The sequence below is a fragment of the Ranitomeya variabilis genome, chromosome 4 (genome assembly GCF_051348905.1).
Source record: "Ranitomeya variabilis isolate aRanVar5 chromosome 4, aRanVar5.hap1, whole genome shotgun sequence".
NCBI classification, from domain to species: domain Eukaryota; kingdom Metazoa; phylum Chordata; class Amphibia; order Anura; family Dendrobatidae; genus Ranitomeya; species Ranitomeya variabilis.
Genome location: NC_135235.1, coordinates 464281193 through 465434625, shown reverse-complemented (window position 1 = coordinate 465434625; position 1153433 = coordinate 464281193). Strand labels below are relative to the sequence as shown.

Here is a 1153433-nt window from a genome sequence, read left to right as displayed (position 1 = left end):
TAGGGTTACGGGTAGAGTTAGGGGTAGGGTTATGGCATGTGCACACAGAGCGGATCGGCCGCGGATCCGCAGCGGATCGGCCACGGATCCGCAGCGGATCCGCAGCGGATCCGCAGCGGATCGGCAGCGGATTGGCCGCGGATCCGCAGCGGATTGGCAGCGTATCCGCAGCGGATTGGCTGCGGATCGGTAGCGGATCGGCCGCGGATCCGCAGCGGATCGGCCACGGATCCGCAGCGGATCCGCAGCGGATCCGCAGCGGATCGGCAGCGGATCCGCAGCGGATAGGCAGCGGATTGGCCGCGGATCCGCAGCGGATTGGCAGCGTATCCGCAGCGGATTGGCCGCGGATTGGTAGCGGATTGGCCGCGGATCCGCAGCGGATTGGCAGCGGATCCGCAGCGGATTGGCCGCGGATCCGCAGCGGATTGGCAGCGGATTGGCCGCGGATCCGCAGCGGATCGGTAGCGGATTGGCCGCGGATCCGCAGCGGATTGGCCGCTGCGAATTCGAAGCAGTTTTCCATCAGGTTTACAGTACCATGTACACCTAAGGAAAACCAAATCCGCTGTGCCCATGGTGCGGAAAATTCCGTGCAGAAACGCTGCGTTGTATTTTCCGCAGCATGTCAATTCTTTGTGCGGATTCCGCAGCGTTTTACACCTGTTCCTCAATAGGAATCCGCAGGTGAAATCCGCACAAAAAAACACTGGAAATCTGCTGTAAATCCGCAGGTAAAACGCAGTGCCTTTTACCTGCAGATTTTTCAAAAATCGTGCGGAAAAATCTCACACGAATCCGCAACGTGGGCACATAGCCTTAGGGTTAGGGTTGGAATTAGAGTTAGGGTTGGAATAAGGGCTAGGGTTTGAAATAGGGTTAAGATTAGGCTTGTGGTTAGGGTTACGGATAGGGTTAGGAGTGTGTTGGGGTTACAGTTGTGGTTAGGGTTGGGATTAGGGTTACGGTTGGGATTAGGGTTAGGATTAGGGTTGGAATTAGGGTTACGGGTGTGTTGCGGTTAGGGTTGTGGTTAGGGGTGTGTTGGGGTTAGGGTTGTGATTAGGGTTATGGCTACAGTTGGGATTAGGATTAGGGGTGTGTTGGGGTTAGTGTTGAAGTTAGAATTGAGGGGTTTCCACTGTTTAGGCACATCAGGGGTCTCCAAACGCAACATGGCGCCACCATTGATTCCAGCCAATCTTGCGTTCAAAAAGTCAAATGGTGCTCCCGCCCTTCCAAGCCCCGACGTGCGCCCAAACAGTAGTTTACCCCCACATTTGGGGTACCAGCGTACTCAGGACAAACTGGGCAACAACTGTTGGGGTCCAATTTCTCCTGTTACCCTTGCAAAAATAAAAAATTACTTGCTAAAACATAATTTTTGAGGAAAGAACAATTATTTTTTATTTTCACGGCTCTGCGTTATAAACTTCTGTGAAGCACTTGGGGGTTGAAAGTGCTCACCACACATCTAGATAAGTTCCTTCGGGGGTCTAGTTTCCAAAGTGGGGTCACTTGTGGGGTGTTTCTACTGTTTAGGCACATCAGGGGCTCTGCAAATGCAATGTGACGCCCGCAGACCATTCCATCAAAGTCTGCATTTCAAATGTCACTACTTCCCTTCCGAGCCCTGACGTGCGCCCAAACAGTGGTTTACCCCCACATGTGGGGTATCAGCGTACTCACAACAAACTGGGCAACAAATATTGGGGTCCAAATTCTCCTGTTACCCTTGTGAAAATAAAAAATTGCTTGCTAAAACATCTTTTTTGAGGAAAGAAAAATGATTTTTTATTTTCACGGCTCTGCGTTGTAAACTTCTGTGAAGCACTTGGGGGTTGAACGTGCTCACCACACATCTAGATAAGTTCCTTGGGGGGTCTAGTTTCCAAAATGGGGTCACTTGTGGGGGGTTTCTACTGTTTAGGCATATCAGGGGCTCTGCAAACGTAACATGATGCCCGCAGACCATTCCATCAAAGTCTGCATTCCAAAACGTCACTACTTCCCTTCCGAGCCCCGGCATGTGCCCAAACAGTGGTTTACCCCCACATATGGGGTATCAGCGTACTCAGGAGAAACTGGACAACAACTTTTGGGGTCCAATTTCTCCTGTTACTCTTGCAAAAATAAAAAAATTCTGGGCTAAAAAAATATTTTTGAGGAAAGGAAACACATTTTTTATTTTCACGGCTCTGCGTTATAAACTTCTGTGAAGCACTTGGGGGTTCAAAGTGCTCACCACACATCTAGATTAGTTCCTTGGGAGGTCTAGTTTCCAAAATGGGGTCACTTGTGCGGGAGCTCCAATGTTTAGGCACACAGGGGCTCTCCAAACGCGACATGGTGTCCGCTAATGATTGGAGCTAATTTTCCATTCAAAAAGCCAAATGGCGTGCCTTCCCTTCCGAGCCCTGCCGTGCGCCCAAACAGTGGTTTACCCCCACATATGGGGTATCATCGTACTCAGGACAAACTGGACAACAACATTTGGGATCCAATTTCTCCTATTACCCTTGGGAAAATAAAAAATTCTGGGCTAAAAATCATTTTTGAGGAAAGAAAAATTATTTTTTTATTTTCACGGCTCTGCGTTATAAACTTCTGTGAAGCACCTGGGGGTTATAAGTGCTCACTATGCATCTAGATAAGTTCCTTGGGGGGTCTAGTTTCCAAAATGTGGTCACTTGTAGGGGAGCTCCAATGTTTAGGCACACAGGGGCTCTCCAAACGCGACATGGTGTCCGCTAACGATTGGAGCTAATTTTCCATTCAAAAAGTCAAATGGCACGCCTCCCCTTCCGAGCCTTGCCGTGCACCCAAACAGTGGTTTACCCCCACATATGAGGTATCGGCATACTCAGGAGAAATTGCCCAACAAATTTTAGGATCCATTTTATCCTGTTGCCCATGTGAAAATGAAAGAATTGAGGCTAAAAGAAATTTTGTGTGAAAAAAAGTACTTTTTCATATATGCGGATCAATTTGTGAAGCACCTGGGGGTTTAAAGTGCTCACTATGCCTCTAGATGAGTTCCTTGGGGGGTCTAGTTTCCAAAATGGGGTCACTTGTGGAGGAGCTCCAATGTTTAGGCACACAGGGGCTTTCCAAACGCGACATGGTGTGCGCTAACGATGGAGATAATTTTTCATTCAAAAAGTCAAATGGCGCTCCTTCCCTTCCGAGCCTTACCATGTGCCCAAACAGTGGTTTACCCCCACATGTGAGGTATTGGTGTACTCAGGAGAAATTGCCCAACAAAATTTAGGATCCATTTTATCCTGTTGCCCATGTGAAAATGAAAAAATTGAGGCTAAAATAATTTTTTTGTGAAAAAAAAGTACTTTTTCATTTTTACGGATCAATTTGTGAAGCACCTGGGGGATTAAAGTGCTCACTATGCTTCTAGATAAGTTCCTTGGGGGGTCTAGTTTCCAAAATGGGGTCACTTGTGGGGGAGCTCCAATGTTTAGGCACACGGGGGCTCTCCAAACGTGACATGGTGTCCGCTAAACATTGGAGCCAATTTTTCATTCAAAAAGTCAAATGGCGCTCCTTCCCTTCCGAGCCCTGCCGTTCTCCCAAACAGTGGTTTACCCCCACATATGAGGTATCAGCGTACTCAGGACAAATTGGACAACAACGTCCGTGGTCCAGTTTCTCCTTTTACCGCTGGGAAAATAAAAAAATTGTTGCTAAAAGATCATTTTTGTGACTAAAAAGTTAAATGTTCATTTTTTACTTCCATGTTGCTTCTGCTGCTGTGAAACACCTGAAGGGTTAATAAACTTCTTGAATGTGGTTTTGAGCACCTTGAGGGGTGCAGTTTTTAGAATGGTGTCACTTTTGGGTATTTTCAGCCATATAGAACCCTCAAAATGACTTCAAATGTGAGGTGGTCCCTAAAAAAAATGGTTTTGTAAATTTTGTTGTAAAAATGAGAAATCACTGGTCAAATTTTAACCCTTATAACTTCCTAGCAAAAAAAAAAATTGTTTCCAAAATTGTGCTGATGTAAAGTAGACATGTGGGAAACGTTATTTATTAACTATTTTGTGTCACATAACTCTCTGGTTTAACAGAATAAAAATTCAAAATGTGAAAATTGCGAAATTTTCAAATTTTTTGCCAAATTTCCGTTTTTTTCACAAATAAACTCAGAAATTATCGACCTAAATTTACCACTAACATGAAGCCCAATATGTCACGAAAAAACAATCTCAGAATCGCTAGGATCCGTTGAAGCGTTCCTGAGTTATTACCTCATAAAGGGACACTGGTCAGAATTTTAAAAAACGGCAAGGTCATTAAGGCCAAAATAGGCTGGGTCATGAAGGGGTTAATATCTGATACTATAGGCCCAAAGCCAGAAGATTGAAGCTCAGCTTTATTCAGTTGAGGGCAAACACCAGGGAGGGGCAGACACCGTTAGTAGGCCCTAACCACCAATTTTTAAAATAACAGCACTTAATGAGAGCCAGAAGGTTGAAGCTCAGCTTTATTCAGTTGAGGACAAACACCAGGGAGGGGCAGACACCGTTAGTAGGCCCTAACCACCAATTTTTGAAAACACAGCACTTAATGAGAGCCAGAAGGATGAAGCTCAGCTTTATTCAGTTGAGGACAAACACCAGGGAGGGGCAGACACCGTTAGTAGGCCGTAACCAAAGTTGAAGGCCAAATGCAGTTTAATATCTGATACTATAAGCCCAAAGCCAGAAGGTTGAAGCTCAGCTTTATTCAGTTGAGAGCAAACACCAGGGAGGGGCAGACACCGTTAGTAGGCCCTAACCACCAATTTTTAAAATAACAGCACTTAATGAGAGCCAGAAGGTTGAAGCTCAGCTTTATTCAGTTGAGGACAAACACCAGGGAGGGGCAGACACCGTTAGTAGGCCGTAACCACCAATTTTTGAAAACACAGCACTTAATGATAGCCAGAAGGATGAAGCTCAGCTTTATTCAGTTGAGGACAAACACCAGGCAGGGGCAGACACCGTTAGTAGGCCCTAACCACCAATTTTTGAAAACACAGCACTTAATGATAGCCAGAAGGATGAAGCTCAGCTTTATTCAGTTGAGGACAAACACCAGGCAGGGGCAGACACCGTTAGTAGGCCGTAACCAAAGTTGAAGGCCAAATGCAGTTTAATTTCTGATACTATAGGCCGAAAGCCAGAAGGTTGAAGCTCAGCTTTATTCAGTTGAGGAAAAACACCAGGGAGGGGCAGACACCGATAGTAGGCCCTAACCACCAATTTTTGAAAACACAGCACTTAATGAGAGCCAGAAGGATGAAGCTCAGCTTTATTCAGTTGAGGACAAACACCAGGGAGGAGCAGACACCGTTAGTAGGCCCTAACCACCAATTTTTAAAAACACAGCACTTAATGAGAGCCAGAAGGTTGAAGCTCAGCTTTATTCAGTTGAGGAAAAACACCAGGGAGGGGCAGACACCGTTAGTAGGCCCTAACCACCAATTTTTGAAAACACAGCACTTAATGAGAGCCAGAAGGATGAAGCTCAGCTTTATTCAGTTGAGGAAAAATACCAGGCAGGGGCAGACACCGTTAGTAGGCCGTAACCAAAGTTGAAGGCCAAATGCAGTTTAATATCTGATACTATAGGCCCAAAGCCAGAAGGTTGAAGCTCAGCTTTATTCAGTTGAGGGCAAACACCAGGGAGGGGCAGACACCGTTAGTAGGCCCTAACCACCAATTTTTAAAAACACAGCACTTAATGAGAGCCAGAAGGTTGAAGGTCAGCTTTATTCAGTTGAGGACAAACACCAGGGAGGGGCAGACACCGTTAGTAGGCCCTAACCACCAATTTTTGAAAACACAGCACTTAATGAGAGCCAGAAGGTTGAAGCTCAGCTTTATTCAGTTGAGGAAAAACACCAGGGAGGGGCAGACACCGTTAGTAGGCCCTAACCACCAATTTTTGAAAACACAGCACTTAATGAGAGCCAGAAGGTTGAAGCTCAGCTTTATTCAGTTGAGGAAAAACACCAGGCAGGGGCAGACACCGTTAGTAGGCCGTAACCAAAGTTGAAGGCCAAATGCAGTTTAATATCTGATACTATAGGCCCAAAGCCAGAAGGTTGAAGCTCAGCTTTATTCAGTTGAGGAAAAACACCAGGGAGGGGCAGACACCGTTAGTAGGCCGTAACCAAAGTTGAAGGCCAAATGCAGTTTAATTTCTGATACTATAGGCCGAAAGCCAGAAGGTGGAAGCTCCGATTTAGACAGTGGAGGACAATTTTAATTAGGGACTGCAGACAGACTTAGTAGGCTGTCCCCTGTGGACCATGCATCCAACACATTAACCCATTGCGCCGTAATGTACACGTAATCTTCCGTGGCCATGCCTACAGGTCCATGCGTCTGTTGTCAGGTGCACCTTTGTACTCACAGATTGCCAGAGTGCATGGACAATGCGGTCTTTTACATGCTGGTGGAGGGTTGGGATGGCTTTTCTCGCAAAAGAAGTGTCGACTGGTTAGCTTGTAGCGTGGTACAGCGTAGTCCATAATGGCCTTATTAATAGTAAATAAAATATATAACTAGGCTCTATGAACGTTTAAATAGGTTCCAGGGGTACACGGGCAGCATTGATGTGGTCAGTGGAGGAGTATTGCAAGTAGGGGCCCCAGACAGGCTCACAAAGGCCTAAAATAACAAACAGTAGGCAGTCATGGCAGTTTTACATCAGTTACATGGATACACAGGCAGGCACTCCAGGCAGCATTGTGGTCAGTGGAGGAGTATTGCAAGTAGGGACCGCAGACAGGCTCACAAAGGCCTAAAATAACAAACAGTAGGCAGTCATGGCAGTTTTACATCGGTTAAATGGATGCACAGGCAGGCAGCATTGTGGTCAGTGGAGGAGTAATGCAAGTAGGGGCCGCAGACAGGCTCACAAAGGCCTAAAATAACAAACAGTAGGCAGTCATGGCAGTTTTACATCGGTTACATGGATACACAGGCAGGCACTCCAGGCAGCATTGTGGTCAGTGGAGGAGTATTGCAAGTAGGGGCCGCAGACAGGCTATCAAAGGCCTAAAATAACAAACAATAGGCTCATGGCAGTTTTATGTCGGTTACATGGATGCACAGGCAGGCAGCATTGTGGTCAGTGAAGGAGTAATGCAAGTAGGGACCGCAGACAGGCTATCAAAGGCCTAAAATAACAAACAATAGGCTCATGGCAGTTTTACATCGGTTACATGGATGCACAGGCAGGCAGCATTGTGGTCAGTGGAGGAGTAATGCAAGTAGGGGCCGCAGACAGGCTCACAAAGGCCTAAAATAACAAACAGTAGGCAGTCATGGCAGTTTTACATCGGTTACATGGATACACAGGCAGCCACTCCAGGCAGCATTGTGGTCAGTGGAGGAGTATTGCAAGTAGGGGCCGCAGACAGGCTATCAAAGGCCTAAAATAACAAACAATAGGCTCATGGCAGTTTTATATCGGTTACATGGATGCACAGGCAGGCAGCATTGTGGTCAGTGGAGGAGTAATGCAAGTAGGGACGGCAGACAGGCTATCAAAGGCCTAAAATAACAAACAATAGGCAGTCATGGCAGTTTTACATCGGTTACATGGATGCACAGGCAGGCAGCATTGTGGTCAGTGGAGGAGTAATGCAAGTAGGGGCCGCAGACAGGCTCACAAAGGCCTAAAATAACAAACAGTAGGCAGTCATGGCAGTTTTACATCGGTTACATGGATACACAGGCAGGCACTCCAGGCAGCATTGTGGTCAGTGGAGGAGTATTGCAAGTAGGGGCCGCAGACAGGCTATCAAAGGCCTAAAATAACAAACAATAGGCTCATGGCAGTTTTACATCGGTTACATGGATGCACAGGCAGGCAGCATTGTGGTCAGTGGAGGAGTAATGCAAGTAGGGACCGCAGACAGGCTATCAAAGGCCTAAAATAACAAACAATAGGCTCATGGCAGTTTTACATCGGTTACATGGATACACAGGCAGGCAGCATTGTGGTCAGTGGAGAAGTAATGCAAGTAGGGACGGCAGACAGGCTATCAAAGGCCTAAAATAACAAACAGTAGGCAGTCATGGCAGTTTGAAATCGGTTACATGGATACACAGGCAGGCAGCATTGTGGTCAGTGGAGGAGTAATGCAAGTAGGGACCGCAGACAGGCTATCAAAGGCCTAAAATAACAAACAATAGGCTCATGGCAGTTTGACATCGGTTACATGGATACACAGGCAGGCAGCATTGTGGTCAGTGGAGGAGTAATGCAAGTAGGGACCGCAGACAGGCTATCAAAGGCCTAAAATAACAAACAATAGGCTCATGGCAGTTTGACATCGGTTACATGGATGCACAGGCAGGCAGCATTGTGGTCAGTGGAGGAGTATTGCAAGGAGTGTCTGACACAGTTAGTACTCCAAAAAAATAAATAGATGTTAATGTCTCGCAAAACAACTATAAGTAAAAAAAGGGTGGCATGCTTAGGTACAGGGGTGGGCTCATCTGCAGAGTTTATGACAAAGTAATTTGGCAGTAAATTAGTATTTACTGGTGTCAATATAGGACACTGACCCAGACTACTTTAACTAGCATCATAGATGCAAACAAATTGGTATTGTTTGTCAGTGCCAGGCATTGAATGATGTCAGTGCATAGACTAAACATTGGTGGAGCTGTGCGAGATAATTTTGCACGTGGTAGAGCACAGTTTGAGCTGGGGGGGTGGAACTCTCTTGTGGCCGGCGGTACCGCCCCAGGGCCCCTCATGTTACAACGGTGTGTCTGACGTTGGGTGCGCACCACCACCACCAGAGACACTACATTGTACTATGAGGGACCCAGTGGCAATGCCGTCGACCAAAAGCGGGCACACCCGCCTCTTCAGACAATCAGCACTGTAACGGGTGCTTGCGCCAAGTGGCGAGACAATGGCCCCGTGGGGGAATTTTTCCAATTGGGGGAGGTGTAAACATGTTGTATGCTGGACAAACAGCTGCTGCAAATTAACAGATTGGAACACTCAGTAAGACCAGTCCACAAGCAAGACCTTTTTATAGGAAAGCTAGGTGTCAGCCGGAAAAGGTGGGGCAAAATAATTTGAAATCCAGGAGTGGTTCATTTTAATGAAGGTGAGATCATCCACATTTTGGGTAGCCAGACGAGTCCTTTTTTCGGTTAATATTGAACCAGCAGCACTGAATACTCTTTCTGATAGCACACTAGCTGCTGGGCAAGCAAGCTCCTGCAACGCATATTCTGCCAATTCAGGCCAGGTGTCTAATTTTGATGCCCAGTAATCAAATGGGAATGACGGTTGAGGGAGAACATCGATAAGGGAAGAAAAATAGTTAGTAACCATACTGGACAAATGTTGTCTCCTGTCACTTTGAATAGATGCTGCAGTACCTGTCCTGTCTGCGGTCATTGCGAAATCACTCCACAACCTGGTCAGAAAACCCCTCTGTCCAATGCCACTTCTGATCTGTGCACCTCTAACACCTCTGTCATGTAGCCCCCTGCAGCTTGTGGTAGAACCATCACCGGCGCTGTGTGCTGGGAATGCCTGAATCAAACGGTCTACAAGAGTAGCTTGTTTGGTTGCTAAGATTTGTTCGAGGTTCTCATGTGGCATAATATTTTGCAATTTGCCTTTATAGCGAGGGTCAAGGATGCAGGCCAACCAGTAATCGTCATCGCTCATCATTTTAATAATGCGTGGGTCCTTTTTGAGGATACGTAAGGCATAATCCGCCATGTGGGCCAAAGTTCCTGTTGGCAACTCTGCGGTTGTGCTGGTTTGAGGGGCAGTTACAGGCAAATCTACGTCACTTGTCTCCCTTAAAAAAACAGAACCCGGCCTTGCAACGCCACTAATTTCTGTTGGCCCAGGAGAAGCTTCCTCATTAAAAAAGTACTCATCCCCATCATCCTCCTCGTCCTCCTCCTCCTCCTCTTCGCCCGCTACCGCGTCCTCTACACGGCCCTGACCAGACAATGGCTGACTGTCATCAAGGCTTTCCTCTTCCTCGGCTGCAGACGCCTGCTGCTTTATGTGCGTCAAACTTTGCATCAGCAGATGCATTAGGGGGATGCTCATGCTTATTATGGCGCTGTCTGCACTAACCAGCCGTGTGCATTCCTCAAAACCCTGAAGGACTTGACACAGGTCTTGTAGCTTCGACCACTGCACACCTGACAACTCCATGTCTGCCATCCAACTGCCTGCCCGTGTATGTGTATCCTCCCACAAAAACATAACAGCACGCCTCTGTTCGCACAGTCTCTGAAGCATGTGCAGTGTGGAGTTCCACCTTGTTGAAATGTCGATGATTAGGCGATGCTGGGGAAGGTTCAAAGACCGCTGATAGTTCTGCATACGGCTGGAGTGTACGGGCGAACGGCGGATATGCGAGCAAAGTCTGCGCACTTTGAGGAGCAGGTCGGGTAACCCCGGGTAACTTTTCAGGAAGCACTGCACCACCAGGTTTAAGATGTGAGCCAGGCAAGGAATGTGTTTCAGTTGGGAAAGGGCTATGGCAGCCATGAAATTCCTTCCGTTATCACTCACAACCTTGCCTGCCTCAAGATGTACAGTGCCTAGCCATGACTGAGTTTAATTCTGCAAGAACTCTGACAGAACTTCCGCGGTGTGTCTGTTGTCGCCCAAACACTTCATTGCCAATACAGCCTGCTGACGCTTGCCACTAGCTGTCCCATAATGGCACACCTGGTGTGCAACAGTGGCAGCTGCGGATGGAGTGGATGTGCGACTGCGGTGAGTGGATGAGCTCTCGCTTCTGCATGAGGAGGAGAAAGAGGAGGAGGGGGGGCGAACACCTACAGCCAACTCTTTCCTTGACCGTGGACTAGGCAAAACTGTCCCAATATTGCTTTCCCCTGTGGACCCTGCATCCACCACATTCACCCAGTGTGCCGTGATGGACACGTAACGTCCCTGGCCATGCCTACTGGTCCAGGCATCTGTTGTCAGGTGCACCTTTGTAGTCACAGACTGCCTGAGTGCATGGACGATGCGGTCTTTAACATGCTGTTGGAGGGCTGGGATGGCTTTTCTAGAAAAGAAGTGCCGACTGGGTAGTTGGTAGCGTGGTACAGCGTAGTCCATCAGCGCTTTGAAAGCTTCGCTTTCAACTAACCGTTAGGGCATCATCTCTAATGAGATTAGTCTAGCAATGTGGGCGTTCAAACCCTGTGTACGCGGATGCGAGGATGAGTACTTCCTTTTCCTAACAAGAGTCTCATGTAGGGTGAGCTGGACTGGAGAGCTGGAGATCGTGGAACTAGCGGTGGTGCCGGTGGACATGGGTGACTGAGAGAGGGTGGAGATGGTATTCTTGCCGGTGCCCTACATGCAGTGTTTCCTACTACTAACCTGGTGATTCCCTGACTGCTTTGGCCTGGCGACGAAAGCTGCACAGATACTGCAGGTAATGTGGGAAATGGTCGGCTTACAGAGAGGGAAGGGATGTAGCGTTGCTGACTAGCTTCATTGGCCGAGAGTGCTGCAACCTTTAGGGACGTTTGGTAGTTAGTCCAGGCTTGCAAATGCATGGTGGATAAATGTCTATGCATGCAACTTGTATTTAGACTTTTAAGATTCTGACCTCTGCTTAAGGTTGTTGAACATTTTTGACAGATGACTTTGCGCTGATCATTTGGATGTTGTTTAAAAAAATGCCAGACTGCACTCTTTCTACTATCGGATACCTTTTCAGGCATTGCAGACTGAGCTTCTTTAACCGGATGGCCACGCTGTCCTCCAACTGGTTTTGGTTTTGCCACGCGTTTTTGGCCAGATACGGGCCCGGTAGATGGAACCTGTTGTGATGTTGATGCCTGCTGCGCCTCCTCCTCCTCCGCTTCAGAACTACTGCCGCCTGCACCCTGTTCCCCCAATGGCTGCCAATCGGGGTCCACAACTGGGTCATCTATGACCTCCTCTTCTATGTCGTGTGCGATTTCGTCTGTGTCACCGTGTAAGCCGGTGGTATAGCGTCCGTGACGGGGCACCATAGTCTCCGCTGGGTTTGATTCTGCCTCAGTACACTGCGAGGGCAATGTTCTGGTCTGAGTCAAAGGAACAGCATAGTAATCTGGCTGTGGCTGTGCATCTGTGCACTCCATGTCCGATTCAACTTCTAATGGACATGGCCTGTTAACTGTTTCACTGTCTAACCCAGGAACGGTATGTGTAAAGAGCTCCATGGAGTAACCCGTTGTGTCTCCTGACGCATCCTTCTCTCTTGTTCTGGGTGAAGAAGACAAGGAAGCGACTTGTCCCTGACCGGGAGCATCCACTGACGATGCACTGCTCTGACATTTGGCACTTTCCGAGGAGGAGGCGAAAGAGCTAGAGGCAGAGTCAGCAATGAAAGCCAATACTTGTTCCTGCTGCTCCGGCTTCAAAAGTGTTTTTCCTACTCCCAGAAAAGAGAGCGTTCGAGGCCTTGTGTAGCCAGACAACGAACCTGGCTCAACAACTCGAGACTTAGGTGCTGTACTGCTTTTACCACGACCACCTGATGCTCCACCACCACTACCATCATTACCAGCTGACAATGACTGCCCACGGCCACGACCTCTTCCACTAGACTTCCTCATTGCTTGCAAAACGTAACCAAAGTACCACTATTTGTTACTGTAAAACAACTTATAAGGTGAACTCAAACTTCTGTAGAATTTATATATACCTTTATAGGTGCCTGACACTGAAAGGAAAATCAGGCCCAATGTTACACACTAGGTTTTCTGTGGCCCAATAATTTGAGACAGATGGCACACACAGGCCCAGCACTCAAGCAGAAATGCCAATCTTAATCTCCCACTTTTTTTTTTTTTTTCTGGGAGAATTTACCCTAAAAAAAAAAAAAAAAAAGGCCCAGTATTACACAGTGTTTTCAGTGGCACACAATGAGAGAGAGATGCCACACACAGCAATGGCACGGAGGCAGACTTGCCAATATTTATCTCCCACTAATTTTTTTTTTGGAAAAGGGAGAATTTAGAAAAAAAAAAAAAAAAAAGGCCAAGTATTAGGCCGGCGTCACACTGGCGAGTTTTACGGACGTAAGAGCGCAGAAATTACGTCCGTAAAACTCGCAAAATAAACGGCACAATTATTCTCAATGGGGCTGCTCCTATCAGCCGTATATTACGGTTCAGTATTATACGGCTTTCTACGGCCATACAAAATCGCAGCATGCTGCGTTTGTCAGCGTATTGCGCAAAAAATTCGCCAATGAAAGTCTATGGGGGCGAGAAAAATACAGATTCCACACGGACCAGCAGTGTGACTTGCGAGAAATACGCAGCGGTGTTAGTGAAAAGTCGGTAATTCAATTGCCGGCTTTTCATTTCTCCTGCACAAACCCGACAGGATATGAGACATGGTTTACATACAGTAAACCATCTCATATCCCCTTTTTTTTTTGCATATTCCACACTACTAATGTTAGTAGTGTGTATGTGCAAAATTTCAGCGCTGTAGCTGCTGAAATAAAGGGTTAAATGGCAGAAAAAATTGGCGTGGGCTCCCGCGCAATTTTCTGCGCCAGAGTGGTAAAGCCAGTGACTGAGGGCAGATATTAATAGCCAGGAGAGGGTCCATGGTTATTGGCCCCCCCGTGGCTAAAAACATCTGCCCCCAGCCACCCCAGAAAAGGCACATCTGGAAGATGCGCCTATTCTGGCACTTGGCCACTCTCTTCCCACTCCCTGTAGCGGTGGGATATGGGGTAATGAAGGGTTAATGCCACCTTGCTATTGTAAGGTGACATTAAGCCAGATTAATAATGGAGAGGCGTCAATTATGACACCTATCCATTATTAATCCAATTGTTTGAAAGGGTTAAAAAACACACACACACATGATTTAAAAGTATTTTAATGAAATAAACACAGCGGTTGTTGTAATAATTTATTGTTCTCTCAATCCATTTCCAGGCCCTCGCTTGGCAAAATAATAAACGCACAAGATACATACCTTCTGATGTCCGATCACTTCCCACGATGTAATCCATCTGAAGGGGTTAACTAATATTACAGGCACGAGCCCTGCTAATGCACTCGCTCGTGCCTGTAATTCCCCGGCGAATGAATGAAATGTAGGTCATTGACCTACATTCCCTTCAGTCGCGGTAATGCGCCCCCTGGTGGATGTCCTCATATGACCTGGAGCGTGGGAAAAAGTTCCCAGGCTGCAGTTCATGAGAACATCCAGCAGGGGCGCATCACCGCGACTCAATGTAAGTACAGATCCAGCTTTCCTTTCAGCACCCGGGGATTACAGACACGAGCGAGTGGTTTATCGCAGCTCGTGCCTGTAATATTAGTTAACCCCTTCAGATGGATTACTTCGTGGGACGTGATCTGACATCAGAAGGTATGTATCTTGTGCGTTTATTATTTTGCCAAGCGAGGGCCTGGAAATGGATTGCGAGAGCAATAAATTATTACAACAACCGCTGTGTTTATTTCATTAAAATACTTTGTAATCATGTGTGTGTGTGTTTTTTAACCCTTTCCTACAATTGGATTAATAATGGCTAGGTGTCATAATTGACGCCTCTCCATTATTAATCTGGCTTAATGTCACCTTACAATAGCAAGGTGGCATTAACCCTTCATTACCCCATATCCCACCGCTACAGGGAGTGGGAAGAGAGTGGCCAAGTGCCAGAATAGGCGCATCTTCCAGATGTGCCTTTTCTGGGGTGGCTGGGGGCAGATGTTTTTAGCCACGGGGGGGCCAATAACCATGGACCCTCTCCTGGCTATTAATATCTGCCCTCAGTCACTGGCTTTACCACTCTGGCGCAGAAAATTGCGCAGGAGCCCACGCCAATTTTTTCCGCCATTTAACCCTTTATTTCAGCAGCTACAGCACTGAAATTTTGCACACACATACACACTACTAACATTAGTAGTGTGAAATATGCAACAAAAAAAGGGGATATGAGATGGTTTACTGTATGTAAACCATGTCTCATATCCTGTCGGGTTTGTGCAGGAGAAATGAAAAGCCGGCAATTGAATTACCGACTTTTCACAGATATCGCGCTGAATGAAATCTAAATACAGACTATATATATATGTGTCTCAATGACATATATATATATATATATATATATATATATATATATATATATATACTGTATATATGTTTTCCCGAACATTTGAGCACATAAATCCATTAGATGTCGGTTTTGCAAGCCTGCGCGAAAATATCGCAGTACGGATGCCATACGGATTACATACGGAGGATGCCATGCGCAAAATACGCTGACACACCCTGCCTACGGATCAATATTTTGGGAACATTTCTCCGTATTACGGCCGTAGTATGGACGTATAATACGTGGCGTATTGTCTTACGCCGAGTGTGACGCCGGCCTTACACAGTGTTTTCAGTGCCACACAATGAGAGAGAGATGCCACACACAGCAATGGCACGGAGGCAGACTTGCCAATATTTATCTCCCACTAATTTTTTTTTTGGAAAAGGGAGAATTTAGAAAAAAAAAAAAAAAGGCCAAGTATTACACAGTGTTTTCGGTGCCACACAATGAGAGAGAGATGCCACACACAGCAGTGGCACAGAGGCAGACTTGCCAATATTTATCTCCCTGCAGTTATCTCAGAAAAGTATGGCAGGCAGCTGTAAAAAGGACTGCTGCACACAAAAGTGTGGACAAACACACAAGATAGCTGTGCAGAAAGGAAGGAACAACAGGATTTGTGCTTTGAAAAAAGCAGTTGGTTTACACAGCGGCGTACACACAAAGCAATGCAGCTATCAGGGAGCCTTCTAGTGCAGCCCAATGAGCTACAGCGCTGAGGAAAAAAAATGTAGCTTCCACTGCCCTGCAAACAAAAGGTGGTATTGGACAGTGGAAATCGCTACAGCACAAGCGGTTTGTGGCTTTATGTACCCTGCCTATCACTATCCCTGCTTCCGAAGAAGCTGCAGCAACCTCTCCCTACGCTCAGATCAGCAGCAGTAAGATGGCGGTCGGCGGGAACACCCTTTATAGCCCCTGTGACGCCGCAGAAAGCAAGCCAATCACTGCAATGCCCTTCTCTAAGATGGTGGGGACTGAGATCTATGTCATCACGCTGCCCACACTCTGCGTCCACCTTCATTGGCTGAGAAATGGCGCTTTTAGCGTCATTGAAACGCGACTTTGGCGCGAAAGTCGCGTACCGCATGGCCGACCCCACACAGGGATCGGCTCGGTTTCATGAGACGCCGACTTTGCCAAAAGTCGGCGACTTATGAAAATGAACGATCCGTTTCGCTCAACCCTAGTATGTGCTTTTCCACCTGGGTCCAGTGGATATAGGACGGGCATCCTCGGCCTTTGTTCCTGTTAATTCCTGGTAATTTTTGTCAGATGTGCTGTCGGCCTTGCATTTATTTCTGCATTATTCTATCTTGTCATCCTGAAGTTATCTTGATTAGAACATTAGGTAGCACATTACCTACACCTCTTTGGAAGCACTATTCAAGGAAGCTCTTTCTTGCTTAGTTGCTTTCCTCTATCCAGTCTTTTCTGAATGGAGCAGCCAGGTTCATCTTTCCAATTGGTTCCCATGTGCCAGTGTAGGTGCTTAATAACTTAAGATTTACAATTTAAACATATTATTCTTACCCTCAAAGTTCTCCATTGTATTGCCACACTCTACATCTCCACCCTAATTTATTTGCCACCCTACCTGTATTCTAATTTTTTTGTCAAGACTAATATTCTTCATTATCTAAACCTCCTCCTTTTGTTTCCAAGACTTTTCTTGTGCTGTACTACTCTTCTGGAATGCGCAAACCTAGATCCTCAGATTAATTGTCAATGCATCTATCCCGTTTTTTATAACTGTGCAGAGTGATCTGTGAATCAAAGTATCGGGGCATGCTTACATCCAGTACTCACAGTAAAGTGAGTGTTTGTGTGAGTGGTGACTCTAGGCACTCTATGTACCCGCACTGGTGGAAATAAGTTCATTTTCCTCTTGTAGCTGCACTTTAAATAAGATGGCCGGCCAGACAGCATTGTAACACTATTTACCTGCAGATTAACCCTATATCTTCAGATAAATAGCATTTTTTGAGGTGACAGGTTACCTTTAAATAGGTCAACCCTGGCTACAACCCTTACAAGTGGTCTCTCCAAATTTATCACAAAATGCCACTTTACTGTATATGTCTACTGTAGTCTCAGAGTTGTTACATGCCTACAAGACAAACGTCTCTTTAGTTCTTAGTAGAGCACCTTTGGCCTTTAATGATGTGCTGCAAGTATGATGCATAGCCAGTCATCAGCTTCTGTCAGCTTTCCTGTGTAATCCTTACCAATTCTAAATGGACAATTGCCTCCAGCTCACTAATATTCTTGGCTTTGCGTGCTACAAGTTCCTATTTCAAATCCCATCAAATATTTTCTATGGCGATTAGGTCAGACGACTGTGATAGTCATTCCAGAATCTTAAGAACAAAGGGGTAGAGGGCACCATCTGCACAAATAGCTATCTAGGATCAATCTGGAGTGTGTCAAAGTACACTATGCACCACAGAGAAAAGAAACATACTATGAACCAGGGACCACCAAAAATAATTTTTTATAAAGATAGCAAATTTTATTAAAGTCCAAAACACACCAAAAAATTAACTACCATTTAAAACGTTAGCACATACCCCCTATTGGGGTGTCTCCCCGGATACTAATACCGCTATCTCAAATATGACACAAGCTTGTATTTGATCAAAAAGCACACACTCTTGACATAAAAAGCATAGTACATCCTTGTTAAATACAATGGACATATAAAGCAAGATATAGACTGTTGCTTGAGCTGTGGTGTAGGGGATGAACTATCAGAAACAATATCTCAACAATACAAAGAAATGATGAACAAATGTCCTGAATGAACCCCCCCCCCATACACAGATATACATATATGTTGTGAATTCTGTTGTGGGTTCTGCTCTTGGGCTCCCTCCGGTGGTTATAAGTGGTAGTGCTGCTGTTTGTCCTTCACAGCAGTCATCAGGTGCTTCCACTTTGGACGGGGCTATTTAGTCTGGCTTCACCCTTTAGTGAGTGCCAGTTGTCAATTGTTTTCTGGAGGATTCACATCTCTGCTTGGTTTCTCCTGCTGGATTGTCCAAATCATCAAAGATAAGTCCTGGCTTTGTTTTTGCAGTCCACATGCGGTGGACTTTATAGTTCAGTGAATTGCTATGTTTTTTCTTGTCCAGCTTTGTCTGTGTAAGGATTTATTCAGCCAAGCTGGAAGCTCTGGAGTCGCAGAGTTACCCTCCATGCCTTTAGTTAGGTGTGGAGATTTTTGTATTCTCTGTGGTGGATTTTTGTAGTATTTAATTACTGACCGCACAGTACTCTGTCCTGTCTTTTCTTTCTAGGTAGCGTGGCCTCCTTTGCTAAATTCTGTTTTCAGTCTGCGTTTGTAATTTCCCTCTCCTCTCACAGTCAATATTTGTGGGGGGCTGTCTTTCCTTTGGGGATTTTCTCTGAGGCAAGATAGTTTTCCTGTTTTTTTCTTTAGGGGTAACTAGTCCTCTGGTTGTGACGAGGTGTCGAGGGAGTGACAGGAACATCCCACGGCTACTTATAGTTGCGGTGTTAAGTTCAGGGTCTGCGGTCAGTATAGAGGCCACCTACTCCAGAGCTCGTCCATGCTGCTCCTAGGCCACCAGATCATAACACATATACTCCCCAAAGGCCGGAACAAAAAAAATGAGGAGGCCTGAACAATAGGTCAGCAATTGGAGGTGGGTGTACTTTCCTTATATTGTATAATGACCTGGGGGTAGGCAATGAATCTTAAGGTAGATATCATGAAATAAATCTTAGATATGGCCCTAATTAGCTATGTTGTAGAGACCTTATAACGGCCCACTTGTGCCAGAAAAAATGCCCTGCTGCATGGTGTGCACAAAATAGGTTATGGTTTCAGTGAGATCCCATAAGAAAACGCAACAATGCTTATCATGAAAAGTGTTATGAGAGTACATGCCGTAAATACAATGCTGTAAATAGCAAAATTAAATAAGGAATCTATCAAGACATGCCCACAGTACATCCAGGTAGAAAGACTTTCCCCAATTAAAGCACCCCAAATTGCGGCCCAAAAAGGGTGGGAGTCTGATGCCTGAGGAGACCAAAGAGGCAGCAGTACAATGTATACCTACAACCACGTGTGACGCTCAGATCAACTGCCATTCACTAAAGGCAATGGTGGAACGGGAAAAAAGTCTCAGCTCAAGAACATGACCAGAGAGCGTACAAGCGGACGGTCCGGGGGAATCTTACAGAAGTTTTCTGAAACCAAGCCTTGGTAGCCTTTGAGGTATGCTTGAGTTCATTGTCCTGTTGAGTTTCATGTCCAGTAACAACCAAGATTCGGCTTTATCACAGAAGGTATGGTGTTTTCTCCCAGGCTTTCCTGATACTTGATTGAACCCATCTTTCCCTCCATACACTGCAGGTAATGCCAGAAGTAGTAAAGCAGTCCAAGATTATCATAGAACCTCTGTTATGCTTCATTGTAGGCAGGGTGCTCTTTTCAGCTTATGTTTCATTCTTCTTCCTCCGCTGATTCACAGGTCCCAAAAATTGCAGTGGTGTTTCATAGCTTGATAGAACAGAATCCAAAAACTTCTATGGCCTTATTTATATTGTTCTGCACTTTGAGGAGCCACATTTTCTTGCACTTTTGGTGAGTTAAGGTGTACCTCTAACGCTGCCATCACACTAGCAGTATTTGGTCAGTATTTTACAACAGTATTTGTAAGCCAAAACCAAGAGTGGAACAAATAGAGGAAAAGTATAACAGAAACATATGCACCACTTCTGCATTTATCACCCACTTCTGGTTTTGGCTTACAAATACTGATGTAAAATACTGACCAAATACTGCTAGTGTGACGGCAGCCTTAGGGTCTGTGCACACGTTAAGCACTTGGTGCTGAAATTTCTGCATCTCTTGGCAAGAAAAACGCAGTGGCCAAAAAGCACAATTTTGCCACATTTTTTACTTGCGTTTTGGTGTAGATTTTTCCCCATTCATTAGTATGGGTGAAATCTGCAGCAAAAAAGCTGAAAGAATTGACAAACTGCATATTAAAATATGCACTAAATCTGCATGTCACAAATAAGCAATGTGTGCATGAGACATCAGGAATCTTACTCACTTTGTTGGCATCAGGAAACCTTTTTGGTTTTGTGATAAATCTGCACTGAAAAAAATGCAACAAAATACAACATGTGCACAAAGTCTTAGTTTTCAGGAATAGGGCTTTAAACACTTAGTTTGTGCCTTACTGTTTTACTTACTGTTGCCTCATAACTTTGGAGAATTTTTTTTTTGCAGTCACTGAAGGGTTTCTGACCTCCTGCCTACTCAGGAATCTGGTGGCAGTCAATAGTTTTTTTTCTGCAACATCCAGGAGTGTAGCCAGTGTTCTTGTAACTTTAAATCTACAAGCTATACTGCCATGTCTCTAGGCACAGTTATGTCTTTGATAATTTTTTTTCATCCTTTTACTTGTTTGTGCTAGCCATTGACCCAAGAATATTAGTGAACTGGAGACCATGAAGAATGGACTAAGAATCTCAGGAATGGCTCTAGAACCTGGTGTCTAGCTTTGCATCACAAATGCACCAGGTAATAACAGCCAAAGGTGTTCTAAGTACTGAAAATGCTTGTCATGAAGGGATTTAATAATTCTGAGACTGCAGCATTTTGTGTTGAATTTGTAACCGATTGTTATATTAGTTGTGTTGAGATAATTTGTGTTCTTGATTGATTGGTTTATTATTTATTAGTTATTTATTAGTTTATTACAAAGGGTAGAGAAAGTTCATAAATTTTGCTAATAAACCTAATTTGCAAAGGGGGATGATTAATTTTGATTGCAGCTATGTAAAGTTTTTTTTATAGTATACTACTCATTAATTTTGGTTGCTCATTCATTTGCACAGTAATTTTTTTCATGTTTCAGTTAATGGAGCTGTGTGAAGACTTTTTGTTGCACACTGAGCTATTGTATTTATTGGTATAATTTTGCAAAAACATCAATTTTATAACCAATTACCAATTCTAATCTTTTTGTTTCATATACTAGTCAAAGAAACTTCTCAGGGTGTTACATTTTTTGTTTATTTTTTAGTACTTTTTAACATTTCAATTTTTTTTATGTTCTCATTGAGTGATTGCTTGATCACAACGGTAATGTTTATGCATTGCAATATTTTCTCTAGATCAACCATTGGCATATGTATAAGGGAATCACATGGGGAGACATAGTGGTTTGTTCCTCCCATTGGAAATTATCCACCACTTAGATGCCATGGTTTCCATTGACGGTGGCTTTTAAGGTGTAAAAATGGATATGATCACAGTTATATTGAAAGCTGAAAATCTTCTGCTGCTCTGTCCATTTGACCCTAATGTCATAAATGTATTGCTCATAGTGCAAAGGTTTAAAGTATTGTCTGGCTGCAGCACATTTAATAAAAAAAGGATTATTAGGCCATGTGAATGTGGAGGGGTGGAAGGATTGATGACGACGTCGTGGCAACAGGGCGATTGACAGGATGCTGTTTGTAGTTTGTTTTACTGATGTTGATGTCGGATTAGTTTTTATGTGTGATAAAATGGGTTGTATTTTATTCCAGTGAGGAAGATGCAAGCCGGGCAGCAGAAAAAGGAAAGGATGGTGATCCTCAGGGAAGCTTCCATGCCAGGAGGAGGGTCCCTAGGACCAGCTAGGACAGTTGGGCTAGGGACAAGTTGGGCAGAAAGGAGACGAAGACTGACAGGCCAATAAACAAAGTAAACATCACTAAAATTGGACTATGTCTTATTCTGTATGCGGCAGTAGTGTGTAACTGAATTGCACAGTAAAGCTGAACCTGTTAACCAGGACCCAACATCTCCTGTCTTATCTTAAGCTACAGCCGGACCCGATCCCATAGACGAGGAGGTAGAAGTACTCCAGGAGGAATAGTTAGCAAAGAACCAACTCCACCACACCCCACTCTCCTGACTGACTCTTGTTTAGAAGAGGGGTTTCAGGGCAACCAGAACTCAGGTCTGGCCCCAAGCAAACCGACTCTTTGCCCCACTTCATGCACACCTTGAGTGGTCAGTTTTTACCTCAGTATGTGTAAGCCAAAACCAGCAGTAGGTGATAAATACAGAAGTGGTGATGTGTCTCTATTCTACTTTTCCTCTGATTGTTCCACTCCTGGTTTTGGCTTAGAAATACTGAGGCAAAAACTCATCAAATACTCAACATGTGAACATGTGTGTAGAGTGCCAGAAAAAAACACTAAAAAATCTTGCAAATCACAACGTGAGAAATCAGCCTTATGCTATCCGTACTATAACATGTCAGCAATAGAAATATTTGACCCTATGTTTATACAGCAATTAAGAACAGCAAGATAAAGATATGGATAAAAACTATTAATAAAGATATGTATTGTACTGTATACAAGCATACCATACACAAACCTACCTACTTCTGTATACAATGTGTGATTATGCAGACATGTCAGGCCAACCATGTTGGCTTTTGTTCCGAAGCTTGTTACATAGAGAGGAACATTTGGCAGGTGCTCCCTTAAGATGTAATATTAAGACTATGTTCATGTCTGCAGTATCCCCTAATGTATAGCTCCAACAAAAGCCTACAATGTATTCCACTATAAAGGCATACATTGGCTATTGGCTCACATCCATGGTAAAATAAAAATAAAGCACAGGAGCTCAGTAGCATGACACTTGACTCCCGCTCCCAGCAGAGCAGGAGCCGAGGGTCATTAACATATCGCATCTGATGCTCTGGCATTGGATGCCATACGCTAGTGTGACCCCGGCCTAAGGGAGACATTAGCAGATCACTGGAGCAGTTGAAGAAGTTAATGTTTTGTATGCAGAATGGAGAGCAGGCAGCCTGGAGAAGAAGCAGTGTGTTTATGGGAAATGCAGTTTACAATAGTCACATGGGCAGCACTGAAGGACCACCCACATGGCATTGAGCAGAGGGATACAGTTATCGAGGAGCTGGAGCCAAAAGCTTATGTAAGAAATTAGCCAGTGAGGTTCTAAAGGCATCACTTGGGTTACTTTACAGAGGCTATTAGACTACAATGAGTTTGAAAAAAAAAATTAATACATTCTGGCATAATCCTTTTGATTTGTTCTAGAACAACAATTGTAACCAAAAGTAATGTAAAATGAAGCCACAACTAGTAACGGATTCTAATAAAGCAAATGATTATTTATAAAAGTCAAAAGAAGTTTTCTACATCCTGAGGTAGTTTAGTAGTTCCACTATATTTCTTAAAGAGAATCCGTGAGCAGGATGTTGCTATGTAATCTGAGGGCAACGGGAGATAAGAGCTGAGCTATATATTTTAGGGATGTGTCCTTTATTAGGCTGTGTGCTGTTTTTTACTTACAATGAAGGTTTTATCACCAGGAAATTATTACTGCTTGATCCCTGGTTCGGCCACGCCTCCTCCTGTGATAAGCAGCTTACTGTCAATAAACAATGTACACATAAATCTGTGGTGTGGGTGGAGTTAGTTTTCTGAGCTTGGCATAATGCTACATTTAAAAACTAAGTGATACATCTCTGGAATCAGGGTCCCTTTTCCTACATTATGCTGCTCTCAGATGAGGTAGCAAAAATCTGCTGACAGATTCCCTTTATTTGTTGTTTGTTTTTATGGAGAATATGGCATTTTCCATACTTTACCGTAACCATAGCATAGATAATTTTCTTTCTCTAAGCTTTAGATTTTTGTCAAGAACTCAATGAACCTAGGTGAAGTATAATTGCCAAAAAACTTAGTAATTGAATCGACTATCAGATCATTATGAATTAATAAGGTTTTTACATACAATCACTGCAGATTTGATCTAACAGTACAGTAAGAATAATATAGCCCAAGTTATACTGATGTCCCCCAATGTCTTTATATTGCCCTACTGTTTTTATCATCACTCCCATAGATTTCACCTTCAACTTACAGCAATGTTCTATGGCGAGCTATGAAACCACGTAGAAATCCTAATGGCATTCCCTTGCAAAATCTGCTCAAAGACAAGAAACATCAGCTATGTCAACAGTAGCTGCTTGTATTAATTAGATGATTGATGGATATGTTTTAGCAGCAAATTAGCTAGCTACTTTGTGCGGTAAATACAAGTAGCTTGTATTACCCTTGTCCGGTATTGTAAAGTCAATGTTTCTTCACAGGAGAGAATTCACTCCTTATTCCCATTCATCATTTGTATGACATTAACGTGTTTCAGAACGCTGAGCAATCAACAGTATAGATGGATGTATTCTGAATCCTACAACGAAGAATGCATTGTTAAGTAGAGCTGACATACTAAAAATACTGCATACAACTTGGACTGACTGAATTTTTCAAAGGAAATTCAAAGTGGTCAAGAATCCACTTAGCTCCCCAAAAGTGACGCTGGCAGCTTTGAAGACACCAATTTAAGTTCCCGGTATTCACTGTACAAGTTGGGTGGTGACTTGAAAGCTTTTTTCTTCAAGCAGGATCTGAGGTTTGACGAGTGTACTTGTAGTTGTGTATCAGTAATAGACAACGCTGATGTGTACAATCTGGGATTAGAGGATAAAGGTTGTTAGCCAAAATAAGAAGTCCGGGTAAGAAGTCAATGTGCAAGAAAGGTCCAAGACACCACTGACAGATACATGATTAAATGTTTTACTGTGTAGCACAAAAGCACATCAGCGTTCCGTCATGCAGGCCGTTTTCAAACTGAATATGATACACAACTATAACACCAGTGAACCGAGTGTTTTGCCACCCTTAAAGGGGTTGGCTGCTGCTATGATATTAATGACACCCCTGCCAATCAGCTGTTACCATCTCTGACAGTGTCTGGATGTAAATAGTTTACGAATTGGAGTTCCAGATCTCCATATAGCCTTTAGTGGCTCCTCCTAGGTAGTGTAGATATGGTTCTATTGAGCTGTACTTGATATTTTTGCATCATATAAAAGAAGGGGATGAATTGTAATTACTAATTGGTGCATCACCCTAGGGCTGTAGCTAGAAATGATAGGGGGTGCTATGGGTTCCTGTGAGAGTATAGACCTTGTGTGATGTTCCAAGCAGAGGAAGACTGGCCAGCTTGTAAGGAGGCATTAGAGCTTGCCACTAATGAGAGTGATTGGGTAACTCACAATTGAGCTTTGGCGGAAATGGGTTTTCCAAACGGACAATTACTTGAAGCATACTGCCAAAATGGTAATGGAATGCCCGCTAGGGCCGTGGGGTACTCGGACCGGGTCAGACGGTTCTTAAAGGAGTGGTCACAGCAGCAGAGACCCGGTCTGTGGCCCTGGGCGTCCAATAAAAGTGATGATTAAAGGGGAAAGAAAGTTTATGGGGAGGTTTGTTCATGACACCACCCTTGGTGTTCGGCAATGAGTGGCCAATGCTGCTTAAGGGGCCCGCTGGGGCTGATGGTGATGCAATAGAGTTGGTACAGCTCTCCACGGGTAGAGCTAGGCCCCAGGGCAGTTATGGTGTTAAAGGTGATGGTGGATGTTATGGTACAGGGCATGTGATGCAGCAAATAATTCAGAGGACACAGCAGGGAGGAGTTTCAACACCTTTACTCACAGTTCGTAGATGCCGTACCCAGCCAGGATGCTATGTCCTCCTGGTCTGTGGTCCAGCCAGCTCTCAGGTAATTTGGGGTACACTTTGCCAGAACCCCCTTCTTATGTTCCTTTCCTGGCCGTCTCGCTGCGCTGGCTCTCAGCTCTCCTGCCCTGCGCCATCACACACAATGTGTCACAAGACAGCAGCCTCGGATCTTGTCAGGCGACGATCTTTAAGTCCCCTTAACCCTATCTGGCTGCCTTTTCAGCGAATGTGTTGCATGTGGTTGCAGCACATGCAGATATTGCAACCACCAGTTAGCCAGCTGAGTCTTGTAGTTCTCCACTAGTTTTGGAGGCCGGTTCCCCACTGCAATCTGGTCCCTCCACCTGGCGATGGTCAGTGTGGATGCAGTCCCCACGGGTTGATTCTTCACTACCCATGCCCCTAGGACCCCCTCTTTCTCTTGAAGTCTCTTTCTTTCTGTAGCTTCACCTTTCTCTAGCTCCCTTTCCCTGGAAGCTCCATTCTTCACTCTAACTCCATCTATTTCCTCCCACCAACTCACTAACTTTCCAGACCTTTCCTGACTCCTCCTACTGTTTCCTTGACAACCCCTCTAACTGTCACTCTCTCCACTTCCTCCACCAACACCCTCTACCTAGCTCCTCCCGGGCCCTGAGAGGTCTGGTGTTGGATGTAAGTTTATGGGTTCTGGATCCTGCTCCCTCCTTACCAGAGAGTGGAGCACCACACCTCTGACCGAGGTGCACTACCTCTGTAGCGACTGGACCTCAGGGGTGCCACATTTTCCCCCCGTTAAACACCGCACGTCCCGGGCTGGAACAGACTAAACAAGGGTTAAAACCATGCATATTTTTAGTAATGCATTACAACAGGGTAAACAGTGAAACATGTCAGATAAATAACCTTTTCTTCTCTTTATGGGAGGTATGTTTCACTTAAACATTACACATACATTTTTAGAAACATAAATACAACTAAACTATAACCTGAGATTTTACTTTAAATTTAGAGTATAACATTACTATAGATAAAACTTTCTCCATCAAGTTCTATAAAGTACAGTGAGGTCCTGAGCCGGGTACTCTTCTCACTGTCCTTAGTGCAATATGGGGGAACCCATCTCAGACCCCCAACGTAGGTCTTGGGCGTGGCTGCAGGGCATAGCTGATCACCTCGTTGGACTACTTTTTCAGTCACGTCAGGCGGTTTTTGTTCTTTGGTCTTTTGTTAAAGGGATAGAGTGTTCTACTCGCACTCTTAAAGGGGTTATGTAAAACAAACAAGTAGCACATTAAGATGTGCTAACTATGTACAGAGAAGTTCTGATCACTCACTGTCCATGACCACAGTGTTTTTAAACTTTGATGACCAAACCTAACCAGGTTTACTTAACTATTTACATTAATGTCACATTTTGCAAGTTGCTCACTTTTGCTTCTTTTTCAAGGGCAGGTCCTCAGGCCTGCATCCTCCTGGACTGGTAAGTCTCTGTTCCTGTGACACACTGGGTAGCACAAATTGCTCATCTGATTCAAAGTTTTTCTGTAGCTACGGGGATCGGTGCAGCAGCTTGTGAAGAGGCTAGGCAATTGCAGGTATGGCCAGGGTTGACGGCTGGCTTGGACGGCAGTGAACCTAACAGGGGTGTTGTGAATTCTGTTCTCGAACTCCCTCCTGTGGTTATGAATGGTACTTCGGAGAGTTCTGTTCATGGACTCCCTCTGGTGGCTGAGAGTGGAGCTGCTGGGTCTGAGGTTCCTTCTCTAGCTGATCTCGTTTAGGCCTTGGCTGGCTGCTCTATTTAACTCCACTCAGATCATTACTTGATGCCAGCTGTCAATGTCCTAGTACTGGTTCAGTTCTCTTGGATCTTTCAGATGACCTGTCTACTTCAGCAAAAGCTAAGTTTCTGCTAGCTTATTTGTTATCATTGTTTTTTGTCCAGCTTGCTATCATGATTTTGTTCTGTTAGCTGGAAGCTCTGGGATGCAGAGTGGCACCACCGCGCCGTGAGTCGGTGCGGTGGTTTCTTTTGCACACTCTGCGTGGTTTTTTGTTAGTGTTTTATGCTGACCGCAAATATACCTTTTCTATCCTCAGTCTGTTTAGTTAAGTCTGGCCTCCTATGCTGAAACCTGTTTCATTTCTGTGTTTGTGACTTCCATCTTAACTCACAGTCAATATATGTGGGGGCTGCCTATTTCTTTGGGGAATTTCTCTGAGGCAAGGTAGGCTGTATTTTCTATCTTTAGGGGTAGTTAGCTCTTAGGCTGTGAAGAGGCGTCTAGGCAGAGTCAGGAACGCTCCACGGCTTTTTCTAGTTGTTGTGATAGGATTAGGGCTTGCGGTCAGCAGAGCTCCCACTTCCCAGAGCTCGTCCTGTATTACTAGTTTGCTCATCTGGTCATTTCTAGTGCTCCTAACCACTAGTTCAATCATAACACAGGGGCTCTTCGGTTACCAGGGCAGGGTTAGTCACTATACCTGCTTCAGATGTTTCACTGGTGCCAGATTCCTCCTTTTCCTTTCCCACTGGGGTCAGGGGTACTTGTAGTGAGATCACCTGCCGCTCGCTCATTTTCTCCAACAAGGCGTCCTTCCATGCAGACTCCGCGGTGAGTTGTGTCTGCAGGAGCTGGCGGCTCAGCTCCTCCACTTCTGCTCCCAGGAACTCTGGGTTCATGGTGGACAGTGAGCACTAATCTCCTTGCTGCTGGCTGGGGGAGTCTTCCGCTTCCACCCGCTATCTTGCTTGCTGGGTTTTCGGTTGCACCCACGTGCTGTTCCCACTCTCTCCTTCGTGGGCAGTCCCTCTTTTTCTCTCTCTTCCCGCCATTTAAGATCAGGAGGTGGATCTCGCTGGCCGATGGACATGTTCTTAGTTTACAGAAGTATCTACAGGGGGTGGGCATGGCATTTGCACCTTCCAATAACTCAGCCCACGATGGGCAGCTTCAGCACTCCCATTTGCATAAAAATGGCGCATCTTTCAGTTTTTTTATATAGTCTACAGGCACACGGGACCCACTTTAAGGGGGTTGGTAAATCCTGTTTGTGATGCCAAAATGAAGCGCCCGCTAGAGCTGTGGGGTATTCAGGCTGGGTCTGGCGGTTCTTAAAGGGGTGGTCATGGCAGCAGAGACCTGGTCTGTGGCCCTGGGAGTCCAATAAAACTGATGATTAAAGGGGAAAGAAAGTTTATGGGGTGGTTTGTTCGTGATGCCACCTGTGGTATTCGGCAATGAGTGGCCGATGCTGCTTAAGGGGACCTCTGGGGCTGATGGTGATGCAATAGAGTTGGTACAGCTCCACGGGTAGAGATAGGCCCCAGGGCAGTTATGGTGTTAAAGGTGATGGTGGATGTTATGGTGCAGGGCATGTAACATAGCAAATAATTCAGAGGACATAGTAGGGTGCAGTTTCCACACCTTTACTCACAGTTCGTAGATGCCGTCCCCAGCCGGGGAGCTGTGTCCTCCGGGTCTGTGGTCTAGCCAGCTCTCAGGTAATTCAGGGTACACTTTGCCAGAACCCCCTTAAGTTAATTTCCTGGCCGTCTCGCTGCGCTGGCTCTCTCCTGCCCTGCACCTTCACACACAGTGTCCCAAGCCAGCAGCATCGGATCTTGTCGGTTGACATTCTCTATGTCCACTTGACCCTATCTGGCTGCCTTTTCAGCGAATGTGTTGCATGTGGTTGCAGCACATGCAGATATTGCAACCACCGGTTAGCCAGCTGGGTCTTGTAGTTCTCCACTTGGCTTGGGGGCTGGTTCCACACTGCAACCTGGTCCCTCCACCTGGTGATGGTCAGTGTGGACACAGGCCCCATGGGTCGATTCCTCCCTACCCGTGCCCCTAGGACCCCTTCTTTCTCTTGAAGTCTCTTTCTCTCTTCCTTTATGTAGCTTCACCTTTCTCTAGCTCCGTCTCCCTGGGAGCACCTTTCTGCACATCTCACTCCATCTACTTCCTCTCACTGACTTACTAACTTTCCAGACATTTCCTGACTCCTTCTGCTGTTTCCATGGCAACCCCTCTAACTGTCACTCTCTCCACTTCCTCCACCCACACCCTCTACCTAGCTCCTTCCGGGCCCTGAGAGGTCTGGTGTTGGATGTAAGTGTATGGGTTATGGATCATGCCCCCTCCTTACCTGAAAGCGGAGGACCACACCTCCGACCGAGGTGCAGTACTTCTGTGGCGACTGGAACTCAGGGGCGCCACAGTAACAAAGTGGCTTAAGGATAATAAAGTCAATGTTTTGGAGTGGCCATCGCAATGCCCTGATTTTAATCCTACTGCAAAATTTATAGGCAAAGCTGAAAAGGCATTTGCGAGCACAAGAGTGAGGGAGTACAAAATTCCATATACATTTTTAGTGTAAGTGCAGAGAGCACACTTCCATAGATCCAAGTAGAGCGTGGATGTCCGAGAACTCATGAGACCCTGACGGGCCAGAAAAGTAATAAAGAGGTTGTTTATTGTCAGCCTTATGCTTTTTTAAAGGTGGTAAATAGTTTTGTCCAATGTTGTAAGTCAAGAAACTCCCCGTTAATAAAGTAATAAAGAACTGCTTAAGTTATCAACTGCGTCTATTCATATCTTCCCTTTGTACAAAACCATTTCATTACATGTCCAAAAATCCTGGAATACGTAAAGGGGTGCACCACACTACATGTGCATACCTCTTTCAAAAGTATACCTGCATTGAGTTCTGTGAATACTTCAGCCACATTTTTAACCCTTTATGGGCATTGGTTTAGATGCCTCATGAAAGAAGCACTTTAAGAAAATCTGGATGTTGACATAGACAACGGGATACAAAAGACCAGATTAAAAGAAAAATCAATATAGCTCTCAGTTACTAGAAGTAAGTATTGTAAATACTGGAAATGATGAATGCAAATTGAGTGAAGAATCATTAGTGATTTATTGCTAATGTAAGAATTTATTGGATTTTATTGATTTTTTATTATATAAAAACAAGCATTTCACTTGATGACTTATTTATCCCTACTTTTGTGGTCCGCCTCCATATCTGCCTCTATGAATAGTAAAATGTGATTTCTGATCATTTGTCTCCCGTGTGTCTGCTAATAAAGAGCAAGAATGAATTTTCTTTATGAATATAGAAATCTTCAGCATTCCTCATTTTTATCTATTTAATGTATTATGAGGTACGGTAGTGACATATATTACAGTGCACCGTGTTCTGTGGGGTGCTTTTTGTAAATCTGTCATCAGCACTATCTAATTAAACATAAACCTGCATGTAATTGGAAGTTGTGCCATAAAATAAACATCTCTGAGTTAGAAAATTATTTTCTGAATAAAACATGCAGCTGATGCAAGGCAAGATATTCCATTGTAAAACCAATTTTTATGTTGCTGTGGGTATACAAAGAAAAGGCAGTACATTTCATACAGCTCATTATTACAGTTTCCCGATAGCAGAAGCTTGAGACTACACAATCAATCAAATTATATGATCAATTATCATATTCAATCCATGCATTAAAATCCCAAGTATAAATAGGCACATCTCATGAATTTTGCAACATGACATTGAATCTTTTTTAATTTACTTAAAAATGTCAAAGTCAACTTTTTCTACAAACCTACAGGTGCCCTCCCCAAATTTCTGTTGTGCTCCAAATAGAATACTCTACACAACAGTGTCCCACTGTAAATCTACTATATATTTGTCTAAGGGTCACTTCCATCTGTCTGTCCTTCTGTCTGTCTGTCACGGATATTCATTGGTTGCGGCCTCTGTCAGTCATGGAAATCCAAGTCGCTGATTGGTCGTGGCAAAACAGCCTCGACCAATCAGCGACGGGCACAGTCCAGAAGAAAATGGCCGCTCCTTCCTCCCCACAGTCAGTGCCCGCTCCGTACTCCCCTCCGGTCACAGCGCCCGCTCCGTACTCCCCTCCGGTCACACCGCCCGCTCCGTACTCCCCTCCGGTCACACCGCCCGCTCCATACTCCCCTCCGGTCACACCGCCCGCTCCGTACTCCCCTCCGGTCACACCACCCGCTCCGTACTCCCCTCCGGTCACACCGCCCGCTCCGTACTCTCCTCCGGTCACAGCGCCCGCTCCGCACTCCCCTCTGGTCACAGCGCCCGCTCCATACTCCCCTCCAGTCACCTCGCCCGCTCTGTACTCCCCTCTGGTCACAGCGCCCGCTCCGTACTCCCCTCCGGTCAGCGCTCACACAGGGTTAATGGCAGCGTTGACCGTGGTGTAACACAGTCGGTTAACGCTGCTATTAACCCTGTGTGACCAACTTTTTACTATTGATGCTGCCTATGCAGCATGAATATTAAAAATATGTAATGTTAAAAAGTTATAAAAAAATAAAATATAGTTACATACTCACCCTCCGGTGGCCCCCCGGATCGAAGCGGCCGGTTACCGATGCTCCTCGCGATGCCGCGGTGACCGCTGCATGCAGTGCGGTCTCGCGAGATGATGACGTGCGGTCTCGCGAGACCGCTACGTCATCATCTCACGAGACCGCCATGCAATCTTCAGACCGGAGCGTGCAGGAGCATCAGTAACCGGATGCTTCGATCCGGAGGCTCCAGAAGGTGAGTATGTAACTATTTTTTATTTTAATTCTTTTTTTTTTAACAGGGATATGGTGCATACTACGTGACTGAGCAATATACTACGTGGCTGGGCAATATACTACGTCACTGGGAAATATACTACGTGGCTGGGATGTGGCTGGGCAATATACTACGTGGCTGGGAAATATACTACGTGGGCTGCGCAATATAGTACGTCACTGGGCAATATACTATGTGGCTGGGCAATATACTACGTGGGCTGCGCAATATACTACGTCACTGGGCAATATACTACGTGGCTGGGCAATATACTACGTGGGCTGCGCAATATAGTACGTCGCTGCGCAATATACTATGTGGGCTGTGCAATATGCAACTTGGGCTGGGCAATATACTACGTGGGCTGCTCAATATACAACATGCGCTGCACAATGTACTAGGTGGACTAGGCAATATACTACGTGGGCTGTGCAATATACTACGTGAGCTGCGCAATGTACAACGTGTACTGTGTGGGCTGCGCAATGTACTGCGTGGGCTGCGCAATGTACTGCGTGGGCTGTGCTATACACTACACATACATATTCTAGAATACTCAATGCGTTAGAATCGGGCCACCATCTAGTTTTGAAATAAACTTGGAAATTGAAAATTCACACTGAGTGTTACAAGGCGAAAATACCATATTGCTCTCCACCTTAATTGTAAATGCTATAGTCAAGATGATTATACTAAATTCTAGTAATGATTTGACTCTCACTTGTGCACAATAGTCACTGGAAATGTCAACTACTTGGGAATCACATGAAAAGGATTAGAATGTCACATTTGGCTTCCAAGTCATCAGTTAAACACTAAGGCCCTCAATTATTATATAGCCATATATGAACACACTACCAGAGATTGTAAATCTTTGTACAAGAAGGTAGTCTAAATATTAAAAAATAAGCCAAAGTTTATTTATCAATTCAAAACATTTAAAAGGGGAAGTTTAAACATCAAGCATTCAATATCATCATAAGCAGCCCAGAGAAAAAGAGTCTGGTTAATATCACATTAGTAGTTTAAAAAATATGATAGAACAAGGATATATTATTTAACAATTCTATGATTTAGTCCTTTAGTAAAGTGCAAACAGTGCTGAAAATGTACATCTTGTACTGCAGTAAAGGTCCTGTTTGATGAAATAACAGCAAAAAATTTGTAATAAGGTGCTTGAAGTAACGGCTGGACAGGAATTGGTATTGTTGAATATGAAGAGTAGAAAGCGCTGAGTGCAAATTGTGAGGTGAATTTAACGGTAGGGTGCTGTGTATCACTGTAGTAGGCATAAGTGCCTTTGTTAACCAGAGCCCTAAATAAGGTTCAACCTCCCATGCTGTTAGCACTCCTGTCCAACAATAAGTGATAGAGCGCAAGGGATGATCATGTAGTCAAGAATATGCCAGATATAACTTACTGAAGTGAGGAATAGAAGACCCATGTGTACTCAGGCTGCCACCCCGACAACGCCGTTTCACCTTGACTTCTTCAAACAGGGGCATTAACTAGAAGATGTTAGAGGTGTTTCTTAAGTAGCTCACCCTCCTGGCTGGTTGGGTAATGCAGGTGGTGAACAGGTGTATGGCGCATGAAGCGTTTGTTTAGCCTCCTATGTCAAAGGGGGCTTCCTGTTTGCCATGCTGGAATGCAAGTGTGAACTGCATAGCGTTTCCCTTGTACGGGATAGGAAGGGAGGGTGATGAATCGCGTATGCGCACTGCCTGGATGCCAGTGCGAGGATCCTGTTCAGTATTGCTCTTTGATACAAAGGGGGCATTATTCCAAATGAAGGGGGCAGAAAAAGGTGACATTAAAGCACTGGGGGGCACAATGATGCCTTGGCAATAGAATCCACACAAATAGGTTGTGTGGGATGCAGCGCCCCAGAGTCCTGGTCGTTGCAGTACTGTGGCTCCGCCACTATGGGGAGCTATGGTACGTCTGATTGCACTAAAGGAGTTTCTCTGACCAGGTAACACCTCACTACACTTCACACTCCGGCCACCAGGGGGGGTGGTCCTATCTAGTAGGCCACTCCTCACACTCTGGTAAAACTGGGGGTTGGACAGGAAGACAGGGAGAAGTAGCTGGGAAGAGCTAGTGAGAGGACCTGTCAGGGATGGGATCCTGGCAGACTCCTCAGAGCAGAACTAACCAGTGCACAACGGGAATACAGTAAGGAGGAATTAGGACCAGAAGGAGTCGTGCTGTTAGACCGAGGCAACATCCTTCTGAGGCGCAAACAGTCGGTGGCCGGAACGCCGAGCAAGTAAGAGACTTTAAGTATTACTGATTAAAGGTTGGCTGTCTCACTTAACACCTAAGCAGACAACGGAGGCAGCTGTGGGAGAGGGGCGACTCTAGGGTCCCGGAAGAACTCCAGGCCTACCCCGTCATACGGGTGCGTCCTACCATATCATCTGGGGGACGGAGAGCACGAACATCAGAGACAGACAGAAGCAGTTGTGAGGACTATCCCGGGAGCTCAGCAGGGAAGGACTACAACACATAGCGCTAGAAGGTAGACACTGTTTCCCACCTGTAAAGAGAACTCCAGATGTGCCTTTGGACCAGCCGGTCTCAAACAGCCCTGTTGACAGCGCTCTGGACTGAGGACTCTAAAACCTTCAGTAAAGAGGTAAATAGACTGCAACCTGGTGTCCTCGTTATTTACTGCACCGCAGCACCATCCATATCTATTATTCACTGTACGCCCCTCAGCAGGGTCACGGACCGGGCCTAGCCACCGTGACAACCCCAGAGCAGAGACTCAGAGGCCCGGTACCGGGTACCCCTCGGCCCTGCGGCAGTGGGGGCGCTACAACTTGGCATCACGAACAGGATCTACTTAAGCCTGAAGAATCAGGTCATGTGTGCTTTGGAACTGTGATTTATTGTGCTTGGACTGTGTATTGCCATTTACCGCCAAAATTCGCCATTGCCGCGCACGGAGGGAGGAGCCTCAGCTTCGTGGGCGGAACCGGCCAAAAGAAGCGCGGAACGGAAAGCACGGTAAGGCGCCAATCCCGGAAGAGGAACTCCGACCTCCAGCAGGTTAGTGGGAGGAAGGGACAGCCATGTCCGAGTCGGGAGGAGAGGAGGTGGCGGCCGCAGTCGCGGACGCAGGGGCAGCTCCGGTCCCCACAGCGGGCGAAGCCGCGGCCCTAATACCACCACCGGTTGCCGCAGAACCCGCTGTTCCCCTCAGCCAGTCGGATGCTGCCGCTAACACAAAAGCCATAATGCCCTTCTCTATGCCGTACCTGCCCGGAGCGGCCTGGCTCCCACGATACTCTGGGGAGTCGCATACATTCACTGACTTTAAGGAAGGGCTCTGCAGCCTGCTCGAGTTCTATCCCCTGACAGAGCCGCAGAAGGTTCATATGATAACTGGCCAACTCTTTGGGGCGGCTCTGAGAGAATTGAAGTCCTGGCCCGCCGAGGATAAGGGAACTGCACAGCAGATTTTTGCAAAGCTTAAAGCCACCTTCGATACTCGCACTGCTACAGAAATTAAACTGACTTTCTATGGATGCAAACAGAGACCGCAGGATAGCTTACGGGACTATGCCCTTAATCTCCAGGAGGCGATGCGGGCCATTAAGCAGAGTGACCCCGGCAGCATGCAGGATGAGGATAAACTCCTGAAGGAGCGGTTCATTGAGGGGCTCCTGTGCAGTCACCAGCGGGGCCAATTGCACTTCCTGGCCATGCAAAATCCAGACTTGACTTTTGCGCAATTCAAAGATAAAGCTATCCAGGCATTGCAGGAGCGACAGCCCAGCCGCGCAGTACCACCCAGGCGCCCCGCTCTCACATACCACCAGGAGGTGGCATCGGATACCCCAGTTGCCGCGGAGGCCGACGCCCAGAGCTTCGAGGACGACTCCCCTGCAGGACTCCGTCTTCAGATGCAGGAGCTGACCAAGAGTGTTGTTGCCCTAGCCCGGACGGTGCAGTCCCTACAGGAGGCCCCCAAGGAAAAGATCCAGCTAGCCTCCAGACCAGAAGATGTCCCCTGGACGCGACAGAAGAGGACCCCACCGACCAGAGGCCGGGACAGCGATCGCTTCCATCAGGACGGACGACCCATCTGCCGCCGCTGTCACCAGGTGGGCCACCTTGCAAGGTACTGTCCTTTAAACGAGCAACCCCTGGGGCAGGGGTGGGGAACCTCGGCTCTCCAGCTGTTATAAAACTACAACTCCCAGCATGCCCTAGCAACTTGCAGCAGTTGAGGCATGCTGGGAATTGTAGTTCTCCCACAGCTGGAGGGCCAAGGTTCCTGACCCGGCCTGGGGCAAAGGGCCAACCCCCAGGAGTAGGACGGTCAGGCCCGCAGCATTGGAGAACCAAGTATATTGGAGGACGACCTGTTCTCCCTGTAGTGGTTGATGGAATCCCCTTGAACGCTCTGCTGGACACCGGTTCTCAGGTGACGACTATACCTTACGTGCTTTATAAACGGTATTGGGAGGACACTGATATTACTCGTGGCCCTGACGATAATTTCACCATAATAGCCAGTAATGGTCAGCCGTTGCCACAAGTGGGGTATAAGGAGGTCACCATCAAGGTGGGGCGGGTGGAATTGAAAGCCCAAGGGATTGTGATTGTTGATATTGATCGTCGAGAATGTAATCCCATGATGACTCTTGGTACTAATGTTATAGAAAATTGTCTTGCAGAAGTTATTGTTTTGTTGCAACAGGTGGCAGAAACCGCTGGCCACAGTGAGCAACGTGCCCTGCAGAAGGAAATCAGAGCTCTGATGCAGAGACAGCAGGTAGATCTGACTGGTGGTGAGATTGGTCGTGTCACTGTGAGTGATTCAAACCCCATCGCGATACCCCCTAGGAGTGAAATGTTAATATGGTGTCGGGCAGCCATAGGCCTCAGGGGAAAGGACTACCAGGCCTTGGTAGAACCCGTATACTCAGACAATAGGCCTACTATTCTGACAGCCCGGGGGGTGGTCGACGTTCGCCAGGGGAGAGTGCCCGTACGTGTACTCAATTGTGGGGAGGAAGAGGTTCACCTCACCAAGTATGCCACGCTCGCCAAATTATTCACTGTTAATAATAGTGTGATACAGACACCTGAACCCTTGGTCCCGTCAAACGTGGCAGAGGACAACGGTTCTGCAGAGCACTCGAAAGATTGGTGTCGGGAATTGCATGTGGGCACTGACTCTACCCCATCCCATCAAAAACAGGGGGCCTACAGAGTGGTACACGAGTACGAGCAGGTATTCAGCAAACACCCCTTAGATTTTGGGCAGGTGAAAGGGATCCAACATCATATCCCCACGGGAGATCACCGACCCATAAAAGAGAGATATCGCCCTGTACCCCCAGCTCATTACCAGTGTGCCAAGGACATGTTGTGGGAAATGAAGGAGGCTGGGGTGGTGAGAGACAGTTGTAGCCCCTGGGCAGGTCCGTTAGTCCTTGTTAAAGAGAAAGATGGTACAATGAGAATGTGTGTTGATTACAGGCAGTTGAATCGCATTACACATAAGGACGCATACCCACTGCCCAGGATTGAGGAGTCTCTGGCTGCCTTAAAATCTGCTAACTACTTCTCTACCTTAGATCTCACCAGTGGGTGCTGGCAGGTTCCTGTAGCGGAGGCGGACAAAGAGAAGACAGCCTTCACGACACCAATGGGTCTCTGCGAATTCAATTACATGCCCTTCGGATTGTGCAATGCTCCCGGGACGTTCCAGAGGATGATGGAGTGCTGCCTGGGACACATGAACTTCGAAACCGTGCTGCTGTATTTGGATGATGTCATTGTCTTCTCTAAGACCTACGAAGACCATCTGAAGCACCTGGCCGAGGTGTTTGAAGCCCTGTCCAACTTTGGCTTAAAGGTGAAACCGTCCAAGTGTCATCTGCTGAAACCTAAAGTGCAGTACCTGGGCCATGTGGTGAGCGCTGAAGGAGTGGCCCCAGACCCCGACAAGGTCACTGTGATCAAGGACTGGCCAAAGCCCAGTGACCTTCACGAAGTCCGGCAGTTCCTCGGGCTGGTAGGCTATTACCGGAGGTTCATTAAGGACTTTACCAAGAAGGCCGCACCCTTGCAAAACCTGTTGGTGGGGCAACCAAAGAGGACCAAGGGGAGGAACACCCCCTTTGATTGGAACGAGGAGCTGGAGGGATCCTTCACTTGTTTGAAGTCGGCACTGACGGGAGAAGAGTACTGGCTTACCCCGAATATGACCAACCGTTTGTGCTGTACACAGATGCCAGCAATGTGGGATTAGGAGCCGTACTGTCCCAGGTCCAGAAAGGCAAAGAAAGGGTGATCGCTTACGCCAGCAGGAAACTCCGTCCCACGGAAAGAAACCCTGATAACTACAGTTCCTTTAAGCTGGAATTCCTTGCCATCGTCTGGGCAGTGACAGAGAGGTTCAAACACTACCTGGCCTCCGCGAAATTCACCGTCTTCACGGATAACAATCCGCTAACGCATCTGGATACTGCCAAACTCGGGGCCTTGGAACAGCGGTGGATGGCCCGGCTGTCCAACTACGATTTCACCATCAAGTACCGGGCAGGACACAAGAATGCCAATGCCGATGCCTTGTCCCGAAGGCCCAATTTGCCAGAAACGGGAGAAGACCCGGAGGCAATTGAAGAGGTGGAGCTGCCTGCATTCCATCGCCCCAAAGCCACTCAGAACTCTCATCATGTGAAGAACAGGCACAGGAACCAACCGGATGCCACGCTGAATCCCCTGCCCCATCACGGATGGGCGGAAACTCAGGATGGTGACCCCGCGGTCCGTCGGGTGAAAGAGCTCTTGACGCAGGCAGGGTTGCATCCCGGTCCAGATGATCCACAGGAAACCCAACAGCTGTGGAAGGGGAGAAGCAAACTGTTTATCCATGATGGCAAGCTGTGCAGGAGGAGCATCGACCCACGTACTCATGAATTGGTGTGGCAGATAGTGGTGCCAAGGCGAGATGCGCCCATGGTTCTGGGAGCCTACCACGATGGAGCCGGACACTTCGGATGGAGGAAGCTAGAGAGGCTACTCCGAGGAAGGTTCTATTGGATTGGCATGAAGAGAGCCATTGAGAAGTGGTGTCGGGAGTGCGGTCCATGTAGCCTACGCAGGAAGGACCGTGGCAGCCAACGGGCTCCCCTGCAGCCTATCATCACCAAACGGCCGCTCGAACTGGTCGCGCTGGATCATGTGAAGTTGACACCTAGCCGGTCAGGCTATATCTACGCCCTTACCATCGTAGATCACTACTCCAGATTTTTGGTGGTTGTACCTGTCAAGGATCTAACGGCCAGGACTGCCGCCAAGGCCTTCCAGCAGTACTTTTGTAGGCCCCATGGCTACCCAGAGAAGGTACTGACCGATCAGGGACCAGCATTCGAAGCGGAAGTGTTCCAAGAGTTCTGCCAACTGTACGGGTGAAAAAAGATCCGAACCACGCCGTACCATCCTCAAACCAATGGGATGTGCGAAAAGATGAACCAGGTGGTGATCGACTTATTGAAGACCTTGCCCGTAGAGGAACGGAACCTGTGGCCGACAAAGTTGCCTGACTTGGTGGATATCTACAATCACATCCCAGTAAATTCCACCAACTGTACTCCAGCGTACCTAATGAGGGGGAGGCCTAGCCAGTTACCCGTTGATCTGGACATGGGGGTCCTAGTCCCCGAAGATACCTCGCCGGATGCAGACTGGGATGCAGAAAGGCAGCGAAGGTACCGCAAAGTACAGGAGTGCGTGGAAAGAAGTCTCGCCCAGGCTAGGCAAAAACAAGAAAGGGACTACAACCAGCACGCTCCTGCGATTCCCCTGTCACCTGGTGAGCAAGTACTTAAACGAAAGAGGAGACTACACAAGCTCGATGACCAATGGGAAGCGGAACCGTATACCATCCTGCCATCCGACTTCGACAATACGAAGGTCTGTCTCATCAGCAAGGACAGAGGGGAGACCTCGACAGCGGTATCCAGGGATCACCTTAAGGTCTGCCCCGATAAGTTGAGAGAGAGGGACACGGCCCCAAGAATCTCCCCGCCGGTGGAAAAGGAGAAGATGATCCATACCGTCCTTGGTGACTTTCCCCAGTCTTGGACTCAGATAAATCAGGCCATCGTGGTACCTGTTCTAACGTTTCCACAGCCGGACCCACCAGAAGCGATGGTGGTACCAGATCATCCGGCCCCGCAACCTCAACAAGCCCTACCTGCAGATGCCATGCCAACCGTTGAACCGGCAAATCCTCCCTCTGCTATCAGTGAATCTGCTGTACCCACTGTTGATAGCAGCAGCTCTGAGAGCCCCAACCTGCCAGTGCTACCCAGACTCACTAGAAGTGTAGCTAGAAGACAGTGCACTACACCAGCGGTAGCAAGCATAGCGGGCCCTGTTAGGCCATAAGCAACCCCTGCGCTGCGAAGGTCCACACGCAGCACTCAGAACCAAACTCCCCTCCGCTACAAAACTTGGAGGTATTAGCGAGGGCTGCTATTTACTTGAAAATGTTGTGTGCATATCTTTTGTTACAGGTATTAAAAATGGACAATAGAGTAATGGACGGTGAATTGCTCAAAAACTTTCAAAAGGGGACCCCTTTGTTTACCCGGGGTCCCCGCTGTTTCAACCATTGAACTGAGAGTCATAAACTGTGCATGACCTAACTTTTGCAACGTTCAAGAGTCCTCACCTCCCATAAAGGGAAGCACTGTTATGTTTAATTGTTATGCTATTTCAAAAATTTTTGTGTGTTTCCTGTTAACATGTATTGTTGTTTTTGTTTTTTCCAGTCCGGGAGTACTGGATTTAACCGGGGGGGAGTGCAGCGCCCCAGAGTCCTGGTCGTTGCAGTACTGTGGCTCCGCCACTATGGGGAGCTATGGTACGTCTAATTGCACTAAAGGAGTTTCTCTGACCAGGTAACACCTCACTACACTTCACACTCCGGCCACCAGGGGGGGTGGTTATATCTAGTAGGCCACTCCTCACACTCTGGTAAAACTGGGGGTTGGACAGGAAGACAGGGAGAAGTAGCTGGGAAGAGCTAGTGAGAGGACCTGTCAGGGATGGGATCCTGGCAGACTCCTCAGAGCAGAACTAACCAGTGCACAACGGGAATACAGTAAGGAGGAATTAGGACCAGAAGGAGTCGTGCTGTTAGACCGAGGCAACATCCTTCTGAGGCGCAAACAGTCGGTGGCCGGAACGCCGAGCAAGTAAGAGACTTTAAGTATTACTGCAAACCACGGCAGGACAGCCAATTAGAGGTTGGCTGTCTCACTTAACACCTAAGCAGACAACGGAGGCAGCTGTGGGAGAGGGGCGACTCTAGGGTCCCGGAAGAACTCCAGGCCTACCCCGTCATACGGGTGCGTCCTACCATATCATCTGGGGGACGGAGAGAACGAACATCAGAGACAGACAGAAGCAGTTGTGAGGACTATCCCGGGAGCTCAGCAGGGAAGGACTACAACACATAGCGCTAGAAGGTAGACACTGTTTCCCACCTGTAAAGAGAACTCCAGATGTGCCTTTGGACCGGCCGGTCTCAAACAGCCCTGTTGACAGCGCTCTGGACTGAGGACTCTAAAACCTTCAGTAAAGAGGTAAATAGACTGCAACCTGGTGTCCTCGTTATTTACTGCACCGCAGCACCATCCATATCTATTATTCACTGTACGCCCCTCAGCAGGGTCACGGACCGGGCCTAGCCACCGTGACAACCCCAGAGCAGAGACTCAGAGGCCCGGTACCGGGTACCCCTTGGCCCTGCGGCAGTGGGGGCGCTACATGGGACAATTGTTAAAATTGCTCAGTTAATGAACATTATAATATATTATTAAGAGGACAATGTTACAAATGAGGAGTGCGGAAATGTGTGTGTTTGAATGAATGACTGAAAAGAAAAATGAGTGAATGAAGTGCAAAAGTGAATGGGTGTGGGGAGAAGGGATAAAGGAGGGGGAAAAGCAGGAGGGGTTTTGTAGGGAGAGTCACATGGGAAGTGGTAAGGTAGAGAAACTATTGTATTTGTCAAGTGGAAAATCAATTTTGATATATCAATTATGGGTTTGTGAAAAGTACAAAAATTAACATCCCATTTAAGCTCAATACCACCAAATAAGTTGATTATTCAAATAAAAACATGAAAATATTTAATGAATAAAGTTATTCATCTCTGCTACAAACATTCTTTAGATGAAATAAAAAAAAATGAGTATATATCAAAAGTTCCAGTGAAGAATAATGATAGAGAAAAAAGTAGGATTTGAATTTCCTGAGTCTTTGATAAGTCCATTGTTTAGACAAGGGAGAGGGGAAGGGGGGAAGAGAGGAGCAAAGGGGGCAAGACAGAGGAAGGAGCCTTATTTAAACACAGTGGATGAGCGTTCACTGAAATCTTCACAGTGCGGGATCAATTAAGAGCCTCATGACCAAGGAAGCCATCACATCACGTCAATGAAGAGAGGAATCACCTCTGCACAACTGCAACAGAGAGCTTGGTAGGAGGAGGACATCCGCTGATGGGGGGGACCCAAACACCACCAAAATTTGGCCCCCAGATGCCCATCACAGTCCACAACTAAGGAGTGGAGAAGAGGGAGACACGCACCAGATGCAGCAGAGGCAGGTGAACACTCTCAAAGGTCTGGGACAGTTTTCTCAGACCATCCCATTTCCTAGGCCCTGATGCATGGGCTACTATTACAAGGAGGGAAACATTTTGGAAGATGCTGAAGGAGTATGTTGCCTATTATATCAGCATCTTCTGTGATTCCTCTGTGCCTTACAATTATTGTGTATCATAGCCAGAATTGTTGCATGAACTGTCTCTCCACACCTTAGGGGTCCTTGCTTGTCCTGCTGCCAACGTTTTGTCAGAGTGGGTTTTCAGTGCCGTTGGGGGTATTATAACCGAAAGGCGCATCCGCCTGACAACTGAAAATGCTGACAGGCTGACTCTTATCAAAATGAAAAGAGCTGGATTAGGCCAGACTTTAGTACACCACCGGATGAAAGCAGTGGATCATAAACTCAAATGCATTTTTTTTGTTTGTTTTTTTCTGGTGTATTCCCATGCACCCCTTCTCACCCAAATATGGGTATATGCTTCAGGTCTTTGTCTTTTTTGTGTCGACCACCTCCTCCACCACTATATCAACAGGATGATCATGCTACCCTAGCTTTTGAAGGGTATTTATGATGCCCGCATTATTAATAATTTTAGAGTCCTACCTCGAATATTCTTTTATATACACTCACCGGCCACTTTATTAGGTACACCTGTCCAACTTCTTGTTAACACTTAATTTCTAATCAGCCAATCACATGGTGGCAACTCAGTGCATTTAGGCATGTAGACATGGTCAAGACAATCTCCTGCAGTTCAAACCGAGCATCAGTATGGGGAAGAAAGGTGATTTGAGTGCCTTTGAACGTGGCATGGTTGTTGGTGCCAGAAGGGCTGGTCTGAGTATTTCAGAAACTGCTGATCTACTGGGATTTTCACGCACAACCATCTCTAGGGTTTACAGAGAATGGTCCGAAAAAGAAAAAAAATCCAGTGAGCGGCAGTTCTGTGGGCGGAAATGCCTTGTTGATGCCAGAGGTCAGAGGAGAATGGGCAGACTGGTTCGAGCTGATAGAAAGGCAACAGTGACTCAAATCGCCACCCGTTACAACCAAGGTAGGCCTAAGAGCATCTCTGAACGCACAGTGCATCGAACTTTGAGGCAGATGGGCTACAGCAGCAGAAGACCACACCGGGTACCACTCCTTTCAGCTAAGAACAGGAAATTGAGGCTACAATTTGTACAAGCTCATCGAAATTGGACAGTAGAAGATTGGAAAAACGTTGCTTGGTCTGATGAGTCTCGATTTCTGCTGCGACATCCGGATGGTAGGGTCAGAATTTGGCATAAACAACATGAAAGCATGGATCCATCCTGCCTTGTATGGAGCATCTTTGGGATGTGCAGCCGACAAATCTGCGGCAACTGTGTGATGCCATCATGTCAATATGGACCAAAATCTCTGAGGAATGCTTCCAGCACCTTGTTGAATCTATGCCACGAAGAATTGAGGCAGTTCTGAAGGCAAAAGGGGGTCCAACCCGTTACTAGCATGGTGTACCTAATAAAGTGGCCGGTGAGTGTATATGTATGCCCCGAAGCAGGGCCGCCATCAGGGCATGACAGCCGTGACTGGCGTATGGGGCCCGGTGGGCAGAGGGGGCCTCTCATCTGCTCACCGGGCCCCTACCGGCAGCCACAGGCTGAACCGGGCCCTTAGCGGCGGCCGGCGCTGCAGCTGTTCAAAGCTATTGACGTGCGGGCCTGTGCCCGCGCGTCAATAGTTAACAGCCGCCAGCCAATCTGAGGCTGGCAGCTGACGTCAGCCGCTGCGTGCATGTCGCTGGCGTCTGACGTAATTGTCAGTCGCCGGCGAATGCGCGCTTCAGCTGCGTGCAGAGAGCAGGAGCGTGGCAGGTAAGTAGAACTTTTTTTTTTTTTTCTATTGCGAGTGGCGATCCGGGGGGCCCAGGGCAGAACGCTGGACACAGGGGCAGAACGCTGGACACAGGGGGCAGAACGCTGGACACAGGGGGCAGAACGCTGGACACAGGGGGCAGAACGCTGGACACGGGGGCAGAAGGCTGGACACGGGGCAGAAAGCTGGACACGGGGCAGAAAGCTGGACACGGGGCAGAAAGCTGGACCCAGGGGGCAGGAAGCTGGACACGGGGCAGAAAGTTGGACACAGGGGGCAGAAAGCTGGAAACAGGGGGAAGAAAGCTGGACACTGGGGGCAGAAAGCTGGACACCTTGGCAGAACGCTGGACACCTTGGCAGAACGCTGGACACCTTGGCAGAACGCTGGACACCTTGGCAGAAAGCTGGACACCTTGGCAGAAAGCTGGACACCTTGGCAGAACGCTGGACACCTTGGCAGAACGCTGGAAACCTTGGCAGAAAGCTGGACACTGGGGCAGAAAGCTGGACACTGGGGCAGAAAGCAGAAACGGGGCATGATTGGAGACACGGGGCAGGATGACAGACATGGCGGCATGACTGGAGACAGATGGGGCAGGATTGTAAACAGATGGGGCAGAATGGAGACACGGTGCATGATTGCAGAAATGGGGGCATGATTGGAGACGGGGCAGAATGGTGATACGGGCATGATTGGAGACACTGGAGGCAGGATTGGAGACAGATGGGGCAGGATCATGGGGCAGGATGGATATGATGGAGACAGATGGGGCAGAATGGATACTCATGAGGGCAGGATGGGAGAACATATGGCTGATGCCAGGAATGAGACACACGGGGGACAGGATGGCGAATATTATTACCATAGGGACTAATTTAGGGATATTATTACTGCAGTGATGTATTTATTTTATTTTTTGAGTACACTGTTTTAAATGAGGGGGCAGTCCTATTACTGTGTAGAGTGATACTATGTCGCTTTCTTCATGTGGTGTAATGTAGAAGTTGGGAAAATTAAGTAATGTGTTCTGCAAGCGGAGCTCGAGATAACTGTGTTATTTCCTGCAGAGACGAGTCCTGGCTGGATGAAGTGATGGCGGTCTGTGCTGGATGAAAGATGAAGGACTTCACCTAGAGACGTCACTGGTGAGTCAGTGTTACCTATACACTGACACTATACACTGTATACTATATACAGAGCTCCTGTATATAATGTCACCAGTGATCGCTGTATTATCTGTACACAGACACTGCATACTAAGTACAGATCTCCTGTGTATAATGGTATTTATGGTGATAGTATTGTGTTTTTTTTTTTATTATTGATCAGTATTGTAGTATTCAGTCACTATGTGGTGGTAATATGTGGTCTGGTCATGGTGTTGTGGTATTTGTTCCTTGTATTTGATATTATTCGATCACTGTGGTGGTAATATGTCATCTGGTCATGGTGTGGCGGTATTTGTGCCTTGTAGATAGTATTATAGGTCACTCACTGTGGTGATAATATGGTGTCTGCTCATGGTGTTGTGGTATTTGTTCCTTGTATGTGGTATTATAGGTCATTTTAAAAATTGAAAAATAAAAAAAAATATACCTAAATTGTATTTTAACAAATATTTAATAGGTTACAGTAGAGTAGGGCCCAGCCAAAAGTGTCTACCTTGTCAATGTGTGATAGGTGAGAAGTGGAATTTTTCCAAGAGAGAGCGGTGGGACTGTGGACAGTTTGAGGGGTGGAGTGTGGAGGCGGGGCTGGGGTGGAGCCTGGGCAGAGTCTCGAAGGGGGGCCCCGAAAATTTTGCCAGTATGGGGCCCCGAAATTTCTAGTGGCAGCCCTGCCCCGAAGGGTATATATTTTTCAGCCTATGCACTTACTGCATGAGCATTACCAGCCTAGGATACCCACTCCTTAATAATTGGAAAAAAATGTTTTCTGAGGCCCTCTACCACGTCTCTTCAAAGGGGTATTGGAGTGCCTCCTTCTAATTTTTGGCATCCCTCGCTCTTAGTGCATACCCTTTCGTGGCTAGAAGACTCGCTTCTTAGTAATGGAAAAAAAAGCTTTTCTGAGGATCCACCTTTTAGATGAGGGAAAAAAATTTAAACCAAAAGAGATGGTGGGTTATATTAGTATATAATTCAATGCCCTGTTTTGGGTTGTCAGGTGTTCGTCACATAGGGAGTTCTCACACTGCAAAAGAGGATTTCGCTGCCGGGACAGGAGAATTTATACAGTAAGTACAGAAGCTCCTGGTCTCCTCTATATCAGGCTGAGTAAATCCGAAAAGCTCCACTATATTCCCCAGCAGTGTTGATAAAATACCATTCCTTCATGCTGCTACATTAAACAAATCACTTTTTCAGAGCCATTTCAAATCCCTTCTACATACTACAATAATACCTCCCATATCTGCAATTCATCTACGGTGAAGTGGTGCAATAATTATAGCATATGGCAGGCATCTAGTCAGCAAATATTGCCTTATAAATTCTAAGCTTTGCATTTGATGAGAAATTCATCAGAGCTGCCGGTGTTACTTGCGTTTCTCCAGAGTTTGTTGCTGCCACATACAACAGAAAATCTTTTTAGGGTTCAAATCCCTTCTATATTCTACAGTAATACCTCTCTTATCTGTAATCCTAAATCCTTTGGGAATCTTCACATTTCATGATGCCATGCACACAGTCAAGGCACCCAGGGCTAGAGGCAGCAAAACAATAAAAAAATATATATTTGAACCTGCACCATATTTCACTACTGTATTATTGTATTTATAGGTCTCATTTCATTTACAATAAATAGTAGAATGATGTGTGTTACCAAAAACTTTATGTTGATTTCATCTGTCCACAAGACACCTGCTGGCCCTCTAAAAATCATGGGGCCACCTGCTATACCTCTATAAATTGTGAGGGCTGCCTGCTGGTCCTTCACGTTTTAAACTTTACATTATTAATACGAAAAAGAAAATTTGCTCACCTCAGATAGATAAATGATATTGCAGTAGCAATATATGGCTATGCAAAGCACAGCTTTCTGCTGGCCCTCCAAAAATGCTTAGTGAAGGCTGTCTACTGGCCCTCTAAAAGTGTTGAGAGAGGGCATGCTGCTGGCCCACTAAAGTTAGAGTGAGAGCTACCTGATGGCCCCCTAATAATAGTAAGTGCCGCCTGATGGCTCGCTACAAATAGTGATGGCCACCAAATGGCCCTGAAAGAAAATGTGACTTTCAGAGTTCCTCATTCATAAATTAAACAGAATATGTCTGATCATGTCTCACACACCACATGGACAGATAAGGTAGTAAAATGTTAACATTATATTTCCTGTAGAATGTTTTTGTCACCATTGAAAGCAATGCAAACATGCAAAAAGGAGCATTTTTTATCTTATTCATTTTGCCTTACATACAAGTCATTATTAGAGTTGAGCGAAACACGAAACCCAATGCAAGTCAATGGGGAATCAAAGTCGGCAGTGAGTGGAGGACAGGAAAACACCTACAGTGCCCATTTTAATGCCAAAAACATCAATTCTTATAACTTAAGCTTGTCAATCTTAATTTACTTTATAATAATAGTTACGCATTGAAAACAGGGGGTCATTTGGCTAAAGTTGTGGGGGGGGTAGGGCTGGCTCAAGATTTTCTTGGGCCTAGGAAATGCGGAATACGTCACGGCGGTGGAGCAGGGAGAGGTAAGTATTTCAACTTTGCAAGTGCTGTGATCCTGAGCAAGCAGGGGGGCCCACTAGTTGGCACTGGCACAGGGCCCCTCATAGTACGGCGGTGTGTTTGACGGCGGGGGCGCCTCCCACTGGCAGAGACACTTTTGCGTACTATGAGGGGCCCTGTGCCAGTGCCAATGAGTGTGCCCCCCCACCTGATGAAGGAACCCGCACTTTCATCTGCACCTTCCTCTTTGTCCCTGTGTAAGGTGGTATAGTATGCGGGAAGGGGAACCTGACTTTCAGCAGGGTCAGATTCTGGCTGTGTAGAGTGCAAGGGGAATGTAGTGGTCTGGGTCAATGTACCAGCAGACTCATCTAGCAGTGGCTGGGCAATGGGCAGAATGAGGAGGAAACACAGATATAGGCCCAAAATAAAAAAAGTAGGCTAAAAGCAGTTAGGCTACGTTCACATTTGCGTTGTTGTGTGTTGCGTCGGCGACGCATCGGCGATGCAACGCACAACGCATGCAAAACGCATGCAAAACGCATTGTTTTGTGACGCATGCGTCCTTTTTTTGCATGATTTTGGACGCAAAAAAATGCAATTTGCTGCGTCCTCTGCGCCCTGACGCGTGCGTCCAAAAAGACGCATGCGTCACAAAACGCAACACAACGCATGTCCATGCGCCCCCATGTTAAATATAGGGGCGCATGACGCATGCGGCGACGCTGCAGCGCCCAACGCTGCGGCGCACAACGCAAATGTGAACGTAGCCTTAAAAATTGGTAACAGGAGTACACAGGCGGCATAGCTTTGTTCAGTGGAGGACAACTGTAAGGACTGGCTGACAAAGTTACTAGGCCCAAATAAGTAAGTAGGCTAAATGCAGTTCAAAATTGGTAACAGGAGTACATAAGCGGCATAGCTTTGTTCAGTGGAGGACAACTGTAAGGACTGGCTGACACAGTTACTAGGCCCAAATAAGTAAGTAGGCTAAATGCAGTTCAAAATTGGTAACAGGAGTACACAGGCGGCATAGCTTTGTTCAGTGGAGTGACACCCTCTTCCCCCAATGGCTGCCAATCTGGGTCAACAACTGGGTCATCTATCACCTCCTCTTCAATGTCATCTGCACCTTCCTCTTTGTCCCCGTGTAAGGTGGTATAGTATGCGGGAAGGGGAACCTGACTTTCAGCAAGGTCAGATTCTGGCTGTGTAGAGTGCAAGGGGAATGTAGTGGTCTGGGTCAATGTACCAGCAGACTCATCTAGCAGTGGCTGGGCAATGGGCAGGATGAGGAGGAAACACAGATATAGGCCCAAAATAAAAAAGTAGGCTAAAAGCAGTAAAAAATTGGTAACAGGAGTACACAGGCGGCATAGCTTTGTTCAGTGGAGGACAACTGTAAGGACTGGCTGACAAAGTTACTAGGCCCAAATAAGTAAGTAGGCTAAATGCAGTTCAAAGTTGGTAACAGGAGTACACAGGCGGCATAGCTTTGTTCAGTGGAGTGACACCCAATTCCCCCAATGGCTGCCAATCTGGGTCAACAACTGGGTCATCTATCACCTCCTCTTCAATGTCATGTGCACCTTCCTCTGTGTCACCGTGTAAGGTGCTATAGCGTTCGGGATGGGGCACCATAGTCTCATCAGGATCAGATTCTGGCTCAGTACACTGCGAGGGCAATGTAGTGATCTGAGTCAATGGAACAGCATAATAATCTAGCTGTGGCTGTGCATCTGTGCACTCCATGTCCGATTCATCTTGTAATTGGCTGTTAACAATTTCCCTTTCTAACCCAGGCACGGTATGTGTAAAGAGCTCCATGGAGTAAACTGTAGTGTTACCTGCCGCATCCTTCACTTTTGGTTTGGGTGAAGGACACAAGGAAGTGACTTGTTCCTGACCGGGAGCATCCACTGACGACTCCCTGCTATTATATTTCGAACTTTCAGAAGAGGAGGCGAAAGAGCTAGAGGCTGAGTCAGCAAGGAAAGCCAAAACTATTTCCTGCTGCTCCGGCTTTGAAAGCGGTTTTCCTACTCCCAGATAAGGGAGCCTTCGAGGCCTTGTGAGCCAGACGATGACGCTGGCTCAACACCTCGAGACTTGGGTGCTATTTTGCTTTTCCCACTACCACCAGATGCTCCACCACCACCAACATCACCATCATTATCAGCTGGCAATGCCACCCATGGCCTCTTCCACCAGACTTCCTCATTTTTGGGAAAATGTAACCAAAATAACAACCGTTATATGGTACTGTAAAACAAGGTAGAAGGTGTATATAAAATTATTGAGAATTTAAATCTCCCTTTTTTTGGAGGGAGACTGCACCAAAACTCAGGCCCAGTGTATTACACTACACAATGTAAGTGGCAGAACGTGGCTGGAAGATATGCGACAAACTAACAGAACAGACGTAGATCCACTTAGTGGCAATTTAAATCTCCCTTTTTTTTGGGGGGAGACTGCACCAAAACTCAGGCCCAGTGTATTACACTACACAATGTACGTGGCAGAAAGTGGCTGGCTGATATACCACAAACTAACAGGACTCTAGTATATCCACTTTGTGAGAATTTGAATCTCACTTTTTTTGGGGGGAGACCGAACCCAAACTCAGGCCCAGTGCTTTTACAATGCAATGTGAGTGGCAGCAAGTGGCGGGCTGATACATGACAAACTAAGAGGACTGAGGTATATCCACTTTGTGAGAATTTGAATCTCACTTTTTTGGGGGGAGACTGAACCCAAACTCAGGCCCAGTGTATTTTACAATGCAATGTGAGTGGCAGCAAGTGGCTGGAAGATATCTGAAAAAATCATCCAAGGACTGTAGTACAATTTCAATCTCCCTACAATGATCTCAGGACGAGTATGGCAGCAACAAAAAGGACTGCTGCACACAAAAGTGTGGACAAATAAACAAGATAACTGCAGAAAGGAGCAACAGGATTTTTGCTTTTAAAAAAGCAGTTGGTTTGCACAGCAGCGGTGCAAACAGCAATGCAGCTATCAGGGAGCCTTATAAGGCAGCCTAATAAGCTACAGAGCTGATGCACAAAGATATAGCCTCCACTGTCCCTGCAAAACAAAGATGGTGTTGGACAGTGGAAATCGCTACAGCACAAGCAGTTTGGGGGTTAATTTTCCCTCCCTAACTATAGCCCTTCTTCTGACGAAGCTGCAGCAATCTCTCCTTATGCTAAGATCGGCAGAAGTAAGATGTTGGTTAGCGTGCATGCCCCTTTATACCCCCTGTGATGCCGCAGAAAGCAAGCCAATCACTGTCATGCCCTTCTCTAAGATGGTGGGGACCGAGACCTATGTCATCACGCTGCCCACACTCTGCGTCCTCCTTCATTGGCTGAGAAATGGCGCTGAACGCGTCATACAAAACGCGACTTTGGCGCGAAGATCACCGACCGCATGGCCGATCCCACACTAGGATCGGGTCGGGTTTCATGAATTTGTCCTATCCATTTCGCTCAACCCTAATCATTATCCTTAAAAGTATGTTTCTTAACATTTTTTTCCAGTCAAATCCATTTTATCTTTTGTATGTTTTATTGTCAGTCCGCAAAAGTGGCGTAATACTCTGACAACACTGTTCCCAGCAGTGACCTGGGATTCATAGATGCTTCCAGGAGTCTTCTCCATGCTGTTTACATGCCATTTTAGTGCTGTTTCCTTCATTTTCAGCAATTTTTGCTTTGTGAGCAGGAGAGAACAGCTACATCATGCCCGCCGGTATTCCGGTCAGCCTCTACACATAACAGCGGACAAGTATGCATGAATCTCTGACACCTGTGAAGTTCTCCAAAACTTTGTGGAATCAACCAAGATGGGAAGTGGCAAAGACAACATTATCACCGTAATCATGCTGCTTCTGTGCCTACTCAAATGCTCGCTGCTCGCAATTAAGGAGAAAGCTTTGCATGTGGACCAGGTGGAGATGGAGGAAGAAAATAGACAGGGTTATACTACTAACCCCAGCCTCACCTTAGTTTCTCTGCACAGATAGGGTAATAATACGGAGGAAGAGGCTGAGAAGGAGGAGGAGGAACAGCAGATAGTTGAGTGCACTACAGAGAGTAATAACCACACCAGCTTCATCCCATTTTTTCAGCGTGGATTGATTGAAGAGGAGGAGGAGAGGAAGGAGGTTGAGGAGGAGATGTATAGTCATCCTCCTGGTGAAGACAGGGAAGTCTTGCCTGTTGGAAATCTGGCACATGTGGCTGACTTTATATTACTCTGCCTTTCCCGTGACTCTTCCGTTATATGCATTTTATCCAACACTGATTACTGGTTGTTCATCCTTCTGCACCTATGATTCAAGGAGAACTTTCCATCTCTTTCCTGTGGCAGACAGGGCTACTAAAATGATGCAATACAGAAGTCTCTAGTGGAGCAATTAATACAAAAATTCCCATCTGACAACACTGGTCATAGTTCCTTGGATAATCAAAGAATAGAGACCAGGGAGACACACACAAGGTCCACCAGATGCCGAGGAAGACTATCAAAGGTCTGGGACAGTTTCCTTAGACCCTCCCAGCGCCCAGGCCCTGATGTATGTGGTACTCTGACAAGAAAGTAAAAGTGTTGAAAGAAGGTGGAGGAGTACCTAGCCGATCATACCAGCATCCTCTGTGACTCCTTTGTGCTGTACAGCTATTGGGTATCCAAGCTGGACACCTGGCATGAACTGTCCCTCTGTGCCTTGGAGGTGCTGGTCTGCACTGCTGCTAGCATTTTGTCAGACTGGAATTTGTGTGCTGCCAGGGGCAAAGTAACTGATATTTGCATCTGGCTGTCAACTGAAAATGCTGACAATCTGACTCCTATCAAAATGATCAAGGCCTGGATTGGCACAGACTTCACAACCCCACCAGATGACAGCAGTGGAACATAAAGAAGATTCTAATGTTCCTTATTTACTGGTGTATTCAAATGCACCCCTTCCCACCCTAAGAAGGGTATACTGTTATTGTTGTCTTCTTTTCCATGTCCTCCTCCTCTTTCTACACCATACCTACAGAGTCATGGTGTGACCCCCTACTCTTAATTTTTACAGGGTGTGTATGATGCCCTACTACATAATTTTTACAGGATGTGTATGAGGCCTACCTCTACAATTCTCTTACAAATAGATGTATACCCCCCATGTATACCCCCCAAGGGGTAAATGTGTTTTAGCTCTTGCATAGGCTTTACGAGTCTAGGAGTCCTACTTTTTAAAAATGGGAAAAAAATGTTTTAGGAGGCCCTCCTCTACATCTCTTCCAATGGACATTGTAGTTCCTCCTACTTTTAAATACTGTAGAAACTGGGGTGCAAAACAAGTGCAATAGGGTCTTAACTGGAAACAAGGTGAAGATAAAATAGGGGTGCTTAACTCACCTGCTAGAGTTGTGCATTAGCAACATGTTACACACATGAATTAGCTCTGACAACACTGTTCCCAGCAGCGACCTGGGATTCAGGGATGCTTCCAGGAGTCTTCTCCATGCTGTTAACATGCCATTTTAGTGCTGTTTCCATCATTTTTATCAATTATTGCTTTGTGAGCAGCAGAGGGCAGCTACATCATGCCCATCGATATTCCTGTCAGCCTCCACACATAGCAGCCGACAATTGTGCATGGATGTCTGACACCTGTGAATTTCTCCAAAATTTTGTGGAATTAACCAAGATGGGGAGTGGCAAAGACAACATTATCACCATAATCATGCTGCTCCTGTGCCTACTCAAATGCTCGCTGCTCGCAATTAAGGAGAAAGCTTTGCATGCTGACCAAGTGGAGATGGAGGAAGAAAGTAGACAGGGTTATACTACTAAGCCCAGCCTCATCTTAGTTTCTCTGCACAAATAGGGTAATAATAAGGAGGAAGAGACTGAGAAGGAGGAGGAGGAACAGCAGATAGCTGAGTGTGCTACAGAGAGTAATAACCACACCAGCTTCATTCCATTTTTTTTGATTGATTAAAGAGGAGGAGGCTGCTGCCCGGTGCTCTGCGGGTGTCTCTAGTGATCGGTGGCCCTGTGGGGGGGTGTCTGGCGTTCCTGCTGCGGGTTTCCGGTGCTGCTGCCCGGTGCTCTGCTGATGTCTCTGGTGCTGCGGGTACCCGGATAGTGCTGCCCGCTGCTGCTGCGGTGGTCTTCGGTGCTGCCAGGGCTCTGCCAACATTTTGTGAAAGGCCAGAGCCCCCACAGCCTTGAAATCTCATCTCCCAAGATGTCGGTGCCGAGATCTCCATCTGCTCATGCACTGCCCTAACCAGCGGCTATTTTACCAGAGTCCACTGCACAGAAAACCATGGGACTGCCGGGGTGGGCCCCGGCAGCATCAGACACCACTGCAGCAGCATCGGGCACTGCCGGCAGTGCACCTGCAGCACCAGAGACACCCCAAGAGCACTGGGTAGCAGCGCCGGACATCCGCAGCACCGCTGGACACCCCTTCATCAAAGCCTGCAGCAACGGTAAGGTACATTCGCATTATAAGATGCACCCCCATTCCCCATTTCCCCCCCTAATTTGGGGGAAAAAAAGTGCGTTGTACAATCCGAAAAATACGGTAATAAAAGCTACAGCTCTCCTTAAAAAAAAAGGAAGCTCTAATATTGCTCTATCAGTAGAAGAAAAAATTCAAAACTCATATGTACCAATAAATATACAATTTTGCCTCAATAAACCCTTACACAGGTCTATCAATTGAAAATTAAACATATTAGACCAATTGACGCATCTTATTGACAAGTGAACGGTAAGGGTATATATAAATTGTTTTATAGTCGCCTACGTACCTGCATCATTTTGAAGAGGAAGATGCTTCTGGAAACTATTGGCAGCGTCTTCTTGGACAGCCTTTATCAGTGGCACTATAGTTAGAATTTTCTTTTAAATCTATGTATAACATAGTAGTAGGTTCAAAGCAGAATCCACCAGAAGGATGGACCTATTACTTCTTTTCAAAGCTTTCAAAGCCTGAAGCAGTTAAAATAATTTTAAAAAGACAGACTATATGCTCAGCAAGTCAGTTTGACATTGCTGTGCATACATTCATTCTATTTATTGCATTTTAGTGCTACTTCAAATGGGTTTCAGGCAGTATACACCTGATAAAGACATTGTGTGAACATGCACTAACTGTACGTTGTCAATTACACAAAGACTTTCTGAAGTTCATACAATTGATTTTTGAGTGACACCTGCAATTCACAAAATGTCAGTATCTCAATGTATGATTATTTACTGCAGCTGTAGCTCCATGTTTAAAATACATTAGTTACATTACAATTAGTTTCTGTACTGTATGTAAACTGTATGCAAATTGCATCTTCAGGGAAAAATGGCTTGAACTCTAGCACCACGTATTGGAAGTAAAAATACTAAAAATCATTATCAGCCCTTTAACAAGACTTGACACTTGACTTAGGATAAAAATCAAAGCATACACTTTGAATATACATGTTTCTGGGTTTATGCCTCATCTGTTCAATGCACTGATGGACAATAGGCATAGGTGATCTAAGGAGTAACATCTCTCCTTGTGGAGAGTGATACACCTGACATACCAATGTGAGGAGTCTTGAAGAACATGCAGTGCTTCTCTGGGAAATGAAATATGCAAATTGCCTCTTCAGAGGGAAAGAGGACCTTAAACTCTAATGCCATGTATTAGGGTACGCAATCCTAAAAGTCAATATCAACCATTTTCCAAGCCTTGCCACATGACATTGCTACTTCCAATTAGTGGCAGGACAGACTAAAATATCATGTTCAATTGCTTAGGTGGGAATGAAGCAACCATATAGAATTATTTACAATAGGGAATAACAAAGCTCACAGCTTAGTAATAGAGACAGGAAAAGGAAGGCCTAAAGCATTGGACAAATCTTCAGACAGTAATGTGTTGTACAACTGCATAAGAGAAAAAGATAGGAGAAAAGAGAAAGATAGGAGAAGTGCCAGAAGCAGAAGTGCCAGACACAGTGTAATTGATTAGGGATATGGTGTTTCTGGCATTTTTTCAGATTCATTTGAATTACAGATACACCATTTTTTCATTCATAATGTACTAGAAAGCAGTAGCAAGGCAAGACAATATTTTTCACAGGAAGAAAAAAAATCTGAATCAGTGTCAGTTCAAAGACAGTGTGTTTGCTAGTCACAAGTTTTTGCAATTCTTGTGCAATACTTTTTGTGAAAGTGGAATAATTGTTTTTTTTTTTTAAATGCACAATAAAATTAGTAAAATCCAGTCATTTAACTACAGTACAGATCAAAAGTTTGGACACACCTTCTCATTTAAAGATTTCTCTGTATTTTCGTGACTATGAAAATTGTACATTCACACTGAAGGCTTCAAAACTATGAATTAACACATGTGGAATTATATACTTAACAAAAAAGTGTGAAACAACTGAAATTATGTCTTATATTCTAGGTTCTTCAAAGTAGCCACTTTTTGCTTTGATGACTGCTTTGCACACTCTTGGCATGTGCACCAACATCTGACGCGGTATCCACCGCTAGTCATCAGTGTGTGTGCGATTCATTCATAATTAGTGTTGAGCGATACCGTCCGATACTTGAAAGTATCGGTATCGGAAAGTATCGGCCGATACCGGCAAAGTATCGGATCCAATCCGATACCGATACCCGATACCAATACAAGTCAATGGGACTCAAGTATCGGACGGTATTCCTGATGGTTCCCAGGGTCTGAAGGAGAGGAAACTCTCCTTCAGGCCCTGGGAACCATATTAATGTGTAAAAGAAAGAATTAAAATAAAAAATATTGCTATACTCACCTCTCCGAGGGAACCGGCAGCGTTGTTTGCTTAAAATTCGCGCTTTTCTTTCCTTACGTGAAGTCCCGGCTTTGTGATTGGTTGCGTCGCAGTCACATGGGCGACGCAACCAATCACAGCAAGCCGTGACGTAATTTCAGGTCCTTAAGGATTTTAAAATTACGTCCCGGCTTTGTGATTGGTTGCGTCGCAGTCACATGGGCGACGCAACCAATCACAGCAAGCCGTGACGTAATTTCAGGCCCTTAAGGATTTTAAAATTACGTCCCGGCTTTGTGATTGGTTGCGTCGCAGTCACATGGGCGACGCAACCAATCACAAGCCGTGACATCACATTTTAAAATGCGCGCGTGTCCAGCCTCCCGGCTTGTGATTGGTTGACCGCGACGCAACCAATCACAAGCCGGGACGTCACGGGAGGCTGGACAAGGGCGCATTTTAAAATGCGCGCGTGTCCAGCCTCCCGGCTTGTGATTGGTTGACCGCGACGCAACCAATCACAAGCCGGGACGTCACGGGAGGCTGGACAAGCGTGCATTTTAAAATGCGCGTGTGTCCAGCCTCCCGTGACGTCACGGCTTGTGATTGGTTGCGTCGCCCATGTGACTGCGACGCAACCAATCACAAAGCCGGGACGTAATTTTAAAATCCTTAAGGGCCTGAAATTACGTCACGGCTTGCTGTGATTGGTTGCGTCGCCCATGTGACTGCGACGCAACCAATCACAAAGCCGGGACGTAATTTTAAAATCCTTAAGGACCTGAAATTACGTCACGGCTTGCTGTGATTGGTTGCGTCGCCCATGTGACTGCGACGCAACCAATCACAAGCCGGGACTTCACGTAAAGGAAAGAAAAGCGTGAATTTTAAACAAAGAACGCTGCCGCTTCCCTCGGTAAGGTGCAGGCTGCGTCGGAGAGGTGAGTATAGCAATATTTTTTATTTTAATTCTCTCTTTTACACATTTTTACATTAATGTTGTTTCGATACCGATACCCGATACCACAAAAGTATCGGATCTCGGTATCGGAATTCCGATACCCGCAAGTATCGGCCGATACCCGATACTTGCTGTATCGGAATGCTCAACACTATTCATAATGTACTAGAAAGCAGTAGCAAGGCAAGACAATATTTTTCACAGGAAAAATAACATCTGAAATCAGTGTCAGTTCAAAGACAGTGTGTTTGCTAGTCACAAGTTTTTGCAATTCTTGTGCAATACTTTTTTTGAAAGTGGAATAATTGTTTTTCTTTAAAAGCACAATAAAATGAGTTAAATGCAGACATTTAACTGTCTCTGTCTTCCTCACAAAGTGTGCATGTCACAACCTTTTTTTTTCCACCGCTGTAAATTTTACGCAATACAATTATAAAATACACCAATAAAGTCCCCCCATTGCAGATGTTGGCTTTTTGGATGTGCACCTACCTTGAATTTCCTATTAAATGTAGAAATTTTCCTAAGAACCTTGATTTGGGGCAAATCAGGTTTCCTAATAGTGTATAGTGCAAGTTTTAGTATGTTTATGTGGCCTCAGTAAGTTGGAAATTAAGTGAAATATAAAACAGGCAGAGAGATGGGGACAGTTCTCTGTTAAAGGGGTATTCTCATCTACAAGATCCTATCCTAATATGTAGTAGGTGTAATAATCATAATATTAGCAAATACCTCCAATTAGAATAATACTATATGTTTTTCTGGTTTGCTATGCCTTTTTTCCTCATGTGTAGGCATTGCAGGACCTTAGCTATCCATGGTTATGACCACTAGCAACTACATGTATACTAAGAGAGAAAAGTAGGCCTTATAAACGGGAGTCACCACTTATATAAATAAATAAATACAGCTTTATTGAACAAATATGCAGGAAACAAAACACACTAAAAGCATTTAAAACCACAGAGGGATATACAATACCCCCGTATTGACACAGAGCCTATAATAAGGCAAAAAACGCACCTCCCACTGCAGGGTATAGTTCACATGTCAATAGTACAATAACACCTAAATGGCGCAAAAATATGATTACAACCTGGCCAGTCCCAAAAGATAATCCTATTAAGCACCATGAGTAAAAAATACCATCAATGCCACGAGAGACGTGATAACATGCAGGACAAGTAAATGCCCGTATAGGCCGTGAAGGGCAAAAATACAGGTTTAGTAACGACTAATACACCGGTAAGTATACTGACCCATGTACACCTTGCATGAAACAAACCGCCCGGAATGGAAAACAGCCTATGACTGTCATGTCCCTGGGGTGCCAATGTGAAGCAGGGTCAGGCCAGGTCAATGCGACATGTGTGCCCTGTGGGAAAGTGAGGTGCGGACAGAGGCACCCAACGCGTGTCGCCACTAAGCAGTGGCTTCGTCAGGGGTCAACTAGCTACTAACTGTCTGTATATCAGTGGTTGTAACCATGGATACCTAAAGTCCTGCAATACCTAATACTAATTATTATTATTTCACCTACTACATGTTTGGATAGGATCTTGGAGATGGGAATACTTCTTGAAGTGCTGATGATGCTTAAAGACATGTGAATCCAGCATCTGTTCTACGTCGTAATATAAATTGAAAGATTTTTTAGAAGAACAATAAGTGGGAAAGAACAGGCATCACTAAAAAGGAGAAAAGGAGAATTGAGATGCTATTTGCAGGAAGAAAATATTTGTGTGTATAGAATTGCACATTATTTGAATTGGGCAATACCTGCAGATTTTAGGAATTGGAACTCAAATTAATTTTGCATGAAATCAATTAGATCATCTCTACTGTGCAAATCTGTTTTTGTGCACCCGATTTAATAGTCTAATTTGACAACTGTATACACCACACCTATACTGCAGCTTTATGCCACAGTTTGCTTTCTGCATGTGTACCTACCTAATTAGCATTTCGCATTACATCCTTTTTGGTAAAGACACAATAATTGTGGTTGAATCGCTTGCCAAATGTTAATTATTGCTTTGTACAAAATGTATGGAAAAAGGAAAGTGGGTAAGTAAAATGAACAAAGTAGTGTAAGAAAAAAAAACCTATCACAGTTAAGGCTAAAAATGTAGGAAAAAAAGCAATCCGGCACTTTCATTCACATTGTGTGCATTGAAACCACAATGATAAAACAATCCAGATTCTACAGCTGATTAAAAGTCTCCATGGTGCTCACCAGGAATTAGAACAAAGAGTAAGGGTACCGTCACACTCAGCGACGCTGCAGCGATATAGACAACGAGCCGATCGCTGCAGCGTCGCTGTTTAGGTCGCTGGGGAGCTGTCACACAAACAGCTCTCTCCAGCGACCAACGATCAGGGGAACGACTTCGGCATTGTTGAAACTGTCTTCAACGATGCCGAAGTCCCCCTGCAGCACCCGGGTAACCAGGGTAAACATCGGGTTACTAAGTGCAGGGCCGCGCTTAGTAACCCGATATTTACCCTGGTTACCATTGCAAAAGTAAAAAAAAAAACAGTACATACTCACCTTCTGATGTCTGTCACGTCCCCCGGCGTCCACAGGGTTACGCGCTGCTGCTCAGAGCTTCCTGCACTGAATGTGCCAGCGCCGGCAGTAACAGAGCACAGCGGTGATGTCACCACTGTGCTCTGCTTTACTGCCGGCGCTGACACATTCAGTGCAGGAAGTTCTCGGCAGCAGCGCGTAACCCAGTGGACGCCGGGGACGTGACAGACATCAGAAGGTGAGTATGTACTGTTTTTTTTTTTACTTTTACAATGGTAACCAGGGTAAATATCGGGTTACTAAGCGCGGCCCTGCACTTAGTAACCCGATGTTTACCCTGGTTACCCAGGTGCTGCAGGGGGACTTCGGCATCGTTGAAGACAGGTTCAACGATGCCGAAGTCGTTCCCCTGATCGTTGGTCGCTGGAGAGAGCTGTCTGTGTGACAGCTCCCCAGCGACCACACAACGACTTACCAACGATCACGGCCAGGTCGTATTGCTGGTCGTGATCGTTGGTAAGTTGTTTAGTGTAACGGTACCTTAAGAACGTGGGAGCTGCTAGTATCAGCAGAAGCAGCACAAATGGCACCAGTTGTCTGGACAGTAGTACTTTGAAACACATAACAACATTTTTCATTCTTTGCCTCTGCCAAGTGTATTATTGGGGAGCAAAAGAGACTTTTATGCAATATATGGCACATCACTTGTACCAGTCAGATGATGTTACCTCTGACAATGACACCATCAGTTGGAGTCAGTGTTCTCCAAAGAACAATCTGTCTGATAACAAATGATTAAGGCCTCTTTCACACTTCCGTCTTTCTTTTTCCGTCACAATGCGTCGTTTTGTGAAAAAAAGGATCTAGCAGATTTTCTGCTGGATCCATTTTTTTCTCATAGACTTGTATTAACGACGGATTGTGACGGATGGCCTTCCGTTTCATCCCTCATGCGCTGGATTTGTCATAAAATTGCTGTTTGTCGGGCAGAGACAACGCACAGAGAAACGTTTTTTCTGTAAGTTGGAAAATCGCGCAGCAACGGATCCTGCACCGTCCGTCATTCGCTATAATGGAAGCCTATGGACGCAGAATCTGTCGCTGACTGTTAAAAGCAGGAATCCAGCGACGGATGCCGTCTTTTGAAACTGACCATCAGGGAAACTCTCTCTCGCTCTCTCTCTCTCTCTTTTTACTATTGATGCTGCCTATGCAGCATCAATAGTAAAAAGATATAATGTTAAAAATAATTTAAAAAAATAAAAAAAATTGTGATATTCTTACAAGAGATGAGCGAATATACTCGTTACTCGAGATTTCCTGAGCACACTCGGGTATCCTCCGAGTATTTTTCAGTGCTCAGAGATTTAATTTTTTTCGCCGCAGCTGGATGATTTACAGCTACTAGCCAGCATAAGTACATGTGGGGATTCCTGTTATGACCCCAATGGCGAGGGTCTCAGAGAAACAAGTAAGTCTGCGACGTACAAAAATCCAGCTCATAGGGCAGTGGTAACTGGGTTGACCATATATCTACTCCTAACGCCAACACTAGAAGTAGCCGGGGAACATGCCTACGTTGGTCGCTAGATGTCTCGCGCCAGCCGGAGGACTAACTACCCCTAGAAGAGGAAAACAAAGACCTCTCTTGCCTCCAGAGAATAGACCCCAAAAGTAGGATACAAGCCCCCCACAAATAATAACGGTGAGGAAAGAGGAAATGACAAACACAGAGATGAACTAGATTTTAGCAAAGAGAGGCCCACTTTACTAATAGCAGAATGTAGTAAGATAACTTATATGGTCAACAAAAACCCTATCAAAATCCACGCTGGAGATTCAAGAACCCCCGAACCGTCTAACGGCCCGGGGGGAGAACACCAGCCACCCTAGAGCTTCCAGCAAGGTCAGGAAACAAATAATATGCAAGCTGGACAAAAATGCAAACAAAAACAAATAGCAAAAAGCAAGAAAGCAGACTTAGCTTAATCAAGCAGGAACCAAGATCAGTAGGCAAGAGCACTACAGATTAGCTCTGATATCAACGTTGCCAGGTATGGAACTGAAGGTCCAGGGAGCTTATATAGCAACACCCCTGACCTAACGACCCAGGTGAGCATACAAGGGATGAATGACATACCCAGAGTCAAATCACTAGTAGCCACTAGAGGGAGCCAAAAGGTAAATTCACAACAGTACCCCCCCTTAGTGAGGGGTCACCGAACCCTCACCAAGACCACCAGGGCGATCAGGATGAGCGGCGTGAAAGGCACGAACTAAATCGGCCGCATGCACATCAGAGGCGACCACCCAGGAATTATCCTCCTGACCATATCCCTTCCACTTGACCAGGTACTGAAGCCTCCGCCTGGAGAGACGAGAATCTAAGATCTTCTCCACCACGTACTCCAACTCGCCCTCAACCAACACCGGAGCAGGAGGCTCAGCAGAAGGAACCACAGGCACAACGTACCGCCGCAACAAGGACCTATGAAATACGTTGTGGATGGCAAACGACACCGGAAGATCCAAGCGAAAGGATACAGGATTAATGATTTCCAATATCTTGTAAGGACCAATGAAGCGAGGCTTAAATTTGGGAGAGGAGACCTTCATAGGAACAAATCGAGAAGACAGCCATACCAAATCCCCAACGCGAAGTCGGGGACCCACACCGCGGCGGCGGTTGGCAAAACGCTGAGCCTTCTCCTGTGACAACTTCAAGTTGTCCACCACATGCCCCCAGATCCGCTGCAACCTATCCACCACGAAATCCACCCCAGGACAGTCAGAAGGCTCCACATGTCCCGAGGAAAAACGAGGATGGAAACCAGAGTTGCAGAAAAATGGCGAAACCAAGGTGGCGGAACTAGCCCGATTATTAAGGGCAAATTCAGCCAACGGCAAGAAGGTCACCCAATCATCCTGATCAGAAGAGACAAAACACCTCAAATAAGCCTCCAGAGTCTGATTAGTTCGCTCCGTTTGTCCGTTAGTCTGGGGATGGAAAGCGGATGAAAACGACAACTCAATGCCCATCCTACCACAAAAGGATCGCCAGAACCTGGAAACAAACTGGGATCCTCTGTCCGACACAATATTCTCAGGAATGCCGTGCAAACGAACCACGTTCTGGAAGAACACAGGAACCAGATCAGAAGAAGAGGGCAGCTTAGGCAAAGGAACCAAATGGACCATCTTGGAGAAACGATCACATATCACCCAGATGACAGACATGCCCTGAGACACCGGAAGATCAGAAATGAAATCCATAGAGATGTGTGTCCAAGGTCTCTTCGGGACAGGCAAGGGCAAGAGCAACCCGCTGGCACGAGAGCAGCAAGGCTTAGCTCGAGCACAAGTACCACAGGACTGTACAAATAACCGCACATCCCTTGACAAGGAAGGCCACCAAAAGGACCTGGCCACCAGATCTCTGGTGCCAAAAATTCCCGGGTGCCCTGCCAACACCGAGGAATGAACCTCGGAAATGACTCTGCTGGTCCATCTAGCAGGCACAAACAATCTGTCAGGTGGACAAGAGTCAGGCCTACCAGCCTGAAATCTCTGCAACACACGTCGCAGATCTGGAGAAATAGCAGACACGATAACTCCTTCCTTAAGAATACCCACAGGTTCAGCGACTCCAGGAGCATCAGGCACAAAGCTCCTAGACAGAGCGTCGGCCTTCACATTCTTAGACCCTGGCAAATACGAGACCACAAAGTCAAAACGGGAGAAAAACAATGACCAGCGGGCCTGTCTAGGATTCAGGCGTTTAGCAGACTCGAGATACATCAGATTTTTGTGATCAGTCAAGACCACCACACGATGCTTAGCACCCTCGAGCCAATGATGCCACTCCTCAAATGCCCACTTCATGGCCAACAACTCCCGATTGCCCACATCATAATTTCGCTCTGCCGGCGAAAACTTCCTAGAGAAAAAGGCACAAGGTCTCATAGTAGAACAACCAGGGCCTCTCTGTGACAAAACGGCCCCTGCCCCAATCTCCGAAGCATCCACTTCAACCTGAAAGGGAAGTGAGACATCAGGCTGGCACAAAACAGGCGCTGAAGTAAACCGGCGCTTCAACTCCTGGAAAGCCTCCACGGCAGCAGGAGCCCAGTTAGCTACATCAGAGCCTTTCTTGGTCATATCCGTCAGCGGTTTAACAACACTAGAGAAATTTGCGATAAAACGACGGTAGAAGTTAGCAAAACCCAAGAACTTCTGAAGACTCTTAACTGACGAGGGTTGAGTCCAATCATGAATAGCTCGGACCTTGACTGGATCCATCTCCACAGCAGAAGGGGAAAAAATGAACCCCAAAAAGGGAACCTTCTGTACACCAAAGAGACACTTTGAGCCTTTTACAAACAAAGAATTTTCACGCAGAATCTCAAAAACCATCCTGACCTGCTCCACATGCGAGTCCCAATCATCAGAAAAAACCAGAATATCATCCAGATAAACAATCAAAAATTTATCCAGATACTTCCGGAAAATGTCATGCATGAAGGACTGAAAAACTGAAGGTGCATTAGAGAGACCGAATGGCATCACCAAGTACTCAAAATGACCTTCGGGCGTATTGAATGCGGTTTTCCATTCATCGCCCTGCCTAATGCGCACAAGGTTGTACGCACCACGAAGGTCTATCTTGGTGAACCACTTGGCACCTTTAATCCGGGCAAACAAATCTGACAACAGCGGCAAAGGATACTGAAATTTGACAGTGATCTTATTTAAAAGCCGATAGTCAATACAAGGCCTCAAAGATCCGTCCTTTTTGGCCACAAAAAAGAATCCCGCACCAAGAGGGGAAGAAGAAGGATGGATATGCCCCTTCTCAAGAGACTCCTTAATATATGAACGCATCGCGGTATGTTCAGGTACCGACAGATTAAACAGTCTCCCCTTAGGAAACTTACTGCCAGGAATCAAATCTATTGCACAGTCACATTCCCTATGAGGAGGCAGTGCACTGGACTTAGACTCGCTGAAGACATCCTGATAATCAGACAAATACGCCGGAACTTCCGAAGGCGTAGAAGAAGCAATAGACAAGGGCAGGGAATCTCCATGAATTCCATGGCAGCCCCAACTTGACACTGACATAGCCTTCCAGTCCAAGACTGGATTATGGGTCTGTAACCATGGCAACCCCAAAACAACCAAATCATGCATTTTATGCAGAACAAGAAAACGTATTACCTCCCGATGTTCGGGAGTCATGCACATGGTAACCTGTGTCCAAAACTGCGGTTTATTTTTTGCCAATGGCGTAGAATCAATACCCCTAAGAGGGATAGGATTTTCCAATGGCTCAAGAACAAATCCGCAGCGCTTGGCAAATGACAGATCCATAAGGCTCAGGGCAGCACCCGAGTCCACAAACGCCATGACAGGATACGATGACAGTGAGCAAATCAAAGTTACAGATAGAATAAATTTAGGTTGCAAATTACCAATGGCGACCGGACTAACAACCTTAGTAAGACGTTTAGAGCATGCTGAGATAACATGTGTAGAATCACCACAGTAGTAACACAAGCCATTCTGGCGTCTATGAATTTTCCGCTCATTTCTAGTCAGGATTCTATCACATTGCATTAAATCAGGTGTCTGTTCAGACAACACCATGAGGGAATTAGCGGTTTTGCGCTCCCGCAACCGCCGGTCGATTTGAATAGCCAGGGCCATAGAATCATTCAGACCTGTGGGAATGGGAAAACCCACCATCACATTCTTAATGGCTTCAGAAAGGCCATTTCTAAAATTAGCAGCCAATGCACACTCGTTCCACTGGGTCAGCACGGACCATTTCCGAAATTTTTGGCAATACACTTCAGCCTCGTCCTGGCCCTGAGACATAGCCAGCAAGGCCTTTTCTGCCTGAATCTCAAGATTAGGTTCCTCATAAAGCAAACCGAGCGCCAGAAAAAACGCATCAATGTCAGCCAATGCCGGATCTCCTGGCGCCAGCGAGAAGGCCCAATCCTGAGGGTCGCCCCGTAAAAAAGAAATAACAATTTTTACTTGCTGAGCGGAGTCTCCAGATGAACAGGGTTTCAGGGACAAAAACAATTTACAATTATTCCTGAAATTTCTAAATTTAAATCGGTCTCCGGAAAACGGTTCAGGAATCGGTATCTTAGGTTCTGACATAGGACTTCTGATAACATAATCTTGTATGCCCTGCACACGAGCAGCAAGCTGGTCCACACTTGTAATCAAGGTCTGGACATTCATGTCTGCAGCAAACACAAGCCACTCAGAGGTAAAGGGGAAAAGAAAAAAAAAAATGAGAAAGAGAAAAAAAAACTCAGAACTTTCTTTCTTATAATCCCGCTTCTGCAATGCATTTAACATTTAATACTGGCCTGGCAAACTGTTATGACCCCAATGGCGAGGGTCTCAGAGAAACAAGTAAGTCTGCGACGTACAAAAATCCAGCTCATAGGGCAGTGGTAACTGGGTTGACCATATATCTACTCCTAACGCCAACACTAGCAGTAGCCGGGGAACATGCCTACGTTGGTCGCTAGATGTCTCGCGCCAGCCGGAGGACTAACTACCCCTAGAAGAGGAAAACAAAGACCTCTCTTGCCTCCAGAGAATACCCCAAAAGTAGGATAGTAGCCCCCCACAAATAATAACGGTGAGGTAAGAGGAAATGACAAACACAGAGATGAACTAGAGTTTAGCAAAGAGAGGCCCACTTTACTAATAGCAGAATGTAGTAAGATAACTTATATGGTCAACAAAAACCCTATCAAAATCCACGCTGGAGATTCAAGAACCCCCGAACCGTCTAACGGCCCGGGGGGAGAACACCAGCCACCCTAGAGCTTCCAGCAAGGTCAGGAAACAAATAATATGCAAGCTGGACAAAAATGCAAACAAAAACAAATAGCAAAAAGCAAGAAAGCAGACTTAGCTTAATCAAGCAGGAACCAGGATCAGTAGGCAAGAGCACTACAGATTAGCTCTGATATCAACGTTGCCAGGCATGGAACTGAAGGTCCAGGGAGCTTATATAGCAACACCCCTGACCTAATGACCCAGGTGAGCATACAAGGGATGAATGACATACCCAGAGTCAAATCACTAGTAGCCACTAGAGGGAGCCAAAAGGTAAATTCACAACAGATTCCCTAGCAACCAGGCAACCACAACATGTACTTATGCTGGCTAATAGCTGTAAATCATTCAGCTGAGGCGATGAAAACTAAATCTCTGAGCACTAAAAAATACTCGAAGGTCACCCGAGCGTGCTCGGGAAATCTCGAGTAATGAGTATATTCGCTCATCACTAATTCTTACCTTACGGCATCCCCCGCAACCTTCTGGTGGCTTTCCCGATGCACACGATGCGGCCAGCAGCTCCTGTTCCCAGTAATGCAAGACAATGACCTGTGATGACGTAGCGGTCTCCCGAGAAGGCTGCGGGGCATGCCGGAAGGTAAAAATATCACGATTTTTTATTTTTGTAATTATTTTTAATGTTGTGTATGCATTTTCGCAGCAGAAAAATTTGGCAAAGACGCATACACAACAGGAGCACATAGCCTCGATGGATCCGTCAAAAAAACGGACCCAGTACATCCCTTTTTTTACAATCTGCACAGGATCCGTCTTTTCAAAATTTTGACGGGTTGTGACTGATTGTAAAAAACGGAAGTGTGAAAGAGGCCCAAGAGGGATAATGTTTGGGTGTTTTTTTAATTAAAAAAACCCATTAAAAGTCTGTCAGTGTGCTGTGTTATTAAATTGGCTGTTGGTTACTATTGAGTATTTGTTTTTTATGGTGAGGTCAGTATAACATTACTAAGTCAGAGTTTGTGTTTAAGAGCTTAAAAGGGGTTGGATACAGTCCTAGGAGACCTCAAAGTGTTTCACATGTCTATTCAATTCAGTTTGACGCTTTGTTGTATTGTAATTTACTTTGAATTGGCAAATTTAAATTTTAAAAGATTCAATCATCTCTAATATACAGTATTTGATTACCAATTCTGTTGTATATGCTCAGTTTATTACACAGGGTGTTACATAGTATTTCTTTTATATTGTAGCAACTTTTGGATAAATACATTGGCAGTGTCAAAATATTAACCGTCACCTTTAACCCTTCATGCCGCAGCAATTTTTTGTTTCTGTTTTTCGCTCCCCTTCTTCCCAGAGCCATAACTTTTTTATTTTTCTGTCATTATGGCCATGTGAGGGCTTGTTTTTTGTGGGACGAGTTGTACTTTTGAACGACTTCATTGGTTTTACCATATCGTGCACTTGAAAATGGGAAAAAAATTCCAAGTGCGTTGAAATTGCAAAAAAAGTGCAATCCCACAACTTTTTTGGGGATTTTTTTTACCATGTTCACCAACATGTTAAAACTGACCGGCCATAATGATTCTCCAGATCATTACAAGTTTGTAGATACCAAACATGTCAAGGTTGTTTTTTATATAAAAAAAAAATTGTGTAATTTTCAGAGAACAGTAGCGTCTCATTTTTCCTTGATCTGGGGCTGGGTGAGGGCTTATTTTTTGCGTGCCGAACTGACGTTTTTAATGATACCATTTTGGTGCAGATAAGTTCTTTTGATTGCCCCTTATTGCATTTTAATGCAATGTTGCGGCAATGAAAAAAACATAATTCAGGCGTTTTGACTTTTTTTTCGCTATGCTATTTGCTGGATTAATTATTTTTATAGCTTGAAAGATCGGGTGATTCTGAACGCGGAAATACTTAATATGTGTATTTTTTATTTTTTTATTGTTTTATTTTGAATGAGGTGAATGGGGTGAATCATCTGTATGTAGCAGAAATGCTCACTTGCTTTTAGCGTCGACCGCTGAGCAGCATTCATAGCAATATGGCAATGACAACCACAGGGGTCTCCTGCAGATCCCGGGTTGTCATGCCAACCCATTGGAGACCCACGGTCATGTGACACGGGCGCCGAGGGCAGGATTAGTGATGCTCTTCCAGCACGATCACATTAAATGCTGCTGTCAGAGATTAACAGCGGGATTTAACGCCTTATCAGCCGTGGGTGGATCGCGATTCCATCCGCGGCTGTTAGGGGCTCATATCAGCTGTTCAAAACATCTCACATGTTCCTGGAAAGATGTGGGCTCCGACATGCGCATATCGTGAAGGGGTTAACACATTGGTTTTCCTGTGACATCAATGAGGAAAAAGTTGTAATCCACATGAAAAACCCATGATTGCCATTTTTACACATAATGCCAAAATTATGATTTTACCTACATGTTTTTAGAAATTTTCTTTCCAAAATAACCAACACCATATTATTTATGGGACCGAATACTAAAGACATTATAAACCCATGGCACAAGCTTAAATGGTTGACCTCAATAAAGTTCCATATTTAAACCTGTATTTCCGAATGTTTCTAGTGTAAAGCCTATTAGCTAGAAGTCACTTTATTATGTTAGGGAAATGTATGGTCAGCATTTATATATATACAGTATATGACAATCATCTTTTCTTTGGGAAGCAATTAGGGGTAATAGAGCAGAGAAGCAAAAAATAAATTTAATTTCTCAGCACTTGTATAGACAGCATTTACCTTGAATTAAGGGGCTTCCATCATTACATTCACAAAATCACGACTGTGTCTCTATTCACTCCAGGCTAAGGAGTAATGGCTCTCCTTGTGGTGAGCGGCATGTCTGACATACCAGTGTAAGAAGACTTATAGGTCTTGTAATGTTTCTCTAGAAAACTAAACATACAAATATCCACATTACCCAGCCAAAACTGGAGGGACCCAGCCTGCACCCTCTAGTGCCACCTGTTGGAAGTAATAATCATAAAAGTCAATATTGGCCCTGTAACGAGCCTTGCCATATGATTTAAAATAAAAGCCAAACCATAATCTCAATTTGTGGACACGACTATTCATTCCTTTCAGCAGGACCAGGATGCAATAAAACAGTAGTCAAATTTCATGCCATCCTCTCTGTTGCTTACATTAGTGCTAGTTCTGTAAAGCTATCTCTTCTGGCAATAGGTGCACAATATATATAAATTATGCAGCAAGTTATATCTCAAACTCAGACTGCCCAGAATTTCATCATGTATTTAAAGGGGTTAATCTGTAGGCCAAGCTTAGCTCTGTTCATCTTAGGAGTTGTGATATTCCAACAAGTTTCAGGACCCGGTCATTCTACTTGTCTTGTGGATTCTGGAGGTCGGAGCCTTATGATCCACACATTGATGGGCCATTCTAATGAAAGGTGGCCAATGCCATTAATAATGTATAACAGACAGCCCCTTTAAATATTGTCATTCACATAAAAAGTATACAAAAAAGAAACCTGCAAAGAAAATTATATACTAGTCGTATGAAATACATCATAGTTATGATGATAACAGAAAAAAGGGGCCTTTATAGAGAACAAAAGGATCATATTTTCCCAAAATAGGTAAATTTGAAAAAGTATGGGTGCAGAAGGCAGTAAGGAATCTATGAACAGTAAAAGTATGGTGTAGTTCCTTTCAGGATCATGCATATATAGTAACAGCAAAAATACAAGTCATGCAATGTTTATAACATAAGTGTTGCCCACAGGCAAGCGGAATCTTGTAGGGCACCATGAACAAGAGTAAGCATGGTGGTGCGGAGAATATCCTGCAAACGTGGTTTCTTGGGAGTACTTAAAGAGTTTGCTGGAGAACGCCAAGGAACCATTCATAAATCAGGTCACGACGCAATGTAGATTCACAATAGCTGGGCGTGTAGGAGCTAGGTAAGGTGTGAGTGAATGTGAACTTACAACAGTACTTGTTTCAGGCCCCCGGCTTTTGCCGCCGGCAGTGAAGGATTGGAGGTAAACGGAGGCTTTATAGAAAGTAAGTCACACAGAGAGATATAAGAGTCACTAACTGGATAATCGAGGATTAGCAGATTAATGTACAGCAGTGTAACAGAGCAGCAGCTCATTCCTCTCACTCTCCCTAGTTAAATGTGTTCATACACCATTTCTCAAAATTTTCATTAACACTTTAGGATCAGGTATAAAAACTTAGCTAAGAGGTAATGGAGCAGTCTTTTCCCATCACATCTGCAAATTTAAAATGTGTTCTATGAGTGATCTTTTTGTCTGCAGTTTTTTGAGATTGTAATCTGTCAGTACATTGGTTTCCTAAATGGGTATATTCTGCAAGGTGACCAGTCATGGTGTCCCTAGGAATAAGTGAACACAACATCTTTTTCAGGTGAAATCCATCTGAAAAAGCACTTAAAGATAAAGATTTCTCAAAAGAATGAATATATGAACTGCAATGTCAGAACGTGTATGCACTGTGTGCAGAATTATTAGGCAAGTTGTATTTTAGAGGATTATTTTTATTATTGATCAACAACTATGTTCTCTATCAACCCAAAAGACTCATAAATATCAAAGCTTAATATTTTTGGAAGTTGGAGTGAGTTTTTTTTAGATTTGGCTATCTTAGGAGGATATCTGTTTTTGCAGGTAACTATTACTGTGCAGAATTATTAGGCAACTGTTCCGCGAGGTGGACTGTTCTCCCTCCCTGTAGATCTCACATTTTATGAGGGACCACAGGTCCTCTATGGGGTTCAGATCAGGTGAACAAGGGGGCCATGTCATTTTTTTTTCTTCTTTGAGACCTTTACTGGCCAGCCACGCTGTTCAGTTGTTGGAGGCATGTGATGGAGCATTGTCCTGCATGAAAATCATGTTTTTCTTCAACGATACTGACTTCTTCCTGTATTCACCGCCAACCTCTAATATATCAATTAAAATTTAATTTATTCAATAATTCTAAAAATACAAATATTAAATACCCAATTTGTGAATTAACATCACCACCAACTTGAAATACAGAGGCACCCAGGGGAGGTGCCTGTCCCTATATATAGCCTATCTCACCCTGCCTGACAGCGGAGGTTGGCACCCTATATCCTGCGCTCTGGCGCCCCCACTCGGCGACAGCTCTCCCTGTCTGCCCTATTGAGCCCAACAGTGGCAGGGGAGTGAAAAAAGGATGCCTGAAGGGTGAGAAAGATAGTTGTAAAAAGATATGCTGTTCGTCTTTGAGTACTCTAAGAAGCTAGCTAGAGCTGGTCATATCCATTCTATCCGAGTTTTGCAACAAAGTTTGGCCTTTTTGGCTTTGTGTGATTTATTTACTCCTGATGAACCTCAGCAGAGGGGAAACGCGTTGAGTGGTTTTGTTGCACTATCGTGGTCTGCAGTGTGCATATTTCATCACACTATTACTATATATAGATAAGTGGATATGCTGTTCGTTTGTATACCTTATGCGTGTGGTTTTTGAGCTGGTTGGCTATGTATCAATTCTAATATGAGGCCACAAAAGATATATTGCTAACTGCTTACATCACTTAATGGGCCTATTGTTTTACATTATATCCACATTAGTATCTACATCTGAGCTTTTTCTATAAGGAATGTATTTGGTTTGGTTTGGTGTACCTTAAACATCTCATATGTATAATTTGGTGTACCATAAACATCTTATATGTATAATAGGAATAAGATAAAGACAAGATATTTCTCTTACTATCTTTTCCTTTTCATCCATCTATAGACAACAGGTCTTTATCTTGAGATTATCCGTTTAAGTTACTGTGGATTGTTTATACAGCAGTTAGGTATTCATGCAAGAAGATTTATTAATACAACAAGCAATTATACTTACATATATTAACATAAGCAGAGGTCTACATAATAAACTATAGCTAGCTTAGTGATATGACCAGCTCTAGCTAGCTTCTTAAGGTACCTTCACACTAAACGACTTTGCAGCGATAACGATAGCGATCCGTGACGTTGCAGCGTCCTGGATAGCGATATCGTTGTGGTTGACACGCAGCAGCGATCTGGATCCTGCTGTGATATCGCTGGTCGTTGATTAAAGTTCAGAACCTTATTTGGTCGTCAGATCGGCGTGTATCGTCGTGTTTGAAAGCAAAAGCAACGATGCCAGCGATGTTTTACAGTGGTAACCAGGGTAAATATCGGGTTACTAAGCAGGGCCGCGCTTAGTGACCCGATGTTTACCCTGGTTACCATTGTAAATGTAAAAAAAACAAACAGTACATACTCACCTTCTGCTGTCTGTCACACGTCCCTCGCCGTCTGCTTCCCGCACTGACTGACTGCCCATAAAGCCTTTGAAAAGTCAGTCTTAAGATATTTCTTGGCCCAGTCTTGACATTTTATCTTATGTTTCTTGTTCAAAGATGGTCGTTTTTCAGCCTTCCTTACCTTGGCCATGTCCCTGAGTATTGCACACCTTGTGCTTTTTGATACTCCAGTAACGTTGCAGCTCTGAAACATGGCAAAACTGGTGGCAAATGGCATCTTGGCAGCTTCACGCTTGATTTTCCTCAATTCATGAGCAGTTATTTTGCGCCTTTTTTGCCCAACACGCTTCTTCGACCCTGTTGGCTATTAGCCATGAAAAGCTTGATTGTTCGGTGATCAAGCTTCAAGAGTTTGGCAATTTCAAGACTGCTGCATCCCTCTGCAAGACATCTCACAATTTTGGACTTTTCAGAGCCTGTCAAATCTCTCTTCTGACCCATTTTGCCAAAGGAAAGGAAATTGCCTAATAATTAAGCACACCTTATATAGGATGTTGATGTCATTAGACAACGCCCCTCCTCATTACAGAGATGCAAATCACCTGATTTACTTAATTGGTAGTTTGCTCTCAAGCCTGAACAGCTTGGAGTAGGACAACATGTATAAAAAGTATCAAGTGATCAAAAATACAACTTGCCTAATAATTCTGCACGCAGTGTATGTTCAGTCCTTTTCAGCTCATCTTAAAAGTTTCAAGCTTCAAAACTCACAAAGAAGTAACCTGACCATTCTTCGAGGCTTCTGCTTGGAAGCTGACCAATACTGTGTACATAATGTAAATACATAAAAAAAAGCCAGTGACAAAACCAGCATGTTCCTAACATGTCTTCCTCTCGTGAAACAGAGAAGCCAGCATCAAAAAGATGTAGTGTGCACATGCCCTTATTGTGCTTATAGGGGTTATTAATTAGGTTTCCACAGAACAGTGGATGGACAACCGATGCTAGAGCCACAGTGTCAGAGAGTGAACCAGTCCCAAAGGGTAAAACCATCTGAAACACTTATGACATGCCGAAATACGTGCCGTAAAAATCGGATAGATGCTGTTTTCCCTATAACAATTCCATTTTCACCCAAAAGAAAAAAGACTAAACTCTCTCAATTATTGTCTAGGTGAGTTAATAAAGCAACCAAGTGTTTCTTTGTCCCAAAAACTCTAATGAAGATAGCTTCATGCATTCATGTCCAGCTACCATGTTATCTGCTCTTTTCTTGAGTCCCACACAGAATTCAGAAGACCCCAAATCTAGATAGATCCCAGAGATAATAATCACCCAATGCAAAATTAATCCTTAACTTATCATCTTACAATGCTACGTGCCAGGAAAATATATGTGAGCAACTGTCAGACACGGACAAGCATTTCTGTGCCCAGATGGCTGTGGAATGCAGAAGATGGCATTGCGGACCACCAGTGCTGTGTAATGCACAGAGAGAGACCAATAGCAGAGATCTATCATAGTGGTTTGATATTTGCTTGCCATGACTTTTACTCCAAATCTTATCTTTTTGGTAAGAATAAGAAGAGTCCTGCAAAACAAGGGGTAAAAGTAAGAAGAGCAGGGCTCCCTCTCTGTAAGAGATGCATGGTTGGCCTCTTTACCACAGACACCTAATGGTCCACAAGTCGAATTCGAACACCAAGATAAACAATGGCATAGATAAAGCTCAAAGCGTGTGAAACTGTACTGCAGGGAACATAATTTTGTAAAGACAACTATAGAAAGTAATTTTTTTTCTTTTGAACTAAAACATGATTAGAATTCATAAGCAATGCTGCATCTGAGGCAGTAATCTACGGGGGCCTCCTTGAGGAGCTCTTTATGACATTAGATCTGAATCACATTTATTAAAATGTCTCATGCTTCCTGAAGAATGGTACAAATCCAATTTAAGTAGCTAAGTACTTTGTAGCATCCACAAATATAAGCTCCCTATGACAGCACATAGGAGTCACTGTGCCTTGAAGGTTTCATGATAAAGGAGGAAGGGTTTTCTTTTATTTGCAGTGAACGTTATGTGCAGGAAATCTATAAGAGAACTCCACCTACGTAAAAGATTGCACAGCACTCACTGAAATCAGTGGACTTAAAGGGGTTTTCCAGAATTAAAAAATATGCTTTTATATGTACAGAAATAGAAAAAGTAAACCCATTGTCATGTACTTACATTATGGACTTCTGGCCTTTTTAATGCTACTGATCCTGGAGGCCCTCAGACATTCTTGTTTACCCCCTACAAGGGATTACGAGACATGCATTTGATGTCGCTTCATGCAATGGTGATTGGCTGGACTGATCACATAATATCTCATATATCCAATGAGTAAAAATGACCGGTGTAGTGTAGTTGTAATGGACAATAATTTATTTTTCGATTCTAGACATATTAAATTTAATTGATATGCCTTATTCATATTTAGCTCTAAAAAATGAAAGCAGTTCCCCAGTGCTAAAATACTGAAGACCTATCACTGTGATAATCAATTTCAATTTGGTACAACGCCAAACATTTTTTAGTGGCCATTGTTGGGAACTGCAGCACAATCGCTATGTTGTACTATTACATCTAGATGCTGACCAAGAAGCAATTGTCACCCGCTTTCTTTTTCCCATTTTGTAATCTGATGTGTATGGAACAAATGACACTAAACCTGGTGCAAATTGTTATAAACATGGCACAGATCAGATTAGACACTACTTTGTAATAAAATACTCCAAAATTAGGCCAAAATATATAGTTAAATTGGTTTTTCCATTAACAAAGTTAATTTGAATCATCATTTTAATCAATAGATTTTTGAATCATAGTAAGGTCCACAATTGGATGTGGAAAGCCCTCCAGGGCCGTGGGGTACCCGGGATGTGTCACGGCGGCAGTGACCTGTTCCGTGACTCTGGGCGCCCAAGTAAAAGGGATGGTCTTTAAAGGGGTTTGTGAAATAATAAAAGTTTGTGACGCCACCTGTGGTACTCGGTCAGGAGTGACCGATGCTGCTTAAAGGGGTCCTCTGGGGTAATGTTATGGCAGGAGGGATGGTATGGCTTCCCACAGGTGAAGCTGGGTCCTCAGGGCTCCCGGTCTGGTTGGCAAGGATGGTGTGGTGCTGGAAAATAAACGGAGGACACAGAGTTGCAGCATCTCTACCTGGTTTACTGATGGTAGATAGCCTCAGTCCAGAGTACCAGCAACGGGTGTAGGTGAGGTCTGGCTGGCCTGGAAGCAATTACAGATCCCTTTCCCAGGTGAGGTTCATAAGCCATCCGTCTCGCACTTTTAAGCAAGTTCCTTGCTGCCTGTGGCTTCTGTCAAGGTCCTCTCTCTCCTGCTTTGGGACAGTACCTGCATGGTAGGCAACTCGGGCCTTTTTACAGAGTCTCTAACATGACTCGGGCTCTGTGTGCTGCTGCACCTTCAGGTTGAGGTGCGGACAGTCGACATAAAATCTACTGTACTCCGGTTCTGCTGTGGCACATAGAGTACTACACAGCCTTGGGTTCCCAGTGCCCACTTCCTGCTCTTCAGCTTGGAAGGAGCGCAACTGCAGCTCCCTTCCAGCTCCTTTGTTCTCCTGTGCTTCTCCCCTCTGGCACTTGCTATCAATGCAACCAGTCTGCTTCTCTTCTCTCTCTCCTGGAGCTGCAGCACCACACGTGGCTGCACGGTCCCAGATCAGCTCTCACTCCTCTGGTCTCCCTGGACTAACTGCCTAACTCCTCCTCCAAGCCAGAATATGTATATGGGGAAGCTCCCCTGAAACCGGGTTCTGAGCTCCCCCTTCTAGCCTGGAATCTGAATGTGTCGCATGTAGGTGTACTACTTGTTAAAGGGATCTTCCTTGCTTCCAGGCATGACATCACCCTCCCCGAAAGGAAGGCAACATCACTGTAACAATCGGTTACCTGGGGTGTTACAGATGTGTTTAAATAAAATGTTCCTGTGCTGAGATAATCTTATAAATGTGTCCCTGCTGTGTACCCTGTAATGGATGTATGACTGTACAGGAATATGGTCTGATCATACCATAGCTCCTGGGCAGGAGGGAAGGAAAAAAGGATAGAGACATTACAGCAGGGGATCACAGCTGATTCTCTCTTTGAGTTAAAATATTGCCTAAAAACAGGCAGGGAAATGTTTTACCTCAAAGAAAGAATCAACTATGATCCGATGCTGTACTGTCTCTATACTGTTTTGCATCCTCCCCTGCCGAGGAGCTGTGGTATGATCAGACCATGTTCCTGCATGGTCAGACACAGACATTACACAGTACACAGCAAGGGCACATTTATAAGATTATCTCCGCACAGGAAAATTTTTTTAAACACATCCAATTCTAAAACTTATTTTTATTCCAAGATCTAAACATTCATCTTTAGTTGTATTTTTTAAATATTTTTAACAGATTTTTTTGATGGTCTAAAGAGAAGCTTATAGAAAAAACACCATATAGAGGGCTTGCTGTATTTTGAAACAAAAAAAGTGACTCAAAAAAAACCACCAAAATACCATATTTCTATATAGATTTTAATGTAGCATTCGGCTGCAGTATTTTTCGCAAAGTAAAATTGCTGGTTGAAACATTATGACAATTGTCATACAAATAAGGTGTTTTATTCCCCTAAAGATGTCATATGAATAGTGTTGAGCATTCCGATACCGCAAGTATCGGGTATCGGCCGATACTTGCGGTATCGGAATTCCGATACCGAGATCCGATACTTTTGTGGTATCGGGAATCGGTATCGAAACAACATTAATGTGTAAAATAAAGAATTAAAATAAAAAATATTGATATACTCACCTGTCCGGAGGCCCCTGGACATCACCGCTGGTAACCGGCAGCCTTCTTTGCTTAAAATGAGCGCGTTTATGGCCTTCCATGACATCACGGTTTCTGATTGGTCGCGTGCCGCTCATGTGACCGCCACGCGACCAATCACAAGCCGTGACGTAATTCTCAGGTCCTAAATTCCTAATTTTAGGAATTTAGGACCTGAGAATTACGTCACGGCTTGTGATTGGTCGCGTGGCAGTCACATGAGCGGCACGCGACCAATCAGAAGCCGTGACGTCATGGAAGGCCATAAACGCGCTCATTTTAAGCAAAGAAGGCTGCCGGTTCACAGCGGTAAGGTCCAGGCTGCGTCGGAGAGGTAAGTATATCAATATTTTTTATTTTAATTCTTTATTTTACACATTAATATGGATCCAAGGGCCTGAAGGAGAGTTTCCTCTCCTTCAGACCCTGGGAACCATCAGGGATACCTTCCAATACTTGAGTCCCATTCACTTGTATTGGTATCGGGTATCGGTATCGGATCAGATCCGATACTTTGCCGGTATCAGCCGATACTTTCCGATACCGATACTTTCAAGTATCGGACGGTATCGCTCAACACTACATATGAACCATCCTTACTAACACTTCTTGGTTTCAGTAGCCGTTCTGCCATGATTCTTCAGGGAAACATCTATTTTGAATGTACTTCGAGGGGGTTGAATTTCTCAGCAGTAACATCTTTCCTACAAGCTGATCTCAGGGCCCCTCGGAAATGTGACGAGGAATATACAATAACTGTAATATTACCTATATCTAGACGTATAGAAGATATAGCTGTGATAGACATGTTAGAGACCATCAAAGAATAACATGGGGGGGAAGGACAGGTCTTCTCTCTAGGCAATAAACACATGATTAACTAAACTTTATTTTTTTTCGCCATCTTCATAATATATATAAAGTTCTAATCTTTACTTCATTTAAAAATATATGTAGGAGTCAAGAAGGAGTCAAATAATTTCCTATTTATATGTAAGACCTATGAAACAGAAAATCCTTTTTGCCATTTCCTGGCTACGGCTTGCTAAGCAAGCAATAAAGCAGAATAAAATTACTGATGTCGGAGCACGGACAAGTAAAGACTTGGAGCACAATGTCCAGTCAATGAATGTTGTATAGCACATTGCTTTTAATTAACACATCAATACATCAAACAAGAAGAGAAGTGAAACAGAGACTGGAAAAGGCCTCACATAACAATCGTGTACCCATCAGTAGATAGATGGGCTGATTGTGAAGGGGGTACTTGAGAGCCTGCAAATGCTAGCAGCAAATAAAGTACTGTGCTGAACCATGTGAGCATACATACACACAGCACATAATGCCACTTACAGTGATAATACAGGACAGCCATACATACAGAAACAGTCTTTTCTATTTAGGGTTTAGCATGAAGATGGGCAACCTCATGTTGTGGTCTTTTTTCTTTCACTGTAAAAAGTCAGCAGATTGTTCTAAATTCAAATTTGCCGGTCTCACTGAATTTTCCCCAATTTGATTTTCGGCCAATTAGTTTACGGAAATCTCAATTTGAGATTCGAGAGAGGAAGACAAAATTGTGATTGACACTGGTATTGGCGAAGTCTCACGGGTGGTAACCACCTACCGGATCCCCACCTTGTCACCAACCCTCCCGAACATAAACATCTAAAATGAGACCAAGACACCAAATTCCTTTGGAATAATTATGGCCACAGCAGCCTTTATTTAAAACAACAAATAGAAAAGCATTCAATAATAAAATAATATTAAATGCTGTGAGGAGTCCTGGAAGCTCCCAAAATCTGGTGATTAACAAATATATAAAGTGAACACAAAACAGCCCCCAATTTTACTCCCAGCCGTTACCCCCCTGGCTCGGGAGCACCATAACTACAAGAGTTCCAATGTTCACTCAAACATCCTGGGGATCCGACAACCTTGCCGACTTCCCCATCCCATTTCACCAGATCCAAAACATACTAAATGCCAAAAAGGAGGAAACCATATGCCCATGGATCCCCCGTACCAATTTCTAACCAACATCAAGGACTCCCCCCAACCTCCACAATGCGGGCCTTTGAATACCTTAAAGGCCCAAGGCCCCACCACACCGAATATCTATGGCCCTTTCAATGCCCTCCTGTAAGCCAAGTGCCCAAATGTCACTGCCCACACCATTCAAATGAACCCCATCAGCCAACCAAAAATCATCCACCCCTTTTTCCAACTCAATATGCCTCACAGCCACACCCCCATTCCTTGAAACGAATGCAGACACTGCCCTGTTTACCTTAATCCTGGCTTTGTTAATTTTTGCCACCGACCTCGCATTCCACCAACATAGTCGTGGCACAATCTCAGACCACACAGTGGTATTCCCGGAGTATGACAACCACAGCCGCAACAAGTCATGCTTGATATCCAAATATCCAAATCTAACTCCAAATCGTTGCCACCCATATGCAACACCAAAATGTCCGGGGCCCTGTCCAACTGTGCACTGAAATAAATTTTTGCACAACACCAGATGTCAAGACATCCCCCAGAAGCTGAGCTACCTGATGACCACCGCACTCCTAGGAAAGCCAAGCTGTCTACCTTCTTTCCTCACATCAGCTCGCAAAGCTCCCCAATGGACATACGAATGGCCAAAAATCCACACAAGCAATCGGGTAGAACCTGGAAAAAACAAACAAAGAGAAAACAAAGCTCTAAGGATAAAAAAGGGGGGGGAGACCGTTAAACAAAAACTCTCACAAACTAAGGCTCAGAACTGCCCCCTCCAGCCTGACATAACCACGGTAACACCTCAACCGCCATCTCCTAATCCGCTGTATCGCTGCAGCTCCAAGCCCCTAATGCCGCCTCCGTCGCCGCCCCAATACAAAATGAATGAGGGGCAAAATGAGATTCGTCCAAACCCAACCAGTGCACACCCTTTCTAAATATAGCAGTAAATTGGTACCTGGATAAAAGGACCCATCCGCATGAAACAATAAAGGGCCAACATAGCTGGGCTGCAAGGCACGAAAATTTTGCAAACACTCCACGGGACACATAAACGAACCTTGGACGGGGCCCAAAATGATGGGTTATCACCACATCCCTGGCCAAAAGACCCCCCCGAGCAGCTTTTCCTCGGTGCCACCAACTCACCAACCCTAAGAGCCCCAAAAGACGCGAGAGGAAACAGCCAATAGAAAAAGACAGATTTCAAAAAAAGAACCCCAGATTGAAACCAACAGCTGCAAGACTTTCACCGAAGACCATCCTAGTCCCGATTTTGAGTTTACTCATCAGGTCATTCCGGGTGCTCCTAACCACCAGGTCCATAACAGGACCCTCCGTCTTACCAGGGGCCTACGGCACACTGAAATGCCCCACAACCCACTCCAATGTCCTCAAAATTGTCTGACAACCTGGGCCAACACACAAAAAATCATCCAGATAATGGGTCACAGAGTCAAGACTGGAAACATCCCGAACCACCCATTCCAGAAAAGAACTGAAAGCCTCAAAATATACTCAAGACAATGAACAGCCCATAGGCAAGCACTGATCTATGAAAAATTCCCCTTTTCAAAAACAGCCCAACAACTTAGAGCTATCCGGATGCACCGGCAATAAACGAAAAACAGACTCAATGTCCATCTTCGCCAACAAAGCCCCTTTATCACATTTTTTTACCAACCGAACTGCCTTATCAAAAGAAGTGTAAACCACGGAGCAGAGCTAAAGATCAATTCCAGTGTTCACTTACATGCCCCGGGGATAAGACAGAAGATGAATGAGCCAAAACTTATTTGGTTCCTTCTTGGGCACTACCCCCAAGGGTGAAACTACCACATCCTCAAACGAAGGACAAATAAACGGACCCACCATACGAACCAAAGCGACCTCCGTACTCAATTTCTCTGAAACTACATCCCCATAAATTTCAACTGACCGGAGGTTCTTAAGGACCTGGGGGATAACAAAAGAACCAACTTTAAAGCCTAGTAACAACAATGCCGCTTTCTCCCTATCAGGGTATCTATTGAGATAGAGGACCATCCTTTCCAACCTCACTGGAGTCTCCCCCTTGAGAATTAGTGCCCGCCCCCTGCTCTGGGCTTTCCTTTCTTTAAGCATTTGGCAGCCCCATGTGAAGAGCCACTGCAATGGGAGCAGAGGTGCTTAAATTTACAATTGGCTCTGAACTTTCACTGGCTATCATTGAACTGACAGCATTATCCCAATTTTTTACCGTCAGCCTGTCCCATCTGGCCGCCAGCCCCCGTGGTGCTGAACTGCCTCTTGGCGTGGCCGGCAGAACCAGCCCACCCCTGAAACGAATTACCCGATCTATTGGCTGCCATAATCCTTAGCCACAGGCCTATATCTTTTTGAAAAAGAAAGCCAAGCTGTCTACCTTCTTTCCTCACATCAGCTCGCAAAGCTCCCCAATGGACATACGAATGGCCAAAAATCCACACAAGCAATCGGGTAGAACCTGGAAAAACAAACAAAGAGAAAACAAAGCTCTAAGGATAAAAAAAGGGGGGGGGGGGAGACCGTTAAACAAAAACTCTCACAAACTAAGGCTCGGAACTGCCCCCTCCAGCCTGACATAACCACGGTAACACCTCAACCGCCATCTCCTAATCCGCTGTATCGCTGCAGCTCCAAGCCCCTAATGCCGCCTCCGTCGCCGCCCCAATACAAAATGAATGAGGGGCAAAACGAGATTCGTCCAAACCAAACCAGTGCACACCCTTTCTAAATATAGCAGTATACTGGTACCTGGATAAAAGGACCCATCCGCATGACACAATAAAGGACCAACATAGCTGGGCTGCAAGGCACGAAAATTGTGCAAACACATAAACGAACCTTGGACGGGGCCCAATATGACCCGCTTACCCTTACCCTCCTGATCCATTTTAGACCTATGCAGCCAGAACTCCACCCCATTTGTGGTGATCACCACATCCCTGGCCAAAAGACCCCCCGAGCAGCTTTTCCTCGGTGCCACCAACTCACCAACCCTAAGAGCCCCAAAAGACGCGAGAGGAAACGGCCAATAGAAAAAGACAGATTTCAAAAAAAGAACCCCAGATTGAAACCAACACCCCCCAGCCTTTCCAACAGGCCTAAAGAAACTGGACGCCTAACATCGCCGTGACTCCTAACTCTGTGAAAACCCCTGACAGCCTGTTTTACCAGGAACAGTTTAGTCAGATCAGGTTGCCCCCACATTCTAAAACTGAATGCCAAGGCAGCCGACAGCTGCAAGATTTTCACCGAAGACCATCCCTCTGCCAAACAACTACCCAGCCATGAAAGCAAAACTCCCACCTGATGCTCAGTGGACCCGAGCTCATGGCCAACAAACCCTCCCACAAATACCAAACCACCTGGTAAGCAGCCCAGGTCTTAGGAGCCAACAAAGCCCTGATCAACGACTCCGCAGCACAGAGAATAACCTCCAAAGCACTTCTGGCATTCCAACCCCACGACCTCAGACTCCGGAGCCAGGGGGTGAAAATCGTCCAACTGTTAACGAGAAAGAGAATCAGTGATAGCATTCTTGACCCCTGGCACATGAGACGCTGTCACATAGGAGTTCAAAGACAAACAAACCAATACCAGTTGACGAAGCATTTGCACCTCCGGAGGCGACGATGCCGTAAGGCTGTTAATCGCACACACCACCCCCATATTGTCACAATTGAAATGCACGCGCCTATCCTGAAAATCCTCCTTCCACAAATGAATAACCACCAAAATCAGAAAAATCTCCAACAATGCAATATTCCTGACCAAACCCGAAGAAAACCAAGCTTCCGGCAAACATGCCACACACCACTGACCCCTGAAATATGCTCCAAAACTAATTCCCCCAAACGCATCTGTGAACAAATCCAAAACCCCATTATCCACTGTCTCCTCCATGAGCATTGAACGACCATTGTACTGCTCCTAAAACGTATTCCAAATTGCTCAATCCTCTCTGTGTTCAGCAGAAAGCCGAATAAAGTGATGAGGAGCAGAAACGACAGCTGTGGCACTAGCTAACCTAGGCGAAAAAACTCGCCCCATCGGGATAATCTGACAAGCAAAATTCTGCTTTTCTAAAAGCGACTGCAGATCATGCAGAGACAACTTCCTCAAACGTTGTGCCCTAGCAACCAGGGGCTGGCTGGCAAATTTTAGCCTGGGGGGCAAGCACACAGCAGTGGCCCATGAGTCGCGGCCCATCCTTAAAGGGGTTGTCGGATCTTAAGCTACATGTCTACAGTCACTATGTGTGAATCCTCATATCGTGCGCACTGAGGATTCTCTGGTGCCGGCACCGGGAACAGGCGGTCTTGTTACTGCAAGCATGCGAATATATATTTATTTATTGACACACACAGTCCTACTCTATAGTGACAGTCACACACACAACCCCACTGTATAATGACAGGCACAACCCCACTGTATAATGACACACACGCACAACCCTACTGTATAATTAATGACACACACACTGCCCCACTGTATAGTGACACGCACACACACTGTATAGTGACACGCACAGCCCCACTGTATAATGACACGCACAGCCCCACTGTATAATCTCACACACAGCCTCACTGTATAATGACACACAGACAGGGCCGGACTGGGACGAAAAAACAGCCCTGCCACACAAATCCCACCAGCCCACATACTATAACACTCCCCATCCCGATCAGTGAATTTTGCTATGCTTTGTCCTGCCCCTCAACACTCCTCTTAAAGGCGTTATTTGAAGAGCCACATGTGAATGGCGCCGCAGTGCGCATGATCGACCACAGGTCCATGTACATGGTGCTCTTTACACTGCAGGCAGGCGCCGGGGACACCCTGGGGACGAGGAGAGCCCAGAGGATGGCAAAGGACTGAGGAGCACAGCGCCCAGTGACCACTCTGCAGAGGAGTCACAGCAGAGGTGGCATCTCCCTCACAGGGGACCAGCGCTCCTCCTGCCGCCCAGCAGTCTCTGCTCCGGAGCCGGGCGCCACCTCCTCTTCCTTCATTAGCATCCCCGGCGCCTGCGCTGTATGTTTGAAGGGCAGCACAAACTGCACATGCCCGAAAAAAAACTTACAGCGCAGGCGCCAGGGACGCTAATGGAGGAAGAGGAGGTGGCGCCCGGCACGCAGAGTACTGAGTGATGGCTGGAAGGCGTTTGTGTCAGGGGGGAAAGGACATGCCCCCCTGACAAACTACAGGTATGACAGGCAAATTCGAAAAACGATTACGGTATTTCACCCGAACTAAAAGAGCCACCTTCACAGAATGCAGCAGTAGTGCTGCACAAGTGGCTCTTTTAATTAAAAACACCTGGGGGGGTTACAGGTTCCCTTTAATACAGGTGCTCATTAGGGTGGAATCACAGCAGCATATGGCATTGGATGTGATCTGCCAATGATACTTGGCCCTTGCTCTGCTGTGAGCGTGAGCCAAGTGTCCGTGCTCTAATGCTCTCGCAGCACAGGTGTGGAGGAGACGGAGAAATTAATTTCTCCATCTCCTCAATGGTCTGACTCGCCGTGTATCAGACTGCAACATCTGCTGAGAAAAAAAAAAAACTACTGCACACGGACAGCAAGTGAGAAGAGAATCGTACTACTTTTGTGGAAGAAAATGGAACAGTTTTTTTTTTTTATACTCTTTATTAGTCCATGTGGCAACATTTCACTTCCATATCAGAGAAATGTGCAGTTATGGATCCGAAATGTTGCCACATGGGCCAATAAAGAGTACGCTACTTTTCTCACAATTAATCAGAGTGATAGATAGACAGATACACACACATACATAATAAGAATAGATACTGAGAATTACACCATTTATGCAGGACAGTAGAAGTATACACAGCTCCCAATATACCGTATATACTTGAGTATAAGTCGACCCAAGTATATGCCGAGGCACCTAATTTTGCCTTAAAAAACTGGGAAAGCTTATTGAGTCGAGTATAAGCCAGGTATGCATTGTCCCCACATCCCCGTCCTTGTATGCATGGCTCCCCCGTCCCTGTATGCATAGCTCCTCATCCCCATCCTTGACTGCATGGCTTCCCCGTCCTTATATGTATGGCTCCTTATCCCCGTCCTTGTATGCATAGCTCCTCATCCCCATCCTTGTCTGCATGGCTCCCTCGCCTCTTATTCCCATTTTTGTATGCATGGCTCCTTATCCCCGTCCTTGTATGCATGGGCCTCTTATTCCCATTCTTTTATGCATGGCTCCTTATCCCCGTCCTTGTATGCATGGCTCCTTATCCCCGTCCTTGTATGCATGGCTCCTTCATTGTTCATGTATGCATGGTTCCGATAAAAAAAAAAAAAAACACCCTACTTACATTCCCTGCATGCCCTCGCGCAGCATCTCGTTCTGGTGCCAGCAGCTCCTGTAGCCGGGTGATCACGTGTCCCCCACTCATTAAGGTAATAAATATTTACCCACGCCTATGGGAGTGGAGAGGGGTGAATACTCATTACCTTAATGAGCGGAAGACACGTGATCGCTCGGCCTGAAGAACTGCTGGCGCCGGAACGAGATGCAGCGAGGGTGCGCAGGGAAGGTAAGTGGGATGTGTGCTAGAAGGCTGTGGCTGTGAACGCTATAAGAGAAATGAATATTCACTGCCAGCGCAGTGAATATTCATTCCTCCTTAGCAGCAGCCCAGGCTTTAGCCACAGCCCCCACCGTTTTTTTGGGACAATGACTCGTATATAAGCCGAGGGGGGTGTTTTCACACAAAAAAAAAATATGCTGAAAAACTCGGCTTATACACGAGTTTATATGGTATACTACAATCTATTAAATACACAGCGGCATATTATATACCGTGTTAAGGAATATAGAGCAGTGTATATATTATATAGTGTATAGATGTGGCAGCAGTGTATATATAGTGTGAATTCCACACTATATACATAGCGCCATACTATATAAACATCTCTCTCTCTCTCTCTCTCTCTCTCTATATATATATATATATATATATATATATATATATATATATATATATATATATATATATATATATATATATACACACATATACAAACACACACACATCTCTACAATATACGGTAATTAGGACAGCATTATACTATACTAGATGGTGGCCCGATTCTAACGTATCTGGTATTCTAGAATATGTAGGTAGTATATAGCACAGCCCACGTACTATTTTGCACAGTCACGTAGTATATAACACAACCGGCGAAGTATATAACACAGCACAGCGCACGCAGTATATAGCACAGCCACGTAGTATATTGCACAGCCACGTAGTATATTGCACAGCCACGTAGTATATTGCACAGCCACGTAGTATATTGCACAGCCACGTAGTATATTGCACAGAGCACGTAGTATATTGCACAGAGCACGTAGTATATTGCACAGAGCACGTAGTATATTGCACAGAGCACGTAGTATATTGCACAGAGCACATAGTATATTGCACAGAGCACGTAGTATATTGCACAGCCATGTAGTATATTGCACAGCCATGTAGTATATTGCACAGCCATGTAGTATATTGCAGTCACGTAGTATATTGCACAGTCACGTAGTATATTGCACAGTCACGTAGTATATAACACATAGAAGTAGTATATAACACATAGAAGTAGTATATAACACATAGAAGTAGTATATAACACAGGTTACGTAGTATAAAGCATAGCGATTTAGTGTATTGCCCGGCTACATAGTGTATAGCACAGAGATGTAGTATATAACAGAGCCCACGCAGTATATAGCAATGTGGGCACTATATGCGTGGTAAAAAAAAAAGAATTAAAATAAAAAATAAACATATGCTCATGTTCCGAAGGCCCCTTTAAGTCCTGGCGACTCTGCGGTGCACGCGGCGGCTTCCGGTCCCAGGGTTGCTATGCCCTTAGGACCTGGGATGACGTCACGGTCACATGACGTCATTCCAGGTCCTGCGTGCATAGCATCCTTGGCATCCGCTTGCACTGCCATGGACAGCGGGCGACGTCGGAAGGTGAGAATAACCATTTTTTTTTAATATTATTATTATTATTTTTAACATTAGATCTTTTTACTATTGATGCTGCATGGGCAGCATCAATAGTAAAAAGTTGTTCAGACATGGTTAATAGCTGCGTTAACGGAGTGCGTTACACCGTGGCATAACGCGGTCCGTTAACGCTGCCATTAACCCTGTGTGAGGGCTGACTGGAGGGGAGTATGGACGGGACACTGAGTGCAGGGTAGTAAGCAGCGGCCATTTCGCTGCTGGACTGTGCCCGTCGCTGATTGATCGTGGGCGTTTTGCCAGGACCAATCAGCGACTTGGATTTCCGTGACAGACAGGGGCCGCGACCAATGAATATCCATGACAGACAGACAGACAGACAGAAAGACGGAAGTAACCCTTAGACAATTATATATATATATATAGATTATGATGCACACATCACATAGGAGACACCGCGACTGCTGAATATATATTACATTGAAACTACTGTATATACAATATATAGCTGATACTGCGACCGATGTGTATAGTTGTAGTATCACCTATATATTGTGTGCGATACTGTGACTGGTGTACACACATTATATAGATGAAACTGAAAAAAAAAAAAAAAAAATTATATATATATATATATATATATATATATATATATATATATATATGACACAGATAGATAGTGCGACTATACACAGCAGTATCACCTATACAAAGTATATGCAGTAGTCTATACATTATACAGGTGATACTGAAAATGTTGGATACACGATATATAGGCGATACTGCTACTGCTGTATAATGATAGTATCACCTATATATCATGTATACAGCAGTCTATACTGTATATATACACACATTATATAGGCAATACTGCTACCAATGTGTATATACGTTATATATAGGTGATACTGTTGTGTATATATGTACGTGTTTGTGTATATACACACCAGTATCGCCTATATAACGACATATATACACAGCAGTATCACCTATATACACATCAGTGTACACATCAGTAGCGGTATTGCCTATATCATGTGTATAGACTGCTATATATACATTATATAGGTGATACTGATGTATATAATCACTATACCACCTATGTAATGTATGTATAGCAGTCTACATCTTATATAGGTGACACTGCTACTGATGTGTACATACGTTATATAGGTGATACTGCTGTGCATACATGTACATATATGTGTATACATACGTGTGTGTGTGTATATACACACACACTGCAGTATCACCTATATAACGTATATACGCATCAGTAGCAGTGTCATCTATATAAGATATAGGCTGCTATACATACATAATATAGGTGGTATAGTGATTATATACAGCAGCATCACCTATATAATGTATATATATAGCAGTCTATACACATTATATAAGTGCAACTGCTGTACATACATTAAAAAAATCATCTTGGGACTCACCCAGGTCCCTGAGATGGGGGGGAGGTGGGGAGGATGAAGAGCTGAGGTGGGTCGGGTCCTGTCCAGCGTCGGCGGTGAAGACGATCCCAGGCATTGGTGAGCAGCAGTCTTCTCCGACGCTGGTGCAGGCGGGCCAGCGTCAGACAGTCAGGTGGAGGCGCCCTATGCGCGCCGGACTTTTCAAATAACTCCATGTGCGCGCGTGGTCTCCTGCTTGCCCGCGCTGACACTGGCAGCAGACGAGCACGCGCAGGACTCAGGACCGCGGCCGTGCTCGCGCACTAGCGTGGGCCGCCGCGGCACTTATCGGCTCGGGCAATGCGCGCACACAGGACCTGGCTGAGTTTTAAAGGGCCGGCTGGAGGGATTCGGAGCGCTATGTATTTAAATCGCTGCCGGTCCTCCAGCGGCCCTGTGCACCTGCTCAGGCACCGGCCCGGGGGGCATATGCATTCCTGCAACCCGGGCCAGTCCGCCCCTGCTAGCAACCTCCTTCCTCAAAACGATCACTTTTTCCTCAGACAAACGAAATTCCCATTCAACAGTGTCAATAACAATACCCATAAAACGTAAACAAGTAGAAGATGGACCCTCCGTCTTACCAGGGGCCAACGGCACACTGAAATGCCCCACAACCCACTCCAATGTCCTCAAAATTGTCTGACAACCTGGGCCAACACACAAAAAATCATCCAGATAATGGGTCACAGAGTCAAGACCGGAAACATCCCGAACCACCCATTCCAGAAAAGAACTGAAAGCCTCAAAATATACTCAAGACAATGAACAGCCCATAGGCAAGCACTGATCTATGAAAAATTCCCCTTTTCAAAAACAGCCCAACAACTTAGAGCTATCCGGATGCACCGGCAATAAACGAAAAGCAGGCTCAATGTCCATCTTTGCCAACAAAGCCCCTTTATCACATTTTTTTACCAACCGAACTGCCTTATCAAAAGAAGTGTAAACCATGGAGCAGAGCTAAAGATCAATGCCAGTGTTCACTTACATGCCCCGGGGATAAGATAGAAGATGAATGAGCCGAAACTTATTTGGTTCCTTCTTGGGCACTACCCCCAAGGGTGAAACTACCACATCCTCAAACGAAGGACAAATAAACAGACCCACCATACGAACCAAAGCGACCTCCTTACTCAATTTCTCTGAAACTACATCCCCATAAATTTCAACTGACCGGAGGTTCTTAAGGACCTGGGGGATAATAAAAGAACCAACTTTAAAGCCTAGTAACAACAATGCCGCTTTCTCCCTATCAGGGTATCTATTTAGATAGGGGACCATCCTTTCCAACCTCATGGAGTCTCCCCCTTGAGAATTAGTGCCCCCTGCTCTGGGCTTTCCTTTCTTTAAGCATTTGGCAGCCCCATGTGAAGAGCCACTGCAATGGGAGCAGAGGTGCTTAAATTTACAATTGGCTCTGAACTTTCACTGGCTATCATTGAACTGCCAGCATTATCCCAATTTTTTACCGTCAGCCTGTCCCGTCTGGCTGCCAGCCCCCGCGGTGCTGGACTGCCTCTTAGCGTGGCCGGCAGAACCAGCCCACCCCTGAAACGAATTACCCGATCTATTGGCTGCCATAATCCTTAGCCACAGGCCTATATCTTTTTGATCCCACCTAATTGCAGGCCTTATCGCCTTCCCCTGCCAGAATTGCTCATCATAACGGAGCCAAGCTTGACCCCCATAAGACCTATGGGCCTCCCCTATAGAGTCCATGTAACAAAATAGGGGAGAGCAATTCTCTGGAGCCTTCTCCCCAATTACACTCGCCAGAATGGCAAAAGCCTGTAACTAGTTCACAAAAGTTTGAGGGATCAACCGCCACCTTCGCTTCTCCTCCTCCTCCTTTTTACTGTCATCCTTCTTTCCCTTGTCTAAATTAAATTTCTGTAAAAGAAGCAGGGAAAAAATCTCAACATATTCATCCTTACAGATTTTTTTCCCGGACTTCCTTTTTAATGTGCACCCCCAACGGACCCTAGAAGCACACATAAACCTCCCCATGTGCCCTGTCATCTAAATGGATTCTACAATCCTTTTCCTTCTCAGTCTGCACCGACACTGACACTGGATCAGAAAGCCTACCCAGCCCCTCAAGCAACCTATTTGGCCAAACACAACCTCCAGCTTGCGGACCCACCCAAGCATCTAAATTCCCGGTTGCCACAACTCCCCTTTCCAGATGGGTAAGCAAATCCCGCATATTATGCAAACCCTCCCTTACACTCCCACTAACCAGATTCTCAGTACCCCCCAACCCCCCCACAGGGGCCTACCCCAACACTCTGACTATCCCTTAAAACTGGGGACAATAAATTCTGTGGAGACGAACAAAACACAGAGTCATACTCACTGGGCTGTGAGGGGGCTGTGATCCCTCCAGCTGGAAAAGGGGAATCCAGACAACCATCCAATGCACTGTTCCCACTCCCCGTGCCATCCAGAGGCCCAAAACAGGAACTCCGATGTCCCAGCAGATGCTCCTGACATCCTGGGAAGATGATCCGGAAGGGAGGAAAATCCCGCCCGATGCAATGCACCAGCAAGCTGTGCCTGCGCTGGTGGACCCGCAGCACACAGCCCGCTGTCCGAAACCCCCGGCAACAGGGGAGAAGATGTCACCCGCGACCCACCAGGTGCAGGAGAGCCCCCTGCTGCAAACACAGAATGAGCCGGCACCTCCAGGCACAAATGGATGCCGCCCGATGCTGCCCCATCTCCTCACAATGAAGTGTCCCTCTGTTGTGCAAACAACTGGTAATTTGCCACGGTGACCCCCTGTGATGTCACCTCTCCCAGAAAGGCCAGTGTGCATTGGCTCCGCCCCCATACTGGCGCATGTTGCAGACCTAGACGCTGCCCCTGGACCCAGCCTGGCAATTTAATTCCTCCCAGACCGTGGCCTGCTGATGCGAGATCTGATTTGCGCCCGGCCAGGAGGGTCCCTGAAGGGGCTTCTGTGCCTCCGCTGAGTCTTGGGAGCAGCATCCGGTGACAGTTTATTCGAAGGCCTCACCCGAAGAGGATGCCGCTCAAGAGAGGGGGTTCCCCAGCAGACCCCGCTGTCCCTCCGATGATACCCGCCACCTGCCTCTGAAGCCAGCCATGGGGCTGCAAAGCTGTTGTGGCCCTCAGGCTCTCCAAGATCCGTTCCACATTGGCCATGGTAAGCAAAGGCTGTGGGGAGGACTGATCTTGACCCCTGGAGAGCAGGAAGTGGCAAACTCCTCCCCAATCCCTGCCATATAACCTGCCCCCCCCAACCCCCACCCCTTCATGAATAACCTCTACCTCCCCCAACCATTGTCATGCCGGCCTCCACCCACACTGGGGGGGGGAGGTGCGGCTTTGCTCCAGCCTTTACTTTGTGAATAGAATCTCAAAGTGTTTGAATCCAAGTGAACCTGCAAATTTCAGGAAATTCGACTCAAACTTGATCAATATCCACATCTCTAATCACTGTGCTTTGGTGTTTTTAGTCTCTGATTGTTCTAATATATATTAGTATACACATACAAATCAGCTATAGCAATAATATTTCAGATACAATCAATAACATTGATTATCCAGAATATTTTAGGCTCATGCAGGCATCCATGCAACACGGCCCAAGCATGGACCACAGTGCATGGACAGGCTGTGGGTCTTCTCACCTAAGTATGATAGGCAAATAGAATTATGTGAAGCTACCACTCTCAAGTCTGGAGTTGCGTGGCCAGTCAGTTTGGAGTGCATTTACCATAAAAGAGATTAGTTATTCGGGGGTACAGCATAGGGCAGATTTTTTTTCAGGAACATTGTAATCTTGCAGTTAATTTTTAAAAGCATCGTGTTCAGATGTGCTGCACAAGATGGGAGAAAAATCAGTATAGCATTTGGACCAGCTGAAGAAGAAAAAATGAGAATGACTCCAATCAGAGAAAATGTCACTTAAAAGGTACCTGGATGTAAGTGTTTTTTGTCATACTGCCTGCACCTCATCAGCACTGTGGTTCCTGTGTGGTTTGCAGTCTGATAATGACTGATAACTTCCAGCCTCTCCTTATTACAGCTAAGGGCATAGTTGTAATTGTAGGTTCATGTGATACAATTGTATGTGGGGATGACCTAACATTGCAATTCATCCCTGTAGTAAGCTTAGTGCTGGGTGCTGTATTTCTGTACAACAGTGGTTCTGGTGATGTATTCATGTACTAATCGTGGTTCTGTTGATGTATTTATGTACTGATGAGGGTTGTGATGCTATATTTCTATACTGATAAGGGGTTTAGTGATGTATTTCTGCAATGCTGGTGGCTCTGCTGATGTATTTCTATATTTATGGTGGTTCTGGTGATGTATTCATGTGCTGTTACTGGTTCTGATACTCCGCTCATGTACCAATCCATAACTTAAAAGATGTAATGGCCATCTTTATAGCACAGTGGCTCAGTGGTTAGCACTGTTGCTTTTCAGCATTAGGGTCCTGGGTTCAAATCCCACAAAGGGCAACACATGTTTGAATGATTAAATATTCGCCCCATGTTTGTGTGGGTTTCCTCCCACACTCCAAAAACATACTTATATGGAATTTAGATTGGGAGCAGTAATGGGGACAGTGATGATAATGTATGCAAAGAACTGAGGAATAATGGCACTTTAAATAAGCATAATAAAAAAATAAATAAGGTATTGTGATGTATGACAAGTTAAAGTTTTCTAAGTTTGTATTTATGTTACTAGCATTATAGGGGTTGTCCAGGTTTGTGATGACTATGTGTAATTACAGACTTCTGAATCCACACAGTGTGTTGTCCAGATTCTCCAGAGAGAGGAAGGTATGTAACTGTAAGTATGCAATTCGCATACATGCGGTCACTTGCCAAGTAGACGTGCTCTGATTTGCTCAATTCACTTGTATTGAGCAAGGCATTGCATGTCTAGTCCAAATGTGGCCAGAAGTATGCAAATTGCATACTGGTGGTCACATGACCTCCTGCTCTAGAAATCAGCACCAGAAAATCTTGACAGCCTGAGAAGCACACGTTGTGAGGATTCAAAAGTCTGTAGTACGCAGTCAGACAGAGTGACTGTAGACTTTCATCATAAACCTTGGCAACAAAATTGAGCACTGTAACATGCCCAATGCTAACAGTGTGTAATATACTCCCTGTCAGGGCTCACTCACACGAGAGTATAAATCAGACGAGTTTAATGCGAGAAAACATCACATTGCACTCTGAATAATATTAAATGAGTCAGTTCTCATCTGCAATTTTTTTCTCAGCTCAGATCAGACTGCAAAAAAAATCACAGCATGCGGATCGCACTCTCCAATGCAACTCAACGGGTGCGAGAAAAAAAATTGTACAGCACATTAACCATGCATGTGCTGTCTGATTTTTATGCACCCATCTCAATGGAAACCCAACATTTCATCAGCCAAGTTAGTAAGTTCACAGTCTGAACCCTCAGAATAGAATAGATATAGATAGAATAGATAGAAATATGTCAGTGAGATATATAATTAGTGCCGTGCTTGTGTAGTTTACTGTAAATATAAAAATAAATGAACAAAATAATGTGGGGTCCCCCTTATTTTTAATAACTCGCTGAGGGTTATTATTCTGGGAAGGGGCCACTATCCATGGATCTTCCCAGCCTATCAATATCAACTCACAGTTGTCTGCTTAGCCTTTACTGATTATTATAAAGGGGAACTCCAAATAAATGACATGAGTCTCCCCTATTTTTAATAACCTGCAAAGGCCATGGATATTGGCAGGGCCGGACTGGCCATTGGGCAGTTCTGGCAAATGCCAGAAGGGCCGATGGCAGTAGAGGGCCGCTCGAGTGTGCCGCTGTCGGCACACTCCTCCCGCTGTCGCAGCACACTCCCGGCCCCGCATTCAACTATACCGGCGTCATAGACGCCAGTACAGTTGAATGCAATGATGGAGGAGAGTGCGTCTGCTAACGCCCCCTCTCCCATCATTCCCCGCTCTGCCTGAAGCTGACACTGCTGGTGCGCGATGACGTCATATCATCGTGCACCTGCTGTGTGACCGGGCGGGCAGACTGCAGCTGCCTAGACCAGAGCCAGGAGCAGCGCGGGGCACGAGGAGAGAGGTGAGTAGAGTGTTTTGTTTTTTTTTTATCAATGAGTGATGACTGGATTGTGGAGCTATTGAGGGGGGAGGGGGGGGCTGCCTGCCTGCATTACATTCTATGGGGGCTGCCTGCATTACATTCTATGGGGGCTGCCTGCATTACATTCTATGGGGGCTGCCTGCATTACATTCTATGGGGGCTGTGCTGCATTATATTGTATGGTGGCTGCCTGCATTACATTCTATGGGGGCTGGCTGCATTCCATTCCATGGGCCTGTGCTGCATTATATTCTATGGGGCTGGCTGCATTCCATTCTATGGGCCTGTGCTGCATTCCATTCTATGGGCCTGTGCTGCATTATATTCTATGGGGCTGGCTGCATTCCATTCCATGGGCTTGTGCTGCCTTATATTCTATGGGGCTGGCTGCATTCCATTCCATGGGCCTGTGCTGCATTATATTCTATGGGGCTGGCTGCATTCCATTCCATGGGCCTGTGCTGCATTATATTCTATGGGGCTGGCTGCATTATATTCTATGGGCCTGTGCTGCATTATATTCTATGGGGCTGTGCTGCATTATATTCTATGGGCCTGTGCTGCATTATATTCTATGGGGCTGGCTGCATTCCATTCCATGGGCCTGTGCTGCATTATATTCTATGGGGCTGGCTGCATTCCATTCTATGGGCCTGTGCTGCATTACATTCTATGGGCCTGTGCTGCATTATATTCTATGGGCCTGGCTGCATTCCATTCCATGGGCCTGTGTTGCATTATATTCTATGGGGCTGGCTGCATTCCATTCCATGGGCCTGTGCTGCATTATATTCTATGGGGCTGGCTGCATTCCATTCTATGGGCCTGTGCTGCATTCCATTCTATGGGCCTGTGCTGCATTATATTCTATGGGGCTGGCTGCATTCCATTCCATGGGCCTGTGTTGCATTATATTCTATGGGGCTGGCTGCATTCCATTCCATGGGCCTGTGCTGCATTATATTCTATGGGGCTGGCTGCATTCCATTCCATGGGCCTGTGCTGCATTATATTCTATGGGGCTGTGCTGCATTATATTCTATGGGCCTGTGCTGCATTATATTCTATGGGGCTGGCTGCATGCCATTCCATGGGCCTGTGCTGCATTATATTCTATGGGCCTGTGCTGCATTATATTCTATGGGGCTGGCTGCATTCCATTCCATGGGCCTGTGCTGCATTATATTCTATGGGGCTGTGCTGCATTATATTCTATGGGCCTGTGCTGCATTATATTCTATGGGGCTGGCTGCATGCCATTCCATGGGCCTGTGCTGCATTATATTCTATGGGGCTGGCTGTATTCCATTCCATGGGCCTGTGCTGCATTATATTCTATGGGGCTGGCTGCATTCCATTCCATGGGCCTGTGCTGCATTATATTCTATGGGGCTGTGCTGCATTATATTCTATGGGCATGTGCTGCATTATATTCTATGGGGCTGGCTGAATTCCATTCCATGGGCCTGTGCTGCATTATATTCTATGGGGCTGGCTGCATTCCATTCCATGGGCCTGTGCTGCATTATATTCTATGGGGCTGGCTGCATTCCATTCCATGGGCCTGTGCTGCATTATATTTTATGGGGCTGGCTGCATTCCATTCCATGGGCCTGTGCTGCATTATATTCTATGGGGCTGGCTTCATTCCATTCCATGGGCCTGTGCTGCATTATATTCTATGGGGCTGGCTGCATTCCATTCCATGGGCCTGTGCTGCATTATATTCTATGGGGCTGTGCTGCATTATATTCTATGGGCCTGTGCTGCATTATATTCTATGGGGCTGGCTGCATTCCATTCCATGGGCCTTTGCTGCATTATATTCTATGGGGCTGGCTGCATTCCATTCTATGGGCCTGTGCTGCATTACATTCTATGGGCCTGTGCTGCATTATATTCTATGGGCCTGGCTGCATTCCATTCCATGGGCCTGTGCTGCATTATATTCTATGGGGCTGGCTGCATTCCATTACATGGGCCTGTGCTGCATTATATTCTATGGGGCTGTGCTGCATTATATTCTATGGGCCTGTGCTGCATTATATTTTATGGGGCTGTGCTGCATTATATTCTATGGGCCTGTGGTGCATTATATTCTATGGGGCTGTGCTGCATTATATTCTATGGGGCTGTGCTGCATTATATTCTATGGGGCTGTGCTGCATTACATTCTATGGGGCTGTGCTGCATTATATTCTATGGGGCTGTGCTGCATTATATTCTATGGGCCTGTGCTGCATTATATTCTATGGGGCTGTGCTGCAATATATTCTATGGGGCTGTGCTGCATTATATTCTATGGGGGCTGTGCTGCATTACATTATATGGGGGCTGTGCTGCATTAAATTCTATGGGGCTGGCTGTATTACATTCTATGGGGGCTGTGCTGCATTACATTATATGGGCCTGTGCTGCATTATATTCTATGGGCCTGGCTGCATTCCATTCTATGGGCCTGTGCTGCATTACATTCTATGGGCCTGTGCTGCATTATATTCTATGGGCCTGGCTGCATTCCATTCCATGGGCCTGTGTTGCATTATATTCTATGGGGCTGGCTGCATTCCATTCCATGGGCCTGTGCTGCATTATATTCTATGGGGCTGGCTGCATTCCATTCTATGGGCCTGTGCTGCATTCCATTCTATGGGCCTGTGCTGCATTATATTCTATGGGGCTGGCTGCATTCCATTCCATGGGCCTGTGTTGCATTATATTCTATGGGGCTGGCTGCATTCCATTCCATGGGCCTGTGCTGCATTATATTCTATGGGGCTGGCTGCATTCCATTCCATGGGCCTGTGCTGCATTATATTCTATGGGGCTGTGCTGCATTATATTCTATGGGCCTGTGCTGCATTATATTCTATGGGGCTGGCTGCATGCCATTCCATGGGCCTGTGCTGCATTATATTCTATGGGGCTGGCTGTATTCCATTCCATGGGCCTGTGCTGCATTATATTCTATGGGGCTGGCTGCATTCCATTCCATGGGCCTGTGCTGCATTATATTCTATGGGGCTGTGCTGCATTATATTCTATGGGCATGTGCTGCATTATATTCTATGGGGCTGGCTGCATTCCATTCCATGGGCCTGTGCTGCATTATATTCTATGGGGCTGGCTGCATTCCATTCCATGGGCCTGTGCTGCATTATATTCTATGGGGCTGGCTGCATTCCATTCCATGGGCCTGTGCTGCATTATATTTTATGGGGCTGGCTGCATTCCATTCCATGGGCCTGTGCTGCATTATATTCTATGGGGCTGGCTTCATTCCATTCCATGGGCCTGTGCTGCATTATATTCTATGGGGCTGGCTGCATTCCATTCCATGGGCCTGTGCTGCATTATATTCTATGGGGCTGTGCTGCATTATATTCTATGGGCCTGTGCTGCATTATATTCTATGGGGCTGGCTGCATTCCATTCCATGGGCCTTTGCTGCATTATATTCTATGGGGCTGGCTGCATTCCATTCTATCGGCCTGTGCTGCATTACATTCTATGGGCCTGTGCTGCATTATATTCTATGGGCCTGGCTGCATTCCATTCCATGGGCCTGTGCTGCATTATATTCTATGGGGCTGGCTGCATTCCATTACATGGGCCTGTGCTGCATTATATTCTATGGGGCTGTGCTGCATTATATTCTATGGGCCTGTGCTGCATTATATTTTATGGGGCTGTGCTGCATTATATTCTATGGGCCTGTGGTGCATTATATTCTATGGGGCTGCGCTGCATTATATTCTATGGGGCTGTGCTGCATTATATTCTATGGGGCTGTGCTGCATTACATTCTATGGGGCTGTGCTGCATTATATTCTATGGGGCTGTGCTGCATTATATTCTATGGGCCTGTGCTGCATTATATTCTATGGGGCTGTGCTGCATTATATTCTATGGGGCTGTGCTGCATTATATTCTATGGGGGCTGTGCTGCATTACATTATATGGGGGCTGTGCTGCATTAAATTCTATGGGGCTGGCTGTATTACATTCTATGGGGGCTGTGCTGCATTACATTATATGGGGGCTGTGCTGCATTACATTCTATGGGGGCTGTGCTGCATTACATTCTATGGGGCTGGCTGCATTACATTCTATGGGGCTGTGCTGTATTACATTCTATGGGGGCTGTGCTGTATTACATTCTATGGGGGCTGTGCTGTATTACATTCTATGGGGGCTGTGCTGTATTATAGTCTATGGGGGCTGTGCAGCATTACATTCAATGGGGCTGTGCTGCATTAAATTCTATGGGGGCTGTGCTGCATTACATTCTATGGTGGCTGTGCTGTATTACATTCTATGGGGGCTGTGCTGTATTACATTCTATGGGGGCTGTGCTGTATTACATTCTATGGGGGCTGTGCTGTATTATAGTCTATGGGGGCTGTGCAGCATTACATTCTATGGGGCTGTGCTGTATTATAGTCTATGGGGGCTGTGCTGTATTACATTCTATGGGGACTCAGCTGTAATGCTGGATACAGCTGTAATTATATGTTATATAGTCGTGTTACACTCCCCTCACTTCTTGTAGCCTACAAGTGTACAAAGATATTATACAGTCACCATGTGACAAGTGGGCCTGTGTGACTTCAAATGCCAGGGCTGAATTTTAGTCCCAGTCCGGCCCTGGATATTGGACCCTTCCAGACTAATAACACCAGTTGCCTCAGACATGGCACATCAATTAGATTTGCTAATTCTGGCTCTCAGCCTCGGCTGTTCCTCATTGCCCTGGTGCATTGTGTAATGTCCACTGACATCAAACCCAGGGGTAAGTAGTCCTTTAATTGTAAAAATCAGTTCCTGATTCTCTTTATTTAATACCACTAAAAATAAAATAATCCAAAGGGGTCCGCTGTAAATCCATAACAACGAGGTCCCATGACAATCTCCGACTCTGCTACATCTGGAGGCTGTGCTGAGCAGTGACATCAGTAATGTTACCACTCAGCATGGTCGCTGAAACACACTCAGAGTAGCGTGTGAAATCGGCTACTGTGACGAGAGCTGATGTCAGTAATGTTATCACAATTGACAGCCGATGAACTGCGATAACCTTACTGACATCACAACCCACAGCATGTGAATTTACTGCCAGTTCTCACACTGCGGTGATGTCAGTAAGGTTACTGCAGTTCATCTGTTGTGAACTGCGATAATCTTACTGACGTCAGTGCTCCTCATAGCAGCTGGATTCACTTGCTACTTAAAGTGTGTTCCGGTGGCTGTGCTGAACAGTCACATTACTAATATCACTGCTCAGCACAGCATAGGAATGTTAGAGTCAGGGATCATCGTGGGACCACCTTGCTATGGATTTACTCCTTTGAATTGTTTTAATTTTTTATGATATTAAAGGGGTAAAATAGGTTTGGGGAATGCTTTTTACAATTAAAGGACTTATCTGTGTGTGTGTTTATTTCTTTTGACTATGGGGTTAGTAATAGGGGTGTCCTATAGATGCCTCTCCATTACTAACCCCTGAGCTTGAGATTCGCAGACTGTCAGGACTCTGAACATTTTTTATTACCTTTTTGTGCATTACTGCCCTTTTCCAAGATGGCGTCTTTGGTCTCATGTGCATTGTGTCTTCCTGCTATAAAACTCCACCCAAGCCTTCAGTCTGTGCCAGAGTATTCTGCCTTGCATCCAGCTCCTGACCTCTGGTGACTCCCTGGCTATATATCTGCTCCTGTGAACCTGTGGGGTTATCCTGCTACTCTGCTCTGAGTTCCTGCTGCACACACCAGTTCCAGTAATCCTCCTTCATCTGCTGCTCGTGTTTGCTTCCATCTGCATTTGCTGGACATGTAAGCTGTTTCTGCGCTGCAAGAACCTGAGACTATTACCCAGACCTCCCTGGTTGAGCTAAGATATTATTTGAACTGCCTTATAAGCATATCTATCTGTGTTGTGGACTAAGCAATGACTTATTCATGTCAAGTATCCTCAAGAATAATTGTGCTTCATAGACTTTCTGCGTGATTGCATTTTCCTCTGAAGTTTCCTATAGACTGCTGAGCTGCATTTGATATTTGCACCAAGTGTTGTGGACTTGAGTTTCTCTTTGCACCTGTTTGAATCATCATGTGATAATATAGACTTTACCACTTATAAAACTGTGTCCTGTAGTTGTCTTGTTCCATGCAAAGAGTTTCCTGAGTTATCCCCTACAATTATTACACAGACATTACAAAGCTGACATAAACCCCAAAACCATTACCCAAATTGCCAAAGCACCAGGGCAATGGGTAAAAGCCGAGGCTAAGTGCCAGAATGAGGTTGGTGTTATTAGTCTGGAAGGGGGCTGTGGAGACACAAAATTCTATCTTAATTAACCAGAAATCTATTTTAGCAAATCAGAAAGAATAGACTGTTATCTATATGCTGACTTTTGAATTTTTGTGTTTCATTTTGGTTGGTGAAGAAAACAAACTTTTGCTTGTGTAAGCCTGTAATATTGTTTGTAAGTTGACATTTGATGTAACATAATGTGCTCTTATCCTGAATGACTTGTGAATGTTTGCTGATATGCTAATTACACATTGTACACGCCAGCTAGCTTGTTGACTTTGAAAACAAAGGAGGAAAAACTATGTATATAGATTGCATAATAAGGTCATCAGCATTCTTCCTCTCATCTGTGACTGCTGAATGAAGAACACTTGCTAATTATAAAAAGAGGTTATATGCTTCTGTATAGAGACAGAGAGACAGCCAAGATTCAGCCAAGACAAGCAGACATCCAGAGAGTCTCTACAGGACATCAACCAATACATCATTACACCATCATGAGAGACACAGATTTATCATTTTATAGGATGCCAGCTTAGGGGACCTCAGCCCCGGCTGTAAAAATACAGATCTGTTCCATTGACCATCACAAATCCATAGATACATTTGGAGAAAGCCAGGATTGGCTAATAGGCCCCTTACCAGCCTATTAATCGCAGCTTGCAGCTGTGTGCTTAGCCTTTGCTGATTATTAAACATAGGGGGGACCTCATGTCAATTTTGTTGTGTCTCCCTTTTTAATAACCAGTAAAAGCTATGTAAACAGCTTTGAGCTTTTATTAATAGTCTGGAAAAATCTATGGATAGTGGCCCCTTCCCAGAATAATAACACTAGCCCCTAGCTGTCTGCTTTCCCTCAGCTCGTTATTAAAAATAAGATGTTCCCGACACCATTTTCTTTCCAATTATTTATTTAATAGGTTTAATAAGGCTAAACACCCTTTAGTGCCACATGGAAGGCACTAAAGGGTGTTAGTTTATTATATGTAGTGGACTTGTGACATTGTATAGCTACAGGACATCTATCCTATTGTTCTATCTACCTATTTATCTATCTATCTATCTATCTATCTATCTATCTATCTATCTATCTATCTATCTATCTATCTATCTCCGTATGTAGGATTTCTTTATTAGTTTGTAAACTAGCTTTAAATGACATAGAGAATTACTTTACGTAAAAGCTGTTAAAAACGCATTGCATATTGATTGCATATGCATGTCATACAAATGTCATACAGATGCTAGATGAGAAAAATCACAGTCTACTTGCATGACACTCATCCTACTTTTCTGGATCAACATCAGACAGATTTTTTTGTACTCTAGAGTGACTCTAGCCTCAGGATTCGTCTCTACTTGCCAGTTTCAACTGTCATCACATCACCACTCATATTTGATTTTCAAACTTATGGTCACTAGCTTCTCTCAATTAAGCAGAGGCAGTAGTATTGCACTGAACATTGAGATGATTCTGAAGAGCAGCTAGTCGGCACAAATCACATATGAGTGGTTACATGACGACAAATCAAATTGCTTATGCTGTGTATATGCTGAATTATTGCCCAGGGTGCTCGAAAGCTTAGATTTGCCTCAGGGCTCAAGGCACTGAAACCTCACTTGACTAATCATAAATAAATAAAGTATTCATATACTGTAAATACATTTATACAACATACATATACAATATATATTTATCTTAATGTCCTAATAGTTTAACAACCTTTAAAAAATGGGAAACCACTTCCTTATATTAATTTCCCATTTATTAAGGGTTGTTTATACCTACCTGAGTTTAGTGCTTGAATACAATATATAAATACCATGCAATACACACCAATTACAAAAACAAAGAACTGATAGGACCCCAATAACTATAGATGAATACATGGATAATTCACTCATGTTCAACGCTGAGCAAGAGTCAATAAACTAGGTTTTCATCTATAATCTTTGGAGTGCTACTAGTTTTTCCTTTCTCTTTGAAAAAGACCTAAGATCAAGGCCGAGTTCATCCAAAATAGATTATTTCACAGTACTGCTTTTTAGAGCAGCTTGTCTAAAACACTACCTCTTTGAGAAGACTATTTTTTCATGTACGATCAGATTTTCTGTTTCAGATTTTCAGTTCCATCAACTTACAGTGGGTACGGAAAGTATTCAGACCCATTTAAATTTTTCACTATTTGTTTAATTGCAGCCATTTGGTAAATTCAAAAAAGTTCATTTTTTTCTCATTAATGTACACTCTGCACTCCATCTTGACTGGAAAACAAGCAGAAATGTAGAAACTTTTGCAAGTTTATTAAAAAAGAAAAACTGAAGTATAACATGGTCATAAGTATTCAGACCCTTTGCTCAGATGCTCATATTTAAGTCACATGCTGTCCATTTCCTTGTGATCCTCCTTGAGATGGTTCTACTCCTTCATTGGAGTCCAGCTGTGTTTAATTAAAGGGCCACTGTCACCCCCTCCAGCCGTTATAAACTAAAAGAGCCACCTTGTGCAGCAGTAATGCTGCAGTCTAGCAAGGTGGCTCTTTTAGTTTTTGATTCCGTTATTCCCTCAATAAAGCGTTTTAAAATTTGCCCTAACTACCTGTCTGTAGACCTGGAGGCGGTCCGAAGCCTCCTCTGTGAATCTCCCAACGGCCGTCACTCTTCTCTTCTGGGGATGTGGTCGCCGCCCACTTCGCGCTGTTTCTTCTTAAATCTGGCGCCTGCGCTGTGCGTGCCTGCCTGGAACAGGCGCAGTCTTCAGTGTCCGTCATAGGTCAGATGCAGGGTGCCTGACTGCGCCTGTGCGGGCAGTGCGGCCACCCTGTTGCTGAATCCCCGCCCCGCACTGTGTTATTCATTATGCACAGTGCGGGGCTGGTATTCCTGGGCATGCGCACTGCGCTTTTCAGACGCTCCCCCAGCTCAGACGCTCCCCCGCCTTCCAGCGTTGTTATTTGCGGCTGCTTCATTCCAAATGCTGGCAAGGAAACCTGTATATTACGGCAACGCTGGAAGGCGGGGGACCGGGGGAGCGTCTGAACAGTGCAGTGCGCATGCCCAGGAACCCCAGCCCCACACTGTGCATAATGAATAACACAGTGCGGGGCGGGGATTCAGCAACAGGGTGGCCGCACTGCCCGCACAGGCGCAGTCAGGCACCCTGCATCTGACCTATGACGGACACTGAAGACTGCGCCTGTCCCAGGCAGGCACGCACAGCGCAGGCGCCGGATTTAAGAAGAAACAGCACGAAGGGGGCGGCGACCACATCCCCAGAAGAGATGAGTGACGGCCGTTGGGAGATTCACAGAGGAGGCTTCGGACCACCTCCAGGTCTAAGGACAGGTATTTAGGGCAAATTTTAAAATGCTTTATTGAGGGAATAACTGAATCAAAAACTAAAAGAGCCACCTTGTTAGACTGCAGCATTACTGCTGCACAAGGTGGCTCTTTTAGTTTATAACGGCTGGAGGGGGTGACAGTGGCCCTTTAAACTGATAGGACTTGATTTGGAAAGGCACACACCAGTCTTTATAAGACCTCTCAGCTCACAGTGCAAGTCATACAGTACATCCTCCGCTGTGGCCTACCTTCTAACACTCTCGCACCCCTTCAGTCCATCATTAACTCTGCTGCCCGGCTAATTAATCTCTCTTCTCCCTACACTCCTGCTTCCCCTCTTTGCAACTCCCTTTACTGGCTCCCAATTTCCCAGCGTATCCAGTTTAAACTACTACACTGACGTACAAAGCCATCCATAACCTTTCTCCTCCGTACATTTCTGAACTAATCTCTCAATATCTTTCCTCACATAATCTCCAGTCCTCCCAAGATCTCCTTCTCTCCTCCACACTTTTTCACTCCTCGCCCAATCTCCTCCAAGACTTCTACCGAATATCCCCCAGCATCTGGAAATCTGTGTCCCAACACGTCCGGTTATCCACCACATTTGGATCCGTCAAACGGAACCTGAAAACCCATCTCTTCAAAATAGCTTACAACCTGTAATGACCACATGGCCACCTCAACACCATTGGAGCTACTGCAACATCTGACCCACTGTCTTCTTCCCATAATCCTGTAGAATGTAAGCTCTCAAAGTCAGGGTCATCTTCCCTCTCTATCAGTCTGCCATTGTTGATTTTGTTTACTGTAAGTGATATTTGTATTTTGATGTAACCCCGTCTAATGTACAGCACCATGGAATTAATAATGCTATATAAATAAATAATAATAATAATGTCAGACCTAATTAGAATCATGAGGTCGAAGGAACTAGCCAAGGAGCTCAGAGACAAAACTGTGGCAAGGCACAGATCTGGCGAAGGTTACAGAAGAATTTTTGCAGTACTCAAGGTTCCTAAGAGCACAGTGGCCTCCATAATCCTTAAATGGAAGAAGTTTGGGACCACCGGAAGTCTTCCGAGATGTGGCCGTCCAGCCAAACTGAGCAATCGTGGGAGATGAGCCTTGGTGAGAGAGATAAAGAAGTACCCCAAAATCACTGTGGCTGAGCTCCAGAGATGCAGTTACACAATTTCAACTATCACTGCAGCCCTCCACTAGTCAGGCTTTTATGGCAGAGTGGCCTGGTGGAAGCCTCTCTTCAGTGCAAGACATATGAAAGCTCATATAGAGTTTGCTAAAAAACACATGAAGGACTCCCAGACTATGAGAAACAAGATTCTCTATGAAATGAAGGTAGACATTTTTGGTGATGATTCTAAGCGACATGTGTGGAGAAAACAAGACACCTCTTATCACCTGCCCAATACAATCCCAACAGTAAAACATGGTGGTGCCAGCATCATGCTATGGGGGTGTTTTTCAGCTGCAGGGACAGGATGACAGGTTGCCATTGAAGGAAACATGAATGTGACCAAGTACAGAGATATTCTGGATGAAAACCTTGTAGAGGTCAGCCAGGGCTGTAGACGTGGCTGGGCTTATTGGGCTTTGCGTGCCCTGGCCTCCCTCTACATAAAAATCTCTCTGAAAGCTTACTTGTTTCTCTATTTTCTGCACCGGCAGGGCCCCTATCTGTTTCTTAGGGTCTTCTCCGGTCGCTTGTGAAATAACATACACAGGCTAGGTACAACTCAAAATCCAAAACTTTACTCTCAATTCTTCACAGCACATCCAGATCTGTTACAGCGTTGGCATTAGATTGCACATTTTACGTCACTTCAGCTTTCCCTTCGCTCCTCTCCCTGTCACACGACTCGAGTCCGGGTCCCACGGTATCATACAGTTTCTCAGCGTTCTCCCTGTCTAGACTTTCCGCATTTTGGCCTTCCCTCAGCAGCCACTTTGCCCCACTTCTGAGGGCATCAGCCCATGCTATCATCTGCCACATGTTGAGCGACCTGCTGGTCTTTCTTGCCATGACTTCACTTGTAGCTCCCACTTTTGTAGCTCACACTTCTTGAACTTCTGTTGCTGCAACTATGCTGTTCCACTACTTTGGATGGCTGGGCTCTTTCCATGAACTGAACATTGCAGGGTATCTACTTTACTCCTGGGCACTTAAGCCCTTCTGAGTTTTATGGGTGCCCAAGCCCTTCTGTCTGAAATCAGGAAGCTCCCTTTCTCTATCTACAATGACCCCTCCTACAATTTAACTATTTATGCTGACCCACCACAATGCTATCCTAGGTGCACTGAAATGCCCCATCTAGTGGCCCAATAAGTGTACTGCACTCTCCCTGCATACAATACATGTAGTATAGCCACAGGAACATTAAAATGTGTGAGTACAATATCTATATATGTATATACAGTAGCATTAAATATACATCTTAGCAACAGTATGGGGCAACAATATATACATTTAAACATACTCCAATGTTATGACCTGGTGGTTACGGAGTGGTACTGAGATGACCTGGTGGGTAAAACCAATCATGGACAAACTCAGAGGAGGTGGCAGCTCTACAGACAGTAATCACCTATATGACCTAGTGATTACGGAGCAGCACTGAAATGACCTAGTGGGTAAAACAAATAATGTACTAGCTCTGAGGAGGTGGTAACTTTACTGACCGCAATCCCTACTCCTAACACCAACACTAGAAATAGCCGTGGAGCGTTCCTATCTCTGCCTAGACGCCTCTTCACAGCCTAAGAACTAGCTACCCCCGAAGATGGAAATGGAAAACTATCTCACCTCAGAGAAACCCCCAAAGGAAAGATAGCGCCCCACAAATATTGACGGTGAGTGAAGAGGGAAATGACAAACTCAGAAATGAAACTAGATTTTAGCAAAGGAGGCCACTACTATCTAAATAGACAGAGAAAGAAAAGGCTACTGTGCGGTCAGTATAAAAACTAAATGTCCACGCAGAGTTTACAAAAATAACTTCCACACCGACTCACGGTGTGGAGGGGCAAATCTGCAACCCCAGAGCTTCCAACTAGCCGGAATATTTCATGATGACAAGCTGGACAAAAGAGACAAAACTTAAACTGAACAAAAGGTCATAGGCAGGGAAACACCCAAAAACTAGCAGAACTTATCTTAAGCTGAAATGGACTGGCCAACAGAGAACTTCCAGGAAAGGACTGAATACACAGGAAGGAACATTGACAGCTGGCATCAGCTACAGCCAAAAGCCCAGTTAAATAACAAGGCCAGGGAACCGATTAGTGAAAGCAGCTGCTAAATTCCACTTGAAACCACCAGAGGGAGCCCAAGAGCAGAACTCCCAAAAATACCATTCGCAACCACAGGATGGAGCCCAAGAACGGAATTCACAACAGTACCCCCCCCTTGAGGAGGGGTCACCGAACCCTCACCAGAGCCCCCAGGCCGATCGGGACGAGCCAAATGAAAAGCACTTACCAAATCGGCAGCATGGACATCGGAGGCAAAAACCCAAGAGTTATCCTCCTGGCCATAACCCTTCCACTTGACCAGATACTGAAGTTTCCGCCTTGAAAGACGAGAATCCAAAATCTTCACCACATATTCCAGCTCCCCCTCAACCAACACCGGAGCAGGAGGGTCAACGGAGGGAACCATGGGCACCACATATCTCCACAACAAAGATCTATGGAACACATTATGAATGGAAAACGAAGCTGGAAGGGCCAAACGAAAAGACACCGGATTGACAATTTTTGAAATCCTATAAGGACCAATAAAACGAGGTTTGAACTTAGGGGAAGAGACCTTCATAGGAACATGACGAGAAGACAACCAGACCAAATCCCCAACCCAAAGCCGGGGACCAACCCACCGACGGCGGTTAGCAAAACGTTGAGCCTTTTCCTGAGACAATGTTAAATTGTCCACCACATGAGTCCAAATCCGCTGCAACCTGTCCACCACAGAATCTACCCCAGGACAGTCCGAAGGCTCAACCTGCCCTGAAGAAAAGCGAGGATGAAAACCGAAATTACAAACAAAAGGCGAAAACAAAGTAGCCGAACTAGCCCGATTATTAAGGGCAAACTCGGCCAACAGCAAGAAGGTAACCCAATCATCCTGATCAGCCAATACAAAGCATCTCAAATAGGTTTCCAAGGTCTGATTGGTTCGCTCCGTCTGCCCATTTGTCTGAGGGTGAAACGCCGAAGAAAAAGACAAATTAATGCCCATTCTACCACAAAAGGACCGCCAAAACCTAGAAACAAACTGGGTACCTCTGTCAGACACAATATTCTCCGGAATACCATGCAAACAAACCACATGCTGGAAAAACAAAGGAACCAAATCAGAGGAGGAAGGCAACTTAGGCAAAGGTACCAAATGGACCATTTTAGAAAACCGGTCACAAACCACCCAGATGACAGACATCTTCTGAGAGACAGGAAGATCAGAAATAAAATCCATGGAAATATGCGTCCAAGGCCTCTCAGGGATAGGCAAAGGCAAAAGCAACCCACTAGCACGAGAACAGCAGGGCTTAGCCCGGGCGCAGATCCCACAGGACTGCACGAAGGAACGCACATCCCGTGACAAAGAAGGCCACCAAAAGGACCTGGCAACCAAATCTCTGGTACCAAAGATCCCAGGATGACCAGCCAACACCGAACAATGAATCTCAGAAATCACCTTACTAGTCCATCCATCAGGAACAAACAATTTCCACACAGGACAGCGGTCGGGTCTATCAGCCTGAAACTTCTGAAGCACCCGCTGCAAATCAGGGGAGATAGCAGAAAGAATCACCCCCTCCTTGAGAATACCAGTAGGCTCACGGACTCCAGGAGAATCAGGCAAAAAACACCTAGACAGGGCATCAGCCTTCACATTCTTAGATCCCGGAAGATACGAGACCACAAAATCAAAATGGGAGAAAAACAAAGACCGCCGAGCCTGTCTAGGATTCAACCGCTTGGCCGACTCAAGGTAGATCAGATTCTTATGATTGGTCAAGACCACAACACGATGCTTGGCTCCCTCAAGCCAATGTCGCCACTCCTCGAATGCCCACTTCATAGCCAACAACTCCCAATTGCCGACATCATAATTACACTCAGCAGGCGAAAACTTTCTGGAGAAGAAAGCACACGGCTTCAACACAGAGCCATCAGAACGTCTCTGAGACAGAACAGCTCCTGCCCCAATCTCAGAAGCGTCAACCTCAACCTGGAAAGGGAGAGAAACATCTGGCTGACGCAACACAGGGGCAGAAGTAAAACGACGCTTAAGCTCCTGAAAGGCCTCCACAGCCGCAGAGGACCAATTCACCACATCTGCACCTTTCTTGGTCAAATCGGTCAGAGGTTTAACCACAGTAGAAAAATTAGCAATGAAGCGGCGATAAAAATTAGCAAAGCCCAAAAATTTCTGAAGGCTCTTCACAGATGTAGGTTGAGTCCAATCATAAATAGCCTGGACCTTAACAGGGTCCATTTCAATAGCCGAGGGAGAAAAAAATGAACCCCAGAAAAGAAACCTTCTGAACTCCGAAAAGGCACTTAGACCCCTTCACAAACAGTGTATTAGCACAAAGAATCTGAAATACCATCCTGACCTGCTTCACATGAGACTCCCAATCATCGGAAAAAAACAAAGTATAATCCAAATATACAATCATAAATTTATCCAGATACTCCCGGAAAATATCATGCATAAAGGACTGAAACACAGATGGAGCATTAGAGAGCCCGAAAGGCATCACAAGATATCCAAAATGGCCTTCGGGCGTATTAAATGCTGTTTTCCATTCATCACCCTGTTTGATGCGGACCAGATTATACGCCCCTTGAAGGTCAATCTTGGTAAACCAGCTAGCCCCTTTAATCCGAGCAAACAAATCAGAGAGCAAAGGCAAAGGGTACTGGAATTTGACCGTGATCTTATTGAGAAGGCGATAATCTATACAGGGCCTCAAGGAGCCATCCTTCTTGGCAACAAAAAAGAACCCCGCTCCCAACGGTGATGAAGACGGGTGAATATGCCCCTTCTCCAAGGACTCCTTTACATAAGTCTGCATAGCGGCATGCTCTGGCACAGACAGATTGAAAAGTCGACCCTTAGGGAACTTACAGCCAGGAATCAAATTAATAGCGCAATCACAGTCCCTATGAGGAGGCAGAGGACTGGATTTAGGCTCTTCAAATATATCCTGGAAATCCGACAAAAACTCAGGAACTTCAGAAGAAGGGGACGAGGAAATTGACATCAGAGGAATGTCACTATGTATCCCCTGACAACCCCAACTAGTCACAGACATAGATTTCCAATCCAGCACTGGATTATGTACCTGTAACCATGGAAACCCCAGCACAACCACATCATGCAAATTATGCAACACCAAAAAGCGAATATTTTCCTGATGTGCTGGAGCCATGTTCATGGCTAACTGTGTCCAGTACTGAGGTTTATTCTTGGCCAAAGCGTAGCATCAATCCCCCTCAAGGGAATAGGATTCTGCAAAGGCTCCAAGGAAAAACCACAGCGCTTGGCAAATTCTAGGTCCATTAAGTTCAGGGCAGCGCGAGAGTCCACAAATGCCATTACAGAAAAGGACGACAATGAGCAAATCAGGGTAATAGACAAGAGAAATTTAGGCTGTACAGTACTGATGGTAACCGACCCAGCAACCTTCTTAGTTCGCTTCGGGCAGTCAGAGATAGCATGAGTAGCGTCACCACAGTAAAAACACAGCCTATTCTGACGTCTGAACTCCTGCCATTCTGCTCTCATCAAAACTCTATCACATTGCATAGGCTCAGAACTCTGCCCAGAGGACACCGCCATATGGTGCACAACCTTGCGTTCACGTAGGTGCCGATCAATCTGAATGGCCAGAGACATTGATTCGTTCAAACCAGCAGGCGTGGGAAACCCCACCATAACATCTTTAAGAGCTCCAGAAAGACCCTTTCTGAAAATAGCCGCCAGGGCATCCTCATTACATTTTGTAAGCACAGACCACTTTCTAAATTTCTGACAATATATCTCTGCCGCTTCCTGACCCTGACACAGAGCCAGCAAAATTTTTTCTGCCTGATCCACAGAATTGGGTTCGTCATAAAGCAATCCAAGTGCTTGAAAAAATGAATCTACATTGAGCAATGCAGGATTTCCTGGCTCAAGGGAGAATGCCCAATCCTGCGGGTCGCCACGCAGCAGAGAAATAACAATCTTCACCTGCTGAATGGGGTCACCAGAGGAACGGGGTCTCAGAGCAAAAAACAATCTGCAATTATTTTTAAAGTTCAGAAACCTAGATCTATCCCCAGAAAACAAATCAGGGATAGGAATTCTAGGTTCAGAAACAGGAGTTTGAACAACATAATCTTGGATACGCTGTACCCTTGCAGCGAGATGATCAACACACGCAGACAGACCCTGAAGCTCCATATCAGCTACAAGCTCCTGCACCATCCAAAAATCAAGGGGAAAAAAAAGACGAAACAAGCAACAAGAAAAAAAAAATGACTCAGAACTTTCTCTTCCCTCTTTTGAGATGCATTTAACACATTGTGGGCCAGCTGTACTGTTATGACCTGGTGGTTACGGAGTGGTACTGAGATGACCTGGTGGGTAAAACCAATCATGGACAAGCTCAGAGGAGGTGGCAGCTCTACAGACAGTAATCACCTATATGACCTAGTGATTACGGAGCAGCACTGAAATGACCTAGTGGGTAAAACAAATAATGTACTAGCTCTGAGGAGGTGGTAACTTTACTGACCGCAATCCCTACTCCTAACACCAACACTAGAAATAGCCGTGGAGCGTTCCTATCTCTGCCTAGACGCCTCTTCACAGCCTAAGAACTAGCTACCCCCGAAGATGGAAACGGAAAACTATCTCGCCTCAGAGAAACCCCCAAAGGAAAGATAGCCCCCCACAAATATTGACGGTGAGTGAAGAGGGAAATGACAAACTCAGAAATGAAACTAGATTTTAGCAAAGATGGCCACTACTATCTAAATAGACAGAGAAAGAAAAGGCTACTGTGCGGTCAGTATAAAAACTAAATGTCCATGCAGAGTTTACAAAAATAACTTCCACACCGACTCACGGTGTGGAGGGGCAAATCTGCAACCCCAGAGCTTCCAACTAGCCGGAATATTTCATGATGACAAGCTGGACAAAAGAGACAAAACTTAAACTGAACAAAAGGTCATAGGCAGGGAAACACCCAAAAACTAGCAGAACTTATCTTAAGCTGAAATGGACTGGCCAACAGAGAACTTCCAGGAAAGGACTGAATCCACAGGAAGGAACATTGACAGCTGGCATCAGCTACAGCCAAAAGCCCAGTTAAATAACAAGGCCAGGGAACCGATTAGTGGAAGCAGCTGCTAAATTCCACTTGAAACCACCAGAGGGAGCCCAAGAGCAGAACTCCCAAAAATACCATTCGCAACCACAGGATGGAGCCCAAGAACGGAATTCACAACACTCCAACCCGGGACATGCTCGAGGGCTCAGGATGGCTACTGCAACCCCCTTACGACCTCTTCCAGAGTGCTCTGGACCTCAGACTGGGCCAAAGGTTCACCTTCCAACAAGACATTGACCATAAGCACACAACTAAGGCCGGTTTCACACTGGCGTATGGAGCAGCTGCGGAGGGCTGCGGACTTCCTCCGTGAAGCCCTGCCCTCCGCCGCTAGCTCCGCCTACTTCTGCATGCGGCCGGCATGCGGCCTGTGTACCTATATTTAACATTAGGTACGCAGGTCGTGCGGCTGTATGCGGAGGCTGCCGCATGCGGCGTTTTGATGCTGCAGCTACCAGCGTAGGACGCAGCCTGTAGCATTTTTTTTTTATCTGCAGCGTCAAAACGCCGCATGCGGCACCATCCGCATACTGCGGCAGGACCTGGGTACCTAATGTTAAATATAGGTACACAGGCTGCATGCCGGCCGCATGCAGAAATAGGCAGAGCTAGCGGCGGAGGTGCGGCGGGGGCGGGGCTTCACAGAGGAAGTCCGCAGCCCGCCGCAGATCAGGAAAACGCTAGTGTGAAACTAGCCTAAAGTAAGAAAGGAGTGGATTCAGAATAACTCTGTGATCATTCTTGACTGGCCCAGCCAGAGCTCTGACTTAAATCCAATTGAGCATCTCTAGAGAGATCTGAAAATGGCTGTCCACCAACGTTCACCATCCAACATGATGGAACTGGAGAGGATCTGCAAGGAAGAATGGCAGAGGATCCCCAAATCCAGGTGTGAAAAACTTGTTGCATCATTCCCTAGAAGACTCATGGCTCTTACCAGCTCAAAAGGGTGCTTCTACTCAATACTGAGCAAAGGGTCTGAATACTTATGAACATGTGGTATTTCAGTTTTTCTTTTATAATAAATTTCTACATTTCTATTTTTTTCAGTCAAGATGGGGTGCAGAGTGTACATTAATGAGAAAAAAAATGAACTTTTTTGAATTTACCAAATGGCTGCAATTAAACAAATAGTGAAAAATTTAAATGGGTCTGAATACTTTCCGTATCCACTGTATATCTTTATTGACTGTCTTATGCCAATGTAGTAATAATTTCAGATAGGCACATTAAAAGAAGTTTTAGAAAAAAATATATAATAATAAAATAATTTACAGTGAGTGATATAACTATTAAATGTATCACTAATTTTCTAAGTAAATATATTTCTAAAGGTGCTATTAACATGATTTTCTCACCAATGTTGGTAACAACTCATCCAATCCACACAGGCAAATAAATCAAACCATAGATGTCTAAAATTAACATTAAGTTATGTGCAATAATAAGAAATGTAAAAATAAATAATGCACTCAACCTCTATGACCTGTATGCATACTCACCACGCAAGACTCCATTGCTGAACTAAAAGCATGTTCACAATCTTTTAAAGTTTGCTCACAACATTTATGCAAGCCTGTGAAATACTGGGAAAATATAGTCTGGTCAGATGAGACCAAAAATGAACTCTTTGGAGGCCAAAAGACACTGTAGATCACCCCAAGAACACCATACCAGCAGTGAAGTTTGGAGGTGGAAGTATCATGGTGTGGGTCAGTCTTTCAGCAAATGGTACTGACAAACTTCATAGAATTGAAGAAAGGATCAATGGACAAATGTACCAATACATTCTTGATAAAAATCTCCATTTGGAGGAAAGTGGCCCTGGTTCCAGCTATCACCACTTGCAGCCTTTGAGGCAAGTGTTCAGTCTCTACTGCCCACTGATTGAACAAGATGTAATGACGGGTTCTAAACTCTTCTATGGACCCCCATCTCCGCTGCCGGCTGTACGTAACGACCTATGGGATGTCAACTGTTGGTAACTTGAGGTTAGTGGACCAGCTAGCATATCTCCAGCCCTGGTCCTGACTCGCCTCCTTATCTCTTCTGATCAGCCTAGGCCCTGCAGTCCGCTAACTAGCTGCTGCATCCTTTTACACAAGAAACCAAGTAATGAATGCTGCAGGCTGGTTTTGGGCCTTCGTGGTTCTAGGAAAGCAGTTGGTTCCTGAACACAGGTTCCTGCCACCTTCGCTGGTGCACCAGCTTGGTACAATTCAGATATTCCTCAGGTCGCTCCTTCGAAAGTCTTGCTTGATTTTGCCATCTTTGTCGCCCACTAAGCATGTGATACCCTATGGATGACTAATTGAATCCAGAAATATTTTTAATTGCTCTTTTGATGTGTTATATAATAGTGATGAGCAAACGTGCTCGGATAACATGGTATCCGATCATGCTTGGGTATTATCCGAATATCTTGGGTATGCTTGGATAATATGTTTGAATCCCTGCAGCTGCATGGTTTGCCACAGCTATACATTTTGCAACAGGCTACAAAGACCTAAGCCCTGCCAAGAGACTGCATTCAGCCTCATTCCCTGCTCCTGCAACTGTTCCTCCTAAGGCTAAATGCAGAATGTATCTGATACCAACAGCAAAACACAAAAAAAGCCCTTAGAATGACTGTTTGTATGATGGTTCAGCATCAGCACCAGTATCAAGACGAGAGAACAAGTATGCTCTCCCTCCAATTTATGGTCCAATTTATTGACATAACTGTTTATCATTCATCAGGACTACCAGGTACTTTCAGCTGCGTCACTTCTAATGTGGTGTACCTAATTATTTGTACTAAATTACCAACTGAGGGTCTGTATGTGGGAGAGACAGGGCAAAAGCTTAGAACAAGAATGAATTCTCGCTGCCACACAATAAGAGAAAAAAGAATGGATCTTTCTGTGGCAATACATTTTTGTCTCCCCAATCATAACACTATGGACATGAAATTACTTGTTTTAAAAGGTAACTTAAAATCTCAGAGAGACAGAAGAATATGGGAATATAAACTGATGACCTTTGACAGTCTTAGTGCAGGAATGAATGTGTCGCATGGATTTATGTATTTTTACATCAACTAAGGAATTTGCCCCTCAGACCATGTGAGGTCATCACAACAGAACCAGACCCCAATCAGAGGACAATAAAACATTCCTTATCTAAGCACTGGTCCAATTTATGGACATAACTGTTTATCACTAGTGTTGAGCAATACCTTCCGATATCGGAAAGTATCGGTATCGGATTGGATCGGCCGATATTCCAAAAATATCGGATATCGCCGATACCGATACCCGATACCAATGCAAGTCAATGGGACCAAAATATCGGAATTAAAATAAACCCTTCCTTTCCTTGTAGGTTCATTTTACATGAAGGAAAACAACTAAGAATAATGTAGGATGTATTGGTGGAGGTGGCAGAGACATTAAAGGCACAGAGGTTTAGCCCAATCAAACAGAATAGCAGGAATTTTAATTTTTTTTTAAGATGTTCGGAGTTACAAAGATATTGACTATGTTAAGTTTTTTTTTATTTTGTCAGATATTGATGTTTCACTACTTCCATGCCCTTCACCTTCTTTTTTACTTCTCCAACACTTTCTTCATCATCCTCAGCAGCAGCATCTTTGACATCAACTTCTTCTTCACCTTATTCATCTTCTTCTTCATCTTCTACCTCTTATTTTTCTTGTTACATTCTTCATATTCTTATTATTAAACTGTTATTCCTCTTTATATTCTACTTCATCATATTCTTATTTGTGACAGGCATTCCTGTCGTTGTTATGTATAACAGTTTGAAGATTACACCTTCCGTTCTGCCTGTCACAAAAGAGTTACAACCGTATTTGTCCGAGTTCAGTTAGGCCTGCAGCAGCATGCTTTTTCCAGGGGCACCACGAGTAGGAACGGACTCACCCCCATACACTGCTTAGTCTTCTGCTTAAAATTTAGATAATATCTTTTGCTCTGATGTTTAGTCTTATGCGTAATGTTCTTCTGCTCTTTGTTCTGCAGCCTCTTGTTCTTCTGCTTCTCGGTCTTCCGGGTCGTCGTCTTTAGGGTCTTGAACTTGGAAATGTAGCAAAAAGTTCAAGTAGGCTGAGAAAATGCCAAGAACAAGCTGATGGAACAGGAACTCGGATGGCTACCCGAAGGTCCAGGAGCCAATGGAACTACCGAGGACCAGCTGACGCTACTGGAACCCGGTTACTAAGCAAGAGGTACCTGTGCCAGAAAGCACTACCAAGGACCACCTGACGTTGGTGGAACTCGGATACCCAGAAGGAGGCACCTAAGCCAAAGGCTCTGCCCGGAACCAGCTGACGGTACTGGAACCAGGATGGGGAGCAGAAGGTACAAGAGCAAAAGACACTGCCGAGAACCAGCTGACGGTACTGAAACCCGGATGGGTAGCCGAAGGTCCAAGAGCCAATGGAACTACCGAGGACCAGCTGACGTTACTGGAACCCGGTTACTAATCAGGAGGTACCCATGCCTGAAAGCACTACCAAGGACCACTTGACGTTGGTGGAACTCGGATACCCAGAAGGAGGCACCTAAGCCAAAGGCTCTACCCGGAACCAGCTGACGGTACTGGAACCAGGATGGGGACCTATTCAAGATTGTCTTCCTAGAGCCCCAACTAGCGGTGCTGGAGCAAAGGGTCAGCAGGGGAGCAGAGTGTAGGCTGAAGCCTGCACTGGAGGCAGCTTACTGTCTGTTGTGTCTGCGTGGCGTTTGCAGGACACGTTGTCGGCTACACAGCAGGGGAACAGCTGGCATTACTGAACCCCACTGACACATTGGCGAGTGTTTTTCTCTGTGCAGCCACACACTGGTGGTGTTAGAGCCCAGGGAATCAAGGAGGAGCAGAGGAGCAGAGTGTAGGCCGAAGCCTGCACTGGAGGCAGCTTTGTGTCTGCGTGGTGTTTGCAGGACACGTTGTTGCCAGCTACACAGCAGGGGTACAGCTGGCATTACTGAACCCCACTGACACATTGGCGGGTGTTTTTCTCTGTGCAGCCAGCACTTCCGGGCACCAACTGGCGGTGTTAGAGCCCAGGGAATGAAGGAGGAGCAGTGGAGCAGAGTGTAGGCCGAAGCCTGCACTGGAGGCAGCTTTGTGTCTGCGTGGCGTTTGCAGGACACGTTGTTGCCAGCTACACAGCAGGGGTACAGCTGGCATTACTGAACCCCACAGACACATTGGCGGGTGTTTTTCTCTGTGCAGCTAGCACTTCCGGGCACCAACTGGCGGTGTTAGAGCCCAGGGAATAAAGGAGGAGCAGAGGAGCAGAGTGTAGGCCGAAGCCTGCACTGGAGGCAGCTTTGTGTCTGCGTGGTGTTTGCAGGACACGTTGTTGCCAGCTACACAGCAGGGGTACAGCTGGCGTTACTGAACCCCACTGACACATTGGCGGGTGTTTTTCTCTGTGCAGCTAGCACTTCCGGGCACCAACTGGCAGTGTTAGAGCCCAGGGAATAAAGGAGGAGCAGAGGAGCAGAGTGTAGGCCGAATCCTGCACTGGAGACAGCTTTGTGTCTGCGTGGCATTTGCAGGACACGTTGTTGCCAGCTACACAGCAGGGGAACAGCTGGCGTTACTGAACCCCACTGACACATTGGCGAGTGTTTTTCTCTGTGCAGCCAGCACTCCCGGGCACCAACTGGTGGTGTTAGAGCCCAGGGAATCAAGGAGGAGCAAAGGAGCAGAGTGTAGGCCAAAGCCTGCACTGGAGGCAGCTTTGTGTCTGCGTGGCGTTTGCAGGACACGTTGTTGCCTGCTACACAGCAGGGGTACAGCTGGCATTACTGAACCCCACTGACACATTGGCGGGTGTTTTTCTCTGTGCAGCTAGCACTTTCGAGCACCAACTGGCGGTGTTGGAGCCCAGGGAATCAAGGAGGAGCAGAGGAGCAGAGTGTAGGCCGAAGCCTAATTGGAGCAAATTGAAAGGGTACCCTTAAACCCCCCCAGGCGTTAGTAACTAGAAGAGCCACCTTGTGCAGCAGGAATGCTGCACAAGGAAAAGGTGGCTCTTTTAATTATGTTCCTTGCACATGCTGAATGAAACACTTATATAATTTTTCCCCTCATACCGTGAAACCGTCGCGGAGGCTGGACTTTCCTTCTTAATGAGACGAAGCACAGCTGTCAAACATACTCCCTTGGTGCTGGGCGCTGCCTCCTGAGCGTTGCTTTTTTGTGTTACGGAGTCTGCACTGTTGTGTTATCCCTTTGCCATGTGCTTTTACCGCGCATTTCCAGGAATCCTAGCCTCGCTGTGTCTTCCGATTTATTTACACTGCGGGGCTGGGATTCATGGCCTTGCGCAGAAAATATCGGCGCCTGTCACTCCTGTCCTTACTCCTGCTTCTGACTGTGCAGCGTCAGCTGATACCTTATCGCATGCCACAGCCATGAAGCCGCACAGTCTGAAGAAGGTGGAAGGAGATGAGTGAGAGGCGAAGATATGCACATCGCATTTCCATGAATCCCAGCCCCGCTGTGTCTTCTGATTTATTTACACTGCAGGGCTGGGATTCATGGCCTTGCGCAGTAAATATCGGCGCCTGTCACTCATGTCCTTACTCCTGCTTCAGACTGTGTGGCATCAGCTGATCCCTTATCGCATGCCATGGCCGTGAAGCCGCACTGTCTGAAGAAGGCGGAAGGAGATGAGTGAGAGGCGAAGATATGCACAGCGCATTCTCATTAATCCCAGCCCCGCAGTGAGAATAAATAAGACACTGAGGCATGTGATCTTGGGCAGCGTGTCCGCACAGGCGCAGCCAGCCTGACTTCAAATGATGTCAGAAGACGGGCAGCGCTAAGTGCGGATGGCCAAGGGATAACATTACAGGGCAGGCTCCGGGACAGATTCAAACAACGCAAAGGAGGTGGCGCACGGTGGCAAGTGGGTTGTTGCATTTCATTACGAAGGTAAGTCACATCACCGGGACGGTTCAACGGTATCTGGGGAAACATAGCATAATTAATAAGTGTTAAGTTCAGCGTGTGCAAGGAGTAAAACAAAAAGCCACCTTGTCCAAATGCAGCATTACTGCTGCACAAGGTGGCTCTTTTAGTTACAAACACCTGGGGGGGGCAGGTTCCTTTTAATTTTTGTTGTAGTGTCTGCGTGGTGTTTGCAGGACACTTTGCCGGCTACACAGCAGGGGAACAGCTGGTGTTACTGAACCCCACTGACACATTGGCGGGTGTTTTTCTCTGTGCAGCCAGCACTTCCGAGCACCAACTGGCAGTGTTAGAGCCCAGGGAATCAAGGAGGAGCAGAGGAGCAGAGGAGGCGGCTTTGTGTCTGCGTGGCGTTTGCAGGACACATTGTTGCCAGCTACACAGCAGAGGTACAGCTGGCGTTACTGAACCCCACTGACACATTGGTGGGTGTTTTTCTCTGTGCAGCTAGCACTTCCGAGCACCAACTGGTGGTGTTAGAGCCAAGGGAATCAAGGAGGAGCAGAGTGTAGGCCAAAGCCTGCACTGGAGGCAGTTTAATATCTGTTGTGCCTGCTTGGCGTTTGCAGGACACGTTGCCGGCTACACAGCAGGGGAACAGCTGGCGTTACTGAACCCCACTGACACAGTGGTGAGGTGGGTGTTTTTCTCTGTGCAGCCAGCACTTCTGAGCACCAACTGGCAGTGTTAGAGCCCAGGGTCACCAGGAGGAGCAGAGGAGCAGAGTCTAGGCCGAAGCCTGCACTGGAGGCAGTTTAATATCTGTTGTGCCTGCGTGGCGTTTGCAGGACACATTGCCGGCTACACAGCAGGGGAACAGCTGGTGTTACTGAACCCCACTGACACAGTGGAGAGATGGGTGTTTTTCTCTGTGCAGCCAGCACTTCCGAGCACCAACTGGCTGTGTTAGTGTTATGAGCTGGTGGTTTAGGAGCAACATGGGACGTGCTTTGGAGGAGGTGGTACCTGTACTGACCGCAGTTCCTGAGCTTAACACAACACTAGAAGTAGCCGTGGGATGTTCCTGTCACTCCCTAGACACCTCGTCACAGCCGGAGGACTAACTACCCCTAAAGATAGAAACAGGAAAGCTATCTTGCCTCAGAGAAAATCCCCAAAGGATAGGACAGCCCCCCACAAATATTGACTGTGAGTGGAGAGGGAAATGACATACGCAGAATGAAACCAGGATGTAGCAAAGGAGGCCAGTCTAACTAGATAAATAGAATAGGAAAGAATACTGTGCGGTCAGTATTAAAAACTAGAAAAATCCACCACAGAGTTTACAAAAATCTCCACACCTGACTAAAGGTGTGGAGGGTAAATCTGCTTCCCAGAGCTTCCAGCTTAACTGAATAAATACATACTGACAAGCTGGACTAGAAAAAACATAGAAAGTGCAGAAAGATTAAGTCCACAACAAGTGGACTGCAAAAGAACAAAGCAAGGACTTATCTTTGCTGAACTGGTCAGAATATCAGGGAAATCCAAGCAGAGATGTGAATCCAACCAGGAACCATTGACAACTGGCACAGGCTGAAGGATAGAACCAGGCTAAATAGTCGAGCCAGAAAGACAATCAGTGGAAGCAGCTGCTGACTACTAAATCCAAGGAGCAGCAGTACCACTTAAAACCACCGGAGGGAGCCCAAGAGCAGAACTTGCCAAAATGCCACTTACAACCACCGGAGGGAGCCCAAGAGCGGAATTCACAACAGTTAGAGCCCAGGGTCAGCAGGAGGAGCAGAGGAGCAGAGTGTAGGCCGAAGCCTTCACTGGAGGCAGTTTAATATCTGTTGTGCCTGCGTGGCGTTTGCAGGACACGTTGCTGGCTACACAGGAGGGGAACAGCTGGCGTTACTGAACCCCACTGACACAGTGGCGAGGTGGGTGTTTATTTCTGTGCAGCCAGCACTTCCGAGCACCAACTGGCGTTGTTAGAGCCCAGGGTCAGCAGGAGGAGCAGAGGAGCAGAGTCTAGGCCGAAGCCTGCACTGGAGGCAGTTTAATATCTGTTGTGCCTGCGTGGCATTTGCAGGACACGTTGCCGGCTACACAGCAGGGGAACAGCTGGCGTTACTGAACCCCACTGACACAGTGGCGAGGTGGGTGTTTTCCTCTGTGCAGCCAGCACTTCCGAGCACCAACTGACGGTGTTATAGCCCAGGGTCAGCAGGAGGAGCAGAGGAGCAGAGTCTAGGCTGAAGCCTGCACTGGAGGCAGTTTAATATCTGTTGTGCCTGCGTGGAGTTTGCAGGACACGTTGCCGGCTACACAGCAGGGGAGCAGCTGGCATTACTGAACTCCACTGACACATGGCGAGGTGGGTGTTTTTCTCTGTGCAGCCAGCACTTCCGAGCACCAACTGGCGGTGTTAGAGCCCAGGGTCAGCAGGAGGAGCAGAGTGTAGGCCGAAGCCTGTAATGGAGCAAGTTGAAAGGGAACCTTTAACCCCCCTCAGGCGTTGGTTGCTGAAAGAGCCATCTTGTGCAGCAGTAATGCTGCAAAAGGAAAAGGTGGCTCTTTTAATTATGCTCCTTGCAAACGCTGAACTACACACTTACAGTGGGTACGAAAAGCATTCAGACCCCTTTAAATTTTTCACTCTTTGTATCATTGCAGCCATTTGGTAAATTCAAAAAAAGTTCATTTTTTTCTCATTAATGTACACTCTGCACCCCATCTAGACTGAAAAAATCCAGAAATGTAGACATTTTTGCAAAATTATTAAAAAAGAAAAACTGAAATATCACATGGTCCTAAGTATTCAGACCCTTTGCTCATACCCTCATATTTAAGTCACATGCTGTCCATTTCTTTGTGACCCTCCTTGAGATGGTTCTACTCCTTCATTTGAGTCTAGCTGTGTTTAATTAAACTGATAGGACTTGATTTGGAAAGGCACACACCTGACTATATAAGACCTCACAGCTCAAAGGACATGTCAGACCAAATGAGAATCATGAGGTCAAAGGAACTGGCCAAGGAGCTCAGACAAAATTGTGGCAAGGCACAGAACTGGCCAAGGTTACAAAAGAATTTCTGCAGTACTCAAGGCTCCTAAGAGTACAGTGGCCTCCATGATCCTCAAATGGAAGAAGTTTGGGACCACCGAAGTTTTCCTAGACCTAGCCATTCAGCCAAAATAAGCAATCGCGGGGGAATAGCCTTGGTGAGAGAGGTAAAGAAGAACCCCAAGATCACTGTGGCTGAGCTCCAAAGATGCAGTAGGGAGATTGGAGAAAGTTCCACAAAGTCAACTAACACTGCAGCCCTCTACCAGTTGAGCCTTTGTGCAAGACATATGAAAGCCCACATAGAGTTTGCTAAAAAAAACATATGAAGGACTCCCAGACCATGAGAAGTAAGATTCTCTGGTCTGATGAGAGGAAGATAAACCTTTTTGCTGATAATTCTAAGCGGTATGTGTGGAGAAAGCCAGGCATTGCTCATCACCTGCACAATACAATGCCAACAGTGAAACATGGTGGTGGCAGCATCATGCTGTGGGGGTGTTTTTCCACTGCAGGGATAGGATGACTGGTTGCCATTGAAGGAAACATGAATGCAGACAAGTAGAGAGATATCCTGGATGAAAACCTCTTCCAGAGTGCTCTGGATCTGAGACTTGGCGGAAGGTTCACCATCCAACAAGACAATGACCCTAAGCTAAAATGACAAAGGAGTGGCTTCAGATCAACTTTGTGACCATTCTTGACTGGCCCAGCCAGAGCCCTGACCTAAACCCAATTGACCATCTCTGGAGAGACCTGAAAATGGCTGTCCACCAAAGTTCACCATCCAAGCTGACAGAACTGGAGAGGATCTAGGTGTGAAAAACCTGTTGCGTCATTCCCAAGAAGACTCATGGCTGTACTAGCTCAAAAGGGTGCTTCTACGCAATACCGAGCAAAGGGTCTGAATAATTATGAACATGTGATATTTCAGTTTTTCTTTTTTAATAAATATGCAAAAATGTCTACATTTCTGTTTTTTTTTCAGTCAAGATGGGGTGCAGAGTGTACATTAATGATTAGAAAAAAAAAGAACTTTTTTGAATTCACCAAATGACTGCAATGAAACAAAGATTGAATAATTGAAAGGGGTCCGAATACTTTCCATTCCCACTGTATGAAGTGTGTCCAGTCACACCGTTAAACCGTCCCGTAGGTGGGACTTTCCTTTGTAATGTGACTCAGCACAGCCGTCATTCGTACCCCCTTGGCGCCGTGCGCCGCCTCCTCAGCGTTGTTTGATTCTGTCACGGAGCCTGCGCTTTTATGTTATCCCTTGGCCATGCGCCCTTAGCGCTGCCCGTCTTCTGACATCATTTGGTGGCAGGCTGGCTGCGCCTTTTAATGGTGTGAGGGGGCACATTTCATAAGTGTTAGGTTCAGCGTGTGCAAGGAGCACAATGAAAAGAGGCACCTTTTCCTTGTGCAGCATTACTGCTGCACAAGGTGGCTCTTTCAGTAACAAACGCCTGGGGGGGACAAGTTCCCTTCAATTTCAGTAGTTGTGTCAGCGTGGCGGTCGCAGGACACATTGCCACAACACAGCAGGGGAGCAGCTGGCGTTTCTGAACCCCAGTAACAGAGGAGCAACTGTTGACTGTGCAGACAGCACTTCCGGGCAGCAACTGGCGGTGTTAAAGCCCAGGGACAGCAGGAGGAGCAGACTGGAGGTATTGCCGCAACACAGCAGGGGAGCAGCTGGCATTACTGAACCCCAATAACAGAGGAGCAACTGTTGACTGTGCAGACAGCACTTCTTGGCAGCAACTGGCGGTGTTGAAGCCCAGGGACAGCAGGAGGAGCAGGCTGGAGGTATTGCCGCAACACAGCAGGGGAGCTGCTGGCATTACTGACCCCCAATAACAGAGGAGCAACTGTTGACTGTGCAGACAGCACTTCTGGGCAGCAACTGGTGGTGCTGAAGCCCAGGGACAGCAGGAGGAGCAGACTGGAGGTATTGCCGCAACACAGCAGGGGAGCAGCTGACATTACTAAACCCCAATAACAGAGGAGCGACTGTTGACTGTGCAGACAGCACTTCTGGGCAGCAACTGGCAGTGTTGAAGCCCTGGGACAGCAGGAGGAGCAGGCTGGAGGTATTGCCGCAACACAGCAGGGGAGCAGCTGGCGTTACTGAAACCCAATAACAGAGTAGCGACTGTTGACTGTGCAGACAGCACTTCCGGGCAGCAACTGGCGGTGTTGAAGCCCAGGGACAGCAGGCGGAGCAGGCTGGAGGTATTGCCGCAACACAGCAGGGGAGCAGCTGGCATTACTGAACCCCAATAACCTAAGTAAGTCCTGTTTTTCTCGTTCTGAGCATGCCCCGAGTAAGATCTCTCAGTGGGGATCGAGGGTCACATGGTCAGATACTGCAGCTAAGTCCATTGGTCCTTTCAGGAAGGTCCTGTAGGTGCTAGGAGTAAGTCCTGCTCTGCACACACTGAGCATGCCCAGGGCAAGATCTCTCAGTGGAGATCTAGGGTCACATGCTCAGGTATGGCAGTCTCTCATTGGTCCTTCTAGGAAGGTCTTTTACTTGCTGCAGCTATATAAGGCTCGCATGGCCGCATGGCCATGCGCTAGTATCAAATCTGTTATGTGCATGCGCCAGTGTGGTCACATTTATGTGTGTTCAGGGACTCGGCTGAAATAAGCCCCTAGAATGCCGGCACCTCCGGTGAGGAGATTGTGTGCGTGGATTTAGGTCCCCGGCTGAAATAAGCCCCTAGAATACCGGCTCCTCTGGTGAGGAGACTGTATGTTTGCGTGACCACAGACTGCCTTCAGCTCGGCAGTTAGCTGTGAACTCCTGTGGGGTTAACAGGGCACAGCGTCTTGTTTCTGTGCGACTCTGTGAAGTAACAGAGTTCACTTAAACTGCCATATAGTGCCGTCATTTGCTAGCAGCAGGTTCCTCCTGCACGGTGGACCCTGGACTGCGAACGCACCAATAAAAACATCTATATTTAAGCAGTGCGTTCGGCTAGCCCTAACATAATACTAGCGCCAGGGTCTGGCTAGCTATGGCGGACAAACAGCAATCTTTGCAGTACATCCAGCAGCTGGAGGGTAGGTTGTCGGCTCTCGAGTGCACAACCTCAGCTGTGGATGTTACCGCAGTAGCTGTTCAGGCTGCTAGAGTGGCTGCAGCAGCTTTGTCCACTGCCACTCCTGTTCAGACCCTGTCTCGCCTCCCGCTGCCAGAAAAATCCTCTGCTGATGGCAAATCATGTAGGGGTTTCGTGAGCCAGTGCTCTATACACCTCGAGCTCCTGGCTGCACTTTTCCCTACAGAGCGGGCAAAGGTGGGAATCATTATGTCTCTCCTGTCGGACAGGGCGTTGGAGTGGGCTACGCCACTGTGGGAGCGTGGCGATCATGTGGTGCAGAGTGCTCCGCTGTTTCTGAGCACTCTGAAACAGGTCTTTTTAGGACCTCGAGTCACCCATGATACGGCGCTCCAACTGTTGGCATTGACTCAGGGCTCGTCCTTGTTCAGCCATTTTGCCGTCCACTTCCGCACCTTAGCATCTGAGCTGGAGTGGTCGGATAAAGCCCTCATCCCTATATTTTGGAGGGGGCTGGCTGACCATGTTAAGGACGCTCTGGCCACTAGGGAGATTCCCGCCACACTGGAGGAGTTAATAGCTGTATCTACTCGTATTGACCTCCGTTTTAACGAGAGGAGGTTAGAGTGAGCCCAGTGTAGGCAGAGGTATCGGCTGGCTCCCACCTTTGCCAAACCTTTGGAATCTCCGGTCCTGGCACCCGAGTCACATGAGGCCATGGAGGTGCTACGAGCGGGACCTAAGTCCCAGACCGCTCGTGCACTTAGGGTCTGTCATGTTTGCCGGCAGTCAGGACATCTTGCCACCAGATGTCCTCAGCGGTCGGGGAAACGTCAGCATCTAGTGGTAGTAGGTGGAGGTTCACTAGACACGGCGACGTTTGCCTCCAAATTGTCCTTTAAGGGGACAATTACATTGGCCCATCCACTCATTCAGTAGAGCTTTGCGTGGATTCCGGGGCGGAGGGCAATTTGATGTCTTCTGCCTTCGCCCAACGACACGCAATACCTCTGGTGATGCTCGCCCAACCAGTGACCGTACGAGTGGTGAATGGGTCGACACTGCCCTCACAGATTACACACCAGACCATCCCATTTACTCTATCCATGTCGCCATCTCATCAGGAGAAAATATCTCTGCTCGCCATTCCTGAGGGAATTGATTAGGTCCTCTTAGGGATACCTTGGCTACGGTACCACTCTCCTCATATTGAGTGGTCCACAGGCAGGATTTTGGGATGTTCTTGTGTGGGTAGATGTTCTTGTGGGGGTAGATGTCAGAGGGAATGCGTTCAGGTTGCTACTACAGAGGTACCTGCAGATCTCTCCTCTCTCCCCAAGCAATATTGGCCCTATGCGGACGTGTTCTCCAAAAAGGCTGTGGAGACTCTTCCACCTCAACGCCCCTATGACTGTCCTATTGACCTCTTGCCTGGTGCTGAGCCTCCCCGGGGTTCGAGTCTACCCATTGTCTCTCCCAGAGACGGAGGCAATGTCTCAGTACATGCAGGAGAAACTGGCAAGGGGATTCATTAGGAAGTCTGTGTCACCTGCAGGGGCTGGTTTCTTCTTCGTGCAGAAGAAGAACGGAGAATTACATCCATGCATAGATTACAGGGGTCTTAACGCCATCACCGTTAAGAACAAGTACCCTCTGCCCCTGATATCTGAGCTTTTTGACAGGCTTCGGGGAGCAAGAGTGTTTACTAAATTAGATCTGCGGGGTGCTTACAACCTGATTTGCATCCGTGAGGGGGACGAATGGAAGACGGCTTTTAACACCAGGGATGGGCACTATGAATATCTGGTGATGCCCTTTGGGCTTTGTAATGCCCCCGCCGTTTTCCAAGACTTTGTTTCCGGGATATGCTCTCCACCTCGGTTGTAGTCTACCTGGATGATATTCTCATCTCCTCTCCTGATATAGTCTCCCATCGGAGAAATGTGTCCAAAGTCTTCAACCTCCTATGGGTAAATTCCCTCTATGCCAAGTTGGAGAAGTGTGTATTTGAGCAGGAGTCTTTGCCTTTCCTGGGCTATATCATCTCGGCCCAAGGATTGGCTATGGATCCTGCCAAGTTACAGGCTGTGATGGACTGGCAAGAACCCCATTCTCTCAAAGCGGTGCAGCGCTTTATGAGGTTCATTAATTACTATCACCAGTTCATTCCCCACTTCTCAACTTTGGTAGCTCCTTTGGTTGCCCTCACCAAAAAGGGAGCAAATCCCAAGTTGTGGTCAGAAGAGGTCTCCAAGGCCTTCCTCTCTATTAAGTTCCACTTTGCTAGTGCTCCCATTCTACATTGCCCCGATGTAGATAAACCTTTCATAATGGAGGTGGATGCCTCGTCTGTCGGTGCTGGAGCAGTCCTATTACAAAAGGATGCTCAAGGTCTGAAGCATCCCTGCTTCTTTTTCTCTAAGACCTTCACACCGGCAGAGAGGAATTATTCCATCGGGGACAGGGAGTTGCTAGCTATGAAGTTGGCCTTCTTGGAGTGGAGACATCTCTTGGAGGGGACTCGTTTTCCCTTCCAAGTTTTCACCTAACACAAGAACTTGGTCTATATTCAGACTGCCCAGCGGCTAAATTATCGCCAGTCCAGATGGTCCCTGTTCTTCTCCCGGTTCCATTTCACCCTCCATTTTCTCTCCGAGGAGAAGAACATTCGTGCCGATGCTCTCTCCCGCTCCGTAGTGTCATCAGCGGAGGAGGAGGAACCTCGGCTTATTGTCCCATCTGAGAGTCTGAGGACCGTGGCTTCGGTTTCGCTAGAGTCTGTGCCCCCGGGTAAGACTTTCGTGCCAGCAAATTTGCGACCGGAGGTTCTCTCTTGGGCTCACTCGTCCAGGGTGGGTGGACACTTTGGGACCAAAAGGACATCTGAGCTTCTGGCGAGGACGTACTGGTGGCCTGTTGTGAATTCTGCTCTTGGGCTCCCTCCAGTGGTTGTAAGTGGTAGCGCTGCTGTCTCTGAATCACAGCATTTATCAGGTGTTTTCACTTTTTGCAATTTGGACAGGGCTATTTAGTCTTGCTTCACCCTTTAGTCAGTGCCAGTTGTCCATTGTTCCTGGAGGATTCACATCCCTGCCTGGTCTCTTCTGCTTTGCAGTTCTTTTCAACAAAGATAAGTTCTGGCCTTGATTTTGCTGTCCACATGCTGTGGTCTTATTGTTCAGTTATTTTCCATGTTTTGTCTTGTCCAGCTTGGTCTGTGTAAGGATTTGTTTAGCCAAGCTGGTATCTCTGGAGATGCAGATATACCCTCCATGTCTTTAGTTAGCTGTGGAGTTTTTGTATTTTCTGTGGTGGATATTTTCTAGTGTTTTAATACTGACCGCATAGTACTCTGTCCTGTCCTTTCTATTTAGCTAGAAGTGGCCTCCTTTGCTAAATTCTCATTTCAGTCTGTGTATGTTTTTTCCCTCTCCTCTCACAGTCAATATTTGTGGGGGGCTGCCTGTTCTTTGGGGATTTTCTCCGAGGCAAGATAGTTTTCCCTTTTCTATCTCTAAGGGTAATTAGTCCTCCGACTGTGTCGAGATGTCTAGGGAGCGCTAGGTACATTCCATGGCTACTTCTAGTTGCGGTGTTAGGTTCAGGGTCTGCGGTCAGTACAGGTACCACCTTCTCCAGAGTACGTCCCATGCTGCTCTTAGGCCACCAGATCATAACAGTGGCCGCATATGGCCCTTGATGTCGGAGACTATATTCGGACGTGTGTCTCCTGCGCCAAAAATAAGTCTCCTTGACCATGGCCAGCTGGCTTACTTTATCCCATGCCGGTGGCAGACAGGCCCTGGGAGATGGTCGGGATGGACTTTGTGGTGGGCTTACCCAAGTCTCGTGGCTGCACCATTATTTGGATGATCACCGACCATTTTTCCAAAATGGTGCATTTGGTGCCTCTTCCACGGCTACCTTCTGCACGGGCTCTGGCAGCATTGTTTATTAAACATGTCTTTCGCCTACACGGTATGCCGGACAAAATTGTCAGTGACCGGGGTCCCCAGTTTGCATCTCGGTTCTGGAGAGAGCTTTGTCATCTACTCAGCATTGAGTTGAATCTCTCTTCAGCATATCATCCCGAGACGAATGGGTTGGTAGAGAGGGCCAACCAGACTCTGGTCACATATCTGCGACATTTTGTTTCTGCTAGGCAGGATGACTGGGCATCCTTGCTACTGTGGGCGGAGTTTGCGCTTAACAATGCCGTAGCTGACTCCACTGGTCAGACTCCATTCCTTCTTAATTACGGTCAGCATCCGCGGGTTCCTGTGCCTATGCCCGTGTCTTCTGCTGAATCCAGGGTGGCAGACTGGGCTGTGGAGGCATGGGACATTTGGGACCGCACTCAGGATGCCATCCGGGCCTCCAAGGAGAGAATGAGGTCCTCCGTCGATGCACATCGGCGCCCCGCTCCGATCTTTGCTCCTGGCGACTTAGTGTGGCTCTCCGCCCGTAACATCAGGCTGCGAGTTGAGTCCACTAAGTTTGCACCTCGCTACTTGGGTCCCTTCAAGGTCCTCGAACAGGTTAACCCTGTGGTCTACCGTGTGGCCCTTCCTCCACGCCTGGGTATCACTGACACCTTTCATGTGTCCCTCTTAAAGCCCGTATACATGTCCCAGTTTTCTGAGTCATCTGCCGGGACATCGGGTTCATCTTTGGATGATTACGAGGTGAACGCTATCTTGGGGTGCAAGGTGGTACATGGCAAAAAAATTTATTTGGTGGATTGGAGGGGTTATGGTCCAGAGGACAGGTCCTGAGAGCCTGTTGAGCACATTCAGGCTCCGCAGCTCATTCGGGGTCCCAGCGTCTTGCTCAGTCCCATTCTGTACAAAGAGTTACTGCTGCTTTTCCTGCTTCTGCCATTGAAGTCAGTGCTGGGCAGCGGCGAGCAGACGCGTCTGGGACTAAGTCCTGCTTTTCTTGTTCTGAGCATGCCCTGAGTAAGATCTCTCAGTGGGGATCGAGGGTCACATGGTCAGATACTGCAGCTAAGTCCATTGGTCCTTTCAGGAAGGTCCTGTAGGTGCTAGGACTAAGTCCTGCTCTGCACACACTGAGCATGCCCAGGGCAAGATCTCTCAGTGGAGATCTAGGGTCACATGCTCAGGTATGGCAGTCTCTCATTGGTCCTTCTAGGAAGGTCTTTTACTTGCTGCAGCTATATAAGGCTCGCATGGCCGCACAGTATCAAATCTGTTATGTGCATGCGCCAGTGTGGTCACATTTATGTGTGTTCAGGGACTCGGCTGAAATAAGCCCCTAGAATGCCGGCACCTCCGGTGAGGAGATTGTGTGCGTGGATTTTGGGCCCCGGCTGAAATAAGACCCTAGAATACCGGCTCCTCCGGTGAGGAGATTGTATGTTTGCGTGACCACAGACTGCCTTCAGCTCAGCAGTTAGCTGTGAACTCCTGTGGGGTTAACAGGGCACAGCGTCTTGTTTCCGTGCGACTCTGTGAAGTAACAGAGTTCGCTTAAACTGCCATATAGTGCCGTCATTTCCTAGCAGCAGGTTCCTCCTGCACGGTGGACCCCGGGCTGCGAACGTATCAATAAAAACATCTATATTTAATCAGTGCGTTCTGCTAGCCCTAACATCAACCACTAAGGACTCTCAATTCTAAATATTTTTCTCCCTCCAATATGAACTGTCCCTGAGCTGTGCAATGGGGTCAGTTTGCCAAGCGTGGCAGTGTCAATCCTTCCGTGATGATGTCATGCGACCAGCCAATCACAGTAATGCCACTACCAAGATGGCTACAGCATTATAGTGACTCACAGTCAATCACCGCATGCTTATTGGCTGTGTAACAGGAGTTAAACTTACAAAATCAGCAAGGGATCAAATACATATTTCGCCCACTTTATTTACTTGGAAAATTGGTGTATTCAATACTTTTGCCCTCTGTATATATTATTCTGGATTTACATATATATATATATATATGCCCTTAAATATACATATATACAGTATATGCATGTACTATATATATATACAGTATATGCACACACTTCATATACTATATAATATATATTTTATGCTCTTTGATCATTTATGACCATTGGAGCTATTTGCATATATTTTGCCAATAAATATTCCAAATCCTCCCACTAAGAAGATATACAGTAATAGGAGAATCTATTAGACACTTTTGTTGGAGAGTCAAGGCAAATTATTGATGAAATTATGTACTTATTGTATTCTGTAGGCTTGCAAATTGGTGTAGATTGATTTAACCATCCCTTTCAAGAATGTTATTCTGTAATATAGTTAAAAATAATAGTACATTACAGAAGTAAGCACATTGATTTGCCCCTTTTCGACAATTCACTTGTTTGCTAATTCTTTAGATCATGAAATATAGATACAGAAATAATTCTGAGTGGTTTCTCATGTTGCAGTTTAGCAAAAGTGTATTGTTTTTTATTTTCTTTTTTTATTGCTCCATTTTTTTTCTCTGACGTATTGTCATATTGCCATCTCTAACATTGGCTTTTGTATGTACAGTTTGCAATAGGTGTGGAGGGGTTCCATGTTTTTTTCAATAGGAGAAAGAGCATGAAAAAAAACACGTGTGTATAAAAAAAAAAAACACAAAAATGTTCTAAATAAAGGATTAAAATGGTGGTTTTTGCAAACCATAAAAAATGCAACTCCAGGAAGTTTAAAGGGGCTGTCATCAGATACACATTGATGACAGCTAGAAAAGTGCCATCACACTTTATCTCCTGGCAGCCTTGCAAGGTTTTCTTTGAGGGTTGCATGGCTTTGGACATACATAAATTAACAATTTATAATAACCTAGGCCAATCTCAAGCATTAAGTGAATATACTGCAGTTTGTAATAAAAACACGATTATATACATAATATTGACCTTAAAGAACATGAATTGTTCCGAATGGAGAAAAAAACACTTAGAGATATATATAAAAAAAAAATAATGTCATCCTTGGAAAGACTGCACTAGGTCAGTTTTTAGCCTTTCAGCTGCCTTAGGCAAAAATTTTAATGGCGCCCCTCCCAGTAGTACAACAACAATTGTATAATCGTTTTTGGGTTAAGATTTTATGGTATTCATTCATTATTATTTACTATCCTTAAGGGACTTAAACCTGTGATCATCTGTTCACTTATATTGTATACTGCAATTCCATTATATACAGTATGCAAAACAAATCACTGTCTCTTATGAAAAAAATGCAGCACCAGAAGCACCATTAGGACAAGAAAAAAGTAACAGACCTAGGATCACTACAACATCACCTCACCAGAAACATTATCAGTACATGACAGCGTCACCAAATCAATCATCAGTACTTGAATATGACACTAAAACCATGATAAGTAAATGAATATATCACCAGTACCAGCATCAGTACACAAATACACCACCAAGCTAGTGGTCTCGACTAGTCAAAGACCTCATTTACATATCACAAACAGACTTTAGAAATGCTTTTTCTAAAGATATGTTTATGTGTATAATGGAATAAAGGGATTGTTAGGCAGTTATCTATGTAGACACAACAGCTGGTGGTTCTAGGGGCACAAGGGCCCTGGCAGGTTCCCTTTAACAGCCATTATCAGACCATGGACCATAAGGACTATAATATCCACGCTGTGCACTATTTTAAACTATGATGCACCATCACCTTGTATGATCTGTAATCTCCACATTGCTCATCCATATGAACTATAACCCCCATCCTGTAGACCATCATGAACTATGGCTTACACATCACCCTCTATGGCCTGTAACCTTCATCTTATCTCTCTCATGAATTATAACCACCACACTTTCATGCCCCTTATACTGCCCCCTCCAGTCTATCCCTATTGTGGCCTACAGCTGGATTGGCCTGGGTCCTAGCGGGCTGCAAAATGCCACCATCTGGGACAGTTTCCATCAAATGGATCATAAAGACAGGAACATGAAGATCAGGGTGCATATATGGTGCATGTGTAGCGCCCCCATCGCCGCAGGGCCTAGGGGTACCCGGTACCGGGCCTCTGAGTCTCTGCTCTGGGGTTGTCACGGCGGCTAGGCCCCGGTCCGTGACCCTGTCGTGGGGCGCACGGTAGAAGATGTGGATAGGTGGTGTTAACGGTGCGGTTGTGGGGTGCAGGTCGCGGTAAATAACGAGGACACCAGGTTGCAGTCTCTTTACCTCTTTACTGAAGATCTCTGGGTCCTCAGTCCAGAATACGGTTCACCAGGCTGCGCAAGTCCAGCCGGTCCAATGGCACCTCCAGAGTTCTCTTCACAGGTGGAAATCTGTGCCTTCCTGCTTGCGCTATGTGTTGTGGTCCTTCCCTGCTGTGCTTACGGAAAGTCCCCACAACTGTTGTGTCTGTTTCTTAAGTTCCCTCACAACTCGATTAGATGATGTTCTGCTAATCCTCCGTCCCTCCCTGATGTTCTGGTTGGAACGGCACCCGTTTGATGGGTAGGCTCGGAGCTCTTCCGGGACCCTAGAGTCGCCCCTCTCCACAAGTTGCCCCCCAAGACTGCATAGGTGATTTAGGTGAGACAGCCCGCCTTAGACTGACTGTCCTGCCGCTGTTTAGAGTATTGCTTGAAGCTGAATGTTATAATACTCTCTCGGCATTCCGGCCACCGGTTGTGCGCCTCAGTAGGATGTTGCCTCGGTCTTACAGCACGACTCCTACTGGTATTCTCCTATCGCTTTGATCTTGTTTCTCACTCAGCACAATCTATCTCGCTTCTCATCCTTCCTTGGGCACCGCTGCTATGCTGAGCAGGCACGGTCCCGTTACGTTCTTTCAAGTTGCCAAGCCTCTGTCAGGATCCCACCCCTGACAGAGACCCTACTGTATCTTCCCCTACAACACCCTCTGCCACCAGGTGTTGTCTGGTCCAACCCAGTCAGCTTTCTGATCTAACTTCCTGCCTGACCCCCAGTTTACCCACAATGGTGGGGAGTGGCCTAGTGAATAGAACCCTTAGCTCCCCCCGGAGGCCCGGCTGTGAAATGTATTGGTGTCTGTGATACCTGGTCAGATGAACTCCTTCAGTGCCATCAGACGTACCATAGCTCCCCTTAGTGGCAGAGCCATAGTACTGCAACGACCAGGACTCTGGGGCGCTGCACTCCCCCCTGGTTAAACACAGTACTCCGGGACTGGGAAGAAAACAACAATACAGGTTAGCAAAAAGACATACAATTTTTGTGAGTGCAATAACAGTAAGCATATTTAAACAGGCTTCCCTTTATGGGAGGTAAGGACACTTGAACGTTACAAAACATGGTTAAATATTATAGCAACATGCTATAAATAACTCCTGTTACCCAACCGGGTATTCTACTAAGTGCAAAATTTGTTAAACAATAATTTAACTTTGCCCTTAAGGATGTACACTCTAAATCCTTTAAAGACCTTCTTATAATCACATTATAAGGCAATTTAACTTTCACATTCTCCTTCTTTAAATCTGCAGGACCGCCTGTCCTAACGGCACCAGACCTACTGCCTCTCCTTTCTTACAGGACCGCTCCTTTCAGCCCGAGCCTTCTGTCTTTTCCACTACTATACACAGTATAGAACATGTTTTTCTTTCAGTTTGAGATCACTGAGCCATCTCTATATGGCTCCTAAGAGGACTCACCACTATCCCCTACGGGTTCACTTCCTGTCCTCATTCTTCTATCAACATTATTAAACATTTTTTTACAATCAACTAATTGGTTACATTTAACTTTCACATATCAACATTATTACTTCTTCTTTTAAAGCATCATCATTCCTTAAGTGCTATCGATGAACATCCCCTTTAAGAGGGGACCAAGTCTCTATGAGGTAGTGCAACTTCTCAAGCTGCAATTCCGTATGCAGCAAGGACTCCAGTACAAGTTCCAAGAACCGTATCTTCGCAAAGAGTCCTCCGTCTTTTATATAAAACCAGTAGAGAGCACCTTTAAGAAGGTGCAACTATATACAAGGAGTTTGTATCATGCATTGTTCATGATTCAGCAGTTTCTTAGTAACGGAGCAAAAGGTAGAAAAACAACCAAAAAGCAATAGGGATCCCGGGTCAACAAAGGGATCCCTTTAAGAGTTAACCCTGGACGGGTTTTAGCAAAAACAATGAACTATTTACATATCCATGGCATCGAGGTTTACTCTCGCTCTGGCGGCCGTAGCTCCACATAGACCTCGCTCGGCAAGGTGATCGGTGAGATCGGGGCCTTTAAGAAGTGCTCCATACCCGTGGCCCGATCCCAGGGTGTAAGGCACCGGAGTCTATAGGTCCCAGGGAGAGGGGGTACCGCGACGGGGCCTACCAGCAAGTCCTCTGCCGGCGAGGCAGGGTCATTGTTCATACCTGCTTCAGATGCGGTCCCTCCGGTGCCGATCTGCTCCGTCTCCGCTGGGGTCTGGAACGCTAGTTGCAGGGCCTCACGCTGCGGCGTTGTCATCCCCGTTTGCAGCACCTCGCTTTCCAGCAGGGCCTTGCTTTCTGGCTTCGAAGCGCTGGAACTTCTTTCTTGCTCCGGACCAGACGAGGCTGCCAACAGACGTCTGATGAGGCTCCCGATGAAGGTCTTCTTCCACCCGGCCTCAGTGCTCAGCTGCGTCTGCCGGAGTTGGTCGCCAAGCTCATCCACTCCGGCCTGCAGGAAGTCAACATCAGCGGTGGAGGCCTGGTTGCGGTGCCCCTCCGGGCAGCTGGGGGAGTCCTCTGCTCCTACCCCACGCTCCGACTCCGGGTGGCTCGCCATGGCGTCCTCCATGTCGCTGACTCCTTCTTCCTGGTCCTTTTCCCGCTCTCTCCTTCGTGGGCGGTTTCGTTTTCTTTGTCTCCGCCCCCCATTGAGGATCAGTAGGCAGATCTCGGCTGCTGACGGACACGTCCTCAAGGGGCAGAAATATTTAGACTGGGCGGCCATTGTCTTTCACGCTCTCCAGCTTGTCTACGCCCATTCCACGCCCTTCTTCTTCTCCTGCGCTCTCCTTAGCGCTGTAATGGCGGCGGTTTTGGCGGGAACTTCTGGCGGCAAATGGCAATCCACAGTCTTTGCAATAAGTCACAGTCCAAGTATAATAAATCACAGTTCCAAGGCACACATGACCCGATTCTTCAGGCTTAAGTAGATCCTGTTCGTGACGCCAAGTTGTAGCGCCCCCACCGCCGCAGGGCCTAGGGGTACCCGGTACCGGGCCTCTGAGTCTCTGCTCTGGGGTTGTCACGGCGGCTAGGCCCCGGTCCGTGACCCTGCCGTGGGGCGCACGGTAGAAGATGTGGATAGGTGGTGTTAACGGTGCGGTTGTGGGGTGCAGGTCGCGGTAAATAACGAGGACACCAGGTTGCAGTCTCTTTACCTCTTTACTGAAGATCTCTGGGTCCTCAGTCCAGAATACGGTTCACCAGGCTGCGCAAGTCCAGCCGGTCCAATGGCACCTCCAGAGTTCTCTTCACAGGTGGAAATCTGTGCCTTCCTGCTTGCGCTATGTGTTGTGGTCCTTCCCTGCTGTGCTTACGGAAAGTCCCCACAACTGTTGTGTCTGTTTCTTAAGTTCCCTCACAACTCGATTAGATGATGTTCTGCTAATCCTCCGTCCCTCCCTGATGTTCTGGTTGGAACGGCACCCGTTTGACGGGTAGGCTCGGAGCTCTTCCGGGACCCTAGAGTCGCCCCTCTCCACAAGTTGCCCCCCAAGACTGCATAGGTGATTTAGGTGAGACAGCCTGCCTTAGACTGACTGTCCTGCCGCTGTTTAGAGTATTGCTTGAAGCTGAATGTTATAATACTCTCTCGGCATTCCGGCCACCGGTTGGGCGCCTCAGTAGGATGTTGCCTTGGTCTTACAGCACGACTCCTACTGGTATTCTCCTATCGCTTTGATCTCGTTTCTCACTCAGCACAATCTATCTCGCTTCTCATCCTTCCTTGGGCACCGCCGCTATGCTGAGCAGGCACGGTCCCGTTACGTTCTTTCAAGTTGCCAAGCCTCTGTCAGGATCCCACCCCTGACAGAGACCCTACTGTATCTTCCCCTACAACACCCTCTGCCACCAGGTGTTGTCTGGTCCAACCCAGTCAGCTTTCTGATCTAACTTCCTGCCTGACCCCCAGTTTACCCACAATGGTGGGGAGTGGCCTAGTGAATAGAACCCTTAGCTCCCCCCGGAGGCCCGGCTGTGAAATGTATTGGTGTCTGTGATACCTGGTCAGATGAACTCCTTCAGTGCCATCAGACGTACCATAGCTCCCCTTAGTGGCGGAGCCATAGTACTGCAACGACCAGGACTCTGGGGCGCTGCACATGTGGTATATGGAAATTTGGTAAATGTCTTGCATCAATCAGCAGGTTCTCAGACTGTAGTTTGCTTGATAGGTGGCACTCTTAAGATAACATAATGCAGGCTATATACAGTAATGTAATACTTTTCATATCATCTGCAGCACTTTAGTTTAACCTTCAACTGGTGAGGTGGGGTTTGCCACACCCCAGGGAATTTTTGTTCAGCTGCCATTCATTGAAAAATGCTGGTATGAGGATACGTGTCTCACTAGCTTCCATCCATTTCCTTGCCAACAGGATGTCATCAAGGCCTCTCTTTTCTGGCCACGCATAACAGAGCTAGCTGTCGCTAAGTGCTGTCTTGGCCTTGCTGAACCCAACATCACCACTCGCGTAATTATTTTTTACACATTTTCAAATTTTGAAAACTTCTTTATTTTTATCACAGTATTACATTTTTCCGATACTTGTGGGTGTCAAAAATTTGTTATACTTATGTGTAATCAATCGCCAATAAGAAAACGATTAAAACAAACGTGATCTTTGCATTTTCTGTAAAAATAAGAGATTTCTAAACACTGGTGTATAGGAAACCCCACATAACCAGTTGCGTGACAAAAACCTCACCTCACCAGTTGAGGGCTAACTTTGCACTGGTTGAAAAAAACATTAACAAGAATGATAATTGCAGATCTCTACAATGCCGGGGCAGCAGGTGGGCAGAGGTTGCAATCACATCTCAGTTCTGTTTTTGGACACTACAATATACCAATGGCAACACCGCTTATGTGTAAATGGAGTTTTCCAATATTCCTATAACATGTCTGATAAATAAGGATTCTAACACTGACATCTCCACCTATTAGAAGAGGAATATCTTGACTGCCATTGCTCAAGACAAGGAAATGTATAGCTTTTGTAAGCAAAATGTAATCCTCTGTAATAGGTATGCATTTTTTATTAAAAAAAATGTAATCATCCACTAGTAAGGTTTATTAATACAGAATGACTTACTGTCCATTGTACCTCAGCATGATTCATGATTAAAACAAGACAGAAAGAAGTATGTCAGGTGCTGCTTTTGAAGGACAAAATAATTATTTTTTAATATGTTATGCTACTCTGTGAACAGCTCGATGTCACCTTCCCTTGCCTGGCACAACTGCAATATTTACTCAGAAAGTGACATATTACTTTGCCTCCTTCTTCACTTTGCACTAACATGTTTTTGGATAAAGTCCATCCAATTCAGGTCACTAACCTATGTAAATTTCATCCGACCATATTAGCTGCATAATAATGCGCAGAAAGAAGTTAGTTTACCTGCTATTATGCTATGTCCACACAACAATTTAGAAACCTTACCGTATCTAATTGGTAATAGTAGCTTTCATTCTGAGCACCTATCATCCGATTCATGCTGCCCAAAACTACTTGGCTACAATTTTGAAGCCAGGTTCTGATTCATGCTGCCTGTGAGTTGGACAGCATGAATCAGATAACTTGTTTTTTCCTGACAACTACTTTAAAGGGAACCTGTCATCACCATTCCACATGATAAGTGATTTCTTATTGATAAGTGGGTGCCCAACCACTGGAACCTACACTGATCAGTAGAGTGAGGAATTATTATCCCTAATAGGGCACTTTTATCTCTTTTAGAATGAAACGGCAGTGTACATGCCTGATTGATGCTCAATTCATTCTATATGGGGCTCCAGGAAGACTCCTCGGCATTTCCATTGGGAATGAATGGAGCAGCCGTTGAGCATTTGCACTGCCACTTCAGTCTAACGGTGATAAAAGTGCCTCGTTCTGGTAGTCAGTGTAAGACTATGAGGAACACTTTTGGACAGGTGATAACTTGTTTTTACTGGAAAACTCTTTTATGGATATTGGACACACATTTGTGACACTGGACACTACCAACTCCCTCAAAAATGGATTCAGATGAGGACCAACTATGCTATTGTTTCAAACTTCACAACCCGATAAAGCTCAAAGTTGCATGTTTTGAGGAGCTCAGTGTGATAATCAAAGTCTATGGGCATGCCCAAGTCTTTTTTTTCAAGGGTTCAGATGAAACTGACCTCAACAACTTCTAATGGACACACAGAATTGCATCTTTTAAATCTACGTATATGCAATAATTAGTTGCTCCATATCAGAAAGAGATCTGTTACAGAAAAACATTCTGGAAAAAGTACAGTAAATTATGAAATATATCAGACTGCAGCGTTGTATCTTAAATGATGTGATAATAAAAGTTAAACTTTCACTGGTTAGTTATTCTTAATCAGAAAAATATGATACCAGAGAGATAGGCTAGAATGCAGAATAAAAGCTTCACACAATGGAGCTGAAGAAATATTATTATTTTGTAAATAATTAAATTTTGTAGATTATAAGCTCTTTTTAGCCCATTATGCCTATTATGTAATGTTTGATTTTTGTCTGTACATATACATGTTTTTGTTCCTATATAGGGATTATTCAAAATTATAAATGAGAGGATCTTTTGAGATTTATATTCACCATCTTCGGGAAATCATTTCACCATAAATTGCATAATTAAAAAGCCTCTAATTGCAGTGAAAATACTGTACGTGTATAACACGCTGAATTCCCCCTGGTGTCTATTGAATCCATTTTGAGCTCTGTAATGCAAACACAGCCTTTTTAATGTTCAAGTGACATCAGTCTATCTAGCTATGGGGCAAAGCATGGTAGGCGGTGGTAACCAGCAGCCTTTTATCCAAACAGAGCAGTTTCAGCCTTTATAAGCCACTTATATTGTATAAAGTGTCCAAAAATAATCCCTTATTGGAGGTCTTGCTGTTTTTTATCCACAGATGGTGCACACAGAAAAAGCAGCCACATTTTTACATGGGGAGTGCAAAAATTATCCCTGTTTGGGGAGTTACAAGAGTTTAGTACTTTGAACGTAAAGAAGGTATTGTTTTCTCAATAATGATTGAAAAATTATCCCTTTTTAGGGTCTGCAACTAATCTACTAATCACAAATTAATTAAGCAATTCCAAAGGTATAATAGCAAATAAATAAAAAATACCGGTCTAAGAGAGATGGTTATTTAGATAACCACAGGTGTTGAATTCCCGCCTCTGCACAGGGGGAATCGTGAACCATCTCCGCTGCGGTCTCTCATTCTTCTCCAGCCGCAGTGGAGCCTGCTCAGCAGAGACATCGGTCCCAGCGTCTGGCTCAAGCTGATAATGTGCAACTGGTTACTGTTGCCCTTCCAGGCTCTGCCTTTGTAGCCAGCACTGATCAGCAGCGAGCAGGTCTTTCTGGGACTAAGTCCGGCTTTTCCCATACTGAGCATGCCCACGGGACGACCTCCCATTGGAGGCCGGAGGTCACATGCTTGGGTCCTGTTGTGGCTCCTACTGGACGATCTGGAAAGTCCCGTAGCCCTGCTGCTATAAAAGGTTTGCATGGACGCTCGGCCATGCACTAGTGAATACTTGATAATGTGTGGGTGTAGATGTGTGACGGTCGCTCCTTAATCATCACCTTCCTAGTGTTGTTGACTGCTCGCGAATGGCAGATGCTATCTAGCACCAGACAGTGCTACCTGCACACCTAGCACATGATACAGCGTCTGATTGTAGTGACCGCCAGTGCGGCGCCGTGCGCTAAATAGACCGCTTTCCTAGCCCAAATCTGGGTGGTTATTGGTGTCCGCCAGAGCGGCACTGCATGCCCTCTTGTGCATTTAATTATTATTTCTGTTAAACTCTGACACCCCAGCAGCGGTGTCGAGCGCAAGAGGTCTAGAGGAACTATTTCCCTGTGTCTTGGGACGGAGTTCTGTGACTCCTTGCTTGCGCTTTTTGTGCGGTACCATGGCCCTGTGATGCAACAGGGTTCGCTTCCTTCATACCGGGTGAAGCTAACCCGTGTGTGTATCCACATTATACCGCCATATAGTCCGTCGTTACTCAGCAGCAGGTTACATCTCTACACGGTGGACCCCGGGCTGCGAACGCACCTTATACCATCTTACTAATTGGTGCATTCTGCAAGCCCTAACATTACACTAGCGCCAGGGTCTGGCTAGTAATGGTGGACAAACAGCGATTAGAACGGTACATCCAGCAGCTAGGGGGTAGGTTGATGGCTCTTGAGTGCACAACCTCAGCTGTGGATGTTACCGCAGCCGCAGTTCAGGCTGCTAGCGTAGCTGCAGCCAGTTTGTCCACTGCCACCCCTGCTCTGACTTTATCCCGTCTCCCGCTACCTGATAAGTTTACTGGTGACAGTAAGCTGTGTCAGGGATTCATGAGTCAGTGTGCCATACACCTTGAGCTCCTGGCTGCACGTTTTCCCACGAAGCGGGTGAAGGTGGGATTTATTGTATCCCTGTTGTCAGGCAGGGTGTTAGAGTGGGCAACGCCGATGAGGGAGCGTGACGATCAAGTGGTGCAGAGTGCTCAAAGGATTCTGGACTCTGTGAGACAGGTCTTTTTGGGACGTCGTGTCACCCATGATTTGGCACTCCAACTGCTGGCTTTGACACAGGGTTCATCCATGGTCAGTCATTTTTCCGTTCACTTCCGGACTTTGGCATCTGAGCTGGAGTGACCGAATAAAGTCCTTATCCCTGTGTTCTGGAGAGAACTGGCTGACCATGTGAAGGATGCCTTGGCCACTAGGGTGATTCCCGTCACACTGGAAGAGCTGATAGCCATTTCCCATTTCCACTCGCATTGACCTCCGTTTTCACGAGTGGGGGTTGGAGCGAACCCAGTGTAGGCAGAGGTTTTGGCTGGCACCTACCTTCGCCAAGCCACTGGAGTCCCCTGTTCAGGCATCCAAGCCCTATGAGGCCATGGAGGTTTCTCGAGAAGGCCCTAAGTCTCGGGCAGCTCGAATACCCATGGTCTGTAATGTCTGCCAGCAGTCAGGACATTATACCAAGAAATGTCCACAGTGGCAGAGGAAACGACCGCGTCTAGTAACTGTAGGAGTAGGTTTACTAGACACAGCTGTGTTTTCCTCCAAATTGTCCTTCAAGGGGACAATTACCTTTGGCCCTTCCACTTTTACGGTCGAGCTTTGTGTGGATTCCGGGGCGGAGGGAAATTTCATGTCCTCAGCCTTCGCCCAACGGCAGGCAATACCCTTGGTTATGCTAGCCAAACCAGTGACCGTAAGAGTGGTGAATGGGTCAACACTGCCCTCACAAATTACACACCAGACTATCCCATTTACATTATCCATGTCTCCAAACCATCAGGAGATAATTTCCCTTCTTGTCATTCCTGAGGGAATAGATGAGATTCTGCTAGGGATACCTTGGTTGCATTACTTACCACTCTCCACATACAGAGTGGTCCTCTGGTAGAATTCTGGGATGGAGTAAATCTTGTGAGGGCAGATGTCTGAGGGAGTGCGTTCAGGTTGCCACAACAGAGATACCCACAGATTTTACCTACCTCCCCAAACACTATTGGTCTTATGCGGACATATTCTCCAAGAGAGCTGCAGAGAATCTTCCGCGTAACCGCCCCTATGACTGTCCTATTGATCTCTTACCTGGGTCAGAGCCTCCCCGGGGACTAGTCTATCCCCTGTCTCTCCCAGAAATGGAGCAATGATGAGGGTATTTACTAAGTTAGATCTGCGGGGTGCTTACAACCTGATTTGCATCCGTGAGGGGGACGAATGGAAGATGGCTTTTAATACCAGGGATGGGCACTATGAATATCTGGTGATGCCCTTTGGGCTCTGTAATGTCCCAGCCATCTTCCAAGACTTTGTGAATGACATCTTCCAGGATATGCTCTCCACCTCGGTGGTAGTCTATCTATTCTCTACTCTCCAGATATAGATTCCCACCGGAGAGATGTTTGCAGAGTCTTCGACCTCCTATGGGCAAACTCCCTCTATGCCAAGTTGGAGAAGTGTCTGTTTAAGCAGGAGTATTTGCCTTTCCTGGGTTATATCATCTCAGCCCAGGGATTAGCTATGGATCCTGCCAAGCGACAAGCAGTGATGGACTGGCAGGAACCTCATTCTCTCAAAGCGTTGCAACAGAAGGGACACTTCCATGATAAATAAAGATGTAATTACTAGAGCCCCTACTACCCACAACCCACTAACTAGTGGTGCTGTGGGTAGAAATATTAATCACAGTCAGACAAACAAGAACAACAATAGAACCATTCGAACATACAAAAACAGTAGGGGATCACTTACTCAACAACAAATTAATCTGTATTTTTTTCGGGTCAGACCCTCAAAACAAAAACAAAAAGAGGGAAAAGAGGGGGGAAATTCTCCAAAAAGATAGCAAACAAAATAAGCAATTATCCTCAACAAATTTATATCATTAGTTCACACCAATTATCAGAATATGAAATCTACCTTCTGCAAAAATGATTAAAGTTTGCACCGACCAGGGAAGCAAAACCATTTAATTTATACATCAGTATGAAAAAGTACTTACGTAATCTGGCACTCAAAAAATACTTTAAAAAAAAGGAGCAAGTACAAACTAATCACAGGCAGTACAACTCATCAGGGTTTGTACATACTTCTCTGGCCAATCCATCAATGTTTAACCCAATTCATAAATATTCAAGTGACTTTCACTCTTTTGACATACTGGTATCTAGAGGTATAAGGAAATACAATACAAATAACCAAAAGTACGCAACGCATAATTTGGATCCCCAGGAAAGAAAGCCTGTTAAGGACCCACAGACTAATCACAATATAGTTATTAGACCAGCTGATAAAGGTGGGGGTAACGTGATCCTTAACCAATCCATGTACCAACAAGAATCCATGAGACTTTTAGGAGATCAAATCGTGTATAAAAACCTAAACTACGATCCCACCACCCACTATATCAGTAACTTGAATATTCTAGCCCAAAAAGGTAAATCTTCAGGGTATTTTAAACAAAAAGGAGTTTCGTTACATCTTGAATAAAAATTCTAGTAAAGCAATTTTCTATTACATCCCAAAATTACATAAAGATAAGGCATGCCCTCCTGGCAGGCCCATTATATCAGGGATTAACAACCTAACAGCTAATTTATCCCGATATGTGGATGTACACTTGCTGAAATGCATGAAACTAATTCCAGCATACCTAAAAGACACAGGCCACACGCTAGAGATTTTAGAGGGAATCAAATGGAATGATAGGTGTTATGACCCCAATGGCAGAGGGTCTCAGAAATAGTTACCAATAGTGTTGAGCGATACCGTCCGATACTTGAAAGTATCGGTATCGGAAAGTATCGGCCGATACCGTCACAGTATCGGAATCCAATCCGATACCGATACCCGATACCAATACAAGTCAATGGGACTCATGTATCGGACGGTATCCCTGATGGTTCCCAGGGTCTGAAGGAGAGGAAACTCTCCTTCAGGCCCTGGGAACCATATAAATGTGTAAAAGAAAGAATTAAAATAAAAAATATCGCTATACTCACCTGTCCGACGCAGCCGGGACTTCAGCGAGGGAACCGGCAGCGTTGTTTGTTTAAAAATCGCGCTATTACTTGGTTACGTGAATTCCCGGCTTGTGATTGGTCAGGTCGGCCATGTTGCCGGGACGCGGACCAATCACAGCAAGCCGTGACGAAATTACGTCACGGCTTGCTGTGATTGGTCCGCGTCCCGGCAATATGGCCGCCCTGACCAATCACAAGCCGGGACGTCACGGGAGGCTGGACACGCGCTCATTTTAAAATGGGCGCGTGTCCAGCCTCCCGTGACGTCACGGCTTGTGATTGGTTGCGCCGCGATCAACCAATCACAAGCCGGGAGGCTGGACGCGCTCATTTTGAAATGGGCGCGTGTCCAGCCTCCCGTGACGTCACGGCTTGTGATTGGTTGCGCCGCGATCAACCAATCACAAGCCGGGAGGCTGGACGCGCTCATTTTGAAATGGGCGCGTGTCCAGCCTCCCGTGACGTCACGGCTTGTGATTGGTTGCGCCGCGATCAACCAATCACAAGCCGGGAGGCTGGACGCGCTCATTTTGAAATGGGCGCGTGTCCAGCCTCCCGGCTTGTGATTGGTTGACCGCGACGCAACCAATCACAAGCCGTGACGTCACGGGAGGCTGGACACGCGCCCTTTTTAAAATGAGCGCGTTTCCAGCCTCCCGTGACGTCACGGCTTGTGATTGGTTAATGGCGGCCATGTTGCCGGGACGCGGACCAATCACAGCAAGCCGTGACGTAATTTCGTCACGGCTTGCTGTGATTGGTCCGCGGCCCGGCAACATGGCCGCCCTGACCAATCACAAGCCGGGACTTCGCGTAACCATGTAAAAGCGGGAATTTTAAACAAACAACGCTGCCGGTTCCTGCGCTGAGGTCCCGGCTGCGTCGGACAGGTGAGTATAGCGATATTTTTTATTTTAATTCTCTATTTTACACATTTTAACATTAATGTTGTTCCGATACCCGATACCCGATACCACAAGAGTATCGGAATCCCGGTATCGGAATTCCGATACAGCAAGTATCGGCCGATACCCGATACTTGCAGCATCGGAATGCTCAACACTAGTTACCAAGTCTGCAAACACAAAAACCAGCTCATAGGGCAGTGGTAACTTGGCTGACCATATATCTAATCCTAGCACCACAAATAACAGCAGCCGGGGAACGTGCCTACGTTGATTCTAGACGTCTCGCGCCAGCCGGAGAACTAACTAACCCTAGAAGGGAAAAGAAAGACCTTTCTTGCCTCCAGAGAAAAAGACCCCAAAAGTTGGATACAAGCCCCCAACAAATAATAACGGTGAGGTAAGAGGAAAAGACAAACGTAGGAATGAGCTAGGTATTTAGCAAAGAGAGGCCCACTAGCTAATAGCAGAATATAGTAAGATAACTTATATGGTCAGCAAAAACCCTATCAAAAATATCCACGCTGGAAATTCAAGAACCCCCGAACCGTCTAACGGCCCGGGGGGAGAACACCAGCCCCCTAGAGCTTCCAGCAAGGTCAGGAATCACATTTAGTACAAGCTGGACAAAAAAGAGAGCAAGCAAATAACTGAAAAAACAAAGAAGCAGGACTTAGCTTAATTTTGCACGAACCAGGACCAGCAGATAGGAGCAAACAAAAAGGATCTGAATACAAAGATGCCAGGCACTGGACTAAGGATCCAAGAGGTTTATATAGCAACACCCCTGGACTAACGACCCAGGTGGGTGCAAACTGAGGGAAGAAAATCCCAGAGTCATATCACTAGTAACCACCAGAGGGAGCCAAAAAGTCTAATTCACAACAGTACCCCCCCCTTAAGGAGGGGTCACCGAACCCTCACCACGACCACCAGGGCGATCAGGATGAGCAGCGTGAAAGGCACGAACTAAATCGGCCACATGCACATCAGAGGCAACCACCCAGGAATTATCCTCCTGACCATAGCCCTTCCACTTGACCAGATACTGAAGCCTCCGTCTGGAGAGACGAGAATCCAAGATCTTCTCCACCACGTACTCCAACTCGCCCTCAACCAACACCGGAGCAGGAGGCTCAACAGAAGGAACCACAGGCACAACGTAGCGCCGCAACAAAGACCTATGGAACACGTTGTGAATGGAAAACGACACCGGAAGATCCAAGCAAAAAGAAACTGGATTAAGGATTTCCAATATCTTGTAAGGACCGATGAAGCGAAGCTTAAATTTAGGAGAGGAGACCTTCATAGGAACAAATCGAGAAGACAGCCATACCAAATCCCCAACACGAAGTCGGGGACCCACACCGCGGCGGCGGTTGGCAAAACGCTGAGCCTTCTCCTGTGACAACTTCAAGTTGTCCACCACATGATTCCAGATCTGCTGCAACCTATCCACCACAGAATCCACCCCAGGACAGTCAGAAGGCTCCACATGTCCCGAGGAAAAACGAGGATGGAAACCAGAGTTGCAGAAAAATGGCGAAACCAAAGTAGCGGATCTAGCCCGATTATTAAGGGCAAACTCAGCCAATGGCAAGAAGGTCACCCAATCATCCTGATCTGCCGAAACAAAACACCTCAAATAAGCCTCCAGAGTCCGATTAGTTCGCTCCGTTTGTCCATTAGTCTGAGGATGAAAGGCAGACGAGAACGACAAATCAATGCCCATCCTAGCACAAAAGGATCGCCAGAACCTGGAAACAAACTGGGATCCTCTGTCAGACACAATATTCTCAGGAATGCCGTGTAAACGAACCACATTCTGAAGAACACAGGAACCAGATCGGAAGAGGAAGGCAGCTTTGGCAAAGGCACCAAATGGACCATTTTAGAAAAGCGATCACATACCACCCAGATGACAGACATGCCCCGAGACACCGGGAGATCAGAAATGAAATCCATGGAAATGTGTGTCCAAGGCCTCTTCGGGACAGGCAAGGGCAAGAGCAACCCGCTGGCACGAGAACAGCAAGGCTTAGCTCGAGCACAAGTCCCACAGGACTGCACAAACGACCGCACATCCCGCGACAAGGAAGGCCACCAAAAGGACCTAGCCACCAGATCTCTGGTGCCAAAAATTCCCGGATGACCTGCCAACACCGAGGAATGAACCTCGGAAATGACTCTGCTGGTCCACTTATCAGGAACAAACAGTCTGTCAGGTGGACAAGAGTCAGGTCTACCAGCCTGAAATCTCTGCAACACGCGTCGCAAATCAGGAGAAATGGCTGACAAGATAACTCCCTCTTTAAGAATACCAACAGGTTCTGCGACTCCAGGAGAGTCAGGCACAAAGCTCCTTGAAAGAGCATCAGCCTTCACATTCTTTGAACCTGGTAAATACGAGACCACAAAGTCAAAACGGGAGAAAAACAATGACCAGCGGGCCTGTCTAGGATTCAGGTGTTTAGCAGACTCGAGATACATCAAATTTTTGTGACCAGTCAAGACCACCACACGATGCTTAGCACCTTCGAGCCAATGACGCCACTCCTCAAATGCCCACTTCATGGCCAGCAACTCCCGATTGCCAACATCATAATTCCGCTCAGCAGGCGAAAACTTCCTAGAGAAGAAAGCACATGGTCTCATTACCGAGCAACCAGGGCCTCTCTGTGACAACACGGCCCCTGCCCCAATCTCCGAAGCATCCACTTCGACCTGAAAGGGAAGTGAGACATCAGGCTGGCACAAAACAGGCGCTGAAGTAAACCGGCGCTTCAACTCTTGGAACGCCTCCACGGCTGCAGGAGCCCAGTTAGCAACATCAGAACCTTTCTTGGTCATATCCGTCAAAGGTTTAACAACGCTAGAAAAATTAGCGATAAAACGATGGTAGAAGTTAGCAAAACCCAAGAACTTTTGAAGACTCTTAAGTGACGTGGGTTGAGTCCAATCATGAATAGCTCGGACCTTGACTGGGTCCATCTCCACAGCAGAAGGGGAAAAAATAAACCCCAACAAGGGAATCTTCTGTACTCCAAAGAGACACTTTGAGCCCCTAACAAACAACGCGTTCTCACGCAAAACCTGAAACACCATCCTGACCTGCTCCACATGTGAGTCCCAGTCATTAGAAAAAACCAGAATATCATCCAGATAAACGATCATAAATTTATCCAGATACTTCCGGAAAATATCATGCATAAAGGACTGAAACACTGAAGGAGCATTAGAGAGCCCAAAAGGCATCACCAAGTACTCAAAATGACCTTCGGGCGTATTAAACGCGGTTTTCCATTCATCTCCTTGCTTAATGCGCACAAGGTTGTACGCACCACGAAGATCTATCTTGGTGAACCACTTGGCACCTTTAATCCGGGCAAACAAGTCTGACAACAGAGGCAAAGGATACTGAAATTTAACAGTGATTTTATTCAAAAGCCGATAGTCAATACAAGGTCTCAAAGATCCGTCCTTCTTGGCCACAAAAAAGAATCCCGCACCAAGAGGGGAAGAGGACGGACGGATATGCCCCTTCTCCAGAGACTCCTTGATATACGAAAGCATTGCGGCATGCTCAGGTACAGACAGATTACATAATCTACCCTTAGGAAATTTACTACCTGGAATCAAATCTATGGCGCAGTCACAGTCCCTATGAGGAGGCAGAGCACTGGATCTGGACTCGCTGAATACATCCTGATAATCAGACAAATACTCAGGAATTTTCGAAGGAGTAGAGGAAGCAATAGACACTGGCGGGGAATCAGCATGAATTCCCTGACAACCCCAACTTGACACAGACATTGCCTTCCAATCCAAGACTGGATTGTGGGTCTGTAACCATGGCAGACCCAAAACGACCAAATCATGCATTTTATGCAGAACAAGAAAACGAATCACCTCCCGATGTTCAGGAGTCATGCACATGGTTACCTGCGTCCAAAACTGTGGTTTATTTTCTGCCAATGGCGTAGCATCAATACCTCTAAGAGGAATAGGATTTACCAACGGTTCAAGAACAAAACCACAGCGCTTGGCAAATGACAGATCCATAAGACTCAGGGCAGCACCTGAATCCACAAACGCCATAACAGGGTAAGAAGACAATGAGCAAATTAAAGTCACAGGCAAAATAAATTTAGGTTGCAAATTACCAATGGCGACAGGACTAACAACCCTTGTTAGGCGTTTAGAGCATGCTGATATAACATGTGTAGAATCACCACAGTAAAAACACAACCCATTCTGACGTCTATGATTTTTCCGCTCATTTCTAGTCTGAATTCTATCACATTGCATTAAATCAGGTGTTTGTTCAGACAACACCACCAGAGGATTAGCGGTTTTGCGCTCCCGCAAACGCCGGTCAATTTGAATAGCCAGCGCCATGGAATCATTAAGACTTGTAGGAATGGGGAAACCCACCATCACATTCTTAATGGCTTCAGAAAGGCCATTTCTGAAATTTGCGGCCAGAGCACACTCATTCCACTGAGTAAGCACGGACCATTTCCGAAATTTTTGGCAATACACTTCAGCTTCATCCTGGCCCTGAGAAATAGCCAGCAAGGCTTTTTCTGCCTGAACTTCAAGATTGGGTTCCTCGTAAAGCAATCCGAGCGCCAGAAAAAACGCATCAATATTTGCCAATGCCGGATCTCCTGGCTCTAGCGAGAAAGCCCAATCCTGAGGGTCGCCCCGTAAAAAAGAGATAACAATTTTAACTTGCTGAGCTGAATCTCTAGATGAACGGGGTCTCAGAGAAAGAAACAATTTACAATTATTCCTGAAATTCCTAAACCTAAATCGGTCTCCAGAAAACAGTTCAGGAATAGGTATTTTAGGTTCAGACATAGGACTACTGGTAACAAAATCTTGTATGCCCTGCACACGAGCAGCAAGCTGGTCTACACTTGTAATCAAGGTCTGGACATTCATGTCTGCAGCAAGCACAAGCCACTCAAAGGTAAAAGGGAGGAAGAGAGGAAAGAAAAAAAAAAAAAAAAAACACTCAGAATTTCCTTTCTTATTATCCCACTTCTGCAATGCATTAAACATTCAATGTTGGCCTGGCATACTGTTATGACCCCAATGGCACAGAGGGTCTCAGAAATAGTTACCAAGTCTGCAAACACAAAAACCAGCTCATAGGGCAGTGGTAACTGGGCTGACCATATATCTAATCCTAGCACAACAAATAACAGCAGCCGGGGAACGTGCCTACGTTGATTCTAGACGTCTCGCGCCAGCCGGAGAACTAACTAACCCTAGAAGGGAAAAGAAAGACCTTTCTTGCCTCCAGAGAAAAAGACCCCAAAAGTTGGATACAAGCCCCCAACAAATAATAACGGTGAGGTAAGAGGAAAAGACAAACGTAGGAATGAGCTAGGTATTTAGCAAAGAGAGGCCCACTAGCTAATAGCAGAATATAGTAAGATAACTTATATGGTCAGCAAAAACCCTATCAAAAATATCCACGCTGGAAATTCAAGAACCCCCGAACCGTCTAACGGCCCGGGGGGAGAACACCAGCCCCCTAGAGCTTCCAGCAAGGTCAGGAATCACATTTAGTACAAGCTGGACAAAAAAGAGAGCAAGCAAATAACTGAAAAACAAAGAAGCAGGACTTAGCTTAATTTTGCACGAACCAGGACCAGCAGATAGGAGCAAACAAAAAGGATCTGAATACAACGATGCCAGGCACTGGACTAAGGATCCAAGAGGTTTATATAGCAACACCCCTGGACTAACGACCCAGGTGGGTGCAAACTGAGGGAAGAAAATCCCAGAGTCATATCACTAGTAACCACCAGAGGGAGCCAAAAAGTCTAATTCACAACAGATAGGTATATATTAGGCACTTTAGACATAAAGTCACTGTATACGGTTATCAATCAGGAAAAAAGCTGCCAAGCAGCAGGTTATTTCCTTAGTGCCCTAGACACATATCCCCCAGGACAAATTCAATATATTTTGGACTGTATCAAGTTCATATTACAGCACAACTACTTTCTATATGAGGGCCAACACTATCTGCAGACGTGGGGGACAGCAATGGGGAATCGATTCGCATCGTTAAGCGAATCTATATGTCGCCAAATTGGAGGAGTCCCACATTCAATATACAGGACAGCTATACCCGGGCCTAGTCATGTGGCGTCGGTTCATAGACGACATTTTATTTATATGGGAAGGCTCCCAAACTGATTTAAGCATCTTAATTTCAGGACTTAACAACAATCAGTATGGTCTAGAGTTCACACCGAATACTAGCACCACTAACATTAATTTTCTGGATTTAAATATCTACGTGGAACACAATCAGCTATACACCAAGTGCCATCGGAAGGAAGTGGATTCTAATAGCTTCATTCACATCACCAGTTGCCACCTACTGATATGGCTAACTAATATACCCAAAAGTCAGTTCACGAGGGTTAGACGCAACTGCTCCAACATGGTAGATTACAATAGTGAAGCTAACCATCTAACACAGCAGTTTATTGATAAAGGGTACTCTAGACCACTATTGGATAAAGCACAGAGAGACATAGCCCTCTTGCCGAGAGAGTCTCTGTTGAAGAATAATAGTAATAACAGTAAAAAAGATGACAGGAATAACAAAAAGGATAATGGAGGGCATGGGAAACTAAAAAAACAAATCTTAAAGTTACCATTTATCACACAGTTCCACGCAGGACACAAAAAATGTGTCAATATCATACGTAAACATTGGCCAATTTTAAAAAAAGGTTAAAACAGTAGGGTAACTTCTCCCCATCAACCCCATGTTCGTATATAGAAAAACTCAATCGCTGGGTCACCTTTTAGCTCCCACAACTAAGATGACCTACACAGGATTGGTGGACAATTCAGGAACGGTGGATTAATCGAAAACTAGATTTCTACCTTGCGGGGCTTGTTTTGTTTGCATACATACTACTTTTAAGAAAACAAAACAGCTGACATTTTTAGATTCGAATGGGACTAAGGAATTTACTGTTAAGGACCGTATATCTTGTTATTCTAAGGGGGTCATTTATATAATTCGATGCCCGTGTAGAAAGCTTTATGTGGGTCGCAGGAAACGACAACTTAGTGAATGTATGAAAGAACATTTTAGGAATATTCTAAAAGGTTTTATGGGACACCCACTCTCCCGTCATTTTAAAGAGAAGCATGGACAATCACCTAAAGGTGCCCATTTTTGTGGAATCCAGGTGGTACACCAAAACTTGGGAGGGGGGATTTTATCAAACAAATGTCCAGAAGAGAATCCGAATGGATTTTTATTTTAGATAGCCTAGTCCCTAAAGGACTTAATTCTGAATTAGAACTGTATGCTTTTTAAAACACTATCTGGAGCAGTGTGCACTATGATACAATGGAACACACCGCAGTGCACCCTGATACAGATAACTGACATTTCGGGACAAAGTAAAATTGGACTAATGCTATTAGGATCACGGTCACTACTCAGACCGCCAGCATAGTTGGTGAAGTAAATGAATAAAATAATGCTAGTGGGAGTGCAAATCATCAGCACCATTATAATGGTCCTTTTAAAGGTATAGCAAATTATGAACAAACCGCAGGCACAATTAGTCCAACATACACAAATCTTCCAACCCTCTCCCCTTTGCAGTGATCGGTTGCATTACTACAAGGGGCCATTTGCAGATAAAACCCAAAGCAATAGGTATTTTAATTGCAATTATATTTTAAAACCTAATTCCAGCTCTTTTAGCAAAATTTTATCTCTTAATATAATAAAGGTATGTTTTAAATTTGTTAATTAGGAATTCGATCCAATTGGGTAATACATCAAGCAGTTCTTTTTATGCAGGGCAAAAGTGTAGGTTTTGATACACGTAGGATTAATGGCGGCAGGCAGGAGATTTGACCGATCACACTATATAAACGGAGTTACCGATAGGGGGCCGTAATCCTGATGAAGAAGTGCGATACACTTCGAAACGCGTTGGTTGTTTTTGGCCCCAAGCAGACTCCGTAGACCAGTGACGTCACAAGTGGTCGAGCGGCCGAGCAGCATCGGCCATCTTTCCTTTCCTCATGTAGCCAGGGATGCCACCGGCCAGGATGTCTCTAGCTCTGCTCGCAGCGGTAGTCTCCTCTTGCCTATCGCACAACCCCTAGGTGGTACACACCCAGTGTTCCTTCATCTAGCCACAAATCTGCAGCAAAACGTCCATTCATTCGGAGGACACCGGCATGCACCTGCACATCATCTGACTCTTTGCCCGCCAGATCAGAAAACTTACTTGAAACCTCTATACACTCACAAGGTGTGTGAATATACAATTAGTAATAGAATTGATGTGTAAAAGCAACAACTAGTACAGTTTCTTAAGGAGGACACACCTACTGTATGTATGACAGATCCCTGGACTAATAATTAGATCCATTGGTCTCCTTAGGAGTAATTGAACCACATTGGGCAACGGTGCTTAACCTGAGTTACATTTGGAAACATGTGTGCATATGTGGTTACCTAAATATCCATCTCTCTTAGCGTGGTATTTTTTATTTATTTGCTATTATTCATTTCTATATTACTGACAGAAGTTGGCAAAGTCTCTGTCTAAATACCAGCAGCTTTCCTTTCTCCCTTTTAGAGCATATAGTGCCAGTGTGATTTTGTTATATATTCAATTCCAAAGGTGTTTTACATAAAATGATCCCATTTTTTTTTAGAGACAAAACGGGAGTACTGTTTGCAAAGTGAAGAAGTAATGGATTGTTGTCACCAAGTGTTTTCAAAAGTTAGGCCAGTTTTGAGAGCTGTTTCACATTTGCATACCCAAATGAAAGTACAGGCCCCAACATCAGCAGTACTGCAGTCCCAATATCAGCAGTACCACAGTCCCAACATCAGCAGTACTGCAGTCCCAACATCAGCAGTACCGCAGTCCCAACATCAGCAGTACCGCAGTCCCAACATCAGCAGTACGGTCTAGCACTGTGAAACAATGGTCAGCCAGGAAATGTATGGCAGTGGAGGATGTGCGGTGGCTGTGCTAGGAGCAGCATGGTAAAACATTAAGACAGGAAAGTCAAGAGAATGTGTGACATTTAAGGGCAGCAACGGCAGCCCCATCAGCAGTACCTTAATATAGATGACATGTGAACAAGGAATAACTAACCATGGAGCGTTGACGCTATCGGCAGCAGAGCGGTGTAGAAGACAGATAATGGATAATCAGACAAGCAGGTGGTATGGCTGATTTAATCTGAAAGTTGTCACTGATCCATTCCTGATTCATTTTGACAAATTTTAGGTTTTCCACACTTGTGTTGGATAACCTGCTCTTCTTGAGTGGAGCAAAGCCACCAGCCTTGCTGAACAACCCCTTTCTGACATTACATTGGTGACTGAAAATGACAGTACATCCATAGCAAACTGGGCATTTTCTTGCCATTGGTTCAAATTGTTGATTCTGAAATTCACGGGATCAGAGCTCAGGGTATCAGCTGGAAAAAGGACTAAGTGCAGGTATGAATGAACCTGGCTAATCAGACGGTTGCTGACATGTATCAGATTGTTGCACTGTCAGATAAACCATTTGGTCCACCACATTCTATATCATGTTATTTGTGCTACTGCTGCCTTGTTTATTTGTAAAAATGTTCATTTTGTGAAAAAAATTGAACTCATGGAAGCGAAATAATTTTGTTTTTTGTTTAATAAATTTAACCCCTACATGACCTTTGACGTATCCATACATCCAATGATAAATTTCATAGAGAAAAGTAGAACCGCACTAGGTTACACCTGCAGTTTTCTGTGGCTGCAGCAGCAAAATTTCCCTGTACACTATCAGGAGGTATCTTGCACTGGCTTTGTGGTGCTCAACATTGATTTGCAGTCCAAGAGCAACATATACAAAGAAAGAAGAAAATGTGGCACTCACCAGCTTGTGCTGCGATAACGCACCTGGACCCGTTGAAGCGCAGTCCGCGCGAAACGGCCATCGTCCTCGGTCACCTTGCACCCTCGCATATACCTGCAGCTGTTATTATGATGTCCTCAGTCCACGCTATGGTGCAATACAGGACTTTTTTATCGCAGCACAAGCTGGTGAGTGCCACATTTTCTTCTTTCTTTTTATATGTGTCCATACATCCAGTTCAGTAAACTTATCGACTTTGGTTGTATGGATATGTCATTGGATTTTTTACCGCACAAGAGCTGTGCGAGCGTGATCACCGCCGGTAATCAGCCAAGCTTTTTCAGTGCAGCAGTGACAGTTGCAAAGTATAACAATGCTCCTGCATTGATATGCTTTATATGTGTTATCAAAGTGCTGAAAGTGAAATTCCCATAGCAGGACAAAGTAGAAAAAGTTAAAAAAAAGTTTAAAACGTTGTAAAACTAAATATATATAGTTCACATACTTGGTATTGCCGTGTCTGAAACTACCAACCCAATAAAAATGTCATACTAGTTAACCCCTTCAGTGAGCACCGTAAAAAACAAAATGAGGCAATTAATCATAATGCTTTTTCATAATGCAGAGCAAAATGTGGAATAAAACGCAATCAAAAAGACAAATGTAAATAAAATGGGTATAGCTGAAAACATCATCTTGTTCCGCAAAAAAACAAGTCATCACACAGCTCCATCAGAGGAAAAATAAAAAAATTATAGCTCTCAAAATAAAGCGATGCAAAGAAAAAATATTTTATTCCATGAAATAGTTTTTTTTGGTGTAAAAACGCCTGACGCCTGAACATAAAAAATTGTATAAATGTGGTATCGATGCAATTGTAATGACTCGAAAAAAAAAGCTGCCTAATCAATTTTACCATGTGCTAAATGGCATAAAAAAACTCAAAATTCCTTAATTGCTTGTTTTTGTTCATTCTGCCTCCCAAAATTCAGAGTAGAAAATGATAAAAAAAAGTCAGATGTATGAAAACGGTACCAATAAAAACGTCAACTTGTCTAGTAAAAAACTAGCGCTCATAAAACTCTGTTGGCAGAAATATGGACAATATATACAACCCCTGGCAGAAATTATGGAATCACCGGCCTTGGAGGATGTTCATTCAGTTGTTTAATTTTGTAGAAAAAAAAGCAGATCACAGACATGGCACAAAACTAAAGTCATTTCAAATGGCAATTTTCTGGCTTTAAGAAACATCAAAAGAAATCAAGAACAAAAAATGTGGTAGTCAGTAATGGTTACTTTTTTTTAACCAAGCATAGGGAAAAAATTATGGAATCATTCAATTCTGAGAAAAAAAATTATGGAATCATGAAAAACAAACAAACAAAAAAACACTGCAAAACATCACTAGTATTTTGTTGCACCACCTCTGGTTTTATAACAGCTTGCAGTCTCTGAGGCATGGACTTAATGAGTGTCAAACAGTTCTCTTCATCACTCTGGCTCCAACTTTCTCTGATTGCTGTTGCCAGATCAGCTTTTCAGGTTGGAGCCTTATCATGGACCATTTTCTTCAACTTCCACCAAAGATTATCAATTGGATTGAGATCCGGATTATTTGCAGGCCATGACATTGATCTTATGTGTCTTTTTTCAAGGAATGTTTTCACAGTTTTTGCTCTATGGCAGGATGCATTATCATCTTGAAAAATGATTTCATCATCCCCAAACATCCTTTCAATTGATGGGATGAGAAATTATCAAAATAAACTTGTGCATTTATTGAAGATGCAATGGCAGCCATCTCCCCAGTGCTTCTACCTGACATGCAGGCCCATATCATCAATGACTGTGGAAATTTGCATGTTCTCCTTAGGCAGTCACCTTTATAAATCTCATTGGAATGGCACCAAACAAAAGTTCCAGCATCATCACCTTGCCCAATGCAGATTTGCGATTCATCACTGAATATGACTTTCATCCAGTCATCCACAATTGCTTTTCCTTAGCCCATTGTAACCTCTTTTTTTCTGTTTAGGTGTTAATGATGGCTTTCATTTAGCTTTTCTGTATGTAAATCCCATTTCCTTAAAGCGGTTTCTAACAGTTCGGTCACAGACGCTGACTCAAGTTTCCACCCATTCCTTCTTCATTTGTTTTGTTGTGCATTTCCTGTTTTGGAGACATATTGCTTTAAGTTTCCGGTCTTGACACTTTGATGTCTTCCTTGGTCTACCAGTATGTTTGCCTTTAACAACCTTCCCATGTTGTTTGTATTTGGTCCAGATTTTAGACACAGCTGACTGTGAACAACCAACATTTTTGCAACATTGCTTGATGATTTACCCTCTTTTAAGAGTTTGATAATCCTCTCCTTTGTTTCCATTAACATCTCTCGTGTTGGCGCCATGATTCATGTCAGTCCACTTGGTGCAACAGCTCTCCAAGGTGTGATCACTCCTTTTTAGATGCAGACTAACAAGCAGATGTAATTTGATGCAGGTATTATTTTTGGGTATGAAAATTTACAGGGTGATTCCATAATTTTTTTCTCAGAATTTAGTGATTCCATAATTTTTTCCTTATGCTTGGTTAAAAAAGTAACCATTACTGACTACCACATTTTTTATCCTTTATTTCTTTTAGTGGTTCTTAAAGCCAAAAAATTGCCATTTGAAATGACTTTAGTTTTGTGCCATGTCTGTGATCTGCTTTTTTTTGTACAAAATTAAACAACTGAATGAACATCCTCCAAGGCCGGTGATTCCATAATTTTTGCCAGGGGTTGTAGCTAGCAAAATATTCAAAAACTAGTCTTTGCAAAGATAAGCTTCTTTTAGTGTGTGACAGCAGCCAAACATAAAAAAACTATATAAATCTGGCAATGCTCTACCAACCCAAAAGATAAAGTCATGTAATCACTTATACTGAACGAGGAATGGCGTAAAAAATAAATAAAACCATTTCTTCACCTGCTGTTGATTTGTTCATTCTGCCTCCCAAAAATCACTTTATGCTTGGCTTACATTTATCCTGCACTCTGCACTGAGCGCTTACACCATGGTTTCCATGTAAATCTCTGAAGTATGTTATTCAGATGAAGCTCTGGTGGAAAATTCCCAATAATATGGAGTCACTGTGGAATCTGTCTGGCCTATGATCCGGTGGTGTCTGTCTTTTTAGGTGTGCATAAAAGTGCCATCCGCCACAGTTTTGTGCACTTCTGAAAAGAAGGACACTGCTGAACTCTGCTGTCTAATTATAGTGAATTAATCTTTTGGGGATTTTATCTGATTCACATCACTTGGAGATTTAGATGTAAACCCCGATTTACAGTTGTGCTCAAAAGTTTACATACCCCGGCAGAATTTTTGCTTTCTTGGCCTTTTTTCAGAGAATATGAATGATAACACTAAAACTTTTTCTACACTCATAGTTAGTGCGAATGGCTCCACAAATGGGATAATGCACACCTATTTAAGTCTCTGGGTGTGTGGAAATCTTCAGCCTGCACTCAGATGTTATCTGAGAGAATGGAGGAGATGGAGAAATTGAATTCTCTGTCTTCTCTGCACCTGTGATATGATTGTGTTATCCGAGAGAATTGAATCACAATAAACTGACACTCGGCTGAAACTTTGATCAGAGTTTGTGTCGAGTGTCATTACCATAATCTATCTGAATCTCTCGGAAGAGGGGATCATCACTAGGGGTCAATTGAAAGCTAGCCTGGATCACTTCTGTTTAACTGTTTAATGCTTTGACTCCTGGTTAATTCTTAATTTATTCCTTCCCTTCATCCAAGAAGCATAACCTTTTTTATTTACCTGTCGGCACAGCCATATGAGGCTTGTTTTTTGTTTTGCTTTGTTTTTTGTTGGATAAGTTATAGTATTGGACATCATTTATTTCACCATACAATGCACTGAAAAACAAACAAAAAATACCAGATATGTTTTTATAATTTTTTTTTTTTTTTACTAATCTTTTTTTTAGTCCATCAGCAGACTTGAACCTGCAATCTACTGTTTGCTTAAACTATATTGTTATTACAGTATATCATGCAAATCACGGTCTCTTATGAAGCTCAGTTTATGGAGTCCAAACATGTCAGTGACTGGTGCCTTCAGCTGGCCATTGGCCAGTAGTGATGAGCGAGTGTGCTCAATTCTCGAGATTTACTAGCATGCTCGGGTGTTCTCCAAGTATTTTGGGCGTGCTCATAGATTATGTTTGAGTCCCTGCAGATGCATTATTTGTGGCTGCTAGGCAACCTGAAAACATGCAGGGATTGGCTGCTTGTTAGGGTATCTCCACATGTATTCTGGCTGTCTAACAGCCACAAATCATGCAGCTGCGGGAACTCAAACATAATCTTCGAGCACGCCCAAGATACTGGGAGAACACCTGAGCATACTCAGAAATCTCGAGTAAAACACTCACTCATCACTAGTACTGGCCACTAGTTCCCCTTTTTCGTTCCACTCAACCATGTGGCTTAAACTGCTTAAATTATATTGTCAATCACTTACAAAAGTATTTAAATAGCACTAACAGAATTATTTAAAATGTTGGATGCCTCAAAGGTAGAGTTCAATGATGAAAAATAAAAAAATCGTATGTAACCCATATTAGTGTCAATAAAAACGTTTGCTCAGCATGTAAAAAATAAGCCCTCACACAACCTGGGCTTCTATAACACCTCAGCAGTGCCACAGGCTCATTGCCTCCATGCCACGCCGCATTGATGCAGTAATTGATGCAAAAGGAGCCCCGACCAAGTATTGAGGGCATTTGCTGAACATACATTTCAATAGGCCAACATTTCAGATTTTAAAATTACTTTTCAAGCTGGTGTTATAAAGTATTCTAATTTACTGAGATAATGATTTTTGGGTTTTCATTGGCTGTAAACCATAATCATCAACATTAACAGAAATAATCACTTAAAATAGATCACTCTGTTTTTAATGAGTCTATATAATATATGAGTTTCACTTTTTGTATCGAAGAGCTGAAATAAATTAACTTTTTCATGATATTCTAATTTTGGGAGAAGCACTTGTATATCACATCAAACACCTATTTTAGAAGGTGGGTAAATATGGTGTTACAAGGAGTTTAATGAAGCATTGCAATAATTTTAGCACCTTCATAGACATGTTATTCACCAAGGAAATTGGTGACAAATCACCAGTACTACATGGGTATCAATCCACATAACCGTATGTGGTAAATAGCAAAATCACCACCAAATGCAAAGATATAAAAAAGTGAATGGTCTCACACAAAACTTAGACAGGTATTAGGCATAAAACCTTCTTGGAACCATTGGGATGGTGGTCATTCAAAAAAGCCCATGCATCATCTTGTTTTTAGGACCAGACCAGCGATGTCCCGGGATGTCCTGATTTAATTATAGATTACCACATCCCATCTATAGGACCATTCACTTTTTTATATTTTATATTTTTTTCAACTGGCTCATGATGCATTGCGGAACCAGCTGTCAGTCAAAGTGCCTGGGCGTGCTTACAGCTGTCATTCACTGTACACAGAGTGGTGACTGTAGCCATGTCGGCACGCCTGCATGACTGAAAGCCAGAGACTTCTGGGAGTAATACATTTAATTTCTCCTGTTATATCATGAGCCAGTCTGAACCTGTATATCGTTAGTGCAGAAAAATTTTATTGAAATGTATAAAAGTGCCTAAATGTGAGTCAAAGGCATAGTAGTAAAATGAAAGATATTGTCTAATGACCCAAGTAACTGATTGCAGAGTCCATACGATTATTACCTCAAATAGACTATTTTCAGCATTTCTTACATTAAGCGTTGACTATCATGCGATTTCTGTCCTTTTAATGAAAAAAAATTAGATTTTTTTAAATCTTCCACAGATGTTCCATAGAGGTCCGACTTCAAATGAGTGATGATTGACCTATTTATCAACTGGGGAAGTCTGTACAACTGCAGGGTGCATGCAGTTTGGCAGTGCTTAACCTTTTCTTGCTGGGAGTAAGGTCTGCTCAAAGACTAGTTGATTTATGTAGCAGCTTGCATCCACTTTAATGTTGCCCCTGATAATGTATGATGGCAATGTGCAATGTTCTATCAATTGCAGGTGAACCCACTCTATAATTATGTGGGTGTCGGAATACTGTATATGCTTCTCTATGTATTTTGTGTTTGTATATGCAACTAGTGCTTTCTTTTTGCCTGTGAATTGACTCTTGCATTTGTTTTTATGTGATGACTAGTGTTGAGCATTCCGATGCTGCAAGTATCGGGTATCGGCCGATACTTGCTGTATCGGAATTTCCGATACCGAGATCCGATATTTTTGTAATATCGGATATCGGTATCGAAACAACATTAATGTAAAAAGGTGTAAAAGAAAGAATTAAAATAAAAAAAATCGCTATACTCACCTGTCCGACGCAGCCGGGACCTCGGCGATTGTAAGCGGCAGCGTTGTTTCTTTAAAATTCGCGCTTTTACTTGCTTACGTGAATTCCCGGCTTCTGATTGGTCAGGGCGGCCATGTTGCCGGGACTCGGACCAATCACAGCAAGCCGTGACGAAATTACGTCACGGCTTGCTGTGATTGGTCCGCGTCCCGGCAACATGGCCGCCATTAACCAATCACAAGCCGTGACGTCACGGGAGGCTGGACACGCGCTTATTTTGAAAAGCGCGCGTGTCCAGCCTCCCGTGACGTCACGGCTTGTGATTGGTCACGGCGCCATATTGCCGGGATGCGGACCAATCACAGCAAGCCGTGACGAAATTACGTCACGGCTTGCTGTGATTGGTCCGCGTCCCAGGAACATGGCCGCCATTAACCAATCACAAGCCGTGACGTCACGGGAGGCTGGACACGCGCTTATTTTGAAAAGCGCGCGTGTCCAGCCTCCCGTGACGTCACGGCTTGTGATTGGTCACGGCGCCATATTGCCGGGACGCGGACCAATCACAGCAAGCCGTGACGTAATTTCGTCACGGCTTGCTGTGATTGGTCCGAGTCCCGGCAACATGGCCGCCCTGACCAATCAGAAGCCGGGAATTCACGTAAGCAAGTAAAAGCGCGAATTTTAAAGAAACAACGCTGCCGCTTACAATCGCCGAGGTCCCGGCTGCGTCGGACAGGTGAGTATAGCGATATTTTTTATTTTAATTCTTTATTTTACACATTTATATGGTTCCCAGGGCCTGAAGGAGAGTTTCCTCTCCTTCAGACCCTGGGAACCATCAGGAATACCGTCCGATACCTGAGTCCCATTGACTTGTATTGGTATCGGGTATCGGTATCGGATTGGATCCGATATTTTGCCGGTATCGGCCGATACTTTCCGATACCGATACTTTCAAGTATCGGACGGTATCGCTCAACACTAGTGATGACTGTATAAATTAATTTTTTTGTGTCTTGTATCATCTAATAGAAAATTATTTAACCAGTTAAAGGCAGTGTCATTTTTCCCAAAACAAGTTCATAATCATTTAGAAACAACAATACTAATGTTTTAACTCAGGAAGAGTTCAGAAATCAATATTTTGTGGAATAACCATGATTTGTAATCACAGCTTTCATGTGTCTTGGCACACTTTCCACCACTCTATCACACTGCTTTTGGGTGAGCTTATGCCATTCCTGATACAACAATTTAGGCAGTTCTTCTTGTTTGATGGCTTGTGACTATCCATCTTCCTCTTGTTTACATTCCAGAGGTTTTCCATGGGGTTCAGGTCTGGAGATTGGGCTGGCCATGACAGGGATTTGATGTGGTGGTTCTTCATCCACACCTTGATTGACCTAGCTGTGTGGCATAGTGCATTGTCCTGCTGGAAAAAAAACAGTCCTCAGAGTTGGGGAACATTGCCTGAGCAGAAGGAATCAACTGTTTTTCCAGGAAAACCTTGGATGCGTCTTGATTCATACGTCCTTCGCAAAGATTAACCTGCCCAATTTCAGCCTTGCTGAAGCATCCCCAGATCATCCCCTATCCACCACCAAATTTCACAGTGGGTGCAAAACACTGTGGCTTGTACGGCTCTCCAGGTCTTCATCTAACCATTAGATGACCAGGTGTTGGGCAAAGCTGAAAATTAGACTCATCAGAGAAGATTACATTACTCCAGTCCTCCATTGTCCAGCCCTTATGGTCTTTGGCAAACTTCAGCCTGGCTCTCCTTTGCTTCTCATTGATGAAAGGCCTTTTTCTAGCTTTACATGACTTAAGTTCTGCCTCTAGGAGCCTGTTACGAACTGTTCTTGCCGTGCACTTCACCCCAGCTGCCAATTGCCATTCCTTTTGTAGGTCACTTGATGTCATCCTGCGGTTGCTGTGTGACATTCGAATAAGATGACGGTCATCCCGGTCAGTGGAGAGTCATTTTCGCCCTCTGCCGGTCTGTAGCTTTGTTGTCCCCAATATCTGCTGCTTGACCTTGTTGTAATGGACTGCCGTCTTAGAAATGTTAAGGATGGAGGCAACATGATGCTCACTGTGTCCCTCTGCTAGTAAAGCCAAAATTGAGCCCTTCTTTTCCTCACTCAATAATTTTCTTTTCAATTCATTTGGCATGGTTAAAAGTTATTTTTTCATTCCAATTACTTTTGGGATATTACTAGCAATTGTTTTGCCACCAAGCTTGTCCTATTGCAAGAGGATTGTGAACAACACAGCAGTGTTTTATATACTTTCCTTCGTTAAATAAGATTTGGGTCAGGTGATCACCTAAATCAGAAGCACATTAAGTAGAATGAGGCGTACTCTGGTTGGAATTCAACTGACTCTGGAATGGAATGGCTATCAGACATGAAGAGAAGCTGATTTTTATAAAACTGTGCAGTGGTCTCTTAATTTTTGCCAGAGCTATATATATAGCTTGAGAAAGGATTGTATCCGAAACATCGCCACGCCATTTGGGCAATAAACATCACTTTTTTTTTTTCTGGAAGTCTGCTGTGCTTTTTTTCTACTATTGCAAGGAGCCTTCTGAGATTGCTGGCTGGGGATGCGTACACTTTGTTAAGGTTTGTGTGTTTGGTGCTGTTCCAATTTTTTTACCTATATATATATATAGTGAGGCAGTGATGCACACAGAAGCGTATTGAGGCTGTGAGAGTGCATTGCAGTCACCAACTTGAGCAGGAAACTGACCCTGAAAAATTATAGCATAGTGGAAAAGGAGTGCTTGGCGATTAAGTGGGCCTTGGAGTCCCTATTCTACTATTTGTTCTGGCAACAGTTTTGTTTGGTAACCATTCACCCCTCGTGTGGATGAGAAATGCAAAAGAGAGGAATGCTCGAGTCACCAGGTGGTTCCTGTCCCTACAAAACATTAGTTTCTCAGTGGAACATCGGGCAGGGAAGTCACAGAGAAATGCGGATATACTGTCATGGGCCCCCTGTATGGTGACAAATGTTCAACCCCACAAGTTTGAACAGCAGGGGAGGTAGGTATGTGAGGCACAGATCAGTGTCATATGCGAGGGTCGCTATGTGTCCCCCAGGATGCACACAGAAGTGTATTTTGGCCACGATGTGCTGCATTAACATGATATTTGTCTGCTGCTGTTGCTGATATCGCTCCTGTTGCAGCTGCTGTATGAGGAACAAATGCTTCAAAAGCTCATCCATCTTGTCGATAGACCTGGACTGCAGCATTGCAGGCCTAATCATCGACATGCAGCATCCTTTGGGGTATGACTCAGTTCACACTGCCCGCATTCTCCACCATATTTAGTGCAGCGATGTTCTTGCAGTGTGACAGACCAGGAAGTGACCCAGGAAAGTTCAAAACAAAGTCTCTTTTAATGATCAGCGTACTCACAAACAGAAAGTAAATAGGATCCTCTGGATCGCAGACGTGACCGAGACCTGTTACCGTGGGCGACTGCACCGCCGTGTATGCTGAGGTTGTCAGGCCTCTTGGCTCCTCCTAGGCACTGTGCTGCTTCACATTAAAATGCTGCTGAGACATGACCGGCATGGTGGGTAACAGAGAGCAACCAGCACCTGACTGGATGCGTTTCGAGCAACAAGTGTGCCCTTAGTCCACAGTATGCTGATAGAAACACAGGTTGCAATAAGAATGTTCACAGCAGGTGAGTGCAATTAAAATGGACACGTGATACAGATACAAATGTGATGAACTCAACGAAGTGAACAAATTTAAAACTGCATAACGAAAAGGTTGACAGAAGTAATTATAAATACAAATATAAATATAAAGAACATGCAATTTCACAAAAAAAATTTTTGTTTTCATTCTTTTTGTGAAATTGCACGTTCTTTATATTTATATTTATATTTATATTTACTTCTGTCAACCTTTTCGTTATGCAGTTTTAAATTTGTTCACTTTGTTGAGTTCATCACGTTTGTATCTGTATCATGTGTCCATTTTAATTGCACTCACCTGCTGTGAACATTCTTATTGCAACCTGTGTTTCTATCAGCATACTGAGGACTAAGGGCACACTTGTTGCTCGAAACGCATCCAGTCAGGTGCTGGTTGCTCTCTGTTACCCACCATGCCGGTCATGTCTCAGCAGCATTTTAATGTGAACTAATAAAGTTTTCACATTTTATTCCTGGAGCTGGATCCACATCTTCTTTATCTACACATTGACCAGTGTTGTGGCAGCAACACTTTGTTTCCATGCTCGGACTGATACTTACCACTAGTGTTGAGTGATACCTTCCGATACTTGAAAGTATCGGTATCGGATAGTATCGGCCGATACCCGAAAAATATCGGATATCGCCGATACCGATACCTGATACCAATACAAGTCAATGGGACACAAGTATCGGAAGCTATCCTGGATGGTTCCCAGGGTCTGAAGGAGAGGAAACTCTCCTTCAGGCCCTGGGATCCATATTCATGTAAAAAATAAAGAATTAAAATAAAAAATATGGATATACTCACCCGTCCGGCGGCCCCTGGACCTTACCGATTGTAACCGGCAGCCTCCGTTCCTAAGAATGAGGAGTTTAAGACCCTCGATGACGTCGCGGCTTGTGATTGGTCGCGTGCCGCTCATGTGACCGCTCACGCGACCAATCACAAGCCGCGACGTCATCGCAGGTCCTAAACTCCTCATTCTTAGGAACGGAGGCTGCCGGTTACAATCGGTAAGGTCCAGGGGCCGCCGGACGGGTGAGTATATCCATATTTTTTATTTTAATTCTTTATTTTTTACATAAATATGGATCCCAGGGCCTGAAGGAGAGTCTCCTCTCCTCCAGACCCTGGGAACCATACACTGGGAACTTCCGATTCCGATTTCCGATACCACAAAAATATCGGAACTCGGTATCGGAATTTCGATACCGCAAGTATCGGCCGATACCCGATACTTGCGGTATCGGAATGCTCAACACTACTTACCACATCGTACAGATGAACTAAGGGTGAGCTGAAATATACTTTTTTTTTTTTTTTACTGTGCTGCTTCACAGAGGTGCAGCTCTGCAGAGCTTTCTACTCTGGACACTTGCAAACCAAAACTGATACACCCAACCCCTTGCTGCAGGGGTTTTTACAAGGCCACATGGAAAATCTGTCCGGGAAGGAAACAGACCGCCCCACTACCATCCTGTAGTCCGTTTCAAAAATAAAAGTCCTGAGGGATCTTCTCCCAGACCTGGACTAAAGCATTCGCCAACTCTTGGACAGTCTGTGGTGCAATGTGACAATGGTGGATGGTGCGAGACATGATGACCCAGATATGTTCAATCGGATTCATTTCTGGGAAATGGGTGGGCCAGTCCATAGCTTCAATGCCTTCATCTTGCAGGAACTGCTGACACACTCCATCCTCATGAGGCCTGGCATTGTCCTGCATAAGGAGGAACCCAAGGCCAACCGCACCAGCATATTTTTCTCACAAGGGGTCTGATCTCATCTCGGTACCTAATGGCAGTCAGGCTACCTCTGGTGAGCACATGGAGGGCTGTGCGGCCCTCCAAAGAAATGCTACCCCACACCATTACTGACCCACTGCCAATCCGGTCATGCTGAAGGATGTTGCAGGCAGCAGATCACCCTTTACAGCGTCTACAGACTCTGTCACGTCTGTCACATGGGTTCAGTGTGAACCTGCTTTCATCTGTGAAGAGCACAGGGTGCCAGTAGTGAATTTGCCAATCCTGGTGTTCTGTGGCAAATGTCAAGCATCCTGCATGGTGTTGGGCTGTGAGCACAACCCCCATCTGTTGACTTTGGGCACTCAGACTATCCTCATGGAGTTGGTTTCTAACAGTTTGTGCAGACACATGCACATTTGTGGCCTGCTGGAGGTCATTTTGGCAGTGCTCCTCCTTGCACAAAGGCTGAGGTAGCGGTCCTGCTGCTGGGTTGTTGCCCTCCTATGGCCCCCTCCATTTGTCCTGTTGTACTGGCCTGTCTCCTGTTAGCGCCTCCAGCCACTGGACACTACGCTGACAGACACAGGAAATCTTCTTGCCTCAGCTTACATTGCTGTGCCGTCCTGGATGAGCTGCACTACCTGAGCTACTTGTGTGGGTTGTAGAGTCCATTTCATGCTACCACAAGTGTGAAAGCACAACCAACATTCAAAAGTGACCAAAACATCAGCCAGAAAGCATTGGTACTGAGATGTGGTCTGTGGTCCCCACCTGCAGAACCACTTCTTTATTGAGTGTGTCTTGATAATTGCCAATAATTTCCATCTCTTGTCTATTCTATTTGCACAACAGCATGTGAAATTGATTGTCAAACAGTTTTGCTTCCTAAGTGGACAGTTTGATTTCACAGAAGTTTGATTTATTTGGAGTTATATTCTGTTGTTTAAGTGCTCCCTTTATTTTTTGAGCAGTGTATATACAGTATATACAGTATATATGTATGTATTGATTTATGTATATACATACACTTATTTTGTGTATACAATGATCAGGAAGGCAGAGATGATAATACAGTTTCTCAGACTGCTCTATGGGGAGTCTGGCTGTGCCCTACAGACACCTCTCTGATCTTGCAGTTCCATATCTCAAGCTCCGGCTGACTTTGCAATGACATTCTAAAATGTCAGTGCAGAGTTATATGCGCACCAGCCCCACAAATTTAAAGAAAATCTGTCACAAGGTTTTGGCTACGTAATCTGATAGCAGCATAATGTGATTCTAGATGTATGTCACTTGCTAGGATGCTGGGATGTTGCTGTAGTTTTGATAAAATCACTGTTTTATTAGCAGGAGATTATAATTAAAGGATAGTAAACCTGCTGCCATGTAATCCTCCATATTTATAAGCTCTATAGAACCCTTCTTCCACTTCTGAGTGATCGCTTTTTGCCTATGCAGAGTGTACACAGAAAGCTGCCAATTAGTGATGAGCGAGTGTGCTCGTTACTCGGGTTTTCTGAGCATGCTCAAGTGTTCTCAGAGTATCTTAGACGTGCTCGTAGATTATGTTTAAGTCCCCGCAGCTGCATGATTTGAGGCTGCTAGACAGCCTGAATAGATATGGGGATTCCCCAACAAACAGGCAATCCCTGCATGTGTTCAGGTTGTCTAAAAGCTGCAAATCATGCAGCTGCGGCGACACAAACATAATCTACGACCATGGCCAAGATCCTCGGAAAACACCCGAGCATGCTCTGAAAACTCGAGTAATGAGCACACTCGCTCATTACTACTGCCAATCAGTGGTGTTGGCAAGTTATACAGCGCTCAGTATTCAGAGAACTGGTGGATCTGCAGCAGATAAAACTTTTTTTTAGAAAAACTGCAAAAACAACCCAGTAAGTGACACGTTACTGGAATCAGGGTCTCTACAGCTACTTCATGCTGCTCTCAGATGTAGTTTTGAAAACCAGAAGAATGTTTTGATCTAAATTGTTGGGTGGCTTGTAAGTAGTTAAATAATACAGATGAAATTCAGAGATAATTACTCACCATATGTTGGAATTGAACAGGTGGTGATATACAGTACACCAAGGTATTCTATATCCAAGAATAATCATAGAAGAAACAAGAAGCCCTGGCAAATAAAGTTTTACTGAAATGCATTAAAAGTGTTCAAAATATCCATTAATCTTAAAAGCAAACAAGGCACGTGTGCCAAGTAATCCTGCTCTTATTCAAAATAAAAAAAACACTAGTGACAGTAAAGGAGGGAAAGTCAGAAAGGTACACCAAATATAGTCCCAAATCAGAGTAGCAATCAGTCTGCAGTGCTAGATAGCCATATTGCCATATGATGTTGTGGAATTTCTTTTTGAGATCTAGAGTTGATAGCATATTGAGGTGTAAGTGATTGGTGGTCTTATCCTTGCTTTACCCTAGTTTACCCTAATAAATAATTCAACATCTTTTGTTTAAAACCTATATACATTTTTGTTAGTGATTTGGCCAACTTCATCATTGGGAAAAAAATTAAATTAGAATCTAGTAATAAAACATGGTTATTAGTAGCTAGCCATATTATGGCATGATGGGTAGTAGTACATGTGTGCCTTAAAGGACAGTGCGAATGTGAGACCAGTAGATCACTAATCATCTATGCTATCCCCTCTGGATCGCCCGAAAGGAATTCCATATAACAAACTAGCACTGCAGACCTACTGATACTTCTTTTTCGGACTATGACTCTGGCAAGTGTTACTAGATGGTATATTAAATGGTGTACCTTTCATGAAGTGCCATAATTTACACATTAGGTTCTCTTCACACATCCGTTTTTCATGTCTGTATGCGGTCCATTTTTTAAGAACATCCTGAAAACATGACCTGTTGGTGGCTCTTGAGGACAGGAGTTGGGGAACACTGACTTACATTTTGATAGAGTCTTCCAAACTTGATGCTGTAATGCTTGTATCGCTTCCAGAGTCTTGAGAGTAATGGACTTCCACTCCCCACACCTTCTTTTATAAGGTTTATTTGGGGGGTGGCTTAAAACAAGTTCCTAGACATGTTTACTCATAAGAACGCATGGGTAAGCAAACACAAGCAAATGCAAGTCCTTGCGTATGCATGCGTTCCCATAGACTGTAATGCGTTTATTTGATGGACTCCTTCCGCCTCGTCCGCATGCATATGGTGGCGGAAATTTGCAACCACAAAAATTCTAGCATGGTGCGTCAGTCCCTCCCACCGCACACCATGAAAATACACATATGTAAGCAAACGCGGGCTAACGCATGCACTTGCGTCTACAATGTAAAAGATAGGAAATCAAGATGCATGCGGATGTATGTGTCCGAAAGGCTGCAGACACAACCACAAATGTGAAACCAGCCTTATACAACATGAAGAGTGGCATAAAAAATTATCACTACACCTGTAGATAAATTCCCAAATAGGTATAATTTCCAAAATAGAGGTCAATTAGGCTATTTTTACACTTGCTGTGATTTTGCATGCCGTTTTTGCGGTCCAAATAGATTTTTATGGGGCCGCAAAAATGGGCCACAATAATTCCATGGCGCACCATGCGCCGCATGGCCGTGAGGGCTGTAGTTACGGACGTGAAAAAAGATCGAGCTTGCTCGATCTTTTTCACGGCTTACGGACACGGCCCCCATTGTAAATCAATGGGGCTGCTAAAAAAACAGAAGGTTTTCCAGTTTTGCTGACTGCCGCTTTTTTTTCCCAATACTTTTGCTATAGTATTGGTAACCTGGAAAACGGTGATCCGCAAGTTTTTTGCCGTCTGTTATTGCGGCAGACCTTGAAAATTTCGGCAATACAGCCCGCAAAAAAGACCCCCAATAACGGGCCGCAAAAAAAACACAGTATGTGTAAAAGAAGCCTTAAGGGGGAGATTTTGCTCTTCTAGCACTTGGGCCTCTGGATATGGAGTCCTCAGATTATTCCAGAAAAATCTGGGCTCCAGGAGGCAAATAGCGATCTGCCCCTCCTGAGTCTCTCCGTATGGCTAAGGCTGCTGTCACACTAGCAGTATTTGGTCAGTAGTTTACATCAGTATTTGTAAGCCAAAACCAGTAGTGTGTCATAACTTCCAAACCCCTAGAGTGGACCCACAGTACCGCGACAACGAACCTCCCAAGGGTGAGCTAACCAGATAGACCACCCCTATACAGGGAGCATTAGGGGCAGGCCTGAGGGAGACTATTGCCACGGAAGCTGATACCGGGGAACTGAAAGCAGGAGAAGAAAGATGCGAAAGTGGCTAAGGCGGAGACACAGGACTGAGTGACAGTGACTGAAACACAGAGTGGACTGGAAATGGTGGATGACCAGGACTGGCAGGGTATGGCGGAAACACAGGATGGACTGGATAAGGCGGATGCCCAGGACTGGCAAGTTATGGCGGGGACACAGGACGGACTGGATATATCGGACGCCCAGGACAGAGCAAGGTAAGGAGCACAGAGCAGAGCAAGGTATGGAGGACCTGGGTCAAATGAGGACAAATGACAATCAGGCAAGGAGTATGGGGAGAGGCTACCTGATTTAGAAGGAGTAGTGAGCACTTCCGGGTCAGGAACCACCAGGATCAGGAAGGGGAGGAGCGGAGAGAGCGAAGACCAGCCTGTGGGAGTGCGAGTGCGCCGCCAGAGCAAGAAGGTGAAGTGCGCACGCGCCGGCGCCGAGGACCAGGATTCTGCGCAGAGAGAGGAAGAGAGGCGGTGCGCGGACAGTCTGGGAGTGCGCAGAGACGGACACGCATGCCGGGAGCCGGAAGAAGACCCAACAGAAGCAGCAGCAGTGGCGCGCCAGGACAGGTAAGTATGAAAAGAGCCAGAGGGAGATGCAGAAGGCGTGATAGAGTGGAACAATTAGAGGAAAAGTATAAAAGAAACATATGCACCACTTCTGCATTTATCACCCACTCCTGCTTTTGGCTTGCAAATACTGATGTAAAATACTGACCAAATACTGCTAGTGTGACGACAGCCTAAACAGTACTATACAGCCACATATGGAGTATTTCTACATCCAGCAGAAATTGTGAGACAAATTTTCGTGCCATTTTTACACATTTCTCCTTGTAAAAAGCTAAAATGTGGGGCTAAAACTATTTTTTTGTGGTAAAAATGTAATTTTTTTTCATTACTGCCCAATGGTATAAAATTCTGTGACACAGCTGTGATGTCAACATAGTCACTGCAACTCTACAGTAGATTAATTCATCAAGAAGTGTAATTTGTAAAATGTGGTCACTTATGAGGAGTTCTGCTGTTCAGGCACCTTAGGAGCTCTTCCAAAGTTACATGGCACCCTCAAACCATTCCAGCTAAATCTGAATTCAAATATGGCGCTTCTTCCCTTCTCAGCTTTGCACTGTGCCTCAAAAGTATTTTTTGACCACATATGGGTTATTGGCCTACTCAGAAGAAATTGCCAGGAGCGCTCCAAACACAACATGACAAGCGCACACAATTCCATGAAAGTCTGAGTTCCAAAACATCACTCCTTCCTATCTGATCCCTGCCGTGTACCCAAACGGTAGTTTTCTCCCACATATGGGGTATTGGTGTTCTCAGAATAAATTGCACAACAATTTGTAGGGTGTAATTTCTCCTGCTACCCTTGTGAAAATAAAAAATTGGGGCTAAAATAACTTTTTGTGGGAAAAATAAGAATTTTTATTTTCACAGCTCAACAGTTTAAACTTCTGTGAAGCACCTAGAGCTTCAAGGCACTCACCACACATCTATATACATTCCTTGAGGGGTCTGGTTTCCAGAATGGGGTCATTTGCGGGTGGGTTCTACTTTTTAGACACATCAATGTCTCTACAAATGGGACATGGTGTTCACTAATGTTTCCAGCAAATGTTACATTCAAAAAGTTAAATGGCGATGATTTCCTTACGAGCTCTGCCATGCGCCCAAATACTAGTTTTCCTCCACATATGGGGTAAAGACATACTGAGGTGAAATTGCACCACAATGTGTGTGGTGGAATTTCTCCTGTTACCCTTGTGAAAAAAATTGAGCCTAAAATAGCATTTTTGTGGAAAAAAACATTATTTTTATTTTCACAGCTAAGCGTTATAAACTTCTGTGAAGCAACTGGGGGTTCACGGTGCTCACTACACATATGGAAACATTCCCTATAGGGTTTAGTTTCCAAAATGGGGTAACTTGTGGTAGGTTTCTTTTGTTTAGGAACATCAGGGGCTCTCCAAATGCAATATGGTGTTTGATAATGTTTCCAGAAAATTTGCGTTCAAAACATCAAATGGTGCTTCTTCCCTTCCGAGCTCAAACAGTAGTCTTCCCCACAAATAGGGGGTATCCGTGCACTCAGGAGAAATTGCACAACAATTTTTATGGTGTAATTAGGGCTTAAATAACTTTTTTTGTGGGAAAAATTAGATTTTTTTATATTCACAGCTGAACGTTTAAACTTCTGTTAAGCACTTGGGGGTTCAAGGTGCTCATCACATATCTAGATACATTCCTTGAGTTGTCTGGTTTCCAAAATAGTGCTACTTGTGCACTGTTTCCACTGTTTAGGCACATCTAGGGCTCTTACCACATATGGGGTACCGGTGTACTCAGGAGAAATTGCACAACATTTTGGGGGGGTTATTTTGTCCTGTTACCCTTGTGAAAATAAAAAATTTGATTTTAATGTGATTTTTTGTTTTCACAGGTCAACATTATAAATTTCTGTGAAGTATCTGGTGATTCAAGGTGCTTATCACACATCTAGATACCCCCTCAGGGGTCTAAGTTCCAAAATGTGGTCACTTGTGTAGGGTTTCCACTCTTTAGGCACAACAAGGGATCTCCAAAAACGACATGGCTTCCACTTTCAATTCCAGCCAATTTTGCGTTCAAAAAGTCAAAAGTTGCTCTTTCCCTTCTGAGCCCTGCCATGCATTCAAACAGTACTTTTTCCCCATATATGGGGTATCAACGTGCTCATGAGAAATTGCACAACATATTTTAGATGTGCCTTTTCTGGGCAGCTGCGGGCTGCTATTTTTAGGCTGGTTGGCCAATATCTGTGGCCCATTACCAGTCTGAGAATACCAGCTCCTAGCTGTGTGCTTTAGCTTGGCTGGCTGTCAAAAAATGGTAGGGAACCACATGCTGTTTTTTTAGTTATTTATTGAAATAATTAAAAAATGGTATGCAGACTCCACTATTATTGATAACCAGCCTTGCTAATGCTGACAACTGAGGGTTGCTTTGCCTGTGTGGTTATCAAAAATACAGATAAACTCACACCATTCTTTCTATTTATTTAGAGTGCAGGCGGCAGCTGATCAATACTCCCATCAGCCACGGCCTGCTCTCGCTGTAATTAGAGGCAGCAGGCACAGGCTGATGAGAGCAGAATGTCAATTAGCCGTCAGTGACCGGAGATAAAATTTTTACCTCCGATCACAGTTGCGAGCTCATACTGTTATTTTACAACATGGGAACCGCGGCTGTCTGACTAGCGGTAATGATTTCTCACTATCAGAGGCAGTGTCATGCACATGACAGTGCGAGAAACAAATGGTGTTTGTAGGCCGAATCCGAACAGTAACACATACTTCCTGGTGAAATCCATGTGTGGAAGAGACACCAAACTTTACTGTTTGGGTTCGCCCATCTTTAATAGTGAGTTCTTCAATGGAAGTCTTAAAACATAGACTGAAGAGAAACCTGTCTGGGATGATTTAGTGAATCCTGCATTGAGCAGGGGGTTCGACCAGATGACCCAGGAGGTCCCTTCCAAACTGCACCATTGTATGATTCAAAATGAGCAGGACGATTGGTGGTAGGTCGTGATTATGTGTCGGTATGTAACTCTTGATGGCAGTCCTTAGTACAGCCTATTGTCACAGGTCAAATGGTGACAACGGTGGCAAGTGGACTAAAAAAGAGGCGCTGTACAATGCCTGCCTGTTAGGATTTGAACCTGCGACTCTTTGTTTGCTAGTCTGTTCCTGTTTTCCGTGTGCAGTCCGTGTGCCGTGCTGGAGACAGCACTTACAGTAAGCGCTGTCCCCCCAGCATGGCGCTGAAGCCGCCATTCATCCGTTCTCTCCAGCGCTCACTGGGGAGAAGGGATGAAAAATCTTTTTTTTTTTTGTTTTTTTGTGTTTAAAATAAACCTTAGGGCATCCTCCCCGCTCCCACCCCCTGTGCGCCCGGCCGCCGGCATTAAAATACTCACCCGCCTCGCTCGACGCTTGCTCTCCGCCCCGCAGCGTCTCCTGTATGAGCGGTCACGTGGTGCTGCTCATTACAGTTGATGAATATGCGGCTCCACCTCCCATAGGGGTGGAGCCGCATATTCATCACTGTAATGGGCGGCACCACGTGACCGCTCATACAGAAGAAGCTGCGGGGCGGAGAGCGTCGAGGGAAGCGGGTAAGTATTTTAATGCCGACGGCTGGGCGCACAGGGGGTGGGAGCGGGGAGGATGCCCTAAAGTTTATTTTAAACACAAAAAAACAACAACAAAAAGATTTTTCATGAATGAATGGCGGCTTCAGCACCATGCTGGGGGGACAGCGCTTACTGTAAGCGCTGTCTCCAGCACATCCGTGTGCGGTACGTGTTTTACACGGACCTATTGACTTTAATGGGTCCGTGTAATCCGTGCGCTCCCACGAACACTGACATGTCTCCGTGTTTTCCAAACGGACACACGGTCCGCGAAAACACGCTGACATGTGCAGAGACACATTGATTTTAATGTGTCTATGTGTGTCAGTGTCTCCGGTATGTGAGGAAACTGTCACCTCACGTACCGGAGCCACTGACGTGTGAAACCGGCCTAACTGAGTGAAGCAATCTCTGAGCTCCTGGTTGGAAGGTGTCTTGCTGGCATCTCCCTGCTTCTTATTGATATTCTGCTGCTACTACCCTGAACTCCTGCTGCTCATACGGACTTTGTGCACGTGTGTGATCCAGGCTGGCCCTTGCTCAGGCTGGTCCCTGCATCTGCGGATATATTGAACTGCCACTGCCATCTATTGCATCTCCAGAGGTCTTTCCACAGTCCGGTCACTTGTATACACCTGCTTCGGCCACTGACCTTCAGTCCTGTATCGCCAGTAACGTGACAGGATACTCAGCCCAAAAATGGAGGCCGCTGGGACAGAAACTATGGAGACACGTGTCATAAAACTGAAGGGTGCAATGTCCAATCTGCACGCCGAACAGATGAATGGAAAAACACGGATGGACGCATTTATTATACAAAACAACCATAACATCCAGAATCTCCAAAAAACTATCCAAGATTTGCAGAATACGGTACAGGTGTTGACTGTCCGAATTACACAGCTAGAAGGACAAGCTTCCGTCTCAGCATCTGACAGGCCCCCCAAATTGAAACCGTTTCGTTTTGGAGGTGATCGAGATAAATTTCGTGGATTTTTGAACCAATGCTATCTGTTCTTTGATACACATCCTAATCAGTTCCCGACCGATAGGTCAAAGGTGTTATGCATCATTATGCTGTTAACCCACAAAGCGATCGCTTGGGCTAATCCTCTGATTGAGACTCGGGACGCACATTTAGACAATTTGAATGAGTTTATTCGGGCGATGCAGCAGATGTTTGATGACCCAAATCTTGCAGCTACAGCTGAATCAACGTTGCTGGCTTTACAACAAGGCAAACGTCCCGTCGCAGAATATGCTATGGAGTATAGAAGGTGGGCCGTCAACACTGAATGGAATAATGCAGCAAAAGTAACCTTCTTTAAAAGAGGACTTTCTAGTGCAGTAATGGATGAACTTGCCCGTGGAGAGACCCCTTCAGATTTGGATGATTTCATCAAACATTGCATCCGGATTGATACCCGTCTGTCTGAACGACGACAAGAGAAGTGGAATTCCATGAATCGCTCAACTAACACATATAACCCTCCCCTGCCATCAGTCATCAAAGAAGTGCCTAGCTGGAATTCCCGGGATACAGAATCAGAGCCGATTCAAGTAGATGCGATCCAGAGATGAGCGAGTGCAGAACGAAGAGAACAAAGATTTAAAGAGAATCTATGTCTGTACTGCGGGGAAGCAGGACATTTTCTCATTAACTGTCCAAGTCGTCCCACAAGCCGTTCACGAAAAATGGTGGCGGCCATAATGGACCCTGACTCCTCCAACGAGGAGTCTTACATTTCAGAGACTGATTATGCTAAGGATGAGATCCAGTCTATATCATCCATAGCTCCACATGTTAGGAAAGAGAACTGAGAATCCCATTATTTTGTAACTATTAAACTGAAGGTCAACTCCCTGTGGATGACCGCATCAGCCATGATCGATTCTGGGGCCAGCGGGACTTTCATGGATTCTGCGTTTGCTCAAAAACATGGCATAGAGGTGCAGAAAAGACGTTCACCTATTGTGATGGAGACAGTAGATGGATCTCCACTGAATTCGGGGCCAGTGGACCATGGGACAGGACTTTTGGAGATCTATATTGAGCCACAGCACCGCGAGATGTTGACATTCCTAATTATTTCTTCCCCACATTTTCCCATTATTTTAGGTCTGCCCTGGTTACAGAAGCAAAATCCTAGCATCGACTGGGAGATGAAAAAGATCAGTTTCCCCGTAATGGACGTTAGGGCGGAAGTTCCAAGTGAGTCAACATTAGAAACAGCCCAGAATTCAGAAATACCTCAGCTACCAGCGGTGTATGAAGATTTTCTAGATGTCTGTGACAAGAGGGGGGCGAATACACTTCCCCCGCATCGATCATATGACTGCCCAATAGAGCTACTCCCGGGGGCGGCTATACCGTTTGGAACTATCTACCCTCTAGCAGGTCCTGAACTAAAGGCTCTCAAAGAATTTATTGAAGAAAATCTAAACAAAAAATTCATTCGTCCATCATCCTCACCCGCTGGAGCTCCTATATTCTTCATTAAAAAGGAGGATGGAACACTTCGGCCAGTAGTGGACTACAGGGAGCTTAATAAAGTGACGATTAAAAATCGTTATCCCTTACCGTTGATCCCGGAACTCCTAGAAAAGATGCGATGTGTGAAGATCTTCACTAAGTTAGATTTACGTGGGGCATATAACTTAGTACTAGTGTTGAGCGATACCGTCCGATACTTGAAAGTATCGGTATCGGAAAGTATCGGCCGATACCGTCACAGTATCGGAATCCAATCCGATACCGATACCCGATACCAATACAAGTCAATGGGACTCAAGTATCGGACGGTATCCCTGATGGTTCCCAGGGTCTGAAGGAGAGGAAACTCTCCTTCAGGCCCTGGGAACCATATAAATGTGTAAAAGAAAGAATTAAAATAAAAAATATCGCTATACTCACCTGTCCGACGCAGCCGGGACTTCAGCGAGGGAACCGGCAGCGTTGTTTGTTTAAAAATCGCGCTATTACTTGGTTACGTGAATTCCCGGCTTGTGATTGGTCAGGTCGGCCATGTTGCCGGGACGCGGACCAATCACAGCAAGCCGTGACGAAATTACGTCACGGCTTGCTGTGATTGGTCCGCGTCCCGGCAATATGGCCGCCCTGACCAATCACAAGCCGGGACGTCACGGGAGGCTGGACACGCGCTCATTTTAAAATGGGCGCGTGTCCAGCCTCCCGTGACGTCACGGCTTGTGATTGGTTGCGCCGCGATCAACCAATCACAAGCCGGGAGGCTGGACGCGCTCATTTTGAAATGGGCGCGTGTCCAGCCTCCCGTGACGTCACGGCTTGTGATTGGTTGCGCCGCGATCAACCAATCACAAGCCGGGAGGCTGGACGCGCTCATTTTGAAATGGGCGCGTGTCCAGCCTCCCGGCTTGTGATTGGTTGACCGCGACGCAACCAATCACAAGCCGTGACGTCACGGGAGGCTGGACACGCGCCCTTTTTAAAATGAGCGCGTTTCCAGCCTCCCGTGACGTCACGGCTTGTGATTGGTTAATGGCGGCCATGTTGCCGGGACGCGGACCAATCACAGCAAGCCGTGACGTATTTTCGTCACGGCTTGCTGTGATTGGTCCGCGGCCCGGCAACATGGCCGCCCTGACCAATCACAAGCCGGGACTTCGCGTAACCATGTAAAAGCGGGAATTTTAAACAAACAACGCTGCCGGTTCCTGCGCTGAGGTCCCGGCTGCGTCGGACAGGTGAGTATAGCGATATTTTTTATTTTAATTCTCTATTTTACACATTTTAACATTAATGTTGTTCCGATACCCGATACCCGATACCACAAGAGTATCGGAATCCCGGTATCGGAATTCCGATACAGCAAGTATCGGCCGATACCCGATACTTGCAGCATCGGAATGCTCAACACTACTTAGTACGTATAAGACCTGGGGATAAGTGGAAGACAGCTTTCCGTACCTGATACGGACACTTTGAGAGTCTAGTGATGCCCTTCGGACTTTGCAATGCTCCAGCTACTTTCCAGCACTTGGTGAATTATATTTTCCGAGACCTGTTGGACCAGTTCATGGTCGTTTATCTAGACGACATCCTGATTTTTTCTAACTCTGTGGAAGAGCATCAGACGCACGTAAGACGAGTGCTAGAACATTTAAGAGAGAATTCATTGTATATTAAATTAGAAAAATGTAAATTCCATCGAGAAGAGGTCCAGTTCTTGGGATACGTCATTTCACCTCAAGGATTACGGATGGATGCTAAGAAAACGCAAGCTATCACCGAGTGGCCTATCCCTAAAAATGTGAAAGAGGTCCAGCATTTTGTGGGGTTCGCCAGCTTTTACAGACGTTTTATTAAAAAATTTTCAGAAATTGTGGCACCCATCACGCAACTGACCAAAAAAGGAGCAAATTTCATCTGGACTCCCCAGGCGCAAGAAGCATTCTCTCATTTAAAAATGACATTCACGACAGCTCCCATATTACGCCATCCTGACCCAGAATTGGCATTCATCATCGAGGTGGATGCCTCAGACTGTGCGGTCGGTGCTATCCTCTCTCAGAGGACAGGGGAAAAGAAGTTGCTGCATCCATGTGCATTTTTCTCACAACGTATGTCCTTAGCTGAAGAGAACTATGACGTGGGTAATAAAGAATTGCTCGCCATTATATCAGCATTCAAAGAGTGGAGACATCATCTTCAAGGGGCTGCACAGCAAATTTTGGTGTTGACCGATCATCGCAATCTAGAGTTTATCAAGTGTGCAAAATGCCTCTCTCCTCGGCAGACCCGTTGGAGTCTGCTTGTGAATCAGTTTAATTTTGTAGTTTCATATCGACCAGGCTCCCGTAACAAGAAGGCAGACGCATTATCCCGAATGTTTTCAAGTGATGTTAACCTTGTAACAACACCCAAACCTATTGTGGCCGATACTGAAATCGTGGGAGTAATACATGATGGAGATTTGCTGGAAGATCTGAAAGCAGCATACAAAACAGACTCTTTTCTATCACATCCATCATGGGACGTACACCTATTTTTCAAAAATCAAGTATGGACTGATGGTCGAAGACTATATGTGCCAGAAGCAGCTCGGTTAAAAGTTCTACAACTAGTGCACGACTCTAAAGTTGCAGGGCATAAAGGGGTACAGAAAACGCAGGAGTTTTTGTCACGTTTCTTTTGGTGGCCGAACTTTCAAGAAGACGTGAAGAAGTACGTTAAGTCTTGTGACATCTGTGCCAGACATAAGACCCCACGTGTATCTCCTATGGGACTATTGCAGCCTCTTGCCATTCCAACACGGCCATGGGGATCGATTTCAATGGACTTTATAGTGGATCTACCTGATTCCAAGGGAAAGACATCCATTCTGGTAGTAGTGGATCGACTTACGAAAGCAGCACATTTTATCCCGTGTACAGGTCTGCCTTCAGCAAAAGATACAGCTGATCTGATAATTTGCAATGTTTTTCATCTCCACGGAGTGCCGGATGAAGTTGTCTCAGATCGAGGTGTGCAATTTACATCTAAATTTTGGCGCAGTCTGTGCTCAGCACTAGACATCAAGGTACGATTGTCAACCGCTTATCATCCGCAATCTAACGGTCAAACAGAACGTACGAATCAGACGCTAGAGCAGTATCTTTGTTGTTATATTTGCCATCTGCAAGACGACTGGGTAGATTTGATGCCATTTGCGGAGTTTTCATACAACAATTCACAGAATGCCTCTACAAAACAGACGCCATTTTTTGCAAATCTTGGATATCATCCAAACATCCTTCCCAAGAATCCTGTGGTGCCATTAATACCAGCAGTCGCAGAAAGAATCTCTCTCCTACAGAAAAATCTGAATGTCCTGAAAGACACATTAAGGGAAGCTCAGGAGAAATATAAAAAGCTGCTGACAGGTATCGTAGACCCACTCCCACGTTTAGGATTGGAGATTGAGTGTGGTTATCCACTAAGAATTTGAAATTGAAGATTCCTTCTCCTAAATTAGGACAGGAGTTTGTGGGACCATACAAAATCAATAAGATTGTGAGTCCATTGGCTGTACATTTACAGCTACCAAAATCAATGAAGATTCATCCCGTATTCCACGCCCGTGTCTTTGTTGAAAGCCGCCACAGCCAATCCATTCCCAGAGCGATCCCCTTCGCCTCCCGATTCAATTGAAGTGGATGGACAGGAGCAGTTTGTGGTGGAGAAGATCTTGGATTCTCGAATTCATAGAAATGGTTTACAATATTTGATCAAATGGCAGGGCTACAACACGGAAGAAAATTCATGGGAACCGGTAGGCAATGTCAATGCTCCCCGTTTGATTAGACAATTTCATCAGCGGTATCCTGCAAAGCCTGGGCAAATTGTGTCCAGAGACCGCCATTAAGAGGGGAGTATTGTTAGGATTTGAACCTGCGACTCTTTGTTTGCTAGTCTGTTCCTTTGCTTGATGAGCTATTTGGAACTTGCTTGACTTCTGCCTGAAACCATATGAACTTCGTCTGAGATCATCACCTGCCCTGCTGTTTTGTCCCCGCCCTGACTGAGCTTGATCGGACCTGCTATATATACCTGGCCCTGTGCAGCTTCCTGTTACTGAGTATTTTGTGTGCTCAGTCTAACTGAGTGAAGCAATCTCTGAGCTCCTGGTTGGAAGGTGTCTTGCTGGCATCTCCCTGCTTCTTATTGATATTCTGCTGCTACTACCCTGAACTCCTGCTGCTCATACGGACTTTGTGCACGTGTGTGATCCAGGCTGGCCCTTGCTCGGGCTGGCCCCTGCATCTGTGGATATATTGAACTGCCACTGCCATATATTGCATCTCCAGAGGTCTTTCCACGGTCCGGTCACTTGTATACACCTGCTTTGGCCACTGACCTTCAGTCCTGTATCGCCAGTAACGTGACACTGCCTTATAAATAGTTATGAGGAGGAAATGAGTAGTACTCGCTATAAAAGATTTGCTGACCCATTGCCTTTGTTAGGGCCACAAAAGGGTAAGCACAAATTTGCAGCCTGTAGTGGAAAGTGTGTAGTATATCCTAAATGAGCCAGACAAGCCAACTAGCATTATAGTACAACTGATGCTGAGATGAAGGGCTAAAAATCCAACACAATTGAAAAGAGACATGCTTATTTCTGTGAATGAAGAGTGTATTCACCAGTAAGGCAAATTGTAGTTGCCCACAAGGTGACCTGACTCTAAAGAAGAATGTCAGAAGAGAAAGATGTCTGTATGTGAGGAACTGCTGTAACTGTGATGCTATAGACAGCAGGAGTGCGTAGGATTGCCAAGGACTTTAACAGACCCTAATAGAGTGCACTTTGATTCATTGTTGTGAAATATACAAAGATTTTGAAAAAATAAGGAGGAGCAGCTGAACAGATTGTCAGCAGACTGTCAAAATCCACAATTACAAGCCAACTGTTGTAATTTACAACTGTCTACATCTGTAGAACTGTCCACAAACACAGCCCATGCCACTTGTAAGATAATTGGAGCAATCAAGTTTGTTGCCTCTTGTAAAGCTCTGTAACCACCAAGCTTGTTGACTTTTCATTAGTAAAGTAGTTCTTGAACTGTCTTCGCTAAATAGCAGCATTTCTTTTACAATCCCTAACTGGGAAACTTCTCTAACATCAAGGACACTGCATCCTATATAATTAAAGGGGCACACAAATACTCAAGTATGCTTTACACACTTGTATATAGAGCAGCAAAAACAAAGGCATGCTCAGGAACTTCAGATTGGAGGAGAAAAGGTGATCCGTAGTAAGTCTCTGAACAAGATGGTTGAAGCTGAACCGTTTATCTCGCAAATGCTGAATGAAATCTTAGGAGTATAACAAAGATGTCCCTATTTAAAAACTGGTACAAATCACATTTTTAGTTATGTCTAAAGCAGACCCACTTGTGGACAATTTTCACTGTAGTGCACTATATAGTCCTGTGTTAGGTGAAAAAAAACCATGAAGGCTGCATTTCTATGTAGACGCAATAATCCATTGGCGGGAATACTTGAAGCCATTAGTTTTGTATTTTTCTTTGTTTCAAGAAAAATGGTACTTGACAACAAATGGAAATGGAAATTATTTGCAGCTTTGGGGCGACTTATCTTTGCTGCCCATTTGCCCTGAAGCATTTGGCTTTCCTTGGCTTCCTCTGTTTGGCCTTTTAGTTGCGATCATTGTATGAATGTTTTATCAAGATGAAAGAAGTTATAAAACTCTCAGAATCAAGAAGAACAGCTTTTAACTTTAAATTCCGGAGGAGACACAGGGAAAGCTGTCTCGGGTCACAGAGAATAGAAGGAACAAAGAAAAGAGGAGTTCCACAAAGAAGGAAAAGGCAATGAGGCAAATATAAACTGGCTGTAGGAATAAACCTGAAAGGAGCTGTAGGAAATGAGCGGAAATACAAAGATACAGGGTGTACAGATAATGTGGACATCTGACTAACAATCTGTAAATATCATATATGAAGACTGTACCATGAGACTAGTCAGTACAAATAATTATAAATCAGTTGTATACAGGTCAAAGAAGACTGATACAATATTTATAGATATCTACTTTATCATCTGGATTTCATGTGGTAACCAAATATAGCAACATCATTTTCATATAGCATTAAGGAACTATTCTAATGATAGCAATTACTTGTATATTGCAAGGGTATGAGAATGATAGGGTGGTAGGAATCTTAACCCAAAAAATTAAAGTAATGTCGGAGCTCAACTTCCCATCTGGTGCTATATGTTATTACAACATATCAATTCACGTAAATTGGGCTATATTATGCTAATACACAGCTCTGAGTTGGCAATGAGAAAAAAGTCTGGTTAACTAGCATTGCACCCCTTACTTGTGGGCATCTATTGAGGTCTCAGTGGCTTAAACCTAAGAAATTCGACATTTCTATCACTATGTCAATACTGTAAACTTCCAGTATACCTCTCTAAATTGGACATGATGAACCATGGATAAAAAGGAAAGCAAAGAGGGGCATATGTCCTAGGACCTCCGCTCAGCAATTTTAAAGGTTTTTTCCTTTGCCTTCACTGTTTATATCAATGCTATATATATTGATTATCTCTGGGCCCTCTCACTCCCATGGGCCACCGCTGAATGTTTTTTGCTGAGGCTCCTCTAACCTTACCCTGGACATGATAGGTACCAGATAATGAAATATTCTGGATACCTAATTAGTTGTAGAAAAGTCTATAAAATGTACTTTGAAATGAGGAGAAACTCAAGGAAAAGCTTAGCAAAAATGCTACCATAAAGTATGCTACTGTTCTTAATGGAGCCTTAGAGTGTATATATAAAAGATGCACTCTTAGGTTAATGGTATCTCAGCCCAAGCCTTGTTCTTAAACGTTAAAATCAGGTCAGATTCCGCAGAATAATGTAACCAATTTGTCTTGGCTTCACAGTGTCACCACCTCCTTGGCTCTAGAGGGCATCTTTATCAAAAGTGGTCATCTGCTTGGGCCACCCAACACACTGTTGAAAATACAGGAGACAAACTTTATGGTAGTGGTGACAGTTTAGGTGGCAAAAGGACCTGACTGGTCTCTTATAAATTTCATCATAAGCTGACCAGTAAACTATAATCCATGTGAAATATTCCACATTTATGTGGTCTCATAAAGATTTGATTAAAGGGGTTTTACTGTGTATAACATAAAAAGTATTCAGTTATTGCATGTCCATATCTGCAGACTTAAAATAGAAGAGCAGTTTATTGTGCCAAAATTGTTTAGATTGTTTTTTAATTATAATTTGTATGGGAAAAGGTGGATTTTTTAATATTGTCTTCTGTGCAGCACGTGGTGGCTTTATAAATAGCACGGCACTATGTTATCCGTGGCACTGTGTGTGCCATGTTCCCAAGTATGTTTATTTTTCTGTCAGCTGAAAAACAATGTGGCCTTTGAAATCTTTAATAAGCTTGTCGAAATGCGGTCCCTGTGGTGGGTTAGGGTCACACGTTGCCTGACTCTATGCATGTTGGTGTCAAGAAATGACCTCGGAGAAGAATTAATCTGGATTTATCTGTTCAGGCATGCTTATGGGAACCTAATAATGCAGCTAAAAAGCGTGGCTCACAGTTATGTTCTGTCAGAGGAGATACAGAAGCAAGAACCTTCTCATGAACATATGTTCAGATTGCAAATTAAATTACTTGAAAATTGAAAACGGATGTGTTTGGTATTCTTCAGTTTTTAAAACACCTTTTTTAATTCATTGACAGGACCTGACAGATACCAGATAATCAAATTACCAAACAAACAGAATAACAGATTATTAAACAAATTATAATTAGAGATGAGCGAATTTGTTCAGATTTTGTTCCCGAATCTAATTTTGACATTTTCGAGCCATATTCGAACACTATTCATGCCGAATGTATGTTTGATGATCGGTTCCGAACATATTCGGTAATTTCTACTCCCATTAGCTCTAATGATGTTCGGCTGTGTTCGACGAATATTGCAAAAACAATATTCGATGCTGATCGTATTCAGAACCGAATCAGAACAAATTTGCTCATTATAAGGCCGGGATTACACATGCGAGAAATATGTCCGAGTCTCACATGGTAATACCCGGCATTGCCGCCGTCTCTCTGGAGCGGGGAGTTCGGCTGCATGTATTGCTATGCGGCCGCACTCTCCGCTCCTGAGTGACGGCGGCAATGCCGGGTATTACCATGCGAGACTCGGACGTATTTTTCTCGCATGTGTGATCCCGGCCTAATACATATTTTTAAACAAATATCAAAAACGATGCTTCTCTTCTTGTCCTCCAGGAAAATATACAACACAATTAAAATGACCATAGTAGCCAAAATAAGAGCATTCTAATCAAAAACATGCACATGGCGCCTCATAGACAACTATTGACCCTCAGTTTCAATATTCTAGATTTCCATGCTGGCCGTTACAAGAAACTAATTCAAAGCTAAAGTTTGTGCTTAGACTAAGACAATATGAAACACTTCAAGTGTTTAACTAGAAAAGACTTTACTTTAAAATTCCTCACCAGCCCACTATTGTGTGCATAAAGCCTAAATCTGGCAAAGGGTATGTTCAACAAACGATTACAACTAAGATGTGCAATGCTCCTCTGGGAATTTAAAGGGAATCTGTCAGCAGGTTTTTTCTATGTAATCTGAGGACAGCATGAGGTATGGGATAAAACACATAATTCAATGATGTGTCACGTATCAGGATGTGTGCTGCTGTCTGCTTATAGTGACGGTTTTATCACTAAGAGATTAGCATTCCCAGGTCTAATGTGCATGTGACTATTGCTCTGACTCCGCCCCCTCCTGTGATAAGCAGTTCACTATCAATACATTATGTGAATACAGAGCATGGGGTGTGCGGGCTTAGCTTTCTCAGGTTTAGTGTATGCTAAGTGTAAAAACTGATTGTGTCAAAACTGCTACACCCAGTACACTAAGTGATATATTGTTGGATTCAGGGTCTTTTTGCTTACATCATGCTGCTGTCAGACGAGTATCAAAAAACAGCTGACAGATTCCCTTTAAATATGCAAATAGAATGTTCAAAAATAAAGAGGACATGAACTCCAGTGCCACCTATTGGCAGCAATATCTACCTTTTAAAAAGGCCTTGACACAGGACTAATGATAAGAAGTCAAACAATAAACTTTATTTGCATACATGTGTTCGGGGTGTTTACCCCTCATCGGTGCAAAGCAAGAGAGCTTATTTGGCTGTGCAAGCGGATTATGATATTGACCAATCATAAGCAGGGGACATCATTCAGTGGAAAAAAGAACACATCTTGCTCTCAGCCATGATCTCTACAGGCACTGTGCAGTATAGATCACAGCTTGGTGTCATTATAAATAGACATGAGCAAACTTGTTTGGAAAAGGTTCGCCAATCTCAAAGTTCGCATGAACCTTGCACATTTGGATTCCCAAGCATTTTCCTCAAAATTAGCAAAATTCGGCCAAAGTTCAGTAAATGATCAAGTTTCCATTAATGCTTTTGTTAGGACTTTGACTAGGTTGCTGTATGATGGGAGAGGGGGACGTGTTTGATGAGGAGAAGGAGTGGGGAGAGGTCAGAGGAGTTTATTGACTTAATGTGTGGAGATTCTGGCAGCCAATCAGGGGGGCAGAAACCATCCACAATGTCAAGACACAAGGGCTTGTGTCATTGGCTGCTGAAGTCACATGTCCCTCTACAAATAAAAAGTGGACATGTGGCTTCAGCACCATTTTGTCAGGCATCGGCTGATAAGAGACTTCTACTCCCATCAGTCAATGCCTGCTGTCACTGCTTACAGCAAGAGCAGGCGGCTTCTGATGGGTGTAGTCATCAGCCAGCACCTGTACTCAAAGTTAAAAAAAAGTTAAAATAAAGAATTAAATATTAAAAAAATATACAACACAGTATATACTCACCTTACACCTAATACCTGAAGCCCTTGTCTCCTGTAAAAATAAAAAATAAAAAACACCATATACTCACCTTAACATCTAATCCCCGATGCCCATATCACCTGGAAAAGAAAAAAAATAATAAACTACCATATCCCTCACCTATCTGCTGTAATCCATAATGTCCCATGATGATTTAGTTCGCTTGTAGAGCAGTCATGTCAGCTGATGTGACTGCTCTACCTGGCAGCCAGCGACACACTGACAGAAATGTGTAATCGCTCCTCCAGTGTGTAGCACTCAGCTATGGTGAGAAAGTTCACTGGAGTACATCAGCTGATGAGCCCCGGTTATTTCACTTATGGCTCCACTGCTGTGTGAGAAACAAGCAGCACCATCAGGGAAATCACCAGGGCTCATCAGCTGATGAATGCTGGTGAACTTTCTCACCGCAGCTCATTACTACATACAGCAGGAGTGATTACCTTCTGTGTCAGTTTGTAGCCTGCTGTCCTTGAGAGCAGTTGCATCAATGACTGCTCTCAAAGTCATCGAAATCATCATGTGACATTATGGATTATCTCTTCACTTCGGACTGGTTAGGAATATGGTTGTTTTATTATTTTAATTCATTTGCAGCAGACATTGGCTTCAGTGGACTGGGCGATCACGTGATTATGGTATAATAACTTTATTCTGGGTGTGTGTTTTTTATACAATATCACTATGGGGTTAGTAATGGGGGCATCTCCATTATTGACCTCTGGGCATGATGTCACCTAACAATACAAAGGTGACATCAACCCACCCCAACTATCATCCCACTTGCCACCACACCAGGGCAAGTGGAAAGAGCAAGGTTAAGTGTCAGAATTGGTGAATCTTATGGATACACCATTTCTGGGGATGCTGAAAGCTGATGTCTTTAGTCTGGGATGGGGCCAATATCCATGGTCCCTTCCTAGGCTTTTAACCCCTTCATGACCTTGGGATTTTCCGTTTTTCCGTGTTTGTTTTTCGCTCCCTTCCTTCCCAGAGCCATAACTTTTTTATTTTTCCGTCAATTTGGCCATATGAGGGCTTAATTTTTGCAGGACGAGTTGTACTTTTGAATGACATCATTGGTTTTACCATGTTGTGTACTAGAAAACGGGAAAAAAATTCCAAGTGCAGTGAAATTGCAAAAAAGTGCAGTCCCACACTTGTTTTTTGTTTGGCTTTTTTGCTAGGTTCACTAAATGCTAAAACTGACCTGCCATTATGATTCTCCAGGTCAGTATGAGTTCATAGACACCTAACATGACTAGGTTATTTTTTATCTAAGTTGTGAAAAAAAATTCCAAACTTTGCTAAAAAAAAAAAAAAAAAAAAAAATTGTGCCATTTTCCGATACTCGTAGCGTCTCCATTTTTCATGATCTGGGGTCGGTTGAGGGCTTATTTTTTTGTGATCCGAGCTGATGTTTTTAATGATACCATTTCAGTGCAGATATGTTCTTTTGATCGCCCGTTATTGCATTTTAATGCAATGTCGCAGCGACCAAAGAAACGTAATTCTGGCATTTCAAAATTTTTTCTCGCTACGCCGTTTAGCTATCAGGTTAATGCTTTTTTTTATTGATAGATCGGGCGATTCTGAAAGCGGCGATACCAAATATGTGTAGATCTGATTTTTTTTTTATTGATTTATTTTGATTGGGGCGAAAGGGGGGTGATTTAAACTTTTATATTTTTTTCACATTTTTTTTACTTTTTTTTTAACTTTTGCCATGCTTCTATAGCCTCCATAGGAGGCTAGAAGCTGGCACAACACGATCACCTCTGCTACATAGCAGCGATCTGATGTTCGCTGCTATGTAGCAGAATTGCAGGTTTGCTGTGAGCGCCGACCACAGGGTGGCGCTCACAGCTGCCGGGAATCAGCAACCATAGAGGTCTCAAGGACCTCTATGGTTACTATTCTGAAGTATCGCCGACCTCCGATCATGTGACGGGGGTCAGTGATGCGATCATTTCCGGCCGCCCGGCCGGAAGCGGTAGTTCAATGCCGCTGTCTGCGTTTGACAGCGGCATTTAACTAGTTAATAGGTGCGGGCAGATCGCGATTCTGCCTGTGCCTATTATGGGCACATGTCAGCTGTTCAAAACAGCTGACATGTCCCGGCTTTGATGCGGGCTGACTGCCGGAGCCCGCATCAAAGCGGGGCTTCTGACCTCGGACGTACTATCCCGTCCGAGGTCAGAAAGGGGTTAATATCAGCCCGCATCTATCTGCCTAGCCTTTGCTGGTTATTAATTATAGGGGGACCCTACATCATCTTTTATTTTAATAACCATGAAAGGCTAAATATACAGCTGTGAGCTGATATTAATAGCCTGGGAAGCGCCATGGGTATTACCCCCTTTCCAAGCTGTAAACATCTGCCCACAGCTGTCCACTTACCCTCTGCTGGTTAATAAAATTTCAGGGGATCCCACACCATTTTTTTCAAAAAAATATTTTATTTAGTAATAAAATACATGTACAGTAAACTACACAAGCACTGTACTTATTATATATGTCACTGACATCTTTATATCTATCTATTCTATGTGTATATATGTATGCAATATATTCTACACTGTCAGGTCATGCTGTGATTTTACTGTATGCGGCAAATGAAATGTCGGGATTTCAAAGACATGGGTATGTAAAAATTGGATGATACCTGCATAGTCTGTATTTTTTCTGGTGTCTGCCCCTAATTTGGTCTGTTTTGGCAGCTTTTGGCTCCCCATGAAGATGTGCTCTATGTATGTGGTTTTACCTGCCATTGAATTCAATTAGGTTTGGATAAGATACTATTTGGCGAACATCGGGAAGTTTGCCAATCCCAGTCGAACCAAACCTTAATAGGTTTGGTCATCTCTAATTATAAAGACTTCCAGATCTCCTCTCAGGACAATCAGTGAGGGGGAAGGGTGAATAAAGTACAGCTGAATGTCATTTCAAACACTTTCAACTTTCATTTCATGGCAGTCAGTGTACAGAAAAAGGGTTTCAGCAGTGCTGAGTGTGATTACAAAAAGTTTGAGTCCTCTCATGACATTATTAGTTTGGGTGGATGGGCAGAGATGAAAGCTCTGTGAGAGCAAAGCTGCAGCTGCACACTCAGCTCATCTCTCTTCTTCCTCCCCTAAGGGTACTGTCACACAGTGGCACTTTGGTCGCTACGACGGCACGATCCGTGACATTCCAGCGATATCCATACGATATCGCAGTGTCTGACACGCTACTGTGATCAGGGACCCCGCTGAGAATCGTACGTCGTAGCAGATCGTTTGAAACTTTCTTTAGTCGTCAAGTGTCCCGCTGTGGCGGCATGATTGCATCGTGTGACAAAGGTGTGCACGATATTGTATACGATGTGCGCACAGTAACCAATGGCTTCTACATCGCAAATACGTCATGAAATTATCGCTCCAGCCTCGTGCATTGCAAAGTGTGACCGCAGTCTACGACGCTGGAGCGATAATCATACGACGCTGCAACGTCACAGATCGTGCCGTCGTAACGACCAAAGTGCCACTGTGAGACAGTACCCTAACACTGAGTGCCATAAGATGAGATGTAGAAGTGTTTTGTAATCACGCTCAGCTTTGATCTATACTAGGCAATATTTGGAGAGATCAAGGCTGAAAGCAGGGCTGTCTATCATGACATCTCACAGGAGAAAGCATGTTCTTATGACCTTCTGAGGCAGTGTTCTTTTTCCCCTACATGATGCCTCCTGCTTATAATTGGTTAACGACATGCAGAGGACAAAGTACACACCCCCAGAGAAAAATCTATGGTAATACTTCATTGAGCTTATAAAACATTTTAACCTAAATTTTACAAGATAATATCTCTGTCATGGAGATGAGAAATTAAAGAATAAAAACTATGCTTTACTCATCTCTGCAATCACTATTTTGTGATGTGGCATGTATAAAATGCTATATTTTGTAAAAGGTGCTCTTTAAAATCCACGAATCTGATCAGGCAGAGTTGCAGTCTTTTTAAGCATGGAGTTAATTTCAGACTTACTGAGGGCTCATTAATTCATCATTTTTTCAGTTCTACCTATGTTTTTCACAGTGAGAACTTGTACCTCTTATAATCTATGGGGCTATTCAAATATCTATGAATGTTTGCACAGAGAGTGGTTCCCACTACAACTTCTGACTTTGAATGAGCCACCAATAAAACTCTCCCCATTGACTCTCCTTTATGTTTTTGATCTTATCTTGTTTTTTAATCTTTGTTTGTTCTTTGTTTTATAGTTATTACAGTTATATGGGGTCGCAACTCCGGGTTTTGGCCTGTTACTGTGAGACCAGTCTGTCGGATTGTTTGGGCGTACACTCGCTTATCATTCATGGATGAAAAGGATTCTTTTCTCTTCTATCTCGTCATCATTTGTGTTGTACCATCATTGTGATTTTTTGTTTATTTTTCTACTCATGCACTTTTATGCACATGTGCACTTTATGTGCAATTTTTAATTTATTGCTCATTTTCACTCTAGTTATTATATGTATCTTCTTTTACATCTTTTGTGATCATTCGGTTAAGGCGTGCTGCCTTCTTACCTTTATATAAATTCACGTTGGCACTTCTGAGTTGTATTACTCAGATTTCTACTATCCCCGACAAAATGGCGACTTCCATGGTCTTCAGTGGTACGGCCGCAGGCTGTGCGCACGCGCGTCTCGGACCTTTTGCTTCCTGGTTCCTGGGCGGCTATCAATAGCAGCTGCGCGCGCATACTATGTGACGTCAATTGGCGGACTTCCGCCCTATACGCGCGCGGCTGTGACGGCCGCCGGGGATACTGGAGCTTGGTCCTAGGGGCGCGTGCGCCGACGAGCCAATTACATTTCCGGTATGTACCCTATTTAAACATGTGAGAGTGATCAATAGTCAAACCCCTTTTGAGAAAGCTGAAAGCGAAACGTGCGTCAGGGGGCCGCTTGTGGAACAGGGAGAATCATCCATACATATGGGTAAGCTGCATGATGTGATTATATGATTGTTACTGAATATATTGGTTTGCACTGTGGCACTTTACTCTGTTATGGAGCTATATAGGATCATAGAATCTACCTCATAAGTCTTTAGTATTTTGATGCATCACAAGCGGCACCAGGGATGTAATGTATTTCTCTTTTGCTCCTTAGCATACCATATGTTTCCTCCACACCTTGTTTGGGCATACGTGCTATCATTGTATTTGTAATTTGATATTATTGGTCATAATAAAATTTATATTTTATTAATATGATTGTTTGGATGTTTATACTCCGTTCTCTCGTTCAATATGTATTTTGGAGTTCCCTGATTTGTCCTACAGATTTGGACAATAATATTGGGAGAGGTATATTAATTTACTCTCGGCCACAAATTGACTATAGGTTTTTTGAGTTTTGTGTTGAGATGAAGGAGAACAGAGTTGTGTGTGTTGGGTAATGCTGCAGAGTGGTACATGAAATAACAAACAGCTCTGCTCTCCTCTCCAGGACACACATCTGCACTTACATTGCTGAGGATATAGCTAAAGCAACCACTAGTACAGAGGAATGCATCCATAATATCAATCTAAACCAAGGTCACACAACAGAGGGAGGAGTAGTGGAACATGACAATTTTAATCCCAAGCTTAGGACAGTATATCATAAAAAGGGGATAAAGCTTAGTTGTTCGTTTACATAGTGTCAAGGGTGACAATCCACCTGCACTCACATTGTGCAAGTAGTTGTTTTAGATTGCCACCCCTGATGCCCCCATGGATTTTATCAATCCCCCTTACCTCCAAACCACTGGGATCGGATCCATGATGCGTCCAGAAGTGTCTCGGCAAAGTTTTTAATGTAGATACATCCAATGCCTCCCTTGCAGCCAAAATGTCACGGACGTGTTCGCGTGTCCTAACTTTCAACTCCCTAGAGGTAAGGCCGATATAAATAAGAGAGCAGGGACAGGTGGCATAATATACCACATAAGTGGTATTACAGAAAATATATTCACGGATTTTATATTTCCTGCTCCCGTCAGATGATTTAAAAGTCTTGCATCTTAGGATGTTAGGACACGCGACACACGAACCGCAGGGAAAACAGCCAATTCTGGGGTTGGCTTTGGCAAGAAAAGTGTTATGCTTGGCCATATAGTGGCTCTTAACCAAACTATCTCTGAGGTTCCTTCCCCTGCATTGTATCATGCATGGGATTGGAGACAAATGTTTTGCCAAGACACCATCCGTCAGCAAAACCGGCCAATGCTTGGTCAGAATATCACGGATCCAATCCCAGCGGCAGTTGGCAGTGGAAATGAATCTCGTCTCAGAGTCTCTTGACCTACTGGTTTTCCTGGATGGCATTAATAAATCCTCTCTACGGGTCTGTTTAGCTCACCTATAACCTGCCCTAATGCACCGGTGACTGTACCCCCTGGCCTTAAAACTATCAGAAAGTGTTCTCCTTCATTTTCAACTACAATAGGTGCCAGAGTAAAGGTACTGTCACACAGTACAATTTTGATCGCTACGACGGCACGATTCGTGACGTCGCAGCGTCGTATGATTATCGCTCCAGCGTCGTAGACTGCGGTCACACGTTGCAATCACGGCGCTGGAGCGATGCCGAAGTCCCCGGGTAACCAGGGTAAACATCGGGTTACTAAGCGCAGGGCCGCGCTTAGTAACCCGATGTTTACCCTGGTTACCAGCGTAAAAGTAAAAAAAAACAAACCGTACATGCTCACCATCTGATGTCCGTCAGGTCCCTTGCCGTCCGCTTCCTGCTCTGACTGAGATCCGGCCGTACAGTCAGAGCAGAGCGCAGTGGTGACGTCACCGCTGTGATCTGCTCTCACTTTCCGGCCGGCAGACAGTCAGAGCGGGAAGCGGACGGCAAGGGACCGGACGGACATCAGATGGTGAGCATGTACGTTTTTTTTTTTTTTATTTTTATGCTGGTAACCATGGTAAACATCGGGTTACTAAGCGCGGCCCTGCGCTTAGTTACCCGATGTTTACCCTGGTTACCAGCGAACGCATCGCTGGATCGCTGTCACACACAACGATCCAGCGATGACAGCGGGAGATCCAGCGACGAAAGAAAGTTTCAAACGATCTGCTACGACGTACGATTCTCAGCAGGGTCCCTGATCGCAGTAGCGTGTCAGACACTGCGAGATCGTAACGATATCGCTAGAACGTCACGAATCGTGCCGTCCTAGCGATCAAAATTGCACTGTGTGACAGTACCCTTAGACCAGTGTGGCCTAGTTAAACATATTGGTCTCAGAAGATTACACAGAAAAAGCTGGCTGTATACTTCTCTACATGCTGTTTCTTTTTTTCTGCATGATGCTGTCAGCTAATGATTGGACAGTTTCATACAGAAGGAAAATTAGAAGAGTCAATATCTCCACAACAGGGATAAGAAATAAAAAAATAAAAAATATGCTTTATTCAGATCTTTAATTACTTCATGGTGATGTGGCCAGTATTGCATGTAAAAAATGTTGAAAGATCATCTTCAAATCCTTGTCTAGTAGATGCCGGAGATACATTGTGCTGTCTGCGCGAGAAGCAAAACGACTGCAAAAAACCTTTTGCCATTTGCAATTTCTTGGTCTCCATTTGGAGCCCTGGCCTTTGTCATTCTGAAGCTATTCATAATATATCAAAAGGCAATTTAATATTATGCAGCCATTCAATCTACCTAATTCACTTTGCAGATATGTTGTATTAAGTTTATAGTTCTGTCTATGAGTCAGTTTTGTGTTGAAATTCCCATAGACCCAATAGAACCCAAGCCAATAAAAAGCAAATGGTAGAACGCAGGGACGGAGAACCATTGGTGCAAACTGGGCAGCTACAGAGGGGCCTAATAGGTAAGGGGGTCACTTCAATCTACAAAGCAGGTGGAATTGTGCATTATGATGAGCTATTGGACTGCAAATAACCCATACATTGTTCTTGCACATGGTCCCTCCTGTCTGTGTATGCTCCTGGTAGAACATTAAATGATACATTTCAGCCATCATGTATGGTGAGTGAACTACAATATTCTGCAGTGTTTTTCTTACTTGAATACTCACTTCTGCGTGATACCACCTTATCCCCAGCTGAAGGTGACATTCTTTATTGTATCATGAATGTTGAATGTCTATCAATTGGACCAATATATATGGTCATCAGTAGTTATTCTGTGCAGCACAAAGGGTTGACCTTGATCAAACAGTAAGGAGCTTTAAAGTGATTACTAGGGTTGAGCGAAACAGATCGGCACTTTTCAAAAGTCGCCGACTTTTAGCAAAGTCGGGTTTCGTGAAACCCAACCCGATTCCACTCTGGGATCGGGTCGGCGGTACACGATCTGTAATCCAAAGTCGGGTTTCGTTTTTTATATTTATATATATATATATATCATAGAGACACATATATATATATATATATATATATATATATATATATATATATATTTATATTTACTTCAGCGCGATAATGTTGAAAAGCCGGTAATTCAATTGCCGGCTTTTCATTTCTCCTGCCTAAACCCGACATGATATGAGACATGGTTTACATACAGTAAACCATGTCATATCCCCCTTTTTTTGCATATTCCACACTACTAATGTTAGTAGTGTGTATGTGCAAAATTTCAGCGCTGTAGCTATTAAATTTAAGGGTTAAATCGCTGAAAAAATTGGCGTGGGCTCCCGCGCAATTTTCTCCGCCAGAGTGGTAAAGCCAGTGACTGAGGGCAGATATTAATAGCCAGGAGAGGGTCCATGGTTATTGGCCCCCCGTGGCTAAAAACATCTGCCCCCAGCCACCCTAGAAAAGGCACATCTGGAAGATGCGCCTATTCTGGCACTTGGCCACTCTCTTCCCACTCCCGTGTAGCGGTGGGATATGGGGTAATGAAGGGTTAATGCCACCTTGCTATTGTAAGGTGACATTAAGCCAGATTAATAATGGAGAGGCGTCAATTCTGACACCTATCCATTAATAATGGATATCCAATTGCATGAAAGGGTTAAAAAACACACACACACACACATGATTAAAAAGTATTTTAATGAAATAAACACACAGGTTGTTTTAATATTTTATTGCTCTCTCAATCCACCTGAAGACCCTCGCTTGGAAAAATAATAAACCAACAATATACATACCCTCTGATGAACTGTCACGTCCCACGAGGTAAATCCATCTGAAGGGGTTAAAATAGTTTACAGGCAGGAGCTCTGCTATAATGCAGCTGTGCTCGTGCCTGTAAACCCCGGCGAATGAAGGAAATGTAGATCAATGACCTATAGTTACCTTCAGTCGCGGTGATGCGCCCCCTGGTGGATGTCCTCATATGAACTGGAGCGTGGGAAAAGTTCCCAGGCTGCAATGCGGTGACTGAAGTAGCACTGGCGCCAATTCTGTGACTGAAACCCAAACATTGCCGAGGGGCATAAAGCTCACTTCCTCTCGGCAGTGAAGCTGTAAGTGTGGGCGCCAGGCGTGTTCAGAAATCTATTAACCTGCCGATTAACCCCAAACATTGTTTTTTCACGTGACAAGTTCCTTTTATATATTTTTCTTTGTATTTCTGCAGTAGTAAAATGTTTGTTTTAACTTTACCATATCTTGCTATTTACAAGCAAGTTGTGCTTGGTCGTCGCAATATATACAATAAATTGGCATTTAACATATGGTATACTAATTTTTATTTTACGCAAACTGTACGCAATTTATAGGACTTCAGTAATGCCCTGAAATCAGCCATATGACTAGAAAACAGTGGGTTTATATTTATAAAAAAGAAATGGAATGTCTACCCATTGGTACTGATTATATCATAAGTGCTCGTTGCCATTTCATGCAGGATCCAGAGTTATTGGTGGCATATAAAGGGTTAAGCGTTGTAGTGGAGATTGGTTGTGTATAACAGTGTTTGGCTAGCTATTGATCGCAAAAGCACTCTAGCAGTGCCTTTGTAATCATGTGGCTACTTTCCTCTTGCTCATAACAGGCATACTTGTCATGTTTTCGCAACTGATCAAGACCTGCTAATTAAAATAAATCTTTTCAGTTATTAGTTCAAAAGTATTACAATGATATGTCACAAGGACACAATTTCATAATTATATTTCTTTTTTATATCATATCTTAGCTATTGTTTGGACTTATGTCTTTGATATAGATGTGAATTTCCCTTATGAAATACCTTAGCAGACAGAGAAGACATGACTACAAGTCATATGCATAACAGACATGGAAACGGGAGAGGATGAATAGCGATGATGAAGCATGATAGTGCAGGACAAACTGTTAGGCCATGTGCACACGTTCAGTATTTTTTGCGTTTTTTTTGCGTTTTTTCGCTATAAAAACGTGATAAAAACGCAAAACAAACGCAAAAAAACCCCGCTAAAATATGCCTCCCATTATTTTCAGGGTATTCCGCATTTTTTGTGCAAATGTTGCATTTTTTTCCGCGAAAAAATTGCATAGCGGAAAAAAAAGCAACATGTTTATTAAATTTGCGGAATTGCGGGTATTCCGCACACCTAGGAGTGCATTGATCTGCTTACTTCCCGCACGGGGCTGTGCACACCATGCGGGAAGTAAGCAGATTATGTGCGGTTGGTACCCAGGGTGGTAGGTAACTGAAGGGGTTAAATCATTTTACAGGCAGGAGCTGTGCTAAAGCACTCGCTCGTGCCTGTAAACCCCCGTGCTGAAAGGAAAGCTGGGTGATCTGTACTTACATTGAGTCGCGGTGAGGCACCCTCTGCTGGATGAACTCATATGAACTCGAGCGTTGGAAACGTTCCCACGCTCGAGTTCATATGAGTTCTTCCAGCAGAGGGCGCCTCACCGCGACTCAATGTAAGTACAGATCACCCAGCTTTCCTTTCAGCACGGGGGTTTACAGGCACGAGCGAGTGCTTTAGCACATCTCCTGCCTGTAAAATGATTTAACCCCTTCAGATGGATTTACTTCGTGGGACGTGACAGATCAACAGAAGGTATGTGTATTGTTGGTTTATTATTTTGCAGAGCGAGGGTCTTCAGGTGGATTGAGAGAGCAATAAAATATTAAAACAACCTGTGTTTTTATTTCATTAAAATACTTTTTAATAATGTGTGTGTGTTTTTTTAACCCTTTCATACAATTGGATTAATAATGGATAGGTGACATAATTGACGCCTCTCCATTATTAATCTGGCTTAATGTCACCTTACAATAGCAAGGTGACATTAACCCTTCATTACCCCATATCCCACCGCTACACGGGAGTGGGAAGAGAGTGGCCAAGTGCCATAATAGGCGCATCTTACAGATGTGCCTTTTCTGGGGTGACTGGGGGCAGATGTTTGTATCCAGGGGGGGCCAATAACCATGGACCCTCTCTAGGCTATTAATATCTGCCCTCAGTCACTGGCTTTACCACTCTGGCGGAGAAAATTGCGTGGGAGCCCACGACAATTTTTTTCGCGATTTAACCCTTTATTTTAGCAGCTACAGCGCCCAAATTTTGCACATACACACTACTAACATTAGTAGTGTGGAATATGCAAAAAAAAAGGGATATGAGATGGTTTACTGTATGTAAACCATGTCTCATATCCTGTCGGGTTTGTGAAGGAGAAGTGAAAAGCCGGCAATTGAATTACCGGCTTTTCTCTAACACCGGTGCGTATTTCTCGCAATGCACACGCATGGTCCGTATGTAATCCGATTTTTTCTCGCACCCATAGACTTGCATTGGCGAGTCTCGGCCGAGATACGCTGACAATCGCAGCATGCTGCGATTTCACTCGGATCCTGAATACGGCGGAGAAAATATCGGATGATGGGAGCTGCACCATAGATTAACATTGGGACGAGTGCAATGCGAATTTTTATGCATTGCACTCGTCCGTATTATGGTCTAGTGTGACCCCGGCCTAGTAGTCCAAAATTAGACCTGTACAAGTTACCCGAATACAACTATTGGTTACCACTTGTTATCATTTTACACTAGCCAGCTAGGTTGAGATCACTTGGAAATTTATGAGGCTGTGTTTTCAAAGAAATTCACTACAGTCCTAGGAAACCTAGGACACCTATTTTCTCATCAATTAGAAGCTTTGCTGCATTGTGTCATGTATCATATTTTTTTGAAACTTTTTATTAAGCAGGCAAATGTCAAATTCCATTCAGCTCTAACTATCACATTTTCTTGTATATGATTGGCTGTTAGGGTTGAGCGAAATGGATCGGTCATTTTCATAAGTCGCCGACTTTTGGCAAAGTCGGGTTTCATGAAACCTGGCCCGATCCCGGCGTGGGATCGGCCATGCGGTACACAATCTTCGCGCCAAAGTCGTGTTTCATATGACGCTTAATGCGCCATTTCTCAGCCAATGAAGGTGCACGCAGAGTGTGGGCAGCGTGATGACATAGGTCCTGGTCCCCACCATCTTAGAGAAGGGCATGGCAGTGATTGGCTTGCTTTCTGCAGCGTCACAGGGGCTATAAACGGGCGTTCCCGCTGACCGCCATCTTACTGCTGCTGATCTGAGCGTAGGGAGAGGTTGCTACCGCTTCGTCAGAAGCAGGGATAGCATTAGGCAGGGTACATAAAGCCCCAAACCGCTTATGCTGTAGCGATTTCCACTGTCCAACACCACCTTTTCTTTTTGGGACAGTGGAGGCTCGATTTCTGTGTAACAGCTCTGTAGGTTATAAGGCTCCCTGATAGCTGCGTTGCTGTGTGTACGCCGCTGTGCAAACCAACTGCTTTTTTCAAAGCACAAATCCTGTTGCTCCTTCATCTCTGCACAGCTATCTATCTTGTTTGTTTGTCCACACTTTTGACTTTTGTGTGCAGCAGTCCTTTTTATTGCTGCCTGACATACTTTTCCGAGTTAACTGTAGGGAGATAGTAATTGCAGTACAGTCCCTTTTTTTTTTCTGGTTATATCTCTTCAAGCCACTTTTTACTACAGAAAATATACTCTAATACAGTGGCCCCGATTTATTCACAATTCTCCCAGAAAAAAAAAATAAAAGTGGGAGATTAACCCCTTAATCCCGTATGACGTACTATCCCGTCAAGGTGACCTGGGACTTAATTCCGGGTGACGGGATAGTACGTCATACGCGATCGGCCGCGCTCACGGGGGGAGCGCGGCCGATCGCGGCCGGGTGTCGGCTGCATATCGCAGCTGACATCCGGCACTATGTGCCAGGAGCGGTCACGGACCGCCCCCGGCACATTAACCCCCGGCACACCGCGATCAAACATGATCGCGGTGTACCGGCGGTACAGGGAAGCATCGCGCAGGGAGGGGGCTCCCTGCGGGCTTCCCTGAGACGATCGGTACAAGGTGATGTACTCACCTCGTACCGAACGTCTTCTCCCTGCAGGCCCCGGATCCAAAATGGCCGAGGGGCTGTATCCGGGTCCTGCAGGGAGCACTTCCGGGTCGGAGCAGGCTGCAGATGAAAGCTGCAGCCTGCTCCGATGAAAGGATGATCGCAGATCTAATAGAGTGCTGTGCACACTATCAGATCTGCGATCTGTGATGTCCCCCCCTGGGACAAAGTAAAAAAGTAAAAAAAAAAATTTCCACATGTGTAAAAAAAATAAAAAAAAATTCCTAAATAAATAATAATAAAAAAAAAAATATTATTCCCATAAATACATTTCTTTATCTAAAAAAAACAAACAAAAACAATAAAAGTACACATATTTAGTATCGCCGCGTCCGTAACGACCCAACCTATAAAACTGGCCCACTAGTTAACCCCTTCAGTAAACACCGTAAGAAAAAAAAAAAAAAAAACGAGGCAAAAAACAACGCTTTATTACCATACCGCCGAACAAAAAGTGGAATAACACGCGATCAAAAAGACGGATATAAATAACCATGTTACCGCTGAAAACGTCATCTTGTCCCGCAAAAAACGAGCCGCCATACAGCATCATCAGCAAAAAAATAAAAAAGTTATAGTCCTCAGAATAAAGCGATGCCAAAATAATTATTTTTTCTATAAAATAGTTTTTATCGTATAAAAGCGTCAAAACATAAAAAAATGATATAAATGAGGTATCGCTGTAATCGTACTGACCCGACGAATAAAACTGCTTTATCAATTTTACCAAGCGCAGAACGGTATAAACGCCTCCCCCAAAAGAAATTCATGAATAGCTGGTTTTTGGTTATTCTGCCTCACAAAAATCGGAATAAAAAGTGCTAAAAAATGGTCACGTGTCCGAAAATGTTACCAATAAAAACGTCAACTCGTCCCGCAAAAAACAAGACCTCACATGACTCTGTGGACCAAAATGTGGAAAAATTATAGGTCTCAAAATGTGGAGACGCAAAAACTTTTTTGCTATAAAAAGCGTCTTTTAGTCTGGTTTCACACTTGCGTTTTTATCTGCATGCGTTTTTAAAAAAAACCGCATGTGTGAAAAAATGCATGTAAACGCGGTAAAACGCATGCGTTTTTATAGAAAAACACAAGAAAACAAGAAAAAAACAAAAAACCCTAACCCTACCCCTAACCCTACCCCTAACCTGAAATACGTGGCACTGAAATATACATTTATATACGTATATAAGTGCCACGATATTTCAGTGGCCACGTATATAAGTGCCACGTATTTAAGTGCCACGTATTTAAGTGCCACGTATTTAAGTGCCACGTATTTAAGTGCCACGTAATTAAGTGCCACGTATTTAAGTGCCACGTATTTAAGTGCCACGTATTTAAGTGCCACGTATTTACGTGCCACGTATTTACGTGCCACGTATTTACGTGCCACGTATTTTTCAGTGCCTGAAATACGTGGCACTGAAATACGTGGCACTGAAATATCGTGGCACTGAAATATCGTGGCACTGAAATACGTGGCACTTAAATACGTGGCACTTAAATACGTGGCTCTTAAATACGTGGCACTTATATACGTGGCACTTATATATGTGGCACTTATATACGTGGCACTTATATACGTGGCACTTATGACTGTCAGAAAATGTTCAGTAAACGGTTAGGGGTAGGGTTTCAGGTAGAATTGGGGAGTTTCCACTGTTCAGGCACATCAGGGGCTCTCCAAACGCGACATGGCGTCCAATCTCAATTCCAGCCAATTCTGCGTTGAAAAAGTAAAACAGTCTTCCTTCCCTTCCGAGCTCTCCCGTGCGTCCAAAAAGGGGTTTACCCCAACATATGGGGTATCAGCGTACTAGGGACAAATTGAACAACAACTTCTGGGGTCCAAGTTCTCTTGTTATCCTTGGGAAAATAAAAATTTGGGGGGCTAAAAATCATTTTTGTGGGAAAAAAAATATGTTTTATTTTCACGGCTCTGCGTTGTAAACTGTAGTGAAACACTTGGGGGTTCAAAGTTCTCACAACACATCTAGATAAGTTCCTTGGGAGGTCTAGTTTCCAATATGGGGTCACTTGTGGGGGGTTTGTACTATTTGGGTACATCAGGGGCTCTGCAAATGCAACGTGACGCCTGCAGACCAATCCATTTAAGTCTGCAGTCCAAATGGCGCTCCTTCCCTTCCGAGCTCTGTCATGCGCCCAAACAGTGGTTCCCCCCCACATAGGGGGTATCAGCGTACTCAGGACAAATTGGACAACAACTTTTAGGGTCCAATTTATCCTGATACCCTTGTGAAAATACAAAACTGGGGGCTAAATTTCATTTTTGTGAAAAAAAAAAAAAAATTATTTTCACGGCTCTGCGTTATAAACTGTAGTGAAACACTTGGGGGTTCAAAGTTCTCACAACACATCTAGATAAGTTCCTTGGGGGGTCTAGTTTCCAATATGGGGTCACTTGTGGGGGGTTTGTACTGTTTGGGTACATCAGGGGCTCTGCAAATGCAACGTGACGCCTGCAGACCAATCCATTTAAGTCTGCATTCCAAATGGCGCTCCTTCCCTTCCGAGCTCTGTCATGCGCCCAAACAGTGGTCCCTCCCCACAAATGGGGTATCAGCGTACTCCAGACAAATTGGACAACAACTTTTGGGGTCCAATTTATCCTGATACCCTTGTGAAAATACAAAACTGGGGGCTAAAAAATAATTTTTGTGAAAAAAAAAATAATTTTTATTTTCACGGCTCTGCGTTATAAACTGTAGTGAAACACTTGGGGGTTCAAAGCTCTCAAAACACATCTAGATAAGTTCCTTAGGGGGTCTACTTTCCAAAATGGTGTCACTTGTGGGGTTTTTTAATGTTTAGGCACATCAGGGGCTCTCCAAATGCAACATGGCATCCCATCTTAATTCCAGTCAATTTTGCATTGAAAAGTCAAATAGCGCTCCTTCCCTTCCGAGCTCTGCTATGCACCCAAACAGTGGTTTACCCCCACATATGGGGTATCGTCGTACTCAGGACAAATTGCACAACAACTTTTGTGGTCTAATTTCTTCTCTTACCCTTGGGGAAATAAAAAAATGGGGGTGAAAAGATCATTTTTGTGAAAAAATATGATTTTTTATTTTTACGGCTCTGCATTATAAACTTCTGTGAAGCACTTGTTGGGTCAAAGTGCTCAACACACATCTAGATAAGTTCCTTAAGGGGTCTACTTTCCAAAATGGTGTCACTCGTGGGGGGTTTCAATGTTTAGGCACATTAGGGGCTCTCCAAACGCAACATGGCGTCCCATCTCAATTCCAGTCAATTTTGCATTGAAAAGTCAAATGGCGCTCCTTCCCTTCTGAGCTCTGCCCTGCGCCCAAACAATGGTTTACACCCACATATGGGGTATCAGTGTACTCAGGACAAACTGCACAACAATTTTTGGGGTCCAATTTCTTCTCTTACCCTTGGGAAAATAAAAAATTGGGGGTGAAAAGATCATTTTTGTGAAAAAATATGATTTTTTATTTTTACGGCTCTGCATTATAAACTTCTGTGAAGCACTTGTTGGGTCAAAGTGCTCAACACACATCTAGATAAGTTCCTTAAGGGGTCTACTTTCCAAAATGGTGTCACTCGTGGGGGGTTTCAATGTTTAGGCACATCAAGGGCTCTCTAAATGCAACATGGCGTCCCATCTCAATTCCAGTCAATTTTGCATTGAAAAGTCAAATGGCGCTCCTTCCCTTCCGAGCTCTGCCCTGCGCCCAAACAATGGTTTACACCCACATATGGGGTATCAGCGTACTCAGGACAAATTGCACAACAATTTTTGGGGTCCAATTTCTTCTCTCACCCTTGGGAAAATAAAAAATTGGGGGTGAAAAGATAATTTTTGTGAAAAAATATGATTTTTTATTTTTACGGCTCTGCATTATAAACTTCTGTAAAGCACTTGTTGGGTCAAAGTGCTCACCACACATCTAGATAAGTTCCTTAGGGGGTCTACTTTCCAAAATGGTGTCACTTGTTAGGGGTTTCAATGTTTAGGCATATCAGGGGCTCTCCAAATGCAACATGGCGTCCCATCTCAATTCCAGTCAATTTTGCATTGAAAAGTCAAATGGCGCTCCTTTGCTTCCAAGCTCTGCCATGCGCCCAAACTGTGGTTTACCCCCACATATGGGGTATCAGCGTACTCAGGACAAATTGTACAACAACTTTTGGGGTCTATTTTCTCCTGTTACCCTTGGTAAAATAAAACAATTTGGAGCTGAAATAAATTTTGTGTGAAAAAAAGTTAAATGTTCATTTTTATTTAAACATTCCAAAAATTCCTGTGAAACACCTGAAGGGTTAATAAACTTCTTGAAAGTGGTTTTGAGTACCTTGAGGGGTGCAGTTTTTTGAATGGTGTCACACTTGGGTATTTTCTATCATATAGACCCGTCAAAATGACTTCAAATGAGATGTGGTCCCTAAAAAAAAATGGTGTTGTAAAAATGAGAAATTGCTGGTCAACTTTTAACCCTTATAACTCCGTCACAAAAAAAAATTTTGGTTCCAAAATTGTGCTGATGTAAAGTAGACATGTGGGAAATGTTATTTATTAAGCATTTTGTGTGACATATGTCTGTGATTTAAGGGCATAAAAATTCAAAGTTGGAAAATTGCGAAATTTTCAAAATTTTCGCCAAATATTTGTTTTTTTCACAAATAAACACAAGTTATATCGAAGAAATTTTACCACTAACATGAAGTACAATATGTCACAAGAAAACAATGTCAGAATCGCCAAGATCCGTTGAAGCGTTCCAGAGTTATAACCTCATAAAGGGACAGTGGTCAGAATTGTAAAAATTGGCCCGGTCATTAACGTGCAAACCACCCTCGGGGCTTAAGGGGTTAAGATTGGCAAATCTGCATCAGTGCCAGTCCTGTGTGTGGCATCTGTCTTTGTTTTTCTGCCACAGAAAACCTACTTTTTTAACAGTGGGCCTGATTTCTTCACAATTCTCCCAGCAAAAAAAATAAAAGTGGGAGATTAAGATTGGCAAATCTGCATTAGTGCCAGTCCTGTGTGTGGCATCTTTTTTTTTTTTTATTTCTGCCACAGAAAACCTACTGTGTAGCAGTGGGGCTGATTTCTTCCTAATTCTCCCAGAAAACAAAATAAAAGTGGGAGATTAAGATTGTCAAATCTGCATTAGTGCCAGTCCTGTGTGTGGCATCTTTTTTTTTTAAATTTCTGCTACAGAAAACCTACTGTGTAGCAGTGGGGCTGATTTCTTCCTAATTCTCCTGGAAAAAAAAATAAAAGTGGGAGATTAAGATTGGCAAATCTGCATTAGTGGCAGTCCTGTGTGTGGCATCTTTTTTTTTTTAAATTTCTGCCACAGAAAACCTACTGTGTAGCAGTGGGGCTGATTTCTTCCTAATTCTCCCAGAAAAAAAAAATAAAAGTGGGAAATTAAGATTGGCAAACCTGCATTAGTGCCAGTCCTGTGTGTGGCATCTTTTTTTTTTTTTTTTTTCTGCCGCAGAAAACCTACTGTGTAGCAGTGGGGCTGATTTCTTCCTAATTCTCCCAGAAAAAAAATAAAAGTGGGAGATTAAGATTGGCAAATCTGCATTAGTGCCAGTCCTGTGTGTGGCATCTTTTTTTTTTTTTATTTCTGCCACAGAAAACCTACTGTGTAGCAGTGGGGCTGATTTCTTCCTAATTCTCCCAGAAAAAAAAATAAAAGTGGGAGATTAAGATTGGCAAATCTGCATTAGTGGCAGTCGTGTGTGTGACATCTTTTTTTTTTTTATTTCTGCCACAGAAAACCTACTGTGTAGCAGTGGGGCTGATTTCTTCCTAATTCTCCCAGAAAAAAAATAAAAGTGGGAGATTAAGATTGGAAAATCTGCATTAGTGCCAGTCCTGTGTGTGGCATCTTTTTTTTTTAATTTCTGCCACAGAAAACCTACTGTGTAGCAGTGGGGCTGATTTCTTCCTAATTCTCCCAGAAAAAAAAATAAAAGTGGGAGATTAAGATTGGCAAATCTGCATTAGTGCCAGTCGCGTGTGTGGCATCTTTTTGTTTTATTTCTGCCACAGAAAACCTACTGTGTAGCAGTGGGGCTGATTTCTTCCTAATTCTCCCAGAAAAAAAATAAAAGTGGGAGATTAAGATTGGCAAATCTGCATTAGTGGAAGTCGTGTGTGTGGCATCTTTTTTTTTTTTAATTTCTGCCACAGAAAACCTGCTGTGTAGCAGTGGGGCTGATTTCTTCCTAATTCTCCCAGAAAAAAAAATAAAAGTGGGAGATTAAGATTGGCAAATCTGCATTAGTGGCAGTCGTGTGTGTGGCATCTTTTTTTTTTTTAATTTCTGCCACAGAAAACCTGCTGTTTAGTAGTGGGGCTGATTTCTTCCTAATTCTCCCAGAAAAAAAAATAAAAGTGGGAGATTAAAATTGGCAAATCTGCATTAGTGGCAGTCGTGTGTGTGGCATCTTTTTTTTTTTTAATTTCTGCCACAGAAAACCTACTGTGTAGCAGTGGGCCTGATTAAATCACTTGTCTCACATATCCCTACAAAAAAATAAAATAAAGGGATAATAATCTTGCCAAACCTGTGCATCTGTGCGAGTGCTGTCTGTGGTATCTGTCAGTCATTTTGTGCCACAGGAACTATACCGTGATATAGTGGGCCTGATTCAATCCCTTGTCTCCCATATCCAAAAAAAGAGGGACATTTCTATTGCCAGTGGGTGCATCTTCGTCATTCCGGCTAGTGCCATATCTGCCACCCTCTTTCTGCAAATCAAACTGTGTTGTTGTGTAATACAGTGGGCCTGATTTTTCCCTGGATTCTCCCACACATAAATAGGGACATTTCTATTGCCAGTGTTTTTATCTGCGTCACTCTTGTTAGTGCCATATCTGCCAGCCTCTTTCTGCAAATCAAACTGTGTTGTTGTGTAATACAGTGGGCCAGATTTTTCCCTGGATTCTCCCACACATAAATAGGGACATTTCTATTGCCAGTGGGTGCATCTGCGTCATTCCGGCTAGTGCCATATCTGCCAGCCTCTTTCTGCAAATCAAACTGTGTTGTTGTGTAATACAGTGGGCCTGATTTTTCCCTGGATTCTCCCACACATAAATAGGGACATTTCTATTGCCAGTGTTTTTATCTGCGTCACTCTTGTTAGTGCCATATCTGCCAGCCTCTTTCTGCAAATCAAACTGTGTTGTTGTGTAATACAGTGGGCCTGATTTTTCCCTGGATTCTCCCACACATAAATAGGGACATTTCTATTGCCAGTGTTTTTATCTGCGTCACTCCTGTTACTGCCATATCTGCCAGCCTCTTTCTGCCAACAAAACTGTGTTTTTGTGTAATACAGTGGGCCTGATTTTTCCCTGGATTCTCCCGCACATAAATAGGGACATTTCTATTGCCAGTGGGTGCATCTGCGTCATTCCGGCTAGTGCCATATCTGCCACCCTCTTTCTGCAAATCAAACTGTGTTGTTGTGTAATACAGTGGGCCTGATTTTTCCCTGGATTCTCCCACACATAAATAGGGACATTTCTATTGCCAGTGTTTTTATCTGCGTCACTCCTGTTACTGCCATATCTGCCAGCCTATTTCTGCCAACAAAACTGTGTTGTTGTGTAATACAGTGGGCCTGATTTTTCCCTGGATTCTCCCGCACATAAATAGGGACATTTCTATTGTCAGTGGGTGCATCTGCGTCATTCCGGCTAGTGCCATATCTGCCACCCTCTTTCTGCAAATCAAACTGTGTTGTTGTGTAATACAGTGGGCCTGATTTTTCCCTGGATTCTCCCACACATAAATAGGGACATTTTTATTGCCAGTGGGTGCATCTGCGTCATTCCGGCTAGTGCCATATCTGCCACCCTCTTTCTGCAAATCAAACTGTGTTGTTGTGTAATACAGTGGGCCTGATTTTTCCCTGGATTCTCCCACACATAAAAAAGGGAGATTTAAATTCACAACCAGTTCACGTACACCTTCTTCCTGGTTTTACTGGACCACATAACGGTTGTTAGTTTGATTACATTTTTCCAATAATGAGGAAGTCTGGTGGAAGAGGTCATGGCCATGGGCATTCATTGCCAGCTGGTAATGATGTTAGTGGTGGTGGTCGTGGAGCATCAGGTGGTCGTGGGAAAAGCAATATAGCCCCTAAGTCTCGAGTTGTTGAGCCAGCGTCATTGTCTGGCTACACAAGGCCTCGAAGGCTCCCTTTTCTGGGAGTAGGAAAACCACTTTTGAAGCCGGAGCAGCAGGAACAAGTATTGGCTTTCATTGCTTACTCTGCCTCTACCTCTTTCTCCTCCTCCTCGGAAAGTGCCAAATGTCAGAGCAGTGTGTCGACAGTGGATGCTCCCGCTCAGGAACAAGTCGCTTCCTTGCGTCCTTCACCCAGAACAACAGTGAAGGATGCGTCAGGCGACACAACTGGTTACTCCATGGAGCTCTTTACACATACCATGCCTGGGTTCGAAAGTGAAATTGTTAACAGGCCATGCCCATTACAAGATGAATCGGACATGGAGTGCACAGATGCACAGCCACAGCCAGATTATAATGCTGTTCCTTTGACTCAGATCAGAACATTGCCCTCGCAGTGTACTGATCCAGAATCTGACCCCGAGGAGACTATGGATCTCCGTCACGAACGCTATAGCACCGGCTTACACGGTGACCCAGAGGAAGGTGCACAGAACATAGAAGAGGAGGTCATAGATGACCCAGTTGTTGACCCCGATTGGCAGCCATTGGGGGAACAAGGTGCAGGCTGCAGTAGCTCTGAAGCAGAGGAGGAGGAGCCGCAGCAGACATCAACATCGCAACAGGTTCCATCTGGCAGGCCCGTATCTGGCCAAAAACGTATGGCAAAACCAAAACCAGTTGTAGGACAGCGTGGCCATCAGGTTCAAGTAGCTCAGTGTGCAATGCCTGAAAAGGTATCCGATAGGAAGAGTGCAGTGTGGAATTTTTTTAACCAAGATCCCAATGATCAGCGCAAAGTCATCTGTAAGAAATGCTCCAGGACCTTCAGCAGAGGTCAGAATGTTAAAAATTTAAATACAAGTTGCATGCATCGACATTTAACCACCATGCACTTGCAAGCCTGGACACACTACCAAACGTCCCTTAATGTTGTAGCACCCTCTCGCAATGAAGCTAATAAGCAAGGCGACATCCCTTCCCTCCCTGTAAGCCCACCGTTTACCACACCACCTGCAGATAATGTGGCGGTTTCGTCGCAAGGCCAAAGCAGTCAGGGAATCACCAGGTTCATGGTCGGAAAAACTGTATGTAGGGCACCATCAAGAATACCATCACCAACCCTCTCTCAGTCACCCATGTCCACCGGCACCCCCGCTAGTTCCACCGTATGCAGCTCTCCAGTCCAGCTCACCCTACATGAGACTCTCATTAGGAAAAGGAAGTACTCATCCTCGCATCCGCGTACACAGGGTTTGAACGCCCACATTGCTAGACTAATCTCGTTAGAGATAATGCCCTACCGGTTAGTTGAAACCGAAGCTTTCAAAGCCCTGATGGACTATGCTGTACCATGCAACGAGCTACCTAGTCGACACTTCTTTTCGAGAAAAGCCATCCCAGCCCTCCACCAGCATGTAAAAGACCACATTGTCCATGCGCTCAGGCAATCTGTGAGTAGAAAGGTACACCTGACAACAGATGCATGGACCAGTAGGCATGGCCAGGGGCGTTACGTCTCCATCACGGCACACTGGGTTAATGTGGTGGATGCAGGGTCCAGAGGGGACAGTAATATTGGGACAGTTCTGCCTAGCCCACGGTGTAGGAAACAGTTGGCTGTAGGCGTTCGTCCCCCCTCCTCCTCCTCGTCCTCCAGCAGAAGCGAGAGCTCGTCCACAGACCACAGTCGCACCACCACTCCATCCGCAGCTGCCACTGTTGCACACGAGGTGTCCAATTATGGAACAGCTTGTGGTAAGCGTCAGCAGGCTGTATTGGCAATGAAGTGTTTGGGCGACAACAGACACACCGCAGAAGTTCTGTCCGAGTTCTTGCAGCAAGAAACTCAGTCATGACTGGGCACTGTACATCTTGAGGCAGGCAAGGCAGTCAGTGACAATGGAAGGAATTTTATGGCTGCCATAGCCCTTTCACAACTGAAACACATTCCTTGCCTGGCTCACACCTTAAACCTGGTGGTGCAGTGCTTCCTGAAAAGTTATCCGGGGTTACCCCACCTGCTGCTGAAAGTGCGCAGACTTTGCTCTCACATCCGCCTTTCGCCTGTACACTCCAGCTGTATGCATAACCATCAGCGGGCTTTGAACCTTCCACAGCATCGCCTAATCATCGACGTTGCAACAAGGTGGAACTCTACACTGCACATGCTTCAAAGACTGTGCGAACAGAGGCGTGCTGTTATGTATTTGTGGGAGGATACACATACACGGGCAGGCAGTTGGATGGCAGACATGGAGTTGTCAGCTGTGCAGTGGTCGAAGCTCCAAGACCTGTGTCAAGTCCTTCAGTGTTTTGAGGAATGCACATGGCTGGTTAGTTGTTGTGAATTCCGTTCTCGGGCTCCCTCCTGTGGTCATGAGTGGTACTGTGTGAGTTTGTTCTTGGGCTCTCTCTGGTGGCCTTTAGCGATATGGCTGGTGCCATGCCAGGCGCTGTGGTTTTATCTTGGAGCCTTTACAATTCCCTATTCTGCTAAAGGGAATTGATGCTACATCATTGGCCAAGAATAAACCTCAGTACTGGACTCAATTGACCATGTGCATGGCTCCTGTACATCAGGAGGTAATTCGCTTTCTGGTGCTACATAATTTGCATGATGTTGTCGTGTTGGGTCTGCCATGGCTGCAGGCTCATAATCCAGTCCTGAATTGGAAAGCAATGTCTGTGTCAAGTTGGGGTTGCCAGGGGATTCATGGCGATGCTCCTTTGGTGTCAATTGCTTCTTCTACTCCTTCTGAAGTCCTTGAATTTTTGTCGGACTACCAGGATGTATTTGATGAGCCCAAATCCAGTGCTCTACCTCCTCATAGGGATTGTGATTGTGCCATAAATCTGATTCCTGGTAGTAAGTTCCCTAAGGGACGACTTTTTAATTTGTCTGTACCAGAACATACCGCTATGCGGAGTTATATAAAGGAGTCCTTGGAGAAGGGACATATTCGCCCGTCCTCGTCCCCTTTGGGTGTGGGGTTCTTTTTTGTGGCCAAGAAGGATGGTTCTCTGAGACCCTGTATAGATTATCGCCTTCTAAATAACATCACGGTCAAATTTCAGTATCCCTTGCCACTGTTGTCCGATCTGTTTGCCCGGATTAGGGGGGCCAGTTGGTTCACCAAGATAGATCTTCGTGGAGCGTATAATCTTGTTCGCATAAAGCAGGGCGATGAATGGAAAACAGCATTTAATACGCCCGAAGGCCATTTTGAGTACTTGGTGATGCCTTTTGGGCTTTCTAATGCCCCCTCTGTGTTTCAGTCCTTCATGCACGACATCTTCCGAGAGTACCTGGATAGATTTATGATTGTGTACCTGGATGATATTTTGGTCTTTTATGATGATTGGGAGTCTCATGTGAAGCAGGTCAGGATGGTATTTCAGGTCCTGCGTGCCAATGCCTTGTTTGTGAAGGGCTCTAAATGTCTCTTCGGAGTCCAGAAGGTTTCCTTTTTGGGCTTTATTTTTTCTCCTTCTACTATCAAGATGGATCCAGTCAAGGTCCAGGCTATTCATGACTGGACTCAACCTACATCTGTGAAGAGTCTTCAGAAGTTCTTGGGTTTTGCTAATTTTTACCGTCGCTTCATCACTATTTTTTCTAGTGTGGTGAAGCCTTTGACGGATTTGACCAAGAAGGGTTCTGATGTGACGAATTGGTCTCCTGCGGCCGTGGAGGCCTTTCAGGAGTTGAAACGTCGGTTTTCTTCGGCTCCTGTCTTGCGCCAGCCCGATGTCTCTCTTCCCTTTCAGGTCGAGGTTGATGCTTCTGAGATTGGAGCAGGGGCTGTTTTGTCGCAGAGAAGCTCTGATGGCTCTGTGATGAGACCATGTGCTTTCTTTTCAAGAAAGTTTTCGCCTGCCGAGCGGAATTATGATGTTGGTAATCGAGAGTTGTTGGCAATGAAGTGGGCATTTGAGGAGTGGCGACTAGGGTTGAGCGACCTTAGCTTTTTTAGGATCGAGGTGGGTTTTGTGAAACCCGACCTTCTCGGATGTCGGATCGTATGGAATCGGCCGATTCTACTGTAAAGTCGGGTTCCGGACCCGGAACACGAAACCCAATGTATGTCAATGAAATTATTTTTTTTATTCTCTCTCTCTCTCTCTCTCTCTCTCTCTCTCTCTCTCTCTCTCTCTCCTCCGTGCAAGGCATATGTTATTTTTTGACTCCGGAAATTACTACGTCCGAAAACGTAACATAGCACTATGATGCCGCAGGAGCCGGAACCTATGTCATCACGCTGCCCACAATTAATTGGCTCAAAAAAATGGCGGGGAAGGCGTCATTCGAAACGCGACTTTGGCGCCAAGTTCGCGTTCCACGTGGCCGACCCACACTGGGATCGGATCGGGTTTCATGAGACGCCGACTTTGCCAAAAGTCGGCGACTTATGAAAATGAACGACCCGTTTCACTCAACCCTAGTGGCGACATTGGCTTGAGGGAGCCAAGCATCGTGTGGTGGTCTTGACGGATCACAAGAATTTGACTTATCTCGAGTCTGCCAAACGGTTGAATCCGAGACAGGCTCGATGGTCGCTGTTTTTCTCTCATTTCAATTTCGTGGTTTCATATCTTCCGGGTTCGAAAAACGTTAAGGCTGATGCCCTTTCTAGGAGTTTTGTACCTGACTCCCCGGAAGTTTCTGAACCGACTGGTGTTCTCAAAGAGGGGGTGATTTTGTCTGCCATCTCTCCTGATCTGCGACGGGTGTTGCAGGAGTTTCAGGCCAATAGACCTGACCGTTGTCCACCGGAGAGACTGTTTGTCCCAGACAGATGGACCAGTAGAGTTATTTCCGAGGTTCATTCTTCGGTGTTGGCGGGTCATCCTGGGATTTTTGGTACCAGGGATTTGGTGGCGAGATCCTTTTGGTGGCCTTCCTTGTCGCGGGATGTGCGTTCCTTTGTGTAGTCCTGTGGGATTTGTGCTCGGGCCAAGCCTTCGTGTTCTCGTGCCAGTGGATTGCTTTTGCCTTTGCCTGTCCCGAAGAGGCCTTGGACGCATATTTCCATGGATTTTATTTTGGATCTTCCTGTCTCTCAGAAGATGTCTGTCATCTGGGTGGTTTGTGATCGTTTTTCCAAAATGGTCCATTTGGTACCCTTGCCTAAGTTGCCTTCCTCCTCCGATTTGGTGCCACTGTTTTTTCAGAATGTGGTTCGTTTACATGGTATTCCGGAGAACATTGTGTCCGACAGAGGATCCCAGTTTGTGTCCAGATTTTGGCGATCCTTTTGTGCTAGGATGGGCATTGAATTGTCTTTTTCGTCAGCCTTCCATCCTCAGACGAATGGTCAAACCGAACGAACTAATCAGACCTTGGACCTTATTTGAGATGCTTTGTTTCTGCTGACCAGGATGATTGGGTGACCTTTTTGCCATTGGCTGAGTTCGCCCTCAATAATCGGGCTAGTTCTGCTACTTTGGTTTCACCTTTCTTTTGCAATTCTGGTTTTCATCCTCGTTTCTCCTCGGGTCAGGTTGAGTCTTCTGACTGTCCTGGGGTGGATTCTGTGGTGGATAGGTTGCAGCAGATTTGGAACCATGTGGTGGACAATTTGACTTTGTCCCAAGAGAAGGCTCAGCGCTTTGCTAACCGCCGTCGCTGTGTGGGTCCCCGACTTCGTGTGGGGGATTTGGTATGGTTGTCTTCTCGTTATGTCCCGATGAAGGTTTCTTCTCCTAAGTTCAAGCCTTGTTTCATCGGTCCTTATAAGATTTTGGAAATCCTCAACCCTGTGTCTTTTCGTTTGGACCTCCCAACATCGTTTGCCATTCATAATGTGTTCCATAGGTCATTGTTGCGGAGATATGTGGTGCCTGTGGTCCTTTCTGTTGATCCTCCTGCTCCGGTCTTGGTCGAGGGGGAGTTGGAATATGTGGTGGAGAAGATCTTGGATTCTCGTATTTTGAGACGGAGGCTTCAGTACTTAGTGAAATGGAAGGGTTATGGTCAGGAGGATAATTCCTGGGTTGTCGCCTCCGATGTCCATGCGGCCGATTTGGTTCGTGCCTTTCATTTGGCTCGTCCTGATCGGCCTGGGAGCTCTGGTGAGGGTTCGGTGACCCCTCCTCAAGGGGGGGTACTGTTGTGAATTCCGTTCTCGGGCTCCCTCCTGTGGTCATGAGTGGTACTGTGTGAGTTTGTTCTTGGGCTCCCTCTGGTGGCCTTTAGCGATATGGCTGGTCTTGGCTGGGCTCAGCTGTTTCATCTCCTGCTAGGCTGGGCCTATTTAACTCACCTGGACCTTTACTTGTCACCTGCTGTCGGTGTATTCAGTCCTGATCCTGTGCTCTCCTGAATATTCCTTGTGACCAGTCTCCTGCTATGAGAAGCTAAGTTTGCTTGTTCAGTTTCTCATTATTTCCTTGAAAACGTTTCTCATTATATTATGAGTTCAGCCCAGCTTACTTTTATGTGATTTTTTGCTTGCTGGTTAGTTCTGGGGTGCAGAGTGCGCCCCTCACATCGTGAGTCGGTGTGGGGGTTCTTGTATTCTCTGCGTGGTTTACTTTTGATAGTTTTTGTACTGACCGCACAGACACCTATCTATTATCTGCCTATCTAGTATTAGCGGGCCTCATTTGCTAAACCTGTTTCATCTCTACATTTGAGTTTTCCCCTTAACTCACCGTTATTATTTGTGGGGGGCTATCTAAAACTTTGGGGATATTTCTCTGAGGCAAGTGAGGTCTTTGCTTTCTCTTTAGGGGTAGTCAGTTTCTCAGGCTGTGACAAGGCATCTAGGTTTTCAGGTAACGCTCCACAGCTGCCTTTAGTGTGTTTGGATAGGATCAGGATTGCGGTCAGTATAGCTTCCACATCCCCAGAACTTGTCCTATATATTCAGGGTATATGTGTCAGGTCAGTTTGAGATCCTACCACCAGGATCATAACAGTTAGTGCAGACAACGCCATAATAAGCATGAGCATCCCCCTAATGCATCTGCTGATGCAAAGTTTGACGCACATAAAGGAACAGGCATCTGCAGACGAGGACGAGGGAAGCCTTGATGACAGTCAGCCATTGTCTGCTCAGGGAAGTCTACAGGACGAGGTGGCGGGCGAAGAGGAGGAGGACGAGGAGGATGATGGGGATGACTATTTGTTGGATGAGGAAGCTTCTCAGGGGGCAATAGAAACTGCTGGCGGTGCAAGGCCGGGTTCTGGGTTTTTGAGGGAGACAAGTGAAGTGGATTTGCCAGAAAGTGCTCCTCAACCCAGCATAAGCACTGACTTGACAACTGGAACATTGGCCCACATGGCGGATTATGCCTTGCGTATCCTCAAAAGGGACCCACGCATTTTAAAAATGATGACAGATGACGATTACTGGTTGGCCTGCCTCCTTGATCCTCGCTATAAAGGCAAATTGCAAAATATCATGCCACATGAGAACCTCGAACAGATATTGGCAACCAAACAAGCTACTCTTATAGACCGTTTGATGCAGGCATTCCCAGCACACAGCGCCGGTGATGGTTCTCACACGAGCCGCAGGGGGCACCAGGGCAGAGGTGTTAGAGGTGCACAGATCAGAAGTGGCGTAGGACAGAGGGGTTTTCTGACAAGGTTGTGGAGTGATTTCGCAATGACCGCAGACACGACAGGTACAGCAGCATCCATTCAAAGTGACAGGAGACAACATTTGTCCAGTATGGTTACTAACTATTTTTCCTCCATTACCGATGTGCTCCCTCAACCGTCATTCCCCTTTGATTACTGGGCATCCAAAATAGACACCTGGCCTGAATTGGCTGAATATGCATTGCAGGAGCTTGCTTGCCCCGCAGCTAGTGTGCTATCAGAAAGAGTATTCAGTGCTGCTGGTTCAATACTGACCGAAAAAAGGACTCGTCTGGCTACCCAAAATGTTGATGAGCTAACCTTCATAAAAATGAACCACTCATGGATTTCAAATTATTTTGCCCCACCTTTCCCGGCTGACACCTAGCTTTCCTGTAAAAAGGTCTTGCTTTGGGACTGGTGTTACTGACTATTCCAATCTCTTAATTTGCAGCTGCTGTTTGTCCACAATATGACATGTTTTCACCTCCCTAAATGCACTAACTCCCCCCACGGGGCCGTGGTCTCGCCACTTGTCGCAAGCACCCGTCAGAGTGCCGTTTGTCTGAAGAGGTGCGTGTGCCCACTTTTGGTCGACGGGACTGGCACTGGGTCCCTCATAGTACAATGAAGTGTCTCTGGCGGTGGTGGCGCGCACCCAACGTCAGACACACCATTGTAACATGAGGGGCCCTGGGCTTGTACCGCCGGCCAGGAGAGAGTGTCACCCCCAAGGTCAAACAGTGCTCTACCACTTGCTAAATAATCTGTCGCTGCTCCACCACTGTTTAGTATAGGCGCTGAAATCCTTCCATGCCTGGCACAGACAATAACAGTTTGTTGACATGTATGATGCTAGTTAAAATAGTCAGGGGCCCTGTCCTACATTTGCACCAGTAAATACTTTGCGCCAAATTACAATGTCTGAAAGTCAGCATAGGGGCACACCCCTGTACCTAAGTATGCCACCCTTTTTTTTTGGGGGGGGGGGGGTTATTTTTGTTTTGGATACATTAACATCACTTTAGGTTTTGGGACTCGGAGTACTTACTGTGTCAGACACTCCTTCCAATTGTCCTCCACTGACCACACCAATGCTGCCTGTGTATTCCTGTTGCCAAATTTAAGCTGCATAGAGCCTAATTTATTATTTTAGGCCTAGGAAGTCTGTCTGCGGTCCCTCCTTCCAATTGTCCTCCACTGACCACACCAATGCTGCCTGTGTATTCCTGTTGCCAAATTTAAGCTGCATAGAGCCTAATTTATTATTTTAGGCCTAGGAAGTCTGTCTGCGGTCCCTCCTTCCAATTGTCCTCCACTGACCACACCAATGCTGCCTGTGTATTCCTGTTGCCAAATTTAAGCTGCATAGAGCCTAATTTATTATTTTAGGCCTAGGAAGTCTGTCTGCGGTCCCACCTTCCAATTGTCCTCCGCTGACCACACCAATGCTGCCTGTGTATTCCTGTTGCCAAATTTAAGCTGCATAGAGCCTAATTTATTATTTTAGGCCTAGGAAATCTGTCTGCGGTCCCTCCTTCCAATTGTCCTCCGCTGACCACACCAATGCTGCCTGTGTATTCCTGTTGCCAAATTTAAGCTGCATAGAGCCTAATTTATTATTTTAGGCCTAGGAAGTCTGTCTGCGGTCCCTCCTTCCAATTGTCCTCCGCTGACCACACCAATGCTGCCTGTGTATTCCTGTTGCCAAATTTAAGTTGCATAGAGCCTAATTTATTATTTTAGGCCTAGGAAGTCTGTCTGCGGTCCCTCCTTACAATTGTCCTCCACTGACCACACCAATGCTGCCTGTGTATTCCTGTTGCCAAATTTAAGCTGCATAGAGCCTAATTTATTATTTTAGGCCTAGGAAGTCTGTCTGCGGTCCTTCCTTCCAATTGTCCTCCGCTGACCACACCAATGCTGCCTGTGTATTCCTGTTGTCAAATTTAAGCTGCATAGAGCCTAATTTATTATTTTAGGCCTAGGAAGTCTGTCTGCGGTCCCTCCTTCCAATTGTCCTCCGCTGACCACACCAATGCTGCCTGTGTATTCCTGTTGCCAAATTTAGGCTGCATAGAACCTAATTTATTATTTTAGGCCTAGGAAGTCTGTCTGCGGTCCCTCCTTCCAATTGTCCTCCGCTGACCACACCAATGCTGCCTGTGTATTCCTGTTGTCAAATTTAAGCTGCATAGAGCCTAATTTATTATTTTAGGCCTAGGAAGTCTGTCTGCGGTCCCTCCTTCTAATTGTCCTCCGCTGACCACACCAATGCTGCCTGTGTATTCCTGTTGCCAAATTTAAGCTGCATAGAGCCTAATTTATTATTTTAGGCCTAGGAAGTCTGTCTGCGGTCCCTCCTTACAATTGTCCTCCACTGACCACACCAATGCTGCCTGTGTATTCCTGTTGCCAAATTTAAGCTGCATAGAGCCTAATTTATTATTTTAGGCCTAGGAAGTCTGTCTGCGGTCCTTCCTTCCAATTGTCCTCCGCTGACCACACCAATGCTGCCTGTGTATTCCTGTTGTCAAATTTAAGCTGCATAGAGCCTAATTTATTATTTTAGGCCTAGGAAGTCTGTCTGCGGTCCCTCCTTCCAATTGTCCTCCGCTGACCACACCAATGCTGCCTGTGTATTCCTGTTGCCAAATTTAGGCTGCATAGAACCTAATTTATTATTTTAGGCCTAGGAAGTCTGTCTGCGGTCCCTCCTTCCAATTGTCCTCCGCTGACCACACCAATGCTGCCTGTGTATTCCTGTTGTCAAATTTAAGCTGCATAGAGCCTAATTTATTATTTTAGGCCTAGGAAGTCTGTCTGCGGTCCCTCCTTCTAATTGTCCTCCGCTGACCACACCAATGCTGCCTGTGTATTCCTGTTGCCAAATTTAAGATGCATAGAGCCTAATTTATTATTTAAGGCCTAGGAAGTCTGTCTGCGGTCCCTCCTTCCAAATGTCCTCCACTGACCACACCAATGCTGCCTGTGTATTCCTGTTGCCAAATTTAAAACTGCATAGAGCCTAATTTATTATTTTAGGCCTAGGAAGTCTGTCTGCGGTCCCTCCTTCCAATTGTCCTCCACTGACCACACCAATGCTGCCTGTGTATTCCTGTTGCCAAATTTAAAACTGCATAGAGCCAACTTTTTTAGTTAACACATACGATACTACCTTTGTCTGTCTGCGCCACTAAATCACGCTGTCCTCCACTGAAAAAGCTGACCTTCAATCTTCCGGCACTCATTAAGTATTTTTTAAATTTAACACTACAGTTGCCATACTACTTGGGTTGGGGCCTAGTAACGGTGTCTGCCGCTCCTTGGTGTTCTCCTCCTCCTTTGTGTTCTCCTCCGGGTTTCCTTGTCTGAGCTTCAATCTTCCGGCTCTCATTAAGTATTTTTAAATGTAACACTACAGTTGCCATACTACTTGGGTTGGGGCCTAGTAACGGGGGCTGCCGCTCCTTGGTGTTCTCCTCCTCCTTGGTGTTCTCCTCCGGGTTTCCTTGTCTGAGCTTCAGTCTTCCGGCTCTCATTAAGTATTTTTAAATGTAACACTACAGTTGCCATACTACTTGGGTTGGGGCCTAGTAACGGGGTCTGCCGCTCCTTGGTGTTCTCCTCCTCCTTGGTGTTCTCCTCCGGGTTTCCTTGTCTGAGCTTCAATCTTCTGGCTCTCATTAAGTATTTTTAAATGTAACACTACAGTTGCCATACTACTTGGGTTGGGGCCTAGTAACGGGGTCTGCCGCTCCTTGGTGTTCTCCTCCTCCTTGGTGTTCTCCTCCGGGTTTCCTTGTCTGAGCTTCAATCTTCCGGCTCTCATTAAGTATTTTTAAATGTAACACTCCAGTTGCCATACTACTTGGGATGGGGCTCCTTGGTGTTCTCCTCCTCCTTGGTGTTCTCCTCCGGGTTTCCTTGTCTGAGCTTCAATCTTCCGGCTCTCATTAAGTATTTTTAAATGTAACACTACAGTTGCCATACTACTTGGGTTGGGGCCTAGTAACGGGGTCTGCCGCTCCTTGGTGTTCTCCTCCTCCTTGGTGTTCTCCTCCGGGTTTTCTTGTCTGAGCTTCAATCTTCCGGCTTTCATTAAGTATTTTTAAATGTAACACTACAGTTGCCATACTACTTGGGTTGGGGCCTAGTAACGGGGTCTGCCGCTCCTTGGTGTTCTCCTCCTCCTTGGTGTTCTCCTCCGGGTTTCCTTGTCTGAGCTTCAATCTTCCGGCTCTCATTAAGTATTTTTAAATGTAACACTACAGTTGCCATACTACTTGGGTTGGGGCCTAGTAACGGGGTCTGCCGCTCCTTGGTGTTCTCCTCCTCCTTGGTGTTCTCCTCCGGGTTTCCTTGTCTGAGCTTCAATCTTCCGGCTCTCATTAAGTATTTTTAAATGTAACACTACAGTTGCCATACTACTTGGGTTGGGGCCTAGTAACGGGGTCTGCCGCTCCTTGGTGTTCTCCTCCTCCTTGGTGTTCTCCTCCGAGTTTCCTTGTCTGAGCTTCAATCTTCCGGCTCTCATTAAGTATTTTTAAATGTAACACTACAGTTGCCATACTACTTGGGTTGGGGCCTAGTAACGGGGTCTGACGCTCCTTGGTGTTCTCCTCCTCCTTGGTGTTCTCCTCCGGGTTTCCTTGTCTGAGCTTCAATCTTCTGGCTCTCATTAAGTATTTTTAAATGTAACACTACAGTTGCCATACTACTTGGGTTGGGGCCTAGTAACGGGGTCTGCCGCTCCTTGGTGTTCTCCTCCTCCTTGGTGTTCTCCTCCGGGTTTCCTTGTCTGAGCTTCAATCTTCCGGCTCTCATTAAGTATTTTTAAATGTAACACTACAGTTGCCATACTACTTGGCTTGGGGCCTAGTAACGGGGTCTGCCGCTCCTTGGTGTTCTCCTCCACTGAACAAAGCAGTGCCGCCTGTTTCCTACTGTTAGCAATTTAGCCTAGTTACTTATTTGGCCCTACTCACTCTGTCAGCCTCTCATTACAGTGGTCCTCCACTGAACAAAGCAATGCCGCCTGGTTAGTCCTGTTACCAGTTTTGAACTGCATTTAGGCCACTCTATTATTTGGGCCTAGATCTGTGTTTCCTCCTCATCCTGCCCATTGCCCAGCCACTGCTAGATTAGCCCGCTGGTACATTGACCCAGACCACTACATTCCCCTTGCACTCTACACAGCCTGAATCTGACCCTGCTGAAAGTCAGGTTCCTCTTCCCGCATACCATAAAACCTTACACGGGGACAAAGAGGAAGGTGCAGGTGAAAGTGCAGGTTCCTTCATCAGGTGGGGGGGCACACGCGTTGGCGACGTCACTGGCACAGGGCCCCTCATAGTACGCAAAGTGTCACTGCCGGTGGGAGGCGCCCCGGCCGTGCAAACACACCGCCGTACTGTGAGGGGCCCTGTGCCAGTGCCAATGCGAACGAGTGGGACCCCCTGCTTGCTCAGGATCACAGCACTTGCAACATTGCAATACTTACCTCTAACTGCTCCACCGCCGTGACGTTCTCCACGTTTCCTGGGCCCACTGAAAACTTGAACCAGCCCTACCCCCCACAACTTTAGCCAAATGACCCCCCAATTTTCAATGGCTACCTCTTATTGTAAGGTAAATTAAGATTGACAAGCTTAAGTAACAAGAATTGATGTTTTTGGAATTAAAATGGGCACTGTAGGTGTTTTCCTGGCCTCCACTCACTGCCGACTATGCTTCCCCATTGACTTGCATTGGGTTTCGTGTTTCGGCCGAACAACGACCCCGACTTTGCAAGAAGATTGGCCGATTTCACTCGACTCGACTTTTGACAAAGTCGGGTTTCGCAAAACCCGACTCGACCCCAAAAAAGTAAAAGTCGCTCAACCCTATTGGCTGTTATAAATATCTTTGCATTCCAGGAAGATTAAACCATGCTGCAAATTATTATGTAAAGCTATGTGCACACAGTGCATTTTTTATGTTTTTTTGCGGTGTATTTTCTTTGCAGAAATGGGCCAAAAACAATATGGATTCCGTATGCAAGCTAATTCAATGACAATTCTGAAGTGTTGTGCACATGATCAGTAATTTTCCGTGCATATTTGCAGTGCATTTTTTTCTGCAGCATGTCAAATTTTTGTGCGTTTCCGCAGCGTTTTTCACCCATTGACTTCAAATGAATCTGTCAAAGCTGCAGCAAAAACGCAGCTATAAAAATGTTTTGCGCGGATTTACTGCGGACTTGTTAAGTTTTTATTTGCATTTTACCAGCTTCCTATGGTGTCTCCCACGTTGTCATCTGAGTGACAGTGTGGGAAACACCGGCGCGGTGGTTCTTATCGGTGGTAACTCTACTGCCATTAAGACCATTGGTCATAGCGCTGCGGAATCATGTTGTCAGATGTCAGCGTGACCCTGCAGCTGTGACAGTGACCCATGGTAACGCTACTGCCCATAGATGTTACCTTCTGTCAGAGTGCTGTGGGATCATGCTGTCAGATGTTAATGTGACCCCTCAGCTGTGACCCGCAGCAGTGACCTGTGGTAAAAAGCTTACTACAAGTCAGCAGGCATGAGCTGATGAGACTACTATTCCCATCAGGCTATGTCTGCTGTCACTGATCACAGTGACAGCAGGGCCACTGATGTGAGACGTAGTCTCATCTGCTGGAGCCTGTGCTCAGAGTTAATAAAAAAAGTAAAATAATGACATACACATTCAAATAAAAAAAAAATAATAATTAAACTCACCTAACACCAAATCCCTGATGCCCTCGTCTCCTAGAAATAATGTAAAATAATAAACCAACATATACTCACCTGTAAGCTGTAGTCCACATAATCCTGAGTATCCAATGGCGATTTCACGAGTAGAACAGTCACATAGTGAGATTTGACCCCTCTACCTTGCTGCCGGCGATACACTTACAGGAGGTAATCGCTCCCACAGTGTATCACTGAGCTGCTGTGAGCAAGTTCACCGGAGTTCATGAGCTGATGAACTCTGTTGCGCTCACTTATGGTACGGCTGCGTGAGAACTTTCTCACGCAGCAGTGATGTCGTGAGAGCACAGGAGCTGATCAGCTGATGAACTCCGGTGAACTCTCTCATGGCAGCTCAGTAATACACTGCAGGAGCAATTACCTCCTGTGTCAATGCATAGCCGGCTGTCTTTGAGAGCAGTCACATCAGTGACTGCTCTCAAAATGATCAGGATCTCCGTGGGACATTATGAATTATCTTCTCTGTGGACAGGTGAGGAATATTGTGGTTTCTTTTATTTTTGTTGCAGGAGACATTGACGTTGGTGGATTAGGCGTTTGGTGAGTATGGTTTAATTAAGATTCATTAAAGGAGTCAGTGTCATTATTTCAAATAAAGGACTTTGTTCTGAGTGTCTGTGTTTTTATACAATATCATTATGGAGTAACTAATGGGTAGGTGTCTTATAGATGCCTTTCCATTACTAACCTGTGGGTTTGATGTCATGTGACAATACAAAGGTGATATCAGCCTCACAAATATGAACCCCACTTGCCACCACTACAGGGTAAGTGGTAAGAGCGAGGCTAAGCACCAGATATAGTGCATGTTATAGATGAGTCTTTTCTGGGGTAGCTGAAACCTGACGTTTTTAGTCTGGGAGGGGCCAATATCCATGGCCCTTTCCTAAGCTATTAATATCAGCCAATACAAAATCCCAATAAGAGGAAACATAATAACAAATGGAGGTCCTAAAAGTCCACACCACCAATAGCATTTGCCATGGATAACTCCCACTAAATTTGTTAACCCCTTAAGCCCCGAGGGTGGTTTGCACGTTAATGACCGGGCCAATTTTTACAATTCTGACCACTGTCCCTTTATGAGGTTATAACTCTGGAACGCTTCAACAGATCTTAGCAATTCTGACATTATTTTCTTGTGACATATTGTACTTCATGATAGTAGTAAAATTTCTTCAATATAACTTGCGTTTATTTGTGAAAAAATTGAAAATTTGGCAAAAATTTTGAACATTTCGCAATTTTCCAAACTTTAATTTTTATGCCCTTAAATCACAGAGATATGTCACGCAAAATACTTAAAGGGAACCTATCACCCCGTTTTTTAAAGATTAGATAAAAATAGTGTGAAATAGGGGCAGAGCTGGGCTTTACATTAGTGCCTTTTTGGTGCCTTTACACCCCCGTTAGGCTGCCGAAATACCTTTGTGAAGTGGCCGTTTTGTCCTGTCACTCAAGTTGGTCAGGTCGGATGGGCGTGGTCACAGCGCTGTTTCTCCCCCAGATCAGGCTCATCATTACGTTGGTGGCGTAGTGGTGTGCGCATGTCCAAAGAGAAGATCCACTGCCCAGGAGATTCAAAACAGTGCGGTCTACGCTATTCGCCGTTTACAGGTGGGCGTGGCCATCTTTCCTGTGGCCGCACGTGCGCAGATGGAGCGCTCTGCTGCCCGGGGCTTCAGGAAAATGGCCGCCGCGATCTCCATCTGCGCACGCGCGGAATCCCACGGCCATTTTCCTGAAGCCCCGGGCAGCAGAGTGCTCCATCTGCGCACGCGCGGCCACAGGAAAGATGGCCGCGCCCACCGGTAAACGGCGAATAGCGTAGACCGCGCTGTTTTGAAATTCCTGGGCAGTGGATCTTCTCTTTGGACATGCGCACACCACTACGCCACCAACGTAATGATGAGCCTGATCTGGGGGAGAAACAGCGCTGTGACCACGCCCATCCGACCTGACCAACTTGAGTGACAGGACAAAACGGCCACTTCACAAAGGTATTTCGGCAGCCTAACGGGGGTGTAAAGGCACCAAAAACGCACTAATGTAAAGCCCAGCTCTGCCCCTATTTCACACTATTTTTATCTAATTTTTAAAAAACGGGGTGATAGGTTCCCTTTAATAAGTAACATTTCCCACATGTCTCCTTTACATCAGCACAATTTTGGAACCAAAATTCTTTTTTGTTATAAGGGTTAAAAGTTGACCATAAATTTCTCATTTTTACAACACCATTTTTTTAGGGACCACATCTCATTTGAAGTCATTTTGAGGGGTCTATATGATAGAAAGTACCCAAGTGTGACACCATTCTAAAAACTGCACCCCTCCAGGTGCTCAAAACCACATTCAATAAGTTTATTAACCCTTCAGGTGTTTCACAGGAATTTTGGAATGTTTAAATAAAAATGAACATTTAACTTTTTTTCACACAAAATTTATTTCAGCTCCAATTTGTTTTATTTTAACAAGGGTAACAGGAGAAAATGGACCCCAAAAGATGTTGTACAATTTGTCCTGAGTACGCTGATACCCCATATGTGGGGGTAAACCACTGTTTGGGCGCATGGCAGAGCTCGGAAGGAAAGGAGCGCCATTTTACTTTTCAATGCAAAATTGACTGGAATTGAGATGGGACACCATGTTGCGTTTGGAGAGCCCCTGATGTGCGTAAACATTGAAACCCCCCACAAGTGACACCATTTTGGAAAGTAGACCCCCTAAGGAACTTATCTGGATGTGTGGTGAGCACTTTGACCCACCAAGTGCTTCACAGAAGTTTATAATGCAGAGCCGTAAAAATAAAAAATCATATTTTTTCACAAAAATGATATTTTCGCCCCCAATTTTTTATTTTCTTAAGATTAAGAGAAGAAATTGGACCCCAAAAGTTGTTGTGCAATTTGTCCTGAGTACTCTGATACCCCATATGTGGGGGTAAACGACTGTTTGGGCGCATGGAAGAGCTCGGAAGGGAAGGAGCGCCGATTGACTTTTCAATGTAAAATTGACTGGAATTGAGATGGGGCACCATGTCGCATTTGGAGAGCCCCTGATGTGCCTAAACATTAAAACCCCCCACAACTGACACCATTTTGGAAAGTAGTCCCCCTAAGGAACTTATCTAGATGTGTTTTGAGAGCTTTGAATCCCCAAGTGTTTCACTACAGTTTATAACGCAGAGCCATGAAAATATATATGTTTTTTTCACAAAAATGATTTTTTAGCCCCCAGTTTTGTATTTTCACAAGGGTAACAGGATAAATTGGACCCCAATAGTTGTTGTCCAATTTGTCCTGAGTATGCTGATACCCCATATTTGGAGGGGAACCACTGTTTGGGCGCATGGCAGAACTCAGAAGGGAAGGAGTGCCATTTGGAATGCAGACTTCGATGGATTGGTCTGCAGGCATCACGTTGCATTTGCAGAGCCCCTGATGTACCCAAACAGTAGAAACCCCCCACAAGTGACCCCATATTGGAAACTAGACCTCCCAAGGAACTTATCTAGATGTGTTGTGAGAACTTTGAACCCCCAAGTGTTTCATTACAGTTTATAACGCAGAGCTGTGAAAATAAAAATTCTTTATTTTTCCACAAAAATGATTTTTTAGCCCCCAGTTTTGTATTTTCACAAGGGTAACAGGATAAATTGGACCCCAAAAGTTGTTGTCCAATTTGTCCTGAGTACGCTGATACCCCATATGTGGGGGGAACCACTGTTTGGGTGCATGGCAGAGCTCGGAAGGGAAGGAGCGCCATTTGAAATGCAGACTTAGATGGATTGGTCTGCAGGCATCACGTTGCATTTGCAGAGCCCCTGATGTACTCAAACAGTACAAACCCCCCACAAGTGACCCCATATTGGAAACTAGACCTCCCAAGGAACTTATCTAGATGTGTTGTGAGAACTTTGAACACCCAAGTGTTTCACTACAGTTTACAACGCAGAGCCGTGAAAATAAAAAATCTTTTTTTCCCACAAAAATGATTTTTAGCCCCCCAAATTTTTATTTTACCAAGGATAACAAGAGAACTTGGACCCCAAAAGTTGTTGACCAATTTGTCCCGAGTACGCTGATACCCCATATGTTGGAGTAAACCCCTGTTTGGGTGCACGGGAGAGCTCGGAAGGGAAGGAGCACTGTTTTACTTTTTCAACGCAGAATTGGCTGGAATTGAGATCGGATGCCATGTCGCGTTTGGAGAGACCTGAAACCCTAATCCAAACACACCCCTATCCCTAATCCCAACAGTAACCCTAACCACACCCCTAACCCTGACACACCCCTAACTCTAATCCCAATCCTAATCCCAACCGTAAATGTAATCCAAACCCTAACCCTAACTTTAGCCCCAACCCTCACCCTAAATTTAGCCCCAACCCTAACCCTAACTTTAGCTCCAACCCTAGCCCCAACCCTAACCCTAGCCCTAACCCTAACCCTAGCCCTAACCCTAACTTTAGCCCTAACCCTAGCCCTAACCCTAACCCTAACCCTAGCCCTAACCCTAACCCTAATGGGAAAATGGAAATAAATACATTTTTTTAATTTTTTAATTTTTTGCTAACTAAGGGGGTGATGAAGGGGGGGTTTGATTTACTTTTATAGTGGGTTTTTTAGCTGATTTTTATGATTGGCAGCCGTCACAAACTGAAAGACGCTTTTTATTGCAAAAAATATTTTTTGCGTTACCACATTTTGAGAGCTATAATTTTTCCATATTTTGGTCCACAGAGTCATGTGAGGTCTTGTTTTTTGTGGAACGAGTTGACGTTTTTATGTGTAACATTTTCGGGCACGTGACATTTTTTGATCGCTTTTTATTCCGATTTTTGTGATGCAGAATGACCAAAAACCAGCTATTCATTAATTTCTTTTGGGGGGAAGGCGTTTATACCGTTCCACTTTTGGTAAAATTGATGAAGCAGTTTTATTCTTTGGGTCAGTACAATTACATCAACACCTCATTTATATCATTTTTTTATGTTTTGGTGCTTTTATACGATAAAAACTATTTTATAGAAAAAATAATTATTTTTGCATCGCTTTATTCTGAGGACTATAACTTTTTTACTTTTTCTTTGATGATGCTGTATGGCAGCTCGTTTTTTGCGGGACAAGATGACGTTTTCAGCGGTACCATGGTTATTTATATCCGTCTTTTTGATCGCGTGTTATTCCACTTTATATTTGGCGGTATGATAATAAAGCGTTGTTTTTTGCTCGTTTTTTTTAATGGTGTTCACTAAAGGGGTTAACTAGTGGGACAGTTTTATAGGTCGGGTCGGTACGGACGCAGCGATACTAAATATGTGTACTTTTATTGTTTTTTTATTATTTAGATAAAGAAATGTATTTATAGGAACAATATATATAATTTTTTTTGCATTTTTTTTGGATTTTTTTTTTTACACATGTGAAATTTTTTTTTTTACACTATAACATTTCCCCAGGGGGGGGGGGGGCATGATGTTATGGTGTAAGATCGCCGATCTGACACTTTGCTGTGCACTGTGTCAGATCGGCGATCTGACGTGCACAGCCCCTGGAGGCTTCCCGGTGCCTGCTCTCAGGCGCAGTGAAGCCACCTCCCTGCAGGACCCGGATGCCGCAGCCATCTTGGATCTGGGCCTGCTGCAGGGAGGAGGAGGTAAGAGACCCTCGGAGCAACGCGATTAGATCGCGTTGCTCCGGGGGTCTCAGGGAAGCCCGCAGGGAGCCCCTCCCTGCGCGATGCTTCCCTATACCGCTGGAACACTGCGATCATGTTTGATCGCAGTGTGCCAGGGTTAATGTGCCGGGGTGGTCCGTGACCACTCCTGGCACATAGTGCCGGATGTCAGCTGCGATAGTAAGCTGACAAGCGGCCGCGATCGGCTGCGCTCCCCCCATGAGCGCGGCCGATCGCTATGATGTACTATCCCGTCGGTGGGAATTAAGGCCCACCCCACCTCGACGGGATAGTACGTCATATGGGATAAAGGGGTTAATATACAAGAAAAATGGAGTGCCAACCCACAAATAAAATTCAATCACTGTATTCCCCTTCAGATGGATTACCTCGTGGGACGTGATCTGACATCAGAAGGTATGTATCTTGTGCGTTTATTATTTTGCCAAGCGAGGGCCTGGAAATGGATTGAGAGAGCAATAAATTATTACAACAACCGCTGTGTTTATTTCATTAAAATACTTTTAAATCATGTGTGTGTGTGTTTTTTAACCCTTTCAAACAATTGGATTAATAATGGATAGGTGTCATAATTGACACCTCTCCATTATTAATCTGGCTTAATGTCACCTTACAATAGCAAGGTGGCATTAACCCTTCATTACCCCATATCCCACCGCTACAGGGAGTGGGAAGAGAGTGGCCAAGTGCCAGAATAGGCGCATCTTCCAGATGTGCCTTTTCTGGGGTGGCTGGGGGCAGATGTTTGTAGCCACGGGGGAACCAATAACCATGGACCCTCTCCTGGCTATTAATATCTGCCCTCAGTCACTGGCTTTACCGCTCTGGCGGAGAAAATTGCGCGGGAGCCCACGCCAATTTTTTCCGCCATTTAACCCTTTATTTCAGCAGCTACAGCGCTAAAATTTTGCACATACACACTACTAACATTAGTAGTGTGGAATATGCAAAAAAAAAAGGGATATGAGATGGTTTACTGTATGTAAACCATGCCTCATATCATGTCGGGTTTGTGCAGGAGAAATGAAAAGCCGGCAATTGAATTACCGGCTGTTCACAGATATCGTGCTGAATGAAATCTAAATACAGAATATATATATATGTGTCTCAATGACATATATATATATATATATATATATATATATATATATATATATATATATATATATATATACTGTATATATGTTTTCCCGAACATTTGAGCACATAAATCCATTAGATGTCGGTTTTGCAAGCCTGCGAGAAAATATCGCAGTACGGATGCCATACGGATTACATACGGAGGATGCCATGCGCAAAATACGCTGAAACACCCTGACTACGGATCACTATTTTGGTAACATTTCTCCGTATTACGGCCATAGTACGGACGTATAATACGTGGCGTATTGTCTTACGCCGAGTGTGACCCCAGCCTTACACAGTGGTCCTGAACTGTGGTGCTGTCTCCCCCCAAAAAAAGGGAGATTCAAATTCTCACAAAGTGGATATACGTCAGTTCTGTTAGTTTGTCGTAAATAAGCCAGCCACGATCTGCCACTTACATTGCATTGTAAGATACACTGGGCCTGAGTTTGGGCTCTGTGTCCCCAAAAAAAAGTGAGATTGAAATTCTCACCAAGTGGATATACCTCAGTCCTCTTAGTTTGTGGTGTATCAGCCAGCCACTTGCTGCCACTCACATTGCGTTGTAAAATACACTGAGCCTGAGTTTGGGTTCTGTGTCCCCCCAAAAAAAAGTGAGATTGAAATTCTCACAAAGTGGATATACCTCAGTCCTCTTAGTTTGTGGTGTATCAGCCAGCCACTTGCTGCCTCTCATATTGCATTGTAAAATACACTGGGCCTGAGTTTTGGTTCTGTGTTAAAAAAAAAAGTGAGATTGAAATTCTCACAAAGTGGATATACCTCAGTCCTCTTAGTTTGTGGTGTATCAGCCAGCCATTTGCTGCCACTCACATTGCATTGTAAAATACACTGGGCCTGAGTTTGGGTTCTGTGTCCACAAAAAAAAGGGAGATTGAAATTCTCACAAAGGTGATATACGTCAGTTCTGTTAGTTTGTGGTATATCAGCCAGCCAGTTGCTGCCACTCACATTGCGTTGTAAAATACACTGACCTGAGTTTGGGTTCTGTGTCCAAAAAAAAAAGTGAGATTGAAATTCTCACAAAGTGGATATACCTCAGTCCTCTTAGTTTGTGGTGTATCAGCCAGCCACTTGCTTCCACTCACATTGCGTTGTAAAATACACTGGGCCTGAGTTTGGGTGCAGTCTCACCCCCAAAAAAGGGAGATTTAAATTGCCACTAAGTGGATCTACGTCAGTTCTGTTTGTCGTATATCTGCCAGCCACGTTCTGCCACTTACATTGTGTAGAGTAATACACTGGGCCTGAGTTTGGGTGCAGTCTCACCCCCCAAAAAGGGAGATTTAAATTGCCACTAAGTGGATCTACGTCAGTTCTGTTTGTCGTATATCTGCCAGCCACGTTCTGCCACTTACATTGTGTAGTGTAATACACTGGGCCTGAGTTTGGGTGCAGTCTCACCCCCCAAAAAGGGAGGTTTAAATTGCCACTAAGTGGATCTACGTCAGTTCTGTTTGTCGTATATCTGCCAGCCACATTCTGCCACTTACATTGTGTAGTGTAATACACTGGGCCTTATTTTTGCTGCAGTCTCCCCCCCAAAAAAGGGAGATTTAAATTCTCAACAAGTTTGGATGCACCTGCTACCTTGTTTTACAGTACCATATAACGGTTGTCATTTTCCCAAAAATGAGGAAGTCTGGTGGAAGAGGCCGTGGGCGGTCGTTGGCAGCTGGTAATGATGGTGGTGGTGGTGGTGGTGGAGCACCTGGTGGTAGTGGGAAAAGCAAAATAGCACCTAAGGCTCAAGTTGTTGAGCCAGCATCATCGTCTGGCTACACAAGGCCTCGAAGGCTCCCTTATCTGGAAGTAGGAAAACCACTTTTAAAGCCGGAGCACCAGGAAAAAGTTTTGGCTTTCCTTGCTGACTCAGCCTCTAGCTCTTTCGCCTCCTCTTCAGAAAGTTCCAAATATAAAAGCAGCGAGTCGTCAGTGGATGCTCCCTGTCAGGAACAAGTCGCTTCCTTGTGTCCTTCACCCAAACCAAAAGTGAAGGATGCGTCAGGCGACACTACAGGTTACTCCATGGAGCTCTTTACACATACCGTGCCTGGGTTAGAAAGGGAAATTGTTAACTGCCCATTACAAGATGAAACGGACATGGAGTGCACTGATGCACAGCCACAGCTAGATTATTATGCTGTTCCATTGACTCAGATCACTACATTGCCCTCGCAGTGTACTGAGCCAGAAACTGACCCTGATGAGACTATGGTGCCCCGTTCAGAACGCTATAGCACCTTACACGGTGACACAGAGAAAGGTGCACATGACATTGAAGAGGAGGTGATAGATGACCCAGTTGTTGACCCAGATTGGCAGCCATTGGGGGAAGAGGGTGCCACTGACAGTAGCTCAGAAGCAGAGGAGGATGATCCGCAGCAGTCATCAACATCACAACAGCTTTCATCTGGCAGGCCCGTCTCAGGCCAAAAATGTTTGTAAACCAAAAAAACAAATTTAGGACAGCGTGCCATCCAGTGAAAGTAGCACAGCGTGCAATGCCTGAAAAGGTATTGCATAGTAGGAAGAGTGTAGTGTGGCAATTTTTTAACCAAGATCCAAATGATCAGTGCAAAGTTACCTGTAAGAAATGCTCAAAGACCTTTAGCAGAGGGAAGAATCCCCTAAATTTAAATACAACGTGCATGCGTAGACATTTAACCAGCATGCACTTGAAAGCCTGGACTAACTACCAAACGTCCCGTACCGTTGGTGCACCTGCTCAGAATGAAGGTAGTCAGCAACGCTACATTGCTTCCCTCACTGTAAGCCCACCAGTTAGGACACCACCAGCAGCAAATGTGGAGGTATCGTTGCAAGGCCAAAGCAGTCAGGGAATCACAAGGTTTTGTTAGGAAACACTGTATGTAGGTCAACATCAAGAATAGCCTCACCAACCCTCTCTCAATCCGCCATGTCCACCACCACCACCACCGCTAGTTTCACCATGTGCATCTCTCCAGTGCAGCTCACCCTACAAGAGACTCTCGTTAGGAAAAGAAACTACTCATCCTCTCATCTGCGTACACAGGGTTTGAACGCCCACATTGCTAGACTAATCTCGTTAGAGATGATGTCCTACCGGTTGGTTGAAAGCGAAGCTTTAAGAGCCCTGATGGCCTACGCAGTACCATGCTATGACCTACCCAGTCGACACTTCTTTGCGAGAAAAGCCATCCCAGCCCTCCACCAGCATGTCAAAGACCGCATTGTCCATGCACTGTTGTGTATCCGCTTTTTGGGCTCCCCTGGTGGTTGCTGGTGGTACTGGTGACTTGTTTGCACTTTGCTTCTTCTGTTCACCTGCTTCCATCAGTGTTTGGGAGTTTCCTATTTAGCCTTGCTCTCCAGTCATTTCCTTGCCGGTCATCATTGTAACCAGAGCCTTCGGTTGCATGTTCCTGCTACTAGTCTGCTGATCAGCTAAGTGGACTTTGTCCTTTTGTTTTTGTACCTTTTGTCCAGTTTGCAGTTTTTGTAATTCTCTGTAGCTGGAAGCTCTTGCGGGCTGAAATTGCCACTCCTGTGTCATGAGTTGACACAGGAGTCTTAAAGTAATTTCAGGATGGTTTTTGAAAGGGTTTTCAGTTGACCGTGAAGTCCTCTTTTGTATCCTTCTGCTATCTAGTAAGTGGACCTCTCTTTGCTAAATCTACTTTCATACTGTGTATGTCTTTTCCTCTTAATTCACCGTTATTACATGTGGGGGGCTGCTATCATCTTTTGGGGTATTTCCCTAGAGGTAAGCCAGGTCTGTTTCTTCCTCTACCAAGCGTAGTTAGTCCTCCGGCTGGCGCGTGGCATATAGGAAGCCGTAGGTATGCTCCCTGGCTACTGTTAGTTGTGTGGTAGATTTAGCTCACGGTCAACTCGAGTTTCCATCACCCGAGAGCTCGTTCGTTACTTATGTGTTTTTACGTTCCCTTGCCATTGGGAACTATGACAGTATGACCGGCCTACAAAGTGTTAATTGTTTGGGCTGAAGCAGGAGAAAAAGAAGTGTTGAAGGGAAATTTTTTTTTTTTTTTTCTTTCCCTCAGAGTTTTGCTGCCTAGCCCTTAATTGCTGTCTAGCTGCTTCTTACCTCCTCTTAACCCTTGAATGGCTCTGACCTTAGCTGTTTAACATGGATGTCCAGAGTTTGGCTGCAGGTTTAAATAATCTTGCTACGAAGGTTCAAAATTTACAAGATTTTGTTATACATGCTCCTATTTCTGAACCTAAAATCCCTACACCAGAGGTGTTTTCCGGAGATAGATCTCGGTTTTTGAATTTCAAATATAATTGTAAATTATTCCTTTCTCTCAGACCTCACTCCTCAGGAGATCCTGTCCAGCAGGTTAAGATTGTAATCTCTTTGCTGCGAGGTGACCCTCAAAATTGGGCATTTTCATTGGCACCAGGGGATCCTGCGTTGCTCAATGTGGATGCGTTTTTCCTGGCTTTAGGGTTGCTTTATGAGGAACCTAATTTGGAGATTCAAGCTGAAAAAGCTTTGATAGCCCTATCTCAAGGGCAAGATGAAGCGGAGATATACTGCCAAAAATTTCGTAGGTGGTCTGTGCTTACTCAGTGGAATGAGTGCGCCTTAGCGGCAAATTTCAGAGAGGGCCTTTCTGATGCCGTTAAAGATGTTATGGTCGGGTTCCCTGCGCCTACAGGTCTGAATGAGTCCATGACAATGGCAATTCAGATTGATCGGCGTTTGCGGGAGCGCAAACCCGTGCACCATTTGGCGGTATCTTCTGAAGAGACGCCAGAGAAAATGCAATGTGACAGAGTTAGGTCCAGAAGCGAGCGGCAGAATTATAGGCGTAAAAATGGGTTATGCTTCTATTGTGATGATTCTGCTCATGTTATATCGGCATGCTCTAAGCGTACTAGGAAGGTTGACAAGTCCATTTCAATTGGCACTTTACAGTCCAAATTTATTTTGTCTGTAACCTTGATTTGTTCATTATCAGTTATTACCGTGGATGCCTATGTGGACTCGGGCGCCGCTCTGAGTCTTATGGACTGGTCCTTTGCCAGGCGCTGTGGGTTTTATTTAGAGCCTCTGGAAGTCCCTATACCTCTGAAGGGTATTGATTCTACACCTTTGGCTTGTAATAAACCACAGTTCTGGACGCAAGTGACTATGCGTATGACTCCAGACCATCAGGAGGTGATTCGCTTCCTTGTGTTGTACAATTTACATGATGTTTTGGTGCTTGGATTACCATGGTTACAGTCTCATAACCCAGTCCTTGACTGGAAGGCTATGTCTGTGTTAAGCTGGGGATGTCGGGGGGCTCATGGGGACACTCCTATGGTGTCCATTTCGTCATCTATTCCATTTGAGATTCCGGCATTTTTGTCTGATTATCGTGATATTTTTGAAGAGCCTAAGATTGGTTCACTCCCTCCTCACAGGGATTGTGATTGCGCCATAGATCTGATTCCTGGCAGTAAATTTCCAAAGGGTCGTTTGTTTAACCTATCTGTACCTGAACATGCTGCTATGCGCGAGTATATTAAGGAGTCCCTGGAAAAGGGACATATTCGTCCTTCTTCATCACCTTTAGGAGCCGGTTTTTTCTTTGTCTCTAAAAAGGATGGCTCTCTGAGGCCTTGTATTGATTATCGTCTCCTGAATAAAATTACAGTCAAATATCAGTATCCGTTGCCTTTGCTGACTGATTTGTTTGCTCGCATAAGGAGAGGACTCAGCAGTTTGCTAACCGTCGTCGTCGTGTTGGTCCCCACCTTCGCGTTGGGGACTTGGTGTGGTTGTCTTCCCGTTTTGTCCCTATGAGGGTTTCTTCTCCCAAATTTAAGCCTCGGTTCATCGGTCCTTATAGGATTTTGGAGATTCTTAACCCTGTTTCCTTTCGTTTGGACCTCCCGGCATCTTTCGCTATCCATAATGTGTTCCATCGGTCGTTGTTGCGGAGATATGAGGTACCGGTGGTTCCTTCTACTGAACCTCCTGCTCCTGTGCTGGTGGAGGGTGAATTGGAGTACATCGTGGAGAAGATCTTGGACTCCCGTATTTCCAGACGGAGACTTCAATATCTGGTTAAATGGAAAGGCTATGGTCAGGAAGATAATTCTTGGGTAACTGCCTCTGATGTTCATGCCTCGGATTTGGTTCGTGCCTTTCATAGGGCTCATCCAGATCGCCCTGGCGGTTCTTGTGAGGGTTCGGTGCCCCCTCCTTAAGGGGACGGTACTGTTGTGTATCCGCTTTTTGGGCTCCCCTGGTGGTTGCTGGTGGTACTGGTGACTTGTTTGCACTTTGCTTCTTCTGTTCACCTGCTTCCATCAGTGTTTGGGAGTTTCCTATTTAGCCTTGCTCTCCAGTCATTTCCTTGCCGGTCATCATTGTAACCAGAGCCTTCGGTTGCATGTTCCTGCTACTAGTCTGCTGATCAGCTAAGTGGACTTTGTCCTTTTGTTTTTGTACCTTTTGTCCAGTTTGCAGTTTTTGTAATTCTCTGTAGCTGGAAGCTCTTGCGGGCTGAAATTGCCACTCCTGTGTCATGAGTTGACACAGGAGTCTTAAAGTAATTTCAGGATGGTTTTTGAAAGGGTTTTCAGTTGACCGTGAAGTCCTCTTTTGTATCCTTCTGCTATCTAGTAAGTGGACCTCTCTTTGCTAAATCTACTTTCATACTGTGTATGTCTTTTCCTCTTAATTCACCGTTATTACATGTGGGGGGCTGCTATCATCTTTTGGGGTATTTCCCTAGAGGTAAGCCAGGTCTGTTTCTTCCTCTACCAGGCGTAGTTAGTCCTCCGGCTGGCGCGTGGCATATAAGAAGCCGTAGGTATGCTCCCTGGCTACTGTTAGTTGTGTGGTAGATTTAGCTCACGGTCAACTCGAGTTTCCATCACCCGAGAGCTCGTTCGTTACTTATGTGTTTTTACGTTCCCTTGCCATTGGGAACTATGACATGCACTGAGGCAATCAGTCAGTAGAAAGGTGCACCTCACAACAGATGCATGGACCAGTAGGCATGGCCAGGGACGTTACGTGTCCATCACGGTACACTGGGTTAATGTGGTGGATGCAGGGTCCACAGGGGACAGCCATAGTGGAACAGTTATGCCTAGCCCACGGTCTAGGAAGCAGTTGGCTGTAGGCGTTTGCCACCCCTCCTCCTCCTCCTCCAGCAGAAGCGAAAGCTCGTCCACAGAGTGCAGTCGCACGACCACTCAATCCGCAGCTGCCAGTGTTGCACACGAGGTGTCCCATTATGGAACAGCTAGTGGTAAGCGTCAGCAGGCTGTGTTGGAAATGAAGTGTTTGGGCGACAACAGACACACCGCGCAAGTTCTGGCCAAGTTCTTGCAGCAAGAAACTCAGTCATGGCTGTGCAGTGTACATCTTGAGGCAGGCAAGGTAGTCAGTGATAACGGAAGGAATTTTATGGCTGCCATAGCCCTTTCAGAACTGAAACACATACCTGGCTCACACCTTGAACCTGGTGGTGCAGTGCTTCCTGAAAAATTATCTGGGGTTACCAGCCCTGCTCCTGAAGGTGCGAAGACTTTGCTTGCACATCGGCCGGTCACCCGTACACTCCAGCCGTATGCTGAACAATCAGCGATCGTTGAATCTTCCCCACCACCGCCTAATAATCGACGTTGCAACAAGGTGGAACTCCACACTGCACATGCTTCAAAGGCTTTGCGAACAGAGGCATGCTGTAATGTATTTGTGGGAGGATACATATACATGGGCAGGCAGTTGGATGGCAGACATGGAGTTGTCAGGTGTGCAGTGATCGAATCTACAGGACCTCTGTCAAGTCCTTCAGTGTTTTGAGGAATGCACACGGCTGGTAAGTGCAGACGACGCCATCATAAGCATGAGCATCCCACTAATGCGTCTGCTGATGCAAAGTTTGATGCACATTAAGGAGCAGGCGTCTGCAGCCGAGGAGGAGGGAAGCCTTGATGACAGTCAGCCATTGTCTGCTCAGGGAACTCTCCTCGATGAGGTGTTGGACGAAGAGGAGGAGGAGGAGGAGGATGGGGATGAATATTTATGGGAGGAGGATGCTTCTCAGGGGGCAATAGAAACTGGTGGTGTTGCAAGGTCAGGTACAGTTTTTTTGCGGGAGACAAGTGATGTTGATTTGCAAGACAGTGCTCCTCAACCCAGCACAAGCAGTGAAATGACACCTGGAACATTGTGTTGTGAATTCTGCTTTTGGGCTCCCTCCGGTGGTTGTAGGTGGTAATGCAGTTGCCCCTGAGTTGCAGTCCTGGTCAGGTGTATCTGCTGATTGCAGTTCTGACTGGGGTATTTAGGCGTGCAGGATTCATTAGTCCTTGCCAGTTGTCAATTGTTGTTGGGAGGTGTTGGACCTCTGCTTGGTTCCTCCTGCCTTTCTGCCAAATCAGCAAAGATAAGTGTCTGGTTTTTTTTTCCTGTGGCACACATGCTATGTGCTTCACAATTCAGTGCTATTCTTTGTGTTTCCTTGTCCAGCTTAGATAATGTCAGTATTTTCTCAGTCTTGTTGGATTCTCTGGAGTGGCAGATATACATTCCATGTCTTTAGTTAGATTGTGGAACTTTTTGTATTATCTGCTGTGGATATTTTTGGAAGGGTTTTAATACTGACCGCCTAGTAATCTGTCCTATCCTTTCCTATTTAGCTAGAGTGGCCTCTTTTGCTAAATCCTGTTTTCTACTTGCGTGTGTCTATTCTTCGCCTACTCACAGTCATTATTCGTGGGGGGCTGCCTATCCTTTGCGGGTCTGCTCTGAGGCAAGGTAGCATTCCTATTTCCATCTATAGGGGTATTTAGTCCTCCGGCTGTGTCGAGGTGTCTAGGGTATGTTAGGCACACCCCACGGCTACTTCTAGTTGCGGTGTTAGTTCAGGATTTGCGGTCAGTACAGGTTCCACCGACTCCAGAGAAAGTTTCATGCGGCTCCAAGGTCACCAGATCATAACAGTACAACTGGCCAATAATGAGTTAAATGCATCTCAGAAGAAGGGAAGAAAGGTGTTGAGCCATTTTTTTTTCTGCAGTCTGTTTTGTCTTCTCTTCCCTCTTTATTTATGGGTGGCTGAGGAGTCTTGTGCCAGCATGGATGTTCAGGAATTAGCTTCTTGTGTAGACCAGCTTGCTGCTAGGGTACAGGATATTTCTGATTATATTGTTCAGACTCCTGCTTTAGAGCCGAAGATTCCTACTCCTGATTTGTTTTTTGGTGATAGGTCCAAATTTTGGGGTTTTAAAAACAATTGTAAACTGTTTTTTGCTCTGAGACCGTGATCCTCCGGTGATTCTATTCAGCAGGTTAAAATTGTCATCTCCCTGCTGCGTGGCGATCCACAGGATTGGGCATTTTCCCTGGAATCTGGGAATCCGGCCTTGCTTAATGTAGATTCCTTTTTTCAGGCTTTAGGATTATTATATGATGAACCGAATTCTGTGGATCAAGCGGAGAAAACCTTGTTGGCCCTGTCTCAGGGTCAAGAGGCGGCAGAATTGTATTGTCAGAAATTTAGAAAATGGTCTGTGTTGACTAAATGGAATGATGATGCTTTGGCGGCAATTTTCAGAAAGGGTCTTTCTGAATCCGTTAAAGATGTTATGGTGGGGTTTCCCACGCCTTCCGGTCTGAGTGATTCTTTGTCTCTGGCCATTCAGATTGATCGGCGTTTGCGGGAGCGTCAAACTGCGCGCTGTGGCGTCGTCCTTAGAGCAAAGTCCTGAGCCAATGCAGTGTGATAGGATTTTGTCTAGAATGGAACGACAAGGATTCAGACGTCAGAATAGGTTGTGTTATAATTGTGGCGACGCTTCTCATGTCATTTCAGTCTGTCCTAAGTGGACAAAAAGGATCGCTAGTTCATTTACTATCAGTACTGTACAACCTAAATTTCTGTTATCGGTGTCCTTGATCTGCTCATTGTCATCATTTTCTGTCATGGCGTTTGTGAATTCAGGCGCTGCCTTGTACTTAATGGATTTTGAGTTTGCCAGGCGTTGTGGTTTTCCCTTGCAGCCTTTGCAGAACCCTATTCCTTTAAGGGGGATTGATGCTACACCTTTGGCTAAAAATAAGCCCCAGTTTTGGACACAGGTGACCATGCACATGGCGCCAGCCCATCAGGAAGATTGTCGATTTCTGGTGTTGCATAATTTGCATGATGTTATCGTGCTAGGTTTCCCATGGTTGCAGGTACATAATCCTGTGTTGGATTGGAAATCTATGTCTGTGACTAGTTGGGGTTGTCAGGGGGTTCATAATGATGTTCCTTTGATGTCAATCTCCTCTTCTTCCTCTTCTGAAATTCCAGAGTTTTTGTCTGATTTTCAGGATGTATTCGATGAGCCCAAGTCCAGTTCCCTTCCACTGCATAGGGACTGTGATTGTGCGATTGACTTGATTCCAGGCAGTAAGTTTCCTAAGGGCCGACTTTTCAACCTGTCTGTGCCTGAACATACCGCCATGCGGAGTTGTTAAGAAGTCTTTGGAGAAAGGGCATATTCGGCCATCTTCTTCACCATTGGGAGCAGGTTTTTTTTTTGTTGCTAAGAAGGTTGGCTCCTTGAGACCTTGTATTGATTATCGCCTCTTGAATAAGATCACGGTCAAGTTTCAATACCCTTTACCATTGCTTTCTGATTTGTTTGCTAGGATTAAGGGGGCTAGTTGGTTTATGAAGATTGACCTTCGGGGGGCATATAATCTTGTTCGTATTAAGCAGGGTGATGAATGGAAAACTGCGTTTAATACGCCCGAAGGCCATTTTGAATACTTTGTGATGCCATTCGGGCTCACTAACGCTCCATCTGTTTTTCAATCCTTCATGCATGATATCTTCCGGACTTATATTGATAAATTCTTGATTTTATATTTGGACGATATTTTGATTTTTTCCGATGATTGGAAGTCTCATGTGGAACAGGTCAGGATGGTATTTCAGATCCTTCGTGACAATGCCTTGTTTGTGAAGGGGTCTAAGTGTCTCTTTGGTGTGCAGAAGGTTTCTTTTTTGGGCTTTATTTTTTCTCCCTCATCTATGGAGATGGATCCGGTTAAGGTTCAGGCCATTCATGATTGGATTCAACCCACATCCGTGAAGAGCCTTCAGAAATTTTTGGGTTTTGCAAATTTTTATCGCCGTTTCATTGCTAACTTCTCCAGTGTGGTTAAACCCTTGACTGATTTGACGGAAAAAGGCGCTGATGTGGCGAATTGGTCCTCTGCGGCTGTCTCTGCCTTTCAGGAGCTTAAACGCCGATTTACTTCTGCTCCGGTGTTGCGCCAACCAGATGTTTATCTTCCGTTTCAGGTTGAGATTGATGCTTCTGAGATTGGGCAGGGGCCGTTTTGTCTCAGAGGGATTCTGTTGGTTCTTTGATGAAACCGTGTGCCTTCTTCTCCCGCAAGTTTTCGCCTGCTGAACGCAATTATGATGTCGGCAATTGGGAGTTGCTGGCTATGAAGTGGGCGTTTGAGGAGTAGCGACATTGGCTTGAGGGAGCTAAGCACCGTATTGTGGTCCTGACCGATCATAAGAATTTGATTTACCTCGAGTCTGCCAAACGGCTGAGTCCTAGACAGGCTCGATGGTCCTTGTTTTTTTCCCGTTTTGATTTCGTGGTTTCGTATCTTCCGGGTTCTAAGAATATTAAGGCTGATGCCCTTTCTAGGAGTTTTTTGCCTGATTCTCCTGAGGTCCTTGAACCGGTCGGCATTCTGAAAGAAGGGGTGGTCCTTTCTGCCATTTCCCCTGATTTACGGCGGGTTCTTCAGGAATTTCAGGCTGAGAGACCTGACCGCTGTCCTGTGGGGAAATTGTTTGTTCCTGACAGACGGACTAGTAGAGTGATTTCTGAGGTTCACTGTTCTGTGTTGGCTGGTCATCCTGGTATTTTTGGTACCAGAGATTTGGTTGGTAGGTCCTTCTGGTGGCCTTCGTTGTCACGTGATGTGCGTTCTTTTGTGCAGTCCTGTGGGACTTGTGCGCGGGCCAAGCCTTGTTGTTCCCGTGCTAGTGGGTTACTTTTGCCATTGCCGGTCCCGGAGAGGCCCTGGACGCCTATTTCTATGGATTTTATTTCTGATCTTCCGGTTTCCCAGAGGATGTCGGTTATCTGGGTTGTTTGTGACCGGTTTTCTAAGATGGTTCATTTGGTGCCTTTGCCTAAATTGCCTTCCTCTTCGGAGTTGGTTCTGTTGTTTTTTCAGCATGTGGTTCGTTTGCATGGTATTCCGGAGAATATTGTGTCCAACAGAGGTTCCCAGTTTGTTTCTAGGTTTTGGCGGGCCTTTTGTGCTAGGCTGGGCATTGATTTGTCTTTTTCTTCTGCATTTCATCCTCAGACAAATGGCCAGACCGAGCGAACTAATCAGACTTTGGAGACTTATTTGAGATGCTTTGTGTCTGCCGATCAGGAGGATTGGGTGGCCTTTTTGCCATTGGCCGAGTTTGCCCTTAATAATCGGGCTAGTTCGGCTACTTTGGTTTCGCCTTTTTTTTGTAATTTTGGTTTTCATCCTCGTTTTTCTTCTGGGCAAGTTGAGCCTTCTGACTGTCCTGGTGTGGATTCTGTGGTTGACAGGTTGCAGCAGATTTGGGCTCATATGGTGGACAATTTGGTGTTGTCTCAGGAGGAGGCTCAACGTTTTGCTAACCGTCGTCGGTGTGTTGGTTCCCGGCTTCGGGTTGGGGACTTGGTTTGGTTGTCTTCCCGTCATGTTCCTATGAAGGTCTCTTCCCCTAAGTTTAAGCCTCGGTTTATTGGTCCTTATAGGATTTCTGAGATTATTAATCCGGTGTCTTTTCGATTGGCGCTTCCGGCCTCTTTTGCTATCCATAATGTCTTCCATAGATCTTTATTGCGGAAATATGTGGTGCCCGTTGTTCCCTCTCTTGATCCTCCGGCCCCTGTTTTGGTTGATGGGGAGTTGCAGTATGTGGTTGAAAAGATTTTGGATTCTCGTTTTTCGAGGCGGAGGCTTCAGTACCTTGTCAAATGGAAGGGTTATGGCCAGGAGGATAATTCTTGGGTTTTTGCTTCTGATGTCCATGCTGCTGATTTGGTTCATGCTTTTCATCTGGCTCGTCCTGATCGGCCTGGGGGCTCTGGTGAGGGTTCGGTGACCCCTCCTCAAGGGGGGGGTACTGTTGTGAATTCTGCTTTTGGGCTCCCTCCGGTGGTTGTAGGTGGTAATGCAGTTGCCCCTGAGTTGCAGTCCTGGTCAGGTTTATCTGCTGATTGCAGTTCTGACTGGGGTATTTAGGCGTGCAGGATTCATTAGTCCTTGCCAGTTGTCAATTGTTGTTGGGAGGTGTTGGACCTCTGCTTGGTTCCTCCTGCCTTTCTGCCAAATCAGCAAAGATAAGTGTCTGTTTTTTTTTCCTGTGACACACATGCTATGTGCTTCACAATTCAGTGCTATTCTTTGTGTTTTCTTGTCCAGCTTAGATTGTGTCAGTATTTTCTCAGTCTTGTTGGATTCTCTGGAGTGGCAGATATACATTCCATGTCTTTAGTTAGATTGTGGAACTTTTTGTATTATCTGCTGTGGATATTTTTGGAAGGGTTTTAATACTGACCGCCTAGTAATCTGTCCTATCCTTTCCTATTTAGCTACAGTGGCCTCTTTTGCTAAATCCTGTTTTCTACTTGCGTGTGTCTATTCTTCTCCTACTCACAGTCATTATTCGTGGGGGGCTGCCTATCCTTTGGGGGTCTGCTCTGAGGCAAGGTAGCATTCCTATTTCCATCTATAGGGGTATTTAGTCCTCCGGCTGTGTCGAGAAGTCTAGGGTATGTTAGGCACACTGTTGTGAACTCTATTTTTGGGCTCCCTCTAGTGGTCACAAGCGGTACTGTGTAGTGTTGTCTTTCTGCAGGTTGGCAGCATCAGCTGGTTCGTTATCCTTGGTTGGTTTCCTATTTAGCTCACCTGGATACTCAGTTCCTTGCCTGCTATCAATGTATTCAGTGCTCTTCAGATTCCTTGTGTCTACCTTGCTCCCAGTCTCTCCAAGACAAGCTAAGTTTTTGTTTGATAATTTTTTGATTATCAGCGTTCATTATGTTTTTAGTCCAGCTCGCTAAAATGTGATTTCATCGCTTGCTGGTTGCTCTAGGGGACTGAGTTTCTCCCCCCACACCGTTAGTTGGTGTGGGGGTTCTTGAAATCTCAGAGTGGATATTTTGTAAGGGTTTTTTACTGACCGCATAGATTCCCTTTTCTATTTTCTGCTATCTAGTATTAGTGGGCCTCATTTGCTGAATCTGCTTTCACCCCTGTGTATGTGCCTTCCTCTTACCTCACCGTTATTATTTGTTGGGGGCTTCTATATCTTTGGGGATTATTTCTCTGGAGGCAAGAGAGGTCTTTCTTTCTCTCTAGGAGTAGTTAGTTCCTCAGGCTGGCTCGAGACGTCTAGGATTTTTAGGCACGTTCACCGGCTACTTCTAGTGTGTTTGGATAGGTTCAGATTTGCGGTCAGTCCAGTTTGCCACCTCCCTAGAGCTTGTCCTATGTTTGTTACTTAGCTGGAGTAATTTGTGATCCTCAACCACTAAGGATCATAACAGTATAGCAGGCCAAAAAGTGTTTAATGCATCGCAGAAGTGGGATAAAAAGAAGACCTGAGTACATTTTTTTTTTTCCTCCCGCTTTTCCTTTGCTGCAGTCTGTTTAGCTTCTTTCATCCCCTTGAACTCTGGGTGGTTTTGAGCTCAGCTGCAGACATGAATGTTCAGACTCTGACTACTAGTGTGGATCATCTTACTGCACGGGTGCAAAGTATTCAGGATTTTGTTATTCATAGCCCTATGTCAGAACCAAAGATACCCATTCCTGAGTTGTTTTCTGGAGATAGATCTAGGTTTCTAAATTTTAAGAATAATTGTAAGTTATTTCTATCTCTGAGACCTCGTTCCTCTGGTGATTCCGCTCAGCAAGTTAAAATTGTTATCTCCTTGCTGCGTGGCGACCCTCAAGATTGGGCTTTCTCTCTGGCGCCAGGAGATCCTGCATTGCTTAATGTAGATGCATTTTTTCTGGCTCTTGGACTGCTTTATGAGGAGCCTAATCTTGAGAATCAGGCAGAAAAAGCGTTGCTGGCTATCTCTCAAGGTCAGGATGAAGCAGAGGTGTATTGTCAAAAATTTTGGAAATGGTCAGTGCTTACTCAATGGAATGAGTGTGCCCTGGCTGAAAATTTCAGAGAAGGTCTTTCTGAGGCCGTTAAGAATGTTATGGTGGGGTTTCCCACCCCTACAAGTCTGAGTGATTCTATGGCTTTAGCCATTCAGGTTGATCGGCGTTTGCGGGAGCGCAAATCTGCTCATCCTTTGGCGGTATTTTCTGAACAGAGACCTGAGTCTATGCAATGGGACCGAACTCTGACCAGAATTGAGCGACAAAGTCATAGACGTCAAAATGGGTTGTGCTTTTACTGTGGTGATTCTACTCATGTTATCTCAGCATGCACTAAACGCTTAAAAAAATCGCTAAACCTGTCACCATTGGTACTATACAGCCTAAATTTATTTTGTCTGTTACTTTGATTTGTTCTTTGTCGTCCTACCCGGTTATGGCTTTTGTGGATTCGGGTGCTGCCCTGAATCTGATGGATTTGTCGTTTGCCAGGCGCTGTGGTTTTGTCCTGGAGCCTCTGGAATTTCCTATTCCTCTGATGGGAATTGATGCTACGCCATTGGCTGAGAATAAGCCTCAGTATTGGACGCAAATGACCATGTGCATGACTCCCGTACATCAGGAGGTGATTCGCTTTCTTGTTCTGCATAATTTGCATGATGTTGTCGTTTTGGGTCTGCCATGGCTGCAAGCTCATAATCCAGTTTTAGATTGGAAAGCTATGTCTGTGTCAAGTTGGAGTTGTCAGGGAATTCATGGCGATACTCCATTGGTGTCTATTGCTTCTTCCACTCCTTCTGAGGTCCCTGAGTTTTTGTCTGACTACCAGGATGTATTTGATGAGCCCAGGTCCAGTGCCCTGCCCCCTCATAGGGATTGTGACTGTGCTATAAATTTAATTCCTGGTAGTAAATTCCCTAAGGGATGACTTTTTAATTTGTCTATACCAGAGCATGCCGCGATGCGGAGTTATATAAAGGAGTCTTTGGAGAAGGGACATATTCGCCCATCCTCTTCCCCTCTTGGTGCAGGATTTTTTTTTGTGGCCAAGGACGGTTCTTTGAGACCTTGTATAGATTATCGTCTTCTGAATAAAATCACAGTCAAATTTCAGTATCCTTTGCCACTATTGTCTGATTTGTTTGCTCGGATAAAGGGTGCCAGTTGGTTCACCAAGATAGATCTCCGTGGTGCGTATAACCTTGTGCGCATTAAGCAGGGAGATGAATGGAAAACAGCATTTAATACGCCCGAAGGCCATTTTGAGTACTTGGTGATGCCTTTTGGACTCTCTAATGCTCCTTCTGTGTTTCAGTCCTTCATGCATGACATCTTCCGAGAATATCTGGATAAATTTATGATTGTTTATCTGGATGACATTTTGGTCTTTTCTGATGATTGGGAGTCCCATGTGAAGCAGGTCAGGATGGTGTTTCAGGTCCTGCGTGCTAATGCTTTATTTGTGAAGGGCTCAAAATGCCTCTTCGGAGTACAGAAGGTCTCCTTTTTGGGTTTTATTTTTTCTCCTTCTACTGTGGAGATGGACCCAGTCAAGGTCCAGGCTATTCATGACTGGACTCAGCCCACGTCTGTTAAGAGTCTTCAGAAGTTCTTGGGTTTTGCTAATTTTTACCGTCGCTTCATCGCTAATTTTTCTAGCGTGGTTAAACCTTTGACGGATTTGACCAAGAAGGGTTCTGATGTGACTAATTGGTCTCCTGCGGCCGTGGAGGCCTTTCGGGAGCTGAAGCACCGGTTTTCTTCAGCTTCAGTCTTATGTCAGCCAGATGTCTCTCTCCCCTTCCAGGTCGAGGTTGATGCTTCTGAGATTGGAGCAGGGGCTGTTTTGTCGCAGAGAAGCTCTGATGGCTCTGTGATGAAGCCATGTGCTTTCTTTTCAAGAAAATTTTCGCCTGCCGAGCGGAATTATGATGTTGGTAATCGGGAGTTTTTGGCTATGAAGTGGGCATTTGAGGAGTGGCGACATTGGCTCGAAGGAGCTAAACATCGTGTGGTGGTCTTGACTGATCACAAAAATCTGATTTACCTTGAATCTGCCAAGCGCCTGAATCCTAGACAGGCTCGTTGGTCGTTGTTTTTCTCCCGTTTCAACTTCGTGGTCTCATACCTGCCTGGTTCGAAGAACGTGAAAGCTGATGCACTTTCTAGGAGTTTTGTGCCTGACTCTCCGGGAGTTTCTGAGCCGGCTGGTATTCTCAGAGAGGGAGTGATTTTGTCTGCCATTTCCCCAGATTTGCGACGAGTGCTGCAGAAATTTCAGGCGGATAGACCTGACCGTTGTCCACCAGAGAGACTGTTTGTCCCGGATAGATGGACCAGCAGAGTTATTTCCGAGGTTCATTCTTCGGTGTTGGTGGGTCATCCTGGGATTTTTGGTACCAGAGATTTGGTGGCTAGGTCCTTCTGGTGGCCTTCCTTGTCGCGGGATGTGCGTTCCTTTGTGCAGTCTTGTGGGATTTGTGCTCGGGCTAAGCCTTGCTGTTCTCGTGCCAGCGGTTTGCTTTTGCCTTTGCCTGTTCCGAAAAGCCCTTGGACGCACATTTCCATGGATTTTATTTCGGATCTTCCAGTATCTCAGAAAATGTCTGTCATCTGGGTAGTGTGTGATCGTTTTTCCAAGATGGTCCATTTGGTGCCCTTGCCTAAGTTGCCTTCTTCCTCCGATTTGGTTCCTCTATTTTTTCAGAATGTGGTTCGCTTGCACGGCATTCCTGAAAATATTGTGTCTGATAGAGGATCCCAGTTTGTGTCCAGGTTTTGGCGGACTTTTTGTGCTAAGATGGGCATTGATTTGTCTTTTTCGTCGGCTTTCCATCCTCAGACTAATGGCCAAACCGAGCAAACTAATCAGACATTGGAAACTTATTTGAGATGTTTTGTTTCTGCTGATCAGGATGATTGGGTGACTTTTTTGCCATTGGCCGAGTTTGCCCTTAATAATCGTGCTAGTTCTGCTACTTTGGTTTCGCCTTTTTTCTGCAATTCTGGTTTCCATCCTCGTTTTTCCTCGGGTCAGGTTGAGCCTTCTGACTGTCCTGGGGTGGATTCTGTGGTGGATAGGTTGCAGCAGATTTGGAACCATGTGGTGGACAATTTGAGGTTGTCACAGGAGAAGGCTCAGCGCTTTGCCAACCGGGGATTTGGTGTGGCTGTCTTCTCGGTATGTTGCTATGAAGGTCTCCTCTCCTAAATTCAAGCCTCGCTTCATCGGTCCTTATAAGATCTTGGAAATCCTTAACCCGGTGTCTCTTCGTTTGGATCTCCCAGCATCATTTGCCATTCACAATGTGTTCCATAGGTCTTTGTTGCGGAGGTATGTGGTACCTGTGGTTCCTTCTGTTGAGCCTCCTGCTCCGGTGCTGGTCGAGGGCGAATTGGAGTACGTGGTGGAGAAGATTTTGGATTCTCGTATCTCTAGATGGAGGCTTCAGTATTTGGTTAAGTGGAAGGGCTATGGTCAGGAGGATAATTCCTGGGTTGTCGCCTCTGATGTTCATGCGGCCGATTTGGTTCGTGCCTTCCTCACGGCTCATCCTGATCGCCCTGAGGGTCTTGATGAGGGTTCGGTGACCCCTCCTCAAGGGGGGGTACTGTTGTGAACTCTATTTTTGGGCTCCCTCTAGTGGTCACAAGCGGTACTGTGTAGTGTTGTCTTTCTGCAGGTTGGCAGCATCAGCTGGTTCGTTATCCTTGGTTGGTTTCCTATTTAGCTCACCTGGATACTCAGTTCCTTGCCTGCTATCAATGTATTCAGTGCTCTTCAGATTCCTTGTGTCTACCTTGCTCCCAGTCTCTCCAAGACAAGCTAAGTTTTTGTTTGATCATTTTTTGATTATCAGCGTTCATTATGTTTTTAGTCCAGCTCGCTAAAATGTGATTTCATCGCTTGCTGGTTGCTCTAGGGGACTGAGTTTCTCCCCCCACACCGTTAGTTGGTGTGGGGGTTCTTGAAATCTCAGAGTGGATATTTTGTAAGGGTTTTTTACTGACCGCATAGATTCCCTTTTCTATTTTCTGCTATCTAGTATTAGTGGGCCTCATTTGCTGAATCTGATTTCACCCCTGTGTATGTGCCTTCCTCTTACCTCACCGTTATTATTTGTTGGGGGCTTCTATATCTTTGGGGATTATTTCTCTGGAGGCAAGAGAGGTCTTTCTTTCTCTCTAGGAGTAGTTAGTTCCTCAGGCTGGCTCGAGACGTCTAGGATTTTTAGGCACGTTCACCGGCTACTTCTAGTGTGTTTGGATAGGTTCAGATTTGCGGTCAGTCCAGTTTGCCACCTCCCTAGAGATTGTCCTATGTTTGTTACTTAGCTGGAGTAATTTGTGATCCTCAACCACTAAGGATCATAACAGCACACCCCACGGCTACTTCTAGTTGCGGTGTTAGTTCAGGATTTGCGGTCAGTACAGGTTCCACCGACTCCAGAGAAAGTTTCATGCGGCTCCAAGGTCACCAGATCATTCATAACACATTGGCCCACATGGCTGAGTATGCCTTGCGTATCCTAAAAAGGGACCCCCGCATTAAGAAAATGATGACCAATGACTAGTGTTGAGTAGGGTTGAGCGACCTTAGCTTTTTTAGGATCGAGGTGGGTTTTGTGAAACCCGACCTTCTCGGATGTCGGATCGTATGGAATCGGCCGATTCTACTGTAAAGTCGGGTTCCGGACCCGGAACACGAAACCCAATGTATGTCAATGAAATTATTTTTTTTATTCTCTCTCTCTCTCTCTCTCTCTCTCTCTCTCTCTCTCTCTCTCTCTCTCTCTCTCTCTCTCTCTCTCTCTCTCTCCTCCGTGCAAGGCATATGTTATTTTTTGACTCCGGAAATTACTACGTCCGAAAACGTAACATAGCACTATGATGCCGCAGGAGCCGGAACCTATGTCATCACGCTGCCCACAATTAATTGGCTCAAAAAAATGGCGGGGAAGGCGTCATTCGAAACGCGACTTTGGCGCCAAGTTCGCGTTCCACGTGGCCGACCCACACTGGGATCGGATCGGGTTTCATGAGACGCCGACTTTGCCAAAAGTCGGCGACTTATGAAAATGAACGACCCGTTTCGCTCAACCCTAGTGTTGAGCATTCCGATACCGCAAGTATCGGGTATCGGCCGATACTTGCGGGCATCGGAATTCCGATACCGAGATCCGATACTTTTGTGGTATCGGGTATCGGTATCGAAACAACATTAATGTGTAAAATAAAGAATTAAAATAAAAAATATTGCTATACTCACCTCTCCGACGCAGCCTGGACCTCACCGAGGGAACCGTGTTGTGGATTCTGTTTTTGGGCTCCCTCTGGTGGTTACAACTGGTACTGGGTGACTTTGGTGGGTTGCGGTCTCTGGTTTCCACCTGTCCATCAGAGGCTGGGTGTTTCCTATTTAACCTGGCTTTCCTGTCATTCCCTTGCCGGCTATCAATGTATCAGTGTGTCTTTGTTACCTTTGCTACCTGCTCCTAGGCCTTCAAGACAAGCTAAGTCTGGATTTCCCTGTTTCATGTTTGCTTTCATGTTTTTAGTCCAGCTTGCAGATATGTAATTCTCTGCTGCTGGTTGCTCTAGTCGGCTGAAATTACCACTCATGTACCATGAGTTGGCACATGAGTTCAAGTAATTTCAGGATGGTATTTTGAAGGGTTTTAAGCTGACCGCGCAGTTCACCTTTTGTATCCTCTGCTATCTAGCTTAGGCGGGCCTCATTTTGCTGAATCTGTTTTCATAACTACGTTTGTGCCTTCCTCTCATTTCACCGTCATTATATGTGGGGGGCTGCTATCTCTGTGGGAATATTTCTCTGGAGGCAAGATAGATCTGTGATTCTTCTGATAGGGGTAGCTAGATCTCCGGCTGGCGTGAGACGTCTAGAGTCCCCCCAGGAACGTTCCCCGGCTGCTGTTAGTTGAGTGTTGAGGTTCAGGATCGCGGTCAGCTCAGGTTCCATCACCCTAGAGCTCGTCCTGTTTTTGCCCGTGTTATGTGTTTAATTCCCTGCCATTGGGAACATGACAGTATAGCCGGCCCACAAAGTGTTAATTGTTTGGGCTGAAGCAGGAGAAAAAGAAGTGTTGAAGGGAAATTTTTTTTTTTTTCCCTCAGAGTTTTGCTGCCTATCCCTTAATTGCTGTCTAGCTGCTTCTTACCTCCTCTTAACCCTTGAATGGCTCTGACCTTAGCTGTTTAACATGGATGTCCAGAGTTTGGCTTCCAGCCTGAATAATCTTGCTGCAAAAGTTCAAAACATACAGGATTTTGTTGTTCACACTCCTATGTCTGAACCTAGAATTCCTATTCCAGAGTTTTTTTCTGGAGATAGATCTACCTTCCTGAATTTCAGGAACAATTGCAAATTGTTTCTTTCTTTGAAATCTCGCTCCTCTGGAGACCCTGTTCAGCAGGTCAAGATTGTAATATCTTTCCTGCGGGGCGACCCTCAGAATTGGGCATTTGCATTGGCACCAGGGGATCCTGCATTGCTCAGTGTGGATGCGTTTTTTCTGGCACTGGGATTGCTCTATGAGGAACCTAACCTGGAGATTCAGGCTGAAAAGGCTTTATTAGCCCTCTCTCAGGGGCATGATGAAGCGGAAGTATATTGTCAAAAATTTCGGAAATGGTCGGTGCTTACTCAGTGGAATGAGTGCGCCCTGGCTGCAAACTTCAGAGATGGTCTTTCTGAGGCCATTAAGGATATTATGGTGGGGTTTCCTGCGCCTACAGGTCTGAATGAGTCTATGGCTATGGCCATTCAGATTGATCGGCGTTTACGGGAGCGCAAACCTGTGCACCAGTTGGCGGTGTCTTCTGAACAGGCACCTGAGACTATGCAATGTGATAGAATTCAGTCCAGAAGTGAACGGCAAAATTATAGGCGGAAAAATGGATTGTGTTTTTATTGTGGTGATTCAGCTCATGTTATATCAGCATGCTCTAAACGCACAAAAAAGGTTGATAAATCTTTTGCCATTAGTACTCTGCAGTCTAAGTTCATTTTGTCTGTAACTCTGATTTGTTCACTGTCATCCATTTCCGTCGATGCCTATGTGGATTCGGGCGCTGCCCTGAGTCTTATGGATTGGTCATTTGCCAAACGCTGCGGTTTTAGTCTGGAGCCTCTGGAAGTTCCTATTCCTTTGAAGGGAATTGACTCTACACCATTGGCTATGAATAAACCGCAGTACTGGACACAAGTGACCATGCGCATGACTCCCGTTCATCAGGAGGTGATTCGCTTCCTTGTACTGTATAATTTACATGATGTACTAGTGCTTGGTCTGCCATGGTTACAAACTCATAATCCAGTCCTGGATTGGAAAACAATGTCTGTGTTAAGCTGGGGATGTCAGGGGGTTCATGGTGATGCACCTCTGATTTCAATCGCTTCATCTACTCCTTTTGAGGTCCCTGCGTTTTTGTCTGACTATCGGGATGTTTTTGAGGAGCCTAAGCTCAATTCGCTCCCTCCTCATAGGGATTGTGACTGTGCTATAGAATTAATTCCTGGCAGTAAGTTCCCTAAGGGTCGTTTATTTAATCTGTCAGTGCCAGAGCATACTGCTATGCGGAATTATATTAAGGAGTCCTTGGAAAAGGGACATATTCGTCCATCTTCGTCCCCTCTGGGAGCAGGTTTTTTTTTTGTGGCAAAAAAAGATGGTTCCCTGAGGCCTTGTATAGATTATCGCCTTCTAAATAAGATTACAGTCAAATATCAGTATCCATTGCCATTATTGACTGATTTGTTTGCTCGCATTAAGGGGGCTAGGTGGTTCACTAAGATAGATCTTCGCGGTGCATATAATCTTGTGCGGATAAAGCAGGGTGATGAGTGGAAAACCGCATTTAATATGCCTGAGGGCCATTTTGAGTATTTGGTAATGCCTTTTGGACTTTCTAATGCTCCTTCAGTCTTTCAGTCCTTTATGCACAATATTTTCCGTGAATATCTGGATAAGTTTATGATTGTGTATTTGGATGATATTTTGGTGTTTTCTGATGACTGGGAGTCTCATGTTCTACAGGTCAGGAAGGTGTTTCAAGTCCTGCGGGCCAATTCTCTGTTTGTGAAGGGCTCAAAATGTCTCTTCGGAGTCCAGAAGATTTCTTTTTTGGGGTACATTTTTTCTCCTTCTACTATTGAGATGGATCCCGTCAAGGTTCAGGCGATTTGTGACTGGACACAACCTACATCTGTTAAGAGTCTTCAGAAGTTCTTGGGTTTTGCTAATTTTTATCGTCGGTTCATTACTAATTTTTCCAGTGTTGTTAAACCTTTGACTGATTTGACTAAAAAGGGTGCTGATGTTGCTAATTGGTCTCCTACGGCTGTGGAGGCCTTTCAGGAACTTAAGCGCCGGTTTTCTTCTGCTCCTGTGTTATGTCAACCAGATGTTTCACTTCCTTTTCAGGTTGAGGTTGATGCTTCCGAGATTGGAGCGGGGGCGGTTTTGTCACAGAGAAGTTCCGATGGCTCGGTGATGAAGCCATGTGCGTTCTTTTCTAGAAAATTCTCGCCCACCGAGCGCAATTATGATGTGGGTAATCGGGAGCTTTTGGCCATGAAGTGGGCATTTGAGGAGTGGCGTCATTGGCTTGAGGGTGCTAGACATCGTGTGGTGGTCTTGACTGATCACAAAAATCTGATTTACCTTGAGTCTGCCAGGCGTCTGAATCCTAGACAGGCTCGTTGGTCGTTGTTTTTTTCTCGTTTCAATTTTGTGGTTTCATACCTGCCAGGTTCAAAGAATGTGAAGGCAGATGCTCTTTCCAGGAGTTTTGTGCCTGACTCTCCTGGAGACTCTCGGCCTACTGGTATCCTTAGGGATGGGGTAATATTGTCCGCCGTCTCCCCAGACTTGCGACGTGCATTGCAGGAGTTTCAGGCGGATAAACCTGATCGTTGTCCACCAGAAAGGCTGTTTGTTCCGGATGATTGGACCAGTAGAGTCATCTCCGAGGTCCATTCTTCTGTGTTGGCTGGTCATCCTGGAATATTTGGTACTAGAGACTTGGTGGCCAGGTCTTTTTGGTGGCCTTCCTTGTCAAGGGATGTGCGCACCTTTGTGCAGTCTTGTGAAGTGTGTGCTCAGGCTAAGCCTTGCTGTTCTCGGGCCAGTGGGTTGTTGTTATCCTTGCCTATCCCGAAGAGGCCTTGGACGCACATTTCCATGGATTTTATTTCAGATCTCCCTGTCTCACAGAAAATGTCCGTTATCTGGGTTGTGTGTGACCGCTTTTCTAAGATGGTTCATTTGGTACCCTTGCCTAAGTTGCCTTCCTCCTCTGAGTTGGTCGCTTTATTTTTTCAGAACGTGGTTCGTTTGCATGGGATTCCGGAGAATATCGTTTCTGACAGGGGATCCCAGTTTGTGTCTAGATTTTGGCGGACGTTTTGTGCTAAGATGGGCATTGATTTGTCTTTCTCATCTGCATTCCATCCTCAGACGAATGGCCAGACGGAGCGAACTAATCAGACCTTGGAAACTTATTTAAGGTGTTTTGTTTCTGCTGATCAAGATGACTGGGTTGCCTTTTTGCCACTGGCCGAATTTGCCCTTAATAATCGGGCTAGTTCTGCTACTTTGGTTTCTCCTTTTTTTTGTAATTCGGGGTTTCATCCTCGTTTTTCCTCTGGTCAGGTGGAGCCTTCGGATTGTCCTGGAGTGGACGTAGTGGTGGACAGGCTACATCAGATTTGGAATCAGGTGGTGGACAATTTGAAGTTGTCTCAGGAGAAGACTCAGCAGTTTGCTAATCGCCGTCGCCGTGTGGGTCCCCGACTTCTTGTTGGGGACTTGGTGTGGTTGTCTTCTCGTTTTGTCCCTATGAAGGTCTCTTCTCCTAAGTTCAAGCCTCGGTTCATCGGTCCTTATAAGATCTTGGAGATTCTTAACCCTGTATCTTTTCGTTTGGATCTCCCAGCATCGTTTGCTATTCATAATGTGTTCCATCGGTCGTTATTGCGAAGGTATGAGGTGCCCGTTGTTCCTTCGGTTGAGCCTCCTGCTCCGGTGCTGGTGGAGGGAGAATTGGAGTATGTTGTTGAGAAGATCTTGGATTCTCGTGTTTCCAGATGTAAACTCCAGTATTTGGTTAAGTGGAAGGGTTATGGTCAGGAGGATAATTCCTGGGTGGTCGCCTCTGATGTTCATGCGACTGATTTGGTCCGCGCCTTCCATAGAGCTCATCCTGATCGCCCTGGGGGTTCTCGTGAGGGTTCGGTGACCCCTCCTCAAGGGGGGGGTACTGTTGTGGATTCTGTTTTTGGGCTCCCTCTGGTGGTTACAACTGGTACTGGGTGACTTTGGTGGGTTGCGGTCTCTGGTTTCCACCTGTCCATCAGAGGCTGGGTGTTTCCTATTTAACCTGGCTTTCCTGTCATTCCCTTGCCGGCTATCAATGTATCAGTGTGTCTCTGTTACCTTTGCTACCTGCTCCTAGGCCTTCAAGACAAGCTAAGTCTGGATTTCCCTGTTTCATGTTTGCTTTCATGTTTTTAGTCCAGCTTGCAGATATGTAATTCTCTGCTGCTGGTTGCTCTAGTCGGCTGAAATTACCACTCATGTACCATGAGTTGGCACATGAGTTCAAGTAATTTCAGGATGGTATTTTGAAGGGTTTTAAGCTGACCGCGCAGTTCACCTTTTGTATCCTCTGCTATCTAGCTTAAGCGGGCCTCATTTTGCTGAATCTGTTTTCATAACTACGTTTGTGCCTTCCTCTCATTTCACCGTCATTATATGTGGGGGGCTGCTATCTCTGTGGGAATATTTCTCTGGAGGCAAGATAGGTCTGTGATTCTTCTGATAGGGGTAGCTAGATCTCCGGCTGGCGTGAGACGTCTAGAGTCCCCCCAGGAACGTTCCCCGGCTGCTGTTAGTTGAGTGTTGAGGTTCAGAATCGCGGTCAGCTCAGGTTCCATCACCCTAGAGCTCGTCCTGTTTTTGCCCGTGTTATGTGTTTAATTCCCTGCCATTGGGAACATGACAGAACCGGCAGCGTTCTTTGCTTAAAATGCGCGCTTTTACTTCCTTCCGTGACGTCACGGCTTGTGATTGGTCGCGTGCCGCTCATGTGGCCGCGACGCGACCAATCACAGCAAGCCGTGACGTAATTTCAGGTCCTGAATGCAGAATTAGGCATACAGGACCTAAAAATTACGTCACGGCTTGCTGTGTTTGGTCGCATCGCGGTCACATGGGCGGCACGCAACCAATCACAAGCCGTGACGTAATTTTAAAATGCGCGCGTTTCCTGCCTCCCGTGACGTCATGGCTTGTGATTGGTCGCGTCACCCATGTGACCGCGACGCGACCAATCACAAGCCGGATCGTAATTTTAAAATCCTGAATGCCTAGAATTAGGCATTGAGGACCTGAAAATTATGTCACGGCTTGCTGTGATTGGTCGCATCGCGGCCACATGGGCGGCACGCGACCAATCACAAGCCGTGACGTCGCGGAAGGAAGTAAACGCGCGCATTTTAAGCAAAGAACGCTGCCGGTTCCCTCGGTGAGGTCCAGGCTGCGTCGGAGAGGTGAGTATAGCAATATTTTTTATTTTAATTCTTTATTTTACACAGTAATATGGTTCCCAGGGCCTGAAGGAGAGTTTCCTCTCCTTCAGACCCTGGGAACCATCAGGGATACCGTCCGATACTTGAGTCCCATTGACTTGTATTGGTATCGGGTATCGGTATCGGATTAGATCCGATACTTTGCCGGTATCGGCCGATACTTTCCGATACCGATACTTTCAAGTATCGGACGGTATCGCTCAACACTACCAATGACGATTACTGGTTGGCCTGCCTCCTGAATCCACGATATAAAGGAAAATTACAAAATATCATGCCACATGAGAACCTTGAGCAAATATTGGCTACCAAACAAGCAACTCTTGTAGACCTTTTGGTTCAGGCATTCCCAGCACACAGCGGCGGTGATGGTTCTCACACGAGCTGTAGGGGGCAACATTGCAGAGGTGTTAGAGGTGCACAAATCAGAAGTGGCGTTGGACAGAGGGGTTTTATGACCAGGTTGTGGAGTGATTTCGCAATGACTGCAGACACGACAGGTACTGCTGCATCAATTCAAAGCGACAGGAGACTGCATTTTTCCAGTATGGTTACAAACTATTTTTCGTCCCTTATCGATGTTCTCCCTCACAGGTCATTCCCCTTTGATTACTGGGCATCTAATATGCATTACAGGATCTCGCTTGCCCTGCTGCTAGTCTGTTATCTGAAAGCGTTTTCCGTGCTGCTGGTTCAATACTGACCGAAAAAAGGACTCGTCTGGCTACCCAAAATGTTGATGATCTAACCTTCATTAAAATGAACCAATCATGGATTTCAAATTATTTTGCCCCACCTTCCCCTGCTGACACGTAGCTTGCCTGAAAAATGTCTTGCTTTTGGCCTCCTCTTACTGACTGCTCCAATTCCTCTATTTGCAGCTGCTGAATGTCCACCATAGGCCATTTTTATACCTCCCTAAATGGGCTGACTCCCCCCACAGGGCCGTGGTCACCACTTGGCGCAAGCACCCGTGCGAGTGCCGTTTGCCTGGACAGGTGGGTGTGCCCACTCTTGGGCGATGGCACTGGCACAGGGTCTTTCATAGTACAAAGAAGTGTCTCTGACGGTGGTGCACAACCAACGTCAGACACACCGTCGTAATATGAGGGGCCCTGTGCCAGTACCGCCGCCCACGAGAGAGTGTTCCCCCCTGCTCAAACAGTGCTCTACCACTTGCCAAACTTACCTCTCCCTGCTCCACCACTGTGTAGTGTGTGCTGTTAAATCCTTCAATGGCACTGCCAATACAAATTTGTTGAAATGATAGATGATTGTTAAAATATACAGTGGCCCTGGCCTCCATTTAGACCAGTTAATACTTTGCGCCTACTACCACTGTCTGCTACTCAGCAGAAGAGCCCACCCCTGTACCTAGCTATGCCACCATTTTACTTATGAACAATTTTTTGGCAGACATTTAGCACACTTTATTATTTGGGCCTACTAACTTTGTCTGCTACTCATTACAATTTTCCTCCACTGAACAAAGCTATGCCACCTGTGTACTCCAGTTACCAATTTTGAACTGCATTTAGCCTACTTTTTTATTTTAGGCCTATTACCTGTGTCTGTCTGAGCCACTCAATACAGCTGTCCACCACTGATCAAAGCTATGCCGCCTGTTTACTCCTGTTACCATTTTTTAACTGCTTGGAGCCTACTTTTTTAATGTGGACCTACAAACTCTGTCTGCGCCACTCCTTACAATTGTCCTCCGCTGAACAAAGCTATGCTGCCTGTGTACGCCTGTTACCAATTTTGAACTGCATTGAGCCTACTTTTTTATTTTAAGCCTACTAAGTCTGTCTGCGCCACTCCTTACAATTGCCCTCCGCTGAACAAAGCTATGCCACCTGTGTACTCCTGTAACTAATTTTGAACTGCATTGAGCCTACTTTTTTATTATAGGCCTACTAAGTCTGTCTGCGCCACTCCTCACAATTGTCCTCCGCTGAACAAAGCTGAGCCGCCAGTTTCATCCTATTTCGAATATTAAATTGCATTTGGCCTACTTGTTTGGTTGGGCCTACTAACGGTGTCTGCCGTTCCTTGCTTTTCTCCTCCACTGAACAAAGCTGAGCCGCAATTTTCATCCTGTTTCGAATATTAAACTGCATTTGGCCTACTTGTTTGGTTGGACCTACTAACGGTGTCTGCCGCTCCTTGCTTTTCTCCTCCACTGAACAAAGCTGAGCCTCAATTTTCATCATGTGTCGAATATTAAACTGCATTTGGCCTATTTGTTTGGTTGGGCCTACTAACGGTGTCTGCCGCTGCTTGTTGTTCTCCTCCACTGAACAAAGCAGTGCTGCCTGTTTACTCCTGTTACCAATTTTGAACTGCATTTGGCCCACTTTGTTACTTGGGCCTACTAACTGTGTCTGCCACTCACTACAGTTTTCCTCCACTGAACAAAGCAATGCCGCCTGGTTAGTCCTGTTACCAATTTTGAACTGCATTTAGCCTACTTTATTATTTGGGCCTCTATCTCTGCTTTTCCTCCTAATCCTGCCCATTGCCCAGCCACTGCTAGATGAGTCTGCTGGTACTTTGACCCAGACCCAGACCACTACATTCCCCTTGCACTCTACACAGCCAGAATCTGACCCTGCTGACAGTCAGGTTCCCCTTCCCGCATACTATACCACCTTACACGGGGACAAAGAGGAAGGTGCAGATGAAAGTGCAGGTTCCTTCATCAGGTGGGGGGGCATACTCGTTGGTGATGTCACTGGCACAGGGCCCCTCATAGTACGCAAAAGTGTCTCTGCCGGTGGGAGGCGCCACCGCCGTCAAACACCGCCGTACTTTGAGGGGCCCTATGCCAGTGCCAATGCGAACGAGTGTGCCCCCCCTGCTTGCTCAGGATCACAGCACTTGCAAAGTTGAAATACTTACCTCTCCCTGCTCCACCGCTGTGACGTATTCCACGTTTCCTGGGCCCACGAAAAACTTGAGCCAGCCCTACCCCCTCCCACAACTTTAGCCAAATGACCCCCAATTTTCAATGCCTAACTATTATTATAAGGTAAATTAAGATAGACATGCTTAAGTAACAAGAATTGATGTTTTTGGCATTAAAATGGGCACTGTAGGTGTTTTCCTGTCCTCCACTCAATGCCGACTTTGCTTCCCCATTGACTTGCATTGGGTTTCATGTTTCAGTCGGATCCCCGACTTTTCGCAACAATCGGCCAATTTCACCCAACCCGACCTTTGAAATAGTCAGATTTCGCGAAACCCGACTCGATCCTAAAAAAGTAAAAGTCGCTCAACTCTACGGCTCATGTCTGAGGTTGATCACTTCTTGGAGACATTCGGTCTATGATAAATATGAAAAGTGTGACAATCCCTGGTTTGCAGGGGGTCCCAGTTTTGATCTCCCAGACATCCTTCCAGTGCCTCAGTAAAGATTGTAGGCATTGATTTTGGCATAGGAGACTACCCCCTGCAAAATTGGGAGGCCCTTGATCATGAGGAAAAGGGTTAATCTGGTCAAGAGTTTTTTGTTTCCATTCTTAACATACTTGGGCAATGTTTGCATGTTACCAGAACCTCTATGAACACAGGTCTACTGAGAAAGGTTGCGTACCGCCCAAGGAGACTAGGTGGGTTGTGTATGGTCCGCCCAGTGGTGTTTTTGCTAAACACCTTTCTTAATGCAAGCATATGCAACCTCTGGTTAGAGAGGGCTCCCCATGGGTATTATAATGTAGGGGTGGTTTTGACCTTCCTTCCAGGAATGGGAGACAGGAGGGCATGTGAAGGGCCTTCAGATACCACATGGGCATTTTCCGCTTATGCTACTTCGCTTCTGAAAGTAATCCGCAGGTGGGGTCTGTGAATGTGGGAGATCAGGACCATGTTGAGGAAATTCCTTGACAGTAAGTTCCTGTTGACCCATTTTCAGAAGCCTTTGGTGCCAGGATCTAGTGGTGGGGCTGAGGTAGTGGAATTCTTCACGGATCATCTTGAAGTTTTGGGACTTGGCTTGGAGCTGCTTCAATGGGAAACTATAAAACCTCCAAGAGAAAAAGCAAGCAAAAACCCTGATGTAGCTAAGTAAAAAAGCAAAAGTGCATTTAAATAACACAGAGTTTTAAAATAGCACAAAAGCCATCCCACAGCGTCAAGGTAAATATGATAGGGACAGTCCTACACTGTCTTCCCTAGTCTGGTGTTCCCTGGTTGGGCCCAGTCCTTTTGTCTGCCCTTATTCACACTGAGGTCAACATTGACACATGGTAAGGTTTTAATATTAGACAGTGTAGGACTGTCCAGATCAGAGTTACCTTGACGTGGTGGGATGGCCTTTGTGCTATTTTTTTTTTATCAAAAAACAGTATTACTAAAAACTCTGTGTTATTTAAATGCACTTTTGCTTTTTTGTTTAGTTACATCAGGGTTTTTGCTTACTTTTTCTCTTGCAGGTTTTAATGTTTTGTGGCCAATGTGAACATGTGTTTAACTTCTGCATGTGAACCAACTCAAGTTAAGCTCAATTTTTGTGTTTTTTTCTTTGTATTGTTGCATTCTGTGGAAGCCGGGGTGTGGCCTCCCCGTTTCTGAGCTAGAGATTTTATATAAGTCTTCCCCAGTCTGGTGTTCCCTGGTTGGGCTCAGTCCTTTTGTCTGCCCTTATTCACACTGAGGTCAACATTGACACATGGTAAAGTTTTTAATATTAGACAGTGTAGGACTGTCCCGATCACAGTTACCTTGAGGCAGTGGGATGGCTTTTGTGCTATTTTTTTTTAATCAAAAACAGTATTACTAAAAACTCAGTGTTATTTAAATGCACTTTTGCTTTTTTACTTAGTTACATCAGGGTTTTGCTTACTTTTTCTCTTGTAGGTTTTAATGTTTCGTGGCCAATGTGAACATGCGTTTAACTTCTGCATGTGTACCAACTCAAGTTAAGCTCAATATTTGTTTTTTTTTTCAATGGAAAACTGTATCTAAGGGACAAACTGAAGTACAGGAACTCTGATGACCAGGATTGTCCCCACTATGAGTGCAGTGGCATGCTGAAAAGCATGGATCACTTCGTTCCTCGGTGTCCTTTTAATACAGGGGTCTATAATAGGGTGGACTCTTCCGTAGACTGACTTGCTTTTCTTATGCGGGGTGTGCTTATGGAGCATTCAGGTCCATGGGTGGCCGAGATCAGAGCACTTTATTTTTAGATAGCTTAGAAACTAATTCTAGATGAGCAATGCACAGTGTTATGTGTCTATGCAGCAAAAAGTCCTCCATCGGGAAGAGGTGATTAGGAACATTCATGGTGACCTGGGGAAGGTTCGTTCTCTGGAGTTTGAGAGGCTGCGTATGAGGAGGGCTTTCCTGCTTTGGAGGGGGTTCTGTTTTAAAGTACTATACTGAGAAAGAAAGAAAGAAAGAAAGAAAGAAAGAAAGAAAGAAAGAAAGAAAGAAAGAAAGAAAGAAAGAAAGAAAAAACCTAACCAGCACCTCCTAAGTGTGATTAGGTGCCAGCTGCGATAGCTGCATTATATAGAAAATGAACACAGAAGCACGCAATATGAGCCAAGATATATGCAAACACTGAAGACATTGAATCTAAACGTATTACTTATTACTCAGTAAGATGTACTTACAAAAATAAAATGAAGGTTCTTAGCGCATACATTGGCCAATTTATGTATGCCCATCAACCATGGCAAGGTGACCTCCCTCTAATGGGTCCACTGTACATACCTCTCTTCAGCTATCAGGCTACAGTTAAATGGACACACTTGTCTCTCCTGGGCCATGAGCCTACAATTCAAATGGATGGATAAATAGATAAGTAGTAAGGCAGATAGGGGAGGTAGAGCAGGGGGGGGGGGACAATTAGGAATAGACAGGGAAAGGTAAGCAGGGAAATAGGGACAGAATGTTAGTTGGAGAGAGATAGGTAGGTGATAGGATAACTAACCCCTTAGTGACGAGGTTAATTTTTTAAAATCTGACCAGTGTCACTTTACAGCTCTGGCAAAAATTAAGAGACCACTGCAAAATGTTCAGTTTGTCTGATTTTTCTCTTTATAGGTATATTTTTGAGTAAAATGTAAATTGTTCATTTAGTCTATAAACTTCTGACAACATGTCTCCGAATTTCCAAGCAATAAATGTTTTTTCTGAAAAGGAGAAATGGTCAAAATTAAAAAAAAAACAGTGCTTTCAGACCTCAAATAATGCAAAGAAAACTAGTTCATAATCATTTAGAAACAACAATACTAATGTGTAATTCAGGAAGAGTTCAGAAATCAATATTTTGTGGAATAACCATGATTTTTAATCACAGCTTTCATGCGTCTTGGCATGCTTTCCACCAGTCTTTCACACTGCTTCTGGCACAAAAATGTAAGCAGTTCTTCTTTGTTTGCTGGCTTGTGACTATCCATCATCCTCTTGTTTACATTCCAGAGGTTTTCAATGGGGTTCAGGTCTGCAGATTGGGCTGCCCGTGACAGGGTTTTGATGTGGTGGTCTCTTAATTTTTGCCAGAGCTGTATGTAGTAATAACTCTGAAATGCTTCAACATATCCCATTGATTTTGTGACTGTTTTTCATGACACATTATACTTCATGATAATTGTAAATTTTGGTCTATATGTTTTGCTTTAATTTATAAAAATATCAGAAATTGAAAAATTTTTGAAAAAAATGAGCAATTTTCAAATTTTGAATGGTTATACTTTAATCCAGATAGTCATATCACACAAAAGCATTAATAAATAACATTTCTCCCATGTTGGGTTTACATCAGTTTGTAAAATGTTATTTTATTTTGTTAGCATTTTAGAAGATTTAAAAATGTAGCAGTAATTTTTCATTCTTTCAAGGAAATTTGCAAAACTTATTATAATAGGGACCTGTTCAGTTCTGAAGTGATTTTGGGGGTCCTATATATTAAAAGCCCCCAAATATGATATCATTTTAAATTCAGCCCCCCTCAACATATTCAAAATTGCTTTAAGGTACTTCAGGTGCTTTTCCGGAATTAATGCAAAGTGACATAACAGGAATGAAAAAGTTTATTTTTACCATCTAAATGTTTCTAGCTTCTGAACAGGTCACTATAACCTGCAGACTCTAAGACAGTTATTTGGCCATGAATTGCCATGGGAAACATCAATAACACACAATCAAGATAGATCTCAGGGTGCCAATGGGGTTAAAGAGGTAGCCCCCGTACTCTCTAAACCGTTTAGATGCTGCAGTCAGGGCCATATTTGCCACTAGGCACTTGAGGGCACGTGCCTAGGGCGGGACAATGCGGGGGGCGGCACCTGAGCAAGGTTGTTTTTTTGTTTTTAAATTTAAGTCGTGGGTCACCTCCCGACCGACCGCCCCCCCCCCCTTTCCCAGTTCGCCGGCATGCCGAAAAGAAGAGGAACTTTGTGATGGACCTATAAGAAGCTATGATGGAATGGACATGCCATGGTCCTTTTGTGTGCCGAGTTGTGGGGTGTGGCTTTTTTTGTTTTGAGTATGAAATGTTTATTGGGAAAGCAAAGACTCTGTTTTTGGTGTATACTATGGCCAGTGGCCCTGCAATGGGCCAGATGTTTTGGGGTGTTTGAAAGACTGGGAGTGGAATGAAGTGATGTGTTGCAATGTGTTGTAATGTTTTATGACCTGTAATTAATCTCTTCTCCCTTGGATGAGGCAAATCCATGGAGGAAGTAAAGAATAAAGAAAAAAGACAAAGACAAATTCAAGGAGAATAAAGAATAAAGACAAAGGCAAAGAAAGGAACAAGTAAAGATTGATTCTGTAGGTTTTTGCTCGGGGTTTTGCTGAAAAGTTTCTTTTGCTGGACTGTTGGGTTTGTGGCTTTGTATCTGTTTGGGTTTTAAATATTTATTGCAATATTTGTAATTTTCTAATAAAAAACAGTTCCAGGACAAGTAGCGTACATTAAAGTCTCCCACGACTGCCACGTACACATGCATGGTAGAGTCAAACTGCGATTGGTCATTCAATGAGATTATTTTGCCTGCTTTTATGAATTTCTAACTACAGATCACCATAAAAAAACATGAATCTGTCAATGAGTGAATGGGAAAAAAGTATCAAGCTATAGACCGTGAAAGAGATGTATTAGGCTACTTTCACACTAGTCCGTCGGTATAGTCTTACGATGCATCCGCTGCCCAGTGTGATGAGCGGGGAGGAGGGGGCGGAGTTTCGGCCGTGCATGCAGGGTCAAAAATGGCGGACTCGACGCACAAAAAAACTTTACATGGAACTTTTTTTGTGCTGATGGTTCGCCAAAACACGACGCATCCGTCGCACGACGGATGCGACGTGTGGCAATCCGTCGCAATGCGTCGCTAATGTAAATCTATGGAGAAAAAATGCATCCTGCGGGCAACTTTGCAGGATGCGTTTTTTCTACATAACGACGCATTGCGACGTCCGTCACACAACGCAAGTGTGAAAGTAGCCTTACAAACACGATGCACCAGGGTGTATTGCAGACACATTCCATCAGGCGGTATTACAGGCACACTACACCAGCTTGTATTACAGTCAAACTACGCCAGGCTGTATTACGGGCAGTACCGAGGCCACATCCACATCCCCTATTTGATGCTCTCTTCATTTTCTGAAGTATTTTTTAGTCACAGTATGCCCACAGACATGGGTGCAGAGTATAAAAAAATGTAGACAAAACATTCTCACAGACACGGGTGCAGATTATAAAAAAAATTAGACACAGTAATCTCACAGACATGGGAAAAAGTAGTTTTTACGCACAGTACTATCACAGACCCAGCTGCAGAAAAGAAAAAAATTGATTTCATGCAGATTTCTCCCACAGACATGGATTCAGAGTAAAAATATTTTTGTTTGCACACAGTATTATCATAGACATGGGTGCAGAGTAGAAAAATTAGTTTTTACGACATTACTTCCACAGACACAGTTGCAGATTAGAATTTTTTTTAAACACAAAACTATCACAGACATGGAGTGCAGAGTAGAAAAATGTGTTTTAACGCACAGTACTATCACAGACATGGATGCATATTAGACACATTTGTTTTTACGCACAGTACTATCACAGATACAGATGCACAATAGAAAAATTAGGTTTTATGCACATTACAAAAATGATGCACGCTATTCCCACAGACACGGTACAGAGTAGAAAAATTTGTGTTATGCATAGTACTATCACAAACACAGGTGCAGATTAGAAAATGCTGTTTTTACACACAGTACTGTTACTGACGAAGGCACGCTGCCGAAACGCGCATAGGGGTAGTGGCACCATCACCTGGGCATAGGTAAGTTACATTCACATGTATTTTTCGGGGTCTTGTCAACCTTTTTGGCAGTTTCAGTGCATCATTTCAATATCATCTGCATATTATCACAGGCACGCCATTTGATCTTATTTGTTTGATTCCATGGTTTGTACTATAAGTGTCCCGGCCTATTTAACTTGGATTTAATATAGACATTTGATCTAGCACTGTATTGTACTATGTCACTATGCCACTATGCACTAATGCCATATAGATGTTGTTTTAAACTTACATGCCCAGGGTGGTGCCACCTTAATCTGTTTGACTTCCTTTTTCAAGCGCCATTGGCTACCTTTTAATATTTATATTTGTACTTGTTGTTCTGTTATTAATAAAGTTGTTCTATCTAGTTCATTATACACTTTTTTTCTATATGCTTATATCAATTTAGCATAGAACTACCTTTATACAGTTTCCTATTTTTGGATGCAGTTATTTTCTAATCCTGTCTTAAGAATTTTTCTTATGCAATATCTCGTCCCATTCAGGTAAGGGTACTAATTTGGTTTCCACAGACATGGTGTATAGCAGAAAATTTGTTTTTACACACACTACTCCCACAGACACGGATGCAGAGTAAAAAAAATATTGGTTGTAGACACACTACTCCCACAGACACAGGTGCAGACTACATACACAGTACACAAGAATTTTTTTTTAAAAACTGCTCACAGATAAAACCTAAAACTGTCCCTCACTCCATCTGCATCCTTTCCCTACCCTAAGCAGAGCAGAATGGCGGCGGCACCCATAGTCCAGCATTTATATAATCCAGCATTTATATAATCCAGGTCATGTGGTGGGCCAGCCAATCACAGCCTTGCCAATAGTTGACATGGATAGTAGTTGAAGTGGCTCCGGCAGTGCCCACATTCCAAAAGCTATTTGATTGAATGCGCTGCGTGCGAAGCCGAACATTAATCCCGACTTCCGGGAATAAGGCTGTGTTCAGAGTTCGGTTTCGATACTAATTGTTCACTATGACCCCCTAACTTTACAGTTCAGATTCGCGCATCCCTAAACATGGCTAAATACAACTACTGTACAATGAAAAATGACCTTCCATCCACGTAGAGGGTCACTTTAATATCCTGAGTTACAGATTATATTCCATTATAGGAACTGTCATCAACAACTAGTCTGCTTGCGAATCATTTTCAAGAGACTTTTTTCCACATATCACCAAATGGAAACAAACTGAAAAACAGCACTAAAGAAAAAGCTATATTACAAAAATGATAAATCTTACATCTGCTGTCTGTGTAGTCAATGTCAAAGGTGTAGTTTCACTTTAAATACACATATGACATTGAGTACCGTTCCAGATATTTTGCTTTCCATATTTTATTCTGGCTTTGAGTTATTTTATGCATTTCCCATTCATACAAAAAGTTTCTTTCAAGATTTTGCAAGTTGATCTTGGAAACAAACACTAGCTCCTTCTCACATGAACTTGCAGCTCAGCTCTGACTATGTAGCTGTCATCCAAGCTCCTACAAGTACTACGAAGTCTGGTTACAGGAAAAAATGCAGAAATTCTGAAGGCAACTTTTTATTTGTTCAAGAAGAAAATGCTTAAAATTGCTAAAAATCGGTATATGATGGAGCGCCCCCAGATGCAGGGCCGCGGGGTACTCGGTACCGGGCCTCTCAGTCTCGGTCCTGGGGTTGTCACGGTGGCTAGACCCGGTCCGTGACCCTGCTAAGGGGCGTCCAATGAAAGGTGTGATGATGGTGCGTGGTGCAGGTCGCGATGAATAACGAGGACACAGGGTTGCAGTCTCTTTACCTCTTTACTGAAGGCTTCGGGATCCGCAATCCAGAGTACTGCTAACAGGGCTGGCTGAGACAGGCCAGTCCGAAGGCACATCCAGAGTTCCCTTTGCAGGTGGAAATCAGTGCCTACCTTCTAGCGCCTGTGTGTTGTAGTACCTCCCTGCTGAGCACCACGGGATAGTCCTCACAACTGTTGTGTCTGTTCCTGATGTTCTTTCTCACAATTTGTATCTGTTCTGATGTTCTTCTCCATCCCCCAGATGATATGGCTAGGACGCACCTGTATGACGGGTAGGCCTGGAGTTCTTCCGGGACCCTAGCGTCGCCCCTCTCCCACAATTGCCCCCTATGTCTGCTTAGGTGTTTTAGGTGAGACAGCCAACCTATAATCAACTGTCCTGCCGCTGTTTGAAGTACTGCTTGGAGCTCAATACTTCCTCGGCGTTCCGGCCACCGGCTACGCGCCTCAGTAGGATGTTGCCAATCTCGGGGCACGACTCCTACTGGCTTTATCTCCTTTTTGCTGTGATCTCGTTTCTCACTTCTCCACAATATATCTCGCTTCGTTTACTTTCTTAAGATGCTACCGCAACGGGTGCAGGCGCGGCTCCGTAACGTTCTGTCCTGTTCGCTAGGTCACTGTCAGGATCCCACCCCTGACAGAGACCCCCTGAATCTTCCCCCGCAACATCCTCTGCCACAGGATCTTGCCTGGATCGAACCCAGTCAGCTTCTCTCTAACTTCCTATCCAGCCCCCGATTTTACCAGATTGTGAGGAGTGACCTAATACATATAACCCTTTGCTCCCCCTGGTGGCTGAAGTGTGAAATGCAGTGTGTAACTGTGATACCTGGTCAGGTGAACTCCTTTTGTGCAATCAGACGTAACATCACTCCCCTAAGTGGCAGAGCAACATTACTGCAACGACCAGATCCCTGGGGCGCTGCACTCCCCCCCGGTTAAATCCAGTACTCCTGGACTGGGAAGAAGAACAACAATACATGTTAGCAAAAGACATGCAAAATTTTGGAATGCATTAAACAAGTAAATATAACAGTGCTTCCCTTTATGGGAGGTGAGGACTCTTGAACGTTACAAATGAAAACATGTTTAAATATTTTAAATAACATACTAATTTTCTGACTATAAATAACTTCTATTACCCAGCCGGGTATTCTCCTAAGTGCAAATTCTGAACAATAATTTAACTTTTTGCTTTAAGGGCGTATAGGCTGAACCCACTAAAGGCTTACTATAAAACTCTGAAATATAAATTAACTTTTTCTTTACTTCTCTTTTCTAAGTGCAACAATTTTCTTTTTACTCTATGATTTTTCATATGCAGGACCGCCTGTCTATCTGCCCAGGCCTACTGCCTCTTTTCTTAGTATAGGATCAATGAACCATCTCTCTATGGCTCTCAGGAGGACTCACTAACCATCCCCCACTAGTTCACTTTATTGAAATTCGACCCGTCCTCAATCTCTAATAACATCATTAAACATTCTCTATAACTATCTAGCTAACTACATACTACTTCTATGTAAAACATTATTACCATTCAACGTTCTTTAAGGCAACATTATACTTTAAGTGCAAAAAGTGAACGTTCCCTTTATGAGGGAACCAAGTCTCTTTGAGGTAATGCAGACTCTTTCTATCTGCAAGTCCGTTTAAGGCAGGAGCTTCTGTGCTGTATTCAGGAACAGGGGGGGGGGGGGGGGTAATAGCAATTGGATATTTAAAACTTGACTTTTAATAAATAATGTTTAAAAATGCAAATTTGAAACAAATGCGACATGTGAACACCAATAAACAATATACATGGGACTGGGGACCCTAGTGAGGAAAGTGCCCTATACCCTGCACAGAAGGAAAGACTAACAAACACATATATAAAGTATGACAGTACTGGTTATTCCCTGACCGGTATTTGAACCAGCCCAAGGGATGATGCAAAATTCCACTATGATGTAGTACAAGAATTTAAGCCCAATTTGTCTTCACTTATGGTCCTTAGGGAAGGATTTATTGTTCATAAAGCAAAGAACCTTTGTGTCACAACCCAGTTATACACATAGGACACAGAATGAACTGATACCTTCCTGTGGATATTGGTACAGGTGGGTATTTTTAGCTTGCAGTGCACTCAGTGCACATTAACCAATCCTGAATGAAAAATTATTAACCTTGCATTCCAGCCCACAGTATTGCATTATAGGGCTTTTAAGAGGAATCATAAGAGCTGCATCTGCCACTATGCAGGTCCCATGCAATTGAAAAATTAATATACACTAATGGAATGTATCAGAAGGCTTTTTACACCATTTATATGAGCATACTTTTTGTCATACAGTATCTGTCAATAGCAGCATAGCAGTAAGGCTTCCTAATAATTATATCAACATCCTAAAAAAACTGAAAACCAACATATTCTAGAGTTTAACGGAACCTTATAATCCTTTTGTAACAGTTCCTTGACATCCCTTTATAATGGGTTTTTAGCTACAGGACTTGGTATATGTGTAATAATTTACTAAGCTGGACCAGCATATTTAACCAGCATGTATAAAGAAAAAAAGAACCCAAATTTATGGGTGGACCTCACCGGAGTTTCTGGGGGGATTCCCCTCTGTCTGGAATAACCCCAACCTGGTGAGCGAAGTGGAAGCCCCAGCTATGGACAGCGTCTCCCGACGCGTTTCATCTTATAGAATCATCAGGGGAGTATAAAAACCTGCATTTGCCGCTATCGCCGGTCTCTCCCATTCTGTGCTGTTTTATAGATTCATGTTTCTGGCGCGTCTAAGAGGCTCCGCCCCTAGCGTGTGACGCGTCCTCAGTTCAAAGAACCACTTCCGGTATGTTCGGAGCGCTCGTATCTGTAATGAAACGCAAGTATCCCAAGGAGGTGGAACGCAAGCGCTCACCTCCAGGAGAACCGGCATTCATACTGAGCAATACTTTAACCATCTCCTTACCGCAATAATTGGATGTGTGTGGTGCGCCGATGGGCAAACCAGCGCTCCACTAATCCAAGCTGTGCAGCGCATGTATTATAGGGATGTCCGAAATTGTGCACAACAAACATCTCACCATGCGCTGGACATTTATAAAGAACGATTCTTGAAATATTACGCTCTTTAAAAGCACCATATGGTATGATACAGTTCTGTCAACAACACAAAAACTTTTGGCACTAACTGCGGTTCTCATTGGCGTAGGATAGCGATATAATAGACCAGAGGGACAAGGTGATAGGAGTGGTAGGCTAAGGATTAAATTTTGGACACGGAAAATAATCCTATCTTTATGAGCCGTGAATGTAAGGAACACCACTAGATGAATAGGAAATGAAAGAAAAGGTTTAAAGCCTGTAAAGCCCTAGATGGTATGACCTGGGCTTACTGTACCCTGCCTACCTGTGGAGGTTGGCACCCTAGGAGATCCTGCGCATAGTGGCGCCCCCACTCCGCGACGACTGTCCCAAACTATTGCACCCTAACCAAACCCTAATATGTAAAAATAGAATAGAAAGATATAGTTAGAAATAGGGGCAGATAGAGGATTACTTTTATTTATTAATGACCGGGGAATATAAATAATCCCTAGGACTAAATCCTGCCTATCGCGGGGGTTGGCACCCTACATTCCTGCGCCAGTGGCGCCCCCACTCCTCGAGGGCTGTCCCTAAATGTCTTTCCCTTACAATACACGTTAGGGGTTAGAGACCCTTCTATTGATGTAATGTGGGATGGTACAGGTAGCCCAAAGGGTAGGCCTATAGAAAGCAATTATATGGCTGTATCTCATTCATACCCAAAGGTTGGACTGTTCTGAGAGTAAATATCCACCTACTCTCTCGTTGGAGGATGAGTTTGTCCCAATCACCTCCTCTTGTCGGTGGTAGAATTTTGTCTATCCCGACAAAGGTGATTTTCTTGGGATTACCTTGGTGAACCAGGTTCATATGGTTTGCTACAGGGGTTGCTCTTTTGTTGACAATGTCACGGAGGTGCTCTCCAATTCTCTTTCGAAACTCTCTTTTGGTTTTGCCAATATATTCCAAACCACACTCACAGGTGGCTTTATATACCACACCTTTTGAGCGACAGTTGATGAACTGCCGGATGGGATAAGTGGTATCTGTGACATTGCTACGAAAGATCTTTGTGTTTGTGATTGAGGCACAAGCTTTACAAAAGCCACACTTAAAACAACCCTTCGCCTGGTTCAAGAAAGTGGGTATAGATGTTGGTTGGTAGTGGCTATGAACCAATCTATCAGAGAGAGACCTTCCTTTTTTGTACGTAATTTGGGGATAGGATGAAATGTGTTTATTTATGTCACTGTCCATCTGGAGAATGGGCCAGTGTTTAAGTAAAACACTCCTAATGTCACTAGCACCATTGGAAAAACGAGTAATGAAACGGATAATGTTGTTATCATCCGATCTCTCTCGAGGTGTCAACAGATGTTTTCTCTCCCTTTTTACCGATTCCTTATAGGCATTTTTGAGGACAGCTTCCGGGTAACCTCTCTCTAGAAACCTGTTTCTAAGGTCCTCTGCTTGTTCATGGAAGGTATCTATGTTGGAGCAATTTCTACGGATTCTCAAATATTGCCCCTTGGGGATCCCTCTTTTTAAGGGCGTTGGATGATTGCTTTCCCAACGAAGGAGAGAGTTGGTGGCAGTGTCTTTTCTATGTGTTCTTGTTTCTATTTCACCATCTTTTTTCTTTTCTATCCTGATGTCTAGAAATGCTAGCTCTGTTGTACTTGCTTCATAAGTGAAGTGCAGGCCTATGTTGTTGTTATTTAGGCCTTCAACAAAACTCCCAAATTCTACGGCACTTCCTCTCCAAATTACCAGCACATCATCGATGTACCTTAGCCACAAAACTATTCTCTCATCAGGACAGGACGTAGAGTCACCAAAAACCGTTGTTTCCTCCCACCAACCCAGGAGCAAATTTGCATAGGAGGGCGCACAAGGGCTGCCCATAGCAGTGCCCCTGAGTTGGTGGAAGTACTTACGATCAAATAGAAACACATTTCTAGTGAGGCAGAATTGAAGGGCCTCCAATACAAATTTGTTATGTTTGTCAAATTGTGTGCCCCTGGTACAAAGATAGTGGTTCACAGCCGTAAGACCCTTGTCATGAGGGATGGATGAGTATAGTGCCTCAACATCTATACTCCCCAAAATCATGTCTGGGTCTAAGTAAACTCCATCCAACTTACCCAGGAGATCTGTGGTGTCCCGTACAAAGGAGTTCAAAGAGCTGACAAAAGGCTTCAAAATTTTGTCTATATATATGCCCAATCTTTCAGTTAGACTGTTATTGCCTGAGACAATCGGCCTGCCTTTCAAGGGATTAGTACCCTTGTGGATCTTGGGCAGGCAATAAAAAGTTGGAACCACTGGGTTTTTTGGTAACAAAAAATCTTTTTCATCCTTGCCCACCACTCCATCACTGTACCCTCTTTCAATAATGCTTTTTAATTCATCAGAAAACTCATTAAGGGGGTTCCTACTCAGAATCCTATAGTCCTCCTTGTTATCTAGCAGTGAAAGGCATAACTTGTGATAATTTGTTGTATCCATAATTACCACATTGCCCCCTTTGTCTGAGGGTTTTATGGTGATGTTTTTGTCCTTCTCTAAACCACACAAGCATGCCATTTCATTCCTCGACAGATTGTGTGACGTCCTGGATTGTTTAATAGGTAGTTTCATAATGTCCTCAGTGACTAAATTCAAAAAAATGTCAATAGAGTTCAAGTCACCCATAGGGGGGGGCATTTTTGTACTCTTATTTTTTAGCCCAGTGAAAGGCCCTCTCCCATCCGAGACAGGGTCGGGATCCCCTAGATGATATAGCATACGTACATCTTGTAGTAAGTCATCTGTGATCCCCAATTCAGTGCATTGTCTTTTATCCTCTCTAAGGAAGAACTTCTTCCATTTAAGACGCCTTACAAATAGATTCAGGTCCTTGATTACCTCAAAAGTGTCCATATCGGAAGTTGGTACAAATGAGAGGCCTTTACTTAATAGTTTAAGTTCGTTTTCACTGAGGGGTCTTGAGGATAGATTTATTATTTGTGTACTTAAGTGGGTGGATTGGACCGGCTTCTGAGGGGGTAGCTTAGATCTAAAAAACCGTTCCTGGGAGGGGACCTTTTATTATTACCTCTAACCCAGTTTCCTCCCCTTCCTTTGCCTCTACCCCTACCTCTTGGTCCACTTGATCTAGCGTCACTGTCCGAGACTTCTGCTTCCGATGAGGAAATATCCGTTTCAATTCTCCGTGGAAATTTGCTAGTGGAGAATGAATAAGCTTTATTTTCTTTAAATTCTTGTAAGTCCCTTATAAAGAATTTATGTTTTTTATCTTTTAGATGGTACTGGAACCTTTCTATAGAATTCTGTAGTTGTATCTCTTTTTTAGCAAAATCAGGTTCTGATGAAAATTTTTTAGTTACATCAATTTGTTCTTTAAGGGATTCGTTTAATATCATCAAATTTTGTTTTTCCTCCTCCAGAAGAAGTCTCATGAGTCTTAGTGAGCTGTCAGTGGCTTCTTTTTCCCATTTTGCTAATAATCCGGGGTTTTTATACCGATATCCGGGTGCCAGAGTAATTCTCAAATGTCTGGGGACAATACCAGATTTTATATAATTGTCTAAACTCTGCACTTCCCACCAAGATGATATCTGATCTTTGTACACTTTAGTGAGTTCTTTGAAGGCTGCATTGAATGTGGGTACGTACTTTTTCTGTACAAATGTCCTATCGGAAAAAACATCCCTGGCCTCTGAGAACCACTGATCAGTGTTTATGCCCGTGCTGAGAAAACCTGCCATACCACGTTTGAAAATAATACTAGCAGGGTGCGTATCCAATGAGTGACTCAATGTGGGTAATAGCAATTGGATATTTAAAACTTGACTTTTAATAAATAATGTTTAAAAATGCAAATTTGAAACAAATGCGACATGTGAACACCAATAAACAATATACATGGGACTGGGGACCCTAGTGAGGAAAGTGCCCTATACCCTGCACAGAAGGAAAGACTAACAAACACATATATAAAGTATGACAGTACTGGTTATTCCCTGACCGGTATTTGAACCAGCCCAAGGGATGATGCAAAATTCCACTATGATGTAGTACAAGAATTTAAGCCCAATTTGTCTTCACTTATGGTCCTTAGGGAAGGATTTATTGTTCATAAAGCAAAGAACCTTTGTGTCACAACCCAGTTATACACATAGGACACAGAATGAACTGATACCTTCCTGTGGATATTGGTACAGGTGGGTATTTTTAGCTTGCAGTGCACTCAGTGCACATTAACCAATCCTGAATGAAAAATTATTAACCTTGCATTCCAGCCCACAGTATTGCATTATAGGGCTTTTAAGAGGAATCATAAGAGCTGCATCTGCCACTATGCAGGTCCCATGCAATTGAAAAATTAATATACACTAATGGAATGTATCAGAAGGCTTTTTACACCATTTATATGAGCATACTTTTTGTCATACAGTATCTGTCAATAGCAGCATAGCAGTAAGGCTTCCTAATAATTATATCAACATCCTAAAAAAACTGAAAACCAACATATTCTAGAGTTTAACGGAACCTTATAATCCTTTTGTAACAGTTCCTTGACATCCCTTTATAATGGGTTTTTAGCTACAGGACTTGGTATATGTGTAATAATTTACTAAGCTGGACCAGCATATTTAACCAGCATGTATAAAGAAAAAAAGAACCCAAATTTATGGGTGGACCTCACCGGAGTTTCTGGGGGGATTCCCCTCTGTCTGGAATAACCCCAACCTGGTGAGCGAAGTGGAAGCCCCAGCTATGGACAGCGTCTCCCGACGCGTTTCATCTTATAGAATCATCAGGGGAGTATAAAAACCTGCATTTGCCGCTATCGCCGGTCTCTCCCATTCTGTGCTGTTTTATAGATTCATGTTTCTGGCGCGTCTAAGAGGCTCCGCCCCTAGCGTGTGACGCGTCCTCAGTTCAAAGAACCACTTCCGGTATGTTCGGAGCGCTCGTATCTGTAATGAAACGCAAGTATCCCAAGGAGGTGGAACGCAAGCGCTCACCTCCAGGAGAACCGGCATTCATACTGAGCAATACTTTAACCATCTCCTTACCGCAATAATTGGATGTGTGTGGTGCGCCGATGGGCAAACCAGCGCTCCACTAATCCAAGCTGTGCAGCGCATGTATTATAGGGATGTCCGAAATTGTGCACAACAAACATCTCACCATGCGCTGGACATTTATAAAGAACGATTCTTGAAATATTACGCTCTTTAAAAGCACCATATGGTATGATACAGTTCTGTCAACAACACAAAAACTTTTGGCACTAACTGCGGTTCTCATTGGCGTAGGATAGCGATATAATAGACCAGAGGGACAAGGTGATAGGAGTGGTAGGCTAAGGATTAAATTTTGGACACGGAAAATAATCCTATCTTTATGAGCCGTGAATGTAAGGAACACCACTAGATGAATAGGAAATGAAAGAAAAGGTTTAAAGCCTGTAAAGCCCTAGATGGTATGACCTGGGCTTACTGTACCCTGCCTACCTGTGGAGGTTGGCACCCTAGGAGATCCTGCGCATAGTGGCGCCCCCACTCCGCGACGACTGTCCCAAACTATTGCACCCTAACCAAACCCTAATATGTAAAAATAGAATAGAAAGATATAGTTAGAAATAGGGGCAGATAGAGGATTACTTTTATTTATTAATGACCGGGGAATATAAATAATCCCTAGGACTAAATCCTGCCTATCGCGGGGGTTGGCACCCTACATTCCTGCGCCAGTGGCGCCCCCACTCCTCGAGGGCTGTCCCTAAATGTCTTTCCCTTACAATACACGTTAGGGGTTAGAGACCCTTCTATTGATGTAATGTGGGATGGTACAGGTAGCCCAAAGGGTAGGCCTATAGAAAGCAATTATATGGCTGTATCTCATTCATACCCAAAGGTTGGACTGTTCTGAGAGTAAATATCCACCTACTCTCTCGTTGGAGGATGAGTTTGTCCCAATCACCTCCTCTTGTCGGTGGTAGAATTTTGTCTATCCCGACAAAGGTGATTTTCTTGGGATTACCTTGGTGAACCAGGTTCATATGGTTTGCTACAGGGGTTGCTCTTTTGTTGACAATGTCACGGAGGTGCTCTCCAATTCTCTTTCGAAACTCTCTTTTGGTTTTGCCAATATATTCCAAACCACACTCACAGGTGGCTTTATATACCACACCTTTTGAGCGACAGTTGATGAACTGCCGGATGGGATAAGTGGTATCTGTGACATTGCTACGAAAGATCTTTGTGTTTGTGATTGAGGCACAAGCTTTACAAAAGCCACACTTAAAACAACCCTTCGCCTGGTTCAAGAAAGTGGGTATAGATGTTGGTTGGTAGTGGCTATGAACCAATCTATCAGAGAGAGACCTTCCTTTTTTGTACGTAATTTGGGGATAGGATGAAATGTGTTTATTTATGTCACTGTCCATCTGGAGAATGGGCCAGTGTTTAAGTAAAACACTCCTAATGTCACTAGCACCATTGGAAAAACGAGTAATGAAACGGATAATGTTGTTATCATCCGATCTCTCTCGAGGTGTCAACAGATGTTTTCTCTCCCTTTTTACCGATTCCTTATAGGCATTTTTGAGGACAGCTTCCGGGTAACCTCTCTCTAGAAACCTGTTTCTAAGGTCCTCTGCTTGTTCATGGAAGGTATCTATGTTGGAGCAATTTCTACGGATTCTCAAATATTGCCCCTTGGGGATCCCTCTTTTTAAGGGCGTTGGATGATTGCTTTCCCAACGAAGGAGAGAGTTGGTGGCAGTGTCTTTTCTATGTGTTCTTGTTTCTATTTCACCATCTTTTTTCTTTTCTATCCTGATGTCTAGAAATGCTAGCTCTGTTGTACTTGCTTCATAAGTGAAGTGCAGGCCTATGTTGTTGTTATTTAGGCCTTCAACAAAACTCCCAAATTCTACGGCACTTCCTCTCCAAATTACCAGCACATCATCGATGTACCTTAGCCACAAAACTATTCTCTCATCAGGACAGGACGTAGAGTCACCAAAAACCGTTGTTTCCTCCCACCAACCCAGGAGCAAATTTGCATAGGAGGGCGCACAAGGGCTGCCCATAGCAGTGCCCCTGAGTTGGTGGAAGTACTTACGATCAAATAGAAACACATTTCTAGTGAGGCAGAATTTTCTTTAAGGCAACATTATACTTTAAGTGCAAAAAGTGAACGTTCCCTTTATGAGGGAACCAAGTCTCTTTGAGGTAATGCAGACTCTTTCTATCTGCAAGTCCGTTTAAGGCAGGAGCTTCTGTGCTGTATTCAGGAACAGTTCTTCAAAAAGCTCTCCTTCTTGTAAAACCAGTAAAGGGCACCTTTAAGAAGGTGCGAACTATTTACAATACAGTTTGTGAACCATTCACCATCCATGATTCGGCAGTCTTTGTAACATTGATGAACAAAAGCAAAATAAAAACAAGAGCAAAAATAAAAACAAAAGTAAAAAAAAAATAATAAGGATTCCGGGTAAACGAAGGGATCCCTTTAAGAATAGCCCTGGTCGGGTTTAAAACAGCAAAACATCAGGAAGACAAACAGTTAACTATTTACAGTTTCGAGTTTCCGAGGTTTAGTTGGATGGCTCCCAGGGCGGCACCTGGCACTTAACCCTTCTTGGCCTGGGAAAAGTGAGGTCCAGGGTTACACCCAGTGCCGGATAAGCGCCGTTAATCCGTCTTTCATGTACGGTTAAGTCATGTGCAGCGATGGAGGTCTGCGCAGCTTGGGTATAGGCATTTGCTGCACTAGAGGTAGCGGCTGCTGCAAGGTCAGTCACTGGAATGGAGTCAGCAGCTGTGGCACTAGCAGTCACTGGAGTGGTGTCTGTCATCAGGGCAAGGTCGTTCTTCATACCTGCTTCAGGTGCGGTCCCTCCGGTGCCGGCCTGCTCTGCCTCCGCTGGGGTCTGGAATGCTGGTTGCGGGGCCTTGTGCTGCGACGTTGTCATCTCTGGTTGCAGCATCTCGCTTTCCGGCAGGGCCTTACTTTCCGACTTCGGAGCGCTGGAACTTCTTTCCTGCTCCGGACCAGACGAGGCTGCCGACAGGCGTCTGGTGAGGCTCCCGATGAAGATCTTCTTCCACCCAGCCTCAGTGCTCAGCCGCATTCGCCGGAGTTGGTCGCTGAGCTCTTCTACGCCGGCCTGCAGGAAATCAGCATCAGCGGTGGAGGCCTGGTTACGGTGCCCCTCTGGGTAGCTGGGGGAGTCCTCTGCTCTGACCCCATGCTCCGGCTCTGGGGGGCTGGCCATGGCGTCCTCCACGTGGCTGACTTCTTCTTTGTCCTTTTCCCGCTCTCTCCTTCATGGGCGGTTTCTTTTCCTTTGTCTCTGCCCTTCATTGAGGATTAGGAGGCGGATCTCGGCTGCTGATGGACGCGTTCTCAAGGTACAGAAATATTTAGACTGGGCGGCCATTGTCTTTCACGCTCTTCAGCTTGTCTACGCCCACTTCCACGCCGTTCTTCATCTTCTGCGCTCCTCTTAGCGCTGTAATGGCGGCGGTTTTGGCGGGAATCGGCAATGCACAGTCTTTGCAATAAGTCACAGTTCAAGCACAATTCAGACATCGTTCCAAGGCACACATGACCTGATTCTTTAGGCTTAAGTAGATCCTGTTCGTGACGCCAAATTGGAGCGCCCCCAGACGCAGGGCCGCGGGGTACTCGGTACCGGGCCTCTCAGTCTCGGTCCTGGGGTTGTCACGGTGGCTAGACCCGGTCCGTGACCCTGCTAAATGGCGTCCAATGAAAGGTGTGATGATGGTGCGTGGTGCAGATCGCGATGAATAACGAGGACACAGGGTTGCAGTCTCCTTACCTCTTTACTGAAGGCTTCGGGATCCGCAATCCAGAGTACTGCTAACAGGGCTGGCTGAGACCGGCCGGTCCGAAGGCACATCCAGAGTTCCCTTTGCAGGTGGAAATCAGTGCCTACCTTCTAGCGCCTGTGTGTTGTAGTACCTCCCTGCTGAGCACCACGGAATAGTCCTCACAACTGTTGTGTCTGTTTCTGATGTTCTTTCTCACAACTGGTATCTGTACTGATGTTCTTCTCCATCCCCCAGATGATATGGCTAGGACGCACCCGTATGACAGGTAGGCCTGGAGTTCTTCCGGGACCCTAGCGTCGCCCCTCTCCCACAATTGCCCCCTATGTCTGCTTAGGTGTTTTAGGTGAGACAGCCAACCTATAATCAACTGTCCTGCCGCTGTTTGAAGTACTGCTTGGAGCTCAATACTTCCTCGGCGTTCCGGCCACCAGCTATGCGCCTCAGTAGGATGTTGCCGATCTCGGGGCATGACTCCTACTGGCTTTATCTCATTTTTGCTGCGATCTTTTTTCTCACTTCTCCACAATATATCTCGCTTCGTTTCCTTTCTTAAGATGTCACCGCAACGGGTGCAGGCGCGGCTCCGTAACGTTCTGTCCTGTTCGCTAGGTCACTGTCAGGATCCCACCCCTGACAGAGACCCCCATGAATCTTCCCCCGCAACACCCTCTGCCACAGGATGTTTCCTGGATCGAACCCAGTCAGCTTCTCTCTAACTTCCTATCCAGCCCCCGATTTTACCAGATTGTGAGGAGTGGCCTAATACATAGAACCCTTTGCTCCCCCTGGTTGCTGAAGTGTGAAATGTAGTGTGTGACTGTGATACCTGGTCAGGTGAACTCCTTTTGTGCAATCAGACGTAACATCACTCCCCTTAGTGGCAGAGCAACATTACTGCAACGACCAGATCCCTGGGGCACTGCAATGACAATCAAGCAAAGTACCTGCAAAAACACTCAAATTAAATGTTATCAAATTATTTATTTAAGTGAAGATTTTTTTTTTTTTTTTTTAAAGATACCTGTCATAAGATTCATAATGCCCAAACCAAAGGTACCATGAACCAGAGCCGGGCTGCGCTATTGCAGCCAGGTATGTTTTACCCTAAAATGCTGCAGCTTGTCAGAGTGAACATAGTTTGAAAAGACTGTAGATTGCCCTCTCCCCACTGTACCAGTCTGTCATTGTTAGTTTGTTCATTGTCATTTGTATGTGTATTTTGTATGTAACACCATCTCATGTGCAGCACCATGTAATCAATGGTGTTCTAAAAATACACACATGGTCTAAATTGTTGGCACCCCTCGTTTAATGACAGAAAAACAAACAATGGTCACAGAAATAACTTGACCCTGACAAAAGTAATAATAAATAAAAAATCTATGAAAATGAACAAATGAAAGTCAGACATTGCTTTTCAACCATGCTTCCACAGAATTAAAAAAAAAATAAAACTCATGAAATAGGCCTGGACAGAAATGATGGTACCCTTAACTTAATATTTTGAGGCAATCACTGCAATCAAACGATTCCAGTAACTGTCAATGGGACTTCTGCACCTCTCGTCAGGTATTTTGGCCCACTCCTCAAGAGCAAACTGCTCCAGTTGTCTGGTGTTTGAAGGTTGCCTTTTCCAGATGGCATGTTTCAGCTCTTTCCAAAGATGCTCAATAGGATTTAGGTCAGTGCTCATAGAAGGCCACCACGGATTGATCTGCTTATCTATACCCACTATTGAAAGTGGGGTCACATGTACTTTGTTTCTTTAGATTCCTTCCTCTGGTGCACTGTAAAAACTGTTTGTCACTTGTCTTAGTCTCGCTCTGGAACTAGCAATTCATTAAACTATGATGGACAGAGTGTTTAATTTCGCCTTTAACATTAGAAGATTCCAATAGGTGGCAGGTAAAAATTGTTCTTTGTTAATGTATACAATGTTGCCAATTGACAAGTTTGTTACCCCTATTTCACAAGAACAGTAGCAGGGCTGTATCCTGCCTGTATCCTACCAAAATGTTAGGGGGACTCCTACACCTTTATTGAGGTCTGATATTAATTATTAAAGGGCTTGTCCAGTCAGCAAGTGGGCTTGTCCGACTAGAGGGCGTGGCCTTGCTCCATGCAAGTGTAGGAAAGCGAAGTCATGTCCACTGCTGGGGATCAGTATAAATCAAGCATACATACACTCAAACATACACTCCGTTCCCAAGTGTAAACTGGCAAATTCCTGCAGCAAAAAGTATGTGCGATGGGGGGATTCATAGGTCTGCAGTCACACAGAGTGACTGCAGACTTATCAGTTTTGATAGGACAACATCTTTAATGTCAGACTTGATTATTAATAATTAATATTAGTGTTGAGCATTCCGATACCGCAAGTATCGGGTATCGGCCAATATTTGCGGTATCGGAATTCCGATACCGAGTTCCGATACTTTCAGTATATCGGATACCGGAATCGGAAGTTCCCATAATTCACAGAGCCAGAATTCAGCCAATGAGGACTAACTAGAAGTGTGGGCACATCCTGTTCTGCATGGTAGGCATGTAACTACTGGCATGGCTGTGATTGGCTGCTGAAATGATGTCATGATGCACTATAAAAGTCGCCGCCGCCATTTTGGGCTCACTCTGCTGTGAATTCAGTTGGGGACAGGACGCTGTGTTCTGACTGAGGGCCAGTTTAGAGATAGCGATTTGCTTCATTGTGCTTTACCCAGGCTAATTTAGCAACCACTGTGTGAGAACCTTGCTTTTGCCTTGCAGCACTGTTTACAGCTGTCTGCAAGGTCTCTGTGTGTGTGAGTGCAGCTCACTCTGTAGTCTGTCCGCAGCCACAGCTGGTTGTAGTCAGCTCAGGGTGCGTCACTGCCTCATACTGTTGAATCCATTGTCCTTTCTTGCAATTAGTGCAGCCTGCTGCACATTTTTTTCAAATGTATCCTATTAGTGGCTTTCCATCCGTATCTTGCTAGATTGTGGAAAAACACTATATAGGATTACATAGGGGAGTTTTTTTTGGCCATGCAGCGCCATTTACGGCTGTCTGCACGGTCTGTGTGTGAGTGCAGCTCCCTCTGTAGTCTGTTCTGCCGCCACAGCTGGTTGTAGTCAGCTCAGGGTGTGTCACTGCCTCATAGCGTTCCAGTGTCCGGTTTTCAAATAGTGCAGGCTGCTGCACATTTTTTCAAATTTATCCTATTAGTGGCTTTCCAACCGTATCCTGCTAGATTGTGGAAAAACACTATATAGGATTACATAGAGGAGCTTTCTTTGGCCTTGCAGCACCGTTTACAGCTGTCTGTACAGTCTCCGTGTGAGTGCAGCTCACTCTGCAGTCTGTTCTGCCACCACAGCTGGTTGTAGTCAGCTCAGGGTGCGTCACTGCCTCATACCGTTCCAGTGTCCGTTTTTCAAATTTATCCTATTAGTGGCTTTCCATCCGTATCCTGCTAGATTATGGAAAAACACTATATTGGATTACATAGAGGAGCTTTTTTTGGCCTTGCAGCGCCATTTACGGCTGTCTGCACGGTCTCCGTGTGAGTGCAGCTCACTCTGTAGTCTGTTCTGCCGCCACAGCCGGTTGTAGTCAGTCAGCTCAGGGTGTGTCACTGCCTCATACCGTTCCAGTGTCCGTTTTTCAAATTTATCCTATTAGTGGCTTTCCATCCGTATCCTGCTAGATTATGGAAAAACACTATATAGGATTACATAGAGGAGCTTTTTTTTGGCCTTGCAGCGCCATTTACGGCTGTCTGCACGGTCTCCGTGTGAGTGCAGCTCACTCTGTAGTCTGTTCTGCGGAAAAAACAAAAAGTTTATAAAATTCACCAAACACTTCACTTTAGAGTTGTGTAGGCCACATTAGCTCATATTAAAGTCTAGTCCACACTTGATAAAATTAGTGTTCCCTATACCTGTTAACAGCTGTTCAGGAATAAGTACACTAAGCCCTTAGTACTTTTCTGCCTATCTTTATCAGTCTACCAAGATGAAGAAGGCAGGGAGTAAGGCACGTGGGCGTGGGCATGGAGCAGGGAGAGGACGTGGGGATTCTGTGCCTGCTGCGGGCACCGGTGAATCATCATCCCCCAGTTTTAGCAGGGAACAGTCCTTCAAGCGCAGCTTTGCAGGAGCTCGCCGTGCCCCGCCGCTGCGGGACGAACAAATTGAAGCCGTTGTCGGATGGATGGCAGCTAACGCATCAACTTCAATTAGTGCCAAAACCTCTCAGGCACAGAGCACTGAAGAGCACCCATCTGTCTCTACACCACCTGCCAAATTGCCCAGGCAGTCAGAGAGCCCAGGACAGGAGCCATCTCTACTTCTTTTTTCTGAATCTCTTGGCTTGGAAAGAGGAGGCCAGCCAAGCAGCATTGGAGAAATGGAAGAAGAGGCAGTATGCAGTGATGCCCAACAGCTTTGTCTCTCTGACTCTGAAGAGACGGGTGGGCCAGTGCCTCCGGTCAGCACACCGCAGTACGCATCTGATGATGAGACTCAGGTGCCACTTTCAGGTGCGTACTGTGCTGTTGAGACTACCCCGGAGAAGCAGTTGGTGGAAGAGGGTAGTGTAGATGATGAGGTCCTTGACCCATCGTGGCGTTAGGTATAGGAAGGTGGTGGGAGCAGCTCTGAGGAAGAGATTCCCCGAATGACACAAACAGGGAGAGGGAGGGGGAAGACTGCGGTGCCTGTAGCCTCCACTTCGGCACCCGTTAGGAGCATGCCTCTTCCAAAAGCCAAAACGGGCACACCCAAGACTTGTAGTGCCTGGTCCTTTTTTGACACAGTTGCAGATGACATTTGCTTTGTCAAATGCAAGGTGTGTCATCAGAAAGTCAAAAGAGGGAAAAATGTCAGCAACCTCAATACCACAAATATGTGGAAACATGTGCGGACCAGGCACGTGGTGGAGTTACAAAAACACACTGAAGACCTAGGCCAACCTACAGTGGCAGCTACCACCTCTTCAGCTCGTGTTGTTGCCTCTTCCTCCAGCTCACACACAGCTGGTTCGGCTTCCTCACATGATCGCCATGGAAGAACCTCTGGCACTGTTGTCCAGAGACCAACTGTAATTCCACCCACAGCACTACGTTCCCAGTCATCCTCACACTCCCAGCCCAGTCTACAGCCATCGGTAGCACAGGCATGGGAGAAAAGGCGGCCATTCTTGGCAAACCACCCCCGAGCACAGGCTCTGAATGCTGGCATTGCAAAACTACTGTCCCTTGAAATGCTGTCATTCAGGCTGGTGGAGACTGACAGCTTCCGTAACTTGATGGCATTGGCAGTCCCACAATACAATGTGCCCAGCCGCTTATATTTCAGTAGGCATGCCGTCCCTGCCCTGCACAAGCATGTGGAGGGACTAGTGTTGAGCGATACCATCCGATACTTGAAAGTATCGGTATCGGAAAGTATCGGCCGATACCGGCAAAGTATCGGATCTAATCCGATACCGATACCCGATACCAATACAAGTCAATGGGACACCAAGTATCGGACGGTATCCTGTATGGTTCCCAGGGTCTGAAGGAGAGGAAACTCTCCTTCAGGCCCTGGGATCCATATCAATGTTTAAAAGAAAGAATTAAAATAAAAAATAGGGATATACTCACCCTCCGACGCAGCCTGGACTTTACCGCCGTAACCGGGAGCCGTTGTACCTAAGAATGCGTGCTTGAAGGGCCTTAGATGAGGTCACGGCGCTCTGATTGGTCCGTAGCGGTCGCGTGACCGCTACGCGACCAATCACAAAGCAGTGACGTCACCTAAGGTCTTTCAAGCGCTTGAAATACCTTAGAAGACGTCCGCAGCTTCTGATTGGTCGCGTGACCGCTACGCGACAAATCACAAAGCAGTGACGTCACCTAAGGTCTTTCAAGCGCTTGAAAGACCTTAGGTGACGTCACTGCTTTGTGATTGGTCCGTAGCGGTCACGCGACCGCTACGGACCAATCAGAGCGCCGTGACCTCTTCTAAGGCCCTTCAAGCGCGCATTTTTAGGTACAACGGCTCCCGGTTACGGCGGTAAAGTCCAGGCTGCGTCGGAGAGGTGAGTATATCCCTATTTTTTATTTTAATTCTTTCTTTTACACATTGATATTAATCCCGATATTGATTCCCGATACCACAAAAGTATCGGATCTCGGTATCGGAATTCCGATACCCGCAAGTATCGGCCGATACCCGATACTTGCGGTATCGGAATGCTCAACACTAGGAGGGACACATAAAACATGCACTACTGAACGCCATCAGTAGCAAGGTCCACCTCACCACCGATGCGTGGACCAGTCACCATGGACAGGGGCGATGCATTTCCCTCACTGCCCATTGGGTTAATATTATTGAGCCGGGTATAGATCGTGCGAGTGGCGCAGGATGTGTTCTGCCAACTCCAAGGATCGCAGGAATCCAGTCTGTACGCATTGACTCCTCCTCATACTCAAGTTCCTCAGAATCATCGCTGCAGGAGCCGTCACTGTCCACCTCCACATGGACCCGTGAACGTTTACCTGTTACGACCGATATGAGCACAGCCGTGGTCAAACCTCAACAGGCCATATTGAAATTAATTTCTTTGGGGAATCGAAGCCACACAGCACAGGAGCTCTGGAATACCGTCAAGCAGGAGAGAGAGGTGTGGTTTGTTCCAGTGAATCTCCAGCCAGGCATGGTAGTGTGTGACAATGGCCGAAATCTGGTGGCAGCTCTGGGCCTAGGCAACCACACTCACATCCCATGTCTGGCACATGTGCTCAACTTGGTCGTGCAGAGTTTTTTGAGGGACTATCCGGATCTTGATGCACTGCTGCACAAGGTCTGCCTAGAGTGTGCTCACTTGCGGCGTTCCAGCATGGCAAGATCGCGCATTGCAGCTCTGCAGCGCCGATTCTGCCTTCTGGAACATTGCATGATATGTGACCTACCCACCTGGTGGAATTCCATATTACATATGTTGGAGCAGTTGTGTGAGCAGCAGCAAGCAGTAATGGAGTACCAGCTGCATCAGGTGCAAAGAAGTCACACTGCGCCGCGTTCAGACATCACAACCACTGAGTGGGCCACTATGAAGGACGTCTGCCAGGTTTTGCGTTCCTTCGATGATTCCACGCAGATGGCGAGTGCAGATGATGCACTAGTCAGCATGACTGTCCCCCTTATCTGCCTGCTTCAACAAACACTTCAAGCGCTAAGGGATGATGTTGTGGAAGAGGTGGAGGATGAGGAGTCACCAATTCCATCAGCTTCTGGACAGTCAGTGCTACGTGGTTCCTCACAAAGGCCTAGGCAGGGGACACTTTGTGAGGAGGACAAGGAGGAGTCAATGGAGGAGGAACACATCGGTCGAGAGGAGGGAGTTACACAATTCTCCAGTAGTCAGTGTGTAGAGCGAGGGTGGGGTGATGCAGAGCAGGCAGAGATCACGCCTCAAGCAGGGGACAGCGTTTCTTGGCCAGTTGGCAGTCTGCAGTACATGTTTGATTACATGCTGCAGTGCCTGAGAAACGACCGCCGCATCGCCCACATTCTCAACACAGCTGATTATTGGGTGTACACCCTCCTAGATCCTCGCTACCGGGAAAACTTACAAAGCTTCATAACACCGTTGAACCGGGAGCGTAAAATGCAGGAGTACCAAGACACACTGGTGAATTCCATCATCTTCTCCAGTCCAACTGACAGCAGTGCTGCTAGTGCTTTACAAAGCAGCTCAGTGCGTCGAGGCAGTGGAGGAAGCTCTGCACAAAGAGGGAGCAGAATCAGTGCCTCAGCACAAGGCAAGACCAGTATGGCCCAACTGTGGCACAGTTTTGTGTGCCCGCCACAAATGTCTACACCAGTCAGCAGGAGGCAACGTTTCCGTCAGATGGTGACAGACTACATGTCTTGCCCGCTCAGTGTACTCCCAGACGGCTCTTCCCCCTTCAAGTTTTGGGTCTCTAAGCTGGATACATGGCCAGAGCTTAGCCACTATGCATTGGAGGTGCTGGCTTGCCCTGCTGCCAGTGTATTATCGGAACGCGTCTTTAGTGCCGCAGGTGGTGTACTAACAGACCGTCGCATGCAACTATCCTCCAATAATTTTGACCGGCTTAGGCTAGGTTCACATTGCGTTAATGTGTGCACGTTAACGGACAGCGTTGCACGGCGAAAATGTCGCAATTAACACCGTGCAACGGGTCCATTAGCGCACCCATTGACAGCAATGTGAAGTTTCCCAGTAGCGCATCGCAAGCATGTGCCTTTTTCGGCTCGCGCTAGCGATGTGCCGTTGTTCTGTGGCATCAGCTGATCCCTAATCACATGCCACGGCCGTGACGCCGCACAGTCTGAAGAAGGCAGAAGGAGATTAGTGAAAGGTGAAGATATGCACTACGCATGGCCATGAATCCCGGGCCCGCAGTGGGATTAAATCAGAAGACACTGCGAGGTGGGTTCTCTGGCAGCGCGGCCGCACAGTCACAGTCAGCCTGACACCAAATGATGTCAGAAGACGGACAGCGCTAACTGCGCATGGCCAAGGTTGAACATAACAGCGCAGGCTCCGGGACAGATTCAAACAACGCTGAGGAGGCGGCGCTCGGTGACAAGGGGGTAGGAATGACGGCTGTGTTGCACCTCATTACGAAGGAAAGTCCCACCTCTGGGACGGTTTCACCCATATCAGGGGACAGATTTTATAAGTGTTTAGTTCAGCGTTTGCAAGGAGCATAATTAAAAGAGCCACCTTTTCCTTGTGCAGCCTTAGTGCTGCACAAGGTGGCTCTTTCAGTTACTAACGCCTGCGGGGGGTTAAAGGTTCCCTTTCAACTTGCTCCAATTAGGCCTCGACCTACACTCTGCTCCTCCTGCATTCCCTGGGTTCCAACACCGCCAGTTGTTTCCCAGAAGTGCTGTCTGCACAGTCAACAGTTGCTCCTCTGTTATTGGGTTTCCGTAATGTCAGCTGATCCCAGCTGTGTATCCGGCAATGTGTCCTGCGACCGCCACACTGACACAACAACAGATATTAAACTGCCTCGAGTGCAGGCTTCAGCATACACTCTGCTCCTCCTGCTGTCCCTGGGCTCCAAGACCGCTAGTTGCTGCCCGGACGTGCTGTTTGCACAGTCAACAGTTGCTTCTCTGTTATTAGGTTTCAGTAACGTCAGCTAATCCCCAGCTGTGTATCCGGCAATGTGTCCTGCCACCGCCACGCTGACACAACAACAGATATTAAACTGCCTCAAGTGCAGGCTTCGGCTTACACTCTGCTCCTCCTGCTGACCCTGTTCTCCAACACCGCTAGTTGCTGCTCTGAAGTGCTGTTTGCACAGTCAACACTTGCTCCTCTGTTAATGGGTTTCAGTAACGTCAGCTGATCCCCAGCTGTGTATCCGGCAATTTGTCCTGCGACCGCCATGCTGACACAACAACAGATATTAAACTGCCTCGAGTGCAGGCTTTGGCTTACACTCTGCCCCTCCTGCTGTCCCTCGGCTCCAACACCGCTAGTTGCTGCTCAGAAGTGCTGTCTGCACAGAAAAAAACACTCGCTCCTGTGTTAGTGGGGTTCAGTAACGCCAGCTGCGCCCCTGCTGTATTGCGGCAATAACTCTACCCTGCTCCTCCTGCTGTCCCTGGGCTCCAACACTGCTAGTTGCTGCTCAAAAGTGTCTTTGGCACAGGTACTCCCTCCTGCCCAGCCTGGTTACAGCACGCCAGCTGTTTCCGGGTAGTGTCAAGGTCACTTTGCCTCCAATTCGTTGTCCTGTCGGGTTGAGGTCGGGTTAGCTGACTCCATGGTGTCTGCAGTTTAGGTGCTTCCTATGTGGGCTGCGGGAACTGGCAATCAAGACTGGTTCTGTAGTGCCAATAGGACTGTGGATTTTCGGTAACCACGGCCAGCTCGTGGCCTAGCAACTTTTGTTTTTCCTGTGGACCTTCTGCCTATCTGAGTTCCAGCACCATTAGCTGGTTCTTAGGAAGACAATCTTGAATAGGTACCCCTGGTTCCAGTACCGTCAGCTGGTTCCGGGCAGAGCCTTTGGCTTAGGTGCCTCCTTCTGGGTATCCAAGTTCCACCAATGTCATGTGGTCCTTGGTAGTGCTTTCTGGCACGGGTACCTCCTGCTTAGTAACCGGGTTCCAGTACCATCAGCTGGTCCTCGGTTGTTTCATTGGCTCTTTTATCTTCTGCTACCCATCCGGGTTCCAGTACCATCAGCTGGTTCTCGGCAGTGTCTTTTGCTCTTGTTCCTTCTGCTCCCCATCCTGGTCCCAGTACCGTCAGCTGGTTCCGGGCAGAGCCTTTGGCTTAGGTGCCTCCTTCTGGGTATCCGAGTTACACCAACGTCAGGTGGTCCTTGGTAGTGCTTTCTGGCATGGGTACCTCCGGCTTAGTAACCGGGTTCCAGTACCGTCAGCTGGTCCTCGGTAGTTCCATTGGCTCTTGGACCTTCGGGTAGCCATCCGGGTTCCAGTACCGTCAGCTGGTTCTCGGCTTTTCCTCAGCCATCTTGTACCTTCTGCTACATTTCCAAGTTCAAGACCCTAAAGACGACGACCCTGAAGACCACCCCTAAGATGACGACGACCCCAGAGATGACGACCGCTGAGATGACGACCCTGGAGACCAAGACCCTGAAGACCACCCCGAAGACGACGACGACCCCGGAGACGATGACCCAGAGACGACGACCCTGGAGACGATGACCTTGAAGACCGAGAAGCAGAAGAACAAGAAGCTGCAGAACAAAGAGCAGAAGAACATTAAGTATAAGACTAAAAATCAGAGCAAAAGATATTATCTAAATTATATGCAGAAGAAGACTAAGCAGTGTATGGGGGTAAGTCCGTTCCTCCTCGTGGTGCCCCTGGAAAAAGCCTGCTGCTGCAGGCCAAACTGAACGCGGACAAATCCTGTTGTAACTCTTTTGTGACAGGCAGAACGGAAGGTGTAATCTTCAAACTTTTATATATAACAACGACAGGAATGCCTGTCACAAATAAGAATATGATGAAGAAGTAGAATATGAAGAAGAATAATAGTTGAATAAAAAGAATATGAAGAATGTAACAAAAAAGAATAATAGGTAGAAGATGAAGAAGAAGATGAATAAGGTGAAGAAAAAGTTGATGTAAAAGATGCCGCTGCTGAGGATGATGAAGAAGAAAGTGTCAGAGAAGTAAAAAAGAAGGTGGAGAGCATGAATTAGTGAAACATCAATATCTGAGAAAATATAAAAAATCCTAACATAGTCAATATCTTTGTAACTTCTAGCGTCTTAAAAAAAAACTTAATTCCTGCTATTCCATTTGATTGGGCTAAACCTCTATGCCTTTACTGTCTCCTCCACCTCCCCCAATACATCCTACATCATTCTTAGTTGTTTTCCTTCATGTAGAATGAACCTACAAGGAAAGAAAGGGTTTATTTTAATTCCGATATTTTGGTCCCATTGACTTGCATTGGTATCGGGTATCAGTATCGGCGATATCCGATATTTTTTGAATATCGGCCGATCCAATCAGATACCGATACTTTTCAATATCGGAAGGTATCGCTCAACACTAATTAATATACAACTTAATGATGCCTTAATGATTTCTGTTCCCTATGCTGTAAATGTAAGAACGGTGAAAAACTGAGAAAAAAGTGTGTATTAAAGGGAACCTGTCACCTGAATTTGGCGGGACTGGTTTTGGGTCATATGGGCGGGGTTTTCGGGTGTTTGATTCACCCTTTCCTTACCCGCTGGCTGCATGCTGGCCGCAATATTGGATTGAAGTTCATTCTCTGTCCTCTGGAGTACACGCCTGCGCAAGGCCATATGACCCAAAACTGGTCCCACCAAATTCAGGTGACAGGTTCCCTTTAATAAAGAATATTTATTACATACCAAAAGTCTACAGTTACTTTACTATTAAACATACAGTTGTGCTCAAATGTTTACATAACCAAGCAGAATTTTTGCTTTCTTGGCCTTTATTCAGAGAATATGAATAATAACACCAAAACTTTTTCTCCACTCATGGTTAGTGTTTGGGTGAAGCCATTTATTGTCAAACTACTGTGCTTTCTCTTTTTAAATCATAATGACAACCCAAAGCATCCAAATTACTCTAATGAAAAGTTCACATAAACCAGTGATTTTGGCCTGATGATATGCACAGAAATTGACACAAATGGGTTTGAATGGCTAATAAAGGTAACATCCTCACCTGTGACCTGTTTGCTTGTAATCAGTGTGTGTGCATAAAAGCTGAGTGAGTTTCTGGGATTCAGAGAGACTCTTGCATCTTTCATCCAGCAGGAAAGCGAAAGAATTGTCAACGGATCGACGGGAAAAGGTAGTTGAACTGTATAAAACAGAAAAGGGATTTAAAAAGATATCCAAGGAATTGATAATGCCAGTCAGCAGTGTTCAAACTGTGATTAACAAATGGAAAATCAGGGGCTCTGTAAAAAGAAAACCACGGTCAGGTAGACCAACAAAAATGTTGTCCACAACTGCCAGGAAAATTGTTCAGGATGCAGAGAAAAACCCACAAATAACATCAGCTGAAATACAGCACAACTGTACATACATATATATTTCAATTATATTTATACCCAAGCTGACTACTATATATATCTATAATATAACGCTGGGAGCGTCACTCTGTCCGAAGCCTCTATAGACTGCGCAAGCGCAAGCGCCGGCGCAGTCTGGACCGCACAGAGCGACGCTCCCAGGAGATCGCGGTATGCGTAAGCGCTGAACGCACACCGCGATCTCCACCGGACAAGCAGGGACGAGCCAGGAGGCGGAGGGTGAGTATACTTACCTGACCCGTTCCACCGACGCGCTTCCGGGCCGTGACTGTCCCCCTGCTCCCGGAATCGGCGCCTGCGCAGTCCGCGCTTTCCGGCGCCATTTTCTTGAAGACACATTGCAGTGTCTTCAAGAAAATGGCGCCGGAAAGCGCGGACTGCGCAGGCGCCGACTCCGGGAGCAGGACCAAGAAAATGGCCGCACCCAGCACAGCCGCCGCGCCCAGCACAGCCACGCACAGCCGCCCACAGCAACGCACAGCCGCCGCACCCAGCACAGCCGACCATAGCCGCCCACAGCCACGCACAGGCGCCCACAGCCACGCACAGCCGCCGCACCCAGCACAGCTGCCCACAGCCACGCACAGCCACCCATAGCCACGCACAGCCGCCGCACCCAGCACAGCCGCCCACAGCCACGCACAGCCGCCGCACCCAGCACAGCCGACCACAGCCGCCGCACCCAGCACAGCCGCCCACAGCCACGCACAGCCGCCCACAGCCACGCACAGCCGCACCCAGCACAGCCGACCACAGCCACGCACAGCCGCCGCACCCAGCACAGCCGCCCACAGCCACGTACAGCCACCCATAGCCACGCACAGCCGCCGCACCCAGCACAGCCGACCACAGCCGCCGCACCCAGCACAGCCGCCCACAGCCACGCACAGCCCACAGCCACGCACAGCCGCCGCACCCAGCACAGCCACCCACAGCCGCCGCACCCAGCACAGCCGCCGCACCCAGCACAGCCGCCGCACCCAGCACATCCGTCGCACCCAGCACAGCCATGCACAGCCGCCACAGCCACGCACAGCCGCCTACAGCCACGCACAGCCTCCCACAGCCACGCACAGCCGCCCACAGCCACGGACAGCCGCCGCACCCAGCACAGCCGCCGCACCCAGCACAGCCGCCCACAGCCACGCACAGCCGCCCACAGCCACGCACAGCCGCCGCACCCAGCACAGCCACGCACAGCCGCCCACAGCCGCCGCACCCAGCACAGCCGCCCACAGCCACGCACAACCGCTGCACCCAGCACAGCCACCCACAGCCGCCGCACCCAGCAAAGCCGCCGCACCCAGCACATCCGCCGCACCCAGCACAGCCGCCGCACCCAGCACAGCCACGCACAGCCGCCACAGCCATGCACAGCCTCCGCACCCAGCACAGCCACGCACAGCCGCCTACAGCCACGGACAGCCGCCGCACCCAGCACAGCCACCGCACCCAGCACAGCCGCCGCACCCAGCACAGCCGCCCACAGCCACGCACAGCCGCCGCACCCAGCACAGCCTCCCACAGCCACGCACAGCCGCCTACAGCCACGCACAGCCGCTGCACCCAGCACAGCCGCTGCACCCAGCACAGCCACCGCACCCAGCACAGCCGTCCACAGCTGCCGCACCCAGCACAGCCGCCCGCACCCAGCACAGCCACGTCACATACAGCCGCCCGCACTCAGCACAGCCACATACAGCCGCCCGCACTCAGCACAGCCGCCCGCACTCAGCACAGCCGCCCGCACTGATGGGGGCGCAGGATGGAGCAGCACGTGATAGGATGGGGGCGCAGGATGGGAGCACATGACAGGATGGGGATGAGGATGGAGCAGCACATGACACGGTGGAGCAGCACATGACAGGATGGGGGCGCAGGATGGAGCAGCACATGACACGGTGGAGCAGCACATGACAGGATGGGGGCGCAGGATGGAGCAGCATATGACAGGATAGGAGCAGCACATACCAGGATGGAGACCATATTCCAATATAAATGCTCGCCACCCGGGCGTAGAACGGGTTCAATAGCTAGTATATATATATATATATATATATATATATATATATATATAGATAGAAAGATATAGATATCTAATTATCTCTCTCTATCTAATTATCTCTCTCTGTATATATATATATATATATATATATATACAGTGGGGAGAAAAAGTATTTAGTCAGCCACCAATTGTGCAAGTTCTCCCACTTAAAAAGATGAGAGAGGCCTGTAATTGACATCATAGGTAGACCACAAAGACCACAACTATGAGAGTCAAAATGAGAAAGCAAAACCAGAAAATCACCTTGTCTGATCTGGCAAGATTTGTTTAGCAAATTATGGTGGAAAATAAGTATTTGGTCATCTAAAAACATGCAAGTTTTCTGGCTCTCACAGACCTGTAACTTCTTCTTTAAGAGGCTCCTCTGTCATGATTCCCAAATGGCATGGGAACATCAGAAACACAAAAATAACAGACTAGCTCTCGGGTGATGGAAACTCAAGCTGACCGTGACCTAAATCTACCACACAACTAACAGTAGCCAGGGAGCATTCCTACGGCTGCCTAAATGCCACGCGCCAGCCGGAGAACTAACTACGCCTGGAAGAGGAAGGAACAGACCTGGCTTACCTCTAGAGAAATTCCCCAAAGATGATAGTAGCCCCCACATATATTAACGGTGAGTTCAGAGGAAAAGACATACACAGTATGAAGGTAGATTTAGCAAAGCGAGGTCCACTTACTAGATAGAGGAAGGATACAAAAGAGGACTTCACGGTCAGCTGAAAAAGCCTTTCAAAAACCCATCCTGAAATTACTTTAAGACTCCTGTGTCAACTCATGACACAGGAGTGGCAATTTCAGTCCACAAGAGCTTCCAGTAACAGGAAATGACAAAACTGTAAACTGGACAAGAAATACAAAACAATAAGGACAAGAGTCCACTTAGCTGATCAGCAGACTAGTAGCAGGAACATGCAACTGAATGACTCAGGTTACAATGATGACCGGCAAGGAAGTGACTGGAGAGCAAGGCTAAATAGGGAACTCCCAAAACTGATGGAAGCAGGTGAGCTGAGGCAGAAAAGCACACACAAGTCTCCAGTACCACCAGCCACCACCAGGGGAGCCCAAAAAGCGGATCACAACAGTACCCCCCCCCTTAAGGAGGGGGCACCGAACCCTCACAAGAACCGCCAGGGCGACCTGGATGAGCCCTATGAAAGGCACGAACCAAATCCGAGGCATGAACATCAGAGGCAGTTACCCAAGAATTATCTTCCTGACCATAGCCCTTCCATTTAACCAGATACTGGAGTCTCCGCCTGGAAATACGGGAGTCCAAGATCTTCTCTATAACGTACTCCAATTCACCCTCAACCAGCACAGGAGCAGGAGGCTCAGCAGAAGGAACCACCGGCACCTCGTATCTCCGCAACAACGACCGATGGAACACATTATGGATAGCGAAAGATGCCGGAAGGTCCAAACGAAAGGATACAGGGTTAATAATCTCCAAAATCCTATAGGGACCGATGAACCGAGGCTTAAATTTAGGAGAAGAAACCCTCATTGGGACAAAACGGGAAGACAACCACACCAAGTCCCCAACACGAAGGCGAGGACCAACCCGACGCTGGCGGTTAGCAAACCGCTGAGTCCTCTCCTGGGACAAATTCAAATTGTCCACCACTTGTTCCCAAATCCGATACAACCGATCCACCACAGCATCTACTCCAGGACAATCCGAAGGCTCCACCTGACCAGAAGAAAAACGGGGATGAAACCCCGAATTGCAAAAGAAAGGGGAAACCAAAGTGGCCGAACTAGCCCGATTATTAAGAGCAAACTCCGCCAATGGCAAAAAGGCAACCCAATCATCCTGATCCGCAGACACAAAACACCTCAAATACGTCTCCAAAGTTTGATTAGTTCGCTCCGTCTGGCCATTAGTCTGAGGATGGAAGGCAGACGAAAAAGACAAATCAATGCCCAACCTGGCACAGAATGCCCGCCAAAATCTAGAAACGAACTGGGTACCCCTATCAGAAACGATATTTTCAGGAATACCATGCAAGCGAACCACATTTTGAAAAAACAAAGGAACCAACTCAGACGAGGAAGGCAACTTAGGCAATGGCACCAAATGAACCATCTTAGAAAAACGGTCACACACCACCCAGATAACAGACATCCTCTGAGAGACAGGAAGATCAGAAATAAAGTCCATCGAGATGTGCGTCCAAGGCCTCTTCGGAATAGGCAAGGGCAACAACAACCCGCTAGCCCTAGAACAACAAGGCTTGGCCCGAGCACACACATCACAAGACTGCACAAAAACACGCACATCTCGAGACAGAGATGGCCACCAGAAGGATCTAGCCACCAAATCCCTGGTACCAAAAATTCCAGGATGACCCGCCAGTGTAGAAGAATGAACCTCCGAGATGACTCTACTGGTCCAATCATCAGGAACAAACAGTCTACCAGGTGGACAGCGATCAGGTCTATCCGCCTGAAACTCTTGCAAAGCACGTCGCAGATCTGGAGAAATAGCGGATAATATCACCCCATCCCTAAGGATACCTGTAGGTTCCGAATCACCAGGGGAATCAGGCTCAAAACTCCTAGAAAGGGCATCCGCCTTCACATTCTTAGAACCTGGTAGATATGAGACCACAAAATTAAACCGAGAGAAAAACAACGACCAGCGCGCCTGTCTAGGATTCAGGCGCCTGGCAGACTCAAGATAAATCAGATTCTTGTGATCAGTCAAAACCACCACCTGATGTCTAGCACCCTCAAGCCAATGACGCCACTCCTCAAATGCCCACTTCATGGCCAAAAGCTCCCGATTACCGACATCATAATTTCTTTCGGCGGCAGAAAATTTTCGAGAAAAGAACGCACAAGGTCTCATCACTGAGCAATCGGAACTTTTCTGCGACAAAACCGCCCCCGCTCCGATCTCGGAAGCATCGACCTCAACCTGAAAGGGGAGAGAGACATCGGGCTGGCGCAACACAGGGGCAGACGAAAAGCGGCGCTTAAGTTCCCGAAAGGCCTCCACAGCGGCAGAGGACCAATTGGCAACATCAGCACCCTTCTTAGTCAAATCCGTAAGAGGCTTAGCAACACCAGAAAAACCAGTTATAAATCGACGATAAAAATTAGCAAAGCCCAAGAACTTCTGAAGACCCTTTAGAGAAGTAGGCTGCGTCCAGTCACAAATAGCCCGAACCTTGACAGGGTCCATCTCAACAGAAGAAGGGGGAAAAATGTACCCCAAAAAGGAAATTTTCTGAACCCCAAAAACACACTTAGAACCCTTTACACACAGAGAATTCTCCCGCAAGACCTGAAAAACCCTGCTGACCTGCTGAACATGAGACTCCCAGTCCTCAGAAAAAATCAAAATTTCGTCCAAATACACAATCATAAATTTATCCAGATATTCACGGAAAATATCATGCATAAAGGACTGAAAAACTGAAGGTGCATTAGAAAGGCCGAAAGGCATTACTAAATACTCAAAGTGGCCCTCAGGCGTATTAAATGCGGTTTTCCACTCATCCCCTTGCTTAATTCGCACCAAATTATACGCCCCACGGAGATCAATCTTGGAGAACCACTTAGCCCCCCTTATGCGAGCAAACAAATCAGTAAGCAGCGGCAACGGATACTGATATTTGACAGTAATTTTATTCAGGAGTCGATAATCAATACAAGGCCTCAGCGAGCCATCCTTTTTAGAGACAAAGAAAAACCCAGCTCCTAAAGGTGATGAAGAAGGACGAATATGTCCCTTTTCCAGGGACTCCTTAACATACTCTCGCATGGCAGCATGCTCAGGTACAGACAGGTTAAACAAACGACCCTTTGGAAACTTACTGCCTGGAATCAGATCTATGGCACAATCACACTCTCTGTGGGGAGGGAGAGAACCAATTTTAGGCTCTTCAAAAATATCCCCAAAATCCGACAAAAATGCCGGAATCTCAGAGGGAATAGATGACGAGATAGGAACCAAAGGTATGTCCCCATGAGCCCCCCGACATCCCCAGCTTAACACAGACATAGTTTTCCAGTCCAGTACTGGGTTGTGAGATTGTAACCATGGTAATCCAAGCACTAAAACATCATGTAAATTATACAGCACGAGGAAGCGAATCATCTCCTGATGGTCTGGAGTCATACGCATAGTCACTTGCGTCCAGAACTGTGTTCTATTACAAGCCAGAGGTGTAGAATCAATACCCTTCAGAGGTATAGGAACTTCCAGAGGCTCCAAATCAAACCCACAGCGCCTGGCGAAGGACCAATCCATGAGACTCAGAGCGGCGCCAGAGTCCACATAGGCATCCACGGTAATAACTGATAATGAACAAATCAGAGTTACAGACAGAAGAAATTTAGACTGTAAAGTGCCAATAGAAACAGACTTGTCAACCTTCCTAGTACGTTTAGAGCATGCTGATATAACATGCGCGGAATCACCACAGTAGAAGCACAAGCCATTTTTGCGCCTATAATTCTGCCGCTCGCTTCTTGACAGAATTCTGTCACATTGCATTTTCTCTGGCGTCCCTTCAGAAGATACCGCCAAATGGTGCACGGGTTTGCGCTCCCGCAAACGCCGATCAATCTGAATCGCCATTGTCATGGACTCATTCAGACCTGTGGGCGTAGGAAACCCCACCATGACATCCTTAACGGCATCAGAAAGGCCCTCTCTGAAATTTGCCGCTAGGGCACACTCATTCCACTGAGTAAGCACAGACCATTTACGAAATTTTTGGCAGTATATCTCAGCTTCATCTTGCCCTTGAGACAGGGCTATTAAAGCTTTTTCAGCTTGAATCTCCAAATTAGGTTCCTCATACAGCAACCCTAAAGCCAGAAAAAATGCATCCACATTGAGCAACGCAGGATCCCCTGGTGTCAATGAAAATGCCCAATTTTGAGGGTCACCTCGCAGCAAAGAAATCACAATCTTAACCTGCTGAACAGGATCTCCAGAGAAGTGAGGTCTGAGTGAAAGGAATAATTTACAATTAAATTTGAAATTCAGAAACCGAGATCTATCTCCGGAAAATACCTCTGGTGTAGGAATCTTAGGTTCAGAAACAGGAGTACGTACAACACAATCTTGTAAACTCTGAACCTTCGCAGGAAGACTATTTAAACCTGCAGCCAAACTCTGAGGGTCCATCCTTAAACCGGAGAGATCAGAGCCATTCAAGGATTAGAAGGAGAGAAAAGCAAGGCTGTAAATAGAGCAGAAATACAACTGAGCCAACTAAGTGGCAAACATGAAAGGGAAAAAAAAAAAAAATCTACAGACTTCTTTTACTCTCCTTTCTTCTGCCAATTACTTTAACAGTGGCCGGTCATACTGTCATGATTCCCCAATGGCATGGGAACATCAGAAACACAAAAATAACAGACTAGCTCTCGGGTGATGGAAACTCAAGCTGACCGTGACCTAAATCTACCACACAACTAACAGTAGCCAGGGAGCATTCCTACGGCTGCCTAAATGCCACGCGCCAGCCGGAGAACTAACTACGCCTGGAAGAGGAAGGAACAGACCTGGCTTACCTCTAGAGAAATTCCCCAAAGATGTAGTAGCCCCCACATATATTAACGGTGAGTTCAGAGGAAAAGACATACACAGTATGAAGGTAGATTTAGCAAAGCGAGGTCCACTTACTAGATAGAGGAAGGATACAAAAGAGGACTTCACGGTCAGCTGAAAAACCCTTTCAAAAACCCATCCTGAAATTACTTTAAGACTCCTGTGTCAACTCATGACACAGGAGTGGCAATTTCAGTCCACAAGAGCTTCCAGTAACAGGAAATGACAAAACTGTAAACTGGACAAGAAATACAAAACAATAAGGACAAGAGTCCACTTAGCTGATCAGCAGACTAGTAGCAGGAACATGCAACTGAATGATTCAGGTTACAATGATGACCGGCAAGGAAGTGACTGGAGAGCAAGGCTAAATAGGGAACTCCCAAAACTGATGGAAGCAGGTGAGCTGAGGCAGAAAAGCACACACAAGTCTCCAGTACCACCAGCCACCACCAGGGGAGCCCAAAAAGCGGATCACAACACTCCTCTGTCCTCTACTCATTACCTGTAGTAATGGCACCTGTTTGAACTTGTTATCAGTATAAGTGACACCTGTCCACAACCTCGAACAGTCACATTCCAAACTCCACTATGGTGAAGATCAAAGAGCTGTCGAAGGACACCAGAAACAAAATTGTAGCCCTGCACCAGGCTGGGAAGACTGAATCTGCAATAGGCAAGCAGCTTGATGTGATTAAATAATCTGTGGGAGCAATAATAAGAAAATAGAAGACATACAAGTCCACTGATAATCTCCCTCGATCTGGGGCTCCATGCAAGATCTCATCCCGTGGGGTCAAAATGATCACAAGAATGGTGAGCAAAAAAACACATGGGGGACCTAGTGAATGACCTGCATAGAGCTGGGACCACCATAACAAAGGCTACCATCAGTAACACACTACGCCGCCAGGGACTCAGGTCCTGCAGTGCCAGGCGTGTCCACCTGCTTAAGCCAGTACATGTCCGGGCCCGTCTGAAGTTTGCTAGAGAGCATTTGGATTATCCAAAAGAGTATTGGGAGAATGTCATATGGTCTGATGAAACCAAAGTAGAACTGTTTGGTAGAAGCAAAACTCGTCGTGTATGGAGGAGACAGAATGCTGAGTTGTATCCAAAGAACACCATACCTACTGTGAAGCATGGGGTGGCAACATCATGCACAATTGGTAGCAGAGTAGATACTTTTTACCCCACTGTATTTATCTATATTTATAAATATATTCAAAATGTAATGCTAATAAAAGATATAGTAACAGCACCACAATAATATTACACAATTAAATCCACAATTACTTATCAAATTTCCCACCCATGTTACCTAAAACACACACTAACATCCCACCCCACCTAACAGGGTTTTGCTGTTTGTCAAAGAGAGAGGGAACAGGTGTGTCACGGTTCATGGGGAGGATACCTTTTTCAGCCCCACCACTCACACCAATTTGTCATGAATCAGGGTTGTTTGGTTGCACCTGGTTCTTTCTGCAGTGGATTTATCTATATCCCACTTCTCAGTTCCAGTTTGGAACTTGCAGCTCTCTGGCGCCCCCTTACCCTCTGGTCAGATCGGTTACTGCACTTAGGATAATTAGTCGCCAGAAAGGCTGCTTTACTTTGTACTGGCCAAGGGGCACACTGCAGTGAGGGCGATATAACTACTCCCACTTAGGCGGGAACAATAATTATCAATGCCGCCAGTTACTACAAAGGCTCCAAAGCGCACAGGACAAATCCACTGCCACCAGCTCTGATTTCTTAATTATTATCGGGTCCGGAGCCAACCCAGATTAGTAGCATAATTCACTTCAGAGGATGTGACAGTTCATTATAAAGCAAGGAGAGTTATATTTTACTCCAAAAAGGTAGGCAGTGTTTACAGAAGTAGAAAAATACATTATAAAGAAGACAATTATCGTATGTACAATACAATTACAATTAAAATTGGATTAAATTTGAAAAACACACTTACATTATATTATGTCATGTTATTTCATGGCTGGCCATGTGCTGTGGCTAATGAGTGAGCATATATCCAGATACATCACATCCCTGTCTGTCAGCTAGACCCCAGACAAAGACCCATGAAGACTGCTGCTTCACTCACTTATTTCCTAGCCTAAAACCAAGGCACTCCCCCTGTGGTGACCTCACTTAGAGGCTAAATCCTCCCCTTTTCTTACAGTTATGGCATTCATTTTTATGCCTAGCTTGCTGTACGAACCTGGTATAGGAAAGACACAATGATTAAAGGGATGCACCATGTCGGGGCGATTCTTTTAAGTGTAAACACGGCGTAGTTATATGACCCACTTATGGAGAAACCCACTCCTTGCACTCATTGGGTTTAGCTTCCAGCGATTTCAGGGGGTTATAGATCTCTCGATGGACATCCGGAATATATAATCCTTATATTGATAGCCCTGATTGGTGGCAATATATATAACCTTCAAAGAACAATAGAAGCTCAAGCTTTCTATACCAGTTTTAACCAGTACCGGGTGGGAGGGGGAATGAGTAGGATAGGGAGACTTGTCTGCCACAGCACGGGACCATATAAATTCTTGAAGGAGGGGGGAAATGAGTGGTTTAGGATTACACACACAGGCAGAGGGAGAAAGAGTGGCTCAGAATTCCAGCCTTGTGTTGGCAGGCAGAGGAAACTGCAGCTGAGAGTTCTGTATGTGTAAGTGAAGTAATCAGAACTTTCCACAATGTGTCCAGCGGAGGGCCTTTAAAACCAACAGAAAAGAGGTCAGTGTCCATTTCCAGGGGGAAAAAGTGAAGAGTGATCTATTTCAAGTGCTTATTTCTGTTAATGTTGATGATTATGGCTTACAGCCAATGAAAACCCAAAAGTCATTATTTCAGTAAATTAGAATAATTAACAAAAAAAAACCTGTAAAGACTTCCTAAGAGTTTAAAAGGTCCCTTAGTCTGTTTCAGTAGGCTCCACAATCATGGGGACGACTTGCTGACTTGACAGATGTCAAGAAGGCAGTCATTGACACACTCCACAAGGAGGGTTACCAACAAAAGGTCATTGCTAAAGATGCTGGCTATTCACAGAGTGCTGTATCCAAGCATATTAATGGAAAGTTGAGTGGAAGGAAAAAGTGTGGTAGAAAAAGGTGCACAAGCAACCAGGATAACCGTAGCCTTAAAAGGATTGCTAAGAAACGGCCATTCGAAAATAGGGGGGAGATCCACCACACACAGACGTATCCAGGACATGGGCTACAAGTGTTGCATTCCTTGTGTTAAACCACTCATGACCAATAGACAACGCCAGAAGCATCTTACCAGGGCCAAAGAGAAAAAGAACTGGACTGTTGCTTAGTAGTCCAAGGTGTTGTTTTGAGATGAAAGTAAATTTTGCATTTCATTTCGAAATCAAGGTCCCAGAGTCTGGAGGAAGAGTGGAGAGGCACACAATCCAAGTTGCTTGAGGTCTATTGTGAATTTTTCACAATCAGTGATGGTTTGGGGAGCCATGTCATCTGCTGGTGTAGGTCCACTGTGTTTTATCAAGCCCAAAGCCAGAAACAGCCGCCTACCAGGAAATCTTAGAGCACTCATGCATCCCTCTGCCAACACACTTTTTGGAGATGGAAATTTAATTCTCCAGCAGGACTTGGCACCTGTCTACACTGCCAAAAATACCAGTACCTGGTTTAAAAACAACAGTATCACTGTGCTTGATTGGCCAGCAAACTCACCTGACCTTAACCCCATAGAGAATCTATGGGGTATTGTCAAGAAGATGAGAGACACCAGACCCACCAATGCAGACGTGCTGAAGACTGCTATCATGCAACTTGGGCTTCCATTACACCTCAGCAGTGCCACAGGCTGATCGTCTCCATGCCACACCGCATTGAAGCAGTAATTGATGCTAAAGGAGCCCCGACAAAGTATTGAGTGCATTTACTGAACATACATTTCAGTAGGCCAACATTTCGGATTTTAAAATCATTTTTTAAGCTGGTGTTATAAAGTATTCCAATATACTGAGATAATGATGTTTGGGTTTTCATTGGCTGTAAGCAATAATCATCAACATTAGCATAAATAAACACTTGCAATAGATTACTGTGTTTATAATTACTTTATATAATATATGAGTTTCACTTTTTGTATTGAAGAACTGAAATTAATTAGTTTTTTGATGATATTCTAATTTTGTGAGAGGCACCTGTATTTATCCATCTGTGGGTATACATACATTTATCCATAATCCTGCTGTGCTTAGCTTGATATTTGTAAGGGAGTCATAAAAATTCAGAGGGCAGCAAGAGGAGCGGCACTCACCACTAGCAATTTCAGTAAAATGCACTTTATTTCAGTCAGAGTAGTTGCAGACAGAGACATCAGTGAAATGAGCAACAGCTGTTCTTCCATCTCAGACGCGCCTTCTTCTGGCTCAACTGAATTTTCATGATTACCTATATTTCCTTTCTGCTAATAAAGCTCTATGGATAAATATTTAAATAAGATACATTCGAGTTCAAAGTTTATTAATTTACAGGAAAATCCAAGTGAAATCAGGTTGAAGTCCATTAGTTGTCAATACATAAATTCTCTAAGTATTCATAGTCCCTGATGAATCCATTATCAATAGCTATATTCCTTGAATTGATTTACTAGAGATGCTATGGATAAATAGTTTAAAATGCTACAACAAAGCGACATCACGTTGCATGTTAACCAGCCAAGACTATCAAAATTAGATTGTAGAGTTTGTAAGGGTACTGTCACACAGTGCAATTTTGATCGCTACGACGGCACGATTCGTGACGTCGCAGCGTCGTATGATTATCGCTCCAGCGTCGTAGACTGCGGTCACACTGTGCAATCACGGCGCTGGAGCGATGCCGAAGTCCCCGGGTAACCAGGGTAAACATCGGGTTACTAAGCGCAGGGCCGCGCTTAGTAACCCGATGTTTACCCTGGTTACCAGCGTAAACGTAAAAAAAACAAACAGTACATACTTACATTCCGGTGTCTGTCCCCCGGCGTTCTGCTTCTCTCCACTGTGTAAGCGCCATAGCCGGAAAGCACAGCGGTGACGTCACCGCGTCACCGCTGTGCTCGCTTTCCGGCCGGCAGGCGCTCACAGTGCAGAGAAGCTGAGACGCCGGAGGACAGACACCGGAATGTGATTATGTACTGTTTGTTTTTTTTACGTTTATGCTGGTAACCAGGGTAAACATCGGGTTACTAAGCGCGGCCCTGCGCTTAGTTACCCGATGTTTACCCTGGTTACAAGCGAACACATCGCTGGATCGCTGTCACACACAACGATCCAGCGATGTCAGCGGGTGATCAAGCGACGAAAGAAAGTTCCAAACGATTTGCTACGACGTACGATTCTCAGCAGGGTCCCTGATCGCTGCTGCGTGTCAGACACTGCGATATTGTATGGATATCGCTAGAACGTCACGAATCGTACCGTCGTAGCGATCAAAATTGCACTGTGTGACAGTACCCTAAGATGTGCTTAGGATCTTTTAAATAACCCCAAGTTTCTTCATTAATGAAACTTATGGGTTGCGCAGGCGTGTACTCCGAAGGACAGAGAATGAACTTCAATCCAATATTGCGGCCAGCATGCAGCCAGCGGGTAAGGAAAGGGTGAATCAAACACCCGAAAACCCCGCCCATATGACCCAAAACCAGTCCCGCCAAATTCAGGTGACAGGTTCCCTTTAAAGGAAGAGACAGCTTTCTTTATTCACGCACATCAGTCAGAGACGTATGGCAGGAGATGGGGTATGCCTAAATGCCTGAGATTGGAATAATCCTTTAAGAGGGGCTCTCATATGCTAACAACCTGTGTTCCTTTTTCACGTGGATCTTATGGAAAGCCAGCATGTACAATGGTTGATTCTAAAGCCTAAATAATAAATATTCTGTAAAGTGCTTATAGTCAGGATCAGAAGTTAAACAGATTCTAAAGTTTTTTTTATTAGACACAATTCCAACATTTGATTTTTGTTCTGGATAGAACACATCCCTATTACAGCATAAGGGTCTTTTTAGACATGTGCAGCGCCCCAGAGTCCTGGTCGTTGCAGTACTGTGGCTTCGCCACTATGGGGAGCTATGGTGCGTCTGATGGCACTGAAGGAGTTCATCTGATCAGGTATCACAGACACCAATACATTTCACAGCTGGGCCTCCGGGGGGAGCTAAGGGTGCTATTCATTAGGCCACTCCCCACCATAGTGGGTAAACTGGGGGTCAGGCAGGAAGTTAGATCAGAAAGCTGACTGGGTTGGAACCAGGCAACACCTTGTGGCAGAGGGTGTTGTGGGGGAAGATACAGTAGGGTCTCTGTCAAGGGTGGGATCCTGACAGAGGCTTGGCAACTTGAACGAACGTAACGGGACCGTGCCTGCTCCGGGTAGCGGCGGTACCCAAGGAAGGATTAGAAGCGAGATAGATTGTGCTGAGTGAGAAACGAGATCACGCAAAGGAGAAATACCAGTAGGAGTCGTGCTGTAAGACCGAAGCAACATCCTACTGAGGCGCACTACCGGTGGCCGGAACGCCGAGGGAGTATCATAACATTCAGCTTCAAGCAATACTCCAAACAGCGGCAGGACAGTCAGTCTAAGGCGGGCTGTCTCACCTTAAATCACCTATGCAGTCTTGGGGGACAACTTGTGGAGAGGGGCGACTCTAGGGTCCCGGAAGAGCTCCGAGCCTACCCGTCAAACGGGTGCCGTCCCAACCAGAACATCAGGGAGGGACGGAGGATTAGCAGAACATCATCTAATCGAGTTGTGAGGGAACTTAAGAAACAGACACAACAGTTGTGGGGGACTTTCCGTAAGCACAGCAGGGAAGGACCACAACACATAGCGCTAGTAGGAATGCACCGATTTCCACCTGTGAAGAGAACTCTGGAGGTGCCATTGGACCGGCCGGACTTGCGCAGCCTGGTGAACCGTATTCCGGACTGAGGACCCAGAGCTCTTCAGTAAAGAGGTAAAGAGACTGCAACCTGGTGTCCTCGTTATTTACTGCACTGTACCGCACCGCCACCACCACTACGGCCTCATCCTCATCATCTGTTGTACCTATTTTACTGTGCGCCCCACGGCAGGGTCACGGACCGGGGCCTAGCCGCCGTGACAACCCCAGAGCAGAGATTCGGAGGCCCGGTACCGGGTACCCCTCGGCCCCGCGGCAGTGGGGGCGCCACACATGCTTTTCTGCAGACCATTGGATTGAAGAAAGAAAAACTCAGAGAAATCCAAATTTGGGGTACGTTCACACAGGACTTTTTTGCTGCTTTTTTTTGCTGCTTTTTTATGCTAATTTAGGTGCGTTATTTTGGTGCGTATTTGGTGCGTTTTTTGGGTACGTTCACACAGGACTTTTTTGCTGCTTTTTTTTGCTGCAGATTTTTGCTGCTTTTTTTATGCCAATTTTCAGCTGCTAGGACACCTCACAATGGCTCTTCACACCTCACAATGGCTCTTCACACCTTAGGGTACTGTCACACAGTCACACTTTGATCGCTACGACCGTACGATCCGTGACGTTCCAGCGATATCCATACGATATCGCTGTGTCTGACACGCAGCAGCGATCAGGGATCCTGCTGAGAATCGTACGTCGTAGCAGATCGTATGGAACTTTCTTTCGTCGCTGGATCTCCCGCTGACATCGCTGGATCGTTGTGTGTGACAGCGATCCAGCGATGTGTTCGCTTGTAACCAGGGTAAACATCGGGTAACTAAGCGCAGGGCCGCGCTTAGTAACCCGATGTTTACCCTGGTTACCAGCGTAAAAGTAAAAAAAAAGCGTCTCAGCTTCTCTGCACTGTGAGCGCCTGCCGGCCGGAAAGCGAGCACAGCGGTGACGTCTGACGTCACCGCTCTGCTTTCCGGCTCTGCTGCTTACACAGTGGAGAGAAGCAGAACGCCGGGGGACAGACACCGGAATGTAAGTATGTACTGTTTGTTTTACGTTTACGCTGGTAACCAGGGTAAACATCGGGTTACTAAGCGTGGCCCTGCGCTTAATAACCCGATGTTTACCCTGGTTACCCGGGGACTTCGGCATCGCTCCAGCGCCGTGATTGCAAAGTGTGACCGCAGTCTACGACGCTGGAGCGATAATCATTCGACGCTGCGACGTCACGGATCGTGCCGTCGTAGCGTCCAAAGTGTGACTGTGTGACAGTACCCTTACTACCAGGAACTCCCTCACAATAGATCACAATCAGGACACCTCACAATGGCTCTTCACACCTCACAATGACTCACAATGGCTCTTCACACCTCACTAACCACACCCCTAAGCTCTTGGCTGTGAGATCCCTTCCTGCTGGCCATGATTTTCTGCACAAAAAGCGTTTTTTTCATCACCCATTCAAGTCAATGGGTGAAAAAACGCTGCAAAAACGCAGCAAAAACGCTGAAAGAAGTGACATGCCCTATGTCCAAAAAAAGCAGCAAAGCAGAAAATACTGATCAAACAAAAAACCAACGTGTGTGCATGAGATTTCTGAAATCTCATAGGCTTTACTGGTACTGTAAAAAGCAGCTGAAAATTAGCATTAAAAAAGCAGCAAAAAAAAGCAGCAAAAAAGTCCTGTGTGAACGTACCCTTGATCCTACCAAAATTGCCTATTTCAGTGAATAGTTCGGCACTAAAAATTGACTTCTTACGGATGCCATCCATGTCGGTTTTTCAGTGACTGTTAGGTAGGAGAAGCTTAGGAAACGGCAATCAGTCTTTGTTTCTCACACATGAATGGTAAAAACATAGACCAAAAATAGAAAAGAATCGGTTTCAGAAGATTGATAAAAATTGGCATTTTTTGTCTAAAAGAAAGAAATTGACACATTGATAAACTTAGAAGGGTTACATGATTCAAGCCGTTCTCACACACCATCCAAGTCCACTGCAAGGTCCACCAAGTAATCAATATCTTTGCAGCGCCACCATGGAGGAGATAAAGGATTACATAGTGTCTATTTTAATTAGTAAGTCATCTGTTTAATGCATGGAAATTCCAGATCATCCAGAAAGATGGATGCTCCTTGTAGCTGCCCTCACATTTATCTAAATTCTAGAGATCCACGTTCAATTCTATAATATGTTTTTTAAGGAACTCTTTTAAAGCATCACTTCATTATTTATTTATTGTTTACCACTAATCTAAGCTTCTTGACCCCAGTAACATACGTAACCACCGTCTTCATCTGTTCTTGGTGTTGCTCCGGTCGTTCTTCTGCAGTTTGTGACCTGCCGAATTGCCCCAGAGTTTGCTAGGCGATCCAAAAGTCACAACTCAATGTAAGTCTATGAGACCCAGAATGAGGCGAGGCCATCATAGACTTGCATGTGACCGTTACCTCTGACACCTAGTCAGTCAGAAGTTGTGGTCAAAAGATGGTGGTATTGGACTGGAGCGGTGTCGGGATGAGCTGATAATTGCAGCTGGTGAGTATAATACTAGATTAGTGGCATCACTCCAGCGCTGACATAAAAAAAAACCACTGCAGTAGTGCTTTAATATAAACTAATAATTAGTATATGTATGATCAACGTAATAATAACCATAGCAACAATAGATAATATAAAACAGGAGAAAATACAAAGGAACCCTAACAAAATACTTCCTTGTATTACTGGAAAGGTTCAAAGCGAGGTCTCCAAGAGTATTCATCTTGCCATCGCTTGATTGCCCTTAGTGAATATATCAGTCTCAATAATTAGAATAAGCTACCACTTTGCGTCAAGAGGACCGGTGACCCTTACCACTGTCGATATGAGATTGCAGCTCGTACTCCTGACCGTTAAATAAGAGCAGCATGTATTTTTAATAATGTTGCAGCGATTCCTTCCTCTTCGTTCAGGAGCGGGAGCTGCAGGCTTTCAGTAAACAATCACAGAAATATGAAAAGACGTTTTTCACTCTCTTGCCAAAATAAAAAAAAAATGAAATTGCAAGTAGAAAATATGCTGGGCGTATTCTAGCCAATGAAATTATAGACAAACATGAGTAGTAATTGATTTTGTTATATATCTCTGTCCATTTCATAGCCTGCTTATTTCATGTTCTGGCTCTGAAATCTTGTTTCCAATTGTTTTCTGTTTGATCTTTTTATTTTTTGCTTTCATAAGTGTTAGTTGCCTATTACAAAGACATTCTTATGTTGGCAACTTTCCATCTCATCTGCTGATTGATTGTTTGATGCAGTCTGCTGACTATTGTAAAATACTGTGTATTGTAATTTATGTAGGTCTCGGTCTCAAAGTATATACTGTATATTTATGTATATCTATAATTAAAGGAACTATTTTTAGATAAGTGTATAACATACCTAACAACTAGATTTTCCACATTTCACTATGGCAATTATGACATTAGATATTGTGTATCCAGCTATATTAAAAACTTTAAATAGTATGGAGTCATAATATAGCACTCATAAACTTATATGGGAGTCTACTGCATTTCCACATGACAACCAAATAATATATTTCAGAGTTATTGTCCCCTTGAAAAAACACTATAAAATACCTGATAATTAGAGATGAGTGTGTTAGGTGTCGGGATTCTCCCGCTGCGCAAGATAGATCCCAAGCATTATCTGCTCTTGCGGTCTCCAATTCAGGTTCGGCCAAGGGAGGGGCTGTTAAGCACAGACGTCGGTCCCAGCATCTTGCTCAGGCTCGTGGTATACACTTGGTTACTGCTGGCTCTCCAGCCAAGTCTATGGTAGCCAGTGATATTTTGGTGCAACTCTGCGCTCCGGAGTCCAAGTCCAGAGATCACCTTACTGAGCATGTCCGTGATGTGACGTCTTCTCATTAGTGGTCGTACGCTAGCTGCTCTTGTGATGTGGCAGTCCTGGATTGGTCCGCGGGCGATGCCTCGACTGACTGGGCTTGAGCATTTTGGGTGGAGCTTATCATTTAAAAGGCTCTCAGCAGTGCACGCGGGTGCTCTAGTATCACTTATGTGAGGTGTATGTTTGCATGTGTCGCTCTATTCACTGAGAGTACTTTTGTTGGCAGGTAGGGTTAGGACTGGCTAATGTCCCCTTTGCTTAGCATCTGTCTCCTTCTTGTGTGTGGATAGCACAGTTGAGATACAGAGCAAGTCCAGCACTCAGGCTACACCTGTCAGGGAGAGCATCGGGGCTTTGCACCTAGCATTATATGAGTTATTTCTTTTGGCTCAGCATCTGCTTCATTCTTTTGTGAGTGTAGCACAGTTTAGTTGCAGACCCACATGCTATCATCCCTGTGACATGTAACAGGGAATAGTACTCAGCACACTGAGTGCAGTTCCTCTCAGTGAAGTAACTGAGCTTGGTACTTTGCATTCTGTTCATACTGTGTGGAGTTAACACAGTCTGATTAATGTTAACGCTCACTGCTTTGTTCCGCCATTGTTCACACTAGCAGCAGTTACACATCTCAGCATGGTGGACCCTGGGTTGCGATTCCACTTTAATTTAAATTTCATTTAGTGCAATCCGCCAACCCTAACATTATACTAGTGCCAGGGTCTGGCTAGTCATGGTGGATGAGTAGCATCTCCAGTGGTACATCCAGCAGCTGGAGGGCAGGCTGTCCACGCTTGAGCGGGCTATTTCATCTGTGGATGTATCTGCAGTAGTGGCACAAGCAGCCAGCGAAGCCATCACTAGAGTTTCTGTTGCGACTCCTGTTCCGCCTTTTTCACATTTTCCCCTACCCGATAAGTTCTCGGGGGACAGCAAGGCTTGCAAGGGATTCGTGAACCAGTGCTCGATTGAGCTGGAGCTACTGGCTTCACGTTTTCCATCTGAGCAGGAAAAGGTGGGATTTGAGGTGTCCTTGTTGATGGACATGGGCTACGTTGTTGGGGGGCACGATGGCGAATCGATCAGCTCCCACACTCTCATTGTCTAAAGTATAGTTAGCACTTTGGATATTGTAATCACATATGTAGGGCCATGTTGGCTGGTTCTTTTTGATGTGGATAGGGGGAATTTTGTATGGATTACCATTACCTTTACATATCTACACCAGAAGACAATAATAACAGTTTTTGATATTTTGATGCACTATATTAAACTCCCTAGTAGGTGTCATAGACATGTCAGCATAGCTGGTAACATTGTTGAGATAAATATATAAGGTAATGTGATCCGGTTGTTCTCTTGGATACTTTGTTTCTGGATATTGTTAGGTCTTGCTGTTTTTATTTATAAAATGTGAATAAAGATTTATATACATTTTAACTATATGGTTCTCTTCTTGCGGCTAATATCATATAAGTCCGCTTTGGAATACATACATGTTGTTGGAATGGGCTATGCTGCTATGGGAGTGCAATGACCAGATGGTCCACACCGCATGTCGCTTTCTGGGCGCTTGCAACAGGTCATTCTAGGACCTCGGCTTACCCATGATGCCACACTCCAACTCTTGGTGTTAACCCAGGGCTCTTCCATGGCCAGCCCATTTGCCATCCAATTTCGGACTTTAGCTTCCGAGTTGGAGTGGTTAGATAAGGTCCTGATTCCTGTATTTTGTGGTGGCCTTGCTGACCATGTAAAGGATGCTTTGGCCACTAGGGAGATCACAACTGCATTGGAGGACTTAATATCTGTGTCCACTCGCATGGATCTTTGGCACGCTGAACGAAGATTGGAGCAAGCCAAGTGTAGAAAAAGGTTTCGGCTAGCTCCAAGCTTTACCAATCCTGTGGAATCTCTGACTCAGACGAGCAGTGTGGTGGAGCCCATGGAGGTATCTCGGGCTGAATCTAAGTCTCCTCCAGTACTGCTTTGTTTGTAGGCAGACTGGTCATTACGCCAATAAGTACCCCAGGTATTAGGGAAATGACCGTGTCTGGTGGCTCGGAGGAGGAGGCTCACTAGACATGGCAGATGTGTCCTCCTAATTAACCTTCAAAGTGACCTTATCATGTGGGTCAATTTCTCAAACTACCGAGGCTTGCGTGGATTCTGGGGCTGAGGCCAACTTTCTGTCTTCCACCTTCGCCCAACGGCACATAATTCCCTTAGTGATACTCTCTACCCAAATCACTCATCAAATGATACCTCTTACCCTAATGATGTCTCCAAAACATCAGGAGATAATTTCCTTTTAAGTCATCTCTGAGAGAATGGATGACGTACTTCTGGGTATACCTTGGTTGCGCCGCCCAGGGCCGGCTCCAGGTTTTTGAGGGCCCCGGGCGAAAGAATCTCAGTGGGCCCCCCCTTTAACACATACCACGATTCATGATGCACAGATACAGCAGAGAAATATAGGTATAGTACAATGCCAGATTTCACTTCTTACATGAGTGATAGCTATTGTAAATTCTACAATACCATACAGCAGAGGGGCTTTATATAAGTCAACCTCTTATATGCCAATTTTTGTGACCTACTCCCTCTTCCTCAGTTACCAGTAGGCATTTTATTGTTAGCTAAACTGGCTGCAAAGAAAAAACTGCATACATTGAATATGCCAATTTTTTAATGGAAATCTTTTTAAAATAAACATTAGAAAGTATTAATGTAGAATATTTGTAAAAGTGCAAAATGGGTAGCATATAGCACAGCTGTGTAGTATATAGCACAGCCACATAGTATATAACACAGCCCACGTAGTATATAACACAGCCCACGTAGTATATAACACAGCCATGTACTATTTAGCACAGCCACGTAGCATATAACACAGCCCACGTAGTATATAACACAGCCCACATAGCATATAGCACAGCTATGTAGTATATAACACAGCCCACGTAGCATATAGCAGATCCACGTAGTATATAGCACAGCCCACGTAGTATATTACACAGCCACGTAGTATATAGCACAGCTACGTAGCATATAACACAGCCCAAGTAGTATATAACACAGCCACGTATCGCATATCACAGCCACATAGTATATAGTACAGCCACGTAGTATATATATAGCACAGCCACATAGCATATAGCACAGCCATGTAGTATATAACTCAGCCCATGCAGCATATAGCACAGCCACGTAGCATATAACACAGACCACGTAGTATATAGCACAGCCATGTAGCATATAGCACAGCCTGTTATGGACCTGGTGGTTAGGAGCACCCGGAATGACCTGATGAGTAAACTAGTAATCGGAACAAGCTCTGGGAAAGTGGGAACTCTGCTGACCGCAAACCCTACTCCTATCACACACACACTAGAAATAGCCGTGGAGCGTACCTAACTCTCCCTAGACGCCTCTTCACAGCCTAAGAGCTAACTACCCCTAAAGATAGAAATAGAAGCCTAACCTTGCCTCAGAGAAATTCCCCAAAGGTAAAGGCAGCCCCCCACATATATTGACTGTGAGTTAAGAGGAAAGTCACAAACACAGGAATGAAACAGGTTGCAGCAGAGGAGGCCAGACTTCACTAAATAGTCAGAGGATAGAAAAGGGAACTATGCGGTCAGCACAAAAGACTACAAAAAAACACGTAGAGTAAGCAAAAAGACTCCCCACACCGACTCACGGTGTGGAGGTGCCACTCTGCACCCCAGAGCTTCCAGCTAGCAAGGGAATATCATGATAGCAAGCTGGACTAGAAATTGGCAGTACTAAGAAATATATTCAGGAAGCAGAAACAACAAATGAACTAGCAAAGACTTAGCTTCTGCTGGAGTAGACAGGTCCTCAGAGAAGTCCAAGAGAGATCTGAACCAATACTGAAACATTGACAGCTGGCATGAAGTAACGATCTGAGTGGAGTTAAATAGGGAAACCAACATAGCAATAAACGAGAGCAGCTGACAAAGCCAACCTCAATGACCACCAGTTCCGCTCAAAGCCACCAGAGGGAGTCCAAGAGCAGAACTAACCAAAGTACCATTCATGACCACAGGATGACCACAGAAGGGAGTCCGAGAACGGAATTCACAACAGTACCCCCCCCCTTGAGGAGGGGTCACCGAACCCTCACCAGGGCCCCCAGGCCGATCAGGATGAGCCAAATGAAAGGCACAAACTAAATCGGCAGCGTGGACATCGGAGGCAACAACCCAGGAATTATCCTCCTGACCATAGCCCTTCCACTTAACCAGGTACTGAAGCTTCCGTCTCGAAATACGAGAATCCAAAATTTTTTCCACCACATACTCCAACTCCCCCTCAACCAACACCGGGGCAGGAGGATCAACGGAGGGAACCATAGGCGCCACGTACCTCCGCAACAACGACCTATGGAACACATTATGGATGGCAAAAGAAGCTGGAAGGATCAAACGAAATGACACAGGGTTGAGAATTTCAGAAATCTTATAAGGACCAATGAAACGAGGCTTAAACTTAGGAGAAGAAACCTTCATAGGAACATAACGAGAAGACAACCAAACCAAATCCCCAACACAAAGTCGGGGACCAACACAACGACGGCGGTTAGCGAAACGTTGAGCCTTCTCCTGGGACAACGTCAGATTGTCCACTACGTGAGTCCAAATCTGCTGCAACCTGTCCACCACAGAATCCACACCAGGACAGTCAGAAGGCTCAACCTGCCCTGAAGAAAAACGAGGATGAAAACCAGAATTGCAAAAAAAAAGGCGAAACCAAAGTAGCCGAACTAGCCCGATTATTAAGGGTGAACTCAGCCAATGGCAAGAAGGTCACCCAATCATCCTGATCAGCAAAAACAAAGCATCTCAGATAGGTTTCCAAATGCTGGTTAGTTCGTTCGGTTTGGCCATTTGTTTGAGGATGGAAAGCCGAAGAAAAAGACAAATCAATGCCCATCTTAGCACAAAAGGACCGCCAAAACCTAAGAGACAAACTGGGAACCTCTGTCCGACACAATGTTCTCCGGAATGCCATGCAAACGAACCACATGTTGAAAAAATAATGGCACCAAATCAGAGGAGGAAGGTAATTTAGGCAAGGGTACCAAATGGACCATCTTAGGAAAGCAATCACAAACCACCCAGATGACAGACATCCTTTGAGAGATAGGAAGATCTGAAATAAAATCCATGGAAACATGCATCCAAGGCCTTTTCGGGACTGGCAAGGGCAAAAGCAACCCACTGGCACGAGAACAGCAGGGCTTAGCCCGAGCACAAGTCCCACAGGACTGCACAAAAGAACGCACATCCCGAGACAAGGAAGGCCACCAAAAGGACCTAGCCACCAAATCTCTGGTACCAAAAATCCCAGGATGACCAGCCAACACTGAGCAATGAACCTCAGAAATAACTCTGCTAGTCCATCTATCAGGGACAAATAGTTTCTCCGCTGGACAACGGTCAGGTCTATCAGCCTGAAACTCCTGCAGCACCCGCCGCAAATCAGGGGAGATGGCAGACAGAATTACCCCCTCTTTGAGAATACCAGCCGGCTCAAGGACACCCGGAGAATCAGGCACAAAACTCCTAGATAGGGCATCCGCCTTCACATTCTTAGAACCCGGAAGGTACGAGACCACAAAATCGAAACGGGAGAAAAACAGCGACCATCGAGCCTGTCTAGGATTCAACCGCTTGGCAGACTCGAGATAAGTCAGATTTTTGTGATCCGTCAAGACCACCACGCGGTGCTTGGCTCCCTCAAGCCAATGTCGCCACTCCTCGAATGCCCACTTCATAGCTAGCAGCTCCCGATTGCCAACATCATAATTACGCTCAGCAGGCGAAAATTTTCTAGAAAAGAAGGCACATGGCTTCATCACAGAGCCATCAGAACTTCTTTGAGACAAAACTGCCTCTGCTCCAATCTCAGAAGCATCAACCTCGACCTGAAAAGGGAGCGAAACATCTGGCTGACGCAACACAGGGGCCGAAGAAAAATGACGTTTCAGCTCCTGAAAAGCCTCAACGGCCGCAGAGGACCAATTCACAACATCAGCACCTTTCTTTGTCAAATCAGTCAAAGGTTTAACCACACTAGAAAAATTAGCGATGAAGCGACGGTAAAAATTAGCAAAGCCCAGGAATTTCTGGAGGCTCTTCACAGATGTAGGTTGAGTCCAATCATAAATGGCCTGAACTTTAACAGGATCCATATCGATAGTAGAAGGGGAAAAAATGAAGCCCAAAAAGGAAACCTTCTGAACTCCGAAGAGACATTTATACCCCTTCACAAACAAGGAATTAGCACGAAGGACCTGGAATACCATTCTGACCTGTTTCACATGAGACTCCCAATCATCCGAAAAGACCAAAATATCATCCAAATATACAATCATGAATCTATCCAGATACTTTCGGAAGATGTCATGCATAAAGGACTGAAACACAGATGGAGCATTTGAAAGCCCGAATGGCATTACCAGGTACTCAAAATGGCCCTCGGGCGTATTAAATGCTGTTTTCCATTCATCGCCCTGTTTAATACGCACAAGGTTATACGCCCCTCGAAGATCTATCTTGGTGAACCAACTAGCCCCATTAATCCGAGCAAACAAATCAGACAGCAGAGGCAAAGGGTACTGAAATTTGACCGTGATCTTATTGAGAAGGCGTAATCTATACAGGGTCTCAGAGAACCATCCTTCTTGGCCACAAAAAAGAACCCTGCTCCCAACGGTGATGAAGACGGGCGAATATGCCCTTTCTCCAAGGACTCCTTTATATAACTCCGCATAGCAGCGTGCTCTGGCACAGATAAATTGAAAAGTCGTCCCTTAGGAAACTTACTACCAGGAATCAAATTTATAGCACAATCACAATCCCTATGAGGGGGTAGGACACTGGATTTGGGCTCATCAAATACATCCTGGTAATCCGACAGAAACTCAGGGACTTCAGAAGGAGTGGAAGCAGAAATTGACACCAATGGAACATCGCCATGTACCCCTTGACAACCACAACTAGACACAGACATTGATTTCCAATCCAATACTGGATTATGAACCTGTAGCCAAGGCAAACCCAACACGACCACATCATGCAAATTATGCAACACCAAAAAGCGAATATCTTCCTGATGTGCAGGAGCCATGCACATGGTCAACTGAGTCCAGTACTGAGGCTTATTCTTGGCCAACGGCGTGGCATCAATTCCCCTTAATGGAATAGGATACTGCAAAGGCTCCAAGAAAAAACCACAGCGCCTGGCAAACTCCAAGTCCATCAAATTCAGGGCAGCGCCTGAATCCACAAATGCCATAACCGAGTAGGATGACAAAGAGCAAATCAGAGTAACAGACAAAAGAAATTTAGGCTGTACAGTACCAATGGTGACAGACCTAGCGAACCGCTTAGTGCGCTTAGCACAATCAGAGATAGCATGAGTGGGGTCACCACAGTAAAAACACAGCCTATTCTGACGTCTGTGTTCTTGCCGTTCAGTTCTGGTCAAAGTTCTATCACATTGCATAAGCTCAGGCCTCTGCTCAGAGGACACCGCCAAATGGTGCACAATTTTGCGCTCACGCAAACGCCGATCAATTTGGATGGCCAAGGACATTGATTCATTCAGACCAGCAGGCGTGGGGAATCCCACCATAACATCCTTAAGGGCTTCAGAAAGACCCTTTCTAAAAATTGCTGCCAGGGCACACTCATTCCATTGAGTAAGCACAGACCATTTTCTAAACTTCTGACAATATATCTCCGCTTCATCCTGACCCTGACACAAAGCTAGCAAGATTTTCTCTGCCTGATCCACTGAATTCGGTTCATCATAAAGCAATCCAAGCGCCAGAAAAAACGCATCTACATTAAGCAATGCAGGATCTCCTGGTGCAAGGGAGAACGCCCAGTCTTGAGAGTCGCCACACAACAAAGAAATAATAATTTTTACTTGCTGAATGGGGTCACCAGAGGAGCGGGGTTTCAAAGCAAGAAACAGTTTACAATTATTTTTGAAATTCAGAAACTTAGATCTGTCCCCAGAAAACATATCAGGAATTGGAATTCTAGGCTCTAACATCGGATTCTGAACTACATAATCTTGAATGCTTTACAAAGCAGTGAGATGATCCACACAAGAGGACAGACCTTGAATGTCCATATCTACACCTGAGTCCTGAACCACCCAGAGATTAAGGGGAAAAGAGTGACAAAACACACTGCAAAGAAAAAAAAATGGGTTCAGAACTTCTCTTATCCCTCTTTTGAGATGCATTAACACTTTGTTGGCCAGCTGTACTGTTATGGACCTGGTGGTTAGGAGCACCCGGAATGACCTGATGAGTAAACTAGTAATCGGAACAAGCTCTGGGAAAGTGGGAACTCTGCTGAACGCAAACCCTACTCCTATCACACACACACTAGAAATAGCCGTGGAGCGTACCTAACTCTCCCTAGATGCCTCTTCACAGCCTAAGAGCTAACTACCCCTAAAGATAGAAATAGAAGCCTAACCTTGCCTCAGAGAAATTCCCCAAAGGTAAAGGCAGCCCCCCACATATATTGACTGTGAGTTAAGAGGAAAGTCACAAACACAGGAATGAAACAGGTTTTAGCAGAGGAGGCCAGACTTCACTAAATAGTCAGAGGATAGAAAAGGGAACTATGCGGTCAGCACAAAAGACTACAAAAAACCACACAGAGTAAGCAAAAAGACTCCGCACACCGACTCACGGTGTGGAGGTGCCACTCTGCACCCCAGAGCTTCCAGCTAGCAAGGGAATATCATGATAGCAAGCTGGACTAGAAATTGGCAGTACTAAGAAATATATTCAGGAAGCAGAAACAACAAATGAACTAGCAAAGACTTAGCTTCTGCTGGAGTAGACAGGTCCTCAGAGAAGTCCAAGAGAGATCTGAACCAATACTGAAACATTGACAGCTGGCATGAAGTAACGATCTGAGTGGAGTTAAATAGGGAAGCCAACATAGCAATAAGCGAGAGCAGCTGACAAAGCCAACCTCAATGACCAGCAGTTCCGCTCAAAGCCACCAGAGGGAGTCCAAGAGCAGAACTAACCAAAGTACCATTCATGACCACAGGAGGGAGTCCGAGAACGGAATTCACAACAACAGCCCACGTAGTACATAGCACAGCCACGTAGTATATAGCACAACCACATAGCATATAACAGCCCACGTAGCATATAACACAGCACACGTATAATTTAGCGCAGCCACGTAGTATATAGCAGCCACATAGTACATAACACAACCATGTAGTATATAGCACAGCCCACCTAGTATATAGCAGAGCCATGTAGTATATAACACAGCCACGTAGTATATAGCAGTGTGGGCACCATATCCCTGTTAAAAAAATAATTAAAATAAAAAATAGTAATATACCCACCTTCCGGCAGCCCCCGGATCCAGCCCAGGCCTTAGCGATGCTCCCGGCAGCTCCCGTTCCCAGTGATGCTTTGCAACAATGACCTGTGATGACATAGCAGTCTTGCATGATTCTACGTCATCTGGGGTCATTTTGCAAGGCATCACTGGGAACGGGAGTTGCCGGGAGCATCGCGAGGATCGGAAAAGCTGCGCGGGCTGCCAGAAGGTAAGAATATCACAATTCTTTATTTTTTTTATTATTTTTAACATTATATCTTTTTACTATTGATGCTGCATAGGCAGCATCAATAGTAAAAAGTTGGTCACACTTGTCAAAATGCCCCCCCCCCCCCCCCCGTCTTGCTAGGGCCCCGGCACTTGTCCGGGTGCGCCAGGTTCTGACGCCGGCACTGGCGCCGCCATTCCCCTCGTATCGATTGGGCTACTAGGAGCATAATTGGGCTACTAGGAGCATACAGGGATGGAGAAGTTTGTGTGAGGAACAATGCCTCAGGGTCCAAGTTGAGATTGGATCATCTGAGGTAAATACGGACCTAGCTTCCCTACCTAAGCACTACAGGCAATATGCCGACGTGTTCTCCAAGAAAGCCACGGAGACTCTTCCTCCTCTTCTCCCCTATGATTGCCCCATAGACCTCATTCTGGGGGCAGAGCCTCCTCCAGGGCGTGTCTACCCTTTGTCTCTCCTGGAGACTGAGGCTATGTCAGAATACATCAGGGAGAATTTGACGAGAGGGTTTATCAGGTAGTCGGTGTCTCCTGCTAGGGTTGGCTTCTTTGTCCAAAATAGAATAGGGAATCATCCCCCTCTATTGATTATAGGGGTTTGAACGCCATCACTATCAGAAATAAATATCCTTTGCTCTTAATTTCCGAGCTCTTTGATAGACTGCGGGTTGCTAGGATATTTACCAAATTAGACTTGCGTGGGGCCTATAATCTAATTCATATACGAGAGGGGGACGAATGGGAAAACTGCCTTTAATACCCAGAATGGTCATTATGAGTACTTAGTAATGCCATTCGGTCTCTGTAATGCGCCCGCTATCTTTCAGGATTTCATAAATTACATCTTTTGGAAGTTGTTATTCACATCTGTGGTGTTTTATTTGGTTGACTTTCTCATCTATTCTCCAGATATCGCCACTCACCATAAATATATATGTAGGGTCTTTGAGCTCTTATGTGCTAATTCTCTTCTTGCCAAACTGGAGGAGTGCGTGTTTGAGCAGGTGTCTTTACCATTCCTTGGGTATATTACATCCGCCAAGGGTATGGACCCTACCAAGCTGGATTCGGTATTGAACTGGCAAGAGCCTCATTCTCTTAAAGCGGTGCAGTGCTTTATGGGATGAATTACTAACGCCAGTTTATTCCCCACTTTTCTACTCTAACAGCTCCTTTGGTAGCCCTCACCAAGAAGGGATCTAATCCTAGGCAGTGGTCTGAGGAGGTCTCCAAGGCATTTATCACTCTGAAGTCCCATTTTGCTAGGGCACAAGTTCTGCATCGGCCTGATGTGGATAAGCCCTTCATCTTAGAGGTGGATGCCTCTTCCGTTGGCGCTGGAGCAGTCCTATATCAAAAGTATGCTCCAGGTCGAAAACATCCTTACTTCTTCTTCTCCAAGACCTTCCCACCAGCCGGGAGGAATTATTCCATTGGGGACAGGGAGTTGCTGGCTATGAAATTGGCCTTTTTTGGAATGGAGACATCTTCTGGAGGGGGCTCGGCATCCCTTTAAGGTTTTCACGGACCACAAAAACCTCCTCTATCTACAGACCACCCAGCAGCTGAATTCTCATCAGGCCTAGTGGTCCTTATTCTTCTCCCAGTTCAATTTTACCATACATTTTTGACTGGGGAGAATAATTTACGTGCTGATGCCCTGTCCAGAGCCACCTCTTATTGTCCCATTGGAGAGCCTTCGGACGGTGGCCCCGGTGTTGCTCCAGCAGGTACCTTCTGGCAAGACCTGTGTTCCATCTAATTTGCATCCGGAGTTTCTCTCGTGGGCACACACTTCCAAATTGGGTGGTCATTTTGGCGTCAAGAGGACCTCTGAGCTTCTGGAGTGGGTGTGAGTAACTTTTGCTTCATATTGTGCATAACCCCAGAGCTTTAGATATGGCCACAGATGAGCAATTAAAAAGCTCCAGCCTGTAGTGTAGTCAGTGTGCTTTGCATCAGGTGATGAAGACCAAGCTAGCAGCAAAAAAGAACTGCCATTAGGGCTCGCTTTCACTTGTGATTAAATCAGATGAATGCAATCCGATTAGAAATTGGATTCCATTCATACCAATGTAATCCTATGCTTCTGTTCTCAATGTTTTTTATCCTGCTCTGATCGGTTCACGATTGGATGGGAAAAAAAAACATGGCATGCTGTGATTGCGTGTGAAATTCGGATTGCATGCGCCCATATAAGTCTATGGGTGCGCGTGAAACATCGCACTGCACTCAGCAGCAGAGAAGATGAAGAAATTATTTTTTTCACTTCCTCCACAGCTGTGCTGTGTTCCTCTCTCATGTGAGGGGATCAGAGCACAGAGCACTGACACTCGGATCACGTTCAACTTGTGTAATCAGCAAATCACATCCATTACTCTCGTATCGGATGCGATATGCTGTGGGACTCCTTAGGCGCAGTGTGGACAAACATTTAATTCAGATGAGTGCTATCTGTTGTTTTGGCAGATAGCACTCATTCCCATGTTATTCTATGGGGCTGTGAACATGTCCGATATGGCAATACAAGTATATGGGTATGTGCAGATGTTGCAGATTTGCTTGTGAAATTTTCTGCGCAGATTCTGCATCTCTTGGCAGGAAGCGCAGGTAAAAATCTGCACGGATTTGATGAGGATTTTCATGCGGATTTTTCATGCGGATTTGTATTCATTTTTGAATGCTAAATAAAGATCTATTATTTAACAAAAAAAAGAATTGTGATGTAATTTCTTGTCCAACCTCTTCATTTACATTTACACACTCCATTGAAGAATAATGTTTACACACACACACAGACAGATAGATAATAGAGAGATAGAAACTAATAGACAGATAGATGATAGACAGATAGATACTAGGTAGAGAGATAGAAAGAGAGATAATACCAAGCCCGATGTTTAGTAACAAACATAATAAAATGGTACATAAATAGTTAAATACACACTCACACACACACACACACACAAAATCTGCATTAGACCAGGGTCACACTTGCGAGAAACTCACATGAGTCTCTCGCATCAATATCCAGCACTCACGCCGACACTCAGACCAAAGCGTTCAGATGCATGGAAATACATGCAGCTGCACACTCCGGTCTGAGTGCCGGCGGCAGTGCCGGGTATTGAGGTGCGAAACTAGTGCGAGTTTCTCTCAAGTGTGACCCAAGCCTTAAACGCAATATCTGTTTAACTTTTTAAAAAATTAAAAAAAAATGGTGTGGGCTCCTTTGCAATTTTCTGCGCTAAAGAGGGAAAGCCAGTGACTGGGGGCTGAAGTTTATAGCCTAGGAAGAGGTTACCCATGGATCTTCCCAGGCTATTAATATCAGCCCGCAGCTGTATACTTAGCCTTTACTGGCTATTAAAATAGGGGGACCCCCTAAAAAAACGACGTGGGGTCCACCTATAATTAATAGCCAGAAAAGGCTATGCAGACAGCTGTGGGGTGATATTCATAGCCTAGGAAGGGGCCATGGATATTGCCCCCCTGGCTACAAACACCGGCTCCCTGCCGCCCCAGAAAGATGCTCCAATTATGGCACTTAGCCTCTCTCTTCCCACTGTCCTGTAGCGGTGTCTGCGATCGGTTGCGTTTTGCCGCGTTTGACGACGCATGCGTCGTTTTGTCGTCTGCGGTTTGGCGTGGTAAACGCAACTTGTAGTAATTTTAGAGGCATCAATTTGCTGCCTAGAAACGTATGTGGTTGTTAGCACAAGGAATGCGGCAAAAAACACATTACTGTCTATGGGAACGCATGCGTACACATGTTTTTGCGAACGCATGCGTTTGATGCTCTTGCGTACTTTGGACTGCGCATGTCCAGGAACTGATTTAGACATGCCCATTAAAGACACACCCTCCTGGAAATATCAAACACATGTGCATAAAAAGCGCAAACACATGTAAAAATGCATGCAAACGCTGCATTTTTCTTACTATCATGTGTAAGCTGATGCGGATAAAACGCTGCATTATCAGACGTTTGCATGCGTTTTTGCATGCGTTTGTGGTTGCGGATGATACGATGCGGACTTAACCACAAATGTGAAACTAGCCTAAGGGGCTTGACCACTGGTGTATCAGTGCCCTGGTCTCCCAATACATGAAAACATTGTCCATTACTTTGTGTACCTGTAGCTCTATTCTCTGTGCCATCAGGGTCACCTCTGTCTTGCAGCGGGTTCCTTTTCAACTTTCAAATAAACAACTTTACTGTAAGCTTTATGCAGCACATCCATATTTTTCAAAGCATTTACAACAGAATTCATATAATACATCTACTGTTCTTTTCTTGTACCTTCCTTCCTGTCACGCAAGACTTACCATAGTTGGACCGTGCCGCACGGTTCCTCGGTGTCCTCCCAATTCAGCTCTGCTATGGTTAGGCCTTCCTCAGTCTGTTTCGCACCAGACAAAAGAGTTTCCATCTCCGAAGGTAGTCACCTCCTGGCGAGTAATCTGCCCTTCAGTACTGTGTATTGTGGTGACCCAACGTCCTCCGGTTTCAGGCTTGCTGCTTCTGGAAGATTCCGCAGCAACTGTTTTGCCCCAGTGCTGATGGCATCTGCCCAAAGCTATAAGCTGCCACATCTAAGGGCTACCTGTGCACCCGTACTGTCTTATCTTTCTCCTTTTCTGCTGCTTTACTGGCCTCCGCTGTTCTGGCCTGATGCTGTGGATGGCTGGGCTCTCTTCCTTTAATCAATCAATGTTGCTTGGTAGCTGCTAATTTCCTGGGCACTTAAGCCCGTGTGGACTGTCTGGGTACTCAGGCCCTTCTTACTAGATAGAGGAAACACTCCTTCCCTTAGCTGCAGCTGACCCCTCCTACAGTAACTAGTTCCCAGCTATGTGAAACTCCTATGTAGTAATATGTACACTATTCTAAGATACTCCATCTTGTGTGCAAACATTATTACTGCGCTTTCCCTATTTAACAGATACACCAAATAGCCAATATATACATAGCATTACATATAGTGAACAAGTCATGGTAACACACCTGATTGTGTAGCAGCACCATTGTATACAAGGTGATAGTACACTTAAATCGTGTAGCAATATCAACATATGTTAACCTATACACATACACTAATAACATACGACACCGGGACGAGAGAGAAGGGCACAGGTATAAACATATTATATCATACCCCCTACACCTACACAAGACCTGGACACACACACACAGCCCCGCACACACACACACACAATCAGACACACACACAGCTCCACAGACACCCGCAGACACACGCACACACACACAGATACAAACACTCACACATAGACATGCACATCTTCTTCACACACACACACAGTCTCCGCCCACACACATAGTCTCCACCCACACTCCACCAACACACTTTTCCTCCCTATCTGCAGTGTTTATTGCACCCAACTCCACAGCAAAACCACAGATCTTTTTAAACCTGTGGTTTTGTTGTGGATTTGACTGAATCAATGGAAGCCAATGGGTGCAGAAATGCTGCAGATCTGCAAAAAGAATTGACATGTTGCGGAAAATAAAACGCTGCAAATCCATGCATTTTTTTTCCTCAGCATGTGCACACCAATTCTAGATTCCCCATTGACTAACATGGCTTGTGCACTACATTCATGATTTGATGCAATTCTGCGTGTCCAAAAAAGCTGCAGAAATGCATCAAAATCCCCAACCTGTACACATAGCCTATGGGTCTGTGGAAAACATTGGACAGCACTTGGATGACTCACTGCATGGAGAAACTTTGTCTTCCCCTCTCTACCTCCAAGAAAAATGTATCCCACTTGGATCAAACTCTGATCAGAGTCTGATTAGCATAATTGGACCTTTTTACTCAGATGGATAGAAAATGGTCTTATGACTCTAACCTTACTAAGGCTAGGTTCACATTGCGTTAACAGCAGCCGTTCAACACATGCATTAACGGGCTTCTGTTAACGCAAGTGCCGATATATCATATCGCTAGCGCAGATAGAGCTAGCAGATGCTCTATCTGCGCTATTGGTGATGGACCCGGAAACGCTGCAGCCCGCGTCCCAGGGTCCATCACCCAATGACGGCACATCGCTAGCGCATGCCCATTGTGGGCGTGCGCTAGTGATGCGTCCGACATAGGACTTAATGGCGGCATTAACGGACTACGTTACACCACGCTATGCCGCAGTGTAATGTAGTCAGTCTAACATGCCTTATAAACGCAATGTGAACCCAGCCTAAGAGAGAAGGCAAAAAGTTCCACCACTGAGGGGAGCTAAGATGCTTTTTCCTGTGAGTAAAAAGTGCTTTTGCCAAGTCGGTGAAGGTTATCTACCACAAGCTTGATGAATGAGTTGCCTCACTAGAGCGTCTGTATGCTGATTCCTGTGAGTGAAGTGTAAGGGATTAATTAGCAGTAACTGTGTGAGTAGAGTCGAGCGACTTTTACTTTTTTAGGATCGAGTCGGGTTTTGAGAAACCTGACTTTATCAAGTTGGGTCGGGTGAAATCGTCCGATTATTGCGAAAAGTCGGGGGCCGACTGAAACACGAAACCCAATGCAAGTCAATGGGGAATCAAAGTCGGCAGAAAGTGGAGGACAGGAAAACACCTACAGTGCCCATTTTAATGCCAAAAAACATCAATTCTTATTGCTGAAGCTTGTCAATCTTAATTTACTTTATAATAATAGTTAGGCATTGAAAACTGGGGTCATTTGGCTAAAGTTGTGGAAGGGTAGGGCTGGCTCAAGTTTTTCGTTGGCCCAGGAAACGTGGAATACGTCACGGCGGTGGAGCAGGGAGAGGTAAGCATTTAAACTTTGCAAGTGCTGTGATCCTGAGCAAGAAGGGGGGCCCACTCGTTCGCATTGGCACTGGCACAGGGCCCCTCAAAGTACGGCGGTGTGTATGACAGCGGGGGCGCCTCCCACCGGCAGAGACACTTTTTGCGTACTATGAGGGGCCATGTGCCAGTGACGTTGCCAACGAGTATGCCCCCCACCTGATGAAGGAACCTGCACTTTCATCTGCACCTTCCTCTTTGTCCCTGTGTAAGGTGGTATAGTATGCGGGAACCAGACTTTCAGCAGGGTCAGATTCTGGCTGTGAAGTGCAAGGGGAATGTAGTGGTCTGGGTCAATGTACCAGCATAGTCATCTAGCAGTGGCTGGGCAAGGGGCAGGATGAGGAAACACAGATATATGCCCAAATAATAAAGTAGGCTAAATGCAGTTCAAAACTGGTAACAGGACTAAACAGGCGGCATAGCTTTGTTCAGCAGAGGACAACTGTAAGGAGTAGCTGGCAGTAAGTAGGCCCAATAAAGTAAGTAGGCTAAATGCAGTTCAAAATACGTAACAGGAGTAAACTAGCGGCATAGCTTTGTTCAGCGGAGGACAACTGTAAGGAGTGGCGCAGACAGACTTAGTAGGCCTAAAACAATAAAGTAGGCTAAATGCAGTTCAAAATTGGTAACTGGAGTACACAGGTGGCATAGCTTTGTGCAGTGGAGGACAGCTGTAATTAGGGGCAGACAAAGTTAGTAGGCCCAACCGAACAAGAAGGCCAAATGCAGTTTAATATTTGAAACAGGAGTAAACTGGCTGCTCAGCTTTGTTCAGTGGAGGAGAAAAGCAAGGAGCGGCAGACACCGTTAGTAGGCCCAACCAAACAAGTTGGCCAAATGCAGTTTAATATTCGAAACAGGAGTAAAGTGGCGGCTTAGCTTTGTTCAGTGGAGAACAACAAGCAGTGGCAGACACCGTTAGTAGGCCCAACCAAACAAGTAGGCCAAATGTAGTTTAATATTCGAAACAGGAGTAAAGTGGCGGCTCAGCTTTGTTCAGTGGAGAACAACAAGCAGCGGCAGACACCGTTAGTAGACCCAACCAAACAAGTAGGCCAAATGCAGTTTAATATTTGAAACAGGAGTAAACTGGCGGTTCAGCTTTGTTCAGTGGAGGAGAAAAGCAAGGAGCGGCAGACACCGTTAGTAGGCCCAACCAAACAAGTAGGCCAAATGCAGTTTAGTATTCGAAACAGGAGTAAACTGGTGGCTCAGCTTTGTTCAGTGGAGGACAACTGTAAGGAGTGGCGCAGACAGACTTAGTAGGCCTAAAATAAAAAAGTAGGCTACATACAGTTCAAAATTGGCTACAGGAGTACACAGGTGGCATAACTTTGTTCAGTGGAGGACAACTGTAAGGAGTGGCTGACAGTTAGTAGGCCAAAATAATAAAGTGAGGTAAATGTCTACCCAAAAAATGTTCATAAATAAACAGGTGGCATAGCTAGGTACAGGGGTTGGCTCCTCTGCTGAGTAGCAGACAGTGTTAGTTGGCGCAAAGTATTAACTGGTCTAAATGGAGGCCAGGGCCCCTGTATATTTTAGCTATCATCTATCATTTCAAAAAATTTGTATTGGCAGTGCCATTGAAGGATTTAACAACACAGACTACACAGTGGTGGAGCAGGAAGAGGTAAGTTTGGCAAGTGGTAGAGCACTGTTCAACCTAGGGGGGAACACTCTCTTGTGGGCGGCGGTACTGGCACAGGGCCCTTCATATTACGACGGTGTGTCTGACGTTGGTTGTGCACCACCACCATCAGAGACACTTCATTGCACTATGAAGGACCCTGTGCCAGTGCCGTCGCCCAAGAATGGGCACACCCACCTGTCCAGGCAAACGGCACTCGCACGGGTGCTTGCGCTAGGTGGTGACCACGGCCCTGGCAGGGAGTCAGCCCATTTAGGGAGGAAAAAAAATGGCCTATGGTGGACATTCAGCAGCTGCAAATGGAGGTGTTGGGTCAGTCAGTCAGAGGAGGCCAAAAGCAAGACATTTTCCAGGCAAGCTACGTGTGAGCAGGGGAAGGTGGGGCAAAATAATTTGAAATCCATGATTGGTTCATTTTAATGAAGGTTAGATCATCAACATTTTGGGTAGCCAGACGAGTCCTTTTGTTGGTCAGTATTGAACCAGCAGCACTGAAGACTCTTTCTGATAGCACACTGGCAGCAGGGCAAGCGAGCTCCTGTAATGCATATTCTGCCAATTCAGGCCAGGTGTCTATTTTAGATGCCCAGTAATCAAAGGGTAATGACCTGTGAGGGAGAACATCGATAAGGGATGAAAAATAGTTCGTAACCATACTGGACAAATGCAATCTCCTGTCACTTTGAATCGATGCAGCAGTACCTATCGTGTCTGCGGTCTTTGCTAAATCACTCCACAACCTGGTCATAAAACCCCTCTGTACAATGCCACTTCTGATTTGTGCACCTCTAACACCTCTGCCATGTTACCCCCTACAGCTCGTGTGAGAACCATCACCGCCGATGTGTGCTGGGAATGCCTGAACCAAACGGTCTACAAGAGTTGCTTGTTTGGTAGCCAATATTTGCTCAAGGTTCTCATGTGGCATGATATTTTGTAATTTTCCTTTACATCGTGGATCCAGGAGGCAGGCCAACCAGTAATCGTCATCGGTCATCATTTTGATAATGCGGGAGTCCCTTTTTAGGATACGCAAGGAATACTCAGCCATGTGGGCCAATGTTCCAGGTGTCAATTCACTGCTTGTGCTGGGTTGAGGAGCACTTTCTTGCAAATCAACATCACTTGTCTCCCGCAAAAAACCTGTACCTGACCTTGCAACGCCATCAGTTTCTATTGCCCCCTGAGAAGCATCCTCCTCCCATAAATATTCATCCCCTTCATCCTCCTCCTCCTCCTCTTCATCCACCAGCTTGTCCAGGAGAGTTCCCTGAGCAGGCAATGGCTGACTGTCATCAAGGCTTCCCTCCTCCTTGGCTGCAGACGCCTGCTCCTTAATGTGTGGCAAACTTTGCATCAGCAGACGCATTAGTGGGATGCTCATGCTTATGATGGCATTGTCTGCACTTGCCAGCCGCGTGCATTCCTCAAAACACTGAATGACTTCACAGAGGTCTTGTAGTTTTGACCACTGCACACCTGACAACTCCATGTCTGCCATCCAACTTCCTGCCCGTGTATGTGTATCCTCCCACAAATACATTACAGCACTCCTCTGTTCGCACAGCCTCTGAAGCATGTACAGTTCCACCTTGTTGCAACGTCGATTATTAGGCAGTGCTGGGGAAGCCTCAGCAATCGCAGATGGTTCAGCATGCGGCTGGAGTGTACGGGCGACCGGCGGATGTGCGAGCAAAGTCTTCGCACCTTCAGGAGCAGGGCTGGTAACCCCAGATAATTTTTCAGGGAGCACTGCACCACCAGGTTTAAGGTGTGAGCCAGGCAAGGTATGTGTTTTAGTTCTGAAAGGGCTATGGCAGCCATAAAATTCCTTCCGTTATCACTGACTACTTTGCCAGCCTCAAGATGTACACTGCCCAGCCATGACTGAGTTTCTAGCTGCAAGCACTTGGCCAGAACTTCCGCAGTGTGTCTGTTGTCGCCCAAACACTTCATTTCCAACACAGCCTGCTGACGCTTACCACTAGCTGTTCCATAATGGGACACCTCGTGTGCAATACTGGCAGCTGCAGATGGAGTGGTAACGCGACTGCGCTCTGTGGATGAGCTCTCGCTTCTGGAGGAGGAGGAGGAGGAGGGGCGAATGCCTACAGCCAACTGTTTCCTAGACTGTGGGCTAGGCAGAACTGTCCTACTATGGCTGTCCCCTGTGGACCCTGCATCCACCACATTAACCCAGTGCGCCATGATGGACATGTAACATCCCTGGCCATGCCTACTGGTCCATGCATCTGTTGTGAGGTGCACCTTTCTACTGACTGATTGCCTCAGTGCATGGACAATGCGGTCTTTGACATGCTGGTGGAGGGTTGGGATGGCTTTTCTCGCAAAGAAGTGTCAACTGGGTAGGTCATAGCGTGGTAGTGCGTAGGCCATCAGGGCTTTGAAAGCTTTGCTTTCAACCAACCGGTAAGGCATCATCTCTAACGAGATTAGTCTAGCAATGTGGGCGTTCAAACCCTGTGTACATGGATGAGAGGATGAGTAGTTTCTTTTCCTAATGAGAGTCTCTTGTAGGGTGAGCTGGACTGGAGAGGTGCATATGGTGGAACCAGCGGTGGTGGTGGTGGTGGACATGGCCGATTGAGAGAGGGTTGGTGATGGTATTCTTGATGTTGACCTACATACAGTGTTTCCTACCAAAAACCTTGTGATTCCCTGACTGCTTTGGCCTTGCGATGATACCTCCACATTTGCTGCTGGTGGTGTCCTAACTGGTGGGCTTACAGTGAGGGAAGCAATGTAGCGTTGCTGACTACCTTCATTCTGAGCAGGTGCACCAACGGTACAGGACGTTTGGTAGTTAGTCCAGGCTTGCAAGTGCATGCTGGTTAAATGTCTACGCATGCACATTGTATTTAAATTTAGGGGATTCTTCCCTCTCCTAAAGGTCTTTGAGCATTTGTTACAGATAACTTTGCACTGATCATTCGGATCTTGGTTAAAATATTGCCACACTCCACTCTTCCTACTAGGCAATACCTTTTCAAGCATTGCACGCTGTGCTACTTTCACTGGATGGCCACGCTGTCCTAAAACTGTTTTTTTGGTTGACAAACTTTTTTTGGCCTGAGACGGACCTGCAAGATGAAAGCTGTTGTGATGCTGAAGGCTGCTGCGGATCATCCTCCTCCGCTTCTGAGCTACTGTCAGCGGCACCCTCTTCCCCAATGGCTGCCAATCTGGGTCAAAAACTTGGTCATCTATCACCTCCTCTTCAATGTCATGTGCACCTTTCTCTGTATCACCGTGTAAGGTGCTATAGCGTTCGGGACGGGGCACCATAGTCTCATCAGGGTCAGATTCTGGCTCAGTACACTGCGAGGGCAATGTAGTGATCTGAGTCAATGGAACAGCATAATAATCTAGCTGTGGCTGTGCATCAGTGCACTCCATGTCCGATTCATCTTGTAATGGGCTGTTAACAATTTCCCTTTTTAACCCAGGCATGGTATGTGTAAAGAGCTCCATGTAGTAACCTATTGTGTCACCTGACGCATCCTTCACTTTTGGTTTGGGTGAAGGACACAAGGAAGCGACTTGTTCCTGACCGGGAGTATCCACTGACGATTCACTGCTTTTAAATTTGGAACTTTCTGAAGAGGAGGCAAAAGAGCTAGAGGCTGAGTCAGCAATGAAAGCCAAAACTTTTTCTGCTGCTCCGGCTTTAAAACTTGTTTTCCTACTCCCAGATAAGGGAGCCTTCGAGGCCTTGTATAGGCAGACGATGACGCTGGCTCAACACCTCCAGCCTTAGCAGCTATTTTGCTTTTCCCACTACCACCAGATGCTCCACCACCACCACCATCAGTACCAGCTGGCAACGACCACCCACGGCCTCTTCCACCAGACTTCCTCATTTTTGGGAAAATCTATTCAAAATAACAACCGTTATATAGTACTGTAAAACAAGGTAGAAGGTGTATATAAACTTGTTGAGAATTTAATTACCCTTTTTTTGGGGGTGAGACTGCACCACAACTCAGGCCCAGTGTATAACACAACACAATGTAAGTGGCACCAAGTGGCTGGCTGATACACAACAAACTAAGAGGACTGAGGTATATCCACTTTGTGAGAATTTCAATCTCACTTTTTTTGGGGGGAGACTGAACCCCAACTCAGGCCCTGTGTATTTTACAACGCAATGTGAGTGGCAGCAAGTGGCTGGCTGATACACCACAAACTAAGAGGACTGAGGTATATCCACTTTGTGAGAATTTCAATCTCACTTTTTTTTTTGGACACAGAACCCAAACTCAGGCCCATTGTATTTTACAATGCAATGTGAGTGGCAGCAAGTGGCTGGCTGATACACCACAAACTAAGAGGACTGAGGTTTATCCACTTTGTGAGATTTTCAATCTCACTTTTTTGGGGGGGAGACTGAACCCAAACTCAGGCCCAGTGTATCTTACAACACAATGTAAGTGGCAGAACGTGGCTTGCTGATATACGACAAACTAACAGAACTGACGTATATCCACTTTGTGACACTTTGAATCTCCCTTTTTTGGGGGGGACACAGCACCACAACTCAGGCACAGTGTGTAACACAACACAATGTAAGTGGCAGAAAGTGGCTGGAAGATATCTGAAAAAAATCCAAGGACTGTAGTACAATTTCAATCTCCCTACAATGATCTCAGGACAAGTATGGCAGCAACAAAAAGGACTGCTGCACACAAAAGTGTGGACAAATAAACAAGATAACTGCAAAAAGGAGCAACAGTATTTTTGCTTTTAAAAAAGCAGTTGGGTTTGCACAGCAGCGGTGCAAACAGCAATGCAGCTATCAGGGAGCCTTATAAGGCAGCCTAATAAGCTACAGAGCTTTTGCACAAAGATATAGCCTACACTGTTCCTGCAAAACAAAGGTGGTGTTGGACAGTGGAAATCGCTACAGAACAAGCGGTTTGGGGGTTAATCTTCCCTCCCTAACTATGTCCCTTCTTCTGACGAAGCTGCAGCAATCTCTCCCTATGCTAAGATCGGCAGAAGTAAGATGGCGGTCGGCGTGCATGCCCCTTTATACCCACTGTGACGCCGCAGAAAGCAAGCCAATCACTGTCATGCCCTTCTCTAAGATGGTGGGGACCGAAACCTATGTCATCACGCTGCCCACACTCTGCGTCCTCCTTCATTGGCAGAGAAATGGCGCTGAACGCGTCATACGAAACGCGACTTTGGCGCGAAGATCGCCGACCGCATGGCCGATCACACACGGGGATCGGGTCGGGTTTCATGAAACCCGACTTTGCCGAAAGTCGGCGATTTTTGAATTTCTCTGAACCTTATCGCTCAACCCTATGTGTGAGTAAGCTGCAGCAACATGTGGGTTTGCCAGAAAAGCTATGGCAGTGCATTGTTCCCAAGATAGAATTAACAAAAAGAAGTAGTGTAGGGGATGTAAATATGTTTTTGTTCCGTCTTCTCCTCCAACCCCTCTAAGTGTGTATAATGTATGTTATTAATGTGCACGTATACGGTGGTACTGCTACACATCTATATATATGATCGTCTGTCTGTCTGTTTGTCTGTCTGTCACGGAAATCCCGCGTCGTTGATTGGTCGTGGCCAGCAGGCTGCGACCAATCAGAGAGGGGCACCATCATGGCCGCGAATTAGCCCCTTCCTACTCTCTGTCAGTGCCCCCTCCAGTCAGTGCTCACACAGGGTTAATGGCTGCATAACACCGCGTTATGCCGTGGTGTAACGCAGTCTGTTAACACTTCTATTAACCCTGTGTGACCAACTTTTTACTATTGATGCTGCCTATGCAGCATCAATAGTAAAAAGATCTAATGTTAAAAATAATAAAAAAAAATAAAAATCATAATATACTCACCTTCCGGCGCCTTTCCCGCTCCTCGCGACACTCCAGGCCATGCATTGTGGTCTCGCGAGATGATGACATAGTGGTCTCACGAGACCACTACGTCATCATCTCGCGAGACCACAATGCATTCTTGGAACCAGAGTGTCGCGAGGAGCATCGCTAAACGCCTTGCCTGGATCCGGGGGGCGCCGGAAGGTGAGTATATAACTATTTTTATTTTAATTCTTTTTTTAACAGGGATATAGTGCCCACATTGCTATATACTATGTGGGCTGTGTTATATACTGTGTGGGCTGTGTCATATACTACGTCTCTGTGCTAAATACTACGTGGGCTGTGCTACATACTACATCGCTGTGCTATATACTACATGGGCTGTGTTATATACTGCGTGAGCTGTGTTATATACTGCGTCTCTGTGCTATATACTACGTGGGCTGTGCAATATATTACGTGGCTGGGCAATATACTACGTGGCTGTGTTGTATACTGTGTGAGCTGTGCTATATACTACGTGAGCTGTGCTATATACTATGTGAGCTGTGCTATATACTACATAGCTGTGCAATATATTACGTGGCTGGGCAATGTACTATGTGGCTGTGCTATATACTGCATGAGCTGTGCTATATACTACGTGGCTGTGTTATATACTACATGGGCTGTGCTATATACTACGTAGTTGTGCAATATACATGGCTGGGCAACATACTACGTGGCTGTGCTATTTACTACATGGCTGTGTTATATAATGCGTCTCTGTGCTATATACTACGTGGGTTGTCCTATATACTACGTAGCTGTGCAATATATTATGTGGCTGGGCAATATGCTACATGGCTGTGTTATATACTGCATGAGCTATGCTATATACTACATGAGCTGTGCTATATACTACTTGGCTGTGTTATATACTACGTGGCTGTGTTATATAGTATGAGGGCTGTGTTATATACTACGTGGACTGTGTTATATACTGTGTGAGCTGTGCTATATACTACATGGCTGTGTTATATACTACGTGGGCTGTGATATATACTACGTAGCTGTGCAATATACATGGCTGGGCAATATACTTCGTGGCTGTGCTATATACTACGTGGCTGTGTTATATACTATGTGGGCTGTGTTATATACTACATGGGCTGTGCTATATACTACGTGGGCTGTGTTATACACTTTATGAGCTATGCTATATACTACATGGGCTGTGCTATATACTACGTGGCTGTGTTATATACTACGTGGCTCTGTTATATACTATGTGGGCTGTGTTATATACTATGTGGGCTGTGTTATATACTGCGTGAGCTGTGCTACATACTACGTGGCTGTGTTATATACTATGTGGGCTGTGCAATATACTACGTAGCTGTGCAATATACATGGATGGGCAATATACTACGTGGCTGTGCTATATACTATGTGGCTGTGTTATATACTACGTAGGCTGTGTTATATACTATGTGGCCTGTGTTATATACTATGTGGGCTGTGTTATATACTACGTGGGCTGTGTTATACACTGCGTAGGCTGTGCTATATACTACGTGGGCTGTTATAGACTGTGTGGGCTGTTATATATTACATGGGCTGTCCTATATACTACATGGTCTGAGTTATACACTGCATGGGCTGTGCTATATACTACGTGGGCTGTGTTATATACTGCATGGGCTGTGCTATATACTGCATGGGCTGTGCTATATACTATGTGGGCTGTGCTATATATTATGTGGGCTGTGCTATATACTATGTGGCTGTGCTATATACTACGTGGCTGTGCTATATGCTACGTGGCTGTGTTATATGCTATGTGGCTGTGCTATATGCTACGTGGGCTGTGCTATATGCTACGTGGGCTGTGTTTTATACTACGTGGCCTGTGCTATATACTATGTGGTCTGTGCTGTATGCTACATGGCTGTGCTGTATGCTACATGGGCTGTGTTATATGCTACTTGGCTGTGGTATATTTCTCTGCTGTATCTGTGCATCATGAATCGTGGTATGTGTTAAAGAGGGTGGGCCACTGAGACTCTTTTGCCCGAGGCCCTCAAAAACCTGGAGGCAGCCCTGGCTTCACTTTTTGGTCACGCCCGGCGGGCAGCGAACAATCAGCGACAGGTGCAGTCCGGCTGCGAATTGGCGTGGAATTTGAACCACGCTCTGCTAATTGGTCACGCCCGGCCGGCCAAATCCTGTGTATAAATTGCATTATTCTGAAAACTTCATAAATAAACTACATACATATTCTAGAATACCCGATGCATTAGAATCGGGCCACCATCTAGTAAAGTATATTACCACTGTTTACAAGAGCATTGCTATACTGTCTACATATTGCTCTGCATATTCCATGCACATATAGTTTGTAGGGAAAGTTTGTCCCCGGGCCCAGTGTAGCGATAGGGGCGTAGTGTTCATAATTGGCCATTAGAGGGGGCACTGTAGCATATAGTTAGAGTAGGAGGGTGTAATAATTATAGGGGATAACTCAGGAGACTCTTTGCGTGGAACAAGACAACTACAGGACACAGTTTTATAAGTGGTAAAGTCTATATTATCACACGGTGATTCAAACAGGTGCAGAGAGAAACTCAGGTCCACAACACTTGGTGCAAATATCAAGTGCAGCTCAGCAGTCTATAGGAAACTTCAGAGGAAAATGCAATCACGCAGAAAGTCTATGAAGCACAATTATTCTTGAGGATACTTGACACGAATAAGTCCTTGCTTAGCCAAAATACAGATAGATATGCTTATAAGTCAGTTCAAATAATATCTTAGCTCAACCAGGGAGGTCTGGGTAATAGTCTCAGGTTCTTGCAAAGCAGAAACAGCTTACATGTCCAGCAAATGCAGATGGAAGTAAACACGAGCAGCAGATGAAGGAGGATTACTGGAACTGGTGTATGCAGCAGGAACTCAGAGCAGAGTAGCAGGATAACCCCACAGTTTCACAAGAGCAGGTATATAGCCAGGGAGTCACCAGAGGTCAGGAGCTGTATGCAAGGCAGAATACACTAGCACAGGCTGAAGGCTGGGGTGGAGTTTTATAGCAGGAAGACACAGTGCACATGAGACCAAAGACGCCATCTTGGAAAAGGACAGTAATGCACAAAAAGGTAATAAAAATTGTTCAGAGACCTGACATTACTCCCTCCTTAGAAGCGGCCTCAGGATGATCCTGGACCTGGTTTCTCAGGAATTCTCTCATAAAAACGAGAAATCTTCTGATATTTTCCACATGTTCCCAAGAGTCTTCCTCAGGGGAAAATCCCTGCCATCTTATCAGATATTGGAGCCGATTCCTGCGAATCCTGGAGTCAACAATTTCCTCCACCACAAATTGTTCTTGCCCATCAATCACCACAGGCTGTGGAGGTGGCACAACAAGTCCCTGGAAGGTATTAGGAGAAACAGGCTTTAGTAAAGATACATGCAAAACTGGGTGTACCTTCATAGTCCTAGGCAGCTTCAGCCGGCAGGCCACAGAGCTCACAATACCGTTGATCTTGAAAGGGCCAATTAATTTCTGTCCAAGTTTTTGTGAAGGAACGTTTAACTTCAGATTCTTAGTTGATAAACACACGGAATCTCCTACCTTGAACATGGGTGCAGGTTTACGGAATCTATCAGCCGATCTCTTATAACGTTCTTGAGCTGTGGTCAGGGATTCCTTCAGAACCTCCAGATTTTGCCTCATCGCAGTCAGCCTTTCCTCCACTGCCGGAACCGGAGAATTAATTGGAGACCTAGGTAAGATACATGGATGATAACCCAGATTGGCAAATAAAGGTGTAAATTTAGTGGAGGCGCTCTGAGAATTGTTATATGAAAATTCGGCTAACGGCAGCAACTCCAACCAATCATCCTGGAGATGGCTGACATAGCATCTTAGATATTGTTCCAGCACCTGGTTGGTACGCTTAGTCTGACCATTTGTCTGGGGATGGTAAGCGGAAGAGAGACAGACATTAATATTGAGTGCAGAGCAAAACCACTTCCAGAATCTTGAAGTGAACTGCACTCCATGGTCAGAGATGATCTCATCCGGAACCCCATGCAACCGAAAGACATTCTGTATAACCAAGTTCACTGTATCTTTAGCTGAGGGGAGGCCGGTGCAAGGAACAAAATGAGCAGCTTTAGTCAGGCGATCAACTACCACCATGATTGTATTCATGCCCCCCGATGTAGGCAGCTCCACAATAAAGTCCATTGATATAGACCCCCAAGTGCGGGACGGAACAGGTAATGGTTGTAGAAGACCCGTAGGTGCCACATGAGGAGTCTTGTAACGAGCACATACCTCGCAAGAGAGAACATAGTCCTTGGTATCCTTCAGGCAAGTTGGCAACCAGAAGAATCTGCTAAGGAACTCTTGTGTCTTCTGTACCCCCCTGTGACCAGCCAACTTGGAGTCATGTACCAACTTGAGGATCTGCAGACGGACGACCTCAGGGATGTAGATACGTCGATCTCTGAACCACATGCCACCCTTAACCCCTTAAGCCCCGAGGGTGGTTTGCACGTTAATGACCGGGCCAATTTTTACAATTCTGACCACTGTCCCTTTATGAGGTAATAACTCTGGAACGCTTTAATAGATCTTGGCGATTATGACACTGTTTTCTCGAGAGATATTGTACTTCATGATAGTGGTAACATTTCTTCGCTATATCTTGCGTTTATTTGTGAAAAAAACGGAAATTTGTCGAACATTTTTATAATTTTGCAATTTTCCAACTTTGAAGTTTTATGCCCTTAAATCACAGAGATATGTCGCGCAAAATACTTAATAATTAACATTTCCCACATATCTACTTTACATCAGCACAATTTTGGAACCAAATTTTTTTTTTGTTAGGGAGTTATAAGGGTTAAAAGTTGACCAGAAATTTCTCATTTTTACAACACCATTTTTTTTTAGGGACCACATCTCATTTGAAGTCATTTTGAGGGGTCTATATGATAGAAAATACCCAAGTGTGACACCATTCTAAAAACTGCACCCCTCAAGGTGCTCAAAACCACATTCAACAAGTTTTTTAACCCTTCAGGTGTTTCACAGGAATTTTTGGAATGTTTAAATAAAAATGAACATTTAACTTTTTTTCACACAAAATTTATTTCAGCTCCAATTTGTTTTATTTTACCAATCGTAACAGGAGAAAATGGACCACAAAACTTGTTGTACAATTTGTCCTGAGTACGCTGATACCCCATATGTGGGGGTAAACCACTGTTTGGGCGCATGGCAGAGTTCGGAAGGAAAGGAGCGCCATTTTGGTGCAATCCCCATTAGGAAATGTGCTCCACAATTGTTAATGCCATCCAGTGCACATCTTGCCACATGTATGCAGTCCTTGACCAGCTGGTCGAGGGTGCATACTGCTGTGCGAGATGTGAGCACATTGTGCATTTGGAAACCCAGATACTGGATCTAAATGTGCAGCTGGCAACACTGAGATCCATAGACAATATGGAGAGGAGTCTTCTGCTCACAGAGCAGACGCTCAATGGGATAGATGAGGAGGGGGATGGTAGGATGGAGCTGCAGGACAGTGTGGCAGTTAGCTGGGTGACAGATAGAAGGCGGGGTAGAGGGAAGAGTGCCAGGGAGGCTAGTCCTGATCTGGCACACCCCAATAAGTTTGCTAAGTTGGCAGATGAGGGGGGTGCCAGTACAGGGGTAGCACTGCTGCAGCCAGGCATGTCCTCTGAAAGCCGGAGGAGTGACTGCTCCAGTAAAGAGGGAAATAGGAGAGCAGGGCAGGCCAGACAGGTGCTGGTAGTGGGGGACTCAATTATTAGGGGAACAGATAGGGCAATCTGTCACAAAGACAGGGATCGTCGGACGGTGTGCTGCCTACCTGGCGCTCCAGTCCGACACATCGCTGATCGGGTGGACAGATTACTGGGAGGGGCTGGTGAGGACCCAGCGGTCATGGTGCACATTGGCACAAATGACAAAGTTAGAGGTAGGTGGAAGGTCCTTAAAGATGATTTCAGGGAATTAGGCTGCAAGTTGAAAGCAAGGACCTCCAACGTGGTATTTTCCGAAATACTGCCTGTACCACGTGCCACGCCAGAGAGGCAACGGGAGATTAGGGAGGTTAATAAGTGGCTCAAGAATTGGTGTAGGAAGGAGGGGTTTGGGTTCCTGCAGAACTGGGCCAACTTCTCAGTTGGCTACAGGCTCTACGCTAGGGACGGGCTGCACCTCAATGGGGAAGGGGCAGCTGTGCTGGGGGAGAAAATGGTTAGAAGGTTGGAGGAGTGTTTAAACTAGGGATTGGGGGGGAGGGTATTCATTTTATAGGAGGGGAAGATAGTGCAGATAGAGACCTGGGCACAAATAAGGAAGTTGGGGGTGGCGGTGGCATGGGGGGTGGGGTTAGAACAGTTAGTAATTTAAGAAAGAATAGAGGTACAGAGAGTAACATCAAGTGCATGTATACTAATGCCAGAAGCCTCGCCAACAAAATGGATGAATTAGAACTAATGTTGTTGGAGCATAATTATGACATGGTGGGGATATCTGAGACGTGGCTGGATGAGAGCCATGACTGGGCTATTAACTTGCAGGGCTATAGCCTGTTCAGAAATGACCGTACAGATAAGCGAGGGGGAGGGGTGTGTCTATATGTAAAATCTTCCTTAAAACCCATCCTGCGTGATAATATAGGTGAATCTAATGAAAATGTAGAGTCCCTGTGGGTGGAGATAAGGGGAGGGGGAAAAAATAATAAATTACTGATAGGGATTTGTTATAAATCTCCAAAAATAATGGAAGCAATGAAGAATATCCTCGTAAAGCAAATAGATGAAGCTGCGACTCAAGGAGAAGTCATTATTATGGGGGACTTCAACTACCCTGAAATAGATTGGGGAACAGAAACCTGCAGTTCCAGCAAAGGTAATCGGTTTTTGACAACTATGAGAGACAATTACCTTTCACAACTGGTTCAGGACCCAACAAGGAGGGGGTCACTGCTAGACCTAATATTAACCAACAGGCCAGACCGCATATCAAATATAAGGGTTGGGGGTCACTTGGGGAATAGTGATCACAAAATAATAAGTTTTCATGTAACCTTTAATAAGATGGGTAGTAGGGGGGTGACAAGGACACTAAACTTCAGGAGGGCAAATTTCCAACGGATGAGAGAGGATCTTGGTGCAATTAACTGGGACGATATCCTGAGACACAAAAATACACAAAGAAAATGGGAGACGTTTATTAGCATCCTGGATAGGACCTGTGCACAGTATATACCGTATGGGAATAAACATACTAGAAATAGGAGGAAACCAATATGGCTAAATAGAGCTGTAAGGGGCGCAATAAGGGACAAAAAGAAAGCATTTAGAGAATTAAAGGAAGTAGGTAGTGAGGAGGCATTAAATAAATACAGAAAATTAAATAAATTCTGTAAAAAGCAAATCAAGGCAGCAAAGATTGAGACAGAGAGACTCATTGCCAGAGAGAGTAAAAATAATCCCAAAATATTCTTTAACTATATAAATAGTAAGAAACTAAAAAATGACAGTGTTGGCCCCCTTAAAAATAATCTGGGGGAAATGGTGGATGAGGATGAGGAAAAAGCCAATATGCTAAATGACTTTTTTTCATCAGTATTTACAAAAGAAAATCCCATGGCAGACAAAATGACTAGTGATAAAAATTCCCCATTAAATGTCACCTGCTTAACCCAGCAGGAAGTACAGCGGCATCTAAAAATAACTAAAATTGACAAATCTCCGGGCCCGGATGGGATACACCCCCGAGTACTGCAGGAATTAAGTACAGTCATTGATAGACCATTATTTTTAATCTTTAAAGACTCCATAATAACAGGGTCTGTACCACAGGACTGGCGTATAGCAAATGTGGTGCCAATATTCAAAAAAGGGGCAAAAACTGAACTCGGTAATTATAGGCCAGTAAGCTTAACCTCTACTGTGGGTAAAATCCTGGAGGGCATTCTAAGGGATGCTATACTGGAGTATCTGAAGAGGAATAACCTCATGACCCAGTATCAGCACGGGTTTACTAGGGACCGTTCATGTCAGACTAATTTGATCAGCTTCTATGAAGAGGTAAGTTCCGGACTGGACCAAGGGAACCCAGTGGACGTAGTGTATATGGACTTTTCCAAAGCTTTTGATACGGTGCCACACAAAAGGTTGTTACATAAAATGAGAGTAATGGGGATAGGGGAAAATATGTGTAAGTGGGTTGAGAGCTGGCTCAGGGATAGGAAACAAAGGGTGGTTATTAATGGAGCACACTCGGACTGGGTTGCGGTTAGCAGTGGGGTACCACAGGGGTCAGTATTGGGCCCTCTTCTTTTTAACATATTTATTAATGACCTTGTAGGGGGCATTCAGAGTAGAATTTCAATATTTGCAGATGACACTAAACTCTGCAGGGTAATCAATACAGGGGAGGACAATTTTATATTACAGGATGATTTATGTAAACTAGAAGCTTGGGCTGATAAATGGCAAATGAGCTTTAATGGGGATAAATGTAAGGTCATGCACTTGGGTAGAAGTAATAAGATGTATAACTATGTGCTTAATTCTAAAACTCTGGGCAAAACCGTCAATGAAAAAGACCTGGGTATATGGGTGGATGACAAACTCATATTCAGTGGCCAGTGTCAGGCAGCTGCTACAAAGGCAAATAAAATAATGGGATGTATTAAAAGAGGCATAGATGCTCATGAGGAGAACATAATTTTACCTCTATACAAGTCACTAGTTCGACCACACTTAGAATACTGTGCACAGTTCTGGTCTCCGCTGTATAAGAAAGACATAGCTGAACTGGAGCGGGTGCAGAGAAGAGCGACCAAGGTTATTAGAGGACTGGGGGGTCTGCAATACCAAGATAGGTTATTACACTTGGGGCTATTTAGTTTGGAAAAACGAAGACTAAGGGGTGAGCTTATTTTAATGTATAAATATATGAGGGGACAGTACAAAGACCTTTCTGATGATCTTTTTAATCATAGACCTGAGACAGGGACAAGGGGGCATCCTCTACGTCTGGAGGAAAAAAGGTTTAAGCATAATAACAGACGCGGATTCTTTACTGTAAGAGCAGTGAGACTATGGAACTCTCTGCCGTATGATGTTGTAATGAGTGATTCATTAATTAAATTTAAGAGGGGACTGGATACCTTTCTGGAAAAGTATAATGTTACAGGGTATATACACTAGATTCCTTGATAAGGCGTTGATCCAGGGAACTAGTCTAATTGCCGTATGTGGAGTCGGGAAGGAATTTTTTTCCCCATGGTGGAGTTACTCTTTGCCACATGGAGTTTTTTTGCCTTCCTCTGGATCAACATGTTAGGGCATGTTAGGTTAGGCTACGGGTTGAACTAGATGGACTTACAGTCTTCCTTCAACCTTAATAACTATGTAACTATGTAATTTTACTTTTCAATGCAAAATTGACTGGAATTGAGATGGGACGCCATGTTGCGTTTGGAGAGCCCCTGATGTGCCTAAACATTGAAACCCCCCACAAGTGACACCATTTTGGAAAGTAGACCCCCTAAGGAACTTATCTAGATGTGTGGTGAGCACTTTGACGCACCAAGTGCTTCACAGAAGTTTATAATGCAGAGCCGTAAAAATAAAAAATCATATTTTTTCACAAAAATGATCTTTTTGCCCCCAATTATCCATTTTCCCAAGGGTAAGAAAAGAAATTGGACCTCACATATTGTTGTGCAATTTGTCCTGAGTACGCTGATACCCCATATATGGGTGTAAACCATTGTTTGGGCGTATGGCAGAGCTCGGAAGGGAAGGAGCGCCATTTAACTTTTCAATGCAAAATTGACTGGAATTGAGATGGGACGCCATGTTGCGTTTGGAGAGCCCCTGATGTGCCTAAACATTAAAACCCCCCACAAGTGACACCATTTTGGAAAGTAGACCCCTTAAGGAACTTATCTAGATGTGTGGTGAGCACTTTGACCCAACAAGTGCTTCACAGAAGTTTATAATGCAGAGCCGTAAAAATAAAAAATCATATTTTTTCACAAAAATTATCTTTTCGCCCCCAATTTTTTATTTTCCCAAGGGTAAGAGAAGAAATTAGACCACAAACGTTGTTGTGCAATTTGTCCTGAGTACGACCATACCCCATATGTGGGGGTAAACCACTGTTTGGGCGCATAGCAGAGCTCGGAAGGGAAGGAGCGCCATTTTACTTTTCAATGCAAAATTGACTGGAATTAAGATGGGACGCCACGCTGCGTTTGGAGAGCCCCTGATGTGCCTAAACATTAAAACCCCCCACAAGTGACACTATTTTGGAAAGTAGACCCCTAAGGAACTTATCTAGATGTGTTTTGAGAGCTTTGAACCCCCCCAAGTGTTTCACTACAGTTTATAACGCAGAGCCGTGAAAATAAAAATTCTTTTTTTTCACAAAAATGATTTTTTTTAGCCCCCAGTTTTGTATTTTCACAACGGTAGCATGATAAATTGGACCCCAAAAGTTGTTATCCAATTTGTCCTGAGTACGCTGATACCCCATATGTGGGGGGGAACCACTGTTTGGGAGCATGGCAGAGCTCGGAAGGGAAGGAGCGCCATTTGGAATGCAGACATAGATGGATTGGTCTGCAGGTGTCACGTTGCATTTGCAGAGCCCCTGATGTACCCAAACAGTACAAACCCCCCACAAGTGACCCCATATTGGAAACTAGACCTTCCAAGGAACTTATCTAGATATGTTGGGAGAACTTTTTATTTTTATTTTCCCAAGGATAACTTGAGAACTTGGACCCCAAAAGTTGTTGTCCCATTTGTCCCGAGTACGCTGATACCCCATATGTTTGGGTAAACCCCTGTTTGGGCGCATGGGAGAGCTCGGAAGTGAAGGAGCACTGTTTTACTTTTTCAATGCAGAATTGGCTGGAATTGAGATCGGATGCCATGTCGCGTTTGGAGAGCCCCTGATGTGCCTGAACAGTGGAAACTCCCCAATTCTACCTGAAACCCTAATCCAAACACACCCCTAACCCTAATTCCAACTGTAACCCGAACCACACCCCTAACCCTGACACACCCCTAATTCTAATCCCAACCCTAATCCCAACCATAAATGTAATCCAAACCCTAACCCTAACTTTAGCCCCAACCCTAACCCTAACTTTAGCCCCAACCCTAACCCTAACTTTAGCCCCAACCCTATCCCTAACTTTAGCCCCAACCCTAACCTTAGCTCCAACCCTACCTTTAGCTCCAACCCTAGCCCCAACCCTAACCCTAACCCTAGCCCTAACCCTAACACTAACCCTAACCCTAACCCTAGCCCTAACCCTAACCCTAGCCCTAACCCTAACCCTAACCCTAGCCCTAATGGGAAAATGGAAATAAATACATTTTTTTAATTTTATTATTTTTCCCTAACTAAGGGGGTGATGAAGGGGGGTTTGATTTACTTTTATAGCGTTTTTTATATTGGATTTTTATGATTGGCAGCTGTCACACACTAAAAGACGCTTTTTATAGCAAAAAAGTTTTTTGCGTCTCCACATTTTGAGACCTATAATTTTTCCAGATTTTGGTCCACAGAGTCATGTGAGGTCTTGTTTTTTGCGGGACGAGTTGACGTTTTTATTGGTAACATTTTCGGACATGTGACAGTTTTTGATCACTTTTTATTCTGATTTTTGTGAGGCAGAATGACCAAAAACTAGCTATTCATGAATTTCTTTTGGGGGAGGCGTTTATACCGTTCCACGTTTGGTAAAATTGATAAAGCAGTTTTATTCGTCGGGTCAGGATGATTACAGCGATATCTCATTTATATCTTTTTTTATGTTTTGGCTAGTGTTGAGCATTCCGATACCGCAAGTATCGGGTATCGGCCGATACTTGCGGTATCGGAATTCCGATACCGAGATCCGATACTTTTGTGGTATCGGGAATCGGTATCGGGATTAATATCAATGTGTAAAAGAAAGAATTAAAATAAAAAATAGGGATATACTCACCTCTCCGGCGGCCCCTGGACTTTACCGCCGTAACCGGGAGCCGTTGTACCTAAGAATGCGCGCTTGAAGGGCCTTAGATGACGTGACGGCGCTCTGATTGGTCCGTAGCGGTCGCGTGACCGCTACGCGACCAATCACAAAGCCGTGACGTCACCTAAGGTCTTTCAAGCGCTTGAAAGACCTTAGGTGACGTCACGGCTTTGTGATTGGTCGCGTAGCGGTCACGCGACCGCTACGCGACAAATCAGAAGCTGCGGACGTCTTCTAAGGTATTTCAAGCGCTTGAAAGACCTTAGGTGACGTCACGGCTTTGTGATTGGTCGCGTAGCGGTCACGCGACCGCTACGGACCAATCAGAGCGCCGTCACGTCATCTAAGGCCCTTCAAGCGCGCATTCTTAGGTACAACGGCTCCCAGTTACGGCGGTAAAGTCCAGGGCGCGTCAGAGGGTGAGTATATCCCTATTTTTTATTTTAATTCTTTCTTTTACACATTGATATGGATCCCAGGGCCTGAAGGAGAGTTTCCTCTCCTTCAGACCCTGGGAACCATACAGGATACCGTCCGATACTTGGTGTCCCATTGATTTGTATTGGTATCGGGTATCGGTATCGGATTAGATCTGATACTTTGCCGGTATCGGCCGATACTTTCCGATACCGATACTTTCAAGTATCGGACGGTATCGCTCAACACTAGTTTTGGCGCTTTTATACGATAAAAGCTATTTTATAGAAAAAATAATTATTTTGGCATCGCTTTATTCTGAGGACTATAACTTTTTTATTTTTTTGGTTATGATGCTATATGGCAGCTCGTTTTTTGCGGGACAAGATGTCGTTTTCAGAGGTACCATGGTTATTTATATCCGTCTTTTTGATCGCGTGTTATTCCACTTTTTGTTTGGCTAATAAAGCGTTGTTTTTTGGCTCGTTTTTTTTTTCTTACGGTGTTCACTGAAGGGGTTAACTAGGGGGACAGTTTTATAGGTTGGGTCGTTACGGATGCGGCGATACTAAATATGTGTACTTTTATTGTTTTTGTTTGTTTTTTTAGATAAAGAAATGTATTTATGGGAATAATATTTTTTTTTCTTCTTTATTTAGGAATTTTTTATTTATTTATTTTTTTTACACATGTAGAAATTTTTTTTTTTACTTTTTTACTTTGTCCTGGGGGGGACATCACAGATCACAGATCTGACAGTTTGCACAGCACTCTGTCAGATCGGTGATCTGACATACAGCCGTGCAGGCTTACCAGCGCCTGCACAGCACCCGGAAGTACTCCCTGCAGGACCCGGATGCAGCCCCGTGGCCATTTTGGATCCGGGGACTGCAGGGAGGAGACGCTCAGTACAAGGTGAGTACATCGCCTTGTACCGATCGTCTCAGGGAAGCACGCAGGGAGCCCCCGAGGGCCCTGCGCGATTCTTCCCTGTACCGCCGGTACACCGCGATCATGTTTGATCGCGGTGTGCCGGGGGTTAATGTGCCGGGGGCGGTCCGTGACCACTCCTGGCACATAGTGCCGGATGTCAGCTGCGATAGGCAGCTGACACCCGGCCGCTATCGGCCGCGCTCCCCCCGTGAGCGCGGCCGATCGCTATGACGTACTATCCCGTTGGTGGGAATTAAGGCCCACCCCACGTCGACGGGATAGTACGTCATATGGAATTAAGGGGTTAAAGACAAGATTAATATCCACAGGTGGGTTGACCAGAAATACATCACCGTCATAGGCCTCCCTGCACTCCTTCCACAAGTCCTGATCGTGGATAACTCCGATGAAATTGGCATCAGATAGAATGGTCTTGGACGGGGCTATAGGTACGGAATCCGCAGCATGGATTCGGAATAAAGCATCATCCTTCCCATTACGAGAACCTGGACGGTACGAGATAACAAAGTTAAATTGATTTTAAAAAAAGATCCAACGAGCCTGACGAGGAGAAAGACATCTAGCAGATCTAAGGAACTCTAAATTGCGATGGTCAGTTAGCAGCTCCATGCAGATGATGCCTCCATTCTTTGAAAGCCGCAATAATAGCCAGCAATTCCTTGTCTCCCACGTCGTAATTCTTCTCTGGTGAGGTTAGTCTACGGGAAAAGAAAGCACAAGGATGTAGCAGACCCTTCTCTTCAGTTCTTTGGGAGAGAATAGCCCCCAAAGCATTATCAGAAGCGTCCACCTCCACAATGAAAGAAAGTGTTGGATCTGGGTGTATCAACAGCGGTGCTGATGTGAAACAGGTCTTAAGCCGATCAAAAGCCTCTTGAGCCTGTGATGACCACTTAAGGCTAAGTTCACACGTTGCAGAATTGCCACGGAAATTTCCGCGGCAATTCTGCGCCTCCTGCCACGGGTATATCGCATGCAGAATTAGCATGCATATACCCGCAGAAAACTAGCGTTTTGCAAGCATAATTAGCTTGCAGAATGCTAGAGTTTTCCAAGCGATCTGTAGCATCGCTTGGAAAACTGACTGACAGGTTGGTCACACTTGTCAAACATAGTGTTTGACAAGTGTGACCAACTTTTTACTATAGATGCAGCCTATGCAGCATCTATAGTAAAAGATCGAATGTTTAAAAATAATAAAAAAAATAAAAAACATGGTTATACTCACCTGCAGACCTCAGCGGCGTCCGTTGCTATAGCTGGAGTGCAGTGAAGGGCCTGCGATGACGTCACTGTCTTGTGATTGGTCGCATGAGTCACATGGGCGGTCACGCGACCAATCACAAGACAGTGACGTCATCACAGGTCCTGAACCACATCATATATAGGAACGGAAGAGAGATCATGCACCGGAGAGGCGGGAACACTTCGGGGGCAATCAGAGGGTGAGTATAGGACTATTTTTTATTTTAATTCTTTATTTTTTACCAATTATATGGTGCCCAGTCCATGGAGGAGAGTCTCCTCTCCTCCACCCTGGGTACCAACCGCACATGATCTGCTTGCTTCCCGCATGGTGTGCACAGCCCCGTGCGGTTAGTAAGCAGATCAATGCACTCCTATGAGTGCAGAATCACCGCGATTCCGCAATTTTAATGAACATGCTGGGTTTGTTTCTGGAATGCGATTCCGCTCAGGAAAAAATGCAGCATGTGCACAAAAAATGCGGAATGCATTCTATTACATAGGATGCTTAATGTAAGCGTTTTTTTCGCGGTTTTATAGCGTTTTTATAGCAAAAAACGGCGAAAAAAACGCGAAAAATATGCTACGTGTTCACAGCCTAAAGGACTTTTCCTTCTTTGTCAAGGAAGTAATGGGACGGACAATATCAGAAAAATTTCGAATGAAGCGTCTGTAGAAATTTGCAAAACCAATAAAACGTTGGACCTCCTTAACATTCTTGGGTACCGGCCAGTCAAGGATAGCCTGAATCTTACCAGATTCCATGTTCAGCCCCTGAGGTGAGATGATATAACCTAAGAACTGTATCTCAGAACGATGGAACTCGCATTTCTCCGGCTTAATATACAGATGGTTCTCTTTCAGACGTCTTAAAACAGTTTTGACATGTTCTTCATGTTCCTGTAGAGAGTCAGAAAAGATTAGTATATCGTCCAAATAGATCACTACAAACTGGTCCAACAAATCTCTGAAAATGTCATTAGCAAGGTGTTGAAATGTTGCAGGGGAGTTACAAAGCCCGAAGGGCATCACAAGAGAATCAAAGTGTCTATACCGGCATCTGAATGCTGTCTTCCACTCATCCCCTGGACGAATATGCACCAAATTATAAGCCCCACGAAGATCCAGTTTAGAGAACATCTTAGCATGGCGGACTCTTTCCAGTAATTCAGGAATCAGAGGCAAAGGGTAACGGTTTTGTACGGTTACCTTATTGAGTTCCCGATAGTCAACACAGGGTCTCAGGGTCCCATCCTTCTTCTTTACAAAAAAGATAGGTGCCCCTGCTGGTGAGGAAGAAGGACGTATGAAGCCTTTGGCCAGATTTTCATTTCCTTTAAGGCTTGAAGCTCAGGTGCCGCCAAAGGGTATACGTCACCAAAAGGAATAGCTGCCCCAGGAAGCAACTCAATGGGACAGTCATAATGCCTGTGTGGAGGAAGCTGATCTGCAATGTTCTTGTCACAGATGTCAGAGAACTCTTTATATGCTGGAGGTAAAGAAAATACCTGTACATGTGGTTCCGTAGCCGTGGACTCAGGGACAGCTTCTGTTAATGCTGAGTTGCTCTTTGTTAGAAAGATAATCTCCTTGGTCTCCCAGTTGATAATTGGGTTCTGAGAATGCAACCAAGGAATGCCTAAAATCACAGGAAAATGAGGAGAAGAAATTAGCAAGAAAGAAAGTTGCTCCTGATGATTGAGCTCCAACAAAATTTCAAGGGGTACGGTCTCCTGATCCACAGGCCCAGAGATTAAAGGTGACCCATCCACTGTTTCCATGGTAATTGGAGAGGCTCTTTGCTGAATTTCAATAACATGTTCCTTGGCAAATGCGATATCCATGAAATTGCCACATGCACCAGAGTCAATCATAGCTGCACTGGAAATCCACTGTCCTGAACACAGGATCTTAATAGGGAGAGAACAGTGAGAGTTCTTTTCCTTCAGCTCCTTGGGGGGTGAAGTCATAGAAAGTGAATAGAATACAGCGTTTAAAGGCAGGCTACATTCAGAGATGTCAGATTCATCATCACAGTTGTCATACTCCCCTACTGCTGCTAGCACCTTGTTAGGCCATCTAGGACACAGGACAATTGATCAAGAAGTGGTCAGACTGGCCGCAGTAGAAACATAGACTTTCACGAAGGTGATGCTCCCGGCGCTCATTGATCTCGCGCCTCTGAACGGAATAAATTTGCATGGGCACCTCCTCCACCTCCCGAGATGTTTTACCTTCAGGCTCTTTGGAAGGAAGGAAGGGAAAAGTTAGAAATACGGTTATATGCAGCAAACTTCTCTTGCCTACGCTCAGTAAGGCGAATGTCAATGCGCACACAATGCTGTATACATGTATCTAGCTCTTGTGGTGACTCAGAGCGAGCTAGTTCATCTTTTACAATACTAGACAGACCCCTTTTAAAAATAGGCATTTGTGCATAACTGTCCCAATTGGTATCTACCGCTATTCTCCTGAACTCAGTAGCATGCTCAATAACAGAACGTTTTGCCTGGCGTAAAGACAATAAAGCAGATTCAGCAGTTGCATGGCGATTAGGATCATCAAACATTAATGCCATAGCGGCCAAGAAATCATCCAATTTATTTAACTGTGGGTCACGAGACTCAATCATCGGATTCTTCCAGGCGAGCGCTCGTGCGGTCAGTAGCATTATTACACACAATACTTTGGATCTATCATTAGGAAAACGGTCAGCATGCACATCAAAATATAGCATACATTGATTCACAAAGCCACGAAATTTGTCGCGATCACCATTAAATCTGAATGGGGGCAACTTAGGTGGGTTAGTTGGTGGCGGTTGCCCAGAGGGAAAAGTCGCTTGTGCAGCTATTTGCGTGCTTATGTCCTGAAAAGCCCGTCCATACTGGGACTCTATGCCAGCAAGTTTGTTTTCCTTGGCTGCCATGCGTGTTATGACCCCAATGGCAGAGGGTCTCAAAAGTACATACCAAGTCTGCAAACATAAAAAACCAGCTCATAGGGCAGTGGTAACTGGGCTAACCGTATATCTAATCCTAGCACCACAAATAGCAGCAGCCGGGGAACGTGCCTACGTTGGTTCTAGACGTCTCGCGCCAGCCGGAGAACTAACTAACCCTAGAAGGGAAAAGATAGACCTTTCTTGCCTCCAGAGAAAAGACCCCAAAAGTTGGATACAAGCCCCCCACAAATAATAACGGTGAGGTAAGGAGAAAAGACAAACGTAAGAATGAACTAGATATTTAGAGAGGCCCACTGACTAATAGCAGAATATAGTAAGATGACTTATACGGTCAGCAAAAACCCTATCAAAATTTCCACGCTGGATATTCAAGAACCCCCGAACCGTCTAACGGCCCAGGGGGAGAATACCAGCCCCCTAGAGCTTCCAGCAAAATCAGGAATCACATTTAGTACAAGCTGGACAGAAAATAAGAGCAATACAGATAACCAAAAAACAAGGAAGCAGGACTTAGCTTAATTTTGCAAGAACCCGGACCAGCAGACAGGAGCAAACAGAAAGGATCTGATTACAACGATGCCAGGCACTGGACTGAGGATCCAGGAAGTTTATATAGCAACACCCCTGGACTAACGACCCAGGTGGATGCCAAACTGAGGAAAGACAATCCCAGAGTCATATCACTAGTGACCACAAGAGGGAGCCAAAAAAGTCTAATTCACAACAGTACCCCCCCTTTAAGGAGGGGTCACCGAACCCTCACCAGGATCACCAGGGCGATCAGGACGAGCAGCGTGAAAGGCACGAACTAAATCGGCCGCATGCACATCAGAGGCAACCACCCAGGAATTATCCTCCTGGCCATAGCCCTTCCACTTGACCAGATACTGAAGCCTCCATCTGGAGAGACGAGAATCCAAGATCTTCTCCACCACGTACTCCAACTCGCCCTCAACCAACACCGGAGCAGGAGGCTCAACAGAAGGAACCACATGTACAACTTACCGCCGCAACAAAGACCTATGGAACACGTTGTGAATGGCAAACGACACCAGAAGATCCAAGCGAAAGGACACGGGATTAAGGATTTCCAATATCTTGTAAGGACCGATGAAGCGAGGCTTAAATTTAGGAGAGGAGACCTTCATAGGAACAAATCGAGAAGACAGCCATACCAAATCCCCAACACGAAGTCGGGGACCCACACCGCGGCGGCGGTTGGCAAAACGCTGAGCCTTCTCCTGTGACAACTTTAAGTTGTCCACCACATGATTCCAGATCTGCTGCAACCTATCCACCACGGAATCTACCCCAGGACAGTCAGAAGGCTCCACATGTCCCGAGGAAAAACGAGGATGGAAACCAGAGTTGCAAAAAAAAGGCGAAACCAAAGTAGCGGAACTAGCCCGATTATTAAGGGCAAACTCAGCCAACGGCAAGAAGGTCACCCAATCATCCTGATCTGCAGAAACAAAACACCTCAAATAAGCCTCCAGAGTCTGATTAGTTCGCTCCGTTTGTCCATTAGTCTGAGGATGAAAGGCAGACGAAAACGACAAATCAATGCCCATCTTAGCACAAAAGGATCGCCAGAACCTGGAAACAAACTGGGATCCTCTGTCAGACACTATATTCTCAGGAATGCCGTGTAAACGAACCACATTCTGAAAGAACAAAGGAACCAGATCGGAAGAGGAAGGCAGCTTAGGCAAAGATACCAAATGGACCATCTTGGAAAAGCGATCACATACCACCCAGATGACAGACATGCCCTGAGACACCGGAAGATCTGAAATGAAATCCATGGAAATGTGTGTCCAAGGCCTCTTCGGGACAGGCAAGGGCAAGAGCAACCCGCTGGCACGAGAACAGCAAGGCATAGCTCAAGCACAAGTCCCACAGGACTGCACAAATGACCGCACATCCCATGACAAGGAAGGCCACCAAAAGGACCTAGCCACCAGATCTCTGGTGCCAAAAATTCCCGGATGCCCTGCCAACACCGAGGAATGAACCTCGGAAATGACTCTGCTGGTCCACTTATCAGGAACAAACAGTCTGTCAGTTGGACAAGAGTCAGGTCTACCAGCCTGAAATCTCTGCAACACACGTCGCAAATCCGGAGAAATGGCTGACAAGATAACTCCCTCTTTAAGAATACCAACTGGTTCTACGACTCCAGGAGAGTCAGGCACAAAGCTCCTTGAAAGAGCGTCAGCCTTCACATTCTTTGAACCTGGTAAATACGAGACCACAAAGTCAAAACGGGAGAAAAACAATGACCAGCGGGCCTGTCTAGGATTCAGGCGTTTAGCAGACTCGAGATACATCAGATTTTTTGTGATCAGTCAAGACCACCACACGATGCTTAGCACCCTCGAGCCAATGACGCCACTCCTCAAATGCCCACTTCATGGCCAACAACTCCCGATTGCCAACATCATAATTCCGCTCAGCAGGCGAAAACTTCCTAGAGAAAAAGGCACATGGTCTCATTACAGAGCAACCAGGGCCTCTCTGCGAGAAAACGGCCCCTGCCCCAATCTCAGAAGCATCCACTTCAACCTGAAAGGGCAGTGAGACATCAGGCTGGCACAAAACAGGCGCCGAAGTAAACCGGTGCTTCAACTCTTGGAAAGCTTCCACGGCTGCAGGAGCCCAGTTAGCAACATCAGAACCTTTCTTGGTCATATCCGTCAAAGGTTTAACAACGCTAGAAAAATTAGCGATAAAACGACGGTAGAAGTTAGCAAAACCCAAAAACTTCTGAAGACTTTTAACTGACGTGGGCTGAGTCCAATCATGAATAGCTCGGACCTTGACTGGGTCCATCTCCACCGCAGAAGGGGAAAAAATAAAACCCAAAAAGGGAACCTTCTGTACTCCAAAGAGACACTTTGAGCCCTTAACAAACAAAGCATGCTCACGCAAAACCTGAAACACCATCCTGACCTGCTTTACATGCGAGTCCCAATCATCAGAAAAAAACAGAATATCATCCAGATAAACAATCATAAATTTATCTAGATACTTCCGGAAGATATCATGCATAAAGGACTGAAACACTGAAGGAGCATTAGAGAGCCCAAAAGGCGTCACCAAGTACTCAAAATGACCTTCGGGCGTATTAAATGCAGTTTTCCATTCATCTCCTTGCTTAATGCGCACAAGGTTGTACGCACCACGAAGATCTATTTTGGTGAACCACTTGGCACCTTTAATCCGGGCAAACAAGTCCGACAACAGAGGCAAAGGATACTGAAATTTAACAGTGATTTTATTCAGAAGCCGATAGTCAATACAAGGTCTCAAAGATCCGTCCTTCTTGGCCACAAAAAAGAATCCCGCACCAAGAGGGGAAGAGGATGGACGGATATGCCCCTTCTCCAGAGACTCCTTGATATACGAACGCATTGCGGTATGCTCAGGTACAGACAGATTAAATAGTCTTCCCTTAGGAAATTTACTACCTGGAATCAAATCTATGGCGCAGTCACAGTCCCTATGAGGAGGCAGAGCACTGGGCCTGGACTCGCTGAATACATCCTGATAATCAGACAAATACTCAGGAACTTCCGAAGAAGTAGAGGAAGCAATAGACATCGGCGGGGAATCACCATGAATTCCCTGACAGCCCCAACTTGACACAGACATTGCCTTCCAATCCAAGACTGGATTATGGGTCTGTAACCATGGCAGACCCAAAACGACCAAATCATGCATTTTATGCAGAACAAGAAAACGAATCACCTCCCGATGTTCAGGAGTCATGCACATGGTTACCTGTGTCCAAAACTGCGGTTTATTTTCCGCCAATGGCGTAGCATCAATACCTCTAAGAGGGATAGGATTTTCCAAAGGTTCAAGAACAAAACCACAGCGCTTGGCAAATGACAGATCCATAAGACTCAGGGCAGCACCTGAATCCACAAACGCCATAACAGGGTAGGAAGACAATGAGCAAATTAAAGTCACAGACAAAATAAATTTAGGTTGCAAATTACCAATGGCGACAGGACTAACAACCCTTGTTAGGCGTTTAGAGCATGCTGATATAACATGTGTAGAATCACCACAGTAAAAACACAACCCATTCTGACGTCTGTGATTTTTCCGTTCATTTCTAGTCTGAATTCTATCACATTGCATTAAATCAGGTGTTTGTTCAGACAACACCACCAGAGGATTAGCAGTTTTGCGCTCCCGCAAACGCCGGTCAATTTGAATAGCCAGCGCCATGGAATCATTCAGACTTGTAGGAATGGAGAAACCCACCATCACATTCTTAATGACTTCAGAAAGGCCATTTCTGAAATTTGCGGCCAGAGCACACTCATTCCACTGAGTAAGCACGGACCATTTCCGAAATTTTTGGCAATACACTTCAGCTTCATCCTGGCCCTGAGAAATAGCCAGCAAGGCTTTTTCTGCCTGAATTTCAAGATTGGGTTCCTCGTAAAGCAATCCGAGCGCCAGAAAAAACGCATCAATATTTGCCAATGCCGGATCTCCTGGCGCTAGCGAGAAGGCCCAATCCTGAGGATCGCCCCGTAAGAAAGAGATAACAATTTTAACTTGCTGAGCTGAGTCTCCAGATGAACGGGGTCTCAGAGATAGAAACAATTTATAATTATTCCTGAAATTCCTAAACTTGAATCGGTCTCCAGAGAACAGTTCAGGAATAGGTATTTTAGGTTCAGACATAGGACTACTGGTAACAAAATCTTGTATGCCCTGCACATGAGCAGCAAGCTGGTCCACACTTGTAATCAAGGTCTGGACATTCATGTCTGCAGCAAGCACAAGCCACTCAGAGGTAAAGGGGAGGAACAAAGAGAGGAAAAAAAAAAAAAAAAAAACTCAGAATTTCCTTTCTTATTATCCCACTTCTGCAATGCATTAAACATTCAACTTTGGCCTGGCATACTGTTATGACCCCAATGGCAGAGGGTCTCAAAAGTACATACCAAGTCTGCAAACATAAAAAACCAGCTCATAGGGCAGTGGTAACTGGGCTAACCGTATATCTAATCCTAGCACCACAAATAGCAGCAGCCGGGGAACGTGCCTACGTTGGTTCTAGACGTCTCGCGCCAGCCAGAGAACTAACTAACCCTAGAAGGGAAAAGATAGGCCTTTCTTGCCTCCAGAGAAAAGACCCCAAAAGTTGGATACAAGCCCCCCACAAATAATAACGGTGAGGTAAGGAGAAAAGACAAATGTAAGAATGAACTAGATATTTAGCAAAGAGAGGCCCACTGACTAATAGCAGAATATAGTAAGATGACTTATACGGTCAGCAAAAACCCTATCAAAATTTCCACGCTGGATATTCAAGAACCCCCGAACCGTCTAACGGCCCGGGGGGAGAATACCAGCCCCCTAGAGCTTCCAGCAAAATCAGGAATCACATTTAGTACAAGCTGGACAGAAAATAAGAGCAATACAGATAACCAAAAAACAAGGAAGCAGGACTTAGCTTAATTTTGCAAGAACCCGGACCAGCAGACAGGAGCAAACAGAAAGGATCTGATTACAACGATGCCAGGCACTGGACTGAGGATCCAGGAAGTTTATATAGCAACACCCCTGGACTAACGACCCAGGTGGGTGCCAAACTGAGGAAAGACAATCCCAGAGTCATATCACTAGTGACCACAAGAGGGAGCCAAAAAAGTCTAATTCACAACACATGCGCTTGCTCAAGTCCTGCAAAGTCTGTCCAAACACTTGTTGATTGTGTTCAAAGCTTCCAAACTTCTTTTGCAGACCTTCCACATCTTTCTGCAGTGATCTAATTATGGAAAACACCTGCTCTAATCTGCTTTTTGCAGTCATTGTTCCAGCAGTCTCCTTTTTTTTCTTTTTAGGCTAGAGTATCCTGTAATAATTATAGGGGATAACTCAGGAGACTCTTTGCGTGGAACAAGACAACTACAGGACACAGTTTTATAAGTGGTAAAGTCTATATTATCACACGGTGATTCAAACAGGTGCAGAGAGAAACTCAAGTCCACAACACTTGGTGCAAATTTCAAATGCAGCTCTGCAGTCTATAGGAAACTTCAGAGGAAAATGCAATCACGCAGAAAGTCTATGAAGCACAATTATTCTTGAGGATACTTGACAGGAATAAGTCCTTGCTTAGTCCAAAACACAGATAGATATGCTTATAAGGCAGTTCAAATAATATCTTAGCTCAACCAGGGAGGTCTGGGTAATAGTCTCAGGTTCTTGCAAAGCAGAAACAGCTTACATGTTAAGCAAATGCAGATGGGAGTAAACACGAGCAGCAGATGAAGGAGGATTACTGGAACTGGTGTATGCAGCAGGAACTCAGAGCAGAGTAGCAGGATAACCCCACAGGTTCACAGGAGGTAATAGTCTCAGGTTCTTGCAAAGCAGAAACAGCTTACATGTTGAGCAAATGCAGATGAAAGTAAACATGAGCAGCAGATGAAGGAGGATTACTGGAACTGGTGTATGCAGCAGGAACTCAGAGCAGAGTAGCAGGATAACCCCACAGGTTCACAGGAGCAGGTATATAGCCAGGGAGTCACCAGAGGTCAGGAGCTGGATGCAAGGCAGAATACTCTAGCACAGACTGAAGGCTGGGGTGGAGTTTTATAGCAGGAAGACACAGTGCACATGAGACCAAAGACGCCATCTTGGAAAAGGGCAGTAATGCACAAAAAGGTAATAAAAAATGTTCAGAGTCCTGACAGAGGGGCACAATGGCTTAAGAATAGTGTAAGCTTCCTAGTTTAGTGAGTCAGGACCTGGGCGCCCGGGCAGCTCACAGGGCTGCCTGGCCAGAAGTTGCTGTGCCCCACAACGTTACAAGAGAGGGGCCCAGCATAGAACAGCTTGCACAAAAAAGTTCCTCAAGGAGGAAGAACTGTGGCAGTGCTGCGGATACAGTTGAAAGGAGTCCTTTTGATTTTACAATTGAATTACCGGCTAATCTTCTATCTATATCTCCATGCAATATAAATATATATTGTATATTTATATATGTGTGTCACTGACATATATATGCACCTATCCTATGTGTATATATGTTTTCTTTCTAGTCTATTCTAACCTTTCAGTGTGATTTTACTGTAGCTGCATATGAATTGAGGGCTTTTCAAAGGACACTGGTGCTTAAAAATCGGACAGCACTCGCGTGGTGAGAGATTTTTTCTCACACTCATTGACTTGCATTGGACTCACTACTCGTTACGAATACCCAAGTATTAGTATCTACTCATTACGATTATAGCGAGCCCGAATATTTCACTACTCGCTCATCCCTATTTATAACCACTAAGCTTGTTGCAGCTAAGGGAGTACAACTGTTTTTAGCCTAGCTCCTATGTGTAACTTAATTTCTTCACTCAACCACAAAATGCCTGGTGCAGGGATGACACTATTTAGAATTCAAGATTACAATTGAGGATTTGCTAATATTGATACCTATATGCTGGGGGTTCAACACCAACTTTGCTTCAGCCTTGCAAAGCATGACCACAAATTACACTTTGTCTTTCACTTGTCTTTATTGTCCTGTTCTCTATACTTCATCTGGAATCTCTTACGTATGAAAATGATGCTACAAGACCCAATGTGATTTCTACCGGCTGGCAACAGCAAAGAAAAGCATCAAGTGGCATATCTATCATAAGTTAAAAACTATCATTTATTAAATTAATAATTGTTGGAGTGGTGGGCATCGACTAACATCCCTAACTTAATTTTTTTATGTTTAAGCAGGAGATTTATTTTACTCTAGATAGTGAAGATATCTCCACAAACCTTCCTCACTACTTAAATATATTCAGCTTTAAATCTTTGTTCATATTAAGAAAGGATCCATCAAAAATCTATAAAAAGATAGCTGTTTAAAAGAAAAAAAAACAGAGTTTTAACATAACACAAAGCTTACTTATTTTCATTATAATATACATTTTAACAACCAATACTTTTTGGAAAGAATTCAAACCATCTTGAAATCCATTAAGTGAAAGTGACAGATGAAATAAGATATGAACAAGCATATATGATGCATTTCAATGATAACTAGAAATATAGCCTAGTCTTGTACATGTGTTATATTTTGAATCCTTTTAGAGTAACGGAATAAAAGAATAAAAATTTCCACTCATGAAAACATCATAATGATATTTAATTACTAAAAATTATAGTTCAATTGCTGTGGGTGGGTTTAAAAGTCCTCATTAGATATGTCAGCCAAGTTGCTTGAGTTAAGAGCAGCTTCAAAGAGTGTATTTTACCCTCAAGGACCTGTACAAAGGAAAGTCATTTAACTTCAATGATATTTTGGGTTTACCTGGTGAGGTGAATCATCTAAGCTGTTGGTCAGGGTAAGCGGCACAGACCAGCGACAATTATGCAGTGGAGATGGACTGGACTTGCCAGACAACATGTGGATTGTGAAGATCTGTACAGCTGGGTACCAAAGTGGCAGATGAGCAAGCAGATTTGGAAGCACTAGTTGCAGCTGAGCCAGATGTTCAGATAGTACAGGAACAGCAGAGATTTGTAAGCAGCTGATATCTTGCCACAGTAGTGTAGTTATACAAATAAAAAACATAAATGTATGGGCAAACTCACTGCTATTTTTCTTGCAGAAGTGTACTTACACACTTAAATAGCACAGATGTACAGGCAAAAAATATTTTGTTAGCAGAAGTGACTTAATTGTCAGGTAACTTGATAGCAGAGATGAAGGTGTGAACAACACTGAGCAAAGTAGAGAAAAGTTGGTATTCCGGAATCTTGATTCCTGAGACGAGTTTGCTTCCATGTAACTTGACACAATAGAGATGAGAGTGCAATAGCACCAGTGTAAGATGTACAAAGCTTCTAGTGCAGCGTTTCTCAACTCCAGTCCTCAAGACCCACCAACAGGTCAAGTTTTCAAGATATCCTTAGTATTGCACAGGTGATAATTTCATCACCCGCTCAAGCATTAATTCCATCACCTGTGCAATGCTAAGGAAATCCTGAAAACATGACCTGTTGGTGGGTCTTGAGGACTGGAGTTGAGAAACACTGTTCTAGTGCATAATCGAGTGGAAGATGAGGCAAACTCTTATAAAAGCTCATGGTAGCAGGATAATCAATGGTAGGCATCCTAGTTAAATGGTGTTACATATCACAGAAAAAAACAATAATCAAGGAGTTACCAATTTCACAGTCTCACAGAACAAGACCCCAAAAATACTAAAAAATCTCTTTATTTTCAATTACTAAAAGACATAGTGTATGCAAAACCATCACCAAAATAGACACTTGAAAATAGAAAACAAACCTAGGGGGGTGCCTATCCGTAGTAGCCTAAAACTTGTCAGTGCCCTACCTGCCAGCGGAGGTTGGCACCCTAATCCTGCGCAGTGGCGCCCCCGCTCACCGTCGACTGTCCCTCCTGAACTAATGGACCCTATCAGGAAGGGAAAAGAAAAATGTAATGTGTAGTTTTGCGATGAGGGTATAGGGTGTGTGGGTGAAAAAACTGTCCCTCACACTTACCCTACCTATCAGCGGGGGTTGGCACCCTGACCTGCGCAATGGCGCCCCCACTCCTCGACGGCTGTCCCAATAATGGTAACCCTAGCAGAAAAATCCTTAGTGTCGTAGGGCACTGAAAAACGTGAGAGCGTAGTGAACCCCCCCCAAAAAAAAAAAACACACCACAAAGGGGATTATCTTAGGGATATAATCATCGAATACTAGATAGCTTAATTTTAGGGTGCCCTGAAACCAACGCAAATGTATCGCCTGTAAGTCTTAATCAGGCATCACAATAATGTACCAAATATTGCACAAATGCCCATATTCACAAAGACTACTCCCCACAGTGATGTCCTGGTTCACACACTTTTTAAATCATAGGGTCATGAAGCAAACACACTTGTTTCTCTGCCTTCAAGATACTCTGACCCACAGTCTAAAAAAAGAGGCAAATCCCTCAATTTGACAAATACTTAGAACTCACATTGCAGTGAATAGGCATACAAAAACAAATCAGTCTAATAATTCATAGCTCGACGCGTTTCTCCTCCCAACGGAGGTTCATCAGGAGCACATTTAGCAATATTATCAGAGACCGCTACTTATCTTTGTGTTGTCCATCATGATGCAGGACACACGCACCAGGTATGTACCTTCCAGATTCAGTGCCTCACACCTTAAATGGTGTTACAGAAACCCCCAGCACCAAGAATATGTTATGCAGTATATGTATGTATGTATATGTATGTATAATAGGTTCCATGTGAAATGCATCAGTCCACAGGCTGCGCCTCTGGACAAGATATTCTCCTTCTGACCTCCCCCACCTTTGTAATTCCCACAGTAAATATCGGCAGGCTCCGTCCCCCTGCGGCTATTGTAATGTATGTCAGGCCTGCTGTTTTTCTATTGGCCTGCCCTGTGTATCTGTGTTATATATTCTGTGTGCTGTGAATAAAGTGGGTGAGACTAGAAATACGTGGAGAAGCAGTCAGGGTACTGTCACACAGTGCAATTTTGATCGCTACGACGGCACGATTCGTGACGTCGCAGCGTCGTATGATTATCGCTCCAGCGTCGTAGACTGCGGTCACACTTTGCAATCACGGCGCTGGAGCGATGCCGAAGTCCCCGGGTAACCAGGGTAAACATCGGGTTACTAACTAAGCGCAGGGCCGCGCTTAGTAACCCGATGTTTACCGTGGTTACCAGCGTAAAAGTAAAAAAAAACAAACCGTACATACTCACCATCTGATGTCCGTCAGGTCCCTTGACGTCTGCTTCCTGCTGTGACTGAGTGCCGCCGTACAGTGAGAGCAGAGTGCAGCAGTGACGTCGCCGCTGTGATCTGCTCTCACTTTCCGGCCGGCAGACAGTCAGAGCGGGAAGCGGACGGCAAGGGACCTGACGGACATCAGATGGTGAGTATGTACGTTTTTTTTTTTTTTACTTTTACGCTGGTAACCACAGTAAACATCGGGTTACTAAGCGCGGCCCTGCACTTAGTAACCCGATGTTTACCCTGGTTACCAGCGAACGCATCGCTGGATCGCTGTCACACACAACGATCTAGCGATGACAGCGGGAGATCCAGCGATGAAAGAAAGTTTCAAACGATCTGCTACGACGTACGATTCTCAGCAGGGTCCCTGATCGCAGTAGCGTGTCAGACACTGCGAGATCGTAACGATATCGCTAGAACGTCACGAATCGTGCCGTCGTAGCGATCAAAATTGCACTGTGTGACAGTACCCTCAGCTTTTATATGCTCTCATGTAATCAAGGAATTCCAGCCAGCGTCCTTCATTCAGACTCCTGCCAAAGCAGAGTGGACCTCCTGAAACACGGGGTGGTACTGAAAGAGGTACCCAAGCTTGGCAGACCCCGTTACACTGGTGGCAGACAGCGGGATATGATACCCCTTCTACAGTAGGAAAGGAATGAATAGAAAACAACTACCAGAAGTTAAAGAGGACTACATTAAAAGATCTGGTGGAAGCCTGAGGGTTAATTGCCAGCAGCAAAACAAAAGCGGATTTGATAGCAGCCATCATGGAACACGACAGTGCAGCGCCCCACAATGTGAATGTGGAGGAGACTGAATTCCAGAGGGAGGTAAAGAACAGACTGGCGTTCTATGGCCCAAACCCTGCAGTAGAGATCATACGAGAGGTGATGGCTGATGTGTGTACTGATCTGAAGGAAAAGATGGCCGAGCGGACCAGGATAGAGCTAACCAAGATGGAGATGGCAGAGCGGACCAAAGTGGAGCTGGCCAAGATGGAGATGGCAGAGCGGAGAGAGGAGAGTCAGCGAGCAGGGGGAGCTCTGGCCTCCGCAAGGTACCTTCAACAGTAAGCCACAAAAAGATCCAGTATAATGCTTTCTGACAGTTGGGGGAGGCAGAGGAAGACATTGATGGCTTTCTGCAGGACTTTGAGCGGCAGTGTGCCCTTCATCAAGTGAAGCCGGAGGAACGGGTTCAGATTCTGGCCAGCAAGCTGACAGGCCGGGCAGCGGACGCCTATCGCACGGTACCTGATGAGGACTGTATGGACTATGAGCGGATCAAAGAAGTGATCTTGGCCCGGTATGCGCTGACACCAGAGACCTACCGCCAAAAGTTCCGCGGACTTATAAAATGAGTAACCGATACCCACGCTGAATGGGCCTGTAAATTACGGCAGTCACTGCTACAGTGGGTGCAAGGGAGCCAAGCAACCACTAAGGAGGATGTCCTCCAGCTCTTCTTGTTAGAACGATTCTTTAATGGACTAACCCCAGAGACACAGGAATGGCTTTGGGACAGGCGGCCAATGTCTCTTGAGGAAGCCGCTCATCTGGCCGATGAACATCATGACGCCAGGAGGCCTCAGTTGTCCGGATCAAAGATGGTGACTAAGGGTCCAACCATGGACCTGGAGGGCCCCAAACCACCGAAGATTGTAGGGGGACCAGCTAGAAACCTGGCCTACCACAGTTCCCCTGGGGCGCGATGCCACACCTGCCGTCAGCTGGGCCACCTGCAAAGACAATGTCCCAACCGGACTCAGCATACCCAGTGGCCAAAGGCGGGAACAGCTACCTTCAGCCGGGCCGCTGTACAATGCTACCAAGGCGAAGCTGACCTAGCATTGGGGCTACAGCTAACCAAGGGGTGGAAGAATTGGAGGAAGTGCTGCGTGAAGTAGACCCCGTGCAGGCAGCCTGGGCAGATAATCGACAACAGCATAGACAGGTCGTGTGGGTTAATGGGAAACGCATGCAGGGACTAAGAGATTCCGGAGCAACTTTGACCCTTGTGAAGCCTCATCTCGTCCGGGACCAAGAGAAGACGGACTGGACAGTGGCAGTCCATGTAGCAGGGGGAGCCATACATCGACTGCCCACTGCCAGGTTCACCTGAACTGGGGAGTCGGGGATGGCCTTGTTGAGGTCGGTTTGATAGAGGATTTGCCTGCAGATGTCTTGCTGGGAAATGACTTGGGGCCCATGTTGTCTGCCTTCTCGGTTGCCCCTCTGGCTGAGACATATCCTGTGACCACCCGGAGACAAGCTTGAGCTGCGGAGGCGGAATAACACTCAGAGGAGGCCCAGGTAAGACATCCCAGCCCTACACGTATTCCCATAGCCAGACACATTTCTTGGGCCACCCCAGATGAATTTAAGAGGGAGTTACTTGAGGATCCTTCAATGGAGGGATATCGTGGGAAGGCAGAACAAGTTCCAAGCTGCATGGCATGGGCCCTACCAGGTAGTGGGGAAAATAGCCGACACCACCTATAATGTTGCCGTTTGTGACGACTCCAGGGTTATCCTCATGTTCCACGTGAATATGCTGAAGCCCTACCGGCAGGGCCCTGAAGAGGTAGTGGCCATCTGTGCACCTGAAGCAGAGGATTTAGCCAGATTTCCCTTGCCTGATGTTTTAGGGGAAAGGACTCAGTCTAAAACATGGGACCAGGTACACTTGGGTGAAGACCTAGGCCCCCGGGAGAGACAGCAGGCAGAGGCGTTGTTGAGGCAGTGACAGAGGATGTTTTCGGGGAAACCCGGGTACACTCACCTGGCACAACACAAAGTTGAGACCCAGGATCAGACCCCCCTGTGACAACCCCCCTTCCGCGTCCCGGAGTCTGTACGAGAAGAGATGAGACAAGACATACAAGAGATGTTGCGTTTAGGGTCATTGAAGAGTCAGATAGTCCCTGGGCATCCCCCGTAGTGTTAGTGCCCAAGAAGGATGGGACTACATGGTTTTGTGTAGACTATCGTAAGCTCAATGAGAAAACAGTGACGGATGCGTATCCCATGCCGCGTGTGGATGAGTTGTTAGACCGGCTGGCAGGGGCAAAGTATTTGACCACCATCGATCTATGCAAAGGCTACTGGCAGATTCCCCTTAGTCCTGACGCTATTCCCAAGTCAGCATTTGTCACCCCGTTTGGCTTATTCCAGTTTCGAGTTATGCCATTTGGGATGAAGACTGCCCCGGCGACCTTCCAGAGGCTGGCTGACCATCTTCTGGATGGTCTCCAGGACTATGCGTGTGCCTACCTGGATGACATCGCCATCTACAGCGCGACATGGGAAGAGCATCAAAATCACCTAGAGACAGTATTAGACAGGATCCACAAGGCTGGAATCACCCTGAACCCAAGCAAGTGTCACGTGGGCAAAGCAGAGGTTCAGTATTTAGGGCATTGGGTGGGAAGTGGGAAACAGAGACCAGAACCAGCCAAGATTGAGACCATAGCCAAATGGGCCACCCCACGCACTAAAACCCAGGTCATGGCATTTCTAGGGACAGCAGGGTATTACAGGAAATTTGTTCCCAATTACAGCAGCGTAGCCAAGCCACTCACTGATCTGACCCATAAGAACCAACCCTGTCAGGTAACCAGGACCCCAGAGTGTGAGGAATAGTGTTGAGCGATACCGTCCGATACTTGAAAGTATCGGTATCAGATAGTAGCGGCCGATACCCGAAAAGTATCGGATATCGCCGATACCGATACCCGATACCAATACAAGTCAATGGGACACCAAGTATCGGAAGGTATCCTGATGGTTCCCAGGGTCTGAAGGAGAGGAAACTCCCCTTCAGGCCCTGGGATCCATATTAATGTGTAAAATAAAGAATAAAAATAAAAAATATTGATATACTCACCCTCTGATGTGCCCTGGTTGTAACCACCAGCCTCTGTTCATAAGAATGAGCGCTTGAAAGTCCTTAGATGACGTCGCGGCCTGTGATTGGTCGCAGAGCGGTCACGTGACCGCAACGCGACCAATCACAAGCCGTGACGTCATCTAAGGTCTTTCAAGCGCTTGAAAGACCTTAGATGACGCCACGGCTTGTGATTGGTCGCGTTGCGGTCACGTGACCGCTCCGCGACCAATCACAGGCCGTGACGTCATCTAAGGACTTTCAAACGCTCATTCTTATGAACGGAGGCTGGCGGTTACAACCAGGGCGCATCAGAGGGTGAGTATATCAATATTTTTTATTTTTATTCTTTATTTTACACATTAATATCGATCCCGATACCGATTCCCGATACCGATTCCCGATACCACAAAAGTATTGGATCTCGGTATCGGAATTCCGATACAGCAAATATCGGCCGATACCCGATACTTGCGGTATCGGAATGCTCAACACTAGTGAGGAAGCCTTCCGCCAGCTAAAGGACGCCCTCACCAATACCCTTGTATTGGCCGCACCCAATCCAACTAAACGTTTCCATGTTCACACAGACTCTTCTATGTTTGGATTGGGGGCTGTACTGAGCCAAGTCGGGCCGGACGGCCAAGAACACCCGGTAGCTTACCTGAGTCGGAAACTACTGCCCCGTGAAGTGAGCTATGCGGCCATCGAGAAGGAGTGCCTGGCAATAGTATGGGCACTCAAAAAGTTACAACCATATTTGTATGGACGACAGTTTTCCCTCCTAACGAACCATAATCCCCTAGTCTGGCTTAATCGTGTCTCCGGAGGCAACGCCAGATTACTGCGGTGGAGTTTAGCCCTACAACCTCTGGACTTCACCATCCACTACAGACCCGGCAAACAAAACGGTAACGCCGATGGACTAAGTCGACAAACGGAACTTGTACCTACCCCATAAACTTTGGTCATCCCCAAACCGATCCGTTAAGGATCAGACTGTGTATGCCGATCGCGTCGCTGAAAAGGGGAGCCGTGTTACAGAAACCCCCAGCACCAAGAATATGTTATGCAGTATATGTATGTATGTATATGTATGTATAATAGGTTCCATGTGAAATGCATCAGTCCACAGGCTGCGCCTCTGGACAAGATATTCTCCTTCTGACCTCCCCCACCTTTGTAATTCCCACAGTAAATATCGGCAGGCTCCGGCCCCCTGCGGCTATTGTAATGTATGTCTGGCCTGCTGTTTTTCTATTGACCTGCCCTGTGTATGTGTGTTATATATCCTGTGTGCTGTATATAAAGTGGGTGAGACTAGAAATACGTGGAGAAGCAGTCAGCTTTTATATGCTCTCATGTAATCAAGGAATTCCAGCCAGCGTCCTTCATTCAGACTCCTGCCAAAGCAGAGTGGACCTCCTGAAACACGGGGTGGTACTGAAAGAGGTACCCAAGCTTGGTAGACCCCGTTACAAATGGCTTTAGAAGAAGGCTTACGGTATGTTTCCACGGGGTGTATTGCTTGAGTTTTTGCTGCGGATTGGACACTGCATACAGCCGCAGAGTCCAATCCGCAGCATCCAGATGTTATAGCATAGTGTGGGGATTTTATGAAATCCTATCTCCTCTATGCGTTCAAACACACAGGCGGCAGACCTGCGTAAAAGGACATGCGGCATGTCTTTATAGACTGCAGCATGTCTATTTATCTTGTGAAGACGCTTCATCTCCACAAGATAAATAACACAGTCTATTTATAGGATGTGGTGATTCCGCATGTGTTCAATGAACACATGCAGAATCACCGCGCGTACAAAAGGGGCCAGGGATTTGGGCGGAGCAGGTTATCCGCTGTGTCCAAAGAGCTGCCAATACGCCCTGTGGCCACATAGCCTTAGGTTAATGACAACAGTAGTGCTGGGCTACTATACTAATCCAGCGCAAACTAGCACAAAATGAGCAAGACACGGGAAAAGGGAAGCAAAACCTGACACTGGAACAGGGACAGGTAAGAAAACTGAACACTAGCTGCTAGGTTTTCCTACAAATTACCATATAAATGGGGGGAAGAGGATTGAGATTAGTCAAAGACAGAAAAACATTCATAATATAACATTTCTTTAAGGGTGCTTTCACAATGCGTTCTATGTCCCCGTCAGGACATACGTCCGAAATCTACCTCAAAACTGTGTCAGGACTCATATGGTGTCAGGGCCAATAGACTGCAATGGTGATAGCAGAGTGAACATGTGCTCTGCCATACACTTTTTTCAGGAGTGTACATCTACACGACACAGTCTGACTGCTACGTCTACAGCATAGTTCAGTCAATCTTGGCAGTGGTCAGTACCTAAAGTTATTCTCGACTCAGCCATGAAGAGATGAAATGGGAATTACCCTTTAACAGTAATCTAACATTGTACCTGCATTGCATTCAACACAATGTATTTACTCAAATGATTTATTATTGGGTACATGGTTGTAAAGCTGCTGAAATCACACTATAACACACTGCTAAGACTAGGGCTTCACACTAACGCGTGTCCTATAATTCTCTAGCAGTCAGTTCCACAACACAAGTAATATATTGAATTTCAGTGAATCTCTCTCACATATTTTCTTTTATTTCATTTAATTTCTTTTTTGTTTTTTTATAGCTGACATAGGAGCTTTGTTATGGAACAAATCACACGTATATGCAATTTTTATATTCATCCAAGGGAAAAAAGCAATATAATATTTTCATATCACAAAAACACATCTAGCTTCAGTTTAGAAAATTTTTTATTCCAAGCTATGTTCCAACAGTTTATGTGCTATAGAGCTTACCTAAGAAACATTCAAAACCTAGACCCATTCTTAGAGGCACTGGCACTAAGGAAGGCAGTGGTGGCAGTCGTGCCTCTTAAGTTAGTTGTCTGGATTAGATAAGCTGTTTTAATGTACGTTATTAGCAGTTGTGTCTCCCATCCATGACCCATCCCATCCATCAAGCATCTAAAAACTGAATCTATCTTAACCCCATCACAACCTTGCCCTTTTCCGTTTTTGCGTTCTCGTTTCTCAATCCCCTCCTTCCCAGAGCCATAACTTTTTTATTTTTTGTCAATATGGCCATGTGAGGGGTTGTTTTTTGTGGGACAAGTTGCACTTTTCAACGACATCATTGGTTTTAGCATGTCGTGTACTAGAAAACGGGAAAAAAAATCCAAGTGCGGTGAAATTGTAAAAAAAGTGCAATCCCACACTAGTTTTCTGCTTGGCTTTTTTGCTAGGTTCACTAAATGCTAAAACTAACCTGCCATTTTGATTCTCCAGGTCATTAGGAGTTCATAGACACCAAGCATGTCTAGGTTATGTTTTATCTAAGTGGAAAAAAAAAATTCCAAACTTTGCTAAAAAAAAAATTAAAAAAGAAAAAAAAATTGTGCAATTTTTACCTGTAGCTTCTCCATTTTTCGTGATCTGGGGTCAGGTGAGGGCTTATTTTTTGCATGCCGAGCTGGTGTTTTTAATGATACCACTTTTGTGAAGATACATTCTTTTGATTGCCCGTTATTACATTTTAATGCAATGTCGTGGCGACCCAAAAAACGTAATTCTGGTGTTTTTAATTTTTTCTCGCTACGCAGTTTAGCAATCAGGTTAATCCTTTTTTTTTTTTTTATGGGGCGATTCTGAATGCGGCGATACCAAATATGTGTAGGTTTGATTTTTTTTTTATTGTTTTATTTTGAATGGGGCGAAAGGGGAGTAATTTAAACTTTTATACTTTTTTTATTTTTTTCATATTTTTTAAAACTTTTTTTTATTTTTGCCATGCTTCAATAGCCTCCATGGGAGGCTAGAAGCTGGCACAACTGGATCGGCTTTGCTACATAGCAGCGATCATCAGATCGCTCCTATGTAGCTGAATTCCTGCATTGCTATGAGCGCCGACCACAGGCTTGGCGCTCACAGCAGGCCGGCATCAGTAACCATAGAGGTCTCAAGGACCTCTATGGTTACCATCCTGATGCATCACCGACCCCGATCATGTCAGCGTTTGACAGCGGCATTTAACTGGTTAATAGTGGCGGGTGAATCACGATTTCACCCGCCGCTATTGCGGGCACATGTCAGCTGTTCAAAACAGCTGATGTGTCCCGGCTTTGAGGTGGGCTCAGCGCCGGAGCCCACATCAAAGCAGGGGACCCGACCTCTGCAGTAATAGTACGGCGGAGGTCGGGAAGGGGTTAAACTCTGCTACCTGACTAATCCACCTATCTCCCTGCTATTCCCCGGCCTCTCCTCTCTGTCAATCCCTTCACTGGCTCCTCATTACCCAGAGGCTCCAGTTCAAAACCCTAACCATGGCATACAAAGCCATCCACAACCTGTCTCCTCCATACATCTGTGACCTCTAGTGATGAGCGAATATACTCATTACTCGAGATGCCTCATGCCTCATTCCCTAGCAACCAGGCAACCCCCACATGTACTTATGCTGGCTAACAGATGTAAATCATTCAGCTGCGGCAAAGAAAAACTAAATCTCTGAGCACTAAAAAATACTAGGAGGACCCCCGAGCATGCTTGAGAAATCTCGAGTAACGAGTATATTCACTCATCACTAGTGTTGAGCATTCCGATACCGCAAGTATCGGGTATCGGCCGATATTTGCTGTATCGGAATTCCGATACCGAGATCCGATATTTTTGTTGTATCGGGTATCGGTATCGAAACAACATTAATGTGTAAAATAAAGAATTAAAATAAAAAATATTGCTATACTCACCTCTCCGACGCAGCCTGGACCTCACCGAGGGAACCGGCAGCGTTGTTTGCTTAAAATTCACGCGTTTCCTTCCTTACGTGAAGTCCCGGCTTGTGATTGGTCGCGTGCCGCCCATGTGGCCGCGACGCGACCAATCACAGCAAGCCGTGACGTAATTTCAGGTCCTTCAGGATTTTAAAATTACGTTCCGGCTTTGTGATTGGTCGTGTCGCGGTCACATGGGCGACGCGACCAATCACAAGCCGTGACGTCACGGGAGGCTGGACACGCGCGCATTTTAAAATGCGCGCTTGTCCTGCCTCCCGTGATGTCACGGCTTGTGATTGGTCGCGTCGCCCATGTGGCCGCGACGCGACCAATCACAGCAAGCCGTGACGTAATTTTAGGTCCTTCAGGATTTTAAAATTACGTTCCGGCTTTGCGATTGGTCGCGTCGCGGTCACATGGGCGACGCGACCAATCACAAGCCGTGACGTCACGGGAGGCTGGACACGCGCGCATTTTAAAATGCGCGCTTGTCCTGCCTCCCGTGACATCACGGCTTGTGATTGGTCGCGTCGCCCATGTGACCGCGACGCGACCAATCACAAAGCCGGAACATAATTTTAAAATCCTGAAGGACCTGAAATTACGTCACGGCTTGCTGTGATTGGTCGCGTCGCGGCCACATGGGCGGCACGCGACCAATCACAAGCCGGGACTTCACGTAAGGAAGGAAATGCGCGAATTTTAAGCAAACAACGCTGCCGGTTCCCTCGGTGAGGTCCAGGCTGCGTCGGAGAGGTGAGTATAGCAATATTTTTTATTTTAATTCTTTATTTTACACATTAATGTTGTTTCGATACCGATACCCGATACCACAAAAATATCGAATCTCGGTATCGGAATTCCGATACAGCAAATATCGGCCGATACCCGATACTTGCGGTATCGGAATGCTCAACACTACTAGTGACCTTGTCTCCTGGTACCTACCAGCAGGCAACTTCCGATCCTCACAAGATCTCCTTCTCTACTCCCCTCTTATCTCTTCTTCCCACAATCGCATACAAGATTTCTCCCGCACATCCCCCTCCTCTGGAACTCTCTACCTCAACTTATCAGACTCTCGCCTACTATGGCAACTTTCAAAAGGAACCTGAAGACCCACCTCTTCTGACAAGCCTACAACCTGCAGTAACCACCGATTCACCAAACCGCTACACGACCAGCTCTGCCCTCACCTATTGTATCCTCACCCATCCCTTGTAGATTGTGAGCCCTCGCGGGTAGGGTCCTCTCTCCTCATGCACCAGTCATGATTTGTATTGATTAAGATTATTGTATTTGATTTTTGTTATGTATACCCCTCCTTACATGTAAAGCGCCATGGAATAAATGGCGCTATAATAATAAATAATAATAATAATCTCCTGATTTCTATCTAGCTGCCTGCATGTTGACAAGCAATGTGACATGGTCCTTACCTTTAACTCTGGAAAAAAATTACGAATTATTTAGAAGGTGTGGAGATTTCTTCAGGTTCTTATATGAGCTTGGAATCAAAGTATCACATTAATTCATATCACCTTGCTTTATATTCATGGTCTTTTTCTAGCCTGCTTAGTGATCTACAATCTGTTAGGCCACATGTTATCCTTAATCATAGATGAACATATGTCCTAATAGACCTTTTCTTTGTAGAAGTGCTTGGACCTAAATTGTTGCAGCTTGCAATTCCCTTAACCACAACACAGTTCCGACTGATCAATGGTTCCATATTTCCATTTACAGCCCACAGGAGTCTACTCTGTCTCTTTTGTTCTGCTTAATAGGGGTTTCTTCATTGCTGCACATCCCTTAAGACATGTCGTTGGAAGTTGATGTTTAACATTGGACAGTGAAATTGGATTGTCTCTCCTGTTAATCTCTGTAACTATGTGTGATACTGTGCTCTGTTATACTCACTTTTCATTAACATGGCCTGATCTTTCACCCAACGATGTTACTTATGGTCATTCAGAACTTTACCTAATTTGATTCTTTCTGAAAATCAAAAGGAAAAAATATACCTTCCCTGCAAAATCCATTAACCCATTATCTACCAATGTCCTTTTTTGGGACACCTAATCTTGAGCTTCTAGCAACTAAGATTTTATAATTTGTATAATTAGGTCCAATTTTTTGTGCTGTGTTTGTAAAATGAATGTTTTCAAAATAGGAAATCATGTCATTGTCATTTTTAATTGAATATTAGGACACCCTTTTCTGAAAAATCCGTACTTGTAAAAATTTTGCAAATTATGTTTTTGATTCATTAGGACCCAAATCATTAAAAATCTGTCATTAAAAAAATAATAATAAATATTATATAATAATAAATGAAAATTGCTAATTTGGCAAGTAATGGGTTAAAACACTGAATGTGTTTCTTTACCAGAATCTCTTCTGAGTTTACAGTTAATACAAGCAAGCTCAGCATTAAGAATAAGTAACATAATGTATATGACTAAGACATGAAGACATATGATGCCAAATATATGAAAGCTTATCTTTTTACATATGTGAGGTATTAAAAGATGTCTACATCATACCAAATAACTTTTGTGACTGATATCATTTGTTTAATTACTGCCTAGTTAACTTGAAGATTTCTAATCCATTTTGGGCCATTAAAGAGCACTTTTTTCAACTCTAAATATGTTGTGCTGCCTCAATCTTTTTTGATTTTTAGATAGATATGAGATAGATAGATAGATAGATAGATAGATAGATAGATAGATAGATAGATAGATAGATAGATATGAGATAGATATGGGGTAGATAGATAGATAGATAGATAGATAGATAGATAGATAGATAGATAGATAGATAGACAGCTAATGAGATAGATAGATAGATAGATAGATAGATAGATAGATAGATAGATAGATAGATAGATAGATAGATAGACATGTGATTGATAGATATGCAATAGATAGATATGTGATAAATAGATAGATAGATAGATAGATAGATAGATAGATAATCAGAAAAAAATAGGCAGCACTCCAAAAATCAAAGGCAGAGAAATCTGCTGAAACGTTGCTGCTAATGGATCAGTAAAGCCACGGTTTTTCACTTTGATTTTTGGAGTGCTGCCTGTTTTTTTTTCTGATTTTCTATTTTGGAGGTTTGGGCATCACCTTTACAGGTTTTATTGCACCCTTTTTTTGGCAGTGCTGCCAAATTAGTTTTGATAGATAGATAGATAGATAGATAGATAGATAGATAGATAGATAGATAGATAGATAGTAAATGCACTCAATACTTGGTCGGGGCTCCTTTGGCATCAATTACTGCATCAATGCTGCGTGAAATGGAGGCTGGTGTCTCTCATCTCCCTCTTGACATTACTGCAAGTTTGCTGGCTAATGAAGCACAATGATACCGTTGTTTTTAAACCAGGTATTGGTACTTTTGGCAGTGTGGATAGGTGCCAAGTCCTGCTGGAGAATTAAATTTCCATCTCCAAAAAGTGTGTTGGCAGAGGGATGCATGAAGTGCTCTAAACTTTCCTGGTAGACAGCTGCTCTGACTTTGGTCAGCTTTTTTTTTTTTTTTTTACTTTTATCAATAAAACACAGTGGACATACACCAGCAGATGACATGGTTCCTTAAACCATCACTAATTGTGGAAACTTCACACTAGACCTCAAGCAACTTTGATTTTGTGCCTCTCCACTCTTCCTCCAGACTCTGGGACCTTGATTTCCAAATGAAATGCAAAATTTAGTTTCATCTGAAAACAACGCCTTGAACCACTGAGCAACAGTGCAGTTCTTTTTCTTTTTGGTCCAGGTAAGACGCTTCTGGTGTTCTCTATTGGTCATGGGTGGCTTGATTAGTGAAAAAAGTATAATATATGGTCTTTAATAAATTTTACTTAACATTACTATTTAATAGATATACGTTAAAAGAATGAATCACATCCAAAAGCAGACATACATACAAAGAAAAAATGTAGATATAGATGTGAACAGGGAGTTGCTATCCACACCCTAACCTATTCCCTCAGCTGTTGCCTGCCTTCCAGCAGGCATTGGCACCTTAGGAGGATTCGATAGTGGTGCTCCCTATCCTCGGTGGCTGTCCCTATTCACCCTAGATGACCCTAGATATATAGAGGAACATATAGTTGCATGCGGACCCAGGCAAAATAAACCAAACCAACTCGTTCCTTGGACAGACACCATGATAATTTGGTAATAATGTGTCCAAGGGAATGACAGTTAGTCAAAACCAGTATCTCTATGGGACCAATCAAAAAAAATGCAAGGAATAGCTGACAATGATAGGTGTCTACTCAATGACTTCAGAACCCTATAATGTGTTAACATCTGATATTACCCTGCATAAAACCTTCTCTGTGGCCTACCAGCGGAGGTTGGCACCCTATGAGATACAATGATGGCACCAAAATGAGGCAACAGAGAAGGGTTTATGCAGGATAATATCAGATGTCAACATATTATAGAGTTCTGATGTCATTGAGTAGACACCTATCATTATCAGCTATTCCTTGCAATTTTTTGCTTGGATACAGCCTTCTGTGAACAGCCAGCTTCTTTAGCAATGACCCTTTGTGGCTTATTCTCCTTTTGGATTGTATCAATGACTGCTTTCTGGACATCTGTCAGGTCAGCAGTCTTCCCCATGATTGTGGAGCCTACTGAAACAGACTAAGGGACCATTCTAAACGCTTAGGAAGCCTTTGCAGGTGTTTTTTTGCTAATTATTCTAATTTACTGAGATAATGACTTTTGGGTTTTCATTGGCTGTAAGCCATAATCATCAACATTAACCGAAATAAACACGTGAAATAGATCACACTGTAATGACAATATATATCATATATGAGTTTCACTTTTTGTTTTGAAGAACTGAAATAAATTAACTTTTTGATTATATTTTAATTTTGTGAGAAGTACCTGTAGGTATGTGAAAGATAGATAGATAGATAGATAAGCACCTGTAGATATGTGAAAGATAGATAAATATGCGACATATAGATATGGGATAAATAGACAAAGAGATAGATATACAGCTCTGACAAAAATTAAGAGACCACAGCAAAATGTTCAGTTTGTCTGATTTTTTTCTTTATAGGTATATTTTTGAGTAAAATGTAAATTGTTCTTGTATTCTATAAACTTCTGACAACAAGTCTCCAAATTTCCAAGCAATAAATTTTGTATTTTTTTCTGAAAAAGAGAAATGGTCAACATAAAAAAAACAGTGAATAAGACCTCAAATAATGCAAAGAAAACAAGTTCATAATCATTTAGAAATAACAATCCTAAAGTTTTAACTCAGGAAGAGTTCAGAAATCAATATTTTGAGGAATAACCATGATTTTTAATCACACCTTTCATGCGTCTTGGCATGCTTTCCACCAGTATTTCACACTGCTTCTGGCAAAAAAATGTAAGCAGTTCATTGTTTTATGGCTTGTGACTATACATCATCCTATTGATTACATTCCAGAGCTTTTCAATGGGGTTCAGGTCTGGAGATTGGGCTGTCTTGTTACCTCTGCTCCTGTTCTTGGCGCTCCGCCTGCTGCCGTCGGGTCCAGGTCACTGGCTGTCCCCGCTGTGTCCTCCTCACCCCGGGGCTCGGTGCTTGCATCCAGGCGCGCATCCTCTCTGCACTCAGCTGCGCGCTCCTGTGGGTTGCTCAGGTGCAGTAGGGTCTGACCGTGTGCTCCCTTTGCTCTTCTCTTCCTCCATGACCTGACCCGGCAGTCCTTCCTGGCCAATTGGTGTCTGGCATCAGGTATTTCAGGCCCTCCTCCCTTAGTGGAGGCGCATGATTATCGTGTTTACCCTGCCATAGTTAGACCGCATTGTTACCCTGTGCTTTGCCAGTCTAGTTGCTGATTAACCCCTTGTTTTCCTTTCTCTCTTTCAGTACCTGCTCCCGTGTTCCTCGGTTCCAGTGTTTCCCTTTCCTCAGTCCGGTCCTCAGCTCCTCATCAGTCTCTTCTTTCTGTCTTCTGGCTCACCTTGTCTTCAGCCCCTTTACTTCCCACCCAGGTTTTCCTCCGTCTCCTCCTTCCTGTTTTTTCCTTTCCTGGGTTCCCTCCGTTCCTTCCCTCTTAGTTGTTCTCCCAGGTTCTCCCTGTTTCCTTTTCTTTGAGCCGATCCCTGGTCCTGGCCTCCGTGGTACTTGATATCTCTGTGCCTGCCTCCTAACAGTCCCTGTATAGAGGTTGGTCCCACTCTGGAGTGCTCGCTCGGGGGAGGTTTGGTTCCATGGTCCAGTGGGTCCACTCTTTGTTCCCGTCGCGTAACATGCCTATGACTAGGTTTTGATGTGGTTGTCTCTTAAATTTTGCCAGAACTGTATGTGTGATAGATAGATAGATAGATAGATAGATAGATAGATAGATAGATAGATAGATACAGCGGGGGAAAAAACTATTTAGTTTGTCACTAATTGTGCAAGTTCTCCCACTTAAAAAAGATGAGAGATGCCTGTAATTGACATCATAGGTAGACCACAACTATGAGAGTCAAAATGAGAAAACAAATGCAGAAATTTACCTTGTCTGATTTGGCAGGATTTATTTTGCAAATTATGGTGGAAAATCATTTTGTCATTAACAAAAGTTCATCTCAATATTTTGTTATATATCCTCTTTTGGCAAAGACAGAGGTAAAACGTTTTCTGTAAGTCTTCACAAGGTTGGCACACACTGTTGGTGGTATGTTGGCCCATTCCTCCATGCAGATCTCCTCTAGAGCAGTGATGTTTTGGGCCTGTTGCTGGTCAACATGGACTTTCAACTCACTCTAAAGGTTTTCTATGGGATTGAGATCTGGTGACTGTCTAGGCCACTGCAGTACCTTCATATGCTTCTTACTAAGCCACTCCTTTGTTGCCCTGGCAGTGTGCTTGGGATAATTATCATGTTGAAAGACCCATCCACATTTCATCTTCAATGCCCTTGCTCATGGAAGGAGGTTTCCACTCAAAATCTCATGATACATGGCCCCATTCTTTCTTTCATGTACATGGATAAGTCGTCCTGGTCTCTTTCAACACAAGAAAAAATAAGCACAAAAGGTCCCAAATAAAATCAAAATCATAATTTATTTAAATATACATGTAGACAACACAAAGTAACCACAGAAAAAATCCATAAACAAAGTGGAATAGCTGATATCACAGGTGTAACACCCAGAAACCGCATGTATCAAAGTGGATGGGAGGGCAGAAAAAACACTGCATCAGAAAGTGCTGGTACAGTAAGATCACACTAGATACATTTTCCCCTGGTATTAAATATTATACTGCTCAGAAAAGTAAATAAATGCAGCTTCTAAAACAGTATATGCAAAAAAACAATATCAAAATGTAAATGCTGCAAATAAGAGAAAGTTGGAAGGCAGAATAACAACCCGATCAGTTACTGTGAAAAACAGCAAAGAATTAAGTATGTATAATTTTAAAAGCCATTCACATATCTGAGGGTGTCAAATAGTGCCCTTACCCATAGTCTCCACTGCGGTCAGCTGAGTAGTGCAGCCCCAACGTGCGTTTCGCGTGTGCTTCCTCAGGGGGCTGTAACTCACTGTGTGTCATTAGAAACCTTATATAGAGGGATCCATTAGCTTGTGTGATTGTACGGCGCATGCGCAGAGTACCGCATCCTTGCAGCTGCGTCACCTCTGGTCTCAAATCCTGGTATAGCCGGGCGGGAGAACTCCCTCATGATGTCACTCCCCGGCAATAACAGGAAGTATCAGAGACCTTCGGCAACGCCCCGCTTAGAAGCGCCCATATGTCGGCATGTGTGATAAGGCTCATATACATTAACAAGATTACATTTCCAACTTTTTGAAATAAGATATATTGCCTTCTTTTAACATGACCCCGGCTTCTGCCAGTCTCCATGATGTCGTCATGCGCATGCCCGGTGGGCTCTTCTAAGCAGGGCATTGCCGAAGGTCCTGAGGACCCGTTGAAGCGTGTAAGATGCAAAACGGCCATAGTCCTTTTCTTGTTACCGGCTTTTTCTGCAATTGTCCTGTTTTTTTCACCATGTCTATGTTATAATAGATAAAGGACAAAGGTTTTTATTACAAGGAAGGATTGAGTAGTGCTGCTGCTTTCTCTTTTGCTTTGGATTACCACACATGTGTCTTCTAGCAAGCACCCCAATCAGCTTGGTTTCACTGGCTGTGGCATTGTTGACTCAGAATTCACCATCTCCACCAGTGAGTAAACTTTATCTTAGTGCCATTCAAATCCTTTTTCTCTACCAACTTCACAGTAGGTATGGTGTTCTTTGGATGGAATTCAGCATTCTGTCTCCTCCAAACACGATGAGTTTTGCTTCTACCAAACAGTTCTACTTTGGTTTCATCAGACCATATGACATTCTCCCAATACTCTTCTGGATAATCCAAATGCACTCTAGCAAACTTCAGATGGGCCCAGACATGTACTGGCTTAAGCAGGGGGACACGTCTGGCACTCCAGGATCCTGGTGGCGTAGTGCGTTACTGATGGTAGCCTTTGTTATGGTGGTCCCAGCTCTATGTAGGTCATTCACTAGGTCCCCCCATGTAGTTCTGGGATTTTTGCTCACCATTTTTGTGATCATTTTGACCTCATGGGGTGAGATCTTGCGTGGAGCCCCAGATCGAGGGAGATTATCAGTGGTCTTGTATGTCTTCCATTTTCCTATTATTGCTCCCACAGTTGATTTCATCACACCATGCTGCTTACCTATTGCTGATTCGGTCTTCCAAGCCTGGTGCAGGGCTACAATTTTGCTTCTGGTGTCCTTCGACAGCTCTTTGGTATTCACCATAGTGGAGTTTGGAGTGTGACTGTTTGAGGTTGTGGACAGGTGTATTTAATACTGATAATAAGTTCAAACAGGTGCCATTACTACAGGTACTGAATGAAGGACAGAGGAGCCTCTTAAAGAAGAAGTTACAGTTCTGTGAGAGCCAGAAATCTTGCATGGTTCTAGGTGACCAAATGCTTATTCATCACTGAATGAAATATTCCAGTTGTAAATCTTTATTCATTACATAGTGGAATGTGTTGAGAACAATAAAACCTAAATATGATCAACGTAAATCACAACTAATATCCCACGGAGGTCTGGAGTTGGAATGATGCTCAAAATCAAAGTGTAAAATGAAGTTACAGGCTGATCCAACTTCTGTGGAAATGCCTCAAGACAAGGAAATGATGCTCAGTAGTGTGTGTGGCCTCCACGTGCCTGTATGACCTCCCTACAATGCCAACTCCTGAACAGTCTGTGGTGCAAAGAGACATTGGTGGATGGTGCAAGACATGATGTCCCAGATGTGTTCAATACTATTCAGGTCTGGGGAACGGGCGGGCCAGTCCATAGCTTCAATGCCTTTATTTTGCCTTCATCTTGCAGGAACTGCAGACAGACACAGCAAACCTTCTTGCCACAGCTTGTATTTATGTGCCATCATGGATGAGCTGCACTACCTGAGCCACTTGTGTGGGTTGTAGAGTCTGTCTCATGCTACCACGAGTGTGAAAGCACAACCAACATTCAAAAGTGACCAAAACATCAGCCAGAAAGCATTGGTACTGAGATGTGATCTGTGGTCCCCACCTGCAGAACCACTCCTTTATTGAGCGTGTCTTGATAATTACCAATAATTTCCATCTGTTGTCTATTCTATTTGCACAACAGCATGTGAAATTGATTGTCAAACAGTGTTGCTTCCAGTTTGATTTCACAGAAGTTTGATTTACTTGGAGTTATATTCTGTTGTTTAAGCATTCCCCTTACTTTTTTGAGCTGAGCAGTATATATATATATATGTATATATATATATATATATATATATATATATATATATATATATATATATATATATATATAAAGGGCCATGTCAAAGCTTTTTGTTGCCCTAGGCAGATAAGGCACGTGGCGGTCCACTTCCAACAACCAAAGCATGCAGACTACCGGGAAATGCGTAGGCTTACATTGTGATTATACATTATTTTTTAACGAATATTTACTGTAGTTAGGTAGATTTTCTGAAATATTAAATTATTTAATCACCCCAAGATCGCATCAGGGTGCACCTATCTCAAACAAGTTCAGGCATCCGGCCTGCCTTAGCCTCTCATTTTGCCTCTTCCTCATGTAAAAATGACAGTGCAATAATAAATGTGCCCCCTCTTCTCCACCCCACCACATATGTCAGTGGATGTCTGAGGAGCTTGATCCCCAATGGTAAAACATTTATCACATGTCCTGTGATTAGGTGATTAATGCCAGTTATGGGACAAGCTGTTTAGATATTTACACTTCAACCAAAGAAATTAAAGGGACTATGTCACCATAAAGGTACTGTTCAAACCAAGCACAGCACCTTGTGGGGGAGAAGGCAATGATAGAGGTGGTGGAAAGAGCAATGATGGGGCTGGTGGGGGAGAAAGCAATGATGGAGGTACTGGAAAGGGCAATGATGGGGGTGGTGGAGAGAAAGCAATGATGGGGCAGTGGGGAGAAAACAATGATGGGGTGGTGGAAGAGGCAATGATGGGAGTGGTCAGGGAGAAAGCAATGATGAGGTGGTGAAAGGGACAATGATGGTGATGGTGGGGGAGAAGGCAATGATGGAGGTGGTGGAAAGGGCAATGATGGGGAGGTGGGGATAAGGCAATGATGGGGTAGTGAAAAGGGCATTGATAGGGAGTGGGGAGAAGGCAATGATGGGGTGGTGGGGGAGAAGGCAATGATGGAGGTGGTGGAAAGGGCAAGAATGCGAGTGGTGGGGGAGAAGGCAATGATGGAGGTAATGGAAAGGGCAATGATGGAAGTGGTCGGGGAGAAGTCAATAATGGAGGTGGTGGAAAGGGCAATGATGGGGTGTTGGGGAGAAGGCAATGATGGAGGTGTTAGACAGGACAATGATGGGGTGGAGGGAGAGAACTATGATGGAGGTGGTGGAGAGGGTAAAGATGGAGGTGGTGGAGAAGGCAATGATGGAGATGGCAACAATGGAGGTGGTGAAGAAGGCAATGATGGGGAGGCAAATAATGGAGGTGGGGGAGAGGACAATGATGGGGTGTGGTGGATTGGAATGGGAGTAAGGGGGACTTATAATGGACTTGTGAACAGGGGGAGGAGGAGGAAGACATTAGATATGGATGTAAAATGATTTTGGTGGTGGAGGAGAGTGCTAAGCCCCTGATAGTGTTCTCCCCATCCAACAATTCATTATGATGCTATTGAGGACTTAAAAATTTGTGGAGAGAGGAGGGAGTAAGGTGCATAAGACAATTTATAATGAACTGAAAGGCGGGAGAACATGCTGTCAGGGACTAATAATGAATAGGGAGGTGGTGGAGGATGATTAGTACCTGATAGCATCTTCTCCCACCCGCAAATTCATTATGATGATATTAGTGATGGGCAAGAACTAAAATGCTTGGGTGCTCGTTGCTTAGGTCGAGAAATTGGAATGCTCGGGTGCTCGACCTGAGCAACGAGCCCAATGTAAGTCTCTAGCTCACTCTCTGACTTTGAACCAGTCACAGAAGAAGTAATCAGGCTCCTTGCATCTTCCATTCCGTCACATCTCCTCCAGTCCCTTTCCCCTGCTGTACCTCTCACCTAACAAAAATATTCAACCTCTCTCTTTCTTCCGATATCTTTCCCTCCTCATTTAAGCATGCCATCATACTTACTTAGAAAACATCCCTCGACCAAAACTGTGCCGCTAATTATATACCTGTCTCTAATCTTCCCTTCATCTCCAAACTCCTCGAATGCCTGGTCCACTCACGTCTTATCCGCTATCTCTCAGATAACTCTCTTCTCGACTCTCTTCAATCAGGTTTCCGCTCTTTACATTCTACTGAAAACCACCCTCACTAAAGTCTCTAATGATCTACTAACAGCTAAATCAAATGGTCACTACTCCATGCTAATTCTCTTGGATCTCTCCGCAGCATTCGATACTGTGGATCATCAGTTCCTCCTCACTATTCTACACTCAATTGGCATCAAGGACACCGTTCTCTCCCGGTTCTCCTCCTATCTCTCTGACCGCTCTTTCACTGTATTTTTTGCTGGTTCCTCCTCCTTCTCACCTTTCCCTTACTGTTGGGGTTTCTCAAGGATCAGTCCTAGGCCCCCTCCTCTTCTCTTTGTATACTGCCCCTATTGGACAAACAATCAGTAGATTCGGTTTTCCAGTACCATCTCTATGCTGATGTCACCCAATTATACACTTCTTCTCCTGATATCACGCCTGCCTTTTTATAAAACACCAGTGATTGTCTTACTGCTGTCTCTAACATCATGTCCTCCCTCTATCTGAAAGTGAACCTGTCAAAAAAAGAACTCCTCATGTTTTCTCCCTCTACTAACCTACCTTTGCCTTGCATTGCCATCTCCGTGTGTGGTTCCACCATTACCCCCAAGCAACATGCCCGCTGCCTTGAGGTCATACTTGAGTCTGAGCTTTCATTTACCCCTACATCCAATCACTGGCTCACTCTTCTTTTCTGCATCTCAAAAACATTTCTAGAATTCGCCCTTTTCTTATTTTCAACTCTGCAAAAACTCTTACTGTTTCTCTTATTCATTCTCGTCTGGACTATTGTAACTCTCTACTAATCGGCCTCCCTCTTACCAAACTCTCCCCTCACCAATCTGCCCTGACTGCTGCAGCCAGGATCATATTCCTCACCAATCGTTATACTGATGCCTCTACCTTGTGCCAATCATTCCACTGGTTACCCATCCACTCCAGAATCCAGTACAAAACTACTACCCTCATCCACAAAGCACTCCATGGCTTAGCACCACCCTACATCTCCTCCCTGTTCTCAGCCTACCACCCTACCCGTGTCTTCGCTCTGCTAATGACCTAAGGTTAACATCCTCAATAATCAGAACCTCCCACTCCCATCTCCAAGACTTCTCAAGTGCTACACCAATTCTTTGGAATGCACTACTCAGGTTAATACGATTAATCCCCAATCCCCACAGTTTTAAGCGTGCCCTAAAAACACATTTGGTCAGACTGGCATACTGCCACAACGAATTAACCTAACTATCCCTGTGTGGCCTATTCAAAAAACGTAAAACCAAAATCAGGTTCCTCGCATCATGTTCTCATACACTTTATGCATTTAATTAGCCCTCTGTGTATGTACTGTTACATATTTAGGCTATCTGGTTCATGCAGGTTTACATGAACACCCGATTCTTACACTATGGCTGGTCCGAACAACGAAAGCAATTGTTACCATCCATCTCTCGTGTCTTCCTTTTTTCCTCATAGTTTGTAAGCTTGCAAGCAGAACCCTCATTCCTCTTGGTATCTGTTTTGAACTGTGTTTATTGTTATGCTGTAATGTCTATTGTCTGTACAAGTCCCCTCTATAATGCAAAACGCTGTGGAATATGTTGGCGCTATATAAATAAAATTATCATTATTATTATTATTATTATTATTAGAAACTCAAGCATTTTTACGGCGGCCTCCCCATTGGTCTTCAGATTGACTAAAAATTTAAAATAGATGGGAACAGTGCTCAAATAACATGGGAAGAGCATGAGGAAGACCGCTGAAAGGATTTCTGACTCCCAGGTCACTGAGTCTTACACCACTTTTACAGACTCACAATAAAGCATGCAAAAACGTAAACAAAATTAATTTTCCTTGGAAATATGTTAAGGAACATCCATTCCAGAGTAATGACTAGTATATAAGGCAAAATACATAACCAAAAACGTTTCTCCACACCTTGGGCTATGTTCACACATAGCGTTTTTGATGTGTTTAGGAACTTTAGCATTGCTTTCAATCAAGACAAATGTATTAACTGGGAAATGTCATTTTAACATTTTACAACCTTATCTCTCCAAGTGGTGTGTGACACGTCATCAGACACATCCTGTTTCATTTATGACGGAGGGACTCTGAAAGTCACAAAGTCTATTTTTATAGGGCCATCAGGCGGCCTTTACTATTTTCAAAAGGGCCAGCAGTCGTCCCTCACTATTTTTTGAGCGCCATCAGCCGGCTATGCTTTGTTGTTCCCATTATGAAACAGTGGGTCTCCTGTACTGATATTGCGTATGCAGTGAGTCAGTGAGCCAAAAATTTGGAGGCACGCCAATGCCCCTTGGAAGAGACAAGGAGGAGGGCCTCATAACAAAATGTTCCAAGTAGAAAAGAGCAGGACTCCTATACTTGTAATGCCCATGCACTAAGTGTATGGGCTGACAAACATTTACCCCTGGGGGGTATACATGAACATACTATATAACAATTTTTTTTACGGGCATCAAAAACACCGTTTAAAAAAATGATGTGTGTGTTGCTTCATGGACCACGGTCACCCTGGCGATATGGTGGTGGAAGATGAGGATGAGGAAAAGTAGGAGAACAACAGCAAATAGCCAAAATCAGGAAGCGTATACCTATGTGTGGGTGTGAAGAGGTGCATGGGAATAGATCTCTAAAAAAAACACACTGGATTTGAGTTTATGTTACGTTGCTATCATTCAGTGATGTTGAGAAGTCTGGCCCAATCCAACCCTTGTTCATTTTTATAAGAGTCAGCCTGTCAGCATTTTCAGTTGACAGGCGGATGCGCTTATCAGTTATAATTCCACCAGCTGCACTAAAAACCCGCTCTGACAAAATGCTAGTGGCAGGGCAGGCCAGGACCTCCAAGGAGTAGAGAGACAGTTCATGCCATGTGTCTTGGATACCCAATAATTATATGACACAGAGGAATCACGGAGGGCATTGGTACGGTCAACAAGGTACTCCCTCAGCATCTTCCCAAACTTTGCACTACTTGTGAGAGTGCCCCATGCCTCAGGGCCTGTGCAATGGGAGGGTCTGAGAAAACTCTCCCAGAACTTTGACAGTGTTCCCCTGCCTCTGCTGGATTGGAGTTGTGTCTCTCTTGCCTGTTCTTCTTGGTTGTCCAAAGAACTGTGACCTCTGCTGCCAGCGTTTTCAGATGGGATTTTTTTTTAATAATTTCGTAACAAGGACCTTCTGGTACTGCCCCATTTTAGTACACCTGTCTGTCTCGGGAATAAGAGATAGAAAGTTATCCTTGTAATGTGGGTCAAGAAGTGTCACCAACCACTAATGACTGTCACCCAAAATTTTTAGAACGCAATGGGTCACGGTGAAGGCAGTGTAACATAAACTCAGCCATGTGTGCCAGACTGCTAACAGGCAAGACTTCCATGTCCTCACCATGAGGATGACTGACCATGCTCTCCACTTCCTCCTCCTCCTCCTCCTCCCTGTCCTCAGTCCATCCACGCTGAACAGACAGTATGACTGTTGTGCAGGTAGCAGGTAGAAACTAGCTCCTCTTCCTCATTGTCACCCAATCCACATTGTTGGGATGAGATGAGGCTGGGTTGTGTGTAATCACCCTGTATGGTTCCTTGCTTCATGAGATCGTGCTCCACCTGCAATGCATCCTCTTTGATTGTGAGCAGAGAGCGTTTCAGAACACAGAGAAGCGGGATGGTGATGCTAATTATGGCGTCATCGCCGCTCATTGTTTTGGTGGAGTCCTCAAAGGTTTGCAGGTACATATGTCTGACATCCATGTCCACTCCTGAGGTCTTATGTGTGGAGTCTGAACTGAATACTTATGGCCTTGTTGATGCTGGTAGTCAACAATGGCCCTCTTCTTCTCACACATCCTTCCCAACATCTGCAGTGTAGAGTTCCAATGCGTGAGGACATCACACACCAGTAGGTGAGCCGAAAGCTGCAAATGCTGCTGAAGCTGTAGCTGACTTTCTAAAATGGGCACACAGGCAGGGTACTTTGAGAGGCAGATCCAGGTAGGTTTTGAAAAACCACGAGGTTAAGAACATGGGCAGGCATGGTATGTGTGTGAGCTCGCCTCACCTCAGAGCTGAAACTAGGTTCCGCCCATTGTCACATACGACCATGCCTGGCTGTAGGTTCAGAGGTGTCAGCCACAGATCTGCCTGCTCTTTCAAAGCTCTCCACAACTCTTCAGCATTTTGCGGTTTGTCACCTAAGCAGATTAGCTTCAGCACAGCCTGTTGCCGCTTGGCTGAGGCAGTGCTGCACTGCTTCCAGCTTCTAACTGATGTGGTCATTTTGGAGATGGAGGCTGAAGAGGTGGAGGAGGAGGAGGTGCAAGAGCTGTAGACTGCGGGGGCAACCCTAATTGACCTAGGGCCCGCAAACCTTTGTGTCGGGAGGACGTGTTCCATCCCAAAGTCCGACTGGGTCCCGGCTTCCACTATATTAACCAAGTGTGCCATCAGCGAGATGTACCATCCCTGCCCACAAGCACTTGTCCACGTGTCCGTGGTTAGGTGGACTTTCCAGTAAAAGTATTGTTGAGGGCATGGCTAATGTTGTGGGACACGTGCTTGTGTAATGCGGGAAAGGCACACCGGGAGAAATAGTGGTGACTGGGGACTGAGTACCGAGGGACAGCCGTTGCCATCAAGTTGCGGAAAGCTTCCATCTACACGAGCCTAAAAGGCAACATTTTGAGCACAAGCAGTTGCAAAATGTGTGAATTTAGTAGTGTGACCTGTGGGGCACTGGCTGCGTATTTGCACTTGCGTTCCAAGGACTGGGGTATGGACAACTGAACGCTGTGCTAGAACAAGGACATGGATGTGCTTGCTGATGGTGCAAGTTGAGTGTGTGCAACAACAGGTGCAGGGCAGGAGGAATCCCTAGAGTGAACACGGTGTAAAATATAAAAAGACTCTTTTGATAGAAGTATCAGGTGACGATCTAAACATCAGGTGAAGGATTAAGCAGTCACTAACAGTGAATTTCACGTGAACAACCTGGAAAATATGAATAGGCGTTAATAGTAACCTGTATATAGAATGTGCAACAGATAATAATTGCAATAAGAGGAGTGACGGATATAGTGCCTGACATAGGAAAAAGGGGAGGAACAAATAGTTTGAGTAAAGTAGAGCAGCCCAAATGGAAGATATAACAGAAGAAAAAAAACACCGTGTTCACTCTAGGGCATGGATATCCAATAACGTATCCTTCATCATTCAGTGCTATCAGGACTCTAATATGTTGTGGATTTCGATTCGTCAAATATATCACTTTTGTATTTCCCTTATACTTATGTCATACAGCACGGTCGGCATACTCACTGGAGCCTCTACCATCCACGGAGCACTCACGGATAGATCTCTTCGTTTTTTGAATTATATTTCACCAGTTCTAATGATCTTCACCACTGTATAGCAACTGTTTCCGATATATTTTGCATCTTGTGACAATTTACATTTTCTGATATTCTCTTACTTTATGTATTTATAGTTCACACAAAAGAATTTTCTGATGAAGGTCCTTTGCCGGAATGAAAACGTTTATTCGTTAATTTTGTCTGGATGCATTAATAATAAAAAGAAGCAAAATAATTTTCCTCACTACTGAGTGCCAAGTTTTTTCTATTATTTTTCTAATTTTTTTTTCTATTATTGTTCTATGGGTTGGAGACCCTACTTGAGCACCTACAAAAAACGTTTTTCTATTGAGTGCCGTGTTTTCTTCTACTAAATAGCTACATAGTTAGCTATAAGATTGTTAGATATGGATTATGGAAATGATAGATGCAGTAGATAAATACATATTGGATGGATAGATACATTTGCAGCAATAGATAGATTTGCAGCGCTCCAGGGTCCTGGTCGTTGCAGTAATATCATTATCCTCTAGGGGGGAGTGATGTTACATTTGGAGGCAATAAAGGAGATCTCTTTACCAGGTATCACAAACATGCTACACATTTCATACTCCAGTCCACCAGGGGGAGCTATGCTCTTATTTATTTGGGCATTCTTCACAATTAGGTAAAACTGGTGGTCTGGATAGGAAGTAAGGCAGAAGCTAGCTGAGCTTCAGCTCAGGTAGTTGGCCCCTGACAGGGGTGGGATCCTGTCAGAGGCCTAGACAGAAGGTCACGAAGCTGCGCCTGCCCCACGTGCGGCAGTTCCTAAGAACGGACACAAACAGAGAATTGTATTGTAGAGAGTGAGAAGAAGTCATAGCAAAAGGAGTGGAAACCAGAAGGAGTTCTGCCCTGCACAGGCTGCCTCCTTCTGAGGCGCAGGATCCGGTAGCTGGAACACCGAGGGAGCAACAGTCCTTTATACCTTGCTCCAGAGACTGGCAGGACAGCTAATTTCACATTACTGATCCGCCCCATACCCAGGAGGCAAGGTGGCAACCACGAGAGGCTGGGGCATGCTAGAGTCCCTGTAAAAAGCCTCAGGCCACCGGTCATACGGGTTGTCCTATCCATCTGGGGGACATAACATCTAGAACATCTACAACAGTTGTGAGGACCTTATGAGAGGCTCAGCAATAAGGTACTACAACACCCAGGCGCTAGAGGAAGGCTACTGATTTCCACCTGGATAAGGGGACTCTGGATTTGCCTCCAAACTGGCCGGACTCTGCCTGCCCTGTGATCTGGTGCTCTGGACTGTGGATGCGGAAGCCCTCAGTAAAAAGGTAAAGAGACTGCAACTGGGTAAAGGTAAAGAGACTGTGACCTGTGGAAGCGCTATTGCAGGCGCGAAACAGCTGTCGTCACATCCTGCTCACCTCCTTCTCTATTTCACCTCCCCGGGCCATGAACATGACAGCTGTGTTTTAATGCTTCAATAAAGGAATTGAACCACACTTGGACTGGTGAGTGTTGCCGCATTTTCCTACATTCTTTTCCTCATGAGTGCACTTCTTATTCATGCGAGCACCTCTACCTGGAGATCTGGCTCCTGTGTGACACACCTCAGATAGACCACAGTTGGTCTCGGATCGTGGGGCAGCTGTGCGGCTTTACTTTTTTCTAGTATGGACGTAAAAAGGTAAAGAGACTGCAACCTTGTGTCCTTGTTCTTCACTGTGCCTCTCACCATCCACCATCTACACACTGGGAAGCCCTGGGGACATACTTCACCTGTGGGAAGGTATACCATCTAGCTGCCATAACATCACCCCAGTGGACCCCTTAAAGCAGCATCGGTCACCCTGACCGAATGCCACAGGTGGTGTCACGAACATATCCCTTTAAAGACCTTTCCCTTTAACACGGACATCCCAGGGCCACGGAACCGGGTCAGCCACCGTGACATCCCCCTTGAGAACCGAAGGACCCGGTACCGAGTACCCCTTGCCCATGGGGGCGATCCACATTCAAGATAGATAGATAAAAAAAATTAGGCCAAGCATATACAGTACATAGATATTAGGTCATTAGAAACTAGTGTTGAGCGATACCTTCCGATATTTGAAAGTATCGGTATCGGATTGGATCGGCCGATATCCAAAAAATATCGGATATCGCCGATACCCGATACCAATACAAGTCAATGGGACACAAATATCGGAAGTGATCCTGGATGGTTCCCAAGGTCTGAAGGAGAGGAAACTCTCCTTCAGGCCCTGGGATCCATATTCATGTAAAAAATAAAGAATAAAAATAAAAAATATGGATATACTCACCCTCGGACGAGCCCTGGCTGTCACCACTGCAAGCGTCTGCCTCCGTTCCTAAGAATGCAGAGTGAAGGACCTTCGATGACATCGCGGTCACGTGAGCGGTCACGCGACCAATCACAAGCCGCGACGTCATCGCAGGTCCTACACTCACTGCATTCTTAGGAACGGAGGCTGCCGGTTGCACCGCTGCGAGCCAGGGGCCGTCGGTGGGTGAGTATATCCATATTTTTTATTTTTATTCTTTATTTTTTACATTAATATGGATCCCGATCCCGATTCCTGATATCGCAAAAATATCGGAACTCTGTATCGGAATTACCCGATACCAATGCAAGTCAATGGGACGAAAATATCAGAATTAAAATAAACCCTTTCTTTCCTTGTAGGTTCATTCTACATGAAGGAAAACAACTAAGAATAATGTAGGATGTATTGGGGGAGGTGGCGGAGACATTAAAGGCATAGAGGTTTAGCCCAATCAAATAGAATAGCAGGAATTTTTTTTTTTTTTTAAGATGTTCGGAGTTACAAAGATATTGACTATGTTAAGAATTTTTTTATTTTGTCAGATATTGATGTGTCACTACTTCCACGCCCTTCACCTTTTTTTTTACTTCTCCCACACTTTCTTCTTCATCATCATCAGCATCTTTGACCTCAACTTCTTCTTCACCTTATTCATCTTCTTCTTCATCTTCTACCTATTTTTTTTTGTTGTTACATTCTTCATATTCTTTATATTCAACTATTATTCTTCTTCATATTCTACTTCTTCATCATATTCTTATTTGTGACAGGCATTCCTGTAGTTGTTATCTCTAAAAGTTTGAAGATTACACCTTCCGTTCTGCCTGTCACAAAAGAGTTACATTTTTTTCCGCTTTCAGTTCGGCCTGCAGCATCAGGCTTTATCCAGGGGCACCACGAGGAGGAACGGACTCACCCCCATACACTGCCTAGTCTTCTTCTGCTTATAATTTAGAAAATATCTTTTGCTCTGATATTTAGTGTTATGCTTAATGTTCTTCTGCTCTTTGTTCTGCAGCCTCTTGTTCTTCTGCTTCTCGGTCTTCCATGTCGTCGTCTCCAGGGTCGTCATCTCCGGGGTCGTCGTCTCTGGTGTCGTCGTCATCTTAGGGGTGGTCTTCCGGGTCGTCGTCTTTAGGGTCTTGAAATTGGAAATGTAGCAGAAGGTACAAGAAGGCTGAGAAAATGCCGAGAACCAGCTGATGGAACTGGAACTCGGATGGCTACCCGAAGGTCCAAGAGCCAATGGAAATTCCGAGGACCAGCTGACGTTACTGGAACCCGGTAACTAAGCAGGAGGTACCTGTGCCAGAAAGCACTACCAAGGACCACCTGACGTTGGTGGAACTCGGATACCCAGAAGGAGGCACCTAAGCCAAAGGCTCTGCCCGGAACCAGCTGACGGTACTGCAACCAGGATGGGGAGCAGAAGGTACAAGAGCAAAAGACACTGCCGAGAACCAGCTGACGGTACTGGAACCCGGATGGGTAGCCGAAGGTCCAAGAGCCAATGGAACTACCGAGGACCAGCTGACGTTACTGGAACCCGGTTACTAAGCAGGAGGTACCCATGCCAGAAAGAACTACCAAGGACAACCTGACGTTGGTGGATCTCGGATACCCAGAAGGAGGCACCTAAGCCAAAGGCTCTGCCTGGAACCAGCTGACGGTACTGCAACCAGGATGGGGAGCAGAAGGTACAAGAGCAAAAGACACTGCCGAGAACCAGCTGACGGTACTGGAACCCAGATGGGTAGCCGAAGGTCCAAGAGCCAATGGAACTACCAAGGACCAGCTGACGTTACTGGAACACGGTTACTAAGCAGGAGGTACCCGTGCCTGAAAGCACTACCAAGGACCACCTGACGTTGGTGGAACTTGGATACCCAGACGGAGGCACCTAAGCCAAAGGCTCTGCCCGGAACCAGCTGACAGTACTGGAACCAGGATGGGGAGCAGAAGGTACAAGAGCAAAAGACACTGCCGAGAACCAGCTGACGGTACTGGAACCCGGATGGGTAGCTGAAGGTCCAAGAGCCAATGGAACTACCGAGGACCAGCTGACGTTACTGGAACCCGGTTACTAAGCAGGAGGTACCCATGCCAGAAAGAACTACCAAGGACAACCTGACGTTGGTGGAACTCGGATACCCAGAAGGAGGCACCTAAGCCAAAGGCTCTACCCGATACCAGCTGACGGTACTGGAACCAGGATGGGGACCTATTCAAGATTGTCTTCCTAGAGCCCCAACTAGCGGTGTTGGAGCAAATGGTCAACAGGGGGAGCACAGTGTAGGCCGAAGCCTGCACTGGAGGCAGCTTTGTGTTTTCGTGGCGTTTGCAGGACACGATGCCGGCTGCACAGCAGGGGAACAGCTGGCGTTGCTGAACACCACTGACACATTGACGGGTGTTTTTCTCTGTGCAGCCAGCACTTCCGGGCACCAACTGGCGGTGTTAGAGCCCAGGGTCAGCAGGAGGAGCAGAGGAGCAGAGTGTAGGCCGAAGCCTGCACTGGCGGCAGCTTTGTGTCTGCGTGGCGTCTTCAGGACACGTTGCCGGCTACACAGCAGGGGAACAGCTGGCGTTGCTGAACCCCACTGACACATTGACGGGTGTTTTTCTCTGTGCACCCAGCACTTCCAGGCACCAACTGGCAGTGTTAGAGCCCAGGGTCAGCAGGAGGAGCAGAGGAGCAGAGTGTAGGCCGAAGCCTGCACTGGCGGCAGCTTTGTGTCTGTGTGGCGTTTGCAGGACTCGTTGCCGGCTACACAGCGGGGGAACAGCTGGCATTGCTGAACCCCACTGACACATTGGCGGGTGTTTTTCTCTGTGCAGCCAGCACTTCCGGGCACCAACTGGCAGTGTTAGAGCCCAGGGTCAGCAGGAGGAGCAGAGGAGCAGAGTGTAGGCCGAAGCCTGCACTGGCAGCAGCTTTGTGTCTGCGTGGCATTTGCAGGACACAATGCCGGCTACACAGCGGGGGAACAGCTGGCGTTACTGAACCCCACTGACACATTGGCTGGTGTTTTTCTCTGTGCAGCCAGCACTTCCAGGCACCAACTGGCGGTGTTAGAGCCCAGAGACAGCAGGAGGAGAGGGAGCAGAGTGTAGGCCGAAGCCTGCACTGGAGGCAGTTTTAGGTCTGTTGTGTCTGCGTGGCGTTTGCAGGACACGTTGCCGGCTACACAGCGGGGGAACAGCTGGCGTTGCTGAACCCCACTGACACATTGGCGGGTGTTTTTCTCTGTGCAGCCAGCACTTCCGGGCACCAACTGGCGGTGTTAGAGCCCGTGTTAGAGCCCAGGATCAGCAGGAGGAGCAGAGTGTAGGCCGAAGCCTGCACTGGCGGCAGCTTTGTGTCTGCGTGGCGTTTGCAGGACACGTTGCCGGCTACACAGCGGGGGAACAGCTGGCATTGCTGAACACCACTGACACATTGACGGGTGTTTTTCTCTGTGCAGCCAGCACTTCCGGGCACCAACTGGCGGTGTTAGAGCCCAGGGTCAGCAGGAGGAGCAGAGGAGCAGAGTGTAGGCCGAAGCCTGCACTGGCGGCAGCTTTGTGTCTGCGTGGCGTCTTCAAGACACGTTGCCGGCTACACAGCAGGGGAACAGCTGGCGTTGCTGAACCCCACTGACACATTGACGGGTGTTTTTCTCTGTGCACCCAGCACTTCCGGGCACCAACTGGCAGTGTTAGAGCCCAGGGTCAGCAGGAGGAGCAGAGGAGCAGAGTGTAGGCCGAAGCCTGCACTGGCAGCAGCTTTGTGTCTGCGTGGCATTTGCAGGACACAATGCCGGCTACACAGCGGGGGAACAGCTGGCGTTACTGAACCCCACTGACACATTGGCTGGTGTTTTTCTCTGTGCAGCCAACACTTCCGGGCACCAACTGGCGGTGTTAGAGCCCAGGGTCAGCAAGAAGAGCAGAGGAGCAGAGTGTAGGCCGAAGCCTGCACTGGCAGCAGCTTTGTGTCTGCGTGGCATTTGCAGGACACAATGCCGGCTACACAGCGGGGGAACAGCTGGCGTTACTGAACCCCACTGACACATTGGCTGGTGTTTTTCTCTGTGCAGCCAACACTTCCGGGCACCAACTGGCGGTGTTTGAGCCCAGGGTCAGCAGGAAGAGCAGAGGAGCAGAGTGTAGGCCGAAGCCTGCACTGGCGGCAGCTTTGTGTCTGTGTGGCGTTTGCAGGACACGTTGTCGGCTACACAGCAGGGGAACAGGTGGCGTTGCTGAACCCCACTGACACATTGGCGGGTGTTTTTCTCTGTGCAGCTAGCACTTCCAGGCACCAAATGGCGGTGTTAGAGCCCCGGGTCAGCAGGAGGAGCAGAGGAGCAGAGTGTAGGCCGAAGCCTGCACTGGCGGCAGCTTTGTGTCTGCGTGGCATTTGCAGGACACGTTGCCGGCTACACAGCAGGGGAACAGCTGGCGTTGCTGAACCCCACTAACACATTGGCGGGTGTTTTTCTCTGTGCAGCCAGCACTTCCGGGCACCAACTGGCGGTGTTAGAGCCCAGGGTCTGCAGGAGGAGCAGAGTGTAGGCAGAGGCCACGCTGACACAACAACTGAAATTTCAGGGAACCTGTCCCCCCCCCAGGCGTTTGTTGTTGAAAGAGCCATCTTGTACAGCACTAATGCTGCAAAAGGAAAAGGTGGCTCTTTTAATTATGCTCCTTTCAAAGGCTGAACTAGACACTTATGAAATGTGTCCCTTCACACTATTAAACCGTCCCGGAGGTGGGACTTTCCTTTGTAATGTGACGCAGCACAGCCGTCATTCCTACCCCCTTGGCGCCGTGCTCCGAGTCCTCAGCGTTGTTTGATTCTGTCCCAGAGCCTGCGCTGTTATGTTATCCCTTGGCCAGGCGCACTTAGCGCTGCCCGTCTTCTGACATCATTTGGTGTCAGGCTGGCTGCGCCTGTGTGGCAGCGCTGCCCGAGATCCCGCCTCACAGTGTCATCTAATGTAATCCCACTGCGGGCCTAGGATCCATGGGCGTGCGCAGTGCATATCCTCGCCTCTCACTCCCCTCCCTCCGGCTTCTTCAGACTGTGCGGCGTCATGGCCGTGGCATGCTATTAGGGATCAGCTGACGGCGCACAGTCTGAAGAAGGCAGAGGGAGATGAGTGAGAGGCGGGGGTGAAGATATGCACTGCGCATGCCCATGGATCCCAGGCCCGCAGTGTGATTAAATCAGAAGACACTGCGAGGTGGCATCTCGGCCAGCGCGGCCACACAGGCGCAGCCAGCCTGACACCAAATGATGTCAGAAGACGGGCAGCGCTAAGTGCGCCTGGCCAAGGGATAACATAACAGCGCAGGCTCTGGGACAGAATCAAACAACGCTGAGGAGGCGGCACACGGCGCCAAGGGGGTAGGAATGTTGGCTGTGCTGCGTCACATTACAAAGTAAAGTCCCACCTCCGGGACGGTTAAACGGTGTGAGGAGACACATTTCATAAGTGTTAGGTTCAGCGTGTGGAAGGAGCACAAAGAAAATAGGCACCTTTTCCTTGTGCAGCATTACTGCTGCACAAGGTGGCTCTTTCGGTAACAAATGCCTGGGGGGGGAAGGTTCCCTTAAATTTCAGTTGTGCCAGCGTGGCGGTCGGATGACACGTCGCCGGATACACAGCAGGGGAGCAGCAGGCATTACTGAACCCCACTAACACATTGGTGAGGTGTTTGGCTCTGTGCAAACAGCACTTCCGGGCACCAACTGGCGGTGTTGGAGCCCAGGTACAGCAGGAGGAGCAGATTTGTTTTGTCAGATACACAGCTGGGAATCAGAAGACGTTACTGAAACCCAATAACACGGCAGCAAATGTTAACTGTACAGCCAGCACTTCCAGGCACCAACTAGCGGTGTTAGAGCCCAGGGACAGCAGGAGGAGCAGAATGGAGGTATTGCCGCACACACAGCTGGGGAACAGCTGATGTTACTGAACCCCAATAACGTGGCAGCAAGTGTTAACTGTGCAGCCAGCATTTCCAGGCACCAACTACCGGTGTTAGAGCCCAGGGACAGCAGGAGGAGCAGATTGGAGGTATTGCCGCACACACAGCTGGGGAACAGCTGACGTTACTGAACCCCAATAACAGAGGAGCGACTGTTGACTGTGCAGACAGCACTTCCAGGCACCAACTGGCGGTGTTAGAGCCCAGGGACAGCAGGAGGAGCAGATTGGAGGTATTGCCGCACACACAGCTGGGGAACAGCTGATGTTACTGAACCCCAATAACACGGCAGCAAGTGTTAACTGTGCAGCCAGCACTTCCAGGCACCAACTAGCGGTGTTAGAGCCCAGGGACAGCAGGAGGAGCAGATTGGAGGTATTGCCGCACACACAGCTGGGGAACAGCTGACGTTACTGAACCCCAATAACAGAGGAGTGACTGTTGACTGTGCGGACAGCACTTCCAGGCACCAACTGGCAGTGTTAGAGCCCAGGGACAGCAGGAGGAGCAGATTGGAGGTATTGCCGCACACACAGCTGGGGAACAGCTGATGTTACTGAACCCCAATAACAGAGGAGCGACTGTTGACTGTGCGGACAGCACTTCCAGGCACCAACTGGCGGTGTTAGAGCCCAGGGACAGCAGGAGGAGCAGATTGGAGGTATTGCCACACACACAGCTGGGGAACAGCTGACGTTACTGAACCCCAATAACAGAGGAGTGACTGTTGACTGTGCGGACAGCACTTTTAGGCACCAACTGGCAGTGTTAGAGCCCAGGGACAGCAGAAGGAGCAGATTGGAGGTATTGCCGCACACACAGCTGGGGAACAGCTGACGTTACTGAACCCCAATAATAGAGGAGCGACTGTTGACTGTGCGGACAGCACTTCCAGGCACCAACTGGCGGTGTTAGAGCCCAGGGACAGCAGGAGGAGCAGATAGGAGGTATTGCCGCACATACAGCTGGGGAACAGCTGACGTTACTGAACCCCAAAAACAGAGGAGCGACTGTTGACTGTGCGGACAGCACTTCCAGGCACCAACTTGCGGTGTTGGAGCCCAGGGACAGCAGGAGGAGCAGATTGGAGGTATTGCCACACACACAGCTGGGAAACAGCTGACGTAACTGAACCCCAATAACAGAGGAGCGACTGTTGACTGTGCGGACAGCACTTCCAGGCACCAACTGGCGGTGTTAGAGCCCAGGGACAGCAGGAGGAGCAGATAGGAGGTATTGCCGCACATACAGCTGGGGAACAGCTGACGTTACTGAACCCCAATAACAGAGGAGCGACTGTTGACTGTGCGGACAGCACTTCCAGGCACCAACTGGCGGTGTTGGAGCCCAGGGACAGCAGGAGGAGCAGATTGGAGGTATTGCCACACACACAGCTGGGGAACAGCTGACGTTACTGAACCCCAATAACAGAGGAGCGACTGTTGACTGTGCGGACAGCACTTCCAGGCACCAACTGGCGGTGTTAGAGCCCAGGGACAGCAGGATGAGCAGATTGGAGGTATTGCCGCACACACAGCTAGGGAACAGCTGACGTTACTGAACCCCAATAACAGAGGAGCGACTGTTGACTGTGCGGACAGCACTTCCAGGCACCAACTGGCGGTGTTGGAGCCCAGGGACAGCAGGAGGAGCAGATTGGAAGTATTGCCACACACACAGCTGGGGAACAGCTGACGTTACTGAACCCCAATAACAGAGGAGCAACTGTTGACTGTGCGGACAGCACTTCCAGGCATCAACTGGCGGTGTTAGAGCCCAGGGACAGCAGGAGGTGCAGATTGGAGGTATTGCCGCACACACAGCTGGGGAACAGCTGACGTTACTGAACCCCAATAACAGAGGAGCGACTGTCGACTGTGCGGACAGCACTTCCAGGCACCAACTGGCGGTGTTAGAGCCCAGGGACAGCAGGAGGAGCAGATTGGAGGTATTGCCGCACACACAGCTGGGGAACAGCTGACGTTACTGAACCCCAATAACAGAGGAGCGACTGTTGACTGTGTGGACAGCACTTCCAGGCACCAACTGGCAGTGTTAGAGCCCAGGGACAGCAGGAGGAGCAGATTGGAGGTATTGCCACACACAGCTGGGGAACAGCTGACGTTACTGAACCCCAATAACAGAGGAGCGACTGTTGACTGTGCGGACAGCACTTCCAGGCACCAACTGGCAGTGACAGAGCCCAGGGACAGCAGGAGCAGCAGATTGGAGGTATTGCCGCACACACAGCTGGGGAACAGCTGACGTTACTGAACCCCAATAACAGAGGAGCGACTGTTGACTGTGTGGACAGCACTTCCAGGCACCAACTGGCGGTGTTAGAGCCCAGGGACAGCAGGAGGAGCAGATTGGAGGTATTGCCACACACACAGCTGGGGAACAGCTGATATTACTGAACCCCAATAACAGAGGAGCGACTGTTGACTGTGCGGACAGCACTTCCAGGCACCAACTGGCGGTATTAGAGCCCAGGGACAGCAGAAGGAGCAGATTGGAGGTATTGCCGCACACACAGCTGGGGAACAGCTGACGTTACTGAACCCCAATAAGAGGAGCGACTGTTGACTGTGCGGACAGCACTTCCAGGCACCAACTGGCGGTGTTAGAGCCCAGGGACAGCAGGAGGTGCAGATTGGAGGTATTGCTGCACACACAGCTGGGGAACAGCTGACGTTACTGAACCCCAATTACAGAGGAGCGACTGTTGACTGTGCGGACAGCACTTCCAGGCACCAACTGGCGGTGTTGGAGCCCAGGGACAGCAGGAGGAGCAGATTGGAGGTATTGCTGCACACACAGCTGGGGAACAGCTGACGTTACTGAACCCCAATAAGAGGAGCGACTGTTGACTGTGCGGACAGCACTTCCAGGCACCAACTGGCGGTGTTAGAGCCCAGGGACAGCAGGAGGTGCAGATTGGAGGTATTGCTGCACACACAGCTGGGGAACAGCTGACGTTACTGAACCCCAATAACAGAGGAGCGACTGTTGACTGTGCGGACAGCACTTCCAGGCACCAACTGGCGGTGTTAGAGCCCAGGGACAGCAGGAGGAGCAGATTGGAGGAATTGCCACACACACAGCTGGGGAACAGCTGACGTTACTGAACCCCAATAACAGAGGAGCGACTGTTGACTGTGCGGACAGCACTTCCAGGCACCAACTGGCGGTGTTGGAGCCCAGGGACAGCAGGAGGAGCAGATTGGAGGTATTGCTGCACACACAGCTGGGGAACAGCTGACGTTACTGAACCCCAATAACAGAGGAGCGACTGTTGACTGTGCGGACAGCACTTCCAGGCATCAACTGGCGGTGTTAGAGCCCAGGGACAGCAGGAGGAGCAGATTGGAGGTATTGCCGCACACACAGCTGGGGAACAGCTGACGTTACTGAACCCCAATAACAGAGGAGCGACTGTTGACTGTGCGGACAGCACTTCCAGGCACCAACTGGCGGTGTTGGAGCCCAGGGACAGCAGGAGGAGCAGATTGGAGGTATTGCCGCACACACAGCTGGGGAACAGCTGATGTTACTGAACCCCAAAAACAGAGGAGCGACTGTTGACTGTGCGGACAGCACTTCCAGGCACCAACTGGCGGTGTTGGAGCCCAGGGACAGCAGGAGGAGCAGATTGGAGGTATTGCCACACACACAGCTGGAGAACAGCTGACGTTACTGAACCCCAATAACAGAGGAGCGACTGTTGACTGTGTGGACAGCACTTCCAGGCACCAACTGGCGGTGTTAGAGCCCAGGGACAGCAGGAGGAGCAGATTAGAGGTATTGTCGCACACACAGAGGGGGAACAGCTGACGTTACTGAACCCCAATAACAGAGGAGCGACTGTTGACTGTGCGGACAGCACTTCCAGGCACCAACTAGCGGTGTTAGAGCCCAGGGACAGCAGGAGGAGCAGATTGGAGGTATTGCCGCACACACAGCTGGGGAACAGCTGACGTTACTGAACCCCAATAACAGAGGAGCGACTATTGACTGTGCGGACAGCACTTCCAGGCACCAACTGGCAGTGTTAGAGCCCAGGGACAGCAGGAGGAGCAGATTGGAGGTATTGCCACACACACAGCTGGGGAACAGCTGACGTTACTGAACCCCAATAACAGAGGAGCGACTGTTGACTGTGCGGACAGCACTTCCAGGCACCAACTGGCGGTGTTGGATCCCAGGGACAGCAGGAGGAGCAGATTTGTTTTGCCAGATACACAGCTGGGAATCAGCTGATGTTACTGAAACCCAATAACAGGGCAGCAAGTGTTAACTGTGCAGCCAGCACTTCCAGGCACCAACTAGTGTTGTTAGAGCCCTGGGACAGCAGGAGGAGCAGAGGAACACCATGTAGGCTGAAGCCTGATTGTAGCAAGTCGAAGGGGAACCTTTAACCCCCCCCAAGGCGTTTGTAGCTGAAAGAGCCAGCTTGTGCAGCACAAACGATGCAAAAGGAAAAGGTGGCTCTTTTCACTATGCTCCTTGCAAACACAGAACTAAACACTTATAAAATGTGTCCCCTGATACCGTGAGACCGTCCCGGAGGTGGGACTTTCCTTCGTAATGGGACACAGCACAGCCGTCATTCCTACCCCCTTGGTGCCATGCGCCGCCTCCTCAGCGTTGTTTGATTCTGTCCCGGAGCCTGCGCTGTTATGTTATCCCTTGGCCAGGCGCACTTAGCGCTGCCCGTCTTCTGACATCATTTGGTGTCAGGCTGGCTGCGCCTGTGCGGCAGCGCTGCCCGAGATCCCGCCTCACAGTGTCGTCTAATGTAATCCCACTGCGGGCCTGGAATCCATGGGCATGCGCAGTGCATATCCTCGCCTCTCACTCCCCTCCCTCCGGCCATGGATCCCAGGCCCGCAGTGTGATTAAGTCAGAAGACACTGTGAGGCAGGATCTCGGCCAGAGCAGCCGCACGGGCGGTCAGCCTGACACCAAATGATGTCAGAAGACGGGCAGCGCTAAGTGTGCCTGGCCAAGGGATAACATAACAGCGCAGGCTCCGTGACAGAATCAAACAACGCTGAGGAGGCGGCGCACGGCGCCAAGGGGGTAGGAATGATTGCTGTGCTGCATCACATTACGAAGGAAAGTCCCACCTCCGGGACAGTTTTACGGTATCAGTGGACACATTTTATGAGTGTTAAGTTCTGCGTGTGCAAGGAGCTAAACAAGGTGGCTCTTTCAGTAACAAACGCCTGGGGGGGGGACAGGTTCCCTGAAATTTCAGTTGTTGTGTCAGCGTGGCGGTCGCAGGACACATTGCCGGCTACACAGCTGGGGATCAGCTGACGTTACTGACACCCAATAACACTGGGTCGTATGTTTTGATTGTGCAGACGGCACTTCTGAGCCTCAACTGGCGGTGTTGGAGCCCAGGAATTACAGTTCAGGTGGTAGAAAGATGAACACAACAGGAGACCTGGATACTGTAGACAGTCACCCAATTATTTAATCAAGAAGAGGAGTGGCGAATTCCTGCGAGATCCAGGCCTGGTTCATTTTCAGGAAAGTAAGCCGGTCAACGTTATCGGAGGATAGTCGCATGCGACGGTCTGTTAGTACACCACCTGCAGCACTAAAGACGCGTTCCGATAATACACTAGCCGCAGGGCAAGCCAGCACCTCCAATGCATACTGGCTTAGCTCTGGCCATGTATCCAGCTTAGAGACCCAAAACTTGAAAGGGGAAGAGCCGTCTGGGAGTACAGTAAGAGGGCAAGACATCTAGACTGTCACCATCTGATGAAACTGTTGCCTCCTTCTGACTGGAGCCGCCTGTGATAGTGTAGACATTTGTGGCGGGCACACAAAACTGTGCCACAGTTGGGCCATACTGGTCTTGCCTTGGGCAGAGGCACTGCTTTTGCTCCCTCTTTGTGCAGAGCCTCCTCCACTGCCTGGACGCACTGAGCTGCTTTGTAAAGCACTAGCAGCACTTCTCTCAGTTGGACTGGAGAAGATGATGGAATTGACCAGTGTGTCTTGGTACTCCCGCATTTTACGATCCCGGTTCAACGGTGTGATGAGGCTTTGTACGTTGTCCCAGTAGCGAGGATCGAGGAGGGTGTACACCCAATAATCAGCCATGTTGAGAATGTGGGCGATGCGCCGGTCGTTTCTCAGGCACTGCAGCATGTAATCAACCATGTGCTGCAGACTGCCAACTGGCCAAGAAACGCTGTCCCCTGCTTGAGGCGTGAGCTCTGCCCGCTCTTCATCACCCCACCCTCGCTGTACACACTGACTACTGGACAATTGTGTATCTCCCTCCTCTGGACAGATGTCTTCCTCCTCTATTGACTCCTCCTCATCCTCCTCACAAAGTGTCCCCTGCCTACTTGTTTGTGAGGAACCACGTGGCTCTGACTGTCCAGAAGCTGATGGAAATGGTGAGTCCTCATCCTTCACCTCTTTCACAACATCATCCCTTAGCGCTTGCATTGTTTGTTGAAGCAGGCAGATAAGGGGGACAGTCATGCTGACTAGTGCATCATCTGCACTCGCCGTCCGCGTGGAATAATCGAAGGGACGCAAAACCTGGCAGACGTCCTTCATAGTGGCCCACTCTGTGGTTGTGAAGTCTGAATGGCGCGGAGTGCGACTTCTTTGCGCCTGATGCAGCTGGTACTCCATTACTGCTTGCTGCTGCTCACACAACCGCTCCAACATATGTAACGTGGAATTCCACCTGGTAGGTAGGTCACATATGATGCGATGTTCCGGAAGGTGGAATCGGCGCTGCAGAGCTGCAATTCGCGATCTTGCCATGCTGGAACGCCGCAAGTGAGCACACTCTAGGCGGACCTTGTGCAGCAGTGCATCAAGATCCGGATAGTCCCTCAAAAAACTGCACGAACAAGTTGAGCACATGTGCCAGACATGGGATGTGAGTGAGGTTGCCGAGGCCCAGAGCTGCCACCAGATTTCGCCATTCACACACTACCATGCCTGGCTGGAGATTCGCTGGCACAAACCACACATCGCTCTCCTGCTTGATGGCATTCCAGAGCTCCTGCGCTGTGTGGCTTCGATTCCCCAAAGAAATTAATTTCAAGATGGCCTGTTGACGTTTGGCCACGGCTGTGCTCATGTCGGTCGTAACAGGTAAACGTTCACGGGTCCATGTGGAGGTGGACTGTGACGGCTTCTGCAGCGATGTTTCTGAGGAACTTGTGTATGAGGAGGAGTCAATGCGTACAGACTGGATTCCTGCAATCCTTGGAGTGGGCAGGACACGTCCTGCGCCACTCGCACGATCTGTACCCGGCTCAACAACATTAACCCAATGGGCAGTGAGGGAAAGGTATCGCCCCTGTCCATGGTGACTGGTCCACGCATCGGTGGTGAGGTGGACCTTGCTACTGACGGCGTTCAGTAGCGCGTGCTTTATGTGTCCCTCCACATGCTTGTGCAGGGCAGGGACAGCTTGCCTGCTGAAATAAAAGCGGCTGGGCACATTGTACTGTGGGACTGCCAATGCCATCAACAACAGTGCCAGAGGTTCTTCCATGGCGATCCTGGGAGGAAGCCGAACCAGCTGTGTGTGAGCTGGAGGAAGAGGCAACACGAGCTGAAGAGGTGGCAGCTGCCGCTGTTGGTTGGCCAAGCTCTTCAGTGTGTTTTTGTAACTCCGCCGCGTGCCTGGTCCGCACATGTTTCCACATATTTGAGGTATTGAGGCTGCTGACATTTCTCCCTCTTTTGATTTTCTGATGACACACCTTGCATTTGACAAAGCAAATGTCATCTGCAACTGTGTCAAAAAAGGCCCAGGCACTGCAAGTCTTGGGAGCACCCTTTTTGGCTGTTGGAAGAGGCATGCTCCTAACGGGTGCCGAAGTGGAGGCTACAGGCTCCGCAGTCTTCCCCCTCCCTCTCCCTCTTTGGCCCGTTCGGGGAATCTCTTCATCAGAGCTGCTCCCACCACCTTCCTGTCCCTCACGCCACGATGGGTCAAGGACCTCATCACCTACACTACCCTCTGCCACCAACTGCTCCACCTGGGTAGTCTCAGCAGCACAGCGCGCACCAGAAAGTGGCACCTGAGTGTCATCAGCAGATGCGTACTGCGGTGTGGTGACCGGAGGCACTGGCCCACCCGCCTCTTCAGAGTCAGAGAGAAAAAGCTGTTGGGCATCACTGCACACTGCCTCTTCTTCCATTTCTCCAATGCTGCATGGCTAGCCCCCTGTTTCCAAGCCAAGAGATTCAGAGAACAGAAGTAGAGACGGCTCCTGTCCTGGGCTCTCTGACTGCCTGGGCAATTTGGCAGGTGGTGAAGAGACAGATGGGTGCTCTCCAGTGCTCTGTGCCTGAGAGGATGTGGCACTAATTGAAGTCGATGCGTTAGCTGCCATCCATCCGACAACGGCTTCAATTTGGTCTTCACGCAGCAGCGGTGTACGGCGCTCTCCGACAAAGCTGCGCATGAAGGACTGTTCCCTGCTGAATCTGGGTGATGATGAGTCACCGGTGCCCGCAGCAGGCACAGAATCCCCACGTCCTCTCCCTGCTCCGCCCACGCCCACGTGCCTTACTCCCTGCCTTCTTCATCTTGGTTGACTGATAAAGATAAGCAGAAAAGTACTAACGGCTTAGTGTGCTTATTCCTGAACAGCTCCTAACAGGTATAAGAAACACTAATTTTCTAAAGTGTGGACTAGACTTTAATATGACCTAATGTGGCCTACACAACTGTAAAGTGGTGTGTTTGGTGAACTTTATTTTTTATTTATTTTTTGGGGGCTGAACTGACTACAGGGCGAGCTGCACTCACACGGAGACCGTGCAGACAGCCGTAAACGGCGCTGCAAGGCCCAAAAAAACCTCCTCTACGTTATCCTATGTAGTGTTTTTCCACAATTTAGCTGGATACGGGTGGAAAGCCACTAATAAGAATTATTTGAAAAAATGTGCAGCGGGCTGCACTATTTGCAAAAAAGGACAATGTATTTTACGGTATGAGGCAGTGACGCACCCTGAGCTGGATACAACTGGCTGTGGCTGCACACAGACTACAGGGCGAGCTGCACTCACACGGAGACTGTGCAGACAGCCGTAAACGGCGCTGCAAGGCCCAAAAAACCTCCTCTACGTTATCCTATGTAGTGTTTTTCCACAATTTAGCTGGATACGAGTGGAAAGCCACTAATAGGAATTATTTGAAAAAATATGCAGCGGGCTGCACTATTTGCAAAAAAGGACAATGTATTTTACGGTATGAGGCAGTGACGCACCCTGAGCTGGATACAACCGGCTGCGGCTGCACACAGACTACAGGGCGAGCTGCACTCACACGGAGACCGTGCAGACAGCCGTAAACGGCGCTGCAAGGCCCAAAAAAATCTCTTCTACGTTATCCTATGTAGTGTTTTTCCACAATTTAGCTGGATACGGGTGGAAAGCCACTAATAGGAATTATTTGAAAAAATGTGCAGCGGGCTGCACTATTTGCAAAAAAGGACAATGGAATGGATAGAACAGTATGAGACAGTGAACCACCCTGAGTTGAATACAACCGGCTATGGCTGCACACAGACTAGAGAGTGGGCTGCACTCACACACACACACACACACAGAGACCTTGCAGATCGCTGTGAAAACAGCGCTGCAAGGCAAAAGCAAGGTGAACACACAGCGGTTGCTAAATTAGCCTGGGAAAAGCACAAAGAAGCAAATCGCTATCTCAACTGGCCCTCAGTCAGAACACAGCGTCCTATGCCTAACTGAATTCACAGCAGAGTGAGCCAGAAAGGGCGGCAGCGTTTTTTATAGTGCATCATGACATCATTTCAGCAGCCAATCACAGCCTTGCCAGTAGTTACATGCCCACCATGCTGAACAGGATGTGCCCACACTTGTAATCATTACTCATTGGCTGAATTCTTGCTGTTTGAATTCTGGGAACTTCCGATTCCGGTATCCGATATGCGGTAAGTATCGGATCTCGGTATCAGAATTCCGATACCGCAAGTATCGGCCGATACCCGATACTTGCGGTATCGGAATGCTCAACACTAGTTAACAGATATTAGAATTATGTAGAGATAGACAAAAGAGATACATAGAAAGATAACAGATTTATAATAGATATTAAATAGATATTAGAGAGATAGATAGATAGATAGATAGATAGATAGATAGATAGATAGATAGATAGATAGATAGATAGATAGATAGATATGAAATAGATAGGTAGATAGATATGGGAAAGATAGATAGATATGGGATATATAGTGAGATAGATATAGATAGATAGATAGATAGATAGATAGATAGATAGATAGATAGATAGATAGATAGATAGATAGCACATCAATAGCTAGATGGAAAGATAGAAATTAGATTGTAATATAATGTAAGAAATCTGCGGCAATCTTTTCCACTGTCCATGGAAGAGGCTTGTAAGGTATCAAGCAGCTTTGTTGAATGGGAAGAAAAGAAGTCAAGTGAATTAAATGCAAAAATTCTTTATTGGGACTTCATTAAATCTCATATATAGTTATTTATCGTAGATATATTTATGATTAAGAGTCAGCCAGATTTGAAGCGCATCAATTCTTTTATACCCCTGTTACTATTTTAATGAAGTCACAATGAAGAATTTTTGCATTTAATTCGCTTTGCTGGATTGAAAAAACTGTTTTCATCACTTAGTTACTATATCCATAGATATAAGATAGCTCAGGACATATTGGCTTGAGAAAGGCCCATATTTGGACGAAACATTACGTTCATGTGAAAATAAAGCACATTCCTGTATATTTTCATATATTACTTAGAGGAATGCAGCCTCCTTCTCTATATTGTGGTCCCAAGGATCCGGGGGCTTGCAAATGCTAGTTTTTTCCATTTTGGATTTGCTTTTTTTTTAGATTGATAGAATAGCATTGTCATAATAATATTAATACCAAATGTATGTTTGTCATAATCTGGTGATTGCTCTCATAGCATAAAGTCTCACCTGTATACAGGAGATTTCTCTACTTCTTAGGTCCAGTGGTTAGTCCAATAAGCATGAGAACTGAGAAACCTAGAGAAGAAGCAACCACATCAGGCAAATCAGACAATATTAATATGTGACAAGCTACAAGGGAAGGAGTCAGACGTATCCATGGCATGTTCTTGATTTCTGTGATAATTATCTATCTATCATGGAAGACATTAATGGCTGAATTCTGTAACTATGTGGCTTGTGCTCTGCAGTGGTCATTATACTTATTTTATAAATTCTGTTTTTTATCCGCAGTTGTTCCATGAAGTCTAATAATGGCTGCCTACTATTAGATGGCATTTTCTGTTCAGCAAAAACCTAATTTTCCCCATTTTCTAGCCCTGAAGAATATTTCTGCAGCAATTTCCAGAGAGTGAGAATTAGGCTTCAGGGATTAGTGATTGAGCGCTGACTTTGTGGAAAGTCAGTTTAGGCACCAACTACATAATGATGACAAGACACCAAAGGTCCAGCCATGATTACCCAAGAGGAGAGCAGGGATATGCCAACTGAGAGACGCATTAGCCGGCCGGATAACATGCAACGCAGTAATGAGTGAAGGGCGGCAGTTACAGTGCAAGTAGCTGAGCGGAGAGAGACAGTTTTCTCAGACAGAGAAAAATAGATTCTGTACTGTCAGAATTGTTCATGAGGGAAAGACACTTGTTCATGAGACTCTGCATAATGTGTTTTTTTGTGGAACAGCAAGCATATTTTTTCATCCGTAAGTGCACAAGTGATATAGGACAAGCTGCAGATTACACCACCGCAGGAACCGGCTCATTCTGTGACCTCTCTGTTATGTTGCTGCGCCAACAGCTTGGCACTCCTAAAGGTATCACACATCTCATACAGAACATTTGCAGAAATGTTAATTTTTCACAGTGTATTATTTTTTTTTTCTTACTGCTCTTCGGTCCTAATTTTTGTTTCCTCTTTTCTTCTAATATACTACAGAGTCTACAGACATAACCTAAGAAATAAAAAAATTTACATATACCGTGCTGTCTAAAACAGTATTTATTTATATGCACTATTTACTTACAGATATATGTTCATTTTGTTTCTATGTTAGGTTTAGTAAGTTTAATTGCCAGTGTGAACATGCTCCTTCATGTTATACCAACTTATACGCCAGTTCATTCCTTTCGGTTTTGCGTTAGACACTACAGATATGGCTGTCCTTGCCATATCTTTTGGTTTTACTAAGAATTACAGCTATCTTAGCTTAGTAAGTTTTGAAGGTCCATCCAAAAAACACTTAAAGATAGTCTCTCAGCACAAAATGGACTTTTTGCACCAAGCACGGGCCCTCAGTGCACCATTGGCTGGCCGAGCAGTTCAGTGCACCTTCCCAGCCAACTTCTTTCCAACCTCCATCCCCTCTTCCATGACCGACAATTCTAGTTTTATAGGACTCAAATAAGGGATAAAAAAAAGGAAGATAGGTGGGAAGGTGTATTGCGTAGTCATGCCAAGGGGGCACCTAGTGCCTGTGCTTGGTTTCATCAGTCATTTTGTGCTTACAGACTTCCATTAAATATCAAATTCCTCTCTGTTTTGATGGGGGGTCTGGCTTTAGACATAGGTACTACATCCAATCCAGCACATACCTCCTGTCTCGAATTCAACAGGAAAGTCCTGAATTTGGGGATCTGTCCCATTGTCCTGGAAGGTCGGAGATAAGTTGTGACTTCAATTGCCTCTGTGGACTCAGGACTAGAGATGAGCTAATATGTTCGAAATCCGAGTTTGCCATATTCGTGCAGAATTTATGTTTGACAATTGTTTGTGAGCATAATCACTCATCTGTACTCCCATTGACTCCAATGACGTTCGGCTATGTTCAGCGAATATTGCAAATACTGCAAACGTAATCCAAACCAAATATTGAAATATTCGCTCATCTCTACTGAAGACTCAGATACAGTTCAATACAATGGTGAGGCAAGCAGCCGACATGTTCTTTCTTCATCTTTCTAACTAGTATTTGAAGGTCTTGCAGGTACCTTTGAGAATGTCAGGTGACCTGAAGGCTGGATGTGCAGAGACCACTTCATTAACCCAGCAGCAGCAAAGATGTGACTGGCAAGATGCTTAGAAGGCTGAGGGTGGCTGTGTAGGCCTAATACTTTGTTTGAGGGGAATGTACTGTGTTATGATTTTCCCAATGGCAGGGAAATCAAAATAACAACGGACTAGCTCTCGGGTGATGGGAACTAAAGTGACCGTGACCTGAACCTGACACGACACTGGAAGTAGCCGGGGAGTGTTTCCTACGATGCCCTAGACACCACGCGCCAGCCGGAGATCTAACTACCCCTATCAGAGGAATATACAGGCCTGCCTTACCTCCAGAGATGAACCCCAAAAGGAGATAGCAGCCCCCCACAAATATTGACGGTGAGTCAAGAGGAAAAGACATACGTAGAATGAACAGCAGATTTAGCACAGTGAGGTCCGCTTACTAGATAGCAGAAGTACAGGAAAGAGTCACTTCACGGTCAACTTCAAAACACTACTCAAAAACACCATCCTGAAATTACTTTAAAACTCCAGTGACAACTCATGCCACTGGAGTGGCAATTTCAGTCCACGAGAGCTTCCAGCTACAGAGAGTCACATTGCAAATAGCTGGACAAAAATAGCATTAACTAGAAACAAAATTCAACTTAGCTGAACAGGATCTTGAGGCAGGAGAATGCAACAGAATGCTACTGATACATAGTTGGCCGGCATCGGACCAGCAGCCAAGCAGCCTTAAATAGGAAACTCCCCTAATGGGTGTCAACAGGTGATCAAGGATAGAAGAAGGCAAATAAGTGGCACTACCATAAAACACCACCGGGGGAGCCCACAAACAGAATTCACAACAGTACCCCCCCCTTAAGGAGGGGGCACCGAACCCTCACCAGAACCACCAGGGCGATCTGGATGAGCACTATGAAATGCACGAACCAAATCAGGAGCATGAACATCAGATGCTGTCACCCAAGAATTATCCTCCTGACCATAGCCTTTCCACTTAACCAGATACTGAAGTTTCCGTCTGGAAACACGGGAGTCCAAGATCTTTTCCACCACATACTCCAACTCACCCTCAACCAGCACAGGAGCAGGAGGATCAGCAGACGGAACAACCGGCACCTCATACCTCCGCAACAATGACCGATGAAAAACATTATGAATAGTAAAAGATGCTGGGAGGTCCAAACGAAAGGACACAGGATTGAGAACCTCCAGAATCCTATAAGGGCCGATAAACCGAGGCTTAACCCCTTCCCGACCTTTGACGCATACGCTGCGTCATGAAAGTCTGTGCCTTCCCGACCTATGACGCAGCGTATGCGTCATGGAGGGATCGCGTCCCTGCAGATCGGGTGAAGGGGTTAACTCCCATTTTACCCGATCTGCAGAGACAGGGGGAGTGGTGCTTCAGCCCAGGGGGGGTGGCTTCACCCCCCCCGTGGCTACGATCGCTCTGATTGGCTGTTGAAAGTGAAACTGCCAATCAGAGCGATTTGTAATATTTCACCTAAAAAACTGGTGAAATATTACAATCCAGCCATGGCCGATGCTGCAATAACATCGGCCATGGCTGGAAAACCTAATATGTCCCCCCCCACACCCACCGATCGCCCCCCCAGTGCTCCGTTATGGGGTCCGGTCCCCTCCGTCCGCCTGCCGGCTCCCCCGTCCTCCTGCCCGCTCCCTCCTTGTTTGAATAAACCCCCCCTGTGGTCCGATCACCCCCCCTGTGCTCCAATCCACCCCCCCACCACCCCTTCATACTTACCGATCCTCCCGGTGTCCGTACGTCTCCTCGCTGGGCGCCGCCATCTTGGAAAATGGCGGGCGCATGCTCAGTGCGCCCGCCGAATCTGCCAGCCGGCAGATTCCTTACAGGTACATTTTGATCGCTGTGGTAGGTTCTATCACAGCGATCAAAATAAAAAAAATAATAAATACCCCCCCCCTTTATCACCCCCATAGGTAGGGAGAATAATAAAATAAAGAAAATATATATATATTTTTTTTTTTTTTCGTTTTCCACTAGGGTTAGGGTTAGAACTAGGGTTAGGGTTAGAACTAGGGGTAGGGTTAGGGGTAGGGTTAGGGTTACGGGTAGGGGTAGGGTTATGGCATGTGCGGATTTGGCTGAGGATCCGCAGCGGATTGGCCGCGGATCCGCAGCGGATTGGCCGCGGATCCGCAGCGGATTTGGCTGCGGATCCGCAGCGGATTGGCCGCTGCGAATTCGTTGCAGTTTTCCATCAGGTTTACAGTACCATGTACACCTATGGAAAACCAAATCCACTGTGCCCATGGTGCGGAAAATTCCGTGCAGAAACGCTGCGTTGTATTTTCTGCAGCATGTCAATTTTTTGTGCGGATTCCGCAGCGTTTTACACCTGTTCCTCAATAGGAATCCGCAGGTGAAATCCGCACAAAAAAACACTGGAAATCTGCTGTAAATCTGCAGGTAAAACGCAGTGCCTTTTACCTGCAGATTTTTAAAAAATCGTGCGGAAAAATCTCACACGAATCCACAACGTGGGCACATAGCCTTAGGGTTAGGGTTGGAATTAGAGTTAGGGTACCGTCTCACAGTGGCACTTTGATCGCTACGACGGTACGATCCGTGACGTTCCAGCGATATCCATACGATATCGCTGTGTCTGACATGCAGCAGCGATCAGGGACCCTGCTGAGAATCGTACGTCGTAGCAGATCGTTTGGAACTTTCTTTCGTCGCTGGATCTCCTGCTGTCATCGCTGGATCGTTGTGACAGCGATCCAGTGATGCGTTCGCTTGTAACCAGGGTAAACATCGGGTTACTAAGCGCAGGGCCGCGCTTAGTAACCCGATGTTTACCGTGGTTACCAGTGTAAAAGTAAAAAAAAAAAAACGTACATACTCACATTTCGGTGTCCTTCAGGTCCCTTGCCGTCTGCTTCCCGCTCTGACTGTCTGCAGGCCGGAAAGTGAGAGCACAGCACAGCAGTGACATCACCGCTGCGCTCTGCTCTCACTGTACGGTGGCACTCAGTCAGAGCGGGAAGCAGACGGCAAGGGACCTGAAGGACACCGAAATGTGAGTATGTACGGTTTTTTTTCATTATTACTTTTACGCTGGTAACCACGGTAAACATCGGGTTACTAAGCGCGGCCCTGCGCTTAGTAACCCGATGTTTACCCTGGTTACCCGGGACCTTGGCATCGTTGGTCGCTGGAGAGCGCTCTGTGTGACAGCTCCCCAGCGACCACACAACGACTTTCCAACGATCACGGCCAGGTCGTATCGCTGGTCGTGATCGTTGGTAAATCGTTATGTGAGACGGTACCCTTAGGGTTGGAATTAGGGCTAGGGTTGGAAATAGGGTTAAGATTAGGCTTGTGGTTAGGGTTAAGGATAGGGTTAGGGTTGTGTTGGGGTTACAGTTGTGGGTAGGGTTGGGATTAGGGTTAGGATTAGGGTTAGGGTTGGATTTAGGGTTACGGGTGTGTTGGGGTTAGGGTTGTGGTTAGGGGTGTGTTGGGGTTAGGGTTGTGATTAGGGTTATGGCTACAGTTGGGATTAGGGTTAGGGGTGTGTTGGGGTTAGTGTTGAAGTTAGAATTGAGGGGTTTCCACTGTTTAGGCACATCAGGGGTCTCCAAACGCAACATGGCGCCACCATTGATTCCAGCCAATCTTGCGTTCAAAAAGTCAAATGGTGCGCCCTCCCTTCCAAGCCCCGACGTGCGCCCAAACAGTGGTTTACCCCCACATATGGGATACCAGCGTACTCAGGACAAACTGGGCAACAACTATTGGGGTCCAATTTCTCCTGATACCCTTGCAAAAATAAAAAATTACTTGCTAGAACATAATTTTTGAGGAAAGAACAATTATTTTTTATTTTCATGGCTCTACGTTATAAACTTATGTGAAGCACTTGGGGGTTGAAAGTGCTCACCACACATCTAGATAAGATCCTTTTGGGGTCTAGTTTCCAAAATGGGGTCACTTATGGGGTGTTTCTACTGTTTAGGCACATCAGGGGCTCTGCAAATGCAACGTGACGCCCGCAGACCATTCCATCAAAGTCTGCATTTCAAATGTCACTACTTCCCTTCCAAGCCCTGACGTGCGCCCAAACAGTGGTTTACCCCCACATATGGGGTACCAGCATACTCACAACAAACTGGGCAACAAATATTGGGGTCCAATTTCTCCTGCTACCCTTGTGAAAAAAAAATTGCTTGCTAAAACATCTTTTTTGAGGACAGAAAAATGATTTTTAATTTTCACGGCTCTGCGTTGTAAACTTCTGTGAAGCACTTGGGGGTTGAACGTGCTCACCACACATCTAGATAAGTTCTTTGGGGGGTCTAGTTTCCAATATGGGGTCACTTAGGGGGGGTTTCTACTGTTTAGGCACATCAGGGGCTCTGCAAATGCAACGTGATGCCCGCAGACCATTCCATCAAAGTCTGCATTTCAAATGTCACTACTTCCCTTCCGAGCCCTGACGTGTGCCCAAACAGTGGTTTACCCCCACATATGAGGTATCAGCGTACTCACAGCAAACTGGGCAACAAATATTGGGGTCCAATTTCTCCTGTTACCCTTGTGAAAATAAACAATTGCTTGCTAAAACATCTTTTTTGAGGAAAGAAAAATGATTTTTTATTTTCACGGCTCTGCGTTGTAAACTTCTGTGAAGCACTTGGAGGTTGAACGTGCTCACCACACATCTAGATAAGTTCCTTGGGGGGTCTAGTTTCCAAAATGGGGTCATTTGTGGGGGGTTTCTACTGTTTAGGCACATCAGGGGCTCTGCAAACGTAACATGATTCCCGCAGACCATTCCATCAAAGTCTGCATTCCAAATCGTCACTACTTCCCTTCCGAGCCCCGGCATGTGCCCAAACAGTGGTTTACCCCCACATATGGGGTATCAGCGTACTCAGGAGAAACTGCACAACAACTTTTGGGGTCCAATTTCTCCTGTTACCCTTGGGAAAATAAAAAATTGTGGGTTAAAAAATCATTTTTGAGGAAAGAAAAATAATTTTTTATTTTCATGGCTCTGTGTTATAAACTTCTGTGAAGCACTTGGGGGTTCAAAGTGCTCACCACACATCTAGATTAGTTCCTTGGGAGGTCTAGTTTCCAAAATGGGGTAACTTGTGCGGGAGCTCCAATGTTTAGGCACACAGGGGCTCTCCAAACGCGACATGGTGTCCGCTAATGATTGAAGCTAATTTTCCATTCAAAAAGCCAAATGGCGTGCCTTCCCTTCCGAGCCCTGCCGTGCGCCCAAACAGTGGTTTACCCCCACATATGAGGTATCATCGTACTCAGGACAAACTGGACAACAACATTTGGGGTCCAATTTCTCCTATTATCCTTGGGAAAATAAAAAACTCCGGGCTAAAAATCATTTTTGAGGAAAGAAAAATAATTTTTTTATTTTCATGGCTCTGCGTTATAAACTTCTGTGAAGCACCTGGGGGTTTTAAGTGCTCACTATGCGTCTAGATTAGTTTCTTGGGGGGTCTAGTTTCCAAAATGGGGTCAATTGTAGGGGAGCTCCAATGTTTAGGCACACAGGGGCTCTCCAAACGCGACATGGTGTCCACTAACGATTGGAGCTAATTTTCCATTCAAAAAGTCAAATGGTGCGCCTTCCCTTCCGAGCCTTGCCGTGCACCCAAACAGTGGTTTACCCCCACATATGAGGTATCGGCGTACTCAGGAGAAATTGCCCAACAAATTTTAGGATCCATTTTATCCTGTTGCCCATGTTAAAATGAAAAAATTGAGGCTAAACGAAATTTTGTGTGAAAAAAAAGTACTTTTTCATTTTTACGGCTCAATTTGTGAAGCACCTGAGGGTTTAAAGTGCTCACTATGCATCTAGATAAGTTCCTTGGGGGGTCTAGTTTCCAAAATGGGGTCACTTGTGGGGGAGCTCCAATGTTTAGGCACACAGGGCCTCTCCAAACCTGACATGGTGTCCGCTAACTATGGAGATAATTTTTCATTCAAAAAGTCAAATGGCGCTCCTTCCCTTCCGAGCCTTACCATGTGCCCAAACAGTAGTTTACCCCCACATATGAGGTATTGGCGTACTCAGGAGAAATTGCCCAACCAATTTTAGGATCCATTTTATCCTGTTGCCCATGTGAAAATGAAAAAATTAAGGCTAAAAGAAATTTTGTGTGAAAAAAAAGTACTTTTTCATTTTTACGGATTAATTTGTGAAGCACCTGGGGGTTTAAAGTGCTCACTATGCTTCTAGATAAGTTCCTTGGGGGGTCTAGTTTCCAAAATGGGGTCACTTGTGGGGGAGCTCCAATGTTTAGGCACACGGGGGCTCTCCAAACGCGACATGGTGTCCGCTAAAGATTGGAGCCAATTTTTCATTCAAAAAGTCAAATGGCGCTCCTTCCCTTCCAAGCCCTGCCATGCGCCCAAACAGTGGTTTAACCCCACATATGAGGTATCAGCGTACTCAGGACAAATTGGACAACAACATTCGTGTCCAGTTTCTCCTTTTACCCTTGGGAAAATAAAAAAATTGTTGCGAAAAGATCATTTTTGTGACTAAAAAGTTAAATGTTAATTTTTCCCCTCCATGTTGCTTCTGCTGCTGTGAAACACCTGAAGGGTTAATAAACTTCTTGAATGTGGTTTTGAGCACCTTGAGGGGTGCAGTTTTTAGAATGGTGTCACTTTGGGGTATTTTCAGCCATATAGAACCCTCAAACTGACTTCAAATGTGAGGTGGTCCCTAAAAAAATCGGTTTTGTAAATTTTGTTGTAAAAATGAGAAATCACTGGTCAAATTTTAACCCTTATAACTTCCTAGCAAAAAAAAAATTTGTTTCCAAAATTGTGCTGATGTAAAGTAGACATGTGGGAAATGTTATTTATTAACTATTTTGTGTCACATAACTCTCTGGTTTAACAGAATAAAAATTCAAAATGTGAAAATTGCAAAATTTTCAAATTTTTCGCCAAATTTCCGTTTTTTTCACAAATAAACTCAGAAATTATCGACCTAAATTTACCACTAACATGAAGCCCAATATGTCACGAAAAAACAATCTCAGAACCGCAAGGATCCGTTGAAGCGTTCCTGAGTTATTACCTCATAAAGGGACACTGGTCAGAATTGCAAAAAATGGCAAGGTCATTAAGGCCAAAATAGGCTGGGTCATGAAGGGGTTAAACTTAGGAGACGAGACCTTCATAGGAACAAATCGAGAAGACAACCAAACCAGGTCCCCAACACAAAGACGAGGACCGACACGCCGATGACGATTAGTGAACTGTTGAGTCTTCTCCTGGGACAACTTCAGATTGTCCACAACCTGTCCCCAAATCTGATGCATTCTATCAACCACAGCATCTACTCCAGGACAATCCGAAGACTCCAATTGACCGGACGAAAAGCGAGGGTGAAACCCTGAATTACAAAAAAATGGAGAAACCAAAGTGGCAGAACTGGCCCGATTGTTAAGGGCAAACTCTGCCAATGGCAAAAAATCAAGCCAATCATCCTGATCAGCGGATACAAAACACCTCAAGTAAGTCTCCAAGGTCTGATTAGTACGCTCAGTCTGGCCATTAGTCTGAGGATGGAATGCAGACGAAAAAGACAAGTCGATGCCCATCCTGGCACAGAACGCCCGCCAAAATCTAGACACAAACTGAGTACCCCTGTCAGACACTATATTCTCAGGAATACCATGCAAACGCACAACATTCTGAAAAAATAGAGGGACCAGCTCAGAGGAGGAGGGCAATTTGGGCAAAGGTACCAAGTGAACCATCTTGGAAAAACGGTCACACACCACCCAGATGACGGACATCCTACGAGAAACAGGAAGGTCAGAAATAAAGTCCATAGAGATGTGCGTCCAAGGCCTCTTAGGAATAGACAAGGGCAACAACAACCCGCTGGCCCGGGAACAGCAGGGCTTAGCCCGAGCACAAACATCACAAGACTGCACAAAAATACGTACATCTCGAGACAAGGAAGGCCACCAGAAGGACCTAGACACCAGATCCCTGGTGCCAAAAATTCCAGGATGACCTGCCAACGCGGAAGAGTGAACCTCCGAAATAACTCTACTGGTCCAGTCATCAGGGACAAACAGTCTACCAGGCGGACAGCGATCAGGCCTATCCACCTGAAACTCCTGCAAAGAGCGCCGCAGGTCTGGGGAGACAGCTGACAATATCACCCCATCCTTCAGGATGCCAGTAGGTTCGGAATCACCAGGCGAGTCAGGCTCAAAACTCCTAGAGAGGGCATCCGCCCTCACATTCTTAGACCCAGGCAGATATGAAACCACAAAGTTAAATCGAGAGAAAAACAATGACCAGCGCGCCTGTCTAGGATTCAGACGCCTGGCTGACTCAAGATAAATTAGATTTTTGTGGTCAGTCAAGACCACCACCTGGTGTCTAGCACCCTCAAGCCAATGACGCCACTCCTCAAATGCCCACTTCATGGCCAAGAGCTCCCGATTTCCAACATCATAATTTCGCTCAGCGGGCGAAAACTTTCGAGAGAAAAACGCACATGGTCTCATCACTGAGCAGTCAGGACCTTTCTGCGACAAAACTGCACCTGCTCCGATCTCGGAAGCATCTACTTCAACCTGGAACGGGAGCGAAACATCAGGCTGGCGCAACACAGGAGCAGAAGAAAAGCGGCGCTTAAGCTCCCGAAAGGCCTCCACAGCCGCAGAGGACCAATTAGCAACATCAGCACCCTTCTTGGTCAAATCAGTCAAAGGTTTAGCAATGGCAGAAAAACCCGCTATGAATCGGCGATAGAAATTAGCAAATCCCAAGAATTTCTGAAGACTCTTTAGAGAAGTAGGTTGTATCCAATCACAAATAGCCTGAACCTTAACAGGGTCCATCTCCATAGATGAAGGGGAAAAAATATATCCCAAAAAGGAAATTCTCTGAACCCCAAAAATACACTTTGAGCCCTTCACAAATAGAGAATTAGCTCGTAAAACCTGAAAAACTCTCCTGACCTGTTGAACATGAGATTCCCAGTCCTCCGAAAAAATCAAAATATCATTCAAATACACAATCATAAATTTATCCAGATATTCACGGAAAATATCGTGCATAAAGGACTGAAAAACGGAAGGGGCATTCGCGAGACCGAAAGGCATTACCAAATACTCAAAATGGCCTTCAGGCGTATTAAATGCGGTCTTCCACTCATCCCCCTGCTTAATCCGCACCAAATTATACGCACCACATAGATCGATCTTAGTGAACCACTTCGCCCCCTTTATGCGAGCAAAAAGATCAGTCAGTAAAGGTAACGGGTACTGGTATTTAACTGTAATCTTATTCAGAAGTCGATAGTCGATACAAGGTCTCAATGAACCATCCTTTTTACCCACAAAGAAAAACCCTGCCCCCAGTGGAGACAAAGAGGGGCGAATATGACCCTTTTCCAAAGATTCTCTGATATACTCCCGCATAGCAGTATGTTCAGGTACAGACAAATTAAACAAGCGACCCTTAGGAAATTTACTACCGGGAATCAACTCAATAGCGCAGTCACACTCTCTGTGAGGGGGGAGAGAATCAGTTTTAGGCTCCTGAAAGACATCATAAAAATCTGACAGAAATGCTGGGATCTCAGAGGGAGTAGATGAAGAAATGGGAACCAAAGGTGCATCCCCATGAATCCCCCGACATCCCCAGCTCAGCACAGACATTGATCTCCAGTCCAAGACTGGATTATGAATTTGTAACCATGGTAATCCAAGTACTAATACGTCATGTAGATTATATAACACAAGGAAACGAATAATCTCCTGATGGTCTGGGGAAAGATGCATAGTCACTTGTGTCCAATATTGTGGTTTATTGCTAGCCAAAGGTGTAGAATCAATACCCTTTAAGGGAATAGAAACCTCCAGAGGCTCTAAATCAAACCCACAACGCTTGGCAAAGGACCAATCCATGAGACTCAGAGCGGCGCCAGAATCCACATAAGCATCCACAGTAACAGATGATAAAGTACAAATCAATGTCACGGACAAAAGAAATTTAGACTGCAAGGTACCCATAGAAAAAGATTTATCAACCTTTTTATCAACCTTCTTTATGCGTTTAGAGCATGCTGATATAACATGAGCTGGATCTCCACAATAGAAGCACAACCCATTTTTGCGCCTGTAATTCTGTCGTTCGCCTCTAGACAATACACTATCGCATTGCATATGCTCTGGTGCCTTTTCAGAGGTCACCGCCAAATGATGCACAGGTTTTTGCTCAGAAGATACCGCCATATGGTGCACAGGTTTTTGCTCAGAAGATACCGCCATATGGTGCACAGGTTTTTGCTCAAAAGATACCGCCATATGGTGCACAGATTTGCGCTCCCGTAAACGCCGATCAATCTGGATAGCCAATTTCATGGCATCATTCAGACCTGTAGGCACAGGGAACCCCACCATGACATCCTTCACGGCATCAGAGAGACCTTCTCTGAAATTAGCTGCTAGAGCGCACTCATTCCATTTAGTAAGCACCGACCATTTACGAAATTTTTGGCAGTATATCTCAGCTTCATCTTGCCCTTGGGAAAGAGCTATCAAGGCTTTCTCAGCCAAAATCTCTAAATTAGGTTCTTCATAAAGCAACCCCAAAGCCAGAAAAAACGCATCTACATTTAATAACGCAGGATCCCCTGGCGACAATGCAAATGCCCAACTTTGTGGGTCACCCCGCAATAGAGAAATAACAATTTTAACCTGTTGCGCAGGATCACCAGCAGAGTGAGATTTCAGAGACAAAAACAATTTACAATTCTCTCTGAAATTCAAAAAACGGGATCTGTCTCCGGTAAAAAATTCAGGCATAGGGATCTTAGGTTCAGACATTGGAGCACGTATAACAAAATCTTGTAAGTTCTGGACCTTTGTAGCCAGGTTATTCAGACCTGCAACCAAACTCTGTGGATCCATGATTCAAACAGGTGTAACCAAAGCCATTCAGAGATTAAGAGGAGAGGAAAAAAAAAAAAGGCTGAAGACTGCAGTTTAAGCAAGGAGTACAAATAAGTACTAAGGTGCACTTTCCAAACACAGAAGGAAAAAAAAAACCTTTTCATATCCTTTCCTGCTTTAGTGCATAGTTTTAACACATGTGGGCCGGCCAAACTGTTATGATTTTCCCAATGGCAGGGAAATCAAAATAACAACGGACTAGCTCTCGGGTGATGGGAACTAAAGTGACCGTGACCTGAACCTGACACGACACTGGAAGTAGCCGGGGAGTGTTTCCTACGATGCCCTAGACACCACGCGCCAGCCGGAGATCTAACTACCCCTATCAGAGGAATATACAGGCCTGCCTTACCTCCAGAGATGAACCCCAAAAGGAGATAGCAGCCCCCCACAAATATTGACGGTGAGTCAAGAGGAAAAGACATACGTAGAATGAACAGCAGATTTAGCACAGTGAGGTCCGCTTACTAGATAGCAGAAGTACAGGAAAGAGTCACTTCACGGTCAACTTCAAAACACTACTCAAAAACACCATCCTGAAATTACTTTAAAACTCCAGTGACAACTCATGCCACTGGAGTGGCAATTTCAGTCCACGAGAGCTTCCAGCTACAGAGAGTCACATTGCAAATAGCTGGACAAAAATAGCATTAACTAGAAACAAAATTCAACTTAGCTGAACAGGATCTTGAGGCAGGAGAATGCAACAGAATGCTACTGATACATTGTTGGCCGGCATCGGACCAGCAGCCAAGCAGCCTTAAATAGGAAACTCCCCTAATGGGTGTCAACAGGTGATCAAGGATAGAAGAAGGCAAATAAGTGGCACTACCATAAAACACCACCGGGGGAGCCCACAAACAGAATTCACAACAGTACTGTGGGGGAATAACAATGTGTGGGCTGATGTACTATGGGAACGTCATACTTTTTGTGGAGATGTACTGTGGGGGCATTACACTGTGGGGGGATGTACTGTGGTGGCATCATACTGTGGGGGTTGCTGTGGGGGAATCATACTGTTTTTAGGTGATGTATCTTTATTTAATCTCAATAAGTTAAGTTTGTGGGTGTAACATGAAAAAATGTGGAAAAGTTCACGAGGTATGAATAATTTTTCAAGGCACTTTATATGGTCACATATTTTGCCATCAGCAGCACCAATTAAAATATATGTGCTTAATGGTTGACAAATTCAACTCTGTTACGCGACTGCAGATACACTTACTTTATTATTATAGAGGGGTTGTTTTAAAGGGGTAACCAGTTTTTTTTGTATGGATCATTAATATTAGATCAATGGTAGTTTATCTCTTGACAAGTAAATGGGACAAAGCTGGAAAACTCAGGACAGTCACTTCAAAAAGTATGATGTTGTGCAGTATAAGGAGGATCACAGGAATGCTGCAATTCTTTAAAAGAGCCCTCACATGAAGATTTTTTTACTAAATCTGTATAAAAGTGAATCTAGTGTAGTGTGAGCATGTTAATATACTTCGCCTTCTCCCAGATCCATTGCTATTCTGCTCCTCTTCTCAGTGACATCATTGGTCTTCAGATTGACCGGGTCTTGTTGTGCTCTGCATGACCCAGTAGAGGCTTCTACAATATGGAGTCTATGGAGTGTCAAAACGAGGCCATATAGACTTACATTCTAAAAGAGACTTCCGGCTTATGCATAGAGCATAGAGTGAGCCGGGTAGTCTGCAGAGTGATGATGTCACTGAGAAGAGGAGCAGAACGGGGCTGGATTCTGCAGAAGGTGACTATATTAGTACATAAATACTATACTACATGCATATATACACAGATTTAGTTAACAAAAAATCTTCACGGGAAGGCATCTTAAAGCAGCTGCCAAAGCCTCACTGACTCAATGGCCAATCTTACAGAAAGGACAGTAATTTTAAGACCAAGAAAACTCTTTTCATAGCTCATGCCCATTCGCAATGCAGTTGCTGTAGCCCACTGTGATCCCCTGATATTAGTGTAAGATGTGAACAGCCAGAATCATCTTTGGTGCCATTCAAATACTTTTCTGCATCAAGATCTTCAGTATCTTTAGATAATCTCTAGGGATCATCTTTATAGTGACTCACTGGGAGAGCCTGGGCTTAGTAGGACATAATAAGGCATATGGACAATTTACAAAGAGAAGACTCAGCTCAGAAAGTAGTCATGGGGCATAAAAGAAACAATTCAGCTCTGCTACATCTGTATATGCAAAATGTTCTTTTAAAATACAGCAGAGCATATTAGAAAATTGTGGCCTTTCAATAAAAACCCTAATATACAAGCAACAAAAAAAAAGCTAAGCCTGCTGCAGCAAGTCTCACAGCCAGCAGGATGATTTGCTTAATGATCCAGCTAATTTAATAGCTGACTATATGTAAAGTAACTAATGAAGAAAGTGTATAGGACACATAAATATGACTTGTTTACAACATAATTTGCCAAAGATACATACTTTTCCAACTTTACTTTGATATTTCCAAAGGCCTATTCTATTTGGATCAGACATTCGTGTGACCCATCATGCGCCAACCAACTAATCTAATCCAGCCGTGTAATCTCTTAACTACTGCAATCCCAATCTTTATCCCAAAGACTGAAAAACAGATGAACGTTAAAGGGGTAGTTTTACTTTCATACAGTATATCTCAAGCAAAAAAATGAGGTCACTTTCCAATGTAATTTCTTGCTGTTTTTCTTTTAACGCTGCTGGCTGACTGTGAATGAAACAATTCATAGTTTACATTCAGAGGATGATAATGGCCCGGGCCACTGTATGGGTGGCACCGTAGATCTGAGTACCTGTATGAGCACTAGATCAGAACAGATTTTTAGCCTTTTGATGTAAGTAAGAAAGAATTCAGTTTCTCTGTGCTGACAGACGCTGGCTGACATAGGTTGTGGCTATTGACAGGCTGCCAGGCGAAGCTGTCAGGGGTTGTCCTACACGAATGGTCTTAATTCTGCTGGAAGGTCACTTTGCCTAAGTATGCAGTGCCATTGCTAGATACTAAGTAGCTGTGTATTTACCTACTGTAGGTAGGCAGGAAATGACCTACTGTATTGTTTAGATCAGGTTTATGTGTTAAATGTATATATTTTTTATTTTGGGCATTTTTTTCTTAAATATATTACAATATGAAATAAAAAGAGAACTCTTGAATTATTAACATTGGCAACTGAGGGTTATTCAGACACTAACTTATTATTGTTTCAGGAAACAACACATGTGAATAGACACAATGAACAGACTCTGACAATAAAGTTTAATTGTATTTAAGTGTTGAATGAGCTTGTTCAAAGGTTACTGCGCCGATGAGGGGCAGTACCTCTTAAGATAATGCCTGCAATTTGAGACTATGGTTTGGCTTTTCTCCTAAGTGATGTGGCAAGGCTTGTTAAAGTTCTTATATTGACTTTAGGATTGCTACTTCCAGGTGACACTAGAGTTCTTGTCCTCTTCCTCTCTGAAGAGACAATTTGCATATTAAATTTCCCATAGGAGCATTGCAATGCTTTGGTATGGCAGGCTTGACATGTTACTCCTCACAAGGAGAAACGTTACCCCTTGGATCGCAGTCAGACACCTCTAATCAAGCCAAATCAGATCTCACACTTTGCACTGATGAGGGGCAGCACTCTGAAACACAGTGTCTGCAAATTGAGAATATGATTTGGCTTTTATCCTAAGTCATATGGCAAGGCTTGTTAAAGGTTCGATATTTACTTTTAGGATTTCTACTTCAACTGGATGGCACCAGAGTTCTAGTCCTTTTCTTCTCTGAAGAGACAATTTGCATATTTAACTTCCCAGGAGAGCATTAGAAACGTACCTTAAGGTTACTAATATTGTTTTTTTTAAAGAGTTCATAATTAGTGATGAGTGAGAGTGCTCATGTTCTAATCCAGTATTTTTGGCGTGTTCTAAAAAAATGCTCGAGTCATCGCGGCTGCATGTCTTGTGGATGTTCAACAGCCACAACACATGCAGGGTTTGCCTAACAAACAGGGAATCAGTGCATGTGTTGTGGCTGACAAACAGCCGCGAGACATGCAACTTGAGCATATTTTTCATGCACAAGGAAATACTCGATTAAGACATGAGCCTGCTCAGATAACACCTTATCCAAGCACACTCGCTCATGACTATTCATAATATGAAAAAAATGCCAACATTTTCTGATGATAGCTTCCCTAACTTTCGATCAACTACATGTCCTGTTTATATAGAACAAAATGCTACCAAAAACGATAATTTTTAAGCATGCTTAAAAATAATTTTTCTATTAAAGAATGTTTTGTTTGTTCTTCAGATGATAGGCAGCCTGGTTAGACATGCCAATAATTGAGAAACGTGCATTCCAAGTCGTCATCTAAGGAATGCTTGTTCCCAATTATCAGCTAGTATAAATGCACCTAAATGGATGACAACACCTACAGGACCTGTAACATTAGCTTTGTTATCACTGGTCTTTCCATAAAAAGATATAAAAGTAGTAGAAAGAAGAAGAAATAACTGCATAGGATGTTGGAATTGTATGCTGTACGTATATAACCTCTCCATAAAGATGGTACCCAACAAAATCTGTGCTGTAAAACATGGTGCCATTGTCACTCACTTTGAAGATACCCAATAGCCCTTCAGGGGCCACCACATGCTTGATGTACATGATGATGCAAAGTGTTTTTACAAGTTTAGGAAATAACATCTTGATCTCACCACATGAGATCTGATCCTTTATGTGGCTACAAATACATGGTTAAATGTCCGCAAAAGCCTTATAAAGTTCTTATAAGTGACCTTTCCCTATTTAAATTTTTCATGATATTTCGAAATTCACTCTATATCATTGTTATCCACAATAACAACCAACTATGCAGATGGTGAGTTCGGGCATTACTTTATCACTTCAGCGCGACTGCAATTCATGCACAGGTGTTCTACGTCCATACATAAATATACAGACTGACATCTCAGCATCAGGAACATAATACCCTCAGCCAGGAATGCTACACCCAGCTGTCTTAATGTAAGGACAGCTGTGATATAGTTTTGCTCATTGTATGCTGTCTGTTCCCTTTTCATTTCCATCGTCCTCTACGTATAGTATGGCCACACAATTCTAAGCATCCCTTCAATTTCATTGGAAATACATATGGAGCGGGGCAAAATGCAATTTGTAGTAAATGATAATGTGTATGAAATGTAGAGGATGAAATCTGACTAACAGCTTCATATTCAGGTTACTAAGTGGCCCGAGATTAAACAATTATTCTCAAGTTCTTTGATGGGTGAAATTGCAAAGTGCTTGTAAAAACAATCAACTTTACAGTTTACATGAAAAATCCCCATTGTTCTCAAGAGTGGAAGCATTCCAATTCTATTGTCATCTACTCATCGCTTAGATTGCCAGTCACCACTGCAATGGCTGGTCTCCTAGGTAAGGAGCAGTGTTTACAACCTCTTTGATACTAGCTGGATCTCATGATTCAATAAGCTTCAGTACCATTGCACTTCTCTGATGCGGTAGAGTGCAAAGTTGGGTCCAATGGCACAACCATACCACTAGACCAAGATGTCAATCAATCAGGAGCGCATGGCCCCACCTACCCACCTCAGCAAACAGGAAGAAAGGAGTAAGAGGAGCCATGTTCTCCTGAAAATGTTGAAATAACTGCTTTAGATATCAACAGGAAAAATAGGCAACAAATCAGTTTGCGGTATGTGGTCAATATTGCTGCAAGGCTTTCAAAGGTAGTATCTATTTATTTGATGGCACTCTTAAGGCAGCCATACATATTAGGGGAATGTTAGACAAATTCAGGCCTGATGGGTCATCCAGTATGTATGGGGGGTCACGACTCTGAAGGTGACAGATGTTGAGGGAAGGAAGAATTAAACGCTCTCTAGTTCAACATGCCTGATTCTTTTTTTCTCTTGGAAATAAACCACCACCAAAGATGTCTCAAGGATAACATGTGAACATCAGGAGTGTAACGCACATAGTGGCAGACCACGCAGCCACTATGGGGCCCATAAACTGAGGGGCCTGTCAAACTTTCAGCGGCATCCGGATCCTCAGGGTGTGGATGACATTGAATGGAATGGTGAATCAGAGTGCTTAAGGCTGATCCACCATTTTGCCTCAGCCTAAGAGTCTGAGACTCGACACTATATCGTGCCTGCAGTGTGGGCCTCAGCATTCGCGCTGCACAGACTAGAGCAGCATGCCAGGGGAACGTGCAAGGTGAGTAGTGTTTATTTCTCATGCTGAGTGGACATTGGACTGGCAAAGACATACTGCTGAGTGGGGGATGGGCTGTGGGGGACATCATCCTGAGTATGGCGTGGGCTGTGGGGAACACAATCACCCATAGAAGCACTAGTGAATGCGAAACGGCCGTCGCTATTTTCCCCTTGCCTGCAAGCTTGCTTTTAATATGACATAATAAAGAAGAGTATTTACCATATTTGGAGAGTGGTGCTGGAAATTCTTCATTCCTAAGTATGAATGTGGGGTCAACATGCTAAGTGAGGGCAGTGGGGTCATCATATTGAGTGGGGGGCCGGCATTGGAGGCCATGATACTGTCATGTCGGACGCTGTTCACACTAGGGCGTCCGACAGACAGCGGTAATTCCTCATTCGTCCACTATATGCTCAGTGGCGCCGGATAGATTGATCCAGATTGTCCGGGGTTAATCTGGCTGGTACTCGGGTTGGAGGCTTAGTCACGCCCATTGCCTTTAAATAGTTTTGCTGGGCTTTGGGCGTCGCCGATTATAGCTTGTGTCTTGTGCATGGTGATCTCGGTCTGGAGTGGTGATCTAGGAGAGGAAATATCATATCTGGTGGTGTATTATCCTTCGTTATATTTCTCCTTCCTATATTTGTATTGTTTTGCCCTGTGCACATTATAGTGTTTTCCTGTGTGTCTGCGGCGTGGTGCGTTTTTTAGTTTTCTCTGTCTGTGCTTTCTGTATAGGGGTTGGTGAGAGTTCTTATCACTGGGTGGCGGGTGGAGGTTTCAGCTTAGTACTGAAACAGATATTTTTATTAAGAATATAAAATGTATGATAAATGATTTTAATATAATATATTACAACTCCTCCTTTATTTTATTTTTTTTTATATTTTTTGTATGCAATTTGGTTTCATTGCACTATTGCACTTTATTATAAATTGAATATTTGATTGCTGTACACAAATTGAGTGTGTGTGTGTATGAGGATATACACACATATTATTCACTAATTCATTTGATTTAATTTTATCACATATTATTTTTATTGCATATATATATATATATATATATATATATATATATATATATATATATATATATATATATATATATATATATATATATATATATATATATATATATATATATATATTACTAAAATATTATTTGCTGCATTATATTTATTTAATTTTTATACTGATCAGTTTGGGTTTGCCTGTCCTGCACATACGGGATTTTATATTTTATTAATCCCTAGAAAACCTCGATTGGAGGAGTTGTAATATATTATATTAACCCCTTCCCGACATCTGACGTTATAGTACGTCAGATGTCGGGTCCCCTGCTTTGATGTGCGCTCCGGCGGTGAGCGCACATCAAAGTCGCGACATGTCAGCTGTTTTTTACAATGCAATGAAATCGCGATCACCCGCCGCTATTAACTAGTTAAATGTCGCTGTCAAACGCAGACAGCGGCATTTAACTACCGCATCCGGCCGTGTGGCCGGATATGAGCGCATCGCCGACCCCCGTCACATGATCGGGGGTCGGCGATGCTTGTACATTGTAACCATAGAGGTCCTGGAGACCTCTATGGTTACTGATCGCCGGTGGCTGTGAGCGCCACCCTGTGGACGGCGCTCACAGCACACCGGCATTTCTGCTGTGTAGCAGCGATCTTATGATCGCTGCTGCATAGCAGAGCCGATCGCGTTGTGCCTGCTTCTAGCCTCCCATGGAGGCTATAGAAGCATGGCAAAAGTAAAAAAAAAAAGTAAAAAAAAATGTGAAAAAAATAAAAAAAATATAAAAGTTTAAATCACCCCCCTTTCGCCCCAATCAAAATAAATCAATAAAAAAAAACCCCAACCTACACATATTTGGTATCACCGCGTTCAAAATCGCCCGATCTATCAATCAAAAAAAAAGCATTAACCTGATCGCTAAACGGCGTAATGAGAAAAAAAATCGAAACGCCAGATTTACGTTTTTTGGTCGCCTCGACATTGCATTAAAATGCAATAACGGGCGATCAAAAGAACGTATCTGCACCAAAATGCTATCATTAAAAATGCCAGCTCGGCACGCAAAAAATAAGCCCTCACCTGACCCCAGATCATGAAAAATGGAGACGCTACGAGTATCGGAAAATGGCGCAATTTTGTTTTGTTTTGTTTTTTGCAAAGTTTGGAATTTTTTTTCACCACTTAGGTGAAAAATAACCTAGTCATGTTAGGTGTCTATGAACTCGTACTGACCTGGAGAATCATAATGGCAGGTCAGTTTTAGCATTTAGTGAACCTAGCAAAATAGGCAAGCAAAAAACAAGTGTGGGATTGCACTTTTTTTGCAATTTCACTGCACTTGGAATTTTTTTCCCGTTTTCTAGTACACGAAATGGTAAGACCAATGATGTCGTTCAAAAGTACAACTCGTCCCGCAAAAAATAAGCCCTCACATGGCCAAATTGACGGAAAAATAAAAAAGTTATGGCTCTGGGAAGGAGGAGAGCGAAAAACGAAAACGGAAAAACGGGAAAAGCTCCGGGGGTGAAGGGGTTAAAATCATTTATCATACATTTTATATTCTTAATAAAAATATTTGTTGGATATTGTTTTTAAATATTTTTAATAAATAAACTTTCATATATTTTGGTCATGTTTTCCTGTGATTGTAATTTTAAAATAAAAATATAATTTTTATACAATGATTTTTTGTCTGATGGAATTTTTTAAGGGTTAATTTTTATAGTGGTTTTCCTCAGTTTATATAAATTGTATTTCTGGCATTTCTTTCTATATAGGTCTTTGTTAGTACTGAAACAGGACTCAGGGTCAGGCCTGGCGGCCCAGACATGCACACCTTCAGTGTAAACTCTGGGAGAGGGACAGACAGGGTTTCCCTAGTTTGAGGGATATTACAGGGGCCCGGGTAATCAGCTGTAGTCTACCCAGTACCCCCGTGACAGACACTGAGTGATAGTGGTTTGTGGGGACCTTCATACTAAGTATCATACTGAGTGGGAGCCTAGCATTGGGGCCATAATACTGAGTCGGGGAAACTGTGGGGGTCATCATACTGAGGAAGCGACTGTGGGGACCATGATACTGTGTGAGATTGAGGGCAGTATGTGACTTCATATTGAGTGAGGGTGAGTTGTTGAGCACCTCATTTTGACTGGGGGGAAGTAAGTACATCTTCCGTAGTGGAGGGTTGTGGAGCCATCATACCGTGTGGGTGGTTGTGGGGGCAATGATACTCTGTGGGGGTATCATGCTAAATAATGGCTGTGGGAGCATTATACTGAGTGGGTGCTGTCATTCTGACAGGTGTGGGAATATTATACTCTGTGTGTGGGTGAGGACGTTTTTGAGAGTATCAAATTGTGTAATGGCCATAAAATAGGTTACATGGCCTTCTCCCTATTATAAAAGTTGGGTTACATTACCCTGCTGCTTTTTTTTTTAGAGGAGGGGGCAACTAAACCTTTTGCTATGGTGCCCATGAATTTTATGTACACCCCTTGCCACACAAGGTAGGCGTATGATGTGGGTCAGAAATAATATCTTTCTCTCGATTGATCCTACAGCTATCTGAGATGTATAGCCACCATTGATGATTACTAGTCTACCTGCTTCTATCTTTGCCAGTAGAACGTGTGAGCATTCTTTTCGCCATCACATTAGCCCCCCATTGTGTCACTGTTACCTTTACACAACATAAGTGCATTATGTAATTTTAGAATTTAATATGCAAATTGCCTCTTCAGAGAGAAAGAGGACTTGAACTCTATTGCGCCACTAGTTGGAAGCAGCAATCCTGTTGGGAACTCTGTTTTTGGGCTCCCTCTAGTGGTCACAAGCGGTACTGTGTAGTGTTGTCTTTCTGCAGGTTGGCAGCATCAGCTGGTTCGTTATCCTTGGTTGGTTTCCTATTTAGCTCACCTGGATACTCAGTTCCTTGCCTGCTCTCAATGTATTCAGTGCTCTTCAGATTCCTTGTGACTACCTTGCTCCCAGTCTCTCCAAGACAAGCTAAGTTTTTGTTTGTTTATTTTTTGATTATCAGCATTCATCATGTTTCTTGTCCAGCTTGCTAAAATGTGATTTCCTCGCTTGCTGGTTGCTCTGGGGGACTGAGTTTCTCCCCCCACACCGTTAGTTGGTGCGGGGGTTCTTGGAATCTCAGTGTGGATATTTTGTAAGGGTTTTTTACTGACCGCACAGACCCCTTTTCTATTTTCTGCTATCTAGTATTAGTGGGCCTCATTTGCTGAATCTGCTTTCACCCCTGTGTATGTGCCTTCCTCTTACCTCACCGTTATTATTTGTTGGGGGCTTCTATATCTTTGGGGATTATTTCTCTGGAGGCAAGTGAGGTCTTTCTTTTACTGTTGTGAACTCTGTTTTTGGGCTCCCTCTAGTGGTCACAAGCGGTACTGTGTAGTGTTGTCTTTCTGCAGGTTGGCAGCATCAGCTGGTTCGTTATCCTTGGTTGGTTTCCTATTTAGCTCACCTGGATACTCAGTTCCTTGCCTGCTCTCAATGTATTCAGTGCTCTTCAGATTCCTTGTGACTACCTTGCTCCCAGTCTCTCCAAGACAAGCTAAGTTTTTGTTTGTTTATTTTTTGATTATCAGCATTCATCATGTTTCTTGTCCAGCTTGCTAAAATGTGATTTCCTCGCTTGCTGGTTGCTCTGGGGGACTGAGTTTCTCCCCCCACACCGTTAGTTGGTGCGGGGGTTCTTGAAATCTCAGTGTGGATATTTTGTAAGGGTTTTTTACTGACCGCACAGACCCCTTTTCTATTTTCTGCTATCTAGTATTAGTGGGCCTCATTTGCTGAATCTGCTTTCACCCCTGTGTATGTGCCTTCCTCTTACCTCACCGTTATTATTTGTTGGGGGCTTCTATATCTTTGGGGATTATTTCTCTGGAGGCAAGTGAGGTCTTTCTTTCTCTCTAGGGGTAGTTAGTTCCTCAGGCTGGCTCGAGATGTCTAGGATTTTAGACACGTTCACCGGCTACCTTTAGTGTTTTGGATAGGTTCAGATTTGCGGTCAGTCCAGTTTGCCACCTCTCTAGAGCTTGTCCTATGTTTTGTTACTTAGCTGGAGTATTTTGTGATCCTCAACCACTAAGGATCATAACACAATCCTACAAGTCATTATCTACTCTTTAAAGGGAACCTGTCAGCAGATTTTACTGCTATAAGATACGGTCATCACTTTTCAGGGCTTATCTACAGCATTCTATAATGCTGGGGATAAGCCCCCGGTCCGACCTGCAAGTGAAGAAAAATAAGTAAAGTCATGCAGTGCGCAGGTGCCGGGAAAGGTCAGAGAGGCCCATTGCCTGCGCACTGCAGTACTGTGCTTCGCCCTAAACGGGGCAGAGAAGTATGCCTTCGCAGGAGTGCCGATGCCAGCAGCGATGAAGAAGCAGGAGGGCGATGTCGCAAGAAGATGGAAGGCGCCGACCCAGACCTGCGACACCCATTGGACCGGACTGCACCAGACCGCCCCCCAGGTGAGTATAATATAACTTATTTTTCTTCACTTGCACATCGGAGTGGGGGCTTATCTACAGCATTATAGAATGCTGTAGATAAGCCCTGAAAGGCAGTGGCCGCATTTTATATCGGCCAAAACTGCTGACAGATTCCCTTTAATGAGTCTTGCAACATGACTTAGGATTAAAGCCAGATCAGAATCTCAATTTGCAGACATGGTATTTCGGGGTATTGCCCCTCGTCAGTGTATGAGAACAAATTTGCCTAGGTGACGTGTAGGATTGGTACTTCCAACAGGTGGCGCTATAGAGTTTAAGTCTTCTTCCTTTCTGAAGAGGCAATTTGCTTATTAAATTTCCCAGAGGAGCATTGCAATCTGAATAAGCCTCCTTACGTTGGCATGCCAGGGACAGGATGTCACTCTACACAGAGAGAAACATTACCTAGAATTTAATAATCATTCCCTAATATTAACAATAGAGCAGCTCTTTAAAAGCAACAACGTTCTCACAATAACATAAATACATTGGAGAATTGCTGAAAAAGTAATTCCCTAATGTGTTGCTGTCATTATCAGCAATCATTATTAATAATGGCACAAAGGGTTCCTGGGAATGTTAAATCCCTGTCTTATCACTGCCTGCAGTGTATCATTGACGTGGATTTGTAGGGCAATCGTAATGATACCCACCGCTAAAGATGATTGCATATTGCCACACATCCTGATCTGCGAGGATAATGTGGCTCCCTCACTATTTTTTCCTGCGGAGCTGTGTCCTTGTTCATTTGAATACAGCTGTGTGACAACTCCCTGCACTGAGCCAAATGGCACGTTAGACCCTTTGCACTTAGGATCTGCAGTAATCCCAGAAGACAGATCCTGCCGATCATGACATCAATGACATACCCTAGAGATGTGTTACAGCATTATTACATGTGAATGCTCATATTCTCCATAGCCTACTCATATTAATAACCATACCCTCCTGCTACTATTAAGGGAGCTGCTACAATAATAACATTACATTTTGATGATATACCGGAGATTTGTGCAGAGTCGCCAAAAATTAACGACTAGCTTTATTTTCATTATTATTCCTACATTTACACATACAGCTCTGGCAAAAATTAAGAGACCACTGCAAAATGTTCAGTTTGTCTGATTTTTCTCTTTATAGGTATATTTTTGAGTAAAATGTAAATTGTTCTTTTATTCTATAAACTACTGACAACATGTCTCCGAATTTCCAAGCAATAAATTTTGTATTTTTGTTCTGAAAAGGAGAAATGGTCAAAATTAAAAATAAATCCCAGTGATTTCAGACCTCAAATAATGCAAAGAAAACAAGTTCATAATCATTTAGAAACAACAATACTAATGTTTTAACTCAGGAAGAGTTCAGAAATCAATATTTTGTGGAATAACCATGATTTTTAATCACAGCTTTCATGCACCTTGGCATGCTTTCCACCAGTATTTCACACTGCTTTTGGGTGACCTTATGCCACTCCTGGTACAAAAATGTAAGCAGCTCTTCTTTGTTTGATGGCATGTGACTATCCATCTTCCTCTTGATTACATTCCAGAGGTTTTCAATGGGGTTCAGATCTGGAGATCAGACCATTTGTAATGTAGAATCAATTCTTCAGATTCAAGATTCACGGAGAATCGACAGAGAAGATGTGTTTTAAAGAATCACTCAATTTGCGAGTCATACTTTAGCACTAAAGTTTTTCTGAAACTTACAGTTCCTCTGAAGCAGGAGAAAATCACACTTCAACCTGTGTCATGCACGATCTTGTTCCTATGCAAATTCCATTTGTGTGATATATATATATATATATATATATATATATATATATACATATATATATATATATATATATATTACTTTGTATCTCCGTTCATACTGCACCCACACACACAAGAGACACCATTTGAAAGGTAAACTTGCCCCCTTCAGCAAGGAAATAGCCAAACAAACCACACATCCACGATGTTATCACAAAATACACTTTAAACATTAATTTTCATAACCTTCAGTAAGGAAAAATGACCTGCAGGTGGCACCACACTACCCCAAAGCATACTACCACAAAGCTGAAACAAATCCTAACATTTGCCTTGGGGGCTTTCTATCTTGCCGAACTCCTTGCTACACTGCAGATAGATGGCAGTGCTGCTGTGGAGGGGAAAAAAATGCTGCTGCCCCTGTTCTTTTGCAAGGTCCTGACAATCAGACCCCTTCTGATCAGTAAGTAAAATACCATTATGTTTAATGTTGGGGGATCTCCTTTAGGCTGGAGTCACACAAAACATATAAAAAATCGGCCCATTTTACATGAATCGCAGAAATGTTCCCTGAACAGTGATCCGTATGTCATCCGTGTGCAGTGCGAGGATACGATTTTCTTGCATGTAAGCATCCGTGTGACATCCGTATGGTGAGATTTTCTCACCGGCTTGCAAAATGGACATAATGGATCCATGAGCTCAAATATTTGTGAAAACATATACATATATACATGTCAGTGAGACACATACCTCTCTGTGCTCATCATCTCATTAAATACATTTACATTTGACCAGCTTGATTTTCCTGAAATTGCCTGTGCTCCGACAACCAATGTGCGAAAATTTTGCACGGGACAACTAGCATATATATATATATATATATATATATATATATATATATATATATACACACACATGGAATTTGCATGGGAAAATGATATATGTATAAATAAATGTATTTTTAGTTGGGCTTTTATTTTGAGTTCTGTCATAAATATATTATTTTTCCTATGCTAATTCCATATATATATACTGAGATATATATATATATATATATATATATATATATATATATATATATATATATATATAGAACTCAAAAGGAAAGGCAAAATAAAATCCCAGAATCTATTACCAGCTAAGCCACAGTGATAAATTGGCACCTTAAAAACTGAGAGGAAAGCATTAATAACCTATTGTCCGTGCTGAAAACAGCAATCTAAGATGTGCCTGGGCATGCGAGGGTTACGCTAGGTAGCAGCCTTGCCACACAAAGTTACATGCTTCCTCTGGGCGATGAGCAGTGTAGGATGTAGGATGTCACTCCGTCCTTGGCATGTCCACATGTTCCCCCCGCGTCCCCCCTAGCTGACACAAGGTGTGATGCTTTGCTTCTTTCAGTGTGTTTGTCTTTGGACCACAGTGATATAAAGAAATAACTGTAGATTAAGGAGGTCACATCCCCGGTGTTGAGCCCACAGCTGAGCACTGATATCCCTGTATGACCTGTCAGATGAAGTCATGTCTCTTCTATCATGTCGGTAAGCCACACACCTAAAGAGGAATTGATGTCCACAGAATTTTGCATGAGAAATAAGTGCAGTTGGGTGGGGAACAAGCAAGAGGAAAAGGCAATCGCCCCCACCTAATGTGATCAAAAAGCAATACTTAACCAAGCCACTCCATGGGGGCCAGCCCCTCACTGCTGCGAAATGCCTTGCTGTGCTCCTTAGTCACTAAGTAGTTAATATATATTCGAGACAGCACGGTGACTAATGAAAGAGTTAATGGCTAAGGGGGGCTTCGCAGCTGATCCCCTTAGTTTGTGCCATTTAAGGGATTTCCTCAGATTCAGATCCCCCCTACAGGATTCAGTGGCCTCCTCCAGCCCAGCTCAGTGAGCAGTAAGCAAGTCTCACATCTTGCTCCTTTCCTTGTGCATTCCCAGAATCTCCAGCAGGGGAGAGCAGGAGAGGGGATTCGAGCCCCGGCTTCTTCGCTCTTATATCCATTCCCAGTCCCCCTTCCCAGACAGCGCTGGATGCTCATTGTGGATCTCAGCATGGAATGGGGATTGGAGGATGCTAGCTGAGTGGGCAAGAGGCAACCTGTCTGCTGGTCCTCAACTGTAGGACCCCAAGGCAAGAGACAAGGGGCTGAGAAGGTAGGACTATGTGTGCGAGCTGGCTCTGGGAGGGATGTGTCTGTGAATGGAGCTGTCTGTGTGTACAGAATAGGTGTCTGCATGAGGAGCACATGTGTACGGATGGCTCGGTCTGACGTTCTTCCATGCGTTTTTATAGCGTACGGCTTTTTTTGGATGTTCATATGTACATGCCTATTTAGCGTCACATATACATAGGTAGGCGGATATGTTACAACCTTTAAAAGTACACAAACCAGGGGGAGGTTGAGTCCTACATTTTGCCGTCACAATTTCCAGTAAACATTTTAAGGCGCAATAAGTTCCTGTAAAGCCATACAGGGCACCGTGCCGCACAACCATGTCTGGACGGCTCAGCAACAGGACACACATTGTGCATGGTACCATCAGCGTGTGCCCAATACAGTCCGTATGCCAGAGTCATAAATTCTCTAAGCATGTGCAGTAACATAATACGGCACTTGTGGCAGTGCTCATTTAAGACACGGGCACATGTGCCACATGACAAAACGCCGGAGTCACAGAATTGCAGCATTTACTGCATTGCTATAGTCAGCCCTATATATGGGAGCACGTAAGTTAGTCACCCGTACAATGAGTCACAGGTATACAACTGGTATTTCTACAAAATAACACTACATCCGATGTCTTATTATGTGTCAGGCACAGCACACTAATGCAAAGTTATCCATTCTAATCACCTATTATATATGGTGCATGTCATCGGCATGTGTCACTTGTATGAAGCACAAAACATCAGGATGAGAAGAATGCAACCTGCACATAGATAATAGACAAGAACACTGTATCTAATACAAGAAAATGCCTCCATCTGGTTCATAGTCACCGTATAGCGACAACAGTACAACAACATCTGTCAGTGAACCCCAACAACCAGATTATATGTCTGAATAACACAATCTGCCATGTGTTCCCATAATACAGCCGAAACTTTACAATATTACAACCCTATGTGGTGGTACATAGAGCATCTGTCATATAGCACACAAATAAAGGACGACACAATAAGAGCAGCCATTACACAAAAGTAATATAGGCTTAAATGAAATACCTGGATACCTGTTGATTGCTATAAAGGTGCCGTCTGGTAATATATTAATAATGTATATTATAATAAAACTACTAAACTATCTAACATAGAAGATATCTGCATGGCTGATAAAGCCACTACCCTAGGCTTATCTCACCTCTACAATTTTAAAGGAGTCAACAGAGTGTGGTACTGTGTATTTGGTCTCCAAATATCCCAAAAAGTGCAATTTTTAGTTTGTAAATGATGAAAAAGAGACAATGAATAGGTATATAGACTGCTATATGTAGGTGCTAATCCCACCAAAAAGATAAAATTATTTCATCCTAATGGTGTAGTACCATAGATTCAGTCCACGGTTGATAAGAAACCTTTGGGTAATAGGGGCACTAATAGGGGCACTAATAGGGGCACTCAGTTTGACAAAACTTTTCTGCCTGTAGAGTCCACGCCACAGGTGTTAATACAGAGAAGAAGGGCTGAAACAAACCAATGACTGAGCCACGATGACCTACTCTCCTACAAGAGGTGGGTGTACGTAAGTTAGTACTAGGCCTCACCGTCCTGAGGTGGAAAGGGAAGACTATAAACAGTTTCAAGGGTGACCCCATTCTCATATCCCCCTATTGTCTTTCTGCATTCCCTTATCTAAGTAATTTATTTTAAACATGGGCTTGGTTTACATCAAATAATTCAAAGCTTATAATTTCCATGTAAATATATCATACATGTTCATGCACCGAAGCACAACACATCAATTCACTATATAATACAGCATCCCAAATATGTTAAGGCTTTGATTCGCTTCAAAAGAAAGGCATGATGTTGTAGAGAGGCAGATTACAGATTTGGCACTGCTAATATTTTCATTTGACAGTACCGATTAGGAGTCTTCAAAAATTCTGCAATATGTAAGATTCCACATTCAGAAGTAGTCATTTAATCACCTCAGAAGGTGTTTTAGTAATTTACTTCACTAATATCTTCCATTCTCTAAAGAACATTACACAGGCAATATAAATTCCTCTGTGATAGAAGACATGTTACATTTAGCTTTACTTTGACAATTTTTACTTCATTTTCTTTAGTTCCATTTGGATAATTTTCTACTCAGAACAGTTTAACATCCCATATGTACAATACCAGAGAAAGGTGAGATGTTAACTACCTGTGGTGGAAACTATCTGAGGTGGTAACTATCTATTTGAGATGTTAATTATCAGAGATGGTAACTATCTGAGGTGGTTACTATCTGATAATGCAATTATTGGAGGTGGAATATATCTGAGGTGGTAATTGTCAGCAGTGGCAACTATCTGAGGTGGAACATATCTGAGGTGGTAACTGTCAGAATTGGTAACTATCTGAGGTGGTACATATCTGAGGTAGTAACTGTCAGAAGTGGTAACTATCTGAGGAGGTACATATCTGAGGTGGTAACTGTCAGAAGTGGCAACTATCTGAGGTGCTACATATCTGAGGTAGTAACTGTCAGAAGTGGTAACTATCTCAGGTGGTACATATCTGAAGTGGTAACTGTCAGAAGTGGTAACTATCTCAGGTGGTACATATCTGAGGTGGTAACTGTCAGAAGTGGTGACTGTTGAAGGTGGTATCTATCAGAGGTCATAACCACCTGATATAGTAACTATTATAGGCAGAAACTATCAGAGTGGTGCTAACTTCCAGAGGTGGCAAGAGAGGAACCCAACTTAGGTCATCATGTTTATTGCCTTAATTCAATTTGTCAGCAGATATTGACTGTTCAAACCAAGCACAGGGGGATGGTGCAACCTTGGCGTGGTCAAAGATTTAAGTGCACCTTCCTCCCTACTTGTTTTCTATTTGTTTCTGACCTGCTCTATGAAGCCAAAGCTGTAATTCAAAGAGTTGTGTTGGAAATTGAGAAAAAACAATTTAGTAGGAAGGTGCACCGAAATGTTTGGCCATGCCAAGGATAAACTGAGCTCCTGTACTTGGTTTGAACAATCATTCTGTGCTGATGGACAGCCTTGAAACTGACCCTCCTTACCAGTGCCATATGGAGGCATCTGTTAACCATAGTGTCCCATTGTGAAAGAAAACAAACACCCTTTTCTCCTGGATACCATTGTATGGCATAGCTAAGTCTACTGTATTATGCTATTTCATATCTTCTTTTCTGGTATACCAATAGACTTTATACCAGCGCGGTGAAGACTAAAATGACATTCTTTCGGGCCTACTCAAGCTAATAAAGCCTTTTGGACATCCATAGTCTTTATGTAGGTAGCTTTCATGGGCAATGGTAAAAGGGTCGGGCAACCCTTTACTTCTACACAGGATGGGAAGGGATGTTCCTGAATGAAGGGACACTGTATCTGAATTATCATTGACTTCTTCTACGAGTTCTTTTTTCCTTATGTTCATCTTGGTGGTGAAACTTCACAAGTGGCACCAGCTAAATATTAGAATCAGGATCTTGGTATATTAGTGCATTAGCTGTGAAATTGCCGTGTCTTATCTGTTCCCAGCTTAGATGGCCTTCTGTACCGTCATAGCTACATAGTTGGGCTGCTGCTATGTTCGGATGCATCAGACAACAGGTTGGTTAGAATTTATATAGCAGAGGCTACTAGCGGATTCATGACGGCAGCATCCATAGGTCACCGCTCTATGTTATAGCAATGTAATGAGAGAATATGTCATATACCTAGTGACTGATGAGGAAGCTTATTTGATACAAGTCTGTATTTGTAGTGATTTTAAATGTTTTCTAGAAAAGCATGAAATTCATTTCACAAGTGTGCAACTCATAAGAAAATGCTTATTAAGAATGGTTACTCAGAAATGATGTGAATCGGCAGCCTAGCAGAAACTATAATAAGCAACAGCTCATTATACGCTGTGAAGTGTTAGCTCCGGCCTTGTGAAACACATTGTTTTGTATAGATTTTGTGTACATACAGTACATATCAAGTTATAGTGAATTTCTAAATATGTCATACCAAGGCCTCATTCGGACGTCAATGATTTTTCTCATACTCAGAAAAACTGCCTCGTTCTCATCAGTGTTTTGTATCCAATTTTCAGCAGTATTTGGTAAGTGTCATTTTTTACTATTAGTGTGTCATCATTAATTTACTCATATGTAAAAAAGCTTTCCCTGCCCATTGCAATATTAAAATCATTAAAAATGATTTTCATGGACCTTGCATGGGCGATTCTGATAACTGACTTGGATCAAAATCAGACATATCTCTGTGATTTTTTTGCAGATATGTGGTCTGTGAAAAACAGCGGACATGTAAATGGCCCAATAGATTATAATGGGTTCTTGTCTTATCTGTAAAAACAAATGATTTAACATGTACATGAAAATCAGACGTCTGAATGAGAACTAAGCCTTTCAATCAGTTTCCCCTATTACCTTCAAAAACAGCTTGACCAGATGGGAATTACAAGGTAAAACTGTTCCTTCCCTCTATTGAGATCATTGGCTCCAATTTGCTCTTTATAGTTTATTATTGGTACGCACTGATCACTTGGTGCCTTTTGAAGCTAAATGGATTTAATTGCGGCACGTTTTGGCATAAATAGAAGGAAGGTAATGTGACATGACCTTAATAACATCGATACAAGACCATGTAAAATTCAATGGGATAATCCATAATGGTTTATTAGTTACCGTAGATTTTTCTGCTAATTAAAATGGTTGTCTTATAAGGGCAACCTCTGTCCATATGTCCTCCTTGCATTATAGAGGCGAGTCCCATCTAAGAGCCCAAACCGAGAGAAGCTCACCAAGAGCTGATCCTGCTTTGGTGGTCTTGATCCCTAATGTTATTTAATACTATACTTCCCTTGAAGGTAGTCATGACCCAAGCTGGTCTGAGGTTCTACTTGGTGGCTCTAATATGAGGTTGTGGGATGCACATGATGCAGCAGAACATCACTCAGGGATAGGGAGAACACTTACATAAATTTAATATGGAGGTTTGTACAGTGATTCATGACAACCACATCTTTATGCAGACCCATATCAACCCTATAACTAACACTGAGACGCACGAAATGTGAGGTTTAATGTAGACACGTAACATGCAGTGAAAAGCTTTGCCTCTGGGTACCAGTAGAGAGGGTAAGCATTTTAGAATGTATTTAATCCAGTTTTCAATTCTGAAGCCATTTTGTTATTCACCCTAGCAAGCAAAAATACTGGTTGAACCGCCTGGATAAATACCATCATGATGCAGGTCTGAAAATTGTAGCTACAGCAAGCCCTCAAAATTGCAGCTACGGCAGTTCAGTTAAAGGGTATGGACACCTTCAATGACATTTTATTCTACTGAATTACATGTATTTCTTGCTAAAAATCATGTTTGACATTGGGTTTTATTAAAACTTTTACACCGTTTGCGTCTATTGAATTTGTAGTGCATTGTCTATTGCTGGCTGTAGAATGAGTTAAAGGAAAAATGTTTCATGCTGTCTGACATATCTGACATGGGTAGCATGAATCAGAGCCTGGCTGTGAAATTACTGTAACATTTTAGAGAAAATATAGTTTATAAAAGCTAGTCAGAGTCTATAGGGAGAGCCGTGCCTAGATCGGTGCACCTTGCAGTTGTCTCCTCCATGCCTCACTACAGTTAGTTCACAACTTATTTCCCTACAACCTGTCAATCAAATGGAGCGGGGCAGAGAAAAGCAGGGTAGGGGCCACACTGGACTATGTAGGTTCCTCCCGGAAGACCCCGGCCTGCTTTTCTCTGAAACGCTGCAACACCTGTCTACAATCGCTCAGCCAGGATCTGATTCCTGATGCCCAAGGTTTGACAGAATCAATCTAATGACAGGTTACCTTTAGCTGAGACGTGGGCTGGTTCAGAATTTATTACTCTTATGAGAGCTCTTTCTGAGCTCTCAACTGATTTATGACCACAAAATTCAGCTCAACTTTCATGTGGTCATAAAAGCTGAGTGGAGCTCAGAAGAAGAAAGATAAGGTTTGGAAACTTTGCTGTAAAAACTGACCTACCGATGGATTCTCGGGTAACTCATTCTGCATACAGCAACAAATGGTGTACATTTTTTAATTAAATCCAATAATATGATTTTAAGCCAAAAAGTAAAAAAAGTAATTGACATCCTTTAAATACATATAGAAACTTCACCTGCTGCCGGTAACACAAGCACTAGTATGTCACAATATACACAAATACCATAATCTCTTCAATGTCACATGGGTAATTCTGTAGTTGGGAAATCCTGACACAGCATAGAATAAAGAGGGCAATTATTACTTGGCTTGTATAAGCTTCTAATCACATGCATTACCTTTCATATTCAGTGATCCATTAAATTTTCCTGGTGAGGTCACAGTGTATTGCTGAGCACTAAGACTCAAGGGCGAAAATGGTGGGGTCTTTTGGAGAGGAGCCAATATCAATAAAGTGTGCTAAAAGAAGGATTAAGAAAAATGAAGAGGGAAAAAACATAAAACTAGAACAATGTTGAATGTGAATATAAGGTTTTTCATAATGTTTGCTCAGCATTGAACCTTCATTTCTAGTTCCATGAATGTTTATAGAAACCTTCTATCTATTGCTGTTCTTTAGTCTCCAACCAACGACTTTATCCTGTTTCATCTACACTTATCCAAAGCCTTATGAAACATAAACCTTAATAATGAAACATAAGTGAACTTTCAATTTCACTACAAGGTCAACATATCTTTGCGTCATTATGGGAGTCTAAACATAGGCATTCGTGATTCATACTATTGAAGGTACGGTCAAGCCTGAGTTCATGTCATCACAATGTTGTAAGAATAGGGATCAGCAATTTATATTGTTATATGAATTTTTGCTATATTTAATACTTGTCTGAATTGTTAGAATTGTAAGAGCCCAATATTATAAAGTGGCGGTGACCATACATCTCAAATAGAAGTTGGCCACCCATGCATTTGTTCTCAGTAGGGAGAGGGAAATAAGCTGCTACTAGACACCTTACTACCCATGTCAACCATGGATTAGGCATGTGGAAACCCAACATGCCTATTCTTTTTTTCCTCAACATCTGCCATCGGAGAAGAGCAGTTCTCCCAGTCCTGCCAAAATCGGTGGGTTAAAAAAAAAAATAAACACCTTTGGGCACATTTTAATCTCTGTGTTTACCTACAGATACCTTGATCAGTCTAGAGTTCGAAGAATTCTAAGCACCTGAAATTTTGGTTGAAAAGCGTAAGGGCCGATTCATCAGGGTGTTTTTGCTAGATTGATTGCGTGAAACAGCTTCAAATGTAGCAACATTTTTGTGCAAGAAAAAATGCTCAGAACAATGTGTGACTTTTAGCGTTCTTCTCATGCAATTTTCGGACCAGCTGTGCCAAAGTGAGGACAGGATGTGATAAAGCTTGCCGGATAAATTCACCAAAAGTTATGGCGTGAAGTAAACAAGAAATGTTACTTCAGTTTCTGGTTAGAGTAACATTTCTGGCAAAACGTACGTTGGTGATCAGATGCGGTTAATTCCTATTTACAAGAGACGTTCCTATCACACCATGTGGGAATGTTAGCAGCACCAGCCTCACTATTTTACATTGCAATAATGTATTGCAGTACTTTTCAATGCTAGCTGTATTTTTATTTCACTTTTGATCATACGAAGATGTCAGTGAAAGTTATATCTTTAGATGTTGTCTAAAAACAGTATTTTATGAATAGTTGTCGGCATTTTAATAATTAGTCTGCAGAAAAAAATATTGCTACATTACAATTAGTAAGACGGAGATAGTCAGCTCCCTATTCAGATGTCAATCAAATGGTATCTTAGGAAGTGTGCATGGAAGACTGAAGTGCTGTCAGTGGCATGGACTAGAAAAGGTAACTTTCCAGCACAGGATCCATTTAGGATAAAATAATATTCTTTATTCCATATATTTAAAATTATAGGAACAGATCACAAATGCTAAAAAAACACAGATGTCTTTCAGATGTCTGTCTTTAATAGTTGCATATACATTTATGGAACTACATCGAATCTTTAGGCCATGTTCACACTTTGTGGGTTTTACCGCGGATCCGCGGCTATTTTGATGCTGCGGGTCCGCTGCAGTTTCCATTGCGTTTACATTTACATGTAAACCCTATGGAAACCACCAACCGCTGTGCACATGCTGCGGGAAAAAACGCGCAGAAACGCAGCGGTTTACATTCCGCAGCATGTCACTTCTTTGTGCAGAATCGCTGCGATTCTGCACACATAGAAATGCATTGATCCGCTAACTTCCCGCATAGGGCTGTGACCACGATGCGGGAAGTAAGCGGATCATGTGTGGATGGTACCCGGGGTGGAGGAGACGAGACTCTCCTCCAGGCCCTGGTAACCATATTTGTGTGTAAAAAAAAGAATTAAAATAAAAAATAATGATATACTCACCTCTCAGCGCTGCACGCAGCCGTCTGGTCTGGATGCTGTGCGAGCAGGGCCTGAGATGACGTCGCGGTCACATGACCGTGACGTCACGAAGGTCCTTCTCGCCCAGCATCTTTGGAACCGGACCGCCGCGTGCAGCGCCGAGGAGATCGGGACATCAGAGGGTGAGTATATAACCAATTTTTATTATTTTTAACATTACTATTGATGCTGCATATTGCTGCATATGCAGCATCAATAGTATAGGAGAAAACCTGCAGCGGAAACCGCAAAACAAACCGCGATAAATCTGCAGGGATAACCGCAGCGGTTTTGCCCTGCAGATTTATCAAATCCGCTGCGGGAGAACCCGCAGAGGACGCCGCAAAGTGTGCACATAGCCTTATTGTTTCCTTAAAGATCATGTTCTGGTTTGAGCCACTCACCAACATTGCATATGAAATATGTATTCTACACCTGATTTAATCCAAAGTATATCATGTAGAACATATAGCCTTTGTGGCACCCTTGTTTTTAGATTGTAAGCCCTCCATGATGTCCTATTTAAAAGGAATCTGTCAGTAGGTTTTTGCTATGTAATCTGACAGCAGCTTGATGTAAGGACAGAGACCTGGATTTCAGCTATATATTACTTAGTTTACTAGATGCAGAAGTTATGAGAGAATCACAGTTTTCTCTGCTGCAGACCTAGCAGCACAGAATGTTGATCCCTGTGTAGCCCCACCCACAGCACAGCTTTCCGGGTGCAATGTATATTGATACACAGTTGCAAATCTGTGCTTGGGTGTGATTGGACTTGGAGGCATGAGGCAGTTTGTACCGTAGTGATAATCTCCTGCTGATAAAATACTGGTTGTATTGAAACAGCAAAACACAGCCCAGTAAGTCATACTATACTGGAAATAGGGTCTCTGGCCCTAGATCATGGTGCTCTCAGATTGCATAGCAAAAACATGCTGACAGATTCACTTTAACAGCTTTCTTCAATGGTTGCCACCCATAAATACACATCCAATGCCAATTGCTTTAACATTTTTTGTATCACCTGCATGAATGTCTGCAAAGTGACGTGAGTAGAGATGAACACATCATCTTTTACAATTCTAATTCACCGACTTTGCCAAATTTTCACCAAAAAATTGGTTTGGGGCGAATAAATTTGCCCAAATTTCAATACTGAAAAGCTTCTAATTGCTCAGAAAATACATGTGGGGGAGAATGGAGAGAGCACTGTGCTGATCATAAGAGCTTATACTCATTAGGAGAAAGAGACTCTGGAAATGGAGTATAGCTCTATTGTGCAAACTGTGATCCACTGGGAACCGCTGATATGTGTTGGTCCACCACTGTATAAGGTATGATAATCTGTAAGGCTATGTGTCCATGATCCGGAAGTAGCAGTGTTTGGACGCAGAGCATGTTCGCCACATCCAAAGCATTGTCGTCTATCGAAAGTAGGTGAATCTGCATGTGTTCACTTAACCGTGCAGATTTACGGCGTCAAATGCATTGTGTGGGTGAAAATAACATATTGCAGTCTGAAAAGACGTGCCACATGTCCGTCTCTGCGGGTGATCCACAGGCGTCTGTGCATGCATAGTGGGCATGGAATCCTTGAAATCCTGTGTAATCTTTATTTTCAGTTTTGAGTTAATGATATCCACGTGCCCAGGGGCGATCTGTGGGGGGTCTTTATGTGGTGCTCTGAATAGATATTCATCAGTATGGCTTCTGACAGGTCACTGATCCCTCAGTGACCCGCCCCCTAGTTTACATAATGAATACCTGCACATACTGCAAAAAAACCTCTATCTATGCACACCGATAGATGCTACTGCGCAGGTGCGGCGGGTGCCATTTTCAAATAGATTTTTTTTATACTTGCTCAATAACATCAACAACTAGGACAATAAACATGTGATTATGCTACAGCGCTGGTGCCACGGCTGACACCTGCCTGCAGAAGGGTTTTTTTGTCCAAGGTATATATAATATTCATTATGTAAACTAGGGGGCGGGTCAGTGAGGGATAGGTGACCTGTCAGCAGTCTGCATTATGAATACCTAATCAGAGCACCACATGAAGACCCCCCACAGGCCGCCCCGGGCAGGAGCATATCATTAGCTAAAAACTGAAAATATAGATTAAACAACAACCACAAGATGGATTTCATCAATCAAGGTTTCATTTTAATCAGTATAACGGCGCCGACCTGACACTGTCTGTAGGTTACTGTGCACAATCCTGCTGACAGGGTCCCTTTAAGAATTGAAATAAATTAACTTTTTGATGCTATTCTAATTTAGTGAGAAGCACTACTATAAATGTCCTCTGTGTTTTTCCTATGCTTTATCTGACAACAGTGTTTCCAAACATCATTTCCAAGTAGAAGGTATTTTATTTTTACTAGATATTTCCCATTCTCTGCATTGCTGTACATACAGGAGGATGCATTCCCTTGTCATCAAGGAGCATTGTGCTCCCACAACCTGATTATCTCAGGCTTACACACACATATACTGAAAGAGGTTTGTCTAATTTCATAGGAAGCCAATTAGTCCACTGTAGACAACTAGTGGAGAGAAAAGTGTGACGTTCCTCATAAGAACCACTTGAATGAATTTTCTTATAGGATCTAAACTTAATTTGCACAAAGACAAGTGGAGTCTGATTACTTGCTGTAGGGTAGATAAGTAAGCAACACTGTTTACCCCAGCACCTCTGTATTTCCAAGTGCCATATTGATGATTCATTGTGATTTCTGTGTCTCGGAGTATATACTATGTTCACTGTACATTCATTGCCTATTTTCAGCATCCAATCAACTTATATTGATCTAAAATATCTCACGAGCTACAATACGTACGATAACTGCAAAAACACATCCTGAGAGTTAATGCTCATCCACATAGTGTGCAACCCCTGCTATATACCACTATAGACATATTACTTACCAACATCTCTATTGGGACATTTTAATTCAGCCCAAAAAACAGACTTCAATTCACACTTTTATACAGGGGTTATTGAAACTGCGCCACCTTAGACTGAGACATAACCTAATATGTTGGGATTGTTTCCAAAAATGTGAAACTATATTGCACTCAGTATTACTATACCCTTTCATGTCTCCAGTTTCATGCAAAGGTTTTTTGTATAAGACTGACATGCATGACTAAGATGTGCTGAATTTATTAAGAGACACAAGCCATTCATCTTATTAGTGGTTTGCACCTTACCAGAATGGTTACTCTAGTCAAGGACTGGAGTAACATTTCTAGTGTACGGAACTTGCGGGCATAATCATAACCCATGCCGCCACGATTCCTCCATCAGCTCCTCCTATTTTAGTGGTTCAAAATTGTGTGAAAATTCCAAGACCTGCAAAATATTTGCACAACTCCACGTTGGCAAAAATGTTGTGACTTCTTAAAGCAATTTATGCCCGTTTTCTGGCATCATTGCTTTGATGAATCTGGATTTTCGTCTCCAAACTATTGTCCAACCAAAATTAACTAGTGGATTCTAGAAATAATATATTAATAACCCAACTTGTGCTTGAATGGCGTCACTTTCAGAAATGCCCACAGTGCTCTACATATGTTTCCTTAGATACTTCTACATTGGAAGGCAATCTTCACTAACAGCCATAATTGTGTGCATCTGTTCCTAATACCGTATATACATCATAACACTCCCACCACATTTAGCTCCTATGGGAAAAGGTGTGGAGTGTCTTATGAGATGAACAGGAAATTATCTCTATAATTCTGCATAACCTTGTGAGATAAACAGCAAACAAGATGAGAGGCAAACCTGCATGGAATTATTATTTCTTTACGAGCTGGTCAAAAAATATATCAACAGGTTTCTATTCTGTATGACAAGACTGTTCTGATATTTGCAGAGGTGCATATGTTGGTGGCAAGGGTCAGCCTTGTTGTTCTGCAGACTTAGGTAGAGAATAACATGCCACAGTCCGCAGTCTACAACATCATGTCCACTCTATCTGAAGCTCAACCTTTCCAAAACTGAACTACTTCTGCTCCCGCCATCTACTAACCTCCCTAAATCTGACATTTCTCTCTCCGTGGGTGGCACCATAATAACACCCCGGCAGCAGGCGCGCTGTCTGGGTGTTACGTTTGACACCAATCTCTCCTTCACTTCCCATATACAATCTCTTGCCCGCTCTTGCTGCTTACACCTAAAGAACATCTCTAGAATCCGTCCTTTTCTCACCATGGAGACAACAAAAACCCTCACTGTCACCCTGACCCACTCCCGCCTGGACTACTGTAATGCTCTATTTATTGGCCTCCCCCTTACTCGACTTTCCCCTCTCCAGTCTATCCTTAATGCAGCAGCCAGGGTTGTACATCTAGCTAATCGTTACTCGGATGCATCCGCTCTTCGCCAGTCGTTACACTGGCTGCCCATTCATTTCAGGATACAATTCAAAGTACTTGCTCTCACCCACAAAGCTTCACAGTGCGGCACCCCCTTACATCACCTCCCTTATTTCTGTCTATAAGCCTAGTCGATAGCTGCGCTTTGCAAATGACTTTCAACTAACCTCTGCACTAACCCATACCTCCCACTCCTAACTCCAAGACTTCTCTCGCATTGCGCCAATCCTCAGGAATGCTCTACCCCAAGAAATTAGGACAAGCCAGAACTTGCACAGCTTAAGGCGCTCCCTCAAAACACATTTTTTCAGAGAGGCCTACCACGTTCACTAATCAAAGTCATTTTATGTGTAAGTGTGTCTAGCCCATTCACTATCTCTATCTATCCCCCACTCCCTCAAGATGGCTGGACCATCATTGTAAATACACCATTGCAGATAAGCTCCTGTACTTTGTATCTCCTCCACCTCATTGTAGATTGTCAGCTTTCACGAGCAGGGTCGTTTTATTTTGCTTTAATTATTATATTGTTGTTACTTATGACTGTTGTGTTTGAAACTGTTAAACTGTAAAGCGCTGCGGAATATGTTGGCGCTATATAAATAAAGATTATTATTATCATTATTAGCCCACACAATGAAGAATGGCATGTTATTTGGTACACATGTCTTTTGAATGCTGGGAATAAGCTTCTCTAATTTGAAGGAGGTCCAAGAGAACTTAGAACCTATCTTGGTGACACGTTAGTCACACATAAAATCCAATGACACCCACCTCACTTATCACCAACTATTGCAAAGGATATCAGCAGCCAAGTTGAGCCCTTTCAAACACTTCCTTGCACAGCCAATTTTCATAATATTCTATCTATCCTATTCTAACCTGTCAGTGTGATTTTATTGTACCCGCATATGAATTCCCAGCTTTTCCAATGTGATCGGTGTGTAAAAATCGGACAGCACTCACATGGTCCCAGTGCTGTGTGATTTTTTTTCGCACCCATTGACTTCTATTGCGGGATGCGATCTGATTTCCAATTACAATCGCAGCATGCTGTTACTTTTTTCCAGTCCGATCGTGGTCCGATGTGAGCTAAAAAAAAAAACGCACAGTCATAGAATAGCATTGGTCCGAATTCAATCCGATTTTTTAAGCAAAAGATAAACAAAACTCGGCACTCTGCAAAGTATTGGTGTTGGTGCTCGAGTAGGGTATCCAACCCCTAATAGCAAATGTCCAAAATAACTCGGCACTCAATTATGCATGAAAAGAAGAAAATTCAATTTATTTTGCGTCCAGACACAGAACCAATTGTTTGCTGAACGTTTTCGGTCCAAGATGGACCTTCCTCGGAACAGTTCAATGTTATCTGGAATAAAGGAATATCATGTGTGGTCAGATGAAAATTCCCTCTGTAATATAAGATTATTCTCAACGTTGTGTGCAGTGTATTGACCCGGGGCTGGTAGCGTGCTAAGTCGCTGGGTGGTCCCAGGCGACACAAAACACCACCAGCGCTGGAGCACCACAGCGAGTGCTGACCATTGCATTCTTCCAATTTCATCACAAGTGGGAATGAGCCCTAAAGCTAAAAAACATTCAAGTAAATTTTCATCAAATAATTTCCATGAAAAATTTGAGTGATCTGCGAAATTCAAATTTTAGCACATTTGCTCATCTGTAGAAGACAACATTCAAAAAGAGCTAAATATTTCTGAAAAAGTGAAAAATTGCATTCTGTTATAGTTTATTTAGCAGTAAGGGATACATAACTGAGGTAATCTTATTTAGGAGAATTGACCAACATATGTAGCTATAAGGAGATTTGTGTTTTGCCTTCTACTAGGTCAAAACAGCTCGGTCTCACAAAGGAGGTTATGGTGGTTGAAGGGACGCCTTGATTTATTTTTTGCCAGATACTGTGTATTATCACAAATTATGGGTACTAGGTTGCAGTAGATAAAATAAATGACTTGATTAACAATCTAATTGCCATACTGTATTTTGTCTCAGCAAGGAACATTCTCACTAATATGAGACAATAAACATTTGCCTCATTGGGGGTTTTGCCTTCTTCTGGATCAACATTGTAGTAATATAAGTTGGATAGGATGGACGTGCTTTTTTAAGCTTTTTAACAAAGTAATTTTGTAAAATATTAGATACTAGATGGCAGCCCGATTCTAAAGAATCGGGAGTCTAGAATCCATATATACTTTATTTATTCAAATGTAAGAATAATACAATTAATAAATAATAGTAAGAAAGAACAAAAAATGGCTGCACTCACCAGCTCTTGACAATTCTTGACAGTACGGCACATTTCTGATTGGTCGCTCGCTGCAGGCGGCAACCAATCAGAAAAGTGCCGCGCACCACGAAGGCATATATCTTTGTCCACCCTGAGCGGGTGTAGGACGCTGGTGACGTCACTTATCTCCGGACATTATCTCCGGACAAAGCCACGGAAGTTGGCACAAATTGCCGGAAGTAGTATTCTAGGCAATTATATATTAGATTTTAATGTTATCAGTGTTTACCTTTGAACGTTTATATTGTATTGTCCTGTCACCAGCCATGTGTACGATTATCGGCCGAAAGCCTCTCTGGAACCAATAATCACCCCATGTAAAGGTATCTTTATAAGTTAAAGATTCAGAATACTATGACTTTTATCATATCCTGAACAGTCAAGTTTTTTATGAACCGTTAAGGTTTTCTGGTTGAAGTAAAAAAAACTCTGAGTGTTTACAGTTTGAAACCATAAAATGTTGAAAAATTATGTCATTCTTGAGTATATCACTCAATGGTGCTCATAAACGTGTCAAATTTGATCTATAATATACTTTAATATACGTTACTTTAATCTTTAATATACTTAAGAACAGGGCCCCAGACATCACACAGGGGGTCTGAAACACCGCACAGTGGTCCAAAATATCGCTGTGCTCTGCCTGGGGCCCCATGTTATGCCTGGGGCCACTGTGCTCAGCCTGGGGCCCCATAAGCTGCCTGGGGCCCCTGTGCTCTGCCTGGGACCACTGTGCTCTGCCTGGGGCCCCATATGCTGCCTGGGGCCCCTGTGCTCTGCCTGGGGCCACTGTGCTCTGCCTGGGGCCCCATATGCTGCCTGGGGCCACTGTGCTCTGCCTGGGGCCCCATATGCTGCCTGGGGCCCCTGTGCTCTGCCTGGGGCCCCATATGCTGCCTGGGGCCCCTGTGCTCTGCCTGGGGCCCCCCTGCTCTGCCTGGGGCCCCATGTTCTGCCTGGGGCCCCCGTGCTCTGCCTGGGGCCACTGTGCTCTGCCTGGGGCCCCATATGCTGCCTGGGGCCCCTGTGCTCTGCCTGGGGCCCCATATGCTGCCTGGGGCCCCTGTGCTCTGCCTGGGACCACTGTGCTCTGCCTGGGGCCCCATATGCTGCCTGGGGCCCCTGTGCTCTGCCTGGGGCCCCATGTTCTGCCTGGGGCCACTGTGCTCTGCCTGGGGCCCCATAGGCTGCCTGGGGCCCCTGTGCTCTGCCTGGGACCACTGTGCTCTGCCTGGGGCCCCATATGCTGCCTGGGGCCCCTGTGCTCTGCCTGGGGCCACTGTACTCTGCCTGGGGCCCCATATGCTGCCTGGGGCCCCTGTGCTCTGCCTGGGGCCCCATATGCTGCCTGGGGCCCCTGTGCTCTGCCTGGGGCCCCTGTGCTCTGCCTGGGGCCCCATGTTATGCCTGGGGCCACTGTGCTCAGCCTGGGGCCCCATAAGCTGCCTGGGGCCCCTGTGCTCTGCCTGGGACCACTGTGCTCTGCCTGGGGCCCCATATGCTGCCTGGGGCCCCTGTGCTCTGCCTGGGGCCACTGTGCTCTGCCTGGGGCCCCATATGCTGCCTGGGGCCACTGTGCTCTGCCTGGGGCCCCATATGCTGCCTGGGGCCCCTGTGCTCTGCCTGGGGCCCCATATGCTGCCTGGGGCCCCTGTGCTCTGCCTGGGGCCCCCCTGCTCTGCCTGGGGCCCCATGTTCTGCCTGGGGCCCCCGTGCTCTGCCTGGGGCCACTGTGCTCTGCCTGGGGCCCCATATGCTGCCTGGGGCCACTGTGCTCTGCCTGGGGCCCCATATGCTGCCTGGGGCCCCTGTGCTCTGCCTGGGGCCACTGTGCTCTGCCTGGGGCCCCATATGCTGCCTGGGGCCCCTGTGCTCTGCCTGGGGCCCCATATGCTGCCTGGGGCCCCTGTGCTCCGCCTGGGGCCCCTGTGCTCTGCCTGGGGCCCCATGTTCTGCCTGGGGCCCCTGTGCTCTGCCTGGGGCCACTGTGCTCTGCCTGGGGCCCCATGTTATGCCTGGGGCCACTGTGCTCAGCCTGGGGCCCCATAAGCTGCCTGGGGCCCCTGTGCTCTGCCTGGGACCACTGTGCTCTGCCTGGGGCCCCATATGCTGCCTGGGGCCCCTGTGCTCTGCCTGGGGCCACTGTGCTCTGCCTGGGGCCCCATATGCTGCCTGGGGCCACTGTGCTCTGCCTGGGGCCCCATATGCTGCCTGGGGCCCCTGTGCTCTGCCTGGGGCCCCATATGCTGCCTGGGGCCCCTGTGCTCTGCCTGGGGCCCCCCTGCTCTGCCTGGGGCCCCATGTTCTGCCTGGGGCCCCTGTGCTCTGCCTGGGGCCACTGTGCTCTGCCTGGGGCCCCATATGCTGCCTGGGGCCACTGTGCTCTGCCTGGGGCCCCATATGCTGCCTGGGGCCACTGTGCTCTGCCTGGGGCCCCATATGCTGCCTGGGGCCCCTGTGCTCTGCCTGGGTGTAGGACACTGGTGACGTCACTTAGCTCCGGACATTAGCTCCGGACATTAGCTCCGGACATTAGCTCCGGACATTAGCTCCGGACATTAGCTCCGGACAAAGCCACGGAAGTTGGCACAAATTGCAGGAAGTAGTATTCTAGGCAATTATATATTAGATCTGTATTTTTTTAGAAGAGTAACTATGCACTGTAAGTGACTCCTTAAAGGGGTCATCCCACTAACAAAGTACATTTTAATTAATAAATGTTAGAATAAAAATAAGTTCCGCAATTGTATGTGCACAATTTTCCTGTGCTATGATATTCTTATAAAGGTACCTGTTATGTACTGGATAATAGCTGTGTCAGACCATGCAGGAACATGGTCTGACCATACCACAGCTCCTGGGCAGGGGAGGACGTGAAAGAGTATACTGACTTTACAACCTGAGATCACAGCTGCTGCCTTCTGTGAGGTAAAACATTTTCCTGCCTGTTTTGAAACATGTTTTACCTCACAGAAATAATCAGCTGTGATCCCCTGCTTTAATGTCTGTATACTCTCTTTTGCTCTTCCTCTGGCCATAAGCTGTGATATGTTCAGACCATGTTCCCACACAGTCATTACGTGGCACAACTTCTGTAAAGGGGTCCCCTCATGTTAAACTAGAAACAAAATAGAATAGTCACAGGAAACAACAAATAATTCCAGCCGATCTCTCCTACTTGGCAGTTAAAATCCATTTTATTATTTCGTCTTTAACCCCTTCATGACCCAGCCTATTTTGGCCTTAATGACCTTGCCGTTTTTTGCAATTCTGACCAGTGTCCCTTTATGAGGTAATAACTCCGGAACGCTTCAACGTATCCTAGCGGTTCTGAGATTGTTTTTTCATGACATATTGGGCTTCATGTTAGTGGTAAATTTAGGTCGATAATTTCTGCGTTTATTTGTGAAAAAAATGGAAATTTGGCGAAAATTTTGAAAATTTTGCAATTTTCACATTTTGAATTTATATTCTGTTAAACCAGAGAGTTATGTGACACAAAATAGTTAATAAATAACATTTCCCACATGTCTACTTTACATCAGCACAATTTTGGAAACAAAATTTTTTTTGCTAGGAAGTTATAAGGGTTAAAATTTGACCAGCGATTTCTCATTTTTACAACAAAATTTACAAAACCATTTTTTTAGGGACCACCTCACATTTGAAGTTAGCTTGAGGGGTCTATATGGCTGAAAATACCCAAAAGTGACAGTATTCTTAAAACTGCACCCCTCAAGGTGCTCATACCTACATACAAGAAGTTTATTAACCCTTCAGTTGCTTCACAGCAGCAGAGGCAACATGGAAGGAAAAAATTAACATTTCACTTTTTAGTCACAAAAATGATCTTTTAGCAACAATTTTTTTATTTTCCCAAGGGTAAAAGGAGAAACTGGACCCCAAAAGTTATTGTACAATTTGTCCTGAGTTCGCCGATACCCCATATGTGGAGGGGGGGAACCACTGTTTGGGCGCATGACAGGGCTTGGAAGGGAAGGAGGCCATTTGACTTTTTGAATTAAAAATTGGCTCCAATCTTTAGCAGACACCATGTCGCATTTGGAGAGCCCCTGTGTGCCTAAATATTGGAGCTCCCCCACAAGTGACCCCATTTTGGAAACTAGACCCCCCAAAGAACTTATCTAGATGCACAGTGAGCACTTTGAACTCCCAGGTTCTTCACAAATTGATCCGTACAAATGAAAAAGTACTTTTTTTCACTAACAAATTTCTTCTAGCCTCATTTTTTTCATTTTTACATGGGCAACAGGATAAAATGGATCCTAAAATTTGTTGGGCAATTTCTCCTTGAGTACACCAATACCTCACATGTGTTGGGTAAACTACTGTTTGGGCACACTGCAAGACTCGGAAGGGAAGGAGCGCCATTTGATTTTTGAATGAAAAATTTGCTCCAATCGTTAGCGGACAACATGTCTCGTTTGGAGAGCCCATGTGTGCTTAAGCACTGGAGCTCCCCCACAAGTGACCCCATTTTGGAAACTAGATCTCCCAAGGAACTAATCTAGATGTGCAATGAGCACTTTGAACCCTAAAGTGCTTTACAGAAGTTTATAACGCATGCCGTGAAAATAAAAAATCATTTTTCTTTCCTCAGAAATTATTTTTTAGCCCGCAATTTTTTATTTTCACAAGGGTAACAGGAGAAACCGGACCCCAGAAGTTGTTGTTCAGTTTGTCCTGAGTACGCCGATACCCCACATGTGGGGGTAAACCACTGGCTGGGCACACGTCAGGGCTCAGAAGGGAAGTAGTGACGTTTTGGAATGCAAACTTTGATGGAATGGTCTGCGGGCATCATGTTACCTTTTGATGAGCCCCTGATTTGCCTAAACAGTAGAACCCCCCACAAGTGACCCTATTTTGGAAACTAGACCCCCCAAGGAACTTATCTAGATGTGTGGTGAGCACTTTGAACCCCCAAGTGCTTCACAGAAGTTTATAACGCAGAGCCGTGGAAATAAAAAATAATTTTTCTTTTCTCAAAAATGATTTTTTAGCCCACAATTTTTTATTTTCCCAAGGGTAACAGGAGAAATTGGACCCTAAAAGTTGTTGTCCAGTTTCTCCTGAGTACACTGATACCCCATATGTGGGGGTAAACCACTGTTTTGGCACACGTCGGGGTTCGGAAGGGAAGTAGTGACTATTTGAAATGCAGACTTTGATGGAATGCTCTGCGGGCGTCAGGTTGCGTTTGCAGAGCCCCTGATGTGCCTAAACAGTAGGAACTCCCCACAAGTGACCCCATTTTGGAAACTAGATCCCCAAGGAACTTATCTAGATGTGTGGTGAGCACTTTGAACCCCCAAGTGCTTCACAGAAGTTTATAACGCAGAGCCGTGAAAATAATAAATGTGTTTCCTTTCCTCAAAAATATTTTTTTAGCCCAGAATTTTTTAATTTTCCCAAGGGTAACAGGAGAAATTTGACCCCAAAAGTTGTTGTCCAGTTTCTCCTGAGTATGCTGATACCCCATATGTGGGGGTAAACCACTGTTTGGGCACATGCCGGGGCTCGGAAGGGAAGTAGTGACATTTTGGAATGCAGACTTTGATGGAATGGTCTGCGGGCATCATGTTACGTTTGCAGAGCCCCTGATGTGCCTAAATATTGGAGCTCCCCCACAAGTGACCCCATTTTGGAGACTAGACCCCCCAAGGAACTAATCTAGATGTGTGGTGAGCACGTTCAACCCCCAAGTGCTTTACAGAAGTTTACAACACAGAGCCGTGAAAATAAAAAATCATTTTTCTTTCCTCAAAAAAGATGTTTTAGCAAGCAATTTTTTATTTTCACAAGGGTAACAGGAGAAATTGTACCCCAATATTTGTTGCCCAGTTTGTTGTGAGTACGCTGATACCCCATATGTGGGGGTAAACCACTGTTTGGGTGCACGTCAGGGCTCGGAAGGGAAGTAGTGACATTTGAAATGCAGACTTTGATGGAATGGTCTGCGGGCGTCACGTTGCATTTGCAGAGCCCCTGATGTGCCTAAACAGTAGAAACACCCCACAAGTGACCCCATTTTGGAAACTAGACCCCCCAAGGAACTTATCTAGATGTGTGGTGAGCACTTTCAACCCCCAAGTGCTTCACAGAAGTTTATAACGCAGAGCCGTGAAAATAAAAAATAATTGTTCCTTCCTCAAAAATTATGTTTTAGCAAGTAATTTTTTATTTTTGCAAGGGTAACAGGAGAAATTGGACCCCAACAGTTGTTGCCCAGTTTGTCCTGAGTACGCTGGTACCCCATATGTGGGGGTAAACCACTGTTTGGGCGCACGTCGGGGCTTGGAAGGGAGGGAGCATCATTTGACTTTTTGAACGCCAGATTGGCTGGAATCAATGGTGGCGCCATGTTGCGTTTGGAGAACCCTGATGTGCCTAAACAGTGGAAACCCCTCAATTCTAACTTCAACACTAACCCCAACACACCCCTAACCCTAATCCCAACTGTAGCCATAACCCTAATCACAACCCTAACCCTAACACACCCCTAACCCCAACACACCCGTAACCCTAATCCCAACCCTAACCCTAATCCTAACCCTAATCCCAACCCTAACCCTAATCCCAACCCTAACCACAACTGTAACCCCAACACACCCCTAACCCTAACCGTAACCCTAACCACAAGCCTAATCTTAACCCTATTTCCAACCCTAGCCCTAATTCCAACCCTAACCATAAGGCTATGTGCCCACGTTGCGGATTTGTGTGAGATTTTTCAGCACCATTTTTGAAAAATACGCTGGTAAAAGGCACTGCATTTTACCTGCGGATTTACCGCGGATTTCCAGTGTTTTTTGTGCGGATTTCATCTGTGGATTCCTATTGAGGAACAGGTGTAAAACACTGCGGAATCCGCACAAAGAATTGACATGCTGCGGAAAATACAACACAGCGTTTCTGCGCTGTATTTTCTGCACCATGGGTACAGCGAATTTGGTTTTCCATAGGTTTACATGGTACTGTAAACCTGATGGAACACTGCTACGAATTTGCAGCGGCCAATCCGCTGTGGATCCGCAGCCAAATCCGCTGCAGATCCGCAGCCAAATCCGCTGCAGATCCACAGCTAAATCCGCACTGTGTGCACATAGCCTAATTCTAACCCTAACCCTAGTTCTAACCCTAATTCTAGCCGAAACCCTAACCCTAAGGCCAGGTTCACACTGCGCTAGCAGCAGCCCGTTCAGCACATACGTTAACGGGCTGCTGGTAGCGCAAGTGGCGACGTTTGCATCGCGCTAGCGCAGATAGAGCATCTGCTAGCTCTATCTGCGCTAGCAGTGACGGACCCGGAAACGCTGCAGTCCGCCTCTCCAGGTCCGTCACTCAATGATGGCACATCCCTAGCGCACAGCCATTGTGGGCGTGCGCTTGTGATGCGTCCGACATTGCTGTCAATGGCGGCTGTAATGGACTACGTTATACCGCGTTTATGCCGCGGTGTAACGTAGTCCGTCAAACGGACTGCTTAGACGCAGTGTGAACTAACCCTAACCCAATCCTAACCCTAACCCTAACCCTAGTGGGGCAAAGAAAAAAAAAAATTCTTAATTTTATTATTGTCCCTACCTATGGGGGTGTGTTGTGAAATTGGATTTTGGGCTCCCCCGGTGGCCACTGGTGGAATTGAACTGGTGTGCATCATCCTCTCTGTTCACCTGTTTCCATCAGGATGTGGGAGTCGCTATTTAGCCTTGCTCCTCTGTCACTTCCATGCCGGTCAACATTGTAATCAGAAGCCTTTCTGTGCATGTTCCTGCTGCTAGACAACTCCCAGCTAAGTTGGACTTAGTCCTTGTTTGTTTTTGCATTTTGTTCCAGTTCACAGCTGTAGTTTCGTTTCTGTGTCTGGAAAGCTCTTGTGATCTGAAATTGCCACTCTGATGTTATGAGTTAATACTAGAGTCTTAAAGTAATTTCAGGATGGTATTTTGATAGGGTTTTCAGCTGACCATGAAAGTGCCCTTTCTGTCTTCCTGCTATCTAGTAAGCGGACCTCAATTTTGCTAAACCTATTTTCATACTACGTTTGTCATTTCATCTAAAATCACCGCCAATATTTGTGGGGGCCTCTGTCTGCCTTTCGGGGAAATTTCTCTAGAGGTGAGCCAGGACTATATTTTCCTCTGCCAGGATTAGTTAGTCCTCCGGCCGGAGCTGGGCGTCTAGGGATAAAACGCAGGCTACGCTACCCGGCTACTGTTAGTTGTGCGGCAGGTTTAGTTCATGGTCAGTTTAGTTTCCATCCTTCCAAGAGCTAGTTCTTATGTTTGCTGGGCTATGTTCTCTTGCCATTGAGAACCATAACAGTTTGACCGGCCTAAAAGGGTTAAATTAATTGACAGAGAAAGGAGAGAAAAGAGAAGTCTGCTGAAGATTTTTTTTTTTTTTTTTCTCAGTTCTGAGTGTGCTTGTAATTGAATCTCTTGCAAGTCTGCCTATATTGCAGCCTTTCTCTCTCTCTCTCCTTCTAATCCTGGAATGGCTCTGTGTTCACCTGTTTAAGATGGATATTCAGAGTTTAGCTGCAGGTTTGAATAATCTCACCACGAAAGTTCAAAACTTACAAGATTTTGTTGTTCATGTTCCTATATCTGAACCTAGAATTCCTTTGCCTGAATTTTTCTCGGGGAATAGATCTTGCTTTCAAAATTTCAAAAATAATTGCAAGTTGTTTTTGTCCCTGAAATCTCGCTCTGCTGGAGATCCTGCTCAGCAGGTCAGGATTGTGATTTCTTTGCTCCGGGGCGACCCTCAGGATTGGGCTTTTGCATTGGCTCCAGGGGATCCTGCGTTGCTCAATGTGGATGCGTTTTTTCTGGCCTTGGGGTTGCTTTATGAGGAACCTCAGTTAGAACTTCAGGCGGAAAAGGTCTTGATGTCCCTATCTCAGGGGCAAGACGAAGCTGAAATATACTGCCAGAAATTCCGTAAATGGGCTGTGCTTACTCAGTGGAATGAGTGCGCCCTGGCGGCGAATTTCAGAGAGGGTCTCTCTGATGCCATTAAGGATGTTATGGTGGGGTTCCCTGTGCCTGCGGGTCTGAATGAGTCCATGACAATGGCTATCCAGATCGATAGGCGTCTGCGGGAGCGCAAACCTGTGCACCATTTGGCGGTGTCTACTGAGAAGACGCCAGAGAATATGCAATGTGATAGAATTCTGTCCAGAAGTGAACGGCAGAATTTTAGACGAAAAAATGGGTTGTGCTTCTATTGCGGTGATTCAACTCATGTTATATCAGCATGCTCTAAGCGTACTAAGAAGCTTGATAAGTCTGTTTCAATTGGCACTTTGCAGTCTAAGTTTATTCTATCTGTGACCCTGATTTGTTCTTTATCATCTATTACCGCGGATGCCTATGTCGACTCTGGCGCCGCTTTGAGTCTTATGGATTGGTCCTTTGCCAAACGCTGTGGGTATGATTTGGAGCCTCTTGAAACTCCTATACCCCTGAAGGGGATTGACTCCACCCCATTGGCTAGCAATAAACCACAATACTGGACACAAGTAACTATGCGGATTAATCCGGATCACCAGGAGATTATTCGCTTTCTTGTGCTGTATAACCTACATGATGTGTTGGTGCTTGGATTGCCATGGCTGCAATCTCATAACCCAGTCCTTGACTGGAAAGCTATGTCTGTGTTAAGCTGGGGATGTAAGGGGACGCATGGGGATGTACCTGTGGTTTCCATTTCATCATCTATTCCCTCTGAGATTCCTGAATTCTTGACTGAATATCGTGACGTTTTTGAAGAACCTAAGCTTGGTTCATTACCTCCGCACCGGGAGTGCGATTGTGCCATAGATTTGATTCCGGGTAGTAAATACCCTAAGGGTCGTTTATTTAATCTGTCTGTGCCTGAACATGCTGCTATGCGAGAATATATAAAGGAGTCCTTGGAAAAGGGACATATTCGTCCTTCGTCATCTCCCTTAGGAGCCGGTTTTTTCTTTGTGGCTAAGAAAGATGGCTCTTTGAGGCCGTGCATTGATTATCGGCTTTTGAATAAAATCACGGTTAAATATCAATATCCGTTGCCACTGCTGACTGATTTGTTTGCTCGCATAAAGGGGGCCAAGTGGTTCTCTAAGATAGATCTTCGTGGGGCGTATAATTTGGTGCGAATTAAGCAGGGGGATGAGTGGAAAACCGCATTTAATACGCCCGAGGGCCACTTTGAGTATTTGGTGATGCCTTTTGGTCTTTCAAATGCCCCTTCAGTCTTTCAGTCCTTTATGCATGACATTTTCCGTGATTATTTGGATAAATTTATGATTGTGTATCTGGATGATATTTTGATTTTTTCGGATGACTGGGACTCCCATGTCCAGCAGGTCAGGAGGGTTTTTCAGGTTTTGCGGTCTAATTCCTTGTGTGTGAAGGGTTCTAAGTGCGTTTTTGGGGTTCAAAAGATTTCCTTTTTGGGATATATTTTTTCCCCCTCTTCCATCGAGATGGATCCTGTCAAGGTTCAGGCTATTTGTGATTGGACGCAACCCTCTTCTCTTAAGAGTCTTCAGAAATTTTTGGGCTTTGCTAACTTTTATCGTCGATTTATTGCTGGTTTTTCTGATGTTGTTAAACCATTGACTGATTTGACTAAGAAGGGTGCTGATGTTGCTGATTGGTCCCCTGCTGCTGTGGAGGCCTTTCGGGAGCTTAAGCGCCGCTTTTCTTCCGCCCCTGTGTTGCGTCAGCCTGATGTTGCTCTTCCTTTTCAGGTTGAGGTCGACGCTTCTGAAATCGGAGCTGGGGCGGTTTTGTCGCAGAGAAGTTCCGATTGCTCCGTGATGAGACCTTGTGCTTTTTTCTCGCGTAAATTTTCGCCCGCCGAGCGGAATTATGATGTTGGGAATCGGGAGCTTTTGGCCATGAAGTGGGCTTTTGAGGAGTGGCGTCATTGGCTTGAGGGGGCTAGACATCAGGTGGTGGTGTTGACTGACCACAAAAATCTGATTTATCTTGAGTCCGCCAGACGCCTGAATCCTAGACAGGCGCGCTGGTCGTTGTTTTTCTCTCGGTTTAATTTTGTGGTGTCCTACCTGCCGGGTTCTAGGAATGTTAAGGCGGATGCCCTTTCTAGGAGTTTTGAGCCTGACTCCCCTGGTAATTCTGAACCTACAGGTATCCTTAAGGATGGAGTGATATTGTCTGCCGTTTCTCCAGACCTGCGGCGGGCCTTGCAGGAGTTTCAGGCGGATAGACCTGATCGTTGCCCACCTGGTAGACTGTTTGTTCCTGATGATTGGACCAGTAAAGTCATTTCTGAGGTTCATTCTTCTGCGTTGGCAGGTCATCCTGGAATCTTTGGTACCAGGGATTTGGTGGCAAGGTCCTTCTGGTGGCCTTCCCTGTCTCGAGATGTGCGAGGCTTTGTGCAGTCTTGTGACGTTTGTGCTCGGGCCAAGCCTTGTTGTTCTCGGGCTAGTGGATTGTTGTTGCCCTTGCCTATCCCGAAGAGGCCCTGGACGCACATCTCGATGGATTTTATTTCGGATCTTCCTGTTTCTCAGAAGATGTCTGTCATCTGGGTGGTGTGTGATCGTTTCTCTAAGATGGTCCATTTGGTTCCCCTGCCTAAGTTGCCTTCTTCTTCCGAGTTGGTTCCTCTGTTTTTTCAGAATGTGGTCCGTTTGCATGGTATTCCGGAGAATATCGTTTCTGACAGAGGTACTCAATTCGTGTCTAGATTTTGGCGAGCATTCTGTGCTAGGATGGGCATGGATTTGTCTTTCTCGTCTGCTTTCCATCCTCAGACTAATGGCCAGACCGAGCGGACGAATCAGACCTTGGAGACATATTTGAGGTGTTTTGTGTCTGCAGATCAGGATGATTGGGTTGCTTTTTTGCCTTTAGCGGAGTTTGCCCTCAATAATCGTGCCAGTTCTGCCACCTTGGTGTCTCCCTTTTTCTGTAATTCGGGGTTTCATCCTCGATTTTCTTCTGGTCAGGTGGAATCTTCGGATTGTCCTGGAGTGGATGCTGTGGTGGAGAGGTTGCATCAGATTTGGGGGCAGGTAGTGGACAATTTGAAGTTGTCCCAGGAGAAGACTCAGCTTTTTGCCAACCGCCGGCGTCGGGTTGGTCCTTGGCTTTGTGTTGGGGACTTGGTGTGGTTGTCTTCTCGTTTTGTCCCTATGAGGGTTTCTTCTCCCAAGTTTAAGCCTCGGTTCATCGGCCCGTACAAGATATTGGAGATTCTTAACCCTGTGTCCTTCCGTTTGGACCTCCCTGCATCTTTTTCTATTCATAATGTTTTTCATCGGTCATTATTGCGCAGGTATGAGGTACCGGTTGTGCCTTCCATTGAGCCTCCTGCTCCGGTGTTGGTTGAGGGCGAGTTGGAGTACGTTGTGGAAAAAATCTTGGACTCCCGTGTTTCCAGACGGAAACTCCAGTATCTGGTCAAATGGAAGGGATACGGTCAGGAGGATAATTCTTGGGTGACTGCCTCTGATGTTCATGCCTCCGATTTGGTCCGTGCCTTTCATAGGGCTCATCCTGATCGCCCTGGTGGTTCTGGTGAGGGTTCGGTGCCCCCTCCTTGAGGGGGGGGTACTGTTGTGAAATTGGATTTTGGGCTCCCCCGGTGGCCACTGGTGGAATTGAACTGGTGTGCATCATCCTCTCTGTTCACCTGTTTCCATCAGGATGTGGGAGTCGCTATTTAGCCTTGCTCCTCTGTCACTTCCATGCCGGTCAACATTGTAATCAGAAGCCTTTCTGTGCATGTTCCTGCTGCTAGACAACTCCCAGCTAAGTTGGACTTAGTCCTTGTTTGTTTTTGCATTTTGTTCCAGTTCACAGCTGTAGTTTCGTTTCTGTGTCTGGAAAGCTCTTGTGATCTGAAATTGCCACTCTGATGTTATGAGTTAATACTAGAGTCTTAAAGTAATTTCAGGATGGTATTTTGATAGGGTTTTCAGCTGACCATGAAAGTGCCCTTTCTGTCTTCCTGCTATCTAGTAAGCGGACCTCAATTTTGCTAAACCTATTTTCATACTACGTTTGTCATTTCATCTAAAATCACCGCCAATATTTGTGGGGGCCTCTGTCTGCCTTTCGGGGAAATTTCTCTAGAGGTGAGCCAGGACTATATTTTCCTCTGCCAGGATTAGTTAGTCCTCCGGCCGGCGCTGGGCGTCTAGGGATAAAACGCAGGCTACGCTACCCGGCTACTGTTAGTTGTGCGGCAGGTTTAGTTCATGGTCAGTTTAGTTTCCATCCTTCCAAGAGCTAGTTCTTATGTTTGCTGGGCTATGTTCTCTTGCCATTGAGAACCATAACAGGGGTGATAAAGGGGGGGTTTATTTATTTATTTTTATTTTGATCGCTGTGATAGAACCTATTACAACGATCAAAATGTACCTGTAACGAATCTGCCGGCCGGCAGATTCGGCGGGCGCACTTCGCATGCGCCCACCATTTTGGAAGATGGTGGCGCCCATCGAACAGACAGACCGACATCGGGAGGGACACAGGTCGGTAAGTATGAAGGGGGGGGTGATCGGAAAGCGGGGGGGGAGCGGACAGCGTGGGGAGCGCACAGGAGGACGGAGGGGAGCGGGGGACACTATGTGACAGGACGGAGGACCGGAGGGGAGGAGATCGGTGGTGGTGGTGGGGGGCTGATCATGATCTCCAGCCATGGCTGATGCTATTGCAGCATCGGCCATGGCTGGATTGTAATATTTCACCAATTTTCATTGGTGAAATATTACTATCACTCTGATTGAAAGTGAAAGTGAAACGTCACTTTCAACAGCCAATCAGAGCGATCGTAGCCACGGGGGGGGGGAAGCCACCCCCCCTGGGCTCAAGTACCACTCCCCCTGTCCCTGCAGGCTGGGTGAAATTACAGTTAACCCTTTCACTCGGCCTGCAGGAGCGCGATCCGGCCATGACGCATATGCTGCGTCACAGGTAGGATTGGCACAGGTTTTCATGACACATATGCTGCGTCAAAGGTCGGGAAGGGGTTAAAATAATCCATTTTGCAGAAATCCTTGATGTACACAGGGGGTCAAAAAAGGGCACACTGCTGTTTTATGCGTGTAGACAACGCGTTTCGACCTTCTTAGGTCTTCTTCTTAGAGACCTAGAAGAAGACCTAAGAAGGTCGAAACGCGTTGTCTGCACGCATAAAACAGCAGTGTGCCCTTTCCTTGATCCCCCTGTATACATCAAGGATTTCTGCAAAATGGATTATTTTAAAGACGAAATAATAAAATGGATTTTAACTGCCAAGTAGGATAGATCCGCTGGAATTATTTGTTGTTTCCCGTGGCTACTGCATCATGGGTGTGCCTCTCCCATTTCAACTCCGTGCGGCTTCCAGGCAGTGAGCGGATCTCCTCAAAACGACAGACTGGGTGAGCTGGCTACAATTTCCAATTTTTTGAAAATAGAATAGTGGCTGCAGAGCTGAGTAAAACAGTTTTGTAATAATAGTAGCAAATATCTTCAATTAGAAATGTAGTATAGTTCTCTTGATTTTCTGTGTCACTTACCTCATGTGCAGGGCATGAAGTAGCTTACATATCCATGGTTGCGACCACTCTCAACTAACTAAGGCCATGGCCACACTAGCAGTATTTGGTCAGTATTTTACCTCAGTATCTGTAAGCTAAAACCAGGAGTGGGTGAAAAACACAGAAATGGTGACGTGTTTCTATTATACTTTTCCTCTGATTGCTGGTTTTGGCTTACAAATACTGAGGTAAAATACTGACCAAATACTGAACGTGTGAACGTGGCCTAATTGTCACTATATGAGTGGTCGTAAGCATGGATATCTAATCTACTGCAATGCCTGCATGTGGTGTAAGCGACATAGCGAATCAGGAAAACTATATTACATTTCTAATTGAAGGTATTTAGTAATATTATAGACACATAACTCAGCTCTTCCGTATCTCTACACAGTAGCTGTGTAGTAGAGATCCGTGAGGACAGAAGGAAGTTAATATTTTTCACTTGCATGATGCCTCCTGCTTACGATTGTTCAACCTCATGCAGGGGAAGAAGTACATGCAATACAAATTTCAGGTAATGACGACTTGAACTTCGCATAAATGATAAAATAAACTTTACAAGCTAATATCTATGCAACAGAGATGAGAAATTAACAAATAAAAAAGTACATTTTACTCAGCTGTGCGACCTCTATTCCATGACATGGCCAGTTTAACATGCTCAAACTAGTGAAAGGTCCTTTATAAGTTCGTGTTCCCCGAATACAATTGTGCACTCGTCGTGACCTGAATGAAGCCCAAACATTGAAAGATCTTGGAGTCAAAATCATATTAATGCCCGTTAACATCTATGTCATAAGGTTATACATTTAATACTTCTTTTTATATAAAGTGGCTTCACATTTCTGCTTTAGGGTAAAATCACCATATATCTGTGGCAGTAACTAACTAGTCTGAAATCAATCACAAATTTCAGGTTTTAACTAGCTAGCTATGTCTGCTTCTCTTAAACAGCTTTTCTATTGATTTTTGTTGTATAGATTACAGATCATTAACATCGACAGCGTAACTCTACTTTCTAAGAAACCAACAGCATAAATAATGTATAGCACTTTTATAACATAATTGATAAAGCTATGGCGCTCTATTTCTTTAGTATCGAGCACAGTTCCTCTGTCCCTTCACACTCTGGACTGCCTCCACGTGCCACTAGAAGGGCAATATGTGTGTAGCTAACACTTAATAGGAGTTATATTCAGCTGTATATAGAATAATCTTTAGTACTTTTGGTCATGAATAAGGTATAACTTGCTGAAACGTGAAGCTTAGTTTATAGCAACCTGTAGATTTGTGAGACCTTATTTTAACCATGCTGTAAAAAACATTAAAGGGTAACTGTAAGTTTTTCTCTGTGTGTACATGAGGAGTAACACTATTTTTGGCCATTATGTGACTTGTGTCCTGCATTTTCACTGATTTTCCCCTCCACAGGCTCTACCTCTTAATTTGCAATTGACTCTAGGTGATTAGCTGTAATGATCTCTTCTATACACAGCTCAGTACGTGGAGACAAGCAGCCGAAGCATGGAGGACATTATATATCAGTACTGAGCTTCCTCTATGTGAATCAATCTCTCTGGTGAGGTCAAAGATTTCTTAGAGAGCTCAGCTCTATGTTTTTGTGTCTCCCTCTGCTTGTTTCCTCTCCCTGCTCCTCACTACCTCTCCCCTCTCCATGTTATTTTTTTAGAGTGGGTGACAAGTTCAGGAGACATTCAGAAGAATTAGTGGACGATAAGTGGCAAATAAAGCAGATTTCACTGATAACCTGTATTACAATGTTTTGCATTGTTGCCCGTAATATTGATTTATACAAAATTTCTTGAAATGACTTACCATTTTAAGTCTTATGGGATTTTTTTTTGAATTGCTGGAATTTTTCTATGTTTGGGATTGCATAATCTATGGACCAAGTCGATGTCCATGCAACCTGAATACACTAGTGGTGAGCTGATCTACGGTATATGTCCATTCTTTTGTGATAGGAAGCAAAAAAAAAAGGGAATGGTAATTTGTACTAAAGAAACAGCACTACAGCCTTTACAAGTATAATATTAAGACACTCTTAATCGATTAAACTGCTGGTTTCTGAGAAAAAAGACGCACTAAAATTGCATAGACAATTTTGAGCAAATAATTACTCATTTCAGCCGGTCTTGTAGGAGAGCAGTTGCTTTAAGGTGAAAAAGCACTGGCTCAGCTATAACTTAGAAAATAAATGCTCTAAAATTACATTTGATTGCAAAAATAATCCAAAAAAGTCTTGTAAGGCTCAATGGATTTTTTTTTTATTCTTCAGCTGTCTCAAAATGTTTCTTTCCTATGTAAGATGTCCATCAGCTATTTGAAGTCAAGCAGTGATTATTCAATCCGGTTCCTATGACAAAATGGCCACTCTTGGTATTTCCTTGTTCTGCTTGACTGGTCGTACACTTGCTCATGCGAAAGAAAGGCCTTGACATACAGCTAAATGTCATGTTTTAGGGCTTGTTCCAGAGAGATGTACTAAATCGAGGCGTTTGATCCATGTTATTGAAGGTGCTGCAAAGTTTCCTGTTAATCGGTATAATTTATATGCTTTGTAAAGGTGCTACAGTCTTCCCCTATGATCTGACATTCAATGTCAGGTCTGTTTTGTGTTTCCCGAGTCGCTTTGTCTGCGAATCGCAATAAAACAAGCTTAATAACCCTTATCAGAATAATACACTGTGGAGCAACATGCTCTGCAGCCGCTGTCTACAATGCAATGACGAAATACACAATTATTTTTGCATATTATAATGTGGCATATCCATTTACTAAGATAAATGGTGACAGATAATTCACGGAAAATAATTTAGCATTGTGTCTGCTTATTAAACTGCTTTATGGCTGTGTTTAAAGGAAAGTCTGAAAGTGGCTGACATAATAGGTCAGGGTCCTGTACGTTTTTTCGAAACCAGGTCAGCACATTGGGTGCTCTTTCCATGCCATTAAGCACCTGCCACATTTCTTCTTGTGTTCGTAATGCAGAAGGATGGCCATAGGGATCATTGTGCATGCTGTTTCCCCTGTGTCTGGATTCTGGAACACTCAGTTCTGTTCATTAAAGACGTGCACAGTTAATGAGTGGGGTGTCTTAGCAAAAGCCACATATGCAAGTCCTGGGGCTACATGTGTATTTATTAGTGCATAGTGAATAGGTGGTATAAGTCTGCGGGAACTAGGAATGGTTGGCAAGAACAACAAAGGCTATGTACAGAAGCGATAAATGCATTAGGCCCCTTTCATACATCAGTTTTTTGCCATCAGTCGCAATCCGTCTAATTTTGAAAAAAATGCAAAGATTACGACAGATGGCATCACATTTCAACCGTCGTTCACCGGATCCATCGAAAATTGTTTGTCCAGCGGCCGTAGACAACGGAGATAGTAACGTTTTTTGTGTCTGCTGAAAAAACGGACAGCGACGGATCTGTCGCCATCTGTTGTATGCTAGAATGGAAGCCTATGGCATCAGAACCGTCAAATGAAGGAATCCGGCGACGGATTCCGTTTTTTTTAACTGAGCATGCTCCGATTTTTTTTAGGATCCAATTAGCCGGATCAGCTAGTCGGATCAGACGAAAAAATGGATCTGTCGCATCAGTTTTTTACAATCTGCGACGGATCCGTTTTTTTAAAAAATTAGACGGCTTGTGACTGATGGCAAAAAACTGATGTGTGAAAGGGGCCTTAGGAAGCGCTTCTTGTTTGGGAAGTTTCTGGAAGAATTTTATCCAAGGAAGGGGAAAAAAAATGGTGGTTTGGTTCAGCGCTGCCACTGGTGTGAAAAAGTGTACCAATGGGATGATTGCATAAAAATTGTATACGTTGCTATGCATTTCTGAGCCGATTTAGCTCCTTCATCACGCAGCCTGATGAAGGAGCTAGGCCTTGGATTTCTATCTGGATTTCATGGAGTCCAGTGGGTGGAGCAGCAGCTATTAGGATTGACTACACATTTCCTCACTGTTGTGCCTGCCTTTGCGCAACAGACTCAGGTGATAACCTCCTTCAAAACTCTTTTAAGAAGAATTTTATGTTTTTTAAAGCAGTTTCTTTTTCTGAAGCTGTCTTTGCAGCCCTTTGAATAGACAGTTCCTAGTATGGAGAAGATTCCATTAGGAGATGCTTCCAAGAGGTGACATACACTTTTTGTTTACTTCTACCAGAACCTGACAAGGATAGGGACACTATAAACAAAATTAAACATTATTTTGATATAACATTTTTTGATTAATACATTGGATGCATGAAATTTTGAGTAATCTGTACCAGCCAGAGCCGAAAGCTACTGCAAACAGTGCAAATAGTGAATATTATTCCAGTGGATTTCTGAGACCATGTATTATATGGTGGTAACCCATTCACTTGAATAAAAGTCTTGTACCAGTGGAACAGGTAGATATTTTCTAAGAATAGGTAAAATGCTCTGAATATTATGATTAAAAAAGCTTATGTTTAATAATACCTTTAAAAGGAATTTATCAGCAGGTTTTTGATATATAATCTCAGCAGCGTAGCAGAAAGCGAACAAGCCTGATTCCAGGGATGTATCACTTACTGGGCTGCTTGGTGTAGTTTTCATATGATACTTTTTTCTCTGATATAGATGCAGCAAAGCTAAGAGTTAAACTGCATATAACCCCACCCACACCCCTGACTTTCTGTGTACATTCTGCATAGTGACCAAGCTGCTACTAATTGGTGGGAGCGGCGTTACACAGATTAGCCTGACTGTGCTGCACTTGATCTGTAGTCAGATAGTATTAATCTGCTTCTGATAAAATGGTAATTGCATTGAAACTACAACAAACAGCTTAATAAGTGACACATCGCCGCAATCAGGGTCTCATACCCTATATTATGCTACTCTCAGATTAAATAGCAAAAAGCTGCTGACAGATTCTCTTTAAGGAAATGTTTAAAAGCATTGAATGCAAAAGAAAAATAAACATTTTTTAAATATTTCATTTTATTGAATATATATACAAAGCCATAATTTCCAAAATATTCTGGATCCCTATAACCATTACAGCATATTCAATAAATATACTATAAGTCATCAATGAATAATGTAGAAAAAGAAAAAACAACACAGTGAAGTTGTTGGAATTGTTTTTGTTTTTTTTGCATGTCTTCTAAAATTAAAACAATCAAACTTAATAAATAAAATGTAAAAATAAGAAAAAAATATTAGTTCTGAAGTGGTGAGATAAAAATACAGATTTCTGGTGTAGTGCCAAAAGCCAAAAACAACCTGGATCTTTAAACGTTTATACCTTATACAATACATGAAAACATTTGCTTTAAATACAACATTTTCAGTTATGCTCATAGCTGGCAAAAAAAGTTGACACATAGGGCATTGTCTTACACCGTATATTAACTTTAGCTTTTCTGCACCTACAAGCTCCATAGGGGAAACATGGTGTTCACATTTCTGGGTAACTATGCTTTGAAGTAACTTTTCAAAATAAGCTGTCCTATGTGTAGATGAGAAATAACACAGTTTCTGGCCATTATATGTCTCTTATCCTGCAGTTTCATCAGTTTTTCTCTCTGAGGGTTCTCTGAGCTAGTTGGAGACATCTAGCTGCTCTATCTTTTCCCATAAACCGCTCAGTGCACAGAGAAGTATTTCTGATCTTCATTCATTAGTTAGCATGCAGACAGAAGCAGTAGCAGCATGGAGAGAATTTTACAGCAGTACTGAGCAGCATAGATGTGAATCCAGCCCTGTTGTGAGGTAAAAGAGTTATTTGAAATCTTAACTGTCATGCTGTGACAGTCTTTGGTAGCAAAGTGGGGCCTCAAACTGTCCCTTTAACTGGGACCCTAGCTATCCCTGTCCCAGGGGTACTCTTGAAGGTAGAGAGGCCCGAGTCTCCGACTTTGTTATGCTCATGTTAAACCTTTATCTGTCCCCTCCCCCACCCCATGAGACATGGGACAGAAATGTATTGTAAACAAAGGCTCATTGCAGCCGAAAGGTGGACACGTCACAAGGGCTATTAAAGTCCCTTTTGCATTTTTGAAAACACTGGAGTGCTGCCTGTTTTTTTCTGAATTTATCTACCTATCTATCTATCTATCTATCTATCTATCTATCTATCTATCACCAACCTATGTATATATTTATCTATATTTCTATAGGTCATGTTAGCTATAAAACATTTCATATGTCTCCCTGTGCTTTGCTGTAGCCCTGCTGTCATTTTTTACAGTGCCTTGTAATTGTTAGCATACCCTCCGTGGAATTGGCACCTTTGCCCTCTCTTTCTGTAGAAAGGGCAACAAGATAGCATGCTGCATATTTTCTTGTTTGCCATAAGGGGTTGTTGTGTATCCGCTGGCGTTTTAAGAAAGCAATTACAATTTTCTGAAAAACCAAATACCATAGTAACCTAGCTGCTACAAAGTACTTTTGTGATAATATTATTGGGGATGCTGTTTGTCTGTAGCATGATTATGGTTAATATTCAGGATACCCTTTACATAGTTATTCCCACCAAATAATGTTACGGCACATCACAAGGATATGTCACAACATCATGATCAATGGAGGTACAATTTTTGGGATCCTTGCAGTCTCAAGAAAGAAGATCCTTTTAGCTTATTCCCTACATGGCAGTTTTTTCTGCTCCCCTCTGTGCAAGAAACTGAGACACAGCATTGTATCTCCATGCACAAGAGGTAGCAAGGTGCACCCCAGTGCAGGAATATGAGCAATGGAACAGCCGTCCTACAATAATGCTTGGGCTCTTTCATTCTTAGGATTATGATGGTGCTATCTGTAATTGATGACAGCAACAGATGTATAACATCTAGCAAGAAAGTCTCCATAGACAGTCAACAGAAATAGACTGACGCAATCTGAGGATCTCATGTACTTTCACCATGTTATTGTGATTGTCATTTTATGCTCCTTAAAAACAGCAGCTCAGGTGTAAAAAAGTTAGCCATATGTCCTCATCATTGACTAAATCAAATCCTCTGCCCTGTTGTAACACTCATTACTTAGCGCTAAGCTAAATCAATAGATCTATTCCTTAGCAGACTCATCATTAATGTGCCCATTGCCATGCCACACAATGTCAACCACTATCTGGGGCATTGAAAGACATGGAATAATAACTTTTTCACCATCTGACATTCTGACAGTACAGAAGGATAATGACCGCTGTTCATGGGTTGGGCCACTTACTTTGTGGTCACCCTTCTACCTGAAATAGTTTTGTTTGATAACCTGACTGACCTAAACAAAGGCCCAATCTCTAACCCACATAGAAATCAACTGAGTGTATCAGCTTAAAGGGAACCTGTCATGTCATAAAACGCTATTAACCTGCAGATATGGGATTAATCTACAGGTAAATGGCATTCTAAAGCCTTTCGGCTGCTGCATTGTAAGCCCAGCTGCTGGGAATAAATGAGATTTATTCCTCCAGACGGCCTCAGGCTTTTAGTCATAGTGGTGGGATGGCACAGCTTCTGTCACCGCCCAATTCATAGTGAATGACAGATGTAACCACACCCCGGCACTGATTGACAGCTGACTCTACAGTGCATCAGTGCTGAGCCAGCTGTCAGTCAGTGCCGGGGTATAGTTACAGCTGCCGCTCACAATGTACTGAGCGGTGACTGAAGAAGCACCGGCCATGCCTCTGTGACTGAAAGCTGGGGGCTGCCAAGAAGAATAAAGTTAATTTTCTCCCGCTAGCTGGGCTTTAAGTGAAACAACTGCATAATTTTAGAAGGCAATTAACCTGCAGATTTCCCCTATATCCGCAGGTTAATAGCATTTTGGGACATGTCAAATGCCCTTTAGGTGGCCTGTCTTGTGTTTTTGTAGCTAAATTAATTTGAGCTTCATGCATTCTAAAATCTATCTTCTATCTAGTCTTCTGGAAAAAGTGGAAAGAGATTAAAAAAAACAATACACTAGCCATCAGATTAATCTGTTTTCCATCACGTGATGTCATAGACCTAATAGATAAGAGAAGAATTAACAGGTAGAAAGGCAAAATGAGCAATTGTAAGTATACAGTGCTATATAATATCATGATTGCAATATATTAAGATGATAAAAACTTTGATGGGAGTAGGAGTGCTTCTTTAAGGTTAGTTATGGTTACAAGAGCAAGAACGTCATTCGCATCTCCTTCAGCAAGAATGTCTAAAACAAGATATGGCAGATTAACACTCCTAAGACCGACCCTAAATATTTTATTCCAGTATATGATACAATTGCAGAATTATTATTAATCTTATTTTTTTGTTATATATCAGTAGGTGATGACTCAGTGACACATACTAGTTTCTTACCTAATGATGCCTGTGAGGCCAGGGGAAAAACACTCGAAATGCAGGCTTTTTTTCGTTCAGTACATTATCATTTACATTTCTTAAACTGGAATAATCCTAGGTACCTGCATTTGTTATAACACCATTGCCGCAATTCACAAGCCTCCTCATGCCGTTTTCCTGGCTTAAGATAATGAACACTTTCTAGTCTTTTAATGAGTGGGTGGTTATAAGGATTGTTCATGTAGAAAAATGCTTTTCTCCAGTGACTGCAGCCAGCTCTCTTTTTTCTTTTGTTAAGGTATATGGCTTATCACTGAGTGTGAAATTGTGTTAATGAGTGGGTAACTGTAAAGTTTATCAATGAGTAGCTAAATAAAAATAATGACTACTTTAAGCCGGTGTCTCCAATGGCTGCAGTTGCTGAGGAAAATCACCCCACAAAAAAGAAAGATAACAGATTCAACGAGCTGTGAGAAAGTCTTAAGTACTACTTGAATAGATAGCATTTAGTATTCGTGTATGCTGTCATATTCAGTGGTCCATATAGCACGACGTAAATGCTTCTACTAGGTCACCTGTCATGGTGATTTGCATTGCAATTAGCAGCTTTTAGAGCTTCTGATTAGAAAATGACAGAGATAACCCTTAGGCTATGAGCAGAAAGGAAAGCGGAGATCCACCATGGAAGCAGGTAGGAGTAAATAATGTATGATCAGGTAAACTCATACCGAACTTGCTGTTAGCTAATGTTTAATGGGCACATGATTCAGTACACCTAGGAACCATTTTGTTCATTCGATTCATGGATAAATCATGGGCTTCTGACAGCTAACACCGAAACTAGTAGCAAGGAAATAATGGAACACAATGCATTAATTGCAGAGGTGATACATTCAATCATCGGCAGTGTAATTACGGTAAGTAAGGTCTACTAGACCAGTACATGGCCATACACAAGGGATGTCCTACTGACACCTGTGCATTAGTCTCACAATTACGTTATTTAGACGAAGAATCAAATGTGAAACCAAATCATTTCACTCCTGCTGTGTTCTTCTTTTCCCTTCTGGTATTTTTAAGAGATGTGCTATATTCCTGAAGGCATTTTCTGTAGAGTTCCCAGATGAATATTAGTACGAGGTTGTATCATTAGTGTCAAACTATGTTATACGTTTTGTATATGTTGCTGACACTTGTGAGATCATTTGTTAAAAGGGTTATTCAATGTTTTTTCTTCTTCTAATTTTCCCTTAAAACTGAGAATGTAATAAAACAATAAAATAACTTTAGTAAGGGTTTTTCCAGGCGGTCAAAAATGACAACTTTTCTAGTGGAGTCTGCTTCAGGAAACGTTCCTTCTTGGAGGAGTTTTCGGAGGAATTTTTTTGTGTGCAAAAGCAGTTTGGAAGAGTTTTGGAAGAACGTTTTCTTAAATGGAATCTGTGACCACATTCAACCTACTTAGCTATTAATATGGGCAAATGGATCGCCCCCAGAGTAGGGCAATGGGGTACTCGGCACCGGTCCTTCGGTTCGGGAGATGTCACGGTGGCTGACCCGGTCCGTGGCGCTCAGGGGTGTCCAGTAAAGAACGAGGAGACGGGTTGCAGTCTTTTACCTTGTTTACTGAAGACTTCAGATGGCTTCCTCAGCCCAGAGCACCAGATGACAGGACAGACAGAGTCCGGTCAGTCTGAAGGCAAATCCAGAGTTCCCTTATCCAGGTGGAAATCAGTAGCCTTCCTCTAGCTCCTGGGTGTTGTAGTACCTTCCTGCTGAGCTTCTCGGTGAGGTCCTCACAACTGTTGTAGATGTTCTAGATTTTATGTCTTCCTCTCTGTCCCCCAGATGGTATGGATAGGACAAACCCGTATGACTGATGGCCTGAGGCTTTTTATAGGGACCCTAGAGATGCCCCCCGGCCCCCACAGTTGCCACCGTGCCTCCTGGGTATATGGTCGGGCAGCCAACGTGGAATTAACTGTCCTGAAAGTCTCTGAAGCAAGGCTTGGAGACGATTGCTTCCTCGGTATCCTGGCTACCGGCTCCTGCGTCCCATAAAGAAGCAGCTTGTTCCTGGCTGATCTCCCTCTGGTATTTCTCTCCTGTGCTTTGCTTTCCTGCACACTCTCTGTAGTATGTTCACCTTTTTGTGTCTTTCCCCAGGAGTTGCAGCACTTCATGCCAGCAGAGCTCCTCTCCTTCTGTCTGCCTGACAGGAACTGAACTCTGACTTTCTCCAGCCAGAATGTTAAATAGGGGAGTTCACCCTAAACAGGCTTAGAGCTCCCCCTTCTGGTCTGGAGTGTGAACATGTTGCATGTGTGTGATACCTGAATGTGGTTGTCTTTCATTGCCTTCAGACATGTCATCACTTCTCCCCTGAAAGGATAATGACATCACTGTGACAACCAGGACACTGGGGTGCCGCACATACAAGCTATAGATGGCTAAAAAAGAGTCCTACCTGTGTGCCTCATATCAGATGCCTTGTTGAGAAATAATCTCCACTAGTGTTGAGCGATACCTTCCGATATCGGAAAGTATCGGTATCGGAAAGTATCGGCCGATACCGTCAAAGTATCGGATCTAATCCGATACCGATACCCGATCCCAATGCAAGTCAATGGGACGAAAATATCGGAATTAAAATAAACCCTTTCTTAAATTGTAGGTTAATTCTACATGAAGGAAAACAACTAAGAATAATGTAGGATGTATTGGGGGAGGTGGCGGAGACATTAAAGGCACAGAGGTTTAGCCCAATCAAATAGAATAGCATGATTTTTATTTTTTTTTATGACGTTCGGCATTAGAAAGATTTTGACTATGTTATTTTTTTATTTTTTATTTTGTCAGATATTGATGTTTCACTACTTCCACGCCCTTCACCTTCTTTTTAACTTCTCCCACACTTTCTTCTTCATTATCCTCATCATCAGCTTCTTTGACATCAACTTCTTCACCTTATTCATCTTCTTCTTCATCTTCTACCTATTATTTTTTTTGTTACATTGTTCATATTCTTTTTATTTTACTATTATCTTCTTCTTTATATTCAACTTCTTCATCATATTCTTATTTGTGACAGGCATTCCCGTAGTTGTTATCTATAAAAGTTTGAAGATTACACCTTCCGTTCTGCCTGTCACAAAACAGTTACATTTGTCCGCGTTCAGTTTGGCCTGCAGCATCAGGCTTTATCCAGGGGCACCACGAGGAGGAACGGACTCACCCCCATACACTGCTTAGTCTTCTTCTGCTTATAATTTAGATAATATCTTTTGCTCTGATATTTAGTCTTATGCTTAATGTTCTTCTGCTCTTTGTTCTGCAGCCTCTTGTTCTTCTGCTTCTCGGTCTTCCAGGTCGTCGTCGTCTCCAGGGTCGTCGTCTCCGGGGTCGTCGTCATCGGGGTGGTCTTCAGGGTCATCGTCTCCAGGGTCGTCGTCATCTCAGTGGTTGTCGTCTCTGGTGTCGTCGTCATCTTAGGGGTGGTCTTCCGAGTCGTCGTCTTTAGGGTCTTGAACTTGGAAATGTAGCAGAAGGTACAAGTAGGCTGAGAAAATGCCGAGAAACAGCTGATGGAACTGGAACTCGGATGGCTACCCGAAGGTCCAAGAGCCAATGGAACTACCGAGGACCAGCTGACGTTACTGGAACCCGGTTACTAAGCAGGAGGTACCCATGCTGAAAGCACTACCAAGGACCACCTGACGTTGGTGGAACTCGGATACCCAGAAGGAGGCACCTAAGCCAAAGGCTCTGCCCGGAACCAGCTGACGGTACTGGAACCAGGATGGGGAGCAGAAGGTACAAGAGCAAAAGACACTGCCGAGAACCAGCTGATGGTACTGGAACCCGGATGGGTAGCCAAAGGTCCAAGAGCCAATGGAACTACTGAGGACCAGCTGACGTTACTGGAACCCGGTTACTAAGCAGGAGGTACCCATGCTGAAAGCACTACCAAGGACCACCTGACGTTGGTGGAACTCAGATACCCAGAGGGAGGCACCTAAGCCAAAGGCTCTGCCCGGAACCAGCTGACGGTACTGGAACCAGGATGGGGAGCAGAAGGTACAAGAGCAAAAGACATTGCCGAGAACCAGCTGACGGTACTGGAACCCGGATGGGTAGCCGAAGGTCCAAGAGCCAATGGAACTACCGAGGACCAGCTGACGTTACTGGAACCCGGTTACTAAGCAGGAGGTACCCGTGCTGAAAGCACTACCAAGGACCACCTGACGTTGGTGGAACTCAGATACCCAGAGGGAGGCACCTAAGCCAAAGGCTCTCCCGGAACCAGCTGATGGTGCTGGAACCAGGATGGGGACCTATTCAAGCTTGTCTTCCTAGAGCCCCAACTAGCGGTGTTGGAGCAAAAGGTCAGCAGGGGGAGCAGAGTGTAGGCCGAAGCCTAATTGAACCAATTTTAAAGGTAACCTTTAACTCCCCCTCAGGTGTTACAAACTAGAAGAGCCACAGCTTATGCAGCAGTAGTGCTGCACAAGTCAAAGGTTGCCCTTTTAATTTTTCTCCTTGCACACGCTGAATGAAACACGTATAACATTTAGCCCTTTATACAGTCAAACTGTGTTGGAGGCAGGAGTTCCCTTCGTAATGAGACGTGTTATGACCCCAATGGCGAGGGTCTCAAAGATATCAGCAAGTCTGCGAAGTACAAAAATCCAGCTCATAGGGCAGTGGTAACTGGGTTGACCATATATCTACTCCTAACGCCAACACTAGAAGTAGCCGGGGAACATGCCTACGTTGGTCGCTAGATGTCTCGCGCCAGCCGGAGGACTAACTACCCCTAGAAGAGGAAAACAAAGACCTCTCTTGCCTCCAGAGAATAGACCCCAAAAGTTGGATACAAGCCCCCCACAAATAATAACGGTGAGGTAAGAGGAAATGACAAACACAGAGATGAACTAGGTTTAGCAAAGAGAGGCCCACTCACTAATAGCAGAATGTAGTAAGATAACTTATATGGTCAACAAAAACCCTACAAAAATCCACACTGGAGATTCAAGAACCCCCGAACCGTCTAACGGCCCGGGGGGAGAACTCCAGCCTCCCTAGAGCTTCCAGCCAGGATAGGATACAGATTATGTACAAGCTGGACAAAAATGCAAACAAAAACAATAGCAAAAAGCAAGAAAGCAGACTAAGGGTACCGTCACACATTGAAATTTTCATCGCTGCGACGGCACGATTCGTGACGTCGCAGCGTCGTATAATCATCGCTCCAGCATCGTAGACTGCGGTCACACGTTGCAATCACGGCGCTGGAGCGATGCCGAAGTCCCCGGGTAACCAGGGTAAACATCGGATAACTAAGCGCAGGGCCGCGCTTAGTAACCCGATGTTTACCCTGGTTACCAGCGTAAACGTAAAAAAACAAACAGTACATACTCACCCGTCGGTGTCCTTCAGGTCCCTTGCCGTCTGCTTCCTGCTCTGAGTGCAGCCGTACAGTGAGAGCAGAGCGCAGCACCGCTGCGCTCTGCTCTCACTTTCCGGCCGGCACTCAGAGCAGGAAGCAGACGGCAAGGGACCTGAAGGACACCAACGGGTGAGTATGTACGGTTTGTTTTTTTACGTTTACGCTGGTAACCAGGGTAAACATCGGGTTACTAAGCGCGGCCCTGTGCTTAGTTACCCGATGTTTACCCTGGTTACAAGCAAAGACATCGCTGGATCGCTGTCACACACAACGATCCAGCGATGTCAGCGGGTGATCAAGCGACGAAAGAAAGTTCAAAACGATCTGCTACGACGTACGATTCTCAGCAGGGTGTCTGATCGCAGTAGCGTGTCAGACACAGCGATATCGTAACGATATAGCTAGAACGTCACGAATCGTAACGTCGTAGCGATGGAAATTTCAATGTGTGACGGTACCCTTAGCTTAATCAAGCAGGAACCAGGATCAGTAGACAAGAGCACTACAGATTAGCTCTGATATCAACGTTGCCAGGCATTGAACTGAAGGTCCAGGGAGCTAATATAGCAACACCCCTGACCTAACGACCCAGGTGAGCATACAAGGGATGATAGACATACCCAGAGTAAAAACACTAGTAGCCACTAGAGGGAGCCAAAAGGTAAATTCACAACAGTACCCCCCCCCCTTAGTGAGGGGTCACCGAACCCTCACCAAGACCACCAGGGCGATCAGGATGAGCGGCTTGAAAGGCGCGAACTAAATCGGCCGCATGCACATCAGAGGCGACCACCCAGGAATTATCCTCCTGACCATAGCCCTTCCACTTGACCAGGTACTGAAGCCTCCGCCTGGAGAGACGAGAATCTAAGATCTTCTCCACCACATACTCCAACTCGCCCTCAACCAACACTGGAGCAGGAGGCTCAGCAGAAGGAACCATAGGCACAACGTACCGCCGCAACAAGGACCTATGAAATACGTTGTGAATGGCAAACGACACCGGAAGATCCAGGCGAAAGGATACAGGATTAAGGATCTCCAATATCTTGTAAGGACCAATGAATCGAGGCTTAAATTTGGGAGAGGAGACCTTCATAGGAACAAATCGAGAAGACAGCCATACCAAATCCCCAACACGAAGTCGGGGACCCACACCGCGGCGGCGATTGGCAAAACGCTGAGCCTTCTCCTGTGACAACTTCAAGTTGTCCACCACATGATTCCAGATCCGCTGCAACCTATCCACCACAGAATCCACTCCAGGACAGTCAGAAGGCTCCACATGTCCCGAGTAGTGTTGAGCATTCCGATGCTGCAAGTATCGGGTATCGGCCGATACTTGCTGTATCGGAATTCCGATACCGGGATTCCGATACTCTTGTGGTATCGGGTATCGGGTATCGCAACAACATTAATGTTAAAATGTGTAAAAGAGAGAATTAAAATAAAAAATATCGCTATACTCACCTCTCCGACGCAGCCGGGACTTCAGCGAGGGAACCGGCAGCGTTGTTTGTTTAAAATTCGCGCTATTACTTGGTTACGTGAATTCCCGGCTTGTGATTGGTCAGGTCGGCCACGTTGCCGGGACGCGGACCAATCACAGCAAGCCGTGACGAAATTACGTCACGGCTTGCTGTGATTGGTCCGCGTCCCGGCAATATGGCCGCCCTGACCAATCACAAGCCGTGACGTCACGGGAGGCTGGACACGCGCCCATTTTAAAATGAGCGCGTCCAGCCTCCCGGCTTGTGATTGGTTGACCGCGGCGCAACCAATCACAAGCCGTGACGTCACGGGAGGCTGGACACGCGCCCATTTTAAAATGAGCGCGTCCAGCCTCCCGGCTTGTGATTGGTTGACCGCGGCGCAACCAATCACAAGCCGTGACGTCACGGGAGGCTGGACACGCGCCCATTTTAAAATGAGCGCGTGTCCAGCCTCCCGTGACGTCACGGCTTGTGATTGGTCAGGGCGGCCATATTGCCGGGACGCGGACCAATCACAGCAAGCCGTGACGTAATTTCGTCACGGCTTGCTGTGATTGGTCCGCGTCCCGGCAACATGGCCGACCTGACCAATCACAAGCCGGGAATTCACGTAACCAAGTAATAGCGCGAATTTTAAACAAACAACGCTGCCGGTTCCCTCGCTGAAGTCCCGGCTGCGTCGGACAGGTGAGTATAGCAATATTTTTTATTTTAATTCTTTCTTTTACACATTTATATGGTTCCCAGGGCCTGAAGGAGAGTTTCCTCTCCTTCAGACCCTGGGAACCATCAGGAATACCGTCCGATACATGAGTCCCATTGACTTGTATTGGTATCGGGTATCGGTATCGGATTGGATCCGATATTTTGCCGGTATCGGCCGATACTTTCCGATACCGATACTTTCAAGTATCGGACGGTATCGCTCAACACTAGTCCCGAGGAAAAACGAGGATGGAAACCGGAGTTGCAGAAAAATGGCGAAACCAAGGTGGCAGAACTAGCCCGATTATTAAGGGCAAATTCAGCCAACGGCAAGAAGGTCACCCAATCATCCTGATCAGAAGAGACAAAACACCTCAAATACGCCTCCAGAGTCTGATTAGTTCGTTCCGTTTGTCCGTTAGTCTGTGGATGAAAAGCGGACGAAAACGACAAATCAATGCCCATCCTACCACAAAAGGATCGCCAGAACCTGGAAACAAACTGGGATCCTCTGTCCGACACAATATTCTCAGGAATGCCGTGCAAACGAACCACGTTCTGGAAGAACACAGGAACCAGATCAGCAGAGGAAGGCAGCTTAGGCAAAGGAACCAGATGGACCATCTTGGAGAAACGATCACATATCACCCAGATGACAGACATGCCTTTAGACACCGGGAGATCCGAAATGAAATCCATAGAGATGTGTGTCCAAGGTCTCTTCGGGACAGGCAAGGGCAAGAGCAACCCGCTGGCACGAGAACAGCAAGGCTTAGCTCGAGCACAAGTACCGCAGGACTGCACAAATGACCGCACATCCCTTGACAAGGAAGGCCACCAAAAGGACCTGGCCACCAGATCTCTGGTGCCAAAAATTCCCGGGTGCCCTGCCAACACTGAGGAATGAACCTCAGAAATGACTCTGCTGGTCCATTTAGCAGGCACAAACAATCTGTCAGGTGGACAAGAGTCAGGCCTACCAGCCTGAAATCTCTGCAACACACGTCGCAGATCTGGAGAAATCGCTGACAAGATAACTCCTTCTTTAAGAATACCCTCAGGTTCAGCGACTCCAGGAGCATCAGGCACAAAGCTCCTAGACAGAGCATCGGCCTTCACATTCTTAGAACCTGGTAAATACGAGACCACAAAGTCAAAACGGGAGAAAAACAATGACCAGCGGGCCTGTCTAGGATTCAGGCGTTTAGCAGACTCGAGATACATCAAATTTTTGTGATCAGTCAAGACCACCACCCGATGCTTAGCACCCTCGAGCCAATGACGCCACTCCTCAAACGCCCACTTCATGGCCAATAACTCCCGATTGCCCACATCATAATTTCGCTCTGCCGGCGAAAACTTCCTAGAGAAAAAGGCACAAGGTCTCATAGTAGAGCAACCAGGGCCTCTCTGCGACAAAACGGCCCCTGCCCCAATCTCCGAAGCATCCACCTCAACCTGAAAGAGAAGTGAGACATCAGGCTGGCACAAAACAGGCGCCGAAGTAAACCGGCGTTTCAACTCCTGGAAAGCCTCCACGGCAGCAGGAGCCCATTTAGCTACATCAGAGCCTTTCTTGGTCATATCCGTCAGCGGTTTAACAACGCTAGAGAAATTTGCGATAAAACGACGGTAGAAGTTAGCAAAACCCAAGAACTTCTGAAGACTCTTAACTGACGAGGGTTGAGTCCAATCATGAATAGCTCGGACCTTGACTGGATCCATCTCCACAGCAGAAGGGGAAAAAATGAACCCCAAAAAGGGAACCTTCTGTACACCAAAGAGACACTTTGAGCCTTTTACAAACAAAGAATTTTCACGCAAAATCTCAAAAACCATCCTGACCTGCTCCACATGCGAGTCCCAATCATCAGAAAAAACCAGAATATCATCCAGATAAACAATCAAAAATTTATCCAGATACTTCCGGAAAATGTCATGCATGAAGGACTGAAAAACTGAAGGTGCATTAGAGAGCCCAAATGGCATCACCAAGTACTCAAAATGACCCTCGGGCGTATTGAATGCGGTTTTCCATTCATCGCCCTGCCTAATGCGCACAAGGTTGTACGCACCACGAAGGTCTATCTTGGTGAACCACTTGGCACCTTTAGTCCGGGCAAACAAATCTGACAACAACGGCAAAGGATACTGAAATTTGACAGTGATCTTATTTAAAAGCCGATAGTCAATACAAGGCCTCAAAGATCCGTCCTTTTTGGCCACAAAAAAGAATCCCGCACCAAGAGGGGAAGAAGAAGGACGGATATGCCCCTTCTCAAGAGACTCCTTGATATATGAACGCATCGCGGTATGTTCAGGTACCGACAGATTAAACAGTCTCCCCTTAGGAAACTTACTGCCAGGGATCAAATCTATTGCACAGTCACATTCCCTATGAGGAGGCAGTGCACTGGACTTAGACTCACTGAAGACATCCTGATAATCAGACAAATACGCCGGAACTTACGAAGGCGTAGAAGAAGCAATAGACAAGGGCAGGGAATCTCCATGAATTCCATGGCAGCCCCAACTTGACACTGACATAGCCTTCCAGTCCAAGACTGGATTATGGGTCTGTAACCATGGCAAACCCAAAACAACCAAATCATGCATTTTATGCAGAACAAGAAAACGTATTACCTCCCGATGTTCGGGAGTCATGCACATGGTAACCTGTGTCCAAAACTGCGGTTTATTTTTTGCCAATGGCGTAGAATCAATACCCCTAAGAGGGATAGGATTTTCCAATGGCTCAAGAACAAATCCGCAGCGCTTGGCAAATGACAGATCCATAAGGCTCAGGGCCGCACCTGAGTCCACAAACGCCATGACAGGATACGATGACAGTGAGCAAATCAAAGTTACAGATAGAATAAATTTAGGTTGCAAATTACCAATGACGACCGGACTAACAACCTTAGTAAGACGTTTAGAGCATGCTGAGATAACATGTGTAGAATCACCACAGTAGTAACACAAGCCATTCTGGCGTCTATGAATTTTCCGCTCATTTCTAGTCAGGATTCTATCACATTGCATTAATTCAGGTGCCTGTTCAGACAACACCATGAGGGAATTTGCGGTTTTGCGCTCCCGCAACCGCCGGTCGATTTGAATAGCCAGGGCCATAGAATCATTCAGACCTGTGGGAATGGGAAAACCCACCATCACATTCTTAATGGCTTCAGAAAGACCATTTCTAAAATTTGCAGCCAATGCACACTCGTTCCACTGGGTCAGCACGGACCATTTCCGAAATTTTTAGCAATACACTTCAGCCTCGTCCTGGCCCTGAGACATAGCCAGCAAGGCTTTTTCTGCCTGAATCTCAAGATTGGGTTCCTCATAAAGCAAACCGAGCGCCAGAAAAAACGCATCAATATCAGCCAATGCCGGATCTCCTGGCGCCAGCGAGAAAGCCCAATCCTGAGGGTCGCCCCGTAAAAAAGAAATAACAATTTTCACTTGCTGAGCGGAGTCTCCAGAGGAACAGGGTCTCAGGGACAAAAACAATTTACAATTATTCCTGAAATTTCTAAACTTAAATCGGTCTCCGGAAAACAGTTCAGGAATCGGTATCTTAGGTTCTGACATAGGATTTCTGGTAACATAATCTTGTATGCCCTGCACACGAGCAGCAAGCTGGTCCACACTTGTAATCAAGGTCTGGACATTCATGTCTGCAGCAATCACAAGCCACTCAGAGGTAAAGGGGAAAAGAAAAAAAAATGAGAAAGAGAAAAAAAAAACTCAGAACTTTCTTTCTTATAATCCCGCTTCTGCAATGCATTTAACATTTAATACTGGCCTGGCAAACTGTTATGACCCCAATGGCGAGGGTCTCAAAGATATCAGCAAGTCTGCGAAGTACAAAAATCCAGCTCATAGGGCAGTGGTAACTGGGTTGACCATATATCTACTCCTAACGCCAACACTAGAAGTAGCCGGGGAACATGCCTACGTTGGTCGCTAGATGTCTCGCGCCAGCCGGAGGACTAACTACCCCTAGAAGAGGAAAACAAAGACCTCTCTTGCCTCCAGAGAATAGACCCCAAAAGTTGGATACAAGCCCCCCACAAATAATAACGGTGAGGTAAGAGGAAATGACAAACACAGAGATGAACTAGGTTTAGCAAAGAGAGGCCCACTCACTAATAGCAGAATGTAGTAAGATAACTTATATGGTCAACAAAAACCCTACAAAAATCCACACTGGAGATTCAAGAACCCCCGAACCGTCTAACGGCCCGGGGGGAGAACTCCAGCCTCCCTAGAGCTTCCAGCCAGGATAGGATACAGATTATGTACAAGCTGGACAAAAATGCAAACAAAAACAATAGCAAAAAGCAAGAAAGCAGACTTAGCTTAATCAAGCAGGAACCAGGATCAGTAGACAAGAGCACTACAGATTAGCTCTGATATCAACGTTGCCAGGCATTGAACTGAAGGTCCAGGGAGCTAATATAGCAACACCCCTGACCTAACGACCCAGGTGAGCATACAAGGGATGATAGACATACCCAGAGTAAAAACACTAGTAGCCACTAGAGGGAGCCAAAAGGTAAATTCACAACAGAGACGCAGCACAGATGTCAAGAATCCCACCTTGGTGCTGGGCGCAGCCTCCTGAGCGTTGTTATTTGCTGTACAGGAGTCTGCGCTGTCGTTTTATCCCTTGGCCTTGCGCTGTTAGCGCTGCCCATCTTCTGGCATCATTTAATGTCGGCCGTTGCGGTTTGCGATGACCATGAATCCCAGGGCCGCAGTGTCTTTACATAGTTAAAACACTGCGGGGCTGGGATTCATGGCCTGGCGCAGTACATATGTTGGCCTCTCACACTCGGGTCCTTACACCCGCTTCAGACTGTGCGGTGTCAGCTGATCCCTTATCGCATGCCACGGCCATGAAGTCGCACAGTCTGAGGAAGGCGGAAGGAGATGAGGGACAGGCGAACATATGCACTGCTCATGCCCATCAATCACACCCTCGCAGTCCAAATAAATAAGACACCGAGGGGCGTTGTGTGTGTCAGGGCGGCCGCAGAGGCGCAGGCAGCCAAACAATGATGCCAGAAGACGGGCAGCGCTACCAAGGGGGTTGCAGCGTGTCATTACAAAGGAAAGTCACACCTCCGGGATGGTTAAATGGTCACAGAGGACACATTTTAGATGTGTTCAGTTCCACTTGTGCGAGGAGAATAAGTTTATGAGCCACCTTGCACACATGCAGCATTACTGCTGTACAAGGTGGCTGTAAAACATACAAACACCTGGGGGAGGGGGGACAGGTTCCCTTCAATTTCAGTTCTTGTGTCTGCGTGGCATTTGCAGGACACGTTGCCGGCTACACAGCAGGGGAACAGCTGGCGGTGCTGAACCCCACTGACACATTGGCTGGTGTTTTTCTCTGTGCAGCTAGCAGTACCGGGCCCCAACTGGCGGTGTTAGAGCCCAGGGTCAGCAGGAGGAGAGGGAGCAGAGTGTAGGCCGAAGCCTGCACTGGCGGCAGATTTGTGTCTGCGTGGCTGTTGCAGGACACGTTGCCGGCTACACAGCAGGGGAACAGCTGGCGGTGCTGAACCCCACTGACACATTGGCAAGGTGTTTTTCTCTGTGCAGCTAGCAGTACCGGGCCCCAACTGGCGGTGTTAGAGCCCAGGCTCTGCAGGGGGAGCAGAGTGTAGGCCGAAGCCTAATTGAACCAATTTTAAAGGTAACCTTTAACCCCCCCTCAAGTGTTACAAACTAGAAGAGCCACAGCTTATGCAGCAGTAGTGCTGCACAAGTCAAAGGTTGCTCTTTTAATTTTTCTCCTTGCACACGCTGAATGAAACACGTATATCATTTAGCCCTTTATACAGTCAAACTGTGTTGGAGGCGGGAGTTCCCTTCGTAATGAGACGCAGCACAGCTGGAAAAAATACCACCTTGGTGCTTGGCGCGGCCTCCTGAGCATCGCATTTTGATGTACAGGAGTCTGCGTTGTTGCGTTATCCCTTGGCCATGCGCTGCCCATCTTCTGACATCATTTCATGTCAGCTGGTGCGGTTCACGATGCCCATGAATCCCAGCCCCGCAGTGTCTTTACAGTGTTTCACACTGCGGGGCTGGGATTCATGGGCTGGCGCAGTACATAGGTTCGCCTCTCGCTCGTGTCCTTACACCTGCTACAGACTGTGCGGCGTCAGCTGATCCCTTATCGCATGCCACGGCCATGAAGCCGCACAGTCTGAGGAAGGCGGAAGGACATGCGGGACAGGCGAACATATGCACTGCTCATGCCCATCAATCACACCCTCGCAGTCCAAATAAATAAGACACCGAGGGGCGTTGTGTGTGTCAGGGCGGCCGCAGAGGCGCAGGCAGCCAAACAATGATGCCAGAAGACGGGCAGCGCTACCAAGGGGGTTGCAGCGTGTCATTACAAAGGAAAGTCACACCTCCGGGACGGTTAAATGGTCACAGAGGACACATTTTAGACGTGTTCAGTTACACATGTGCGAGGAGAATAAGTTTATGAGCCACCTTGCACACATGCAGCATTACTGCTGTACAAGGTGGCTGTAAAACATACAAACACCTGGGGGAGGGGGGACAGGTTCCCTTCAATTTCAGTTCTTGTGTCTGCGTGGCATTTGCAGGACACGTTGCCGGCTACACAGCAGGGGAACAGCTGGCGGTGCTGAACCCCACTGACACATTGGCTGGTGTTTTTCTCTGTGCAGCTAGCAGTACCGGGCCCCAACTGGCGGTGTTAGAGCCCAGGGTTAGCAGGAGGAGAGGGAGCAGAGTGTAGGCCGAAGCCTAATTGAACCAATTTTAAAGGTAACCTTTAACCCCCCCTCAGGTGTTACAAACTAGAAGAGCCACAGCTTATGCAACAGTAGTGCTGCACAAGTCAAAGGTTGCTCTTTTAATTTTTCTCCTTGCACACGCTGAATGAAACACGTATAACATTTAGCCCTTTATACAGTCAAACTGTGTTGGAGGCGGGAGTTCCCTTCGTAATGAGACGCAGCACAGCTGGCAAAAATACCACCTTTGTGCTTGGCGCGGCCTCCTGAGCATCGCATTTTGATGTACAGGAGTCTGCGTTGTTGCGTTATCCCTTGGCCATGCGCTGCCCGTCTTCTGACATCATTTCATGTCGGCTGGTGCGGTTCGCGATGCCCATGAATCCCAGCCCCGCAGTGTCTTTACAGTGTTTCACACTGCGGGGCTGGGATTCATGGCCTGGCGCAGTACATAGGTTCGCCTCTCGCTCGTGTCCTTACACCTGCTACAGACTGTGCGGCGTCAGCTGATCCCTTATCGCATGCCGCGGCCATGAAGCCGCACAGTCTGAAGAAGGCGGAAGGAGCTGAGTGACAGCCTGGCGAAGATATGCACTGCTCATGCCCGTCAATCACACCCTCGCAGTCAAAATAAATAAGACACCGAGGGGCGTTGTGTCGGGCAGGGCTGCCGCAGAGGCGCAGCCAGCCAAACAATGATGTGAGAAGACGGGCAGCGCTACCAAGGGGGTTGCTGCGTGTCATTACAAAGGAAAGTCACACCTCAGGGACATTTTAATGGTCTCAGGGGACACATTGTAGACGTGTTCCGTTCCACGTGTGCAAGGAGAATAAGTTTATGAGCCACCTTGCACACATGCAGCATTACTGCTGTACAAGGTGGCTGTAAAACACACAAACACCTGGGGGAGGGGGGACAGGTTCCCTTCAATTTCAGTTCTTGTGTCTGCGTGGCTTTTGCAGGACACGATGCCGGCTACACAGCAGGGGAACAGCTGGCGGTGCTGAACCCCACTGACACATTGGCTGGTGTTTTTCTCTGTGCAGCTAGCAGTACCGGGCGCCAACTGGCTGTGCTAGAGCCCAGGGTCAGCAGGAGGAGTAGAGGGAGCAGAGTGTAGGCCGAAGCCTGCACTGGTGGCAGCTTTGTGTCTGCGTGGCTGTTGCAGGACACGATGCCGGCTACACAGCAGGGGAACAGCTGGCGGTGCTGAACCCCACTGACAGAGTGGCGTGTGTTTTGCTCTGTGCAGCCAGCACTTCCGGACAGCAACTAGCAGTGTTGGTGCCCGGGCTCTGCAGGTGGAGCAGAGTGTAGGCCGAAGCCTAATTGAACCGATTTTAAAGGTAACCTTTAACCCCCCCTCAGGGGTTACAAACTACAAGAGCCACAGCTTGGGCAGCAGTAATGCTGCACAAGTCAAAGGTTGCTCTTTTAATTTTGCTCCTTGCACACGCAGAAAGAAACACGTATAACATTTAGGCCCTTAAGCAGTCAAACTGTTTTGGAGGCGTGAGTTCCCTTTGTAATGAGACGCAGCACAGCTGTCAAAAATCCCACCTTGGTGCTGGGCGCGGCCTCCTGAGTGTCGTTATTTGCTGCACAGGAGTCTGCGCTGTCGTGTTATCCCTTGGCCTTGCGCTGTTAGCGCTGCCCATCTTCTGACATCATTTAATGTTGGCCGGTGCGGTTCGCGATGACCATGAATCCCAGCCCCGCAGTGTCTTTACATTGTTAAAACACTGCGGGGCTGGGATTCATGGCCTGGCGCAGTACATATGTTTGCCTCTCACACTCGGGTCCCTACACCCGCTTCAGACTGTGCGGCGCCAGCTGATCCCTTATGGCATGCCACGGCCATGATGCCGCACAGTGTGAAGAAGGCGGAAGGAGATAAGTGCAAGGCGAAGATAGGCACTGCTCATGCCCATCAATCACACCCTCGCAGTCTAAAGAAATTAGACACCGAGGGGCGTTGTGTCGGGCAGGGCTGCCGCAGAGGTGCAGCCAGCCAAACAATGATGCCAGAAGACGGGCAGCGCTACCAAGGGGGTCGTTGCGTGTCATTACAAAGGAAAGTCACACCTCAGGGACGGTTTAATGGTCACAGAGGACACATTTTAGACGTGTTCAGTTCCACGTGTGCAAGGAGAATAAGTTTATGAGCCACCTTGCACACATGCAGCATTACTACTGTACAAGGTGGCTGTAAAACATACAAACACCTGGGGGTGGGGCGACAGGATCCCTTCAATTTCAGTTCTTGTGTCTGCGTGGCTTTTGCAGGACACGATGCCGGCTACACAGCAGGGGAACAGCTGGCGTTGCTGAACCCCACTGACACATTGGCTGGTGTATTTCTCTGTGCAGCTAGCAGTACCGGGCCCCAACTGGCAGTGTTAGAGCCCAGGGTCAGCAGGAGGAGCAGGGGGAGCAGAGTGTAGGTCGAAGCCTGCACTGGTGGCAGCTTTGGGTCTGTTGTGTCTGCGTGGCTGTTGCAGGACACGTTGCCGGCTACACAGCAGGGGAACAGCTGGCGGTGCTGAACCCCACTGACACATTGGCGAGGTTTTTTTCTCTGTGCAGCCAGCACTTCCGGACAGCAACTAGCGGTGTTGGAGCCCGGGCTCTGCAGGTGGAGCAGAGTGTAGGCCGCAGCCTGCACTGGAGCAAGTTGAAAGGGAACCTTTAACCCCCCCCCCCCCAGGCGTTTGTAGCTGAAAGAGCCATCTTGTACAGCACTAATGCTGGAAAAGGTAAACTTAGCTCTTTTAATTATGGTCCTTGCACATGCTGAACCTAACACTTTTGAAATGTGTCCCCTCACACGGTTAAACCGTCCGGTCGGTGGAACTTTCCTTTGTCATGTGACGCAGCACAGCCTTCATTCTTACCCCCTTGGCGCCGTGCACCTCCTCCTCAGCGTTGTTTGAATCTGTCCCGGAGTCTGCGCTGTTATGTTATCCCTTGGCCAGGCACACTTAGCGCTGCCCGTCTTCTGACATCATTTGGTGTCAGGATGGCTGCGCCTGTGCGGCCGCGCTGGACGAGATCCCGCCTCGCTGTGTCATCTAATGTAATCACTCTGCGGACCTGTGATCCATGGGCATGAGCAGTGCATATCCTCGCCTCTCACTTCCCTCCCTACGGCTTCTTCAGACTGTGCGGCGTCACGGCCGTGGCATGCTATTAGGGATCAGCTGACGTTGCACAGTCTGAAGAAGGCATAGGGAGATGACTGAGAGGCGGAGGTTCAGATATGCACTGCTAATGTCCATGGATCACAGGTCCGCAGTGGGATTAAATCAGAAGACAATACGAGGCGGGATCTCGTCCAGCGCGGCCGCACAGGCGCAGCCATCCTGACACCAAATGATGTCAGAAGACGGGCAGCGCTAAGTGTGCCTGGCCAAGGGATAACATAACAGCGCAGACTCCGGGACAGATTCAAACAACGCTGAGGAGGAGGCGCACGGCGCCAAGGGGGTAAGAATGACGGCTGTGCTGCGTCACATGACAAAGGAAAGTTCCACCGACCGGACGGTTTAACCGTGTGAGGGGACACATTTCAAAAGTGTTAGGTTCAGCATGTGCAAGGAGCCCCACAAAAAGAGGCACTTTTTCCCTTTGCATCATTACTGCTGCACAAGGTGTCTCCTTCAGTAACAAACGCCTGGGGGGGGAGGTTCCCTTAAATTTAACTTGTTGTGCCTGCGTGGCGGTCGCAGGACACGTTGCCGTATACACAGCAGGGGAGCAGCAGGCATTACTGAACCCCACTAACACATTGGCGAGGTGTTTGGCTCTGTGCGGACAGCACTTCTGGACGGCAACTAGCGGTGTTGGAGCCCAGGGACAGGAGGAGGAGGAGGAGGTGGAGGAGATAGGAGGGATTGCCACACACACAGCTGGGGAACAGCTGACGTTACTGAACCCCAATAACAGAGGAGGGACTGTTGACTGTGCGTACAGCACTACCAGGCAACAACTAGCGGTGTTGGAGCCCAGGGACAGGAGGAGGAGGAGGAGGTGGAGGAGATAGGAGGGATTGCCACACACACAGCTGGGGAACAGCTGACGTTACTGAACCCCAATAACAGAGGAGGGACTGTTGACTGTGCGTACAGCACTACCAGGCAACAACTAGCGGTGTTGGAGCCCAGGGACAGGAGGAGGAGGTGGAGGAGATAGGAGGGATTGCCAAACACACACAGCTGGGGAACAGCTGACGTTACTGAACCCCAATAACAGAGGAGGGACTGTTGGGACTGTGCGGACAGCACTTCTGGACGGCAACTAGCGGTGTTGGAGCCCAGGGACAGGAGGAGGAGGAGGAGGTGGAGGAGATAGGAGGGATTGCCACACACACAGCTGGGGAACAGCTGACGTTACTGAACCCCAATAACAGAGGAGGGACTGTTGGGACTGTGCGGGCAGCACTTCTGGACGGCAACTAGCGGTGTTGGAGCCCAGGGACAGGAGGAGGAGGAGGAGGTGGAGGAGATAGGAGGGATTGCCACACACACAGCTGGGGAACAGCTGACGTTACTGAACCCCAATAACAGAGGAGGGACTGTTGGGACTGTGCGGGCAGCACTTCTGGATGGCAACTAGCGGTGTTGGAGCCCAGGGACAGGAGGAGGAGGAGGAGGTGGAGGAGATAGGAGGGATTGCCACACACACAGCTGGGGAACAGCTGACGTTACTGAACCCCAATAACAGAGGAGGGACTGTTGGGACTGTGCGGGCAGCACTTCTGGATGGCAACTAGCGGTGTTGGAGCCCAGGGACAGGAGGAGGTGGAGGAGATAGGAGGGATTGCCACACACACAGCTGGGGAACAGCTGACGTTACTGAACCCCAATAACAGAGGAGGGACTGTTGGGACTGTGCGGGCAGCACTTCTGGACGGCAACTAGCGGTGTTGGAGCCCAGGGACAGGAGGAGGAGGAGGAGGTGGAGGAGATAGGAGGGATTGCCACACACACAGCTGGGGAACAGCTGACGTTACTGAACCCCAATAACAGAGGAGCGACTGTTGACTGTGCGTACAGCTCTACCAGGCAACAACTAGCGGTGTTGGAGCCCAGGGACAGCAGGAAAAGCAGAGGAACACAATGTAGGCCGAAGCCTGATTGGAGAAAGTCGAAAGGTAACCTTTAACCCCCCCCCCAAGGCGTTTGTAGCTGAAAGAGCCAGCTTGTGCAGCACAAAAGATGCAAAAGGAAAAGGTGGCTCTTTTCATTATGCTCCTTGCAAACACAGAACTAAACACTTATAAAATGTGTCCCCTGAAACCGTGAGACCGTCCCGGAGGTGGGACTTTCCTTCGTAATATGACGCAGCACAGCCGTCATTCTTACCCCCCCAGCGCCGTGCCACGGCTCCTCAGCGTTGTTTGATTCCGTCCCGGAGCCTGCGCTGTTATGTTATCCCTTGGCCAGGCACACTTAGCGCTGCCCATCTTCTGACATCATTTGGTGTCAGGCTGGCTGCGCCTGTGCGGCCGCGCTGGCCGAGAGCCCGCCTCGCAGTGTCGTCTAATGTAATCCCACCGCGGGCCTGGGATCCGTGGCCATGCGCAGTGCATATCCTCGCCTCTCACTCCCCTCCCTACGGCTTCTTCAGACTGTGCGGCATCACGGCCGTGGCATGCTATTAGGGATCAGCTGACAGCGTACAGTCTGAAGAAGGCGTAGGGAGATGAGTGAGAGGCGGAGGTTCAGATATGCACTGCGCATGTCCATGGATCTCAGGCCCCCAGTGGGATTAAATCAGAAGACAGTGCGAGGCGGGCTCTCGGCCTGCGCGGCCGCACAGACGCAGCCAGCCTGACACCAAATGATGCCAGAAGACGGGCAGCGCTAAGTGTGCCTGGCCACGGGATAACATAACAGCGCAGGCTCCGGGACGGAATCAAACAACGCTGAGGAGCCGGTGCGCGGCGCCGGGGGGGTAGGAATGACGGCTGTGCTGCATCACATTACGAAGGAAAGTCCCACCTCCGGGACGGTGGTACGGTATCAGTGGACACATTTTATAAGTGTTAAGTTCTGCGTGTGCAAGGAGCTAAACAAAAATAGCTACCTTTTCCTTGTGCAGCATTAGTGCTGCACAAGGTGGCTCTTTCAGTAACAAACGCCTTGGGGGGGGGGGACAGGTTCCCTTACATTTCAGTTGTTGTGTCAGCGTGGCGGTCGCAGGACACATTGCCGGCTACACAGCTGGGGATCAGCTGACGTTACTGGAACCCAATAACACTGGGTCGTATGTTTTGACTGTGCAGACGGCACTTCTGAGCCTCAACTGGCGGTGTTGGAGCCCAGGAATTTAAGTTCAGGTGGTAGAAAGATGAACACAACAGGAGACCTGGATAACGTAGACAGTCACCTAATTATTTAATCAGGAAGAGGAGTGGCAAATTCCTGCGAGATCCAGGCCTTGTTCATTTTCAGGAAAGTAAGCCGGTCAACGTTATCGGAGGATAGTCGCATGCGACGGTCAGTTAGTACACCACCTGCAGCACTAAAGACGCGTTCCGATAATACACTAGCCGCAGGGCAAGCCAGCACCTCCAATGCATACTGGCTTAGCTCTGGCCATGTATCCAGCTTTGAGACCCAAAACTTGAAAGGGGAAGAGCCGTCTGGGAGTACAGCAAGAGGGCAAGACATGTAGTCTGTCACCATCTGACGGAACCGTTGCCTCCTGCTGACTGGAGCCGTCTGTGATGGTGTAGACTTTTGTGGCGGGCACAGAAAACTGTGCCACAGTTGGGCCATACTGGTCTTGCCTTGGGCAGAGGCACTGCTTCTGCTCCCTCTTTGTGCAGAGCCTCCACCACTGCCTGGACGCACTGAGCTGCTTTGTAATGCACTAGCCGCACTTCTCTCACTTGGAATGGAGAAGATGATGGAATTCACCAGTGTGTCTTGGTACTCCCGCATTTTTCGCTCCCGGTTCAACGGTGTGATGAGGCTTTCTACGTTGTCCCGGTAGCGAGGATCAAGGAGGGTGAACACCCAATAATCAGACATGTTGAGAATGTGGGCGATGCGACGGTCGTTTCTCAGGCACTGCAGCATGTAATCCACCATGTGCTGCAGACTGCCAACTGCCCAAGAAACGCTGTCCCCTGCTGGAGGCGTGATCTCTGCCCGCTCGTCATCACCCCACCCTTGCTGTACACACTGACTACTGGACAATTGTGTAACTCCCTCCTCTGGATGGATGTCTTCCTCCTCCATTGACTCCTCCTCATCCTCCTCACAAACTGTCCCCTGCCTACGCGTTTGTGAGGAACCACGTGGCGCTGACTGTCCAGAAGATGATGGAAATGGTGAATCCTCATCCTCCACCTCTTCCACAACATCATCCCTTAGCGCTTGCAGTGATTTTTCAAGCAGGCAGATAAGGGGGACAGTCATGCTGACTAGTGCATCATCTGCACTCGCCATCCGCGTGGAATAATCGAAGGGACGCAAAACCTGGCAGACGTCATTCATAGTGGCCCACTCTGGTTGTGAAGTCTGAACGGCGCTGAGTGCGACTTCTTTGCGCCTGAAGCAGCTGGTACTCCATTACAGCTTGCTGCTGCTCACACAACCGCTCCAACATATGTAACGTGAAATTCCACCTGGTAGGTAGGTCACATATGATGCGATGTTCCGGCAGGCGGTGTCGGCGCTGCAGAGCCGCAATGCGCGCTTTTGCCGTGCTGGAACGCCGCAAGTGAGCACACTCTAGGCGGACCTTGTGCAGCAGTGCATCAAGATCCGGACAGTCCCTCAAAAAACTCTGCACGACCAAATTGAGCACATGTGCCAGACATGGGATGTGAGTGAGGTTGCCGAGGCCCAGAGCTGCCACCAGATTTTGGCCATTATCACACACTACCATGCCTGGCTGGAGATTCGCTGGCACAAACCACACATCGCTCTCCTGCTTGATGGCATTCCAGAGCTCCTGCGCTGTGTGGCTTCGATTCCCCAAAGAAATTAATTTCAAGACGGCCTGTTGACGTTTGGCCACGGCTGTGCTCAAGTCGGTCGTAACAGGTACACGTTCATCACGGGTCCATGTGGAGGTGGACTGTGACAGCTCCTGCAGCGATGATTCTGAGGAACTGGTGTAAGAGGAGGAGTCAATGCGTACAGAATGGATTCCTGCAATCCTTGGAGTGGGCAGGACACGTCCTGCGCCACTCGCACGATCTGTGCCCGGCTCAACGACATTAACCCAATGGGCAGTGAGGGAAAGGTATCGCCCCTGTCCATGTTGACTGGTCCACGCATCGGTGGTGAGGTGGACCTTGCTACTGACGGCATTCAGTAGCGCGTGTTTTATGTGTCCCTCCACATGCTTGTGCAGGGCAGGGACGGCTTGCCTGCTGAAGTAAAAGCGGCTGGGCACATTGTACTGTGGGACTGCCAATGACATCAAGTCACGGAAGCTGTCAGTCTCCACCAGCCTGAATGACAGCATTTCCAGTGACAGAAGTTTGGCAATGCCTGCAGTCAGAGCCTGTGCTCGTGGGTGGTTTGACGAGAAAGGCCGCCTTTTCTCCTATGCCTGTACTACCGATGGCTGTACACTGGGCTGGGAGTGTGTGGATGACTGGGAAAGTGGTGCTGCGGGTGGAATTACAGCGGGTCTCTGGACAACAGGGCCAGAGGTTCTTCCACGGCGATCCTGGGAGGAAGCCGAACCAGCTGCGTGTGAGCTGGAGGAAGAGGCAACACGAGCTGAAGAGGTGGTAGCTGCCGCTGTTGGTTGGCCTAGCTCTTCAGTGTGTCTTTCTAACTCCGCCGCGTGCCTGTTGCGCACATGTTTCCACATGTTGGAGGTATTGAGGTTGCTGACATTTCGACCTCTTTTGACTTTGTGATGACACACCTTGCATTTGACATAGCAAATGTCATCTGCAACTGTGTCAAAAAAAGACCAGGCACTGCAAGTCTTGGGAGCGCCCTTTTTGGCTTTTGGAAGAGACATGCTCCTAACGGGTGCCAAAGCGGAGGCTGCAGGATCCGCAGTCTTCCCCCTCCCTCTCCCTCTTTGGGCCGTACGGGGAATCTCTTCCTCAGAGCTGCTCCCACCACCTTCCTGTCCCTCACGCCAAGATGGGTCAAGGACCTCATCATCTACACTACCCTCTGCCCCCAACTGCTCCTCCTGGGTAGTCTCAGCAGCAGAGCATGCACCAGAAAGTGGCACCTGAGTGTCATCAGCGGATGCGTCCTGCGATGTGATGACCAGAGCCACTGGCCCACCCGCCTCTTCAGAGGAAGAGAGAAAAAGCTGTTGGGCATCACTGCACCCTGCCTCTTCTTCCATTTCTCCAATGCTGCTTGGCTGGCCCCCTGTTTCCAAGCCAAGAGATTCAGAGAACAGAAGTAGAGACGGCTCCTGTCCTGGGATCTCTGTCTGCCTGGGCAATTTGGCAGGTGGTGAAGAGACAGATGGCTGCTCTCCAGTGCTCTGTGTCTGAGAGGATGTGGCACTAATTGAAGTTGATGCATTAGCTGCCATCCATCCGACAACGGCTTCAATTTGTTCTTCACGCAGCAGCGGTGTACGGCGCTCTGCGACAAAGCTGCGCATGAAGGACTGTTCCCTGGTGAAAGTGGGTGCTGATGAGTCACCGGTGCCCGCAGCAGGCACAGAATCCCCACGTCCTCTCCCTGCTCCGCGCCCACGCCCACGTGCCTTACTCACTGCCTTCTTCATCTTGGTTGACTGATAAAGATAAGCAGAAAAGTACTAACGGCTTTGTGTGCTTATTCCTGAACAACTCCTAACAGGTATAAGAAACACTAATTTTCTAAAGTGTGGACTAGACTTTAATATGAGCTAATGTGGCCTACACAAATGTAAAGTGGTGTCACTGGTGTGTTTGGTGAACTTTATTATTTATTTATTTTTTGGGGGCTGAACTGACAACAGAGAGAGCTGCAGTCACACGGAGACCGTGCAGACAGCCGTAAACGGCGCTGCAAGGCCCAAAAACCCTCCTCTACGTTATCCTATGTAGTGTTTTGCCACAAGTTAGCTGGAGATGGGTGGAAAGACACTAATAGGAATTTTTTGAAAAAATGTGCAGCAGCCTGCACTACTTAAAACAAAAGGAAAATTGATTTTACGGTATGACGCAGTGAAGAACCCTGAGCTGGAGACAACCAGGCTATGGCTGCTCACAGACTACAGGGCGAGCTGCAGTCACACGGAGACCGTGCAGACAGCCGTAAACGGCGCTGCAAGGCCCAAAAACCCTCCTCTACGTTATCCTATGTAGTGTTTTTCCACAAGTTAGCTGGAGACGGGTGGAAAGACACTAATAGGAATTTTTTGAAAAAATGTGCAGCAGCCTGCACTACTTAAAACAAAAGGAAAATTGATTTTACGGTATGACGCAGTGAAGAACCCTGAGCTGGAGACAACCAGGCTATGGCTGCTCACAGACTACAGAGCGAGCTGCAGTCACACGGAGACCGTGCAGACAGCCGTAAACGGCGCTGCAAGGCCCAAAAACCCTCCTCTACGTTATCCTATGTAGTGTTTTTCCACAAGTTAGCTGGAGACGGGTGGAAAGACACTAATAGGAATTTTTTGAAAAAATGAGCAGCAGACTACACTACTTGAAAAAAAAAAAAAAAAGAACAGTATGAGGCAATGAACCACCCTCCCTGAACTGAATACAACCAGCTATGGATGGCCTATGGCTGCACTCAGACTAGAGAGTGGGCTGCACTCACACACACACACAGACCTTGCAGATCGCTGTGAAAACAGCGCTACAAGGCAAAAGCAAGGTGATTAGTAGGTGAACACAGCGGTTGCTAAATTAGCCTTTGAAAAGCACAAAGAAGCAAATCGCTATCTCTAAACTGGCCCTCAGTCAGCAAACAGCGTCCTGTCACTAACTGAATTCACAGCAGAGTGAGCGCAAAATGGCGCCAGCGACTTTTAAACTGCATCATGACATCATTTCAGCAGCCAATCACAGCCTTGCCAGTAGTTTCAGGCCCTCCATGCTGAACAGGATGTGCCCACACTTGGAATCATTCTCATTGGCTGATTTCGTACAAATTTGTGCAGTTTGAATCCTGGGAACTTCCGATTCCGGTATCCGATACGCGGCAAGTATCGGATCTCGGTATCGGAATTCCGATACCGCTAAGTATCGGCCGATACCCGATACTTGCGGTATCGGAATGCTCAACACTAATCTCCACACTTCCAAATATCTTACTTCCCATCACAGATGTCATCTGCATGAGAGGAAAATTTGTGCGTGCGCATTACTGAGCAGGGAGAGAGGCAAGTAGTCAGGAGGCAAACACGCTGATCAGACGTGCCAGAGAACACTGGTAACGGCACCTGCACAGAAGGCACTTGATGTCTATGTCCCTAGAACAGTAGAACACTGCGGGTGAAGGAACAGAACAGTAAGACGCACGCATGAGATTTCCTCTCAAGCAGCCGATGTCACAGGGACAGAATGATGCTTATGATAGGTGAGATAAATGCAGATGAAGTGTGAAGGTAGAGTTATCTTCTGGACAAAGTCCTGCCCATAGCCTAGAACATGGAATTTACAGAAACTGATAAAAGATAATTTCTCGGCAAAAAGTAATCCAATGTGAGATATACAGGTGTCACAACTTTTTTCAGTAGTTTGTAATCTGTATTCCCATATTAGTAGTTTAGATAGGTGAAAATTGGTGACAGATTTCCTTTAAATGTTCTTTTTTTATCAGCCGTCTGATTGGACAGTGTCAACTAGTGGATAGTGTAGTGTATTTCATTAGGAGCCGCTTCAAACAAGTGACATGCACTTTCTTTTCTCCTGACAAGCATTTTTCAAAACATGATGTGGGAAAAAAATGCTCAAAACATTGAACATTTGAACAGCAACGTAGTTTTACAATAAAAATGAATGGGAAGAGTATTTCAAGCATTTTTTAATGAATTTTAAGACTCCCCAAAAAACTCCATGTACACATGCCTTAAGTCTCCACCATTCCAGTGACAACACTCTGGTACTCCCATCTGTCTTTTTTTACATACCAACCATGCACAAGAGACCACAGCAGCCAAGCACTGTTCTCAGAGACAAAGACTGCATGTACGGGAGAATATCTCTGACAAGACTAATTTGGCTGTGTTCATGGTCAGCACATCATCACTACAGAATAAGTAGTAAAAACTGATGAGACTACCATTTGTTTACTGATTTTACTCACTTACATAGCACTATTAATTCCACGGTGCTTTTCAGACATTATCACCACTGTTCCCATTGGGGCTCATAATATAGATTCTCTATAAGTATATTTTTGGAGTGCCGGAAGAAACCGGAGAAAAACCAGAGAAGCATGTGGAGAAGATACAAACTCCTTGAAGATGTTGTCCTTGGTGAGGTATGAACTCAGGACCCCAGTGCTGCAAGGCTGCAGTGCTTACCACTGAGCCACCATTCTGCCCTTGCACAATATAGCCTTGGCACTTGAGTCCGGTATTTTCTGGTGAGTTTAAGTTATTTTGTACTTTTATCAAATTTCCTGAGTTTAAGTAATTTTCGAAAAAAATTCTGAACAGCCTCTTTATTGAAAACCTGGGATAAATCTGATATACAGTATCCCCTACTATAATATACTCAATACCCACCAACGGTTTGAAGCTCCAAGCTGGGACATTTAGGCTTTGACTGGGTCTGGCCAGGATTGCACCAAAATACTTTAGGACACCCTCAAAACTACCACTTTAGAATGGTGCTTGCAGAGTCCCAACATGGTTTGTAGGATTTTCCCAGCAAAATCAGGACTGTTGGCAATTCTACAACATCATTATGAATTTAGGACCCAAGAAAGATGCAACAAATTACAAATAGATTATCACATGGAAAAAATTAAATAAAACAAACAATTGTTTTTGAAAGTACAGGATTTATTGGCCAATCTGATGCTCTGTTTATCATCACCCTTTATTAATTCATGTCTGACCTTGTGAGAGTTCTATTTAATACCCAGTTCTGTGCTAAACATATAAGATCTACTCTCACGTCCCAATCTACTTCGTCTTACCTAATCATCTCATCCTTTTATTCCACTGCTCTGCCCTCAGCTCCCACCTGATCCATGGGTGAATGATATGGACAATACACCTCTTAACCTTTCATTCCAAAATATCTCAAAGCCATGGACATACATGTTTGATGTCAGCTTGGCATTTGGCCCTGAGATGTCTCTTTGCTTAATCTCTGGAGCTTCCTGGTCAGCCTATGTGACATTGGCCACTACTTTTTTATCCTAAATACTCCATACTCCATCATCATCTGAATGGAGGAATTGTGACATCTGGCAGCCCTGCCAATCAGTTGTTACCAGTGCCGACCAGAAGTTCTTAGATGCTGCTGGCACACAGCAGGTCCTACATTTCAAAAGCGCCATAGCCAAGTTTTCAAATTAATAGGGGGCACCTGGCTGTGACCACTACAGTTTTTATAGAACCTGTGTGGTCTGGTGCCATCAGAGAACTTCTGTCCCCCAGTAGCAGCTAATTGTTGGGGGGCCGGGTATCACATCGCTGTCAGTCAGATATTAATAAGACTAGGCCATCAATAAAGAAAAGCAGTGGCCACTGGCCAACCTTTTTAAGGCTCCCAACACAAAGTCCCCCTTGCCTTATCGCTGTTAATCCTAGAGTGGACTCACTGACTCCTAAAATCTATAGTATTGGGAACATACCTGTTAAGCCAACATGATTTTGTTGAACGCAAGTGCACAGCATGAACGGTATTTCCTATGAAATCTGTGTACCTCTTGACCCATTCCTGGGTGGAATAAATGTTCACATCATTATATAGATGTTGTAGAAGAATTTCCCAATGGATAAATTACTAAGATTACCTAAAAGGTTGATGCTTTGCTGTGTCGTGCCCCTATCGATGCTCTTTTAATCACAAACAATAAAAGGACTTATTGCATAACTTGGTACAAATAGCACTGCCGGGTTGCAGCCAGAAGCGAGCGATCAAACATCTGTTTGTCTTGCACCCGGCATTCCAGAATTAATATATGATTGTCTGTTATGAATTTTGCTATTTACTCTTTTATATTAGAAAAGCCTTTTGTGTTTGAGAATCAGGTTACGTACATGACCCAGCAAAATATGTCAGTCAGAACAATGGAAAGAAAAAGCAAACAGTGGTAGCGGTTCCCGGCAGAGGCCAGTTATTGGATATTGTATATTCAACAATTTACTGCAGTGTTGGATCTGTATAATATGCCGCTTCACGTATTTATTTTGCATCTAGATGTAAAATCTCAGCTACAAATGATTTTAGACAATACACGATGCACCATCAGAAAATAAGTATAAAGGCCTTCATTTACATACAGTGGGTACTGAAAGTAGTCAGACCCCTTTAAATTTTTCACTCTTTGTTTCATTGCAGCCATTGGGTAAATTCAAAAAGGTTCATTTTTTTCTCATTAATGTACACTCTGCACCCCATGTTGACTGAAAAAAAACAGAAATGTAGAAATTTTTGCAAATTTATTAAAAAAGAAAAACTGTAGGAAAGCTGTTTTGCCGACAGCTATCTCATCCAACTTCGCCATACACAGAAACACTTGGCTCAGGTTCCGCCGCCTTTAGTCTAATGTGTTTGGGGAGTCCACTGAGTAATGTAGAACAGTTGGAGTCTTCTGTCCTTATGGAATATGTAATCAGCCTCAATTTTAACCTCTTCCTGAAGGGGTTATTTTCCATTTTTTCATTTCCATTTTTCCCTCCCCTTCCAAGATTCATAACTTTTTTATTTTTCCATCCATATAGCCACATGAGGGCTTGTTTTTTGTGGGACGAGTTGTACTTTTGAATGACAGCATTCATTCTATCAAGTGATGCACTGAAACACGGTAAAAAAAATTCCAAGTGCTTCGAAATTGGAAAAAAAGGGGAAATTCCACAATCGTTTTTATTTTCCATGCTCACCGTACGTTAAACTTTCACTTTTTCCTATATTAGTATTTTTAGGGGACTTGAAGCTGTGAACCTCCGATCGCTTGTTCTATAGATAGTGGTGCATCAATACTGCTATGTATTGTGAAAATCATGATTTCCTATGAACGGTAAATGCTGGCTCTCACATGAGTATGATCATAATAATAGGCACAGAGATCTACAGCAGACCCATGGCTATCGTTTCAACCCATTGGCTCCCCACGATCATGTCATGGACGCCAATGGGTGCTTGGAATGACGTAGCACCACTTCTGCTTGCATGTGTTCCTAAAAGTCAGGGACCTGGCATATGATGTACCAGTACGTCATATGTCGGTAAAGGGTTAAGGACACTTGGCTCGGCCAAGAGTTTCAGTGTTTCCTATGAAAGAGCTGTTTTCAGACACTTAGCTTGAGTAGCCTCAGAGAGAAACCCCGTCGTCCTTCAAACTCCAAAAAGGACGCTAGCCGACTGCTGCAGCTCCAAGCCTCAACAGGGAAGTGCAAACAGAAAATAACACCCGCAACTCCCAACAGGAACTTGGGAGTTATAAACACCCAGATCCAGGTGACACCATTAAGGCTGGGGGAGATGGCCTTGAGTCTGCAAGGCTAACCGCTGAGATCTTCTGCAGCCAGATTCAGTGCGACTGTCTGCAGCCTCTGACACACTCGTGACAACAACTGTAGTGTTCTGTCCTAATGGTATATGTAATCGGCCTCAGTAATAAGGAGAAAGACTATTCCTCCATGAATTCCTAATATCTGGACTGCAGCAATGGAATAGATGAAACGTCACTGCAATTACTCTACCATGTGTTTGGTATTTGTATCTCAGTAGAACAGAAATGTGATTTTCCTTGTGATATATAAGGCAGAAAAGATATGCGGAATAGAGGCTGACTTTATTGAGGCTGGTGAGTGGAAAAGATACTGAATGAACTGATTATGTTAAATATTGTCCTTATTCTACGGCTAGCGGACAAATCTGCTGGGATTCTGTTATCCCTCGAGAATCCAACTAAATGTTAATAACTAAACCGAACAGTTCTCCTGGGAGCATTTCATTAGTGAGCATTGGTCTGATAGGATAAGCTGCTGTCTGTATGAATTGTTTCCACTTACACATATCCCTGGAGCATTTATTCTCAATGCTAAACCCATTGTCAGGAATATAGGATTTACACTATATAGGTGTCCATATTATCCTCTTAGCCACACGCGGTACCATCTTATGTATGCTTATATCCTCTTATGTGTACTGGGCTATTAAATGGTTAAACACTGTCCCATGTAAAAGCATTATTTCTTCCCTTGCTCAATATCCTTTTATGTATGCACATATTACCCTCCATCATTATTCTGCACATTACCAGCAAATACTCAGCTTACCTTGTTATTCACACCCTAAATCAGACATTGAGAACTGATGATCAATCAATCACATGGGCCCCCCCCCAAAGAATATCAACACTGTATTTATTCTATATCCTGCGAATACTTTCCAGCCCATCAGCTTATGATAATAGCAAGTATATGGGTCACAGCTTGCGATAATTGGACGGTACTGCTATAAATAGCCTCATACGTGTGTACTTTAAATGCAGGTTCTCATTTAGATGAGATAATGTCCTCCTAATGGTGCGCAGATTCTCTATTTATGTGTTACAATGTTGGTTGCATATTATTTATTTTTTTACTTTTGTTGGAGACATATTGTTCAAAATGAAATAAAGGAACATTTGGACGGTCAAAAAAACTGTTACACATATTCTATCCAATATGTTCTAGTTCTTATACTAGGTATAGGAGATAATGTTATTGAGCTTCCCAAGCTAGTGTAGGGAGACTTTTAGGCCAGGCAATCAATGCTTCCTGGGAAAATTGTATGCTAATTAATTCTTCTCCAAGACCAAGAAGGCTGGTTCTCTGCTGTCACCTATTGGAAACAGCTATCCTATATGTTCTCCTAGTGTTCTTACAGCAGAGGGCTTCACGAGTTAGTGCTTGCCCTACCATAGCCTAAAACAAGAACATGTAACTGTAATCTTTTATCCATTATGGATAATTGGAAAGAAGATGTCCACTACTAAACAACTCCTTACTGGTGGGTCAAGGAAGATGAAGAAAAAATGTGATACTCATCTACTGGTTTGGCACTGCTCCCCTGTACTTCATCCCCTACCAGGTCAACGTCTTGCGAGGGTGTCACATGAATGCACACCCAATTACTGCATTCCCCTAAGTATGATGGAATAGCAGAGGTCCAGGAGGTGAGTATCATTTTTTTTCTCACCTCTCTGGGCTTATTAATAAGGAGTTGTCCAGTAGAGGACATGGAGTAATAGTTACATAGATAAACAACAATGCAATTTGTTATGACAGAAGTATCCAGCCAATGCTGTTATAGTCTCTGGAAAAGAAATATATCTTGGTACCGTGTTAGCCAGTAGATAGAAAAATATTTAGAATTGAGAGTCCTCAACGGTTGACAACTTTTAATGGCTAACTGAAAAGATGGTAACAAATTGCAAGCTTTCGAGACTACACAGGTCTCTCTATCATGCATAGAATGGTGAAGAGACCTGAGTAGTCTCAAAAGCTTGCAATTTGTTATAGTCTCTGCCATTACTACATCTTAAAAATACCAATTAGACAAACAATACACAGGGTTATCCTTAAATAAACCCTGTGTCCATCAGGAGATATATACCATAATGGTCACGTACACAAAAGCATATATATAACCTATAATTAATTGCACCTATTAGACCTCAATATACAAAAAATTCCCAAATTTTATTGAAAATAATAAAAATTTTAAAAACACAGCAATGATGGAAATGGTACCAATATAGAGGCACCCCAGGCCAGAGATAAACTTATTACAACAATAAACCCCACCGCCACATTATCCTGTCATCTTATGGGTAGAAAGTCTCTCTCACCTCACGGCATAGTTACATTATACTTCCATAGATACATCATAATAATTGCGGCATAATAGAGAATATAAATAGACAAAATTATAGCATTTATATTACCTCTGGTCTGATGGTGCCACGACCCCTACACGCGTTTCGGCCGCGTATGGCTTCTTCCAGGGGAGTCCCGAAACACGCGTAGGGGTCGATGGGATGGAAATGAGATTGCATCTATGTTAATCAATATATTACATGCGATCCAAAATGGTGTCATTTAAAAAACAACTTGTTTCACCCCAAAAAACATGACTATCTTTGTAGACAGAAAAATAATAATAAAAAGTTATGGCTGTTTAAATGCAAACTTTAATTAAAATAATCAAAAAAATAATTTGCCATCAAGCATTAAACCAGCTTGGTCTTTTATGGGTGAAAAATTACAGTAATATATGAAGATCTACATTTTTGTATTGTTTGATATTCATGACCATCTTTATAGTTATACAGACAAAAAAATAATAATAATAAAAAGCTATGGCTGTTTAAATGCAAACTTTAATTAAAATAATTGGCCATCAAGCATTAAACCAGCCTGGTCATTTGCGGGTGAAAAATTATAGTAATATATACAGATCTACATTTTTGTATTGTTTGATATTCTGGATTTCTCCCATCAATGAGTTAAAGAAACACAAACGTATTGGCTGTTCTTTTAAGGTAAAGTAATTTGATTCCAATAGAACAGGCAGCTTGCTAGCTCCCTCTTAACATGTATTAAAGATGCATTTGCCTGATAGCAATTCATCTCTTGCTCTATTCATTCAAGTGATTCAACCCTCTATAAATGGGCATATAGAAATGAATAAGGAGGTTGCAAGCACAATCAGGATCCTGTTACACTGTTATTGTCTTGATTTAGGGCGAATTAGGTGGGGGATCTAAACTGTTTTGCAGTTAGGAAATCTGACAGTCATCACTAGAGAGATATCTTCCTGGAATATTGAATACAATTAGTGTGAGGCAGAGCAGAGGTGTATCATGGCTGAAATGTTGGAGAAGGAAATGGGATGTGTGATAATAGAAGATGGTAGCCATAGGACATTGCCTGACGTGAGATTGCACATAAAAAAGTAAACAGAAATAAGGTTTTTCGGAAGCTTCAAGCTTGTAGAAAGCTATGCGAGCAACAAGCGAAGCTTTAAATTGCATTCTGTATTCTCGCAATGACGGGTAAGCTGCACAAGCGTCACTATAACCAATAGACAGAAAGTTCAACCTGCTAAAGTATTCACAGATGATTGAAGAGGAGCCCGTTTAGTTAGTAAAAGCCAATTAATAAAGTGATACAACAGTCCAGGCAATAAATGATGAAGGCATGAATTAATGATTTAGTAGTGTCTACTGTGAGTGATTTAGCATCGCACCTGAATAAGGGACAAGCCAGAGTAATGTACAAGCCCAAGACAATGGGCTTCCAGGCATTGACGGGGTTGGGGGGTTAGATTTATGTAAGTTTGGTTTTTTTGGAGGGGCATTTTATAGTGATATGAAACAGAAGAAAGGCTGCATTACAAATGCAGAAACATTTTAAAGGGAATATGTCACTAGGTTTTAACACCTAATCTGAGAGCAGAATAATGTAGGGGCAGAGTCCCTGATTCCTGTGATGTGTTACTTAAAAGAAATCTGTCAGCAGATTTTTTATACAATATGAGGACAGCATGAGGAGGCAGCTGAGACACAGATTTCAGTGATATGTCATTTATTAGGCTGTGTGCTGTTGTTTCCATAGAATGAAGGTTTTTTCATCATTAAATTATCACTGCCAGGACTGGCGCTCACGTGAGCTGTTGTCCGACCACACCTTCTCCTCTGATAAGTAGCTGTCAATAGACAATGTACACAGAATGATATGGTGTAGCTCTGCTACATCTAAGAATTCTGATAGTTTTCTCTGTGCAGAAGTTATGACACATCGCTGGAATCAGGGTCTTTTTTTCTTACATTACAGTGCTTTCAGATGATGTAGCAAAAACCTGGAGGCAGATTCCCTTGAATGGACTGCTTGGTGTAATTTTAATAAAATCGCAGTAGATTATCCCTAGAAGACTAGGAAACCTGGTGCCATGTAGTCCCTCATATTCATTAGGCCTGTATAACCTCGCCACTGATTGGAAACTTTCTGCCTATGCACAGTGAACACATGAAGCTGCCAATCAATGATGGGGATATACAGAGCTCAGCATTCAGAGAACTGGTAGATTTGGAGAATATAAAATAGTGATTTTATCAAAACTGAAGAAATCAACATAGTAAGTGACACATCGATGGAATCAAGGTCTCTGCCCCTACTTCATAATGCTGACCAATTTGGATGCTAAGGATATTAGACTGCACTGCTGTAAAAAAAAAAAATCCTTAGGACCAAAATGAGTTGAACAGTATTTATTTCCACAACGCGTTTTAATGCTGGACCAGCGCTTTTAGAAGTGAAAAAAGCAAATGCATTTCATTTTTTCACTTCTAATCCAGCACTGAAATGCGTTGTGGACATAAAAACCTTCCAAATCATCTTGGTCCTAAGAATTCTTTATTACAGCAGTGCAGCCTAATATCGTTTTAGCCTCCAAATTGGTAAATTATCCTTGAGGAGATCCCCCAGTCAAGAGGGAGCAGCCGCTGATAAGTGGCGTTCACCCCTTTAGCCATGACCAAGCCAATGAGAAATATGTATGATCTTAGCAAGTAAATTGGACCTGAATATCCTGAAAGAGAGATAACCAAAAACCTTTTTTATGTGGCCATTTATATTAAAGCATCTAATAATATCCCAGTTTCCGTAGTGGATGCCACATTAAACATCTTTCTGTCTTTTTGTAGCTTTCTTGTCAGCTGAATAGCTAAGACAGAGCCGGTAGAGAATGGGTAATTTAATGACACTTTTAAATGGAAGCATTATTCAGTATACAGGTCCTTCTCAAAAAATTAGCATATAGTGTTAAATTTCATTATTTACCATAATGTAATGATTACAATTAAACTTTCATATATTATAGATTCATTATCCACCAACTGAAATTTGTCAGGTCTTTTATTGTTTTAATACTGATGATTTTGGCCTACAACTCCTGATAACCCAAAAAACCTGTCTCAATAAATTAGCATGTCAAGAAAAGGTTCTCTAAACGACCTATTACCCTAATCTTCTGAATCAACTAATTAACTCTAAACACATGCAAAAGATACCTGAGGCTTTTAAAAACTCCCTGCCTGGTTCATTACTCAAAACCCCCATCATGGGTAAGACTAGCGACCTGACAGATGTCAAGAAGGCCATCATTGACACCCTCAAGCAAGAGGGTAAGACCCAGAAAGAAATTTCTCAACAAATAGGCTGTTCCCAGAGTGCTGTATCAAGGCACCTCAATGGTAAGTCTGTTGGAAGGAAACAATGTGGCAGAAAACGCTGTACAACGAGAAGAGGTGACCGGACCCTGAGGAAGATTGTGGAGAAGGACCTATTCCAGACCTTGGGGAACCTGAGGAAGCAGTGGACTGAGTCTGGTGTGGAAACATCCAGAGCCACCGTGCACAGGCGTGTGCAGGAAATGGGCTACAGGTGCCGCATTCCCCAGGTAAAGCCACTTTTGAACCAGAAACAGCGGCAGAAGCGCCTGACCTGGGCTACAGAGAAGTAGCACTGGACTGTTGCTAAGTGGTCCCAAGTACTTTTTTCTGATGAAAGCAAATTTTGCATGTCATTCGGAAATCAAGGTGCCAGAGTCTGGAGGAAGACTGGGGAGAAGGAAATGCCAAAATGCCTGAAGTCCAGTGTCAAGTACCCAGTCAGTGATGGTGTGGGGTGCCATGTCAGCTGCTGGTGTTGGTCCACTGTGTTTCATCAAGGGCAGAGTCAATGCAGCTAGCTATCAGGAGATTTTGGAGCACTTCATGCTTCCATCGGCTGAAATGCTTTATGGAGATGAAGATTTCAATTTTCAGCACGGCCTGGCACCTGCTCACAGTGCCAAAACCACTGGTAAATGGTTTACTGACCATGGTATTACTGTGCTCAATTGGCCTGCCAACTCTCCTGACCTGAACCCCATAGAGAATCTGTGGGATAGTGTGAAGAGAAAGTTGAGAGACGCAAGACCCAACACTCTGGATGAGCTTAAGGCCGCTATTGAAGCATCCTGGGCCTCCATAACATCTCAGCAGTGTCACAGGCTGATTGCCTCCATGCCACGCCGCATTGAAGCAGTCATTTCTGCCAAAGGATTCCCGACCAAGTATTGAGTGCATAACTGAACATTATTATTTGATGGTTTTTTTGTTTGTTATTAAAAAACACTTTTATTTGATTGGACGGTTGAAATATGCTAATTTATTGAGACAGGTTTTTTGGGTTATCAGGAGTTGTAGGCCAAAATCATCAGTATTAAAACAATAAAAGACCTGACAAATTTCAGTTGGTGGATAATGAATCTATAATATATGAAAGTTTAATTGTAATCATTACATTATGGTAAATAATGAAATTTAACACTATATGCTAATTTTTTGAGAAGGACCTGTGCACACAGATAAAACGCTTTGTTTGTAGCCCCCCTGGCACTTTCTAGTCTTTGGATTAAGGGGCAAAACTCAACTTCAACTAAGAACCTAAGGGACAAAACTAAGACTTCAATAGTGCACAAGATTTATATAGCACTAATATCCTGATGTACAGCCTATGCAACTAACACAGGAATGTATGGCTGCCCCTATTAGACCACGTGCACACTGTCAGTGTTTGGTGAGTTTTTACCTCAGTATCTGTAAGCCAGTACCAGGAGTGGGTGATAAATACAGAAGTGGTGACATATTTCTAATAGGCCACGTGCACACTATCAGTATTTGGTCAGTTTTTTACCTCAGTATCTGTAAGCCAGTACCAGGAGTGGGTGATAAATACAGAAGTGGTGACGTGTTTCTAATAGGCCCGTGCACACTATCAGTATTTGGTCAGTTTTTTTACCTCAGTATCTGTAAGCCAGTACCAGGAGTGGGTGATAAATACAGAAGTGGTGACTAGTGTTGAGCATTCCGATACTGCAAGTATCGGGTATCGGCCGATACTTGCAGTATCGGAATTCCGATACCGAGTTCCGATACTTTTGTGGTATCAAGAATCGGTATCGGAACCATATTCATGTGTAAAATAAAGAATTAAAATAAAAAATATGGATATACTCACCTTTCCGGCGGCCCCTGGATCTTACCAATGTAACCGGGATCCTCCGTTCCTAAGAATGAGCCCGTGAAGGACCTTCGATGACGTCGCGGCTGACATCGCGGCTTCTGATTGGTCGCGTGAGTGGTCACATGAGCGGTCACGCGACCAATCAGAAGCCGCGACGTCATCGAAGGCCCTTCATGCGCTCTGTTGTGAACTCTATTTTTGGGCTCCCTCTAGTGGTCACAAGCGGTACTGGGTAGTGTTGTCTTTCTGCAGGTTGCTTCATCAGCTGGTTCGTTATCCCTGGTTGGTTCCCTACTTAGCTCACCTGGATACTCTGTTTCTTGCCTGCTATCAATGTGTTCAGTGCTCTTCAGATTCCTTGTGACTACCTTGCTCCCAGTCTCTCCAAGACAAGCTAAGTTCGTGTTTGTTCATTTTCTGATTATCAGCGTTTATCATGTTTTTTGTCCAGCTTGTTAAGATGTAAGTTCTTGCTTGCTGGTTGCTCTGGGGGGCTGGGTTTCTCCCCCCACACCGTTAGTTGGTGTGGGGGTTCTTGAAATCTCAGTGTGGATATTTTGTAAGGGTTTTTTACTGACCGCATAGACCCCTCTTCTATTTTCTGCTATCTAGAATTAGTGGGCCTCTTTTGCTGAATCTGCTTTCACCCCTGTGTATGTGCCTTCCTCTTACCTCACTGTTATTATCTGTTGGGGGCTTCTATATCTTTGGGGATTATTTCTCTGGAGGCAAGAGAGGTCTTTCTTTCTCTCTAGGGGTAGTTAGTTCCTCAGGCTGGCTCGAGACGTCTAGGATTTTTAGGCACGTTCACCGGCTACCTCTAGTGTGGTTGGATAGGTTCAGTTTTGCGGTCAGTCCAGTTTTCCACCTCCCTAGAGCTTGTCCTATGTTTAGTCACCTTGCTGGAGTAATTTGTGATCCTCAAACCACTAAGGATCATAACAGTATAGCAGGCCAAAAAGTGTTTAATGCATCGCAGAAGTGGGATTAAAAGAAGACCTGAGTACATTTTTTTTTTTTTTTTTTTTTGTGTGCTGCAGTCTGTCTAGCTTCTTTTCATCCCCTTGAACTCTGTGTGGTTTTGAGCTCAGCTGCAGACATGGATGTTCAGACTCTGACTTTTAGTGTGGATAATCTTGCTGCACGGGTGCAAAGTATTCAGGATTTTGTTATTCATAGCCCTATGTCAGAACCAAAGATACCCATTCCTGAGTTGTTTTCTGGGGATAGATCTAGGTTTCAGAATTTTAGGAATAATTGTAAGTTATTTCTATCTCTGAGACCTCGTTCCTCTGGTGATTCCGCTCAGCAAGTGGGAATTGTTATCTCCTTGTTGCATGGCGACCCTCAGGATTGGGCTTTCTCTCTGGCGCCAGGAGATCCTGCATTGCTTAATGTGGATGTGTTTTTTCTGGCTCTTGGACTGCTTTATGAGGAGCCTAATCTTGAGAATCAGGCAGAAAAAGCGTTGCTGGCCCTCTCTCAAGGGCAGGATGAAGCAGAGGTGTATTGTCAAAAATTTCAGAAATGGTCAGTGCTTACTCAATGGAATAAGTGTGCTCTGGCTGCAATTTTCAGAGAAGGTCTTTCTGAAGCCATTAAGGATGTTATGGTGGTTCCCCACCCCTACAAGTCTGAGTGATTCTATGGCTTTAGCATTCAGGTTGATCGGCGTTTGCGGGAGCGCAAATCTGCTCATCCTTTGGCGGTATTTTCTGAACAGAGACCTGAGTCTATGCAATGTGATCGAACTCTGACCAGAATTGAGCGACAAAGTCATAGACGTCAAAATGGGTTGTGCTTTTACTGTGGTGATTCTGCTCATGTTATCTCAGCATGCTCTAAACGCTTAAAAAAGGTCGCTAAACCTGTCACCATTGGTACTATACAGCCTAAATTTATTTTGTCTGTTACTTTGATTTGTTCTTTGTCGTCCTACTCGGTTATGGCCTTTGTGGATTCGGGTGCTGCCCTGAATCTGATGGATTTGTCATTTGTCAGGCGCTGTGGTTTTGTCTTGGAGCCTTTGGAATTTCCTATTCCTCTGAGGGGAATTGATGCTACGTCATTGGCTGAGAATAAACCTCAGTATTGGACGCAAATGACCATGTGCATGACTCCCGTTCATCAGGAGGTGATTCGCTTTCTTGTTTTGCATAATTTACATGATGTTGTCGTTTTGGGTCTGCCATGGCTGCAGGCTCATAATCCAGTTTTAGATTGGAAAGCTATGTCTGTGTCTAGTTGGGGTTGTCAGGGAGTTCATGGCGATACTCCATTGGTGTCTATTGCTTCTTCCACTCCTTCTGAGGTCCCTGAGTTTTTGTCTGACTACCAGGATGTATTTGATGAGCCCAGTTCCAGTGCCCTGCCCCCTCATAGGGATTGTGACTGTGCTATAAATTTAATTCCTGGTAGTAAATTCCCTAAGGGACGACTTTTTAATTTGTCTATACCAGAGCATGCCGCGATGCGGAGTTATATAAAGGAGTCTTTGGAGAAGGGACATATTCGCCCATCCTCTTCCCCTCTTGGTGCAGGATTCTTTTTTGTGGCCAAGAAGGACGGTTCTTTGAGACCGTGTATAGATTATCGCCTTCTGAATAAAATCACAGTCAAATTTCAGTATCCTTTGCCACTATTGTCTGATTTGTTTGCTCGGATTAAGGATGCCTTTTGGACTCTCTAATGCTCCTTCTGTGTTTCAGTCCTTCATGCATGACATTTTCCGAGAATATCTGGATAAATTTATGATTGTTTATCTGGATGACATTTTGGTCTTTTCTGATGATTGGGAGTCCCATGTGAAGCAGGTCAGGATGGTGTTTCAGGTCCTGCGTGCTAATGCTTTATTTGTGAAGGGCTCAAAATGCCTCTTCGGAGTACAGAAGGTCTCCTTTTTGGGTTTCATTTTTTCTCCTTCTACTGTGGAGATGGACCCAGTCAAGGTCCAGGCTATTCATGACTGGACTCAGCCCATGTCTGTTAAGAGTCTTCAGAAGTTTTTGGGTTTTGCTAATTTTTACCGTCGTTTCATCGCTAATTTTTCTAGCGTGGTTAAACCTTTGACGGATTTGACCAAGAAGGGCTCTGATGTGACTAATTGGTCTCCTGCGGCCGTGGAGGCCTTTCGGGAGCTTAAGCACCGGTTTTCTTCAGCTCCAGTCTTATGTCAGCCAGATGTCTCTCTCCCCTTCCAGGTCGAGGTTGATGCTTCCAAGATTGGAGCAGGGGCTGTTTTGTCGCAGAGAAGCTCTGAGGGCTCTTTGATGAAGCCGTGTGCTTTCTTTTCAAGAAAGTTTTCGCCTGCCGAGCGAAATTATGATGTTGGTAATCGGGAGTTGTTGGCTATGAAGTGGGCATTTGAGGAGTGGCGACATTGGCTCGAAGGAGCTAAACATCGTGTGGTGGTCCTGACTGATCACAAAAATCTGATTTACCTCGAGTCTGCCAAGCGCCTGAATCCTAGACAGGCTCAATGGTCGTTATTTTTCTCCCGTTTCAACTTCGTGGTCTCATACCTGCCTGGTTCGAAGAACGTGAAAGCTGATGCACTTTCTAGGAGTTTTGTGCCTGACTCTCCGGGAGTTTCTGAGCCGGCTGGTATTCTCAGAGAGGGAGTGATTTTGTCTGCCATTTCTCCAGACTTGCAACGAGTGCTGCAGAAATTTCAGGCGGATAGACCTGACCGTTGTCCACCAGAGAGACTGTTTGCCCCGGATAGATGGACCAGCAGTTATTTCCGAGGTTCATTCTTCGGTGTTGGCGGGTCATCCTGGCATTTTTGGTACCAGAGATTTGGTGGCTAGGTCCTTCTGGTGGCCTTCCTTGTCGCGGGATATGCGTTCCTTTGTGCAGGCTTGTGGGATTTGTGCTCGGGCTAAGCCTTGCTGTTCTCGTGCCAGCGGTTTGCTTTTGCCTTTGTCTGTCCCGAAAAGGCCTTGGACGCACATTTCCATGGATTTTATTTTGGATCTGCCAGTATCTCAGAAAATGTCTGTCATCTGGGTGGTGTGTGATCGTTTTTCCAAGATGGTCCATTTGGTGCCCTTGCCTAAGCTGCCTTCCTCCTCCGATTTGGTTCCTCTATTTTTTCAGAATGTGGTTCGCTTGCACGGCATTCCTGAAAATATTGTGTCTGATAGAGGATCCCAGTTTGTGTCCAGATTTTGGCGAACTTTTTGTGCTAAGATGGGCATTGATTTGTCTTTTTCGTCGGCCTTCCATCCTCAGACTAATGGCCAAACCGAGCGAACTAATCAGACGTTGGAGACTTATTTGAGATGTTTTGTTTCTGCTGATCAGGATGATTGGGTCACTTTTTTGCCATTGGCCGAGTTTGCCCTTAATAATCGGGCTAGTTCTGCTACCTTGGTTTCGCCTTTTTTCTGCAATTCTGGTTTCCATCCTCATTTTTCCTCAGGTCAGGTTGAGTCTTCTGACAGTCCTGGGGTGGATTCTGTGGTGGATAGGTTGCAGCAGATTTGGAGCCATGTGGTGGACAATCTGAAATTGTCACAGGAGAGGGCTCAGCGCTTTGCCAACCGCCGCCGCGGTGTGGGTCCCCGACTTCGTGTTGGGGATTTGGTGTGGCTGTCTTCTCGGTATGTTCCTATGAAGGTGTCATCTCCTAAGTTTAAGCCTCGCTTCATCGGTCCTTGTTATGGTTCTCAATGGCAAGAGAACATAGCCCAGCATACATAGGAACTAGCTCTTGGAAGGATGGAAACTTAAACTGACCATGAACTAAACCTGCCGCACAACTAACAGTAGCCGGGTAGCGTAGCCTGCGTTTTATCCCTAGACGCCCAGCGCCGGCCGGAGGACTAACTAATCCTGGCAGAGGAAAATATAGTCCTGGCTCACCTCTAGAGAAATTTCCCCGAAAGGCAGACAGAGGCCCCCACATATATTGGCGGTGATTTAAGATGAAAATGACAAACGTAGTATGAAAATAGGTTTAGCAAAATCGAGGTCCGCTTACTAGATAGCAGGAAGACAGAAAGGGTACTTTCATGGTCAGCTGAAAACCCTATCAATACACCATCCTGAAATTACTTTAAGAGTCTAGTATTCTCATAACATCAGAGTGGCAATTTCAGATCACAAGAGCTTTCCAGACACAGAAACGAAACTGCAGCTGTGAACTGGAACAAAATGCAAAAAACAAACAAGGACAAAAGTCCGACTTAGCTGGAAGTTGTCTGGTAGCAGGAACATGCACAGAAAGGCTTCTGATTACAATGTTGACCGGCATGGAAGTGACAGAGGAGCAAGGTTAAATAGCGACTCCCACATCCTGATGGGAACAGGTGAACAGAGGGGATGATGCACACAAGTTCAATTCCACCAGTGGCCACCGGGGGAGCCCAAAATCCAATTTCACAACAGTACCCCCCCCCTCAAGGAGGGGGCACCGAACCCTCACCAGAACCACCAGGGCGATCAGGATGAGCCCTATGAAAGGCACGGACCAGATCGGAGGCATGAACATCAGAGGCAGTCACCCAAGAATTATCCTCCTGACCGTATCCCTTCCATTTGACCAGATACTGGAGTTTCCGTCTGGAAACACGGGAGTCCAAGATTTTTTCCACAACGTACTCCAACTCGCCCTCAACCAACACCGGAGCAGGAGGCTCAACGGAAGGCACAACCGGTACCTCATACCTGCGCAACAATGACCGATGAAAAACATTATGAATAGAAAAAGATGCAGGGAGGTCCAAACGGAAGGACACAGGGTTAAGAATCTCCAATATCTTGTACGGGCCGATGAACCGAGGCTTAAACTTAGGAGAAGAAACCCTCATAGGGACAAAACGAGAAGACAACCACACCAAGTCCCCGACACAAAGCCGAGGACCAACCCGACGCCGGCGGTTGGCAAAAAGCTGAGTCTTCTCCTGGGACAACTTCAAATTGTCCACCACCTGCCCCCAAATCTGATGCAACCTCTCCACCACAGCATCCACTCCAGGACAATCCGAAGATTCCACCTGACCGGAGGAAAATCGAGGATGAAACCCCGAATTACAGAAAAAAGGAGACACCAAGGTGGCAGAGCTGGCCCGATTATTGAGGGCAAACTCCGCTAAAGGCAAAAAAGCAACCCAATCATCCTGATCTGCAGACACAAAACACCTCAAATATGTCTCCAAAGTCTGATTCGTCCGCTCGGTCTGGCCATTAGTCTGAGGATGGAAAGCAGACGAGAAAGACAAATCTATGCCCATCCTAGCACAGAATGCCCGCCAAAATCTAGACACGAATTGGGTTCCTCTGTCAGAAACGATATTCTCCGGAATACCATGCAAACGAACCACATTTTGAAAAAACAGAGGAACCAACTCGGAAGAAGAAGGCAACTTAGGCAGGGGAACCAAATGGACCATCTTAGAGAAACGGTCACACACCACCCAGATGACAGACATCTTCTGAGAAACAGGAAGATCCGAAATAAAATCCATCGAGATGTGCGTCCAAGGCCTCTTCGGGATAGGCAAGGGCAACAACAATCCACTAGCCCGAGAACAACAAGGCTTGGCCCGAGCACAAACGTCACAAGACTGCACAAAGCCTCGTACATCTCGTGACAGGGAAGGCCACCAGAAGGACCTTGCCACCAAATCCCTGGTACCAAAGATTCCAGGATGACCTGCCAACGCAGAAGAATGAACCTCAGAAATGACTTTACTGGTCCAATCATCAGGAACAAACAGTCTACCAGGTGGGCAACGATCAGGTCTATCCGCCTGAAAATCCTGCAAGGCCCGCCGCAGGTCTGGAGAAACGGCAGACAATATCACTCCATCCTTAAGGATACCTGTAGGTTCAGAATTACCAGGGGAGTCAGGCTCAAAACTCCTAGAAAGGGCATCCGCCTTAACATTCTTAGAACCCGGTAGGTATGACACCACAAAATTAAACCGAGAGAAAAACAACGACCAGCGCGCCTGTCTAGGATTCAGGCGTCTGGCGGACTCAAGATAAATTAAATTTTTGTGGTCGGTCAATACCACCACCTGATGTCTAGCCCCCTCAAGCCAATAACGCCACTCCTCAAAAGCCCACTTCATGGCCAAAAGCTCCCGATTCCCAATATCATAATTCCGCTCGGCGGGCGAAAATTTACGAGAAAAAAAAGCACAAGGTTTCATCACGGAGCAGTCGGAACTTCTTTGCGACAAAACCGCCCCAGCTCCGATTTCAGAAGCGTCGACCTCAACCTGAAAAGGAAGAGCAACATCAGGCTGACGCAACACAGGGGCGGAAGAAAAGCGGCGCTTAAGCTCCCGAAAGGCCTCCACAGCAGCAGGGGACCAATCAGCAACATCAGCACCCTTCTTAGTCAAATCAGTCAATGGTTTAACAACATCAGAAAAACCAGCAATAAATCGACGATAAAAGTTAGCAAAGCCCAAAAATTTCTGAAGACTCTTAAGAGAAGAGGGTTGCGTCCAATCACAAATAGCCCGAACCTTGACAGGATCCATCTCGATGGAAGAGGGGGAAAAAATGTATCCCAAGAAGGAAATCTTTTGAACCCCAAAAACGCACTTAGAACCCTTCACACACAAGGAATTAGACCGCAAAACCTGAAAAACCCTCCTGACCTGCTGGACATGAGAGTCCCAGTCATCCGAAAAAATCAGAATATCATCCAGATACACGATCATAAATTTATCCAAATAATCACGGAAAATGTCATGCATAAAGGACTGAAAGACTGAAGGGGCATTTGAAAGGCCAAAAGGCATCACCAAATACTCAAAGTGGCCCTCGGGCGTATTAAATGCGGTTTTCCACTCATCCCCCTGCTTAATTCGCACCAAATTATACGCCCCACGGAGATCTATCTTAGAGAACCACTTGGCCCCCTTTATGCGAGCAAACAAATCAGTCAGCAGTGGCAACGGATATTGATATTTAACCGTGATTTTATTCAAAAGCCGATAATCAATACACGGCCTCAAAGAGCCATCTTTCTTAGACACAAAGAAAAAAACGGCTCCTAAGGGAGATGACGAAGGACGAATATGTCCCTTTTCCAAGGACTCCTTTATATATTCTCGCATAGCAGCATGTTCAGGCACAGACAGATTAAATAAACGACCCTTAGGGTATTTACTACCCGGAATCAAATCTATGGCACAATCGCACTCCCGGTGCGGAGGTAATGAACCAAGCTTAGGTTCTTCAAAAACGTCACGATAGTCAGACAAGAATTCAGGAATCTCAGAGGGAATAGATGACGAAATGAAAACCAAAGGTACGTCCCCATGCATCCCCTTACATCCCCAGCTTAACACAGACATAGCGTTCCAGTCGAGGACTGGGTTATGAGATTGCAGCCATGGCAATCCAAGCACCAACACATCATGTAGATTATACAGCACAAGAAAGCGAATAATCTCCTGATGATCCGGATTAATTCGCATAGTTACTTGTGTCCAGTATTGTGGTTTATTACTAGCCAATGGGGTGGAGTCAATCCCCTTCAGAGGTATAGGAGTTTCAAGAGGCTCTAAATCATACCCACAGCGTTTGGCAAAGGACCAATCCATAAGACTCAAAGCGGCGCCAGAGTCGACATAGGCATCCGCGGTAATAGATGATAAAGAACAAATCAGGGTCACAGATAGAATAAACTTAGACTGAAAAGTGCCAATTGAAACTGACTTATCAAGCTTCTTAGTACGCTTAGAGCATGCTGATATAACATGAGTTGAATCACCACAATAAAAGCACAACCCATTTTTTCGTCTAAAATTCTGCCGTTCGCTTCTGGACAGAATTCTATCACATTGCATATTCTCTGGCGTCTTCTCAGTAGACACCGCCAAATGGTGCACAGGTTTGCGCTCCCGCAGACGTCTATCGATCTGGATAGCCATTGTCATGGACTCATTCAGACCCGCAGGCACAGGGAACCCCACCATAACATCCTTAATGGCATCAGAGAGACCCTCTCTGAAATTCGCCGCCAGGGCGCACTCATTCCACTGAGTAAGCACAGACCATTTACGGAATTTTTGGCAGTATATTTCAACTTCATCTTGCCCCTGAGATAGGGACATCAAGGCTTTTTCCGCCTGAAGCTCTAAATGAGGTTCCTCATAAAGCAACCCCAAGGCCAGAAAAAACGCATCCACATTGAGCAACGCAGGATCCCCTGGAGCCAATGCAAAAGCCCAATCTTGAGGGTCGCCCCGGAGCAAGGAAATCACAATCCTGACCTGCTGAGCAGGATCTCCAGCAGAGCGAGATTTCAGGGACAAAAACAACTTGCAATTATTTTTGAAATTTTGAAAGCAAGATCTATTCCCCGAGAAAAATTCAGGCAAAGGAATTCTAGGTTCAGATATAGGAACATGAACAACAAAATCTTGTAAATTTTGAACTTTCGTGGTGAGATTATTCAAACCTGCAGCTAAACTCTGAATATCCATTTTAAACAGGTGAACACAGAGCCATTCCAGGATTAGAAGGAGAGAGAGAGAGGAAGGCTGCAATATAGGCAGACTTGCAAGTGATTCAATTGAAAGTACACTCAGAACTGAAGGAAAAAAAAAATAAAAATTTTTCAGCAGACTTCTTTTTTCTCTCCTTTCTCTGCCAATTAATTTAACCCTTTAAGGCCGGTCAAACTGTTATGGTTCTCAATGGCAAGAGAACATAGCCCAGCATACATAGGAACTAGCTCTTGGAAGGATGGAAACTTAAACTGACCATGAACTAAACCTGCCGCACAACTAACAGTAGCCGGGTAGCGTAGCCTGCGTTTTATCCCTAGACGCCCAGCGCCGGCCGGAGGACTAACTAATCCTGGCAGAGGAAAATATAGTCCTGGCTCACCTCTAGAGAAATTTCCCCGAAAGGCAGACAGAGGCCCCCACATATATTGGCGGTGATTTAAGATGAAAATGACAAACGTAGTATGAAAATAGGTTTAGCAAAATCGAGGTCCGCTTACTAGATAGCAGGAAGACAGAAAGGGTACTTTCATGGTCAGCTGAAAACCCTATCAATACACCATCCTGAAATTACTTTAAGAGTCTAGTATTAACTCATAACATCAGAGTGGCAATTTCAGATCACAAGAGCTTTCCAGACACAGAAACGAAACTGCAGCTGTGAACTGGAACAAAATGCAAAAAACAAACAAGGACAAAAGTCCGACTTAGCTGGAAGTTGTCTGGTAGCAGGAACATGCACAGAAAGGCTTCTGATTACAATGTTGACCGGCATGGAAGTGACAGAGGAGCAAGGTTAAATAGCGACTCCCACATCCTGATGGGAACAGGTGAACAGAGGGGATGATGCACACAAGTTCAATTCCACCAGTGGCCACCGGGGGAGCCCAAAATCCAATTTCACAACAGGTCCTTATAAGATCTTGGAAATCCTTAACCCGGTGTCTTTTCGTTTGGATCTCCCGGCATCGTTTGCCATCCATAATGTGTTCCATAGGTCTTTGTTGCGGAGGTATGTGGTACCTGTGGTTCCTTCTGTTGAGCCTCCTGCTCCGGTGCTGGTCGAGGGCGAATTGGAGTACGTGGTGGAGAAGATCTTGGATTCTCGTAGCTCTAGACGGAGACTTCAGTATCTGGTTAAGTGGAAGGGCTATGGTCAGGAGGATAATTCCTGGGTTGTCGCCTCTGATGTTCATGCGGCCGATTTGGTTCGCGCCTTCCATGCAGCTCGTCCTGATCGCCCTGGGGGTCGTGATGAGGGTTCGGTGACCCCTCCTCAAGGGGGGGGTACTGTTGTGAACTCTATTTTTGGGCTCCCTCTAATGGTCACAAGCGGTACTGGGTAGTGTTGTCTTTCTGCAGGTTGCTTCATCAGCTGGTTCGTTATCCCTGGTTGGTTCCCTATTTAGCTCACCTGGATACTCTGTTTCTTGCCTGCTATCAATGTGTTCAGTGCTCTTCAGATTCCTTGTGACTACCTTGCTCCCAGTCTCTCCAAGACAAGCTAAGTTCTTGTTTGTTCATTTTCTGATTATCAGCGTTTATCATGTTTTTTGTCCAGCTTGTTAAGATGTGAGTTCTTGCTTGCTGGTTGCTCTGGGGGGCTGGGTTTCTCCCCCCACACCGTTAGTTGGTGTGGGGGTTCTTGAAATCTCAGTGTGGATATTTTGTAAGGGTTTTTTACTGACCGCATAGACCCCTCTTCTATTTTCTGCTATCTAGAATTAGTGGGCCTCTTTTGCTGAATCTGCTTTCACCCCTGTGTATGTGCCTTCCGCTTACCTCACCATTATTATCTGTTGGGGGCTTCTATATCTTTGGAGATTATTTCTCTGGAGGCAAGAGAGGTCTTTCTTTCTCTCTAGGGGTAGTTAGTTCCTCAGGCTGGCTCAAGACGTCTAGGATTTTTAGGCACGTTCACCGGCTACCTCTAGTGTGGTTGGATAGGTTCAGTATTGCGGTCAGTCCAGTTTTCCACCTCCCTAGAGCTTGTCCTATGTTTAGTCACCTTGCTGGAGTAATTTGTGATCCTCAAACCACTAAGGATCATAACAGCGCTCATTCTTAGGAACGGAGGCTCCCGGTTACAGCGGTAAGATCCAGGGGCCACCGGAGAGGTGAGTATATCCATATTTTTTATTTTAATTCTTTATTTTACACATGAATATGGATCCCAGGGCCTGAAGGAGAGTTTCCTCTCCTTCAGACCCTGGGAACCATTCCGATACTTTGCGTCCCATTGAAATGCATTGGTATCGGGTATCGGTATCGGCGATATCCGATATTTTTCGGGTATCGGCTGATACTATCCGATACCGATACTTTCAAGTATCAGATGGTATCGCTCAACACTAGTGGTGACGTGTTTTTAATAGGCCACGTGCACACTATCAGTATTTGGTCAGTTTTTTACCTCAGTATTTGTAAGCCAAAACCAGGAGTGGGTGATAAATACAGAAGTGGTGACCTGTTTCTATTATACTTTTCCTCTGATTGTTCCATTCCTGGTTTTGGCTTACAAATACTGAGGTAAAAAACTCACCAAATACTGAACACGTGAACATGGCCATATAGTTAGTCTTTTTTAAAAAACAACTAATTGATTACAAGACGTAAAACAAGGCGCAAACACATTATTTCTCTTTTACAACGTTACTTCTAAAGAATGAAGCAAATATCAAATAGATGATATTAGAAGCCTTGAGAAACAAGGCGTGATCTACTGTGTCAAATGCAGCAAAAATATCCAAAATGCAACTGTCAGTTGTTTTGTAAGAGCTGCTTTTGTAGAATGTGAAGAACAGAGACCATATTGCAAAGGGTTAGAGTGTGAACTGAGAAAATGTTGTGTACATCAGTACACCAGACAATGTTGGGAATTGAAAGGTTAGACGTAGGGTAATAGAAGGTCAGTGTGGTCAATGGATGCATGACAGCAGATAATGTTCAAGACTGAAAAAAAGTAAATCAAATGGGGAATAACTGCAACTAGCATGATATTAGGGTGAAATAATGAGGTACTGTACTAGGAAAGTATTGTTTGCGATAGATGTATTCCCTCTAAGGGAATCTGTAAGTAATTTCAAACACCCCCCTCAAACCTTATATATGGACAAGCAGGTCTTTAAAATGTAATTCCATTGACATCTTTTCACACCTTTATATTCTCTATCTGTTGCTGCCTTCCGGATTATTTTGCATTTTAAGTGACATGCAAATGAGGCGTTAAGTGCTCTGACTATGACAGAGCACTTAATGAGCCTCTGCCAACTAAGGTTGTTTCCCTGCCTGGCACCAGCCTCTTTAGCTTGATTAATAGCTTACTGCCTGATTTCCTTGCCTAATGCCTGGTGTCACACAGCCAGTGAGCTACTAAACCAGTTAAAGAGGCTAGTGATGAGTGAGAAAGCCATCTCGGAAAGCAGAGGCTTCTTAAATTGTTGGTCACACCCTAAGAACTTAATGCATCATTTGTATTGATAATGAAGCACTAATTATTCAGGAAAGAAGCAACAGATAGAAGAAATAAAGGGTTATTTACATTTCAAACACATGCAAATTCATATATGCAGTTTTGGGGGACGGAAGTTAAAATTATTGATAGATTACCTTTAAGGACATAATCTAGCGAGGCAATTAATGACATTTAGGTTATCTTCTACATTTTTTTTTCAGTTTCAAAATCTTTTTTTTTTTTGTAATTGACATATGAGAGCTTATTTTTTACAAGATGAATTGTACTTTTACATGGCATTACTTCCAGTACATATAATCTGTTCAATAAATATATTTAGTCATCTTTTAAAGAAATTGGGTGATAAAAAAACAATGATTCTGCCATTGTTTTGGAGATTTTTTTTACTGTGGTCACCATGAGATAAATGTCATGATAGTTTTATTCTGTAAGTTGTTACGATTAGTGATGAGCGAGTGTACTTGTTGCTTGGGTTTTCCTGAGCACGCTCGGGTGGTCTCCGAGTATTTATGACTGCTCGGAGATTAAGTTTTCATCATCTCAGCAGCATGATTTACAGCTATTAGCCAGCTTGATTACATGTGGGGATTACCTAGCAACCAGGCAACCACCACATGTACTCAGCCTGGCTAGTAGCTGCTAGTAGCTGTAAATCATTCAGCTGCCATGATGAAAACGAAATCTCCGAACACTAACAAATACTCGGAGGTCACCCGAGCGTGATCGGGAAAACCCAAGCAACGAGTATCCTTGCTCATCACTGGTTACGATTGCAACAGTACCCAACTCATATTGGGTTTTCTTTCGACTTTTGTAATTCTGTTGAATTCAAAGACCCTAAACATTTTGATTTCCAATCAACAATTTTAGTAAGGAGTTTCTTATCACTTTTGATTGTGTTTTTGGGAGGTGGAACAAACAGAAAACAGCAGTTTTGCCACTAAGTTCTGGGGATTTATTTTTACACTATTTACCATGTTGGATTATAGTATACTGTAGTTTTTTTTATTATTATTTATTTATATAGCACCATTAATTCCATGGTACTGTACAGGAGAAAGGCGTTATATATATATATATATATATATATATATATATATATATATATATATATATATATATATATATATATATACACTCACCGGCCACTTTATTAGGTACACCATGCTAGTAACGGGTTGGACCCCCTTTTGCCTTCAGAACTGCCTCAATTCTTCGTGGCATAGATTCAACAAGGTGCTGGAAGCATTCCTCAGAGATTTTGGTCCATATTGACATGATGGCATCACACAGTTGCCGCAGATTTGTCGGCTGCACATCCCAAAGATGCTCCATACAAGGCAGGATGGATCCATGCTTTCATGTTGTTTACGCCAAATTCTGACCCTACCATCCGAATGTCGCAGCAGAAATCGAGACTCATCAGACCAAGCAATGTTTTTCCAATCTTCTACTGTCCAATTTCGATGAGCTTGTACAAATTGTAGCCTCAGTTTCCTGTTCTTAGCTGAAAGGAGTGGTACCCGGTGTGGTCTTCTGCTGCTGTAGCCCATCTGCCTCAAAGTTCGACGCACTGTGCGTTCAGAGATGCTCTTAGGCCTACCTTGGTTGTAACGGGTGGCGATTTGAGTCACTGTTGCCTTTCTATCAGCTCGAACCAGTCTGCCCATTCTCCTCTGACCTCTGGCATCAACAAGGCATTTCCGCCCACAGAACTGCCGCTCACTGGATTTTTTTTCTTTTTCGGACCATTCTCTGTAAACCCTAGAGATGGTTGTGCGTGAAAATCCCAGTAGATCAGCAGTTTCTGAAATACTCAGACCAGCCCTTCTGGCACCAACAACCATGCCACGTTCAAAGGCACTCAAATCACCTTTCTTCCCCATACTGATGCTCGGTTTGAACTGCAGGAGATTGTCTTGACCATGTCTACATGCCTAAATGCACTGAGTTGCCGCCATGTGATTGGCTGATTAGAAATTAAGTGTTAACAAGAAGTTGGACAGGTGTACCTAATAAAGTGGCCGGTGAGTGTATATATATATATATATACAGTATATATATCTATATATATATATATATATATATATAGAACAGACCAAAAGTTTGGACACAGCTTCTCATTTAAAGATTTTTCTGTATTTTCATGACTATGAAAATTGTACATTCACACTGAAGGCATCAAAACTATGAATTAACACATGTGGAATTATATACTTAACAAAAAAGTGTGAAACAACTGAAAATATGTCTTATATTCTGGGTTCTTCAAAGTAGCCACCTTTTGCTTTGGTGACTGCTTTGCACACTCTTGGCATTCTCTTGATGAGCTTCAAGAGGTAGTCACCGGTAATGGTCTTCCAAAAATTTTAAAGGAGTTCCCAGAGATGCTTAGCACTTATTGACCCTTTGGCTTCACTCTGCAGTCCAGCTCACCACAAACCATCTCGATTGGGTTCAGATCTAGTTACTGTGGAGGCCAGGTCATCTGGCGTAGCACTCCATCACTCTCCTTCTTGGTCTAAAAGCCCTTACACAGCCTGGAGATGTGTTTGGGGTCATTGTCCTGTTGAAAAATAAATGATGATCCAACAAAACGCAAATCAGATGGAATAGCATGCCGCTGCAAGATGCTGTGGTAGCCATGCTTGTTCAGTATGCCTTTAATTTTGAATAAATCCACAAAAGTGTCACCAGCAAAGCACCCCCACACCATCTCCTCCATGCTTCACGGTGGGAACCAGGCATGTAGATTTCATTCGTTTACCATTTCTGCGTCACACAAAGACACGGTAGTTGGAACCAAAGATCTCAAATTTGGACTCATCAGACCAAAGCACAGATTTCCACTGGTCTAATGTCCATTCCTTGTGTTCTTTAGCCCAAACAAGTCTCTTCTGCTTGTTTCCTGTCCTTAGCCGTGGTTTCCTAGCAGCTATTTTACCATGAAGGCCTGCTGCACAAAGTCTCCTCTTAACAGTTGTTGTAGAGATGTGTCTGCTGCTAGAACTCTGTGTGGCATTGACTTGGTCTCTAATCTGAGCTGCTGTTAACCTGCGATTTCTGAGGCTGGTGGCTCGGATAAACTTATCCTCAGAAGCAGGGGTGACGCTTGGTTTTCCTTTCCTGGGGTGGTCCTCATGTGAGCCAGTTTCTTTGTAGCGCTTGTTTTTGCCACTGCACTGTTAGGGACACTTTCAAAGTTTTCCCAATTTTTCGGACTGACTGACCTTCATTTCTTAAAGTAATGATGGCCACTCGTTTTTTTTCACTTAGCTGCTTTTTTCTTGCCATAATACAAATTATAACAGTCTATTCAGTAGGACTATCAGCTGTGTATCCACCAGACATCTGCATAATACAACTGAAGGTCCCAACCCCTTTTATAAGGCTAGAAATCCCACTTATTAAACCTGACAGGGCACACCTGTGAAGTGAAAACCATTCCCGTGACTACCTCTTGAAGCTCATCAAGAGAATGCCTATAGAGTGCAAAGCAGTCATCAAAGCAAAAGGTGGCTACTTTCAAGAACCTAGAATATAAGACATATTTTCAGTTGTTTCACACTTTTTTGTTAAGTATATAATTCCACATGTGTTAATTCATAGTTTTGATGCCTTCAGTGTGAATGTACAATTTTCATAGCCATGAAAATACAGAAAAATCTTTAAATGAGAAGGTGTGTCCAAACTTTTGGTCTGTACTGTATGTATATATATATATATATATATATATATATATATATATATATATGTGTGTGTGTAGTGTATGTCCTAGAAGGAAGCTGGATCTGCTGCTGAGGCCAGATCCTTTAGCTATGGTGAAGACCACTGGAAAATGGGATCTTGTGCTGTGAGAAAAGTGTGATGACCTACTGGTCAAGGAGATGTATTGAGATCTCCCAGTGTATTTTTGTATTTTTTTTTTATTGGGATTGAAATTGTTGACCACCATCTAGATTGCCTGACAGTCCTTTGAAGGACCTTTAAGCCATCTCCCATCACATGGAGATATTTCTGCAAGCCAACCTACTTATGTAATGTTTTTATGGCACTCCATGAATTTTAAGAAGGAGAACTATTCTCATCGTGTTTTGACACCAACAATCTCTTTGAAGGTCTGAATTTTTTTTACCTCTTTCTATAAACCTTGAGAAACACTTGACAGGATTAGATATAGTATGCCTTCTGGTGGACATATTTATGTGCAATATATCAAAAGCATTTTACAACTCTGTGAAAGCAACACATAAAGTGACAAATTTGCAAAAATTTGCAAAAATAAAAAAGTCAGAATCTCAATGAACAAGTTTTGATTTGTTTAATAATTAGTTTAAAATTAAGTATAGACTAAAACCAAAATAATCAAATGTTAAAAAGCAATTATGAATACAAATTGCATAAAATACACTGCTCTGCCACTAATTAAGTTTGCACTGATTAAGAAGAACAATATAATGCCCATTCTATAATTATATGATAATGTATTTTAGATGGGTTTATCAGCTTAGCTAAAACTATCATCTAATACCAATAATAAGCAAAACTGAAATTGAAATCATCATATATTTATATGAAAGACACTCTACTGTGTTTCCAATGAAAAAAGAAAAAAATATTACAAAAGAAAATCTTATACAGCAACCAATTAAAGGTGGAAGACTCACACATTGTAGGAGATAAGCTTATCTTTCTGGGTCCCCACTACCACAATTTTTGGCAGATTTGGACTAACCCACCAGAAAATCTTATAGAGGGCTCAGACTCGATTAACACAATAATGGGTCAGAGAGGTTCCAAAGATTGCAACAAATTTTACAATGTAGTTATATGTGGATGTGCACAAGATCTGTATAGATAGAATGTGGACTTGGTGGACCTGTAGGACCCATCTGTGACACTATTTATCATAAAATATACCTTAAGCATGCCTATCGGTGACTTTTCAAATTGAGTTGTTACGTGTGTATAATTTAGGAATGTCAACTTCCGGGACATACAGTAATATGACTTGTATCCTGCATTTTTTACATGTTTTCCCCTTTACATGTTGTCATTTTGACAAATTCTGACGCCGGTGCCAGCTTCCGAAACAGACCACACTGAAAGCAAACCAAATGACGCATCAAATTCACCACAGGAGGGGATTGAGCTGACAAGTGATTAATACTCTTCACCACGCTCATGTTATCACACAAAAACCTCACCTTTTTTCGCAAAGTCTCCCCCCACACTTTCACGGCTACCACAATGGGGAATATCTCTAAGACCTCTAAATTCTTTGTCAGCCCATTCACTCTCCACCCATCTGGCCACTTCCCGGCCAACCATTTACCTTGAAAATAGGTTCCAAATCCCAATGATCCTGCGGCATCTATAACCAACTACATGTCAACATTGTCAACCACCTCGTTCATCCACACCGGTCGTCCGTTATATCTGTCCAAAAACTGCTCTCACATGTGTAAATCCACTTTTTGCCCTGCATTCAACTAAATAAAATACTGTGGGTGAGTCGCACCCACCATTGCTACAGCCAACCTCCTGGTAAATATTCCACCCAAGGGTAAAATCCTGCACGCAAAATTCAATTTACCCAGTAAAGATTGCAACTGGAGCAACCGAATCTTGCAGGCTCTCAACACCTCATGTGCAACCCTTTTCGAATCCTCCAGCTTCTCAACTGGCAAACGACATTCCATCAACACTGTATCTATCTCAGTGCCCAGAAAACACAGCGTGGTGGTTGGACCCAAAGTCTTTTCTGCAGCCAAAGGAATCCCAAACCTCTCCGCTACTTGTTCCATCGTTCGCAATAATATTGCGCACACTGGAGACCCAGCTGGCCCAGCCTGCCTCCGTGCAAACCACCAATTCAAAAAAGGAACTAAACTTCTCAAAATACCCACATGAGATAGAACAACCCATGGGCAAGCAACAATCAATGTAATAATGTCCTTCAAAAACAGCCCAACAGTTGAAAACTGTCGGGATGAACCGGAAACAATTGAAAAGCCGCCTCTATGTCCATCTTGGCCAACAGTGCACTATGACCACACCACCTTAGCCACTCCACCGCCTTATCGAATGACATATAAGACACCGAGACCAACTCTGGATCAATGCTGTCATTGACACCCCCTCTGGGTACGATAAAGGGTGTATCAACCAATACTTATTTGGTTCCTTCTTTCGGGACCAAACCCAATGGAGAAATCTTTAAACGTGGTAATAATTCCCAAAACGGACCAGCCATCCTGCCTAACTCCACTTCTTTACCCAATTTTTGACCAACACTAACTCCGGTTGCTCCATAGCAGACCTCAAATTCCAAACCAAAACAGATACTTCTTTCACAACTGAAGGGATCTTGAAACCAAAACAAAAACCCTCCTTCAACAAACATGCAGCCTCCCTATCAGGGTAGTTATCTACATACTGCTCCATTCGCTCTACCATCACAGGAGTCGTCCCTCTTATACGCATCTTCCCCTGGCTTTCCCTTTCCTCTCTTAAAACACTTTGTGAAGTTGTGGTTTCCCCTGCAACCGGAACATTTGTGCTTAAACCTACAGGACGTAAAAGTACATTCCTTCTCATTAAAGCGCCAACACAAACCCTTCTTTGTTCCCACCGGAAGTGCCCCTGAACTAGCAGGTACCCCGGCGGCCCCAAGTAAGGAAGACGACAACGCTCTCGGTGCCGACATTAAAAGCATCCACAAACTTATGTCTTTGTTATCCCACCTTTGTTTAAAATGTTTGTCATACTACAGCCAACCAGTCCCACCATACGTACAACATGCCTCCCCGATGCTATCCAGATCCAGATGGGGGCTTTCCCCCACCACATTAGTCAATGAAGAGGATGCCTGAAGCTAGTTGGCAAAAGTTTGGGGAATTAAACGATACCTACGCCTTTCCTCTTCCTCTTTTTTAACTCTCTGTCAACTTCACCCTGTCCTAATTAAACTTCTCCAATGGCAAAAGTAAAAAAATCTATACATATTCATCCCTCCATATCTTCTCTTTCACCTCCGGTTTTAGATGTGCACCTAACAGCCCATCAAAACACACATATATTTCCCCACAAGCCTTATCATCTAGTCTCACTGGGTCAATACTGCATGCACTCTCTGATTCAGGGGGCCTCCTCAAGTGGGGCCCCACGCTTAGTATCATCTGCCACCCATTTTAAGGCTGAAACCACTGGAGCTGTTTGTGCTATGTGCGCCCCACCCCCTTGCCACACCGCAGCTTGGGAAGACCTAGCTACGCCCATCAATTCATGCATCTTTCCCAACAACTGCAACACCTCACTACCTGCAGACCCCTCAGAGACACCCTGCCGCACGCCACCCTCATCACAACCACTCCCTGCATTACAGTGACCACAATGCTTACCGGGCTGACTTTGAGTCCCCCCTCGGAATGGATGCTGCGCATCTCCACTGCTGATCCTCCTCCGATTCTTCTCCTGTAGATCCCCGGCCCTCCTCCTCAGACTCCATCAGCGATGCCCCAGCAACCAAGGACCCCTCAGCCCTTGTTGCATCAGCGTTGTGAATGTCCATAGTGCCTGTGGTAGGGGAAAGCACATGAGCTGCACGCCTGCAGCCAGCAATCCTCCAAATGCCTCCATCCTCCCTTTCTGATCCATCGTCCCTTGGATATACAGCTCATCTACTTCTTGTTCTTTTGTTGGCCCTGCATGGTGCAGCAGGTGCCCTATCGGTCTTTCCTCTATTCCCAGGGCCAGTCCCCATGCTCAGTCCTCCCAAAGAGGCAGAGCGCTGGACTGCCCGCTCAGGTCCTCGGTCACTGGATACTCCAGCCACTTCCATGTTCCTTCTCCTGGCACCCCTTGACCTCACCTCTCTGTTTGATGCTGACGTCTCCACGCCGGAAGATGGTTTCACCTCCCAGCTCCTATGCATACTCGCAATTGCAGCAGACTCTCAGTGGAGATTGAAAGCTTCCTGCGTCTTCTAGCTGCTCGCATCCTGACTCGGATGGTCCCTGGATGGGATCCTCACCTTCCTCTGTGCCCTGGATGGCAGTCCAGGGTTCACTGTCTCAGAAGGCTGTGACCTCCTAGGGCGTTTTGGGGTCATCGGGTCCACAGCTAACCTGTCGCTGCTGCCACTCAACCGCCGCAACTGTTCCTGTAGCCACATTGTGCTCTTTGTCACTGCCAGCTTCTTAAAGACCTTGAATAGAGCCTCTCAATCTTGATATTGTGTCCCTGACTCAGATGCACTAACAGACTGTCCCTGCCCCTTCCAATCCACCTTATATACTCAGTTGTCATGAATCCCAATGGCTAGGGATAGCAAGGGACAAGCAAAGTAATACAAAATATCGGACGAGCTCTAGGGTGATGGAACCTGGGCTGACCGCTGCCCTACGCCTGACAAACGCAACTAGAGATAGCCAGGGAGCGTGCCTACGTTGGTTCTAGACGCCACGCACCAGCCTAAGAGCTAACTAGTACTGCAGAGAAAATAAAGACCTCACTTGCCTCCAGAGGAATGAACCCCAAAAGGTATAGTTGCCCCCCACATGTATTGACGGTGAAATGAGAGGAAGGCACACACATAGAGATGATATATATAGGTTCAGCAAATTGAGGCCCGCTGTAAACTAGAAAACAGAACGATACAAAAGGGGTCTGAGCGGTCAGCAAAAAACCCTAATCAAAAAACCATCCTGAGATTACAAGAACCCATGTGCCAACTCATGGCACATGGGGAGAACCTCAGTCCACTAGAGCTACCAGCTAGCATAGAGACATAATAAGCAAGCTGGACAAAAAACCAACAACTGAAAATCAGCACTTAGCTTATCCTGAAAGATCTGGGAGCAGGTAGGCAGGAACCAAACAGAGCACATCTGAATACATTGATAGCCGGCAAGGGAATGACAGAAAGGCCAGGTAAAATAGGAACCACCCAGCCTCTGATGGACAGGTGGAAACCAAAGGCCGCAACCCACCAAAGTCACCCAGTACCAGCAGTAACCACCAGAGGGAGCCCACAAACAGAATCCACAACACTCAGTCCCCTTAACCAATCAAATGACCCCATTCACACCCCCTTTTACTAACTCCCACCATAATTTGAACCTAAACCCTCCTACCTTCCCTTATTCCACCATTTTAGATCCTAACTCTCCCCCCCCAAAAAAGTCCATTTTTATTTACTTCTGCTTAACCCCAATTAGGGCCTGGCATACATCCTGGTCATGAGGCCCACTTTCTGCCTCCCAAAAATCTGAATAGAAAGCGATCAAAAATATTATGTGGCCAAAAATGTTACCAATAAAAGCACCAACTCATCCTGCAAAAATCAAGCCCTGACATGACTATCAGCAGAAATATAAATAAATTATGGCTCTCAAAATATATGCAATGCAAACATTGCTTTTTTACAAAAAGCTTTTTTAGTGTGTGAACGCAGTCAAACATAAAAAAACTCAAGTAAATCGGGTATCGCTGTAATCGCACCGACCCGAAGAATTAATTTGTGTAATCACTTATATAGCAGGAAAAACAGAATAAAATTAAATAGAATCAATTCTTCACCTGCTGTTGATTTTTTCATTGTCTCCCAAAGATCGCAGTAAGGCTAGGTGCACTATTATCCTGCACTCTATGCTGAGCACTTACATCGGGTTTCCATCTATCCTAAGGATCCTAAGGATCAAAGCACTATAATGAGGCAGCAGAGTTACTCTGAACTCCATCTGGTCTCTGTTCAGCGGTGTGCATCTTTTCAGAAACACAAATTTGTGGCTCTTATGCACACTTAAAAAGATAGACATCTCCAGATCATATGCCATAAGGCATAGACAGTGTCTCCATCTGCCTCATTATAAGGAATCTTCCGCTAGGGGTTCCGTTTGAATCACATATTTCACAGATTTACACATAAACCCCGGTGTAAGTGCTCAGCATAAAGCGCAGGAAAAGTGTGATCCCAAAGATTTTGTAAAATGTTCCCTATAAAAACTTCAACTAGGAAAAAAATAAGTCCCCACTTAGGTCCATCATCTGTCAATTTCAACATAGGGGCTTCCACGTTATTGGTAGCACAAAAGTTTTGAAAAAGCGCTATGACTCCCCCAAAAGAAAATAAATGAATTCCAGCAAATTCTGCCCTTCTAAATCAAAATGCTCACTCCCTTCTGAGCCGCAGTCTGCCTAAATCACATTTAGCGACCACATGTTTGACATTTCTGTTGTGATGAGAGCCAGATTAATTTACGAGGTGTGCGTCTCACTACAATGTACTAGGCATTACAATGGCAAATTTGAAATTTTCATTGCTGCTTGTTTTTGGAAAGCACCCATGGATTCAAAATCATCACTGCACTTCTTAAATTCTCAGAGAGGTGCAATTTCCAAAATGGGGTCACTTGAGGAGGGATTGTGCTCTTCTGGCATTTAGGAGCTCTGTATATTGAGTCCACAAATTATTCTATGAAAATTCGTCCTCGAAGAGTCAAATAGCGCTCTTTCCCTCCCAAGTCTCACCATGTGGCTAAGCAGTACAGCACAGCAGCATATGGAGTATTGTGGGACAAATTTTGGTGCCATTTTTACCCATTTCTCATTTAAAAAATGTAAAATATGCAAATTTTTGATGGTAAAAATGCAATTATTTTTTCTTTACCACCCAATAGTATAAAATTATATGTCACACCTGTAATGTCAATGTGATCACTGCATGCCCAGATTAATTAATTGGGTGTAGTTTGTAAAATGGGGTCACTTATGGAGGGGTTCTCCTTTTTCTAGGACCTCAGGGGCTCTTAACAGCAAAATCTGCACTCCAGTATGGTGCTCCTTTCCTTCTGAGCTTTGTACTGTGCCTCAAAAGTAGTTTTCAACCAATTATGGGGTATTGGCATACTCTGGAAAAATTGTGTAACAAATTATGCATTTTTTTCTCCTATTGCCCCTTTTGAAAATTACAAACTAGCAGAGCAACATTTTAAGTAGAAAAAAAGGTAATATTTCATTTACTCAGCCCAAAGTTAGACAATTCTGTGAATCGTGTGAGGGTTAAAAATACTCACTATTCCCATAGATGAATTCCTCGAGAGATGTAGTTACCAAATTGGGTGACTTGAGGTGGTTCCTTCTCTTTTGGAGTGTCAGGGGTTCTTTAAATGTGAAGTGGTGTCTGCAGTTATTCCAACCAAAATGGGGTACCTTTTCTTCCAAGCTGTGTTGTGCGCCCAAGCTGTAGTTTTCTACCACATATCGGGTATTGGTGTGCTCAGATGAAACTGCATACCAAGTTGAAAAGTTGAAACATTTGGATTTAAAGTAACATTTTTGTAGGAAAAATGTGGTTTCTTTTATTTTCACAGCTCAACATTATAAAATTCTGCGAAGCACCTGTTGTTCAAGGTTCTCACCTCACCTCTAGATAAATTCCTTGAGGGGTGTAGTTTTCAAAATGGTGTTTCTACTGTTTAGGCTCTGTAAACGTGACATGGTGGCCCCTATCTATTCTAGACAATTTTGCGTTACAAAAGTCAAATGGTATTCCTTCCATTCCGAGCCCTGCCGTTCACCCAAACAGCAGTTTTCCACCACGTATGGGGTATCGGTGTACTCAGGCAAAATTGCACAACAATTTTTCTAGGAAAAAGTAAAATTTTCGTTCTTTTTCCTTTCATATTGCTTTAATTCCTGATAAGCACCTGGTAAATAAACTTTTTGAATGTGGTTTTGAGCACTTTGACGGATTCATTTTTAAAGTGGTGTCACTTTTGGTTATTTTCTGTCACATAGGCCCCTTAAAATCACTTTCAATGTGATGTGGCCCCTAAAAAATTAGTTTGGTAAATTTTGTTGGAAACATGAGAAATGTCTAATAAACTTTGAACCCTTCTATCTTCCTAACAAAACAATTTTGTTCAAAAAATGATGCTGATGCAAAGTAGACATGTGGTAAATGTTATTTGTTAACTAATTTTTGTGATATACCTATCTGGTTTAAGGGTGTAAAAATAAAATTTTGAAAATTGCAAAATGTTGAAAATGTTCTCCAAAATTCTAATATTTTCACAAATAAACAGAAAAAATATTGACCTAAATTTACCAATTACATACAATATATCACAAAGATAAGATCTCAGAATCAGTGGGACACGTTGAAGCTATCCAGAGTTATTACAACATAAGGTGACACTAGTAAGAATTTAAGAAATGGGCCTGGTCAGAAAGGTAAATACAGGCCCTGGCGCAAAAGGGTTAAAAGACAGTGCAGCAGTTTGCATCCTCCTCTCCCAAGTATTTGGAGAGTTTTAGGTTTTATTTATTTATTTTTTTTATGACAGCAGGAGGAATATGGTCAAATAGAGCGAGCATACATTTTACATTTTGAGTAACTTTTTTTTTATTCCTCTCAGAGTTTTTTTTCTCATATCTTTTAAACCTTTTCAATGTCTCTTCTTCTCTGAACAGACAATTTGTATATTTAATTCCCAGAGGAGCATGCAAGACAGTTAAGTCTACTCATACTGGTGTGCCAGACCTGGCATGCCATTCTCCACAAGGAAAAACCTTACCCCTTAGAACCCAGTCTTAGCCTCCCACTCAGCCAAATAAGATCTCATACTTTGTATTGATAAGGGGCAATACCCCGAAACATCATGTCTACAATTGAGCTTCTGATTTTGCTTTTAACTAAAATAATATTTCAAGGCTCGTTAAAGGGTCGATAATGACTTGTAAGATTGCTCTCTCTCTCTCTCTCTTTCTCTCTCTCTCTCTCTCTCTCTCTCTATATATACACAAATAAAATGTTACACAAAACATCCACAACTGTCTATGGATATGATGTGGTTTGAGCTAGATATTGCCATTCCATGTAGTCGTTTAGTTACAGTTAATTGTAAAGGCATGTTAATCCCTGCTTGATAAAGCATGGAATTTTCTTGCACAAGCCATCTGAGGTCCTGTTCCATGGAATATTATGAATGATATATCATTTCAACTCCACTGAACAAGCATTAAATCTGTTCAAATCTAAGTTCTTTTAATATGTATGCACAATATAAAGAAAATTAAGAACATTTTGTTTTATGCTCATTGCCCAGGATAAGAGTGAAATTCCTATTTATATCCTACAATACCCAATGGGTGGAAAATATAAATACATTCTGGGAGCAAGAAGAATCTTTTTATAAAGAATTTATCACAATAAACAATAAAATAATGTGTTTTTATTGTATCTATGAAGTGCAGTATGACTTTATCTGCTAAGCATGTATAGTATTAATGGGAAACACATGTTAAAGAAGAACCCTATAAAAGGTGTGATCTGCTATAACAATCCTGTTTGCTTGAGGGTTCATCTGAGGACAAGATGTCCCCTATTTGTCCTGCTACAAATTTATAACAAATCATGTTGTATGGGTACTATATGTGGTACTCATGTATGGGAACAAAGGATGGGAAGTTATGCTCACTATTTCGTTTTATCACAAATGAACTGCATCTAGTATGGTTGCAATTACTATGGGATCAGGTATATACAGATATGTCCCTTCATGCCTTATTGAGGAGAGCCACTATTTGCTATCACTCCTCTGTTTCCATACCCCCCCAACCCATAGAGTTGCAATAACTAGGGTAGAGTGGCAGGGGACATACACCATGTGCTAGATGCAGAAAGAGCACCTTGCTATATTAAAGAGGCTCTCCCATCAAAGTTTTATCCTCTGAATATATTGCACTCATCATATTCTATAGCACTGTGTACTTACAATTCCTCAGTTTGCCCTTCTACCCGGCTAAATCTTCTCTTTTCCATTAGATCTATCACATCACATCTCATCATTAAAAATTTACTAGTTGAATTCTTTTAAGTTCCATGTAGAAACAGGAAGTCAATTTTCCCTGCATGACTTATGAGTCACTGCAAAAATGCCTGACAGGGGAGGAGGGAGCATATGGGTCAGGAGCTGAAGAGGGGGATGGCTTATGCAGAGAAAAGAGACTGTTTCTACATGGAGCAGAGAAAAGAGAAGAATTTACTGGGTAGAAAGGCAAAATAAGAAATTGCAAGTACATAATGGAGTACAATTGTTAGGAGAGCACTGTACGAGTTCCCCTTCCTCTTCCAAGTAGAGACGCCGGTGTGTTCACTTAACCAACCACACTTCAGCAGCATCTGTTTCTTCCCAGGATCTGCAAATGACACACAGATCTCCTGGGAGAATGCATAGGACTTGGGACTCCCTGCTTCTTTAAAGGGCCATATGCGCTTCTAAAAAATGTCCCCAGCCAATGGCTGGGAGACATTAGGTACTTAAGACACACTCCCCAAATGGGAGGTGCCTTGGCATCATTTGTATCAGAGCATAGTTTTGCTTTTTAGTTTTAAGGTCCCTTTTAACTATGCTTCCTGAATCTGACCCTGTCCGTCCTGTCACCACTTGACCCTGTCCGGCCTGCTGTTAACCATTCCCAAGTCCGTCTTGTCCCTACCTAGCCCTGAGCCTGACCCGCCTTGTCCACACACATACGACTATCCTCATCTGTCCAGTCTGACCCTGCACCTGGGATCCTGTACCCGAGTCCTTCCTGCGTCCCTGGACCTATCCTGTTTGTGCTTGATCCAGCATCTGTCTACCATCCAATTCCCTCCTGCTATCCAATCACTGGCCAGTCCTGCTTGCCTGCCCTTTTGGGATAGCCGCCGTGGCTTTGTGGCTATCCTGAAGTAGCACCTGGCATCCACCTGGGTTCTAGTCTAACCACAGCACCAGGGGCTCTAGTGAATAAGCAAGTGGTCACTTAGTTATGCCTCTCCATGCTCTCCCTGGACTGTCATATAGTGGTTCCACAACCACGTGCGTAACAGTTTGCTAAGGCCATGGAACCTGCTGACTCTCATACCCCTAGAGTCACAGAGCTTTACTGGGAGGTGACCAGTCAGAGAGACCAGCAAGACAAGATCATGTCATATCTGCGCACAGTAACCACCCAACTGGACGCTCTGACATCTGGGGCTGTGTACACTCTGGTGCAAACTGCGGCAACCTCAATAGTGACTGTGCAGCCCACTTGTCACATTCCAGGACTCCGTTTGTCTGCTCCATCACATTTTGTTGGAGATCATAAATAGTGCCAACAGTTCATTAACCAGTGCTCTGTGCATTTTGAATTACTGGCTCACCAGTTTTCAACTGATTGGGTGAAGTTGGCATTCCTCGTGCCCCTTCTATGAGGAGAAACCCTTACATGGCTCAACCCATTGTGGGAGAAAGGAGACCAAGTCAGATATTCAGGCTTTCCTGGAGATGTTTTGCAAGGTTGTTGACATGCCAAACAGAGCCTCATCCTTTCTCAGATTATGCCAGGTGTCAGTATTCGAACCCAGCATCTCCTGTGCACCACACGGCATCTCTTCCCTCTAAGCTATTCTGCTGGCTAGATAGTTCCGTGCCAACTAAATACTTGTACCTGTGTTGTTTCTGATGGTCTCCACCCTGAGTTCCTGTTGGTCCCCACCCTGTGTTTCTGATTGGCACCATCCTGATTGAACACCCTATTTAATCCTTGCATAGCAGTTCCTTCCTTGCAAGATTATTGATCTACCAGCCTCTAGTCAAGCTTCCTTTCACCTGCTCCTTATCATCAAGATACTTCATTGCTGTTCCTGTGTACGGACTTCTAGCTATCCCTGACTATGCTACCTGCCGCTGCTGCACCTAGTGATTGCAATACCACTGCTCCAAACTAGGTCAGTCCATAACACCAGGCCCGTCTGAAACAATAAGGCACTGGTAGTTGCCTTCTGTGAGAGATTGTCTGGACAGCATGCTGTTGACTAAGAAGACAAAGAGTGTTCGAAATGCGTTCAGCTAATCTATGGTTGTTTTTCCTTAAATTTGTTTATTGCTGATCTTGACATGCATTGTTTCCATTTTTAATCATTGGAATAAAGAAAATTTTTTATCTTCAATATTTTTCCTGAGCTGGATTCTTTTCTTACTTATACCACTTCAAGAGTGCTGGAGCAGAAGCACTTTCCGTGCTCGGATATCCTATGGACTATCAGGAAATGTCTCCTGCAGAGTGAGCTGAAATATTGTTTTTTGTTGTTTTTAGTAACAAAAAGCACAAGGTGTGCGATACTCAGGGACATGGCCAAGGTAAGGAAGGCTGAAAAACGACCACCTTTGAACAAGAAACATAAGATAAAACACCAAGACTGGGCCAAGAAATATCTTACGACTGACTATTCAAAGGTTTTATGGACTGATGAAATGAGAGTGACTCTTGATGGGCTGGATGGATGGGCCAGAGGCTGGAACAGTAAAGGGCAAAGAGCTCCACTCCGAATCAGACGCCAGTAAGGTGGAGGTGGGGTACTGGTATGGTCTGGTATCTTCAAAGATGAACTTGTGGGACCTTTTCAGGTTGAGGATGGAGTGAAGCTCAACTCCCAGACCTACTGCCAGTTTCTGGAAGACAACTTCTTCAAGTAGTGGTACAGGAAGAAGTCGGTATCGTTCAAGAAAAACATGATTTTCATGCAGGACAGTGCTTCATCACATGCCTCCAACTACTCCACAGCGTGGCTGGCCAGTAAAGGTCTCAAAGATGAAAAAATAATGACATGGCCCCATTGTTCACCTGATCTGAACCCCATAGAGAACCTGTGGTCCTTCATAAAATGTTAGATCTACAGGGAAGGAAAACAGTACACCCCTCGGAACAGTGTCTGGGAGGCTGCGTGGCTGCTGCACGCAATGTTGATCGTAAAGAGATCAAGCAACTGACAGAATCTATGGATGGAAGGCTGTTGAGTGTCATCATAAAGAAAGGTGGCTATGTTGGTCACAAATTTTTGGGGGCTTTGTTTTTGCATGTCAGAAATGTTTATTTCTAAATTTTGTGCAGTTATATTGGTTTACCTGGTGAAAATAAACAAGTGAGATGAGAATATATTTGGTTTTTATTAGGTTGCCTAATAATTCTGCACAGTAATAGTCACCTGCACAAACAGATATCCTCCTAAGATAGCCAAATCTAAAAAAAAAAACACTCCAACTTCCAAAAATATTAAGCTTTGATATTTATGAGTCTTTTGGGTTGATTGAGAACATAGTTGTTGATCAATAATAAAAATAATCCTAAATACAACTTGCCTAATAATTCTGCACACAGTGTAATAGAAAATAACCAAGTGTGACACCATTCTAAAAACTGCACCCCTCAAGGTGCTCAAAACCATATTCAAGAAGTTTATTAACCCTTCAGGTGTTTCACAGGAATTTTTGGAATGTTTAAAAAAAACGAACATTTAATTTTTTTCACAAAAAAATTATTTCAGCTCAATTTGTTTTATTTTACCAAGGGTAGCAGGAGAAAATGGACAGCAAAAGTTGTTGTACAATTTGTCCTGAGTACGCTTATACCCCATATGTGGGGGTAAACCACTGTTTGGGCGCATGGCAGAGCTCAGAAGGGAAGGAGCGCTGTTTGACTTTTCAATGCAAAATTGACTGGAATTGAGATGGGACACCATGTCGCGTTTGGAGAGCCACTGATGTGCCTAAACATTGAAACCCCCCACGTGACACCATTTTAGAAAGTAGACCCCCTAAGGAACTTATCTAGATGTGTTGTGAGAGCTTTGAATCCCCTAGTGTTTCACAACAGTTTATAACGCAGAGCCGTGAAAATAAAAATTCTTTTTTTTCACAAAAATTATATTTTAGCCCCCAGTTTTGTGTTTTCCCAAGGGTAACAAGAGAAATTGGACCCCAAAAGTTGTTGTCCAATTTGTCCTGAGTAAGCTGTTATGAACTGGTGGCCGAGGAGCAGCATGGACGAGCTCTGGAGTAGGTGGCCTCTATACTGACCGCAGACCCTGAACTTAACACATCAACTAGAAGTAGCCGTGGGATGTTCCTGTCACTCCCTAGACACCACGTCACGGCCGGAGGACTAATTACACTTAAAGGAAGAAACAGGAATACTATCTTGCCTCAGAGAAAATTCCCAAAGGAAAGACAGCCCCCCACAAATATTGACTGTGAGAGGAGAGGGAAATTACAAACGCAGACTGAAAACAGAATTTAGCAAAGGAGGCCACGCTACCTAGAAAGAAAAGTCAGGAAAGAGTACTGTGCGGTCAGTATGAAAAATACTACAAAATCCACCACAGAGAATACAAAAATCTCCACACCTAACTAAAGGAATGGAGGGTAACTCTGTGACTCCAGAGCTTCCAACTTGGCTGAGTAAATCTTAACACAGACAGAGCTGGACAAGAAAAAACATAGCAATTCACAGAACTATTAAGTCCACCGCATGTGGACTGCAAAAACAGAGCCAGGACTTATCTTTGATGATTTGGACAATCCAGAAGGAGAAACCAAGCAGAGATGTGGATCCCTGTCATGTTCCCAATGGCAGGGAATTAAACACATAACACGGGCAAAAACAGGACGAGCTCTAGGGTGATGGAACCTGAGCTGACCGCGATCCTGAACCTCAACACTCAACTAACAGCAGCCGGGGAACGTTCCTGGGGGGACTCTAGACGTCTTGCGCCAGCCGGAGATCTAGCTACCCCTATCAGAAGAATCACAGACCTATCTTGCCTCCAGAGAAATATTCCCACAGAAATAGCAGCCCCCCACATATAATGACGGTGAAATGAGAGGAAGGCACAAACGTAGTTATGAAAACAGATTCAGCAAAATGAGGCCCGCTTAAGCTAGATAGCAGAGGATACAAAAGGTGAACTGCGCGGTCAGCTTAAAACCCTTCAAAATACCATCCTGAAATTACTTGAACTCATGTGCCAACTCATGGTACATGAGTGGTAATTTCAGCCCACTAGAGCAACCAGCAGCAGAGAATTACATATCTGCAAGCTGGACAAAAAACATGAAAGCAAACATGAAACAGGGAAATCCAGACTTAGCTTGTCTTGAAGGCCTAGGAGCAGGTAGCAAAGGTAACAGAGACACACTGATACATTGATAGCCGGCAAGGGAATGACAGGAAAGCCAGGTTAAATAGGAAACACCCAGCCTCTGATGGACAGGTGGAAACCAGAGACCGCAACCCACCAAAGTCACCCAGTACCAGTTGTAACCACCAGAGGGAGCCCAAAAACAGAATCCACAACAGTACCCCCCCCTTGAGGAGGGGTCACCGAACCCTCACGAGAACCCCCAGGGCGATCAGGATGAGCTCTATGGAAGGCGCGGACCAAATCAGTCGCATGAACATCAGAGGCGACCACCCAGGAATTATCCTCCTGACCATAACCCTTCCACTTAACCAAATACTGGAGTTTACGTCTGGAAACACGAGAATCCAAGATCTTCTCAACAACATACTCCAATTCTCCCTCCACCAGCACCGGAGCAGGAGGCTCAACCGAAGGAACAACGGGCACCTCATACCTCCGCAATAACGACCGATGGAACACATTATGAATAGCAAACGATGCTGGGAGATCCAAACGAAAAGATACAGGGTTAAGAATCTCCAAGATCTTATAAGGACTGATGAACCGAGGCTTGAACTTAGGAGAAGAGACCTTCATAGGGACAAAACGAGAAGACAACCATACCAAGTCCCCAACAAGAAGTCGGGGACCCACGCGGCGACGGCGATTAGCAAACTGCTGAGCCTTCTCCTGAGACAACTTCAAATTGTCCACCACCTGATTCCAAATCTGATGTAGCCTGTCCACCACCACGTCCACTCCAGGACAATCCGAAGGCTCCACCTGACCAGAGGAAAAACGAGGATGAAACCCCGAATTACAAAAGAAAGGAGAAACCAAAGTAGCAGAACTAGCCCGATTATTAAGGACAAATTCGGCCAGTGGCAAAAAGGCAACCCAGTCATCTTGATCAGCAGAAACAAAACACCTTAAATAAGTTTCCAAGGTCTGATTAGTTCGCTCCGTCTGGCCATTCGTCTGAGGATGGAATGCAGACGAGAAAGACAAATTAATGCCCATCTTAGCACAAAACGTCCGCCAAAATCTAGACACAAACTGGGATCCCCTGTCAGAAACGATATTCTCCGGAATCCCATGCAAACGAACCACGTTCTGAAAAAATAAAGGGACCAACTCAGAGGAGGAAGGCAACTTAGGCAAGGGTACCAAATGAACCATCTTAGAAAAGCGGTCACACACAACCCAGATAACGGACATTTTCTGTGAGACAGGGAGATCTGAAATAAAATCCATGGAAATGTGCGTCCAAGGCCTCTTCGGGATAGGCAAGGATAACAACAACCCACTGGCCCGAGAACAGCAAGGCTTAGCCCGAGCACACACTTCACAAGACTGCACAAAGGTGCGCACATCCCTTGACAAGGAAGGCCACCAAAAAGACCTGGCCACCAAGTCTCTAGTACCAAATATTCCAGGATGACCAGCCAACACAGAAGAATGGACCTCGGAGATGACTCTACTGGTCCAATCATCCGGAACAAACAGTCTTTCTGGTGGACAACGATCAGGTTTATCCACCTGAAACTCCTGCAATGCACGTCGCAAGTCTGGGGAGACGGCGGACAATATTACCCCATCCCTAAGGATACCAGTAGGCCCAGAGTCTCCAGGAGAGTCAGGCACAAAACTCCTGGAAAGAGCATCTGCCTTCACATTCTTTGAACCTGGCAGGTATGAAACCACAAAATTGAAACGAGAAAAAAACAACGACCAACGAGCCTGTCTAGGATTCAGACGCCTGGCAGACTCAAGGTAAATCAGATTTTTGTGATCAGTCAAGACCACCACACGATGTCTAGCACCCTCAAGCCAATGACGCCACTCCTCAAATGCCCACTTCATGGCCAAAAGCTCCCGATTACCCACATCATAATTGCGCTCGGCGGGCGAGAATTTTCTAGAAAAGCACGCATGGCTTCATCACCGAGCCATCGGAACTTCTCTGTGACAAAACCGCCCCCGCTCCAATCTCGGAAGCATCAACCTCAACCTGAAAAGGAAGTGAAACATCTGGTTGACATAACACAGGAGCAGAAGAAAACCGGCGCTTAAGTTCCTGAAATGCCTCCACAGCCGTAGGAGACCAATTAGCAACATCAGCACCCTTTTTAGTCAAATCAGTCAAAGGTTTAACAACACTGGAAAAATTAGTAATGAACCGACGATAAAAATTAGCAAAACCCAAGAACTTCTGAAGACTCTTAACAGATGTAGGTTGTGTCCAGTCACAAATCGCCTGAAACTTGACGGGATCCATCTTTTTTAGCCACGAAAAAAAAACCTGCTCCCAGAGGGGACGAAAATGGACGAATATGTCCCTTTTCCAAGGACTCCTTAATATAATTCCGCATAGCAGTATGCTCTGGCACTGACAGATTAAATAAACGACCCTTAGGGAACTTACTGCCAGGAATTAATTCTATAGCACAGTCACAATCCCTATGAGGAGGGAGCGAATTCAGTTTAGGCTCCTCAATAACATCCCGATAGTCAGACAAAAACGCAGGGACCTCAGAAGGAGTAGATGAAGCGATTGAAATCAGAGGTGCATCATCATGAACCCCCTGACATCCCCAGCTTAACACAGACATTGTTTTCCAATCCAGGACTGGATTATGAGTTTGTAACCATGGCAGACCAAGCACTAGTACATCATGTAAATTATACAGTACAAGGAAGCGAATCACCTCCTGATGAACGGGAGTCATGCGCATGGTCACTTGTGTCCAGTACTGCGGTTTATTCATAGCCAATGGTGTAGAGTCAATTCCCTTCAAAGGAATAGGAACTTCCAGAGGCTCCAGACTAAAACCGCAGCGTTTGGCAAATGACCAATCCATAAGACTCAGGGCAGCGCCCGAGTCCACATAGGCATCGACGGAAATGGATGACAGTGAACAAATCAGAGTTACAGACAAAATGAACTTAGACTGCAGAGTACTAATGGCAAAAGATTTATCAACCTTTTTTGTGCGTTTAGAGCATGCTGATATAACATGAGCTGAATCACCACAATAAAAACACAATCCATTTTTCCGCCTATAATTTTGCCGTTCACTTCTGGACTGAATTCTATCACATTGCATAAATAACGGTAAGAAAAGAACGCCACAGCACTCACCAGGTATGCAGTTCGGGTCTTCTTTATTGAATGACACACAAAAACATCTTCACGGCACGGGAGGTGTGAGAGAGTGCAGACACCTAACAGACGAAAGCAACAACGGCCGTTTCGCGCTGGGGGAAAGCGCTTCTACGGGTCACATTGCATAGTCTCAGGTGCCTGTTCAGAAGACACCGCCAACTGGTGCACAGGTTTGCACTCCCGTAAACGCCGATCAATCTGAATGGCCATAGCCATAGACTCATTCAGACCTGTAGGCGCAGGGAACCCCACCATAATATCCTTAATGGCCTCAGAAAGACCATCTCTGAAGTTTGCAGCCAGGGCGCACTCATTCCACTGAGTAAGCACCGACCATTTCTGAAATTTTTGACAATATACTTCCGCTTCATCATGCCCCTGAGAGAGGGCTAATAAAGCCTTTTCAGCCTGAATCTCCAGGTTAGGTTCCTCATAGAGCAATCCCAGTGCCAGAAAAAACGCATCCACACTGAGCAATGCAGGATCCCCTGGTGCCAATGCAAATGCCCAATTCTGAGGGTCGCCCCGCAGGAAAGATATTACAATCTTGACCTGCTGAGCAGGGTCTCCAGAGGAGCGAGATTTCAAAGAAAGAAACAATTTGCAATTGTTCCTGAAATTCAGGAAGGTAGATCTATCTCCAGAAAAAAACTCTGGAATAGGAATTCTAGGTTCAGACATAGGAGTGTGAACAACAAAATCCTGTATGTTTTGAACTTTTGCAGCAAGATTATTCAGGCTGGAAGCCAAACTCTGGACATCCATGTTAAACAGCTAAGGTCAGAGCCATTCAAGGGTTAAGAGGAGGTAAGAAGCAGCTAGACAGCAATTAAGGGCTAGGCAGCAAAACTCTGAGGGGAAAAAAAAAAATTTCCCTTCAACACTTCTTTTTCTCCTGCTTCAGCCCAAACAATTAACACTTTGTGGGCCGGCTATACTGTCATGTTCCCAATGGCAGGGAATTAAACACATAACACGGGCAAAAACAGGACGAGCTCTAGGGTGATGGAACCTGAGCTGACCGCGATCCTGAACCTCAACACTCAACTAACAGCAGCCGGGGAACGTTCCTGGGGGGACTCTAGACGTCTCGCGCCAGCCGGAGATCTAGCTACCCCTATCAGAAGAATCACAGACCTATCTTGCCTCCAGAGAAATATTCCCACAGAAATAGCAGCCCCCCACATATAATGACGGTGAAATGAGAGGAAGGCACAAACGTAGTTATGAAAACAGATTCAGCAAAATGAGGCCCGCTTAAGCTAGATAGCAGAGGCTACAAAAGGTGAACTGCGCGGTCAGCTTAAAACCCTTCAAAATACCATCCTGAAATTACTTGAACTCATGTGCCAACTCATGGTACATGAGTGGTAATTTCAGCCCACTAGAGCAACCAGCAGCAGAGAATTACATATCTGCAAGCTGGACAAAAAACATGAAAGCAAACATGAAACAGGGAAATCCAGACTTAGCTTGTCTTGAAGGCCTAGGAGCAGGTAGCAAAGGTAACAGAGACACACTGATACATTGATAGCCGGCAAGGGAATGACAGGAAAGCCAGGTTAAATAGGAAACACCCAGCCTCTGATGGACAGGTGGAAACCAGAGACCGCAACCCACCAAAGTCACCCAGTACCAGTTGTAACCACCAGAGGGAGCCCAAAAACAGAATCCACAACAGATCCCTAGAAAACAATGGACAACTAGCACTCAATAAAGGAAGGAGCCAGACTAAATAGCCCCGTCCAAAGTGGTAGCAGCTGATGACTGTTGTGAAGGACAAACAGCAGCACTACCACTTATAACCACCGGAGGGAGCCCAAGAGCAGAACCCACAACAGAATTCACAACAGTAAGCTGATACCCCATATGTGGAGGTGAACCACCGTTTGGGCGCATGGCAGAGCTTGGAAGTGAAGGAGCACGGTTTGGAATGCAGACTTAGATGGATTGGTCTGCTGGCGTCACATTTCATTTGCAGAGCCCCTGATGTACCTAAACAGTAGAAACCCCCCACAAGTGACCCCATATTGGAAACTAGACCCCCCAAGGAACTTATCTAGATGTGTTGTGAGAACTTTGAACCCCCAAGTGCTTCACTACAGCAGAGCCGTGAAAATTAAAAAAACATTTTTTTCCCACAAAAATGGTTTTATAGCCCCCCAAATTTTTATTTTCCCAAGGGTAACAAGAGAAATTGGACCCCAACAGTTGTTGTCCAATTTGTTCTGAGTACGCTGATACCCCAAATGGTAGGGTAAACCCCTGTTTGGGTGCACCGGAGAGCTCGGAAGGGAAGGAGCACTGTTTTACTTTTTCAATGCAGAATTGTCTGGAATTGAGATCGGACGCCATGTCGCGTTTGGAGAGCCATTGATGTGCCTAAACAGTGGAAGCCCCCAATTCTAACTGAAACCCTAACCCAAACACACCCCTAACCCTAATCCCATTTCTACCCATAACCCTAACCACACCCCTAACCCAAACATGCCCCTAACCCCAACCACACCCCTAACCCCAACACACCCCTAACGCCAACAGACCCCTAACCCTAATCCCAACCCTAACCACACCCCTAACTCCAACACACCCCTAACCCTAATCCAACTATAACCCTAACCACACCCCTAACCCTGATACACCCCTAACCCTAATCCCAACCATAAATGTAATCCAAACTCTAACCCTAACTTAGCCCCAACCCTCACCCTAACTTTAGCCCCAACCCTAACTGTAGCCCTAACCCCAACCCTAGCCCCAACCCTAACCCTAACCCTAGCCCCAACCCTAACCCTAGCCCCAACCCTAGCCCTAACCCTAGCGTGAACCCCCATATGACTCTTCATAAGTCATTATAATACAAAAAAAGCTTTTTTAAAGAAAAGTATCACTTTTAATTCTCATTGAAAAGTGTACAGACAAAGGCATGTTTGAAAGGATTGCAAATTAATTTACTGGGGCATGTCGAGGATTGGGCCTTACATAGCCATAATTGTCTGAAATGGAAACTGTTTAGAACACAGATCGCAACAATGGAAGGAAATTACTTTAACAATGGCATTCATATTTTCTGTATTTTTGCCGTTTTTGTGTACTCTTCGGATTTTACATCTTGTGAAATCATACACGAAATATAAACTCTGAGCCTGAATATCTTTTGCATCCTCCCCCTCTGGTTAAGTGTCTGCTCCTGACAGAGCAATGCCAGCATGTTCTCACACAGGTCTTGGTTCTGTGCTCAGTCTACAGCAGAGTCCAAAGCACAAAATTACAGTTTGTCAACCCAGAGGTTCAAGCAGTTGACAGTAAAGTAGTTTTAACAGTGGGGTCCAGACTACAGCTTCTGACAATGTTCACGTTGATTTAGACTCGTCTACTTTTAGTATTTATCAATAATTTTTGCTAGGAGGCTCTTGGTGGGATACCGTTACTCTGCTCATTGAAACATAAGAACACGCACAGAACAACTTAGCAGAATAATACAATCATACCACAATGTTATATACAGTATATTATAAAGAGGTTTTCTGGTCAGGCGCTTTTATCATCATTGCACTGAAACTACCACTGGGACTTCTACTGATTCCAAGTATGCAACACACTTCTTGGCTGTTTCTGTCCGTACCATGGACCATAGCCCGTAGTTATGGAGATCATTGAAATCCCAGTTGTCAGATTTCAATCAATCCAGTATTTATTAACTTATCCGGTGGAAAGTTTATAAATGCTTCTGAACATCTTTTTAAAGAGAAGTTCTCCAAATCGTCAATAAATGGAAGAAAAAATATATTTCTCCATGACTGTTTTTGCTCTTTCTTTCTTTTTTTGTTTCTTTTGCAGCACAAATAAATATCTCTGCCTGTATTTGGAAGCTATTAACAATCTGACCATGACAGATCTTCTATTTCTTTTTTTGAAATAAATGAGCTTTCATGATGGATATGGACAGACAATGTATTAGTGGCTGCAGAACGGACTAAAACGATTTTGTCATTTTTTTAAATTTTCGATTTTTTGTTGCATAGATTTTAGCAAGGTATTTGGGGTGTAATGAGTTAACGTTAGCTAACTCCAAGTGGGTGTTATTAGATAGTTTTCACTGGGGCATGTACTTCTTTCCCCTGTATGAGCTGCTATCTGATAACACCCACTTGAACTTAAAACTTAGGTCATTAAGTGCCAATATTTTTTTTAATTTCTCCGCAACCCAGAGGCAAAATGAAAAATTATACAACATTTTATTGCATTATGTAACCAATATTTTATTCTGCTCAACATTTTATTCATCTCTCCATGATGGGTCCAGTTCAGAATGAAACATTTGGTGAACTGTCCTCCTTAAAGGGAATCTGTCAGCAGGTTTTTACTATTTAATCTAAGAGCAGCATAATATAGGGCAGGAGAGCCTGATTACAGGTATGTGTCACTTATTAGGCTGTATGCTGTAGTTTCAATATAATCAGTATTTTATCAGGAAGCGATTTATCAATGCAGGACTAGGTTTTATGTGCAAGCCAGTCCAGCTAATCTGTGTAACCCCGCCCCCACCACTTATCGGCAGGTTGCTCACAATGTGCAGTATGCACAGGAAGCAGCCAATCATGGTTGTGGGTGGGGTTATACACAGTTTATCAATCTTGCCACTATTACATCTACAACAGAAAAAAATTAGGATTCTAGCAAAACTTCACTAAGCAGCCTAGTAAGTAATACATCACTGGAATCAGGATCTCAGCTCCTACATCATGCTGCTCTCAGATTACATAGCAAAACATGTTGACAGATTCACTTTAATCAAGTTATCCTTTAAGAGACAATAGTGAGGTCAGTTTTAGGTTGGAAGATTAATACCCCTGTAGGTTTCACGTCATAGTACCTTTAGGCCAGGTCAGACACATTTTATGATCTGTATTTAAGCTGCAGCACTCCGACCTGCACCCCACAGTCCTGTTAAGCTGATACGAGATCACTGCAAGATTCTATGGTGATCTATGTACTGTTCAGTAGATGTGCCAGTGTAACCGTGTAAGTGTCACACTGGTTCTGACAGTTTTATATTTCTGGCATTTTATTGATGGCCTAGAAAGGTCAAGGTGAATTGTACTCCCTCCTAGTGTGCAGCATGGCGTGGCCAAAGGTTATAGTCAATTTCAGTGCTCAGATTATCATCAGTGAGAAATATTGTATCAGTGATTACAATCTCTGCAAATAGGTCTTTAATGGTTCACGAGGGTTTCTTTTAGTGTACACACGCAGCTTTTATTTATCCCAAGAAATTACGCCAATGTTTTGCAGTGGCTTGCTGAGTCAGAAAAAGGAATCTCATTCATGTTAGAGCTGTTAAATATCTGAACTTTATATTTATTACACACTAGATGGTGGCCCGATTCTAACGCATCAAGTATTCTAGAATATGTATGTGTAGTATATTGCGCAGCCCACGCAGTACATTGCACAGCCCACCCAGTACATTGCGCAGCCCACGCAGTACATTGCGCAGCCCACGCAGTACATTGCGCAGCCCGTTGTATATTGCGCAGCCCATGCAGTACATTGCGCAGCCCACGTTGTATATTGCGCAGCTCACGTAGTATATCGCACAGCCCACGTAGTATATTGCGCAGGCCACATTGTATATAGCACAGCCACGTAGTATATTGCCCAGCCACGTAGTATATAGCACAGCCCATGTAGTATATTGCCCAGCCACGAATATAGCACAGCCCATGTAGTATATTGCCCAGCCACGTAGTATATTGCCCAGCCCACGCAGTATATAGCAATGTGGGCATCATATCCCTGTTAAAAAAAGAAATAAAATAAAAAATAGTTATATACTCACCTTCCGGAGCCACCGGATCCAAGCGATGCTCCTCGCCCGCTCCGGTCCCAAGAGTGCATTGCGGTCTCGCAAGATGATGACGTAGCGGTCGTGCGAGACCGCTACATCATCATCTCGCGAGATCGCAGCATGGAGCATCGGGAGGAGCGGGTAAGGCCTGTTGTCGATCCGGGGGCCGACGGACGGTGAGTATCTAACGATTTTTTTTTTTTTATTATTATTTTTAACATTAGATCGTTTTACTATTCATGCTGCATAGGCAGCATGAATAGTAAAAAGTTGGTCACACAGGGTTAATAGCAGCGGTAACGGAGTGCGTTATCGCTGCCATTAACCCTGTGTGAGGGCAGACTGGAGGGGAGTACGGTGTGGGCACTGACTGCAGGGAGGAAGGAGCGGCCATTTTTCCGCCGGACTGTGCCCATCGCTGATTGGTCGTGGCTGTTTTGCCACGACCAATCAGCGACTTTGATTCCATGACAGACAGAGGCCGCAACCAATGAATATCCCCGACAGACAGAAGGACAGACAGAAAGAAGGAAGTGACCCTTAGACAATTATGTAGTAGATTATCTGCTTCTTTTATAAAACAACATGTACTCATCCTCTAAGTTATTAGACAATGAGAAGCCATGTCATATTTTTTTGTAAATTGCCATATTATTCTTTATAATAACAAATGAGCTGCTGCAGAAGATCATTTTGAGTAGAAAAGTGAAACCATGTCTACTTATTAAGGTATGTTCACACTGAGTGTTTTGCTTTAAAGTGCACATAAAAATGCTTAGTTTTGTTTTTTTAAATACCGTATATACTCAACTATAAGCTGACCAGAGTATAAGCCGACCCCCGTAATTTTGCAACAAAAAACTGGGAAAATTTATTGACTCGAGTATAAGCCTAGGGTGAAAAATGCAGCAGCTATCGGTAAATGTCAAAAATAAAAATAGATACCAATAAAAGTAAAATTAATTGAGACATCAGTAAGTAAAGTGTTTTTGAATATCCATATTGAATCAGGAGCCCCATATAATGCTCCATACTGTTCATTATGGCCCCATAAGATGCTCCATACAAAATAGGCCCCATATAATGCTCCATACAGTTCTTTATGGCCCCATAGATGCCCCATATAATGCTCCATGCAGTTCTTTATGGCCACATAGATGCTCCATATAATGCTCCATGCAGTTCTTTATGGCCACATAGATGCCCCATATAATGTTCCATTCTGTTCTTTATGGCCCCATAGAGGCCCGATGTAATGCTCCATGCAGTTCTTTATGGCCCCATAGATGCCCCATATAATGCTCCATGCAGTTCTTTATGGCCCCATAGATGCCCCATATAATGCTCCATGCAGTTCTTTATGGCCCCAAAGATGCTCCATATAATGCTCCATGCAGTTCTTTATGGTCCCATAGATGCTCCATATAATGCTCCATGCAGTTCTTTATGGCCCCATAGATGCCCCATATAATGTTCCATTCTGTTCTTTATGGCCCCATAGAGGCCCGATGTAATGCTCCATGCAGTTCTTTATGGCCCCATAGATGCCCCATATAATGCTCCATGCAGTTCTTTATGGCCCCATAGATGCCCCATATAATGCTCCATGCAGTTCTTTACGGCCCCATAGATGCTCCATATAATGCTCCATGCAGTTCTTTACGGCCCCATAGATGCTCCATATAATGCTCCATGCAGTTCTTTATGGCCCCATAGATGCCCCATATAATGCTCCATGCAGTTCTTTATGGTCCCATAGATGCTCCATATAATGCTCCATGCAGTTCTTTATGGCCCCATAGATGCCCCATATAATGTTCCATTCTGTTCTTTATGGCCCCATAGATGCTCCATATAATGCTCCATGCAGTTCTTTATGGCCCCATAGATGCCCCATATAATGTTCCATTCTGTTCTTTATGGCCCCATAGAGGCCCGATGTAATGCTCCATGCAGTTCTTTATGGCCCCATAGATGCTCCATATAATGCTCCATGCAGATCTTTATGGCCCCATAGATGCCCCATATAATGCTCCATGCAGTTCTTTATGGCCCCAAAGATGCTCCATATAATGCTCCATGCAGTTCTTTATGGTCCCATAGATGCTCCATATAATGCTCCATGCAGTTCTTTATGGCCCCATAGATGCCCCATATAATGCTCCATGCAGTTCTTTATGGCCCCAAAGATGCTCCATATAATGCTCCATGCAGTTCTTTATGGCCCCATAGATGCCCCATATAATGTTCCATTCTGTTCTTTATGGCCCCATAGATGCTCCATATAATGCTCCATGCAGTTCTTTATGGCCCCATAGATGCCCCATATAATGTTCCATTCTGTTCTTTATGGCCCCATAGAGGCCCGATGTAATGCTCCATGCAGTTCTTTATGGCCCCATAGATGCTCCATATAATGCTCCATGCAGTTCTTTATGGCCCCATAGATGCCCCATATAATGCTCCATGCAGTTCTTTATGGCCCCAAAGATGCTCCATATAATGCTCCATGCAGTTCTTTATGGTCCCATAGATGCTCCATATAATGCTCCATGCAGTTCTTTATGGCCCCATAGATGCCCCATATAATGCTCCATGCAGTTCTTTATGGCCCCAAAGATGCTCCATATAATGCTCCATGCAGTTCTTTATGGTCCCATAGATGCTCCATATAATGCTCCATGCAGTTCTTTATGGCCCCATAGATGCCCCATATAATGTTCCATTCTGTTCTTTATGGCCCCATAGAGGCCCGATGTAATGCTCCATGCAGTTCTTTATGGCCCCATAGATGCTCCATATAATGCTCCATGCAGTTCTTTATGGCCCCATAGATGCCCCATATAATGTTCCATGCAGTTCTTTATGGCCCCATAGAGGCCCGATATATTGCTCCATGCAGTTCTTTATGGCCCCATAGATGCCCATATAATGCTCCATGCAGTTCTTTATGGCCCCATAGATGCTCCATATAATGCTCCATGCAGTTCTTTATGGCCCCATGCAATGCTCCATATAATGCTCCATGCAGTTCATTATGGCCCCATAGATGCCCCATATAATGCTCCATGCAGTTCTTTATGGCCCCATAGATGGTCCATATAATGCTCCATGCAGTTCTTTATGGCCCCATAGATGCCCCATATAATGCTCCATGCAGTTTTTTATGGCCCCATAGATGCTCCATATAATGCTCCATGCAATTCTTTATGGCCCCATAGATCCCCATATAATGCTCCATGCTGTTCTTTTTGGCCCCATAGATGCCCCATATAATGCTCCATGCAGTTCTTTATGGCCCCATAGAGGCCCGATATAATGCTCCATGCAGTTCTTTATGGCCCCATAGATGCCCCATATAATGCTCCATGCAGTTCTTTATGGCCCCATAGATGCTCCATATAATGCTCCATGCAGTTCTTTATGGCCCCATGTAATGCTCAATATAATGCTCCATGCAGTTCATTATGGCCCCATAGATGCCCCATATAATGCTCCATGCAGTTCTTTATGGCCCCATAGATGCCCCATATAATGCTCCATGCAGTTTTTTATGGCCCCATAGATGCCCCATATAATGCTCCATGCAGTTCTTTATGGCCCCATAGATGCTCCATATAATGCTCCATGCAGTTCTTTATGGCCCCATAGATGCCCCATATAATGCTCTATGTAGTTCTTTATGGCCCCATAGATGCTCCATATAATGCTCAATGCAGTTCTTTATGGCCCCATGTGTTGTGAATTAGACTTTTTTGGCTCCCTCTTGTGGTCACTGGTGATATGACTCTGGGATTGTCTTTCTCAGTTTGGCACCCACCTGGGTCGTTAGTCCAGGGGTGTTGCTATATAAGCTTCCTGGATTCTCAGTCCAGTGCCTGGCATCGTTGTAATCAGATCCTTTCTGTTTGCTCCTGTCTGCTGGTCCTGGTTCTTGCAAAATTAAGCTAAGTCGTGCTTCCTTGTTTTTTGGTTATTTGTATGGCTCTTATTTTCTGTCCAGCTTGTACTAAATGTGATTCCTGATTTTGCTGGAAGCTCTAGGGGGCTGGTATTCTCCCCCCGGGCCGTTAGACGGTTCGGGGGTTCTTGATTATCCAGCGTGGAAATTTTGATAGGGTTTTTGCTGACCGTGTAAGTCATCTTACTATATTCTGCTATTAGTCAGTGGGCCTCTCTTTGCTAAATATCTAGTTCATTCTTACGTTTGTCTTTTCTCCTTACCTCACCGTTATTATTTGTGGGGGGCTTGTATCCAACTTTTGGGGTCTTTTCTCTGGAGGCAAGAAAGGTCTATCTTTTCCCTTCTAGGGTTAGTTAGTTCTCCGGCTGGCGCGAGACGTCTAGAACCAACGTAGGCACGTTCCCCGGCTGCTGCTATTTGTGGTGCTAGGATTAGATATACGGTTAGCCCAGTTACCACTGCCCTATGAGCTGGTTTTTTATGTTTGCAGACTTGGTATGTACTTTTGAGACCCTCTGCCATTGGGGTCATAACAGTATGCCAGGCCAAAGTTGAATGTTTAATGCATTGCAGAAGTGGGATAATAAGAAAGGAAATTCTGAGTTTTGTTTTTTTTTTTTTCCTCTCTTTGTTCCTCCCCTTTACCTCTGAGTGGCTTGTGCTTGCTGCAGACATGAATGTCCAGACCTTGATTACAAGTGTGGATCAGCTTGCTGCTTGTGTGCAGGGCATACAAGATTTTGTTACCAGTAGTCCAATGTCTGAACCTAAAATACCTATTCCTGAACTGTTCTCTGGAGACCGATTCAAGTTTAGGAATTTCAGGAATAATTGTAAATTGTTTCTATCTCTGAGACCCCGTTCATCTGGAGACTCAGCTCAGCAAGTTAAAATTGTTATCTCTTTCTTACGGGGCGACCCTCAGGATTGGGTCTTCTCGCTAGCGCCAGGAGATCCGGCATTGGCAAATATTGATGCGTTTTTTCTGGCGCTCGGATTGCTTTACGAGGAACCCAATCTTGAAATTCAGGCAGAAAAAGCCTTGCTGGCTATTTCTCAGGGCCAGGATGAAGCTGAAGTGTATTGCCAAAAATTTCGGAAATGGTCCGTGCTTACTCAGTGGAATGAGTGTGCTCTGGCCGCAAATTTCAGAAATGGCCTTTCTGAAGCCATTAAGAATGTGATGGTGGGTTTCTCCATTCCTACAAGTCTGAATGATTCCATGGCGCTGGCTATTCAAATTGACCGGCGTTTGCGGGCGCGCAAAACTGCTAATCCTCTGGTGGTGTTGTCTGAACAAACACCTGATTTAATGCAATGTGATAGAATTCGGACTAGAAATGAACGGAAAAATCATAGACGTCAGAATGGGTTGTGTTTTTACTGTGGTGATTCTACACATGTTATATCAGCATGCTCTAAACGCCTAACAAGGGTTGTTAGCCCTGTCGCCATTGGTAATTTGCAACCTAAATTTATTTTGTCTGTGACCTTAATTTGCTCATTGTCTTCCTACCCTGTTATGGCGTTTGTGGATTCAGGTGCTGCCCTGAGTCTTATGAATCTGTCATTTGCCAAGCGCTGTGGTTTTGTTCTTGAGCCTTTGGTAAATCCTATCCCTCTTAGAGGTATTGATGCTACGCCATTGGCGGAAAATAAACCGCAGTTTTGGACACAGGTAACCATGTGCATGACTCCTGAACATCGGGAGGTGATTCGTTTTCTTGTTCTGCATAAAATGCATGATTTGGTCGTTTTGGGTCTGCCATGGTTACAGACCCATAATCCAGTCTTGGATTGGAAGGCAATGTCTGTGTCAAGTTGGGGCTGTCAGGGAATTCATGGTGATTCCCCGCCGGTGTCTATTGCTTCCTCTACTCCTTCGGAAGTTCCTGAGTATTTGTCTGATTATCAGGATGTATTCAGCGAGTCCAGGTCCAGTGCTCTGCCTCCTCATAGGGACTGTGACTGCGCCATAGATTTGATTCCAGGTAGTAAATTTCCTAAGGGAAGACCATTTAATCTGTCTGTACCTGAGCATACCGCAATGCGTTCGTATATCAAGGAGTCTCTGGAGAAGGGGCATATCCGTCCATCCTCTTCCCCTCTTGGTGCGGGATTCTTTTTTGTGGCCAAGAAGGACGGATCTTTGAGACCTTGTATTGACTATCGGCTTCTGAATAAAATCACTGTTAAATTTCAGTGTCCTTTGCCTCTGTTGTCGGACTTGTTTGCCCGGATTAAAGGTGCCAAGTGGTTCACCAAGATAGATCTTCGTGGTGCGTACAACCTTGTGCGCATTAAGCAAGGAGATGAATGGAAAACTGCATTTAATACGCCCGAAGGTCATTTTGAGTACTTGGTGATGCCTTTTGGGCTCTCTAATGCTCCTTCAGTGTTTCAGTCCTTTATGCATGATATTTTCCGGAAGTATCTGGATAAATTTATGATTGTTTATCTGGATGATATTCTGTTTTTTTCTGATGATTGGGACTCGCATGTAGAGCAGGTCAGGATGGTATTTCAGGTTTTGCGTGAGCATGCTTTGTTTGTTAAGGGCTCAAAGTGTCTCTTTGGAGTACAGAAGGTTCCCTTTTTGGGGTTTATTTTTTCCCCTTCTGCGGTGGAGATGGACCCAGTCAAGGTCCGAGCTATTCATGATTGGACTCAGCCCACGTCAGTTAAAAGTCTTCAGAAGTTCTTGGGTTTTGCTAACTTCTACCGTCGTTTTATCGCTAATTTTTCTAGCGTTGTTAAACCTTTGACGGATATGACTAAGAAAGGTTCTGATGTTGCTAACTGGGCTCCTGCAGCCGTGGAGGCGTTCCAAGAGTTGAAGCGCCGGTTTACTTCGGCACCTGTTTTGTGCCAGCCTGATGTCTCACTGCCCTTTCAGGTTGAAGTGGATGCTTCTGAGATTGGGGCAGGGGCCGTTTTGTCGCAGAGAGGCCCTGGTTGCTCTGTAATGAGACCATGTGTCTTTTTCTCTAGGAAGTTTTCGCCTGCTGAGCGGAATTATGATGTTGGCAATCGGGAGTTGTTGGCCATGAAGTGGGCATTTGAGGAGTGGCGTCATTGGCTCGAGGGTGCTAAGCATCGTGTGGTGGTCTTGACTGATCACAAAAATCTGATGTATCTCGAGTCTGCTAAACGCCTGAATCCTAGACAGGCCCGCTGGTCATTGTTTTTCTCCCATTTTGACTTTGTGGTCTTGTATTTACCAGGTTCAAAGAATGTGAAGGCTGATGCTCTTTCAAGGAGCTTTGTGCCTGACTCTCCTGGAGTCGTAGAACCAGTTGGTATTCTTAAAGAGGGAGTTATCTTGTCAGCCATTTCTCCGGATTTGCGACGTGTGTTGCAGAGATTTCAGGCTGGTAGACCTGACTCTTGTCCACCTGACAGACTGTTTGTTCCTGATAAGTGGACCAGCAGAGTCATTTCCGAGGTTCATTCCTCGGTGTTGGCAGGGCATCCGGGAATTTTTGGCACCAGAGATCTGGTGGCTAGGTCCTTTTGGTGGCCTTTCTTGTCACGGGATGTGCGGTCATTTGTGCAGTCCTGTGGGACTTGTGCTCGAGCTAAGCCTTGCTGTTCTCGTGCCAGCGGGTTGCTCTTGCCCTTGCCTGTCCCGAAGAGGCCTTGGACACACATTTCCATGGATTTCATTTCAGATCTTCCGGTGTCTCAGGGCATGTCTGTCATCTGGGTGGTATGTGATCGCTTTTCCAAGATGGTCCATTTGGTATCTTTGCCTAAGCTGCCTTCCTTGTTGTGGATTCTGTTTGCGGGCTCCCTCTGGTGGTTACTGCTGGTACTGGGTGACTTTGGTGGGTTGCGGCCTTTGGTTTCCATCTGTCCATCAGAGGCTGGGAGTTTCCTATTTTACCTGGCCTTTCTGTCATTTCCCTTGCCGGCTATCAATGTGTTCAGATGTGCTCTGTTTGGTTCCTGCCTACCTGCTCCCAGATCTTTCAGGATAAGCTAAGTGCTGATTTTCAGTTGTTTGGTTTTTTGTCCAGCTTGCTTAGAATGTCTCTTTGTTAGCTGGTTGCTCTAGTGGACTGAGGTTCTCCCCATGTGCCATGAGTTGGCACATGGGTTCTTGTAATCTCAGGATGGTTTTTTTGATTAGGGTTTTTTGCTGATCGCTCAGTCCCATTTTGTGTCATTCTGCTTTCTAGTTTTCAGCGGGCCTCTATTTGCTAAAGCTATATACATCATCTCTATGTGTGTGCCTTCCTCTCATTTCACCGTCAATACATGTGGGGGGCAACTATACCTTTGGGGTTAATTCCTCTGGAGGCAAGTGAGGTCTTTGTTTTCTCTGCAGTACTAGTTAGCTCTTAGGCTGGTGCGTGGCGTCTAGAACCAACGTAGGCACGCTCCCTGGCTATCTCTAGTTGCGTTTGTCAGGCGTAGGGCAGCGGTCAGCCCAGGTTCCATCACCCTAGAGCTCGTCCGATATTTATTATACTTTGCTTATCCTGTGCTATCCCTAGCCATTGGGGATTCATGACAGTATAGCCGGCCAGCAAAGTGTTAATTGTTTGGGCTGAAGCAGGAGCTAAAGAAGTGTTCAAGGGAATTTTTTTTTTTTTTTTTTTCCTTCAGAGTTTTGCTGCCTAGCCCTTAATTGCTGTCTAGCTGCTTCTTACCTCCTCTTAACCCTTGAATGGCTCTGATCTTAGCCGTTTATCATGGATGTCCAGAGTTTGGCTTCCAGCCTGAGTAATCTCGCGGCAAAGGTTCAAAACATACAGGATTTCGTGGTTCACACTCCCATGTCTGAACCTAGAATTCCTATTCCAGAGTTCTTTTCTGGAGATAGATCTACCTTCCTGAATTTCAGGAACAATTGTAAATTGTTTCTCTCTTTGAAATCTCACTCCTCTGGAGACCCTGCTCAACAGGTCAAGATTGTTATATCGTTCCTACGGGGCGACCCTCAGAATTGGGCATTTGCATTGGCACCAGGGGATCCTGCATTGCTCAGTGTGGATGCGTTTTTTCTGGCATTGGGATTGCTCTATGAGGAACCTAACCTAGAGATTCAGGCTGAAAAGGCTTTATTAGCCCTCTCTCAGGGGCATGATGAAGCGGAAATATATTGTCAGAAATTTCGGAAATGGTCGGTGCTTACTCAGTGGAATGAGTGCGCCCTGGCTGCAAACTTCAGAAATGGTCTTTCTGAGGCCATTAAGGATATTATGGTGGGGTTCCCTGCGCCTACAGGTCTGAATGAGTCTATGGCTATGGCCATTCAGATTGATCGGCGTTTACGGGAGCGCAAACCCGTGCACCAGTTGGCGGTGTCTTCTGAACAGGCACCTGAGTCTATGCAATGTGATAGAATTCAGTCCAGAAGTGAACGGCAAAATTATAGGTGGAAAAATGGTTTGTGTTTTTATTGTGGTGATTCAGCTCATGTTATATCAGCATGCTCTAAACGCACAAAAAGGGTTGATAAATCTTTTGCCATTGATACTCTGCAGTCTAAGTTCATTTTGTCTGTGACTCTGATTTTTTCACTGTCTTCCATTTCCGTCGATGCCTATGTGGATTCAGGCGCTGCCCTGAGTCTTATGGATTGGTCATTTGCTAAACGCTGCGGTTTTAGTCTAGAGCCTCTGGAAGTTCCTATTCCTCTGAAGGGAATTGATTCTACACCATTGGCTATGAATAAACCGCAGTATTGGACACAAGTGACCATGCGCATGACTCCCGTTCATCAGGAGGTGATTCGCTTCCTTGTACTGTATAATTTACATGATGTACTAGTGCTTGGTCTGCCATGGTTACAAACTCATAATCCTGTCCTGGACTGGAAAACAATGTCTGTGCTAAGCTGGGGATGTCAGGGGGTTCATGATGATGCACCTCCGATTTCTATCGCTTCATCTACTCCTTCGGAGATCCCTGCGTTTTTGTCGGATTATAGGGATGTTTTTGAGGAGCCTAAGCTCAATTCGCTCCCTCCTCATAGAGAGTGTGACTGTGCTATAGAATTGATTCCTGGCAGTAAGTTCCCTAAGGGTCGTTTATTTAATCTGTCACTGCCAGAGCATACTGCTATGCGGAATTATATTAAGGAGTCCTTGGAAAAGGGACATATTCGTCCATCTTCGTCCCCTCTGGGAGCAGGTTTTTTTTTCGTGGCAAAAAAAGATGGTTCCCTGAGGCCTTGTATAGATTATCGCCTTCTGAATAAGATTACAGTCAAATACCAGTATCCATTGCCATTATTTACGGATTTGTTTGCTCGCATTAAGGGGGCTAGGTGGTTCACTAAAATAGATCTTCGTGGTGCGTATAATCTGGTGCGGATAAAACAGGGTGATGAGTGGAAAACCGCATTTAATACGCCTGAGGGCCATTTTGAGTATTTGGTAATGCCTTTTGGACTCTCCAATGCTCCGTCAGTCTTTCAGTCCTTTATGCACAATATTTTCCGTGAATATCTGGATAACTTTATGATTGTGTATTTGGATGATATTTTGGTGTTTTCTGATGACTGGGAGTCTCATGTTCTACAGGTCAGGAAGGTGTTTCAGGTTTTGCGGGCCAATTCTCTGTTTGTGAAGGGCTCAAAGTGTCTCTTCGGAGTCCAGAAGATTTCTTTTTTGGGGTACATTTTTTCTCCTTCTACTATTGAGATGGATCCCGTTAAGGTTCAGGCTATTTGTGACTGGACACAACCTACATCTGTTAAGAGCCTTCAGAAGTTCTTGGGGTTTGCTAATTTTTATCGTCGGTTCATTGCTAATTTTTCCAGTATTGTTAAACCTTTGACTGATTTGACTAAAAAGGGTGCTGATGTTGCTGATTGGTCTCCTGCGGCCGTGGAGGCCTTTCGGGAACTTAAGCGCCGGTTTTCTTCTGCTCCTGTGTTGTGTCAACCAGATGTTTCACTTCCTTTTCAGGTGGAGGTTGATGCTTCCGAGATTGGAGCGGGGGCGGTTTTGTCACAGAGAAGTTCTAATGGCTCGGTGATGAAGCCATGTGCTTTCTTCTCTAGAAAATTCTCGCCCGCCGAGCGCAATTATGATGTGGGTAATCGGGAGCTTTTGGCCATGAAGTGGGCATTTGAGGAGTGGCGTCATTGGCTTGAGGGTGCTAAACATCGCGTGGTGGTCTTGACTGATCACAAGAATCTCATTTACCTTGAGTCTGCCAGGCGTTTGAATCCTAGACAGGCTCGTTGGTCGTTATTTTTTTCTCGTTTCAATTTCGTGGTTTCATACCTGCCAGGTTCAAAGAATGTGAAGGCAGATGCTCTTTCCAGGAGTTTTGTGCCTGACTCTCCTGGAGACACTGGGCCTGCTGGTATCCTTAGGGATGGGGTAATATTGTCCGCCGTATCCCCAGACTTGCGACGTGCATTGCAGGAGTTTCAGGTGGATAAACCGGATCGTTGTCCGCCAGAAAGACTGTTTGTTCCGGATGATTTGACCAGTAGAGTCATCTCCGAGGTCCATTCTTCTGTGTTGGCTGGTCATCCTGGAATATTTGGTACTAGAGACTTGGTGGCCAGGTCTTTTTGGTGGCCTTCCTTGTCTAGGGATGTGCGTACCTTTGTGCAGTCTTGTGAAGTGTGTGCTCGAGCTAAGCCTTGCTGTTCACGGGCTAGTGGGTTGTTGTTATCCTTGCCCATCCCGAAGAGGCCTTGGACGCACATTTCCATGGATTTTATTTCTGATCTCCCGGTTTCACAGAAAATGTCTGTTATCTGGGTTGTGTGTGACCGCTTTTCTAAGATGGTTCATTTGGTGCCCTTGCCTAAGTTGCCCTCCTCCTCTGAGTTGGTTCCTTTGTTTTTTCAGAACGTGGTTCGTTTGCATGGGATTCCGGAGAACATCGTTTCTGACAGGGGATCCCAGTTTGTGTCTAGATTTTGGCGGACGTTTTGTGCCAAGATGGGCATTGATTTGTCTTTCTCGTCTGCATTCCATCCTCAGACGAATGGCCAGACGGAGCGAACTAATCAGACCTTGGAAACTTATTTGAGGTGTTTTGTTTCTGCTGATCAGGATGACTGGGTTGCTTTTTTGCCACTGGCCGAATTTGCTCTTAATAATCGGGCTAGTTCGGCCACGTTGGGCTCTCCTTTTTTTTGTAATTCGGGGTTTCATCCTCGTTTTTCCTCTGGTCAGGTGGAGTCTTCGGATTGTCCTGGAGTGGACGTGGTGGTGGACAGGCTACATCACATTTGGAATCAGGTGGTGGACAATTTGAAGTTATCTCAGGAGAAGACTCAGCAGTTTGCTAATCGCCGTCGCCGCGTGGGTCCACGACTTCTTGTTGGGGACGTGATGTGGTTGTCTTCTCGTTTTGTCCCTATGAAGGTCTCTTCTCCTAAGTTCAAGCCTCGGTTCATCGGTCCTTATAGGATCTCGGAGATTCTTAATCCTGTATCTTTCCGTTTGGATCTCCCAGCATCGTTCGCTATTCATAATGTGTTCCATCGGTCGTTGTTGCGGAGGTATGAGGTGCCTGTTGTTCCTTCGGTCGAACCTCCTGCTCCGGTGCTGGTGGAGGGAGAATTGGAGTATGTTGTTGAAAAGATCTTGGATTCTCGTGTTTCCAGACGCAAACTCCAGTATTTGGTTAAGTGGAAGGGTTATGGTCAGGAGGACAATTCCTGGGTGGTCGCCTCCGATGTTCATGCGACTGATTTGGTCCGCGCCTTCCATAGGGCTTGCCCTGATCGCCCTGGGGGTTCTCGTGAGGGTTCGGTGACCCCTCCTCAAGGGGGGGGTACTGTTGTGGATTCTGTTTGCGGGCTCCCTCTGGTGGTTACTGCTGGTACTGGGTGACTTTGGTGGGTTGCGGCCTTTGGTTTCCATCTGTCCATCAGAGGCTGGGTGTTTCCTATTTTACCTGGCCTTTCTGTCATTTCCCTTGCCGGCTATCAATGTGTTCAGATGTGCTCTGTTTGGTTCCTGCCTACCTGCTCCCAGATCTTTCAGGATAAGCTAAGTGCTGATTTTCAGTTGTTTGTTTTTTTGTCCAGCTTGCTTAGAATGTCTCTTTGTTAGCTGGTTGCTCTAGTGGACTGAGGTTCTCCCCATGTGCCATGAGTTGGCACATGGGTTCTTGTAATCTCAGGATGGTTTTTTTGATTAGGGTTTTTTGCTGATCGCTCAGTCCCCTTTTGTGTCATTCTGCTTTCTAGTTTTCAGCGGGCCTCTATTTGCTAAAGCTATATACATCATCTCTATGTGTGTGCCTTCCTCTCATTTCACCGTCAATACATGTGGGGGGCAACTATACCTTTGGGGTTAATTCCTCTGGAGGCAAGTGAGGTCTTTGTTTTCTCTGCAGTACTAGTTAGCTCTTAGGCTGGTGCGTGGCGTCTAGAACCAACGTAGGCACGCTCCCTGGCTATCTCTAGTTGCGTTTGTCAGGCGTAGGGCAGCGGTTAGCCCAGGTTCCATCACCCTAGAGCTCGTCCGATATTTATTATACTTTGCTTATCCTGTGCTATCCCTAGCCATTGGGGATTCATGACACTTCCTCTTCCGATCTGGTTCCTTTGTTCTTTCAGAATGTGGTTCGTTTACACGGCATTCCTGAGAATATTGTGTCTGACAGAGGATCCCAGTTTGTTTCCAGGTTCTGGCGATCCTTTTGTGCTAAGATGGGCATTGATTTGTCGTTTTCGTCTGCCTTTCATCCTCAGACTAATGGACAAACGGAGCGAACTAATCAGACTCTGGAGGCTTATTTGAGGTGTTTTGTTTCTGCAGATCAGGATGATTGGGTGACCTTCTTGCCGTTGGCTGAGTTTGCCCTTAATAATCGGGCTAGTTCCGCTACTTTGGTTTCGCCTTTTTTTTGCAACTCTGGTTTCCATCCCCGTTTTTCCTCGGGACATGTGGAGTCTTCTGACTGCCCTGGGGTAGATTCCATGGTGGATAGGTTGCAGCAGATCTGGAATCATGTGGTGGACAACTTGAAGTTGTCACAGGAGAAGGCTCAGCGTTTTGCCAACCGCCGCCGCGGTGTGGGTCCCCGACTTCGTGTTGGGGATTTGGTATGGCTGTCTTCTCGATTTGTTCCTATGAAGGTCTCCTCTCCTAAATTTAAGCCTCGCTTCATAGGTCCTTACAAGATATTGGAAATCCTTAATCCTGTGTCCTTTCGCTTGGATCTTCCGGTGTCGTTTGCCATTCACAACGTGTTCCATAGGTCTTTGTTGCGGCGGTACGTTGTACCTGTGGTTCCTTCTGTTGATCCTCCTGCTCCGGTGTTGGTTGAGGGTGAGTTGGAGTACGTGGTGGAGAAGATCTTGGATTCTCGTCTCTCCAGGCGGAGGCTTCAGTATCTGGTCAAGTGGAAGGGCTATGGTCAGGAGGATAATTCCTGGGTGGTTGCCTCTGATGTGCATGCGGCCGACTTAGTTCGTGCCTTTCACGCTGCTCATCCTGATCGCCCTGGTGGTCTTGGTGAGGGTTCGGTGACCCCTCATTAAAGGGGGGGTACTGTTGTGAATTAGACTTTTTTTGGCTCCCTCTTGTGGTCACTGGTGATATGACTCTGGGATTGTCTTTCTCAGTTTGGCACCCACCTGGGTCGTTAGTCCAGGGGTGTTGCTATATAAGCTTCCTGGATTCTCAGTCCAGTGCCTGGCATCGTTGTAATCAGATCCTTTCTGTTTGCTCCTGTCTGCTGGTCCTGGTTCTTGCAAGATTAAGCTAAGTCGTGCTTCCTTGTTTTTTGGTTATTTGTATGGCTCTTATTTTCTGTCCAGCTTGTACTAAATGTGATTCCTGATTTTGCTGGAAGCTCTAGGGGGCTGGTATTCTCCCCCCGGGCCGTTAGACGGTTCGGGGGTTCTTGATTATCCAGCGTGGAAATTTTGATAGGGTTTTTGCTGACCGTATAAGTCATCTTACTATATTCTGCTATTAGTCAGTGGGCCTCTCTTTGCTAAATATCTAGTTCATTCTTACGTTTGTCTTTTCTCCTTACCTCACCGTTATTATTTGTGGGGGGCTTGTATCCAACTTTTGGGGTCTTTTCTCTGGAGGCAAGAAAGGTCTATCTTTTCCCTTCTAGGGTTAGTTAGTTCTCCGGCTGGCGCGAGACGTCTAGAACCAACGTAGGCATGTTCCCCGGCTGCTGCTATTTGTGGTGCTAGGATTAGATATACGGTTAGCCCAGTTACCACTGCCCTATGAGCTGGTTTTTTATGTTTGCAGACTTGGTATGTACTTTTGAGACCCTCTGCCATTGGGGTCATAACACCCATGTAATGTTCCATATAATGCTCCATGCAGTTCATTATGGCCCCATAGATGCCCCATATAATGCTCCATGCAGTTCTTTATGGCCCCATAGATGCCTCATATAATGCTCCATGCAGTTCTTTATGGCCCCATGTAATGCTCCATATAATGCTCCATGCAGTTCATTATGGCCCCATAGATGCCCCATATAATGCTCCATGTAGTTCATTATGGCCCCATTGACGCCCCATATAATGCTCCATGCAGTTCTTTATGGCCCCATAGATGCCCCATATAATGCCCCATATATTACTCCATGCAGTTATGGCCCCATAGATGCCCCATATAATGCTCCATGCAGTTATGGCCCCATAGATGCCCCATATAATGCTCCATGCAGTTATGGCCCCATATAATGTTCCATGCAGTTCTTTATGGCCCCATAGACGCTCCATATAGCATTGTGCCACATGTAATGCTGCTGCTGTTCTAAAAAAAAAATGACATACTCACCTCTCGTCGCTGCCCGCTGCTCCTCAGCGTCCCGTCTCTCTGCACTGACTGTTCAGGCAGAGGGCGGCGCGCACACTAGTACGTCTTCGCGCCCTCTGACCCGAACAGTCACTGAGCGGAGCGTCAGTGGAACGAGGAAAGGTGAATATGAAATACTCACCTGCTCCCAGCGCTCCTGGCATGTCCCACGGTCTTCGGGAGCGGCAGCTTCCTGTAGTGAGCGGTCACGTGGTACAGCTCATTACAGTAATGAATATGCGGCTCCACCCCTATGGGAGTGGAGTCCATATTCATAACTTTAATGAGCGGTACTAGTGACCGCTGAACAGGGGAAGAATCTGCAGCTCCCGAAGACTGTGGGACATGCGGGGACCGCGCCAGGAACGCTGGGAGCAGGTGAGTATTTGACAGGCGTCGCTCCCCCTCACCAGCCGACCCGCCGCCTTCTATGACTCGAGTATAAGCCGAGAGGGGCACTTTCAGCCCATTTTTTTGGGCTGAAAATCTCGGCTTATACTCAAGTATATATGGTAAATGTCCTATTGCATATGATGGGAAAATGCACCTATACTGTTTCATCCATTCTTGGAATTGTTTTACTATTAGAAATGCTCCAATTTTACCTATTGAGTCAATCAAAAGCAAAATAAAATGCCACATGCAGAAAAATGTGCATACATAAAATCCACCTAATAAAGCTCAGTGTGAACATGCGCTTACACTTCTTGCCATTGTGTGCCTCCATACATTGCCACCCACCCCATTATCAGCCAGGATGTCAGATACAGCACCTCCATAACATCAGCCAAAGCCCCACATTGTAAGACATTGTAAGGTAGGAGCTTCCATTGTAGATTCTATTTAAAAAATTAAATACAAACCCAATGAAACTCATTAGGGTCATTCGACATATCATTGTTTTTCCTCCTGTGACAGACACTAGTGTGAGCGAGCCCTTACAGGAAGAGAACTGACATACACAAAACAAACCAGAGAGAGGTCATACGATATAGTATAGAACACATCATCAACTGCTGCCTTTTACAGACAGTCCCTCAACAGTATGAGCCTGCAGTTGTTGTATACTCCTACATGAATGCTATTTTTTTTCTCCTATGATGGAAAGTTGAATGAAATTCTTCTTGCAGATATGAGCTGAAACTAATCTATATTGATTATTTTTCCATTGATGTGTAGTATATAGTGCAAATATATTGTGCATCTGTCTGTCTTTTACCTTACCATTGCCACTGACTGTGTCTGACTGCTCTGACCTCTATTATGCAGCACTGTAGAGAGAATTTAGTCTTTCAAGTCAGCCTTGCCTCAGTGGAGCTGACAATATAATTTTCCCTACAAAAGGCACATTTACTGTGCACAACTAGACCGGACTAATTGCTTAGAAAGGCAATAAACCTACCAGTATGTTCCTTGATCGGTGGAAGAAACCAGAGATCCCAGAGGAAACATACACTATCTTAAAGAGCACATACAGATATATGGTTCCCTCTGATGGGTGGTCCTGGGATTGTCACAATACAGTTTTAGTGATAAGTTAAATCCAGATTGTGGTTGACAAATTCTTCGCTGCATAAGTCCTACACAAAGGCTGGATACCCCTAATATGTTATATATGCCTATGTTTCACTCAATGTTCATTCGGTACATTTTGCTCATGGGCTCTGATATCAGTAATATTGGAGGGAATTTACTGACAATCTAATATGTATTTGTAATTGCAGACCCCTAAAGTCCCCCATTGAAGAAAGATGCAAAGTTAACCCCTTAGTGACCGGGCAAAATTTTTAAAATCTGTGTCACTCTATATGGATAATAACTCTGGAACGCTTCAACAAATTCCAGTGATTTTAAGACTGTTTTTTTCATGACACATTATACTTTATCATGACGGTAGATTTAGGTCGCTATGTTTTGTGTTTATTTATAAAAACTATCAGACATTTGACAAAAATGTAAAAAATTTTTAAAACTTTGAATGATTATCCCTTTGATCCAGTCAGTCATACCTCACAAAAACTTTAACAAATAACATTTCCCTCATATCTGCTTTACATCAGCGCCATTTGTAAATGTAAAATGTTATTTTATTTTGTTAGCCTAGACTAGATTTATTTTTTGCCTAAAATACAAAGGAAATGTGTCATCTTTAACTTTAGGCCTTTTAGAGATGATTTCATCTTCAACTTGCTTAACTGTTCACAATAACAGCAATTTTAGCCAGGGGTGCCCAAACTTTTACAAGCCTCTGTAGGTGCCAGACTATGGCAGCACAAACTGAATTACTCTTCTCTAGCATTGTGGAACATTCTACCAGCCAATTGACCTTCTACTACGATAGACAATAATACATATATTTGGTCACGCTGAATGTGATGTTTGATGGGGAGATTGGGATTCGAGGCTGTCAGATAAACATAGGTTTAGCCAATAGTTTTGTCAGTAAAAGTGAATGTGTCTAGGCACTTATGGACAGAAAATGATTTATCTATGTCATCAGTCCAACTATACGATAATGATGACTGCTCTTGTAAGGAGAAATCAGACCAATAATGTCTCAAAATCATTTCATTTATTTAAAGCCAAAAAATTTGTATATATAGTGTTAACCTAATGACATTTCCAATAATTGAAAAAAATATCCTTATAAGAAATCACACATTTATTGCAGCTTCAGTGGTTTCAAATTAGATTTTTTTTGGCAATAAATCTTTAAAAGCACCACTACAGCGTTTTTCTATTTCAATGCGGGAGTGGTGCTCCTTATGTAAGTTCTCTGACCCAAGTATGATATTTACCAGCTGCCATCTTCTGCATCTTCAGCTGTTCCCGGTGCTGCTCTGGACGGCAACTTCTTACTGACTGAAAGCCTCTCTTCCTGGCTCTCATAGACTTAAATTGAGTTATGACTAGTGTTGAGCATTCCGATACTGCAAGTATCGGGTATCGGCCGATACTTGCTGTATCGGAATTCCGATACCGAGATCCGATATTTTTGTGATATCGGGTATCGGTATCGAAACAACATTAATGTAAAAATGTGTAAAAGAGAGAATTAAAATAAAAAATATTGCTATACTCACCTCTCCGACGCAGCCTGCACCTTACCGAGGGAAGCGGCATCGTTCTTTGTTTAAAATTCGCGCTTTTCTTTCCTTTACGTGAGTCCCGGCTTGTGATTGGTTGCGTGCCGCCCATGTGACCGGGACGCAACCAATCACAGCAAGCCGTGACGTAATTTCAGGTCCTTCAGGATTTTAAAATTACGTTCCGGCGTTGTGATTGGTTGCGTCGCAGTCACATGGGCGACGCAACCAATCACAGCAAGCCGTGACGTAATTTCAGGTCCTTAAGGATTTTAAAATTACGTCCCGGCTTTGTGATTGGTTGCGTCGCAGTCACATGGGAGACGCAACCAATCACAAGCCGTGACGTCACGGGAGGCTTGACACGCGCGCATTTTAAAATGGGCGCGTGTCCAGCCTCCCGTGACGTCCCGGCTTGTGATTGGTTGCGCCGCGATCAACCAATCACAAGTCGGGAGGCTGGACACGCGCCCATTTTAAAATTTTAAAATGCGCGCGTGTCCAGCCTCCCGGCTTGTGATTGGTTGACCGCGGCGCAACCAATCACAAGCCGGGACGTCACGGGAGGCTGGACACGCGCCCATTTTAAAAAGCGCGCGTGTCCAGCCTCCCGTGACGTCCCGGCTTGTGATTGGTTAATGGCGGCCATGTTGCCGGGACGCGGACCAATCACAGCAAGCCGTGACGTAATTTCGTCACGGCTTGCTGTGATTGGTCCGCGTCCCGGCAACATGGCCGCCCTGACCAATCACAAGCCGGGACTTCACGTAACCAAGTAAAAGCGCGAATTTTAAACAAACAACGCTGCCGGTTCCCTCGCTGAGGTCCAGGCTGCGTCGGAGAGGTGAGTATAGCGATATTTTTTATTTTAATTCTTTCTTTTACACATTTATATGGATCCCAGGGCCTGAAGGAGAGTTTCCTCTCCTTCAGACCCTGGGAACCATCAGGGATACCGTCCGATACTTGAGTCCCATTGACTTGTATTGGTATCGGGTATCGGTATCGGATTGGATCCGATACTTTGCCGGTATCGGCCGATACTTTCCGATACCGATACTTTCAAGTATCGGACGGTATCGCTCAACACTAGTTATGACTTCCGGATCACCCAGCAAACAGTGGAGCAAATGGTCAAAAACTGCTTGAGACAGTGCGAAGTGGCACCAATAAAAGACGAAGATGGCAGCTGGTAAGTATAAGAATAGGGGCAGGTAACTTTCAGCACTCTAGCAGTGCAATAAAAATATCGCTGGAGTGGTAACTTAACCCCTTAATGACGAGCTCTTTTCGGTTTTGCGTTTTTGTTTTTCTCTCCCCTCCTTCCCAGAGCCATAACTTTTTTATTTTTCCCTCAATATGGCTATGTGACACCATTGGTTTTACTATGTCGTGTACTAGAAAACGGGAAAAAAATTCCAAGTGCGGTGAAATTGCAAAAAATAGTGCAATCCCACACTTTTTTTTTGTTTGGCTTTTTTGCTAGGTTCACTAAATTCTTAAACTGACCTGCCATTATGATTTTCCAGGTCATTATGAGTTCATAGATACCAAACATGTCTAGGTTATTTTTTATGTAAGTGGTGAAAAAAAATTCCAAACTTTGCTAAAAAAAAGAAATTGTGCAATTTTCCGATACACGTAGTATCTCCATTTTTCATGAACTGGTTTTGGGTGAGGGCTAATATTTTTGCGTGCCGAGCTGACATTTTTAATGATACCATTTTGGTGCAGATACGTTCTTTTGATCGCCTGTTACTGCATTTTTATGCAATGTCACGGCGACCAAAAAAAGTAATTCTGGCGTTTTGAATTTTTTCTCGCTATGCCGTTTAGCGATCAGGTAAATTTTTTTTTTTTCATTGATAGATCAGGTGATTCTGAATGCGGCGATACCAAATATGTGTAGGTTTGTTTTTTTATTGTTTTATTCTGATGAAGGTGTTCCAAAAATGCGCGTTGGGGAGGGCACGGGGACCCTCTGGCTGCCTGCACTTGTTTGTACTTTAAGGTGATGTATCGTACTTTATACTTTATACTATGAACTCTCTGCTATGTTGATTATTTATATCCTCTACTGGTGAAGAGTATGCTTTGTACACTATGAGGATTTATATTTGTGATATGGTACTATCTGATGCATCTTTGTATAATATATAATATTTGAGATACTATGGCATCCATGGTTCACCATGCCCCTTTTAGTTTTTAGTTTTTAGATGGTTGTTGGCGGCTTCCACCGCCTCTTTGCACTTTCCACAATAAAGCAATTTTACTCTAATAGACTTCAGGTTGTCATTTGGATAGTTTTCTTTCCCCCCCTCTCAGTTTTATGTGTTGACAATAGCTCTTGGTACAGGTCCATGGCATATAGTTCTCCTGGGTATTAAAATATTTCTAAATTAGTTTATTAGCTGTTATAGTACATACCAGATTACCCTGATGACGTACTTGCCTTTGTTCACCCTTCTTTTGTTTCGTTACATAGGAGCGATGCTCAGATCACTCCTATGCAGTAGAATTACAGCATTGCTATGAGCGAGGACCACAAGGTGGTGCTCACAGCAATCTGACATCAACAACCATAGAGGTCTTCAGGAGACCTCTGGTTGTTATGCCAATGCACCGATGACCCCGATCACATGACAGGGGTCACCGGTGCATGCATTTCCAGACGAATGGCCGGAAGCACTTGTTAACTGCCGCTGTCAACATTTGATAGCAGCATTTAACTAGTTAATTGCAGCGGGTGGACCCCAGAATGACCCCACGCATATCGCTGTAACCAATACGGCTTCGTCAGGGGAAGTCCTCCACTCATATCCCCTGCTGTTTGGACGTTTCTGCCTTGCTCATCTTTTCCGGGCTTTCCTTCTGTGTGTCTTTTCTGGTACATTTGGCCATTACTCCGTCAGTGGTTTATCAGTCATTGGTTACAATATTATTAATATTATTATTTATTATTATAGCGCCAATTATTCCATGGTGCTTTACATGTGAGGAGGGGTATACATAATAAAAACAGGTACAATAATCTTGAACAATACAAGTCACAACTGGTACAGGAGGAGAGAGGACCCTGCCCGCGAGGGCTCATAATCTACAAGGGATGGGTGAGGATACAGTAGGTAATGATAGAGCTGGTCGTGCAGTGGTTTGGTCGATCGGTGATTACTGCAGGTTGTAGGCTTCCCGGAAGAGGTAGGTCTTCAGGTTCTTTTTGAAGGTTTTGATGGTAGATGAGTCTGAGATGTTGTGGTAGAGAGTTCCAGAGTAGGGGTGATGCACTAGAGAAATCTTGTATGCGATTGTGGGAAGAGGAGATAAGAGGGGAGTAGAGAAGGAGATCTTGTGAGGATCGGAGGTTGCATGCAGGAAATTACCGGGAGACGAGGTCACAGCTGTATGGAGGAGACAGGTTGTGGTTTGTATATCATGGTTAGGCTTTTGTACTGGAGTCTCTGGGTAATGGGGAGCCAGTGAAGGGATTGACAGAGGGGAGAGGCTGGGGAATAGCGGGGGAACAGGTGGATTAGTCAGGCAGTTGAGTTTAGAATAGATTGGAGGGGTGCGGGAGTGTTTGAGGGGAGGCCACAGAGCAGGAGGTTACAGTAGTCAAGGCAGGAGATGATGAGGGCATGGACTAGGGTTTTTGCAGATTCTTGGTTTAGGAATGTACGGATCCGTGAAATATTTTTGAGTTGAAGGCAGCAGGAAGTGGAAATGGCTGGGATATGCGGTTTGAAGGAGAGATCAGTGTCAAGGATTACCCCGAGACATCGAGCTTGTGGGACTGAGGAGAGTGGGCAGCCATTTACTGTAATGGATAGGTTCCTTGGGGGGGTCACGTGAGATGGGGGAAAGATGATGAATTCTGTTTTGTCCATGTTAAGTTTCAGAAATCTAGCAGAGAAGAAGGATGAAATAGCGGAAACATTGAGGGATTCTGGTTAGTAGGGTGGTGATATCTGGTCCAGAGATGTAGATCTGTGTGTCATCAGCATAGAGATGATACTGAAAAACCGTGAGATTCTATGAGCTGTCCCAGGCAAAAAGTGTAAATGGAGAAGAGCAGGGGCCCTAGAACTGAACCTTGCGGGAGTCAGACGGATAGGGGGCGAGGTGAGGAGGTGGTGTGTGAATGGGAGACGCTCAATATACGGTCAGGACAGTTCAAGATGGACGTGTTGTTCCAGTAGTTTTGAGGCATAGGGGAGAAGTGATATTGGGCGATAGCTAGATACAGAGGATGGGTCAAGAGAGGGCTTTTTGAGGATAGGTGTGATTGAGGTATGTTTAAAGCTTGAGGTGAAAACACCAGTTGTTAGTGATAGGTTGAAGAGATGGAGTTGGGATGAAGACTATGGCGAGGTTTGGAATGAAGTGGGAAGGGATCGGGTCAAGTGCACAGGTGGTGAGATGCGATCTTGAGAGTAGAGTGGAGAGTCGATCTTCTGTAATAGTGGAGAAGTTGGTTTTGGAGGTGGAGGGCTGGGTAGTTGGGAGGAAGGGCTCTGGGGGTTGTCGACTAAAACTGTCTCTGATGTTCTCAATCTTCTGCTTAAAAAATGAGGCAAAGTCTTCAGCTGAGATGAGTGGGGAGGGAAGAGGAGCTGGGGGACGGAGGAGAGAGTTGAAGGTGTTGAATAACTGTTTAGGGTTGTGAGACAGGGAGGATATGAGAGATGAGAAGTAGGTTTGTTTAGCTGTGGTGAGTGTGGTCTTGAAAGTAGTGAGGGACTGTTTGAATGTTTGAATGTGATAAAGTGCTCATTGGAGTGGAATCTTTTCCATCTCCGCTCTGCAGCCCTGGAAGCTCGCCTCAGTTCTTTGGTCAGGCTGGTGTGCCAGGGCTGTCTGTTGATTTTGCGAGCTTTGGTGCGTGTGAGAGGGGCAAGAGATTCCAAAGCTGCAGCTATTGTGGTGTTATATAGAGCGGCAGCGTCATCTGCATTGTGTAGGGAACTTATGTCTGTGAGAGGGAGGAGGGATTCAGAAAGTGAATGTAGATCAAGTTGTTTAAGATTTCTGCGAGGGTGTGCAAGTTTGTGGGGTGGGGATTGCAGACAAGGGCTGGAGAGGGAAGAGAATGTGAGTAGATTGTGGTAAGAAAGAGGAAGAGGTGAGTTAGAGAGGTTAGGTAGGGAGCAGAGGCAGATGAAAATGAGGTCCAATGTGTGACCATCTTTGTGAGTGGCTGCAGAAGACCATTGAGTGAGGCTGAAGGAGGAAGTGAGAGATAGAAGTTTAGTGGCAGCTGAGAGGGAAGTGTCAATGGGGATGTTGAAGTCGCCCATGATGATAGTGGGGTTGTCCGCAGAAAGGAAATGAAGTAGCCAGATGGTGAAGTGGTCAAAGAAGGTGGTGGCTGGCCCTGGGGGTTGGTAAATGACAGCCAGTTGGAGGTTGGTGGGGGCATAGATGTGCACAGAGTGCACCTGAAAGGAAGGGAGGATAACAGAGGGTGGCAGTGGGATTGGGGTGAAGGAGCCGTTATCTGACAGGAGAAAACCAACTCCTACGCCATGCTTGCTGTTGGGGCGGGGTGTGTTAGAAAGGTGGAAGCCACCATATGAAAGTGCAGCAGGAGAGGCTGTGTCAGAAGGGGTGAGCCAGGTTTCGGTGATGGCGAGGAAGGAAAGTTTGGTAGTAACAAAAAGATCGTGGATGTAGGAAAGCTTGTTGCAGACAGAGCGAGCGTTCCACAGAGCTCCTGTTAGTGGGACTGGGGAAGTGGGGGCTGTTATGACCCGGTGACCTTGGAGCTGCATGAAAACTTTCTCTGGAGTCGGTGGCACCTGTACTGACCGCAAATCCTGAACTAACACCGCAACTAGAAGTAGCCGTGGGGTGTGCCTAACAAACCCTAGACACCTCGACACAGCCGGAGGACTAAATACCCCTATAGATGGAAATAGGAATGCTATCTTGCCTCAGAGCAGACCCCCAAAGGATAGGCAGCCCCCCACGAATAATGACTGTGAGGAGAAGAATAGACACACGCAGGTAGAAAACAGGATTTAGCAAAAGAGGCCACTCTAGCTAAATAGGAAAGGATAGGACAGATTACTAGGCGGTCAGTATTAAAACCCTTCCAAAAATATCCACAACAGATAATACAAAAAGTTCCACAATCTAACTAAAGACATGGAATTATATCTGCCACTCCAGAGAATCCAGCAAGACTGAGAAAATACTGACACAATCTAAGCTGGACAAGAAAACACAAAGAATAGCACTGAATTGTGAAGAACACAGCATGTGTGCCACAGGAAAAAAAAACCAGACACTTATCTTTGCTGATTTGGCAGAATAACAGGAGGAACCAGAGAGAGGACCAACACCTCCCAACAACAATTGACAACTGGCAAGGACTAATGAATCCTGCACACCTAAATACCCCAGTCAGAACTGCAATCAGCAGACACACCTGACCTGGACTGCAACCCAGGGACAACTGCATTACCACCTACTACCACCGGAGGGAACCCAAAAGCAGAATTCACAACAATACCCTCCCCTTGAGGAGGGGTCACCGAACCCTCACCAGCGCCCCCAGGCCGATCAGGACGAGCCAGATGAAAGGCACGGACCAAATCAGCAGCATGGACATCAGAAGCAAAAACCCAAGAATTATCCTCCTGGCCATAACCCTTCCATTTGACAAGGTACTGAAGCCTCCGCCTCGAAAAACGAGAATCCAAAATCTTCTCAACCACATACTCCAACTCCCCATCAACCAAAACAGGGGCCGGAGGATCAACAGAGGGAACAACGGGCACCACATATTTCCGCAATAAATATCTATGGAAGACATTATGGATAGCAAAAGAGGCCGGAAGCGCCAATTGAAAATACACCGGATTAATAATCTCAGAAATCCTATAAAGACCAATAAACCGAGGCTTAAACTTAGGGGAAGAGACCTTCATAGGAACATGACGGGAAGACAACCAAATCAAATCCCCAACCCGAAGCCGGGAACCAACACACCGACGACGGTTAGCAAAACGTTGAGCCTCCTCCTGAGACAACACCGAATTGTCCACCACATGAGCCCAAATCTGCTGCAACCTGTCAACCACAGAATCCACACCAGGACAGTCAGAAGGCTCAACCTGCCCAGAAGAAAAACGAGGATGAAAACCAAAATTACAAAAAAAAGGCGAAACCAAAGTAGCCGAACTAGCCCGATTATTAAGGGCAAACTCGGCCAATGGCAAAAAGGCCACCCAATCATCCTGATCGGCAGACACAAAGCATCTCAAATAAGTCTCCAAAGTCTGATTAGTTTGCTCGGTCTGGCCATTTGTCTGAGGATGAAATGCAGAAGAAAAAGACAAATCAATGCCCAGCCTAGCACAAAAGGCCCGCCAAAACCTAGAAACTAACTGGGAACCCCTGTTGGACACAATATTCTCCGGAAAACCATGCAAACGAACCACATGCTGAAAAAACAACGGAACCAACTCTGAAGAGGAAGGCAATTTAGGCAAAGGCACCAAATGAACCATCTTAGAAAACCGGTCACAAACAACCCAGATAACCGACATCCTCTGGGAAACCGGAAGATCAGAAATAAAATCCATAGAAATATGCGTCCAGGGCCTCTCAGGGACCGGCAATGGCAAAAGTAACCCACTAGCACGGGAACAACAAGGCTTGGCCTGCGCACAAGTCACACAGGACTGCACAAAAGAACACACATCACGTGACAACGAAGGCCACCCAAAAGACCTACCAACCAAATCTCTGGTACCAAAAATACCAGGATGACCAGCCAACACAGAACAGTGAACCTCAGAAATCACTCTACTAGTCCATCTGTCGGGAACCAACAATTTCCCCACAGGACAGCGGTCAGGTCTATCAGCCTGAAATTCCTGAAGAACCCGCCGTAAATCAGGGGAAATGGCAGAAAGGACCACCCCTTCTTTCAGAATGCCGACCGGTTGAAGGACCTCAGGAGAATCAGGCAAAAAACTCCAAGAAAGGGCATCAGCCTTAATATTCTTAGAACCCGGAAGATACGAAACCACGAAATCAAAACGGGAAAAAAACAAGGACCATCGAGCCTGTCTAGGACTCAGCCGTTTGGCAGACTCGAGGTAAATCAAATTCTTATGATCGGTCAGGACCACAATACGGTGTTTAGCTCCCTTAAGCCCCAGTTGTACTGTTATGATCCGGTGACCTTGGAGCCGCATGAACACTTTCTCTGGAGTCGGTGGCACCTGTACTGACCGCAAATCCTGAGCTAACACCGCAACTAGAAGTAGCCGTGGGGTGTGCCTAACAAACCCTAGACACCTCGACACAGTCGGAGGACTAAATACCCCTATAGATGGAAATAGGAATGCTATCTTGCCTCAGAGCAGACCCCCAAAGGATAGGCAGCCCCCCACGAATAATGACTGTGAGTAGGAGAAGAATAGACACACGCAGGTAGAAAACAGGATTTAGCAAAAGAGGCCACTCTAGCTAAATAGGAAAGGATAGGACAGATTACTAGGCGGTCAGTATTAAAACCCTTCCAAAAATATCCACAGCAGATAATACAAAAAGTTCCACAATCTAACTAAAGACATGGAATAAGAAACATCCATTTACCAGGAACATAACTGGCAATACACAGAGGCAAAAAGCGAAAAGTAAAATGATATATATTTTAATATCCATAGATTATATCTATGGATATTAATAAAATATATATCATTTTACTTTTCGCTTTTTGCCTCTGTGTATTGCCAGTTATGTTCCTGGTAAATGGATGTTTCTTATTCTAGTTAAGAGGTGGGCACTTTATGATTGGACCCATTTTGTGTTGTGGATTCTGTTTGTGGGCTCCCTCTGGTGGTTACTGCTGGTACTGGGTGACTTTGGTGGGTTGCGGCCTTTGGTTTCCACCTGTCCATCAGTGGCTGGGTGTTTCCTATTTTACCTGGCCTTTCTGTCATTTCCCTTGCCGGCTATCAATGTATTCAGATGTGCTCTGTTTGGTTCCTGCCTACCTGCTCCCAGATCTTTCAGGATAAGCTAAGTGCTGATTTTCAGTTGTTTGGTTTTTTTGTCCAGCTTGCTTATTATGTCTCTATGCTAGCTGGTAGCTCTAGTGGACTGAGGTTCTCCCCATGTGCCATGAGTTGGCACATGGGTTCTTGTAATCTCAGGATGGTTTTTTTGATTAGGGTTTTTTGCTGACCGCTCAGTCCCCTTTTGTGTCGTTCTGCTTTCTAGTTTGCAGCGGGCCTCAATTTGCTAAAACTATATATATCATCTCTATGTGTGTGCCTTCCTCTCATTTCACCGTCAATACATGTGGGGGGCAACTATATCTTTTGGGGTTCATTCCGCTGGAGGCAAGTGAGGTCTTTATTTTCTCTGCAGTGCTAGTTAGCTCTTAGGCTGGTGCGTGGCGTCTAGAACCAACGTAGGCACGCTCCCTGGCTATCTCTAGTTGCGTTTGTCAGGCGTAGGGCAGCGGTCAGCCCAGGTTCCATCACCCTAGAGCTCGTCCGTAATATATTTGTACTTTGCTTGTCCTGTGCTATCCCTAGCCATTGGGATTCATGACAGTATAGCCGGCCCACAAAGTGTTAATTGTTTGGGCTGAAGCAGGAGAAAGAGAAGTGTTTAAGGGAATTGACTCTACACCATTGGCTATGAATAAACCGCAGTATTGGACACAAGTGACCATGCGCATGACTCCCGTTCATCAGGAGGTGATTCGCTTCCTTGTACTTTATAATTTACATGATGTACTAGTGCTTGGTCTGCCATGGTTACAAACTCATAATCCTGTCCTGGACTGGAAAACAATGTCTGTGTTAAGCTGGGGATGTCAGGGGGTTCATGATGATGCACCTCCGATTTCAATCGCTTCATCTACTCCTTCTGAGATCCCTGCGTTTTTGTCTGACTATAGGGATGTTTTTGAGGAGCCTAAGCTCAATTCGCTCCCTCCGCATAGAGATTGTGACTGTGCTATAGAATTGATTCCTGGCAGTAAGTTCCCTAAGGGTCGTTTATTTAATCTGTCACTGCCAGAGCATACTGCTATGCGGAATTATATTAAGGAGTCCTTGGAAAAGGGACATATTCGTCCATCTTCGTCCCCTCTGGGAGCAGGTTTTTTTTTTGTGGCAAAAAAAGATGGTTCCCTGAGGCCTTGTATAGATTATCGCCTTCTGAATAAGATTACAGTCAAGTATCAGTATCCATTGCCATTATTGACTGATTTGTTTGCTCGCATTAAGGGGGCTAGGTGGTTCACTAAGATAGATCTTCGCGGTGCATATAATCTGGTGCGGATAAAACAGGGTGATGAGTGGAAAACCGCATTTAATACGCCTGAGGGCCATTTTGAGTATTTGGTAATGCCTTTTGGACTCTCCAATGCTCCGTCAGTCTTTCAGTCCTTTATGCACAATATTTTCCGTGAATATCTGGATAAGTTTATGATTGTGTATTTGGATGATATTTTGGTGTTTTCTGATGACTGGGAGTCTCATGTTCTACAGGTCAGGAAGGTGTTTCAGGTTCTGCGGGCCAATTCTCTGTTTGTGAAGGGCTCAAAGTGTCTCTTCGGAGTCCAGAAGATTTCTTTTTTGGGGTACATTTTTTCTCCTTCTACTATTGAGATGGATCCCGTCAAGGTTCAGGCGATTTGTGACTGGACACAACCTACATCTGTTAAGAGCCTTCAGAAGTTCTTGGGGTTTGCTAATTTTTATCGTCGGTTCATTGCTAATTTTTCCAGTATTGCTAAACCTTTGACTGATTTGACTAAAAAGGGTGCTGATGTTGCTGATTGGTCTCCTGCGGCCGTGGAGGCCTTTCAGGAACTTAAGCGCCGGTTTTCTTCTGCTCCTGTGTTGTGTCAACCAGATGTTTCACTTCCTTTTCAGGTTGAGGTTGATGCTTCCGAGATTGGAGCGGGGGCGGTTTTGTCACAGAGAAGTTCTAATGGCTCGGTGATGAAGCCATGTGCATTCTTCTCTAGAAAATTCTCGCCCGCCGAGCGCAATTATGATGTGGGTAATCTGGAGCTTTTGGCCATGAAGTGGGCATTTGAGGAGTGGCGTCATTGGCTTGAGGGTGCTAAACATCGTGTGGTGGTCTTGACTGATCACAAGAATCTCATTTACCGGAGGGGCGTGGCCTAACTGCTGATGGAGTAGGTCGCACAGAGTGGGAGCTCCTCAGCCAGGATCCCTAAAACGGCACTTATCTACCTTCTCTGCTGTATTCTTAGCCTCCACGATATCGCCGCTGATCCCTGCTGCAGTGGTGAGTGCATGGGGAAAGCGAAAGCAGGCGCCCGGGACCCCTCAAGGAGAATTCCTGATTTCTTTGCCGCTGCCCCGCAGCTCCCGCCGACAGCCAAGATGGCGCCGTCCTCTCCCAGGTCTTCCCGCTCTGCGCAACGTAACGCTCAGGCGTCGCAATCGGGTGGTGCGGCGCCGAAGTCCAACGCTGCAGCGTTCAAATCTGGCGGAGAGGCGTCGCGTTCAGGCGCTGCGGCGTCGGATTCGGCTGATGGTCCGGTGACTGCTGCTCTCCTCAAAAACCTTCTTGGAGACCTCAGAGCTTCCATTCAAGAGGATATGCGCAATATGATGGATGAGCTTAAAGGGGAAGTGGCGGAACTGGGTAACCGCACAGACCGTCTGGAGCGTAAGATGGCGGAGCTGGTCTCTTCACACAATGACCTCTGGGACGCTCATGAGGCCCTGCAAACCATGGCTTCTAAAATCCAATCTAAAGCCCTGGATCTGGAAGATAGGTCCAGGAGAAACAACGTCAAACTCAGGGGCATTGATGAATCTATCTTGTCAGGAGATTTGAAACTCTTCCTGCAGGAATTTGTGGCTGCAGCTCTTCCTCAACTTGCCCCTGAGAAGGTCATAATTGATCGTATACACAGGATCCCTAAACCGTCCGGCCTGGGTCCCTCCGTCCCAAGAGATGTGTTAGCACGAATACACTTCTACGAAATAAAGGAAGAATTTCTACAGGCTCTACGGAAAAATCCAGCGCTTCCTGATAAGTTTGCGCGCATTGCTGTTTTTCCAGATCTCTCCCCAGGTACTTTGGCGCTTCGGAGGTCCTTTGGTCCCTACACCACCATCCTCAGAGAGAAAGGTATCCAGTACCGCTGGGGATTTCCTACCAAGCTTCTCATCCGTAAAGATGGTTCGATTACTACCTGCTTAATTCCGGCCCACGCGGCCTCCGCTCTCTCCAAATGGGGACTCGCGACTCCTGATTCTCCGGTTTCTGCATCCTTTACCAAGACTGGAGGTAACAATGGCCCCAGGGCCCGCATTGTTCCTGATTGGGAGGAGGTCTGATTTCACGGCTTTTGTGGCTCCTGGCTATTTTCCCACACGGTTGTACTCTGGTTTTTTTTTTTTTTCTTTTTATTTTTTCTTGGTTTTGCTGCTGTATTGAGTCCTCTTTTGAGGTTCTCTACAGCTTTCTTGTGCCCCATAGGTGAACTGTTTTTCGGATCCTCACCTTTTTGGACTCAGGGTTTTCCTGAATGGACTCCAGTCCGCTAGTTTATTTGTTACTTGTTGTATGTCTTGTTTGTGTCCTCCCTTTCCCTTCCCTCCTCCCCCCGGTCTGCTCGCATATATGCTTTAATTCATTGACCATATTGTGTTTTCTTTTATTCACAGATTGTCAGTATTTGATGTTTATCAAATTGTTTTTATGTTCTCATTATGAGTATCTCGCTATTTTCAATTAATGTTAATGGTCTTAACTCCCCGGGCAAGAGGTCTGTTGTGTGGCGCCAATTAGGTAAATCCCGCCATGATATTTTGTGCCTTCAGGAAACGCATTTGCTGGAATGTGACAACCAGAGAATGCACTCAGGCTTATATCCGCACCAGTTTTTTGCTAACGCCCCGACTAAAAAGGCGGGAGTAGCCATTTTCTTTAGTAGGTCCAATTCCTTTCAATTGGTCCGTTCCATTGCAGACCCGCTGGGTAGGTTTATTGTGGTGTTATGTCTCATTAACAATGTACCCTATACCATCGCCTCGATCTACGGCCCTAATGTGGGGCAGCTTAGGTTCCTGGAGGGGGTTTTTCAAACCCTTCACGATATCCAACATGGTCACCAGTTGATTGCTGGCGACTTCAATGTCCCAATGTCTAAGGATTTGGACTGTTCTGCCTCCTCGCTTTCAAGATGTGAAGCGGGGCCCTTAATCAATTCTTTCAACCTTCATGATATTTGGAGATATCTGCATTGCGGCGAGAGAGACTACACGTTTTTGTCTCCCAGGCACGGTTCCTATAGCAGGATTGATTTTGTGCTGGTGAATGACGTGGCTCTCCCTCATTGTATTTCAGCAGATATTGGAGGCATTACTTGGTCGGACCATGCTCCGGTGTCCCTCACCCTGAAGGACCCCCTGGCCATTAGACCCCCCGGACATTGGCGTCTTAACGCCCATTTCCTTGCTGACCAAACCAACTCCCAATGCATAGAGACGGCTCTGGGTGAATTTTTCGCCTACAATGACACTCCTGATATAGCGGATGACACCCTCTGGTTTGCGCACAAGGCGGTAATTAGGGGCCACTTCATTAAACTGGCTGCCAGGGCTAAGAGGAAGTATAATGCGGTCCTTCACTCGGCTCTGGAGGATTTATCTCGTCTGGAGTCTGCTCATAAACTATCTCATACCCCAGCCCTTCTTTCTGACCTTTCTAGGGCCCGTATACATGTCCGTAACCTTCTGCTCCATAGAGCTGAGAGGAACCTGAGGAAATCTAGAGCGAAGTTCTACGCAATGGGGGACCGAGCGGGCGCTCTCCTGGCCAGACGTGTAAGGAAGAGAGAGGCTCAGTCTAAGATCCCATTCTTACTTAGGACTGACGGCTCCCAGGTGAGGAACCCGATTCAGATTGCTGAGGAGTTTGCCTCCTATTACTCCTCGCTCTACGACCTCGGGTCTGACCTAGGGATTCCCCAGCCTTCGCGGGAGTCAATTTTGGCGTTCTTGGATGGGGCTAATCTCCCCTCGGTTACCCAGGAGCAGCTCGCATTCCTAAACTCCCCCATTGTTGAGTCTGAACTATCACAAATTATTAGAGAGGCTAATAAAGGTTCCTCTCCTGGACCAGATGGTTTTTCCTTTCTCTACTACGCACAGTTCTTTTCTGTTCTCTCCCCTTTCCTCCTGCGGCTTTTCAATGGTTGGATGTCGGCGGGTAGTATTAGGGCTGAGGGTTTGGAGGCTTCCATTGCGACTCTCCCCAAGCCAGGAAAACCTCCAACATCTCCGGGGAATTTCCGCCCGATAGCACTGCTAAACTGTGATGTGAAGATCTATGCCAAGATTTGGGCCAACAGACTATTTGCAGTTCTCCCTAGTCTTGTTCACCCAGATCAAGTTGGGTTCGTCCCGGGTAGGCAGACCAGGGATGGCACTAGACGCCTGATAGACCTTTTGGATGTGGTGGAGGAGGGGGGCATTCCCAGTGTATTCCTGTCACTTGATGCTGAAAAAGCGTTCGACAGGGTACACTGGGACTATATTGAACTCACTTTGGGGAAATTTGGGCTTACTGGACAGATTGCTAGAGCTGTTATGGCGTTGTACTCCAACCCCTGTGCGTCGGTTCGCTCGGCGGGTTTTAGCTCTCGGACGTTCCCTATTCGTAATGGTACGCGTCAGGGCTGCCCCCTTTCACCGATTATCTTCGCTTTGGTTATGGAACCCCTGGCCGCGAGAGTTAGACAGTCGTCGGATATAAAGGGAATTGTGGTGGGGGGGTCGGAACATAAAATCGGTCTTTATGCCGACGATGTAGTATTAACTTGCACTTCACCCCTAACCTCGTTGAACGCCATCACTTCTATTCTAACTGAATTTTCAGCGGTTTCGTATTATAAGCTTAATTTGACAAAATCCACTATTTTCCCTTTGTTTCTTCCAACCTCCCTTCAGGTCCAGATTCAATCGAAATATGCGTTCATTTGGGCCCCCCTGGGATTCACATACTTGGGCATCAAGATAACTAGGTTAGACAACATAGTCCGTGCAAACTGTGAGGAAACCCTTACAGAGGTCAGAAGAGGTATGGATCAGTTATCGAGTGCGACTCTATCATGGATGGCTCGTATTCAAACTGCGAAAATGTTATTTCTACCTAAAATTATGTACCTCTTCCGTTGCCTTCCCCTTTTTATTCCTTCGAAATTTATCTCTGCTTTCCAATCGCTGATTGATAGGTTCGTTTGGAACAAGAAACCGCATAGGGTCAAGCGTCGGATTATGTGTTTACCGTACTCAATGGGAGGTCTGGGTGTCCCGGCGGTTCAATCTTATTATAAAGCGGCGATCCTTGAGCCCCTTAAAATATGGTGGGAAGGGGGTTCACGTCTACCCTGGTTTCTTATCGAATCTCACTTTGCCCCCCAAAATTCGTTAAAATTGCTCTTGGAACTCCAGTTTCTCCGGATTCCCCTTGTGGGCAGGTGTCTCCGCTCTGTCAGGACTGCTACAAAACTGTGGTCGCTGCTCATTCCCTCTCTACTGGGGTTCATGCATGATCATGTCTCTCTAAGGGCTCTGGAATATGCCATCGGACACATATCTCTCTCCTCTTGGAGGAGGCGCGGGGTGCTTCGGGTGGCGGACCTATTCGGCTCAGATGGCCTTCTGTCATTTGAGGTGCTTTCGGGGAGGTTCTCCCTGACCGCCTCTGACTTTTTTCAATACTTCCAACTCCGTAGTTTCCTCAAGTCTCGTCCCTCATTCGGGGCCCCCCCGCCTTTGACAGAGGACTTGGTCCATAGATTTTTTAGACCTTCCACTATACTGTCCCATGGCATTTCCATTATTTACAAAGCCCTCCTATCCTGTGGCGTTGCTGACAAATTTCAATTCATGACTTCCTGGGAGTCCTCGTTGGGTTTTGAGGCTTCCTTGGAGGACTGGCGGTTTGCAATGATACATCCCGCTAAGTTCTCTTCATGCATTGGCCACTTGGAACAGGTAAAAAAGATACAATTACATTGGTATATTACTCCGTCCCGTCTGGCGAGGTTCTCCCCATCTTCCTCCCCCCTCTGTTGGAAGGGTTGTGGAGCTGTGGGGTCGGCTTCCCATGTCTGGTGGTCATGTCCGCGGGTTCGGGCTTTTTGGCGTGAGGTGGAGGCACTGATTACTGAGCTGACGTGTCTCCCCCTTCTGCTGAGTGGGCAACTTGCGGTTCTGGGTATTTCTCTCATCGACCTCCCCTCCTCTCTCCGGCCCGTAATCTCTAATGTTCTTGTGGCCGCCAGACAATGTATTGCAAAGTACTGGAAGTCCCCGGCCCTCCCCTCCAGAGCCGAGTTGATTGCGAAAATTGAACTGCATTTCTGTTATGAGGTGATTATGGCGCAGGATCTATCGCGGAGGTCCAGGGTTCTTTCGTGGTGGGACCCATGGATCTCCTCCACACACATATCTCAGTCGGCACTTGCCCTCATCTAGCATCTAAATTTAAAATTTTGTTTTTCATTTAAAGTTTAAAGTTTTATGCAAGGCCTCGCGTCTACTATTGTCGCTCGTCATGACTGACTCTATTATTGTGGATTTTATGTGTTTTGCTTTGTCTACATTATGGTCCTATTGTATTATGTACTGGGGTTTTTGTTGCCCTCCTTTCCTTGTTCTCTCCCCCTCCCTTACTCCTTTCCCCCTCCTGATGTTTCTTTTTGAAATGTTGTTTGATATACAATCTTTCAATAAAAATTTATTGGTTTAAAAAAAGAATCTCATTTACCTTGAGTCTGCCAGGCGTTTGAATCCTAGACAGGCTCGTTGGTCGTTGTTTTTTTCTCGTTTCAATTTCGTGGTTTCATACCTGCCAGGTTCAAAGAATGTGAAGGCAGATGCTCTTTCCAGGAGTTTTGTGCCTGACTCTCCTGGAGACTCTGGGCCTACTGGTATCCTTAGGGATGGGGTAATATTGTCCGCCGTATCCCCAGACTTGCGACATGCATTGCAGAAGTTTCAGGTGGATAAACCGGATCGTTGTCCACCAGAAAGACTGTTTGTTCCGGATGATTGGACCAGTAGAGTCATCTCCGAGGTCCATTCTTCTGTGTTGGCTGGTCATCCTGGAATATTTGGTACTAGAGACTTGGTGGCCAGGTCTTTTTGGTGGCCTTCCTTGTCTAGGGATGTGCGTACCTTTGTGCAGTCTTGTGAAGTGTGTGCTCGAGCTAAGCCTTGCTGTTCTCGGGCCAGTGGGTTGTTGTTATCCTTGCCCATCCCGAAGAGGCCTTGGACGCACATTTCCATGGATTTTATTTCTGATCTCCCGGTTTCACAGAAAATGTCCGTTATCTGGGTTGTGTGTGACCGCTTTTCTAAGATGGTTCATTTGGTGCCCTTGCCTAAGTTGCCTTCCTCCTCTGAGTTGGTCCCTTTATTTTTTCAGAACGTGGTTCGTTTGCATGGGATTCCGGAGAATATCGTTTCTGACAGGGGATCCCAGTTTGTGTCTAGATTTTGGCGGACGTTTTGTGCCAAGATGGGCATTGATTTGTCTTTCTCGTCTGCATTCCATCCTCAGACGAATGGCCAGACGGAGCGAACTAATCAGACCTTGGAAACTTATTTGAGGTGTTTTGTTTCTGCTGATCAAGATGACTGGGTTGCTTTTTTGCCACTGGCCGAATTTGCTCTTAATAATCGGGCTAGTTCGGCCACGTTGGTCTCTCCTTTTTTTTGTAATTCGGGGTTTCATCCTCGTTTTTCCTCTGGTCAGGTGGAGCCTTCGGATTGTCCTGGAGTGGACGTGGTGGTGGACAGGCTACATCAGATTTGGAATCAGGTGGTGGACAATTTGAAGTTATCTCAGGAGAAGACTCAGCAGTTTGCTAATCGCCGTCGCCGCGTGGGTCCCCGACTTCTTGATGGGGATTTGGTGTGGTTGTCTTCTCGTTTTGTCCCTATGAAGGTCTCTTCTCCTAAGTTCAAGCCTCGGTTCATCGGTCCTTATAGGATCTCGGAGATTCTTAACCCTGTATCTTTTCGTTTGGATCTCCCAGCATCGTTTGCTATTCATAATGTGTTCCATCGGTCGTTGTTGCGGAGGTATGAGGTGCCCGTTGTTCCTTCGGTTGAGCCTCCTGCTCCGGTGCTGGTGGAGGGAGAATTGGAGAGTGTTGTTGAGAAGATCTTGTATTCTTGTGTTTCCAGACGCAAACTCCAGTATTTGGTTAAGTGGAAGGGTTATGGTCAGGAGGATAATTCCTGGGTGGTCGCCTCCGATGTTCATGCGACTGATTTGGTCCGCGCCTTCCATAGAGCTCACCCTGATCGCCCTGGGGGTTCTCGTGAGGGTTCGGTGACCCCTCCTCAAGGGGGGGTACTGTTGTGGATTCTGTTTGTGGGCTCCCTCTGGTGGTTACTGCTGGTACTGGGTGACTTTGGTGGGTTGCGGCCTTTGGTTTCCACCTGTCCATCAGTGGCTGGGTGTTTCCTATTTTACCTGGCCTTTCTGTCATTTCCCTTGCCGGCTATCAATGTATTCAGATGTGCTCTGTTTGGTTCCTGCCTACCTGCTCCCAGATCTTTCAGGATAAGCTAAGTGCTGATTTTCAGTTGTTTGGTTTTTTTGTCCAGCTTGCTTATTATGTCTCTATGCTAGCTGGTAGCTCTAGTGGACTGAGGTTCTCCCCATGTGCCATGAGTTGGCACATGGGTTCTTGTAATCTCAGGATGGTTTTTTTGATTAGGGTTTTTTGCTGACCGCTCAGTCCCCTTTTGTGTCGTTCTGCTTTCTAGTTTGCAGCGGGCCTCAATTTGCTAAAACTATATATATCATCTCTATGTGTGTGCCTTCCTCTCATTTCACCGTCAATACATGTGGGGGGCAACTATATCTTTTGGGGTTCATTCCGCTGGAGGCAAGTGAGGTCTTTATTTTCTCTGCAGTGCTAGTTAGCTCTTAGGCTGGTGCGTGGCGTCTAGAACCAACGTAGGCACGCTCCCTGGCTATCTCTAGTTGCGTTTGTCAGGCGTAGGGCAGCGGTCAGCCCAGGTTCCATCACCCTAGAGCTCGTCCGTAATATATTTGTACTTTGCTTGTCCTGTGCTATCCCTAGCCATTGGGATTCATGACAATTTTGGTAATGTATAAAGACATGGAATGTATATCTGCCACTCCAGAGAATCCAGCAAGACTGAGAAATACTGACACAATCTAAGCTGGACAAGAAAACACAAAGAATAGCACTGAATTGTGAAGCACACAGCATGTGTGCCACAGGAAAAAAAAAACAGACACTTATCTTTGCTGATTTGGCAGAATGACAGGAGGAACCAGGGAGAGGACCAACACCTCCCAACAACAATTGACAACTGGCAAGGACTAATGAATCCTGCACACCTAAATACCCCAGTCAGAACTGCAATCAGCAGACACACCTGACCAGGACTGCAACCCAGGGACAACTGCATTACCACCTACTACCACCGGAGGGAACCCAAAAGCAGAATTCACAACAGGGGGCTGGGCGAATGGGTATAAGGTATCAATCCTATTTGACTGATCTGTTACTCACAGCGCTCATAGTATAAACCCAAGTTTTTGGGGGGTTTCTTACATTTACCCTAATTGTAGGAATGCTCTGTGCTGGTTTTCCAACACTGAGTTCTTTCCTCCTGATTTGGTCCCTTTTAGGACATACTAGGGATCGTCCAAATTTTGACATGTCCTAATTGATATCCCAGGGTGCATTGGATAAATATTTATTAGGAGCTATATTGCATCAGGGTTATAAGATTGCATTGCACTTATTGTATCTGTTTATTGCAGTGGGTTTGAGTGGTTGTTCTCACATGTTTTTACTTGTGTTTTATGTTTTCTGTTTCTGTAATTGTGGGTCAATAAAATGATTATATTTTATTATCTTGGTGTAGTGTGCATGCCTTCCATTAGTGCTTTTCTTCCTTTTGACATCATTATTTGTTTTTACTTTTGGCTTTTGCACCTCCCTTGATTATCTTTGCATAATAGTGCGCCTGGTTCCATTATTATTATACCATGTATTATATGGTCACAGAGAAAATTCCATAGATGCAGAACAATACAACACTTCAGACTAAATGTGATGACGCAACTGCTTTCTCTCTGATGATCAATTCAAGTTCATTGTAAAGGATACTGCTTAAAAGGAATGTATCATACACAAATATCTCCTATCCACAAGATAGATGATAAATGTCCTATCTTGAGAATGGGGGTCCCAAAGTCCCCTATGCGAATGGAGTGGTTGTGAGCATGTGCTGACCATTCACTGTCTATTGAAGTGGTAGTCGCACATATCCCCATACACTTCATTCATAGAGGGGACTTAGGGACCCCCATTCTTAGGATCACTGGCAGTCTCATGAAGATAAGTGTATTGATTATACATTTATTATCTATCACCTATGAACAAGTGATAAGTGTTTATGGAATATTTCATATAAGAAAAAAAGGCTATTGAGACAGGTAATCAAATTTTGGGTTATTCAGTTTGGAAAAATGGTAGCTTAGCGGAAATCTAGAAAAATGTTTTCAATATATGAAGGGAGAGTACAGAGATCTTTCTAATGATCTTTTTACACCTAGGCCTTCAACAGGGACAAGGAGGCATCCTCTACACCTAAAGGAAAGGGGGTTTAATTATCTTCACAGTTGAGTCTATGGGACATTCTGCCACATGATGTTGTAATGGTTGATTCACTATGCAAGTTCACGGACAGCATGGATGACTTTCCTCTAAAATATAATATTACAGGTTATGGGTACTAGATTCTGTGATGGGACATCGATCCAGGGAACTAGTCTGATTGTTTTATATGGAGTCAACAGGGAATTTTCTAATATGGGGCAATTAATATCAGCTTCAGGGATTTTTTGCCTTCCTCTGGATCAAAAATATGAAACCCCTTAGGTCTCTGCATTCTACCTCTATCAAAATAATAAAACCTCAAAGGTTTTTAATTTTGAGTTACTAGTTATACAATCTGACTCTTGTGACCTAAACTACTATAACTACAAGCATGAAAATGTGTGAAGGAATAAAAAGGGAAATAAAAATGTTTTGTTAAGTTGCTGAAAGCCAAATCTCACCTCATTCTTCAAAGCTCTGATAGATCTTTTCAAACATTTTCATGTTTTTGAAGACCACCATTTACTCGCAGCCTGTGTATGGTTGTTTTTATATAGACCAATATGAAAGTACGGTACCTTGGTTCCCTGGGCTACATGAATAGGTGGGGCTCGGGGATGGTTAGGATGATAGGTGGGCCTGGGGGATGGCTAAGATGACAGTATCTGGTTGGCTTCAGCTGACGATGCTTATGTTACCTTGTATTTATTTCTTTTCTATTCGGTTTTCCTAATTCTCTTCTTTTATTCTCTCTAAAGATAGCTCCTGAATTTTCATCCTTTCAGTCCAATAGCTCATTTCTTGAGCATATATTAATAATATGGTCTAAGACTCCATCTGGATAATGCAAGCTTTTCATTTAGCTTCTCTACATAGATTTCATTAGAATTTAGCAGTTTTATTGAAGGTAATTGGACAAATGGTAAGGTCTTATCGGGAGCTATTTTCTGATACTTTCAGCATTATGGAATGGCAAGATGCTTTATTTCTTGTATCTTTTACTATAGTAATGCGACTTTAGAACAAAAAAAAGAACTTCCTATCATCAGTGGCAAACCTATTGTTGATACAGGACCTGTGCCAAAAAATCAAACTTCAAGTTTTGAGATAGTTGTGGTTGGCAATGACTTTCCTTTTTCAAGGAGACCTGAAAATTAAAGTCAGTTATGCATGGTATGCATATCTGCTGAATTAATTGTTACTAGTAGTCATTTTTTTTTTGTTATTTTCTTCTACCACTTCACAGCACCTAACTCATATTCTTGGCACTTCTTGTCATGTGTTGTTCATCCATTAATATATTTGTAAAGCTCACAATGTCTATGGTTAAAGGAAGACTCCTCCAACATCTATCATTGGAAGAAACAGGAATCAGATGGACTGGGTTAAAAATCAGATCAAACCTTGCATGAGTTTCATGGTGTCATTCGTGCTTCCACCTTAGAAATGTCCTGCCATATTTAACAAACCAGGCATATTTCTGGTAGTGTTGGGGCAAATAGTTATGGGACAAATCTTTTGGGGCCAACTGTTAAGTCAAGACTGTGTTCAGCTTAAGTCTGAGTTAGATATGAAAGAATCGATTTATGATCAATTGAATGCGCCCTCAATTGAATCCAAATTTTTTGTAACTCGATTTCCATGAATCCAGCATGCTGGTGACCTTTAAGCTGCTAATTCTTCATAAAGCTAGAAAGTGGTTAAAAAATAATACACGCTTATACTCATCAGTCTAGGCTCGTCTCTCATCTATCCTGCCGTAACAACTCCCCGCTGGGCCGTCTGCTCGCTCGTTCCAGTCACTCTTTAGCTGCTCTTCGGATCTTCCTCAAATAGTCCCAACTCAACACTCATGCCACATGTGGCCACGTGAGACCAATGTCAGAAAATCAAAATAGCTGTAGTGACAGGAGGTTTTGTAGGTCCTGGCTTTGTAGTTCCTGGCTGATGAGGCAAGATAGGAGAAGGGCAATCCTAGGACTAGTGAGTATAAGCTTTCATTATTTTCACCCCTTCCTGGCCCTCTGTTTATTATGCTTTTGGGTAGATGGAGAAATAAGCGCATAGTGAACACATTTTGAAAACAATTTTGACTTGGACATTTTTTATTTGGATGGAATTGAATTTGATGTCTACTTCAAACAAATTTCAAGAAATTCACTTAGCTCTTGTCGGTGTGTACATGTTAAAAAAACCTGACTGTCAATAATCTTTGAGATAAATATGGTCATATATATCATAACTAGTATGCATCCTCTAGACAATGACATAGGTAAAGTATTGCTGCACATAGAGCTATTCTGAACATCCTATAATTGTCTGGTTCTTTCTCAATCCGATTTTTGGAAAAAGTTTTTGTGGGTGGTTGGATTCTCTATTTAGTATAAATTAAACAGGCACCAACTTTTGAAGGAGTTCTGTGCTCGCAGTATACATTGTATGTGACAGTGACAATTTAGGATCATCCAGTCTTATCAAGGGCTTTGTGAAAACTAAAACTTATATGTACTAGAAAAATAATCTCCTCCGTTCTAATAAAAATGGCCATATAAGAGCTTTCCACAAACAGCAAAGCAATAGTAAACCAGGACATCGAATCTGTAAATTCAGGATAAAGCATGTTTGCTTTTCAGCTATAAGGGACATAATATCATGTTTTAAACCACACAATTCATATAAATGTTGATCATGGCATTGATTTAAGTAAAAAATGGAAGCAAAACAGAGTACACTATAAATAAAGAAGAGCAAACACCAAGGCGGCTATTATTTTTCAGAAACATGTTGGACAGAAGGTGGGTGGAAGCGTCCACCGACAGCCCATTCACCAAATGAATTACGGTTGTGATTCCTCTCGGTTTGTCAGGCCTTTATCCCATGCCTGCAAGTATACAATTTCAGCCCCCTCTAACCTGAGAATGGGGGAGTTATCATCTGCCATCCATCACTCTCTCTACTGGGAATTACAACATTTATTATATTTTTCAGTTTCCGAAGTACAGGCTGATATTATAAAATATCCACAAATCTTTCTGCATTTGCAATCCATTTGTAATATATGAAATGTATGAGTTTTTCCTGGGGTAACAGAAATTGTGTCCATAAGTTGTGAGTTTATCATGGGCCTCTTGTATTTTTATGTCCTCGATACCGTTCATAAGTGTCATTTATTATTTATATCCGGCACTGCAGTAGTAGGTAAAGATAACAATGACATGCATATTATAAATATGTTATGAATTTATAATGATTCTTTACTTTAGTTTATTTTCCTGTTAAAAGGCCATTAAACTTTAATAAGCCATCTATATATAAGCGCTTGAAATGTTTATTTGCAATATTCAGCCATAAAACACCTCCAGGGTTTTCCCTTTTAACCTGTGACTAGCACAATGGCTTGTATAGCTATGCAATATAATCCCAGTGTCCATACATCGTCTTGTGCCCCTATATAATTTACATGGCACGGGAGAAGTTTCCAGCACTACCACTACACCAGCCGTATTTGTCCTCTTGACAGCAGGCAGTATAGAAGATGCTTTGTGACCGCCTATATCAATTTTTCTTCTTTAAGAAATACAATTATAGACATTTATCAAAACGACTGCACTAAAGAACGGTAGTGCTGCAAATTAATGTGGAAAAATGCCAACATTTTTTAAGTTTCTTCTGCCAGTTTTCACACTATAAAGGAAAATCCACAAAAGAAGTGAGAATCTTGGCATTCATGAAGTAATATGTTGTAAACTGATTGCGGTCTCGTAAGCTGTGTTACTAATACACATTGTCGTAAGCAAATCAGCTCCAAATCAGCTGAAAACATGGAAAATAAGGTCCTCAGTGCAGAAATAAAAGTCTAGTTTTGTTTGTTACGCTGTGTCTTAGCCAAGTCTTTTTATCACTACACAGGTGTAATGGAAAATCTAAACGCCAACCATACGCATGAGATGACTGTCAGCCAAATGAAGCTGCGGCTGATCGTTCGGCCGGCAGCTATCTTGGCTGGTTTTGCTATACACAGAAGCTCTCATTCGGCCAAGTTCTTCTGTGTTCGTTCGGACAGAGCTACTGCCAGACATGTTTGGCAGTGTCATATATCAGAGAGAAGAGAAGGATCGGCATTCCAAAATAGGACATGCCCGATCCTTAAAGGAAAACATGTCAGATCCTGCAAGGGAATATTTCACCATTTTTTTGCTTATAAACTCTGCCAATCACTTTTAAGATCATGTGAATGTGGTTCCTACAACTCCTTTATATCCCCAGATGTGCCGCTCCACACCTCCAAAAATTTGTTTTATACATGTCCCACACTGGATGTAGATTGCATGGTCTGGTCCGATAGGCAAATCAAGATAGCACTCAGGGCCGCCCCGCTCCCTTGAAACGACACCTCTTCTCTCTGAACATAAATGAGGCACACCTCACTCTGCCCTATTGAACAGTCAGTGAGCTGGTGACTTGACTTTGAGCTGCCCATCTGATTCCACTGCACCAGCACAAAACTTTGGGCACTGTGTGGATGACATGGAGACAACATCCACTTACATCCAGTGAGAAGAGGCTGAGTTTGAAGGGACCGGGGCACCGATAATTGCAATCTGGATTCGCCCATTGGACCGAACTGGGCAATTTACATGCAGCAAGGGACTTGTATAAAACACATTTTCAGAGATAAGAAGGGGCACTTCTGAGGATAAAAAGGGGTTGAGTTGTAGGAATCCCATTTACATGATCTTAAAGGTGATGATCAGGGTTTATGAGCCAAAAAAATGGTGAAAGGTTAACTGAAGACAATAAAGTTAATTTTATCCCATCCGTCGGCGGCTGTATATTAGAACGCTATTAACCTGCAGGTTAACCCTATATTTGAATATTGATAACTTTTTTGACATGACATGTACTCTTTAATCTTCCACCAAGCATTGGTTCGGAACCTGTCGACATCGGCGTCATTAGACTAATGTGTATGGGTTAACTTGTTCCAGGAAAGGCCATACAGGGCCCCTGGCCCTCAAGGGAGGCCAGCATGACGGGGTCATGGGGAATGGCAGAGCCTCAGGGTGGGCAAGGGCAAGTCGGGGTTAAATAGTTTGCTTGGGCTGTGTACTTTTGAATTTGGACAGAGGGGGGGCGGGGTTTGGATGAGGCAGGGAGGAGCAAACGGGGGGAGCTTACTGAGGGGGTGATTTGGATAAGAAACTGCCAATTTCACCTCAGCAACTGCCACGCTCACCTGCTGGTCCGGCGGTGGCTGAAATCCCCAGTGATGGACGTGGAGGCCTTATTGGAGAGACTGTGCGACCAGGCCAGCACACAGGGCACCGAATGGCTGCAGCAGTCCATAAGGTACCTGCAGAGGGACGCCGGCTGCGGAGGTCCAGGCCTCCGGCGCGCTTGAGCCCCGACGTCACCCCTTGTACTCGGCGCCGTATCAGGAGCCCCTCTAGGGACCCTCCGGCAGGAGACGTGAGCGGCGGTGCAGCAGCGGAATGCAGCAGAGCTGGGAGGAATCCGGCAGCACGGCGGTGCCTGCAGCAGGGGGAGGTGTCGGCCTCCTCCTCGGCACGTGTGACTCACCAGGTGTCAGGACCAGGAGCGGCGGGCTGCGCTCGGTCAGGTGAGCCTGCTCGGCGGGGAGGAGTGGGTGCTTCCAGGAGGTGGGGGCCTTATTACCAGGCCTCTCGGCATGTTGCATCTAATGGGCAGCAACGTTCTGCCGGCCCTGTCAGCAGCGCTCTGCCTGGGATGGGGCAGGGAGCTGGAGGGCTGACTTCCTCTAGCCAGCGCAGGCCAGGGCTGAGTCCATCCAGGGGGACTGGTCATGTCACAGCTGCAGATAGGAGCACTTCCCAGCACTGGCAGCGTTATGCTGGCTTAGGCATCTTCACTGCGGCGGCATCAGCAGCAAGGGACCCTGCACCTTCTGATGGGGTGTCACAGGACGGCAGTCGTCCATCTGACTTACCCGGGGACCAACGGATGGAGAGCTCAGGAGAGGAGCACACACGTCTGGCTTCAGGATCTTCGGCTGCCTGGTCCACAGAGCTCGGGCAGCTAGGTGAGGGCAATCCTTTTCTTTCATGTACCCCTGTGTTAGCTCCCTCTGTCAGTGTTAGTAGGGATGTATTTATGGGGGGAGTCGGGGAGGTTAGGTCTTATCATGCACGGGCTTAGAGATCTGGGTGCGCTATGGCTCAGATACGATGAGCAATTCCGGCAACGGAAGGCCATTAGGCCCAGTATTCGGTGGGATCACAAAGATATAGCTTTGTGGATGAAGGTTATGGTCCCGTCATGGTTCGGGTCAGGCAGCCAGTCGTTTCCTGGAAGCGCTGAGGGTTCAGGGCAGTCGGGACACTCAGCGGCAATGCAGAGAGGACTGTGCTTTGCATTCAATGAAGGGTCATGTAAATTTGGGGGAAAATGCAAATTCAAGCATGAATGTGCAACTTGCGGGGGACCGCACGGGTCATCCAAATGTTTTAAGGGTGGCAGACAGAGAAGCGGAGACGGTTCTGAAAAAAGGAATGACGCCAATTCGTCTGGACGTGATGGTGCCATTTCTAAATAGGTACCCTGATTCACCAGCTGCAGCTTTGTTACAAGGAGGTTTACGGGATGGTTTCCGTATTCCATTCGTGGATGCGGAACATAAATTTTCCACAAAAAATTTGAAATTGGCTCTGCAATTTCCTGACGTGGTTACTAAAAAGCTGGAAAGCGAAGTTAAATTGGGTAGGATGGCCGGACCTTTTCCAGTGGCGCCTATTCGCAATCTGAGGGTTTCCCTGTTGGGCGTGGTACCAAAAAAGGAACCCAATAAATTCAGATTGATTCAGCATCTGTCCTTTCCGAAAGGGTCCTCAGTAAATGATGGAATTGACCCTCAGTTATGTTCGGTGATTTACACTTCATTTGATGCAGCTATGGATTGGGTGCAGGTATGTGGGGGTGGCGCACTGTTGGCGAAAACAGATATTGAAGCGGCTTTCAGGCTACTACCGGTTCACCCGGAGAGTATGCATCTCCTGGGTTGCTATTGGGATGGAGGTTTTTACGTCGATCGCTGTCTCCCCATGGGTTGTTCCTCTTCCTGCGTGTACTTTGAAACTTTTAGCACCTTTTTGGAGTGGGTGGTGAAAGACGTGTCGGGCTTGAAATCCTGCATTCACTATCTGGATGACTTCCTGTTTAAAGGCCCGGCTCAAAGTACCGATTGCTCGGTGCTATTGCACACTATGGAGAGAGTGTGCAAGATTTTCGGGGTTCCTTTAGCTCCGGACAAAAATGTGGGTCCAGTCACTGTTCTGAGTTTTCTGGGTATAGAAATCGATACCTTAGAAATGGTGTGCAGGCTGCCTGGGGATACGGGTAACGCTCTGAGCGAAGAGGTGTCTAGGGCATGTAGTGCTAAAAAATTGAAGCTGAGGGAGGTACAATCTTTTCTTGGCAAACTGAACTTCGCTTGCCGTATTATGCCGATGGGAAGGGTATTCTGCCGCAGGTTGTCGTTGGCGACCAGGAGCATTCGATCTCCGGTTCATTTTATCAGACTAAAGAAGGAATTGTGTGAAGATTTGGCAGTATGGGCAAATTTTTGGGAGAATTACAACGGAAAGTCTATCTGGATAAATCTGGTTGTGAATTCAGATGATTTGGGTTTCATCATTGCCTTGGTGGATGATCGTGGTTTTGGTTTGTTTTTTCAAGGCAGTTGGTTGTTGGCTGAATGGCCTGGTTTCTGGCGGGAGCAAGGTTGGCTACAAAATCGGGTTCTTCCTCATTTGTTTCCTATCATTGTTGCGTTGTTGTTATGGGGTAACAGTGTGCGAGACATTAAGATTCGTTTTCCATGTGGGTCCGATGCGGTTGTCGTGGCGATAAATTCACTGTCGGCTGATTCACCGGCGGTAGTAAAAATTTTGCAGCGTTTGGTGTTTTTGGGCTTATCTTTGAATTTGTGGATTGTGGCGGAGGTCAGGTCGATGGCTTCTAACCCTGTCTCTGTTGCTCTTTCTCACTTGCAGGGAGATCGTTTTCGAGAATTGGTACCTCAGGCTGAGTCGACAGGCCGGGAGTGCCCAGCGGAGTTATGGAAGCTTCCTGGCGGGCAGTAGATTATCTGTTTCAGAATTCTTTATTGGCTAGGTCTTGGAGTCAGTATCAGCAGGCATGGGGTACTTGGGAAGAGTGGGGTGTTTCTTTAGGGGCGGGACAACAGGATGAGAGCAGATTATTGTTGTTGATCGGGCATTTTAAAGAGTCAGGTTGGTCCGTGTCTAGACTGAACAAGTTGTTGGTGGGTATTGCATTCGGTTTCAAGGCTCGGGGCCTTAAGGACATCACAAAGTCTTTTTTGGTAGTTCAGACATTAAAGGGATGGAGAAAAGGTTGGGCGGTGAGCGATAAAAGATGCCCGGTATCATATGAGGTATTGTTAATTTTGGGCAATCAGTTAGCTTCGGTCTGTTCATCACAATGGGAAATAATTCTTTTTAAGGCGGCCTTCACATTAGCGTTCTTTGGAGCCTTTCGGTTAGGGGAGTTGGTCAGCCCCTCTAAAAGAACCAAAGGTGGTTTGTTGAGGGAAAACGTGGACGTGTACAATGATAGGGTAGTCATTCGGCTTCGATTTTCTATGACAGACAGTCAAGGTAAAGGCTGTAAAGTGGTGTTATTTAAGGTGGCTGGTTCCCCGTTATGCCCGGTCCTGTGTGTCAATGCTTTCATGGGGATGGGCGGAGGATTGTCCAACCCCCTTTTGGTCCATGAGGACTGTTCCTTTTTATCTCGATTTCAGTTCTTAGCGGTTTTTATGAAATGTTTGATCGCAGGGGGAATTTCACCGGGGGATTACGGTGGGCACTCATTTAGGATTGGCGCAGCGATGGAAGCTGCCAGGAGGGGCCTGGGCGAGGAGGTGGTAAAAAAGATCGGTCAGTGGGAGTCAAGGAGATTCATTTCCTATATCCGCCCGAACTTGGTCTAATGGTTTAATAGTTGAATTGTTTTTTTCTTATTGTTGTGTTATCTATTTCAGGCCGCGAGCACCGGCTGGTGTGGATCATGGGCCACTCTTTCGTTTTTTGGGCGGCTTTGCTGGCCGCAATTCAGCCGGACTGGCGGCAACTGGGGTTCTCAAGAGAGACAGCGATTCTGCGGTGGATCGGAAAACACGGAATGATATGGAGCCTGCTTTTGCCAGAGTTCCACCAGTTTGTTCGTTTGGATCGAGCTCCGGATGTGGTAGTAATTCATTTGAGCAGGAATGACTTGGGCAAAAGGCCCTGTAGGGAATTGATAAAGGACATAAAGTTCGACATTTTAAGACTTTGGGCGGCGTTTCCGAAGTTGTTAGTTGTCTGGTTGGATATTATCCCGAGGAAGGTGTGGCGAGGTGCTCGCTCAATTGAGGGGATAAATAAGGCCATAATAAAAGTAAATAGGGTGGTATCTCGGTTCATGGCGCCTAATGGGGCATTGGTAGTGCGTCATGTAAATTTGGAATCCGGAAAGGGCGAATATTGGAGGGCAGATGGCGTGCATTTAAATGCAATCGGGGTTGACATGTGGTGTCTCACTGTTCAGGAAGGAATTGAGATGGGTTTGAAGGTTTGGAGGGACACAAATGTTTGAGGTGTCAAAACATTTATGCTGGTGGACGGGGAGGGAGGTCCTCAAAGTTGGTGGAAAGAGGGGAATGGCGGATTCTAGGGGGGGACACCTCTAGTGGTCCTGGACTCCCCCGGAGTGGATTGCGAGTGGATGTGGTAGATCAGCCCGTGGAGGGGCTGATTAAAGGATTTGGTAATCGGTTGGTTTGGCCGGGTTGGTCATTATCTGCCTCCGAGCTGGTGCTTAGTGGCTGAGGCTTCGAGGACCATCACTCCCTGGGGGGATATTGTTTACATCTTGTATTTATGTTTAATAAATGGCTGCTGTGGCCATTTAATCCAAATCTGGTGTAATGTCATTATTCAGTAGGGGATCTTACGATAAGGCAGTTTACGAGAGATCCGATGCAGTAAGTAATTAAGGTTAGGCATTTAAGTCAGTAAAGGCGGTCATGAGTCACGTGTACCCCTTACGTCATGCATTTTCTCCCATGTCTTGTTTGTTAGGAAAAGTCTAGTGTCATATCAAATTTCTTATTCCAATCTTATTTTTTTTACACTTGCTGATGTGGTTGTTTTCCACGAATGCTTACCATTTACAGTGGTCCCTCAAGTTACAATATTCACAGGTTCTGGGATCACCATTGTAAGATGAATCCATTGTAACTTTAGACAACATTTTTATGGAACACTAGCAGTTGCTTCCAACCCACTAAAATGTTAATCCAATATATATATTTTAAAAAAATAAAATTAAAGGGAGCCTGTCACCAGTTTTTGAGCCTATGAGCAAATACCACCACCTTTAACACATCATGTGTTGCATTCCACAAACGTATCTATCAGCTCCTGACTCCTCCTGTATATACCAAAAAATAACATTTGATATGCACCCGCACTGTAATTAAAGGAGGGCGGTCCGTTCTGATGGGCATCCTCGCTGCGGCATCTGCTCCTCCTCACTGCTACTAATCGCATCCTCCTGCTCTGATTGATGTGGATGACGTTTCCTACATCATCCACATAGAAATCAAGATCTCTTGCCTCACAGAACCGCGCAGGCACACTCTGCTCTGTTCTGCTGTGAGCAGAGCATAAAACAGCACTGCACAAGCACATAGCGACGTCATCGAAAATAAGTTACTGTGCAGGCCCAAGATCTCGATTTGTTATGTGGATGATGCAGGACACGTCATTTGCATCAGTCAAAGCTAGTCACTTGTGCAGTGCTGTTTTATACTCTGCTGTCAGAAGCACAGAGGAGAGTGCGAGATTCAAGATCTCAGTTCAATATGTTGATGTGAATGACATGTCCTGCATCGTCCACATAGCAAATCAAGATCTCGTACCTGTGCAGTAAGCTCATTCCGATTACGTTGCTATGGGCTTGCGCAGTGCTGTTTTATGCTCTGCTCATAGTAGTACAGAGCAGAGTGCGCCTGCGCGGTCCTGTGAGGCTACTGTGCAGGCACGAGATCTTGGTTTGCTATGATGATGATGCAGGATGCATCATCCACATCAATCAAAGCAGGAGGATGCAATTAGGAGCAAAAGAGGAGGCATAGACGCAGCAGCAAGGATGCCCATCAGACCAGCTCATCATCGTTTACATACAGCATGGGAGCATATCACATTTTTGGGGAGGTATACAGGGAGAGTCAGAAGCTCATAGACACGTTTGTGGAATGCAGAACAGGTGCTGTTAAAGGTGATGGCATTTGTTCATAGGTTCAAAGACTGGAAATAGGTTCCCTCTAAAAGTAAAAGAAAGGAACTAAGGTGATTCAATAAAGTAAGTTTTTTTACCTTTAAATCAAGTATGAGAATGAATCCAGGAGGTGTATATCCAGCACCAGGAGTGAGGTTAAAATCCCCAAACTGTATTTAATCCATAATCAAAGATACTGTTGGCATCAGCAATGAGGCCAACGTGTTTCGAGCAATGGTTATCTTAGTCATTACGAAGAGCAGCATTGCTGGAACGTGCAGGATTTACAATTACTACCAGCAGGATTTTTAAATGTATTTTAAATAAGGTTTTAACCTCACTTCTTGTGATAAATGTACAACCCTTAGGCTAGGCTCATATTAATACAGTCTGTTGAGCAATACTTGAGTGTTCAGGATTCCTGATAAGCTATATTCTGATGGAAACCCCAACAAAGCCACAGCGGAGTCATTCTAGTGAATGTAGACGATGGAGTCACTGTGGACACCGCCTGGCCTCTGTCCTGGCAGTATTCGTCTTTTTTTTACACAAATATGTCGCTTACTATGTTTCAGACACACACATTTTTGTGCATATCTGAATCTAAATACTGCCAAGTCGAAGGCCAGACAGTGTCCACAATGACTTCAACAACGTCATTCAAGTGAAAGGCTCCATCAGGGTTTTATCAGGGTTCCCATCAAAATACATTTTTGGGGGGATTCTGACAGGGATCCAAATATAGGGTTCAATGTAGAATCTTGTATTAATGTGAACCTTACAATCAAGTATGCCTTGAATGTCAATCAAGCCAAATGTGTTACCTCCCAGAACTCTTGCAGCAAGAAGAAGTGAGGCTCTAATAGACAATAAGGGTATGTGCAGACGTTCAGAAATTGGCAGTGCTTTGGACGCAGCACATGTCCGCAGCATCCAAAGCGCTGCCGTCTATTGAACCGTGCAGATTTACTGCATCCATTGTATTGGTGAAATTATCTTACGGAGATTCGCGTCTCCGCAAGATAAATAGACATGCTGTGGTCTGGAAAGTAGTGCCACATGTCAGTCTCCGAAGGTGATCCGCGGGCATCACTGGACGTATAGTGAGCATGAGATTTCTTGAAATTCCATCTGCTATGCTGTAACATCTGGACAAGAACGCAGCATCCAACCCGCAGCATTTATTGACCATGTGCCTCTACCTTAAGGAAATGTACTTTAAAAAGTTATCTGGGACTTTGAGGTTTTTCAGCTATGGGCCTGGTGATTATCCTACTTCCAGTGATGTCACGTCGACAGAGTAGCTTCTTCTCATCCGCTCTGCTCTGTTAATGGGAAGTCATTTCCAATGTCATTCTGATTGACAACTGACTCCCTGCTACCTAACTGCGGAGAGACGGCTGTCAATCAGCATGATGTTGGCAGTGACTCCTGTTCACATAGAAGACTGTAAATGGAAAAGCTGCTCTGCTTGACGTGATGTTAAATGAAGCTGGAGAATTGTCACCTGAGTCAGAAGAGCTTGTCACATGGCAAAATAGGCAGATTGTTAAGTTCTGAGCCCTAAAGCCAATATTCCAGATAACTCCTATAAGTAATGCAGAGGATAGATAGTTAAAGGGTTTGTCCGGAGAAAATTAAAATTTCACTAGTGGCTTGGTATTTAAAAAATAACAAAAGAAGTGATACTCACCTGCCAGCACTTACTATGATCCAGCACAGGCCACACAGTGACTTTCCTTTTCACCATTCCTCCAGCAGCGGGCACACTTTAGCCTTTGATTGGTCATCACGATCAGGTGACTGTAGTGGTGCTTCATTGAAGACATCAGACATGATGAGCTGGTAAATTCCCCTGACTGCAGCATGTATATATTTTTATACCGAAACATCAAATTTTAATTTTGCCTGAACAATCCCTTTAAATGTTTGGACTATATGTTAAAAAAGTTAATTTATAAATGTAGAAGATTAAATGGTGCAATGTTTATTTTTTTAACTTTTTAACTGAACCATTGGGGACTGCCATTTTTAATTGCTGCTGTGTATCACATCATGACACTTACTGAAAATACAGCAGTCCCAGGCCATAAGAGATTATGGTCGGTGTTCAGCTCTATATCCTCTGACATGGCATTGTCACATGCGGACCAGGCATGATGACAGTTCACAGCTGTAGGTGGTGCCCAGTGCCATTTTTTTTGTAGACCTACGCTGTCGCTTGGGTTACAATTTCTCTCTGTTACGACTTAGCCATGTATCTAATCCCATCATATTTGATATCATTTGCGGTGTTGTGTATCTAATCATATCACATGTGATGCAGTCTACATATCAATGTATCTAATCCTACCATGTGTGATACAGACCACTGAGCCATGTATTTAATCCTTTCATATGTGCTAATCTGTGGAGCCCTATAATCTAATCTTTTCCTGTGTGATGCAGTCTGTTGGGCCGTGTATCTAATCTATCATGTCTAATACAGTCCACTGAGTTGTGTATCTAATCATATAAGGTGTGATACTAACTACTGAGCTATGCTTCTAATCCTGTGTGATACATTCCCTTTAAATGTTCAGGCTAATTAGCTGAAGCTTCCAGCCAATTACATGTGCCTCCAATAGGCGGTGTTTGTGGCATTGTATGTTGAATGACCTATCAAGTTAAAATCATCTGGAAACACCATTGTATAGATGTAGCGGAGTTCTCACTTTCATTTACATTGCATGAAACTGGCCAAATTTATGAGATAGATCTCAGCCAAAAATGTATTAGCAGACAGATATCTCTCTCTCAACTACACCATACAGATCAGGGCTCCGCACGACCAAATGTCCATGGAGGAGAAAGATGCTTCTAGACATCTCAGGCAGTGATATAGCTCCACTGAAATCAAAAGCATCATCGTGTATACAGAATTACCGCTTACTGGTCCTTCTCTCCCAACAGCATCATCTATTGGGGGTGAGTCAGCAGGCCGCCATACACATCAGATGGCCTGCCAGTCCCAATAAAAATTGGCGTGTTTAGTCAATTTTCATCTAATGTGTGTGGACGCCTCTAGTGTAGCTGTGGTGTGGAAACTATGTTTAGTAGTGATGATCGAACATGCTTGGATAAGGTGTTATCCGAGGACGTTTTTTCGGCATTCTCGAAAGATATGTTCAAGTCCCCACCACTGCATGTCACTCGGCTGTTTGACAGCTTCAGCACATGCAGGGATTGCCTGTTTGTTAGGTAGTTCCGTATTGCTGCTGTCAAACAGCCACTGGGACTCGAACATATTATTCAACCACGCCGAAGACAGTCTTTTGGCACCCGAGCATGCTCCGGTAACACCTTATCCCGGCACATTCGCTCATCACTAATGTTTAGCTCCTAGTAGACTGTTTGCTCAGTGTCTGCTATATCTGCATGTGGAAAATATTGTAAATTTAAAGGGAACCTGGCAGGAGATACATGCTGCCCAAACTATCAATAGATCATTTTCTGACTGACGTTTCTTACATCCATGTACATACAAGAAAACTAATCTCGCAACTGCTTTTCACAGTTCTGAGCAGCTAGTCATGCAAAAAGCCCGCTTCATTAACCATATAAAGAACATAACATCTAAAAATACACATTTTGAAAACAAAAGACAAAATATGTTTCAGCGCATAATTTTATTTAGAAATATGTGCCTTTAATTTTGTACAACTTTCCTTTCTTGTATAATCTTTTTAGAATTCTTGTCTTGAGTAGAAGAGACCTAAAACAAGTTTGTAAATGGAGCCTCTTAAGAGGTAGAACGTCCGGTGACCAAACAGTGGTCACCCAGACCCAGAGAGGACATCAGGTGCTGGCCACTCCAGCTGACAGAAAGTCATTTATATACCCTTGTTAGTAATTCCGAGCAATTCAATCTCTCAAATCCAATTACCACATAGCAATGAACCTAATATAGTCAAACGGTATATGTCTGGAGAGGTGCAGTACAGACATAATGATAATAAATGGCAAGCCAGCTGACAATCATTATTTCTATGGTACTTAAATAATCAGTTCAGACTAATGGAAATTTATTTCATCACTCAGAACAATTATTAGACCTACTTTAAACTTTTCTCTGAATGTTCGCCATAAACTCAAGGATCGCAACATCTATCAGGTGAGCAAATAAATAGCATCCATTATACATGGCAATATTTGGGCAGCATGGTGGCTCAGTGGTTAGCACTGCAGCTTTGAGCTCCAGGTTCCTGGATTCAAACTCCACCAAGGACAACATCTGCAAGGAGTTTGTATGTTCTCCCCGTGTTTGCGTGGGTTTCCTCCGGGTTCTCCGGTTTCCTCCCACATTCCAAAGACATACTGATAGGGAATCTAGATTGTGAGCCCCAATGGGGCCATTTGTCCGGCAGCTATCTTAGACTGCATTCACATGTTGCGTTTTTTTACATTTATCTCTTTGCGTTCTGATGAAGTTTTGTGCATAAAGAAAGAAAAACCATGATGCAACTTCCTGAGGATTTTCTATCAAAAATGCAGCAAAACATTTTTTGCTGCATTTTTGCGTTTACTCATTGCTTTCTATGGGTATAAAACCGCTGCAAGAACACTGAAACAAGTGACAGGCTGCAGTTTTCCAATTCAGTCAGGAAAAAAAAACAATGTGTGTGCATGAGATTTCAGAAATCTCATAGCTTTGGCTGGAACTGTAAAACGCAGCTTAAAATTTGCATTAAAAAAACATAACGTGTGAACACAGGCTAAGCCGTCTCTTCCATACATAGTAGCACCTGTTCGGCCAAGCGCTCCTGTGTTGTTTATGAGGGAGCTGCTGCCGGACATGACTGGCTGCTGCACATCTCAGGGACATTAACAGTGGGAGTCTCAACTGAACGCATCATGAGTTACTGGACTCCATACAAGAGAGGCTGCTGCCGCTGCATATACGTGTAACAATCCTCATTCGTGGTTAGACTGGGCCTTGTGCTTGTGTCCCGAGCTGTAGTTTTTCATGTTAACATTATGGCATATACATGAAATTTTGATCTATTTTTATTACATTTTTGGTGAAAAATTTTGTTGAGATAACATAAGAAATTTGGCATTTCAATTTTTTTCTTTCTATATGTACAATATAAATTAAATAATGTTATATGTTCATAGACCATACTTTTACAGATGCAGAAAGACCAAATGTGCATTTCTTTTAATTATTCTTAATGGGCGAAAATAGTGGTGATTTGAATTTTCATGATTTTTGTATTTTTTTTAAAGTTCTTTTTTCATGTCACAGGAAGGCCAATGGGCGCCCAAGTGTTTGTGCAACTGAGAAGGACCTATCAGTAATTAACTATATTAAGGAGTTAAAGAGAACCTGCAAGCTGATACATGCTGCTTGAACCATGAGCAGCGTGTTTGAGACGCTGGATATTTGATTACAGCCACGTATGTGTGACTCATAAATGCTGCGGCATTTCAACCAAATATATACATGAAAATCCACTGAGGACCAAGCCACATTGGATACTAGTTGAAAAATCTAATCCCTGATGGCTTATCCCCACCTACTGCCAACGACTGACAGGTCTCACCTTATAAACGCACACAGGGAGAGACTCGTCACTCAAGGAGTGTGGAAAAGCTTTCAGGGACTGGTCTTTTTGACTAGTCAACCATTCGATTTGGTCCCTGGCCAGCTTTTAAACTATGTTTTTCTCTAAATTTTATACATTCAGTGTGTGGTACATGATGCCCATGGTCCAAGCAGCAAGTACTCACTGTCAAGTTCCCTTTAAACAGTAGAAAGAAAATCCAGCTGTAGAACACAACCACCATCTGTGGAGCAATCTCACGAACTGTGCCGCTCTACAAACCTCAACACATTGAATAACGTATGTATACATCAAGTACCATGAAGGGGTTAAGATGTCTATATGCTTATGTTGCCGGTTCATATATTAGAACAGTTAGAATATAGCTTTACTTTCAAAAATTATTCCTCTTTCGCTCCTTGAGAGCTTCTCGTAGTAGAAATCCAGAAATCTCATTGCATTTTAAAATTGAATTTGTACCCTCAGGGGGCACTACCATTTCTTTGAACCCAACAAGGGTTAGAAATACTGTGTGAGAATGTTGTGTTTTGAGTTTGCATTGGAATTGGCATCTCATTAGGCATCTGCTTTAGAAGTAAAATTAAAAGCCACTTTCAATGTACCCGTCTCATTGACAGCTATTCATCTTTCCTTCTCTAGTTCTCAAGAAGCTCAGAACATGTCTGCACCTGTTATGGCTCCACTATGCATAAAGTTTAAGTGAAGGCTCATCCAGTCTTCACAATCATTAAAAGAAATATATAGATATAGACAATCCCCTAACAGATACATAATTGAATGCATTGCTCCCCTTCTATCAGCTAAGGCTCCATAAACAATGCTGCTAATAAAATACATTTGTCAAACAAATAGCTTTACATTGCACCAATAAATATCCTGTGCTTGAATTATAGGATCATGATAGACAGAATAGACTACATGACAGCTGTATTATATTAAGAAATGCGGCTTTATAGTCACTGAAATATGTGTTATAGCAAAATAATTTCAATAATTTATATCTTGAGATAGTTACTGCTATCAAAAGCATACAAATCTCAAGTTTATTATTTTATACCTAGGGATTAGAAATAGTGAATGTGGCCTTCAGAAAATGTCTTTCCAGAAGTAAGACATATAGACATGATAAACTAATAGAGGGGGCTCATAAGAGCTGCATTTAAAAGCTGGCCACTTTTAAACTTCCATTGAAATCAATAGCTACCTGAGAGTTCTTGAAGGGTTTGTCCAGGGACTTGGATCTGTAAAAAAAATAACAAACTTCTTGATACTGACCTTTTGGTCATAATCTGGATCCAGAAGCTGCTCTGTGGTTTGTGCTTACACAGAGATGTCACCATTCCACCAGCAGCAGGACCACTAAGGCCTCTGACTGGCTGCCGAGGTCAGGTGACTTTAGCAGCACCTCATTGGTTTGTTGCATTGCTCTATTCAACTGACTGCAGAAACCAATCAGATGAGACCGTGGTCCTGTTACTAGCAGAATGTTGAAGTTTCCATTTCCTGTGTCACTTAGTGGCGTACTCTGGATCCAGGTGGAGACTGGTTGGGGAGTATTAATTAGATTATTTTTTATAGATCCAAGCCCCTAAGAAACTTTTTTAATTGAAAACACTTTTAACTGCATAATAATAATTTTATTTATATAGCGCCTGTCATGATCCAGGCCGGGGTTTGTTTCTTGCTATTCTCTCCCCAGTCTGGTCATGCTGGGGTTAACCTTCTTTGCCTCGTTTTGGGATCTGTTTTGCTGTTTCAGTCCACGGCTGCCTGCAGGCAGCGTCAGCTATAGTTCTGCCCCCCGGCTTGAGCAACTGACCCCGTTACACCCTGATTTGTCCTCTGTCCATTTACTCAGTTCTCCTGCCTTCCCATTCCTGCTTCACCACCTATCTTGCTGTTTACTCCCGTCATGTGACCTTGGTATTTACCCGGCTTGTCCTCTGACCTGTTTCTCTGTCTCACGTCTCTGCTTCCGACTGGCTCCGACTTCTTTAGCTTATATCTGACCACGTGTATTACTATTTCCCTTGGTACTGCATTTCCTGTCTGTTCCTGACCCGGCTTGTCTGACCTCTCTCTCGCCACCTAGTGGTGCCTGCACTGCTGCACTGAAGTGTTACACCGTGAGTTCTATAAATAAATAAATAATCTTTATATAGCGCTGACATATTCCACAGCACTTTACAGTTTGCACACATTATCATCGCTGTCCCTGATGGGGCTCACAATCTAAATTCCCTATCAGTATGTCTTTGTAATGTGCAAGGAAACCGGAGTACCCGGAGAAAAACCCACACAAACACGGGGAGAACATACAAACTCCTTGCAGATGTTGTCCTTGGCGGGATTTGAACCCAGGACTCCAGCGCTGCAATGCTGAGCCACTGAGCCACAGTTCTACCTATCTTCCCTCTCCAGCAACTCCTGGGATAGGACACATGATACTTTGCTGCAGCATTTTAGAGTTAAGCAGATCCAATCACAATAAAATTACGGCACTTATTCTTGACTTCTAACGCCTTCCCATTGTAAGTCTACACTGAGGGGATAAAGCTCTTGCTATTGCTACTGCAATCTATCATTAATGTCTCTGGCTATATGACACAGCTGGGGATCTTGGGGAGAAGACAGAATAGGTTTAGTACTGCTTCTGTCTTCTCCTTTGCATGCTACATAACACTCAGTGAGCACTATTTAGGGTACAGAAACATCAATTACTTTATCGACAGCAAAGCTGAGCTGCTGGGTCATAACATACCCAGATTAACTCTGCCAGTGATGTCAGGCACAGTAGGTGACAATTTTACCATGTAACTAAGGCTCATATTGATGCCCCAGTTACAGTGGGAAAAAGGAACAATAAAAGATGACAAAATGTTGCCCAGAGAACTTTTATGATCCTCTAGTGAACAAATTTAAACAAAAAAATAAAATGGATCAAACATGCATGAGAAAAAATGTAAAAAACCCAGACTTTTTAAATTTAAAATACATTTTATTACATACATATAGCAAAAAAATAACCTTTCCAAAAGTTGGTATCCATACAACCATAATATCCTAGAGTGTTATTAGTGTGCTTAGCACTGCAGCTTTGCAGCAATGGGGTCCTGGGTTCAAATCCCACCAAGGACAACTTCTGCAGGAATTTGTATGTTCTCCCCGTGTTTGAGTGGGTTTCTGCCGGGTTCTTCGGTCTCCTCCCACACTCCAAAGACATACTGATAGGGAATTTAGATTTTGAGCCCCAATGGAGACAGTGATAATAATGTAAGTAAAGTGTTGTGGAATTAATGGCGCCATATAAGTGAGTAAAATAAAGAAATTTGTTGCATTTCTTTGCCACAATTTTCCAAATTTGTGGTAAGAATGCATCCGTAATAAAAATGCAGCACAATCGCATCTTGTGACTATATCCTTATACACACACTATAACATATGAAGTCACTGGGGAATTTATCATTTCCTCTTTCCCAAAAACTGGTGTAAAGGAAAACCCCACAAGTTATCACACAGCCAAACACACATATTTTCAGAAAAATGTTCACCTTTTTCTGTTTTTCCTGCTACTTGCCATACTTTTCTAGAATGTGAACAGTGTAGTTTGGTGGAAGCATTCAGAGCCATACGAAGCAAGAAAAATGTACTATAAGTCACATCAGTATTTAGGATAAATTATAGTGGACATCAGTGGCTAACGTTGATCTAATTTTCTGGGCACACGCACGCACAGCAAGAAATGTGCCTAATATGTTAAGAGGGGTGCGTCTCTTGTTAAAGGGGTTGTCGGGTCCAAAAAGATAAGTCTGCAGTCACTCTGTTTGACACTAGACTTATGAATCCCCCCCCCAGCACACGCACTGTGCGCAGCAGGGATTAACCGGCCTCAGACCGGGGACCGGAGGGTATGTATGAGTTATGCATACTCCCAGCCAATAGGCGCAGCTGTGCTCCATACAGGTGTATAGAAGAGAGTCCCTTCACACTGGAGCTGAGTATGTATAACGCATACATACCTTCCAGTTTCAGGTCAGATACCGGCAAATTCCGGTGACTACAGACTTACTGATGTGGACCGGACAACTTCTTTAAATATAGCGCATCATACTTCATTGGCCATTTAATTAAGTCAGGCTTGATGATGATGAATGATGGTCTAATGATCGAATGATGGTCGAATGACGATCCTCTGTCCTAGTAAATAACATTGTGGTCTTTGTTGTCCTTTCCGTATAAGGTTATAGGGGCATCTATGTGGGGCCAATATCTCTGATCCTGAAACTGCCACAGGAATCGCTCTTGACATCAGAGGTATATGTATTCACAGCAGGGTCCATTCTATTAAGTTTGACAACCTTACAATGTAGGAATCTTTTTTTTTTCAGGGTCCATGTCAATCCTTTTGACCACTGGAAATGTATGGATGTATGGCTTTAACTTCGCTAAGATCTTTTACCTTGTCACTACCATGGAAAGTAGAGGGCTAGCAGCATGATACAAATTATCCAGAAGTACAGGAGTGGACATTGTGATTTAATTTTTTCAATTAAATCGTCAAAAAGGCGTCACTATTGTAGGAGACGTTCTTTATGAAAATACCATTTACGTGACCTCTCATTAAGATAATGCCTTGTCTTCTTGCTATTCCGAAAATGACGGCAGCAGGGCACACAATCAGAATCCAGCAGTTTAACCTTGATTGTCGCTTATATGAATAAAATCTGTATTTTTTTTTTGCCATGCGAAGTATTCTAGAATAAGCATCCTTAGTCGTAACATTGCTTCTGGGTAAGGCTTGGAAACTTCTTTTCTGCTACTGCCTATAGCTAAATAAATGTGTGTATAAAGCAGGTATGGTGAATTTATTTTAGGATCATCAATGCTTATGGCGTTAGTACCCAGCTCATAATACTAACTAATAGAATCATCAACCAAAATACTTTGTTACCTGAAAGGTTATATTATTTGGCTAATAAAAGAGACCAATCACACAGGCACTGGAAAGTGACTGTACATGTCTCATGTATACTCACCTTACCTGGTCTGCAACATCGTTTTTGTATACTCTCAAATAGAGTTATTACTCGAGGCCAGCATATCTTGGCATCTTGCAGTGGTATAACTGCTCCATGACGACCTACGTGCAGACTGTTGTCATCTTCACTAACAGTGGGGAAAATAAGTATTTGATACACTGCCGATATTGAAAGTTTTCCCACCTACAAAGAATGGAGAGGTCTGTAATTTTTATCGTAGATACACTTCAACTGTGAGAGACAGAATCTAAAAATAAAAACCAGAAAATCACATTGTGTGAGTTTTACATAATTGATTTGCATTGTATTGCATGAAATAAGTATTTGAGCACCTACCAACCAGCAAGAATTTTGGTTCTCACAAATCTGTTAGTTTTTCTTGAAGAAGTCCTCCTACTCTGCACTTATTACCTGTATTAATTGCACTTCTTTCAACTCATTGCCTGTATAAAAGTCACTTGTTCACACACTCAATCACACTCCAACCTCTCCACCACGGCCAAGACCAAAGGGCTGTCTAAGGACACCAAGGACAAAATTGTAGACCTGCACAAGGCTGGGATGGGCTACAGGACAATAGGCAAACAGCTTGGTGAGAACACAACAACTGTTTGCACAAATATTAGAAAATGGAAGAAACACAAGACGACTGTCAATCTTCCTCAGTCTGGGGTTCCATGCAAGATCTCACCTCATGGGGTAAAGATAATTCTGAGAAAAATTAGGAATCAATCAAGAACTACATGGGAGAACCTGGTCAATAACCTGAATAAAGATGGGACCACAGTCTCAAACATTATTGGTAGTAACACACTATGTTGTCATGCAGTAAAATCCTGCAGGGCACACAATCTCCCTTGGCTTATGCCAGCACATGTCCAGGCCCATATGAAGTTCACCAATGACCATCTGGTTGATCTAGAGGATGCATGGGAGAAGGTAATGTGGTCATATGAGACCAAACTAGAACTTTTTGGTATCTACTAGTGATGAGGGAGTGTACTCATTGCTCGGGTGGTCTCCGAATATTTGTAACTGTTCAGAACTTTAGTTTTTGTTGACGCAGCTGCATGATTTATGGCTGCTAGCCAGGCTGAGTACATGTGGGGGTTGCCTGGTTGCTAGGGAATCCCCACATGTAGTCAAGCTGTCTAGCAGCTGTAAATCATGCAGCTGAGGCAACGAAAACGAAATCTCCGAGCAGTTACAAATACTCGGAGATCACCCTAGCGTGCTTGGGAAAACCCGAGCAACGAGTACACTCGCTCATCACTAGTATCTACTCAACTGTTTGGAGAAAGAAGAAAGATGAGAACAACCCCAAGAACACTGTCCAAGCCTGAAGCATGATGGGGGAAACATCATACTTTGGGTGTGCTTTTCAGCAAACGGGACAGGACGGCTGCACTCTTTTGAATGGAGGATGGATAGGGTCATGTATGGCGAGATTTTGGCCAACAACTGCCTTCCCTCAGTAAGAGCATTGAAGATGGGTCGAGGCTGGGTCTTTCAGCATTATAATGACCCGAAACATACTTCCAGGGCAACTAAGGAGTGACTCCGTACAAAACATTTTAAGGTCCTGGAGTGGCCTAGCCAGTTTCCAGACCTGAACCCAATAGAAAATCTTTTGAGGGAGCTGAAATTGAATGTTGCCCTGCGACAGCCCCAAAACCTGAAAGGTATGGAGAAGATCTGTATGGAGGAGTGGGCCAAAATTCCCCCTGCAGTGTGTGCAAATTGGTGAAGAACTACAGGAAACGTCTGACTTCTCTAACTACAAACAAAGGTTTCTTTACCAAATATTAAGTTCTGTTTTTCTATTGTATCAAATACTTATTTCATGCAATAAAATGGAAATTAATTATGTAAAAATCATCCAATGTGATTTTCTGTATTATTTTTTAAGATTTTGTCTCTCACAGTTGAAGTGTACCTACGATAAAAATTATAAACCTCTCAATTCTTTGCAGATAGGAAAATGTGCAAATTTGGCAATGCATCAAATACTTATTTTTCCCACTGGATGTTGTTTTTACCTTTTTATGGATCAATCCTTCCTAAAGTAACCCCCCACTTAAGACTGAAAAATGACTATACATCATGTATAGTCACCCTACCTGGACCCCTCTGTTTGCTTCCTGCTTCTTTCTCCACTTTGATTAATTATTTTCTTTCTACTTTCAAGATAGTGACCATGTTGGCATGGGAATGTACTGGTGAGTCTAAACCACACCTTGATTCTTTTCCTTCCTTTTTCCAGCAGAGGAAAGGCATAGGAGACGTCGTTCAGACTTACCGCTGCACTCCATACCACACTACCAATGCTCTTTGGTGTTGGCTGGGTAAATTGGGGTGTCTGTGCCTGTGAGGTGTACTTATATAGTCTACCAGATCTGACATTATGGGGGTCACTAGCGGCTCACTCATATGGCTGATTTGTTTTTCCGAGCGCTGTTCGGGGAAAAAGCAGACAGCATTTAGACCAATGTTATTCAATGAGGCAATTCAGAACAGTGATTTCTTTCACTGGCCAAATCTGTATGTGAAAAAAATCGCAGCATGCACTAGTTTCTTCCATAAATTGGATGAGACTCGCCCATTAAAGCCTTTTGGGGTACGTGAAAAAATCGGATGCCATGCGGAGACGCAGTATAGAATCGTATTTTTACGGACACATTGCAAATCTGTTAAATATTAGTGCAATAGTAGTGTGACGTTTTTTCTGTGAAGCTGTTTGAATTTTTAGATCCTTTTCAGTGAATTACCTCTGCACTCCCTGTGCCATTGTGCCAGCCATCTTGGAAGCAGGAGAAACAGAATGCCAATCCGATGATAAAATCTATGATTTAATTACACATCCCAAGTAATCTGATACAGTTAATGTGTAATTTTTTTCCATTCAAGAGAAAAAGCATATAACCCCTTTAATTAATTAAAGGTTGAATTAATTTAATTAATTCCAGCACAGTGTCCTAAGGCAGAGAGTTCTGTAGACTCCCTGCTTTGACAGTAATAACAAACCTTCTATGATGATGGTGAAACCTTCTTTTCTCCAGAAGCAGTGGATATATTTATATTTGTAGGCCAGGGATATAAAGTATAGTGGATACACCTGTATTAAAGGAATTCTGTCAGTAAGATTGAGCACTCAAAACTGAACATATGGGTGTGCAGGTCTTTAAAATAGAAATCCACCTACACCTTTATTTCTTCTATCTGTTGCTGCATTCCTGGGAGATTAGCTTTTCAATTAATATGTAAATCAATAGTTAAGTGACCTAGGCATGACAAAGCACTTCCTGATCCTCTGCCTATTGAGGTTGTTTCCCTACCCAGCTGATCCTCTGCCTATTGAGATTGTTTCTCTACCCAGCACCAGCATCTGCAGCTTGATCCCCTTACAGGTATTTTTCACATTTTTTATAAACTGGTCATGGATCCTTATAGAATAAATGAGCGTTTCTCCTTGTGCTGACATCACTCAAATTGTTTCTGTCCTAAACTTTAACAATCCTTCTGATTACTCCCCTGCTAGTACTCCCCTGATGAGTTTTGCATGTAGCAAGATTAGACAGATTGGAAGCATTAAAAGGACACTTTAAGGTAAATGTAGCAAGGGGCATCGTGGTTGTCACAGATCCCCCCATGCTACCACCAATTTGTCACATACCCGCTTCTCAGCACGCGACTTGGGGTTGAGCCTGCAAGGGTTAAGCTATCTCCCCTCTCTCAGTCCAGCATTCAATCTCTGTCCTATGCTGTAATGGGAGCCTAAATCCCACACCGACCCAGACCACACACCTGCTCATACACGCTGCCACCACTCACCGAACAAATGGGCGATGAGTCCTGGAAATATTACTACCACTGTCTGCCAATCATAAGGATCAAACACTTTAAGGCTATTGATTCTTTAGAACATACAAGGTTCAACTTGTTAAAGTTTTATGCTTTAATACAAAAAATACAGTGCTTACAATGAAGAAAAAGGTATAAAAATATGGTAATAAAAAGACACACAAATATGCAAAACAGTTATAAAAATAAACAGGAGAAAACTTACAGAAATAGTTAACTTTGTAGTCTGCTTTCGGCTCCCTGAGGGAGAAATATGGAATGGAACACATCAGCTTCCCAGGCTGCCCCCACATGTGAACAACTTTATATATGTGCAAGCCTAATTTATAGAGTTACTCTGGAGGTCAAACTTCTAGACCAGCCTCTCATGTTAATATTATAATTGCTTGTTTTTGATTGAACCACGATCACTCCCTCAATGAATATATTATTTCCTCTGAGATTCCCTGTGTAAAGTTTCTCACAGATAGATAGTGTCAGGCTGTAATTGACATCTCTCTTCAAAGAGCCAAAGGTGTGAAACGCTCCCCCTTCTTCCTAGTTCCCAGCCAGACCCCCTGTCAAGATTGGAGACAGTAGACTGCTTTCTCAGGATAATATATGCTGTGATCCATGTGAGACCTGCAGCGTCCAGGACAGATGTTAAACTACTGCTGGTTACACATATAAACCTCTACATATTTCGCTGTGGTATTTTACGCACACTTTCCTTATCCACAAAATACAAGTAAGCCCCTGCTTACCCCACCTTTACCTTCATAGTAAGTCTCATTGCCTCCAGCCCACATTGTTCCAGTCACTCAGTCACTTCTTAGTATAGTGTGTTAGAGATTAAAGGGGTTTTCTACAAGTTTTGAAAATTAGTACTAATTGGAAAGGATGACCAGCTGTCACTAGGGTTGAGCGAAACGGATCGTTCATTTTCATAAGTCGCCGACTTTTGGTAAAGTCGGCGTCTCATGAAACCCGACCCGATCCCTGTGTGGGGTCGGCCATGCGGTACGCGATCTTGGCGCCAAAGTCGCGTTTCGTATTATGCGTTTAGCGCCATTTTTTCAGCCAATGAAGGAGCGTGGGCAGAGTGATGACATAGGGGTTAGGGCGTGCACGCCCATCATTTTATCACTTGAGCGCAGTAGCGATTTGGAATGTGTAAAACGAAATTTCCTGTGCTGGGACGAGGAGAGAGAGAGAGAGAGAGAGAGAGAGAGAGAGAGAGAAAAAAAAAAAATCCCCATTGACGTGCATAGGGTTTCGTGTTCCGGACGATCCTCGACTTTGCGCTGTAATAGGCCGATTTCGCCCGACTCGACTTTTCCAACAGTCGGGTTTCGCGAAACATGACTCGACCCTAAAAAAGTCAAGGTCGCTCAACCCTAGCTGTCACATCAACTGTCTGTTGCACCTAAACTTTGGCCTCAGCAACCACAGGCCAAATATGCGCAAAATACCACCACACCAACACCAGACCACATACTACCACCAAATAGTGACCAAATGCCACCATATACAGAGAGAAATCCCACCATACCATGACCAGCTCACACATTACCATCACTTGGTGACCAAATAATACCACATAGAAAATATTACCACCACATAGTGACCGAACACTACAAAACTGAAAATTAATAAAACCCACAATATTAATAAAACTATAATTACCATCAGTGCCATTATACACAGGAGCTCTGTATATAGTGTATAATGTACAGGTAACACAGTGATCACAGGTGATATTATACACATGAGCTTTGGAGATAGTATAGTGTATAATGTACAAGTAATACAGTGATCACTGGTGACTTTATACCCAGGAGCTCTGTATATAGTGTATAGTGTACAGGTAATACAGCGACTCACCAGTGACATGATACACAGGAGCTCTGTATATAGTGTTAGTGTAAGGTAATTACTCTGACCAGTGACCACCAGTGACATTATACACAGGAACTGTGTAGATAGTATATAGTGTATAGTGTACAGGTAATACAGTGATCACAGGAGCTCTGTATATAGTGTAGAGTGTAATTGTATACTTAATACAGTGCTCACCAGTGACATTATACACAGGAGTACTGTATATAGTGCCAGTGTACAGGTAATACAGTGATCACCAATGACATTATACGCAGGAGCTCTGTATATAGTGTCAGTATACAGGTATAACACAGAGCTCCAGTGGTATTATATATATATATATATATATATATATATATATATACAGTATATATATATTACAATGCCTGCCTGGGTTTTGACCCGTTCTAACACTCAGGGGCATAGCTGGAGCATAGCTGGATTTGATGGTGCCAAAATTTCCTCCGTAGGTCCGTCCATTAAAGAGTTATGACTCATCTCAGGATTTAGAGTTTTTAGCTGCCAGAGACAAGGGGAGAGTATTTAGGTTCAGCTCAGAGGGCAGGAGAGGAGTTGACCAAAAGGGTTAGGCTAGTTTCACACTAGCGTTAACTGCATTACGTCGCAAATCCGTTTTTTGGCCGAAAAAACGGATGCGTCAAAAAAGTGAAAAACGGTGACAAACGTATGCCACGCATCCAGCATTTCGACGGATCCGTCGCAAATCCGCTAAACGTTTCCGTCGAAAATACTGGATGCGTTGCATACGTTGTATCCGTTTTACCATCCGTTGTATCCGTTTTTCCGACGGATCCGTTTTTAAAAGGGGAGGCTCCCAAAATTTGATTGGCTACTGGAAAATTTGAAAAACTATATAGTACTGTATTTACAGCCCATCTTTGTGGGTTTTAGTTTTGTGGCAGCGATGGAAGGTGTTCTTGGGAGGATTGCTAGTTTGGTTACCGACGTTATCTTTGAGACAAATCGCCTGGATATCATAGTGCGGGAGAAGGAGGCGGCAGCGGAAAGGCGTAGGATGCTTCTGCAGCAACGGAGACGAAGACGAATGTGGATTCATCCGATTAATCAACTACGGATGACCCGGGGTGTCCAGTCCACTCTGTACCTGGAGTTGCGGCACAATCCACACAAATTCCACAACTACGTGCGGATGAGGATTGAACATTTTGATTTTTTGCTTGCAAAACTGGAGGATGTCATCCGAAGACAGGATACAAGGATGAGGCTTGCCATCACACCGGCGGAGCGGCTGATGGTGACCCTGCGGTAAGCCTCTTTTTTTTATTTCATTGCTGATATTGAATGTTATATTACATGCTGCAGAAAATACTGCGCTGGCATATTGCGCACTATTTTCTGCAGCATGTAGTTTTGGTTTTCTTGGCGGACATTCAACTGCTTTATTTAAATGTCATTGCTGATATTGAATGTTAACAGACTGCAGAAAATACTGTGCTGAAATATTGCGTTGCATTTTCTGCAGTTTTTTTTTTTTTTGGTTTTTTTGGGTTTGATGACATGCAACTGCTTTTTTCCTGTCATTGGTCATTTTGAATGTTATATTACATGCTGCAGACAATACTGCGCTGACATATTGCGCACTATTTTCTGCAGCATGTAGTTTGTGTTTTCTTGGCGGACATTCAACTGCTTTATTTAAATGTCATTGCTCATATTGAATGTTAGATAACAGACTGCAGAAAATACTGCGCTGAAATATTGCGTTGCATTTTCTGCAGTTTTTTTTTTTTGGGGTTTTTTGGGTTTGATGACATGCAACTGCTTTTTTCCTGTCATTGGTCATTTTGAATGTTATATTACATGCTGCAGACAATACTGCGCTGACATATTGCGCACTATTTTCTGCAGCATGTAATTTGGGTTTTCTTGGCGGACATTCCACTGTTTTTTTACACCGGATTCATGCTGGTTTTATTGGGTCTCCTGTCATTTTAAAAAAAATTAACAGTGCCATATTATAAAAAATTGCACAGACAAACAATTTTTAACATTTTTTTTTTTTTTTTTTTTATAAAGTTTCCTAGCTACGGGTGAATCTATGACTTCGCTCCATTATCAGTTCAGGCTGGGCATTTCAACTATCTCTGGAATAGTGAAGGACACATGTCGGGCTGTTTGGACCACTTTGCAACCAGAGTATATCCCCCAACCATCCACGGAAATCTGGTTGCGAAGTGCTGAAGAGTTTCAGCAAATTTGCAATTTCCCTAATTGTGTGGGTGCAGTTGACGGGAAACACATAAGGATTGCGAAACCGGCAGGAACAGGATCGGAGTATTATAATTATAAGAAGTATTTCTCCATCGTCCTTATGGCTATTGCAGACGCCAACTGCAGGTTCCTTGCCGTGGACATTGGAGCGTATGGACGGTCCAATGATTCGCAAGTGTTTAAAAACTCTCCGATGGGTCGTTGCCTTTATGGAGAGAGCTACGATTTCCCGCCAGCCAGACCACTGCCAGGAACAAATGACCCAGCCCTGGAATATGTCTTTGTAGGTGATGAAGCCTTTCAACTGTCGCTGCACCTACTGAAACCGTACAGTAGCCGGAACTTAAACCATACCAAGCGGGTCTTTAATTACCGGCTTACTAGAGCACGAAGAGTCGTGGAGTGTTCCTTTGGCATATTGACGGCGAAGTGGCGAGTTCTGCTGACGGCTATCAAGCTGAAAACAACAACTATAGACGAGGTAGTTAAAGCCTGTGTGGTGCTCCACAACTTTGTCCTGTCAAAGGAGCCCGTTTCTTTGGATGATGAAGAGTTGGAGACCACCTTGTGGGACTACCGCAGCAGCTCGGTTCGCTCTACAAGTTCAGTTACAAGGATGAGGGACCAGTTTGCCGATTATTTTGTCTCACCTGTCGGGCGGATCCCGTGGCAAGACATGATTGTGTAACCTGTTTCCCATGTGTAACCTGTTTCCCATGTGTTTTGGTTATGTAAAAAAAGTGTTTCTGCCCCCCCCCCCCAAAAAAAAGGCCCAAAAGCGTGGTTTTCTTGCTAGTAAAACCATTATGTTATACCCTTTACATGTCTGGTGTTTGTTTTTATTAAACCTTTTTTTATTATATTACCTTAATAAATCCACACACACACAAAGAGTAGAATTGTAATCAGAAATTTATTTTAACTCTTTTTTTTTTTTTTTTTTTTTGTTTTGCCAAAAAAATATATATATATTTTCCAACATTTTTATAGAAAAATTAGAACATTTTTTAGAATCTTATTTACACACTTTACAAATTTTCAAAGTGTTGGGTGGAGATATGAGAGGAGGATGTGCCGGAAGGTTGGACCACGTCGATAGGTGGGGAAACCCTACTTGTTTGGGGTGCAGTGGAAGTGGGGGTTAAACCAAGAGGCTGACCAGAGGGGGGTGGTGTTGGGGTAGGTGGAAGAGAAAAGTTCAGTAAGGAAAACATTGGGGAAGTAATTTGGTCTAGGGGCCGGGATTGTTGTGGGGACTGGGTCGGGTATTGTGACTGGGTAGGGTAGTGGGAGTGGCGTGGGGTTTGGTAATGGTGCTGGTGTGGGGATTGGAGCTGGGTTTGGTAATGCTGCTGGTGTGGGTATTGGGGCTGGGTTTGGTAATGGGGGGTATGGTGTGGAATTGGAGTGGAGGTGTGGTGAGGTGTGTGGGTCGACTCATTAATGGCCTGCAGTGCAGCATTATGGCAGGTATTCATTACCCGCATCTGTTGCTCAAAAGAAAGCTTCTCCATGCTCATGAGCATGGATTGGAAAAAAAGGTTGGCCGGATCGGGACTTACAGCTGAATGCAGCCTATCCAAGCGACTGCTGGTTTCCTGGCTTGTTTCACTGATGCGTGATTGCACCATGTTGAAACCAGCAGTCACTTGCTCTCCCAAAATTTTGAAAGAGCCTTGGAAGGATGCATTCAGGTGTAAGAACTCAGGAGCATAGCTCCTTTCCTGACCCCTCTGGCGCTGCCGCCACGAACCTAATGGTGGTGTCGAGGTGGCAGGATCAGAGGGGTGGGGTAAAGGGAACGCTAACTGTTCAGCATCAGATGCGAGCAATGAAGCCTGCAATAATGCTCCACTGCTTGGGGCGGATGAAGTGGAGGGGACAGAGGGGTCAGAGGAGAGGACAGAGGGGTCAGAGGAGGGGACAGAGGTGTGGGGCCTACCGACGTGGCCCTCAGTGGCGGACTCAGGAGGGATCGCTTCAGAGGGCGCAGAGGAAGATGCAGGCGCCCGGTGGCTGGAGAAGGTGCTGTGAAAGAAAAAAAAAAAGAAATTAATACATTGGAATGAAAAAGCCCTGACTGAAAGCAAACTAAGTAGACAGGTTAACATGGTTATAATTGGGCTGTAGAATACTTACACTCTGCTCAGCATTGTTCGCCTCAGGAAGGAGAGGGCCTGGCCATATTTATATCTGCTCCTCTTCCTTCCTGCAGAGCCACTCGGGGCCTTCATCTCATCATTGAATTCCCTCTTAAAGCGATCCCTCAGTGACCGCCACCGCTTCCTAACCTTTCCAACTGTGAAGACAAGAATCAAAAGAAAAAACAAAAAATTGGTAAATGCAATACATTACAGTCAGCTCAAAACATCACTGGAAAGTGAATACTTACCTAGTTTGCTCTGCTGCTGAGGATGAAGGCTCTCCCGCCTTGGAAACAGGGTGCGACACACTTCGTCCCAGAGCCGACGGGTGACACCGGTATCTGCATGCCTGCGGTCAGCCATGTTCCACAGCGGCTCCCGCTCACGAACCTCCTCGATGAGACAGTCTACATCAATGTCATCATCATCATCATCCTCCTCTTCTGCGGGAGCACGCTGTGAAGCCTGTGTCAAAAAAAAAAAAAAAGGAAAACAAACAAATTAGTACACTGAAATACTAAAGTACCAATAGAATCCCCCTCCCCCCAAAAAAAAAAACTCACTGATGGCCGACCGTGGCGACGAGTCCGCCGACTCTGGGACTGTCTGGGAGAGCCTTCAGCGGCAGCAGCAGGAGCAGCAGCAGCAGCCTGAAATGAAGGAAACAAATTCTCAGTTAAGGTAGGCAGGTGTTTAGTAATCTGTTTTGTGTATGGTGCAGTGTGATGTGCGAAGCAACTGTTTCACCACTACTTACACTTGGTTCCTCCTCCACTTGCATCTCTCCACCCGTCTCGCCCCCTTCTGACAGCTCCTCATCTGATTCAGCTTCCTGTTGAAACATAATGTATGCATGTAGTTATCCATAAAAATTTAATTTAAAGAAATTTAAAAAAAAAAAAAAATTTTGTGTTAACTTACCGATACACGCTGTTGCTGTGGAGGAGGGCTGTCAGAAGAGGACATCGTTTTGTGGTCCTGGTGGGCAGCGGCTGTGTCCTGGTGGGCAGCGGCTGTGTCCTGGTGGGCAGCGGCTGTGTCCTGGTGGTTCTGTAAGTTAAAGACACACTTGCAATCTGCTCGACACATTGAAGTAGCAGATTGGGGTCTTCAAAACTTACTTCTAGCTCTTTAGCTGTGGTCCTGGTGGGCAGCGGCTGTGTCCTGGTGGGCAGTGGCTGTGTCCTGGTGGGCAGCGGCTGTGTCCTGGTGGGCAGCGGCTGTGTCCTGGTGGGCAGTGGCTGTGTCCTGGTGGGCAGCGGCTGTGTCCTGGTTTATCTGTTATATGTATAATGGATCTATAGTTAGACCACCCCCTGAACTAGGTAATGTTCAATGATAAACACCCTACTAAAATGATGTCAGAAATGTTCATACAGGTGAACACCAAAACCCCCCCAAAAAGTTGCACGTTATACCATTCATTTCCATGTCCCAAAAAACAAAATTTTTTAATGTTAACACCATGAAAAAATATATTTGACACATTTTATTTAAAATAAATAACCTCTCCCCCCCCCAAAAAAAAAAAAAAAATACTTTACAGGTTAACCTTTATTAAAAAAAAATGAGCCCTCAACCAACCCTGTATTGCATGTGTAACCATTGGTACATACACCAGTTTTAAATTTACCTTTATGAAATAATACTACGGACATTTTTTTAATAAACATTTTATTAAAATTTTTTTTTTGCACTTTTTTTTTTAAACATCACAAGGAGCTGACATGCTCTTTATTTTAAATACAAGTACTTCAACTGCAAATGGTTATAACTGTAATAAAAAAAAATTCAACACTTTTATTAAATAGAAAAACCCCACACTCACACATTCAAACCACAAGCTGCACACCGCTAGACTTTTTTAAAAAACACATCAGATTTAAAAAAAAAAAAAAAAAAATTAAACCACATGCTGCACAGACCACTATACAGTCAATACATCAGAAAAAGGCAAATAACCAATTATACAGCATGGACAAATGCACATGCCATCAACAAGACGTACCCAAAAAACATGCATGGTATGTGTCCACATTCAGGATCGCATCAGAATTTGGGCAGGATTTCCCATCAGTATTTGTAAGCCAAAACCAGGAGTGTAAAAATTAGGTAAAGTATAATACGAAAACAGGCACACTTTTGCTTTTATCACCCACTCCTGGTTTTGGCGTACAAATACTGATGGAAAATCCTGACCACATCCTGATGCAATCCTGCACATGGACACATACCCTCCCACATGAACAGGCATAAAATTGGCAAAGGCATAATATGGTGCAGGCACATGGTACAAAAGCACACAGCCGTCCAAAAATGCACACATACACATGCACGCACATAGCTTTATGCAAATACACATATGTACAACAAAGGCAGAAAGGTGAAACCAATCAGAAGACGCATACACACACACACACACACATACAAAAGGCTGACAATCCTTTGGCTGAAGCAGCAGGTCTTCACAGTGGCTGGCATCATGGTGGATCTGGACTCTAGCATGGCACTGGCTGGTGCAGGACGATGGCAGGCCTCAGGTTCTCTTCAGGTTTTAAGCTCTTGCTGTAGTCAGTAGTACCTCATACACACAGAAATGCACAGGCACACAGATGCACACTAAAATTGCAATACTCACACTGGCTATGGTGGCTGGAGTCTTGTAGCAGGATGTCTGGAGTCTTGTGGCAGGATGGCTGGAGTCTTGTGGCAGGATGGCTGGAGTCTTGTGGCAGGATGGCTGGAGTCTTGTGGCAGGCTGGCTGCAGTCTTGTGACAGGCTGGCTGGGGTCTTGTGCTTGGCTGGGGTCTTGTGGCAGGCTGGCTCTTGCTGGCAGGCTTCTTTGCTTCTCTGTGTCTTGCTGGCATATGTGGGGTTCAAGGCCCAGGCCAGGTTTATATAGATTTGGGGGTGTCTGGCCAATTGGCAACAAAATACTTCTTCTGAGCATGCTCAGTGTAAAAAAAACGTATTGCAGCGCTGCATTGCGTCGTACGACGTGTCCCGACACATCCGTCGCTCATAGGCTTCCATTGCAGCCAACGACGTATGCCGCAGGATGCGTCGCGACACGTTTTTTAGGCGGAGACAAAAAACGTTACAATCTACGTTTTTTTGAGACGACGTGTCGCCAAATTTCGACGCATCCGTCGTAAAACGTACACGACGTATGCCAATCCGTCGCCATACGTCGCCAATACAAGTCTATGGGAAAAAAACGCATCCAGCAAAAAGTTTTGCTGGATGCGTTTTTTCTGAAAAAAGACGTTTTGAAACGTAATGCAGTTAACGCTAGTGTGAAAGTAGCCTTAACTGCTTATGTACAGCATGGAAGATTGCTTTTTCTGTGGGAGATTGCAACAACATATCGTGCATATTGTATGGGGAGAAGTCAAGGAACAGAAGGGACCACAAGCCTCTCATGTGGCAGCCCCTCCTCCCAAAGGTCAGGCCTTTCATCTATTGGTAGCTGACCCATATATTCTGCTTATATCTGTTGTCCTACCACTATCTGTATTTGCATATCTGACCATTGTATATTTGTAACCATCGTGTATATAGTGTATTTTCTAGTGTGCCCTTAAGGCAATTAAATACAGTATATAATTTAGCCATGAACTGCGCTTTTATCTCGATCCACAAATCCAAATGTCCAATTCTCGATTTACCTTTCCATGCTAGCAGGGCTGGTTTCTGTCGGGATATAATCCCATTAACAGACTGGGTTTTTATCTAATGGTGGCAGTCCAACAGGGCTGATCGTGCTGTTTCACTGCCACTAGTGAAAGGAGCCTCTCAGCCTGTCAGGGTTGTGACCAAGTGTGGTGCCATGTCAGTGACTGTTTAGGACACATCCTCTCATTCTCCATGCCTTTCTGGGCCAGTGTGGACAGGGTGTGTCTGTGTAAAACTGTACCAAGCTCACCTCATGTGTTCCCAGGGGGTGTAAAACATTACGATGGTGATTGTGGGGAGACTGCATTACGTGATCCATCCTACATAATAGTGACGTCAGGTGGGTGGAGAGGTGTGGGTTCATCACATGTGGTGGCAGCGGTGGGATTCTGTGTGATCTCTCCAGTGCCATCCTTCACAGTGAATGCTTATTTTTTATTTTATGATTCATTTCCACTCATGGGTCTATAAACAATCAAGAATATCAGCTTTAACCAATATATAGTTATATAAGAAAGATTGTCTGATGAAGATAAACCTTTTTAAACAGAAACAAACATGTCTTCTCAGCACACAATCAGCTGTTATTGCCGAATGAGCAACATATGGTCAGGTTATTCCAAGCAGCCTGTGGTCAGATTTTTGCATTAGCAGCTCAGACCCCACTATATCTAATTAGCTACAGCAGAAATGAACTACAGTGAGCAACTTGCATTCTGGAGACTTCAGCATGACCATTTAAACTAGCTCCATGTAATACAACATTTCCAGTGCAGTGGGCGCTGCAATGGGTGCAGCCTCATGCCGATTTACAAAAATATAACAGCCGATGGCTAGAAGCGATTTACCTGCAGAGAATACTGCAAGTAGCTGATGATCGGCAGGTCCTCATTTAGAAAAAGGGTTACCTAGTCCAGATAAGACAACAACTTTAAAGAGAATATGTTATCAGAAAATGACTTGCTGTTTAAATCAGGTTTTTATGTTACATTTTTTCTTAAAAATATTTGATTATGAGTTTTTTTTATAGTTTTTCATTTGAATTAATTGTTGCAAGTGAGGCATGGGAGGTTACAACTCTAGTTGTGTGTCCTTGAGGACTTGTAGTCTTGTCCATGCTGGGACATCAAGAGCTAACTTTTGTCAGTAGTCCTCCTCACATCCTGGTCAGGGCAATTTTGAGTTTGAGGTACAAAAGATCCTTGACTCTATGGTTGTTAGAGGATCTCTTCAATATCTCATTCATTGGAAGGGTTATGGGCCAGATGAAAGATTGCGGATGTCGGCTAATAAAATCAGTTATTTGGTATTGGTATTATTTGGTCACCAAGTGATGGTAATATGTGAGCTGGTCATGGTATGGTGGGATTTCTCCCTGTACATGGCCCTAAGGGTACAAAGGCCTCTTGTAAATTGCTGATATTGTGGCATCTGTATCAGTGCCTGTCCTTCTTGTCTCTGCTTCTGTTACCAATTTGTGCAACACTCTGGTTGCAGACGATACAAGACAACAACACTAGTTCTGTGTCATCTAGGACTTGTAGTTCTGTTCATGCTCAGAGATCAAGAATTAACATTTGTCAGTGTTTGCTTCCTCCTGTTTGGCCATGGTGTGGCTGCAAGCTTTTTTATCTCCTGAGAGCCTGCTGTCCACTGCCAGTTATAATTTGACTAGCTCCAGTGAACATCTTAATATACTGTGTTGTGAAATTGGATTTTGGGCTCCCCCGGTGGCCACTGGTGGAATTGAACTTGTGTGCATCATCCCCTCTGTTCACCTGTTCCCATCAGGATGTGGGAGTCGCTATTTAACCTTGCTCCTCTGTCACTTCCATGCCGGTCAACATTGTAATCAGAAGCCTTTCTGTGCATGTTCCTGCTACCAGACAACTTCCAGCTAAGTCGGACTTTTGTCCTTGTTTGTTTTTTGCATTTTGTTCCAGTTCACAGCTGCAGTTTCGTTTCTGTGTCTGGAAAGCTCTTGTGATCTGAAATTGCCACTCTGATGTTATGAGTTAATACTAGAGTCTTAAAGTAATTTCAGGATGGTGTATTGATAGGGTTTTCAGCTGACCATGAAAGTACCCTTTCTGTCTTCCTGCTATCTAGTAAGCGGACCTCGATTTTGCTAAACCTATTTTCATACTACGTTTGTCATTTTCATCTTAAATCACCGCCAATATATGTGGGGGCCTCTGTCTGCCTTTCGGGGAAATTTCTCTAGAGGTGAGCCAGGACTATATTTTCCTCTGCCAGGATTAGTTAGTCCTCCGGCCGGCGCTGGGCGTCTAGGGATAAAACGCAGGCTACGCTACCCGGCTACTGTTAGTTGTGCGGCAGGTTTAGTTCATGGTCAGTTTAAGTTTCCATCCTTCCAAGAGCTAGTTCCTATGTATGCTGGGCTATGTTCTCTTGCCATTGAGAACCATAACAGTTTGACCGGCCCACAAAGGGTTAAATTAATTGGCAGAGAAAGGAGAGAAAAAAGAAGTCTGCTGAAAATTTTTTTTTTTTTTTCCTTCAGTTCTGAGTGTGCTTTCAATTGAATCACTTGCAAGTCTGCCTATATTGCAGCCTTCCTCTCTCTCTCTCCTTCTAATCCTGGAATGGCTCTGTGTTCACCTGTTTAAAATGGATATTCAGAGTTTAGCTGCAGGTTTGAATAATCTCACCACGAAAGTTCAAAATTTACAAGATTTTGTTGTTCATGTTCCTATATCTGAACCTAGAATTCCTTTGCCTGAATTTTTCTCGGGGAATAGATCTTGCTTTCAAAATTTCAAAAATAATTGCAAGTTGTTTTTGTCCCTGAAATCTCGCTCTGCTGGAGATCCTGCTCAGCAGGTCAGGATTGTGATTTCCTTGCTCCGGGGCGACCCTCAAGATTGGGCTTTTGCATTGGCTCCAGGGGATCCTGCGTTGCTCAATGTGGATGCGTTTTTTCTGGCCTTGGGGTTGCTTTATGAGGAACCTCATTTAGAGCTTCAGGCGGAAAAAGCCTTGATGTCCCTATCTCAGGGGCAAGATGAAGTTGAAATATACTGCCAAAAATTCCGTAAATGGTATGTGCTTACTCAGTGGAATGAGTGCGCCCTGGCGGCGAATTTCAGAGAGGGTCTCTCTGATGCCGTTAAGGATGTTATGGTGGGGTTCCCTGTGCCTGCGGGTCTGAATGAGTCCATGACAATGGCTATCCAGATCGATAGACGTCTGCGGGAGCGCAAACCTGTGCACCATTTGGCGGTGTCTACTGAGAAGATGCCAGAGAATGTGCAATGTGATAGAATTCTGTCCAGAAGCGAACGGCAGAATTTTAGACGAAAAAATGGGTTGTGCTTTTATTGTGGTGATTCAACTCATGTTATATCAGCATGCTCTAAGCGTACTAAGAAGCTTGATAAGTCAGTTTCAATTGGCACTTTTCAGTCTAAGTTTATTCTATCTGTGACCCTGATTTGTTCTTTATCATCTATTACCGCGGATGCCTATGTCGACTCTGGCGCCGCTTTGAGTCTTATGGATTGGTCCTTTGCCAAACGCTGTGGGTATGATTTAGAGCCTCTTGAAACTCCTATACCTCTGAAGGGGATTGACTCCACCCCATTGGCTAGTAATAAACCACAATACTGGACACAAGTAACTATGCGAATTAATCCGGATCATCAGGAGATTATTCGCTTTCTTGTGCTGTATAATCTACATGATGTGTTGGTGCTTGGATTGCCATGGCTGCAATCTCATAACCCAGTCCTCGACTGGAACGCTATGTCTGTGTTAAGCTGGGGATGTAAGGGGATGCATGGGGACGTACCTTTGGTTTCCATTTCGTCATCTATTCCCTCTGAGATTCCTGAATTCTTGTCTGACTATCGTGACGTTTTTGAAGAACCTAAGCTTGGTTCATTACCTCCGCACCGGGAGTGCGATTGTGCCATAGATTTGATTCCGGGTAGTAAATACCCTAAGGGTCGTTTATTTAATCTGTCTGTGCCTGAACATGCTGCTATGCGAGAATATATAAAGGAGTCCTTGGAAAAGGGACATATTCGTCCTTCGTCATCTCCCTTAGGAGCCGGTTTTTTCTTTGTGTCTAAGAAAGATGGCTCTTTGAGGCCGTGTATTGATTATCGGCTTTTGAATAAAATCACGGTTAAATATCAATATCCGTTGCCACTGCTGACTGATTTGTTTGCTCGCATAAAGGGGGCCAAGTGGTTCTCTAAGATAGATCTCCGTGGGGCGTATAATTTGGTGCGAATTAAGCAGGGGGATGAGTGGAAAACCGCATTTAATACGCCCGAGGGCCACTTTGAGTATTTGGTGATGCCTTTTGGCCTTTCAAATGCCCCTTTAGTCTTTCAGTCCTTTATGCATGACATTTTCCGTGATTATTTGGATAAATTTATGATCGTGTATCTGGATGATATTCTGATTTTTTCGGATGACTGGGACTCTCATGTCCAGCAGGTCAGGAGGGTTTTTCAGGTTTTGCGGTCTAATTCCTTGTGTGTGAAGGGTTCTAAGTGCGTTTTTGGGGTTCAAAAGATTTCCTTCTTGGGATACATTTTTTCCCCCTCTTCCATCGAGATGGATCCTGTCAAGGTTCGGGCTATTTGTGATTGGACGCAACCCTCTTCTCTTAAGAGTCTTCAGAAATTTTTGGGCTTTGCTAACTTTTATCGTCGATTTATTGCTGGTTTTTCTGATGTTGTTAAACCATTGACTGATTTGACTAAGAAGGGTGCTGATGTTGCTGATTGGTCCCCTGCTGCTGTGGAGGCCTTTCGGGAGCTTAAGCGCCGCTTTTCTTCTGCCCCTGTGTTGCGTCAGCCTGATGTTGCTCTTCCTTTTCAGGTTGAGGTCGACGCTTCTGAAATCGGAGCTGGGGCGGTTTTGTCGCAAAGAAGTTCCGACTGCTCCGTGATGAAACCTTGTGCTTTTTTTTCTCGTAAATTTTCGCCCGCCGAGCGGAATTATGATATTGGGAATCGGGAGCTTTTGGCCATGAAGTGGGCTTTTGAGGAGTGGCGTCATTGGCTTGAGGGGGCTAGACATCAGGTGGTGGTATTGACCGACCACAAGAATTTGATTTATCTTGAGTCCGCCAGACGCCTGAATCCTAGACAGGCGCGCTGGTCGTTGTTTTTCTCTCGGTTTAATTTTGTGGTGTCATACCTACCGGGTTCTAAGAATGTTAAGGCGGATGCCCTTTCTAGGAGTTTTGAGCCTGACTCCCCTGGTAATTCTGAACCTACAGGTATCCTTAAGGATGGAGTGATATTGTCTGCCGTTTCTCCAGACCTGCGGCGGGCCTTGCAGGATTTTCAGGTGGATAGACCTGATCGTTGCCCACCTGGTAGACTGTTTGTTCCTGATGATTGGACCAGTAAAGTCATTTCTGAGGTTCATTCTTCTGCGTTGGCAGGTCATCCTGGAATCTTTGGTACCAGGGATTTGGTGGCAAGGTCCTTCTGGTGGCCTTCCCTGTCACGAGATGTACGAGGCTTTGTGCAGTCTTGTGACGTTTGTGCTCGGGCCAAACCTTGTTGTTCTCGGGCTAGTGGATTGTTGTTGCCCTTGCCTATCCCGAAGAGGCCTTGGACGCACATCTCGATGGATTTTATTTCGGATCTTCCTGTTTCTCAGAAGATGTCTGTCATCTGGGTGGTGTGTGACCGTTTCTCTAAGATGGTCCATTTGGTTCCCCTGCCTAAGTTGCCTTCTTCTTCCGAGTTGGTTCCTCTGTTTTTTCAAAATGTGGTTCGTTTGCATGGTATTCCGGAGAATATCGTTTCTGACAGAGGAACCCAATTCGTGTCTAGATTTTGGCGGGCATTCTGTGCTAGGATGGGCATAGATTTGTCTTTCTCGTCTGCTTTCCATCCTCAGACTAATGGCCAGACCGAGCGGACGAATCAGACTTTGGAGACATATTTGAGGTGTTTTGTGTCTGCAGATCAGGATGATTGGGTTGCTTTTTTGCCTTTAGCGGAGTTTGCCCTCAATAATCGGGCCAGCTCTGCCACCTTGGTGTCTCCTTTTTTCTGTAGTTCGGGGTTTCATCCTCGATTTTCCTCCGGTCAGGTGGAATCTTCGGATTGTCCTGGAGTGGATGCTGTGGTGGAGAGGTTGCATCAGATTTGGGGGCAGGTGGTGGACAATTTGAAGTTGTCCCAGGAGAAGACTCAGCTTTTTGCCAACCGCCGGCGTCGGGTTGGTCCTCGGCTTTGTGTCGGGGACTTGGTGTGGTTGTCTTCTCGTTTTGTCCCTATGAGGGTTTCTTCTCCTAAGTTTAAGCCTCGGTTCATCGGCCCGTACAAGATATTGGAGATTCTTAACCCTGTGTCCTTCCGTTTGGACCTCCCTGCATCTTTTTCTATTCATAATGTTTTTCATCGGTCATTGTTGCGCAGGTATGAGGTACCGGTTGTGCCTTCCGTTGAGCCTCCTGCTCCGGTGTTGGTTGAGGGCGAGTTGGAGTACGTTGTGGAAAAAATCTTGGACTCCCGTGTTTCCAGACGGAAACTCCAGTATCTGGTCAAATGGAAGGGATACGGTCAGGAGGATAATTCTTGGGTGACTGCCTCTGATGTTCATGCCTCCGATCTGGTCTGTGCCTTTCATAGGGCTCATCCTGATCGCCCTGGTGGTTCTGGTGAGGGTTCGGTGCCCCCTCCTTGAGGGGGGGGTACTGTTGTGAAATTGGATTTTGGGCTCCCCCGGTGGCCACTGGTGGAATTGAACTTGTGTGCATCATCCCCTCTGTTCACCTGTTCCCATCAGGATGTGGGAGTCGCTATTTAACCTTGCTCCTCTGTCACTTCCATGCCGGTCAACATTGTAATCAGAAGCCTTTCTGTGCATGTTCCTGCTACCAGACAACTTCCAGCTAAGTCGGACTTTTGTCCTTGTTTGTTTTTTGCATTTTGTTCCAGTTCACAGCTGCAGTTTCGTTTCTGTGTCTGGAAAGCTCTTGTGATCTGAAATTGCCACTCTGATGTTATGAGTTAATACTAGAGTCTTAAAGTAATTTCAGGATGGTGTATTGATAGGGTTTTCAGCTGACCATGAAAGTACCCTTTCTGTCTTCCTGCTATCTAGTAAGTGGACCTCGATTTTGCTAAACCTATTTTCATACTACGTTTGTCATTTTCATCTTAAATCACCGCCAATATATGTGGGGGCCTCTGTCTGCCTTTCGGGGAAATTTCTCTAGAGGTGAGCCAGGACTATATTTTCCTCTGCCAGGATTAGTTAGTCCTCCGGCCGGCGCTGGGCGTCTAGGGATAAAACGCAGGCTACGCTACCCGGCTACTGTTAGTTGTGTGGCAGGTTTAGTTCATGGTCAGTTTAAGTTTCCATCCTTCCAAGAGCTAGTTCCTATGTATGCTGGGCTATGTTCTCTTGCCATTGAGAACCATAACAATACTGCTTTAATTCCCAGTAGACAATCCTGATTTTGACCTTGCCTGCTTTTTGACTACTCTCTTCCCTTACAATTTGGTCCCTGCGCTGACTTCTTGGTTCTGACCAGACTACATTCAGCTTCCCAGCTTGCACCACCGAACAGCAGCTAGCTACATAGCCTCAACCTAGGGGTTTCTATTAAGTCCAGATTTATGTATAGGGGAAAAAGGGTGATCAGGACAACCCCTGGGAGCTGGAAAACGGAGTACCTAGTGCCATGACCAGGGTTGGCATTAGGGGCAGGCAGACCAGGCAGCCGTCTAGATCCCCTGCTCCTTAGGGGCTCCCAGCCAGTGGCTGCTATGGAGCCCCTGAGTAAGAGGGGCCTGGCACTGCCCCCTCCCCGTATCGTGCATTCAACTTATCGGCATCATAGATGCCGACAAAGTTGAAAACAGTGATGGAGGAGAGACCATTATGTGACACTCCCTCTCCCATCACTCCCCCTCTGACTCAGAGTGTTTCAGCAGTGGAGCGGATAAGACGCTGAGATGCTCTGCAGAAGTCAATGCAGCTTGGGATTGAGGAATAAGACGCTGAGACGCTCTGCAGAAGTCACAGCAGCTGGGGATTGAGGAGGAGAGGTAAGTATTGTGCGTGTCTGTATGTGTCTGTGTACATTATAGTGTGTGTGTGTGTGTGTGCTGCACGATAGTGTGTGGGAGTACTACACTATACTGTGTGTGTTTGTGGGGGCTGAATTATACTGTGTGGGGCCTCCATTTTACTGTGTGTGGGGCTGCATTATACTCTGAGGGGCTGCATTATACTGTGTGTGTGGGGCTCCATTATACTCTGAGGGGCTGAATTATACTCTGAGGGGCTGTATTTTACTCTGAGGGGGCTGCATTATACTGTGTGTGTGTGTGTGTGGTGCTACATTATACTCTGAGGTGGCTGCATTATACTCTGAGGGGGCTGCAGTATACTCTATGAGGGGGGCTGCAGTATACTCTATGAGGAGGCTGCAGCATACTCTGCCAAGGACCATGAGGAGTGCATTTTACTGTATGTAACATATGGGACCTGCATTATACTGTATCGAGAACTATCTGTACCTGGATGTCGCGTACTTGTGCAGCAGCCAGATGTTACAGCATATTGGATGGGATTTCAAGAAATCCCATGCCCACTGTATGTGCACAGACGCCCGCAGCTCACCCGCGGAGACGGACATGCGGCTCGGGTCTCCAGACCGCAGCATGTCAATTTATCTTTATTTGTCTCTGCAAGATACATTTCACCTGTACAATGTATTGGACGCAGTGAATCCGCACGGTTCAATGAACACATGCAGATTCACTTGCGTTCAATAGCCGGTAGTGATTTGTGATTGGTGGATTCTACATAGAGGTGTTTTTGTAATTGTAATCTTACCTAGGATAATAATGAGACTTCTGAAAGAACAGGAAATTTGAGTCTAAAATAGCCCCAGTGGCAAATGTGAAAATTGCTAAATCTTTCTTTTATAAAATACAGATCATATTATAAAAAGGAAAACCATTGCCAAAATTTAAAAAAATACACAAAAATCAGATTTAAATAATAGGTCATTTTCTAATTATACAGTCATTTTAAAGGGCGCAAAAGTGCACACTAATCCAGCTTTAAAATGGCATTGTGTAGATTTCCTATTCTAAACTAAACCAATCCAGGTAATAGCATCTATTTAACGTGAACAGGCACTTTTGTTGGGTTTTAGTCTAGTATACAGTACATTTACATTAGGCTTTTACTAAAGTTATACTTGTATTGTTAGATTTTATTCAGTTTGACAGGTATTGCATGCTTTATTCATATAATACATGGCATGACTGTGAAGGCATGAAAGCACTATGATTGCTATGGTAGGGTATGGGTGTTTATCTGAAGTGTTCCGTTTAATTCTACCACATCATTTGCTGCGATCTGAAATTGTTAAAATGATTACAGTAATAATTCTTTGAATCCCTACAGCCTGTGACAGTTACATAAAATGCCAAAATCCATTTCCTAGTACTCCGTGATGTGCCCTTGTGAATCAGAAGTGAGCCTGAACAAGGTGATTGAGAGGAGGTTAAAACCGAATGAGTTTTCAATAAGACATTTGCTAACACTTGAGTTACCTCATTAATTAGAGAAGTAGAATACATTTTTACGCGATACATTACCTTCACAGGAACGACTCTTATGACATCAGACTAATCCCATTGCTTTATTGAAGAGACGGACAAAATTACATTTACATTACCTCTCCAAGGCTGGAATATATTGCTGTATTACTGTACACAGACTTGGCCATTAAGAATTAGAAGAGATCGCATAAATATAGATTCTGGGTCCGTAGAAGATAATGTCACAGCTGCTAACCAATATTTATCCAAAGACTGACATTGTATGGCTAATCACGGGAGAGTATTTCCCCTATATAATGTTTTGGGAAGTCTTGTAATATTCTAATGTTGCCTCTGAGTCTTTTAGGCTGCATTACACAGGACATAATTGCTTGAAAACCCATTTTGGTCACTATTACAGGGTCCAATGGCTTTGTAACATAGATTTACGAACGCAGAATGTACAAGTGTGTATTGTAGAGCCATTGGATTATCATAAGACTATTTGGTGCACACCAACTTTCTGCTTTAAAGGGTATCTAACACTGTTATTGCTGTATAATCTGAGAGCAGCATAATGTACTGTAGGGTCTGAAAGCCTGATTCCAGTGATGTGTCACTCACTGGTATAGTAGCTGTCTGTGAAGAATTACCCAGATGACTATTTTTACCAAACCAAGATGAATATGCTGTTATCTCTACTTTTGCTTGTGCAAGCCTGTAATAGTGACTTGTAAGCTGATATTCCATATAACATAGTGTGAGCTTATCTTTGATGACTAGTGATATTTGCTGATATGCTAATTATGCATTGTATTATGAAGCCAGTTTGTTGGCTCTGAAAGCAGAGAGGGAAAAACTATGAAAATAGATTAAATGCTACTTGATCTCATCAGCATTGTTCCCTTCATCATGATGCTGGACTGAAGGACACTGGGTAAATCTAAAAATAGGTTGCATGCCTCTGTATAAAGAGACTCAAAGACAGGGAGAGAGACAGCCAGAGATTCTGCCAAAACATATACATCCAAAGGACCAGATACAAGACAGCAGCCAATATCATGGCACCGTCACGAGGGACACAGATCTAACATTCTACAGGAAACAACCTAGGGGTTTTTAGCTCCGGTTGGAAGAATGCAGATCTACTCCACTGACCATCGCTGGACCGTGGATACATTTGGAGAAAGCCAGGATTGGGACCCACTGGTCGCCTGGCTCCATGGAGATAAGCCAAGTTGAGACTCTCGTGTCATCTGGCCTTGTACCTCGTATGAATTCAATGGACTGTCATTTTTATATGCTTGCTGTTACCTCCTCTCTGTGTGTGTACCACAGGTGGGGTAGCCGACCCTGGGAGCTCTGACGTATCATCTGCCATTATCCCGGTGGGTCAGCAGAAGGATGAGACTCTGTAATGTGCACCATCTTGGGGAATTTTGCTGGGACTGTTCTATGTGTTATCTGCCTGTTTTGTGGTTCAATGAAGCATTGCCACACTGATTTACCCTCACCCTGTGTTGTCTGAGTAGCATTATACCCATGTTAAGAGAAGAGCGGGCATTAGGCAGGATGATCCCTGGTCCATGCGGTTCCAGCTAGCGGACCTGGGCGCCCACCGATCCCCCGTGTATCCACACTGTCATTTTCATACAATCACTGTTCTCTATGCTGCAAATCCAGCAGTTTTCAGAATGCTGAGCTCTATATACAGTGGGGCAAAAAAGTATTTAGTCATTCAGCAATAGTGCAAGTTCCACCACTTAAAAAGATGAGAGGCGTCTGTAATTTACATCATAGGTAGACCTCAACTATGGGAGACAAACTGAGAAAAAAAATTCCAGAAAATCACATTGTCTGTTTTTTTTGTCATTTTATTTGCATATTATGGTGGAAAATAACTATTTGGTCAGAAACAAAATTTCATCTCAATACTTTGTAAAATATCCTTTGTTGGCAATGACAGAGGTCAAACGTTTTCTGTAAGTCATCACAAGGTTGCCACACACAGTTGTTGGTATGTTGGCCCATTCCTCCATGCAGATCTCCTCTAGAGCAGTGATGTTTTTGGCTTTTCGCTTGGCAACACGGACTTTCAACTCCCTCCAAAGGTTTTCTATAGGGTTGAGATCTGGAGACTGGCTAGGCCACTCCAGGACCTTGAAATGCTTCTTACGAAGCCACTCCTTCGTTGCCCTGGCGGTGTGCTTTGGATCATTGTCATGTTGAAAGACCCAGCCACGTTTCATCTTCAATGCCCTTGCTGATGGAAGGAGGTTTGCACTCAAAATCTCACGATACATGGCCCCATTCATTCTTTCATGTACCCGGATCAGTCGTCCTGGCCCCTTTGCAGAGAAACAGCCCCAAAGCATGATGCTTCCACCACCATGCTTTACAGTAGGTATGGTGTTTGATGGATGCAACTCAGTATTCTTTTTCCTCCAAACACGACAAGTTGTGTTTCTACCAAACAGTTCCAGTTTGGTTTCATCAGACCATAGGACATTCTCCCAAAACTCCTCTGGATCATCCAAATGCTCTCTATCAAACTTCAGACGGGCCCGGACATGTACTGGCTTAAGCAGTGGGACACATCTGGCACTGCAGGATCTGAGTCCATGGTGGCGTAGTGTGTTACTTATGGTAGGCCTTGTTACATTGGTCCCAGCTCTCTGCAGTTCATTCACTAGGTCCCCCCGCGTGGTTCTGGGATTTTTGCTCACCGTTCTTGTGATCATTCTGACCCCACGGGGTGGGATTTTGCGTGGGGCCCCAGATCGAGGGAGATTATCAGTGGTCTTGAATGTCTTCCATTTTCTAATTATTGCTCCCACTGTTGATTTCTTCACTCCAAGCTGGTTGGCTATTGCAGATTCAGTCTTCCCAGCCTGGTGCAGGGCTACAATTTTGTTTCTGGTGTCCTTTGACAGCTCTTTGGTCTTCACCATAGTGGAGTTTGGAGTCAGACTGTTTGAGGGTGTGCACAGGTGTCTTTTTATACTGATAACAAGTTTAAACAGGTGCCATTACTACAGGTAATGAGTGGAGGAAAGAGGAGACTCTTAACCCCTTAACGACCGCCGATACGCCTTTTAACGGCGGCCGCTAAGGGTACTTAAACCACAGCGCCGTTAATTAACGGCGCTGTGGAAAAAGTGAATAGCGCCCCCCAGAGTCGGATTTTCTCTGGGGTCTCGGTTGCCGAGGGTAGCCGAGACCCCAGAGAACATGATTCGGGGGGTTTTTACCGACCCCCGAGTTGCGATCGCCGGTAATTAACCGTTTACCGGCGGTCGCAACAAAAAAAAAAAAAACGCGATTTGCCGTTTAATTTCTCTGTCCTCCGATGTGATCGCACATCGGAGGACAGAGAAATGTGGTCCCCGATGGCCCCCAATAGCCCCCCAATACTTACCTACCTCCCCCGGTGCTCCTCGTGTCTCCCCATGGGCGCCGCCATCTTTTTTCCGGGAAAAAATGGCGGGCGCACGCGCAGTACGCCCGCCGCCCGGCACCCGGATGTTCTTTGGGGTCTCGGCTGCCGGGGGTAGCCGAGACCCCAAAGAACATGATCGGGGTCGATTTGCACCGACCCCTGCTTTGCGATCGCCGGTAATTAACAGTTTACCGGCGACCGCAAAAAAAAAAAAAAAAAAGCGATCAGTTATTTCTCTGTCCTCTGATGTGATCGCACATCAGAGGACAGAGAAATAGGGGGATTCGGGGACCCTATCATACTCACCCGGGGTCCCTGGGTCCTCTTCTGTCTTCTCCTGCCAGCCGGCTTTTTCATCATGGCGGGCGCATGCGCAGTGCGCCCGCCATCTGCTGCCATCTGCCGACTGGCAGGAGAAGACAAGTTGGGGCTAAAATTAGGGTTAGGGTTAGGGTTAGAGTTAGGGTTAGGGTTGGGGCTAAATTTAGGGTTAGGGTTAGGGCTAGGGTTAAGGTTAGGCTACTTTCACACTAGCGTTTTTTGGCTTCCGTCGCAATGCGTCGTTGGAGAAAAAACGCATCCTGCAAAAGTGCTTGCAGGATGCGTTTTTTCTCCATTGGCTTGCATTAGCGACGCATTGCGACGGATTGCCACATGTCGCATCCGTCGTGCGACGGATGCGTCGTGCTTCGGCGGACCGTCGACACAAAAAAAACTACATGTAACTTTTTTGTGCGACGTGTCCTACATATTTCAGTGCCACGTGCCACGTATTTAAGTGACACGTGCCACGTATCAAAGTGCCATGTGCCACATATTTCAGTGCCACGTATCAAAGTGCCACGTGCCACGTATCAAAGTGCCACGTGCCACGTATCAAAGTGCCACGTGCCACGTATCAAAGTGCCACGTGCCACGTATCAAAGTGCCACGTATCAAAGTGCCACGTGCCACGTATCAAAGTGCCACGTGCCACATCTTTCAGTGCCACGTATTTAAGAGACACGTGCCACGTATCAAAGTGCCACGTGCCACATATTTCAGTGCCACGTGCCACGTATTTAAGTGACACGTGCCACGTATCAAAGTGCCATGTGCCACATATTTCAGTGCCACTTATCAAAGTGCCACGTGCCACGTATCAAAGTGCCACGTGCCACGTATCAAAGTGCCACGTGCCACGTATCAAAGTGCCACGTGCCACATATTTCAGTGCCACGTATCACAGTGCCACGTGCCACGTATCAAAGTGCCACGTGCCACATCTTTCAGTGCCACGTGCCACGTATTTAAGAGACACGTGCCACGTATCAAAGTGCCACGTGCCACATATTTCAGTGCCACGTATTTAAGTGACACGTGCCACGTATCAAAGTGCCACGTATCACGTATTTCAGTGCCACGTATTTAAGTGACACGTATCACGTATAAGTGCCACGTGTCACGTATTTAATTGCCACATATTTAAGTGCCACGTATCAAGATTTTCCATGGAGAACAGACACATCCAGAGATATGTCTGCTCTCCACGGCTGCAGCAACACACTGACAGGAGCCATAGTTCCTGTCGGTGTGTCACTGCGCATGCGCGAGCGAGTTTACCGGCGGTCATTGACCCCGGCACTCTCGCTTAACGGCAGTGCTGCGTGGGAAAGTTCAACGCAGCTGTACTGCTGTTAACCGAGACGCCGGAGTCATTGAACTCCGGAACAGTACGCGATACACTGCTAGGAGCTTCGCTCCTGGCAGTGTATCGCCGGAGAGCAGCCGATCGGCGTGGGACACTCGTTTTATGGATTCTGCGGACAGGGAGTATGAATTTGGTTTATTATTTTTGGATTTTTTCCTGGAGGATCGAGGGCTTCGCCTACAAGTGTGCTGTTGGTGAGTATATACTCTGTGTTATATGTTGTATGTACTGTGTGTCATGTATGTGTATTGTGTGTAGGTGTTTTGTGTAACTTTACAATTGTGCTAAGTCGCCGGACACAGGGACAACTCTCCCATCCTAATACCGGATGGGAGTAGTAGTCCCATACGGCGACTTAGCACAATGGTGGCACTAGCGTCGCATGGGGACACACACACACACACGCACACACACGCACACACACACACACAGAAGGACTCCATGCTGCTTCACTGGGGGGCGGGGGCTTCCCTCTTCCTGTCCGACGTCACGTCCGGTCCTGGGTGTCAACCCCTCCGTACAAAGACGCCGACACCCAGGACAAAGGCGCTGTGTGTGGAAGGTAATATGGGGCCCTAGGGGGATACGCAGACACGCCGCTGCGTAAAGAATTGACATGTCAATTCTTTTTACGCCGGCGTGTTTGCAGACAAAAGCGCCGCGCTTTTTTGCGGTGTGTCTGAACGGCAAAGTGAATTTCTCATTCACTTTGCCGGCAGACGAAAATGACATTGCGCATTTTTGAAAAGCGCCCGCAAAATAGCGCTCAAAAATGCGCTATGTCTGAAAGTAGCCTAAGGCTTCTTTCACACTTGCGTCGGTACGGGGCGGTCGCAATGCGTCGGCCCGATGTACCGACGCACGTTGTGAAAATTGTGCACAACGTGGGCAACGGATGCAGTTTTTCAACGCATCCGCTGCCCAGTCTATGTCCTGGGGAGGAGGGGGCAGAGTTACGGCCACGCATCCGCGGAAATGGCGGACGCGACGTACAAAAAAAAGGTTACATTGAACTTTTTTTGTGACGACGGGGGCTAAAGTTATGGTTAGGGTTGGGGCTAAAGTTAGGGTTGGGGCTAAAGTTAGGGTTAGAGTTGGGATTAGGGTTAGGGTTTGGATTAGGGTTGGGATTAGTGTTACGTTTCGGATTAGGGTTGGGATTAGGGTTAGGGTTGGGATTAGGGTTAGGGGTGTGTTGGATTTAGGGTTTTGATTAGGGTTATGGTTAGGGTTGAGATTAGGGCTGTTTTGGGGTTAGGGTTGTGATTATCGTTAGGGTTGTGATTAGGATTATGGATCGGGTTGAGATTAGGGTTAGGGCTGTGTTGGGGTTAGGGTTGGAGTTAGAATTGGGGGGTTTCCACTGTTTAGGTACATCAGGGGGTCTCCAAACACGACAGCCAATTTTGCGCTGAAAAAGTCAAATGGTACTCCCTCCCTTCTGAGCTCTGCCGTGCGCCCAAACAGTGGTTTACCCCCACATATGGGGCATCAGCGTACTCGGGATAAATTGGACAACAACTTTTGGGGTCCAATTTCTCCTGTTACCCTTGTGAAAATAAAAACTTGGGGGCTAAAAATCTTTTTTGTTGGAAAAAAATATATTTTTTTATTTTCACTACTCTGCATTATAAATTTCTGTGAAGCACTTGAGCTTTCAAAGTTCTCACCACATATCTAGATAAGTTCCTTAGGGGGTCTAGTTTCCAAAATTTGGTCACTTGTGGGGGTTTCTACTGTTTAGGTACATTAGGGGTCTGCAAACGCAACATAACGCCCGCAGACAATTCTATCAAAGTCTGCATTGCAAAATGGCGCTCCTTCCCTTCCGAGCTCTGCCGTGCGCCCAAACAGTGGTTTACCCCCACATATGGGGTACCAGCATACTCAGGACAAATTGGACAACAACTTTTGGGGTCCAATTTCTCTTGTTACCCTTGTGAAAATAAAAATTTGGGGGCTAAAAAAATCTTTTTTGTGGGAAAAAAAATATTTTTTATTTTCACTACTCTGCATTATAAACTTCTGTGAAGCACTTGGGCATTCAAAGTTCTCACCACATATCTAGATAAGTTCCTTGGGGGGTCTATTTTCCAAAATGGGGTCACTTGTTGGGGGTTTCTACTGTTTTGTTACATTAGGGGTCTGCAAAGGCAACATAACGCCCGCAGACAATTCTATCAAAGTCTGCATTCCAAAATGGCACTCCTTCCCTTCCGAGCTCTGCCATGCGCCCAAACAGTGGTTTACCCCCACATATGGGGTACCAGCATACTCAGGACAAATTGGACAACAACTTTTGGGGTCCAATTTCTCTTGTTACCCTTGTGAAAATAAAAACTTGGGGGCTAAAAAATCTTTATTGTTAAAAAATATATATTTTTTATTTTCACGACTCTGCATTATAAACTTCTGTGATGCACTTGGGCATTCAAAGTTCTCACTACACATCTAGATAAGTTCCATGGGGGGTCTAGTTTCCAAAATGGGGTCACTTTTGGGGGGTTTCTGCTGTTTAGGCACATCAGGGGCTCTCCAAACGCGACATGGCGTCCGATCTCAATTCCAGTCAATTTTGCATTGAAAAGTCAAATGGCGCTCCTTTGCTTCCGAGCTCAGCCATGCGCCCAAACAGTGGTTTACCCCCACATATGGGGTGTCGGCGTACTCAAGACAAATTGTACAACAGCTTCTGGGGTCCATTTTCTCCTGTTACCCTTGGTAAAATAAAAATTTGGAGGCAAAAAGATCATTTTTGTAGAAAAAATGCGATTTTTTTTATTTTCACGGCTCTACGTTATAAACTTCTGTGAAGCACCTGGGGGTTTAAAGTGCTCACCACACATCTAGATAAGTTCCTTAAGGGGTCTAGTTTCCAAAATGGTGTCATATGTGGGGGGTCTCTACTGTTTAGGCACATCAGCGGCTCTCCAAACGTGACATGGCGTCCGATCTCAATTCCAGCCAATTCTACATTGAAAAAGTAAAACGACACTCCTTCTCTTCCAAGCTCTGCGGTGCGCCCAAACAGTGGTTTACCCCCATATATGGGGTATCGACGTACTCAGGAGAAATTGCACAACAACTTTTGTGGTCTAATTTCTCCTGTTACCCTTGTGAAAATAAAAATTTGGGGGCAAAAAGATCATTTTTGTAGAAAAAATGAGATTTTTTATTTTCACGGCTCTACGTTATAAACTTCTGTGAAGCACTTGGGGGTTCAAAGTGCTCACCACACATCTAGATAAGTTCCTTGGGGGGTCTAGTTTCCAAAATGGTATCACTTGTGGGGGGTTTCCACTGTTTAGGCACATCAGGGACTCTCCAAACGCGACATGGCATCCGATCTCAATTCCAGCCAATTCTGCATTGAAAAAGTCAAACGGTGCTCCTTCACTTCCAAGCTCTGCGGTGCGCCCAAACAGTGGTTTACCTCCACATATGGGGTATTGACGTACTCAGGAGAAATTGCACAACAACTTTTGTGGTCTAATTTCTCCTGTTACCCTTGTGAAAATAAAAATTTGGGGGCAAAAAGATCATTTTTGTAGAAAAAATGAGATTTTTTATTTTCACGGCTCTACGTTATAAACTTCTGTGAAGCACTTGGGGGTTCAAAGTGCTCACCACACATCTAGATAAGTTCCTTGGGGGGTCTAGTTTCCAAAATGGTATCACTTGTGGGGGGTTTCCACTGTTTAGGCACATCAGGGACTCTCCAAACGCGACATGGCATCCGATCTCAATTCCAGCCAATTCTGCATTGAAAAAGTCAAACGGTGCTCCTTCACTTCCAAGCTCTGCGGTGCGCCCAAACAGTGGTTTACCTCCACATATGGGGTATCGACGTACTCAGGAGAAATTGCACAACAACTTTTGTGGTCTAATTTCTCCTGTTACCCTTGTGAAAATAAGAATTTGTGGGCGAAAAAATCATTTTTGTGAAAACAAATGCGATTTTTTATTTTCACGGCTCTACGTTATAAACTTCTGTGAAGCACTTGGGGGTTAAAAGTGCTCACCACACATCTAGATAAGTTCCTTGGGGGGTCTAGTTTCCAAAATGGTATCACTTGTGGGGGGTTTCCACTGTTTAGGCACATCAGGGACTCTCCAAACGCGACATGGCATCCGATCTCAATTCCAGCCAATTCTGCATTGAAAAAGTCAAACGGTGCTCCTTCACTTCCAAGCTCTGCGGTGCGCCCAAACAGTGGTTTACCTCCACATATGGGGTATCGGCGTACTCAGGAAAAATTGCACAACAAAATTTGTGGTTAAATTTCTGTTTTTACACTTGTGAAAATTAAAAAAAATGGTTCTGAAGTAAAATGTTTGCAAAAAAAAGTAAAATGTTAATTTTTTTCTTCCACATTGTTTTAGTTCCTGTGAAGTACGTAAAGGGTTAATAAACTTCTTGAATGTGGTTTTGAGCAGCTTGAGGGGTGCAGTTTTTAGAATGGTGTCACACTTGGTTATTTTCTATCATATAGACCCCTCAAAATCACTTCAAAGGTGATGTGGTCCCTAAAAAAAACATGGTGTTGTAAAAATGAGAAATTGCTGGTCAACTTTTAACCCTTATAACTCCCTAACAAAAAAAAAAATTGTTTCCAAAATTGTGCTGATGTAAAGTAGACATGTGAGAAATGTTATTTATTAACTATTTTTTGTGACATATCTCTCTGATTTAAGGGCATAAAAATACAAAGTTTGAAAATTGCAAAATTTTAAAAATTTTCGCCATATTTCCATTTTTTTCATAAATAATCGCAAGTAATATCGAAGAAATGTTACCACTAACTTGAAGTACAACATGTCACGAAAAAACAATCTCAGAATCAGCGGGATCCGATAAAGCGTTCCAGAGTTATAACCTCATAAAGTGACACTGGTCAGAATTGTAAAAATTGGCTCGGTCATTAAGTACCAAATTGGCTCTGTCACTAAGGGGTTAAAGAAGAAGTTACAGGTCTGTGAGAGCCAGAAATCTTGATTGTTTGTTTCTGACCAAATACTTATTTTCCACCATAATATGCAAATAAAATGATAAAAAAACAGACAATGTGATTTTCTGGATTTTTTTTTTCTCAGTTTGTCTCCCATAGTTGAGGTCTACCTATGATGTAAATTACAGACGCCTCTCATCTTTTTAAGTGGTGGAACTTGCACTATTGCTGACTGACTAAATACTTTTTTGCCCCACTGTAACTTCGCCCACACCACTGACTGGCAGCCTTCTGTGTACACTGTACATAGACAGAAAGCTACCAATCAGTGGTGGTGCCTATGTTATACAGAGCAGGTGGACTACATGGCACAAGACAACTAGTCCTGTGGTGATAATCTCGTACTGATAAAACACTGATTTTATTGAAAAAAAAACAAACACCACCTTAACTGGAATCAGGGTCTCTAGCCATACATTTTGCTTCTCTGAGATTACATAGCAAAAACCTGGTGGCAGATTGCCTTTAAATACTAACATCATCCCTTACCAAATATAAAACACTAGATAAAGTGGAGGCATTGGCCGTGTCCATCTTTATTAAGGATAATTTAAAAAATATAACTTTAATAAATATGTTACCTAAGAAGAAACCTTAAACCAAAACAACCACCAGTAACTAAAAAGGCTTAGCAAAAAGCTCAAGTTAACCATTGGTTTAACCACTTACTCTCCACTCACACAATGCAAATGACTTACCATCTTTCTAATAACGAGGCGATGATACAAAAAGAATAAGGATAATAATTTAATGAGGGGAGAAGAAGCAGAGATCCAAGAAGAAGAGAATATATATTTAAAAAAATGGCTACATGTGCATTACACAGAGAAAAGGTTTAGGTTCCAGAATTATGGCCAAACTTGAACCCCATTGAAAACAATAGAGATCCAAACTTTGGATCTGTAGGAAAAAAATCTCTTTCGCTCTCTGCTAGCGCTGTTTCTACAGAGGTAGCGGTCACATCCAGTCCAGTGTGCCTGGTTGAGCCCAAAGGCCAGTCTATCATGCAGCAAAACAGCAGTATTACAAATGACACATCGTATGTATAGGGTTTATTGTAGATCTGTTTTCATTCTCTAATAAAAAATCAGGAAGAGCAGAATGAGCCATACTATAGGAATCGTTCAGATAGAATCTGAAATGATATGGTAGTGCAGTTCATGTTGGGGGAGGGGGACATAAACAGAACGTCAATTCTGTAAAAGCGTCTTCAATGGGCCGCGCCGCAGTCTATGGGGGTTTTCTCTCCACAACACTTCACAAGTGCTTCTCTCTAATCATTTCTTTGGCAAGTGGGAGTAATTCATGTAATAGGTATACATTAAAAAGTTTATATGAATTATTCTCCATAATATTGATACAAGGTTCATCTCAGGTGACAACTTGCTTTCAATAAGCGTCCTGCCTTAATACAGAACTGTATTGCGGGCCTCGTCCTTGAATGTGAAGCTTTGTTTCTTGGGTCAAGTCCGGGGTTGCCAACTGTCCAGAAAGTCCATGACAGTTCATGAAAATATGGCACTATATTTACCCGTAAAAAATAATTTGAGGTGTCCATGATTTTTTTTGAAGCTGAAGGAACTTATACAGATTATTTTGATTGTAATTCTCATCATTTTACATGATGTCTTCTTATCAGAATTATGGATTGTAGACACTTATAATCGTAATGTTTTATTATGGTTTCCCAGTTTGTCCGTAAAACATGTTGTCTGTCCGTGATATTTTTGAATAAGATGTCCAGAAAAAAATAAAAAGTCAAGTTGGCAACCCTTGCAGAGTGTCACCCTGGAAAACAGCATATTTTGAAAAAACATTCAATGGGGTCATCTGGTTGCAAGAAATTGATGAGCTTTCCTTAGGATAGGTCATCAATATTGGATATATGGCTCTAGTGGTGGCCGCATGCACACGCATTGAACAGATCTGGGATATGTCACCAACATCAGATTTGTGAGAGTCTTGCATATGGGTCATGTTCCCAGATCCTGCAGCTGCCAGAAGTTAACGGTGTATGGAACCAGAATGCTAAACTATGTAGTGCCAGTTCTCGGGTACTGCAACTCAGCTACTATTGAAGTGAACGGACACTAAGAGCTAATCGGTGTGGATACCAGGTGATGGACCCCCACTATTTTATAATTGTTGACCTCTACTAAGGGTATGTCCTCCATATCTTAGACCTGGACAACCCCTGTAGCAGTGCATTCGGAATACACGTAATATGGATTCTACCTTTATGACATATGTCAATCAGCACATATGCATTTAATAGAGGGTATTTCCCAATTTGGGTCCTTTTCAGTTAGAACAGAGAGGCAGTATGTAGATCAATCTTTCGTCTGGAGTAATGCTTGTGAATTATCTAGATGATTATGACATGAAAATAATGGAAAATTTGATTGCGATAATTGTGTAGGGGTGGAACATGGCTGGACTGGGAGTGAAATTCATCCCTAGCATTTGAGAGCAGAAATGTCTACTCATTGTTTGTGGCAAAAAAAAAATCATAAACAGCCAATAATCTATATGGACACATTGGAAAACCATAATAAATCATTAAGAATATGAGTGGTGCATGTCTACAGCCCATAATTCTGATATAAAAACATCAGCTGCATTCAGTGTGGACTGTGAAATCATCATGGTAATTTCGGTTATAATAATCTGTATAACGTTCTCCTGCTTCAAAAAATCACAGATGCATCACTTTTTTTCAGAAAATGTTCCTCATTTTTCTGGACTGTCCAGGAATTTCTGGATTGTTGGTAACCTGGTATATGTGTATACTGTACAAATATTTTCTGTGACTAATTGCTTCTCCAGCACCCTGCCAACATTACTCTCAGTTACACAAACCACATACTGCTGTAGTAGTATCATAGTAGTATAATATTGCCTCTTTTGTGCATCTACACAATAATGGTCTCCCATATTGTGCCTCCATATAGTAATAGTGTCATCTTGGTGCCTCCACACACTAGTAGTGCCACTAATGTTCCTTTACAAGCTAATAGTGCCCCCTCTGTGCCTCTACATATTAATACTCATCCTATTCAGTCTTCACAAAGCCTGCCTCTGTGCCTACAGATAGTTGTAATGTCCTCATTGTGCCTCCACACAGTAATAATCCCCAAATTTTGCATCTGTATATTAAAAGCGCGCCCTCTGTGTCTCCATATAGTAATAATGCCATCTTGGTACCAGCGCAAAGTAGAAGTGCCCCCATTGTGACTTCACAGACTAATAGTGTTCCCTCTGTGGCTCCACATATTAATACTCACACTATTCAGTCTTAACATAGCCTGCCTCTATGCCTGCAGATAGTAATAATTTCCCCTTTGTGCCTCTACACACAGTGGTGTAACTAGAGTCTAATGGTCCCTAACTACCCAAATACAATTCTTGGACACTTTGGTCTATAAGGAGGGAGATAGACTAAATACTGATATCTTTGTGAAGGAAACGGACAGAAATAGTCTGCTGCTATTTGACAGCAATCATCCTAGAAGGATGGTTGATTCACTCCCCTGGAGTCAACTACTGAGAGTACGCAGAATAGTGTCGGATGAGAATTTAGTGAACCAACGGTTGAGTGACATGTGCTCGAAATTTGTAAAAAGAGGGTATCCTAAAAAAGAAGTGAATAACTTTAAGATGAAGGCTGTAACTACCTCACGAGAAAGTGTCCGAAAGAAAATCCCCAAAAAACGTTCATGTGAACGAATTCCATTTGTTTTTACGTTTAGTTCGGTTAGTAATCGCATCAGTGGTATCATTAAAAAACATTGGGCCCTCTTACAACGAGGCCTACCCCAGGTTTTAGGTTTTAAAACATTCCCCATGATGTCTTACAGGAGGGGAATGAATTTGGGTGACAAATTAGTCAAATCAGATGTTGGTACATCTAAAGTGTCATATCAGCAGACTTTAAGGTAATTTTTCATGCCTTGGTTGCGCTTGCTGCAATAATATGCTGAGAGGAGATTTTTTCTGTCACCCGCATACGGGGAAGAAGTTTTATGTAAAAGAGAGATACACTTGTACATTGAGCTATGTCATCTATATGATCACTTGTCCGTGTGGACTGGTGTATGTAGGGGAGACCACCATGGAAGTGAGGGCCCGCATCAGTAAACACAAAAGGACGGGACTTACTGATTTGCCGATCCCTAAACATTTCTTGGAGAATAAGCACTCGGTGAACCAATTAAGATTTAGAGTTATTGACAGTGTTCCAATCCTGAGGAGGGGAGGGGATAGGGTAAGGATGCTTAAAACTAAAGAGATGAGGTGGATCTATACCCTAGGTTCACTACAACCCAAGGGTTTGAACATAGATTTTAATTTACATATGTGTACCCCTTGAAATAATTAGATTCCCCCTCTAGGATTGTCGTCATCTTGTTTTTTTATGTATTTTTAGACACGGGTGTATTAAATGTGTTTTAATATTATTTTTGTTTTACTAGATGGACAATGAATGTGACAGTCGGTGGACGATGGAGTTGGACGTTGGAAATTCTTGATTGAGTGCTTGATTGGCACATTGAATATAATGTATATTGAAGCATTTAGATGCTAAATTTGGTCTCCAGTCTTTATTCCGACTGTCCCATTCTATTTGTCATTATTGCTGTGCTTTTTTCATTCGCTCTTTTTTCACATTTTTTTCATAGTGGGCATATATGGTTGATAATTTGGGCTATTATATGCTTATGGTAAAATGATGGTCTTTTTGTTATACGATATCGTGGATTTGTACCTCCTTAACAGTTGATCCAAATGGAGACTGTGGGAGCCCATTGCTGCATGGAGCGGGCGCTTTTATGCTGAGACGGGTTCTCATCACATTTGTGGTGGGGCGCTGTCCTTGCGTGAAGCGCATGCGCTTGTTAGCTTTGGTCTCAGTCCCGATCGAAGATCTGGATTTAGTACCGGATTGTGACATAGAAAGTGATAGCGCTATTAGATGAATCGGAATGATCATCAGACTAGCGCTTTTTCAGCTCACCGGCGTCTCCAGGGTAACCGATTGGAGCGGCGGTCACATGGGGTCGGTGTGTGACGGGTGATGCGCGTCATGTTGGGGCGTGGCTCCAGTCCGATCATGTGATGGGGCGCGGCTATGACGTGGGGCGCTGACGTTTACACACCACGACAGTATGTGGATCTGCGGCGCAGAGGTGATGCCGGCAATGAGACGACCGATGATGATGTAAGTGCACTATCTATAGATTATCAGATTTGATTGGCTAGGAATGAGGTTCGTTATAGTATGAAGGTGACGGATAGGTTGTTTACTTGTTCTGGCGCCGTAAGTCTTGATTGGCCTTAACCATACAGGAAGTGAACGGTGAAGATTTCTTCATTGGCAGTCGATCACTATGGAAACGAGGATGTATCAAGTGAATATATGAGCCATGGAGGAAAAACATGGCATTATTTTACATTTTTATATAGATTAATAGATTAGTTTATGTGATGTTGGTTTACTTATGGGTTATTTATGTATATGCACGTGTCTGATGTTTGTTTCTATTTTTATATCTATGTATGGTATTGTATTGTGGGCTGGTACTTGGTAGTGATTGGCTCCCTGTGTGGTGTCCACACTATTTAAGACAGCCTGTAACACCATTTTGTATGCTTGATAAAGACCGATTTACGGTCGAAACGTTGCTGCTGTATCATGGCTGGAATAAAGATTTGTTCTATTGGATTATAACACCCGGCTGGAGCGCTGTTCTTTTGACCTTTGAATTCACAGACTAATAGTGTTCCCTCTGTGGCTCCACATATTAATACTCACACTATTCAGTCTTAACATAGCCTGCCTCTATGCCTGCAGATAGTAATAATTTCCCCTTTGTGCCTCTACACACAGTGGTGTAACTAGAATCTAATGGTCCCTAGCACAAGATTTGGACCGCCCCCCCCCCCCCAATTATGAATTATATACACCGCTCAAAAAAATAAAGAGAACACTAAAATCCCACATCCTAGATATCACTGAATGAAATATTCCAGTTGTAAATCTTTATTCATTACATAGTGGAATGTGCTGAGAACAATAAAACCTAAAAATTATCAACGTAAATCACAACTAATATCCCACGGAGGTCTGGCGTTGGAATGATGCTCAAAATCAAAGTGGAAAATGAAGTTACAGGCTGATCCAATTTCAGTGGAAATGCCTCAAGACAAGGAAATGATGTTCCGTAGTGTGTGTAGCCTCCACGTGCCTGTATGACCTCCCTACAATGCCTGGGCATGCTCCTGATGAGGCGGCGGATGGTCTCTTGAGGGATCTACTCCCAAACCTGGACTAAAGCATCCGCCAACTCCTGGACAGTCTGTGGTGCAACGTGACGTTGGTGTATGGTGCGAGACATGATGTCCCAGATGTGTTCAATCGAATTCTGGTCTGGGGAACGGGCAGGCCAGTCCATAGCTTCAATGCCTTCATCTTGCAGGAACTGCTGACACACTCCAGCCACATGAGGTCTGGCATTGTCCTGCATTAGGAGGAACCCAGGGCCAAACACACCAGCATATGGTCTCACAAGGGGTCTGAGGATCTCATCTCAGTACCTAATGGCAGTCAGGCTACCTCTGGCGAGCACATGGAGGGCTGTGTGGCCCTCCAAAGACATGCCACCCCACACCATTACTGACCCACTGCCAAACCGCTAATGCTGAAGGATGTTGCAGGCAGCAGATCGCTTTCCACGGCGTCTGCAGACTCTGTCACATCTGTCACATATGCTCAGTGTGAACCTGCTTTCATCTGTGAAGGGCACAGGGCGCCAGTGGCAAATTTGCTAATCCTAGTGTTCTGTGACAAATGCCAAGCATCCTGCACGGTATTGGGCTGTGAGGGCAACCCCCCTCTGTGGACGTCGGGCACTCAGACCATCCTCATGGAGTCGATTTCTAACTGTTTGTGCAGACACATGCACATTTGTGGCCTGCTGGAGGTCATTTTGCAGGGCTCTGCCAGTGCTCCTCCAGTTCCTCCTTGCACAAAGGCTGAGGTAGTGGTCCTGCTGCTGGGTTGTTGCCCTCCTATGGCCCCCTTCACGTCTCCTGTTGTACTGGTCTGTCTCCTGGTAGCGCCTCCAGCATCTAGACACTACACTGTTATGATCCTAGTGGCTGAGGATCACAAAACGGACTAGCTAAGTTTATGAACATAGACACGAGCTCTAGGGAGGTGGTAACTGGACTGACCGCAAACCTGATCCTAACCAACACACTAAAGGAAGCCAGTGAACGTGCCTAAAATCCTGGACGTCTCGACGCAGCCTGAGAAACTATCTACTCCTGGAGGGAAAGTAAGACCTCACTTGCCTCAAGAGAAATCACCCCAAAGATATAGGAAGCCCCCAACAAATAATAACGGTGAGGTAAGGGGAAAACACAAACGTAGAAATGAAAACAGATTAAGCAAATGAGGCCCGCTAATACTAGATAGCAGAAGACAGATAGGGAACTGTGCGGTCAGTAAAAAACCCTATGCAAAATATCCACGCTGAGAATACAAGAACCCCCACACCAACTAACGGTGTGAGGGGAGAAACTCAGCCCCCTAGAGCTACCAGCAAGCAAGGAAATCACATATTAGCAAGCTGGACAAAAATAAACCAAGAAACATGTGACCACTGATGGTCAAAAAATGAACCAAGCAAAACTTAGCTTCTCTTGAAGAGACTGATAACGAAGGACTGCAGGAGAGCTCCAAAATAGCACTGAAGACATTGACAGCAGGCAACAACTGAGATTCCAGGTGAACTAAATAGGAAACCAGCTAAGAGATAACGAGACAGCTGATCCTGCCTCAGACCTGCAGAATGACACAAAGAACCACCAGAGGGAGCCCAAAGACAGCACTCACACAGTACCAGTTGTGACCACAAGAGGGAGCCCAAAAACAGAGTTCACAACACTACACTGACAGACACAGCAAACCTTCTTGCCACAACTCGCATTGATGTGCCATCCTGGATGAGCTGCACTACCTGAGCCTCTTGTGTGGGTTGTAGAGTTCGTCTCATGCTACCACCAGTGTGAAAACACAAACAACATTCAAAAGTGACCAGAACATCAGCCAGAAAGCATTGGTAGTGAGACGTGGTCTGTGGTCCCCATCTGCAGAACCACTCCTTTATTGAGTGTGTATTGATAATTGCCAATAATTTCCATCTGTTGTCTATTCCATTTGCACAACAGCATGTGAAATTGATTGTCAAACAGTGTGGTTTCCTAAGTGGACAGTTTGATTTAACATAAGTTTGATTTACTTGGAGTTATATTCTGTTGTTTAAGTGTTCCCTTTATTTTTGGGGGCAGTGTATATCACTATATTATTTTATTTTTAATTTTAATTTTTAATTTTGGATTACAAAATTGAGGAATATATTTTTTAAATGGGGTAATAGGGTCTGCTGTTTTTTATTTGGCTTTATATATATACAGTGCCTACAAGTAGTATTCAACCCCGTGCAGATTTAGCAGGTTTACACATTTGGAATTAACTTGGCATTGTGACATTTGGACTGTAGATCAGCCTGGAAGTGTGAAATGCACTGCAGCAAAAAAGAATGTTATTTGTTTGTTTATTTTTTTTTTAAATTGGGAAAAGTCTTTTCAGAGGGTCATTTATTATTCAACCCCTCAACCCACCAGAATTCTGTTTGGTTCCCCTAAAGTATTAAGAAGTAGTTCAGGCACAAAGAACAATGAGCTTCACATGTTTGGATTAATTATCTCTTTTTCCAGCCTTTTCTGACTATTTAAGACCCTCCCCAAACTTGTGAACAGCACTCAAACATGGTCAACATGGGAAAGACAAAGGAGCATTCCAAGGCCATCAGAGACAAGATCGTGGAGGGTCACAAGGCTGGCAAGGGGTACAAAACCCTTTCCAAGGAGTTGGGCCTACCAGTCTCCACTGTAGGGAGCATCATCCGGAAGTGGAAGGCTTATGGAACTACTGTTAGCCTTCCACGGCCTGGACAGCCTTTGAAAGTTTCCTCCCGTGCCGAGGCCAGGCTTGTCCGAAGAGTCAAGGCTAACCCAAGAACAACAAGGAAGGAGCTCCGGGAAGATCTCATGGCAGTGGGGACATTGGTTTCAGTCAATACCATAAGTAACGTACTCCACCGCAATGGTCTCCATTCCAGACGAGCCCGTAAGGTACCTTTACTTTCAAAGCGTCATGTCAAGGCTCGTCTACAGTTTGCTCATGATCACTTGGAGGACTCTGAGACTGACTGGTTCAAGGTTCTCTGGTCTGATGAGACAAAGATCGAGATCTTTGGTGCCAACCACACACGTGACGTTTGGAGACTGGATGGCACTGCATACGACCCCAAGAATACCATCCCTACAGTCAAGCATGGTGGTGGCAGCATCATGCTGTGGGGCTGTTTCTCAGCCAAGGGGCCTGGCCATCTGGTCCGCATCCATGGGAAGATGGATAGCACGGCCTACCTGGAGATTTTGGCCAAGAACCTCCTCTCCTCCATCAAGGATCTTAAGATGGGTCCTCATTTCATCTTCCAACAAGACAACGACCCAAAGCACACAGCCAAGAAAACCAAGGCCTGGTTCAAGAGGCAAAAAATCAAGGTGTTGCAGTGGCCTAGTCAGTCTCCTGACCTTAACCCAATTGAAAACTTGTGGAAGGAGCTCAAGATTAAAGTCCACATGAGACACCCAAAGAACCTAGATAACTTGGAGAAGATCTGCATGGAGGAGTGGGCCAAGATAACTACAGAGACCTGTGCCGGCCTGATCAGGTCTTATAAAAGACGATTATTAGCTGTAATTGCAAACAAAGGTTATTCCACAAAATATTAAACCTAGGGGTTGAATAATAATTGACCTACACTTTTTTGTTTAAAATTTATAAAAATTTAACTGAGCAACAAAACTTTTTGGTTTGTAAGATTTATGCATCTGTTAATAAATCCTGCTCTTGTTTGAAGTTTGAAGGCTCTAACTTATTTGCATCTTATTAAACCTGCTAAATCTGCAGAGGGTTGAATACTACTTGTAGGCACTGTATATATATATATATATATATATATATATATATATATATATATATATATATATATATATATATATATATATAAATAATCTTAATGATGTGATTCTTGTCCTGATACGTGTACAATTTCTATTATTAATTTTATTATCTAGCCATTTCTTCCTAATAAAGGCATTTTATTATCTATTTCCTGCTTGATATTTTTGGCTATCCATATCTTTTGTTGTTTTGGTTGGTATCCACAAAGTATAATGGACAGCCCATAGTCATTCATAAAGTATAATATACCCCATAGTAGTCATCCATAAAGTATAAAGCACCCCCACAGTTATCCATAAAGTATCATGCAAACCAAAGGACATTCTAAGGTATAATGGGCACCAATAGTCATCTATAAAGTATAACGCACCCCATAGTCATTCTAAAGTACAATGCACCCCATAGTCATCCATGTACTAGTATGGCAACTGATTTTTAAAAAAATAATAAATAAATACCTTTCCTTCGCTCCCTCACCCACCGCTCGTTTCCTCTTGTGAAGTCGGCAGCTGACTTCGGAGTGTGACGGAAGTGCGTGACGTCACTGCCATGTGTCCCATCATGTGCACACTAAAGTCAGCTGCTGGACTCTGATTGGCCGGCTGTGTATATTGTGATGCGCGGACCCGATGTATCTGTGTACCGCAGTACACTTCACCTGGATGTTTGTACAAAGACACATCCAGTTAAAGTTTCTGATCCCCTGATCCGCCGGGATTGATTAGAGCGGCGACTGCTGCGACTGTGGTTGATACGACCCTGTCTACACAGTAATAATTGTTTCAGTTCTTCGTTACCCTTTCTTTAAAAGCAACATAAATGGAGACCCTCCTCACCACGCTCCCAGGAACAGTGGGTAGTTTTCCTACTGTCTGCAGCAGCAGGCAGTGTGATGAGGTCATGTCACTGTGCTGCATGATCTCATCTCTGGGAGGCCACTAGCTTAAAAGTAATTTTTTATCAGAAATAACTTATAATTTAAATCAGTTCTTTGCGCTAATTTTTTTTTCTTTTTTAAATGTCCATTTTTTTTTCATTACACTCTGTGTTAATTTTTTCTTCATAAATTTTGCAATTTTTGCGCCGGCCATAGGGACTTTTCTATACTCTAACCTCATGTTGATTCAGGAAATCCACATGTAAATTAGCAGCAATAGATGGATTTCAATATTTTTTTTCATCTAATAAGGGTGTGCAAAAATCATTGTCGGGGGGGGGGGGACAGAGGGAGTTATCACTTATTGTAAATGCTGGATCCTATGGTGTATAGTGGTATTATCTGTTATTGTAATCCTGCAGGCATGAATTTAGATATAGCTGAATATTGAATATAAATTATTTAGTTCCTGATAGTCTATAACATAAATTTGCATTAGGAATTTTTCATCTAATGTTTCCAGAATTGTTTCTGTGGAAAACCCCCATTTCTGAAATAAAAAATAACACCTAGGGTTCCTATGTGCATTTTTATATTCGGAATCCATTTGAAATACCTAGAGGATACTGCAATCTCAGAAAGCCACAGCATGATCTAAAACTAATTCAAAATCACAGTTGAAAAAAATGAAAAGTGTGAATAGGAATTTTATAAAGTTCCATTTACTAACACTGCAGATTTATATACAGCAGCCAAATACCACAACAGCTAAGCGGAGACAGAATCTCAGCATGCTCTCCATACTACTGTAAACTGTGCTATCACGTGTGAGATCATCTGAAAGGGAAAGTGTCACCTAGTTGTTTTTTTAGGTCTTTTTGTTTTACTAATTAAAACCCGAGAAGCACTGAAAAAAAACATTTTTTTTTCTGTATGTTTTTAATGAGTTTTTTGTACACCATTATGGGCATGGCCATTTGGAATGAGTTGCTACTCTGCTTGATCAGAAACATTTAGGGATGTATTTTACAGTGGCCATATGGACATCATTTTCTTCAGGCATGCTCAATGACCTGTTGTAGTCAATGTACAAGCTGAGCTGTGACCATCACCTGCTCTATAATAGAAGTGATATCGTTCCATGTAATCCTGCCTGCGATGATAGAGAGGTGACTGCAAAAAATAAAATATCTACAGAACAAGAAGTAACAGCCTATTGTGAGGCACAGTGACTAGAGTGAAAACTGCAGTATTTCAGGATTTTTCACCAACACCTCAGCATCATCTAAAGATATTGATGATAAAGAGCCTGCTGATATGTCTTCCAGAAAGGACAGGACATAGGCGTCTAAAATAGATTGAGCGGCTTTTAAAGTACCGTATATACTTGAGTATAAGCCGACCCGAGTATAAGCCGAAGCACCTAATTTTGCAACGAAAAACTGGGTAAACTTATTGACTCAAGTATATGTCGGGTATGCATTGTTCTCTCATCTCTATCCAGATATGCATGGCTCCCCCGTCCCTGTGCTTGTATGCATGACTCCCCGGCCCTGTCCTTATGTGCATGGCTCCCCGGTCCCTGTCCTTGTATGCATGGCTCCCTGGTCCCTGTCCTTGTATGCATGGCTCTCCGATCTCTCTCCTTGTATCCATAGCTCCCCCATTGCTGTCCTTGTGTGCATGGCTCCACCATCATGTCCTTGTATGCATGGCTCCTTATCCCCTATTCTTGTATGCATGGCTCCAAAAAAAAACAAACAAACAAAAAATTCTACTTACCTTGCCTGCATGTCCTTGCTGCATATCGCTCTAAAACCAACAGTTCTTCCTGCCGAGTGATCACGTGGCCCCCTTCATTAAGGTAATGAATATACACTCCATGCCTATGGGAGTGGAAAGGCGTTTATATTCAGTATCTTAATGAGTGGAGTCATGTGATCGCTTGGCCGGAAGAGTTGCTGGCACCGGAACGAACGAGATGCAGCGAGGGCACACAGGGAAGGTAAGCAGGATGTGTGCTGGAAGCCAGTGGCTGTCACTGTGCGTTATTACAGAGAAATGAATATTCACTGCCAACACAGTGAATATTAATTTCTCTTTAGCAACGGCAAAGGCCTTAGCCACAGCTGCCGGCTACTTCCTTTGTGACCCGCTGCTCCGCCGCTCCCCTCCTTCGCCATCTTTCTGGGACAATTGACTCGTGTATAGGGGGGTGTTTTCAGCGCAAAACAGTGTGCTCAAAAACTCGGCTTATACGCGAGTATATATGGTATGTTTTTCTTTGAAATGCTGCAGCGTTTTACAGTCAAACATATATAGCTAAAATCATGCAACCAGTGTCATGCTGCTCAATCCACGATCACCTGTCACGTTCCCTTTAAGAATGCACCACGTCCCAGCCACTTGGCTTCCAAAGTAAAATAAAACTCTTGTACTCAATTCCCCTGACAGCACCATTCCAGCATTGTTGGCACTCGCGTTCCCGGGGCTCATGTGAGGTTCTCATGTCACGAGAGCCCTGTGCTCATTCAGCACTGGCGTCACTGGCCCTGCCTTCATACGTATACTAGTCCATGAGCCAAGAACCAAATTTGACGATATCGGTACCAAGCGGAGTGACTAATTCTCTTTGGTATTTTTAGGTAGATGCATGTCTGTAGTTTATTTTTTGATATGATAGCCCTTACATATACGTAGCTTATTAACCCCTTCAGCCCTAGGCCTATTTGTACCCAAGTGCCTAAGCCAATCTGACCTGTGCCACTTCATGGGCTAATAACTTTGGAACGCTTTCACCTATCCAAGCCATTCTGAGATTGTTTTCTCGTGACATATTGTACTTCACGTCAGTGCTAAATGGGAGTCAATATATTTTACCTTTCTATATAAAAAAATGCTAAATATTCGGAAATTTTGGAAAAATCGGCAATTTTTTAACTTTGAAATTCTCTGCTTTTTACAAAAATACTGATACCCCCCATAATAGTTATTAATTTACACTCCCCACATGTTTACTTCATATTGGCATCATTTTGAAAATGAAACCTTATTGTTTTACGACGTAATAGGGCTTATAGTTTTATGCGCAATTTTTCACATTTACAGCAAAACCCACTTTTCAAAGGACCAAGTCACTTCTGAAGTCACTTTAAGGGGCTTACATAACAGAAACCACCCATAAATTACCCCATTTTGCAAACTACACCCCTCAAGCTGTTCAAAACTCATTTTTAAAAACTGTTAACCCTTTAGGTGTTCCACAGGAATTTTAGCATGAGCCAAGAACCAAATATGACGATATCGGTACCACCCGGAGTGACTAGATGTAGTATTTGTAACAAAATTTAATCCAAGTTATGTAAATACACACTGAACATGTCATGTGCATATATATATATATATATATATATATATATATATATATATATGTTACTCCATAATATCTTCAACATCGGACTCTGAATCTGACTGTTGTTCTACTGGCTCGTCTTCAGTACCCTTGTTCTGGCATGTCTGTAATCTGCACATGTCTGTGCACTTCAGGCCATTGCTGAGGCAAGTACACTGAGGAAGTTCACATGACCGCACACACTTGCAGGACAGTAGCTGTATAATAGCTTCTGGTGCTGGTGCCCCTTGCATCCACTTGACAACAAGCTTTCCGTCGTTATCTATCATCCAACCGCAGTCTGTTGGGTTTGCAACCCATGGCTGGCTCTGCAGACTTCTCCTCCAGATCGCAGCCTGGTAGTTTGCACGCAGTGCATGCATGAAAAGGCAGTCCTGGCAAGGAGGGAGTTGACTTGACTCTACCACTCCACGTCTGGCACAGAACAGCTGATAACGGAGCCTGTTTACCTCAGTTGTTTGGGTAGTTGGCAGGTACATGTGGCAGGTGATTTCCTGTAACTTCTCAAAAAGTTCGGTAGACACTTCCCATGAACGACCAACTTCCTGAAAGGCATCCTGGTATGTCTTGTTCATCTTCAACTGCTTGAGTGTCGTCATCTTCCCACGGCCAGCGAATGCACTGACGGTGTCACAGCCTGTAAATGCATGCATACCAATCAATGAATCACATACGCTGCCTCCCAATGTTCGGCTCAGAGTGGTGATATCCAGGAATCTTGTCCGGTTCTGTGTACCGCATTTCTGGAACAGGTGGGATGGGATTTTGTGGCACATGCCCAGACACAGGACCATGACATCAGTATCCTCCGAAGTGATGATGACCGACTTGTAACCAGATTCTGCTGCATGAAGAGCATGGAGAAGGAGGCGTGTGTCTGCTTCTTCTTGATTTGACTTAAGGTCAGCAGCCTCTTCCCACTGTTCTTTGGTGATCTTAAAGCAGAGCTGCTCACATGTGACATACAGCTCCTTCTCCTCAAGCTTCTCCCTGTGGTGTTTCGCCTTCCATTCTTCTACCAGAAACTTTATGAGACTTGCCTTGTTGGAGGAACTACTTAGAAGCTTTTTCCACTGCTGGATGTTGTGCCCATGTTGAATGTTCTTGAAATGGATCCCTGTGCCTTCATATCTGTTGACTCTTTCTGTATCTTTGATGGATGTCTCCTTGTAGACGTCAAAGACAATATCAATGCGCTTGCTCTTAGCACCCTCATGGATAGCGCGACTCATTGCTGTGCCTGCTAGCTGGCCAAATGTTGCATTGTTTCCCTTCAGTTTCTGAACCAGGCTCATCCCATCAATGATGGTTGCAGAGGGCTCGGGGATCACTTCTGCAGGACGAGCATTCCTCTCCAACTCCCTTGCGAGGGCAGCCTTGTTGGTCTTGCGGATAGACCCATCACCATTGGCAAGTGCCCATGGCAATGGACCCAGGGGATGAGTCAAGACATCACTCATTTGTAGCTTTCTGTTCTCAGCTACAAGTATCATCTGGCCAAATAGGTTTCTGTCAGCCTTCAAAATTACCTCCTTGCCAAGACCTTGTCTGCGTGTCTTCATTTGGATGTTAGAGAACGTTTTAAGTTTGTTCTTCGTCATCTTGTCATGAAACAATGTAGTTGGCTTATCGGTACCCAAACGCTCATCCTTGAATGTTTGATATGCATCCTCTCCTATACTGTATGCCCCTTGAAGGTCTTTGGCTACATCTGGTGGTGCTACAGTCGCTGTTGACAAACTGATAAGTTCACCATTATGCTCTTTGTTGAAGGGGTTCACCCAACCTGTCTCCAGCAGTTGAACGAAAGATTGGACATCGGCTTCATCTCTTCTAATCCTAGACACCTGTAGGTCTGAATGGCTGAAGTCAGTATATTGTTGGCCTACCAGGGCCCTCAGCTGCCTCAAGTACATACTGCGGTACTCTGATGTCAGGTAGAACCTGGAAACAGCTCCAACTTTGAGGCTGAAGCCTTTTGTGCCCCCTGGTGTCTGGGTGTCTTTGTTGATTGTCTCTTCAATGGTCTGGTCCACAGGAATTCGTCCAAAAGGATTCTTGCTACCGATCTGGACCGAAAAGCCACCTTGCATGAAGTATTCATGGACCTCTGGGTGTTCTATGGGCAGCCGAGACATTGTGGCATAGTAATAGGTTAGGTATCGGGCATAGTTGACCTTGTCATAGGCAAAACACCATGGTATCATCTGTCGGATTGCTCCTAGGTGAAGCATCCAGTTGCCTTCTCTTGAAGCTCGAACCAGGGCCAGCATGGTCTCGACCATGTCCAAGTATGACATCCAGAATGCTGAGAGTTGTTCATTTCTGAGGGTCTCAAGATAAACTTGAAAGAGCTTCAGGGTAAGTGTGCAAGATTCATTATCCAAGAGCTTTTCGAAGGATCCCTGCGACACACTGATGCGAAAGTTTGTGATGTTCTTCAGTGTTTCATCCAGATGGTGAAGGTCCCTTGCATGGTTTTCTTCTAGCCATGGAAGGAAGTTTTTCCATGCAAGCCTCATAAGTGCTTCATAGACCAGCTTGTGTAGTCTCACTGCTCTGTTGTACCTCCGGCCGTCCATCACTCCAGACACTGATCCTTCAGCGATTACACCGGATTCAACACACAGATCTCTAAGGCCTGCATCCTGAAATAGGTGTCAGCCTCTACAGAGGGAGATAGGAGCTCTGCAGAGAAGACCGGAGAGTCCTGTTCAGCACAGAACGTGTATGTGTCAGTGTGTGTGCGTGTGTTGGGGCACCTCAGGGTGTCTTCAAATGTGACATAGCCCCCTAGATTTCTTCCAGTAAAATTTGCACTCCAAAAGTCATTTGGCGCTCCTTCCCTTCCGAGGCCTGCCGTTCCCCAATACTGCAGTGTACGACAACATATCGGGTGTTGTTGTGTTCGGGAGAGATTGGTGAACAAATAGTGGGGTGCATTTTTTGCTGGTACACCTCTTAAAAATAAAAAAATGAGCCTAAAATGACACCTTCATGTAAAAAATGCACTTTTTCCATTTTCTCAACCAAGTGTTTCCAACTACTGTGAAACACTGGTTGGGTCAAAGTGGTCACTATACCCCCTAAAAGATTCCTTGGGGGTGTAGTTTCCAAAATAGGGTCACTTTTTGGGGTTTCCACTGTGGGGGTACCTCAGGCAGCCTTCAAATGTGACATGGCCCCCTAGATTTCTTCCAGTGAATCCGCCACCCAAAAACCACATAGCGCTCCTTCCGTGTTGAGCTGTGCTGTGTGCCCATACTTTAGTTTACGAGTACATGTGGGGTGTTTCTATAAACTGCAGAATTAGGGTAACCAAGTTTGGGTTTGCCGTTAACCCTTGCTAGGTTGCAGGTAAAATTGGATTACAATGTAATATCTGGAAAAAAAATGAAATTTTGAAATTTCGCCTTCATTCTGCTAAAATTCCTGTGGAACACCTAAAGGGTTAACAGTTTTTAAAAATGAGTTTTGAACAGCTTGAGGGGTGTAGTTTGCAAAATGGGGTAATTTATGGGTGGTTTCTGTTATGTAAGCCCCTTAAAGTGACTTCAGAAGTGACTTGGTCCTTTGAAAAGTGGGTTTTGCTGTAAATGTGAAAAATTGCGCATAAAACTATAAGCCCTATTACGTCGTAAAACAATAAGGTTTCATTTTCAAAATGATGCCAATATGAAGTAAACATGTGGGGAGTGTAAATTAATAACTATTATGGGGGGTATCAGTATTTTTGTAAAAAGCAGAGAATTTCAAAGTTAAAAAATTGCCGATTTTTCCAAAATTTCCGAATATTTAGCATTTTTTTATATAGAAAGGTAAAATATATTGACTCCCATTTAGCACTGACGTGAAGTACAATATGTCACGAGAAAACAATCTCAGAATGGCTTGGATAGGTGAAAGCGTTCCAAAGTTATTAGCCCATGAAGTGGCACAGGTCAGATTGGCTTAGGCACTTGGGTACAAATAGGCCTAGGGCTGAAGGGGTTAATAAGCTACGTATATGTAAGGGCTATCATATCAAAAAATAAACTACAGACATGCATCTACCTAAAAATACCAAAGAAAATTAGTCACTCCGGGTGGTACCGATATCTGGCCCGGCTCATGGACTATACATAACTAGCATAGTTAGAGTGGAACTATAAATTAAACACTCTTAAACCGTCAGGCCTAAATGTAGACTTCAAAATTCACTCAATAATCTAGTAGTCAACAAAGACTTTGTAGGGTTCCACCTTGGGTTAATAATAATAATATACCTCATCCTTGGTAGTATAATGGAGATCTTAACATCTCCAAGTTCAACGAAAAATAACCTTTGATATCTATGTGTATTTTCACAGATTCATCACAATATCTTGAGAATCACTGTGGGGATATATACTAACCCAGGAAAAAACATTGCTGTATTGATGAAGGAAAATTTGGCTTGTCTTTCTTCTTTTTTTACTTATTTATTATTTTTTTATAAAAAAACATTTTGTAAGCTATAATTGTTCTTGTTGTCTTGATCTGTCAGCCATTATTAATAAATAATAGAACAGTATTATATTATATTATCCCATATAGAATTTTTGGTTTTATTGGGTTGTGGATTGGTGCATATACCCAGAATTACCGTTATGGTCACATAACGAGGTCGAGGCATGTGTACTCGGAGGGGTTCCATGCCTCCTATTCTGAAAGTATCCCCATACAGGCAATTGTTCGGAATGCCTGGGTAAGGGTTCAATACCAACATCCCTACTTCCTTAATACCCTATTAAATATATATGTATTACCCTACACTGGCCACCTATATAGAGTAATTAAGTAAAGACTAATAAGCATAGTTCAACTTTAGTAACAAATTTCAATAAAGTAGCTATAAATGAACTAAGAGATTAATTATAAATATACCTAAGTTTCAAGCAACAACAATATGGGTAGCGCTGGAGTAAAAGTTATTGCAGACAGACGCAGTGATGTATTTTTGGTATGCCATATCAAATGTGGCGCCGGTACGTCCGCTTCTCTCAAATGCACATATGCGGGTAAAACCTGCCGCACCTATGCCCTGATTGGCTGGTCAGCTTATGACAAACATATGACACGCTGAGACATGCGCAGTAAGATCCTATGGACGCCGAACTCGGCATGTATGTCCTCCTCAATGTAAAATACAGCAATGTACACCATTGTAATCCATTATAATGTATGTCACAGATGCGTCAACTTAACAATCAAATGCAATTTATGTGTTTCTGATATAACTGTACATGTCTCTATTAAACATTTTATAGCACAGGCACTTTGGATCAACACATGGCTGTCATATATATTGCACTATCGACAAAACAATGTATTGTATAGCACTTTTTATGAATAATTCCTTAATTGATGTTGGTTTAATCACCCCTATACCTGTTTGTATAATGTGTTCACTGCATGAGGAAGACTCATGTGAGCCGAAACGTCGCCACACCATGTGGGTCTATTAAAATCCATCTTATTTTTTTGATAAATTTCTGCTGCCTCCTTTTTCTCTTCTATATTTTTGGCAAGTATTGGATGAATTGCTAGGGAGGCCTGGGCACCCGCTGACTAACTAGTGTGCTGTAATTAACAGGAAGTGAGAGCTGCAGCGGCTTCTCACTTCCTGTTAATTTCTTATACATCTGAAGGCAATGGCAGGGACAGTGACGCGAGGGCTGTTTGGGCACAGGGTAGACATGACATAATAAACTCACGTAAGCTTCGGGATAGCCAATACTGAGACTGCTGGTACAGCGCAGGCACGGGAGGTGAGTATAAATGTTTTATTTTAAAGGGGTCAAACATGGGGAATACGAAGGGGTTGTCCAAGTAGTAAATGACAGCTCTGACCAGTGTCCTTGTTGCGTGGGTGGCTCCAATGGCGCACTCTGAAGCTGCAGTCATAGACAAGTTTACTTCTAGAGCATCAGAGGAGCACATGGGCGCTGAGACTGACCGGATCTGGCCAGCTTAGAGAGGAGATGTCATGCTCTATAGAAAAGAGCTTGTAAGTGCTCTAGGTGTTATTACAGTGTGCTTGTAAAGTGTGTATTCCAGAGTATATTAGTATTGGCTTTACATGAAGGTTTCTTTGCTTTTATATTTTGCTCTATAACCATCATCTACCACTTTGCAGTTCTCTTTTCTCTGTCTCCTGTTTATTTCACTTTTGTGGAAACGTTTTCTGCATCTTTCTTTGGGCTGTGAGAGGGAGGATAGAGCTTGTCATTGGCTAGGCTTTAATGTACTGTATCGTGGTTCCTATAGCAGCATTCTGGCTGCATTGTCAGACGTAAAATTCTGAACATTGTTTTTTTATATAATGCATGTAATTGGTAATGGCAATCAGTCTGTTAGCTTGTCACTCCTGTGAGGAGTACATCAGGATGAAATCGACAGCTTGACAATCTCATAAAGTACATAACATACTTTAAAAAAAAAAAACTAACTCAAAACTTGGCATACCATATCAAATTCATTACAACACAGTCTGGACATTTCTCCCTCCTGGGGCCAATTGGTATTTTATGCTGAAAAGAGAAAATCATTGAGTTCAATGTCACTGGCTGATAATAGTATTCATGTTAAAGGAGACACATAATGTTAAAATATCTTTAAGTGGGTTGTTCAGCCCCCTACAACTCCCCCTCGCAATCTCAAAAAATGAACTTTAAATAGTTGTACAACAGCCTCTTTTTCACAAGCATAAACACAACTATGTCAAAACCATTTGCTGTACATATGATCGTTCTTTTGTAACTTCTTTTACCTGCTTCAGGCTTTGAAAGTAGTGATGTGCGAACATGTTCGGATAAGATGTTATCTGAGCATGCTCGGGTGCTAACCGAGTGACTTCGGTGTGATCAAATAATATGTTCCAGTTGCTGCGGTTGAATGTCTCGTGGCTGTTCGACAGCTGCAACACATGCTTGTATTTCCTGTTTGTTAGCCAATCCTTGCATGTACTGCAGCTGTTGAACAGCCACGAGACATGCAGGTGCAAATAATTTGAGCACGCCGAAATCACTTTCTTAGCACCCGACCATGATCGAATAAGACCTTATCAGAGCACATTCGCTCATCACTATTTGAAACTGGTAAACTAAGTAACCTGATCATTCTTCTGATATCTTAAATATGAAATTAAAAAAGAAAAGAAAACAAGGTGGTAAAGCTGCCCAAACCTGATCCATAAGACATCAAAGAAGACACTTGAGGAAGGATACTGCTGGTGTTTTACTGAAGCATCTTCTGCTTCAAAATCGATACGGGTATTCCAGCATCTAAAATATGCTGTGCGCATATACACTTAAAGACTACTTACAACTTCATGCTGAATTTTTTTATTGTTAATTTTTCCTTACTTAAATGAAAGTTAAGCAACATGCTAAGTAGCCTACATTGAAATGTTTTTACCATTTAGCTGATGCAGATGTCTGTAATTTCCATATCTAGCTGAGTGCTATGCAAAAATGTTACAAATCCGACAGCGCTACTGGTTCCTACTGCTCTCTCTCTGTGTTAACTGGTACAGATAGCAAAGGTGTGTGGGGGGGAGGGGGTTTCAGCATAGATCTCAAAAGTAGAAAGGGGAGAATATATCTCAGTCACAGGGAGTTATTCTCTGGGTGGAGAAAGAAAGACTGTCAATAAGGAGTGCATGAACAGGAAATAAATGCAGTATAGAAACTGCTGATCTATCACCTAATGAAGACATCAGCACAGGTACAGGGACCTTACAACCAGCTATTGGCTGGGGATGTTTTCATAATAGCACGCTGCCTCTTTAACAGGCAGAAAGTGCACCCTAAGCACACTCCCAGGTGACTTGTGTGCCATGCGCAGTCCTGGGGGGAAGCAGATGCAGCTGTGATCAGAGTAGCCTTGGAAAGTAAATGAACACACCAGCATTCCTGAGAGGAGGAAGTGAACTTGTGCAGGGGCACCAGCACTGTTCTAATGCCCTTCCTTCTTCTACAAAAATTCCTTGTGGGTTTGAAGAAAAGTGGAGCTTGAATATTTTCTTTGGGCACCTAAATCCCTTCCAATCAACTAAGAAAAAAGTTTTTCCTCTCACCTTCTTCAAGGCTGAGATAATCTTCACCTCAAAAACATCCTCGGAGCTGATGGGAACAGGCTTAGTACCTGGATCCTTGAAGAAGGAATTCAAGATGACCGGCTTCAGTAGGGACCGATGAAGTGAGTACCCAACTTGTAGGATGTGATCTTGAGATGGATGTACTTAGAAGGTAGCCACACCTTATCCCCTGGATGACAACAAGGTGGGTATAAGCATCTCTTGTTCACATGTTTCTTCATACACTCAAGCAACCTCTCTAGAATCGCTTTAGTGTCCTACCATACCTGCGAGAAATCTTTTGTGAGAGCATTGGCTGCTGGTGCGCCAGAAGTGGCTGACACCAAAAGAATAATTCCTGGTTGTCACCCAAAGGACAGTGATGAAAACTCACTTACATGATTCTTATAGGAGAACTCTGCCCATGGTAATCGTTTGACCCAATTGTCATGATTTGCATTTGTGAAGTGCTACAGGAAGCTGGCGAGAACCTGGCTGACTTTTACTGTCCATTGGATTGAGGGTAGTACGCAGAAGAGAAGTTCACCACTACTGTTAGAAGTTTGCACAAAGCTCGCAAGCTCTGGAGCGGAAAGGGAGGCTTGGCAATGGAGTAATATGAGCCATTTTCAAGGAGTGATCCACCACTACCCAGATGACAGAGTAGCCAGAGGACACAGGTAGGTACATGATAAAGTCCATGGAGATATGCTACTGAGGCACAGAGGGCAAAAAAGCGGTAGCAATTACCTGGACAGGAGTTTCCTGGGACTTGTTGCAGGCACAGAAAGGACAGGCGGTAACGAACTCCATAATATCCTTACACATAGAAGACCTTCCAATAGTGATGTGAGATGTTGGATGGATGGCTAGATGTTGAGTTGTTCCTCCTCTTGGTAGATGGACAGAAAGGAGTGAGAAAGTACATAAGCCTTGAAATTCTTGTCAGCTGGTTGAAAATGCAGAACAAAGTCAAAACTGGTAAAAAATAACTACCGCCTAGCCTGGTGAAGGTTCAATTTTAGTGTGGCCTATAGATAGGCCAGGTTCTTATGGTCTGTATAAATCACAATATGATGGACTGCTTCCTCGAGAAGATACCACCGAGAAGAGTTTCTAGATCCATCTTAATTGCCAACAACTCTCAGACGCCAATCGAGTAGTTGCACTCCGGGACAGAGAAGGCCTTGGAGAAAAAAACACAGGTAACCATACGACCGGAGGGAGACTTTTGGGTGAGAACTGCTCCTGCCCCAGAAGATGAAGCATCTACCTCCAGCAAAAAATGTTTGTTCACTTTTGGTCTATGTAATACTGAAGTGGAGAAAAAGACCTGTTTCAGGGAGAGAAAAGTGTTCTCAGCTGCAGGAGTCCATACCTTTGGATCGGCACCCTAACAGATCATAACAGAGACGAGAGCGGTCCAGCACGAGAAATGCAAAATAAATTGTCGGTAGTAACTGGCGAATCCTAGGAATCACTGGATAGCCTTAACACCAGCAGGGCGCAGCCACTTGAGGATGGAAGACACTTTCTCCAGATCCATCTTCAAGCCTGTGTCCAAGATGATATAACCTGAAAAAACAGAGTCGATTGTTCAAAAATGCATTTTTCAAATTTAGCATGCAGGCTATTCTCCTTAAGACACTGCAGGACTTGGCGAACACTCCACCTATGAGAGGGCAGATCTGGAGAGAATACCAAGATATCGTCCACATAAACCATGACACAATTATAGAGGAGATTGCAGAACATGTAGTTTGCTGAGCCCAAACAGTGAGGTGGAATGCATGCATTCCATCGCCTCCGGAAGTGGGAGGTCCCTTGCAGCAGTGATGTCAGGAGGACCCGATGAGCCGACAATTATCACAGCTTACAAGGTTAGGATGGGGCAGACTTCATTACAGTGATCAGCCTCCATTTCATACTGACATCACGTGTCAGCACAAACGATTTCGGATTGGTCCATGGGCACTTTAAATAATCATAACCTCTCCATTTGAGCACTCCCCCGGAACATGAATCCGCTAAATGTGCGTTGGGATGGGAGACACAGAAAATTTTGGCTTACCCCACGTATAATTCATTATGCACTTTACTCAATGTGGGTTTTACTTATATTGTCATATTTTATATGTGATGGTATAAATTACTATTGCACTTTACAACAGCCTATTTTCTATGCACTGTGACACCTTATGACCATTTATTCAGTCCTATTCTATGAATGTATTCAGTGCTGTATTCATTGTACTCTAGAAAACAGCAACAGTAGATTCTCCACGCACCATGGCACCTTATGACTACTTGATTAATATTATCCTTCTATACGAACATGTATAGTCACATACACTTTTGATTGCATGTTGTAACAAGCACTTTAGCCTAGGATTGAAAATATAATGCAATATATATCTATTCATGCAGCCAAATGTGCAGGTGATTGTGACCACTTAGCTTAATGCAACACTTATACCTAAAAAAAGGGGTGTTCGTCAATTTTTTTCTGTGTCTCTATTGTTTGACATGAGGCATCCATTTTTATTTATTTTTATTTATTTTGATATAAATGCATTAATAAATTTTGCTTATTGTTAAACACATTCCTTTTTTCCCTCCTTTGGGTTCTGATAAATATACAGTAGTTCAAAGTGCAGAAAGCACTGGTTAATAAACCCTTGGCATTGCTTCAGATCTCTGTCAAAACATGATAGTGAAGACAGACGGGGTCCAAGACCTGGAACATGACTTGCGGACTGACGAGTTACGGACGAGATTGCTGCAGCTTGAACCAGAGGGGTTAGAGCTGCAGTTGTTATAGTGTTATAGTGTTTTCAGGTGAGTGTTCACAGTCCACAGAAATGTCAAGATCTTATCTTGCTGGTCTCTCCGATGGAGGGGTATGAGAGTCAGCGGGTTCCATTGCCTTAGCAAACTCCAGACCCTGGAGCTGTAGCAGCTGACCACCAAAGAGGCAGGGAACTAGAACCAGCCAAGAACTTGCTAACTGACGGACATGCAGCTGGTTAGACAAAGCAGGTTCTGGATCAGTAACGCACCAGATAGGTCCAGGAACACAAGGCGGGCTCGGGAGCAGGATCACAGGTGCTCGTTCAGACTGAACAAGTGAATGTAACGGTATAGATGAGGACAAGACGGATCAGGCTCAGGACTTGGTTAGAGGTAGGACAGGCTCAGGAACAGGTTACAGCAGGATGGACAGGATCAAGTTCAGACAGGACGAGCAGAATCTGGTTCAGACAGGATGGACAGGTTCATATTCTGGGAGCACAGGTACAGGGACCTTACGACTAGGTAACAGGAATGCAGACTGAGAGCTAATGTTGCTAAGGCACCTCCCAATAGCTAAGGGAGCCTTATATATCAGACATCTCCCAGCTAATTGCTGGGCACGTTTTGAGAAGCGCATTCACTGCCAAATTTTAGAAGCAGAAAACGCACTCCCTAAACACATTCTAAACCTGGGTATCGTGCTCAGGTCCTGGGTGAAAGCAGACGCTGCTAAGACCGGAGCAGAATGGGAGGGTAAGTGAATATGATGGGGTTCCTGCTGAGAGGAGGAAGAGGACTCGTGAAGCGGCACTGGAGCTATTCTAACACAGATCTTTTCATACCTTTCTGGTTCCATTTTTGGCACTTAGTCCTGATTTCGTCTTTTTGGTTGCTGAATTCTATTCCACACCAATACATTTGTGACTTTGTCTCTGTTATGCCCCCGTAGAACCACTATTAACGGACTTATGGGCTTGAACTTTTGCTGTGCATCAATCTCACCCTTGCTTTAAGGGCTTGTCCAGCCTTACAGTGCAAGTCTGCAGTTACTATATGTGACTGCAGACTTGTAAATTCAGATCGCGAGCATTGAGTGCTGAGAGGATTCTTTGATGTCGGCACGACGTGTGAATGCAAGTATCCTTTTTCCATACATGTAGTCAAGTGCCGACTAGACGTGCACTGGACACGTCTAGTTGGTATGTGGCCAGAAGTATGCAAATCGCATTCTAGTGGTCACATGACTGCTCACTCCCAGTGTCAGAGAATATTCTGGAGACTCTAACCTAAGGTGTAGATACATTTAAAATCAAAAATCCCTTAGCCTCTACAATCAAAGTTAAAAGGTGTTCACCTATTCATGGTAAATTATGTCAACTACCTGTGCACGCAATGAGATTTGCATAATTTCTTATGAAATAATCATTGTTTCTGATGAGTAGTATTTAAAAAAATAGATATTGATTATAATGGGGGGGGTTTCCTATAACTTTTATAAGACATTTTTATTAACACTCCCTTTCCTATATTTAAATTGAATAAATAGATGTTATAAATTGTGTATACATTATATTATCACAACATATGATCCCAATTATGTTAGACTCTAGTTAAAACTTTTATTTTAAAACAAATGAATAGTTTTATTTTGTTTATGTTAAAGATTTTGTTTAATTTTGTTGCACTCTTATTTCTTTGTGTTTTATGTATTTTTATAAATACATATTTTCATACTTTTCATTAGCTTTGAATATGCCAATGTCAGAACTTTAAATTCCATATTTCAGATATTAACATATTTTAGAAGCATTTAAAGTATGGTAGAACTGTAATACTTAAGGACTAGTGATGAGCGAGTGTACTCGTTGCTCGGGTTTTCCCGAGCACGCTCGGGTGGTCTCCGAATATTTATGACTGCTCGGAGAATTAGTTTTTGTTGACACAGCTGAATGATTTACAGCTACTAGCCAGCCTGAGTACATGTGAGGGTTGCCTGGTTGCTAGGGAATTCCCACATGTAATCAAGCTGTCTAGTAGGTAGCCACAAATTATGCAGCTGCAGCAAGAAAAACTAAATCTCCGAACACTTACAAATACTCGGAGATCACCCGAGCATGCTCGGGAAAACCCGAGCAGCGAGTATACTTGCTCATCACTATTAAGGCCCTTTAGTAGAGGTATTTTATGCTTTGTTTTTGTCTGAATATTTTATTCGTGTTAAAAAGCAATGTTTATTTATGTTAATTCGAGTCATTTCTTGAACATTTTTGTTGGCTTAAATTGTTGACCCATTTTGCTTGATGAACATTTGTAAACCCTGCACAATGACATTTAATAACAGCTACAAGTTAACACAGAAAGAAATAAGAGCTTCATAACCATGTAAGGCTAGGTTCACAAATCCACTTCCGAAAAGAAAAAGAAAAATAACCGGCAATGAACCAGCTGCAATTAATGACTCTATTGCAATAGTGGTCTTCTCAAGCTGGACGGACTTAGTTTCCAAAGAGATTGGGGTGGTGCTCTGCATTTGTGATACATGAATCCAATGTATGAAAAGAAGAAAGAATGCAGCACTCACCCAAAGTCTTCACCAATATTAATGTCCTTTATTTAGCATTACAAGCTAATACAGACGTGGCGCGACATCGGCAGGAGTGTGCAGGGGAGCGGGAGAGTGCAGAGATGAGACGACGGCAATTTCGCGGAAAGGCGCTTCTACGGGTCCATCATGGATCCGTCTGTATTAGCTTGTAATGCTAAATAAAGGACATTAATATTGGTGAAGACTTCGGGTGAGTGCCACATTCTTTCTTCTTTTCATACATAAGGCTAGGTTCACATTGCATTAACAGCAGCCTGTTCAACACATGCATTAACGGGCTGCTCTTAATGCAAGTGCCTATATGTCATCGCGCTAGCGCAGATAGAGCATCTGCTAGCTCTATCTGCGCTAGCAGTGACGGACCCGTAAATGCTGCAGCCCGCGTCCCAGGGTCTGTCAGTCAATGAGTCACATCGCTAGCACATGCCCATTGTGGGCATGTGCTAGCGATGCGTCCGACATAGGACTTAATGGTGGCATTAATGGACTGCGTTACACCGCGTTATGCCGCGGTGTAACGTAGTCCATCTAACGGATGCCTATAACGCAATGTGAACCCAGCCTAAGAGATCGCAGCACTATAGAATGTCCTACAGCCCTTCACTCTGAATTGTAGACTGCCAAGAAAGTTGCACAAACATGGATCTATAAACAAATCCTCAAGAGGGGATTTAAGGGGAAAGCATTTTATTTTATTACATATTGATTTAAAAAAAGAAAAAAGACAACTTTCATTGTTGACGTCTTCCTCAGTTGCTTCTGGTACAATTCAACCAATGTCTAAGGAATTATGTATAAGTCTTTTTTATAAACACTATTGTGAACCTTTTGAAATAGTGAAATATCATTAAATTAAAAGAAGGAAAACAATCTATAATGTCAAAAAAGAGAACTATGAAATACAAAAGAAGTACTAAAAATCAAGATTCGACAGACTCCGAGTTTTGCAAGCCAAAATATACCACCTGTAGACTGTAAGATCTTAAGTATGTCTCTATATTCACACAAAATCATACTGAGCTTTCTCTGTCACTAATGCGCTGCCATAATATGATTGTTTACCTTAAAACTATATGTCTGCACCCATACTGCAACATACAGTGGTACACAACAAGCGTTTATTGCAGGAATCTTAAAGGGAGGGGTTCAATTTGGACAACCAATAACTGTTAAAACATCTCTTGATAATTAGCTCATAAAGATCTAGTGACTAAGAACTCAAATGTTAAGTTGTAATCTAAGGGGAAGCTAGACAGAAAGTGTTCAATTTTGCTTAAAAAAAAATGAAAGGAGAATGAACTGTTACCCAATGTCAAATCAATGGATGGGATGAACAGCACAAGTTTCTCATAGAAAAAGTTGTTTTTTTAACCATTTTCCATTGTGCCTCAAAAATGAGGATTCTGAATAAGGTAAAGTTTTCAAAAATAGACAACCCCTTTAGATTGTATAGCCATCTACCAAAGTAAGAATCAGGTGATAAGAAAGATTAGGATGAGGAAACCTTCTATATTGAAAGCTTTAGGAGTAGTGTTGAGCATTCCGATACCGCAAGTATCGGGTATCGGCCGATACTTGCGGGTATCGGAATTCCGATACCGAGATCCGATACTTTCGTGGTATCGGGTATCGGTATCGAAACAACATTAATGTGTAAAAGAAAGAATTAAAATAAAAAATATTGCTATACTCACCTCTCCGACGCAGCCTGGACCTTACCGAGGGAACCGGCAGCGTTCTTTGCTTAAAATGCGCGCGTTTACTGCCTTCCGTGACGTCACGGCTTGTGATTGGTCGCGTGCCGCCCATGTGGCCGCGACGCGACCAATCACAGCAAGCCGTGACATAATTTTCAGGTCCTGAATGCAGAATTAGGCATTCAGGACCTGAAATTACGTCACGGCTTGCTGTGATTGGTCGCGTCGCGGTCACATGGGCGGCACGCAACCAATCACAAGCCGTGACGTAATTTTAAAATGCGCGCGTTTCCTGCCTCCCGTGACGTCACGGCTTGTGATTGGTCGCATCGCCCATGTGACCGCGACGCGACCAATCACAAGCCGTAACGTAATTTTCAAATCCTGAATGCCTAGAATTAGGCATTCAGGACCTGAAAATTACATCACGGCTTGCTGTGATTGGTCGCGTCGCGGCCACATGGGCGGCACGCGACCAATCACAAGCCATGACATCACAGAAGGCAGTAAACGCGCGCATTTTAAGCAAAGAACGCTGCCGGTTCCCTCGGTAAGGTCCAGGCTGCGTCGGAGAGGTGAGTATAGCAATATTTTTTATTTTAATTCTTTCTTTTACACATTAATATGGATCCCAGGGCCTGAAGGAGAGTTTCCTCTCCTTCAGACCCTGGGAACCATCAGGGATACCATCCGATACTTGAGTCCCATTGACTTGTATTGGTATCGGGTATCGGTATCGGATTAGATCCGATACTTTGCCGGTATCGGCCGATACTTTCCGATACCGATACTTATATATCGGACGGTATCGCTCAACACTATTTAGGAGAAATTCAAAAGGTTTCACATGTTTGCCAGTTTTGATCAAATCAGGGAGTCGACCGATCAGAGGTAACAGCACACAACCAGTGTCTGTCAGTGTACCAGGCTTGTCTGAATCTCAGATACTCAGTCAGAAGTTTTTATTACAATCACAAAGATAAGGAAAGGGGAATGGCTTAATACATTACATTACCTAAGAAAGAAAATATTTAAGTTGGGAATAACAAAGTCGTAAATTATCGATTCTGCTGAATTCCTTGAAACTAGCTCTGTCCGGTTTGCTATACTTTTAGAAACAAAGGAAAACTTTAACACAAAGATATGTCTTTATCAGAGACAATGCCATGTGTTATTGCTTTTATGAATAAAACTTATAAAGCCCATACTAAAATACTAAATTATCAAAGATATATAGGTATATTTAATTGTCTAAATAATGAAAGAAAAATATAAAATATTTACCATAACAATTATAAAAAAAAGTTTAAATCAATGTTTAAAGCACCACTCCAGTGTTTTTTTGTTGTTGTTGCAACACTGGATTGTGCTGCTAATCTAGGTTCCTTGCCCTTAGTATTATATTTACCAACTGCCATCTTTATCAGCTCTCAGCACTAGTGATGAGCGAATATACTCATTACTCGAGATTTCTTGAGCATGCTCGGGGGTCCTCCAAGTATTTTTCAGTGCTCAGAGATTTAGTTTTTCTTGCCGCAGCTGAATGATTTACATCTGTTAGCCAGCATAAGTACATGTGGGGATTCCCTAGCAACCAGGCAACCCCCACATGTACTTATGCTGGCTAACAGATGTAAATCATTCAGCTGCGGCGATGAAAACTAAATCTCCGAGCACTAAAAAATACTCGAAGGACCCCTGAGCATGCTCGAGAGATCTCGAGTAACGAGTATATTCACTCATTACTACTCAACACCTCTCTGGTCGGTCTTTTGCAGGTTGAGATCTGCCGGATCACTCCAGTGTTTGCTGGGTGATCAGAAAATTTGACAATAGCTCTCTGTCCCTCCCAAATCTCGCCATATGGCTAAGCAGTACTGTACAACCACATTTGGGGTATTTCTAGACTCAGCAGAAATTGTAATGTAATCTGGGGCTGAAATAAAATTTGGGTGGTAAAAATATTATTATTTTTTTCTTCATTGCCCAATGGTATAAAATTCTGTGACCTACCTGTATCCCTAGTTGAATTCATTGAGAGGTGTTGTTTGTAAAATGGAGTCTCTCATGGGGGGTTCTGCTGTTCAGGCACATCAGGGGCTCTGCTAAATTGACATGGCACCCTCAAACCAGTTCAGCAAAATGTGAACTCCAATATGGCGCTTCTTCCCTTCTGAGCTTTGTACTGTACCTCAAAAGTAGTTTTTGACCACATATGGGGTAGTGGCATAGACAGGAGAAATTATAAAACAAAATGTTAGGGTCCATTTTCTCCTGCTGTCCTTGTGAAAATAAAAAAAATGGGGTTAAAATAAAATGTTTATGGGAAAAATTAGATTTTATTATTTTCACTGCTCTGCATTATAAACTTCTGTGAAGCAGTTGAGGGTTTAAGGTGCTCACTAGGGTTGAGCGACCTTTACTTTTATAGGATCAGGTCGGGTTTCACGAAACCCGACTTTTTCAAAAGTCGGGTCGAGTGAAATCGGCCGATCCTATAAAAAAGTCGGGGTCGGGGTCGGCCGAAACTTGAAACCCAATGCAGTGCATTGGGTTTCCAATGGTTCCCAGGGTCTGAAGGAGCGGAAACTCTCCTTCAGGCCCTGGGATCCATATTTAAGTGTAAAATAAAGAATTAAAATAAAAAATATCGCTATACTTACCCTCTGACGGGCCCTGGTACTAACCGGGAACCTTCCTTCCTTAGAATCAGCCTTCCAGGACCTTGCGGTGACGTCGCGGTGACGTCGCGGCTTGTGATTGGTCGCGCGGCCGCCCATGTGACCGCTCGCGCGACCAATCACAAGCCGCGACGTCACCGTGACGTCACCGAAGGCTGCCGGAAAGAAGCAGGGCGTGTCCGAGGGTGAGTATATACCTAATAGGAATATACTCACCCTCGGCTTCGTTCCGGCAGCCTTCCTTCCTAAGAATCAGCCCTTCCAGGACCTTCGGTGACGTCACGGTGACGTCGCGGCTTGTGATTGGTCGCGCGAGCGGTCACATGGGCGGCCGCGCGACCAATCACAAGCCACGACGTCACCGCGACATCACCGCAAGGTCCTGTAAGGCTGATTCTAAGGAAGGAAGGTTCCCGGTTAGTACCAGGGCCCGTCAGAGGGTAAGTATAGCGATATTTTTTATTTTAATTCTTTATTTTACACTTAAATCTGAATTCCGATACCAATTCCCGATATCTTAAACATATCGGGAATCGGTATTGGAATTCCGATTCCAGATTCAGAAGATCGCCGACTTCATGGCCGACCCCACACAGGGGTCGGGTCGGGTTTCATGAAACCCGACTTTGCCAAAAGTCGGTGACTTCTGAAAATTGCCGACCCGTTTCGCTCAACCCTAGTGCTCACCACACTTCTAGATACTTTCCTTGAGGGGTCTAGCTCCAAAAATAGGTTTACTTGTGGGTGTTTTCCACTATTTAGGCACATTAGGGGCTCTCAAAGCGAGACATGACACTGGCAGACCATTTCATCAAAGTCTGCATTCCAAAACGTCACTTCTTTTCTGAGACCTGCCATGAGCCTAAACAGTAGTTTGCCCCCACATATGGGGTATCTGCGAGTTCAGGAGAAAGTGCACAACAAATTTTGGTGTTGATTTTCTACTGCTATCCTTGTGAAAAAAATTGGGGCTAAATAATATTTTTGAAGAAACAATAGTAGTAGAACGCCAAAGCACTCACCAGTCTCGCAGTTTAGAAATGCTTTATTGCTTCATACATAAATCATCTTCACGGCACACAGGGAGGACGGATAAAGTGCAGGAGTGCTACGGACAAGACGACGGCCGTTTCGCGCCCAGTAACAGCGCTTCAACGGGTCTAAGTCAGGGAGGAAATGACGCCAGTATACATAGGTGAGTATAATCAATAACCACCTGTGTCAAATTCCCACCTGACCAACGAAAAGTGCATAGTGTGATTAAAAACAAAATAAAACCATGTCTACAGCACAAAAGTGTATCAAAGAACATATATAAGTGTCTACGGGGAAATAAGTTAAATATCAGAATCAGACCATATCCGAGTCTATATCTCTCATGCAACGCCAATAGTCAAACATATAAACATCATGTATAGCGTCTTTTTTCTTTTTTCTGTTTTGTTATTTTCTCTTTTTTATATATATGACGTTCAAACGTCTCAAAAGATTCTGTTGAGGAAAGAAAGACATCCACAATATATAAATCAATATTGCAAAACATGACTGCTTAAAAGCGAAACAACAACAGCGAAAAAACATAACACAAACAAATATATACAAAGAGGAAAGAATAACACCATAAAAGGAGTAAGTGTCTCCTTATATCAAAAAAGCCTCACAGAAAAATGGACATGTCTATCCTATCATTCATCCCAGCTGGGCCCATGGCTCGGGTGCGCATGATCCATTTGGCCTCAGTGCACAATAATATTTTATGGAGATCACCTCCCTGAATTGGGAGTGAAACTCTTTCCACCCCTGCAAAGGTTAACACCTCAGGGTTTCCACCATGTTGCTCTTTAACGTGCTGGATGAGTCTGGGGACACCTTTCCCTGATGAAATCGATTTCAGATGTTCTCTGAACCGTATATGTAATTTACGGATGGTTTTACCGATGTAAAATCTCCTGCAAGGACAGAACAGAACGTAAACTACATAATCTGTCTTGCAGGAGATAAATTGCTGCACAGTATGTGTAACGGGGCCGATGTTGATAATTTGGCCTGTAGTGTGAAACCGACAATATCGACAGTGGCCGCAACGAAAGTTGCCTTTAGGGACAGAACGTTCTAGCCAAGTACCATGATTATTGGTCAGTCGATTCTGAACCAAGATGTCTCTAAGACGAGTACTTCGTCTCGTAGAGACTAATGGGCCCCCTGTGGTTTTGTCTGCAAGTTCTCTATCTCTTTCCAGGACATGCCAGTGTTTACGGATCACGGATCTCACCTCCCGGTCTAGTGGGCTATATTGAAAACAAAAAGTGAATCGCTGTCCGGGGCCGGCAGAGGTCTGGGGAGGGGGGGACGACGTACCGGCCTCAACGCGACTCACCGCTGACTCCAGTAAATGCTGGGGGTACCCTCTTTCTGAAAATCTATTTAGGAGCTCCATGGATTGTTTGTTATAGCCCTCCTGTGTATTATTGGTGCGACGAGTCCTTACTAGCTGGCTGTACGGCAATGACCTCTTAGTGTGGTAAGGATGAAAACTCTTGTAGTGTAAAAGTGAATTAACCGCAGTTGGTTTTCTAAAGACAGAGGTCCTTAAACCATCCATTGACGCTTCAACCGAAACGTCTAAAAAATCAAGACTAGACCCCCCGAAGTTATAGGTAAATGACAAACCCATCGTATTGCAATCATTAAGATAGGTAACAAAAGAAACAAATTCAGTTTCTGTACCATCCCATATCACAAATAGATCATCCACAAATCTCACAAAAAATTGAATGTGTTTCAAGAAACCATTTTTGCCCGAATAAAAATAATCCTCCTCGAAAACAGCCATATACAGGTTCGCGAACGAAGTACTCGTCTTAGAGACATCTTGGTTCAGAATCGACTGACCAATAATCATGGTACTTGGCTAGAACGTTCTGTCCCTAAAGGCAACTTTCGTTGCGGCCACTGTCGATATTGTCGGTTTCACACTACAGGCCAAATTATCTACATCGGCCCCGTTACACATACTGTGCAGCAATTTATCTCCTGCAAGACAGATTATGTAGTTTACGTTCTGTTCTGTCCTTGCAGGAGATTTTACATCGGTAAAACCATCCGTAAATTACATATACGGTTCAGAGAACATCTGAAATCGATTTCATCAGGGAAAGGTGTCCCCAGACTCATCCAGCACGTTAAAGAGCAACATGGTGGAAACCCTGAGGTGTTAACCTTTGCAGGGGTGGAAAGAGTTTCACTCCCAATTCAGGGAGGTGATCTCCATAAAATATTATTGTGCACTGAGGCCAAATGGATCATGCGCACCCGAGCCATGGGCCCAGCTGGGATGAATGATAGGATAGACATGTCCATTTTTCTGTGAGGCTTTTTTGATATAAGGAGACACTTACTCCTTTTATGGTGTTATTCTTTCCTCTTTGTATATATTTGTTTGTGTTATGTTTTTTCGCTGTTGTTGTTTCGCTTTTAAGCAGTCATGTTTTGCAATATTGATTTATATATTGTGGATGTCTTTCTTTCCTCAACAGAATCTTTTGAGACGTTTGAACGTCATATATATAAAAAAGAGAAAATAACAAAACAGAAAAAAGAAAAAAGACGCTATACATGATGTTTATATGTTTGACTATTGGCGTTGCATGAGAGATATAGACTCGGATATGGTCTGATTCTGATATTTAACTTATTTCCCCGTAGACACTTATATATGTTCTTTGATACACTTTTGTGCTGTAGACATGGTTTTATTTTGTTTTTAATCACACTATGCACTTTTCGTTGGTCAGGTGGGAATTTGACACAGGTGGTTATTGATTATACTCACCTATGTATACTGGCGTCATTTCCTCCCTGACTTAGACCCGTTGAAGCGCTGTTACTGGGCGCGAAACGGCCGTCGTCTTGTCCGTAGCACTCCTGCACTTTATCCGTCCTCCCTGTGTGCCGTGAAGATGATTTATGTATGAAGCAATAAAGCATTTCTAAACTGCGAGACTGGTGAGTGCTTTGGCGTTCTACTACTATTGTTTCTACGATGGATTGCTTGTTTCCACGCTAGCACCTCCGGTCTCTTGCCATATATTTTGGTATCTTCTGACACATTCCATATTGCTGTGCTTTTATGTCAAGTTGAGCTGTGCTGCTCCTGTTTCTGTTTATTCTCCTGCCACATTGTTGATATAAGCACGCACGCTCCTTCTGAAGCCAGCGTGGTTTTTTAGACTGTCAGTTGAATTGTGCGTTAAACACACATCATGGAACCAGAATCGGCACCTGTGAGAGGCAGTTTACAAGCCGGCCGGGAGGACGCTATAAATTATTTTAATGAGTGCGAACAAACGGACGAAGTGCACATGCTCAGCACAAAGTCTTTGGAACATAAATTAACTAATCTCTCGGAGAGAGAGATAAGACTGTTTTGGACGAATAACTCGCTACAGTCCTATGTGGACAACAAGCGGGTTCCTAGAGGTCTACGTGTTTGGAAAGATATCTCTCACCACAGTGGTGATGCATCGTTCAAAAATGAATGGGAACAGATCATGTTGAAATGTTCTGAGGATTTATTAAAACTGGTATTAAAATCTAACATGCAAAATTATGAATCACTCAATGCAGACATTCTGAAAACACAAACCGAGTTGCGCACTAGACTGTCTGATATCCAATGGACTGCCTTTAACAAAAAATTGGACTCGAGGCTTATTTTAATACAAGCCGATACCAAACAGAGGAAAAGGGACAAGTTTGTGCGGGACAAAAATGACTATGAGTCCGGCAATGTATTTACCTGGGGGAAAATGTTAAGAGAAAATCGCATTAGACAAACCCCAGGGGTTAACACCAGACAACGGAAACGAAATCAGAATAAGAAGAGAAATTCTTTCCAACAAAGTAAGAGAGACTACTTAACTACCGAGTCGGACTCAAGTTTAAGTGATGGTACTTCCATGAATCCTGAATCCTCGGAAGACGTTTCTCTTGATAATCAGACTATCACCCCGGTCCCTTTAGGAGGAAGACACGGAGGGGTAAACGGAAATCCCGGTCCAGAATGGCGACGCAAGAGAAAATGGGTATCGTGGAGACAGGAACGTTATTAAACACCTCTGATGATGACTTGGTGGTTAATCTGACGCCTCGGGTGTTAGACTCTGTCCAATTGTCTTTACTAGCTAAAGGCTTGAATTTTTGTGTACCTAATAATTTTGATTTCGTTTCTTTCCAAATTGATTTATTTAAAGCCACCAGAAAAATGCACCTGTATAAATTCTTTAAATCCAATACGATGACATCAGCATCCCTAGAAGGAGAACGTCCCTGCAAGGTAGGACCTCTGGGTTTTATGGCGAATGCTCAGGAAGATGTTTTGGCTGATGTATTTGAGGATGCCAGATGTCTACTTAGTCTGAACAATCCGGCAATAGATGATGAGATATCTATACACCAGGATAGTACCCCGTTTTTAGGTGGTGTTCCCTCTTCCTTCATGCCCCCTACTTCTCCGGGCAACATGATTGATCTATTTGAAACTCTTGTCTTAAAAGACATGGAAGCCTTAGTATACAAACAGGCTCCTTCTAATTTAACTTCTGAAGAATCTAAGGCCCTGAAAGAAATGGCAGGTTGGAGTGATGTTATCTTCCGCCCTGCTGATAAGGGCGGCAAGACTGTCCTGTTGCCCAGAGAAGTTTACATAGCTGAAGCTGTACGGCAATTATCAGACAATTCTATATATTCGAAGTTACAAAGCGACCCTACCATAAAATTTAAGGGGGAATTATGCACCTTTCTTAGGAAGGCAGTGGAAAATGGAATCATTTCCCAAAGGAAAGCTGAGAAGTTGCTTCCCAGCTTTCCGACTAAACCTCATTGGTATTACCTTCCCAAAATCCACAAATCTCTCACATCTCCCCCAGGGAGACCTATCGTAGCGGGCATAGGTTCTCTCACAGAACCTTTATCCCAATACATAGATTGGCTCCTACGCCCTTTGTTGGTTAATGTCCCGTCTTACATCAAGGACACAAATTCTTTCCTGAGCCTAATACAGGGTTTCGAGTGGCGGCCGGGGCTCTCCATTGATGTGGTCAGCCTATATACCAATATCCCTCAGAGACTTGGAGTAGACACCATAAGACGCATTTTGCGCACTACTGACAAAAGCCAGGGATATATTGATTTTGTGTGTGAAGGTTTAGACTTCATACTCACACACAATGTCTTTACTTTTGCAGATAATTGGTATAGGCAGACCACCGGGACTGCCATGGGGACCCCGGTCGCATGCACGTTCGCGAACCTGTATATGGCTGTTTTCGAGGAGGATTATTTTTATTCGGGCAAAAATGGTTTCTTGAAACACATTCAATTTTTTGTGAGATTTGTGGATGATCTATTTGTGATATGGGATGGTACAGAAACTGAATTTGTTTCTTTTGTTACCTATCTTAATGATTGCAATACGATGGGTTTGTCATTTACCTATAACTTCGGGGGGTCTAGTCTTGATTTTTTAGACGTTTCGGTTGAAGCGTCAATGGATGGTTTAAGGACCTCTGTCTTTAGAAAACCAACTGCGGTTAATTCACTTTTACACTACAAGAGTTTTCATCCTTACCACACTAAGAGGTCATTGCCGTACAGCCAGCTAGTAAGGACTCGTCGCACCAATAATACACAGGAGGGCTATAACAAACAATCCATGGAGCTCCTAAATAGATTTTCAGAAAGAGGGTACCCCCAGCATTTACTGGAGTCAGCGGTGAGTCGCGTTGAGGCCGGTACGTCGTCCCCCCCTCCCCAGACCTCTGCCGGCCCCGGACAGCGATTCACTTTTTGTTTTCAATATAGCCCACTAGACCGGGAGGTGAGATCCGTGATCCGTAAACACTGGCATGTCCTGGAAAGAGATAGAGAACTTGCAGACAAAACCACAGGGGGCCCATTAGTCTCTACGAGACGAAGTACTCGTCTTAGAGACATCTTGGTTCAGAATCGACTGACCAATAATCATGGTACTTGGCTAGAACGTTCTGTCCCTAAAGGCAACTTTCGTTGCGGCCACTGTCGATATTGTCGGTTTCACACTACAGGCCAAATTATCAACATCGGCCCCGTTACACATACTGTGCAGCAATTTATCTCCTGCAAGACAGATTATGTAGTTTACGTTCTGTTCTGTCCTTGCAGGAGATTTTACATCGGTAAAACCATCCGTAAATTACATATACGATTCAGAGAACATCTGAAATCGATTTCATCAGGGAAAGGTGTCCCCAGACTCATCCAGCACGTTAAAGAGCAACATGGTGGAAACCCTGAGGTGTTAACCTTTGCAGGGGTGGAAAGAGTTTCACTCCCAATTCAGGGAGGTGATCTCCATAAAATATTATTGTGCACTGAGGCCAAATGGATCATGCGCACCCGAGCCATGGGCCCAGCTGGGATGAATGATAGGATAGACATGTCCATTTTTCTGTGAGGCTTTTTTGATATAAGGAGACACTCACTCCTTTTATGGTGTTATTCTTTCCTCTTTGTATATATTTGTTTGTGTTATGTTTTTTCGCTGTTGTTGTTTCGCTTTTAAGCAGTCATGTTTTGCAATATTGATTTATATATTGTGGATGTCTTTCTTTCCTCAACAGAATCTTTTGAGACGTTTGAACGTCATATATATAAAAAAGAGAAAATAACAAAACAGAAAAAAGAAAAAAGACGCTATACATGATGTTTATATGTTTGACTATTGGCGTTGCATGAGAGATATAGACTCGGATATGGTCTGATTCTGATATTTAACTTATTTCCCCGTAGACACTTATATATGTTCTTTGATACACTTTTGTGCTGTAGACATGGTTTTATTTTGTTTTTAATCACACTATGCACTTTTCGTTGGTCAGGTGGGAATTTGACACAGGTGGTTATTGATTATACTCACCTATGTATACTGGCGTCATTTCCTCCCTGACTTAGACCCGTTGAAGCGCTGTTACTGGGCGCGAAACGGCCGTCGTCTTGTCCGTAGCACTCCTGCACTTTATCCGTCCTCCCTGTGTGCCGTGAAGATGATTTATGTATGAAGCAATAAAGCATTTCTAAACTGCGAGACTGGTGAGTGCTTTGGCGTTCTACTACTATTGTTTCTACGATGGATTGCTTGTTTCCACGCTAGCACCTCCGGTCTCTTGCCATATATTTTGGTATCTTCTGACACATTCCATATTGCTGTGCTTTTATGTCAAGTTGAGCTGTGCTGCTCCTGTTTCTGTTTAAATAATATTTTTGTTGGAAAAATTAGATTTTTTTTATTTTCACAACTCAATGTTATAAACTTCTATAAAACACCTGGGGTTTCAAGGAGCTCGCCACACATTTAGACAAGTTCCCTGGGGGTCTATATTCCAAAATGGTGTCACATGTGGGGGATTTCCACTGTTTAGGCACATCAGGGGCTCTCCAAATGCGATATGGCGTCAGCTAATTATTCCAGAAAATTTTACATTCAAGAAATCAAATGGTGCTCCGTCCCTTCCAACCCCTGCTGTGCACTTAAACAGTAGTTTTCCCCCACATATGGGGTATTGTCATACTCAGGAGATATTGCACAACATATTTTATGGTGCAATTTCTCCTGTTACTCTTGTGAAAATGCAAAATTTGGGGCAAAAAATATTTTTGTGGGGAAAATTTGATTTTTTTAATTTCCACGGCTCAATGTTATAAATTTCTGAGTAGCACCTTGAGGTTCAAGGTCCTCATTACACAGCTAGATAAGTTTCCAAAATGGTGTCACTTGTAGGAGGTTTCCATTATTTAGGTATATGTACAGCTCTCCTAATGCAACATGGTGTTCAATAATTATTCCAGCAAATTTTACATTCAAAAAGTCAAATGGTGCCCCTTCCCTTCCAAGCCCTGCCGTGTGCACAAACTGGTTTTCCCCCACATATGGTGTATCAGCATGGACAGGAGAACATATTTTGGGGTCCATTTTTTTCCTGTTACCCTTGAGAAAATAAAAAAGTGGGTCTAAATTAAAATTTGTGACAAAAAGTGAAATATTCATTTTTTCCTTCCACATTCCAAAAATTCCCGTGATGGACCTGCAGAGTTAAAAAACTTCTTGAATGTGGTTTTGAGCACCTTGAGGGGTGTACTTTTTATAATTCTGCAACTTTTGGGTATGTTCTGTCATATAGGCCCTTTAAAGTCACTTCAAAAAGTCATATCAAATAAATGTGACTACTGTCATAAAGTGCAATATGTCACAAAAAAATATTCTCAGAATCAGTGGGATTCGTTGAAGCTTTCCAGAGTTTTTACCACATATGGTGACACTGGTCAGAATTGTACAATTTGGTCCGGGCATGAAGTTGAAAACATGCTTGGGAGTGAAGCGGTTAATGTGTGGAGATTCAGGTTGCCAATCTGGGTGCAGAAGCCATCCACAATGTCAAGACACAAGGGTTTCTGTCATTGGCTGCAGAAGTCACATGTCCCTTTCCATATAAAAAGTGGACATGTTGTTTTTGAGGCATTTTGTCAGTGTAACAGCGCAGAGAGACTGCTCCTGCTGCTTCAAGTAGTCAGATAGTTGTTAGGATTCTGTGTGAAATAGGGCTTCCAGCATCTAAATCCTTTCTGATACTAGTGTGGGCCAGATGCCAGGCCACATTTCAGCATCTAAATCATTTGTGCTAATGCTGTGGGCCAGATAACAGGCCAGATTTCCAAATCTAAATCTTATCTGGTACATTTAAGAATCTAAATCATTTCTGCTAATTTTGTGGACCATACACCATGCCACATTTCAGAATCTAAATAGTTTGTGCTAATAGTGTGAGCCAGACACTAGGCCACATTTCAGAATCTAAATCCTTTTTGCTAATAGCTTGGGCCATGCACAAGGCCACATGGCCTCAATTCAGGCTGCCATCAAGAAGAGAAACAATTGATAAAGTATCTTATACTATCCTTATTGAAAAAATGACCAAGTATGGAATTGACAAGGCTATGGTTGGATTTATAACTGGCTCATTGACCGTACTCAAAGAGTGATAGTAAATGGTCGCACATCCAAATGGAAGAGTGTTTCAAGTGGAATACCACAAAGCTCTGTCCAAGCCCCAGTGTTGGTCAACATTTTTATAAATGATCTGGATAAGGGAACTGAAGGTAAAGTAGGCAAATTTGCAGATGATGCAAAACTACAAAGGATAGCAAGCACTAGAGAAGACAGAGAAAGGATTCAGAAGGATCTAGTTAAGCTTGAACAATGGGCAGACCTAATAGAATGGTATTTAACAGGGATAAGTGCAAGATTCTACATATGCTCAAGAAAAACTAAAATTACAACTACAGAATGGGAAGAATAGAACTAAGCAACACCATTTGTGAAAAAGACTTGGGTACACTAAGGGTACCGTCTCACATAACGATTTACCAACGATCACGACCAGCGATACGACCTGGCCGTGAACGTTGGTAAGTGGTTGTGTGGTCGCTGGAGAGCTGTCACACAGTCAGCTCTCCAGCGACCAACGATGCCGAAGGCCCCGGGTAACCAGGGTAAACATCGGGTTACTAAGCGCAGGGCCGCGCTTAGTAACCCGATGTTTACCGTGGTTACCAGGGTAAAAGTTAAAAAAACCAAACAGTACATACTTACATTCCGGTGTCTGTCCCCCGGCGTTCTGCTTCTCTCCACTGTGTCTGTGTCAGCCGGAAAGCACAGCGGTGACGTCACCGCTGTGCTCGCTTTCCGGCCGGCCGGCGCTCACAGTGCAGAGAAGCAGAACGCCGGGGGACAGACACCGGAATGTAAGTATGTACTGTTTGTTTTTTTTTACTTTTACGCTGGTAACCACGGTAAACATCGGGTTACTAAGCACGGCCCTGCGCTTAGTAACCCGATGTTTACCCTGGTTACAAGCGAACGCATCGCTGGATCGCTGTCACACACAACGATCCAGCGATGACAGCGGGAGATCCAGCGAAGAAAGAAAGTTCCAAACGATCTGCTACGACGTACGATTCTCAGCGGGGTCCCTGATCGCTGCTGCGTGTCAGACACAGCGATATCGTATGGATATCGCTGGAACGTCACGGATCGTACCGTCGTAGCGACAAAAGTGCCACTGTGTGACGGTACCCTAAGAGATCACAGACTGCACATGAGTCAACAGTGATGCAACAACAAAAAAGGCAAACACCGTTCTAGGATGTATTAAGAGAAGCATAGAGTCTAGATAACATGAGGTAATTATCTTCCTTTACTCCTGCTTGATCAGGCTTCATCTTCATCTGTCTAGCTCTGGGCACCACATTTTAACTGGGGCAAGTTCAGAGATGAGCTATCAGGATGTGAGCTGGCTACAAAGTATTTCCTACGAGGAACGGTTAAAGAATCTGGGAATGTTTAGCTTGCAAAAAAGGCTAAGAGGAGACTTCATAGCTGTCAACAAATATCTGAAGGGATGTCACAGTGTAGAGGGATCATCCTTATTCTCATTTGCACATGGAGACACGAGAAGTAATGGAATGAAACTGAAAGGGGAAGATACAGATTATATATTGAAAAAACTTTAGACAGTGATGGTGATCAATGAGTGGAGCAGGCTGCCACGAGAGGTGGTGAATTCTCCTTCAATGGAAGTCTTCAAACAGAGGTTGGACAGACATCTGTCTGAAATAGTTTAATGAATCCCGCATTGAGTAGCGGGTTGAACACGATGGTCACTTCCAACTCTAACATGCTATGATTCTAATAAAGCTGGTGTATTTTAGGTCTGTATTGATTAATATGTCCTAATTTGCCTAATTGTTGAGGCTACACCTTTTTTTTATTTCTAAAAACTTTTCTAAGGGCAACCATATAGATAATACACATTTTCTTCCTGTGTATTCTATATAGATTATATTTAGATTATATATCATGTGTTTCATAGCATCTGAAATTAATGATATATTGACAGTTAATTGTCATACCCTATTAAAGTCTCCGATAAGTGTTGAAGTACAGCCTCATCCCCTGGAGAACAGGGAATAGCAGGGGAGTGGCTTGCAGTGCTTTAAATGTGTGCATATAGTACTGCTATCCTGCCTTATCTAAGCTTCCAGCAGTAAGACAGAGCCAGCCTCCTGCTCTCTAATGATAAAGAAATGACTCCTCGTTCTGTCCCACTCTATACAGCAAAGCTGACAAAGAAGTGCAAAAGTCAGGAAGTGTCAGTATATTGGATCTTGCTAATGCAATATTTAAAGATTTTTTAAATCAATAATTATCACATAAAAACAGGTATATTTTTAGCGATAGTCTCATAAAAAGACATTTTAAAACATACTTATAAGAAAAATCAGTTATTTAAATATTGTGTAATTTCCTGATTACCCATTGCCTTTTCCAAAGTATGCAAATATCATTAATACTGATACCAAGTATAACAAGCAGCCAATAGGGTCGTTAATTTCTGATGTTACGTTGCAGTTACTAAGGGCCAATTCTATGCCTTGAATAGTTGAATAACGTTTGTAGATTATGGATTCTTGCAAACCATTTTTTACTTTTTTTTACCACTTAGCAATAGCAATTTGGAGAATAGCACCCACTTTGTGTCTTCTCCCATAAAGATTACATAACGGTCCCTGAAGAATCCAAATATAACAATTTAATTGCAGATAATGGAAAGCAGATCTGCAGCCTATGGATAGGCTACTGTTGCATAGCTGACTTAGTATCCACGTCAATTTAAATGGTCTATTTCCGAGCAAGCTAGTTAACCTAGCACAGAAAAGGTGTGTTAATCCAGAACTCATTGGTCTGGAAATGCTGGTATGGTATTTGATGAAAATGACTAAAATTATTAAAACTCTTGTAACAGTGGCAACAAGTGACTTACAGAACAGGGTGGATGTTCATTAATTATTAGGCTTGCTTTTGTAGCACCACCAGTCTCCGCAGTGCCATACAGATATTGTCATCACTGTCCCCATTGGGGCTCAAAATCTAAATTCCCTAATGAGCATCTTGTAGGAGTGTGTGAGGAAACCGGAGCACATAGGAATATTATGGTCAGGCATTTGATGTATGAGACTATAGAGTCAAAATACTCTAACATCTGCATACTGGAAAATAATCACTGCTCTGAAAAATCATCCTTTTGTGCAGGTTCTTGGCTTTCTTCCATTTGCGGATGACAAGTCTTATTTCTACATTACTGGGGTAATAAGGGACATATCTAACAGTAGTTTGAAGGTGGACTTGTACTCTTGCAGTGTATTAAAGTGTTGGACAACATTTAAATCACCAGTCCAGTGCTGGAGCATTGCAGTGGTGCTACTAAACTAAGCTCCTGCCCCTAGTCTTATACTTACCAGTTGCTGTCTTCAGCTTTTTTCTGCATTGCTTTGGTCCCACGCCACCATCTTGTAATCCCAACTTCTGACTGACCGGAATTAAGAGATATCGTACACAAGCTGTGAATTTAAGACTGAGACCCTCGTTATGGCCTCGTTATGGCTCTCATAGACTTACATTGAGTTTTGACTTTTGGATCACCCAGTAAACACTGGAGTGATCCTGCAGGTCACAAACTGGGAACAGATGAAGATTGCAGTTGGTAAGTATAAGACTGGGGGCAGGGTACGCTGAAGTGGTGCTTTAACACTTATCCACGAGAGAGGAAATAGGAAATATATGATCTTTTGGGGGCCCAAACACTGGGCTGTCCACATTTCCCAAGTATGAGGGTACCAGATTCCATGGTGATTATAGTATAAGACATGAGAAAAAAACATTGATCAACTCTTTTCTCAAGCTGGACAAAATAGGTGACATATGCATAGTCACTGGGGGCTTATCCTAAGATCAAAAGTCTTGTATCCCCCATTTGAGTGAAGTAGTAGTGCGCAATGCGCATGCTTGATCAACGCTTTATGCATTCATGTGCAATACTGCTTGTTTTACATGGGAACACAAATCTTCAGTTCTTGGGATTCCATTGATTAGACCCCAAGTACCGTAATTATTTATTATAACCTATCTTGTAGATAGATGATCAGTATTGTTTCTCAAGTCTTTTCACTAGGGTCTGCAAAAATAAATACAGATCTCAGCTTCCTGAAATGTTTTAACTGTATTTGAAGACTATTTGATGCATGTGACTCTTCCAATTGTGGTTTAAGTGAGTTGCTAGAACAGTCTAGTGTTTCACTGCGTCCATACAATATAACGAAGATAGTTCCATGCATGGCCACCTCTACACTTCATCTGTTCCTTTCTGTCAAGCCACAATTATTTTATATAGGAGTTTTCCTGATGAAACAACCCCTTTAATTACTGTTTACCAATAATTGATTTGTGAGTTGTAGATAAATCACCTGTATCTAGCCATAGAAGCCAGAGGGATGCCAAATAGCCCACTCATATTAAAAATAGCACTTGATAGATTAGGCCCATGTTAGACATTTTACACTGGAGCCCTGAACCTTTTAAGTTAATTGTCTGCAATTAAGTTATTAAAGGGAAGCTTATCACCAGAAATCAACTTAATAATTAAATCAGATTTTTATGTTAGATTTATTTATTTTTGAATATTGGCTTTTTACATAGCGCAATCTGCATTAAAAATAAAAATTTGAAATCTTGCAATAATCATACTGGTCACTGGGGATTTTTTAAACTCATACTTGCTTTTGTTTAAGGAAACAACACATGCACATAGTATCTGAAGTGAGAGAGAAGGATCAGGTGTGAAATCACGTATTTTGATTGGTGGATCCAGTTTTATCAATTGTGTACAGAGGTATTACCTATCATTGTAATCCTGTCTCTACTGTTAAGAAAACTTAACTAAGCTTTTCCTAAAAGGACTGAAATTTTAAGTTTTAAAACGCTCAATTGGCCAGTATAAGAAATGCAAGATTATTCATTTAATTACCTTTTTAATGAAGATTGTGATACGAAAACAAAATGGCAAATTTATTTTTAGAAATACTTGTAACAAAAAAGCTTGATTTAAACAATAGGTCATTTTCTGTAGTTAGCTTCCCTTTAAGATCTATATATGATTCAGTTATTCAAATCTTTTCCTGTACAGAGATAATTGCTTTTAGTTTTGGAAATTGAGAATTTGGGTGGTTATTAACAAGTTGTATCTCACTGGAATATTGACTCTCATAGGGAAAATCAGCAGAAAAATAAAGTAATGCTTTATGGGAAAATATGTAAATATCTCCCCTCCAAAAAGAAGATAATGTCAGTAAATAGCACTTCAGAGGTTGTTTCTCTTTCTTGTAAAAGAGAGCCATTTGCATATTTTTAATATGAAAAATAATAAACATGTCACATTAAAATTCTTTGCCGATCTTACCAAATCAAACCCCCCGGAATTTTTCCACTGAAGTCCTGGCGTTTTCCGGTTCATGAGTATTAACCTCCTCTTGACCAACAAACAATTATAAACATCAGGAGCCTACTTATCAACCATCTAAAAAAATGCCATTGCTATGGTGATGTGCAGAAATTATGCTTCCTTACATGTCTTTGAATGAATTAAAAGTGGTTGCTCAGGACTTTTACATAAGTGACAAATAGTAGGGGATGTGACTAAATTGCAAAATAACTAACGGGGAACCTGTCATCAGAAAATGAGCTAATGATTAAATCAGGTATTTTTACTACATGCATTTTTTTTTTATTTGGTAATATTATTTTCAGAACACAGTTTATTAAAAAGAATACATACAATTTGTCATTTTGCAATTTTCACACTGGCCACTGAGTCTTTTTTTAGATTCATACTTCCTGTCCTTTCAAAAAGAGTTTACAGGAGTTTTCTTATTATGAAAGGCAGAATTACAGTGACAATTAACACCTCAATACACAGCTGATAGCACAGAATCCACTAATCACAATAGGTGATGTCATAGCTCCCCTCATCGCCCTCCCTTCTCATTGATGTGTTCACAGGCCCATTAGACACTTCAATACAAAAGATAGTGTCCATGTCTGACCTTTGTGGCAATGTACATGTGTTGTTTCCTGGAACAAGAATAAGTCTGAATCTAAAAAAGACCCAGTGGCCAATGTCAAAACTATATGTATATATATACCTATATATATATATATATATATATATATATATATGTATATATATATATATATATATATATATATATATATATATATATATATATATATATACTAGCTGTACTACCCGGCTTCGCCCGGGGTAATAACTGCCGTTAGCAAATAGAATGTGTTAACAAAAATTTATTCTGCACAAAAAAAACACAAAACAAATAGATAGAAATGTAATTATTAAAAGGCAAAAACTAAGCTAATAGAAGCATTTTACAACATATATTTCAACACCAGAGATATTCCACACAGATTTAACTAAATTGGCCAAGTAATGTGAAGTAATCTTCTACTACTTATTCGAGAGCCTTTTGATAAACAACATTCTTAGTTTTTCCTTCAGGTGCAAAGACAAACAGATTTTTGGCTGTTCCAACTCTTGAACAGGCCACATAAAGTTGACCATGAGAAAAGCATGGAGATTGTAAATCTAAGCTAGCTGAAGAGCCCGGCGTTGCCTGGGCATAGTAAATATCTGTGGTTAGCACCTCACTTCTCTTATTTTCCCATCACGCCTCTCATTTTCCCCATCACATCTTTCATTTTCCCCCTCACATCTCTCATTTTCTCCCTCACACCTCTCATTTTCCCCCTCACTCCTCTTATTTTCCCCCTCACTCCTCTCATTCCCCCTAACACTTGTCATTTCGACCTCACATCTGTCATTTTCCGATCACTCCACTATTTTCTCTCACTCCTCTCATTTTGCACTCACACCTTTTCATTTTCACCTCACACCTCTCATTTTCACCTCAGTATATACATGTTTGTCATCTCCCTTATATATAGTATACACCTGTATGTCATCTCCTGTATATAGTATATACCTGTATGTCATCTCCCCTGTATATAGTATATACCTGCTGTGTGTCATCTCCCCTGTATATAGTATATACCTGTATGTCATCTCCTCCTATATATAGTATATACATGTATGTAATCTCCTCCTGTATATAGTATATACCTGTGTGTCATCTCACCTATATATAGTATATATCTGTGTGTCATCTCCTCCTGTATATAGTATATACTTGTATGTCATCTCCTCCTATGCATAGCATATACCTGTATGTCATCTCCTCCTGTATATACTATATACCTGTAGGTAATCTGCTCCTGTATATAGTATATACCTGTGTGTCATCTCCTTCTGTATATAGGATATACCTGTATGTAATCTCCTGCTGTATGTAGTATGTACCTGTATGTCATCTCCTCCTCTATATAGTATATACCTGTGTGTCATCTCTCCTGTATATAGTATATATCTGTGTGTCATCTCCTCCTGCATATAGTATATACCTGTGTGTCATCTCCCCTGTAAATAGTATATACCTGTGTGTCATCTCCTCCTGTATATAGTATATATCTGTATGTCATCTCCTCCTGTATTAGACCTAGTTCACACGTTATTTGGTCAGTATTTTTACCTCAGTATTTGTAAGCTAAATTGGCAGCCTGATAAATCCCCAGCCAACAGGAAGCCCACCCCCTGGCAGTATATATTAGCTCAAACATACACATAATAGACTGGTCATGTGACTGACAGCTGCCGGATTCCTATATGGTACATTTGTTGCTCTTGTAGTTTTTCAGCTTATTAATCGGATTTTTATTTTTGAAGGATAATACCAGACTTGTGTGTGTTTTAGGGCGAGTTTCATGTGTCAAGTTGTGTGTGTTGAGTTGCGTGTGGCGACATGCATGTAGCGACTTTTGTGAGATGAGTTTTGTGTGGCGACATGCGTGTAGCAACTTTTTGTGTGTCGAGTTGCATGTGACAGGTTAGTGTAGCAAGTTGTGTGCAGCAAGTTTTGGGCATGGCGAGTTTTGCGCGTGGCGAGTTTTATGTGTGGTGCCTTTTGAGTATGTGCAAGTTTTGTGTGAGGCAACTTTTGCATGTGTTGCAACTTTTGTGCATGTGGCAATTTTTCCGTGTGTGCAAGTTATGTGTGTGGCGAGTTTTCCATGAGGTGAGTTTTGCACGTGTGGCGAGTTTTGCATGTGGAGAGTTTTGCGCGTGGCGAGTTTTGAGCGGCGACTTTTGTGTTTCGACTTTTATGTGGCGAGGTTGGTGTATGTGTGGTGAAATGTGCGCTGAGGGTGGTATATGTGTTCGAGCACGTGGTAGTGTGTGGCGCATTTTGTGTGTTCATATCCCCGTGGTGGTGTGGTGATTATCCCATGTCGGGGCCCCACCTTAGCAACTGTACAGTATATACTCTTTGGCGCCATCGCTCTCATTCTTTAAGTCCCCCTTGTTCACATCTGGCAGCTGTTAATTTGCCTCCAACACTTTTCCTTTCATTTTTTCCCCATTATGTAGATAGGGGCAAAATTGTTTGGTGAATTGGAAAGCACGGGGTTAAAATTTCACCTCACAACATAGCCTATGATGCTCTCGGGGTCCAGACGTGTGACTGCAAAATTTTGTGCCTGTAGCTGCGACGCCTCCAACACTTTTTCTTTCACTTTTTCCCCATTATGTAGATAGGGGCAAAATTGTTTGGTGAATTGGAAAGCGCGGGGTTAAAATTTCACCTCACAACATAGCCTATGACGCTCTCGGGGTCCAGACGTGTGACTGTGCAAAATTTTGTGGCTGTAGCTGCGACGGTTCAGATGCCAATCCCGGACATACACACATACATACATACATACACACATACACACATACATACACACATTCAGCTTTATATATTAGATATATATACAGTACAGACCAAGAGTTTGGACACACCTTCTCATTTAAAGTTTTTTCTGGATTTTCATGACTATGAAACTTGTACATTCACACTGAAGGCATCGAAACTATGAATTAACACATGTGGAATTATGTACTTAACAAAAAAGTGTGAAACAACTGAAATTATGTCTTATATTCTAGGTTCTTCAAAGTAGCCACCTTTTGCTGTGATGACTGCTTTGCACTCTTGGCATTCTCTTGATGAGCTTCAAGAGGTAGTCACCGGGAATGGTCTTCCAACAATCTTGAAGGAGTTCCCAGAGATGCTTAGCACTTGTTGGCCCTTTTGCCTTCACTCTGCAGTCCAGCTCACCCCAAACCATCTCGATTGGGTTCAGGTCTGGTGACTGTGGAGGCCAGGTCATGTGGCGTAGCACCCATCACTCTCCTTCTTGGTCAAATAGCCCTTAAAACAGCCTGGAGGTGTGTTTGGGATCATTGTCCTGTTGAAAAATAAATGATGGTCCAACTAAACGCAAACCGGATGGAATAGCATGGCGCTGCAAGATGCTGTGGTAGCCATGCTGGTTCAGTATGCCATCAATTTTAAATAAATCACCAACAGTGTCACCAGCAAAGCACCCCCACACCATCACACCTCCTCCATGCTTCACGGTGGGAACCAGGCATGTAGAGTCCATCCGTTCACCTTTTCGGCATCACACAAAGACATGGTTAGTGGAACCAAAGATCTCAAATTTGGACTCATCAGACCAAAGCACAGATTTCCACTGGTCTAATGTCTATTCCTTGTGTTCTTTAACCCAAACAAGTATCTTCTGCTTGTTGCCTGTCCTTAGCAGTGGTTTCCTAGCAGCTATTTTACCATGAAGGCCTGCTGCATAAAGTCTCCTCTTTACAGTTGTTGTAGAGATGTGTCTGCTGCTAGAACTCTGTGTGGCATTAACCTGGTCTCTAATCTGAGCTGCTGTTAACCTGCGATTTCTGAGGCTGGTGACTCGGATAAACTTATCCTCAGTAGCAGAGGTGACTCTTGGTCTTCCTTTCCTGGGGTGGTCTTCTGGGGAGGAGTTTCTTTGTAGCGGTTGATGGTTTTTGCAACTGCACTTGGGGACACTTTCAAAGTTTTCCAATTTTTCGAACTAACTGACCTTCATTTCTTAAAGTAATGATGGCCACTCGTTTTTCTTTACTTAGCTGCTTTTTTCTTGCCATAAAACAAATTCTAACAGTCTATTTAGTAGGATTATCAGCTGTGTATCCACCAGACTTCTGCACAACGTAACTGATGGTCCCAACCCCATTTATAAGGCAAGAAATCCCACTTATTAAACCTGACAGGGCACACCTGTGAAGTGAAAACCATTCCCGGTGACCGCCTCTTGAAGCTCATCAAGAGAATGGCAAGAGTGTGCAAAGCAGTCATCAAAGCAAAAGGTGGCTACTTTGAAGAATGTAGAATATAAGACATAATTTCAGTTGTTTCACACTTTTTTGTTAAATATATAATTCCACATGTGTTAATTCATAATTTTGATGCCATCAGGGTGAATGTACAATTTTCATAGTCATGAAAATACAGAAAAATCTTTAAATGAGAAGGTGTGTCCAAACTTTTGGTCTGTACTATATATATATATATATATATATATATATATATATATATATATATATATATATATATATATATGTATATATACATATATATATATCACAAAACCCTGATTTAACCAATACGTAATTTTCTCTCTTTTTGGCGATAGTTTTCCTTTCATATAACTTTTTACCACACACCAAAGGTTCAATTATTCACATTTTCCCATTATTCCTATTGTTAGACAACAGCTATCTCCCCTTACTCCCACATACACATGAACGCTCAGCCTGAGAGCTCCATGAGAGAGCCCTTCCCTGACTTTTCTGGCAGATAATTAAGCAATAGGCTTAATAGGACCAATAGTCTTGATTTTTGGAAATCCAACAGGCAGGATCCTTTTTTCTTTGACATCCTCTGTTGTTGGGGAATGGAAAAGCCCTGATATATTAGACTGATGGTCAATATCTGTGGGTTCAGCCTACTTTCGTGAAATGTATACAGGGAGAGGGCTTATGTTATTATAGTATTTTGACACTTCCCCTGCTCTTCTGATTTTTTTTTTATTTTGGACAACCTTTTCTTTATTATTTGACAGTTGCTTTGGTTGACTTGTAAATTGATGACGACATTGACAAAATGGAATCCAATGTGTGAGGGAGAGGCATTGCCGTAATGGAGACACAGTAAGGAAGATTTTGACAAAATTAGCATGAATAGGCATAAACAGTTGTAAATGTAATCTGCAAGAAGAAAACAAACCAAAATTCATCTCCAGGATCTTCTTGCCTTATGGTTGTGAAGTAGTCAACTTTGTTTTTGCCTTTTGCGTGTGTGTGTTATTTTTTTATGTGCGTGTTCACCTATATGAAATACATTTAGATAGTAAAAAAAGACATTCCATTGAAATTTCAACTCATAAAATTCAGTTCTTCTACAGGGAGAAAGAAGCTCTGTCGCCGCATGCTAATACCTTATAAATATACCCATCTTTCCTTGGTTTTAATGTAGCTTGTCTCATAAAAGACAATTTTGTTTCCTCACATATAACTGCACAGTGTGAAGTTATTTTCCCAGTCCAGATTTAGCTAAAAACAAAGGGGGGAGGGATTTTTTTAAGGCTTGTACGTTAGTTTCCTGGAGAGGAAAGAGTAGCACATTTTAGCTCATGTATTTTTGGGCCAAAATGCAACTTAAATTTATTTCTAGATGCCTTTATCATTTTTCTTAAAACGTTGATGGGGCTTAAATATAAGGGAGCAACACGTGACTTAACCCCTTAAAGCTCAGGCAATTTTTCCTTTTTGTGATAACGTTTTTTCCCTGACTACTTCCAAGAGCCATAACTTTTTTATTTTTCTGTGAACATAGATATGTAAGGGCTTGCTTTTTTTTTGCAAGCCGAGTTGTACATTTTAATGACACCATTCATTTTATCATAGAATGTACTGAAAAACAGGAAAAAGTGAGATGAAAGTTGCAAAATGGTGAAATGGTGAATAAAAACCTTATCTGGGTTTTCTTTTTATGCTGTTTATTGCATGCTAAAAATGACTTAGAAAGATTATTCTCCAGGTTAGTTTGATTACACCAATACCCAACTAGCACAATATTTCCTTTTTTATTATTACAAACATTTAGAAATTAGTAAAAAAAAACATTTTTGTTTCTGTCTCCGTTTTCTGTGTCTCATAACATTTTTATTTAACTCTTGAAGGAATTGTGTGAAGGCTTATTTTCCATGTGATAAGCTGATGGTTTCATTGATACCATTTTGGAGTAGATATGGTATTTTGATCGCTTCCTGTATTTTTTTTTTATAAAAGTGTGGTGCCCGAAAAACAGTTAACCTGCCGTTCCATTTTATTTTCTCTTTACAGTGTTTGCTATACGTGTTTATTAATTTTGATAGGCAGGACTTTTATGGATGCGGTGATACAAGGTGTGTTTTGAGGCTTTTAATTTCTTTGTTGTTAATGTGAGAAAAAGACGGTGGTTTGTATTTTTATATATTAAAAAAAAAATTAGTCCCCTTAGGAAACTTGAATTTGCAATCAACTGATCACTTATACTATACTAGATGGTGGCCCCATATGCTCCCCCACCTATCCACTCTCTCTATCCCCATGTGCTGACTTCTCCCGTCTGTGCTCTCTTCTTTGACCTGTCTACCCCATGTGCTATCCCCCTTGTCTGCTGTCTCTCTCCTTCCTGTGCTATGTTCTCCCCTCATGTGCTGTCCTGTTTGAGCCGTCTCCCCCCCTGTGCTCTGTCTCTCTCACCCCTGCGCGCTTTCTCTCTCCCCATCTGATGTATTCTCCTCTCATGTCATCTCTTCTTTGACCTGGGTACCCCATGTGCTCTCCCCCTTGTCTGCTCTCTCTCTCTCCACCACTTTGCTGTCTTATTCCCTCATGTGTTCTCTCGTTTGAGTTGTCTCCCCCCTGTGTGTCCTCTTTCCTATGTGCATTCACCCCTCCCCCTGTGTTAAATAGAAAGCAAAGTACATAAAGGTAACATTTTATACATTTTGTGAGGTAAAATATTGTTTAAATACAGTCAGTGAAATATTTTACCCGACGAAAGAAATCCTCTGTGATCCCCTGCTGCAATGTCAGTATCACCTTTTGCTTCCTCCCCTGCCCAGGAGATGTGGTATGCTCCATACACAGTCAGACACAGACAATTTTTAACCCCTTAATGACAGCCAATACGTCTTTTAACTGACCTGCCATATAAGACAATAGCATCCCCATACAGGTAACAATCCAGCAGCTGTCGGCGGTACACTATAGCTGACAACTTGGTGTATCAGCCATGATCAGTGTTTGCACCATCCAAATCTGTTTAACCCCTTAGATGCTCATGTCAATAGTGACTACATCATATAAATGGTTAACAGAGTGTGGGGCTTCCAATCTAACCTCATCAGCACCCAGAGATCATGATTGTGTGGTCCTGATGTTTGCCATGGCAGTTCACAACCAAATAGTGGCCTTAGAGTCTGACGGCTGTTGTAACTTGTTCAGAAGTTAGCAGCATTTTATTGGTAAAAATACACATTTTCATTTCTGTCATGCCACCTTGTATTAATTCCTGAAAACCACCTGAAGGGTTAATAAACTACCTGACTGCAGTTTTTAATATGTCAGGGGTGCTGTTTTTAAAATGGTCTCAGTTTGCAGGGTTTCCCAATATATGGGTATATGGGACTAAAAGGCACTAAAGGCACTTCAAACCTGGATAGGTCTCTAAAAAAATAAATTTTGTACATTTCCTTGAAAGAAATGAAAAATTGCTGCTAAATTTTTAAACCTCCTAAAATGCTAACAAAATAAAAGAACATTTTACAAATGGTGCTGATTAGTGTTGAGCATTCCGATACCGCAAGTATCGGGTATCGGCCGATACTTGCGGTATCGGAATTCCGATACCGAGTTCCGATATTTTTGTGGTATCGCAAATCGGAATCGGAAGTTCCCAGTGTATGGTTCCCAGGGTCTGGAGGAGAGGAGACTCTCCTTCAGGCCCTGGGATCGATATTCATGTAAAAAATAAAGAATTAAAATAAAAAATATGGATATACTCACCCCTCCGGAGGACCCTGGACCTTACCGATTGTAACCGGCAGCCTCCGTTCCTAAGAATGAGGAGTTTAGGACCCTCGATGACGTCGCGGCTTGTGATTGGTTGCGTGCCACTCATCTGACCGCTCACGCGACCAATCACAAGCCGCGACGTCATCGAGGGTCCTAAACTCCTCTTTCTTAGGAACGGAGGCTGCCGGTTACAATCGGTAAGGTCCAGGGGCCGCCGGACGGGTGAGTATATCCATATTTTTTATTTTAATTCTTTATTTTTTACATGAATATGGATCCCAGGGCCTGAAGGAGAGTTTCCTCTCCTTCAGACCCTGGGAACCATCCAGGATACCTTCCGATACTTGAGTCCCATTGACTTGTATTGTGTTGTGATTTTGCTTTTTGCTCCCTCTAGTGGTCATTAGTGATTTGACTCTGGAGCTTCTGTCTTTTCCTATATCCTCACCTGGGCCGTTAGTTCAGGGGCGTTGCTATATAAGCTCCCTGGACCTTCAGTTCAATGCCTGGCATCGTTGAAATCAGAGCTAATCTGTTGTGCTCTTGTCCTATGATCCTGGTTCCTGTATTTCAAGCTAAGTCTACTTCCTTGCTTTTTGCTTTTGTTTTGTTTGGTATTTTTGTCCAGCTTGTTCCAATCTGTATCCTGACCTTTGCTGGAAGCTCTAGGGGGCTGGTGTTCTCCCCCCGGACCGTTAGACGGTTCGGGGGTTCTTGAATCTCCAGCGTGGATTTTTATAGGGTTTTTGTTGACCAGATAAGTTATCTTGCTATATTCTGCTATTTAGTAAGCTGGCCTCTCTTTGCTGAACCTGGTTCATTTCTGTGTTTGTCATTTCCTCTTACCTCACCGTTATTATTTGTGGGGGGCTTGTATCTTGCTTTGGGGTCCCTTTCTCTGGAGGCAAGAGAGGTCTTTGTTTTCTTCTCCTAGGGGTAGTTAGATTCTCCGGCTGGCGCGAGTCATCTAGCGATCACCGTAGGCATGATCCCCGGCTACTTCTAGTGTTGGCGTTAGGAGTAGCTATTTGGTCAACCCAGTTACCACAGCCCTATGAGCTGGATTTTTGAATCTCGCAGACTTACACGTTCCTCTGAGACCCTGTCCACTGGGGTCATAACAGTATGCCAGGCCAGTATTAAATATTTAATGCATTGCAGAAGTGGGATTATAAGAAAGAAAATTTTGAGGTTTTTTTTTCCCTCTCTCATTTTTATTTTTTTTTTTCTTTTCCCCTTTACCTCAGAGTGGCTTAAGCTTGCTGCAGACATGAATGTCCAGACCTTGATTACAAGTGTGGACCAGCTTGCCGCTCGTGTGCAGGGTATACAAGATTATGTTACCAGAAATCCTAGGTCTGAACCCAAGATTCCGATTCCTGAACTGTTTTCAGGAGACCGATTTAAGTTTAGGAATTTCAGGAATAATTGTAAATTGTTTTTGTCCCTGAAACCTTGTTCGTCTGGAGACTCTGCTCAACAAGTAAAAATTGTTATTTCATTCTTACGGGGTGACCCTCAAGATTGGGCTTTTTCGTTGGCGCCAGGAGATCCGGCATTGGCTGATATTGATGCGTTTTTTCTGGCGCTCGGTTTACTTTATGAGGAACCCAATCTTGAGATTCAGGCAGAGAAAGCCTTGCTGGCTATGTCTCAGGGCCAGGACGAGGCTGAGGTGTATTGCCAAAAATTTCGGAAATGGTCCGTGCTGACACATTGGAACGAGTGTGCACTGGCCGCTAATTTTAGAAATGGCCTTTCTGAGGCCATTAAGAATGTTATGGTGGGTTTTCCCATTCCCACAGGTCTGAATGATACCATGTCCCTGGCTATTCAAATTGACCGGCGGTTGCGGGAGCGCAAAACCGAAAATTCCCTCATGTTGTTGTCTGAACAGACACCTGATGTGATGCAATGTGATAGAAAAACCGCAAATTCCCTCATGGTGTTGTCTGAACGGACACCTGATTTGATGCAATGTGATAGAATCCTGACTAGAAATGAGAGGAAAATTCATAGACGCCGGAATGGCTTGTGCTACTACTGTGGTGATTCTACACATGTTATCTCAGCATGCTCTAAACGTATATCTAAGGTTGTTAGTCCTGTCACCGTTGGTAATTTGCATCCTAAGTTTATTCTGTCTGTAACTTTGATTTGCTCACTGTCATCTTATCCTGTCATGGCGTTTGTAGATTCAGGTGCTGCCCTGAGTCTTATGGATCTCTCATTTGCTAAGCGCTGTGGTTTTATTCTTGAACCATTAGAAAATCCTATCCCTCTTAGGGGTATTGATGCTACGCCATTAGCAGAAAATAAACCGCAGTATTGGACACAGGTTACCATGTGCATGACTCCTGAACACCGCGAGGTGATACGTTTTCTCGTTCTACATAAAATGCATGATTTGGTTGTTTTGGGGCTGCCATGGTTACAGACCCATAATCCAGTCCTTGACTGGAAGGCTATGTCAGTGTCTAGTTGGGGCTGTCGTGGTATTCATGAGGATTCCCTGCCTGTGTCTATTGCTTCTTCTACGTCTTCGGAAGTTCCGGAGTATTTGTCTGATTATCAGGATGTCTTTAGCGAGTCCAGGTCCAGTGCATTGCCTCCTCATAGGGAATGTGACTGTGCAATAGATTTGATTCCAGGCAGTAAATTTCCTAAGGGAAGACTGTTTAATCTGTCGATACCTGAACATACCGCTATGCGTTCATATATCAAGGAGTCTCTGGAGAAAGGACACATCCGTCCGTCTTCTTCCCCTCTTGGTGCGGGATTCTTTTTTGTGGCTAAAAAGGACGGATCTTTGAGGCCTTGTATTGACTATCGGCTTTTAAATAAGATCACTGTCAAATTTCAGTATCCTTTGCCGCTGTTGTCTGATTTGTTTGCCCGGATTAAAGGTGCCAAGTGGTTTACCAAGATAGACCTTCGTGGTGCGTACAACCTTGTGCGCATTAAGCAAGGGGATGAATGGAAAACCGCATTCAATATGCCCGAAGGTCATTTTGAGTACTTGGTGATGCCTTTTGGGCTCTCTAATGCCCCTTCAGTTTTTCAGTCCTTTATGCATAACATTTTCCGGAACTATCTGGATAAATTTTTGATCGTTTATCTGGATGATATTCTGGTTTTTTCTGATAATTGGGACTCGCATGTGGAGCAGGTCAGGATGGTCTTTAAAATTTTGCGTGAAAATTCTTTGTTTGTCAAGGGCTCAAAGTGTCTCTTTGGTGTACAGAAGGTTCCCTTTTTGGGGTTCATTTTTTCCCCTTCTGCTGTGGAGATGGACCCAGTCAAGGTCCGAGCTATTCTTGATTGGACTCAGCCCTCGTCAGTTAAGAGTCTTCAGAAGTTCTTGGGTTTCGCTAACTTCTACCGTCGTTTTATCGCTAACTTTTCTAGCATTGTGAAACCTTTGACGGATATGACCAAGAAGGGCTCCGATGTGGTTAATTGGGCTCCTGCTGCCGTGGAGGCTTTCCAGGAGTTGAAACGTCGATTTACTTCGGCGCCTGTTTTGTGCCAGTCTGATGTCTCGCTTCTCTTTCAGGTTGAGGTGGATGCTTCAGAGATTGGAGCAGGGGCCGTTTTGTTGCAGAGAGGCCCTGGTTGCTCTGTTATGAGACCTTGCGCCTTTTTCTCTAGGAAGTTTTCGCCTGCGGAGCGAAATTATGATGTGGGCAATCGGGAGTTGTTGGCCATGAAATGGGCATTTGAGGAGTGGCGTCATTGGCTCGAGGGTGCTAAGCATCGTGTGGTGGTCTTGACTGATCACAAAAATCTGATGTATCTCGAGTCTGCTAAACGCCTGAATCCTAGACAGGCCCGCTGGTCATTGTTTTTCTCCCGTTTTGACTTTGTTGTCTCGTATTTACCAGGTTCAAAAAATGTGAAGGCCGATGCTCTTTCCAGGAGCTTTGTGCCTGATGCTCCTGGAGTCGCTGAACCTGTTGGTATTCTTAAGGATGGTATTATCTTGTCAGCTATTTCTCCAGATCTGCGACGTGTGTTGCAGAGATTTCAGGCTGATAGGCCTGATTCTTGTCCACCTGACAGACTGTTTGTGCCTGATAAGTGGACCAGCAGAGTCATTTCCGAGGTTCATTCCTCGGTGTTGGCAGGTCACCCAGGAATTTTTGGCACCAGAGATCTGGTGGCCAGATCCTTTTGGTGGCCTTCCTTGTCTAGGGATGTGCGGTCATTTGTACAGTCCTGTGGGACTTGTGCTCGAGCTAAGCCTTGCTGTTCTCGTGCCAGCGGGTTGCTCTTGCCCTTGCCTGTCCCTAAGAGACCTTGGACACATATCTCCATGGATTTCATTTCTGATCTTCCGGTGTCTCAAGGCATGTCTGTTATCTGGGTGATATGTGATCGCTTCTCCAAGATGGTCCATTTGGTTCCTTTGCCTAAGCTGCCTTCCTCTTCCGATCTGGTTCCTGTGTTTTTCCAGAACGTGGTTCGTTTGCACGGCATCCCTGAGAATATTGTGTCAGACAGAGGATCCCAGTTCGTTTCCAGATTCTGGCGATCCTTTTGTAGTAGGATGGGCATTGACTTGTCGTTTTCGTCTGCTTTCCATCCTCAGACTAATGGACAGACGGAGCGAACTAATCAGACTTTGGAGGCTTATTTGAGGTGTTTTGTCTCTGCTGATCAGGACGATTGGGTGACCTTCTTGCCGTTGGCTGAGTTTGCCCTTAATAATCGGGCTAGTTCCGCCACCTTGGTTTCGCCGTTTTTCTGCAACTCTGGTTTCCACCCTCGTTTTTCTTCGGGTCATGTGGAACCTTCTGACTGCCCTGGGGTGGATTCTGTGGTGGATAGGTTGCAGCGGATCTGGAATCTTGTGGTGGACAACTTGAAGTTGTCACAGGAGAGGGCTCAGCGCTTTGCTAACCGCCGCCGCGGTGTGGGTCCCCGACTACGTGTTGGGGATTTGGTGTGGCTTTCTTCCCGCTTTGTTCCTATGAAGGTTTCCTCTCCCAAATTTAAACCTCGTTTTATTGGTCCTTACAAGATATTGGAAATCCTTAATCCTGTATCCTTTCGCCTGGATCTTCCTGTGTCGTTTGCTATCCACAACGTGTTTCATAGGTCCTTGTTGCGGCGGTACGTTGTGCCTGTGGTTCCTTCTGCTGAGCCTCCTGCTCCGGTGTTGGTCGAGGGCGAGTTGGAGTACGTGGTGGAGAAGATCTTGGATTCTCGTCTCTCCAGGCGGAGGCTTCAGTACCTGGTCAAGTGGAAGGGCTATGGTCAGGAAGATAATTCCTGGGTGGTCGCCTCTGATGTTCATGCGGCCGATTTAGTTCGTGCCTTTCACGCCGCTCGTCCTGATCGCCCTGGTGGTCGTGGTGAGGGTTCGGTGACCCCTCACTAAGGGGGGGGTACTGTTGTGATTTTGCTTTTTGCTCCCTCTAGTGGTCATTAGTGATTTGACTCTGGAGCTTCTGTCTTTTCCTATATCCTCACCTGGGCCGTTAGTTCAGGGGCGTTGCTATATAAGCTCCCTGGACCTTCAGTTCAATGCCTGGCATCGTTGAAATCAGAGCTAATCTGTTGTGCTCTTGTCCTATGATCCTGGTTCCTGTATTTCAAGCTAAGTCTACTTCCTTGCTTTTTGCTTTTGTTTTGTTTGGTATTTTTGTCCAGCTTGTTCCAATCTGTATCCTGACCTTTGCTGGAAGCTCTAGGGGGCTGGTGTTCTCCCCCCGGACCGTTAGACGGTTCGGGGGTTCTTGAATCTCCAGCGTGGATTTTTATAGGGTTTTTGTTGACCAGATAAGTTATCTTGCTATATTCTGCTATTTAGTAAGCTGGCCTCTCTTTGCTGAACCTGGTTCATTTCTGTGTTTGTCATTTCCTCTTACCTCACCGTTATTATTTGTGGGGGGCTTGTATCTTGCTTTGGGGTCCCTTTCTCTGGAGGCAAGAGAGGTCTTTGTTTTCTTCTCCTAGGGGTAGTTAGATTCTCCGGCTGGCGCGAGTCATCTAGCGATCACCGTAGGCATGATCCCCGGCTACTTCTAGTGTTGGCGTTAGGAGTAGCTATTTGGTCAACCCAGTTACCACAGCCCTATGAGCTGGATTTTTGAATCTCGCAGACTTACACGTTCCTCTGAGACCCTGTCCACTGGGGTCATAACAGTATTGGTATCAGGTATCGGTATCGGCGATATCCGATATTTTTCGGGTATCGGCCGATACTATCCGATACCGATACTTTCAAGTATCGGAAGGTATCGCTCAACACTAGTGCTGATGTAAAGCAGACATGAGGGAAATTTTATTTATTAATGTTTTGCTGTGATATGACTATCTGGATTAAAGGGATAATCATTCAAAGTTAGAAAATTGCTAATTTTTTAACATTTTTCTCAAATTTCAGATATTTTTTATAAATAAACACAAAACATATCGACCTAAATTTACCATTATCATACAGTATAATGTGTCATGAAAAAACAGTCTCAGAATCACTGGGATTTGTTGAAGCGTTCCAGAGTTATTACCACATAAAGTGACACTGGTCAGATTTCAAAAATTTGGCTCCGTCACTAAGGGGTTAAAATGAACTTTTGTTTCTGGGGAAAACCCCTTTAATGTGATGGGCTTCCTCTGCCCATAGAAATGACATGCATCTGCCGCCGGGATCAGCCGAATGATTCACTGCACCTGCACGGAATTTGCGCAGGCGCAGTAAATCAGACTGCCGCCATCTCTGTGCAGACAGATAGCAGCGGTCACATTAAAACTGTGCATCCGCTCCTCCTGGACATAGATGGCGGCGGTCAGTGAATCATTAGGCTGATCCTATCGGCGGCGTGTTCACGATAGTGTTGTGCTGGTGGTACCGCGCAAGAGGCTGCATACGACGTATAGTGTGTTTGTGGGTGTGTGTGGTGCACACAGCATATACAGTGTGTGTGGTGCATACAGTGTATACAGTGTGTGTGTGTGGTGCGACGGTGTTCCTCTGCTGGTACCACACAAGAGGCTAGTACCACCAGCGGTTTCCATATTGAGATACCCATTACTTGGGTGTCCCAATATGGAGGTCGGTGAACTTCCGCCGCTTGGAATTCTGGGATCTGGACACATCTGGACGGAACAGGATGTGAAGACATTACAAGGTTAGTATATATTAAGATGCGGCAATACAGAGTGAAAATCTCTTGACTTTTTGAAGCTCTGTGTGTGGCTGAGCTGCTTAAAAATACCAAGATGGCAGCTAAGACACATATCTGATATCTCATGTAACCAGCATCTGCAGTGTATGAAGCGGGCCCAGCAACTTAGTCAACTATGCACACACTAAGGCTACGTTCACATTTGCGTTGTGCGCCACAGCGTCGGCGACGCAACGCACAACGCAAATGTAAACGCATGCACAACGCAGCGTTTTGTGACGCATGCGTCCACTTTTGCATGGTTTTGGGCGCAGAAAAAACTGCAACTTGCTGCGTTTTCTGCGCCCTGACGCATGCACCACAGTGACGCATGCGTCACAAAACGCAAGTGCAACGCATGTCCATGCGCCCCCATGTTAAATATAGGGGCGCATGACGCATGCGGCGACGCTGCGGCGCCCGACGCTGCGGCGCCGAACGCAAATGTGAACGTAGCCTAACCCACTCCATGATGGATATATCCTTGATGGGGCATTAAAGATCAACTTAAACATCTGTAGCTATAGAACCATGGCAACACATCGGTCTGCATTGGACCTGTATGCACAAAACATTCTTCCCTCTCTGCTTCCTTGCTTTGCACAGTCCCTGAAACATTTATATTTCTGGATTATTCACTGGCAAAAAAATGATCATTGGTTTAAAAATGTAACATCCTTCATGCAGATAAAAAAAAGATCCTTTTATGTATTTGCTGAATGTCAGGCATGCAGTGAATGTCACAAAAGGTAAATGTACTACCGAGAAATATTTTTTCACATTTACATAATTGACCTTACCCCAATTTTAATAACTAATAAACAGCCAAGTATTTTAGAGGCGTAAACATCTGCGGAATGGAATCAGTAAAAGTTGTTCATTTTTACTTCCATGGCAAATCGCTCTCTTTGAGAAACCAGTTTTATTCATGTAATCTTGCTCGTCCTTGACATCAAAAAGTCTAATACTATGCAGCAAAATACAAAACCGAACACATCGTAACGGTGCCAGCATCAGCCACGGCAATCAACAGCTTTTTGTGCGCATGGCGTCTATTATTCACAACCTCCTATTCTAATCTCAAAAGATCTTGGAAAGGAGAGTCCCCCCTCCCCAGTGTGGCATAATAATTGACAGTTGTCTCAATGAAATGGTTCATACATTCATGTAATCGCCCAAGACACTTGGAATCTGACTAGTAAAATGTACAACAAGAGGAAGAAGCAGAAATTCCTTATTTCATGTTCATATTATTACTGATAATGTTCCCTGTATGGGGGGATCTGGTCGCTTACTAATCTGTTGGTTCCCAGTTTGGCTGCTTTATATTCAGGGAATATGGCCAGACGGTGACCAGACTTGTGCCAAGAGAGGTCATCTGTTATCTTCACATGTCTAGTTGTTTATGGTTGAAATACCAGGCTGATAGCTGGCAGAGAATATATTTGGAGAGGGTTACACAATATATAGTTTTGTACTCGACATGGATTATGGATTTTCTTTGCATTAGTCCATTGACTTCTTCTCTTGTAAGAGGAGACGTTAGCTACTTCCATCTTAACTCTCCACAGCATTCTGTGCTTTTTAATCTTCTAGCGTATCGATTTCAGACAATTTTGTCTGAGGGGCTGTTGGGCATCCTCAGATACTTTTATTAAGCAACTGGGATGGGGTGCCCATTGAGTGACCGAATGACAGGAAAAGCAACCACAAGAAAGTTAATATGGCTGACTTTAGCAATCAAAAGATTTATTGTTCTAAAAAATAAAAAGAGAATAATCCTAGTGGTCAGAGAGCTGAGCTTATAGGAAGTAACAGGAGGGGATTCAAGACCACTTTCAAGTTTTCATACTTTCTTTTTACATAGATATGCCTTAGAGGGTGAGAAGTAAAATAGTCTTATAGTTGTATATTTTCCAAAATATGGAAGAATCCTAGAGACAACCATTTCAGGGCAATTTGAAAAGTGACTAGAGTGGTGGTTAATTTTAATTAAACAATTAGAGTTACTGTGTTTCAATCACATAACATTACAAAAAAAAAATTATATTGAAAATAGTAACACATTTAAATACTGGAGTGATAAGTATGAAGTCATATACTATGAAGATTAAATACTCTGCTGAAAACAAGTCCACTTCTGAATTTTGTGAGTTATGTATGTTCATATGTAGGTGATTTGCAGTGGATTTTGTAAATTTTATTAATTTTACTCTTGACAGAAATCAGTAAAGGAAATGTTCCCATTAGAATCCCTAGACCATGCAGGCTTAGGAAGATTGTCCACTACTAGGACAACCCCTTCTTGATCAAAATGTTTGGCCCCCATAAAATAAGAAAGCCTATACTCACCTCCCATGCCGGCGCCATTCCTGCGGTGTTGGCACTCACTCTATCAGGGGCTCTTGTGCGGTGTTGTGACACATAACGCTGATGCCCAATCAGTGCTGGCATCACTTAGTGCAAATCGAACATGAAGAGGAAGTGTGGGCTCCAGCTGCTTTCTAACTTCCTCTTCATGTTCGATTTGTCTGAAGGCGGGGACAGGCTAACCTTGCCCACATCACAGCTTTCTGTGTACATTGTCTATTTACAGTGAGCTGTTTATTAAGGAATGGGTGTGGTCGGACAAAGGCTCTTGTGAGCATCAATCCAGGCAGGGATAATTCCCTGGTGATAAAATCTTCACTGTATGGAAACAATAGCACACAGCCTAATAAGTTAATAAGTGACATATCACTGGAATCTGTGTCGCAGCACCTGCTTCATGCTGTCCTCAGATTACATAGCAAAAATCTGCTGACAGATTTCCATTAAGTCATACTTACTCACTCTTCCGGAACATTCGGAAGACTCTCAAGGAGAATGATCCTGTGCGATACGGAAGTTTCCAGGAAAACGACTTTTCCTAAATGTTATCTAGGCATAGCTCCAACATACTACCTCATTAGACTCAGCACTAATCTACACATTCACTGTATGTCCTCATGGAGATTTTGAAGAGTCTTTTAGAGCTTGTCTGCTACGAAAAGTACCTGAAAAATCACCAAAAAAACCATTTGAAAATGTTTTCCTTGTATGAAAAGGGAAGGAACATTTTCTGAATTTCCAAATGCTGGTGTTCCTTACTTCTATGATATTTTCAAGTTCAAAACTATTGGCCAAGCAACAATATTGGTCTTGGTGAACTGAGTTTGTCTTTTTATTGGATTGTTTAAAAATTTGCGCCACATTTATCAATAAGTTACAACATTGGATAAATAGGTAGTGATCAAGTTAAAATTAGTATATTAAAGATTACGCCATTTTTTGCAATAAATGTGAGCTATCATGCTCCGTGCAGCCACCAAAAACACACTTTTAGATACAGCTGTATGCGAATGAAGAATTATTATTTCCGTGTCACCCAAAACTATCGTATCAACTGACTGCCACATATTGACCTAAAAAGCTCCATGTGAACCCGGTGGTAGAGACATTTTACATATGCCAAAGGTCTATTTTAAAAAGCCTACACTGCAGTTTCAGATAAGAACACAGACTTGCGCGTGAAGAGTAGCCATCGTCTTCATTTTTATTTCACAATTCAATAGTACACATGAAAATAAAGAAAGTCTGTAATATTAATCGGAGAAATTGGCTTCTCTCGCCTCCTGGTTTTCATGAGTAAAATCTATAATATCTGTATTTAGTGAAGACAGATGTTACCATTAATGAGATAAGAGATGAAAATTGGTGCTTAGAAAATTCTATGGAGAGGGTACATGTACATTTTGCTGCAAATTCTCCTGAAATGAGAGTTCTACATAGAGCGTTATGAGCACCAACTGTCATCTATCTCAGTAATGGGAATAGCTGTATTCAATGAAGACAGAGTTTACCTGTGAACTAAGAATTTGAAGAATGAATGATCAGTCCAGGAGGAGAAAGAAGCAGATTTCTCTGATAAGATCTATTAGAAAGTTTCTTATTTTCATGTGTACTATTGGTTAAATAGTGGTTAAGCTTTAGCCATATAGCTTTTTCGGAAGCTCAATCTGTGGGCACTTTCAATATATATTTTTATGTTTATTGGATGGGTTCTTTATTGCATTTTCTTGTATTTTTACAGCTTTAATGTTTAAAAAAAATCTTAATTCTAAAGAAGGGATATCAGAGGGTCAATGGAATATACTTAACCAGTCTGGGATTTCCTCCAGATGGCATTCTGCAGCTGCCGCGTTTCTCCATTTTTCCTTTAGCAGGAATGCTGTCTGTCTAGTGGTGCTTGCCGTATAGAGATTATACATCATGCCATATTCTGATCTAAATGCAGTGGTTTTCTCCAACAAGGTTATTACAAATTTGATTAATGCATAAGGTAGACTGCTTTAGAAAAAAACACGCAGGGCTGTGTACATATATTTATCTTCCCAGAGGAAAAGACTTGTCATGTAGGACATGTAGCGTTTGCAAAATGGCAAAATTAACAACCATGGCTCGACTTCAGTGTCCTATAGTAATCATAAAAATGTATCTTAGACAGCTTCAAGGAAGGCAATTTAGCAGTCAATTTTTTAACAAGTTTACAATTCCTTTTAATCATAGAGTGTGTTGTGAGATTAACGGTAATTTGCATACTGTTATGTTTTATTTAGAGATCATTTTTCTCTAAAATAGAAAAAAAATCAGCCACCGCTGTTAAAAGGGTTTTCTCATTATAGAAATTTGAGACATTTCTCTAAAATATGCATCCAAAGTATGGGGGAGTGATGAAAACCCCAGTTAAAAATGAATGGCCTAGAATCGCTAGAATGAACGCTACTAGGATTCTTCGAATGGCCGTATAATCAGCCTTTGGCTGCAATAGCTGCCATTAAAAAACAAGAAATTGGGTCATAGCATCCCCCTGAAGATTAGGTATTGGCGACACATCCTGGTGGTGATCTGGCACCACTGTCTATGATGAGACAACCCTTTGTTAACAATTCAACTTATTTCTTTGCTTCTGGCAAAGCTTGCATCAAACCTTCCATAGGTGATATCGTCCAGCGAACCTTCAATCCCAAGAGGACAATCTTAAAGAGGTTTTCCATTTTTAGAAAGTTGGACCTCAAACAATTCTTGTAATGTCAAATAATAAAGACATATAGTACTGTACATGATTGCACCTTGCTGTTTGGAATATGGACCATCACGTCCAATGTGGTCGATTGTCCCCTGATGGACCCTGGCCACTGATAAGGGGGAAACGCACGGAGACTGGGACTTTTGAGACTGGTTCTCCGAGGCTCCCATTATAAAGATATTCACCAGCATTGGAACTTGGAACAACAGAACTTGGTATGGTCTATTTAAAGAGATATTCTAGTTAATCACCTGGGGTTTGTGTCCTTGGATATCCCTTTGTGTGCACTTTAAATATAAAGAATGTTTTTTAATATCTCTTTCGGGGAATATATGGTATAAGGTGATTATGAAATATTTGTTGCTTCCATTCTCCATACTTCTTCACTAATTGGATTAAATATTACCACATATGAATTTTTGTGTGTGTGTGTGTTGTTAAGAGGGTTATTTTGTAATAGTTTGAAATAGAGTTTAAATATTTTATACATAAGGGTAGAGGTTGTTCTGGACACAAGATAATATTCACCCCCCTTGCCCCAGTGCTTATTCCCTGCTGCTGTGGTCTGTGTTTTGGCTGTAGCGATTACATCACAGGTCACTTCATGGGTGCAGCCAATCACTGAGCTCAGTGAATCCACTAAGACAACGCAAGCCGCTGATCTAAGTGATTGGCTGCAGCAGTGAAAATAGCGATCGACATGACGTGATCACTGTTATTGTTATTTTATAGTGCAGGAATTGTTGGGGTTCACTTTTCTAAAAGTGGACCAGTCTTATAAGTGTTTTCACAAATCTGAAATTCATAGTCTGAGTAGGGAATGCAATGCCCGGACAAGCCATAGATGATCTCCAAGCCCAAATTCAACAGTCTTGTAGGCATAAATAAGTATATGGAATACTGGTCAGAAGGCCCAAGCCTAGCTCAGATACTATCTAGACCAGTGTTTCTCAACTCCAGTCCTCAACACCCACCAACAGGTCATGTCTTCATGATTTCCTTGCTTGAGCAGGTGATGAAATTGTCACTTGTGTAATACTAAGGATATCATGAAAACTTGACCTGTTGATGGGTTTTGAGGACTGGAGTTGAAAAACACTGATCTAGATTGTTCTGCAGAAGAAAATTGACAGTTGCTTTTATTATTATGGCTAAATTACTCTGGAAAATTGTACCTCGAGATGTCCCCTTTTGTAGAATTCCTTATGGCTTTGTCACAAGTACTGTGTTATGAATACTTAAAGTATAGGTTTGCCTATGGAATGTATAGAAGCAACATTTATGTCTTAGTGAATTGAATAGACGATAATTCCCTCTTATAAAACCATAATTAAAATCACACTCTTTAAAAGCTGGAACATTCAGGTGATTTGTACTAGTCCAACAATGTAGAACAGTGAGTCACAAGACATGGAGGCCACAAGGAATTTTTCTTCTTTGACAATGTCTTAAAAAGGTTGTGCCAAGCTGGGAAGTTAACCCCTATTTGTTGGATAGACATCCCCAGTTACTGGGATTCAGGCCACTGGAACCCACACCAATCCCAAAAATAAAGCCTAAAAGAGCCCAGTCTAAATGTAGAGCAGGTCAAGCATGCACATGGTGACATTATTCATTCTTAATGGGAATGACGGCCGAGTGCAATGCTTGGCTATCTCCGGCGATTCAATAAAAATGAATATTGCGGAGATGCACATACTTTTGCACTTATTCATTCAGATGGCACGCTACAATGCTCCATTATCGAGATTTGTAGATGTTCCAGCAGTTGGACCCAGCGATCGGGAAGTTATCCCCTATCCCACTTATCCCCACAGATAAGGGAAAACTACCAGACTTGGCATAACACCTTTAACGTAGTAACGCTCATTAAGTAAGTTAATGGTTTGTAAAACTATCCCTTTGATGCGGTAATACATAGGTTTGTCCAAATAAATGGTTACAGTAATTTAACCAGGCCATGCATGTGCAATGACACTGCGCGAAGGACGGAAGATTGTTCTGGGATATTCTTGAAATAAAAGTTTTTGTATCACAGATCTTTTTTTCTACCTGAACGTGATGACTTTTTTCAAGATGATGAAAGCGTGTTATCAATGAGCCAAGTCCAAGTTACATTTCACCTGGAAATTTTAGTTTAATATATATGGACACCCTTAGGCTATTGCCAGGTCCTACTAGAAAAGGAGCTTTTCTATAATGCATGGGGTTTAACCTTATTAAAACTTTGCTCTGAATACTGTGTATGATGGCCATGCTTACGATCCAAGTGGCCAGTTAGAAGAACACAAAAGCTAGTTAGCAGCTTTGCCCAGCAAGCTCACCAAGTATCTCCACGAGTGTTTTTGCATATATAGGAGTCGTGTATTTTTTTAAATGAGCCAAAAAAATGTGATCCATGCTAGCTACTAATATCACGATCACCTTTATATCTCGCTCACACAAGCGTATACATCGGACCAGTGCTATCCAATGTTTTATCTGATAGCACTCAGACCAATGTTGTACTATGGGGCAGTGCTGATCAGTGATTTTTCTCTGCCGCATCAGAATAAAAAAAAATCATAGCACAAATCTATGGGGACATGGAAAACATTGGACTGCACTTGGATGATATCTGAGTACAGTCCGATTTCCGTGGACTCACACAATGGAGAAATTTTGTTCTCCATCTTCTTACCTGTGACGCGATTTCTCTCATCCGAGACAATCACATGACACTAAGTTGACACTCGGCTCAAACGCTGATCAGAGTTTGACCCGAGTGTAATTTATATAATCAACCCAATCTCCCTGTGATAATATACGCTCATGTGACTCCAGCCTTATTCTTCACACGTTGTATGAGAACGATAAGTCAACATTATTTAGCAATTGGTGCAATTTAGCAATAGGAGTAATTATTGCATCATGTTAAATATTTTGTGGCTACTGTCAGTTAATAGTTATAATGAGGTATTCTCTTCTGTTACGGGGAGGGGCATTTACTTGTTTAGTTCTTCACCTAATTGTCAAATGTTTACATAACAATTGTCCATTATTCAAATAAATTTAATGAATAGGATGGTTAGTGGCTAATGACAGGGAGGTGACTAGAGTCCTATATGCCACAGTGTAGTTTTGGACCTGGGCAGCCCACATCCATGAGGTTTTGCTTTGACACATGGGACCCTGTGAGTTTGCTATGATCTATAAAGAAATATCTCCCTCTTCCCCAAAGGAAAACACAAAAGATCAAACAAACATATAAACAATACAGTGTGTAGCTCCACAGAGCTATACTGCCTGCTCAATGCCTTCACACAGTAACAGTACCCCCTTTGATTTTTCATACAGAAGTCATTAACCCTTTGCAATGTCACACTGTGTGCCTCATGCAATAATTATGTCTTTCTTTGCACCCCCATTCAATTAATTATTTCCCTCTTTGTGGCTCCAATTAGTAATCATGTCCCTAGTTGCAGCCCCACATGATAAACATATGTCTCTTTTTGTACCCCTACGCAATAATTATATCCCTCTTTGAAGCCCTATACCAAAATTTTGTGTCTCTTTACCCCACGTACAATAATTATGTCCATGTTTGTGCTCCATAACATATGTATGTCCCCATACAATATTACTAATGCCTCCTATGCCCCATACAATAATAGTAATTCCCCCTTTACCCCATGCAATAATAATAATGCTCTCTTGGTCCCCATCAAACTATTGATGTCCTCTTTAGTTCCCTCCAATACTCTGATTTTCAATTAAAAAAAAATCATACTCACCTCAACCCGCTTTCAGGACGAGCAGTGACATCCTCCTTCTACTTAACCCTGTAGCCTGCGGTCAGGTGATCATGTGTCAGGCTGCAGGGTAAATTACCACAGACATTAATCAGTCTATGACGTACCATAGCTTACCAGAGCTAGTGAGCTAGGACTCGCTGCTCCGCCACAGTGAGTAAGTATCCACACCACAAAAACGCCGATATAGTTATGTAACACTCCTTTTAGCTGCCTTCGTTGGCAGGGTAGTCCGGTAGTTCTCACCTCAATATGGCACAGTGCCTCCACCCAAATTTTGCTCGGAGCTGTATTGGGATGCGGAGAGTCTTCCTCTTCTGCCAGAGATCGACTCCGTACACACTCGCAAGAGATGAGGTTGAAACACTTAACAGGTTTATTGTACAGGAGTTAAAGATGTAAAAGGCAGGGGGCATAACAAAGAGCAGTGAACAAAGGATATCACACAAACACAGCAGATATGCTATGCACTTAAAGGTAAAGGACATGCTTTGCAGCCAGCCTAGGTGTTGTGATAGCACGTGGCAATGTCTGGGGAGGTACAACAGTACTGGAATCACACATAAGTACCCCAATTCTACCTACTCTGCTGGCCCTCAGTTATGGATGGCACTTCCCCTGTAAGATACAGCTAACACACTCCAAGCAGTGATGGACATCTGGAACTCCCGCCAGGGCCGTGGGGTGCTCAGTACTGGGTCCGGTACTTAAAGGGGGATGTCACAGTGGTGGCGACCCGATCTGTGACCCTGGGCGCCCATGAGTAAAGGGAATGTCCTTAAAGGGGTTTGCAGAATAAAGTTTGTGTTCTTGACGCCACCTGTGGTGTTCGGTCAGTGGGGACCGACGCTGCTTAAAGGGGTCCACTGGGGTGATGTTATGGCAGCTAAGATGGTATAACTTCCCACAGGTGAAATATGTCCCCAGGACTCCCGGTGTATAGATGAGGATGGTGAGTGGTGCAGTAAAGAACAGAGGACACAAGTTTGCAGTCTCTTTATCTGGTTTACTGGAGAATTCAGGCAGCCACAGTCCAGGGCACCGGATCACAGGTACAGGCAGGGTCCGGCCGGCTTGGAAACGAGTTCAGAGTTCCCTTTACTAGGTGGAGATAAAAGCCTTCCTACCAGCACTGTGGTGTAGTCCCTTGCTGCCTGTGGCTTCTGTCAAGGTCCTCACAGTTCTCTCTGTCCTCCATAACGGTGGGACACAAACCCGTATGACAGGTGGCTTGAGCCTTTTTACAGGGTCTCTATCATGACCCGGGCTCTATGCACCACTGTGTCTCCTGGGTACTAGGGCGGACAGGTTAGGTGTAGTCCAGCTGTCCTGCCGGTTTCTGCTGTAAGTCTTGGAGTCCCTCACAACCTTGGTCTTCCGGCTACCGGTGTCTGCGCTCTGTAGGGAGGTAGCCCAGTCGCAGTTGTCCTCCCCAATTGTCCCTCCTGTGCTTCGCTCTCCTGCACGCTCACTACAAGCTGTTCTTCCTTCTGTGTTATATCTGTCCAGGAGCTGCAGCACTTTCTCATGGCTGCACGGCCCCTCAGTCCTTTATCTCTCTTCGCTTTCTGCCAGGAGCTGCAGGCTCCCACGTCTGCTCAGCTGCACTCCTCTCGTAGTAGCTCCGCCTAAGCTGATGTTCCTCGACAAGCTCCCTTCTGGCAATCTCACTCCAGCCCCCCTCTGACAGGGAGCTCCCACTTACTGCTCCCTCCTCCTCTGTCTCTCTGACAGGAACTAACTAACTTTCCTTCCAGACCAGAATATATATATAGGGGAACCACCCATAAGCTGGATCAGAGCTCCCCCTACAGGGCTGGAGTGTGAACATGTCGTATGCTTGTGTTTACCTGATGAAAGAGATCTTCCTTGGCTTCCAAGTGTGACATCACTCTCTCCGTGAGGAAAGCAATGCCACTGTAACAACTAGGACCCTGGGGTGCTACACATCTCCTGGTAATCAGGCTGGTCTGTAGACTTGGATTGGCTGTGGGATTATCTTCTCCCTTCACACACTGAGTGGCTGGACTATCAGCACTCACTCTTTGCCTCTTATCCCCTGCTCTCCAGGATTGGACGCTCACATTATTCTCCAACCTGCTCAGACAATCAGTCCCTTCCTCTGCTGCTCCTCCTCCCCTATGATGCAGAGAGGAGCAATGTCTGCTTGGAGTTGTTGTCCAGAGCAGTGCAGGAAGAGAATCTTTACAGTCTGGTGTTGTGAATGTCTGTTTAATCCCAGCGGTAGCAGCCTCTGTACACATAGCTCTCACTGCAGGTATTACCACTAAAAGGAGTGACTGAGCACTAGCAGGCAATCAGGCAGGCCGCTTTACCTCCCTTTCCAGTCATGGTTATAGAGGGTGTGATCATTACATCCCTGGTGAATACTATTGTTCCCAAAGTTCAGAGAAAAACGACCCCTGTGCAGGAAACGTATTGCTTGCTATAAAAGAGGTCCTTTACTGAGGATGTAGTACTTGTATGACAGCATTTTTCGAGCATGCCAATTTGTATGTTGGATATAAGTCCACCAATAATAAATAACCTTATACATACAATCTAGTAGAAAGTAGTTAGCACTATTTTCTTTTTTATGATGGAAATGGGCTTTTTTGCCTCCAGGGCCCCTGAGCAGTTGCCGAGGCTGCACATATGGTGTGACTGTCACTGCCAATACTAGTCCCCTAGCTATTTTTGTCTTAGTATCTGGTAGCGAAGACACAGTTTTGACACCCATAATCTGCCCATAGGCAATTGTTCGTCTCTGTAAAATCATCCCACTGGTATGACCTGTTTGGCGCATTCATATCTCACTTCATTGTGATGTTATGTATTTGCCATGTAGCTATATATCACAGCACATTTCCCAAGACTGTGATTTCTAACTGTCTCACATATACATAGCTCTTGGCTATAATCCACCTCCCTCCGTATGCGGTGTCTGTGTGAGCAGCACTATATGAGGTGCATATGGGGTTTTCTGTCACAAGGGAAAAACATTATCATACAAAGGGGCCTGTTCAGTGTGATCTCCGAGTTTATGTGCCCACCCGTCCTGTTTGAAATTAATTCTGCCGTCATTAATATTCGCATTCAGCAGGTGGGGGAGTTGAATGTCCCTGGGGACAGTGCGAGAAGGCGGAGGGAATAGTGACAGCTAAGCAAGCAATTCTTGCAAGAGCTATGAATAAGGATACACTTTCTTCCATCAAAGATTTATAGGTCCACAAATGCATATGAATGAAGCTAGAGGCACAAATTCAGAAATGTCTCCCTCGCATCCCTGGCCCACCACAGACGGCACTCTGTCCTCTCTCCGCATCTTCCTGTCACAATCAGGACTTTCCATACTCCTCCCTACATTCAGATCTCTGTGTCCCCCCCCTTTATTACATAGACAGATAGCCCCCTGGATCCTCCTCACATAGTCAGCCAAAATTGAATTTTCACCCTACGTTTAAACGGATTTTTAAAACACAGTAAAATCGAAATCACTTTAACCCCTTAATGACCCGGGGGTTTTCGGTTTTGCGTTTTCGCTCCCCTCCTTCTCAGATCCATAACTTTTTTATTTTCCATCAATATGGCCATGTAAGGGCTTATTTTTTGCTGGACAAGTTGCACTTTTGAAAGACATCATTGGTTTCACTACGTCATGTATTAGAAAATGGGGAAAAAATTCCAAGTGCGGTGAAATTGTAAAAACAAGTGCTATCCCACACTTTTTTTTTGTTTGGCTTTTTTGCTAGGTTCACTAAATGCTAAAACTGACCTGCCATTATGATTCTCCAGGTCATTACGAGTTCATAGACACCAAATATGTCTAAGTGGTGAAAAAAAATTCCAAACTTTGCTAAAAAAGAAAAAAAATTGTGCAATTTTACGATACACGTAGCGTCTCCATTTTTCGGGATCTCGGGTCAGGTGAGGGCTTATTTTTTGCGTGCCGAGCTGATGTTTTTAATAATACCATTTTGGTGCAGATACGTTCTTTTTTTTGCTCGTTATTGCACTTTAATGCAATCTTGCTGCGACCAAAAAAACGTAATTCTGGCGTACTGGCGTTTTGACTTTTTTTTATTGCTACACTGTTTAGCGATCAGGTTAATACTTTTTTTATTTATATTTTGGGCAATTCTGAATGCGGCGATACCAAATGTGTGTAGGTTTGATTTTTTTTATTGTTTTATTTTGAATGGGGCAAAAAGGGGGTGATTTAAACTTTTATATTTTTTAAATTTTTTTCATATTTTTAAAAACTTTTTTTGTTTACTTTTGCCATGCTTCAATAGCCTCCATGGGAGGCTAGAAGCTGCCACAACTCGATCACCTCTGCTACATAGAGGCGATGCCCAGATCTCCCCTATGTAGTAGAATTGCTGCATTGCTATGAGCGCCAACCACAGGGTGGCGCTCATAGCAATCTGGCATCAACAACCATAGATGTCTGCAGGAGACCTCTGGTTGTTATGCCAATGCAAAGACCCCTGATCGTGTGATGGGGTCACAGGTGCACGCATTTCCGGCCAGATGGCAGGAAGCGCTTGTTAAATGCCACTGTCAGAGTTTGACAGCAGCATTTAACTAGTTAATAGGCGCTAGTGTAACACCCCAGGGTCCTGGTTGTTACAGTGACATTGCTTTCCTTATGGGGAGAGTTATGTCACGCTTGGAAGCAAGGGAAGATCTTCTTTATCAGGTAAACACAAACATACAACATGTTCACACTCCAGGCAAGAAGGGGGAGCTCTGACCCAGCTGGTGGATGGCTCCCCTACATATACATATTCTGGTCTGGAGGGAAAGTCAGAGAGTCAGTGAGAGGAAGGAGTGAGTGCCAGACAGCAGACTGGAGCAGTCTGAGGCAGAGAGGAAAGCAGAGGGTCTGTGCAGCCAAGAGGGTGCTGCAGCTCCTGGACAGAAATAACACAAAAGGAAGAACAGCTTGTAATGAGCATACAGGAGAGTGGAGAACAGGAGAGTGAAACCTGAGAATAGCTGTGACTGAGCTACCCCCTGGCAGAGCGCAGACACCGGTAACCAGAAGACCGGGGGTGTGTCGAACTCCAAGTGGCACAGCAGAAACCGGCAGGACAGCTGGATTACACATCACCTGTCCACCCTAACACCTGGAGACACAGTGGCACATAGGGCCCAAGTCGAGATAGAGACCCTGTAAAAAGGCTCGAGCCACCTGTCATACGGGTTAGTGTCCCACCTTTATGGAGGACAGAGAGAACAGTGAGGACCTTGACAGAAGCCACAGGCTGCAAGGGACTACACCACAGCGCTAGTAGGAAGGCTTCTAACTCCACCTGGTAAAGGGGACTCTGAACTCGCTTCCAAGCCAGATGGACCCTGCCTGTTATGATCCTGTGACCTTGGAGCCGCATGAAACTTTCTCTGGAGTCAGTGGAACCTGTACTGACTGCAAATCCTGAACTAACACTGCAACTAGAAGTAGCCGTGGGGTGTGCCTAACAAACCCTAGACACCTCGACACAGCCGGAGGACTAAATACCCCTATAGATGGAAATAGGAATACTACCTTGCCTCAGAGCAGAACCCCAAAGGATAGGCAGCCCCCCACGAATAATGACTGTGAGTAGCAGAAGAAAAGACACACGCAGGTAGAAAACAGGATTTAGCAAATGAGGCCACTCTAGCTAAATAGGAAAGGATAGGACAGAATACTAGGCGGTCAGCAATAAAACCCTTCCAAAAATATCCACCGCAGATAATACAAAAAATTCCACAATCTAACTAAAGACGTGGAATGAATATCTGCGACCCCAGAGAATCCAACAAGACTGAGAAATTACTGACACAATCTAAGCTGGACAAGAAAACACAAAAGAATAGCACTGAATTATGAAGCACACAGCATGTGTGCCACAGAAAAAAAACCAGACACTTATCTTTGCTGATTTGGCAGAAAGGCAGGAGGAACCAGGCAGAGGTCCAACACCTCCCAACAACAATTGACAACTGGCAAGGACTAATGAATCCTGCACACCTAAATACCCCAGTCAGAACTGCAATCAGCAGACACACCTGACCAGGACTGCAACCCAGGGACAACTGCATTACCACCTACTACCACCGGAGGGAACCCAAAAGCAGAATTCACAAAACCTGCCTATACCTGTGATCTGGTGCCCTGTACTGTGGTTGCCTGAAGTCTGCAGTAAACCAGGTAAAGTGAGTACAAACCTGTGTCCTCTGTTTCTAACCGCACCATCCACCATCTTCATCTACGCACTGGGAGCCCTGGGGACCCAACTTCACCTGTGGGAAGTTATACCATCTTAGCTGCCATAACATTACCTTAGCAGACCCCTTTAAGCAGCGTCGGTCATCCCTGACCGAATACCACAGGTGGCGTCTCGAATACAAACTTTATTCATAACTCCTTTAAAGACTTTTCCCTTAACATGGGCGCTCAGGGCCATGGACTGAGTCGTTGCCGCCGTGACACATCCCTTTGAGTACCGGACCCGGTACCGAGTATCCCACGGCCCTGGCGGGCGTTCCATGAGCAGATCGCGATTCCGCCCTCGCCTATTCCGGGTACATGTCAGCTGTTCAAATCAAAACAGCTGACATGTCCCAGCTTTGAGGCAGGCACACCGCTGGTGCCCACATCATCAAAGCGGGGGTTCTGCCCTCGGACGTACTATTCCGTCCAAGGATAGAAAGGAGTTAAGCTGCGCTTGTTGATCACATACAGTCTCTGAAATTTTGAAGATTGTGTTTGTTTTACGACGTTGTTCTACCACCGTCTATGGATCTGCTACATATATGCATTGCGTCTACTGTATACTGTAGACTGTGCTGTGTGGGAGATGTAAAGATCTGGCACAAGAAGGGTTAACCCAGTCAACTTTTCATTTAAGCTTGAGTTTATGGGGCTCATTCACACATTGGCCACTCTATGTTGCTGTAGCTTGACGTATCTCTGCATTTCACAGACATTTCTTTCCCTTGTGCGATTTCCTCATATTACTATGATCTATAGAACTCAGTGGATAAACTCTTTCTGATGTACCGGCCTTAATTTTTGTCCCATGTCTATCCTATGATAAATGTCTATTCAAAGCCATTTGTGCTTGTGCTCAGCTCTGTCAGCTTCATCTGGGGCCATAATTTATAATGTTAGACTCTTGTAAAGGTGAGTCCTCTCCCCCTGACAAAGCCTCTGATGTTCCGCTTTTGCTTTATATATCGTCTATAATTTTCTCTATTTGTTGCTCAATAGGTTACAGTTCTGCTTCCAGAGCAATTAGCTCTGACTATCGGATCCTGGAACTCAATCTTGGCTGGGGTTTTGTATCCTCTCTCCCCAAGGGCTTGCTAATATGAGATTATAACACAGCCAAGTGCTATGTGATGTTTACCGGACAGCACTTGGCCCAGTGGTATGCTATGAGGCAGTGAAGATCTGTGATTATTTTCTCATGCCGATTCGGTTGGTTGGTTGGTTGCAATACTTAGTCTTGGTTTTGCTTGTATTTTAGATGGATCATTTTTGGTCCATCTTGGATTGTTATTGGCTTTAAGGAGCAGCTCTTTATCAGAATTTTCTGGTGAAGTCAGGACTTCTAATAATGGCACATTAGTAAAGCTGAACAGATCAGTATTAGGTCCCCAGTGATGATAACCGGATGCTACTACATTTCAGGCAGGTGTGGTTGTTGGTCAGCGATGTATGCTGTTTGGCATGTGTTGATGTTGCTGTGTTGTATGTATGTAGACAATACATGACTAGGCATGCAGGTCCACAAGTCAGGGAAGTGTGCCACTGATGCTAGGAGGAGCTGCTCCTATACATAGTGTTTTGGTACCACATATGTGACCATGTGTTGTGTTGTGAATTCTATTTTTGGGCTCCCTCTAGTGGTCACAAGCGGTACTGTGTAGTGTTGTCTTTCTGCTGGTTGGCTGCATCAGCTGGTTCGTTATCCTTGGTTGGTTTCCTATTTAGCTCACCTGGAGACTCAGTTCCTTGCCTGCTATCAATGTATTCAGTGCTCTTCAGATTCCTTGTGTCTACCTTGCTCCCAGTCTCTCCAAGACAAGCTAAGTTTTTGTTTGATTATTTTTTGATTATCAGTGTTCATTATGTTTTTAGTCCAGCTTGCTAAAATGTGATTTCCTCGCTTGCTGGTTGCTCTAGGGGACTGAGTTTCTCACCCCACACCGTTAGTTGGTGTGGGGGTTCTTGAAATCTCAGAGTGGATATTTTGTAAGGGTTTTTTACTGACCGCATAGATTCCCTTTTCTATTTTCTGCTATCTAGTATTAGTGGGCCTCATTTGCTGAATCTGCTTTCACCCCTGTGTATGTGCCTTCCTCTTACCTCACCGTTATTATCTGTTGGGGGCTTCTATATCTTTGGGGTTATTTCTCTGGAGGCAAGAGAGGTCTTTTCTTTCTCTCTAGGGGTAGTTAGTTCCTCTGGCTGGTTCGAGACGTCTAGGATTTTTAGGCACGTTCACCGGCTACTTCTAGTGTGTTTGGATAGGTTCAGATTTGCGGTCAGTCCAGTTTGCCACCTCCCTAGAGCTTGTCCTATGTTTGTTACTTAGCTGGAGTAATTTGTGATCCTCAACCACTAAGGATCATAACAGTATAGCAGTCCAAAAAGTGTTTAATGCATCGCAGAAGTGGGATAAAAAGAAGACCGGAGTACATTTTTTTTTTTTTCTCCCGCTTTTCCTTTGCTGCAGTCTGTTTAGCTTCTTTCATCCCCTTGAACTCTGGGTGGTTTTGAGCTCAGCTGCAGACATGAATGTTCAGACTCTGACTTCTAGTGTGGATCATCTTACTGCACGGGTGCAAAGTATTCAGGATTTTGTTATTCATAGCCCTATGTCAGAACCAAAGATACCCATTCCTGAGTTGTTTTCTGGAGATAGATCTAGGTTTCTAAATTTTAAGAATAATTGTAAGTTATTTCTATCTCTGAGACCTCGTTCCTCTGGTGATTCCGCTCAGCAAGTTAAAATTGTTATATCCTTGTTGCACGGCGACCCTCAAGATTGGGCTTTCTCTCTGGCGCCAGGAGATCCTGCATTGCTTAATGTGGATGCATTTTTTCTGGCTCTTGGACTGCTTTATGAGGAGCCTAATCTTGAGAATCAGGCAGAAAAAGCGTTGCTGGCTATCTCTCAGGGTCAGGATGAAGCAGAGGTGTATTGTCAAAAATTTCGGAAATGGTCGGTGCTTACTCAATGGAATGAGTGTGCCCTGGCTGCAAATTTCAGAGAAGGTCTTTCTGAGGCCGTTAAGAATGTTATGGTGGGGTTTCCCACCCCTGCAAGTCTGAGTGATTCTATGGCTTTAGCCATTCAGGTTGATCGGCGTTTGCGGGAGCGCAAATCTGCTCATCCTTTGGCGGTATTTTCCGAACAGAGACCTGAGTCTATGCAATGTGACCGAACTCTGACCAGAATTGAGCGACAAAGTCATGGACGTCAAAATGGGTTGTGCTTGTACTGTGGTAATTCTACTCATGTTATCTCAGCATGCTCTAAACGCTTAAAAAAGAAATCTAAACCTGTCACCATTGGTACTATACAGCCTAAATTTATTTTGTCTGTTACTTTGATTTGTTCTTTGTCGTCCTACCCGGTTATGGCTTTTGTGGATTCGGGTGCTGCCCTGAATCTGATGGATTTGTCGTTTGCCAGGCGCTGTGGTTTTGTCCTGGAGCCTTTGGAATTTCCTATTCCTCTGAGGGGAATTGATGCTAAGCCATTGGCTGAGAATAAGCCTCAGTATTGGACACAAATGACCATGTGCATGACTCCCGTACATCAGGAGGTGATTCGCTTTCTTGTTCTGCATAATTTGCATGATGTTGTCGTTTTGGGTCTGCCATGGCTGCAAGCTCATAATCCAGTTTTAGATTGGAAAGCTATGTCTGTGTCAAGTTGGGGTTGTCAGGGAATTCATGGCGATACTCAGTTGGTGTCTATTGCTTCTTCGACTCCTTCTGAGGTCCCTGAGTTTTTGTCTGACTACCAGGATGTATTTGATGAGCCCAGGTCCTGTGCCCTGCCTCCTCATAGGGATTGTGACTGTGCTATAAATTTAATTCCTGGTAGTAAATTCCCTAAGGGACGACTTTTTAATTTGTCTATACCAGAGCATGCCGCGATGCGGAGTTATATAAAGGAGTCTCTGGAGAAGGGACATATTCGCCCATCCTCTTCTCTTGGTGCAGGTTTTTTTTTGTGGCCAAGAAGGACGGTTCTTATATATATAGATTATCGTCTTCTGAATAAAATCACAGTCAAATTTCAGTATCCTTTGCCACTATTGTCTGATTTGTTTGCTCGGATTAAGGGTGCCAGTTGGTTCACCAAGATAGATCTCCGTGGTGCGTATAACCTTGTGAGCATTAAGCAGGGAGATGAATGGAAAACAGCATTTAATACGCCCGAAGGCCATTTTGAGTACTTAGTGATGCCTTTTGGACTCTCTAATGCTCCTTCTGTGTTTCAGTCCTTCATGCATGACATCTTCCGAGAATATCTGGATAAATTTATGATTGTTTATCTGGATGACATTTTGGTCTTTTCTGATGATTGGGAGTCCCATGTGAAGCAGGTCAGGATGGTGTTTCAGGTCCTGCGTGCTAATGCTTTATTTGTGAAGGGCTCAAAATGCCTCTTCGGAGTACAGAAGGTCTCCTTTTTGGGTTTTATTTTTTCTCCTTCTACTGTGGAGATGGACCCAGTCAAGGTCCAGGCTATTCATGACTGGACTCAGCCCACGTCTGTTAAGAGTCTTCAGAAGTTCTTGGGTTTTGCTAATTTTTACCGTCGTTTCATCGCTAATTTTTCTAGCATGGTTAAACCTTTGACGGATTTGACCAAGAAGGGTTCTGATGTGACTAATTGGTCTCCTGCGGCCGTGGAGGCCTTTCGGGAGCTGAAGCACCGGTTTTCTTCAGCTCCAGTCTTATGTCAGCCAGATGTCTCTCTCCCCTTCCAGGTCGAGGTTGATGCTTCTGAGATTGGAGCAGGGGTGTTTTGTCGCAGAGAAGCTCTGATGGCTCTGTGATGAAGCCATGTGCTTTCTTTTCAAGAAAGTTTTCGCCTGCCGAGCGGAATTATGATGTTGGTAATCGGGAGTTGTTGGCTATGAAGTGGGCATTTGAGGAGTGGCAACATTGGCTCAAAGGAGCTAAACATCGTGTGGTGGTCTTGACTGATCACAAAAATCTGATTTACCTTGAATCTGCCAAGCGCCTGAATCCTAGACAGGCTCGTTGGTCGTTGTTTTTCTCCCGTTTCAACTTCGTGGTCTCATACCTGCCTGGTTCGAAGAACGTGAAAGCTGATGCACTTTCTAGGAGTTTAGTGCCTGACTCTCCGGGAGTTTCTGAGCCGGCTGGTATTCTCAGAGAGGGAGTGATTTTGTCTGCCATTTCCCCAGATTTGCGACGAGTGCTGCAGAAATTTCAGGCGGATAGACCTGACCGTTGTCCACCAGAGAGACTGTTTGTCCCGGATAGATGGACCAGCAGAGTTATTTCCGATGTCCATTCTTCGGTGTTGGCGGGTCATCCTGGGATTTTTGGTACCAGAGATTTGGTGGCTAGGTCCTTCTGGTGGCCTTCCTTGTTGCGGGATGTGCGTTCCTTTGTGCAGTCTTGTGGGATTTGTGCTCGGGCTAAGCCTTGCTGTTCTCGTGCCAGCGGTTTGCTTTTGCCTTTGCCTGTTCCGAAAAGGCCTTGGACGCACATTTCCATGGATTTTATTTCGGATCTTCCAGTCTCTCAGAGAATGTCGGTCATCTGGGTGGTGTGTGATCGTTTTTCCAAGATGGTCCATTTGGTGCCCTTGCCTAAGTTGCCTTCTTCCTCCGATTTGGTTCCTCTATTTTTTCAGAATGTGGTTCGCTTGCACGGCATTCCTGAGAATATTGTGTCTGATAGAGGATCCCAGTTTGTGTCCAGGTTTTGGCGGACTTTTTGTGCTAAGATGGGCATTAATTTGTCTTTTTCGTCGGCCTTCCATCCTCAGACTAATGGCCAAACCGAGCGAACTAATCAGACGTTGGAAACTTATTTGAGATGTTTTGTTTCTGCTGATCAGGATGATTGGGTGACTTTTTTGCCATTGGCCGAGTTTGCCCTTAATAATCGGGCTAGTTCTGCTACTTTGGTTTCGCCTTTTTTCTGCAATTCTGGTTTCCATCCTCGTTTTTCCTCGGGTCAGGTTGAGCCTTCTGACTGTCCTGGGGTGGATTCTGTGGTGGATAGGTTTCAGCAGATTTGGAACCATGTGGTGGACAATTTGAGGTTGTCACAGGAGAAGGCTCAGCGCTTTGCCAACCGCCGCCGCGGTGTGGGTCCCCGACTTCGTGTTGGGGATTTGGTGTGGCTGTCTTCTCGGTATGTTCCTATGAAAGTCTCCTCTCCTAAATTCAAGCCTCGCTTCATCGGTCCTTATAAGATCTTGGAAATCCTTAACCCGGTGTCTTTTCGTTTGGATCTCCCAGCATCGTTTGCCATTCAGAATGTGTTCCATAGGTCTTTGTTGCGGAGGTATGTGGTACCTGTGGTTCCTTCTGTTGAGCCTCCTGCTCCGGTGCTGGTCGAGGGCGAATTGGAGTACGTGGTGGAGAAGATTTTGGATTCTCGTATCTCTAGACGGAGGCTTCAGTATTTGGTTAAGTGGAAGGGCTATGGTCAGAAGGATAATTCCTGGGTTGTCGCCTCTGATGTTCATGCGGCCGATTTGGTTCGTGCCTTCCACGCGGCTCATCCTGATCGCCCTGGGGGTCTTGATGAGGGTTCGGTGACCCCTCCTCAAGGGGGGGGGGTACTGTTGTGAATTCTATTTTTGGGCTCCCTCTAGTGGTCACAAGCATAGTGTTGTCTTTCTGCAGGTTGGCTGCATCAGCTGGTTCATTATCCTTGGTTGGTTTCCTATTTAGCTCACCTGGAGACTCAGTTCCTTGCCTGCTATCAATGTATTCAGTGCTCTTCAGATTCCTTGTGTCTACCTTGCTCCCAGTCTCTCCAAGACAAGCTAAGTTTTTGTTTGATTATTTTTTGATTATCAGTGTTCATTATGTTTTTAGTCCAGCTCGCTAAAATGTGATTTCCTCGCTTGCTGGTTGCTCTAGGGGACTGAGTTTCTCCCCCCACACCGTTAGTTGGTGTGGGGGTTCTTGAAATCTCAGAGTGGATATTTTGTAAGGGTTTTTTACTGACCGCATAGATTCCCTTTTCTATTTTCTGCTATCTAGTATTAGTGGGCCTCATTTGCTGAATCTGCTTTCACCCCTGTGTATGTGCCTTCCTCTTACCTCACCGTTATTATCTGTTGGGGGCTTCTATATCTTTGGGGATTATTTCTCTGGAGGCAAGAGAGGTCTTTTCTTTCTCTCTAGGGGTAGTTAGTTCCTCAGGCTGGCTCGAGACGTCTAGGATTTTTAGGCACGTTCACTGGCTACTTCTAGTGTGTTTGGATAGGTTCAGATTTGCGGTCAGTCCAGTTTGCCACCTCCCTAGAGCTTGTCCTATGTTTGTTACTTAGCTGGAGTAATTTGTGATCCTCAACCACTAAGGATCATAACAGTGTTGCCCATGTGTTCTTGTGTGGGTGGGAGCCAATTCGTGCAGCTAGAAATAAGACAACATGGAGTAGCTAATTGTCATGATTCCCAATGGCAGGGAAACATCAAAACACAAAGATAACGGACGAGCTCTGGGTGATGGAATCTCGAGCTGACCGTGAGCTAAATCTACCACACAACTAATAGTAGCCAGGGAGCATACCTGATTAACCCTAGATGCCACGCGCCAGCCGGAGGACTAACTACCCCTGGTAGAGGAAGGAACAGACCTGGCTTACCTCTAGGGAAATACCCCAAAAGATGATAGCAGCCCCCCACATGTAATGACGGTGAGTTTAGAGGAAAAGACATACACAGTATGAAGGTAGATTTAGCAAAGAGAGGTCCACTTACTAGATAGCAGAAGGATACAAAAGAGGACTTCACGGTCAACTGAAAACCCTATCAAAAAACCATCCTGAAATTACTTTAAGACTCCTGTGTCAACTCATGACACAGGAGTGGCAATTTCAGCCCACAAGAGCTTCCAGCTACAGAGAATAACAAAACTGCAAACTGGACAAAAGATACAAAACAAAAGGACAAAGTCCACTTAGCTGATCAGCAGACTAGTAGCAGGAACATGCAACCGAAGGCTCTGGTTACAATGATGACCGGCAAGGAAATGACTGGAGAGCAAGGCTAAATAGGAAACTCCCAAACACTGATGGGAGCAGGTGAACTGAGACAGCAAAGACACACAAGTCACCAGTACCACCAGCAACCACCAGGGGAGCCCAAAAGCGGATTCACAACAGTACCCCCCCCCCTTAAGGAGGGGGCACCGAACCCTCACGAGAACCACCAGGACGGTCTGGATGAGCCCTATGAAAGGCACAAACCAAATCCGAGGCATGAACATCAGAGGCAGTTACCCAAGAATTATCTTCTTGACCATAGCCCTTCCATTTAACCAGATACTGAAGTCTCCGTCTGGAAATACGGGAGTCCAGGATCTTCTCCACAACGTACTCCAATTCACCCCCTACCAGCACAGGAGCAGGAGGTTCAGTAGAAGGAACCACCGGTACCTCATACCTCCGCAACAACGACCGATGGAATACATTATGGATAGCGAAAGATGCCGGGAGGTCCAAACGAAAGGACACAGGGTTAAGAATCTCCAAAATCCTATAAGGACCGATGAACCGGGGCTTAAATTAGGAGAAGAAACCCTCATAGGGACAAAACGGGAAGACAACCACACCAAGTCCCCAACACGAAGGCGAGGACCAACACGACGCCGGCGGTTAGCAAACTGCTGAGTCCTCTCCTGGGACAACTTCAAATTGTCCACCACTTGTCCCCAAATCCGAAGCAACCGATCCACCACAGCATCAACTCCCGGACAATCCGAAGATTCCACCTGACCAGATGAAAAACGAGGGTGAAACCCTGAATTGCAAAAGAAAGGGCAAACCAAAGTGGCAGAACTAGCCCAATTATTAAGAGCAAACTCTGCCAACGGCAAAAAGGCAACCCAGTCATCCTGATCCGCAGACACAAACCACCTCAAATAAGTCTCCAAAGTTTGATTAGCTCGCTCCGTCTGGCCATTAGTCTGAGGATGGAATGCAGACGAAAAAGACAAATCAATTCCCAACCTGGAACAGAATGTCCGCCAAAATCTAGACACGAACTGGGTTCCCCTGTCAGAAACGATGTTTTCCGGAATCCCATGCAGGCGAACCACATTTTGAAAAAACAGAGGGACCAATTCAGATGAGGAAGGCAACTTAGGCAATGGCACCAAATGGACCATTTTAGAAAAACGGTCACACACCACCCAGATGACAGACATCTTCTGAGAAACAGGGAGATCAGAAATAAAGTCCATAGAGATGTGCATCCAAGGCCTCTTCGGAATAGGCAAGGGCAACAATAACCCACTAGCCCTAGAACAACAAGGCTTGGCCCGAGCACAAACATCACAAGACTGCACAAAAACACGCACATCTCGAGACAGGGAAGGCCACCAGAAGGACCTAGCCACCAAATCTCTAGTACCAAAAATTCCAGGATGACCTGCCAGAGTAGAAGAATGAACTTCCGAGATGACTCTACTGGTCCAATCATCAGGAACAAACAGTCTACCAGGTGGACAACGATCAGGTCTATCTGCCTGAAATTCTTGCAAAGCACGTCGCAAGTCTGGGGAGACAGCAGACAAAACCACCCCATCCTTAAGGATACCAGCAGGTTCAGAATCCCCAGGAGAGTCAGGCTCAAAACTCCTAGAAAGAGCATCTGCCTTCACATTTTTAGAACCCGGTAAGTATGAGACCACAAAATTAAACCGAGAAAAAAACAACTACCAGCGTGCCTGTCTAGGATTCAGGCGCCTGGCAGACTCCAGATAAATCAGATTCTTGTGATCAGTCAAAACCACCACCTGATGTCTGGCACCCTCAAGCCAATGACGCCACTCCTCAAACGCCCACTTCATGGCCAAAAGCTCCCGATTACCAACATCATAGTTTCGCTCGGCGGCCGAAAATTTACGAGAAAAGAACGCGCAAGGTCTCATCACTGAGCAATCTGAACTTTTCTGCGACAAAACCGCCCCTGCTCCGATCTCGGAAGCATCGACCTCAACCTGAAAGGGAAGAGAAACATCAGGCTGGCGCAACACAGGAGCAGACGAAAAGCGGCGCTTAAGCTCCCGAAAGGCCTCCACAGCAGCAGGGGACCAATCGGCAACATCAGCACCCTTTCTAGTCAAATCAGTCAAAGGTTTAGCAACGCCAGAAAACCCAGTTATAAATTGACGATAGAAATTAGCAAAGCCCAAGAATTTCTGAAGACTCTTAAGAGAAGTAGGCTGCGTCCAGTCACAAATAGCCCGAACCTTAACAGGGTCCATCTCAACAGAAGAAGGGGAAAAAATGTACCCCAAAAAAGAAATCTTTTGAACCCCAAAAACACACTTTGAACCCTTTACACACAAAGAACTAGTCCGCAAAACCTGAAAAACCCTCCTGACCTGTTGAACATGAGACTCCCAGTCATCAGAAAAAATCAAAATATCGTCCAAATACACAATCATAAATTTATCCAAATATTCACGGAAAATATCATGCATAAAGGACTGAAAGACCGAAGGTGCATTTGAAAGGCCGAAAGGCATTACTAAATACTCAAAATGGCTCTCAGGCGTATTAAATGCGGTTTTCCACTCATCCCCCTGCTTAATTCGCACCAAATTATACGCCCCACGAAGATCAATCTTAGAGAACCACTAAGCCCCTCTTATGCGAGCAAACAAATCAGTCAACAAAGGCAACGGATACTGATATTTGACTGTAATTTTATTCAGGAGTCGATAATCAATACAAGGCCTCAGAGAGCCATCCTTCTTAGACACAAAGAAAAAACCAGCTCCTAAAGGAGATGAAGAAGGACGAATATGTCCCTTTTCCAGGGACTCCTTAATATACTCTCGCATAGCAGCATGTTCAGGCACAGATAAATTAAACAAACGACCCTTTGGAAATTTACTGCCAGGAATCAGATCTATATAAATAAGTAAACTGACTGAACAATATATATAATAATTTATGCTAGTGCATAGCCAAAAAATACACATACAAAATAGATTATGGCCGCACTCATCTGTGCTAAAGTAAGGAAATGTGAAATATAAGGAATATGAATAGCATAATGGCTTATAAACTTTATGAAAAAACACATGAGATATTTAGCACAAGATTTGGCCAAACGTTGTGAGCCCATTCACCAAACGTCAAGGTAATCTCAGATTGAATGGGTAACTACACTGACTGCCTGGTGTGAACACTTACCTATGGTATCTGAGCTGACTGCCCAATGTGAACACTTACTTGTGGCTAATGACATGATAAAGCCTACTTATATAGGAGGCTCAGAACCAACTGTGTTGAGATGTAATTAAAATACCAGCATGGTGAAGGGCGGGACGTTCAAGTCAGAAAATAGTATATAATATAAATAAGTAAACTGACTGAACAATATATATAATAATTTATGCTAGTGCATAGCCAAAAAATACACATACAAAATAGATTATGGCCGCAGTCATCTGTGCTAAAGTAAGGAAATGTGAAATATAAGGAATATGAATAGCATAATGGCTTATAAACTTTATGAAAAAACACATGAGATATTTAGCACAAGATTTGGCCAAACGTTGTGAGCCCATTCACCAAACGTCAAGGTAATCTCAGATCGAATGGGTAACTACACTGACTGCCTGGTGTGAACACTTACCTATGGTATCTGAGCTGACTGCCCAATGTGAACACTTACTTGTGGCTAATGACATGATAAAGCCTACTTATATAGGAGGCTCAGAACCAACTGTGTTGAGATGTAATTAAAATACCAGCATGGTGAAGGGCGGGACGTTCAAGTCAGAAAATAGTATATAATATAAATAAGTAAACTGACTGAACAATATATATAATAATTTATGCTAGTGCATAGCCAAAAAATACACATACAAAATAGATTATGGCCGCACTCATCTGTGCTAAAGTAAGGAAATGTGAAATATAAGGAATATGAATAGCATAATGGCTTATAAACTTTATGAAAAAACACATGAGATATTTAGCACAAGATTTGGCCAAACGTTGTGAGCCCATTCACCAAACGTCAAGGTAATCTCAGATCGAATGGGTAACTACACTGACTGCCTGGTGTGAACACTTACCTATGGTATCTGAGCTGACTGCCCAATGTGAACACTTACTTGTGGCTAATGACATGATAAAGCCTACTTATATAGGAGGCTCAGAACCAACTGTGTTGAGATGTAATTAAAATACCAGCATGGTGAAGGGCGGGACGTTCAAGTCAGAAAATAGTATATAATATAAATAAGTAAACTGACTGAACAATATATATAATAATTTATGCTAGTGCATAGCCAAAAAATACACATACAAAATAGATTATGGCCGCACTCATCTGTGCTAAAGTAAGGAAATGTGAAATATAAGGAATATGAATAGCATAATGGCTTATAAACTTTATGAAAAAACACATGAGATATTTAGCACAAGATTTGGCCAAACGTTGTGAGCCCATTCACCAAACGTCAAGGTAATCTCAGATTGAATGGGTAACTACACTGACTGCCTGGTGTGAACACTTACCTATGGTATCTGAGCTGACTGCCCAATGTGAACACTTACTTGTGGCTAATGACATGATAAAGCCTACTTATATAGGAGGCTCAGAATCAACTGTGTTGAGATGTAATTAAAATACCAGCATGGTGAAGGGCGGGACGTTCAAGTCAGAAAATAGTATATAATATAAATAAGTAAACTGACTGAACAATATATATAATAATTTATGCTAGTGCATAGCCAAAAAATACACATACAAAATAGATTATGGCCGCAGTCATCTGTGCTAAAGTAAGGAAATGTGAAATATAAGGAATATGAATAGCATAATGGCTTATAAACTTTATGAAAAAACACATGAGATATTTAGCACAAGATTTGGCCAAACGTTGTGAGCCCATTCACCAAACGTCAAGGTAATCTCAGATCGAATGGGTAACTACACTGACTGCCTGGTGTGAACACTTACCTATGGTATCTGAGCTGACTGCCCAATGTGAACACTTACTTGTGGCTAATGACATGATAAAGCCTACTTATATAGGAGGCTCAGAACCAACTGTGTTGAGATGTAATTAAAATACCAGCATGGTGAAGGGCGGGACGTTCAAGTCAGAAAATAGTATATAATATAAATAAGTAAACTGACTGAACAATATATATAATAATTTATGCTAGTGCATAGCCAAAAAATACACATACAAAATAGATTATGGCCGCACTCATCTGTGCTAAAGTAAGGAAATGTGAAATATAAGGAATATGAATAGCATAATGGCTTATAAACTTTATGAAAAAACACATGAGATATTTAGCACAAGATTTGGCCAAACGTTGTGAGCCCATTCACCAAACGTCAAGGTAATCTCAGATCGAATGGGTAACTACACTGACTGCCTGGTGTGAACACTTACCTATGGTATCTGAGCTGACTGCCCAATGTGAACACTTATTTGTGGCTAATGACATGATAAAGCCTACTTATATAGGGGGCTCAGAACCAACTGTGTTGAGATGTAATTAAAATACCAGCATGGTGAAGGGCGGGACGTTCAAGTCAGAAAATAGTATATAATATAAATAAGTAAACTGACTGAACAATATATATAATAATTTATGCTAGTGCATAGCCAAAAAATACACATACAAAATAGATTATGGCCGCACTCATCTGTGCTAAAGTAAGGAAATGTGAAATATAAGGAATATGAATAGCATAATGGCTTATAAACTTTATGAAAAAACACATGAGATATTTAGCACAAGATTTGGCCAAACGTTGTGAGCCCATTCACCAAACGTCAAGGTAATCTCAGATCGAATGGGTAACTACACTGACTGCCTGGTGTGAACACTTACCTATGGTATCTGAGCTGACTGCCCAATGTGAACACTTACTTGTGGCTAATGACATGATAAAGCCTACTTATATAGGAGGCTCAGAACCAACTGTGTTGAGATGTAATTAAAATACCAGCATGGTGAAGGGCGGGACGTTCAAGTCAGAAAATAGTATATAATATAAATAAGTAAACTGACTGAACATTATATATAAAATAATTTATGCTAGTGCATAGCCAAAAAATACACATACAAAATAGATTATGGCCGCACTCATCTGTGCTAAAGTAAGGAAATGTGAAATATAAGGAATATGAATAGCATTTGACTGTAATTTTATTCAGGAGTCGATAATCAATACAAGGCCTCAGAGAGCCATCCTTCTTAGACACAAAGAAAAAACCAGCTCCTAAAGGAGATGAAGAAGGACGAATATGTCCCTTTTCCAGGGACTCCTTAATATACTCTCGCATAGCAGCATGTTCAGGCACAGATAAATTAAACAAACGACCCTTTGGAAATTTACTGCCAGGAATCAGATCTATGGCGCAATCACAATCTCTGTGGGGAGGGAGAGAACCAATCTTAGGCTCTTCAAAAACATCACGATAATCAGACAAAAATGCTGGAATCTCAGAGGGAGTAGATGACGAAATGGAAACCAAAGGTACATCCCCATGAGCCCCCCGACGTCCCCAGCTTATCACAGACATTGTTTTCCAGTCAAGGACTGGGTTATGAGATTGTAACCATGGTAATCCAAGCACTAAAACATCATGTAAATTGTACAACACAAGGAAGCGAATCACCTCCTGATGGTCTGGAGTCATACGCATAGTCACTTGCGTCCAGAATTGTGGTTTATTACTAGCCAAAGGGGTAGAATCAATACCCTTCAGAGGTATAGGGACTTCCAGTGGCTCTAAATCAAACCCACAGCGCCTGGCAAAGGACCAATCCATAAGACTCAGGGCGGCGCCAGAGTCCACATAGGCATCCACAGTAATAACTGATAATGAACAAATCAAGGTTACAGACAGAATAAATTTAGACTGTAAAGTGCAAATAGACTTGTCAGCCTTCTTTGTGCGTTTAGAGCATGCTGATATAACATGAGCAGAATCACCACAATAGAAACATAACCCATTTTTACGCCTGTAATTCTGCCGCTCGCTTCTGGACAGAGTTCTGTCACATTGCATATTCTCTGGCGACTTTTCAGAAGATACCGCCAAATGGTGCACAGGCTTGCGCTCCCGCAAACGCCAATCAATCTGAATAGCCATTGTCATGGACTCATTCAGACCTGTAGGCACAGGGAACCCGACCATAACATCCTTAACGGCATCAGAGAGGCCCTCTCTGAAATTTGCCGCTAGGGCGCACTCATTCCACTGAGTAAGCACAGACCATTTACGAAATTTTTGGCAGTATATCTCAGCTTCATCTTTCCCTTGAGATAGGGCTATCAAAGCTTTTTCAGCTTGAATCTCCAAATTAGGTTCCTCATAAAGCAAGCCTAAAGCCAGAAAAAAGGCATCCACATTGAGCAACGCAGGATCCCCTGGTGTCAATGAAAATGCCCAGTTTTGAGGGTCACCTCGCAGCAAAGAAATCACAATCTTAACCTGCTGGACAGGATCTCCAGAGGAGTGAGGTCTGAGAGAAAGGAATAATTTACAATTATATTTGAAATTCAGAAACCGAGATCTATCTCCGGAAAACACCTCTGGTGTAGGAATCTTAGGTTCAGACATCGGAGTATGTATAACAAATTCTTGTAAATTTTGAACCTTAGTAGCAAGATTATTTAAACCTGCAGCCAAGCTCTGAGGATCCATCTTTAAACAGGTGAGATCAGAGCCATTCAAGGATTAGAAGGAGAGAAAGGCAAAGGCTGTAATTAGAGCTGAAATACAACTGATCCAACTATGGAGCAAACATAGGAAAAAAAAAAAAAAAACTCTACAGACTTCTTTTTCTCTCCTTACTTCTGCCAGTAACTTTAACACGGGCCGGTCATACTGTCATGATTCCCAATGGCAGGGAAACATCAAAACACAAAGATAATGGACAAGCTCTGGGTGATGGAATCTCGAGCTGACCGTGAGCTAAATCTACCACACAACTAATAGTAGCCAGGGAGCATACCTGATTAACCCTAGATGCCACGCGCCAGCCGGAGGACTAACTACCCCTGGTAGAGGAAGGAACAGACCTGGCTTACCTCTAGGGAAATACCCCAAAAGATGATAGCAGCCCCCCACATGTAATGACGGTGAGTTTAGAGGAAAAGACATACACAGTATGAAGGTAGATTTAGCAAAGAGAGGTCCACTTACTAGATAGCAGAAGGATACAAAAGAGGACTTCACGGTCAACTGAAAACCCTATCAAAAAACCATCCTGAAATTACTTTAAGACTCCTGTGTCAACTCATGACACAGGAGTGGCAATTTCAGCCCACAAGAGCTTCCAGCTACAGAGAATAACAAAACTGCAAACTGGACAAAAGATACAAAACAAAAGGACAAAGTCCACTTAGCTGATCAGCAGACTAGTAGCAGGAACATGCAACCGAAGGCTCTGGTTACAATGATGACCGGCAAGGAAATGACTGGAGAGCAAGGCTAAATAGGAAACTCCCAAACACTGATGGGAGCAGGTGAACTGAGACAGCAAAGACACACAAGTCACCAGTACCACCAGCAACCACCAGGGGAGCCCAAAAGCGGATTCACAACAGCTAATGCAGAGCTGCTGGGTGGAACATTTCTAAAAAGCCTACCCTCTTACAGGCTCATAACATACTTGTCTATTGCAAAAGCTGGAGTCACCTCCCTTGACCAACAAGTGTATAAAAGCTATCTCCAGGGGTTACTGACAATCAAAGAGACATATAGGATCTACGTGTTTTCTGATGCTGACCATCCATAGACACAATTTGCTCCATAATTATGTATTCTTCTGGGTTATGTGGGGTCCTAGGTTCCAGTGCCACCAAGGACATCATCTACTAGGGGTTTATATGTCCCTCATGTGCTTGTATGTGTTTCCTTCCACACTCCAAAGACATACTGATAGTGAATTTAGATTGTGAGCCCCAGTAGAGAAAGTGATGATGATGTCTGGAAAGTGCTGTGGAATTAATGGTACTATATGAGTAACATAACTCTGTCTAGGAAGGTTTCCTTCTATCCAGTGGTGTAACTACAAAGTTATGGGCCCCAGTGCGATCTTTCAAATGCCCCCCCCCCCCCCGCTAAAATATTTTCCACCCAAATCCACATCCTGCACATATCCTGCCCCATTTGATTCCACATTCTGCCCCATCTGTCTCCACATTCTGCCCTATCTGACTCCACATCTCACCAGAATGGCAGGAACCGTAAATCTGTTGCTGGCTGATACCAGAGAACAAGAGCTGTACACAACCATGATGGAGCTGCTGCTGAGAGCTGAAGGACCTGTGGTGATGTCATAGTCATGTGATCAGGAGGTGGAGCTGATAAATGGTGAAGGACCCATGATGATGACATCACCACAGGTCCTTCAGCTCTTGCATGTGCCCGGCAGGTCAGGTGGAGGGCAGGTCTGTCTGTTTCCATGCGTGAGGAATCTTCTGCATGGCAACAGATTTTAAATTTTCCTGGTGTTGGCATGCCTCTGACCTACCTACGGTCGCAGCAGTCGCCACTGCAACCGGGCCCGGGGGTTCCCCGACCCCCCGGGCCCGGTTGCAGTGGCGACTGCTGCGACTGTGGTAGTTACGTCCCAGCTTCTATCCCCTTTATAGACTAGTTCTTAGTAGAAATTCTCTAATTTAAAAGAGTTATTCACTACTCAGTCAAGTCCTTCTTAATCACCATGTTTCGCCCTTATAAAATAATAACACCTTATACTCCCCTCCGGTGCCGATGCCATTCCAGTGGCCAATCAGCAGTTGCTTCAATCTCCCTTCCTTCAGACAAATCAGACATCCAGAGGTGAGAGAAGGTGGGAGACCAGCCGCAGCACTCACTTCCTCTAGATGTTTGATTTGTCTGAAGGATGGAAGAGAAAGCGACCACTGATTGGCCACAGTGATCGTGTGACTTAATGTCATGTGAGCCCTGGGAAAGCCAGAGCCATCACTACTTGAATAGCGTGCGCGCTTGAGGTGAGATTATTGACGTTATTATTTTATAAGGGAGAAACATGGTGATTGAGAAAGGGTCATCACATTACTGGACAGCCCCTTTGTCATGCTGCTGCAGTGTAGTATAGTGCAAACTCCACCAGGGGGAGCATGAGAGGGAAGTAAGACTGCACACACAGAGCAGCAGCACAGACGCCACCAAGTGGGGAGAGTGGTCAGACAAGCCGAGTTAAAAAACAATTAGAAGCAGAAGTACCAATAGTAGCAGCAGTATACGTGGTCAGGAATAAGCCAGGGGGTTCAGCAATGGTCAGAAGCGGATAAGACAAAGACAGAAGGCAGAAGCGAGTCCGAATATGAGCCTAGTCAAAAAACAGAGAATCAAGCCAACAAACAGGGAAACACTGGGAAAGGGCAGACAGAGGGAGTCAACAGACATGGGGCAAGTCAGGGATCACAGCAGGACAGATCAAGAGCTACCGGAGTCAGGTTCACACGCCGAAGGCCGAACTATAGCTGACACTACCAGCAGGATGCATCAGAGCTAAATAGCAAACCTGAACCCAGAATGAGGCAGAGCAAAGTTAACCCTTGACATGATCCGCCCGGAAAAAGGGCATACAGGATTAAACCCTGGAACGGATCATGACACCCTATAATGCATAGTGAAACAGTATATTACTACCCTATACTAAGCAGTGCTATATTTTGCCTCTGTGTCAAGATCTGGCTTCCTTCTTACAGTCCTATGTATGTATTGGCTGCTTTATATTAATTTTCTGTCACTGTCAAACTTTCCCTCTCACTGTTTTCAATATATCAATGTCTTTAGCCCAGTAAATTAAGATGGAGATGTAAATGATTTATATTGATCTTCAGTTGCCTTCCTTGCATTTTTTTCACATAAACTGGTCTTTCTTATTAGCGCTTTTACCAAATTGTGTCAGCTTTTTGTGTCTGCTTTCCTATAGTATTAGTGTAGTTTAAAGATGAATGTATCTAAATATTAGCTTTATTTTGTATATTTCATTTACTTCTATACATCTCAACTCTTGGTTACATTTTCTGGACAGCATGAAGGTTGTAGCTATAATCAGTATGTCTCTAGTACACATAACCTGACTATATTTTGTACTAAAATGTGAGGATACAAAGACAAGTTGTCCAGATAAAGCATCATGCTATTTTACAAGGCAATTTACCAATGAGAAAATATTCCTAACCCATGATTGATGTTCAAGGACCTGGATACTAATAATTATCTGAAAGAGTTAATGTAGGATGGGTAAAACATGTGAAAGTTGTGTGTTGAATCCTGAAATTTGTAGGCTAGTCTACTCACACCACCATATGTCAAAATAAAGTTCTAAGGCCATGTCAATATCACATTTATGACCTCCATTTGACTTAAAACTCAATGAATGGAAGCCACCAACAGAATCCATATAGTCTGACTGTGAAAAAGCCCACAATTTTCTGCCATATCCCTTTGTAGAGAATTATGTAGACTACTGCTAAGCTATTACTTTTTTGCATAGCGCCACAATAGATTATGAAATGACACTCTTTTGGCCGCGCTTGGTCTAATTGTAACCTATAGATATTCATAGCATGTACATTGGGAACATTTCCCGGCATACGCACTAAGTGGACATCATAAATGATATATACGTGGATTTGATGTCATAGGAACATGACCTTGGACATCAATAAAAATACAACTCAGTTAGCCATTTCTAGATGCATTGTGTACCTGGGTCTGGAGTTTGCCTACACAAGACAAAATTACATAGGGTGAAAAAAGACATACGTCCATCAAGTTCAACCTATCTTAAAGAGGTTGGTCATTACTTTATAAGTCCCTTTTATATGACCTAACTGCCATAGAAAAGCTCTTTTGAAAAATTAAGCTTTCTGTAACCTGAACCACTCTCTTGGTCACAGGAATCTCGGCTGAGAATACTTTGGCTTCCTACAGTGTCATGTCCATTTCTCCTGACTTACTAGCTCTGGAATCTTATGTGATATCACAGTCATGTGACTATTATGCTGTTTGGGTGGGATACACTATTAAACAGAGCTCAAACGTTGCTTTTATGCATACAGCTGCAGACACAGCTCTCCCGTCACACCGCACATTGCTTCCTCCAGATATCTCCCTTGTATCTATGTGTTCTAGCTCTGCAGACTTTGATTGGTGCACCTGGCTAGCTCTGCATATAAATAGACTAGGTGTTCATCTGTCAGCTCAGGGAAACTGACCAGACTGGATGTGTCTTGGAGCTGAAGAGAGAGAAAAGCCAGAATCCCTCTCTGAGAAGAGTTGTACATGCCATTTACAGTTGTACATGCCATTTGCAGAGAATCACAGGTATCAGAGGTTGCTATGGACAATACCTATTTGGTTTGATCAAGCTAGGTTTAGCTCAGCCATTTATGAGTTTCCAGGGTCTGTTCTGTTTAGTTAGCACCTGGACTAGGCTAGGGATTTATGCTTTTGACCTTGTTTTGTTGCTGTGCAACCTGTGGAAAACAATAAAAACTGCAGGTTTGGACCAAAACTGCATTTCTTATGTGAACGCTACCTAAGGCCTATTGCCTACCAAAACAAGCGAGTCCCTACACTTGGTGGAGAATGCAGACATGAAGTCCCAAAGAGCACAGGCGATTGCAGTGTGAAGATTTAATATCCTGGGTAAAGGCAGCTAAAGCATTAAAATTAAAATTGAGGAGCTTATGGAGCAATCAAGTGCAGGCGAAGCAGCAGCAGATATAACAGTGTCAGCAGCAGATACAGCAAATGCAGTAGCGGATATAACAGCATCAACAGCAGTTACAGCAGGTTCAGCAGCAGCATCAACAGCTGATGGCTCTCCTTGCAGAAAGTGTCCGGGCCAGGTAGATGGCACCACACAGCAGCCAAAGTGAAGGTATCCTGGTGAGGAAAACATTACAGGAGGATTTAGCAAAGATGAGTTTGGAGGATGATGTTGAGGCTTTCCTGACTGTCTTTGAGAGAGTGGAAGAGAGGGAGAAATTGTACTGAGCGAGGTTGCGCCCACTAGACTGATTCTGCCCGGGAGTATTCATATCACATACTTGATAGCTGTTTCCGGGGCAGACAACATCAACTCCTCACAGCGCATAGTATGTGCACTGAGAGGATTCACAAGTCTGCAGTCACACAAGTTTTTTAGACTTTTCATTTTAGACCGGACAACTCATTAAACTTCTTCTGCCATGTGTTTACCCATATAGATGTCTTATCTAAATCATTAAGTAATATTACAATATTGCATAGCCAAGCATAGATTTTTATTATCCTATTATAGTTTCAGCAAAAACTGACATTTTACTGTCAATCCCCTCCACAAGGGCATTATTAAAGAGATTCAAAAGAATGACCCCAACACTAACTCCTGTGGTCCTCACTGCTGACTTTATCCAACTTAGGCAATTTATCATTTACAACAACTCTTTGTTTCTTGCATCTAAAAAAACACAAGCGAACACATACTGTACGTATGAAAAATTGCAAAATGAAAGAAAAATAAGGCACAATAATATTTATTTTACTTGTCTTTTACCTTCCTCATATAGTCAGAGCTTAAAATGATTTCTTTTGCACCACCTGCTATAAAAGACTTTGCAGTAGACATAACAAGGAGCTTCTCAAACTATGGAAAACAAAATCACAATTATGAAACCCAGACTATCACCGAGTTCAAAGAATGTGGTTCTAGAGCATATGTCACTTTTTTTGTTAGAGTAACAAAAAGACATATTGCTGATATAAAAGTCAACAGCATGCCTGCAGTTGTATATGGATTTTTCGGTTACATATGCTTGAGGATTTTAACTTAGGCTATGGCTGTGGCAGAAATCTGCTGTGGATTAGACCTATTATAATTCAGTGGTGTGAAAATTATCTTTTCCACATTTCTCTTGAGCCCATGCTATGCATGCATTGCCTGTGGAATGTCAGCACTTACTTTTTAGGACTGAAGCACTGAATATACAAACCAAAATCCTGACAAATACCGTTAGCCTGTCAACATAGCCTTAAGGCATGATAACATGAATATTTTTTTATGATTTTTGAAATTTTGGCAAAAATAGCACAATTCTGGTGCAAGTCCCAAATTTTGATACAATCATCGTAAAATCATTAATAATAAAATAATATAAAAATATAACAAGATGGTTTGTTGAGAAAGGAGCTGGTCACCAACTGGAAAATAAGTCTAGGGCAGAATTTAGTAATCTGAAACACCCTCAGGAGTCTCCATGGCAGGGGGAAATAATTGGTACCTGTTGGTAACCGGGAGATATAAAGTTAGGGAGCGTATTGAAATCGCAAATTGCTGGATAACTATGTAAGCTTTTATGCAGTTGCCCAGCTTTATTTTTATTCTAAAACTATAGAAAACCCTGACAGGTGGGTGGTATATGTTTCCTGCTGATTGGGAGTGTCTGCTTCCTCCTCTGTTCTGAGGGCCTCCTTTCTTCATTTTGCTGCTGGTTGAACAGCCTCACTGTACTTGTCACTTAAGACTAATGTGGACAGGCCTTCTGGTGACACTGGCTTCAGGGCTTACAGCTGTTGTCCCATGAACATATTACATTGTAATCAATAGATCTTGGATTAAAAATAAGTTCCACAATTGGATGTGTAAAAAAAACATTCCTGTCCTTAGCTAATCTTATAAATGTGAGCCTGTTGTGTACTGTGTAATGGCCGTGTCTGACCATACAGGAGCATGGTCTGATCATACCACAGCTCCTGGGCAGGGGAGGAATAAACGAGTATACAGACAGGATAGCTGCTATTTGTTTAGGTGAAATATTTCACTGCCTGTTTAGAAACATGTTTTACCTCACAGAAAGAATCATCTGTGACCTCGTGCTGTCCTGTGTGTATAACTCTCTTTTATTCCTCCACTACCCAGGAGATGTGGTATGATCAGACCATGTTCCTACACGGTCAGACACGGCCATTATACAATACACAGCAGGGCACATTTATAAGATTATCTCAGTGCAGGAACATTTTATTTAATAGATCCAAATGTGGAAATTATTATTATTCCAAAATATATTAATTAAAATGTACTTTGTACCCCTTTAAAGGTGTTTTCCACAACTTTTCTTAGTAAGGCTCCTTTGATCCAGGGGGGTATAATAAAATTAAAAAAAACTATGCTCCCTTCCTTGAGGAGTGCCATTCCTTCTTTCTCACAGGCACACTGACGATCAAAAAGGTAACCATGTTTTGAACTTTTGACTTTCAGGCTCCATATCTCACCATCCACTACTGCTTGGAATGTGAGACCACCATCATTTTATAGGCAATCATCTTGGCTATCTCATACATAAATGTGACTTGCAACTATTTATTGTATGATTAGTTATGCAGATTCTTGTCATGTCACTGCATTGTTACTATTTTGCTTCTAAAAATCTACATTTACATTTTTAGTACCGTATATACTCGAGTATAAGCCGACCCGAGTATAAGCCGACCCCCCAAATTTTGCCACAAAAAACTGGGAAAACTTATTGACTCGAGTATAAGCCTAGGGTGGAAAATGCAGCAGCTACCGGTAAATTTCAAAAGTAAAAATAGATACCAATAAAAGTAAAATTAATTGAGACATCAGTAGGTTACGGGTTATTGAATATCCATATTGAATCAGGAGCCCCATATAATGTTCCATACAGATCATGAAGGGCCCCATAAGATGCTCCATACAAAATACGCCCATATAATCCTGCACAAAGGTTAATAATGGCCCCATAAGATGCTCCATAGACACATTTGCTCCATACAATGCTGCATAAAGGTTGATGGCCCCATAAGATGCTCCACACATTATGGCCCCATGAGATGCTCCACACATTAGGGGCCCCATGAGATGCTCCACACATTAGGGGCCACATGAGATGCTCCACACATTAAAGGCCACATGAGATGCTCCACACATTAGGGGCCCCATGAGATGCTCCACACATCATGCCCCATAAGATGCTCCTCATATTATACCTCATGAGATGCTCCATACATTAGGGGCCCCATGAGATGCTCCACACATTAGGGGCCCCATGAGATGCTTCACACATCATGCCCCATAAGATGCTCCTCATATTATGCCCCATAAATACTCCACACATTAGGGGCCCCATGAGATGCTCCACACATTAAAGGCCACATGAGATGCTCCACACATTAGGGGCCACATGAGATGCTCCACACATTAGGGGCCCCATGAGATGCTCCACACATTAGGGGCCACATGAGATGCTCCATACATTAGGGGCCCCATGAGATGCTCCACACATCATGCCCCATAAGATGCTCCTCATATTATACCTCATGAGATGCTCCATACATTAGGGGCCCCATGAGATGCTCCACACATTAGGGGCCCCATGAGATGCTTCACACATCATGCCCCATAAGATGCTCCTCATATTATGCCCCATAAATACTCCACACATTAGGGGCCCCATGAGATGCTCCACACATTAGGGGCCACATGAGATGCTCCACACATTAAAGGCCACATGAGATGCTCCACACATTAGGGGCCACATGAGATGCTCCACACATTAGGGGCCCCATGAGATGCTCCACACATTAGGGGCCACATGAGATGCTCCATACATTAGGGGCCACATGAGATGCTCCACACATTAGGGGCCCCATGAGATGCTCCACACATTAGGGGCCCCATGAGATGCTCCACACATCATGCCCCATAAGATGCTCCTCATATTATGCCCCATAAGGTGCTCCACACATTTGCCCCATTTGCTGGTGCTGCGATTAAAATAAAAAAATATCACATACTCACCTCTCTTCGCTCAGGCCCCCTGGCACTTGCGATAGTCACCTTCCACGTTCCATTGCTGCGCGCTGCTCTGTCTTCCATCCTCCGCACTGACTGTTCAGGCAGAAGGCGGCGCGCACACTAATCGCGTCATCGCGCCCTCTGACCTGTACAGTCACAGCCAGAGGACGGAAGACAGAGCAGCACGCAGCGATGGAACGGGGGACAGGTGACTATCGCGCAATGCTCCCCCTCCCCTGATATACTCACCTACTCCCGGCGCGGTCCCTGGCAGAGTCTCACTGTCAGATGGTCTCCGGGAGCCGGCGGCATCAGCGGTCACGTACCGCACATTACAGTCATGAATATGCGTGCATATTCATGACTTTAATGAGCGGTACCACGTGACCGCTGAACACAGGAAGAGCTGCCTGGAGACCATCGGAGATGCAGGGACAGCGCCAGGAACAGGTGAGTATGTCACCGTGCCGCCCCCCCTCACCCGCCGACCCCACACCGACACTGACTCGAGTATAAGCCGAGAGGGTCACTTTCAGCCCAAAAAAGTGGGCTGAAAATCTCTGCTTATACTCGAGTATATACGGTATTTTGTTAGTATTTTGTAATTTCTCCTTTAGCTTTCAACACAGCCTAAATCCTTCTGGGTATGCTTTCGATCAGATTCAAGCATGTCTCAACCAACATCCGATCGACTCACTTGGGCATGTATACAGCTTTTTCTTAAACTCTACCCACAGTTGTTTGCTTGGGTTGAGGTCTTTTTTACCAAACTTGACATATGCTTCAGGACACTGTCCTGCTGGGACCCTATGTCATTCTTTTCTCCTTTTCATACCCATAGTACCTGAGTGTACAAAGTAACTTGTCTTGTAGGATACTCACATATAGCTCAGTATTGAGATCACCATCAATCCTTGTCAAGTTTCCAATGCCTTTTGCTAACTTCAACGAACTTGACAGTTTTTTAAACTTCTCAATCTGTTAGTCCTTTTTTCTCTTGTATTGACTTTTGTCTCATCACTCAAAATCAACAAATTCCAATCCACTGTCCACTTTTCATACTTTTTTGTAAACTCGAGTCGATGCTTATTATGATGATATTGAAGTCGAGGCTTCTTCACCTTTTTTAGGTCCACCTTTCCATACTTGTGTAACGTATGTCACACGGTGCTTTCGTGAACATCTGTGATCTCACTATTATGAAGCATACGAGCCACCTCCACTGCTGTGTTTGTCACACCAAAACAGACAGACCTTGCAATGAGCAGACATACTAACTCCATATTTTGCCTGGACATCAACCTCTTGGATTTTGAATGGAGAAACGGACTTCATTTCGTATTATTCCAACTGTCATGGCACTCATATGATGCAATTTGGCAATTTTTTTTACCTGTGAGATGGCTATTGGTGAGCTGGATCATGCTGTTTTCTCTTTTCTCGGAAAATCTTCTTCATGGCTGCTCCTCAATTCAAACCAGTGACTTTTTTCTTGTGAATCAACCTATAACACACAGAGATATTAGGAAATGGTAGAACAGGTTGTATTTTCTAGTATACAGGAAGAAAAAGATTTTTCTACCACCAGGAGCAAAACAGTAACAATGCAGCGACATGAAAAGAATTTGCATAACTAATCATATGCAAAATAGCTACCGGTCAAATTTATGTATGATTTATCCAATATGATTGTCTATAAAATGATGTTAGTCTCTAGTGATGTGCGAGTATACTCGTTACATGAGATTTCCCAAGCATGTTCAGGTGGTCTCCGAGTATTTTGGCAAGCTCGGAGATCTAGTTTCTGTCTCCGTAGCTGCATGATTTGCAGCTGCTAGAAAGCCTGAATACATGTGGGAATTTCCTAACAAACAAGCAACCCCCACATGTACTCAGGCTGGCTAGCAGCTGCAAATCATGCAGCTACGGAGACAGAAGCTAAATCTCCAAGCACATCCAAATACTCAGAGACCACTGGAGCATGCTCGGGAAATCTCGAGTAACGAGTAGGGTTGAGCGACTTTCATTTTTTTAAGATCGAGTAGGGTTTTGGGAAACCCGATTTTGTCCAGAGTCGAGTCGAGTGCAGTCGGCCGATTATCGCTAAAAGTCGGGGATCGACCGAAACACGAAACCCAATGCAAGTCAATGGGGAAGCATAGTCGGCAGTGAGTGGAGGCCAGGAAAACACCTACAGTGCCCATTTTAATGCCAAAAACATCCATTCTTGTTTCTGAAGCTTGCCAATCTTAATTAACTGTATAATAATAGTTGGGCATAGGGAATTGGGGGAAAGTTGTGGGGGGAGTAGGGCTGGCTCAAGTTTTTCGTGGGCCCAGGAAATGCGGACTACGTCACGGCGGTGTTGCAGGGAAAGGTAAGTATTTAAAAGTTGCAAGTGCTGTGATCCTGAGCAAGCAGGGGGGGCCCACTCGTTCGCATTGCCACTGGCACAGGGCCCCTCAAAGTACGGCGGTGTGTTTGCATGGCGGGGGCGCCTCCCACCAGCAGCGACACTTTTGCGTACTCTGAGGGGCCCTGTGCCAGTGACGTCGCCAACGAGTATGCCCCCCCACCTGATGAAGGAACCTGCACTTTCATCTGCACCTTCCTCTTTGTCCCTGTGTAAGGTGGTATAACATGCGGGAAGGGGAACCTTACTTTCAGCAGGGACAGATTCTGGCTGTGTAGAGTACAAGGGGAATGTAGTGGTCTAGGTCAATGTACCAGCAGACTCATTTAGCAGTGGCTGGGCAATGGGCAGGATGAGGAGGAAACAGATATAGGGCCAAAGAATAAAGTAGGCTACATGCAGTTCAAAATTGGTAACAGGACTAAACAGGCGGCATTGCTTTGTTCAGTGGAGTAGCAAACCCAAGAGCAGCAGACACTGTTTCAAGGGCCTAACCACACTAGTAGGCCAAATGCAGTTTAATATCTGATAGTATAGGGCGAAAGCCAGAATGTGGAAGCTCAGCTTTGTTCAGTTGAGGACAACACCAGGGAGGGGCAGACACCTTTAGTAGGCCGGAAAAGCCTATTGCATTTTTTAAAATGGTAATTTGGAGCAGAAGGTTGAAGCTCAGCTTTATTTAGTTGAGGGCAACACCAGGGAGGGGCAGAAGCCGTTAGTAGGCCCTAACCACCATTTTTTTTTTTTTTAAAACCACTTAATGAGAGCCGGAAGGTTGAAGCTCAGCTTTATTTAGTTGAGGACAACACCAGGGAGGGGCAGAAGCCGTTAGTAGGCCCTAACCACCATTTTTTTTTTTTTTAAAACCACTTAATGAGAGCCGGAAGGTTGAAGCTCAGCTTTATTTAGTTGAGGACAACACCAGGGAGGGGCAGAAGCCGTTAGTAGGCCCTAACCACCATTTTTTTTTTAAAACCACATAATGAGAGCCGGAAGGTTGAAGCTCAGCTTTATTTAGTTGAGGACAACACCAGGGAGGGGCAGAAGCCGTTAGTAGGCCCTAACCACCATTTTTTTTTTTTTTAAAACCACTTAATGAGAGCCGGAAGGTTGAAGCTCAGCTTTATTTAGTTGAGGACAACACCAGGGAGGGGCAGAAGCCGTTAGTAGGCCCTAACCACCATTTTTTTTTTAAAACCACTTAATGAGAGCCGGAAGGTTGAAGCTCAGCTTTATTTAGTTGAGGACAACACCAGGGAGGGGCAGAAGCCGTTAGTAGGCCCTAACCACCATTTTTTTTTTTAAAACCACATAATGAGAGCCGGAAGGTTGAAGCTCAGCTTTATTTAGTTGAGGACAACACCAGGGAGGGGCAGAAGCCGTTAGTAGGCCCTAACCACCATTTTTTTTTTAAAACCACTTAATGAGAGCCGGAAGGTTGAAGCTCAGCTTTATTTAGTTGAGGACAACACCAGGGAGGGGCAGAAGCCGTTAGTAGGCCCTAACCACCATTTTTTTTTTAAAACCACTTAATGAGAGCCGGAAGGTTGAAGCTCAGCTTTATTTAGTTGAGGACAACACCAGGGAGGGGCAGAAGCCGTTAGTAGGCCCTAACCACCATTTTTTTTTTTAAAACCACATAATGAGAGCCGGAAGGTTGAAGCTCAGCTTTATTTAGTTGAGGGCAACACCAGGGAGGGGCAGAAGCCGTTAGTAGGCCCTAACCAAAGTTGAAGGCCAAATGCAGTTTAATTTCTGATACTATAGGCCGAAAGCCAGAAGGTGGAAGTTCCGATTTAGACAGTGGAGGACAATTTGAATTAGGGACTGCAGACAGACTTAGTAGGCTGTCCCCTGTGGACCATGCATCCACCACATTAACCCATTGCGCCGTAATGGACACGTAATCTTCCGTGGCCATGCCTACAGGTCCATGCGTCTGTTGTCAGGTGCACCTTTGTACTCACAGATTGCCAGAGTGCATGGACAATGCGGTCTTCTACATGCTGGTGGAGGGTTGGGATGGCTTTTCTCGCAAAAGAAGTGTCGACTGGTTAGCTTGTAGCGTGGTACAGCGTAGTCCATCATGGCCTTATTAATAGTAAATAAAATATATAACTAGGCTCTATGAACTTTTAAATAGGTTCCAGGGGTACACGGGCAGCATTGGTGTGGTCAGTGGAGGAGTATTGCAAGTAGGGGCTGCAGACAGGCTATCAAAGGCCTAAAATAACAAACAGTAGGCAGTCATGGCAGTTTTACATCGGTTACATGGATACACAGGCAGGCACTCCAGGCAGCATTGTGCTCAGTGGAGGAGTATTGCAAGTAGGGGCCGCAGACAGGCTATCAAAGGCCTAAAATAACAAACAGTAGGCAGTCATGGCAGTTTTACATCGGTTACATGGATACACAGGCAGGCACTCCAGGCAGCATTGTGGTCAGTGGAGGAGTATTGCAAGTAGGGGCCGCAGACAGGCTATCAAAGGCCTAAAATAACAAACAGTAGGCAGTCATGGCAGTTTTACATCGGTTACATGGATACACAGGCAGCTAGGTGGTGAGTGGAGGAGTATTTAAAGTAAGGACCGCAGACAGGCTATCAAAGGCCTAACATAACAAACAATAGGCTCATGGCAGTTTTACAGCGGTTACATGGATACACGGGCAGGCAGCTTGGTGGTGAGTGGAGGAGTATTTAAAGTATGGACCGCAGACAGGCTTCGAAGGCCTAACACAATAAAATGGGCTGGCTGTAGGCACTTTAAAATTGGTTCCAGGGGTACACGGGCAGCAGTGGTCTGGTCAGTGGAGGCCTAGTGGAAGTATGGACCGCAGACAGGCTTCGAAGGCCTAACACAATAAAATGGGCTGGCTGTAGGCACTTTAAAATTGGTTCCAGGGGTACACGGGCAGCAGTGGTCTGGTCAGTGGAGGCCTAGTGGAAGTATGGACCGCAGACAGGCTTCGAAGGCCTAACACAATAAAATGGGCTGACTGTAGGCACTTTAAAATTGGTTCCAGGGGTACACGGGCAGCAGTGGTCTGGTCAGTGGAGGACTAGTGGAAGTATGGACCGCAGACAGGCTTCGAAGGCCTAACACAATAAAATGGGCTGGCTGTAGGCACTTTAAAATTGGTTCCAGGGGTACACGGGCAGCAGTGGTCTGGTCAGTGGAGGACTAGTGGAAGGAGGGAGCGCAGAAAGGCTTCAAAGGCCTAAAATAACAAACAATAGGCTCATGGCAGTTTTACAGCGGTTACATGGATACACGGGCAGGCAGCTTGGTGGTCAGTGGAGGAGTAGGGACCGCAGACAGGCTATCAAAGGCCTAAAATAACAAACAATAGGCTCATGGCAGTTTTACAGCGGTTACATGGATACACGGGCAGGCAGCTTGGTGCTGAGTGGAGGAGTATTTAAAGTATGGACCGCAGACAGGCTTCGAAGGCCTAACACAATAAAATGGGCTGGCTGTAGGCACTTTAAAATTGGTTCCAGGGGTACACGGGCAGCAGTGGTCTGGTCAGTGGAGGCCTAGTGGAAGTATGGACCGCAGACAGGCTTCGAAGGCCTAACACAATAAAATGGGCTGGCTGTAGGCACTTTAAAATTGGTTCCAGGGGTACACGGGCAGCAGTGGTCTGGTCAGTGGAGGCCTAGTGGAAGGAGGGACCGCAGACAGGCTTCGAAGGCCTAACACAATAAAATGGGCTGGCTGTAGGCACTTTAAAATTGGTTCCAGGGGTACACGGGCAGCAGTGGTCTGGTCAGTGGAGGACTAGTGGAAGTATGGACCGCAGACAGGCTTCGAAGGCCTAACACAATAAAATGGGCTGGCTGTAGGCACTTTAAAATTGGTTCCAGGGGTACACGGGCAGCAGTGGTCTGGTCAGTGGAGGCCTAGTGGAAGGAGGGACCGCAGACAGGCTTCGAAGGCCTAACACAATAAAATGGGCTGGCTGTAGGCACTTTAAAATTGGTTCCAGGGGTACACGGGCAGCAGTGGTCTGGTCAGTGGAGGACTAGTGGAAGGAGGGAGCGCAGAAAGGCTTCAAAGGCCTAAAATAACAAACAATAGGCTCATGGCAGTTTTACAGCGGTTACATGGATACACGGGCAGGCAGCTTGGTGGTCAGTGGAGGAGTAGGGACCGCAGACAGGCTATCAAAGGCCTAAAATAACAAACAATAGGCTCATGGCAGTTTTACAGCGGTTACATGGATACACGGGCAGGCAGCTTGGTGCTGAGTGGAGGAGTAGTGCAAGGAGTGTCTGTCCCAGTACTCCCAAAATATAAATAGATGTTAATGTCTCGCAAAACAACCAAAACAAAAAAAAAGATGGCATACTTAGGTACAGGGGTGGGCTCATCTGCTGTGTTTCTGACATAGTAATTTGGCAGTAACTATTTAATGGTGCCAATATAGGACACAGACACAGACTACTTTAAGTTGCATCATAGATGTCTACAAATTTGTATTGTCAGTGCCAGACATTGAATGATGTCAGCGAATAGACTAAAGATTGGTGGAGCTGTGCGACATAATTTTGCACGTAGTAGAGCCCAGTTTGAGCTGGGGTAGGGGGGAACTCTCTTGAGGCCGGCGGGACCGCCCCAGGGCCACTCATGTTACAACGGTGTGTCTGACGTTGGGTGCGCACCACCACCGCCAGAGACACTACATTGTACTATGAGGGACCCAGTAGCAATGCCGTCAACCAAAAGCGAGCACACCCACCTCTTCAGACAAACAGCAGTCTCACGGGTGCTTGCGCCAAGTCGCGATACCACGGCCCCGTGTGGGGAGTTTGGCCATTTAGGGAGGTGTAAACATGTCGTATGCTGTACAATCTGCAGCAGCAAATTAGACATTAGAAAAGTAATTCACAGGCAAGAGCTTTTCATAGGAAAGCTAGGTGTCGGCCGGGCAAGGTGGGGCAAAAGATTTTGAAATCCAGTTGTGGTTCATTTTAATGAATGTTAGATCGTCAACATTTTGGGTAGCCAGACGAGTCCTTTTTTCGGTTAATATTGACCCTGCAGCACTGAATACTCTTTCTGATAGGACACTTGCTGCCGGGCAAGCAAGCTCCTGCAATGCATATTCTGCCAATTCTGGCCAGGTGTCTAATTTGGAGGCCCAGTAATCAAATGGGAATGACGGTTGAGGGAGAACATCGATAAGGGATGAAAAATAGTTAGTAACCATACTGGACAAATGTTGTCTCCTGTCACTTTCAATTGATGCAGCAGTACCTGTCCTGTCTGCGGTCATAGCAAAATCACTCCACAACCTGGTCAGAAAACCCCTCTGTCCAACGCCACTTCTGATGTGTGCACCCCTAACACTCCTAGTCTGCTGCCCCCTGGAGCTCGTGTGAGAACGATCACGTGCGCTGTGTGCTGGGAATGCCTGAAGCAAACGGTCAACAAGAGTTGATTGTTTGGTTGCTAATATTAGTTCCAAGTTCTCATGTGGCATAATATTTTGCAATTTGCCTTTATAGCGTGGATCAAGGAGGCAGGCCAACCAGTAATCGTCATCGTTCATCATTTTCGTAATGCGTGTGTCCCTTTGTAGGATACGTAAGGCATAATCCGCCATGTGGGCCAAAGTTCCACTTGTCAAATCTCCGGTTGTGATTGGTTGAGGGGCAGTTGCAGGCAAATCTACGTCACTTGTGTCCCTCAAAAAACCAGAACCCGGCCGTGACACGCAACCAATTTCCTGTGCCCCCGTGAAAGTTTCCGCATTAAAAATATACTCATCCCCATCATCCTCCTCGTCCTCCACCTCCTCTTCGCCCGCTACCTCGTCCTGTACACTGCCCTGACCAGAAAATGGCTGACTGTCATCAAGGCTTCCCTCTTCCTCTGGTGCAGACGCCTGCTCCTTTATGTGCGTCAAACTTTGCATCAGCAGACGCATTAGGGGGATGCTCATGCTTATTACGGCGTTGTCTGCACTAACCAGCCGTGTGCATTCCTCAAAACACTGAAGGACTTGACACATGTCTTGTATCTTCGACCACTGCACACCTGACAACTCCATGTCTGCCATCCTACTGCCTGCCCGTGTATCCTCCCACAAATAAATAACAGCACGCCTCTGTTCGCACAGTCTCTGAAGCATGTGCAGTGTTGAGTTCCACCTTGTTGCAACGTCTATGATTAGGCGATGCTGGGGAAGGTTCAAAGACCGCTGATAGGTCTGCATACGGCTGGCGTGTACAGGCGAACGTCGGATATGTGAGCAAAGTGCACGCACTTTGAGGAGCAGGTCGGAGAACCCAGGATAAGTTTTCAATAAGCACTGCACCACCAGGTTTAAGGTGTGAGCCAGGCAAGGAATGTGTTTCAGTTGGGAAAGGGAGATGGCAGCCATGAAATTCCTTCCGTTATCACTCACTACCTTGCCTGCCTCAAGATCTACTGTGCCCAGCCACGACTGCGTTTCTTGTTGCAAGAACTCGGACAGAACTTCCGCGGTGTGTCTGTTGTCGCCCAAACACTTCATAGCCAATACAGCCTGCTGACGCTTGGCAGTAGCTGGCCCATAATGGGACAACTGGTGTGCAACAGTGTCATCTGCCGATGGAGTGGTTGGCCGACTGCGTTCTGTGGAAGAGCTGTAGCTTCTGCAGGAGGACGAGGAGGAGGAGGAGGGGGTGCGAACGCCTACAGCCAACTGTTTCCTAGACCGTGGGCTAGGCACAACTGTCCCTAAATTGATGTCGCCTGTGGACCCTGCATCCACCACATTCACCCAGTGTGCCGTGATGGACACATAACGTCCCTGGCCATGCCTACTGGTCCATGCATCTGTAGTCAGGTGCACCTTTGTACTCACAGATTGCCTGAGTGCATGGACGATGCGCTGTTTAACATGCTGGTGCAGGGCTGGGATGGCTTTTCTGGAAAAAAAGTGTCGACTGGGTAGCTCGTATCGTGGTTCAGCGTACTCCATCAGGGCTTTGAAAGCTTCGCTTTCAACTAACCGGTAGGGCATCATCTCTAACGAGATTAGTCTAGCTATGTGGGCGTTAAAACCCTGTGTACGCGGATGCGAGGATAAGTACTTCCTTTTTCTAACCAGAGTCTCATGTAGGGTGAGCTGGACTGGAGAGCTGTAGATCGTGGAACTTTCGGGTGTGCCGGTGGACATGGCAGACTGAGAGACGGTTGGAGACGGTATTGTTTCCGCCGGTGCCCTACATGCAATATTTCCTCCTACAAAACTGGTGATTCCCTGACCCTGACTGCTTTTGGCTGGCAAAGAAACCTGCACAGATACTGCCGGTGGTGCGGAAAATGGTGGCCTTACAGTGACGGAAGGGATGTTGCGTTGCTGACTAGCTTCATTGGCCGAGGGTGCTACAACCTTGAGGGACGTTTGGTAGTTAGTCCAGGCTTGAGAATGCATGGTGGTTAAGTGTCTATGCATGCAACTAGTATTTAGACTTTTCAGATTCTGACCTCTGCTTAAGCTAGTTGAACATTTTTGACAGATGACTTTGCGCTGATCAGTTGGATGTTGTTTAAAAAAATGCCAGACTGCACTCTTCCTAGACTCTGATCCCTTTTCAGGGATTGCAGACTGAGCTTTAACCGGATGGCAACGCTGTGCTCCAACAGGTTTTGGCTTTGACACGCGTTTTGGTCCAGATACGGGCCCGGCAGATGGAACCTGTTGCGATGTTGATGCCTGCTGCGGCCCCTCCTCCACCTCCGCTTCTGAACTACTGCCGCCTGCACCCTGTTCCCCCAATGGCTGCCAATCGGGGTCAATAACTGGGTCATCTATTACCTCCTCTTCGAGCTCGTGTGCAACTTCGTCTGTGTCACTGTGTCGGTCGGTGGTATAGCGTTCGTGGCGGGGCAACATAGTCTCATCAGGGTCTGATTGTGGATCTGTACCCTGAGAGGGCAATGTGGTGGTCTGAGTCAAAGGAGCAGCATAGTACTCTGGCTGTGGCTGTGCATCAGTGCACTCCATGTCAGAATATACTTGTAATGGGCATGGCCTGTTAAATGTTTCACTTTCTAAGCCAGGGACGGTATGTGTAAAGAGCTCCATGGAGTGACCCGTTGTGTCGCCTGCTGCATCCTTCTCTCTTGTTGTAGTTTTTGCTGAGGAGGACAAGGAAGCGACTTGTCCCTGACCGTGAACATCCACAAGCGACGCGCTGCTTTTACATTTACCAGTTTCGGAAGAGGAGGCAAAAGAGCTAGAGGCTGAGTCTGCAATGTAAGCCAAAACTTGCTGTTGCTGCTCCGCCTTTAAAAGCGGTTTTCCTACTCCCAGAAAAGAGAGCGTTCGAGGCCTTGTGTAGCCTGACGACGAAACTGGCTCCACAGCTCCAGACTTAGGTGGAATATTTTTATCCCCACGACCACCTGATGCTCCACTACCACTACCATCATTACCAGCTGACAATGAACGCCCACGACGACCTCTTGCACCAGACTTCCTCATTGTTTTAAAATCTTAACCAAAGTAACTTTATTTGTTGCTATCAAACAACTTACACGGTGAGCTATAACTTCAGTATGATTTCAATATCCCTTAACAGGTTGGTGAGACCACAAGGAAAATCAGGCACAATGTTACACACTCTGTTTTCTGTGGCACAAAATCACAGAGATGACACACACGCAGGACTGTCACTCAAGCACTAATGTCAATATTAATCTCCCACCTAATTTATTTATTTTTTTTTCTCAGGGAGACTTTAGAAACCAAATAATATTAAAAAAAAAAAAAAAAAAGGCTTTCTATGGCCCACAATTAGAGAGAGAGAGGTGGCACAACCAGGAGTCAAGACTGGCGCACAAGCTGAAAGGGCAATATTACTCTCCCACTGTTTTTTATGTTTTTTTTGTTTTTTTCAGGGAGACTTTAGAAACCAAATAATATTAAAAAAACCAAAAAAAAAAAAGGCTTTCTATGGCCCACTGAATGAGAGGGAGAGAGGTGGCACACCCAGGAGTCAAGACTGGCACACAAGCTGAAAGGGCAATATTACTCTCCCACTGTTTTTTTATGTATTTTTTGTTTTTTCAGGGAGACTTTAGAAACCCAATAATATTTAAAAAAAAAAATAAATAGGCTTTCTATGGCCCACTGAATGAGAGGGAGAGAGGTGGCACACCCAGGAGTCAAGACTGGCACACAAGCTGAAAGGGCAATATTACTCTCCCACTGTTTTTTTAGGTTTTTTTTTTTTTTTCAGGGAGAATTAGAAACCAAATAATATTAAAAAAAAAAAAAATAGGCTTTCTATGGCCCACTGAATGAAAGGGAGAGAGGTGGCACACCCAGGAGTCAAGACTGGCACACAAGCTGAAAGGGCAATATTACTCTCCCACTGTTTTTTTAGGTTTTTTTTTTTTTTTCAGGGAGAATTAGAAACCAAATAATATTAAAAAAAAAAAAAAAATAGGCTTTCTATGGCCCACTGAATGAAAGGGAGAGAGGTGGCACACCCAGGAGTCAAGACTGGCACACAAGCTGAAAGGGCAATATTACTCTCCCACTGTTTTTTTATGTATTTTTTGTTTTTTCAGGGAGACTTTAGAAACCCAATAATATTTAAAAAAAAAAATAAATAGGCTTTCTATGGCCCACTGAATGAGAGGGAGAGAGGTGGCACACCCAGGAGTCAAGACTGGCACACAAGCTGAAAGGGCAATATTACTCTCCCACTGTTTTTTTAGGTTTTTTTTTTTTTTCAGGGAGACTTTAGAAACCAAATAATATTAAAAAAAAAAAAAAAAAAAAAAAAATAGGCTTGCTATAGCCCACTGAATGAGAGATAGCACACACAGCAGTGGCACACAAGCCCTTACTGAGGCCAATATTTTTCTCCCACTGATTGATGTAGTGTTTTTGTGTTGAGGTAGAATTTAGAACACAAATCACGGAAAAAATAAATAGGCTTTCTATGGCCCACTGAATGAAAGGGAGAGAGGTGGCACACCCAGGAGTCAAGACTGGCACACAAGCTGAAAGGGCAATATTACTCTCCCACTGTTTTTTTAGGTTTTTTTTTTTTTTTCAGGGAGAATTAGAAACCAAATAATATTAAAAAAAAAAAAAATAGGCTTTCTATGGCCCACTGAATGAAAGGGAGAGAGGTGGCACACCCAGGAGTCAAGACTGGCACACAAGCTGAAAGGGCAATATTACTCTCCCACTGTTTTTTTATGTATTTTTTGTTTTTTCAGGGAGACTTTAGAAACCCAATAATATTTAAAAAAAAAAATAAATAGGCTTTCTATGGCCCACTGAATGAGAGGGAGAGAGGTGGCACACCCAGGAGTCAAGACTGGCACACAAGCTGAAAGGGCAATATTACTCTCCCACTGTTTTTTTAGGTTTTTTTTTTTTTTTCAGGGAGAATTAGAAACCAAATAATATTAAAAAAAAAAAAAATAGGCTTTCTATGGCCCACTGAATGAAAGGGAGAGAGGTGGCACACCCAGGAGTCAAGACTGGCACACAAGCTGAAAGGGCAATATTACTCTCCCACTGTTTTTTTATGTATTTTTTGTTTTTTCAGGGAGACTTTAGAAACCCAATAATATTTAAAAAAAAAAATAAATAGGCTTTCTATGGCCCACTGAATGAGAGGGAGAGAGGTGGCACACCCAGGAGTCAAGACTGGCACACAAGCTGAAAGGGCAATATTACTCTCCCACTGTTTTTTTAGGTTTTTTTTTTTTTTCAGGGAGACTTTAGAAACCAAATAATATTAAAAAAAAAAAAAAAAAAAAAAAAATAGGCTTGCTATAGCCCACTGAATGAGAGATAGCACACACAGCAGTGGCACACAAGCCCTTACTGAGGCCAATATTTTTCTCCCACTGATTGATGTAGTGTTTTTGTGTTGAGGTAGAATTTAGAACACAAATCACGGAAAAAATAAATAGGCTTTCTATGGCCCACTGAATGAAAGGGAGAGAGGTGGCACACCCAGGAGTCAAGACTGGCACACAAGCTGAAAGGGCAATATTACTCTCCCACTGTTTTTTTATGTATTTTTTGTTTTTTCAGGGAGACTTTAGAAACCCAATAATATTTAAAAAAAAAAATAAATAGGCTTTCTATGGCCCACTGAATGAGAGGGAGAGAGGTGGCACACCCAGGAGTCAAGACTGGCACACAAGCTGAAAGGGCAATATTACTCTCCCACTGTTTTTTTAGGTTTTTTTTTTTTTTTCAGGGAGAATTAGAAACCAAATAATATTAAAAAAAAAAAAATAGGCTTTCTATGGCCCACTGAATGAAAGGGAGAGAGGTGGCACACCCAGGAGTCAAGACTGGCACACAAGCTGAAAGGGCAATATTACTCTCCCACTGTTTTTTTATGTATTTTTTGTTTTTTTCAGGGAGACTTTAGAAACCCAATAATATTTAAAAAAAAAAATAAATAGGCTTTCTATGGCCCACTGAATGAGAGGGAGAGAGGTGGCACACCCAGGAGTCAAGACTGGCACACAAGCTGAAAGGGCAATATTACTCTCCCACTGTTTTTTTAGGTTTTTTTTTTTTTTCAGGGAGACTTTTGAAACCAAATAATATTAAAAAAAAAAAAAAAAAAAAAATATAGGCTTGCTATAGCCCACTGAATGAGAGATAGCGCACACACAGCAGTGGCACACAAGCCCTGACTGAGGCCAATATTTTTCTCCCACTGATTGATGTAGTGTTTCTGTGTTGAGGTAGATTTTAGAACACAAATCACGGAAAAAATAAATAGGCTTTCTATGGCCCACTCAGTGAGAGATGGCACACACAGGGATGGCACTGTAGCAGAAATGCCAATCTTAATCTCCCACAAAAAAAAAACAAAAAAAAAAAAAAAACTGTCCTACAATTACTATCTCCCTGCAGTAATGTAAGCCAGGTATGGCAGGCAGCAATAGGAGTGGACTGATGCACAAATTAAATAAAAAGTGTGGACAAACAAAAAAGATAGCTGTGCAGAAAGGAAGGAACAAGAGGATATGTGCTTTGAAAAAAGCAGTTGGTTTCCACAGTGGCGTACACACAGCAATACAGCTATCACGGAGCCTTCTAGGGCAGCCCAATGAGCTACAGCGCTGAGGGGAAAAAAAAAAAAAAATAGCTTCCACTGTTCCTGCACACCGAAGGTGGTGTTGGACAGTGGAAATCGCTGCAGCACAAGCGGTTTGGTGGTTAGTGGACCCTGCCTAACGCTCTCCCTGCTTCTGATGAAGCGGCAGCAACCTGTCCCTAAGCTCAGATCAGCAGCAGTAAGATGGCGGTCGGCGGGAACGCCCCTTTATAGCCCCTGTGACGCCGCAGACAGCAAGCCAATCACTGCAATGCCCTTCTCTAAGATGGTGGGGACCAGGATCTATGTCATCACGCTGCCCACACTCTGCGTTCACCTTCATTGGCTGAGAAATGGCGCTTTTCGCGTCATTGAAACGCGACTTTGGCGCGAAAGTCGCGTACCGCATGGCCGACAAGCACAGGGGTCGGATCGGGTTTCATGAGACGCCGACTTAGCCAAAAGTCGGCGACTTTTGAAAATGATCGACCCGTTTCGCTCAACCCTAGTAACGAGTATACTCGCTCATCACTAGTAGTCTCACATTAGAAGCAGTAGTGGATGGTGAGATATGGAGCCTGAAAGTCAAAACTTCAAAACATTGTTACCCTTTTGCTCATCAGTGTATGTTCCCCGCTGAACTGCAGGAAGCAACAGCTTGTGGGAATGTCACATGGCAGTTGTAGTAAATGAGCAGCCACTTCTTAGGTTGTAGTCTTATCATTCCGTCTGCAGTCAAGAATCCACTGAATGTTATTGCTGATAGACCGGTGGGGAGTGGACACAGCAGGACTCCTCAGGGAAGTGAGTAAATCTTTTTTTATTTCATTTTTTTTTTACCTTCCTTGGGTCAAATGACTTAAAATATAGTGGAAAACCCCTTTACATGAGAATGCTGACATGAATCTATTTATCTCTCTAGGCGTAATGTCCCCTACACCCTCTACCATGTCACAGGTATACCAGCCGCTGAGTTGATAACAGGACAATCAAGGAATACTCTGCTTCTGTAGCTCGGATCTTGTTTGCCCCAGAGGGCCTCTGCTATAACAGCGGTGCTGAGAGAAACTCACTCATTTGTTTCCTCCTGTATTGGATGATAAATAATTCAAGCTTAACGCCAAATCTTTGATTAAAATCTCCTGTCCCGTGATAGAGAATTTCAGAAAGGTAATTTTTCTACAGAGACATAATTCACATGGGGAAGAAATAAAGGGCTTTATCCTATAATAGAGTATACAAGATATACAGATGTGCCTATAAGCTTACATATAATAGTGATTTAGGGTGGCTTGTCTGCCGAGGCATGGCACTTAAAAGATTTTGGATGATTATTTTCTCTTTTTTTTTGCTTGGATATATCATTTCAGTGTCAGGACACCTTTTCCAGTCATTTTATGGCAGTGTCATCATTTTGACATTACATTCCAAAACCCGATTCTGTGTCTGCCTTCTTAACTGTTCATCAAATGCTGGATTGATGTGCATCAGAGATGGAGATACAAGTTCTGAAATAGTTCAAGGTTCAACAGTGGTTTCTTAAAGATGTGAATGTGACTGTGAGAATAATAAATTTGGGCAAAGACTATTTGGCATATTTTAAGATAATATGATGTTTTCATTTGATATAGACAATGCACATATTGTTATCTCAACATAACTGGCATCATTTGTGCTTTAAAATGGATCTTATAGCAAAAGTTATTAATTGGCCATGCCAGCTATTCTGTTTGCACTGCCCCTGAAAATGGTACATTCCTCCTTTGGGTTTTATTCAAGACTTTTCTTAAAGGGTTTATCCAGGGCTGCCTACTACCTGCCTGCTGTGCCCGGTGCCAATCTCTGCCTGCACAGAGCAGTCGCAGACGGCTCCTACTGGCAATTCAGCAGACGTCACGTCGACAGAGCAGCGGCTTCTCTTCTGCTGTGCTCTGTTGATATGGCATGACTGTTGACAACACGCTGATTAACTGCCAGATCCCCCTGCGTAGCTGTGGCCTAGATGATGAAGAGCTGCTCTGTTGACGTTGAGCAGCTGAATTGCCAGCAGGAGACCGCTCTGAGCTGGCACCAGGTAGACAAGGCAGGTAGCCACTAACTTCCTGCCTGTTAGTTTTTAGGCTCATAGGAAAAGAATAGCCCTGGATAAACCCTTTAATATAATTTCTGTTCATAAATAGGCATCCAAAATCCTCCTTTGAGTCTATGTGTTTGTACAACTTTAAAATGTCGCCACTACCCTATAACATGAAGTTCCCTGACCCTCTCTCCTGTACCCAATGCCTTTTTTTAGTTTACCTTTTTTTTTATTGTCTTCTTTATTATCTATATTATAAGAGTAGGTACCTGCTTTAAATTGTTAGAGTGACCTACCTTAGACACCCATTGGTTTACTCAGAAAAGTCAATAACCACAATATAGATAAAATAGATAGGAAATCAATTTACTACCGCAAGCAGCATGACCTTACAGCACTGGGGTCCTAAGTTCCGAGCCCACCAAGAACATCTGCAAGGGAATTGTAAGTTCTACCCGTGTTTGTGTGAGTTTCCTCCTGGTACTCCGGTTTCCTCCCACACTCCAAGACATACTAATACGGAATTAAGCTCATGATCCCCCAATGGGGACAATGATGATGATGATGTCTGTAAAACGCTGCGGAATATGATAAGATAAATTAAGGCTGTACATGAATGTCTCTATACAGTGTCTCTATATCTTGTGCATTTTCATACAATCTGAGATACTGAATGTGGTAAAGTATTTAATAACTGTTCAGTAAAAAGTATTCCATGGATTTGGGTTGGTTGCTATAAGCATTCAGAGACAAAACAGGCTGGATAAAAAAAAGCCAATACTGTTTTTACAGAACTAATTAGAATTATTATTAAAATATTTGCTAGATAATCTCCTTTGGGTACATCGAGCATTGATAAATAAATGATCAAGAGTGAAGATCAAGAAGAAGCCTCCCAGTGGTTGACCAGCAGGCAGATGTAACGTTCCATATTGGACTCCGCAATTTCGTGTTGAAGGTCACGCATACGACTGAGGTTGGAGAAAGATCTAAAAAAACAGTTCTCAATGAATAGTCAACGGAAATATTCTAGCATACTCTAGGTCATAGGATTGAAAGACTTCACATGTATCATTCAGCACTCCTGCGAATCGTCTTTTTTTTTTCATGGTACCACGGAACAGTTACATTTCTTCTCTAGCATTTGACATGAATGCTAGCTCTTTTCAATCTAGTTTGTTAAGGAAGACTGACATACTAGACAGGCTTTACACTCGGCAAATGCCCACACTCTATAATAACTCACATTTTCAACTACATTTTTTTTCTGTCTGGTGAACAATAATCAGTGCCAGCAATGCGGCTTTTCTGCTGCGTAGATCAAACTAGGTACTACTCTCTGGGATACAATGCTTACAATAGTGAGTGACATCTCTCTCTACTTAATAGCCAATTCAGAAACAGATATTCCCAACCATTTACAGATTAAGTAGCAGTTCATGCTTAAGCAACCTCCGTGTCATCCTGTCTTGAGTGAGCCTCCATTAACAAAATGGCTTCAGGTTTTAGTTTAAATCAGATATGATTGTAAGATTGGATAACTGGCATTCACATATAGAATTACTTTTAGAGAAACCTGAAGAGAAAAAATTACCTATATCATCTATCAACAGGATATAAATAATAAATGTAGAATCGCTGGAACCCCTAGTAATTATGAGCAGAGTAGGACTGGGGTTCCCAGTGCCCAGCAGTAACATTGACTCTAGGGGCCCACTGTATAGCTACATGCAAATATTATGTTAAACCACATTCATAGATTTATATATAATAAACTTGAATGATGAGTTGCTGCTTCTGTCTGTACAAAGTGAATCAACTGCATTGTTCAAGCTACTGCTCATATAAGAGGATAAGTAGCCCCATGGGGGGTTCTCCTGTTCCCCTTTGGGCCAGTTCAACCCTGATTATGAGAACGTTCCCATATCTTCTGTGGTAGTTGAGCAGTATTGAGCATGTGTGACCACATGCACATTCAATGTCTTTAAGAGTGGTGGTTGCACGTGCTCACTAAAGCTCCATTCACAAAGGGGAGTTTGACCTTTCCATTCATGGAATTGGAGGAGTTCTCAGTAGACAGACCAGCAATCATACATTTACCCTTCATCAAGTGGAGAGGGAGTGAAAGTTGATGTTACATTTTGCATTTTTACTTCCCCTTCCAACCACAGCCATTTTGTATCTAAGGTACAGCAGTTATGATCTTTGACATATAAAGACCATTGGATGAAAATTTAATTTTAAAACTGAAGATAAATGCAACACAACAGTGTCTCATTCCATAATTATCCAGTGGCATTTATCTTTAAAGTGGTCTTTCACTGATGGTTCAGCATGCACCATGTATTCTTTATTGTATATCCTCAAGTACCAGATGTATTTGGATGTGTTGTGATCAATAACAGGTCTAAGCCCCATGACCACAACTAAAAATTTGACTATTCTTCTATATGGATAGGTCATCAATGCTTTCATAATACAGTAGAAAAACCTCCTAAGTTAAAGATATTGCTTGTGCCTAAGGACTAAGGCTTGACTGGCCCATGGGGGGGGGAACCTCTGGTAGGCCAAGGTTCTGAAACATCATATTAAACCTCAGTGACAATTTATTTGTATAAGGGATCTATCATGTTATGGGGATATCCCATAAATAAACTATTATTCATGACTACACATGTAACCAGTGTGGGAACATTTTAAAATGCAATAGAGTGAATATAAATTTGTTCCGTATGGTGAATGTCTCAGGGTAATTCACTGTAGTAATCTGGTGGGCGTCATGTACCCAAGTTCAACACATCTGAGGACAGCACAGTATTCAAAATGTCTATGTAAAAAAACAATGAAATCCTTTGACTAATTCACACCCACTCTTATAAAGAGCATTTTAGTAAATGGACCTGCTTGTCCTGTCCTGTAACCATACATAGAGAAGAATGCAATGAAATTATAGTCCATCGATGCTTACTATAATTTGGCTTAGTCAAAGGTATTGTCTTATTTTCCCTTTCTATAACAACTCTGAGTACATCAACATGAAAACAGCTGAAAATAACCCAAACACCAGAGCTCCAATTCAATCTGCCTCCTTCCTGCTTACCAAAGGGTCTGTCATCTAATGAATAACACTTAGTACCGATCAATTAGGCTGTCCTCCGCTGTGCTGCACATCGCCAATCAGTCAGTCTGCCTCCGACTGAATGACACTCACCACTGATCAGGGGTGCTTGCCCTCCACTAAATTAAATTCAATACTGATCACAGAGTCTGTCCTACACTAAATAACATTCCATTGACTCGTTGTGAAAGGTTATGGCTTTGTTATTAATAAGGATACTGTCACTGAGATGTAAATGTCATCCCAACAATAGTAGTTAAAAAAAATGAGATGAAAAACATTTAACCGTGGACATCGAATTCTCAAGGGCTATTTACTTGATAGGGAATTTTTAATGATATTACTGGAAACTAGAAGCTGTTTACAGGAGGCATAATCACGCCGATGACAGTGAGCAAACATGGATGAATAATACATTTAATTGTTTTCTTTAAATAACTGGTTTCTTAAAGAAGTCCTACAAAAGGATGTTTGCCCAAAACCAACAGTTTTTATTCAGTGCTTTAAAAGTTACGCGCAATCACAGAGACATCAGATCTCATGCCACTCTATCTGGATCAAACCAATAAGCATTGTCAATAAAACACGAGCAAAAGCTTCTTCTCATAGTAGGGTTGTAGCATAGATCTCAACACAAAGGAAATTAAAGCTTCACTCCGGCGTTTTTTTATTGCAGCCCTGGAGTGGTGTTACTAATCTAAGGTCCTTGCCCCTGGTCTTATACTGACAGTTACGGTCTTCACCTGTTTCTGGCGCCACTCCGGTCGGTCGTCACTAGTTTGTGACCTGCCGGAATGCTCCAAAGTTTGCTTAGGGATCTGAAAGTCATAACTCAATGTAAGTCTATGAAGCCAGAAATGAGTCTAGAAAGATATTCTCATAGCTTGTGACTGTTACCTCTGACTTCTGGACACAAGATGGAGGTATGGGACCAGAGCAGTGTCGGGAACAACCAACAATGGCGGCTGGTAACTATAATACTTGGGTCTGGGAAAATAGATAAGTGGCACCACTACATTCAAAAAAATGATGAAGTGGTGCAGTGATAGAACACTAATTGAATTGAAGACACCTGCTAACAGATTCTCTTCAAAGGCTACTTTATTTATACCAGACATTTTTAAACTATATCGTCTGTATTATTACGTGGTATTGATCCCTCTCTGCTTGAAATTAATCTTCAATGATGTTTGCTAATATTATTTGTAGTTTCTTAGATCACTTTTCAAAACATAAGTTGGTAACCAATAATATGGTGTGTGTGCATTATTGACCTGAGGGTCTATGCAAGAAAATACTGAACTTACAGAAGTTAGAGAATCTAGATATTGTAATATACAGTAGATTTACATGGACCTAAAGAAACATTAGTCCTGTAACTGTTAATGGTTAATTTAGGCCGGGGAATAACTGGCTGCAGCGATCTACATTGGGATTGCTGTCATGATCTCTACACGAAGGACCATGGCTTATACCACTAAAAGGATAAGTGGGTCCTAGAGGAAAAGCTCTACCTACTAGGTGTTATTTTTAATACAGGTCTTTTGTTATGAAGGTCATTTGGGTCTTTTCAAGTATTAGGGAGCAGATATATTGGCTGCCTTGGCACCCCTATAGCTAGGCACGTCTATATCGGATATCTCCATTGTTGAGAACCTCCAGGAACATTCACAAACATATTGTCTGTGTGAGTGATATTAGCAGCTCTCTTTATAAGCAGAACATTTTATGTTTAATGCTCCTTTAATAGCACTAAATGCTTTATATTTCCTGTAATAAGTACATTCTTTCATGCACTTTTCTCTTCCAAGCAGTAAAGTGTCTCTCAGACATTTGAGCAGCATTGTTATAGTCTTCAATAAGAGCCTTGAAGAACAGCTTTGAATCTTAAAGTAGCTAATGTTTCACTTGTGTCACGTAACACTTCCAATAAGTCGCCTTTTCCATTCCTACGTTTATTATCTTAAAAACAACATTGAAAGGAAAAAAATATATATAATTAGCAAAGTATTTGTGAAATAATTGTAATAATATAATCAAGTCCTTCCGGAGAATAACCTTATTTGCAGGTTAATTGTTAGTAAAAATTTTAGAACTTGTTTAATACAATCTTGGCCTAAAGTTTTGAGACTGACACACGTTTTGGTTTTCACAAAGTTTGCTTTCGGCGCTTTTCGATATTTAGCTAGATGTTTCTATGGCTACTGCAGTGCAATTATCAGCATTTTTTAAGGTTTTACACTTTTAGTGACACATATATCAAGTTAATGCAAAGACTCAATATTTACAGTGATGAAACTTGGTATTCAAGTTTCCTGTTCTTCATCATGGCATGCTGAATATTAGCTTTTGGGCCAAATCATGACTGATGACAACCCATTCGTACATAACCAATGCTTGGAGCTTATCACAATTTCTGTGTTTCCATTTGTCAACCCACTTTTTTAGGATTGACCATACGTTTTCATTGAGATTGATGTTTAGGGAGGTTTCTGGTCATGTACCCCAAATTTCAATGTTTATGTTTGCTGAGCCACTTAGTCATCATCACTTTTGCAATGGTCTCCATCATGTTGAAAAAAGCAAAAAATTGCTCCTGGATCATTGAGAGCATTTGCTCTTCAGGATGTTTAGATCCCATTCTTTATTAATGGCAGTGTCTTAGGAAAAATCACTTACCTTGGATGGAAAGCAACGGCACGCATGAATGGACAGAGGATTTCTATTTTTGTTTCAATGACACAGAATGTATGGTGGTGCTCACCTCTTCTAGGCAGAATTATTCTTATAGATGTCCCAAAATAGTCTGTAAGGGGGTGTTCATCAGAAACATATCTTTACCCAAGTCCTCTGCAGTCCAATCCATATACTTCCTGCAGAACGTCAGTCTCTACTTGATGTTTTTCTTGGAAAGAAGTGGCTTCTTTGTTGTCATTTATGACGCCAGGTCGGCCTACAAAAGCCTATGCCACATTGTGGATACAGATGCACTGACAACAACTTGCTACCATTCAAGGGCAAGCTCTTTCCTGATATAAAGCCGATCCCGTAGCTGAATCCTCTTTAGGAGATAGTCCTGACACTTACTGGACTTTCTTGTATGCCCTAAAAAATTCTTAACAGTAAATTAATATCTCTCTTTGAAGTTCTTCATGGTCCCATAATTGGTTTACTTACATTTGCAAATCATCTAATTAATCTCCATAGCAATCTAAAGTTGATATACAGCTCTGGCAAAAATTAAGAGACCACTGCAAAATGTTCAGTTTGTCTGATTTTTCTCTTTATAGGTACAGTGCCTTGTGAAAGTATTCGGCCCCCTGGAACTTTTCAACCTTTTCCAACATATCATGCTTCAAATATAAAGATACCAAATGTAAGTTTTTGGTGAAGAATCAACCACAAGTGGAACACAATTGTGAAGTTGAACGAAATTCATTGGTTATTTAAAATTTTTGTGGAAATTCAAAAACTGAAAAGTGGGGCGTGCAATATTATTCGGCCCCTTTACTTTCAGTGCTGCAAACTCACTCCAGAAATTCATTGTGGATCTCTGAATGATCCAATGTTGTCCTAAATGCCTACTAATGATAAATATAATCCACCTGTGTGTAATAAAGTCTCCGTATAAATGCACCTGCTCTGTGATAGTCTCAGGGTTCTGTTTGAAGCACAGAGAGCATCATGAAGACCAAGGAACACAACAGGCAGGTCCTTGATACTGTTGTGGAGAAGAATAAATCTGGATTTGGATACAAAATGATTTCCAAAACTTTAAACATCCCAAGGAGCACTGTGCAAGCGATCCTATTGAAATGGAAGGAGTATCATACCACTGCAAATCTACCAAGACCCGGCCGTCCCTCTAAACTTTCATCTCAAACAAGGAGAAGACTGATCAGAGATGCAGCCAAGAGGCCCATGATCACTCTGGATGAACTGCAGAGCTCTACAGCTGAGTTGGGACAGTCTGTCCATAGGACAACAATCAGTCGTACACTGCACAAATCTGGCCTTTATGGAAAACTGGCAAGAAGAAAGCCATTTCTCAAAGATATCCATAAAAAATGTCATTTAAAGTTTGCAACAAGCCACCTGGGAGACACACCAAACATGTGGAAGAAGGTGCTCTGGTCAAATGAAACCAAAATCGAACTTTTTGGCAACAATGCCAAATGATATGTTTGGTGTAAAGGCAACACAGCTCATCACCCTGAACACACCATCCCCACTGTCAAATATAGTGGTGGCAGCATCATGGTTTGGGCCTGCTTTTCTTCAGCAGTGACAGGGAAGATGGTTAAAATTGATGGGAAGATGGATGGAGCCAAATACAGGACCGTTCTTGAAGAAAACCTGTTGGAGTCTGCAAAAGACCTGAGACTGGGACGGAGATTTGTCTTCCAACAAGACAATGGTCCAAAACATAAAGCAAAATATACAATGGAATGGTTCACAAATAAACGTATCCAGGTGTTAGAATGGCCAAGTCAAAGTCCTGACCTCAATCCAATCGAGAATCTGTAGATAGAGCTGAAAACTGCTGTTCACAAACGATCTCCATCAAACCTCACTGAGCTCGAGCTGTTTGCCAAGGAAGAATGGGCAAGAATTTGAGACTCTCGATGTACAAAACTGATAGAGACATACCCCAAGCGACTTGCAGCTGTAATCACAGCAAAAGGTGGCACAACAAAGTATTAAGTTAAAGGGGTCGAATAATATTGCACGCCCCACTTTTCTGTTTTTGAATTTCTACAAAAATTTTAAATAACCAATTAATTTTGTTCAACTTCACATTTGTGTTCCACTTGTTGTTGATTCTTCACCAAAAATTTACATTTAGTATCTTTATGTTTGAAGCATGATATGTGGGAAAAGGTTGAAAAGTTCCAGGGGGTCGAATACTTTCGCAAGGCATTGTATATTTTTGAGTAAAATGTAAATGTTTCATTTATTCTATAAACTTCTGACAACATGTCTGAATTTCCAAGCTATAAATTTTGTATTTTTTTTCTGAAAAAGAGAAGTGGTCAAAATTACCCAAAAAACAGTGCTTTCAGACCACAAATAATGCAATGAAAACAAGTTCATAATTATTTAGAAACAACAATACTAATGTTTTAACTCAGGAAGAGTTCAGAAATCAATATTTTGTGAAATAACCATGATTTTTAATCACAGCTTTCATGCTTCTTGGTATGCTTTCCACCAGTCTTTCATACTGCTCCTGGCGCAAAAATGTAAGAAGTTCTTCTTTGTTTGATCTATCTATCTAAGATATGTAGAACTGATATTACATACACCATGTATATTGGATTGAGTTAATAAATACCTATCCCCGATGGGAATTTTCATTCAATTTCTAATCCAATTTAACACTTTTTCACCATTTACGTTATCTATTAATACCTTAGGGCCAAACAGCAAGATTGTGAGTGTATGTGCGGCTATGCATGTCCGCTCCCAGTGCTCACTGTGTATTCATGGCACATAGCTGGGATCTGTACTAGCTTGCTTTTGTAAATTCCAAGGTAGGATCTGTTCCCTGGAGAACGGTGTAAGATGAGTGTAGACAAAATGGTTATACACAGCAAACATCTAATCCCAACAGATCCCTATGGTAAACAGTCCATCTGAGATCCTCCTAGAAGTGTAAAGTTACCTTATCCTGGTATAAAATCGTCCACATCATCGCTGCACGTGTCCGTAATTATTTCAGCGTAATTTTGAAGGTAGTTCTGTTGGCGGAGGTGAGCTGAGGTAATCTAACATCTTGTTGATGTTTTTATAAGGACATTAAATCTTGTGATTATTCTTTTAATGATGGGATTGAATTTAATAAAATTAAGCATTTATGTTAAGGCGACAAGGGATTCCAATTTTCTGTTTTATTTTTCATTCAGTAATGAAGGAGTGAAATTGCACGAGCATACATGAAGGAAGTAGGTAACTTCTTTCTCACTCATAATTAGAAGAAGATTCATCTTTTTTTCCCACAGGGGGTCTTTATTTTTGCAGACATTTAAAATTTCTTGTTGAGTTCGCGGCTAATAAACTGCCCTGTAGATTATTGTATATCTGAGAGACGTAATTTGCTCACCATGCATCAGCATCTGTACGGTCCTTCACATGTGCCGTGTAACTGTGGGTTATGCCTGATTACTGTTCCTCTGCTCTGCCATGATTAGAGAAGAGTGGGGAATATGGAGAATCTGTCAGCCTCTTTATTAAAGAGCATCTATAAGATGGTGATAGCGGTGTGCTTCAGATGGTGCTAAACGGTGTGACAAACTCCCATTTGGGGCACTGTTCTAAAAGTGCAAACCGTAATTATGGCAACACCCAGACTAATTGGTTGAGACGAGACGACACATGGCACATGTCATTGTTGTGACTCCTTTCAGAACATGCTACGGCCATAACTATGTGTTGTCTATCTGCCAAAAATATGTAATTAGCATACTGGGCTAATTGGTAAAATATTAGTCCTGCAACTTTCGAAGCACATGTCTTGTGCCAGTGTGACTTGAGCTGTAATATGAAAAATGTGGCTTAAAAAGATTGTCCCTCAATCAAAACTTATCATTTATCCTCAGGATAGGTGGTAAGTTGCTGATTGCTAAGGGTCCCCATGTCATAGGACAAGGGATTCTCAATACTTTGTTTGAGTGGACGAGCATGAGAATTGGCAATCCAATCAATACCTATTGGACTGAGGTAGGGGTGGGGAACCCCAGGGCCACGAGCCATTTGCACCTCACCATTACCTTTTCTCCGCCCCCTTGGCAGATTCCCGGGGACAGCAGTGCTTGGGCCAGCAGCTGTGTTTTGACAGCCTTCGGCCTTTCAATTTCTTCTTACTCTGTGAGCACACGCACACAGTGCTCATAGTCATTACTGAATGTTGAGGCACGTGCAATGAAAGAGTACGTCATGACACTAGTGCCAGCGTCAAGACACACTTTGTGGGCAGAGATAGGGCACAATTTGTATGGCTTCCGAAGGATCATATAAATATCCAAATAGATCTTGGCAGAAAAAAGGTTTCCAACCCGTCGACTAAGGCCTTGTTCAGACTAGAATATAATATGAAAAAATCGAGCACCACACTGGCCAACGTAAATCAATAGGGTTGTTCACATAAGGTCCCACAATCCCTCTCACCTGATCCTCTACTTAGTCCTATAAATTTAGTAGCATTCTAGGGGGCACATGTGCGGGTCAGGCATGCGTCTCCCTGCAGCAAAAGTATCACTGCAGCAAAAGTATCGTAAAACTGCAGTTATTTCAACGGCAATTAGTCACGGCAGGAGTCAGAACCCCACTCTATCTATCTGTCTCTTTTGGGTATGTCTGCTGAATAAGCACTTCTTATTACTTGGCTCTAGCTTTTGTATTAACCCATCTTACTCCTTCACCATGTTTACGTATGCCCTTACAGTGTTTGCTCCACTAATCCTCTCTCTCCTTCGCTATCCACAAACCCCAGCACCCTCTAGCCAAATAATCATCTCCCCTTCCCTCTTACCTACCCACCTGTCCTCCTCTGCTGACCTGCTCCTTAACCACAAATCTGTCCTAATAAAACATAAAACAAGCCGGCCACTCTCCTCCCACCTGTTCTCCCTTTATCTGCTTCTCCTCACTGCTGGTGACTTATCTCCCAACCCTGGACCCCCACAGCTCATACCTCCCATTACCACCCCCTCCTTCTGCTCCCTATCTAATGTGAACTATCACAGTCTTTCCAACATAAAAACTGTGCCCCTGATGCCCACCCCCCTGCTCCCTCTCTCTGGAGCACTCTGGAATGCCCGCTCAATCTGCAAAAAGCTTCATGTGATTCATGACCTTTTTCTCTCTCACAATCTTGCCTTCCTCGGCCTCACAGAAACATGGCTAACACCCTCTGACACTGCCTCCCCTGCTGCACTGTGTTACCGTGGCCTCCAGATCAGATCAGCTTCTATGAAGAGGTAAGTTCCGGACTGGACCAAGGGAACCCAGTGGATGTAGTATATATGGACTTTTCCAAAGCTTTTGATACGGTGCCACACAAAAGGTTGTTACATAAAATGAGAGTAATGGGGATAGGGGAAAATATGTGTAAGTGGGTTGAGAGCTGGCTCAGGGATAGGAAACAAAGGGTTGTTATTAATGGAGCACACTCGGACTGGGTCACGGTTAGCAGTGGGGTACCACAGGGGTCAGTATTGGGCCCTCTTCTTTTTAACATATTTATTAATGACCTTGTAGGGGGCATTCAGAGTAGAATTTCAATATTTGCAGATGACACTAAACTCTGCAGGGTAATCAATACAGGGGAGGACAATTTTATATTACAGGATGATTTATGTAAACTAGAAGCTTGGGCTGATAAATGGCAAATGAGCTTTAATGGGGATAAATGTAAGGTCATGCACTTGGGTAGAAGTAATAAGATGTATAACTATGTGCTTAATTCTAAAACTCTGGGCAAAACCGTCAATGAAAAAGACCTGGGTGTATGGGTGGATGACAAACTCATATTCAGTGGCCAGTGTCAGGCAGCTGCTACAAAGGCAAATAAAATAATGGGATGTATTAAAAGAGGCATAGATGCTCATGAGGAGAACATAATTTTACCTCTATACAAGTCACTAGTTCGACCACACTTAGAATACTGTGCACAGTTCTGGTCTCCGGTGTATAAGAAAGACATAGCTGAACTGGAGCGGGTGCAGAGAAGAGCGATCAAGGTTATTAGAGGACTGGGGGGTCTGCAATACCAAGATAGGTTATTACACTTGGGGCTATTTAGTTTGGAAAAACGAAGACTAAGGGGTGATCTTATTTTAATGTATAAATATATGAGGGGACAGTACAAAGACCTTTCTGGTGATCTTTTTAATCATAGACCTGAGACAGGGACAAGGGGGCATCCTCTACATCTGGAGGAAAGAAGGTTTAAGCATAATAACAGACGCGGATTCTTTACTGTAAGAGCAGTGAGACTATGGAACTCTCTCCCGTATGATGTTGTAATGAGTGATTCATTAATTAAATTTAAGAGGGGACTGGATACCTTTCTGGAAAAGTATAATGTTACAGGGTATATACACTAGATTCCTTGATAAGGCGTTGATCCAGGGAACTAGTCTGATTGCCGTATGTGGAGTCGGGAAGGAATTTTTTTCCCCATGGTGGAGTTACTCTTTGCCACATGGGTTTTTTTTGCCTTCCCCTGGATCAACATGTTAGGGCATGTTAGGTTAGGCTATGGGTTGAACTAGATGGACTTACAGTCTTCCTTCAACCTTAATAACTATGTAACTATGTAACTCACACCCCTTGCCCCGGCAACAAACATGGTGGAGGAGTGGGTCTTCTCCTTTCTTCAAGCTGCACCTTTCACCCAATCCCACCTCCACCCTCCCTTATCCTCCCCTCTTTTGAAGTTCACTCTATCCGCATCTACTCTCCCTCGAACCTCCAAGTGGCCGTCATATACCGGGCTCCGGGCCCGGCCACTGCTTTTATTGACCAATTCTCCACCTGGTTTCTTCACTTTCTCTCTGCTGACATTCCCACCATCATCATGGGTGACTTCAACATCCCCATTGATACCCTTCAGTCAACAGCCTTTTGGACTTACTCAGTGGTCCTCTGCGGCCACCCACACAGATGGACATACACTAGACCTGGTCTTCACCCTTCTCTGCTCTCTATCTAACTTCACCACCTCCCCTCTCCCTCTATCCTACCACCATCTGCTCACTTTCTCATCCCTGTCCTCATCGGTCACCCATGTCCAGCAACATGTGCACCCCCACAGAAACTTGGCACACCTAGACACCCACACACACTCTGACTCTATCCTACCACTGGCATCCATATCCTCACTCCATGACACAGATAGTACCACTGCTTTCTACAATGCCACTCTCGCATCAACTATTGACACGGTTGCCCCTCTCGTTCATGGCAGAGTGTGACGTATCAATAGACAACCCTGGCACAATAACACCACTAAAAAGATCCTTTCCTCCTTTGGCATAAAAGACCTTGCCCTATCCTGGATCTTCTCATATCTTTCCAACTGCACATTCAGCGTCTCCCACTCCCACACTACCTCCTCATCCCACCCTCTCTCTGTTGGAGTCCCCCAAGGCTCTGTTCTAGGACTACTACTCTTCTCAATCTATACATTTGGCCTTGGACAACTCATAAAGTCTCATGGATTCCAGTACCACCTTTATGCTGATGACACTCAGATCTACCTTTCTGGCCCAGAGGTCACCTCTCTGATGTCCAGAATCCCGGAGTGTCTATCAGCCATATCCTCCTTCTTCTCCTCTCGCTTCCTCAAGCTCAATGTGGACAAATCTGAACTCATCATCTTTTCTCCATCTCATAGATCTTCCTTACCTGACCTATCTATCACAGTTAACGACATCACACTTTCCCCCATACCGGAAGTCCACTGCCTCGGAGTAACCCTTGACTCTGCCCTGTCCTTCAAACCACACATCCAAGCCCTTTCCCCCTCCTGTCGCCTCCAGCTCAAAAATATCTCCAGAATCCATCCTTTCCTCAACCGTCAATCTACTAAAATGCTTGTGCATGCCCTCATCATCTCCCACCTTGACTACTGCAACATCCTTTTCTGTAGCCTCCCTGCTACCACCCTTGCACCTCTCCTGTCCATCCTTAACTCTGCTGCCTGACTAATTCATCTGTCTTCTCGCTACTCCTCCGTTTCCCCTACTAACCTACAAAGCCATCCATAACAAAGTCTCCTCCATATATCTCTGAACTAATCTCCTGATATCTTCCCTCATGTAATCTCTGGTCCTCCCAAGACCTCCTTCTCTCCTCCACACTTATTCGCTCCTCCCCCAACCGCCTCCAAGACTTCTCCCGAATATCCCCCATCCTCTGGAATTCTTTGCCCCAACACGTCCGACTATCAACCACATTCGGATCCTTCAGACGGAACCTGAAAACCCACCTCTTCAGGAAAGCCTACAGCCTGCACTGACCCCGCTGCCTCCTCACCACTACCGAAGCTACCGCCTCACCAACACCGGAGCTCCTGCAACCCTCAACCTATTGTCTCCTTCCCCACCATTCTGTAGAATGTAAGCCCGCAAGGGCAGGGTCCTCGCCCCTCTGTATCAGTCTGTAATTGTTAGTTTGTTTACTGTAAGTGATATCTGTAATTTGTATGTAACCCCTTCACAAGTACAGCACCATGGAATCAATGGTGCTATATAAATAAATAATAATATAAAAGTTTTTCCACTTGGACACTCAGAGCATGCACTATTCTCTTCCGAGTATCGAATGACATGTATGCGCAAAAAAATGGATCCCGTATGGATCATCCGTACTGCATCTGATTTCTATGAATACATTGTCATTATCAATGTAGGAAACTGTTTTGATGAAGTACGTTTTAAAATGTTGTTGCGTAAAAACAGAGGGAACACAGATGCAACGCGGACGTACAATATGGATACACAGATGGTGCATGGATAACATTTAAAATGAAAATTGTCCAGGTTTTCTAGATGAAAATTGGACAATTTTTCATACTTTTATCTGACCACAGCCTAAAAGAAATAGCCCAGTATAGTGTCCAGATCTCTTCATTAGCCTCATAGAAAGCAGTTTACACGCTCGACAGCTATTCAATTCAAACAATGGACTCGGGACTCCTGTTCTTATCATGTGTGCATTTCAAGTCCGGTGCCCAAATAATGACCAGTCTATAAACTACCTTGTGGAGAATAAGTACGTTGGTAGATTGTTACTGTAGGAAAGCTGTTTTAAGGGAATCTGTCAACAGGTTTTTGCTACCTCATCTGAGAGCAGCATAATATAGTAAAACAGACCCTGATTCCAATGATGTATCACTTAGTTTACTGGGTGCAGCAGCTGTCTTACAATCAGAGTTCTTAGATGTAGCATAAAGCAGAGCTCAGAAAGCTAATTCTGCCAAAATGACAACTTTCTGTGTACATTGTCTATTGACAATAATCTGCTAATCAGTGCTGGGGTTATGGTTGGACCAGGTCTTAAGTGAGCAACCCAGGTAGTGACAATCTCCTGGGGATAAAACACTCTTCGTATTAAGACAACAGCATAAAGCGTAATAACTGACACATTGCTGAAATTAGTTTCTCAGCTCCTACCTCATGATGCTGGCCCATTACATAGCAAAAACCTGCTGACAGATTCCCTTTAACAGTGTTAAGCAGCCTTAGGCAAAAAAAGGTAATGTCTGATTACCCAGTTAACTGAATTCATATGGCACCAACAGTACATAGAGTATTATATAACTAAATGACTATTTTAATATTTCAATTAAAAATGTATGTTTTCTAGTTCCAATATGGAATACATTGTATTCTTCCGCTCCTTATTACTTTCTACGAGAAGGAAACAGAAGTGTAAATATCTGCGGTACAACCACAATTCCCCAGTTTCTCATCCTCACCAGTAACCAATAATGATCGTGTCTCCAGAGCTGGCTAGCCTGATTGTACTGGCTTACCACTTGATGTTTTTCAATTCGTCAAATAATACTATCTACTGACCTAGAAAACGTACCAATAAATTTACATGTCACACTACACTATTAGTATTGTAACAAAAATAGAGGATTATGCATTGGACTTACAAAAAAAAGAATGAAACTTAATGTGAAGCTTCCATTTGGATCCACATTTATGGTAAAAGCTTTCTAGAACTGGAATAAATAGCAATTCTCTAATCTAAAAATGTTTCACGCTTTATTTCATGGTCTATTTTTTTTCAAAGAACTGGATTCCTCTGGTCGAATATCCATATTTATCAGTGTTGTTCTTTGGACAGTTTTTACCGGTGTCCTTCATTTTTCTGATACTCATTTGAAATGTATGTCACAGTCTATCTATATACATTGATGCTTGTTTAACTATATTTAATACATTATTTTCTTTTTCATTGGACATTTCTCTTGACTCCATTTTTCGAATTTTTTGTATGTTTATGGGAGTTTTTTGTCATACTGACACACTGAATGTTTTTGTTTGTTGTCAGTAATTCATTATACAAGTTGTGCTCGGATCTATATTTTCATATAGTATAGTGTGTGCATTGTGTGTGTTACTGTAGGGTGTGTGTTACTGTAGGGTGTGTGTTACTGTAGGGTGTGTGTTACTGTAGGGTGTGTGTTAGTGTAGGGTGTTTGTGTGTGTTTGCGTGTTAGGGTATTTGACTTTGAGCTTCCATCCTCATGAATTCCATTTAACTAGGTTCAATAGAGAGTTAGTCAATCTTTTATTTTGTCGGGTTGCCACACGTCATCCCCATTTGTGGAATGAAATAAATATTGATACGGTCTGGATGTATTCAATTTGTCCTGATCATTGACTCGCAGTCATTCTGACAGGAGTCTGTGTGAAACAGAGACTGGGATGTAATTTTTATTGTCAACATGATGTACAGTAGAGCTCAGCCAAACATAGAGTATTGCATCTACAGTACAATTAGGCTTAGAGGAATAGTAATGCAGAGAAACATGGTATCTGCAATTCCATGCCATTTTATATTGTTAGTGCATATGAGGAGTTAATTGAATTACCTAGAATATCTATCCAGGTCTACATTGGGGAGATAGAACATGACTGAACAGCAGGTGCGTGTACTAAAGATGCTACTGCTGGATAGATAATGAATGAAAACTCCTTGAAGAAGTAACCTTATACATAACTTACATTTTATACTTACCTAAATTGCTGCTGTTTTATTATAATATGCTATTAATGTATAGTGTCACAGTTCTAAAAACTGTAATATTCCAATTTAATACATCTTTAAAAGGGTTTTCTCCTAGGAGTGATTGCATATCACTAGCATATGTTATCACTGCCTGATGGATGGGGGAATGACGATGGGGTCCTCCGCTAATACTCGGAATGAAGCTGTAATACCAGCTCTACAATATTTCCCTGCACCGCAGCACTCCAGTCCACCGACTTTGTAGATAAGGGCAAAACACAAGTAAAATATAGTTGAGACCTTCCCTCGATTCTCAGAACTGATATTGGGCTCCAAATGTCGAACCTGCTGTCATTATTATGTTTTTGCGCACCTAGAAAGCCACTTAGGCTACGTTCACATTTGCGTTGTGCGCCGCAGCGTCGGCGCCGCAGCGCACAACGCAAACAAAAACGCAGCAAAACGCATGCACAACGCTGCGTTTTGCGCCGCATGCGTCGTTTTTTTCATTGAATTTGGACGCAGCAAAAATGCAACTTGCTGCGTCCTCTGCGCCCCGACGCGGGCACCGCAGCGACGCATGCGGCGCAAAACGCAAGTGCGCCGCATGTCCATGCGCCCCCATGTTAAATATAGGGGCGCATGACGCATGCGGCGCCGCTGCGGCGCCCGACGCTGCGGCGCTAGCCGCAAATCTGAACGTAGCCTTAAAGAGATTTTTCATTTTCAGCAAACGTTAATCCCCGACCACATGTTACACTACAGAAACAAACCGCTCAGTAGTCACCTTCCTCGGGGTCCATCTGTGAGTCTTGTCGTTGCTCCCGGTGTATGGCTTTGGCTTCGGCACTGACGTCATATTGACAGCGAAGCAGCCAATCAGTGAGCTCGGTGGCTCTGAGGGGGGCATTCCATCTACCTGGTTCACAGACATCGGGAGCAGCAGGAAGACTAGCCGGGTACTTCTGAATGACACCATTCCATGTTCTGAAAAGTGGGGGAAAAATTCCAAGTGTGGCAAAACTACGAAAAAAACCTCTGCAATTGTTTTTGTTTTTTTACAGCCTTCATTATATGGTAAAAATGACCTTCAAATGTGATTCTCCAGGTCAGTACGATTACAGTGATACAAAACGTACATGGTTTACTTTTTATTAAAGTGGTGACATTCTTTTTTATGTTTGTCACCATTTTCCAAGACCCGTGACGTTTTCATTTTTCTGGTTATGGGGCTTTGTGAGGGCTGGTGTTTGCACTCTGAGCAGACGTTTTTATTAATACCATTTTATTATTATTATTATACATTTATACACTCACTGGCCACTTTATTAGGTACACCTGTCCAACTTCTTGTTAACACTTAATTTCTAATCAGCCAATCACATGGCGGCAACTCAGTGCATTTAGGCATGTAGACATGGTCAAGACAATCTCCTGCAGTTCAAACCGAGCATCAGTATGGGGAAGAAAGGTGATTTGAGTGCCTTTGAACGTGGCATGGTTGTTGGTGCCAGAAGGGCTGGTCTGAGTATTTCAGAAACTGCTGATCTACTGGGATTTTCACGCACAACCATCTCTAGGGTTTACAGAGAATGGTCCGAAAAAGAAAAAAAATCCAGTGAGCGGCAGTTCTGTGGGCGGAAATGCCTTGTTGATGCCAGAGGTCAGAGGAGAATGGGCAGACTGGTTCGAGCTGATAGAAAGGCAACAGTGACTCAAATCGCCACCCGTTACAACCAAGGTAGGCCTAAGAGCATCTCTGAACGCACAGTGCGTCGAACTTTGAGGCAGATGGGCTACAGCAGCAGAAGACCACACCGGGTACCACTCCTTTCAGCTAAGAACAGGAAACTGAGGCTACAATTTGTACAAGCTCATCGAAATTGGACAGTAGAAGATTGGAAAAACGTTGCTTGGTCTGATGAGTCTCGATTTCTGCTGCGACATTCGGATGGTAGGGTCAGAATTTGGCGTAAACAACATGAAAGCATGGATCCATCCTGCCTTGTATGGAGCATCTTTGGGATGTGCAGCCGACAAATCTGCGGCAACTGTGTGATGCCATCATGTCAATATGGACCAAAATCTCTGAGGAATGCTTCCAGCACCTTGTTGAATCTATGCCACGAAGAATTGAGGCAGTTCTGAAGGCAAAAGGGGGTCCAACCCGTTACTAGCATGGTGTACCTAATAAAGTGGCCGGTGAGTGTATATCGCCATTTATTCCATGGCGCTTTACACGTGGAAGGGGCAAATATAGACAAGTACAATAAACATGAGAAAAACAAGACACACACAAGTACAGAGGTAGAGAGGACTCTGCCCGCGAGGGCTCACAGTCTGCAGGGGATGGGTGAGGATACACTAGGAGAGGGTAGAGCTGGTCGTGCGGCGGTTCAGTAGGTTGGGGATCACTGCAGGCTGTAGGCTTGTCAGAAGAGGTGGGTCTTCAGGTTATTTTGAAGGTTTCTATGGTAGGCGAGAGTCTGATGTGTTGTGGTAGAGAGTTCCAGAGTATGAGGGAAGCATGGGAGAAGTCTTGGATGCAGATGTGGTTGTGGTTTTGGGGTAGAAACGATGTTTTTATCGCCTCTGATTGCATTTTTTTCAGGTTTGGAAATTTTTTTTTTTTCTCACTATGCCATTCACCAAGTGGGTTAATTAATTTTTTTATTTTGTTAGATCGGACTTTTACCAATCTAGCAATATCATAAATCTGTAGCTTTTTACATATTTTTATTTCTTTGGGGGAAAAATGCCTGATTGGAAACTTATAGATCATATATGATTTTTTACTGACTTTTGTAGTCCCATCAGGGAATGTGAACCTGCAATCTGACTACCGCTGTGTATAGTAAAATAAATCACGCTTTTGTATGAACTCCAGCTTATTGCTGGTACTTTTAGGAGCATAGTCATGATGATCACGGAGTCCTTTAGCAGACACCCAGCTGTAATGGCAACCCATCGACGTCCCGCGATTGCGTTGAAGGTGAGCTAGTGAACTGATAGAACAGCACACCCCCAAGTGAAGAGGCAGAAAATAGTTGAATAACACAGCCATCATCTCTTGGCAAATATGTGGGCTCAGTTCCTGAGCCTGCATCAAAGTTAGGAAGGGAGCATATGACAAAACTATACGTTATATGTCGGATTAAACACTCTGTGGCATATTTATTAATACTGTCTAACTTTTAGACACTGCAAACTAATGATGCACTTTGATGAGCCAATGATCGTTTCTAGGAACACTTGCTACCTATCAATGGACCGCATAACATGATAATGGCTTAAAAAACAAGCAGAATGTTTGTCGTTTGGTCGGATCATTTATGCCATCAAAAAAATAATCTGGCAGCACATGGACAGACATAACACAGTATGGGAACAGGACACTTGTATTAGCAATTGCTCTGTCCCCCTTCTTGTTCTTCCTCCTATGTAAATAGGATGGTAAATGAGCACCATATGTCTTGTACATCATGAATTTGCACTCATGTAATGGTGTGAATGCTGCTTGTGTAAATGTACCATTAGACTAGGCAAAATGCACCAACTTTATCAACGTGGTGAATGCTATTAAATAATTAGGGTGCATCGATAGCTTGCCTAATCTAAGTTCATACCACGTATTCGTTAGCTTACATTTGTGCCAAAAATTTGAACACAAATTTTCCTGCATTTTTTGGTGTAAAATGTTTAATTTAGGCCACACAAGTGAGGCAACTCCACTTTTCAGACAATCTGCAGAAAACATAAAAAACACATAATAAATATAGTGCAAATCATAAAAGACTTTTTTTTGGTGCAAAATGGCCCTGTCTTCTGGTGCATTTAGCCTTCAGGGGTAATCCATTACTTGGAAACCCCTTCTTAAATACTATATTCTCCAGTGTAAAATAAAATGAACAGAGAATCAACTCCCACAACGACGTCATTCAGCAATATCGGAGACTGTTCTCCCAGGTGAACGCTGCAGCCAATCAGTGGCCATCAATGAGCTGCAAGTCTCACGTCCAAGCTTTGACCGAGGGAAGTGCTATCAAAGCAGCCTATTTGCAGCCGCTGATTGGCTGCAGCACTCACATTGCATAAATGGCGCCAGGTGAGTATTTGTTATTTTTATTTTACACTGGGAAATACATAATTTAAGAAGGCATTTTCCAAGTAGTGGACAACTCTTTTAACAAGTCTGCCCCTCTATGCTCCTATAAAGTTTGTTTTCACAGGGGTATATCAAGTATATAGGTCCTTTGGGTGGAATCCTTTTATTCTGGTCAGTAATTCAATCACCCACCTATGACTTTTGTATTCCTTACAAGTAGCCTAGACATTTATGGGGTGCTTGTCGGCGAGGCGTAAAATCCCTCCATATTGCCCACTTAACATATTTTATTTGGTCGACAAAGCAGCCGCTACAAATGTAGAATGTATGGCATATGTGTTTAAATGTGAGCATCTGGACTTGTTTTATTATCTTTTGTGAAAAATGTATTTTTATGCTGGTCGAATAAAAAATCTGTATATTTTTATTGTCACATCCAATTAACATTTTTGTAATAAAAGTAACAGTAGATACAAGAATTGCATGTTTCTTCATATACATTTACAGAATTTTAATTATAACTGATGTGACGAAACCTCAACTGATGTTGTCTCCTGACCCAAACTAAATGATATCACAGACAAAATATCCGTATTTCTTTCTCTCATCAGGTCTCAGACTGCTGAACGGCTGCCAGAACATATGAATACAAGTTCAGCACCACGGACAGGTCTTCCCGCTGTCTTCTTTTGGGCCGAGATGAAAAGGACATTGATGTCTCCGTCTCTACAGTGAGACAAGCATCGCGTGGCACGGTTCTAAACCGGCTTAAAAGGAAGCAAACTGGATGATTCAACAGAAAACTTCAACAGCGACCCACACAGTCAAAGCTTGACAAGTCATACATGCTTTTCACTTCAGTGTACTAAGAGTTGAAAAAGTGACCCACCTTGTTCTAAATGAGCCCGGGCCGATGATATTCCCATCATCTAACAATTTTTTTAAAGATTTTTGGCACATTACCTTCAACGTCAAGGATCCTCAGTTTTTGAGCCTTCATTTCAATGACCAGCATAGCTACATAATATATATATTATTATGTATTATATATATATCCATGTTGGCAACAATCCACTGTAGGTAAAAAGGACTATATCCCCTAATATAGATTTCTTTATGGCTACAATTTTTCATACATGGTAGCATAGTCCAGCGTTTCACATATCACCATATGAAACCATTATATATCCTACTAAATTGTATTTTGCATCACGGTATATTCCGAAACAGCTGTGCCTACCATATTAATGCAATCTGGTTTTCCTGAGATATCTTAATTACCTCCAAGTATTGTACACACCAGCTGAGTGTCTTTTAATACTGCACAGCATATTCCAGCATTGTATTGTATAGAGGAACATTATATTAAAGAACAGCTGGGTTTAGCTGTTCAAAAGAGGAACTCAAGTCCATTACACTACAGCAAAAGACAGCTTGAAGTGCGAGTTTATTACAGTACCTGAATAAGTTCATTATCATTGGTGTATTGTAGTTCGAGATCATACGTGCTTAGTGGGCGCAAATGCACAATGAAGATCTCCACTGTGCCGCAGAAAATCAATGGTATCCGAAGCCAGCATGGTATTTTTGGATGAGAATAAAGTGTGTTTGCATCTTCGTATAAACGTCATCCAATACATGTGGAACCCTATACGATCCGATAAAGTATAAATCACGGCATAATAATCGAAGGTTACACTGACCCTACTTAAACAGTCCATTGACTTGCACGTAGGTGCCTCCTAGTCCACCCTGGGATATCGTTGACTTATTTTTGTCAGCAAGTGGTTGAACATACTCGGAAAATGTCTTGAGAGCATGTCTACAAACTAGTAAAAGAAGAATGAAGTTCTCCTGTGCCATTACGACTCCTTGTGTACCTATGCCCCCTGCGTGATGTGACGCCCCAAGGATCCTGTGGACTTGGGATGGCTGCACAAGGCTTTGCCTGGACTGTGGTGCTGATTTTCTGCAGCTCGAAGCTCTTGGGAATGGTTTCCATGGAGACAGGATTGTCGTTAGAGGTGTCTGGACGGGTGAAGCGTGGCTGGGTGTGGAATCAGTTCTTTGTTGTGGAGGAATATACAGGGACAGAACCACTATACGTGGGGAAGGTAAGGAGACGTGTGACAGCTCTTCAGATTGAGAGGCGCCCTGGGTGGGGGCTGCTTGTAAAGGGTAAACTGACAGAACAGTGCCTGAAGGAGAGAACGTAAGGAGGACACAGTGTCTGAAGGTCCTCACAAGGGAAAAGTCAAAGCCTAGGGGAGAGCAAGCGGAGACAAAAGCCTGAGGGGGACACGTGGGCGAATCAAACACTGAGAGATCATGCTCACGAGATGAGGTTTGAGAGCAAACCTGAGACACGTTATACCGCAGGGTAATCACGCTGCTAGGAGTAATAGAGGTCTAGTCATGAAAGCGCGAGAGAATATTCACATCATCTATTCCATTTCAATTTCATGGATTTTTGTTGCCGTCTTTCCTCTTCATCAAAGTCTGGAAAATTTACTTAGCGAATTTGCATTGCAATCAAGTGCACCTTTAAATCCTTTCTTCATTGAAGTCACATTTCATATACAAATTCAATTTATACAAGTTTGTCTGCCAACCAGGTAACGTCTGATATTTGGGTCTCCAAGGCCAGGGCATGTGCTTGCAAACAATTTTCTATGGGACTCCAATTTTTATTTTTTTTCTTCAAGTTCTCAAGTTATTTTTGTACATCAATAGCAACAATGAAAAGTTGTATTATAAGGTATGAGTTTTCCCAATGCTGAAGTTGAAAAAAAAAAAGTTTACTTGAGCATTTGTTTTAGGTCTAGGCAAGGTCCTAACAATAAAATTGCTCCTTTTTTTGCATAGGTAATTTATGCAGGAGGATAGAGAGAGTCTAGATCAAAAGGCAACATAGTTGTGAATACTAAAATAGCATATTCTATTTCTGAATTATAAGGAATCTGTCACTAGGTTTTTGCTGTCTAATCTAAGATCAGCATAAGTCGAGACAAAAAAACAGAGACACTGATTCCAGTGATGTGTCTCTTTCTCTGCCTTTTTCTGTAGTTTTTAGAAAAATCACTGTTTTATCAGCAAGAGATTATCAAAGAGAGTTTGGTAAGATATTGTGGTGTCTAAGCTCTAATCTCAAGGACAACAGCTGTTCGAATGCGGGAAGAGATGTTTTACTAGTAGAAAAAGATACTGTATATATATAGGAAAATATGATGGAAAAGAACAAATGCGAGTGTGTACAGAGCATCAAAGTTTGCTCAAGTCATGAACATATGCCTTAGTTCTTCTGCTTACATTATTGAGGTCTTGCTAGTTTATAGAAAAATGTTTGCATGTGGCAGGAGATTTCTACTGCTAGCTGTCTAATGGAATGTCAGCACCAGGACCGGTCTCGCTGACTTCTTAAAGGGAACCTGTCACCTGGTACAGGTGGTCTTATCTGTGGATGACATGGTGTAGAAAAGGAGAAATTGAGCAAAATGATAAACAAGTTTTTTGGAAAAAGAGTCAATATAAATTGTGTTTTCTTAATTAATATCCCTGGTGTTTGAATGCACATGAGTCCAGTGGGCGGTCCTATAGGTGACATTTATATCTACATGCACAGTCATACAGGGAAGACTGTCAATCACTGAATAGGCCCACCCACTGGACTGGTATGTATATGAAAACCAGGGATTTCAATGGACAAAATGTAAGTTTTACTGAAACGTTTCCCACAATAATGTGTATCAATCTCATCAGCTCTTCCTGCTCTATAACATCCTGCCTGCAGATCAGTTACCATTTTCAGCATGACAGGTTCCTATTAAGAAACCAAAATAAATGTCTCAAACTCTGCAAAAACACTAATCTCGTACATAGGGAAGGAGAGATCGCTCACCTGCATAATGAACACCTCCGACCGTGGCAGAGAAGCATCGCATGGAGACGCCCCGGTCAGGGCTGAGGCAAGAAGAGCATCAGAGAAGAGATCATCCAGAGATGGTAGGTACGTCAGTACAGAACTTAACCTTTATTCTTATAGATTAAAAGCAGGAAAGTGCTGACAAATCCACAGAGTTTAGCAGAACGTACTCCTTTATGCCATGAATAAGTCATTATGCCGAAACGTGTAGGTTCCGCTAAACACTGTGGATTTGCTTGCACTTTCCTGCTTTTAATCTATAAGAATAAAAGTCAAGTTTATTACTTACCTACCATCTCTGGATGATCTCTACTCTGAGTACTATTCTATAGATGCAGCTTCATTACAGTTACCATTAGGCTATGTTTCCACGGTCAGTTTTGGCAGCACTTTGGACGCAGCTCCATCCAAACCGCTGCCCCCTTTTGTACGTGTGGTGAATCTGCATGTGTTCATTGAACCATGCTGAATAACCACATCTTATACATAGGATGGTGATATATATTCTGCGGAGCCTGAGCCTCTCCACAAGATAAATTAACATGCTGCGGTCTGGAAAGACGCACCGCATGTCCGGTTACGCATGGAAGCCGGAGGCATCCATGCGCGCATAGTGGAGATGGAATTTCATGAAATCCCCTCCACCATGCTGTAACATCTGGCCGCTGCGGATTGGACGCTGCGGCTGCATGCAGAATCCAATCCGCAGCCAATACTGACCGTGAAAACTTAGCCTTATGTGCTTAAATAATACTTTCAAATACTCCCCAATCAATAAAGTAAGGAATGTAGTTCAATCTCATGCATCTGCCTTACCATAGGTTTAGGGCATCAAGTTTGTGATCAGGGCCATAAGCCTCAAGTGCCATTAGAACCTGTTGCACTCCCGTCAGCAGCGATCGGTGATGTACCCTGTGTGACCATAAGACCAGCCTTACATGTAGCATAGCCTTCAATGTGCTAAAGAGAAGCCATGTGTGTCTTATACAACATAGACCAATCAACCTGAGATGCCACTAATTTATCCTTATTATATGTTAAAACCATACTTTTACTATTATCTATAGTAGACTTCATTCATTGAGGCTAAGGTAGCCATTAGTATCCATCTAACCTGATTTTCTTCTCAACCTTACTAAGTAATCATTGTAAAACCATGCACATAATTATTACTCTATGCATGGAGCTACAGGGTCATTTGCTAAGTGCAATACCATTGTCTAATGACTGTAGAGACTCATCTCCTTAGCTCTACAGCACAAAGCAGCATGTCAAGTCATGTCAAGTATCTCGCCTCCTCCATATTCCTCTTGGATTACCCAACCTTTTACTTAATAGAAAATTATTACTGGTACACTGGGCACGTGAACAATATTTTTTCTTTACATGGGTTGTCTCATTTTTATTTATAAGCTCGGGTACAGCAAAAAATTAAAAAGTATGGAAGTATGGAAAGTATGCATACTGCTTGTAATATACCTTCAAATCCATTATTTTCATTCTTCTTGTTCCCCATTTACTCAAATGTCCTTCTTGGTTGGCTGAGTGGAGTGTGCATGTCCAGAGTATGCACTCACCAATAGCAAGAAGACGTAGCACTGAAGGGTTATGTGTTTACTGCACATCCTCCTCTTCCATTACTGGTAGGCCCCAATAGACTGTGAGTAATCATTTATCTGGATAAGGAGGTATTTTCAATACAAGATTGCATTTGGACCTTTCACCAAATTTTTGGTTTGTTTTTCATTTCGGCTCTTCATTGCGGAGATATTAGCAATCAAAATATTTGTCACCTAATGAAGTAAATTTAGTTAAAGTAGTTGTACAGTACTTGGACAACCCCTTGTTATACCCCACACTCAGCTCTGTTAAAACTCACCTCCTGTGCTTGCGCCATTCCAGTGGTGTCGGCACTGGCTCTCCCGGGACTCTCATGCTGTTGCTGTGACACATGAGCCCGGTGCCCAATCAGCACTGATGTCAGTGTCCCCACCTTTTGTCGTATTGAACATGAAGAGGAAGTCAGAGACCAATGACAGCCCTAACTTCCTCTTCAGGTTCAATTCGACAGAAGGCGGGGACACTGACATCAGCGCTGATTGGGCACCGGGCTCACGTGTCACAGCCACAGCATGAGAGTCCCAGGAACATGAGTGTCATCATCACTGGAACAGCGCCAGCACAAGAGGGGAGTATAAGGTTTTTTATTTTATCTGGGCCAAACATTTAGATCAAGAAAGGGTTGTCTTGTTGTGGACAACTCCTTTAAGTTCAAGTGAGTGTTTTTAATATGGACGTGTACTTCTTTTCCCTGTATATCTGATAAGACTCATTTGAACTTAACAAAAGTTAACTCATGAGGTGCCAAATACTTTCAATGTTATATCTTCAAAATGGAGAGGTGAAATCAAAAACATATAGAAGTGTTTTATTCTGTTGTGCAGTCAGTGTTACAGCATGTGTCCAATTCAACATGAAAAATTTTGTGAAAGGACCTCTTTAATTTATAGTAGGGAATAAGTAACCATTCCCAACATAATGACAATAAAGCAAATTCCCCTTTAATACTCCCCTTTAATAAATTACTCATGAGAGAGTATAAGGAGTTAATGTAATTTATTACATTGGGAGGATTACCACATGAATATGCTTATACCAGCTAGCAGTTTGAAAAATGGGATTTTCAATGAATTATTCATTGTATATGCACTAAAAATTGAAGCATATGCACTAAAATCCTTTATTTCCACAGTCATGATATGCTAAGGAGCACTCATTTATTTATTCACATAATATAATTTGACATTTAGGCTCCAGTCCTCACCTAAAGTTAAGATCATCTTCATAGGCAACATAAGGCTAAGTTCACACTTGTGTGTGGCTGGTCTGCGTATGGCTGCGTAGTTCCTCCCTTAAGCGCCGCCTATGCCATGTCTACTTCCGCATGCGTCCTGTGTCATCCTGCGTACCTATCTTTAACATTGGGTACACAGGGACATGCGTTGTACGAGTTCCCATGTGGTCGGCGGGCATGTCAAAATGCCGCATGCAGACGCATTTGCATACAACCCAATGTTAAAGATAGGTACACAGGACAATGCAGGATGCATGCGGAAGTAGGCGGAGCGTAGGTGGATCTTAAGGGAGGAACTACGCAGCCATAAGCAAACCAGCCACACGCAAGTGTGAAACCAGCCTTAAAAACCAGCCTAAGACCGGGGTCACACTAGAGAGAAATATGGACGAGGGAGAGGCGCAAAAACAACGCATTGCACTCGGACCAATGTTTCTCTATGGGGCAGCTTCCATCAGCCGTATATTTGTCTGCCGTATATAACGGGCAGAGAAAATTGCAGCATGCTGCGATTGTCAGCGTATTCCTCCAAAAATCCGCCAATGAAAGTCTATGGGTGCGAGAAAATTACTGATTACACACGGACCATGCGTGTGACTTGTCCTATAGAAAAGCCGGTAATTCAGTGCTGTGTACAGTAAAATCACACTGACAGGTTAGAATAGAATAGAATAGATAAAATAAATATCTACACACAAAATAGGTATATATACAGTATATATGTCATTGACACACACACACACACATATATATATATATATATATATATATATATATATATATATATATATATATATATATTTATATTTAATACAGAGCTAGATAGCATAAAAGCCGGTAATTGAATTTCCGGCTTTTGCTAACTCCTCACCAAACCCGACAGGATATGAGGCATGGTTTACATACAGTAAACCATTTCATATCCGTTAGATTTTTACATATTCCTCACTAATAATGTTAGCAGTTTGTGTGTTCAAAATTTTGGAGCTCTAGGTGTTAAAATAAGGGGTTAAATCACGGAAAAAACTGGTGTGGGCTCCCGCGCAATTTTCCCCGCCAGAGTGGGAAAGCCAGTGACTGAGGGCAGATATTAATAGCCTAGAGAGGGATCATGGTTATTCCCCCCCCCCCCCGGCTAAAAACACCTGCCCCCAGCCACCCCAGAAAAGGCACATCTGTAAGTTGCGCCTATTCTGGCACTTAGCCACTCTCTTCCCACCCCTCGGTAGCGGTGGGGTATAAGGTAATAAGGGGTTAATGTTACCTTGCTATTGTAAGGTGACATTAAGCCTGGTTAACAATGGAGAGATGCAATAAGACACCTATCCATTATTAATCCAATATGCTCTTGGCATACTTTAGATTAATAGCCATATCACTGGTTCAACAACCATATTAATGTAACATCAATATGTTATAGTACATAGAATGAAGACTACAGGAGTCCAGCAACCATACATTATGCCATCCCACACTATAATGCTGGGAGATGGACCGGTGTGACATTCAACCATAAAGGCCTCTTCATGACTTGGCCCACATCTCTAGTCCAATATGCAGCTACCATTGCGTCAAGGACAAAATCAAGATTCATCGCTAAAGAGGATAGACTGTCATCTTGTTCGGCACCATGATAACCTTTGAGTATGGTGGCACAAGGTCAATGGAAGGCCAGTAGCTGGATGTTGCAGTATCAAACATGGAACCAGTGATACGGCTATTTCTTCAATGTGTCCCAAGAACCATTTTTCAACATAACAATGGCAGACCACATGTTGTTCTTTCTACTGTGAGCAGCCTGTGTGGCCTAAACATGCTACCATAGGGTGTAGCGTCTCACGACTTACCTCCTATCGAAGACAAATCTTGGACACCATTCGGCAACAATTGCAAAGGTAGCTGCTAGCAGCTGATGTTGATGATTTGCCCAGGTACAAACATCACGGCAGAACATTCTTCAGACAACCATTAATAACCTCATTGATTGCAGCCAAGGCGTATAAGTGCAGGTATCAATACTGAATAAATCGAGATGTTTTGAAAATTTAGTTTCAATATTTTTACCATTAGCATGTGATTAACATATCTATCCATCCTGAGATTTCCATAATTCCAAGACATTTTCCTTTTTTGTGTTGCTATCTCAATGTTGAGGAGTATATATACTTGGTCTAATTTTAGTCACCATGTAATGAAGAAGATTTGTCTAAAGAAGTATCAGAGAGAAGTCAAGGAGTTGGCCAAAGCAACCAACTCAGTTTTGTTGCCCATTCTTCAAGGATCTCTGGAAAATTAGAACTGGATCTGATTTCTTACTATGGGCAATTGTCCCATTATGATTTATTTCCACTAGCTTTGATAAATTCTTCCACAATAGCCAAGACAGAGCATAATCAGAATATGAAAACTAGTTCAGAGGCATATCATAAGATGTCTATACCATTGGCAAGTGAATGGGACTGAGCTATAATACCAGCTACAGCCCGTGTAAAACAATGGCGCTATGTCTAAAAGAAGAAAGCAGATATTTTAGACCAATGTATTACAAGCTCTTTATGAGTAAAAGCTGTGCATACACTGTTCCTTTCAGCCTGTGTGGCTAATACCCTCTTCCGTGATAAAAGGATTAAAAGGATCATTACCTGACAAAATTAGAAAATGTGTTTATAAGATGATTTCTGATCTGCCCTATAGGAGCGTATATGTGGCTTCTTCCCAGCCAGTAACAAGGGCCTACAGCGCTTTGGCTGAGAAGCTGAATTGCTGGACCTTGACCAACATAGATCGAGTGACAGAATCAACCTCTGCCAGACAAAGTCATTAATAAATAACATGTGCAGGCTGGATGCACTGATCAATCTTTACCTGCTGTCACAAGCCTATGTTTCTGCAGAATATTATAGTGCTCGGTAAATTGTATTGCGGACATTATTATAGTCACAACTAACCGTCTTCCATAATTCAAGCTGATGTGTCATGCACATGGCTATTTAAGAACCTGTGTAATAAATGTGCTATATACAGTAAAATCTGTCATGTTTTTGAAAATAACTCCTAAAAAAAAAGTGGAGAGATAGAGACATACATACGTGCTGATACACAGACATGTAGACATGTTCCAACAGTTGTCCATGCTCCTGCTACTTCAGGTCTATAGGACAGAATTACTACACAGAGATAATTATAATGTGTGAGAAAAACGTGTTCGAACTGCAATAAAACCCTATATTTTACCGCCTTACAGGGGTGGATATACCATATGTGCAACCTATGGAGTTGGACAGGGGCCCAGTAGATAATGAGGGCCCAGTGTCACCTCATATGCAGCTTTTTACTGTCTATCAGATGGCATGTGAGGGACTGAAATAATTAATTACATGGTTTATAATTACTACAGTTGTGGATTATTAGACAGACATAAAACAGATGCTCTATAATGAGCTATTAGGAACTGCGCAGCCTGTACACCCTGGACCCTTTAGTATAAATTTAGTACAACTTCCTGTAGAAGTTCTGATAATGCCGCCTATTAATCATCAATTACTATCACAAAGGGCAACAAGATAAAATGTGGTAATCTCAAGGCAGAGTAGTGTGGAAAATAGCATTTATGGCTGCTCTGATATCTATATGCTATAAATGAGCCTGAGAAACAGTTGATGTTCACAGAGGATAGCTTTCCGAATATTTCCAAATTACCAAACACGAAGAAAATAGTCAAAATATGCCAAAACTATAAAAGTTTGTTGATACATAAAATTAACAATAAAAAAATACATGGGTAAACTTAGCACGGGAAAAATTTGATTTAATCTGTGGGTGAAAAAAGAGAGGCTGGAGTATAAGTCCGGACTTCATAGTAAAGTGCAGACAAGCCAAAAATATATTATCCCATGTTAGAAGTTCATAAGAGACATTTATAGAAACGGGTACCCCTACATTCAATTGCCACTCAATGTGGATTGGTAGCAAAAAGATCATCAAATATGGCAGCAGGAATCCAGTGTCTGAGTTCTTTTGTTGTACGCCGCGCATGTTCAGAAACTACAATCAATGCAGGGAATAATTACCCATTCTATTAGTCCGTCCTGCCTAGACCACAGCCACGTTCCCCAACGCGCGTTTCGCATCAATGTCTCGTCTCATGGTGCATGACTCAACCCCATCACCTCATCCTTCCCGACTGACTGTCAGGAGTTAGCTGAAGCACATCTTGCTTGTAGATGCTGCTGGCTCCTCCTGATCTCAACCTAACAGCTCTATTTGCAACTGTGTACAGCCAAGCAGGAGTCCCCTTAAGGCATGGGAGCCCTGGGCATATTCCAAGTTTCCCCCTCCTTGCAACACCATCCATGCCTGTGCTATACTGTAGGTCATAAAGACTGGAAATATCAGATTGAGACAACCCCTTTAATAAGTCTTAGAATCAGCATTTTACATACAGTATTTAGCTATACTGACAATGTGACCGAAAACTATAAGCACAGGACACACGTGCCATTATGTTCTCTAAAATGGATTTAGGATGCTGCTGAGATGACGCCCGTAAAGTGTACCATATTTAGGCTTTAATTGCACTGTGTTTTAGCACAACTGACAATAGATTTTTCTATTTTGTCATTAGAGAGGTTCATAGTCATACCATTCAATGTAATCTGCCATTCTCCTGAGGACCGTATGCTACTTCACATTGTCAAAAGAGACTCATATGAATGGAATATTATAGTTAATCACGTAATCTGCAACCGTCATGTGACATTTTGAGAAATATGGAGGGTAGGCTGACAACGATAGTGAATGCAGTTTTAAAGAATGCTCCAGTTCATAAGATCTCCATTATTGATACTTGCCCCCAGGGCACCCTACTATCTTCAATATATAATGCAATCGCACTATTGTAAGTCTCTTGTCTATATATAATGCATTTCCATGCCTATACTAAGTCCTGAAAATCACATTAGAGGGAAATTTGAATAAGCTCTTACTCGTATTCTTAAGCTATCAAATGTCAGATTGAGATCCACAAATACTAATACATGCCTTTCTGTCAAATACACTGTCATGGGCAGACATTCCCTTAACCAGAGATGCTGCCTACAAGAAATTTATATGTAGATAAGCCATTTGATTTTCAGCTGATACTGCCCTTTCAACACTTAAAGATTTTTGGACGCTGACTGTATAAGATTGAATGTAAAAAAGCCTTTTAATTTTCAGCTGATTCTGCCAATTTTAATGGTTAATGTTTGTGATGTTACATAAGGAGTGATGTTTGTGATGATCACTGCGCCTACATGGGGTTTGGTATTTTTACTGTGATACTTTATGATGAGCAATTACACAATGTAAAAAATGAAAGCTGCCTTGTCACCCTCCTGACATGCATGTTAGAAGAAATACTTACCCCCTAAAGCATTGTAGTTCCGTTCCTACGTTTGGCTTCAAAATTTATTAGGATTGACAAAAAACATTTGCAGGACTCTGTCCTGCTGTCACGTAACTTGTCTGGGGCTGTCGGACCAAAGCTCTGCATCCTTCGTCCTACCTGCCATCATCCCCAGTGCCCCTTCTGATTAGTAGGCCTTCCGCAATGCATACATGAAATCCTTTTGGGACTACTAATACCCTGTTTTTCCAAAAATAAGACTGGGTCTTAGATTATTTTTTGCTCCGAAAGATGGGTTAGGACTTTTTTTTCAAGGGATATCTTTTATTTTTTTTCCATAAACAACAATCCACATTATTTTTATGTCACTATGTCATTAAAAGTCCTTAAACAGTTTCAACCATGAACCTTGGTCGTGGACAATTGACCATTTTGCCCACCCGCCTCCCTCAAACGCCAGTCCCAACTGTAACTAGAGCATATTTTTGGATTAGGGTTTATATTTGAAGCATACTCCAAAAATCCTGTGAAACCATACTAAGGCCTATTTTTGGGATAGGTCTTATTTTCAGGGAAACACGGTATGTAGGTGAGCTGGAAATACAAGCAGTTAGGAGATTTGTAGGGCTCTGGTCCGTCAGCCACAGGCTACTGATGTGGTCACTGGAACAGGGTCCTGCAAATATTTTTGATCAACATTAAAATGTATGAATAATTAATAACTGAGAGCTATGTCCCTACAAAGTCTGGCATATTCAGCACTGGTTGGACTGTGCCATGGTATTCTTGGACACCCCCTTCCTTAGCTGGAAACACTTAGTTTTTACATTTTTCATACATTTACAAGAGAAGCGGCACAACACAGAATTATAGGAAAAGAAGCTTAAAAATTATTTTAGAATTGAAGTATTTACTAAAAAATTGTCAGCAGAGGGTTGGAAGTCATCCATACACATTAGAAAGGCAGTAAGTCAACAAGTTTGTTCAATTTCCATCTAAAGTATATGGACAGCTTCATAGCCTCATAGTGAGAATATTGTGTTTATGTTTTTAACTGGGTAATTTAGCACTGGAGACTACAGCATGCTGCCCATCAAAAGCAATTGAGTTTAGACAAAGCCAAACAATGTTTCTTTTAATTGATTCGTGACCCCAATAACTTAGTTAGGCCAGTTATCCTGGACGTCTGTGTAGCGCCCCCACCGCCGCAGGGCCGAGGGGTACCCGGTACCGGGCCTCTGAGTCTCTGCTCCTAGGGTTGTCACGGTGGCTAGGCCCCGGTCCGTGACCCTGCCGTGGGGCGCACAGTCAATGCTAGGTGTGGATGTTGGTGGTGCAGTTGTGGGGTGCAGGTTGCGGTAAATAACGAGGACACCAGGTTGCAGTCTCTTTACCTCTTTACTGGAGATCTCTGAGTCCTCAGTCCAGAATACGGTTCACCAGGCTGCGCAAGTCCGGCCGGTCCAATGGCACCTCCAGAGTTCTCTTCACAGGTGGAAATCGGTGCCTTCCTTCTTAGCGCTATGTGTTGTAGTCCTTCCCTGCTGTGCTTACGGAAAGTACCCCACAACTGTTGTGTCTGTTTCTTAAGTTCCCTCACAACTCGATTAAATGATGTTCTTCTAATCATCCGTCCCTTCCTGATGTTGCAGTTAGAACGGCACCCGTTTGTCGGGTAGGCCTGGAGTTCTTCCGGGACCCTAGAGACGCCCCTCTCCCGCAATTGCCTCCCAAGACTTCATAGGTGATATGTGTTAGACAGCCCGCCTTAAACTGACTGTCCTGCCACTGTTTAGAGTATTGCTTGAAGCTGTATGTTATAATACTCCCTCGGCGTTCCGGCCACCGGTAGTGCGCCTCAGTAGGGTGTTGCTCCGGTCTTACAGCACGACCCCTACTGGAATTCTCCTATTGCTTGATCTCGTTTCTCACTCAGCACAATCTATCTCGCTTCTAGTCCTTTCCTGGGCCCCGCCGCTTCCCGGAGCTGGCGCGGACCCGTTACGTTCTTTCCAATGCCAAGCCTCTGTCAGGATCCCACCCCTGACAGAGACCCTACTGTCTCTTCCTCCACAACACCCTCTGCCACTAGGTGTTGCTTCGTCCAATCCAGTCAGCTTTCTGATCTAACTTCCTGCCTGACCCCCAGTTTACCCACTATGGTGGGGAGTGGCCTAATGAATAGAACCCTTAGCTCCCCCCGGAGGCCCGGCTGTGAAATGTATTGGTGTCTGTGATACCTGATCAGATAAACTCCTTCAGTGCCATCGGACGCACCATGGCTCCCCATAGTGGCGGAGCCACAGTACTGCAACGACCAGGACTCTGGGGCGCTGCATCTGCATATATGGAAATTGGTCAGATTTGATAGTTCAGAGTTTCCCTGAAAATAGACAAACAAATTTCTATTGGACAACACAATCTCGGTCATTGAACAGGACTTTCAAAAGTTACCCCATATCAGTGTTCTTCATATGACCATCGTGTGCTGATCCCAGGGACAGATGACTGTATATAAAGCTCTCCAGATAAATAGCTGTAGATCCCCACAGACTAATGGCCCCAAAGCAAAGGTAAATGCTCTATTTGTCACCCTCTGAAAAGAACTGAATTCCCAATGTATTGGTCACTGGACTTTCCAACTTGACAATGACACTGCCTTTAACTAAAATGTACTTCATTGATACGTAACACATAGGCCTTACCTATCTAAATCTACAGTATAATATTTTCTTGCTCTCATTATCAGGCCAAAAAAATGTTTTTCATAATTTTCTATGTTAACCTATATTGCTACCTTAAGTAGTGACTGAAAAAACCAAAGTGTCATTAAATACTGTATTATTATATATAACGGTGATAAGACAATTCCTGCAGAACAGGTAAATTAAATGATTAGTTCCTAGTCACAAAAACGTCAGTGCAAATCTCTCTGCTATTCCTATAAAGGTTCAAGGCATAACGTGCAATTATTTAGTATGACTAGATATGGTTGAATAAGTTGATCGTTCTGGAGGCCAATTCCCGGCTCTTTTATAGAAAATAACATTTTGTTCCAGTGTCAACATCTCACAAGAACCCCAGTGATTGTGTGTATTTGTACCAATCCTCCATGTAAATAGATGCAGGCGATCAGCGGTTGTCTTCACCAGATCTCCCAGTCCTTTCGTCTTTTGCAGTTTGTTGACTTGCATTCTTCCTTATAGAAGAGGAAGTGGCAAACGTCAAACACCTTCACGCTTTAAACCACATATGGGTTTCCCATTTCTGTTACAAAGTCTCTGTTATTATTTTTAGCAGATGATCCCATGCCCTATAGTCCCTATAACAACCATACTACCACTGTACCTATTACTGGTAAAGTTCCTGAGAAAAGAAGTCTTAATTCTTATGCAAATGAGAAGGCTTCAGTGTTCCCTTAGTGTGGACAAAAACTTGGTTCGCTGTCACACCGCCTCATTTGCATATTCGAGCAATTCCTCCACTCCTAAATGGCAGTGCTCCCATCACAGAACAAGCACTGTCTGAATGCTTTTGGCATATGTGCGGCCTCAAGCCTGCAGTGACCATGTGCCTTCTCCTCCCTGTTTCCTGTATTCTGACACCGCTTAGTACTAGTGATGAGCGAGTATACTCGTTGTTCAAGTTTTTCCGAGCACGCTCGGGTGGTCTTCGAGTATTTGTCAGTGCTCGGAGATTTAGTTTTTGTTGATACAGCTGCACGATTTACAGCTGCTAGCCAGCCTGAGTACATGTGGGGGTTGCCTGGTTGCTAGGGAATCCCACATGTATTCAGGCTGTCAAGAAGCCGCAAATCATGCAGCTGTGGGGATGAAAACTAAATCTGCAAGTACATCCAAATACTCAGAGACCACCCGAGTGTGCTCGGGAAAACCCGAGCAACAAGAATACTCGCTCATCACTACTCAGTACACTATCACACCCAGAAGTGCAGCGAGTGTCGTCTGAACGCATGCAACTACTGCATGTGCATGCGATCATGCTACAGCATTCTGGGAAGCGAGCACTGTCAATCAGAAGCAGAGGAAGTCCCCTCCAACACTGTATAGCCAAATATAGTTTTAAATATATAGAAATACTGTATATAGCCAAATATATATAGGAATATCCTTTACCCATACTTTTTATTTATCACCTTCATTGAGCCTTTAGCCAAGACATTTCATCACGTAGTATGTATTCTGACCACATGTTTCATTTATCTGAGATCCCTTCCAAAATATGTGTAACAGTTTAACTCATTTTGAATTTTGCTCCGGACTTCGAGTTAATCCCTTCAAGTCAGAAGCTCTGAGAATAATTATGACCCTCTGACTTGAAATGAAAAATGTCCCAGAATTTAGGTTTTAAGGTAGAAGCAGACGCGGACCGTATATTTTATTCAGATGTGACCATTCCCTAAAATCCCACAGCACTCTTTTACCCTAAACTATTTACTTGTATCCGAAGACTTTTGGAAGAAATTAATCACTAAAAATGGCCGTTGTATACCATATGAAAATCCATCCTAAGCGGCTCAATCTTTAGGGTATGTGCACACGTTGCAGATTTGCCTGCGGATTTTTCTGCACTAAATCCGCAGGTCTTGGCAGAAAACACAGGTGTGTTTTTAATGTGGTTTTTGTGCGGTTTTGACACGTTTTTTGCGCGGTTTTTGATGCGTTTTTTTATGCAGTTTTGTATGCGTTTTTGAAAGCTAAATAAAGATGTATTATTGAACAAAAAAAAGATTTGTGATGTCATGTCCTGTCCAACCTTCTCTTTTACATTTGTCCAACTCTCACTCTATTACACACATAGATAGACACATAGATAGATAGATAGATAGATAGATAGATAGATAGATAGATAGATAGATAGATAGATAGATAGATAGATAGATATATGGATAGACTTTCGCACATCAGGTTTTTGCCGTCAGGCACAATCCAGCGAGTTTTGAAAAAACAGATCCGTTTTTTTTTTCGCCAGATCCTTTTTTTTCTCAGGTGTATTAGGCTCCTTTTACACTTGCGTCGTGTGATGTCTGTCGCAATGCGTCGTTTTGGGGAAAAAACGGATCCTGCAAATGTGCCCGCAGGATGCGTTTTTTGCCCATAGACTTGTATTGCCGACGGATCGTGATGTATGGCCATACGTCGCGTCCGTCGTGCACCGGATGCGTCGTGCTTTGGCGGACCGTCAGCATGAAAAAACGTTCAAGGGAATGTTTTTTCGTACGTCGCGTCCGCCATTTCCTACTGCGCATGCGCAGCCAGAACTCTGCCCCCTCCTCCCCGGACTTCAGAATGGGCAGCAGATGTGTTGAAAAACTGCATCCGCTGCCCACGTCGTGCCAAATTTTCACAACATGCGTTGGTACGTCGCACCGACGCTTAGCGACAGACCCGTATCGACGGACCCGTACTGACGCAAGTGTGAAAGAAGCCTTAGCGACCGGATTGCGCCAGATGGCCACATGTTTCATCCGTTTTTTGGCGGATCCATAAAAAAACTTTCCGCTGGACGGCGATTACATACAGAGGAAAGTTTTTTCTGTCTGGTGAAAAAACGCACAGCGATGGATCCGGCAAAAAATGTATGAAACAGATGTGAAATGATGAATCCGGCCTCCGAATCCGGTTTTTCATGAATTTTTTCCATTGAAATCATGCACATTTTCCGTTCTCTCTCTCTAAAAAACGGATCAGTTGCATCAGTTTTTTACTATTTGCAACTGATCCGCTTTTCCACAAATTCACCGGATCCTGCCTGACGGAAACAAACTGATGTGTGAAAGTAGCCTAACTATCCATATATCTATCTACATCTATCCATCAGGCAGGATCCGGCGAATTTTTGAAAAAACTGATCCGTTGCAAATAGTGAAAAACTGGTGCAACTGATCCGTTTTTTAGAGACAGAGAGAGAATGAAAGATGTGCATGATTTCAATGGAAAAAATGCATGAAAACTGGATTTGGAGGCCGGATTCATTTCACATCTAAGTTTCATACATTTTTCGCCGGATCCGTCGCTGCGCGTTTTTTTGCCGGACCGAAAAACCGTTCTTCTGTACGTTTTCTCCATCCGCCGGAAACAGCTTTTCTGATGGATCAGGCAAAAAATGGATGAAACGTGTGGCCTTCAGGCGCAATCCGGCGCTAGTACAACTCTATGAGAAAAAAAAGGATCCGGCGGAAAGAAACGGATCCGTTTTTTTCAAAACTCACTGGATTGTGCCTGACGGCAAAAACCTGATGTGTGAAGGCAGCCAGATATATGGATAGATACATCTATGTATCTATACATATATCTATCTATAAATATATCTATAGAACGATATATCCATAGATATATAATGGAAAGGCCAATGTTTCTTAATGAGCATTTAATTAAAAAAAAGGCAAAAAATGGCATGGGCTCCCGTGCAATTTTCTGCGCCAGAGGGGGAAGGCCGACTGTCGGGGGCCAATATTTGAAGCCTGGAAAGGGGGTAATACCCATGGCCCCTCCCAGGCTATGAATATCATCCCGCAGCTGTCTGCGTAGCCTTTAATGGCTATTAAAATATGGGGACCCCCCAAAAAAATGACGTGGGGTCCCCTATATTTTATAGCCAGAAAGGCTACGCAGACAGCTGCGGGCTGATATTCATAGCTTAGAGAGGGACCATGGATATTGCCTCCCCCGGCTACAAATACCAGTCCGCAGCTGCCCCAGAAATGGCGCATCTGTAAGACGCGCCGATTCCGGCACTTAGCCCCTCTCTTCCCACTCCCGAGTAGCGGTGGGATATGGGTAATAAGGGGTTAATGTCACCTTGCTATTGTAAGGTGACATTAAGCCAGGTTAATAACAGAGGCGTCAATAAGACGCCTATCCATTATTAATCCTATAGTAGTGAAAGAGTTAAAAAAAAATAAAACACATCCAGAAAAAAGTATTTTATTATTCTTAATTTAACCATACTTACCATACTTCAGCGCCTGCAAAAAACTTAAAATAATAAACCGCATACTCCCTGTCCGACGCAGTCCAATTAATAACGAGAGTCCCACGACGATCTCCCCTATAGAACAGTGACATTGGGTGATGTCACTGCTCTATAGGACCTCCAGTGACACACTGACAGGAGACAATGGCTCCTGCAGTGCATCACTGAGAGGTTACTGTAGTTCACTGGTCTCACTTTATGGCATTTGCTGAGTGGGAACTTTCTCACACAGCAGTGCCAAAAGTGAGACTAGGGACTACTTTTTACAGTGGCAGAGGAATACAGTGCGGAAGGATACCTCCCTCCCGTCATTGTATTCCTGGAGTCCCTAGAGAGCGGTCGCATCAGCTGATGCTGCTGTTCTCCACGGGAGATCGTCGTGGGACACTCGTTTTTATTGGATTTCTGCAGATCAGGGAGTACATTGGTTGTTTATTATTTTAATATTTTTTACAGGTGACACTGGCTTCGGGGATCAAAGTGACAAGTGATGGTGAGTATGTACACTATGTTATATGTACTGTATGTTATATGTATGTATTGTATGTAATGTATGAATGTACTGTATGTATGTATGAATGTAGTATGTATGTAGTATGTTGTATGTATGTAGTATGTATGTAGTATGTATGTAGTATGTAGTATGTATGTATGTAGTATGTTGTATGTAGTATGTATGTTGTAGGTAGTATGTATGTAGTATGTTGTATGTAGTATGTGGTATGTATGTATGTAGTATGTAGTATGTATGTATGTAGTATGTTGTATGTATGTAGTATGTATGTTGTATGTATGTTGTATGCATGTAGTATGTATGCAGTATGTATGTAGTATGTTGTATGTAGTATGTATGTAGTATGTTGTTTGTAGCATGTATGTAGTATGTTGTATGTAGTATGTATGTAGTATGTTGTATGTAGCATGCATGTAGTATGTTGTATGTAGTATGTATGTAGTATGTTGTATGTATGTAGTATGTTGTATGTAGTATGTATGTAGTATGTTGTATGTAGCATGTATGTAGTATGTTGTATGTAGTATGCATGTAGTACGTTGTATGTAGTATGCATGTAGTATGTTGTATGTAGTATGTATGTAGTATGTTGTATGTAGTATGTATGTATGTATGTAGTATGTATGTTGTGGTTTTTTTACATTCAACACATTAGCTGGATGATGGAACTACTACTGTCCCATCATTGGCTAATGTGTCAATCACTGTCATTGTAGCTGGCATAGCCCGATGGGACTTGTAGTCCCATCGGACGATGCCTGCACACAGACACAAAGACCCCTGAGAGGCCCGCACAGACCCCCGAGAGGCCCGCACAGATCCCTGAGAGGCCTGCACAGACCCCCGGCAGGCCCGCACAGACCCCCGGCAGGCCTGCACAGACCCCCAGCAGGCCCACACAGACTCCCGGCAGGCCCACACAGACCCACACACACAGTCTACGCCCATGCACCGCCCACACTCTTCCCCCCTCCCGATCTACAGCATTTCACCACAGCTAAACCGCAGATCTTTTTTATATCTGCGGTTTTGCTGCGGAATTGCACGACTTAATGCAAGTCAATGGGTGCAGAAATGCTGCAGATCCGCACAAAGAATTGACATGCTGGAGAAAAAACAACGCTGCGTTTCCGCACGTTTTTTTCTGCAGCATGTGCACGGTGGATTTGGTTTTCCATAGGTTCCATGGTACTGTAGACCGCATGGAAAACTGCTGCAGATCCGCAGGGTCAAAAACGCCACGGATCTGCGGTAAAAACCGCAACGTGTGAACATGGCCTTTCAGACCATTCATTACCCATTCCTGCACTGCTATTTTTTCTAGGTGAGTCACAAACTCCCAGTCCGTAGGAAAATTTTATAAAAGTATACCTTATAGGATGGCTTCCCAAAAAGTTATATTTCTTAGCTGCACAAATATATCAGATTGTGATCTGTAATCCTTGTTTTGGGCTCCTTCTGTAGCTGAATCTAATTTGGTCTGCTAATCTACTCAGACACACTCCATTACCAAGAAAATTGTGGCACACTCACTGCACTGGTGGCATTTATGCAAGAGTTGCCTTACAATGATGTGAAAACTGCCATGACTGCACCTTATACAAACCAATGAGTGCAGCAGCATACTGTGTGCACCAAGATGTTTGAAGGCATTAAATACCGTATATGAATTTAAGTACAGGATTTATTCAATACACCATATATGTTCATGGGTCAATTCCTCTCCACCTTTATTTGATTGGAAGATCGACAATGTATTTTAATTTTTCATCAAAACTAAAGGTGGAAAAATCAAATCCTTTGAACAAATACGTAATGATCTCAACATCCTACTAAAGGAACACTTCAAATTCTTCAGGATCCCACACATCTGCCTTTGGATAATAAATTAACAACGACAGCCATAATTCATCCATGCAGATCCAGCACTGCTTTTCTGTTGCTTCTCCAGTCTTTGTCGATAGGGTGCAGTGGTGAAATTTTCAGCGCTTATCAGCACTGCAGCCATTCACTGGACTTAGGAGCTAGTGCTATGTACACCAGCATCATTGCTGACCCCAGTGATTAGCTGCAGAGGCAACATGCACTTTCATCAAAGACCAGAGAGGAGGAAAAGAAGCGGTGCTAGACCCAGGGAGGGCGGGTTAAAAGCTGTGATTGTTATTTTATTGGTCTGCAGCTGAATAGAGAAACACAATAACATTCTGAGACATTTGGGACTTTGAATATGTTATTGCTGTTTTAGAGGACAAAATTCCTCAACATGAAACAATTTGGTCCTAATCAAACTGTTTGCACTCATAAATGCTTTGATCTACGCAAGATATCATTACTGACATGAGGAATTTATCGACTTGAGATCCCCTCTTTTAACGTAATATCACCCATAGACATATTGTTTACTTTTTTTTTTAGAATGCTCACTTCAATACAGTACAGACCAAAAGTTTGGACACACCTTCTCATTTAAATATTTTTCTGTATTTTCATGACTATAAAAATTGTAAATTCACAATGAAGGCATCAAAACTATGAATTAACACATGTGGAATTATATACTTAACAAAAAAGTGTGAAACAACTGAAATTATGTCTTATATTCTAGGTTCTTCAAAGTAGCCACCTTTTGCTTTGATGACTGCTTTGCACACTCTTGGCATTCTCTTGATGAGCTTCAAGTGGTAGTCACCGGAAATGGTTTTCACTTCACAAGTTTGCCCTGTCAGGTTTAGTAAGTGGGATTTCTTACCTTACAAATGGGGTTGGGACCATCAGTTGTGTTAAGTAGAAGTCTGGTGAATACACAGTTGATAGTCCTACTGAATAGACTGTTAGAATTTGTATTATGGCAAGAAAAAAGCAGCTAAATAAAGAAAAACGAGTGGCCATCATTACTTTAATAAATGAAAGTCAGTCAGTCTGAAAAATTGGGAAAACTTTGAAAGTGTCCCCAAGTGCAGTTGCAAAAACCATCAAGCGCTACAAAGAAACTGGCTCACATGAGGACCGCCCCAGGAAAGGAAGACCAAGAGTCACCTCTGCTTCTGAGGATAAGTTTATCTGAGTCACCAGCCTCAGAAATCGCAGGTTAACAGCAGCTCAGATTAGAGACCAGGTCAATGCCAGAGTTCTAGCAGCAGACACATCTCTACAACAACTGTTAAGAGGAGACTTTGTGCAGCAGGCCTTCATGGTAAAATAGCTGCTAGGAAACCACTGCTAATGACAGGCAACAAGCAGAAGAGACTTGTTTGGGCTAAAGAACACAAGGAATGGACATTAGACCAATAAAAATCTGTGCTTTGGTCTGATGAGTCCAAATTTGAGATCTTTGGTTCCAACAACCGTGTCTTTGTGCGATGCAGAAAAGGTGAACGGATGGACTCTACATACCTGGTTCCCACCGTGAAGCACGGAGGAGGAGGTGTGATGGTGTGGGGGTGCTTTGCAGGTGACACTGCTTGGGATTTATTCAAAATTGAAGGCATACTGAAACAGCATGGCTAACACAGCATCTTGCAGCGGCATCCTATTCCATCCAGTTTGTGTTTAGTTGGACCATCATTTATTTTTCAACAGGACAATGACCCCAAACACGCCTCCAGGCTGTGTAAGGGCTATTTGACCAAGAAGGAGAGTGATGGGGTGCTCTGCCAGATGAGATGGCCTCCTGTCATGAATCCCAATGGCTAGGGATAGCACAGGACAAGCAAAGTACAAATATATTACGGACGAGCTCTAGGGTGATGGAACCTGGGCTGACCGCTGCCCTACGCCTGACAAACGCAACTAGAGATAGCCAGGGAGCGTGCTTACATTGGTTCTAGACGCCACGCACCAGCCTAAGAGCTAACTAGCACTGCAGAGAAAATAAAGACCTCACTTGCCTGCAGAGGAATGAACCCCAAAAGATATAGTTGCCCCCCACATGTATTGACGGTGAAATGAGAGGAAGGCACACACATAGAGATGATATATATAGTTTTAGCAAATTGAGGCCCGCTGTAAACTAGAAAGCAGAACGATACAAAAGGGGACTGAGCGGTCAGCAAAAAACCCTAATCAAAAAAAAACATCCTGAGATTACAAGAACCCATGTGCCAACTCATGGCACATGGGGAGAACCTCAGTCCACTAGAGCTACCAGCTAGCATAGAGACATAATAAGCAAGCTGGACAAAAAACCAAACAACTGAAAATCAGCACTTAGCTTATCCTGAAAGATCTGGGAGCAGGTAGGCAGGAACCAAACAGAGCACATCTGAATACATTGATAGCCGGCAAGGGAATGACAGAAAGGCCAGGTAAAATAGGAAACACCCAGCCACTGATGGACAGGTGGAAACCAAAGGCCGCAACCCACCAAAGTCACCCAGTACCAGCAGTAACCACCAGAGGGAGCCCACAAACAGAATCCACAACAGCCTCCACACTCACCAGACCTGAACCCAGTCGCGATGGTTTGGGGTGAGCTGGACCGCAGAGTGAATGCAAAAGGGCCAACAAGTGCTAAGCATCTCTGGGAACTCCTTCAAGATTGTTGGAAGACCATTTCCAGTGACTACCTCTTGAAGCTCATCAAGAGAATGCCAAGAGTGTGCAAAGCAGTCATCAAAGCAAAAGGTGGCTGCTTTGAAGAACCTAGAATATAATACATATTTTCAGTTGTTTCACACTTCTTTGTTAAGTATATAATTCCACATGTGTTAATTCATAGTTTTGATGCCTTCAGTGTGAATGTACAATTTTCATAGTCATGAAAATACAGAAAAATCTTTAAATGAGAAGGTGTGTCCAAACTTTTGGTCTGTACTGTACATTCTTTTGTATTCTCAAATATTTTAATGGCATATTTTTCAATATCTCCAATATGTGGCAATGGAGTTCCTGTCTTCTTCCTATCTGAAAAGGTTAATTGCATATTTAAAGAGAATCAGTCGGCTGAAACATGCTGCCAAACCGTGGGCAGCACGTATCAGCCACTGGCTGTAGTTTCCTAGCCATATATGTGTGTTTCTGTAAAGCATTTCAGGTTAAAACATACTTGTAATAGCCGCAGGGACCCTAGACTGTGCTATACCCCCCCAAAAAAACAAAGCAAAGACAATCATAATGATTAAATATCCTGCAGTATATAAATAAACAGCATAGTACATTAAAATAATATACTGTACTTTGTTAACATGTTTTTTGATCAAAGAAATGCAACAGCCATCCCACCACTTCACAGTGACCATAATCGGGACAGTCCTAACTCTAATATTAAAAACCTTACCCTTTGTCAAGTGATGTACATGGGGAACAACATCAATATAATGCCCAGCTCAAGGAAAAGGCAGGCCATACCTTTATTTGCACATGATGCAAGCAGACTGAAAAAACCCAAAGGTATGAACTGGAATATAAACTGGAGTGCATGCAGAGTGTAAGCGTATACTCACACTGACCACTGAACAGAAAACAAACAAACACAGGAACATAATGATTAAATACCCTACAGTAAATAAATAAACAGCATAGTGCATGAAAATAACATAGGGTACTTAGTTAACGTGTTTTTTGATCAAAAAAATGCAAAAGCCATCCCATTAATGCTATACACTAGTCGTACAGGCGGGTCCCCGGCGTATTCTCCCAATCCACTGACAGTGACATGCAAGTCTCTGCCTGTGTGCACACATAGGCAAAGGCTTGCCAATCACTGTGAGCAGGCAAAGGAAAAGCTGCCGGGAACCCGCCTATATGACTATTAATAGCGCATTCTCCATCTCCAGTGACAATTAAAAACACGTTTTCTCTGAAATGTTTTGACAAACATACATTGCCAAGACACTACAGCCAGTGACTGATACATGCTGCCCACAGTTTGGGCAGTATGTACCAGCTGACAGGTTTCCTTTAAATTCCCAGAGGAGCATTGCATAGCCTTTAATTCTCCTTACACCAACTTTTCATTCTTTACAAGTAGAAACTTAACTTTTTAGACCACCTGTCAGAGCCTCTCACCTAGCCAAACCAATTCTTCTGCTTTGCACTTATGAGTAGGGTTGAGGGACTTTTACTTTTTCAGGATCGAGTCGGGTTTCGCGAAACCCGACTTTGTCAAAAGTCGGGTCGGGTGAAATCAGCCGATTATTGCGAAAAGTCGGGGATCCGACCGAAACACGAAACCCAATGCAAGTCGATGGAGAATCAAAGTCGACAGTGAGTGGAGGACAGGAAAACACCAACAGAGCCCATTTTAATGGCAAAAACATAAATTCTTGTTACTTAAGCTTGTCAATCTTAATTTACCTTATAATAATAGTTAGCCATTGAAAATTTGGGGGTCATTTGGCAACAGTTGTGGGGGGAGTAGGGCTGGCTCAAGTTTTTCGTGGGCCCAGGAAACGCGGACTACGTCACGGCGGTGGAGCAGGGAGAGGTAAGTATTTCAACTTTGCAAGTGCTGTGATCCTGAGCAAGCAGGGGGGGCACACTCGTTCGCATTGCCACTGGCACAGGGCCCCTCAAAGTACGGCGTAGTGATTGACGGCGGGGGCGCCTCCCACCGGCAGAGACACTTTTGCGTACTATGAGGGGCCCTGTGCCAGTGACGTCGCCAACGAGTATGCCCCCCCCCACCTGTTGAAGGAACCTGCACTTTCATCTGCACCTTCCTCTTTGTCCCCATGTAAGGTGGTATAGTATGCGGGAAGGGGAACCAGACTTTCTGCAGGGTCAGATACTGGAAATGTAGAGTGCAAGGGGAATGTAGTGGTCTGGGTCAATTATCCGGCAGACTCATCTAGCAGTGGCTGGGCAATGGGCAGGATGAGGAGGAAACACAGATATAGGCCCAAAGAATAAAGTAGGCTAAATGCAGTTCAAAATTGGTAACAGGAGTAAACAGGCAGCACTGCTTTGTTCAGTGGAGGAGAACAGCAAGGAGCGGCAGACACCGTTAGTAGGCCCAACCAAACCAGTAGGCCAAATGGAGTTTTAAAATTCCTATAGGCCGAAAGCCTGAAGATTGAAGCTCAGGAGAAAAACACAGGAGAATATCAAGGAGCGGCAGACACTGTTAGTAGGTCCAACCAAACTAGTAGGCCAAATGCACTTTAATATGTGATATCTGCTGCAAATTGAGGCTCTGCTTTGCGCAGTGAAGGACAGCTGTATTGAGTGGCGCAGACAGACACAAGTAGTAGGCCTAAATTAAAAAAGTTGGCTCAATGCAGTTTAAAATTGGTTACAGGGGTACACATGCGGCAGAGCGTTGTTAAGCGGAGGCCGATTGTCAGGACTGGAGTGGCCCAGACAGACTTAGTAGGCCTAAAATAAAAAAGTTGGCTCAATGCAGTTTAAAATGGGTAACAGGGGTACACAGGCAGCACTGGTTTGGTCAGCGGAGGACGATTGCTAGGAGTGGCACAGACAGGCTTACTAGGCCTAAAATAAGAAAGTAGGCTCAATGCAGTTCAAAATGGGTAACGGGTACACAGGCAGCATTGTTTTGGTCAGTGGAGGACGATTAGTAGGAGTGGCGCAGACAGACTTACTAGGCCTAAAATAACAAAGTAGGCTCAATGCAGTTCAAAATGGGTAACGGTTACACAGGCAGCATTGTTTTGGTCAGTGGAGGACGATTAGTAGGAGTGGCGCAGACAGACTTACTAGGCCTAAAATAACAAAGTAGGCTCAATGCAGTTCAAAATGGGTAACGGGTTCACAGGCAGCATTGTTTTGGTCAGCGGAGGACGATTAGTAGGAGTGGCGCAGACAGACTTACTAGGCCTAAAATAAAAAAGTTGGCTCAATGCAGTTTAAAATGGGTAACAGGGGTACACAGGCAGCACTGGTTTGGTCAGTGGAGGACGATTGCTAGGAGTGGCGCAGACAGACTTACTAGGCCTAAACTAAAAAAGTTGGCTCAATGCAGTTCTAAACTGGTAACAGGAGTAAATTGGTGGCACTGCTTTGTTCGGTGGAGGACAACTGGAATAAGTGGCTGACACAGTACGTTGGCCTAAATAGTAAAGCGGGCTAAATGTCTGCAAAAAAAATGTTTGTAAATAAACAGGTGGCAAAGCAACGTACAGGGGTGGGTTCCTCTGCTGAGTACCAGATAGTGGTAGTTCGCGCACAGTATTCACAGGTCAAAATGGAGGGCAAGGTCCCTGTATATATTTACTATCATCTCTCAATTTGTATTGGCAGTGCCATTCAAGGATTTAACAGCACCGACTAAACAGCGGTGGAGCACTGTTTGAGCTGGGGGGGAACACTCTCTCGTGAGCGGCGGTACTGGCCCAGGGCCCCTCATATTACGACGGTGTGTCTGACGTTGCGTGTGCACCCCCACCGCCAGAGACACTTAATTGTACGATGAGGGACCCTGTGCCAGTGCCGTCGGCCAAAAGTGGGCACACCCACCTGTCCAGGCAAACAGCACTCGCACGGGTGCTTGCGCCAAGTGGTGACCACGGGCCCGTGGGGGGAGTCAGCCCATTTAGGGAGGTGTTAAAAATAGCCTATGGTGGACATTCAGCAGCAGCAAATGGAGGAATTGGAGCAGTCAGTAAGAGGAGTCCAAAAGCAAGACCTTTTTAAAGGAAAACTACATGTCAGCAGGGGAAGGTGGGGCAAAAGAATGTGAAATCCATGATTGGTTCATTTTAATGAAGGTAAGATCATCAACATTTTGGGTAGCCAGACGTGTCCTTTTTTCGGTCAGTATTGAACCAGCAGCACTGAAGACTCTTTCTGATAGCACACTGGCAGCAGGGCAAGCGAGCTCCTGTAATGCATATTCTGCCAATTCAGGCCAGGTGTCTAGTTTAGATGCCCAGTAATCAAAGGGGAATGACCTGTGAGGGAGAACATCGATAAGGGAGGAAAAGTAGTTTGTAACCATACTGGACAAATGCTGTCTCCTGTCACTTTGAATCGATGCAGCTGTCCCTGTCGTGTCAGCGGTCATTGAAAAATCACTCCACAACCTTGTCATAAAACCACTCTGTCCAACGCCACTTTGGATTTCTGCACCGCTAGCACCTCTGCCATGTTGCCCCCTACGGCTCGTGTGAGAACCATCACCGCCGCTGTGTGCTGGGAATGCCAGAACCAAATGGTCTACAAGAGTTGCTTGTTTGGTAGCCAATATTTGCTCTAGGTTCTCATGTGGCATGATATTTTGCAATTTCCCTTTGTAGCGTGGATCCATTAGGCAGGCCAACCAGTAATCGTCATCGGTCATCATTTTGACAATGCGGGGGTCCCTTTTTAGGATACGCAAGGCATACTCAGCCATGTGGGCCAATGTTCCAGGTGTCAATTCACTGCTTCTGCTTGGTTGAGGAGCACTTTCTTGCAAATCTACATCACAAGTGTCGCGCAAGAAACCTGTACCAGACCTTGCAACGGCACCAGTTTCTATTGCCCCCTGAGAAGCTCCTTCCTCCCATACATATTCAGCCCCATCATCCTCATCCTCATCCTCTTCGTCCGCCACCTCGTCCTGGACAGTTCCCTAACCAGACAATGGCTGACTGTCATCAAGGCTTCGCTTGTCCTCTGCTGCAGACGCCTGCTCCTTAATGTGCGTCAAACTTTGCATCAGCAGACGCATAAGTGGGATGCTCATGCTTATGATGGCGTCATCTGCACTTACCAGCCGTGTGCATTCCTCAAAACACTGAAGGACTTGACAGAGGTCTTGTAGCTTTGACCACTGCACACCAGACAACTCCATGTCTGCCATCCAACTGCCTGCCCATGTATGCGTATCCTCCCACAAATAAATGACAGCACGTCTCTGTTCACACAGTAAGTGAACCATGTGCAGTGTGGAGTTCCACCTTGTTGCAACATCTATAATTAGGTGTTGCTGTGGAAGATTTAGCGATCGCTGATGGTTCAGCATACGGCTGGAGTGTACGGGCGACCGGCGGATGTGCGAACAAAGTTTTCGCACCTTCAGGAGCAGGGCTGGTAACTCCGGATAATTTTTCAGGAAGCACTGCACCACCAGGTTCAAAGTGTGAGCCAAGCAAGGTATGTGTTTAAGTTGTGAAAGGGCTATGGCAGCCAGAAAATTCCTTCCGATATCACTGACTACCTTGCCTGCCTCAAGATGTACACTGCCCAGCCAAGACTCACTTTCTTGCTGCAAGAACTCGGCCAGTACTTCCGCGGTGTGTCTGTTGTCACCCAAATACTTCATTTCCAACACAGCCTGCTGACGCTTACCACTAGCTGCTCCATAATGAGACACCTCGTGTGCAACACTGGAAGCTGTGGATGGAGTTGCCAGGCGACTGTGCTCTGTGGATGAGCTGTCGCTTCTGGAGGAGGAGGAGGAGGGGTGTCAAACGCCTACTGCCAACTGTTTCCTAGACTGTGGGCTAGGCAGAACTGTCCCACTATGGCTGTCCCCTGTGGACCCTGCATCCACCACATTAACCCAGTGCGCTGTGATGGACACGTAACGTCCCTGGCCATGCCTACTGGTCCATGCATCTGTGGTGAGGTGCACCTTTCCACTGACAGACTGCCTCAGTGCATGGACAATGCGGTCTTTGACATGCTGGTGGAGGGCTGGGATGGCTTTTCTCGCAAAGAAGTGGCGACTGGTTAAGTCATAGCATGGTACTGCGTAGGCCATCAGGTCTTTGAAAGCTTTGCTTTCGACCAACCGGTAGGGCATCATCTCTAACGAGATTAATCTGGCAATGTGGGCGTTCAAACCCTGTGTACGCGGATGAGAGGATGAGTACTTTCTTTTCCTCATGAGAGTCTCTTCTATTGTGAGCTGGACAGGAGACCTGCAGATGGTGGAACTAGCGGTGGTGGTGGTGGTGGACATGGCGGATTGAGAGACAGTTGGTGATGTTGGCCTACATACAGTGCTTCCTACCAATAACCTTCTGATTCCCTGCCTGCTTTGGCCTTGCGACGATCCCTCCACATTTGCTGCTGGTGGTGTCCGAACCGGTGGGCTTACAGTGAGGGAAGCAATGAAGTGTTGCTGACTACCTTCATTCTGACCAGGTGCACCAACGGTACAGGACGTTTGGTAGTTAGTCCAGGCTTGCAAGTGCATGCTGGTTAAATGTCTACGCAAGCATGTTGTATTTAAATTTTGAAGAATCTTCCCTCTGCTAAAGGTCTTTGAGCATTTCTTACAGATCACTTTAGACTGATCATTGGGATCTTGGTAAAAAAAAATGCCACACTGCACTCTTCCTACTATGGAATTCCTTTTCAGGCATTGCACGCTGTGCAACTTTCAGTGGTTGGCCACGCTGTCCTAAAACTGTTTTTGTCACACGTTTTGGGCCTGATACGGGCCTGGCTGATGACAGCTGTTTCGATGTAGATTGGTGTTGCTGCGGATAACCCTCCTCCGCTTCTGAGCTAGTGCCAGCGGCACCCTCTTCCCCCAATGGCTGCCAATCTGGGTAAAGAACTGGGTCATCTATCACCTCCTCCTCCACAATGTCATGTGCACCTTCCTCAGTGTCACCGTGTAAGCCGGTGCTATAGCGTTCGGGACAGGGCACCATAGTCTCATCAGGGTCAGATTCTGGCTCAGGAAACTGCGAGGTCAATGTAGTAATCTGAGTCAATGGAACAGCATCATAATCTAGCTGTGGCTGTGCATCAGTGCACTTCATGTCCGATTCTTCTTGTAATGGGCAGTGTACAATTTCCCTTTCTAACCCTGGCACGGTATGGGTTAAGAGCTCCATGGAGTAACCTGTAGTGTCGCCTGACGCATCCTTCACTTTTGGTTTGGGAGAAGGACACAAGAAAACGTCTTTTTCCGGACCGGAAGCATCCACTGACGACTGGCTGCTCTTAGATTTTGAACTTTGGGAAGAGGAGGCGAAAGAGCTAGAGGCTGAGTCAGCAAGGAAAGACAAAACTTTCTCCTGCTGCTCCGCCTTTAAAAGCTGTTTTCCTACTCCCAGGTAAGGGAGCCTTCGAGGCCTTGTGTAGCCAGACGATGACGCAGGCTCAACACCTCCAGCCTTAGGTGCTACTGTGCTTTTGCCACTACCACCAGATGCAGCACCACCACCACCATCAGTACTAGCTGGCAACCCCCGCCCACGGCCTCTTCCACCAGACTTCCTCATTTTTTGGGGGGAGAAACTGAACCACAACTCTGGCCCAGTGGTATAACACAACACTATGAACATGGCAGAAAGTGGCTGCCTGATATACGACACACTAGCAGTACAGCAGAATATAAACTGTGTGAGAATTACTATCTCACTTTTGGGGGGAGACACTGAACCACAACTCTGGCTCAGTGGTATAACACAACACTATGAACGTGGCAGAAAGTGGCTGCCTGATATATGACACACTAGCAGTACTGCAGAATATAAACTGTGTGAGAAATACTATCTCACTTTTGGGGGGAGACACTGAACCACAACTCTGGCACAGTGGTATAACATAACACTATGAACCTGGCAGAAAGTGGCTGCCTGATATACGACACACTAGCAGTACAGCAGAATATTAACTGTGTGAGAAATACTATCTCACTTTTGGGGGGAGACACTGAACCATAACTCTGGCCCAGTGGTATAACACAACACTATGAACGTAGCAGAAAGTGGCTGCCTGATATACGACACACTAGCAGTACGGCAGAATATAAACTGTGTGAGAATTACTATCTCACTTTTGGGGGGAGAAACTGAACCACAACTCGGGCCCAGTGGTATAACACAACACTATGAACGTGGCAGAAAGTGGCTGCCTGATATATGACACACTAGCAGTACTGCAGAATATAAACTGTGTGAGAAATACTATCTCACTTTTGGGGGGAGACACTGAACCACAACTCTGGCACAGTGGTATAACATAACACTATGAACCTGGCAGAAAGTGGCTGCCTGATATACGACACACTAGCAGTACAGCAGAATATTAACTGTGTGAGAAATACTATCTCACTTTTGGGGGGAGACACTGAACCATAACTCTGGCCCAGTGGTATAACACAACACTATGAACGTAGCAGAAAGTGGCTGCCTGATATACGACACACTAGCAGTACAGCAGAATATAAACTGTGTGAGAATTACTATCTCACTTTTGGGGGGAGAAACTGAACCACAACTCTGGCACAGTGGTATAACACAACACTATGAGGCTGGGGTCACACTTGGCGTAAGACAATACGCCACGTATTATACGTCCGTACTACGGCCGTAATACGGAGAAATGTTCCCAAAATATTGATCCGTAGTCAGGGTGTGTCAGCGTATTTTGCGCATGACATCCTCCGTATGTAATACGTATGGCATCCGTACTGCGAGATTTTCGCGCAGGCTTGCAAAACCGACATCTAATGGATTTATGTGCTCAAATGTTCGGGAAAACATATATACAGTATATATATATATATATATATATATATATATATATATATATATATATGTGTCATTGAGACACATATATATATATTCTGTATTTAGATTTCATTCAGCGCGATATCTGTGAACAGCCGGTAATTCAGTTGCCGGCTTTTCATTTCTCCTACACAAACCCGACAGGATATGAGACATGGTTTACATACAGTAAACCATCTCATATCCCCATTTTTTTGCATATTCCACACTACTAATGTTAGTAGTGTGTATGTGCAAAATTTCAGCGCCGTAGCTGCTAAAATAAAGGGTTAAATGGCGGAAAAAATTGGCGTGGGCTCCCGCGCAATTTTCTCCGCCAGAATGGTAAAGCCAGTGACTGAGGGCAGATATTAATAGCCAGGAGAGGGTCCATGGTTATTGGCCCCCCCTGGCTACAAACATCTGCCCCCAGCCACCCCAGAAAAGGCACATCTGGAAGATGCGCCTATTCTGGCACTTGGCCACTCTCTTCCCACTCCCGTGGGATATGGGGTAATGAAGGGTTAATGCCACCTTGCTATTGTAAGGTGACATTAAGCCAGATTAATAATGGAGAGGCGTCAATTATGACACCTATCCATTATTAATCCAATTGTTTGAAAGGGTTAAAAAACACACACACACATGATTTAAAAGTATTTTAATGAAATAAACACAGCGGTTGTTTTAATAATTTATTGCTCTCTCAATCCATTTGCAGACCCTCGCTTGGCAAAATAATAAACGCACAAGATACATACCCTCAGCTGAACCATCACGTCCCACGAGGTAATCCATCTGAAGGGGTTAAAATATTTTACAAGCAGGAGCCCTGCTAATGCAGCTGTGTGCTCATGTGTTATGATCCCTAGTGGCTGAGGATCACAAATAGACCAGCAAGTGATTAAACTAAGGACGAGCTCTAGGGAGATGGTAACTGGACTGATCGCAAATCTGAACCTATCCAACACAACTAGAGGTAGCCAGTGAACGTGCCTAAAAAATTACTAGACGTCTCGAGCCAGCCTGAGGAACTAGCTACCCCTAAAGAGAAAAAAATACCTCGCTTGCCTCCAGAGAAATAATCCCCAAAGATATAGAAGCCCCCAACAAATATTAACGGTGAGGTAAGAAGAAGGCACATACATAGGGATGAAGTCAGATTCAGCAAAAGAGGCCCACTAGTACTAGAAAGCAGAAAAATAGAGCAGGGGTCTATGCGATCAATAAAAAACCCTTACAAAATATCCATCCTGAGATTTCAAGAACCCACACACCAACTAACGGTGTGTGGGGAGAAACTCAGCCCACTAGAGCAACCAGCAAGCGAGGGAATTACATTTTAGCAAGCTGGAACAGAAAACATGATAAACACTGCTGATCAAAAAATGAGCAAACAAAACTTAGCTTGTCCTGGATGGACTGGGAGCAAGGTAGTCAGAAAGAATCTGAGTAGCACTGATTACATCGACAGCCGGCAACAAGTGAAAGTAAAACAGAGCTATATAGGAACCTCCCAGAGGATAATGAACCAGCTGATAGCCAGAGACCAGCAGGATAACAGACAAAGCCACCAGGGGGAGCCCAAAGCAAAAGTCACACCATACCACCAGTGACCACAAGAGGGAGCCTGAACACAGAGTTCACAACACTCGTGCTTGTAATCCCCCGGCGAATGAATGAAATGTAGGTCATTGACCTACATTTCCTTCAGTCGCGGTGATGCGCCCCCTGGTGGATGTCCTCATATGACCTGGAGCATGGGAAAAAGTTCCCAGGCTGCAGTTCATGAAAACATCCAGCAGGGGCGCATCACCGCGACTCAATGTAAGTACAGATCCAGCTTTCCTTTCAGCACCCGGGGATTACAGGCACGAGCGAGTGGTTTATCGCAGCTCATGCCTGTAATATTAGTTAACCCCTTCAGATGGATTACCTCGTTGGACGTGATAGGACATCAGAAGGTATGTATCTTGTGCGTTTATTATTTTGCCAAGCGAGTGCCTGCAAATGGATTGAGAGAGCAATAAATTATTAAAACAACCGCTGTGTTTATTTCATTAAAATACTTTTAAATCATGTGTGTGTGTGTTTTTTAACCTTTTCAAACAATTGGATTAATAATGGATAGGTGACATAATTGACGCTTCTCCATTATTAATCTGGCTTAATGTCACCTTACAATAGCAAGGTGGCATTAACCCTTTATTACCCCATATCCCACCGCTACAGGGAGTGGGAAGAGAGTGGCCAAGTGCCAGAATAGGCGCATCTTCCAGATGTGCCTTTTCTGGGGTGGCTGGGGGCAGATGTTTTTAGCCACGGGGGGGGCCAATAACCATGGACCCTCTCTAGGCTATTAATATCTGCCCTCAGTCACTGGCTTTACCATCCTGGCGGAGAAAATTGCGCGGGAGCCCACGCCAATTTTTTCTGCCATTTAACCCTTTATTTTAGCAGCTACAGCGCTGAAATTTTGCACATACACACTACTAACATTAGTAGTGTGGAATATGCAAAAAAAATGGGGATATGAGATGGTTTACTATATGTAACCATGTCTCATATCCTGTCGGGTTTGTGCAGGAGAAATGAAAAGCCGGCAATTGAATTACCGACTTTTCACTAACACCGCTGCGTATTTCTCGCAAGTCACACTGCTGGTTCGTGTGGAATCCGTATTTTTCTCGCCCCCATAGACTTTCATTGGCGATTTTTTTGCGCAATACGCTGACAAACGCAGCATGCTGTGATTTTTTACGGCCGTAGAAAGCCGTATATTACGGATCCGTAATATACGGCTGATAGGAGCAGCCCCATTGAGAATAATTGTGCCGTATGTTATGCGAGTTTTACGGACGTAGTTTCTGCGCTCTTACGTCCGTAAAACACGCATGTGTGACCCCGGCCTGAACGTGGCAGAAAGTGGCTGTAATTATTATAAAAAAAAATAAAAATACTGCAATAACACGCTCCCTAGTCCCTACAATGATCTCAGGACAAGTATGGCAGCAATAAAAAGGACTTCAGAACAAAAAAGTGTGGACAAATAAAAAAGACAGGTAACTGTGCAGAAAGGAGCAACAGGATTTTTGCTTTGAAAAAAGCAGTTGGTTTGCACAGCACCGTGCACACAGCTATGCAGCTGCTGCACTAAAATACGACCTCCACTGTCCCTGCACAAAAAGGTGGTGTGGGACAGTGAAAATCGCTCCAGCACAAGTGGTTTGGGGATTTATATTTCCTCCCTAACTCTGTCCCTGCGACTAAATGCAGCAAACTCTCCCTATGCTCAGATCGGCAGAAGTAAGATGGCGGTCTGCGTGCACGCCCCTTTATAGCCCCTGTGATGCCGCAGACAGCAAGCCAATCACTGCCATGCCCTTGTCTAAGATGGTGGAGACAGAGACCTATGTCATCACGCTGCCCACACTGCGTCCTCCTTCATTGGATGAAAAACGGCGGTAACAGCATCATACGAAACGCGACTTTTGCGCTCTGATCGTGTACCGCATGGCCGATCCCACACTAGGATCGGTTCGGGTTTCATGAAACCCGACTTTGCCTAAAAGTCGTCGATTTCTGAAAATGACCGATCCGTTTCGCTCAACCCTACTTATGAGGGATAAAGTCCCCGAAACATGTGTCTACAAATGGAAGTTTTGGGTTGGCTTCTTATCCTAAGTCTTGTGCCAAGGGTCGATATTGACTTTTTGGATAGCTACCTCCGATAGCTGGCACTGGAGTTCATGTCCTCTTCCACTCTAAAGATGTTATCTGTAAATTTAAATTCCCAGAGGAGCATTGCATGGCCAATGAGTCTCTTTACACCAACTTAGTGCTCTCCACATGGAGAAAAGCCACATAGATCCAATGGTATAATATTATCGTTTTTTTTCCTGCCTTAGTCTTGACCTTTCATGTGCTTTGCCCCTTTCCCTTTTCCTCTCCTTCCCTCTCAGAATGCAAATTATATGCAAAGTTCTGCATTATATGAGCACTCATTCTTTGCTTTTTGTAGCTTTGAATAGTGTTTCTTTTATTTAGTAGTTTAAAGAAAAGAACCTCAGCCAAGGATTTATGTGTAGTTATGTATTATTTTTTTTGCCATTGGTTTATCTGTTTATGTACTACACTTTTATGTAATTGTCCCAAATTCTTACTAATGTTTTCATGTAGATACAGTGTGTTCACAAGTCTGTTTATTGCTTGGCATGTAGCGAGTGGAAGCAGAGAGATCCCACAGTGCATAATTGTGTGTTTCTATCTGTGGAAATCAAAGTAGCTGAATAGCAGCAAGTCTTTATTTGCGATTCTCTATGAGTATGTTTGAGCACCTAAAATTAGAGGGTGTCTGATGCTGTTTTCTATGTAGTTTTGTATGCCTTCCTGTGTGCAGGTCAGTTATTCCTTTAAGGATTTTTTGGGACCACAGACTTCTTTCTCAGTCTCCAGGATCCCAATATGTTGTATATTTTTTCTATTTGTAGTCAGCCAGAGGCATTATAATTTTGCCATATGGCGGTCGATCTCTAGTTAACAGTTATATACACTGCTGGTTTATGTGAATTAGAGGCAAAGATAATGAGAATGATCTAATTTGCAGAGATTTCAAATTCATTATGATTAAGTTATACTCATTACTTACATTTAATATTTGTAGCAGATTACAATTTACGGTGTAAATGAATTTGCACCTGGTACAGCAAAAAAAATATATTTTAATATTTTTAACCCCTTTACCCCCAAAGGTGGTTTGCACGTTAATGACCGGGCCAATTTTTACAATTATGACCACTGTCCCTTTATGAGGTTATAACTCTGAAATACTTGCATGGATCCTGGTGATTCTGACACTGTTTTCTCATGACATATTGTACTTCATGTTAGTGGTAAAATTTCCTTGACATTACTTGAGTTTATTTGTGAAAAAAATGGAAAATTGGCGAAAATTTTGAAAATGTTGCAATTTTCCAACTTTGAATTTTCATGCACTTAAATCACAGAGATATGTCACACAAAATACTTAATTAACATTTCCCACATGTCTACTTTACATCAGCACAGTTTTGGAACCAATAATTTTTTTTGTTAGGGAGTTATAAGGGTTAAAAGTTGACCAGCAATTTCTCATTTTTACAACACCATTTTTGTTAGGGACCACATCACATTTAAAGTCACTTTGAGGGGTCTGTATGATAGAAAATACCCAAGTGTGACACCATTCTAAAAACTGCAAAACTGCTCCCCTCAAGGTGCTCAAAACCACATTCAAAAAGATAATTAACCTTTCAGGTGTTTCACAGGAATTAAAAAAAAAAATAAACATTTAACTTATTTTCACCAAAAAATTATTTCAGATCTAATTTGTTTTATTTTACCAAGGGTAACAGGAGAAATTGGACCACAAAAGTTGTTGTACAATTTGTCCTGAGTACGCTGATACCCCAGATGTGGGGGTAAACTACTGTTTGGGCGCATGGCAGAGCTCCGAAGAGAAGAAGCGCCATTTGACTTTTCAATGCAAAATTGGCTGGAATTGAGATAGGAAGCCGTGTCTCGTTTGGAGAGCCCCTGATGTGCCTAAACAGTGGAAACCCCCCTAATGTGACCCCATTTTGGAAAATAGACCCCCTAAGGAACTTATCTAGATGTGTGGTGAGCACTTTGAACCCCCAAGGGCTTCACAGAAGTTTATAATGTAGAGCCGTAAAAATAAAAAATCTTATTTTTTTCACAAAAATGATTTTTTGCCCCCAATTTTTTATCTTCCCAAGGGTAACAGGAGAAATTGGAAACCAAACATTGTTGTGCAATTTGTCCTCAGTACGCTGATACCCCATATGTGGGAGAAAACTACTGTTGGGCGCATGGCAGAGCTCGGAAGGGAAGAAGCGGCGTTTTGGAATGCAGACTTTGATGGAATGGTCTGCAGGCTTCACGTTGCATTTACAGAGCCCCTGATGTGCCTAAACAGTAGAAACCCCCCACAAGTGACCCCCATATTGGAAACTAGACCCCCCAAGAAACCAAGAAACTTATCTAGATGTGTGGTGAACAATTTGAACCCCCAAGTGTTTCACTAAAGTTTATAATGTAGAGCCGTGAAAATAAAATATATTTTTTTTTCCACAAAAATGATTTTTTAGATCCCAGTTTTGTATTTTCCCCAGGGTAACAGGAGAAATTGGACCCCAAAAGTTGTTGTGCAATTTGTCCAATTTGTCCTGAGTATGCTGATACCACATATGTGGGGGTAAAAGACTGTTTGGGCGCATGGCAGAGCTCGGAAGGGAAGGAGCACCATTTTACTTTCTCAACGCAGAATTGTATGGATTGAGATTGGACGTCATGTTACATTTGCAGAGCCCCTGGTGTGCCTAAACAGTGGAAACCTCCCAATTCTAACTCCAACCCCTACTCCAACACACCTCAAACCCTAATCCCAACCCTAACCTCACCCCTAACCCTAATTGATAAAGCAGTTTAATTCTTTGGGTCAGTACGATTACAGCGATACCTCATTTATATCATTTTTTTATGTTTTGCCACTTTTATACAATAAAAACTATTTTATAAAAAAAATTATTATTTTTGCAACGCTTTACTCTGAGGGCTATAACTTTTTTATTTTTTTCCTGATGATGCTGTATTGCAGCTTGTTTTTTGAGGGACAAGATGACGTTTTCGGCGGTACCATGGTTATTTATATCCGTCTTTTTGATCGCGTGTTATTCCACTTTTTCTTCGGCGGTATGATGATAAAGCATTGTTTTTTGCCTCGTTTTTTTTTTTACGGTGTTCACTAAAGGGGTTAACTAGTGGGAGAGTTTTATAGGTCGGGTCATTACAGACGCGACGATACTAAATATATGTACTTTTATTGTTTTTTTTTATTTATTTACATAAAGAAATGTATTTATTGGAACAATATATATATTTTTTTATTTATTCAGGATTTTTATTTTTTCTTACACATGTAAATATATATATTTTTTACTTTATTACTTTGTCCCAGGGTGGGACATCATGCTATAGTGTCAGATCGCTGATCTGACACTATGCACAGCACTCTGTCAGATCAGCGATCTGACAGGCTGTGTTGCAGGCTTGCCGGCATCTGCTCTCAGCAGGCGCTTGCAAGCCACCTCCCTGCAGGACCCGTGGGGCCCCTGCGGCCATCTTGGATCTGGGGCCTGCAGGGAGGAGGCTGGAGGAGACACTCTGAACAATGCAATCACATCGCGTTTGTCACAAGGTCCTTCTCCGATTCCACATAATCAACAGAGCAAGAGAATAGTGAACAATTCCAAAAGCTTTATTTAGGCAAAAACACGAAAGGTCCATATACGATCCACCACACAAAGGATAAAATAGTCCAAAACACGAATGCAGCTCAGTAACAGGATAAAAGTCCAACAATCCATCAGACAGAGGATAGCATAGTCCATATATTCTTCTTTCTCTCTGAGATCCTGTGAACCCATCATCATTTCACACAGGAATGATTTGTGTGTCACCTCCCTGATATTTACAAGTCCCTCTCCTCATTCACAGGTTAGGGGGGGTGGGTCGCAGGGGCTCATTGTTTCAACAAGCTAGTTCAATATGTCATTAGCATATTAGCAAACAACATTATTCACTGACCCTGTGGAGAGATAACAGTACAGGACTGTGGGGGCTGATATTAGATGGCAAATAACAGCAATTCATCAATTGGCAAATAACTCATCCTACAAGAGAACACCTTGATAATCAGTAAAATATAAATATACACAAAATTATACCCACATAATATATCCCACCATCACAATGTTGTTCTGAGGGTCTCAGGGAAGCGCGCAGGGAGCCCCCTCCCTGTGCGATGCTTCTCTATGCCGCCAGAACGGTGTGATCATGTTTGATTACAGTGTTCTGGGGGTTAATGTGCTGGGAGCGGTCCTTGACTGCTCCCGACACATAGTGCTGGATGTCAGCTGTGATAATCAGCTGACACCCAGCCACGCTCCCCCCGTGAGCGCAGCTGATCGGTGATGACGTACTATCCCGTCGGTGGTCATAGGGGCCCAGACCACCTCGACGGGATAGTACGTCTGATGTCAGAAAGGGGTTAATATTACTTTGGAATATTTTTTATTGAGTTACTATAAAGCTGTTTGGTAGCTAAATAATGGTGCAGCAAGGAGCCGAAATCAGCTGTGTCATTTATATAATACCAATGTTGGAAGGATTCTCTAAAAATAAAATTTTATAATTTCAGCAAACAAGCAGCCGGTGTTCAGTTTCCCTAAAGCGCCTCTACAGGAGACATAAAGCATCGCATCATTCCCTTTGGAATGAGTGGAATGTCTGTGTGAAGCATGGACGGGCTGGGTCCTCCAGAGAGCAAGAGGTTTTTATAGTCAGTATTCACTGTGGCTTATTAACAAAACATAGAATACATTACAATATTTTAAAACTGTTTTTCTAAACTAGACAACCTCTTTACTTATGTACAGAAAATATTATACAAATAGGTATGAAGAAGGGGTGCATTATGAGTTACTCCCTAATGTATTGTTAGTTACAGATGCATGGAGGAATTATTCTGACGCAGATGTTGTGGGTTTCTCACTTTTACTTCCAGATTTATATTTCGTAGAGTTTATAAGTGGGCTACTTGTGCACATTTAGAAATATTTACTAGATAATAGAGATGAGCAAATATTCTGAAATGTCAATTTTACCAAGTTCTACAAATTCTTCCCAAGGTAGATTTTTCAGTATTCACACGTTTTCCAATCGACCTGAAAAGCAATCGACCTGAAAAGCTGAGGTCTCCTAGAACTGTATCCAAGTCATTTCAAGCTCTTTAATTAAAACACAACCATTATAATGACAAAGTGACCTTAACATATATGGCTATGGGTAATTGGAAGGTAACTGTTAGTCACACACTGTATGCAATTTTTATTCACCGTGATATGGCTTTCACTCCATATCTCTATTGCTGAGCTGTGAGTTGTGACATACTCTCACAAAAACAGTGGCTGCTACATTCCCTACCTTTGCTTTTATACAGGCTATGATGGCACCTTCCGATTGGCTGTGCTGTACCATGTGATAAGATAGCTGAAAGGCAAATATAGGTATGCCAGCTCAGCCACGCTCAAGGTCATGTGAGTCTTCTTTGGCTGATTCAAATGCTACTTCCTGTACGTGGCACTAAAGTTCTAGTCCTCTTCTTCTCTGAAAAGACAGTTTGCATATTTCCCAGAGGAGCATTGCGGCTTAAAAGTCTCCTCATCTCGGCATGCATGACATGTCACTCTCCACAAGGAGAAACGATACCTCTTGGATCTAGACTGATTCAACAATCTTCTGCAATATCTAAAAGGTCTACAGCCACTGTAGGTAATTTGTGCAAAACAAATTTATAAATTGTTAGAATTTGTCGCGTTCCACGAATTCCTAAAAATGTGACACAAATTCATTTCGCAATTAATCAATTTGCTCATATGTACTAATCAAGGATCATAATTGTGGAAAATTAGAGGCAGCAATGAAGATATCAGAAGCCATGTCCAGGAAAAGCTATATATGGGAATTTGTAAGCCTAGACAAATAGTTCTGTCCGATATGTCACTGATAAAAACAAGAGGTGAATGTTAAAATTCTTATTTTATACATTTATGGGACACAAGTGGGACCTCCCACTTATCTGAACAACAGAAGCTAAAATCTCTTGGTTGCTGTCAGCAAAGAGGTAGCCGAAAATGTGCAACTCTCTCTGTTGTCTTCTGTGTGAAGTCACAAGGCAAGGGACAAATTCCCACATTGTCATGATAGGTATTGCTTACATTGTTGGGGCCCACATCTATCAGACATTTATATCATAATGTATGGATATGCCAAACACTTCTGAGATGAGAAAAACTCTTCAAGTACAGATTTGGAATTTCAAAGTAGAGTACAGTAAAACCTAATCTTTGAGACCACCATCTAATCTATACTGACATTCTACTTTGCATGGACCACTCCACTAGAAAACCATTTATTTAGTGCAAATTTTGGGTCATTGCACTGCAAGAAATGTGGGCTAGGTGTACTACCTACTGAAGAATGAGTTCTATGGTGGCTATGATCACTATGGGAAGTTGGGTTCCTCCTCTAGTTTGTGTCTTCTTACTTCCTCATGGATGACATGACAATAGTAGAGTTTTGCTCTGTCCTCCTGATTTGAATGACGACAGTGGAAGCAAGCACCAGCAAAGATGCTTTAAATGGGGTCATCTCTGATATATTTGATATATTATGCATTCAATACCTGTGGTAAGCTGTGGTGCACGGATGTGCACGGAGGTCGACTGTGAATCCTCCCTTGCTGTATAGTCAGGTCAAAGTAGGGCCAAGCCCGAGGGGCCCACGGAGACTTACCGGAGATGAAAGGCAGAGACGCCTACCGGTATCCCTGACTCCCGTAACGCCACTGAGCATGAGCGATTTCTCTTCACGACTCGACCGCAGGGGGCGTACCTCGAGACGGGGCAAACAAGCCGCAGACTGAGTACAGCTGCCTTATATATCTGCTCCTGCATACTGCAGCATTGTGCTGGCACTTAAAAGAAGGGACTGTCACCTTTCCAGCGGTTCATCTCTTGGATCCAGGACCCACGACCGGATATCTCAGGACCACCCACTACATTGGGACCCAGAACTGCTTCCGCACCAGGACGACTCCGGATCCTTCAAGTGTTCAAGCCGGGATGTCACCGCCATTGTCGCAGAGACTGTTCCTCATTTACATTAGATCGATAAGTTTTGATACCTTTGAACTCTCCCCTACCCAATCCCACAACTGTTGCCCTTAAGTTTACCAAGTATAACTTGTTCATCCTCCCCTCCATTTATCCTCTCCCTGTGTGGAGTAACGCTGTTACATTAAATCCCTCTGTTAACCCTTGTTCTAACTCCGAGCGTTACTGCATCCTGGTACCTGCTTCAATGTCAGCGTTGTCCACAGGAGATGTGCATCCTCTGAAGTTGCAATTTTACTTAAAGACCTCCGCTACTTTTATATTGATGGCCTATACTTAGGATAGGTGATTAATGTCTGATCGGCTAGGACCTGACACTCGGCATCCCCACCGATCAACTCTTATCGGTGGTAGTGGCGGACACCGTCCAGAAGTACTCACTTGCCGAGCTGCTCAGTCTACTAGTAATGGTTGCTGCAGGGTACTACACATCTGCCTCCTGTTGATATGAATAGTAGGTGGATGAGCAGTACCAAGCCCCAACCACTACAAGTGGAAGGTCAGCTTTGCAATTGAGTAATTCCGGCCAGCAACAGCCACCAATAATAGCTGGTCGGCAGGGGTGCCAGGTGTTGCACCCCAACCGATCAGACATTGATGACCTATCCTGAGGATAGGCCATCAATGTAAAAGTAGTGAACATCCTCTTTAATGTAATATTTGCCTTATGAACTAAATGTAGCAAAAAAAGTTGAAATCTTTGCATTTTTGTAATACGAGACTTCATTGCAGCAACTGCGGTGACTTCAGAGCTTCCAGCTGGCAACATTCTCAAAGATAGAAGATATATCTGGGCACAATGCCATTTGGAAAATCTTACTTGTCTGAGTTGAAGCTCTGGTGTCTTGTAAGTTTCCCATTGTCCTTAAGAGACTCAACCGCTTTGTGCTTAATACTGTGCAGTATAATAGGTGATAATGTGTTCGTACGCATCTCAATCTAACTCCTTGTAAAAACCCTGTTACATTGATACACAATAATCACAAAATGACACACGCCTTTTTTAAAGAGTGTTTTTGTAGATACAGTAGCGCCCCCTGCTGTTCTTGTTGTTTACTGTTCTCCAAGTGCAGATCTCTCTTGTTTAATAGGATTATAGGGTCAGAGCCTGCCAAGGAAGACAGAATACAGAAAGATCTATTTTAGATATAAAAGGGATTAAACACAAAGCTCACACGTTTAATTAACTTGCTGAGAATTAAAGGAAAGTGCTGAAGTTTTCTCTTTCTCTGGGGATACCAAACAACTGAATATTAAATTCTGCTTATTTAAAAAGCTTAAGTTGGATTACGTGTGATTTGAAACAATGCGTCCACGATAGAGAATCACATTCTTTTTGATTGCAGTAAGGCACTTCACTAGATCTAATTGGCTTTGTATTGATGGGATTGTAAGCACAGGACTGACATTCTAATAGAGTCACCTGGTATGCAAGGCTCAGACGAGTATTACATGCGTACAGTCCTGCCACATTTATTGTGCACATCAATAATAACGTAGCAGATCACACAACGGGCCTTACATATAAAAAAGAAAACTGGAAACAAATCAAATTCTGACTTTTGCAGTAAGACATGCGATGTAGCTACTGCATGTAGTGAGAGTGTGCAATAAATGTATTGTTTACTTATAGGGAACCTGTCACCACTTTTCTGTCCTACCAGCTAAACATATCATTTTATTCAGTGTCACCTATGCGTTCCCTAAATACTTATGTAACCCCCTGACTCCCCATGCATCACCCATAAAAAACTTTTATATTTCTCCCGCGATGTACGCTAATAGGGTCTGTCTGGTCCGATGGGCATGGCTTCGGTTCACTCACCCCACCCCTCTCCTCAGCTGCTGCACGCAGTCCTTGACGTGGATGATGCAGATCACTGTGATATATCGCGCCCGCGCTGTCAAATGGTTTCTCGCGCATGCGCAGTATGCTTTGCCCAACTGGGGGCAAAGCTAAAAATCAGAAGTGCGCACATGCGATAAACCATTTGATCGCGCAGGCGCGATATCTCACAGCGATCTGCGTCATCCACGTCAAGGACTGCGTGCAGCAGCCGAGGAGAGGGGTGGAGTGAGTGCACTTCACTTTCACACACTTTCAATCTATTCAGCTTTACTTGCTTCAATATGACCTATATGTTAACATCGAGATCATATTCAAAGACCTACATCTTTTTTATTTATTTTTATGTCACTTGTCACAAGGATTTTTTAGAATCAGATGCCCTTATAGAATGTCTATCCTGACATCTTGGGAGGGATACGTGAGCCATCAGAGGTCTCACCCACTTGCATCTTCTTGTTCACCCCACAAGAAAACAGATCTCGACTGAGGTTTTTGACCAAAACAAGTGCAGCAGTGCAGGTGAAATCAAGAACAAAATGGGCTCTCCCTAAGCTTCAATAAGGGGAGGTTAACTATACACGATTTTAACTGTGGTCATTTTTTTTCAGAGGAATCGGTAAAAGTTAGTTGAGGGTCTTTCAGTTTGTGGTGTGGACTAACAATAGGTTGTATGTTTGTGCACTTTTTTGAGTGATATGCTCATACAAGCATACAACATGGCCGAGTGCTATCTGGTGTTATATCGAATATCACTTAGACCAATGCTATACTATGGGGCAATGCAGATCTGCAATTTTTTTCACATGCAGATTCTCCATGAGAAAAAAAAATGCAGCATGCTGCAAGTTGCTCCGGATTTCGGATCACGCACACACATACAAGACTATGGATGCGTGTGAAATATCAGACTGCACTCGGATGTTAGTGCAACATTTGCGAACTCACAAAATGGAGAAGATGGATAAATTAAGTAATCCATCTTCTCCACACCTATGCACTGATTCTCGCATGCGAGAGGATCGGTTCACACTAACATGATACTAGGCTCAAACTATTGTAAAAGTGCTGAAGATGGCACAACACCCTTCTGAAGACCCCTGTTGCTTTAATGTATGCAAATTGTGTTTTATTGCTGCAGTTCCTGTTAGTCAGGGGTGACAATGTTAAATGTAGGGCCAGCCCATAATTTGGGAGGAGTAATGGGGACTAAGGTGTCAGTTCCTGGTTTTATAGTTCGTTGGTAGGGAACTGGAGAAAAGGAAAGACACCTTCAGAGAAGAAGTACCATCACTGGGTGTGTGGAAGTAACAGAGCCGCAAGGATGCAAGTCATTCAGTAACCATCTACAGTGGCAGCAGTTTTCCTCATAGCAGGCAAGTTGGTGTACCGAATCGGGAAGAGAATTGCTCTAATTATGTGTGTTAGCCAGACTTGGAGATTCACAGTGAAAGAATACAGGATCAACCAAGCTGGGTCATGTGAGGTGGTAGCTAGTGAGAGCTCCCTCACACTATTCCCAAGAGTGCAGCTAGGGTGCAGTGGGCACAGTGTAACACATTGACCCATGCGTCCCTGTACCGGGAAGATGGAGGCCTCCAGCATAACCTGTTATTCTTATGCAACGTTCTACACAAGTAATATGCTGCTGTCCAGAACCACTAAGAATGTGCCTCTGTGTGTGCAGAAGAAAAACCCAAGCTTTGTTCCTGCTACCCTTTATATATGTTATAATATCAGTAAACAAGACTTTATTTTTACAAAGCTGTCTGTTTCTTCATCATTAAGTTAAAGCGAACCTGTTATCAGGATTATGATAAGTAAACTACAGGCATTGTCATGCTGCTGCTGTTGTACTAATTAAAATGATACCTGGGGTGAAGAAATCCATATTGTGGTTCTTGTGCAATCAGTGTTAGAAGTTTTAAGTTAATGAGATGCCCGTTTTCCATGGTGGGACGTAGGCAGTCTTATCTTCCTGCTCTAAGCCAGGGAAACCAAGGAAATACCTGCCCACAGACTGTCCTGAAGCACAACTGCAGCGCCCCAGAGTCCTGGTCGTTGCAGTACTGACGCTCCGCCACTAAGGGGAGTGATGGTACGTCTGATGGCACTTAAGGAGTTCACCTGACCAGGTATCACAGTCACACATTACACTTCACACTCCGGCCACCAGGGGGAGCAAAGGGTTCTATGTATTAGGCCACTCCTCACAATCTGGTAAAACTGGGGGCTGGATAGGAAGTTAGAAGCTGACTGGGTTTTGCCCAGGCTACACCTAGTGAGAGAAGAGGTTGCTTGGGAAGATTCAGGGGGGTCCCTGTCAGGGGTGGGATCCTGACAGAGGCCTAGCGAAAAGGACAGATCGTTACGGAGCCGCGCCTGCACTTCATTGTGGCGGTATCTTAAGAAAGGATAAGAAGCGAGGTTTATTGTGGAGAAGTGAGAAACGAGATCACAGCACAAAGGAGAATAGAGCCAGTAGGAGTCGTGCCCCGAGATCGGCAACATCCTACTGAGGCGCGTAGCCAGTGGCCGGAACGCCGAGGAAGTATTGGGCTCTACGCATTACTTCAAACAGGGCAGTTGACTTTAGGTTGGCTGTCTCACCTAAATCACCTAATGAAGACAACGGAGGCAATTGTGGGAGAGGGGCGTCTCTAGGGTCCCTATAAAATAACTCCAGGCCTACCCCATCATACGGGTGCGTCCTAGCCAAATCATCTGGGGGACGGAGAGAGAAAGAACATCAGAAACAGACACAACAGTTGTGAGGACTATCCCGTGGTGCTCAGCAGGGAAGTACTACAACACCCAGGCGCTAGTAGGTAGGCACTGATTTCCACCTGCAAAGGGAACTCTGGATGTGCCTTCAGACCGGCCGGTCTCAGCCAGCCCTGTTAGCAGTACTCTGGATTGCGGATCCCGAAGCCTTCAGTAAAGAGGTAAAGAGACTGCAACCCTGTGTCCTCGTTATTCATTGCATCTTGCACCACGCACCATCATCATATCTTTCATTGGACGCCCCTTAGCAGGGTCACGGACCGGGTCTAGCCACCGTGACAACCCCAGGACCGAGACAGAGAGGCCCGGTACCGAGTACCCCCCGGCCCTGCGTCTGGGGGGCGCTCAAACTATCAGTCAGTCTCTATGATGAGGAACATGTTTGTTCTTTGGGGTGAGCTTGTGGGCAGGTCTTTTTTGTTTCTCTGACTTAGAGCAGGACAATAATACTCTGCCTACAGTCCCGCTCCGGAGCATGGGCATCTCATTAACTTAAAATTTCTAACACTGACAACACAAGAACCACAAGACGAATTTCTTCACCCCAGGAATCATTTGAATCAGTATAACAATGCCAACCTGACAATGCCTGTAGTTTGCTGAGCAAAGTCGTGCTGACAGGTTTGCTGGCTATCAGGGGAATGAGCGATAACGTGAGTATGGTTTCATTTAGAGTCAATAAAGGAGTCTGTGTCAATATTTCAATTGAAGGACTTTATTCTAGGTTTGCTTTTTGTTATAATATCTTTATGGGGTTAGTAATGGAGGCGTCTTATAGACACCTCTCCATTATTAACCCCTGAGCTTGATGTCACCTGACAACTAGGGATGAGCAAATATGTTCTAAAAGCGATAGCTAAGCATAAATTCAGCACGAATATGGCACATTCGGATTTGTGATCGGGAATGCAAGCAAATTTTCAAAAAATTTAGAAAAATCGGTAACATTTGTTAAAAGTGCGGAAAAATATTTGTGTTGCTACCTAAAGTGTTTTAAACACTTTGGCTAGGATAGTGGTGGTATATCATGAATATGGGGCATGTGTTTGATGAGGCAAGGGGGTGGGGAGTGCTCAGAGAAGTGTGCTTGTAAAAGGTTCTTTTTATTTTTTTTATTGTTTCTAACTTTATGTGTGCACTGTAATTACACCTACGGTGTTACTGGCACTGCCCAGGGGGCGCTATCAGGGGGCGCATGAATGAGCGCAAGGAGTGCAGGCAGAAGGCATGCAGTGCACAAGGACCTTAGACTAGTGTAGTGAGCACAGGACCTGGCACTGAGCGATCACGTAACCAGGGGCAGAGCCACCGCACGTGAGTGCAGGGAAGGACACTGAACACGCAGACCACAGGGCAAAGACAGTAAACGTGGTCAAGGAGAGCAGAGATTCAAAAGCCAGAAGAACACGCAGTACCTAGGGACAAGACAAAGAGTAAATGGGGACGAGCCAAGGGGGTCAGATAGCCAATAGAGACAGAGCAGTACAAAAGCAGGATACAGAGACAGAAGTCAGGGGACAAACCGAATCATACACAGCAAGGCACACAAGCACAGAGGCACACGTTTAAAGACAAGTCACCTGGGTCAGCAACCACTAACCGAGTATGCGGAAGTATCACCAACACTAAATGCAGGTACTGCCAACATTAAATAGCCAGCTCAAAACCAAAGAGAGGTGGACTGAATTAAGAAGAGAAGGAATATAAACCAGCTCACCCGTGATGCATAAGTTGTGTTTCGGGAGCATGGACCCGCTGTGTTCAGGCATGTAGAATCCAAGAGAAGAAAATGTCCAGCTTCACCGAATCCGTGAAAAAAAGTTTTCTTTATTCACAAACTTAAACATGGAGGATACAAACTTCAGCACAAACCATATGGGTAAAAATCGCAACGCGTTTCTGGAGACTTAGCTCCCTTAATCATGACAATTGTCATGATTAAGGGAGCTTAGTCTCCAGAAACGCGTTGAGATTCTTATCCATATGGTTTGTGCTGAAGTTTGTATCCTCCATGTTTAAGTTTGTGAATAAAGAAAACTTTTTTTCACGGATTCGGTGAAACTGGACATTTTCTTCTCTTGGACTGAATTAACCCTGACCTGACCAGGATGGAGGCGGAACCATCCTGTTCAGAGTCATGGCATGCACATTGTGGCTAGCCATTCAGGGTGCAGGAAATATCCACAATGCCCAGACACAACGGCTTGTGTCATTGGCTGCTGAAATCACATGTCCCTCACTATATAAAGAGCGAACATCTTGTTTTACCGCCATTTTGTTACTGTAACAGCGCAGAGAGGCTGCTCCTGACGCTGGTCCTGAGTGCTGACTGATTTTAGCTAGTTAGGCTACTTTCACACTAGCGTCGTACGACGCACGTCGCAATGCGTCGTTTTGGAGAAAAAACGCATTCTGCAAAATTGCCCGCAGGATGCGTTTTTTCTCCATACACTTACATTAGCGACACATTGCGATGGATTGCCACCCTTTGCATCCGTCGTGCGACGGATGCGTTGCGTTGTGGCGGACCATCAGCACAAAAAAAGTTACATGTATCGTTTTTTTGTGCGTCGTGTCCGCCATTTCCGACCGCGCATGCGCGGCCGGAACTCCGCCCCCTCCTCCCCGGACATCACAATGGGGCTGCGGATGCGTTGTAAAACTGCATCCGCTGCCCCATTGTGTTTTTTTTCACAGTATGCGTCTGTATGTTGGCACGTCGCATTGCGACATGCGTCGTACGACACTAGTGTGAAAGTAGCCTTAGCTAGGCAGTTGTTTCTAAGTCAAATAGTTTACATAGCTAGTGTCATGTGTGCCTGTGAAATCAATCCACAGTCGTTACACAGTAACAAAAAATATGTTTTGCAGTTGCTAATGTGATTCAGCACGCCATATCTCATCTTGTCATGTAATGGCGGTGAAATTGTTCTGTGTGCAGAGCTGTTGCAGAGTAAATAAAAATATTTTTTGCAGCTGCTAACATGATTCAGCACACCATATCTCACCTTGCAATTTAGTGGTGGTGAAATTGTTCTGTGTGCAGAGTTGTTGTACAGTAAAAAAAATACTTTTTGCAGTTGCTAACGTTATAACTCATATTGTCATTTAGTGGCGGTATAATTGTTCTGTGAGCAGAGCAGTTGCACAGTGAAAAAAATAGTTTTTACAATTGCTAAGATTATTCAACATGCCATATCTCACCTTGTCATTTAGCAGAGATGAAATTCATCTTTCTGCACAGCTGTTGCAGAGTTAAACAAAAAAACATTTTTTCTGTTGCTAAATGTGATACATCATGCGTTATCCAACCTTGTTATTTAGTGGTGGTAAAATTGTTCTGTGTGCAGAGCTGTTGCAGAGTAAATAAAAATAATTTTTGAAGTTGCTAATGGGATTCAGCACACCATATTTCACCTTGTCATTTAGTGGCGGTAATATTCATCTTTCTGCACAGCTGTTGCAGAGTAAAAAAAACACATTTTTTTCTGTTTGCTAAACATGATACAACACATATCCCACCTTGCCATTTACTGGTGGTGAAATTGTTCTGCGTGCAGAGCTGTTGCACAGTAAAAATAAATATTTTTTATTTTTTTCTGTGGCAAATGTGATACAGCAGGCTAGATCAGAGTCTTAAATTGTTTGGAACTTATCTTCTTTGTCATACAGCCCTCATCCACAATAAAACAATTATTTATTCTGTTACTAATGTGATACAGTAGAGGAGATCTCATTTTTATAAGTGGCTGTAGTGGAAGACATGTTGCTCCACATTATACTATTTCTACTCTGGTGAAATGAATGCTACTTTGTTGGTGTCTGCCACTTATTGTTAGAAACGTGAATACTCCTGGCTGGGTGTCCATCGGCTGGGTTGGCTGTAGTGGAAGAGATGTCACTCCCCATTATACTATTCCTACTCTGGTCTAATTGATGCCACTTCGGTGGTGTCTGCCCCTAATTATTTCAATTTGATGACTCCTGATTGTGTCTCCATCTGCGGGGTTGGCTGTGGTGGAAGAGGTATCGCTTCCTTTGTACTATTTCTACTCTGGTAAAATTGATGCCACTTTGGTGGTGTCTACCACAAATTTTTGTAAATGTGTAGACTCCTGGTTACGTCTCCTTCATGTGTGTTGCCTGTAGCAGTAGAATGGTAGGCCGCCACCTATTTTGAATCAACTACCCATGTTACTATCCTTACTATTTTCTGACAATAGTAATCTATGAAACTGATATTTGTGCCACCTGAGTGTGGCTAAGCATGAAAGCAGGTAGAGGAGTTGCATGTGGTATCAGGGCAACCAGCACAGGAGACCTACACCTATCCCTCGCCCACCTCATTTTAATTTGAAGTTCAATTCAAATCTGTAAATGCTGTCCCAGTCCCCTGTATCTTCCATAGGGGGATTAAGGAGAGAGCCGCATGATTCAGGAGGTCTGCTAGGCCGTATTTTGTGGTAGTAAGGGGTTAAGGTGAGGAATAGAGTTTGGGCGTGAATTTATGGGGGGAGTATAGGGCCAGGGGGATAAAGTGTGATTATTTGATTGGCTAGTGGGAGATATCCCAGTGGGATAAGGGAGGGGCAGTTGGGGCTAGTTCATTCAGGATAGTGTTAACGTACCTTACATATAGTATATTTGGAGTCTGTGAGTGTATGAAATTCAAATTGTCTGATCTTTACATCCCCCAAGATCATTTGTCTAGGGAGAGTCAGGAGGCTCCCAGACATATCAGATACACATTTTAGTTAAATGCATATGTGGCCTTTAACACTTTCCATACATAATCGCCTTATTGAGAAGTTAGAAAACCACTTTATTGAAAGACAGGATGCTGAGTGGATTGCATGGAACAATAGAGCTGAATGTTCCTTAATTCAATGTAAGAAGAACAGTATTATAAATGTGTCATGTTACCTAAAAGACACAATATGACAGTACTATGTTAGCACTTTTTAGTGTTATTATGTTAGCATGTTTTTTAAGTATAATTGTAGCCCTATATGACACTAAAACTTGGGGTTTGTCTGAAACAGTATTATTATGGCACTGTATGGCACTTTTATTTTGGAAACTGTAGGACAAAATTTACAGTATTTGGATGGTATGGGGTGATTAACTGAAGATAATAATCATAATAATATAAAATAATAATCTACATTATACTAATGTTGATTTTTTTACAGTTAAATGGAATCTCACAGTAGATCTTTGCTTCATAATCTGAGAGCAGCATGATCTAGGGCAGAAACACTGATTCCAGCAATATGTCACTTACTGGGCTGTGTGCTGCTGTTTCAATAAAATCAGTGTTTTATGAGCAGGAGATTATCACTACAAGACTAGGTGTCTTGTGCCTCCTAGTCAACTGCTCTGTGTAATCCCACCCCCACCACTGATTGGCCGATTTCTGTGTACACTGTGTATTGACAGAAAGCTGCTAATCAGTGATGTGGGCGGGGTTATACAGGGCTCAGCATTCAGAGAGCTGCTAGATCTGCCACAGAGAAAACACATTTTATCAATTGCTGCTTTATCAAATTGCTGCATCCAGTAAACTAAGTGATACATCCCTGGAATCGGGTTCTCGGCTACATTATGCTGCTCGCAGATGAGATAGCAAAAACCTGATGACAGATTCCTTTGAATATTTCTCATATAGTTGTTATGCTGTTAAACTCTCATGTCCTATCATCCCCATTTTTTTTAACATTAGTATAACTATACAGGCAATAGGCCTAGCTGTTCCTACATGCAGTTCACAGCAATCTATTGTTTTTTTGTACCAGGTTTATCCTTGTAATTGGAACTGACTATTAATTAAATAACACTATTTTTACCTGGTTAGGTTGCATTCACCTTCATGTTCATGCGCTGAATGGTATTACTGGACAGATAGATGTAAAAACACCCAGGAGAACAATCCATTACTCTTCTACCTTGCCCTATCGTACCATTGTATTTATCTGTGTCCCATAATCCAATAATACCGAAGGAAGTCTCTCCTGTCATTCTCTCACAATTAAACACCCGGGGGCTGCTAAGGATATGATTTAATATACTGGAAAGACTTGAAAGCTTGTAAAGTGCGACATTGCATTTCACTATAGAATACTAACATAGAAAACTGATTCAATATAACTTATGGAAAATGGCAAAAAGGAAAACAAGTTAAGGCGTAAACATTAAAGGTCTTATCTGGTTTTAAAATAGGAAAATATATTAAAGCTGATATATATTCCCCAATACACTAACTATAACATTCAGTTCAGAACTGGATTGCTCCAAAAGGAAGGACTTTTTGAGGGACTTCAACACCAATTTCCAAGCTGTGCTATATCCAGTAGAACAAAGAAAAATCAGCCATTTAGATGTCCAGGTCTGGATTCACGCATCGTTGGTTGGGTCGCACTTTTGTGAGTTTATTGACATCTATTAGATCTGACCCTTGTTTTTGTCCCTTTCAATAGAGGGTAGTAAAAATGCATCACACTGTGATGTGTCCACAAGTTTTTTTAGCTTCGAATTGGAATTTTAAAACAGGATTTATTTACTTCGAAGAGGTAGTCAGCACTTCCATCTACAGTCCTTATTGGAGCGTAGTCTCATCTCTGTTTCTGTAGGACATATCCATTGATTTCAATAGGTAATATGCAATGTACACTCACCGGCCACTTTATTAGGTACACCATGCTAGTAACGGGTTGGACCCCCTTTTGCCTTCAGAACTGCCTCAATTCTTCGTGGCATAGATTCAACAAGGTGCTGGAAGCATTCCTCAGAGATTTTGGTCCATATTGACATGATGGCATCACACAGTTGCCACAGATTTGTCGGCTGCACATCCCAAAGATGCTCCATACAAGGCAGGATGGATCCATGCTTTCATGTTGTTTACGCCAAATTCTGACCCTACCATCCGAATGTCGCAGCAGAAATCGAGACTCATCAGACCAAGCAACGTTTTTCCAATCTTCTACTGTCCAATTTCGATGAGCTTGTACAAATTGTAGCCTCAGTTTCCTGTTCTTAGCTGAAAGGAGTGGTACCCGGTGTGGTCTTCTGCTGCCTCAAAGTTCGACGCACTGTGCGTTCAGAGATGCTCTTAGGCCTACCTTGGTTGTAACGGGTGGCGATTTGAGTCACTGTTGCCTTTCTATCAGCTCGAACCAGTCTGCCCATTCTCCTCTGACCTCTGGCATCAACAAGGCATTTCCGCCCACAGAACTGCCGCTCACTGGATTTTTTTTCTTTTTCGGACCATTCTCTGTAAACCCTAGAGATGGTTGTGCGTGAAAATCCCAGTAGATCAGCAGTTTCTGAAATACTCAGACCAGCCCTTCTGGCACCAACAACCATGCCACGTTCAAAGGCACTCAAATCACCTTTCTTCCCCATACTGATGCTCGGTTTGAACTGCAGGAGATTGTCTTGACCATGTCTACATGCCTAAATGCACTGAGTTGCCGCCATGTGATTGGCTGATTAGAAATTAAGTGTTAACAAGAAGTTGGACAGGTGTACCTAATAAAGTGGCCGGTGAGTGTAGATTCAATGGGCAATATGTAATGAAGATTATTTACTGTACAGACACAGATTCTTTACTGTAAGAGCAGTGAGACTGTGGAACTCTCTGCCACATGTTGGAATGGTTGATTCACTTACTAAAATTCAAGATGAACCTGGATAACTTTCTTGAAAAATATAATATTACAAATGGGTGCTAGACTCTGTGATTGGGCGTTGATTAAGGGAACTAGTCGGATTGTCACAAATGGAAGCCATTAGCGTCTGTTCCTCTGGATTAGCATGTTAGCCTATAGGTTGGACATGGTGGACTTAAGTCTACCTTCAACCTTTAAAACTATAAAACCTATGAAACGATTTCTCCTGTGGCTGCACTGCTGGATACTGTATACTTGCTGTGTTTTTCTCCAAAGATCATAGGGTTCCCATATGTGAACCCCGGTGTCACCATATTTTTGGTCATAGTGGACAGCTGTTTTAAGGTAGAAAAAACTTATAATGGATGGGAAAAGGGCACATGTGCCTAATCCTGACAAAATGCTAACCATTCCCCCTATGTATCTCTTTATTTATCCGGCTTCCTCCATCCAACCCACCAATTTTTTCTTAATAAGAAATTATTCCAATACTCTTGACTTCAATGGATTTTTGACTGCTATGCATTCCTCCATTCTGAATAGAAATCGCTTCTTTCCCTGTACTGAATCATATCTAGTTCAGCAGAACTGCCGCAAATTCCCACACAGTCCCAGAATCTGATAATATTGCCTAAATAAAAAAAAAAACTGTTATGTAATTACTTTTTTATAGTCTTCTTCTATGACTGCATTACTCTCTGCCTTCAGATCCTAATACATTTAGCAATAGCTGAACTTTTGTTTGATTAGCTATTTTTTTTATTAGGGATTGTAAAAATACACACTCTGTGTCAACTCCTCATTATTTGCAAGCTTCAGGCAGGGAACTTCATAATTGCTTAAGTTCAGAATGTCTGGTGAGCTTAATAATTGCCAATATTACATAAAAGGACTTTGAAATCTAAAGGATTTTGTGCAGCTTCTTTTAAATGTTATTCCTATAGGCAAGGGACAGTTGAAGGGTCTAACAATTTTAGTGAAAGGATTCATCGATCAAAGCTGAAGTGGTATGACTATTTACAGAATTCACAGCCTCTTTTAGGCCACAGATGTCATCTTCCAAGATGTTAGATAAACCTCGATTTGGGCTACTTGTTGCCATATACTTTGTATAAAGTACAAAGTTTATATTGGCATGTTATATATAGCTTGTGTTGCTGCTAATGCCAGAGTAAGGGTACTTCTGGCACCAGATCGTTGGTCCCGTCATGGCTTACACCCGAATCCCATCTCAAAAAGGGATTCGGGCATACGCGCCTATGGAGTCATAGACTATAATGTTACCGACAGAGCAAACGTGTGCTTATATGCCTACTGGAGACAGACGTTTACTATGCCTGGGTGTATACGCCTAAAAATGATGCATGACAGAGCGCACGATCGCTCTGTTGGTACTGTTATAGTCTATCACCCCGTCAGCACATACGCACGAATCCCTTTTTGCGGTGGGTTCAAACATAGACCCCGACAGGGCCAGAACACAGTGAGAAAGCATGCCAACGCTAATAAGATCAAATTATAATTAGCAGATTTTTAGGGTGAATAGTTGGGTAAAAGGCTAGATCGACTCTTCTCTTTATGGCCTTTGAAGACTAAAATGCTTCATAGCAAGAGCTTCAAATAAATAACGGCTCTCACTCTGGGAGTTCCAGCCCTGTTTGTCTGACTGGTCTATTATAGCAATAGCCATACATTTCAGGTGTTTTGGGGGGCTTCTGGAGCTGATCACTAAACATGCCACAATTTTTTTAGCAGATAATTTTTATTAAACATTTTAATAAATACAATACAATTAACCCCCCTACCTACCCCTCCCACCCCAACGTCCATATGCTGCTGTTGTTAAAAGAATACAAAGATACCCATATAAACATTGGCAAATACATAAAAACAACATACCATCATAACAGTAAGGGCACTTATGGTAAAATATATTTATTAAGAGGCTCACATATTAATATGATATCATAGTTCAAAACATTCGTAAGAGTGCTCTAAAGTAGACCACATTAATGTTAGGGGGGCCAGATTTGGTATATTCAGTCAGGGTGCCCAAATATCTTCAAATTTCTGATATGTCCCCTTTTCTGGTAAACATATTTCTCAACCCATTTATTACCTCTCCAACAAGCTTAGAATTCTAATTTTTCCAATATGAAGCTATATTTCTCTGGGCCTCACATAGCATATGTGCAATAGCCAGTCGGTGATTCTCACTTCTAGGAATTTCAGCTGTGTAGGCAAGAACACAAATTAAGGGTTCCTAAGGAATCTGACAATCATACACCAAGTTCATAAGATCTATTACATCTCTTCAATACCTCTGAAAGTAAAAAATATGATTTTACCCCCATTTTATAGAACAGAAGAGGTGTCCTATAAACCCTATGAATTCTGAATAAATGGGAGAGTCTACCTGACTAACAGACACCCTAAGAATATCCTGCTCTATAGCATCCCATGTCTCATTGTTTAGGGGGCCGACATCTTTCTGCCATTTCTCTTTTAGGTGACAGGCTCTCCCTCTCAGCCTAGATTTCAATAAACATTTATAATATAGAGTGATCGCCCCTTTTGGGTCTCCCCCAGACACCATCCTATCCAGGAAAGGGGCAGACACCATTGGGGTCAATATATTAGATTTGTCTTGAGCTGCATGGACATGTCTGAGTTGTAAATATTCTAAAAACCTATTGTTCTATAAGTCAAATTCTTGATTGAGTATCTCAAATATTATAAAATACCCCTCACTATACAATTGGGTTATTGCGCAGATACCCTTTTGTTCCCAAAAATCATACTCTGTTAGTTTATCAAGTTTTAAGTAGTTTGAGTTTTTCCAAATCAATGAGAATTTTGTGAAACATTGTTTTATATAGATCTTTGGCTTTTTTTCCAAATTCTACCTATACCAAGCATCGTCACAGGAGTGCCATCAAAAATCTCCCAGAGTCCAAGATTTGGACCAAATTGTATCCCTTTAGCACCCATCTCACCATGGTCATTGAGAAGGTAGGTGTCATATTTTCCCCGTTCCAGCCTCTTAGATGTTTTAATAATATAGAAAGGGATCTGGTATTGCTAAATCATCATTGGTTTTAGGGTTATGCAAAGTTCGTAACTTAATCCTGGGAACCCCCTTCTTAGATATCAAGTTACGAAAAATACTGTCCATTTTATAGAAAAAACACCTAGGCAGCCAGAATATATACAGAATATAATGAACTTGTAGCATAAGAACCATTTTAATGAGGTTAACTCTCCCTATTACAGACAACGGAAGTATACACCACTTATTAGTTTTTTGTTGGAATCTCAGTAGCATTGGTAATATATTTAGCATTTCATAATCTGTTAAATTTTCACTGATTTGAATTCCCAAATACATAAATGACGTCACTAATTTTAGTTGACCTAAGAGTTCTTTATATGCAGGTGGCTTCGGGCCTAGGGTCATAAGAGAAGATTTATCCCAATTAATTGTAAGAGTTGAAAGGGTTCCAAAACCTTAGAAACCTTTTCATTGATACCACCTAGGCTGCTTCGAGAAACACCACTGCTTCAGAACAGCTGTCCTCTGAAGGTATTTGCATTTTTAAATATAGGTGTCTGATACTGGTTGCTACCCACTTATTCAGCATATTATATCCTACAACAAACACGGAGTAAAGATAAACCCAAAGGCATATTTAACTAAAAAAGGTAACAAATTTTATTATAAATATAAGATACACATAAGTACAAACTTAACATACAAGGTACACGTAGAGCTTATGTACGGAGGACAAAGGACACTGAAAATCACACCCTGGGCAAAGAACAGACAAGGACCTATGGACACTGAGAACATGTCAGACTAGAAGTCTATATGAAACAATATACCATAAAGGTGCATAGTGCCTTAACCCCTTAACGACCTTTGACGCATACGCTGCGTCATGAAAGTCGGTGCCAAAACGACCTATGACGCAGCGTATGCGTCATGGAATGATCGCGTCCCTGCAGATCGGGTGAAGGGGTTAACTCCTATTTTACCCGATCTGCAGGGAGAGGGGGAGTGGTGCTTCAGCCCAGGGGGGGTGGCTTCACCCCCCCGTGGCTACGATCGCTCTGATTGGCTGTTGAAAGTGAAACTGCCAATCAGAGCGATTTGTAATATTTCACCTAAAAAACTGGTGAAATATTACAATCCAGCCATGGCCGATGCTGCAATAACATCGGCCATGGCTGGAAATACTAAAGTGCCCCCCCCCACACCCACCGATCGCCCCCCCAGTGCTCCGTTAGTCCTCCGGTCCCCTCCGTCCGCCTGCCGGCTCCCCCGTCCTGCTGTCCGCTCCCTCCTTGCTCAGATCCCCCCCCCCTGTGCTCCGATCACCCCCCCTGTGCTCCGATCCACCCCCCCACCACCCCTTCATACTTACCGATCCTCCCGGTGTCCGGCCGTCTCCTCCCTGGGCGCCGCCATCTTGGAAAATGGCGGGCGCATGCTCAGTGCGCCCGCCGAATCTGCCAGTCGGCAGATTCCTTACAGGTACATTTTGATCGCTGTGGTAGGTTCTATCACAGCGATCAAAATAAAAAAAATAATAAATAACCCCCCCCCCCCTTTATCACCCCCATAGGGACAATAATAAAATAAAGATTTTTTTTTTTATTTTTTTTCCACTAGGGTTAGGGTTAGAACTAGGGTTAGAACTAGGGGTAGGGTTAGGGGTAGGGTTAGGGTTACGGGTAGGGTTAGGGGTAGGGTTATGGCATGTGCACACAGAGCGGATCGGCCGCGGATCCGCAGCGGATCGGCCGCGGATCCGCAGCGGATCCGCAGCGGATCGGCAGCGGATCCGCAGCGGATTGGCAGCGGATTGGCCGCGGATCCGCAGCGGATTGGCAGCGGACCCGCAGCGGATTGGCCGCGGATCTGCCGCGGATCCGCCGCGGATCCGCAGCGGATCCGCAGCGGATCGGCAGCGGATCGGCAGCGGATCCGCAACGGATCGGCAGCGGATCCGCAGCGGATCCGCAGCGGATCGGCCGCGGATCCGCAGCGGATTGGCAGCGGATCCGCAGCGGATTGGCAGCGGATCCGCAACGGATTGGCCGCGGATCCGCAGCGGATTGGCAGCGGATTGGCCGCGGATCCGCAGCGGATTGGCAGCGGATCCGCAGCGGATTGGCCGCGGATCCGCAGCGGATTGGCAGCGGATTGGCCGCGGATCCGCAGCGGATTGGCCGCTGCGAATTCGAAGCAGTTTTCCATCAGGTTTACAGTACCATGTACACCTAAGGAAAACCAAATCCGCTGTGCCCATGGTGCGGAAAATTCCGTGCAGAAACGCTGCGTTGTATTTTCCGCAGCATGTCAATTCTTTGTGCGGATTCCGCAGCGTTTTACACCTGTTCCTCAATAGGAATCCGCAGGTGAAATCCGCACAAAAAAACACTGGAAATCTGCTGTAAATCCGCAGGTAAAACGCAGTGCCTTTTACCTGCAGATTTTTCAAAAATCGTGCGGAAAAATCTCACACGAATCCGCAACGTGGGCACATAGCCTTAGTGTTAGGGTTGGAATTAGAGTTAGGGTTGGAATTAGGGCTAGGGTTTGAAATAGGGTTAAGATTAGGCTTGTGGTTAGGGTTACGGATAGGGTTAGGGGTGTGTTGGGGTTACAGTTGTGGTTAGGGTTGGGATTAGGGTTACGGTTGGGATTAGGGTTAGGATTAGGGTTGGAATTAGGGTTACGGGTGTGTTGCGGTTAGGGTTGTGGTTAGGGGTGTGTTGGGGTTAGGGTTGTGATTAGGGTTATGGCTACAGTTGGGATTAGGATTAGGGGTGTGTTGGGGTTAGTGTTGAAGTTAGAATTGAGGGGTTTCCACTGTTTAGGCACATCAGGGGTCTCCAAACGCAACATGGCGCCACCATTGATTCCAGCCAATCTTGCGTTCAAAAAGTCAAATGGTGCTCCCGCCCTTCCAAGCCCCGACGTGCGCCCAAACAGTGGTTTACCCCCACATTTGGGGTACCAGCGTACTCAGGACAAACTGGGCAACAACTGTTGGGGTCCAATTTCTCCTGTTACCCTTGCAAAAATAAAAAATTACTTGCTAAAACATAATTTTTGAGGAAAGAACAATTATTTTTTATTTTCACGGCTCTGCGTTATAAACTTCTGTGAAGCACTTGGGGGTTGAAAGTGCTCACCACACATCTAGATAAGTTCCTTCGGGGGTCTAGTTTCCAAAATGGGGTCACTTGTGGGGTGTTTCTACTGTTTAGGCACATCAGGGGCTCTGCAAATGCAATGTGACGCCCGCAGACCATTCCATCAAAGTCTGCATTTCAAATGTCACTACTTCCCTTCCGAGCCCTGACGTGCGCCCAAACAGTGGTTTACCCCCACATATGGGGTATCAGCGTACTCACAACAAACTGGGCAACAAATATTGGGGTCCAAATTCTCCTGTTACCCTTGTGAAAATAAAAAATTGCTTGCTAAAACATCTTTTTTGAGGAAAGAAAAATGATTTTTTATTTTCACGGCTATGCGTTGTAAACTTCTGTGAAGCACTTGGGGGTTGAACGTGCTCACCACACATCTAGATAAGTTCCTTGGGGGGTCTAGTTTCCAAAATGGGGTCACTTGTGGGGGGTTTCTACTGTTTAGGCATATCAGGGGCTCTGCAAACGTAACATGATGCCCGCAGACCATTCCATCAAAGTCTGCATTCCAAAACGTCACTACTTCCCTTCCGAGCCCCGGCATGTGCCCAAACAGTGGTTTACCCCCACATATGGGGTATCAGCGTACTCAGGAGAAACTGGACAACAACTTTTGGGGTCCAATTTCTCCTGTTACTCTTGCAAAAATAAAAAATTCTGGGCTAAAAAAATATTTTTGAGGAAAGGAAACACATTTATTATTTTCACGGCTCTGCATTATAAACTTCTGTGAAGCACTTGGGGGTTCAAAGTGCTCACCACACATCTAGATAAGTTCCCTTGGGGGTCTAGTTTCCAAAATGGAGTCACTTGTGGGGAGTTCCTACTGTTTAGGCACATCAGGGGCTCTGCAAACGCAACATGATGCCCGCAGAGCATTCCATCAAAGTCTGCATTTCAAAACGTCACTACTTCCCTTCCGAACCCCGACGTGTGCCAAAACAGTGGTTTACCCCCACATATGGGGTATCAGCGTACTCAGGAGAAACTGGACAACAACTTTTGGGGTCCAATTTCTCCTGTTACTCTTGCAAAAATAAAAAAATTCTGGGCTAAAAAAATATTTTTGAGGAAAGGAAACACATTTTTTATTTTCACGGCTCTGCGTTATAAACTTCTGTGAAGCACTTGGGGGTTCAAAGTGCTCACCACACATCTAGATTAGTTCCTTGGGAGGTCTAGTTTCCAAAATGGGGTCACTTGTGCGGGAGCTCCAATGTTTAAGCACACAGGGGCTCTCCAAACGCGACATGGTGTCCGCTAATGATTGGAGCTAATTTTCCATTCAAAAAGCCAAATGGCGTGCCTTCCCTTCCGAGCCCTGCCGTGCGCCCAAACAGTGGTTTACCCCCACATATGGGGTATCATCGTACTCAGGACAAACTGGACAACAACATTTGGGATCCAATTTATCCTATTACCCTTGGGAAAATAAAAAATTCTGGGCTAAAAATCATTTTTGAGGAAAGAAAAATTATTTTTTTATTTTCACGGCTCTGCGTTATAAACTTCTGTGAAGCACCTGGAGGTTATAAGTGCTCACTATGCATCTAGATAAGTTCCTTGGGGGGTCTAGTTTCCAAAATGGGGTCACTTGTAGGGGAGCTCCAATGTTTAGGCACACGGGCTCTCCAAACGCGACATGGTGTCCGCTAACGATTGGAGCTAATTTTCCATTCAAAAAGTCAAATGGCACGCCTCCCTTTCCGAGCCTTGCCGTGCACCCAAACAGTGGTTTACCCCCACATATGAGGTATCGGCATACTCAGGAGAAATTGCCCAACAAATTTTAGGATCCATTTTATCCTGTTGCCCATGTGAAAATGAAAGAATTGAGGCTAAAAGAAATTTTGTGTGAAAAAAAAGTACTTTTTCATTTTTGCGGATCAATTTGTGAAGCACCTGGGGGTTTAAAGTGCTCACTATGCCTCTAGATGAGTTCCTTGGGGGGTCTAGTTTCCAAAATGGGGTCACTTGTGGAGGAGCTCCAATGTTTAGGCACACAGGGGCTCTCCAAACGTGACATGGTGTGGGCTAAAGATTGGAGCCAATTTTTCATTCAAAAAGTCAAATGGCGCTCCTTCCCTTCCGAGCCCTGCCGTGCGCCCAAACAGTGGTTTACCCCCACATATGAGGTATCAGCGTACTCAGGACAAATTGGACAACAACGTCCGTGGTCCAGTTTCTCCTTTTACCGCTGGGAAAATAAAAAAATTGTTGCTAAAAGATCATTTTTGTGACTAAAAAGTTAAATGTTCATTTTTTACTTCCATGTTGCTTCTGCTGCTGTGAAACACCTGAAGGGTTAATAAACTTCTTGAATGTGGTTTTGAGCACCTTGAGGGGTGCAGTTTTTAGAATGGTGTCACTTTTGGGTATTTTCAGCCATATAGAACCCTCAAAATGACTTCAAATGTGAGGTGGTCCCTAAAAAAAATGGTTTTGTAAATTTTGTTGTAAAAATAAGAAATCACTGGTCAAATTTTAACCCTTATAACTTCCTAGCAAAAAAAAAAAATGTTTCCAAAATTGTGCTGATGTAAAGTAGACATGTGGGAAACGTTATTTATTAACTATTTTGTGTCACATAACTCTCTGGTTTTACAGAATAAAAATTCAAAATGTGAAAATTGCGAAATTTTCAAATTTTTTGCCAAATTTCCGTTTTTTTCACAAATAAACTCAGAAATTATCGACCTAAATTTACCACTAACATGAAGCCCAATATGTCACGAAAAAACAATCTCAGAATCGCTAGGATCCGTTGAAGCGTTCCTGAGTTATTACCTCATAAAGGGACACTGGTCAGAATTTCAAAAAACGGCAAGGTCATTAAGGCCAAAATAGGCTGGGTCATGAAGGGGTTAATAAGTAACACATGTATTCAATGTAACCATGTAGGTAACTACTCGTCCAACCTAAATAGGCTGAGATAAAAATGAAGCCTAGACTACTCTGATGAAGAATGGTGACATCACTCTTACAGTTTACCAAGGTAAACCAAATAAGAATGTCATTTTGCTTAGTAGTCTTCACCCAGATGTAGCAGTTGGAAACAACAAGAAAAAAAAACCCGGAAACGGTACAATTTTACAATAAAACAAAGGTTGGAGAGGACACAGTAGACCAGATGGCTCGAAAGTACACCACAAAATCTGGAAGCCGCCGATGGCCTGTTCAGGTGTTTTGTAATGTGCTTGATTTAGCAGCTATAAACGCAACTATACTCTATAAAACAGCAACTGGGAGTAAAATTAGCAGACGGGAGTTCATTCTTCAGCTTCATGCTATGACCATGTAAATGGAAAATGCGTGCTGTACTTGATCTTAACACTGTTCCTACTAAGTTAAAATAAATGTTCTTTACTTTGTTGGCGACAAAAAAGTTATTTTTACTCCAGAGTCAGTACTTTTGAATGGGGGTCAAAATGACCCCTAATGGTAGTTATAGGTATTATGAAACCTGCGGTAGTTCTAGTGTTAACAGATTTATCCATATCACCACATTGACCAATCAGCACTCATAAAGAGGAAAGAAAAGAAAAAGAAAAAAAAGGGAGGGGTGTAGGGTGAAGGAGGAGAAGGGTCCACAACCCAGCATATGACACTAATCAGTAGCATATATATTTCAGACATATGAGTCGACCATTATGACAATTTTAGAATCATGAGTAACATGAATCAAGAACACCAAAAGAAGTCCACATTATACATTCATCTAACTCGTATCAAGTAGACATTGACAGTCTTATCAAGGTGTCCCAAAGGCTTCTCCCATTCTGATCCATTCATAAATTTAGGCGTTTCAAAGAAGAAGGTGGAGTTCATTGCTACCACCCTAAGCCTTGCAGGGTATAACATTGAATAAGGCACATTTATTTGACAGAGCCTCAGTTTAATGTCTTGTGTCCATCCACGCGCTTAGGAAGCCTTTGCAAGTATTTTTTGTTAATTATTCTAATTTACTGAGATAATGACTTTTGGGTTTCTATTGGCTGTAACATAAATAAACACTTGAAATAGATCACTCTGTAATGACTCTATAAAATATATAAGTTTCACTATTTGTGTTGAAGAACTGAAATAATTTAACTTTTTGATTATATAACTTTGTGAGAAGCACCTGTACATTAGTAGGGTTGGCCACTGAAATCAGCGGGATGAGCTGACGTTAATCTAGTGTGTATAGGCACCCCAATGTGCTCTACAAGCAGCAGAAAGCAGAAAAGAAATTCTACCTGTTGATATCATGTTCCCAAGTAGCTCCATATCCAGTGACAATGAGCTTTTTTAGGCAGTTGTTTGAATGTTTTGTTTCTTTGACAAACTCCAACTAAGCAAACTAAGACATTGTCATTCTTACATAACACTGAATTGCTATCTATAAAACATCTAATTAGGATATGTCTAATTAGCGTTGTTAATGAGAAATTAAAGCTGAAGACGCGATATGTTGAGAGGAGAGTTAGCTGTATTGTCTTGCGTTTCATTGTATGGAGCTTATTCAGCTTGGAGTAATGCCAAATCACAGCATTTGTTAACTTTAGAAGCATTAGATTTGCGAGCAGGAAATGCGAGCTCCTGGGAAGGCTGCACATGTCTATTCTAGACCTGTTACTTCTCATTCTATGAAACTTTCTTCATTCCAGTTTTCTATCATGAGTCATGACCAAAACATTGCGTGTCCAATGTGACACTAACAAGGAAATGATCCTCTTCTAATTCTCTTACAAAATGAACAGAGCACCAAGTAAACATAAGGGTTTATTTACACAGACAGACTGGCAGCATGATAAGACCGCCGGCCGGTAAACATTTATGGATTGGCAGTCATGTGAATGCCTGTTTACACAAGCACACCAAAGTAACCGATACGCATTGAGCGGTCTATATTAGATAAAGCAAAGCACACAGGATGCCTTTGTTCTTGTCAGTTCGAGTCTTGTATACACGGGACAATTATATTAATATTCAATTTTTATACTGCATAACAGATCATTTAATCTGTTGAACAAGCATTTTGCTTGTGCATCAGGTGATTGACAACCTGTTTACACAGCAAAATATTTGTGAAGCGAGTGTTTTTAACAATGCTCATTCATGATTATCTTGTCAGGTAAATGGAGCGCCCCCAAGGGCTAGGGGTGACTCGGAGCCGGGCCCTTTGGTTCTCAAGGGGGATGTCACGGTGGCCGACCCGGTCCGTGGCCCTAGGGACGTCCATTGTGAAAGGGGGAAAGGTCTTTAAAGGGATAATGTTCGTGACACCACCTGTGGTATTCGGTCAGGGCGACCAACGCTGCTTAGGGGTCCACTGGGGTGATGTTATGGCAGCTAGATAGTATACCTTCCCACAGGTGAAGTGTGTCCCCAGAGCTTCCCAGAGTGTAGATGGTGGATGGTGTGAGGTGCAGTGAAGAATGAGGACACAAGGTTGCAGTCTCTTTACCTTTTACTGAAGGCTTCAGCATCCACAGTCCAGAGCACCAGATCACAGGGCAGGCAGAGTCCGGCCGGTCTGAAGGCAAATCCAGAGTCCCCTTATCCAGGTGGAAATCAGTAGCCTTCCTCTAGCGTCTGGATGTTGTAGTACCTTACTGCTGAGCCTCTCATAAGGTCCTCACAACTGTTGTAGATGTTCTAGATGTTATGTCTCTCTGTCCCCCTGATGGTAAGGATAGGACAAACCCGTATGACTGATGGCCTGAGGCTTTTTACAGGGACTCTAGCATGCCCCAGCCCCCACAAGTTGTCACTGTGCCTCCTGGGTATAGGTCGGGCAGGTAACGTGGAATTATCTGTCCTGCCGGTCTCTGGAGCAAGGCTTGGAGATGATGACTCCCTCGGTTTTCTCGCTACCGGATCCTGCGCCTCAGAAAGGAGGCAGCCTTTTGCAGGGCAGAACTCCTTCTGGTTTTCCTCTCCTTTTGCTATGACTTCGTTTCTCACTCTCTACAATACAATTCGCTGTACTTGTCCCTTTCTTAGGATGCTGCCGCACGCCGGGCCGACGCAGCTCCGTGGCCTTCTGTCTAGGCCTCTGACAGGATCCCACCCCTGTCAGGGACCAACTACCTGAGCGGAGCTCAGATAGCAGCTCACTGGGTGAAGCCCAGCTCGCTTCTGCCTTACTTCCTATTCAGACCACCAGTTTTACCTAATTGTGAGGAGTGCCCTAATAAATAGGAGCATAGCTCCCCCTGGTGGACTGGAGTGTGAAGTGTGTTGTATTGTTTGTGATACCTGGTAAAGAGATCTCCTTTATTGCCTTCAGACGTAACATCACTCTCCCTGGCGGAAGAATTACATTACGACCAGGACCCTGGGGCGCTGCTCAAAAGCCTATTAAGACCCTGTGCTGTCCCCATGTTATTTCTAATAAAATCTGTATTTTAGCAAGTTATTTATGAAACTCAAAATCAATGATAAGTAGTAGTAGTTAAATGAGGCTCCCTCTACCAGGTTTCTTGTACTTTATACACACAAGTATGTTTGATAACCTTTGTTACCTTTACCCTGGTAATGGAGTAGGCACTAAGAAGGAACAATAGATAGGGTTGTAGGTTTGCAAAATGAGCTAAATATTTGTCTTTGTATATATATAAATGAAATACCGGCCTAATGTGTGAAACAAAGCATTTCTAGAATCTGGTATATATATACTCAATGAGGCCAGGTAGGAGCCAGTAAATTAAATGCTAGGACACCTTAGACATGTTAAAGAGGGCTACAAAAATACTAGCTTTGTAAAGTGTGTAATTTTTAGTGCTTTTTTGAGAAAAATTGCTACCTTCATTAGTCCTTGGTAGCAAGTGACCCTAAAATCAACAATGTTTGTCAGGATGGAAAATAATAATATTAAAAGGGTTGTCTCACTATCAGTCTACAGGTGTGCACTAGTGATGAGCGAATAAACTCGTTACTCGAGATTTCCTGAGCATACTCGAATGTTCTCCGAGTATTTCTGTGTGCTCGGAGATTTAGTTTATGTCGACGCAGCTGCATGATTTGCGGCTGCTAGACAGCTTGAATACATGTGGGGATTGCCTAAGAAACAGGCAAGCCCCACATGTATTCAAGCTGTCTAGCAGCTGCAAATCATGCAGCTGCGTCGACATAAACTAAATCTTCGAGCATGCCGAAATACTCGGAGACCACCAGAGCATGGTCGGGAAATCTCAAGTAACAAGTTTACTCGCTCATCACTAGTGTGCACCACTCCACTGCTTCCCAGCGACACAGCTGATGATCCACATTTCTGATCAACTGCATGGTTGCGTCACTGTCTCGAGTTGTGAGCTCTCTGATGCTGCAAGCAGAGGGAGATTTGATTCTGGTGCATCAGAAGAAACGTAGGGGTGCTAATCTAGTGAGCATCAAAACCATTGCAAGAGCTTGCAAATGCTGCTTTCCTTGGCTAGGAATCCATACACAACTGATAGACTGCTTAGGTGAAATCAACGAGTAGTGCAAATGAAATGGAAGAAAGCATCAAGAATATTTATTTCTTCAGGTTAAAATCATATCACAAATGATTCGACATACAGTTAACAGGTAGCAGAGCATGGTATTTTTTGTGCTTTTTTTTCCTCCCCATCCTTTTAGCCCTTCCCTGCCTTTTATCTCATTCACCCAAAAGCCTGCTTTCGTCTTTATGACATGGTCAAATTTTTCATCTCTGACCAGCGTCACTTTATAAAGTAAAGACTCTAGAATGCTTCAAAATATCCCAGTGATTCTGAGATTAGTTTTTTTGTGACAAACTGTACATTGTGTTAGTAGTGAATCAATATTTTTTGCGTTTATTTGTGAAAATATCTGAATTTTGTAGAAAACTTAGAAAATGTAGTAATTTGCAAACTGTTTATTTTTATGCCCTTAAACCTGACAGTTATAACACACAAAATAGTTATTAAATTACATTTACCACGTGTCTACTTTACATCAACATCATTTTTTAAGCATATTTTTTGTGTTGGGAAGTTAGAAGGGTTAAAGTTTATCAACAATGTCTCATTTTCCCAACAAAATGTACAAAATAATTTTTTTCAGGGACAACATCGCATTTGAAGTCTCTTTGAGAAGCCTATGTGACATAAAATATCCTAAAGTGACACCTTTTTAAAAACTGCACCCCTCAAGGTGCTCAAAACCACATTCAAGAAGTTTATTAATCCTTTAAGTGCTTCACATGAATTAAAGCAATCTGATAGGAAAAATGAAAATTTTAATATGTACCACAATGTACAATAACAAACTGTGGTACCGTGTAATATGTACCACAAAAATGTTGCTTTAGCCTCAAATTTTTCATTTTCACAAGGATAACGGGAAAAACATGGACCCAAAAATGTATTGTGTAATTTCTCCTAAGTATGTGGAATAAGAATGGAAGGCTGGTTGACTTCTCGGGCCAATAGGATTGTCCCTGTTCCTCCATCTACTTGGTGTTGGACTGCTTTGTGACCGATGGAAATTCCACTCCCACTTCATTGGGAAGAGTAAATGTTTTTAAGATGATAAATCAATCCAGATGTCTATATTTGTTTCATGCTTGTTCTGTCTTCTTTCCCCTAGGTTCTTTTCAAACAAGATTCTATGCACCTTCTATAGGCAGGGTTGATTCCCTACATTCAAACTAGCAATGGTGTAGGCTGTTGGGGAGTCAGACGGTTTGGCAGCTCCTAATATAAGGAATTACTACTTAGTAGCACATCTGGTATATGCAAACTGGGCCCTGGATATGAGCAATGCAGCTAAAGCCTAGACCCCAAAATTGGAGCTATTGAGTAATGTAGTCTCGTATTACAAAATAGGGCAACTTGGCAACTTTTTTTTGTTACAGTTTTTATTGGTATATTACTTGGTTTTAAAGCTTATGGATATGCATAAGTCTCCAAATAAGCAGAATCTCCAAAATAGATGAGGACATCTCAATGACTTCTATTCATTGTGGATTTTTTTAGAGGGATTTTTTTCTTTCAAGAACAATAGTGTTCCAGAAAGATACTTTTCAACAAAATTTTACAATTTTACGAAGAAGCAGCAAAAAAAACAAAAACCCGATTCCACTCTGTGGTTGTTTTTGCTGTCAGGATGTCAGTGTTTTCTATGCCAAGAGACATCATCATTAAAGCTTCTTAGAAACAAAAAACACACAAAAAAAAACAGCCTAGAGAAAATGTACTATACAATGGACATTTATCACTTTGATATATGTGAATGGATGTCCATTACATTGAGCTCCTTAATAAGAGCTTTCATGTTATGGGTTTAGTTAAACATTAAGTACAGCAGTTTCATTCTTTTTAGCAATGCATTTTTTTGGCAGGGGCAACACATCTCGCCTGCTGAAATTTTGACAATACCAAGTTGGCTCGAAGCAAATGCTGCCTGCTAATAAGTGGAAAAAGCGAGATAACAATGTACTTGTTGCTTGTACTAATGATTAGACTATATAAGTCAGGTATGAGAATCGTGTCTGGAGACGAGGTGCCCAGAATCTGCCACAGTCTTCTGTTGTTTTATGCTAGGAAATAGACAGTGCCGCTACCACTTTCCGTGTACGTAATGCTAAAGATTAAGACTGCTCTCGCTCCAGCATCGTGGCTTCTATTTATAATCCCCAATCTTAAGCATAAGTGTTTACCGACAATATTCCGAGTTGTATATTCCTAGTGGTCGACAGAGGTTTATGGGTTAATATCTAATATATCTGCTAGAATATGGAATAATGATAATAGTCAAGGTTATGAGCTAACATCTAAAGTTTCTGTGCATTAAAAAGGTATTTCCATCTCCAAGATCCTATCCCAATATGTAGTAGGTGTAATAATAATAATATAAACAAATACCTCCAATTAGAAATGTAGTATATAAATACAAAAAAAAGGAAGTGCAATACAATAGATATAAACATGTATCAAAAAGTTTATTTGCATAATCAGAAACAATGTAAAACACTGATTAAAAGTTACAAGGACAAACAACCTGGAATAAATGGCGACCTGGGGTAAACACATGCTCACTGTCAAGTCACAATGAATGGTGGGAGAGGTTAGAGAATTTAGGGTCAACTCAAGTAACCAACTGAGAAAAAAGTGATTCTCACTAGTGTTTACCTCAGTTTGTCAGATAGACAGTATGGATATATGATCCATCCTATAAACCACCTCGTTCATATGTATGGTGCACAATGTGTGCTGAAAGTATGCCATTTCATTAGTGGTGCTTACCCATGTCATGGTTGGTGTCCACCAGGGTCCGGTACGATCCCGACGAGCGTTTCACGGTAGCTTTTTTACAGGGAATGTAGGCCATTGCAGTAGCTTAGGTATCCACGGTTATGACAACTAACAACTAACTCACTGTCACTATATCAGTGGTCGGAGCTATGAATATCTAAGCTACTGGAATGCCCTGCACATGGGGTAAGCAACATAGCGAATCAGGAGAACCCCTTTAAAGATTGATATCTAGTATTCCTGGTGATTTAGGAATAGGAAGCTGTTAAGGAGGATCTGTCAGCTTAAAAGGATTGTCTCCTACCTGATATTAAAAAAATAGGCCTGGTGTGACAGCAAAAACTAATATTTATAAATGTGCCCCTGCTGTGTACTGTGTAATGACTGTGTCTGACCACACAGGGACATGGTCTGTATAGCCTGGGAGAAAGCAAAAGTGTATACAGACATTACATCATGGGATTGCAGCTGATTCTTCCTGTGATGTAAAACATGTCCTGCTTGTTTTTAAACAATGTTTTACCTCAAAGAAAGAATCAGCTGTGATCCCGTGCAGTAATATCTGTATACTCTCTGTTGCTTTCTCCCCTGCCCAGGAGATGTGGTATGATCAGACCATGCTCCTGTACGGTCAGACACAGACATTACACAGTACACAGCAGGGGCACATTTATAAGATTATCTCAGCACAGGAACATTTGTTTTAATCACATCCAATTGTGGAAATTATCATTATTCCAAGATGTACTGATTAAAATATACTTTTGTTTGTGGGAAAATCCTTTAGGCTATGTGCACACTTTGCGGATTTAGATGCAGATCCGCAGAGTTTTTGGACGTGTGGAATTGCATCAAATCCGCAGTGAAGTGCACAAGCAATGTTATTCTATGTGTAATGAAGAATTGTTGTGCACATGCTGTGGAAAAATCTGCTCAGATTTGCAGAATTTTATTTTCCGCAGCATGTCAATTCTTTTTGCGGGTCTGCAGCGTTTCTGCAACCATTGACTTCCATTCAGTCAGCACATCCGCAGCAAAACCACAGGTTTAAAAAAGATCTGTCGATTTGCTGCGGATGTGGGTGTGAGATACGCTGCAGATCGGGAGGGGGAAGAGTGTGTGGATGGAGTGTGGGCGGAGACGATGTGTATGCGGAGATGTGCGTGTCTGTGTGTGGGGGTCTGCGTGTATGTGTGTGTGCGGGTCTGTGTGTATGTGTATCCCTGTGTGTGTGGGTCTGTGTTAGCAGCCTTTGTCTGATGGGACTACTGCTCCCATCCGGCTATGAATGCTCACAGTGACAGCTAGCCAATGATGGGAAAGTAGTCCCATCAGATAATGCATGTGTTCAGTAGTAAAAAACCCAAAACATACAGAACATACAGCAGACATACAGGACATACATAACAGACAGTACATACAACATATAACATACAGTACATACTCACCAATCACCTAGTACCCGAAGCTCTCGATCTCCTGTAATAAAAATAACATATTAAACCAACCTATACTTACCTTTCTGCCGTAGTCCAGTTAATAACAAGTGTCCCACGATGATCTCCTGTGTAGAACAGTGACAACGGGCGATGTCAGTGCTCTACAGGGCCTCTGCGATGAACTGACAGGCGGAGGTACTCCTCCGCAATGTATCCCTCAGCCACTGCCACGAGAGAGGTCACCCAAGTTCATTCTCTCACCGGCAATGCTGTGTGAGAAAATTCCAACCGACCAGTCATAAAGTGAGCTTGAAATCAAGTATCCCTTTCAGCGATGCACTGCAGGAGCCATTATCTCCTGTCAGTGCATCGTGGGAGGCTCTGTAGAGCAGTGACATCACCCGATGTCACTGTTCTATAGGGGAGATCGTCGTGGGACACTCGTTATTAATTGGACTATGTCAGAACAGGGAGTATACTGTTGGTTTATTATTTATTATTTTTTGCAGGTGATCGATGGATTCAGGGAATTAGGCGTGGTTGTAAGTATTGTGAAATTAAGAATATTAAAATACTTTTTTCTGGCTGTGTCTTTATTTAACTCTTTCACTACTATAGGATTAGTAATGGATAGGTGTCTTATTGACGCCTCTCCATTATGAACCGGGCTTAATGTCACCTTATGATCAAAGGTGACATTAACCTCTTATTACCCCATATGCCACTGCTACAGGGCAGCAGGAAGAGAGAGGCTAAGCGCTGGAATCTTATAGATGCGCCATTTCTGGGGCAGCTGGGAGCTGGAATTTGTAGCCGGGGGGGTCAATATCCATGGCCCCTCTCTAGGCTATGAATATCAGCCTGCAGCTGTCTGCATAGCATTTCTGGCTATTAATTATAGTGGTACCCCATGTCATTTTTTTGGGGGTCCCCCTATTTTATTAGCCAGCAAAGGCTTATTATACAGCTGCGGGCTGATATTCATAGCCTGGGAAACTCCATGGGTATTACCCCCTTCCCAGTCTAGAAACATCTGCCCCCAGCTGTCGGATTTCCCTCTCTGGTGCAGAAAATTGAGCAGGAGCCCACATATGTCGGCATTTGTGCACCTGGACTAGTCCAATGCTGCTGTCACTAGCTCCAACAGTGTACTGGTACCATGGACACAGTGATGTCATTGCTTTCCCACTCCCTGTTCTCCCTGCACACTCTGGCATGCCAATCACGCCACTGTAGGCATGATATCAGAGTTGCATTCAACTTCTTTTTTAAACATCCTGCAGCACTTGATAACACAGACTTCTAAAGTGCTCCCAATACTTTCTAGTGATAAATGCTGATGTCAGGTTCTCTTTAACCCTTTCACGACATGCGCCATATGAGTACAGCGCATGTCGTGTCTTGCCCTTTGATGTGGGCTCCGGCGCTGAGCCCAACTCTTTTCCTGCTCCATCTCAAAGGGGTTAAACCTTCACCCCAAGCCTGCTTTTACCTTCCTGACCAGGCTAAATGTTACAATTCTGACCAGTGTCAGGTTATGCGGTAATAACTCTGTTTTTGTTTTTTCATGATACATTGTACTTTATGTTTGTGGTAAATTTAGGTAAAAATGTTTTGTGTTTATCTGTGGAAATATCAGAACGTTGGCAAAAATTTTAGTGTATCATAATTCTTAGACTTTCAATTTTTGTATGCTTAAACCAGTCAGTCATGCTGTACAAAATAACGTATAAATAGAATCTCCCATATTTCTTCTTTACATCGCATTATTTTGGAAAAATCATTATTTTTATTCGGAAGTTAGAAGGGTTAAAATTTTATCAGCAATTTCTCATTTTTCCAACAAAATTTACAAAACATTTATTTTTAGAGACCACATCATATTTAGTGTGCCTATATTACAGAAAATGCTCAAAAGTGACACCATTTTAAAGACTGCACCTCTAAAAGTGCACCAAACCACATTCAAGAGGTTTATTAACCGTTTAGGTGACTCACAGGAATCAAAACAATGAGCAAGAAAAAAAAACTAACATTTTTAATTTTCCCACACAAATGTTCACTTAGCCCCAAATGTTGAATTTTCAAGGGTAAAAGGAGTAAGTGAATTATTCAATCTATTGTGCAATTTCTTCTGATTACGACAAAACCTCATTTGTGGAGGAAAGCTTCTGTTTGGGCGCACGTCACGGCTCAGAAGTGAAGGAGCACCATTTGACTTATGGAGAGCAAAATTGGCTAGAATAGATAGCTGACACCATGTCGTGTTTGCAGAGCCCCTCATGTGCCAAAACAGTGGAAACCTGCCACAAGTGACCCAATTGTGGAAACTGCACACCTCAAAAAATGTATCTAGAGGAGTGGTGAGTACCTTGAACCCACAGGTGCATCACAGAGTTTTATAATGTTATGCTGTGAAAATTAAAAAATACATTTTTCCCACAGGGTTGAGAGCCCCTGGATCTTCTAAAAGTGGCCAAGTCGGACACTCATGCATGCGTCATTGCCGTGCAATGGTGGTAAATGTGCGGTCCACAGGCCCACTGACAAAAGTATCTCTAGGGGTGTAGTAGGGGTGTGCTCCAACGATGCATGTGCCGTTACAGACTAGTAGAATTACCCAGGACACAGATTGGCGCACTATGTTCCGGAAGTATTTCTCTGTGTTCCGGGACATAGTGCGCCGGCGCATGCGCAGTAATGCTTTTCGGCTTTGCCCGCAGATGGGCAAAGCATACTGCGCGTGCGCGAGACAAGATTGCATTGCGCACGCGCGAACTATGGAGGTCACCTACTCCAATTTCGGAATATATTGCGGACAGCGGGGAAGAATGGGGTGGAGGAAAAAAGATGAATCACTGCCCATCAGACCGAAAACAGGGGATATACATAGCCCCCAAATTCAGGTGATAGATTCCCTTTAATTTGCTCATACACGTTGCGATTGAGTGGCTGAATCTATTTAAACTGGCTGAACACATGCCCCTTAATAAACAAAGGGTGAAACGCTTGTTGAGGCAGCGGGGAAGTCATTTAACCAGCAGCATTACATGTAAGTGCCTCATCTATAAGAACTTTAACCTTAGACTTGCACAGTCACTTTATACATTAATTTGGTTACTATCTATCCTGGTATATGTTATGTGGACCTGGTTTGTATAAATGAAATGTATAATTATTTGTTAAGTGAACTTTATTGCAAATAGTCACTTTATAGTCTTACAGGTGGTAATTGCACTACTATGTTATGTATAGCTGGCTGTTGTCAATCTATACTATATATCACCGCATTTAAATGGAAGCACTTGTAGTTTATTATTTTTTGATTTATTTAACTAATAAAGGTTTATTGTTTATTTAATATACTCTAGGTTTTTGGGCTTTTCTTTATGCCCGAAGTAATGCTTCAATGTTGAATATTGAGTTATGACTAGTGTTGAGCATTCCGATACCGCAAGTATCGGGTATCGGCCGATACTTGCGGGTATCGGAATTCCGATACCGAGATCCGATACTTTTGTGGTATCGGGAATCGGTATCGGGATTAATATCATGTCACGATTCACACCGTGACTGTCACCAATTGTCAAGATCCCTTAGCCGCTGCCCACAATATGTCACGGATTGGGGTGACTTTAGACCAGCAGACGGCTATCACATGTGCAGGGGGGCTTATCCTAGTTATCCCTCCACTGCCACAATGTGATGAAAAAACACACACGAGGCTATTGACCTCTTAGTTTACAGCAGGGGCTTATTTTAGGTATCCCACTGCTCTTCAGTATACCATGAACTGCAGGGATTTGTGTCTATCCCGCTTACAGTTCCACTTAACACTTGCAGCTCTCTGGCGCCCCCCTTACTCTCAGGTCAGATTCGGTACTGCACCTGGGGTAATTAGTCGCCAGAATGGCTGCCTGCTATGTACTGGCTATTGGGCCGACTGCAGTGACGCGATAACTACTCCCGCTCAGGCAGGAACAATAATTATCAAGCCGCAGTCGCTACAATCACCCAAGAGTCTGCACACGGTATCGCCGCCACCAGCTCCGATTAAACGGTCCGGAGCAACCCAAAACAGTAGCGTAATTCCCTTCAGAGACAGGGTACGGTTTAGGGCAGGAAGAACGAACTAGTATTAAATATGATACCCCATGAATGATTTTTAGGCAGTGTTTATAAAATATTTCACAAAGATGTTACAAATGAGACAATTGCAAATATGTACAAGGTAATTATAAAAATAAAAGGATTAAATGAAGAAAAGGTAACACTCACATATTCTCAGATCATTGCATTGCAGGCAACAGGCTATGAGAGCTTTCCATCTATCCCAGTGCATTGGCACTCGCAGTCTGGTCGCTTCAGGTAAAAACTCACAACTCTCCCCCTGGAAACCTGCCAGCAACTTTATAACCTACAGCCTGTGACCTCACAGAAAGGGCTGGTTTTTCCAACCCCTCCTACTTCTTCAGTATTGCTCACTGGGCATTAAATATATCTGATGCCCGTAACTTCGCTACAGAACATAAAATAATCGCACCCTACCCATCGTTCATCTCATAGTATCGTGGGCATTCCGATGAGATCAAATATGTCCTATTTGTCACGCACACTGACAGAGAAATCCCTACCTCTGTACCAGATGGAGCTACAAGCCTGTGATTAGAGTGATGCGTAGATCCTCCGAGTGTGATTATGACGATATATTTTGGTGTTCGTAACTTAACCGGTTTGCATAATATCTTCCAAAAACAGAACAAAAGACTTTCATTTTCTGGAAGGTTCTAATCTAGTTAAAGCTGGGCACTTTCCCCCCACAAGAAATACTGGTCGTAAATACCTTTCGTCAATAAAACTCCCCCACAAGGCAAGCTCTTCTACACAGTTAGAAACACAGGGAAGGAAAGAGAACCAGAGAGAAGGGGGGTTTCTTAGCCCACATCCTGGGCTGACAAGAGAAACTAAACTTATATGATATTTCATACCATATCGTGACACCTCCCCCTTTTAGCGTGCGCTACGGCGGCAGAACCTCTCGGTATGCCTCCATGCGCACCTCCGTGGGTTCACCCTGGCGGGACAGTCCATCTGCATTCCCATGCTCTTTGCCCGCTTTGTGTTTAATGGTGAAGTCAAATTGCTGAAGGGCAAGGCTCCAGCGTAGCAACCTGCCATTGGTTCCACACATGGTGCTTAGCCAGCGCAGAGGGTCGTGGTCGGTCACCACAGTGAAGGTGCGCCCGTACAAGTAGGGCTGCAAGCGCTGCAGGGCCCAGACTATGGCCAGGCACTCCTTCTCAATGGTGGAGTAGGCCTCTTCCCTCGGCAAAAGTTTCCGGCTCAGGTACAACACGGGGTGCTCTTGGTCCTCCGAGTCAACCTGACTGAGCACAGCACCAAGGCCAAACTCGCTGGCGTCGGTCTGTACCAAGAACGGTCGACAGCTGTCGACTGCTTTCAACACAGGGGCGTTGCACAGTGCGGTCTTCAACGCCTGGAAGGCCCCCTCACAGCCATCTGTCCAGTTGACGATGTGGGGTAGCTTCTTCCTGGTGAGGTCCGTCAAAGGTTTTGCCAGGCTACTATAGTGCTGCACGAAGCGCCTATAGTACCCTGCAGTGCCCAGGAAGGACATCACCTGTTTCTTGTTCCTGGGAGTGGGCCAGTTCACGATCACGCCCACTTTGTCAGGCTCCGGTTTCAGGGTGCCTCCGCCTACCCGGTGCCCCAGGTAGTGAACCTCCCTCATGCCCATCTGGCACTTTCCCGGCTTGATAGTCAGGCCTGCTTGGTGAATTCGCCCGAGCACCTCCTCGAGATGCTGCAGGTGTTCATCCCAGGAGGGACTGAAGATGGCATTGTCATCTAAGTACGCCACAGCGTACTTCTCCAGTCCCTGAAGCAGGAGATTGACCATCCGCTGGAAAGTGGCAGGGGCATTCTTCATGCCGAAGGGCATGACCGTGGACTCGTACAGTCCAAAGGGGGTGATAAAGGCGGACTTCTCCTGCGCCTCGGGGCTCAGGGGAATCTGCCAGTATCCGCAACTCAGATCCATTATTGTCAGGTATTCTGCGCCAGCTAACTTCTCAAGCAGCTCCTCAATGCGCGGCATTGGGTGCGCGTCAGAGGCTGTAATGGCGTTGAGCCCCCTGTAGTCCACGCAGAACCGGGTGGTCCGGTCCTTCTTTGGCACGAGAACTACAGGTGAGGCCCACGCGCTCTTTGACCGTCGAATCACCCCCAGCTGCAACATCTCATCGATCTCCTGGCGCATAATCTGCTGCACCTGGTCAGAGATTCGATAGGGTGTTCGCCGTAGTGGGGCGTGATTCCCGGTGTCCACCTCGTGGATGGCTAACTCAGTCCTTCCAGGCCGGTTGGAGAACACGACCCGGAAGGGTTCCAGCATGGTTTGCAACTGCAACCGCTGTGGTTCATCTAGCGAGGCGCTCACCTCCACGTCCTCGATGGACCCACGGGCCTTGGCTTGGGCCAGCATGTCCAGGAGGGTGTCTTCCTCCCCGTCTTCGGGTGCGCTGCAGACCGGTAGGACGAAAGGTTCGCGTTCGTGATGAGCCTTCATCATGTTGACGTGAAAGGCCTTTCGCCTACCCCGAGTGTGGTCAAGCGTGACCGCGTAGGTGACCGGGTTGAGCTGTTGGTGGATGACGTATGGGCCCTCCCAGGCTGCCTGAAGCTTATCCGTTGGTACAGGAACCAGCACCCACACCTTTTGACCCACATGGTAGGTCCGCTCCCGGGCGTTCTGGTCGTACCAGTGCTTCTGATCAGCCTGAGCCTGCGTCATGTTGTCATGCACCAACTGCGTCAAGGTCTGCATCTTGTCACGGAAGCGCAGGACATACTCCACTATGGACACTTCAGAAGGGTTCGTCTCCTCTTCCCAGGATTCTCTTACCAACCCAAGGGGTCCCCGGACTCGCCTGCCGTACAGGAGCTCGAAGGGGGAGAACCCCGTCGAGGCCTGCGGAACCTCTCGGTAAGCAAATAGCAGGTGTGGGAGGTACCGCTCCCAGTCGCGCCCTTGTGTCTCAACCAGCATGCGTAGCATCTGTTTGAGGGTACCATTGAAGCGTTCACACAAGCCATTGGTCTGTGGGTGATACGCACTCGATACCAGGTGCTTCACCTGCATTTTCTTACAGAGAGCCTCCATTAGGTGAGACATAAATTGGGTCCCTCGATCAGTAAGCATTTCCCTGGGCAATCCTACCCGTGAAAAGATGGCCAACAGGGCATCCGCCACCTTATCTGCCCTAGTTGACGACAGAGCTACTGCCTCTGGGTACCGGGTAGCGTAGTCTACCACAGTAAGAATAAATCGCTTTCCAGAGCTGCTGGAGACGGCCAGCGGGCCCACAATGTCCACCGCAATCCTCTGGAAAGGCTCCTCTATCACTGGCAAAGGGATCATGGGAGCCTTAAGAGCAGGCCCCGCCTTCCCCACTCTTTGACAGGTGACACAGGAGCGGCAGTAGTTTGACACATCTGTCCCCATCTTAGGCCAATAGAAGTGTTGAGACAGCCGGGCCTTGGTTTTGCTGATCCCCAAGTGTCCAGCTAGCGGGATCTCATGGGCAATCCGCAACAACTCACCCCGGAATTGCTGTGGGACGACCAGCTGTCTTTCCCTCAACCACTCCTTTTGTGATTCTCCGGGTACTGTCTCCCGGTACAACCTTCCTCCTTCCCAGAACACCTTCTCCTTGTCAGTCTCGGAGAAGCGCGTCCCGGCGAGTTGTCTCAAACTCTCTAGGCTCGCATCTGTGTGCAGAGCGGCCTGAAACTCCTGGCTAGGGGAAACCAAAAGCGATGTCAGGGTCCCTTCCCCACGGGAACCCTCTTGGACCTGCTCTGGGTCCACCTCTGGTTCAGTCACACTGATGACTGAGGAGGGTCCGGAAGGCAGACAGGTATCTGCGTTCCGGGCACTCTGACTGCGGGTGACAGCAGCTACGTAGGCTGTCTCCCCGGGGATTTCTACAGACCCATCAGCCGACGCTGCTATGGGCTCTACCTCCCCATCCACCCCCATTACCTCAGGAGCATTGCTACTTATGGGCCAGTTACCTTCCTCGGTGGCACTGGTCAATTGCATGGCATCACCTTCCTCACGGTTCCCATGTATCTCCCCATTTCCTGTAGCACCGACACTTGCCCCTGCTAGGGGTTCCTCAGCCATCTCACTCCGCAGAGCGACGTGGCTGAGCACTCCTGTACCTATGGACACATCAACTTTCACAGAAACATCATTATCAGATACAGTTGGCACAGGTACAACATTTCCACCATCAATCCTAGGGAAAAAATGGTTAACAGATGCATCATTACAAGATAAAGCATGGTCAGGTAACACATGCGATTTCCCATCATCATCATCATCATCATCACCAGGGTTAACGTTACCCTTATTAGCAGATTGGGGAGGAGGGTCATCCACGAAGTATGCAACCAACCTCCCCAAATCAGTCCCCAACAAAACATCAGTGGGCAAATTATCAGACAGCCCCACTTCTTTCACCCCGCTCCCGGCACCCCAATCAATAAAAACCCGGGCCATCGGTAAGGGACAGCTGATGCCCCCAATCCCAGTGACAGTTAGGGTTTTCCCCGGAATGATTTCTTCAGGGGCCGCCAGTTCGGGTCGGATGAGGGTTCGTTCAGCCCCGGTGTCCTTGAGGCCTGTAGCAACACGACCTCCCACAGTGACGGGCTGTACGTTGTCACACACCCTCCCAGCCACACCACCCACCAAAAGAACTGCTGCATTAGGCCCTGGGGCCTGGGATGAGGGGTTCTTCTGCCTGGCTGGACATCGGTGACTGAGGTGTCCAGTCTGCCTGCAGTGGTAACACTGGCGAAGTTCGGTGGTAGGTCTGGTGCTGTTGGCCACGGGGACAGGACCTCTGGTGTGTTGGCTGGTAGGGGTACTGGCGTTGGCTGCAGGCTTACCCCCTCTCCAGCTGGAGGTGACTGGCTTCCGCACGTCCGATCTACGGTTGGCCTCATAGGCATCGGCAATCTGCGCTGCTTTCGTCACGTCTTGGGGTTCTCTGTCCATCACGAACTGTCGCACCTCAGTTGGGCAAAGACGGAAGAACTGGTCTTTGATCATCAGGTCTCTCAGCTGTGCAAAGGTGGTCACTGACAGTCCTTGGGTCCACTGGTCAAAGTGGGTCCCCAGTCCATGCACCACATCACTGTAACTGTTGTGTGGGCCACGTTGGAGGGTCCGAAACTTTTTACGGTACACCTCGGGTGTAAGCTGGTACTTGGCTATCAGAGCCTGCTTGATGGCCTCATAGTCACCATCTTGTTCTTGAGGGAGTGCAGCAAACGCTTCCAGAGCTTTTCCTCTCAGCCCTGGTGTCAGATACCGTGCCCATTCTTGTGTAGGCAGCTGGTACTGCCTGCAGGCTTTCTCAAAGGCCCGCAGAAAAGTGTCCAAGTCCCCATCCTTTTCCATAACCGGAAAGTGGTCGGGCCGGGGCTTTGGTGTCTGAGCGCTGCTGGGCTCACGGCTCTGAGGCGACCCCTGCATTTGCAGTTGGGCCATCTGCAGCTGGTACTCCCGCTGCACTTGGGCCTCTCGCTCGGCTCGCTCTTGGTATTGCTGGATCAGCTGCAGACGTCTCTCTAGGTCATCTGCGGGGCATTGTTGCAGAGCCAGCTGCAGGAGGAGGTCTGCGCCCCCTTGGTTGCCAGTAGGGCCCGTATTCAGTGGTTGGACTTCTGCGGCAGCACCATGCTCGCTTGTGCCTGCTTCTGCGGCCTCTGGGCTCTGTGGCCTGGCTTGGTCTGCTTCAAATTGCACCAGTTCAGCGACCATTTGAGCCTTGGACTTGTCCTGGGGTTTCAGGCCATGGTACATGCATATCCCAGCAAGAGTGTCTTTCTTCTGCTGGGTGTACCAGGCTTCTCCTTTCGCAGCCATGGTTGCCAAATAAAAGATAGAATAGAAAAACGAAGAGAAAGGGAAGGGATAATTACCAGTACACAATTGTCTCACAACTAATAAACACTGAGTTCGTTCTCCAAACTTATTTGCGCAGAGTTCTCGCAAGAACTTTCTGCAAGTTTTTAGTGAGAGGGATGATTGCTCAAACCAAATCACTAATGCTCTAATATCCCACCGCCTTGCCACCAATTTGTCACGATTCACACCGTGACTGTCACCAATTGTCAAGATCCCTTAGCCGCTGCCCACAATATGTCACGGATTGGGGTGACTTTAGACCAGCAGACGGCTATCACATGTGCAGGGGGGCTTATCCTAGTTATCCCTCCACTGCCACAATGTGATGAAAAAACACACACGAGGCTATTGACCTCTTAGTTTACAGCAGGGGCTTATTTTAGGTATCCCACTGCTCTTCAGTATACCATGAACTGCAGGGATTTGTGTCTATCCCGCTTACAGTTCCACTTAACACTTGCAGCTCTCTGGCGCCCCCCTTACTCTCAGGTCAGATTCGGTACTGCACCTGGGGTAATTAGTCGCCAGAATGGCTGCCTGCTATGTACTGGCTATTGGGCCGACTGCAGTGACGCGATAACTACTCCCGCTCAGGCAGGAACAATAATTATCAAGCCGCAGTCGCTACAATCACCCAAGAGTCTGCACACGGTATCGCCGCCACCAGCTCCGATTAAACGGTCCGGAGCAACCCAAAACAGTAGCGTAATTCCCTTCAGAGACAGGGTACGGTTTAGGGCAGGAAGAACGAACTAGTATTAAATATGATACCCCATGAATGATTTTTAGGCAGTGTTTATAAAATATTTCACAAAGATGTTACAAATGAGACAATTGCAAATATGTACAAGGTAATTATAAAAATAAAAGGATTAAATGAAGAAAAGGTAACACTCACATATTCTCAGATCATTGCATTGCAGGCAACAGGCTATGAGAGCTTTCCATCTATCCCAGTGCATTGGCACTCGCAGTCTGGTCGCTTCAGGTAAAAACTCACAACTCTCCCCCTGGAAACCTGCCAGCAACTTTATAACCTACAGCCTGTGACCTCACAGAAAGGGCTGGTTTTTCCAACCCCTCCTACTTCTTCAGTATTGCTCACTGGGCATTAAATATATCTGATGCCCGTAACTTCGCTACAGAACATAAAATAATCGCACCCTACCCATCGTTCATCTCATAGTATCGTGGGCATTCCGATGAGATCAAATATGTCCTATTTGTCACGCACACTGACAGAGAAATCCCTACCTCTGTACCAGATGGAGCTACAAGCCTGTGATTAGAGTGATGCGTAGATCCTCCGAGTGTGATTATGACGATATATTTTGGTGTTCGTAACTTAACCGGTTTGCATAATATCTTCCAAAAACAGAACAAAAGACTTTCATTTTCTGGAAGGTTCTAATCTAGTTAAAGCTGGGCACTTTCCCCCCACAAGAAATACTGGTCGTAAATACCTTTCGTCAATAAAACTCCCCCACAAGGCAAGCTCTTCTACACAGTTAGAAACACAGGGAAGGAAAGAGAACCAGAGAGAAGGGGGGTTTCTTAGCCCACATCCTGGGCTGACAAGAGAAACTAAACTTATATGATATTTCATACCATATCGTGACATATCAATATGTAAAAGAAAGAATTAAAATAAAAAATAGGGATATACTCACCTCTCCGACGCAGCCTGGACTTTACCGCCATAACCGGGAGCCGTTGTACCTAAGAATGAAGGGCCTTAGATGACGTCACGGCGCTCTGATTGGTCCGTAGCGGTCGTGTGACCGCTACGCGACCAATCACAAAGCAGTGACGTCACCTAAGGTCTTTCAAGCGCTTGAAAGACCTTAGGTGACGTCACTGCTTTGTGATTGGTCGCGTAGCGGTCACGCGACCGCTACGCGACCAATCAGAAGCTGCGGACGTCTTCTAAGGTATTTCAAGCGCTTGAAAGACCTTAGGTGACGTCACTGCTTTGTGATTGGTCGCGTAGCGGTCACGGGACCGCTACGGACCAATCAGAGCGCCGTGACATCATCTAAGGCCCTTCAAGCGCGCATTCTTAGGTACAACGGCTCCCGGTTATGGCGGTAAAGTCCAGGCTGCGTCGGAGAGGTGAGTATATCCCTATTTTTTATTTTAATTCTTTCTTTTACACATTGATATGGATCCCAGGGCCTGAAGGAGAGTTTCCTCTCCTTCAGACCCTGGGAACCATACAGGATACCGTCCGATACTTGGTGTCCCATTGACTTGTATTGGTATCGGGTATCGGTATCGGATTAGATCCGATACTTTGCCGGTATCGGCCGATCCTTTCCGATACCGATACTTTCAAGTATCGGACGGTATCGCTCAACACTAGTTATGACCTCTGAAAAAGTTCATGACTCCATATGGTAATTTTTTCTACTGTCTAATGCATGGGCTTTAGGAACATTTTTCTATAGCCCATGCACAAAAAAGACTGCCTACAATATGACAGGGCTCATGCTGAAAAATATGAAGACTACTGGGATTCTATACTATGGAGGGATGAGACTAAGATAAATGTTTTTGGAGCTGATATCTCGAAAACTGTATGGTGACACACAGGTGAGGAGTATAAAGAAAAATATATGGTGCCTACAGTGGAACATGGTGGTGGCAATGTCCTTATGTGGGGCTGCATGAGAGCTCTTAGTGACGGAGAGCTACATTTCATTGATGTTATCATGAATTCAAAGATGTATTTCTCTATATTGAAAGAGAAGATGCTGCCATCTCTCTGTGCCCTTGGAAGACATGCACTTTTTTAACATGACAAAACATCCAAAAAACACATCTAAGGCCACTGGTGCATTTCTGAATAAGAAGAGGGTGAAAGTGAATCATTGGCCAAGCCTGTCTCCTGATCTGAACCCAATCAAACACCTATGGAGTATTCTGAAGAGACATATGTTGAGCATCACTCTCCATTCGGCATACAGGATCTAAAAGAGATTGTTCTAGAATAATGGAAAAAGAGATATTGCAATATTTCACCAACTTATTCATTCCATGCCTAGAAGACATTGTGCTGTTCTTAAAAATAATGGAGGTCATAGATGTAGTAGTTTTTGATGTGGGGTTTATTTATTTTTGCATCAATCAACTAATAAAATTGTAGATTTTACAATGAAAGCTATATTATAAACCTTATTTTCAAGTTATATGTTAAACAAATGTTCTATGAAACTCTGTCTTGTGTTCAGAGACATATTGATAAGATCTTACTTTTCATTTATGCTGAGAACTGTATGTATTTATATAGGTGTGTAATTATACAGTACACACTCCTCATACATAATATTCAATTCAATATATGCAGATCTTTGCCGCTTCATGAGTGAGCCAGCAATTGATTGTACCTTCCCCCCAGCAGAATAAACTAGCGATAAATGTAATAATTGTTGTTGGATTTAATTTTACAGTTGTCAGGAACTTAAATTCAGGGTTTTTTTCCAGGATAATCAGCTATTAGTATACCACCAGGGAATAACACCAGAAGCACATGTTGAGAAACATAATGTTGAGAATAGGCCTATTATATTCTACAAACCCAAAGCAGCCTCTAACAGCCACGGCTACAGAATACTTGCATTGATTTTTTTTTCTTCGCTCTGAAGGAATTATGAAATATACACTTCCTAGCCCATAGGAATGACTAGATTCAAAGGCCTTGAATAGATAGGTCTTCTCGAGGGAAGCTGCTCGTCAGAAGTGCAATCATGCTGGAGCAGATTGGTGAGGGCTTTTGTGGATGTGAGGAAGTCTAGACAGATGAATGCCTAAACTTGCAGATAGTTTTTGGCATAGGGTATGTGGGTAACATTGAAAGAGTTAAAGCATATAAAATCATGTGTTATAGCCTATTATTCTGTATGGACAACCTTCATCTAACATATGTACATTAAACACTTCGTCACTTTTGTTTTTTGTGGTGTAAAAATAGGTACGGTATTTCTTGCTGGAAACCATAAAAATACTGTATCTGCCACTATAACCTATACTTTTCAGACTGACCATAGATGTGGAGAAGGGAAAATATTTTTTTCGATGTGTTCCTGCACCTTCCCTTTCCATGTGTTCATGGCAATGAATGTTGGTCGGTTGGGGTGAATCCTCCGACCTTTTACTCCCACCTCAGGCCCTATCAGAAGATAAAGTCACCAGGGTCCACTCTTATTTTTACCCTACTACCTACATTAGTGTCTTTGTTCCTTCACACTTTAAGTCTTCCCCTCGGCTGTCACTACTGATCTGACTAATATATTTCACCTCTCTTTTTCTTCTGGTATCTCTCCTCTTTTAAAGATGTATTTATTACCCATGAGAAAAGCATCTCGTGACCCCTCCTGAGCTTAAATACCATCCTAACTTTAATCTTCTCTTCATTTCCACTGTCCTCGAATTCTTGGCGTATTGTCATCTAATCTGATATCACTCTTTGCAATCTTCTTTTTAAACCTTTATAAACTGGTTTCCTTACGTCACACTATACAGAAATTGCCCTTACTAAAGTCTCAAATGATCTCCGATCGGCAAGAGTGCTCCTCTCTTTTGGCCTTTAAGGGAATCTGCCAGAAATATCAATTCCCTCTTCCCCTGCAAAACACATATCTGGGCTGCAGGTCTCTGAATGGTAAATCTATCAACCCCTTTATTTGTTCTATCTGTTGATGCAGTCCGAAGGATTCACAATTTTAATGCACTTGCAAATGCGACAGAAAGTGCTCTGAGTGTAACAGAGCACTTCACAAACAGCTACCTCCTGAGATTGTCACCTGCCTAGTTTCCTGGCACTTGACATCATACAGACAGTGAGCTATCAATCAAGCTAAAGGCAGAGGCTCTGGAAGTGCTCTGTCATGCTCAGAGTACTTGAAAAGGTTTTGCCACAAACAAAGTTCATTTTAATCAAATAGATCTTGGAATAATAGTAATTTTGTCAATTGGATGTGTTTAAAAAAATGTTCCTGTGCTGAGATAATCTTATAAATGTGCCCCTGCTGTGTACTGTGTAATGGTTGTGTCTGATCATACAGGAACATGGTCTGATGATACCACAGCTCCGGAGCAGGGAAGGAAATATAAAAGTATACCGACATTACAGCAGGAGCATAGAGAAATAAGTGTATAGCACCCCCTAGAGTCGGAATATCTCCGGGGTAGCTGAGACCCTAGAGAACATGATTTGGGTCGGTTTTTACCTCCCACAGTGTTGCAATCACTTTTATTAACGGAATAACGCGACTGCAAAAGAAAAAAAAGTCCGATTTCTCATTGAATTTCTCTCTCCTCTGATGTGATTGCACATCAGAGGAGAGAGAAATGGGGTCCCCCGATCTCCCCGGTACTTCCGGTGTCCCTGCAACCCCCCATGAAGTCCCCCAGGCCGCTGGCATCTTCTTCTGGGAGAAAATGGCAGGTGCATGCACAGTGCACCTGCCGAAATCTGCCAGCCGGCACCAGGCAACAATAGGAAATTTTTCATATTCATTCATTTTGATCACTGTGATAGACCCTATCACAGTGATAAAAATAAAAAAATAGTAAATCAAACCCCCCTTTATCACCCCCTTAGTTAGGTAAAAATAATACAATTAAAAAATAATTTATTTCCATTTTTCCATTAGGGTTAGAGTTGGACTAAAGTTAGGGTTAGGCTAAAGTTAGAGTTAGGGTTGGGCCAGGGTTAGGGTTGGGCTAGGGTTAGGATTGGGCTAAAGTTAGGGTTGGGCTACAGTTAGGGTTTGGGGTTAGGGTTAGGGTTGGGCTAAAGTTAGGGCTGTGGTTAAGGTTGGGATTACGGTTACGATTGAGATTAGGTTTAGGGGTGTGTTGGGGTTAGGGTTGTTGGTAGGGTTATGGTTAGGGTTGGGATTAGGGTTAGGGGTGTGGTGGGGTTAGGTTTGGAGTTAAAATTGGGGGTTCCACTGTTTAGGTATACCAGGGGGTCTCCAAGCGCGGCATGGCACATCCATTGATTCCAGCCAATTTTCCTTTAAAAAAGTCAAAAGGTGCTCCCTCCCTTCTGAGCCCTGCCATGCACCCAAACAGTGGCTTTCAACCACATACGGGGTATCGGCGTACTCAGGAGAAATAGCACAACAAATTTTTTTGTCCATTTTCTCCTGATACCCTTGTGAAAATTACAAAAATTGGTTCCAAAGTAATTTTTTTGTGAAAAAAGTAAAATGTTAATTGTTTCCTTCCACATTGCTTTAGTTATCGTGAAGCACCTGAAGGGTTAATAAACTTCTCAAATATGGTTTTGAGCACCTTGGGTGCAGTTTTTAGAATGGTGTCACTTTTGGGTATTTTCTGTAATATTGATCCCCCAAACTCACTTCAAATGTGGTGGTCCCTAAAAAAATGGTTATATAAATTTTGTTGGGAAAAATGAGAAATCGATGGTCAACTTTTTATCCTTATAACGTCCTAACAAAAAAATATTATGTTTCCAAAATTGTGCTGATGTAAAGTTGACATGTGGGAAATGTTATTTATTAACTATTTTGTGTGACACCACTCTCTGATTTAAGAGCACAAAAACTAAAAGTTTGAAATTGCAAAATTTTCAAAATTTTTTGCCAAATTTCCATTTTTTTCCAAAATAAATGCCAGTTATAGCGAAGAAATTTTACCACTAACATGAAGTACAATATGTCACAAAAAACAATCTCAGAATCAGTGGGATACGTTGAAGTGTTCCAGAGTTATAACCTCATAAAGTGACAGTGGCCAGAATTGTAAAAATTGACTCGGTCATTACCAATTTGGCTCTGTCACTAAAGGGTTAATTTTGCCATTAAGCTCTTTGTTAAAGAACAGAAAGTTGTGCAAAAATTTCTGAAAGATTGAATAGTTGGACATGTGCATTATAACGTTTAGAGATGGTCACATTAAGTTCATCGGAAAAGATTAGAGTGCATTTTAGGATCATTCTGAAATTTCACCTTGAAGCCAAATATCCCGAACTTTTTGTGAGTAGTATAAGATAACCAATGTTAGTAATGTACAGTGTAGGATAAGCATAGTGTTAATGATAGGTAACATAGGGACACATAGTGACTGTAGTCTATGTAATGACGTTAAGGTAAAATAGGATAGTGTTAATGTTTGGGACTAGCCATTAGTGTTAGGGAAAGAGACTGCTTCCTGTAGCCAGTTACTTAGAGTTCAAGTTTATGTGCGAGTGGAAAGTGCTAAGTGATTAGAGCTGCCTTAATGTAAATGTAGATCCAGAGAGAGAGAGAGGAGACTAACCGATAGGGAAATAGCAAGATACTGAAGTAACCGACAAGACAGAGTGGCCTTCCAGAAAAGGATCCTTGGATAGGACATAGAGTCACTAAAATCCTGAGCTTGCAAACACCAAAAGTAACCCACCTAAAAGGACTGAGTTCATGGGAATAGGGGGAATAGCAATTTTTTATATCTACTAACTTACTAAATCCTGCTATTTCTATCTCAGTGTGTCGTACTACCATAACTGCTTTGCATGATGCTCGCTCTCTTGTTATGTCTGACTTATCGTCTGAAATCTGTCCTTCACTTACACACTCATTTCGCCTACACCTGAAAAATATCTTCAGTATCCTACCTTTCTTACAGTGGAAACTACAGAAAATGACTACTGTTGCTCTGTTTCATTCTCGTCCTGATTACTCACCACGCTCCAAACTCTTCATTCTCAATCTATCCTCAATACAACACCCAGACTCATACTTCTTTTTAACCACTACACTGATGTCAATACCCTTATTACCATCACCCACACAGGCCTCCACAATGCTGCATCAGCCGATATCTTGTCCCTCATCTTTGTCTACTACCATACCTTTTCTCTAAGAGTAACATCCTCCATAATCTGAACCTTGCACTACCATCTCCATTATTTTTCTTCTGCTGCACCAGTTCACTGGAATATACTACTTAAAACTATCATTTTACTTCCTGACTTCCACGGCTTTAAGGAGTAGCTATATTTTCAAATAACTTTTCAAAATAAGCCGTCATGTGTGTGTTCATGAGGAAAAACACTATGTTACACTATTAAGTGACTTGTATCCTGCTTTTTCACCAGTTTTAATCTTTTACGGGCTCTATTGCTAAATTTGTAATTGAGTCTATGCTGACTTGTTAGAAAGCTCTTAAAAGGCTTGTTAGAGAGCTCAGCATGATATCTCCTCTCTCCCCTTCCCTCTCTATAGTGGCATGACAGAGAGCAGGCAGTCCAACAAATGTTTCAACAAAGGTTGACAAAACATACAGGTCCATCAAGTCCAACCTTTCTCCGTCAGTTCTACATTCTCTATCGCTAGATTATTTATAGCCCATAATGCCAAATGTTGTGAGGAAAGCATTTAGTCCTTTTTTAAATGCTGTTATAGTATCTGCCATTACTACCTTTTGTGGTCAGGTATCCACAGTCTGATTGCTCTAACAGTAAAGAACCCTTTCCTATTTAAACACCTGGCCTAGCTTATCACATTACCTATTCTAACTAATCTTTCGTATTAGTCTTGAGAACCTTACTCCTTCTTTTAGCAACACTCCCTAGACATCTTGCAGCTAAATGAACCTCATACCTGTGCATGCACGGATAATGGCTGGTGACTGGCTTATGGAGGTTTATATGTATTACACGGTATTTTTAAAGATGGCTGGGCCATACAGTACAACCAATATTTCCTCAAAACTGAAACTGTAACAGGGCCATTCCCATGACTGAAACGTGAATGCTGCTGGGGGAAATTAACGTTTTTTCACGTAACAGGTTATTTTTAAAGAGTACAGTACATATGTAACAAACAAGATGCTATGCAAAGATATTAACCTAGGACATACAGTACAGACCAAAAGTTTGGACACACCTTCTCATTTAAATATTTTTCTGTATTTTCATGACTATGAAAATTGTACATTCACACTGAAGGCATCAAAACTATGAATTAACACATGTGGAATTATATACTTAACAAAAAAGTGTGAAACAACTGAAATTATGTTTTATATTCTAGGTTCTTCAAAGTAGCCACCTTTTTCTTTGATGACTGCTTTGCACAATTGGCATTCTCTTCATGAGCTTCAAGAGGTACTCACCGGGAATGGTTTTCAATTCACAGGTGTGCCCTGTCAGGTTTAATAAGTGGGATTTCTTGCCTTATAAATGGGGTTGGGACCATCAGTTGTGTTGTGCAGAAGTCTGGTGGATACACAGCTGATAGTCCTACTGAATAGACTGTTAGAATTTGTATTATGGCAAGAAAAAAGCAGCTAAGTAAAGAAAAACGAGTGGCCATAATTAGTTTAAGAAATGAAGGTCAGTCAGTCGGAAAAATTGGGAAAACTTTGAAAGTGTTCCCAAGTGCAGTGGCAAAAACCATCATGCGCTACAAAGAAACTGGCTCACATGAAGACCGCCCCAGGAAAGGAAGACCAAGAGTCACCTCTGCTTCTGAGGATAAGTTTATCCGAGTCAGCAGCCTCAGAAATCGCAGGTTAACAGCAGCTCAGATTAGAGACCAGGTCAATGCCACACAGAGTTCTAGCAGCAGACACATCTCTACAACAACTGCTAAGAGGAGACTTTGTGCAGCAGGCCTTCATGGTAAAATAGCTGCTAGGAAACCACTGCTAAGGACAGGCAACAAGCAGACGAGACTTGTTTGGGCTAAAGAACATAAGGAATGGACATTAGACCAGTGAAAATCTGTGCTTTGGTCTGATGAGTCCAAATTTGAGATCTTTGGTTCCAACCACCGTGTCTTTGTGCGACACAGAAAAGGTAAACAGATGGACTCTACATGCCTGGTTCCCACCGTGAAGCATGGAGGAGGAGGTGTGATGGTGTGGGGGTGCTTTGCTTGTGACACTGTTGGGGATTTATTCAAAATTGAAGGCATACTGAACCAGCATGGCTACCACAGCATCTTGCAGCGGCATGCTATTCCATCCGGTTTGCGTTTAGTTGGACCATCATTTATTTTTCAACAGGACAATGACCCCAAACACACCTCCAGGCTGTGTAAGGGCTATTTGACCAAGAAGGAGAGTAATGGGGTGCTACACCAGATGACCTGGCCTCCACAGTCACCAGACCTGAACCCAATCGAGATGGTTTGGGGTGAGCTGGACCGCAGAGTGAAGGCAAAAGGGCCAACAAGTGCTAAGCATCTCTGGGAACTCCTTCAAGATTGTTGGAAGACCATTCCCGGTGACTACCTCCTGAAGCTCATCAAGAGAATGCCAAGAGTGTACAAAGCAGTCATCAAAGCAAAAGGTGGCTACTTTGAAGAACCTAGAATATAAGACATAATTGCAGTTGTTTCACACTTTTTTGTTAAGTATATAATTCCACATGTGTTAATTCATAGTTTTGATGCCTTCAGTGTGAATGTACAATTTTCATAGTCATGAAAATACAGAAAAATCTTTAAATGAGAAGGTGTGTCCAAACTTTTGGTCTGTACTGTAGGTGCATACCAAGAACAGGTGTGTGCTGAGAACAATGGGAATTTATTTCTTAACAGACTCTAGTAACTTATCCCCGCATAATATTATTAAAATATATTTCAATGAATACAGAGTTTTAATCTTGTGAAAAATCTGATACACAATCCCAGGAAGTAAATGCCATTGGGAGTAATTACTATTAAAGTGTTAAATCACGAATGTGCCATTACCCACTGTGGCAAAAAGAAGTTTGACTTTATGATTTTCATAGATTGCTTTGTTACTTATGCTCCCTATTGGCACATAAATACTAAGCATGTTGGCAGAGGTCCCATATGTGTGCTGTGATGCCAAATTGGAATAGAAACATTCTCTTTGGTGGTAAAAAATTCTCTTCATACAACTTTTGTTGTTAATTTTTTTCAATTGACCAATTGCAGGTTAGCTAAGGCAAAAAAATGGGGTTATTTTGTGACAAGCACACATAGTAGACCGGTATATGGACATCTGTCACAAGCATATGGAACATTTGAGGAAGGCACACTATGGGGCATCTGAGGCTGGCATATTGTTATATGACATCTTTGACTTGAAGCAAACCTTTTAACCCCTTTACCACTTTGGATGTATAGGTACATCCAAGGTGGGATCCCACTGTTTGTTGCGGGCTCAGGCAATGAGTCCGCAATTTTCTGGAATTTGTCAGCTGATTTCTACAGCTGACATGTGCCCTTAACAGCCGCAGGTGGAATTGCGATCCACCCGCGGCTGTTAACATGTTAAATGCTGCTGTTAATCTCTGACAATGGCATTTAACGTGCACGCGCCAGAAGAGCGTTACTAATGCCTCCCATCGGTGCACGTGTCACATGACTATGGGTTGCCAATGAGTTAGCATGACAACCCAGGGTCTGCAGCAGACCCCTGTGGTTGTCATTGCTGGATTACGATGAGCGTGGCCCAGCGGTCAACCCTCATAACAACTGAGCATTTCTGCTACTTGTTTTTCTCTATGTAGCACAAGTGATCGGATCATCACAGCTTCCTGTCTCCCATGAAAACTATTAAAGCTAGTGAAAACTAAAAACAAAAATGTTTTTAAAAATATTTAAAAAAATAAAAAAATATAAAAGTTCAAATCACCCCTCATTCGCCCCATTAAAATAAAATAAATCAAATAAAAAATACACACATTTGGTATCACCGCATTCATAATCGCCCAATCTATCAATCTATAAAAATAATTAATCTGATCGGTAAACGGCGTAATGAGCAAATAAATGAAAACACCAGAATTACATTTTTTTGGGTTGCCGCAACATTATATTCAAATGCAATAACGGGTGATTAAATTATTGTATCTGCACCAAAATGGTATCAATAAAAACGTCAGCTCAACCTGCAAAAAGCAAGTCCTTGCCCAGCCACAGATCACAAAAAATGGAGATGCTACGGGTATCGGAATATGGTATTTTTTTTTTTTTTTAGAAACTTTGGATTTTTTTTTACCACTTAAAAAAAATAACCTAGACATGTTTGGTGTCTACAAACTCGTAATGATCTGGAGAATCATAATGGCAGGTCAGTTTTAGTGAACATTGTAAAAAATAAAAAAACTATTGTGGAATTGCAGTTTTTTTGCAATTTCACCGCACTTTGAATTTTTTTCCCGTTTTCCAGTACATTGCAAAAAACCAATGGTGTTGTTCAAAAATACAAATTGTCCCGCGAAAAACAAGCCCTTACATGGCTATATTGACTGAAAAATAAAAAAAGGTATGGTTCTGTGAAGAATGGGAACAAAAAATAGAAACTCAAAACGGGAAAACCCAATGTTGCGAAGGTGTTAGGTGTGGTATGTACGTCATGGGCAGTTGTATCTTGTTTTATTTCTGAATGCTAAAGGGTTTGGTATAAAGTAAATCTCCAGATACCTGCGCAGGGTCAAATTTATAATTTTTCCTGCTCTTCTGACTACATTCCCTCTTTTCACTGTTATCTGTTATTCTTTTATGATTGGTTTATTGCATACATCAGAAAGTTGTAAATGTTTCTGCTAAACATAATATGCATTGGTGGTGGATAATTTTGATTTCAACTCTATATTTTGTAAGTTTGAGAATATGCGTATTTTTATGTAGTCCTGCTTGTTAAAGGGAATCTTTTAGTAGGCTCAACCTTCCTAAGCCGTCTATATAGACACGCAGGTCATAGGAAACTGAATAAAATGATACCTGGATATCTGTGATCTTATGTCTAATTCCAGAGAAATCCACGTTTTTTCTTATATGCAAATGAGCTGCTCAGGACGCTGATCAGCATGAGAGTCTGCCTCCAGAGATTAAAGCGGACTAGTGGAATCTGATAAAAAATCACTCTGACTAATGTTATTCCATGATTCCCTGCTCATCTGCGATTTTTGTTCTCATGTCAGATCGGAATGAGAAAAAAAATCACAGCATGCTTCGAGTGGCTGCGTATATCCATATATCACATGATACTTATCAATGCAAGTAAGGCCAGCGTCACAGTAGTGAGTTTTAAGGACGTATGAGTGCAGAAAATACGTCCAGAAAATACGCATTGCACACGGCCCAATGATTCTCTATGGGGCAGCTCCTATCTGCCGTATATTACGGGCATAGAAAATCGCAGCATGCTGCGTTTGTCAGCGTATTGCGCAAAAAATACACCAATGAAAGTCTATGGGGGCGAGAAAATTACAGATTACACACGGACCAGCAGTGTGACTTGCGAGAAATACGCACCGGTGTTCTATAGAAAAGCCAGTAATTCATTCAGTGCAGTGTACAGTAAAATCACACTGACAGAATAGAATAGGTAGAATAAATGTGTACACATAGAATGTGTGTATATATATATACAGTTAAAAAGAAAACAATATTCCATACCTTACAATAGCAAGGTGACATTAACCCTTCATTACCCCATATCCCACCGCTACAGGGGAGTGGGAAGAGAGAGGCTAAGTGCCAGAATAGGCGCATCTTACAGATGTGCCTTTTCTGGGGTGGCTGGGGGCAGATGTTTTTAGCCTGGGGAGGGCCAATAACCATGGTCCCTCTCTAGGCTATTAATATCTGCCCTCACTCACTGGCTTTCCCACTCTGGCGGAGAAAATTGCGCGGGAGCCCACGCCAATTTTTTCCGGGATTTAACCCTTTAATTTAATAGCAAGAGCCCCCAAATTTTACACAAAGACACTTCTTACATTAGTAAAGAGGAATATGTAATAAAAGAAGGGATATGAGATGGTTTACTGTATGTAAACCATGTCTCATATCCTGTCAGGTTTGTGAAGGAGATAGGAAAAGCTGGCAATTGAATTACCGGCTTTTCTGCTATCTAGCGCTGAATTAAATATATATATATATATATATATATATATATATATATATATATATACACTCACCGGCCACTTTATTAGGTACACCATGCTAGTAACGGGTTGGACCCCCTTTTGCCTTCAGAACTGCCTCAATTCTTCGTGGCATAGATTCAACAAGGTGCTGGAAGCATTCCTCAGAGATTTTGGTCCATATTGACATGATGGCATCACACAGTTGCCGCAGATTTGTCGGCTGCACATCCCAAAGATGCTCCATACAAGGCAGGATGGATCCATGCTTTCATGTTGTTTACGCCAAATTCTGACCCTACCATCCGAATGTCGCAGCAGAAATCGAGACTCATCAGACCAAGCAACGTTTTTCCAATCTTCTACTGTCCAATTTCGATGAGCTTGTACAAATTGTAGCCTCAGTTTCCTGTTCTTAGCTGAAAGGAGTGGTACCCGGTGTGGTCTTCTGCTGCTGTAGCCCATCTGCCTCAAAGTTCGACGCACTGTGCGTTCAGAGATGCTCTTAGGCCTACCTTGGTTGTAACGGGTGGCGATTTGAGTCACTGTTGCCTTTCTATCAGCTCGAACCAGTCTGCCCATTCTCCTCTGACCTCTGGCATCAACAAGGCATTTCCGCCCACAGAACTGCCGCTCACTGGATTTTTTTTCTTTTTCGGACCATTCTCTGTAAACCCTAGAGATGGTTGTGCGTGAAAATCCCAGTAGATCAGCAGTTTCTGAAATACTCAGACCAGCCCTTCTGGCACCAACAACCATGCCACGTTCAAAGGCACTCAAATCACCTTTCTTCCCCATACTGATGCTCGGTTTGAACTGCAGGAGATTGTCTTGACCATGTCTACATGCCTAAATGCACTGAGTTGCCGCCATGTGATTGGCTGATTAGAAATTAAGTGTTAACAAGAAGTTGGACAGGTGTACCTAATAAAGTGGCCAGTGAGTGTATATATATATATGTGTGTCTCACTGACATATATATATATATATATATATATATATATATATAGACTGTATATATGTTTTTAAGAATATTTGAGCCGATGGATCCATGATATGTCCATTTTGCAAGCCTGTGAGAAAAAAATCGCCGTACGGAAGCCATACGGATGCCATACGGATGACACATGGATAAATTTGTGTGTAAAAATCGCATCCTCGCATTGAATACGGAACAGTGTTTTAGGACAATTACTGCATATTACGGCCGTAAAAAACAGACCGTATTTACTTACGCCTAGTGTGACGCCGGCCTAAGTGGGTGAGAGGAAAAAATCGCACAGCACACAGACCATGTGTATGCCATTTCATCCTTATAAAACTCATCAATGTGTCCAAAATCCAGGAAATTGCATTAGGACAACGCAGGGAGCTCATCATTTGACACAAGGGATGTTATAAATGTAAAAAAAAACACGCCTCCACGTTCTTTTATTTCATGCTTTACACAAACATGTAATTTTGAGTAGTGTTACAGCATATCTGTAGTGAAAAATACTTGTAAACTTAATTTGTGTTAACAAATTTACAGAAAGGGGTACTTAAAATACCTAAGTAGGCCCATAGCATTGATGAGTTCGTTTTGAATATAAGGACCTTTATATTTTCTCTTCATGTGTATTTCACTGACCAATGTTTTTATGTTGTTTAACATGTTTTTACAATGAATGAAAAATATCTAAAAAAAAATGGCGTAGAATCTCCCTCAATTTTGTTAACCAGCTGAGGGAAAGCCAACAGCTGGGGGCTGATGTTTATAGCCTGGGAAGGTGGTAATAAACATGGAGCTTCCCAGGCTAATAATATCAGCTCACAGGTATCTACTTAGCCTTTACTGGCTATTAAAATGGGGGGCACTGCCCAAAAAATGATGTGGGGTGCCCCCTATAATTAGGAATCAGCAAAGGCTAGGTAGACAGCTGCAGGCTAATATTAATAGGCTAGGAAAGCCCCATGGATATTGGCTCCCTCCCAGACTAAGAACATCTGCTCTCAGCCACCCCAGAAATAAGGTATGCCAATTCTGATGCTTAGCCTCTGTTCTTCCAACTTTCCCTGGTGCCGTGGCCAGTGAGGTAATAGTATTGGGGTTGATGTTAGCTTTGTATTGACATCATGCCTCCATGGCTTTACCTCAGCTGGTTAAGAAAAATTAGGGGGACCCCACGCCATTTTTTCTTTAATTTATTGAGTTCTTATGTACAGTAAACTATACGTGCCCTGCACTCATTATATATCTCAATGACATCTATCTGTCAATCTATCCCATATTCATCCATCTATGTACGCATTTCATACGGATTGCATACGCATGTCATACAGATACTAGGTGAGAAAAATCACATTTTACTTGAATGACACTTCCATGACACTTGCATAACACTCGTCTTTTCAGGAACAGCATCTACCAATTTTATAAATGCAGATGAGTGTGAGCCCTGAACAGAACCCTCAGAGGAGGACACGGATGCTGACCTTTTCACTGCCAGCAGCAGTACTTTATATGAGCATGCTTTGATATCAATGCAGCTAAATTCAGGAAATAAGCTGGGAAAAACCAGGGGTTCAGAGGACACATGAATGCAATTTTTTTTCAGAGTAATGAAGACAAATGCCATAATAAATGATTAGCAAAGTTTTATGACTTTCCATGCTATGCAAAATTAATTAAAAAATGAAGGATTTTATGATTTAACTATTCAGATCCTGGAACTTTAGGCATTTTTTTACTTCTCTTTTGAGATCAGCCAGGAAAATCTATTTCATTTTGTTACAATTGAAGACCCTTTCTTTCTGTGTAAGAACCCCCACACTGTGATGCTGGAAGACCCCTCTCCATCCATCCCATGAACCTCACTGAACATATATTCACTATGTTGTCTCTGTCCCCTTCATTGTCATGGTAGTGCCCTTGTCACAGGGCGCAGTCATTGTGACATTATTCGGTCTCCTAGGGAACTGAATGATTTTGCTCTACTTAAACTGTATGTTTAGTTCAGCTTTTTGCCTGAATTACATTCAATATTTCATTTTATGTCAGATAATAAACGTTGTCATATTTGTTTTTTTCATCTCAATTCTTCTGATTCGTATCAACATCCCATTTGTCTTTACAGATTCACTCAGACTCAGACGAAGGAGATGGTTCCATTAAATATACTATTTCTGGAGAGGGAGCAGGCTCCATCTTTATCATCGATGAACTGACTGGAGATATACATGCCACCGAGCGCTTGGATCGGGAGCACAAGACCTTCTACACCCTCCGTGCCCAGGCCAGAGATAGACACACAGATAGACTACTTGAACCAGAGTCTGAATTCATCATTAAAGTGCAGGATATTAATGATAGTGAACCTCGGTTCCTGCAGGCCCCATACATTGGAAGTGTCCCTGAGCTGTCTCCTGTTGGTGAGTCAAATTTCCTGGACAAGTTGAGCCATAAGGCCACGTTGAGCATTTGGTGAATTTTTTGCCTCAGTATTTGTAAGCCAAAGCCAGGAGTGGAAAAATCAGAGGAAAACACTTGTGTACTCATTACCCACTCCAGGCTTACAAACACTGACGTACAATACTGACCAAATTCTGAAAGTGTGATTGTGGGCTAAGGCTATGTTCCCACTATTAGCTTTTGGTGCATTTTTATTTTGCAGAATTCTACACCATTTCCGCACCTATTATTTAAATTAGATTACTTTTAGGGATGAGTGGACCCGTGAAAGTTCGGATACTGGTAACGGATGAAACTTTAGTCCAAAGTTTGGTTTGGGTACAATAACTGTACCCAAACTAGAATATGAACCTGAATCCCATTGAAATCAATGAGAGTATGAACTTTACAGGTGGAAAATTCTCTTTCTCCCTCCCTCTTTTCCTCTCTCTGTCTCCCTCTCTACCTCTGTCCCTCCCTCTGTCTCTCTCCCCTGGACTTTCCTCGGACCTCAAAACATTAAAACGGATTTCCGGGAGAAGTCCATGTTTGGAGTGTAGTATAAACCCCGAACTTTTAAGTTTGGGTTTGCTCATTTCTAGTTACCTGCATTTCTTTATTGCGTTTTGAGTACGTTTTTTAACATGTGTCTTGATCATGTTTTTGACACTGCGTTTTTTGTCTCTGTTTGGTGTGTCATGCTTTACCCCCTTAATGGCCAAGCCAATTTTTACAATTCTGACCACTGTCACTTTATGAGGTTATAACACTGGAATGATTTAACGGATCCCACTGATTCTGAGACTGTTTTTTTAGGACATATTGTACTTCATGATAGTGGTAAAATTTCTTCTATATTACTTGTGTTTATTTATGAAAAAACAGAAATTTAGCAAAAATTATGAAAATTTTGCAATTGTCAAACTTTAAATTTTTGTGCACTTAAATCAGAGAGTTATGTCACACAAAATAGTTAATAAATAACATTTCACACATGTCAACTTTACATCAGCACAATTTTGGAAATGTGATTTTTTTTTGTTAGTTCGATTTCTCATTTTTCCAACAAAATTTAGAAAACCATTTTTTATAGGGACCACATCACATTTGAAGTGACTTTGAGGAGTCAGTATGACAGAAAATACCCATAAGTGACACCATTCTAAAAACTACACCCCTCAAGGTGCTCAAAACCACATTCGAGAAGTTTATTAACCCTTCAGGAGCTTCACAAGAACTAAAACAATGCAGAATGAAAAAATTAACATTTAACTTTTTTCACAAAAAATTTATTTTAGACCCAAACTTTTTTATTTTTACAAGGGCAACGGGGAAAATGGACCTCAACACTTGTTGTGCAATTGCTCCTGAGTACACCGATACCCTATATGTGGGGAAAGTCTACTGTTTAGGCACATGGCAGAGCTCTGAAGGGTGGGAGCACTGTTTGATTTTTTGGACGCCAAATTGGCTGGAATTGATGGCAGGCATCATGTGCATTTACAGGTCTCCTGATGTGACTAAACAGTGGAAACCCCCCCAATTCTATCTCCAACCCAACACAGTCCTAACTCCAACCCTAACTCCAGCACAACCCTATCTCTAACCTTAATCCTAACCCTAACAACAACTCTAACCCAACACAACCAACCCTAACGCAAACCCTAATCCTAACTGTAACTGCAAAGAATGGAAAAAATTACATTTTTTTTTTTTTTATCTGACTAAGGGGGTTTGATTTACAATTTTTTTTATTTTGATCACTGTGATAGGATCTATAATAGTGCTCAAAATGAACCATTAGGAAAAATCTCCTATTGTTGCCGAGTAACGGCAGACAGATCTCGGCGGACACAATACGCATGTACAAGCCATTTTCTTCCAGGAAGATGACATGGAGGGGATGGAGTAGGAGGGCCCAGGGATGGTGGATGTACCGGGGGGCCCGGGGGACCCCATTTCTCTCTCCTTTGATATGCTAGATCATATCAGAGGAGTGAGAAATGAATTGAGAAGTGGACTTTTTTTTGCAATCACCATCGTTGGCTGAATAATGGGGATTACGTGACAGGGGGCACAGTAAAAACTGACCTGAATCATGTTCTCTGGGATCCCTTGGTTGCTGAGGCTCCGGAGATTTTCCAACGCTGGGGGGCGCTATATACTTATAAAGCAGCACTCAGGAATAAGCACCCTTAACTGTTGCCGTTAAAAGGCGTATCGGCAATTGTTAAGGGGTTAAATAGAGCGGCTTTGTTTTTAATACTTCCTGGTATTTGGCTTTGAAAAAACTTTGTTGGCATTGACATACTTAGGAGCAGATACATGTGTTTTGATGCGTTTCGGGAATGGAAATGCACTAAAAACGCATGTGCATTTTTTATCTGCGGAATTTTCACATCTAATACAAGTCATTGGGGAACATCTGAACAGAAAACTCAGCGAACCTGCAAGAGAAATTGACTTGCTGCGGATTTGAAACATGTACCACAGGTCAGATTACGCAGCATTAAAAAGAAGCACCGTGGGCATGAGATTTCAATTAACCTCATCCACTTTACTGGAATTGTAAGATGCTGCGTTTTTTAAGCAGCCAAAATACGCAGCATCAAAAATACACCAAAAGCTCATCAAGGGAACGTAGCCCAAATGATTAATGGGATTATGACTTCTGTTTCTGTCCTCCTTATAGGAACATCTGTTATGGCGGTTTCAGCATTTGATGCAGATGACCCTGCTTATGGAAGCAGTGCCAGAGTGGTATACAGTGTCTTGGAGGGGGAGAAGCATTTCACTGTGGACAGCAAGACAGGTAAGGACATTTGTCACCATGACTAAGGTATTCGCAAGGAAATATAGAACTTGGTGGCCACAGAAATCCATTTAAGAAAAATGGAGACATCACTACATCAGTCTTGATAGTGACAGGCGTAAGGCAGATTGTTCTGTTGCTTTAAATGTAACCTTCCATCCCAAATGCATGTTAATTAATTGTTATGACCATAAATTATGGTGAATGATGAACAATGCACGCAGTCTCCAGCTAGTCAAGCACTTAAGCCTTTTTACTACAGCTTCCTCATTACCACATCATGTTCACTAACTATTGACATCTATCAATCTACAGTAGGAAGCTGTCATGGACGCTTGTAAAGAACCATTGGAAAGACCCACATCAGCAGTATAGAACTGCATTCAGCCAATCACTTACCCCTTAATTACAAACTTCAGGTGCTAAGATAAGCATTTTTGATGACAAACGTAGCAGCTTTACATGTGTACAGTAAATCTGACAAGTCATTGGAGAGTGCTGACATAAAATACATGCATATTCCAAGGCGAGAGTTTTATTTTGGATCCATAATGTGAGTGACTATTCTATTATATATTATATTATATTATCCCATAATTTGGGAAGCAGTAGTAATCATTTTCAGTATCTAAATAAAAATAGCCAAGTCTTTTTAATCATCTAAATTTACATCATATATTGGAGGTGGTCAAGAAACAATGTTCCATTTATTCTGTGTAATATACTGATGTTTCCCCTCTTTAAAAATATGCTATATTTAACCATCTACTTAAAAGCCTAAAAAGAGTCATATTTCTAAGTGTGGATTACGTCTTACGTGGTTTATTAATTCTGGACCATGGCTGGCATTATACAATAGTACAATTGTACAAATACAGTTGTGTCCACTAGTTTATGCGTAAGCAGCCTTTCACCCTGGGACTGAAAAGTGACTGTACATTTCATGTGTACAGCCACCCCACCGGGAGTCTCTGTATGACTCCTCTGCTCAGATCGGCGTTCCTTTCCTCCATCTTCCAAGATGGCAATTGCAGTGGCATGGGGAGCGCAGTGGTAAATCTAAACCATTCCTCCCCTGCCTTTCCTTTCCTGCAGCACAGCATGGTTTTAGACTTATCACTACACTCCCCATGGTTTATACAGTCGAAATCTGCCTATAACAGCAGTCACCAGTGCTCCAATTGCTGCTGTTTAACCATTCTAATGCCAATGTAAATCTCTGACAGTATGCCAAGGAGAAAAAAAAACAAAAGGGTGGTGACAGGAGCACTGCCAAGGATGGGAGCATCCATAACTAGCAGTCTTTTATTCATGCAACGCGTTTCACAGTTGATATTCATATGCCTGATGAAGGAGACCTATCGAATCTGAAACGCGTTGCATGAATAAAAGACTGTTACTTATACCTCTGGATGTTCCCGTCCTTGGCAGCATTCATGTTACCGCCCTTTTGTTTGTTTTTTTGTCCTTGGTAAATTGTTTCCTGTCGATAGCCTCAGGAATCCGTGGAAGTAGATACAGCCTTGGAGAGTATCATCCATACACACAAAATAGTGTTGTGCCTTGCACAACTGCTTCAAGTGAGTTTTCTGTAATCATCACCTATCCCTGTAAACTGCTGGGGATAATGCATTTCCCTTTAATGTATTTCAGTCTCTGACAGTGGCATTTAAATGCATTGGTTGCCAATGCCCATGTGCTGCTTACTGAAGGCCATCTTGGTCGAATTGTTCACTATATACTGTAATATTTTAGTAATACAGTACATGCAGCATAAGATCAAACAATTGCAGGATCAAGTCTCCAAAGGGGACCACAAATCAAATCAGATAATAAAAAAAAAGTAGTAAATGTTTTAATCGCTCTCCTTTTCCCATATAAAAAATAAAGAAATTAAAAAATAAACATATACATGAAATGCCTGAATTGCCATCTTTTTGGGTCACTTCACCTCCCCACAAAAAATGCAATAAAAAGTAATCAAAACATCTTATGTGCCCCAAAATTGTATCAATGAAAATATCAGCTTGGTTCACAAAAAATAAGCCTTCACATTGCCCCATTGACAGAAAAATGAAAAGATATGTGTCTCAAAAATGGTAATAAAAACAATTATTTTTTTTTACAAATGTCCCCAAATAGTTTTTAGAGCTTAAGAAAAAAAAAATATATAAATATATATACAAGTTTGGAATTGATGTAATCATACTGGCCTGGAGAATCATTTTGCTAAGTAAGTTTTTAATGCAAAATGGACACTAAAAACCAAGCCAAAAAAATGGTAAAATTACTTTTCTGCCCCATTTCACCAAACTTCAAATTTTCCAGTAGATTGTATGGTAGTATGAATAGCGTCATTGAAAACTACAACTCATCCCACATTAAACAAGCTCTCATATGGCTTTGTAGACAGAAAAATAAAAAGTTATGGCTTCTGGAAGAAGGGGGATGACAAAACGAACAGGAAAATGATAATTGGCCCGTGGGAAGGCGTTAATTCATGTAAATTAGGTGTTGCTGACCAGTCAATGAGTGGAGCCAGTCAGCAGACAAATTGCAGGGTGGTGTCCTGTAGCCCTTGGTACAGCACCGCACTTTATTCAAACTTCCCCTGATATCTGATTCATTGCCAGTTATAAGCATTTATTCTGCTCCTAATGCTTTATTCCTGCCAACTTGCTTCACCGGCCAGTAGCGAGTTGATGGACATAGCACAGAGACTTTTGTATAAAAGGCAACTAAATCCTTGTATATGGATCTGGGTGTTCCCTGGGATTTGCTATTCAGATTTGTGAATGCAAATATTTTCTGGTTAAGCCTTCAAGGAATCAAAGGGTTGGCCCAAAACTATTATGGATTTACATCCTAAATGTCTCTATTTATTTTAATAGTACAATCATTTTTCTAATATGGTTTAATTAATTAAATCCCAACCCTTCGCTCTCTAATCTAACTTTTATTTTTTTTTTAACTATTTCCATTTTAATGACTATTTGAGAATGCCCAGAGTATGCTGTGATACTCAAATGAGATGTCATCAGGGGGCAGAGGCTGCGCTCAATGCCACAGCCTTTGTGCCCACCAAGAGATAAAGTGTTATCAGTGACGTCTGTTTCAGGGGTATGGCTTGTACCTACTGTTGCAAGTCCCACGTGCCACGCCATTCTGTCTGTTTCTGGTTTTCGGCGTGACAATGCATATGTTTGCTTTAACCCTTTACTCTTTTCCCCCTAATTTGAGCTGGGATACTGTTGGCTGTTACCTGGATGGAGCCTTCTCAGTTCCCTGCTCTGCTGCGCGGCTGTACATGGTGGTTAAGTCTTTTCTATTGCATGACCTTCCTCATGTCCGGTCCCTGGTTGCCGCTGTGAAGCTGTCCGCGGGTTGTGAGGTCATTTGCAGCTGGTGCATGACTTTCCACCTCTGTTCAGGCTAGCAGTCGCTGCCAGGTGTCCTGGGCCACAGTTCCTGCACTGATTGTGCTGTAATCGTTTCTGTTTGTGCTAAGGGCGTGCGCGGCCACACCTCCCCTGCTTTTATCAGGGTTAGGGTGTGTCCTTGGAATGCTGTCCCCAGCCAATTGCTGAGGGGCAGCTCCTATATAAAGTTCCCCTGCCCTATGGGCAGGGCCTGAGCTACTCACAAAGCTCCTGAACTTTGCTATGTGTGTTTGTGTTCCTGCACCTCTCCTGTCTATGTTTTGGTACCAAAGTCCTTGCCTTGATTCCTGTTTTGTCCTGTTCTGGCGCCTGTCCTGGAGGTGGTATATCCAGGCCCGAATCCTTGATCCTGTACCTGAACCTGTCTGAACTGTGTCTGCTGTGATTATGTTCCTGGAATCCCTCTGCATCTGGAGCCTCACTCCCAGTGACTTTGAGTCTCTTGAAACCGGTTTTTCTGCTGAACATCTACTACTCTGTGCTCTGACTACCATGCGGTGTTAACCCCATCTGGCTCACATCCAGTATGGCGGTGCTTGCACCATCACGCTTGAGTTCCTTCCTAGGTCCGATCCCCAGAGCCTGACGACCGCAGTCTGGAACCTGATGACCGCTGCCTGGAGCTTGGAGCCTGATGACTGGTGGTGCCTGTAGGTCGTGTTGGATGTCCGGAACCAAACGACTCCTGTCTGATGTCTGCCAGTGACCCTGGGTCCAGATGTCCTGATATCCTGTCTGTACCCTGATGTCCTGCCTGTGTCCTGATGACCTCATGGACCCTGATGTCCTGATGTTCTCGTGTGTCCTGATGTCTTACCTGCATCCTGATGACCTCGTGTTCCCTGATGTCCTGATGTCTTTCCTGTGTTCGATGTCCTGATGTAACTGATGACCTGGGCTGCCACGCCAGTGTCCCAGCTGATCACCTGGGCTGCACGCCAGTGTCCCAAATGTCTATCCAGTATTCCTGTGTCCTGATGCCCTGCCTGTGTCCTGATGTCCTGAGGTCTTTCCTGAGTCCAGATGTCCTAATGTCCTGTCTGTATCCAGATGTCTTGCCTGCGCCCTGATGTCCTCGTGTACGCTGATGTCCTGCCTGTGTCCTGATGTCCCGCCTATGTGTGCCTCGGTGATCCGTTGGTGCCTTGGGGTCCACTGGGTGGTACCCTTCTGGAGGTGTGGAATCGGGAGCCTGACATCGTCATGTTTTGTTTATGTACTGTGTGACTTTACTTTAGTAAACTTTACTTTCTCTATACCTGAAGTTGTGCGGTGTAATCAAGTCCTACGTGTCTCTTTCTTTGTCCACATGCTCAGCTGCCACAGAACCCCGGTCTCTGCCCTCCCCTAGTTTGGGTAGGCCCGGGTCCCCCTCTGCAGTTTAAAGGGTCTGTATTGCATCCCTGGGGGATGTGTGCCCCACGCCTTCTGAGGTTGGTCGGCTTGGGGGCGTCTATGGGCTGGGCCGCATCTGCGGCTGCAGCTGATCGTGACACCACGTATGCTATGTACAAGCTCCCTACTTAGACCACATTCACACATTTGGTATTTGGTCAATATTTTACACTAGTATTTGTAATCTAAAACAAAAAGTGGGTAACAAATCCAGAAGTGGTGATGTGTTTCTATTATACTTTTAATCTGTTTTTTCCACTCCTGGTTTTGGCTCTCAAATGCTGATGTAAAATACTGACCAAATACTGAAGGTGAGAGCGTGGTCTTACTGTGCAATTTTGTTCCCAGAGCACAACAATTTCAGAGGCAGGGCTGATCTCTGCTTGCTGAGTTCTCTTCTTACAATGCGCACTGATACTATAATTAGAGACGGCGATGAAGCGCACTGTCACTGTGCACTGAGAAGAATATTGCAGACGTCACAGATTACACTTTGTTTCAGGGTGGGGACTAACCAGTGACTGCAGCCTCTGGCCCCTGATGACACCTCGTTGGATGGTACCTACATGCATTAGGGATTCTCAAATGAAGCATCATCAAAAGAGATATACTGTAGGTAGAAAAAATAAAGCAGACAGGTTAGAGAGGGAACAGTGGGGATTTTTTTTTAACTAAACCATATTAGAAAAACTATATTATAATAAATAGAAAGACATTTAGGATGAAAATCAATATTAGTTTCAGATAACCTCTTTCAGATAGTGTTCTCTCTACATGGGACTAAGCTGTAGAACCTTAGCCAAGAGCTGTCAATCACTCTGTGTACTCACCAACATTCAGGTCCTTACATCGTAAACATAACAGTAGCCAGTACAGGATAATATTGTATTATCCAAGATGCAGAGCTGACCTTTTGTTTAGCTCATTTATTACACCTTTAAGTGACCATGTCCTGGAGACAGCTTTAATTTATGGAATAGAGCGGCTATTTCCACGATGTATAGATGATTGCACATTTTACATTCTGTGATTGTGGCATTTAAAAATAAAGTGAGGGTCATGTCGATAGAAAATACATTAGCAACCAGTGAGGATTAATGACCACAAAAAGTTACAGTTGATTGCATACACATAATCCCCCCGATGATCTCTGCGTGTCAATTTTAGAGTATTTTGAACTTTCCATCAGAAATCTTAAATATAATCATATTCATATTTATGAAGAAAATTGTATTTTTGCTATTTTTTCAATTTCCTCCCATTAAAAATATAAGGTTATAAAGATATTTATGTTTTATTAGAGACAGTATGCTCTTAAAGGTTAGTAATATTGTCTGTTTTGTGGCCCTTTGCATGGAGCCATTATTAGGTGGCCGAGCATGCGCAGTCAATCTTTATTTTCCTGCCACTGAAGGTAGAGTATAATTCTCTGTCCTGACCAGATTGGTTCTTTTCCAGCAAATAGCTGGAAATAGCATATATAAAGCTGGCCAGAATGGTAGAAATCTCATTTTTCCGTCTGTGTGTGGCTACTGTAAAAGAAGAGAGATGGCCGAGGAAGTGCAATAATTCTGTCTTGAAAGCGACATGCAGTAGCAAAATTAGACTCTGCTGTCCTGGCCAGCTTTGTATAAAGTATCCCCCTCTTTTTACTGCTGACTGAGAACTAATCAGGGTGACGGATTATACTTTTACAGAACTATACCTTTATCCACAGTGACAAGAGAATAAAGAGTTAATACGCATGCTCGACCACCTAATAACAGTCATATACACAGAGCCACAATGTTACTAACTCTTATGGGCGACATTCTTGTGATAAAATGGAAAGATCTATATAAACATGTATTATTTGGAATAGAAATACATTGAAAGAACATCAAAAATACATTTTTTTCATTAACTAATAAAAATATGAAGATGGCACAACTTCTTTAAAGAGAGTCACCCCCAAAATGCAAATTAAACTAATTAAACCATTATATAAGGGACTTAGCCAGTGGCGTAACTTGAAACTCATGGGCCCCGATGCGAAAGCTCCAACGGGGCCCCCAAATATTTTAAATCTTTAATAGCAATAGTCTTTTTCTATAGGCCAAAGGGACTTTTAGCCCCCCCCCCAGGCTCCAGGGTCCGGGTGTGATTGCAGCCCCTGCACCTGTTGTAGTTACGCCCCTGGACTTAGCCCCTAGTATATGTTTACTTGCTGTAATTACTTAGAAAACTTGCACCCTTGGAGTAGCCACGAGCTCGTTGCACCGTTGTACTCCTATCAGTTTGCATACTGAGCAGTTCCCTTACGCTGGTTGATAGCACTAACTTCGCACATAAGGCCTCTTTCACACTTCCGTCTTTCTTTTTCCGTCACAATGCGGTTTTGTGAAAAAAACGGATCCATGAAATGTTTCTGCTGGATCCGTTTTTTTCTCATAGACTTGTATTAGCGACGGATTGTGACGGATGGCCTCACGTTTCATCCGTCATGCGCTGGATCCATCGTAAAATTGCTGTCCGTCGAACGGAGACAACGCACAGAGGAACGCTTTTTGTGCACGTCGGAAAATCGCTCAGCGACGAATCCTGCGCTGTCCGTCGTTGGCTATAATGGAAGCCTATGGACGCAGGATCCGTTGCTGACCGTCAGGAATCCAGCGTCTGGAATGCCGTCTTTTGAAACGGAGCATGCGCGGAAGAATTTCCAGTCAGGGAAATTCTCTCTCTCTTTTTACTATAGATGCTGCCTATGCAGCATCAATAGTAAAAATATGTAATGTTAAAAATAATTAAAAAAATAAAAAAAGCTCCCGCTCCCAGGCATTACTGGGAACGGGAGCTGTCGGGAGCATCGCAAGCATCCGGAAGCCTGCGGAGGACAACGGAAGGTAAGAATATCACGATTTTTAATTTTTTAAATTATTTTTACCATGGGTTGTATTGTGTATGCGTTTTTGCAGCGGAAAAAAGTGGCGAAGACACATGCACAACGTGTGCACATAGCCAATTCTGGCAACAACTGCCTCGACGGGTCCGTCAAAAAAACGAACCCAGTGCACCCGTTTTTTCTGAATCTGAACAGGATCCGTCTTTTCAACATTTTTACGGATTGTGACTGATTGTAAAAAACGGAAGTGTGAAAGAGGCCTAACTGATATTCTCTGCACTCTTCTTCTCATTCAAGATGGTCGCTACACTTCTGGTTGTAGCAAGCAGCGGCAGCTGACAGGAGGCAAAAATGAAAAGAAAACCCATCCTCACACTGTGTGTGCGCCGCTGACTTCTTCATAGTCAGTGAGCATGTGCAGCGCTGCAGTTACTGTTCAGGAAGCGCCTGCTGTAGCCAAGTGAGCACTCAATGACACCTTACCGCCTACCTGCCTGAACCCTAACCGCCGCGCAGCACACACACACTGACTATGAAGGAGGATTTGCATAGAAAATAAAACACGTTTTAACAGCTTCACGACATCTGCCGTACATGTATGGTGCAAGTCGGGAGTGAATTTAACCAGCAGGTAATGTCTGCGTGTAAGGGCAGGTACATATGGCCGTATTATCAGTCCCAAGTGCAATCCGACAAAACATCGGATCACATTTCACCAATGTTAGTCTGACCAAACAGAAACGTGGTCTGCACATATCACAGTTCCTGGGCAGGGGAGGAACAAAAGAGTACACTGACAAGACAAGACTGTTTTTAAGCAATGTTTTACCTCACAGAAAGAATCAGCTGTGATCTCCATGCTGTAATGTCTGTATCCTCTTTTGCTTCCTCCCCTGCCCAGGAGCTGTGGTATGATCAGACCATGTTCCTGTACGGTCAGACACAGCCATTACACAGTACACAGCAGGGGCACATTTATAAGATTATCTCAGCACAGGAACATTTTTTATACACATTCACATGTGGAGCTCACTAATTATTCAAAGATCTGTTGATTAAAGTTAACTCATAGGGAAACCCCTTTAAGCTTTGCTTGTTCGAGATTCAATGTTAAAACAAAACTTAAGTTTGTTTCCATAGGAAAATGTTCATTGTTATATTTGCTGAAAAAGAAAAAATGTCCTCTATTGTGGACATTTTTTTAAATAAATATCAAGGTTGGCCTGCAACTTTGTCCAAGTTTCTAATTTTGGCCTACTGTATTTTTGAATTTGACATCCCTGGGTAAGAGGGAAAGTGTCTCCACATTTTTGCTACCTGTTCTGAGAAAACATGATATAGAGGCAGATACCCTGATTCCAGCAATGTGTCACTTACTTTACTGTTTTTATTAAAACTGTTTTATCTGCTTCAGATCTACCAGTTCTCTGTATGCTGAGCTCTGTATAACCCCGCCCACAACACTGATTGGCAGCTTTCTGTGTACACTGTACAAAAGGTAGAAATCTGCCAATCAGTGGTGGGGGAGTGGTTAGACTACCTGATAGCAGGCCAAGTAGTCCACTAGTCATAATCTCCTACTGATAAAATAATTATTTTTATTTTAAAAAAATTACACTAAGCAGGAATCAGACTCTTGGTCTCTACATCATGCTGTTCTTGGATTACATAGCAAAAACATTCTGACAGATTCCCTTTACACAATAATTATGCCTTACTTACATTAAAGTGTCAATCCCCACTAATACCATTAAAAGGTAGATTTAAAGGGGTTGTCGGTCTTAGGCAACAAGTCTGGAGTCACTCTATGTGATTGCAGACTTGTGAACATTAGATTTACATACAGGCTGCAGAAAAACAAAGGGCGGGTGCCAATATATCCGGAATGTACAGCAGAGGTGCATGACCAAACAAAAAGCTGGAGTTAGAAGAACATTTAGTCCAGGTAAAACATTGCATATGATACAGTATATCTATGCCAAGTGACAGATCCTCTCGAAACCTATGATAAAATATTGGTGAGTTACTTTAGTAGCAATTTCTAATATTGTGTGATTTTTTAGATGACTTCTTTTCATCAGCAGTATGCTATGCAAGGGCACTAGATATAGATAATAGCAGCGTAACAACCAGTGATCTGTGGAGGCATCCGAATGAGAAGTCATTGGAAATTTGTTTCTGCAGAATGAAGTGACTCTTTCCACAAATTCACAATATATTCCTGTAGGTTCATAAAGTAGGTTAACCTTCAGTTTAAATTTAATATTCCTATTCACAGTACTGTTTTTCATTACGGTACCAGGTTACCGGGGTACCAAGAAACCTTTTATGTAGATGCCAATCCCACACCGCCACTGGCTGTGAATACTAATGGAAACAAAACACACAAATCAGGAATGGAACGTCAACACCCATTTGCAGGGACATTGGTTAAGCCGACAACGAGAGCTGTAAAATCGAAATAGTATGTTTTTGATCAAAATAATATATGGTTTTGCTCAGAATATTTTATAGAATAGAATACCTGTAGAAATATAATAAATATGAAGGCAATTTGGTCACTTGATGTAAAGTAGAAAAATCAAAGTTTCGCTAGTGCCCATGTCAGAGATGGCAATACACTCACTGAGAAGCCTCCCTTTAACAATTTTCTACATATGCTACGTCTCATTCGAATTACTTTAGGCTTAGTGGTTTAGGAGTCAATATTCCATGTTGCTGGAGATTAGGTATTATGAAAAGATAAATATCTGATGTCTCTGGGGGTCTATGGTTATTTACTGGTTAACTTTTAGTATTCTTGGTGTTTTACAATTGTGGGAAGGGCTGGGGATGAAAGCTATACCTGAAATGGTTTGGAAATCTTTATAGGTGTTCTAAGGGGTAGAACCCAGCCAAATCAGTTCTCCTGCTTTACACTGATGAGGGGCAAACACTCCGAAACACGTGTCTGAAAAAAACTGACCTTCTATTTTTGCTTCTTACCCCAAGTTAAATGGCAAGGCCCCTTAAATGGTCGATATTGACAATTAGGATTACTAATTCTAATAGGTGGGACTAGAGTTCAAGTTTTCTTCCTTTCTGAAGAGGCATTTTATATTTTTATTGGGGTTTGCAACTGAGGAAAAAATAATAACTCCCTGCAACCGTTCACTAAATTAAATGAAAAGATAACATTTTGTTTACCCCCAGCTACCTCTATAGGGAGATGGCTGTATGGGGTCTTTCCATGGAAATGAATGATAAATCAGCGATGGTAACAGAAATATTTACTTGATGCTATGAATGTCTCAGAGGGGTTGTCAGAGACTGCTTCTCTACTGTTGTCAGCTTAAAAGGTTGTAAGGTGAAATATTTGGTGATCTCTATAAAAAACAGCTATTCTGTACAATGTGATTTAGATTTATTCTCAATGGTAGCAGATATTTAGAAAAATAGAAAATTCCCTAACATGATTTCATTTTGAAAGGGCTGAGGAAGCCAACCAAGAACACTTGCCTGCAGGGAAATGTATCTCATTCATAAACTATAGGCAGTAAATAGCAGCCTGTTGTCTGCTAATAGATTCACAAATGAATCATGGAGAATTCAAACTTCCCTGCATCCTTCTATTTTTTGTTACTGAAAAGAGCAGTCCTGACAATAGTAATTTTTATAGGGATCTGTTATTTAAGAGACATCTGTCACCAGGTTTTTGCTACCCCAGCATAATGTTTGGGCAGAGAACCTGATTTAAGCAATTACCATATTTTGCGGATTATAAGGCGCACCGGATTATAAGACGCACCCCAAATTTTGAGGATAAAAATAGGAAAAAAACTTATTTTAATAAAATGGTGGTGCTTCTTATAATCCATGTGTCTTATTGCTTACTAGGGGTGGTGACTGCGGTGAAGCGGGGTCCCAGGGTCACTGCTGGGGGATGCAAGGGTGGAGTGTTGGTGCAGGCTGGGATGAGGGGGTGTTCGGATGTGTGCCGCTGTGGGTGTTCGGTGCTGCGTGGGCTCTGTCGACATTTTGTGAAAGCCCAGAGCCCCTGCACTTACATGGTTTACTATGCGGTGGACTCCGGGAAAATGGCTGCCGGGGGCGGCGCATGCGCAGATGGAGATTTCAGCACCAAGATCTCGCGAAATGAGATCTCTGCGCATAGCTGTGTGCATAAGCAGAAAGCCACAAATGAGTTGTGGGGGATGGGGTTACATAGAGCTCATGAACATGAAGAACTACATGTCAGTTGGTTTACTAGTGCTCTAGTGATAATCTAGATAGCAAAACTACAGCAAGTAGCCCAATAAGTGACATATCACTGGAATCTGGGTCTCTGTCTGTACATTATGCTTCTCTCACATCAGGTGGCAAAAACCTGTTACAGATTCCCTTTAAACAATTCCAGGATAAATGTTTATGGCACCCTGATATGAGTGATAGGCAAAGTTGGTGGTCAGCTTAGGTGCCATTGAGTGTAAGAAGGTTAAATATAGATTTTCAAAAAAACGCTGCCTTTCAAAACTTTGTACAGGCAGTCAGAAGTTGTAGCTAAGCAGTTGATTGTGCTGTAGGTGATGATTGAGCCAGTAAACGCACGGTACAGGAAAGTACTCATTTGTGTGCAAATTCTTGTTTGGCCGACAACTAACTCTCCTGTCCCCTCATTAACATGCAGGCTTAGCTACGATAGGTGTGTATGTGCTCACTTTTGAAAAAAGGGAAATAAACGCACTACTGAACTCTTTTGTGGATGGCTTATATCCTTTGAGAACAAAGGAACTGACATCTAAATGTAATATTCTCAAGCCTTCTCATCTCCAATATCTGTTGATAAAAGATATGGGAAGCCCCAATAACAACGTGGTCAACCAGTCCCACTGAAATCGTTGTTTTTGGTCTAATTAATTCCATCTTTTTGAGCCTTTGCGCCACTGGGGCTGTTAGCTGTCAGACAGCGATCATGCTGAAAATGCCTTAGTGTGCAGGAAAGCATTCTGAAACCTCTATGCTGAGATTAGGAAAGCTTGTAGCGTAGCGAGCCTGTGTGATGTTCACACGGTAAATCTGCTATTCTTGTTTTTCCTTCCTGAAGTAGGAGCGTTGTACAGGTGATTGTTAAGAGAGTGGTTTAAGTGCATCATATCAACTGAACAACAAAGCCGAATAGTATTCATTAGAGGGCAACAGAACATTGCCACTGCTTTTTCATCTCCAAATGCACATGTAAAAAGCTTCTTTACAGGATACAGTGATATTTCTGCTAGCCCTGTCACCTCAAGAGCTTTATTCACTCACGGTTGCCGTTTCTCAGTTGAACTGAAATGAACTGTCAGAGTATGAAATATACTCCAAACGCTTCAATCGCTGTGTTTAATCATTAGCTGTTAAATGCTACAAAAGCTTTTTCAGAGCTGACAATGTGTTTGCATAAAAGGCTCCAGTATGGCATGTTGTAATGCTCAAGACATAATTCTTCCATTATTATATCTGAGGGTTTTTTTTCCATTATTTAAAATTTTGCATTTAAGATGAAATTAACAGTAAACTTTACAATGTAAAACTTCAGGACTAATAAATATACCATTTTCTAAAAGCATAGTGCCTACAGTGAAACATAGTGGTGTTCTTATGTAGGGCTGCATGAGAGCTCCTGGTGATGGGGAGCTACATTTCATTGATGTTATCATGAATTCACAGATGTCCTGGTCTATGTTGAAAGAGAAGATTCTGCCATCACTCCATGCCCTTGGTAGACATGCATTTTCCAACATGACAATGAGGCAAAACACAAAGCTAAGGCTACTGTTGCATTTTTAAAGAACAGGTTGAAAGTGATTCAGTGGCCAAACATGTCTCCTGATCTGAACCCAACACCTATGAGGAATTCTGAAGAGAGAAGTTGAGCATCACTCTCCATCCAGCATCCAGGATCTAAAAGAGGATATATTTGAAGAATGGAAAAAGATAGATGTTGCAGTATGTCACCAACTTGTTCATTCCATGCCTAGAAGACTTGGTGCTGTCCTTAAAAATAATGGAGGTCATATAAAATACTAGAAGTAGTAGTTTTTGATGTGGGGCGTATTCATTTTTGTTACAACTAATTTGATTAAAATGGAGTATATATATATATATATATATATATATATATATATATATATATATATATATGTTATATTACAAAATTTACTTTCATGCCACGTTTAAAAAAAAAAAAATGTTCCGTGAAACTGAGTCTTGTCAACATTTTGGAAATGGTTCTTGTATTCAGTGAGTGAAAAATTGTTTGCCCCCTTCCTGATTTCCTATTCTTTTAAATGTTTGTCACACTTAAAGGTTTGAGATCACCCAATTTAAATATTAAACAAAGATTACACAGGAAAACTCAAAATGCAGTTTTTAAAGGAAGTTCTTTATTAATAAGGGGAAAAGAAATCCAAACCTACAGGGCCCTGTGTGAAAAAGTGATTGCTCTGTAAACCTAATAACTGGTTGGGCCACCCTTAGTAGTAACAACTGCAATCAAGCGTTTGTGATAACTGGCAATGAATCTTTTGCAATGCTCTGGAGGAATTTTGGCAAACTCATCTTTTCAGAATTGTTGTCATTCAGCCACATTGGATGGTCTCCGAACATGAACAACCTTTGTAAGGCCAAGCCACAGCATCTCAATTGGATTAAGGTCAGGACTTTAACTAGGCCACTCCAAAGTCTTAATTTTGCTTTTCTTAAGCCATTCAGAGGTGGACTTGGTGGTGTGTTTTGGATCATTGTCCTCCTTCTGTCTCTTCATGCAATCCTCAATGATGTTGTGATCAGTGGTCTGTGGGGGCCATATCATCACTTCTAGGACTACTTGCTCTGCTGTATGTTTGCGGTTATTGTCCTATAAATTTGTAGTCAACCAAACACCTCCCTGAAGGTATTGCGTGAGAGATTATTATTTGCCTGTATTTCTCAACATTGAGGAAAACATAAATCTTGACCATAATCCCAACCTAATTTGCTAAATTTCAGCCCCAAACATGCAAGGCATCTCCACCATGCTGTTGTTTATAGATACTCATTATTGCACCCCCCTCCAACCCTTAGGCAAACAAAATGTCTTCTGTTTCAGACAAATATTTCACATTCAGATTCATCAGTCCAGAGAACCTGCTGTAATATTCCTGCACCCCAGTTCCTATGTTTTCGTGCATAGAATCAAAATGAGAAATATTTGTCTCTTGGCCTTGTTTCCATGTCAAAGGTATGGTTTTTGATCATAATTGAAGACGACTTCTGGCCTTTATTTTGATAAATTAATAAAATGAAACTAGTAACACTTCTATTCTTGCAGCATCATTTCCACACCTGCTTAAAACTTATACATATTGTAACAACTCCTTGAAAAGAATCCAAAGAATATATTAAAGAGACAGCAGCAACAGGGTATTGAAAATATGAAAATATGTAAATTTATTACCACCATATAGTGTGTGATATTTTGGCTCAACAGTTCGCCTTTCTCAAAGGATTTTTCATATTTTCAAGACCCTGATGCCATTGTTTCTTTTATATATTACAGTCAACACTAAGACATTGACTAGGAACACATTATTTTTGAATCCAGTGTATTCATGTGCATAACACCCCAGCCTCTTTCCACACTCCACAGCATGAGTGACAGGTGGTGACCATGTTTCTGTATATACAGCCGTCTGGTAAAAAGTTTCATACATGCACTGGCAAAAAAAATCTGCACAGAAATTGACTTGCGATGGACATTTTAAATCCAAAGCATGTTATTTCTTTTTGCAGATTTTTCCTGTGGATTTTACTAAAAAATGCAAAACAAAACATTCAAAATTTTGTTGTGATTTTACTGTAATTCGTGGGAGATGATGTGTAATCAAGGTGTCCAAGTCTGTGTCAAAAATTCCTTTGAGTGTGGGAAAGATGGTAGGTATAGACTATTTGTATATTCTAGAATATACAGTGGATCGGAGGAATATTAGAAGTGATGTTGGAATGGTCACAGGGAGCTCTGATTCTTGAACCATATGGAACCCAACATTTCCTAATGGCTACCATACCTCAACACTTTTGTGATGAACTAGAATGGTGATTACGAACCAGACCCTTTCATCCAATATTGGTGTCTGACCTCACAAATGCTTTTCTGGATGAATTGGTAAAGATTCTCACAGACACACTCCAGAGTCTTGTAGAAAGCCTTGGCAGAAGAATGGAAGCTATGTCAGATGCAAAGTGAGGACCAACTCCTTATTAATTCCCTTGGATGTACTGTAGAAAGGGATGTGATAAAAGCTCCTGTAGGTGTAATGTGTAGGTGTCCTGATATTTTTGTCCATGTAATGTAAATAAAGTGTTATTACACTGTAGTCATTATGGTACTGTTCTATTTGATGTGTTCTTTCTATCCCAGGTGTGATCCGAACAGCAGTAGCAGACCTTGATCGGGAGTCTCAGGACCGTTATGACCTTGTGATACAGGCCACAGATATGGCTGGGCAGATGGGAGGGCTGTCTGGGTCAACAACAGTAACTATCGTGATCACTGACGTCAATGACAACCCACCAAGGTTTCCTCAAAGTAAGAAAAAGAGAATAAATTAAGTTGTAGATTGATAAGGAAGCCATTAACAAGCATGTAGAAGGAAGAAAGTAGCACATATGTATAATACAGAATTAGAAGAGGTCCAAATGCTTTAAATACCAGAACTTGAGAACATGATCCAGATTGGGAAAGTGTTGAAAATGCAAATACCCTAGTCTAAGCCAGTCTTTTTTCATGAGGGGACCTCTATAACATGCTTTCAGATTCAATGCAAGTCATATAGCTATATGTAAGAATGGGTTTCTCCTGAACGTATCCCTAGAAAAATGGGTAATGATACAACTTGACCGACTGGAGGCTTGACTTTCACATAGTGCCCTGCAGCTTTAAGTTGAAAGCCCAGTTGATCTAAGACTGATCGGTTGTCAAGGATACCATGCCTTCTGATAAAAGCACTTTACTATGGTAGACAAAGGACAAGGAGGATTATCTCCAACTCTTAATGCCATAATGATCAGATATTTGTAAGAGCTACATTTGAAGTGAAGAACCTCTTTAAGACGATTTTAGACATTTAAAATGCATTTAATAAAATTCATAATTTCTTCTTCTGTTTTAGAGCTTTATCGGTTTAGCGTAATGGAGACGGCTCCTCCGGGCTCAGTCATTGGTCGTGTAAGAGCGGAAGATGCTGATGTGGGGGAGAACACAGACATGTTCTACCAGATCCAGCAGCAAGAAGCAGCTGCATACTTCAGTGTGACAACAGATGCAGACACTCAAGAGGCTGTCCTCAGCATTCTGCAGGTACTGACTTATGGGGCATGAGTCTGATAGCATTGTCATCCTACATGTCATTGGTCATCTACCATATAGAGCATGGCATTATTTGTCACACAAAATGGTTTCTGGTCTTTAACTCCTCGGCATAGGATGATCATGGTATATGGGTAGAATGTATTTGCCGTTACTAAACTGTCCAGTTGAAATGTAAGTTTGACTTGGTTTCAGTAACATTTCATTGTGTTCAATGGCAACATAAGACAAGCTATTATATATTTTGACGTAAGAGGAATTTATCATTTAGAATTGACATCTCCAATCATTTGTAGGTCAATGTTTTATTGAGCTTCATTAAATATTAAAGGCTAGCACCAGTTCTATAAAATCATATGTTACAATACGTACAATAAATTTTGATTTTTCTCAGTCGATGGCTAGTATAATCAACCCCTGCTTCAATTAATAGATAGACAGGATTGAACTAAGCAGCTCACACCCTTCACACTGCTCCAAAAAGCTGTACTGTGGTGAGCACAGGACTGTAAGACAAGAAGCCGAAACCCAGGCTGGCGCAGCTACTAGGATGGGGGCAGGTGGCTTAACACATCTGTATTATTAACCTATATAACTTACTATTCACAGCAAACTTCTATACTTTTTTTTTCTATGAAAAACACATTTAAACTAGTTTTTAAAAACTAAAAAAAAAAGGGCTTTATTTCGTGGAAAACAGTACCCCCCGCCCACAGGTTGAATGTGGTATGGCAACTCACCCACTTTCTCTACACTTGAACTGAGCTCTACAGTACCAAACATACACCATGGAGAGAGTGGCACTGGTTCTGGAAGAAAGCAGACATGTTCTTCAATTCCATCAAATGCCGCACACATAACTGCCAATTATATGGTATGGGCTCCGGTACCAAATTCTAATACTGCTGCTAACCCATCACTTTTGGGAATATGGAAGAAAAAGAATCAAAGGCTGTGCACAGCGTGAGAAATACATGCAGGGGGTCCGGGGACCACAAATTGCTCAAATATGGTAAGTCATTGAGAGGTCATTCTCCATCAATGCTCTTTCTTGATTTCCCTCATTCCAACTAATGTTATAAAACTTTCTAGTTTACAAACTTCATATCTAACATTTGTTTTCTGGATACGCTGTATTGTTCTTTTACTTCGATTATTAGTGGTTGGCTCTGTTGCCCTTAAAACATTGGCATATATTGTCTTAGGGCATCATTCTCATGCAATGTATAATCTTCTCTAATGACCCGTATTTACCTGCGGTACTGAAATGTGGAGATCTTGGGAGTTCTCCAGGACTGATACTTATAGTATATTCAAAGCCTTCAGGACGTATTTCCATATTCTGTATTAAAGGGCATGTGTCACCAGACAGAGCCCATCTGCTCCCTCTGGGAGGATATTACATGATTGTATAGAGGGAGTCTTACAGTATGGTGACCCAAAGGTTCCACCATGTCAAGTAGACAATATAAACTTTCACGTTGACAAAAAACAAAGTGGAGTGACTTTAGAGCTATATGTAAATCATGACCAAGGTCCATGTGTCTACACGCCCTCCATGCACTTGGTAGCCCTCTGTCACTGGCTGGTGACCGATTTGAATACCCTTACTTATTATATTGATGGCTGGACCATACGTGACAAGCAATTTCCTCGTAGATTGCAACTTGCGATCAGGACCATCACTCCTTTTGGTAACTGTTGAATTATGTGTTACTTTGTAATATCTGTACATGTCTCCTCTGAATTAAGTGTTGCAGAATTTATACTAAATAAATGTTATTATTTATTATTATATTAGGACTAATAAAACAAAGTGCGACATTTTGACCATATGCTCATAAGTAAAGGAAATGCTACACAGAATTCATATAGTAAATAATATACATCACAGATTGGGCAGGAGGAACGAAACAATTGTGCAGACGTGTGCAGAGCTATAAATTACTGGGCAATAGCTGTGAACAAATGTTGAACGCTATTTCTGGTGGAGAGGGGGAGTCGGACTCCTTTGATTCTCCCACACTTATCTGAAATAGAGAATTGCTTCCAAAATGAGTATGTTCTGGGAGTATCTGTAAGGAGAAACATTATACATAAATATAGTCAGCTCGGATTTGTCATCCAAGGGCAATGTAATCGTCTCAAATGTGTAGTTCCAGTAAAAGGAAATGCGGAAACTTTACTTAACTCTATTCATTTATCTATCCATCTGTTGTTTGCTTCTATTTTACACTATTCTCTAATTTACTATAAAATTTCTCATTACAAATAATATTGTCAGTAAAATATTTTGATTAAATCAAATCCCCTTTGAAAATTATGTATCATGTCATTATGATAATCTCAGTAGTTATTAAAAAGTAAATATAAACAGTCACTGAATATCATTGTACATTTGCCTCCCATCCCACCTCCCAATCTGTCCTCCCCAATGCAGTGATGGAGCATGGGATTACTCTTCTCCACCATATCAGGTCATGATGTGCGCACTCCTTGACAGTCAGTGGCCAGCTTGAGAACGTCTTCTCTTAGCACTGTGACTTGCACATACGGACAGAATCAGGCTGGACAGGTGTGGATGGGAGCCAAACTCAGTCTTAGCCCAGGTTGATAGTAGCCGGTTCACACAAGTGATGGCATGGACTTCATAGGTTTGTGAAAACCTGTTGATTTATTTGAGAAAATTCCAAAAGCTTACATGATGTGTTAGGTGTAACTGAGGTCAGTTGACCCCTGGGGAAACATCTGGACTTTTCACATTCTCTGCTCTTCTGTCATCTTCAAGGACGTCTTGCAATGTCAGTACATTGCAGCAGTATTAATTTTCCCCACAAATACCCAACAAAGGGTGTGACACAACCCTTTAAGAAACCTGCTCCAGTCCAGTCCTCATTTCATTTCAAGCTCTTCTTTGCATAGAATGACTTCTTGACTTCTAAAACGTTGACTTCATTCTACTGTCATATTTAACAATTTTACTAAATGCTTTGCTAAAAACCTGAGGCACATTGTCCGCCTGGGAGTCGTCTGAACATCTGCTTCAATGGAAGGAAGAAAAGACAAGGATATCTGACCTTTGTACAAAGACTTTAACTTGGTCAATGTCACAAATTAGCTGAAATTTGAATACTGACCTAGAAATAGCACAGCGTGTCTTCATTTAACTTTTCAGAACTTTACTTTGTTTCCAATTTTTCAAATGATATGGCTTGTGTGAAATGTGCTACTTTTCTTCTCAGCGTAAGCAAGAGGTATCATGTGTTCTCTTTGAGTATTTTCGAAGAATTTGTGACTTTATTTGCTTCACGCCACAGAGGTATAGCACGCTTAGTAGTTACAGTTTATAAAGAAAGACAAATATACTTGTTGGTTATGACACCATATAGGTAGCGCAAAGTAAGTTTGGCTACTCTGGATGATCCAGAACATATCAAAGGTATGGAACATAAGTCACATTTGGCAGTGATCTTTCAAGACTGCCTACTCCACTAATACGGGACCTTTGGAAAGACGGGACCATTGGAGATAATGGACCTGACGCTTCTCAGGTTCAGTAAAGGTTTGGCTCAGCCACCATTAGCGGGAGCTCACTACATTCAGGGTAATACAACTCCCAAAGGGATTTTTGTATATGACCCTGTTGACATCACACCCAAAATATTCTGTTTTGGAGTGTTGGAACAAAGTGATATTGATACAGTATAAAATGTCATCAGCACAGTTGGTGCAAATCGATTTGTTGGATCTGGTCCACGTCGGTCATCTGTGGCCGACGGATGGGAGCCCTGAGAACTACTTCCTACCTTCCAACATCTGCGGCTCTCCTTTTTGATAGCTAGCCTGGCGCAATGTCATCACCGTGACTCACATGTGCATAGCAACAGGCTGGCTAATCAAGAGGAGTGCTGCAAATGGTTGGAGGTAGGAGGTGGTTCTCAGAGCTCCTGCCCAGGGACTACCAAATTGCTGATGTGGCCAATGAACCCTGTTCTGAAAATCGATTCACGCCATCTCTAATCATCGGTAAATATCATTTTTTTTAAATCTTACGCCAAGTTTTCAGAATTTCTGTTCAGCAATGTAATAATTATATCTGTTTTGGGGAAAGCTGTCTCAGCAATACACCTAAAATCACCTATGCAATACCACATTACCCCTAGTCCATGTACACCTAGGCAGATTCCTTGTGATACTTGTAATGGGACCTGTATTGGTAGTCCCCCAGCTTTTCCTGGCCATGATATACCTAAGAAACATGTACATAAGCCCTGTATATAGACTAATGATGTTTTTTATTGACAAAAATGCCATTAATTTGCTCACGTACAAATGGACTGCCCACATTAGTCCGCTTGTATAATGTGTCTTTGGTGTAATTAGTTGGTGACAACCCCTGTAAAAAAAATTCAGGTGGAAAAACTACTATAGATCTATGAGCATATCGACAAAACGTCTGATGGTAGTCATGGGGATCCACCATGATAGCTATTCAATACCGGACAAAAGATATTGAAATCCATTGTAACAGGGGTGGGGGTAGAATAACCTGAGCTATTAAGTTTGGACTTTTTAGTGAAGTGGCTTCTTTTCCTTCTTTGTATTATTGAACGCCTCTGTTTTTTCTTTCTTTATGTTATTGACTACCCCTACCCACAGAGAGAGGCATAATGATGTTTGCTTTTCCAAACAATGGCATAGCCTTGGATCCAGGCTGTGTCTGTGCCACTCTTCAGCGCACTGAATATGCCTTTGTGTGGCAAGCTGGTTTGGAGACTGAACCTATATTTTATATTGTATTTTTTCATTATTTTGTTTAGAATGCAGTGACATGGTCCGAATTCAAACTATTCCTCTCTAAGTCTCATTATTACATGGAAATAAATATCAATTAGTTGTTCTGTTGCAGAGTCTTTTATGGCTCTGTACAGCTAACTCTATACTACTAATCAATCATAATTGTTGTCACCCTGCTTTTCCCACACACTGAATGGCATAAAAATCTGCATTGTCAGTTAGAAACATGGCCGTATTAAAAGGAATCAGTGTCAAGATCACTTACTTTACTGGGTGCAGCAGTTGTGATACAATCAGAGTTTTTAGATGTAGCATGTAGCAGAGCTGAGAAAGTCAACCCCGCCCACACCACAGCTTTCTGTACACTGTATATTGACAGTAAGCTACTAATCAGTGCTGGGGGTGGAGTTGAACCAGAATGCACAGCAGCTGTAGTCCTGTAGTGTTATTCTCCTACAACACTCACTGTATCAAAACAGTATACAGCCTAATAGGTGACACAAAACTGAAATCAGTGTCTCAGCCCCTACCTCCTACTGCCCTCAGACTAAGTAGCAAAAACCTGCTGACAGATTCCTTTTAAAGTGAATCTGTCACCAGGTTTGACCAATAAGAGATACAGCCATCACCTTTCAGGGCTGATATACAACATTCTATAATGCTGTATATCTGCCCCCAACCCGACCTGTAAGAGAAGAAAAATAACTTTTATTATACTCACCTGCGGGGTGGTCTGGTCCGATGGGCGTCGCTGGTCTTGGTCCGGCACCTCCCATCTTCTTACAATCCCCATCCTCCTGCTTGCTTCATGTGGATGACACATCCCTTCGTCATCCACAGTCTCCTCGGCACAGCATTCCTGCACAGGAATACTTCTCTGTCCGGTTGAGGGCAGAGAAAAGTACTGCAGTGTGCAGGCATCGGGAAAGGGCTGAGAAGCCCGGCTGTTGTGAACTCCGTTTTCAGGCTCCCTCTTGTGGTCACAGATGGTATTGTGTGACTTTGGTTTTTTGGCTCCCCCTGGTGGTTTGGTTTATTATCCTGCGGGTCTGCTGGATCAGCTGCCTCATTATTCACCAGGGAGGCTCCTATTTAGCTCTGCTTCACTTCCACTTGTTGCCGGCTGTCAATGTATTCAGTGCTATTCTGATTACTCCTGATTATCTTGTTTTCTGCCTCTTCAGGATAAGCTAAGTTCTGTTTGAATATTTTTTGCTCATCTGCCTGCAATATGATTTCTGTGTATGATGAGTCTAGTCCAGCTTGCTAACATGTGATTTCTTTTTGCTGGTAAGCTCTGGGGTACGGAGTTGCTTCCCCCGCACCGTTAGTTGGTGCGGGGGGCTCGAGCAATCTCTGCGTGGATATTTTGAATAGGGTTTTTTATTGACCGCACAGTTTCCTTCCTATTTTCTGCTATCTAGTATTAGCGGGCCTCATTTGCTAAATCTGATTTCATCTCTGCGTTTGTGCTTTCCCCTTAACTCACCGTTAATATTTGTGGGGGGCTATTCTATATCTTTGGGGTCATTCCACTGAGGCAAGTGAGGACTTACTTTCCCTCCAGGAATAGTCAGTTTCTCAGGCCGTGACGAGACGTCTAGGATTTTTAGGTAACGTTCCGCGGCTGCCTATAGTTGTGGATAGGATAGGATCAGGTTGCGGTCAATCTAGTTACCACTTCCCCAGAGCTAGTAGTCTGTTCAGTTACTTAGCTAGTCCGACCTGCGATCCTTGCCACTAGGATCATAACAGTACAGCCGGCCTATAAAGTGTTAATTGCATGGCAGAAGCAGGAGAAAAGAAGCTTGGAGATATTTTTTTTTTTTTTTTTTGCTGCCGTGTGTCTAGCTGCTGTGTGTCTGGCTTCTCTCCTCCTCTTAATCTTGGTGTGGCTCTGAGTTCAGCTGCTGATATGGATATCCAGAGTTTAGCCTCCAGTGTGGATCATCTTGCTGCAAGGGTACAAAGTATTCAGGATTTTGTTGTGCACAGTCCTATGTCAGAGCCTAGAATACCTATTCCGGAGTTGTTTTCTGGAGATAGATCTAGGTTCCTGAATTTTAAGAACAATTGCAAGTTGTTTCTTTCTTTGAAACCTCGTTCCTCTGGGGATTCTGTTCAGCAAGTTAAGATTATTATTTCTTTCTTGCGTGACGATCCTCAAGATTGGGCTTTCGCATTGGCTCCAGGGGATCCTGCATTGCTCAGTGTGGATGCGTTTTTTTCTGGCCCTTGGATTGCTCTATGAGGAACCTAATCTTGAGAACCAGGCTGAAAAAGCGTTGTTGGCCCTCTCTCAGGGGCAAGATGATGCAGAGGTGTACTTCCAGAAATTTTGGAAATGGTCGGTGCTTACTCAATGGAATGAGTGTGCCCTGGCTGCAAATTTCAGAAAAGGTCTTTCTGAAGCCATTAAGAATGTCATGGTGGGGTTCCCTACGCCTGCAGGTCTGAATGAGTCAATGACTCTGACCATTCAGATTGATCGGCGTTTGCGGGAGCGCAAACCTGCACACCATTTGGCGGTGTCTTCTGAACAGACACCTGAGTCTATGCAATGTGATAGAATTCTGACCAGAAGTGAACGGCAAAATTATAGACGGCAAAATGGGTTGTGCTTTTACTGTGGTGACTCAGCTCATGTTATCTCAGCATGCTCTAAGCGCACAAAAAAGATTGATAAATCTGTCACCATCGGTACTTTACAGCCTATGTTTATTTTGTCTGTTACCCTGATTTGTTCCCTGTCATCTTACCCGGTTATGGCTTTGGTGGATTCAGGTGCTGCCCTGAGTCTGATGGATTGGTCATTTGCCAGGCGCTGTGGTTTTGTTTTGGAGCCTTTGGAATTCCCTATTCCACTAAGGGGAATTGATGCTACACCATTGGCTACGAATAAACCTCAGTACTGGACACAAGTGACCATGTGCATGACTCCTGTTCATCAGGAGGTGATTCGCTTTCTTGTATTGCATAATTTGCATGATGTTGTCGTGTTGGGCCTGCCATGGTTGCAGACTCATAATCCAGTCCTGGATTGGAAAGCAATGTCTGTGTCAAGCTGGGGTTGTCAGGGAATTCATGGTGACGCTCCTGTGGTGTCAATTGCTTCATCCACTCCTTCTGAGGTCCCTGCGTTTTTGTCAAATTACCAGGATGTATTTGATGAGCCCAAACTCAGTTCTCTACCTCCTCATAGGGATTGTGATTGTGCTATAAATTTGATTCCTGGTAGTAAGTTTCCTAAGGGACGACTTTTCAATTTGTCAGTGCCGGAGCATGCTGCTATGCGGAGTTATATAAAGGAGTCTTTGGAGAAAGGACTTATTCGCCCCTCCTCCTCCCCTCTTGGTGCGGGGTTCTTTTTTGTGGCTAAGAAGGATGGTTCCTTGAGACCTTGTATTGATTATCGCCTTCTAAACAAAATCACAGTCAAATTTCAGTATCCTTTGCCATTGTTATCTGATCTGTTTGCTCGCATTAGGGGGTCTAGTTGGTTCACCAAGATAGATCTTTGTGGTGCGTATAACCTTGTGCGTATTAAGCAGGGTGATGAATGGAAAACTGCATTTAATACGCCCGAAGGCCATTTTGAGTACTTGGTGATGCCTTTTGGACTTTCTAACGCTCCTTCTGTCTTTCAGTCCTTTATGCACGACATCTTCCGCGAATATCTGGATAAATTTATGATTGTGTATCTGGATGATATTCTGGTTTTTTCAGATGATTGGGAGTCCCATGTTAAGCAGGTCAGGATGGTGTTTCAGGTCCTGCGTGCCAATGCTTTATTTGTGAAGGGCTCAAAATGTCTTTTTGGAGTACAGAAGGTCTCTTTTTTGGGTTTCATTTTTTCTCCTTCTGCTATTGAGATGGACCCAGTCAAGGTTCAGGCTATTCATGACTGGACTCAGCCTACATCTGTTAAGAGTCTTCAGAAGTTCTTGGGTTTTGCTAATTTTTACCGTCGCTTCATTGCTAATTTTTCTGGTGTTGTTAAGCCATTGACGGATTTGACCAAGAAGGGTTCTGATTAGTGTTGAGCATTCCGATACTGCAAGTATCGGGTATCGGCCGATACTTGCTGTATCGGAATTTCCGATACCGAGATCCGATACTTTTGTGGTATCGGGTATCGGGTATCGCAACAACATTAATGTAATAATGTGTAAAAAAGAGAATTAAAATAAAAAATATCGCTATACTCACCTGTCCGACGCAGCCGGGATCTCAGCGAGGGAACCGGCAGCGTTGTTTGTTTAAATTTCGCGCTTTTACTTGGTTACGTGAAGTCCCGGCTTGTGATTGGTCAGGGCGGCCATGTTGCCGGGACGCGGACCAATCACAGCAAGCCGTGACGAAATTACGTCACGGCTTGCTGTGATTGGTCCGCGTCCCGGCAACATGGCCGCCATTAACCAATCACAAGCCGTGATGTCACGGGAGGCTGGACATGCGCGTATTTTGAAAAGCGCGCGTGTCCAGCCTCCAGTGACGTCCCGGCAACATGGCCGCCATTAACCAATCACAAGCCGGGACGTCACGGGAGGCTGGACATGCGCGTATTTTGAAAAGCGCGCGTGTCCAGCCTCCCGTGACGTCACGGCTTGTGATTGGTTAATGGCGGCCATGTTGCCGGGACGCGGACCAATCACAGCAAGCCGTGACGTAATTTCGTCACGGCTTGCTGTGATTGGTCCGCGTCCCGGCAACATGGCGCCGTGACCAATCATAAGCCGGGACGTCACTGGAGGCTGGACACGTGCGCTTTTCAAAATACGCGCATGTCCAGCCTCCCGTGACGTCACGGCTTGTGATTGGTTAATGGCGGCCATGTTGCCGGGACGCGGACCAATCACAGCAAGCCGTGACGTAATTTCGTCACGGCTTGCTGTGATTGGTCCGCGTCCCGGCAACATGGCCGCCCTGACCAATCACAAGCCGGGACCTCACGTAACCAAGTAAAAGCGCGAATTTTAAACAAACAACGCTGCCGGTTCCCTCGCTGAGGTCCCGGCTGCGTCGGACAGGTGAGTATAGCAATATTTTTTATTTTAATTCTTTCTTTTACACATTAATATGGTTCCCAGGGCCTGAAGGAGAGTTTCCTCTCCTTCAGACCCTGGGAACCATCAGGAATACCGTCCGATACCTGAGTCCCATTGACTTGTATTGGTATCGGGTATCGGTATCGGATTGGATCCGATACTTTGCCGGTATCGGCCGATACTTTCCGATACCGATACTTTCAAGTATCGGACGGTATCGCTCAACACTAGTTCTGATGTTACTAATTGGTCTCCTGCGGCTGTGGAGGCCTTTCGGGAGCTGAAGCGCCGGTTTTCTTCGGCTCCCGTCTTATGTCAGCCAGACGTCTCCCTTCCTTTCCAGGTCGAGGTTGATGCTTCTGAGATTGGAGCGGGGGCTGTTTTGTCGCAGAGAAGCTCTGATGGCTCTGTGATGAAGCCATGTGCTTTCTTTTCAAGAAAGTTTTCGCCTGCCGAGCGGAATTATGATGTTGGTAATCGGGAGTTGTTGGCTATGAAGTGGGCATTTGAGGAGTGGCGACATTGGCTCGAGGGAGCTAAGCATCGTGTGGTGGTCTTGACTGATCACAAGAATTTGATTTATCTCGAGTCGGCCAAGCGGCTGAATCCTAGACAGGCTCGTTGGTCGTTGTTTTTCTCTCGTTTTGATTTCGTGGTCTCATACCTGCCTGGTTCGAAGAATGTGAAGGCTGATGCTCTTTCTAGGAGTTTTGTGCCTGACTCTCCTGGTGATTCAGAGCCAGCTGGTATCCTCAGAGAAGGGGTGATTTTGTCTGCCATCTCCCCAGATTTGCGACGAGTGCTGCAGGAGTTTCAGGTGGATAGACCTGACCGTTGTCCACCGGAGAGACTGTTTGTCCCGGATAGATGGACCAGCAGAGTTATTTCCGAGGTTCATTCTTCGGTGTTGGCAGGCCATCCTGGGATTTTTGGTACCAGAGATTTGGTGGCTAGGTCCTTCTGGTGGCCTTCCTTGTCGCGGGATGTGCGTTCCTTTGTGCAGTCTTGTGGAATTTGTGCTCGGGCTAAGCCTTGCTGTTCTCGTGCCAGTGGCTTGTTGTTGCCTTTGCCTGTCCCGAAGAGGCCTTGGACGCACATTTCCATGGATTTTATTTCAGATCTCCCTGTCTCTCAGAGAATGTCGGTCATTTGGGTGGTGTGTGATCGTTTTTCTAAAATGGTCCATTTGGTGCCCTTGCCTAAGTTGCCTTCCTCCTCCGAGTTGGTTCCTATGTTTTTTCAAAATGTGGTTCGTTCGCACGGTATCCCTGAAAATATTGTTTCCGACAGAGGATCCCAGTTTGTGTCTAGATTTTGGCGGACCTTTTGTGCTAAGATGGGCATTAATTTGTCTTTTTCGTCGGCCTTCCATCCTCAGACGAATGGCCAAACCGAGCGCACTAATCAGACTTTGGAAACCTATTTAAGATGTTTTGTTTCTGCTGATCAGGACGACTGGGTGACTTTTTTGCCATTGGCCGAGTTTGCCCTTAATAATCGGGCTAGTTCTGCTACTTTGGTTTCGCCTTTTTTTTGTAATTCAGGGTTTCATCCTCGTTTTTCCTCGGGTCAGGTGGAGTCTTCTGACTGTCCTGGAGTGGATGTTGTGGTGGATAGGTTGCATCAGATTTGGAATCATGTGGTGGACAATTTGAAGCTGTCACAAGAGAAGGCTCAGCGCTTTGCCAACCGCCGTCGCTGTGTGGGTCCCCGACTTCGCGTTGAGGATTTGGTGTGGTTGTCTTCTCGCTTTGTTTCTATGAAGGTCTCCTCTCCTAAGTTTAAGCCTCAGTTTATCGGTCCTTATAAGATTTTGGAAGTCCTTAACCCTGTGTCATTTCGTTTGGACCTCCCGGCATCGTTTGCTATTCATAATGTGTTCCATCGGTCGTTGTTGCGGAGGTATGTGGTGCCTGTGGTTCCTTCGGTTGAGCCTCCTGCCCCTGTGCTAGTTGAGGGAGAACTGGAATACGTGGTGGAGAAGATCTTGGATTCTCGTATTTCTAGACGGAGGCTTCAGTATTTGGTTAAGTGGAAAGGCTATGGTCAGGAGGATAATTCCTGGGTTGTCGCCTCTGATGTTCATGCGGCCGATTTGGTTCGTGCCTTCCATGTGGCTCACCCTGATCGCCCTGGGGGTTTTGATGAGGGTTCGGTGACCCCTCCTCAAGGGGGGGGGGTACTGTTGTGAACTCCGTTTTCAGGCTCCCTCTTGTGGTCACAGATGGTATTGTGTGACTTTGGTTTTTTGGCTCCCCCTGGTGCTTTGGTTTATTATCCTGCGGGTCTGCTGGATCAGCTGCCTCGTTATTCACCACGGAGGCTCCTATTTAGCTCTGCTTCACTTCCACTTGTTGCCGGCTGTCAATGTATTCAGTGCTATTCTGATTACTCCTGATTATCTTGTTTTCTGCCTCTTCAGGATAAGCTAAGTTCTGTTTGAATATTTTTTGCTCATCTGCCTGCAATATGATTTCTGTGTATGATAAGTCTAGTCCAGCTTGCTAACATGTGATTTCTTTTTGCTGGTAAGCTCTGGGGTACGGAGTTGCTTCCCCCGCACCGTTAGTTGGTGCGGGGGGCTCGAGCAATCTCTGCGTGGATATTTTGAATAGGGTTTTTTATTGACCGCACAGTTTCCTTCCTATTTTCTGCTATCTAGTATTAGCGGGCCTCATTTGCTAAATCTGATTTCATCTCTGCGTTTGTGCTTTCCCCTTAACTGACCGTTAATATTTGTGGGGGGCTATTCTATATCTTTGGGGTCATTCCACTGAGGCAAGTGAGGACTTACTTTCCCTCCAGGAATAGTCAGTTTCTCAGGCCGTGACGAGACGTCTAGGATTTTTAGGTAACGTTCCACGGCTGCCTATAGTTGTTTGCGGATAGGATCAGGTTGCGGTCAATCTAGTTACCACTTCCCCAGAGCTAGTAGTCTGTTCAGTTACTTAGCTAGTCCGACCTGCGATCCTTGCCACTAGGATCATAACACCCGGCGCCTGTGCACTGCAGATCTTCGCTCTGCCCTCAACAGGACAGAGAAGTACTCCTGCGCAGGAATGCTGTGCCTGGGAGATGCATTATCCACATGAAGCAAGTAGGAAAGCGGCAGCGCAAGAAGGGAGGCACCGGACCAAGAACTCACCCACAAGTGAGTATAATAAAAGTTATATTTCTTCTCTTGCAGGTCTGGTTGAGGGCATAGGTGATGGCTGTATCTCTTATCGGCCAAACCTGGTGACAGGTTCCCTTTAAGGATCTGTATGTGGTCTAAATTGTGCAGACTGTAATATGACTACCCTTAAAAGCCTATTTGCCCATGCTGTACCCATATATACAGTACTTCAATTTCATGTGAATGCATTCATTTTTCCAAAAAAGCAGGAACATAATGTATACGGTATTCCAGTGGATGCTGTATTATGTAGATACTAGATGGTGGCCCGATTCTAACGCATCGGGTATTCTAGAATATGCATGTCCACGTAGTATATTGGCCAGCCATGTAGTATATTGCCCAGTGACGTAGTATATTGCCCAGTGACGTAGTATATTGCCCAGCCAAATAGTATATTGCCCAGTCACGTAGTATATTGCCCAGCCACGCAGTATATTGCCCAGCCACATAGTATATTGCCCAGTCACGTAGTATACAGCACAGAGCCACGTAGTATACAGCACAGACACGTAGTATACTGCCCAGTCACGTAGTATACTGCCCAGTCACATAGTATATTGGCCAGTCACGTAGTATGCACCATATCCCTGTTTAAAAAAAAGAATTAAAATAAAAAATAATTACATACTCACCCTTCGTTGGCCCCCGGATTGAAGCGGTTACCGAAGCGGTTACCGATGCTCCTCGCGCGCTCCGGTCTGAAGAGTGCATTGAAGTCTTGCGAGATGATGACGTAACGTCATCATCTCGCGAGACCGCAATGCATGGAGCGGTCATCGGGGCATCGCGAGGAGCGTCGGTAACCACTTCGATCCGAGGGCCAACGGACGGTGAGTATGTAACTATTTTTTATTTTTGTTATTATTTTTAACATTAGATCTTTTTACTATTCATGCTGCATAGGCAGCATGAATAGTAAAAAGTTGGTCACACAGGGTTAATAGCAGTGTTAACCGAGTGCGTTACACCGCTGTCAACGCTGCCATTAACCCTGTGTGAGCGCTGACTGGATATGAGTACGGAGCGGGCACTGACTGCGGGGAGGAAGGAGCGGCCATTTTTCCGCCGGACTGTGCCCATCGCTGATTGGTTGTGGCTGTTTTGCCACGACCAATCAGCGACTTGGATTTCCATGACAGACAGAGGCCACGACCAATGAATATCCGTGACAGACAGAAAGACAGACAGAACGACAGACAGACAGACAGACAGAAAGACGGAAGTGACCCTTAGACAATTATATAGTAGATTCTCCCCTAGAAGCAGGCCTTCTAATGGATTCTCCCTGAGGACATTTGGAGGCAGCAAACTGGGGCACAATTAATACTTACATGTATATAGAACAGAACTGTAAGGTAGAAACTTTTGTTATACATCTCTGCTGTGCATGAGACATAAGTATTAGAGAAGTGCTGGCAGTTTGTCATGTTACCATGCACCAGGTGGCTCAGGACGAACAGTAATATTAATCACTACCAGATAAGTCAGTACTACAATCACTAGGATATGCCATCACTTCAAGATTGCTGGTGGTCCGAATTTTAAAGTGATATTACCCTAGAATGCAGAGGTTCTAGAGTTTTCTCATTAAACCAGGACTTTTCTGCTTGCAGTCATGGCCAAAAGTTTTAGCATCCTTGAAATTGTTACATAAAATGAAGTATTTCTCCCAGAAAATTACTGCAATTGCACGTTTTGTTATACACATGTTTATTTCCTTTGTGTGTATTGGAATAGCACAAAAAAAAAACAAAGAAAAAAATGCAAGTTGGACATAATTTCACACTAAACCCCAAAAATGGGCTGGACAAAATTGTTGGCACCTTCAACTTAATATTTGGTTGCACACCCTTTGGAATAAATAACTGCAATCAATCGCTTCCTATATCTATCAACAAGTTTTTTACACCTCTCAACTGGAAATTTGGACCATTAGATCCAGACTCATTGCTGGCCATTTCAAAATTCTCCAGCACTTTGTTTCCATCCTTTACTGGGTGTATCTTGAAGGATGTTTGGGGTCATTGTCCTGCTGGAAGAACCATGACCTAGGACGCAAACCCAGTTTTCTGACACTAGGCACTACATTGCGACCCAGAAGTGTTCACGTGGAGTGCTGAACATGGCAGTGAAAGAGTCAACGGCCTGTGCCTCACTAATTCTGGAGATCAGCTGCTTCAGAAGATTGTTTGGACAGGCAGAACACTCAGAGGAGGATACAGGTGCTGACTCTCTCACTGCCATCATCTGTACTCCAAATAAGTACGGTCGGAGCTGTGATATGATCAGACCGTGTTCCTGTACGGTCAGACACGGCCATTACACAGTACACAGCAGGGGCACATTTATAAGATTATCTCAGCACAGGAACATTTTATTTATATACAACCAGTTGTGGAAATTATTATTATTCCAACATGTACTGATTAAAATGTACTTTGCTTGTGGGAAACCCTCTTTAAGTAATATGATACGGTAATTATCAGTGAGCAATGATAAATCTGCAATAGCAGTCTATGAGACCTATGGGATCGGTATTGACATAATAGCTTGTGCCTATATCAGTAACAATCAATTCATTCAATTATCTCTGCTACAAAATCTTCTGACAAAACAAATTACTTTTCTAATTCTCCCCTCTTAGGGTATGTTTCCACGGTCAGGATGGCCGGCGGTATCGCCGCAGCGGCGAAGCCGCTCGGCGCTAAGCCCCGCCCCCTTTCTGGGACGCGATCATGCCGGATGTGTTAACTCTTCACATCCGGGATGATCGCTCTCTCCCATAGGGCCCTGTGATATGCCTTGCGGGGACGCTGCGTCCCTGCAAGGTGTACGGACATGCTGCGATCTGAAAAGACGCGCAGCATGTCCGGAGTCGCAGGGCCGCCGTGTGCGGGTTTCCACGCATAGTGGAGACGGGATTTCATAAAATCCCCTCCACTATGCTGGAACATCTGGACGCTGCTTGTTTGACGCTGCAGCTCTGCGCAGCGTCAAACAAGCAGCGTTTCCTGACCGTGGAAACATACCCTTAGGCCGGAGTCACACACAATGTATAAAAATACGGTCCGCTTTTGATGGCCGAGATACGCAGAAAATTTCCTGAAGAGTGATCCGTATTCAATGCGAGGATGCGATTTTTTCTCCAAAAATTATCCGTGTGTCATCCGTATGGCATCCATACTGCGAGATTTTCTCGCCGGCTTGCAAAATGGACATAGAAGGGATCCATGGCCTCAAATATTCGTAAAACATATATTCAGTATATATATATATATATATATATATACAGTGGGGCAAAAAAGTATTTAGTCAGTCAGCAATAGTGCAAGTTCCACCACTTAAAAAGATGAGAGGCGTCTGTAATTTACATCATAGGTAGACCTCAACTATGGGAGACAAACTGAGAAAAAAAAATCCAGAAAATCACATTGTCTGTTTTTTTATCATTTTATTTGCATATTATGGTGGAAAATAAGTATTTGGTCAGAAACAAACCATCAAGATTTCTGGCTCTCACAGACCTGTAACTTCTTCTTTAAGAGTCTCCTCTTTCCTCCACTCATTACCTGTAGTAATGGCACCTGTTTAAACTTGTTATCAGTATAAAAAGACACCTGTGCACACCCTCAAACAGTCTGACTCCAAACTCCACTATGGTGAAGACCAAAGAGCTGTCAAAGGACACCAGAAACAAAATTGTAGCCCTGCACCAGGCTGGGAAGACTGAATCTGCAATAGCCAACCAGCTTGGAGTGAAGAAATCAACAGTGGGAGCAATAATTAGAAAATGGAAGACATTCAAGACCACTGATAATCTCCCTCGATCTGGGGCTCCACGTAAAATCCCACCCCGTGGGGTCAGAATGATAACAAGAACGGTGAGCAAAAATCCCAGAACCACGCGGGGGGACCTAGTGAATGAACTGCAGAGAGCTGGGACCAATGTAACAAGGCCTACCATAAGTAACACACTACGCCACCATGGACTCAGATCCTGCAGTGCCAGACGTGTCCCACTGCTTAAGCCAGTACATGTCCGGGCCCGTCTGAAGTTTGCTAGAGAGCATTTGGATGATCCAGAGGAGTTTTGGGAGAATGTCCTATGGTCTGATGAAACCAAACTGGAACTGTTTGGTAGAAACACAACTTGTCGTGTTTGGAGGAAAAAGAATACTGAGTTGCATCCATCAAACACCATACCTACTGTAAAGCATGGTGGTGGAAACATCATGCTTTGGGGCTGTTTCTCTGCAAAGGGGCCAGGACGACTGATCCGGGTACATGAAAGAATGAATGGGGCCATGTATCATGAGATTTTGAGTGCAAACCTCCTTCCATCAGCAAGGGCATTGAAGATGAAACGTGGCTGGGTCTTTCAACATGACAATGATCCAAAGCACACCGCCAGGGCAACGAAGGAGTGGCTTCGTAAGAAGCATTTCAAGGTCCTGGAGTGGCCTAGCCAGTCTCCAGATCTCAACCCTTTAGAAAACCTTTGGAGGGAGTTGAAAGTCCGTGTTGCCAAGCGAAAAGCCAAAAACATCACTGCTCTAGAGGAGATCTGCATGGAGGAATGGGCCAACATACCAACAACAGTGTGTGGCAAGCTTGTGAAGACTTACAGAAAACGTTTGAGCTCTGTCATTGCCAACAAAGGATATATTACAAAGTATTGAGATGAAATTTTGTTTCTGACCAAATACTTATTTTCCACCATAATATGCAAATAAAATGATAAAAAAAACAGACAATGTGATTTTCTGGATTTTTTTTTCTCAGTTTGTCTCCCATAGTTGAGGTCTACCTATGATGTAAATTACAGACGCCTCTCATCTTTTTAAGTGGTGGAACTTGCACTATTGCTGACTGACTAAATACTTTTTTGCCCCACTGTATATATATATATATATATATATATATATATATATATATATGTCATTGAGACACATGTATATACATATATATATTTCATATAGCGCTATATAGCAGAAAAGCCGGTAATTCAATTGCGGGCTTTTGCTATCTCCTTCCCAAACCTGACAGGATATGAGACATGGTTTACATACAGTAAACCATTTCATATCCCTTATTTTTTTACATATAACTCACTACTAATGTTAGAAGTGTCTGTGTGCAAAATTTGGGGGCTCTAGCTGTTAAAATAAAGGGTTAAATCGCGGAAAAAACTGGCATGGGCTCCCATGCAATTTTCTCCGCCAGAGTGGGAAAGCCAGTGACTGAGGGCAGATATTAATAGCCTAGAGAGGGACCATGGTTATTGGCCCCCCCGGCTAAAAACATCTGCCCCAAGCCACCCCAGAAAAGGCACATCTGTAAGATGCGCCTATTCTGGCCCTTGGCCACTCTCTTCCCGCTACCGTGTAGCGGTGGGATATGGGGTAATAAAGGGTTAATGTCACCTTGCTATTGTAAGTTGACATTAAGCCAGGTAAATAATGGAGAGGTGTCAATAAGACACCTATCCATTATTAATCCTATATTAATAAAGGGTTAAAAACACACAAACACATTAGGAAAAAAGTATTTTAATGAAATAAAGACACAGGGTGTTGTAATAGTTTATTAAACGCTCAATCCAATTGAAGACCCTTGTCACCTGAAACAAAGTTAAAATAAAAAAAACAACAATATCCCATACCTCTCCGGCGTTACAGTCAAGTCCCACGATGTAAATCCATCAGAAGGGGTTAAATAATTTTACAGCCAGAAGCTCTGCTAATGCAGCTGTGCTCCTGCCTGTAAAAACTGGGGAATGAATGGAATGCAGGGGGATCGTAGCTACCTAGACCTGTGGTGCTGTGCCCCCTGCTGGCATAAACTCATATGAACTCAAGCGTGGGAATCTTTCTGAATATTTTCTCACGCTAGAGTTCATATGAGTTTATGCCAGCAGGGGGCGCAGCACCACAAGTCTAGGTAGCTACGCTCCCCTGCTTCCCATTCATTCCCCCACTTTTTACTGGCAGGAGCACAGCTGCATTAGCAGGCTTCTGGCTGTAAAATTATTTAACCCCTTCTGATGGATTTACATCGTGGGACTTGACTGTAACGCCGGAGAGGTATGGGATATTGTTTTTTTATTTTAACTTTGTTTCAGGTGACAAGGGTCTTCAGTTGGATTGAGCGTTTAATAAACTATTACAACACCCTGTGTCTTTATTTCATTTAAATACTTTTTTCCTAATGTGTTTGTGTGTTTTTAACCCTTTATTATTATAGGATTAATAATGGATAGGTGTCTTATTGACACCTCTCCATTATTAACATGGCTTAATGTCACCTTACAATAGCAAGGTGACATTAACCCTTTATTACCCCATATCCCACCACTACACGGGAGTGGGAAGAGAGTGGCCAAGTGCCAGAATAGGCGCATCTTACAGATGTGCCTTTTCTTGGGTGGCTGGGGGCAGATGTTTTTAGCCAGGGGGGGGGGGGCAATAACCATGGACCCTCTCTAGGCTATTAATATCTGCCCTCAGTCACTGGCTTTCCCACTCTGGCGGAGAAAATTGCTCGGGAGCCCACTCCAGTTTTTTCCGTGATTTATCCCTTTATTTTAACAGCTAGAGCCCCCAAATTTTGCACACAGACACTACTAACATTAGTAGTGAGGAATATGTAATAAAAGAAGGGATATGAGATGGTTTACTGTATGTAAACCATGTCTCATATCCTGTCGGGTTTGGGAAGGAGATATCAAAAGCTGGCAATTGAATTACCGGCTTTTCTGCTCTCTAGCGCTGTATGAAATATAAATATATATATATATATATATATATATATATATATATATATATATATATGTGTCTCAATGACACATATATATATATATATATATATATATATATATATATATATATATATATATATATATATACCCATACTATGTGTAGACATTAATTTTATCTGTTCTGTTCTACCCTGTCAGTGTGATTTTACTGTACACCGCACTGAATTGCCGGCTTTTCTGTAGAACACCGGTGCGTATTTCTCGCAAGTCACACTGATGGTCCGTGTGTAATCCGTTTTTTTTCTCGCACCCATAGACTTGCATTGGCGATTCTCGGCCGAGATACGCTGACAATCGCAGCATGCTGCGATTTCACTCGGATCCTGAATACGGCCGAGAAAACAACAGATAATAGGAGCTGCCCCATAGATTAACATTGGGCCGAGTGCTATGTGATTTGTTATCGCATTGCACTCGGCCGTATAATGGTCTAGTGTGACTCCGGCCTTAGGTTGGGGTCACACTAGCATATTACATCCGATGCGAGTGCATCAGATGCGATATGCTAATGACCCTCGGCTCCTGCTCTGCTGCGAGCAGGAGCCAAGTGTCATGTGTCTGTGATCTGAGCCTCTCGCACAGAGCAGATCGGAGCACAGCTGCGGAGGAGGCAGAGAAACTAATTTCTCCATCTCCTCCATTGCTGGGGTCCACATTTAGCTCACAGCACTCGGATGATATCTGAGTGATGTGCGTTGTCTCACTCGTACCAATAGGCTCATATGGGTGTGAGTGAGCCGACAGTCGGCCAAGTGTCCGTGACAATTGCAGCATGCTGTGATTATCTCGGACCGAGGAAAACGGACGACATAAAGTCGGCTGCTGGGAGCTACCCCATAGTGTAACATTGGTCCGAGTGCATTGCACTCGTCCGTCTAAGTCACCAGTGTGACCCCAGCCTTATAGACAATTCAGGATGAGCCCCAATTTCCATGTCTCGCTTTGTCCACATAACATCTTATATATAAAGCATATAACTGCAGAAAAAAAATGTGATGATATGTGTCCTTTAAGCATCCGATATCTTTCATGAATGTAGTCACTGAAGGAAGCTATAAGTAAGCATATCCCTTATGGTTGCCCCTGGCCTATTTCGCTTTTACCGTCCCTAATATATTCTCTAGGTGCCTATTCAGTCTCTACAGGTAAATTATTCTAGCACAGTAAATAGCTATTGAGATTTGCGAGTCAGTTTCATTTATGCTCTTTTTTGTACCTGGGAATAGTGAAAAACATATAATACACCTTCTCCCAATTGCCTGGGTCTGATAGCTGTGCAGGTTAGTAAATGGTTGAAAAGTAACTTGTCACATCAGCGCCACCTACTGGTAAATCGGGCTATCTCTATCTCAGTTTAGGATAAACTTAATTTATCGCTTCCTTATTGAACACTAATAATAAGTAATAAATTACTATAATTTGCTAAACCTACATTGATTAATTTATAGTATAATCTGTAATTGAATATGACCAAAACAGTTTTTACAGTTCTCAGAGGAGAGGGGTTACTAAATCTGCTAACCCACCACTTGTGCCATTTATATAAGGGAGATAGAAGGAAAGTTTCACAAAAAATAAGCTGCATGTATCGAACACCTTATATAGGTCTGAGGTGTAAAACGCCACATACCCCTGTCCATTAGCTAAATCTCGTGATATAGTCTTGTTGCTGCAGACCCCAAGATTTGGTTTCAGTTTAGATCCTTTAAGGGGTTCTCCGGTCGAAATCTATATGTCTGCAGTCACTCTGTGTGACTACAGACTCATGAATCCCCCTCAGCACACGCACTGCGTGCTGCAGGGATGCCCTGATTTCTAAGCCAGAAACGGAGGGTATGTATGCGTTATACATACTGAGTTATGAGTTATACATACTCCTGGCCAGTGGGCGCAGCCTCTCTTTATACAAATGTATGGAGCAAGGCTGCGACCACTAGACGGACTCTGGCTGTGAGTATGTATAACACATACGTACCCACCGGTCACACAGAGTGACTGCAGACCTATCGATTTGGACCAGACAACCCCTTTAAGGCTATGTTCATAACTGTATTGGAAGATTCATTCTGATCCACCAGTGGAGATTTTGCTACAAATTCTTCTGGCTATCATGGCTGAAACCTATCATACAATTTTAAGGTCAACCATGTCCATTATGTGCTGTTACTTTTGTGTTTCTGTACCTGTGACAAAACAGAAGATTTGAAATAAAAGTGCCGATGTGAATGAAGCTTGACATTGCTCAGCATGTGATTTGTGATATTTGGAGATTTAGTGAGTTAAAATGTTGATTTCGAATTTTAAGGGTTTGTACGACTTAAAATATAGTAGCAAGGGTAGAAATAAAAAAGATATATTCTCACCAACTAAAACTCCAATGGCTCCAAAGTAAGCTGCTCTGGTGGTCTACGGCTGGCCAGGAAGTGACGAACTCCCGTTCTTTCACAACCTGATCAGGTGACTGAATGGTGCGTTATCAGAGGCACATTATACACCAGTGTGTCCCAAACACCAGTCCTTACGGCCCCCCACACGCCATGTTTTCTGGATCCCTTAGTATTGCGCAGGTGACGGACTTACTCTTTATGAATCAGCATCTGCCACAGGTTCTCTTCCTGGTGCAATACTAAGGAAGCCCTGAAAACATGATTTGTTGGGGACCGTGAGGACTGGGTTTGGGAAACACTGCTACACACACAGACATTTAGTAGCCGCTTTCTACCAACTTTTGAACTAGGAAAGCCAAATACTGTATGTGGGGCAGTTTGGGCCCTATTTCCCACTTTTTCATACGCTACAGTTCTTCTAAAACAATGGCAGACAAAGTGCTCTTCATAGTTCAATTGTAGTTTATTTAGTCTGTCTACATTACCCATGGTAACAGTCTCAGCAACAGTGTCCTCAAGCTCAACCACGTATAGTAACTCGAGAGCTCTTGTGCAAGAACAACATACAGGTCCACTGCAGTCCAAAAGCTCCTCAATGCATTTGGAGGTAGAAGTGACCCCCTTACCTCTAGGAGCCCCGTACAGCTGCACAGGTTGCAACAATGGTATGTCTACCCCCTCTCCATAGCACAACCAGTCAAAATGTTTGTAAAAGGAGCAAACTACAGAGTTTTAACCTCTTAATGACCACCATTACACATTATAATGGCAGTCATTCAGGAGCCTTATTCCTCACAGCCTTTTTAGAATTGCATCTTCCCTCTGGTGCAGTTCCTGTGGGTGACAGCTGTACGTGGCAGCTGACATACTGCAGTATTGGCACTGGCCAGTTTTGGAGCTGATCGGGGTCATTTACTCCTTAAATACTGCTGTCAATTGTAACAGTGGTATCTAATTGGTTAAATGGGGGTAAAAAAACGTTATGGCAGGATCGACCCCGTGATCATAATCGCGAGTGCTGATCAGTGCCATGGTACACTGAGGCCACCTGATGACCCCAGGGTACAGTGACCTGTGAGACTCTACTGTAAGCTGGGTCTCACTGGCACAGTCAGCGAGTCACTGACAGGACTCAGACCTTGCAATACCCGAGTACTGCTATGAATGAGACCAGAGATCAAAATTATACATGTCGTTCAATGGGACTGAGTGAAAAAGTAGAAAAATATATAAAATATGTAATAAGGTCAAAGAAACACAAAAAAAGTTCACAAAAATAATGGAAAGCCGATTTGCGATCAAAAAGACATGTGTAAAAAAATGGTATAAATGAAAATGCCAAACCATCCAGCAAAAAGCAAGCCATAATGCGGCTCATTCAACAACAAAAAAAAAGAAAAAAGTTACAGCTCTCAGAATATGACGATGCAAAAACAAATCAAGTTTTGCAAAATATTGCTTTTGGTTTGTAAAAGTAACATAATAAGCATAAAAAAATGGTATTGCTGTAATCATACTTAGACCGACGAACAAATTGGTCTTATCAGTTTTACTGCACAGTCAATCGAGCAAAAAAATTAATAAAAACAATAATTTAATACAGCCGCGAGCACCAAATTAGCAGCGCTCCCGCTTGTAAATGTAAATGCCCCCAGATATGGATTACTGCGTGGGACTTCACTGTACGGCGGACAGGTATGGGATATTGTTGCATTTTTATTTTGTAATTTTTTACAAGAGAACGAGGGCTTCACTTGTATTGAGTGTGCAATAAAGATGTTAAAACCTGTGTGTTTATTTATTTCATTACAATACTTTTTTCTTAGTGTGTGTATTATTAACTCTTTCACAACTGTGAGATTAGTAATGGATTGGTGTCTTATTGACACCTCTCAATTACTAAGCTGGCTTAATGTCACCTTAAAATAGCAAGGTGACATTAACCCCTTATTACCCCATATGCCAATGCCACAGGGCAGTGGGAAGAACCAGGCAAAGCTCAAAAATTGAGCATCTAATAGATGCGCCTTTTCTGGGCAGCTGCGGGCTGCTTTTTTAAGGCTAGGGGGCTCATAGCCATGGCCCCTTACCAGCCTGAGAATAGCAGCCCGCACCTGTGAGTTTTGCCGGGTTGGTTGGAAAATATAGGGGGGTCCGCACGTCGGGTTTTCTTTCATCCCTTCTCCCCTGCTCGCGCTGCTTTCAGACGAGCAGGGAAGAAGAGATGACAGCTGGCATCAGCACCACACGCAGGGGACAACACTTCCGAACGTCTTCCAGTGAAGATATCCAGCCCCATGATGTCGATAACATTCTCTGGCCAAGGTGCATTCACCAGCCTTCAGGTGAATAGAGCAAGTGCAGGATTTACTGCTAGATTTGGATGATGTTGGGCAAGTTATCCACATTTTGTAGGCTTCAGATTATTTTTCATCATTGCAGGCTACAGATGATTGCTTGGGGCACCTGCTGATCTGGGTATCTTTTGTAGCTCAGTTTAAAAAAAGGGATTAAGTAAAGATTACAACCTCCTATGACCCATAAATTCATTGTCATAGAAAGATTGAGTCCTGATGCAGCCAGTTACCTTACAATTTAAGGTCTTTCTACATAGATTCAATGGCGGAATGATGGGAGCACCGTTAGGAAAACTGTTACTCATCGGTGGTGGTTTAAATGGCTGTTTACACAGGCAGTATAAATTAAACAATGTGCACTATACTAGATCACTCAGTGCCGTCATGCTGCCATAGTTCTTGGCAATGAGACTCCTGTTTACTCAGCACAATGTGCTGCCGAGAATGATGATCTTTTGTGCTACATAAAAGATCATGTTACCCAATAACCAAGCGTTTTTCTCGTTCATCAGGTGATCAACAGTTGTTCACTCAACAAGATAATCGTGACATGAGCATTGTTACTAACACTAATTAACGATTGTCATGCAGGGTAAATGCCCTTAAGACTACTGAGCTGGATTATGTAATTTGATGTCTGCTACTTCTGAATTAATGTTCTGTCCTTAGCTGTTATCTCTTATGGTGGCAGGTGAATACAAAGAGTGTACGAAGTAGAGCACCACATCTCTGCACACTGACTCTGTATCCAACCACTATTCAGTGTTCACAGCTATACTGTTCTTGTCAGGACTCTGAACATTTTTATTACCTTTTATGCATTACTGCCCTTTTCCAAGATGGCGTCTTTGGTCTCATGTGCACTGTGTCTTCCTGCTATAAAACTCCACCCCAGCCTTCAGTCTGTGCTAGAGTATTCTGCCTTGCATTCAGCTCCAGATTCTGATGACTCCCTGGCTATATACCTGCTCCTGTGAACCTTTGTGGTTATCCTGCTACTCTGCTCTGAGTTCCTGCTGCATACACCAGTTTCCAGTAATCCTCCTTCATCTGCTGCTCGTGTTTACTCCCATCTGCACTTGCTTGACTTGTAAGCTGTTGCTGCTCTGCTTAAACCTGAGATTATCACCCAGGCCTTCCTGGTTGAGATAAGACATTGCTTGAACTGCCTTATAAGCATATCTATCTATGTTTGGACTAAAACAAGGACTTATCCGTGTCAAGTATCCTCAAGAATAATTGTGCTTCATAGACTTTCTGCGTGTTTGCATTTTCCTCTGAAGTTTCCTATAGACTGTTAAGCTGCGTTTAATATTTACACCAAGTGTTGTGGACTTGAGTTTCTCTCTGCACCTGTTTGAATCACTGTGTGATAATATAGACTTTACCACTTATAAAACTGTGTCCTGTAGTTGTCTTGTTCCACGCAAAGAGTCTCCTGAGTTATCCCCTATAATTATTACAGGATACTCTAGCCACAAAAGAGGAGACTGCTGAAACAATGACTGCAGAGAGCAGATTAGAGCAGGTGTTTTCCATAATTAGATCACTGCAGAAAGATGTGGAAGGTCTGCAAAAGAAGTTTGGAAGCATTGAACACAATCAACAAGTGTTTGGACAAACTTTGCAGAACTTAAGCACCCACATGGCAGCTCAGGAAAACAAACTTGCTGGCATAGAGTCCCAGTATGGACGGGCTTTTCAGGACATAAGCACGCAAATAGCTGCACAAGCGACTTTACCCTCTGGGCAACTGCCACCAGCTAGCCCACCTAAGTTGCCCCCATTCAGATTTAATGGTGATCGCGACAAATTTCGTAGCTTTGTGAATCAATGTATGCTATATTTTGATGTACATGCTGACCATTTTCCTACTGATAGATCCAAAGTATTGTGTGTAACAATGCTGCTGACCTCACGAGCGCTCACCTGGGCGAATCCGATGATTGAGTCTCGTGACCCACGGTTAAATAACTTGGATGATTTCTTGGCCACTATGGCATTAATGTTTGATGATCCTAATCGCCGTGCAACCGCTGAATCTGCTTTATTGTCTTTACGCCAGGCTAAACGTTCTGTTATTGAGTATGCCACTGAATTCAGGAGATTAGCGGTAGATACCAATTGGGACAGTTATGCACAATTGCCTATTTTTAAAAGGGGTCTGTCTAGTATTGTAAAAGATGAACTAGCTCGCTCTGAGTCACCACAAGAGCTAGAGACATTTATGCAGCATTGTGTGCGCATAGACATTCGCCTTACTGAGCGTAGGAAGGAGAAGTTTGCTGCATCTAACCGTATTTCTAATTTTTCCCTTCCTTCCAAAGAGCCTGCAGGTAAAACCTCTCGGGAGGTGGACGAGGTGCCCATGCAAATTGATTCCGTTCAGAGGCGCGAGATTAATGAGCGCCGGGAGCATCGCCTTCGTGAAAGTCTATGTTTCTACTGCGGTCAGTCTGACCACTTTTTAATCAACTGTCCCAAGTGTCCCAAGCGGCCTAACAAGGTGCTAGCAGCAGTAGGAGAATATCACAACTGTGATGATGAATCTGACATCTCTGAATGTAGCCTGCCTTTAAACGCTGTATTCCATTCACTTTCTATGACTTCACCGCCCAAGGAGCTGAAGGAGAAGAACTCTCACTGTTCTCTCCCTATTAAGGTCCTGTGTTCAGGACAGTGGATTTCCAGTGCAGCTATGATTGACTCTGGTGCAGGTGGCAATTTCATGGATATCGCATTTGCCAAGGAACATGGTATTGAAATTCAGCAAAGAGCCTCTCCAATTACCATGGAAACAGTGGATGGGTCACCTTTAATCTCTGGGCCTGTGGATCAGGAGACCGTACCCCTTGAAATTTTGTTGGAGCCTAATCATCAGGAGCAACTTTCTTTCTTGCTAATTTCTTCTCCTCATTTTCCTGTGATTTTAGGCATTCCTTGGTTGCGTTCTCAGAACCCAATTATCAACTGGGAGACCAAGGAGATTATCTTTCCAACAAGGAGCAACTCAGCGTTAAAGGGAACCTGTCACCACGTTTTTGAAGATGGGATAAAAATAGCGTTAAATAGGGGCAGAGGTGGGCATTACATTAGTGTGTTTGTTATGCGTTTATTACCCACCTAAGTTGCCGAAATACCTTTGCAAAGTCTCCGTTTTCGCCTGTCAATCAGGCTGGTCTGGTCAAAAGGGCGTCTTGTCTTCCCCCAGATTTTGCGTAGTTTTCCGTTGGTGGCGTAGTGGTGTGCGCATGCCCAAAGTCCTGAATCCTCTGCCAGGGGATTTAAAAGAGCGCGCTGTTCGTTTTCATTGGTGATCGGTGGGCGCGGCCATCTTCCTTTGGCCGCGCGTGCGCAGAAGCGGCGCTCTGCTGGCCGCGGCTTCAGGAAAATGGCCGCGGGATGCCGCGCGTGCGCAGATGGATATCGCGGCGGCCATTTTCCTGAAGCCGCGGCCAGCAGAGCGCCGCTTCTGCGCACGCGCGGCCAAAGGAAGATGGCCGCGCCCACCGATCACCAATGAAAACGAACAGCGCGCTCTTTTAAATCCCCTGGCAGAGGATTCGGGACCTTGGGCATGCGCACACCACTACGCCACCAACGGAAAACTACGCAAAATCTGGGGGAAGACAACGCCCTTTTGACCAGACCAGCCTGATTGACAGGCGAAAACGGAGACTTTGCAAAGGTATTTCGGCAACTTAGGTGGGTAATAAACGCATAACAAACACACTAATGTAATGCCCACCTCTGCCCCTATTTAACGCTATTTTTATCCCATCTTCCAAAAACGTGGTGACAGGTTCCCTTTAACAGAAGCTGTCCCTGAGTCCACGGCTACGGAACCACATGTACAGGTATTTACTTTACCTTCAGCATATAAAGAGTTCTCTGACATCTGTGACAAGAAGAATGCAGATCAGCTTCCTCCACACAGGCATTATGACTGTCCCATTGAGCTGCTTCCTGGGGCAGCTATTCCTTTCGGTAACATATACCCTTTGGCGGCACCTGAGCTTCAAGCCTTAAAGGAGTATATTGATGAAAATCTGGTCAAAGGCTTCATACGTCCTTCTTCCTCACCAGCAGGGGCAACTATATTTTTTGTAAAAAAGAAGGATGGGACCCTGAGACCCTCTGTTGACTATCGGGAACTTAATAAGGTAACCATACGAAACCGTTACCCTTTGCCTCTGATTCCCGAATTACTGGAAAGAGTCTGCCATGCTAAGGTGTTCTCTAAACTGGATCTTCGTGGGGCTTATAATTTGGTGCGTATTCGCAAAAGGGATGAGTGGAAGACAGCATTCAGATGCCGGTATGGACACTTTGAATATCTTGTGATGCCCTTCGGGCTTTGTAATGCCCCTGTAACGTTTCAACACCTTGCTAATGACATTTTCAGAGATTTGTTGGACCAGTTTGTGGTGATCTATTTGGACGATATACTAATCTTTTCTGACTCTCTATAGGAACATGAAGAACATGTCAAAACTGTTTTAAGACGTCTGAAAGAGAACCATCTGTATATTAAGCCGGAGAAATGCGAGTTCCATCGTTCTGAGATACAGTTCTTAGGATATATCATCTCTCCCCAGGGGCTGAACATGGAATCTGGTAAGATTCAGGTTATTTTTGACTGGCCGGTACCCAAGAACGTTAAGGAGGTCCAACGTTTTATTGGTTTTGCAAATTTCTACAGACGCTTCATTCGAAATTTTTCTGATATTGTCCGTCCCATTACTTCCTTGACAAAGAAGGAAAAGCCCTTTAAGTGGTCATCACAGGCTCAAGAAGCTTTTGATCGGCTTAAGATCTGTTTCACCTCAGCACCGCTGTTGATACACCCAGATCCAACACTTTCTTTCATTGTGGAGGTGGACGCTTCTGATAATGCTTTGGGGGCTTTTCTCTCCCAAAGAACTGGAGAGAAGGGTCTGCTACATCCTTGTGCTTTCTTTTCCCGTAAACTAACCTCAGCAGAGAAGAATTACGACGTGGGAGACAAGGAATTGCTGGCTGTTATTGCGGCTTTCAAAGAATGGAGGCATCATCTGCAAGGAGCTGCACAACAGATCATAGTGCTAACTGACCATCGCAATTTAGAGTTCCTTAGATCCGCTAGATGTCTTTCTCCTCGCCAGGCTCGTTGGAACTTATTTTTAAATCAATTTAACTTTGTTATCTCGTACCGTCCAGGTTCTCGTAATGGGAAGGCTGATGCTTTATCCCGAATCCATGCTGCAGATTCCGTACCTGGAGCCCCGTCCAAGACCATTCTATCTGATGCCAATTTCATTGGAGTTATCCATGATCAGGACTTGTGGAAGGAGTGCAGGGAGGCTTATGACGGTGATGTATTTCTGGCCAACCCACCTGTGGATATTAATCTTGTCTTTAAGGGTGGCATGTGGTTCAGAGATCGACGTATCTACGTCCCTGAGGTCGTCCATCCATTTTTATTACCTTTTATGCATTACTGTCCTTTTCCAATATGGCGTCTTTGGTCTCATGTGCACTGTGTCTTCCTGCTATAAAACTCCACCCCAGCCTTCAGTCTGTGCTAGAGTATTCTGCTTTGCATCCAGGTCCTGACTCTGATGACTCCCTGGCTATATACCTGCTCCTGTGAACCTGTGTGGTTATCCTGCTACTCTGCTCTGAGTTCCTGCTGCATACACCAGTTTCCAGTAATCCTCCTTCATCTGCTGCTCGTGTTTACTCCCATCTGCATTTGCTGGACATGTAAGCTGTTGCTGCTCTGCTTAAACCTGAGATTATCACCCAGGCCTTCCTGGTTGAGATAAGACATTGCTTGAACTGACTTATAAGCATATCTATCTAGGTTTGGACTAAAACAAGGACTTATTCGTGTCAAGTATCCTCAAGAATAATTGTGCTTCATAGACTTTCTGCGTGTTTGCATTTTCCTCTGAAGTTCCCTATAGACTGTTAAGCTGCGTTTAATATTTACACCAAGTGTTGTGGACTTGAGTTTCTCTCTGCACCTGTTTGAATCACTGTGTGATAATATAGACTTTACCACTTATAAAACTGTGTCCTGTAGTTGTCTTGTTCCATGCAAAGAGTCTCCTGAGTTATCCCCTATAATTATTACAGTTCTCCTCTGTACATTGTTTACATTCGGCCACCATTGGGGATGATAACTGATGATTGTTTGGGGTTCCAGATGTCGGACCCCCACCAATCTTATAGTGTTTACTTATGCTGAGGATAGGTCATCATCAATAGAAAAGTAGTGGACACCCCCTTTAAGATGTGGAATACAATTAGTTTGTTCTTTGAGATAGTAAATGAACTCCCTTAATGCAAGCAGATGAAATGGGCTCATGTGCCCTATAAGTAATTATATGTATATCTGTCATGTATACCCGATCAATACTACTTAGGAAAGTCTGCTTTGCAAGTAGAGTTGCTAATAGCTACAAACTAGAATGACACATCTTTATCATCTCCCAGCACAAATGTTTTATCCCTGCAGCTGATCAGGTTGCCTTCACTTTGGGACTTTCATTTAAAGGAAACTCCTAACTATTGATCCATGTGATTTATAGTCTTCTAGCAAGAAAGAGAGGAGGCAGAAATGTCAGGTCCCATGAGGCCCTTTTGTAACACATAGGGAAAAATAACCTTAGAGTTCTAGCAGAAGACTATCAAGTACCAAAGGGATCTCATTAGTGGAATCCATAGTCTGGTGGTCCACGCGATGCTCTACAAAAGAGGACAGTATAATAAAAATAGGTCATTTTAATAGTATATAACTAAATTAAAATACTGTAAAACTGGATCATTATGGTGATATGTGTATTAGTTAAAGGGAATCTGTCACCACAACCTACTAATATGGGCATACAGGTTATAGACATACCTGTATGCCTTATGGATAATAATAATTTTATTTATATAGCGCCAATATATTCCGCAGCACTTTACATTATAGAGGGAAGTTGTACAGACAATAAAGACATTACAGAGTAACATATAATTCAACAGATACCAAGAGGAATGAGGGCCCTGCTCACAAGCTTATAATCTATGAGGAAATAGGGGAGACACGAAAGGTAAATGGTAAAAAGTGCTTGTCCTGTAAGGTCCAGCCACCAATATAATAAATACGATATTCACAATACACTGCATAAACCGGTCACCAGCCAGTATGTGTACAAGTACAGACACAGTGGGCTGCTAAGTGCATGGAGGGTGTGTGAGCAGATGCTATGAGAAATCAGATATGGAAGAAAATGTTGGAAAGTCAAAATTAGAATAGGTACATAAATAAGGTGAGCCAACAGTCTAAAGAAGTGAGTTTTTAGGGCATACTTAAAACTGTGGGAATTGGAAATTAATTGTATTGCCCTTGGTAGTGCATTCCAGAGAAGTGGTGCAGCTCATGAGAAGTCTTGGAGACGGGAGTGGGAGGTTCAGGTTATTGAGAATGATAATGGAGAAATAGGTCCCGGAACTCACGTGTTGAATAATTGCTGTTTATTTCAATTCAGTGCATAGAAATCTAATTAGAGGTTTCAGCCCATCCTAGGCTTTCATCTAATTGGGATGGGCTGAAAAGTCTAATTGGATTTCTATGCACTGAATTAAAATAAACAGCAATTATTCAACACGTGAGTGCTGGGACCTGTTTCTCCGTTTGTATTCTCCTTCCACAGGCACCACAATTCAACACCGAGTGCCGTCCTATTGCTTTTTCATTCTATTGAGAATGTTAGCAGAACCAATAGGGTGATAGACAGAGATGGGGAGGAGATGTAGGGTGGTGCGCTTTGTGGGTGAGAGATATACGTTTTTATTGGACTCTGTATGCGATGGATAACAAGTGATATCCCAGTGATTTTATTAAGCTGGGGCATTGGAAATAATATTCTTACTGTGCATGAAGGGAGGAAGAAAGTTGGAAGTGCACGCCGGAGATCACTGGGAGTGGAAGTATCAGTGACTTGCCGGCGCCTGTGAAGAAGCTACGTTAAGGCAATGCCCATAGAATGGCGGAACACAATGCACAAGCGTGGGATTTCTGGCTGTGCACCTGACTTAACAAGGACACAATGACAATATGGGAGGAGAAAGAGAGAGTAATAATGCGAAGAGGCAGCGTTATCCGGGCAATGTCTGTCCCATAGCCTGGAAAAGGTCATTTACATAAAGCAATAAAAGATGATTTTTCCACAACAAGGCATCTGATATGAGGCATACAGGGAGGACTTTTTCGGCAGTCTATAGCCTGTATGCCCATATTAATGGGTTAGACAGATCTAATGTGTTGACAGATTTCCTTTAAAGGGATTGTGCACAGCAAATTATTAGAAGATAGTGGATATAAGATATGATAATTAGCTCTCTATAAGAAAAAGAGAAAGCTGTCTCACTACTGCCACCTATTGGAAGTAGTTAGGAAAACAAACAAACGTCTCATCTCCAGGGTCAGGCTCTTCTCCCTTATTTTATGGCCTCCTCACTTTGCTGTACTCAACATTGGTATACACAAGCTGTTCGGCATACCGGTTATCATTGTTCATGGCTTTTAAGGTTGACATACACACATGTGGCATCTCATTATTTAGTCAGTGTTGTGTTCAGTTGTTGTTTGTCTTGGAGTTTGCTGTTATGACCCCAATGGCGAGGGTCTCAGAGGAACGTGGAAGTCTGCAGAATACAAAAATCCAGCTCATAGGGCAGTGGTAGCTGGGTTGACCATATATCTACTCCTAACGCCAACACTAGAAGTAGCCGGGGATAATTCCTACGTTGATTCTAGATGACACGCTCCAGCCGGAGAATCTAGCTACCCCTAGTAGAGGAAAACAAAAGACCTTTCTTGCCTCCAGAGAAGGGGACCCCAAAGCTGGATAGAAGCCCCCCACAAATAATAACGGTGAGGTAAGAGGAAATGACAAACACAGAAATGAACCAGGTTTAGCACAGAGAGGCCCGCTTACTGATAGCAGAATAAAGAAAGGTAACTTATATGGTCAACAAAAACCCTATCAAAATCCACACTGGAAATTCAAGAACCCCCGAACCGTCTAACGGTCCGGGGGGAGAACACCAGCCCCCTAGAGCTTCCAGCAAAGGTCAGGATATATATTTGGAACAAGCTGGACAAAAATACAAAACCAAAACAAAATAGCAAAAAGCAAAAAGCGGACTTAGCTGATATAACTGGAACCAGGATCAGTAGACAAGAGCACAGCAGACTAGCTCTGATAACTACGTTGCCAGGCATTGAACTGAAGGTCCAGGGAGCTTAAATAGCAACACCCTTAACTAACGACCCAGGTGCGGATAAAAGGAATGACAGAAAAACCAGAGTCAAAAAACTAGTAACCACTAGAGGGAGCAAAAAGTAAATTCACAACAGTACCCCCCCCTTAGTGAGGGGTCACCGAACCCTCACCACGACCACCAGGGCGATCAGGATGAGCGGCATGAAAGGCACGAACTAAATCGGCCGCATGAACATCAGAGGCGACCACCCAGGAATTATCCTCCTGACCATAGCCCTTCCACTTGACCAGGTACTGAAGCCTCCGCCTGGAGAGGCGAGAATCCAAGATCTTCTCCACCACGTACTCCAACTCGCCCTCAACCAACACCGGAGCAGGAGGCTCAGCAGAAGGAACTATAGGCACAATGTACCGCCGCAACAAGGACCTATGAAATACATTGTGAATAGCAAACGACACAGGAAGATTCAGACGAAAAGATACAGGATTAAGGATTTCCAATATCTTGTAAGGCCCAATAAAACGAGGTTTAAATTTGGGAGAGGAGACCTTCATAGGAACAAAGCGGGAAGAAAGCCATACCAAATCCCCAACGCGTAGTCGGGGACCCACACCGCGGCGGCGGTTGGCAAAGCGCTGAGCCCTCTCCTGTGACAACTTCAAGTTGTCCACCACATGATTCCAGATCCGCTGCAACCTATCCACCACAGAATCCACCCCAGGACAGTCAGAAGGCTCCACATGACCCGAAGAAAAGCGAGGATGGAAACCAGAGTTGCAGAAAAAAGGCGAAACCAAGGTGGCGGAACTAGCCCGATTATTAAGGGCAAACTCAGCCAACGGCAAGAATGTCACCCAATCGTCCTGATCAGCAGAGACAAAACACCTCAAATAAGCCTCCAAAGTCTGATTGGTTCGCTCCGTCTGTCCATTAGTCTGAGGATGGAAAGCAGACGAAAACGACAAATCAATGCCCATCCTACTACAAAAGGATCGCCAGAATCTGGAAACGAACTGGGATCCTCTGTCTGACACAATATTCTCAGGGATGCCGTGCAAACGAACCACGTTCTGGAAAAACACAGGAACCAGATCGGAAGAGGAAGGCAGCTTAGGCAAAGGAACCAAATGGACCATCTTTGAGAAGCGATCACATATCACCCAGATAACGGACATGCCCTGGGATAGCGGAAGATCAGAAATGAAATCCATGGAGATATGTGTCCAAGGTCTCTTCGGGACAGGCAAGGGCAAGAGCAAACCGCTGGCACGAGAACAGCAAGGCTTAGCTCGAGCACAAGTCCCACAGGACTGCACAAATGACCGCACATCCCTTGACAAGGAAGGCCACCAAAAGGACCTGGCCACCAGATCTCTGGTGCCAAAAATTCCCGGGTGACCTGCCAACACCGAGGAATGAACCTCGGAAATGACTCTGCTGGTCCACTTATCCGGGACAAACAGTCTGTCAGGTGGACAAGACTCAGGCCTATCAGCCTGAAATCTCTGCAACACACGTCGCAGATCCGGAGAAATAGCTGACAAGATAACTCCATCTTTAAGAATACCAACAGGATCAGCGACTCCAGGAGCATCAGGCACAAAGCTCCTAGAAAGAGCATCGGCCTTCACATTCTTTGAACCTGGTAAATACGAGACAACAAAATCAAAGCGGGAGAAAAACAATGACCAGCGGGCCTGTCTCGGATTAAGGCGTTTAGCAGACTCGAGATACATCAGATTTTTGTGATCAGTCAAGACCACCACACGATGCTTAGCACCCTCGAGCCAATGACGCCACTCCTCAAATGCCCATTTCATGGCCAACAACTCCCGATTGCCCACATCATAATTTCGCTCGGCAGGCGAAAACTTCCTAGAGAAAAAGGCACAAGGTTTCATAACAGAGCAACCAGGGCCTCTCTGCGACAAAACGGCCCCTGCTCCAATCTCTGAAGCATCCACCTCAACCTGAAAGGGAAGTGAGACATCGGGCTGGCACAAAACAGGCGCCGAAGTAAACCGGCGTTTCAACTCCTGGAAAGCCTCCACGGCAGCAGGAGCCCAGTTAGCTACATCGGAGCCCTTCTTGGTCATATCCGTCAAAGGTTTCACAATGCTAGAAAAATTAGCGATAAAACGACGGTAGAAGTTAGCGAAGCCCAAGAACTTCTGAAGACTCTTAACTGACGAGGGCTGAGTCCAATCAAGAATAGCTCGGACCTTGACTGGGTCCATCTCCACAGCAGAAGGGGAAAAAATGAACCCCAAAAAGGGAACCTTCTGTACACCAAAGAGACACTTTGAGCCCTTGACAAACAAAGAATTTTCACGCAAAATTTTAAAGACCAACCTGACCTGCTCCACATGCGAATCCCAATTATCAGAAAAAACCAAAATATCATCCAGATAAACAATCAAAAATTTATCCAGATACTTCCGGAAAATGTCATGCATAAAGGACTGAAAAACTGAAGGCGCATTGGAGAGCCCAAAAGGCATCACCAAGTACTCAAAATGACCTTCGGGCGTATTGAATGCGGTTTTCCATTCATCACCTTGCTTAATGCGCACAAGGTTGTACGCACCACGAAGATCTATCTTGGTGAACCACTTGGCACCTTTAATCCGGGCAAACAAGTCAGACAACAGCGGTAAAGGATACTGAAATTTGACAGTGATCTTATTTAAAAGCCGATAATCAATACAAGGTCTCAAAGATCCGTCCTTTTTTGCCACAAAAAAGAATCCCGCACCAAGAGGGGAAGAAGACGGACGAATATGTCCTTTCTCTAGAGACTCCTTGATATATGAACGCATAGCGGTATGTTCAGGTACCGACAGATTAAACAGTCTTCCCTTAGGAAATTTACTGCCTGGGATCAAATCTATAGCACAGTCACAGTCCCTATGAGGAGGCAGTGCACTGGACTCAGACTCACTGAAGACATCCTGATAATCAGACAAATACTCCGGAACTTCCGAAGGCGTAGAAGAAGCAATAGACACAGGCAGGGAATCCCCATGAATACCACGACAGCCCCAACTTGAGACTGACATAGCCTTCCAGTCCAGGACTGGATTATGGGTCTGTAACCATGGCAGCCCTAAAACAACCAAATCATGCATTTTATGTAAAACCAGGAAACGTATCACCTCGCGGTGTTCAGGAGTCATGCACATGGTAACCTGTGTCCAATACTGCGGTTTATTTGCTGCCAATGGTGTAGCATCAATACCCCTAAGAGGAATAGGATTTTCTAATGGTTCAAGAGTAAAACCACAGTGCTTAGCAAATGACAGATCCATAAGACTCAGGGCAGCACCTGAATCTACAAACGCCATGACAGGAAAAGACGACAGTGAGCAAATCAAAGTTACAGACAGAATAAATTTAGGTTGCAAATTACCAACGGTGACAGGACTAACAACCTTAGCTATACGTTTAGAGCATGCTGAGATAATATGTGTAGAATCACCACAGTAGTAGCACAAGCCATTCCGGCGTCTATGAATTTTCCGCTCATTTCTAGTCAGGATTCTATCACATTGCATTAAATCAGGTGTCTGTTCAGACAACACCATGAGGGAATTTGCGATTTTTCTATCACATTGCACCGAATTAGGTGTCTGTTCAGACAACACCATGAGGGAATTTGCGGTTTTGCGCTCCCGCAACCGCCGGTCAATTTGAATAGCCAGTGCCATAGTATCATTCAGACCTGTGGGAATGGGAAAACCCACCATAACATTCTTAATGGCTTCAGAAAGGCCATTTCTAAAATTAGCGGCCAGTGCACACTCGTTCCAATGTGTCAGCACGGACCATTTCCGAAATTTTTGGCAGTACACTTCAGCCTCGTCCTGCCCCTGAGACATAGCCAGCAAGGCCTTTTCTGCCTGAATCTCAAGATTGGGTTCCTCATAAAGTAAACCGAGCGCCAGAAAAAACGCATTAATATCAGCCAATGCCGGATCTCCTGGCGCCAGCGAAAAAGCCCAATCCTGAGGGTCGCCCCGTAAGAACGAAATAACAATTTTTACTTGCTGAGCAGAGTCTCCAGATGAACAGGGTCTCAGGGACAAAAACAATTTACAATTATTCACAAAATTCCTAAACTTAAACCTGTCTCCGGAAAACAGTTCAGGAATCGGTATTTTAGGTTCTGACCTAGGATTACTGATAACATAGTCTTGTATGCCCTGCACACGAGTAGCCAGCTGGTCCACACTTGTAATCAAGGTCTGGACATTCATGTCTGCAGCAAGCATAGCCACTCTGAGGTAAAGGGGAAGAAGAAAAAAAAAAAAAAAACTCAGAATCTTCTTTCTTATAATCCCTCTTCTGCAATGCATTAAACATTTAATACTGGCCTGGCAAACTGTTATGACCCCAATGGCGAGGGTCTCAGAGGAACGTGGAAGTCTGCAGAATACAAAAATCCAGCTCATAGGGCAGTGGTAGCTGGGTTGACCATATATCTACTCCTAACGCCAACACTAGAAGTAGCCGGGGATAATTCCTACGTTGATTCTAGATGACACGCTCCAGCCGGAGAATCTAGCTACCCCTAGTAGAGGAAAACAAAAGACCTTTCTTGCCTCCAGAGAAGGGGACCCCAAAGCTGGATAGAAGCCCCCCACAAATAATAACGGTGAGGTAAGAGGAAATGACAAACACAGAAATGAACCAGGTTTAGCACAGAGAGGCCCGCTTACTGATAGCAGAATAAAGAAAGGTAACTTATATGGTCAACAAAAACCCTATCAAAATCCACACTGGAAATTCAAGAACCCCCGAACCGTCTAACGGTCCGGGGGGAGAACACCAGCCCCCTAGAGCTTCCAGCAAAGGTCAGGATATATATTTGGAACAAGCTGGACAAAAATACAAAACCAAAACAAAATAGCAAAAAGCAAAAAGCGGACTTAGCTGATATAACTGGAACCAGGATCAGTAGACAAGAGCACAGCAGACTAGCTCTGATAACTACGTTGCCAGGCATTGAACTGAAGGTCCAGGGAGCTTAAATAGCAACACCCTTAACTAACGACCCAGGTGCGGATAAAAGGAATGACAGAAAAACCAGAGTCAAAAAACTAGTAACCACTAGAGGGAGCAAAAAGTAAATTCACAACAGTTTGCCACCATTTACTTGCATCAGCTGCAAACATCTTTACAAATCCCTGTGGTTTCTGCAACATGCATCTACTGTTATTCAGAAATTCTGATTAAGCCTTCATCTGCTGTACCTATTGCTAACCATTATTTAGAGATTTTTCCCATTATACTGCAATCATACTTACAACCTCCTGTGGTTTACTCAGCCTGTATCTACATCCTGGTTCAGACCTTCCATTTAACCCTTCATCTGCTCTCATGTGTTTGCCTGCATTCCTTTTATTGTGTCCTGCCCCATTTGCTTGCTGCCGACCATAGCCTGTTGTCTAGGTCCTAGTTGTGCCATCACCTGGTCTGTGTTCAACCTGACCTGTAACTTAGCAGATCCATTTCATCAGGTGAATACTAATAATAGTATCAGCCAGACACAGGTCTCAGTGGTCAGCTGCCCAAGAACATTACCTCTAAGGCCGGCCTCACACTGGGCGTAAGACAATACGCCACGTATTATACGTCCGTACTATGGCCGTAATACGGAGAAATGTTCCCAAAATATTGATCCGTAGTCAGGGTGTGTCAGCGTATTTTGCGCATGGCATCCTCCGTATGTAATCCGTATGGCATCCGTACTGCGAGATTTTCGCGCAGGCTTGCAAAACCGACATCTAATGGATTTATGTGCTCAAATGTTCGGGAAAACATATATACAGTATATATATATGTCATTGAGACACATATATATATATATATATATTCTGTATTTAGATTTCATTCAGCGCGATATGTGTTAAAAGCCGGTAATTCAATTGCCGGCTTCTCATTTCTCCTGCACAAACCCGACAGGATATGAGACATGATTACATACAGTAAACCATCTCATATCCCCATTTTTTTTGCATATTCCACACTACTAATGTTAGTAGTGTGTATGTGCAAAATTTCAGCGCTGTAGCTGCTGAAATAAAGGGTTAAATTGCGGAAAAAATTGGCGTGGGCTCCCGCGCAATTTTCTCCGCCAGAATGGTAAAGCCAGTGACTGAGGGCAGATATTAATAGCCAGGAGAGGGTCCATGGTTATTGGCCCCCCCGTGGCTAAAAACATCTGCCCCCAGCCACCCCAGAAAAGGCACATCTGGAAGATGCGCCTATTCTGGCACTTGGCCACTCTCTTCCCACTCCCTGTAGCGGTGGGATATGGGGTAATGAAGGGTTAATGCCACCTTGCTATTGTCAGGTGACATTAAGCCAGATTAATAATGGAGAGGCGTCAATTATGACACCTATCCATTATTAATCCAATTGTTGGAAAGGGTTAAAAAACACACACACACATGATTTAAAAATAGTTTAATGAAATAAACACAGCGGTTGTTGTAATAATTTATTGCTCTCTCAATCCATCAGCAACAGCCTCGCTTGGAAAAATAATAAACGCACAAGATACATACCTTCTGGTGAACCGTCACGTCCCACGAGGTAATCCATCTGAAGGGGTTAACTAATATTACAGGCAGGAGCCCTGCTAATGCAGCTGTGCTCCGTGCCTGTAATCCCCCGGCGAATGAATGAAATGTAGGTCATTGACCTACATTTCCTTCAGTCGCGGTGATGCGCCCCCTGGTGGATGTCCTCATATGACCTGGAGCGTGGGAAAAAGTTCCCAGGCTGCAGTTCATGAGAACATCCACCAGAGGGCGCCTCACCGCGACTGAATGTAAGTACGGATCTAGCTTTCCTTTCAGCACCCGGGGATTACAGGTACGAGCGAGTGGTTTATCGCAGCTCGTGCCTGTAATATTAGTTAACCCCTTCAGATGGATTACTTCGTGGGACGAGACGGTTCACCAGAAGGTATGTATCTTGTGCGTTTATTATTTTTCCAAGCGAGGGTGTTCCTGATGGATTGAGAGAACAATAAATTATTACAACAACCGCTGTGTTTATTTCATTAAAATCCTTTTTAATCATGTGTGTGTGTGTGTTTTTTAACCCTTTCCAACAATTGGATTAATAATGGATAGGTGACATAATTGACGCCTCTCCATTATTAATCTGGCTTAATGTCACCTTCCAATAGCAAGGTGGCATTAACCCTTCATTACCCCATATCCCACCGCTACAGGGAGTGGGAAGAGAGTGGCCAAGTGCCAGAATAGGCGCATCTTCCAGATGTGCCTTTTCTGGGGTGGCTGGGGGCAGATGTTTTTAGCCACGGGGGGGCCAATAACCATGGACCCTCTCCTGGCTATTAATATCTGCCCTCAGTCACTGGCTTTACCACTCTGGCGGAGAAAATTGCGCGGGAGCCCACGCCAATTTTTTCCGCCATTTAACCCTTTATTTCAGCAGCTACAGCGCTGAAATTTTGCACATACACACTACTAACATTAGTAGTGTGGAATATGCAAAAAAAAAGGGGATATGAGATGGTTTACTGTATGTAAACCATGTCTCATATCCTGTCGGGTTTGTGCAGGAGAAATGAAAAGCCGGCAATTGAATTACCGACTTTTCACTAACACCGCTGCGTATTTCTCGCAAGTCACACTGCAGGTCCGTGTGGAATCCGTATTTTTCTCGCCCCCATAGACTTTCATTAGCGATTTTTTTGCGCAATACGCTGACAAACGCAGCATGCTGCGATTTTGTACGGCCGTAGAAAGCCATATAATACTGAACCGTAATATACGGCTAATAGGAGCAGCCCCATTGAGAATAATTGTGCCGTTTATTTTGCGAGTTTTACGGACGTAATTTCTGCGCTCTTACATCCGTAAAACTCGCTAGTGTGAGGCCGGCCTAATGATGAGCTAATATACTCGTTACTTGAGATTTCTCGAGCATGCTCGGGGGTCCTCCAAGTATTTTTTAGTGCTCGGAGTTTTAGTTTTTGGCGCCGCAGCTAAAATATTTTACATCTATTAGCCAGCATAAGTACATGTGGGGATTCCCTAGCAACCAGGCAACCCCCACATGTACTTATGCTGGCTAACAGATGTTAAATATTTTAGCTGCGGCGCCAAAAACTAAAACTCCGAGCACTGAAAAATACTCGGAGGATCCATGAGCATGCTCGAGAAATCTCGAGTAATGAGTATATTCACTCATCACTAATTACCTCCTGTCCAGCTGGAGACCACCAAATGACTAACTTTCTTTTTATTTTAAAAAACATTGCCCACCTTATGAAAAGTTTTGTAAATCAGATAAAGATTTGCTTATAAAAAAACTAGCAATTTGGCAATTTAACTCTTCTTAGAAATCCTCTCCATTATCAAGAATGGAGTATTTTTAGTCCTTTGTATGTTTTGCTCTTTGCCTTGGTTATTTGCCACCATGTAGTTCATCAAAAGTCACTAGTTTGCTAGGTAAAGGAGTGCACTGCTTAAAAGTTCTGTGCTATAGAGCTTGGAAGTAGGGTTGAGCGAAACGGGTCGTTCATTTTCATAAGTCGCCGACTTTTGGCAAAGTCGGCGTCTCATGAAACCCGACCCGATCCCTGTGTGGGGTCGGCCATGCGGTACGCGATCTTGGCGCCAAAGTCGCGTTTCGTATGACGCGATTAGCGCCATTTTTTCAGCCAATGAATGAGCGTGGGCAGAGTGATGACATAGGAGTTAGGGGAGTGAACGCCTATCGTCATGTTATCGCTTGTGCGCAGTAGCGATTTGGAATGTGCAAATCGAAATTTTCTGTTCTGGGACGGAGGGGAGAGAGAGAGAGAGAGAAATCCTCTACTTATCATCAGCTCTTCTTATTAGACACTTGTTTGGCAACCCCCACCTATCTGACATTGATTTTGTATCTGTTAGGCCCCAGGATTCTCACGCTGAACAGGGTAGATCCCAAGCCTTGTCTGCATCTGCAGTCTCCCATTCAGCTTTGGCCGTTGCGGGTACTGCTGAGCATAGACAACGGTCCCAGCATTTTGCTCAGGCTCTTGCTATTCATCTGGTTACTGCTGGCTCTTCAGCCAAGCCTATGGTAAACAGCGGTAGGCAGCGAAGAGCCAACATTCTGGAGACTAAATCCAGAAATCCCCCTACTGAGCATGCTCATGATGTGGCGACGTCTCATTGGTGGTTGGTCGTCTGCTGCTTTGGTGATGTGGCAGCTCCGGATTGGTCCACGAGTAAGGTCCTGTCCTACTGGACATGAGGTGGACATATAAAAGGGTCTCAGAGCCACATGCGGGTGCGCTAGTATTAACCATTTTACATGTATGTATGAGACATTGCAACAGTATGGTCTATGTCAGTATGTGCTCAGGGTCGGCGATAAGCCGTTAGAATTCCGGCACCTCCGGAGAGGAGTTTGAGAGAATTCAGAGCTGGCGTTTAGCCAATAGAATTCCAGCACCTCAGGAGAGGAATTGGCTGAGTGGTTTTGCTGGCTGTGTGACCACTGTTTGCTATTTACTCCTTGTGTGGGTTTCAATCCCTTGTGAGGCTAACAGGGATCGTATCTAACGTCTTTTCTATTCCATTACTGTGTGCGACTGACACAGCTCTATTGCAGAGCATCTATTCTGTTTCTGTGTACGAGTGACACAGCTTCGTGTGTAGTTCACTGAGTGACGTTTGACATGTGCTAGCTATCGTTCAATGTGTGTACCGTCATTGCTCACACCAGCTGCAGTTTAACATCTCTGCACGGTGGCCCCCGAATTGCAATCGCACTTCTCTATTAAATGTATTTAGTGCAATCCCCCAACCCTATCAGTATCTTAAAGGTAAAGACCCAGATTCATTAATATTTTGAGGCATCTTACAACTGTTGTGCGCGACCAACAGAAATGTTCACAAGTTACGGACTAGCATACATGTGTGGCTCCCTCCCACCCAAGCTGTCTGCCCACTATTCAAAAAGTTTGTGAAGTCAGCCAAGGTTGGCATAAAAATCTCTAAACTCAACATTTGCCTAGGAGGTACTCATTTAAGGACAATTTGTCTCTTACTTAAATGCATATTGTATATTTTTGGCTGATATATAACCACAGACCAAATCAAAGTTGATTGTGCAGGGAAGCGTCTGTGAAAGTAAAATAGTGCAACATTTTTAATAAAGCTCAATTACAAAAATGTTTTTTAGCTTTAAAAAAAAAAAAAAAAGGCATTTCAGAAAAAAAACTGGCCTGAAAAAATGGACAACTCTTTAGACTGGTAATTTATCTAATCATTTTTCTATATGCAGTCTGCATAACAGGACCAGATGCCAAATAGCGCAGAATATCATATTGGACATAAAGTATTTTTCTGATGAACAGATGCTCGGGAGAAAAAGTCCTACATAACATATATTTTACTTATAGGAGCCTCTTTTCCTTTATACTACTGTAATATTCAGCCCTGACGTGGTATTCCCCCATGTTTATTCTCTGAATAATTTCAGATAAATAGTAGAAGATGACTTAGATTATTATTTTTACTTGCTTCGTAGTTTTTGTGTATAACTGCCCATCCATCATACAAAAAAATACCATCAATGCCCAATGTCCCTCATTGACTTATATTGGCATTCGTAGGATTTCATCACGTTGTCCTTCATTATGACATAAAAAATAGTGCTGTGTGCAGCGTATTCTACTTGTCAAATTAGACAAGATTGCCGATGAAGTTTTTGAAGAAAGTTTAATAGAGCCTTAGCTGAACACGCTGCTGCCCATAGAGTATACAGTCATCAGTAGCCGGTCACACATGAATGGAAGTCAAGAACAAGCACTTAGTCACCAATAGTGGATAGCAAGGCAGGAAACCATGCATAATGAGATCCAGACAAAGGCTCAGCAACAAGTAGTCTTACAAAATATGAGGAGAAAGAGTAGTTAAGTCAAGCCACATTGAAATCAAGAGATCAATGGTCAATTACGTGAGGGCGCATACAAGGAGATAATAAAAAAAAGCCATATGCTATTTCTGAATCCACTAGGGTGCCAGAGAATGATGTAAAATTGCAGCTTCTTGACTGGTAACACTGCGCCTGCACTGCCTGCTATCCAGCCTACTGCATGCTCCAATGTGCTGAGCAGCACGTGTAAGATCATTTTATTTATTCTCTACGGCTGGTGAACCAAAAAGCATTATCACAGCTCATTACAGACAACAAATTCTTGAACAGCATTGTTGAATTGGACCTATGAAGTAATTGGCCAACCTGAGTTATGGTACCCCGTTCTATGCTGTACTGTTATAATTAATGAGCGGTTGCCGCTGGCTCTTCAAAAAGAATCATTTGCACCTTGCGTGAACATGTTATTATAATGAGGTTAGGGTAAACTCCCAACATTTTATTGCTGCAGATGGCTGTAAAACTGTTCAACCCTTTAGCAAGGGTACATGTACAGTGGAAGTGTGCCATCACCATAAGGAACTGGCTTAGGAGCCAGCCTCGCTCCATATAATGCGGGCGCCAGCTGTGTGATACAACTGGCACTCAAGAGAAAATGCTCTTATTAGAGCAAGGTCCCATCACAACAATTTAAAGGAGTTGTTCACTATTCAGACAACCCCTTCTCAATCAGCATGTTTGCCCCCCAGTAAAATTACAACACTTATACTCACCTTAAGATATAAGTCACCATAAAGCACATATGCATATTGCACCTTATTTGAATAGCTATATATTGCTATTGCTCGTATATATTAAGCACACAAGCACTTTACAATGCACGGCACGAATATATATGTCACACCAATGTATTTATTTCAGCACTATTTTCAGTCACAACGCGCACCTTGTCCCATGCTGTCTTTCTTCCAGCCCATGTTTGGCCGTTCGGCTCATGTGAGCGAGGTGCGTGGCTAGGCGCCAGCCCGCCCACGTGATCATGGGAGGACGTCCTCTATGGGTATTTGGTTGATATGACGGTGGAACGCGATGCGCGTGCGCACTTTCAGCGGGTATTGATAGGTGGCCGTGCGGTCTTCTGACCGGAACGGCTGAGTATTTAACCCGGACTGATCGGACACTTAAGCCACGCCCCCTGAGGAAGCGAGACTACAAATACGCGAAACGCGCGTTGGGGTCACTTGACACAGGCCGGAACGTGATTTTGGACTTCACCATGGGTAACTATTACCGTTATTATGATACAAACATGATGAAATGCGATCTTGCAATATAGGGTATGTGCAATGTTACTGCAAGTAGGAGGGAATGCAACTGCAACTAGAAATGTACCTATTTGAGCACAGACATCGCTATTTAGCATGAATCCTTGCAATGATCCCTTTAAATTCATTTATTTCTGTCCTGCATGTTCTTCCCTGGGTCATATGTAACACTTTGGGTAATTCACATGATTCTATTTGAGACCCATGTACTTACTTGTAATGGCTAAAATCTATGTTATTGAATAAAAATAATTGTTAAATTTGAATAATTTGATTGGTATATTTTTGACTCACTGTCCTCCTGATAAATTGATATGTAAATTAGTTATTATACCTACGTGGGTGCATAGTACTTGTTCTGGTGCCGTATAGAATTAACTGATTGACAATGGGTTGTCAGAGTAATGTACAACCCCTTTAGACTCTTAGATTCCCGTGTCAAGAGTTTAGGAATGTGGCGGCAGTTGCTTTTCATTGCCCATAGCCCACCTGCACAAAATGATCTTTGGGGGACGATGGGTTGCCATGGCAGCTGTAAGCCTGTTGAAGGCTTTCATTGCTGCCATCTTGGTACACCTGTAAAGCCACTTGTCACCGTGGGGACTAAAAAATACAGTGTAAACTAAGAAAAGTTTAAAAAATATAAAGTGTAAAAAAATATAAAGTCCTCAATATTGCTACAATACAGTAGAAGTCATGGAATTATGGAAATGACAGGATCGATAGATATGTTAATGATATGTGTGAAGGATGACAACAGAGACATAACGTAGAATCCCACCGCTGCCACCTCAATGTGATGAACCCACAACTCTCAACCCCGCATGACGTCACTATTACGTCAGGCAGATCACGTAATGCGGTCACCCAACTTTCATCAATGTGAAGTTCCACACCCCCTGGGGACATGTAAGGTCAGCTTGGAACAGTTTTACACAGACTCATCCTGTTCACATGGGCCCATAGAGGCACGAGGAGTGAGACGATGTGGCCCATGCATTCACTGACATGGCATCAGACTCACTCACAACCCTGACAGGATGATAGGCCCCTTTCACTAGCACAAGTGAAACAGAGCGCTGCCAATCTGGTAGGGCTTCCACCAGTTCCTCAATAGATAGAAGCCCAGTCCGTTAACGGGATTATATCGGGCCAGAAACCAGCACCATAGCATGAAAGCATGGAAAGTTAAACTGAGAAACGGACATGTAGATTCGTGGATCGAGATAAAAGAGCAGCCCTGGGTTAAATTATATATTTCATTTCTTTAAGGGCACACTAGACAATACATTATATACACAATGGTTATACAGTTAGGTCCATATATATTTGGACAGAGACAACATTTTTCTCATTTTGGTTATAGACATTACCACAATGAATTTTAAACAAAACAATTCAGATGCAGTTGAAGTTCAGACTTTCAGCTTTCATTTGAGGGTATCCACATTAAAATTGGATGAAGGGTTTAGGAGTTTCAGCTCCTTAACATGTGCCACCCTGTTTTTAAAGGGACCAAAAGTAATTGGACAGATTCAATAATTTTAAATAAAATGTTCATTTCTAGTACTTGGTTGAAAACCCTTTGTTGGCAATGACTGCCTGAAGTCTTGAACTCATGGACATCACCAGACGCTGTGTTTCCTCCTTTTTGATGCTCTGCCAGGCCTTCACTGCGGTGGTTTTCAGTTGCTGTTTGTTTGTGGGCCTTTCTGTCTGAAGTTTAGTCTTTAACAAGTGAAATGCATGCTCAATTGGGTTGAGATCAGGTGACTGACTTGGCCATTCAAGAGTATTCCACTTCTTTGCTTTAATAGACTCCTGGGTTGCTTTGGCTTCATGTTTTGGGTCATTGTCCATCTGTAGCATGAAACGACGACCAATCAGTTTTGCTGCATTTGGCTGGATCTGAGCACACAGTATGGCTCTGAATACCTCAGAATTCTTCTTCTGTCCTGTGTCACATCATCAATAAACACTAGTGACCCAGTGCCACTGGCAGCCATGCATGCCCAAGCCATCACGCTGCCTCCGCCGTGTTTTACAGATGATGTGGTATGCTTTGGATCATGAGCTGTACCACGCCTTCGCCATGCTTTTCTCTTTCCATCATTCTGGTAGAGGTTGATCTTAGTTTCATCTGTCCAAAGAATGTTCTTCCTGAACTGTGCTGGCTTTTTTAGATGTTTTTTAGCAAAGTCCAGTCTAGCCTTTTTATTCTTGACACTTATGAGTGGCTTGCACCGTGCAGTGAACCCTCTGTATTTACTTTCATGCAGTCTTCTCTTTATGATAGATTTGGATATTGATACGCCGACCTCCGGGAGAGTGTTGGTCACTTGGTTGGCTGTTGTGAAGGGGTTTCTCTTCACCATGGAGATTATTCTGCGATCACCCACCACTGTTGTCTTCCGTGGGCGCCCAGGTCTTTTTGCATTGATGAGATCACCAGTGCTTTCTTTCCTTCTCAGGATGTACCAAACTGTACATTTTGCCACTCCTAATATTGTAGCAATTTCTCAGATGGGTTTTTTCTCTGTTTTCACAGCTTAAGAATGGCTTGTTTCACCTTCATGGAGAGCACTTTTGACCGCATGTTTACTTCATAGGAAAACCTTCCAAATGCAAGCACCACACCTCAAATCAACTCCAGGCCTTTTATCTGCTTAGTTGAGAATGACATAATGAAGGGATTGCCCACACCTGTCCATGAAATAGCCTTGGAGTCAATTGTCCAATTACTTTTGGTCCCTTTAAAAAACGGGGTGGCACAGGTTAAGGAGCTGAAACTCCTAAACTCTTCATCCAATTTTAATATGGATACCCTCAAATGAAAGCTAAAAGTCTGAATTTCAACTGCATCTGAATTGTTTTATGTAAAATTAAATTGTGGTAATGTCTATAACCAAAATGAGAAAAATGTTGTCTCTGTCCAAATATATATGGACCTAACTGTACATACACAATGGTCAGAAATGCAATTACAGATAGTGGTAGGACAAAAGATATAAGCAGAATATCTGTCAATTACAGGTTTGATGTTCTACCATGTGTGTGTGCTGGGCCGCAGGGGGCATGGACTGCCAGCTGTCTTCTTGGTCCCTTCTCAGAACGTTACTCGATGCGGCCCCCACTTTCGAAGAAACCAGCAAGCATACAAAAGAAAGGGCCACATTGCCTTACACTAGCCTTTATCCCCTTTGGGTCACTCCCTTTCTGTCCTCTCGAATTAACCTAAATCCCTTCTCCTTGCCTCTGCAGCTAAAAACTCCAAAACCTAAGATGAGTCATAATTCCTTAATAGACGTTCCTAGGGAGGAGGTTTTGACGCCATCAGATCGAGCCCGGACCCTACTACGTGTTAAGACCAAAGATAGCTTTGGTATCTGGTTTCTACTATCTGTTCTATGAATCTCCATACCCCTGGGTGCTAGAATGTTTCAAGACCAAGGCAGGCTTTTGCCATGTTTTGGCAGTCTTAGAAATATACACAATATATGGCTAGGACGTATAGCATCTCCATAACTCCTTATAGAATTGTTTCTGGAAAATTCTAGAACCTGTCTGCAGCTTCAGCAGGACTATAAGGCATGCAGGCCTTTGTCTTGCTCTGAGCTGGTCAAAGTGTGAGATCTGTCACTCACAGCCTTTGAGGCTTGGCCACCCTGCTGAACTAGCTGCATACTGAAGAGGGTATAGGTGTTCTGTAACAGGTGCACACTGAAGTGGGTTTTATAAAATCAAGCCCCATAGTATACAAATCGTTGACGTGAAATTATATCTCTCATATTCTTCACAATATGTAAATGATAAAAAAATGGAAACTAAATTTTCAAAACATCTTAATTTATTCAGTATTGAGTATGAGCATCACGTGCAGAAATAAATTGGCTTTAGAGATTGGTATCTAATGAGTTAGCTCCTAAGCCTAGAATGTTACTAATATGCATATTTGGCCAAGCTCTGGTGGTTGGTCTTCTTAGCAGCAAGCTGTACACTATGTAAGATAAAAGTCTCTCACAACAGGAGAATTAAAGCAGATAGAAAAAGCAAGTCAATTGCAAACTTGCTTATTTTCATGTTGTCTAAAAAACTATATCAATTTCATAACACGAGAATACCCCTTTAAGCTAATGCCTTTTTTGAGAAACTGTAATGGCTGTGCTTGTCTTCCTCAATCTCAGTAAACCTATTACAGGTTAATCCAGCTGTGTCTTTGTAAATCATTGAATCATTCCAAAGATGGAATCCTTGCATGTGAAAAGGCCACGCAAAAGCTCTGCCCGGTTTAAAGCCCTGCCCACACATACATGTGCATTTATCACATATATAAATAGGAACCATAGAAAAGTGAAGCCTGTAACAAATGTCTTTTCGTAGAATCAGCTGGTATCCAAACAATAGCTTCAGTTATAATTATATTCCTCAAATCAGCGAGCCCACTTTAAATATCCATTAGCGCCACAGGTTTTCTTCCTTAGAAACCAACAATATTCGGTTGATTTGTGGAATATATTATGGTGATTTATGTGGTAAGCTGCATTGACATGTGCACAATTACAATTATTAGCTTTCTCAAATGTGGCCAACACAGCCTGTGAGCCTTCCGACTCCAGACTAAACATCATTTAAATTCCAGGGCTGGAGAAATGTCTTTTTATCTTAAAGTAATTACAAGGCAATCATTAATAAGAAATATTGAGCATATCCATTTATCAAGCATTTTAAATAAGGACGCAGACAGTAAGGTGATTGCGAGTAATTGATATTTGCATCTATTTACCGTTGTCATGTTGAAATGATGTATTATTTTTTTACATAATTATCACTGAGAAGCAGTGCCTTAGCAACACGCTATCAACAACTTTTCTTCACTATGTATTACAGCCGCTGAATTTTGAGACCCAGAAGGAGCACTCATTGGTTCTTGAAGCCCAAAATCGCTTTTTGGACCCTCGCTTCTCCGATCTGGGGACTTTCCGGGATCAAGCAATTGTAAAAGTGGCAGTGCTGGATGTAGATGAACCTCCTCAATTCCATCCATTGAGTGGGATAATTGAAGTGTCAGAGGATGCACATGTTGGCTCTGTGATTGGGATAATCACAGCTACTGATCCAGATAAAGCGAACAACTCCATCAGGTATCATGCTGAATAGTATTAAAGAATTGCTGCTCATGTGGAAGAATTCTTATTCTGCTCTTGTCTTGGATGCGCCCACCTCATGTTATATTGTCATACAGTTTGCCAATTTGCATACCAAATATTGCCTAATTTTAGGCATCAGAAATTAAGGTGCCTACAAGTTGCAAAGATTGAATAAATGCCTTCCATACAGTTTCCTAATATAATATAGTACAGTAAATAAATAAGTGATTACCACCATAACTTGCCCAAATAATACCTACCAATATGAAGCAAAGATACCCACAGTGTGTTATATAATGTAAGGGTTCGCTTACACGATATAACTCAGAGGAGTGCTGTCTGATGTTTTATCGGATAGCACCCGGACCAATGTTATACTATGGGGCAGTGCAGATCTGTGGGGTTTTTTTTAATGATGATTCTGTGAGCTGCTCTGCAAATTGAATCATTAGCCCCCATTCAAGTCTTTGAGTGCGCTGAAATCATCGGACTGTACTCAGACGTCATCCGAGTGCAGTCCGATTTATGCAGACACAGTGGAGAAGATGGAGAAATTATGTTCTCTGTCTTCTCCACACGTATGATACTACTCTCTCATCCGAGTGAATGGAATCACAGTAAACTGATGCTCGGCATAATCTCTGGGTTTGAGCAGAGTGTCAGCACCATAATCTGTTCATTGCTCTTAGAAGGGAGAATCATCGCTCGTGTGAGCGAGCCCTAAAAGCAATACTGCTATACAATTGATAAGAAGGTTGATGGTGGTAAAAAGCCTTGGGTGCTAGGTCATCTGGGGCGTTCCCTCAGCTTCTGTAAATGCACATGTTCACACCCTTAAAGGAGGTCTGTCAGTGCAATCTGATAATATGAACTAAACACAAAGATATACAGCCACTATAACATTGCACTTTTAGGGTATGTACCCACAATCAGGAACTTCTGCTTGTTGGACGCTGCGTACTTATGCAGCATCAAACCCGCAGTGGCCAGATGTTACAGCATAGTGGATGGGATTTCTAGAAAGCCCATGTCCACTATGTGTCCAGAGATGCCTGCAGATCACCCTCTGAGACTGACATGCGTCGCGTCTTTCCACATGCGGCGCATCTCCGCAAGAGAAATTACATCCATAATATGTATTGAATGTGATGAATCCGCACGGTTCAGTGAACACATGCAGTTTTACCTGCTTTCAATAGAAGGCACCGCTTTGGACATAGCGAACATCGGCTGCGTCCACAGCGCTGCTAGTTCCGGATCATGGGGGCCAGCCTGAGCATTCTAATTGTTGCCTGTGTTCTGCAGAAAATGAAGTTATATGGGTTCTCGACTCAGATAACGCCTTTTCAATCCATATCTTTGCCCCCAGTAAAATAAGATTTATATTGAACTCCATTATCAGTGCCATTTCAGCGGTGTCAGCAATGGCTCTCCTGGTGATTGTATAGCATTGTTAAATCATGCAACCCCTGTGACCAATCAGCAGCAGCTTCCCTCTCCTCGCCTTCGGACATATCACATACATCTGGAGGAAGTAAGAGCTTCTGCTCTCTCACTTACTCTAGATGTATGTGATACGTCTGACGGGAGAGCGAGGCGAGGAGATTGATTGGCTGTCGGGATCATGTGATGTAAATGTAAGGATGTGGTCCGGACCGCGGGTACCTGCATGCCAAGTCCGGAACTAAAAAGGTTGCATCCTCTGTTTCCGGTGGGTAAGTCTGAGAGAGGCGGACCTTCCCCTGCTGCAGGAGGGAAGGAGGAGAGAGACGGAGCTTCCTGCTGACAGGAGGGAGCAGGGAGTGCCTAAAAAGAGCACGCAGCCACAGGAGTATAAGAAGGAAAAGCGCAAGCTGCAGGAGGGGCTGGCGCCAAATGAGTGCAGTGCGCAGAGTGGTGAGCTCGGCTTCCCCCACCAGAGAATGCTGGGCCTGTGACAGGCCGTGCTGCTGCTGTCCAGGATAGGAGCTGTAGTGCTGGAGGGAATAGCCATGCCAGCAGAGCCATGCCAGCAGTGAAGAGCTGAACCAGCAGTGGAGAGCCGTTCCTGTAGAGTGGAGCTGTAAAGAACCGTGCGGAGCTAAGCCAGGTGCCATACCCGACGTGGTAGTGAGCACCACACACTCTCTGCCCTAGAGTGACCGCATACTTGACAGACCCCTGCATACAGGTCCACCGTTTGTGGACGACTGACTTTCAGCTCCCCACTACCGTTCATGCTAGGAGGTCACCCTAGTTGAAGGCAGAGACTGCACTGAGTGTGCGACGCAGAGAGAGAGAGATAGACGCCTAGGCCAGAGCCACTCTAACAAGGACTTGTGTACACCATGGAGCGAAGTCCCGTTCCGGCGGCTCCCCATACTAGACTCTGTACCGAGCTTGATACATTTTGAGCATGTGAAATTTTCCTACCTCCCAGAGGCTATGAGAAGGCGACCTGGGCTGCTGTTGTCGGTGCCACCGTTTGATTCCCCCCTGTCAGAGACTTTGTCGAGACGACCCGCGCCGCTGTTGCCGGTGCCACCATTGGAACCTTGAACTTCCTCACATAAGAAGTCTACAGTTCAATAAGTTTAATCTCTTTATTACTGTACTTCCATTCGCACCTGTCCTACCCTGCCATCCTCCCAGTTCTGCCTCATTCCTTACCTTCACCCTTCAACCCCCTGCTCCCTGTGAGGAGTATTGTTCTTTGTTGAATAAATACTTTAACTCATGGTCTGCCTCCTGTCCATGGCATAATCCCACGTTCCTGCAGATTATTACATAACAATGTTATGCAATCCCCTGGAGAACCAGTGCTGACACTGCTGGAACAGCACCGGCAACAGAGGTCAGTATGTTATTATTTTTTCAAAAAAAGAAGGGTTATTCCAGGCACCAAGTCACTTTTTTTCTGTGTGTTATTTCAACCCAAATCCTCAGAAATTGCCTTGTCGGATGTCTTCTGGGTGGTGCAGACATAAAGAATGTATTATATTGGAAAAAATAACAAGAAAAACAGCACTCACTCGACCCTTCTTTCAAGATGTGGTTTTAATCCATAAAATTGGTTACTTTGATATTTGCGAAGGTGCAGGTGTCAGGGGAGTTTTTTCATGAATAGTGAGACCTGCCGGACTACGGCCGTTTCATGCCTTGCTGGTGCTTCTGTGGGTCCACATCAATGGCTTGTGCAATGCTAAAGTATATTAAAGGGAATCTGTCAGGCATTACAGTCTTCCTCAACTGCAGCAGCATGAATCACACATGGATGCGCGATTGCAGCCATATATATTATTGATTTACAGGTCTCTCCATCGCACGTACTTAGGGAGAAAGTTGTCAAACACCTGCAGCAGCCCTTTGATATAGCTGGCCATTGGAGGATTCAAAGTGAAGAGAAACTCCAAACAAATGTGGCGCTAGTCACCTTCTTATTTCATAAATACATCCACTTTCAGTGAAAATTCCAAAAGATTAATTTAATTTCTCAAAGAAAAAATGTTAAAGTACAATACAACGCGTTTCAGCAACTATTTTTACTGCACGCCTTCATCAGGTAAAAAACAAAAAACAAACAGCATACAAAAACACTATAGTGTGTATTTTGTATGTGGTTTGTTTATTACCTATTGATTAAAGGTGAGCATAATCATAGCTAAAAGAATTGTTTATTGTTGATAAAAATGTATTACACTCAGAGGAAGCACCGCGCCTGTCTTTTTCCCTCTCTCCCTCAATCAGGGTTTTTCTAACGGCCATTGGAGGAACCAGACTAGTCTAGTCTCCTGCAATGGTCCCCAGCAAGAGAGTTTCAGAAAATAATATGCCTAGTTGCAGGCTGAGTTTTGGGCTGCATCGATTGTCTGACAGGTTCCTGTCTTAGAGAAAAATAAAGACCTCTCCAGAGAGGGTACATGTCACCCTCATGTTGAACATATGGGATTATTTATAACTAGGGAAGTGACAAATAGCTGACCTTTCACCCTCCATTGAAATAGGACTTCCTGTCATGAACAGGTAATTATAACATGGGATCTGCTCTGAGAGCCAGCCACCAAGTCTAGGTTTCATTTACTCAGAGGTGGAGAAGTACAATTCCCGAGGCAAGAGCTTCCTCTGTTCCAATGAATTATGACAAACACTCTGGAACCAGTGGCTAGTGATGAATTTTGGGGTTATTATCAATCCGATATTTATGGGAAATATACTTTCAAAGTCATTGTGAACTGATGAACATAACGCAATCACTCACATCACTGTAAGGCTGTCCTAACACCTTCAACTTAATATTGGTCAGATGGATGATGCTACCCATGCCATGTTTCATCTCTATAGAAAGGTTAGAATCGTGATAGGAAACATGACAACAATATCTCCCGCCTGAGACCTCCAGGGGAAAATATATTCTGGCTGGGGATCTTATAGTCTTCTAAAGACCTAGCAAATTTCACAACCAGCCCACCATATGATCCCTCCAAGGGGAGGTATGTAGGCTTAACCTTGATCTAATACAAATCAGAGTTAGGGTTTTTGTCCTTTATCAGTTCTGGAAGACACAGTACTCGGTGGTCAGTGGTTCTGTCTTTTGCTCAAAGGAGTTGTTCTAAGGAGGCCTTGTCAATCACTCGTCAGTCAATTGCGTAGTTGTCAGGACAATTGGAGGCAATGGGGTTGCATCCCCTGATAGTTCCCTTTAATCTTCTCCACTAAGATAACCTTTGACGACAAGTTATCAAAATGTTGCATTGTGAGTCATGATAAAATCTTTGCTACATCTGTATCTTTTGCTAGAAAAGCTGAGGGAAAATCAATATGACTTCCAATACAATATCTGTGGTGTTTGCACATAGACCCAAGTAAATCTGCCGGTTATGTAGTATTATAGTTATATGTAATGGAATGAGGGTTTGAATATTGCTGACGTAACTCACGGTAAGATTTCATGTATGCAACCCTTCCTTCTGCCTCCTTCTTATTCCATCTCTTACTTCTGATCTTCTCACTTCATATTTGTTTGGCACTGTCACCCAGATACACACTGGAAAAAACATCTGATGATGGGATTTTTGAAATTGATGAAGAGTCCGGTGAGATGAGGATAACCAAAGCCCTGGACCGTGAAACCTCTGGGTGGCACAATTTAACAGTGCAGGCCAAGGAAGCAGGTTAGTTCAAGTCAATATTTTTTTTTAAGCTCATATCACTTTTTTTTCATTTTTCCAATTTCTATCAGCAAATATATTTATTAGCTGCAGGCTCCTCACCTGTCATATCAATCACTCATCTGTTAGGGAAGTCATATTTTGAGTGCACGCCTATATTTTATCCATTGAAGTGGTGTTTATGAGTTTTATATTTGTGTGTGCTTACCCCTGAATCTGGCCACACTTTGACTGTTCAACCCTACCTCGCAAATAGAGAGCATTTCTTCACTTAGGTCAAAAACTCAGTTTGCACATCCCAATATTGAAATTTAAAATGCCTTTTTTCAGTATCTAGATTCACTCTCTAAGCTGAGTAACAGAAGCTATCATTACATCCTTTACAATATATTAAAGGGGATGTCCTGCCTTAGGGCACAAGTCTGCAGTCACTCTATGTAAAAGCTGACTTTTGAATCCTCAAATTAGGAACACTACGAGCTTTGGAGATTCTCCAGTGCCGGTAGCTGTGGGCCTGTGACCACAAGAATGCGATTTGCAAACATGCGGTCAGTTGCCAACTAAGATGGACAACTAGAATAGAATGCAAGTGTATTGAGTGAGGCCGGACATGTCTTTCCAGAATATGGCTGGAATTATGCAAATCACATACTTGCGGTCACATGACGCCGGCACCGGCACCTTAGGTTGCTCACAGCGCGCAGTGCATGCGATGTAAAAATTCACAAGTATGCATGCATAAATAGAGTGACTACAGACTTGTACCCCAAGGCACCACCTTTAGTATAAGAAAGGGGTTTTTTTTCAGTAAATCAAACCCCGGAGATAGTAGAAATTAAAAAATAAAACAATATGAGAGTTGGAAACAAACTTGGACATTTACATTATATGAAAGATGTAGATACATAAACTGCATTAAATGGCGTCAATTGCCTTTTTATGCTTTTACCTTTTTCACATGCTCTAGGCATGGCATTTATATCAGGCAGTTTACGTTTTTTCACATCTCCGTGTATGTTTATGACATTAGTTTTTTACATATATAGTCAGCTTAACCCTTTTCTGAAAAAGGACATACCGTTATATCCTATTCTACGTCGGACGCAGGTGTAGGAGCAGTTAAATGCTGCTGCCAACCACTGATTGAAGTATTTAAGTTCCGTCATTTTCTAGTGTCCTCCCCCCCAAACCCTGAGTACACATTGCAATTACGGGGAGGTTATGAGTTACCGTGACTGCAAGCCCGTGCCACCACCAACTTCCATGAAACCCAGCTAGAGGCTGCACTGTGCTTCAAAGAAGAACATCATTACTTCGATCTACTGCAATACTGTGGCAATATTGTTCATAGACCATGCAATTAAATGATGACAGGTTTTGGTCCCATAATGAGGACTAAATGAATGAGGCAAAAATTAAACAATAATTATTTTTAAAAATATATGTAAAAGTTTGAATCACCTCCTTTTCTCAGTTAAAAAAAAGCAACAGATAAATAATAATCATATTTGGTATTGCACCATAGAAATCTGTTCTATGAAAATATAAAGAAAAAAAATTGAAACGGCAGAATAACCATTTTCAGTCACACCATCTCCAAAAAAGATAAATAAGAAATCATTGAAAGTAAAAGTTATGAATATCAGAAAATGTTGACACAAGAAAAAAACTTTCTGAATTTTTTACCCACTTAAAAAAAAAAACAAGCTTGGTATTAATGTAATTCTACTGAAATGAAGAATCATATAGTGGGCGCATGTATTGGGCATTTTATATGGCATATTCTACTATGTGTTTTTGATTTAAGCATTACTGAATTGATTACTTATTTATTGGATTCAGTATATACACCCCACATGTAACCTACGACTTGGTCTGGAAAGTCATTGTAAAGATTTCTTAAGCATATTGCTATTTTTTATGTACAATAAAATTTTCACTAATTAGCTTTAACCCCTTAGTGATGGAACCCATTTTGACCTTAATGACCCGGAAAATTGTTTTAAATCTGACCAGGGTCACTTTTATGAGATAATAACTCAGGGATGTTTCAACAGATCCCAAAATTTTGCAATTTTCAAACTTTAAATTTGTAAGTCCTTAAATCAGATAGTTATACCACACAAAATAATTAATAAATAACATTTCACTGATGTCTACTTTACATCAGCACAATATTTGTAACATAATTTGTTTTTGTTAGGAAGTTATAAGGGTTAACAGTTGATCAACAATTTCTAATTTTTCCAACAAAATTCACAAAACCATTTTTTGGGGGACCACGTCACATTTGAAGTAACTGTCAGCAGTCTACATGACGGAAAATACCAAAAAACTGCACCCCTCAAAGGCCTCAAAACCACATTCAAGAAATATATTAACTCTTCAGGTGCTTCACTTGAACTAATGGAATGTGTAAGGAAAAAATTTGTATTTTACTTTTTTCACAAAAATGTTGCTTTAGCCCCAAATTTTTTACTTTCACACGCGTAACAGGAGAAAATGGACCCAAAATTTGTTGCACAATTTCTTCCAAGTACAACAATTTGGGCATACAGCAGGGCTCAAAAGGGAAGCAGTACTGTTTGACTTTTTGAACACAAGAATGACTAGAATCGATAGTGGGTGCCATGTCGTGTTTGGAGAGCCCCTGATGTGCTAAACGGTGGAAACTTCCCCCAAAAGTGACCCCCATTTTGGAAACTGCACCCTCAAACATTTTGTCCATGGGTATAGTAAGGATTTTCAACCCAAATGTACTTCCATGAATTTGAAAACATTTGTTGTCATATTGAATATGTCATTTGTGTTGAGCGCAAGTCAAGTAGCAAGCACTTGCACTCAACACTAGTCATCATATCGTCATCATTTTTTTACTTTTGAAAAAACATAACCCCATCGCTAACCCTAACCCTTGCCCAACCCAAACCCTAACCCTAGTCCAACCCTAACCCTAAGCTCAACCCTAATTCTAAGCCCAACCCTAAGCCTAAGCACAACCCTAATGGCAAAGAATGAAAGAAATAAAAATTGTAAAATAAAAAAATTTAATCTGACTACGGGGGTGACATAGGAGGGATGTCATACTAATTATTGGTATTGATCACTGAGATAGGGTCTATCACAGTGATCAAAATGAACCATTAGAAAAACTCCCTGCTGTTGATGGGTGCTGGCCAGCAGATCTGCGCATGGGCAAACCATTTTTTTTTTCAGAAAGAGGAGATGGAGGGTGTCGGAAGTACCGGGGGGGTTGGGGGCCTAATTTATCTATCTTCTGACATATAGATCATGTCAGAAAAGAGAGAAATGTTTGTAATAGTTGATACACTTTTTTTACTTGATCGCCGTTATTCAATGAATAATGGTGATCACGTGATCAGGGTCCAGAAAAACCAGCTTTGATCATGTTCTCCAGGATCTCAGCTACTCCCTTTAGCTGAAATTAACCCCCTGAGATTTTCTGTCGCTGGGTGGTCCTATAATCTTATTCCCGATTGCTGTTTTAAGGGGACTAAGACCCCTTAACGGTTGCCATTTTAATGCGCAGTGGCGGTTGTTAAGGGGTTAATATATGTAACGCTATTGCCAGCCCTCCTGCATGCTTCCCCTTACCCCTCCATATGTGGTCACCTGTCTTGCTCCCTGCTTTCTTCCTGTTCTGTGTCCAGACGGCGTGTCTAGAGCACCCACTCCCCAGCTCTTTAAGGGGCAGCGCTCATATAGTAAAATTCCTTCAACCTATAGCTGAGAGGCATTTAGTATAAATGTTCACCTGCAAGATGGCTTCCAGCCAATAGCTGGGAAGCATCTAGTTTAAAAGGCACCCTCCCCAATAGGGAATTGCCAAGCAACACATTGAGTCATTAGGTAGTATGGTGTTCTACCAGTAAAGTTGTAAGGTCCCCTTGTGCCAGTGTGGCTAGTGTCCTTAACCCAAAGTCCTTGATCCTGGTGCAGCCATTGTCCTGAACCTAAACTCCCTGGTTCTGGTGCAGCCAGTCCTGAATCCCTGGTCATAGTGCAGCCAGTGCCAGAAACTCATCCCACGGTCCATGTACGGCCAGTCCCTGAATCTATATCTGAGACCTGTGAGTATGAACGTGTGCCTATCTGAGTACCCTGTATATCTGGACTGCGACAATCAGTGTCCAAACACTGAAGCATCACCAGCAGTACCTGTATTCTGAAGCTACTCAGGCAGTATCTGAATCAGTCCTGTCTCTCCGTGTCAGTAACCATTACGCAGAGGACCTAGAACCTATTAGTCTGAACAGAGTTTAAGTCCATATTCGTGTCTGCGTAGCAGATGCAGTACCGGGGACTGCTTAGGAGTGGTACCTGGGGGCTACCTGCAGCCAAGCCTGACCCCACCAACAGGAGCTCCAGTAAACACCTGGTAGTTGCTTAGTTGTGTTCCTTATAGGTAAGCCTGGCCCTGTGTGCCACCTGTGTGCGTAGCAATATTTTGTTTTGGTTTTTTTGTAAGTACACAACTATTGGGTTGCTAATATTGATTTATTTGTGGCATATTAGAGAGCTTTTTGTATATTCTGATATGCCTAGCTCCTAACTCTATGATACTGTACATCCAGTGGGTCAGGTTTGTGTGAATTGAAGATTTGTTGTCAGGTCAATGAATGCCAAAAAAATGTAAATCATAAAACAACGTCAGCATTGCATTCTTTTCACCAATTCAACTAACTTGTAATATTGTTCCCCTTTTTTCAGTACTTTATATGATAAAGCGAATGGTGTCTGCAACTCATCCTGCAGAGAACAAGTTTTCCTATGACTATGTTGATGTAAAAATAAAAAAAGTTATGACTTGGGGAAAAAAAGAAAAAAAAAGAGAAAAAAAATTGTCAGAAAAGGGTAAACTGTGTACACTAAGTTCAAGGCTCCAAATCTAGGAAATGTAAATAATTATGTAGGGAAATACAGTGGGTACGGAAAGTAGTCAGACCCCTTTACATTTTTCAATGTTTGTTTCATTGCAGCCATTTGGCAAATTCGAAAAAGAAAACCAAATGGCTGCAATGAAACAAAGAGTGAAGAAGGTAAAGGGGTCTGACTACTTTCCGTATCCATTCCCCTAATGCTGTATTTATCATGTATGATGACTATATTTCTGTACAAACGCATTTTTTTACAACAGTTCTCTAGCTTACAGCTTGTGCTTGCATTTTGTCCATTGCCAATATATAATTTAGTATTTCACAGATTCATATTTTAATTGTTTTTATATAATATTAGATGTTTTTCAGCATATTGATTTTATATAAGGTTATATAATGTCTTCCTTTTAAAGAAATACAGTAGTTCATTCATTCAGTGCCGTAATGTTTCCTACAGATGACCCTGAAAAAGTTTCCATCCTGTCTCTGAGGATACGCATCCTGGATGTAAATGACAATCCTCCAGAGCTAGCTTCACCCCATGAATCTTCTGTGTGCGAAGATGCCCTTCCAGGACAGGTAATGTTCGGTCATTTATCCCTATATAAAAGTAAATAAAGGGACTATGAGATATTTGTCTTTCCCTAAATCATCACTTTTACCAGTCTGCTGATATCTAACCTTGCACACCCCTATTACTATGATGAACAGGAAAACTTCTCATGAAATACTTTTCTTTAAGGTGAATAACACTATATTATAATAGTGCATTCTGTGAGATCCCCGAGCCATACTAGAAGCTTTCCTCTTCTCACTGTTGTCACACATTAGACTGTGTTTTTATGTCAGCACCAAATAATACGAAAAATTTCAGCACAAGATTATATCTAGCCAATACAACCTGTATACTAACCAGATTTGTACCTGTTTATTTGTGCTTCATGCCTAAGCTCTGTTAAATGCTATATAGTATTTTATAGATTTTTCTGCCTGACTGCTAATAAAACGAATAGAACCAAGTAAATATGTTTGTATTTCATATTCCCAGGGTGCACTTGGGTCAAAAGTCGCCAGTATTTGCTCTTATTGTATTTCCATTGTTCAACTGAATACTCTTTTTTTGTTTGCTTTGTTGTTTTTTTTTATTCACCATATGGCCCCAGAGATATGTCTATTTAGTGCTATTTTTGATCGCCTTTATCAAGGGGGAGTTGCTCACAGAAAAAATAATGGAGAGTAGCCTATATAAACATCCCCCAAAGAATCGTGTAAGCCCTGCCCCCTTAGTAAAAACCATACCATTAGCAGTAAAAAAAAAAAGGCCCATATCTCTGGAACTGTATGGGGAATTTAAAAAGGAAATTGATGAATCAGTGGAGCTGTGGGAATAAAATAAGAGGAAAACTGCCCACTTTTTACTTATTGACAAGTCATCTTTAAAGACAAGATCTAACACAATTAAAGTGACCCACCAGTTCATAAAAATTTCACAATGAAATGCAGATTGTATAATTGACATACCTGGTGACCTCATTTTTACTACTTCCGGCATGGGTTGTCCGATTGCCATTTGCTCTTTATTTGTTTAAAATGGCAACAATATTCTTACGCAACACAATTAGTGGGGTAACTTGAAGCTTTTTGACCATTATGCAATGCATTCTCTAACAGAACCCCAACTATCAAGGATCATAAACAGTAGTGGACTCTATTATGGGCCAAAAGAACCTTTTGGGTCCCACTCAAAGATCCAGGGCCTGGGTGCAACTGTAACCAATGCTCCCACTATAGCTATGCCTTTGTACCCTATGCACGTTGTGCTTCAGTAGTCTAAGACACTCCTTGTACTCTTGGATGGACACAGTGCTGATGTCGGTCGAGAGCATGGGTGCTCCTTAGACAACCAAAGCACAGTATACATGAGATAAGACATCAGTAAATTGGGCAGTATATTGGCTATTTTAGCTAACACCAAATAATTTATGCATTTTGATTCTAAAAGTAAATGACCTTATTAGAAAACTTGCATTTCTCCTTTGTATTGAAACATGTATTATCCATCCTTACCGAGCTTGGACAAATAACCTGTGCTCCCTTTGCTGTAGCTGATTCAGACCATCAGTGTGGTGGATCGAGATGAGCCAATGGGGGGGCATCGATTCTACTTCAGACTTGCTCCAGAACCCAGCGCCGAGCATCACTTTACTCTGCTCAATGTCAAGGGTGAGCCATATGCTGGTCACCTACCATATATCTACTTTAATCATGCCATCTATGATATCCATCCATTCACTTTCTTACAAATACCATCAATTTGATTGTATTGTGTCATGTAACATTATTCTTCATGATATGTATGAGATCAATGTTGGATAGCCCAGTTTTTCCACTACCCTTACTAAAACTACCAACAGTTTTTAAGACTCATGCACATAGCTTTATTATGGATCCATTATAAAGCCTATCATTCCCTAAGCACCCGTAATGTAACTCGAAGAAGAGTATGATGCATACAGCCAGCAATTTGGTAAAGCCTACAAGTGCATGACACAAGCTCATAGGGTTAAGATCTTAGGATTTGCTACCATTTAGGGTTAGTGCACATAGCTTTGCAATGAACGCTTTACACACTTACACTTCCCAGCATCAAATACTATTTCTTATAATAGAAAATCAGGTCATTGTCAATAATAATTCCTTTCATGTATTTATTATTAATTTTAAATAAAGGTTAGATTAAATTTTACTCCCATCTCTTCTTACTTCAATAGAGATCGTTTTGTATAGTTTTCCATAATTGGGCTCCTAAAAACAAATCGCACTTGAAAAAGTTCAGCTAAAGAAATTCTTCAACCATTATTCTTGCCAGGCCAATTTTTTTTGTTACAATGAAAAGTTTTAAGTGATTAGAAATGAGAGCCTTTACAAATACAACTAAAGAGGACTTGTCACTTGCTCCAAAAAATTGAGTTAAGTACCTACAAAAATGCAAAGCTCCCCTGATTCTGACGATCTTTTCTGTTCCGCATTGCATCATTTAATTGCAGAAATATTCACGTTTGTTATTTTTGGAACACAGTGAAATCTCTGCTGGTAGTTCAACTGGATGTTTCCTCATCTCTGGGGATGTACGCTATCACCCCTCCCTCCCAGATGCTGTCAAGCACAGCTCGCCAACTGATCTAGCACTCTATAAGGCTCAGAAGGTGCCGAGCTGTGATTGGCCGAATTTGGGAAGGAGGGGTAAAAGCACATGCCCCCAGAAGTGACTCTGAAGAAATACCCAGTTGAACTACAAGCAGAGATTTCACATACTGTGCTCCAAAAGTAACAAATGTGAATATCTCTGCAATTAAGTGATGCAGTGCAAAATGGAAAAGAGTGGCAGAATCAGGGGAGTTCAGAGATTTCTACAAGGTATTTATCTCAATTTTTGTTTTCAGGGACAAGTCCTCTTTAAGCAAGGTTATCTCTCAGCTAGGTTATCTTGAGTGTTACAAAGAAAGAGGGTTAAAGGTTACCTAATTGCAGTACCAATACCATGTATTTTCTACATTACAGATAACACAGCGTCTGTACATACACATCGAATGCCATTTGACAGAAGAGAACAGGATATGTTTATCTTGCCAATACTAGTTGTGGATGGAGGTACTCCAGCTTTGAGTAGCACGGGAACTCTTACCATTCGGGTGTGTGGGTGTGACAGCACAGGTGCGGTGCAGTCATGTAACACAACTGCCTATGTGATGGCTGGGAGTCTGAGCCCTGGAGCACTTATTGCCTTGTTGGTCTGTGTTCTCATACTTGTAGGTAAGTTACAAATGTTTTTATGAACTTTGTAGATTCCGACTTCACATCTCCCTTACTTCATCATATTTTTATTTCATTATTTCCAAATTCAAACACAACTATAAATTATTTTTACCAGTGCTTTATAAAAAAATAACCTTTGCTCCCAATTGTACCCCTGCCCAAACCCGTATGCTTTATTTGGACATATTGGTTTCATAGAAGGGGTAACTTGCTTAAGAGATCTCTCTATTAGCCAAAGTGGAGTACTGCTGCAAAGAAGGGCTCCGATTTTCGAGAACTAAGAACAACCATGTAACATCACATTTCTTCTGCATGTGCAAAATATATGGCGTTTCGTAGCTTTCCTCCTTAATAACTGATGTTTTCAGCGATCAGCTGGTTATTAGCGGACCCTCATTTGGAGAAGAAAGCTACAATAAAAAAATACAGCTAGGAATCAAAAACCCTGACAATTTGATAGGAAAATTCCCAATGTAGGCCAAGTGTAAGAGTCAAAACGTATTTATGTGTTATACAAAAATCCACCTTCTGTTCTGTAAGATCTGTGCTGGTAGGTCGACTTCTCAAATCAAGAAATGCGATTTACAACATTCACCCATTTGGCTACTATTAAAAGATAAGAGGACATCCATTTAGAGGCTATAGATTTTTTAGCTATCTATAGTGATTGGGAGACTGCCAGCTACAGAAACTCATCACCCGGCATCTCATCCAGACAATCCAAAACATAGCAATGGATCAGGAGTCATTTGAGCAGAAAAGTCTGAATTTATTTTGTCTATTACCACATTCCAAAACCAATTTAGCTTGGGGCAACTCCATAAGAGATGCATTAAATCTACTGTGCTCTGCAGACATACTGGACACCTAGAATCATCACTCAGTGTTGTATGATAGGTCCTAAGTGTAACACTATCACTCAATAAAGGGATATCACCGGCACTTATGAAATATAGAATACAACCGCCGGTAGAGATCTTTCTCATATCAAAACTGGGATGAAGCAGGCTATTTATCGACATTTTTAATCAAATAGGTCCTTAGGCCCTTTTCTATACATGGTGACATATGAGCCAATAATGGAGTATTTCTGATCTGACTTTGCACACAATGGCATATGTGATTCTTCAGATTTTATATTAGTCTATGCCTGATGAAGAGACCTGAGTAGTCTCGGAAGCTTGCAATTTGTTACCATCTTTTCAGTTAGCCATTAAAAGGTATCAACCACTGAGGACTTTCAATTCTAAATATTTTTCTATCTACTGGCTATCACGGTACCAAGACATATATCTTTCCTGTACCATATTATTGAAGCTTTTGGGGACCACATTTTAAAAAGAGGAAAACCCGTCTTTTATCTTAGCATTATGACACAGCTGAAAATAGCAAAATTTTTCACTATTTGCTAGGATTCCACTGAGCTCTATGGAGAAGGAACAGTGTGGGGTGATCAGAGGCATTAATAAAAGCCAGTCTTAACTTTTACTAGGACATTGTGACATGCTTTAAGGGTTTTACTTTGTTAAGGAAATGTCTAAATAGCCGACTATAGTATGAAACACAAAAAAAGTGTGTTCACCTTTCCAATCCCCTGTTCCTCCTATGCTGACATTTCCCTGGCTGCAGCTGTTATATGTCAGTGATAAGTGGTGGAAACAACACACCATTGCTGGAGCCGGGCAAAAAATGGCTGCAGATTGTCATGGAAACAGTGGTGATGAAGTGTCAGTCATTGGAAAGGTAACTATGTCTCCTGGTCCTAAAAAAAGCATTCATTGAAAATGCTTAGCTATTGTTATAGTAAGGGGAAATAAGCGAGAGCACTGAATTAAAGAGTAATGAGTATAAAGCAGAGAGTTAAATTGTTCTCTCTCTTTATTGTATCAGCGGTCATGGCACCTGACATATAATACATGGTACCCGATCCAAGGGCAGCGTGTGTCACTCACACAGACAGACACACTGATTTCAGCAGTGTCACTTACAAGGCTTCTTGCTGTAGTTTTGATATTATCACAGTTTTAACAGCAGGCGATTGTCATTAAAGAACTAGTAAACCTGCTGTCATGTAGTCCTCCATATTCATGAGCGCTGTATAACAAACTCCACCCATACCGCTGATTGGCAGCTTTCTGCCTATACACAGTGTGCGCAAAAAGCTACCAATCAGAGGTGTGGGCGGGGTTATACAGAGCTCAGCATTCAGAGAACTGTTAGATGTGCAGCAGATAAATCCTGGTAACAGATTCCCTTTAAAGGGCAATTGGGAAAGTAATCAGATATCACAGGCATTTATATATATTTTTTGTCAAAAAAATAAGGGAACGGCGAAAGTTTAAAGAACATTCCTGTAAATATCGAATATGCATGTATAAATTGATGAAAGGAGATGTATCACATAAAACCACAGAAGATCTAGACTCAAACTAAATGTATGTATTATAATCCTTGACTAAAGCAGTAATTGCTGTCATGAAAACATCTGAAAAGAGCATAAAGTCATACTTACCATATTGATACTCCAATAATGCCTCTCCGATTCCAATGACTCCCGGTTCCACACAGGTATGTGTCGTTTCTTGCAGCTGATCATGTCCCATCGATCACAGATTGACTCAGTTAGTCATGAAGCTAGACTACACTTGGTCGCTTGCAGAGAAGTAAAGACCGATGTGAATGTAGAAAGTTGGAGTGGTAGGGGATAGCTAATATTTGATCACTACTTGTGTTCATTTTATAATATTCTAAGCTGTTTTCAGATTTTTTATGGCTGACTGCACAAACATTTTAATAGTGAGGCTGAAACAATATTCTGAATAACCAGCAAGAAATGTAGTGCTTTTTGAGCAAAAAGTTATTTTTCACAAGGCCTACCTTGTTAGACAAGGTAGCTCCAAAGTTACATGGACACAGAGGACATAGAGGTTTGTTGGTTGTATTTTATTATTTTACTTAACTACATCATTTAAACATTCTCTTATTTTACTGCTTACAGTGCTGATTCTTCTTATCCTGGCTTTAAAACGACACCACCAGGGTCATCTTTCATCAGATGAAGATGAAGACATGAGGGATAACGTCATCAAGTACAATGACGAAGGAGGTGGAGAACAGGACACAGAGGCATATGATATGTCAGCCTTGCGCAGCTTGTACAATTTCAGTGAAGGAAGTGAAGCTGGAGGGGACAGTACTCTTGCTACTCAGCGTCACCCCTTGCCTCAGTGGTTTCCAGGAGCTGAACTGGACTTCTCACTGTTCAAAGACTACATCAGTAGAAAAGTGAGGCTCGCAGATCAGGACTCATCAGTGCCTCCTTATGATTCCTTCCAGACTTATGCCTTTGAGGGCTCAGGGTCCAGTGCTGCATCTCTCAGTTCAATCAGCAGTTGGTCTACAAGTTCAGAACAAGACTTTTCTCAGTTGGGTTCTTGGGGTCCCAGATTTCGCCAACTGGCAGCTCTATATGCTGGACACAAGGGACATGAAGAAAGCCAGAGCTCCTAGCCCAAGTTATTCCCTCAATTTTCAGGGTACCAAGACCTTACGCGCTAATTACAGGGGCAGATTTGCTCCATATTTATTACATATCAGTATGTAAACACCACATGACATTGCTCTACTATGATCATTAATTGTTCATTCCACTGGTGCCCGATTATTTACAGATCTCTCCCACCCTTGATACTCATGTTCCTTACCTTCTCTGGCAAGATCAAAGCAGTCCATAAACAATCTCTAATCACATTCTGACACCATTTCACATGTACTTTTTCCAGCAATGCATATGTATAACACTTAAATAATTGTTTTAACAATTTAGTATTCCTTCGTTAATTTGGCTTCCTGGCAACTTCTTGTCAAAAATTATTTCTGGACCTCTCACAGATATGTGTTAGATCTCACTGGGAATACAGACAGTGATTTCCAGAATATAGGGGTCAAAGTACTCTAAATAATGCCTGAACACCTTGAAGCCTTGCTTTGATAAATCAGTTTGCTCCATTGAATTGAATAGTTGAGTGTTAAGAGGTCCCAGTGATTTAAAATATTTAGAGGGGTTATCCAGAACTTCTTTATTTTTCCTATGATGCTAAGCACTTACCAGAGATAATTGCTAGCTACCTTCATGTGCTGCACTGCGACAATCTCTCCGGCTCAGATAACCAATTGATCGGTTCTGCCAGCGATTTTCCTTCTTCTTGTGATGTCACATCATCAGAGCAGTTCCTTCTATTCCGCTCTGTTCTGTCGATGGTGTGTCTTTGCCAATGTCATGTAAATTGATAGAATTCGCTAGGGTCAGCTGGCTAACACAGCAGGGAGGAAGTTGCTGATCAACATGCCATCGGCAGTGAATCCCCATCAACGGGGCAGAGCAGAAGAAAAGGAACTGATCTGTTGATGTGACATTACAGGAAGCAGGAAAATTGCTGGCAGGAGTGATCCATAACCGCTTTGAGCTGGGAGAGATTGTTGCAGAGCAGCACAAACAGGTTGTTAGCAACTATCTGCTGATAAGTGCCTAGGAAAAATAAAAACAGTACCTGATAACCCCTTTAACAGTTTGGAATCAGTGTGCTATAGTTTTAATAACTAAAGGAGATCACATTTAACAAACTCCATTCCATACATTTGATATTGTGACATATATCTGTGATATGTCAGAAGATAGATATTGGGTGATTTTTGCCTTAAAGAAGTTATCCCACAAACAATACTTGTCACCTATTCCAAAGCTAAGTGATAAGTGTAGAATGGATGTGGGGGGCTGACTACTGGAACCTCCACTGATCACGAGAACAGGGGACCTTTGCCCCCGTTGAGAAGGGAGCAGTAGTGTGTGACCGCCATTGCTTTCTCTGCTTATGGTAATGGTGGTCATCAACCTTTTGGAGTTGCAAATTCAAAAACATGAATTTTTCACATTTAAAATATTGTTGCATGATATCAAATAAGCAACTAAGGTAATTCAGATAAGATTTAAAGCAATGAGCAATGCAGTAAAGAAGGTAGGCATAACCATTGCTATCCAGTATACTGCAACATCTGAGAGCTTCACAAAAGATTTAGCTGAAGCCAAATCAGATAGCTTCAAGCTATCAAACCTATAAAGTGAGTTTACATTTTTATCAGACTATGTAAAAATTATTCACTTTTTTTTTCATTCCTACGGTTTTTTTAAGAGTATTTTGGAGTACATGTACTTTTTTATATACATTATTGCATTCATCTCCTAAGCAACCTCCTCCTCATGATGATCATTGATGCCATTATCACCAGCTGGGACTCCAGACTCCAAAACAGCTGAATCTAACAGGGTAACCTCAAAGGATTGACAGTGATCCTTTATGAGGGCGTATCTGCAGTATTAGCTGTCATTGTAATAAACTTTCATTGTATCAACTCTTGCACCTGTGATCTGTCATCTACATCTATCGCCTACACAGTGCAGTTATAATGACTACGTTTCCCACAGTACACTACCACAACTCCAAGAGGGATTGTCATTATTTATCATGATTCCTCAAAGGACAAAATAAAAGTTTCTTCTACTAACTTTTTATTGCGTGTCTTAAATGTGATCACAAACATTATTGTATCTACTTAAAGGGTAACAGGTGGTAACACTCACTACTAACTTTGGTGCAAATCAAGTTGTAGGACCCAATCTATTGACCCTGTGAACAAGCTGTGGCTACTAGATGCTTGCCATGAAAGCCATCTCTTATGTGACGGCATCCATGGCTCTTCTTTTGATATGTGACATGTGCATAACGCTGCAACATTGCCATCAGACCAGGCCGGCTAAACAAATAAGATCCATCAGGAAAGAGGCCGTACTCCAGGATTTCCATTCAGCCACCACAACTCTACTGACTAGCAAATATAACTATACACAGGGCAAAAGAAATCAAACTTGGTAGACAGATGGACAGCTGATGTCACAAAGTAGGAAAACAAGAAAGAACTAGCAGGTAACAAACCAATAGTTAGCTATAATTGACCCTATACACCTAGTCAATGTTTGGGTACAGCAGGAATGCCAACCTTTTTTAAAGATATTTTTTGAACTATGTTCTAGGATTTAGGCTGGTTTCACACTTGCGTTTTGATCTGCAGCGTTTTTTAAAAAAAAGCATGTGGTGAAAAAACGCATGTAAACGCGGCAAAATGCCGCGTTTTTTAGACGCATGCGTTTTTGCATGCAGAAAAAAAACGCAGCGTTTTGCCGCGTTTACATGCGTTTTTTCCTGCGTTTGCGTTTTTTAAACGCATGCTGAGAAGTGTGTGACAGCTGCCAATCATCAAAATCAACTAGAAAACCCACTATAAACAGAAATAGCTAGGGTTAGGGTTAGGGTTATGGATAGGGTTAGGGTTAGGATCCCTAGGGTTAGGGGTAGCTTTTTATTAGAAGAATGTCCTGGTCACCAGGTCACTGATAAGCCACCCCCCACCATCAAGGTGATAAAGGGATCCAAACCCTAACCCTAACCCTGACAAGCCACCCCCCACCATCAAGGTGATAAAGGGATACAAACCCTAACCCTGACAAGCCACCCCCCATCAACAAGGTGATAAAGGGATCCAAACCCTAACTCTACCCCTAACCCTAACCCTGACAAGCCACCCCCACCATCAAGGTGATAAAGGGATCCAAACCCTACCCCTAACCCTAACCCTAACCCTGGCAAGCCACCCCCCACTATCAAGGTGATAAAGGGATCCAAACCCTAACCCTACCCCTAACGCTAACCCTGACAAGCCACCCCCCACCTTCAAGGTGATAAAGGGATCCAAACTCTAACCCTACTTCTAACCCTAACCCTGACAAGCCACCCCCCACCATCAAGGTGATAAAGGGATCCAAACCCTAACCCTACCCCTAACCCTGACAAGCCACCCCCCACAATCAAGGTGATAAAGGGATCCAAACCCTAACCCTACCCCTAACCCTGACAAGCCACCCCCCACCATCAAGGTGATAAAGGGATACAAACCCTAACCCTACCCCTAACCCTAACCCTGAAAAGCCACCCCCCACCATCAAGGTGATAAAGGGATCCAAACCCTAACCCTAACCCTACCCCTAACCCTAACCCTGACAAGCCACCCCCCACCATCAAGGTGATAAAGGGATCCAAACCCTACCCCTAACCCTAACCCTGACAAGCCACCCCCCACCATCAAGGTGATAAAGGGATCCTAACCCTACCCCTAACCCTACCCCTAACCCTAACCCTAGGGATCCTAGGGATCCATAGGAATTGGCTATTATGTTGACCTGGTGACCAGGACATTCTTCTAATAAAAAGCTTTGTTCAATGTGGACACCCCAAGATATACGGTATTGCTATAGAGTACTAAAAATATAAACTCGTAGAGTATTGACTGTCATATAGGGTTAGGGGTAGGGTTAGGGTTAGGGTTTGGATCCCTTTATCACCTTGATGGTGGGGGTGGCTTGTCAGGGTTAGGGTTAGGGGTAGGGTTAGGGTTAGGGTTTTCTTGTTTTTTCTTGTGTTTAGGGTTAGGGTTAGGGTTTTCTTGTTTTTTCTTGTGTTTTCTTGTGTTTTTCTATAAAAACGCATGCGTTTTTAACGCAAGCAAATGCATGTGCTTAAAAACGCATGCGTTTACATAGACAGCAATACATTTTTTTGCCGCGAATAAACACATGCGTTTTTTTGCGGCAAAAAAACGCCGCTAGAAATTACTACAGGTTGCATTTCTGCGACTAAACGCAAGCGTCAAAAAACGCATGCGTTGCTGAAAACGCGTCAAAACGCATGCTAAAAAGAGCATGCGTTTTTAATGTTAAGTATAGAAAAAAAAACGCATGCGTTTTTTAGCGCTAAAACGCAGCGGACAAAAACGCGAATGTGAAACCAGCCTTAGAAACCTATCCCGATGGGTCATTGATAGCGTTTTATACATCGCTGTCTTTGATGTTAATTCCAGTAATGCCCAAATTATAGCCAGGGGCCACATGTGACCCTCATGTTCTGAAGTGTGGCCCAAAAGAGGTACGGTAAGTAAAATCATATGCAGCTGCGTTTCCTAGAATGATGGTCAGATATAAGTGCAATATAAACCAAGTGCTCAGCCAAATAATAAAAAACAGAAAACTTGCCAATTTTTTCTACTTTGTTTTAGGGGGACTGTGGCATCTTTCCAATTTAAAAATGTGAGTTATGAGTATACACATATGCAGGTGTCTTACTATATACAGTATGAGGATTTCGTACAGCTTGACCACCAGCAACATAAAAAGAATCAAATCCAAAAGTCATATTTTTAGTAGCAGTTGTCTATATTGTCTTTTTCTTATCATTTTGTGGTAAAGTCAATGTTCGGTCTGCAATTTTAGTCTTTGGTTATCAATGGGCTTCTAGAACTTTGGTGCCCAACAGTTGACTAGTTCTTATTTTCTGCTATGAATGATTGGCATTGGGTATTAATGTAGCATTTTGGAACTGTTACATTTGCTAGCCAGGACAGAATAACTTACGGTAGGTAACAGTGTCAAAGTATTCTGCTCCCTTTCTTTTCCCAATACTACTAGTGCTAGTATTTGCTGTTGTGTTTTGTTCATAACTCATCTGACTGTAAAGGATTCACCAAAAGATGGTACATATTTGAATGCCAGGTTTTTATAAAAAAATAAATAAATTGTACCAAGAATCATTTCAGAATTTTTCCACTTTTAATGCCACCTATCTGTACAAATCCATTGAGAAACAAACTGAAATCATTTTGAAAGGGGAAATAAAAAGATAAAACTAGAATAGTTTGGTTGCGTAAGCGTGGATACTCTCCTATAATTGTGGGGATGTGGTGATGTTCAGAAATAGCAAATCACATTTAAATTCATGTTAAATAGTAGTCAATCCACAGTTGCCACCATTTATGGTGATTCTGATTAACTCCATATAAAGTTTAGCTGTTCTAGTAGGATTTCCCTGACATTTTCTAAGTTGCATTTTACAGAAAAAGCCATGGTCCACAAACAGCTTACAACACAGCAAAAGGATCTCATTTTTTTAAATTATCAGTCAAAATATTCCAAGACATTAGATAGATACAGGTGCTTCTCACAAAATCAGAATATCATCAAAAAGTTAATTTATTTCAGTTCTTCAACACAAAAGTGAAACTCATATTTTATATAGAGTCATTACAAACAGAGTAATCTATTTCAAGTGTTTATTTCTGTTAATGTTGATGATTATGGCTTACAGCCAATGAAAACCCAAAAGTCATTATCTCAGTAAATTAGAATACTTTATAACACCAGCTTGAAAAATAATTTTAAAATCCGAAATGTTGGCCTACTGAGATGTACTTCGTTGGGGCTCCTTTTGCATCAGTTACTGCATCATTACTCCTGCAGCAGTCCACTCCTTGTGAATCTCCCCTAAATTTTTGAATGGCCTTTTCTTAACAATCCTTTCAAGGCTGCAGTTATCCCGGTTGCTTGTGCACCTTTTTCTACCACACTTTTTCCTACCACTCAACTTCCATTAATATGCTTGAATACAGCCCTCTGTGAACAGCCAGCTTCTTTAGCAATGACCTTTTGTGGCTTACTCTCCTTGTGGAGTGTGTCAATGACTGTCTTCTGGACATCTGTCAAGTCAGCAGTCTTCCCCATGATTGTGGGGCCTACTGAAACAGACTTAGGGACTTTTTTAAATGCTTAGGAAGCCTTTGCAGGTGTTTTTTGTAAATTTTTCTATTTTACTGAGATAATAACTTTTGGATTTTCATTGGCTATAAGCCATCATCATCAACATTAACAGAAATAAACACATGAAATAGATCACTCTGTTTGTAATGACTCTATATAATATACTAGCTGTTTCCAGCCAGCTAACACTCGGCATGCTCATTGCTATCTAATTAACGCTGCTAGTGATTAAACTAAAGTAAATAATGACAACATTCAATAGCACCTACGCAGGTGGTAAATTAACTTAAAATGAAGTTAATAACAATAATAATAATTAAAAATCAGAATAATACTAATACATTTTCGTCACAGTGTAAAATTAAAAGCAAACTGGATTTGTGTGGTAATGTGTGGGGACAGAGCCTCGTGTGGTAATGTGTGAGGATGGAGCCTCATGTGGTAATGTGTGAGGACGGAGCCTCATGTGGTAATGTGTGGGGACGGAGCCTCGTGTGGTAATGTGGAGGGACGGAGCCTCGTATGGTAATGTGTGGGGACAGAGCCTCATGTGGTAATGTGTGGGGACAGCCTCGTGTGGTAGTGTGTGGGGACGCAGCCTCATGTGGTAATGTGTGAGGATGGAGCCTCGTGTGGTAATGTGTGAGGACGGAGCCTCATGTGGTAATGTGTGGGGACAGAGCCTCGTGTGGTAATGTGGAGGGACAGAGCCTCGTATGGTAATGTGTGGGGATGAAGCCTCGTGTGGTAATGTGTGGGGATGCAGCCTCATGTGGTAATGTGTGAGGATGGAGCCTCATGTGGTAATGTGTGGGGACGGAGCCTCATGTGATAATGTGTGGGGACAGAGCCTCGTATGGTAATGTGTGAGCACGGAGCCTCGTGTGGTAATGTCTGGGGATGGAGCCTCGTGTGGTAATGTGTGAGGACGGAGCCTCGTATAGTAATGTGTGGGGACAGAGCCTCGTGTGGTAATGTGTGGGGATGGAGCCTCGTGTGGTAATGTGTGGGGACGGAGCCTCGTGTGGTAATGTGTGGGGATGGAGCCTTGTGTGGTAATGTGGGGGGTGGGATTGTGTGTGGTAATGTGGTGGGGGGCGGGATTGTGTGTGGTAATGTGGTGGGGGGTGGGATTATGTGTGGTGATGTGGGGGGCGGAGCTACTGTGCAGGGGGCGGGATTAGCGAGTAATCACGATGCCTCTTATATATATAGATGAGTTTCACTTTTTGTATTGAAGAACTGAAATAAATTAAATTTTTGATGATATTATAATTTTATGAGAAGCACCTGTATATTTTGCATCTAATCCTTCAGGCCTCTGCTAAAAACTGAAGATGAAGAGGAATTTGAACTTTCAGCACAACAACGACCATTAGCGTACCTCCAAATCAGCAAAAGAATGACTTCAAGTAGAAGATGATAAAAGTTTTGGAATGACCCAGCCAGAGTCCAAACTTGAAGACGGTTGTATACGATAGATGCTCTTGCAATCTGATATATTTTTAGATCAAGAAGAGTAGGCAAAGATTGCCCATTCTAGATGTGCCATGCTGACTTCTACCAAAAAAGTCTGAATGCTGTCAGAAATTCAAAGTGTACTTCCAAAAAGTATTAGATGAAGGGTAAGCATATTTATGTAACCACATTATTAAAGTTCTGTATTTTTCTTTTCCCACCCTAAAAGATTTTAATTTTTTTTCAGCTGAATTACACATTAGTGACTTTAAAGATGGAAAAGTTCTGAATAAAGTTCTGGGTATGATTATATGATTATTTTACATGACAAAAGCATGGCATTATAACAGAAGTGTGTAGACTCTTTACATCTACTGTATACAGTCATGGCCTTGAAACTGTGCCAACAATTTCGGCCATGACTGTATATACTTTTTCCTCTAGCAGTAAGGATGAAAGTTTGTTCTTCTTGTTGTTTGTAACCAAGGTTATAAGTTTCTGATACAAATGCTTCTTACTTCTGAATAGACATACAGTTTAAAGATTGAGTCTAGAAACACAATGGCAATGGTTGTTGTTGTTCTCTGATCCATTGGGAGTCAAGAGACTGTATTATTTGAACATGACCGGTCTTATTACAGGATTTGACACAATGTGAGGCATCCAGCAATTGGATGAATGCAGATGGGTCATAGTAGATTAATTTCAGCATTCTATTGTAATCATCTTTCATTGTAACCCAAGAGGTTGATTACTTTTCTTTTAAGCCACAAGTGAGTAAACAAATAAGTTTAGTTGAGATCCTATTTTGCTTTCCCATACCACACTGAACTCCTGCTGTTTGTATACCAATTTATCCATATAATATCTTGAGATTGCCAGTCGGTCTACAGTCACCTCTCTAAGGTTCCCATCCCTCCTTTCCCTCCTCTTCTCCGCTCCCAACTCATCTAAATTCACACAGCTGAATTAATGCGCCAGCTAATCAGGATCTGGTCGGATTTCACTCTGTCCTCATTTAATTAACCGGCTTCACCAGTTTCATTTTCCACCAATTAGTTTGCAGGGTGGATGCAAATTAAGATATTTGTTCTTTTTTAAGTCAAAAGAAAAATCCTTTGAGGCTCTTATTAGTTTTTCTGCTGAAAAGGAAGAAATCATTTAATCAGAGGAGGCCTCAGAGACCCATAAACCAGAGATGGTTGTGGAAGAGGAAGGGAGGGGTAGAGGAGAGATATAAAAATCAGAGACGGGAAACAGCAAGAGACTGAAAGAGAATAGTTAGATATAGAAGCTTGTATACTTTATCACTTACTTCAATATATATCAGTTTTTTGGCACTGAAATTTGCTTACAACATTGCCTCTAAGGATATACCTAATGTTACTCTCCTCACCAGAGAAGTGGATCACCCCATCCTTCCTCTTTATCATCACATGGACGTATGGACTTTCTCAGTTGGACTTGCTTGTAAGTTTCAATCATCAATTTTCAGTGTGTATACAGCGAAGAGCATCCTGAGCAGAGGTAGATGCAACATCAAGAATAAAGCCATGGTTACAATTAGGATGGGACAATCCAGAGACAACTCAGGGTCAGGGTCAAAAACAAACTAGGTCAGGCAGAAAGTACCTTATGTACAGATGAAGTAAAGCAACCTGATCTTCTCTTCTAAAATTGCCCCTCTGTGATGTGGGAAGGAGACGGAAGATGTTGTGGCAACAAGAGGGTTAATATGAAGTTTAATATGTTAACTTATGTGTTTGATAAAGAGTGTTGTATTTTATCCTTATGGCCGGTTTGTGTCTCGGTTCTCCTGGAGGCTCTGCTTCAAGGCCGTCCCTTGGAATGTGGAGAGGTCTAGTGGAATCACTAGTGGAATCATTAACAGCGTACTGATATAGTTTTCTTCACACAGGGAAACATATCGTTAATACAAGTCATTAGCCCACTAGTTAGGAGGGGTTAGATGAGATAATAGTAGAAGCACTTCCTGATTATGTTGAGTTAGAGTTTGGAGTCTAGTCTAGTTCAGAGTCAGGTGTGAGTGGAGTTCAGAGGAAGGCTAGACAATACAGTGTCAACAGGTTCTCAAACAGTGGATTCAGCAGAGGTAAAAAGGTTCTATCAGTGCCATCTGAAGGTTCATGAAGACGCTGGGGCAGTCTTGGCTCTAGGGCCCTGAAGAAGTATTAAGTGTCATATCTATGTCTCCTCTGTGAGGAAGTTGTTGACCAGGTTTCAGCGGAAGGTAGAGATGGTGGATCTCATGAAAGCTATACTGCTGGATAGAAGATCCGTGGTACCAACAGTGAAGGTTGAGTCGGGGTCAGGTTGGGCAGACTGAAAAATGGAACATCACCAAAAAAGGACCCTGTCTAAATATGTAGCTGTGTGTAACTGAATTGGACAGTAAAGCTGAATCTGTTAAACCTGACCTAAGGTCTCCTGTTTTCTCTGTAGCTGGATCCAGTTCCATGGATGGGGAGGTAACAAGGACTCCCAAACAAAAAGTAAGTAAAGCACGAACTCCACAGCACAGCATCCTACACCTGTCTAACTCCTGTTTAGAAGTGGGGTTTCAGGGCAAAGAGAACTCAGTTCCTGCCCACAGCAAATTGACTCTGTACCCTCCTTCAGTGACATAACCTTGATTTCCCTGGAAATACAACGTTGTCCGCAGAAGAGGTTGTAGATGGCTGCCAGAAACATATTTATTAATATTTTAAAGCCCAAGATTATGACATTTAAACCAATCACCATGAATGCTCAAGAACGCCCCTATGATGATGTTACTTTTGCACAGGGAATAAACCCCACCCATTTTAAGCCATGAGCGCAGGATTGAGACTGTTGGCAAAAATGCAATAAAGTAAGTACTCTTTTTCTTTTTCAAAATAAAAGCACAAATTAATCTGGTTCTTCTAGGAATTGTCAAGGTAGGTAGGTACAAAGCTATGCTAAAAGTGTTGGAAAGCCCCTTAGTAACTTTGGGCCATGCCATTAGCAACATGCCATTGTTGCATTTCTCACACATTTCAGGCAATGAATGGTTCTTTAATATTTCAAAACAAGTTATCACCTATCTGCAGGATTGGTGATAGCTTGCTGATCGGTGGGTGTTCTGTACCATTTGGCAGAATGGGAAATTTTTGTCACTAGAGGGAAAATGTATTAGTTACAAAATGACATGGCAGGTCAAATGCCAGATTGCCACTCCATTTATTTTTTTGGGGACTGCTGGAAAAAGCCGAGCGCACTGCTCGGCAGCCCTATACCGAATGAATGGACCAGCGGTCGAGCATGTCCATTGCTGCTGTATTGAAATAGGGATAAAAGTTCTTTGTTCTGCTAATCAGTGCAGGTCACAGTGGTTAGATCCCACTGATCAATAAATTATCAAAATTTTCCCCAAAAATGTGATTAGTGGAGAATAAATCAGTGGGAATCTTAATACTGGAAATCTTGTAACTGCTCTAAAAATACACCCTCATCTCTAGTGATAACTTGTTTTAACTGGACAATCACTTTAAGCTTGATATACCCTTTTAGGTTGATGGATTGGCAGCATTCAAGATATTTATCCTGAACATTGTTCCTCACAATTTATGAACCTAATGATTGTCCGACAGAAAAAAAATAAAAAATGACCAAGACCTGGGGTGTCAACATTTCATCAAAGTAAGTCCAAACATGTATTACCGCAACTCCTTCAAAACTATCTATGGTGCAACAAAATCCCAATAAAGGTGGAACTTACAGATAGTAGGAAATTGTCACCTGTGCAGATTCCAACACAATTAAACAGTGATTTTCAATTATCATACAGAATGACAAACAATGACAGCAAGACAATCCTCCAATGCAGTGTCTACCGCTGGATGTCTGTAGAAGTCTAACCTAAAAGACCCTCACAATAGTGAATTTCTCAAAACCTCCTCAATATGAGGATGTGGTTTTAGTTGTGGTCTGGTGGAAGGCAGCAAGATAAAAGCAGTTGGATTTTACACATGCTGCGCCCCTCTGGACCATCCTGCTGTTGCCCTTGCTATGCAGTAATGCAGTGGAAAATTCTTAGGTGCACCATGCACCACTTTTACTACTCATTGTCATACTCATAGTCCCCTTTCCTGACCCACAATGTGTAGAAAAACTAAAGATCTTTGAGCGGTACTTAGGTGGCTACGGTGAATGCTTCTGGAAAAATTGGTTGAAAGAAGTTTAACAAGTTGTGTAGATGGGAAACTCATCAGAATCTCATCAGAATACCATTAGGGATCTCTTTAAACGCTACATTCATTTTTTGCATTTGATTAAATCAGTTCACTAGCATGTATTAACAACGAGTTATCTCCACATCCAATGAGGTGTTAAAATTGGGAACATAAACAGACTGATGACTAATATATTGGAAAGTGCTCCAAATATAATAAAGCATTTCACCATTTCCAGTTCACTATGCCTAATGAATCTAAAGTCTTATTTCATTTATATGTAATTACATTTAGTTTTCTAAATTAGCAAAGAAAAGTGATTCATAACCATATTTGCTTACATTTTACACTTTAAGGACCACAAATCCAAACATAACATATATGAATGTAATTCCTTCCAGACTTATTTGGAAATCAGAGTGATGATTTTCCACTTAAATTAGATTTCCTGCTAAGTAACCTCAGTGAGAAGTGTAGACAGCCTCTTAAGATATTAAAGTAGATATCCTGTTTAACTCTTATTATGCCAAAGGCTAGGAGACTGACAGCTTTTACTTACTCTATCTGGGTCCAGTGATACCTCTCCGTCACTGCTACAGTCTTTGTTGATTGGTTGCAGAGGTGACATCACATGTAGATCACTTGGAACTACTGCAGCCAATTACTGGGCTCAGCTGCTTTTCCTACATAGATGGCATGAGACGCTGAGCTCAAAGATTGGCTGCAGCTCCGGCGGGGCCACATGGAAGATCGTGACTGTTGTGGAGGGATGAACCAATAGGCGGAAAATAATTCTGCTCAATATTATTATATATATAATAATTATAATTATCATTTTGTATTAATATTAATTGTATCACTTAATATTGGGCAGAATTAAGTATTATGATACTTCCTATATACTGTATGAGGCCACTCACAGCTTCTTATATACAGTATTAGCTCCAATACAGTACCTATACACAACATGAGCCCACAAACAGCACCTCCTACATACCGCACGAACCCAAATACAGTCCCACCTTTATACAGCACTAGACTGTGGCCCGATTCTAATGCATTGGGTATTCTAGAATATGCATGTCCCCGTAGTATATGGACAATGATGATTCCAGAATTCGCGGCAGACTGTGCCCGTTGCTGATTGGTCGAGGCAACCTTTATGACATCATCGTCGCCATGGCAACCATTATGACATCTACGTCGATACTGTGCCCGTCGCTGATTGGTTGAGGCCTGGCGGCAGACTGTGCCCGTCGCTGATTGGTCGAGGCAACCTTTATGACATCATGGTCGCCATGCTGTGCCTGGCGGCCTCGACCAATCAGAGACGTGGGATTTCCAGGACAGACAGACAGACAGAAAGACAGACAGACAGACAGACAGACAGACGGAAAAACCCTTAGACAATTATATATATAGATGAGCACTCACACAGCCCTCTATATACAGTATGAGCCCCTTTTATACAGCACAATACCCCACACAGCCCCTATATATAGTATAATCCCCCTATATACAGTATGAGCACTACATAGCCCCTCTATATACAGTATGAGCCCACAGATAGCTTTCCTATATAAAATATTATCCCACACACAAATCTTATAATACAGTATAAGCGCCTACATATCCCCTATATACAGTATGAGCCCCACATTGCCACTATATACATTATGAATCCAACACAGTCCCCCTATATACAGTATGAGCCCTCACATAACCTACCTATATTCAGTATGAGCCCCCACTTAGTCTCCCAATATGCATTATGAACCCTCATATAGCCCCCTACATACAGACATACATGCCACACACATATAAAAATACATACTCATCTTGCTCCCGTTCTACTGGAGCTCTGCTCCAGTCTTTGCTGTGTGCACTAGAGCACTTATGCTCTCGACAGTATACATAATTAGTGATGTCATCTGCTGTCTCAGTCACATGGGGAAAGGAGGAGTGGGTAGCTCTGTCCTCCACCATTATATTTAACGCTATCTGCATCCTGAGGATTCAGATAGCAGGGCAATTGGGAAATGGAAGAGAAAGGCAGCTACATGGTTCAGCAGATGTTGGGGAAGAAAGGTAAAACATGTTCAATTTCATCATGTCTAAGCCTTTGTTCCCTACTTAGTGTTACACACCTGTCCAGGTATTGAACTCTGTTGTGCTACACTTTGAGCTTTGCAAGTGGCCTGACGTGCTCCCATTTTATCATCTGCCTAGGCCTATATAAAGCTCACCAATACACACCTGTGTCTTGGTATTAAAACTCTTAATTCTCCTGTATCCTGTCTGCTTGCAGCCTCCAGTGCTTCCAATATCTGCTTCTAAGTGTCCTGTCTGCCTGAGCTCTCCAGTGCTTCCAATATCTCCTCCATATCCGCTTCCCAGTGTCTTGTCCACCAGTAGCCTCCAGTACTTCCAGTTTCTGTTTCCCGCATGCCTTACCTGCCTGCTGCCCTGATGACCGTAGCCTATGTGCTTACCAGGACCTAGAGCTTGGAGGATCCACCTCACCCGGTGAGCTAAAAAACACTGAGATAACCCAACCAAAAAGTAATCTGACCTAATGTTACCTTCTCCTCAAAACAGTATTTAACAGAAAATGCCACACACTGTAAAGAGTAACACAGAAATGTGTTTATGACTCAGACCTTTAACAGCAAACCTAAGTCTTCCACTACCCTAGTTGTAGACCTGGGTTCCATGCCTACGTAGCATTAGCATTATCATGCTGATCACGAAAATTGGCATCATAAGAAGACTCCAGTGTGAGAGATTGTTCTTCCTATCTTCTCACAAGTTGATTTTTGTGGATTTTAGGACTTATATGCAATTATTAGTGCAGCAGAATTTTGACAAAAAAATATTCTTAATGACCTAACAAAATATTACAAGTTTGTTGCATTGATTTTCCAGTATGAAGGATAATAAATTAAAGATGGTGGATACAGACTGATGATATCAGTACACACATATCATTTGAGAATTGTGGCAAGGAGTAAAATTAGAACAATGACTAACAGCAAAAAGTTGTGTATTGTATAAAAAAACATACACACACATTTCTATAGGTACTTGGAAAGAGCTCTTTTCAGGTGCAAAAATGATTTTTTTCTCATATAACACAGAATACTGTAATTAGTGTACTACATTATAATGTTTATAGCACCTCTCACTCAAATCAAATAATTTGCTGTTTAACCCCTTCCCGACCTTTGACGCCACGTAGGCGTCATGAAAGTCGGTGCCAATCCGACCCATGACGCCTATGTGGCGTCATGGAATGATCGCGTCCCTGCAGATCGGGTGAAATGGTTAACTCCTATTTCACCCGATCTGCAGGGACAGGGGGAGTTGTACTTCAGCCCAGGGGGGGTGGCTTTGCCCCCACGTGGCTATGATCGCTCTGATTGGCTGTTGAAAGTGCAACAGCCAATCAGAGCAATTTGCAATATTTCACCTATGAAAATGGTGAAATATTGCAATCCAGCCATGGCCGATGCTGCAATAGCATCTGCCATGGCTGGAAATCATGTTCTGCCCCCCCCCCACCGCCCCCGATCTCCCCCCCAGTCCTCCGCTCTGTCCGGTACCCCCCTCTGTCCCCCTGTCCGCTCCCCCGTGCTCCTGTCCGCTCCCCCCATCCTCCGATCCCCCCCCTGTGCTCCGATCCACCCCCCCACCACCCCCTCATACTTACCGAGCCTCCCGAAGTCGGTCCGTCTTCTCCCTGGGCGCCGCCATCTTCCAAAATGGCGGGCGCATGCGCAGTGCGCCCGCCGAATCTGCCGGCCAGCAGATTCATTACAAAGTACATTTTGATAGGTTCTATCACAGCGATCAAAATAAAAAAATAATAAATAACCCCCCCCTTTATCACCCCCATAGGTAGGGACAATAATAAAATAAAGAAAATATTTTTTTTTCCTTTTTCCACTAGGGTTAGGGTTAGTACTAGGGTTAGAACTAGGGGTAGGGTTAGGGTTAGGGTTAGGGTTAGGGGTAGGGTTAGGGGTAGGGTTAGGGGTAGGGTTAGGGTTATGGGATGTGCACACAGTGCGGATTTGGCCGCGGATCCGCAGTGGATTGGCCGCGGATCCGCAGCGGATTGGCCGCTGCGAATTCGTAGCAGTTTTCCATCAGGTTTACAGTACCATGTACACCTATGGAAAACCAAATCCGCTGTGCCCATGGTGCGGAAAATTCCGTGCAGAAACACTGCGTTGTATTTTCCGCAGCATGTCAATTCTTTGTGAGGATTCCGCAGCGTTTTACACCTGTTCCTCAATAGGAATCCGCAGGTGAAATCCGCACAAAAAAACACTGGAAATCTGCTGTAAATCCGCAGGTAAAACGCAGTGCCTTTTACCTGCAGATTTTTCAAAAATCGTGCGGAAAAATCTCACACGAATCCGCAACGTGGGCACATAGCCTTAGGGTTAGAGTTGGAATTAGAGTTAGGGTTGGAATTAGGGCTAGGGTTGGAAATAGGGTTAAGATTAGGCTTGTGGTTAGGGTTACGGATAGGGTTAGGGGTGTGTTGGGGTTACAGTTGTGGTTAGGGTTGGGATTAGGGTTAGGGTTGGGATTAGGGTTAGGATTAGGGTTAGGGTTGGAATTAGGGTTACGGGTGTGTTGGGGTTAGGGTTGTGGTTAGGGGTGTGTTGGGGTTAGGGTTGTGATTAGGGTTATGGCTACAGTTGGGATTAGGATTAGGGGTGTGTTGGGGTTAGTGTTGAAGTTAGAAATGAGGGGTTTCCACTGTTTAGGCACATCAGGGGTCTCCAAACGCAACATGGCGCCACCATTGATTCCAGCCAATCTTGCGTTCAAAAAGTCAAATGGTGCTCCCTCCCTTCCAAGCCCCGACGTGCGCCCAAACAGTGGTGTACCCCCACATTTGGGGTACCAGCGTACTCAGGACAAACTGGGCAACAACTGTTGGGGTCCAATTTCTCCTGTTACCCTTGCAAAAATAAAAAATTACTTGCTAAAACATAATTTTTGAGGAAAGAACAATAATTTTTTATTTTCACGGCTCTGCGTTATTAACTTCTGTGAAGCACTTGGGGGTTAAAAGTGCTCACCACACATCTAGATAAGTTCCTTCGGGGGTCTAGTTTCCAAAATGTGGTCACTTGTGGAGTGTTTCTACTATTTAGGCACATCAGGGGCTCTGCAAATGCAACGTGATGCCCGCAGACCATTCCATCAAAGTCTGCATTTCAAATGTCACTACTTCCCTTCCGAGCCCTGACGTGCGCCCAAACAGTGGTTTACCCCCACATATGGGGTACCAGCACACTCACAACAAACTGGGCAACAAATATTGGGGCCCAATTTCTCCTGTTACCCTTGTGAAAATAAAAAATTGTTTGCTAAAACATCTTTTTTGAGGAAAGAAAAATGATTTTTTATTTTCACGGCCCTGCGTTGTAAACTTCTGTGAAGCTCTTGGGGGTTGAACGTGCTCACCACACATCTAGATAAGTTCCTTGGGGGGTCTAGTTTCCAAAATGGGGTCACTTGTGGGGGGTTTCTACTGTTTAGGCATATCAGGGGCTCTGCAGACGTAACATGATGCCCGCAGACCATTCCATCAAAGTCTGCATTCCAAAACGTCACTACTTCCCTTCCGAGCCCCGGCATGTGCCCAAACAGTGGTTTACCCCCACATATGGGGTATAAGCGTACTCAGGAGAAACTGGACAACAACTTTTGGGGTCAAATTTCTCCTTTTACCCTTGCAAAAGTAAAAAATTCTGGGCTAAAAAAATATTTTTGAGGAAAGGAAACGCATTTATTATTTTCACGGCTCTGCGTTATAAACTTCTGTGAAGCACTTGGGAGTTCAAAGTGCTCACCACACATCTAGATAAGTTCCCTTGGGGGTCTAGTTTCCAAAATGGAGTCACTTGTGGGGAGTTCCTACTGTTTAGGCACATCAGGGGCTCTGCAAACGCAACCTGATGCCCGCAGAGCATTCCATCAAAGTCTGCATTTCAAAACGTCACTACTTCCCTTCCAAACCCCGACGTGTGCCAAAACAGTGGTTTACCCCCACATATGGGGTATCAGCGTACTCAGGAGAAACTGGACAACACCTTTTGGGGTCCAATTTCTCCTGTTACCCTTGGGAAAATAAAAAATTGTGGGCTAAAAAATCATTTTTGAGAAAAGAAAAATTATTTTTTATTTTCATGGCTCTGCATTATAAACTTCTGTGAAGCACTTGGGGGTTCAAAGTGCTCACTATGCTTCTAGATAAGTTCCTTGGGGGGTCTTGTTTCCAAAATGGGGTCACTTGTGCGGGAGCTCCAATGTTTAGGCACACAGGGGCTCTCCAAACGCGACATGGTGTGCGCTAATGATTGGAGCTAATTTTCCATTCAAAAAGCCAAATGGCGTGCCTTCCCTTCCGAGCCCTGCGGTGCGCCCAAACAGTGGTTTACCCCCACATATGAGGTATCGGCGTACTCAGGAGAAATTGCCCAACAAATTTTAGGATCCATTTTATCCTGTTGCCCATGTGAAAATGAAAAAATTGAGGCTAAAATAAATTTTGTGTGAAAAAAAAGTACTTTTTCATTTTTACGGATCAATTTGTGAAGCACCTGGGGGTTTAAAGTGCTCACTATGCTTCTAGATAAGTTCCTTGGGGGGTCTAGTTTCCAAAATGGGGTCACTTGTGGGGGAGCTCCAATGTTTAGGCACACAGGGGCTCTCCAAACATGACATGGTGTCTGCTAGCGATGGAGATAATTTTTCATTCAAAAAGTCAAATGGCGCTCCTTCCCTTCCGAGCCTTACCATGTGCCCAAACAGTGGTTTACCCCCACATGTGAGGTATCGGTGTACTCAGGAGAAATTGTCCAACAAATTTTAGGATCCATTTTATCCTGTTGCCCATGTGAAAATGAAAAAACAGGCTAAAATAATTTTTTTGTGAAAAAAAAGTACTGTTTCATTTTTACGGATCAATTTGTGAAGCACCTGGGGGTTTAAAGTGCTCACTATGCTTCTAGATAAGTTCCTTGGGGGGTCTAGTTTCCAAAATGGGGTCACTTGTGGGGGAGCTCCAATGTTTAGGCACACGGGGGCTCTCCAAACGCGACATGGTGTCCGCTAAAGATTGGAGCCAATTTTTCATTGAAAAAGTCAAATGGCGCTCCTTCCCTTCCGAGCCCTGCGGTGCGCCCAAACAGTGGTTTACCCCCACATATGAGGTATCAGCGTACTCAGGACAAATTGGACAACAACGTTCGTGGTCCAGTTTCTCCTTTTACCCTTGGGAAAATAAAAAATTTTTCGCTAAAAATCATTTTTGTGACTAAAAAGTTAAATGTTCATTTTTTACTTCCATGTTGCTTCTGCTGCTGTGAAACACCTGAAGGGTTAATAAACTTCTTGAATGTGGTTTTGAGCACCTTGAGGGGTGCAGTTTTTAGAATGGTGTCACTTTTGGGTATTTTCAGCCATATAGAACCCCTGACTTCAAATGTGATGTGGTCCCTAAAAAAAATGGTTTTGTAAATTTTGTTGTAAAAATGAGAAATCACTGGTCAAATTTTAACCCTTATAACTTCCTAGCAAAAAAAAAATTTGTTTCCAAAATTGTACTGATGTAAAGTAGACATGTGGGAAATGTTATTTATTAACTATTTTGTATCACATAACTCTCTGGTTTAACAGAATAAAAATTAAAAATGTGAAAATTGCGAAATTTTCAAAATTTTTGCCATATTTCCGTTTTTTTCACAAATAAACTCAGAAATTATCGACCTAAATTTACCACTAACATGAAGCCCAATATGTCACGAAGAAACAAACTCAGAATCGCTAGGATCCGTTGAAGCGTTCCTGAGTTATTACCTCATAAAGAGACACTGGTCAGAATTGCAAAAAACTGCAAGGTCATTAAGGCCAAAATAGGCTGGGTCATGAAGGGGTTAAATACATAACTTCTACCCACCGTATATACAATATTTACTATACAGATTAGGCCCACAAACCAGCTCAGGATACATATGTTGCAGGTTGAATGTTAAGTATTGGAGACCTTCTGTCTTTTCTGTTCTCATACACAAGCTTTTCACCCACCCAACCCACCTTGGCTTTTTTTATGTTTTGCTACCTCACAATCTGGAATTTCACGGGATTTTTTGAAGGTATGAATGGGTTCATGTAAAGAACATTCCTACAACTGTGAACATTTGTTTTTCTTTTTATTGTGAAGCAAAAAAATAGGACAAAATAACTGAAAATTTTAGTGTGCTAACTAGGGTTGAGCGAAACGGGTCGTTCATTTTCAAAAGTCGCCGACTTTTGGCAAAGTCGAGTTTCATGAAACCCGATCCGACCCCTGTGCGGGGTCGGCCATGCGGTACGCGACTTTTGCGCCAAAGTCGCGTTTCAATGACGCGAAAAGCGCCATTTCTCAGCCAATGAAGGTGAACGCAGAGTGTGGGCAGCGTGATGACATAGGTCCTGGTCCCCACCATCTTAGAGAAGGGCATTGCAGTGATTGGCTTGCTGTCTGCGGCGTCACAGGGGCTATAAAGGGGCGTTCCCGCTGACCGCCATCTCACTGCTGCTGCTCTGAGCTTAGGGAGAGGTTGCTGCCGCTTCGTCAGAAGCAGGGAGAACGTTAGGCAGGGTCCATTAACCACCAAACCGCTTGTGCTGTAGCGATTTCCACTGTCCAACACCACCTTCGGTGTGCAGGGACAGTGGAAGCTACATTTTTTTTTTTTTTTTTTTCCTCAGCGCTGTAACTCATTGGGCTGCCCTAGAAGGCTCCTTGATAGCTGCATTGCTGTGTGTACGCCACTGTGCAAACCAACTGCTTTTTTCAAAGCACAAATCCTCTTGTTCCTTCCTTTCTGCACAGCTATCTTTTTTGTTTGTCCACACTTTTTATTTAATTTGTGCATCAGTCCACTCCTTATTGCTGCCTGCCATACCTGGCTGAGATTACTGCAGGGAGATAGTAATTGTAGGACAGTCCCTGTTTTTTTTTTTTTTTTTTGTGGGAGATTAAGATTGGCATTTCTGCTAGAGTGCCATCCCTGTGTGTGCCATCTCTCACTCAGTGGGCCATAGAAAGCCTATTTATTTTTTTGCTTGATTTGGGTTCTAAAATCTACCTGAAAAAAAATCACTACATCAATCAGTGGGAGAAAAATATTGGCCTCAGGGCTTGTGTGCCACTCCTGACTCCTGTGTGTTGCATCTCTCACTCAGTGGGCCATAGAAAGCCTATTTATTTTTTTGCTTGATTTGGGTTCTAAAATCTACCTGAAAAAAAATCACTACATCAATCAGTGGGAGAAAAATATTGGCCTCAGGGCTTGTGTGCCACTCCTGACTCCTGTGTGTGCCATCTCTCACTCAGTGGGCCATAGAAAGCCTATTTATTTTTTTGCTTGATTTGGCTTCTAAAATCTACCTGAAAAAAAATCACTATATCAATCAGTGGGAGAAAAATATTGGCCTCAGGGCTTGTGTGCCACTCCTGACTCCTGTGTGTGCCATCTCTCACTCAGTGGGCCATAGAAAGCCTATTTATTTTTTTGCTTGATTTGGGTTCTAAAATCTACCTGAAAATCCTGAAAAAAAATCACTACATCAATCAGTGGGAGAAAAATATTGGCCTCAGGGCTTGTGTGCCACTCCTGACTCCTGTGTGTGCCATCTGTCACTCAGTGGGCCATAGAAAGCCTATTTATTTTTTTGCTTGATTTGGGTTCTAAAATCTACCTGAAAAAAAATCACTACATCAATCAGTGGGAGAAAAATATTGGCCTCAGGGCTTGTGTGCCACTCCTGACTCCTGTGTGTGCCATCTCTCACTCAGTGGGCCATAGAAAGCCTATTTATTTTTTTGCTTGATTTGGGTTCTAAAATCTACCTGAAAAAAAATCACTACATCAATCAGTGGGAGAAAAATATTGGCCTCAGGGCTTGTGTGCCACTCCTGACTCCTGTGTGTGCCATCTCTCACTCAGTGGGCCATAGAAAGCCTATTTATTTTTTTGCTTGATTTGGCATCTAAAATCTACCTGAAAAAAAATCACTACATCAATCAGTGGGAGAAAAATATTGGCCTCAGGGCTTGTGTGCCACTCCTGACTCCTGTGTGTGCCATCTCTCACTCAGTGGGCCATAGAAAGCCTATTTATTTTTTTTATTATTTGGTTTCTAAATTGTCCCTGAAAAAATCATTTTATCTTATTTGGTTTCTAAAGTCTCCCTGAAAAAATAATTTTATCTTATTTGGTTTCTAAAGTCTCCCTGAAAAAAAAAAAAAAATAGGTGGGAGATTAATATTGACATTTGTGCTTGAGTGACAGTCCTGCGTGTGTGGCATCTCTGTGATTTGGTGCCACAGAAAACAGAGTGTGTAACATTGGGCCTGATTTTCCTTGTGGTCTCACCAACCTGTAAAGGGATATTGAAATCATACTGAAGTTATAGCTCACCGTGCAAGTTGTTTGACAGCAACAAATAAAGTTACTTTGGTTAAGTTTTTAAAACAATGAGGAAGTCTGGTGCAAGAGGTCGTGGCCGTGGGCGTTCATTGTCAGCTGGTAATGATGGTAGTGATAGTGGAGCATCAGGTGGTCGTGGGGATAAAAATATTCCACCTAAGTCTGGAGCTGTGGAGACAGGTTCGTCGTCTGGCTACACAAGGCCTCGAACGCTCTCTTTTCTGGGAGTAGGAAAACCGCTTTTAAAGCCGGAGCAGCAACAGCAAGTTTTGGCTTACCTTGCAGACTCAGCCTCTAGCTCTTTTGCCTCCTCTTCTGAAACTGGTAAATGTAAAAACAGCGCGTCGCTTGTGGATGTTCACGGTCAGGGACAAGTCGCTTCCTTGTCCTCTTCAGCAAAAACAACAAGACAGAAGGATGCAGCAGGCGACACAACGGGTTACTCCATGGAGCTCTTTACACATACCGTCCCTGGCTTACAAAGTGAAACACTTAACAGGCCATGCCCATTACAAGTAGATTCTGACATGGAGTGCAGTGATGCACAGCCACAGCCAGAGTACTATGCTGCTCCTTTGACTCAGACCACAACATTGCCCTCTCAGGGTACTGATCCACAATCAGACCCTGATGAGACTATGTTGCCCCGCCACGAACGCTATACCACCGACCGACACGGTGACACAGACGAAGTTGCACACCAGCTCGAAGAGGAGGTAATAGATGACCCAGTTGTTGACCCCGATTGGCAGCCATTGGGGCAACAGGGTGCAGGCAGCAGTAGTTCAGAAGCGGAGGTGGAGGAGGGGCCGCAGCAGGCATCAACATCGCAACAGGTTCCATCTGCCGGTCCCGTATCTGGGCCAAAACGCGTGTCAAAGCCAAAACCTGTTGGAGGACAGCGTGGCCATCCGGTTAAAGCTCAGTCTGCAATCCCTGAAAAGGGATCCGATGCTAGGAAGAGTGCAGTCTGGCATTTTTTTAAACAACATCCAATTGATCAGCGCAAAGTCATCTGTCAAAAATGTTCAACTAGCTTAAGCAGAGGTCAGAATCTGAAAAGTCTCAATACTAGTTGCATGCATAGACACTTAACCACCATGCATTTTCAAGCCTGGACTAACTACCAAACGTCCCTTAAGGTTGTAGCACCCTCGGCCAATGAAGCTAGTCAGCAACGCAACATCCCTTCCGTCACTGTAAGGCCACCATTTTCCGCACCACCGGCAGTATCTGTGCAGGTTTCTTTGCCAGCCAAAAGCAGTCAGGGTCAGGGAATCACCAGTTTTGTAGGAGGAAATATTGCATCTAGGGCACCGGCGGAAACAATACCGTCTCCAACTGTCTCTCAGTCTGCCATGTCCACCGGCACACCCGAAAGTTCCACGATCTCCAGCTCTCCAGTCCAGCTCACCCTACATGAGACTCTGGTTAGAAAAAGGAAGTACTTATCCTCGCATCCGCGTACACAGGGTTTTAACGCCCACATAGCTAGACTAATCTCGTTAGAGATGATGCCCTACCGGTTAGTTGAAAGCGAAGCTTTCAAAGCCGTGATGGAGTACGCTGAACCCCGATACGAGCTACCCAGTCGACACTTTTTTGCCAGAAAAGCCATCCCAGCCCTGCACCAGCATGTTAAACAGCGCATCGTCCATGCACTCAGGCAATCTGTGAGTACAAACGTGCACCTGACTACAGATGCATGGACCAGTAGGCATGGCCAGGGACGTTATGTGTCCATCACGGCACACTGGGTGAATGTGGTGGATGCAGGGTCCACAGGGGACATCAATTTCGGGACAGTTGTGCCTAGCCCACGGTCTAGGAAACAGTTGGCTGTAGGCGTTCGCACCCCCTCCTCCTCCTCCTCTTCCTCCTGCAGAAGCGACAGCTCTTCCACAGACCGCAGTCGGCCAACCACTCCATCGGCAGATGACACTGTTGCACACCAGTGGTCCCATTATGGGCCAGCTACTGGCAAGCGTCAGCAGGCTGTATTGGCTATGAAGTGTTTGGGCGACAACAGACACACCGCGGAAGTTCTGTCCGAGTTCTTGCAACAAGAAACGCAGTCGTGGCTGGGCACAGTAGATCTTGAGGCAGGCAAGGTAGTGAGTGATAACGGAAGGAATTTCATGGCTGCCATCTCCCTTTCCCAACTGAAACACATTCCTTGCCTGGCTCACACCTTAAACCTGGTGGTGCAGTGCTTATTGAAAACTTATCCTGGGTTCTCCGACCTGCTCCTCAAAGTGCGTGGACTTTGCTCACATATCCGACGTTCGCCTGTACACTCCAGCCGTATGCAGACCTATCAGCGGTCTTTGAACCTTCCCCAGCATCGCCTAATCATAGACGTTGCAACAAGGTGGAACTCAACACTGCACATGCTTCAGAGACTGTGCCAACAGAGGCGGGCTGCTATGTTTTTGTGGGAGGATACACATAAACGGGCAGGCAGTAGGATGGCAGACATGGAGTTGTCTGGTGTGCAGTGGTCGAAGATACAAGACATGTGTCAAGTCCTTCAGTGTTTTGAGGAATGCACACGGCTGGTTAGTGCAGACAATGCCATAATAAGCATGAGCATCCCCCTAATGTGTCTGCTGATGCAAAGTTTGACGCACATAAAGGATCAGGCGTCTGCACCAGAGGAAGAGGAAAGCCTTGATGACAGTCAGCCATTGTCTGGTCAGGGCAGTGTACAGGACGAGGTAGCGGGCGAAGAGGAGGTGGAGGACGAGGAGGATGATGGGGATGAGTATATTTTCAATGAGGAAGCTTTCCCGGGGGCACTGGAAATTGGTTGCGTGGCAAGGCCGGGTTCTGGTTTTTTGAGGGACACAAGGGACGTAGATTTGCCTGAAACTGCCCCTCAACCAATCACAACCGGAGATTTGACAACTGGAACTTTGGCCCACATGGCGGATTATGCCTTACGTATCCTAAAAAGGGACACACGCATTACGAAAATGATGAACGATGACGATTACTGGTTGGCCTGCCTCCTTGATCCACGCTATAAAGGCAAATTGCAAAATATTATGCCACATGAGAACTTGGAACTAATATTAGCAACCAAACAATCAACTCTTGTTGACCGTTTGCTTCAGGCATTCCCAGCACACAGCGCACGTGATCGTTCTCACACGAGCTCCAGGGGCCAGCAGACTAGGAGTGTTAGGGGTGCACACATCAGAAGTGGCGTTGGACAGAGGGGTTTTCTGACCAGGTTGTGGAGTGATTTTGCTATGACCGCAGACAGGACAGGTACTGCTGCATCAATTGAAAGTGACAGGAGACAACATTTGTCCAGTATGGTTACTAACTATTTTTCATCCCTTATCGATGTTCTCCCTCAACCGTCATTCCCATTTGATTACTGGGCATCAAAATTAGACACCTGGCCAGAATTGGCAGAATATGCATTGCAGGAGCTTGCTTGCCCGGCAGCTAGTGTCCTATCAGAAAGAGTATTCAGTGCTGCAGGTTCAATATTAACCGAAAAAAGGACTCGTCTGGCTACTAGTGTTGAGCATTCCGATACCGCAAGTATCCGGTATAGGCCGATACTTGCGGGTATCGGAATTCCGATACCGAGATCCGATACTTTTGTGGTATCAGGTATCGGTATCGAAACAACATTAATGTGTAAAATAAAGAATTAAAATAAAAAATATTGCTATACTCACCTCTCCGACGCAGCCTGGACCTCACCGAGGGAACCGGCAGCGTTGTTTGCTTAAAATGCGCGCTTTTACTTCCTTCCGTGACGTCACGGCTTGTGATTGGTCGCGTGCCGCCCATGTGGCCGCGACGCGACCAATCACAGCAAGCCGTGACGTAATTTTCAGGTCCTCAATGCCTAATTCTAGGCATTCATGATTTTAAAATTACGTTCCGGCTTGTGATTGGTCGCGTCGCGGTCACATGGGCGACGCGACCAATCACAAGCCGTGACGTCACGGGAGGCAGGAGACGCGCGCATTTTTAAAATTACGTCACGGCTTGTGATTGGTTGCGTGCCGCCCATGTGACCGCGACGCGACCAATCACAGCAAGCCGTGACGTAATTTCAGGTCCTGATGCCTATTTCTGCATTCAGGACCTGAAATTACGTCACGGCTTGCTGTGATTGGTCGCGTCGCGGTCACATGGGCGGCACGCAACCAATAACAAGCCGTGACGTAATTTTAAAAATGCGCGCGTCTCCTGCCTCCCGTGACGTCACGGCTTGTGATTGGTCGCGTCGCCCATGTGACCGCGACGCGACCAATCACAAGCCGGAACGTAATTTTAAAATCATGAATGCCTAGAATTAGGCATTGAGGACCTGAAAATTACGTCACGGCTTGCTGTGATTGGTCGCGTCGCGGCCACATGGGCGGCACGCGACCAATCACAAGCCGTGACGTCACGGAAGGAAGTAAAAGCGCGCATTTTAAGCAAACAACGCTGCCGGTTCCCTCGGTGAGGTCCAGGCTGCGTCAGAGGGTGAGTATAACAATATTTTTTTATTTTAATTCTTTATTTTACACATTAACATGGATCCCAGGGCCTGAAGGAGAGTTTCCTCTCCTTCAGACCCTGGGAACCATCAGGGATACTGTCCGATACTTGAGTCCCATTGACTTGTATTGGTATCGGGTATCGGTATCGGATTAGATCCGATACTTTGCCGATATCGGCCAATACTTTCCGATACCGATACTTTCAAGTATCGGACGGTATCGCTCAACACTACTGGCTACCCAAAATGTTGATGATCTAACATTCATTAAAATGAACCACAACTGGATTTCGAAATCTTTTGCCCCACCTTGCCCGGCCGACACCTAGCTTTCCTATGAAAAGCTCTTGCCTGTGGACTACTGTGAATTACTTTTCTAATGTCTAATTTGCTGCAGCTGATTGTCCAGCATACGACATGTTTACACCTCCCTAAATGGCCAAACTCCCCACACGGGGCCGTGGTATCGCGACTTGGCGCAAGTACCCGTGAGACTGCTGTTTGTCTGAAGAGGTGGGTGTGCTCGCTTTTGGTCGACGGCATTGCTACTGGGTCCCTCATAGTACAATAAAGTGTCTCTGGCGGTGGTGGTGCGCACCCAACGTCAGACACACTGTTGTAACATGAGGGGCCCTGGGCCTGTACCGCCGGCCACAAGAGAGTTCACCCACCCCCAGGTCAAACATTGCTCTACCACTTCCACAGTTATCTCTCACACTTCCACCAATGTTTAGTCTATGCGCTGACATCCTTCCATACCTGCCACTGACAATACCATTGTGTTGACATGTATGATGGTACTTAACATAGTCAGGGGCAGTGTCCTCTATTTACCACAGTAAATACTTTGCGCTAAATTAGTAGGTCTGAAACAACGCAGAGGATCCCACCCCTGAACCTAATGATTGCACCCTTTAGTGTTTTTGTTTTGTTTTAATGCGAGACATTCACATTTATTTGTTGTTTGGGACTACTAACTGGCAGACACTCATTACAATCGGCCTCCGTTGACCAGACCACTGCTGCCCGTGTACCCCTGGAACCAATTATAAAGTGCCTACAGCCAGCCCATTTTATTATGTTAGGCCTTCGAAGCCTGTCTGCGGTCCCTCCTTCCACTAGGCCTCCACTGACCAGACCACTGCTGCCCGTGTACCCCTGGAACCAATTATAAAGTGCCTACAGCCAGCCCATTTTATTATGTTAGGCCTTCGAAGCCTGTCTGCGGTCCCTCCTTCCACTAGGCCTCCACTGACCAGACCACTGCTGCCCGTGTACCCCTGGAACCAATTATAAAGTGCCTACAGCCAGCCCATTTTATTATGTTAGGCCTTCGAAGCCTGTCTGCGGTCCCTCCTTCCACTAGGCCTCCACTGACCAGACCACTGCTGCCCGTGTACCCCTGGAACCTATTTTACAGTGCATAGAGCCTGCCCATTTTATTATGTTAGGCCTTCGAAGCCTGTCTGCGGTCCCTCCTTCCACTAGGCCTCCACTGACCAGACCACTGCTGCCCGTGTACCCCTGGAACCAATTATAAAGTGCCTACAGCCAGCCCATTTTATTATGTTAGGCCTTCGAAGCCTGTCTGCGGTCCCTCCTTCCACTAGGCCTCCACTGACCAGACCACTGCTGCCCGTGTACCCCTGGAACCAATTATAAAGTGCCTACAGCCAGCCCATTTTATTATGTTAGGCCTTCGAAGCCTGTCTGCGGTCCCTCCTTCCACTAGGCCTCCACTGACCAGACCACTGCTGCCCGTGTACCCCTGGAACCTATTTTACAGTGCATAGAGCCTGCCCATTTTATTATGTTAGGCCTTCGAAGCCTGTCTGCGGTCCCTCCTTCCACTCGGCCTCCACTGACCAGACCACTGCTGCCAGTGTACCCCTGGAACCAATTATAAAGTGCCTACAGCCAGCCCATTTTATTATGTTAGGCCTTCGAAGCCTGTCTGCGGTCCCTCCTTCCACTCGGCCTCCACTGACCAGACCACTGCTGCCCGTGTACCCCTGGAACCAATTATAAAGTGCCTACAGCCAGCCCATTTTATTATGTTAGGCCTTCGAAGCCTGTCTGCGGTCCCTCCTTCCACTAGGCCTCCACTGACCAGACCACTGCTGCCCGTGTACCCCTGGAACCTATTTTACAGTGCATAGAGCCTGCCCATTTTATTATGTTAGGCCTTCGAAGCCTGTCTGCGGTCCCTCCTTCCACTAGGCCTCCACTGACCAGACCACTGCTGCCCGTGTACCCCTGGAACCTATTTTACAGTGCATAGAGCCTGCCCATTTTATTATGTTAGGCCTTCGAAGCCTGTCTGCGGTCCCTCCTTCCACTAGGCCTCCACTGACCAGACCACTGCTGCCCGTGTACCCCTGGAACCAATTATAAAGTGCCTACAGCCAGCCCATTTTATTATGTTAGGCCTTCGAAGCCTGTCTGCGGTCCCTCCTTCCACTAGGCCTCCACTGACCAGACCACTGCTGCCCGTGTACCCCTGGAACCTATTTTACAGTGCATAAAGCCTGCCCATTTTATTATGTTAGGCCTTCGAAGCCTGTCTGCGGTCCCTCCTTCCACTCGGCCTCCACTGACCAGACCACTGCTGCCCGTGTACCCCTGGAACCAATTATAAAGTGCCTACAGCCAACCCATTTTATTATGTTAGGCCTTCGAAGCCTGTCTGCGGTCCCTCCTTCCACTCGGCCTCCACTGACCAGACCACTGCTGCCCGTGTACCCCTGGAACCAATTATAAAGTGCCTACAGCCAGCCCATTTTATTATGTTAGGCCTTCGAAGCCTGTCTGCGGTCCCTCCTTCCACTAGGCCTCCACTGACCAGACCACTGCTGCCCGTGTACCCCTGGAACCTATTTTACAGTGCATAGAGCCTGCCCATTTTATTATGTTAGGCCTTCGAAGCCTGTCTGCGGTCCCTCCTTCCACTAGGCCTCCACTGACCAGACCACTGCTGCCCGTGTACCCCTGGAACCTATTTTACAGTGCATAGAGCCTGCCCATTTTATTATGTTAGGCCTTCGAAGCCTGTCTGCGGTCCCTCCTTCCACTAGGCCTCCACTGACCAGACCACTGCTGCCCGTGTACCCCTGGAACCAATTATAAAGTGCCTACAGCCAGCCCATTTTATTATGTTAGGCCTTCGAAGCCTGTCTGCGGTCCCTCCTTCCACTAGGCCTCCACTGACCAGACCACTGCTGCCCGTGTACCCCTGGAACCTATTTTACAGTGCATAGAGCCTGCCCATTTTATTATGTTAGGCCTTCGAAGCCTGTCTGCGGTCCCTCCTTCCACTAGGCCTCCACTGACCAGACCACTGCTGCCCGTGTACCCCTGGAACCTATTTTACAGTGCATAGAGCCTATTTTTTTATTTTATTTAATATTAATAAAGCCATGATGGACTACGCTGTACCACGCTATGAGCTACCCAGTTGACAATTCTTTTGCGAGAAAAGCCATCCCACCCCTCCACCAGCATGTTAAAGACCACATTGTCCTTGCATTCTGTCAATCTGTGAGTCCAAAGGTACACCTGACAACAGACACATGGACCTGTAGGCATGGCCACGGAAGGTTACGTGTCCTTTGTGGCGCAATGGGTTAATGTATTGGATGCATGGTCCACACAGGGGACAGCCTGGTAAGTCTGTCTGCAGTCCCTAATTCAAGTTGTCCTCAAATGAATAAATCTGAGCTTCCACCTTCTGGCTCTCATTAAGTGCTGTTTTTTAAAAGATTGTTGGTTCCGGCCTACTAACGGTGTCTGCCCCTGCCTGGTGTTGTCCTCCACTGAACAAAGCTGAGCTTCCACCTTCTTGCTCTCTTTAAGTGCTGTGCTTTTAAAAATAGGTGGTTATGGGCCTACTAACGGTGTCTGCCCCTGCCTGGTGTTGTCCACCACTGAACCAAGCTGAGCTTCCACCTTCTTGCTCTCTTTAAGTGCTGTGCTTTTAAAAATAGGTGGTTATGGGCCTACTAACGGTGTCTGCCCCTGCCTGGTGTTGTCCTCCACTGAACCAAGCTGAGCTTCCACCTTCTTGCTCTCTTTAAGTGCTGTGCTTTTAAAAATAGGTGGTTATGGGCCTACTAACGGTGTCTGCCCCTGCATGGTGTTGTCCTCAACTGAATAAAGCTGAGCTTCTACCTTCTGGCTCTGATTAAGCTTTTTTTTTTTTTTTTTTTTAAATTGCTGGATGGGGCCTAATACCTCTGTTTGCTGCTCCCTGGTGTTTGTCCTCAACTGAATAAAGCTGAGCTTCAACCTTCTGGCTCTCATTAAGTGCTGTTATTTTAAAAATTGGTGGTTAGGGCCTACTAACGGTGTCTGCCCCTGCCTGGTGTTGTCCTCAACTGAATAAAGCTGAGCTTCTACCTTCTGGCTCTGATTAAGCTTTTTTTTTTTTTTTTTTTTTTTTTAAATTGCTGGATGGGGCCTAATACCTCTGTTTGCTGCTCCCTGGTGTTTGTCCTCAACTGAATAAAGCTGAGCTTCATCCTTCTGGCTCTCATTAAGTGCTGTGTTTTCAAAAATTGGTGGTTAGGGCCTACTAACGGTGTCTGCCCCTCCCTGGTGTTTGCTCTCAACTGAATAAAGCTGAGCTTCATCCTTCTGGCTCTCATTAAGTGCTGTGTTTTCAAAAATTGGTGGTTAGGGCCTACTAACGGTGTCTGCCCCTCCCTGGTGTTTGCTCTCAACTGAATAAAGCTGAGCTTCAACCTTCTGGCTTTGGGCCTATAGTATCAGATATTAAACTGCATTTGGCCTTCAACTTTGGTTACGGCCTACTAACGGTGTCTGCCCCTGCCTGGTGTTTTTCCTCAACTGAATAAAGCTGAGCTTCAATCTTCTGGCTCTCATTAAGTGCTGTTATTTTAAAAATTGGTGGTTAGGGCCTACTAACGGTGTCTGCCCCTCCCTGGTGTTTGCCCTCAACTGAATAAAGCTGAGCTTCAACCTTCTGGCTCTCATTAAGTGCTGTTATTTTAAAAATTGGTGGTTAGGGCCTACTAACGGTGTCTGCCCCTGCCTGGTGTTGTCCTCAACTGAATAAAGCTGAGCTTCTACCTTCTGGCTCTGATTAAGCTTTTTTTTTTTTTTTAATTGCTGGATGGGGCCTAATACCTCTGTTTGCTGCTCCCTGGTGTTTGTCCTCAACTGAATAAAGCTGAGCTTCATCCTTCTGGCTCTCATTAAGTGCTGTGTTTTCAAAAATTGGTGGTTAGGGCCTACTAACGGTGTCTGCCCCTCCCTGGTGTTTGCTCTTAACTGAATAAAGCTGAGCTTCATCCTTCTGGCTCTCATTAAGTGCTGTGTTTTCAAAAATTGGTGGTTAGGGCCTACTAACGGTGTCTGCCCCTCCCTGGTGTTTGCTCTCAACTGAATAAAGCTGAGCTTCATCCTTCTGGCTCTCATTAAGTGCTGTGTTTTCAAAAATTGGTGGTTAGGGCCTACTAACGGTGTCTGCCCCTCCCTGGTGTTTGCTCTCAACTGAATAAAGCTGAGCTTCAACCTTCTGGCTTTGGGCCTATAGTATCAGATATTAAACTGCATTTGGCCTTCAACTTTGGTTACGGCCTACTAACGGTGTCTGCCCCTGCCTGGTGTTTTTCCTCAACTGAATAAAGCTGAGCTTCAATCTTCTGGCTCTCATTAAGTGCTGTTATTTTAAAAATTGGTGGTTAGGGCCTACTAACGGTGTCTGCCCCTCCCTGGTGTTTGCCCTCAACTGAATAAAGCTGAGCTTCAACCTTCTGGCTCTCATTAAGTGCTGTTATTTTAAAAATTGGTGGTTAGGGCCTACTAACAGTGTCTGCCCCTCCCTGGTGTTTGCTCTCAACTGAATAAAGCTGAGCTTCAACCTTCTGGCTTTGGGCCTATAGTATCAGATATTAAACTGCATTTGGCCTTCAACATTGGTTACGGCCTACTAACGGTGTCTGCCCCTGCCTGGTGTTTGCCCTCAACTGAATAAAGCTGAGCTTCAACCTTCTGGCTCTCATTAAGTGCTGTTTTTTTAAAAATTGGTGGTTAGGGCCTACTAACGGTGTCTGCCCCTCCCTGGTGTTTGCCCTCAACTGAATAAAGCTGAGCTTCATCCTTCTGGCTCTCATTAAGTGCTGTGTTTTCAAAAATTGTTGGTTCCGGCCTACTAACGGTGTCTGCCCCTGCCTGGTGTTGTCCTCAACTGAATAAAGCTGAGCTTCTACCTTCTGGCTCTCATTAAGTGCTGTTTTTTAAAAGATTGTTGGTTCCGGCCTACTAACGGTGTCTGCCCCTGCCTGGTGTTGTCCTCCACTGAACAAAGCTGAGCTTCCACCTTCTTGCTCTCTTTAAGTGCTGTGCTTTTAAAAATAGGTGGTTATGGGCCTACTAACAGTGTCTGCCCCTGCCTGGTGTTGTCCTCAACTGAATAAAGCTGAGCTTCTACCTTCTGGCTCTGATTAAGCTTTTATTTATTTATTTTTTTAAATTGCTGGATGGGGCCTAATACCTCTGTTTGCTGCTCCCTGGTGTTTGTCCTCAACTGAATAAAGCTGAGCTTCAACCTTCTGGCTCTCATTAAGTGCTGTTATTTTAAAAATTGGTGGTTAGGGCCTACTAACGGTGTCTGCCCCTGCCTGGTGTTGTCCTCAACTGAATAAAGCTGAGCTTCTACCTTCTGGCTCTGATTAAGCTTTTTTTTTTTTTTTTTTTTTTTTTTAATTGCTGGATGGGGCCTAATACCTCTGTTTGCTGCTCCCTGGTGTTTGTCCTCAACTGAATAAAGCTGAGCTTCATCCTTCTGGCTCTCATTAAGTGCTGTGTTTTCAAAAATTGGTGGTTAGGGCCTACTAACGGTGTCTGCCCCTCCCTGGTGTTTGCTCTCAACTGAATAAAGCTGAGCTTCATCCTTCTGGCTCTCATTAAGTGCTGTGTTTTCAAAAATTGGTGGTTAGGGCCTACTAATGGTGTCTGCCCCTCCCTGGTGTTTGCTCTCAACTGAATAAAGCTGAGCTTCAACCTTCTGGCTTTGGGCCTATAGTATCAGATATTAAACTGCATTTGGCCTTCAACTTTGGTTACGGCCTACTAACGGTGTCTGCCCCTGCCTGGTGTTTTTCCTCAACTGAATAAAGCTGAGCTTCAATCTTCTGGCTCTCATTAAGTGCTGTTATTTTAAAAATTGGTGGTTAGGGCCTACTAACGGTGTCTGCCCCTCCCTGGTGTTTGCCCTCAACTGAATAAAGCTGAGCTTCAACCTTCTGGCTCTCATTAAGTGCTGTTATTTAAAAAATTGGTGGTTAGGGCCTACTAACGGTGTCTGCCCCTCCCTGGTGTTTGCCCTCAACTGAATAAAGCTGAGCTTCAACCTTCTGGCTCTCATTAAGTGCTGTTATTTTAAAAATTGGTGGTTAGGGCCTACTAACGGTGTCTGCCCCTCCCTGGTGTTTGCCCTCAACTGAATAAAGCTGAGCTTCAACCTTCTGGCTTTGGGCCTATAGTATCAGATATTAAACTGCATTTGGCCTACTAGTGTGGTTGGGCCCTTAAAACAGTGTCTGCTGCTCCTGGGTTTGCTACTCCACTGAACAAAGCAATGCCGCCTGTTTAGTCCTGTCCTGTTACCAATTTTGAACTGCATTTAGCCTACTTTATTCTTTGGCCCTATATCTGTTTCCTCCTCATCCTGCCCATTGCCCAGCCACTGCTAGATGAGTCTGCTGGTACATTGACCTAGACCACTACATTCCCCTTGCACTCTACACAGCCAGAATCTGACCCTGCTGAAAGTAAGGTTCCCCTTCCCGCATGTTATACCACCTTACACAGGGACAAAGAGGAAGGTGCAGATGAAAGTGCAGGTTCCTTCATCAGGTGGGGGGGCATACTCGTTGGCGATGTCACTGGCACAGGGCCCCTCAGAGTACGCAAAAGTGTCGCTGCTGGTGGGAGGCGCTCCCGCCGTGCAAACACACCGCTGTACTTTGAGGGGCCCTGTGCCAGTGCCAATGCGAACAAGTGTGCTCCCCTGCTTGCTCAGGATCACAGCACTTGCAACGTTGAAATACTTTCCTCTCCCTGCTCCACCGCCGTGACGTAGTCCACGATTCCTGGGCCCACTAAAACCTTGAACCAGCCCTACCCCCCACAAATTTGCCAAATGACCCCCAAGTTCCATTGAAAAACTATTATAAAGTTAATTAAGATTGACAAGCTTCAGAAACAAGAATGGATGTTTTTGGCATTGAAATGGGCACTGTAGGTGTTTTCCTGGCCTCCACTCACTGCCGACTATGCTTCCCCATTGACTTGCATTGGGTTTCGTGTTTCGGTCGATCCCCGACTTTTAGCGATAATCGGCCGACTGCACTCGACTCGACTCTGGACAAATTCGGGTTTCACAAAACCCGACTCGACCTTAAAAAAATGAAAGTCGCTCAACCCTAGTGCTAACTATTCACCATCCTAGAGTAAGTACTTTGTAGAGCCTTCTTTTGAGACAATTACAGTTGCAAGTTGGTTTGCATAAGTCTCCATGAGCATTCCACATCTTGCCATTGGGATTTTTGCCCATTCCTCAATGCAAAACTTCTCCAGCTCAAGTTAGATGGTTTCCTCTGGTGAACAGCAATCTTCAAATCTGAGCACAGATTCTCAATTGGATTAAGGTCTGAGCTTTGACTTGGCCATTCCATAACATTTTCACATTTTCCCTTAAACTACTCAAGTATTGCTTTAGCAGTATTGTTTGGGTCATTGTGTTGTAGGAAGGTGAAGCTCCTTCTCAGTCTCAAATCACTGACGGACTGAAAAAGGTTTTGCTCAAGAATATCCCTGTATTTCGCACTATACATGTTCCCCCCATCTCGGACAATTTGCCCTGTTTCTTCTGCCAAAAAACATGCCTACTGCCACCATGTTTCACGGTGGGGATGGTGTTTTGGAGGTGATGAGCTGTGTCTTTATGTGCCAGACATAGTGTTTACCTTGGTGACCAAAAGTTCAATTTTGGTCTCATCTGACCTCAGCATCTTACTCCATACATTTGGGGATTTTTCCACATGCCTTTTCGCAAACTCAAAATGAGCCTTACAATTTTTGTGTGTAAGTAAAGACTTTCTTCTGCCCACTTTTCCATAAAGGCCACCTCTATGCAGTGTATGGCAGTGTGGGCAGCTCTTTAAGGGTTACCTTTGGTCTCTGTGCTGCCTTTCTGATTAATGCCCTCCTTGCCCGGGCTGAGAGTTTTGGTGGGCAGCCTTTTATTGGTGGGTTTCTTGTGGCACCATGTCCTTTCCATTTGATTATAATGGATTTGATGGTGCTTCAGGGAATCATCAGAGATTGGAATATTTTTTTATAAAGCAACCCTGAATTGTAATTCTAAACAACTTTGTTCCTGACTTTTTTGGAGATCTCCTTGGTCTTCATAGTGTTTTTCGGCTAGTGGTGCCTCTTTCTTAACGTGTTGCAACCTCTGTGGCCTTTCAGAAAATGTGGGTATATACTGACAGACCATATGACACTTAGATTGCAAACAGATGGACTTCCTTTCACTAAGCACGCGACTTATGAAGGTAATTGCTTGCACCAGAAATTTTTAGGGACTTTATCACAAAAGGGTGAATACATCTGCACTTGACAATTTTTAGTTATTGATCCCATAAATTTAATTTATGCCTATATTGTTCTCAATTCACTTCACCAACTTAAACACACTAATCAGATTGCAAAAATATTTAAACACAGGTTGTAATGTAACAAAATACGTGAAAAGCCAAGGGGGTGAATACTTTTGCAAGCCACCATATATACAGTGTTATGGGCTCAGGTGGCGGTACTGGAGATGAACGTGTCTGTGTGTCCGTGTGTGCAATACTTGTGGCACATGTGTGTTAACCAGGTGCCGCATCAGTATCACACGGACGGGCACCAGGGAAGAAGCGCTACAGTAAGCTGCTAAAGACCACTCTCATCATTCTCCCCTGCTCTACGGTGATCAGCGTGAGCAGGGAAGAATTATGAGAGTTGTATTCAAGTGATCACAATGAAAGCATGCCGCTAATAATAGTGACAGTAGGAGTGGCTGATGGGAGTACTCATCAGCCGGCTCCTGCGCTATAAATAAATGAAAAAGCGGTGTGAATTCTTCTGTATTTTTTTAAAATTCTCACGGTGATCTGCTCTGAAGACATTGAGCTTGAATTCCGGTGACCTCATGACTGACTTTTTCCTGTGGTGCTGAGGTCACTGCAGTTCAGCCCTGCTGGGAATGCAGCCTCACTGACAGGCGGTATACACAATGATGTCACTGCTGGTCAAAGATGCTGCGCTCACAGCAGCTCATTCACTAGTGGTTCTCAGGTTGGACAGTCGCATCTTGACACCGTCCAGGTTGAAAACTATTTCTCCCCCAAGCCGTGGGCTTGATTTCTCCTGACAATACAAAGGTGACATCAACCCCACAATTATGAACCCCACTTGCCACCGCTACAGTTCAATTGGGAAGAGCAGGGCAAAGCACCAGAATTGGCACATCTAATAGATGTGCCTTTTCTGGGCAGCTGTGGGCTATTTTTAGGCTGGGGTGGGTCCCTATCGGTGGCCCCTTACCAGCCTGAGAATACCAGCCCCCAGCTGTCAGCTTTAGCAAGACTGGTTGTCAAAAATGGGGGGGACCCCACACCGTTATTTTAAATTATTTATTTTAATAATTAAAAAAACAGCGTGGGGACCCCTCTATTCTTGATAACCAGCCTTGCTGAAGCTGACAGCCATCTGTCAGTTTTGCATGGCTGGTTATTGAAAATAGAGGGGAACTTACTCCAGGTTTATTCATTTATTTATTTATTTACAGCGCAGGTGATGGGTGAAGAATACTCTCATCAGCTGCTCCTGCTGTCACTGTTCTTAGTGGCAGCAGGTGTAGGCTGATGGGAGTAATAGACCCATCAGCCACCTGCTGTCATTGTGATCACCGGAATAGAATTTTCATCATTTTCCCATGCTCGCGCTGATTGCTGGCAGAGCAGGGGAGAATGATGAGAGCCATCTTCAGCACCGGGGAACAGTGCTTACTGTAGAGCTGCTTCTCAGGTGCCAGTGCATGTCACACGGATGACATCCATGTGTGTTCTCTGTGTGCATGTGTGTGGGATGTTTTGCAGCACATGCTGACAGTAAAAAAACAGACACGTCAGCATGTTTTTCCCACAGACACATGGTCTGTGGAAACACTGACATGTGCACAGACCCATTCACTTGAATGAGTCTAAGTTTGTCAGTGTCTCCAGTACATGTGAACATTGTCACCACACATACCAGAGACACGGACGTGTGAAAGAGCTCTAAGGAATGTGGGTGGGAAATATTGGGGGTTTCTAAAAACGTATTATACTGTTGTGGCCACACAATGGTATCAGGTGGGTAATTCACTGTATTTTGCTGTTCTTTTGTACATTGCATAAAACCCTATTTGCACTTAATTGTTTTTCCAGTTTCTATCTAAGTCAACTAGGAATGATTCCGAGCAGGGGCGGACATAACATAAGGGCGGCAATTTCTTGCTCCAAAGCAGGTGGAATTGTGCATTATGATGAGCTTTTGAACTGCACAGGGCCCATATATTGTTCTCTGCACAGGGGCCACTTCTGTTTGTGTCTGTCACTGATTCCAACCCTAAATGTATCTAATAAGCGTGAACTTTGGAGTTGGATTGCTTTTATAGAAGGGTCATTTTAATGCCTATGGTTTTAGAATGGAATGTCATAAAAGCTCTTGTAGGTAGGTGTAATGTGTAGATATCTCAATACTTTAAGCAATATAGTGTAGTTGCTGGTGACAGTGTCTCTTAAAAGGATCCTGTTCTCAGGAGTAGAATTCAGACACTTGCAAGGAGACCGCCTGAAAGATGTGTGAAGAGCTGTGGACCCCAGTAGTTTGTGTCATAGCTGGCTACAAATGGTGTGTGTTATCTGAGGGATGAAGAAACCCCCATAGAGATGTGAAGCTGGAAGCTCCGACTTGTACTAACATAGTTTACCTCAGGCGATGGAGACTAGTTCAACTGTAGGAGAGATACAGTACAGACCAAAAGTTTGGACACACCTTCTCATTTAAAGGTTCTTCTGTATTTTCATGACTATGAAAATTGTACATTCACACTGAAGGCATCAAAACTATGAATTTACACATGTGGAATTATATACTTAACAAAAAAGTGTGAAACAACTGAAATTATGTCTTATATTCTAGGTTCTCCAAAGTAGCCACCTTTTGCTTTGATGACTTCTTTGCACACTCTTGGCATTCTCTTGATGAGCTTCACGAGGTAGTCATCGGGAATGGTCTTCCAACAATCTTCCCAGACTTCCCAGAGATGCTTAGCACTTGTTGGCCCTTTTGCCTTCACTCTGCGGTCCAGCTCACCCCAAACCATCTCGATTGGGTTCAGGTCTGGTGACTGTGGAAGTCAGATCATCTGATGTAGCACCCCATTACTCTCCTTCTTGGTCAAATAGCCCTTACTCAGCCTGGAGGTGTGTTTGGGGTCATTATCCTGTTGAAAAATAAATGATGCTCCAACTAAACGCAAACCGGATGGAATAGCATGCCGCTGCAAGATGCTGTGGTAGCCATGCTGGTTCAGCATGCCTTCAATTTTGAGTAAATCCCCAACAGTGTCACCAGCAAAGCACCCCCACACCATCACACCTTCTCCTCCATGCTTCACGGTGGGAACCAGGCATATAGAGTCCATCCGTTCACCTTTTCTGCATCGCACAAAGACACGGTGGTTGGAACCAAAGATCTCAAATTTGGACTCATCAGACCAAAGCACAGATTTCCACTGGTCTAATGTCCATTCCTTGTGTTATTTAGCCCAAACAAGTCTCTTCTGCTTGTTGCCTGTCCTTAGCAGTGGTTTCCTAGCAGTTATTTTACTATGAAGGCCTGCTGCACAAAGTCTCCTCTTAACAGTTGTTGTAGAGATGTGTCTGCTGCTAGAAATCTGTGTGGCATTGACCTGATCTCTAATATGAGCTGCTGTTAACCTGCGATTTCTGAGGCTCGTGAATCGGATAAACTTATCCTCAGAAGCAGAGGTGACTCTTGGTCTTCTTTTCCTGGGGCGGTCCTGATGTGAGCCAGTTTCTTTGTAGCGCTTGATGGTTTTTGCAACTGCACTTTGGGACACTTTCAAAGTTTGCCCAATTTTTCGGACTGACTGACCTTCATTTCTTAAAGTAATGATGGCCACTCATTTTTCTTTACTTAGCTGCTTTTTTCTTGCCATAATACAAATTCTAACAGTCTATTCAGTAGGACTATTAGCTGTGTATCCACAAGACTTCTGCACAACACAACTGATGGTCCCAACCCCATTTATAAGGCAAGAAATTCCACTTATTAAACCTGACAGGGCACACCTGTGAATTGAAAATCATTCCCGGTGACTACCTCTTGAAGCTCATCAAGAGAATGCCAAGAGTCTGCAAAGCAGTCATCAAAGCAATGGTTGGCTACTTTGAAGAACCTAGAATATAAGACATAATTTCAGTTGTTTCACACTTTTTTGTTAAGTATATAATTCCACATGTGAAAATTCATAGTTTTGATGCCTTCAGTGTGAATGTACAATTTCATAGTCATGAAAATACAGAAAAATCTTTAAATGAGAAGGTGTGTTCAAACTTTTGCTCTGTACTGTACATAAGTGCAAGATGCCTGTTTATGTAAGCAGGTGCGAGGATACTGTAATGAAGGGATTGCAGAACAAGGATGTATAACAATATTATTTTTTTTTTACAAGTGAGATAGCAATGGTCTCCTCACAGGGAGTTAATAAACAATGAGCGTTGAACAATATACAGGGGGGGGGGGTTAATGGGTTAACTCAACAGTCTGATATTTAAATGCACTTATCATAGTCCTATCTGGTCCTTATCCACACATAGTCTGATGGGAGTTGGAGTACCGGCAAAGGCCGGTGTGGTGTCCTCAGAAGAATTCCAATAAAGCACGGTTCAGCTTCTGGTGGCAACGGGCGATCACCAGTTCTGCCGGCTGAACCCCTAGTCCATAAATCTGTGCAGCCAAAATGGGGAGCGCTGCAGGAGTCTCTGCACAACATGTGTGCTGCCGCAGCGACTGTCAGCAATGGGGAACACACCTCAAGGTCCTGCACGTGGCACCCACTCCTCCACGCGAGCACTGTACTCTGCTTAGCTGGGCGTGCAGCTCTCTGCACACTCACTGGCTTAACAGCACATACGTGAAAGCTCTGCCGTGGCTCAACTCCATCCTGTCTTTCACACTGCGGAGCGCGCCACACACTTGCCTCTGCTCTCGCTGCCGACGGGAAACTGAGACTTCTTTCCCGCGCTTACTGTACACTGCCCGGCTTAGCCGCGTCCACTTTCTGCGGGTCATGGGACCTGTCCGGTCCCCCAGTCTTTCACCCCGGCAACATTGGATGCAGCCTTGACAGTTCCGGACCCTCCACAACGCAGGTACCTGATACATTTTGTATCCACCACGAGTGTTGCCCTATAGGAGACTCTGTAACTATCAAGTGTATTGCCTCTTCGGGAGTAAAGTTATCTTAAACTACTTCTATTGTATGTCTGCGATCTTTCTGTCAACCCTAATAAGGGACATCAGACACCACTCTGCTACCATGGACCTATGGACCTTTGTATGCAAAGGTGTCTCCATGGTTACTTGCAATCAGTACCAATGGCATGGTAGACACAGTTCTATACAAAATGGTAGTGCATCTTTAATTGAGAGAAAAGCACAATAGTCTTAAAGTTTGTGTTCTTATCAAAAATAGTAAGTTGTGTTGGAAAATTCTAGACTACAAATTACACATTTAAATATAAATCACGTTTTTATTAATGTTTCATTTAAATTGTTCATAAAATGTTGAATAACTGGGCAAATTACCTGCTTTATCTTTGTGTACTGGATTTGGGTAGTTTTCCATTTATTTTAATATCCCACTAAATTCTGCTAGACAGCGATTACACTTCACAATTAAAAATGTGTATATTTTGAAGAATCAATAAAAATTATGTAACACAAAATAGACATGAATTACACAAAGCAAAGAATTATAAATATATTATTTTTAAGTAGACATTAAGAAGTTGAGATTTTCCTTAAGGGAAGACATCTATTCTTTCGCTTTAATAGATTGTCCACCATGCAGCTCGAATTTATTACTATGACCGCAACCCGATTGCTATGCAAAACACATTTAAGAATACTGTTACCATCATTTATAAAGAGCCAGTTCCAGAAAAACTAAAAGTATCAGGAAAAAAGAAGAACGGTACTACCTTGGCATTACATACAAATGCATTTTAATGAGCAAAATCCATGCACAGTGAATAAAAAAGGGCTCACATTCTGTACGTTCATAAATTATCCTTGTTAATGTATGTGGACAAAATAGAAAAATAGTAAATTATTTTTCTACATGAATTTACGTATTTAGACAAGTGGTAATTAGTATCTGGTTTTGCAAAATGTAAAGGGAACCCATCATGTAAAAAACGCTATTAACCTGCAGATATGGGCACTAAGAGCCCCTAGATGGAAATTAACCTTATTGCTCCTGTGACCATCTGGCTTTCAGTTACAGCGGTGGGCCGGCACTGCTACAATCACCGCTCAGTACACCACACCCCATCACTGACTGACAGCTGGCTCAGCATTAGGTTAGGGTCACACCAACGTGTATTCTCTCATCCAAGAGAATCGTGACAATTATGCAAATCACACTCTGATCAAACTCTGAAAGGTTCGATTCTCTCGGATGAGGAGAAGGTGAAGAAAAACATTTCTCTTTATTGTCCATTTTGTCAGTCTGTGGAAATCAGACTAAACTCAGATGTCATGCGACTGCAGTCTGATGGTGTCCATAGACTCCTTGACTTGCATGGCAGAGTGCGATCTCAATATCAAATCAAACTTGGGAATCCAGCTATTTTTTTTTTCAGACCTGCTCGCTCCATGGAAAAAATCTGACTTGGATATAGTCTCATTGGTCCAAGATCAATGTTATGTCGGATTGCAGTTGAAACGAAGATATAGTCATGTGCACGACCCCATACAGCCGGCTGTCGTCAGTCAATGCCGGGGATGCGGTTACAGACATGGCTTACCGTGAGCTGTGACTAAAACAGTGCAAGCACCACCTCTAAAAGTTAATTTCTTCTGGCAGCAGGGTGCCAAACAGCTTCAGAATGCTATTAGCAGGCAGATTAAGCCAGGCGCAGTACTCGGCAGCCCCATAAGTAATGGAGTCACAGTCGGCATGATCATCACCTATCCTGTATATAGCTGATAAGGGGATGATCCAGTGAAAACAAGTTAAGAGGCTACATGTGCACTAATAGTGTACAGTGGGTACAGAAAGTATTCGGACCACTTTAAATTTTTCACGCTTTATTTCATTGCAGCCATTTGGTAAATTCAAAAAAGTTAATTTTTGTCTCATTAATGTACACTCTGCACCCCATTTTGACTGGAAAAAACAGAAATGTAGACATTTTTGCATATTTATTAAAAATGAAAAACTGAAATATCACATGGTCATAAGTATTCAGACCCTTTGCTCAGACACTCATATTTAAGTCCCATGCTTTCCTTGTGATCCTCCTTGAGATTGTTCTACTCCTTCATTGGAGTCCAGCTGTGTTTAATTAAACTGATAGGACTTGATTTGGAAAGGCACACACCTGTCTATATAAGACCTCTCAGCTCACAGTACACGTCAGACCAAATGAGAATCATGAGGTCAAAGGAACTGGCTATGGAGCTCAGAGACAGAATTGTGGCAAGGCACAGATCTGGCCAAGGTTACAAAAGAATTTCTGCAGTACTCAACGTTCCTAAGAGCACAGTGACCTCCTTAATCCTTAAGTGGAAGAAATTTGGGGCCAACAGAAGTCTTCCTAGACCTGGCCGTCCAGCCAAACTGAGCAATCGTGGGAGAAGAGCCTTGGTGAGAGAGGTAAAGAAGAACCCCATGATCACTGTGGCTGAGCTCCAGAGATGCAGTAGGGAGATGGGAGAAAGTTCCACAAAGTCAACTATCACTGCAGCCCTCCACCAGACGGGCCTTTATGGCAGAGTGGCCAAACTGAAGCCTCTCCTCAGTGCAAGACAGATGAAAGCCTGCATAGAATTTGCTAAAAAACACATGAAGGACTCCCAGACTATGAGAAATAAGATTTTCTGGTCTGATGAGAGGAAGATAGACCTTTTTGGTGATAAATCTAAGCGGTACGTGTGGAGAAAACCAGGCACTGCTCATCACCTGCCCAATACAATCCCAACAAGTGAAACATGGTGCTGGCAGCATCATGCTATGGGGGTGTTTTTCACCTACAGGGACAGGATGACTGGTTGCCATTGAAGGAAATATGAATGCTGCCAAGTTCAGAGATATTCTGGATGAAAGCCTCTTCCAGAGTGCTCTGGACCTCAGACTTTGCCTAAGGTTCACCTTCCAACAATGACCCTAAGCACACAGCTAAAATAACAAAGGAGTGGCTTCAGAACAACTCTGTGACCATTCTTGACTGGCCCAGCCAAAGCCCTGACCTAAACCCAATTGAGCATCTCTGGAGAGACCTCAAAATGGCTGTCCACCAACGTTCACCATTCAATCTGATGGAACTGGAGAGGATCTGCAAGGAAGAATGGCAGAGGATCCCCAAATACAAGTGTGAAAAACTTGTTGCATCATTCCCAAGAAGACACATGGCTGCAGTAGCTCAAAAGTGTGCTTCTACTCAATACTGAGCAAAGGGTCTGAATACTTATGACTATGTGATATTTTGTTTTTTCTTTTTAAAAAAATTTGCAAAAAATTCTACATTTCAGGTTTTTTTTCAATCAAGATGGGGTGCAGAGTGTATATTAATGTGAAAAAAAGAACTGTTTTGAATTTACCAAATGGCTGCAATGAAACAAAGAGTGAAATATTTAAAGGCATCTGAATACTTTCCGTTCCCACTGTATCTCTATTTATATTACAATGCATTGGATTGAAGCAGTTTACAATTGAAATACCCTAAACAAAAGCATTTACATAAAACATGAAAAAATACAAAATTTTTACAAATTATCTTCCTAGTATCGCATGTTACAGCTTACATTACACACAAAAAAAGCTGCATTAGGCTTTATTCACATATCAGTATTTTATCAGAATTTCATCAGAATGATGAGGAGAGGAGGAGGGGTTTGTCTTTATGTAAAGTCTTGTGTAAAGTCCACTTTAACCCCTTTCTGACCTCGGACAGGATAGTACGTCCGAGGTAAGATCCCCTGCTTTGATGCACGGCTCTGGCGGTGAGCCCGCATTAAAGCAGGGACATGTCAGCTGTTTTGAACAGCTGACATGTGCCCGCAATAGCGGTGGGTGGAATCGCGATTCACCCGCAGCTATTAACTAGTTAAGTGCTTCTGTCAAACGCTGACAGCGGCATTTAACTACCGCTTCCGGCCATAGGGCCAGAAATGAGCGCATCGCTGACCCCCGTCACATGATTGGGAGTCAGCGATGCGTTTGTATAACAACCAGAGGTCTCCTTGAGACCTCTATGGTTGTTGATGCTGGATTGCTATGAGCGCCACCCTGTTGTCAGTGCTCACAGAAATGCAGGAATTCAGCTACATAGGAGCGATCTCAGCTTCGCTCCTATGTAGCTGAGCCGATCGAGTTGTGCCAGCGTCTAGCCTCCCATGGAGGCTATTGAAGCATGGCAAAAGTAGAAAAAAAAATGTTTTAAAAAATATGAAAAAATAAAAAAATATAAAAGTTTAAATCACCCCCCTTTCGCCCCATTCAAAATAAAACAATAAAAAAATCAAGTATACACATATTTGGTATCGCCGCATTCAGAATCGCCCGATCCATCAATAAAAGAAAAGGATTAACCTGATCGCTAAATGGAATAGCAAGAAAAAAATTAGAAACGCCAGAATTACGGGTTTTTTGTCGCCTCGACATTGCATTAAAATGCAATAACGGGCAATCAAAAGAAAGTATCTGCACCGAAATGGTATCGGTAAAAACGTCAACTCAGTGCGCAAAAAATAAGCCCTCATCCGACCCCAGATCATGAAAAATGGAGACACTACCGATATCGGAGAATGGCGCAATTTTTATTTTTAAAGTTTGGAATTTTTTTTCACCACTTAGTTAAAAAAGAACCTAGACATATTTGGTGTCTATGAACTCGGAATGACCTGGAGAATCATAATGTCAGGTCAGTTTTAGCATTTAGTGAACCTAGCAAAAACGCCAAATAGAAAAACAAGTGTGGGAATTTTATTTTGCGCGCGTCTCCTGCCTCCCGTGACATCACGGCTTGTGATTGGTTGCGTCGCCCATGTGACCGCGACGCAACCAATCACAACGCCGGAACGTAATTTTAAAATCCTGAAGGACCTGAAATTACGTCACGGCTTGCTGTGACTGGTTGCGTCCCGGCCACATGGGCGGCGCGCGACCAATCACAAGCCGGGACTTCGCGTAAGGAAGTTAAAGCGCGAATTTTAAGCAAACAACGCTGCCGGTTCCCTCGGTAAGGTGCAGGCTGCGTCGGAGAGGTGAGTATAGCAATATTTTTTATTTTAATTCTTTATTTTACACATTAATGTTGTTTCGATACCGATACCCGATACCACAAAAGTATCGGAATACCGGTATCGGAATTCCGATACAGCAAATATCGGCCGATACCCGATACTTGCGGTATCGGAATGCTCAACACTAATCATAAGTGAAAGTGTAGGCCCCTTAAAAAATTGTGGGGAAAGAATGGTTGTAGATGGTGAGGAAAAAGCTAATATATTAAACACCTTCTTCTCTACGGTATTCATGTTGGAAAATAAAATGCTAGGTGAAATGCCGAGAGACAAAGAAAACCCTATATTAAGGGTCACCAATCTAACCCAAGAAGAGGTGCGAAACAGGCTAAATAAGATTAAAATAGATAAATCTCCTGGTTCGGATGGCATACACCCACGAGTACTAAGAGAACTAAGTAATGTAATAGACAAACCATTATTTCTTATATTTAGGGACTCTATAGCGATGGGGTCTGTTCCGCAGGACTGGCGCATAGCTAATATGGTACCAATATTCAAAAAGGGCTCTAAAAGTGAACCTGGAAATTATAGGCCAGTAAGTCTAACCCCTATTGTTGGTAAAATATTTGAAGGGTTTCTGAGGGATGTTATTCTGGTTTATCTCAATGAGATTAACTGTTTAACTCCATATCAGCATGGGTTTATGAGAAATCGCTCCTGTCAAACCAATCTAATCAGTTTTTATGAAGAGGTAAGCTATAGGCTGGACCACGGTGAGTCATTGGACGTGGTATATCTTGATTTTTCCAAAGTGTTTGATACTGTGCCACACAAGAGGTTGGTACACAAAATGAGAATTCTGGGTCTGGGGGAAAATGTGTGTAAATGGGTAAGTAACTGGCTTAGTGATAGAAAGTAGAGGGTGGTTATAAATGGTATAGTCTCTAACTGGGTCGCTGTGACCAGTGGGGTACCGCAGGGGTCGGTGTTGGGACCTATTCTCTTCAACATATTTATTAACGATCTGGTAGAAGGTTTACACAGTAAAATATCAAAATGTGCAGATGATACAAATCTATGTAAAAGCAGTCAATACAAGAGAAGATAGTATTCTGCTACAGATGGATCTGGATAAGTTGGAAACTTGGGCCGAGAGGTGGCAAATGCGGTTTAACAATGATAAATGTAAGGTTATACACATGGGAAGAAGGAATCAATATCACCATTACACACTGAACGGAAACCACTGGGTAAATCTGACATAGAGAATGACTTGTGGGTACTAGTTAATGATAAACTTACATGGAGCAGCTAGTGCCAGGCAGCGGCTGCCAAGGCAAACAGGATCATGGGGTGCATTAAAAGAGGTCTGGATACACATGAGGAGAGCATTATACTGCCTCTGTACAAATCCCTGGTTTGACCGCACATGGAGTACTGTGTACAGTTTTGGGCACTGGTGCTCAGGAAGGATATAATGGAACTAGAGCGAGTACAAAGGCGGGCAACAAAATTAATTAAGGGGACAGGGGAACTACAATATCCAGAGAGATTAGCAAAATTAGGATTATTTCGTCTAGATAAAAGACAACTGAGGGGCGATCTAACAGCCATGTATAAGTATATAAGGGGACAATACAAATATCTCTCCGAGTATTTGTTTATACCAAGGAAGGTGACGGTCACAAGGGGGCATTCTCTTCGACTGGAGGAGAGAAGGTTTTTCCACCAACATAGAAGAGGATTCTTTACTGTTAGGGCAGTGAGAATCTGGAATTCCTTGCCTGAGGAGGTGGTGATGGAGGACTCAGTCGAGGGGTTCAAGAGAGGCCTGGATGTCTTCCTGGAGCGTAACAATATTGTATCTTACAGTTATTAGGCTCTTTAGAAGGACATAGATCTGGGGATTTATTCTGACGGAATATAGGCTGAACTGTCTTTTTTCCGCCTTATTAACTATGTTACTATGCTGTGTGCCAAAACCAGGAGTGTCTCCAAAACACAGAACAGGTGTAAATATTTCAATTATAGTTTGAGGACTAGAGTCTTTTGCCATATAGTCTTCTTGCGCTGTGTAACCCCGCCCCCATCATTGATTAGTGGTTTTCTGTCAAGGCAGAGTGTACACAGAGAGGTGTTAATCAATGGTCTGGGCGGTGTTATACAGAGCTCATCATTTTGCAGCTGATAAAAGAGTGATTGTATAAAAGCTACATCATGCAGACCAGCAAATTACACATCACTGGAATCAGAGTCCCTGACCCTACAATTTGCTGATCTCTGATTTCATAACAAAAAACTACTGACAGATTCCCTTTAACCTTCTTATCACACAACTGGGTGTCTCTGATTCTCCACCTCTCCACTGCTGAAGCTGATATGTTATCAACCCTGAGCAAAACACTGGACACACTGGGGCAGATTGCTGGACACACTGGGGGCAATGCTGGACACACTGGGGCAGATTGCTGGTAGACACCCTGTCTGGGGGCAATGCTGGAGACACTGGTGCAGATTGCTGGACACACTGTCTGGGGGCAATGCTGTCCAGGTGAAAAAATATGTGTGTGTGTGTGTGTGTGTGTGTGTGTGTGTGTGTGTGTGTGTGTGTGTGTGTGTGTGTGTGTGTGTGTGTGTGTGTGTGTGTGTGAAAGAAATTTGTGCATGTGAAAAATGTGCATGTGAAAAAATTGTTTGTGTGAAAAAATTGCAGCATTTACTAGTTTTCTTCTAAAAATGGGATTTTATATATACTGTATATATATATATATATATATATATATATATATATATATATATATATATATATATATATATATATATATATATATATATATATATATATATTATATTTATATAATTGCCTTGTAATGTTTTCATTTCCTGTTCTGTCCAGATGTCACCGTATCCCAGAATTCCAAGTGGAGGAAGTTCACCGACCGCCATATTGGGTTTCTCAATATGGAAACTGCTGCTGGTACCAGCCTCTTGCGCGGTACCACCAGTGGAACACCGTCACACCACACACACACTCACATTCACACTCACATTCACACTCACACTTTCACACTCACACACACACTCACACACTCACACACTCACGTAGCCTCTTGTGCTGTACTGCCAGCGGAACACCACCACGAACACGCCGCCGCCAGGATGGGCTGAATGATTCACTGACTGCCGCCATCTTTGTACAGGAGGAGTGCATGCACAGTTTTAATGTGACCGCCGCTATCTGCACAAAGATGGTGGTGGTCTGATTTACTGCGCCTGCGCGAATTACGCACAGGTGCAGTGAATCATTCGGCTGATCCCGGCAGCAGATGCGCGCGTGTCTACGGGCAGAGGAAGCCGGTCACATTAAAGGGGTTTTCCCACAAACGAATGTTCATTTTAAAAATTGACTGTGTCTGACTGTGTACGGAGCATACCACATCTCCTGGGCAGGGGAGGAAGCAAAAGATAATACTGACATTACAGCAGAGGATCACAGTGGATTCATTTTGTGAGGTAAAATATTTCACTGACTGTTTATAAAAAATATTTTACCTCACAAAATGTATCTTCTGTGATCTCCTGCTGTAATGTCAGTATTGTCTTTTGCTTCCTTCCCTGCCCAGGAGCTGTGGTATAATCAGTACACGGTCAGACACAGGGGTGAGTGTGTCTGACCATGTAAGGAGCATACCACAGCTCCTGGGCAGGGAAGGAAGCAAAAGACAATACTGACATTACAGCAGGGGATCACAGTGGATTCATTTTGTGAGGTAAAATATTTCACGGACTGTTTTTAAAGAATATTTTACCTCACAAAATGTTGTGAGGTAAAAATATTTTTACTATTTAATATTTATTTGCTTCCTCCCCTGCCCATGGAGCTGTGGTAAGTTTGGTACACGGTCAGACACAGACAATTTTTAAAATTAATAGTATGGGTAAACACTGACGCTCCACGTGTGGGTAAAAACCTCAAAGTTTAGATCTGTATAGAGAGCTGCTGGTGGTTAAAACAGGTTCTGTGTGCACCTGCTAGAAACCAAAACTAGTAAAAATAAAGGATAATCACCCCGCTACTCTATATGTATGAAATAGCATCCGTGGTAGAAAAGTGATTATGTTAATATATGGGGTATATATATAGAGAAAAAAACTTCCTGTTGTTGCGCCAAAAAGATTTGATGCAAGGTGCTTGTTCAAAGATGTAATAGTCCCAGGAATTAATATCGAGTAGATAGAGTAGAATAGAGTAGCGCGGTGATTATTCTTTATTTTTACTAATTTTTAAAATGAACTTTTGTTCATTGGAAAACCCCTTTAACCCCTTCACCCCAAAGCCTGTTTTCACCTAAGTGACACGGCCAATTTTTACAATTCTGACCACTGTCACTTTATGAGGTCATAACTCTGAAACGCTTCAACGGATCCTGGTGATTCTGAGATTGTTTTCTCGTGACATATTGTACTTTATGATAGTGGTAAAACTTCTTCGATATGACTTGCATTTATTTGTGAAAAAAACAGAAATTTGTCGAAAATTATGAAAATTTAGCAATTTTCAAATTTTTCGTTTTTATGCCCTTAAATTAGAGAGTCATATCACATAATATAGTTAATAAACAACATTTCCCACATGTCTGCTTTACATCAGCACAATTTTGGAAACATAATTTTTTTTTGTTAGGGAGTTATAAGGGTTAAAAGTTGACCAGCGATTTCTCATTTTTGCAACAAAATTTGCAAAACCATTTTTTTTACGGACCACCTCACACTTGAAGTGACTTTGAGGGGTCTATATGACAGAAAATGTCCAAAAGTGACACCATTCTAAAAACTGCACCCCTCAAGGTACTCTAAACCACATTCAAAAAGTTTATTAACCCTTCAGGTGCTTCACAGGAATTTTTGGAATGTTTAAAAAAAATTGAACATTTAACTTTTTTTTCACAAAATTTTTACTTCAGATCCAATTTGTTTTATTTTACCAAGGGTAACAGGAGAAATTGGACCAAAAATGTCGTTGTACAATTTGTCCTGAGTACGCCGATACCCCACATGTTGGGGTAAACCATTGATTGGGCACATGGCAGAGCTCGGAAGGGAAGGAGTGCCATTTGACTTTTCAATGCAAAATTGGCTGGAATTGAGATCGGAACCCATGTCGTGTTTGGAGAGCCCCTGACGTGCCTAAACAGTGGAAACCCCCACAAGTGACACCATTTTGGAAAGTAGACCCTCTAAGGAACTAATCTAGATGTGTGGTGAGCACTTTGAACCTCCAAGTGCTTCACAGAAGTTTATAATGTAGAGCCGTAAAAAAAATTAATATTAATTTTCACAAAAAATGATCTTTTTGCCCCAAATTTTTTATTTTCTCAAGGGTAGCAGGATAAATTGGACCACAAAAGTTGTTGTGCAATTTGTCCTGAGTACGCTGATACTTCATATATGGGGATAAACCACTGTTTGGGCGCATGGCAGAGCTCGGAAGGGAAGGAGCGCCATTTGACTTTTCAATGCAAAATTGGCTGGAATTGAGATCGGAACCCATGTCGTGTTTGGAGAGCCCCTGACGTGCCTAAACAGTGGAAACCCCCACAAGTGACACCATTTTGGAAAGTAGACCCTCTAAGGAACTAATCTAGATGTGTGGTGAGCACTTTGAACCTCCAAGTGCTTCACAGAAGTTTATAATGTAGAGCCGTAAAAAAAATTAATATTAATTTTCACAAAAAATGATTTTTTGCCCCAAATTTTTTATTTTCCCAAGGGTAGCAGGATAAATTGGACCCCAAAAGTTGTTGTGCAATATGTCCTGAGTACGCTGATACTTCATATATGGGGATAAACCACTGTTTGGGCGCATGGCAGAGCTCGGAAGGGAAGGAGCGCCATTTGACTTTTCAATGCAAAATTGGCTGGAATTGAGATCGGAACCCATGTCGTGTTTGGAGAGCCCCTGAAGTGCCTAAACAGTGGAAACCCCCACAAGTGACACCATTTTGGAAAGAAGACCCCCTAAGGAACTTATTTAGATGTGTGGTGAGCACTTTTAACCCCCAGTTGTTTCACTAAAGTTTAGAATGTAGCGCTGTGAAAATTAAAAAATCATTTTTTCTTTCCACAAAATGATGTTTTAGCCCGCAATTTTTTTCCCCCAAGGGTAACATGAGAAATTGGACCACAAAAGTTATTGTCCAATTTGTCCTGAGTACGCTGATACCCCATACATTGGGGGGAACCACTGTTTGGGCGCACGGCAGAGCTCGGAAGGGAAGGAGCGCCGTTTGAAATGCAGACTTAGATGGATTGGTCTGCCGGTGTCATGTTGCATTTGCAGAGCCCCTGATGTACCTAAACAGTAGAAACCCCCCACAAGTGACCCCATATTGGAAACTAGACCCCCCACGGAACTTATCTAGATGTGTTGTGAGAACTTTGAACCAACAAGTGTTTCACTACAGTTTATCACGCAGAGCCGTGAAAATAAAAAATATTTTTTTTTCCACGAAAATTATATTTTAGCCCCCACATTTTTATTTTCCCAAGGGTAACAGGAGAAATTGGACAACAAATGTTGTTGTCCAATTTGTCCTGAGTACGCTGATACCCCATATATGGGGGGGAACCACTGTTTGGGCGCACGGCAGAGCTCGGAAGGGAAGGAGCGCCGTTTGAAATGCAGACTTAGATGGATTGGTCTGCAGGTGTCATGTTGCATTTGCAGAGCCCCTGATGTACCTAAACAGTAGAAACCCCCCACAAGTGACCCCATATTGGAAACTAGACCCCCCACGGAACTTATCTAGATGTGTTGTGAGAACTTTGAACCCCCAAGTGCTTCACTACAGTTTATAACGCAGAGCCGCGAAAATAAAAAATATATTTTTTTCCACGAAAATTATATTTTAGCCCCCATGTTTTTATTTTCCCAAGGGTAAGGCTGGTTTCACACTTGCGTTTTTAACTGCATGTGTTTTTTTAAAAAATGCATGTGTGAAAAAACGCATGTAAACGCGGTAAAACGCATGCGTTTTTTAGACGCATGCGTTTTTATAGAAAAACACAAGAAAACAAGAAAAAAACAAAAAACCCTAACCCTACCCCTAACCCTACCCCTACCCCTAACCCTAACCTGAAATACGTGTCACTGAAATACGTTTATATACGTATATATGTATATACGTATATAAGTGCCACGATATTTCAGTGGCCACGTATATAAGTGCCACGTATATAAGTGCCACGTATACAAGTGCCACGTATTTAAGTGCCACGTATTTAAGTGCCACGTATTTAAGTGCCACGTATTTCACGTAAATGCCACGATATTTCAGTGCCACGTATTTCACTGAAATATCGTGGCACTTAAATACATGGCACTGAAATATCGTGGCACTGAAATATCGTGGCACTGAAAGACGTAGCACTGAAAGACGTGGCACTGAAAGACGTGGCACTGAAAGATGTGGCACTGAAATACGTGGCACTGAAATACGTGGCACTGAAATATGTGGCACTGAAATACGTGGCACTGAAATACGTGGCACTGAAATACATGGCACTGAAATACGTGGCACTATGACTGTCAGAAAATGTTCATTAAACGGTTAGGGATGAGTTTAGGGGTAGGGTTAGGGTTAGGGTTTGGATCCCTTTATCACCTTGATGGTGGTGGGTGACTTTTCAGTGTGTGTTCTGGTTTTTTTCTATAAAAACGCATGCGTTTTTAACGCAAACGCGTTGAGATCGGACGCCATGTCGCGTTTGGAGAGCCCTTGATGTGCCTAAACAGTGAAAACTCCCCAATTCTAACTGAAACCCTAACCCCAACCCTAACCCTAGTCCTAACCCTAGCGCTACTTTCACACTAGCGTTTTTTTGCATACGTCGCAATGCGTCGTTTTGGCGAAAAAACGCATCCTGCAAAGTCATCTGCAGGATGCGTTTTTTCCCCATAGACTAACATTAGCGAAGTATTGACACACGTCGCAAGCGTCGTGCGACGGTTGCGTCGTGTTGTGGCGGACCGCCGGCAGCAAAAAACGTTACATGTAACTTTTTTTGTGCCGACGGTCCACCATTTCCGACCGCGCATGCGCGGCTGGAACTCCGCCCCCACCTCCCCGCACCTCACAATGGGGCAGCGGATGCATGGAAAAACAGCATCCGCTGCCCCCGTTGTGCGGCGCTTGCACAGTATGCATCGGTATGTCGGGCCGACGCAGCGTGACGGCCCCGTACCGACGCTAGTGTGAAAGTAGCCTAACGGGAAAATGGAAATAAATATATTTTTTAAAATTTTATTATTTTTCCTAACTAAGGGGGTGATGAAGGGGGATTTGATTTACTTATATAGCGTTTTTTGGGCGGATTTTTATGGTTGGCAGCCATCACACACTAAAAGACGCTTTTTATTGCAAAAAATAGTTTTTGCATCACCACATTTTGAGAGCTATAATTTTTCCATATTTTGGTCCACAGAGTCATGTGAGATCTTGTTTTTTGCGGGACGAGTTGACGTTTTTATTGGTACCATTTTCGGGTACATGACTTTTTTGATCGCTTTTTATTCCGATTTTTGGGAGGAGGAATGAACAAAAACCAGCAATTCCTGAAATTCTTTTAGGGGGGGCGTTTATACCGTTCCGCGTTTGGTAAAAAGGATAAAGCAGTTTTATTCTTCGGGTCAGTACGATTACAGCGATACCTCATTTATGTAATTTTTTTATGTTTTGGCGCTTTTACACAATAAAAACTATTTTATATAAAAAAATAATTGTTTTTGCATCGCTTTATTCTGAGAGCTATAACTTTTTTATTTTTCTGCTGATGATGCTGTGTGGCAGCTTTTTTTTTGCGGGACAAGATGACGTTTTCAGCGGTGCCATGGTTATTTATATCCGTCTTTTTGATCGCGTGTTATTCCACTTTTTGTTTGGTGGTATGAGAATAAAGCGTTGTTTTTTGCCTCGTTTTTTTTTTATTTTTTTTACGGTGTTCACTGAAGGGGTTAACTGGTGATATAGTTTTATAGGTGGGGTCGTTACGGACGCGGCGATACTAAATATGTGTACTTTTATTGTGTGGTGTTTTTTTTATTTAGATAAAGAAATGTATTTATGGGAATATATATATATTTTTTTTCTTTAGGATTTTTTTTTTTTTTTTTACACATGTGGAAAATTTTTTTTTTTACTTTTTTACTTTGTCCCAGGGGGGGACATCACAGATCGGTGATCTGATAGTGTGCACAGCACTCTGTCAGATCACCGATCTGACAGGCACATTGCAGAGGCTTGCCGGCGCCTGCTATGAGGAATTCTCAGCAGACGCCGGCAAGCAGGGTCATCTTATGACCCGGAAGGAGTCCCGCGGCCATCTTGGATCCGGGGACTCCTTCCAGGTCACCGGAGCAGCGCGATCTCATCGCGCTGCTCCGGTGGGAGAGCGCAGGGAGCCCCTGTCCCTGCGCGATCCCCCTCTATGCCGCTGTCACTATTGACAGCGGCATCAGAGGGGTTAAATGCCCGCGATCGGCGACAGCGCCGATCGTGGGCAGTGCTGCGGGGTGTCAGCTGTCATATACAGCTGACACCCGCACCCGATCACTGCGGTGCTCAGCGCGAGACCGCGGTGATCGGGGCGCAGTACTAGTACTGCGGCTGGCACTAATGCAGTGCCGGCAGCGCCGTACTAGTACGGCGCATGGCACAAAGGGGTTAAAAAGCAAATATCAATGCCAACATAGCTCCTCATAAAAAGTACGCCACTGACAATAAAAGGAAAGCAGCAAAGGCACAACGTCGAAGACAACAAAGGGCAAATGAGACTCTTGAAGAGCAACAGCATCGCTGGGACAAAAACAATGCATATAAGCATAGGCATCAAGCACATGAGTCCCCTGATGTAAAAGTCATTAAATTATCACAGGATGCCATTAGGCAACAACAGCGCCGCATGCCTGCCCCATCGTGACATTACCTCCCTCCCGATGTGATAGCATCGGGCCTCCATCTAGTATATATATATACATATATATTTACTAGCTGAAGAGCCCGGCATTGCCTGGGCATAGTAAATATCTGTGGTTAGTTATAGCACCTCACTTCTCTTATTTTCCCATCACGCCTCTCATTTTCCCCCTCACATCTTTCATTTTCCCCTCACATCTCTCATTTTCTCCCTCACACCTCTTATTTTCCCCCCTCACTCCTCTCATTCCCCCCTCACTCCTCTCATTCCCCACTAACACTTGTCATTTCGACCTCACATCTGTCATTTTCCGATCACTCCACTATTTTCCCTCACTCCTCTCATTTTGCACTCACACCTTTTCATTTTCGCCTCACACCTCTCATTTTCACCTCACACCTCTCATTTTCCCCTCAATATATACATGTTTGTCATCTCCCTTATATATAGCATACACCTGCATGTCATCTCCCCTGTAAATAGTATATACCTGCTGTATGTCATCTCCTCCTGTATATTGTATATACCTATGTGTCATCTCCTCCTGTATATAGTATATACCTGTATGTCATCTCTTCTGTATATAGTATATAGTATATACCTGTATGTCATCTCCCCTGTATATAGTATATACTGTATATAGTATATAAGTGCTGTATGTCATCTCCTCCTCTATATACCTATGAGTCATCTCCTCTTTTATATAGTATATACCTGCTGTATGTCATCTCCTCCTGTATATAGTATATACATGTGTCATCTCCTCCTGTATATAGTATATACCTGTATGTCATCTCCTCCTATATATAGTATATACCTGTATGTCATCTCCTCCTGTATATAGTATATACCTGTAAGTCATCTCCTCCTGTATATAGTATATACCTGTGAGTCATCTGCTCCTGTATACAGTATATACCTGTGAGTCATCTGCTCCTGTATACAGTATATACCTGTGTGTCATCTCCCCTGTATATAGTATGTACCTGTATGTCTTCTCCTCCTGTATTAGACCTCGTTCACACATTATTTGGTCAGTATACCTCAGTATTTGTAAGCTAAATTGGCAGCCTGATAAATCCCCAGACAACAGGAAGCCCTCTCCCCTGGCAGTATATATTAGCTCACACATACACATATTAGACAGGTCATGTGACTGACAGCTGCCGGATTTCCAATATGGTACATTTGTTGCTCTTGTAGTTTGTCTGCTTATTAATCAGATTTTTATTTTTGAAGGATAATTCCAGACTTGTGTGTGTTTTAGGGCGAGTTTCATGTGTCACATTGTGTGTGTTGAGTTGCGTGTGGCGACATGCATGTAGCAACTTTTGTGAGATGAGTTTTGTGTGGCAACATTAGTGTTGAGCATTCCGATACCGCAAGTATCGGGTATCGGCTGATACTTGCGGGTATCGGAATTCCGATACCGAGATCCGATACTTTTGTAGTATCGGGAATCGGTATCGGGATTAATATCAATGTGTAAAAGAAAGAATTAAAATAAAAAATAGGGATATACTCACCTCTCCGACGCAGCCTGGACTTTACCGCCGTAACCGGGAGCCGTTGTACCTAAAAATGCGCGCTTGAAGGGCCTTAGATGACGTCACGACGCTCTGATTGGTCCGTAGCGGTCGCGTGACCGCTACGCGACCAATCACAAAGCAGTGACGTCACCTAAGGTCTTTCAAGCGCTTGAAAGACCTTAGGTGACGTCACTGCTTTGTGATTGGTCGCGTAGCGGTCACGCGACCGCTACGCGACCAATCAGAAGCTGCGGACGTCTTCTAAGGTATTTCAAGCGCTTGAAAGACCTTAGGTGACGTCACTGCTTTGTGATTGGTCGCGTAGCGGTCACGCGACCGCTACGGACCAATCAGAGCGCCGTGACGTCATCTTAGGCCCTTCAAGCGCACATTCTTAGGTACAACGGCTCCCGGTTACGGCGGTAAAGTCCAGGCTGCGTCGGAGAGGTGAGTATATCCCTATTTTTTATTTTAATTCTTTCTTTTACACATTGATATGGATCCCAGGGCCTGAAGGAGAGTTTCCTCTCCTTCAGACCCTGGGAACCATACAGGATACCGTCCGATACTTTGTGTCTCATTGACTTGTATTGGTATCGGGTATCGGTATCGGATTAGATCCGATACTTTGCCGGTATCGGTCGATACTTTCCGATACCGATACTTTCAAGTATCGGACGGTATCGCTCAACACTAGGCAACATGCGTGTAGCAACTTTTTGTGTGTCGAGTTTCATGTGACAGGTTAGTGTAGCAAGTTGTATGTAGCAAGTTGTGTGCAGCAAGTTTTGCGTGTGGCGAGTTTTATGTGTGGTGCGTTTTGAGTATGTGCAAGTTTTGTGTGAGGCAACTTTTGCATGTGTAGCAACTTTTGTGCATGTGGCAATTTTTCCGCGTGTGCAAGTTTTGCGTGTGGCGAGTTTTCCATGAGGTGAGTTTTGCACGTGAGCCTAGTTTTGCATGTGGCGAGTTTTGCATGTGGCGAATTTTGCATGTGGCGAGTTTTGCATGTGGCGAATTTTGCGCGTGGCGAGTTTTGAGCGGTGACTTTTGTGTTTTGACTTTTATGTGGCGAGGTTGGTGTATGTGTGGTGAAATGTGTGCTGAGGGCGATATATGTGTTCAAGCACGTGGTAGTGTGTGGCGCATTTTGTGTGTGTGTTCATATCCCCATGTGTGGTGAGTATCCCATGTCAGGGCCCCACCTTAGCAACTGTACGGTATATACTCTTTGGCGCCATCGCTCTCATTCTTTAAGTCCCCCTTGTTCACATCTGGCAGCTGTCAATTTGCCTCCAACACTTTTCCCTTCACTTTTTTGCCATTATGTAGATAGGGGCAAAATTGTTTGGTGAATTGGAAAGCGCGGGGTTAAAATTTCGCCTCACAACATAGCCTATGACGCTCTCGGGGTCCAGACGTGTGACTGCAAAATTTTGTGGCTGTAGCTGCGACGGTGCAGATGCCAATCCTGGACATACACACACACCTACACACATACATACACATTCAGCTTTATATATTAGATATACATACATATATATTTACTTAAATGGTCAAGCATATATATATATATATATATATATATATATATATATATATATATATATATACACACACCGTATATATACTCAACTATTTACAGGTGATTGTCACAAAATTAGAATATCATCAAAAAGTTAATTTATTTCAGTTCTTCAATACAAAAAGTGAAACTCATATATTATATAGAGTCATTACAGAGTGATCTATTTCTAGTGTTTATTTCTGTTAAAGTTGATGATTAATTTATGACTAACATTATCTAAGTAAATTAGAAAATTTATAACACCAGCTTGAAAAATTATTTTAAAATCCAAAATGTTGGTCTACTGAAATGTATGTTCAGTAAATGCACTCAATACTTGGTTGGGGCTCCTTTTGCATCAATTACTGCATCAATGTGGCGTGGCATGGAGGCAATCAGAATGTGACACTGCTGAGGTGTTATGGAAGCCCAGGTTGCTTTGATAGCAGCCTTCAGCTTGTCTGCATTATTGGGTCTAGTGTCTCTCATCTTCCTCTTTACAATATCCCATAGATTCTCTATGCGGTTATGGTCAGGCGAGTTTTGTGGTCAATCATGCACAGTGATACTGTTGTTTTTAAACCAGGTGTCACGCTGCTGCTATGCAGCTCCACTGAATGGCAATAGAGTGGAGGGAGGACTGCACACAGCAGGAGGAGACCTGCAGTGCAGCAGCGAGGCCACCACCAGGCGGAATAGTAAAACAAGCCGGGTCGATATAAGTCTGTAGCACAGTATCAAAGGAATAACCAAGCACAGAGTCATAAACAAGCCAAATGGGTCAGGAGCAGATATGCCAAAGACAAGAAACAAAACAGCAGGTCAGAGTCCAAGCCAAGTCAGGTACCAGGGAATCCAAACATGAAAGGGGAACACAGGGTCGGGACGGGAAGAGGGGACTAAATAGACACGGGTACAGTCAGCAAAAGCAGAAGGCTACACACTCCGTAGGCAGAAACTATAACTGACACTGCCTATAAGATGCAGTGGAGCTAAATAGCAAATCTGAAACCAGAATGAGGCAGAGCAAAGTTAACCCTTGACATGATCAGCCTGGGAAAAGGGCAGACAGGACTCAAAACCCGAACTGGATCATGACACCAGGTATTGGTACTTTAGGCAGTGTGGACAGGTGCCTTGCCCTTCTGGAGAATGAAATTTCCATCTCCTAATAGATTGTTGGCAGAGGGAAGCATAAAGTGCTCTAAAGTTTCCTGGTAGACGCTGCGTTGACTTTGATCTTGAAAAAACACAGTGAATCTACACCAGTAGATGACATGGCTCCCCAACCATCACTGATTGTGGAAACTTCACACTGGACCTCAAGCAGCTTGGATTGTGTGCCTCTCCACTCTTCCTCCAGACTCTGGGACTTTCGTTTCCAAATGAAATGCAAAATTTTCTTTAATCTGAAAACAACACCTTGGACCACTGAGCAATAGGTGAGTTATTTTTCTCCTTGGCCCAGGTAAGAGGCTCCTGGCATTGTCTATTGGTCATGAGTGGCTGACACAAGGAATGTGACACTTGTAGCCTATGTCCTGCATATGTCTGTGTGTGATGGCTCTTGAAGCAATGACTCCAGCAGCAGTCCACACCTTGTGAATCTCCCCAAATTTTTTTAATTTTCTTAACAATTCTTTCAAGGCTGCGGTCATCCTGGTAGCTTGCGCACCTTTTTCTACTACACTTTTTCCTACCACTCAACTTTACATTAATATGCTAGGATACAGCACTCTGTGAATAGCCAGCTTCTTTAGCAATGACCTTTTGTGGCTTACTCTCCTTGAGAAGTGTGTCAATGACTGCCTTCTGGACATCTGTCAAGTCAGCAGTCTTCCCCATGATTGTGGAGCCTACTGAAATAGACTAAGGGTACTGTCACACAGTACCATTTTGATCGCTACGACGGCACGATCCGTGACGTCGCAGCGATCGTATGAATATCGCTCCAGCGTCGTAGACTGCGGTCACACGTTGCAATCACGGCGCTGGAGCGATGCCGAAGTCCCCGGTAACCAGGGTAAACATCGGGTAACTAAGCGCAGGGCCGCGCTTAGTAACCCGATGTTTACAGTGGTTACCAGCGTAAAAGTAATAAAAAAACAAACAGTACATACTTACATTCCGGTGTCTGTCCCCGGCGTTCTGCTTCTCTCCACTGTGTAAGCGCCATAGCCGGCAAGCACAGCGGTGACGTCAGACGTCACCGCTGTGCTCGCTTTCCGGCTGGCAGACGCTCACACAGTGGAGAGAAGCTGAGACGCCGGGGGACAGACACCGGAATGTAAGTATGTACTGTTTGTTTTTTTACGTTTACGCTGGTAACCACGGTAAACATCGGGTTACTAAGCGCGGCCCTGCGCTTAGTTACCCGATGTTTACCCTGGTTACAAGCGAACACATCGCTGGATCGCTGTCACACACAACGATCCAGCGATGTCAGCGGGTGATCAAGCGACGAAAGAAAGTTCCACACGATCTGCTACGACGTACGATTCTCAGCAGGATCCCTGATCGCTGCTGCGTGTCAGACACTGCGATATCGTAACGATATCGCTAGAACGTCACGAATCGTACCGTCGTAGCGATCAAAATGGTACTGTGTGACAGTACCCTAAGGGACTTTTTTAAACACTTAGGAAGCATTTGCAGGTGTTTTTTGTTAATTATCCTAATTTACTGAAATAAAGACTTTTGGGTCTTCATTGGCTGTAAGCCATAATCATCAATGTTAACAGAAATAAACACTTTAAATAGATACACTCTGTTTGTAATGACTTTATAAAATATATGTTTCACTTTTTGTATTGAAGAACTGAAATAATTAAATTAACTTTTTGATTATATTCTAATTTTGTGAGAAGCACTTGTAGTACATAGTAAGAGAATCAAATTAAACCTTTACGCTGTGTGTACACATTGCAGATTTGGTGCGTTTTTGTCTCTTTTATTCTGCACAGATTTGTGAAAAAACCTGTAGCAAATCCTGATGCCTGCAAAGTGAATGAGAAAGTGCCATGCACACGTTGAGTATTTTTGACTTGCAAATATGGTGCAGAAAATAATCTGCAGCATGTCAATTCTCTGTGTGTTTTTGACATGCGTTTTTCACCATTGACTTCACTCAAATCAATCAAAAACGCAGGCAAAATCGTAGCAAAAATGCACATTTTTGCAGCTGTGTTTTTCCTAGCAAGAGATGCAGAAATTTTACTCAACTTGTGCACGTACCCTTACAAGTGGTTGTGTCCTTATTTTAGCAGATAAACCTCATAGAAACAACTTTGTGCTCATCCTGCAATTTAACTCTTTAGAAGCAGCTATGTCCTCTTCCTTTATTTGGTCTGCATAATAAACAGGGACATCTTAAAAATAATAATATTCTTGCACATGTCTTATATATAGCAATATTCAGTATGAGGTAGAATTGAGGCTCCTGGTTGAAGAGAAAGCATTTTGTTGCCTGACTTGCGTTTGACTGATTTCCTGCACATTGGGATTAATTGGTATAATAATTCATCAAGTTTTTTAACCAATTTAGGCAAATTTTTGACAAAAAAAAACTGTTTAATTTGATTATCCCGTTTATATTCAATGATCTTGATGACTTGACAGAATGACAAAACAGATAAATTGATGAGTCTACCCTAAATCCTGCAAATCTGAGTACTAAACTTAATTTACCATTCAGCTCTCCGCTCTCATAGTTTCTGTCTCCCAGAGAGGAAAATCTAACTACATTTTGCCCTCACCATAGTAAAGTGAAACTAAGATCTGCATTTCTGTAATACTTAGAGAAATAAACTAATGATATACAGTACATTTATGAAAATCTTGCATTTTCATCTACTAGAACTGATAGGTCATCTATCAAGGGAATCAGTAGTAGTACCAACCATGCTAATCTATCTACCGTATAGACTCGAGTATAAGCCGAGATTTTCAGCCCAAATTTTTGGGCTGAAAGTGCCCCCTCGGCTTATACTCGAGTCACGGTCGGCGGGTGAGGGGGAGAGGGCGCTGAGGCATACTTACCTGCTTCCGGGGCTCCTGGCGCTCCCCCTGCCCGTCCCACGGTCTTCGGTGCCGCAGCTCTTCCCCTGTTCAGTGGTCACATGGGACCGCTCATTAGAGAAATGAATAGGCTGCTCCACCTCCCATAGGGGCGGAGCCACATAATTCATTTCTCTAATCAGCGGTGCCGGTGACCGCTGAACAGGGGAAGAGCTGCGGCACCGAAGACCAGCTGTCCGGGGGAAGGAGCGGGACGCCGGGAGCAGGTAAGTATTACATATTTACCTTCCCTCGTTCCACCCGCCGGGCGCCGCTCCGTCTTCCCGTCCTCTGGCTCTGACTGTTCAGGTCAGAGGGCGCGATGATGCATATAGTGTGCGCGCCGCCCTCTGCCTGATCAGTCAGTGCGGAGAGACGCCGGGACGGGACGCTGAGGAGCTGCAAGCAAGAGAGGTGAGTATGTGTTTTGTTTTTTTTATTGCAGCAGCAGCAGCAATGGCACAGATTTATGTGGAGTATCTATGGGGCAATGGTGCAGAGCACTATATATAAGGCACAGCTTTATGTGGAGTATCTATGGGGCAACGGTGCAGAGCATTATATATAAGGCACAGCTTTATGTGGAGCATCTATGGGGCAACGGTGCAGAGCACTATATATAAGGCACAGCTTTATGTGGAGCATCTATGGGGCAACGGTGCAGAGCACTATATATAAGGCACAGCTTTATGTGGAGCATCTATGGGGCCATAATCAAAGGTCAAAGGTGCAGAGCATTATATATGGCACAGCTATCTATGGGCCATAATCAAAGGTGCAGAGCATTATATATGGCACAGCTATCTATGGGGCCATAATCAAAGGTGCAGAGCATTGTATATGGCACAGCTTTCTATGGAGGATCTATGGGGCCATAATGAACTGTGCAGAGCATTATATGTGGCACAGCTTTATGTGGAGCATCTATGGGGCCATAATGAACTGTGCAGAGCATTATATGTGGCACAGCTTTATGTCGAGCATCTATGGGGCCATAATGAACGGTGCAGAGCATTATATGTGGCACAGCTTTATGTCGAGCATCTATGGGGCCATAATGAATGGTGCAGAGCATTATATGTGGCACAGCTTTATGTCGAGCATCTATGGGGCCATAATGAACGGTATGGAGCATCTATTTTTAATTTTGAAATTCACCGGTAGCTGCTGCATTTTCCACCCTAGGCTTATACTCGAGTCAATAAGTTTTCCCAGTGTTTTGTGGCAAAATTAGGGGGGTCGGCTTATACTCGGGTCGGCTTATACTCGAGTATATACGGTATATGGGCATGTAGGTAATTGAAAATTGACCACAATGATACCATGATGTTTAACATTCCAGAAAAATATGCAATTTTTTAAATATGTAAATGAGCTGTAAAGATCTATGGGCCGGACATAGATCTCCATGAGAATTTGCCGCCAAAGCTTATTATAAATGAAAGGAAGCCAGTGTGAGACATGTAGATCAGGAGAACAGACGTTCAGTCATTACCTGCTTCAGACTGGTAATGTTTTTGTGAAATGCGTTTCATTTAAAATAAGCTCTTATTCCAGATTCTCATGCAGATCAGGGTCCTGCCCATAGATCTTAACAGTTCATCTACATTTTAGAAAAATGTTGAGTTCTCTGTAATAACTAGTGATGAGCAAGTATACTCATTGCTCGGGTTTTCCCGAGCACGCTCGGGTGGTCTCCGAGTATTTGTGAGTGCTCGGAGATTTCGTTTTTGTCCACGCAGCTGCATGATTTACAGCTGCCAGATGTCATGGTTCGCTGGGTTTGCAGGTTAGGTGGTTGAAGAGTTAATGTGGATGGCCTCTCTTTGGGATCTTGGGAGGGTTTTTATAGCCTCATTGTGGGGTCATTCTCTGTCGTTTTTACTCTGAGCTGAGTGTGTCTGACCCTGTTCTGCCTGTGCTTCATGCCTATCTTTGAATGTCTGCTTGGTTTTTGATCTGGTCTCTTCCCTGTTAAAGTCTTCCGTCTGCTGATTCTGTACCTCGCTGCCCTCTTTGTGTATGACCTTTGGCTACGTCTTGATCTTCCTTTGGTTGTCCCTGCTGCACGTCGCTGCCCTCTTTTGTATGGCCTTTGTCTATGTCCTGACCTCCCTCCGACTATTCCTGCTGTACCACACCGCCCTTTCAGTGTATGACATTTTTGCTTTGCTGACTTGACTACTGTTTCCTCCTCTTTACTTTTTCTTTCCTGCGCTCCTGTCGGCTCCCAGTGGGGCTTTGCAGTAGCTCCGCCCCCTTCTCTGAAGTGCGTTCACCTGACCGCAGGTCTTGTTGGTGCAAAGTATTCCAGAGCACCTCCACTCTCCTCAGGTCCCGGCTCCTGGCTGCTGATACCTACGAGAGACACCGGACCCTCGACCCCTTGTACCTGCGGGTAAGAGTCCTCTGCATTTCCCTTTCTGCGTCCTCTGTAGCTGGGGTAGTGGTTACCAAAGGTCTTCCCCTGACACCAGACAGCTTGAATACATGTGGGGATTCCCTAACAACCAGGCAACCCCCACATGTATTCAGGCTGTCCAGCAGCCGTAAATCATGCAGCTATGGAGACAAAAACTAAATCTCCGAGCACTCACAAATACTTGGAGACCACTCGAGCGTGCTCGGGAAAACCCGAGCAACGAGTGTACTCCCTCATCACTACTAAAACACATTGCATATCAGATATTAATCTGTCTTTTTATTGACCTGCATGCCAATATAGATGATGTGGGAGGGTCAGTAGCGTAGCTACTGGGGGGGCAGAGGGGGTCATCGCCCCGGGCCCTGTCAAATGAAGGGGCCCACCGGGAGCCAGGACCACTTCTGTGAGGAAGCAGTATAATGTCTGCTCCCGTCTGACGGAGACTCTGCACGCTGCTAGCACAGTGGCCGGCTGCAGTCTCCCTCCTGCAGTGAATGGTTTCGCCCGTCTGACCTGATGATGAAGCTTTTCCTGGCTGCAGTTTTCTTCACTCTGTGCACGCTGGGATTGGCTCAGGCACGCTGGGTCCTAGTGCCCACCTGCATTTCAACACTTCCTGGTCCTGCCTGCAAACTTTATCAGTAAGTGCTGGGGATGGAACTTAATAGGTTTATTAAATTCAGGTATGTCAGTGTTAGACCATTGGGGTATTGTGGGGGCTGAAAGTGAGTGAGGGGGGACAGGGTACTGGGGGGTGAATGTAAGACCATTTGGGGGTTGTGAGGGCAGAAGGTGGGTGAGGTGGGACAGGGCACTGAGGGGTGGATGTGAGATGATGGGGGTATTGGGGCTGAAGTGGGGGAGGGGGACAGGTCACTGGGGGCTGAATATTATAATGTTTAGTTATGATATTATATGTACTCCATCATGTAATATTTCCTGTCTGGGGAGGCTGGAGATGGGGGGTAGGGGGCTTTTGATACGTACCACCTGGGTCTTTTATGAGTATTAGTGTAAGGAGCCCGCATACAGTAACCAAGAGCTGCAGCACATTTACAGCACCACTCCATCATTATTTTTTATTTCATTGCTGGAGCGGTGCTGACAATCCCCGTCCCCTGCCCCTGTCTGATACTCACCTTCCGGCGTTTTCATCTGTTTTAGTCTCCGCTCGGCTCCGTCTCCTGCAGTTTGTGACCTGTCCGAGGCTCCAGTGTTTTATGGAGCAGCGCAGAGGTCACTAATCAGTGTGAGTCTGTGGGAGCCTCGTTCTGGCCTCTTTCTCACTCTCAGGCTAACTCTCAGGCTATGTGCACACGGTGCGGATTAGCGGCTGCGGATTCGCAGCAGTTTTCCATCTGGTTTACAGTGCCATGTAAACCTATGGAAAACCAAATCCATAGTGCACATGGTGCGGAAACTACCGCGCGGAAACGCTGCGTTGTATTTTCCGCAGCATGTTAATTCTTTTGCGGATTCCGCAGCATTTTAACATCTGCTCCTGTATAGGTGGTAAAACGCAGGTGAAATCTGCACAAAAAACACAGGAAATCTGCGGTAAATCCACACACGAATTCGCAACAAGTGCACATAGCCTCATAGTCTTACATTGAGCACTTGTGACATAGCTTCTAACTTCTGGCCTGTCAGAAGCTGCGCTCACAAGTTTGAGCAGAGGCACTGCAGCAGTGCCACAAAATAGTGAATACGCCGGAGGATGAGTAAATGGCCAGGACATCCAAATCATGACAGGGAGCTGTGAGTCCATCATACTGTGTATAAGGAAGCTGTGAGTCCATCATACTGTGTATAAGGGAGCTGTGAGTCCATCATACTGTGTATAAGGGAGCTGCGGGTCCATCATACTGTGTACACGGGAGCTGGGGGTCCATCATACTGTGTATACAGGAGCTGCGGGCCCATCATACTGTGTATACGGGAGCTGCAGGCCAATCATACTGTGTATAAGGGATCTGCGGGCCCATCATACTGTGTATAAGGGAGCTGTGGGCCCATCATACTGTGTATAAGGAAGCTGTGAGTCCATCATATTGTGTATAAGGAAGCTGTGCACACATCATACTGTGTATATGGGAGCTCAGGGTCCATCATACTGTGTATAAGGGAGCTGCGGGCCCATCATACTATGTATAAGGGAGCTGCGGGCCAATCATACTATGTATAAGGGATCTGCGGGCCAATCATACTATGTATACGGGAGCTGCGGGCCAATCATACTGTGTATACGGGAGCTGCCGGCACATCATACTGTGTATAAGGGAGCTGCGGGCCCATCATACTGTGTATGAGGGAGCTGCGGGCCCATCATACTGTGTATGAGGGAGCTGCGGGCCCATCATACTGTGTATGAGGGAGCTGTGGGCCCATCATACTGTGTATAAGGGAGCTGCAGGCCCATCATACTGTGTATAAGGGAGCTGTGCACACATCATACTGTGTATAAGGGAGCTGCAGGCCCATCATACTGTGTATAAGGGAGCTGCAGACCCATCATACTGTGTATAGGGGAGCTGCGGGCCAATCATACTGTGTATAAGGGAGCTGCGGGCCCATCATACTGTGTATAAGGATGCTGCGGGCCCATCATACTGTGCATAAGGGAGCTGTGGGCCCATCATACTGTGTATAAGGGAGCTGCAGGCCCATCATACTGTGTATAAGGGAGCTGCAGGCCCATCATACTGTGTATAAGGGAGCTGTGCACACATCATACTGTGTATAAGGGAGCTGCGGACCCATCATACTGTGTGTAAGGGAGCTGCTGGCCAATCATACTGTGTATAAGGGAGCTGCGGGCCCATCATACTGTGTATAAGGGAGCTGCGGGCCCATCATACTGTGCATAAGGGAGCTGCGGGCCCATCATACTGTGTATAAGGGAGCTGCGGGCCCATCATACTGTGTATAAGGGAGCTGTGGGCCCATCATACTGTGTATAAGTGAGCTGTGGGCCCATCATACTGTGTATAAGGAAGCTGCGGGCCCATCATACTGTGTATAAGGAAGCTGTGCACACATAATACTGTGTATAAGGGAGCTGCGGGCCCATCATCCTGTGTATACGGGAGCTGCGGGCCAATCATACTGTGTATATGGGAGCTGCGGGCCCATCATACTGTGTATAAGGAGGCTGTGCACACATCATACTATGTATAAGGGAGCTGCGGACCCATCATACTGTGTATACGGGAGCTGCGGGCCCATCACACTGTGTATAAGGGAGCTGCGGGCCCATCATACTGTGTATAAGGGAGCTGTGGGCCCATCATACTGTGTATAAGGAAGCTGTGCACACATCATACTGTGTATAAGGGAGCTGCGGGCCAATCATACTGTGTATAAGGGAGCTGCGGGCCCATCATACTGTGTATAAGGGAGCTGCGGGCCCATAATACTGTGCATAAGGGAGCTGCGGGCCCATCATACTGTGTATAAGGGAGCTGCGGGCCCATCATACTGTGTATAAGGGAGCTGTGGGCCCATCATACTGTGTATAAGTGAGCTGTGGGCCCATCATACTGTGTATAAGGAAGCTGCGGGCCCATCATACTGTGTATAAGGAAGCTGTGCACACATCATACTGTGTATAAGGGAGCTGCGGGCCCATCATCCTGTGTATACGGGAGCTGCGGGCCAATCATACTGTGTTTAAGGAGCTGTGGGCCCATCATACTGTGTATAAGGAGGCTGTGCACACATCATACTGTGTATAAGGGAGCTGCGGACCCATCATACTGTGTATACGGGAGCTGCGGGCCCATCACACTGTGTATAAGGGAGCTGCGGGCCCATCATACTGTGTATAAGGGAGCTGTGGGCCCATCATACTGTGTATAAGGAAGCTGTGCACACATCATACTGTGTATAAGGGAGCTGTGGGCCCATCATACTGTGTTTAAGGGAGCTGCGAGCCCATCATACTGTGTATAAGGGAGCTGCAGGCCCATCATACTGTGTATAAGGGAGCTGCGGGCCCATCATCCTGTGTATACGGGAGCTGCGGGCCAATCATACTGTGTATAAGGGAGCTGCGGGCCCATCATACTGTGTATAAGGAGGCTGTGCACACATCATACTGTGTATAAGGGAGCTGCGGACCCATCATACTGTGTATACGGGAGCTGCAGGCCCATCACACTGTGTATAAGGGAGCTGCGGGCCCATCATACTGTGTATAAGGGAGCTGTGGGCCCATCATACTGTGTATAAGGAAGCTGTGCACACATCATACTGTGTATAAGGGAGCTGTGGGCCCATCATACTGTGTATAAGGGAGCTGCGGGCCCATAATACTGTGCATAAGGGAGCTGCGGGCCCATCATACTGTGTATAAGGGAGCTGCGGGCCCATCATACTGTGTATAAGGGAGCTGTGGGCCCATCATACTGTGTATAAGTGGGCTGTGGGCCCATCATACTGTGTATAAGGAAGCTGCGGGCCCATCATACTGTGTATAAGGAAGCTGTGCACACATCATACTGTGTATAAGGGAGGTGCGGGCCCATCATCCTGTGTATACGGGAGCTGCGGGCCAATCATACTGTGTATAAGGGAGCTGCGGGCCCATCATACTGTGTATAAGGAGGCTGTGCACACATCATACTGTGTATAAGGGAGCTGCGGACCCATCATACTGTGTATACGGGAGCTGCGGGCCCATCACACTGTGTATAAGGGAGCTGCGGGCCCATCATACTGTGTATAAGGGAGCTGTGGGCCCATCATACTGTGTATAAGGAAGCTGTGCACACATCATACTGTGTATAAGGGAGATGTGGGCCCATCATACTGTGTTTAAGGAAGCTGCGAGCCCATCATACTGTGTATAAGGGAGCTGCAGGCCCATCATACTGTGTATAAGGGAGCTGCGGGCCCATCATCCTGTGTATACGGGAGCTGCGGGCCAATCATACTGTGTATAAGGGAGCTGCGGGCCCATCATACTGTGCATAAGGGAGCTGCGGGCCCATCATACTGTGTATAAGGGAGCTGCGGGCCCATAATACTGTGCATAAGGGAGCTGCGGGCCCATCATACTGTGTATAAGGGAGCTGCGGGCCCATCATACTGTGTATAAGGGAGCTGTGGGCCCATCATACTGTGTATAAGTGGGCTGTGGGCCCATCATACTGTGTATAAGGAAGCTGCGGGCCCATCATACTGTGTATAAGGAAGCTGTGCACACATCATACTGTGTATAAGGGAGGTGCGGGCCCATCATCCTGTGTATACGGGAGCTGCGGGCCAATCATACTGTGTATAAGGGAGCTGCGGGCCCATCATACTGTGTATAAGGAGGCTGTGCACACATCATACTGTGTATAAGGGAGCTGCGGACCCATCATACTGTGTATACGGGAGCTGCGGGCCCATCACACTGTGTATAAGGGAGCTGCGGGCCCATCATACTGTGTATAAGGGAGCTGTGGGCCCATCATACTGTGTATAAGGAAGCTGTGCACACATCATACTGTGTATAAGGGAGATGTGGGCCCATCATACTGTGTTTAAGGAAGCTGCGGGCCCATCATACTGTATATAAGGGAGCTGCGGGCCCATCATACTGTGTATAAGGGAGCTGCAGGCCCATCATACTGTGTATAAGGGAGCTGCGGGCCCATCATCCTGTGTATACGGGAGCTGCGGGCCAATCATACTGTGTATAAGGGAGCTGCGGGCCCATCATACTGTGTATAAGGAGGCTGTGCACACATCATACTGTGTATAAGGGAGCTGCGGACCCATCATACTGTGTATACGGGAGCTGCAGGCCCATCACACTGTGTATAAGGGAGCTGCGGGCCCATCATACTGTGTATAAGGGAGCTGTGGGCCCATCATACTGTGTATAAGGAAGCTGTGCACACATCATACTGTGTATAAGGGAGCTGTGGGCCCATCATACTGTGTATAAGGGAGCTGCGGGCCCATAATACTGTGCATAAGGGAGCTGCGGGCCCATCATACTGTGTATAAGGGAGCTGCGGGCCCATCATACTGTGTATAAGGGAGCTGTGGGCCCATCATACTGTGTATAAGTGGGCTGTGGGCCCATCATACTGTGTATAAGGAAGCTGCGGGCCCATCATACTGTGTATAAGGAAGCTGTGCACACATCATACTGTGTATAAGGGAGGTGCGGGCCCATCATCCTGTGTATACGGGAGCTGCGGGCCAATCATACTGTGTATAAGGGAGCTGCGGGCCCATCATACTGTGTATAAGGAGGCTGTGCACACATCATACTGTGTATAAGGGAGCTGCGGACCCATCATACTGTGTATACGGGAGCTGCGGGCCCATCACACTGTGTATAAGGGAGCTGCGGGCCCATCATACTGTGTATAAGGGAGCTGTGGGCCCATCATACTGTGTATAAGGAAGCTGTGCACACATCATACTGTGTATAAGGGAGATGTGGGCCCATCATACTGTGTTTAAGGAAGCTGCGAGCCCATCATACTGTGTATAAGGGAGCTGCAGGCCCATCATACTGTGTATAAGGGAGCTGCGGGCCCATCATCCTGTGTATACGGGAGCTGCGGGCCAATCATACTGTGTATAAGGGAGCTGCGGGCCCATCATACTGTGCATAAGGGAGCTGCGGGCCCATCATACTGTGTATAAGGGAGCTGCGGGCCCATAATACTGTGCATAAGGGAGCTGCGGGCCCATCATACTGTGTATAAGGGAGCTGCGGGCCCATCATACTGTGTATAAGGGAGCTGTGGGCCCATCATACTGTGTATAAGTGGGCTGTGGGCCCATCATACTGTGTATAAGGAAGCTGCGGGCCCATCATACTGTGTATAAGGAAGCTGTGCACACATCATACTGTGTATAAGGGAGGTGCGGGCCCATCATACTGTGTATACGGGAGCTGCGGGCCCATCATACTGTGTATAAGGGAGCTGCGGGCCCATCATACTGTGTATAAGGGAGCTGTGGGCCCATCATACTGTGTATAAGTGGGCTGTGGGCCCATCATACTGTGTATAAGGAAGCTGCGGGCCCATCATACTGTGTATAAGGAAGCTGTGCACACATCATACTGTGTATAAGGGAGGTGCGGGCCCATCATCCTGTGTATACGGGAGCTGCGGGCCAATCATACTGTGTATAAGGGAGCTGCGGGCCCATCATACTGTGTATAAGGAGGCTGTGCACACATCATACTGTGTATAAGGGAGCTGCGGACCCATCATACTGTGTATACGGGAGCTGCGGGCCCATCACACTGTGTATAAGGGAGCTGCGGGCCCATCATACTGTGTATAAGGGAGCTGTGGGCCCATCATACTGTGTATAAGGAAGCTGTGCACACATCATACTGTGTATAAGGGAGATGTGGGCCCATCATACTGTGTTTAAGGAAGCTGCGGGCCCATCATACTGTATATAAGGGAGCTGCGGGCCCATCATACTGTGTATAAGGGAGCTGCAGGCCCATCATACTGTGTATAAGGGAGCTGCGGGCCCATCATCCTGTGTATACGGGAGCTGCGGGCCAATCATACTGTGTATAAGGGAGCTGCGGGCCCATCATACTGTGTATAAGGAGGCTGTGCACACATCATACTGTGTATAAGGGAGCTGCGGACCCATCATACTGTGTATACGGGAGCTGCAGGCCCATCACACTGTGTATAAGGGAGCTGCGGGCCCATCATACTGTGTATAAGGGAGCTGTGGGCCCATCATACTGTGTATAAGGAAGCTGTGCACACATCATACTGTGTATAAGGGAGCTGTGGGCCCATCATACTGTGTATAAGGGAGCTGCGGGCCCATAATACTGTGCATAAGGGAGCTGCGGGCCCATCATACTGTGTATAAGGGAGCTGCGGGCCCATCATACTGTGTATAAGGGAGCTGTGGGCCCATCATACTGTGTATAAGTGGGCTGTGGGCCCATCATACTGTGTATAAGGAAGCTGCGGGCCCATCATACTGTGTATAAGGAAGCTGTGCACACATCATACTGTGTATAAGGGAGGTGCGGGCCCATCATCCTGTGTATACGGGAGCTGCGGGCCAATCATACTGTGTATAAGGGAGCTGCGGGCCCATCATACTGTGTATAAGGAGGCTGTGCACACATCATACTGTGTATAAGGGAGCTGCGGACCCATCATACTGTGTATACGGGAGCTGCGGGCCCATCACACTGTGTATAAGGGAGCTGCGGGCCCATCATACTGTGTATAAGGGAGCTGTGGGCCCATCATACTGTGTATAAGGAAGCTGTGCACACATCATACTGTGTATAAGGGAGATGTGGGCCCATCATACTGTGTTTAAGGAAGCTGCGAGCCCATCATACTGTGTATAAGGGAGCTGCAGGCCCATCATACTGTGTATAAGGGAGCTGCGGGCCCATCATCCTGTGTATACGGGAGCTGCGGGCCAATCATACTGTGTATAAGGGAGCTGCGGGCCCATCATACTGTGCATAAGGGAGCTGCGGGCCCATCATACTGTGTATAAGGGAGCTGCGGGCCCATAATACTGTGCATAAGGGAGCTGCGGGCCCATCATACTGTGTATAAGGGAGCTGCGGGCCCATCATACTGTGTATAAGGGAGCTGTGGGCCCATCATACTGTGTATAAGTGGGCTGTGGGCCCATCATACTGTGTATAAGGAAGCTGCGGGCCCATCATACTGTGTATAAGGAAGCTGTGCACACATCATACTGTGTATAAGGGAGGTGCGGGCCCATCATCCTGTGTATACGGGAGCTGCGGGCCAATCATACTGTGTATAAGGGAGCTGCGGGCCCATCATACTGTGTATAAGGAGGCTGTGCACACATCATACTGTGTATAAGGGAGCTGCGGACCCATCATACTGTGTATACGGGAGCTGCGGGCCCATCACACTGTGTATAAGGGAGCTGCGGGCCCATCATACTGTGTATAAGGGAGCTGTGGGCCCATCATACTGTGTATAAGGAAGCTGTGCACACATCATACTGTGTATAAGGGAGATGTGGGCCCATCATACTGTGTTTAAGGAAGCTGCGGGCCCATCATACTGTATATAAGGGAGCTGCGGGCCCATCATACTGTGTATAAGGGAGCTGCAGGCCCATCATACTGTGTATAAGGGAGCTGCGGGCCCATCATCCTGTGTATACGGGAGCTGCGGGCCAATCATACTGTGTATAAGGGAGCTGCGGGCCCATCATACTGTGTATAAGGAGGCTGTGCACACATCATACTGTGTATAAGGGAGCTGCGGACCCATCATGCTGTGTATACGGGAGCTGCGGGCCCATCACACTGTGTATAAGGGAGCTGCGGGCCCATCATACTGTGTATAAGGAAGCTGTGCACACATCATACTGTGTATAAGGGAGCTGTGGGCCCATCATACTGTGTATAAGGGAGCTGCGAGCCCATCATACTGTGTATAAGGGAGCTGCAGGCCCATCATACTGTGTATAAGGAAGCTGTGCACACATCATACTGTGTATAAGGGAGCTGTGGGCCCATCATACTGTGTATAAGGGAGCTGCGAGCCCATCATACTGTGTATAAGGGAGCTGCAGGCCCATCATACTGTGTATAAGGGAGCTGCAGGTCCATCATACTGTGTATAAGGGAGCTGCGGGCCCATCATACTGTGTATAAAGGAGCTGTGGGCCCATCATACTGTGTACAGGGGAACGGTGAGGGACATCATACTGTTTGACGGGAGCTACTGGCCCATCATATTTTGTATAGAAAACTGTGAATGCATATTGTGCATATGGGAGCTGTTGGCCTATTACACTGTATATAGGGGAGCTCTGGGGGGCATTATACTTTCTATAGTGGACTTCTGTCAGCATTATACTGTGTATAGGGGAGCATTGGGCTCATACTATCTATAGGGGAGCAGTGGTATCATACTGTGTAGAGGGGAGCAGTGGGAACATCATACGGTGTACAGGGGAGTTATAGAACCATCATACTATGTATAGGGGAGCTGTGGGAGCCTTAGACTGTGTATAGGGGAGTTATAGAACCATCATACTGTGTATAGGGGAGCTGTGGGAGCCTTAGACTGTGTATAGGGAAGCTTTAAGTTCACGATACGGTGTATAATGGAGCAGTACATGGGGAACTTAGGGTACATTATTATTGTGCATATGGTCCAATATGGCAGTAAAGTCAATGTTCGTTTTTGTATATAGATTTATTTTCAATAACAGTAGGGTCACATTCTGAGGTTCCCCTATATTCACAATAAGTGCACAACCGTAGCTGTAATCAGGGTTAGCTGGTTAGGGGCCCACTCAGATGTTTCGCCCCCCCCTAAGCTGAAACCCTAGCTACGCCTCTGGGGAGGGTTGATCCAGCTGGCAGAATCCTTTTAAGCCCAGTTTAATCATCTTTACTAATATAGAAAGACCTACAGAAATACAAACCACAACCAAATAGCAAAAATAGTTCTCCTTTATTGATATTACACATTTTTAATAAAATCACAGTTAAAAAGGTCATAACACTCACAGTAAAGGAAAAGTAATGATCCATAATTCATTAAACAATGTGTAGTAAATTCAAGAAACACATGGCATAAAAACACCATATTAGCCAAGTGTTGCCAATAAACTGTAAAGGCTGTCACTCATAAATAAATACTTACAAGAAGTCCAGAACAGAAAAATGTTAAAAAATGAGTCCATATAATGTAGATACTGACAAACACAGCAGCTGCTCCCCAACATACATTTCAGTGTTTGCTTCTACCAGGGAGTACGTCTTTTAGGGAAGTCTTTACTGACACGTTGAAGCTTCTACTCCTACTCTTAGTAATATTAATGACTGTCAGACTGTTGCCTATTTTACAAGTATGATTTTGAACCTTTGCTAATTTTGACGTCTGTAGTCCTTTCAGACTTCCTCCTGTGACATGTGGTAGTCCTTCCCCTGCTCCTGGGCCACCGGTAGTCCTTGCATTGTAATATCCTGATCATCCTGATCTTCTTCAGGAAGGTTGACGTTGACTTCTGCAGGTTTAATAGGCTGTTGTTCATTGTTTTCCTTAGGTGGAGTCTGTGAAAAATAGAAAAAAGGCAAAAATAATCATGATAGCAATGCTGTGGGTATTGAGCTCTTATATGGATTGGCCTCCACATGGACGCTAGTCTCTTTCTTACCTGTCTTTTTTTGTTCTTGTCCTTACAATATGATTTCCTAACTAAAAAAAAAAAATAGTAAAAATTATTGAACCTTTGGTGAATATTGGGTAAGAAATAAGATATCTAATAAGATGTCTATTATATGGGTGTCATCTAGGTGATCCTGTTAGGACAAGTCTATTTCATCAGCCCACACGCCTGTTACATGGACAACTATTCATTTGAATATAACAATACATTTCCCCTACAGCAGCCGCAGGGAGTCCCTGTCTCCCAATCTTTAATGATGCCCTGATAGCAAAGGTAGCTTTAATTTAAAGGGAATCTGTCACCAGGTATTTGACATCTAATATGATAGACCCTAAGTAACGATTTGTTACTTACGCAGCTGCTTGCTGTAGTTTTGACAAAACCACTGTTTTATTTACCATAGAGTATCACTAGAGGACTAGTTAACCTACTGCCAGGTAGACTGCCATATTGATTAACTCTATTTACCCCCCCCCACACACACACACACTGATTGACAGATTTCTGTTTACACTGTGCATAGGCAGAAAACTGCTTATCAGTTGCACAGCTCAGCATTGAAAGAACTGGTAAAATTAGCAGCAGATTAAACAATAATTTTATCAAAACTACAGCAAGCAGCCAAGTAAGCAATACTGTATATTGCTGAAACCAGGGTCTTTGCCCCTACATCATGCTGCTTTCAGATGGGGTAGAAAAACTGAGAATCCATCACGAATCTCATTCTGACAGGAAAGTGTAACTCTTTTATCTGTGTTTTTCTGAGGTCCTCTCAGCTGATCTAGGGCCAAAGACCACATTACAGTTGAATGTGCAGCAAAACAAAGAACCTGTAAAAGTCAAACGGTGCAACATTTTTAAAGAAAACCAAAAGAAAAAATATTTTTTAGCCCTAAATACATGCCCTAAATGTGAAAAAACCCTTTAACTATGCATAAATATTTTAATAGACAAAGGGGGAATAAACCTCTAAAAGGCACCCCTGAAATGTTACATGGTCAATCCTTCTCAATGTTAGGTATCAGGGAGCTGACACTATGTACATAAACATTAGACTGTAGACTACACTTCAAAGGGCAAACAGCAGGCCTCCTTTTGCTGTTATTTTCCGTTGTGAATATATTTGTACTTACTGAAGACTATAGCTGGCACAAAAAGTGCCACCAGGACCACCATGATGACTACAACGTATACCCAAGTATTGGATCTAGGTTCTGGAAAGGAAAGAAAAAAAATCACATTATAACAATCAGTGGTGGACTTGGCAGCAAACATTGGCTGGGGCCAACACAATACTCCCCCACATCAACGTAGCATACTACTGTCAGCCAGTGCTCAGCTGATGCACGTTATCACAGTACCCCTCTGCACACAGGCTTACAGTCAGCCTAGAATATTTTAGCACTGCTAAACCCAAACTTTCTGAAAGAAACCAATACGGGCTCATTTATTATGTATTGATAATACACTGGTTGACTTCTACCAACCAAACCACTCCACAAGTGTTGTAAAATGTATGATTACGTTAATTTGTCTTTACATTTCTCATAATTTTCAAGGGTTTAAGGGCTAAAGCTTCTTCTTGTTGACAGCGCCCAAGTGACATAGGAAGACCTATAAGACATGCAATGCTCCACTGGTAAATTAAACATGCAAATAGCTTGTTCAGAGAGGAAGAGTACAAGAAATCTAGTGCCAGCTATTGGAATTAGTAATCCTAAAAGCCAATATCAACCCTTTAAAGAAACGTGCCACATGACAGGCTAAGATGACAAATCATAAACTCCTATTGCAAACACGTGTTTCGGGGTGTTTGCTCCTCATCAGCTCAAAGCGAGTGAACTGGTTGGCCAGGTTAGAGGCCTCTGACACTCTTCTTTTCGTACGTCATGTGGCAAAGACCTTTAAAGGGTCAATATTGACTTTTAGTATTGCTAATTGTAATAGGTGGTCCCTGTTCCTGTCTTTTTCCTCTATGAAAAGGCTATCATCATTTTGAAGTAATCTGAACAAAGTAAAAGAGCAGCACTCCTGCATCAAACTCCAGTCATGCAAGGCTTAGGCAATATTATATTATAATTTCACTGACTTTTTATCTTTATCGAGTTTCTCCTTTTTGCGGTGTTTTCTTGAGCAAAGTGTGAAAATATATCAATCCAAATATGATATCCCATTAGGCATGGATCATAACTCACCACAAACAACATCAGTAGTTGGAGTTCCTATCTGTAGTATCATATCGGCATGTCCACATCTAAAGCAGAAAAAGTTAGTTATCAGATAAATTGGATCTTTTGTAAAAGAAAAAGTTATTGTATATTGCAGGTAAGAAACCAATTTTACGAAGCACTCGGCCAACAATGATCTGTCCAACACATATGCGTATGAACGCTTGTCCAAAATTGCATGTGTTTTCAATAGGGAGAGTTAAAGTAAGCCCCCTATACACATTAGATGGCTGCTTGTACCATCATTTGTCAGGCAGCTACAGTATATTGACTATGTCTCCCATACACAAGATCTCTCTCTCTGTTGAGTGGTCCTGTGGTCTCTATGACTGCTCCCAGACAGCTCTTGTGGTGGCTTTCCTAAGGGAGAAAAATGGATCGGCAGTCTGAAATCGGACATCCTGGATCATTAACCCCCAGAAAATCATCTGTTTGGGGTTCCCTTGCACATTAGACAGTGGGTGAAACCCAACAATATCAGTGGTTTGGAAAACATTCATATAATGTGTGAGAGGCTTAAGCCTCTGTCGGATACCTCTTATCACTAGGATGAACAAAATGATTGAACATTTAACATCAGAATGCCTGGTCCTTCTCTCCCCCAACATCACCTGTAATGGGAGTATGATAAGGCTCCCATGCAATTTAGGTCATGCCAAAATGGACAGATTTAGCTGACTTTTATCTAATGTGTATGAGGGTCTTCTATGTTATATTTGAAGGGCCTGTCTGATTTACAAAATCAATGTCCAAATAGCCAATTATAAAATGGTAATTGAATTGATGTCTTGTTGATCTTGTTAAAGACCTTCAAATTTTGGTTAGTAGAGAAAGACCATAAAGAGTGCCTTTCACTTTCAAGAACATCCAGTGCACATCCCATAAATGTTCGGGATGGAAACACAACAAGTTTGGGCCCATGTAGATAATTTGCCCATAACAAGTGGTGATTGATGATATAGAAAGTTAGATCAACATTAATTTAATTACATTTACGTGTTACAATTATCGAGGGGTTTGGCGTATAATTGTACGTTCCATACAGATTTAATTATTGACGACAGCACATCCCTTTTTACATAAGGGAATGTGCTGCTGACAATGTGATCAATGACAAACAAGCGTTCTACAATCTGTTATTCGATTGCAGGAAATGTTTACCTGGGTGAATAATTGGGAAAGAAAGTTTGCATGCACAGTCATATTTAGAAGACCATCATCCTGTGTACATGGACCTATTTAATAGTAGCCATTGTGGCCAAAAGTACAGTTTTGAGATGACATTCCTTCCTTTACCTGAAGGAAATCCATCCTAGTCCTCTAAGAAACATTATCTGAGCTCAGTGTAACAGTACCATTGATTGCAGTAGCATCAATATTCCCAGAAGTGCCCTCATCATTGTTCCCATAAAGTCATTCTCTTCATGAGTTGTAAGTTCTTGTCAACATATTCCCATGTTCCCTACTATAAACACCCAAAAACCCTCCAAATTTGTAAGCTCCATAAACCACATACCAAATAAACGGAAACAGGTGGTTAAATAGCGCCAACATATTCTACCGAGATTATCACAATTTACACTAGGTCCTGTCCTTAACTAAGCAGACAATCTCTTTTTTCTATATCAGATATATTCTTCTTGTCAACATGTTCCCATGCTCCCTACTGTACGCACACAATGAACCCACCTCCAAACTTTTTAGCTGAACCACACACCAAATAAACTGAAACAGCTGGTTGTATAGAACCAACTTATTCCACCGAGACTGTCACCATTTACATTAATTCCTGTCCTTAACTAAGCTCATAATCTCCTTTTTCTATCTCGGATATGTTCTTCTTGGCAAAATAATCCTATGTTCCCTACTGTACACACACAACAAACCCACCTCCAAATTTGCAGTCTTTACCAACCACATACCGAACTATGTTATAAACACTTGGTTGCATAGCACTAATATATTTCGCTGTGCTCTACAGAGATTATCACCATTCACAATAGTTCCCGTGCTTAACTAGTCTCGCAATCTAATTTTTCTATCTCGGACACACTCAAGGGACAATTCCATAGGAAGTCAATTAACCTACCAGTATTGTAATCAAAAATTGCTGTTTTACTTGACCATGCATCGAAAGAGAGTAGTGATTTTCCGACAATCCATTCGATGCACTGTGTGTGTCTTACTTTCTTTACAGAAGTATTACCAAATATAATATAATGTGTGGAAGCAGGCTGAGGTTTTCTTCATATAAAACACATTTATATCACTGCTGCCGCTTTGCACAACACTTTGCAATTAAATAGCTATCTCGATTGAGTTCTTCAAAGTCGTTCCTTACAGTCGTAACATTTTATTAATAAACAGAATACAGACTACACATTCATAATTGATATTCATTATAGCAGTTTCCACTTAACAAATAAATGAAATGACAGAATGACGTTAAAGGGAAACGAAACCTACAAACAATACTTTGATTTGTTATAAAAGACACTACACTCAATTGCCTGCCTTCTTTTTTTTTTTAAACAAGCTTTTCTATAATCCGGTAGAAAATGAACATCTGTTCAGCACACGTGATGTGAAAACCATATTAATATGGTAACTTTAGCATTAGTAGAAACAGTCATAGTAAAAATAAAGTAACATGCACTCTGGAGTGAAAATGAAATCTCTATCTGTTCCAAATATGACATGTTTCAAGCAGCTGTAATAATGGCGAAACAGCTGGGTCCCCTATCATTGTCTTCAATTTGCTATACTGCAGCAGTCTCAATGACAGTCCCCTATAAAATCAATGCTCTTTGAAACAGACTGATGTAAGATATGTAGTTTACTTACTACAGGACAGGCATGCTTCATTTATTCCCAGATCATAAGGACTAGCTATACAAGCAAAGAATTTAGTGCTTGCGCCATTCCTAGAGTATGGAAAGGGCATGAGTGAAGACTCAGAGGCAATACACTCAAAAACAATACTTCTCAGGGGCATGGAGTTGTAAGCATCTAAATAACCAGATAATGACAGCAGAGTAACATCATAGAAAATAGGAAAATGCTGCATTATGTACATATGGAAAATTAGAAAACTGAAACTGCAATATTGCTATGAAAAATTACAGTAAAAAATGGAACTTCACGCATAGATTGGGCAATATATGTGAGCCTAACTGCCAACGTCAAGGCGTCCTTCATTGTTGAGTCCCTGTGCTGATATCCTGGGCAAGAAGCCTACAATTTATAGAGCAGGAAGGAACCAGCTTACTACTGAAAATCAGCTGAGGCTGATGGGAGTGGGAGTGCACATGTTAAAAAAAGATATGGGTGTACCCGAACAGTATAGTTCGGCGTTTGTACCGAACAACTACTGTTCGGGCACGGACAACGAACATGGACTTCACGAGGAAGTCCGTGTTACTGTTCGGGTTCGGCCCCCCAAACACCGGGTGTGCATGACAGTGCAGCAAACACTGCTTCTGATAGGCTGTAAAATCATTACCGCTGATTAGACAGCCACGGTTTCCATGCTGTCAATTGACAGCATGAGCCTGCAGCTGTGATCGGAGGTATAACCCTTGATGACATTACCGCTAGTCACTGATACTGCTCATTCCCCAGTGGTTCTCAGCCTGGATGGTTGCATCTTGGCATGAGATCATGAATAAGACGCAAGTCGAAATACGTTGATCTTGTTTCATAAGTGTAATACAGTGCTGGACAGAATATGTTAGCTAAATGATTTTATCTGCTTGGAATAAAAAACAATTTTTAAGCAACCACCGCCTTTTGCTGGATTTCCTTTTCCTTTTGGAGCATCTTGGCACTATCCAGGTTGAAAAATGTTTATCCCCAAACATGGATTATGGCATGATACAGAACAATGGACAGGTGAGGGATATGGTTGTTTTTTATTTTTGTTTTATTATAGGAGACGATGGCTTCAATGGAATGGGCAATGACATGAGTATGGTTTAATTTAGAATCATTAAAGAAGACAATACAAAGGTGACATCAACCCCACAGATATGAACCCCACTTGACGCCGCTACAGGGCAAGTGGGAAGGGCCGGAAAAAGTGCCAGAATTGGTGCATCTAATAGATGCACCTTTTATGGGCAGCTGTGGGCTGTAGTTTTTAGGCTGAGGGGGACCAATATCAACGAACACTTACCAGCCTGAAAACACCTGCCCCCAGCTCTCTGCTTTAGCAATGCTGGTTGTCAAAAATGTTGGGGACTCTATGTCGTTTTTTTAATTATTTATTTAAATAATTTAAAAAACAGCTTGGGGACCCCTCTATTGCAGGGTATCAAAAATACAGGGGAACTCACGCCGTTTTAAATTATTTATTTAGAGCACAGGAGACGGCTGATATATAATCCTATCAGTCGCTCGTGCTCTCGCTGTTATTAGCAGCAGGAAGAGCAGTAGTCCCATCAGCCCATGCCAGTAACCGGAGGTAAACTTTTTACCTGCGATCACAGCTGTGGGTTCACATTGTCATTTGACAGCGTAGGAACCTTGGTCGTCTGTCCAGCAATAATGATTTTACAGCCGATCAGAAGCAGTGTTTGCCACACTCTCATGCACCTGACAGCGTGAGGAACACTGGATGTTTAAGCCCCCCATTCAAGTGAATGGGGTCAAGGTTTAGTTTGGGGTCTGAGTACGGTTCTGGTACCAAACCCAAACTTTTTTTTAACTGTTCGGCCGAACCTGCAGGACATCCAGGGGTCTGCTCATCTCTAGTCAAAAAAGGTTTGCTACAAATAGAAGAAAATGACTAGCTCATCCAAGCTAGTGTGAACAGGTGTCAACTAAAAATAATATAACTATGGAAAAAGATTTGGTTGCACCCAGAATTGCTAAAAATGATAACTCTAGAATAATGGAACTGCGTTACTGCCATAGAAAATAAGAAAATGCTAAATTATGTACATATGAAATAATGGAAAAATTAGACTGCAATATGACTATGAAAAATTACAGTAAAAAGGTACTTAGCGCATAGATTGGTCAATATATGTGAGCCCAACAGCCGACATCAAGGTGTAGATTCATGTTGCCCAAACCACAGGCAGCATGAAGATATGTTTTAATCTAAAATGCTGTGGCATTTCAGAGAAAACAGAAATTAATAAGCCAACTGGGGACTATGTGTCTTGGATGACTAGTTGGAGTCAGGTTTCCAGGCAGTTTTTCCCTACTCCAGTTGACTAACAAGTCTCTCTATGTGTGAATGTATATGTGTAGAGAGAAACTGGCAAGGGACCTGACGCAGACTAGCCATCTGGAACACATGTTCCCTAGCCACCTTCTCAAAATATAGTTAGGTCCAGAAATATTTGGGTAATGACCGAATCTTCATGATTTGGGCTCTGCATGCAGCTATTTTTTATTTAAAATAAAACAACTGAGATGCAATTGAAGTGAAAACTTTCAGGTTTAACTAAATGGGTTGAACAAAAATATCCTGTGAAATATTTAGGAATTGCAACCATTTTTCTACAAAGCCTTCTCATTTCAGGGACTCAAAAGTAATTGGACACATTAACTTTACCATAAATAAAATGTTAGTTTTTAATAGTTTGTAGAGAATCCTTTGCAGGCAATGACTGCTTGAAGTCTGAAAGCCATGAATGACACTAAACGCTTGGTTTCCTCCCTTGTGATGATTTACCAGCCCTTTACTGCAGTTGGTTAGGTCGGCGCTGTTATACTGATTAAAATGATACCTTGGTTGATGAAATCCATCTTGTGGTTGTTTAATCTTTATCTGTAGTTTTCAGTTAATGAGACTCTAGTGCTCTGGGGTGGCCTGTGGGCGAGGCTTTGTGTTTTTTTCTTTACATGTGCATGGTTATGGGCTAATGACAGATCACTAATCCTTCAGCAGCGACTGTGCTGTAGCATGATACAATGGATAATATGCATATATTCATGTATGATTTCATCATATAGTATTGTGGGGAAAATGGTGTCGGTGGCAGTGACTGCACAATAGCAGTTATCACCTTCCGATAGATGTTACTGAGCAGGCACGGCCGCTGGCACCAATTTGCTATGGGAAAAAGAAATTGGCTCCACCAAGATGGCGCCGATGGCACCTGCACAGTAGCATCTATCGGAATGCGATAGATGCTACTGTGTAGATGTCGCCGTCTGCGCCATTTTGCCAGAGAAAAAAAAAATTGGCTCCATCATAATGGCGCCGGTGGCAGTGCCTGCGCAGTAGTATCTATCTATAGTATACATTAGTATAGCAGAACCAACCTGACACTGTCTGTAGTTTACTGAGCTCAATCCTGCTGACAGGTTCACTTTAATTGTTTTCTTAAACATGTGAAATGCATGTTGTTAGGGGTCGAGTTCCCGCCTCTGCACAGGGGGAATCTCGTGCCATCTCCGCTGCAGTCTCCTATTCGTCTCCTGCCACAGTGGAGTCTGCTCAGCGGAGACATCGGTCCCAGCGTCTCGCTCAGTCTGACACTGTACAAAGGGTTACTGCTGCTTTTCCAGCTTCTGCCATTGAAGCCAGTGCTGGGCAGTGGCGAGCAGACGCTTTTGGGACTAATTCCTGCTTTTCTCCTTCTGAGCATGCCCAGGGTAAGATTTCCCATTGGAGATCAAGGGTCACATGTTTGGATACTGCAGCTAAATCCATTGGTTCTCCAGGAAGGTCCTGAAGGTGCTCAGGCTCTGTGGTAGCCTCTCATTGGTCCTTCTAGGAAGGTCTTGTACTTGCTGCAGCTATAAAAGGCTCGCATGGCCGCACGGCCATGCGCTAGTATCAATTGCGCCATGCAATACCTCAGGTGATGCTCACCAAACCGGTGACTGTTAGAGTAGTGAATGGGTCGACTCTTCCCACACAAATCACACACCAGACTGTCCCTTTCACGTTATCCATGTCCCCTTCCCACCAGGAGATTATTTCCCTTCTTGTCCTTCCCGAGGGAATGGACGAGATTCTGCTGGGAATACCCTGGCTCCGTTTCCACTCCCCACATATTGAGTGGACCTCTGGGAGGATATTGGGTTGGAGTGAATCATGTAAGGGCAGATGTGTGAGAGAGTGCGTTCAGGTTTCCACCACTGAGACACCCACAGATCTTTCTTCTCTTCCCAAATGCTATTGGTCCTATGCAGACGTCTTCTCCAAAAAGGCTGTGGAGACCCTTCCGCCTCACCGTCCCTATGACTGTCCTATTGATCTCTTGCCTGGAGCAGAACCTCCTCGGGGACATGTCTACCCCCTCTCTCTCCCGGAGATGGAGGCTATGTCCCAATACATCCAGGAGAATTTGGCAAGAGGGTTCATTAGGAAGTCAGTGTCACCCGCACGGGCGGGGTTCTTCTTTGTGCAGAAGAAGAACGGAGAGTTATGTCCTTGCATAGATTACAGGGGTCTTAACGACATCACCGTTAAGAATAAGTACCCATTGCCCCTGATTTCAGAGCTCTTTGATAGGCTACAGGGAGCAAGGGTATTTACCAAATTAGATCTGCGGGGTGCTTATAACCGGATTCGCATCCTTGAGGGCGACGAATGGAAGATGCGCGTTTAATACCAGGGATGGGCACTATGAGTATCTTGTGATGCTCTTCGGGCTCTGTAATGCCCCAGCCGTTTTCCAAGACTTTGTCAATGATATCTTCCAGGATATGCTCTCCACCTCGGTCGTAGTCTATCTGGATGATATGCTCATCTTCTCTCCAGATATTGACTCCCACCAGAGAGATGTTGGCAGAGTCTTCGACCTCTTACAGGCAAATTCCCTGTATGCAAAGTTGGAAAAGTGTATGTTTGAGCAGGAGTCTTTACCTTTCCTGGGCTATATCATCTCCGCCCAGGGATTGGCTATGGATCCTGCCAAACTACAGGCTGTGATAGACTGGCAAGAACCCGATTCACTTAAAGCGGTGCAGCGCTTTATGGGGTTCATTAATTACTATCGCCAGTTCATTCCCCACTTCTCAACTTTGGTAGCTCCCTTGGTAGCCCTCACCAAGAAGGGAGCAAATCCCAAATTGTGGTCTGAAGAGGTCTCCAGGGCCTTCTCTTCTATTAAGTCTCATTTTGCTAGTGCTCCCATCCTACATTGTCCCGATGTTGATAAGCCGTTTATAATGGAGGTGGACGCCTCATCCGTTGGTGCAGGAGCAGTCCTCTTCCAAAAGGATGCTCAAGGTCAGAAGCATCCTTGCTTCTTCTTCTCCAAGACCTTCACACCAGCGGAGAGGAATTATTCCATAGGGGACAGGGAGTTGCTAGCAATGAAGTTGGCTTTCTCGGAGTGGAGACATCTTTTGGAGGGGGTTCGCTTTCCCTTTCAAGTCTTCACGGACCACAAAAATCTGGTATATTTGCAAACAGCCCAGCGGCTAAATTCTCATCAGGCCAGATGGTCTTTGTTCTTCTCCCGGTTCCACTTCACCCTCCATTATCTCGCTGGGGAGAAGAACATTCATGCTGACGCCCTCTCTCGCTCCGTTGTGTCATCTGAGGAGGAGGTAGGGGAGCCTCGCCTTATTGTCCCTTCTGAGAGCCTGAGAACCGTAGCTCCGGTTTTGCTAGAGTCTGTGCCTCCGGGCAAGACTTTTGTACCCATTAATTTGCGACCGGAGGTTCTCTCTTGGGCTCATTTGTCCAGGGTGGGTGGACACTTTGGGACAAAGAGGACATCTGAACTGCTGGCGAGGACGTACTGGTGGCTACATATGGTTCGTGACGTCGGAGATTATATTTGGGCGTTTGTCTCCTGCACCAAAAATAAGTCTCCTCGACAATGGCCAGCTGGGTTATTCTATCCCTTGCCGGTGGCAGACAGGCCCTGGGAGATGGTCGGGATGGACTTTGTGGTGGGTTTGCCCAAGTCTCGTGGCTGTACCATCATTTTTCTAAAATGCTGCACTTGGTACCGCCTCCACGGCTACCTTCTGCATGGGCCTTGGCAGCGTTGTTTATAAAACACATTTTCCGCCTACACGGTATGCTGGACAAAATTGTCAGTGACCGGGGTCCCCAGTATGCATCTCGGTTCTGGAGAGAGCTTTGTCGCCTTCTCAGCATTGAGTTGAATCTCTCTTCCGCATATCATCCCGGGACGAATGGGTTGGTAGAGAGGGCCAACCAGACCTTGGTCACATATCTGCGACATTTTGTCTCAGCCAGGCAGGATGACTGGGCATCCTTGCTACCGTGGGCGGAGTTTGCACTGAACAACGCTGTAGCCGACTCCACTGGACAAACCCCATTCCTCCTTAACTATGGTCAGCATCCGCGGGTACCTGTGCCTATGCCCGTGTCTTCTGCTGACTCCAGGGTGGCAGACTGGGCTGTAGAGGCATGGGATATTTGGGACCGCACTCAGGATGCCATTCGGGCCCCCAAGGAGAGAATGAGGTCCTCCGCCAATGCACATTGGTGCCCCGCTCCGACCTTTGCTCCTGGCGACTTGGTGTGGCTCTCCGCCCATAACATCAGGCTGCGAGTTGAGTCCACTAAGTTTGCACCTCGCTACTTGGGCCCCTTCAAGGTCCTTGAACAGGTTAACCCTGTGGTCTATCGTTTAGCCCTTCCGCCACGCCTGGGTATCACCGACACCTTTCATGTGTCCCTCTTGAAACCCGTATACATGTCCCGGTTTTCCGAGTCATCTGCTGGGACATCGGGTTCGTCTACGGACGATTACGAGGTGAATACTATTTTGGGGTACAAGGTGGTACGTGGCAAAAAATTTTATTTGGTGGACTGGAAGGGTTATGGTCCTGAGCACAGGTCCTGGGAGCCTGCTGAGCACATTCAGGCTCCGCAGCTCATTGCTGCTTCGAGCGTAGCGAGGTCCAAGGAGGGGGGGCTCTAGGAGGGGGGGTAATGTTAGGGGTCGAGTTCCCGCGTCTGCACAGGGGGAATCTCGTGCCATCTCCACTGCGGTCTCCCATTCGTCTCCTGCCGCAGTGGAGTCTGCTCAGCGGAGATGTCGGTCCCAGCGTCTCGCTCAGTCTGACTCTGTACAAAGGGTTACTGCTGCTTTTCCAGCTTCTGCCATTGAAGCCAGTGCTGGGCAGCGGCGAGCAGAATGGATTCAGGGACCCGGCTGAAATAAGCCCCTAGAATACCGGCACCTCCAGTGAGGAGATTGTATGTATGTATTCAGGGACCCGGCTGAAATAAGCCCCTAGAATTCCAGCACCTCCGGTGAGGAGATTGCGTGTGTGCATAACCACTGACTGCTATCAGTTCGGCAGCAAGCTTGTGCTCCTGTGAGGCTAACAGGGCACAGTGCTTTCCTCTCACAGCTACTCTGTGTAGTAACAGAGCTAGTCTATACCGCCAAACAGTGCCACCATTCACTAGCAGCAGGTTCCTCCTGCACGGTGGACCCCGGGCTGCGAACGCACCATTTATAATAAACAGCTACATTTACTCGGTGCATTCCGCTAGCCATAACACATGTTCAATGATGTTGAGATTTGGTTATTGACTTGGCCTTTGAAGAATATTCCACTTCTTTGCCTTAAAAACTCCTAGGTTGCTTTTGCTGTATGTTTTGGGTCATTTTTCATATGTACTGTGAAGCACCGTCCAATCAACCTTGTGGCATTTGGTTGAATCTGAGGAGAAAGTACAGCCCTCTACACTTCAGAATTCATCCAACTGCTTTTGTCTTCAGTCACATCATCAATAAACACTAGTGACCCAGTGCCATAGGAAGCCATGCATGCCCATGCCACCCCCCTGCCTCCACCATTATTACAGAGTATATAGTGTACTTTGGATCATGAGCCATTCCAAGCCTTCTCCATACTTTCGTTTTCGAATCATTCTGGTACAGTTTGATCTTAGTTTTATCTGTGCAATAGAATGTTTTTCCAGAACTGGTCTGGCTTCTTCCAATTTTTTTTTGGCAAAGTCTAACCTGGCCTTTCTATTTTTAAAGCTGGTTAATTGTTTGCTTCTTGTGGTGAACTCTCTGTATTTGCTCTCATGAAGTCTTCTCTTTATGGTAGACTTAAATACCTAAGTCCTGTAGAGTTTTCTTCACTTGGGACGATATTGTGAAGGGGTTTTTCTTGATCATGGAAAAGATTCTGCGAGTATCCACGACTGTTGTCTTCTATAGACTTCCAGGCCTTTTTGAGTTCCCAAGCTAACCAGTATTTTTTTTTCCAGAGTGTGCCAAACTGTTGATTTGGCCCCTCCTAAGATTTCTGCTATCTCTCTAGTAGAGTCCTTTTTTTTCCACCTAATGATGGTCTGTTTTTCTTCCATTGAGGTCTCCTTTGAAATCATGTTGTTGGGTTCACAGCAACAGTTTCCAAATGCTAATGCCACACCCGGAATCAGTTCCAGACCTTTTATCTGCTTAACCGATGATGGATTAATGAGGGAATAACCCATGAAGCCCATTAAAGAGCTTTTGAGCTACCTGTTAAATTACTTGTGGTCCCTTTAAAAAGAGCATTGCGTTAATTTAAAATATAAGTTTTAACACAATCTCTAAAATGTAGCTAGCATTGCCACATAAACATACATAATAAACACATATTAAAATACTGAATCCAAATCTCTAAATGCATTATTGTTATAGTATATATGCCATGTAATTAACCTGTTGGTGCTACAGAGTTCAAATATGTGTGCTGAATCAAATCATCTGGCAGTAAGAAATAAGAATAAATGAAAGGAATGCCTCCTGGGTAAATTTCTTAGCCACGATTGCAATGATGCCGCCCCCCCCCCCCCCCCCCCCCCCGAACATAGCCAATGAGATGAAAGGCCACTAGCACTCTCCTAATGAATCTACAGAGGAAACGTATAGGGAGATACCTTCGACTAAAGATTCCTCTAACACAGATGATATGAGGGCAAGAAAACTAAGTGCCTCCCCCTGAATGATTCAGAGGATCTCCGTTCAATACCCGTAAATTCCCTGAAAAGATCTGGGTGAAATCTTTTCTTTCTTACTGCCAGATTATTTGATTCAGGGCACATATCTGAACTCTGTACCACTAACAGGTTAATCATATGTAACAATAGTGCATTTAGAGATTCGATTGGGGATTTAATATGTTTATTATGTATGTCTATGTGTCAATACTAGCTACATTTTAGAGATTGTATTACAAGTTATATTTACTATTAACCCCACATCCTGCTATAGCACATTGATAGGTATGGTTGGTTTTGTTAGTTTGGTAATACCACTATATATTGCATACTATTCCCTTTAAAAAGAGGCAGTTACATATTAAAGAGCTGTAATTACTAAACCCTTACTCCAATTAGGATGGGAATACCCTCAAATTATAGCTGAGAGTCTGCGCATGTGTTTTGGTAAAAAGTAGTGATGAGCGAATGTGCTAGGATAAGGTGTCATCCGAGCATGCTCAGGGCTATCCGAGTGTCTTCGGTGTGCTCGAAAGATATGTTCGAGCCCCCACATGTCTCATGTGTGTTAGACAGCCGAAACACATGGTGCATTGCCTTACAAACAGGAAATCCCTGCATGTGTTTCGGCTGTCGAACAGACGCGAGACATGGAGCCGCGGGGACTCGAACATATTTTTTGAGCACTCTGAAAACACTCAGCACACGAGCATGCTCGGATAACACATTATCTGAGCACATTCGCTCATCACTAGTAAACCGCTAAAATGCCAAAACTTGTGTCACTGTCCAAATAATTCTGGACCTAATTGTATGTTTACTCTGAAATGCTAAAACATATCTGACTGCGTTCGCACAACCAGTAAATGATTCATGCTGCCTGTGGTTGTGGATGACAGTTTCCCTTTAATATACTAATTTGCTTTTACCCTGTGCAGTATGGAAACCATCAACAAGCTACTATTGGCAGATCGTTTATTTCTACTGTATTACTCAAAATATTTAGTATTTTTACATAATAATTGGTGTGTTAATGAAAATGGGTTTTGAGTCCTTAATACTCCACAGATTTGCTCATGAGCACAAAATACTGAAATAATTTTTACTTATTCAGTTTATATTTTATTTCCTATTTTCAAGTATTAATGAGCTAAGCTGCTTAATGTATTCAGGACTGGAAATAAATACCCTAGCCTGTTTTCAAAATGTATTTAGTGGCATACAAAATGAATACAGATTTATTACAGATGTTAGATACGAAGATGCAAGATCTTACATTTTCTAACTTCACTATGAATGGAGATCTTCGAAGTTAAGCTTGGAAAATTCGGATACGCTCAATAATACTGCTGAAATAAATTAAATATTGGTAATCTTCTGGCACCCCGGCAGCAATGGTATATTAATCTATTGAATTTAATACTACATCAAACTGTTCTGAACCATGCGGCGTAAGTGTTTTCTTACTTGCTCCACTTTTTACATGGCTCCACATCTGATTCTTTACTTGAATATGTCCCCTCTTTGCATAGTGAGCATTGGGTGTCAGATAATCTGGTAGCTGACAAAAATATAAACACATCAAAAGAAAAAAAAGAAACATACATGAATGTGTAATACAATGCAATATACAAACTATTATTATAACTTGTGTAATACCATGCTATCCACATCAGACTGCATTTACATATTTGTCTTTCCTTGTGTCTATAAGTGTCTATTGGACTTGACTAAAAAGATTCACAGTACCCCATCCAACAGCTACATTGGTAGTCCGTTACCCCCAGACCAGAAATTTGTGAACCTCCTCTTTACTGCCGTATTCCCCACCACCACAATGGATTAGTCATCCTTTAAAAAAATAATGGCGGCATTTTCCGGGACCCATAGCATCTACACTTTTCGGGATCTAGGTCTGGGTGCAGGCTTATTTTTTGTACGCCAAGCTGACATTTTTATTGCTACCATTTTGGGATAGATACGATGTTATAATCGCCCATTGCAGCGACCAAAAAATGTAATCCTGGCTTTTTTAATTTTTTTTCTCATCATGCCATTTACCAATTTGATTAATTCTTTATATAATTTGATAGAGTGGACGTTTCTGAAAGCGGCAATGCCAAATATGTGTATTTTTTTTAATTATTTTATTTTGAATGGGGCAAAAGGGGGGTAATTTGAACGTTTATTTAAAAAAAAAAAATATTAATATTTTTCAAAACTTTTTTTTCTACTTTTTACTTGCTTCAATAGTCTCTAATGCAGACTAGAAGCTGCGATCTTCTGATAGCTTTTGTTACACATAGCAGGGTTGCAGCCCTGCTCAGTGTAACAAAAATGCTCATCTGCTATGAGTACCAGCCACAGGGTGGCGCTCATAGCAGTTCAACAATGACAACCACAGGGGTGTTCTGCAGACCCCGGGTTGTCATGTCAACTCATCGACGACCTGTGGTCATGTGACTTATATGTCAATGGGCGGAGCTAACAGTGGCATTTAACAGGTTAACAGCCGCCGCTAGATCGCGATTCCACCCGCAACTATTAGGGGAACATGACAGCTGATCAGATCAGCTGTCATGTGCCGGAAAAGGTGCTGGCTCAGCGATGAATTCGGCACTAAAGAGGTGGACGCAACCTAAGACGGATATATCCGTCATAGGTCGTTAAGGGATTAAGGAGATAATAAGTAAAATATCTAACAAAAAAAACAGGTAATAAGTGCTCTACAGAAAATAGCTATCAATATCAAGGATAAAAACATAAGTAGAATTTATTGGTAATATTATGTTACATTACGGCACGTATATACCTAGTAATTGAAATCATTGTATTTTAGTATGGATTGTATATCCTGCAGCATTCTTGTTACCTTAATTTTACCTATTTTACTTGACTTATAGATGTCACCAACAGTCCTGAACAATAGTTGCAGATGTCAAGGACACCAACTATTCAATTCAACTTAAAAAGGATCCTTCACCAAATTTGTCATGTTAGTGGACACAGGATGTTATAGTGGCTGCAGAGCGGAATAAAACTAATTTTATTTTTATTTTGTCTCCCTGTTGCAGAGATATTAGCAATCAAAGTATTTAGTAGACAGTGAGTTAATTTTCATTAAGTCCAAGTGGGTGTTATCAGATAGTTTTCCCGAAGGGTGTGTATTTCATCCCCTGTATGATGCTGACCAATCATTAGCAGGCAGCAACAGTCAAAGGAAGGAAGAACACTCCACAATGGCTCAGAACAGGCTTCTCCTGTGTGAGATGCAATGACAGCCTGATCTCATTGCAGAGCAATTACAAGTTGCTGTGAGCATAGCAGACAGAAGTTTTCCTCAGGGTACCGTCACACAGTGCCATTTTCATCGCTACGACGGCACGATTCGTGACGTTGCAGCGTCGTATGATTATCGCTCCAGCGTCGTAGACTGCGGTCACACGTTGCAATACACGGCGCTGGAGCGATAATTTCATGACGTATTTGTGATGTAGAAGCCGTTGGTTACTGTGCGCACATCGTATACAACCTGTATCACACGATGCAATCATGCCGCCACAGCGGGACACTAGACGACGAAAGAAAGTTTCAAACGATCTGCTACGACGTACGATTCTCAGCGGGGATCCGGATCGCAGTAGCGTGTCAGACATAACGATATCGTAACGATATCGCTAGAACGTCACGAATCGTGCCGTCGTAGCGATGAAAATGGCACTGTGTGACGGTACCCTCACAATGCCTATCTGGAAGTGAGAACTCAAAGGTGTTAGTAATCACACATCTGTCTGCTGTGCTCACAGCAACACTGCAGTGAGATCAGGCTGTCTATCATTATATATCTCAAAGTGAGTAGCATACTCATCTTAGCTAAGGTGTATTTCCCTTGAAAGTTGATCCCTCCTTATAACTGGTCAATATCATACAAGGGGAAGAAATACCGTATATGTCCTCAGTGAAAACTTTCTGATAACACCCTCATGTATTTACCGAAAATTGACTTATCAGCTATCAAATACTTTGTTTGCTAATATTTCCACAATGGAGAAATGTAACACACAAACAACACACAAACATTTTTTTTTATTCTGCTCTACAGACAGTATTACATCCTGTGTCCAGTTAAACATGAAAAATGTGGTGAAAGGTCCTCTTTAACAACAGTATTGTATACTACAATATCATCAAGTGATTAGAGCTGGAATTGGTCAAAACTGATGTTTTTTTTCTATTCCATGCTGCGTGGAGTGCTATGTGTTTTTTCTTCCATATCAGCCACATTAAATTAAAGGGTCTTAAATTAAAGGAAAAGTCTGCGATCTGGTTTTTCAATTGGTGACATGTTTATAGTGGTCCATAGGCAGCAATTGGAAAGCATGGTCATGTCATATTACACTTTTTTTCAAGATGTTTCTGAATTTCCTCTTCTAACCACCTCAGTTGACCATATCTTTTCTCTTACCGCTCTGTATAACACCTTCTCCTGGTCCACACACTTTGTTCAGCACACACGTCTCACAGGCTTCGCTTGAGCAGTGCTTCCCAGATTGGCATCTGCATTCTACGTTTTGGGTTGATGTTCCCTTACTTATAATCTGAAATCCAAGCTCTAATGTAAAAAGAACATATTGGTTAGAAAACTAAGAAAAATCTGAAACAGGTTAAGACAAGTCAAGAAATCGATTGAATATATTCAATAATGTTGATAGAAACATCATGCGTCATTAGAAATACGTCTATAAAACAGCCTGGACACAACTGCGTACTAAGCTTCAGTCATGATGGATTATAGAGTAAATTAGGATTAATCTCATATGTGAGGTAGCCTCTGGAAATGTGAGCATGTATTATTTGCTATTAGTATGATGGGCATGTCCTATAATGATATATTAATACATCTAACATAGCCAGGCAGCATTAGCACCTTAATTCCTTGTTGGGTCTGGAGATGCGGTGGCGGTGGGTAGTTGGTGAGTTGTTAGCTCATATAGCTTAGTGAAAAAAAATCATACGACCGCAAGGGACCACTAAAATACATTTAAAACTTTGCTTCATGTTCTGTAACAATTATGCTTATACAATAACAGCGGTATGGATTGTCAATGTTTTTTTTATTATTTATTATTCATATATTCGACATATTGTGCCCTACATAAGGTTAAAAAAAAATCTTTGAAGGGCATTTCAATATCGAAATTTTTTTTTCTGATTTCCCTTGTAACTGGAACTGGTATATTAGCCCAAGTTGTAGCAGAAATGTAGTCTGGCTGCATAGCAGAGCTAATCTGGGTCTCCTAGGATTCAGCAGTTCCTCCGCCCACCTTAACCCCAGTGATCACAAGTCTACTGAGTCATAGGAGGAAGCACCGGAAGCGCAGTTAGATCAACAGTGCATCCGTACAGAGAAATCACAGATCCACGTACGCTCATTGCATTCTTTGTGCAGAAGACAGCTAGTTTCTCTATTGTATTTTTCCTGGTATTCTCCGACAGAACAGGGGATGCATAATGTCTTATTAAGCTCTGTGCAGTCTTCGAGCAGTCTTTCTCCTGTGAATGATAAATTTAGATATTGAAACACATAAAAATAGTTAATAGTGATGAATGAACGTGCTCGAATAAGGTGTTATCAGAGCAGGCTCAGGTGCTAACAGAGTGTCTTCGGTGTGCTCAAAAAATATGTTCGAGTCCCCGAGCCTGCATGTCTCACAGTTGTTCGACAGCCACAACACATGCAGTGATTGCCTAACGAACAAGCAATCCCTGCATGTGTTGTGGCTGTTAAATAGCCGCGAGATGTGCAGTCGCGGGGACTCAAACATATTTTTTCAAGCACGCTGAAGACAGCGTTAGCACCCGAGCATGTTCAGATAACACCTCAATTCTTCTCTTGCATCATGTACCACAGCTCTGACTTGCCGGCTCACACATTTGACCATTAGTTTATTTCATGATGTAAGCCTATGAGAGCATTGTTCTTAGTCTTATAGCCTTATATTGAGGGAGTGACCTCTGGTCCATACAGGAGAAGCTGTGTGAGCCTGATAGTCTCGCTTGCAGACCCATGATGCAGGAAAGGATAAAATCTGCACCAGAAATGACAGAACACAGCCACTTCTAAGTATTTTAATGCACATACTTTACACGCATTACTGGTTGCTAACTAAGGGGGTAATTACTAATTATAAAAAAAAAACAACAGGAAAAAAGCTGCAGGAGTGGCCATGGACAATTTCCTTTTCCTGATTTTTCTTTTTTCCTCCACTTCTTTCCAGAGCCATAACTTTTTAGTTTTTCCATCAATATCGCCCTATGAGGGCTTGTTTTTTTGGGGACAAGTTATACTTTTCAATGACACCAATGATTTTACCATATAGTGTATTGGAAAATGAGGAAAAAATTCAGAGAGGTAATGGTTCATGAAAGTGGTAAAAATGTGTTTGATAAAAATTACTTTTATTTGTGAAAAAAACTGAAATTTGACGAAATTTTGTTCTAATTTTTATGCTCTTAAACCAAAGACCCATGTCACACAAAATAGTTAATAAATAACATTTCTCACATGTCTACCTTACATCAGCACAATTTTTGAAACATTTTTTTTCTCATTTTTCCATTGACTTTGAGGGGTCTATATGACAGAAAAATACCCAAAAGTTAAACCATTCTAAAAAACGCACTCCTCAAAGTCTTCAAAAGCACATTTGAAAAGTAAATTAACCTATCATATGATTCACTGGAATGTGAAAGGAAAAAATGAACATTTAACTTTTTTTGACAAAATTTTTTCTTTACGACAGGATTCTGAATGCAAAATTGGCTGGAATCATTAGTGGACGCTATGTCACAATTGGAGAGCCCTTGATGTGCTTAAACAGTGGAAACCTCCCACAAGTGATGCCATTTTGGAAACTAGACCCCTCAAGAGATGTAGCTAGATGTCTGGAGAGCATCTTGAACCCCAGGGTGCTTCACATTAAGTTTAAAACGTAGAATCATACAAAAAATCTAATTTTGCCCACAGATGTTCTTTTAGTCCCAAATTTAGCATTTTCACACGGATAACAGGAGAAAATGCACAGGGCAATTTCTTGTGCAATTTCTTCTGAGTACGTTGTTGCCCAAACCATGGAGAAAAACTATTGTTTGGGTGCATGGCAGGGCTCTCAAAGAAATGAGTGCCTTTTGAAAGCAAAATTTGCTGCAATCATTAGCGGATGCTATGTCACATTTGGAGAGCCACTGATGTGCCTAAACAGTGGAAACCCTCCACAAAAAGTGATTGCATTTTAGAAACTAGACGCCCTCAAAGAATGTATCCAGATGAGTGTTGAGCACCTCGAACCCCAGGGTGCTTCACATAAGTTTAAAATGTAGAGTCGTAGAAAAAAAATACATTTTTCCCATAAAAATGTTCTTTAGCCCTATGTTTTTTTATTTTCACAAGGGTACCAGGAGAATTTTGCAATTTCTTCTCAGTATGTCGATATCACATATGTGGGGGAAAACTACTGTTTGGGCACATGGAAGGTAAGAAGCGCAATTTGACTTTTTGAAACCAAAATTTGCTGGAATCATTAGCGGACACCATTTTGCTTTTGGAGAGCCCCTTAAGTGCCTAAACAGAACCTTCAGGTGCTTCACAGAAGGTTATATAACGTTAAGCTGTGAATAAGAATATCACATTTTTCCCCAAATAATGTTCTTTTAGGCCCAATTTTTTGTACCATACAATTTGTTGTGCAATTTCTCCCAGGTACACAATACACCATATGAGGTCAAAACTACTTTTGAGGCACAGTGCAAAGCTCAGAAGGGAAGCAGCACTATATTGGAGCTCAGATTTAGCTGGAATGGTTTGAGGGTGCCATGTCACAATGGCAGAGCGCCTGAGGAGCCAGAACAGTAGAAATCACCCATAAGTGATATCATTTTACAAAGTACACCTTTCAATGAATTCATCTAGGGCTGTAGTGAGCATGTTGACAACACATGTGCCTCACAGAATTTTATACCATTGAGTGATTTTATTGCTAAAATTTCGTTTTACTCCCAAATGTTACATTTTTATAAGGGCTAACAGGAAAAAATGGATGTCTCAGTATATTATGCAATTTCTACTGAGTATACCAATACCCTACATGTAATTGGGACCTACTTTTCAAGCACAGTGCAAAACTGAGAATTTATGACAGATTTTACTGTTATGGTTTGTGGGTATCATGACCCACTGAGAGAACCTTTGAAGTGTCAGAACAGCAGAACCCTCCCATAAGTGACCCCATTTTACAAACTACACCTCTCAATGAATTCATCTAAGCATGCAGTGATCATATTGACACCACGGTTGTGTCACAGAATTTTATACCATTGGGCAGTGAATAAAAAATAATTACCTTTTAACCACAAAAATTTAGTTTTAGTCCCAATTTTTACATTTTCACAAGGGAAAATGGGTAAAAATGGCACTAAAATGTGTCCCAAAATTTCTGCTAAATGTGGAAACACCCCATATGTGGCTGTACAGTACTGCTTAGCCTCAAAGTGAAACTCGGGAGGGCTATTATTTGCCTCCTGGAGTGATAATTGCCTCCTGGAGTGCAGATTTTTCTAGAATAGCTTGCAGACTCCATTTACAGAGCCGGTAAGTGCTAGAATAGCAGAATGCCCCCCTCAAGTGACCCCATTTTGAAAATTATACCCCTTTGGGAATTTATATACAGGTGTAGTGATTTTGACTCCATGTGTCTTTTCCAGAAACAAGCAGTAGTGATGCCCAGTACTTTATGTCCAGCTCATGTTCGTGCTTTGAATACACGCACCCGTAAATTAGGCAGGCTCTCATCGCTACAGAAATGCCAAACATGTGGATGCTAAATGTGACATAGGCACACTGAGGCTCAGAAGGAAGGGAGACATTTGGATTTGGGAGTGCAGAATTTGCTGGATATTTTGGGGGAGCGAGGAGCCATAGCGCTACCAGTAACATGGAAGCCCCCTATATTTCTGTTAACAGATGATGATGGACCTGAGTGGGTATTTTTGTGAATTATTTTGAAGCTTTTATTGGGAACATTTTACATAACATTTGTTATCACATTTATTCTGTGCTCTATGCTGAGCATTTACATCGGGGTTTCCATCTAAATCTCCCAATTACGTGATTCAGATGAAACCCCCAAGGAAACAATTCACTATAATTAGGCAGCAGAGTTACTCTGTGCTCCATCTGGCCTCTGTTCAGTGATTTCCTTCTTTTCAGAGGTGCACAAAACTGTGGCCGACTGCGTTTTTATGCAAGCCAAAAGACAGACACCACCGAATCATAGGCCAGACAGAGTCCACAGAGCCGGGGGCTCTGTCTGAAACATGCAATTAAGAGATTTACATGGAAACACTGGTTTAAGAGCTCAGCACAGAGCGCAGGATAAATGTGAGCTGAGCCTTGCTGAGATCTTTGGGAGGCAGATTGAGTAAATCAACAGCAGGAGAAGAATTTGTTTTATTTATTCTTTATGCCGTTCCTCGTGCAGTATAAGTGATTAGACCACTTTATTCTTCGGGTCAGTGTGATAACAGCAATACCAGATATTGCTTTTTATGCTTGGTTGCACACATACTAAAAGATGCTTTTTTTGGCAAAAGGAAGTTTTATATCGCAATATTTTGAGAACTATAATTTTTCCATATTTCTGTCAACAATGTCATGTGAGGGCTTGTTTTTTGGGGGACAACTTGACGTTTTTATTGGCACCATTTTAGGGCACATGACATTTTTTGATCGCTTTCTGTTCTAATTTTTTTTGGAGGCAGAATGAACAAAAAACAGCAATTCAGGAATAGTTTTTTGTGTGTTTTTTATGCCGTTCCATGTGTGGTAAAATTTATAAGGCAGCTTTATTCTTCGGTCAGTACGTTTACAGCGAGACCACATTTATATCCATTTTTTTAGTTTGGGCACTTTTACGCAATAAAAACTAAACTAAATAAAAAGAATTATCTTTGCATCGCTTTAGTCTGAGAGCTAGAACTTTTTTATTTTTCCGCTAATAGAGCTGTATGGTAGCTTGTTTTTTGCAGGACAAAATGCCGTTTTCAGCTATACGATTTTTATTTACATTAGTATTTTTAATCACGTTTTATTACACTTCTTGTTTGGTGGTGTGATGAAAAACATTTTTTTGCATTATTTTGCCTCACTTGCTAGAGCCTGGGGACTCAGAGTCATCATGACGACATCGGGTCACCATGGCAACAATCGGCCCCTCACATTGACGTCACTGGGGCACCGATTGGAGAGCAGAGGGAGACACCTCCTTCTGCCTGCCTTCTAAATGGTGCAATCAAATTTGATCACAGCATTTAGAGGAGGGTTAATCTGACAGAAGTGTGTAGGCACTGCTCCTGGTGTCAGCTGTTATGTCAAATGAACACCCATCGGCGATCTCACACGCACAGCTCCTGTTAGTGCAATATCGCCTGGACGTATCTATACATCCAAGGTCAGTAAGTACTTAACAACCTGGACGTATGGATACCTCCAAGGTCATGTAGGGGTTAATGGTTTCAACTATTGTGTGCCACCTCCAGAAAACTATGCAAGACAGAAGTTGGCACATATTTCTATTGTAATTTACACCACTTTTTGAGCTTAAATTATGATGAATTTGACTCTTAATCACTTCCCCTCCTGCACAATTTTCAAAAAGTTGACAAAGCTGGTCTAGGATCCAAAATTGTGGCAATACCAGCTTGCTGAATAGGCGTGATAGTTTTTTTTACTGATTTGTATCCAATATATGCTTACCTGGGTCACATAATGAACAACATCTGTTGTTTTTCTCGTATTCTTTATCATCACACTGCAATTCTGAAGTCTACGAAAAGAAGATACAGTATAGACATTAGTGTTATGTCAAATACATTCTGAATTGTTCAGGTAAACCATTCATTAGGACCCATTTAGAATATAAAAATGGCAGCAAGAAATACATTGTCCATTGCAAACAACTTTCTAACCTATAATATATACCATAGAAAATGGTCTACTTTTTACTTGCACAAGTTGTCATAAATGAGCCCCTTTGTGAGCTATTAAACAGGTCTCCCTACACACAGACTTCCTCTAATAAGAGCTCGTCTCAGGCAGCATGTGTTGAGAGTAGCAGAAGATAAGGTATTCATTAAATGTAAGTTTTTCCCAATGTGATAGTTCCTATTAGTAATTCCCACTCTGTTGGTAGATAATAAAATATGTTATCATTGTTTTTCTATGTGATGAAGAATAACAGTATTTTAGTTGCTGCATCAGTCTTTCTGATGACTAGGAAAATGCCTGCTCCCAAAGAAAAATGACAAAGTATTTTCTATATTAGAAGCCATGGAGGAAACATGCTGAGATCGTGCTGGTAAAATGAATAACAATTATGAAAGTTCGAAAACTTGTCATGGTGCATGGCTTACATTCTGCACTTCAGTTGTTTGCTAGAAACTTCCCTACATAAATATCTAGCATGTAAAGGGTCATCAAGGACTAGTCCAAAATGTTCCTACAGGCTATTATGCCGAACATTACAGCAAACTCTGTTTTTCCTCTGTGAGCTTCTCATATATAGGGACTTTGTACTGTGTGTCATTCATACATTAATATGTAATCAAATGTGCATGGGCGGACATACCGCCGGTTCAACCGATGCAACCGCACCGGGGCCCAGAGCGGGAGGGAGCCCCCGACGGACAAGCGAGGCATTGTTGTGAATGACAGCCGGCGGCAGTATTACTGCTAACAGGAGAAGCAGGGGGGCCCGTTCTGCTGCACGCATGTGATATGACAGTCAAACGGGCCCCCCTTCCTCACCTGTTAGCATTCATTATGCTGCTGTCACTCCTGCGGTCTGCGGTGAGGTGACGGGTGGCAGATGCTGAAACAGGAAGAGAGGACGGAGTGAGGGAGGGGGAGGGCCTCTCAGTGAGTCACTGAAGCAGGCTCTGCTTGTGACTCACTGCTTTGCTGTGCGCGTGCGCACTCTTCCCAGAGCCTCAGTGATCCGCGGGACTGGGTCCTTACATTACACATGAAAATAGGGGGGGTGAGGGGAGGTATGAATGAAATGAATCACTGGTCTAGGTAGCGGAAGGGCCGGACCGCCTGGAATAAATGTATTAAAATGATTGAGCATGCACTATATAGAGGGATGCCGCCCTGGGATATAAATCTACAGAGCGCCCCCTGATACATACAGTACAGACCAAAAGTTTGGACACACCTTCTCATTTAAAGATTTTTCTGTATTTTCATGACTATGAAAATTGTGCATCAAAACTATGAATTAACACATGGGGAATTATATACTTAACAAAAAAGTGTGAAACAACTGAATATATGTCTTATATTCTAGGTTCTTCAAAGTAGCCACCTTTTGCTTTGATGACTGCTTTGCACACTCTTGGCATTCTCTTGATGTGTTTCAAGAGGTAGTCACTGGGAATGGTCTTCCAACAATCTTGAAGGAGTTCCCAGAGATGCTTAGCACTTGTTGGCCCTTTTGCCTTCACTCTGCGGTCCAGCTCACCCCAAACCATCTCGATTGGGTTCAGGTCTGGTGACTGTGGAGGCCAGGTCATCTAGCGTGGCACCCCATCACTCTCCTTCTTGGTCAAATAGCCCTTACACAGCCTGGAGGTGTGTTTGGGGTCATTGTCCTGTTGAAAAATAAATGATGGTCCAACTAAACGCAAACCGGATGGAATAGCATGCTGTTAGAGCTAGCGGAACGCACCAAATAATTAGAGAAAAGGAATAAGGTGCGTTCGCAGCCCGGGGTCCACCGGGCAGAGATGGAACCTGCTGCTAAGCAATGACGGACTATATGGCGGTACAATGAGGATACACGCGAGTTAGCTTCACCCTGTGTGAAATAGGCGAACCCTGTTGCGTCATAGGGCCGCAGTACCGCATGTAACAAAACTAATAATTTAATAGCACGAGAGTGCATGCGATGCCGCACCGGTGGATGCCACTAACCACCCAGACTTGGGTTTGGAAAGCACGGTGGTAGCACACGGCGCCACACTGGCGATCACAGCAATAAACACAGTACCAGTGTTGGTTACAAGTCGGGCGCTAGATTACAATCATCCTCCTTACGCAAGCATTCAAACACAAGGGAGGGGATGATTAATGAGCGACTTTCACTCACAACACACACACATAAACAAGTGTATACTAGTGCATGGCTGTGCGGCCATGCAAACCTTTTATAGCTGCAGCATGTACAGGACCTCCCCAGAAGGACCAATGGGAGGGTGCCACAGAAGTTGAGCACCTTCAGGACCTTCCTGGAGGACCAATGGGATCTGCTGCAGTATCTGAGAATGTGACCCTCGATCTCCAACGGGAGATCTTGCCCTGGGCATGCTCAGAAGGGGAAAAGCAGGCATAGTCCCAAAAGCGTCTGCTCGCCGCTGCCCAGCATTGGCTTCAATGGCAGAAGCTGGAAAAGCAGCAGTAACCCTTTGCACAGAGTGAGACTGAGCAAGATGCTGGGACTGATGTATCCGCTGAGCAGGCTCCACTGCGGCTGATGCAGAATGAGAGACCACAGCAGACATGGTTCGAGATTCCCCCTGTGCAGCAGTGGGAACTCGACTCCTAACACATGCCGCTGCAAGATGCTGTGGTAGCCATGCTGATTCAGTATGCCTTCAATTTTGAATATATCCAGTGTCACCAGCAAAGCACCCCCACACCATCACACCTCCATCTCCATGCTTCATGGTGGGAACCAGGCACTTTTTCACCTTTTCTGCGTCACACAAAGACACGGTGGTTGGAACCAAAGATCTCAAAATTTGGACTCATCAGACCAAAGCACAGATTTCCACTGGTCTAATGTCCATTCCTTGTGTTATTTAGCTCAAACAAGTCTCTATTGCTTGTTGCCTATCCTTAGCAGTGGTTTCCTAGCAGCTATTTTACCATGAAGGCCTGCTGCGCAAAGTCTCCTCTTAACAGTTGTTGTAGAGATATGTCTGCTGTTAGAACTCTGTGTGGCATTGACCTGGTCTCTAATCTGAGCTGCTGTTAACCTGCGATTTCTGAGGCTGGTGACTCGGATAAACTTATCCTCAGAAGCAGAGGTGACTCTTGGTCTTCCTTTCCTGGGGCGATCCTCATGTGAGCCAGTTTTTTTGTAGCGCTTGATGGTTTTTGCCACTGCACTTGGGGACACTTTCAAAGTTTGCCCAATTTTTCATACTGACTGACCTTCATTGCTTAAAGTAATGACGGTCTCTTGTTTTTCTTTACTTAGCTGCTTTTTTCTTGCCATAATACAAATTCTAACAGTCTATTCAGTAGGACTATCAGCTGTGTATGCATCAGACTTCTGCACAACACAACTGATGGTCCCAACTTTATAAGGCAAAAAATCCCACTTATTAATCCTGACAGGGCACACCTGTGAAGTGAAAACCATTCCCTGTGACTACCTCTTGAAGCTCATCAAGAGAATGCCAAGAGTGTGCAAAGCAGTCATCAAGGCAAAAGGTGGCTACTTTGAAGAACGTAGAATATAAGACATATTTTCAGTTGTTTCACACTTTTTTGTTAAGTATATAATTCCACGTGTTAATTCAGTTTTGATGCCTTTAGTGTGAATGAACAATTTTCATAGTCATGAAAATACCGAAAAATCTTTAAATGAGAAGGTGTGTCCAAACTTTTTGTCTGTACTGTACATGTAAGGTAATATGGAGTGCACAGTGACATTTGTGCATGGTTACCTCTCAGCCAATCACAGACTTTGCCTTACAAGGGCAGCGCCCCAGAGTCCTGGTCGTTGCAGTAATGTCGTTCTTCCACCAGGGGGAGTGATATTACGTCTGATGGCAATAAAGGAGATCTTCCTACCAGGTATCACAAACCATACACCACACTTCACACTCCAGACCACCAGGGGAAGCCTTGCTCCTATCTACTAGGGCACTCCTCACAGAAGGGTAAAACTGGTGGGCTGGATAGAAAGTTAGGGAGAAGCTGGCTGGGCTTTGCCCAGGCAAAACCTGTCAGGCAGACAGGGGGAAAGGAGGAACATCGGAGCTGCAGACAGAGGGTCCCTGACAGGGGTGGGATCCTGTCAGAGGCCTAGCTAGACAGAAAGACACGGAGCTGCACCTGCCCCACGTGCGGCAGCATCCTAAGAAAGGACACGAAGAGAACTGTGTTGTAGAGGGTGAGAAACAAAGTCATAGCATAAGGAGAAAACACCAGAAGGAGTTCTGCCCTGTAAAGGCTGCCTCCTTCTGAGGCGCGTAGCCGGTGGCCGGAACACCGAGGGAGTAATAGTCTCTACGCTTTACTTCAGAGACCGGCAGGACAGTCAATTCTAAGTTCTAAGTAATTCTTAGTAATCTAAATTGTTTGTGATAATATTGTGGTGCAGACAGGAGGCCATATTTTCTAAATAAAAATGTTTGTGCTAATATTATGGTGCAGGCAATGGGCCACATTTCTTAATCAAAATTGTAGGAACTAATATAGTGGTGCAGGCAGGAGGCCACATTTCCTAATAAAATAGTTTGTGCTAAGATTGTGGTGCAGGCAGGAGGCCACATTTCCTAATCAAAATCGCTTGGGCTAATACTGTGGTGCAGGCACCAGGCCCATTTCATAATCTATATTGTTTGGGCTAATATTGTGGTGCAGGCAGGAGGCCACATTTCCTAATAAGAATCATTTGTGCTAATAGTGTGATGCAAGCAGGAGGCCACATTTCATAATCAAAATGTTTGTCTTAACCCCTTCCCGACCTGTGATACAGCGTATGCGTCATGAAAGTCGATGCCAATCCAACCTATGCTGCAATATCATCGCCATGGCTGGAAACCGCGATCTGCCCCACCACCGATCCTGTCCGCTCCCCCTGCAGTCTGATCTCACCCCCCGCTGTCCGAGCCCACCCCCGCATACTTACCGAGCTCCGGTGTCCCTCCCGGTGTCCATCCATCTTCTGCATGGGCGCCGCCATCTTCCAAAATGGCGGGCACATGTGCAGTGCGCCTGTCGAATCTGCCGGCCGATTCATTCCAGGTACATTTTGACCGCTGTGATAGAACCTATCACAGCGATCAAAATAAAAAATAATAATAAATAAACCCCCCTTTTATCACCCTCATAGGTAGGGACAATAATAAAATAAAGAAAATATATTTACTTTTATTTTTCCACTAGGGTGAGGGTTATAACTAGGGTCAGGGTTATAACTAGGGTTAGGGCTAGGGTTAGGGTTAGGATTAGAACTAGGGTTAGGATTAGAACTAGGGTTAGGGTTAGAACTAGGGTTAGGGTAAGAACTAGGGTTTGAACTAGGGTTAGGGTTAGAACTAGGGTTAGGGTTAGAACTAGGGTTAGGGTTAGAACTAGGGTTAGGGTTAGAAAACAGCAGGAGGACAAAAAGAGCAAACTGATTATATCTAAAAGATATCATATCATTTTATTATATCATAGAAAAGGTAAAATGTCACAACAATATATAGAACACCAAAAAACAATGCAGACTGTTATGAACCCCACCCACACCTATCCCCACCCCACATATACACTTCAGTCTCTGAAAAAATAAATAAATAAAGGTCCAAAGACCATAACTCAGGGAAAAGATAGTGCGTCCAAACATGGACGTCAGGGAAGCAGCATGCATGATGTTTCCACTCATCTGTTGGTAAGCGCTGCATTTCTTGCCATGCACTATTGCACCTTAGATGTTAGATAGATGGGTGTAACTTTATTCCCGATCATCTGGTTCATGCATGCTGCTTCCCTGACGTCCATGCTTGGACGCACTATCTTTTCCCTGAGTTACGGTCTTTGGACCTTTATTTATTTATTTTTCCAGAGACTGAAGTGTATATGTGGGGTGGGGATAGGTGTGGGTGGGGTTCATAACAGTCTGCATTGTTTTTTGATGTTCTATATATTGTTGTGACATTTTACCTTTTCTATGATATAATAAAATGATATGATTAGTGTTGAGCATTCCGATACTGCAAATATCGGGTATCGGCCGATATTCGCTGTATCGGAATTCCGATACCGAGTTCCGATATATTTGTGATATCGGAAATCGGAAGTTCCTATAAGTTCCCAGGCGTGTGCGGTGCGTATGGTTCCCAGGGTCTGGAGGAGAGGAGACTCTCCTTCAGGCCCTGGGATCCATATTCATGTAAAAAATAAAGAATAAAAATAAAAAATATGGATATACTCACCCCTCCAACGGACGCTGGACCTCAGCGTTGCAACCGGCAGCCTCCGTTTCTAAGAATGCAGTGAGTGTAGGACCTGCGATGACGTCACGGCTTGTGATTGGTCGCGTGAGCGGTCACATGAGCGGTCACGCGACCAATCACAAGCCGTGACATCATCGAAGGTCCTTCACTCTGCATTCTTAGGAACGGAGGCAGACGCTTGCAGCGGTGACAGCCAGGGCTCGTCCGAGGGTGAGTATATCCATATTTTTTTTTTTTATTCTTTATTTTTTTCATGAATATGGATCCCAGGGCCTGAAGGAGAGTTTCCTCTCCTTCAGACCCTGGGAACCATCCAGGATCACTTCCGATATTTGTGTCCCATTGACTTGTATTGGTATCGGGTATCGGTATCGGTGATATCCGATATTTTTTGGATATCGGCCGATCCAATCCGATACCGATACTTTCAAATATCAGAAGGTATCGCTCAACACTAGATATGATATCTTTTAGATATAATCAGTTTGCTCTTTATGTCCTGCTGTTATCTGATACTGTTTGGAGCTGATTTTTGATTTGGGTTTGCAGACAGATATTCTCTGCCACCCTGGCCTCTAAGTATGCACATGGGATTTTGGTTGCGGTTAGGGTTAGAACTAGGGTTAGGTTTAGAACTAGGGTTAGGGTTAGAACAAGGGTTAGGGTTAGAACTAGGGTTAGGGTTAGAACTAGGGTTAGAATTAGGCTATGTGCACACGGTGCGGATTGGTCGATGCGGATTCGTAGCAGTTTTCCATCACGTTTACAGTACCATGTAAACGTATGGGACACCAAATCCGCTGTGCCCATGGTGTGGAAAATACCGCACAGAAACACTGCGTTGTATTTTCCGCAGCATGTCAATTCTTTGTGTGGATTCCGCAGCGTTTTATACCTGTTCCTCAATAGGAATCCGCAGATGAAATCTGCACAAAAAACACTGGAAATCCACAGTAAATCCGCAGGTAAAACGCAGTGCATTTTACCTGCGAATTTTTCAAAAACTGTGCGGAAAAATCCTCACACGAATCCGCAACGTGGGCACATAGCCTTAGGGTTAGGGTTGGAATTAGAGTTAGGGTTGGAATTAGGGTTAGGGTTGGAAATAGGATTAAGATTAGGGTTAGGGGTATGTTGGGGTTAGTGTTAGGCTTGTGGTTAGGGTTATGGTTAGGGTTGGGATTAGGGTTAAGGGTGTGTTGGGGTTAGGGTTAGGGTTGGGATTAGGGTTAGGGGTGTGTTGGGGTTAGGGTTGTGGTTAGGGGTGTGTTGGGGTTAGGGATGTGATTAGAGATATGGCTAGAGTTGGGATTAGGGTAGGGGTGTGTTGGGGTTAGTGTTGAAGTTAGAATTGAGGGGTTTCCACTGTTTAGTCACATCAGGGGTCTCCAAACACAACATGGCGCCACCATTGATTCCAGCCAATCTTGCGTTCAAAAAGTCACATGGTGCTCCCTCCCTTCCGAGCCTGGACGTGCACCCAAACAGTGGTTTACCCAAACATATGGGGCATAAGCATATTCAGGAAAAATTGCACAACTTTGGGGGTCTAATTTCTCTTTGGGAAAATAACAAAATGGGGGCTAAAAACTTATTTTTGTGTAAAAAAAAATAAAATTTTATTTTCATGCTCTGCGTTATAAATTTCTGGGAAGCACTTGGGGGTTCAAAGTGCTCACCACACATCTAGATAAGTTCTTTGGGGGCCTAGTTTCCAAAATGGGGTCACTTTTGTGGGGTTTCTACTGTTTAGGCACATCAGGGGCTCTGCAAACATAACATGACGCCCGCAGACCATTCCATCAAAGTCTGCATTCCAAAACGTCACTACTTCCCTTCCAAGCCCCGACATGTGCCCAAACAGTGGTTTACCTCCACATATGGGGTATCGGCGTACTCAGGACAAACTGAACAACAACTTTTGCAGTCTAGTTTCTCCTGTTACCCTTGTGAAAATAAAAAATTGTGGGCTAAAAAATAATTTCTGAGGAAAGAAAAATGATTTTTTATTTTCACGGCTCTGCGTTATAAACTTCTGTGAAGCACTTGGGGGTTCAAAGTGCTCACCACACATCTAGATAAGTTCCTTGGGGGGTCTAGTTTCCAAAATGGGGTCATTTGTGGGGGAGCTCCAATGTTTAGACACAATGGGGCTCTCCAAACGCGACATGGTGTCCGCTAACGATAGGAGCTAATTTTTCATTCATTCATTCAAAAAGTCAAATGGTGCTCCTTTCCTTCCGAGCTCTGCTGTGCGCCCAAACAGTGGTTTACCCCCACATGTGAGGTATGTACTCAGGAGAAATTGCCCAACAACTTTTAGGATCCATTTTATCCTGTTGCCCATGTAAAAATAAAAAAATTGAGGCTGAAAGATTTTTTGTGTGAAAAAAAGTACTTTTTCATTTTTACGGATCATTTGTGAAGCACCTGGGGGTTCAAAGTGCTCACTATGCATCTAGATAAGTTCCTTGAGGGGTCTAGTTTCCAAAATGGGGTCACTTCTGGGGGAGCTCCAGTGCTTAAGCACACATGGGCTCTCCAAACGAGACATGGTGTCCGCTAACGATTGGAGCTAATTTTTCATTCAAAAATCAAATGGCGCTCCTTCCCTTCCGAGCCTTGCCGTGTGCCCAAACAGTAGTTTACCCAACACATGTGAGGTATCGGTGTACTCAGGAGAAATTGCCCAACAAATTTTAGGATCCATTTTATCCTGTTGCCCATGTAAAAATGAAAAAAATGAGGCTAAAAGAAATGTTTTTGTGAAAAAAAGTACTTTTTCATTTTTACGGATCAATTTGTGAAGAACCTGGGAGTTCAAAGTGCTCATTATGCTTCTAGATAAGTTCCTTGGGGGGTCTAGTTTCCAAAATGGGGTCACTTGTGGGGGAGCTCCAATATTTAGGCACACAGGTGCTCTCCAAATGCGACATGGTGTCCGCTAAAGATTGGAGCCAATTTTTAATTCAAAAAGTCAAATGGCCTCCTTCCCTTCCAAGCCCTGTCGTGCGCCCAAACACTGGTTCCCCCCCTCCACATATGGGGTATCGGCGAACTCAGGACAAATTGTACAATAACTTTTGGGGTCCAGTTTCTCCTTTTACCCTTGGGAAAATGAAAAAATTGTTGCTAAAAGATCATTTTTGTGACTAAAAAGTGAAATGTTAATTTTTTCCTTCTATGTTGCTTCTGCTGCTGTGAAGCAACTGAAGGGTTAATAAACTTCTTGTATGTGGGTTTGAGCACCTTGAGGGGGGCAGTTTTAAGAATGCTGTCACTTTTGAGTATTTTCAGCCATATAGACCCCTCAAACAAACTTCAAATGTGATGTGGTCCCTAAAAAAAATGGTTTTGTAAATTTTGTTGTAAAAATGAGAAATCGCTGGTCAAATTTTAACCCTTATAACTTCCTAGCAAAAAAACATTTTGTTTCTAAAATTGTGCTGATGTAAAGTAGACATGGGGGTAATGTTATTTATTAACTATTTTGTGTCACATAACCCTCTGGTTTAACAGAATAAAAAATTGAAAATTGCAAAATTTTCGCCAAATTTCCAATTTTTTCACAAATAAACGCAAAAAATTATCGACCTAAATTTGCTACTATCATGAAGCCCAATATGTCACGAAAAAACAATCTCAGAATCGCTAGGATCCGTTGAAGCGTTCCTGAGTTGTTTCCTCATAAATGGACACTGGTCAGAATTGAAAATAATGGCCTGGTCATTAAGGTCAAAATAGGCTGGGTCATGAAGGGGTTAATACTATGGTGCAGGCACCAGGCCACATTAATAATCTAAATCATTTGGGCTAATACTTTGGTGCAGGCACCAGTTCACATTTCATAATCTAAATTGTTTGGGGTAATACTGTGGTGCAGGTACCAGTCCATATTTCAAAATCAAAATTGTTTGGGCTAATACTGTGGTGCAGGCACCAGGCCACATTTCACAATCTAAATCCTTTGTACTAATACTGTGGTGCAGGTGCCAGTAAACATTTCATGATCAAAATCGTTTGGGCTAATACTGTGGTGCAGTCACCATGCCATATTTCCTCATCTAAATAATTTGGGCTAATACTGTGGTACAGGCAACAGCCCACATTTCATATTCTAAATGCTAATATTGTAATGCAGGCACCTTGCCACATTTCATGATCTAAATTGTTTGGGTTAATACTGTGGTGCAGGCACCTGGCCACATTTCACAATATAAATCCTTTGTGCTAATACTGTGGTGCAGGCACCAGTCTACATTTCATAATCCAAATCGTTTGTGCTAATATTGTAGTTCAGGCAGGAAGCCACATTTCCTAATCAAAATTGCTTGGGATAATACTTTGGAGCAAGCAGAAGGCCACATTTCTCAATCTAAATTATTGGTGCTAATATTGTGCTGCATGCAGAAGGCCACATACCCTAATCAAAGTTGTTTTGGGCTAAAACTGTGGTGCAAGCAGGAGGCCACATTTTTTAATCTAAATAGTTTGTTCTATTATTGTGCTCCAGCCAACAGTTATACATTTCAGCATCTAAATGCTTTGTGCCAATTTTGTGGTCTAGCCACACTATCTCAACAAATAAATATACATTGTTAATTTACTGACAGGAGACTGCCTGGTGTGGGCCTAAGGGTACATCCAACATGAGTGGGAAAAAGCAAAGCTGTGGTGAAAGATGGCCTAGGCTTGGTGATTGAGATGTACATGTGGCAGGTGGTAATGCTACTGAAAGCTCTACTGAACAAACATCCTATTAAAAGACAACTGACAAGTTCTGTTAATGGACGGGCTACTTGACTACCTTTCTTTGGCAGACACATCGGTACACCTTGCAGATAAGGGCCATAAACAGCATGTACTCTAGTGGATAGCAAGCACTGCATCAAGTGGCCTCTCCTCCTCTTCCTACACCTTAACATCACACACAGTACAGTCCTCAGAGGTTGCACCCCAATTACCCTTGTTTCACCCCACGTCACAACTCTCCAATCGCTCAACTGACCCAGAGTACAAACAGTATAATTGCGCAGCATGGAAGCATGGGACATGGCTTGGATCAGCATTTCTAGCTTAAACATTGATCAATAACAGGTGGATGAGTGACAAGTATAGACCTGATGCTTTGAGAGCCCTGCCAAATTCATGCAACACACATTAAGGAGACCCAACTTGGAGTCCAAATATTTAAAAAATTAGGGGCAGACACCACTAAAGTGTCATCAATTTTCCCAGAGTAGAAATAGTATAATGTGGCTCTGACACTCCTTCCTCTACAGGAAACCCACCAGATGGAGTCTCCACATTTCAAAACATTGTTAGTAACATCAGCAGCAGTGTCAACAGCAGGCACAAAAGCCATGACAAAGATGTCACAGACTGCAATAATGCAAGATCAATGCAACACACTAAAATCTATACTATCGCCTAGTCTGCCCAGTCTGCAACAGGGGTGCAAAAGTCATTGGAGCCATGACTTGTTCATCTTGATGAAAGTTAGGCAGTCTATACTTTCAGGGGACAGCTGGATGTACATATACATGATGACGCCACCAACAGCACTGAAGACACATTCTGAGAGAACGCTGGTTGCCGGGCATGACAAAACCTCCAAGGCGTGACAGGTGAGCTCAGGCCACTCTTCCATTTCTGAAGATCAAATTTAAAAAGGGCCACCCCATCCCCCCCCCGACATTGATAGTGAGCTCCAGGCTCCAGATACACCTGCACCATTCTATCTAGTCGTTCAAAATGTGTTAAACTTGTACTCAGTTCTGCTGGTGCTTGCGATGGTCTAAAAAATGTGTGAAACCACTCACATAAATTGCTTCTGTCACTTACACTGCTGCTGCTGCTTATGTTTTTGCGTTGATGACTCGACGTGCCCACAGTTGAAAGTCTATAACTTTGATGCACACTGTGTACATCATTGCTGTCTTGCGGAAAACCACTCTTAAGATTGTCCACAAGCGTGCTTTGAAACTCCAGAATGCATGGTTTCTTTCCAGGACGGGAAGCATCTAGCAAAATTTACTCTTGTACCGTGGATCTAAGAGAGTGGCAACCCAGAAGTCAGCACTATTTCTAATTCTAACAATACGGGCATTATGTTGCAGATAGTGCAGCATGAAGGCATTCATATGTCAGATGCTTACATGAGGTACAAGTTCATGGTGTGTCGGTGGTGGGGTAACACTCAAGCTTGCTTCCAACATCTCATTCCGCAAACCATGAACAACAGAGAGGGAATCATTATCCTCTTCATGTTCTGACTGTTGCACACCCATCACCTCTTCCTCCTCCACATGTTCCTCGGCTCTTGCACCTTCACTAACTGTCTGGTACCATGACTCCCTCGATCGCTGTAATCCAACCTCCCATGGCACCCGCTTGTACGATTACAGTGCAGAACTTAGAGATATTGTTATCCCTTTCGCATCCTCCTGCTTTCTCCTCTTCCTTTGCGACCACCATCTCCTCTCGTGGACTATTCAACGTGTGCTCCAATATGTAAATGACTGGAATAGTGATGCTGATGACAGCACTGTCTGCTCTAATCATCTTAGCAGCCATTAGAAACTGTGCAGAAAGGTGCAGAGGTCATTCATTTGTGCCCACTCCACAAGCGTCTGAACTGTGATGGGACAGGCTATGCAAATTCAGATACTGCACCAGGGCTCGTTGCTGTTGCCACAGTCGCTGCAACATGTGCAGAGTGGATTGTGTGAGCACTAGTGTTGAGCATTCCGATACCACAAGTATCGGGTATCAGACGATATTTGCTGTATCGGAATTCCGATACCGAGTTCTGATATTTTTGTGATATCGGAAATCGGAATCGGAAGTTCCCAGTGTATGGTTCCCAGGGTCTGGAGGAGAGGAGACTCTCCTTCAGGCCCTGGGATCAATATTCATGTAAAAAATAAAGAATAAAAATAAAAAATATGGATATACTCACCCCTCCGGCGGACCCTGGACCTTAGCTGTGTAACCGGCAGCCTCCGTTCCCAAGAATGCAGTGAGTGTAGGACCTGCGATGACGTCGCGGCTTGTGATTGGTCGCGTGAGCGGTCACGCGACCAATCACAAGCCGCGATGTCATCAAAGGTCCTTCACTCTGCATTCTTAGGAACGGAGGCTGCCAGTTACATCGCTAAGGTCCAGGGTCCGCCGGAGGGCTGAGCATACCCATATTTTTTATTTTTATTCCTTATTTTTTACATAAATATGGATCCCAGGGCCTGAAGGAGAGTTTCCTCTCCTTCAGACCCTGGGAACCATCCAGGATACCTTCCGATATTTGTGTCCCATTGACTTGTATTGGTATTGGGTATCGGTATCGGCGAGATACGATATTTTGCCGGTATCGGCCGATCCAATCCGATACCGATACTTTTGAATATCGGAAGGTATCGCTCAACACTAGTGAGCACATCACATATTAACCGGTTAACTGGTAGGCCAAAAGACATCTGTAGCAATGGCTCGTGGGGTGTGAACAGTGGAAGTGAGCACACAATGACCATGCTTTCTGTAGCAGCGCATCCAGGCCGGGATAGTGGCAGAGAATTTGCTGTACCACCAGGTTGAGTACGTGGGCTATGCTAGGCACGTGTGTTATGTTGCCACGGCATAGGGCTGCCACCAGGTTTGCACTGATATTGCACCCGCCATTCCCTTCCTCCAGGTTCAGTGGAGACAGCCATTGTTCACACTCAGCCTGGATAGCTGTCCACAACTCTTGAGCTGTGTGACTGCGATCTCCAAGGCATATTTATTTAAAGACTGCCTGATTGTGGTGAGCTCTATACTGTTGGAATATTTATCTTATTAAGGGAGAGGTTGAGGCGCAGGTCCTGCAAGCCTTGGGGATTTTAAGACTTGGTGTCTAGTGACACCTTGGTGTCTAGTGATTTAGTTCACATTACTTGGTGTCTAGTGGTTTAGTTTTCAATCCCTTAGTGTCTAGTAGTTTAGTTCTCTATCTTTTGCTGTGTAGTGGTTTAGTTCTCCGACCCTAGGTGCTTAGTAGTTTAGTTCTCCAACCCTTGTTGTCTAATAGTTTAGTTTTCCATCTTCTGGTGTGTAGTGATTTAGCTCTCCATCATTTATTGTATAGTGGTTTAGTTAACCATCCCTTGGTGTGTAAAGATTTAGTTATCCAACCCTAGGTGTTTAGTAGTTTAGTTCTCCAAGCCCTGTTGTCTAGCAGTTTAGTTTTCCATCTTCTGGTGTGTAGTGATTTAGCTCTCCATCCCTTATTATATAGTGGTTTAGTTAACATCCCTTGGTGTGTAAAGGTTTAGCTATCCAACCCTAGGTGTTTAGTAGTTTAGTTCTCCAAGCCCTGTTGTCTAGTAGTTTAGCTCTCAATCTTCTCATTTGTAGTGGTTTAGTTCTCCATCCCTTGGTGTGTAGTGGTTTAGTTATCCAACCCTAGGTGTTTAATAGTTTAGTTCTCCAACCTCTGTTGTCTAGTAGTTTAGTCTCCATCTTCTGCTGCGTAGTGGTTTAGTTCTCCAACCCTAGGTGCTTAGTACTTTAGTTCTCCAACCCCTGTTATCTAATAGTTTAGTTTTCCATCTTCTGGTGCATAATGGTTTAGTTCTCCATCCCTTGGTGTCTTGTGGTTTAGTTCACCATCCCTTGGTGTGTAGTGGTTTAGTTCTCCAACCCTAGGTGTTTAGTAGTTTAGTTCTCCAACCCCTGTTGCCTAGTAGTCTAGTCCTTCATCTTCTGGTGTGTAGTGGCTTATTTCTCCATCCCTTTGTGTCTAGCGGTTTAGTTCACCATCCCTTGGTGTGCAGTATTTTAGTTATCCAACCCTAGGTGTTTAGTAGTTTAGTTCTCCAACTCCTGTTGTCTAGTAGTTTATTTCTCCATCCTCTGGTGTGTAGTGGTTTAGTTCTCCATCCCCAAGCACCCTGCAAGCCGGGGGGATTCCAAGACTTGTAAAGCTTGCTCGTCCAGGTGTCAGAGGTGAAATGCACCCTGGCAGACATAGGTTTTTTTCAAGGAAGGGGTGATATTGTCTGCAACATGCTGGTGTAGCGCAGGCACATCTTTCTTAGAGAAGCAATGGTGACTGGGCAACTGGTACTGGGGGACTGCGACGGCCATCAACTTTCCGAAACCATCTCTATCTACCAAGCGGAAAGGCAGTTTTTCCATGGCCAAAAGAATGGAGATGGTGAAGTTCAAGCTCTTAGCTTTGCCAAGTGTAGGAGGAAACAAACTTTCACGTGACCACAACTGCGAGACCGAGGGCTGGCTGCTTTGCTGAGAGAGGGTGCAGTAGGGTGAACACGACAAACTGCTGGACTGTGAATGAGGTGCAGGAAGAGATGTTATGGTGGATTGAGAAAGATGTAATGTGCTCTGTGTCTGAGATCAGTCAAAACAGCAGGCATGTAAACGTCCATAGCAGCTGATGGCCTCTCACTCACCCCGACTGTAGCGTGTAAGCAAGTGGAGGTTCTGTGGCTGGATGATGGGGTGGCTGGTGGTTGCCGAAGCCCGCTAGGCCACATTTTAATGCAGTGAGATTCACAGACTAATCCATGTTGATCGCACATTTGCCGGTTCATGCATGTAGTAGTTAAATTATTGGAATTATTGCCTCTGTGTCTTTTTTACAAAGTTACCATAAAAAATTGCCGTGTGCACTACTGGAAAGGAAGGTGCTAAGGTTAGGTTCCCACACCTTATCAAACCATAATCAAAAAGAACCTAGCACTCAACTTGATGCTTTAGAGTGAGTTTTATTGTAGTGGTACTTCAAAACGTTTCGGTCCTACACCTGGACCTTCGTCAGTTACGTACTGCAGAGTATAAAGAGGGACCAAGGGGTCAGAAGACACACAGTGGCGGCGTCTTACAAAGGAACCGGACAGGAGCGGTACTGTGGAGACCGTGGCAGTTGTATAGAGAAGCAGACGCGGATTCCACCGCCGGTGGAATCCGCGTCTGCTTCTCTATACAACTGCCACGGTCTCCACAGTACCGCTCCTGTCCGGTTCCTTTGTAAGACGCCGCCACTGTGTGTCTTCTGACCCCTTGGTCCCTCTTTATACTCTGCAGTACGTAACTGACGAAGGTCCAGGTGTAGGACCGAAACGTTTTGAAGTACCACTACAATAAAACTCACTCTAAAGCATCAAGTTGAGTGCTAGGTTCTTTTTGATTATATTTTTTACAAAGTTGGCAGATAGCATGAGTTGGATCACCTTTTTGGTTTCAAAAACGGCCCAAGCTAGGCAACCTTTGCCACCCATGCAAACTGCAGACCCACGGCCACTGCTGGTCACAGCCAGAGTTGTGGCTGAGGATGCAGGAATTGTCTTCGTTGCATCATCATCCATGCGGCAAGCTGCAATGTAATGTACTCAGCTGCGTGCCTCTGGGTTCACACCATGTGGGACATACAACCTCATCGTCATCCTCTCTGTTCTTCCAGTCCTCACTCTGAGAGTCACCCTCCGCCTCTTTCTGCACTGACAGCACAATACAGTCCACGTGCTCCTCGGGTATTTGAGTTTCATCAGGATTACCTCCAACCCCACAGGTTAACATCTGGTGATGAGGGTCTGGATTCTGCTTGGACCCTACTTCTGGTCCAGCTTAAAAAAATTTGGCTATCGGTGCAGATGCTTTCCTCCTCTTGAGTATGTGAATCTTTGGAGCAGACCTCTGATGCCCAAGAGATAGAATGTGTGAACAGCTCTGCAGACTCACCCATCTGTGGTTTGCAACAGTTAATTGGGTGGTTAGAGAGTTGTTTCACGAGGGGAAACAAGGGTAATTTGGGTGCCCCCTCTGAGCACTGTACTGTGTGTGATGTTAAGGTGAAGGAAGAGGAGGAGAGGCCACTTCATGCAGCGCTTGCCATCTACTGGAGCACATGCTCTTTCTGTCCTTCATCTACAAGGCATAAGGGCATCCCGCAAGCTCACTGCATCGGGATAACCCTGGACTCTGATCTCTCCTTCAAAACACATATCCATGCCCTTTCTTCTTCCTGCCGAATATCAAATAAAAAACATTTCCTAGCTCCGTACATTCCTTAATCAAGAATCTTCAAAAACCCTGGTCCATGCATTCATCATCTCCCGCCTTGACTACTGCAACCCTCTGCTCTGTGGCCTCCCTTCTAACAGTCTTGCACCCCTACAATATATCCTAAACTCTGCTGCCTGACTAATCCATCTATCCCTCCCATTATTCTCCAGCCTCTCTTCTCTGTCAATCCCTTCATTGGCTCCCCATAACTCAGAGACTCTAGTTCAAAACCCTAACCATGGCATGTAAAGCCATCCACAACCTGTTTCCTCCATACATATGTGACCTTGTCTCCCAGCTTACCTGCACGCAACCTCTGACCCTCATAAGATCTCCTTCTCTACTCCCCTCTTATCTCCTCCTCCCAAAATTGCATACAAGATTTCTCCAGTGCATCCTTTCTACTCTGGAACTCTCTACCCCAACATATCATACTCTTGCCTGCCATGGAAACCTTCAAAAGGTGTCACGACTCAGCTGTCGGGTGACCCGGGACCAGGGGTTCCTTCCTTGTCACTAACACTAGGGAGCGCCCTAGCTTGCCCTATTTTCCTGGATATTTCTGAAGGTAAAGATGCTGGGGCGTCCACCCTTGCCTCATTTCCTGAATCAGCCCTCTGTCTCTTCCCTTCCCCCACACAGGAAAGAGAGGAGCTGCCGTGCACCAAAGTACACTAACCCGATGAACAAGGCAACACGCACTAGGCGTAACTGAAAATACCAGGCATACAAATACTCAGTCATAAATAACAGAGGGATGCACCGAGGAGTGGAGGTTTGGGAAAAAACAAAATAAGAGGAGGGAAGGGAATTATCACACTTACAATGCACTCACACGCAACAGTCACAGATAACTCCTTTAAACTCCTCATAATAAGCACCAAAACACCTCTCCTCCAAACCATGCAGCGCAAGCTAGCTCTGATGATGTGTTTCAATCAGGACCCAGATTATATAGGGGATAGGAGTGGCAAAATGAGCTCAGCTGAGAGCTCAGACTCCCAGAGCTCCCAGCATGGCCGATTAACCCTTGTTCTGCCAAAAAGAAATAAACACCATTTAAAAAGAAGGTGAAGTGCTTCTTTTCAGCACAGGAGTAGGAGCAATCATATGCTGCAGTCTTCTGGCTCCTCTCTGTTGTGGTAATCCCATGACTAAAGGAACCTGAAGAACTACCTCTTCTGATGACAAGCCTACAACCTACAGTAACCATCGTTCCACCATACCGATGCATGACCAGCTCTACCCTCATCTATTGTATCCTCACCCATTCATTGTAGACTGTGAGCCCACATGGGCAGGGTTCTCTCTCCTCCTGTACCAGTCAGTAACTTGTATTGTTTAAGACTATTGTACTTGTTTTTTATTATGCGTACCTCTATCACATGTAAAGCACCATGGAATAAATGACTCTATAACAAAAAATAATAATACTGCTCTGCGGCTGACAAAGAAAGGGAGTCGAGTAACCCGACCAGTAACAGAGGTTGTCAAAATGCTGCACAATTATACTATTCTCCTCTGAGGAAACTGATGCCACTTTAGTGGTGTGTGGCAATGTGGAGACTCCAAGTTGGGTCTCCATCTGTTGGGTTGCTTGTAGTGGAAGGGGTGTCAGAGCCACATTATAATATTTCTTCTGTGGAAATTGATGCCACTTTAGTGGTGTGTGCCAATAATTTTTAGAAATGTGGAGACTCCAAGTTGGTCCCCATCTGGTTAGTTGCCTGTAGTGGAATGGATGTCAGAGCCCCATTATACTATTTCTACTCTAGGGAAATTGATCCCACTTTAGTGGTGTCTGCCCCTATTTTTTAAATGTTTGGACTCCAAGTTGAGTCTCCTTCATGTGTGTTGCCTGTAGGAGTAGGGCTCCTTTCAGTCAACTACCTGTGTTACTATCCTTAAATTTTTTAAACAGTAATAGTCTACAAAACTGATATTTGTGCCACCTGAGTGTGGCTGAGCAGAAAAACAGTTTGAGCTGATGCACGAGGCCTACACCAGTCCCTCACCCACCTCGTCTAAATTTGAACTTCAAATCAAAGATGTAAATGCTGGCCCAGACTCTGTACCTCATGCATGGCCCATGGCTGACTGCTGCTGTGCCATTCTAAACTTTCTATTGTGGGTGAACTGATCAGTCAACCACCTGTGTTACTATCCTTAAATTTTTCTAACATTAGTGTTCTACAGTTTGAGCTGTTTCATTAGATATCAGGGTTCCCAGCAAAGCAGGCTCACACCGGTCTCTCACCCACCTCGTCTTAATTTAGACTTAAATTTAAAGCTGTGAATGCTCGCCTAGACCCTGATACTTCATGCATGGCTGATGGCTGAGTGATGTTATGCCATTATCAAATTTCTACTGTGGGTCAATTGATGACACTTTTCCTGGTGTCTGCCCCAAATTTTTGGAAACATTTGGACTCCAAGTTGGGATTCATGCGTGTTGCTGGAATTTGGCAGGTCTCTCAAAGCACCAGGCCTACACCTGCCATTCATCCACCTGTTACTGATCAATGTTTAAGCTAGAAATGCTGATTCAAGCTCTGTCCTAAGCGCTGTCTCATGCAACCAGAAGCCTAGATCTACAGAAGATCTGTGGTTTGTTCTCCAAGATGTTTGTAACAACCTCAGAGCGGAGTTCCTTCAAAAAACTGGGGGCAAGTGTATCTAGAAGAATGATGCTTTGATACTGCTTCAAAGGCAAAGGGAGGTCACACCAAATACCGCACTTTGTTCATTGATAAAAATTAATTATTAACACTTCTACAAATTTCTACGAAGATTTGCAGCATTTTTTCCACACCTATGTAAAACCTTTGCACAGCATTGTATATAAAAAACAAGATGTAAAGACATTTACAAAAATTTGTAAACTGGCAGGCTTGGAAGTAAATATTATTATTATTATTATTATTATTATTATTACAGCGCCATTTATTCCATGGCGCTTTACATGTGAGGAGGGGTATGCATAATAAAAACAGGTACAATAATCTTGAACAATACAAGTCACAACTGGTACAGGAGGAGAGAGGACCCTGCCCACGGGGGCTCACAATCTACAAGGGATGGGTGAGGATACAATAGGTGAGTATAGAGCTGGTCATGCAGTGGTTTGGTCGATCAGTGGTTACTGCAGGTTGTAGGCTTGCCAGAAGAGGTAGGTCTTCAGGTTCTTTTTGAAGGTTTCGATGGTAGGTGAGAGTCTGATATGTTGTGGTAGAGGGTTCCAGAGTAGGGGTGATGCGCGAGCGAAATCTTGTATGCGATTGTGGGAAGAGGAGATAAGTGGGGAGTAGAGAAGGAGATCTTGTGAGGATCGGAGGTTGCGTGCAGGAAAGTACCGGGAGACAAGGTCACAGATGTATGGAGGAGACAGGTTGTGGATGGCTTTGTAGGTCATGGTTAGGCTTTTGTACTGGAGTCTCTGAGTAATGGGGAGCCAGTGAAGGGATTGACAGAGGGGAGAGCCTGGGGAATAGCGGGGTGACAGGTGGATTAGTGGGGCAGGTGTCATGGTTCCCAATGGCAAGGGAACGTCAGAGAACTTAAATAACAGACTAGCTCTTGGGTGATGGAATCTCGAGCTGACCGTGAGCTAAACCTACCACACAACTAACAGTGGCCAGGTGACGTACCTACGTTTTATCCCTAGACGCCCAGCGCCAGCCGGAGAACTAACTAACCCTAATAGAGGAAAAAACAGACCTGGCTTACCTCTAGGGAAATTCCCCCAAAAAGGAGACAGAAGCCCCCCACATATATTGACGGTGAGTTCAGAGGAAAAGACATACGCAGTATGAAGGTAGGTTCAGCAAAGCGAGGTCCGCTTACTAGATAGTAAGAAGATACAATAGGGAACTTCACGGTCAGCTGAAAACCCTATTAAAATACCATCCAGAAATTACTTTAAGACTCATGTGTCAACTCATGACACCGGAGTGGTAATTTCGGCCCACAAGAGCTTCCAGCTACAGAAACAAAACATAACTGTGAACTGGAACAAAAATGCAAACAAACTTAGGACTAAGAGTCCAACTTAGCTGATAGTAGTCTAGAAGCAGGAACATGCAACAGAAAGGCTCTGGTTACATTGATGGCCGGCACTAGAATAACTGAGCAGCAAGGCTAAATAGGATACTCCCATATCCTGATGGAAACAGGTGAACAGAGAAAGTGAAGCACACAAGTCCAGTACCACCAGTGACCACCGGGGGAGCCCAAAAACCAAATTCACAACAGTACCCCCCCCTCAAGGAGGGGGCACCGAACCCTCACAAGAACCACCAGGGCGATCAGGATGAGCCCTATGAAAGGCACAGACCAAATCAGAGGCATGAACATCAGAGGCTGTCACCCAAGAATTATCCTCCTGACCGTAGCCCTTCCACTTGACCAGATACTGAAGTTTCCGTCTGGAAACACGGGAGTCCAAGATCTTCTCCACAACGTACTCCAATTCACCCTCAACCAACACCGGAGCGGGAGGCTCAACGGAAGGCACAACCGGTACCTCATACCTGCGCAATAATGACCGATGGAAGACATTATGGATAGAAAAAGATGCCGGGAGGTCCAATCGAAAGGACACAGGGTTAAGAATCTCCAAAATCTTATACGGGCCGATGAACCGAGGCTTAAACTTAGGAGAAGAAACCCTCATAGGGACAAAACGAGAAGACAACCACACCAAGTCCCCAACACGAAGACGAGGACCAACACGACGACGGCGGTTAGCAAAATGCCGAGTCTTCTCCTGGGACAACTCCAAATTGTCCACCACCTGTCCCCAAATCCGATGCAACCTATCCACCACAGTATCCACTCCAGGACAATCCGAAGACTCCACCTGACCAGAAGAAAAGCGAGGATGAAACCCCGAATTGCAAAAGAAAGGAGAAACCAAAGTGGCAGAACTAGCCCGATTATTGAGGGCAAACTCCGCCAACGGCAAAAAGGCAACCCAGTCATCCTGATCCGCAGACACAAAACACCTCAAATAAGTCTCCAAGGTCTGATTAGTTCGCTCAGTCTGGCCATTAGTCTGAGGATGGAACGCAGACGAAAAAGACAAATCAATGCCCATCCTAGCACAGAACGCCCGCCAAAATCTAGACACGAACTGGGTCCCCCTGTCAGAAACGATATCCTCCGGAATACCATGCAAGCGAACCACATTTTGAAAAAACAGAGGAACCAACTCGGAAGAGGACGGCAACTTAGGCAAGGGCACCAAATGAACCATCTTTGAAAAACGGTCACACACTACCCAGATGACAGACATTTTCTGAGAAACAGGGAGATCAGAAATAAAATCCATAGAGATGTGAGTCCAAGGCCTCTTTGGAATAGGCAAAGATAACAACAATCCGCTAGCCCGAGAACAACAAGGTTTGGCCCGAGCACAAACATCACAAGACTGCACAAAAACTCGTACATCTCGAGACAGAGAAGGCCACCAGAAGGACCTAGCCACCAAATCCCTGGTACCAAAGATCCCGGGATGACCTGCCAACGCAGAAGAATGAACCTCCGAGATGACTCTACTGGTCCAATCATCAGGAACAAACAGTCTACCAGGCGGGCAACGATCAGGTCTATCCGCCTGAAACTCCTGCAAAGCCCGTCGCAGGTCTGGGGAAACAGCAGATAATATCACCCCATCCTTAAGGATACCTGTAGGTTCAGAATCACCAGGGAAATCAGGCTCAAAACTCCTAGAAAGGGCATCCGCCTTCACATTTTTAGAACCTGGTAAGTATGAGACCACAAAATTAAACCGAGAGAAAAACAACGACCAGCGCGCCTGTCTAGGATTCAGGCGCCTGGCAGACTCAAGATAAATCAAATTCTTGTGATCGGTCAATACCACCACCTGATGTCTAGCCCCCTCAAGCCAATGATGCCACTCCTCAAAAGTCCACTTCATAGCCAAAAGCTCCCGATTACCAATATCATAATTTCGCTCGGCGGGCGAAAATTTTCGAGAAAAGAACGCACAAGGTCTCATCACGGAGCAATCGGAACTTTTCTGCGACAAGACCGCCCCAGCTCCGATCTCGGAAGCATCGACCTCAACCTGAAAAGGAAGAGTAACATCAGGCTGACGCAACACAGGGGCGGAAGAAAAGCGGCGCTTAAGCTCCCGAAAGGCTTCCACAGCAGCAGGGGACCAATCAGCAACATCAGTACCCTTTTTGGTCAAATCAGTCAAAGGTTTAGCAACATCAGAAAAACCAGTTATAAATCGACGATAAAAATTAGCAAAGCCCAAAAATTTCTGAAGGCTCTTAAGCGAAGAAGGTTGCGTCCAATCACAAATAGCCCGAACCTTGACAGGATCCATCTCAATGGAAGAGGGGGAAAAATGTACCCCAAAAAAGAAATCTTTTGAACCCCAAAAATACACTTAGAACCCTTCACACACAAGGAATTAGCCCGCAAAACCTGAAAAACCCTCCTGACCTGTTGGACATGAGAATCCCAGTCATCCGAAAAAATCAAAATATCATCCAGATACACGATCATGAATTTATCCAAATATTCCCGGAAAATGTCATGCATAAAGGACTGAAAGACTGAAGGGACATTTGAAAGACCAAAAGGCATTACTAAATACTCAAAATGGTCCTCGGGCGTATTAAATGCGGTTTTCCACTCATCCCCCTGCTTAATTCGCACCAAATTATACGCCCCACGGATATCAATCTTAGAGAACCACTTAGCCCCTTTTATTTGAGCAAACAAATCAGTCAGCAGTGGCAGAGGATACTGATATCTGACTGTAATTTTATTCAAGAGTCGATAATCAATACACGGCCTCAAAGAGCCATCTTTTTTAGATACAAAGAAAAAACCGGCTCCTAAGGGAGATGAAGAAGGACGAATATGTCCCTTTTCCAGGGACTCCTTAATATATTCTCGCATAGCAGCATGTTCAGGTACAGATAGATTAAATAAACGACCCTTTGGAAATTTACTGCCCGGAATAAGATCTATGGTACAATCGCAATCTCTGTGAGGAGGTAGTGAACCAAGCTTAGGCTCCTCAAAAACATCACGATAATCAGATAAAAATTCCGGAATCTCAGAGGGAATAGATGACGAAATGGAAACCAAAGGTACGTCCCCATGAGCCCCCTGACATCCCCAGCTTAACACAGACATTGCTTTCCAGTCAAGAACTGGGTTATGAGATTGTAACCATGGCAATCCGAGCACCAAAACATCATGTAGATTGTACAACACAAGGAAGCGAATCGTCTCCTGATGGTCTGGATTCATACGCATAGTCACTTGTGTCCAGTATTGTGGTTTATTACTAGCCAATGGTGTAGAGTCAATACCCTTCAGAGGTATAGGAACTGCCAGAGGCTCTAGATCAAACCCACAGCGCCTGGCAAAGGACCAATCCATTAGACTCAAAGCGGCGCCAGAGTGGACATAGGCATCCGCGGTAATTGACGATAATGAACAAATCAAGGTCACAGACAGAATAAACTTAGACTGTAAAGTGCCAATTGAAATAGACTTATCAACCTTTTTTGTACGTTTAGAGCATGCTGATATAACATGAGTTGAATCACCACAATAGAAGCACAACCCATTTTTTCGCCTAAAATTCTGCCGTTCGCTTCTGGACAGAATTCTATCACATTGCATATTTTCTGGAGCCTTCTCAGAAGACACCGCCAAATGGTGCACAGGTTTGCGCTCCCGCAAACGCCGATCAATCTGAATAGCCATTGTCATGGACTCATTCAGACCTGTAGGTGCAGGGAACCCCACCATAACATCTTTAATGGCATCAGAGAGACCCTCTCTGAAATTCGCCGCCAGGGCGCACTCATTCCACTGAGTAAGCACAGACCATTTACGAAATTTTTGGCAGTATATTTCAGCTTCATCTTGCCCTTGAGATAGGGCCATCAAGGTTTTTTCAGCCTGAATCTCTAAATTAGGTTCCTCATAAAGCAACCCCAAAGCCAGAAAAAACGCATCCACATTGAGCAACGCAGGATCCCCGGGTACCAACGCAAATGCCCAATCCTGAGGGTCACCCCGCAGCAAGGAAATTACTATCCTAACCTGCTGTGCGGGATCTCCAGCGGAGCGAGATCTCAGGGAAAGAAATAACTTACAATTATATTTGAAATTCAGGAAACGAGATCTATCCCCGGAGAAAAATTCTGGTATAGGAATTCTAGGTTCAGATATAGGAGCATGAATAACAAAATCCTGTAAATTTTGAACCTTCGTAGCAAGATTATTCAAACCTGTAGCCAAACTCTGAGGATCCATTTTAATCAGGTGAGATCAGAGCCATTCAAGGATTAGAAGGAGAGAGAGAGGCAAAGGCTGCAATTAGAGCAGAAATGCAACTGAGTCAACTATAGAGCAAGCTCAGAAGAAAAAAAATAAAAAATCTGCAGACTTCTTTTTCTCTCCTTTCTTCTGCCAACGGTTTTAACCCTTGGCCGGCCATACTGTCATGGTTCCCAATGGCAAGGGAACGTCAGAGAACTTAAATAACAGACTAGCTCTTGGGTGATGGAATCTCGAGCTGACCGTGAGCTAAACCTACCACACAACTAACAGTGGCCGGGTGACGTACCTACGTTTTATCCCTAGACGCCCAGCGCCAGCCGGAGAACTAACTAACCCTAATAGAGGAAAAAACAGACCTGGCTTACCTCTAGGGAAATTCCCCCAAAAAGGAGACAGAAGCCCCCCACATATATTGACGGTGAGTTCAGAGGAAAAGACATACGCAGTATGAAGGTAGGTTCAGCAAAGCGAGGTCCGCTTACTAGATAGTAAGAAGATACAATAGGGAACTTCACGGTCAGCTGAAAACCCTATTAAAATACCATCCAGAAATTACTTTAAGACTCATGTGTCAACTCATGACACCGGAGTGGTAATTTCGGCCCACAAGAGCTTCCAGCTACAGAAACAAAACATAACTGTGAACTGGAACAAAAATGCAAACAAACTTAGGACTAAGAGTCCAACTTAGCTGATAGTAGTCTAGAAGCAGGAACATGCAACAGAAAGGCTCTGGTTACATTGATGGCCGGCACTAGAATAACTGAGCAGCAAGGCTAAATAGGATACTCCCATATCCTGATGGAAACAGGTGAACAGAGAAAGTGAAGCACACAAGTCCAGTACCACCAGTGACCACCGGGGGAGCCCAAAAACCAAATTCACAACAGGCAGGAGAGTTTAGAATAGATTGGAGGGGTGTGAGAGTGTTAGAGGGGAGGCCACGGAGAAGGAGGTTACAGTAGTCGATTTGGGAGATGATGAGGGCATGGACTAGGGTAAATAATGATATGATTCTAATAATCAAAGTAATATGAAAACCGTTGAAGGAAAGAGCGCAAAAAGCGTCTTATCTGAGAAGGTTAAAAGCTTAATCCATAGGATTGCACTCACCAGATGTAGCTGAGTTGAACCATTGAAAGGATTTGCTGCAGCAGATCCACGAGCCCAGGAAGGACCAGCCGTTAGATACAGATTGGGATAATTGTGGTAAATTTCTGCGCTGCTAAATCACTAGAATTCGAGAATTATTATTACATGTGGCTTTATTATTCCACGCGTTTCAGAGTTCAAGACTCCTTCATCAGGAGACGTTCCTGTGGTGTTTCCTGATGAAGGAGTCTTGAACTCTGAAACACGTAGTATAATAAAGCCACATGTACTAATAATTCTGGAATTCTAGTGATTCAGCAGCGCAGAAATTTACCACAATTATCCCAATCAATAATCAAAGTAAAAAATATTTGAAAGTTGTATAATTGAGAGAATACATTTCTTACATGCTATTATTGGCCCAACCTACTAATTTCTGCAGGATCGACCCACCATCTAACATGTATGGGAGCCAGTCGACTCTCCCCTGGCAAGTAATGTTGGAAAAGGATCTATGTTGACATTTCAATGGCCGATCTTTTAGCTTGGCAGGGAGATATTCCATAGTCAGATGATTATAACAATAATTTTGTCATAGTGAACACAGGAGGGGACAGTCGAGCAACATGTGTTCCTGTGTCTGAGGGGGTTGGGAGTGACAGGTGTCAGATGAACAATCATTTGTCCGACAGCTATCTAATGTGTATGGGAGCCTGTAATTAAAATGGAACTGTGATCAGAGTAGACTGCCTTATTTAAGGGGTTTAAACCAAATAGCACAGTAACAGCAGTTAAGAAAGATGTTACGAGTGGTTGTAAGTCCACCAAAGAACATTACGTGTCCTACTTCACATCCTCTTTAAATGAGTGACTGATTGTTAGGAGTCGAGTTCAAGCCGCTGCACAGGGGGAATCTCGAACCATGTCCGCTACGGTCTTCCATTCTCCTCCAGCTGCAGTGGAGCCTGCTCAGCTGATATTGTGCGCTTGGTTTCTGCTGCCTTTCCAGGTTCTGCCTTTTGTAGCCAGTACTGATCAGCAGCGAGCAGGCGTTTCAGGGACTAAGTCCTGCTTTTCCCATACTAAGCATGCCCACAGGACGACCTCCCATTGGAGGTCGGGGGTCACACGCTCAGGTCCTGTAGCAGCTCCTATTGGACCACTAGGAAGGTCCTTGAATGCTACAGCTATAAAAGGTTCGCATGGCCGCACGGCCATGCGCTAGTATAAATCTGTATTTATGTGGATGTATGTCTGTTCTGGTGAAAGCTCCGAATCATTCCCATCCCTAGAGTTGTTGAATGCTCGCGAGTGTTGTAGCTGTCTAGCGCCAGATAGTGCCATCCAGCACTAGGCATAAAATATACTGCGTCTATCCTGCAGTGACCGCTGCAGCGGTACTGTACGCACTCTGTGCAGCTATCTTTAGCGTCTCCTGACAGTCCGTCAGTGTAGGGTGGTAACTCTCGTTTGATCCCAGCATCTGACTCAGGGTGTCCTCAGGCGCGGGCTCAAAAGCCACCGAGGGTCAGAACGGGATCAACCACCAGCATAGTGGGGGTGAGTTGCAGGGATCCCACTATTATACATTTGCTGCGCCCTGTTAATGCGCTAAGAGGGCACAGCATTATCTTTACTCTGACTCTGTGAAGCAACAGAGATCGCTCTTATACAGACCGGGTGACGGTACCCATGTCTATTCAGGCGTAGTACCGCCATATAGTGCCGCCATTTACTAGCAGCAGGTTCCACTCCTGCACGGTGGACCCTGGGCTGCGAACTCACCTATACTATCTCTGTATTTACTCGGTGCGTTCCGCCAGCCCTAACACTGATGACAACTAAAGTGGAAATACAGACAAATGCATTTACGGACAGCAAGATAGACTAGAAATCGTAATCTTGACTTCTTGGTCTTCATTACTTGAGAATAAAAAAAATACCCTAATTTTTCTCTAAAAAGAAGTAAGTTCCTCTTTTTCGTTCATTTTTAGTATTAGCAAAAACAAAACTCATCAGTACAATTTTTATGAAGTGAAAATGTTTAATGCTGTTAAATTTAGATTATTGTTTCCATCATTTACATTAGTGATCTTTTTAACTGGCTAGAAATATACAGTATAGTAGCATACATGGTCATTTTTTATTTTCTATATCTGTTTTTTTTATCTATGTTTTATGTTTGTTTCATTTGTCTTCACTGTTATGGGGAAAGTCATCTTGTCTGTTCTGCTGAAGCAGCAGTTTTGGAGATCTGAATCACAGTAGACATTTTAAAATAGATCTGTCATCACTCTTGACATGTTTGGTTTAATATCTAATATTGTATTCTCTATGAAATAGATATTCTGGGACATATTTTCTTAGAAATGTATGTTGTACTGTTTCGCTGATGTCCTTACAGATTTATGAAAAAATTTGACAACTGGGTGTTACTATTCACCTTGTCAAAACTGTGTGCCCCTACTAAATCTGGACAGTGTCAGGGTATATATGAACACGCCGCCAACTGGTACAGCCCAGTAGTCAATTTGGTCTTAAGAGGAATGGCCCAACACATATTACTAAGAAAAGAAGCTCCAGAATTCATATTCATGTTGAAATAGATCATCAATATCAGATTGTGGGGGTGAATACCTGATGTGGTTTTCCACTTCATACATGCTTACATTCGCAGACACTGCTGGTAACAGCTGATCAATACAGGTGCCAGGTGTTTTCCCCCATCAATTTGATATTCATGCCCTCCTCTGACTCCTGTAGCGACGTTTCGGTCAACAGACCTTTATCAAGTGCTTGATAAAGGTCTGTTGACTGAAACGTCTCTACAGGAGGCAGAATAAATGTAAGCTCCTATTTTTTCACCATCCATTGTGGCGCTGTCTCTTTGCTTTTTGTGGTCTTGATACTGTCCGGGATGGGCTCCTGGTTTTGGACGGGCGCCCCTGTGTCTGCTGAGACCTTCAATCTATATATAAAAGGGTGCGGTTTTGACTTTCTTTTGTTTTGACTATTCTGGGAATAGGTCATGGTCATCAGTATCAGAGTTGGAAAACAACTTTAACTAAAATCGAAAATGAAGGAGAACTAACAGGTCCTCATTAATATAAAAAAATGTAAACAAAAATGTCTATGGTGTGTTATGGCTTTGTATCTGTGAGATATACAGTAGACACTGCGTACAGAAGGGACTAGGGTGCTTAAACGGTCATTTTTTACCATAAATTCCTGTTAAATGCCTAAATGAAAGGGTACTTATATGGTGGGAAACAGAAACCCCCTTTGATGAGTATTGATGATAACTTCCAAAGCCTGTATTCCATTTGTATAACCCTTTTACTCTCTATAATTTCACCATCCACAGCAATAAGTACTAAAAGCTAACAATTAATATGAATGTCCAGCGTCCACAATATTCCTTTTAGGGCACATGGACATGAGTTGGACTAGTGATACAAGTCCTTTAATTTAAAAAATAATTAATTAAATTTTAATTTAGAAAATTGACAGTGTGTAACAACTTTGTGCGAATTGCTAGTTGAATAGTAATACAATAAATACTAGCAGACCTGTGCGAAATTTTCGCACATTGGTTGTCGGGGGCGCAGGCAATTTCAGGAAAATTAAGCTGGTCAAATGTAAATGTATTTAATGTGCTGATGAACACAGAGAGGTATGTGTGTCACTGACATATATATATATATATATATATATATATATATATATATATATATATGTATATGTGTTCACAATTATTTGAGCCTATGGATCCATTATATGTCCATTTTGCAAGCCGGCGAGAAAATCTCACCATACGGATGTCACACGGATGCTTACATGCAAGAAAATCGCATCCTCGCACTGCACACAGACGACATACGGATCACTGTTCAGGGTACATTTCTGCGATTGTCGTCCGTGTAATACGGGCCGATTTTTTATATGTTGTGTGTGACTCCAGCCTAAAGGCGATCCCCCAACATTACACATAATGGTATTTTACTTACTGATCAGAAGGGGTCTGATTATCATGACCTGGCAAAAGAACAGGGGCAGCAGCATTTTTTTCTCCTCCACAGCAGCACTGCCATCTATCTGCAGTGTAGGGAAGTGCAACACAGCCCTATGTATGCGAGTGGAGCAGCTCCCTGTACAGCAGTGCCACTTTGACAGTAAAAATGATAGAGAATTGACCCAATAACTGAGCGTATTTACACCATTGTATAATAATTGGGAATATCCCTTTAAAAAAAAAAGCAATATCTGCAGATTATTTTACCTTTTTTTTCCATATGGTTGGATTTTTTTTTTCAATTTTTACAAGGTTGTTTCCACCAATCTCTCCCATCGGGAAACAATGTACAGTCTGAGTTATGCCAACGCTGCAGTTTTTTTTACTTGGAACCAGAGGTGACTCCAGGTCACCAATATGCTGCAACCTTAGAAGGAAGATAGACTTTTCAATGACTGTCCAATAATATGGACAATCTGATGGTTCAGAACCTGTCCGGTCCCTTTTAGGTGGCATTCATTTATATCTTCAGTTTTAAAGCTGAAGTTTTAAACAGGTAAAGTTTTACTTTTATTCTCCTTCCGCATATGTAGCAAATATTTTATATGTACCTGCCTGAAATCGGCTGGGCAAGGAGATCGGCAAGCTGGAAAGTAATCAAGGCAAATGTTAGGATTTGTTTCAGCTTTGTATTAGTATGCTTTGGGGTAGTGTGGAGCCACCTGCAGGTCATTTTTCCATACTGCAGTTTTATGAAAATTAATGTTTGAAATGTATTTTGTGATAACATCGTGGGCGTGTGGTTTGTTTGGCTATTTTCTTGCTGAGGGGGGAAAGTTTACCTTTCAAATGGTGTATCATTTGTTTGTGTGTGGGTGCAGTATGAGCGCAGATACAAAGTAATCACCGAAAAAGAATGTTTTGAAATAATATAGAAGGATTCTAGTTTTCCATTTTTTTATTTTTACAAATATAGGGCTAATATGGCAGATTCAAATGGATATAAAAAGGGGATTTCCATACTTCCAAGTCTTCTTTTTCCCATTTACTGTTGTCAGTTCAGTTACAATTCTTTCCTGAGCTAAGTGCCTGAGCTATTTGAGGCACACTGTCAAATTTGACTTGTGGTTTGCTCAGGTAAACTGGCATTGTGCTGACAGCATAGAAGAAAATGATCTGCTCGGCGAAAATCTAGCCATGCTACTACCTATCTCAGGCTGCGGAACTAATCAGATTTTTTTTTAAATGGCAGTGAGCTTTGTTCTCTATTTTCAATTTTATTTGTTACTTAAAATTGACAATATCTCTGATTGCTTCCAGTAAAGGGAAACATTCTCAACTGATAATCGTGTTCTACAGCCAAATTGGTTCAGAGATGAAAACAGTTGAACTCAACTAATTTTGTGGTGCTGAAAACTAATATGATGCTTAAATTTGCTGATTGTCTCTAATTTTCAAGACCCAGAGGAGGTAGTAATTACTCATGAAACTTTTCATGTAGGCTTATAAAAAAAATTGCGTGTTAATTATTTCATCATGATTATTGCATTGTTAGTAGTAAGCCTATTACGTCATCTATTTAGTCTATTGAGCCTTCAGTATTCTATCATATTAGATCATCATATTCTATCATCAAAAAATGCCAACTTGGCTCTGATGATGTAATCCTAATTATAGTTGCATCCCCTACTTTTATAAACACTCTCTGCGCAAGATTTACAGTTTTAGGATTTCTTAGCTTAAGTTCTTAGCATTTGGTATGTTTCTATATGTTTTTTCAGATAACCCTCAATCTTGCATTAACAAATTGGATAGCTTTTGCTACATATGCAAAGAAGTCACTTTTCCATCACAAAGGCGAAACTTGGCTACCATAATAATGAAAGCCTATAACCTGTATTTTAGTTGCAGAATAGGAGATCAGGACAAGAGTTGGACTCCACGCATATGCTGCAATAGATGTGCATAGAAGGATTTTGGCTGTAACATGTCCTTAGAGATTAATTTATCACATTTGCATCTAGACTTTTTTCCACTGAACTGATGAGCAGAGAGCGACGAGCATGGTGAGAGATTTCACCAAGGTATTGCGGCTGTGAAGAAAATATTTCAAGGAAAATAGAATCCATCAATGCAGATTACTGTTGGACAATTGTAAGAGATTATCCGATGCAGGAGTACAAGAGACAAGCAAAAAAGTTGACACTGAATGAGGACAAAATTGTGTAGTGCGATCTCTGTAACTGTTTATAATTCACAATAGTGTTTAGACATGTTTTAGTTATTTGAATTATAGCTACGTTTCCTCCAAATAAATATCAGAAAATTGGCCTTACAAAATATATTGTATCTTTATATTTGCCAAAATAATAATGTTTCAAAGTCCTGAAACTTGTATGCATTAATTATATGTAGCAGTAAAAGGAAAATTATTTGATATCACAGAAACAGGAGCCAACTACAAATTTTCATTGTGAGATTAGAATTCAGGTGGTCAAAATCATTAAGAAATGGCTCATTTCATAACTAAACCTGACAAATTTTGAAATTTGTAGAACAGTGTAATCTCTCGCCAAATTGAGGGTGTGTTATATGCTAGCCTTGGGCGATAAGTGAAATGGAAACTGGTGGTAATGTGGTTAGCAAAAAGGAAATAGTCTAGATCAGGAGCGGGCACTTAATTTTCCCTTGGGGATTGTAGATTGTTAGCTTGCGAGCTAGGCCCTACTGTAACTGTTTAAACTGTCTTACCTTTAATTGAATCTATTGTCTGTATATGTCACCGCTTAATTGTAAAGTATTGCAGAATACGCTGGCGCTATATAAATAAAAATTATTATTATTATTATTATTATTATTATAAGAGACCATGACTGTTGTGGAGGGCCAAATCAATTGGCTGAAATCAATTCTGCCCAATATTAATATTAACATATTAATTATAATTATTATATTAATATTAATTGTATAATTTAATATCGAGCAGTATTAAGTATGCTGACATCTCCACTATATATCATATGAGCCCTCACAAAGCCCACCTATATACAATGTGAGCCCCCACACAGTCCCCTATATGCTATATAAGCCCCACATAGCCCCCTCTATACAGCATAAGCCCCCACATAGTCTCCCTATACACAGTATGAGCCCCCACATAGCCTCCCTATATACAGCATGTGCCAACACATACCCTTACTATATACAATATTAGCACTCCACATAGCCTCCCATATACACATAAGCCCCAAATAGCATTCCTATATACAGGATGAGCCCCCACATTGTCCCCTCTATACAGCATGAGCTCCCACAGTCACTCTATGTACAATATGACCCCCACATAGCCTCCCTATGTACAGCATGAGCACACACATAAACTCCCTATAAACAGTATGAGACCCCACATAGCCTCCCATATATGGCATATGAGCCCCACATAGCCTCCCTATATACAGGATGTCCCCCAAATATCCCCCTATACACAGCATGAAACCCCACATGGTCCACCTATATAGAGGATGAACCCTCACATAGCCTCCCCATATACAGTATTAGCCATAGTCCTTCTAGAAAAAGACACACATCCCACACACATTCACACATATTAAAAAGAAACATATACTCACCTTGCTTCTGTTTGCCTGACTCTCAGCTTTGGTCTTTGCTGTGTACACTGATGATCCGCAAAGCAGATGCAATGTAGTAAGATCATCGCATCTGCTTTCTCAGTAGCACACACTGAATGGTGGAAGGAAAAGCCGGTAGCTCCCTCCTCCACCATTATATTCAGCACTATTTTCATCCTAAGGATGCAGATTGTGGTGAAATCGGAATGCCAAGCGAGAAGGACAACCACATGATGTGGTCCATGGACCAGTGTTTTCAGCCTGTCTCAGCTCCATACTTTGCCCAGGTCTGGTCTAGACTGAATACAGCAAAGTAAAGAGCCTTCATATGTGATGAAAATCAGGTCTGTGTGACACTGAATATTTCCATTTACTGAAAGTAAGCAGTAAAATGGAGAGGAATTAAAACACAGAGGCAAAAATAGAATTTTCTATATACAGTACAGTGGAGAGGTTTTCATACCCCATTACCTTTTTCATGTTTTTACACATTACACCTACAATGTATTTTATTGGGATTGTATGTGATACACCAACACAAAGTAGAAAGTATTTGTGAAGAGTAAAGAAAATGATAAATGGTTTTCTAATTATTTTAAAAATATAAATCTGAAATTTGTGACGCATTTGCATTTAGCCTCCCTGAGTCTAATGCCGCTAAAATCCTGAGTGACTAATTGTCTCCAGAAGTTGGTTACATGATTACTAAATTAAATCTACCTCTGTGCAACTTATTCTCAATATAACTACAACTGTTCTGTGAAGCCGTAGAGGTTTGCTTGAGAATATTAGGGATCAAACATCATCATGAAAATCAAGGAGCACATCAGACAGGTCAGGGATAAAGTTGTGGAGAAAAGTAAAGCCGTGTTAGATTATAAAAAAAATAGCCCGAACTCTGAACATCTCACAGAGCACTGTTAGATTCATCATCCAAAAGTGGAAGGAGTATGGCACAACTACAAATCTACCAGGACATGGCCGTCCATCTTAACTGACATGCAATCAAGGAGAGCACTAATTAGAGAAATAGCCAAGACGCCCATGGTCTCTCTGGTTGAATTGCAGAAATCCACAGCTCAGGTGAGAGAATCTGTCCATAGGAAAACTATTAGTCATATACTCCACAAATCTGGCCTTTGCGGAAGAGTTGCAATAAAAAAGCCATTTTTGAAAGCAAGCCAAAAGAAATCCTGTTGCAGTTTGCAAAAAGCAATGTGGGGAACACAGCTAGAATGTGGAAGAAAATGATCTGGCCAAATGAGACCAAAGTAGAACTTTTTGGGCTAAATGCAAAACACTATGTGTGGCGAAAAACAAATGCTGCACAACACCCAGAAAACACCATTCCCAACCTCAAACATATTGGTGGAAGCATCATGCTGTGGGGATGCTTTTCTTCAGCAGGGACAGGAAAGCTGGTTGAAGTTGATGGAAAGATGACTGGATCTAAATACAATGCAATCTTAGAGGAAAACCTGTTAGAGGCTACAAAAGACTTGAAACCGGGGCGTAGTTTCACCTTCCAGCAGGGCAACACTAAACATACTGCAAGAGCTACAATCAAAAATATTTCAAAGCATATTCATGTGTTTAAATGGCTCAGTCAAAGTCCCTACCTAAATCCAAAACTGTGGCATGACTTGAAAATTGAATAAACCTACCAAGAAATGGAGATAAACACCAAAAATATTCAATAAAAAGATTTTTATTATAACATAAGAATAAAAACTAACTGTTATAGACAGAATAAAAGACATGTTAACAAAAATCCCAAAGTCATAGCGATAGTCTGGACCAGAGCACACACGTTAGGTGCTCCCAGACAAATCAAATAAGCTCCATAAAGTACATGTATAAACAGGAGGAATAAGGAGCATATAGTGCTATTTTATATAAACAAATGTCTTTATTAATGCAAAACGTTAAAACAGACAGTAATACATTTCAATGATAGGCGTTCCTAGTCAAGCACAGAAAGGGAACTTCCCCCCCATATTACCCATATCTAAAGGTGCAAAAATAACCACAGAGGGGAGATTTAAAAAAAACCCATATGGAGAGTAAAATTAGGCAAACCTAGGTGTGTCCGGAGTAGTGCGGTAGTCAAAACAAGGCTACAATCATAATGGTAAATAGTACATAGTAGCGCAGTGGATATCACAGATAGGCTTACCGATAAAGAGGGCAAAGAGGGGGGTTCCCATCGGAAAAAAAGCGCCCCGACGCGCGTTTCGCAGCACTGCCACGCCACTTTCTCAAGGGGGCTGTCTGTTTTAACGTTTTGCATTAATAAAGACATTTGTTTATATAAAATAGCACTATATGCTCCTTATTCCTCCTGTTTATACAGAACAGGGTGGATAAAAATCAATGTTTTTTTAAAAAAAAATCAAAAAAATCGGATTTTTTTTATTTAAATCGGATTTTTTTAATTTAAATCGGATTTTTTTCAATAAACTGCTTTTTGAGGAAAATATTTTACCATCCAAAGGTTCTTCCATCATGAGATAAAGCTGAGTTGTTTAACTCAGTAGAATAAAGGCTGTATATGTGTAACATTCACAATGCCATGCTCTTCCAGAGGTTTCTGTAGGATTAGTGGGCAGTTTCTCTCCTATATTATCACAGACGCTCGCTTTACTTACGCAGTTCTCAAAACTGAATTTGACTCCGCAGAGGTCCCAGCCTCTTCTTCACGGCAAAAATGTTACAACATGAACAGAGTTGAGAAAAAGACCTTAATCCTATTGTTCTACAAACCTATGAATACAGAATCAACCCCTTCAGTGCCAAGTCCAAGAAGTTAGACAATATGTTTCTGATTGTTTGGAGTGGAATAGATCTGCACAACACAAGAAGAATGTGAATCTAAGTGTGAGGAGGAGGAAGGGCAAGCAGACAAGAAAATGAAAGTGAAACTTTGAGCACAATACTGCAGCATAGCCACAGACAGACAAGTCTGGATCTGTTTGTGTGTACGATACGATCTGAGGTTTATTACATTCTTTCCTTATAATGGCAGCAGGCCGTAAAAGAGACCCAGTTTGGGAATATTTTAATGAAGCTCCTTCGCCTATCGGTAAGGCAGGCATGCGTGCAAAATGCAAATGATGCAACAAAGAGATGCAAGGCCTGGTGGCGTGAATGAGGCAACATCATGAGAAGTGCGGTGATGAAGATGACCAAAGAAACACTTCTGAACAGGCAGGATCTTCAGGTTGGTAAACATTTTTATTGAATCCTATTTCTAAAGTCTGAACTGTCATGTGTGAGAAAAATGATATTTCTTATTATTACTGCATGTTACTGTCATTTGGTACAGTTATGAAGAAAAACAAATATTCCTTTTGGGGCAGGGGCAGTGATGTGTTGTGTACAATAAGCAGAAATTGTATAAACAATAAAATAACAGCATTGACTTTTTTTGTTTAGGGGAATTCATGGATTCTGGAAACTATCCACCTCCAAGATCACCATCATCCTGTTCTACAGTTTCAGAGTTATCCATCCAGGATAGTGCTTCATTAGCAGCAGCATCATCATCAGACACCCACAGCCACATATCACCATCACCCAAAAGGAAGAAAAAACCTTTACCTCCTGGAACCACCATAGATAGGTTTGTGATAAGAACTAGCAGATTAGAAAAAGAGTTGATTGATGAAAAAATTGCCCAGTTTATTTATGCAACGAACTATTCTTTCCGTCTGACTGAGAACCCACATTTCATTAATATGGTTCAGTCACTGAGACCAGGATACAGTCCACCCAGCAGAGCTGATGTTGCAGGGAAACTGCTGGATCAAGTGTATGACAGAGAAATGGAGCAATGTGCAACAGCTCTGGAGGGTAAAATTGTTAACCTAAGTGTTGATGGGTGGAGTAATGTCCACAATGATCCTATTGTATGTGCTTGTATAACAACAGAAGAAGGTAAAGTCTTCCTTGCACAAACAACTGATACGTCAGGAAATGCACGCACAGCAGAATACTTACAAGAAGTGGCAGTAAAAGCTATAATGACATGTGAACAAAAATTCAAATGTCTAGTACGCAGTTTGGTCACTGACAATGCTGCAAACGTATCCAAGATGAGAAGAGATTTAGAAGAGCAGGGAGGGAATACAAAGCTGCTAATAACATATGGTTGCAGTGCTCATTTGCTGCACCTCTTAGCCAAAGACTTAAGTGTCCCAGAAATAAAGGCTAATGTTGTTGAAATTGCTAAATACTTCCGTAATAATCATTTTGCTGCAGCAGCTCTGAAAAGGATGGGTGGAACCAAGCTAACGCTCCCACAAGATGTTAGATGGAACTCTGTGGTGGACTGTTTTGAGCAGTATATCAAAAACTGGCCTATTCTGATGACACTTTGTGAAGAAAATCGAGATAAAATAGATGGCACTGTCACGGCCAAAATCCTCAACATTGGGCTTAAGAGAAATGTTGAACATATGCTGAGCTTCCTGAAACCCATCTCTCAAGCTTTAAACAAAATACAGAAAAATAGCGGTTTTATTGCGGATGCTGTTGAAATTTGGAAGGAACTGAGTGAACACTTAAAAACAGAACTACACATGGACAGAATTAAATTACAAGCAGTAAACAAACGAATGGGACAAGCACTGACTCCAGCTCATTTTTTGGCAAATATTGTGAATATCCAATATCAGGGTCAAAACCTAAGTGCTGAGGAAGAGGAGTTAGCTATGACATGGGTATCCAGCAATCATCCATCTTTAATGCCAACTATGATAAACTTCAGAGCTAAGGGGGAACCATTCAAGAAATATATGTTTGCTGAAGATATTTTAAGGAAGGTCACACCAGTAAACTGGTGGAAGTCACTTAAGCGCTTGGATTTAGAGACTGTTCAAGTAATGATTTCACTTTTAACAGCAGTAGCTTCTTCTGCAGGCGTTGAAAGAATATTCTCTTCCTTTGGACTCATTCATTCTAAATTGAGAAATCGGTTGGGACCCAATAAAGCAGGAAAGCTTGTTTTTCTTTTCCAGATTATGAATAGGAACAAAGAAGAAGATGATGATGAAGATGACGACAAGTGAGCTACAGAGGACAGCAGGGACAGTAGTATTTAAGTTTTTCATGTGTCGGCTGGGCTGACAGTCTAAGTTTCTTAAAATATATATATATATATATTTTGTTTAGCCAAATTAGTTAACAAACATGTATGTTTGTTTAAGCAAATAACTTATGCTGTAATGTTGTTATTGTTTCAGTTGAATAAATCTATTTAAATTGTTATTAAGGTCAGGATTATTTTTCTCCTTCCTAAGCACAACAGAACAGTGGTGTCCAAATATGAATGATTAACCAATTAAACTGGGGAGAAAAAAGTAATATAAAAAGTGATTCTAAAAATGTTCATCTACTTGCATGTTAAAGTAGCAAGAACTAGTTTAGGTAGAAACTTTGATTTAAATCACTGATTTAAATCAAGCCTTACTGACTAGTGATTTAAATCGTGATTTAAATCGTGATTTAAATCAGTTAGATTTAAATCAAATCCACCCTGATACAGAATAAAAGACATGTAGAGGGAATGCAATTCCATATAGGGAAATTGCAACAAAATTTATAGGAAGTGGGCACAACACCTAACAAGAATTGTGAACTTAAACAAAAAAATATTCATCAAAAATATTTTTATTATAACATAAGAATAAAAACTGTCTGTCACAGACAGAATAAAAGACATATAGAGGGCATGCAATCCTATATGGGGAAATCATAAAAAAAAAACATATAGGAAGTGGGTATAGCAGGCAAATGGTGTTCTCCTTGCATCATGTGACAAAATCACTATTATGGGTGAAGTTCATATACAAGTATGTATTTAATAGTAGGTTCAAGTGGATTAATAAATAGCTAATCATATACAGACATCACCACAAAGATATCACTACAAGTGTATACATCTATAAAAGCAGAGAGAGTATGTTACTAGACTATCTTAAGGAGCATCAGGAGTCCAACGTACGTTTAGCCAGGTGGCTTTCTCAAGGAGAAAGGACTCCAATGCACGTTTCGCCAAGTGGCTTTCTCAAAGAGTCCCTAGGTGCTCATATCTGATAACATACGCGGCAGCATCAAGTAGGAGGAGAGGAAGGGGGCCCTTCTAACATATTCTGTAGAGTGCACGCACCTCTCTGACTGCAAAACACTCAGATATGGCCCCTTCTTCTCCTCTTTGTGAAGATGCTGCCGCTGGCTCTATCAGAGAACAAGACAGTACAGCATCTGACTGGACCTCCTCTCCTTCGGCTCGGCTGCATCGGGGCCCTGTCCGCCAGGTCCACCAATGCTGCCATATTTCTCCTGTGTCCAGCAGTGTGGAGGACTGGTTCCTATAAGTTGCATTCACTTTCAGTGAAGTTTGATATTAGTTTTTCTATGTCTGTTTATAAATGTATTAGATGGTTTCTCTTTCTAGGCACACTAGGAGCACACAACCTAAATATGATCAATTTTTATTTATTTTGTAATTCTGTTTTTTTTTTCAAATTTATATACAGTACTTAACAGTTAAAATTGTTTACATTTCCTAGCAGAAACACTTTTTACCACACTCTTTCTACAGCCTTAACAAAGCGTATTTGGATGTGTTTCATATTATAATAGTTAATATTTATTTATATAAAACTGGAAAATCCCTTACATAATCTCAGCATGGAAAAACCCATTTAGTAGACCTGTAATAAAGGCAAAATAACCTTTCCCAATAACATCGTACACGGAAGCAGCAATGCATGGGGAATTAAATAGTAAATGAAGGGAAGAAACAGCATGGGATTATTTATGATGATTCATAAAATTATTTGTCACTTAGTTCTCCTTGTCTGAAAGGTCATGTTAAAATTATATTATATTCTATATTATACTCTGTACTAATTTTCATGAATGAGAGAAGGCTGCTGGTAATCTTTCATAGGCATTACCATATGCATGTGGGGAGGCTACACATCAGCATTACTCCATGTCCATGGTTTGCTGCTTTCAGGCTGAGCGTCTAGGGGACAATAGCTTTATTTTTCCAAGTCTAGTCATTTTGCAAATAAATATCTTAATTATTTTTCCATCAACTTAAAGTTATTTTATAACTTGTATCCCATCATATACATAGTTGCTTTTAACGCTTCACCCCCAAGCCTGTTTTCACCTTCATGAGTGACCAAGCCAAATTTTACAATTCTGACCACTGTCACTTTATCAGGTAACAACTCTGGAACACTTCAATGTATCCCACTAATTATTCTGAGACTGTTTATTCATGACAAATTGTACTTCATTATAGCGGTAACATTTTTTCAACATGACTTGCTTTTATTAGTGAAAAAAAATTGGAAATTTGGAGAAAATGTTGCAATTTTCAAACTTTTATTTTTTATGCCCTTAAATCAAAGAGTTATTTCACACAAGAAAAGATAATAAATAACATTTCCCACATATCTACCTTACATCAGCACAATTTTAGTAGTCCATGCATGTGTAGTACAGTTTGAAGCATTCTTTTATAAACATGCCAAGTTTGTTGTGACAGGTGTCGCATTGGCAAATGGTACACTTGTGTATCCCCCTTCTATAACACACTCGGCACCTCTTTTGCGACCTGCCTTTCCTTGAGGTTTGAGGGACCTCAACGGCGAAATGTTGGCCTGATATGATACGAGCACCTTCAGTTCCAAAAGTACAGGGAGTACCGGGGCATGCTCCTTCCTGACTGCCAAAGATTAGGGTCTTAATCACTGCATCCTTGAACTAAAGGTGCATAATACTGATCTGGCCTGCACATCGTGATAACATGTAAGCATTTTACATTGCCATCTGTACAATGTGCACAGCCAGCTTCTTGTACCATACCTTCGCTTTTCTGAATGCACAGCATGGCTGGAGTACTTGATCAGAGAGATCAACTGCCCCAATGTTCTTTTTGTACGCCAGTACACATTTTGGTTTGGGGAAATGTGAAGTGGTACCTCATACAGTGTTTGAGATACTTCCATGACCATGTATGGTGGTCAAGAACAGGATTTCCCTCTTGTCCTTGTACTTGACCACCAGCAGCTTGTCACTACATTGGGCTCTACTCTCACCCTTTCTGAGCAGCTGCCCAATTAGCATCCTAGGGAGGCCTTCCTGATTTCTGCAGACTGTACTGAAGGCTGCGGTAACTCATGCAGAGAGGGACTTGAAGAGTAGGATGCTGGTATAAAAGCTATCTAAATAGAGGTGATAACCTTGATCCAACAGTGGGTGGGCCAAATCCCACACAAGCCTCCACTTAAAATGTATTTGGGACTCATCCACGCAGATGTCCCTTTGGGGCACATACACCTCAGCAAACTTGTTGTTGAAGTGCTCAATGACTGGCCGAACTTTGAAAGGACAGTCAAAGTTGGGTTCATCTCGGGAAGGACACTGTGCATTATCATCATATTGCAAAAATTTGTGGAAGGCCTCAAAACATTTATGGGTCATAGCCATACAGAACAGTGGAGTGTTATACAAAACGTAAACACTCCAAAATTGCCGAAGTTCTGGCTTCTTCACTAACCCCATGTGAAGGCTCAGGCTCCAAACCATCTTCATTTCTTCTGCGTCTACAAGGGTCCAGTAAGAAAATAAAGTAGTGGGATTTGGAGCTAAAAATTGCTGGATGTATAAATTTGTCATGGCCACCATGAGGTTTACAAAATCCTCAGAGAAAAAGACTTTTTCAAAAGTCTATTACCGTGAGGCCTGTGGTGTCATATTGGATTCATGATTGCGCCACAAAATCAGGATTCTGTGGCTTATAATCTTCAGGGGGTGAAGCCCATACAGGGTCAGTAACCGTGGGTGCAGGTTCATTTTCTCTCCTGGGGCGTAACACTTGAGGAAGAGGATGAGAAGGAGGAAGAAAAATATAGGAAGGTGTCATCCTCTCCCTCACTATCAGTGTCAGAGGCAAGGAAAGCGTATGCCTCCTTTGCTGAATACCGCATTTCTGACAAGAGGAACATGCAGTGTTTGTGGGTGTGTACCAAATTTTATTCAGATGTGTGTGTTAGTGCTTGGTGTAAACTTCATTTTTTATTAATTATTTTTTCAAGCTGAAAAAAAGGCAGCAACCGGAGGCTGATCACTGATGTGCATCAGCGATCAGTGCTAGACGGCTGTAGGACACACACATGGATGTTACTCTTTTTTACTCTTTACTATTTGACACTAACCCTGACACAATTCAATAAAAAATACTGCATTAGATGCCAATTACTATGGTATATTTTTACTGTCCCTAATGAAATCCTATCAACTAATCTAAAAAAATGTTATTCTTTTTTCACCAAAAACAACAACCAGAAGCCGATCTGTTTTGTGCGTCAATGATCAGCGCTCGACGGCTGTAGGACTGATGCACAGATGCGGTGCACGAAGGAGATAAAAAAAATAGACAGAAAAGAAAAGTCCTTTTCAAAAGCAGGCACGAGTGGTAATCAGTGGTATGCGTCTGACCAGCAGCTCGGCGGCTGTAGGACACACAGAGTGGTGCAAAGGATGGAGAGAGAAAATAGACAGGGACAAAAAAATTCCTGGAAAACAGCGAGCACGAATGTGGTTCAGTGATTTGTGTTACTTATCAGTGCTCGGCGTTTGCAAGACGCACGAAAAAGAAAAAAATTGCCAAAAATCAACCGAATAAGTACTGATGGCACAGGCATGAAAAAGTTTGTGGCACCACAAGGCAAAGCACCGTGCAAAGAATGACACCTGCCTGGTACACGTCTGCAACTAGAATGAGGAAGTACAGAGCGATCATTATGGGGCCACATAGCTTCTGTGTGTTCTGATTTCTGCGATCTATGTGTTCATCCAATTGTAGGAATTAAAGCTGGCCCTGGTGACACCATGGTTGTCAGGCTCCATCCTATGATCGGTGCTCTTAATTTCAAGAAATTAAATTGCCTGAAGCACTGAAAACGCTGTATTTGGCTGTTCAAATTTGAACAGCCAATCACAGCGATTGTAGTTGCAAGGTGTCGCCACCCCCAGGATGTGATGTAGAAATACTTGGCACTCGTATAGGTGTGTTCAAGAACTTATTTATTGCATGAAGAAATTCCAGGAATAAATTAGATGTTTCGGTCAATACCTGACCTTCATCAGTCTAATAACAAACTGTAGGAAAACACCATAATACAAATGTAATTACATGTCATGTACATGTCATTAAATAAACAGAACCAAAACAAACAACAAAAAAACCAAAACATAACTTCACAGAATGATATCAGTAGCCTCAGTACATCATTGTGACGGAAAGGATGCAAACTCCGAATTAGTATAACTATAATGCTATTTCTATGATAAGCAAAAACAGAAAAGGAAAATTAAAACACTGAGAAAACAAATGAAAGGTGTGGGCAAAGGAGAACAGCAGTGCCCTGCAACATAAGCAGTCCCCAGTCCACATGGAGACAAGGTAAGGGTTGCCTTGTCATTGTGGTATTATTAAAAGCCATAGGAGCAGTGGATGACAGGTGTCCAGCAGGCCTGAGAAAACTAAACAGGCAGAAAGAAAGATAATAGCAAAGAGATTACAGTGCCAAATATAACATGCATAGCTGTGGATCAGAACACATACGATCTGAATAGAGGAGATCTGTGTGGCAGAGCGCTGTGTGGGAGTCTGCAGTGTCCACTGCTAAGACAGGAAGCGCTGGTGTACACTCATGGCAGGGAGATTTAAAAATCCTGGGAAAGCATGGAGGTGTGCAGTCAGGCAGCCAATCCGGATTAAGGGGGCATGTCCTGGCATGGCTTCAAGGCTGTGTGAGGAGAAGTGTGGTGTTATCTTTCTTTCTGCTTATACCAGTGCCAAGTATTTCTACATCACAGCTGACGGATTTAGTTATCCTACTTGTGCACCAGCGGAATTCCAGAAATGCTGTGTTTTCCTAATTACTTTATTGCCACCCCCAGGATGACAATTCCAGGTGCATTGATGTGAAAATCAGCAGGCACCTTAATGCAATCCCTGTGACTGTGGCATTTTAGCTATGATGTACCTACCAACCATGATGTACTGGGTACGTCCAAGGTTGGGAAGGGGTTAAACCAAATAGTTATATCACACAAAATAACATTTACCCCATGTCAACTTTACAAAACTGTAGGCATCATTTTTTAAACATGATTGTTAGGAACTTAGAATAGTTAAAGGTAGAGTAGAGATGAGCAGACCCATGGAAGTTCATGTCCGGCTTAACTTGAGAAAAAAAGTTTGGTTTGAGTACCAAAACTTGACCCGAACTTGATCCCAGATCCGAACCCCATATAAGTCTTTATGAACCTGAAATTCGTGCTATAAAATGCCATGCTCATAGTAAGGGCTAGTGAACTGCAAAAGGAAGCAAAATGGGGGTAAAAGCAAACAAATGTGGATAGAAAAATGATTTAAAATAACAAAAAATACAATTATCCATGGCCCTTCCCAGCCTATTGATATCAGCCCGTAGCTCTCTGCTTACCCTTTGCTAGTTATTTAAAATAAAATGGACTCCACATAATTTTTTGGGGGTCCCCACATTTTTAATAACCAGTTATGGCAAAGCAGACAGCTGTAAGCTGATATTAATAGGCTGGGAAAATGCATGCATATTGGCCTCTTCCCAACATAATAAGACCAGCTTACAGCTGTCTGCTTTCCCTTGGCTGGTTATAAAAATAGGAGGGACTGCACTTTTTTTTATTATTTATTTATTTCACAACATCAGGCTGGGTCATGTGCCAATCACAGCCATGCCACTATTTGGCCTGTCTGTGATGGGGCCGGAAGTGCCAACAGCCTTAAAGCTTGTTGATTAGCTGCTATTCAGCCTTTCAACAAGCTTTATTAGTCTGAAAAACAGAACAGTAGCATGGACATACAGTAAAACGTCCAATACAAACCCCGAACTTTACAGTTCAGGTTCGCTCATCCCTACTGAAACGTTGGTCAGCAGCTTCTCAATTTTCCAACAAAACGTATAAAATCAATTTTTGTATGTATCACATTACATTTGAAGTGACTTTGAGGGCCTATATGACAGAAAATATCCAAAAGTGACTGCACCCCTCACAGTGCATACAACTGCATTCAATAAGTTTAATAACCTACAGGTGCTTCACAGAAATTAAAGCAATATGGAAGGAAAAAAAATACAATTTTACTTTTTCCTACAAAAATGTAGATTTGCCCCAAATTTGGCAATTTAACAGGAGAAAATGGACTTTACAATTTGTTGTGCTATTTTTCCTGAGTACGCCGATACCCAATATGTGGTAGAAATCTACTGTTTGGGGGCACGGCAGGGCACGGAAGGAGAGGAGCACAGTTTGACTATGGAAAGTAAAATTGGCTGCAATTGATAGCGGACACCGTCTCGTGTTTGCAGAACATCTGATGTGGAAACCCCCACAAGTGACCCCATTTTGAAAACTACACCTCTCAAGAAAGTTATCTAGAGGTATGGTAAACACCTTGAACCAACAGGTGATTCAAAAAATTTAACATTGAGCCTTGAAAATGAAAAATACATTTTTCCTTCAAAAAATATTGATTTTGTCCCAAATTTTTCATTTTCACAAGGTTACCAGGAGAAAATGGACCATACAATTTGCTGTGCAATTTTTTCTGACTACGCTCAAATCCCATATATGGTGGGAAACTATTGTTTGGGCACACATCGTGGCTCAAAAGGGAGCGCCAACTGAATTTTGGAAATCAATTTTGATCATCTAATCCCAACCTGCACAAACTCCTCATCCTGCTGATACCTCAATACTGAGCCGCTGCTGCCATGTGCCCCTATTACTGCCCCTGATACCCCAATACTGAGCCGCTGCTGCCGTATGTGACCCTATTACTGCCCCTGATACCCCAATACTGAGCCACTGCTGCCATATGTGACCCTATTACTGCCCCTGATACCCCAATACTGAGCCACTGCTGCCGTATGTGACTCTATTACTGCACCTGATACCCCAATACTGAGCCACTGCTGCCGTATGTGTCCCTATTACTGCCCCTGATATCCCAATACTGAGCCGCTGCTGCCGTATTTGACCCTATTACTGCCCCTGATACCCCAATGCTGAGCCGCTTCTGCAGTATGTGACCCTATTACTGCCCCGATACCCCAATACTGAGCCGTTGCTGCCGTATGTGTCCCTATTACTGCCCCTGCTACCCCAATACTGAGCAGCTGCTGCCGTATGTGTCCCTATTACTGCACCTGATACCCCAATACTGAGCCACTGCTGCCATATGTGTCCCTATTACTGCCCCTGATACCCCAATACTGAGCCACTGCTGCCGTATGTGACCCTATTACTGCCCCTGATACCCCAATACTGAGCCGCTGCTGCCGTATGTGACCATATTACTGCCTCTGATACCCCAATACTGAGTCGCTGCTGCCGTATGTGTCCCTATTAATGCCCCTGATACCCCAATACTGAGCCACTGCTGCTGTATGTGACCCTATTACTGCCCCTGATACCCCAATACTGAGCTGCTGCTACCATATGTGACCCTATTACTGCCCCTGATACCCCAATACTGACCGATGCTGTCATATGTGTCCCTATTACTGCACCTGATACCCCAATACTGAGCCGCTGCTGCCGTATGTGTCCCTATTACTGCGCCTGATACCCCAATAGTGAGCCGCTGCTGCCTTATGTGTCCCTATTACTGCCCCTGATACCCCAATACTGAGCCGCTGCTGCCGTATGTGACCCTATTACTGCCCCTGATACCCCAATACTGAGCCACTGCTGCCATATGTGACCCTATTACTGCCCCTGATACCCCAATACTGAGCCACTGCTGCCGTATGTGACTCTATTACTGCACCTGATACCCCAATACTGAGCCACTGCTGCCGTATGTGTCCCTATTACTGCCCCTGATATCCCAATACTGAGCCGCTGCTGCCGTATTTGACCCTATTACTGCCCCTGATACCCCAATGCTGAGCCGCTTCTGCAGTATGTGACCCTATTACTGCCCCGATACCCCAATACTGAGCCGTTGCTGCCGTATGTGTCCCTATTACTGCCCCTGCTACCCCAATACTGAGCAGCTGCTGCCGTATGTGTCCCTATTACTGCACCTGATACCCCAATACTGAGCCACTGCTGCCATATGTGTCCCTATTACTGCCCCTGATACCCCAATACTGAGCCGCGGCTGCCGTATGTGTCCCTATTACTGCCCCTGATACCCCAATACTTAGCCGCTGCTGCCGTATGTGACCGTATTACTGCCTCTGATACCACAATACTGAGCTGCTGCTGCCGTATGTGTCCCTATTACTGCCCCTGATACCCCAATACTGAGCCGCTGCTGCCGTATGTGATTCTTACTGCACCTGATACCCCAATACTGAGCCGCTGCTGCGTATGTGTCCCTATTACTGCCCCTGATACCCCAATATTGAGCAGCTGCTGCCGTATGTGACCATATAACTGCACCTGATACCCCAATACTGACCGCTGCTGTCATATGTGTCCCTATTACTGCACCTGATACCCCAATACTGAGCCGCTGCTGCCGTATGTGTCCCTATTACTGCGCCTGATACCCCAATACTGAGCCGCTGCTGCCTTATGTGTCCCTATTACTGCCCCTGATACCCTAATACTAAGCCGCTGCTGCCGTATGTGTCACTATTACTACCCGATACCCCAAACACTGAGTCCCTGCTGCCGTATGTGTCCCTATTACTGCACCTGATACCAAATACTGAGCCACTGCTGCCGTATGTGACCCTATTACTGCCCCTGATACCCCAATACTGAGCCGCTGCTGCCGTATGTGACCATATTACTGCCTCTGATACCCCAATACTGAGCCGCTGCTGCCGTATGTGTCCCTATTAATGCCCCTGATACCCCAATACTGAGCCACTGCTGCTGTATGTGACCCTATTACTGCCCCTGATACCCCAATACTGAGCTGCTGCTACCATATGTGACCCTATTACTGCCCCTGATACCCCAATACTGACCGCTGCTGTCATATGTGTCCCTATTACTGCACCTGATACCCCAATACTGAGCCGCTGCTGCCGTATGTGTCCCTATTACTGCGCCTGATACCCCAATAGTGAGCCGCTGCTGCCTTATGTGTCCCTATTACTGCCCCTGATACCCTAATACTGAGCCGCTGCTGCCGTATGTGTCACTATTACTACCCCTGATACCCCAAACACTGAGCCGCTGCTGCTTTATGTGTCCCTATTACTGCACCTGACACCCCAAAACTGAGCCCCTGCTGCCGTATGTGTCCCTATTACTGCCCCTGATACCCCAAACACTGAGTCCCTGCTGCCGTATGTGTCCCTATTACTGCACCTGATACCAAATACTGAGCCACTGCTGCCGTATGTGACCCTATTACTGCCCCTGATATCCCAATACTGAGCCGCTGCTGCCATATGTGACCCTATTACTGCCCCTGATACCCCAATAGTGAGCTGCTGCTACCATATGTGACCCTATTACTGCCCCTGATACCCCAATACTGAACCGCTGCTGCCATATGTGTCCCTATTACTGCCCTGATACCCCAATACTGAGCCACTGCTGCCTTATGTGTCCCTATTACTGCCCCTGATACCCCAATACTGAGCCACTGCTGATGTATGTGTCCCTATTACTGCACCTGATACCACAATACTGAGCCGCTGCTGCCGTATGTGACCCTATTACTGCCCATGATACCCCAATACTGAGCAGCTGCTGCTGTATGTGTCCCTATTACTGCTCCTGATACCCTAATACTGAGCCACTGCTGCCGTATGTGTCACTATTACTGCCCCTGATACCCCAAACACTGAGTCACTGCTGCCATATGTGTCCCTATTACTGCACCTGATACCCCAATACTGAGCCACTGCTGCCGTATGTGACCCTATTACTGCCCCTGATACCCCAATACTGAGCTGCTGCTGCCGTATGTGTCCCTATTACTGCCCCTGATACCCCAATACTGAGCCGCTGCTGCCGTATTTGACCCTATTACTGCCCCTGATACCCCAATACTGAGCTGCTGCTGCCGTATGTGTCCCTATTACTGCCCCTGATACCCCAATGCTAAGCCGCTTCTGCCGTATGTGACCCTATTACTGCCCCGATACCCCAATACTGAGCAGCTGCTGCCGTATGTGTCCCTATTACTGCACCTGATACCCCAATACTGAGCCACTGCTGCCATATGTGTCCCTATTACTGCCCCTGATACCCCAATACTGAGCCGCTGCTGCCGTATGTGACCATATTACTGCCTCTGATACCCCAATACTGAGCCGCTGCTGCCGTATGTGTCCCTATTAATGCCCCTGATACCCCAATACTGAGCCACTGCTGCTGTATGTGACCCTATTACTGCCCCTGATACCCCAATACTGAGCTGCTGCTACCATATGTGACCCTATTACTGCCCCTGATACCCCAATACTGACCGCTGCTGTCATATGTGTCCCTATTACTGCACCTGATACCCCAATACTGAGCCGCTGCTGACGTATGTGTCCCTATTACTGCGCCTGATACCCCAATAGTGAGCCGCTGCTGCCGTATGTGTCACTATTACTACCCCTGATACCCCAAACACTGAGCCGCTGCTGCTTTATGTGTCCCTATTACTGCACCTGACACCCCAAAACTGAGCCCCTGCTGCCGTATGTGTCCCTATTACTGCCCCTGATACCCCAAACACTGAGTCCCTGCTGCCGTATGTGTCCCTATTACTGCACCTGATACCAAATACTGAGCCACTGCTGCCATATGTGACCCTATTACTGCCCCTGATATCCCAATACTGAGCCGCTGCTGCCATATGTGACCCTATTACTGCCCCTGATACCCCAATAGTGAGCTGCTGCTACCATATGTGACCCTATTACTGCCCCTGATACCCCAATACTGAACCGCTGCTGCCATATGTGTCCCTATTACTGCCCTGATACCCCAATACTGAGCCACTGCTGCCTTATGTGTCCCTATTACTGCCCCTGATACCCCAATACTGAGCCACTGCTGATGTATGTGTCCCTATTACTGCACCTGATACCACAATACTGAGCCGCTGCTGCCGTATGTGACCCTATTACTGCCCATGATACCCCAATACTGAGCAGCTGCTGCTGTATGTGTCCCTATTACTGCTCCTGATACCCTAATACTGAGCCACTGCTGCCGTATGTGTCACTATTACTGCCCCTGATACCCCAAACACTGAGTCACTGCTGCCATATGTGTCCCTATTACTGCACCTGATACCCCAATACTGAGCCACTGCTGCCGTATGTGACCCTATTACTGCCCCTGATACCCCAATACTGAGCTGCTGCTGCCGTATGTGTCCCTATTACTGCCCCTGATACCCCAATACTGAGCCGCTGCTGCCGTATTTGACCCTATTACTGCCCCTGATACCCCAATACTGAGCTGCTGCTGCCGTATGTGTCCCTATTACTGCCCCTGATACCCCAATGCTAAGCCGCTTCTGCCGTATGTGACCCTATTACTGCCCCGATACCCCAATACTGAGCAGCTGCTGCCGTATGTGTCCCTATTACTGCACCTGATACCCCAATACTGAGCCACTGCTGCCATATGTGTCCCTATTACTGCCCCTGATACCCCAATACTGAGCCGCGGCTGCCGTATGTGTCCCTATTACTGCCCCTGATACCCCAATACTGAGCCGCTGCTGCCGTATGTGTCCCTATTACTGCCCCTGATACCCCAATACTGAGCCGCTGCTGCCGTATGTGACCCTATTACTGCACCTGCTGTGTGGTTCTCTGTGCCCTCTAAATTCTAAAGCACCCCTCTATAATATAGTAATGCCAGGTGCAAGTGCCCTAGAAAACAGTGCCCATATTTTGCCCCTAGAAAGTAATAATGCCCTGTGTGCCCCTTTGATAGCTGCAGTAAACAGTAACCTGAGTTCCCCTATAACAATAAGTGCCCACTTTACAATAAATAAAGTTCTGAGTCTCCCCCTGTACAGCTCCCCTTTACACAGCATGATGCTCTCTTATACACAGTATAATGCACCCACACAGTATACTGACTCCTTAGTAGCCCCCAAACTGTTTGATGGCTCCAACAATGTATAATGAGCCCCACACTGTAATCTCCATACTGTATGATGGCCCCCTAGATAGCCTCCATATACAGTAGCATAATGCACCAAATAGTCCACAATATAGTATAATTCACTCCCCATAGGCAGACTCTATAGCATACGGCAGCCCCCATAAGCTGACACTGTAATAAGGCAGCAACCCCTTAGGCAGACCCTGTAATAAGGCAGCACCCCCATAGGCAGACCCTGTAATAAGGCAGCACCCCCATATAGGCAGACCCTGTAATAAGGCAGTACCCCCATAGGCAGACTCTGTAGTATAAGGCAGCACCCCCATAGTCAGACCCTGTAATAAGGCAGCCCCCATAGTTAGACCCTGTAATAAGGCAGCCTCTGTAATAAGGCAGCACCCCTATAGGCAGACCCTGGAATAAGGCAGCACCCCTATAGTCAGACCCTCTGTAATAAGGCAGAACCCCCACAGTCAGACCCTGTAATAACGCAGCCCCCATAGTCAGACTCTGTAATAAGGCAGCACCCCCATAGTCAGACCCTGTAATAAGGCAGCCCCCATAGTCAGACCCTGTAATAAGGCAGCCCCCCCCATAGGCAGACCCTATTAAAAATAAATAAATACTCACCTCTCTTCTTCCTGGTTCCTGCGCTGCTCCCGCTGATCTCCTGACAGCAGGCGCCGGGCAGTGACGTCATCGCGCCCGCTGTAAGTGTCGGTGACATCAGACTCCGACACTGACAGGGGGATGATGGGAGAAGGAGCGCAGCCCTCCTTTTCCCATCATTGCGATCAGCTGTATCGGCTAAATGCCGGTACAGCTGATCTTCCGATGACGACGAGGGGGCCCACTGCTGGCACCGGGCCCCCCGCCAGCTCCGGGGCCCCATAGCGGCCAGGCGGCAGAGCAGGGAGATCGATTCTTCCTGCTCTGCCGCAGAATGTAACTGTATCGGCGTAGCATAGCTCCAGGTGGGCCCCCTCAAAGCACCGGGCCCGGGGCGCCCGCACCCTCTGCCCCCCCCAGTAGCTACGCTACTGCTGTGTCTGCATGATCAGCGTGACGTAAATTTACTTCATTTTGCGGGAACCTCTTCCGAAAATGAAGTAAACTTGAGTCAACTGTCATGAAGGGGTTAATATTCATTCACTCAGTTTTGTGACCTAACAGCAAAGTTCTATACACTGGGGGAAAAAAGTATTTAGTCAGCCACCAATTGTGCAAGTTCTCCCACTTAAAAAGATGAGAGAGACCTGTAATTGACATCATAGGTAGACCATAACTATGAGAGTCAAAATGAGAAAACAAATCCAGAATATCACCTTGTCTGATTTGGCAAGATTGCAAATTATGATGGAAAATAAGTATTTGGTCATTAACAAAAGTTCATCCCAATATTTTGTTATATATCCTTTGTTGGCAATGCCAGCAGTCTAACATTTTCTGTAAGCTTTCACAAGGTTGGCACACACTGTTGATGGTATGGTGGCCCATTCCTCCATGCAGATCTCCTCTACTGTAGTGATGTTTTGGACCTGTCACTGGGCAACACGGGCTTTCAACTCCCTCCAAAGGTTTTCTATTGGGTTGAGATCTGGAGACTGGCTAGGCCACTCCAGAACCTTCATATGCTTCTTACGAAGCCACTCCTTAGTTGCCCTGTGCTTGGGATCATTGTCATGCTGAAAGACCCATCAACATTTCATCTTCAATGCCCTTGCTGATGGAAGGAGGTTCGCACTCAAACTCTCACGATACATGGACCCATTCATTCTTTCATGTACATGGATCAGTCGTCCTGGTCCCTTTGCCGAGAAACAGCACCAAGGTGTCCATCAATTTCCTCCTAATGAAAAACATTTTACAAGATAGCTATATTTGAATTAGAGGAGGGTGAAGGGAAAGTCTGGTCACATGGCCAACCACCAAGTGCCATTTTGTGAACAAGTATCTTGTGGTGTCTGTGAGAGAGTTTACACTAACAATAATAGGAGGAAAATCTACAATAGATATTTATTAATATACAGTATATTACTAGCTGGTTCAAAATTGTGACCTCAACATACAGTGTATTGTTAAAAAAAGATACAGTGACCGACCTCTGGTCGGTGATTTTAAAGGGAATCTGTCCCCTGGTTTTTCTACCTCATCTGAGAGCAGCATAATGTTGGCAAAGAGATCATGAATCCAATGGTATATCACTTAGTTAACTGGATGCAGAGTTTTTAGGTGTAGCATGAATCAGAGCTGAGAAAGCTGCCCCTGCCCACACCAGGCTCTCTATGTACATTGTCTATTGACAGTGAGCTGCCTATCATGGGAAGGACATGGTCGGACTAGGGCTCATATGCTACTGTAGCAGCTGTAGCTTGGGCAATAATAATCACCAGATGGTAAAACCTTCAGAGTAAGTAAAGGCTGAAAGGTGACTTATCATTAAAATCTGTGTTTATGAGTAAATTCCCTGCCTAACCATCCCTGTATATGTTTTTCTGCAAAAAAGAGGGTTAAAAAAGCATTTATATTGTCCCCGTTTCCTATGCTAATTAGGGTTTTGACTAGTCGATGGGGCTTCTGAACTTTCGGTCATGTTCAGTGCGCCTCTGAAGCCAGGAAGCGTACACAGAAATGCAATGACGCTGCCGAAATGTGCGGCAAGAGTGTGCGAGATGTGCAGGAGTTGGCGATAATGACAGCTCCTGCAAATCATGTTATCACACCCACAGGGGCATAATAACTCGGGAAGAGGGCTGACTAGTATGGTGCAACTATCTCCCCAATGACTAGTCAAAGGCCTAATTAGCATAGGAAACAGGCACACTATAAATGCTTTTATTAGACCTTATTTTTAGAGAAAAACGTTATGTAGGGCCGGTTAGCCAGGAAATTTACTTATAAATAAGTGAATACTGCTGGGTTTGAGGGTATGGGGGAACTGACAGGCCCTCTTTAACCCCTAACTCGTGCTGTCCTCAGATTATATAGAAAAAACTTATTGATGGATTTGATTTAATTAGTTTAGATGGTTGGTCAACTAAAATAGCTTAGGGGCTTGGTCTAGAGTCTGAATTAATTTAAGCATCTGGTGTGTAGTCTGAATTAATTTAGAAATCTAATCTGTGTTCTGAATTTATTGTCCGATCTGGACTGAGGTCTGAAATAATTTTGTGAATTGATCTGGTGTCTGTATTACTTTAGCAGTATACTATGTAGTCTATGCCTGATGAAGAGACCTGAGTAGTCTTGAAAGCTTGCAATTTGATACTATCTTTTCAGTTAGCCGTTAAAAGGTATCAACCACTGAGGACTCGCAATTCTAAATATTTTTTTTAGCAGTATAGGCACTCACAGATATGAGATAGTGTACAGTGTTTCAGTCAATGACTGACCTTCATCAGATACATCATCTGACTTCCTGATGAATATAAGAGTCGATGGCCGAAATATTGTATACTCACTTTTGGATTGCAAATACATTTCCTATCTCATATCTGTGAGGGCATATATGTAATGTATATACTCGAGTATAAGCTGACCCTAGTATAAGCCAAGACCCCTAATTTTGCCACAAAAAACTGGGAAAACTTATTGACTAGAGTATAAGCCTAAGGTGGGAAATGCAGCAGCTACTGGTAAATTTCAAAAATAAAAATAGATACCAATAAAAGTAAAATTAAGACATCAGTAGGTTAAATGTTTTTGAATATCCATATTGATGCAGGAGCCCCATATAATGCTCCATACAGTTCATGATGGGCCCCATAAAATGCTCCATACAAAAAATATGCCCCATATAATGCTGCATAAAGGTTAACAATGGCCCCATAAGATGCTCCATATTAAAATATGCACCATATAATGCTGCATAAAAAGTTAATAATGGCCCCATAAGATGCTCCATAGAATAATGTGCCCCATATGCTGCTCCATAAAGGTTGATGGCCCCATAAGATGCTCCATAGAATAATATGCCCCATATAACGCTGCTGCGATTAAAAAAAAAATGACATACTCGCCTCAAATCACTGGGGCAAGGTGCCGGAGTCGCCACTGGCTCAGGCCCCCGCCACTTGCGATATTCACCTGTCCCCGTTCCCCCGCCGCATGCCGCTGTGTCTTCTGACTCTCTGCAGTGACTGTTCAGGCAGAGGGTGTGCACTAAACACGTCATTGCGTCCTCTGACCTGAACGTCACAGCCAGAGGAAGCGGAAGACAGAGCCCGGCGGTTGAACGGGGACAGGTGAATATCGCATGGCTCTCCCTTCCCCGTCATACTCACCCTCCTGGCGCGGTCTCTGCTTCTCTAATGGTCTCTGGCGCACGCCAGCAGCTTGTTCCTGTATTCAGCGGTCACATAGTACCGCTCATTAAAGTAATGAACATGCTCTCCACGCCTATGGGAGTGGAGACATGTCCGTATTCATTACTTTAATGAGCTGTACCACATGACCGCTGAACACAGGAACAAGCTGCTGGCTCCAGAGACCATCTGAGAAGTAGGGACGTGCAGAGACCGCACCAGGACGGGATGAGTATGATGTGACAGCTGCCACTCCTGCCGCTCCCCCTCCCCCGCAGACCCACTGGGACAATTATACGAGTATAAACTGAGAGAGGCACTTCAGCCTAAAAAATGGGCTGAAAATCTCGGCTTATACTCGACTATATACGCTATATATATTTATAGGACTAGGCCCTTACTAGTGTGCCATCCTGCTTGGAGTGCTGTGATTAAACAGAAATACCGTACTTTAGTAGTATAGTCGGTGGTTATAATTACTTCTGGGGTTTCTTCTTTAAATATTTATGTGTCCTGTGTTGGATCTAAATTTATTTTGGGTGCTGGTCTGTGGTTTGATACCTTCCATACCTACACCTTGACGTTTCTACAGTGCCTTGCGAAAGTATTCGGCCCCCTGGAACTTTTCAACCTTTTCCCACATATCATGCTTCAAACATAAAGATACCAAATGTAAATTTTTGGTGAAGAATCAACAACAAGTGGAACACAATTGTGAAGTTGAACGAAATTTATTGGTTATTTAACACCTTCATGACCTTGGGATTTTCCATTTTTCCGTGTTCGTTTTTCGCTCCCCTCCTTCCCAGAGCCATAACTTTTTTATTTTTCCATTAATATGGCCATGTGAGAGCTTATTTTTTGCGGGACGACTTTTGAACGACATCATTGGTTTTACCATATCGTGTACCAGAAATCGGGGAAAATATTCCAAGTGCGGTGAACTTGCAAAAAAAAGTGCAATCCCACACTTGTTTTTTGCTTGGCTTTTTTGCTAGGTTCACTAAATGCTAAAACTAACTTGCCATTATGATTCTCCAGGTCATTACGAGTTCATAGACACCTAACATGACTAGGTTATTTTTTATCTAAGTGGTGAAAAAAAATTCCAAACTTTGCTAAAAAAAGGGTCTCCATTTTTCATGATCTGGGGTCAGGTGAGGGCTTATTTTTTGCGTACCGAGCTAGCGTTTTTAATAATACCATTTCGGTGCAGATACGTTCTTTTGATCGCCCATTATTGCATTTTAATGCAATGTTGCGGCGACCAAAAAAACGTAATTCTGGCATTTCGAATTTTTTTCTCACTACTCCGTTTAGCGATCAGGTTAATCCTTTTTGTTGATTGATAGATCGGGCGATTCTGAATGCGGCGATACCAAATATATGTAGTTTTGATTTTTTTTTTAATTGATTTATTTTGAATGGGGCGAAAGGGGGGTGATTTAAACTTTTATATTTTTTTTTTTTCACTTTTTTTACTTTTTTTTTTAACTTTTGCCATGCTTCAATAGCCTCCATGGGAGGCTAGAAGCTGGTACAATTCGATCGGCTCTGCTACATAGCAGCGATCATCAGATCGCTGCTATGCAGCAGAAATGCAGGTGTGTTGTGAGCGCCGACCACAGGGTGGCGCTCACAGCTACCGGGGATCAGTAACCATAGAGGTCTCAAAGACCTCTATGGTTACACTGCAGAAGCATCGCTGACCCCCGATCATGTGACGGGGGTCAGCGATGCGCTCATTTCCGGCCGCCATTTAACTAGATAATAGTGGCAGGTGAATCGCGATTTCACCCGCCGCTATTGCGGGCACATGTCAGCTGTTCAAAACAGCTGACATGTCCCGGCTTTGATGCGGGCTCACCGCCGGAGCCCTACGGGTCACAGAAGCGCTGTTGTTGGCGCGAAACGGTCGTCGTTGATCCCTGCTCACCTCCTTTCCTTTCACACTCCCCCGTGCCATGAAGATAATGGTGATGTATCACATGTCTCAATAAAGGACTCAGACCACACCGAAGCTGGTGAGTGCTGCCGCATTTTTTCTAGTTCTTATCTGCTGCATTGTTGTTTTTCATGCGAGCACCTCCATCTGGATGTCAGGCTCTCCGGTCACACCACTCATGGACTGTGGTAGCTCTTAGTGACAAGGGCTGTGCGGTTCAGCTTTTCGTCTCTATTTATGCAGTTAATTATAGGTTGGCTGTCTCACCTAAATTACCTAAGCAGACAACGGAGGCAATTGTGGGAGAGGGGCGTCTCTAGGGTCCCTATAAAATAACTCCAGGCCTACCCTGCCATATCATCTGGGGGACGGAGAGAGAAAGAACATCAGAAACAGACACAACAGTTGTGAGGACTATCCCGTGGTGCTCAGCAGGGAAGTACTACAACACACAGGCGCTAGTAGGTAGGCACTGATTTCCACCTGCAAAGGGAACTCTGGATGTGCCTTCGGACTGGCCAGTCTCAGCCAGCCCTGTTAGCAGTGCTCTGGATTGCGGATCCTGAAGTCTTCAGTAAAGAGGTAAAGAGACTGCAACCCTGTGTCCTCGTTATTCATCGCGACTTGCACCACGCACCACCATCACACCTTTCATTGGACGCCCCTTAGCAGGGTCACGGACCGGGTCTAGCCACCGTGACAACCCCAGGACTGAGACAGGGAGGCCCGGTACCGAGTACCCCGCGGCCCTGCGTGAACACACCATCCCCACTGTCAAACATGGTGGTGGCAGCATCATGGTTTGGGCCTGCTTTTCTTCAGCAGGGACAGGGAAGATGGTTAAAATTGATGGGAAGATGGATGGAGCCAAATACAGGACCATTCTTGAAGAAAACCTGTTGGAGTCTGCAAAAGACCTGAGACTGGGACAGAGATTTGTCTTCCAACAAGACAATGATCCCAAACATAACACAAAATATACAATGGAATGGTTCACAAACAAATGTATCCAGGTGTTAGAATGGCCAAGTCAAAGTCCAGACCTCAATCCAATCGAGAATCTGTGGAAAGAGCTGAAAACTGCTGTTCACAAACGATCTCCATCAAACCTCACTGAGCTCGAGCTGTTTGCCAAGGAAGAATGGGCAAGAATTTCAGTCTCTCAATGTACAAAACTGATAGAGACATCCCTCAAGCGACTTGCCGCTGTAATCGCAGCAAAAGGTGGCGCAACAAAGTATTAAGTTAAAGGGGCAAATAATATTGCACGCCCCACTTTTCAGTTTTTGAATTTCCACAAAAATTTAAAATAACCAATAAATTTCGTTCAACTTCACAATTGTGTTCCACTTGTTGATTCTTCACCAAAAATTTACATTTGGTATGTTTATGTTTGAAGCATGATATGTGGGAAAAGTTTGCAAAGTTCCAGGGGGCGAATACTTTTGCAAGGCATTGTATTTTTGTGTACTACAACTTTGTCATAATATGCCCTGATCATTTGTCAGGTCATGACGGGAGTATGTTCATGGACGTTGTGGAAGGTTTTGGTTATTGTACTTCCCTACATGACTGGTTACAGTATACTCCTCTGAACTGTTCATCTAAATTTGTGCTTTTAACAGAAGCATTAGATGAGAATGATGTTTGTCGTCTCTTAGCTTGTCCCACTGACCAGTTTCTATTGGGTTACAATCAAAGAGGTCTACTAACAAGGGGGACTATCAAAGAAACTAACCTAACTTGTGCAAACAGGCAGCTATTACAACTCCCTGACTCTCATCCACATTTACAGAGGTTTTACTTTTGCTTTCTTTACTATGAGTATTTCAGGATTTGCAAACTTCCTTAATCACATGAAGCAAAAAATGGGTGCGCAAAAAAAGATCATCAGTCTACCATCTGATATTTACGGATGCATTGCCATTATTAACCCAGGACATTTGTATACGATCATATAGATTTTAAAATGTTGAAGTGTAAAAATGGATGTCACATGGACATAAAAGCGAACACACATTGTACATGGATGACAACTTGGCAGAAAATCGTCCGAGTTTTCTGCATGAAACTCGGACAATATTTTAAACGCTCATCTGACACCAACCTTCCTGGTAAACTTTTTTGGTCTTGCTACAGTACATAACCACAGCCTAATGTCATTTTATGGACAAGGAAATCTATAACTAAATGTCCATTTACACTGCAAGGTTATTCTGAATGAGTGTCCATAGGAACTTTCATTTCACAATAATCCTGCAGTCTAAGTACGTTGTCTATCATCTAATAAAGGAGCACAACACTTGTGCATCAGGTGGCTTGCACAAAAGATCATCATTCTTGGCAGCTCAATATCCTGTGCAGTGCAACAGGACTGTTACTGCCAAGGAGCAATGGCAGTCTATGTGCGCAGAACGATCTAATACAGATCATTAGATAGATAGATTATTCAGTACGCAACTGAATAGCGATCTACCTGTGTGAACAAAATATTAAATGATCCCCATTCAGTAAATATTTACTAAATAGAGGTCAGTTAACGATGTAAAATTGGGTAATGTAAACCCACCTTAAATTATCGGTTGGCATCACTGTCATGTTGTTACTGATGCAAAATATAAAGGAAAACAGAGAGAGGCAGGCTTGGACTGGCCCACAAGAGAACAGGAGAATCCACCGGTGGGCTCCTGTGCAAGAGTGGGCCACCACCCTCTTATATGAGCAGTAATTGGCACAATATACTTGAATCACTATGTACAGAGAGTGGCAGCATCTTATTCATTTAACAATCTACCCAGTTCATTGTTATGTAAATTTGTGATTAAGGATAATGTCACATTTGCATGTAGCTGACAAGTTGGGTCCTGAAGTCGATAACTGGTGGGCCCTTGGCACCCAAGTCCAACACTGGAAAGAGGGCATAAAGCATCCCAACCACTGATAGGCCACAATAGAAATCTGCTTAAACTGCTTTATACGTAGATCTACTGCACATAACAAATTTTAGGCTTGATACAAAAGAAACAATAGAAAATCGTCTTTAACTTCATTGTTTACTTGCTTGTTGGTATTTTCTGGTTATATTAATTTTTACTGAACGGTGGCTTCATTAAGCATAATTCTCAATGGGTTATTCTGTAAACAGCAGTACTGCCACGCTGTACAACTTTCCAAGATATATTCATTGTTAACACAGAAAAGATTAGTCGATCATGGCATAAAATGAGCCTACCAGTGGGATACCGAAGTGCGCACACATTTCGATAGTACACAGCATTTCGCCGACTTTTGATAAGGTCCCCAGGGAGGCAAACAGCAGGTGCTCGGAAATTACCGGTATTAGAAATGAGGAACAAACACATATTAACTCTTGGGGAAACTAGAGCGAAGATTGATGTAGCACACAGGCATGCTAGACACATGAGGGCAGAGCAGCATCAAGTTTGCTGGTTATGAATATTTGTGACTATATAAGCAGTGATCACATGAGTCATGTCTCACCTGGCAGTAGCAGATACAGAAGACCAACAGTATAATCCAAGGGGACATTGCAAGACCTCTCTGTTTCAAAAAGTGACGATATCAATAGGATGGTTCAATAGGATGGTCCCAGGGGAATCTTCAGATAGCAGTTGTGACACACAGGATCATGGGGTCCCCAGAGGAGTTATCAGGAACTCGGCATCACAATAACCCCAAAAGAAGAACATAGGAGGTTCAGCAAGCCCATCCAGTTAGAGCACCAACTGCAATGACCCAGGACCTCTGCCGACAAGATCTTATTATGGGTTCTCTGTTCTGAATTACACAGAAAGACCCGCCCAAGGATTGCAAAGGAGTGAAAGTGAAACTGGGAACTATATGGATTACAGGAAGAACTAGGGGATTTCTGTAAGGGAACTTCTCACACTTCTACAACACATACAAATTAAGGCTTTCTTTTGAAAGTATTCTTCATAATAGTAATAATAATTTGAATATTAATAATAGGATAATGATTATTTATTTTCTATTGATTTTCATATTGATCTGGTGTGGATGACAATATGAATGGGTCAGGCGCGGACCCTGACAGCTTGGGACCCCTGTGGAAGAAATATGTCTGGGCCCCCCTCCCTGCCCTACATGCCTCTTATGATGAGGACAACCTGGCCATGGGACCCCCAGAGCCTTGGGCTCTGAGAAACAGGCCAGATGGCCCTCACTATCACCGCCCTGCAAGCAGGGGCGTACAGAGAGTTCACAGGGCACCATAGCAAAAGTTCTATTTGGGCCTCCCCACACCTCTAAATATATATATTTATATTTTTACTGAAATGGAGATATATATCTCTGTTAGGATTCAGTTCTGATGAGCCCAACCATTTATATATTATATTAACCCCTTTATTGACAGGGCCAAAGTTTTGAAATCTGAACCGTGTCACTTTACGTGGTAATAACCCTGAAACGCTTCAACATATCCCATTGATTTGGAGACTGTTTTTTCATGACTCGTTATACTTTATGCTAATGGTAAACTTAGATCAATATGTTTTGTGTTTATTTATAAAAACAAATATCAGAAATTTGACAAAAATGTTAAAAAAAGCAATTTTCAAACTTTTAATGAATATCTCTTAAACCCAGATAGTCATACCACAGAAAAACATTTATAAATAACATTTCCCTCATGTCTGCTTGACATCAGCACCATTTGTAAAATGTTATTTTATTTTGTTAAAAAAAATGGGATATAAGGGTAGATTCTTCTCTGCGCCGCTTGAAAAATTAGAAGGTCAGATGGGTAATCCAGTGAAAAGGTGGCTTTATTCAACACGTTACGGAGCACCAGGATCCTTCATCAGGATTCCGCACAGAATGTATCTTCTTTGTGGTATCCTGATGAATGAGCCTGGTGCTCCGAAACGTGTTGAATAAAGCCACCTTTTCACTGGATTACCCATCTGGACTTCTAATTTTTCAAGCGGCGCAGAGAAGAATCTACCCTTATATCCCATTTTTTTTTACTTTGGTTGGCCAAGAGGAGACCGGTGGATCTGCAGACGCTTACATTTCTGTGAGCCTGTGTAAGGGCTCTATCTGGTGAGTAACTTTGAATAGAATTTATCTCCTTATCTATATATATAATTGTCTAAGGGGTACTTCCGTCTGTCTGTCCCAGAAATCCCACGTCGCTGATTGGTCGAGGCCGCCAGGCCTCGAACAATCAGTGACGGGCACAGTCCGGCCGAGAATTAGTCCCTCCCTACTTCTGTCCAGTCAGTGCCCGGCGCCCGCTCCATACTCCCCTCCAGTCAGCAGTCACACAGGGTTAATGGCAGCGTTAACGGACCGCATTATGCCACGGGTAACGCACTCCGTTAACGCTGCTATTAACCCTGTGTGACCAACTTTTTACTCTCTAAGTCATCTGGGTAATTTTGCAATGCATCTCTGGGAACGGAAGCTGGCGACAGTCGCTCGCACATCGGGACAGCTTCGCCGGATGATGGAGGGTGACTATATAACTATTTTTTTTTTTTTTTTTACAGGGATATGGTGCCCAGACTGCTATATATTTCGTGGGCTGTGTTATATACTGCGTGGCTGCTATATACTACATGGGCAGTGTTATATACTGCGTGGCCTGTGTTATATACTACGTGGGCAGTGTTATATACTGCGTGGCTGCTATATACTACGTGGCCTGTGTTATATACTGCGTGGGCTGTTATATACTACGTGCACAGTGTTATATACTACGTGAGCTGTGTTATATACTGCGTGGGCTGTGTTATATAGTGCGTGGCCTGTGTTATATACTGCGTGGCCTGTGTTATATACTGCGTGGCCTATGTTATATACTGCATGGCCTGTGCTATACATTACGTGGGCTGTGTTATAAACTACGTGGCTGTGTTATATACTGCATGGCTGCTATATACTACTTGGCTCCTATATACTATGTGGCCTGTTCTATATACTATGTGGCTCCTATATACTACGTGGCCTGTGCTATATACTATGTGGCTGCTATATACATACATACATATTCTAGAATACCCGATGCATTCGAATCGGGCCACCGTCTAGTACCCAGATAAGAGCCTATTGCACTTTTATTTTCTTCCAGCCGTTTACTTATTTTATTTTGTTAGCATTTTAGGAGGTTTAAAAATGTAGCAGCAATTTTTCCTTTTCCCAAGGAAATTTACGAAATTATATTTTTTAGGGACCTATCCAGGTTTGAAGTGACTTTGGGGGTCCTATATATTGGAAACCCCCCCAAAAGTTATACCATTTTAAAAAACAGCACCCCTTGACGTATCAAAAAATTTTGTCAGGTAGTTTATTAACCCTTTAGGTGATTTTCAAGAATCAATGCAAAGTGACATAACAGGAATTAAGAAATGTATTTTTACCACCTAAATGTCGCTAACTTCTGAACAGACCGCTATAGCCAGCAGACTCTAAAGGTACCTTCACATTAAGCGACACTGCAGCGATAGCGACAACGATGCCGATCGCTGCAGCATCGCTGTTTGATCGCTGGAGAGCTGTCACACAGACCGCTCTCCAGCGACCAACAATGCCGAGGTCCCCGGGTAACCAGGGTAAACATCGGGTTACTAAGCGCAAGGCCGCGCTTAGTAACCCGATGTTTACACTGGTTACCAGCGTAAAATGTAAAAAAAACAAACACTACATACTTACATTCGCGTCCCCCGGTGTCCGCTTCCTGCACTGACTGAGCGCCGGCCCTAACAGCAGAGCGGTGACGTCACCGCTGTGCTGTACTTTCACCTTCACTTTGCGGCGCTCAGTCAGTGTGGGAAGCGGACACAGGGGGACGCGAAGGTGAGTATGTACTGTTTGTTTTTTTACATTTTACACTGGTAACCAGGGTAAACATCGGGTTACTAAGCGCGGCCCTGCGCTTAGTAACCCGATGTTTACCCTGGTTACCAGTGTAAAACATCGCTGGTATCGTTGCTTTTGGTGTCAAACACGACGATACACGCCGGTCTGACGACCAAATAAAGTTCTGAACTTTGTTCAACGACCAGCGATATCACAGCAGGATCCTGATCGCTGCTGCGTGTCAAACGAAACGATATCGCTAGCCAGGACGCTGCAACGTCACGGATCGCTAGCGATATCGTTTAGTGTGAAGGTACCTTAAGGCCGCTATTTGCTCGTGAATTGCCATGGCAAACATCAGGACAACACAATCATGATATCAGGATGCCGATGGGGATAAAGAGGAAGTTCCCACACTCTGTTAACCATTTATATGATGTAGTCACTAATGACAGCAGCAGCTAAGGGGTTAAACAGATACGAATGGTGCAAATACTGATCTTTGCAAATGCAGCAAGTTGTCAGCTATAGTGTACAGCCGACAGCTGCTGGATTGTCACCTGTCTCAGGTCAGTAAAATGACGTATTGTGGAGGTAATTAAAGGGTTACATTATATGTCTGGTATCTATACCATCTGGTATCTGATAAAGGGCAATTCACCTAATAAATCAAGTTATCCTAATCCCGATGATAAGGGATAATTTACTGATTTTTGGGGGACTGACCACTGGGACCCCAACAATCCTGAGAACAGGACTCTGCAGCTCAGCCATGAATAGATTGGAGGAGCGCATGCTCGACTTCTGCTCTAATCACTGTCTATGGAACTGATGGAAATAGCTGAGCACAGCGCTCAGCAGCTCTATAGATAATGGAGAGAGCAGAGGCCAAGCATGCACAACTCTGCTCCATTCAGGATGAGACTGCAGACCCCTGTTCTCAGAATCTCTGGGGGCCCAGCAGCTCTATAGATAATGGAGAGCAGAGGTCGAGCATGGACAACTCTGCTCCATTCAGGACAGGACAGCAGACCTGTTCTGAGAACCTCTGTGGGAGAAGGCAGTCGTTGGATCCTATGGATCTGAGATAACTTGAGTATTTGGTGAATAACTCTTTAACCCCTTTCTGACATCAGACGTACTATCCCGTCGAGGTGACCTGGGCCCGTATGACCATCAACGGGATAGTGCGTCTTAGGCGATCAGCCGCGCTCGCTGTGGGAGTGCGGCCGATTGCGGCCGGGTGTCAGCTGATTATCACAGCTGACATCCGGCACTATGTGCCAGGATTGGTAAAGGACTGCTCCCGGCACTTTAACCCCTGGAACACTGCGATCAAACAAGATCGCAGAATTCCGATGGCATAGGGAAGCAACGCGCAGGGAGGGGGCTCCCTGCGTGCTTCCCTGAGACCCTCAGAACAACGCGATGTGATCGCGTTGTTCCGAGGGTCTCTTTCTGTCTCCTCCCTGCAGGCCCCCAGATCTGAGATGGCCGCAGGGTCCTCTCAGATCCTGCAGTGAGGTGGCTTGTCATTGCCTGCTGAGAGCAGGCACCGGCAAGCCTCCTGCACTGCCTGTCAGATCGCTGATCTGACACAGTGCTCTGCAAAGTGTCAGCTCAGCGATCTGACACTATATAGTGAAGACCCACCCTGGGACAAAGTAAAAAAGTTAAAAAAAAGATATTATACTGTGTAAAAATATATTTTTAAAAATTCCTAATTA

General features: G+C 44.2%; 3 protein-coding genes across 4 annotated transcripts; 1 reads left to right on the top strand and 2 right to left on the bottom strand.

Annotated features, from left to right (window-relative positions):
• Positions 1-440939: 440939 nt before the first annotated feature.
• CDH22 (cadherin 22) lies at positions 440940-984304 on the top strand. 2 transcript variants are annotated; one of them, XM_077251703.1, is made up of 12 exons: positions 440969-441191; positions 794456-795958; positions 894886-895180; positions 897892-898011; positions 914147-914314; positions 914898-915085; positions 966060-966313; positions 971336-971469; positions 976822-976943; positions 978470-978587; positions 979926-980177; positions 983179-984304. In XM_077251703.1, the coding sequence occupies exons 2-12, from the start codon at positions 795773-795775 to the stop codon at positions 983688-983690; spliced, it is 2349 nt and encodes a 782-aa protein (XP_077107818.1). In that variant the 5' UTR covers positions 440969-441191; positions 794456-795772; the 3' UTR covers positions 983691-984304. The 2 variants fall into 2 exon arrangements, with proteins under 2 accessions (XP_077107819.1, XP_077107818.1); XM_077251704.1 differs by lacking the exons at positions 978470-978587; positions 983179-984304 and having other exon boundaries at positions 440940-441191; positions 979926-980142.
• Positions 628254-632676, bottom strand: LOC143765239 (uncharacterized). The gene is made up of 6 exons (XM_077251702.1): positions 630381-632676; positions 630217-630291; positions 630023-630109; positions 629708-629924; positions 629455-629614; positions 628254-629343 (listed from the first exon to the last, which is right to left on the bottom strand). The coding sequence occupies exons 1-6, from the start codon at positions 630546-630548 to the stop codon at positions 628344-628346; spliced, it is 1707 nt and encodes a 568-aa protein (XP_077107817.1). The 5' UTR covers positions 630549-632676; the 3' UTR covers positions 628254-628343.
• Positions 984305-1060175: 75871 nt separating the features above from the next.
• CD40 (CD40 molecule) lies at positions 1060176-1148666 on the bottom strand. The gene is made up of 9 exons (XM_077251705.1): positions 1148365-1148666; positions 1085846-1085915; positions 1080463-1080588; positions 1079501-1079647; positions 1076503-1076596; positions 1063107-1063165; positions 1062045-1062125; positions 1060900-1060940; positions 1060176-1060795 (listed from the first exon to the last, which is right to left on the bottom strand). The coding sequence occupies exons 1-9, from the start codon at positions 1148410-1148412 to the stop codon at positions 1060634-1060636; spliced, it is 828 nt and encodes a 275-aa protein (XP_077107820.1). The 5' UTR covers positions 1148413-1148666; the 3' UTR covers positions 1060176-1060633.
• Between the last annotated feature and the right edge of the window lie 4767 nt (positions 1148667-1153433).

Bases quoted from the DNA above. Each gene is read 5' to 3' on its own strand.
- LOC143765239 (XM_077251702.1), bottom strand. From the start codon at position 630,548: ATGTGTCGAGCAGATTGCAAGTGTGTCTTTAACTTACAGAACCACCAG. The intron at 629,925-630,022 runs GTGAGTTTTTTT...TTTTTGACACAG, and splicing joins GTCGCCACGGTCGGCCATCA to GCTTCACAGCGTGCTCCCGC. The intron at 629,344-629,454 runs GTAAGTATTCTA...TTTCTTTCACAG, and splicing joins CGAACAATGCTGAGCAGAGT to CACCTTCTCCAGCCACCGGG.
- CDH22 (XM_077251703.1), top strand. From the start codon at position 795,773: ATGGCTGCACAAGGCTTTGCCTGGACTGTGGTGCTGATTTTCTGCAGC. The intron at 795,959-894,885 runs GTAAGGAGACGT...TTGTCTTTACAG, and splicing joins AACCACTATACGTGGGGAAG to ATTCACTCAGACTCAGACGA. The intron at 976,944-978,469 runs GTAATGTTCGGT...CCTTTGCTGTAG, and splicing joins AAGATGCCCTTCCAGGACAG to CTGATTCAGACCATCAGTGT.
- CD40 (XM_077251705.1), bottom strand. From the start codon at position 1,148,412: ATGTCCCCTTGGATTATACTGTTGGTCTTCTGTATCTGCTACTGCCAG. The intron at 1,080,589-1,085,845 runs GTAAGCATATAT...TATCATTCACAG, and splicing joins TTGTTCATTATGTGACCCAG to GAGAAAGACTGCTCGAAGAC. The intron at 1,060,796-1,060,899 runs GTAAGAAAGAGA...TATTTTTCACAG, and splicing joins ACAAGAACAAAAAAAGACAG to ACTCCACCTAAGGAAAACAA.